Source organism: Ambystoma mexicanum, chromosome 4p (assembly GCF_040938575.1).
Source record: "Ambystoma mexicanum isolate Mex_15411 chromosome 4p, UKY_AmexF1_1, whole genome shotgun sequence".
In the NCBI taxonomy this organism is placed as follows: domain Eukaryota; kingdom Metazoa; phylum Chordata; class Amphibia; order Caudata; family Ambystomatidae; genus Ambystoma; species Ambystoma mexicanum.
Genome location: NC_090927.1, coordinates 1,112,263,203 through 1,113,221,105, shown reverse-complemented (window position 1 = coordinate 1,113,221,105; position 957,903 = coordinate 1,112,263,203). Strand labels below are relative to the sequence as shown.

At 47.8% G+C, this 957,903-nt stretch overlaps 1 protein-coding gene and 1 long non-coding RNA gene across 3 annotated transcripts; both read right to left on the bottom strand.

Annotated features, from left to right (window-relative positions):
• Positions 1–250,299: 250,299 nt before the first annotated feature.
• On the bottom strand, positions 250,300–251,113 carry LOC138453663 (uncharacterized). The gene is made up of 3 exons (XR_011260491.1): positions 251,014–251,113; positions 250,799–250,933; positions 250,300–250,435 (listed from the first exon to the last, which is right to left on the bottom strand). It is a non-coding gene; the product is annotated as an uncharacterized lncRNA (long non-coding RNA).
• A 96,765-nt stretch (positions 251,114–347,878) lies between these two features.
• On the bottom strand, positions 347,879–883,849 carry RDH13 (retinol dehydrogenase 13). Of its 2 annotated transcripts, XM_069606703.1 has the most exons (7): positions 883,688–883,849; positions 719,507–719,625; positions 670,014–670,169; positions 646,607–646,711; positions 610,672–610,884; positions 479,677–479,778; positions 347,879–348,206 (listed from the first exon to the last, which is right to left on the bottom strand). In XM_069606703.1, exons 1-7 carry the CDS (start codon positions 883,750–883,752, stop codon positions 347,965–347,967), a joined length of 1,002 nt encoding a protein of 333 aa, XP_069462804.1. In that variant the 5' UTR covers positions 883,753–883,849; the 3' UTR covers positions 347,879–347,964. The 2 variants fall into 2 exon arrangements, with proteins under 2 accessions (XP_069462804.1, XP_069462805.1); XM_069606704.1 differs by lacking the exon at positions 719,507–719,625 and having other exon boundaries at positions 883,688–883,818.
• Positions 883,850–957,903: the final 74,054 nt, after the last annotated feature.

Sequence of the window (957,903 nt, the reverse complement as noted above, 5' to 3'; positions counted from 1 at the left end):
CGCCTACCGCTGGTGGGGCGTGTGCCTGCCCGGAGGTGGCCCCCCACCCCTCTTCGAGACAAGAGCCTACAGGCTGGGCGTGAGAGCCACAGCCCCCCCTCTTCCCCCTGCTCAACCGGGCTAGTCCATAAGAGCCCCTCAGTCAACATCATCCCCTCTCGGGGAAGCCAGAGGAAGCCCCTGACGGGCACGACGAGCTTGGACAGGGTGTGTGGCCCCCGCCTGGGGACAGGCGGGGCGTGTGCCCGCCCCCCCGGCATACAACTACCCCCAAGGGGCATCAGTGAAGCATTTAACTCAAGCGAGGAGAGACCTAGCCTTTCTTTCCCCCCTTCCCCCCTTGGCAGGTCCCCCCTCGGGTCGCCCCGGGAGGGAGGCCGAGGTCTGGCCTGGAGGGGCCCCCCTTTTTTCCGGGGCCGCAGGGGTCTGGAAAACGGGGCTCTGGGAAGCATCAGATGAGCAGGAGGGACGCCTTGGGAGAGATGGGGAGAGTGGAGGAGGATCATGGTGAGCGGAGGGAGGCTGGTATGTGTGTTAGGGACACTTGTTTAGCGTTTGGTGGGTGGAAGTACATTTTTCAATTAATCGTTTTTGCTAGTAGCCACAGCTAGCAGCAAACGCCCACGTATTTGTCTTATATAACCACGTGTATAAAACGCACGTGCGTAGGTGCATTAATGCTTTTCAACTTTTCATTGGTTGTCTTTGTAGGCACGGTTATGTTTATATCCGCGTTTACGAATTTACATTTTCTGTGCTATAATCATATTGTTATGTGGATGATATAGCACACACAGAATTGTATCTGTGTGTGCATCATGCCTTGTGTGTTTAGGGGTTGTCTTGTCTTATTTTAAGTTTTGAAGATTGGCTTAATTTGGTTTTTAGTTTTAGCCGCGGCTATAAGTAAGGTTTGTAGCCACGTTCATTATTCGTAGCTACGAGTGATCCTGGTAAGGGTTTTGTATATATTTCAGTGTTTCTAATTGTCTGGTGTTCATGTTGTAAATGTGTACTTCATTGTGATAGGTTGCAGTGAATATGTGTCGGACATTTTATTCGTTTTCTTACACTATAGTCCTCTTTTTCTGGTTTTGACTTTGGAAAGTATGAAACTCCCCCCATTTTGGCAACTTTTCTCATTTTGACTGCATAACTCCCACCGTGCAGTTCACGTTACGGCCAATATAATATGATTGGCATTAATCAGTTGTTTGTCATTGTTTTGTTGAAAGTTTGATTTGATAATATGTTGATAATGGGGGTTTGTGTGTTTTTTTTACTATATATGTCGAAAATGTGTGGGAATAATTGTTGGAAGTTGTTTATTAGGAAAGAAATTAAATTTTAGTGAGGTGCATGATATAGAATCATGAAGTATACTTGTTGCATTCAAAATAAAAGAATGATCATGGAGCAGTAGAAATGTGATTATATCTACAATGCTAGAACAATCACTTATTGTGTGGGTTAAAGTGATATTTGGGGTGATATGAAAATGTGTTTGTTTTAAAACAATTGTTTTGCAGGTGTGGTCTGATTTGAAAATGTGTTTTAAAAAAGATTTGGTTTCCTGAAGTGTGTTACTGTGTGGTTATGCATAAGAGACAATGGGCCTCATTCCGACCTTGGAGGTAAGTACCGGGCTTTACCGGCATGGAGCAAAGAACGAGTCCGATCTGGTCACAGACCGCTAATTCCGGCGCATTACGACATTGCGGGCACCAGCTTTGCGCCATGCCGGTAAAGTACCTAGCGGCATGCCGCAAAAGGGCCTGTAAAAACCCCTGCCGGCATGATGCGTGCCGTACTTAACAATACCGCCATGGAATCAGCGATGTCCGTAAATAACGATGGCCGTAAATTACGGCTACCGTAAATTACGGCCACCGTTAAATAACGGAACCGGAAATATCGTCATCGCACAGAACGGGAAGGAGTGTGGCGGCCATCTTTAAAAACACAATTCATTGCCATCCTCATCAGGCAGCACCCTTGGGAGCATTCTGACCACTGGAAAAGGCAATCACACCCTGCAGGAATGCCAAAAGCTCCAAAGAAGATGGCAGACCGGCTCTGCAAGCAGCGATTTAGCCCAGATGAGTTGCAGGCCTTGGTAGACACACTGCAGGAGCACGCTGACATCGTGTTCAGCGGGGACATGCGCCGAGAGCCGGTGCTCCGCAAAAAGAACATCTGGGCACTAGTCGCCCAGAGGGTGAGCGCAGTTGGGACCAGCCCCGCACACTCAAGGACTGCCGCAAGCGGTGGGATGACCTGCGGTTGAGGGTGCGGAGCATCCTCTCTGCCAACCGCAGGCAGGCACTGCAGATCGGAGGGGGCCCAAGTTCCCCAATGAAGTTGATGGCATGGGAGGAGACATGTGCTGCACTGATTGGAACGGAATCCATAGAGGGCATCGGCGGAATGGAGTGTGGGGCACCATCGTCCGCCGATGGAGGTGACGGTCCATAGTCTACACTACCAATGCCAATTACATGATATATACACTCCCAAGGGCCATCCAAGGCACCTTCTCATGGTGCCCACCCCCCCATCCAAATCATGCTGAACCAACTGCCACCCAAACTACGCCCAAGTGCAAGACATAACGCACATCTCACGCAGTGCACAAACTGGCACATCCCATGATGCACACTGTGCAGCTGGGTGGCCAGTGTGCGAGTCAGACTGCAGAGTACCAGGCCTGGATGAGTGACTCCAACACCTACGTACATATAAAGTAGTGCTGTTGCATACCCAAAAGGCCACAAACCCCAAATGATTGAAATGTGAATGTAGCCATTAATGTTATTAGCGTCTCAAACAATCACTCATGCTGTCCCTCTCTTCTACCCCCACAGGCAGTGACCATGAGAGTGGGGAGCCCGAGACCAGCTGTCCCTCCACCTCCAGGTACAAAGGCAGGGTCCGCCGCATACCAGCACGGAAGGACACACCCACCCCGGCTCCTCAAAGCCCATGGAGGGTGCACCACGCCCATCCCTCCCTGCATTGGCGCAAGGTACATCGACCAGCCCAAGGTCAGAGGAGGCCAGCATCGCTTTGGAGGTGGCAGCAAAGGCCCCCCTTGAAACCGTGGACAGCCCCTTGTCCATCTGTGGAGCGTCAGAGGAGGAATCAGACCCCACCGTCCACACTCCAGAGCCCTGCAATTACCCCCAGGTGTCGTGCAGCGACTCAAGGGAGCCTGACACACCTGGCAGATGTGCATGTGGTGAAGCACAGGAAGATGCCAATCCCGTGCCCAGTCCCCCAGTCGGAGCCCTGTCAGGGCATGTAAGCCCAATCCCCTGCAGGGATGACACCACGTCAAATGATGCATGGCGTGCGGTACAGCTCACTGCACTCATTACTGAGCTGATGGAAGACAACCGCCAGATCAGGGTGGAGTGGATTGACGAACTAAGAGCAATGCGTCAGGTGGTAACGGAAAGTACAAACCGTCTTTGCGAAGTCCTTGGATGCATTGCAGATGCCCTTGAGGCTGCGCGTCCCACTCAGCGGCCTCAGCAAGAGGACACCCCCTCATCCGGTCACTCAACCCCGGCAAGCCCACTGCGATGTTCTCTACGCACACTGCGCTGCCGGGACATGCCTCCCCCGGGCCCCGGGAGCATGGAGTAGTTAACATAGCTGCCACATGTGGCCTTGATGGACAAAATTAAACTACTGTTGGGGAGTTGGGGGGGAGAGGGGTGGTGGGTGAGGGTGTTTTGAGGGGTTGGGAGAGGGGGGTGGTGGGTGAGGTTGGTGGAGGGTATGTTTACACTTATGCAGTTACATTTTCAATATACCGTTTGTGTCACAATGTTACACCTGTGTGGACATTCATCGTTGAGCATGTGTAGCATGATATCTGACAGTGCATGGTGTACAAGTATCCCCACACCCAGTGCCCTATGTGCCCATGTCATGCCACCCTCTGCTGACTTGTGTTTCGTTTTTTATGTCCAATCAATGTTTGCCACACGGCATGTTCCTCCTGTGCACCGGCACCATGATGCTGTCCTGCCCCTTCCTCCTCCTCCGACACTCCATCTTCATCTGTTGTCAGCAGTCCCATGTCAGGGGACAGGGCCACGTTCCAAGGGATGCACATTTTGTTCAGCATTACACATGACATGGGGGTCTTGCACACCGACGCATTGCAGTAGATGGGTGCCCCACCCAACCTGCTTAGGCAACTCATATGTGCCTACTACAAGCCATGTGCCAGCTTCATCTGAACACATGCACGGGTATGGGCAGTATTGTAGGCCTCCTCGGGCCTGTTCTGTGGGTTCCTGACTGGGGTCCTGTACCATGGTGTCAAGGGACAGCCACCATCACCTGCATGTGTAAGGCAATGAAGGTAATTGTTTGGACTGTCATGGTGGAGAAGTGAACTTGTCTTACATGGCAGCAGGTTGTTAATGGCCATACGCACATGTCCTTGGATGCATTTACCCCATTCATGGCCCCGATATGTGTTCTGTGCAATGGAATGATGTAGGGGGGAGCATATTCGACATGGTCTATGAACTATGCACGCACATCTTGTTGAACATGCATCGTTTATACATGCAGCACTCTTGGGGTAAGAACCTTGAAGTGCTTTGTACTGTGAAATTCGGTAGTTGGGTGTGTTGGCTGTAGTGAGTAGCATATTCATCATACATGGCCATACGCACATGTCCTTGGATGCATTTACCCCATTCATGGCCCCGATATGTGTTCTGTGCAATGGAATGATGTAGGGGGGAGCATATTCGACATGGTCTATGAACTATGCACGCACATCTTGTTGAACATGCATCGTTTATACATGCAGCACTCTTGGGGTAAGAACCTTGAAGTGCTTTGTACTGTGAAATTCGGTAGTTGGGTGTGTTGGCTGTAGTGAGTAGCATATTCATCATACAGCACTGATCCATACCATGGAGACTTCCACCACTCCTATGGGTGTGCCGAACCGGTGATGCGGTCTGGTATCCCTGCTGGCCTCAGTTCAATCCACTCCCAGGGATGACTCTCCGGTGTGGTGATATGCTGGAGGCAACTACATAGTGCATATGCAGTGTGTCTTCCTATCTGCCCTTACGGTGTGTGATGGCCGCCAATGAGTGGTGCATGTGTTGTGGGTTGTGGCCTTGTCACATGTTGGTCATGTAGTGTTGGGTGTGTGCCTTACTACATCAATGTGGGTATCTGTACTCATGTGCCGTTACACTGGCTTTGAGGCACAGTCTTTGGTGGGGTGCACATCATGCACTGGCGTCGACATTTCATCCCGGTTTGCTTATGCAGGCACCCACCTCATGACACCAATGCACTGGCATGACACAGTCAGACAACTCACCAAGCAGCCAGGCACGTCGTCCTGCATTTCGCCCCATGTGGCTGGATAGCGTGGGGTTCAGCTGGGCCATTGAGTCATGAGTTAGTCCTGGATGTCGGGCCCACCCATGTGCGATAATCTTGCTTGCGTTGCATACCGTCTGCACGTTGATGGAGAGGTATTGCTTGCGGTTACGATACGCCACCTCCATGCAATGCAGGTCCGCCTACTCCACGTGGTCGCAGTCAAGGGCACCTATGCAATTTGGCATGCCGGCCAATGCATGGGAGGCAACTTTTGTGTCGCATATCTCCTGGGTAGTCCATGGTAGGGATTTGTAGTCCCTTGTGTGCTTGAGGGGGTGATCCAGCACTTGGTTCTGTGTCCGTGAAATGAACGGTTGTGATAGGCCATGCTTGGGCCCCAATGTGTGCTGGTAGGTGGCTGTGGCATGGTGGTGGGGCACAGGCACCACCTTCAGTTGAGGGGGGGATAGAGGTGTGCATTTCGTTGATGCTCACTGTATCGTCATTTCTCAGGCCAACTATGGTGGTGATGGTGTCACAGTCAAGCTGGTACAGGGTCTGGATCTGCTCAGGGGTAGCTTGAGGGACTTGACCTGATGCGTGGGAATGGGGGCGGCTGGGGCGGTGACGGTGGCTGCACTGCTGCTGCATGCCGTCCTGTCTCACCCTCCTTCTCCTCCTGTGTCTCCTCTGTGGTGGGGCCTGGTGTAGTTATTGTAGTTGTGCCCTTGCAAGCAGGGCCTCCTGCTTCATGTACTGCTACCACTATTGCTGTCATCTTGATGTAGGAGGGGGTGTGGTGTGTGGGTGTCGACCTTTTTGGCTGTGGCAGACTCCATTGGCTACACGTGTGCTGATTGTGTGGACCTGTGGCCCTGGGAACTATTGCTCAGGGTTCTTTACACCTTCTCTGAGATGCCTGTATGTACTCCATGCCGGTAAGGTACTAAACGGGCTTGAGGAGGCCGTTATTTACGTGTGCGCGTTCCTTGTGATCAGCTCCGGTTTACGCCATGTCGCTAATTTCGGCATTGTGTGTGCCGTAAATAGCGGTCTGGTTGGTCGGAATAGGCCGTAGCGGTAAAGGATGCCGTTAATCACTTACCGGCATCCTTTTTCCCTTACCTCCAAGCTCGGAATGACCCCCAATACATTATGGGGCCGATTCATGGAACAAAAGTGCGCCGAAAATCTTCGCGCAAGCATGCGCAAGCAGGCGCAAGCGGAAAAAAACAGACGCACGCGCACGCGTGCGATTCATGGAAGTCCCTGCGCGTGTTCACCTCGGGAAGTGCGGCAAACCCGTGCATGGCGCACAAGTCACTGCAACATCCCGAAAGGCGTGCGCGACGCGCACAGTGAAAGCGCACAACCTCGGCGCATACACCAGAAAGTGGGCGGGACACGGGGCGTAACGCGCGGAATGGGGAACAACGCGCGAAAATAAGGGCGTAACTGGGGATGTACTGCAGGGAAGCAGACGGAACGCCCACACGCACTCGAACCACACGTATTCATGGAATCGAATAGGGCAAAGCCACGCACAGAAAAAAAGACACGCACAAACTGAAACACGTCCGCCACACGAAGGCAGGCGGTAGAGTCCCAGCGCATCACAAAAGTGGCAACATACAGCAATTGGGCCTGTGCGAGCGGGGCACGTGTATTGCGGGGGTGCGCGGGAAGTTACACACGCGATTGAGCGGGGTACGTGTATTTCTGGGGCGCGCAGGAAGTTACGCACGCGATTGAGCGGGGTACGTGTATTCCTGGGGCGCGCGGGAAGTTACACACGCGATTGAGCGGGGTACGTGTATTCTGGGGGTGCGCGGGAAGTTACACACGTGATTGAGCGGGGTACGTGTATTCTGGGGGTGCACGGGAAGTTACACACGCGATTGAGCGGGGTACGTGTATTTCGGGGGTGCGCGGGAAGTTACACACGCGATTGAGCGTGGTACGTGTATTTCGGGGGTTTGCGGGAAGTCACACACGCAATCTCATCAGGGTATGTGAATTTCAGGGTGCGGGGGAAGTATCCCACACAACATCAGCAGGGTACGTGTATTCCAGTGGTGCGCGGGAAGTTCCACACGCAATTCCATCAGGGTACATGTATTACAGGGGAGCGCGGGAAGTTCCACACGCGAACTCATCAGGGTACGTGTATTACAGGGGTGCGCGGGGAGCAGCACACGTGAATTGCACGTGTGGGTCCTCCCAGGTATTCCCTCTACACCCTCCACGGCCCCTGCAGGTGGCTCACACCACAGGGGCCTACCCAGCACATGTCCTGCAGGCACCCCATCCACCATGGCCATGCCCCCCAGCCAACCCACATGTCAACTTGCACTACTGCCCACCAACGCATGTCCCCCTGCACCCCCAGCCACCAGGGGCAGCCTCCACCAGGCCCCCACCCATGTCTCCCACCACCCCCACCCCCCAGCATTGCAGGGGCAGCCTCCACCAGGCACCCACCCATGTCTCCCCGCACCCCCACCCCCCAGCAGTGCAGGGGCAGCCTCCACCAGGCCCCCACCCATGTCTCACACCACCCCCATCCCCCCAGCACTGTGGGCCACCCACCACCAGGCCCCCACCCATGTCTCCCAGCACCCCCACCCCCCCAGCAGTGCATGGGCAGGCTCCACCAGGCCCCCACCCATGTCTCCCAGCACCCCCACCCCCCAGCCACCAGGGGCAGCCTCCACCAGGCCCCCACCCATGTCTCACACCACCCCACCCCCCAGCAGTGCAGGGGCAGCCTCCACCAGGCCCCCACCCATGTCTCACACCACCCCCCAGCAGTGCAGGGGCAGCCTCCAACAGGCCCCCACCCATGTCTCACACCACCCCCACCCCCCCAGCACTGTGGGCCACCCACCACCAGGCCCCCACCCATGTCTCCCAGCACCCCCACTCCCCCAGCAGTGCAGGGGCAGCCTCCACCAGGCCCCCACCCATGTCTCCCAGCACCCCCACCCCCCAGCCACCAGGGGCAGCCTCCACCAGGCCCCCACCCATGTCTCACACCACCCCACCCCCCAGCAGTGCAATGGGTGTCAGTGAATCTCAAAACACATATCATGAAATGCATGAAACCAATGAGATACCACACATTGAAGTTAACCAAAAAAAATATGTATTAAAGGAAACATAAATAGAATCAAAAATGAAGAAACAGAAATGTACAAAAATTAAAAGAAGCATGTTCAGGAAAAAAAGCAAAACCAAAAATAAAATTCCAAAGTAATGTCGTCCAAAGTCAATGTCCACAAAACAAAATCCAATGGGAAATAAAAAAGAAAGCCATTGCTCCATGGTTAAAATGTAAAAAAAAAATTACAATCCAACAGTGAACTATGTACATGGGAACAAGCCAGGGTCCATTATCCCAACAAAAGAAAGGAAACCTATCTAACTACACTAACTAATAAAATAAACTATATACAAAAATGTGGCCAATGTCCGAAAGGTCCAAATAAAAACAAAACTAAAATGAAACCTAACACTACCTACATAACTATGTACAAGAGCAGCGGGCTAGTTTCACAGCTCACTTGTGGATGTCCCGGGCCAGGGCATCATCGAACTCCTCCTCAATGTCCCGGAGGCGGTCCTCCTCCATGGCCCCGAGGGTCTGCAGGGCCGTCGACGTGTCCACCTCCAAACCCCTGCGGATTGCCTCGAGGCACTCGGCCCGCCTCAGGGCCCTCCGCATGGAGTTCTCCGCCCTGACCATCGTGAGCCGGGCCTCTTCCGCCCGCTGCCGCTCCGCATCTATGGCGTGGCCCAACCACTGCCACACGGAAGACACTCTCTGTCCTGGGTCCTCCTGCCCTCCGGCCGATGCCTGCCCCTCCGATGTTGAAGGCCCTGAGCCTTCATGGCTCCCACCACGTTGCTGCTGCTGTGCCTCTGCCCGTGCACTGCCTCCTGCTGCCTGCACATCCTCCGCCGGCTGGGGTGCAGTCGTAGATGTGGCCACCCCTGCTGGACGTCCGACTCCCGACTGTGGCAGGGATGCCTCCTCCACCAGCCTGGCCGCACCGTCAGAGGCAGCTCCACAGGGCACCCAGGTGACTGATGGGTGGGAAGATGGCACGGAGGACGACTGGCGCATAGGGGGTCCAGTTGAGGAGGGGGTCGTAGCAAGCCCCATCAGACGGAGGAATCCGGCCTGGGTGACCTGTCCCAGCAGGCTGACGTGGTCAACGAGCCATTCGAAATGACGTGCAGTCTCCTCATGAAAAGACTGCAGGTCACCTCGCATGGCCCGTTGATGCAACGACACACCAGCCAGGACAGGCTCAACCGGGACCCGGATAGCAAAGTCCGCAGGTAGAGGAAGGCCAGTTGACGTGAGCTCATCCCCTGCCTGAAAACGGGTCTGGACGTAGGCATCCCTGCTGGTGCAAGATGATGCAGGGACAGGATCAGGTACAGGATCAGGTACAGGATTGCACACAGGCACCTCTGCGGCGGCCTGTGCTGCCTCCTGTCCCTGGTCCTGCACTGCACCACTAGCACCAGTGGGATCCCCACCTCCAGACCCCGTCTCTGGTGCTTGCACAGCCTCCTCCTCCACCAAACCCCCCACCAACCTGGATGACTGCGTGCCATCTTCCCCTGTTGGGCCCTGTGGGGTCCCAGCTGCCCCTTCTGCTGCCGAGGAGTCCAACTCCAACCTCCGCCTCTTGGACCTCCCCCCGGCAGCTCCGGCCTGGGACGCGGCACCGGACTCCTCACTCCCCGAAGAGAGCACAACATGGGAGAGGAGCCGGGCCTTGCGTCTCCGGCTGGCGGTGGGATCCCCGCCGCTGTGCTCCACAGCACCTTCTCCGCCCTCTTCATCAGTTGACGCTGCAGACAGGGAGAAACAAAACACAGGCATCAGGGCACTGTACAATGGACACATACACACATGACAGGTGTACATGAGTGGCATTGGCAAACCTCAGACATGTTATCACAATCCCCAACACACATGTCATTTCAACTCGCACACATGAACCATACCACAGCCATATCGCAACTGCCAGCACCATCCATACACATAAAACAGCATGAGCACCCAAAGGTGAGCCAGACATCACATGCAACACAGGAAGTGCACCACACATGTACACACACCACCACACTTGCATGCATGTGTACACCTCTGCCAAGTGTCGCAGTGTTCAGACGGGCATCGATGTCACATCTGCCAATCAGGCTTCCACATACCGCTGTCACATGCATCCATGTTGCATCACTGTTGCACCCTTGTCAAATACACACACATGCACATGTACACAGTGCTGATACATGCAGCCGAAAACAACATACATGCGTGACATCACAGACATGTCTACTTACATACACATTCATCCAAACATGTGTGCCCACACAACTGCATTTGCCATGCAAGCCTACACACACAAGCACCATCCATGTCTCACACATTCCAGCCCTCGCATGTGTTAGCCCCACGGCCCTGTACACCCCCACCCATACTCCACCCAATACAATCAGATGTGCAACCTGCACACAACTGAATAATCACAACACGCACTGCTCACAATCAGGATGCATGTACACTCACCGCTCGACTCCAGACGGGTCTGCCTCTCAAGGACCTGGACGTGGAGCGCTGGGGATATGCGTTCCAGGACCCTCATCTGTTCTTCCGACAAGTGGCCCCAGCGCCCCTTGGCATCCGCTGCCTTCAAGAGGCGCCGGGCCTTGTTCAGGGTCCTGGACCTGAAGTCCTCCCAGCGCTTCTTGACATGTTGTAAGTCGCGGACTGCCACCCCCTCCGCATTGATGGCAGTCACGATGTCAGTCCAGATCCGAGTCCGTCCTTCCTTGTCGGCGCGGGAACTTCCGAAGAGGGCATCATACTGCCCCAGGACTTGCTCCACCAGGACACCAACTTCGGTGGCACTGAAGCTGGTGCCCCTCTGCCTCTCTGGCCGGGGGTTGTCAGTGGTCTCAGATGGTGTTTGCCCCGACATGACAACCCCAGAGGCAGGAGTGGGTGGGCAACTGGGTCCTGGGGCTGGGCTGTGGAGCGATGGAATCCCAGTCGGGAGTCTTCGGTTCCAGCAGGGGTGGTCACAGAAACAGCACCCCTGGCTGATGTGCAGGCAGCAAATGGCAGGGCACGTGGGCAGCAGCCAGTCAGGCAGCAGCAGATGGCAGGTGGGAGCGTGCTCGGGGCTCTGGGGGGCAGTAGTTCGGCCTTCTGTGCAGGAGCGTGGTCTTCCGTGTGCTTACGCGTGGCCAGCTTGATACGGAGTGATTTGGCACGTGAAAAATCTGCACGTCAGCGTGTAATTCGAGGAAAGGCCCTTAGCGCGTAAGTGCGTCTGCACGCATACGCATTTTCATTGGACAGAAGGCCCCTCAAGCGCAAGCGCCCCTGTGACGTGACGCGTACAGACGTGCATGGGCATTTCAGCGCGCGTGAAAAAATGCACGTAGGATGTAATACGAGGAAAGGGCCCATGCACGTATGCACGGCAGCACGCATATGCGATTTCATTGGACCAAAGGCCCTTAGCGCGTGAGCGCGTCTGTGACGTGACGCGCGCGGGTGTTTCCCTCATTGCACGTGATGACAGAACACACGTGGATTTCCACCAATCGCGTGTGAAAGTTCCCAGCACCCCGGAACACACGTACCCAGGCTAATCACGTGTGGAACTTCCCGCGCACCCCGAAACACACGTACCCAAGCCAATCGCGTGTACGCTCACTCCCCTCCGATCACACGCGATGACACTCGGACCTACAGTCTTACCACGTATCCGAATACGGGAAACCCGCGCACGGCAAAAAACGTGCACAGGCGTCAACGCGTCCGCCCACACGAAGGCAGGCAGAGGCGTCCCCGCGCACAGCATAAAAGTGCGCGCAAACAACAAACGCGTATATACAGCTACGATGAATGCCCCATTTGTCGCTGCACTGATCGTGGGACACCGCAGGAGGAGGAGAATAGCCAGGGCACGCATTTTCGCACCACGGACAAGCCTTTTTGGGATGCCTGACAACCAGGTCTACGGCAGGTATAGGTTTCCACCCCATATCATCCTAGACCTGGTCAGGGAGTGGGAAGATGACCTCACATCCCCCACCCTTTGCTCCCAAGCATTGAGCCCCTTGGAGAAGCTGCTCAATGTCCTGTATTTTTTGGCCACTGGGTTATTTCAGCGGACCACTGCCATAGTGGGGGGGGGTCTCACAGGCCAAGCAGTCACGCTGCCTACACCAGGTACTGGCAATCATGACAGCGCGCACCTCAGTCTGTAGGCACATATACATGCCCAGAACACCCGCAGAAAGGCAGGCCGTTGTCCTGGATTTTTTCAGGGTGGCACACTTCCCCAAAGTGCTCGGTGCCATAGATTGCACCCATGTGGCCCTACGTCCACCTAGGGCCATTGAGCACATCTACTGAAACCGCAAGCACTGGCATTCCATCAATGTACAGGTGGTATGTGATGCAAAGGAAATAATCACCTCTGTCTATGCAAACTACCCTGGCTCCACCCATGACAGTTTAATATACAGAATGTCCGCCCTGAGCCGGGCCCTGGATGCTGGGCAGCATGGCGACACATGGCTCCTAGGTCAGTACAAATGCCCTTGCACATGCATGCAAGTCACACACAGACAAATATCCAAACCCTAATGATCTCAACTATTATCACCTCCCCAGGGGACAGTGCCTACCCTCTGAGCAACCACATGATGACGCCAATCCGGAACCCCACCACACCACCCCAGGTAAGATACAACGCCGCCCATATTGCAACCAGGGGCATAGTGGAGCGCACATTCGGAGTGCTCAAGTCACGTTTCCGCTCCCTTGACCGCTCTGGTGGGCAACTACTCTATGCACCACCAGTAGTGTGCAGGATCATTGTGGCAGCATGTGTCCTGCACAATGTTGCAACACGGCAGGGCGTCCCGGTGGACATGGTGGTGCCCCCACATCCCCAACCACAGGCACAGGTGCTGCCCATGGGAGGGGACAGGGCACGTGGCGAGGAAGCCCGGACCCAGCTTGTGGCCACATTTTTCACCTAAACTCCCACCCCTGCGGAGTGCACACAGGCCTGGCACATACCAGGTGACAATCGATGATGACAAAGAGACAGTCAACTGTCACAACCCTACCACCCTGAGATAGTTGCCACGGAAGTGCCACATCGTCTGCATCCCTAGCTACTTAAACACAAGCTATCCTGTGTGACCAAAAGGCACACATATGACATATGACATGATATGGGCCATACACAAGTATTCCAAGGCGCAATGAGACAGGGAGGGGGGAACAAGGGAACACAGAGAACGGTACTACTAGGCCAGGTGTCATTGAGATCGTGCAAGTGCAGGGGTAGGGGGAAGGGAAAAGTGCAAGGGGAAGGGTGGGGGGGAGTCCAGTACAGGGGAAGTAGCCCAAAAAAATAATACATAGGTCGCCTGGTGGCAACTGCAAAGGTAAGTGCAGACAAGTGCTGGGAAGGGAGGGCTGTAGGGATAGAGAGACAGTACTGCAGTGCAGGGGTTGCCAGGGAGGCAGTGCAAGTGGAGAGCGGCTGGGCCAGGGACCGAGGTCGGTGAGAGTGGCCCAGTTGCAGCTCCTGTGCAGTTCCAGTGAAGAATTCTGCAAGGGAGAGGCAGAGAGTAAGCAGAAGAAAGAGGAAGGTCTTGAGGTACTACCAGAACTGGAGATGGTTCCCCTCAAGTTCAAGTCAGGCAGGAAGTCTGTTCCAGGGGGAGGGCCCTGCTGCGGAGAGAAATCTACCCCCAGCTAGTTGCTCCGAGAAGCGGATGACCCGGACATGCAAGGTGTGCATCACACACACCTGCAAAACAGGCCATGCCCATCACTGTCATGTCACTCAAACCCTCCCAAACATCAACATGACATGGCAAGCAATACCCATACACCAACGCAGTAACGATAAGGTACACATTGCCATGTCCTAAATGTACAGTGGCATCGGACAATGATGCCTGACCCGGAATCTGATGAAATGACAGACCAACAAAATCTCCCACCCAAAATAAGTCATTTCCAAATGCATTACAACAGTCGTAGACGTAACATAACAATGAATGCCTGTCTACATGCACATTATGCATTGCAAAATCAACACTGCAGCTCATGTGTGCAGTGTCCTACTCCTGCATCACACTGCTCAGCGCACAGCCCAGTGAACAGCCATTGTGTGTGATGCACACCCTGAGCATCACATCTAAGTGACAGACCACATCAAACATCAAATTAGGCATGTACTGGATCCATAATCGGTCACAGAACATGTGCTGCCGGGACACAGTGGGCACCAGAAGGCAAACAGTGTACACGTGGATATGCAAGGGTGGGAGTACATGTAGTGCATCAGAGTGCAAGTGTGTGGTTCTGCAAGGACATGCACTCCACATATGCATGTGCACTCAAGTGACCATCAGTGTTCCCTACACATCACATGTGAACATCCACCATGTGTACACCCCAGCATGTCAAACCACAACTATCCCCTCGCACCTGAAAGGAAAACACAACACATGAACAGGCATTGATCAGCAGAACACAACATGTACATAGGATACCACCATTACTATGTCAGAGTTCCCATCACACTACAGGGCAAGGCAACTATCAACAACAACCCCCCCCCTCACAAATGACCATGACCCACTGAACAACTGCACATGGGTCATGGAGCCACCAAACCTCAATTCCACCTGGCCACAGGATCACCTTTACCCTTCGTCACCATCTCCCACCTTGTGTGTAAAAAGATGCCTGAACCCTCAGAATCCACATTCATTTCCAAAATCACAAAATCCAAGGCATGAAAACGAACCCGAACACCCTCCAGTAGATGACTTGACGTAGCAGTACCTCACAAAGGCCAAGTACTACCACAATGATGCAACAACCAAGGTAGCACAGCAAAACAATGTCACGACAGGATGTGAGACATGTGTGGTACATGACATAGGATGATGCACCATGAATGGATGTGTACTGTCACAGGTCCCCTGTACAGGCGCGGGAGTGTCACGAAACAACCACCCCCACCATGTCCCGGGTGCCTGCAAGGTCAAACTCACACAGGCCCCTGAGACCCTGGTGGGGAATGAGGTTCAGGGATATGCAGTCGGGACAGGTGTTGACACACTGGATGACTGGAATGAGTGGCAGGAGAGGGGAGGAGGAATGACACATGAAACTAGGGAATGCACGAAAATGTACAACCTGCATGAACACATACACAATCCAAACAAACTTGGACATCATTGTCATGGCCTTCTGTAGTCCAGGCTCAGGAGTGGTACGAACCAACCACCCCCTCTAGGGTTTTGGCGCCTGCAAGTTCGGGGTTTACACAGGCATCCGCAACCCCAGTGGGGAAAGAGGGTCAGGGAACGTTGCCTGGATAGGTACGGGAAGCAGGAACACCGGGTAGAGGGTACAGGTTTCAAAATTGCATAAGATCACGGGTGATTAGGGAGGCAAAACATACCAAATTGAACCACACATACATCCATGCATCAGTACACTCCCCAGCAAGCCTATGCAGAGCAGTTCGAGAGAAAAACAACAAGACACTTAGCTCTGGTTTTGAGTGCTGGCCTCCAGCCTGCGCACTCTCAGGTCCGGTTACAGGAGCACTGCAATGCTGCAAAGAGAGCCACAGTCAACAACCTGTACGTGCTAATTACACAAAAACACAACACCAAACATGCCCCATAGCAACAAACTACTCTACAAACAGACAATCTGTGCTTGATGCTTCGTACCCATATATACCATCACCCCTGTGACGGGTCATACACAGTCAATGCAGTAAGTCAGCCGCTGGTGGGTGCGTGGCAAATGGAACACCAATGTGTCACAATTCACACAACATGCAATGTTCCCTGGGTAAGCAGACAGACCCATGTAGCAAGCCATGACTACAGAGCAAGTTGCGTACCACCATGACCGAAACAAAGTTGGCAGTGCATTTATCATGAAGTACGTGGAAAAGACATGCACTGCACCTGAGTATGTCCCTTGCTGTATGTCCCTGTGAGCTGCCCCTTTCCATGTCTCGGAAGGCTACATGGTTGATACAAGTGCCTCAATGGACTTTGGTGTACCGGAGGGTATGTGCCACTGCCCCTGCATGTGTCCCAGACAACCCTACTATCAACAGCCATCAGTCCACAAACACATCTGAGCTGCATTGTATGCTTCAACACCAATATTCATCTTAGCTCACCCTCAGTGCTGTGACTAAGCCTGCATGTGCAACTCGCCTGGTGCAAGCTTTGCTGTGTCGTGACCCCCCTGTGATGCTCACCTTGCCTGGAGTTCCTTGGGACATGTCAGCAGTTCTAGGATGTGGGTCTGCAATCACTGTGCCTCTGCTTGTGCACACATGTGCATGTGGGAACCAACAAACGGGTCCAGAATTCTGTCTTCTAATGGGCCATGTCTGCTGGCAAAGGTGCTCTGGAGGCTCATCCCCCTGCAGAAAGGGCATGAAACACATGATTAATGCTTCAGAGTCATCTGTGTGTGTCTCATCAGGCATCTCATTACTTGACCATGTCAGAGAGTCACATCACAAATCACATCATCAGTCCGTCTTTCACCTCCAAAGTGTGGAACACTATCTACAGCATGAATTGCAACAAGCACATGTACAGGAAAGATATGAAACATACTACACAATGCATAGCAATCAATGTACACATTGATCATGACACACCCCATCTAGCAAAAGCTGAACAGTGGACAATGATACCTAAATCATCCCCACTAGGGGTGTCAACACAAGTCACACAGCATCAGACATGCCACAGATATGACAGTCCAAAGCCCTTGTGTAATGTTCTGTAACACTGAACCATCCTTGCGAGCCCATGGATAAGGGAGGCAGGAGTGGCATATGTGAGTCAAGGACCCCAAGCAGCAAACACATACACAAGACAACCATGAAGGGCCCAGCTGGAACAGACAGTGGATGCCTTCAAAAGCCACAAAGCACTGCACCGTCACATGAAAGCACAATAGACTAGCAATTTTAAACTAACTCAACTATTAACTAATTACACTAACTATGGAAAACCTACATTACCTATTTAAACTAACTATCAAACAGAAACTTAACTAACTAAACTAAAAGAAAAATCAAAAATGGCCACATACGACCCGGGGGGAGGGGAGGCACACAGGAGGGGGGAGGTACAGGGTGCTGCTCAACATCCACATGCGATGATGCTGAGCCAAAAAAAAAAACTCCATGGGCTCAACGCCTGCACAGCATGACCTATGTGGGAGATAGATGGTCGTCCGAGTCTGGCTCATCCTGTAAAGGAGGACGTGGCACAGTAGCCTGGCCACGCCTAGCCGCAGCTTGCCCCTCGTCGGCAGCAAGTCTGCCGGACGGATGAGCCTGGTTCTGTGTGGCGATGTGACATAGGTCTGCATGCAGAACCTCACGTGATACACGTGCTTCCTCTTGCAAGGTAGCACGTGTAACATGGAGTTCCTCCTGCAAGGCCTGGCTGGACAACCGCTGCACCTCCCGGCAAGCCTGTAGCTCAGCCGAGATGGTACGCTCAAGCTGTGCAAACCTCTCCTCTGCCTGCTGCCTCTGGGACATCATAAGGACACCCAGAGTGGATCTGAGGGAAGCATACTCCTCCCTCAGGGCATCCATGTGCGCCTCTGCGTGAGCAGCAATTGCTTGACGCAGAGACGACATTTCAGCCTGGCGTGCCCTGTCTGAGGCCGCCATGCCCAGCCTGAGCAAGCGGGCCGTGGACCGTGCCGCCTGCTGCTGGAGAAGCACCTGCCTAGCAGGGGGGAGCACAGATCGGGCCACACGCTCCATGCTCTCAGCGATGTTCTCCATTGCTGCCCCCTGCCATTCGGAATTGGCAGTCATGTCTTGCTCCCACTCAGTATACAGCGGTTGCGCGCGGCGACCGCGTTGCCGGGCTTGACCCCTGCGGGACCCAAGGACCGGGGGTCCTCGCTGTGTTGGCACCGCCTGCGGCTGCACGACGACATGCCCCCGTCGACGTGATGTCCCAGGCACATCAGTGACTGGTGTGGAGGGTGACCCTGCGTCCCGATCCACCACGGGCGGAGGAACCAAGACTGTCTGATCCCTCAGTGCAGGTGTCGCAAACAGAGGAGTGTCCACATCAGAATCACTCACCCCTGACACATGGACTTGATGCTCATCCAACTCAACATAGACGTCAGAGTCGTCATCAAAGCTGGACTCATAGGCAGCCAGAGACAAGATGGACTGCAGCACTTGGGGGTTTTCGTGGCCTACCACCCCACGACCCCACTAGTGTCGGGTTGATGTGGTGTTACCAACCCTGTGTCTGGCATGACAACACCATCCTCCGCCTCCATTGCGTCATCACCTGAAAAATAGAGAGAAAAAGGTCACTACACATGTCAGAAGCACACGACACACACACACCCCGACAGCAAAGGCATCCGGCAGACATGTGACACACAACATATGACCTGGCATGCATGCTGGGTCTACTTTGAATAGCTTCTGTGATCAGACCTGTTGAAAGGTGGCAGTTTCCATGGAAGTGGGTCTATGCAGTGCAGAAAATGTGTACGCCACTCACTACCTACATGTACAAGGACTTCATGGTGTGTGCCAGGAATTGTGAAGGCAGTGCAATGTCAAATTCAGACATCACGTGCATTGTGCATTCAATGTGTACCATGTCTAGAAGCCAAGCACCCCTCCACCCCAGTACCAAAGCAGGGATGCCTAGCATGGTATCAAAAGGCTGATCATACACCTGTGTATTGACAGGCAGTGTTGACTGGCATCAACAGCTTAATGTGATTCAAATTACAACACTGCAAATGATGCTGGGACAGTGGGCAGGACACATGATGGAAAATCCGGAGGCCGCCCACGTGTGAAGAAGACACAATAAGAGTTGGACAGAGTCATTGGCCATTGAACAGGCTGAGGCCTGTGAGCCACACAGATTGTCAGAGCCTAAACATGTGTGCAACGCAGGACTGAGCCACAGTTGACATGGGGAGGCCGATGAGATGGCAGGCAATGTATGTAACCAAGGACTCATATTACAGTGATCATCCAGTCAAGGACACAGGGGCATGCGTGCAATACACATGGAGCATGAATGGGCACTCATGTCCCTGCGGGACATCTGACCCATGCACAGTACAAGTGGGATACCCTGCATCGAGTACTAAGGCTGTACCACACGGCATATGTCTGGCAGTTTCTACGCTGGAAGTTAGCATCTACACAGGACACATGAACAAGAAACTACACATTGGCAAGATTGAAGCAGACCAGTGCAAAGGTGGAACTGGGGTGCAGAGTGGCGGAGGAGGGGCAAGGGAGCATGCCCACATGGAGTCCCGCATGCAGGTAGAGGAGACATGCATGACGGTAGCATTGCATTACTTACACATCAGAACCATGTACACGTCACATGTAGCAGCAATCATGCACAACACATCCCACAAGTGAAACACACACGTCCTCAACAAACACGCATCAACACTCACTGGACTGGGCATCAATGTCCAGCATCTCTCCCACTCCTTCGACCAATTCAGGTGGTATGAACTCCACAATGAGAGCCTCATGCGGAGTGAGTTCTTCCTCCTCTGGTGCAGGCCCACCGCCAGTCACCAGAGTCAAGTTGTAATTTGAGGCACGCTTAGCCTTAGTGCTGCGCTTGATGTCATTTCAACACTTTTTGCACTCCTGCGCCGTGCGCACCTCATGGCCGAATGAACTAACATGTTCCGCAACATGCTTCCAGTGGGTGTCACGTTGGGCAGCCGTAGTCTGACTATTGGCACCCACTAGCATGTCACGGCTGTGGCCCCGCACGTAGTCCACAAGGAAGTCCAGTTCCTGCTTACAGAAAGGCTTCTTCCTCGACGTGCAGGAGGTCGTGGCTGTGTGTGGGGTCCCAGCCTGTGCTGCAGGTGCAACCTTCCTCCTCTTGGACTGTGGCGCAGACCCTGGCTGGCTAATGCCGCCCTGACCAGTATGGCCAGTGGGTTCGGTGGATTGAGCCGAGGGAGTGGCAGGTGGAGGGATGACCAAAGGCCTGACTTGTGTCAGTGGCAGCTGGGTGCCCACTAATGGACCCTGCGCAGCAACATCAGCTGTGGCAGGGTCATTGACCGCAACGGTCCTGGTTGGCAGACTCACAACCGGGGTGCTGTTGGGTGCATCTGCCCCTGCACTTGCCAACACCCGGCTATTCGGGGCAGCAGATGACATGACTGCCCCAGGGACACGTGTCTTGGTCTGAGCAGCCCAGCGTGCCCCTATGGTTTCCCCCCTGGCCTGTTGGATATCTACCAAGGGCTCTTCAAGTGCCAACGCAGCCTGCGCTGGCAGACCCTGAGCCTGGGTGGCGGTGTCCACAGCTGCACCTGCAGCTACCACTACCCTTGGGCCCGTGGCAGTCGATGGAACGGACTGCCGGGTCATGCGGGTGCCAGTGCAAGATGCAGGAGCTGCATCCCCTGGAACCACAGGGGGTGGTGGCATGGCTGCACCGACACATGGCACAACAATGTGCTCAAGTGGCGCACCCCTGCCTCTTCCCCCTCTGTGGCTGCCCTGGACACCCTGGAGTCCCCCTACTCCCTGGTCACCACGGCCACGTCCCCGACCACGCCCACCACGAGGAGTACGCCCAGGTGAGGCGCCCCTCACCTTTGTTGGCCTCCCAACCATGGCACAGATGTAGTAGTGCTGGCACAGATGGAGTGGTGCCAATGGGAGGTGTACAACACAATTGACCTGGGCAATTGGGGTGAAGGGGGTGGGAAGCAAGATGTTAACAGCCCCCCTGCACCTGCAAGGCTGTATGTGACCCCGGTGATGTGGTGACGGGTCACGCAACGCTCAGGCACCCCAAAACTGCAGTAAAACCGTGCACGCAACCCTGCAGCCTACGTGCGTGGATTCAACCTCCCGCTGTACGCGGTGGCACCCAGTAACACGAATAACGCGTACGCGTGGGACACGCAGGCTACTATGACATCGAAAATGGGTGCGATACACAGGGGCACCCGCAGTGGGAAAAAGAGCGTGTGCGACTCACCGTCTGACTAGCGCGATGCAGAAAAACACGCGTAGCCAATACCCCCACCAAAAGAAGAGATACGTCCTTGATAGCTGTGAAGTTGTGATGGCGCGCGAAACAACAGGAAGCAGCAACACACGTCGGTCTCCACGAAAGGCACGTACAGCGAACTGCTGGGCCCGCTCACCTTTAACCCGTGCTGAGGGAAACGCACGCGCGCATCACGTCACTTACGCGCATGGGCCCTTTGCTCGTATTACACGCGGACGTGCAGTTTTCCACGCGCGCTTACGCGCATGGGCCCTTTCCTCGTATTACACGTGGACGTGCATTTTTTCACGCGCGCTGAAATGCCCATGCACGTCTGTACGCGTCACGTCACAGGGGCGCTTGCGCTTGAGGGGCCTTCTGTCCAATGAAAATGCATATGCGTGCAGACGCGCTTACGCGCTAAGGGCCTTTCCTCGAATTACACGCTGACGTGCAGATTTTTCACGTGCCAAATCACTCCGTATCAAGCTGGCCACACGTAAGCACACGGAAGACCATGCTCCTGCCCAGAAGGCCGAACTACTGCCCCCCATTGCCCCAAGCACGCTCCCACCTGCCATCTGCTGCTGCCTGCTGCCCACGTGCCCTGCCATTTGCTGCCTGCACATCAGCCAGGGGTGCTGTTGCTGTGACCACCCCTGCTGGAACCGAAGACTCCCGACTGGGATTCCATCGCTCCACAGCCCAGCCCCAGGACCCAGTTGCCCACCCATTCCTGCCTCTGGCGTTGTCATGTCGGGGCAAACACCATCTGAGACCACTGACAACCCCCGGCCAGAGAGGCAGAGGGGCACCAGCTTCAGTGCCACCGAAGTTGGTGTCCTGGTGGAGCAAGTCCTGGGGCAGTATGATGCCCTCTTCGGAAGTTCCCGCGCCGACAAGGAAGGACGGACTCAGATCTGGACTGACATCGTGACTGCCATCAACGCGGAGGGGGTGGCAGTCCGCGACTTACAACATGTCAAGAAGCGCTGGGAGGACTTCAGGTCCAGGACCCTGAAAAAGGCCCGGCGCCTCTTGAAGGCAGCGGATGCCAAGGGGCGCCGGGGCCACTTGTCGGAAGAACAGATGAGGGTCCTGGAACGCATAGCCCCAGCGCTCCACGTCCAGGTCCTTGAGAGGCAGACCCTTCTGGAGTCGAGCGGTGAGTGTACATGCATCCTGATTGTGAGCAGTGCGTGTGGTGATTATTCAGTAGTGTGCAGGTTGCACATCTGTTTGTATTGGGTGGAGTATGGGTGGGGGTGTACAGGGCCGTGGGGCTAACACATGCGAGGGCTGGAATGTGTGAGACATGGATGGTGCTTGTGTGTGTAGGCTTGCATGGCAAATGCAGTTGTGTGGGCACACATGTTTGGATGAATGTGTATGTAAGTAGACATGTCTGTGATGTCACGCATGTATGTTGTTTTCGGCTGCATGTATCAGCACTGTGTACATGTGCATGTGTGTGTATTTGACAAGGGTGCAACAGTGATGCAACATGGATGCATGTGACAGCGGTATGTGTAAGCCTGATTGGCAGATGTGACATGGATGCCCGTCTGAACGCTGCGACACTTTGCAGAGGTGTACACATGCATGCAAGTGTGGTGGTGTGTGTACATGTGTGGTGCACTTCCTGTGTTGCATGTGATATCTGGCTCACCTTTGGCTGCTCATGCTGTTGTATGTGTATGGATGGTGCTGGCAGTTGCGATATGGCTGTGGTATGGCTCATGTGTGCGAGTTGAAATGACATGTGTGTTGGGGATTGTGATAACATGTCTGAGGTTTGCCAATGCCACTCATGTACAACTGTCATGTGTGTATGTGTCCATTGTACAGTGCCCTGATGCCTGTGTTTTGTTTCTCCCTGTCTGCAGCGTCAACTGATGAAGAGGGCGGAGAAGGTGCTGTGGAGCACAGCGGCGGGGATCCCACTGCCAGCCGGAGACGCAAGGCCCGGCTCCCCTCCCATGTTGTGCTCTCGTCGGGGAGTGAGGAGTCCGGTGCCGCGTCCCAGGCCGCAGCTGCCGGGGGGAGGTCCAAGAGGCGGAGGTTGGAGTTGGACTCCTCGGCAGCAGAAGGGGCAGCTGGGACCCCACAGGGCCCAACAGGGGAAGATGGCACGGAGTCATCCAGGTTGGTGGGGGGTTTGGTGGAGGAGGAGGCCATGCAAGCACCAGAGATGGGGTCTGGAGGTGGGGATCCCACTGGTGCTAGTGGTGCAGTGCAGGACCAGGGACAGGAGGCAGCACAGGCCGCCACGGAGGTGCCTGTGTGCAATCCTGTCCCTGATCCTGTCCCTGCATCATCTTGCACCAGCAGGGATGCCTACGTCCAGACCCGTTTTCAGGCAGGGGATGAGCTCACGTCAACTGGCCTTCCTCTGCCTGCGGACGTGGCTATCCGGGTCCGGGTTGAGCCTGTCCTGGCTGGTGTGGCGTTGCGTCAACGGGCCATGCGAGGTGACCTGCAGTCTTTTCATGAGGAGACTGCACGTCATCTCGAATGGCTCGTTGACCACGTCAGCCTGCTGGGACAGGTCACCCAGGCTGGATTCCTCCGTCTGATGGGGCTTGCTATGACCCCCTCCTCAACTGGACCCCCTACGCACCAGTCGTCCTCCGTGCCATCTTCCCACCCATCAGTCACCTGGGTGCCCTGTGGAGCTGCCTCTGACGGTGCGGCCAGGCTGGTGGAGGAGGCATCCCTGCCACAGTCGGGAGTCGGACGTCCAGCAGAGGTGGCCACATCTACGACTGCACCCCAGCCGGTGGAGGATGTGCAGGCAGCAGGAGGCAGTGCACGGGCAGAGGCACAGCAGCAGCAGCAACGTGGTGGGAGCCATGAAGGCTCGGGGCCTTCAACATTGGAGGGGCAGGCATCGGCTGGAGGGCAGGAGGACCCAGGACAGAGAGTGTCTTCCGTGTGGCAGCGGTTGGGCCACGCCATAGATGCGGAGCGGCAGCGGGCGGAAGAGGCACGGCTCACAATGGTCAGGGCGGAGAACTCCATGCGGAGGGCCCTGAGGCGGGCCGAGTGCCTCGAGGCAATCCGCAGGGGTTTGGAGGTGGACACGTCGACGGCCCTGCGGACCCTCGGGGCCATGGAGGAGGACCGCCTCCGGGACATTGAGGAGGAGTTCGATGATGCCCTGGCCCGGGACATCCACAAGTGAGCCGTGAAACTAGCCCGCTGCCCTTGTACATATTTATGTAGGTAGTGTTAGGTTTCATTTTAGTTTTGTTTTTATTTGGACCTTTCGGACATTGGCCACATTTTTGTATATAGTTTATTTTATTAGTTAGTGTAGTTAGATAGGTTTCCTTTCTTTTGTTGGGATAATGGACCCTGGCTTGTTCCCATGTACATAGTTCACTGTTGGATTGTAATTTTTTTTTAACATTTTAACCATGGAGCAACGGCTTTCTTTTTTATTTCCCATTGGATTTTGTTTTGTGGACATTGACTTTGGATAACATTACTTTGGAATTTTATTTTTGGTTTTGTTTTTTTTCCTGAACATGCTTCTTTTAATTTTTGTACATTCACATTTCTGTTTCTTCATTTTTGATTCTAATTATGTTTCCTTTAATACATATTTTTTTGGGTTAACTTCAATGTGTGGTATCTCATTGGTTTCATGCATTTCATGATATGTGTTTTGAGATTCACTGACACCCATTGGGTGTCTGTGAGGGAAATGTGTTTGTTTCGGAACTTGCAATTGGTGTTCTGTGATGTAATTGCAAATTATGAGTGGGTGGATGTGATACTCGGGTGGGTGTTTTGCATTTGGAGGCTGACCATAGGGACCAGGGATCTAGATTGTGATGACATGTTGGCTGGGGAACATGAGTTGGACATGGGTGGGGGCCTGGTGGTGGGTGGCCCACAGTGCTGGGGGGGTGGGGGTGGTGTGAGACATGGGTGGGGGCCTGGTGGAGGCTGCCCCTGCACTGCTGGGGGGTGGGGGTGGTGTGAGACATGGGTGGGGGCCTGGTGGAGGCTGCCCCTGCACTGCTGGGGGGTGGGGGTGGTGTGAGACATGGGTGGGGGCCTGGTGGAGGCTGCCCCTGGTGGCTGGGGGGTGGGGGTGCTGGGAGACATGGGTGGGGGCCTGGTGGAGGCTGCCCCTGCACTGCTGGGGGGGTGGGGGTGCTGGGAGACATGGGTGGGGCCTGGTGGTGGGTGGCCCACAGTGCTGGGGGGGTGGGGGTGGTGTGAGACATGGGTGGGGGCCTGGTGGAGGCTGCCCCTGCACTGCTGGGGGGTGGGGGTGGTGTGAGACATGGGTGGGGGCCTGGTGGAGGCTGCCCCTGTACTGCTGGGGGGTGGGGGTGGTGTGAGACACGGGTGGGGGCCTGGTGGAGGCTGCCCCTGGTGGCTGGGGGGTGGGGGTGCTGGGAGACATGGGTGGGGGGCTGGTGGAGGCTGCCCCTGCACTGCTGGGGGGTGGGGGTGGTGTGAGACATGGGTGGGGGCCTGGTGGAGGCTGCCCCTGGTGGCTGGGGGGTGGGGCTGCTGGGAGACATGGGTGGGGGCCTGGTGGAGGCTGCCCCTGCACTGCTGGGGGGTGGGGGTGGTGGGAGACATGGGTGGGGGCCTGGTGGAGGCTGCCCCTGGTGGCTGGGGAGTGGGGGTGCTGGGAGACATGGGTGGGGGCCTGGTGGAGGCTGCCCCTGGTGGCTGGGGGTTGGGGGGGTGGGAGACATGGGTCGGGGCATGGTGGAGGCTGCCCCTGCACAGCTGGGGGGTGGGGGTGGTGTTAGACATGGGTGGGGGCCTGGTGGAGGCTGCCCCTGGTGGCTGGGGGGTGGGGGTGGTGTGAGACATGGGTGGGGGCATGGTGGAGGCTGCTCCTGGTGGCTGGGGGGTGGGGGTGCTGGGAGACATGGGTGGGGGCCTGGTGGAGGCTGCCCCTGGTGGCTGGGGGGTGGGGGTGGTGTGAGACATGGGTGGGGGCCTGGTGGTGGGTGCCCCTGGTGGCTGGGGGGTGGGGGTGGTGTGAGACATGTGTGGGGGCCTGGTGGAGGCTGCCCCTGCACTGCTGGGGGGTGGGGGTGGTGGGAGACATGGGTGGGGGCCTGGTGGAGGCTGCCCCTGGTGGCTGGGGGGTGGGGTGCTGGGAGACATGGGTGGGGGCCTGGTGGTGGGTGCCCCTGGTGGCTGGGGGGTGCGGGTGGTGTGAGACATGGGTGGGGGCCTGGTGGAGGCTGCCCCTGCACTGCTGGGGGGGTGGGGGTGGTGGGAGACATGGGTCGGGGCCTGGTGGAGGCTGCCCCTGCACTGCTGGGGGGTGGGGGTGCTGGGAGACATGGGTGGGGGCCTGGTGGAGGGTGCCCCTGCACTGCTGGGGGGTGGGGGTGCTGGGACATGGGTGGGGGCCTGGTGGTGGGTGGCCCACAGTGCTGGGGGGTGGGGGTGGTGGGGAACATGAGTTGGACATGGGTGGGGGCCTGCTGGCAGGTGCCCCACAGTGCTGGGGGGGTGGGGGGTGAGACATGGGTGGGGGCCTGGTGGAGGCTGCCCCTGCACTGCTGGAGGGGTGGGGGTGGTGGGAGACATGGGTGGGGGCCTGGTGGAGGCTGCCCCTGGTGGCTGGGGGGTGGGGGTGCTGGGAGACATGGGTGGGGGCCTGGTGGAGGCTGCCCCTGCACTGCTGGGGGGGGTGGGGGTGCTGGGAGACATGGGTGGGGGCCTGGTGGTGGGTGGCCCACAGTGCTGGGGGGTGGGGGTGGTGTGAGACATGGGTGGGGGCCTGGTGGAGGCTGCCCCTGCACTGCTGGGGGGTGGGGGTGGTGTGAGACATGGGTGGGGGCCTGGTGGAGACTGCCCCTGCACTGCTGGGGGTGGGGGTGGTGTGAGACATGGGTGGGGGCCTGGTGGAGGCTGCCCCTGGTGGCTGGGGGTGCTGGGAGACATGGGTGGGGGCCTGGTGGAGGCTGCCCCTGCACTGCTGGGGGGTGGGGGTGGTGGGAGACATGGGTGGGGGCCTGGTGGAGGCTGCCCCTGGTGGCTGGGGGGTGGGGGTGCTGGGAGACATGGGTGGGGGCCTGGTGGAGGCTGCCCCTGGTGGCTGGGGGGTGGGGGGGTGGGAGACATGGGTGGGGGCCTGGTGGAAGCTGCCCCTGCACTGCTGGGGGTGGGGGTGCTGGGAGACATGGGTGGGGGCCTGGTGGAGGCTGCCCCTGGTGGCTGGGGGGTGGGGGTGGTGTGAGACATGGGTGGGGGCCTGGTGGAGGCTGCCCCTGCACTGCTGGGGGGTGGGGGTGGTGTGAGACATGGGTGGGGGCCTGGTGGAGGCTGCCCCTGGTGGCTGGGGGTGGGGGTGCTGGGATACATGGGTGGGGGCCTGGTGGTGGGTGCCCCTGGTAGCTGGGGGGTGGGGGTGGTGTGAGACATGGGTGGGGGCCTGGTGGAGGCTGCCCCTGCACTGCTGGGGGGTGGGGGTGGTGGGAGACATGGGTGGGGGCCTGGTGGAGGCTGCCCCTGGTGGCTGGGGGGTAGGGGTGCTGGGAGACATGGGTGGGGGCCTGGTGGTGGGTGCCCCTGGTGGCTGGGGGCTGGGGGTGGTGTGAGACATGGGTGGGGGCCTGGTGGAGGCTGCCCCTGCACTGCTGGGAGGTGGGGGTGGTGGGAGACATGGGTCGGGGCCTGGTGGAGGCTGCCCCTGCACTGCTGGGGGGTGGGGGTGCTGGGAGACATGGGTGGGGGCCTGGTGGAGGGTGCCCCTGCACTGCTGGGGGGGTGGGGGTGCTGGGAGACATGGGTGGGGGCCTGGTGGTGGGTGGCCCACAGTGCTGGGGGGTGGGGGTGGTGGGGAACATGAGTTGGACATGGGTGGGGGCCTGCTGGCAGGTGCCCCACAGTGCTGGGGGGGTGGGGGTGGTGTGAGACATGGGTGGGGGCCTGGTGGAGGCTGCCCCTGCACTGCTGGGGGGGTGGGGGGGGTGGGAGACATGGGTGGGGGCCTGGTGGAGGCTGCCCCTGGTGGCTGGGGGCTGGGGGTGCTGGGAGACATGGGTGGGGGCGTGGTGGAGGCTGCCCCTGCACTGCTGGAGGTGGGGGTGCTGGGAGACATGGGCGGGGGCCTGGTGGTGGGTGGCCCACAGTGCTGGGGGGGGTGGGGGTGGTGTGAGACATGGGTGGGGGCCTGGTGGAGGCTGCCCCTGCACTGCTGGGGGGTGGGGGTGGTGTGAGACATGGGTGGGGGCCTGGTGGAGGCTGCCCCTGGTGGCTGGGGGGTGGGGGTGCTGGGAGACATGGGTGGGGGCCTGGTGGAGGCTGCCCCTGCACTGCTGGGGGGGTGGGGGTGCTGGGAGACATGGGTGGGGGCCTGGTGGTGGGTGGCCCACAGTGCTGGGGGGGTGGGGGTGGTGTGAGACATGGGTGGGGGCCTGGTGGAGGCTGCCCCTGCACTGCTGGGGGGTGGGGGTGCTGGGAGACATGGGTGGGGGCCTGGTGGAGGCTGCCCCTGCACTGCTGGGGGGTGGGGGTGGTGGGAGACATGGGTCGGGGCCTGGTGGAGGCTGCCCCTGGTGGCTGGGGAGTGGGGGTGCTGGGAGACATGGGTGGGGGCCTGGTGGAGGCTGCCCATGGTGGCGGGGGGGTGGGAGACATGGGTGGGGGCCTGGTGGAGGCTGCCCCTGCACTGCTGGGGGGTGGGGGTGGTGGGAGACATGGGTTGGGGCCTGGTGGAGGCTGCCCCTGCACTGCTGGGGGGTGGGGGTGGTGTGAGACATGGGTGGGGGCCTGGTGGAGGCTGCCCCTGGTGGCTGGGGGATGCGGGTGCTGGGAGACATGGGTGGGGGCCTGGTGGAGGCAGCCCCTGGTGGCTGGGGGGTGGGGGTGCTGGGAGACATGGGTGGGGGCCTGGTGGTGGGTGCCCCTGGTGGCTGGGGGGTGGGGGTGGTGTGAGACATGGGTGGGGGCCTGGTGGAGGCTGCCACTGCACTGCTGGGGGGTGGGGGTGGTGGGAGACATGGGTCGGGGCCTGGTGGAGGCTGCCCCAGGCGGCTGGGGTGTGGGGGTGCTGGGAGACATGGGTGGGGCCTGGTGGAGGCTGCCCCTGAACTGCTGGGGGGGTGGGGGTGGTGGGAGACATGGGTGGGGGCCTGGTGGAGGCTGCCCCTGCACTGCTGGGGGGTGGGGGTGCTGGGAGACATGGGTGGGGGCCTGGTGGAGGCTGCCCCTGGTGGCTGGGGGTGGGGGTGCTGGGAGACATGGGTGGGGGCCTGGTGGAGGCTGCCCCTGGTGGCTGGGGGGTGGGGGTGCTGGGAGACATGGGTGGGGGCCTGGTGGTGGGTGCCCCTGGTGGCTGGGGGATGGGGGTGGTGTGAGACATGGGTGGGGGCCTGGTGGAGGCTGCCCCTGCACTGCTGGGGGGTGGGGGTGGTGGGAGACATGGGTCGGGGCCTGGTGAAGGCTGCCCCTGGTGGCTGGGGGGTGGGGGTGCTGGGAGACATGGGTGGGGGCCTGGTGGAGGCTGCCCCTGCACTGCTGGGGGGTGGGGGTGGTGGGAGACATGGGTCGGGGCCTGGTGGAGGGTGCTCCTGGTGGCTGGGGGTGCAGGGGGACATGCGTGGGTGGGCAGTAGTGCAAGTTGACATGTGGGTTGGCTGGGGGTCATGGCCATGGTGGATGGTGTGCCTGCAGGACATGTGCAGGGTAGTCCCCTGTGGTGTGAGCCACCTGCAGGGGCCGTGGAGGGTGTACAGGGAACACCTGGGAGGACCCACATGTGCAATTCACGTGTGGTGCTCCCCGCGCACCCCTGTAATACACGTACCCTGATGAGATCGCGTGTGGAACTTCCCGCGCACCCCTGAAGTACTCGTGCCCTGCTGATGTTGCGTGTGAAACTCCCCCCGCACCCCAAAATACACGTACCCTGCTGCAATCGCGTGTGGCACTTCCCGCGCACCCCTGAGATACGCGTACCCTGCTCGCACGGGTCCAATCACGTGTGGAATTTCCCACGCATCCCTGAAATACACGTACCCTGCTGAAATCACGTGTGGCACTTCCCGCGCACCCCTGAGATACGCGTACCCTGCGGAAATCGCGTGTGGAACTTCCCGCGCACCCCTGAAATACACGTGCCCTGCTGATGTCGCGTGTGAAACTTCCCCCGCACCCCAAAATACACGTACCCTGCTGCAATCGCGTGTGGCACTTCCCGCGCACCCCTGAGATACGTGTACCCTGCTCCACGGGCCCAATCGCGTGTGGAATTTCCCGTGCAGCCCTGAAATACACGTACCCTGCTGAAATCGCGTGTGGCACTTCCCGCGCACCCCTGAGATACGCGTACCCTGCGGAAATCGCGTGTGGAACTTCCCGCGCACCCCTGAAATACGCGTACCCTGCGGAAATCGCGTGTGGAACTTCCCGCGCACCCCTGAAATACGCATACCCTGCTCGCACGGGGCCAATCACGTGAAGTACTTCCCACGCACCCCAGTGATACACGTAGCCCGCTTGCCGTGCTGGTACAGGGTTAGCGCAGCCCTTTGCGCTGGATTGGGTTTATTGATGGCTTTTCCCTGCGCGAGAGGCGTTCTTGGGGGCGTAACTGGCGCTGCTGCAGGGTCGCTGCGCCACTGTGCGCCACGGCTGGTTTTGGTGGCTGGAATCCATGAATACGCTGTGCGCGGAAATTGATTTTAGCGCACGCGGCTGGCGCAGGGATTTGCACGCGCACACTGCGCCAGCCGCGTGCGCCACTTGTGCGCTTAATTCTATGAATTACCCCCTATGTGTTTGTTGTTTTGTGAAACCAAGTGTTAAATCTCATGAAACATATGTGTGATTGGTTTTATTTTTAAATATATAATTATAAAGAATATAAGAATGGTATTAGTTGTGCAAACTGCTATTATGTAAAAAAAAAAGAAATGGAATGGATTTTTTGGTGCAATATGCCCCAATAAATGTAGATGCAGTATGTGTTCAGCAATGCTATTTTAGTACACAAATTAAAGGTTGTACATTTTTGCGATGGTTTATTGGAAGTTTACATGTGTGATAGTTTAAAATAGGAAACAAACAGATTTTTTTAATGTTCTTGTTACTGTACTGCTACTTGATACAGAAATACTGTTAGTTGTCAATGGCACTTTACTGGTTCTTCTATGGAGTTTAGGCGAATATTTAGCATGCCCATAGTTAAGGTCCGACCAATGTGAGGGCTTTAATAAAGACCCTGGGGCATTATCTGATGCAAAAATGCCATCTTGGCACTGGGGTATTGCTATAAGGATTGTGTCCCTTGAGACTGGTGTCGTAATAGCGTCTTTATTTATTTTTATTTTTAAATGTTTTTATTGGCATTTACTTAATTATAGTGTGTTTATTTATTCGGACGACAGACCGGAATTTTGCAACTGAGAAAGATTTCTCCCATGGAATAGGATAGAAAGTTAATTCACTCCTTCGATGGTTGCTATTTAATATAGGAGTATTATGTCTCATAATGGCACTTAATGCCTTCTGAATAGTCTGGCCTATACTGTGCTGCGGCCTTTTTTGACTTACACATGGTCTTATCTGTTAATTGTAGCTGTGCGCATGGTTGTGTAGAATCAAACTGCACCCATTTAAGGTGCTGTCAGCAACAGCCAGAGTGTTGAAACATCTTCAGAACTGGAACACTCTATTTGAAGATTCCTCCGAAATGCTAGAGAGATTTAGCGAGGAGACTTAATTTCTTTGTGGCTTTGTGTTGTCATTTTTATTTTTGAATGTTCTTGTTATTGTACTGCTTCTTGATACAGAAATACTGTCAGTTGTTAATGGCAGTTTACTGGGCACACTGGTCCTTTCATGGAGTTAAGGTGAATATTTAGCATGCCCATAGTTACAAGTTAGACCAATGTGAGGGCTTTAACAAAGACCCTAGAGTATTATCTGAGGCGGGAATGACCCCATGGCTCTGGGTTTATTGCTATTTGGATTATGTCCCATTAGACTGCAGTAGTAATAGTGTCTTTATTTGTTTGGAAAACGCACCAGCATTTTGCAACTGAAAAAAATTGTTGCCATGGAAAGGGATACAAAATCTGTTCACCCTTTCAATGGTTGCTATTTAATACAGGGGGAGGTCATGTGCATAGTTTGAGAACTAAGAATATTTGTAGACAATATTTCTGATTTTGTCCACGCCGTGGGAGAACTGTAACTAATTCCGTATGAGGGATAAATGCTGCAAACTATGTGTCATAGTAGCATCTAACGTCTTCTGAATGGTGTGGCCTACACTTGGTTGCACATCGTCCAAGAAAACACTAAGAGATGTCTCTTCTAATGTTCTATTACAAAGCTTGGGAACATCCATTATGATAAATTATCTGGTGCAAGTTTTCTGGGATGAAGTGTATGATGCGTACCGTAAATTTCACGAGCACCACAAAATAAAAATGTTTGGGGCTCATGTGTTATGTGTATGGAAATTGGCAGCATGTCGAACAGGTAATTCCACCAGTGGCATGCCATCAATAGTTAACGAACCCTCGACATTGACAGCAGTGTCAACTCCACATGTTCCAGTTTTACCGTCTGCCAAATTTCTAAGTTATGAAAGTTATTTGTGATCTATGCCAGCAATGGGTATCTCTGGGATGTAGTGTAACTAAAGATTGGGACAAGTTAATACCTCAATACTAATTTTACTCAGTGTTTTTCTTAGAGCTTTTTCGTCTTTATGTATTTTGAAAGATGATAGCGTTTCTGTCTTTTGGTTACTGGATTGTTAATGTTAGCTTTCTATTTACTCAACGTAGCTGGAAGAGGACATTTGGTATGATGTGTTTTCTTTTATCCTTGATCTCAGTGCTTTTCCTTTACCTATTTTCTCTTTTTGTGGCATAGTTGCACATGTGTGGCCATCATGTGCCCTCTGGGCTTTCTTTTTCCTCCTTTTCCTTTTCGATGGAAGCCTATATTTTTGATCTTTTCTATGACTTGGGATTATATTATCTAATTCCGAATGAGGGATACATATTGTGAACTATATTTCAAACTAGCACCTAATGCTTTCTGAATGATCTGGAGAAGCTCGGCTGCAGACTTTTTTTGTCTTGCATGTGGCATTACCTGTTTATTGTAGCTGTGAGGGGTTTTTGTGTAAAATTAAACCTCCTTACACCCATTAAAGATGCTTCCAGCAGCAGCCAGGGTGTTGAAACACCTGTAGCAGTAGAGCACTCCATTTGAAGAATTATTAGAAATGTTAGAGAAGATTAGAGAGGAGGCTTCACTTTTTTGTGGGATAGGCTTTTTAAAGTTGTCATTTATGTTATTTAATGCCTTCTGAATGGTCTGGCCCATACTGGGTTGTTGCCTTTTTTGGGTTACATGTGGCCTTACCTGTTAATTCTAGCTGAGCTGTGGTTTTGCAGAATCATCTCCACCCATTAAAGGTGCTGCCAGTAACAGCCAGAGTGTTGAAACACTTGTAGAACTGGAGCACTCCATTTGACGATTCATCCAAAATGTTAGAGAGGTTTAGAGAGGAGGGTTAATTTTGTGTGCATTGTATTCTTAGAGTTGTCATTTGTGTTATTTGACATATTCCTTGCCAGTTGGATATCCCAACATGTCCGACCACGAGAGTAGCTGCAGTAAGGATGATGTTCTCGTTTGTGTTCTGAATCCATTGCCACTGAGGAAGAAGGCAATTGGAGTGAAAAACATTGCTCACATTTGGTGCTTTTTCGAAGTCAAACAACACTGTTGTAGAAAAAAGGCAGAGGAGGTACTCTGCTCAAGTGCAACATCACCAATACTTAATTAACTCTCGATTTTGGCAGCTTTGTCAACTTCATATGTTGTAGTTTTACCAATATCCAATGTGTAAGTTAGGAGAGATATCTGTGGCCTATGCCACCAGAGTGCATTTGTTGTGTTATTTAGAACTTGCTTTATTAAAAATTATTGTTTACCTTCTTAGAGATTTCTATTTGAAGATTCACAAACATCTATATATTTTTTATTTATATTAATATTCATTAAAAAAAGAAAAATATGTAAAAAAAACAATTTACAAATGTGTTTAGGGAATTAGTGTCTTTTCAGTATGAGTGTGTCATATATTACACATCTGTGTTGCAGGAAATTATTATTTAATATTAGTACCCAGTGAGGGTCAATGAGTTTGTTACAAGTAACCTGATTAGCCCTTGGCGGGGCATTACCTGGCTGATAAGGCTCCGTCACCGTCATAGCTCAGGGGTTCTATCCATGACTAGCTTTTGTGGAAAGGGAGAAATACTTTTCACCTCTATTATTATTTTAAAAATCTTGAAATATTTTTCTGTGATCTTTCTTTAGATGGTGAATTCATTTTCTTTTCATGAAGAGAAAAACGTGTGTTCCCTGTCAAAAATGTTTCTCTACAATCACAGCATAAATGTCTCCTTTGAAACAAAACACTGCATCTAAAATAATAGAAGCCCGCTGGTGTAAAGGGCGCTGCTGTTTTTGGCTGTGCGGCTGGTGAGCACTCCACTTGCCTGCTTGAGACTCTTTATCGCTTCCGCTCCAATTCACGTAAGACTGGCGGTCCTACCCGTCAGCGGTTGAGGAGAGTGGAGCATCTTGCATTCCGATTTGCAGACCTGTCACGTGACCGGAATCACGTGACCATACTTGGCCACGCCTACAGGAAGTCACCCATAAAACCTGCACAGCGCGACCCTTGCGGCATAAAGCCCGCTGGTGTAAAGGGCGCTGCTGTTTTTGGTTGTGCGGCTGGTGAGCACTCCACTTACCTGCTTGAGACTCTTTATCGCTTCCGCTCCAATTCGCGTAAGACTGGCGGTCCTACTCGTCAGCGGTTGAGGAGAGTGGAGCATCTTGCATTCCGATTTGCAGACCTGTCACATGACCGGAGTCACGTGACCATACTTGGCCACGCCTACAGGAAGTCACCCATAAAACCTGCACAGCGCGACCCTTGCGGCATGAAGCCCGCTGGTGTAAAGGGCGCTGCCGTTTTTGGCTGTTTGCGGCTGGACTAGGGGGGACTGGCTGGTAAGCGCTAGCAGAATCAACAAGTAGCATTCCTTCCGTAGGAACCCAGACCTACACCTATCCTAATTGACAGCAGAGCGGGGAGCAGAGTTCGGATGCAGTCTACAGCAGTCCGCTGCAGACCCGGAGCAGGTCCCACATGGAACCCGAGGTGCGCCCCATGAAGAAATCTGGAAGGACTCTAAGCACGCCAATGGCGCACTCAGTGAATTTCGCTATAGAACCTATTGCAGCTGCGGAGATAGGAGCAGAAGCAACAGGCCAGCACCCGGCACGGAATCCTAATGCTCAAAACCGCATCGAAACCAGCATGGGACGGGCGGAGGAACCCACAGCAACAGCTCAACCAGGCTACCTGGAAAGGGGGTACGAGCGCCCGATCATCCTGTCGAAACCTCAGATGGAGGCGGACTAGACCCGAGCCACAAAGGGCTAGATCCAGCAAGAAAAGAGTCGCCGGGTTCTCGACCGGTAGCCAGGAGCAGAGTTCTCCCCGCCGTTAAGGCGAGCGACCCGGGCGTAGGAGCGGTCGGAAGACGGGACCGTCCCGAGGTAAATCAGAACACCACAGGCGGGGCGGGGACAAACAGACCAACAACTGAAGAGGGAAGACCATCTCTCCACAACGACGCCCCAATAGCCGCGGAGGACCAGGGGACACATCTTGAAAAGATCAGTGAAACAAAGTTACAGTCACCGGTATCTCCCCACCGTGCAAACTCAGCAGGTGAAAACGAAGGGACAAAAAGAAATCGGTCTAGCCCACAGAGACCCGGAGAGGTACTGCCAGAGGGAGAAACGATGGAATTACCAAATCCATTCTTGAAAGTACAGAGCATAGACCAGCCCCGAAGGGGGCAAACAACATCTGCACAATGTCATGTCCCGGCCACAAACTTAGAGGCCTCCGGGACACCCGCACATCATTAGACGCACGCACCCATAACGCGGCCTCATACCATGATGACAAATAAGGATCTCTGAAATCCAAAACACCTACCAACTGCGCAATTTTACTCGCGGAGACAGAAGAAATCTCTGTCGTAGAACCAGCCAGTAACGGAGGAAACCCCGCAAGAAATACTGAGAAAAATCAGCCCAAACCAGTCTGAATAGGTACAAAGATAACATCTAAGAAGACATATACAAAGCAAAAAAAGGGCCGACTCTCGTGGTGGACGAATCTAAATCCAGCTCGAATGAATACGAGGTGGTCAAAGTCATCAAAAGAAGGAGAAAGCAAAAAGACGACCTACCAATCCCTCTGCTATCATGTCCTTTAAAGGCTTTCTTCACAAAACAATATAAAAGAAAACTAACCTCAGAACTGGAAGTCTCTGACGCCGAAATGTTGGAAATAGTGCTCGAGCAATCCAAATGTAGCAACCAGAAAATCACAGAGTCAATTTGGACGCAAAAACACCCTTTGGCCAGAAATCCCGATGGCTGTAACGTAAGTGAGGGCAAAGCAAACAACAACCCTAAACCATCGAGCGCACATACGTTATCCCATCCAACGCAGGACAAATCACTGGTGGTAGCACAAGCAAACAACAACAGTTCTCCACCGAAAAGTCCCACAAACGACAAAGCCACAAACTCTGCTACAGGTCACAAAGAAAACAGATACGCATGGACCAAACCGCATCTTTCTACAGTCTTACCAAAGACGCCGCCGGTATCGGCTATAGTAGCCGAGGACTTTTCACTTTGCCCGGATGTAACCAAGCAAAGACCTGCCAAGAGTACTAAACTTGTCGATTGAGATCACAATATCTCCATAAAACTTGTAAACCAGGACTCTCTGATCACACAAAAAAGGTCTGACAACATTCCTCTCAAGCCTAAGAACCGCCGCTTGAGCGACATCGCAGCAGGACTACAGAAGGCGTCCACGAATGATAAACCTGACATGATCACAATCATGTCAGCAATGTCAGTGGTCCTAGCCCCCTTCTGCAAATTATACGAGGCGATAAAGGAAGACATAAAAGATAACACAGCAATCCTGACTAACATGGTCTCAAAGATCTCTCCTGTGGAGAGCTACATAACGGCAATCGAAGACCAGGAAAACCGTTCAAACCAACTAAGGAACAAAAGATTTGAATACTTGGAAACAAAGTTGGCCAATATGGAAGGTCGCACCGTCGCCAAACCAATGATTCAGGAAGGGACAACAAGGAAACAGCCGGTCGGTGAGCGACCGTCGACAAAAAACTCTACATCATGCTCAAACCCGAGGACGGAGAAACTTCAACCAAATGCACCCCTCAATACAATCGCGGAAGCGGAAAGATTAGGAGAGGAACAAACCCGGTCCAGCGATAATACCACAGAACAGCCAGCACTGTATAAGGAAACTCAGGCAGAAGACCAAATTATAATGACTTCTCCACGAACTATAGAAGACTTCATGTTAGACAAAGCATTAATGAACCTGTCCCAACACTCGAACACCTCAAGCTGCATAGAGGTGGACAGTCCCTCACAGAGTCAAACGGAAACGCCGTTAAAGAGGGGAGAGCCCTCAAAAAAACCACAAGTAATCTATCAAGGCGAAGGCAATAGTGAAAAACGCAAAGAACAGTCAATAACAAAAAAACCTAGAGAAACAAGGCTGGATCCAAGGAGTGCACAAGAAAAACCAAAAACGAAATGGAGAAGCAGGACCGATTGCCAAACCCATCACACAAAAAGAGAGACACGCTTGTTCAAATTGGAGCAACAAGAAGAGGGAAGAAACTACCTGATCCTAAACCGCTCAACGATAATTCACCTCATGAAGAAAACAAAATCTCTAAGGAACATCAGATCAGAAGACATACATCGAGTTGAACCCCACCATAAAAGAAAGTTAGCTAAAGCATACCAACACGTGAAACCCAAAGCAGTGGACAAAATAGACGTCCTTGCTTTCAAAGAAATCGAGTAGATGGGCTTCAAATTAATGGAACTCACAGTACCAGACAAAGAGGAGGAGAGAAACAGACGGGCAACGAGCCGTGAGGAAGAAATAAAACCTATAAATGTGCCAAAGGAAAGACAAAACTTCTCTGTGATCAGGAGTAGGGAAGGCTCACCCTGGGGAGAGCCCAATAAAACAGCTAAAGAGGAGCACCTGGTACACAAACAAAGAGCCGCTCCCGGAAAGGCAGAAAAGGGATCAAGAAATAAGAAAGCGGCAGACCCGGAGGAGGATAATCACTCAAGATACACATGGTCTGGGCTATTCAAACTTGAACAATTGGACGCACAAAAGGATCGAGTGCCGCTAAACCGCCCAAAGATACTACAGATAATGAAAAGATCTAAATGGTTAAGTCATTTAACAACGACCGACCTTAAATTAGTTGAACCATATCACAGTAACGAAAGACCAAAAGCGTACATTCACATCGAAGCAGACTGTAGGAAAAAAGTAAACCAGAATGCGTACCAAGAACTGAAACAGATGGGCCTCCTGCTAATAGAACTAAAGAACCAAGAAAGGAAAACCGACGTAACTCACCTAGCCCCATCCATAAGAAAGAAATCTGACGTGAACCCACATGACCAAACAAAAGAACACAGTCATAGACGGAACGACCTTTACTCTTGCTCTACAGAGGACTCACCGGCGAACCGTGATGAGAACAAAGGTACAGAACTAAACGCAGCAGCACGCAAACCACAAGGTCCGTGGAATTGGCTGCGCTCAACGTTAAACGCAAAAAACAACAAATAGCAACGACTAGGGCCACCCCTCTCAAACACCCACGGCGCAACGGACAAAGAGGAATGGGCCACAAACGAGGTCTATAGCCTGGGCTCATGGAATACCCGGGGGTACGCACATCTCATCCAACAGAGCGACGTAAACTTGGGCAGCTTTGATATACTGTGCCTCCAGGAGACATGGCTAATGACCAAACCGCCCCTAGACGGCTTCTCCGTACAAATTTCTCCAGCAGTGAAAAGTCTCCTGGGGAGACCATCAGCAGGCCTATTGACGGCGGTTAAAACAGGCCGAGGCCTCGAAGAACTGAAGAAATGGAAGGAAGCATACGAAATGCTGGTGTCGTTGACCACCTGGTCCAGTCAAAACAACAAAAAAGACGGAGAGAGCGCTAAAAAGTTAGCAATCATTAACTGCTACTGGAACCCCCAACGCACGTCAATGGAAATGTTTTGCTCAAACATGGGAAGCACGATCGACCACCTTTACGAGGCGTTCAACGACATTGACATCATCATCTGTGGCGATCTTAATGCCAGTTGCAGCAAGCATAAAAACTCATCTCTCCTAATTTCAGATCATACTAGGAAACGAGGGAAAGCGTAGCAAGATTTAATAGATGAAAGAGGCATCCAAAACATTGCGACCCTGTTCCCAAACCAAACCAACATTCCGACATGAGAGCATGGAGAGTCAACCGCTACAATCGACCATATATGCATCTCGTCTGGTCTGATCGATTCCATAACGGGGTTCAGAGTCAAAAAAACCAAAAACAGTGACCATAACTTGATCACATGCTCGTGGAAGGGTTGCAAAAAATCAAAACCGACGTACCCCCTTGAAACAGAAGCCAGCAACAAGAGCTCTCGACTACGGCTCACCGAAAACATTATCAGGAATTTCGGGCTCGCATGGGACAACAAATTGAGGTCTATCAAAAATGAAAACCAAAAGGAAAGACCGGATTACACCCCCTTCCTGGAGCTTTACAAAAAACCACGGGGAAAAGCCCATCAAACCGCCCAACCACGCCACGCTTTCAACAGAGAAGTGATTAAACAAAGAAAACTGAGTCGCTGCCTGCAAAGGAGAGCAATAAAATCAAACTCTATCACAGATTGGGAGCTTTGGCATCGGGAGAAAAAAAAGATACTCGAACTGGCTAAAACAACACAAAGCACTCCAATACCAGCTTGACGCCGAGGAGATGATGAAAAGTCTGGCGTCAAAAAAGTCAAGTGCATTTTGGTCGTTGCTGAACAAGTCGACCCTCCCCCAAACCAAGCCTTTGTGTAACGCGGTTACGGAAGAGCAATGGATAACCTACATAACCGCGGAATTTGAAGAAGCCGAAAAGCCTACATCGCTCAGGCCAGGAACCTCAAATACAAAGTGGGTAAACGTAACAAACCGGGAAGACATAGAATCGAAAATCATGAAGTTGAAGTCTTCAAGAGCCCCCGGCCCTGACGGCCTAACTAACGCAATACTCAAACAATTTCCTACTGAGTGGTCAATGGTGTTAAGCAAAATCTTTGAAGAATGTGAATACACAAAGGAAATTCCGGAATCGTGGCTAAAAGCCGTAATAGTTCCAGTCTATAAAAAGGGATGTCGCGAAGATCCGGCGAACTACAGGCCTATCGCCTTACTAGATGTCATCGGAAAACTATACGCATCTCTCCTGTTGGACAACTTCAGAGTATGGGGAAAAAAAGGCCATATTCAGAGACAAACTGCAAACAGGTTTCCAAAAAAATGGATCCACGGCGGTTAACATAATGATGATCAACATCCTAACTGCCAAGGTAAAGGAAGGATCTCCAAAGATCTATCTAGCCTTCATCGATTTTTCTAAGGCCTTCGATAAAATAGACCGAAACCTACTGTGGGCCAAGCTTCAAAGCTGGAATTGCCCCCCACCAGTTCTGGAGCCGATAAAAGCATTCCACGTGGACAACAAAGTAAGAGTCAAACTCAGTCAAGAAGGAACGTTGTCGGAAGAAATCAAGATCACACGTGGGGTAAAGCAGGGCTGCCCCCTAGCACCAACTCTCTTCATCCCGTTCATAAGCGACTGCCAACACTCCGAATCTGAAATCAGGTGCTTTCCGCCAAAACTAGGCAACACAACCATACCTAGACTGCTATACGCTGATGATATTATCTTGATTGACCAGACCATAATTGGTCTCCAGCGGAAACTCAATAACCTGGCGCAATACATCACCAAAAATCGCCTGGTCATCAACAAAAACAAAACAAAGTTTTGATTATTGAGAAAACCCAAAACACAAAATCGAAGCACCCAGTCTGGTTCCTGGAGAACGAAAAATTGGAAACAGTGAAATCAATCAGATACCTGGGAGTCGACCTGGACAGCTAAAATACATCTGTAGCTATGCAGCGTACACTATGGGACAAAGCCAAAATGCTAACATCGCAAACGCGCCTGGTCGACAAAAATTTTTGGCAAATTCTCCCTGACTCCCGCAATAAACTTTTACAAGGGGAAAGTCATCCCCACACTAATTTACGGAATGGAAGTTTCACTCTCAATGCCAACTAACATCTGGACAAAACTAGAAGGTCAAATTTGGAAGTCAGTTCTGGGAGTTTTGAAATCAACCGCAATGGCAGCAATCAGAAGGGAGCTGGGTTTGGTATCACTCGAATCTATGGTAGACCAAGCAGAAAATCTATCGAGGAGGAGCCCCTGCCAGCATTCTCTATTATCAAAGAGGAGATGGATAAAGCTAACTGCGTAGCCCTCGAAAAATGGAAGGCTAAAAGAAGAGCGAAATTGCAAGAAATAGCATGCTCAGAAAAAGAGCTTAAAGAAAACCCTGACAGAATAAAGGAAAAACTTATCAGGATGGACTGGATACGAACCCTAGAACTCGCAACAAGTAACAAACTCCTTAGTCATCTCCCGCCGACCTTTAACAAAGTAAAATCTCCAATTAAGTATTGCAAAAGTTTCCCAGACAAAAGAAAAAGAAATCTGCTCCTGAAAGCGAGACTAAACCTATTACCAACCCAAGAAATACTTACGATCAGATCCGCTTCAAACGTGAAAAAATGCCGTCTATGCAAAAAGCCAGCAACGAAAGAAACACTAAAGCACTTACTACTTAACTGTGAAAACAACAAACAAAACAGAACAACCTACCTACTACCACTGGCTGAAAATCCATGGATGTTTGAAGAAAATGAGCTATGGAATAGACAGATAGCAGGGGAATCCACCAGTTGGTCAATAGCTATGGTAAATATAATTGAGGCAACCTTTAAACAGTTGGGAAACAGCTCCCCCTATCCCAGTGTGGAACCTAACAATGCACAGGCGACGGCGACAGCTGGGGAGCCGGGACGGACTTAGCCCTCACGGGTCTTCAAATCTTGCCAGCTCCCTCCATATGGGAGGCAAGAAGTTTCAGCAGAATGCAGAAGGAACGTCTGTAAGAAAGTGAAGAAGGCTGGAAACCTTCGATAAAAAAATAAACAAAGAAGAAACAAGAACAAAATAAATCGAAATTAAAAAAAAATAATAATAAATAATATAGAAGTAAAAAAAGTTTGTAAGCCAATGCTTTGACAACACATCTTCTATGTCCTCAATATTACAATTAATCCCATTCTTTAAATTCTGAAATTCTGCACAGTCTTCTGTACAATAAAAATCCTCTCCTAAAATTGGCTGCATGTTTGAAATATCTAATCCAAGAATAAATGTACCCTACAAATAGCACAATCTTCTAAAACTACACCTCACTCTCATGAAATAAATATGTACTATGTAGAAAAACTCTTAATAGAATGATACAATATAATTTACAGTTTTATTGGCATATATAAACACCACTCAAAAAAATTAACTCTCTCATAGGTTCAACAATTCAACAGCATCTGAGGTACTTGACATGCTATTGGCAGCTACCCACCACAAAGACAATGATTAATGAATGAGAAAGTTAATACAAATATTCGATTATCTCTCCTAATGTACCCTTTTTTTTTTCTAATTCCAATATTTGAAGTGACAATGTCAAACACAATGCTGGAGGAAGGTGTGTCGACACTCTTCCCCGAACCACAGAAGCCGAATGAAGTCGACCCTCCATCTGTGGTTTGCACAGATACCTGATTATATAAGCACAGGATACCATGTGGCAGCCAATGGGGGGAGAGGGTTAGGAAGAGGTTGTGGACGGGGAAGGGAATATTAGTAAAACTGGATAGAGGGTTAGGAAATACCTAAGTTAGATGGGACGGGGGACGTAACCAGGAAAAAACCCTACACTGTCTAACATCTACTAGAGTACCATAGAATCTAAACTACACTTAGGTTCCCAGTAATGCCCTCTTGATACAGGCCACCACTGCACCTGACTAGTGTTCCTGCACCTCCTAGTACCTCCTTGCTACAGGTACAAGTAATATCACCATTACATGGACTACATAGATGAAAGCACAAAATGAAACAAACTCATGGGAGTGTATCCCAACATGAAGAACATAACACATGGCCCTATGGGCAAGCAGTAGCACATTGACACACATAAAACATGTAGGACAAAGTGGCCTGAGTAACAACACTAAACATAGCACTGTGTTTCCAAACCCCACACGGGGTAATGAGTTAATAGACCTAAGACTCAGAGGCAGGCTGTACTTCTTGCCAGGATTAGTGCCTTTACACCACACAGACACCAAAAGTTCACTTCAAACCACTGCTCATGGACATTGCAAAGTTCAGTTCTGCCCAATGAAAGTAAACAAAAAGAAAACCCAACCAGCACTTATCTGAGTGTCTGGGAAGCTCGCAAGCCTTCCCAGGCGTAAGCTGATGACGCCGTAATCGTATCGTGGGGCCGTTCTCCACTGCCTCGTGTTCTCCGCGCCAGTTTCAGGAAAAGAATGCAGAGCAGCAATCTCCGCCGCCTCGCATTCTCCGTGCCGGTTTCAGGAAAAGAATGCAGAGCAGCATAGGAACAGCGCGTAGCCTCGGTGCACTGCTTTTCCCTTCTTAAAGATGCCTGCTTGAAACTGCAGGCCTGCGTGACTCCACTCGCTCCTCCGGCATGGCTTTGCCTCACTCATCAAAATAAGCCACACCTGCCGTGCGTCGTTGGGCCCTTAATAAGCTGTTACTAATTACAGGCAGCTGGCTCAACGCACGCCCGGCAAGAACTATACAATACCCAGAGGCTGCTGGGAAAGGTAGTTTCTTGTCATTATACGTCTTTTTAAGTGTTCTGAGGTCCCTCACACCTCTTCCGCCTCCACCACCCCAAATTTCTGACAGACAAGCAGTATTTCTATCTACTACACAAAAACACAAAACTGCATGGAATGGCTGGAGCACAATTATACTACAGAAGAAAAAATTACAAAAGAAGTTATTGAAGAAAAAGAACCAGAAAAAATACACCACATACAGTGTTTTGTAAGTACATTCTTTATATATATGCAAGTGCTGTTGGGCTGTGGCTGTGTTTGGACTCTTGTGCTCCACTAAAGGATTTGCCTGTGTTTCCACATAGCGAACTCGCCGTCTGTAAGAGGAAGCCTCCTGCTTCTCCTGCTGCCGCAACACAAAGGACGTGATTCATTCATTCCAAGTTATTGCTTTTAGTGTTTCACTTTGGAGTACGTCCCTGGACTTCCTTGCTGATCTTCTTGCTGACTTTTGGGACTTTACTTTTCTTCTCGGGTGTTACGCCTTTTCTTCTGGCGTTACTATGTAACTGTGTCAGTTACACAGAACGAATACTGAGGTGTCTCTTTTCTCTTTTGCCTCCTCTAGGGACTGCCTCCATGGACTGGGAACTCCCCCCTTCCTCCCCACCCTCCCCCTGGACAGCCTACATTATGGCACGGGTTAGCGCACCCGAGCGTGCACCCCGGAATTGCCTGGAAGTGCTTTTGGGCTGTTAGGCTGTGAGGGCGGGAGGGTCGGAGGTGAGTTCTGGCCGGTACCCTTGATCAGTTTGATTTCTCTGGCTTCCAAGTATATTCTTAGAGATTGGAAATACTTGTGATGTTTATGCTGGTGGATTTCATGGACACATATAACAATTGAATGTATAGAGGTGTTCTCCTAGCCATTTCTAGGCTGGTTGCTTGCCACTGAAAGTGGAATATTATTAGACTTGGGACTCTTTGCAAGTTTCACTCCTCTTGTTCACTAACTACACTAGTTTTCTTTTCTAGGAGTCATATTTAAGTATACTGGCAACGCTTTTGAGAAATGGTAAAGTTTGCCAGAAGGTAGTGAAGACCCCCTCACAGTTGGAGTTGGCTCCTTCTGAGAATTCCCCCTGCCTTCCTAAAGAAGACACTGAGGAACCATATGTTAATGACATCGTCTCACACTCCTCAGTAGATATGGAGTCTGAGGGAGCATGCTCTGGTATTACAGGCTCACATAAATCAGAAATCATTCAGGCAGTGGAACTATCACACATGCACTGCCAAATTCACTCTAAAATAATGGGTCCTGATTTAGATGAGGATGTCTGTCTACCAGCTTCTTCTAGATCACCTCCTGACAGACTAGTGTCCATACAAACTAGTTTCCTTAGTGTACGTGAGGACCCTAATCCAAATAACTGATATTATTATAACTCTTTAAACCCTGATGTGTCCATGTTGGCACCGGCTGTTAAGCTGGAATTGGACAAGCGTACACGACTTTCTTCGGGACCGTCTACTCCGGTGAATGCCTCTAGAAATGGTATTGACAATGTTTATCTCTTTAATGTTTTCCCTCCCACAACTGTTCCTTACGCCCATAGAGTTTTCGGTCCTAATGTTAAATTTCCCTTACCATCGGCCTCTATGTTCACACAATCACAAACAGTACCACTGTTTGATCTAAATAGAGATCCTATTCTTCCAGAACCTGTGAACTTCCTTGGAAAATCTGACACATCTGACTATCCTTCCACAGCTCAAAAGGAATGTATTCCAATTGGTTCCTTGACTAGCTCATCGATTTCAGATAATGAAGATTTGGAAAAATCTCTCCCTGTTATTACCAGAATATTAAATCTTCTAGATAAGGGCCATGGGCTCACTCACCTGGAAGTAAGAGAGCGTAAGCGCATTTCTGTTGACACACAATCTAAAGTCCACAGGGTGGAAGGCTTTCTGCTGGGCAGGATGGGTGGGGTAGACTCTCAAGAGTTTAGGGCCCCTACTCACCCTAATCTGAAATTAAGATCTCAAAGCTCCCAAACTGCCGAGAAACTTCTAGACTGTATTAGACCGAAAGATCCAAGTCAAGCATTAAAATCTTCCTCTGTGGACACAGAGCTAAGGAACAACTTTTTAAGGTCAGCGAAGGAATCAGAAAAAATATTACAAGCCATTGAGGGACTATCTCTGAAAGTATCTACCCTAGAAAAGGGTTTTGAAAGCTTCATTGCTAACATGCCATCTATGATACTCTCAGGGCGATCTATGCACGACCATGACAAGGGAAATCTCCATTCTGACTCTCCCGATAGTCCCTCGGCTTTGACAGTTATTTTGGAAAATGAGAACAAGGAAAGAGAAACATTAATGCCAGAGTCCATAGATTAATATTATGGCTCTGGAGAGGGATTTTCTCTATGAAGGCGTCAAAAACGTCTGGCTCTAAAGGCTAAAAATAGGCTTCTGTGGAAAAATCAAAAGAAAAAAATGATCAAAATAAAAATAAAGATGAAAATCCTCTGCTAAATGATGTTGCTCTTTCTGATCTGAGCCAGCTTAATTAAGAAAGCAGTGTGGCTTTGCAGCTTCAGAACACAAATTCCAGCAGTGTAATGTGGATGAACAAAAAAACCCAAAACTAAAAAACTAAAAACTAAAAGTTAAATAATTCCCCAAATAAAATGCAAGGGGTGAAATTATCTCTTCCCTGGATGGCGATGGGTGCCAATGTAAATCAAGTGGACACATCGTTAAATCCGTTTATGGGAGAGAATAAGGAAATAAAGCAATCTCAGTTGTCCACATTCTATCGGGTAATTGAGAAATCGACATCGAGACATTCTGCTCCACTTGCAACGCCGGGGCAGTTGTCAGTTTTCCCAATGACATCAGATCAATCAAATAAAATGGGATATATTTCAAAACCTATGACTGGAAAAATGGACTCCAATTTAGATGTTCTTAAACATCAGGACTAAACAAAGAAGAATTCTATTGACCATCTGAGGCCAATTTCTGTGGACAAAAATGCAGACCTCATACAAAATGAGGGGTCTTCATCCAACATTCCCTCTTATTTTACTTATTACATTTACATTTGGTTACACGCCCAAACCTTTGGGTATCACAGCGTAGTTTGCATATATCTTCGTTAAAGACACCCTCGATCAAAAATCTTGGACATAATTTTTAAAGAAATGAAGAGGGGAAAAAAAACTCATGATAACAACTTGGTACAACAGCCTACTGGAACAAGCAGAAAAAATTGGATGCTCCGAATGGGACATAGAACGTATCCCAGGAAAACTAAAGAAAAAACTAAAAGTACAAGACTGGATCGAGACGCTAGAAAAAGCGGAAGAACACACAGCTCTGACCCATCACACAACTAATACACAAAAGATAGACGAAGTAAGAAACTACCTAAAAAAGTTCCCAGATAAAAGACTGCGAACAATCTTTCTGAGAGCACGTCTAAACATATTGAAGACGAACGAGATCCTTTTCCTCAGAAAGCAGACGAAGAAGAATAACTGTCGTTAGTGTAACAGTGCAGAGATTGAAACATTACAACACCTACTTCTTCACTGTACAGGAACGGACAAACTTACCTCCGTCCACACAGATTAAAGCACTTGACTGCAAGCGAAGAAATTTGGTGGAATAATCTAATGTGTGGAGATTCTACAACTTTGACTGTAGCAACAGCAAAATTCCTGGAAAGCCTGAAGTTGGAAGAAAAAAAAAAAACTGGAAACAAATAGAAAAACTGCCAACTTTTAAGAAGAAAAGTATATAATAGAAGACTATCGGATAACATAAACAAACAAATAATCAAAGGGAACTTGTTTGGAAGTGACGGAAAGACCTTGTAAAAAATTGTAATACAATTAAACACAAGTAAAGAAAAAAAATATATGTATATCTTCATTATCATGTCAGGGTTACATACAGAATGTTTTCGGATTTACATGCATTTAGTAGACACTGGGCCTGATCACGACTTGGGTGGTAAATGTGGCGGATTATCCGCCGGACCTAAATAGCGCTAACGCCTAGGCACCCGGTGGATAATCTGCCAGATCACGAGTCATCGTGCACGCGCCCCGGTCCAAGCGCGATTAGCGCAAACCCTTAAATCCGGCGCACCGTGCGCTACCGCCACCTCGTGCTTATAGCGCGCGGGAAACGCGTCACCGCCGGAACGGGAAATAAAGCAGCGGCCATCTTGGAAATCACAATCCGTCTGATATCACAGCCACTGGAAGCCATCCACGCGATCTGAACCCTGAAAATGAGTCAAGAGCGCACTAAGGGCAAGTCTGCACTGGACAGGGTCAGAAAACCCAAGTTCAGTGACCAGGAGCTTGAGGTACTTGTGGAGAAGGCACTGACGTACCACAATGAGCTGCAGCAGCGTAAAACCAGCGCCCAGCGCAGAGGCCAAATATGGAGATCCGTCGCACAAAGGGTCAGTGCAGTGGGGCGCATGCCCCGGGATGGGGAGGACTGCCGCAAGCGGCTGAATGACCTGCGCGTGCGAGTGCAAGGCATCCTGTCCCAGCACAGGAGTGCAAGCAGGGGCACAGGAGGAGGGCCACCCCCCCCACCCGACCTCACACCATGGGAGGAGAAATTGACGGGCCTCATAGACATCGGAACCATTGAGGGCATTGGTGGAGCGGAGGCAGGGACTGGCATAAATCCAACGGCAGGTGAGTCCCATCCCCAAATACATGCATCTGAATGAGAGTGAAGACATGTGTCTGAGGCACTGCATACACCCGTAAGTGAGGGCCACATCCCTAGAACGGTAGTGCTGCCTAGACGACCCTGTACGTGCAGTGCATGAATGACAGGGGCAGGGGATAGACTCCCATACCCATAGAACAGCTACGTAGAGTGGTACTGTGCATCAACACAACCACAAAAGCCTGAGCGCAGTCCACCCCAACCACGCATTCCCATGCAGTGTACCTACATGCACATCCACAAAAAGCACCACATGGTGACTGAACGGAATGCAAGTTGGCTGCGTCATTGTCACTGTCTTCATTCACACTTGTTTGCATGACCTGCATCACACAAATGTATGTAGCATTGTACTCAAACCACCCCCTATGCACCCCACAGGCACACGTCGATCCCAACAGCCTGGTGATGATGGCGATGAGGCCACACCAACAATGCGCCCACAACGCCGTGCCTCCACAAGCACCAGCACCCCCAAAGACCCCGCACCCATGGGAGACAACGCAGGGGAACACCCACCTCACCCCAACGCAGCCCCGCCAAACAGCACCGGCAGCCACATGGCCGCAGGGAGACGACCAGCAGCTCACCAGAAGCCACCATCCACAGCCCCGATGCAGAGGGAGAGAGGCCTGAAGTGGAGCCCGACGTGGGAGCAACACCTCCATGTGGGCAGTAGTGATGGAGAAGGGGTGTCAACACCCCATGGAAGCCCAAGACCAAGCAGACACCAGGCAGGGAGTCACCATGTGCCTGTGCGTCGCTGCAGCACACCGCAGCCCGATGTGGACACTCCGTCCTATGGGAGTCCAGAGGGCCAGCTATCTGAGCCAGGCAGCCCAGTCCAGTCTGGTGGCATGTCGCCATGCAGCCCCCCCCCCCACAGCGCCCAATTCGCGGTCCACCACCTGACACACCAGGAGAGCCCTTTGTCACTGGGGCAGCAGTCATGGGCCGACTGGATATCATTGAGGCAAAACAGGCCCGGGTGGAAGGAATGGCAAGGGTCCAGAGCCGGCACATAAAGGCCGTGAGTAAATCCATCCGGCATGGGTGCAGGTACATTTCGCGGGACAATGCGCGCACACGGCAAGTTGTGCAACAATGCACTGCTGCCCTGACAGGCTTTGGGCAATGAGTCAGCGAATTCATGGAGGCAGTGTCAGCACTGGCAGAACAGCAACGCAAGGCCAATAACCTCATGCGCCAGCACATGATGGCCAGCGCTTCCATACCCTCCACTTCCACAACACCCACAGAAGGTTCCCTAGACCCATCTCCGAGGCGCCGGTCCATGCGCCACCTGAGGGCACGCACACCGGAGGGTCCTGGGAGAGGGAAGCGCCCGCGCCCATCCTAGTGGTGCATGGAAACATTGTTGTTGGCCTGATGAGGCAACTACACAGTTGGGGTTTGTACACTGGGGGGAGGGGGGATTGTTGGGTGTTCACTGGGGGGAGGGAGGATAGTTGGGTGTTCACTGGGGGGAGGGGGGATTGTGGGTGTTCACTCGGGGGAGAGGGGATTGTTGGGTGTTCACTGGGGGGAGGGGGGATTGTTGGGTGTTCACTGGGAGGAAGGGGGGATTGTTGGAGGGAAAATAAATCACGTTACAAAAAACACAATGGATGGACAGTAGTGATTGTAACAAATGCAATTTGATGTTGAAGTGACATGTGCACAATTTACCTATTACCCATTTCTAATGGAATCCATCAATCAATCTCTGTCTGGCCGACCTCTCTTCCCTCTGCCCAACCCTTTGTGCATGTGCAACACCTTCTGGCACTTCATCGCCCTCACTACCATCATCAGGTGGCTGCACATGTGCATCAGGGGGCAGTGGCACATTTCTGCGACAACAGATGTTGTGCAGCATGGCACATGTCAGTACAATTTTTCAAGCTTTTTCTGGTGCATACATCATTGCCCCTCCCGTGCGGTCGAGGCACCAGAAGCGTGCCTTCAGCAGTCCAAATGCCCTCTCCACGCAGATCCGTGTACGGGCATGGCCAAGGTTGTATGCCCACTCCGCCGCCGTGTGTGGGTGACGCACAGGGGTCATGAGTCACGTGTACTGGGGATATCCAGAATCACCTGCAGGGGAGAGTAAACCGGTATGGGGACAAGGTAAGTCCAGTGGGTGTACAGAGCCCTGTCATCAGTGTGATTTTGCCATATTTGGCATGTGGCCTATAACATTGTGGAGTGTGCTGTCCTACGGGCACGATTGAATCAATGGGGTACTCTCCACTTGGTACGCCTATGTTTCTGTATGTAACAGTACTCATTCACTTGTCGCAGGATGAGGGGGCCCTTCCATCTAATTCTGCTTGACAGAAGTGGCTGCCTCATGTGTCATTGCAAATCCATTTGGCTGCAGTTGCATTTGCTGCTCTTCACTATTCTGTACTGCATTTCCATGGCCATTTTGGGGACAGTGTCTGTGGGATGTGCATTGTCATTACTCGGCCTACTTATGTGTGGGGCATTCGTGGATGTGCCAACTCATGGTTTGGAATTACATTACTGTCGGATGGCCAGGGTGGAATATCTGGACTGTGTCAGTGTTGTGAGCCATGGTGCTACTCACACAGGAGGCTTTGTTGTGGTGGGGATTTCATATGTCATTGTGCCGCCACATGTCTTACATCCTGCATGGGTGTGTTCTGCTGTGTAGGACATGTCCAAGGTTCATCGTGCAAGGTGCTTGATTGTGTATGGTGCTGTGATGCTGCTGACTATTGGGAATGATGCATTCTGTGACAGGCACCATCAGTTGTGGATTCACATGCTTTGTGGGATACATTTGTACTCACCCAGTGGCCATGTGTTTTGGCCTCGGTGCCTTTCCATGTACGCTGGCAGGGTACTGTTGCGTAGGACCATGGAGTCGTGGGTGGATCCTGGGTAGCGGGCACAGCAGTGGCTGAAGGTGAGGTCAGGGCCACATGTCATCTGCACGTTGAGGGAATGGTACTGTTTACGGTTTCTGTAGGCAGCCTCATGTGCCTGGGGTGGTACAAGTGCCACATGTGTGCAGTCCAGGGCTGCTATTACATTCGGGACTTGGGCAATGGCATAGAATTGACCCTTAAGCTGGTGCACCTGTGCCTGTGTGGCTGGCAATCCAACGTGTTCGTTCACATGATTCAACAGTGCATCAGGCACCTGTTCCAGCATGGCACTGAATGTGTACTGGGCCATTCCATGCATCATGGCAACGGTATGTTGGTAGCTGCCAGTCCCAAGTAATTGAAGCACAGACACAAGCTTTACTAGGGGAGGTACTGCCGTGCTGGTGGCGGCTGCATATGTCACCCTGGATTGTGTCCAGCAACTGGGTGATGGTTGCCCTGTCCAGCCGATATTCTGTCACCAACTGACCATCAGTTAGGGCCCAGGGTGTTGGCCTGACCCTGGGGATGGCTGGCCGCCTTGCTGGTGCTGCTCTCCTCCTCCTTCTCATCATCCCCACTGCCCCCTGCACTCCCAGGGACCTGGCCTGGTTGACTGGCCTCTGTAGCTCCAGACGCAGCTGGTAGAAGTCGACATCAAGGCTCCCGGCTCCAAATGGCAGCATGGTGTTTGGGAGGGTGTGTTGTGCATGGGTGGGTCCTTTGTAGGCCTCTGATTTGCATTGCTTCCACCTGGGCCCTCATTGCTGTCTCCTCCCTGCTCTTGCTGGTGTAATGGGGTTGGGGAGGGTGTGTTGTGCATGGGTGGGTCCTTTGTAGGCCTCTGATTTGCATTGCTTCCACCTGGGCCCCTCATTGCTGTCTCCTCCCTGCTCCTGCTGGTGTAATGGGGTTGGGGAGGGTGTGTTGTGCATGGGTGGGTCCTTTGTAGGCCTCTGATTTACATTGCTTCCACCTGGGCCCTCATTGCTGTCTCCTCCCTGCTCCTGCTGGTGTAATGGGGTTGGGGAGGGTGTGTTGTGCATGGGTGGGTCCTTCGTAGGCCTCTGATTTGCATTGCTTCCACCTGGGCCCTCATTGCTGTCTCCTCCCTGCTCCTGCTGGTGTAATGGGGTTGGGGAGGGTGTGTTGTGCATGGGTGGGTCCTTTGTAGGCCTCTGATTTGCATTGCTTCCACCTGGGCCCTCATTGCTGTCTCCTCCCTGCTCCTGCTGGTGTAATGGGGTTGGGGAGGGTGTGTTGTGCATGGGTGGGTCCTTTGTAGGCCTCTGATTTGCATTGCTTCCACCTGGGCCCTTATTGATGTGGCCTGTTTTCAGCTTTTTGCTGGAGGTATTTTCGGCGGATTATCCGCTGCTTTTCTGGCGCTAATAGCGCTTACGCCGGACTTGTGATTGATGATGTTTTAGCGTGAATGGTTCCTGGCGCTGTTATGGCCGGCGCTTGTACAGCCGGCTGTCCTTGCGGCGGCTGTTATTGCGCCAGCGGTATTTGGAGTCGTGATCCGACGGACCCTTAAAATCGGCGCTAAGAGCGTTACCACCGATTTTAAGGGTTACCACCCAAGTCGTGATGAGGCCCACTGTCTATTTTCAAAATGACATGCATTTAGTAGACACAGTGGTATGTACAGCTTGGAGATCATTGTTCTTTGCAGTGAGTAGTCTAGGTTACTGAGAGGGTGACCGAGTTTGCTGAGGAACTGGTAACAAGTTATTAGAATTTGTTAAATAGCCAGGTTTTGAGCAGCTTTTTGAACTTGGGTAAGGAGACTTCGTTGGACAGGTGGGGGGGAGGTGAGATCCAGATGCGGGGGGCTGCAATGGGGAAGCTGGTGTTGCCTGCTCTTGAGGAGGTGAAGCGTGGGATGAGTAGCTGGGTGTTGGCACTGGATCTGAGTGTTCTAGGTGAGGTTTTGCATGTGATGCAGTTATTAAGATAAATGGGGGTGGCCTCGAATAGGGTGGTGGTAAGTGTTTTGTGGAGGATTCTTGCGTGCACTGGGAGCCAGTGTGCATCTCTTTTGTGATGTGTGATGTGTTCTCTTCTTTTAATACCCAGTGCTGCTCTGAGGGCTTTGTTTTGTAGGAGTTGGAGTTTGGTTAGGTTGTTTTTTGTGATACCTAGCAGTAGGATGTTGCAGTAATCTATTTTAGTTAGAATGAGGGCTCTAGCAAGGGCAAGGCAGTTGTCTGTAGTGCGGAGGGGCCTACTTAGGGTAATGAGTTTGGCGGTGTAGGCTGTTGAGGAGGCGAGCGCGCTGATGTGAGTATTCATGGTGAGGTTGGAGTCGAGGTGTACTCCTAGTGTTTTGACTTTATGGGAGATGGTGATGGGTGTGCCGTCGATCAAAATGGCGGTGTAATCTGGGTGTAGTTTGCTGAGTCAGGTCAGAGAACCAATTATGAGGATCTCAGTTTTTTCTCCATTAAGGCAAAGACTGTTATTTGCGATCCAGTTGTCATGGCTACTCACGCCTGCCCGCCTGGCGTCTTTGGGGCTGCTGGCGACTCCACCGCCATTAGATGGTTCCATTCTGTTCTGTCTACTTCCTGTTTCCCCGTTCTAGTCTTTGCTTTCTTCCTGTTTGCAGTTCCGCATTTAACCCCGCCCACGTTTTGGCTCAGTGCATTGCAACCCTTTGTTCGGATCTGGGTTTAGGCACTAGTACTTCTTTGTGCTTTTTGATCGTTCCATTTTTCCCTTTTGCTGTCTCTCTGGTCTGTTTTTCCCATATCGGGTCTCGTCCTGCTCCTTTCTGCCTTGGTACCCTTTGTTTTTCTTTCACTTTCAGTTTTCGCTCGTAGTTTTCTATCTATTCCGTTTCTCCCTGTCCGCGGCTCTGCTTCGGCTGGGTTTGCCTTTCTCATCTCTTTCCTTGATTATCCATAACCCAACTAGGAGAGAGTTTTTTTTTAAGCTTCTAGCTTTTTTTCCTCTCGCTGGTGCTGTCGGAGGGGGGGTCCTCTGTAATCCTTTTTTCAGCAAGGGGTCAGAGTGGCTTCCACCCGAGGGAGGCCGTATCTCTTCACCAAAAAGAAACTCAAGGGTCAGAAGAAAAAAAGCCAAAAACAAGGATCCACGCCCGAAGATTCAGGTGAGTAGGAGAGGGTCCGGAATGTGAGATTTCTACAAGCCGAGGAAGTCGAATTTGACAGTTTGCAATGCCAGAACAGACCCACAATGGCCATGGCAGAACAAGTACAGGAGCTGCTCACAGCAGTTCAAGGACTTTCTCAAGAGGTTCAAGCCCTCATGGCTGAAAACGCTGCCCTCAGACAGATGGTAGACAACCGAGATCAGCCACGAACCGAGCTACCTCCCATGTCTTTAGCTTCCGGCAAATATGATGGGTCCCCCCACAAATTCAAGGAATTCATGGAAGCTTGCGTTATCCATTTCACTTTACGACTCCAAACATACGTCTCTGATCAGGCCCGGATAGGGTTTCTGATTTCTAATCAAACAGGGAATGCCTTAGCCTGGGCTACCCCACTGGACACTAGTGCCAGTCCCCTGTTACAGGATTATAGTGGTTTCACAGCACAATTCAAAGAGGCATTTGAAAGACGAGAATCTGCTCAAGTCGCTAGCGAACAACTACTGGAGATCCGAAGGCAGTATGGACTTATTGTCTCACATCTCGATGTTCAAACGGGTCGCCTCAGAGACCGGATGGCCAGAGACTGTTCAATATACCACCTTTCAGCAAAGGCTCTGAGAAGATTTGAAGAACGAATTGGCTCGAGTTCCCAAACCCAACATCCTGTCCGAGCTTTGGTGTACAGTTCTGCAGCTAGACTTCCGTCTCTCAGAAAGAAGGACCGAACGAAGAAAGGGTCGCCTCTTGTTTCCTGCTCCAGATGCACCCATGCTGACACTCCCCTCACCTCAACAACCTAAAGAAGAACCAATGCAAATAGGAACCACTCAAGATCCCCTAACCTCAGAAGAATGCAAGAGGCGTAAGGACAACAACTTGTGCATGTATTGCGGTTTGGACCGTCATCTGTTGAGGGACTGCCATGAAGTACCACCTCGACAGCCGGGAAACGCCCGTCCTCGGAACTAACAGGGACAAGTTTCAGAGGGGGATTTCCTAGTCCCTATGTCTTGATGTCAGTGACTTCCACCACAGCTTCCGAAGACAACCGACTAGTGGTGGTTGCCATACAACTTAACCTTCACCAAGGAAAGATCGTTGTCCTGGCCCTTATTGACTGTCGTGCCGCATGGTGCTTTATGGACATAGTATGGGCCAACAAGACGGGCATTGAAAGGCTGGAAAAGGAGAACCAAAAGGTTGAAGGAGTTGATGGTAAACCCCTGAGCTCTGGTCTTATAACTCATACTACCTCAGTATTAACCATGACGGTGCTGCAACACACCAAGACCATACGATTCGATCAAATAAGGGCAGCTCATTTCCCTGTAATTCTCAGAGTGTCATGGTTACGTAAAGACAATCCTACCATCGATTGGAAAAAAAATTAGTTGTCTTTCACTTCCGACTTTTGTCGTAAGTCATGCTTGCCAGAAGCCCACTACGCCACTGTTACGGCGGTGACGGATTCTTCACAGTCACCAACCACCCTAGGGGTACACAACATACCTACTGAATTATGCAAATATAGCGAGGTTTTCCAGGAAAAAGACCCCCAGGAGTTGCCCCCACATCGGCCCAAAGATTGCGCCATCGATCTTGTGCCCAATGCCCTCATCCCCTTTGGGCAGATGTTCTCTCTCTCTCTCAAAGAGAAGGAGGTACTCAGGGAGTATCTGGATGCCAATCTACACAATGGACTGATCCAGCTGTCACGCTGCCCAGCTGGAGCTAAACTATTTTTTGTCCCTAAAAAAGATACATCTGAATTAAGGCCCTGCATAGATTACCGGGGACTCAACCGAGTGACAATCCGAGACAGATACCCCATGCCACTCATCAAAGATGTACTGGAAGCCGTGCAGGGTGCTATAGTGATTTCCAAACTAGACCTGCGACGGGCTTACCATCTGCTACGTATCCGTTCAGGAGATGAATGGAAGACTGCATTTAGGACCCCATTTGGACATTTTGAGTACTGAGTAATGCCATTCGGCCTAGTAAACGCACAGTCCATCTTTCAAAGGTTCATGGACCGGCTTTTTTCTGATCTCTTGTACCAATGCACTATCATCTATCTCAACGACATATTGATGTACTCTGGCTCCAAACAACTCCATAAGGTACATCTTCAACAAGTGCTTCATTGCGTGAAGGAAAACCGCCTGTTGGTAAATCCCAAAAAATGTGTCTTACAAGTCTCCACCATACCCTATCTGGGATACGTTCTGTCTGAAACTGGGGTTGAGATGGATGAAAGAAAGGTAGAAGCTATTCTACATTGGCCAGCACTGGCCTCAGTGAAAGACGTTCAAAGGTTCTTAGGACTGGCACATTTTTACCGTAAATTCATTCCCGGATTCTCCGAGAAGGTGCTACCTGTTACCAGTCTTTTGAAGAAGTCTACAGCCCCCTTTCTTTGGTTCAAGGATGCCAACATTTCATTTCATCTATTGAAGAATGCTTTTTGTTCCGCTCTGGTGCTACATCAGCCTGACCAAGTACGGCCATTTATCGTAGAAGCTGATGCCTCTGGTGGCGTATGTATCCAAGACTCTTTCTTCCAGTCAGACTAACTACTCAGTCATAGAAAAAGAGTTGCTCGCCATGAAAGTGGCGTGTGAAGAATGGCTCATTATACATAAGATCACTTTTCCCCATTGAAGACCTAACTCCACAGTCCGAAGTAGACCATAAATGTGTTTACACAAAGGAGAAAGAGTGTAAAACCTTAAATTATTGAATTACTCATATGTCTGAAAAGGGATGATTAGTAATCACCCATACATTTAAGTTCTGACAAAATGGACTAGGATTATACCATAATTTTGACATTAAATCTTTTTAATTTTTATATTCAACGCTCAATAAAACATTGTTACAACAACTTGTTTTAAAACACTTCATGTAACCCAAGATTATGACCCACATGGTGGGTATAACACCAATCTAATGGGAAAAATATACCACAAGACTTTTTTTACACCATTAAAAATTTCACAAACACATAACAATTAACATCCATCTGCTAGACATTTAAACAATGTGTCGATTATCAACATATCCCGACATTTTTCAGTTCTTCAGGCTTTCAAATGCTAGAACTTCCTTCAGGGGAGAACCTTATTTCATAAATTTTCACCACCATGTAATCCTAAATCAACAAGAATAATAATCCACGTGAGGAATCACCTCTATAAGTGGTGGTCAGTAGCATCGGGGACACAGTCCCATCAGATGGCAACAAACTTCTTATATCAAGTTTTTCTCAGTCAATGAGCACTTCAAGTAGCCCTTCTGGATATACAACCTCTAGTCTGTTAGACTTTACTCCGGGGCCCAGCTCTTAGAGGCACCACACAGGAAACCGCAATTGTGTGCAGCATAGCTTTAGTACTGGCAAACAGGCCCTCAGGTCACTTAATTCCTCGGGTCCCGCTCGTGGGAAGCCGTATCTCTTCACCAAAAAGAAACTCAAGTGTCAGAAGAAAAAAGGCCGAAAACAGGGATCCATGCCCGAAGATTCAGGTGAGGAGGAGGGGGTTCGAAACGTGAGATTGCTACAAGCCGAGGAAGTCGAGTTTGACACCAGTTTTGAATATGGGAATAGATAGTATTGATGGTGGCTGTGTCTTGTTCCAGGTTGCCCTTGATGGGGATGAGGATTTGTGTGTCGTAAGCAAAGTTTGTGTAAATTACTCCCATAGCAACTAGTGCGACGAAAAGTAATTTGGTGTAGGTGTTGTATAGAGTGGGGGAAAGGCTAGAGTCTTGTGTTACCCCTAGTGGTACAGGGATAGGGTCTGCTGCTACTTCTCCTAGGGTGACTCTTGAGGTGCGTTCTGAGAGGAAAGATTTTATCCAGTTTGTGGCCTTCTGGGAGAAGTGGAAATTGGTGGAGAGTGTTTGGCATAGTTTGTCGTGGTCAACCAATTCAAACGCTGCTGAGAGGTCTAGGAGTAGTAGGATGCACAATTTACCAGAGTCTCTGATAGCGTCCATCTGTTTGTTTTTTTTTTAACTATATTTTTATTGACATAGTACATACAAGGTAGGGTCCATTCCCCCACCCCCCACCCTCCCCACCCCCCCAACTTTGCAGCATACCAAGTTTTGAGGTTTTTGCAGATTATAGAAGCTGCAGAGAGAACTTTCGAACATCGTTGTATGCATTTGTTATACAATTTGACATCGTGGGAACAGCGTGTTTCAGAGCAAAATGAGGGTCAATCTCCATTTCTAGGGCCGGTGCTGGGATAAGCCCAGAGGATACATAATAAGACATATCTTTACAGTCGCATTGAGACACATTCGTCATGGAGAAGAACTGCGGTCCATTCCTGTGTGAAATCCGAGACTTTGTTATTTTTCACTGCTGTAAGTTTTTCATACGTAAAAATCACCCTTAGTTTACAAAGCCATTCCTCTTTGGTTGGTGCTAAGGCGCTTTTCCATTTTTGGGCCAATGCTAGCCTCCCCGCCCTCAGCATGGCCCCGATGACCCTCGGGAATGCACTCTGTTCCGTTTCCGGCATGGGGGTTCCCAGGAGGATTTCTAAGGGGAGTAGCGATGGACTGAACCCCTCTATATCCTTAATCCAGCTGAGAAGCTCCGACCAGTACACCTGAATAACCGGACATCCCCACCACATATAGAACCATGTGCCCCTTTGGTGACATAACCTAGGACAGTAGGGGGATACTTCTGCGAACATTTTGGAGAGGGTGGCTGGGGGGCGATGCCAGGAGTGGAGAATCTTGAAGCTGTGCTCCATGGCTGCGGTGTACAGAGTACCGGTAAATATAGTTTTGAAAATTGCCCTCCATGTGTGGTCATCCAACGTCATGCCCAGCCTTTCTTCCCATATTCGTTTGAAAGGTTGCCTACCCTCCAAATTAGCCATTATCAGAGTACTATAAAACTTGGACAGAGAGCCCTTTCGAGAGACACTTTTAGCTATTACTTCTTCAAAGGGGGTGAGGGGGCAATTTAGGTTGTCAGCCCACCGAGGGTGAGTCAGAATTCCCTTCAAACGCAAATACTCAAAGATCGAGGGTGGTTTATCACCCAGTGCTTCGGTCAATTGTTCGTAATCTATGAAGCCCTCCTCGTGGGAGAGTTGGGAAACCCTCTCCAAACCCATGTCTGACCAAGCTTGAGTGTCGCGGAAGCCTCTGGTGTCTAGATTGATAGGGGGGCCCCATAACGATGTTAAAGGGGACGGCCAGGATGACAACATTTTGGTATCTGTATTCGGTTTCCAGACTGCCCATAAGACTGCTAGTGTGGGGTGCTCTCTAAAATGGGAGGGGATGGTTTTAGGGGAGGCCCATAGTAGATCTCTAACTTTTTTCGGGTGGGTATGGATATCCTCAATGTATGTCCAATATGTCCTCATATCCTCTCTCATGTGCTCCATCATCACCCGGAGCTGAGCTGCTTTATAGTATAGTCTGAAGTCGGGAAGGGCGAATCCACCGTGAGACTTCGGAAGGGTCAATGTGGAGAATTTGACTCTTGCTCTCCTCCCGTCCCATATAAACTGGAGGACTCGGGCATGTAAAACCTCGAAGAAGGTTTCAGGAATGACCACAGGGAGGCTGCAAAAAGATACAATAAGCGAGGTAAGATATTCATTTTAACCGTTACCATACGCCCAAACCAAGAGAGTGTAAGAGGCGCCCAGCATTTGAGATCGCTGGTAATCTTGGCCAAAATCTCCGGGAAGTTACACTGATATAGTAGCGAAAGGTTCCTAGGAACGCAGGTGCCTAGATACCTAGTGGACACTCGTTCTATTCTCACTCCCAATAATTCCGAGCGATCCCCAATGTCTTGGTCCCCGGGACCCATAGGCATAATACTAGACTTGGAGGCGTTTATCTTAAGCCGCGAGAAGGCCCCATAGAGGTTTATAAGATCGAATAATCTAGGTAGTGAGACCTGGAGGTTGGTTAGATACCCCAAAATATCATCGGCAAATAGAGAGAGTTTAAAGTCGCAATTGCCACAACGTATCCCTGTAATTTCCCGGTCCGCTCTGATCGCTATGGCCAGGGGCTCCATTGCCAGAGCTTATAGAAGGGGGGAAAGAGGACAGCCTTGCCGGGTTCCTCTAGATAAGGCCAGGGGTTCCGACGTGCCACCATTGACCAAGACTCTTGCCGTGGGGTTATTATATAGTGTCGAGACCCACCTACAAAAATTCTCCCCGAGGCCCATTTTCTGGAGAACTCTGCCCATATAAGGCCACTCGACTCGGTCGAAGGCCTTTTCAGAGTCTAAAGCAAGCAAGTAGCCCTCTACCCCCTGCCTCGAGGCCTCATACATGGGTCTTCCGTATGTTATCGGAACCCTGGCGTCCCGGAATAAACCCTACCTGGTCTCCATGTATTAGTGAGGGGAGGAGCTTCGCCAGTCTGTTCGCCAGAAGTTTGGCCAGGATCTTAACATCCACGTTAAGAAGGGAAATGGGGCGATATGATTGACACTGGGAGGGGTCCTTCCCCTCTTTGGGCATTACTACTATCAATGCTGACATCATCGAGGGTGGAAGGGTGCCCTGATCAAGTGCTGAGTTAAACATTTTGGCCATAAACGGGGCTAGCATTGACCGATAGGTCTTATAAAACTTGACTGTGAACCCATCGTCGCCTGGGGCTGTTCCACTCTTCAGGGAGGATATGGTATCTATTATCTCCTCTGGGGATATGGGGAGATCCAGTATATCTGCCTTTTCGGGTGAGAGGCCGGGAATCGGGAGGGAGTCCAAAAAGTTGTCGATCTCGGTTCCGTCCCCTGCGTATTCCGAGCAGTACAGGTGTTCATAATAGTGCCGAAAGTGTTCAGCTATTTTATTATCTCTTACAGTTGACTCCCCTCCCGGTGGCCGGATGGAGTTAACCCTCCTACTATTTCTGAGCTCCCGGAGCCTCCAAGCTAATATTTTATCTGCCTTTTCCCCTTTTTCCATGTACTTCTGTTTCAGGAAGGAGAGCTTTTTTTCTGTTTGGCCCACCTGGAGGTCTGCCAGGCTTGAGCGCAACCTTTGGAGTTCCTCCCACTTTCCGGGGAACATTTGTGTTTTTAGTTTCCCACCCGGTTGGATAGCCTCTATCTTTTTCCTCAATACTTTCTCCTCTTGGCCCCTCTCCCTCTTTTTTCTCGAACCTGTCTCGATGAGAATGCCTCTAATGGTCGCCTTGAATGCCTCCCAGACACCCATAACTCCAACCTCCCCATTGTCGTTGATAGAGAAGTATTCTGTGATAGCTGTAAGGAGGGATTGCCGTACCTCTTTGTCGTGCAGAAGGAGGTCGTTACACCTCCATAAGGACCCAGGTGGCGGGGCCGGGGGCACACCCATTTTTATTCTAACCATGTCATGGTCTGTCCAGGGAACCACCTCTACCCCTGATTCCGTGACCTCGCCCCGGAGCGTGGCGTCAACCAAGATATAATCAATATGGGAAAAAGTAAAATGGGGTTTCGAGAAAAATGTGAAGTCGGGGTCTCGATCTTGTTTTGTGTGGTGTGTGTCGCTCAAGCCCAGATCTTCGTTAACTGTTTGAAATGCCTCAGCCAGTTTTTTTGGAGGCGTTGATTAGGGCATGGGTTGGGCGAGCTCCTGTCTCTGTCAGGGCAAAGAACCATGTTAAAATCCCCCCGACCAGTAAAGTACCCTCAGAAAATGCTACAATTTTCTCTCTCATCCCGATCCAGAAGCCATCTTGCGCCTCATTTGGAGCATAAATACAGACCAGGGTGAACAGCTGACCCCTCACCTCCCCTTTAACCATGATATATCGTCCTTCCGGGTCTGACCTCTGGGCTTTGAGAACGAAGTGTGCCCCGGGAGAAACCAATAGGGCAACTCCTCGTTTCTTGGCCTGGAAGGACGCTGCATACACTTGTTCAATAGCTTTAGCTCTCAGCTTTGGTTCCTTGTCCCTAACCCAATGTGTTTCTTGTACAAATAAGAATTGGAGCCGGAGCCTTGAAAATTCCCTCACCAGCAATGACCTTTTAGTGGGAGAGTTGAGCCCCCACACATTTAACGAACCCACTGTCAAATATTGCAAGGAATCATCCATCATATCGATGGTAAAAGCTTATGTCTCCCTTCTCGGAACAGCTAATTCCAGTGCTCCCGCAGTACTTCCGCCCCTCGCTATAGTCAAATAACATACCTGCAGTTACAAAACAGACCAGAAAACTCCATCTGGTTTTTAGATCCAAGAGGGCCGTTTCAGTACTGTGATTGGGGCGGAAGCCTGATTGTCTTTTCCCTAGTAAGTGGTTTTGTTCGAGGTGTGCTTGTACTTGTGTGTAGGCTATTTTATCGATGATTTTAAGGAGGAATGAAACTGTTGTTATTGGCCTGTATTTGGTGGGGATGGTGGGGTCTAGTGATGGTTTTTTGAGTAGGGGTGTGACCCAAGCTACTTTGATAATGGTATATGGCTGGAGTTAAAGGACTCATTTACAAAACTGGTGATGGTGGGCGCTAGCATTGTGGCACAGTCTTTAATGACTTTGGCTGGGGTCCTATCGCCTTTACAATTGGATGGTTTAAGTGAAGCTATAGTTTTGAGTACTTGCTCAGTGGTCACTTGTATAAAGTTGAATTCTGGTGCATTTGAACTAGTAATCCTGGTCTGATGGTGGGGGGGCATATAATTAAGCTGTAGTAGTTTTTTTTTGCACTGCTATTTTGTTATGGAGCATGGACAATTTGGAGGATAGGGCATCTTGAATGGTGGTGCACCAGTCTTTGCTCTAGGTTATGGTGTTGGTGGGAAGGATAGGGGATTCTAGTTCTTTTATAATGGTGAATAGCTCTTTAGTATTGGAGGCTGCAGCCGTTATTCGATCATTGAGAGAATCTGCTTTGTGGGTGAGTACACTAAGTTTGTATGATTTAGATAATTTCTGTAATTTGGTTAGCAGTTCTGGCGAGTTGTGCTTCCTGGTTAGGTGCTCTAAAGCTCTTTTTTCTCTTCTGAGTTATACAAGTTCATTGTTGAACCAGGGGGCGTTGCATTTGGGTTTGGGTATTTTGGTTTTTAGGAGGGCTACTTCGTCGACTGCTAGTTTTAGGCATTGGTGGTAATGTATGGCAATGCTGTCTGAGTTAAGGTTTTCTAGTGGTTTAGTATTGAGCAGGTTCTTGAGAACTGGGTTTAAATTCTCAGGGGTGAGCTTGCGCACATTTCTGACCTGGATGGGTGGAGGGTTCCAGGTTTTGGTGGTGTAGTCTGTGTCTATGTTTATTTTGAAGTTAATAAGGAAATGGTCGGTCCAGTGCAGATTGAGGACATCTGTTATGGCTACTGTGGTGTTAAGGGTGAGAATCCAGTCGAGGATTCTGCCTTTGGTGTCGGTGGGGGTGTTCAATATTTGGGAGAATTGCATTTCCTGAACCGCCTTTTGGCATGCTGCTGCTTTGGTATCTGCAGGGTCATTGTAGCCTAGGATAAGGTCCCCTAGTAGGATATATTTTGTTTTGGGTTGAGTATAGGTGTAATTAGGAGCGGTAGGTCTATGTCTGGTTTGCTAGGGGCGCTCAGTGTTCTGTAGACTATTAGGAAGTTGATAGTTTCCTGACGGTTAATGGCTAATTTGAGGGATAGGGTTTCGTATCCACTAAGAGATTCTGTTTTACATTCACTGAAGGGTAAGGATGTTTTGTGGATGATGGCTACTCCACCACCACCTATAGTGTTGGGCGGTCTATTCTGAAGAGGGAGTAGGCAGAGGGGACGGCTAAAGTAATCTGTGGGCCTGAGGCAGAATGTAGCCAGGTTTCTGTGATCACAGGGAAGTCAAGTTTGAACTCTAGAATGCAGTTGTGTGTCTCAATTGCATGTGCACAATGGGATCTGAAGTTAAGTAGGCCTCCTATGAGGGGTTGTCTGGTGATCGGAGAGGTAGAAAGTTGGGGGGGTGGGTGGAGCTGATGAAGGCTTTGGTATTGAGAGGGGGCGTATGGTGGGGCTGGTTGCCTGTTGGTGTCTGGTGGTTACGTTGTTTTGGCAGTCATGGGTTATGGGTGGCGTGATCGTGTTAAGAGGGCAGTGGGGGTGTTGGGTATGGATGGGGAGGTGTTAGAGACGGGTGCGTTGTGAGTCTAGAGTTTCTTTTGGTGACAGCAGTGATTATGGAGGGGGTAGTGGTGTGAGCAGTTCTGGATGAGAGGGGTGCGCGGCGTGTGTTTCCTAGTATAGGGTGGGTTGTGGCATGGAGTTGGGGTGAGATTGGAAATGCTGGGTGTTTGGGGAGGAACGGTGTGTGGGGCAAGGCAGAGGATGGTGTCTAGGACAGAAGATTCGAGCCAGGACTGTTTTATGCTGTATGTATGCTCCTTTAGAGCAGGTTTTGTTAGTGATGTGGTAGTTTGTTTGGAGGATCAAGAGGTTGCTGGCAGGTATGGGGGTGGTGGTGTTGTAAGGCATGATTTGGAGTGGTATGATACTGTAACGGATGTAGATGAGAGGGCTGAGGAGGGCCAACACAATGTAGCTCAATTTAAGAGTCAGGGGCTGGTGTTTGCCTGGGTGTGGTAGAGCGTGGGTTGTCATTGGAGCGGGTATGGCGGTGAAGTAGGTGTAGATATAGAGGTGCACTAGTGGTGCTGTGAGTGTGGTTAGTGTATGGTTGTAGGGTGTGGGCTAACATAGCATGTTTTTACATGAGTGTGACTTTGCTAATGGCTGATGGGATCGATGGTCCATTGTGGCATAGGCTGGGGAGGAGTAGTCTAAATGGTAAAACGCTCTAAGGCTGGGTCGTAAGTGGGCTATTTGGAGGTCTCTTCTAGGTCAAGCGCGTGCTGGAATAAAATTATTAGAGGCATGCACATGCTAGTTATAAGAATGGACTAGGTCAGTGTTGGATGTTACAAGCATAAACTGGGTAATGAGAGGCAATTGCAGTCTCGCATGCTGAGTAAAAAGAGCAGTTACAGCCTATCGTGCTAATTGGTAGAAGGCAGTTACAAATTGACTAGTTATCTGGCAATAGGCAGTTGCAGAGATTGGCTAGGTTGAAGTAGCATATTGCTGACATGAGCTACTTGAAGTCTTAAACCAAAACAAAGTGAACTAATGCATGCACATGCTAAGAACAGATAGGCAGATGCAAATCTATGTTAGAGCGGTGAACAGATAACATGGATGCTTGCTAGAACATTTAGTATGCTAAAAATCCAAACATTGATACAGGGCAGTGACGGCACATTGTTACAGCGCAAAGACAAGGCGATGCATTAAACACATATCTTACAGGGCAGTCCTGTGGTGTGCAAGGTAAGCATTCAGAGGTGTCTGGGCCAATTCCTTGCGGAGTATAGCAGACAGCCCGCACGGCGTAGTTGCATGCAGTCAAAGGAGGAAAGAAAGGAAGGGCAGCACACGATTTAGCAGGAGCTGGAGGTGTCACCTGAGGTGCTTCTGAGGGTGATTGTAGGTGCCTGGGGCTGGCGAACAGTTGTCCGGGAGCTCGGCGTGTGTTTTGAAGTGGGAAGGTGGATGCTGTGCTAGGCCGGGGTGGGGAGATACATGAAGGTAGAGCTAGGAAGTACCTTACAGAGGGGTTGTTGTCCTTGCTTCTCCAGGCTTAGACATGATCAGACAGGTGATTGCTTTGGTGGTCAGGGCCTTAGTGGGAGAGGCCGGCTTCGCCTGCCAGTGAATCACGCTTGGACTATAAGGCTGATGGTAGCCAATATGCAGCAGGAGGCCCACAGCAGGGTAGGTAGGCAGGATCGGAAATCAAACACTGCAAGCAGCGGCCATCTTGAGAGGGGGAGAAGCCTCGTGGGTAAAGATGTTTTCAGAAGAAAAATAGGAGATTCAGACATGCTGGGTGTGAATTTGTATATTCACACGGTGTAGTGCAGCAATCGCAGCGTCAATGTGGAAGACTGCGGATAAGGGTGGTTGAAAGTGGCAAGTGGGGGGATGATGCCAGAAACACCCTGTAAAGCCCTAGGCCTTAGCACTGAAGGGGCTTCTACTCCTCCCGAGGGCTGGATATCCCTGAGGATCAGCCTGTAAATCCTGTAAAGTTGGATTTGATAAATGTCATTAAAACAACGATGAGAGTGTTACTTCCAGATTTTTCAGCTTGCTCCTTTTCCAACTTAAAATCTGTTCAATTGTTAAGTTCCAACTCACAGAATAGGAACTGGACTGGAGAGCCAAATAGGATGCAAATAATCCCAGTGAAATATATCAACACTGGCCCGGGATTTGAACAAGACAAAGAGCCATTGACCACCTTTGTCTCGCATAATACATTATCAGACCTTCCCATAGAGCTAAGGCCTGCTCTGGATCTTATGGATAATGAATTTCCAAAGCCTATGCATGTAAAAGACAGTGACCTGCAAAATATTAACTGGCGTCCTGTTGCACTGCCAGATATTCTTCTGTACAATCTTTGCGACATGGGGGGACCATCTTCTTTATTTAGATCTCGAATTTTGTCGTTGTTCAATGAAATCCTAGGGCTAAGGCTGATTTCTTCAACAGATCTTAGACTTGTGGATTTCATATATCCTACAAGATTCGACCATGTCCGCATTGTTCCTAGCTCACATAAGGTATTTGACGCGATTCTTCAAGAGAACAAACAATTCAATAGAATGGGCTATGACGCACTTGTTTTTGGTAATGGTTGCTCACAGAAAAGGGAAAGGGCAGAATTTGTGAATAGACCCGAAGTGAATGTTAATGGCCACGCAATGCGGGAACAGGATCATTTTGAAACATCAACTTTGGGGGGCGATCAGCAAGATTGGAGATGGTTGGCACTCTCATTGAGGGATCCTATAACACAAATCAAATCTCTACATCAGAAACTTTAGGAGTATCATGAACATGAATCGTGAAACATACTCTCATGGAACTCCAGAGGCCATTCCAATTTTTTAGCCTCCAAAGTTCTGTGTGAAAAATTCACTACCTACGATTTGATTTGCATCCAGGAAACATGGGTGACCTTCCCTTTCCAACTAGATGGTTTTAACTCTACACATCAACTTGCCAGAATGGGGTCTCGCAGTAGACCTTCAGGGGGAGTTCCAATTGCAATAAAATATGTGCCTTTCGACCATACTAATCAAATATAGAGGTCTGAATATATTGGTTTGCGGGCGATCTTAACTCTGAACTTAAATATGGCCTTGGCCTAAATAAAAAGATGGGGTCAATGTCTATACGCAGTATACAAAATAATGGTATGATTGAAGGTGCCCCTATTGGCTCCTCTCGCAAAATTATTAATGATCAAACCTGACAGTGTTTATTTGAATCCTGGGGCTTAATACATGTGAATGCTTCACTTGGTTCTTTCTCTGAAGAGTTTACATGGTCGAATGGCCAACACAAATCTTGTATTGATTGTGTCTTTTTGTGACTGGACTCTTTGATGTATGTGTAAACTTTTCTGCCTCAGACTCTCTTTTTTAGTGACCATCGTTATTTAGAGTTAAAATTAACTTCGTCTTCCCAGAAGATAGAATCTGGCAAAATACAAGAGATTCTCAGAGTAACACTAGCTGGAAACCGTGTTAAATGGCATGCAGGCAATATATCTAAATTGAATGCCACCTTTATTAATGAATACCAGTGCCATACTTGGTCTGAAAGACTTGAGTTAATCTCTGTTCCTTTATTTACGGATTATGTAAAAACAATGATCAATTCTTCTGTAAAAACTAATAATAGTAACTTAGGTCGCTCCCATAGAACGCATGTTATGATCCGTTGGTGAGGCAAACAAAAAATTGGTCTAACGCCTGTATTAGACGGATAATTAGTTCTACTTTGGATCAGGAAATTAAGGAAAAACAAATTCGAGTAATTAAACAGGTTAAGAAGAACTGGCTAAAAATCATAAAGTATTGATGTTACAGAGAGATAATCTCTCAATGTTAACAGCCCTTAAAGATTCTTCAGGGCGTCAGTTCTGATTGCTAATTAATTCCTTGGAGACAGCGCAGGTCTCTTTGCAAAAGACTCATGGCTCTCCCATTTTACTAATCTTTATAAAGGGAAATGTGCGATGACGGATGAGCTGGATGTAATTAGAAACTGCCTGTGGGACTGTATCAATCTCGGTCATTGAGCAACAGATTACTGCTTCCAGTTCTTCTAGAGCAGCTGGGCCAAATGCCCTAACAAATGCTACGTTTAAAAACAATCCAGAAGTATGGGTGAAAGCACTCTTTATTTTATTTTCAGACATCAAAATAACTTGTATTCTTCCAAACTCTTGGAGAGTATCATATATTATTCCGATCTATAAAAAAGGGGATAGGCGGTCTCCAGCAAATTACCGATCTATAGCTGTTATGGATGCAGACTCCATAATGGTTTGCGGGCCTGCTTCTAAAACAGATAGTGGAATGGTCAGAAGCAAATCATATTTTGTCAAAATAACAGTTTGGCTTACGAAAGTGTATGGGAACAAATATTGGGGGTTTGCTCTTTACCCTTTTGCAAGAAAAAACCTGTAAGAAATCAGCAACTCCAATCTATTTGGTATCCATTGACCTATCCCTCTCTTTTGATAAAGTGGATAGGATTTGTCTGTGGTCAAAGCTGGCATCTCTGGGGATGCCCTCAGGTATTTTGGCCCCTCTTATCCATCTACATGAGGGGTTGTTAATTCAAATCGGGCTCAATTTGGAAGGCAATTTATCGCGTCCCATAAAAACATCTAGCGGACTGAGACAGGGGTGTCTTTTCGCCCCAACTCTCTTTAATCTATATGTCTCCGACACAGGACCATCACTCAAATCTGCTTCTCTGATCTCCCCACTGTGGAGGGTAGTAAAGTGACTTGGTGTGCTTATGCCGATGATTTCCTTCTCCTGGACAGCACCCCCCATTGGCCTCCAATGTAAGCTCAATGCCATGTCCCTTTATGTCAAAGCCAACGGCTTGACTATAAATGAAAGGAAATTTGTTATAATCTGTTTAACCATCAAGAGAAAAATTCCTTCTTTGGATGGACCTTAAATTCACAACTATTGACAAAAGTCAGATCAATGTGTTACTTAGGCTTTCCTGTTTTCAGTAGACCAACTAATTATATGTATTGCAATTTTTATCTTGATAGAGCAGATAAACTTATTCCTCGGATGAAAAAATTGGCAATTAAATACTGCAAATATTCCATCATTCCTCTCTTAAAGTTCTTTAAATCAAAGGTTGTACCGAAACTTATATATGGTATGGAAATTTTGCCCATTGACACGCACCAACTTCTATACAAACTTGAATCTAGAATATGGCATAGGATCATCTACTATCTCCCTAAGGGAGTTCCTATCAGTGCTATAGGTTTTGATTGGGTAATCTATCATTAGAAAGTATGGTGCTTTGGAGGAAATTGGTTCTGTATAGAAATCTTTATACGGGTCAAGAAAATAGCCTCCTTGCCTCAATGGGTAATAATTTAGGATCTGGTGTTTCAAAATCTAAATGCTACTAACGCTTCAGATTGATTGCTTAAAAATCTTGGAATGTATGGGCACAACGTATGGCACCCTTTTATCCAATCTAGACAGCGTGAAGCGACGATTATATCATACTTACTGGGATAAAACAATGGACATGGTTCGAGCGTCCAGACTCTATCATCAGAGATTGGGTAATCCAGAGCTCTATTTTATCAAATTCCCTGATCCAAACTGGCGGGCCATTTCTTTAAGATTTCGCTCTAATGTGTTACCTACAGGTGAAATCCTGCAGATTTGTGCTCATGATCCATTAAATCATATTCCATGCCTCTTTTGTCAATGCAAAAAACCGTTGAAACATTAAAACATCTTTTGCTTGAATGTACAGAGCTTAAACTACAACGTACAGCTGTATTTAGTAAATTTGTTCATGACCCAACAAGAGTTATTACTGAGGATGTATGGTGGAATATGCTTCACAGGAATTCAATATCTTTGAAGTTGGCTATTGTCAGGTTTTTATCTGTGGTCTGTGGACTAACTGAACCCACGAATTAGACGGAATCGATTGAGAAATTGTACATTACCTGATTCCAATAAATCTTTGAGGTTATACTAGGCCATATGGGTTACATAATAAACAGTATACTACGTTTATTTGGGGATGTATTGATGGAATCATGGATCAAATGTTACATATTTTAATAATCGAATTATGTTGGCTGTCCTTGATTACTTATTCTTTGAATATGTTTTTACTTGTTTTGTACATAGGACATGTTTACTTAAAATTATTTTATTTATTTTATCATAAATAATTTTGTAAAGGTTTATTTTCTTGTAAACTATATACAAATTAAAATATATATATATATATGTAAAAGGAGACTAACAATAATATTTTAAGGAAGAAATATTAGTCACTAAACACATATACTTTGTCTGCCTACTATAAATTGTTAATACAACCAAACACAACTATTTTTAAAGTGCATTATATCTTGAATTGTTTAAAAATATTTCACATATTTTCAAACAGATGAAGAAATTATTCAAGTATGACGAAGAATCAAAGAAAAAGCACCACAAGAACTACCCACAAAACGAATCATGGATAAATTTAAAGAATTAAAACGACTATTAATTAATGTTGGAAAAGAAGTACAATCAATCAAAAATTACATTATTGACAGTAAAAATGGCATTGTGTAAGAAAACACAAAGACGTGGCATATTTATTTTCTCTCACAACAATTGTGAACATGACTCATGATAGATCATCTGGTGCAAGTTTCCTGGGATGATGTGGATGATGTGTATTGGAAATTGGACAAGATGGTCTGCCCCATAGTGGGCTGCATTTATTTTGCTTTAGGTATGGTCTTATATTTTCACTGCAGCTGCAAGCAGTGGTTGTGCATAATTGTTCTCCACCATTAAAGGTTCTGCTAGCAACAACCCGAGTCTTCAAATAGTGGCAGCAGTGGAACACTCTATTGTAAGAGTCATTAGAAATGCTGGAGAGGTTTACAGAGAGGCTTCATTTTTTGTGAAATTGTCTTTTGTTACTTTTGTTATTTTATGTTTTGCTAACCAGTTGCACATTTGAACATATCTAGCATTGTGCATGAAAACACTAAGATCTGGCCCTTGCAATGTTCCATGAAAAAACTTGGGAACATCAATCATGATAAATCATCTGGTGCGAGTCTCCTGGGCTAATGCGGATGATGCATATTGGAAATTACAGAAGATGGTATGGCCCATACTGGGCTGCAGCCTTTTTTTAGCTTATATGTGGTTGTCAGTCCAGAAAGGTAGATACCCCTTAATGATGGAGGCAATGTATTTTATTGGCCGAAGACCAACCGCCTCATGTGTTCGGTATTCGAAATACGCAACTATCAGCTTGACTAAAGTGCGGCCATTTTGATGTGATTGAAATCACCATTTAGTTTTTAACTTTTGCTTCTTGCTTTCTGTCGAAACTGCTTTGCTGAAAGCTTATTCTGTTCGACTATTATTTTATTGTTCATGCATAGAGCAAGGCCGGGAGATACTTGTTGAAACATAATGCAGGCGACACAGACAGAAATGCCCGGTCTCCTCCCTCACAAGTCCTTGGAAATAAGCAGCAAGGCATTTAATCATTACACAGGTGCCAGCCAGTCTCGCTCATGCGGTAGAAATAGTAGAAACGAACGATTAATGGTTTGAATTATGGTCTTCTTTGAGGCCCCCCTTCTCTGAGCCCTGTAGAGCCCTGGAGAGCGAGTGGACCTCTAGCACACGATTAGAAACTAGGAGATAGCGAGGCCTGGAATGTGTCTCTCCCCTGCACGCAGCTTGCTTGCGAAAACAGAAGCAATGTGTTCTCTAAAACAAAGAATTGTGTCTGCAGGCTCATGAAATTGCAAACTGTTGCTAAATGAATGTCTGAAGGTGTCATACTCGTCACAATTGTCAATCATCGAACCCAATTCAAAGGAAATACATTATGGGCGGTTGAATGTGTCATTGCTGATTGGGAGATGGCCATTTTGTATATATGTAACTGTTGTACAATGCTCGTTCTCTTGCGTCCCTCAGGGTCTGGAGACACACGTCGCAGGGCGTGAGACCCAGTTGGCCAACTGAGACTATTTGCTTTGCAATAAACCCTAGCTTTTGGGAATACAACATTGTGCCTGGCGTATCAGTTCATGTGTGGTGATTGTGCCTTGTTTCCATATGCGAGGGTCCCCTAGGGGCCCCTTCAAAATGGCGCCCGAATAGGGACCCTCGCCCACTTGTTCCATCGTGTACGTTGCAAGATAAGGAAGGAGGAGAGAATGGCGAAGACAAGACGGTCGAGCCGGGATCAAGAGGTGTTCGGGGTGCCCCTGTGAAAGTGATGAGAGACTCCTTTGCAGATCTGTACACAACTGATCCCTGATCGACGTGTCTGATCAGAGAACAAGGAGGCGAGGGTCCCGAAACGAGGCAGAGTGAGCCAAGATACGCAGACACATTGGTTGCGTCAGTAAACGGACGAATTGCGTCTTGAAAGAAGACTTGATTGCTCAGGTGAGTCGTGCCCCGATTCGAAGTAACCCTGATATTGGTTGAGAGTGATTTTGTAAAATCAAACGCCCAGAGTAAGGTTGATTAACTGAGGGTAAGGTTAAAATAGGCCTGGGGTATTGTCCACCTTAGCAGGATTTTTCCACTGCGGTAGACAATCTTTGGAAACTGGCCAGGTCGCACCACCCGTGGGGTCGCCGGTGTATGAGATTTATGTTAAATATGGTCTAGGGGCAATAATGTTTTGTGAAATTTGGCATGGGCAAACCAGAAAAGAGGAAGATTTACAATGGCCGAATCACGGGAGTTTTGAGATTTTAAGGATAGATTATTTGGAAAAAATGCTGTCAAAAAGAAAACACGTCCAGCGGCATTTGATATCCTTAGGGACTGGAGAAAGGAAGCTATGCTTCATTGGAAAAGCAGAGAGAAGAGTGCGCGCAGGCATAGGTCGAAAGCAGAAAGAGTGAAAGAAAAGCAGGAGGAGGAGTGGGATGATAGTTTGAGAAAATCAGACAGACAGGGTCAGTTGAGTATAGACAAGATATATCCAAAACAAGAGCTGCATTAATCAGATGAAACTTGAACTCACTGAAGGAAGAGAGGGGACAGGACAAAGTGAATGCACTAGAGTGACCTGTAGTGTGATTAGCAAGGAGAGAAAACGGGAGTTGCAAGAACAGGCAGAGATGTATATAGAGGAGAATGATGAAACGTCGATGCTGGCCTCGATGTATGATTTCAGGAGGAGCAATGAAAGACAGGTATTGTTGGAATGCATGGGGGAATATTTAAAGAATAGATGGAAGCAGTTAATTGGGAGAGTACCGCCACAGAAGTTGTTGGATTTGATGCGTTGGCACGATGTAGGGAGAGAGAGATGAAGAAATAAAGGAACATGTAGACAGGCTTTTTGAATTAAAGAATTAACTTTATGATGCATATGCTGAAATGTTTGCCATACCGGGGTATAGGAATAAAGATGTTAGGAGAGACAGGAGAGAGGCGGCGATACCATATGTGCAGTGGCGATTCCTTCCTTCGTCAAGACAGGCGAGTGAAAAACTAAAAGTATGTATACGAGGGGCGTTAAAATGGATTACAGATCCTAGTATTCCCACAATGGAAATACATGAAATATTTGATGAATACCCCTTGCCAATGAAAAGAAAAGCACTACAGACAATGGTTGAATATTTGGTAGATAAAGATATAGATGATAAGAAAGCTAGCCCCCCCGAATTGATGGCGATATACAAGAGAGTATTAGAACGTGGAACAGGAGAAACAGCCTTATCACTTGATTTGGGAATAGTATTGCATATGAGAGAAGGGGGAGGAAAAGTGAGTGCGGTATTTCCTATGAGAGAAGTCCCACCCACTTTTGTGCCGAAGGTAGAGATTCCTGCAGCAAACGGCCAACCTGCACGAGTAAAGGAAGCACATTATACAGCACAATATGTGCACATCCCCTTCTCCAGACAGGAAGTGAATAATATAAAACAGACGGTTCCCGATATAAGGAAGAATCAGGTGGGATTCTATAAGGAAATATAGTCCTATTTGAAATCGTATATGTTTACTATGAATGATATAGATTTAATATTCCCAGTAGTTGTGCCAGCAGATATATGGAAACAAATGAGAAAAGTGGATGATGACGTGGCCTATGGTGCCACTTGGGCGGATTTAGTAGCAGAGGATAAGAATAGAGAAGCGGGAGGGAAACCATCGCCAAATATGGCGGCGTTACCAGCGCGGATAATACAAAAATGGAAGGAAATAGTTCCAGAAAAAAGAATTGTATGGGACAAATTAACTGCATGTGTTCAGGGCAAGGATGAGTTATCCACAGATTATTTCAATAGATTCAAAGAAGTATTTACGGATTTTAGTGGACAGGACGTAAGCACGGAAGCAGGTAAAAGACTATTTGTTGATAAGTACGTGAGAGGGTTAATACCTCCAATTCAAAACTTAATAATGACATCAGAAAGTGCATGGCAAGCAAAAACATTGAGCAAAGTATTGCATATGGCCCAATATTATGAGAACCGAGTGAATACAGAGAAAGAGAAAGAGGTAAAGGATAGGGTGAATTTGAAAACAAGAGTGTTACTTCAGCAAGTGATGGGACACAATACAGGGAGAGGAAACACGCAAGGGAGAAGTAATTTGAATATGCATGGAGGGCCTCTGGGACTAAATCAATGTGCATACTGCAGAGAGGAAGGTCACTGGTGAGCGCAATGTCCACATTTACAAAATAGAAATGGATATGGTCAGGGAAGACAGCATAGGGGACACCCGGGAACAAATGGGCAGAATAGAAACAATATGCAGCAGTACCACAATAATCAAGGAAATGTTATCCAGAATCAGAACCAAGCTCAAAATCAGACTGCTTTTAGCCAAAATCAGAGCCAGCAAAACCCACAGTATGGAAATCAGAGTGATCGGAAAAGAGGAAAGGGCGGAAACATTTTTGATACACAACCGAATACGTACTATAGTAGTGATTACACATCGGATGATGTGTTGTTCCCTCAATAGGACAGCCCAAGACAGGGGTCGGAACCAGTGTCTATTCCCGTGAATCAAAAAGGACCCTATGTAGAAATGAAAGTCTCGAATAGAGAGCATAGCTTTCTCGTAGACACAGGGGCGCAAAGGTGCTCAATAGACCATCACTTGGTTCCGGACATACCACTGTCAGGGCAAAAGAATATTTCAGTAGGGTTCGCAGGTACCCCAGTAATCAATCCAGTGTCCCAACCAGTACCAGTAACATTAGGTCCATTCACTGAATATTGTCCATTTCTTTTAACAGAAAATTGTGGGGAAAATCTTTTGGGATTAAATCTATTGAAAAAACTAAGTGCAGTTATCCATTGCACTCCGGCTGGAGTGTTCCTGACAATTTCGCCACACAATGTACCAGTGTCTGAATTCCTGTCCAAACCTTTGCCAGGAGAATTGAGTAAAGTGCCAACTTGCATATGGGCGATGAATGACAATGATGTGGGATGTTTGAAGATAGAGCCAGTAAAGATTGTTCTAAAAGCAGGAGTAACGCTACTGTGTATTCCACAGTATTAAATTTCAGCAGAAGGAGAAAAAGTATTGAAAAGTATTGTTTCAGATTTAGTAAAACTGGGGGTGATTGAAGAGATTACAGGCAGCACATGTAACAGCCCCATTCTCCCGATATATAAGAAAGGTGGTAATGAAGTACCATATCATTTCATAATTGATCTGCGTGCATTAAACAAAGTGGTTCACCCTCAATTCCCATTGGTCCCAGACGTCACTGCGATGTTGACCATGATACCCGCCTCGGCAGAATACTTTAGTGTTATAGACTTGAAGAATGCCTTCTTCAGCATTCCATTACACAAGGAAAGTAGATATCTGTTTGCCTTAACATTAGGAGGACGATCATTTACATTCACAGGCATTCCACAGGGCTACACAGAGAGTCCTAGTATTTACAGCAGGGCATTGAAAGAACAACTAGATATGTTAGAATTACCGACAGGTTGTGCATTGTTACAATATATAGATGATCTATTGATCGCTGCTGACACAGAGGAGATTTGTAAAAAAAGTACTGTTTTATTGTTGTCACACTTAGCAGCACATGGCCACAAAGCAAGCTTAAAGAAATTCAATATTGTTGAAAGGAGGTGGCTTATTTGGGTTACCTACCTTCTAGAGAGGGGAGAAGACTAACGCCAGAAAGGATAGAGAGTATTTCTGGTATGCCTATTCCAAAAACACAGAAAGGAGTCAGAGCTATAATAGGCATGGCTTCTTGTTGCCGGCAGTGGATTGTGAACTTTGCATTGATTGTGAAGCCAATGGTGGCATTGACAAAAAAGGATGCTGTGATGCCGTTGCAGTGGAATGAAGAATGTCAGAGAGCATTTGATCTGCTCAAAACTGCATTGTGTTCTGCTCCAGTTTTGGGCACACCAAATTATGAAAGTTTTTTCAGATTGTTTGTACACGAGAGTGAAGGCTGTGCGTTGGCTGTTTTGACACAGGAACAAGGTGGAAAAAATAGGCCGTGTGGCTATTTTTCTTCCGCGCTGGACCCTGTAGCGCGCACACTGCCATGTTGTTTGCGAGCTGTTGCAGCGGCTGCTGCATCAGTGAAACAAACTGAAGGAATGGTGTTGGAGCACACCTTAATTTTGATGGTGCCACATACCATATACGTTCTATTAAATAGAACCCAGATGCAACACCTCACATCTGCTAGATTGACTAGATATGAAATGGTCCTGTTCGTGCCACACATCCAAATTATGAGGTGTAGCGCTTTGAATCCTGCAGAATTAATGCCACTGCCCACTGAAGAATTAGGTGAGAATGAATCACCTCCCCATGATTGTTTAATGGTCACTGAGGAAGAAACGAAAGGAAGAATTGACTTAACAGATACCCCACAGAAAGAATCAGATGGAGAACTGTTTTGTGACGGCTCCTGTTCTAAATTACCTGATGGCACATCAACTGCTGCCTATGCTATCACCACACTGAAAAGTATTGTAGAAAGCAAAAGAATCCCTTACAATTCCGCATAAGCCGTGGAGATAATATCGTTAACAAGAGTTTGTGGAATATCTGAAAATTTGAGTGTAAAAATATATGCTGGCAGCCAATACGCCTTTGGCGTAGTTCATAACTTTGGTCGACTCTGGGCTGAGAGGGGTTTCTTGACATCACATGGAGCCAGAATTCAACATGGCCCTTTGATTGTACGATTGCTGTCTGCACTTACATGTCCAAAGCACCTAGCAATAGTGAAATGCGAGGCGCATTAAAAAGGTAACATGTAAAGTGGGAGAGGGAAACGCATTTGCAGACAGGATTGCGAAGCAAACTGCCACTGATTTGAACACTAAAATGTTGACAGTACAGTCTGAGGAAGTACCCTGCATCATAGAAAATGGAATTTCTACTGTTAAAGAGATGCAGGCGGAAGCCACTGCTGACGAAATACATGAGTGGGCTGAGGGCTCTGGAGAATTAGATCTAGAAGGTTGCTGGGTAGACAAGAAAAGTAAAAACTGGATGCTGCCGGGGGGGCGTGGCCTGGAGCACCAGCGATGTGGACGCTCCTTTAATGGCCTCCACTTGAGTCCCGCGGCATCCAGCGAAATGCAGCCCTTCCAGCGGTCATCCAACAATAAACTGCTATTCCAGGGAAGCATGAGGGACTGAGGCACCCCTTGGAACCTTCGGCGACGGCTGGTGGACACGCAGCGGCTAGAATAGCTCCTTTAAAGATCCCCCCCTGGGCCCAAGATCTCGCCTCCAAGATGGCCGCCGAGTGCGACAACCCCAGTCCGGGGAAGTGAGTGTCGGGCGGAGCGACTGTGAGGTGGCCTAATCGAGGCATAATCGAATAACCGACCCAGGTGAGGTCGGAGCGGAGCTGAGGGATCGACAAAGAGCGCGGCAGCCCCAAGCAACAGTCAATACAACTGTGGTGACCCACGGATTCCGGGCATCCGGCCTCGGCCCCTAGCGCGGGGCCGTCGCACCATCTTAAGAAGGTCCCGGAGCCTTGCGATCCTCCCCGAGATGGGACTCGACCTACATCAGTAGCGGAGCTGCCGGAACCCGAAAGCGCCGGATTACGCGGAGTGGTGGCCCGGCCTCTACACCGGCCCGAGGAACCTAGCTGAAAGCGAGCTGCGGTACGGCTGCGGTGGGGAGGCGACGGAAGGCTCCGGAATCCAGGCAGGCGCCCCTGCGGCGTTATACAGCCTGCACCTGCTGCTGTCCCCCCGCTCCTGATCTGCGAGTGGCGCGATCCCGACAGGCCTTGTTCCTAGCCCCGATAAGGCCCCGCAGCCGGAACAAAATAAAAGCACACAAGCAGGATCGACCCGGAGGAGACCTCGGTCTGTCTCTCCCTGGAGGAGGCGTAGAGCATTCCCCCTCGAGACCCGAAACCAGTGACACGGCGAGGAAGAGCCTTCCCTACCAGACAAATCCCGAACCCTGTGCAATATCTGGGGGCGAGCTGAGGACAGGCCCGGTCTCTCAGCCGCGGAGGACTGATCCTGATCTACCCCCCCATAGGTGTGCTCAAGACCACCACGCAGGGCCCAATCTTCCCCTCCGACCCAACCTCTTCCTGGGGCGCCCCTGCCCACCATCCATACCACTTGCTCCTGGGGGCAGCCCTCCTTGGCAACCCCGAAATTCCCTTCTGACGCCAAACCCACATAACAACATTAAGGACCTCTCCTAGAGAGACCCTGGCTCCTTAACGCTTTATACAAAGTTTCAGACCCCCACCTAAACTGAGGACCTACAGATCAACCGATTGCAACATCCTATCTGGACTCCCAAGATAGAGCGTTGAAAACACCACAATGACGAAGGCCATAAAGGGAACCAAAAACTCGGATATCTCCACGATGTTGTTAACAGCAGATAAAGCCAAGAAAACAGACCCTCAGAAACTCACCCCACAAAAGCCCTCAGAAGAACAGGGGAAGTTAGCAACGAAAGGGGATATTCAGGCCTTTATGCTGGAGATTAAGGAAGAATTTAGATCATGCATCTCCGAATTCACCACAAAACTAGAACGCACGGACCATTGGGTTACAGAAGCTGAACAGAGACTGGGTGAGGTTGAGGACCTGACTCAGAGCCACGATGCAGCAATAATAGAGATGCAACGATCGATTCGGACCCTCCAGGATAAAAGCGAGCTCCTGGAATTTAAGCAGGAAGACCTGGAAAACAGGGCCCGAAGAAATAATCTGCGCATTCGCGGAGTGCCCTCATCGATCCTAGATAAAGACCTCCCAGAATACATTGCAAACTTCTTTCAAACCCTTCTCCCACATTTGGACCAGACCCAACTGATCCATGACCGAACCCACAGGCTTCGCCCGAGACGAGGGGTGCCCACAGATCCCCCTCCAGACGTGATCACTAGAGTCCATTTCTACTCCACTAAAGAAGCTCTGGCAGCGATTAGTCGCACTAAAGATGAACTATCCTTCATGAGCACCCACTTACAGATCTACCAGGACCTCTCCCTGATGACCCTCCAAAAAAGGAGAGCTCTCAAGCCCCTGACCCAATTTCTACAGAGCCAGAAGATCAGATACCGGTGGCTATTCCCAACAGCCCTCTCATTCACCTACAAAGGGACCCAGTGCTCGATAATTCACCTGGAGGATGCCGAATCGATCCTACACTCAGCTCCTCCAAGGTCTTCGCCTCCTCGCAGTCCAACTTCAACTCCCGATGACCTAGGCCAGCCTCCTCGAAAGCAGGCCCATCAGCCCTGGTCAAAAACGCAGAGACACCAAAAATAAAACAATTCTACGAGAACCTCGGCTCAGAGACTCCTGCCCGCTGAAATATGTAAGCTGATAAGTTCGCTGCGGGACCTTCGCAGTCCGTACCCCCCACTCCAAGGTGTATGCCACCTTCTCACCCTTGGAGATGAACTCAGTTAAGACTGATGGCCCTAGCCCTGTTGGCTGTTGGACCACTGAAAGCCCTGCTGGCTGGGGGATTGTCCGGGAAATGAAAGTCTGGCCTCCCCTAAAATGATAAGTTTATCCTCCCGCTGGAGGGTACAGAAAACACGATCACTGGAGAGCAACAACGAGATTAAGCCCATGGATGATGCCTGACCCACACCGTCCCTCCCCTCCAAGGATCTCTCAATCACTTGAAGCAAAGCATGAAACCCTACAGCCACACCAGAAAGTCTGATTCCTGACGCTCAACGTCAGAGGTCTGAACTCGCCTCAGAAGAGGAAATCTATTCTACAACGTATGCAGGATGAAGAGCCCTCAGTGGTATTTCTCCAAGAAACCCACCTGATCCCAGCGGATTTCACTAGGCTTCGAAACAGACACTTCCTGCTCCAGTTTATAGCATCGAATGGCACAAAGAAAGGGGGAACAGCAATACTCTTCGCCAAGGATCTCCGTCCTCAAATTCTAGACTCCTTACTCTGCCCGGAAGGCCGATTTGTAACGATCAAATGCCAGCTATTTGGCCAATTATACTCGCTGATCTCGGTCTATGCGCCAAATGAAAAGCAGGAGGAATTTTACTCTCCCTTGGAGGAAGCTCTATCACAATTTATAGAGAGCCAGACAATAATAGGCGGGGACTTCAACGGGGTCCCAGACCCAATTAGGGATAAATCTCACCCCCCGGCTCACAAAGATTATAGCATTGCGACGGCTCTACTCAAGTGTTTCCGAACTCTAGATGTGGTGGATACTTGGAGAGTTCTACACCCAAACTCCTGTGACTATTTATTCTACTCCTATGTCTACAGAACCTACTCCCGCATTGATCTCCTGTTAGCTTCTCCCCAGGTGTTGACGTTCACAGATGACGTTATCATCAGCCCCAGAATCCTATCGGATCATGCCCCAATTATATTGACGATGAGAGCCCATGACCCAGAACCACCTCTGAAACACAAATGGTCGCTCTTAGACCCGATTTTGAACGACATGGCCCTGAGAGACGTGACGCCGAAAGCTATCAAAGACTTCTTCAAGGAAAATAAGAATGAGGACACCTCACCGGCCACCACATGGGATGCTATGAAGGCGGTGGTGAGAGGGGTCTTGATTTCCCAAGGAGACGCCTATCACAAAAAGAAGCGACAAATCCGCCAGGCCCTGTAAGACGAAGTGGAGAAAGCGGAAGCAATATGCAAAACAAAGAACTGGACGCCTAGAACCCACCGAGCTCTACAGAAACTGGAAGCTCACTATGCGGAAGGCACAGCCCAGATGCTAGCCAAAACTAAGCAAAGTTACTATGCTAAAGGAAACAAAGCCAACAAATTCCTGGTAGAGAAGCTGGCAAAAATCAAGAAGAGAAACGCAATCCTAGGCCTCCGGGACTCGCAAGGGAGAGTCCAATTTACAGAAAGAGACAAACAGCATATTGCCGTAGCCCATCGTACAGACACGATGACGGTATCTCCTAGATCGTTCAAAGACCAACAATCCTACCTCTGAGAGGCAGCTCTTCCCCAGATCTCCCAGACGACCAGAGATGAACTGGAGTCCCCGATCTCGAGTGAAGAAGTAGACGAAGCCATCAAGAGTCTTAAACCAAGAGCCCCAGGCCCCGACAGGTTCTCGATCTGCTTCTATAAAATCTTTCACCCCCAATTGGTGACCCCCCTGACAACTCTTTTCAACTCCTTTACTGGGTCTGGAACAACTACCCCATCGATGCAAGAGTCGATCACAGTTTTGGCGCTGAAACCAGGAAAGGACCTGAATGATATTGTGGCGTACAGGCCGATCTCCCTATTGAATTTGGACACTAATATATACTCAAAAGTGCTGGCCAACCGATTGGTGAAAGTACTCCCGGACATTATCGACCCGGACCAAACAGGCTTTATAATGAATAGATCGGCCCCAAATAAAATTCGCTGAGTCCTGAACTTGGTGGAGATCACACAACGAGACTCACGAAAACTGGCGGTGCTGGCTCTGGATGCGACTAAGGCCTTCGACAAGGTGGACTGGTCCTTCCTCCGACTCACTCTAGAATCTTTTCACTTCGGTCCCACATTTCAGAAATTCATCCTGGCGAACTAACAATCCCCGAAAACCATGCTCCGAGTCAACGGCTTTCTATCTGATCCGATTCCCCTATCTTGTGGGACCAGACTGGGATGCCCCCTGTTCCCCTTGCTTTTCGCCCTAATTATGGAACCCTTGGCCCAGCGAATCCGGCTTAACCCCAGAATTAAAGGCCTCCAAGTAGGTCCTACCCAGCATAAAATAGCATTATATGCGGATGATGTGATGTTAACCATAACGGACGCCACCCAATCGCTAAGATCCTCCCTGGCGGAACTGCACTCCTTCGGTAAAGCGTTGGGATTCGCTATAAACTTCATGAAATCATCCGCCCTAGAGGTGGGTCATTCAAAGCCCTCTGCCCGATCCGACTATCGGAAAAGGCGATTCCCTATCTGGGAGTCCAGATCACAGCCCGCTCAGAGGACACCTATCGGACGAATTTTCAACCACTATTTAAATCCCTAGAAGAGGACCTCGATCGTTGGCGCTCACAGGAGATCTCATTGCTGGGTCGGGTAGCGGCGTGCAAGATGAACCTCCTCCCACGACTCCTTTATACTTGCATTGCTCTCCCTGTCATGATCCGCAGGCCACCGCTTCAACGTCTCCAGGGGAAGGTGTTACATTTTATCTGGAAGGGTAAAAAATCAAGAATCCCAATGAAAACGATGTTGACCAGTCCACTCCTAGGAGGCCTGGGAGTCCCTGATCTCCAGAAATATCAGATTGCAGCACAATTAGCCCGCACACAAGCCTGGATCATTAGCTCAAATCGACCAAGATGGACCAAGTTGGAACAATCCCGCTTGCCCCTCCCTCTCCGCTTCCTTTTGCATCTATCTCCCACTTCAAGAAGAACATGGCCCACCATGCTATCCTCCACCAAGCATACCCTGAAAGCCTGGCAATGGACACGCAAATATAGGGGCATCCCAAGGGACCTGAGCCCATCGGCCTCAGTCTTCCATAACCCGACATTTTCGCCAGGAGCCCACCCCGCGAATTTTAATAACTGGATCGCGGGAAGTCTCGACTCCCTGGGCCAGCTCTTTGAAGGGAGCTGCCCTCTCACCTTTGACCAATGTAAGAGTACCTTCAACCTAAGGGAAACAGACAGATTCTCTTACGCACAGCTACGACATTGGTGCTCTCATCCATCAATTCGCGTGGCAGCTACTCGAGAATTGGACCCCATAGAGCTGACTCTAGCAGACCCCCCACACCGAGGTCGGATCTCGACGATATACAAGCTAATGCAGACAAACTCTCTCACCACCAGAGCGACCTACATGTCCCAATGGGAAGCGGACCTAGATCATCCGATAGAGGACCAGGCGTGGATAGACATTTCGGCTCGTGCCCATTCCTCTTCCTACTGCATCACTAATCAAGAATGTGCCCATAAACTACTCTTACGATGGTACTATCCTCCACTGCGACTACACCGCATTAACCAGTCCTTGGACCCCCGCTGTTGGCGCCAATGTGGCCTCCCAGGATTATTCATACACATGTGGTGGTCGTGCCCAGTGGTCGCAAAGTTCTGGTCCCAATGCGCGATAGCGATAGCGGATATAACGAAGATCACACTGCCTCTGGAGCCGGAATCAATCCTACTAGGAGCCCCGATCCCAGGCATATACAGATCTGGCAGAACAGCAGCCCTCTTAACCCAGCTACTCCTAGCAGCCAAGATTACGGTAGCGCGAACATGGAAATCTCCGGAGGACCCCCTAATGATCCTGTGGTGGCTAAAACTATGGGACATTTTCATAGCGGAGAAAATCACAGCTGCAAGTAGGGGTCAACTTCATCGCTTCACAAACATTTGGTCGCCGTTAATAGACTACGACGAGAGCTATCCGGCTCTAACATTCAAGCCACGTGCGGTGGCAAACGCCTTAGCGGCGGAGGACACAGACAGGAAACAGCGAGCAGACGACCAAGAATTGGGTGAGGACTAAGGGCTGACGGAAGGAGAGGGGAGGGCTAGCGAAAAGAAAAGGGACTGATTGGGCTTAATAATTTGCAAAAACCTTGTTTGTTTTGATGTATGCTCTCTCGTGTATCGAACAAAAATAAACACGTTTAAAAAAAAATAAACTGGATGCTGCCCAATTCCTATGTAACTGCGATGGTCACAATGGCCCATAGTCCAACACACATTTGTGCTAAAAAGATAGTCCAGCATTTAGCCACAGTATGGGAGAACACACACATAAAGAAAAATGCTGAAAGGTTGGTACAAAATTGTATTACGTGCTTGCAACACAATGTGGGGAAGGGAACGGTGACTCCAACAGGAAGTTTTGGCCCTCCCTCTATGCCATTTGAGGTAATCCATTTTGATTTCATAGAGCTGGAGAGGTGCCAAAACTTAAAGTACGTTTTAGTGGTTATATGTGCATTCAGCAAGTTGGTGGAAGCATACCCATTAAAAGACTGCACCGCCATGAGCACTGCAAAAGTAATGTTGAAGCAATATTTTTATCGGTTCGGTCTGCCCCGTGTCATATGGTCAGATAATGGCCCGCATTTTTTGGGCGCAGTGATATTACAGATTTGCGCAGGTCTCCAGATTGACAAGAGATTCCATTGTTCTAGACACCCCATGAGTGCCGGTCTTATTGAACGTCACAACGGCATTTTAAAGGCCAAAATAAGTAAAATGTGTGCAGAAAAAAAATTGAGCTGGGTGGGTTCTAGTGAAGGATTTCGAGAGGAAGTCATCACTCACACCCAGATGGCGTGGACCCTACTAGATACTTTTGGCATCACAGACTGCAATCCGCGTGGATGGGAGGAAGGCGTGGATACATGCAACGCATGCTTAAAAGATCCCATTGCCGTTGAAAGAACTGCCTGATCCAGGCGACCAAAAAGAGACAGCGGCCCCAGAGACGAAAGAAATTGTTGCAAGTTCTTTGCCACAAAATCTGTCTGATCCTGAAATAAAGCCTGAAACGAACCTGGAAAAATTGCTATAAAGGAGGAAGGGCAAAGAGTGCCCCAACGTTGTCCAGCAGAACCTGCATCACTGCTGGCTGACACAAAGCGTGTACCACTTTGGCGCCCAACATCTGCCATTGCGCCGCAAGCTGACTCTGAGCCTAAGTCTGGAAGTGCGCCTGCACTATTCATTGATCACACGATACCAGGAGCAAGGCGGTATAATTTACAGCCTTGGAAGAAGGAGTGATCAAATCTTCATTTCTTTTGATCTTTTGTTGCCTCTGTTTCCCATTACGGATGAAGTGGGAACCGGAGGCTTAGAGGAGAGCAGCGTGAGGGTTGTGCAAATCGGCCAGCTCAATAGCGCGGCTCCTCGAAGCTAAAAAAATCCATGTGCAGCTGACCCCTCACGGACAAGAGGGGCTCACATGGTACGAAGGCAATTGATAACTGCTCTGGAGTTATTTGAGCAATGTGCAGATGCACAGAAATCTTGCCCAACATATAGCAAATCAGGCTGTAGAGAACTGGCAAAGCAGACTGCAGAACAAACTGTTGACATTTCCGAACTTATTGACATTCGAGCGAGTGCAACGATAAGAGATATTCACGACGAACATTGTTGGAGAAGAAGGACAGCGAGAGAAAATGCCGGAACCAGCTTTTGCCCCCTCCTCCACCACTGCTGATAATGAGTTAACTATAGAGAGTGGAAGGTTACAAAAAAGGAATTGCCAAAAAAATTGTCTGCTGATCTTAACAATAGTCATGTGTGTGATGAGTACAGTAGCCCCAATAATGACAGTACTGGTATTATGGTAATTAGAAGAAATACACCCATTAGAAGTGTTCTTGCCAATTAGAAACATCTCCACTACTGAAAGCCCGGCCCATGTGATTACTTACACTCTGTCCCCAATGGAAGAAAGACACAGGGAAGGTTATGGAAATAACACATTGTTGATAATGAATATGACTCACTCAATATTGAGAAAAAATAATTGTTGGGTATGTGCCCACTTGCCGCAGCATGGTGGTAAGGGAATAGGTTGGTATGTGCAGCCACTGCCATTGAATGAATGAATTCGAGGAGATTATCATGAAACCTGTAGGTTGTTCTATATTTCACAAAGCACGACTGATCACACAGTAGTGATGCCACAAAGTAGATTATTTTTACCCTATAAATCATCTGTAATCTCGTTTCATATGAACCCAGAAGGAAATAAAGATGAAGTGCCTCCCTCCTATACAGTAAACTACAGTCCACGCTCTGTCCCCTTTTGCCTAAGGAAAAAGGGCTCCTATTCGGTGGGGACATTCACTAGATGTAGGAATATAGCATTTCTTGAGAAAGAAGTAGAACCAGTGTATGTAGGTGATCCTGTTTATTTCATATGTGGAGAAAAAGCTTATCCTTGGTTACCTAGAAACTGGGGAGGTACTTGTTACTTGGGACTTCTGTTCCCGGGGGTATTCCTCTCAAGAACAGCAGATATAGCCAAATTGTCCAGGTCAAGACCACAGCGAAATGAGGAAGGAGGTTTGATCGCGGAAGACATAGCAAAATCATTGATACCATTTTGGGCCCAAGCAATAAACTCCTATAATATAAGACAACTGTCTAAAATATTAGAAAAAACAATAAATGGGACAACGGATATATTATACAATATGACATTAGAGGAGAAAGGTATTAGATTGATGACACTCCAAAATAGGATGGCTCTTGATGTAATCTTGGTTGATCGTGGCAGAGTTTGTAAAATCGTGGGATCAGCATGTTGCGTATTTGTAAGCGACTCCTCCCCTACGATTTTTGAAGCAATAAGAAAGTTGCATGTTTTGAAGCTCTGACCTTCACCCCTCCCCGAAGGAAGTTGGGAATTAAACATAAGCTCCTGGTTCTGGGAAGTATTACGCACATGGGGATGGAAATTAGTTGCGATCCTTAGTAGCAGTACTAGGAATATTCATGGCATGTTGTTGTTGTATACACTGCTTACCTATAATTTGTACTGAAATAAGTGAGGAGTGCATACAGATAGTAACAAAAAAGAGCACCACTAAATCAGATACTCAAATAAATGATGAAATGAAGACAGTGAAAGAATTCATGTCAATTAATATTGATGACAATGGCAAGGAGGAGGAAATAAGTAGTATGCAAGATTCAGAATCAGAAACATGGTCAGAAGAGGATGCAATGTATGGATGAGGCGTTTGGCATATGGCCAAAAGGAGTGTTTGTCAGTCCAGAAAAAGTAGATACACCTCAATGATGGAGGCAATGTATTTTGTTGGCCAAAGACCAACCGCCTCATGTGTTTGGTATTAGAAATACGCAACTATCAACTTGACTAAAGTGCGGCCATTTTGATGTGATTGAAATCGCCATTTTGTTTTTAACTTTCACCTCTTGCTTTTTGTTGAAACTGCTTTGCTGAAAGCTTATTCTGCTCGACTATTATTTTATTGTTCATGCATAGAGCAAGGCCGCGAGATACTTGTTGAAACATAACGCAGGCGACCCAGACAGAAATGCCCGGTCTCCTCCCTCACAAGTCCTTGGAAATAAGCAGCAAGGCATTTAATCATTACACAGGTGCCAGCCAGTCTCGCTCATGCGGTAGAAATGTTAGAAACGAACAATTAATGGTTTGAATTATGCTCTTCTTTGCAGCCCCCCTTCTCTGAGCCCTGTAGAGCCCTGGAGAGCGAGTTGACCTCTAGCACACGAATAGAAACTAGGAGATAGCGAGGCCTGGAATGTGTCTCTCCCCTGCACGCAGCTTGCTTGTGAAAACAGAAGCAATGTGTGCTCTAAAACAAAGAATTGTGTCTGCAGGCTCATGAAATTGCAAACTGTTGCTAAAATGAATGTCTGAAGGTGTCATACTCATCACAATTGTCAATCATCGAACCCAATTCAAAGGAAATACATTATGGGCGGTATTGAATATGTCATTGCTGATTGGGAGATGGCCATTTTGTATATATGTAACTGTTGTACAATGCTCGCTCTCTTGCGTCCCTCGGGGTCTGGAGACACACGTCGCGGGGCGTGAGACCCAGCTGGCCAACTAAGACTATTTGCTTTGCAATAAACCCTAGCTTTTGGGAATACAACCTCGTGTCTGGCGTATCAGTTCGTGTGCGGTGATTGTGCCATGTTTCCATACGCAAGGGTCCCCTAGGGGCCCCTTCATGGTGTTATATTATGACTGTATTTGTGAGTGGTTTTTGTGTGCAGAATCAACCGCCATCCATTAAAGGTGCTGTCAGCAACATCCAGAGTCTAAAAAAAAAATGATGTAAAGAAATAAATGTACACACGGGTTTGGGGAATTAGTGTCTTTTTATTCTAAGTGTGTAATATATTGCGCATCTGGAAATAGCCTATAGATATTGGAAAGGTGAAACATGCATTGGCTTTTTAGATGAGCACAATGATTTATGAAAATGCAGTCTGACTGTACCAGGCTTGTCTATGCTTGATTTTGAGTCAACAAACAAAAGCAGTGAAGGTCAGTTCCAATGTCTATCTGTGCAGAAGGGAATAGTTTGTATGAACATTAGACTATTCATCCTCTATAGGCACGTGAAGTTATGGGCAACAGTTTAGTATTGTATCAAATGAAAGCAACGAAAGGTGAACCTAACAGTGTCTGGGAAGAGATCTTAGAAGCTTGTTGTTTCTCTATGCTTTTGCCTTTGGTGCAGGAGGCAGATTGGATGATTGGAAGGTTACAATCTGTTCTTCAGAATATTGTTGTAGGAAATGTATATTGAAGATTCCAGATTCTGCACTAATGTACAATATATTTTACACTTATTGTATGAAAGTAAATTCTTAGCACTATGTTATGCTATTGTTTAAATAATTTAGACCGGAACTAAATTTCAAAATCTTTTTGCATGAGAGATGCTGCAATAGGTAAAAGAAAAATATGAAGTTTTAGAGGGTAAACTTAGCAATATGCTTGCTACAATGAGAGGGACTAAGGACTATTTTTATAGGAGACTCTCTGAGGTTACACGCATGATCAAAAACTTAGGACCTCCAATTTTGTTTGTGACTTTATATTGCGCTGAGTATGGTTGAAATTATTTTGCAGAGTGGATTTATGTATGTAATCCACTGAAAGACGATATAGAACCCCTGAGACCAGGAGAATTGTATGCATGGATCCTGTAACTGTATTGTGGTTCTTTTGACATAGATGTTTAGCCATGTTAAAATGTATATGTTATAAAGGAAATGGTCCACTAGGCACTGTGGAACATTTCCTTTGCAGGAAAGAGTACCAGGCACGTAGGGTTGCATGTATACATTTGCTGTTGCGGATTAAAGATGCTTCTCAGATTGGTAAAAAAGGGGATGGCTGTGTGATGGAAAAGTATTGTCAGAGAAAATACAAAAGCAAAGACAAGTACTACAGTCAGTGCAGATTTGGCTTTCATAGGCTAGGCCTGTAAAACCAGTTGGTTGAGTGAATAGTTTGATGTCATCTATTCAATATCATGTTACTGGTAAGTTACTAAGAAATACCTATCTTTTAAAAAAAGCAATGCCAAATTATTAATTATTACTACTCTGTCATTGCCCAACTCTGGAATACAAATACGGATGTACATTGCTGATGATACAACAGTTTTTTCGTGTTATGTTACAGCATATATGAGAATGAAGCTCAGGTATGGGCCGATTTATCAGTACATAAAAGTCTTGATCAGAAACCTACAAGGTTTGGTTTGAAGATGCTCTGACATAGAGAGTGTCGTAGCTATGAAGCAGCCAATTGGCTAACTACTTAGCCTCTTTATGGACGTAGCATTAATATACTTTGGTTAAGTCTTGGTGCAGCTACTAATAGAAATTGGGTACTTATGTTTTTGGAGTGAAATTCAGCAGTTAGCTGAAACAGTATCTCAAAGTACAGAGATTTTGAAAACTAAAGTAATTTATACATATTATCCAAATTGATTTGTAGAGTTGAATGATGTTTGTTAATATGAAGTTGAAAAGATAGAGGATTCAACCTAGGAATCCTTCCGTCCCCTGCACACTTTCAAATGTTTGGAAAAATCCCATACTGTCATTTAAGCAAAAAGTAAGCTAATAACATAGAATCTTGTTCATAACAAAATTAGGCACACAAAGTTATTATGAACCAAAGATATTTTATAAAAAGAATATGATTCAAACTCAAAGGATATTTACAAAAAGAAGAAACAATGTAGCGTCAAAAATCAAATAATAATTTAAAAGATGATGGAGTCCGATTAAATCGGCGACGCATTTCGAGGATGCTTTTCCTCTTCTTCAAATGGCCAAAAACGGACTCTTCAAACAAAAAGAGAATATTGGTTCACAATCATATAGTTAAAGTACTGATTTTTACATAGCTTCTTACACATACTAAACATCTATATCCAATTTGAAAACCATTTTTTTGGGAAGTCACACTTATATTTAGATATAAAATGGGCGAGACATGATCAAGTTACATATTTCAGTTACTGAATATCCTAAGCAAGTGTTGGAGATGAAAGCCCACCATGAGTAGTCTCCACCCTGAGGAGTTGACTATAGTTCATCTGGCATGTACCCGCCTATTGATGGTAAAAAGTAATGGTTGAGAATAAAGATAAGTAATAATGTTGATAGTTACCCTCATGGATACTTGATATAATCCACAATGTAGAAGAAAAGAAGAAATTCAATGTAACGGGAAAACCGCTGAAAGAACTGGAATGGGTCCAGTGGATCCGGAGGAAGTCATCCGTGGACTCCAAAGAGATAAGCAGAAAGCACCCTTGAAAGCAAAAGACAATGAAGACGGAACCGTGACTGTAGGGTCACAAAAAATGGAGATGGAAGTGAATCATTCACTACCACCAACAAAGTAACGTACCTAGGGTGCATACGTTCAAGCGTAAGAAACAAGGATGGCAATAGTCTGATCCCGATATCGAGATGCAGTTAGGTTTTCACAAGTACAGACCCATGCCCGCCGTGAGTGGTAACACCAGACCAATTGATCTTAAAGTAAAAATAAAAAGAAAGGAGAAAATAAGACTCAGATGGACTAGAAGGATCCCACTCCATCTAATTTGTATTCACATTGGATAATCCATAGATAGTAATAAACATGATTACCTGTTTAACTATTCTGTGTCCTGTCCATACGGAAAAGCAGCGAATGCCATTTTACTCAGCAGATGTTCTGGGAAAACAGTCAAGCGTGGAGGCGCTTGCCCTCGTGTCTCGAGAACCACGCGACAACCCAGCTGCAGCCTCATCGAGAAGTGTGACCGCCTGCTCTTCACCGCACTGAGGAGGAACCTGGGTGCAGGTGGAGAGCAGCGAACTTCGGAGCGGCAGAGTGACAGTGTCGTGGGCACCCCCTGGGTGGGGCATCAGAGGAGAGCACGGAAGACAGTAGGTGGGCTGTAACAAGCGGGTGAGGAGACGATGGGGAGCAGGCCCCCGCCCCCTTGGAACCGTCGAACACAGGCGAGGAGGCCTGGGATAAGCGCGACCGGGGCCCAGGGCCCCTTCAGCAAGAGAACCCTGGAAATCCTTCATGCTGCATGCCGGCCAGCATGGAGAGGCTCTAAGCATATGCGGGAGGCCGCACCTCCACCCGTGGGGCAAGGCAAGATGACTCAGAGCGGTATAATAACCCAGCTGATACAAGACCGATGAGATGAGATAGCGCCCAGACCCACATAACCTCCGGCAGGCTGGGGTTAGAAGATCCAATCAGTGCACAAAGCAGAGGGTACTTAAGGAGCACCCCATTATGGAACGGACCCCTGAGAAGGGAAGAGAGGGGTGTAAACGCCATCGGAAGCATGCAATAAGGGTACTCACGTGTGAAATGAAGAGTTCACAAGGGTGAATAAAACAAGCATCATTGGAGCCAGGGAGCCCTTGCAGAACCTAGCGGGGCCTGCACCCGAACATCCACAGCCGGCAACTGCCTGAGAAAGAGCGAGAGGTCGATATATGCAGCGTGAAGCAAGGAGATGGCACCAGCACTACATCGGATGCATTGAAAAGGGAAGCGAGCCCCCAGCGCAAGCACCCGGGCCGGCCATCTGCACTAGGAGACAACAGCAGTGGAGGGCTGAGAGAGGAGCGGCCTCCAATACCCCGAGAAGCGGTGCAGCCACCGATAGACCGCCCCCGGTCACCCACAATCCCCAGGCAACCCGCAGCAGTAGGAGCAGAGTGGGAGTAAGAGTATGAGCAAGAATCAAAGCTGTGCGGCAAGTGGCCTCAAGCGCAGGGGTCACTGTAAGCAACTGTACATAACTTAACAACTTAGGAGAGCACAACCCATCGACCAGGTGTATGTCAGGAAATCACCACGCAACATCTTGCGACATGGACATACCCAGTCTTCTAGTCATATTTCTCCCCAGTTGTCATGGAAAGCTAAACAGTTGTCATGGAAAGCAAAGCAAAGTCTTCTGAATCCCAGATTGCGTATTGGCAGCTTTCCCATACATGGCACAGCATTCTGTGCGTGTTGGGGGTCACAATGGAGAAGATGGTGCACTGCACACCTGTTTGAAAGCACGCTGCTACGGCTGGGTCACTTACGGCAGATCAGGTCATTCCCAATAAAGCCCCACCTACAACGCTGTGGCAGTGCTTCTGAATTTGCGTCATTCAGCGGTTGCTCTTTATTATGTACTTTCTTGATACCCTTGTTTCCAACCTTTGCCTGTGTACCGGAATTCCTCTCTGTCTTGTCCCTTGCTTCTGATTCTTGATATCGTCACCTTGACTCTGATCGTTTCTACAGACTTCCCTTGCCTCAAGTCTTGTTCGGACTCCTCCGGTGAAAACCCTGACTCAGATTGCTCATGGATTCCTGTATCTTCACGGATATTGCTTTTTTCCTCATTCAATGTTAACGCAGAATTCTACGTATTGTTTTGGTCTACGATTGGACAAATAACTGAGCAGTTGTGTGTGCTCGAACTTGAGACTTTCTTATTGAGCATGGATTTGCGAGTTTAGGCGTCCTCGTGCTGGCGGTATTAGGGGAGAGTGTGCTCCAACTTGAGACTTCCTGATTGAGAGCGGACTTTGGAACTTAGGCGTCTTTGTGATGGCAGTTCAGGGGAATCCTTGCAAGACTGTTCCACTCATCCTGCAAAGATCTCCATATCAACAGACTGCTTACATTGCACCATCTGATAAGACACCTCCATCATGTTATTTCATGTTACATTATTTGTCATTCGCGCTCACTTCTTGTAGATACTTACGTTTGGTCTGTTTACCTACATCATCTATTTACAGGGTCATGCCTTCCCCTGGTTGGGAATAGGGAGTCACTGCCATTATATACATCCAAGGGAACTACTGTCAAACACACAGGTTAGCTTTGGTAATTCCCTTGTTTGCTGTTAGGCAGAATCACCTGCAGTACCCTTTGGGAACACTACAGGCAATTAGGACTACAAATGTAAGCACAATGTCACCTTTGGTACAAGCCTGTACTACACAGTAAAGTGGTAGCTGAGCAGCCAGACTTATCTCAAGAGTTTAAGTGAGCAGTAGAACAAGTTACACAAAGGACCAACCAATACAGTGATTCAAGTAAACACAAGGTTTCTTGGTAAAATAATATACATTTATTTAATCAGTCAGTAATAAAACATTACTTTAGCACAAGCAGCTCAATATCACACACTAATACACCACAAAAATCTAACCGGTAAGTAATTGAACAAGTTTAGCTAAAAAATGAAGTGTGAGCAACGTGGCACTTCAGATACTTAATAAGGGAGGGAAAAGACAAAGTTACAAGAATAGACAGCCTAAATACATTCATAAGCAGGGCAAAGGGTTTCAGTTAAATACAAACAGCAATTCTTCTGAATAGGCCTCGGCCAAACTCAATGGTTCAGAGTCTTTTGTATAGGATAGCAGAGTTCTGGTATATAACGGTTAAGTTTTTTTCACAGATTTTTAAAGGATTTGGCTAGGCAAAATGTTTGACAAATGTTTAGGGAAGGACAAGCCTTCGTAGTTGAGGAAAGTTTCATGCACTTTCTCGATGGCCGAAAAGATTTCCGGCCGCCTTTACACAGTACCTTGAAGAAAACTGTAGCTGAGGCAGTTGTTCCTGGCTGGTCGAGCAGATCTCGCTGTTCCTGAGCTTCAGTCGTGGGGACAAGAAGGAGGATGTCGGGAGGTTCCTGCACTGCCCAGGGAAGAGGCCAAAAGCTGTAGCAAGAAGTCGGCTTAAGGTGTGAGTACCTTAAAGTCCACCTGGTTTCCTTCCCTCTGGCTATCCGGTTTTCAACAGCACTCTGATGAAAATTTGACCAGAATAGGACGGTGTCCAGGTGGCTTGCGAGTTGGTTGTTCCCACCAAACTCAAGAGAAGAAGTTAACCTTTAAGGGCTTCTCTGTCGTCGAAGTTTCAGGCAATTTGGACCTGCAGCAGGGTATCACCGGTCGTCCAGGAGTTGCAGCATTCCTCTTCCTTCCTCTCCTCTTCGGTTCTTTTATTCCAGTGGTCGACCCTGCTTTCCAAGTCCCAGAGACCTGCTTTTAAACAGTTTTCCCCCATTCATTCCAGCCTGGCTGTCACTCACACAGCAGGGTGGCTGTCCTTGCAGGCCAGCCAATCATGCCAGAGTGTATTCAGGTCTCCTAGGAGACTAAGTACAGGGAGTTTCGGGCACCTCTCCCACATCCTGTCTACCCCAGACACCCTGGTGCCAGAGGAGGGCTTCAGCACTGACGCCTGCCAAAGGCCAACGGACAAAGGGACCAAACCTGGTTTGGCGCGCATAGACAAACACAAGAAGGAACTTTCCTAAACGAAATGGCGGAAAAAAGATGACCGGAGCCTGTTTTTACAGATAGGTCTTGGGCGCGATATTGAAAAACATTGCTGACCCGATTTTTAGCTACCGTTGTTAGCGGTAGGGAAAAATCACAGTAGTTGATCTAAACCACTGCCACCAGCCATTTAAAGTAGGAAAGGGTAACATTTTACTGTTACATGAGTATCTTGACTCAGGGGAAGCTAGGCAACCCCTCCAGCACTCTATAGGAAGATAGTGTGGGCTGGTTCAGTAAATTTAAAGAGACTAGTAAAATCAATTTAACCTTACATGCTCTGGGAGACAGTAGTCAGTCCCAGAGAAGGTATTTAAACCATGGGGAGTCTGAAAAACACCCCTGTGCCACTGCACTGAAGGTGCTGTGTGACACACAGAAAAAGATGATGCCATTGGAGTTGTTTTAAAACTCCATAACCAATGAACACAAAAGTAAAATGCATCCAAAATGCACGAAAGCGTCGGAAAAAAAGGCTCACACTCTTTCAAGGTAAAAAATCAAATCCTATAAATCCAGCAAAGTTGCTGGGGGTCTCAAAAGGTAAGGGAAATTAGCACATTTGGAGAATTCTCCCTAACACTTGCATTACTGTCAAGTGTTGCATTTGTTATTGTACTGATCTTCTGCCTTTGCTTTACAGCCAGCAGTGTTCCAAGGCGTCCAACCACTCTTTCAGTCAATAGACCTCTCAGTCTGTCCTTTGGTACTACTGAGAGATACATTGACAGGAATAATTTGTCGACTACACAATGAGTACAACAGCCAATCCTTTACATACCTTGGATTTGACTGGGAGGTTCTGACAGTGTATCAGTGCAGAAGGGTGAGGGGAGGGAAGAAGCCAACCAGAGCCCTGCAGGGACACAGAGAAATCAACACAAGATCCTCTCAGGAACGTTTTACTGCAGGTGGAAGGTCACCAAAAAGTGAGGACTGTATCCACTGTGAATAGCCAACCTCGAGTGCCACACAAACTCCTCAAAGGCAACCCGAGAAATTCGGCAGGCGCTGAGGAGGAGACAGAGCCTTGCATAATGCCACAGAGAAGAAAATGCCAGACAAATCAAAGGGTGGAAGAGGCAAACAAACCACCATGGAATCCTTTGCCAAGAAACATGACAACAGCCAACCCACCTCGTCAGACACGAACACGGGGCGACTGGCTCCGAACAGCAAGAAGGAGGCCGCAGTGACGGCTCTATACATTAGGCTATAGCGGCCCTCAAGGCGTACATGGAAAACAAACTGGATGCAGTTATTTATTTATTTATTTATTAGATATACTTATAGCCATTTGGCTTTGTATAACACAATACATACAACATTAACATACAAAATGTACTAATCCATATTTAAAAAAAGGATCCAAACCATTTAGAAATACATTATTCAACACAGTTAAACATTTCAACAATTTTAAAATAGAAAAATTAATCTCATTGCCGCTCATAAAATTCATCCGTAGCTCATTGTTATTATGTACATCAATAGAGTTGTCGTATGATTTAAAATACTTCAGACTCAAATCCACTAAACTTTCACAATTCATTATTACATGATGGAGAGATTCAATTATATTATTTCTACATAAGCGGCAATTCCTCTGTGTATGGGTTAAACCTAATCTATTACCTTTCGTCTCCAATACCTCAGATGCATTAAATTTGAGCAACAAATAAGTACAGAATGTTCTAGTGCTTATATAGGCCTTTATATACTTGGGGGGCATCGTTCTTGACAGTCTTTCTTGACAGTAGTCACCACTGTGTGTCAATGAGGCCAGGCTCACCAATTATTGCTCAAAACTACATACAGACATGTTCTTTTTTACCCATGTTTTCAGTTGTGCTATGAAGCATGTCAAATCTCTACCTTGCCCCATGTTAGTATGCATTCTTTTCATTGGGCCCAAAGTACCTGCAGGCGCAGGACCATCAAGAGTCAGGAGGGCTTCCACATACGGGACGATTATTGTGTCAATTTCCAATTTACATAGCTTTTCGTATGACATGACACATTGACTCATAAATGCATAACGTATCCGCCGTAATGTTGAACTCCAAGTACAGATATTCCACACTCACACTTTGTGGCAGTCAAAACAACTTTCTTAATATTTTGGCTTCAAGCCTCACCAGGTGAGTTTCAAATTTGTGTCCCCATATTTCGACTGCGTACATAAGTACTGATCAAATTTTGCCATATATATGGTAATTACAGCAGCAGCAGAGTATCCATTATTCCTCCCAATAAAGATACTCAATGTGTTGGTGAGGACAAGACACCTAATTTTCAAAGCTTGCCATTGTTGCTCCCAAGTTCATTTTTCATCAAAGATGATGCCCAGATACTTATATGTGGATACTTGTTCAATCTTTTTGTCATCTAAGTTCCATTTATACGATCTCAGATGCCGTTTACGGGAGAACACCATTATTTTGCTTTTTTCCACGTTAATGGTTAGTCCATTCTCTGTGGAGTAACCCACTAATGAGTTGAGCATACACTACAGACCTGCCGGAGTATAATCGAGCAGCAGCAGGTCGTCACCGTATGCTAGCCACCCAATGACTACATTATTTACCTTCACAGGATTGGTTTCGGGGATAGAGAATGCAGCCTTCATGTCAGCCAAGTACAAATTAAAAAGAATAGCGGCAATCATGCACCCCTGTTTGACCCCACATTTAGTTTCCCTGAAATCAGAGCATCTACCTGTTGCATTTAGTCTAATCCTTACTGTTGTGTCGGTGTGTAACAACAACAACATGCGCAGCAGGCCCAGTGGAATGCCCCAAGAATACAGTTTATGCCATAGTCGATTACGCATTACTGTATCAAAAGCAGTGGAGAAATCGATGTACGTGCACTAGACATCCAGATTTCTTTTGTTCCATGCATGTTCTACTCCCGTTGTTAGTATCACTAGGTTGTGAATGGTGCTTGATTTATCCCTAAAACCAATTTGATTCCTTGGGAGGATGTTATTTTCTACAATCCATGTAATGAATTCTTTTAACAATAATCTAGTGAAGAACTTAGATGGGATGTCCAGGATAGCTAGTAATCTAAAATGTGCTGGTTTTTCCCACGCCCCTTTCTTATGAACAGTCAGAATCTTACTTGTTTTCCACGAAGGGGGGATCACCCCGGTAGGACCAATTTGTTTAAATAAAAGGAGTAGAGCTGCATCCCATAATTCTGATTGGTTTTTAAGGCCTAGATTACAAATCCCATCCGGGCCTGCTGCACGTGAGTTTTTTAAACTTTTGATTATCACTATAATATCCAATATTGTGGCCTGACAGTCCCAGGTCACATTAGGAATCGGAAGGAAGTAATCGGATGGCTCAGCTCTTCCCAAAGGTTCTTTAATGTATTGCCCCCACATTTCTTCTGTAATGCAATTGACAGTCAGTTCACGTTTTCTATTTTTGCTCAGCAACTGCCATAGCCCCTGATTGCTATTTAGTTGTGCTACTCTTGCAACATTTTGTAACAACTCGATCTCATTATCACTCTTATATTTTTTCAACCATCGTGTATAGTTTTTTTTCAAGGTTTTAATTGTACATGCAGCTTCGAATTCCGATAGTAGTCGGTCATTAGATTTTAACAGACTTTTATGGTTACACGCAAAATCTTTTTTGCCTCAGTTATTTTTTTATCATTCCCTGCACGTGCTGGCAGAGCAATGTTCTAGCGTTCACCTGCTGTTTTATATGCTCTCACTTCTACCACTGTAAATTGTATCTTGCGCATTAATTCAGAATAGATAGGAATCAGCGAGATATTACTATTAATTCGCGACTGACCATCTCGTATGAATTCAGATAGCAGACACGTCACAGCATGGGATGCTTTTTCAATATTACGTTGATGCCAAAGAATGCGGTTTTTACCCTGCCTTATATGAACTCCTCCATTGGCATCATACACAGGGACTACCTCTGTTTGTGTAGGATTTTCAAAGAGGAGACATAACGGCAAATGGTCACTCTCTTCTCTAGCAACAATTCCCCTATCTGTTATGTGGCCAAGGAGTTTACATAGATGTCATCTAATGTTGCAGCCGTCTTTCCCTCGATTCTAGTGAAAGCATAGTCTGCAAACACTATATGTGTGACCATTAAGTTTTACTAAATTGTGTGATTGTAGTAGCTTATGCCACTGCGTACCTTGTTTGTTGTTAGTTTTCTTACTTGGGTCTAATCGGCGCAATTTGCCAAGGTACTAATCATTGTGGTCCAGATCACCGATTTTGGCGTTCAGATCACCCAATAACCATATGGGATAGCGCTGGTTATATGCCTTTAGCACCAAATCAACACAAAGCGTGTTTTCTTTAGTCATTACCACATTTGGAGGATCGTAGATGTTAATGATTATAATGACTATATTGGAACAAGAAAGTTGTGATACCAACACATTCTGCATAGACATTGCTAATTTTACGATCTTCCAAGGGGAGCAAACAGATACTAAAAACCCTCCTTTCGGTCTACCAAGGGGACCTTTGGTGGCAGTTTGGTGTACAGTACTTCTGTCATCAAGCTGTACATCAGCGGTTAACCACCTTTCTTGAAGCGCTACCACGCTAAATATAGACATATTAGATGTTAGACCATCATCTATGAACAAATGTGTGTGCCCTCTAGTATTCCATGAGTATAATAGACATAGTGAATTTGGTCATTGTCGCATGTCTGCAAAATGTTTTTTAAAGGTCAAGGGTAACCATTGCCAGTAACCTTCTGGGATGATATTTTTGTTGCACATACCTTTATGTAATTCATTGGGAGATACAATATTGCCACTACACCCTTTCTCAACATTAGGAGGGATCAACCGGGACCTTGAGCACTCCTTATTTGTGTTTATTCCAATGGGAGACTTATTCGGAGCAGGCATTCGGCCACGACTCGTCGTCAGACCCTCATTTAATGCTCTATTGCGTTGTTTGATTATGGGTATTTCAACTCTTTGGATTGAGTAGCCCAATCGCAATAGGTCATTCTCATACCCCATTATGTAAGCCAATGTTGATTCAGCTTCAAAACACACATTTGTAGTATAGTAGTTCGTGATTTCAAGCTGGTCTACTAATTTTATGTCATTTGTCGTGATGACTCTCAATGGCACGATGGATTGAAAGATGCACAAGATAGCCGCCCTATTTAGTGGAGCAGTAGGGATTTCCTGATGGACATGGGTAATTTGTAATGCTAGCATCTTCTCATTTAAATTGGATTTTGCAAGGACGCTATTGTTAGGGACTTCAGTAGCTAAAGTACCCATTATACATGCCTCTGGAAGTGTTGTTTGGACCTTTTCGGCTGACCCATTCATCATTTGAGTCTTCATTACTGCCGTTTCAGGCAAGTTGAGATTACTGTACTCCTTTGCTACTGAGTGATCTAAGACCTCGATGTTCACATCCAAGATCAATGCTATTACAGGCTTTTGTTTGACAGCATTTTGAGTATGGTTTGCCCCCTGGGCAAGTGTTGCAGTTGACTCTTGCATGTCTTTTAAATTTGTATGTTTCTTTCTCTTTACTAATCTTTTTTTGTACATGAATGCATGATGTATACACTGACCTCTCTTTTTCCCAGCCTTAGCCTCGCATTGCTCAGGTGGCCCACTTGGTAAATCATAGTCCTTATCAACGGTTACCAATTTTTCCTTTTCAGCTTTTTGGGCAAGTTTAACCTTGTTTTGACACCCTTCACATCTATTCGTTCTCATATTTGTGTGGATCAATAGCGATTGAACATCAGTCTTAGTTTCCAAGTGGGTACATTTAGCTAGCAGCATAGATAGGAGATGTTCTAGCGCATAGAACATATCATCTGAGTTCATGCGAGCATCTATTGCATCTGTACCAGTTGACCCTCTCAAAGCGGTTATTACATTCGGGGCAAAGGCTGGGACCTTCCCTGTGTCAGGCCACACCTTGGACCCGAAGCCAAATATCGAGGAATTACTAGATCATATGTTCTTAGACCAGGTACCTTTATTCCATCATTACTGCTGAATATTACCTCCGTCTCCATTTCCTCTTTTTTAGTGTCATGCGTTGGAGAGAGTAATGGCATTGACGGAATGCTACCCAAATACTCAATGTCATATTCTTCCAACTCGCAAACAGGCAGATCAATTGAGCAAGATGCATTTTTACTCTGCTCATTGTGTACTAAGGCATCAATCTTAACATTAGAGTTACTATGCTCAGTCAAGCCTGCACATTGGACAATACATTTCTCTGCAGTATTGGCATCCACTCTGGAGTCAGATGCTGGTGCAAGGGGATTGAATACATCAGCTGTTGAACTCAATAGTTGGGTGCCAACGGCCATCTCCCTCATGGTTTTTACTTCAACACTGCCACCTGTTTTGTGTTGAGCCTTACTGCATAGTACATCGGATAATAGTTTGCTGCTTAAGCAGCCCACTTCAGATGCCAACTCACATGCCAAATCCTCGGCAGCTTCGAGACGAGTTATTGTAGTATCAGTGATGAATTCTTGAGACACAGTTGGTAATTTGTTGAAATACTCTGTGATGACATTACCTTGTATAACAGTATTTTCTGGTCTAGAGATGATTTTTGGGATGCATATGCGTCTACTTCGCAGATTTTTATGCATCACAATTTCCCTTTGGAAGTCATCCATATCTGCCATATGGTCTTCAGAGGTGCTTACTCATGGCAAAGTAAATAAGGGTTACCTGGCACTTGCCAGTTGTAAAAATGAGCCAGGGAAATGCTTAATGGAGGAGCTAGAAGAGCTTCAAGAAGTGAGAATTAGGCTCCTTAGCACACTGAGCCACGCCCAGGGTCTGCACTGGGATGATTTTTTTGTCATGGGCGATTAGACACAGAGTTACTTAACAACCGATATCACCAAGATAATTAACAGATTGTATATGACATTTACTTAAAATCACCATAAGATATACAGGTTCAAGCCCACTTAGGGTTTTTCACTTACCAAGTATTGACTAACCCCAATCTTTTCTCAACGACCGTCCTACTTATTTATACATGTAACTTCCTCTCGGGACTGCTCAAGGGCCATCTACAGCAGCCCCACAAACACAGAGAGACGCTTTAACTCGGTTCTTAAACCAGACACTGCACACCACGCACCGTGCACCACGAACAGCAAACAGTACTTTGCGTACTTTGCGGTGCGCGCGCAGGGTGTGCTGGGAACCAAGTAGATAAAGGTTTGTTTCGGGCTCAGGGGGCGGGTCAGCGCTCACGTGACCGCGTGATCACAGAACTTAAAGGAGTATACACCGCACGGTGTTGTACTCAGGCAGTTCCTCTGGCAGTCTGTGGGACTCAAACAGCTAAGCAGCCTTGCAGCTTCTCTTTCCTGCAAACAGTACTTCACATACGATTATGGTGGACATGAGCCTCCTTCGGCAGAATGTAAGGACCCTGGCAGACCAAGTGGGTACGGCGGAACAACAAGTACAGAACAATACCACCGACATTGCCACCACCCAGTCCCAAATGTCAGATGTACTACAACGGGTAAAGATCTTTGAGCACAGAACAGAAGATGCAGAAGGGAGGGCCCGAGAAGTAATGTCCGGATTGTTGGACTGCCGGAGGGGGAGGAAGGCAGGGACACCATGAACTATGTCGAAAATATGTTGCTGCAGGCGATCGGGGAAGGGGTGCTGTCTCAAGGTTTTACGATGGAGAGAGCCCACAAGGCCTTGACTAGGAGATCCCAACCAGGAGCCCCCCCAAGACCAATGATCGCTAAGATCATGAACTTTAAAGACCGGGAGAAAATACTGGCATTTTCAAGGGAAGGGGGGTGATGACCAGGAACTCCCCCAGAATAACAAATTACCCGGACCACACGGCGCTGGTCCAGAGACAACGGCTGAGCTTTGGCCCAACTAAGGATCGCTTCAGAGTAGCGAACATATGTTACATGCTACTGTAACCCGCCAAACTGAACGTGATACGAGAAGGCAGATCGTACTTCTTCTAAACGATGGAGGAGGCCCATGCATGGATGTATCAACAGGGCATCCCTCAACAGAGAGCCAGAAATGGTAACCATATTGAGAACCTACCCCAGTAACAATACATGCAGACCTACCACCGGGAAGGAATGTCAAGACACCAATGATATGATGCAAGCCAGATGTAATATAACCAAAGGAGCGACGAGCTTTGGTTCTGCCACGGAGGATGACAGGACACGATACCTCAAAGAGTTTTGCAAGTTGAGATGCCAATTTTAAGGCATCACAGTGCGGCAGGCCTGCCCCACCCAGGGAGGGCAGTTCAAAAGAAGCAGCAGAGCCCGAGCAGGGGGAGGGTGGCTGGTTTATGATTCATGTTTTTTGTTCAGACCAAGGCACAAGAAGGGGAAAGCACTTTCTATAGATGAGACGTCACGGCGGCGCAAGAAACAAATGGTGTACAAGGGTAATGGGACGAAGGCTGCAGATCACGCCACCCAGCGGTTGAAACTCTACAGAAGCCACATGGTATGTGGAGGGTGTGGACACCAGGGGGCTGACCATAACAGCAAGAGATACGCTCAACACAAATACAGGTGACCAGGACATGGACAGGAAACCCAGAATAGGCCCATGGGAACGGAAAGGCCCAGACAAGCTACAGTGAAATGAACTCAGAAGAACTTACAAAAGCAACCTGGCATGTCTGGGGACTGAATGCCTATGTAAAAAGGTTGAGGGTGCACACCTGGCTCAACAAATCAAGAGTTAAAATAGCGATGCTAGAGGAAACCTACTTTACGAGACACAAACAGTCCAAGATAGCGGCTACGTGGGGTGGACAAATGTTCAGCTCGACCTAATCCACCTATGCCAGAGGGGTGTTAATGTGGATAGCTCCGGGGGTCCCTTTCCAGCTGTTAACGCAGGAACAAGACAGAGAGAGCAAGTGGGTGCTGGTACATGGGATGCTGGAGAACAAGGAGCTGTGCCTCGTTAACACATATGCCCCGAACCAGAATGCAACAACGTTCTTTCAGGCACTTGCACCACGGCTGGTCACATACAGGGAGGCTGCATTCATTTGTGATGGTGATTTCAACTGTCCTTTAGACCCACTCATAGATCAATCAGAAGATAAATAGAAGAAGCCAGCCCCGCCGGCAAAGTCACTCTGAAAGATTTTGGAGCAGCTGAAATTGGAGGACGTCTGAAGAAACCTGTACGCTGACAAAAGGGGATACTCCTATTATAGCACCCCACATGTTGCGTTTACACGCATAGATTACCTCTTTACTGGCAGCATGACACTCTGGGAATTCATTAGCGTGCATCACAGAGCACAAACACTTTCAGATCCCACCCCGGTGACAGCAACATGGGCGTACACACACAGCAAGGCCCCAATACTGATCTGGAGATTGAGAGCAGAGACACAGCTAGAGGGGGAGGTCCAGGGACATCTGCAAGATACGATAGAAGATTACTTTCGACTCAACAGAGGTAGCATAGACAGATCAGCAACGGTGTGGGGCACCTTTAAGGTAGTAATCAGGGGTGCAGCGATTGGGAAGACAGAGGGACTTAAAGGGTCAAACGGGAAATAGACAGGAAGGAATCGCAAGCGGGGTCACTAGAAGAGGAATCACACAAATAGTATCCCTTAGAATACAGCGCAAGGCAATCTGGGAGAAAATGGGGAATCTAAATTATGCAAAATATGCGCAAAGACTACATGCTGAAGGCGATAAACCGGGGAGAACAGCATATGCAGACACAGGGATACGCATAGACAATGTCACGCACCTTGTTTCACTAATACGCGGACAATATGCTCTTGTTCATCACAAAACCTTGCAAATTCTTCCCGATCTGCTAGAGGCAATAGGCGCCTACGCCAAACCATTGGGCATCTCCATGAACAAAGCAAAATCCATCATGTACCCCCTTGCAGAACTCAGACAGGTTTCCATAGAGCAGTTACCACACCTGGGTATCACATGGGCACCACGCACCTTCTGATATTTGGGTATAGACATACATCATGACCCCTCACACACACACATTGCCAACACGCAAATGGCCCTGGAAAGAACAACAAAGTCCATGGAGTTCTGGAGGACATTGCCACTGGGGATGATAGGGAGAGCAGCCCTGTTAAAAATGATGGTCCTTCCCTGTCTGCGATATTATTCTACAAACATATCCTACAACATACTGGGTAAACTGTTTAAGAAATTGAACACGATAGTACAGGAATTCCTGTAGGGGGGAGGGCAGAACAGACTGACTCGACATGCTCTACAAAGGGACTACCTGTCCGGGGAAATCAGTGGCGGACTACGAGAGATACTATCTAGCGGGGCAACTGCAATTTGTGGTCCGATGGTTAAGGGATGAAGAATCCATAGACTCACTACTATTCCAGTCGCCACTGCAGAATTGCTACTTACGAGAACTTATATGGATGGAAAAATCCTGCACCAAAGGTCTGCCTGCCCTGCTCACATTGGGGCTAGCGCTATGGAAAAGGACGTGGAAGATTCAAGGAACCCAAGACCCATGCTCCTTGCAGATCCCTTTGGCAGGACTTGGGGTTACCGGACCAGAAGCTCTGGCTGCATACAGGACACACTGGGAAGCTAAAGGAGTGGCACAGATCAGAGGCCTGTGGAAGGAGGGAAAATGGGTGGAGTTCAACACCCTTACAGAAGAAAACGAAATTCACAAAGGACAGTTTATGCTGCACAATAGCATGGTCCCAACTATCAAAAAGAGGTGACCGGACCTCACAGAGCAGGAGGTACTACAACTCGACCTAGATAAGTGGTATGACATCTCCGAAGGTGGACACACGACATCAAGACTGTATGAACAGCTCATGAAAACTAACAACACCAAGAAACTACAGGTGCAAGACCAATGGGAGTCGGAACTCCAGAAGCCCTTTAAGGATCAGGAATGGTTGAGGGTTCTAAGATATGTAAAAAAGGTCTCGAGAAACGTAAGATTCAAGCACGCGCATCTCTATGTCCCTCATAGAACGTACTTCACCCCAAAAATATTATCCAAAATGATGAACAAAGTCACTCAAACTTGCCCAGATGTGCCGCGGAAAATGAAGACATGCTCTACATGTTCTGGGGGTGCTGAGTAATACAAATATTTTGGGAAGACATCAAAGCAAGGGCGGCTTCAGGCGGGATGCAAATGCAGCAATGTACACCAGAAAGCTACTTGGTGTGCCTATTCCCAAGGGGTGACAAACAAAGGACACATATAGCCAAGATGAAGGACTTGAAGTGCATCATAGAGAAACGCCTGATCGCCATAGCATGGAAGACCGACACAGGGCCCAGAATGAAAGCTTGGGGGGCCGACTTGTATCGCTGGGTGTTGCCAGAGATGGCAGTATGGACCATCGCAGTACAGAGAGACTGCAGGGAAAGTAGCGACAAGCTATTGGCTTAGAACACACTCCTACAAAATATGCTGGGATCTACAGAAAGCAGTGACATCAAGGACTCTGATGGGTCAAACAGCGTGGTTACAAACCCGAATGACCAAGAGAAAAGTCCTGACAGAGGCGTCTAACCAGCCATAGGTACCATCCAAACATTAGTTCACAGGATTGGACATATGGACATGCAGAAGTGCCATTTGTCATTTGTATGTTTGTGACAGTGTTTGGTTTGTTGTGTTGTTGTTCATCTTCGATGTTAAAAAATATAATAAAGAATTTTTAAAAATGATGAAAACTAAACGCAACAAAACCCATGAAATTCAGTTAAAGCCACCTTAACTTCGCGGCCCCTGTTGCGCACCCAATGACCACAATAATGGCTTCACAGATCACATCACTGATGGCATCACTAGTTATATGTTGTATGAGAACAATGATGACATTACAAATCACTTCACTGATGCCATCATTTGTGACAACACTAATTACATTGTATATAGCGGATTACATAAATAATGGAACTAGACATAACATCATTTCTCATTAAGCCCATGAAAACTTAATAACAATGTAAGCCATGGACTTGGCCATGACAAAGGCTGGGGTCACTGGCCAGCACCAAAGGCCATAGATAGTGGTCGGTTGGTGTTCAAAAATACCAATGTGCATGGTTAAAGCCAAATATACAGTGGGCAACATTGAAAGCTATAGTCAGTGGCCATGGCTAAAGGACATAGCTAGTGCTCATTAATATGTCAGAATATGCATTTGGCACAGTCAAAGGCTGTGTCCACTGGCTAGTATTGTGTTGAAGACCATGGTTAGCGTATATAATATACAGTGGGCAAGGCCGAAGGCCATCGCTTATTGAATTTTATTTTAAAATATACAGTGGACATGGTCAAAAGATGTACAAACTGCTCTAGGTCAAAGGCCATTGCTAATTCCCCATTTATCTGTTGGAATATATAGTGGGCACAGCTAAAGATTGTGGCCACTGGCCCATATTATGCCTAAGTCCATGGCTAGTGCCTGACCAGTGTATATAATATACAGTGGACACGGCTGAAAGCTGTATACACTGGTAAAGGCCAACATTTATGGTTGGTAGCCTCTTAGTGTTTTAAAATATTCAGTGCACATGGGTGGAGGTTGTGACCACGGTCCATAACTCAAGGCCATGACTAGTACCCTTTCACGTGTTAAAATATTTTTGGCCATGCACACTGCCCATGGCTGAAGGTCATGTCGAATGCCAGTTACAGTTGTAATGTAATTAAGGATGTCATTAGTGATTTGATCTGTGATGTCATCATTGTGGTTATAGGCTGCGCAACAGGGGCCTCGAAGTTAAGGTGGCTATAGCTGAATTTCGTGGGTTTTGTTGCGTTAAGTTCTCACCTTAACGTCCCTGCAAATAAAGCTTTTTCCTTGAATATATATATGTTACACGGCCCGCAGTAGTGGCCGTGTAGTTATGGTTAAGTTGCTAAACCCATAGGAAGACCACTTTTTCAGTGGTTTCTAAATTTGCTCGCCGTGGACAAATTCGGATAAAACTTTGACAAAAAAGTATATGGGGCTTGCTGAATTTTGGGGAAAGTTGGCTAAGGTTTCGTGGAGGGGGTAAAGTTATAGAGGGGGTCCCAAAACCTTAATTTTTCCATAGACTGAATGGGCAAAAATGTTGTGCACGGCTACAGCCCAAACGGCTGGATGGATTTTAACCAAATTTGCGACAGGAGCAAGGGCTTGGTTCCTAAAACATGCTTTTGGTGAAAATCCAACAAGAACTTTTGTTGCAAAGAACTGAAATGTACGTCTCAAAAAATGTGTGATATCTTGCTCCGCAGACCCATTTCCCTATTCGCTCCACGGACAAAAGTCTCATTGGCTTGCAGTATGCCGTGATGTCGGCGAACATTGGACGTGGCCAGTGGTTGCCTGGAGGGAAGCATGCTGTGCGTCAACATTTTTGGGAAATGCAGCCATGGTGTATCGGAGGACAGTGCAGCACCGAAAGGGCCTGTCAGACATACTTTATGCCATGTGGTGGTGGGAAGAAGGGATGGAAAGGGTGGGGGAGTGAGAAGTGGTTAATCTGAGATATGACATTAGGTGGAAGAAGACAGTGATGTGCCTGCAGTATCTGTGCGTACTGCGCCTATTCGTGGGTGCATGTGTGGTGAATGCAGGCAGCCTTCGTTACGGCAAGATAGCTTGTACAGCAACCTCTTACCGTGGTGACTGGTGGCAGCTCAATTTCAGAAGGGGAGTGCATTACACATGACATGAACATTGTAACATAGCGTGTTCTAGGGTGTGTTGCGAGTGGTAGCCTGTAGCCCATGCGATGCATGGGTGGAGGCCTTGCACCAACAACTATGTGTCCTGGTTACAAGTAGGTTTGACATTGTTGCTTTGTGTGTGTGGTTTGTCAGCATTGTATACATTGTTGATTCCATGAGTGTGGTGATTATTAGCACAACCTACAGTGTTTAGTCCATGGCTGCAGCTAATGGGGTGAACAGTCCTGCAGTGTGTGCACTGGGTGCAGTGTTGAAGTACTGTGTGAATATAAGGGGATAGGGTTGAACTGCATATTTTATCTGCTTGGGTAGTGTCCATTGCTCGGAGTGCTTAGTACTGTACTGCACTATGCAGTATTGGTTTTATGCACTTAATAGAGTGCTGGGAGCACGGCCACTGCTGTGAAGATTTTGTGGTTTGGTTGGCAGTAATACAATGCTATGTGAATGGAAGTGGGTAGGTGTGCCGGACACTGTGGTATGTTTTTGGATTCTGCTCATTGTTACATGTTTGCATGCATCGTTGTATCATGATGCTGGAGTAGGGTAGAAGTGATACTGCCTATGTTACGTTTGTGGATTGTGGTACATGCCCAAATGTTCACCTGCATGGCTCTGTTATGTTGTGCTGGGTGTGGGCAAGGCCTAGACTGTTGGGTTCATGGCCAAAGGCCGTAGGCCATGCACCCAAGGGCCTAGGCCTTGACGACAGCCACCAGAACATAATACAGCCATGCAGTTTTAACTCTGCATCTATCTGAGGGTGGTGACCTTTAAAGAATGGTTGTGGAGGACATTTTACACTTGGTAGAACACCCGAAGTGAGGTGATATGCGTACATTACCATATGGTGTAGGTCATTGCACGTGTTGCACAATAGGGAGTCACATGTGACCATTTGCGTATGCTATGGTTTGCCCCTTATAAGACCCTCACTTTAGGAAGTGCTTTACGATATTGCGCCATGAAAGGAACTCCTCAGCATCATACATTTAAAATATGGACAATGTACACAGACACCCCCATACCATTCACCACACCCCATGCAACGTCATGTAGCCATGCATGCAAACATGTGGCCAGGGTGAACGTTGGCAGGCTCAATTGCAGATGGGGAGTGCATTGCACATGACATGAGCACTTAAGCATAAAAGGTACACTATGGTGTGTTGTGTGTGGTGAGGCCCTAGCACCTTAGATGCATGGCTGGAGCCCTTGCACCAACAACTATGTGGCCTGCTTGCAAGTAGGTTTGACATTGTTGGTTTCTGTATGTGGTTTGTGAGTATTGCATACATTGTTGGTTCCATGGGTGTGGTTATTGTTAGCACATCCTTCAGTTTTTAGTCCATGGCTGGAGCTAATGGAGTGAACACTCCTGCAGTGTGTGCACTGGGTGCTGTGTTGAAATACTGCGTGTATAGAAGTGGATAGGGTAGAACTGAATATTTTATGTGCTTGGGTAGTGTGCATTGTGCAGGTTACTAACTACTGTACTGCACTTTGAAGTATTGGTTGTTTGCACTTACTAATGTGCTGGGAGCAAAATAAATATTGCTACCTGTACTTTGTGGTGATGGGTGCCGCTCTGGGTGGATCTGGATGCTGAAAGCGTGGATACTTCTGGAGAATGTTTTACTGGAGGTGCTTTGAAATCACACGAGACGTGTTTGAGTATGTAATGGTACATATGGAGTGCTGTACAGAAATGATAGTGTTCGATGCAGAGGTCTTGGATGTTATTGGTGCATGCCTGTGTGACTATTTAATAGTACCTAATGAGGGAGTGCTGCAAAAGAATAGCGAAATGGGAAGGACTGTCCCTGCTTTACTGGGGTGCAGCCTTCGCTGGAGCTGGGAAAGCGCACGTGCCACATCCTGCCCTTCTCAGCATGGTGGTCATGGAAATGCAACTGTGGGGATTATCCAATCAGGTGTGGAGGGTGTGCTTTATAGGAAGGGACAGTACTATTTTTCCCAATACTCTATGTACTGAGGTTGCCAGAGATGGAGAGACACAGAGTGCTGTTTGTGGGTAATACCTTTGTGCAAGATCTGCCATGCAAAGAGGCATTGCTGCTAATTTTGAATTGGAACAAGTGGAGTCTTTCTGGGGCACTCTCTATGAGTGCAGTTTCGGCTGTATGGTTCACCTTTGCAGATGTGTGGCCTCTGTCGGTACTGTTGATGTTGTCACGGTGCATTATGGAGCTCTACATTTAGGGTACATGTCGTGTGGACGTTTGCTCTGTCACCTAAAGAAGTTGATGAAAGCAGTGATGCAGATTTTTCCCACTGCCAAGGTGGTTTTCTCATGCATACCACCAAGAGGAACCTTGAACCATGCCAGTGTCATTTGTCCCCAGCCAGAGGTCGGAAGGTGTCTTAGAAACAGAAACATGTGTCAATTTATGTGTCAGTGCTGGCATGTTTTCCACCGACTATGACATCATTAATGAGCAAAATTTGCACTGGTTCCATGCAAATGGCAATTCTTTCACCGCCATTGGCAATGCTGTTTTGTTTTACACTGTACAAGAAGCGTTGAAGAGAATAATGTAAAAATGTAAGGAGGAAAAGAAAAAGGCAACTGAGATAAAGAGCAAAAATAAAGAAGGTTCTGTGCAAGCACATAACAAAATATTTTTTTTTCGAAAAAATTTTGTTGATCCACCACTAAAGACGAAATCCCCTGCCCTGGTTGAAATGTATTCCCCCACTCTTGGCGATGTGGATGAATCTGGATGCAGAAGTCTTGCATAGTTTCACAGAACTTTCTACTGGAGGCGCTTGCAAATCACCAGAGACTTTCACTCTGAATGTTTAACGGTACATATTGAGTGCTGTATAGAAATGATAGTGTTGGGTGTAGAGGTCTTGGATGTGATTGGTGTATGTGTATGTGAATATCTCACAGTACCCACTAAGGGAGTGCTGCAAAAAGAACAGTGGAACGGGATGAAGGACTCTCCCTGCTTTACTGGGGAGCTGCCCTCACAGTAGCTGGGAAAACGCACGTGTCACATCCTGTGCTTCTGAGCATGTTGGGCATGGAAATGGAACTGTAGTATCCAATCAGGTGTTCATGGTCTGGGTCACGGGAAGGGGCGGTACTATTTTTCCCCAGTATGCTGTGTAGTGAGGTTGGCAGAGATGAAGAGACGCACAGTGCTGATCGTGGGTGATACCTTTGTGCAAGATCTGCACAGGTATGTTGTGCAAAGAGGCATTGCTGCTAATTTCGGGTTGGAAGGAGTGGTGGCTTTGTGGGACAGTCTGTATGAGTGTTGTTTCAATAGTATGGTTCACCTTTGCAGATATGTGGACTCTGTCGCTACTGTTCAAGTTGTCGTGGTGCATTACGGGGGTCTACATTTGCGTTACATGTCGTGTGAACGTTTGCTCCATCACCTGAAGTAGTTGATGAATGCAGTGATGCAGATTTTTCCCACTGCCAAGGTGGTTTTCTCATGCATACCACCAAGAGGAGTATGGGATCATGCCGGTGTAATTTGTCGCCATCCAGAGCTTGGAAGGTGTCTTATAAACAGAAGCATGTGTGCACTTATGTGCACTGATGGGATGTTCTCCACTCACTATGAGATCATGATTTCACAAGATATGCACTGTTTCCATGCAAATGGCATTTCTTTGCCCACCATTGGCAATGCTATTTTCTTTTACATTGTGCAAGAAGCGTTGACCAGAATTCGGTAAAAATGTAAGGAGAAGAAGAAAACAGAAAGTCATATAAAACTTTGCAAGCACGTAAAAAAAAACTCTTTTCAAGCCACCTCTAAAACAAAATCCCCTACCCTGTTTCAAATGTTTTCCCCCCATCCCGTTCGTAGCACGATAACTCTGCAGACTCTGCAGTATGTTCAGGATTACACGTGCCACATCCGGGCCTTTTTAGGATGGCAGGCATGGAAATGAGACCGTGGAGGCTAAGGCATGGCACTATAAGGTTTCTGGGTAGAAGGTGTATTTGTACAGAGACATGCAGAAACCTATGGTTGAAGTGCGCAAGTAAAGTGGCAGGCATGCTGTTTGTATGCATTCACTGTATGTACTTCTTTTAAGTTGGCAAGATACATTCAGTGCTGCTTTTGTGCAATAGTTTTACGAATTTTGTAGGAAATGGGTTAGTGCAGGAAAAATTGTGTGAAGTGTGCAAGGTAAGTGGCACGCATCCTGTTTTTATGCATGCAATGTGTGCTTGGTTTAGGTTGCAACAATACATTTAGTGCTTCTTTTGTGCGATATGTTTACCAATTATGTAGGCAATGGGTTGTTGTGGAAAAAAATGTGTAGCATTGTCAGAAGGAAAGAGTTCCTGTTTGGATATTAGAATGGGTGATATGGGTAAATGAAAACATTGAAAGCATATGCCATTGAAGTGCCACTTGATGGTAGGTGATGGGAGAAAAAACAGTATGTTTTTTAAGTACGTAATGGACGTTCAGTGGCAGACATCGTGTTCAGAGGCACTTATAACAGAGTTGGAAACATACTGTAATAAAAGTATTCATACCTCTACTTTGTGGTGATGGGTGGCCATGTGGATGAATGTAGATCCAGAAATATTGCAGAGTTTTACTGAACTTTCTACTGGATGTGCTTTCGAATGACATGACACTTGCAGTCTGAATTTGTAACTGTACATATGAAGTGTTGTACAGTACTGACAGTGTTAGATGCTGACATCTTGGATGTGATTAGTAGATGTGTGTGTGACTATTTAACAGTACCCAATGAGGTAGCGCTGGACATAAAATAGTAGAAAGGGACAAAGGGCTGCTCCTGCTTTACTGGGGCACGGCCCTCGTGGTGCTTGGGCAAGCGCATGTGCCACATTCTGCGCTTCTCACTATGCTGGCCAATGGAAATGGGACTGTGGGAATTATCCAATCAGGTGCTGAGGGTGTGGTTCACAGCAAGGGGCGGTAATACTTTTTTTCATTATTCTGCGTAGTGAAGCGGGCTGACACGGAGAGACACATTGTATTGATTTTTGGTGATGCCTTTGTGATAGATCCGCACAAGTATGCCCAGGAAAGACACTTTGATAGCAACTTCGGTTTGGAAGGAGTAGATACATTATGGTGCACTGTCCATGTCTGCAGTTTTGGCGCTATGCTTACACTTTGCAGACAAGTGCCCAGTTTCGCTACTGTTCATGTTCTCGTCGTGCACTATGACGGCATGCATTTGGGTTACGTGGCTTGTTCACGTTTGTTCCATGATCTGAAAAGGTTGATGAATGCAGTGAAGAGGCTTTTTCCCACTGCCTAGGTGGTTTTCTCAGCCATACCACCAAGAAGAGTATGGGACTATCCTAATGTATGTTGTTCCCAGCCAGAGGCTGGAAGGAGTCTTATCAACAGAAGCATGTGTGGTTTTTTGTCCGCTTGTGGGATATTCTTCTGCAACAATGACATAATTAATTCTCGAAATGCTGAGTTTTTCATGCAAATGGCATTTCGTTGTTGCTCATTGGTCATGCTTTTTGGTTTGCCCATCTACAGGATGCGTTGAAGAGTTTACTGTAAGACTGTGAGGAGAAGAAAACACAAAATCCTATACAAACTGAAAAAAGGTGTTTCTCTTAAAGCTCCTAAAAAAGAAAAAAAAGCCTCTTTTCAGAGCCACCACTAAAGACGAAATCCCCTACCCTGGTTGCAATTTATTCCCCCACACCCGCACGAAGCACGAAGGCCACATCCAGGGCTTTTGAGGATGGCGCGCATGAAAATGGGACTGTGGAGGTTAAGGGATTGTGCAATAATGTTTCTGGGTGTGGTGTGTACGCAGAGGACTGTTGTACAGAATTGATAGTGTTACATGGAGAGCTCTTCAAAGTGATTAGTAGATGCGTGTGTGGCTATTTAACAGTACCCAATGAGGGCGTGCTGGAAATAAAATAGTGGAAAGGGAAGGAGGACTGTTTCTGCTTTAGTGGGGCGCGGCCCTCGCGGTACTTGGGGAGGCGCACGTGTCACATACTACCGTTTTCAGCATGGTGCCCATGGAAATGGGACAGTGGGGATTATCGTTACTGAGTCTGTGGTTCACAGGAAGGGGCGTTAATACCTTTCTCCATTACGGTGTGTAGTGAGCTGGCCTGACATGGTTGCCATTACTTGCAAAGGTAATGTAGCACAGCAGATTTGGTCCGACATCAATTACAGCTCAAAGCTATGTGGGCTGCTACTCTGTTCTGAAAAGCTACAAACAGATTCTGGAGCAGCTCTGGTGTTTGGTCTTTTGTAGGGCTGCTGTGGAGACCTTACACCTGGAAAACAGGCCTATTTCCTTCATACAAATACATGCATGTGCAATGGCACATTGTGAGGTGTTTGTAAGCGTGTACTTTCCCAAGAACACTCCGTAGATTACAGCACACTCTACTTTTTGCGTGGGTGCGATCGCATGTTGATGTCGCGAATGTTCCCGAATGGGATGGCTGTCCGCAGGACGAGTTTTGGGCAAAATAGTTTGTGCGCATGTGCATAGATGTCCTACGCACACCATTGGGATCTCTGGATTGATTAATACTGCGACACACGTGTGCCGACCATTTTGGGACAAGCTGGGTGTTTGTAGGGTATAGCAGGTGGGATGTTTATGTGTACAGCGACATGTAGGACGTGAATGGGCGCTCAAACTAATTAAAGTCTGTCACAAGTTTGTTCGCATATGCTGGACATCGCCGGTGTCACCAGGAGACAGAGGAAGAGATACGCATGCGTGCACTTGTGCATCAGACAAATGTCTGCTCCAACAACTGATCATAGTTGGTTTACAAGATGCGGACATGCGAGTCATACTGACATCGTACAGATGCCTCCATTGTGATTGCGGATAGGCCAGGCAGGTGCGGTGTACATAGGAAAGCTCCCTTTTGCTTAATTGTGGTAATTCCCACCAGTACTGTGCGCCTCTGAGTCATAAAGGCATTTTAAAAACAAAGGGAAAGCCACATATACACTCAGCAACAATTTAGGGATTGAGGTGTCATTGTAACGTGTTTGATCACACGGATTTGATGGGGATGTCAGGCTGTGAAATGGGTAAGGGGTACACGTGCAGGTAAGGCAGTTGTATTTTTTTGTCCATAATATGTCCTTGTAAGTAATCATTTAAGGCGGCAAAATTGTTTACCAACTCTTCCATTTTGGCTTCCAAGCTGTCCAGTTTCCTATTTACAGAGGTTCTTTCCTTTTCTGTGCAAGTATGCTGTTTTGAAAGGGGTCCCGCTTGTGCTGCCTTGCTTTCCTTTCCAATATGTTCTCTTAAAGAAAATAAAATCTGTTTGGTGTACATGAGGCAGTAGATATTACATATTTTACATTTCAGACTGCGGTGCATACCAGTTGGGTTACTATCGTAAGTCACCTCGTCATACGGGAAATTCTCTTGCAGCCACTCTCAGGTGCTTGCCATTGCTGTGTAAAAAATAAATGTTATGCTTATCTACTATTGTATAGTGCAGCACCTGTGCAATTATCAGACAGACTTTAGTGTGCTTACTACGTTGCAGTGACGTTCTGGTCTTAGTATTTTCCAGTCCTTACTCTGGGCATTTGTTCTTTGTTCCTATGTAAAACAGCAGTGCGGTAAGATTGTTGAAGGCAGACAATCGCTTCTCTTGTTGGTGCATTCCATTATGGTTTACTCCCTATGCTTTTGTGCTGTTTGCTTCATAAGTACACAGTTTGCAGACCTACTCTATTTTCCCTTGCAATTCATGTACCTGGTGCTGTTTGTATATGTTCCTTGTGTTTACTGAATGGCACCACCTTGTAAAAGAGCCCCTGCCTTTCTGAGCAGGTTGGATGCCACCCGATGTCCGTGACCAGATGCATAGTCTGCGACTGCTGTGCGCATTAACATGGTACCAGCGGGTTCAGTAAGTTGTACAGTACATCTTTACAAACTAAGGTTATTCTGCTAAAACCTATGAAATTCAGTGAAAAAACATTGTTGAAGGGACGTTATGGTTAAGTTGCACTAGTAAAAACCTATGAAATTCAATGGAAAAACATTGTTAGAGGGATGTTATGGTTACAGGTAAAACCAAAAAAAACAGAAAATTACCAGTTATCAAAGATTCACAGGTTTTTAATAGTGCAACTTAACCATAACATCCCTTTAACAATGTTTTTTCACTGAATATATATATATATATATATATATATGTATATATATATATATATATACATATATATATATATATATATATATATATATATGCCTATTTATACCCAGTATACGTCCATGTATACCGCATGCAACCAACAGGCAAATACATATGGCAGGTATACTATAGCTCATATGCTGTCACACTCACCTGTGTCTCTGCAGGAGCGACGGATGAGCCTCCCTTGACCCCGAGTTCTTACTTCCCCTGTTTCACCCGGAGGGATACCAGTCAAATACAAGGTGTACACTTAGACCGGAATTCACCTGATTCCCCTGGACCCTTCCCTTCTCTTAACTGTGTGCTGTGATGTCCCCTAAGGGCTTACCTTGATCTTTAGTAGGGTGAGCACTCCATCCTGCATTCGCAGGGGCGCGATTCACTCATGTGATTGATACCAATTTCTGTAGGCTGAGTTCAGATGCCACACGCTGTTTTAATGCTTCACAGTGAGGCTGAGTGTTCAAGGTGCCAGTTTCTTCACTGGCCAGAAAGTCCTTCCCACAAGGGAACGTTGCGCGGAGAATGTTGAGTGTCCAAAATTGTCCATAATGTCTTTGTTTGCCGGTGTTTTTGTGGGTGAGCAGCGCTGCATGTAGAAGCTAGCTGCTGGTAGGTATGCGCAGCGCCTTCAATTTGAGCGTGCCTGGTAATGTCTCTCCGTTTCCCTTGCAGGAGAAGTTATGTGGTAGTAGTGCCTCGAGTCCGGGTTCAGCGCTACTAGAGACTTGGTGGTTTGGTAAGTATGCACGGAGGCTTTGGTAAGTATGCACCGCGTTGAGAGACAGAGCAGCGAAATAAGCATCCGCGTTAATGAGGCGAGCGCAATGAATAATGTCTCTTCTTTCTTTTGCAGGGGTTTGTCTGTTGTACAACTGACCTGGATTCCGGCATTGCAGGAAGATTCGGTGAGTATGCGCAGCGTTACTGATGTGCGCGTGTTAACCCAGTTCTTCTTTGTTCCTACAGGTGCCGGTGTAGAAGTCCCCTCTTGAATGGAGATTGCTGAGGCGTGGAGTAAGAACGGAGGTTCCTCCCGAGCTGGTAAGCAGAAGCAGAATGATCCTGAGCGGGTAAGCAGAAGCAGGATGATCCGGGGCAGGTAAGCAGAAGCAGGATAATCCGGAGCAGGTAAGCAGAAGCTGGATACTCCGGAGCAGGTAAACTGAAGTAGGATGATCCAGAGCAGGTAAGCAGAGCCGGCTGATCCAGAGCACGGCAAGTGTGTTGCTGATACAGCTCACAGTAAGCAACACGAAGCACGGAAGAATCTTGGGTGTGGCTTATATAGCCAGCCACACCCAAACACTAGAGAGCTCATGAATTGTCATGAACTTCCTGTTTGCCAACAGGAAGTGGTAACTAGGAAGTTACTACAAACACAAGGAAGGAATTAAAGGAGGGATCTGCTATGGGTTCTTTGTGTGCCTATGTCAGGCCTGCCAAGCCTCCACCCAGCTTGCCCCAACCACCTGCCTGATCCCCATGATATATGCAGAGGTGCACCCAGCATATGCTGGGGACATTTCATAACCAGACACAGCATAGCAAAGATGTACGCCTCACAGGATCACATGACCCAGATATCCATCTTTCCTGCTCAGTGCAGAGACCCACTGTGCCACCTGTGCGCTACAATGCACTAAGCAGCAAAGCATGCAGTGCCACATGCAGGATGACTTGTCGACGAAAAACTTCTGCTCCATTCTGTGTAAACACTCGCCACAAGATTGCTTTTCACAAAATACATTCTCCCTTCCTCACTACAGAGATCTACATATAAGAGCATGCTCACTGCCTCACTCAGTTCAGAGGCCTCACATAACTACATTTCCTAGACTGAATTCTGCTTTAATAAGTGCAGAAGCCTCTCCCTCCCCTTTCCACTGGCTGCATGTCCCAGAAGGCCCTCAGTGCACATAAATGGACAGGACTATGGCCCTCATTATGGGTGAGCCGGTCCGGATAAAATGTCAGGAATAATGCTGGTACTACCGGCTGCTCGACTGGCCCACTCTAAGTCTATCGGTGGGACCAGTGAACTACCGGCAAGCCTCGTCTGCCAGGAGTTCAGGCCCCCTACTGGCATAGAATTGCCCCTATCACCAGCGCTGGTACTACTGGAGCCGGTGATAGGGGAAAACCTAGGACATGGAATGGGAACTTACTGCCATTGCTGGCACCCGTAATATCCTGGGATATCAGGAACCAGTAACAGAAAGACAAGTTTTCTGGTAACCCGCTGGTAGCACCGACGGGTTACCGGCAAACTTGTAATGAGGTCAATGGGCCTCATTACCAGTCTGGCGGTAACCGAGGCGGTAAAACCGCCTGGTTACCGCCGGACTTGTATTACCATTCCGCCTCTGTGATTCCCGGAATTACCGGGGCATCACAACCCCGCTGACCCAGAAATTCCAGAGGCAGAATGGTGTTAATCCCCATTCCCATTGAGTCCCGGGAACGGGGATCATGGAAACACCGGCACCATCCTCGTCTCCCTGCAGGCGGGCGGTGTTAAACCTGCCAGGTCAGACCTGGCGGGTTTGACGCCTCTGCCTGCAGGAGTTGTGATCACCCGGCATGGAAACAACAGTGGCGGCGGGTTTACCGCCACCGTTGCTTCCATACCGGGTCAGTTGTAATGAGGCCCTATGTGTCCGAAACCACATCTTAAGCGCTTTGAAACACATTGTGTATGGGCGCTATAATAATAAACTATCATATCATATCATCTCTCAATAAAAGTGCACTTCTTAGACTACAGAATCTGCCTCCTTCAGCACAGATTTCAGGATACACTCTCATTCAGTAAGGGCACGATGCATGTTAGGGAATTCATATTGATTTACTCAATAAGGTAGTCCTCCGAGCGCTGCGTCTGTTAATACACACTGGCCCTCATTATAAGTTTGCCAGTCCGGTAACAACGGTACTGGTAAGCTTCCCGGTAGAGTTGTTACCGTACCGGCAAACTACGAGTTTTGATCACGGGTGCCTTCCTGCCCGCCAAGACTAGGCTGGCAGGCGTACCTGCACTCGCGAGCAGAGAATGTCGGATGCAACGGCACCATTGTGAATGGTGCCGGTTCATCCGACCTCCCCATTACCATTGAGCCCTATAGGGCTCAAATGGGAATGGGGAGTATTTTTTTCTGGCACCCGCGAATGGCCAATATCCGGATCCAGCGGGCCGTAATGACCCAGTAATTGGCCATTTGCGGGTGCCGGAAAAAAACACAAGTTTGGCAGCAGCCTGACGGTTTTACCGGCAAGGCTACTGCCAAACTTGTAATGAGGCCCACTGCCTTACACCATGCAAATGCCCCCCAAAAATGTCTTCTTTCAATGGTTTGTAGACGTTTCATGAGAGAAGCAGAATGTGTGTGGAAATGGGCAGGCTAGCATTCAGGGGTTCCAGTAGCTTCCCGGCTCAAACTGTCCGATATTTACTGCATCTTACACACAACACTGAGTCCTGGGCAGGTTATCTCAGGTTTGCACCTGTGCTAAAAATTAAGCAAATGCACTAACCACCAGTATGTTGCAGGGATGATATGGAATTGAGCAAACAGGTTTTGCTCTAGACCTTATCTCTTAAGCTTTTTACACAAGGGCTATGTTTGCTGAATAACATAAAAAGGAACATAGTTTTCCCCATTGCATCAACAGAACAAAAAAAACAAAAAATCAGTGTATGTGTTTATTGCCTTGGTTCAAAGTATTATTTTAAGGGAGTTCTAGCTAAATTCAGAGCAAGCCTTGTTGGCTCTATTTCTTAATGCGCTGGCAGAAGAAACGGGCAAACCCATTTCAACCATTCCAGAAATGTTAGGGCTTCATTTAGAGTAGTGGTCTTCAAACGTTCTTGGGCTGGACGCCCTGAGCAAAATGTGGGCAGGCCAGGACCCCCCAAAAATGCAAAATGGCCAAATTCAAATGGCTATGAACTATTGTGCGCCGTCACTGCAACCCGCTCCCAGTATAGTCCCTGGGCTCACCCAACTGCTCCCATCACAGTCTCTGGGCTCCCTCATCCCACTCCTTGCCCAGTCCCTGGTCTCTTCCCACCACAACACTGTCCCCTGGGTTCTCCCCACCCTACTTCTACCACTGTCTCTGGACTCTCCCCACCCTGCTTCCACCACATTCCCTGGGTTCCCCCACTCCACTCCCAGCACAGTCCCTCGGCTCCGTGTACTCCGCTCCCAGCACAGCCCCTGGGCGCACCCTGCTCCGAGCACAGTCCCAGTGGGAAGTAAGATGCTTGGTCATTTATGTGTCATGGTGACAACTGGCAGTGCAGGTGCACTGTGATCTGTGTCGTGGTGGCAGTGGGACTAAGATGTGATTTTTGTGTCACGGAGGAAACTGGCAGTGAGGTGCACTGTGTATTATGTGTCTCGATGGCAGCTGGCTGAGAGGAACCCTCACTACCAGCTGTCGCCTTGTAAGACTAACAGCAGTGTCCTTCACTGAGCACATGGTGATTTATGTGCTGTATTGACAGACTGCACAGGGAGGAGCATCCATGTGTACTTGAGTCAGCCAAGATAATGTGAGCAGAGGACATCAACTATGGTAGCATTGTGTAATACACAGGTGTTGTGATGGCAGATGCCTGATGTGGTTGAGTTTTCGGACATGAGGCCTCAAGCCCCCAGGAGTACGCACGCCTACAGAATACCACTGATTTAGAGTATGGCGTTGTTCTGTATGATGTAGAGCCATGCAGAAACTTCCGTTATTCCCCATTTCTGGGTCCCATTGGACTCCATGGGGATCACCACATTACCGCACACAGTAATTATTGTCTGCCGTACTAGGGGCCAGATTACAGACACCTTGCACCGCTGCAAGTGCCAAGTTTCACGGTATTAGCACCAGGGCATAAATTGCCCTAGTGCTAATACCAGCACCCTCCATGTGGATTGAGCAGAAGGGAGGGGAGGAGGGGTTGCTAATACCTTAAAAAAATAACCTAAATATACACATCTCTAGCAGAGAATTGTGAATCTATTCATGTTAAGCTTAATGTTAATAATGTCTCCTCTAGGAGTTTTTTATTATTGTACCGCCCACCTGGATTAACTCCAAAATGTGAAGAACAAGTAATGGCTAGCATTGGTAATTCCTCTAAAGCTACCTCTGCGTTTGTTATACTTGGAGATTTTCACCTCTGGGACAACAATTCTTCTGATTCAGTGGCGAAGGGTCTCAAATTGTCACTTGAATCCATTGATTTTAAGCAGTTAGTTGCAAATGCCACTCATAATGCCGGCAATATACTTCATTGGATCATGGTTAAAATCCAGGAAATAACAATCATGTGGATTTTAGAATGTGCCTGGTCTGATCATTACCTGGTTAACTTTATGTGCCACACCTCCTCCATATTGATGCCACGCCCAGAAATGAGTAAGCCTCTGGGGACTTGGCGGAATTGTAAGGGAGTAACTAGTGAGGCATTCAGGGAGGTTTTCCCCTCCTGCCATAGTTACAACAACATACGTCCCTTGATAATTTTACCCAGTCATTCAGAAAAGCAACTAATCAAGCTTTTGATGTGCTGGCTCCACTCAAATTAGAAAAAACAATAAATCCACTAACTTAAATAAATGGTTTTCTAGTGATATTTTAGATGCTAGAAGAACCAGGCGCAAAGCTGAGCGTCTTTGGAGAAAAGACCCACCAGTGGTCTCAATTGCAAACTACAAACAGGCTGCAAAGGCCTATAAATTGACCATATTCCAACCAAAAGCAGAACATTTCAACAAGAGAATTCAACAAGCTAAGTCACAATGCAAAGAAATCTTCTCAATCCTCCAAGAATTAAAAAATCTCCCAGCTAGTTATCTAGCAAAAGAGAGTAATGCTTGATGTCAATCAACACATGATGGTTTCTCTGAAAAAAACAACAAATACCAAAAGGCCATTGAAGCCCAGAAAATCTTATTATCTGACACCAAGGATATGCCCTACACCGTGTCTACCAGTGAGAGTGGCTCTCTGGAATCGTTCACTTTTAATAAAGTGTCCGTGGCAGAGTTACTGGAGGTCATTCATAAACTAAGGCCTTCCTCCTGCAAGGGGGATATCTTCCCCGCTAAACTATTTAAGGACTTGCACCGTGGGTGGTTCAATTTGTGAGCCAATCCTTTGAAGAGGTATATGTCCCAGTAGATCTAAAAGAGGCATGGATTACCCCACTTATTAAAAGGAGAACCTGGACCCCTCAGTTCCTGGTAATTTTAGGCCTATTACGAATGTGCCATTTTTGCTCAAAATTATTGACATGATTGCGTACCTTCAATATCAAAGGTTTGTAGAAACTAATAACATACTGGCCAATGAACAATGCGGCTTCCAAGCAAAGCATGGCACGTAGACAGCCCTCTTGGATCTCCAGGCCAATATTGCTAGTATTATCGAACGAGGTAACCCTGCCTTGTTTCTGTTGCTTGACCTCTCCTCGGCATTCGATCTCATTGACCATGATCTACTGGCCGAGAGACTGACAACAGTTGGCAGATGCTCCCCACTTGCAGCAAAGTGGTTTAAATCCATCTTGGGTCCAAGGATGGCTGCAGTGGCAAAGGGACACTTTTCTTCCCTTAAAACCTTGCTAACTTGTGGCATCCTGCTGGGTTCATGTTTATCCCCACTGCTTTTTAATATCTTCTCAAAACGTTTGTGCGACATGCTACAAACCCTGGGTATCCGGTTTACTAACTATGCTGACGACACCCAGTTGGTCTTTGAACTGTCAGGTATCTATTAACAAAGTATTTGGCGCCATACAAAAATGGATGGCGACTACCTCTCCCGCACTTATTGAAGCGAAAACCGAACCTCTGATACTCAGCACTCCCCAGAAAATTAAAAAACAGAACGACCAATACAGAAAATTTAAAATCAATAACAGCTATATCGAAGTCCTAGACCATGTTAAAACACTGGGAATCTTCATGGACTCGCACCTCTTGTTTAAGAGACAGGCGTCATATTTGAAATCAACCTGTGCGTTCTATTCTAATCTGATATGGCAAATTCGACCCCCCTAACTGAGCACAACCTCGCTCTGATTGCGGGGCCATAATTAACTCAAAATTAGACTATTGCAATAGTCTTTTGATGGGCACATCTAAGAGCTATATCCTAAAATGCAAACCATACAAAATGTAGCGGTCTGGGCAGTCTTTGGACTGAGCCGACGTGAAAAAATCTCAGCAGCCAGGAGAAAGCTTCATTGGCTTCCAGTCCAACAAAGGATTAAAATCAAGGGTACCGTCATAGTCTACAAACGTTTAGCTGGTACAGCGCCTAACTATCTTGTCAAAAAAATAATGAAAGCTCCTTTCAGAAGAGACGCCAGTTCAAACAATAATCACGATTTACATCAACCATGACAAACTCTTAAAAGAGTTGGTGGCACCAACTTCGATTTTTGGGCACCAATGCTCTGTAACTCTATGCCCCCTCTGATTAAAAATATTGTGTCCCTGATTGTTTTTAACAAACAACTTAAGACACACCTGTTTGACGAAAGAGAAAACTAGAACCTCGTGAACATCTCTTCTTGCTATAAACCACTGCAGTACTAGTTTATATGTTTTCTGTTGTTTTGTCTCTGTGAGCGCTCTGAGGCCCATGGGCGATTCTGCGCTATACAAAAACCATAACAGATAGGATAGATAGGGCAAACGTTGCCCTGGTGCAAAAATGCATGGAAAACATATCTTTTTTGCTCCGGTGCTTGCAACATGCCAAACTGCACTTGTCATGGTGAAATGGTGTTCTAATATGTCCCAGTGTTTTTATAAAATAGGCCAAATTTTGCCCTTGTGCTAATTCTGTGCAACTTTGCACCTGTACCAGTGCAATGTTTCTGCAATCGGGCCCCAGGAGTCTTTTTTACCGAGATAAAATTGTGAAACTGAATTTGACAGTGTAGTAAAATTGGATGTAATTGTATTACGGGCACTTTTTTTACAGCACTGCCAAACTCTAAATGTTGCCCTTATCTATTATGGATTGGGGCCAAAGCCGATTCGCCCCATTACATTTTGCCCAAGCAGCAACACTCGTGCTAAGTGTTTCTGCTTAATGTTTAGCATCGGTGCAAAAGATAGTGAAACTCCACCTGCAGCCATTTTGATTGCTCAACCATAAGTGGCTAAAATGGCCTATCCAGACAGAGTTCATAGGCGTGTGTTGTGTGGCTCGGTAACTCAGTTCATGCTAAGTGCAAGCCCTCTTAGATAAATGCAGGGGAGTTGCTAGGTCTGGAAAAGACCTGGGGCTAAGCTGATATCGTACTGTTGGGACTCGGGGCTAGCTAGTCTTTTGGCTGTAGCTCCTGAGATTCTATCCGGGGCCACAACCAAAAGATCAGGGGCTATAGCTCCCTTAGCCCCCCCCCCCCAAGCAACGCCCTCTTAGATAAATGCATATGCAGTTTCCACGCTGGTACTTATGAAAGAATACTAATGTGAAGTCAGGAACACAGGATGAAGACTCGTACCCATTAACAGCCATTCTGATTACAGCGATCACAGAAATAGAGGACACACGCGTGGTGAGACGGTACAAGCGGCATGCTGCCACGGTCTGAACACGAAGCATGTGCTGCCAGGTATTGTAAGCCCCACATCTGTGTGCACTGTGTGTGCCGCTACAGCGTGGAAACCTTAAATTGGCTCCGTGCGCAGACACACATTCCGAAATGTTCTATCTAGACGTAGACGAACCCCGATCCCGGGCAGACAAATTAATTGATGGTGGCGCTACTGGGATATTTTCATGCACAATATTAGGAAAATAGGATTGCTAGCTTTTCTGGTTTTACTTTCACATGTGGGTTTGGGCACTCACAGCTGCGCGGAGAATCAACCCCAAAGCACTATATATTTCCAGAACACAGGAAATAGATCAGTTACTGTACGTGGTTGTGCAGTATATGCAGAACTGATGTCGAATTTATAGTCTTGCTGAGGCGCAACGTGCTCGCCTTGGAAGCAGACAGTGCGGAGCAGCACAGGTTTGATACCCGGGTCCACGCTTAGAAACTTCTAGGTATTAATCGCGTTATAAATATTCAATTACAATGTATAATTACACCCCATAACACCCCTTTGTACCAACCAAGTAGTTCGGAAAGCATTTCAATTGTTATGTTTCGGGTTATTATCTACTAAATTGGTGGGATGCGTGGGAGGACCGGGCTGAAACCACGTGTACCACGCAGCCTATCACCAGTTCCGTGTATGCCTATATAAGTATCAGGCCGGCACACCCACCTACACTGGCTCACATCATGTGAATGGGACTGATGATGTCAGCAGCCCACCACCACAGAACGTGTGGTGATGGGACTGTCACTGAGAAAAGTTGTGTAGAAAGCCAACATTCTGCCCTCCAGTTTGCAGCACCGCCATTCTTTCGCAGGTCGGTGGAAGGATTGGAGGGGAGCTCTGGTGCTTTCCAGCGGCAAAAGCTGCTAAAATCTAGCATCGTGGGGGCAGTGTGTAGCAGCATCGCTCCAAGCATTTCTTAAAAGACTGCCACTTTTCTGATGTACGAAAGTGTCCTTAAGCCGTCAATGAATTAGAAAAGTAGTGATGTAGTCCGGTAAAATGTCTTAATTATAAAGGGATAAGATGTGCAGTAGATGTTGATGGCACCTCAAAGGTGTCCCATTTTAACTCCTTTCTAACTAACACAACCAGGGCTTTAGCAAGGAGAATGTCCTTGCAGTGCCTGGCTTGCCTTCCTGATGGTTACCAGGGCCGATGCCAGGCCATAAATCAGGCACATGCAAAAGCCGACCAGTCCACCTCATTCTTCATTTTTCAGAATATGGCGCTTTTATGAAAAAGTGGTGTTCCTGCCTGGAACAACACATTTCCACTGTTGCACATATCTCCAAATCGTGCCCTTAGGAATGTGCATGCAAGACTGCACAGATAGATGGATGCATGTTTGCTATGTCACAAGCGCAAGTGTGCAATGTACAAGAAAAAGGGGGAAGAGATACAGAGGTAAAAAAAACAGGGCATTGAGCAGTCAGTCTAAAAAATTAGACACGTCTCGAATGGAGGGCAATGCAGGATAATTGGTTGGCCGAAGACCAAAGCCTCATTTAAAGTGTTAAGTATATATGCTCATTAGTCATTACATAGTTACTAGCTTAACTAGAGTGCAGCCATTTTAAGATGACCAGAATCACCATTTTGTTTTCTCTCTCTGTTCTCTCTAACGCTGCTACTTTGCCTCATGTAAAACTGCTTTGCTGAAGATATTATTCTGCTTCAATGGTCCAAGGTTACTAAAGACATGTTGAAACATTACGCTGGAGAGCCAGACAGAAATGCCCTGTTCCCTCCCGCACATATCCTTGAAGGCAAGGGGCAAGGCATTTTAATCAGTACACGGATGCCAGTGAGTCTCCTTAAAAGAATAGCAATGTACGAAACTAATATTAAAGGGTTTGAATTTTGTTCTTCTTTACGGCCCCCCTTCTGAGCACTGTGAGGCCCCGGAGAGCAAGCTGACCTCTAGAGCGTGAATCGAAACCAGGAGATAGTAAGGCCTGGAATGTGCCAGTCCCCCTACGCGCAGCTTGTCCATGAAAACAGAAGCGCTGTTTTCTCACAAATAAAGAATAGTGTCTGTAAATTTGAGATTGCAAACTGTTACTAAATATGGTGATCTAAAGTGTCATATTCATCACCATAGTCAATCATCGCCTCCACTTCAAAGGGAATGAATTAGGGGCGGCATCGAATGTGTCAAATGTGTCATTCATTCAAACAAATTTATTCGGAAATATAAAAAGTTCCATTAAACGACAAAAGTACAATTGTGCACATATCAAAATTACGATTATATAAAAGAAAAAAGAAAAAGCGAGTCAATGAATATTACAATAGGCAAGGTACAATTAAAAAATAGACTGTCACTTAGTTACATGTTAGGCGGCCAGATTAAAATAGAGAAATAAATATGTCATTACTGATTACTGATTGTAAGATGCTCATTTTGTATATATGTAACTGATGTATGATTTTCGCTCTCTTGCATCCCCTGAGGTCTGTTAGACACATGTCACGGGGCGTGAGACCATTTGGCCAACTGGGACTATTTGTTTTGCAATAAACCCTATATTTTGGGAATACAACCTCGTGTCTGGCGTATGAGTTCGTGTGTGGTGATTGTGCCTTGTTTCTACATCCGAGGGTCCCTCAGGGGCCCCTTCAAGATGGCGCCTGAATATGGACCCTCCCCCACTTGTTCCATCGTGTACGTTGCAAAATAAGGAAGGCGGTAAGAACAGCGAGGACGGGAGTGATCGAGCCGGGATCAAGAGGTGTTCGGGGCGACCTGCGTCAGTGATGAGATTCCTTGCTGCAGATCTGCACACAGCTGATCCCTGATCGACGTCCCCGGCCAGCGAACAAGGGGGCGGGGGTCCCGAAACGAGGCCGAGCCAAGATACGCAGACACAACATCATTGGTAGCGTCAGTATACGGACGAACTGTGTCTTGAAAAGACAAATTGACTAATAAGGCGAATCGTGCCCCGATTCGTAAGTGATCCTGATATTGGTTGAGAGTTGATTTTGCAAAATCAAACACCCAGAATAAGTTTGATTAGCCAAGGGTAAGGTTAAAACATGCCTGGTGTACTGTCCACCTTAGCAGGATTTTTCCGCTGCGGTGAACAATCTTTGGAAACTAGCCAGGTCGCGCCTCCGGGGCCAACGCGGCTTATGATATGTATGTAAAGTATGGTGTGGGAGCAATAATGTTTTGTGAAATTTGGCATAAGAAAACCAGAAAGCAGGAAGATCTTCAGTGGCCGGGTAATGGTAGTTTTGAGATGGATCGGATAGACAACCTGGAAAAGGTGTTGATAAGTAAGAAAGCACACTCTGCAGCACTTGATATCCTTAGGTACTGGAGGAGGGAAGCAATGCTCCTATCTAGAAGTAGAGCGAAACATGCGCACAGGCATAAATCAAAAGCGGAGAAAGCTGAGGAAAAGGAGGAGGAGGAGTGGAGTAATAGTTTGAGGAAGGCAAATAGACGCGATCAATTGAATATTGAAAAAATATATCCATAGAGGGAGTTACACTCATCAGACGAATTAATAAACAAATTATTAACCGAAACAAAACAAGGCCCGAGGGGAGAGACTAAAAAGACTATGTCAGTAGTTGTCGTCCAACCCCCTCCCATTGCTCAGCCCCTCCCAACCCCAGCACAGGCACAGGCTGCATCAGTAATTGCACTGCCCACTAGTCAGCCAGCCCCGAGTGTTTCGCAATTATCACAGCCCCAACAGACATCTCTCACTCTCACTGCCCCCTCCGTACCTCCCGGCCAAGAGGGTGCCTCTGTCCTGACTGCCCCTCCCCCAATGAGCAAAATTGAGCAAAGTGAATGTATGAGAGTGACCCACAGCGCGATCAGCAAGGAGAGAAAGCGTGAGCTGCAAGAACAGGCGGAAATGTATATAGACAAGAATGATGGGGCATCCACGCTAGCGTCACTGTATGACTTCAGAAGGAACAACGAAAGACAGGTATTGTTGGAATGCATGGGGGAATATTTGTCGGAACAATGGAAAAAGTTAATTGGGAAGTTACCACCGCAACGATTGTTAGATTTTAATGCATTAGCCCGTTGTAGAGGGAGAGATGAAGAAATAAAAGAGCATGTGAGCAGACTGTTTGAGCTTAAGAATGAACTTGATGAGGAATATTCCGAAGTATTTGCCACACCCGGGTATGGGAGGAAGGATATTGGTAGGAAGAAGGCAGTGAGACTCTATATGCAGAAATCTTTGCCGCCACCAGGGCAGGTTAGCGGTGTACTAAAAGTATGCACGCGTGAAGCGCTAAAGTGGATTTCAGATCCTAGTATTCCCGCAATGGAAATATATGGAATATTTGATGAATATTCTTTACCGATGAAAAGGAAAGCACTGCAGACGATGGTTGAATATCTGATAAACAGAGATATAAGCGAGGGGAAAGCCAGCCCCCCCCGAGACAATGTCAGTGTATAAGAGGGCAATGGAACGAGGGATGGGAGAAACGGCCTTATCCCTCAATCTGGGAATATTGTTGCATATTCCCAGGGGGAGGAACAGTAACAGTAAGTGTGGCATTCCCCATGAGGGAAGTACCCCCTACCTTTGTACCAAAGGTAGAGACTCCCGCGGTAGGCACTACGCCAGCTCAGGTAATTCCAGCACATTACACAGCCCAATATGTGCATGTTCCCTTCTCTAGACAGGAAGTGAATAATATAAAACAAACGATCCCTGACATACGGAAAAATCCATCGGGTTTCTATAAAGAAGTAGAGTCTTTATTGCAATCCTCAGTGTTCACTATGAGTGATATAGATCTAATATTCCCTGTAATTCTGCCAGCGGACATATGAAAACGAATAAGGAAGGTAGATGATGAGACAGCCTATGGCGCCACTTGGGAAAATTTAATACAGGAAGATAAAGATAAAGGAGTGGGTGTGAAGCCAGGGCCGAATATGATAGCATTGCCGGCACGAATAGTACAAACATTTAAAGAAATTGTCCCAGAGAAAAGAATTCAATGGGACAAATTGACTGCGTGTGTTCAAGGTAACGAAGATCTGGCTACAGACTATTTTAACAAATTCAGAGAGGTATTTACAGATTTCAGCGGGCAGGATGTAAGCACAGAAGTGGGAAAAAGGTTATTTGTTGATAAATATGTGAGAGGATTAATACTCCCGATTCAAAATTTAATTATGACATCAGAAAGTGCATGGCAAGCAAAAACGTTAGGAGAAGTATTACACATGGCCCAATATTACGCGAATCGAGTGAATACCGAGAAAGAAAGAGAAGCGAAGGATAGAACAAATTTGAAAACAAGGGTGTTACTCCAGCAAGTATCAGGACACAACAGGGGAAGGGGAAATGCACAGGGCAGGAATAATTCGAACATGCATGGAGGGCCTTTAGGATTAAATCAATGTGCATATTGCAGATAGGAAGGACACTGGCAAGCGCAATGTCCACATTTGCAAAATAGAGGCGGTATGGTCAGAGAAGGCAGCACAGAGGGCACCCAGGAACAAATGGCCACAACAGAAACCATATGCAGCTGCACCAGAATAATCAAGGGGATGGTGCACAGAATCAAGGTCAGGCTCCGAATCAAACTACTTTTACCCCGAGCCAAATTAGCAGGGTATACAAATGGAAATAGAGGAAGATGCGGGAACATTTTTGATACTCAATCGGGTGCATATTACAATAATAGCAGTGACTACACCTCGAATGATGTGTTGTTACCGCAATAGGACAGCCCACAACAGGGGTTGGAACCGGTATCCATTCCCGTGAATCAGAAAGGACCATACGTAGAGATGAAAGTCGGGAATGAAGAGCATAGATTCCTCATAGATACGGGGGCACAGAAGTGCTCGATAGACTATCACTTGGTTCCAGATATACCTCTGTCAGGGCGACAAAATATCTCAGTAGGTTTCGCAGGTACCCCGGTAATAAATCCCGAGTCCAAATCAGTAGCAGTGACAATAGGGCCTTTTACTGAACATTGTCCATTTCATTTAACAGAGAATTGTGGGAAAAATCTCCTGGGATTAAATTTATTGAAAAAACTAAGCGCAGTTATCCTCTGTACACCAGATGGGGTATTCTTGACCATTTCTCCTCAGAATATGCCAACATCTGAATTTGTGACTAAACCTTTAACAGGGGAATTGAGTGAGGTGCCAACTTGTATTTGGGCAGTGAATGACAATGATGTGGGATGCTTGAAGATAGAGCCAGTGAAAACTGTTTTAAAAGAAGGAGTAACGTTACCGCGCATCCTGCAGTATAACATTTCAGCAGAAGGAGACAAAGGATTGAAAAGTATTGTTTCTGATTCGGTGAAATTGGGAGGGATTGAAGAGATTACAGGCAGTACATGCAACACCCCCATTCTTCCAGTGTATAAGAAAGGGGGTAATGAGGTGCCGTATCGTTTTATAATTGATTTGTGTACAATAAACAAAGTAGTAGATCCCCAATTCCCGTTATGTTACCACAATTTTGACAGTGTTTCCTGCTTCAGCAGAATACTTTAGTGTTATTGATTTGAAGAATACTTTCTTCAGCATTCCAGTACACAAGGAAAGCAGATATTTGTTCACCTTCACGTTAGGAGGGCGAACATTCACATTCACACGCATTCCACAAGGCTACACTGAAAGTCCGAGTATATACAGTAGAGCATTAAAAGAACAGCTAGACATGTTAGAACTTACGACAGGCTGTGTATTGCTCCAGTACATTGACGACTTGTTAATTGCTGCTGAAACAGAAGAGATTTGTAAAAAAAAGTACTGTCTTGTTATTGACTCATCTAGCTGCGCATGGCCATAAAGCGAGCTTAAAGAAATTTCAGTATTGTCAGAACGAGGTAGCTTATCTGGGTTACCTACTCTCAAAAGAAGGGAGAAGACTAACACCGGAGAGAATAGAGAGCATTTCTGGTATGCCTATTCCGAAGACACAGAAAGGAGTCAGAGCTATAATTGGCATGGCTTCTTGTTGTCGTCAGTGGATTGTGAATTTTGCGTTAATTGTGAAGCCAATGGTGGAGTGACAAAAAAGGATGTAGTGATGCCATTGCATTGGAATGAAGAATGTCAGAAAGCATTTGATTTGCTCAAGACTGTACTGTGTTCTGCTCCAGTTTTGGGCACGCCAAATTATGAAAAAGTTTTTAGGTTGTTTGTGCATGAGAATGAAGGCTGCGCGTTATCTGTCTTAACGCAGGAACAAGGTGGAAGAAATAGGCCGAGCGGTTATTTTTCTTCTGCGCTGGACCCTGTCGCGCGTGCACTACCACGATGTTTGCAAGCTGTTGCAGCGGCTGCTGCGTCAGTGAAACAAACAGAAGGGATGGTATTGGGGCACACTTTAATTTTGATGGTGCCACATGCCATAGACGTTCTACTCAATAGAACGCAGACGCAACACCTCACCTCTGCTAGATTAACTAGATATGAAATAGTGTTGTTCGCACTCCACATTCAAATTATGAGGTGTAGCGCTTTGAATCCAGCAGAATTGATGCCAATGCCCGACGAAGACCTTGGTGGAAATGAATCACCCCCCATGATTGCTTAATGGTTACTGAGGAGGAAACGAAAGGGAAAATTGATTTGAGTGATACTCCACTAAAAGAACCAGATGGAGAACAGTTTTGTGATGGTTCCTGCTTTAAATTACCTTACGGCACATCAACTGCTGCATATGCCATCACCACGTTAAAAAGCATTGTAGAGAGTAAAAGAATTCCCTACAACTCTGCACACGCTGCGGATATACTTGCCTTAACGAGAGCCTGTGAAATTTCTGAAAATCTAAGCGTGAACATATACACTGACAGCCAATACGCGTTTGGCGTGGTTCATAATTTTGGCCGACTGTGGGCCAAGAGAGGTTTTCTAACATCACACGGGGCTAGAATTCAACATGGCCCTTTGATTGGATGATTGCTGTCTGCACTTACGTGTCCAAAGCACTTGGCAATAGTAAAATGTGAAGCACATAAAAAGGTGACATGCAAGGTGAGAGAGAGAAATGCATTTGCAGCCAGAATTGCGAAACAAACTACCACTGATTTGAATACAAACATGTTAACAGTACAGTCAGAGGAAGTACCCTGTATGATAGAAAATGGAATTGTCACTGTCAAAGAGATGCAGGCGGAAGCCACTGTGGATGATATACAAAGGTGGGCTGAGGGCTCTGCAGAATTGGATCTGTAGGGTTGTTGGGTGGACAAGAAGAGCAGGAATTGGATGTTGTCAAATGCCTATGTAAATGTAATGGTTACAATGGCTCACAGTCCCTCCCATATTTGTGCAAAGAAAATAATTCAACATCCAGCCACAGTCTGGGAAAATCCACTCATAAAAAAGAATGCAGAGAGGTTGGTACAGAATTGTAATGTGGGGAAGGGAACGGTGACTCCAACAGGCAGTTTTGGCCCTCCCTCTATGCCATTTGAGGTGATCCATTTTGATTTCATAGAAATGGAGGGATGTCAAAACTTGAAGTATGTTCTGGTGGTCATATGTGCGTTCAGCAAGTGGGTGAAAGCGTATCCATTGAAAGACTAAACTGCCATGAGCATGGCGAAAGTAATGCTAAAGGGGTATTTCTCTCGCTTTAATACTGCAAATTTGCGCAGGTTTACAGATTGATAAGCAATTCCATTGTTCGAGACATCCGATGTCGGCCGGTCTTATTGAACGCCACAACGGAATCTTGAAGTCCAAGATTAGTAAGATCTGTGCAGGTAGCAAGCTTAGTTGGGTAGATGCCTTGCCAATAGCGTTACTGTGTATGTGAACATCTGTACAGGCGAGAACTGGGCTCTCCCTGTACAAAATTATCATGGGGAGACCAGCGAATGTCTGGTGTGCACCTCAGCCGAAAAGGCTGAGGGAAGTGGAACATCCTGTACTCAGCATCTATTGTAATCTGTTAATGAAAAAACTGTGTTTGATTCATCAGCAGGTGCAGGAGGAGCTGCCCATAAGATACATTGGCCCAGGACTCGCATTGGAGCCAGGAAACTGGGTGCTAGTGAAACATTTTGAAAGGAAAACATCATTAGCACCCAGGTGGCGTGGGCCCTACCAGATCCTCCTGACTACGCAGACGGCGATACGGGTGGATGGACGAAAGGCATGGATACATGCCATGCATGCCAAGAAAGTCCCACCACCACTTGACACTTTGACTGATCGGGAGAACGATCAGAAAGAGACAGCCGTTCCAGAAACGAAAAATACAATTGCCAGTTCTTTGCCACAGAAACTGCCTGATCCTGAAACAAAGCCTGATGAGATTGCCATAAAAGAGGAAGGGCAAAGAGTGCCCCAACGTTGTCCAGCAGATTCTGCATCACTGCTGGCCGACCATCTTCTGTTGCGCCACAGCCTGCATCGTTGCCTGGGCGCCCATCATCATCTGCCATTGCGGCCCAGGATGACTCCAAGCTTGAGACCGGAAGTGCACCCGCACTATTTGTCGACCACACGATACCGGGAGCAAATCGGTATAACCTATGGAGCAGAAAAAAAGAGTGATCACACCTTCATCTTTTTGTGATTTTATTGGCTCTGTTTCCTATTCTCGGATGAAGTAGGAACCGGAGGCCTAGAGGAAGGTGGCGTGAGGGTTGTGCAAGCCAGACAGTCCAACAAACGCAACTCCTCGGTGCTAAATCCATATGTCCGGAACCCGAGCTGACAAGCGGGGCGCACATGGTATAAAGGCAACTGCTCTGAAACTCTAGAGCAATGTGCGAATGCACGGAGTTCTTGACAAGCGACTAAGCAATCCAGGCTGATAAGAACTGGCATGGAAAGACTGTAGACATTTATCGAACTCTCTAACATTCCAAGAAGCGCATCGACAGGAGAAATTCACGACAAGCTTGGCGGAAGAAGAAGGACAAGAGAAGATGCCGGAACCAGCAAACGTCCCCTCCTGCACCAATACTGATAATGAGTTAAACGCAGTACATAGAAAGGTGAAAAAATGACATGGTCGGAAGAATTGTATGCTGAATCTAACAATAATAATGTGTATAAGGAGTATATTAGCCCCAATACTAACCGTATCAGTATTGTGATACTTGGAGGAAATGCACCCTTTGGAGGTACTTTTGCATGTTGTGAACATTTTTTTAAAATTATTTTTATTGAAAAACTACAGTCTTGACATTTAAGAAAAGACTTTTGTTTCAAGACAAGTAAACGGACAGACAGCGAAGAGAAAAATTAAAAGAAGAAAATTACAATTACAAGGTCTGGACCAAACTCATGAACTGCAGTCCTTCACAGCAGAAATCATCATTGACAAGATTCAGGTGGCTGGCAAATTCCTATTTCCTTTGGCGCATTTTAGGACAGTATTGGGCTGAATAGGGAATTTCAGAAGTTCATTCAGATAATTAACTATTGCGCACACATGTTTCGGATTATTGCCAGATGAAATCGTGTACCACCATGCTGTCATATCTTCATCTGCAGGTGCATATTGACCCAAGTGTTTCGAATGGGTCGCACAGATTGTTTGGCAATTTAGAATCAGATGTTTTGTAGATTCAACTTCATCCAAACAAAAGCGACAATAGTTATCACTCGTTGCAGGATTTTTCCTTTGCCATAGAATCTCTTTTGACTGCACCGTGTTTAAACAAAAGCGTAGGAATTGCTTGCGATAATAGCGAGAGTAGCATCGTAGCAGATAATTAGACTGTGTATTTCGTTTTTTCTGATCAGTTCCTAACCAGGCGGCTGCTACCAATTGTTCCTGTTTCTCTAAATTGATGATCCATGACCATGTTTCAAACTTTCTCTTGGCATGTTGAGGGCGGCGAAAGAGGTCAAAATTGCTAATTTCAGCCGCATTGATCCAGTCTTGCACTCTTGAAAGCCATTGGTTCAACAAACATCCAGTTTTCGGCTGTTCAGTGCTCGCAAAAATCTTATATGCTGGAGCGCCATCGATTTCTCTCATCTTCCGCATTAATGAGATGGATTTCCAGATCACCTGGCTGAATAGCGAGTTCAAAGATAACTCATGTCGTATCAATATTATGGAGATGCAGGATGGGAGGTTGAGGACACGCCGCCAGAATTGGCCCTCGAGTTGGTTCCATATTAGCTCGCTGATGTTCCAGCCCGCTTCAGCGCCAAATGTGAGGATGGGAACCACCTTTTGCTGGTAAAACATTAATACTGGTGTGAGAGAGAATTTGCCATAATCTTTGTTTATCTTTAATTCTTGCAAGGCTAGTCTTGAGGTTTTTAGTTTTAGGTCTTGTACCCACTGATCTTCACAGATTGATGTATTAATCTGTATTCCTAAATAGCGGATTGAGTTGACTGAAGACAGGAACTGACCATCAACTTTCCATTTGAAAACTCGGTTGAAAACCCAGGGCCAATCGAGAGTATTTTCGTTTTGTCTGTATTGATGGTAAGCTCATTGTTAGACAAATACTCATGAAGACTACTTAATAATCGTTGGAGGCCGATCTGTGTTTTATCTAATAAGACCAAGTCATCGGCATATGCGATATATCTCACAGAGATTCTGTTTATTTTTGGAGGAAAGCTGTGGACTTTCTCTAGATGAAACGGAAGGTCTGCCAAGAAAAGTTTGAATAGGTCTTCTGCAAGTGGGCAACCTTGTTTGACACCTCTTGTCGTTAATATATTGTCAGACAGCATACCAACTTTGTTCAGACGAACTTGGAACGACGTCTTTGAATGAAGCGCAATAATTGGATTTAAAATCTCCGCCGGGCAGCACCACTTGCGCAATTTAGACCAGAGCAAGCTCCGATTAACACAGTCAAATGCTTGCTTCATGTCTATGAAGGCAAGATGAAGCTTGACACTTGTTGTCATCCGCAATCGCTACCGCGGGTGGCGGCTCCTTCCACGTTGGAGGCTGCAACCCGGCAGGTAGGGCGGTTTAGTCCCTTCTTTGTGTCTGGTCTCGCTTCATTGGCCTATCGCAGCACTGCCGGAAGTTATCTGCCCCTCAAGCCCGGCAGTCGCTGCGTTTCAACCCTTTGCTGGTCCTCGCTCCAGCAGCTCTGGTTCTTGCGCTCTCCCAGCGGTGCCCTCTGCTCGCCTCGGCGTGCGGCGGGTTATTTCTGCCTGCTCGTTGCTTATCCTTGGGAACGAGATTCCTCCCCTTCTCTGTCGGCCGGTTCGTTTTACCGGCGGCGGCCTTACCTCTTCCAGTCTCTTCCTCGCCGACTTCTCGGCACTTCCTCGCTTCCTCCTCCTAGTCTCGCTGCTCCGGCGGCGGGCGTTTTTCTCCCCTTTGCCGCTCTTTTCACTCGCGGTTCTCCAGTTTTTCCTTTTCTTCTTTTCTGTTGTATTCTCTCCTGTAGGTTCTCTCTTTTTCTTACCGTGCCTGTGTTTCCTTTGGGCCGGTTGTTCATTGGCTTCCTTCTCTCCTCGAGTTGTGTCGCATTGGACTTACTTCCTGTGTTCAACCCTGTGGATCTCGTCTCTGCTTCCAGTCCTACTGCTACAAATTGGATCTTCACCTACTTCATTGCCAGAAGTCTCCTAAGGGTTTTTCCCACGTGTGGGTTTTTTCCCTTTTGTCCGGCCTGTTCCCGGAAAAGGGGCCCCAGGACGGCTGTCTATTCAGCAGTCACTGTGGCTTCTCACCGAGACAGGCAAGTGCTACCTAAAAAAGAACGGGACTACCTGAGCCGGCGGAATCTACGAAACTCAGGTCACTCTGAAGACTCAGGTGAGGAGAGTGTGGAGGGGCGGGAAGACGAAGGGGTTCGACAGCTCAAGCAGTCACACTTGTTTTGAGTGCCTCTAGTTTCAAAGTTGTTAGTATTGCCAAATTCACATCCACACCAGTTCCTTTCGAAAATCCTGTTTGTCGAATGTCACAAATTCCTGCATTTTTCGCCCAGTTCACCAATTTCAACCTAAGGTTCGAGCCGAAGAGTTTACCAATTGAGTCTAATAATGCAATAGGGCAGTAGTTTTCTGGAGCCTCCCAGCTGCCCTTCTTATGGATAGGCACCACAATGGCCTTTAGCCAGGAAGTGGGTAATATCTGGGTGGAAGCGATTTTCTCGAATAAACACTCAATAAAGGGTGCCCATTGACTTCTGTTTTTTTTTAACATTACATTACTCACCATGTCTGGACCGGCTGCACAGCAGTTTTTTAGCTTCTCGATAGCTCTGACAATGTCCATTTGTGACATTTTCACATCCCAGAGCACTGGGTCATCGGCCAGATCTATTGTGGGCCCATTGCCGGTTGAGTTAAACACTGCTGAGAAGTGTTTACACCACCTATCGCCCGCGATTGTATTCTGGGTTGAGTTTAGAGTGTTTAGGTGGCCCATGTTTAGAATTTGCCAAATATCACGGGTGTTCTTAGTGATTAGTAGCTTCAACATGAATTCCGCACGATCCTGCTCCACAATGAGTTTGTTGGATCTTACCCAATTTCTATAGCTCGCTCTTTGTGATTTTATTGCTTCCGTCAGTTGAGAAGTATTAAGGTTTTTTTTCTTTTTTAATAGACGCACGTCTCTTCTCAACTCTTTCTTTTTGTCATCCATCACTTTACAGAATGGATGAGTGTGATTTTTGACTTTTTGATGTAGCTGTTTTTTATCTACAATGTAAGTTGACAGAAGCGGAGTATAGTTCACGCCGTTATGAAGATTCAGTAGTCTTCTGGTTAGGTTGTTAATTATGTTAGCACTCAGCCGAAGACGATTACCACTGGAATTTGCTTCTACTGAAGAGGAATATTTCGGGGCATCTTACGGAACTGATAATAGGCATCCAAGTTTCAATAGCCTATGATCGCTATTAGGCATATTCAAAGTAAGAAGATTAATTATCTTGGGCACAAAGTTCTTAGAGACCCAAAAATAATCAATGATACTGTGAGATGACTGTCGGTGCCATGTTGGTTGCGCCGGAATATCGCCTACAGTGGCACCGTTTAGCAACACACAATCCCTCATCTTCATAACATCTGCCCAGAGTTGTTCTTTCGCACCCAGGTCTCCATAAGCAAGTTGTTTATAACTTTGGCTTTTCGGGTCGTGATGAAACCATGTGCAGTTTAGATCACCACAACAAATGATCGTTAGATTGTTAAATTTCAGGATTGTCTCATCCATTAGCTGGCAGATCGCATTAATGAAGGCCTTTTCATTGATTTTGGCGGGGTTACAATAACAGTTGATGATCAACAATGATGAGTTTGCCCTCACTGCATTAATTGGTGAGTGCAGAATTATCCCTTGAATAAATGGATTTGGATTTAGGCATGTAGGTGTGGACCAATTGGCAGATATTCGTACCATTGTCAAAAGGCCAGCACTTGGACGAACTTGAATGTTTCTGATGGCTGGGTTCACAAATATTGAGAAACCGTCTCTCATCAGCATTTCAGGCAGCCATGTTTCTTGTAAACAGATAGCAAAAACATCGACAAGGGGGACTTCAAAGCCCTGAAAAAGATGACAATGTCCTCTGGTATTCCACGAGAGGATTGAGAAAGGGCCATCCACAGGAGTCAATCATTGCTAATTAAACACTTGCCTTCTCGGGCGAGCACCTTGGTTTTCATATTGATAGCTCGCTTGACACTTCCTCGCTTCCAACGCTAGGCTACTACGTAGCTGATCCACATTCACAGTTTTAATTTCGACTGGATTGCATTCCGAAGATTTTGAGCAGTTGTTCCCATAGTGTAGCTCCGGTTCGACTGAAATGTCGAAACCGAACATCAAAAGATCGTCCACTGCTTTAAGCAGTGTGTTGCGTACACCTACCGAATCTATGTGTAGCAAAACTGCATCGGAAGACTGCTCATTAATATATTCCACGATTTGGATGTCGTCAGAATTGATCAGACGCAATGGAGGAATATGCTTGAAAAGTCTCAGCACGTTTGCACGATTTAAGTTTAACTCATTGTCGTCCTTATGGATGTTTTCCAACCTGAGTTTCCACATGCGGTCAGCTACTCGCTGATCCTGCGGTTTATGAACCCTAGAAGTGAAACGAACTTACTGTTTACATTGGTTCGTTGTCAGTTTTGGGTTCAGGGTCAAGGTGGCCGCATATGATTTCTTCACTTCCAAGTTGCATTGGGCTGAATTCGTTGCTCGATCAGCATGCGATTGCGGGGAGATGGCTGACATCCCAGCATTTGTGGCTCCAGCTGATGGATGTAAACTGGACGAGTTTGCAGTGTTGGAGGACTGTGACTTCACGTCGTCATCTGAGTTTGAGTACGTAGAAAGGTCGCATAATGCAATTGATGCTAAGTTTGTTGATGTCACAGATTGGCAATCATCCGAGTTTATGCGCTGCCTTTTCACGCCAGGTTTGGAAGACGTTGGGTCACTATTCTTTTGAGATGGTATTACAACCTTGGTGCTGTCACATTTCCGCTTAAAGAGCCCCGTTCTCGGAGGGGTCGTAATGTTTCGTATTAAACTTTTCGTGGAATAATGAGTTTGTTTCATTGTTTTCTTCGTTGTTGTGGTAGCTTTATTTTTGTTGTTTGCTTGTGGCTGTTTCTTGACCTCTGTTGGAATAACAGATGTGTTGACAGCTTGACCCACCACGCCTGTTTTTGCTGACCCAGTAAAGATGCCAAATGAAGAAAACACTGATCCTTGCGTTACCACACCAGATGGACCCTGTGGAGGCGATTTCGCTTCAGCCAGAGGCACATAAACAATTGAAGTGGGCTGATCGTTAGTTGGTTGAACTTGGAGTGAAGCAGGATTAGACCCGAGCTGATCAATTCCTGCCACCATGCTTTGAGTGCTTTCAATTCCGATGTCGCTGGTTGAGGTGTTTAATTTGAGTCGTTTTTATTAGACAAATGTCTGGTTCATCTTCAAAGGCTTGAGATTCACCAAAAGTTTTGCAAGAGGGGACAGAAGTTCGAGTAGTGCCTCCAGAATTATTTGCACAGCGATCTGAACATAGCAAGGGGGCTAGTTCTCTAAGCACTTCCAAGAGAGAATTTATCTGGAGCTCATGACGCTCCTGTTGCGTGGCGACTAAGTCGCCAAGACGTGATTGCCAATGCAGACTGTTGTCTTTTTCTTCATGCATCTGTGTTTGAACTACCTTGGTGAAATGTTCCAAGTTATCAAGTTTTGTTGAAATGTTTAATAAAACAGCAGCTTGGTCGCGGATCGTTTCATTCAATGATTCGTAAAGTTTTAGAAACGGAATCATGGCTTGGGATGAGGCCGCCAAAACGTTGTTGTGCAGCTGAATAGCAGCACCCATCGAAAGATTGATTTTGGAGTGAGGCGTGTTTTGTCCAACTTTTCCAGGACTTGGGGCAACGGGTGAATCCGTACATGTGGAAAGGCGCTTAGCTGCCCTTGCAGGAAGAGAGGCAACGTTAGGTTTTTTTTATTGTTGGGGGCCCTTCAGGTTGTTTCGCAAGGGACAGCAGATTGATAGCATTATCATTTTCTTGGGTGGTGTTTTTTGACATTAACAGAGCGTTTGTGGCTGCAGAAGTTGTATGTGATCTCTGTGGTGACATCGTGTTTTTATGAAACAGGGTAGAGGAGGTCGTTGTTACTTGCGGTTTGTCAGTATTGCGAGACTGTGAATTGAGCACACGTTTATGAGCATCCTTTTGTTGGTAGGATTGAAACGGTGCTTCACAGGAAGTAATAATGCACCCGTTTGCGGGTTTTGATGTGAGGTTGGAGCTTCTTATGCCTTGAACTGCGGCATCTTCACAATGTTTGTTACATTGGGTTGTTTTCCATAGGGGGACGTCCACCGTTGCCTCATTTGTCTCAAATGAATGTAAAGAAGCATCCGACAGAATCGGATCTTTCGTCGTCATGTCGAACGCCTCAAACTGGGCAGTGGCTTTGGCTGCTGAATTTCTCGAGAACGCCGGTGGAAGTATCGAGTCTCCAGCGGGCGGATTATCACTGGGACCCACATCAGGTATTTCCAAAGATCTCACATTGTTTTCATCTGCGCTGTGTGAGACTTATTGCTCGTCTGAGGGGGCATATGCCAGGTCATCAGATTTAGTCGATGGCAAAACTACACCTTCAGCCGGCCGTTCATGTGTGTCGAATGTTGCATCAATAATTTCGGCGTCAGTTAGGTCGAATGGAGAGAAATACTTCTCCTTTGGGTCAGGTTGCCTTAATATGACATCAGCTGCTTCGTCGTGTACAATTAGTGGAAACGGGATCCGCTCCAAGTCTGCCAAAGAAAGGAGTACCAGCGGTCTTGTTGGAATTACACGTAAGGGAGAGCCTTGCTGCCTGTTTGGAGAGTCAGTCACATCATGTGTATTGGAGCTTAAATTCGGACATGAGAGATCAATATGTACAATTGGAGCTTCATTGACAGGGTTTTGATGCACTTGAGCATTGGTAGACTTAGGCAGAGTCAAATTTAAGCTTGGTGTTTGTAGAAGGGCTGAGTCGTCATGCAAGGCCGTTTTGCTTACCTTTATGCTGGCAGCGGCTTTCTCAGGAAGCGCGGTCCAGGGATTTAGCATACAGCGCTGCTGCAGCGTGTCTGTGGACCACTTGAGGAGAGAATTTTTGGCGGCATAACCATGTTGGAGGTCGTTGCCTGGGCTTCCTGTGCGTCCCGGACGAACTGGACAAACTGGACTCAGCCGGACTCCGCTCCGCGCGGCAAAAGTGTTTTTAAACACAGCAGTGAAAATAGAAACAGGACTCCAGGCACTCCAGTAGCTGCAGCTCCTCTCAGGGACAGGCACACACGAGTGGGTCTGGACAAACTGGACTCAGCCGGACTCCGCGCTGCGCTCCGCGCGGCAAAAGTGTTTTTAAACACAGCTGTGAAAATAGAAACAGGACTCCAGGCACTCCAGTAGCTGCAGCTCCTCTCAGGGACAGGCACACACGAGCGGGTCTGGACAAACTGGACTCAGCCGGACTCCGTTGTGAACATTTCCACGACGGAAAGCCCAGTACATGTGATTTCCTATACCCTGTCCCCAATGGAAGAGAGACATAGGGAAGGGTATGGGAACAACATGAATAATGAACATGACACACTCAATACTAAGAAAAAACAACTGTTGGGTTTGTGCCCACTTGCCCCAGCATGGTGGTAAGGGAATAGGATGGTATGTACAGACCCTGCCATTGACCTCTGCATGCTATGCCTCTCTGAGTGCCTTATATTATGGGAAATTATGGGAAATGGAACAAAAGTGAAACTGGTCAACTAGAAAAAACAAACATGAATGAATTTGAGGAAGTGATTATGAAACCGGTTTATTCCATAAAAGATGATTAATTACACCAGCAATAATGCCACAGGATAGATTGTCTGTGCCTTATAAATCATCTGTGATCACGTTCCATATGAACCCAGAAGGAAACAAGGATGCGAATCCCCCTTCCTATACAGTAAATTAGAATCCACGTTAGGTCCCTTTTTGTTTACAGAAAAAGGGCTCTTTTCAGGTGGGGACATTCACTGGTTGCAAAAACATAGCATTCCTTGATAAAGAAGTGGAACCAATATATGTGGGAGATCTTGTGTACTTCATATGTGGAGAAAAAGCATATCCTTGGTTACCTAGAAACTGGGGAGGTACTTGCTATTTAGGCTTTTTGTTTCCTGGGGTGTTTCTTTCAAAAGCAGCAGATATAGACACATTGACTAGGTCACGACCTCACCGAAATATTGAGGACGGATTGATTGTAGAAGAAATAGCAAAATCATTTATACTATTTTGGGGCCATGCAATAAACTCTTATAATATAAGACGACTGTCCAGATATTAGAAGAAACAATAAATGGAACAACCGACATATTATATAACATGACTCTTGAGGAAAAAGGAATTAGATTGATGTAACTACAGAATAAAATGGCCATTGATATAATCTTAGTTGATCGCGGCGGTGTTTGCAAAATTGTGGGATCAGCGTGTTGCGTATTTGTAAGTGACCCCCCCCCACGATTTTCAAAGCGATAAGAAAATTGCACGTATTAAGCTCTGATCTTCACCCCCCTGAAGGAGGCTGGGAATTGAACATAAGCTCCTGGTTGTGGGAAGTGTTGCGATCCTGGGGATGGAAGCTATTTGGAAATCTTAGTAGCAATCTTAGGAATATTCGTGACGTGTTGTTGTTGTATACATTGTCTCCCCATAGTATGCACTGAAATTAGTGAGGAATGTGTACAAATGGTATAACGAAAAAACATTACTAAATCAAACACTCACAATAGTAAGGAATCCAAAACCATTAAAGAATTCATGGCGAGGAGACAACGAGTGTATACGAGTCAAAATTCGAATCAAATTCCGAATCCGATCCAAACACCTGGTTGGAGGAAGATGCAATGTTTGGATGAGGCGTTTGGCATACGGCCAAGAGGAGGGTTTGTCAGTCTAGAAAATTAGACACCCCTCGAATGTAGGGCAATGCAGGATAATTGGGTGGCCGAAGACCAACCGCCTCATTTAAAGTGTTAAGAATATATGCTTATGAGTCATTACATAGTTGCTAGCTTAACTAGAGTGCGGCCATTTTAAGATGACCAGAATCGCCATTTTGTTTTCTCTCTCTGTTCTCTCTAACGCTGCTACTTTGCCTCATGTAAAACTGCTTTGCTGAAGATATTATTCCGCTTCAATGGTCTAAGGTTACTAAAGACATGTTGAAACATTACGCTGGAGAGCCAGACAGGAATGCCCGGTTGCCTCCCGCACATATCCTTGAAGGCAAGGAGCAAGGCATTTTGATCAGTACACGGATGCCAGTGAGTCTCCTTAAAAGAATAGCAATGTACGAAACTAATATTAAAGGGTTTGAATTATGTTCTTCTTTACGGCCCCCCTTCTGAGCACTGTGAGGCCCCGGAGAGCAAGCTGACCTCTAGAGCGTGAATCGAAACCAGGAGATAGTAAGGCCTGGAATGTGCCAGTCCCCCTACGCGCAGCTTGTCCATGATAACAGAAGCACTGTGTTCTCACAAATAAAGAATAGTGTCTGTAAATTTGAGATTGTAAACTGTTGCTGAATATGGTGATCTAAAGTGTCATATTCATCATCATGGTCAATCATCGCCTCCACTTCAAAGGGAATGAATTAGGGGCGGTATCGAATGTGTCAAATGTGTCATTACTGATTGTAAGATGCTCATTTTGTATATATGTAACTGATGTACGATTTTCGCTCTCTTGCATCCCCCGAGGTCTCTTAAACAAACGTTGCAGGGCGTGGGACCATTTGGCCAACTGGGACTATTTGTTTTGCAATAAACCCTAGATTTTGGGAATACAACCTCGTGTCTGGCGTATCAGTTCGTGTGTGGTGATTGTGCCTTGTTTCCACATCCGATGGTCCCTCAGGGGCCCCTTCAGAGCGAGATTAAACGAGAGCAGGAGTAAGGCGACAAGGTTTCTTCCCCAAAGAGCAGGGTCTCCCATTCTTTTCTCAACTGCAGGGGGGAGGGATGTCCAATCTGTTAGGCACCAGATGGCTGTTGCAGAGGCTAGAAGTGTAGCAGCTGGAGGCCTTTCTTGTCTTCTCTGTCCTGCACTTCTACGTTTGCAACATGGCATTGTTGCATCTTCTGGTGTGATTGACAAGTGCAGTTCGTTGAGGGTGAAAGCATTGTGGTCATTGTTGTGAGGGAAGAGGCAGCAGGACTGAAAGGGTTAAAGGGGATGAGACAAGGCAGGAGGAAGAGCAGAGGCCTCAGAGAGGAAGAGGGGGCAGTTCTGATTAAAGTATAGTTGAATCCAAGACGTGTCCTGTCGTCCTTGCATGAAAAGGACATTGTAATAGAGATAACAACTGGCGATGAGGGTAAACAGAGACCGATTAGCCTCATTCCTTACCGGTGTGGTGAGACGCCGTCCTACACTTTCCTTGACCGTCATCCGGGGTCCTTTGGCAACGGCCTGTCCTTGCTGCGCGAGTGCGCCAGCGTCCTTTCGCCTGAAGAAGCGTGTGCCAGGATCACACCAGCCCGACTACTGAGGAGTCAAAGGATCTTGCGCGTCCCTCGAGGAGGCCAGCAGGCCTGCAGAACACAGCCTGCATATTCCAGAAGTGAACACTGGCATCGTTAGCAGCACAGCATTAAGCCCTGCCCACCAGCACTACAAACAAGGGGAGAAAGCGTGAAGGAGCCTACATGCTCCTGTGCAAGCAGGCGAAGAGCATTTTACAGCCCGGCCTACAAATACTGTAACAGCAGGAGAAGTGCAGTCAGGGCCCCCAGCAACCAACCACTTGGACACCTGCACAGAGCAACGGGGACCGTGGAGGCAGGACCACAACCAAGTAAGGGCCCACCTTTAACATTGCGCCCAGCATCGCCCCCAGGTGATAGCACAGGTGCTTCCATGTGCCCGCCCCGCCAGCATCAGTACATGCCTAATGCACAGCACGCACCAGGCTGGTGCACCACTACACACTGCTGGCAACGTCGCTTTCCTTGGGAAGCCTGCCCCATTCAGCCTCCAACCACAGTCAGACAGAAGACCCAGATGGACAGTGTGGGTTGAAGATTTTGCTGGTTTCATTAAGGCGGCAGAGGAGGAAAAGTCGCCGGTATTAAAGGACATCTTTACGAATTTGGCAGAGACAGAGGTGAATGGCATCATCAGGACCATCCTGGTCGAAGACAGGGACACATGCGAAGCCCTGGTGGCAGCCCTGGACAAGAAACTAGTGACACAACCAAATAGGGACTATGAACACTATGTGTTCAATCAATGCCTCTCATGAGATGGTGGAGGAGTTCATCACAAGGCTTTGCCAAAAATGAGTTCACTGCCAATTCTCAGCTTTTTCGGACGATAAAGCCATCAGACTTCATGTCATCGAACGGTGCACGTCGTTAGTGCTCTGCAAACAGCGCTTGAAGAAGCCTCTGATGATCGATGAAGTAATAGAGATGCGAGAGTTCAGAACAGGGTGGAAATACAGGCCTCTGCCATAGAGACCCTGAAGAAGAAAATGGAAAGGGACGATACAGTAACAGCCTTTACCAGCGGCAGAGATGGGGAAAGAAGTGCCCTTGACCACCAGACACTGCTGAGCGGACCGCAGAAGGAAGGATACTCGAAAACAAGATCAGGGCCACGGCCCCAGGGACATGCCCAATGGTGATCCAGGTGCGGGAGAGAGGGACACTTCCAGGCAGTCTGCCGAGAAGGAATGCCATTCCCGTCGACCCACCAACAAGAGCCAGCACAGCTCAATTGGAGGCAGACATACAGACCAATCCTGCCGGCCCTGCAGTGGAGACAGATCCAGTCTTACCCACAACAGCCAAGGAGAATGGTGAGAGAATGGAACAAGGAATGGAATATGGAGAGGCACCCCTGAATGACCCGCTGACACAGTCAGAGTAATATGCAGATGTCTATGGCTACCCAGATGACCCATACGCGAACTGGGATGAATTCTCATATGGACAGGACCCAGAATTTCCCCGACAAATTTGTAAATCTCCTACATGGTGAACAAGACGGCAGTGAAGCGCCCAGAGTAATGGTGATGATGGGCGCAGTCACACACACATTCCTCATTGACTCTGGGGCAACCGTCAACATTACGGGGGAACAGGAATTCCTGCTTGCAGGGAACACCCAGGAGCTAATACCATCGAAGACAAGAATTTTGCAATGGGAGGCCAGTGTACCACTCCCGCCAATGGGGCAGTTCAATAAAACTGGTTGGCTCACAACAACGGAACTCTATTGACAAAGTTGGGAGTCTGATCAGCTTGAGAATGAAACTGATTTTGAAAGTAATTGAAGAGGTGTGCAGCTAAGGCAGAGGCAGAGCATGAATTCAGAGCATGAATTCAGAAGTCTTTCCGCTACTGTTTGGGTGGAAGAATCTTTAACAGCACAGGAGAGCAGCAGATGGACACCACAACCCACCGACCGGGGCCGCAGAGTTACCTGAACCATGGGACATGGATACAGGCATATTAACAGATTGCAATGTGAAAAAACACACAAAGCCGAGTGAAGAGGGTTTAACGTGTAGGGACTGTAACAAACAGGGAAAAACGCCAACCTCTGGCAAGCTGACTGCAGGTTGACGGAAAGATATGGTGAATTCACCACATCAAAAATGGCAGAGAGAGAGAATGCCACAGCCTCTAAATGTGGAGGTATCCATAGCGGCAAGCACCAAGCTCTATATGGACGCCATGCAGGTGCGAGAAATCACTTTGAATGCTGCCTCCAACCCTACCCTGAACCTGGGGGGTGGGGTGGCGTCTTTGTTAGGAAATCCAACGATCCACAGGAAGGTTTAAACAGTCAGAGTGACTTCATGAGCAGTCCATCGGCTGATGGGATGAACCCTGCTACCATGGGCGTTACCACTGTTGTTACTCCGGAGAGCGAAAATGTACAATCGCAGTGTGAGGAACCTGCTTCAGTACGCTCAGAAGGGTGCGTTGCAGAGACTGTCACTGTAAAGTCCAACGCTCAAGTTAACGACTATGAGCTCTCTCCCAATATGAACACAGAACCGACCAGGCAAACTTACCTGTTCAAATCCAGAGGAGCAGAACTGAACTCTCTGGAGTTACAACGGATAAAATCGATGCCGAAAACAGCGTTAAAAGTGAGTACACTGCTTTTCAATCCCCCAGCAAAGAAAGACACATCATGTTACCAGCCAAAAAGATCAGCCATGAAAGGACAACTCACAAAGTTCATGCAAGACAAAGGAGGGGCTAAGTGTCTCCCAGCAAGCTTCCATGGAGAAAGTAACATTTGGAAGCCAAGAGGGTTAAACCCGTATGAAGGTTCAAAGGGTCCACGTTTTCTTTACCAGGCAAAGAGCTCGGCATACTGTGACAAATATGATGACCGACCACATGTTCCATCTAGAGGTACATTGAGCTCAAACACGAAGATGTACAACAAAATCTCGGACCAACTTTTGCTAGAAACGTCGCTGATAGTAGACACTGAAGAGGACCATCTCCTTCGATTGCTAGCTGAAATAAAACAGTCAGAAAATGGAGGTGGCAATAAACTGCCTAAACAACAAGGCCACATTCAAAACTAGTAATGAAGAGGAGACTGAGTCCACCCTTGCCTCTGTATCGGCAACTATGTGCTTAGTGGATAAAAAACCAAACGGAGCCTCAAGACTTGCCAGTTAGTGTCCCGAGAATCTAACGCAAAGGACGTGGATAAACCGAAAGCACACCTTCCACCAAAGATCTGTGAAGTTTTCGCAAAACTGCAACCAACCAAAACAAAAATTATTGGAAAAGGCCCTTTGACGCAATCTAGCAGACAGACTGTGAAAACAAATTCTAAAAGAGGAGTTGGGGACAGTACAAGTAAGTTAAAGAAATCGAAGAACCAACTCCCCAACCCAAAACATAGATCAAATAAAAGCAGAACTTTCATTAAAAACATTGCGCTCCCAACAACTAAGAGCGGTGTAACTCTGAGGAGTACTGCGAAACAGTTTGCACAAAATAGCAACGACTTATCACATAAACCACATATGGTGAGTGAGCCACAGACATTATAAACAACGGAAGATAAATGAGGAGCCAAGGCCAGGAGAAAAGGCCAAGCAACTCGCTCTCTGCAACTCCACTGCGAGGGGACCAGCTTCGGTTCACCTCATCAGCTGATCTCACCTCCAATACAGCACAGGAATGCCCCAAGAAGAAGGCAACCCCCGCACCACAAAGGATGTCCTCCATGACTGCCTCCACATCCTCCGATGGCCAGAAGTGCTGGAGAAATCCCCATCTTGCCCTGTGGACCAGCGTTTGCCACGAGGGCTCTGGGAAATCCAAGATGGCCACTGCCGTGGCTTCCATGGCAACCTCACATCAACAAGCCCTTTTGGGCCCCTGGCAGTTGTCCATGCGCCCACTCCACCCCCCGCTCCCTTTTATGGAGGGGAGGCGAGCCGACAGGCGAAGCCGCAGAGGAGCGAAGGCCAGGAGAAAAGGACAAGCAGCTCGCTCTCAGCAGCTCCGCTGCGAGGGGACCAGCTTCGGTTCACCTCATCAGCTGATCTCACCTCCGCTACAGCACAGGAGTGAGGCAAGAAGAAGGCAACCCCCGCACCACATAGGATGTCACCAATGACTGCCTCCACATCCTCCGATGGCCAGAAGTGCTGGAGAATCCCCATCTTGCCCTGGGGACCAGCGTTTGCCACGAGGGCTCAGGGAAATCCAAGATGGCCCCTGCCGTGGCTTCCATGGCAACCTCACATCAGCAAGCCCTTTTGGACCCCTGCCATTCGTCCATGCGCCCGCTCTGCCCCCCCTCCCTTTTATGGAGGGGAGGCGAGCTGACAGGCGAAGCCGCAGAGGAGCGAAGGCCAGGAAAAAGGCCAAGCAGCTCGCTCTCTGCAGCTCTGCTGCGAGGGGACCAGCTTCGGTTCACCTCATCAGCTGATCTCACCTCCGCTACAGCACAAAGAAGAAGGCAACCCCCGCACCACAAAGGATGTCCTCCATGACTGCCTCCACATCCTCCGATGGCCAGAAGTGCTGGAGAAATGCCCATCTTGCCCTGGGGACCAGTGTTTGCCACAAGGGCTCAGGGAAATCCAAGATGGCCGCCGCCGTGGCTTCCATGGCAACCTCAGATCAACAAGCCCTTTTGGGCCCCTGCCATTCGTCCATGTGCCCGCTCTGCCCCCCCTCCCTTTTATGGAGGGGAGGCGAGCCAACAGGCGAAGCCGCAGAGGAGCGAAGGCCAGGAGAAAAGGCCAAGCAGCTTGCTCTTTGCAGCTCTCCGCTGCTCGACAGCGCAGACCGCTGCCACCAGCCCTACTCTACAAGGTAAGGGTCACTCCCCTTCCTCACCCAGTCGCCTGTTTACCGAGCCCATCCAGAACAGAAACGAGCGACTACGCTCATGAGCTATGCCCCGCCCCTACATCTCCACCACCCCTAGTCGTCTCTGCAGGCTCGCCCGCCTCCGCTCGAGACTAGCATGCACCCCAGCCGCCAACCAATCCACTTCTCCCTCCATGATCGAATGGTGCAGTGTGGTCGCACAGCATCCCACAATACGAACCTGCACCTGCCTCTGCGTGTGCCGAGACGCCTTCATGTCCCAACACACCCCAACAAGGCATCTCCGCGCCCCATGCACCTGGGGTGCACAACATACAGCCCGCGGTCCAAATGCGGCCCTCCATCCCGTGATATGCGGCCCGCCAACTGTGTTGACTTTTGTAAGGAGATACGGCCCACTTCCAACAGTTGGCCGCATTTCATTACATAAGTAAACTGATGACAGGGACTGCCTGCACCTCTACCCAAAGCGGCTATTAACATGATCTTTATCTCCTTTACAATGTATGCCCCCCTCCTTTGTTTAGAATGAAAAGCAGTCTGAGTGAGGGGGTGGGAGGGGCAGGGGGTGCATACATGATAATGGAGATAAAGATACGGTTAATAGTCGCTGATTATTAAAAGACGGGGAGCCAGCAGTCTCCCTTGTGTATTATTTATTGTGCAGATGATTCTTTTGATTCTTTTGAAATAAAGCACCTGGGCCATTTCTTTTGTGGCATACGGGTAGCCAAATCTTCAATAACGTGTCAGCAGTTCATTACACTACGTGCGGCCAGATAAAACAATGACTCGAGTGTAAATCATTTTTGGAAACCTAAATTGGACGGCTGTCGCTGCTCAAACACCATTGCAGTGCGTACAGAGTGTGTTTAGATAACTGCAATAACGGGGTTATTGAGGCCCTTTCGCAATCCCCAGGTTACCAGTTACAACAAGCTTACTTACAGTACTGCATCAAGAGAGAACTCTGCGACAGCCCAGGGAGGGCCGCATATAAGGTCCAAAATTGCACTGGCCAATAGGGCAATGCCCAATAGGCCCACACACCAGGCCAGCATAAACCGGTTTCGGGGCCTATGTAGGCCACTTAACCTATGCAGTCCACTTCGCTGATGGTGGTTTCAAAGAATATTGCTGGCTTAATGTGTTGAAACTACAACATTTTTAACCATTTTTGGAAATTTAAATGGCCTCACATGTGAGCAAAACAAATTGTGGTTTGTGATTGTGTGCCAACCTTGTGTATGACTGCCTGGGCTTGAGGATCAGCTGTCAGCCACTTGCTTACAAAGAAGGATGCATTGCTACTCAGCAGGGAGCTGAAACACTGCATGCCTGCTGAGTAGCAATGAATCCTTCTTTGTAAGAAAGTGGATGGCATGGAGAAACCATTGTTGAATGGCAACAAGGTGGCACTTCTGTTTTCCCCAACAAAAGCGAAGCAGACCAGCCACTCAGGACAGTGCAGCCCAGGAGGTTGTGCATGAACTGCTGCAGTCCTGCCACATGTTGAAGAACTCTCGAAGGAGAAAATAGGGAAAATGCTAGAAAATAGTGGACTGAAAGGGGGTGCGGGTGACACCCCGGCCATTCAAGCAGAATGCTCCCTGATCCCCTCGGCATAGCAATGTGTGTGAGAGAGGAGAGAGAAATGGCGATCATGTGAGAGTGGACAGAGTGTGGGCGTAAGCGAGATACAGAAAATTATGACAAAGAGATAGGGAGAGTTAAGGGGAAGCGACTGAGGCAAGATGGAGATGAAGAAAGAAGGACATAAGAGAGTGAGCAGGTGGTAAAGAGAAGAGAAAGGAGAGATAGAATGAGACAGGAATAGTACCATGGGGAGAGAGAAAGAGGCAGAGTGGAGCAAAACAAAATCAAAAAGAGAGAACTAGTAACAGAGAAAGAGACGGGGAGAGAAAGAAAGAAGACAAGAGAGTGTGACAGAAATAGTAACAAGGAGAGAGACAGAGGAAGAAGGGAAGAAATAGAAAGACAGAAAAAGTAAAATATGGGCGAGAGAAAGACAGGGTCTGCATGGGTATGCATGCATGGTGTATGCTTGGTTGTCTGTATGCTGGGGTGGGGTGGCGGGGTTCAGGTCTGTATGGATATGTATGCATGGTGTATGCTTGGTAGTTTGTATGGTGGGGGTTTTGGTCTGTATGAGTATTTATGCATGGTGTATGCTTGGTAGTCTGTATAGTTTTAGTTGGGGAGAGGGGGCCATGGGGCATAGTGTTTGGTTGGGGAGTGGGGGCAACAGGGCATAGTGTTTGGTTGGGGAGCGGGGGCATGGTGTTTGGTTGGTGACTGGGGGCCATGGGGCATAGTGGTTGGTTGGGGGCCATGGGGCATAGTGTTTGGTTGAGAGGTGGGGGCCGTGGGGCATAGTGTTTGGTTAGGGGGTGGGGGCCATGGGGCACAGTGTTTGGTTGCGGGGTGGGGGCCATGGTGCACAGTGTTTGGTTGGGGAGTGGGGGCCATGGGGCATAGTGTTTGGTTGGGGTGTGGGGGCCATGGGGCACAGTGTTGTGTTGGGGGTGGGAGCCATGGGGCATAGTGTTTGGGTGGGGGACGTGGGCACAGTGTTTGGGTGGGGGGTGGTGGCCATGGGGCATAATGTTTGGTTGGGGGCCATGGAGCATATTGTCACACTCCAAGAGTGAACCCAATAATAAAGGTAAAACAGGCACAATAAGGAGATGAACATCCTTCGCTTTTTGTGGAAACCTGACTCAACAAAGGCGAAACTCCTCTTTGACAACCCAAACAGCAAAGTATAGCAGTCCAAAATAACGGAATGTCCAATCAAGGGTTAATCAAATATACATACTTTAATTAAAGACGATATGCTATAACTAAATAGAAATAAATAACAAGGGAAAATGTGTAGTATAAAATGTAAGTTTGAAATACAAATAGTTACACCTCAAAAACGTATTCTTTTTCCATGTGCTTAATGAAAAGGGGGGTTTGAAAGAGCCGCCTGCCACGCAACGACCCGCCGCGCCTAGCACCCCAGCCACTTTTACTTTTCAGCCCACTATAGGCTTCACATAAGGTACTTTCAGCCCTCTGTCAAAATCAGTTGTGCACCCCTGCTCTAGAAGCTCTAGGCAGCTCACGGAGGAAAATCTCACTCAACTTCTCTCAGTGCCGGCACTACTGCCGCCCTTCTCCAACGATCCTGAGATACTAGCTAATATATTTAAAACCACCATCACCCAGGCCATTGACACTGTGGCCCCACTCACCCTCAAAAAAGCTACAAAAGTCAAGCACGCCAACACTTGGTTCACCCAAGAGCTCCTTGAGCTAAGCTTCAAAAAAATGATTCCACTATTTTTTATTTTTTTATTTTTTATTTAGTGTATTACAAACCTTTAAAAAAAATTAACATTTACACTAAACATTTAAGCATATCTGATACTTAATTTCCCCCTCCCTTTCCCACTCTCATATATTATCTTATCAATATGTTCATGCATTCTTCCTGTTACGAAGCGATTTCTAATTAAGTTATTCAATCAATCATTTCAGCAATCTTTTTTAACCATCTCGCTTTCGATCTGTTGCAAGAATAATATGAGCGCAAGTGTCATTTTTATGAGAACTGCTGTGCAGACGTAATCACCATTCCTCTGCACTGTATGTTGAAACAAGAATTCTCTCTTGGCCCAAATGTTTACTTCTTATGTCTTTGAGCTCTGCACAGAACAATATCAAATTCTTCAATGTTTTGTCTACTTGTTGGCAAAAGCGACATTTCAAGTCGCCGTCTGGCAGAGCTCTTCTGTGTCTTTGGATTTCTCTATTATCATAGAGGTTTAGTCTAAATTTCAGGTAGTTTCTTCTTATATATATATATTGTAGTATTGAGTCCCTTTGCTTCCAGTGGAGTATTTTCCATGCATTAATGGGACCTTCTTTTCTCTATTGTTTCGATTCATATTCAAGCGATTTCTTTTTTACTGCATTCGGATTGGCTCTTAGCATCTTTTCATCCGTCCATATATGATGTAGGGTCTCTCTGCAAGTTTGTCTCCATTGTTGGAGTATGGGCTGATTCTTTGTTGTTTCCTGCTCGACCAATAGCAAAAATTGAGGCGCAGAGTTTTCAATCGTTTTTCCATATAGAGTTAGCATGTTCCACATGATCCTGGCATTCAGGGTCGGCAAGCCTACTTCATATAGCACACAAGCTGTTGGATAGCCTAGGGGTATTTGAACTATTTTTTTCCAAAACATGCCCTCACACCAGATTTCATGTGAACTAGCCAAAATGTGCTTTCTGCCCCGAAGATTAATGATGGTACAACCTTACTCTTATAAAAATTAATCACGGCCTTGTAAGAGAATTTCCCATATTTGTTGTGGATTACCATCGCTTGTGCTATCAGTTGTTTACATTTGCTTAGCGTTTTGTTTATCATGGGTTTGTCGCTTATGCTTGAGTTGATGTTAACTCCCAAATACCTACAGCACTTCGCTTGCCTTAGATGCTTATCTCCTAGAGTCCAACGAAATTTTCGCTTTTTAGAGACTCCTCCTTGTAAGTTTTCCAATACAAGGATCTCCGATTTTACGGTGTTGATTTCTAGTCCAATCTTCTCAATATAGGCCTTCAGTGCAGTTAGTTTCCGTTGCAGCCCTATTGGTGTCAGATCTAATAACATTATATCATCTGCATACAGGATCCAACTGATTTGCGTCCCATTCATCGTTGGTGGTGGGGATCTTACATCTTCAAGGGCTTCACCGACTTCAGAAATGTAGAAATTTGTTAGGGAGAATTCTCTCTTTAAGCTGAATTTCCTAACCTAGTGAGTTCCCCCAGCAGCTTTGCTGGATTTCTGGAGTTTGTTTTTTCCTCCTGACAAGAGTGAGACTCTTTTTCTCCCACTCTTGGACATTATTTATGGTATTCCTTTGACTGGTAATGTGTTTTTTGGGCTATGGGGTCCTTTACTCCAAAGGGTCTCATGTGTTTTTCCTATGTGTGTTACACAGCACCCTCCGTGCAGTAACACAGGGGTGTCATAGTGACACCCCAACATAGACTCCATACCCTGGGACTGACTACTGTCTCCCAGGGCATGTAAAGTCACCATTGGCTTTACTAGTCCCAAATTATTAACAGAAACCAGTACAAACCATCATATTGTGGACGTACTGGTTGGGGCAATTCGATTGCCCCGGGGTCTGTTAGTCGAGGGGGCACGTCCCCGTTCCCCCTGATCGAATTTTGGCTGGTGGCAGTGGAAACTACTTTTTAATATTCGACAGCAAATATTTTCCTATGGGATTTTCCCATTGTTCGAGGCTACCAACTTTAATTATTTAATTCTCATAGCCTCGAACATACCGCCGGTTTATTTAATTAATATTAATTCGCCGGTTGGTATTTTTTGCCAAGACTCGATTCTAAAATGGCGTTTGTGTTCTCTTCTGTGACTCCAACCCATGTCGACCCCTTTGTTCCACTTTTTGGCAGGCTTCTCCACAGAAGCCTCCAAAAGTGGTGCCACTCTGTCTGGGTACCACAGGGGGTGTGGGAGGGGGTTTAGGCACCCTGGACCGAGTTATCTTGTGTGATTGGCCCAAGTGGTGAGCCGGCCGGCTCACCACTTAGCATGTTTGAATGACAGCTAGGCTGAGTGAATGGGGGTTTTCTGCATAAAAGCAGGGATTTGGGGACTGGAACTTCAGAAGTCACCACAGGACTTGAGAATCCGACGAGGGAGAAGCTGAGCCGACCTACCACGACGACACCACTGGTGGAGCCCTGCAGAACAGACTCACCACTTCCCGACGACAGAGAAGATCTCCCGGCTGGAGAGGCTTCTTCCCCTGACTGGTGGGCACAACCAGTTTTCCTTTCTTTCTTCGCACCCCAGCCCGGTTTGTGGTCGAACTGCCCGTGCCAAGCACCCCGGCAGCCGAGAAATCTGAGAAACTCTGCGGCTGGTTTCTTCCCTGGCAGTGCAACGGACTCCTGTCTTCCTCCACCAGGAGATCCTCTCTTCCCCCGGACGAAACACCGACTTGCACCCGCTGCCAGGAACAACTGCCCCCGCTGGAGCGTTCTCACCACTTTAAGGTACCGTGTCCACCAGGCCTCCCTTTCTAAAGATTGCTACAAAGTAATAATAACCCCTTAACCTTCTGGACTGGGCTGGCCGCCTTGACCCTCTAACTGGTCCCTTTCTTTGGTCCAACTCCTTTTTGAACCTTTACAAGACTTTTGTGCACTGCAACCATGTGACCTTGGACACATTTCGTTTGATCCTCTTAAAGCGGATCCGGCCTCTTGAACTCTAACCTCACGGTTTCACTTTGCCTTCCTCTCTTGTTATGTTCTGGTAAAAGTGTTGGGATCTGTTTCAACTTGTTCTCTGCTTTTCTCTCCCTTTTAAACCGAATTATTAGAGTGCCATCTAGGTTAAGCGCTCACCGCTGTCTGGAAATAAGTGGGTCTTTACTTAAGACTTGTCTAATATTCTTTTAAGGGAGTGTATATCTTTTAGTGACCGTGTTTTTGAATTGCTTACTATTAGTGCCTGTGTGTTTTTTTAGAGGTGGTTTTAAATAAATAATTATATCTCTTTTACACCAAGCCCTGGTCAGTGTTTACTCGTTCTACTGTGTTCTCTTGACCTATTGTGAATACTCTGTATACTGCCTAACTCTTCTTGAGGGAAGTCTGACTGCTCAGCCACAGCTACCAAGTTAATCTGTGTGGTACAGACTGCTACCAAGTGGGTTTACTGCCAAACACCTGTAGTCTTAAATCTTTTGCAGTGGTCCCAGAGGGAACGGCACAGGTTTCTGCCTAACAAAATTAAATAGCGTCACTCCCAATGGGCAACCTTCTTTTATTCCCCGGGCAGTTGGTATTCCCTTTGAGAGATGACCTTGGTTGTCTCGACGTATCTTTCCCGTGGTTTGCGAGTATAGTTCTTTTATGGCCAGTATGAGGCTAACTGGACACCCCCCCTTTTTTAAATGTGCCCATAAGATTTCACGGTCCATGCCATCAAACTTGTGTGCCAGGTCAATTAGTGCCAGGTAGTCTTTCCAACCTGTGCGGATGGCTTCCATTTTTAGAAGGTTAAGCAAAAGGAGAATCAGGCTACACCCTACTCCCTTTACAAACCCGGATTCTCGTACATCCATAGCTTTGATTGATTCTAACCAGACGGATAGTTTATGTAATAACAGGCTAGCAAAAATCTCCCCCACCACGTCTAAAAGGGCTATCGGCCTATATTTGTTGTATCCATTCGGCACCTTTTTTTGAAGATGGGTACTATTATAGCTCCTTTCCATGTTAAGGGTATACAGGCTTCCTGTAGGGTATACAGGCTTCCTGTGTTATGTTTTTGAATAATGTGTCACAGAACTCTGTCCACTCTTCGATGTTTTCTTTCAACATCTGATTGGAAAGGCCATCCGGACCCGCCGCCTGCGAGGCACTGCATTTTTTAATGCATTCCTTGATGTCTTCTCGTTCTAATTTTAAATCCCATGGTTGTTGTATTGGGAAATGCAGGCACTTGGAGTTCATTGTTTTCTCAAACAAGTGGCTATAATGGTCTTCCCATTGGGTTTTATTAACCATATTCTTAATCAACGCCTTCTATGGGTTTTTAGCTTCGTTGATCAGCGACCCGAACCCTCTGGAATTTCTTTCTGCTAATGTCTTGAGCATTACTTCAGCATCATTTTGCTCCAATGATGCATGATGTGTTTTGGCCCAGTTCCTGTATTTGTTCTTTAGCGACCTTATTCTTTGTTTCTGATTTTCCTTGTTTTCACTTTGTATTTTATGACAATTTTTCCTTAAGTCTCTTTTCTTTTGAGCAAGTTGTTCATCAAATTTATGTGTCCTATATTAGACCTTTTGATTTAACTCTATAGATTTCCATGAATTCAAAATATTCAATCAAGTGTTCGTTGTGTAAACCAGGTTGAGGTCTTATCACTTCTGCTAAAGTTGTTATATCATTGGTTATCATTTGCAGGCGTTTCCGCCCGGGCTCAAGATCAAGTTCATGGTACCACTGTTTTCTTTTGCAGCAAGTTTGTTTATTTCCAAGTTAGGGTCACCAGGTTATAATCACTTTGAGGGGTCTTCATCACTTTTAAAGTTGTGATCTCTGCTGACATTTCTTCAGATAGGAAGAAGTATTATAATATCGACCTTTGAATCCCTCTCTCCCACGTTTCTACAGGAGGGATGTCTCCACTTGTATTCCCATTCATCATGTTCATTGATCGATCGTTCATTTCTTCTAACCATATCCTTTTCAAACTAGACTCTTTCGTTGATGCTTTCCCCTTCACTATTTTCTGTGCATCTATGTCGATCAATTTCATATTGAGATCACCGCATATCACAATATTCTGGTCTGTGGTGTCGACCATGACGCTATCAACTAAATCTAATAGATCGTCCATTAGATTTCTTTGTTTAAGATCTTGGTGGTTCCAGTAAATGTTAAAGATATGGACCACTTTTTTCCCTGTGCTTGTCGTATGATCGGACTCCAGTTTTGCATATTAGATATAGGATGAAAGGTTCCTTGTTGTTTGAATGCTGAATCCTCATTTGCGGTTTACTAAGATGAGCTGGCCAGACATTGGTCGCCCTTTCTTCTGTGCCAGGGCGGGGTTCATAGCAACTTCAAATCCTTCTATACACGGACATAAGGACAGCCAAGTCTCTTGGAAGCAAATTATATCACATGTTCTGAGTACTTTAGCTTGACTGGTTGCTAAATGTGTGAATCGTCTGGTGTTCCATGTTGCCAATGTAACCTGATTTATTTCGTCATAACATTAGCTTTGAGATGGATTGTTTAGGGCCTTCGCTAACCATGCCCAATTACTGTCATCTTCCATGTTGCCCTTTGTGTTTTTTAACAGGCTATTTGCAGTAAGGGACGACGGTGGATTCATCACTGCGATTTCTATTTTTTTTGCTTTCAGTTCTTCACGCGGGACTGGCTCTCCTCCCCTAGTATATTCATTCTCAACCTCGTTGCTCTGAGTCTCAATCATTTGCGTGTTGAGGAGATTTGATTTTAGTTTTATAGCTTGCTTGTTCGAGGTTGCTACAGTCGGGTGTGGTAATGCGTTGTCCACTTCATATATTTGAAATCCGGCTTCCCTTAACAGTCTTTCACACATCATCACTTGTGTTATCTTTAGCGAGTCAATGTGTAGCAAGGCGCTCGCACGACCAAAATCATTTAGCAGTTCTACACAATTAATTTCAGAACTTTTCACTGCCCGAAGGGCTGGTATGTAATAAAAGAGCTGTAACACCAGATTTCTATTTATCGGTGTGTTGTCCTTTTTTGGCGCAAGTCTTTCGATCAGGAGTCTGTATGGCGAACCTGCGCTTTTAGCTCGCTGGGGATCGCACCCTTGATTGTCAGACTTGGTTACTCCCTGGGTTGTCCCTCGGGCATTGACTCTGTGTGCTGCAGATGCAGCTGAACCTCTCATAAATTCTTGCGAGGAAGCTTTGTTTGTGGTTTGTATCAGCGTAGATTTAGAGTAAGAGATTGACTTTCTGGAATTCATGTGAGGCTCTAGCTCATTTTTCCTCAGACTTCGCTTCAGTTTTTCTTCAATCATGTAGAAAGCTTTCTCGTTCTGACCACCGGCTTGACTTAAATTTGTTTGAATCTCTTGGGGTTTTTCAGGTGATGCTTTTATTCGTATCACTCTTTTTATGGCTGTTTCGGGCTTTAAGTTGCCGGTCTCAGGCATTTTCGGCCCCTGTGCTGGCTCACTCTCTACATCTTGCGTTGTCGCCGCGCCCTCCTCATTTGTCGTTTCTGCATCTGGCTCGTGAGGGATGCTGTATGTCGACAAATTCAACAATTCTTCTGCGTCGCACTCTTGATCACTAATCTCAACCGTCCCGTTATTTGGGTCCAACTTGGCTGTTGTTCCGGTCGTGTTAGGTGAGCAGATTTTCTTTTGCTCTATGGAGCTCCTTTTAGTGGGCTCCTCCCTGTTCATTTCAGCATTGTTAATTGTTACATTCAGGGCTTTGATGTTTCTAAAGAAGTTCGATGTATTTTTTGCATTTTTGTTCCTCTGCATAATCATGTTTTTTGTTTTCCTTTTGCATTTGCCTTGCTTAACCGCCACTCCACTCGCCTTTTGTTCTTCTTAGCTTGATTTGAGGCATGAGGTTTTTCAAATATCTCATACCAATCGTGTTGGATGGGCTTGTCCTTCTGTGACGACTTCTTTGGCAGCAGATTTTCTCTGGTGCCAAGTTCCACTATCTTTGATATTGTGTGGTTGGGAGATATCGTTGGGCTTGTAGAGGAATTGGGTCCCATCGATGGAAAGTCAGCTGCTTCAACATCTGCGGAGGTCGAAGGGCGCACGGGCTGCACGCCCAAGTCGACATTAACAATTCGATTCGATTCTGGGCCAGGCTCCTCTGCATTTAACATCATGGATGGCCTTTTTGGGATCACTCAGCAAACTCTCCTTATCGATACATGGGTTGCATAAGTCCAGCCTTGCTTCCAAAACTAGGGTTTTGGGACATAGCTCACGTCTATCACTTAGCATCGAATTAGGATGGCCTTGGTCTTGAGGTTGTTCTATGCTACTTCGGCTCTCTTGCGGGGCAGTTACAGGCCTTCGGAATTGCCTGATCATCATGTTGACCTTTATCTCCTGTTCCTTGCGAGCAGCCGACCGCTATTCTTCTATCCTGCTCCTTATTTAGGATTGTCAATGCTTATTTTGTGACTTCTGCTAACAGACGTTTGTCGTCAGCATTGCTTTTCATCGATTCCCTCAGCGCAGCTGTCGATTGATCATTCACTCGACGCATCATTTTGTTTTGCAGCGCCATTTCCAACAGATCTACCTCCAGTTTTATCTTTTTTGAATTTAATAGAGCGATCAGAGTGTTTTGGTCCTTATAGGAGTCATTTAACTGTTGATAAAATTTTGTAAGGGGTGCTACTGCAATCGTGGTTGCTGACATTAAGATTGGACGTAATTCATTCACCACTTTTTCGATTACTGCAGCAAAGGCCGGCATCCCATTTCATTCTTTCCCGGATGGAAGGTTTATGAGTTTCTCATTCCGGTTATGACCGGGTGATCTTTCAGATTCGGTCTCAATAGAAGGCGTTGATGAAGCTATGTCCTTCTCAGGTGGAAGTATCGCCCCATTTTGCCACTTATTGGAGCTTATTTTTGTTGAATTGTCCTCCTGGACTGAGCTTTTAGAGTGTTTCTGTGAATGACAGAACTCGCTCTCAGAGCTTGCTTCAGTTTGTGACCTTTTTAAATGGCCATCTTCACGAAACTCATTCCGCCTCCGGGTCAGCTGGCTGGTACCGGCAGGAGCTGTATTCATCGCTCTCCCAGTGACCGCACCGGCTTTGCACACCTCGTTCGTTGATTATAATCTGCTACTGGGTGTGGACAGATTTGGCACCGCCATCTTTGCGTTCAAATTCGTTAGGTCTCTTATCACTTGATCCGCTATTGCGATCGAATTGCGTGTTGGTTGTGTAGCATTGTTTCCAAAGTTCTCATCTCGTAGGTTGAGGGCGGATACCAGCGCCCATATTTCCTACTCTGCTATATTGTTTGTAGGAGCTGGGCTCAATCTATTACTGGGCTCCAGATCCCCTACTTAAATGATGTTGCTAAACTCAGTTTCCTCTGAAAATGATAGCTCATGTATGGGCTGCCATGGCCGCTGACTTTTTTTGATCGTAGGCCTTTTGTCACTCTCAAGGGTTATTAAGCACAATCTTAGGTGATTTCGCGCCGTTCCCTCGCTGTTCCCAGTTGCATCTATTATATTTTGGCTACTTTACAGCTTGTGCTTCTTTATATCGCCTCGAGATTCTGGTTGTGGCTATACTGACAACTGTATACATCTCCCAGCCTCAGTAGACAGTTGGCACCCTTATTCTGACTTTTTGGCGGTTTCCCTGGCCATATTTGCATTGGAAGTTGCAGTTTTCCCAGATTTTTCAACTGTCTTCCAAGCCAGCAGTTTTAAAGAGTTTATTTCCGGCTTGTGCGGAGCTATCAACAAATGCAAGGGGGTGCTCTCAATCACCTCTTGGTGGATTACATTTCCTTCCAGATCTATCATGTCACCACTTTTAGTTCTCTCTTCAGCATCGAGGGATGCCGGCTGAGTAGCCCCACCTCTTTCGTCCGTCAAGTTGTTTTGCTTAGTTTCAGGTCCATTTGCTGACAAATTATACTGTTTGAGGCACACAGCAAGCCCCGCCCCTTCATCTCAGCCGGCCTCCTCCTCCTCGCCTCCTGTCCCCGCGAATGCCAGCGAAACCGGATCAATTCCTGGTGCTGCATTCTCACTGGGGGTAAGTTTGAGCTCACTTTTTTCATTTATGTGTCCATTTTTAGATGGATGTTCAAGTGCTGGTTTGGCTATTTGTGCTGCAGGTTTGCTTGCGTTTACAGTTGTGCTTTTGGGCAATGAGTTCGCGCACATTTTTTGCATTTCCATCTGTTCTAAGTAGCGGAAGGGGGGGGACTGGGAAGAGTGTCAGGAGTCAGAGGCCCCGTTATCGACTGTCGCCGTCACTATACTCACTATACTCAGCCCACCGGCCTCTCCCACCAGGCACTCACCCACATTCCCTGCAAGGCAAGGGTCGGCCCTGCGGTCCTCTTTCTTCATGGAGGCCTAGGGGGACGGGGGCAAGAGGGGACTCACCTCATGTCCCTGCGAACAATATTTTTTCCCTGCCAAGACTTCACTGCGCTCCACTCGTCTGAGGTGAGCGCGGGTCAGCGGGATACCAGTTTTACTGGCCATAGTCACTTCGCCCACCGCTCCACAGGTAACACAGGCAACACACTCCTGCCACACTCCGCGACGCTGCGCGTCTGGCAAGGAGTTTTGGCAAATTTGCTCCTCCCACAGCAATGGAACTGGTACAAACACTGGAATACAGCAGGGTCCACAGGCAACACACTCCTGCCACTATCCAACTGGAAAAGCAACCCTAAGGAGAGCACCCTAGCAGCCTTCAAGGCTCTAGCAAAAGACTACAAAATGGCCCTCATCAAAGCTAAAGCTTCATCCTTCAATGCCAGAATATCCAAATATTTACCATCTTCAGAGAGTTAGAGAACCCTGCCCCTCCACCTCCTTCCCTTCTGAAAGACTAAGAGTGGTGTAATAACATTCGGTCAGCCATGCTGAATAAACTCAACACCCTGTACTCTAAAATCCTTGCTCATCTGCAAGCTCTCTCCAACCTTTTAGCCAACAGCCACAGTAGTTCACTCCCACCCACCACTCCCACTCACTCTCCGATGTTTGAATTCAAGGACGTGATCGTCCCTGAAGTCATCACACTCCTCAACTCGATTAAACCGTCCAGCTGCAAAGGTGATGCTTGCCCAGCACAAGTCATCAAGGACTGCACTCCATCCCTTGCCCCCTCATCACAGCCTTCATTAATGCCTCCTTCCAGTCGGGCCACGTCGCTACTGGACTCAAAGATGGATGGCTTTGTCCGCTCCTTAAAAAACCATCCCTAGACCCATTGGTCCCGGGGAACTACAGGCCCATCACCACTGTCCCCTTCTTAGTTAAAATACTTGACAAGGCAGCCTATCTGCAAGTGCAAACATTTCTAGAGGACAAAAACCTCCTCGGCCTTCGGCAGTCAGAGTTTCGGCCGCATCATGGCACTGAAACGGCCCTCCTTGACCTGGAGAACCAAATGGATGATACTGGCAAACCTGCGCTCCTGACCTATCAGCGGCCTTTGACCTGGTGGATCACAAGACCAAGTGTCACTACCTAACCACTGCAGCCAACTTCTCGCCTAGGGCTTGTAACTTGATAACCTCCTTCCTACAGGGAAGAGCAATGAAGGTTTTTTCAGAATCCCCTTGTGCCACACCTAGCATTCTTAAATGCAGTGTACCCCAGGTTTCCTGCATTGCCCCTACCCTGTACAACCTTTTCAGCAGACCTGTCTTTAAAATCCTTAACGCCCTGGGCATCTCATGCACAAACTATGCTCATGACACCCAGGTACTCATCCCACTTTCGGGCGATTACGCATCAGACTCCAACACCCTAAACTCAATCTACTCTACAATCCAATCCTGGATGGCAGATTACTGGTTATGCCTCAATACTGAGAAAACTGATCTTCTGCTGATTGGATCCCCGTCCACCTTGGGCAAGCTGGACAAGCAGTACGACTGCTTCTCTGTCGACAATATTCCCATCAATGTGTCTCAGGCGATCAAGACCCTAGGCGTTTACCTTGAACGAACCCTAATTATGGACAGGCAGGTCAACGCCATTGCATCTTCCTCTGCCTGCCACTCCAAACTCATCAATTCAGTTAGGCCTTACCTATCACAGCAAAACTGTCTCACTATCGCAAGGGCAATAATTGGCTTGAGACTGGACTATTGCAACGCCCTTCTTGTTGGAACATCAGGAAAAAACATAGCTAAATTACAGATTGCTCAAAACAATGCTCTTAGGGCCGCCACGGTTCTCTTACGCAGAGACTACATCTCAGGACTCAGGAGGCAGGTCCACTGGCTTCCAATTAAGCAGAGAATCATCTTCAAGACCCTGGCTCTTACCCACAAGTGCCTCCATCATCTTGCACCCCCCTTACCAGGCCCAGAGGATCACCAAACCTCTCTCCTCCAGGCCAGCCAGAACGCCCTACACAAACCTGATCACCGTCCCAAAAACTCACAAAACGTGTGCCGGTGGAAGTAGCTTCCCTACTCAGACTGCTTACAACTGAAATGCCCTACCGCCACACATCAGGAGCATTGACTCTCACGCAGCCTTCCGTAAGGCGATCAAAACTAGGCTTTTTGTCTGATATGCCTGTTTTAAACCTGTTTTGACTACCGCAATGCCTGTAACTATGCAACCTTGTCACTCGTATGTTGTACAAAACTTTTGTCAAGATTCCTGCCCCTCATGTCCCCAGCCCTCCAAGATGTCAGGCTGGAGCCAGGCCACAATCACCTACATGGCCCTCAAGGGCCTCTCCATCCCTCCAAAGAACCACTTGGAGTCAGACTTGGCGCTTGTGGCACCATACTCACTCACTCACTCCCATAGGATAACATTGGGGATTGGACTTGTAGTGCATTGATGGGGACAAGATGGATGCCCCCACATATTTCGGTTCCCAGAACTGCATATGCAGTCTAGTCCTTTGGGTGTGGTTCAGCCCAGAGACACCTGGGATACCCAGAGACTATTTAGGCCACGCCTAGGCTGAGAAACATGCTTTGTGTTTTCTGCACCTGCAGCGTGACACTCACCGTGTTTGGATCGGTCTCCAGTAGGCCTGCATCTTTCTTCTGCGCTCAGCTCCTGCAAGAACAAGAACACCGTTATGAACAGCCTTACCTTGCGGCGCTTCTGCCCATCATTCATCACTCCTGTTCTGCGGGCATCTTCGGCGGTGTCATTCCCATCCCGGCACGCCGCTTCCTAAGGAAAAGGGAAAAGATCAGAAAAAAGCCATTAGTGAGCATTCAGCAAATCTTCGCTTATTTTTAAAGACTGTACGAGCTTCAAACGCTTACCTGAATCCCAGCCGCTCTGGGGGAACTCTGTCTCCGGAACTTCTCATCCATCTGCAAGAGGGAAAAGACACTCCATGTTAGCCTGGAAACATCTAGAGGCGCCGCATACCACGCTTACTCACCGCATTTCTTCTTCATAACCGGCATCCACGCTGAAAACGTCGTGGCACCTAAAAGGCACAGAAAAAGAACTCAGTTCAATACAAATACGAAAGGGTCGCATTGCGCATCGCGCTCTCACTCACCTTCAGCGCTACTCATCTCAGCAGCACGTCGCCATCCTCAGACGCCGGCCATCATCTAAGGAAGGAAAGGAACGAAGTTAGAGAACTGTTCAAAAGACTCATTATACTTACCTGTCGGACTCTTGCCAGTGAAGTAACGAGGCAGCAATGAGCCCGCATTAATCAACGCGCCCCTGCGCTGAAAGCAGGACGGAGAGCACACTTTCCAAGAAAACAAGGTGAGCTGTGGATCAAAGGGAGGGGTTGGACCCCGGGGAAGAAGGGGTTCAAGCACACAGAGACAATAGGGAGTTAAACTCTACCAATCCTGTGTTTCAGGCCCAGTCTCCAGTCGAGTAGACTCCAGGGAAGGGTTCGAGGTCGAGGTCCCGGGAGGATAGCACAGCGGCAGCGTGCGCGTCTTGGAAGCAAGACGACACAAAGCAACAACAGGTTCGATCCCTGGGTCCGCGCTTAAAAACCTCTGAGTGTTTAAGCGCGTTATAAATACGTAACTAAGACAAAGAAAAAAAAAAAAAAAAAACACAATTGCACAACTAAGAAAAACTAACAATTCCTGTAACAGCGCCTCGATGCCTGCGGGCTGTGTGAGCGCTTTATAAATGTAAATAAATAAATAAATAAATAAATAAATAAATAAATAAGTAAGAGGTCAGAACAGGCTGAGTGACGTCCCCGTGGATACCAGGTGAGCGTTACACCTTTACCATGTCTAAGAATCTTCCATGGGTGGCATTCATGTAACCCAGAATCAAGCCCTCCTAAGTATGTTGTACAAACCTTTACCATGTCTAAGAATCTTCCATGGGCGGCATTCATGTAACCCAGAATCAAGCCTTCCTAAGCTCATTTTAGCACCTCGATGCCCAAGGGCTGCAGTGCGCTCTACAATTCTAAATAAATAAAAATAAAGAAGACACAGTATCAGTTGATTTGCTGGACCTTTCAACATGTACCATTTCGGGGAATGACAAGAAGGGGGGGGCGACCTCAGAGTTGGAAGAACCTACTTATGAGCCCGTATTGTCGGAGAGTGATGATGAACAAAACGAGCTTATAGAATCAAGAGGGTCCAAGAGACCCTTAGGCCCAAAGGCAATGAATCAAAAGAGACAACCAGGAGTGGAAGCCACCAGAACATCGGATAAACCACAGGATCCTCCTGCAACCTCTTGTGAGACACATCTTCAGGACGGACATTTTAAAAGTTTGAGAGCAAGTCACACTCTGCTAAGAACTACACAACCATGTGTCTGTAACTATAAAGATCTGAATTTGAACATTAGAGAACAAGACACCCGGTCAATTCCCGTTTTATCGGAAGAGGACAGGGAACGAAGGAGTAAAGAACATTCAGACAGAGAAGGCAACCACAGGAATCATTTAAAGAACCAACCATGTGGTAACCCAATTAAAGAGATAGGATCAGCGGGTAGTGAGGCTACACCTGAGACGATTAAAGTTCACTCCCAACTTGATACACAATATCTCCATTAAGGATAACCAAACCGAGGAGTAGATTTGACGAGAACAGTGATCAAAGAGATCCGAATGAAAACAAAAAACACAAGAGAGCAAAGAGAAGCATGAATACAAGCAAAGTAAACTTTACTACAAGCCTAGTCTTAGAAAGAATTATTCCCTTGAATGACGGCCTTATCCTGAATAGAGCCAATGCCATCCGGCTACTCCAACATGTTCCGGGTTGGAGACCCTTTTCTACAAATGACCTGCTTACAATCGAATTTCCAGAAGAAGAGAGGATGGATAGGGTCATTCTCCACTTAACGACAGCATCGACAACAAAGCTCTTAATGGAAGAGGTATCCCAATTAAGACCGATGGGATTTGACCTAATGGAGCTTAAAGTGGATATTGCGGAACAGCAAAAACTAGTAAGAACCAAGTTAGAACCATCAAGACAATTAAGGTTCAAAGAGGAGCAGAGTAGAAGGTATTATGAAACTGCAGATAATGAGAGAGGATCAAATACACAGAGAAAAGTTGGAAGACAGGGACGTAATGAGAGTGATAAAAGACCAAAAGAAAAAGAATGTGGGGAGGAGAACTGGAAATGGCTAGCTGGGCTCTTGGCCGAAAAGATAAGTAAGCCATAATGCCAAGGAAATACAGAGAATAAGCAATCGATATTGGCAAGCTGGGACACCGGGGGGATTCTCTCATCTGTTTGTCAACAAAGATCTGGCTCTGGGAAAGTATGATGTAATTTATTTACAAGAAACTTGGTTGAGAGAACCCCTGATTTTAAACAGGAACACTATCTACCTAAATCTGGCTATCAAAAGAGCAACAGGTCGGCCTATGTCCGGCCTCTTGATAGCAATTAACAATCAACTACAATGTACTGTCGTAAATCTCTCCCCGTCGCACCTGTGATCGGGATCTCGCTTGTTCGGCCGCAGGACTCTTCCTGTGGGTGGTTCGGGTCTTGAATAGGCTCGCCCGAGCCTCGTCAGGTTGCAGAGTGCGTTCAGAGTTCCCGGAAGTTCGTGGTTCCAGGGTGTCCAGGATTAGCGATAACAAGCAATGTAGGGGGGAAGTCCAGGAACAGGAAAAAAGGCAAGGAAGGAAGTAAGAGGATCAAGGAAGCAAATGTAGAGAGCAAACACACGTCGGGTCACTATCGAAGATAGCAATGAGACGCGCGGACCCGCAGGGGCGTGACCAATTTATAGTACGTGCTACGACGTGAAAGCTAGTGCGTAGCACAGAGCTTGGTACAGCCATGTTGGGAGGAACAAGGAGTACAAGCCCTTCGTGACAATGACCATGAGGTCCAGAAGGGGCAATTTCGCCGGGTCATGACAGCATGCCCCCTCCGAAGACTGGTTCCTCCAGGCTTGCCTGGGTGAATAAGATGGAATCTTCTGAGCAAACAAGGGGTCTTTAAATTAGAAACTGGTTCCCATGTTCTCTCGCTAGGGGGGTAGCCTTTCCACTTGACCAGGTATTGTAATCGACCCCTTCTATACCTGGAATCACATATCCTGGACACCTCATATTCCAACTGGTCGTCCACAACAACAGGTGTGGGTTTGAAGGGTTTTCGAGTAGAACTTACGTAGGGTTTCAACAGGGAAGTATGGAAGACTGGATGTATCTTCTTCCAGGAATCCGGGAGCTTAAGTCGGAAGGAGACAGGATTGATGATCTCCTTTATAGAAAATGGACCATAATAGCGAGGAGCTAATTTGTTTGGTCATAGATGTCGAGGTAACAGTTTCGAGGCTAGCCAGACTTGATCGCCAACTGAATAGGAAGGTGATGGTCTTCTCTTAGAGTCCGCATATCTTTTGGTTCGAGTCTGGGCCTGTTCTAACTGATCCTTGGCCTCTCTTTGTAAGTCGATCAGCGTCTGAATTCAAGAATCAAGGGTAGGTAGCAAAGTAGATTCTGGAAGAACTGATGGTAAAACAGACGGATGATAACCTTGACTGCAATAGAAAGGGCTGATCTTGAGAGCTGAATGATCTCAGTTATTGTAGGCAAATTCGGCTAAAGATATAAGGAGAGACTAATCGTCTTGAACCTTGGTGGCAAAACAACAAAGATATTGTTCCAGGGTTTAATTTACTCGTTCCGTTGCCCCATTGGTTTGTGGATGATAGCCTGAAGAAAGGGCACGTTGGATTCCTAGAACACGACAGAGATGTTTCCAGAATTGTGAAATATATTGAGGTCTCAGATCCAAAATAATCTTGGAAGGGAGGCCATGAAGACGAAAAATATGTTCCAGGAAAATTCCAGCAAGTTCTGAGGAAGATGGTAGTTTATACAATGGTGTAAAATGAGCTATATGAGTGAACAAGTCAATGGTTACCATGATGGTTGTATATCCTCGGGAAGGTGTTAATTCAACAATGAAGTCAGTGGCAATAACTTCCCAGGGTCTGGTTGGCAACGTAGGTTGTAGAAGCAGACCCGCCGGCCTCTGATTATCGTATTTGTTCTGACTACAAATTGCACAGTTCTTGATGTATTGAACTACACTGGACTTCATCCCTGGCCACCAGAACTGTCTTTGTATAAGACGGAAGGTGTTGGTTACCCCTCGATGGCCGGCGTGAAGAGTATCATGGCATAGATTCATTACCTTCTGTTGAAGTTCTTTTGTCGGAATGACCACTGAATTGTTCTTGAATAAATATCCTTCCTTGATTGTCAAACGCCAGGGATTTTTCTCGGATATGTCCTTCCAGAGTTCAGATGATTGAGTCTGTGCTCTGATTTCTTCCAGGGGATTGATCGCTTGAGCTACAAAGATTGTAGGTGGAAACATTTTAGGATAGATCTTATCCTCCAAGGGAACGTAGTCGGGACGCTGAGAAAGGGCATCGGAAATCATGTTTTGCGGTCCAGGAACATGTGAGATTTGAAATTGATATTGAGCAAAGAAGTAGGCCCATCGAGCTTGTCTACTGTTCCTGCACTCCATGGATTGTAGGACCTGAAGATTTCGATGATCAGTACGGACTTGAACTGGATATTTAGCACCCAGGAGTAGATGTCTCCATTCAGTGAAGGCATGACGAATGGCCAATAACTCCTTCTCCAGGACTGAGTAGTGAGTCTCACTGGTAGTCAGGGTCCGTGAAAGGTAAGCAATGGGATGTTCCAACTTATCATCGGATTCTTGTTTTAAAACTGCTCCTATGTCGTAATTGGAGGCATCTGTTTCCACTAGAAAAGGACGATTTATGTCAGGTTGGGCCAGGATGGGGGCCTGAGTGAATTCTTTTTTCAAGCGTTGGAATGCCTTGTCTTGTGGTATAGACCAGTTGAATGGAACGTCTTTCTTCAGGAGATTAACAATGGGTTGAACAATCTCGGAAAAGGTGGGAATGAATTTCCGGTAGAAGTTGGCAAGCCCCAGGAAGGACTGTATTTGCTTTACAGATGTTGGGGCGTGCCAAGCCAGTATGGCCTTCACCTTTGAAGGATCCATACTAATTCCTTCTGAGCTAAGGACAAACCCCAGATAGTGAACTGATGTAGCATGAAACAAACATTTTTCTGGTTTGGCTAAGAGTTGATTTTCACGGAGACGTTGAAGTACTGCCTTTACATGTTCTTCATGTTTCAAGGAATCCTTTGAGAAGATCAATATGTCATCCAGGTAGACGATAACATTGAGAAATAACATGTCAGAGAACACCCTATCCATAAAACGCTGGACGACTGCGGGAGCATTAGTCAGACCAAAGGGCATGACTAGGTATTCAAAGTGACCAAAGGGTGTTCTAAAGGCTGTTTTCCATTCGTCTCCTTCCCGGATACGGATCAAATGGTAAGCACCTCGGAGATCCAGTTTCGTGAATATCACTGCACCTCTCACAGCTTCAAGGATATCCGAGATCAGGGGTAGTGGGTATCTGTCTTTCAGGGTGTGTTGATTTAGGCCCCGATAGTCCAGGCAACGTCTGAGCTCTTTGGTATCCTTTTTAGGAACGAAGAACAATGAAGCACCAGCTGGTGATTTTGAAAGTCTTATGGTGCCATTCTCAAGATTAGTGTCTAGGTATTCCCGGAGGGCTCTCTTTTCTGGTTCTGAAAGGATAAACATCCTGCCAAAGGGAATCACTGCTGAGGGTTCAGTATCTATGGCACAGTCTTCGGGTCTATGTGGAGGTAAGACTTGAACAATGGCAGTAGAGAATACATCAGCATACCCGTGATAGATCTCTGGAACTTGTACAATATTGGAAACCATGAGTGGTGTCTCCGGACACCCTGGTGGACCTTTAGGGGCTGTGACTGAGGTATCCAGGTTTAAACAATGGTTCATACAGAACTCCGAGCCCAGGAATAAGGATCCGGCCGTCCAGTTGATATATGGATTGTGCCTTTGTAACCAGGGCATGCCCAAAACCAAGGGGTAAAGGGCTGATTTTATAATGTCAAACACAATTCTTTCTTGATGATGATTTATGGAAAGATGGATCTCCCTTGTTTGCAGACTTATGGGTCCCGAGGAAAGAGGTCTTCCGTCGATCGCTTCCACTGGCTGTGAAAAACTTCTTGCTTCATACGGAATGTTATGACTTCTGACACAATCTTGATCAATGAAGACTCCCATTGCTCAGCAATCCACCAAGGCCAGTATGGGGTAGACCTTGTCCTTGGATGGCGAATAAAAGGCCTGTAATATCACCAATTTGTTTTGTGCAGGAGAGTTCAAGGATGGAATTGATGTGGAGCAAACATCGCTCTCCCGAAACCTTGCTCCATTTAGGATCGGGAGCTGGCATTTCCCGAGCATCGGGGAGGAGCCAGGGGACATACTTTAACTAGATGTTTATCCGAGGCACAATACATGCATAAGCCTGTGTGTATTCTTCTTAACCTTTCCTGCGGGGAAATTGGTCCACGAAAGGCTCCAAGTTGCATGGGTTCAGAATCAGTGCTCGGACTATTGGCAGATTCTGTCCTTGTAGTATTCTCTAGGGAGTATCTTTGAATTGATACTTTATTCTTTTTCTTTTCGGCCTTTCTTTCTTGGATTCTAAAGTCTATTTGCATAGACAAGTCCAGGAGGGCCTGGAATGAACTAGGACGTGCCACCCTGGCTAGCTCGTCCTTAATCTCTTCATTTAGACCTCAGCGAAACAAAATAAAACTGGCTTCCAGGGGCCAGTCCGCCTCTTTGGCTAGCTGTTTGAATCTGGTAACATAGGTCAACATGTCTTGGGATCCTTGTTGGAAGTCAAGTAGCTTTTCTTGAGCACTGTGAACCAGCTCTGGTCGTTCGAACATGGTCTTGAGTTCCGCGATGAACCCTTCATAATCATCCAGGAGAGCATCCCCTGAATTGAGTAATGGAGTGGCCCATGTAAGGGCATTACCGGAAAGATGCGATATTATGAAGCCCACCTTAGCCCTAGGAGTTGTGAAATAGTAGGGCTTAAAGGTAAAATGTACCAAACAAGAATCCAAGAATCCACGTAAGGTCTTTGTTGAACCGTCGTATTTATCAACCACTCCTCCCAATAATACGTTGTCCTTGTTCGCGGAGTCGCGTGACAAGACGAGCTGTCTTAGCGTCGCATTCTCGGCTTTTATATTCTGCATCTCTGTGGAAAGTTCTTGCATTCCGCGCATCAGGTCCTGAATAGCATTCTCCATGGTAGAATCCGTATTGATCGTTTGGCGTCTCAAACTGTAGTAAATCTCCCCCCGTCTCACCTGTGATCGGGATCTCTCTTGTTCGGCCGCAGGACTCTTCCTGTGGGTGGTTCGGGTCTTGAATAGGCTCGCCCGAGCCTCGTCAGGTTGCAGAGCGCGTTCAGAGTTCCGGGAAGTTCGTGGTTCCAGGGTGTCCAGGATTAGCGATAACAAGCAATGTAGGGGGGAAGTCCAGCAACAGGTAAAAAGGCAACGAAGGAAGTAAGAGGATCAGGGAAGCAAATGTAGAGAGCAAACACATGTCGGGTCACTATCGAAGATAGCGATGAGACGCGCGGACTCGCAGGGGCGTGATCAATTTATAGTACGTGCTACGAAGTGAAAGCTGTTGCGTAGCACGGAGCTTGGTACGGCCATGTTGGGAGGAACAAGGAGTACAAGCCCTTCGGGACAATGACCATGAGGTCCAGAAGGGGCAATTTCGCCGGGTCATGACATGTACTCTCTTAGAAGAACTCAATTCCAGTGCACATATCCAATTGTTGGTGGGCAGACTACCTGCAGAACAAGATGAATCCGAAAAGATCTTGTCTCTCATAAACTTGTATTGGAACCCGAAAAGGTGGGAACTGAACAGCTTTCCTGAGCAGGTAGTTGTGCTAATTGACAAACAAAGAGAAAAAGGGAGAGACCCATATTTTCTCTTATGCAAGGACTTAAATTCCCAATGTTTTGATAAAAACGGATGGGAACTTGATGACGACCCAGTGGTAACAAGAGAATCCCAGATAAGGGGGCAACGCTGGAGAACCGCCATCAATTCGAGAGATATATTGATCCTGAATGGTACAACGAATGGGATATGCCGGGCAAGGCCACATGGAGAGGGAAAGCTGGAGGTGAAATCATCGACTATATCTGTTGGCCTCGTTAGAAGTTTGTCGATAGCCTTGCCAGTAAAACTGGCAGGCTGCCGCCAAAATTCAGAAAATTTCCGGTGCCCGCGATTGGGCAATTACTAGGTCATTACGGCTCTGCCGGACCCAGTAATAGCCCATAAACGGTGCTGATTCATCCGACATGCTGTGCTCGCCGGTGCCACTCTGCCCGCCAGGTCAGACCTGGCTGGCAGAAAGGCACCCGCGAGCACAACTCGTAGTTTGCCGGTCCGGGACCTATGGTACCGGCAAGCTTAGCAGTACCGTAGGTCCCGGACCGGCAAACTTATAATGAGGCCCTATGTGTCCAGCAACATGGTGATGCTAATTCAATCATTGTTGGTTGAGGAAAAGTCCTCTTGTGACCATAGCCTTCTAACGAGGACTTGGGCTTCTTCAAAACCGAGCCCAGGATTGAAATATTCTGCTGACCCTGAAGTGATCCCTGGAAGGAATAGACTAAGGATCTGAGGGAACAAAATACCAGCCCTCACGAAAAACCTTAAACTGGGCATATTTCAAGCAGCCAAAGAAAAGGGTAACCATACTATCGATTACCGTCGGCTATTTCAAACCTTCAAAATGAAGAAAGTGTCTGTAAACAAGGCAATTATTCATTACCGTCATGTATTTGATTCAGCTGTTTCGGAGAAAAAGAAACTAACGGCTTGATTCGTATTCTGAATAAGCAAGCAATGCCGGCGGCCAAAACAGAGATTCATAAATTAAAACAACAGTATAGGAATTGGTGTAGGGTGCACAAAAACTGCTAATACAACAGCATGCGGAAAATATGCTGCAAAGCATAAGGTTAAAGAACACAGCTGAAATTTGGACCAAGATCAATGGATTAGACGTGCCTCAGGAGGCTCTGGTAGAAAATCCAATACCTGCAGCACAATGGGTGACATACTTCTCAAAATTCTTTGACCCTGACCTACTAGAACCATCGATAAAGCCAAGGAAGTGCAGCAGAGTGTGGGACCAGTTAGACATCAACATGGCGTCCATAAAGGAGACTATAATGAAATTGAAAAACTCTAGAGCCCCGGGCCCAACGGGATGACAAACGACCTACTGAAAGAAGATCCCCTGCAATAGTCTATTTCCTTGATGATGTTATTTGACAGATTATGGAAACTCAATCAATCCCGGCAACGTGGAAAAAGGCTGTGATCATTCCAATTTATAAAAAGGGCCTAGATCCGATCGCGGCAACTACCACCGATTACGTTTTTGAACATGGCAGGGAAAGTATTTACCTCGCTCATTATGAAGACCTTGGAGCAGTGGAGCATCAAATCAAGCGTTAGGGAAGAATGGCAAGCTGGCTTTGTCAAGGGTGTGGGAACGTGTCTGAACATCTTTGTCATCAACATTCTAAAGTCACAAGTTGAGAGAAGTAAAGAAAAGAACATCTTGATGGCCTTTATAGACCTCATGCAGGCCTTCGATACTGTCAGTCGACCTAAACTATGGAAAAAATGATAACACTGGTGATGTCCTAACAACACGCTGGAAGTAAGTCAAGACCTTCACTCGAAGACATCCTTGCAACTAAGACTGGACAGATCGGGAATGCTGACAAAGGAAATTGTGACCAACAAAGGGCTTAAACAGGGATGCCCATTGGCACCCGGACTGTTCAACTCGTTTATCTCGGACATAGATGATGCTTTTCATGACATTAGATGTTTCCCACCCAAGATTGGTACATCCAAGATAGGATGAATACTATATGCAGGCGATGTAGTTCTGCTGGACCAAACGCCAGTGGGACTACAGAGACAACTGGAGGCGCTGCAAAAATATGTGGAGGCAAACGACCTGAAGATTAAGCCAGCTAAATCAAGGATTATGACTTTTGAGCAGGGAGGGAGTGGCTGTCCAAAACAATCAAGTACCTGTTGGCATCGAAAATCCCGGAGGTGAAAGCATTGACATATCTGCGAATGTGTTTGAATACTAAGAAAATGGATGGCCCAAGACTAGAACACCTGAGAGCAAAAGCTAAAAACCTGGAGGATATTGCTGAAAAGATTTTGCGGATTTTCAATGTCCCCATTGATCGCGTTTTACCGTATGAAGGCCCTCCCCATTCTAACTTATGGAGCAGAAGCGTCTTGTACATTTCACACTGAGAATTGGGCAAATATCGAGGGGCTATTCTGGAAAAGAGTACTCCGATTCAAGCAATCCGAATGGAATTAGGCCTTACAGTAATGAAAACCATAGTCCTTTGGAAATCCCTCTCCTTGTACAGAAAATGTCTGGATGCCTCAAAGACAGGTTTTGCGGTCCTAAGAGAAGCTCTGGCAACTAACAACGACATAACACTGTCAGAATAGAGATCAATTTGCCGAGCTATGTTATAGAATTGGGTGAATCTGACCTAACCTTGTGGGAGAACCCAGACAAGGTAAAATAAATAACTATACATCCAAGATTGGATTAAAACCCAGGAAGAATGTCAGCCTCTAAAACTCTATGGAAAGTCTTTTCAATAAGCAAGAAAGCTGAACTCGTTGCCCAAATATCTTCTGGTATTCCCAAACTGGTATTTAAGAGACTGAACCTACTACGGACGAGGGAGATATTGAGTCGAAGAAAGAGTAGCAAAGATGGGACAACTTGTAGGCTGTGTAAGAAGGAGGATTCTTATGAATCATTGAAATCTCTAGTACTATTCTGTCCAGCAATGAAGAACACCAGATTGAGTCTATTTACAGAATTTACTCACGATCCATGGAAGACTGGTGGAGATAACTCTTTTGTGGGAATCAAATTAACATTAGCATTGGTAAAACTACTTTTGAAAATGTTTGCGAACATTAAAGCAGCAAATGAAGAACTGAAATGAAGGAAATGTCATACTTGATAGCATTGCATTGTAATGAAATGTACATTTTTATTGTTTGACTGGAAATGGCAAAAGGTTGACTGTATTGTTTAACCATTTAAAGCCAATAAATAAAATAGCAAATAAAACATTCTCTTCCAAAGGGAGGAAGGTCGACAACACCCTCCACGTTCTCCAGACCCCAGTCTAAGGAAAATGCCCGCTCAGCTACCTACAGCAAAAGCACTCAGCCTCATAGACATTAAATTCAGGGACGACGATGTAGTGGTATGCAGCTAAGGCCAGTACGGGTACAAGTCCATATGCCACCTAGAAGGGTCACCATTGACCAAGGAGGCAATCGGAGATGCATTCGCCTATCTGTTTCAAGGACTGGGTAAATTGAAAGGCACAGTGATTAGCCTCCACATAAACGCTCAAGTCAAGCCGCCCATCTCACAACGCCCGCTAAGGGTGGGGTTCTACCTACAGGAAGCCATGTCACGTGAACTACAACAGCTTTTGGACAACAACATTATTGAACATTTAACGGGGCCCAGGCCATGGTTCTCAGGATGGCATCAGACTTTGACTCTGCATTGGCATGAGAGTGGCAATACCGCCACTGAGAGAGAGTGAGACACCCGGGGTCCAAGATAGAGGACATGATCGTCAGCCTAAACTGTGCAAAAAAATTGGACCTCAATCAAGGTTACCATCAGCTGGAGCTGCACCCTGACTCCATTCGCATTCCACAATGGCCTCTTCAGGTACAAGTGGCAGGTACGATATCTTCAGGTACAATATCTTAGTGTATGGCACCACAGAAGAGGAACATGATCAGGTGCCAGTGGAGGTGTGCAAGATCTTGAAGAAAGCAGGGCTCTCCCTAAATTACGACAAATTCAATATCAGCAAAGACAAGTTGAGGTTCTACGGCCACATTTTCTCGAAGGAAGGATTGTAACCCGAACCAGAAAAGGTGCGCTCCATCACCGAGCTACAGAGAAGTAAGATCCTTCCTAGGGATGGCTGGGTAATGTGCCCAATACCTACAGAAATACGCCATCACCACCGAGCCTCTACGACGGGTCCTACGAAAGAACCAATTGTTCCGATGGTCGAGAGAATGCCAGAAGGCATTTGACACAATCAAAATGTAACTAGCAAATGTGACGCACCTAACAAATTTCAACCCAAGGTGGCACACAGAACTGGTGGTTGACGCCAGCCCAGTTGGCTTGGGAGCCTTACTGGCACAACGTGAGAAGCCGGATGCCCCGCAAGTTGTGTTGTAGCCTATGTGAGCAGATCCCTATCCAAGCCGGAGAGTGCATATTCACAGGTGGAGAAAGAGAGCCTGGCAGCGGTATGGGGGTGTGAATATTTCCACCACTTCGTGATCAGAAAGAAGTTCACCCTCATGACAGATCACCAGGCCCTCCTGTCACTGTTCGGCAAATCGAGAACCAAGATGCCTCCCAGTGTAGAAAAATGGGGAATCCGCCTCCAGGAATACGACTATACCATTGTGCACCCACCAGGGGGGACAGCAACCCGGCCAACTACATCTCAAGGCACCCGCCAATGGCAGATCTGCCACCAAGGGAGGACGATGCAGAATATTTATGTTACATCACAGAGCAGGCCCTACCGCCCACTCTCACCACAGAACAGAGGACCTAGCCAGGGCGATACAGGCCGTCCCGTTAACCAGGTGGGCCAGAGAACTCACAGCATCAAACAAATGGGGACACTACAAGAGACTATTAAGCCAGCACAAAGGGGTAAACAAGCAGGAGTTGGACCGCATAGCAAAGGTCAGCACAGAACTGGCATGGTCTCAACAGGGGATACTGCTGAGAGGATGCCATATAGTTATCCCATCGTCCCTCCAAAGAGGGTTGGTTCAGCAGGCACATGAAGGGCATCAAGGGGAAGAGGCAACCAAGAATCTACTCCGACAATCAGTGTGGTTCCGACTCATGCACGCGATGGTGGAGGACATGGTGAGGAGCTTCCTCCCATGTCAGTGTGCAGCCAGAAGCGATATGCCACTTTTCTTGCAACCTACACGCAACCCAGAGAAAATGTGGCAAGGGGTTGCAATGTACTTCTATGGGCCACTCGAGACAGGGTACTACCTCCTGGTGATAATCAATGAATTCTCCAGATTCGCCATTGTCAAACTCACACTGTCCATGGCTTTTGCTCTGATAGCTGGGGTCATAGACAAGGTATTCAGCGAGCGAGGCATCCCCACCACAGTCAAAACAGACAATGGGCCACTGTGGAGGCGCCAAGACTTTCATAGGTTCGCAAGACATCTGGGCTTCACTCACCGCGGATAACGCAGCTGTGGCCACAGGCCAACGGGATGGTGGAGTGGTCTATGTTGTCTTTTAAGAGAACCATCCAGAAGGCGACCATCGAAGGAATGCCAATTCAGCAGGCCCTTGGCTGCATGCTCCGCCATTACAGAAATGCACCGCACTCAGTGACCGGGGTACCACCCAAAGATCTAATGAGGGCATACCAAGCTAAGACACGCTTACCCCAAGGGGCTCCCATGACCCAGAGGGAGCTGGAAGATCGAGGAGCGCTAGAGGACGAAGTGAGAGAAAGAGATGCAGTGGCAAGGGAGGCAGCAGAGGAAAGAATGGACTGGACCAGGAGAGCGAAGGTCAAGGAGTTCGAAGAAGGAGAAGAAGTGCTGGTAAAACAGAGAATACAGAGGAAGACATATACCCGATATGACAGTGACCCCCTCAGAGTGACCGAAGTGAAAGGGACTATGGTGGCAGCCGTTAACACCCAAAGGGCCATCACAAGGAATGCGTCGTTCTTCAAACACTTCAGGTCGGATGAAGATACCGGACAAGAGACAAAGGAACCCGAAGAGGAAGGACAGGAGAGTGAGGAAAGTACCTCAACACCAGCTGGAAGGGGAGATGAAGATGATACAGAGGGGTGGCCCAAGCGGACCATCAAGTTGCCCTACAGGCTCATTGAGGAGGTGTGACATGGACATAAGGAGATATGCGAGGGGGAGTTGTGGCAAGGGAAGAGGCAGCAGGACTGAAAGGGCTAACAGGGATGAGACATGGAAGAAGGAAGAGGAGGGGCCTCAGGGGGGAACAGGGGGCAGTTCTGAATAAAGTATAGTTTAATCAAAGATGTGTCCTGTCATCCTTGCGTGAAAGGGACATTGAAATAGAGGTAACAGTCATATTTCTTCAGCATTCTGGTGAGATAGGCTTCAGGTGGTGGCGCATGGATTTCGGAGGGGGTCAAGGGTTGACAGTGATGAGTACATTGTCACTGTCCAGGTGGGAGAGAACCATTGGTTGGACAGGAATTCTGAAGTCTGGATCAGGTTTGATTTTGTGGAGGCAAGAGAGGTGATACCCTGCTCTCTGAGGATTGTGTAATATATAAGCCTTGAGGAATGGTCACTGTAAAAGATGAATCCAAGGTTATTTGGCATATGCAGAGAATTGGAGTGAAAATCCATTGAGTCCCATTTTGGTCTGCCAGTTTTGGACTTCAGCATGCTTAGTGAGGCGCCTAAGGCGGATGCACTTTTTCTTGGATTATCTTCAAGTAGGTGATGGACGTCCATTAATGGGTGAGGGAGAGGAGTATTTTAGTCAGTGCATGGCGTTAACACAATTGAGCTTTAGGTAGAGGTACATGTCATCAGCATATTAGTGGGTATCTGGTTGGCAGAGCTGGGACCTGCATTTGAACTTTGAATATGCATTGCTGTATGGGCAACTGTAAGGCAGAGGTCTGACTAGACCCCTGTCTGATTTAAGGAATTTACTATTTGTGAATCTGAAATGTAATTTGCATTTTGTTTTGCTCCACGTTTCATAATTAGTCATGCCTTCTGGTGTGTCTGTCTTATATCAATATGTTTGTCGCCTCACAGTCCAGCTCTTTTTGCTTTTATGCGATCTAAGTGTGCAATTTCATTTAAGCAGTTTCTGCTCGATCCTGGAACTCTCTATGTTCTTATGTACAAAAAAGGTAGCAGGCGCCCCTGTCTAGAAAGAACATGGCATGATAACCTGTTCTGTGGTTTTTACCCATTTTGATAGTCCGCACCCATCGCTTTTTGCTCACTGTACTTTTCACAAAGGAGGAATACCCATTTGCATATCAGTCTTTGTCCTGCTCACAAGGGCAGTCCAGCACTAAAAATGGCTGGCAAAACTCCTTAGAACAGAGCACCAACAGCAACCCCAGACACGTGTTTCAGCCTTGTCGGGCCTCATAAGTGAGGTGGAGCTGAGCATCTCTGAGCACAGTGAGCAAGGGGTCCACGTCTGGGTTCCCCCAGGTAACATAGGGTGAACAACCCCAAGTTCCTTGCAGAAATATAAAAGAGGTAGCAGGCACCCTTCCCTAGAAAGAACAAGCCATGATAACCTTCTCTGTGGTTTTTACCCACTTTGAGAGTCCGCAGGCATGGCTTTTTTCTCACTGTACTTATCACAAAGGAGGAATATCCATTTGCATATCAGTCTTTGTCCTGCCCACAAGGGCAGCCGAGCACCGAAATGCCTTGCAAACCTCCTTTGAACAAGAGTGCCAACAGCAACTCCAGACACATAGTTCGGCCTAGTCGGGCCTCATCAGTGAGGTGAAGCTGAGCATCTCTGAGCACAGTGAGCAAGGGGTCCACGTCTGGGATCCCCCAGGTAACATAGGGTGAACAACCCCAAGTTCCTTGCAGAAATACAAAAGAGGTAGCAGGCACCCCTCCCTAGAAAGAACAAGCAATGATAACCTTCTCTGTGGTTTTTACCCACTTTGAGAGTCCGCAGGCATAGCTTTTTTCTCACTGTACATATCACAAAGGAGGAATATCCATTTGCATAGCAGTCTTTGTCCCGCCCACAAGGGCAGCCGAGCACCGAAATGCCTGGCAAACCTTCTTTGAACAAGAGTGCCAACAGCAACCCCAGACACATATTTCGGCCTAGTCGGGCTTCATCAGTGACATGGAGCTGTGCCTCTCTGAGCACAGTGAGCAAGGGGTCCACATCTGGGTTCTTTGAGAAACCTAAGAGTATTCTCCTGAGTAGAGCTTGAGAATCCCATATTCAGGTAGCCAGCAGACGGCTGGCACTCTCAGATCCCAACCCTGGGGGGTGGACGAGCGAGGGAGGATCACCTGGGTAAGGGAGCCCGGGGTTATGCTTGGGGGAATGTCCAAGGGGTGACCCGGTATTCTACCAGGGACAATGTCCCTGAGGCTTTCTTTGTTGATTCCAAATCCAGCTCCCTGCCATCCAAAGAAGCTTACTTAATAAATTCTAACCATTCTTACACCTCTGGTAAACCAACTAGGAGCAGTGAGAAACCTGAAGGTGTCTCCCTGTCTAGTTCCCGGGGATCTGTCATCCAGGTGGCCAGGACACGGCCATCGCTTTTGGATCCAGTTCCTGGTGGTGGACCAGTGCACAAGGATCACCTGGATGGGGGGGTCCTTGAGGAGCGGGAGTGGGACATCGATGAGTGAGACGCGGTATCCCCCTTCTTTAAACACCTTTTCCCCATCCTACCACGTAGGATATTCCAAAACACTGCCCCCCCTTTTCCTACACGAACACTTTCGAACAACACGAAAGATAACGGACTAACACCAAAGCAGTTTACCTGACATGTCCCAATACAAGGGTCAGGCAAAGTGAGGCAATTGATCAGAATCACACACACCTAGAGGGATAAAATGTGGAGCACGACAGCACACTGCGAACAAGGCATACCACACGATGAGACAGCTATCCAGGCCCGGCAGTTCAAGAGGAGGAGGCAGGCAGTGAATATCAAGAGGCCAAGAAGGAGAGACAGGACCTTGCCCTTTTCGATGCAGACCCGTATAACCTCTGCAGAAGGAATCGTAAAACAAAGGACAATAGTCTAAGTGTGTTGCAGCAGATGCCGATGGTACACGGAGCGTGCCTACGCTAATAAGCAGGAGCGAGGGAAACTCCTGCTACCGTGGTACCGGCCGTGACTCTAGATACAAGGAAAGCCAAGCGGTAAATCACAGCCAGTGAGTCAAAGGGAAAGCCGATAAGAACTGAACTGTGTTGAATGAAAGTCGCAAAGTAGCCATTTGAAGAAAGTTCAAAGAACTGTGAATTGTAAAAGGGAAAATCAGCTGCAGAGGGAACCGGCACCACGTGGGTGCTGACTCGAGAGACTCTGGTCAATCCCTTGTTGAGTTAAACTACAGATACCAGAAGGCTGTAGGAGAGCCGCCAAGATAGGTCAAAGTAGTCATACAGGAGGTCAAGCAAAATCCCTGTACAGTTGAAAGCCTTTTACCTAAGAAACTGTAGTGAAAGCTTCAGGGAAGTGAATCCCGCATGTTGAAAAATAACACATGAACTGTGTTTTTCGAGATGATTAACAAGAGTGAACCTGGCTGAGGGATGCTAATGAAAAGGGGCAAAGTCTAAAAGGCCAATGCTGAATTTTTGGTGAAGATTCGTGAAAGCATTGCAAAAAAAGGGGAAGGAAAGTATTCCCCTTGTTATTTGGGATCTGAGCCCGGCTGAGGGAGATCCAGGGTTGGAAAGTCACCGCCCAAAGTTCATTAAGAAAATAACTGTTCTGTGAAATTATTAAATATGACTTGCGAGGCATCAGCGGCCAGAAGAGGGAGACCCAAAGGTGAAGCCATCACCCAATGTGTTCATAGAACAAGAACTTTGTGTTTGTTTGTTAAGAGCATCAGGCCTCGAAGGCAAGATACTTTTATTTAAACCTACAAAGAACCTGGTAGCTGCTACTGAACTATGAGCTCCTGCTGGGAAGGCTCGAGTTGTGCTGTGCTCTAAAGTCCCAACTTGTCCTGTGCTAAAAACATGGGGAAGGGAGACCTCAAGGCAATCATATCCTGACCTATTATTTGCGAACACTTTTTATTTATTTGAATATCCCACAATCTTTTATATTTAGCGTAAGGAATTACCAACAGGTTTTTCTTAGTATAGGCCCCTTTATTTTGACACATCGCCACAAGGACTGCCTTATTTTCATTTGATGGTCGACACTTGCTCCCATCTTAGATTTAGGTTTAGTTTAAGCATTTTTCCACTGTGCATTAACAGTTTAAGAAACACCCTTAAACTGTGATCACTTGTGTCTGTCTTTACTGTTGCCACTAAAAGTTCCTTACAGAGCCCAAATCCCGTTACACTCAAAAACCACAACTCCCAGAATCCCTGTTTTCCTGTTTTCCACCCAAATACTCCACATCATTCTTCTGCATGTCCCTCTGATTATTCTTTTCCAAACTCTCAATCGGCATTAACAAAACACTACCGTTCCCACAATCCCCCCTGCTCACTTCGCGATAATACGCCGGTCATTCCTTTACACATCCATCTGGTTATTATTTCCCGAACTCCCGATCTGCATTGACAAAACACTACTGTTCCCACAATTCCCCCTGTCTATTTCATAATACCTACCAAACGCTAACCCCCTCCCTTTCTGACACGACCACTTGCTTACATCATGAGAGACATGGACTAATGCAAAACCTGTTTACTTGACATGTCTCAACCTAAGGATCTGGCAAAGTCAGGCAATTGACCACAATCACACACACCTGACGGCCCTTTCCCTTCCCCACAGGGATAAAAGGTGGAGCACGAGAGCAAGGGAGGAGCAAGGCAGACCGCACAACTTAAGGGCTAACTCAGCATGGCAGTTGAAGACGAGGCGAAAGACAGTGCATGTTGAGACGGTAACAAGGAGAGAAGCAACCTTGCTCTTTCTAACCAAGGCCCTTGAAACTTCAGAAGATGGAAACATAAGACTGAGAACAATAGCCAGCGTCTATTGCAGCGGATATCAACAATACGCGACACCCTCCTCTGCTGATTACCAAGCCGGGGAGAGATACTTGTCTCTGAGGTACCAACATTGACTCCCAGTTAGCAGCAGTCATGACAAGACCAGTGAGACACCCAGATTGCTGGAGAAAAAGGCAGCATCACAGTGACATGTACAGAGCTAGCGTTTGGAAAGATACACCAGATGCATAGACAGAACAGAGCTGCAAGGGGAACTTTATGCCAATAGAAAGTCACAAAAGATATTCAATGTAGAATGGAGAAGTGCAAGCATATGCAAGCCATTCTGGCCAGTGGTTCCCTAATGCTCACAGATGAAGGGAGAGAAAAACACCAAGTGGGCCATTGTGTGGAGATGAGGAAACAGAGGTTCGCACTGACAAAAACAGAATAGAGGTAAACAAATGTAAGCACTCTGACAGCAGGGATAGAGTGGGAAGGTTCCTGTAGTACATTGATGATGTGATTGCAAGGCATAAAATAAGCAGTGTTGCATAGCAATTTGCTATGTAATTCTGTAGGTTTGCTAACCAAATTGACACTTGTGTTGCAAAGCGATCTATTTAAGTTGCCATGTCCAGTCAAAGCACAGCTATCCCTGCATTCCTCTCTAGCCCTTGGTGCCCTCTTCACTCTGTTCACTTCAAGTGCTAATGGAGAGAAAGTGCTGCAGTAATGATCTCTTTCACTTTTAAGTGCCAAAGGCCTGTGTGGGAGTGCTAGGCAAGAATTGCAATTTTGTTTTTCTTTTTCAAATAATTGTAAATAGGGATAATACTTTTAGTGATACTTTTAATAACTATATCCTGTTTGGCAAAGACCAGTATGTTTTAACTCTATATTTTAAAAAAAAGACAGTCCTGCAATTCAATTCCTAAAAATGTAAGTTGTTACATAATGCATAATTACAGTATTGACACTGTAAAACACTGCATCATCTCCATGCTTTACAGTAAACTTTAGGTCGGTGTAGCTAAATCTCATAGTGTCAACTATATTTCATTTTGTTGATGAAGATGCATCATATTGGCGAGTGAACACTTTTGAAAATGTACATGATCACATGACCAAATGCTTTTGATGGCAAACCTAGTTCTGTAACTTGCTGGTTACATACATCTGTGCAATTGGTGCTCAATCCCTGAGCTGATCCCATACTCCTTGACATTCTATTTTATCCCCTGGTGCTTTTTACCAGCTGCCCTGAAAGGAAGATGACCAAAAACTACAATATTCCACCTAGTTTGCCCAGTTCTCCGCTTGCTACGCCATTTACTCAGCATAGTTTCTTATTTTTGTTCCACTTACGCAATGAATATGCAAAGCTAACTATATGTACGCAAAGTAGTGATCAATAGTTCCATCCATTTGGTACTACTGCCCTACTATACACTGTAGTTAGCCTTGAGAATTTGCTTTGCTATATAATTATGATTGCATTATATATTAGCACCTGTGGGAGACAGCTGCCCAAACTGTTTTCAAAGCCTTTTCATAATATCTATTTATTTGATTCTAGGGCAGCAGGGAAGTAAATGTTCCTTCAAATTGTGTTTTCAATGGAGGTGTTATAGATGCAATTTAATTGGTAGTAGGGGACTCTGTTGCTTCTATTAGGCATTTACCACAACCAAATAGAGTGAACAAACCAGCGCCCCTCCTTGGAGAGTCCTTGGTAAATTATAGGGACAGAATGTTACTCACCAGTTGCTGAACTGGTCGGGGCGTTGCTCGACCTTGGGATAACCGAAGAGGGAGCAGCTCTGGAATGTTTTCAGTCTAAGCTGGAGTGTACAAAGGTACAATCCAGAACCAGACCTCCTCAACGCGAGGACCTCTTTAAGGCAATGTACCCCTCTGCTGAATAACACAACAGTCAGAGGAATGAATTAACCAAAAGAGCGGGGAGAACCACACCGCCAAACCCAGGCTGTAAGAAACAAAGCACAATATTATGTCACTGACTTGGAGACAACTGTGTGAATTCAAGAGTAAACCAACAAACAATACCTGGTAAAGGTTTGATAGGACTCTAAGACAATATGGGTAGTCGGAAAACAGAAGACTGAAAATAAGGAGAGACAGGTAAGAATGGTAGTCTAATGCTTATTAGGAAAACAAACTAAATGACTAAAGGCTTACCCAATAGGTGTTTTTTCGGGTAGTGAAAGTACTAACCAACGGGAGGAAAAAATAACAAACAGGAAGGTTAGTAAAGGAAAACTACCCCGAACGGCACGAGGGTCGCAAACTAGATCCGGGATGGTGCACTACAGGAGAGCGTTCAGAATGTGCACAGGTGCTGGAAAAGTTCCAAATGCAGATGTCCACACAATGGGTCCAGAATGATAGGAGATGGTCAAGAAGGACTGTTATGTGTTCATGTATCCCCCTAAACAGCAGCTGCTCATACGTGGAATGTTGTAGGCTGAGTGGTGGTCGGGTGAAGGGAAGAGGGCCAGCAAGAAGGCTTACCTTATGAAATGAAGGCAGCAGGAGGAAACCACTACAAGGAGCGGCGCGCCGGCAGAATGGTTTGCTTGAAGGAACGAAGGCAGCGAGGAGTGACGGCAAGCAGCCGCCGAAAAAGTTGCTGCAAGGATGCAGCAGCCAGGATGGTACGTCAAATCGAAGGGTAATCCAGTAGAGTGGTCAAAAGACGTTCCGAGTTCAGATTTAAAGAAGAGATTCTGGATCAAAGGAATTGCAGTAGTAACGCTAATTAGAAGCAGTGTTTACTTCTTTGGCACTCGTATTTGAAGAGGAAAGGAGGCGTCACTGTGCGCGTATTGCGCGTAGACGTTGTGTCACGTGACTACCCGGAACACGGGCAGCGGAAAAGCCACGTCTCCATGGTAATCTCCAGCGTTGCCAGATCGGAGATGCTTGGAGACGGGGAACGCGTTCAGCGGTTCATAACAGTATCCACCCGCAAAAGGCCACGCCAACCCCCTGGCAGCATGGAACGCACGCATCAATGCAGGTGAGTGAATATTAGACAAGGGTTCCCACGTGCGGTCCTCCGGACCATAACCCTTCCAATCCACCAAATAGTAGAGCGACCCTCTGGATACCTTAACATCAAGGATGGCAGAAATCTCAAATTCCTCCTGCCCTTCAACCTGAACGGGCGCCGGGCGTCGAGACAGACGAGTAGCCGGGAGGCAGGGTTTAACCAGTGCCACATGAAACACCGGATGGATTCGCCATGCAGATGGTAGGGATAACCGAACTGCCACAGGATTGATGACCGCAGTGATTTCATATGGGCCAACATATTTAGGTAGGAGGGATTTTTTTTCCCGGGATCTTCAAGTTGCGAGTTGAAAACCACACCTTCATGCCCGGGGTATATACCGGGGCCGGGGTTCGGTGTGCATCCGCGGACTTCTTAGCGCTAACCTGAGATCGTAGCAAGTGTAACCGGACATCTCGATGTAGCTGATCAATGTCCCTAACACTAGCCAAAGCCGCAGGGTTGTCTATGGGCAATGACGGATCCAAAGGTAAGGATCGCGGGTGGAAACCATATAAGGCAAAGAAAGGAGACACGCCTGTGGCGGTATGTAATGAATTGTTGTATGCAAACTGAGCCAGTGGTAAGGCGGTTAACCAAGAAAACAGAAACTGGAGACATAAGCACCTCAGATATTGTTCCATAGTAGCGTTAAGGCGTTCTGTCTGCCCATCCGTTTGTGGATGGAAAGCCGAGGAAAATCGGTCATCTATAAGGAGAGAAGATGTAAGAGCCCTCCAGAACCTTGAGGTAAACTGTGTTCCTCTGTCAGAAACAATGACAGAAGGCAAGCCAAATTGTTGAAAGACATGTATACGCACCAACTCAGCCAAAGTAGGGGCATTAGGAAGACCGGCAAAGGGAATGAATACTGCATACTTGGTAAAGTAATCAATTACAACTAGAATAGTATTCATTCCTTTGATGGCTGGAAGCTCCACCACAAAATCCATGGATATCATTTGCCATGGTTTGTATGGTACTGGTAGGGGCTGTAGAAGACCCACAGGTTTGGTTCTAGAAGTTTTGCATTGAGCGCAAATGGCGCAAGCAGAGATGTAATCCATGGCATCTCTGGACATGGATGACCACCAGGACCACCGGCGAAGGGACTCTACCGTCTTTTGGTGGCCAGGATGTGAAGCCACCACTGAGTCATGAGCCCAGCGCAGGGCGTGAATACGGGCAGGGCCAGGAGGTATGTAAACACGCCCTTGGATGAAAGGAAGCCCCCCTTGGACGTCCAAGTTGAGTGATGTTACTTCGGGTGGGTTGGAACTCACCCAATCCTCAATGATGGAACATAGAGAAGGCTGGACAGTGCACCCACATATCACCTTTTCCCCCAGTAACGGCGCCGGATTCATGGAAACTGTTTTATCATCAGACGACTGCCTCGACAAGGCGTCCGCAGGGACATTCTGGCGTGCCGGGCGGTAAGTGATGATGAACTGAAATTGTGAGAAAAACAAGTGCCACCGAGCTTGTCGGGCGGTAAGGCACTTCATGGTTTTGAATGCCAACAAGCTCCTGTGGTCTGAGTAGACAGTAACCACATGTTTGGCGCCCAAGAGATGGTGTTGCCATTCCATGAAAGCATCTTTAATGGCTAGCAGTTCTCGTTCCATGATAGGGTAATTTCTTTCATAGGTGGATAGTTTCCGAGAAAAGAAGGCAACAGGATGTATTACCCCTGTGAGGGAACAGGGTTGAGAGAGAATGGCGCCTATGGCATACCCTGATGCATCTGCTTCAACAAAGAAAGGTACGTCCTGATTGGGATGTTGTAATAAAGGAGCTGAGGTGAAAGCCTCCTTCAGAGATTCAAAGGCTGACTGAGCATCATCATTCCACATGAAACGGACCTTTGAACTAGTCAATGCCGTCAGTGGAGCAGTAAGAGCCGAAAATGAGTGAATAAAACGTCGATAAAAATTAGCGAAGCCAAGAAACGATTGAAGTTCCTTGACTGTCTTCGGGATAGGCCAATCTAAGACTGCCTTGACCTTGGACTGGCTCATCTTGATACCTTGGTTGGTGATGTTAAAGCCCAAAAATTCGACCTCGGAGGAGTGAAAGACACATTTTCCGGCCTTGGCATATAGATGGTTTTCTCTTAGTCTCTGTAGAACCATGGAAACGTGTTGAACATGTTCTGCCATCGAGGCAGAGTAAATGAGTATGTCATCGAGGTAAACCACAACAAACCGGTCTTGGATGTCATGAAACACGTCATTCATAAATGCCTGAAAGGTGGCAGGGGCGTTACAGAGCCCGAACGGCATCACTAGGTACTCAAATAGACCAAAACGGGTTTTGAATGCAGTCTTCCATTCATCCCCGTCTTTAATACGGACGAGGTTGTAGGTGTAACGCTCACCTGATTCCCGCAGAGGCGCCGGTCTTGACTGGGCGAATACCGTATCTTCAAAGGTGATGTGTAACACACGGTTGGCTCTTTGGGCTGGACCTCTGTGCACTGTATGTCTGACTCGAAGAGTAAGATGTCTGCAGATAGAAAATACGGGATTAATGAACTGGGGTTATTGGGTGTCTCTCTCTTCTTCCCTTCCTCTTCTCCTGTAGACCCCCAAAGGTTAACGCTCTCACCTTAGGTAAGTGAACGCCGAGCTCTCCATCTGCCTCGGGGCAGGGTGTCGTAACCAGTTTCTTCACTGGATAAGGGTGCAGGCCTCTTGACCTCAGAGGACTGCTGTCCGTCGTTTACTGCACGAACGGTAAGTTCTGAGTATTTCAAATGTCTTTAAAAGTCTTTTGTAATGATGTCTCTTGTTTTGCAGGGTTCCGGCGATGGCGGATGACGGGCTGAAGTGAGTTGAGGATGGAACCCGTGTGAGGAATAGAAGCGCCTGGAAGCACGTAAGTAAGCGCTTGTTGCTTGCTTCACGATGCGCACTAACTGTCCTTTTATCTTGCAGGTACAAGTTCGGAGCTGCTGAAGGGTGCCGGAATACCCACTGGGTTCGGCGTGGGAAGGAGTAATGGCACGTGAGTATAAAGTTACCCAATGTCTTTAAACGCACCTTGTTTTGTCTTTCAGATGCGGGATGCAGCGCCGAAGGCCTCCGGAGCGTGCAAAGAGTTGGTAAGCTTTTGTCTTTCAGATGCCGGAATGCAGTGCGAAGACCTCCGGAGCACGCGAAGAGTAGGTAAGCCTTTGTCTTTCAGATGCCGGAATGCAGCGCGAGGCGTTGGTGACAGCCGATGGACCAGGTAAGAGATGCGCTGTCACTGAAGACCGTAGTGCTAACCTGTTCTTTCTTGTCTTTATAGGTGTTGCTGAAGACTGGATTCAGGATGGTAAGCCTTTTTCCCTTAGGCCCAGGATCAGATGCAGAAGACACGATGAGCGTTCTGCTGCAGAAGATGCAGAATAACGCAAAGCAAGATTCATCCATCGGGTGTGGTTTAAATAGCCTCCTGTAGTGCTTAGGTGTCTCCTTCCACAGCCTCGCCTAGGTAAGAAAAGAGTTCCTGCTTTCCAGAAGGGTTCCAGTGTTCTGAACCTAGGGAGTGGCTCCTGCCCCACCCAACAGGAAAAGTAGTCCCAAACAGAAGAGGATCAGAGGCTCAACTGGCAGGTAAGTAAGCAGCATGGTCTGCTGCAGGTAAGTTCACCCAAGCATTATGAGCCCGGCGCTTCCAGCGCTGGGACTGGGCATATTTATGAGCCTGGTGCCACTGGCGCCAGGACAGGGTCCAAAAGGTCCCAATTGGGGCTCGTTGGCACTCGGAACCTGAGTTATGGGTCTGCTTCCGAGGGAGTTGGGCGAGTCCTGACCTTTTGGAAGCAGAGATCATGACAGCACCCCCCCTCAAGGCCCCTCCCAAACCGGGCTTCTCCGGGGGTTTGGGCTTGTCAGGAAATGTTCTTTTGATTAGACGAGGAGCGTGGACATATTCTGCAGGTTCCCAGGATCTTTCTTGGGGGCCGTAGCCTTTCCAGTCAATTAGGTAAAATAGTTTAGATTTGGAGATCTTGGAATCCAGGATGCTTTTGACTTCAAACTCGAGTTCTCCATCAACTAGGATAGGTTTTGGAGATTTAGTTAGTCGGGTTTGAGGTTGCACGGGTTTTAATAGAGAGACGTGGAAGACCGGATGTATCTTCATGTGCGGGGGCAAGTCCAACTTGACCGCTACTGGGTTTACTATGGTAGTGATGGAATAGGGACCAAGGTATCTTGGGTTGAATGTGCGTGGTCCTTTTAGAGGTAGATATTTGGTGGATAACCAGACTTGATCTCCTACTTGATATTGGGGGGCTTCCTTCCGATGTCGATCTGCTCCTTTCTTGTATTGTTCCTTAGCCCTTTGAAGGTGAGAAACGGCTTCCTTAAAGGCTTGGGTGATTGTAGAATGCAGGTAGTCTACTGCTGGTGTTCCAAGATCTTGGAGTGGATCCAACTCCGAGGTTCGAGGGTGACTGCCGTAAATAAGAAAAAACGGGGTTTTCCCAGTTCCCGAGTGGACAGAGTTATTGTAGGCATATTCGGCTATCCAAAGGATATCTTTCCAAGTTTTTTCAGTTTGTTGCAACATGCAGCGTAAATACTGTTCCAGAGTTTGATTGGTCCTCTCGATTTGTCCGTCGGTTTGAGGGTGGTGACTGGTCGATAGTCTCACATCAATTTGAGCCGACCGACAGCAACTTCGCCAAAAATGAGAAATAAATTGACTACCTCGATCCGAAATTAGAACTGAAGGAAAACCGTGCAGTCGGACGATGTTTTCAAGAAATTCTCGGGCCAGAGTTGTTGCTGTTGGCAAACCTTTGAGTGGAATGAAATGTGCCATCTTGGAGAATAAGTCCACGATTACTAGGATCGTATTGTATCCGGAGCATGGAGGTAGATCGGTGATGAAGTCCATAGAAAGCGTATGCCAAGGGCGAGGTGGGATGTCAATAGGGCGTAAGAGGCCGGCTGGTTTTTCCTTTTGACTCTTGTTTTGGGCGCATACTCCACAGGACAATATAAAGTCTCTAATATCTTTTTTCCAAGACGGCCACCAGAAGTAGCGCTTGATCTTTTCTGAGGTTTTGGCCATACCGGGATGTCCTTCCATTAAAGAATCGTGATAACAAGAGATTACCTTTTTCTGTAAATCTGTGCTGGGCAGGTATAATCGTTCTTGGAAATACAACAAGTTGTCCTTCACTGCAAAGTCCTTTCCCTGCAGATGCCAATTCTGTATGTCTGCTGGAGTTACAAGTTGCCTGGCTTTATCCTTAACTTCCTCTATGGATTGTGTGGCTATTACACCCAGAATTCTTTGTTCGGGAATGATAGGTACGGGTTTAGGGTTGATCAAGTGTTCTTCCACTCCCATCCGAGAAAGGGCATCAGCTTTACCGTTTTTTGTACCAGGTCGATAGGTAATTATGAAGTCAAACTCGGCAAAGAATAGTGCCCAACAGAGTTGTCTAGAGGATTGGGCTTTTGCGGTTTTCAAATATTGCAGGTTTCGGTGATCTGTAATCACAGTAACGGTGTGTCGGGCCCCCAGAAGATAATGCCGCCAAGCCTTAAAGGCAGACTTGATAGCCAGAAGTTCCTTATCAGTAATAGTGTAATTGATCTCAGGAGGCGAGAATTTGCGGGACCAAAATGCCACGGGATGCAACTGATTGGTTACCGGTCCTTTTGTGATAGAACTGCCCCCATGGCAAGGCTCGAAGCATCAGTTTCAACGATGTAGGGGAGTTCGGGGCGAGGATGTTTTAAAATTGGTGCAGAGATAAATTTAGTCTTCAAATTCTGGAAAGCTTGTTCCGCCTCGGTAGACCATTCAAAACGTTTGTTTTTCTTTAACAAGGCGGTGATGGGCTGGACTATTCGAGAGAATTTGGGGATAAACCTGCGGTAAAAGTTAGCGAAGCCTAACATGCTTTGAACACCTTTTACGGAGGATGGTGATGGCCATTTGAGAATTGCATCGACCTTCTTTGAATCCATACGCACTCCGCTAGGTGATAATATGAATCCCAAGAATTCAAGTTCAGTCACGTTGAAAACACATTTTTCCAACTTAGCGAAAAGTTTGTGTTGACGCAACCTCTCGAGGACCATTTTCACGTGTTTCCGATGTTCAGATTCCGATGAAGAATAAACGAGGATGTCGTCAATGTAAACAACAACACACACATCTATGAGCTCTCTGAGGACATCGTTCATAAAATATTGAAAGGCGGCCGGGGCATTGCAAAGTCCGAAGGGCATGACCTGATATTCAAATAGCCCATACTTGGTACGGAAGGCCGTCTTCCATTCATCACCCTCTTTTACTCGTACCAAGTGGTAGGCCCCTCTAAGATCCAGCTTTGTATATATGCATAATTTTTTCTGACTTGGTCCAGGAGTTCAGGGATCAAAGGTAACGGATATCTATTCTTAACCGTGATCTGGTTCAGGGCGCGATAATCTATACAAGTTCTAAGGTCCCCTTCCTTTTTTGGAACGAAGAACAAAGCTGAAGAAGCAGGGGACTTGAAAGGACGAATAAACCCATTCGCTAGGTATTGATCCAGGTATTGTCGGAGGTGAAGGTTCTCAGGCTCGGTGAGGGCATAAATTCTACTACAAGGAGGAGTAGATCCAGGTATCAGGTCTATCTGGCAGTCATAAGACCTATGAGGAGGTAGAGAGTTAGCCTGATCCTTCCGGAAAACATCTTGGAATTCTAGGTATTCGGGAGGTAACTGGGGAGTCTCCGAAGAAATTGCTGCCAGTGCAACACCAGGTGGAGGGTGACAAGTAGAGACACATTCTGGAAACTGAACCGTTCTTGCTCGCCAATCGATCTGAGGATTGTGTTTCTCTAACCAAGGTATTCCTAGAATAATCTGGAACTGAGGGGCCTTGATCACATCGAACACGATCTTCTCATGGTGTCCATCTTGACTTACTAGCGTCACTTCTTGAGTGGTATGCGTTACTGGTCCGGAGGCTATCTCCGTACCATCCACCGTAGTAATGACGTCCTTTACAGCCTTGGGACAAAGAGTTAGATTCATCCTCAAAACCATTTCATGATCCACATAATTGCCGATGGCACCGCTGTCGACGTAAGCTTCAATCGCATGTAATCGATCCGGATGATCAGGGCTAATGAGGACCATAGGTATCACGAAATGCGAGGTCACGGAACTGGTTTTAACGCTCGGCAAGAGGACCTCTATTCTTGTCGGGCGAGGTCGTTTCCCTGCTCAGAGTTTGTGACCTTGGTAACTGCAGCTCCTACTGCCTTCTTGGCTGGTTTCACCGGACAGTCTCGAAGAAAGTGCCCTGAGTTTCCGCAATAGAGGCATAATTGCAACTGTTTTCTCCTTTCCCGCTCCTTTTGTGTTAGTGGTCCTTTCAGGCCCCCTATTTGCATGGGTTCCCCGGAGTCTACTCCTTTGGAAGGAGTTGGTGGTTTGGAAAATACTCGAGCATCAAACTTGGAACAATCGGCCTTCCTGTTCTGCAGTCTGTGATCTATTTGAACGACTAAGTCTATATAGTCCGAACAGTCTTGCGGGGGATTCACTACTTGGGCTAACACATCTTTGAGCTCTCCATGTAGACCTCTATAAAACAGCGTAATCCTTTTATCCTCAGGCCATTGAGTTTCCACTATCAGTCTGTTGAAAGACGCAATATAAGCCAAAAGGTCTTGATTACCCTGTCGCAACGAAAGAAGCTCATTGTCCAAGGCCTGCCCCTGTGAATGTCTTGCGAACAGTTTTTCCTTACTGAGCTGAAGAGCTTGAAAATCATGGAGAACCGGATCATCTTGATTAACTAGAGGGATCGACCAATCCGCCGCATTGCCACTAAGGTACGAAAGCACGAAAGCTACTTTAGCTTGATCAGTTGGAAATGATGCTGGCCGGCATAAGAAATGCAACCGGCACTGATTAATAAATACTGCAAACCTCTTTGGGTCACCAGAAAATCGTTCGGGCGGAGCCAGAGGTACATTCCCAGGTAGGTTGATCTGCACTGGATTCATAGAGGATGCTGAAGGAAGATTTGCCCCTGATGCGGGTAATGGGGTCTGTCCGGCTTGTGACTGTAGCAATTGTCTAGCGAGATCGTCTGTTCGCTCCTTGGAAATAATCAGTTCCCTTCTTAGAGCGTTCGTTTCCTGACGGGCTGCATGCACTTCTGCTCTTAGTTCCCCCAGTAACTGGGCTAGCTGGTCGGTATCCGAGGTTTCCATAGCGCCTGGGCGGGAGTTTTGCGGTAGGCTTTGCGTTCTGTAACGCTCACCTGATTCCCGCAGAGGCGCCGGTCTTGACTGGGCGAATACCCTATCTTCAAAGGTGATGTGTAACACAAAGTTGGCTCTTTGGGCTGGACCTCTGTGCACTGTATGTCTGACTCGAAGAGTAAGATGTCTGCAGATAGAAAATACGGGATTAATGAACTGGGGTTATTGGGTGTCTCTCTCTTCTTCCCTTCCTCTTCTCCTGTAGACCCCCAAAGGTTAACGCTCTCACCTTAGGTAAGTGAACGCCGAGCTCTCCATCTGCCTCGGGGCAGGGTGCCGTAACCAGTTTCTTCACTGGATAAGGGTGCAGGCCTCTTGACCTCAGAGGACTGCTGTCCGTCGTTTACTGCACGAACGGTAAGTTCCGAGTATTTTAAATGTCTTTAAAAGTCTTTTGTAATGATGTCTCTTGTTTTGCAGGGTTCCGGCGATGGCGGATGACGGGCTGAAGTGAGTTGAGGATGGAACCCGTGTGAGGAATAGAAGCGCCTGGAAGCACGTAAGTAAGCGCTTGTTGTTTGCTTCACGATGCGCATTAACTGTCCCTTTATCTTGCAGGTACAAGTTCGGAGCTGCTGAAGGGTGCCGGAATACCCACTGGGTTCGGCGTGGGAAGGAGTAATGGCACGTGAGTATAAAGTTACCCAATGGGCCTCATTACACGGTAGGCGGTAGGGATTTACCGGCATCGGTAAAATACCGGTACCGGTAAATCCCTGCCGCCTTACTACGAGGCTTTTTGCAGGCGTTAAATACCAACCCGCTAAGGGACCTCGGAGCTAATTACGGCACCGCAAAATTGCGGTGCCGTAATTAGCGCCTTCCCCATTCCCATTGAGCCCTATGGGGCAGAAATGGGAATGGGGAAGGGCAATGGCGGAAGGGGGATTTACCGCCCCTCCAACCTTGGGATGGGGCGGTAAATCCCCTTTCCGCCAAGGCGGTGCCGGTATTTTACCGGCATGAGCCATGGCGCTAACAGCGCCATGGCTCACCGCCTACCGTGTAATGAGGCCCAATGTCTTTAAACGCACCTTCTTTTGTCTTTCAGATGCCGGAATGCAGTGCGAAGACCTCCGGAGCACGCGAAGAGTAGGTAAGCCTTTGTCTTTCAGATGCCGGAATGCAGCGCGAGGCGTTGGTGACAGCCGATGGACCAGGTAAGAGATGCGTTGTCACTGAAGACCGTAGTGCTAACCTGTTCTTTCTTGTCTTTATAGGTGTTGCTGAAGACTGGATTCAGGATGGTAAGCCTTTTTCCCTTAGGCCCAGGATCAGATGCAGAAGACAAGATGAGCGTTCTGCTGCAGAAGATGCAGAATAACGCAAAGCAAGATTCATCCATCGGGTGTGGTTTAAATAGCCTCCTGTAGTGCTTAGGTGTCTCCTACCACAGCCTCGCCTAGGTAAGAAAAGAGTTCCTGCTTTCCAGAAGAGTTCCAGTGTTCTGAACCTAGGGAGTGGCTCCTGCCCCACCCAACAGGAAAAGTAGTCCCAAACAGAAGAGGATCAGAGGCTCAACTGGCAGGTAAGTAAGCAGCATGGTCTGCTGCAGGTAAGTCCACCCAAGCATTATGAGCCCGGCGCTTCCAGCGCTGGGACTGGGCATATTTATGAGCCTGGTGCCACTGGCGCCAGGACAGGGTCCAAAAGGTCCCAATTGGGACTGGTTGGCACTCGGAACCTGAGTTATGGGTCTGCTTCCAAGGGAGTTGGGTGAGTCCTGACCTTTTGGAAGCAGAGATCATGACAGTAGGCCCCTCGAAGGTCCAGTTTGGTAAACACGCTGGAGTTGCCCAATTGATCAATAAGAGTGGAAATCAATGTTAAAGGGCATTGGTTCTTTACGGTTACCTCGTTCAGTGCTCTATAGTCGATGCAAGGGCGTAGGTCCCCTTCTTTTTTGGGAACAAAAAATAAGGGAGATGCTGCAGGGGACTTAGATGCGCGTATAAACCCTGTAGCAAGTGCTTTGTCCAGATATTCTTTAAGGACCTGGTCCTCCTTAATAGATAATGAGTAAACTCGCCCCGAAGGTATCTTGGCTCCTGGCACCAGATCGATGGGGCAATCATAAATACGATGTGGAGGCAATGTCTCTGCCTTGCATTTGTCAAACACATCGAGAAACTGTGTATATTCGATTGGGACCGGAGGGATGGATGTCTTGGTGATTGCCCCTATATGAGCGGACAAACCTGAGAGAACCCGGCTAGGATTGTCGTCAACGATGCCTAATGAGGAGAAACAAGTGCTGTTACAAAAAACAGATGGAAACTGAACCAGGCCTAAGGACCAATCTATCAGTGGGTTATGTAGTTTAAGCCACAGGATGCCCAAGATTACTCTGTAGGCAGGGGCTTGGATAACGTCAAAGCATATTTCTTCTGTATGGCCTTCGGCCGTGGTCATGGTAATAGGTATCGTTTGTTGAACCACCAATCCTGAAACGAGTGCTGATCCATCGACTGCACTGACATTTTCCAGATGTGATTTTTTAGTTAATGCTATTCCAGCGGAGGTCGCAAAACTTTGATCGATATAGTTACCGGTGGCTCCGGAATCGATCACCACTGAAATCGGAACAGGATCTTTCAAGGCACCTGTGAAGGTGACGGGCAGCTTGATTAAGGTAATCTGGGTTTGGGAGGAACAGAGGGAGTCCAAAACCGACTTTCCCGACGTATGGACCCCATTTACTGTCGGGATTTGGTGTTTCCCGCCTTCTTCTTTGGTTTCTTGGAACAGTCTGGCAACAAGTGTTCTGAGGAACCGCAGTACATACACAAATTGTGTGTACGGCGGTGTTCACGTTGTGCCGGAGTCAGCGGCCCTCGTACGGCGCCAATCTGCATAGGTTCCGGTGTGGGAACCCCCGCAGTGGGGATGTCTGGGACAGAAAGCGGAATGCTGGGTCGCTTTTCTCCCTTGTGTTCCGCCCTTCTGGCGTCTATCTGAAGAACCATGTCTAATAGTTCATTAAAGGCGCTGGGCACCACTGGTACAGTAGACAGTGTGTCCTTTAGTTCCTCGGAGAGGCCCTGATAGAAAACTGCAGATTTCTTTTCTTCAGGCCAATCTGTTTCTGCAGCTAGTTGGTTGAAACGGGCCAGATAGGCAAGCAAAGGTGTGGACCCTTGTCTCAATTTGAGTAATTCCAGATCTGAAGCTTGTGAGGTGTAACGGGTATCAAAGACCCGACTCATAGCGGTCAGGAGGGAATCACAATTGTATAGAACATGACTGTTCGATTCCAGCAATGGATTAGCCCAAGAGGCGGCCGTCCCTCCTAAGTGTGAAAGGACGAAAGCTGCCTTAGTGGTTGAAGTCGGAAAGGAGGTAGGACGACACAAAAAGTGTAGTTTGCACTGGTTAATGAAGGTCCGATAATGTTTCGGATCCCCCATAAACCGTTCAGGAGGAGCCAGCGGGAACTGGGATGAGAGCACAATGGAAGGAGGCTCTGGAGCAGCTATAGGAAAACCCGAGCCGGAGGGGGCCCCAGCTCCTCCTTCTTGCCCGGGAGGAGCAGATATAAGTGATTGGAGCTCATTAATCCTCTGCTGGAATTCGGCTTTCATGGTAGCCATTTCCATTCTCAATCCCGCAAGGTGGTGCAGGATTTCTGCCATGGGATCAACCGGCAGTATGGCTTCTGCCATGGGCTCATCGGGTTCCATGTTTTTTAAGGCTTCTAATTCTGTTACTCACCAGTTGCTGAACTGGTCGGGGCGTTGCTCGACCTTGGGATAACCGAAGAGGGAGCAGCTCCGGAATGTTTTCAGTCTAAGCTGGAGTGTACAAAGGTACAATCCAGAACCAGACCTCCTCAACGCGAGGACCTCTTTAAGGCAATGTACCCCTCTGCTGAATAACACAACAGTCAGAGGAATCAATTAACCAAAAGAGCGGGGAGAACCAGACCGCCAAACCCAGGCTGTAAGAAACAAAGCACAATATTATGTCACTGACTTGGAGACAACTGTGTGAATTCAAGAGTAAACCAACAAACAATACCTGGTAAAGGTTTGATAGGACTCTAAGACAATATGGGTAGTCGGAAAACAGAAGACTAAAAATAAGGAGAGACAGGTAAGAATGGTAGTCTAATGCTTATTAGGAAAACAAACTAAATGACTAAAGGCTTACCCAATAGGTGTTTTTTCGGGTAGTGAAAGTACTAACCAACGGGAGGAAAAAATAACAAACAGGAAGGTTAGTAAAGGAAAACTACCCCGAACGGCACGAGGGTCGCAAACTAGATCTGGGATGGTGCACTAAAGGAGAGCGTTCAGAATGTGCACAGGTGCTGGAAAAGTTCCAAAAGCAGATGTCCACACAATGGGTCCAGAATGATAGGAGATGGTCAAGAAGGACTGTTATGTGTTCATGTATCCCCCTAAACAGCAACTGCTCATACGTGGAATGTTGTAGGCTGAGTGGTGGTCGGGTGAAGGGAAGAGGGCCAGCAAGAAGGCTTACTTTATGAAATGAAGGCAGCGTGAGGAAACCGCTACAAGGAGCGGCGCGCCGGCAGAATGGTTTGCCTGAAGGAACGAAGGCAGCGAGGAGTGACGGCAAGCAGCCGCCGAAAAAGCTGCTGCAAGGATGCAGCAGCCAGGATGGTACGTCAAATCGAAGGGTAATCCAGTAGAGTGGTCAAAAGACGTTCCGAGTTCAGATTTAAAGAAGAGATTCTGGATCAAAGGAATTGCAGTATTAACGCTAATTAGAAGCAGCGTTTACTACTTTGGCACTCGTATTTGAAGAGGAAAGGAGGCGTCACTGTGCGCGTATTGCACGTAGACGTTGTGTCACGTGACTACCCGGAACACGGGCAGCGGAAAAGCCACGTCTCCATGGTAATCTCCAGCGATGCCAGATCGGAGATGCTTGGAGACTGGGAACGCGGCAGCGGTTCATAACACAGAAATAGACCAGAGCAGGTGGGGGGGTCAGAATTACTTGCTACCAGTGGGCAAGGCAAATTCAGACAACTTGATTGGCACTGCACGCTTCCCAAAACCTAAAAAGGATAAACTAAGTGTGCAACTGGCTTCCCAACCTAAAACTCTGCATTTGTCAGGAATCGAGGGTGGAAGCTGTGGGATCGATGGACGCTCTAGTCCTCACCCAACATGGCTGCCTCCACTATAAATCTAGGCCCCGCCTCCAGCTCGGCACGTTGTATCTGTGTATTGCTTACACTTCTACCAGCGCTCAGAGTAGCTCGTAACTTTCTTCCAAGTTGCCTCCTCGCTCTCGTTTTCGGCGTGAGCTTGTTATTTTCTCCTGTGTCCCTCTCCCCTTTCTGTCCGCTCTGTGTTCTACTTCTATGTGGTTCTTCGTAACCGACTATCTGTGTTCTGCCTTTCTCGCTCGCGAACCCTTCTCGGGCTCCGCTTCTTGCTTACCTTCCTGTTTACTTTTTCTCTGCTTGCGAATCCCTTCGCACTCAGCTCCTCGCTCTGCCTTTCTGATTCCTTTTTCTCCGCTCGCGATCCTTTTCGCGTTCCGCTTCTTGCTTACCATCCTGTTTACTTTTCTCCGCTTGCGAATCCCTTCGCACTCAGCTCCTCGCTCTGCCTTTCTGATTCCTTTTTCTCCGCTCGCGATCCTTTTCGTGTTCCGCTTCTTGCTTACCATCCTGTTTACTTTTCTCCGCTTGCGAATCCCTTCGCACTCAGCTCCTCGCTCTGCCTTTCTGATTCCTTTTTCTCCGCTCGCGATCCTTTTCGCGTTCCGCTTCTTGCTTACCATCCTGTTTACTTTTTCTCCGCTTGCGAATCCCTTCGCACTCAGCTCCTCGCTCTGCCTTTCTGATTCCTTTTTCTCCGCTCGCGATCCTTTCGCGTTCCGCTTCTTGCTTACCATCCTGTTTACTTTTTCTCTGCTTGCGAATCCCTTCGCACTCAGCTCCTCGCTCTACCTTTCTGATTCCTTTTTCTCTGCTCGCTATCCCTTTCGCGTTCAACTTCTTGCTTACCTTACTTTTTCTCCGCTTGCTAATCCCTCCGCACTCTGTTCTTCGCTCTGCCTTCCTGTACATTATACTGCTTGCGGCTCCTGTCTGCTTCGGTGTCCGAAGCATCTGACACTCCCGGCATTCTGCAGTGTCCTGACTTTGGAGAAAGCTCTAGGTTTTCAATCCATCATTCCTGAATCTTCATCATCTCAGCCTGGGAGAACCTGCCCTATACCTGGCCTTAGGAACCACTCCTCACCTTGCCTGCAGATCTTCATTCAAGGGTTTTTTCTGCCGTTCCGGCTTTTTCCCTTGGGCACCGAGGCTGGCCCACTGGGAGCCCCCCACGGCAGGTTTCCACTTCTGCCACGGTGGCCTCCGGAGGGGCCAGACCTTACTTGCACGATAAGAAGGTTAGAACACCTAAGGATCTTATCTCTACCAAGAAGAAGGAACGTCCCCGAATCCGGACTACGGTAAAGGACTCAATATCAGAAGATTCAGGTGAGGAGAAGGGGGAGGTGGAGCCGAAGTCTGACAGCATACAACGCCCAACTACAAACATGGCATCTTTGGAACAATACCAGGAACTCGTAGCAGCTATACAGAACCTGACAGCTGAAGTACAATCCCTAAGGGCTGAAAACATAGTCCTTCGCCAACAAGTAGTGTTGCGTCGAGATGACCATGGAGACCTACCCACGATGCCTCTTTCATTCGGCAAGTATGATGGTCATCCAGGAGGTCTCAAGGATTTCCTGGACGCCTGTAAAGTATACTTCACATTCAGGCCTCATGCATATGAGTCTAGCCGTGCCAAGGTCGGATTCATAATTGCCAATCTCTCTGGGAATGCCTTATCATGGGCAACTCCACTGGTCTCCAATGATGATCCTTCCCTAAATGTCTACGATCAGTTTGTGACAGCCTTTAAGGATAGATTTGATAGACCTGAGGTTCTATACTCCTCATTAGAAGCCATGCTTGATGTCTGTCAAGGAAATACAGAAGTGCAAACATATATTTCACGCTTCCTCAGACTGGCTGCAAAGGCGGACTGGCCGGACTCGGCTCAACAGACGATCTTCAGAAGAGGACTTCAGGACGAGATCAAGGATGAGCTTGCGAGGATAGCCAGACCACAGTCATTTCGTGACTTGATGACCTTGTCCCTCCAGATCGAGTTCAGGCTGCATGAACGCAGACAAGAAAGGAGACGTCCACGGGGAACCTCACAGACGATAGGCCTGCCCTCCCAGACTCCAATCCAGAGACCGATATCATCCACCGAAGAGTCAATGCAGATAGGAGCAGCTCGTGGACCTCTGACTCCTGAAGAAAGGAGACGGCGCCGAGAGGCGGGATTGTGCATGTATTGTGGATCCTCTAAACACCTGCTGAGAAACTGTCCAGAAGTTCCTCCTAGGAAGAAGGAAAACTTCCACCCCCGGGCTGTTGCAAGGGAAGTCTCGGGGGACCTGCCAGTTACCCTTGCAACCACTCAAGAACCCTTGAAGAGGGCGAAGACAGTAGTTTAATGGTTTTCAAGGTCCACGTGAAGTTATCTGAAGCGACATCAGTTGAGGTATTGGCAATGTTGGATTGTGGTGCCGCGGGTAACTTCATGGACATTAAGTGGGCTAAGGAGAACCTAGTCTCTACCAGACCCAAGCCCAGACCCATACCTGTTGAGGGTGTGGATGGTGTACCTCTTTCTTCGGGTCCTATCCTGTGGGAGTCGATTCCATTGCAGATTAGAGTAGGCAATCACCAAGAACTCCTAGTATTTGACCAGATACGTGCAGCTCATTTTCCTTTAGTTCTGGGAATACCTTGGTTGAGGAGACATAATCCTCTTATCGATTGGTCTGCCAACAAGGTGTGCTTCGACTCCCAATTCTGCAAATCAAACTGTCTTAATACTACTACGGCTATGGTGGTGACTGGAGAAAGTTCCGAAGCTCCTGGCTCCTTAATTGTAGCAACAGTTCCGCCCCAATACCATGAATACACCGAAGTCTTTCTGGATACTCTACCTAAGCAGCTACCCCCACACCGGGCAGAGGACTGCTCAATCGACCTGGTGCCTGATTCTATCGTTCCTTTCGGAAGGATGTATCCCCTGTCCCTTCCAGAACGAAGGGCCCTCAGAGAATATCTGGACGCTAATCTACAGAACGGGCTTATTCAGGAATCCAAGTCATCCTGCGGTGCATCATTGTTTTTTATCCCCAAGAAGAATTCGGATGAGTTGCGCCTGTCAGGCTCCAACCTTCAAGCGCAGGAGTGGCACGAACCAACCACCCCCTCCGCGGTCCGAGTGCCTGCAAGTCACAGCTTACACAGACCTCGAGACCCCGGCGGGGAAAGAGGGTTAGGGAATCGATGGTTGGACAGGAACTGTTTTTTCAGGATAACCGGAACAAGGGTTAGGAGAGGGAAGGTGGACAGGACTGGGGGATGATGGGGTAAATACAAACTAACAATTAAACATGCATTCCAACCTTACAGATACATTACATGCCCACATTACAGACTGTCATCAATGAGGCAATTAGAGCAAAAGGACTTATCTCTGTTTTTGAGTGCTGGCCTCCTGCCTGCGCACTCTCAGGTCCGGTCTCCGGAGCAGATAAATGCTGCAAAGAGAGTTGTGAGTTACTACCTTGTGAGTGTTTCTTCACACACACAACAGATGCATCAGTGGGTCAACGACATTCCTTCATGCACCCCCACGTTCTAACTCATATGCCCCCGTGAGTGGGTTTCACCCAAATATGCGGTTAAGCCGCACGTGGCCCCGCAATGTTGATCCACGTGTTATTATTCACACGAAGATTAAATAATAAACATGCCGCTAGCCGCATGTGGCGCAGTGCGACTTCGGTACAAGCCACGCCGCTGTGCTCCCAATAGCGATTCCCTTAGCTAATGCACAGGCTAATTATGCATGCAGATAATATGCACTGCTCGTGGGATCGCTGCGCTTCGGTGCCAGTCTTGCGCGAGTCTCAGCTTGGGTTTTGCACGGGACTTATCTTTTGCAGAACAAGGGGACTGAGGAGTCTGGGCGATGCCCCCTTGCGTGTGCCCTGCTGCGCGTGAGAGAATCCTAACTGTTCGCCCCTGATCGCGGCTTCGCTGCCCCAGCGCGTCTTTCCCAGCTCTTGCTGTAGCTGCTCCCCTGCGCTTGCTGCACTTATCTCAAGCGTGTGAGGGGCCCGAGTGATGGCTGGCTGGGGCGTGGCCCCTCGCGTGTATCCCCTTCCTCGGAGCTGCAGTGAACACGTCCTCTTCGTTCGGGAGTTCGAGCACAAGCCCCGTGCTAACGTGCGCGCGCGCATGCGCGGATGTGCTCCACCCGACGTGGGTGGGGTTTTGTAGTTTCTGGCCCAGCGCCTGCTGGGAGTTGAAGTCTGTAGGCCTTTGTTCCTGCAGAGAGGGCACAGAAGCCTTCGATAAGGCAATATCCCTTTGCGCTGGAGTTTTTCGTGTTTGTCCACGTGTGGACCACGTCCACAACTCACTCCAGACCCCCTTTTAAGTGATCCCAAGGCCTGCACCTTGACAGTACTCCCCCCCGCACAGAAGGCTCTGGGTTTAGGTTTTCCTGGATAATCTCGATGAAACGCTCTAATCAACCTAGGCGCATGCACATTGCAGGCCGGCTCCCAAGACCGGTCCTCCGGGCCATATCCCACCCAATCAACAAAGTAGTACAAACCATTCTTTCGATGCTGAGAATTCAGAATTGCTTGAACCTCATATTCAGGATGTCCCTGGACTAATATGGGAGGTGGTTTCATAGTAGGGACAGTGGAGGGTGCAGGTTTTAACAGGGATACGTGAAAGGTGGGGTGGATCTTCATTTGTTTTGGCAAGGCCAGCTTTACTGCCACCGGATTAATTACTGCTGAGATGGTGAAGGGACCCAAATATCGTGGTTGTAACTTTCGTGGGCCAGACATTTTAATATTGCGTGTGGATAGCCAAACGCGGTCCCCTTGTTTATATGGAGGGCTTTGTCTCCTCTTCAAATCGGCGTAATGTTTGTATGATTGTTTTGCAGCTTCTAAGTTTTTTTGTATACTGGACCAGGTTTGTTGTGCATAAACATGATGCCCTCTGAGTGTGGGTAAATCCTCTAGGGATGGGCTGGGAACTGTGGGCAAAACCCTAGGGTGGAAACCATAAACCCCGAAGAAAGGGGTATGCTTTGTGGAACTATGGAGTGTATTGTTGTACGCAATTTCTGCCAACCATACATACTGAACCCATGAAGTTTCAGTGTCTGCCGTATAGCAGCGTAAGTACTGTTCCAGGCCCTGATTTAATCTCTCAGTTTGTCCATCGGTTTCTGGGTGATATCCCGAGGACAAACTTACTTCCATTCCGATTAATTGGCAAAAGGCGCGCCAGAAGCGGGAGGTGAACTGTGGACCACGATCAGTAATTACACGTGTTGGGAGTCCATGCAGTCGCACTATATTTTGTAAGAATAGTTCCGCCAATTCCCCAGCTGTGGGTACCCCTTTACATGGAATAAAATGACCCATTTTTGAGAGTGAATCAACCACTACCAGAATGGAAGTGTATTTTTGGACAGGTGGCAAGTCCACAATTAAATCCATGGTAACAGTGTGCCATGGGGTGGGGGGAGTTGGCAAGGGTTGTAGTAATCCCGCCGGTTTTTGATGGCTGGACTTCTGTCTTCCACAAACGCCGCATTCTGTCACATATTTGCGCACATCCCGTAGCAGTGTAGGCCACCAAAAATGCCTAGCAACATTCCGCTGGGTTTTTGCTATACCTGGATGACCTGCGGTAGTGGCATCATGGCACCATTGCATAACCTCCTTTCTGAGCTCTTCTGTGGGCAGGTACAATGCCTTTGCATAGTAGGGAAGTCCATTCACCAGAGAGTGGTGTGAACCCTTTCCACACCAGTCTTGTAACTCTTGTGTAGTCATGGCTGTTTGCACATCTTCAAATATGTTGGGCCGACCGACTACCCCGATAATTCGCGGAGGAGGCACAATAGGCCGATTTTCCATACATTCCTTATCATCTGAATCAGGGTATCGTGATAAGATATCCGCTTTTTTGTTGTCAGCTCCAGGCCGATAAGTAATCAGAAAATCATAATCTGCGAAGAATAATGCCCAACGTAGCTGGCGTGGACTAAGTGTTTTAGCTGTTTTAATGAACTGTAGGTTCCGATGATCAGTAATCACTGTCACGGTATGATGAGCCCCCATGAGGTAATGTCTCCATTCCTCAAAGGCCGCTTTTACCGCTAGCAATTCCCGATCAGCTATGGTATAATTAGCTTCGGCAGGGAGTAATTTGCGAGAATAGTAGGCAACAGGATGGAGCATTCCCGTCTGCACCTCGCGTTGCGAAAGAACTGCACCAATGGCGTAGCTAGAGGCATCTGTCTCAACCACGAAGGGATGAGCTAGATCGGGATGCCTTAGCACCGGGGCAGACGTGAAAGCCTCTTTCAACTTTTGAAAGCCTAAGTCTGCGGCTTCGTTCCATACATAAGAACGTCCTTTTTTTAGCAAGGAGGTAATGGGGGTCACCAACTCCGAGAAATTCTGGATAAACCGTCGATAGAAGTTAGCGAAGCCCAGAAAGGATTGCACTTCCTTCACCGATTTCGGTGCTGGCCAGTCTAAGATCGCTTGCACTTTTCGCTGATCCATTTGCACCCCAGACGGGGTCAAAAAATACCCCAGAAATTCCACCCTAGAAGAGTGAAATTCACACTTCTCCAGCTTAGCGAACAAACCATGTTCTCGTAAACGCTGGAGTACTGCCTTGACATGTTTGACATGTTCGTCTTTATCTTGTGAGTAAATTAAGATATCATCAATGTATACCACCGCAAAGATATCCAAAAATTCACGTAGCACTTCATCTAGGAAATGCTGGAAGGCAGCTGGGGCGTTGCACAGACCAAACGGCATCACCTGATACTCGTACAGGCCAAACTTAGTCCGGAACGCTGTCTTCCATTCGTCCCCAGCCCGCACCCGTACCAGGTGATATGCCCCTCGAAGATCCAGCTTAGTGTATATGGTCGCCTTCCGCACTTGATCCAGTAAGACCGGAATTAATGGTAATGGATACCGATTTTTGATGGTGATACGATTTATTCCGCGATAATCAATGCATGTTCTTAAGTCTCCGGTCTTTTTCGGTATGAAGAACAAGGGCGAGGAAACTGGAGAATTGGAGTGTCTAATAAACCCACTTCGTAGGTTAGTGTCTATGTATTCTTTTAGATGTTTCGTCTCATCTTCCGTGAGCGCATACACCCTACTACAGGGTAAGACTGCTCTTGGCTCTAGATCAATTCGGCAATCAAATGACCGATGAGGTGGCAAGGTTTCAGCCGCTTGTTTGTTAAACACATCAGCATATTCCGCGTACTCGGCAGGTAAAGCACTTATGTCTGAGGGTTCCATTGTGGCTATACTTGGTGTCTTTTCAGCTTGTAAGCACTGTGCGAGGCAGAATTCAGATGAAAAGCTCACCTTGTTTTCTGACCACAGTATCTGGGGATTGTGTTTGTAAAACCAAGGAAGGCCTAAAATAATCCCGAATTGTGGTGCTGCAATTAAATCAAATTGGATATCTTCCAAATGATTTTGCTGACAACGTAGGGTTACCACTTGTGTGCTTTGGATGACAGGTCCAGAACATAATACAGTACCATCGACAGTCCTAACGGATTCCGGAGTAGATTTACTACACAAAGGTAGCCCCAGCTTGTTAGCATACGTAACATCAACGAAATTGCCGGTGGCTCCTGAATCCAAAAACAATGTAACCGTAACCTCCTGATGCAGGAAACCTAACACACCAGACAACGTGACATGCGGAGCATAATTGCTGAAACCAACTGCTGGGGCAATCTCCACGACCTGGCTCGACTGTACCACCCCTACTACTGCCGAGCCAAGGCGTTTCCCTGCGGCTTAGGTTTATTAGGGCACTCTTTTACGAAGTGCCCCGAGATACCACAGTACAGACATAGTCCTTCCTTGCGTCTACGCTCCCTCTCCTGTTTAGTGAGAGGACCGCGAACCGCTCCTATCTGCATAGGCTCGTCTCCTGTCACTCTCTCCACAGAAGATGAGGGAGGACGGGAAGTCCCAAAACGGTACAACCTAGCTATGGGACGTGGGTCCCCCCGCTTCTTGTCTCCGCGACGTTCAGCTTGCCTATGGTCCAGTCTTAACGCGAGGTCAATCATCGACGGACAATCCAGGGGCTGTGGATCTACCTGGGCTATGAGATCTTTTAACTCATCACGCAACCCTAGGTAAAAGAGGGACATTTGCTTTTCTCTTGGCCACTCAGCTTCAGCGACCAACCTATTAAACTGTGTGACATAAGTCACCAGTTCCTTGCTACCTTGACGTAAGGTAAGCAATTCCCTGTCCCTACACGTGGCAGCTGCCTTCCGGTTGAAGATCTTGCCGAATTCCAGCTGGAATTCATCCCAATCGTACAACACTCCATCATCCCTATGCACCAGAGGGTTTGCCCAAGCAGCCGCGTCCCCGGTTAGATAAGAAATTACGAAAGCAGTCCGGGCTTGGATGGTTCGAAAAGCTGCTGGTTTCGTAAGGAAGTGCAGCTGGCATTGGGTCATAAAGGTCTGGTATTTCTGGGGATCTCCAGCATACCTCTCAGGTGGAGCTAAGGGTACTACCGGCTCAGGAGAGACCTGGACTTGTACGGGCGTAGGGCGCATAGGCTCGGTAGGGAGGGGGGCTGCTTGTGCTGCTAAGCTGCGCACTTGCGTTGCTAACACAGCGTAATCCTGTCGGGTGGCAGCAAGCTCAGCCTGGAGGCCCTGCAAGACCTTGGTAAGCTCCTCCATGACAGGCTGGTTCGCACCACTCGGTCGCCTGTTACACTTGGGCTTGTGCTTCTGTCAGGCTCCAACCTTCAAGCGCAGGAGTGGCACGAACCAACCACCCCCTCCGCGGTCCGAGTGCCTGCAAGTCACAGCTTACACAGACCTCCGAGACCCCGGCGGGGAAAGAGGGTTAGGGAATCGATGGTTGGACAGGAACTGTTTTTTCAGGATAACCGGAACAAGGGTTAGGAGAGGGAAGGTGGACAGGACTGGGGGATGATGGGGTAAATACAAACTAACAATTAAACATGCATTCCAACCTTACAGATACATTACATGCCCACATTACAGACTGTCATCAATGAGGCAATTAGAGCAAAAGGACTTATCTCTGTTTTTGAGTGCTGGCCTCCTGCCTGCGCACTCTCAGGTCCGGTCTCCGGAGCAGATAAATGCTGCAAAGAGAGTTGTGAGTTACTACCTTGTGAGTGTTTCTTCACACACACAACAGATGCATCAGGGGGTCAACGACATTCCTTCATGCACCCCCACGTTCTAACTCATATGCCCCCGTGAGTGGGTTTCACCCAAATATGCGGTTAAGCCGCACGTGGCCCCGCAATGTTGATCCACGTGTTATTATTCACACGAAGATTAAATAATAAACATGCCGCTAGCCGCATGTGGCGCAGTGCGACTTCGGTACAAGCCACGCCGCTGTGCTCCCAATAGCGATTCCCTTAGCTAATGCACAGGCTAATTATGCATGCAGATAATATGCACTGCTCGTGGGATCGCTGCGCTTCGGTGCCAGTCTTGCGCGAGTCTCAGCTTGGGTTTTGCACGGGACTTATCTTTTGCAGAACAAGGGGACTGAGGAGTCTGGGCGATGCCCCTTTGCGTGTGCCCTGCTGCGCGTGAGAGAATCCTAACTGTTCGCCCCTGATCGCGGCTTCGCTGCCCCAGCGCGTCTTTCCCAGCTCTTGCTGTAGCTGCTCCCCTGCGCTTGCTGCACTTATCTCAAGCGTGTGAGGGGCCCGAGTGATGGCTGGCTGGGGCGTGGCCCCTCGCGTGTATCCCCTTCCTCGGAGCTGCAGTGAACACGTCCTCTTCGTTCGGGAGTTCGAGCACAAGCCCCGTGCTAACGTGCGCGCGCGCATGCGCGGATGTGCTCCACCCGACGTGGGTGGGGTTTTGTAGTTTCTGGCCCAGCGCCTGCTGGGAGTTGAAGTCTGTAGGCCTTTGTTCCTGCAGAGAGGGCACAGGAGCCTTCGATAAGGCAATATCCCTTTGCGCTGGAGTTTTTCGTGTTTGTCCACGTGTGGACCACGTCCACAACTCACTCCAGACCCGCTTTTAAGTGATCCCAAGGCCTGCACCTTGACAGCGCCCATGCATAGACTTCAGAGGACTTAATAAGATCACTAAAAGGGATAGGTACCCCATGCCCCTTATACGAGACATCCTGGAGGCGGTTCAAGGGGCTAGGTATTTCACCAAGCTAGATCTAAGAGGGGCCTATCACCTCCTTAGGATCAAGGAGGGGGACGAATGGAAGACCGCCTTTCGCACTCCGTTCGGCTTGTACGAGTATAGAGTCATGCCGTTCGGTCTTGTCAATGCTCCGGCAGTTTTCCAGAGGTATATTGACAAGGTGTTTGCTGACATGTTATACCTATCCGTGGTGGTCTACCTAGACGATATCCTCGTCTACTCCAAATCTCTTGATGAACACAGAGCACAGGTCAAGAAGGTGTTGAGAAGACTCCTTATCCATCGGTTGTTGGTCAAGCCCGAAAAATGTCAGTTTGAAACCACTTCTGTATCCTACCTTGGGTTCATCCTTTCTCATGAAGGGATCGAAATGGACCCAAGAAAGGTTAAGGCCATTCACGATTGGAAGGAACCCGGAAACATAAAGGAGCTACAGAGTTTTCTGGGTTTAGCTAATTTTTAGCGGCGTTTCATCCCCAACTTCTCACAAACTGTGCTCCCCTTGACCTCTCTACTTAAGAAGGGAGTATGGTTTTCTTTTGAAGGAGAACCTCAGAAGGCTTTCCAACTCCTTAAAGAAAGATTCTCCACGGCTCCCATCCTGATCCAATCTGACCAGACAAGACGATTCATCATGGAGACTGACGCCTCCATTGGAGCAGTGGGAGCCATTCTCCTCCAAGAATCGGAGGACGATCTTGAGCATCCTGTAGCTTATTTTTCCAAGACCTTAACATGTAGCGAACGGAACTATTCCGTATTGGAAAGAGAGCTACTAGCCATCAAGCTAGCTTGTCAGGAATGGCGTCATCTCCTACAGGGAGCTGCTCATAGCTTCTTGATTCGCACCGATCACAGAAATCTCAGGGTACTCCTGCAGATGGAATGCACCAATGCCTGTCATGCCCGATGGGCCTATTTCTTTCTACAGTATGACTTTGTGATAACTTACATTCCTGGGACGGAGAACAAGAAGGCTGATGCCTTATCCCGAAGTAAGGGGGAAGTATCAGGATTATATCAAGGACATGACTTTGTACTCCCCAAGCTCAGGATTTTGGCTTCCACGACCACTTTTCTCAAGGAGCTTATACCCCTGTATCAGAGTTGCCCAGAGCTCGCGCATACTACCACCAAAGGGAAGGATGGATTGTATTACCATGAGGAGGCGCTCTATGTTCCCACCCAGAAGCTTCAAAGAATGGTTCTTTCCTGGTGCCATGACTTGCCCTTGACAGGTCATCCTGGCATCAGAAAGACATATGACTTAATAAGTAGGGGTTTCTGGTGGCCAACGCTAAGAAAGGACGTGAGTCAATACGTCTCTACTTGCTCTGTTTGTGCTGCAAACAAGTATCAGACGGGTAGGCCAATAGGGTTGTTGCAACAGCCTCCTCTAGCTAATCGCCCCTGGGAACATATTTCCATGGATTACATTGTGGATCTTCCGGTGTCTTCTGGTATGACTGTAATTATGGTCACTTGTGACTCCTACAGCAAGTTGGCACACTTTTCAGCCTTTCAGCAACTGCCTTCGGCTTCTGAGACAGCTGCCGTCTTCCTCCGTGACGTAGTCCGCCTGCATGGTTTGCCTAGGACTATAGTCTCTGATCGTGGTTCCCAATTCACCTCAAGATTCTGGGCCACTCTCTGTCGGGTTCTGGGAATCCATAGGGCTCTCTCCTCGGGTTATCACCCCCAAAGCAACGGCCAAACGGAAAGACTCAATGCCAGCTTGGAACAGTACCTTGGGTGCTTCTGTAGTCCACAGCAAGAAAGGTGGTTTGAATTTCTCTCCCAGGCAGAGTTTGCTTATAACAATGCAATTCACACCACCATACAGATGAGTCTGTTCTTTTGTACATACGGTTTCAACCCACACTATCTACCCTGGGTTAACACACGATCGACCAAGGTTCCAGCCTTAGATGAGGCTCTCAGAGATCTGCACGAGGTACAGGAGACAGCCAAGAAAGCTCATCTAGCCAGCCAGGATGCCCAGAAGAAGTGGGCAGACAGGAGCAGACGCTCAAACCCCGACTGGAAGGTGGGACAATTGGTATGGCTGTCCACCAGATTTCTTCCCAGATGGATTCACAAGGGGAAGTTTTCTTCTAGATTTCTAGGACCCTTTCCCATTGTTCAACAGATCAATCCGGTGGCTTTCAAACTTAAACTTCCGGATTCCCTCAAGAGGATTCACCCTGTCTTTCACACTTCTCTTCTCAAGGCCTACAAGGAAGACCCATTTCAGAGGCATGTTCATAAGGGACGCCCTAAGGTTGATCCTGCCCCGGACGAGTACGAGGTGGCTCGTTTGATCGATTCCAGGTATCGTAAGGGCAGGTTACAGTACCTGGTACATTGGAGGGGCTATCCTAAGGAGGAGAGAACCTATGAGCCTGACTACCACATACATGCTCCTCATCTTGTGAAAAGGTTCCATCGTTTTCAGCCAGGCAAACCGGGGGGACCCCCAAGGAAGAGGGGGTATACTGTCAGGAATCGAGGGTGGAAGCTGTGGGATCGATGGACGCTCTAGTCCTCACCCAACATGGCTGCCTCCACTATAAATCTAGGCCCCGCCTCCAGCTCGGCGCGTTGTATCTGTGTATTGCTTACACTTCTACCAGCGCTCAGAGTAGCTCGTAACTTTCTTCCAAGTATCCTCCTCGCTCTCGTTTTCGGCGTGAGCTTGTTATTTTCTCCTGTGTCCCTCTCCCCTTTCTGTCCGCTCTGTGTTCTAGTTCTATGTGGTTCTTCGTAACCGACTATCTGTGTTCTGCCTTTCTCGCTCGCGAACCCTTCTCGGGCTCTGCTTCTTGCTTACCTTCCTGTTTACTTTTTCTCCGCTTGCGAATCCCTTCGCACTCAGCTCCTCGCTCTGCCTTTCTGATTCCTTTTTCTCCGCTCGCGATCCTTTTCGCGTTCTGCTTCTTGCTTACCATCCTGTTTACTTTTCTCCGCTTGCGAATCCCTTCGCACTCAGCTCCTCGCTCTGCCTTTCTGATTCCTTTTTCTCCGCTCGCGATCCTTTTCGCGTTCCGCTTCTTGCTTACCATCCTGTTTACTTTTCTCCGCTTGTGAATCCCTTCGCACTCAGCTCCTCGCTCTGCCTTTCTGATTCCTTTTTCTCCGCTCGCGATCCTTTCGCGTTCCGCTTCTTGCTTACCATCCTGTTTACTTTTTCTCCGCTTGCGAATCCCTTCGCACTCAGCTCCTCGCTCTGCCTTTCTGATTCCTTTTTCTCTGCTCGCTATCCCTTTCGCGTTCAACTTCTTGCTTACCTTACTTTTTCTCCGCTTGCTAATCCCTCCGCACTCTGTTCTTCGCTCTGCCTTCCTGTACATTATACTGCTTGCGGCTCCTATCTGCTTCGGTGTCCGAAGCATCTGACACTCCCGGCATTCTGCAGTGTCCTGACTTTGGAGAAAGCTCTAGCTTTTCAATCCATCATTCCTGAATCTTCATCATCTCAGCCTGGGAGAACCTGCCCTATACCTGGCCTTAGGAACCACTCCTCACCTTGCCTGCAGATCTTCATTCAAGGGTTTTTTCTGCCGTTCCGGCTTTTTCCCTTTGGCACCGAGGCTGGCCCACTGGGAGCCCCCCACGGCAGGTTTCCACTTCTGCCACGGTGGCCTCCGGAGGGGCCAGACCTTACTTGCACGATAAGAAGGTTAGAACACCTAAGGATCTTATCTCTACCAAGAAGAAGGAACGTCCCCGAATCCGGACTACGGTAAAGGACTCAATATCAGAAGATTCAGGTGAGGAGAAGGGGGAGGTGGAGCCGAAGTCTGACAGCATTTCTCCCTTTGGCTGAAGCCAGCAAATCTTTGACTGAACAATCAAGTTGTCTGAATTTGCCAAATCTTTGACCTCAGCCTCTATTGATCTCCAGATGGTGGGGGACCAACTACGGAAGACAATTTGAGTCCAGGACTTGGAAATATCGACAACAAACATTCACTCCTCAATATATGTCGAAGGATCCAGCGAGAATCGCTAAGAGGGAGCCCCACCCAAAAGGTGAACGATACAGATTTTGGGAACATTATTGGAGCAAACCTCTCTGCAAGTCTGGACTTAGAAAGATTACTCTCTACATGCGACTCCTCAGAATCATCTAGCGAGGATGAGAGTATGGGAATGCTCCCGCGCAAGTTAAGGTTGGGGCCCCTAGGGCTAACAATGACTTGCAGGAACCCAGGTGTGGCCAACCTGGGTGGCCAGAATTTGGCCCCCAAAATCGACAAGTCAGGGCCCATGGGGAAGTAAAAACGTATACAGATTTTGCACAAAATGTTGCTTTCCCTTCAGCCCAAACTAACGCTACAGCAAACCAAAAGTCACGATTGCCTGTGAGGAGGTGGGTGATTTTGTCTGAATTACACCCGGTGCTGGACAGCCCATTCCTGAACCGCACCATTCTAATGCACTTGTGGTCATTGATCCCTAATCTGGTGGATCTGAGCTACAATGATATGACACCCATTGAACTACCATTTGTGGGTGAACATTATAATTCGGCACTCATTGAATTTTTATCTCCGGCAGTAGTAGTACTAGTAGTAGCTCTTCTGTGCTCTTGGGATTCGAACTCACACTTTGTAGAAAGATGGTGGATAAGCATGAGACAATAATAAGCCGACAGGAAGACATTTCGAAACTGCTGCGAGCAACAAGAAATAGCTGCAGATCAACGGATGGCCGCTCTATCATGAGGGACACATCATCAGAAACCAGGATTTGCTGGCCTTCGGGGACAATAAAAATGGACAGTTATTGAACTACTTCGAACTCTAATATTTTAAAATTGTTTATGTTGGAACACCCGAGGACATAGTAGCTTTTAAAAGTATAACACTGCCTTTGCTCTTATTAAAGACAGTGATATTTTCCTATTACAAGAGACCTGGCTGACTACAACTCTTCAATTAGATGGCTTCCATATTATTTGCCGGACAGCCACCCAGTCGGCAAGAGGTAGACCTAAGGCAATAGGAGCGGGAAATCACATTGATTTGAAACCTTTCCCTCATGATGTGGATAGCCAACATATATTACCTGCAATTGTATCCCTCCCTGGGTCGTTAAAACAACCAATTTTGATCTTAAATGTTTATATGCCAGTGCTGGGCTCATGTTTAGATGGTGCCATTTTTAAGGCAATTGATTATATGATAAGATCCTGGGAGGAGCGGCAACCGAAAGGTATGCTGTTGATTGCAGGGGATCTTAAAGCGCCCGACTTCAGGAATATGTTGATATGGGAAATATCAGCAATGCTCTAATTAAAGGAATGGTTCGGTCAAAATTTTTTATTGCCCCTACGGTCGGCCATGTGTTTTTAAACCTAAGTCGCTCGATTTTAGAAAAATTTCCTATGGACCTTACCCGAGTTTTCGTCCATTAAACGCACGCGAAAACAGGCATCAGGGAGCTGCCATTTTGTGATAATCGTATCATTTCCCCCATCGCCCTGGCTGACCTGATTTTGCGGCACTAAATCATATCCCCCGCCCCTGAGCCTGTCATCAGCAGACGCGTACCGCCCATTTCACAACGCCAAAGCACGTCTCGTGTCAACATTCGCTGCGCTTCAGCTAATGACGTGTCGCCATGGAAATGGCAGGGCGCCTCTTTCCTCAATAAGTATCAACAGACCGTTTCACAACACACAGCAGCAGATTTTCGATTCCATTCCTCTCTCTGTTACTTTGAGTATTCTGTGACTCGTTTCTGTGCTCTGGTCAGCTACCTTCACCGCTTTTAGCCTGTGTGAACAGATACCAGTACCAACGCTATAAATTATTTTAGTTTGTTTAACACACAATGGCTACAATAATGCCCTACATTTACGAGCCTGAGTATACCGAGGAGGAACTACTGGAAAGGGAAACATGCGAAAACGATGGGTCTTCGGACGGCAGTTGGGAGGACGATTCAACAGCTGAAGAGCCTGGACCTAGTCGCATGAACGGTGTTTCCACCTGGTGCACATGCAATCGGTGCGAGCTAATGCCAACCGAGGACGAGAACTGCTGCTGCTGTGAAAACTCGGGATGCGTGGCCTACATTTCGGAAGGCGAGCCACGACCGCAATGCATCACCGAGCTGCCAGACTTCAGGGCAGCCTGCCTCACACGGTCCGTGTTGAGGATAATGATGGTGCTTATGCACGAACTTCGCGCAACTGTTCGTCCTCGTAATCCGAGTAACGAGTAAGTATACTCTGCTTGTCATGCCACTCCTATTTCATGGTCTTCTACTATATCCAAAATTACATATACATATCATTGTAACGCACGAAAGTCGTTCAATAGTGTGCAGTGTCTAGATAGCATTTGTCCGAGCAGAATGCCATTAGTTACAAGAATTGTCATTGACAACAAACGTTTATTAAACTTATCTTGGTCATTTAAAAACAGTTTGTTTCATTCCTTTTCACAGGTGGTACAGGCTGGTGGCCTATCGTTCCTTTACATGGTGGCTTCACGGGAGGCTTGGACACCGCATTCGAAGAGTGATACCCGCCTGTGCCGTTCGTGCCATAAGAGAAACGTTCCCGAGTGACAGCGGTCAGTAAAGGGGATTTTCTCTCGCTGTGTTGCAACCTGAACTGTACAATGTGTAAAGTTTTGTATTTTTGTGTCATCAAAATAAGATACAAAATAAAACACCACATATATTTGAACAACGGTTGTTTCGATTTTTTAAATGAATCAAGTGTGACTACATTCAAGGATGGACGTCAGACATCTGTGCTCGGAATGGGTGAAGTTCAGGTCGCTATGAAGCAGGGTGGTCACTATCTAAGCTAACATAATATATTATCAATAATGCATGCACTAAATAACACTTGTTCAAAGTCTTTCAGTCAGTTATGTCTCTATAAAAGTCACACATATATCTATACTATCAATTAACATTGGATTATACAGGCCTTAGGTCAAGGGTCTTGACCACTATAATACACTGTTTGAAGTGTGGGTCTGTGCTCACAAGAATCTCCGGTATGTGGCATTTGTTATTGACAGGCAACGATATACTGCAGTAGGGGTCTAATGTTAGTTGGGGATCTGCTAGGTGGGCATCATGGCGTGGTCAGTGGTCTGGCACATGAAGAGAATACCTTGCAGGGACACAGGGTCAGAATGGCGGTAAGTTTCCACTGGCAAGGGTGCGTGGGCAAGGACACGTTTGTGGAGATGAACGAGCTATGTGCTTAGTTCAGGCTGGTTCACATGCAGGACCGTGATCTCAGATGAAGAGTGATGTGTTACATTTATTAGCTGTTGCAACTACCTCTGGAGTTTTCCAGTCAGAGTGGGAACGAGGGTGGGGCCATGTGCTCTGCTCAGTGAGGCCTGGTCACCAAGATGGAGTGGAAAGGGGGTACAAAAATGGATGCCCCGTGTCCTGCTCAGTGTTCCCATCTACGCGAATGTCATCCAAAGTTAACATCACATAAGGGCAAGGGGCGAACCCACTATTGGAGGCACTTGGTACGAGTTTCTACTGAGAAGTAAAGGATGAGAGGGGCCTGATGGCCCCTCGCTCCCACACACTTGCCTGAATGCCCCAGGCCCATCCATCCCACCCCCTCTATCAAAGGCGGTTCGCACCTGGGGATGACCGCTGGCATGGGGAGCTGTCACAGACGCAAACGGCCAAAGTGCCAAACAGCATGTACACTTCAAAAGGTATCCCACGTCCAGGGGCCATCGCTCACATGGCCTCCTCAGACCCTGTGTCTCCAGGCAGGCCTCCCCCGAGGCAGGCCGCACCCCTGCAATCCACATAAGTGTGTCTCCATTCAGCAGTCTTCCTGTGCCTTATCTGCACGCCCCAGGCCCATCCATCCCACCCCCTCTATCAAAGGCGGTTCGCACCCGGGGATGAGCGCTGGCATGGGGAGCTGTCACAGACGCAAACGGCCAAAGTGCCAAACAGCATGTACACTTCAAAAGGTATCCCACGTCCAGGGGCCATCGCTCACATGGCCTCCTCAGACCCCGTGTCTCCAGGCAGGCCTCCACTGAGGCAGGCCGCCCCCTGCAATAAACATAAGTGTGTCTCCATTCAGCAGTCTTCCTGTGCCTTATCTGCACGCCCCAGGCCCATCCATCCCACCCCCTCTATCAAAGGCGGTTCGCACCCGGGGATGAGCGCTGGCATGGGGAGCTGTCACGGACGCAAACGGCCAAGGTGCCAAACAGCATGTACACTTCAAAAGGTATCCCACGCCCAGGGGCCATCGCTCACATGGCCTCCTCAGACCCTGTGTCTCCAGGCAGGCCTCCCCCGAGGCAGGCCGCACTCCTGCAATCCACATAAGTGTGTCTCCATTCAGCAGTCTTCCTGTGCCTTATCTGCACGCCGCAGGCCCATCCATCCCACCCCCTCTATCAAAGGAGGTTCGCACCCGGGGATGAGCGTTGGCATGGGGAGCTGTCACGGACGCAAACGGCCAAGGTGCCAAACAGCATGTACACTTCAAAAGGTATCCCACGCCCAGGGGCCATCGCTCACTTGGCCTCCTCAGACTCGTGTCTCCAGGCAGGCCTCCCCTGAGGCAGGCCGCCCCCTGCAATAAACATAATACCACGACATACACACGTCATTCCTTCACAAACACACCCCTGTTTCTAATACTTTATAAACCACTTGATATGTCTCATGAGAACATCTTTGTGCTTTGCAAGTCAACTCCTGAACCTTCTACCTGAGAAGCACTGAGATTTATGCTAATCTGCTCGTCGCCGTGCTATCTGTGACCGCTTCGAGCAAACTAGTCAGTGTGCTACCTGTGGCCATCTACCTGTTCTCCTGCAACATACTGCTCGGCCTGCTAAATCGAACTGTTTGTTGGTCAAGGTAAGGCCATGTATCCAAGTCATATTTCGGTCATTTTTACATTTCAATCTATTTGCTATTACAGTACCCAATAGAGCTATGGTAATTGGTCTCATTGCTATTGACTTGAGTTTCAATAGTTATGCTATCAATAGATCTATTTATTTTCATCTGTGTCAATTGTCATCGAATTGCACCCTTCGGGGGTCCAGTCTTTAATGTAAGCATGGTTCCTTTTCGTGCAAGACAGAACATCCAAGGGACGAGTCACATGCTCAGAGTTTAGTCACATAATTTAAAAAATGTCTGTAACTTATGCAAATACTAAGCCGCACATGATGAACTGGTATAGTTCAGGCGAACAAAACAAACCTTGCATTGAGCATGGTATGGTTCATTTACTTTTTTATGACATTTTTATTCATCAAGTTTTTATAATAATCTTGATATTTACTTTTCAGAATTTTCAACAATGCCTGCCTGTTCGATTAGCGGTTGCCCTTCAAAGACCCATGCTAAATCTGAAGGCACAACATGCATGTATTCCCGAAAACTGTTGATCGAATAAGAGAATGGGTCATACATTGCGGATATCCACTGGATGAGCTGGAAAGTAGAGTCCAACAAGTCCTTGAGGACAAGAGGGGTGATCGATACTGCATCTGCAGCCGGCACTTTCCCTCGAACATGTACACCACATCTTGGGTAACAAAGAAGAATAAACGGCGATCGACACGAAAATTGCTCGCAAACGCTATTCCCACTCTATTCGTCCACAATCCGCCACTGGTGAGTCAAGTGTCCGTTTTTAGCTTTAGGCCTTGCGGTAGTGTGTAGGTAGCCGAATGGATTCATTGATATTTTAGGTGTTGTTTCCAATTTGTAATACTTTCGACATTGATATGAGTCTTTGGCTTTTTGAATAATGACATTTATCAATATATTATTTTTAGATTTCATAACCCACAAACAAAATCTATGTATGGGCACAGGGAACTGTGCTACATTGCGGATTACTCAAGTATTCTGTCTCCTTACATGGCAATTTTAAATATTGGCATTTCATTATCAAACAATAATTTACCTTTACAACTTCTTGACTATCCCTTGAATCTGAAGCAAGAACATTCTACTTCCGTCACATGCTCGCAGTTATCAACCACTTCTAGCGTGTATCAGGTAATCATACATGGCTATTCCGCTACAGACTTGTTTTATGCATGTCAAGTAATAGTTTGTATTTATCGTGTGATTATTTTACCAATTGTTTGGTTAGTGCTTTCCAATTGATATACACCTTAGTTGTCATCCCCTGGTGTTTGTTTTCAGTTATAATTAGTGTTATCCATACTAATGCAAGTACTGTCTTTCAGGGAGATGCTGAAGCGTCCACCACATTGACAACAGTACTAGATGTTCTTCAGCAGCACGAGGTATGGATACTGACAGCTCACTCGACCGTGATCATCAGGACTGGAACAGTTGTCGTTTGATTGTTCTACACCATGTTTCATTTGTGGTTAGCCGTTGATATGTACCTGTGCGGTCGACCCCAAGCGTGTGTTGTGTTTTCAATATTGTAATCCTTACTAATGCAAATACTATGTTTCAGGCAGTTGTTGAATCGTCAACCCACGCACTTGATGCGGAGCCTGACATTCAAGTAATTCCGGTGGAAGCGGGACCATGCGGATATGAATCGGCGCAACAGCTTTCGGAAGCGCGCACCACATTTACAACATCCATAGATATTCTTCAGCAGCACGAGGTATGGATACTGACAGCTCTATCGAGCGTGATGATATAACGTGATTCAATTTGCTATACTTTCTTCCCTATTAACGCAAGTACTGTGCTTCAGGGAGACGATGGAGCTTCCACTGCAATCACAAGATCCCATTTAGATGATGCAGATGTAAAGAAATCGGAGAAATAAGTCGATTAAATCTGATCATTTTTAAATATTCCGTGATTCTTTTAGACAATGCAACATTTGTGGTGATCTCTTTATATGTACCTGTGCCGTCGACCCCAAGTGTGTGTTATGTTTACAGTATTGAAAACCATACTAACACAAGTACTGTGTTTCAGGGAGTTGCTGATGCCCCCTCTTCAATACAATCATTCGTGGCAGTCCATGCAGAGCCAGAGGTATGGATACTGACAGCTCCATCGAACTAGGTCATCAGAGCTCGAATACTTATCGTTTCATTGTTCCACACAATGTTAAAATCGTGTTTGGCTATTGAGATGTACATGTGTGTTCGTCCTCACGTGTGTTTTATGTTAACAATATTTTGATACACAATAATGAAAATACTATGTTTCAGGGAGTCGATGGAGCCTCATTCCGTGCTGTCTATGCGGATACAGAAAATATAGTCGTTGCAGCGCAAGAGGAAGGGGAAACATGCAGATACGTATCGGAGCAACAACGTGCAGATGTTGAAGGTCAAGTCAAAAAAGTTGCAAAGAAAAGAAACAAAAATAAGGTTAGTTACAAACAGTTCATAACTTTAGAAATTCTTTTGTGCTGGGACTATTTTATGTTTTTTTCAAGTCAATTGTACTATACTTTATCTTGTGTTTAAACTGAACATCCCTTTTCCAATCTGTCCTCTAGTTACCCGTGGGTCTACGAACTATACATACACAGACAGTGAAGCGAATGAGAGTTGTTGCTTGCCAGACCATTTACACTATGGAGGCTATGGAGGAACTATTAATTCAGACGCGGCGTGTTGAGACTCGGGATGCTCATGTCCAATGTACAGAAAATGAAATTAATGTGTCCGGAGAATCCAGCAAAGTTGTATTGGATCATTGCTACAGTACGACCGCACCTGCGCAACAACATGATACTGGATGTATTGAAGATAGCTCTGAAGTAGTCGCAGATCAATTCACACAATCTACACCCGCCAAAAAATTGCCACCAAAAAAGCTGTCGACATTGTTGTGTTCTCCCATCAATGTTGAAGTAGCAGATGTTGAAATGACAGAGAATGAACCAGCAGCAGCATTCACTGACGCATCAGATCTTGATAGCAGCGATATTTCTTTCAAATGTGGTGAAATGTCCTCAACGTCACAGGCCGAAACAACTTTGACGCCGGATGACAGTCTTATGAAAGAGGGCAAATACATAGCATTCGACAGTTGTTTGATGGATATTATAAGTATGCTGAAATGTGGGCATTCCGTCAGAGGGAAAGTATGTGGGAAGCCATTGATTCATGTGACTGGTCAAAAACAAGTCATTAACGTCACAATACATGCCGCCTGTAGATTACATCATACGTTCTCATGGTCTGCACAACCGATGCTGGGGAAACTGCCAGCAGGCAATCTACTGTGTGCAGCTGCATCACTTTTTAGTGGCTCCAGTTTTGGAAAGTTAAAGGACCTCATTACAACCCAGGCGTTAAGGGGTTAACGGCGCCGTAAAAGGTGTCGGCGCTGTTAAACCCTTAACGCCTGATTACGAGGTCCCTCTGCGGGTTGCACTTTAACGCCTGCTTTTAGCAGGCGTTAAAAAACCAACCCGCAAAGGGACCTAGGAGCTAATTACGGCACCGTAATTTACGGTGCCGTAATTAGCGCCTTCCCCATTCCCATTGAGCCCTATGGGCCAAAAATGGGAATGGGGAAGGGGCCATGGTGAATGGGGAATTACCGCCCCGCCAACCTTGGAATGGGGCGGTAATTCCGCCATTCACCATGGCGGTCCCGGCATGGACCATGGTGCTAATAGCACCATGGTTTAGCGCCGGGGTCATAATGAGGCCCAAAGTCTTTCTTTCAGTTTGTGGGACTCCATTTCATTTCAAAAACGCAGTACTACAAATACCAACATGATTATCTGTTTCCGGCCATTAGTGATGCTTGGAAAATTGAACAATTGTCTCTAGCAAGTACATTTGAAGGCAAACGATTCAGGCTAGCCGCCGACGATGGACAGTGCGACAGCCCTGGATTTTCTGCCAAGTACTGCACCTACCACTTTCAGGACATGGATAGTAAGAAAATTGTGAGTTCGGTGGTCGTGCAGATAACACAATGTACATCCTCAGTGGCCATGGAGAAACTAGGATTTATAATATCATTGGAATATCTGCAATCGAGGGGAATGCACATCGACCTCATAGCCACGGCCAAGCCAAGACAATGAGAGAGCAGTTCCCACATATTAAACATCAATTTGACGTATGGCATCTTGCTAAATCAATCAATAAGAAAATCTCGGCTGCAGGGAAAAAAAAAGGTTTGGAAAGTATTTCAGAGTGGTCACAGTCTGTCAGCAACCATCTTTGGTGGAGCTCCAAAACTTGTGAAGGGTCAGTGGAAATACTACTTGAAAAATGGCGGTCACTGATGCACCACTGTACCAACGTGCACCGCTGGTCAGAAAACCTACATTTCCACCAATGTGAACATGGCCCTTTGTCCCCAGTGGAGGCACGGAAGAAGAAGTGGTTGAATCCATCTTCACCGACACACAAAGCCATTGAGAAGATTGTTTTCGACAAAACTCTATCAAGAGATTTGAGGGGACTGACAGAATTCTGTCACACAGGAGGTTTGGAGGTGTTCCACAATATGTGCCTAAAGTACAGGCCAAAGAGCTTGCATTTCAGCATACAGGGCATGAAACATAGGACTCTACTTGCCGTCTTGGCCCATAACGAGAATCTCAGCCGTGAACAATCTAGGACTAGGGGTAATGTAAGGATGCCTCGCTACACTAAGGCCTTTTCAAAAAGAAGTAAGCAATGGGTGATCAAACCAGTCTATGAGGAAATGGAGTTCGACTTTGTCAAAAGCCTTATTGTTGCTGTATTAGAGAAGCACAGATATGGAATTTTGAACGTTTCTGTGCAGAGCACTGATCTATTGCCACCCAACATTGCCACTGTTGCATGTCCACCCAAAGGAGAGCTGGTTGTGAAGTACAAATCCCGGTTTAAATAATTGTAATACGATTGTCTTTTTGTAAATAAATGTTATTGTACAGTGTGCAAACAAAGTACGCTAACCCTAACCCCTACCTTCACCATCCTGGGTGCCGAACTACCTGGGTGTCTTCTTTGAATTCTCTCTCTACTCACCTCATATTGCTGACCTTCTCTATATGTGTATGTATACATTTTTGTTGATGTAACTCATTTTCACAATCTCTTATAAATGCTGGGCACTGTTAACCGAGGGGAGGCTTGCGTATTGCAAATAATAAAACAAAGAAACAATAAATCTCATTTTCAACTAAACTCCTCGGGTACTTTATACTTTCCCTGACCTTCCTCAAAAAATTAAAAGTCTCAATAGTTATGGTTCTTTGGGGCTTCAAAGCTTGCAGACAACGAGGACAAAATTGGGGGCCTTAGAACGTGCCAAGCGAGCCGTTGTAGATGGGAGAGAAGCCAGTTCGCATTTGCACATTGAGGCGCACTACATAGATGGATTCGAAACTTCAAGTTCTCACAGATGGCTTTACTACGGGATGGTGCAAAGAAAGAATGTATGCTCATTTCTAGTGAAGGTCAGCGGCTTTGATTTTCAGCTCGCGCCCTGAAGAGGCCCACAACTCGCACTGGCAGTATAAGGTTCTATTGTTTTTTGACCTTGAGAGACAGGGACCATGGCGAAAGAACTTCATTTGAAGGGGGTTTGGGGGGTGCAATAACGTAAGAGACGATAAGGCAGAAAATTCTTAAACTAGACCGAGTTTCATGTTAGTTCAGTATACGAAAAATCATTGTCAAGAGCACAGTGGGATTTACTGACTGCATTACGCAGAGACACAATGGAAATTGCAAATATAATGTAAGTAACTCTTTAGACGCTTTTATACCAGAATGAAGAATTAATGAATGGATGCATGAATAAATGAATGAATGAAGTGCTTTGAAAACGTTTGTGGGATCGTCCTTGTAGCAGGCACATGGGCATGCAGGTCCACATTCCACACGCATGTAGACTAAAAAGTCATTTCTCATTGTGTACTAACTCGATTTATTTAGTTAGTTTTTGCATTGATTTTAGAGCCGAACATACTCCATTGCACTATCCTTGCAAGCAAATAGTTTCTGATCGGCCGTAATAAATAAAATGAATAATATTAATAAAGATCGGCTGGCGAGACTAATTATAAATTTTATGTTTTCAAAACAGGTATATACTTCCCTTTTGCCACTGCCACCAGTTTCAGACCCCGGCAGACGGTTTCTTCAACCGCCAGCTGCAGCTTAATGTAAACAACTGCACCATTCTGATGATCTTATGGGACGATTGCCAAGGGCCCGTATGCCCTTACGCGGTACTAGCGGCTAGAAGCAACATATCAACCTTTACACTGGCCTAGTGCCTACTTGATGGAACAGCCTTGCGGTTCAACGTGCGACAAAAGTGCTTCTTTGAACGAAAACCAACACCATGTGTACCATAAAGGAACAACGCGTGACTCACGATAAAATTTTACAGATTTGCGGATAGAGATTAAAGAAAATAAATGACTTTCGGAGTTCATATGGCAATTGCTGAATATTCTATAAACATTTAATGTCAAATAAATGTACTTTACCAAATTTACTGTGTTGCTGTTTGATTTTAAAGTACAGTTTCATATTCCGAATTGTGGCGCACTGTGTTGTGAGCTGATCAGTGTTGGTTTCCGGGTTCTGTGTGTAGTCGCGTAGAAGACGACTGGGCGCGTTTGCCTACGCAGCACAGAGAGAGGCGGGGAATATGAATGTTTTGATAATGTCAGGCTCAGGGCCGGGGGATATGATTTAGTGCCGCAAAAGCAGGTCAGCCAGGGCGATGGGGGAAATGATAGGATTATCACAAAATGGCAGCTCCCTGATGCCTGTTTTTGTGTGCGTTTAATGGATGAAAACTCGAGTAAGGTCCATAGGAAATTTTTCTAAAATCGAGCGACTTAGGCATAAAAACACATGGCCGACCCGTAGGGGCAATAAAAAATTTGGACCGAACCATTCCTTTAAGGATGTTGTGACACGGGGTGGACACTCGTCCCGATGCATGAAATGGGGGGAGCCTCATATATGCAAAAGATCTGATTCGTTTGAATGAGCAAGATATAGAGGGATTGAGATTTCTACCTACCTGGTCTAACCATATTTCTTCCTCCTGTATTGATTACATATTGTTGGACCAACAGCTTGGGATCCACTGTGGGACAGTAGCTACGGGATTCAGCCTGCTGAGTGACCATGGAACCCTTAAATGGGTTATTACACTACCTAAATCTTACACGCTCTCCCACCTTGGGACTAACCCCAAGGTTAACATAACCTTGAACCACCTTACTTGGACGGATGGTAATATTAGTAAACCTTCCTCTTCTTTACCATCCATGAGGATGCAGTAAGGAGATGGCTTGGCAAAAACCATTGGAACTTTGAATTACTCATGAAGAAAGTGGTTGGTCTCCTTGCCCTGTATCAGTGAGCTGGAGCAAGAGCTGTGCCCCACAGGGGGATTTATGATGTGGGAATCCAAGAAAAGAAAAGAGATTATCAAAAAGCTAGAGCTACAATTAAGAACAACTGGGTTTTAGAACAAAAGGAAAAAAATGCTTTCATCTGTAATTTATCTACAAAATATAAAAACTGGGTTAAAATGCATAAAGGAGCTCTGAGAAGTGCAAATTGGTCTCACCTATTCTTACTCCTCAGATCTAATGATAGCAAAACGTTTTGGACCCTTATAAGGGAATTTTTAGTGGACAGTGCAAAAGTGGAGGAGATTTCGGTTTCCAAACAACAGTGGGTTGAATGCATTGAGAAGTGATATTTCAAATCTAACATGGAGTCATTTGTTGTATTCCTCCTGAGTAATTATATCACAAGTAAGCAAGACTTTGACGAATTAGATGTGCTAATTATTTTAAAAGCCCTCAATAACTCTTGAGCACCGGGACCGGATGGGTTCGCTGAAGTGGTGTTATGTGCTAACCCGTAGTTCTGGGCCCGGATACTCTACACTATGTTTGTAGATATCTGGAGGTCGTGTTGTATTCCGCCCAGCTGGAGAACTTCCATTCTAATAGCTATGGAAGCTATTTCGCGCTTTTTCGGAAAGAGCTTTTTCGATAAGGGCTGCTGTCTGTGGCTGCCAGAAGCACTGTTTCTACTTCACTCTGGCGGGAAAACTACGCTGTGCATTCCGTGTACTTTTCTTCAACTGAAGCAACAGACAAATCACTTGAAATTCTCTAAGTCCTGCAGCTCCTCCTCCATTACCCATAATCCAATATACAGCCCTGCCACGCGCATTTGCGCGCGCTTTTTCTGAAAGTTTTTTTTTTCAATAAAGGCTGCTGTCTGTGGCTGCGAGAAGCGCTGTTTCTACTTCACTGTGGCCGGAAAAATATGCTGTGCATTCCGTGTACTTTTTCGTCAACTGGGGCAACGGTACGGTCTTGGAAGGAACTCTCCATTGTTTGGATTGGGAAAATTGCTATGCAACTATAACTATTGTTTTCCATTTTTTCAGGACAAATCACTGTAAATTCTTGAAGTCCTGCAGCTCCTCCTCCATTACCCATAATCCAATATACAGCCCTGCCACGCGCTTTTGCGTGCGTGCTTTTTCGATAAGGGCTACTGTCTGTGGCTGTCTTGGGCGGGATTGAAAGGGTTGTGTTTGGTGAAATTGTTGCTCACCCGAACTGTATCACACCAGGAGTGAGTTTTTTTGTCTTACTATTCTCATTATAGATGCTACCAAAGCTTCTTGTCTTTTTCGTTGTACATAACTTTTGATTCTGTGACAATTGAGAATAATACCAAGGCACGGGTAAATCAAAGTAGCTACTAATATTCAGAGCTCCAACATTAGAACATCTATTTTACTGTGTAAGAGGTTACTTGCAACATGTACTAACGCCTGTGGATGAAACTTACATTTAGAGACTTCAAGTTAGTAAACGAATCACGTATTCAAACAGAATTCTAATTTTTTCAGAGTAGAAATAACGAATAATTCTGACAGTAGAATTGATTCGTTTTCTCATTTTGTTTCCTCGTCTGTGCATACATATTCACTTAAATCTGGTATGCCTGGAAATGACAAAGGACATATCGCCGCTGTAAAAACCAATTGAGTTCAGAAAAAAGTGTTTGTGGAAGCAGGTGATAAGAAAACGGTGGCGAGGTCAATCCACTGTGCGAAATCCACATGTACGGATATTCGATTATTTTGTAGTCCCGGACCGCCTCGTAAAACTAAAACGAGTGTCCACGTTCCTACACAGGGTGAATCAGGTGACCTACACATATGAATGAACGCAGAGATAACCGCGTTGGAAAACTCACAGTCAGCCTCCAATTGTAAATCAGCTAACAGAGCTCATATTTCAGATACTACAATTGAGGCAGCTTTCAATCAGTGCAACTCCATCCCCACGTCAAACTCTATTTCTATAGACGCTCCGGTAGACATAACCAAACCAAATATCACACCCACTCAGCAAGTTACTCAAGTTTGCACTTCTCTAGATGTAATTGTTGATAATATGAAACCTTGCACGTTAGCCCAAAAAGCATTAAGAGATGCATACCATGTTTTAAGGGTAATAGGGCAAGTTGACGATGAAGCCTTAGACTTCATGGACACGAGTAACAACTCACGTGGAGGTTCCGATGAAGCGCTATTTGTACATTCGAACACAGGAGACCTAATGCAGATGGATCAAATGTCTCCAATAAAAGCTTCAGATGAAATTTCAACTTCGTCATTGGTAAATTAGGGAATTTCCTTAGATAGTCTTAAGGGCGATCAATCTTGTTACACATTTAATTACTCAACGCACCATGCTTCCTCGCTTTCTATACCTTTGTCCTCTTTTATGCCAGCAATGCCACGCCACGTAAGTTCAATCCTACTTGGAGCTCCCAAAAACCAATTCAGAGGGCTGAAGCACCAAATTTAGACGATGGCATTTCTACTAATACAAGTGCTGTAAATCACACATTAACAGCAATGAATACAGCTCTTTCCACGTTAGCAAGGTTGTACGAAGATTTGGATAAAAAAATGTATCACAGACTGTTATCCTTAACCAAACAGTGAATTCAAAAATGATTTGTGAAGCGCAAAATAAGAATGTTACTTTCTGAAATGTATGAAACGTTCAGACATTGTGAGTTGATCAATGTTGAAACTCAAACCACTAATGACAAGCTGCTGGCATCTATACGAATACAAACAGATGCCAACAGGCTGTCAACCGCTGCACTTTTAGATATCACGCCTTCAGTTGCTGTGAGTGAAAGCAAACTAAACAAACCCTTGTCTGAGCAAGATGTAAGCAGACCTGAATCATTTCCAAAACAAAGGGTAAATCTAGTAGGTTCTGCCAATGCAGATGTAATTATGAATATTATGGAATCTAATCTTCTGTCCACTTAATTTTAAATAAGCAGAACCAAATGTCTGTGCCAAATTCTTTTGATATTTTCATGAAAAACAAAACTGCTCAGAAAGCTATAAACACAGAAGGTGAATCTACTAAACCACAAAAAAAGGTGGGTTTAACTCAAAAGAGAACAAAAAGTAGAGCGAAAACAAAATACTGCCAATGCCTAAGAGAAAAAGATTAATAATAACAGCACAGCAACATGCTAAAAAAGAGATTGCATCTACATCACAAACGCAAGTAGTACCTAAGTACACACCTTTGGATGATTTAGTTGCTGCTTCAATTCAGTTGAATGGAGAGGGGAATGTTACTAAATTCAGTGAGACCTCCTCCGATACAGAAATGTCAGCCCCAGTTAATCCAATTGTACCCAATGCCACAAGAGATTTAGATTCAAGCAATAACGAGATTAGGGAAGAAATAAAGAAATCTGTTGCCCTTTACATCTCAAGTGGTCAGGCAGGGCCAGTTGGGTTGAGTAGTTTTGATCAGAATGCAATGGCTGTTCCTTCTTATCAACCGACATTACTAGGCCCAAAAAATGTGCTTGCCACTGCATCCGTTTCGCACTACCAAAACGTACTTTCAGAGCAAAGAATTTCTCAGGAAAGTTCCAACTCTGCACCATGGAGCACAATCATAGAAATAAATTGCAATCCAATAAAGAGCAACATTACAAAGATTGCCATCAATTGGTAATCAAATGTCATGGTCATCCCTTCTCGAAATTTGATCTTAATCGATCAAGCATCTTGAACATATGTAGAGACTCACCCATGCTAAGCAATATCACCTCCAGTGATATAGACGCAGTAGATTTTCTAGATGATCACGTCCTCTCTAATGCTCGAATATTCATCCACTATGGAGTGGTAGCTAACATCATTTGGAAGGAAAGATCGTCATTGTATGATATGGGCTTCATGGTACTTCAGGATCAGCAGGTGGCGTATAATACTGAGAGTCAAACTCTCCAAAAAAGAACCTTGAAAATTTACAGACAAGAGAAATCTAAAATTACATCTGTCAATTTTGAACAGCATAATTATAATCCGCAGAACACTTCAAACTTATATCATCGAGCATAACAATGCGGAAATGAGGAATCCATCCACCTTATCTCCTGGAATACTCACGGTTTTAAGCATTTCACCAACTCAAATGCTGATGACCTGAATGTGTATGACATAATTATCTTACAGGAGACATGGCTAACTGTAGCCCCAACATGGGATGCGTTTAGCATAGTGATCACCCCTGCACTGGTACAGCCCAGGGCAGACCTATGCCAGGTCTACTTATTGCCACCAAGATCTGTAAGGATTTCAATATGTTCAAGTATGTAAATCCCCTACACCTTACATTCAAATAGTTAAAATCGAGAAAGATGTCTACACCTTAGTAACATTGAACATCTATTGGGGCAAAGCTCAATTACAACCTAGCATTTTCTTTGGACATGTTTCACTTATTCTTGACTCACAAATGTTAGGAAAGAACATACATTTTGTTATGATTGTTGGAGACTTAAATCTCCACTTTCTTCCAGTTGGGAATGACTTATGAGAGAAGAAGAAACTACATTGTCCCAAATGATGCAAGAAAGGCATTACGTAATGCTCAATGGAGTGATCAATGGTGACATCCCCGCCAATCATACCTGGCATAGACAATCTGAAAGGGCCATTATAGACTATATTTACACCAATCAAAATTTCATAGATATAATCGACTCCTTAGTAATTAATACAACTGATCTAAGTGATCATAACCAGCTATGCCTAAAATGGACTTGGAAGTTACATAATTCTAAAAAGCAAAAAGCATACCATAGAGGTGGCATCATAGCAAATAACACTAGGAATCGCATCATATGGTCTGATATGACACTTTTAAAATGTAGTAATCTTCTAACGGCTCAAAATGGAGTCTGTTATACAATATCCATGCAAAGATTTATGCAAACTAAAACATTTATTCAAAAACAGTCTCAAAAACACACGCACATATTTGATTGTGTAGTAAAAGATATGAAAATAATCCTGAGGCATTCTATTTGAAATATATATCATCTTCCTTTCATGGAAAAACTTAATGAAATCAGACGTCTCAAATTGACATATAAAAATTGGCTCAGGAGAAGGAAAGACTTACAATATTAGCATAACAGTGAACACATGCTGTCATGCATGGCATCAAAATCAACATCTAACATATGGTTTTTATTGGACGAAGCGACCTTCAAAACGCAAGCTTTGGTTCAAATCAACCCTATCCCAGAAACTGTATGGGGAAATTACTACCGGAAAATGTATGGCTCTCCATCATATAAATGCCCCTTGAAATTGGTAAATTCTGGTTGGAATCATCAAATATCCTTTGATAAAATTATATTAGATATCATGTCTCAAAACTAAGTGCATCATGGGCCCAAGTGCCAGGCGGCCTGGATAACAGCACGATGAAAAAAAATCCCATAGTATGGACCTCCATCTTGCATCAAATTGTTGACAATATAATGCAGAGGGGCGAGCTTCCACAATCATGGAAGAAATCGATTATAGTCCTGTTATTTAAGAAAGGGGACAGAATGGATCCTCAATCCTATAGACCCATAGCGCTATTAGATAGCCCGGGAAAGATTTTTGCTCGCATAATACTGAAGGAGTGTAATCATTGGGTAGTTAATACAAAACTTCAGGGTACGTACCAAACAGGTTTCGTTCCAGGTCTCGGTACCAGTGTCAATTTACTCACCTTGAATTCTATCATTGAACATAGCCAGCAAAAAAACAACCTTTGTTCATAGCCTTTGTAGATTTTAAAACAGCTTTCGACTCTGTCCCAAGAGAACTACTGTTCAAAAAATGATTGGATAGAGGATGCCCATGGAACATTTTAAAATGGTTGGTTGAGTTTATGATGGCACTTCAATCCAAATAAGATTGAGTCAGGATGGTCTGTTATCATCTTCCATACCCACAGCAAGAGGGCTGAAGCAGGGTTGCATCCTTGCTTCAGCCCTCTTCAGTTTATTTATTTCTGATGTGGGCAATGGTTTGAGGGCTTCCAATTTTGATTCCCCGAAATCGGGTGACAATATTATAAGATGGCTCCTTTATGCGGATGACCTCGTTTTAATATCAGAAACTCCTAGAGGTCTACACACTTTGTTAAGTGCCTTGGAAAAATATGCACAGAGTAACATGATCACGTTTAACACCAAAAAACCTAGATAATTCAATTTGGAAACATCAAACAGCGAGTAGCTAAAAATAATTGGGAATTAGACAACACAAAGCTACAAATAGTCTCCAACTATATCTACCTAGGCGTGAACATAAATAACCATCATGTTAACCTTCCATATAATACAAGTTTGAAAATGAAGCTTGTAACAAAAATGTCTCAAGCGCGCATCATTAACAATAGATATTGCAAATTCTCAATCTCACCAATAGTAGCATATTATAAACAAAAGGTTATACCTATAATCCTATATGGTTCAGAAACCAAATGTTGGAAGTCAAGGCTTTACTGAGATAGGTTTGAGGGAAAATATTGGAAAACGTTACTCAATCTTCCAGCCTCCACTCCTATTCCCATGATCAGATATGAAGTAGGCTTAATTTCAATGCATGCGCAATACAAATGGAAGTTGTGTACTTTATACCGAAAATGCTTGGACGAAACGAAACACAATGGCCTGCTAACAATGCTGGCGGATTATGTTAAGAGCTCGTCGAACACATTCATTTGCTCATGGAAAGCCAGGGCAGAGGAGTAAATGCACGAGGCTGACATTTCAATTGATTTACTTCTCACTAATCCGACCAGGGCAAAAATCAAAATGTGGGAATTTGACTGGATCAGCACTCAGACTCAATGTTTAACTTATCACGAGTTCATGAAAAACCCATTTCTTCTATATGGTACTATGGCCCCTTCTTTGGAAAAATCTCCTGATCTTCATTTACGTGCAGGGCTCCTACACTTTAGGCTGAATCTATAGCGGAAAAAATGAAATCCAGGCAAGATGGTACTCGCTTAATCAAACCTCTACATCATGTCGGTATTGTCAAAAAACAGCTGAAACGTTACAAAATTTGATGGTTCAATGTCCGAATTTATCGCTCAGAATCAAATATTTTTAAAGCATTTTTGAAGCTTATAATGTTGTAGACAAACAAATGTTGGGGTACCATCTTTTTCATATCCAATCAAGAACTATTGGTTATGCAATTGTGAAATTTTTGGAAGTCATAAAACTCGAAAGCAGTGATGAGATAATCAAGGGTTGGAAAGCTAATTGAATGTAATTTTATTTGTTGAACATGATAAAAAAAAATATTTCTAGTTAGTCCTAACCATTTTTGTATTTTTATACCTCACTGAATATTTGAAAGATTCTTTTTATATTGAATGAATATGTTAAAAATGTAAACCTTTTTTTTCTTTTGTTGTTCTAAACTGGTTATGAAAATGTAAGGAATTATGAATTTTCTTTTTCTTTTTCGTTGTTGATTGATGAAGATTTGTAAATATATGTTGAAAGGTTGAATTTTTTGGCCATATCAATAAAAAAAAATACAATTCTTTCTTTTTAAAAAGGGTGCAAAAAATGATCCGGCTAATTACGGACTGTTAGCCATGTTTGACAGTAGCTCAAAAAATGGAACCAGTGGATGCAATGTAAACAAATTCTGCATACATTCCAAAATCGTTTTTCAAAAATTACACTCGACATCCCACAATATTAGCGCACTACTAAGTCTGTTATCTACCACAGTCACAGAGGGTGAGCCACTCTATATTTGTTATATTGACTTCTCCAAGGCATTCGATACAGTCCACCGCGGACGTCTCTTGGTTAACTTGAAGAAGTGGAAAATAGATCCACAATTACTATATTTCATCCAGCTATTATATACCGATACATCGGTCAGACTCTGAGTTAACCGTGAGGGGTTGTTAAATTATTGTATATCCACTAACAGTGGACTAAAGCAGGGATGTGGTCTTTCCCCCTTGTTATATAATTTATATACATCAGATATGGCACAGGCCCTGGAGCGGGTTAGAAATTTCCCACCAGTTATCAGTACCACCATCTGAGAAAGACAATTTTATGCGAAGACTCTGGGGCATGGTTGAGGAGCACCTGGCAGCGATTGATATGCCTAGGGATGACCTGCTGTATGTTCCACAAGCCTCGACTTGCCTAAAAAGGAAAACTGCAATATGGGACGTCGACAAGAGTTTGTCCAGTTTGCATTTGATAACGATGAATAAAATATATGTAGGACAGAGTTTTACCCCTAATATCCCTTGCCCATTCCTGCTAAAGCCCATTGATATTCATCTAAGCCGCTTTATTACTTACCTATGATTCGATATCCTTCCCACTAAGGAGCCTCTGGGCAGATGGAGAGGGCTCGCATCTGTAGATAGGTTATGCAGGATGTGCAAGGGGTCAGTAGAAACAACGAGATATGTATTCACCTGTTGCCCTAAGCTTATAAGGTACTATTATAAAGGTTATGCACTGAAGGGTAATCAGGACAATTTTGTATATTCTGATCAGTGGTGGAGTAACATTTATTGGGCTAGCTCTACTGTGTTTACGGAAGGTTCCTTCTATATATGGAAAGAAATGCTAAAACAGATTAGCTTAAAGTGCACAGCATAGGTACTTAAATTGCCGGTTGTCATAGTTATTTTTAATAGAAATATATGTAAAGTTCTTAAACAAGAGTTGGGGAAAGGTATATTGAAAAGTATTTGGATTAACTGTAACTATATATTTATGTATGTTTGTGTATATTTTGTATACGAGTGTTGCATAAGGTTGATTTAAACCAATGTACAAATAAAAAAATAAAAATTCAAACAGTACAAACCTGCCCCGTGTGATAGAATGGATGATCCAGCTAGCAAAGGAACTTCCAATAATTTGATACTTTCAGTTGATTTGGAGCTTGTTGAATCTGGAGATTTAATCCCCCACTAAGAGGCCTAATCTAGAATAATGCCCTACCACTGATTATATTCGATGAAGAAGCTGGCGTGGTTAGAACAAAGATGGAAGTAGGTGGTTGTCGTAAGATGGGGGAGGGTGTAGGGGAGGCAAAGGGGGGGCGGTATATGGTATATTGGTGCCTCCACCTACTTTAACTACACAGTGGTGTTTGACTAACCCTAGGACAGTGCACAACATGAGGAACTTCGTAGGCCTTTAGATTAACATTATTGCCTTTTTACTCCATTAGTCTGGAAGAACCACAAGCTATCGGACGTCACCAAGATACCTGACGGACAATAAGCAGAACGATCTCTCATGAAACCCTATCACTCTCGAGATCTGATACCGCAATAACGCAAAGGTATATTCTGGACTATTACCTCATCCGTAATATTGAAAGTCATTCTTTTAAGGATTTACCAAGTGTCGTGTGGCTTGTCACCCCTCTAGGTAGTACAACCCATACATCTCCCGAGTCAACGACTCTTCACCAATAAGAGCTACTGGTCAGGCACAAACTCTTTACTTCTGACATTCTAGACCACTGGCAAGGTAAGGACTCTCTGTAAAAAAAATTCATACAATACGGTCACTTTGAGCTAGATTGTAACTTTCGGGCTTGCTATTTACTCATTGTTAATGCCTATAGAGGGTACTAGGCACATGTGTTGTGTCATCCACATCAGCCTCTGCTAACCCTTTGTAACTACCTAAATGATCCCATATTTAGTCTTCTCTAAACTAAGGTACTAGTCCCTTCCCTTTCCCCGACAACTCCCTGACCCACTGAAATGAGGTCTAATGACCCACAACATCGCTCCTTTTCCACAAGGTTTATCATTTCTTCGTGAACAGTCGGCACCTCGTACCATCACGTCCTCAAAAGGTTGGAATGAATTGAGTCACAAGTGCCACTTGAAACCGACTTATTTGAGCTACTCACAAGCTCTTTCTGATTCTGGAATTTCTTTCCAGTATTCTAAACTAATCCTTTAGTATTTAAAATGGATATTGATCCTCCATGTGTCTACTGTTTTCTTACAGGGGAAGATAACTCCTGTTGTCCTCTCTTCACGTCTTCCAGAAACAGAAGACCTGAATTATCGCAATCTCAACAAATCACCTGTACTTATTTTACTATACTAAGCTAGTAGAATAGCACCAAGATAGTGGCTGTGTGTAACAGCTTCAATTGTACGTTGCCCCTGATGAATTTCCAAGAATTAAACCCCTGAATAGATTAGGAAAGAAACACGTTGGGCTTTTTAACCATGTTTGAATTTTTATATGTCTGAATGAATATGAATACATGTGAATTTGAATGAAATGAATGAGAGTGAACTGGAAGAGTGATGAAATATTTTCCATCATTCAGTCATGGATGGCCTCTCACGGCCTCTGCCTGAATGATGAGAAGACAGAGCTCCTCCTTGTTGGCTCCCCCAGCAACCTAGCTAAACTTAATCCCAACTACAACAACATCATTATCGATGGTCACACCATCCCTATCGCCAAAAGCGTGAAAACTCTCGGTTTTTACCTTGATGCCAACTCCAACCTTACCAAACAAACTAACATGATTGCCTCAGCCTCCGCCTACACCGGCAAGCTTATTAGGGCCAATAGACCCTTCCTATCATCTAATGGCTGCCTCACTCTTGCTAGAGCCCTTATACAATCCAAACTGGACTACTGCAATAGCCTGAACCTAGGTGCCAACCAAGCTATAATTAACAAACTACAGGTACTTCAAAACAACGCACTACGTGCAGCGCTCAACATCCCCAGGCGAGAGCACATCTCCACTGCAAGGAAATCGTGCAAATGGTTCTCCATACAACAAAAAATTGACCTGAAAACCATTTGCCTCACATATAAGGCTCTAAACCACTTAGCCCCACCATATCTCACCAATAGGTTCACCATGAAACCCGCCACCAGAACCACTAGATCCTCCAACACCTTATGCCTGACAGTGCCCAGATACTCCCTAAAAAGAGCGGGAGGGACGAGCTTCACAGTACTTGCCTCCCAACTCTGGAACACTCTACCTCTCAACATTAAAACTATTGAGTCCTTCCAGATCTTCAGGAAACACGTTATAGGTTGGCTCCTAAACAAAGAGTAGCACCACAGACAGGTGGGCACACTACCCCCTGCGTGCTATGTCTGCGAACTCCATAAACTGTTGTATTTTATATTTTGAAAATGTAGTACCACCACTGCTTATCTATGTTGGTATACTCTGTAAACTGCTGTATATTGAATTTGCTTTTGTCACACTTTGTAACCATCCTCTTTAAGCGCCCTTCTACCTTTGGGTTTGGAGTGCTATACAAATAAATAAAACAAACAAAACAAACAAACTAAGGTATGTCCAAGTGATTCTGCACGACACAAACCACTTTAACATCTAAGCCATCTTTTAGGCTTTGATTTTGAAGTTGTTTCACACACGCCACCACAGTGAATTACTGTCTAACACCACACCAGTCCCTTGCTCATACCTTCATGAACAAGTTTTGAACTTTAAATCTTTGTTATATATTTATTGTATATATTGGTGTATAATGCAAATTAAAATATGTATATTTTTTTTCTACACATAGTAGTTATGCCTAATTCATTTTCGAGTGTTGGTTGCATTTTGAGGACATGAGTTAGCTTCTCCTGCCTTGACAAGAAAAAGGTAGTCTGGAGTCATAAGCTTTACTGTCTATTTTTTAAGGGTCAATCCCCATACACGAGGGTCTGCTTTAGACTCCGTATAACCACCCTCTACCTCCTTGTGTATTGATGGGGTGGTATATGAAACAATCTATTGAGGAGCTCCCTCAAAAGAAAATACTGGTCATGAAGGGTGTATTAAAATCCCAAATTAGAACCAAGGGCACTACTGCAAACCAAAGGGTCGAACCTCAAGTTACAAATAAAAGTCCTAGTGTTTGTGTACAGAATGCAACGTACTCGGATCTTGTGGCAGAAATAACTAATTTGAAAAATAGTTTCCATGGATTAACGGCCTCAGTGAAATTACTGGAAGAGAAATTGGATATGTTATCTTAAAAACCTGTAAGAGAGATAACCGTATTTGGCAAATGTTCCAACCGTAGGTTGTGTAAGCCTCTGGAAGTAGCTGAATCCAAGATCGGATTTGTGGGGCCCGCTAACACCCCTGTTGCCCCATTGTTGGGTAATTTAGCTAGGAATACACAATGTATAAAGAAATCTGATTGGGCTATTGCAATTAATGAGGCCATTAAGAGACATACAGAGGCTAAACCTCCGCCGAGTAAAACAGACAATCGGAATGGAGTGCACCACCTATTTTGGTCTCAAAGAGGGCTGCTGATGGACCCCCCCATGGTGTCTGGTAACTTCTAAGAGGCCCATTGGGGAAGGGCTGCAGGAATCCTTTTGTTGTCATGCACAATGTTCCAAAGCTAGTAAATGGTGCATTTGAAGATCAGATTCGCTGGTGAATAAAGTCACTCACTGGCTTAGACATAGGAGGGGGTTTTTGTCCTTGATTAGGGACGATATTACATCTTGTATTAGGCAGCGGTTCCCAGGGGGTTCCGATGATTAAATCCAGGTATATGTACGGGAGACATGGTTACTCCAGGGCTTATTAACTATTGAGGCCAGAATGTACCCCCGGCATGGGCTATATATTTCTCTAAGACCAAACATCCCAGGTGGGATGGAATATCCTCAGAGGAATACCAAAGAATGCTCAAGGGCATCAGATGTGGAAGTAGTATCGAACCCTTTGGTACAATCCCAATCTAGTCATATGACAAATGATAGAAGACCCAGTGTAGCTGGACCCAAGAGATCAAGGTGTTCACTATCCCCATCAAGAGATTTGTGCAGGAGGGCTAGGCATCAAGAAGTGAGGATCCTCTCCAGGAATATAGCTGGGTTAAACAGACACTTGGCTGATAACGAGTGGCAGCAGTTCCTGGAGGCATTTAATGCGATTGCCTACAGGAAACCTGGGCAATGGAGGAGGTGGACCATGCAGGGATTAATGTCATATAGCATCAAGGCCCAAAATAAACAAGGGGGAGGCCATCAGGGGGGCTTTTAGTGTGGATGGAGGCTTGCCTTTACTGGGAGATTGTGAATGTAGACACAGGTTGTGCAGGTTTTCAACAATTGGTAATCTTGAGAGCTGGCCACAAGCCCTGGCTTTTGTTTAATGTGTACAATCGCTCAAATAGAAAAAGAAATTCTACTGCAATTGCATCTATTGTAGAACGAGTGCCAATATGGGATGGAACTAAATCCGGGTTGTTTGGGTTAACTGTATTGGCTTAGAAGGTTTAGGAAAAGACGAAAATGAGGCGTGGGGAATATGAATACTAAATGCTCCCCCAATCGAAATAATACAGTGTAGTGCTAGTGACACTATTCGAGCCCTGTATAGCTTGGGATGTCGTCCTTGTAATGGCCGGTTCCCTAAGGACCAGCCAGCAATGGATACACGCTTTGGTCCAAAGGGTAGGTCTAGAATCAACTATATATTTAACTTGGTGTCTGACTGGTCACTGATTATGGACTTTCAGGTCCTGAATAGGCATAAAAGTGATCATAAACTTATTTTTATGTCTCTGTGGGAGGTTGAATATTCCACAATGCTAGTTAAAATGTCTACTACGGATTTAGTCGTATCGGGCCATGAACGATGTGATATTAGGTGGGTGAACGTTTTGGCAGATTATATAGTCCTACATATCTACGGATTACCGAGAAATGATTGTAGCCGAAATGTCAGAAAGAGAAAAAAACAAGTTATTTTTAGAAAAAAACTTTTGGTTTTGTCTCCCACGCACATTTCAGACCACCCGCTCCCCATCCCTACCCCACTACCCCCAAACACCTTACTTACCTTCTGGCGGCACAAAGCAAATGGTGCCGCTGCCTCTGCAATCCCCATGCATCGCTGGTTCCCTTCACGCACATGGAAGGGAACCAGCGCTGCAGGGTCCTTTCCTTTTTTGAATTTTTTTTAATAACTTTACTTGTCCCCTGCTTTCTTTTTAGACTTTCCCCTAAGTCTCTCAATGTCGATCAAAGGGAGCGTGGGAAATGCCCGCAACTCCTGCTCCCCTTGATCGACATTTTTTCCTTTTCATTTTTTTTTCTCCGATGGCAATAGCGAACATGCTGGGAGGACGCAGCCTGGAGCAGGAACGCAACACCAACGGGTTGCAAGCTTACTTGTGCGGAGCGGGAGGGGAGCGGGCAGATCAGACAGCCGAGACTCGGCCAGGGGGAATCAGCAGGGCAGGGACTTGGCAAGCACCAACATGCATCTGGAGCATGAGTGGAGTGGAGGAGAAGGGCAAGACTGCCACAGCAGCAATACAGGGAGGTGAGGCTTCCACTAACTCTGGCAAGAACTAAGCAGGTGGGTGCAGGAGGCGGCAGTAAGCCCCACGTCCCTCCCCACCTGGCAGACAGCTCTGCAAGCCACTTATTCACGCCGCCCGGGCATATCCAGGGACCCTGGCTGAGGCTGGCAACCATGCACTGAAAAGAGGGGCAATAGAGTGTGCTGGTCACTGACAATAGCATTGTTGACCCTCTGACCCAAAGACCCTGTGTGAAATCCTCCCCAAGCTGGCCTGGTGCACGCGATTGTGTGGTTAAGTCAAAAATGGGTCTCTTGCAGGGGCTGTAGCGATTCAGGAATGCGGGTGAGGCAGTGAAGAATAATTTCCCGGTATTCAAGGAGGTCTCCCCAACAGGGAAAAGCAGGATCCAAGAGTTGGGAATAGCTTGGTAGCACGGGCTACCTCGATAAAGGAGTGGCCCTCAGGGGACACTTAAGCGTAAAAATGGATGAATGTGCCAAAGGTCACCAGTAAGGGTTACAAGACCCTCGGCGCACTCCGGACCAAACTTTGGCAGTCGAGTCCACTTTGGTCATAGGTTCAAATCCTGCAATTGTGCGGCTCTGTGGCTTTCAAGGGCTGCGTTCCAGGGATGATTCTGTTGTGTGACAGTGGCGACTTCTCTGCTCCTGATCAAGGGATCAGGCCAATTCCACTGCAGCGGGTCTGAGGGCACAGGGGGGCCCATCAGCAAGGCACCCACAAAGTTCGTCACCACAGCTGGGCAACACGGTGACTACGTATGCTCGGGTTCAAGCATACTTTCCTAATTCCAGACCTAGGAATGTTAGGTGTACGAAACTCGGCGGGAGAGTGCCTTATACACAGAGCTTACAGTCTCAAAATGCTCAAGTGTCAACTCGAGATGGCGACAGTTCCAGGGCAAAGGTCCCGTGCAAGCTGGTCAGTTCACTGGTTGGTCCAGGAACACTTCAGAGAAGGCTCGCTTACAGGTTAAGTTGGAGGTGCTGATAATAGTTAGTCCCACTATTCCAAAGGGCCGAAGCACCTTTGCAGACATTCTAAGTTCGATGAGAAACAGTGGGGTCCAATGGGACGACAGCGGGCTCAGGGTGCCAAACCTTTCCACAGGGTCACCAACGGTTCTCGGCTTTGCTTCTTGGTTTCAGGATACTTGGCTCCTTTCCTAAATTCGGTGTGAACTAAATAGATCGACCTGAGTATGGGTGTAAGGGGCCTTCTCTTATCCAGAATCTCAATTGCACCAAAATGAAGTGGACCCAATGAGAGATCTGCTCACATACAGCCCTTCCCAGACGTGGACCAATCACGGACCACAATGGTCCCAGTCATTCCCAGCACACCAGACATCCTGGCACCCAGAATGTGTATTGTAACTAGACAGTCCAGCCCCATCCTGGAGGCACACACACAAGGCATGCAGACGCCTGCAAAAGCTTCGGTTTGCTCAGGGTTCTGCATGACCAAATAAGGGTTTTCCCGGGTCTGCTCACACTGGGTAAGGCAAAGGGACAAGATGGCCAAATGACAGAACAAAGGACCTCGTGGCATGGACATTTTGGAGCCAGGCCACTGTCCTTGGCCAAACTCAGTAAACGCGGTATGGTCCACATAAAATGGTTTAAAAATATATGAAAAAAAACAGCTGCCACCAGCTCTGTCCAAGGCACATTTGTACATCTACCGAAAAATCCTAAGGAAGACCCCATCACACTGTACTGTAAGGTAATTTGTGCACTGTTAAAATATTGCTAAGAACTAGCAACAAAATAAAGGGCTAAGGGAAACAAAGTCTCCCAGTACTCACTGCTTTTAAGGGCACGTCAGTTTCCCCATAACAAAGTGAGCAAAACCCTAGCAGAGTACAGCAAAAGGCTGGGCTCCACTGGCAAAAGTCAGACTAGGATGATTAGACAACAGCGAAAAGTTGTGGGGGTTCACAACTGGAGGGAAAACTACACATTAATGGAAATCTTTCCTAACAGAAAGTGGCATGCAGGGGCAAGAGAACAACAGCAGAATCGTGGCAAAGAAGGGGAAAAAAGGTGAAGTTTGTTTGTTTGTTTATTATTTATAGTGCGCACTGAACCCGGAGGTTCCTGGGTGCATTACAAGGTTATGCAATTGCTTAGTTACACACAGTAGAAAATATGCAGTAGGCAGATCAACGATACACAGTACAAGGGAATGCTATTTACAATAAATATTAGGTTGACAGTCCAGAGATATAAAGTACATGGGAATGTGATTGACAATAATTACAGAAGCAATATTTATTTGTACAGTAGGCAGGTAGAGTTAGAAGTATGCATTTAGATATTGACAGTAGTGTGCATTGTGCTAAAGTATAATACAGAGTTTTGTGCCATGACTAGTAAGGATCATTGTTGGAAATTATCAAATTTTTCATAACTTTTCTAAATGTAAAGAAGGACTGGTTGTTTAATAGTGTTGTGGGTAGGGAGTTCCACAGTTTGGCGGCCATAACTGGGAAACTACTGCTGCCAGCCTTTTTGAGTTTATATCTAGGCACTTGAAGGCGGCCTGAGTTGGAAGATCTAGTAAGTCGGGTTGGGATATTTTTGGTAAATCTTTCAACAAGGTACTGGAGGGCTACATTGTTGAGACATTTAAAGGACAGGGAGGCTGTTTTCAAATGTATTCTCTCTTTAATAGAGAGCCACTTGATGTCAGAGATGTGTTGGCTGCGAGGTATGCTTAATGCAGTTCGGATCGCATTGTTCTGCAGGATCTGGAGTTTTTTGATGATATATTTGCTTGCCCCTAGGAATAGTGCGTTGCAATAATCTATTTTAGATAATATTAGAGCTCTGGCTAGCATTGTACAGCTGTTTGTGGAGAGAAAAGGCTTACAAGCATGGATACGTTTGCAAGTAAATGCTGTTGCCGAAGCTAAGGCATTGGTCTGTTTGTGCATATTCAAGGAGGTGTCAAGATAGAAACCCAAAGTTTTTGTCTCTTTGGCAACCTTAAAATTGTTTACATCACTATTGAATGCTTGTTATTGATCGCTCAGTTTTTTAGTGTGAGTAGGGTTGGCTAAGAGGAGTATTCCGGTCTTTTCATCATTCAGGCAGAGGCCATGTGTGGCCATCCAAGCCTGAATGATGAGGTACATTTTGTTTAGTAGAGCTAAATCTTCGTCGTAGTTGCCTGTCAGGGGGATAAGGATCTGGGTGTCATCTGCATAATTAGTGCAGGTGACACCCAGATTGTCTAGATCATCAAACTATGGTTTGGTAAACACATTGTACATTGGTAGATGATACACATGAACCTTGTGAAACTCCACTCGAATTGGGAATAGGGTCGGCTGCGGCTGACGCTGAAAAGACTCTCATGGTCCTATTGTTTAAGAAGGATTGTATTCATGCTGTTGCTTCTGTTGAGAGGTGTGCCGCTGTGGAAAGGTGCTTGCACAGAACCTTTTGATCAACCAGATCAAAGGCGGCGGACAGATCCAACAGAAGCAAGAGGGCAGATTTCCCTTTATCTTTCAGGTCGTCAATCTGAATCTTTAGATCAATCAGGGCTGTTCTTGTGCCGTGTTGGGGTCTGAAGCCAGATTGATGAAGTCCGAGTAGTTTGTTGGTTTCCAAGTATTTTTGTATCTGATTATAAGCTACTTTGTTAATAATCTTTAATAAGAATGGTACTGTTGTAATAGGCCTAAAATGAGTGGGTATGTTCAGGTTCAGTGATGTATTTTTTAGAAGAGGGAGTACCCATGAGTTCTTTAAGTTGGTAGGGATAGTGCATTTGCTGAAGGAAGCATTGTTTATTGAGGTGATAAAGGGGGCGAGTACATTTTCTGCTTCCTTTATGACGGATGCTGGGCAGGCATTACCGTGGCAATTGGAGGTTTGAGCGAGGCTATGATTTTTATTAATTCCTGTGTAGATACTGGGCTGAATTTGAAGCGATAAGGAGGTTTAGGGAGTATGACATTTTCATGGATGTTCCCTTGTAGAGGCAGGGTGTGCCCTTGGGTAGTCAGATTGAGTTTTTTGGCAGTAATATTCTTTTGAAGCAAGGTGATTTTATTAGCTAGGGCATCTTGAATTTTGGTGCACCAGTTCTGGTCCTTGATGCAGCTCTCTGTAAGGGGGTTGGGGGATTCGAGTTCTCTTAGGATGGTAAAGAGTTTTCTGGTGCTGGAACTAGCTTTCTCGATCCTATCATTATACGTATTTCGTTTGGCCGATAAAATTTCATTTTTGTTGTTAACTGAGGCTTAAAGCAAGGCGTCTTTGTTCGCTTTAGTGGGGTTTTTTTTCAGGTGGTTTCATGTTCCTTTTTTCATTCCTCAGGTTTATTAGATGGGGAGTGTACCAAGAATTCAGATGTGCCATTGGTTTACTTTTACATATTTTTAGCGGTGCAATAGCGTCTACTGCTCAGGTAATGCTTTTGTTATAGAGTGGAGTGGACTCTGATACATATATTCTGGGCCCTATAAACTAAAGACTATATGGCACAACCCCCAAAGGCAATGTTGGTAGAAGAAGGGGGCTGTGGCAAGCGAACACCAGCCATGTTGTGGGAGGCTGGGATTGGAGGAGCACGCTGCAGCTGGGTCAGGCAGGCAACCGTCAGCAAATGCCACATATTCAACAGACACACTAAAGGTCTAGAGGGTGCAGACCCTGCACGATAACAAAAAGGCACGTGAAGGAGCCAAGCTGGGGCACCAGCCACTGCCTCCAAGGTCAGACCGAGGGTGAAACCATGGTCAAGGGCAAAGCAAGGAAGACAGGGCTCCCGTGCAAGATGGACCAGTACACGGTGGGGGCTCCCCAACCGTCCATGACTCATGCCACTGGGTCAGCAGACACAGAGGAGAAATTACAAGGTTCCCAAATCTCCCTCCGTGACATCATGGGAGCCATAGGGGAATCCAGATGAATCATGGACGAGAAAATTGAGGTTTTTTCAACTGAGGTATCCTTCCTCTGGCAAGATATGCGAAACATGGCCTCCAGGGTTGGGGAGGTGAAGCAGCACATCTCGGACTTGGAGGGTACAATTAAAAAAATGGAGAAACAATTAGTTATGGTCACCCAGATGCTCACACACCTGTAAAACAGGGCAGAAAACAGTGATGAAAGGGCACGGCACAACAATATCTGCATCCTCGGAGTGCTGGAAAAGGAAGAAGGGCCCAGTATGGAGCTCTTCTTGGAGCAATGGTTGATGGAACTCTTCTCCCCAGAGAAGCTTTCCAAATGTTTCTCTGTGGAGTGGGCACAAAGGATAAAACACAGGAATACACTTGCACACCAATTTTCAAAGATTGTAGTTACATGAAGGGTAAGTATAATTCAATTGAATGTTTTGACAGAATTTGAGGGGCAGGGGAGAAAGACTCAGCCTTGGTATCTAGACTGGAATATACTAGAGAACAGAGAAATCCAAGTTATGGAAAGCTACGTCCCCTGCACACTTTCCAAAGGGCAATAAGCATAAGGGATATTTTGACAAATTTGTTTTTTTAGTCCAAAAAACTATTTGACATAAAGTATTTCATAAACAAAAATAAGTAGAGGTACTTTAAAGAAAAGTGCATTCAGAAAATTCATTCAATGACTCCTTTTAGTTAAACAAAGAGAGGTCTTCTCCTTTTTATTATTTTCAAGATGGCCCAACGCGTTTCGAGATTCATATTCTCTTCATCAGGGGCATAGATTCCAACAAAACATTTTTTCACATAGATCTATAAAACAGAAATTAATTAAACATTTACTAATGTTGTCAATTACTTGAAAGTAAAATAACAGAGTTAAGCAATTTTTTAGCAAAAAAATCAATCAAAGACTTTTTTTAGATGGCGACATTGTCACAAGTGTCACTTAGAACCTGATCTTGCTAATGTCAAACATTTTCAACTGAGAATACATATTTCTTGTTGGTGGCTTACTTATATTAATAACTCCACAGCTACTTTTAAAGTAGAAATGAAAAAATTAGAGAACCTCTGGACCTAAGTTTTAGTTAAAGGGATTGATGTATTCAGTCATAGCAATGCCTAAAATGGGTTTATGGAAAAAAATGACATATAAGTAAGAATCGGACTCACCCTTCTTCTGAGCAAAATGTAGAAGAGGATTTTTCAAGGGTATGCTAAAAGCTTCACCATTTTAATATTGAGGCAACATCACATGGTCTACTGGTGTCGTCATATCCAGTAGAGAGGGTGACTGGCTGCGTTCTCCTATGGGAGAATAACAGTGTCAGTACACTGAATTATCTATGGGCACGGAGTTTGCCCAGTAATTAAAGAGCCCAACTTACTTCGGAATGGTGAAGATGTAGCGATCCACGGCAGAGATGGGGTCAGGAAGCGCAGCTATCCGACCGCATCCGCCGTTGACCGTTTGTATATGATAATGTAAACAGGGTGACATCATTCGCGCATGTGCGAGCAGCGTCACAAGTTGTGATGTCACTCACGCACGCGCGAGCGGCGTAATGTGAGACAAACCACAGGGAGTGGTTTAGAAGTGATGAGCAGGTGATGAGTCTAATATGGAAGATAATTAAAATGTCATGACGTAATTTGTGCATGTGCAAGCAGCGTCATAAAGAATAATGACACTCACGTGAATACAAGTGGCGTAATAAAGGTAAATCTAAGGAAAGTGTACCGAACTTGTTACGGTGAAGAAGTCTGTAGGAGACAGAATATTGTAATGAATACACGCGTGAGCGGCAAAACGTCACTCCAGCGCGTGCGCACTTAGTGGAAAAGAAGGGACGAACATTCTGTTGTCAGATCATAAAAGCAGGTGTAAATGATACCATGCAATGTTGGGGGGGGGGATGTCACCAAGGTAAAGAGGAATGCACATCTGGTTGGGTACTTAATACGTAATGTATGAAATAAACCTCTCGCGTGCTGATAATGTCATGTGGCTAAAATTAATGCAAGTTGAATACAGGAATAACAAAGTAGGTACTCAGGCTAAAGCCTAAAAGTGTAAGTTGTACATACACTCTTGACACAGAGAATACTGGCCTTATAGAATAATGGACGATTTCAGGTCATAACATGCCTATTTGCCCATATTTCGTCTCTAATTGGCTTGAAGACACTGATGGTTCATGTACACAATTTGGCATGTCAGTCCATGTCACATTTAAGTTTTCATTTCACTCACGGAGCTATATGTTTTCATGTTCCAGCTAGTGTTTTATACATTCGATTAACCAGCATCTCCGGATCCAACTTACCCTTATAGGCTTTAGACAGAGGACCTACTCAGAGACGTTTTTATGGGAGGGCAAAAGGGGCACTTGCCCAGGGCCCCCACCTTGGAGGGGGGCCCCACAAGGCCGATCTGAAGAAGTAAGATCCCATTGTTCCCCAGTTTTAAATAGCACACGTCAGGATATTTTATGGGCTGCTGCTGAGGCTCTAACACCATGCCTTTCTGTTTTGACAAGTACATTCTGCCTTGATCAATTTCATCATGTATTGCTTTCTGTGTTCACCATGGTATACATAGTTTGTGTGTTCCTTACGGCACAACTCTCTAGCATTCTTTCCTTAGTGTGAGAATTATGTTGATGATGTGCAATAGGCAGCTGGTCCGATAGCACAGCGAGAAGAGCGCTTGCTTTGACATCTTTGCAGATCGTGCTGATGCGGATTCGAATCCCGGCAGGGCCAAACTCAGCCTTTCATCTTTCTGCGGTTGAAAAATGAGTACCCCACACTGTGGGTAATAATAAGCAGCGATCAGATACCCGAGGGTTTGTACTACTACATAAATGCTAAATGATTATTATATTGATAAATTGAGCGCCACAATAGTTCAGAAGTTAGCTCAGTGTGTGAAGCACCCATTGCTGAGATATGTGTTCATCTGCAAAATTAGAATATCACATTCCAGCAAGGCTGGCTGAGCCTTTCCTATCTCTGAAGTTTGTAAACCTGCCTGCATATGTACTGTGCTTTGCAGAACAACATCTGCTATTATCAGCAATGTACCTGCACCAGATAGGGGTTATTATAAAAATGAACATATCCTCCGTATGGTGAAGGTCTAGAAATTGGTTTGATCAGATGGGATGTTGTAAAACCTAGGCAATCACCTCCAATGATGGCATAAACTGTTAGTCCAAGAGATGAATAAGCATCCAAATTCAAGACTTTGGAATTAAAGCGTTCATGCTTGTATCCTGAATTTGTCAGCAGACGATACAGTGATCCTGGTCAAATCATCTAATATAGCTGTGCTGTCTTCTGTGAAGTTTGCCTTCTTGCATGCTGCTGGTATCGTTTAGCCCATTGCTTGATCTTTCTTCTTATGTAGGCCATTTGGGTGGAAGGGTTGGCAGACAGAAGTGAGCAGACCAGATGTTGCAGGCCTCAGGCAAGCATATTTTAAGGTCTGTGTGTTTGACACAAAACACGTTTTGCTTTTTGGTAAAAGTCATAGGTTTTTAAGCACATTTATAAATGAAAATGTCACAAGCCTTTGTTTTGGAAGTATTTAAAGCTTTACAATACAAAAGACAAACCCAGATTAAATGTGTTAAATCACTTTGATTGGTATGCTGGTACTTATATACTTCCCTTGATGATGGATAGAATGAAGCTAGAACCATTGCCATTTTGCAAAACACCTGTCTATAATATTTTGTTTAAAAATAGTCATGTTTGGTAATGTGATTTGTGTACCTTGTGCACAAATCCCAGCTTCACCACTTCAACCCCTTACCAATTTGTGATCCTGGGCATCTCATTTAATCTTGTATTGCCTAACCTCTCAGTATTGCCAGTCCCTAAACCTTTCAAACTGGTCAGTCCATCAGAGTGTATTCCTTCTCATGGTATGATCTTCATAAAATACTTATTCATGATTTCACTGGCTATAGAGTTCCTTCCACTTTAATAGTGAGCATATGTATAATCGCACACCCCAGGCATTTGTTACCTTGATATCTAATGGCAACACTATTTGAAAACCATATCCCACTTCTAATCTCTGTCTGGATAAAGGCACCTTCCCGGTAGCTTCTAATCTGCATCAACTATCCATGCTACGTTATGCGTAGCTTTCCCCTTCCTTCCAATTGGTCTTCTCAATCCATGCATGAGCACCTTTGCATTCTGTGAGGCAGGTAATGTGAGTACTCTGTCTAGTAAGGGTTAGAAATACCTTTACATACAGTGCTGAATTATGTTATGGATGTTATTGATAAAAATGATCCTGTATGTACTAGAACAGTAACCTCTTCGTAGACTGATAATGTCTTCAAATGCTATTTGTTTATCATTCTGATTAGAGCAAGAATGAAGAGGGTAAGGGGACATAAAGGGAGTAAACATGCTTATTATGCTGCAAGACAGCATATCAACCTATAGGTTGTGAGTGAGACGAGTGGGGGGCGTGCGGCACCACCAGTATTCCTGATCCCTTAATTCCTTTGGTTTGGTGGAGGGGGGCCCCAAAGATGTCCATGCCCAGGGCCCCAAAAGTGCTTAAGATGGCCCTGGACCTACTTTGTTATTCCTGTGCTCAATTCACGTTAATTTTAGTCACATGACATTACCATTAACCAGCATCTCTGTATGCAACTTACACTTTTAGGCTTTAGCCAGAGTACCTACTTTGTTATTCCTGTACTCAACTCGCATTAATTTTAGCCACATGACATTATCAGCACACGAGAGGTTTATTTCATACATTACGTATTAAGTACCCAACCAGATGTGCATTCCTCTTTACCTTGGTGACATCCCCCCATACGTTAGATAAGGACCCTCCATCTTTCCCAACATTGCATGGTATCATTTGCACGTGCTTTTATGATCTGACAACAGAACGGTCGTCCCTTCTTTTCCACTAAGTGCGCACGCGCTGGAGTGACGTTTTGCCGCTCACGCGTGTATTCATTACAATATTCTGTCTCCTACAGACTTTCTTCACCGTAACTAGTTCAGTACACTTTCCTTTGATTTACCTTTATCACGCCACTTGTATACACGTGAGCGTCATTATTCTTTATGACGCTGCTCGCACATGCGTAAATGACATCATGACATTTTAATTATCTTCCATGTTAGACTCATCACCTGCTCATCACTTCTAAACCACTCCCTGTGGTGAGCCTGTTATGAGCACCAGCTGCCTGACAGTGTTTTGCAGCAATTTGGCACATCAGCTGCTTACTCTTTCAAGTCAGCTCCCTCAGTTGCTGAACCTGCCATAGAGAGCCATGATGCAGATGATGACATTGTCCCACTCTTTCTGTGAGCGAGAACAGCTTGTGGCTTTTGTGTGTGTGTGTGGAGGAGGGTCTGGAAACAAAACAATAAACTTTGAATTAAGGCCCATCTATTTTCCCACATTGACAGCTTTTTTCTATTGCCAATTCTTTTCTATTGCCCGTGTTTTCTGTTATCTTTTTCTTTCATTTTAGTTAACTAAATGCAAATTGTATTAAAAAAATGGTATGCTCATGTTATACATTTATTTGTTCAGGGCTCCGTACTGGGCCATACAATTAAAAACCAAACATGAGAAAACTAAACAAAAAATTAAAAAATAAAAACCAAGAAAGCAACTCTGCCAGTGTGTATTTTTGGGTCATTTTGCCTTCTAAACATATATAGGGTGTTTTTTATTTTTATTCACTTTTTGTTACCCCCACGTCATTGATCCCCTCTCCTACGTCCATTGCGCAACTTGCAAAGGCAATTATGCAAATTAGGCGATGATGTCATTTAGCTACTTTTAGCTACTTTTAGGACAGCCTCTAGCTACTTTCCGGACTGAGGAGTTGGCAACACTGTGTTTACATTATCATATAAAAACGGTACACGGCGGATGCGGTCAGATAGCTGCTTTTCCTGACCGCATCTCTGCCGTGGATTGCTACATCTTCGCCATTTCCGAAGTAAGTTGGGCTCTTTAATTACTGGGCAAACTCCATGCCCATAGATAATTCAGTGTACTGACACTGTTATTCTCCCATAGGAGAACGCAGCCAGTCACCCTCTCTACTGGATATGACGACACCAGTAGACTTTTAGCATACCCTTGAAAAATCCTCTTCTACATTTTGCTCAGAAGAAGGGTGAGTCTGATTCTTACTTATATGTCCTTTTTTTCCATAAACCCATTTTAGGCATTGCTTTGACTGAATATACGAATCCCTTTAACTAAAACGGATTTTAGGTCCAGAGGTTCTCTAATTTTTTCATTTCTACTTTAAAAGTAGCTGTGGAGTTATTAATATAAGTAAGCCACCAACAAGAAATATGTATTCTCAGTTGAAAATATTTGACATTAGCAAGATCAGGTTCTAAGTGACACTTGTGACAATGTCGCCATCTAAAAAAAAGCCTTTGTTTGATTGATTTTTTTGCTAAAAAAATTGCTTAACTCTGTTATTTTACTTTCAAATAATTGACAACATTAGTAAATGTTTAATTAATTTTTGTTTTATAGATCTATGTGAAAAAATGTTTTGTTGGAATCTATGCTCCTGATGAAGAGAATATGAATTTCGAAATGTGTTGGGCCATCTTGAAAATAATAAAAAGGAGAAATACTTTATGTCAAATAATTTTTTGGACTAAAAAAACAAATTTGTCAAAATATCCCATAGGCTTATCGCCCTTTGGAAAGTGTGCAGGGGACGTAGCTTTCCATAACTTGGATTTCTCTGTTCTCGAGGGCACACAGGATGCCAGCGGGTTGTGCCCTCCCGGGGCACCCCCCTCACCATAATAGCGCGACTCCTGAACTACTCGGACAGAGACACCCTGCTGCAAAAGGTGCGTGCCACAGGCCCCATCACGTACAATGGCTACCGGATCGGATTGTTTCCAGACTATACCAGAGAAGTCCAGAAAGCATGCCAATCTTTTGAATTGGTCAAGAGGAAGATGCACTCATTTGGCATGAAATATGCTCTCTTCTTCCCAGCCCAACTTAAAGTTTACCATGAGGGAACCGTACACCTTTTCAATAATCCGAAGGAGGCTTTGTCATGGCTTCAGAAAAATGTCCTTTCATCTCCTGGGCACCAGCCGCCGAAGGAACGGCCCGGACGATAACCAGTCCCGAGCCCTCCGTACTTCTGTTTCAATCGCAGGCAGCAGACCAAACAGCGCCATTGGAGCCGGTGTTGGAGGCATCAGGCAACGGATGACCCGGCAGCCTGGGAGGCTCTGGCTCACACGTTCTAGGAAGACACTCAGCGGTAAATGGATACAGCGGCAACACACCAGGGTTGGAGGCTCGTACGAACTGCAACAGCAGGCACCCTGCAGATGGTTGACTCGGTTCTTTCGCACCCAGTTGGTGTGGTGTTAGGGCAACAGGTGCTTCAAGTTGGGGAGGAGTACAGGGTGGGATACGGGGGGAGTTGGTCAACTGTTGTTGGCCTGTTGTTGGTAGATTTTAGACTTGCATGGTACGCAGCGCATAAGGACACTCAGCTAGGGGTCGGCATGGGAAGGGGAGTGCTAACGGATGGCAGGGGAGGGAATGGAAGGAGTGGGGGTAACCCGGGTTAAAGTATGTTCGCCCTGGGATGATGGCACTAATGGGAACATCACGGTAATTACCTGGAATGTTAATGGGCTATGCTCAGGGGTTAAAAGGCGGTTGGTGCTATATTTCCTTAATAGGCTGTCCCCTGACATTGTATTTCTCACAGAGTCACACTTCGCAGATTACCTCCTAATATACATGAGCAACTCAAAGGTCTCGTGCCCAGAAGTGACTGGAATACTGCAGGCATACCATAGCTTTATTGGGCTCAAAATAAATTGGGAAAAATCAGTCCTCTTCCCAAGACAGGGTGAAGTAACAATGCTCCTGCAGGAATGCCCGTACACAATTGATACCTCAGGCTTCAAATACCTGGGTATCCACCTTAGCCAACGCCTGTCCAACTTCATCCGGCTCAATCTCTCCCCAGTGGTGAACAGGTTTGCACACAATATTATACACTGGCAATCCCTCCCACTAAATCTGCTGGGTAAAGCCGCCCTTTTTAAGATGCTGAAGCTACCTACATTTCTTTATGTCCTGCAAAACGCCCCACTGCCAATTCCGAAGGAATTCTTTGTAGAAATTGAGGGAGCCCTGTGGACGCTCTTACGTGGGGGGGGGGCGGGAACCACGGGTGGCATTGAAGATGCTACAATGGTCAGTATGGGAAGGGGGCATAGGTCTGCCCAACCTGCGCAGCTATTACTGGGCCGTGCAACTAGGGGGGGTAAATGACTGGCTGCATGGGGACCTGACACTCTCTCACATCGCAGTGGAGAGGAAAAGAATGACAGACTATATACCCAGACAGGTACTTTATACGGGGGGGTGAGATACATGAGGACTCTCCCCAATCCAACGCAGTGCATCTGCCAAGTGTGGGTGGAGGTGCAGGACATGGGGTGGGCCGGAAAGCGGACTCTTGACCCACCCATATGGTATAACACACACCTAGCAGAGCTGCTAAAGATGGGGCACTTTGAGGGCTGGGCAGTAAAAGGAATAGACTCACTGGCAGACATAATACGCGAAGGGCGCCTCCGGCCATTCGAAGAGCTGCAAATGCAATATGGCCTTCAGACAAGGGAGGGAATTCCACTATATGCAATTAACACATGCCATAAATGCCCAATTTTCCTCACTGGGAGAGATCCTAAAGAGTTTTCCGCTGTAAGCCAACCTGTTCTCATCGGGCATCCCTGGCAAGGTCCCATCTACATTGTAGCAAGTGCTCACGGCATTTGGGACCACAGAGCTTACCCGACTGAGGGATAAATGGGAAATGGGAATGGGACATGGGGAGACTGGAGCAAGAGGAATGGGTGGAGGCCCTGATGTTCCCGAGGGAGGTGGAAATAGTGGCTCGGCTGGGGCTAATACAATTCAATATGCTTCACAGGGTGTACTACTCACACACTGCGCTCACCAGCTGGGGCACAATAGACAGTGACTCATGTGTTAGATGCAGGCAGATGGGGGGCACATCCTATCACACACTCTGGGAATGCATTCAGATTCAAGTCTTCTGGGGGAAATGCACGCAGGTACTGTCCACTGTAATGGGCGCTCAGGTTGCTCTGGAACCAAAACAGGCATAGTTTCCTGGCGGTGGCAATGGGGTTAGCTAAGAGACAGATCGCAGCATCGTTGGGCTCTGCGGAGCGTCCGAGATTAAGCCACTGGGTTGCGGAATTGGACTGATGTATGGCCCTAGAGAAGAGAGTACATAGGGCTAGGGGCTGCCCCCGGATGTTCATGAAGATTTGGTGGAAGAGGGGAGGAGATATGTACCATGAAGCCCCTTGTCGCAAAGCAAACATACCTTGTTTGAATCCTATGCCAGTTGCACTCACATGCAAATGTTAACACAGTTGTATGGATCCTACTATATTATACTCATCCTGTACCGATTCTTGTGCTTGTTCAACTCTTTTATGAAAATGATGAACAGAATGGTAAAAAAAAGAGAAGAAAAAAAAGATTTATGCTTTGATTGAAAAACATATTTACTTCTTTCACTTGCAGTAGTTCATGCCTCTGCAGCGGCATAATGGTTTATAGTGAAAAGACCGAAAAAACAATATCGAAAAAAAAGGTCAAACCAAAAAATCTCGAAAAAAAAAAAAAAAATAGATTTTTTTTTTCAATTCGTTTTTTTTTCGAAATGGGGGAGTTCCCCCCAAGCCCCCTTTTTTCATTTTGTTTTATTCTACCCCTTTTTTTTTACGTACCTGACCCCAAAAATACATCTAAATAAATAAATAAAAAATTCAAATTTTTTTTTTTCGAGATTTTTGTCATTCGATATTTTTTTTCGGCCTTTTGACTGACCACCCGGCATAATGATCATGGACATTCCGCACACGTGGTGGTCCAGACCGGCCCGGGGTATGGCGTGCCCTGTGCTTTGCTAAGGAGCTTTGGGGGCAAGAGGGCCCACAGCATGGCTTGCAGGTGAGCTGCCAAATGTTGTGCTATGCCATTGAGCACCACTGGCTCTAACAAAGGTGTAGTGTTCAGTGCATGCTTTGAAGTCTGCCAGTGATTCCCCGGTGAGAAGCAATTTGTGGATGTTTTCTATGTTAAATAACTGTGTGGTGCTATGAATTTACTCTGGCAACTAGTATTAGGCTTAGATAATAAGAACTATGGGGGGGTCTTGGTATACTGAAAGAAATGTTCCCAGGTATTAAACTCCAGCAAAGATAACATTATCAGGTGCACTCCCCTCTGTGCACGCAGACCAGTCTAATAGGTTTCTTCTATTGTAGTGGTAGTTGAATCATATATATATTTATAACCAGGGAATTTTGTTGATACTAAATCCTGGGCAATGATTTAATTTTCAGGCTTTCTCGTGCAGCATTTTTCTCCTGGTTAAACAGCAGCGCACGCCTCCCCAGGTCAGTGCTTTTTTGGCTTGTTTAACACAGCAACGCCACAGATATCATGTACTTCTGTGTCCATTGATCTATAGCTGTTTCATACACCAGCTGTAGCCTGCGTTCCAGATTTCGGTTACCCTGTTAGAAATACTGCATTATGGGCTAGGTAACACGCCATGCGGCTGTGTTTCCCCTGAGCTCTTCTCTTTTGGCGCCCAAGACATGTAATTTCTAGCCACTTCAAACAGGAAATTATGCTCGATTTTTGTACGTGGGGCGAGATGAAATACTGCCCATGTCATGATCTCTGCTTCCAAAAGGTCAGGGTTTTCCCAACTCCCTTGGAAGCAGATCCATAACCCAGGTTCCGAGTGCCAACCAGTCCCAATTGGGACCTTTTGGACCCAGTCCTGGCGCCAGTGGCACCAGGCTCATAAATATGCCCAGTCCCAGCGCTGGAAGCGACGGGCTCATAATGCATGGGTGGACTTACCTGCAGCAGACCATGCTGCTTACTTGCCTGCCAGTTGAGCCTCTGATCCTCTTCTGTTTGGAACTACTTTTCCTGTTGGGTGGGGCAGGAGCCACTCCCTAGATTCAGAACACTGGAACTCTTCTGGAAAGCAGGAACTCTTTTCTTACCTAGGCGTGGCTGTGGAAGGAGACACCTAAGCACTACAGGAGGCTATTTAAACCACACCCGATGGATGAATCTTGCTTTGCGTTATTCTGCATCCTCTGCAGCAGAACGCTCATCGTGTCTTCTGCATCTGATCCTGGGCCTAAGGAAAAAGGCTTACCATCCTGAATCCAGTCTTCAGCAACACCTATAAAGACAAGAAAGAACAGGTTAGCATTACGGTCTTCAGTGACAGCTCTTCACTTACCTGGTCCATCGGCTGTCACCAACGCCTCGCGCTGCATTCTGGCATCTGAAAGACAAAGGCTTACCTACTCTTCGTACGCTCCGGAGGTCTTCACACTGCATTCCGGCATCTGAAAGACAAAAGCTTACCAACTCTTCGCACGCTCCGGAGGCCTTCGGCGCTGCATCCCGCATCTGAAAGACAAAACAAGGTGCGTTTAAAGACATTGGGGAACTTTAATACTCACGTACCATTACTCCTTTCCACATCTAACCCAGTGGGTATTCCGGCACCCTGCAGCCGCTCCGAACTTGTACCTGCAAAATAAAAAGACAGTTAGAGCGCATCGTGAAGCAGGCAACAAGCGCTTACTTACGTGCTTCCAGGCGCTTCTATTCATCACACGGGCTCCATCTTCAACTCACTTCAGCCCGTCATCCGCCATCGCCGGAACCCTGCAAAACAAGAAACATCATTACTAAAGACTTTAAAGACATTAGAATTACTCGAAACTTACCGTTCGTGCAGTAAATGACGGACAGCAGTCCTCTGAAGTCAGGAGGCCTGCTCCCCTTATCCAGTGAAGAAACTGGTTACAGCACCCTGCCCCGAGGCAGATGGAGAGCACGGCGTTCACTTACCTAAGGTGAGAGCGTTAACCTTTGGGGTTCTACAGGAGAAGAGAAAGGGAAGAAGAGAGAGACATTCAATAGCCCAGTTCCTTAATCCCATATTTTCTATCTGCAGACATCTTACCCTTCAAGTCAGACATACAGTGCACAGAGGTCCAGCCCAAAGAGCCAGCCGTGTGTTACACATCACCTTTGCAGATACGGTATACACCCAGTCAATACCGGCGCCTCTACGGGAATCAGGTGAGCGTTACAGTACGCAAAGCCTACCACAAAACTCCCGTCCAGGCGCTATGGAAACCTCGGATACCGACCAGCTAGCCCAGTTACTTGGGGTACTAAGGGCAGAAGTGCATGCAGCCCGTCAGGAAACGAACGCTCTAAGAAGGGAACTGATTATTTCCAAGGAGCGAACAGATGATCTCGCTAGACAATTGCTACAGTCACAAGCCGGACAGACCCCGTTACCCGCATCTGGGGGAAATCTTCCTTCTACATCCTCTATGAATCCAGTGCAGATCAACCTACCTGGGAATGTACCTCTGGCTCCGCCCGAACGATTTTCTGGTGACCCAAAGAGGTTTGCAGTATTTATCAATCAGTGCCGGTTGCATTTCTTATGCCGGCCAGCAGCCTTTCCAACTGATCAAGCTAAAGTAGCTTTCGTGCTTTCGTACCTTAGTGGCAATGCGGCAGACTGGTCGATCCCTCTAGTAAATCAAGATGATCCGGTCCTCCATGATTTTCAAGCTTTTCAGCTCAGTATGGAAAAACTGTTCGCAAGACATTCACAGGGGCAGGCCTTGGACAATGAGCTTCTTTCGTTGCGACAAGGTAATCAAGACCTTTTGGCTTATATTGCGTCTTTCAACAGACTGATAGTGGAAACTCAATGGCCTGAGGACAAAAGGATTACGCTGTTTTATAGAGGTCTACGTGGAGAGCTCAAAGATGTGTTAGCCCAAGTAGTGAATCCCCCACAAGATTGTTCTGACTATATAGACTTAGTCGTTCAAATAGATCACAGACTGCAGAACAGGAAGGCCGATCGTTCCAAGTTTGATGCTCGAGTATTTTCCAAACTGCCAACTCCTTCCAAAGGAGTAGACTCCGGGGAACCCATGCAAATAGGGGGTCTGAAAGGTCCTCTAACACAAAAGGAGCGGGAAAGGAGAAAACAGTTGCAATTATGCCTCTATTGCGGAAACTCAGGGCACTTTCTTCGAGACTGTCCGGTGAAACCTGCCAAGAAGGCAGTAGGAGCTGCAGTTACCAAAGTTACAAACTCTGAGCAGGGAAACGACCTAGCCCGACAAGAATAGAGGTCCTCTTGCCGAGCGTGAAAACCAGTTCCGTGACCTCGCATTTCGTGATACCTATGGTCCTCATTAGCCCTGATAATCCGGATCGATTACATGCAATTGAAGCTTACGTCGACAGCGGTGCCATCGGCAATTATGTGGATCATGAAATGGTTTTGAGGATGAATCTAACTCTTTGTCCCAAGGCTGTAAAGGACGTCATTACTACGGTGGATGGTACGGAGATAGCCTCCGGGCCAGTAACGCATACCACTCAAGAGGTGACGCTAGTAAGTCAAGATGGACACCATGAGAAGATCGTGTTCGATGTGATCAAGGCCCCTCAGTTTCAGATTATTCTAGGAATACCTTGGTTAGAGAAACACAATCTTCTGATCGATTGGCGAGCAAGAACGGTCCAGTTTCCAGAATGTGTCTCTACTTGTCACCCTCCACCTGGTGTTGCACTGGCAGCAATTTCTTCAGAGACTCCCCAGTTACCTCCCGAATACCTAGAATACCAAGATGTTTTCCGGAAGGATCAGGCTAACTCTCTACCTCCTCATAGGTCTTATAACTGCCAGATAGACCTGATACCTGGATCTACTCCTCCTTGTAGTAGAATTTATGCCCTCACCGAGCCTGAGAACCTTCACCTTCGACAATACCAGGATCAATACCTGGCAAATGGGTTTACTCGTCCTTCCAAGTCCCCTGCTTCTTCAGCTTTGTTCTTCGTTCCAAAAAAGGAAGGAGACCTTAGAACTTGTATAGATTATCGCTCCCTGAACCAGATCACCGTTAAGAATAGATATCCGTTACCTTTGATCCCTGAACTCCTGGGCCAAGTCAGAAAAGCATGCATATATACAAAGCTGGATCTTAGAGGAGCTTACCACTTGGTACGAGTAAAAGAGGGCGATGAATGGAAGACGGCCTTCCGCACCAAGTATGGGCTATTTGAATATCAGGTCATGCCCTTCGGACTTTGCAATGCCCCGGCTGCCTTTCAATATTTTATGAACGATGTCCTCAGAGAGCTCATAGATGTGTGTGTTGTTGTTTACATTGACGACATCCTCGTTTATTCTTCATCGGAATCTGAACATCGGAAACACGTGAAAATGGTCCTCGAAAGATTGCGTCAACACAAACTTTTCGCTAAGTTGGAAAAATGTGTTTTCAACGTGACTGAAGTTGAATTCTGTCATGTCTTCGGTACGTACCTCCGGCCATGTCCCGTCATCCAGCGCTCACTCTCCTCCACCTGTCCCCCAGGGCTCAAACAGGCAACCCGGTGTGGCTCGCGCGCTGGCGAAACAATCGCCGCACGCTATTCAGTCGCGCCTGCGGCCGTTTTTCCATTGGCAGTTGCCATGGAGATTAGGCAGCCGCTCGAGCCCTCGTACCGTGTTGGCCCGGTCACGTGACTCGTCCATACGGTCATGTGCCCCGGGTTCACGGTCACGTGACTCCAATCATCGTCACGTGACCAGGAGGTGAACGTATTTAAACCGGGCAGTACCTGTACTCCACGCTTCACAGCTGATTTCCTTGGAGACCCTGACTGGCGGCGAACTTACTCGTATTTACTTACCCGGCTTCCTGAATCCTTGCTCTTGTTATTTGGACTTCCTGCGGATCACGTTTGGCTACGGCGACACCGGCTCCTCTGTTCAGCACGGCTCTTGACCTCGGACTGAATCACGGACTCCCTCTGGATCTTGCTCTTGGTTATTCCACGGACGGCTCTTCCTGGCTTCAGACCCATCTTTCTGCTCAACGGACTTCTCTTGGATCTCCCAGATCCCCTCGCTGCACGGTGGGTCACGCCTCCCAAGTGGTGGTTGTAATCAGACTATTGGGACCCTTTATTCCGGTACAAAATTCTTCAGGTGGAGACTGACGAATTACATCTGGTCCTATCCGGTCCCTTGCCTGAGTGAGTCCTGGAACCATCCTCCCTTTCAGGTTCAACGTCCTTCCTATCAAGTCCCCGGTAAGACCCTGATTGTTCTCTGTTTGATTACTCGTTGTGCCCTGCTTGCTTGGATTGTAATCATTGCCTTCCCTTACAGCTACCTGGGGGTTCCTGGTACTTCAGTTCCGGCTTCGGATCTTCTCCACCTGTGGCCTCAAGGGTTGCACAGGGAGTGATAAGTGATTCTTCCTGTGCGGCACTTGGGGACGGAGGTCTCCTATATCTTCACGACTCTCAACGCACAACAAATTCTTGGGATTCATATTATCACCTGGCGGAGTGCGTATGGATTCAAAGAAGGTCGATGCAGTTCTCAAATGGCCATCACCATCCTCCGTAAAAGGTGTGCAAAGCATGTTAGGCTTCGCTAACTTTTACCGCAGGTTTATCCCCGAATTCTCTCGAATAGTCCAGCCCATCACTGCCTTGTTAAAGAAAAACAAACGTTTTGAATGGTCTACCGAGGCGGAACAAGCTTTCCAGGATTTGAAGACTAAATTTATCTCTGCACCAATCTTAAAACACCCTCGCCCCGAACTCCCCTACATCGTGGAAACTGATGCTTCAAGCCTTGCCATGGGGGCAGTTCTATCACAAAAGGACCCGGTAACCAATCAGTTGCATCCCGTGGCATTTTGGTCCCGCAAATTCTCGCCTCCTGAAATCAATTACACGATTACTGACAAGGAACTTCTGGCTATCAGGTCTGCCTTTAAGGCTTGGCGGCATTATCTGCTGGGGGCCCGACACACCGTTACTGTGATTACGGATCACCGAAACCTGCAATATTTGAAAACCGCAAAAGCCCAATCCTCTAGACAACTCCGTTGGGCATTATTCTTTGCTGAGTTTGACTTCATAATTACCTATAGACCTGGTACAAAGAACGGTAAAGCTGATGCCCTTTCTCGGATGGGTGTGGAAGAACACTTGATCAACCCTAAACCTGTACCAATCATTCCCGAACAAAGAATTCTGGGTGTAATCGCCACAGAATCCATAGAGGAAGTTAAGGATAAAGCCAGGCAACTTATAACTCCAGCAGACATACAGAATTGGCATCTGCAGGGAAAGGACTTTGCAGTAAAGGACAACTTATTGTACTTCCAAGAACGATTATACCTACCCAGCACAGATTTACAGAAAAAAGTAATCTCTTGTTATCACGATTCTTTAATGGAAGGACATCCCGGTATGGCCAAGACCTCAGAAAAGATCAAGCGCTACTTCTGGTGGCCATCTTGGAAAAAAGATATCAGAGACTTTATAATGTCCTGTGGAGTATGCGCCCAAAACAAGAGTCAAAAGGAAAGACCAGCAGGCCTCTTACGCCCTATTGACATCCCACCTCGCCCTTGGCATACGCTTTCTATGGACTTCATCACCGATCTACCTCCATGCTCCGGATACAATACGATTCTAGTAATCGTGGACTTATTCTCCAAGATGGCGCATTTCATTCCGCTCAAAGGCTTGCCAACAGCAGCAACTCTGGCCCGAGAATTTCTCGAAAACATCGTCCGACTGCACGGTTTTCCTTCGGTTCTAATTTCGGATCGAGGTAGTCAATTTATTTCTCATTTTTGGCGAAGTTGCTGTCGGTCGGCTCAAATTGATGTGAGACTATCGACCAGTCACCACCCTCAGACCGACGGACAAACCGAGAGGACCAATCAAACTCTGGAACAGTATTTACGCTGCATGCTGCAACAAACTGAAAAAACTTGGAAAGACATCCTTTGGATAGCCGAATATGCCTACAATAACTCTGTCCATTCGGGAACTGGGAAAACCCCGTTTTTTCTTTTGTACGGCAGTCACCCTCGAACCTCGGAGTTGGATCCCCTCCAAGATCTTGAAACACCAGCAGTAGACTACCTGCATTCTACAATCACCCAAGCCTTTAAGGAAGCTGTTTCTCACCTTCAAAGGGCTAAAGAACAATACAAGAAAGGAGCAGATCAACATCGGAAGGAAGCCCCTCAATATCAAGTAGGGGATCAAGTCTGGTTATCCACCAAATATCTACCTCTAAAAGGGCCACGCACATTCAACCCAAGATACCTTGGTCCCTATTCCATCACTACCATAGTAAACCCAGTAGCGGTCAAGTTGGACTTGCCCCCGCACATGAAGATACATCCGGTCTTCCACGTCTCTCTATTAAAACCCGTGCAACCTCAAACCCGACTAACTAAATCTCCAAAACCTATCCTAGTTGATGGAGAACTCGAGTTTGAAGTCAAAAGCATTCTGGACTCCAAGATCTCCAAATCTAAACTATTTTACCTAATTGACTGGAAAGGCTACGGCCCCCAAGAGAGATCCTGGGAACCTGCTGAATATGTCCACGCTCCTCGCCTAATCAAAAGATTTCACCGAACATTTCCTGACAAGCCAAAACCCCCGGAGAAGCCGGGTTTGGGACGGGCCTTGAGGGGGGGGGTACTGTCATGATCTCTGCTTCCAAAAGGTCAGGGTTTTCCCAACTCCCTTGGAAGCAGATCCATAACCCAGGTTCCGAGTGCCAACCAGTCCCAATTGGGACCTTTTGGACCCAGTCCTGGCGCCAGTGGCACCAGGCTCATAAATATGCCCAGTCCCAGCGCTGGAAGCGCCGGGCTCATAATGCTTGGGTGGACTTACCTGCAGCAGACCATGCTGCTTACTTGCCTGCCAGTTGAGCCTCTGATCCTCTTCTGTTTGGAACTACTTTTCCTGTTGGGTGGGGCAGGAGCCACTCCCTAGATTCAGAACACTGGAACTCTTCTGGAAAGCAGGAACTCTTTTCTTACCTAGGCGTGGCTGTGGAAGGAGACACCTAAGCACTACAGGAGGCTATTTAAACCACACCCGATGGATGAATCTTGCTTTGCGTTATTCTGCATCCTCTGCAGCAGAACGCTCATCGTGTCTTCTGCATCTGATCCTGGGCCTAAGGAAAAAGGCTTACCATCCTGAATCCAGTCTTCAGCAACACCTATAAAGACAAGAAAGAACAGGTTAGCATTACGGTCTTCAGTGACAGCTCTTCACTTACCTGGTCCATCGGCTGTCACCAACGCCTCGCGCTGCATTCCGGCATCTGAAAGACAAAGGCTTACCTACTCTTCGTACGCTCCGGAGGTCTTCACACTGCATTCCGGCATCTGAAAGACAAAAGCTTACCAACTCTTCGCACGCTCCGGAGGCCTTCGGCGCTGCATCCCGCATCTGAAAGACAAAACAAGGTGCGTTTAAAGACATTGGAGAACTTTAATACTCACGTACCATTACTCCTTTCCACATCTAACCCAGTGGGTATTCCGGCACCCTGCAGCCACTCTGAACTTGTACCTGCAAAATAAAAAGACAGTTAGAGCGCATCGTGAAGCAGGCAACAAGCGCTTACTTACGTGCTTCCAGGCGCTTCTATTCATCACACGGGCTCCATCTTCAACTCACTTCAGCCCGTCATCCGCCATCGCCGGAACCCTGCAAAACAAGAAACATCATTTCTAAAGACTTTAAAGACATTAGAATTACTCGAAACTTACCGTTCGTGCAGTAAACGACGGACAGCAGTCCTCTGAAGTCAAGAGGCCTGCTCCCCTTATCCAGTGAAGAAACTGGTTACAGCACCCTGCCCCGAGGCAGATGGAGAGCACGGCGTTCACTTACCTAAGGTGAGAGCGTTAACCTTTGGGGTTCTACAGGAGAAGAGAAAGGGAAGAAGAGAGAGACATTCAATAACCCAGTTCCTTAATCCCATATTTTCTATCTGCAGACATCTTACCCTTCAAGTCAGACATACAGTGCACAGAGGTCCAGCCCAAAGAGCCAGCCGTGTGTTACACATCACCTTTGCAGATACGGTATACGCCCAGTCAAGACCGGCGCCTCTACGGGAATCAGGTGAGCGTTACAGCCCACCAGAATCGGAAGGTCTTTTGGAACAATCGCGTCCCATCAAGAGCATTTTTGGCGTGTGGCGGTTTGGCGGCGTCTAAGCAGGAAAAAGGCGGCACGTGCCTTCAGCCCCAGCTGTTGGAACCTGTGATCACCAACGACGTGGCGCTGGTGCCGGAACCCATCAGCCTAAGTCTCCAGTAGTACGGCGGGATAAGGGAGACCTGACCGTCCCTTTGGGAGCCGCACAAGACCCGGGACTTATCAGCCTAGAAGTAGAGGGACGGCCACTACGAACACCTGCTGTCTGCCCGATGGCCATCCCATCTAGACGGATCTAGATGGAGCTGGAGGTCTATCGGGCCGCGGCGGGCAATATAAGTGACGAGCACTCCGGAGGGCCCGGGGTTGCGGAGAGCCCTCAGCCCGGTGGCACATACCCCTCAGAGCGCCCCCTTGGAGGCTGGGTCCGATGGATCCGGCGGCCGCAGATATAGGACCTCCTCCCATCTGGGGCGCTTGAGGAGACCGGTGGACCTGAGCATGGACACCTGCCGCCCGCGGCATTAGCTGGTACCCCTGGCTCACCCCCTCTCTGGCGGTGGAACAGAGCGGGCCGAGGAGGTTAACCTGCGGCCCGCCGAGGAGAAGAGAGGCCATCTGCGCTCTCCATTCATCCGGCGGGCACCCGGAGGAGGAGCCGGAGCTGAACATCAGCGGGGAGACCGTCCCGCACTGTGCGGGAGAGGAGGTTCGCCCACGCTGGATAGAGCAGCACAGGGTGAGTGCTGGGAGCCCCCCATACAAGGCACATCAGAATATGAACACTAACTCCGGGGGGAAGTGGAGGGACCCCTCAATGCCTTGACGGCAGAATTGAAAACAGTAGGGCAGGCAACCCCTCACCCTCTCATAGCCTCAGAAGGGGAATTTGAACCACGATCCACGAATTTAGCCTCCACATAAACAGAGCCCAGTGGGATGATCCTCACACTCTCTCCACTCGATCGGAGGCGACTGTCAGAGGGGTCCCCCACTGGATTGTGCACAGGCCCTTAACACAACAGGCCAGGAGTCCCACCACCCTAGGCTAAAGCACTGCTGAGGAACCAGAATTATCACCCAAGAACCTGCCACTGCCGCATCGTGTAAATAATTGGCTGACCCCCGCAGACTCCCCAAGGGATGCCTAAAACAGCCTTCAAAAAGAAAACACATGGCATACAGGCCTACCTGGCGCTGCAGCCTATAGATCCGCCTGCAGTTAGTACAATCGCGGCGGGACCCCTCCTGGCCTCGCCCACAGACCCGGATTCCGCCATGGCTCTCTCCAAGGATGACCTGGAGGGAATGCTTGGATCCCTCAAACAGGACATCACCCAAGAGCTCAAAAAAGAAATCAAAACCTCTGGCCCAATCCCTCGCAGAACTAACCTCACACCTGGGAGGGATTGAGTCTAGGGTTAATGACCTGGAGAATATAATCAACGAACAATCGCGTGGCAACGAAGTCTTAACAGAAAGGGTGAAGGTCATTGAGGAGCATCTGGAAGATATATGGGCAAAGCAAGCAAACCTGGAAAACAGGTCAAGACGAAACAATGTGCGCCTACGAGGCATCCCCCGGCAGGTCGCCGATCAGGACCTAGCTGAATACGTTGAGACGCTATTCCGATCCCTCCTGGAACTCCCACCAGCCGAAGATCTAAAGCTTGACAGAAACCACTGGGTATACTCCTCAGGCCAACTCAAAAGGAACCTACTACCTGATGTACTCACTCGAGTACACTTTTTCCGCTAGAAAGAGAGGATTATGGCGGCAGCCAAGAACTCAGACTCAATACAGTTTCAAGGGGCGAAGATACAACTTTTTCAGGACCTGGGCCCCTATACCCTGGTAAGGAGACGGCGACTGCAGAGAGTAACGACCTGGCTGAGGGCCAGGAAAATCCGTTATCGCTGGGGGTTTCCCTGCACATTGGTATTTGATTTCCATAATCAACATTACGTGATCTCCTCTGAAGAAGAGGCGAAGGGCCTAATATCCGGAACAATTGATGGCGAAAGCTTGCGTCCCTACACACAAGATCAGAAGGAGACTAATCTAGACCCCCATGTAAAGACAGATGCAAGAAAACCCAACATTGGCTCCAACTAGAAGTGAATCCGCAGCGGGAAATCGGCACAGAAAGCACAATCAATGACTTAGGGGAGCCATCAACCTCAACTCCATCGGAGGGAGAAGGGTGGGCGGGCACCTGAGATGAATATAACCTGTATGGACGATCCTTAAGGGGAAAACGTATGCCTCTTGATCATCCCCCAACCCTGATCCCCCTGCACAACGCAGCCTGGCGCAACTGACTTGGAGACCTGGGACGCCGGACATGCCTCTCTCCTCTCTGCTGCTGCTAAAACTAGGGGCGCCCCACCTTCAATCCCGGGTTTGGGGATGGGGAGGCCCTGACCCATCTGAACATAAACCTGGAATTAGTGCAGCACTGCCCCATTCCCAAATTCCTCATCGCTTTTATCTAAGGGCAATTCAATTTCCATGCATTAGCAGTCTTGTGTGCCGGAGCGGATGGCGCCCGATAACTTTCACACTTGGTAAAGTAGATTCTGGGATTAAGAATGGCACATTTATTGAAGACAGCAATTAGTCGGTTACCAGTCATTTCGTCGAAAAAAAATGGTCGAATAACAAACTGATCGAATGAAAATGATCGAAAACCAAATGGTCGACAACAGATAGAAATAATGTAAACAGGTCAATAGGTCGAAAACAAATGATCGAAAGTGAAATGGTCGACAAACGAGTGACTAATGTGACAAGCATATGCGCAAGATATAGATGGCATTAACATAGAAAAGGGTCACAGGAAAAAACATAAACACACGAGTAAAGAACCTCATATGACACCGGTGATCACAGATGACGGTTAAAAACAAACTGTCAGTACTTCATGAAAGTGACAGAGAGCGCAGCTGATGAAAACATTCACTGGTACAAAGTATACGTACATAAAACAGCAGTGAGTTACACACGTTAAATAAACAAATTGCATAGTGGTTCACACAATTTCATATTACTAATGGGGGGGTTCCCCCCCCAACCCCCTGTTTTTTTAATACATTTTTTTATAGAAATACGAACCTTCCGAACAATTGAATAAGTAATCACACATTTTTTTCAGCACATATATATGTTCGATTTTGAATTTTTGACGTAACAAACCTATAAATACAAACTCATGTACCGAAAAACAAGTGAATTATTTAGAATCATTTTATTATTTTGCTATTTCAGATACTACTTGAGAGAGAAAAATGGAATTCATAAAATCACAAAGAGGCGCCGATCAGTTAACGCATGAAGGCTACATATACAATAAAGAAAGCACAAAGCAGGAAAGAAACTACTGGAAATGTAAAGAGTACACCAAAAATAACTGCAAAGGAAGGGCGATTACGGTTGGCGAAAACATACATTTAACGTGCAAACATAACCACATGCCGGACAATACGGAGGTTTTCATAAAGAAAACACTGAACATATTAAAGGAAAATGTCGAGAAAAATACGAATGAAGCATCGACTTCTCAGGTTAACAAGGCGTATCAAAGTTTGCCACTACATATAATGGCACAGATGCCAAACACGACAACTGTAAAATGCAATATAAATCGCCAAAAGCAACAGAAAGAAAACTTACCCATGGCACCAGTAAATTATGAAAATATGGTTATACCAGAGGTATTACAGATAACTGAAAAGGGAGAGCATTTTCTATGGAAAACTTTGGAAATTAAAAAGGAAAAAATGTTAGTTTTTACTACTTTTCAAAACTTAACACATTTAGGCAATTCGAAGACTTGGCATGGGGACGCTACATTCAAAACCTGCCCAACTCCATTTCAACAATTTTATAGCGTTCACGGCACAGTAAATGAAACCGTAACACCTCTAATCTATGTTTTAATGCCAGGAAAAACCGAAGAAATGTACAGCTGTTTATATAAATTAATACAAGAATCAATGCCTGAAAAATACCCGGAGACTATGATCATGGACTATGAACAGGGACAAATGAACGCTTTTGCTAAAATATATCATGAGACACATATTCAAGGGTGCTTTTTTCATTTTAGTCAATCACTGTGGAAAAGAATTCAAAAATTAGGGTTAAGAACATTGTACATAGGTGATACCGAATTTCAGCACCAAATCAAACGATTATACGCATTAGCATTTGTAAGAGAGGACATGGTTACTACGTATTATGAAACTTTGATTGCTTCTAGTTACTATACTAATCATGACGAACAGTTAAGCACATTACTAGACTACATGGAAAACACATGGATTGGGCAACTTACGCGGCATGGAACAAGACGAAAAGGGAAATATGAAATTAAAACTTGGAATTGCTACACATCAGTCATTAAGAAAACCCCAAGAACGAACAACGTACAGGAGGGATGGCACAGCAGGATAAATAAAGAATTCAATTCACACAACCCAACATTATGGCACTTCCTTAAAAGTCTGAAAAAAGAACAAAATTTACAAGAAATAAAGGTGTCCCAGACACTGTCACTCGAAAACCGACAAATGGCAAAAAGAAAATACAGAGACCATGAAGAGAGGATATCGAGCATAGTGCAGAATTTTGAAAAAACTGAGCCAATACAATATCTTGAAACAGTAGCATATAATCTAAAATGTTAACGAAAAATAGAATGAACTCACCAAACAGAGAACTCCGGTTCAATGCAGGAAAACATGCATCCAGAAAGCAAAAAATCCATGTAAAATCCACCGAAACCACTGATGCATCGCTCCACCGAAAAAAATTCCGTGAAAAAGTGCAAGCGGAAAGCAAAAATCCAATGAAAAATCCACCAAGTCCTTTTGAACATCCATCCAGGAAACGAAACGAAAACATGCATCCAGAAAGCAAAAAATCCATGTAAAATCCACCGAATCCACTAATGCATCGGTCCACCAAGAAAAAATTCCATGAAAAAAGTACAAGAAGAAAGCAAAAATCCAATGTAAAATCCACCAAGTCCTTTTGAACATCCATCCAGGAAACGAAACGAAAAGATGCATCCAGAAAGTGAAAATCCAATTTAACATCCAAAGAAAGACTGTGATCCGGAAGTTGCAAAAAAAACATCCGTTGGTGAAAAAAGCAGATCCGTTAAAAAAACCCATCAAAAAGACGATCCGACGCAATAAAATCCAACCAGGAGAAAAAAAAACCATTGAAAAATCCATCCAAAAAAAAAACCAGGAAAAAAAATAATAATAATCCATAAGCAGGTCCGGAGCGTGAGCAACAGGCATCCTACAGGAACGAAGGAACTTCAAAAATGGCGTCTACGTCGCATACGTACGACATCATGCGTTACAAAGTTTACTAAAGTTGGATTTACAATAGCATTAAATAATAGTGAAATAGCACCATCTAGCGGTAAAAGTTGGGAACACAGTTATAACTTGTTCAGTTTAAAATTACATTGCAAATATTTATTTATCAAATATCACTAAAGAATTGTATTAAGAAATAAAAATAAATAAAAAATTTACAAATACAAACTGTATTAGTGTACAATGTTTATATAACAAATACAAACTGTATTGCTGTACAATGTTTAAAGCAATTACAAAAGCACAATACATATATATATTTACACATGTAGTTTAGTTTACTGCATTTCGACCAAAAAAAATACTAACGACCAAAATGCATTTCGAGATAATTGTAATTCGACCATATTTATTCGACCAAATTAATTTCGACCAGTTTTTATTCGACCATTTGTCTGGACACCCAATTAGTCTATATCACTTCAGAGATGTTTGCTTGGTTTATTATTTTAAGTTTAACCTGAACCCGTTGGGTTGGTATTTTGTTCGCACTCACCACAGATCTATTATGGCTTACACTGTACTGAATCATCCGAGGGAGTGTCCTATCCCCGTTCTTTTTGACTGGGCTTCCCTGAGGCGACCCTAACATGGAAACCCTGAACCTCAAATGCATCTCGCTGAATGTGCAGGGCCTGAATTCCCCCCTGAAACGTAAAGCACTGTTTTACAGGTTTGGGTCCTTAGGCGCATCATTTCTATTCCTCCAGGAGACCCACTTGCGACCAGATGATGAATTCCGCCTTAGTGACAGGCTATACCCCACCAAATTCTTTGCCTCAAGAGGAATGAAGAAACGAGGGGTTGCCATCCTGGTGTGCAAGGGCATCGCCCTCAAAACTTTGGGGGTGGTCCGGGATGAGGAGGGAAGGTTTCTACTAGTTACTGATATGCTAAATGGACGTAAAATCACATTGGTTTCTATATATGCCCCAAACACAAGACAAGACGTGTTCTTTACAAAATTATCCAGAGCTCTAGTCGATCAAGCAGAGGGAGAGGTGATTCTGGGCGGGGATTTCAACGCAGTGATCAACCCTCTAGTTGACAAGACATTGGCTCCAAATTTAAACGATAGGAACAACTTCAGGGCTCTCACCGCGTTGCTAAAAGATCACTCGCCAATTGAGGTGTAGAGGTACTATCACCAAGGGGAAAGAAATTATACATAATTCTCAGCAGTACATGGGGGATTCTCTAGGCTGGACATGTTTTTTATCTCAGACTCACTCATCCAGAGGGTGCTGGAGGTAGAGATACTCCCCGAGGAGCTCTCAGACCACTCCCCGGTTTTAATGACAATAGCTCCCCTCCAAGCCACCCCTCCTATGAGACCCCCCTGGAGACTAAATGACTTCCTACTAGATGACCCAATGATCTGTGCTCACATAAAAGAATCTATGGAACTATATTATCAGGAGAACGACACTCCTGATGTTAGCTGGGGGACAATCTGGGATGCAAGTAAAGAAGTGATCAGAGGACACTTTATTGAGCAGGCTGCACAGAGGGGGAGAGCAAGGAGGCTACTGCAGGAACACTTAGAGAGCGAAGCCCTCAGATTAGAGGAGGTGCACAGGATGAAACCCTCACGGCAAGCACTGAGAGATTTACGGAGGCTCATCACATGGGTAGAGGGGCCTACTGCATGATGTGCACCAAACTAATTTATTACACGAGTGGAAACAAGGCTAATAAATTATTAGCAGCCAAGCTGGGGAAACAAGCAAAGCAAAGTAGGATTGACTTCCTGCGGGATGGGACAGGTAAAGACATTTTCTCGGAAACATGCAGCCCCGCACCGGGGAGACCCACATAAGATCAGGGATTTCATAACTGCAGCAAACCTCCCACAGGTCCCACAAATACTACATGAGCCTTTAGAAGACCCAATATCTGCAGAGGAAGTGGAATAAGCTATTAAATCACTCCCTCTTGGTAAAGCCCCAGGCCCGGATGGGTTTACAAACAAATTCTATAAAACCTCACCCCCCACCTCACAAAACTATTTAACGTTATATGGGAAACAGGCTCGGTCACACAATCTATGGCAGAATCAAACACAACCCTAATTCTAAAACCAGGGAAGGACCCGGCAGAATGCTCATCCTACCGGCCTATAACCCTGCTTAATACTGACGCAAAGCTATTTGGCAGGGTCATAGCGTGACGGCAAGGAGAAGTCCTATCCCTAATCATAGATAGTGACCAGACGGGCTTCATCCAAGGTCGGACTGCTCATGACAACATTCGCAGGGCAGTAGATCTAATAGCCCTTGCCTCTACAGTCCCAGGCCCCCTCTCGTTGCTATCTCTAGATGCCCATAGGGCATTCGACAGCATGTCCTGGGACTACATGCAATCAGTATTGGAGGGCTTTGGTTTTGGTACGAAATTCTCCAGACTGGTCCTGTCGAAGTTCCAGATCCCCTCCACCCGAATACGAATGGACGCCCCAAAATCGCTTGGCAAGGGTGCCCCCTATCCCCATTAGTCTTTGCGCTAGCAATGGAACCACTGGCCCAACATATCCGCCATCACTCTGGAATTCAGGGGTTTGAGGTGGGAGACTAATGTCACAAAGTTGCGTTATACGCAGATGATGTGCTTTGTTTCCTGAAAGAGGCTCACACCTCGGTTCCACCACTAATGGGTCTATTAGACAAATTTGCGCAGGTCTCGGGATTTACGATAAACATGGCAAAATCAACGGGCCTGAACTTGTCTGAATCCCCAGACACACTAGCCGCCTTGCAGGAGACTTACTCCCTTAGTTGGCAAGACACCAAGATTGCATACTTTGGAGTGCACCTGACTCCACCTATGCAGGCATGTTAAAAGCCAACATTCCCCCCCTAATAAAAGAGGCTAAAGAATCTCTACAAAAATGGGCGCTACAGGAAATTTAATGGCTGGGGCGCATAGGCGCAATCAAAATGACCCTACTCCCTCGGCTTCTCTACGTATTTCAAGCACTCCCTGTCACGATCCCCGAGCGGAACTTACTAAACCTACAGAAGGAAATAAGCTGCTTCATCTGGCAGCGGAAAACGCATAGAATCCAGCGTAAAATTCTCACGCGGGGTAGGCAGCTAAGTGGCTTGGGACTCCCCTCTATCTCTCGATTTTACCGAGCAGCCCAAATTGCCCCCATCTTAAGCTGGACCAACACAACTAACCTTCCCAAGTGGCAGGATATTGAACAGCTTTTATCTTGGGTCCCCCTCTCTCACCTCCCTTTCCTCCCACGTGAGGTGCGAATTTCTCTGAAACCTCTCCTCTTGACCACAGGGTCCACTCTTCGATACTGGGATAGATACTATGCCACATGGGGACTCCCCTCGGGACTAGGCCCCCTCTCCCCCCGGTCACACAGAACCCCGCCTTCATCCTGGGGCTTCACCCTAATTCATACAAACTCTGGACAGGGGAAGGTCCCCTGAGACTGCGAGAGCTCTATGCGGACAGCGTTCCACTGACCTTTGTTCAATGCAAGGAGAAGTTCAACCTCCCTGAGACTGAGAGATTTAGGTACATACAGCTCTGGCAATGGATCACCAACCCCGCTGTCAAAAAGGCTGCTACTAGACCCCCGAAGGGACTGGAAATAACAATCTCAGAAGGACAGAGTACCCACAGAATTACGACCTGCTATCGCCTTCTGGAAAATGTCCCGGAAGACGAGACACTTCCCTATATGCGGGCATGGTAAGGGGAACTGGGGATTGAGATACCCCGAGAAGCATGGCAGAGAATTTGGGATAGAGCTCATAGGTCCTCTAGATGTACGTCTGTTAGAGAATGCGCACTTAAGATCTGCTACAGATGGTACTTTTTCGCCGTAGAAATTGCACGCAATAAACCCAAATTACCCTGACGCATGCTGGCACGGTTGTGGAGGGAGGGGAGACCTGGGTCACTTGTGGTGGCACTGCCCAATCATTCAATCCTACTGGCTGGAAATCAGATCAAAAATTAAAGATATATGTGGAACCTTACTCCCTATGGAATCCCTGACTATGCTCTTAGGGGATGTACCAGATGACGGATCCTACCCACTGTTTGGCCCGAGAGCTACCCTGATAACTCAATTACTCATGACGGCCCCACTTACATGCACCCGATTTTGGAAATAATTTGAAGGCCCCCATATAGCGTATTGGTGGGTAAAAGTTTGGGAGCTCCTTAGGGTGGACAAAAGGACAGCTGCAATAGACGGTCGGACATCCAAATTCTGCCGCGTCTGGGGCCCATTACTAGACCACGTGGCAGAAAAAGAGCACATGTTTTCCCAGCCTAGACTGGCTAAATACCTCCTGCAGCCTTGACAAGCCTTCGATATGGTTGATGAACCCGCTAGTCTGAAATACAAATTGGGGGGTAGGCCCTCCTAGAATGTGGAGCCATGCAATGCTACTTACTATGGTGAGACTTTTCTTTTTCTTTTTTATTTCTCTTTCTTTCCTCTTTTCTTTCTCTTCCCAACTAAGAGCGCTATCAGACTGTAAGCTGAACCAGATCCTTCCTGGAAACTGGTGTTGAAAGCATACTTGTTTGACGTACACAAAATGTTAAAATGAAATGTTGATACGTTATGTAAGAGAATAGTTAATGTTGCAATAGTAATGACAAATGCGGAAGCATGAAATTATACTGGTTTGATGAACAGAAAATTTTAAAATGAAATGTTGGTGCGTTATGTAAGAGACTAATTGATAGTGCAATAGTAATGATAAATGTGGAAGCTTCATCTGCTCCCGAACATGCAGATGAACCTGGCATAATAGAAGGGTTCGCAGAAGTTGCCAAATGAAATATGGACTTACCGCGCACAAGAACAATTAATGTTATAACCTGCATTGATTCCCTATGAATTAATATCTGTTCAATATTTCAATAAAAAGATGTTGACAAAAAAAGAAATACTGCATTATGTATGTTTTACATATAGACCCCACATCGAATCTGGAAAATGGCATTCCCCAAATGTGTAATCATGGACAAATCATGCCTCCCTTTGTGCCTCGGTTCTTATATCTGGCTGAAATTAGAGCACCTGGAAACACGGGTGGTCGATGCATCTAAAAAATCTGAAGGTCATTTGCCATCAGTTCCTGTGATGTCACTTGGGGCTTGGGGTCAAATTACACCACTTCCTGTGATGTCATCAGGGGGTCAAGGGCCATGTGATGTCACTTCCGCTACCCCTGGCATTTTGGTGAAATGACGTCGCTATATTGCCCCCCTTGTTACTTATTCCACTTTGCTAATTAAGAATCGTGCAAAGAAAAGAGAAGTGTGGTATGACAGTTCATGTAGCGAGGCAAAACAGCCTATATTGCACCACCTGGATTCACATAAGCCCCTGGATAGGCAGAAACTGAAATCTCTGAGAGGAGCACATAAGGCCTTGATGAGAAGAAAAAAGAAGGAATATTTGGCTAATAGGTGGTCGGCTTTACTTGAGGCAGGCAAAAATGAGGATTCTAGGGGCTTTTGGGCCCTTTTGTTAGACAGGGACCTAGGAGGTGACACGTCATTACAGGCCTATATTCCCCCCACGGTGTGGAGGGAACATTTTGCAGACCTTCATAAAAATGTTGAAGCGACAGTCCCAGACAAGGGACCAAATTGTAGGTTTATTAGGAGGGTCGCTGAGGTGGAGGGAATGCGATTGCAGTTCTCCCAAAAATAGGTTGAGGATGTGCTAAAGGTGCAAAAAGCAGGGAAAGCGGCAGGCTCTGCTATAATCCCAGGGGACCTGCTTATGGAAGAACCACTCATATTGGCTTTGGTCCTAATGTTTGTTTTTAACAATATTTTGGTGCAGAAAAGGGACCCTGATTCTTGGAAGATGGCAGAGATCCTCCCCATTTACAAAAAGGGACGAAGGGAAAGCCCTTCGAACTATCGCCCGATCTCCCTTTTGGATATAACCGGTAAGATGTTTGCAAAGGCTCTTTTAAACTATCTGTAGGAATGGGTAGAAAAGGAGTCACTTTTTAGCCATCTCCAAGCAGGCTTTAGATCAGGTTGGAGCACGGTTGACCGGGGGTTTTGCCTGCATTTGTTAGTTCAAAAACACATGTCTATATAAAAAAAAATGTACATGCAGTATTTGTTGACCTAACTGCATTTGACAGTGTCCCAGGGAAGCCTCTTTGAAATGTCTTAGTGGATAAGAATATCCAAGAAGCGTTGTTTACCCCAATCCATTTGTTATATTCTGGAAATTCAGCCACCGTTAGTTGGAGTTTGGCCGGTGACACTACATCGCCATTCCCAGCAGAGAGAGGGGTCCACTGGCACCTCTTTTGATTTCCATCTATTTCAATACTATTATTGATGAACTAAGTCTTAACAACTTTGACTCCCCACGATTTGGTGAAGGATACATTTCCAGCTTCATATTTTGCGGACGACACAGTTCTTCTCTCCACTACTCCTTCGGGTCTACAATTAGCTTTGTCCTGCTTTCACATGAAGTGTGTTGAATTGGGGTTAGAATTAAATGTAGGAAAAACAAAGGTCATGTTTTTCTACCCCAGAAACTTGCATCACAAACCTTGATCTGTTATAGTAGGAGGAACAAAACTTGAGGAAGTGCCATGGGATGACTATCTGGGAATTTGATTTGTCTGGTGGTTGGGCTCTTCATGTGGATATGGTTGTCAGGGGTTTGGCGAAAAACTGTGGCTCACTGAAGAAGTTTTTCTTCACTCAGGAGGATGGAGCAGGTGGACCAGTGCTGTAGGTTTATAAAGCTTAATCAAAAACTGATGTACTTTATGGGGCAGAAATCTGAGGTACAGTATGGGGAAAGACTATCAACACAATTGAAAATAAGTTTACAAAAAGTATTTTTTTATTGCTCCAAGGAGCCTTGACAGCTTTGGTCCGCATGGAGTGCAACCTGTGCCCCTTGGAAAATGAGTTTGCTACGAGACCAGTTTTCTACTGGTTCAGAATATGGGGTAACGCAGCATTGACTAAATTCCGTGAGGCCCTCACCCAGGTGATGGTGTTAGAAAGGGGGAGGTGTCTCCCGTGGTTCACAAATGTTAAGAACTCCCTGATAGTCCTAGATCTCAAACGTTATTGGCTGAACCCTTGTTTAATTACCATTTCTATGCAATCAGAGTTGAAAAAAGCCTGTTTAACCTTGAGGTCTAACAATATGAAAAGAGGATGTCTGTCCTTGTCCAGGGGTCTGGAATATTTGGCCTCTAAACATAGTATTGTGTATGAACCCTACTTGGATATAATCACCCCAAATTATGCTTGAGCCCAGTATATTGAATTTAGATTGGGTTACTTTAAGGTATGGGCATTCACAAGCAAATGGAAAGGGCAAACAGGGATTAATTGCCTTATATGTGATGCGTCTAAAGAAGATATTACACACTTTTTGTTTATATGTAAACCACTACTTATGTTGTACAACGCACGCACCTGACATTTTGCCAACCAATTGGTATGAAAATCAGATAATTTGGTAATAGTTTGTTTTGTGGCCAAATATATCCAACGTGCCTGGTTAAGGAAACATGCACTAACAGCACTTTAGAATTAATAGACTAGGAGGGTTAAAGTTTTTATTGCAGAGGTTCCTTTTAAAATTGTTAAATAGGTTGTATTGTTTAACACCCCGGTACAATGATATGGAAGAAATTTTAATCTAGTAAAAAGTAGTTTTAAAACAAATGGTTTATTGATTTTTATTATTTAATGTTTAATCATGCAGTAATGGGGAGATTAACTAAAATTGTTGAATTTAGAATTTATGTGAAGAGGATTCTTTTTTAATGTTATTGTGTTTTCCTGATGACTTTATAGTCGAATAAAGGATTATTTATCATATCTATTGGTTTGATTCCATTCTTGCAACTAACCTTTTACATTTTACAGACTCTCATCCATGGCTCGCAAAGTCTTTTCACCCACTCGCATAGTCGAGTAAATTTTATGAAGGGTGGGTAGAATTCATGTTTGAAACTTTTATTTAGCATTTACTTTATTTGCAGTAAATGTCAAATAAAGCTTTCACTGTGCATAGCTGGCCTCTGGGAGGCAGCAGTGTGCCAACCCAGTTCCTCCTGCTTCTGTACCTATCCTATCATCCTATACTCACTAACATACCCAGCCCTCTTCTCTTGCAGAGCCATGTCAGCGCCTGGAGACTGCCCTTGGGTGGTAGCGGTGCACGGTATAAATCAACATATTTATTTCATTACTTATTGATTTATACCGCACCAGGAACCAACCGGCATCAGGGAGCCAACATAAACACAAAAGAAGAACAAAAAAGCACAGGACGTACATGAATCATACAATGTTAAGCAACTACCTCACCCCAGTTGGAGGACTACGCCTTCAATTGGTGAGCAAGGTTTTCAGAGAGGCACGGAAAGTGTTCACATTTTTGTCCAGACGGAGGAAATTTGGAAGGATGTTTCCATACCTACAAGGCCCACGTAGGGAAGGCCCTACCAAGGCCTCTGGCCCTTTGCAACCTGTGAGTGCTAATCGTTCCCAGATTGGCGGAACGGAGGGCGCGCATGGGTATATAAGGAGAGATGTGGGTCTTCAGGTACGACAGGGCCTTTCCCGTAGAGACATTTATGCACTAGAGTGTCTGTTTTAAAGAGAATCTGGGCTGCGTTACGCTCCCCGGTGAAATATGTACCCGCCTTGGAATGCCCTTGATGATATGTGCTGCATCATTTGGGACCATTTGCCATTGGGGCAGGCATTTTCTTCTGGCCCAAAGAATAGTGAGTTACAATAATCGAGACATGAGAGGATAATTGCTTGACCAATAGAGGCACAATTCGCCTCTGAGATGTATGGCTTCATGTTCTTAAGGAGTCTCAAATAGTAATTACAGTTTTTTGACAAATAGCTGGTGTGTGTCTCAGTACCGAGAGGGGGCATTAAGAAAGCTCTGCAGCGTCTTGACTTTTCCAGCCACTACAATAGAACAATCCTTAATGCAGAAGCTGCGATATTCATTCCCCAGTTTTGATCTTGCCCCAGAGCGAGCGAATAATAATAATTCAGTTTTTCCTCTGTTGAGGCAGTCAATTTTCCATCATCCACTGTTCAGTGACCCCGTAGATTACATTCAAATTCCTGGTATCTATTTCATAATCCGCGCTGACTTCCAAAGTCAGCTGTGTATCATCTGCGTTATTTGTAAAAGAGACCCCAGAGGTCTCTAACAGATGTCAAAGAGGTCTAACATACAAGTTGAAGAGCGTAAGTAAAATACAAGCTTGCTGTGGGACTACGCAGTAATTGGGGGCCAGATTTGAGGAGGCACTTCCCCAAGATACCGAAGATTGTCTAACTGACAGAAAAAAACGTAATCCAACTCGTGGCCTGTGGAGCACAGTTGCCTATGTCGGATAGTGTGACAAGCAGGCGTTCGTGGTCCAGCAGATCAAAAGCCGCAGACAAATCCAGGAGGACCAGTAGCCAATTTATCACCTGGTCTGCCCTCTCTAGCATATTCATCTGCTGATCGAGAAGGGCTGTCTCCGTACTATAGTCCGCTCTAGACCCTGATTGCTAACATAACATAACAATAAAGCGGGTTTGTAGTGACATGCATCATTTTACAGAAATCACATTTCAATTTGTTGTCATTCGTTGCTGCGGTTTGAGTGCATTTCTAAGGGCAAATAGGTAAACAAAGTTACTATCCTGCAGGTCTGCCTGCATTTGCAATTCCTAACTGTTCTCACTAATGTCTTATTTCACCGGTACGCAAAAATGCTGTATTGTTGCTCATTTCATGTCTTCGATACAAATAACTTCTGGTGACATTAACAATGTTAGTACAACATTGCTAATCAAATGGGTCTGTTTGCTAATAAAATACAATTTTATTTAGCAAACTCTGCTAATCAATTTCTGAAAACTAATGTATGCCTTGTGAATGAACTAAGTGCTAGTGCCTGTTCGGATTTGGAGAAATAGTTCCTAATTCCCATGAGCAGAATGAGAGATGCCGCACAGTGAAACTGGGAGAGGCTGTCCTTAGAGCGTACTAGGAGACTGATTAGAAGGAGAAAGGCTGACTGCTGAACTTGGAAGAGAATGGTTCTAGAGCACATTGAGAAAGTGAAAAAAAGAGTTATTGTGCACAACATTCAACTCCCCAGTGACATTAAAGAAACTGACCAGCGAGGCTGTGGCTTGCAGGGGAACATTGAAGAGTAAAGCTACTGTGCTCCCGGCACCATTACAGGTAGACTGAGCATCCTGGAGACACCCACTGCAGTACACGGATCCTGGGAGGGTCCATTAGTCATTGGAGACGGTCAGGTGCTGAACGGGAGAAGTGGCTTTGCAGTCTGAGGTGCATTGAAAAGTAAACAACAAGGAGTGGATGGATCCACTGGCCAGAGCAACATGGTAGCCACGGAGTGGATCTGGCACATTTCTCTTCCTCTTCCTGAATTGGAGGGTTCAACAGAGGGCACCTGCTGGATATATGGCACCCGGAACAGGGATGGAATGTATAGTTTCCTTAGGGAGGAGGATAAGTAGTGAAAATGAAGTTGGCTGTCAGAGATCGTGGACTGGAGCCGAGGGGAGTACAGCAGCAGCTTGCTGCAAATGAGGGTCCCTGCTCTAGTACCTTGTTCAGTGCCACACTCAAATCAATGCAGGCAGCCTCCGCAGTAGCAGTGAAATCCTTCTAGGAAATTAGTCTTAGCGATGTATTGCCTGGGAGATCAGACTCCACAACCCTGGAGCGGAGGAGCAGTTCAAATGAACTGCTCCTGCTGATGTTGGGACCAGGGGAGGCGGAAGCTCATCTCATCGAGCTCTGGGCTCCCAATAGGATTTTCTGAGACCTTCCGGGTTCCTGCTGGAGTGCTGGAGTCTGAGGTCTTTCCAGTCACCACTGCACCGGCCCTCTTCCTCCTGCTTCTGGGACCGGCTGGTGTCTTTACTTTAGCCCCAAATGAACTGGGGTTCAGGTGTTAGGCCCAATTGGACACAGCTTTATTTTAAGGTATGTCAACTGTGAGGGGTCAGAAATGTGAGGCGGACAACTTTTGGATGATTTCTCAAAATATGCAATTTTATTAAAGTATACATTTCAATAAACATCTCATTATCCCAACCCTGATGAGGATTTCCCTTCCTATCATAAACTAAAGGATACACTCTAACAAAGGATATGTGGCCCTCACAATTATACATAAAATACTCAAGAAAATATATGGCAATTCACAATAACATCAGCAACTGCATTTATAATGTATTCACAGTCTTTCTTTGTAACCTGGGTGAACTCCTCTTTGCCAAGTATTGGGTTACATTCTGTTCCAATGTTCAACAAAAAGAAAACAAGGAAATCCGGGTTTGCAACAAAGTTCCAACACAGTTCTTGGCTCCTTCACTTTATCAAAAGAAAGTTCTGTTAAATCAAGGTTCAACCAAAAGAACAATTCTTCTTCTTCTTCTTTGAATAACAATTTCCACTTCATCAAATAGCACCAATGATATTCTTGCTCAAGGTGCTTTGCCACACTTTATGAATGTCAAAGAAATTATAACACCTTGTCAGATTCAAAGGAACATAGCTTCTGCAAGGGTTAAAGAAACAACACTTCTTGTTAAGAATAAAGAAACACAGCTTCTTCTAAGCTCTTTTCTTTATAGTACCATAAATCACACTATACCACTTTGTCAGGATGACTCCTTAACACTTCTGCTTCCACCTGGTTGACTCATACCGCAGGTTCACTTCTACAAAGAGTCACTAAGCAGGTCTACTTGATGCCCGATAGTGCTGCACACTTAACAGTTCTTCTGAAGTCTTTAATCTGCTGACAACCAAGAGTCTGACCACAGCTTCAGCAGTTTGAAATTCACCCTTTTACAATCTTACAATCACTCCTTCTCTTCCTGCCAACCAGAGCAGCTTAATTGTATGCCTTGATGTTAGTCTCTTTTGGCTTTGGACAATGCTTACACAACTCTTGGCTTGGGATAATGCTTGCACCACTTTTGGCATGGGATAATTTTATGTATTTATTTATTTATTTATTGATAGAGCACCAAAGACCGCAGACATCAAGGCGCACACAAACACAAAGACCTCATAGGACAGGACAACAAATTCATAAAACAAGTGGTGGGGAGAGCATTCCATGCTTGGGCTGCAAGAATTGGAAAATAGCGTCCATAGCCTCGTGTTCCTTTTTATTTTGTAACATGCAAGAGCCCACAAGAACTTGAAGGCCGGAAGACACTAGGCACTCTGGAATCTGGTGACCATCTGCATAATGTGTTGAGCCCTCACCTCGAGTGGCAAGGCTTTCCTCAAGGTTGTATCTAGCACCGCTCCAAAAAAAGTGGAGTCTTTGTGATGGTATTATGTGGGACGTCTTGTAATTAAGGGAGAAGCCCAGTCTGTGGAGAGAGTGGCAGGTTACGCTGAGATGTTCCAGTTGTTGTTCGGGTGAACGGGCCCTGATCAACCATAAGTCCATGTAAGGGTAGATGTGAATCACCCCTCTCCTGAGACTCGCTGCCACCACCACCATTAACTTGGTGAAAACCCTCAGGCGGAGGTCAGCCCGAATGGCAGAACTTTAACTTGATAATGAGAACGGCCAACCGCAAACCTCAGGTACTTTCTGTGCTTGTGATGGATAGGCACATGAAAGTAAGCATCCTGAAGGTCCAATGATACCATCCAATCCTGGAGTTAGAGGGCCTGAAGGATCTGAGAAAGGGTAACCATTTTGAAGTTGTCCTTCCTGAGGAACTTGTTCAAGTTTCTTAAGTCCAAGATAGGTCTCAATTCTCCGTCTTTTTTGGGAATTAGAAAGTACGGGGAGTACCAACCCTTGTTCCTCTCCACCACAGGTACTGGTTCTATTGCACCTTTCTCTAGCAGGTTCAACATTTCCTGCACAAGGAGCGGATCTGGAATTTTGAAAGAGCTGTTCCTCGGATGATCCTGGGGCCTTTTTTTCAGAAAGGAAGGCAGTAACCCTGGACTACCGTTTCCAGTGCCCAAGCATCTGAATTAACTACCCGCCATTCTTTCAGATGCTGAGAAAGTCTGCCTCCCACAGAAGTCTTGTGGGATAAGGCCTCAGAGTGGTTTTGAGGCAGCTCAAACGACTGATGGCAAAGCTGCCACTGCTTCGGCTGATTTAGCACCTCTCCGTCGTCCACCATGAGAGAATCTTCTCTGACCTGCCTGTCCTCTCCCTCTTGCAACTTAGTAGAATCGAAAGGACTTATCCCTACAAGATGATGTGTCTTGATTGCCGATGATTAGGCGTGACCATGAGCCTCTTATCCCCACCTCATTTGAAGCTGTTAAAACAGACCCCTGGCCATCAGTCATTCATGTCAACACTCACCCTAGGCTGTGTGTCAGCGCTTAAAGACAGGCATGCCTAGGTTCATGTGCTTATCAACATGATTAAACATTTACAGTCAGGAATTGTAAAGTTCTTAGACTCAAAGAGATACCACTCTGATGCATTACTCTGAATCATACACTTGACACAGGAGTTGTCATGGTAATGCATTTAATATGACCCCCTATCTTCTGAGGGTTATTAATTTAATTAAACAAGCTAAAGCAAAAGCAGATATAACATAACATCAGACCTATGAACAAGATTGCCATGTGGGCAAAGAGCATGTTTAAATCGATAAATAATAGAACAAGTGGTGGGTTTAATTTAACAGCATGTGTAACTTTTATTTCTCATTAAGCTATGCTTCACTATACTTGTCAGGACCTCACGCAAAGTTTATTCGTCTGCCAGGCGATTCCATGCTTTGTCCACAAAAGGACATACCAACATATCTACTCCCCTGAGTGTTACCAGGAAAGATCGGGGTTTACAGTCCTTAAGCAAAAATAAAACTGTGGTAACGCGTGGCTGGCGATTACCATGGCAACATTGGCGTCCCTTGCATAGACGCTCTTCGCTTGCATACAGGAAAGTGTAGCCTGCGGGTAACGTGACAATGGGATCTTAAGCCCCTCCTACGATTGCCACAGTGCTTCTGAATGTGTTCTTTGAGCCTATTCTACGCTCCTGTGTTACTTGGCACAGAACTTTTGCTACGTTTTTCTGGTTCCTATCCTTTGATTACTTTCCTGTTCTTAGACCTTGCATTAACCTTTGGACCCTGCCCTGCACGCCGACTTTGTACATTGCTGCCCGCCTGAAGCCCTAACTTGGAACTTGCCTTTTGACCCTGCTCTGCACGCCGACTTTGTATCTTGCTGCCTGCCCAAAGCTCTAACTTGGAATTCGCCATTGGGCCCTGCTCTGCACGCTGACTTGGTAACTTGCTGCCTGCCCGATTACAACGATCCGGACTGCATTCTGGTTTTCCTTCGCTTCACGACTCAGAATCATCAGCATCCATTTCTATATATCACACTCGCGCAAGTCCCGGTCTAAGTCCAGCTTTGCCGCTCAAGCTGTTGCTGTTGCTGGTGATTTCTGCGTGTTTTGTACTTCGTGCACGCTGAATTTTGGACCTCTTGTGGACTTTGGACTTTTGTACCACAGTGACCAGAAGGTGACCTTAACCAGCAGTATACTACAAGTATACCACGATTGCATATGGACTTTGTATTTACAGTTATTTTCTTTTCTTAGGCATTGCAGGTAGTCTCCTGTGGGCGGCTCCATATAATCGTCATCACGCGCGCGGTGCGCGCGCGCATCGGAGCAAGTCCCGGTCTAAGTCCCGCTTTGCCGCTTCGCCGCGCTCGTTGCGGCAAAGCGGTGTACGTTTGTTTACCTTTGCATCATTGGTATTATTTTGAGCTCTTAGAGCACTAAGATTATAATTTCACTCTCTCAGCCATGAAACGAGGCATAAACTCTTTGAAAGCCGGAATGCCGGCGGTAACGGCGTTACATAGCACAAATGCTATGAGCAGTTCCCAAACCTTTTCTCCTGCAGTTACAAAAAAACAACGTCTCAGCTCTACTCCGCGCTCAAGCGCCATTAGTTCCAAAAAGAGCAGAGCAGAGCTTCTTTTAGGAATGGATATTTGCTCCTTTTGTAAGGACTCTACTCGTGTAGAAAACATCCCACGAACTACTGGAAATCCTTCAGCTACAACTCTTGGACATCCGGTCTTAGCAGCTACGGAGTCAAAAGACTCTTCGCATGGACCTGCCACAAAAACCAGTATGTTTGGGAAAGATATAAGTGGTTTAAAATTGCCCCAAGATGCTGCGATAGAGGGCACAAACGGCGCAATTTCAAAATCTGTGACAATGACTGGTCCTGCAGTTACTTTTGCAAAAGAAAATGTTTCCCTTAGGGATAACATCATACTAACAAATATTTTAACTGGTGTTCCGGTCCCGCCCTCTGATGCACTCAATAGTTCTGTCTCAATGGCAAGTGTTACATCCATTGCTAATACATCTCTCAGTCCTGTTCCTCAGGACATACCTGTAATTGATTTAGACACAAATGCCTCGGCTTTTTTACCTCACACCATCTCCGAAAATTTGTCTAAATCGCCCACACTTTTTACAAATGTTAGTGCTGTTAATTCTGTCACGAACCTGTCCTTTACTGCTCCGACCCCGAGAAAAGTGGTTGCAAAATGCTCCACTGATGTTGGTGGCACTGAATCCCAGACTGTGAGCGCTAGTATTGCCCTTACATCTATGAATAATGCCATTTTAGCACTAGCTAAGCTGTTTGAAGTATTAGTTATAAAGGCTGAAGGTCATTCCAATCAGCTTGACCAGTTACTTGCTAACCAATTTATAATTTCAAATAGACTTGAGAGCCTGAGTCCCCCTGAAGCAGTACCAACTAGCAAAAAGTCTGTATTTTCCCAGACATCCCTTTTGGCTGTCCCGTCTACACAAACGTATCAGCCCATACCCTTCATACCTGATCCTATAATTGACATTATGGATAATGCACATGAAACAAAATCTGACCCACAGAAGAAACCCACTTACTCTCTTTTTGAGGCAAAATCCTCCCTTTCCGTTAAGGGGGGTTTTGTTCCCAAAAAGACTCCCTTGGTAAATCAGAAAAAGAAAATGAAAAATATCAAATCAGTATCCAATCGCACTTCTCAAACTAAAGCCTTTGTAAATAAGCTTTCAACTACAATTACTCCCACTGCTTTGGCCTATCAAGCGATCACAAGAAAATATTCCCAACAAATGAAGGAAAAAAAAGCCAAGACATGTCCTGCTCCTACTGATCCGGTTATGGCTTACAGCCCTTTGAGCAAATTGATAAGTGTGGCTGATCAGATGTCTCAAAAAACCTCCATCAAGTCAACCACAAGCTGCCCCTCCTTTAATGCGTCCAGTACTTGTAATCCACCAGCAAATTGTTTCAATTTTAATGCCTCCATGACTCAGAGCTTACTAAATGGAGAAAATCGACGCAAAGAGATAAGAAAGGCTGTTGATGAATATCTATCCTCTAAATCTGTCTCCAAAAATGTAACTTTTGCATTGCTGGCTCCTGTAGTTTCCCATAAACCATCACCCCCAGTGGTTCCGATCTTGAAGAAAGCCAGTGTGCCGGTTTTGTCTGATGCAGTGTTTGATGGGTCTCTGGCGCCTTTACAGAAGGGAAAATCTGCTAACGTCTCTAACCCTGTCACTTCTGATGACATGGAAAGACTCCTACATACAATGTTGAGTAAGTTTTTGGAAGCATCTTCCGCCTCTAAATCTGCCCCACTGTCGAAAGCATGTAACATCTCTCATCCAAACCCAAATGAATTCCCATCATCAGCCAAACAGAAACCTTCCGCCGCACGTTTTAAGCACCCAGCGGTACATTCCTTGACTCTCAGCTGTCAACCTTTGCCTGCCAAACAGTATAATCTTAATCAGGCCTCTGTGTTGTCGATTTTTCGTGAGATCCCCGAGCTCGATGACATTGGCACCATAGATATAGAACTCGTTGAGTTTGTAGACCCATCAAATCGGTCCTCTGTTAATCTATGGATCAACTCGAGGGTGGTGGTAAATGCAATTTGGGCCGTAAAGTCCCAATTTGTTGATCTTGGCTTTACCATACTACCTACGCCCGACGCATCACATAGATCATCTATGCGTCAGCAGGATGCACACCCAAGCCAACATCCAAATAAGTCCCACGTTCGAGCTGCACAACCCTGCAGTTGTGACTGTCAGAGCAAGCAATGTTAGCTATTAAATCCTTTAACATCAGATCTGTCCATTGTCATCTGGAATTCCAGAGGAAATCGACACTTATTGAACAATCGTATCTTGTATTTGTCAGATCATGATGTGATCTTACTCCAAGAATCCTCGTTGTCCAGTTCACCTTCTTGGAACAATTTTGATGTTTGTTTAGTACCGGCAGTGAAGCACCAATCGGGACGTCCATCCTCTGGCTTGTTAACAGCTGTGAAGCAGTCTTCTGGCCTAAAAATTGCTCCGTGGTTCTGTCCAAACGATTTTGTACAAATGTCCAGAATTGTGGGGGTAAGCCTTTTATGTGCCGTAATTAACATCTATTGGAACCCTATGGGCATTTCTGATGACTGTTTTATGGAATCGATAAACAAGGCCTTCGATATCATCACCTTAGATGGGCGTATAGATTTTATTTATCTAGCGGGTGATTTAAACTTACACTGTTTGGGACCTCACTCTAAATCTGAGCAAAAACGCCTTGACATGTGGTCTACTTTTACCAAATCACGCAATCTCTACATGTTAAATGGTGCCTTTCCACAAGATATCCCACCTAGACCTACCTGGCATCGTGCACATAGCCAGGGGATCATTGATTTTACATATGTCAATACGCATATGCTAAACATGGTTACATCTTTTCAAATTATTCAATCAGAAGTAAGTGATCACAACATTTTGCACACAATTTGCTGTTCTAATATGACTAGACCCAATGCTCAACTGTCCTATCTCAAGGGCTCCCATGAGGTAAATCCTGCTAGAAATCGCCTAATGTGGTCTGAAAATTCCCTGAAAACATTTAGGCAATGCTATCATACTGAATTAAAGAGTAATGTTGCGAATGACCTTCCGTCAGATATGGTGTATTACGATCTAATGCATCTATTTCGACCTAGCTCTACTAAACATAAACAGAGACAAACACCACATTTGCACATTACTGATCATGAAATCAGACTCAAAAAATCTATGGTTCGGGCTGAAAAAAGGAAAGCCTTAAAGCTTCCTCCAGACCAACGTCAGGCTGCCCTGTCGCGTATACAAACTCACTATAGGAACTGGGCTAGAGGTATGAAGGCCAAATTATTCCAAACTGATGGAAGTCACATGTTAACATCTTTGGCATCTAAAAACTCTTCCAAGTCTTGGCATATTATAAATCGAGCAACATCAGGCTACCAGGTAGCCATTCAAACAAATTATGTGTCGGAGGATATGTGGGTACGCTATTATTCTGACTTATTCTCTATCCCTCGAGCACATTCTCCTCCTCCAGGTTTGAAATCTGAGCTACCGTTCCATCTATGCTTTGAGAAAGAAGACATTTTATATTTCATCAACCGAGCTAGCAACTCTAGGGCACCTGGTCCTGATGGCATCTCGAATGTGCATTTGAAGCAATTCCCGGATATCTGGGCTGACATTTTACATCTTATGTTTGAATCGATTAACACCTCGCAAAAAATCCCGATATCATGGAAGCAGTCAATTATCATTCCGATTTATAAGAAGGGTTACCGTGCCGACCCGGCCAGCTATAGACCCATTTCATTACTTGATGTCTCGGGAAAGATCTTTTGTCGTCTCATTCTAAGAGAACTGAACAATTGGACAAAGAATCATTTCAAACGAGACCCTCTTCAATCTGGGTTTGTTAGTGGTCTGGGCACGATCCCCAACATAATTACCATCAATATGCTCAAGTCTCAATATGCTTCAAGGAAGCAAACTTTATATTTTGCGTTTATTGATTTCATAAATCGCAATCTTCTTTTCTCTAAGTTAAAAACACTCGGTTGTCCATCCTCACTTTTGGCCTTGATCATTCAATTACACACGGACACCACAATGAGAGTCAGGCTTACACTCGAAGGCCTTTTGTCTGCCTCTTTTCCGACATTTGTGGGACTTAAGCAGGGTTGTATACTGGCTCCCATATTGTTCAACCTGTTCATTCTTGATATGGGTCTGTCATTCTTGGGAATCACAGCTGACGCTCCAGAGCTGGATGGCCAGCGCATCCCGTGGATGCTTTATGCCGATGACTTGGTTTTGGTTTCTTAGACTCCTAGAGGCTTACAGAATTTGTTAATTGCCTTATCAGATTATGCTGAGACAAATCATCTAACAGTAAATTTGTCCAAGTCCCAGATCCTGGTCTGCAGGCCATTTGGTACTTGCAAAACTTACAAAGGGTTATGGTCTCTGCAACAAGAAACTATGGAAATTGTCTCTGAATACAAATACCTGGGCGTTTTTATTCGCAACACAGTTTGTGATGGCAAGTCTCTGCACATGTTATATTCAAAATTAATGAGTCTGATTTCCCAAGCCAAAATTCTGATGCATAAGTATGGGAAATTCATGCTAAAACATATCTTGATGTTTTATGAGCAGAAGGTTGTTCCCATTCTACTCTATGGTGCTGAAGCCAAGTTATACTCGAATGACAGCACATGGAATAGATTGGAGGCTATGTTTTGGAAAAGGGTTTTGCGTCTTCCAGATTGTTCGCCCCTGCCCATATTACGGTTCGAGCTGGGTTTGAACTCTCTGTATAGCAGACTTAAATGGAGAATGTGCTCCTTTTTTCGTAAAAGCCTCCTTGGACTGGCTAATAATAACATTTTGAGCACGGTAGCCCGCCATCTGTCTGCCTCCCCTGCTGCTTTTCCTTCAAAATGGCGAAATTTTGTTTTGTACACCCTAGTTGAAGCCAACATCTCTTTCCAGTTCCTCATTGAAAATCCGGTTCGTGCAAAAAAAAAGTTCTATGACTGGGATTGGATCACAAACTATGATCGGTGTATGACATATAGAGATTTCCATGCCAATCTTTTTGGAACAAAATGTTTGGGTCAAGTGGCTAGCTATCTCTTGAAATGTCCATCTGCAAACATTCGTAACAAATTGCTGTGGATGAGGCTAAACCTATGGTTGACGAGAGAAGTGCTGGTCAGGCGTAAAATTATTGATGCTGACTTTAACTTCTGTCGCTTCTGTGAGAATCAAACTGAAAAGGAAACTTTGCAACACATAATTGTGTCATGCCCCAATCTAAAGGCTATTCGAGAGAAATTTTGGAACAATTTGTTGAGTTTGTATATGGAAAAGGATGATAATGAAATATGGAGCATTTTATTCAAGAGTGTCAGATTCTCAGTTATAAAGGCCTTGGTACATTTTTTAGAAGCTGTATTACCTGATGAGATACATACCAAATTCTGCCATATCGCTAGTATAGCATAGAGTGGTTGCTAAATCCTAAACTAATCATCAATACCTTGGCCTTGCCTTGTTTTGTTTTGTCTTGTTTCGTTTCTTTTAACCATGTTAGCAATACATTAATTGCTCCTTTTTATCTTGTTATTGTATTTTATGTGTCCCATTCTTGTACATTTTTTCCTTCTGTATCATGATTGATTTTATTGTGTTAAATGAAATTGTTATATTATTTTGTAGTGATTTTGAAAAGTTGAATTCTTCAGCTATATCAAAATAAAAAAAAAAATTAAAAAAAAAAAATATATATCACACTCTCAGACTAGAGACTTCCTTTTAGCGCGCAGAACTTTGGTTAGGCATCCTTGTGCCATCAGTTCAGGTTTATTTGGATTTTCCACGGACCTTTAAAGACCTTGTTTTACTCTTTGGGTGTTCAGGCAGTATTTACCTTGACTCTAATTTAACGAAGAACACAACACGGTAAGCCAGTTCTCTCTGTTTACTATTTCTGATTGATTCTTTCCCAGTTCAATTGACTAAGTCTCTCTTCTGATATATTGTTTCAGAATTCCTGTTTCATGCTCTATACCAAGGCTACGTTGCCCTCTATAATCAACCCCAGAGGTGTATTTACACAGGTCAGCCTTGCCTTTGCACTCTGAAGAAATAGTACAATCTTGTGTATGCCAATTGTTTTGTTTAACACATTGTACTTGTATTTTCTTGCAGCCACCAGCAGCTTGTGTTGTGTCCATCTTTCCATTGTCTCCTCTGGATGTTCATTTGTACATCAAGAGGGCAACATTGGTAGGAAGAACTCTTCTTCTACACTACGGGGTCAACCAAGCACCATAAGAATTGGAGAGTTCTGACATATTCAGAAGCCTTTAATGGATGCAAACGAGACTCTGGTGAGCATTGTGCAAATGGTTGCGGATTTGTGTGCTGACATGTCTGCAGCACATGCCGCTACACAAGGTCGTATTGACGGTTTACAGCCCATTGGGGCTGGGATTCCTACGCCTGTTGTGGCATCAGGTTCCGGTACTGTCCCTCCTCTGGCTGATGCAGGCCCCGTTTATATGATGGCGCAATTCCCCTTGGCCCCCCCTGAAATGTTTATGGGGGTCCCTAGGTCTTTCCGTACCTTTCTAAATCAGTGCAGATTGCATTTTCTATGTAGACCCAATTCCTTCCCAGACTCCTCAACAAAATCTGCTTTTGTTCTTTCCCATTTAGGAGGCACTGCAGCCGCTTGGGCTAATCCTCTTTTGGAAGAGGGCAGTCATCAGCTTTACAACTGTGATGCCCTTATTGATGCTATGAGCTATGTCTTTGACACACGATATAAGTCACAGGCTACTGACATTGAGTTATTGGGCCTCCAACAAGGGGATTCTACGCTCTTAGCATATTTGGCCATGTTTAAACAGTTGTTAGCGGAAACGGGATGGCCGGAGGATAAGAAGGGCTCATTGTTTTATAAGGGGCTTTCCGATTCCCTCAAGGATACCTTGGCCACCATTCCCGTGGTGCCAATGTCGTTCCCCGAATTGTTGGACCTAGTCTTGCAGGTCGCCGCCAGGAGGGCTGAAAGGAAGGGGGAGAAAAGCGGTGTTCTTCCTGTGGTTCCAACATCTGCTACTTATCCCTCTGGTTCAGGTTAACCCAAGCAGATTGGGGCTGTTAGGGGTTCGCCAACCCCCGAGGTTAGGGAACACCGCAAGAACAATATTCTATGTTTTTATTGTGGTACTGCAGATCACCTCCTGAGAACGTGTCGCAAGAAGCCAAGGAAAAAACAGGGAAACTCCAGAGCCCGACTATAGAAGGAGTCCCATTGTCGGATCCAACGAATTTGGACTCTGTCGTTTCTGTTCCTTTCACCATGGCCGTTGTGTTCTCTCATCCACACGGGGGTCCATGGCCTGCTACGGCAGTTATTGATTCTGGAGCTAAGGGCAACTATATTGACTGTCAATTTGCCAAAGACAATGGGGTCACCTGTAGTCGCCAAAGCATTTCCTGAATTAGTCAATGCTGTGGACGGTACCACTCTTTTGTCAGGGTTGGTGACCGAATGTACAGTAAACCTTGCCATGACCACAGACTGCGGTCACATTGAACCTATCGGCTTTGATCTAATAGCAGCTCCACAGATCAAGTTCATTCTCGGACTTCCCTGGTTGAAGCAACACAATCCGAGTATCGATTGGCACAAGGGAAACATCACCTTTCTATTGGATTTCTGTGAGAACGAGTGTTTGGGACCGGGGGTTGCGCCAAGAAATCCTTGTCGGCCTCTAATGGATACTTCACCCAATATAGGTGCAGTGTTCCATATATCTCTTCCAAAGGAATATCAGGAATACCAGAAGGTGTTTGAGGTTGGTGGGGGTGAGGTTTTACCCCCACACCGACCATATGATTGTCCTGTTGATCTGGTACCCGGTGCTAAGATCCCTGTTGGCTGCGTTAACTCCTGGTCACGAAAAGAGGATGCTGTTTTGAAAGAGTACAAAGACAAATCATTGAAGTCAGGGTTTATTTGTCCATCTAGGTCTCCGGCGGCCTCGCCCTTGTTCTTTGTGCCCAAGGGAAAAGGGGACCGCCGTCCATGCATTGACTATTGTGCTCTCAACGCCATAACCATATGTAACCAATATCCCATACCCCTGATTTCAGTACTCTTGGATCAATTGGGTTCTGCTGTCATTTTCACTAAGCTTGATCTACTTGGTGCGTTTTCGCGAGGGGGGTGAGTGGAAAACAGCTTTCAAGACCAGATTTGGACTTTTTTAATACTGTGTAATGCCCTTTGGTTTGTGCAACTCCCCGGCCACATTTCAATATTTCAGTAATGACGTCTTCAGGGACATCCTTGATTCGTTTCTTGTGGTATATCTTACAGTATACTGATATATTCTCCCTCTTATACTTCCCACGTCCAACACGTCTCCAAGGTCTTAAAGCGATTACGGGAAAATCACCTATACACTAAGTTGGAGAAATGCATGTTCCATGTATCGGAAGTGGAATTCCTTGGTTATGATATTACGGATAAGGGAGTGCAGATGAGCATGTCCAAAGTCAAAGCAGTATTGCAATGGCCAGTACCTGGTGCACTTAAAGCACTACAGTCTTTTCTTGGGTTCTCCAATTTTTATAGGAGATTTATCAGAGATTTCTCTGCAATTGTAGCGCCTCTCTCTGCATTGACCAGTTCCAAAGAGAGAATTCAAGTGGGATGCCATAGCTCAACAAGCCTTTGACACATTGAAAGCTGCTTTTACAACGGCTCCCGTTTTGCAACATCCGGATCCCCCTCTTCCATTCATTGTGGAAGCTGACGCTTCCAATATAGCCATCAGAGCTATCTTGTCTCAAAAGTGTTCTGAGAATAGCGGTTTGCATCCGGTTGCTTATCATTCAAGGAAACATACTCCCTTTAAGTGAAATTATACCATCACGGAGCGAGAGTTGCTTGCTATCCGGGATGCCTTCATGGTATGGAGGCACCACATGCTGGGGAATGATCCCTCAGTTCAGGTATACACAGATCACTGCAATTTATTGGCTATCCAATCAATCTGGTGTACTACCGCCTGTCATGCACGTTGGCAGGAGTTCTTTTGCATGTTCCATTTCACTATCACATACCGTTCAGGACATTTACATTCTAAAGCAGATGCTCTTTCATGCATCCATGGGACGCCATCTCCACGTGATTCAGAGGGTGCTCTAATGCCTCCTAACCAAGTGGTATGCAGTTGTTTGTTACAGCCTTCACTCAAGTCCGCCGTTCAGGCATGGTTCAAGACCCAGCCGTCTGAACTTAAAGAACACAATATGGATGTTATTCAATTGCTTCCTTATTTACAAGGCAGACTGTACCTTCCTGACAAGGCCACTCACGGTACGGCTATGAATTGGTGTCATGATTCATTGATAGTCGCTCATCCTGGTAAGAAGAAAACTCTGGAGCTCTTGCGGCAATGGTGCTGTTGGCCAACTATGACCAGGGACATCACTGAATATCTCAGTTCTTGTGCGATACGCGCACAATCAAAACTACGCATGCTGAACCGGTTGGTCTCTTACAACCATTGCCTGTTCCTAACTGTCCTTGGTCAATGATTTCTATGGACTTCATTGTTGAATTGCCCACAGTAAACTGTTATGATGCCATCTGGCTCATCATTGTCTATTTTTCTAAAATTGCTCTTTTTGTTCCTTGTTTGGGTTTACCTACTGCACCCATTCTGGATGATCTATTCCTCAAGAATGTATTTCGGTTCTTTGGGCTTCCCGATATTTTGACAACAGATCGGGGTTCACAATTCACCACGCATTTTTGGAGGGATTTGACAAATTCCTTTGGCATTGATGAGAGGTTCTCTGGCGCTTACCATCCCCAAACGGATGGGCAGACTGAGAGGTTAAACGTGACATTAGAACCGTACTTGCGTTGCCTCACATTGCAGCATCAAAGCTCCTGGATTTCTGTGTTGGGGGTGGCGGAATTTGCCTACAATAATTCTGTGCATACATCTACTGGTTCCTCTCCTTTCTTTGCACTCTATGGCCAACACCCTTGTTCCTTTCCCATGTCCCCGGTGACCGGTTCTGCCAATCCGGCGGCTCTGGCTTGTGTGAACAATATCTCTCAGGTGTAAAAGGATGTCAAACAATATCTATTGGAAGCGCAGTGTCATGATTCCTGCCCCTCATGTCGCCAGCCCTCCAAGATATCAGGCTGGAGCCAGGCCACGATCACCTACATGGCCCTCAAGGGCCTCTCCATCCCTCCAAAGACCCACTTGGAGTCAGACTTGGCGCTTGTGGCACCAGACTCACTCACTCCCATAGGATAACATTGGGGATTGGACTTGTAGTGCATTGATGGGGACAAGATGGATGCCCCTACTGTAACAATCTATATTCATTTCAATTCCAAAGGAACGATATTCACAGTCCTCGATGCAGATATCAGATATACAACAACACAACACTAACCTGGTCCTGTAGGAATTCGTGGAGCTGAATGGAAAGCTCACCTAACCTCCTCTCCCCGCGCCGAAGAAACCCAGTTCGAGGAGGGGAAGTCAGGGAAACCCTTGTGGGGGAGAAATCCCTGCCGTGCCAGGAACTCGGAATAAACGATGGGCGAGTCTCGATTCCCCAGGAGTGACTTCGGGAGTTGGACTTGCTATCTCGAATTATCCTGATGAGAAACCAGGTTGTGATTTGATAAGGGAGGGATTGCGGAAGTAGAACACTAGCGTGCGATATACCTTTAATTCTGAATGTCTGCTGATGAGATGGAGGATGGTTTGCACGGAAGTTGTAGTCCGTTCAGCGAGTTGGAAAAAGTAATTCCCTGGCCATGCTGAGGAGACTGAAGGGCGGAGAAAGGTTAGTAATGGAGCGAATGAAGGGATGTGTATGCTAGAAGAACCAAGAAACTGTACGTACTGAATAGTGTGGAACAAGTGCCTCTGGTGTATGCGTGTGGAAAGCTGGCAGGGCAGAGGATCGAGGACAGAGGAGTCTGAAACTAAGAAAAGGAGAAACGGTAGAAAGATATCAGACAAGAAGGGTTTTCGTATAGTAAAGAGAGCTAGCCTAGAATAGCGAACTTACGGAGCGTGGCCTCTGCTAACAGTAGCAACGTACTGATCCGAAGACGCCGCCGAAGGAAATCCTTTCTCCAAGGTTGGGGGCGGAGTCACCCGACACTTCCTGATTCGGAAGGCTGGTGCGCTGCTCTTCCTTCCTACTGCCATGTTGGAGGAAATAGAGGCGATGCATGAAACGCGTCTCCACCTGTGCCATAAAGACCACGTGCGCCGACCCCTAGAGGGAGCGGTCGTGACACCTACATATTTCCGTTCTCAGAACTGTATGTGCGGTCTAGTCCTTTGGGTGTGGTTCAGCCCAGAGACACCTGGGATACCCAGAGACTAGTTAAGCCACACCAAGGCTGAGAAACATGTTTTGCGTTTTCTGCACCTGCAGCGTGACACTCACCGTGTTCGGATCGGTCTCCAGTAGGCCTGCATCTTTCTTCTGCGCTCAGCTCCTGCAAGAACAAGAACACCGTTAGGAAAAGCCTTACCTTGCGGCGCTTCTGCCCATCATTCATCGCTCCTTATGTTCTGCGGGCATCTTCGGTGGTGTCATTCCCATCCCGGCATGCCGCTTCCTAAGGAAAAGGGAAAAGAACAGAAAAAAGGCATTAGTAAGCATTCTGCAAATCTTCGCTTATTTTTAAATACTGTACAAGGTTCAAACGCTTACCTGAATCCCAGCCACTCTGGGGGAACTCTGTCTCCAGAACTTCTCATCCATCTTCAAGAGGGAAAAGACACTTCAGGTTAGCGTGGAAACATCTAGAGGCGCCGCATACCGCGCTTACCCACCGCATTTGTTCTTCATAACCGGCATCCACGCTGAAAACATTGCAGCACCTTAAAGACACAGAAAAAGAACTCAGTTCAATGCGAATACGAAAGGGGTGCATCGCGCATCGCGCTCTCACTCACCTTCAGCGCTACTCATCTCAGCAGCATGCTGCCATCCCCGGACGCCGGCCATCATCTAAGGAAGGAAAGGAACGAAGTTAGAGAAATGTTCAAAAGACTCATTATACTTACCTGTCGGACTCTTGCCAGTGAAGTAACTAGGCAGCAACGAGCCCGCATCAATCAACACGCCCCTGCGCTGAAAGCAGGACGGAGAGCACACTTTCCAAGAAAACAAGGTGAGCTGTGGATCAAAGGGAAGGGTTGGACCCCGGGGAAGAAGGGGTTCAAGCACACAGAGACAATAGGGAGTTAAACTCTACCAATCCTGTGTTTCAGGCCCAGTCTCCAGTCGAATAGCCTCCAGGGAAGGGTTCGAGGTGGTAATAGGTCAGAACAGGCTGAATTACGTCCCCGTGGATACCAGGTGAGCGTTACAGAACGCAAAGCCTCATATCAAAATCCACCCGGGTGTCATGGAAATGTCAGAAAGCGACCAGTTAGCCCACATGTTGGGGCAGCTACCTTCCTAAGTACAGGCATCCAGGCAGGAGACCAACACCCTGAGGAGAGAGCTGATAGTAGCCAAAGAACGCACTGATGATTTAAACTGGCAACTTCTCCAGTCACAAGTAGGGCATGCACCATTGCCGGGAAGCGTGCCCTCGATGCCAGCGCCATCAGCCAATCCCGTTCAGATAACCCTTCCTGGGGCAGTTCCCTTGGCCCCACCCGAACGATTTACAGGGGATCCCAAGAGGTTTGCAACGTTCATGAACCAGTGCCGCCTGCACTTCCTTTGTAGGCCAGGGGCCTTTCTGAATGACCAATCACGGATCGCTTTTGTGCTATCCTACCTGAGTGGTAGCGCCGCGGACTGGTCTGTACCCTTTGTGGCCCAAGACGATCCTTTGCTGCATGACTTCAGGGGCTTTCAGCAGGAGATGGAAAAGCTGTTCACCCATCGTACTCATGGGCAGGTATTAGACAAAGAACTTCTGTCCCTACGCCAAGGGAATCACCACCTCTTAGCATACATAGCCATGTTCAATAGACTCGTAGTTGAAGCAGAATGGCCAGTGGAGAAGAGAACCACGTTATTTCATTGGGGGTTGCGGGGGGAGCTCAAGGATGTTCTCGCACAAGTAGTGAACCCCCCGAAAGACTGCTCAGAATTCATTGACCTTGTTGTTCAACTGGATCATAGGTTGCAGGACCGAAGAGCAGATCGAACCAGACCGGACCCTTGCCCTATGTATGTGCGTTCAAAGGACAATACTGCATGAACAACAGAAGGTTCAGGAGAACCAATGCAAATCGTGGGGGGTCAGATCCCCCTTGACTAAAGCGGAAAGGGATAAAAGGAGACAGCAGCAGTTATGTCTGTACTGTGGAAGGTCAGGTCATTTCCTTAAAGAGTGCCCTGTGAAGCCACCGAGGAGGACGGTAGGGGCCACGGAAAAGGAAGATACCATCAAGGAATCGAAAAACTCCCCAGCCCGGCAAGGGTAGGGGTCCACTTGTCAAGCGAAGAAAGTGAACTACAGACCTCCCATTTTGAACTATCTGTGGTCTTGATCAATCACCAACAACCATCTCGGATGCACGCAGTAAGAGCGTACATAGACAGTGGAGCCGTTGGGAATTACATCGACCAGGATCTTGCGGCAAAGATGGGACGTTCGTTATACCCTAAATGAACCACCGACACTGTTACCACTGTCAACGGCACAGAAATAGCTTCTGGTCCAGTATCCCAATGCACTGCAGCTTTAACCCTTCTGTGCCAGGATGGACACCAAGAATCTATCGTTTTCGACATCATTAAGACACCACATTTCCGGTTGATTTTGGGAATGCCATGCTTGGTATCTCACAATCCTCGAATCGATTGGCGATCAAAAGAATTGGCCTTTCCCGAGACTTGCGCCCCCACATGTTATCGCCAAGAGAAACAACCAATAGACACCAGACCTTCCACGCTTGCGACTGTGGCAATCGGCACCCTACCAAGTGAATACCAGGACTTTCAAAGATGTCTTTCAGAAAGAACAGGCTAATACCCTGCCACCGCATAGACCATACGATTGCCAAATTGACCTGATACCCGGTGCACAAATCCCTAGTGGGTGAATTTACGCACTCACGGAACCAGAAAACCAGCACCTGAAGGCCTATCTTGACCAATACCTGGCCAACGGGTTCATCTGTCCCTCGAAGTCTCCAGCAGCCAGTCCTCTATTCTTCGTACCGAAAAAGGAGGGGGACTTGAGAACGTGCATCGACTATCGCGCACTGAACCAGATTACCGTAAAAAATCACTACCCGCTGCCACTGATCCCTGAATTGCTTGATCAAGTCAAAGAAGCCCAAATCTACACAAAACTAAACCTGAGGGGGGCATATCACCTTGTTCGCGTAAAACAGTGGGACGAATGGAAAACCGCTTTTCGCACCAAATACGGCTTGTACGAATATCAAGTAATGCCCTTTGGCCTTTGCAACGCGCCTGCTGCATTTCAATATTTCATGAACGATGTCCTACGGGAATTGATTGATGTCTGTGCTTTAGTGTACATCGACGATATCCTAGTATATTCCGCATCAAAGCAGGACCACGTTTAACACGTCCGATCCGTATTGGAGAAACTCCGTCAACACCAGCTCTACGCCAAGCTCGAAAAGTGCTCATTCCACGTCACCGAGGTGGAATTCCTGGCCTTTATTCTCAGCCCGAATGAAATCCGAATGGATGTACACAAGGTAGATGCTATCCTGAACTGGCCATCCCCAAATTCATTCAAGGGGGTTCAAAGTATGCTGGGTTTTGCAAACTTCTACCGCCGGTCCATCCCAGGATTTTCGCAAATCGTGCATCCCATCACGTCATTACTAAGGAAAAACAACAAAAAGTTCCAGTGGACAACAAAAGCCGAGGAGGCTTTCCAGGAACTCAAAGCAAGATTCACATCTGCCCCAATCTTACGCCACCCTATTCCTGATCTCCCATACCTGGTGGAAACGGATGCCTCAAGCATGGCTATGGGAGCCGTCCTCTCACAAAAGGACCCTGAAACGGGCCAGTTACACCCTGTTGCCTTCTGGTCGCGTAAATTCACACCCCTGAACTCAATTACGCTATCACAGACAAAGCACTCCTGGCCATTAAGTCAGCCTTTAAGGCATGGCGGCACTACCTCTTGGGCGCAAGACACACAATCACCGTAAAAACTGACCACCAGAACCACCAGTACCTAAAAACGGCAAAGGCCCAATCCTCACGACAATTACGTTGGGCTCTTTTTTTTGCTGAATCTGACGTGATTACATTTCGACCAGGGGTGAAAAACGGGAAGGCCGATGCCCTTTCCCGTATGGGGGTGGAAGAGCAAGGGTATCAGACCCCTGACCCAATAGCAATCATCCCGAGTGACAAGCTCCTAGGAATCACAGCAACCATAACTCAGAAAGAATTACATGACGAAATCCAAAACCTGATGAGTCGGGAGCAATTACAAGTGTGGAGTGCACAAGGAGAACATTACATGATAAAAGATCAGTTGCCTTACTTCAGGAATCGTTTATTCTTACCAAACCAAGAACTACGAGAACAAGTCATGTCCGGTTATCATGATTCCTTGATCGAGGGCCACCCTGGAATCGCTAAAACCCTAGCCAAGGTAAAACGAAATTATTGGTGGCCCACGTGGCGTAAAGACATTATCCAATTCATCCCATCTTGTGGAGTGTTTGCTCAAAACAAGTCATCCAAGCAGAAACTGGCTGGGCTATTACAACCATTGGAAATCCCACCAGCACCCTGGCACATGTTGTCCCTCGATTTTATTACTGACTTACCACCCAGTCAAGGGTTTAACACTATTCTTGTGGTCGTGGACCTATTTTCAAAAATGGCACATTTCATTCCTTTTAAGGGGCTCCCACATGCTTCCACTCTGGCAAAGGTATTTCTTAAAGGCATTGTACGGCTCCATGGGTTTCCTTCAGTTTTGGTCTCAGACCGAGGTACTCAATTTGTATCTAACTTCTGGAGAAAATGCTGCTCTATGGCCCAGATTGACATCCGGCTATCCACCAGTCACCATCCCCAAACGGATGGTCAACCTGAGAGGACAAATCAGACGATCGAGGAGTATCTGCGTTGCATGTTACACCAAGCTGAAGGAAGCTGGTTCGACCTATTATGGATAGCTGAATATGCTTATAATAATTCCCTACACACCAGCACTGGGCAGACACCGTTTTATACCATGTATGGCAGGCACCCACGTACTTCTGAGATGGACGTTCCTACAACCCTGGAAATGACAGCAGTCAAAACCTTGCACACAACCATTTCTCAAACCGTTAAAAGGGCAGCTGAACACCTACTTCAAGCTAAGAATCGCCAAAAGAAGTTTGCTGATCAACACCGAGCAAAGGCCCCCAACTACCAAGTGGGAGACAAAGTCTGGCTGGCGCCTAAACACGTGTCCATTAAAGGAGCCCGAACTTTCCGTCCAAGATACCTGGGTCCATTCACCGTCACCTCTGTGATAAATCCTGTGGCGGTCAGACTAGCTTTGCTGTCAAACATGCAGATTCATCCTGTGTTCCACGTGTCTCTCCTTAAACCTTTTCAACCTGGGACCCGGGTAGCAACGCCACCGCAGCCAGTAGTAATCGCCGGGGAGCCAGAATTCAAAGTCAAGGACATCCTAGATTCAAAGTACGTCAGATCCAAATTATACTACTTAGTAGACTGGAAGGGGTATGGTCCACAAGACAGGACATGGGAGCCTTGTGAGTACATCCATGCACCTCGCTTGCTTAGACGATTTCATCAAAACCATCCAACCAAACCAGGACCAGACAGAAGAGCCACCTTGAGAGGGGCTTTGGGAGGGACTGCTGTCATGATTCCTGCCCCTCATGTCGCCAGTCCTCCAAGATGTCAGGCTGGAGCCAGGCCACTATCACCTACATGGCCCTCAAGGGCCTCTCCATCCCTTCAAAGACCCACTTGGAGCCAGACTTGGCGCTTGTGGCACCACACTCACTCACTCCCATAGGATAACATTGGGGATTGGACTTGTAGTGCATTGATGGGGACAAGATGGATGCCCCCACATATTTCGGTTCCCAGAAATGCATGTGCGGTCTAGTCTTTTGGGTGTGGTTCAGCCCAGATACACCTGGAATACCCTGAGACTATTTAAGCCACACCCAGGCTGAGAAACATGCTTTGCGTTTTCTGCACCTTCAGCGTGACACTCACCGTGTTAGGATCGGTCTCCAGTAGGCCTGCATCTTTCTTCTGCACTCAGCTCCTGCAAGAACAAGAACACCGTTAGGAACAGCCTTACTTTGCGGCGCTTCTGCCCATCATTCATCGCTCCTTATGTTCTGCGGGCATCTTCGGCGGTGTCATTCCCATCCTGGCCCGCCGCTTCCTAAGGAAAAGGGAAAAGAACAGAAAAAAGGCATAAGTAAGCATTCTGCAAATCTTCGCTTATTTTTAAATACTGTACGAGCTTCAAACGCTTACCTGAATCCCAGCCACTCTGGGGGAACTCTGTCTCCGGAACTTCTCATCCATCTGCAAGAGGGAAAAGACACTCCAGGTTAGCGTGGAAACATCTAGAGGCGCCGCATACCACGCTTACCCACTGCATTTGTTCTTCATAACCAGCATCTACGCTGAAAACGTTGCGGCACCTAAAAGACACAGAAAAAGAACTCAGTTCAATGCAAATACGAAAGGGGTGCATCGCGCTCTCACTTACCTTCAGCGCTACTCATCTCAGCAGCACGCCGCAATCCCCGGACGCCGGCCATCATCTAAGGAAGGAAAGGAATGAAGTTAGAGAACTGTTCAAAAGATTCATTATACTTACCTGTCGGACTCTTGCCAGTGAAGTAACTAGGCAGCAACGAGCCTGCATCAATCAACGCGCCCCTGCGCTGAAAGCAGGACGGAGAGCACACTATCCAAGATAACAAGGTGAGCTGTGGATCAAAGGGAAGGGTTAGACCCCGGGGAAAAAGGGGTTCAAGCACACAGAGACAATAGGGAGTTAAACTCTACCAATCCTGTGTTTCAGGCCCAGTTTCCAATCGAATAGCCTCCAGGGAAGGATTCGAGGTGGTAAGAGGTCAGAACAGGCTGAGTGACGTCCCCGTGGATACCAGGTGAGCGTTACACGCAGGAAGGTACAAAGAAGTACGCGGATGTTCACCGTTCACCCGCTCCTGCTTATCTGGTCGGTATGCATGTTTGGTTGTCTACCAGGAATCTTCGCATCCCAGAAAGGAAGTCCTTGCTTCCGCGTTACATTGGTCCTTACCCTATCAAGGAGGTCATTAACCCTGTGGCACTATGTCTGGATCTCCCAGTTGCTTGGAAGATACATCCAGTTTTTCATGTGTCGTTGGAGAAGCCCCATCCTCCCTCTGCAAGAATACCTCCTCGTCCTTCGCTGATTAAGGTATTGGGTTCTGACGAGTATGAGGTACATAAAATCCTTGACACTAAGGTACAGCGTGGGGTCCGTATGTTTTTGATCGACTGGAAGGGTTACGGTCCAGAAGATCGCACCTGGGAACAGAGTATTAATGTCCATGCTCCTGATCTCATCACCGAATTCTGGGCATCCCGGGCGGTGAGGGCCCCTTCGGGTGAGGATACTGACAGGACCTTGTGCAATGTTGATTTCTCTGCCAGGCGATTCCATGCTTTATCCACAAAAGGACATAGCAATATATCTACTCCCCGGAGTGTTATCAGGTGGAATCAGGGTTCATAGTCCTTAAGCAATAATAAAACTGTGGTAATGCGTGGCTTGCAATTACCATGGCAATAATTGCGTCTCTTGCATAGACACTCTTCGCTTGCATACAGGAGAACCTAGCCTGCAGGTCACGTGACAATGGGATCTTAAGCCCCTCCTATGATTGCTGCGGCGCTTCTGAATTTGTTCTTTGTGTTACTTGGCACTGAACGTTGGCTATGTTTTTCTGGTTCCTAACCTTTGATTACATTCCTGTTCTTCGACCTTGCATTAGCCTTTGGACCCTGCCCTGCACGCCGACTTTGTACCTTGCTGCCCGCCCGAAGCTCAGACTTGGAATTCACCATTGGACCCTGCTCTGCACGCCGATTACAATGATCCGGACTGCATTCTGGTTTTCCTTCGCTTCACGACTCAAAATCATCAGCATCCATTTCTATGTATCACACTCTCGCTGCTGCTCTGCTCTGCTATCCTCCCCAGCCCCTCCAGCTTGAGTGGACTGACAAGTTTGCTGGGCTTCACTCCCTTCCCCTTTTTGTGCTAGTCTTTATATGTATCAAGTAACATGGATTCCCTGCACGTTTGCGTTCATCATATCCGCTGTTTGGAACAGAGAGGGCTAGAGAGCTGGTGTGTCACTGTGTTGGTTCAAGTTAGGCCTCCTATGTAAAACTACATTAGGTGGTTTTTGCACCTCACAGTGAGATCTCTGCACCCGTTTAGTAAATGCCTTCACTGTACTCTATGGCATTCATGAAGCTCTATGGAGGGACGACGAAGGGGGAACTGCCCTTGCCCTTTTCAAATCAGCCCTGCAAAGCCTCCGAAAGGAAAATCATAAGACCGGGAGTCAGAGCTGGTGTGTGCAGAACAGATGTCAATGGTGCACAGGGGCCTCCCTCAATGATAACACAGGTGGGGAGGCACGCAGGCTACTGACTCCAGAAGCAAGATAAGCCAATGGGTTCAACACAACCGGTTAGTCGCAGGAAGCTGATCGCAAACCAAACTGTGTTGAGCCCAAGGTTGCAAGTGGCAACATATTTTGAACGCAAGAAACCTGAGAAGAAAGAACTTGTGTGTGTGATTGAACTTTTGGGAAAAGCCCAGACAAGGGCCAGCTACAGAGTGGTCAGCACCGCAGGAGTGCTCATTCAAAGGACTCTCACTAGCTCCTTTTGTTTTGTGTTGAAACTTCAAGTACCAGAAGGCCCTAGGAGAGGTCTGCATGACATGCCAGAGTGGTCTTAAAAGGGTCACGTCAAATCCCTTGCACAATCGAAAGTCTCTGACCAATTGTCGAGAGAAAGCTAGGGGAAGGGAGCCCTAGTTTTCTGATAAGATTGTGAACTGTGGAATAAGGCAAGTGTGAACCCAACAGAGGGTTGCCGAAAGAAAGCTAGGAGAAGGGAACCCATGCTTTCTGATGAAAATGAGCAAATCATGAACTGTGTTAGAAATTCATGAACTGTGTTAAAGAAGGCCGTAGTCAACCCAACAGAGGAAGGGGCATTTTGTAAAGAGGATCCGAGCCCGGCAGAGGCAGGTCCTAGGGGCGAAGAACAATCGCCCACTGTGCAAGACCACCGAAGGAACTTTTGTTTGTTGTTTTGATGCAGCAGGCCTTCTAAGGCAAGAGACTTTGAGGAAAGAGACTTGACCCTGCACGGTTCTGGTATAGTGAAAAAGAATTGTAAACCTCGTGCTGGATAGGCCCAGGAGTGTGCTATGCTCAGGAGTCCCGCCTTGTCCCATGCTAAAAACGTGGGGAAGGGAGACCCCGCCATAACATCCTAACTTATCATTTTGTGAACACTTCTTTCTTTTCTGGTGAACATTATCCCACACGCTTTTTTTTAACTTAGTGGTAAGGATTGGCAATAGGTTTTTTAGTATAAGTGCTTTTTATTTGACAAGACGCTACTAGGACTGCCTTATTATTATGTGGCTAGTTGTGGCTTGCTCCCATCTTAGCTTTAGGTTTACTTTAGGTGTTTTTTTCACCCATGCATACAGTTGAATAAACACCCTTGAACTGTGATCACTTGTGTACGTCTTTACTGTTGCCACCATGAGTTCCTTACACCCACTCCTAAACAAGGAGAATGTATTGAACTGGGAAATCAAAGTGGTTCTGCAGTGGGTTATGTTGAATCCGTGCAGTCTAAAGTCTTCGGTTGTAAAAACTACAAGTACCAAGAGGCCCTAGGGGAGGCCAGCGTGAAGTGTTAAAGTGGTCAAACAAGGGTCAAGACAAAACCCTTGTACAGTTGAAAGTATTTGGCACATTGTGGATGCAAATGTGAACCCGACTGAGGGATGCCTGCAAATTAGGGTAAACAGTAACTCATCCGAGAACATTGTGGTGATAAAACTGTGTGAAGCCTGACAGGGTTTAAGGGATAGCCTGACTGGGGGCTGAGACCCGGACTTGGGTAGGAGAAGAACCTAAGGGGTCTAGAATTACTTTCTTTTGAACTGTGTTAAAATGGTAAGGTGAACCCAACTGAAGGGATGCCACAGGAAAGCCAAGGAAAGCCAAGGGAAGTGAATCCTGCATTGTGAGAAAACAAAGTAAACTGTATTTCAGCAAATGGGAACCCGACTGTGGGATGCCTGCAAATAAGGATGGGATGTCCACAGTGAGTGGTTGGTCTGAGCCCGACTGAGGGAGGCTAAAGTTGAGAGAACGATGGGAGCCCGAATGAGGGGGATACAAGGGTGAAGAGTAATCACCTAACGTGAAGATTGGCAGAAGGAACTTTTGTTTTGTTGTTAATGGCATATCAGGCCCAGTGTAGCAAGAGACTTTGCATGAAAGACTTGGACATAGAAGGTCCTGCTATTGAGAAAAGGAACTGTAACCTCGTGCAGGAGAAGCCCAGGAGTGTGCTGTGCTCAAGGGTCTTGCCTTGTCGCATAAACGTTGGTAAGGGAGACCCCGGCCATAATATCGCGACTTATCATTTTGTGAACACTTCTTTCTTTTCTGGTGAACATTATCCCACACTCTTTTGTAACTTAGTAGTAAGGATTGGCAATAGTTTTTTTTAGTATAGGCCCTTTTTATTTGACTAGACTCCACTTGGATGGTATTATTAATTGATGGTCGTAGCTTGCTCTCCATCTTAGATTTAGGTTTAGATTAGGCTTTTATCTCACCCATTTTTACAGATTAATAAACACCCTTGAACTGTGATCACTTGTGTCTGTCTTACTTTGATACCATGCCTTCCTTACAGAATGCTGAGGCTGTCTAATGTGGGCACTAAGAGATTTAGCTACCGCTTTTGAGGTCTGCAGCTTTTCTAGACTTTCATCAGCCTTGCTGCCAAACAGCCTCAAGCTGTCAAGGAGCATGTTGAGGAGTCTAGATTGCACATCCAGTGCAAAACTTCCTCAACCACGCAAACCTGTGCAGCACGGTGCCAGGTGCCATGAACCTGCTAATGCTATATGCATTATCCATACCTGACTGGAGGCATTCACACATTTCCTCCTTCCCATCCTTGATGATAGCTAGGAAGCCGTATCTTTATTCTCCCTCTGGGTTGTGGTCAGCCGCCATGGCTATGCAGTGCCGCAGGGTAAATGTGAATTTTGGCAAGGCACAAGTTGTGTTTGCTGATTTTAAAGCCATGCTTCCAGCAGTAAATATTTTTTTAGCCCAGGCTTCCACTCGCTTGTCATCCCTATTGGGAGGGACAGAAGGGTATGCCGATTGTTTAGTGGACGTAGCAGCCTGAACCACCAAACTTTCCGATGTTGGGTGTTTTGTTAAATATACAAGGTCACTGGTGGATAGCCTATATCTTTTTGAAAAGTTATTTAATGCAGCTGCAGTTTCTGGTGTTTCACAATTAGATGTGACCCTTTTTTGTAGGGCAATATGAAAGGGCAAAATTGGATCTCTCTGGGGACCCTGATCCAATATATCAGTTAGGTCATCCTGCTTCAAAGATGGTGCAGGCCTACTCTGACACAAAAATCCAACCACCTTGCTCATTAGTTGTCTGTATGAGGAGTCAGCATGGTCAGAAGGATCTGGTTTCCCAAATTCCAATTCTGGAGAGGTATCTGTACCACTGGCTGTTTTCAGGTTTCCATACAAGTTTTTATCCTAGACTCTTCAGAAATGAGCTCATATGGCACATTTGGGGTATCAAATTGTAGGCCGAATGGTGGTCTATTGTCACCTGAGGGTTCATTGTCTTCATAAATTGAAGTTAAAGATTTTTAAAAAATCATTTTTTGGTAATGGTTTGAAAATCTTTTCCTGTGTTATTATGGGCTTGGACAATCTTGAAGAAATCGTCACCAATGACTTCCAAGTTTGTGTCGCAGACTTTGATTTTGCTGGTGTCAATAGTGTTTGAGAGACCAGAGTTGCAGACGTCTTATGCTCCTTTGAAGTAACCTTCGAAGGGTTGGAATCTTGGCTTGTCGAAGCCCTCGATGAATCGAGATTTCACTCAATGTAATTCTGGCTTAACCTCGGACTCGAAGATTGATGGTGTTTAGTCTCCGACTTCCCTTTGCCATCTTTATGCAGATCGACATCACCTTTCTGCTTTTCTTTCGAGGGGTCAGGGCCGCCTCTCAAAGATTCTTTAACATCTCTTTACGAAATGCATCCCATTTTGCTGGACAGGCCGACTTGGTTGGACAGTTAATTACCTCGGGCAAGGAATCACTAGAGGTCAAAGATGACCCGTGATGCTGTTTCTTGGCCTTCTTGGAAGAAGACAAAGAATGACGCGATCGACTTCTCGATCAAGGTCTTTTAGACCTTTTCCGTCGAGGAGAATCTCTCGACTCTTCAGATTTTCTTTTTTGAGAACTCTTCAATGGAGACTTTGAAGGTAACCTACCAAACGCCAATTTACATTTACGCTGCCTAAGAGCCTTTTTGGTGATCGCCTGACAGTAGTTACACTCGAGGTATGATGTTCAGTTCCGAGACACCACAGGCATATGCGGTGGGGGTCGATGATCGACATTTTCGATCCGGCAGACCTGATAATTCTTGAAGCCCGTCTTAGGTGTTGATGGAGCCGATGGTGAAGACATTTTCGTACAGAAAATTAGTGACGAAGTCCAGTGAAGAACCGTGCCGTAATTCTTCGAAGAGAATGCTGGCAAAAACAGTACTTAAGCCAACGGGTGCTGCATGCGCTACTTATGCAGATGAGGACGTCGACAGTCGAACGGAGGCCCTCGAGGTACATCGACTCGACGAGACAACACACAGCGCCCCCTGTTGGGGAAAAATGTCCAAAGCAGCTGAAGCTGGAAAGATATTATCATAAGATGAGGAATACGGGGGAGGACACAATCCACTCGAAGTGGGCAGCTCGGATGAAATCAAACGGAATGCTTTTCAAAATGATTTTCATACCCCATGGTGCTTAGTACCAAACATTTGTTAATAGGACCAGAAAGTAATGGTCTCCCATCAACCCTTGTATAGGTTGGGATCCCGTCTTCATAGAGAAGAACAAGTTACTTTCTTACCTGGTAACGTTCTTTCAATGGGATGATCCGACGAGGTATTCCATATCTATGACAGGTAATGTCCACAGCTGTGCTGCTTTGGAAAATCTTTGGCGTCTGCGTCCTGCGTCGATGACGTCGATGCGCGGTTACCGAGGACCTCCTCCGACGGCCGACGTCACCCGATGTGATAAGTAGGACGCACGACGCCCATAGCCTCAGTGATAGTTTTTTCCCCAGAACGTGTGACACCAGATTTCTGCCAGTCAGACACACAAGGCCTTGCGGAACACAAGCTGCAATCGCGAAAGAAATTCTGCAGCGGGGAAGGCAGGGAGGGAGCGACATGGAATACGTCGTCGGACCATCCCATCGAAAGAACGTTACCAGGTAAGAAAGTAACTTGTTCTTCGAGGGGATTGGGTCCTCCGATGTATTCCATATCTATGACAGACTCCCAAAGCAGTACCAAGCAAGGAGGTGGGAAAGAATTTAGAATACAAATTTAGCATGCCCAATCAAATTGCGGAATAGAGAACTGCCTTGCCAAAGGCCAGATCTTGCCCTCTGATGGAATCGAGGGAATAGTGACGTACAAAAGTATGTACTGAGGCCCAGGTGGCTGCATCACAGATGTGACGAATAGGAACTCCCCTCTGCAGGGCAGCAAACGCAGCCACTCCTCTGGTAGAATGGGCCCGCAAGCCAGCCGGAGGGTCCTTACCCGCCAAGCGGTAACACTCGGAGATAGCTAAAATAATCCAACGAGACAAAGTCTGTTTCGTCACAGCTTGTCCCAAACGCTTTCCAGCGTAACCAATGAAAAGTTGATCGTCCACTCTGACCCGGGACATGCGCAAAATATAAAAGCTCAACGCTCTCCGAGGATCACGCCTACAGAGCCTCTCCTCTTCCTTACCAGGATGTGGGGGAGGATAGAACGCCGGAAGAACAACCTTCTGGCTCAAATGAAATTCCGAAACCACCTTCGGAAGAAAAGAAGGACGACCTCTACAGACAACCAAGTCCTTGTGAAACACAGTGAATGGTGGCTTAACTGAAAGTGCCTGTAACTAACTCACTCTGCGAGCGGAAGTAACCGCAACCAAAAACACAGTTTTCAGAGTTAACAGCCTGAAAGGGCAAGAATGTAAAGGCTCAAACGGAGCACCCATTAGAAACTTAGAAGGTTCAAATCCCAACCTGGCACCAGAAAAGGTGACGGAAGGAACACATTAGTGAGCCCTTTCAAAAACTAAGAAATTAAAGGAATTTTAAAATAGGAACACTCTTCAGACGAGCGCTTAAATATGGACAGCACCGCCAGGTAACCTTTAATGGTCCCCACTTGCAAGCCCCTGTGGGCCAAAGAAAGCAAAAAAGACAGAACCATGGGAATGTCACATTCAAAAGGATCCACATTCTGAACTCTGCACCAGTCGCAGAACTTTCTCCAACGGCAACGGTACAGAGACAACACTTCCATTACGTCTTCAGGGAGGTCCCAATCCTTATACCTCAACCTTTCATATTCCAAGCGTGAAGATTGAGGGATCTGACCTCTGGATGGAGAACCTGACCCCCCCTCCCATGAGAGCAGATCGTCTCGGTAGGGAAGACGAGGTGGAGGGCAGATGGACAAGTCTAGAAGGTCCGGGTACCACGTCCTCCGGGCCCACGCCGGAGTAATGAGGATCATCCGGGAACCGAACCTCCGTAACCTCCGCAGTACTTGCGGGATGACGGGGACTGGAGGAAACGCGTACAGCAGTGGGAATGACCACTCCACCATGAACGCGTCTCCTAAGGCTCCTTTTGGAGGAAATTCCCGCGAGCAAAACCTTTCGCACTTCCGGTTGACACTGGAGGCAAAGAGATCCACTTGAGGGGTCCCCCAAAGGGCGAAGATCTCCAGGAGAATCTCCTGAGCCAGCTCCCACTCGTGAGAGATCGAACTCTGCCTGCTCAGAGCGTCCGCTGTCTCGTTGTCGTCTCCGGCCAGATGAACAGTCGAGATCGAAACTTCCTGCTGGATGGCCAAGAATTCGAGCTGCATCGCCTCCCTGCACAGCGGAAGTGACCCTGCCCCCCCCTTTTTGTTGAGGTAGTGCATGGCCACTGTGTTGTCCGTTAGAATCAGGACACTCTTTCCGTGCACAGTCGGCAGAAAAGCCTGCAGGGCTAGCCTGACGGCCCTCAGCTCCAACAGATTGATATGGAGTCTGGACTCCGACGGAGACCAACGACCGCTGACTGTCAACTCGTTGGCATGAGCTCCCCATCCCGTGAGGGATACGTCCGTCACGATCGTCACCTCCGGCCAGGGCAGCCAAAATGGGGCCCCCTTCATCAGATTGCCCTTGACGGCCCACCACAGAAGGTCCCGGGCCACCGAGGGCGGCACCTGAACAGGGTCCGACAGCCTGCCGGAGGACTGAAGCCACTGGAGCTTGAGTGCCCACTGCAAAGATCTCATCCTCAGACGAGCCTCTGGCACCAGAAGAATGCAGGATGCCATGAGGCCGAGCAGTCTCAAGAACTCGGAGGCTGGGAGATTCTGGGCAAACTGAAACTTGTGCACCATCTGCTGAATGTGAAGAGCCCTCACCTGAGGAGGAAAACACTGCCCCAGGGACGTGTCGAGCACTGCTCCGATGTACTGGAGCCGCTGCGTTGGTGTCAAATGGGACTTGTTTAAATTGAGGGAGAAGCCCAGCCTGTGAAGGGAGTGGCAGGTGACGGACAGATGATCCAGGACTTGCTCGGGAGAGCTCCCCCTGATCAACCAATCGTCCAGGTAGGGGTAGACGTGAATCCCCCCTTTCCTGAGATACACTGCCACCACCACCATGAGCTTGGTGAAAACCCTCGGGGCGGAGGTCAATCCGAACGGCAGGACCCGAAACAAAGTGCGAGTCGCCAACCGTGAACCTCAGGTACTTCTTGTGCTTGGGATGGATCGGCACATGGAAGTAAGCATCCTTGAGGTCGAGAGACACCAACCAGTCCTGAAGTTGAAGGGCCTGGAGGACTTGAGAAAGAGTCACCATCTTGAACTTGTCCTTCCTGAGTAGTTTGTTCAAACCACGCAAGTCCATGATGGGTCTCAATCCCCCGTCTTTCTTCTATATCAAAAAATAAGGGGAATACCATCCCTTGTTCCTCTCCGCTACAGGCACCAGTTCTATGGCGCCTTTCTCCAGCAGGGCTTGAATTTCCTGCGCAAGGAGCGGATCCGGACTCTTCAAAGAGAGGCTCCCTGGTGGATTGTCGTGAGGCCTCTGCCGAAAAGGAAGACAGGAGGCGTGGGTTATGATCTCCAGAACCCACACATCCGAAGTAATGGCTTGCCAATCTACAAGATGCTGCGCCAGCCTTCCCCCAACCAGTGAACCATGGGACCTGGCCTCATGACTGAGTGGTAGCGGCTGCGGCGTTGCCTGAGGGCAAAGAGGCAACTGCCCGAGCGGCCTTGGCACCTCGAGTACCTTTGTTTCCACCTCTGGCACTCTTACGATGGCCTCTTTGACTGCTAGCTCCCCTCACTTTACTGAAGGACGAGTAATACGAGTAATAGCGAAAGGAACCTCCCCTCCATTGCTGTCCGCTAGGACGAAAAGGCAGAGGTTGGCGAACTGCAGCGCCCAACGACTTCGCTGCAGCTTTGGAGGTCTGAAACCTCTCAAGGCTCTCGTCAGCCTTGCTGCCAAAAAGGTGTTCACCGTCAAAAGGCATGTTGAGGAGCCGGGACTGCACATCAGGAGCGAACCCAGACTTCCGCAACCACGCAAACCTGCGCATTACGGTGCTCGCCGCCATGGACCGGCTGACACAATCCGCCAAGTCCAAACCCGACTGAACGGCCTCACACATAGCATCCTTGCCATCCTGAACCATAGCAAGGAAACCATCCCGTTCGTCCCCTTCGGGAATATGATCAGCCGCTAATGCAACACAGTTCCACAGAGTGTGTGTGAAACGAGACAAGGCACATATGGAGTTGGCCGCCTGAAGCGCCATACCCCTCGAAGAAAACACTTTCTTCGCCCAGCCGTCAAAACGTTTGTCGTCCCTATCCGGAGGGATGGTAGGATACGACGCCTGCTTTGCCGGGGCCGTAGCCGCCTGCACCACCAAACTCTCTGGGGTGGGGTGCCTAGACAAGTAGCAGGGGTCACTACTGGCTGGACGGTATTTTCGCGACAAAGACTTGCCCACTGCCGGGAGACTCTCCGGAGCAGTCCAAGCAGCCGCCACCCTTCTCTGCAGAGCCATATGAAAAGGCAAAACCAGGTCAGTGGGTGGAACGAGATCAAGATGTCTGTGAGATCATCCTGAACGAACTCCCCCGGGGGAGCTGACCAACCCAAGTACTCGGTAACCCGAGACATAAGGCGCCGATATGAAGAATCGGCATGAGTGCCAGGCTCCGGCCGACAAAACTCCACCTCCGGAGAGGTGTCCAATCCACTGGCATCATGCAGCGACTGCCTCAGGTCATCAAACTGGCTATGGCCCGAGATAAGGTCATCTGCAACCGTAACCGGAACCAGGCCGCCATCAGATCCTTCATCACCCTCTGAAATGTACTCCAGGCGGGGAGAGGAAGACCTCTGTGGACCAAAGCAGTGCCGGACCTTAGCCATAGCCTTTCTAGGGGCAAAACCCGTGCCACGGGGCCCTTCCGACACCACTGCCTCGAAAGGCGTCGAGGATGCCGAACGAGTCGGCGCCGGCGTTGACAGAAAAGGCGTCGACGTCGAGCGAATCGGCATCGACGTCAGCTGCAGCGCCGCCAGCATCGGCGGCGTCGACACAGTCCTCGAAGCCGGAGCTCCGAGCGTGTCTCTCGACAACCTATGCGCCGACGGCGTCGATGACCCCCTCGGAGGCGGAGCCTCGAGAGAAATCGTCGACGACCTCGGCGCCACAGGCGTCGACGTCTTCTTCGAAGACGGCACAGGATCACATGGTCTCGATCGCGTCGAGGACCAGGACCTGGCATAGGCATGGCGAGAACGGCTACCCTTGTCCGAGCGGGACCTCTCCCGCGAGCTGTGCCGACCACCCGAGCCCGAAGGCATACGAGCGGTGTTTCTCGACCGGTGCCGACCGACCCCATTCGGAGGCGCGGACGGACCGGTGCCCTGCGATTCAAGAATCGCTAGCATCTGCTTCCCGAAGGAAGCCCATTCCTCCGGTGTCGCTTGCATGGAGGAGGACGGGGAAGGCGACCTATGCCGGCGCTCCCGGGGATGCCTCGAAGAGGCAGAGGAGTGGCGAGACCGACTCCTGGAAGGAGACCCACTGGACTTCCGACGATGACGCGGAGAGTCGCCCCTCGAGTCATCCGTTGAAAGCCCCGCAGACCTCGACTTCCGGGGCTTGGACACCCGGCCTACCGACAGCTTCTTCTTGCGTTCCCGCAAGGCCTTTGCCGTGAGCGACTGGCAGTCGACACAGTCGTCCGTATCGTGGGCCTCACCGAGGCACCAGAGGCAGGCCTCGTGCGAGTCCGTGACCGACATCTTGGACCCACAGTCCCCGCAGTTCTTGAAGCCGGGACGCAGGGTTGAAGATGAGAAAGACATCGCCACTAGCAGGTCTTCACAACAAACCGAACAGGTTCAACGAACCAAGAATAGAAAACAGCAAACTCCAACTAGTCGAGGCATACCGAGATTCACAAAGCGAACACGTTCGCGGAAAAAACGGAACTGAGGCTATGGGCGTCGTGTGTCCTACTTATCACATTGGCCGTCGGAGGAGGTCCTCAGGGACGGCGCATCAACGTCATCGACGCAGAACGCAGACGCCAAAGATTTTCCGAAGCAGCACAGCTGTGGACATTTCCTGTCATAGATATGGAATACGTCGGAGGACCCAATCCCCTCAAAAGCAATCTTCTTCTTCTCTGCCCATAAAGTGTCCATTAAGTTTCCGGCTGCTCCGTAGTCCAAAAGGGCCAACACCTCAATGAGAGGACTGCCAAGAACGACCACAGTGACTCCAAGGATCATTAAACGAGAGGCACCTGAGAAACGATGGTGGGACTATGTACAATACCCCGACACCTAGTCCCATCTAGGATCGGGGGTCTGTTGTTTCCCTGCCTTCTCGGGGGTACATCTGGGCAGTCTCTCCAAAGATGTCCTTTTGTGCCGCAATAAAGGCCCTGAAGAGGAAGTGGCAGATATCATCCGCACCCCAGCTACCCCCTTCGAAGTGCCAGGAACGGTCACGCCAAAATATGTGACGTATGAAGAACAGATAAACCAGCAGAGAGCCGCAGTTGGGCTCTGCCCAGTGCCTATTGGAAGAACAGCACCTATTGGAGTACCGAGACCTAAGCGAACCTGGACAGTAAGGTACCCACTGAGAAATCCATATCTACAGTCACGACAAAAGGACAGTTGTCAGAATGGAATACCCGAAGAAGCCAAGAAGATACTAAAAGAAGATGACTGGTGACATCATGAGAAATGGAACTGACAAACATATAGAATATAATGACCTAAGAATGCTGATAAAGAGACGAAATACCATGGATAAGTGACATCTCGAGCCTAAGGTGAAGCAGTTGAGTTGAAGATGGAGAAACTTATGCCATATGCACGATGAAGACATTAAGCCAGTTTAAACGTGTACATACGCAGGAAACCGCACGAAGCAAAGAAATCGTGAAAGCTTGCTTATGCTTAATAGTAAAATAGATTGCGGAAAGTGCCAACTATACATATCTACCTCAAAAGCACTTTATAGATGAGTGAAAATCCACTACGCACATGAGCAGAATCGAATCGAGGATACTAAAGGTCTCAAGAAGAGAGGCACTCAGCTAACAATTCTAGAATTAAAGACGGAGAGAAATCCTGCTGAAGGTAACCATGGAAGGAAACCAAGGTCATGTCAGACTGTAACAGATTAGCAATGCCTACGATTTAAGAGAAAAAAAACAAGAGTCTCCTGTTCAGCAAGGTCGAGATATGCTGCAGATGGTAAACGACTGACAGAAGTAAATCAAATACACGAAATTGCATGAAGAAGAGGCCTGTTTCACGGTGTCCTAGTCACGTGGCAAGGCAGGCAGAAAGGGGTGAGACTTTCACACCTACGCATGGAGCCTTATCATACCCATCCTCCTTAACTTTCTCAGACCAAGAAGCAGACTCGAGGCCAAACTACAAGGCAGTAATTGACACACGGCCACTGAGGTGATGAATGGTTGTAACATAAATTGGAGGGAAGCTGGGGTACAGACTTACTCCTTGCACCTGGCTCATTATTCTGCATGCTGCTAAGCGCAAGTGGAAAAGTATGTGTGGGCTCAATGCCAACCCAATCATAGTGGACCATGTAATCTAGGGTCCTTTAGAGAGTAGAGCCAATGGGACGTCGTACTTTTTGTGACGTTTACAGTGGCCAGTTTGAAGGAAGGGCTTAGTTGCCCCACCTGACATTATTATCCAATCCCCTCTCCCTGTTACCATATACAGATATAGGGCCTCATTACACGGTAGGCGGTGGACCAAGGTGCTATTAGCTATTAGCACCTTGGTCCATGCCGGTAAAATACTGGCAACGCCTTGGAGGAAAGGGGAATTACCGCCCTATTCCAAGGTTGGCGGGGCAGTAATTCCCCCTTCCCCCATTGCCCTTCCCCATTCCCATTTTTGCCCCATAGGGCATAATGGGAATGGGGACGGTGCTAATTAAGGTACCGTAAAATGATCCCTTTGCAGGTTGGTTTTTTAACGCCTGCTAAAAAACAGGCGTTAAAGTACCAACCCGCAAATGGACCTCATAGTAAGGCGGTAAGGGTTAACGGTCACCGGTACCATTACCGGTGACCGTTAACTCTTACCGCCTTCCGTGTAATGAGGCGCATAGTATCTATATTAAAGTTACCTTCCTATAACCAATCAAGTTGCATGTTAGGTTTTTAAGATTGCACGTCAATGATGACGAGTTTTTTGTATAAATGTTGTTGTTTTTCTGGAATTAAGCAGAGTTTAAGCGAGAAGGAAGATCAAGCGGTTGCTGATGTTCATTGAACTTCCCGTTTTCTGTACTTGTCATTAACCGTACTCCCTATGCCAAACTATTAAGTTTTCATTATTATTTGATGCCAGAGTACGAATCTGCATCCCCATCTATCTCGAGGGTGCTGCTACTCATCTTAAAGGGCTGTTTGGAGACCCCCAGTCTTATGGGCCGGCTGGGGTCCATCCAGTTCAGCACAATCCCATTTCTCTACTTTTTCTCTCCACCAGGGTTAGTGGACCCCGGGTGGTACCGATTTGCATGGGTTCATCGACTACACGTGGTTCTGTTGTTGGAAGCTGCAGAGATGGTCGTGAGGGAGCAGTAAGCCCTCTCATCTTTCTTATTTCCTCCTTCCTCTCTGCCAAACGGAACTCTATCTGGAGGACAATGGAGATTAACTCCAATGACGCAGGTCGGGTGATTCTTGCTAATACCTCATTGATGTCTTCATTGAGACCTCTCCAAAAGATGGTGTATTGTGTGGTCTTGGGCTAACCTGCTTCAGCAGCCGTCTTCTAAAAGGTAGATACATATGCGAACACATCGGTGGCACCTTGTCTTATGTCAAACAATGACTCATAGGCTGACATCAATAATTCGATATAAAACATGTCTTTTATAGCTTGAATGAAGGCAGCATAGTCAGACAGCAAAGGACGAACAGAGGTTACAATTGGAGGTGCGCAGCCAATGGATTCCCTGTCATGTTGGAAATCATCAACCCTACTTTAGCCGATCTGTGGCATAAGTAGTAGTCATGAAAGTAAAATGTACCGCCCAGGCATCAATGAATTCTTTAACTTTCATGTGGGATTCATCAAATTTACTGGGAAACAAAGCCCAAGGCAGGTAGTTCAGAGGCCAGAGGCCAAACCTTCTCTGCCTGCCATCTGTTGCTTCAGCGTGGTGTTCTCTGCCTTCAATTGTTGGACCTCCAAGGACAAGCCTTGAACTGCTTGTATAAGCTCCTGCAGAAGCTCCATGTTATTTAGACGTTGCAATCTCTCACAAATCACAGTCTCCGTGTCAGACTCACCCTTCTTATGGGACGCCTTAGCTCTCTTCTTTGCTCTGGTCTATCACATCCTTGTTGCAGAGCGTTCCTTGAAGAGGAAGGGACGTTCCCTCCCCTCCAGTACCCACAGCGCCTCTCTATAGATACAGGCCAAACACAGAGGCCACAGGTGGGTAGGTTCAAATGTAAGGGAAAAAGCACAGGCTAAAAAAAAAAAACAAGCAGCAGAAGATCCAGTATGCCAAGAGTAGAATCCATGGTGGCAGTTATTGATGGTGATCAAAGTCTCTGTGGCTGCCTTATGTCAACAGAAAAGGTACAATGGAAAAAAGGTCTCGTCCACAAATGATGAAGGGGAGAGGGACTTGAGAATGAAGGAAAGAAACAGGAATAAAATAGAAGGAAGCCAGCAACAAACAATGAGGGATGGCAACAGCCAGCAGAAGAAAACAGTGAGGAATACTTGAGCGGAGGAGGGAGCGGGCAAAGGGAGGAGAGCCAGCAGCAAGAGGAAAGGCTGGAAACTAAGCGGAAAGGCTAAGAAACCCACAGCGTCTTACCCGACTAAAGAGAAAGTTGCAACACGTTGGTTCTCCGCAGCTTTCTCCTGTAAATAGAAATGCAGAAGCCATCTTGAGAACAACTAGACCTGCAATACACGTTAATAACGGGGATAACGTAAAGGTACCACAGAATACAGCCATTTCCATTTCCTCCACAAGGAACACCTTCTTGTCATGACAGATCTTTGCCGGTAGCAGATCCCCGCTGCCGGTCTCTGCCCTTTCTTCGAAGATGATAAAGTAAACCTCGATCAAAAAGTTTAACTATTTTGGAAAAAAATTCACAAAAAACACAAAAATTGCTCAGGGAGCAACTTGAGGACTCCCAACACTGTAGCGAGCGGTAAAACTCATCTGAAGATGGCCACCAGGGGTAGAGATTAAGGAGAGGACTGTCATTGAATGGGGGCAGTATGACCCGGAGGGCAGTGATTGGTTTAGAGGAAAAATACAGTTTAGAAGTGAAAATGAAACTGTTTTTTTCTTTTACAGAGGATTCCCAGCCTGACGACGGGGAATATTCATGAGCATGTGAATCCATGGCAGACACCATACTGGAGAAGAGGAGGAGATCACAGAGGAAGATAAGAGGGTGATTGACCCAGAGAGGAGCAGAAGGTGAGCAGGATCTCCATGAAAGCAAGGCAGAGGCTGCAGCCAACGAGAAGAAAGAGAAAGAAAAGCTGAACCCCAGGAGAAACAGAGTGGAAGGGAAAAAAGCATAACAAAGTGACTGACTAGTTCTGGAGACATGTAGTGGCGCAACCACGAGGGGTGGGTGCCCCCACAAGCTAGTGGGCCCAAGGGTAAGTACTAGGATGATTCCCTTAGTCCACACCTCAGTGCAGGGGACAGTTATAGAAAGCCAGTTAAAGATGTTTTCACCTTATTGGGGACAGCCCATACCTCTATGAAACTGAAACCATGTGGAACCTGCAGTTGCTGCCTCTCTCCACTCCCAAAGAGAAGCCCGTTATGTATTCCTGCAGCAGGGAAGTATTAAACACTCCATGCAAGGTAAAACATTTAACAAAGGTTTTTGTCTTTGTTCTGGATAGCAAACACTCAGGCAATAATGGCTGGCGAAGAACGATGGTCTGGAAGGTTGCCCAGAGCAATGCCAGAAGTTCAGATTAATTCTAAACCTTCCCGCCATCACCTATTTTGTTTTGCTGTCGTCGCCCTGAGTGGGACGGGTATGCCCAGACGTGGATCCCGTGCCTGCTGCCTGCTGGGACTACAGACCCAAACTACTCCTCACTGATGAGGCCCAACAAGGCCAAAACATGTTTGGGGATGCTTGTCGTCTCATGCAGAAGGGATGTGACAAAGCAATTTTGGTAGGACTGCCCCTTTTGGGGTGAGACCAAGCCTGGTTTGCATTTGATCTTTCCCCTTTTGTAATGGCTTGGTAGGCGAAGAACGATGGTCTGGAAGGTTGCCCAGAGCAATGCCAGAGGTTAAGATGAATTCTTAAAACCTTCCAGCCATCACCTCTTTTGTTTTGATATTATAATTTATTACAGCACTTACCCAGTGCGCAAACACAGACAACAGGACACACAATGAAATATTTGCTGCCGCACTCGCTGCAGGCATTGATCCTTCATGTATTGCTTTGTAGAGAGCACAAGAAGGAGGTTGGAAATATCAGCAGGAGGCGATTGGAGAAGAGCATCACAAAGAGATACATGAGGCTAGCCAGGCCATTGCTAGCATGTTGAGGAAGGCACAAGAGTTCACACTTGGCCCAACAATGGGGGTCTGTTAGGGTCAAACCCATGGAGGGAAGTGGAATTAGACCATGGCATTAAGGAGGAGAAGAGGCGAGTGATGTTTCAGAGGGAAGTCAGGATCCTAGGAGAGATGGGATGGAAGCCCTGATATGCTCTCTCCTGTGGAAACTGGGGAAGACAAACTCAATTGGTTATGTCTCAAAATAGCAGAGAAGTTCTAACACTGTCTATAGCCCATGGAGGAGACACAGCAACGCCTGTAGTAGTTAAAAGATGAAATCCTATTAACAATCTTATAGGGTTGAGTGGAAGTCTGACAACATACCCGTGGGGCAGTTTATGAAGTAGTAACCACAGAAGCCTGTGAAATATGAAAGGATTATTGGCATTAGTGACGCTGTAGGAAAGTGACTATCATGACACCGTATGTTCTGAGTTTAACCAAGAAGAGAATCTGTGCATGTTAAAAAATAATAACAGTTTTGACAAAGGTTTTGTGTTCAGACTCTTTGTGGACTTCCGACCCCTCCTCCAATATGACGAAAGGTAGAAGCCAGATAGAAAGCGGGAGACAAAATGCTGAAGCTCTGGCCAATGGAATGTCACAGGAGGGCAAAAGTCAAAGCCCCATGTAGGACAAAGTGGAGTGGGAAAAAGCTGAGCCCTTGACCCAGGAAAAGGCAGAGAAAAAGTAGGAGGCCCTAAATCAGGGAGAGGACAAGCCAAACCAGGGAGAAGTGGCGAGTGATGTATTGACTATTTACAAGTGTGGGGGACACTAAATCCTGATCACCATCCTCACGAAGGAAATAATTCACTTTAAACAAGAAGATCTGGTCAGCTTTTTTTGTAATGTCGTGTTACATACGGTGTCATTGTTAGATTTCAGAACCTGATAGATCGTCCAACCCATGTCTACCAATGTTTGGGGGATGACATATGTTCAGGCTATTGAGTCCTTTGAGACAAGCCTAGAAACAACCCAGTTGTCCACCAATCACCCAGAAATGACACAAGCACAACACTAGAAGCAAACCAAAAGCCTCCAGGTCTATGATTTAACTGTTTAATTCCAAAGCTGAGCTGCCAACCCGTCAATTCCCATGGAGTTTTATCTATGAAATATTTTGTGCTCAGAACTATTGTATTCCAAGAGAGGAGAGATTCCTGCTTCAAATGTGCATTTGGAGATTCTGTCTGGATGCTGTGGAGCCTTGTCCCACCACTACTGCCCATGTTTTGATCCACAACCAAGATTACCTGTGCTTTGGTTTCACACTGAACACCCAGAGAACTTGGTGGTTCTGTTATAATATTTTCTGTACCAACCCCTCTACGTAAACAAAGTAGAGGTCATTGCTTGGTTGCAATGCAAGAGTATTAAGTTTAACTATGATCAGCCAAAACCCATACACTTTGGGAGCAGATCTACTGGTTTCCCAGTATGGAGAAGCAAAGGAATCATCCACACGGGACTTGCAGAGACAGCACACACTTTCCTTCATCAACCTGGGAAAGCCCCATTCAAATCCAGCTGAAATTAATAGCAACCATGGAAAATTAATATTTATGGACTGGCTTAGTAGAACTGGAAGATTCAAGTATTTTCATTGAAGATGGGAGGGAGTAAGGAGAATGGAGAGGGAACACCAGAAAACGAGACAGGTGTCTTACATCCTTAACGTCTGAACTTACCTGTGAATGCGAAACAAATGGAAGAACAGGGCACTGATACACAGCCTGGAAAGAATAAAATAGCTCAAGATCTATTCCTTGCAGCTGGAAGGGAGAGGGAGAAGGGAGAGGGAAGCCACAAAGGAAAACTGGCAAGCCTGGGCAACCCATAGAAGGTGAATTTGCTGATAAGGAGAGGGTGGTAGCTGGGGCAGAAATGGGATATTTGGGAAATATTCAGCAACATGTGAAGTCAGTTCTATCATCTCAAATGCACAGGAAACTTTGATGGTGATAAAACCTCAAAGCAGCCCCACTCTTCAAGTTAAGATATATTGGAGTCCTGCCCACTGGGGGTAAAGTATTAGGAGCTAATGGAACAAAACACACACAACACCACCTCAGACTAGGATATAGTGCTTAGAGATGTTAAGTGATACATTTTTGTAAAGGTGTACATTAATTTTTATTACCAAAAACAAATAAAACATTTTTTTTTAAATAGTGGAAAAGGTTAATATTATGTTAAGTTGACTTATACTGCGCACCATTACCATTTCCATGATCTCCAGAAAGTGGGTTGGGTACATTAGTGAGGAAAGAGGGAATAGGATAGAGGTTGTGCTTTTTTTGTTGGTGCTTGTAGAACCAGGAGAAACAGATTATTGAGTCTGGAAGGGCAACGGAAGGGCAACGCCCAGTGACTGGGCTGTTTGTTTGCGGCAGTTGGTTCTTATGGCAAATGGGTGGATTGTGTGTTTGAGAGAGGTGAGACTGTCCCGTTAGTTCGTGTGAGGTATGTGTGGGATATGCTGGAGGTGAGCGAGGTGCAGTGATGGTTAGTGGTTGGCAATGCATGTTTGGTTTATTGTTGGTTACGGAATCCATACTGCCATTAGATTGTCTCGGGTCCCCGGTGATATTGCTGGCAGTGCCCGCTTTATGCAAATCACTGTGAGTTGAATAGCCAGGTTTTCAGTAATTTTCTGAAGGTGAGGTGTCTTCTGTCATTCTTATCTGGATTGAGTTCCTCTTACAATCTGTTTCAACACCACACTTTTTGATAAGCCAAGAATGGTACTTACGAATCTTCGGGCTTTATCAGGATGTTTGAAGAGTAGAGAGACGTCCCCCCGGGAGTCCAGAGACCTTGAGTAGTACTCTGTGCACCCAGGGGGCCACCCCCTGGGAAACCCTCGAGGGGAAGAAAACCCAGATCCAGACAGGTCCCGATTGATTGGAACGGAAGTTCGTATGATTAATGAAGACGTAGAAAAATAACTTGCTGTACACTTGACGTCAGGAAGCGGAGCACGAATAATCCAAGGTAAGATGCCGGGGAAACCCTGTTAATACCAGGAGAAGGAGAGCAGACTCTCGAGAGACGAGACTCAGAGGAAGACGAGGAGAAGCACAAAGTGACAGCAGGAGGAGAGGAGCCGCGGTGCGAGAGGCCGACGGCGGAAGGAAGAAAGAGGCTGAGAGAAGTAAGTGAAACAGAAACGGTGAGTACCGAAGCGGCAGCAGCCGAAGCGGAGTAAAGGATGCCGAGCAGGGCTAGGATTAGCTAGCACGGCAAGCCGTGTGAAAAAAAAAAGAAACAGCGAACTGTCAGGGTTGGCAGCCGCTGAGCGGAGAAAAAGGTGCTGCGAGCAGCTAGTACGGCAAAAGCCGATCGAGGAAACAGAAACAGCGAACGGCCAAGATTGGCAGACGCTATAATGAGAAAGGTGCTGCGAGCAGCTAGCACGGCAAAAGCCGAGTGGTGAAAGGTAGGGAAACACAGCTGGAAAGCAATGCATACACGGGAGCGAGTAGCAACGCAGAGTGTTTTAGTGATTCTGGGTTTAAGTAGGAGTGATCAGGTGGAACTGAGTGCGAAACTAGACCTGCTCCGTTAAGTAGTAGAAACGTGATCCAACAGACGCCATCTTGTATTCCACTGTGTGCGCCGATGATGGTGAATCTTCCAATGTTTCCAAAGAGTTCTAGGGGTTTTCCTAACAGTATGCCCTTCCCGTGGGGTGGAAGGTCCGGGTTTCCACGGTTGAGACCTGTGGAATCGGCGCACCAGTGTAGGTGCATGAACTGCAGACGCTGGTTCCCAAGTCCTGTCAGATGGTCCATAACCTTTCCAATCTATAAGATATTGAAGACTTCCCCGATGGTATCTGGAGTCCGCTATGGCCGATACTTCATATTCTTGTCCTTCAGAGGAGTCAATAGGCAATGGTTTGTTTCTTTCTTGTCTTTGGAACCTGTCTGAAACATTCGCCTTTAGTTGAGAGACGTGGAAAACATTATGTATCCTAGACCAAGAAGGAGGTAACTGAAGGCGATAGGCCACCTTCCCTACTGCCCCGGAAACTGTAAATGGACCAAAATATTTGGGGGACAGTTTATTAGGTATCAGTCTTTTTGGGAGGTATCGAGAGGACAACCATACCAAATCCCCTTGATGGTAAGTAGGTTCTTGGGATCTTCGCTTGTCCGCCTGTTTTTTAGTCTTTTCTTGAGTTTCCTTGAGAACTGTTCGAGCCAGGGCATGTCCAGACTGAATGTTGGCCACCAATTCTTCTACTGCAGGAGAGTTGGTAATTCTGGGAGGAGTGGTAGGGATTATTACAGGATGATATCCGTAGGTACAATAGAAAGGAGACATTTTGGTAGCAGAATGTTGAGAATTATTGTATGCTATTTCCGCATAGGGTAGGAAGTCGTCCCAGTTGTCTTGGGTAGCAGAAATGAAGCATCTAAGGTATTGTTCCAAAGATTGGTTCAACCTCTCTGTCTGACCGTTAGATTGTGGATGATATCCCGAGGTCAGATCTCGTTGTATTCCTAAGGATTGGCATAAATTCTTCCAAAATGTCGATATATATTGTGGTCCTCTATCGGAGATGATGTTTTTGGGGAGTCCATGCAATCGGAATATTGTCCTTAAGAAACAGGATGTCATCTGAGCTGCTGTTGGGAGTTTTTTCATGGGTATAAAGTGTGCCATCTTGGTCATTGAATCCACCGTCACCATTATAGTGGTATTATTATTTGAAGGTGGTAGATCTACAATGAAATCTGTAGAAATCTTTTCCCAAGGTTGGTCGGGTAGAGCGGGTTGGACCAGTTTTCCTACTGGGAGCCTTCTTGGTGTCTTTTCTTGCAGACATATGACGCACGACGAAACGTAGTCTTTAACGTCTGCAGATAAGGTGGGCCACCAAAAATGACGGCTGATTAGTTCTTGAGTGTTGGCTATTCCTCTGTGACCTGCTACTTTGTGATCGTGGCACATGTGTAATACTTGCTGTCTTAGGTTTCCTGTAGGTACAAACAGACTAGTGCCATAGTAATATAGACCATCTTCTTTCTGGAGCTGGTGGATCTGGATATCACTATCTTTTAAGTCTTTTATTTGACTGCGGACATCTTGGAGAAATGAAGAGACTACAAAAACAAAAGTTGTGTGCGGAAATATCTTCTCCTTAATTGTACAGTCTTCTGTTTGTAGACTGCGAGACAAGGCATCAGCCATTTGGTTACAGGTGCCAGGAATGTGAGTAATTTGAAAGTCAAAAGAAGAGAAGAAATATGCCCATCGGGCTTGACGGCTGTTCTGGCATTCGAAATTCTGAAGGACTTTAAGGTTCCTGTGGTCAGTTCTGATAGTTACTGGATGTCTTGCTCCTACTAGAAGATGTCTCCATTCTTGGCATGCCTTCTTAATGGCGAGTAATTCCTTTTCCAGAACCGTGTAGTTTTGTTCTGAGGACGTCAAGGTTTTCGACATATAGGCAATAGGATGCTCTTTGCCGCTAAGAGAAGTCTGTTTCAAGACTGCTCTTATTGCAGAATGAGAAGCATCTGTCTCTAGAAGGAATGGTTTGGTTTGGTCCGGCAATCTAAGGATGGGAGCAGATGAAAATGCAGACTTTAATTCGTCGAAGGCTTGTTGTGTTTCCTTAGTCCACACATATTTCCTTCCTTTCTGTAGAAGTGTAGTCATTGGTTTGATGACTTTGGAGAAGTTGGGTATATATTTCCTGTAGAAATTCGCAAAGCCAACAAACCTTTGGATTTCTTTGACTCCTTGTGGAGCTTTCCAATGCAAAATGGCTTGTACCTTGTGGGGGTCCATGGAAGCCCCTTCTTTGGAAAGAATAAAGCCCAAATAAGGAATCTTTTCTTGATGAAACGAGCATTTCTCTAATTTGGCGAAAAGGTGGTTGTCTTGTAGGCGGTGTAGTACCTCTGAAACATGAGAAATGTGCTCCTGTAGATTGGTAGAAAAGATCAATATATCGTCAAGATATACGATCAGTGAATGAAGTAAAAAATCCGAAAACAAGTGGTCTACGAATCTTTGGAATACTGATGGAGCATTAGCCAGGCCGAAAGGCATAACATGATATTCGTAATGCCCAAAAGGGGTGCGGAATGCCGTCTTCCACTCGTCTCCGCTTTTGATCCGAATTAAATGATAAGCTCCTCTCAGGTCCAGTTTGGTGAAAATGGAGGCACCCCTTACCGCTTCTAAAATATCCTGAATCAAAGGCAAAGGATATCGATCCTTGTAGGTGACCCTATTCAATCCCCTATAATCAATGCACGGTCTCAGTTCTTTGCAGTCTTTTTTCGGGATGAAAAACAAGGATGCTCCAGCTGGACTTTTTGATTCAGTGATAAGTCCGTTGCGTAGGTTTGTCTGTAGATATTCCTTCAGGGCCTCCTTTTCGGGATTAGATAGGGTGTACATCCTTCCAAATGGGATCTGGGCGTCTGGCAGGAGATCTATACTGCAATCGTCTCTCCGGTGAGGAGGCAGTTCCTTGAATTCCTCATTAGAGAATACTTTACTGTACTTGTGGTAACATTCCGGTAACAATTTCAGATTTAGCACTACTGCATTAGAGTTCTGAGGGATCTCAGGTGCCTGGGAGGTGTGTATTCCAGTTGTACCGTTATGCTGGCATGTGGAGGTACAGTATTCTGATCCCAAAAACATGGTTCCAGCTTTCCAATTGATATAGGGATTGTGTTTAGCCAACCAAGGTATTCCCAGGATTATCGGGTAGTGAGCTGCCTTAATGAGATCAAAGATCACTTCCTCTTCATGGGTAGATATCCTCATTGTGAGGACGGAGGTATTGGCTCGTATGGGTCCAGAGGATAAGGATTCTCCATCCACTCCTTCGACTGGGATTGGTAGTTCTTTAGCCATATGGGGTATCTTGTTCTTGTAAGCCCATTCGGTATCCATAAAAAGACCCGCTGCTCCGCAATCTACAAGAGCTGGAACGTTTTCGAGTGAAACATCATTAAATCGGAGTGTTACTGGTAAAACCACCATTTGAGTAGAATTAGCCACTCCGTTGAGGGAACTCGGAGTTCCATGCCCGTTCATGGTTCCCTTTATGAACGGGTGAAGGCGTTTCCCGAACGCCGGGGAGGGACTAGATTACAGTCCTTCAAAACATGTTTGTCCGAACCACAGTACATACAGAGACCCAGAGAGCGTCTTCTGTTTCTCTCTTCTGAGGTAAGAGGACCTCTAGTGATTCCTATTTGCATGGGTTCTTCCTCATGGGTTCGTGAGGTCTTGGTAAATTCGCTTCGTACATTTGGAGGAGGTCCTTTGGCTTTTCCTTTCTTCCTTTCTAAATTCCTTTCTTGGATTCTATAATCCATCTGTAGAACGAGCGTAATCATCTCTGCAAGGTTATGCGGGCGAGGTACTCGAGACAGTTCGTCCTTCAAGTCTTCGTTTACGTTTCTCCTAAAAATAGTAATGAGAGCGTCATCTGCCCAGGCTGTTTCATGTGCCAGTTGTTTGAACTGAGTGATGTACGCCAGAATTTCCATTGTTCCTTGTTTCAGGTCTAAGAGGTTTTCTTGTGCAGATACCACTATTTCTCTGCGTCCAAACATGGCTTGTATGCTATTGGAGAATCCAGCAAGAGAATCTAAGAGTTGATTGTTAGTGGTCACCAGGGGTGTGGCCCAAGCCAGAGCGCTCCCTGATAGGTTGGATATCATGAAGCTGACCTTGGACCGGTCGTTAGGAAAAAAGGCCGGTTTTAATGTAAATTGTACCGTACAAGAGTCAATGAATTCTTTTAGTTTTTTGGGATTGCCATCATATTTCCCCATAGGGAGGGGACCTGGAGGCAGTTCGATTCTTGAGTGTACTACTTGACGAAGCATGGTGTTTTCATTGCGCAGGGTTTGCATCTCGGTATTGAGAATTTGTACAGCTGCTACCAGCTGCTGTATCTGTTGCTCCATGGCGTTGCTATCTCTTACAATCTGTTTCAACACCACACTTTTTGATAAGCCAAGAATGGTACTCACGAATCTTCGGGCTTTATCAGGATGTTTGAAGAGTAGAGAGACGTCCCCCCGGGAGTCCAGAGACCTTGAGTAGTACTCTGTGCACCCAGGGGGCCACCCCCTGGGAAACCCTCGAGGGGAAGAAAACCCAGATCCAGACAGGTCCCGATTGATTGGAACGGAAGTTCGTATGATTAATGAAGACGTAGAAAAATAACTTGCTGTACACTTGACGTCAGGAAGCGGAGCACGAATAATCCAAGGTAAGATGCCGGGGAAACCCTGTTAATACCAGGAGAAGGAGAGCAGACTCTCGAGAGACGAGACTCAGAGGAAGACGAGGAGAAGCACAAAGTGACAGCAGGAGGAGAGGAGCCGCGGTGCGAGAGGCCGACGGCGGAAGGAAGAAAGAGGCTGAGAGAAGTAAGTGAAACAGAAACGGTGAGTACCGAAGCGGCAGCAGCCGAAGCGGAGTAAAGGATGCCGAGCAGGGCTAGGATTAGCTAGCACGGCAAGCCGTGTGAAAAAAAAAAGAAACAGCGAACTGTCAGGGTTGGCAGCCGCTGAGCGGAGAAAAAGGTGCTGCGAGCAGCTAGTACGGCAAAAGCCGATCGAGGAAACAGAAACAGCGAACGGCCAAGATTGGCAGACGCTATAATGAGAAAGGTGCTGCGAGCAGCTAGCACGGCAAAAGCCGAGTGGTGAAAGGTAGGGAAACACAGCTGGAAAGCAATGCATACACGGGAGCGAGTAGCAACGCAGAGTGTTTTAGTGATTCTGGGTTTAAGTAGGAGTGATCAGGTGGAACTGAGTGCGAAACTAGACCTGCTCCGTTAAGTAGTAGAAACGTGATCCAACAGACGCCATCTTGTATTCCACTGTGTGCGCCGATGATGGTGAATCTTCCAATGTTTCCAAAGAGTTCTAGGGGTTTTCCTAACAGTTCCATAGATTGGCAATTAGACACGAGAATGCATAATGTTTTGTTTCAATTTGGAGGTCGTTGCTTGATCTTCGGCTTCTTCCTGGTTGGTGGTAGCGGTTGATCTTGGCTTGGAGGAATTCGGCTCCTCGTCCGTGTAGTGATTTGTGGGCCATGCAGAAGGCTTTGAAGTTAATGTGTTTTTTACTGGCAGCCAGTGTAGGCTTCTCAGGGATGGTGTGATGTGGTCTCTTCGGTTTAGTCTCAGGCGCATACTTGCTGCAGTATTTTGGATGCCTTGGAGTTTTTTAGTCAGTCGTTCTGGAATTCCAAGGTAGAGGCTTTTTGTGTAGTCGATTCTTGATAATACTAAGGAGATGATTGCAACGGTTCTGTGTGAGGAGAGGTTGGGGAGGATCCCTCTAATTAGTCACAGGACGTAGAAGCATTTCTTTGCTATAGCATTGACTTGTGGTTCTAGTCAGAGTCCATTGGGTTCCCATGTCAGGTGGTTAGTTCAGTTATGTGTCTGTTACGTTATCCTCTGGTGTGAGATCATTATGTCTGTTTTGATCAGGTTTAGCTTGAGGTTGTTGGTTGTCATCCAGCTGTATATTTCAGTGTGGTATTTGTTGAGGGTGTTGTTTGGGTCTTAGGTTTAGGCTACCATGACGATGAGTTGGGTATCATCTGCGTAGTTGTAGGCCGTCATTCTGTGGTTTCAAATGATTTTCATTAAGCAGGAAATGTAGATGTTGAAGGGGAGCGGTCAGAGGCTAAAGCCTTGTGGTACGCCATAGGAGATATTTTTGGTGTTGGGAGTAAATTGCTGTAGGTACGTTCTTTCAGTTCGGTTAGTGAGGAAACATACAATGCATTCCTCCAGACTCTCAATTAGTGTTGTGTGCCGAATCCAGCTGATATGACCAGACATATGAGGGGAGATTGTTTATTGTTGTCTGCATTCATTGTTAGGTTGTCCCATATGGATTTGTTGACTTGCACGTAGTTGAGTATTCTGTTTCTTTCTAAGTGGTTGAGTAGGATTTTGTATACGTGGTTCTCCAGTAGCTTCACCGGGGAGGGTAGATGCGATATAGGTCTGTAATTGGTGGGATGATTTGTTTTTTAGGAGTTGCTTGATGTCAGCTGATTTGAAAGATTTAGGTACTATTCCTGTGTTTAGGGGTAGGCTCATCAGTAGCTGGAAGTAAGACGCTGGGGTGCTACGGTTGAGGATTTCTTTGCAGATGCCTGGGGAGCATGGCTCGCTGGGGCATCTGGCGAGGTTGGAGAAATGTATTAGTGTGGTGAAAGCTTATTCATCTGTGGGTTCAAATCAGCGACGTGTGTTGCTGCAGGTGGTGTCACGCCGGTTGTTGGTGGTTCCGTACTTGTACTTGTGTTTATTGTTGCATGGCTTGCTTCAATGGTGTGTTGGATTGTTTCTATTTTTGTATAGCGCTGTTGTCACATAGTGATTGCAATTTTGGGAATTTGTTGCTGATGGATTCTTGTGGCCCAATATATTTTCTTGTTTTACGGACTGCTGATGTGTATATTCTGAGTTGCTGTTTGTATTTCACTTTGTCATATTGATTGTAATGGTTTTTCCAGTTTATGTTTTTTTCTCATAGTTAACTCAGTTCTTCTATGAACCACCTTGCTGCCATTTATTTTGAAGTGGCATTGAAAGGTTTTGCTGGTGCTAATTGGTCTAGGGCCTTGGTGATCCAGGCGTCAAATTTGTTTCCGGTGAGACAGGAGTAATTCTATTTAGCTCTGGGATGTTCGGTTTAGCTGATTCCAGCAGTTATGTTAAAGATTCCGGGTCAAGATACTTCCAGTTTCTTTTGTTGGTAGCGTGCCATATTGTGTTTCTGGGCAGTATTCCGGTTGGGAGTTTGACAGAGAATGGGATCAAGTGGTGATCACTCCGTATCATCGGTACCAGTGGAGCGGTGGTAGAGAGACTGTCTCTGCAGAAGATTGCGTCCAAGGTGTGTCCAGCATTGTGGGTGGACCTGTTCACTATTTGCTGTATTTGCTCTAAGTAGAGTATTTCTAGAAGGGCGCTGAATGAATTTGGCGTGGTTTCATTTTCTCTTTCGAACCAGATGTTGAAATCCCCCATGACGATTAAGTTATCGTGAGAGGCAGAAAGCCTGGCAATGGATTCAGTGAGCTTTCTTTGTCTGTAAATCAGAGCGAACAGTACATTGGTTTGGTCATTGAGCTTGGAAACATTTTGATTCCTGCTCTCTATAAGAAAAACCTAGGATTACAGAAAGGTTTTGATTCCATGTCAACATGATCAACTGAAAACTCAAAAGAAAGCACCTCTGGAAAATGAGCCCAATAATAGAGTCCAAACTTCCCACGACAGAAGGAACCAACTGGGAGAAATGGAAAATGAGGAACAGACCAGATAAATCCTCCATAAAAGCCTCAATTAAGGATAGGGATGACATTAAGATTTAGCTTCCCTCTAAGAACTGGCTTCAAAGTAGGAACTAGTTACTTATCTGTAACTTCTCTTCTGCAGCATGGGTCTTGCATGGATTCACATGCTCATGAATATTCCCTGTCGTCAGGCGGGGACGCCTCAGTAAATTTAAAGCAGTTTAGGTTTAAGCTAAAAGCTGCTTATCTTGTCACTTTTCAGTCATACTGCCCCAGCCAATGACACTCTTCCTCCTAAGCTCCACCTCTGGTGGCCATCTTCAGATTTGTACTGCAAGTTTCTCATGTTGGAAGTCCTTGTGCTTCACCCCTCAAAATTTGTTGAAACGTCACAGGAGGCTGTCAGACAAAACTCTTGACTGGGAAGATGATTACACCTATTTCATCATTTGGGACAATGCCAAGCTTAGACGTGTCTATATATGAATACCTGTATTATACAGGAACATTTGTTTCCTGCTTGGTTATTCCAGAATGAGATACCAGCTTTAGTAAACTTCAAATGTCACAAAAAAGCCATCTGAAAAGATCATGTACCTCTCCATTTAATAAGGCTCAAGGACAAGTTAATCCTTTGATGATTGCAAGGAGCTGCACCAGCCTACCCAGACATTTAAGTCTGGATCCAACATCACCAAGAAACATATCCACTTGATGTTGCCCTCATAACCAACAACAACAAAAAGTTGATCACTGGTATGGACTCTATCCCCTTTGGCCAATAGTTCGACCAAGCTCTAGGACCTACCAGAAGGGAATTCCCAAAAGTGTATGGTGTTATGCATGCAGTGATTCAGACCATCTAGCCTTATTTTGACTAAATTGATGACAGAAAAAAAAATTAACATGTGATTCCGGCTAGGGATAGCCAGATGGAATGGGCTCTTCCAGTCATTGTCAAAAGGAACTGGGAATGATATCATTAGGACCTCAAAGCCAGGAAACACGTTGAAGAATATATGTCGCCGGGACCAATTTCCCAGGACAGGAAGGTGAAGTAAAAGCGAAAACCTGGAAAATGGAAGATGGTGCAGAGAAAGAGAAAACTGAAAATGTGGATGAAAGCGAGAGAGGAAAACACCCTAGAAGAGAAGATGGTGATAGGGGCAGCTCCACTCCCAAGAATAGAGGGAGCACGGAGTGTTGATTATAGACAGGCAGCAAGAGAAATGCCAAGCATTATTTCATGATTCAAATGCTCCGGCATGTTGAATGGCCATTCAACAGTGCAACTCAATATATGCAAGCTTGTAGATGTGACTTCTATTTGCATACTCTAAGTTACATGAAGATGTATTTTGCGAAGGGAAGATCCCGAACCATCTGTCCTAAACAGGAGACCCTTTTAATGAAACATCCGGAACTCCAAGGTGGAAAGGTCAGGGCAGACCTACCAAGCAGCCACTGCAGCCAGCATGTCTGCTAAAAACTTCACCAGCATGAACATCGCATACACATTACATGTAATCCTGCAATTATCAAGAGAGAAGCAGAAACATAAGAAATACAGTTGAAAATTATACATTAACCTTCATTATTTTATTTCAAGAGGGCTATGATTCTGGCAGCTCACAGGGGATGTATTTGAAAATAATGTGAAAACTAATCTATCAAACAAAAATAAAGAAGATGTCTCTGCAATTTGCCTGCACTATGCTACACTAGCATATGTGTCCTGAACACATTAAATTAACAAAGAAAATATTTGATAGATGACAGGGATATGTAGACAGACATATTCAGAAGGAAAGAAAAGAGTCAATCATTTAATTATTAAACTTTTAATTTTGTTACTAATTTTGAAAAAACACAATGACACTTAAATGAACGCAACAAACGTTTACACGTTATTCACTTCACAATTTCTCCTGTTACATGAGTAGCTATTGTGTCACTCAGATGTACAAGTTCTGCACTTTTTTCCCACAGGAGCCTTGCAGTTTCTTGGTCTTCGGCTTTTGCAGCTGGCTGTTTTTCTTTTAGCCCATCAAAATATTTACCCGATATTCCTTCCATCTCTTGTGCCACTGCTAGGTATATGCTTGGTTGGGCAGCTTCCTTTGGGGATTTCACAAGGACCCAAAACAATGGACCTGAAATGTTTTAAAGGTCTTTGTGAATATAACAGTCATTTGATTAAAAAGTGATCAAGTTCAGAAAATTCTAGGTCTAGTCCACAAAAAACCACTGAAATATTTACATTTATTAGATACAAACATGCATGTTCATATTCTTGCTTCCTTCATTACTACTTGAAGACAACCATTTAAATTAAATGTTCAAATGTTATAGTTCAGAGTTCAGAGATTATCCATGTGCACATAAGACCTTAGATTGGACGCTGCCAAATGAAGTGGCCCTGTTTTGGTAATAGCTTTTCAATTGTCTTTAATCCAGGCAATGATGATTAGCCTATGGACTTCTCTAAAATGTAAACGTTTTGTGTAAAATCGCCAACAGGCAGGAAATATATGTATAGATGCTAATAGGTGCTGGACTAGCCAGTAGGCTCCATATGGCTCCTGTGGTGGGTCAGAAGAAGGACGCAGACTCTGATAAGTAATTTTTCTATGAGGTTTATTAAAGAAAAGGAAACATGCCCAGGTTTCCCTATGCTACAAGGCATCCCTACCTAACAAAACTAGCTAAGGTGCTTATCAGTCGTCAGTGAATGTCCTAACAGAATCGGTATGGCCAAACTAAGCCTAACTGACACTACTCACTGTAATAACAACTTAAGACAGGAGAATGATTCCCTTCTCCTGTGGTCTATTTGCTTCTTGCTAACTTTTATTTCAATAGTTAATTTTCAGATAGTCTCTGGTGTCTGTTTTGATCAGTTCATACAATTCGTTCAGGAATGGGCTTAGCTTTGCCTTTTCTTGATGGTTATCCTTTTGGATTCCATTGCTCTCCTCTTGATTTTCTCTAAAGAGATTTGATCTTCTCTTCTCCCATGGTAAAGTTATCCAACATTTATAAGTCTCTCCTTCAATTTAATTTCCATGGACTTTACTGATACAAGATTAACTAGTCCAGAATTGATTCTCATTCACTTCTTGAGGTTTCACTATTTGGATTTCTCTATCTTGACTAAGACGAATGAGATTGGTCTCATAACGATTCTCATTCACTCCTCTGGGTTTAAGTATCACAGTCTCTTTACTTTGACTGGAATGGGCATGGTTGGTCCCACAACGATTATCTGTTCCCCTTCTAGGTCTCCCGTTCTCCCTGTTACATGGGGCTCCTACGGATAGCGTCACCAGGGATTCCAGCTGCTCTGGGTCGGTTCTCTGTACCATCTAGTGGGTACTGACTGACACTTACCTGTTGCCTCAGCAACTGGCTCTTACACTTATCTGTTGTCGTGCAACTGTCTCCCTGGCACTTCACCTTCTGTAGCTCCTCTAGCACTTATCCCCTTCCCCTCTCCCTTGTCTCTCTCAGCACTTGCATGATCCAAATGTTCAAAAGGCCTATTAGGACCATTCTGTTTTGTATTTTGCATATTCCATTGTCTTGCTGTTTTCCCGTGTTTCCTCCCCTCTTCCCTGTGGGTACTTTAAAACACAGTTTTCTTAATGCATAAGCACCTTTCAAATGCCCAATAAATAAATAAATTCACATGTTTTCTCTTGCTCCTGTAATGTTTCTTCTTTCATGTCATTGTTGAGGATGGTCGTATGGTACTTCCCCATCTCCTTCTGTGGGGGGGTTTCGGCATAGTTTGGGGGACTCCTGGTCCACCACAAGTCTTTCATGGTCATGCCACCACCTTTGGTCTCTCTCTCTCTCTCTCTCTCTCTCTCTCTCTCTTTTTCTCTCTCTCTCTCTCTCTCTCTCTCTCTAACTCTCTCTCTCTCTCTAACTCTCTCTCTCTCCGTCTCTCTGTCTCTCTTTCTCGACTCCAGGACGCTCTGTGTCCCAACTACTTATCTAGCTCACCTCCAGGTAAGACACTGCACGTCTCATTCGACTTCACGCTCCTTTCTGGTTACAGGATGCTGCGCGCCCAACTCTCTCACTACAGCAGGTCGCAGCCTCATTTTGTAACTCACAGTCTTTTCTCTTTGCCAGTCTCCTCCCTCCTTATGTGTGACGTACGCTTGGGACTTTCGCGCCATACATCCGGGTCTTCCTCTTTCCCTCTGGCATAGCTTAACTCTTCCTCCATATATCATCCTCCCCGTCCCAGTTGAATGGGATATTTTGTTTAAAGAGAGATTTACAGTAGTAGATATTGGTTTCTTCTTCACACATGTTTCCATAGAAAATGCTCTCAGAGGTATTGTTGAGATGGCTTTTAGGGAGTTCCCCATCGGAACAGGAGTCCTTGTCCCCAAAGAGATCCCACTTGCCTCTACCCTTAGAAGGGTAGTGCACAGCGGGCTCACCTCTCTAGCCTCACAGGGTCAAATTCCTGCAATTTGTCACACTACCTACCAGTTTTTGATCATACTGTTGCTGAAACTATTACCTTATTTTGGTCCAACAAGTGTGTAGAACAACACTGCCCAGAAGATTGCAGGCTCTATTACAGAAACCTTGCTTAAGTACTGCTAGTCTTATTCCTATAGGCAGCTGGTATCCCTGCAACTTCTCCTCAGTATATAACCTGGTTGAGACCTGCTAATGTGTCAGTGGTCTATTGTTCATTGAAGTAGTCTATGCAGCTTAAGTATATGACAGAACCCAACCCCTGCCTTGGTGTGTACCACTGGAATACTATAACACTGATATTGAGCACTCAAACGTTAATATTGCTAGATATATAGGAGCAGTACTGCACCTCGCCCCCCAGCGTGTATCCCCCTAAGAATGTGAAGACCCTTTGAAATATTATACACAGGTTTGCCTATTTTGATCTAATATAAAGGACTTGTTTTAGCAAAGAAAGTCCTCCCCTCTGGTCATAGAACGGAAGGAATTGTTAAACATCATGATTAATGCAGAATTATATCCGTTCACAAAACAGTATTCGGAATATTGAACTAAGTTCCTTAACTGTTTTATGCCACGCTACTGTTTTCTTCCAGAGCATAACATTCAACAGAAATGTTGATGGCTTTCCACTGAAGTGATTTTAAAACAGCTTTTACAGAGCATCAAAAGCATAGCAAAGCAAAACTCCTCAAGTTTAGCTGCGATCTGAAAACCTATACATACAAATTTCTGCTTTGAAATGTTACTTTCAGTGTTATTTCGGTATGAGCCAAGAGGTGCAGAACACCACCGGCAACGGCCAGGGAACAAAGCGACTTACTTGTTAGTAGCACCCCAGCATGTCAAGATTTTAGCAGGTATCCAGTAGAAGTGAAGAATATACTCTTGGACAAATCCAATATTCAAATCCACCATCATAACATTGCTACAAGTTAGTTGATCGGTAGTTAATGTTAGTTTTTCCACCCACTATGATCTGCTGGACTAACCTGGCTGTAATCGGTAAACAATACAAAAAGCAATTTGTACGCTGTATAACAGATAATGGCAGGGTATGTGACAACCACTGCAAAGCAGGTGTCTCCTGAGGCTACACAATTCTACCCAGGTGTTAGGTTCTTTCTTTGTAAGTGAACCTCTCTAGAGGGTCTCGAATGTGGCTTTAGTATGCTTTGATTGTGGCTAGGAAGCACATTTTAAATTCCTGGATTTCAGACAGAAACCCATCATCTGAGAACTGTATTCAAGATCTAATCACGCTCTCCGCCAAGTGCCATATGATATGATATGATATTTTATTTATATCGCGCTCATACACAGTTGTTTCAGAGTGCGACAAGGCAACGGAGGAGAATGGGAAGAAGAAAACAACGATCATACTAGGCCGAGTGACATTGAGAACGTGCAAGTGCATAGGAGAGTGGGAGGGGAAAAGTGCATGGAGGGGGGGAAAAGTGCATGGAGGGGGGAGAAAGTGGAAAGTGCAGAGCAAAGGAGACAAGATAAATCATAATAAAATAAATAAATAATAAAATCAGCAAAAGTGGTAGTGCAGCCAAGTGCCAAGTGCTGGGTTTAAGGCAGCAGACAAGGTGGGTCGGATAAGTGCAGGAGGGGCAAAAAAAGGGGGGGGCTGTATGGGTACAAATACAGACCCCAGTGCAAGGGGATGGCCCGGAGGCAGTGCGGCAGGGTGAGCAGGAACCTGGAACCAGAGAACAGAGGGTGTCCAGATGCACGATGCCAAGAGAGAGCAGATTAGCAGGGGAGAGGAGGGGCGAAAGCAGAAGCAAAGAGGAAGGTCTTGAGGTGCTTCTGGAACCTGGGATGGATTTCCTCAAGTTTTAGAGTGGCAGGGAGGCTGTTCCATAGGGAGGCCCCAGCCGAAGACAGAGATCTACCCCCAGCTCGTTTCTTAGAAAAACGACTGACCCAGACGGAGTTAGAGGAAGAGGAGCAAAGAGCTCGAGAGGGGAGGTATTTACGGAGGGATAGCTGAAGGTATTTTGGACCCAGGCCCCAAAAAGCCTTGTGGACAATGCAGAGGGTTTTACATTTAATCCTTGCATCTACTGGGATCCAATGGAGAGATTTCAGAGCTGGAGAGGTACGATCCTAGGGCTTGAGGCCAAGGACAAGTCTCACAGTTCTGTTCTGGATTAGTTGCAGATGGCAGAGAGAAGAAGCCGGTAGATTTAGAAAGAGGCTGTTACAATAATCCAACCTAGAGAGAACCAGAGCTAAGGAGAGAGTGAGCTTCTGGGGGAAGGAGAGGAAAGGTAAAGTACCTCTGAGCAGGTGCAGTAGGAAGTTTGACTTTTTAGAGACCTCAGAGATATGGGCAGAGAAGGAAAGTGTAGAATCAAAGATGACCCCAAGTTTCTTAGCCTCATGGGTCGGGGTAGGAGGAGGGCCAAGGGAGGCCGGCCAGAGAGTGAGGGGAAAAGATGGCGAGGGTGTCCCGATGAGGAGGATTTCAGTCTTGCTGGCGTTCAGACAGAGATCATTAGCAGAACACCAATCTTGAATGGCAGTAAAACAGTCAGAAATGAGAGAAGGAGAGGAGGTGGCCGAGGGCAGCCTGAAGATGAGTCGAGTATCATGAGCGTAGCACTGGAAATTTGAGCAGAAATTGGCAATGCAGTGGGCGAGAGTTGCCAAGTATATGTTGAAAAGCCAGGGCGAGAGGTTAGATCCCTGAGGAACACCACAAGTAGAGAGGGAGATAGGTGATAGGAAGGACCCAAGTTTGACCTGGGAGGGTGGATCGGAGAGGAAAGAGGCCAGCCAGGCCAGAGCCTGATGAGTGATACCCAGGTTATCACAGAGACGGTTGAGCAGGATGGTATGGTTGACTATGTCAAAGGCAGATGAGAGATTGAGTAGGATGAGGACAGAGGGAATGTTAGAGTCAAGGTTGGAGAGCAGATCCTCACGGATATTCAGGGGAGCAGTTTCCGTGCTTCTGGCAGCTCTGAAGCCAGATTGGTGGTCATGGAGACAGCCAACAGAGTCAGAATGAAGGTTAAGTTGAGAGATGGCCAGTTCTTCCAGGAGTTTGCCCAGAAAGGGAGTAATGGAAATTAGGCGGTAGTTAGCCGGACAGGTAGGATCAGCTGCGGGTTTCTTGAGCAGAGGATGAACAAGGAGTGCTTCAGAGGGGAAGGATCCAGAGGCAAAAGAGTGGTTGCAAAAGTCAGCAAGGGCTGGCACGAGGGTGTCAATGTGGTCCTTCATGGTTTTAGAGGAACAGGGATGAACCTGTTGTGATGAGGTTTTCATACGGTAGGGAAGACATGTAGTCTCTTGTTGTACTTCCCTATCTGACATTCGTTATGCGTTGGCTTCCCAGTGTGACAGTGACAAGTCCTTAGAAATGACACACACACAGATTTATAGTTTACGGTGTTTTGTTTGATTTGTCCAAATGGTTGCTTTTATATTCCCCCCTCAACCTACAAGACCCTAAGTCTTACCAGGGTTGGTGCACTGATCACTCTTCTGGATTGTCTTCTCCCTCCGTTACTGCGCAGGACCCTCCTTTTGTTTGTCTTGGAAAATTAGTGAATGGATGAGTGCGTTTAGGGGATGAGTGCTTAGAGGGGACGAGTGCGTAGAGGGGACGAGTGCGTAGAGGGGACGAGTGCGTAGAGGGGACGAGTGCGTAGAGGGGACGAGTGCGTAGAGGGGATGAGTGCATAGAAGGGATGAGTGCGTAGAAGGGATGAATGAGTGGAGGGGAGAAGTGCGTAGAAGGGATGCGGGCGTAGAGGGGATGCGGGCGTAGAGGGGATGCGGGCGTAGAGGGGATGCGGGCGTAGAGGGGATGTGTGCGTACAGGGGTGGAGTGCGTAGAGGGGTGGAGTGCGTAGAGGGGTGGAGTGCGTAGAGGGGTGGAGTGCGTAGAGGGGTGGAGGGCGTAGAGGGGTGGAGGGCGTAGAGGGGTGGAGGGCGTAGAGGGGTGGAGGGCGTAGAGGGGTGGAGGGCGTAGAGGGGATGAGTGCGTAGAGGGGATGAGTGCGTAGAGGGGATGAGTGCGTAGAGGGGATGAGTGAGTAGAGGGGATGAGTGCGTAGAAGGGATGAGTGCGTAGAGGGGAAGAGTGCGTAGAGGGGAAGAGTGCGTAGAGGGGAAGAGTGCGTAGAGGGGAAGAGTGCGTAGAAGGGATGAGTGCGTAGAGGAGATGAGTGCGTAGAGGAGATGAGTGCGTAGAGCGGTTGAGTGCGTAGACCGGGTGAATGCATAGAGCGTAGAGGGGAAGAGTGCGTAGAAGGGATGAGTGCGTAGAAGGGATGAGTGCGTAGAAGGGATGAGTGCATAGAGGAGATGAGTGCGTAGAGCGGTTGAGTACGTAGACCGGGTGAATGCATAGGGCGGGTGACGGAGCAAAACAAGTGACGTACATAGTACGGTTTAGAACGCAGAGAATGTATGAAAGAGCATATAACCCATCATATCACACCACCACGCTTACTCTCTCCTTTACACCACCACTCAACTAGAACACAGAGATACTATGACACCATTCGGTATAACTGTTCTCATACCAACATCTGCCGCATAATCCACATCATTCTATGTAAACACTGCTGGCTACACACCCCCCTGCCAGACGTTCTCCTCAGGCCTAACGCAGCCACATTCGGTCTGGATAAATACTGCCAGAATGAACACATATCGCTGATCTCTCAGCCACCACACCTATCGCTAAGAAGCAGCTATTACACGAATACCGCACCAGCTGCACACATAACCGGTGCTCACATGCACCTTTGACTCTCTCTACTCTCTCTACTGATCTGAACTTCGGTTCCCAAGGGCGTTCAACCTTCCAGCGCCTTCAGACCATACCAATTGTATATAAGGCACTATATAAATGCAAAATAACATAACATAACATAACTCTCTCCTTTTCCCTGGTCAGGGCCTCCACATTTCCTTAATTTGCCTTTTCCCTGGACAGACCATCAGTCTTTTCTCTTTTTGCCTATTTGTTGGCCAGGCTATGTCATTTTCTCTCTCCACTTGCTCTTTGGTCAGGACTTCTACTTTTTCTCTGTCTCTATATTTACTTTTGCTGTGTTTTCATGGACCACAGCCTCAGTCTTTCTTCTCTGTGGCTAGGTTGCCGCGTTCACCTTCTTCTCTTTTTGGTGTAAGCTGTCCCTTCTTCTACGCTTTGGTGTTCTCCTTTTCCACCTTCCTCCACTCTGCAGTTGTTTCTTTTCTTCCCCAGCTCACTCAACTCTCGAGGATTACAGAAAGGTTTTGATTCCATGTCAACATGATCAACTGAAAACTCAAAAGAAAGCACCTCTGGAAAATGAGCCCAATAATAGAGTCCAAACTTCCCACGACAGAAGGAACCAACTGGGAGAAATGGAAAATGAGGAACAGACCAGATAAATCCTCCATAAAAGCCTCAATTAAGGATAGGGATGACATTAAGATTTAGCTTCCCTCTAAGAACTGGCTTCAAAGTAGGAACTAGTTACTTATCTGTAACTTCTCTTCTGCAGCATGGGTCTTGCATGGATTCACATGCTCATGAATATTCCCTGTCGTCAGGCGGGGACGCCTCAGTAAATTTAAAGCAGTTTAGGTTTAAGCTAAAAGCTGCTTATCTTGTCACTTTTCAGTCATACTGCCCCAGCCAATGACACTCTTCCTCCTAAGCTCCACCTCTGGTGGCCATCTTCAGATTTGTACTGCAAGTTTCTCATGTTGGAAGTCCTTGTGCTTCACCCCTCAAAATTTGTTGAAACGTCACAGGAGGCTGTCAGACAAAACTCTTGACTGGGAAGATGATTACACCTATTTCATCATTTGGGACAATGCCAAGCTTAGACGTGTCTATATATGAATACCTGTATTATACAGGAACATTTGTTTCCTGCTTGGTTATTCCAGAATGAGATACCAGCTTTAGTAAACTTCAAATGTCACAAAAAAGCCATCTGAAAAGATCATGTACCTCTCCATTTAATAAGGCTCAAGGACAAGTTAATCCTTTGATGAGTGCAAGGAGCTGCACCAGCCTACCCAGACATTTAAGTCTGGATCCAACATCACCAAGAAACATATCCACTTGATGTTGCCCTCATAACCAACAACAACAAAAAGTTGATCACTGGTATGGACTCTATCCCCTTTGGCCAATAGTTCGACCAAGCTCTAGGACCTACCAGAAGGGAATTCCCAAAAGTGTATGGTGTTATGCATGCAGTGATTCAGACCATCTAGCCTTATTTTGACTAAATTGATGACAGAAAAAAAAATTAACATGTGATTCCGGCTAGGGATAGCCAGATGGAATGGGCTCTTCCAGTCATTGTCAAAAGGAACTGGGAATGATATCATTAGGACCTCAAAGCCAGGAAACACGTTTAAGAATATATGTCGCAGGGACCAATTTCCCAGGACAGGAAGGTGAAGTAAAAGCGAAAACCTGGAAAATGGAAGATGGTGCAGAGAAAGAGAAAACTGAAAATGTGGATGAAAGCGAGAGAGGAAAACACCCTAGAAGAGAAGATGGTGATAGGGGCAGCTCCACTCCCAAGAATAGAGGGAGCACGGAGTGTTGATTATAGACAGGCAGCAAGAGAAATGCCAAGCATTATTTCATGATTCAAATGCTCCGGCATGTTGAATGGCCATTCAACAGTGCAACTCAATATATGCAAGCTTGTAGATGTGACTTCTATTTGCATACTCTAAGTTACATGAAGATGTATTTTGCGAAGGGAAGATCCCGAACCATCTGTCCTAAACAGGAGACCCTTTTAATGAAACCTCCGGAACTCCAAGGTGGAAAGGTCAGGGCAGACCTACCAAGCAGCCACTGCAGCCAGCATGTCTGCTAAAAACTTCACCAGCATGAACATCACATACACATTACATGTAATCCTGCAATTATCAAGAGAGAAGCAGAAACATAAGAAATACAGTTGAAAATTATACATTAACCTTCATTATTTTATTTCAAGAGGGCTATGATTCTGGCAGCTCACAGGGGATGTATTTGAAAATAATGTGAAAACTAATCTATCAAACAAAAATAAAGAAGATGTCTCTGCAATTTGCCTGCACTATGCTACACTAGCATATGTGTCCTGAACACATTGAATTAACAAAGAAAATATTTGATAGATGACAGGGATATGTAGACAGACATATTCAGAAGGAAAGAAAAGAGTCAATCATTTAATTATTAAACTTTTAATTTTGTTACTAATTTTGAAAAAACACAATGACACTTAAATGAACGCAACAAACGTTTACACGTTATTCACTTCACAATTTCTCCTGTTACATGAGTAGCTATTGTGTCACTCAGATGTACAAGTTCTGCACTTTTTTCCCACAGGAGCCTTGCAGTTTCTTGGTCTTCGGCTTTTGCAGCTGGCTGTTTTTCTTTTAGCCCATCAAAATATTTACCCGATATTCCTTCCATCTCTTGTGCCACTGCTAGGTATATGCTTGGTTGGGCAGCTTCCTTTGGGGATTTCACAAGGACCCAAAACAATGGACCTGAAATGTTTTAAAGGTCTTTGTGAATATAACAGTCATTTGATTAAAAAGTGATCAAGTTCAGAAAATTCTAGGTCTAGTCCACAAAAAACCACTGAAATATTTACATTTATTAGATACAAACATGCATGTTCATATTCTTGCTTCCTTCATTACTACTTGAAGACAACCATTTAAATTAAATGTTCAAATGTTATAGTTCAGAGTTCAGAGATTATCCATGTGCACATAAGACCTTAGATTGGACGCTGCCAAATGAAGTGGCCCTGTTTTGGTAATAGCTTTTCAATTCTCTTTAATCCAGGCAATGATGATTAGCCTATGGACTTCTCTAAAATGTAAACGTTTTGTGTAAAATCGCCAACAGGCAGGAAATATATGTATAGATGCTAATAGGTGCTGGACTAGCCAGTAGGCTCCATATGGCTCCTGTGGTGGGTCAGAAGAAGGACGCAGACTCTGATAAGTAATTTTTCTATGAGGTTTATTAAAGAAAAGGAAACATGCCCAGGTTTCCCTATGCTACAAGGCATCCCTACCTAACAAAACTAGCTAAGGTGCTTATCAGTCGTCAGTGAATGTCCTAACAGAATCGGTATGGCCAAACTAAGCCTAACTGACACTACCCACTGTAATAACAACTTAAGACAGGAGAATGATTCCCTTCTCCTGTGGTCTATTTGCTTCTTGCTAACTTTTATTTCAATAGTTAATTTTCAGATAGTCTCTGGTGTCTGTTTTGATCAGTTCATACAATTCGTTCAGGAATGGGCTTAGCTTTGCCTTTTCTTGATGGTTATCCTTTTGGATTCCATTGCTCTCCTCTTGATTTTCTCTAAAGAGATTTGCTCTTCTCTTCTCCCATGGTAAAGTTATCCAACATTTATAAGTCTCTCCTTCAATTTAATTTCCATGGACTTTACTGATACAAGATTAACTAGTCCAGAATTGATTCTCATTCACTTCTTGAGGTTTCACTATTTGGATTTCTCTATCTTGACTAAGACGAATGAGATTGGTCTCATAACGATTCTCATTCACTCCTCTGGGTTTAAGTATCACAGTCTCTTTACTTTGACTGGAACGGGCATGGTTGGTCCCACAACGATTATCTGTTCCCCTTCTAGGTCTCCCGTTCTCCCTGTTACATGGGGCTCCTACGGATAGCGTCACCAGGGATTCCAGCTGCTCTGGGTCGGTTCTCTGTACCATCTAGTGGGTACTGACTGACACTTACCTGTTGCCTCAGCAACTGGCTCTTACACTTATCTGTTGTCGTGCAACTGTCTCCCTGGCACTTCACCTTCTGTAGCTCCTCTAGCACTTATCCCCTTCCCCTCTCCCTTGTCTCTCTCAGCACTTGCATGATCCAAATGTTCAAAAGGCCTATTAGGACCATTCTGTTTTGTATTTTGCATATTCCATTGTCTTGCTGTTTTCCCGTGTTTCCTCCCCTCTTCCCTGTGGGTACTTTAAAACACAGTTTTCTTAATGCATAAGCACCTTTCAAATGCCCAATAAATAAATAAATTCACATGTTTTCTCTTGCTCCTGTAATGTTTCTTCTTTCATGTCATTGTTGAGGATGGTCGTATGGTACTTCCCCATCTCCTTCTGTGGGGGGGTTTCGGCATAGTTTGGGGGACTCCTGGTCCACCACAAGTCTTTCATGGTCATGCCACCACCTTTGGTCTCTCTCTCTCTCTCTCTCTCTCTCTCTCTCTCTCTCTCTCTCTCTCACTTTTTCTCTCTCTCTCTCTCTCTCTCTCTAACTCTCTCTCTCTCTAACTCTCTCTCTCTCCGTCTCTCTGTCTCTCTTTCTCGACTCCAGGACGCTCTGTGTCCCAACTACTTATCTAGCTCACCTCCAGGTAAGACACTGCACGTCTCATTCGACTTCACGCTCCTTTCTGGTTACAGGATGCTGCGCGCCCAACTCTCTCACTACAGCAGGTCGCAGCCTCATTTTGTAACTCACAGTCTTTTCTCTTTGCCAGTCTCCTCCCTCCTTATGTGTGACGTACGCTTGGGACTTTCGCGCCATACATCCGGGTCTTCCTCTTTCCCTCTGGCATAGCTTAACTCTTCCTCCATATATCATCCTCCCCGTCCCAGTTGAATGGGATATTTTGTTTAAAGAGAGATTTACAGTAGTAGATATTGGTTTCTTCTTCACACATGTTTCCATAGAAAATGCTCTCAGAGGTATTGTTGAGATGGCTTTTAGGGAGTTCCCCATCGGAACAGGAGTCCTTGTCCCCAAAGAGGTCCCACTTGCCTCTACCCTTAGAAGGGTAGTGCACAGCGGGCTCACCTCTCTAGCCTCACAGGGTCAAATTCCTGCAATTTGTCACACTACGTACCAGTTTTTGATCATACTGTTGCTGAAACTATTACCTTATTTTGGTCCAACAAGTGTGTAGAACAACACTGCCCAGAAGATTGCAGGCTCTATTACAGAAACCTTGCTTAAGTACTGCTAGTCTTATTCCTATAGGCAGCTGGTATCCCTGCAACTTCTCCTCAGTATATAACCTGGTTGAGACCTGCTAATGTGTCAGTGGTCTATTGTTCATTGAAGTAGTCTATGCAGCTTAAGTATATGACAGAACCCAACCCCTGCCTTGGTGTGTACCACTGGAATACTATAACACTGATATTGAGCACTCAAACGTTAATATTGCTAGATATATAGGAGCAGTACTGCACCTCGCCCCCCAGCGTGTATCCGCCTAAGAATGTGAGGACCCTTTGAAATATTATACACAGGTTTGCCTATTTTGATCTAATATAAAGGACTTGTTTTAGCAAAGAAAGTCCTCCCCTCTGGTCATAGAACGGAAGGAATTGTTAAACATCATGATTAATGCAGAATTATATCCGTTCACAAAACAGTATTCGGAATATTGAACTAAGTTCCTTAACTGTTTTATGCCACGCTACTGTTTTCTTCCAGAGCATAACATTCAACAGAAATGTTGATGGCTTTCCACTGAAGTGATTTTAAAACAGCTTTTACAGAGCATCAAAAGCATAGCAAAGCAAAACTCCTCAAGTTTAGCTGCGATCTGAAAACCTATACATACAAATTTCTGCTTTGAAATGTTACTTTCAGTGTTATTTCGGTATGAGCCAAGAGGTGCAGAACACCACCGGCAACGGCCAGGGAACAAAGCGACTTACTTGTTAGTAGCACCCCAGCATGTCAAGATTTTAGCAGGTATCCAGTAGAAGTGAAGAATATACTCTTGGACAAATCCAATATTCAAATCCACCATCATAACATTGCTACAAGTTAGTTGATCGGTAGTTAATGTTAGTTTTTCCACCCACTATGATCTGCTGGACTAACCTGGCTGTAATCGGTAAACAATACAAAAAGCAATTTGTACGCTGTATAACAGATAATGGCAGGGTATGTGACAACCACTGCAAAGCAGGTGTCTCCTGAGGCTACACAATTCTACCCAGGTGTTAGGTTCTTTCTTTGTAAGTGAACCTCTCTAGAGGGTCTCGAATGTGGCTTTAGTATGCTTTGATTGTGGCTAAGAAGCACATTTTAAATTCCTGGATTTCAGACAGAAACCCATCATCTGAGAACTGTATTCAAGATCTAATCACGCTCTCCGCCAAGTGCCATATGATATGATATGATATTTTATTTATATCGCGCTCATACACAGTTGTTTCAGAGTGCGACAAGGCAACGGAGGAGAATGGGAAGAAGAAAACAACGATCATACTAGGCCGAGTGACATTGAGAACGTGCAAGTGCATAGGAGAGTGGGAGGGGAAAAGTGCATGGAGGGGGGGAAAAGTGCATGGAGGGGGGAGAAAGTGGAAAGTGCAGAGCAAAGGAGACAAGATAAATCATAATAAAATAAATAAATAATAAAATCAGCAAAAGTGGTAGTGCAGCCAAGTGCCAAGTGCTGGGTTTAAGGCAGCAGACAAGGTGGGTCGGATAAGTGCAGGAGGGGCAAAAAAAAGGGGGGGGCTGTATGGGTACAAATACAGACCCCAGTGCAAGGGGATGGCCCGGAGGCAGTGCGGCAGGGTGAGCAGGAACCTGGAACCAGAGAACAGAGGGTGTCCAGATGCACGATGCCAAGAGAGAGCAGATTAGCAGGGGAGAGGAGGGGCGAAAGCAGAAGCAAAGAGGAAGGTCTTGAGGTGCTTCTGGAACCTGGGATGGATTTCCTCAAGTTTTAGAGTGGCAGGGAGGCTGTTCCATAGGGAGGCCCCAGCCGAAGACAGAGATCTACCCCCAGCTCGTTTCTTAGAAAAACGACTGACCCAGACGGAGTTAGAGGAAGAGGAGCAAAGAGCTCGAGAGGGGAGGTATTTACGGAGGGATAGCTGAAGGTATTTTGGACCCAGGCCCCAAAAAGCCTTGTGGACAATGCAGAGGGTTTTACATTTAATCCTTGCATCTACTGGGAGCCAATGGAGAGATTTCAGAGCTGGAGAGGTACGATCCTAGGGCTTGAGGCCAAGGACAAGTCTCGCAGTTCTGTTCTGGATTAGTTGCAGATGGCAGAGAGAAGAAGCCGGTAGATTTAGAAAGAGGCTGTTACAATAATCCAACCTAGAGAGAACCAGAGCTAAGGAGAGAGTGAGCTTCTGGGGGAAGGATAGGAAAGGTAAAGTACCTCTGAGCAGGTGCAGTAGGAAGTTTGACTTTTTAGAGACCTCAGAGATATGGGCAGAGAAGGAAAGTGTAGAATCAAAGATGACCCCAAGGTTCTTAGCCTCATGGGTCGGGGTAGGAGGAGGGCCAAGGGAGGCCGGCCAGAGAGTGAGGGGAAAAGATGGCGAGGGTGTCCCGATGAGGAGGATTTCAGTCTTGCTGGCGTTCAGACAGAGATCATTAGCAGAACACCAATCTTGAATGGCAGTAAAACAGTCAGAGATGAGAGAAGGAGAGGAGGTGGCCGAGGGCAGCCTGAAGATGAGTCGAGTATCATGAGCGTAGCACTGGAAATTTGAGCAGAAATTGGCAATGCAGTGGGCGAGAGTTGCCAAGTATATGTTGAAAAGCCAGGGCGAGAGGTTAGATCCCTGAGGAACACCACAAGTAGAGAGGGAGATAGGTGATAGGAAGGACCCAAGTTTGACCTGGGAGGGAGGATCGGAGAGGAAAGAGGCCAGCCAGGCCAGAGCCTGATGAGTGATACCCAGGTTATCACAGAGACGGTTGAGCAGGATGGTATGGTTGACTATGTCAAAGGCAGATGAGAGATTGAGTAGGATGAGGACAGAGGGAATGTTAGAGTCAAGGTTGGAGAGCAGATCCTCACGGATATTCAGGGGAGCAGTTTCCATGCTTCTGGCAGCTCTGAAGCCAGATTGGTGGTCATGGAGACAGCCAACAGAGTCAGAATGAAGGTTAAGTTGAGAGATGGCCAGTTCTTCCAGGAGTTTGCCCAGAAAGGGAGTAATGGAAATTAGGCGGTAGTTAGCCGTACAGGTAGGATCAGCTGCGGGTTTCTTGAGCAGAGGATGAACAAGGAGTGCTTCAGAGGGGAAGGATCCAGAGGCAAAAGAGTGGTTGCAAAAGTCAGCAAGGGCTGGCACGAGGGTGTCAATGTGGTCCTTCATGGTTTTAGAGGAACAGGGATGAACCTGTTGTGATGAGGTTTTCATACGGTAGGAAAGACATGTAGTCTCTTGTTGTACTTCCCTATCCGACATTCGTTATGCGTTGGCTTCCCAGTGTGACAGTGACAAGTCCTTAGAAATGACACACACACAGATTTATAGTTTACGGTGTTTTGTTTGATTTGTCCAAATGGTTGCTTTTATATTCCCCCCTCAACCTACATGACCCTAAGTCTTACCAGGGTTGGTGCACTGATCACTCTTCTGGATTGTCTTCTCCCTCCGTTACTGCGCAGGACCCTCCTTTTGTTTGTCTTGGAAAATTAGTGAATGGATGAGTGCGTTTAGGGGATGAGTGCGTAGAGGGGACGAGTGCTTAGAGGGGACGAGTGCTTAGAGGGGACGAGTGCGTAGAGGGGACGAGTGCGTAGAGGGGACAAGTGCGTAGAGGGGACGAGTGCATAGAGGGGACGAGTGCGTAGAGGGGATGAGTGCGTAGAAGGGATGAGTGCGTAGAGGAGATGAGTGCGTAGAGCGGTTGAGTACGTAGACCGGGTGAATGCATAGAGCGTAGAGGGGAAGAGTGCGTAGAAGGGATGAGTGCGTAGAAGGGATGAGTGCGTAGAAGGGATGAGTGCATAGAGGAGATGAGTGCGTAGAGCGGTTGAGTACGTAGACCGGGTGAATGCATAGGGCGGGTGACGGAGCAAAACAAGTGACGTACATAGTACGGTTTAGAACGCAGAGAATGTATGAAAGAGCATATAACCCATCATATCACACCACCACGCTTACTCTCTCCTTTACACCACCACTCAACTAGAACACAGAGATACTATGACACCATTTGGTATAACTGTTCTCATACCAACATCTGCCGCATAATCCACATCATTCTATGTAAACACTGCTGGCTACACACCCCCCTGCCAGACGTTCTCCTCAGGCCTAACGCAGCCACATTCGGTCTGGATAAATCCTGCCAGAATGAACACATATCGCTGATCTCTCAGCCACCACACCTATCGCTAAGAAGCAGCTATTACACGAATACCGCACCAGCTGCACACATAACCAGTGCTCACATGCACCTTTGACTCTCTCTACTCTCTCTACTGATCTGAACTTCGGTTCCCAAGGGCGTTCAACCTTCCAGCGCCTTCAGACCATACCAATTGTATATAAGGCACTATATAAATGCAAAATAACATAACATAACATAACTCTCTCCTTTTCCCTGGTCAGGGCCTCCACATTTCCTTAATTTGCCTTTTCCCTGGACAGACCATCAGTCTTTTCTCTTTTTGCCTATTTGTTGGCCAGGTTATGTCATTTTCTCTCTCCACTTGCTCTTTGGTCAGGACTTCTACTTTTTCTCTGCCTCTATATTTACTTTTGCTGTGTTTTCATGGACCACAGCCTCAGTCTTTCTTCTCTGTGGCTAGGTTGCCGCGTTCACCTTCTTCTCTTTTTGGTGTAAGCTGTCCCTTCTTCTACGCTTTGGTGTTCTCCTTTTCCACCTTCCTCCACTCTGCAGTTGTTTCTTTTCTTCCCCACCTCACTCAACTCTCGAGGTTTTCATTTTATCCACACCTTCTTCCAGCTTTTTTGCACATCTTCCTCCACTCTCTCTGGATTTCTCTTTTAGTCTGCTTTCCTGCATTTTCAGGGTTTAATTTTTCACTTTTCACTTCCTTCCACTCTCGGTTTTCTCTTTTTCTCTACATTCCAGGATACACTGGGGTTTCTCTTGCACTCCATCTTCTGCAACTCTGCAGGTTTTACAGACTGCCTCCTCCTCACTCTTCTGTTGGTCACCTCCTCACACTTCACAGTCCTTTCCTTTTCCTCTTCTAACAGTTCCCCAGCTCTCTAATATTACAACTCACCAACCCTGCACCCGTGAATTTCTTCTCCCTGCTGTCTTGCTCTTCATGTAGGCCATGGACAGAACAACTTCTTCCTAAGTGGCAGGAAAGGTCCAGCGTGGTGTGTCACAGACTGAGGTGCCAGCAGACAACTCAAAATCTGTGACTACGTCCATTACATTCATAAGGACAATTCAAGTTAAAGATGTATGGTGGTTTGAGCGCGGTTTAACAGAATAATGTAAATCAATACTCCTTGGACCATGGAACTTCAGTCCCTCCCTCTCTCCCTTAGTGGCCACCTTCCTGGTGGAAATAAAGAGACACAAACAGACCTTGCAGCTTTAAACATCCAATACTTCTTTCTTGTATACTTAGTCTTTCTTGTCAGGATGTAATTCGTCTGCTTCTTGTCCTTATCTAGGTATCTGCTTCTCGTCCTAGCTAGTTTGACACCCAGTCAGCACAGACCTCTTAGGGCAACTACCAGGATCCGTCTGGTTCTTGGGGCTTTTGAGCTAACCCCTTGTTGCAGGGCTTGAGAGATTTTAGACTCAGCCTCCTTCACCAAATCCTGAGCCTCTTCAGATATCTGGCTCCGGTTCTGCCCTTGCTCCTCTTCCTTACTCATCTCCCTTATTCTCTCCCCCAACCTTGTCGCTCTCTTTCCTCAACGATTCACCATCCCCTACTACAGCCCTGCTCACACCCCTTGCACTGACACTTTCTTTCTGCTTCTTGCCTCATTTGTATTATTTTCCTTCTTTTAATGATTCTCTGTGCCTCTTTCGTCACTTCCTCTTCTACCACCTCTTGCTACACACCTTCCTCTGTTGTCCTCCTCTCCTTCTGTTCCCCTTCTCTCTCTTTTGCATTGCACATCACCTTTCTCCTCCTCATTTCCCTGACACCACCACCTATTTTTCTTTCTCAGTTCTACCTTTCACCACCTTGCTTCCCCTTTTTCTTGTGCCCCTTTTCTCCTCCTCTCTGTTCTACTGCTCTTTACCTCCTCTTCTGCCTTTCCCTCCATTGTTATTTTACTCCTCTCCTTTCTCATGTCTTTCCACCCATTCTCCTTTTTCCTCTTTCTGCTTCTTTACTCTTTGCCATTTCAATATGCCCTGTTTAGTCCTCCAAACCGCAACGCCTGACTCCCACACCATTCATGACTTTCTGCCCCCTCACAGCTGCTGCATTAGCCCTTTGGTCAAATCATTACATGCATTCTGTCAGCTGGGACTTTATCGGAACGGAGTCTTCTGATAGATTGGCTCGCCAAGGAACTCTCATTTCCCCCCAAGAAAGCGCCAAGCCCGCACAGAATGGATTCTTTGACGAATCTGAAGATGTCGTCCCTTGTTGCTCAGGGGGAGACCTTTTCCATGGGGCCAGGGTGGTAGGCCACAGTACAATAGTCCCCCTGGGGGTGGTGCACCGAAGGAGGATCACATGGGGGAAGGAATCCCCCTAAGGGATTGAGGACAATCATCATCAGGGAACACAGAATCAACCTGCTTTACCTCACCTTACCCCTCTTCCAAGGCTAAGTCGTACTATCCCCTCCCTCGATACAACTAACATCTATAACTGTCACGTTAGTACAATTAACATACATGATAATGTTGAAGACCTAGACAGTATAGAGTATTATATATATAGCCAATCAGATCTGCATAAGAACACTAAACATGCATATAATTCAACCCACATGCATAACAACACTGAAAATGCATATAGCCAAACTAACTTTCATAACATCATTGATAATAGGAAATATTGTACAGGTAGTTGGACAGACAGTATGTGACGAGGAAGATGGGTAGCAGCACAAAGATCCCTTGCGAGCAACTGAACAAGTGGTCTAATGTTCAGACACCCGTAATTGGCTTGAAGGAGGATATCAATCCAACGCGGGAGTTGCACAGCTGTTCAAGCGGCAGTTCAAGCTCAAACGAAAGCATCTAATGGGCACAAGAACGGTAGAGCCGTCCACCCAAAGAGGACAAGCAGGAAGCCAAATCGGACGAGCGATACAACGTGGAAGGAACAGAGCGTGGAACCGGGGAGAAGCCTTAGTCTGCAGCAAGGCTGCAGACCCCGCTAGATGCCCCATCGCTGCTGGATTCGTACAAGGAGACAGCTGTCCAGGGACCCCAGAGACTGACACGAATGAGGCAAGCAGGTATGCACGGCACCCAAGGAGTTGTAGGAGATCTGGGGAAGTGCAGGGGTGAGCCAAGGAGCTGGAGAAGTCATCATCATTATCACACAAGCTTTATTCGGCTATTAAACCATCAAAGCACTTTTTACAAAATGTACATCAAGCTACATTATGAAATATAATTCATGAAACATTTCATCACGTTAAAAGATCTAAAACGTTTTTAAAACAATATAAAAACAAATAGAATACAAGATTATTTTATAAATGTCTTTAAGAACTCTCAGTCTTCTAAGCCAAGCCAGATGCATTTAGCCACTTTCTGAATTTGAAGATTTTTACTTTTAGTACAAAAGTAAAAAGCATCCACTACCCTACGCATATTAGGCTGTCTAAATATAGGCAGAAGATACAATGATCTTAATACAGCAAGCTTGAAGCATAGCAATAAAATATGTAGAATCGACTCCTGTGCAGCCCCACACATGAAACGAGCAGCAGAATATTTTAAGGATCAATTCTTTGTATATACAGCTGTTTTTAAAGTACCAGCTCTCAAGGTAAAAAAAGGGAGCGTGCATACGATGGTTGGACGATATCAAGGTATAGTTCAATGCCAAAATTCTCCTTACAGTCCAAGTATTGCTGGCCGCATGAGAGTTTGAGACAAGACATTACCATAGACTTCCTACTCTCATTTACACCTCCTTCCTTAATCAGCGCCAAACATCTTTGGGTCAGAGCAAATGGCCATTCCCAGAGGTCAGATAAGCTAAGTCTACATAGTCAGAACTTGACGTGTCTGACCCACGAAGTCACACCGCTACGTTCCATTGATATAAACTCGGTTAGCATTAACCTAGAGTCTAATAGAACAGGAGAAATCCAAAGACGCACACAAAAAAGAAACAGCTTTATAATTATAGATTCTTTAATGGGGCTGTAGGAGTAGCTCTGGGCTTTGAACAGGGTGCTCTGTATAATTGAGGCTTAGTAGGTTAGCATGCACATCTAGTTTTAGTGTGGCTTTTAGTGCGGGTCTTAGACAGAGATGCAGAAATGCTCAATGCACATGGTTGCCAATGCATGGGGCGTGAGATGGGAAATACACAGGACACAGAAAATCCAGAGCGCTTGTTGAAAATAGTATATGATTTCAGGACTAATATAACCCCTGTAACATGTAACATGACAGTTAATGCAAATTAGTCTATGTAGAAATGGCCTTTTTGGAAAATACATTGCGCTTTGTAAAATGGATTAAAATGTGCAGTACGACATTCGGCTCTGCTGTAGCGCAGAAAGCAGAAAAAATAAATGTAACATTTAGCTTCAGAAATGCAGTTGGTGGGGGAAGGAAAAGCACAATGGGATCATGTGGTTTTCAGTGGTAGGATCTGGAAGGGGCAGGATCTCCCTTGACTGGCAGCAAGAGGTCATAAAAAGGGCTGAGTGGGCGTAGGACAGACAGACACATTCGAGAGCTGGGAGAAAAGTCTTGAGGCTGAGATCGGTGACAGGTAGCTGGCAGACTCCAGTGCTGAGGGCTTTTTGCTGGTAGCGAGTGCTTATGTACGCGACCCCAGGCTCTATGCCAAGCTGAGACAGGAATATCGCCACCAGATTTAGGTGAATATATATAGTAATTGATGTGCGTGTGGTGTGCCTGGGGAATACCTACTTACAGGTTTTGCAAAAGAGATATGTTTGTTTTAAAAAAATAAATTAATGGTTTATATTTTACGTGGGTTCCCATTTATGAAGTGAGCTTTGATAAACGACAGACTCCTATCTGCTAACATTCAAGGTATCCTCGCCAGGCTGTTGCTGGCCAACTAGCAACAAATGTGTAAGTGAATCTTATCACTCAAAAAGTTATTTATGTGTGCGAGCATCATATTGAAATGCATTTTATCCATGTCCAAGTGTAAGCCATTGTAAAGTAGTACTGCATAATGCGAATGTCTGGATAGTTTTTGAATTTTAACCTTCTATAAAAATCGAAAGGTTTAAAAACGAATTGAGTCCGTACTTTGATTATGTGTCTGAGTCATTCTAAGCTCATTGACTGAGGTCCAGCAGGTGGTAAGCCTATTTTACTGCAGGTGGTAGTTCACATTAACACATTTGGTCAAATCTAAAATAAATTGTTTTTATGTGTATTGAGTTTTCAGAAGTGCTAGTACAATGATTCATATGTTTTGAAGGTCAGCCACAAGGGCGTACTGCAGTATTGTATATAAAATACTGTGAGAGGAAAAGCTATAGGTTGCCCACCTATAGTGTATCAAGTCCAGTAACCTGTTGTGGTAAGTAGCCATGGTAAAAACAATTGTTAGACAATATTCTGAAGTCCGTCCTACCATTGTAAAAAGAGATACCCCAACGAATTACCACAGGAGATACTACCACCATAAAATACCACCATAATAAAAATACCCCACAGTTAGGTATAATCCCAAAATATATCCCACACATATGGTGTGTTGGCCATTGGGAAACTTTAAAACAGTTACTGGGCGTGGCCTTGCATTATAGGCATAGCCATTCTGTGCACTTATTATTTGAATTAGTGCTGTGAGGTGGTGCAGTACCGTGTGCACACTTGACTCGCACAATAGTGTCACCATGTTCCAAATTGAGGCCCATTTTTCTGAACTGGCAAACTATCTTGAGGCAAATCTTTTTGCCCTTGCATTTTGGTCTTCAGAAAATGTGACAACATGGAAGAAAATGATTTGCACAGAAGTAGAGAAAGAAGCAGTTGAAAATATCTTTGAGGAAGGGAGCATTGTGTAGGTATGCCTCATGAGGCTGTTCCAAACATCAGACCGCAAGAAGGAGAACAATTGCATTATCAGATTATGTGTTAAGTTATGGTTTTTGTTACACAGATCTGCAAAAATGCAGGGGAATGACACTGAAGTGATTAGCAAGTTACAGTGCAGCTTGGACAATGCATCTGATCAGGTACAACAGCTAAAAGCAGAACTAGAACAGAACGGGTTAGACACGGAATTACAATCTAAATGCAGCAATATGGCTGCTCAATTGGCTCAGAAAGAGAAACAATTTAATGAGAGTGAGCAAGAATGAATGCACTTAAAAGGGATTTTAGATGCAATAAGCCAAGACAAAGATGCTGCCATTTTGGAAATAAAAACCCTTGGAGAGCACATCATGGAAAAAGATAAAAGAATTTCACGCTGTAGAACAGGAGATATTCAAATTGATGGAAGAGAATGACAAGAAGGATAGGGTACTTGACCGGCATCAAGCACAAATATGTGAGTTGCAAACAATAGTTAATAAGGTTAGGGATGAGAATTGTGGTCTCTGTCATGAGGCAGAACGACTTCCTGGACAGTGCAAGAATTTAGAACAGCAAATATTTAGACTAAAATGTCAGGAAAAAGGCGACAAGGCACTACATTCAATGAAATTGAAATTAATCATAGCTCTGTCCAAGTGAACACTGCACCAACCGCTGTTCCTGTGGCCAGACCTGGTTAGAGTCCAGTGGTGGGGTATGAATCATCAGCAAATAATTACAATCATTCCTGCCCACAAGAGATTAGAAATGAGCGACAAAATGCCGCACACCAGAATGCACCATGTAGTCCTATCAAGATCATGAAGTCTATCGAAACTTGGATTAAACCATTTAAAAAGGGAGGCGATTGTTGTATCGAAGACCATTTAGAAACAGTTGATGATATATTTAAAGCCCTCCGGATACCTATGGAAAAATATAGACAGTACTTTCACCTAACACTTGATTCAGCAGCTGCTAGTGTCATTCAGGGCCTCAATGAACAGGAAAATGTGTCATGGGCGGACTTTGCGAAAGAGGTTAGACATCAGTTTTCACCTTATCAGTTTATACAAGATGCCAAAAAAGCAGCTTGTACTATGACTGCAAAGCCAGATATGTCCCCTCGCCAGTTCCTCCAGGATTTAAAAAGGGCATGTTCACGCTTTGATGTTGCCTTTAACCCTAACTCTGTAGAATTTAAGACAGCATACTTTAAAGGGGATCCAAAAACAAATTGTATCCCAGTTAATCTGTGAATTTGACAGGGAAAAACCACTAGAATGGATAAAATAACAGGGGACAAAACTATATGAAGTGATATATGGTCAGAGAGAGGAAGGGCCTAAAAGTAAGGAGACGAAACCAAATTCTAAAGAACCTGCACCAGCAATAATGGAGGTGAAATCTGTAAAAATGCTGCTTGAATCAGCCCAAACCCAGGCAGGAAACAACATGACACCCAATTAAAAGGGGTATGCCTCCACAGAGGACATAATCACAAACTCCTATGTTCCAATCAGTTGATCCCAGCATTAGGGAGTCTTACATTAGCCCTAGATATCTGGGTAATTCTCCCCGAGTGGGATTTCGCCCCCATATGTCAGATTTCAATGGCAATCAAAATCAAATGTACAATGGCCCATACCAAACTCTAAGGACTCAGAGTAGATTTGACCCTAACACAATGGTGTATGGCCACCAAGAAAGACCAGGATATGTGGAAATATTCATTGAAAATAGAAATCAGCATAGGGGACAATTCCCACATAATGAAAGACAAAATATGAGCTATGTCCCCCACCAATAAAACCAATCGCCACCACAAGTCGACCATGGTCAAAGGATGGTCACTCCGCATTCTCCACCTCCTGTGTCACATGAATTCAGAGGTAACACAAATAGTAATCAATCTCCTGAAAGGTACAGGAAGAGGCCTAATCAGGGTGAATTTAACCAGTACTGGCCCAGGTGACAAAGAGAAGAATCCAGAGACATGGACAGATTTAATTACTTAGAGGCCCAAGTGAAAATGTTGTCTGAACAAATAGGAAATCTATGTGCAGTTCAAAAACAACAGCCAACAACTGAAGGTGCAGAATGCCATATGAGTGATCTTATGTGTTCTGACAATAAGTGACTATTTATTAGCCCCTGCACTGATGAAAACACAGAAGCCCACGAATCACCTTTTAATACCAGTTCTGAATTGCCTACTGATTTAAAAATAAGAAAACAAACAAATGAGAGTGAGACAGGGAACTTCAACACACAAAACAAGAGTGTGGTTCAATCTAGAGTTGAAGCAGACCATTGAGTTGTGTGAAAATGAAGAACAAAAAGGGGAAAATGAACCAGAAACACCAAAAGAACAGAGAAACAGATTTAAAAAGAGCATCCAATGTGAAAAGAAACCACAAGTTAGGATCAACAGTTAGTATATCCTCACTTGATAACCATAATATTGTTTTGCTCAATACAGAGAAAACAGCAGCTCAAAAGGAAGGTGCAAGTCAGTCCCCTGAGTAGTATTCTGAGCTCCAGATATTCCAAGAGACAGAAAGGACAGACACATGCAAAACACAGACAAGTGTTGTCCGCAAGAAGTTGAAAGAATGCCATGTGACACTTGTGAAAACATTCAGGCAAAAAGTTGCAGTGTAAACACTAGTAGTCCCGAGTCAGAGGGGCAGTCAGTGGCTACACTCCAAATGGGTTCTGAACACAGGAGCATATACAAAGAAACTCAAAATTAAGTGGGCAAAAAGGAGGGAAAAATGTCACTTCATAAGCCCATTTGTCTAGCAAAGAGTAAAAAAGGCAAAGGGAAGTGAGTCCTGAAATAAGCAGAAAATTCACGCTTTTTATGTGCGCTAGAGGAGGTTGAAGACAGATACTATGCTCCTATTACGATTGAGGAAAAATGTAATACATTTGCAATGATTGATACGGGCGCCCAAGCCACGATAATGTCAAAAGAACTAGTGAAAAGCATCAATGAAGGGAGATCCCCACAAAATCACAAAGGTGAGACAAAACAAAGGCCCTGTGCAAAACTTGAATGATAACGAAATACCTATCGAAGGTGTCACTGAGGTTGACATAAAGATAGGGCAACATAGGATGGGACAGGAAGTGTTGATCACATCCATCAATGAAATACCCTTTCTCATAAGGACAAATTGCCTGAAGAGGTTGTCGCCCCTCATTGACGGGGTAAACGGAGTTCTGTGGTCCCTAGCCAAAAAACCATTGAGGCATAAGAAAATAATGACACAAAACAACAGTGTAAAAGAAAGCCACGCCGTTGCTAAATCAGAAAGTGCAGTGGAAGTATATCTTCAGAATGGCTGTGTGCCTAGCGTCACTGTCATTCTCATGTGTCGGAATGAAATGAGGAGAAAAAAAGAGACACAGTCTTTGGAAATTTATTTGGACCCTAAGAATAAATGGCAAACAGAAATAGATGAAAACACATTGGGCTTTTATCTAAATGCATAGAAATGCAAGTCAAATGTCACTCAGAAGATTAACACAGAATAGCACATTGCAACCCTTTCAGAAATACACATGGGAGATGGGCAGCCATGGATTCCTATCCACGTGAAGGGGCATCCTGAAATGATAGAAGCCACTTCAGCAACCGAACATGAAAGAAGTTTCATTAATGAAAAGGTAATCCAGCAAATAATTGACAGTGCGGGAGGTCCCAAAATTCAGAATAAAGAATCAACAAGTCTTTGGCCTAGATGATCCAGAGTCGGGGCAAATAGTTGTAGGAAGATACATGTTAAAGATTACAATTGGTCCTAAGAGTATTCATCACAATGTGTGGATCCTGAGCGGGACACACAACACATTTTATTTGGGAAATGATATTAACCACATAATGTGTATGGTATTAGACTTTCTAAATCAAAAGGTTTGATCCAGGTTAGTTGGGGCCACGCCTGACTTTGAAGATAAAAGACAAGCTTACCATTGCACACAGATGGAACCATATGCAGTTGAACTGCAGCTGAAAAAGGATGTTACCATTCCTGCGTTCACCAGACAAGTTACAATAACATTCAAGTACAGAAAGGGACAACAGATAAAGGATTCTGACACATGTGTATGCCTAAATGAATCCATGAGGCAGGAAGGATTAGAATGCGAATATACACCACTGACAGAGATTTGGGTTGGACCCATTCAAATCCTGGTGAACAATAAAGGGTACCAAGACATTCATTTGGAAGAGAATTTAGTGATAGGAATGGCAAAACAGAAATCTTATTAAACTGCAGATTTCAGTAATGCAGTGATTGGGAACATCCTTGAAAGCTATGTGACTGCAGAGCAGAGGGTGAGTTGCCAGAATCCTTGGATTCTAAGCCTAAAGGAATCTTTAAAGTTCAGTCTGTGTATCCTTATGAGTCGAGTGAAATAGTGTGCTGTCATCAAGATGAATGCATTCTATGCGAATAAGGTGCATCTGAAAAACAGCATATTGAAATGGAGGACAATTTTCCAAAATATTTAAGTTTGTCAACTCTCTAAAGAGATACAGCCATACAGTTAGAGGAAAGTGCAGAGGTTCCTCCTTTAGCGACTTCCCAGAGTTCTCTAAAATGGTAGAAGAGCACATTGAGGCTCCAGATGCTTGCACAAAGAAGAAAAAGACCAATTGAGAAAAATATTTATGGAATTCAACAGGTTTCTGACAAAGATGTATACGATTGGGGGTTAACAGATTTGCATGTTGCCACATTACCAGAAGGACATGGTAAAGAGCTAGTATTTGTGCTACAATATAGGCTCCCCCTGGCATGTTTGGAATCACTATCTGAAATAAACAAAAATGGAGACTCGAGAGGAATTATTAGGCCTATTCATAGCACATCAAATACCCCTATATTGGGTGTGTTAAAAGCGATTGGCCAATGTCGTTTGTGTGCAGATCTACGAGAATTAAACAAAAAGGTTCCTGTTTCAAAGTGGCCCCTTCCATTTATTGATCAGTGTCTCGCACAGGTTCACAAGTCAAAGGTATTTACCACATTAGATCTTACAGCTGGATACTGGCGCGTACCATTGGCTAAAGATATTCAAAATGTATTTGCATTTTGTTTGGACAAATCATAATAAGCGTGGACCGGGACACCGTTTGGGTATGTCAATAGTGGGAGTGACTTTGGGATATTCCTGAGTAAAGGACTCCATACATGCACCTGAGAGGGGGACAATAGTTTATGTGGATGATGTGCTGATTAAAAATGAAAATCTGAAAAGCCACTTCAATGAGATTAGACATGTGCTTAGCCAGCTACAGAAGGCTGGGGCAAAAGAATCTTTACAGAAAGCACAATGGTGTAAAAAGAAATTGAACTTCCTAGGTCATGAAGTAAGGGGGAATGAGTTAAAACCGCAAAAGAAGAACGTGGAGGCGATATATAAACTGAAAGATCCCACTAATCTGAAAGGGTTAAAGAGTTTGTTAGGGATGGCAGGCTAAAACAGGAAATGTATTGAGAATTATGCAGAAATTAAACAACCTTTAACAAGATTACTGAAGCAGGGTGTATCCAGGAAATGGGAAAATGAACAAAGTGAGGCAGTGGCCAGGTTAAAAGAGTGTCTTATGAAGGTGCCATGTCTGGCATATCCAATAAAGAAGCAGGATTTAGTTCTAGAAATAGGATTCACTGATCAATGCATGTCAGCTGTGTTATATCAAAAACATGATGTCAATAATAAAACTATTGCATATGCTAGCAAAGTATTGTCACAGGTGGAGACCAAATTTAGGGATTGCGAAAAAGCGCTTCTGACCACAGTCTGGGTGTTACAACATTCCCGCCCCATAATTCAAGGGGAGGGGGTAATCATTGAAACAAATCACCAACCTCTGCAGTTTCTGCAAAGTAAGAGAATCAGATCAGGGAATTTGGCCCAATCAAGAATTACTTCCTAGACATTAGCGCTTCAGGGATTTCCTGTGGAAGTTAAATATGCACAAAATAAAAGGAGCCTGGTTGCCCAAGATCTAGAAGACTTGCATGATTGTGAAGCCGTGTGTGCACCTGATGATACAGAGCTAGAAACAAGTTTGGATGAATTTGAGCAATCCCTACACAAAGCATTCAATGAAGAGACATGTAGGGATTTACCAACTGTGTATGTAGATGGATGCACATATCATGTAGAAAATAATGCAGAAAATGATTTACTAGCAGGAATAGGAAATAGATGGTTCAAAGGTGACAACACTCCAAGGGTAAGCATGAGGATAGATTCCAGAAGTAGTCAAGTGGCAGAAATGGCCACTATTTACAAGGCAATCTCTACAGCAATAGAAAACAAACTCAAAGAAATAGTTTTAGTAATCGATTCAGATTATGCACGAAATAGTTTTGTAGAATATTTACCTGACTGGAAAGCGAAAGGCATGCTCACCTATAACAAAAACCACTTAAACATGACAAGATGATTCAAGCCATAGACAAACTTGTGTCAGAAAATGAATTGATGATACATTTGAGGAAAATACGTGGTCATTTGAAAATGCCAGGTGAGGACAAAGAGGGGAATTACAAGGCAGATCAATGCGCTGTAATGGGGGAGTTGTTTCCTATTGAACACCTGCTCAGTGAAATACAGGTAGATGCAATAACGCGCTCCAAAACTCCAAAAGCAGTTCAGTAGCCCGTGGCACAATGGAGTTATGATACTCCAGATCAGGACCTAATCAAAGCACAAAAGGAAGATCTTATTTTAGGCATATTTTATAACTACTCGCTAAATGCAGAACAAAATCCTCCGACTAGAGAGTACTGCAAAGGGAAAGAGGAGCTGAGAGTATTACTAAAAAACAAAAAGAGAATTATATTACAAGACGAACTGATGATTAGAGAATCTGTGACAGGCCAAATACAATGGGTAGTGCGCTTGTCATTTCGGGGATTGATGTTACATCATGCGCACAACGCCATAACTGCAGGACACAGAGGATCATAAAAAACTTTGGAAATGTTAAAAGATTATGCTTGTTGGCCACACACGTCCCAAGATGTTGAACGCTACACCAGCGGGTGTCTAGTATGTGCACAGTTTCACCATGCGTCACCTACTCATAAAGCACCATTGATGAAATCGACTATGTCGGGCCTGTAACTAGATCAGCAAGAAGAAAGAGATACATGCTGACAGTAACTTGCCTACTGTCCAAATGGGTGGAAAGCATTCCAGCCCTGGATTGCAGTGCGCAAACGGCAGCCACTTCTTTTGTATATCACATTTTTTCAAGATTTGGTTTAGCTCAAAGAAAAGAGTCAGACCGTGGAAGTCATTTCACTAGTGCATTAATGATAGAGATATGGCAAATTTTGGGCGTGAAGAGAAAACTGCACATTTCTTATCGGCCCTCCTCTTCAGTGGGAGTGTAACGGTGTAATCGGTCAATAGAGGATATGTCAAACAAAATTGTACCTGAGGAAGGGTATAGTTGGGATTTGCAGCTTCCATTGGTACTGATGGCTATCAGTTCAGCGCCCGCTAAATCAACAAATATCAGCCCCCATGAAATATTGACAAGAAGAAAAAGGGTGCCACCACAACACTTACCTTACACAACAAATGAATAAGTCCTTGTGAATGCATCCACAATTCATGAATATGTGGAAGAGTTAAGAAACACTTACAACATGCATTTGTGCGGCGGAATTTGGAAAAGGCAGCTGATGGTGCAAAAACATATTATGATAGGAAGGCATCTGTGAAAGAGTATGAAATAGGAGATCAGGTATTTCAATTTAATTTCAGGAAGGGGAAACGCAAAAACTCTAAATTCCTTGCAGCGTGGCAAGGGCCATTTAAAATTACAGATAAGGTTTCAACTGTGGTCTACAGGATTGCTAAAAAGGAGGGTGAATTAACAGTGGAACAGCTGGTCCATGTTAATCAAATCAAACCTCTCCACCCAAAACATGAAGAGAAAAGATTAGAACAGGTTGAAACTAACAGAGTAAACATTTTGTTTTATAGAATTGCCACAGCAAATGGTTAAGTGTAAGAAGTGCTAGTGCACAAAGGTACAAAGGGGTTTTTATCTGGAAATACCAGATGGTAGTGGGGTAATTAATTATGGGTTTAATGAAAGGATGTCTTGGTTGCGTGGCATGTATTTCTACAATGTGTATTTGTGCACATAATCAAATTTGATTTCAGATGCTCCAGTGGAAAAGGACATTAAAGGTTTATTCTGCTTGATACTTAATGGGTCTTTTCTTTGTACTCTACAAAAATAATTGTTTTCCTCGCCAGCGCCGGAACCATTGGAGCGCTAGACCCCTGGAGGATACCCCTGGATTGGAGACTGCTGGAAAGTCCCCTGGGCTGGACATGGGGGTGAAGATGAAGATCCCAAAAGATATGTATGGAGAGGACGACCCCGGAGGAGGTCCCATGGAGTCCTGGAGTGGAGGAGTTCCACCAACAACAGTTTTCTGTGTGATTGTGCCAAAAACTCAATTGACAGGGTCTACCTGAATTATATATTGTTTTACTATTACTGTCATGAACGATTTTACTACAGGAGGCATTTACAAAACCTCTTGTTTCGTCACAAACTGGTATTTATTTTTACTTGTCTTTACATTGGATTGTATGACACAGATGTATGTTTTCAAATGTTTTCTAAAAATGTTCATGATTTGATTTTTGATTAAAAAAAAAAATATATATATATATATATTTTCGGATCACCAATTAAAAGATCAAAAGAATCAAAGGTGATCAAAGATTAAAAAAGATGAGATCTGATTAAAAAAAAATCAGAAAAATAATTTTTCCAAAAATAATTCAAAAGATTTTTTCAAAACAGGTCATCATAAAAAAAACACAAAACAAGAAAATAAGAGATTAAGATAAAGGTGATCGAGAGATTAAAAAAAGGATAAAAAAGAATGAAAAAAATATGCTATTTCTTTTCAAAGATATTGTTGTTTGTTTTATTGTGATTACGAGTCATCATAATTTTACTCAAGACGAGATATGTACATAATGTTCTCAGACCTCGATCTCAATTTACGTATTATTTATTTTCAAGTATGGAAAATTCAGTTGGGAGCAGCACATGCGTTTTAGTAAATTTTGCTTTTTTCATTTTATTTTAGTTTTTTCCTGCAACAATTTCGGATGGTATCCCAACAGTAAAAAGGGAGTGTAGGACTAGCTAGGGGCTTTCAATTACAGGTGCTCTATATAATTGGGGCTTATTACTATAGCATACACATGTAACTTTAGTATGGGTTTTAGTGTGGGTCTTAGACAGAGATGCAGAAATGCAGAAATGTGCAATGCACATGGTCAATGCATGAGGCGCGAGATGGGAAATGCGCAGGACACAGAAAATGCAGAGTGCATGCTCAAAATTGTATATGATTTCAGGATGGTATTTCCATTGATTGATTTGCATCAAAACTAATACTGACATATTAACATACTAATATAACCTGTAACATGTAACATGCCCTTAATAACAGTTAATGCAAATTACTCTATGTGGAAATGGCCTGAAAATGATTTTGGAAAATACATTGCGCTTTGTAAAACAGATTCAAACGTGCAGAATGAGCTTGGTGAAGTTGAACAAGTATGAAATTCTGCTCTGCTGTAGTGCAAGAGGCAGAAAAAATAAATGTAAAATTTAGCTACAGAAATACAGTTCATGGGGGCAGGAAAAGCACAATGGGATCATGTGGTTTTCGGAGGTATGATCTGGAAGGGGCAGGATCTCCCTTGACTGGCAGCAAGAGGTCATAAAAAGGGCTGAGTGGACGTAGGGCAGACATACAGATTCGAGAGCTGGGAGAAATGTCTTCAGGCTGAGATCGGTGACAGCTAGCTGGCAGACAGGCAGACTACAGTGCTGAGGCCTTTTGATTGGAGCGAGTGCTTAATTACGCGACCCCGAGCTCCATGCCAAGCTGAGACAGGAATATCGCCACCAGATTTAGGTGAATATATATAGTAATTGAGGTGCGTGTGGTGTGCCTGGGGAATACCTACTTACAGGTTTTGCAATAGAGATATGTTTAAAAAAAATAAATGAATGGTTTATATTTTACATGGGTTCCCATTTATGAAGTGAGCTTTGTTAAACGGCAGGCTCCTATCTGCTAACATTCAAGGTCTCCTCGCCAGACTGTTGCTGGCCAGCTAGCAACAAATGTGTAAGTGAAGCTTATCACTCAAAAAGTTATTTTATGTGTGCCAGCATCATAATGAAATGCATTTTATCCACGTCCAAGTGTACACCATTGTAAAGTAGTACTGCATAATGCAAATGTCTGGTTAGTTTCTGAATTTTAACCTTCTATAAAAAAAAATCTAAAGGTTTAAAAAAAAATTGAGTTGGTACTTTGATTATGTGTCTGAGTCACTCTTAGCACATAGACTGAGATACAGCAGGTGGTAATCCTATTTTTTTTTATTTTTTTTATTTATTTTTATTTTCATTTAGTTTATTCAAACTTTTGAAAAACTTTGTCTTTAACCCATGCACAACATTCCATCTCTCATCCTTAAAGGATAGTTCCGGGATTTTTTTTTTATTGTCCCTACGGTTCGGCCATGTGTTTTTAAGCATAAATCGGTAGATCGTAGAAAACTTTCCTATGGACCTTACCCGACTTTTCGTCCATTAACGCACTCGAAATCAGCCGCCATTTTGTGATAATCCTATCATTTCCCCCCATCGACCTGGCTCACCTGCGTTTGCGGCACTAAATCAAATCCCCCGCCCCTGAGCCTGACATCAGCAGACGCGTACCGCCCATTTCCCAACGCCAAAGCACGTTTCGTGTCAACAATCGCTGCGCCTCAGCTAATGAAGTGTCGCCATGGAAATGGCAGGACGCCTCTTTCCTCAATAAGTATAAACACACCGTTTCACAACACACAGCAGCAGATTTTCGATTCCATTACTCTCTCTGTGTTACTTTGAGTATTCTGTGACTCGTTTCTGTGCTCTGGTCAGCTACCTTCGCCGCTTCTAGGCCTTGTGAACACCTGTACCATCTCTGTAAATTATTTTACTTTCTTTACCACACAATGGATACAATAATGCCCGAGTACACCGAGGAGGAACTACTGGAAAGGCAAGCACGCGAAAACGATGGGGATTCGGACGGCAGTTGGGAGGACCAGTCAACGGATGAAGAGCCTGGACCATGTCGCATGGACGGCGTCTCCACCTGGTGCACGTGCAATCGGTGCGAGATAATGCCAACTGAGGAGGAGAACTGCCACTGCCGTGAAAATTCCGGGTGCTTGGCCTACATTTCGGAAGGCGAGCCAAGTCCGCAATGCATCACCGAGCTGCCAGAGTTCAGGGAAGCCTGCCTCTCACGGACCGTGTTGAGGATGATGATGGTGCTTATGCACGAACTTCGCGGCACTGTTCGTCCGCGTAATCCGAGTAACGAGTAAGTATACTCTGGTTGTGATGTCAGTGATGCCACTACTATTTCATGGTCGTCTCCCACATATAAAATTACATCTACATATCATTCGAACGCATGTAAATTGGTTCCATATTGTGCATTTTCTAGATAGAATTTTTTTCAAAGCAGAATGACATTTTTTACCTGAATCGACATTGATAAGAAAGTTTTGTCATTTTAATACAGTTTGCATCTTTCTTTTTCACAGGTGGTACAGGCTGGTGGCCTATCGTTGCTTCACTTGGTGGCTTCACGGGAGGCTCGGACACCGCGTTCGGAGAGTAATACCTGCCTGTGCGGTACTTGCCATTAGACAACATTTCCCCAGCGACAGTGGACAATACCGCGGATTTTCCCTGGATGTGCTGCAACCGGAACTTTACAATGTGTAATGTTTATTATTTATGTTCAATTGAAATTAAGATCTAAAATAAAACCCAACATATATTTTAACAATGGTTGTTTTGATTTTTTAAATGAATCTAGTGTGTCTCCATTGACTAGTCTTCCTGTGCCTTGTCTTGTCACACCACTTATCTCCGGCCAGCATCCTCCCTCACGCTGGCCGCCCACCTTCAATCCACATAACCGTTGAACCCATATGCACGCCCACCGCCCCAATCCACCCACCGCCCTATCAAAGGCAGTTGGCACCGGGGTACTTGCGCTGGCAAGTGGAGCTGTCAGGGAGCGATAAAGGCCAAGAGGTGCCAAAGACCATGTACACTTCAAAGTGGTCTATAGAGCATGGGTTGTTGTTCCCATGTCTACCTCCAGACCCCGTGTCTCCTGCCAAGCATCCCCCCTCACGCTGGACGCCCCCCTGCAATCCACATAAGTGTGTCTCCATTCACGAGTATTCCTGTGTCTTGTCTGCACGACCACCGCCCCAATCCACCCCCCCGCCCTATCAAAGGCAGTTCGCACCGGGGTACTTGCGCTGGCAAGTGGAGCTGTCAGGGAGCGATAAAGGCCAAGAGGTGCCAAAGACCATGTACACTTCAAAGTGGTCTATAGAGCATGGGTTGTTGTTCCCATGTCTACCTCCAGACCCCGTGTCTCCTGCCAAGCATCCCCCCTCACGCTGGACGCCCCCCTGCAAACCGCATAATGCCACGACATATTCACGTCATTCATTCACAAACACACCCCTGATTCGAATTCTTTATAACCCACTTCATGTTTCTAATGAGAACTTCTTTGCGCTTTGCTAGTCAACCCGTGAAGGTGCTGGTTATCTGCTCTTCGTCTCTGTGAACTTCCGTGACCACTTCGAGCAAACTCGTCAGTTTGCAACCTGTGAACTGCTCCCTGTTCTACGACAAGAAACTACTCTGATCCCTGCATCTAACTGTTTGTTCGTCAAGGTAAGGCCATGTACCATAATCATTTTGCATCCAATTTTTTAATTTATATCTATTTGCTAGTAGTCATCAAATTGCATCCATGTTTTCTTTTCGTTCAAGACAGTACATGCAAGGAACTAGTCACATGTTCTGAGTTTAGTCAAATTATTTTATTATAAATACAATAAATAAATAAATACAATACACATAAATACAACGTTATTGTGTTTGAAAACGCTGCAGTTTTTATTTCCAAGTTTCTCAGGCTCCTCCGGCTCGGAGGTGTTTTTGAAACACAACCGTGTTGTGTTTCTGCTGCCGTGGCTATCACTTTGGGTCTCTGGTGCTCCCGGAGACCCAAAGTGAAAGCCAAGGCAGCAGAAACACAATGCGGTTGTGTTTCCATGCCGCGGTGTTTCTGCCTAAAGCTGTTTTCCCATTTGGGGCCCGCGGGCTCCCCACGGGGAGCCCGAAAGCCCCAAACGGGAAAGCAGCTTTAGGCAGAAACACAACGCAGTTGTGTTTGAAAATGCTGCGGTTTTTCTTTCCAAGTTTCTCAGGCTCCTCTGACGCGGAGGAGCCTGAGAAACTTGGAAAGATAAACCGCAGCGTTTTCAAACACAATAACGTTGTATTTATGCTTGCGGCTTGCCCCCCCCGATGATAGAAATAACCAAATGATTTTCGTTTCTGCTTTCATGGTTGATGATTAAGCTGTATGCTGTTGAAAAATGCCTAACAAAAACACATTTTATTTTAAAAAAGGGAAAGGGTCGTTGGTCGTTTTTTCCCAGTACGAGCTGCCCAGTGGGGAATTCTCTCCCCCGGGACCTGAGATCGGAGAACAACCCGTCTAGTTTCAGGAAAAAACTCAAGACCACACTGTTCAAGTAGTAGACTTAGAAACTCTATGATCGCCCTTACTCTGTCCCGTCTATATTTTGTCATTCTCGTGTATATGTGCGCCCCGATGCCTGCGGGCTCTCTGCAAGTTACAAATAAATAAATGTCCCCAGATTTCAGTCCCATAGAAGCTGCTTGGACAGCTTGCAACCTATAATGTTGCAAAGCTGGGGATAATGTGCCACTACCATGCGATGAGAAAAACATCCTCATTCCTTCTCTGTATGTTTCCAACTTCAAGTTCGCTTTTCTGCTCTGACCAGAGGCCATTCTCTGCGAATCGGAGACCCAGATAGTCCTAGGTCAACACTTGCTCCAACTTTGCCCCATTGACTTCGATATGGATGTTGGTTTTCCTTGATGATTTATGCCTGAAAATCATCAGCAGGGTTTTGGCTGTATTTATGTCCGGGCATAGTTGCTTACACTTCTCTACAAGGATTATCATTGTGAGTTTAATTCCTATGGGGCTTGTTACAAGCAGTACAGCTTCATCTGCGAAGAATAACGCAGGGTAACTGTAATTGCCCATCCTCAGTGCATCAAGGCTGTTTGCCACCATGTCTTCAATGAGTCTGTTTATATAGAGGCAGAAAAATAGGGAAGCCAAGGCGCATCCCTGTCTCATGCCTCGTTCAACTGCAAATAGCTTGGTGCATTCACCTTCCACACCCCAACAGACAACGGGCTTGCTATCCTTGTATAAGGCTTGTATCAGGCTAAGCAATGCTGATGGTATTTTATATGCTTCTAGAACTGACCATAATTTAATCTGCAGTACTGAATCGAAGACTGTACCGAGGTCCATGAAGATGGAATATAATTTAGTGTGGCTGATGGTTGTGTATATTTTCACCAGGAGGTCCAGCCGGGAAGCATTGTTCCGCTGTTTCCATGCCTTTCTGCAAGCTTTCTTGCAAACGGCTCAGAATACCTTCTGAGATTGACCAACTTTGCAGATGTTTCAGTATACCTTTTGCAAAACCTTTCCCAGCCCCATCAAGGAGGGAGATGGGTCAGTAGTTTCCAGGCATCTCTCTCCCTTCTTTTTTATAGATGGGTATTATCATGGCCTCTTGCCATGACAATGAGAGTGTGCCCAATTCAATAGCAGTGTTGAACACCCTAAGTACAGGGCCCCAGACTGCTGGCTCATCCTTGTACAATATCAATGCTTATACAATCTGGGCCAGAGGTTTTCCCACCTTTCATGGCTCTGATTGCCCTGTTCACCTCCTCAGGTTTAATTCTGAAGCACCTATCCAGTGGGATTGCACTCACAGACTACGGCACCATAACAGTTCTATGCTCTTCTACCTGGTATAGAGCAGAAAATGACTGCCAGGTGTCGAGTGCAATGCAGCACTGTAATTCACCTATACTCTTTGCAATAACCCCGGCCACAAGCTTCCAGAATGTATTGGAATCCTTTTTCTTACATGCCTGAGTTAGGGTTTCCCAGCTTTTCTCTGCATTGATCTTTTTCTAACTCCCCATAGTTAATTTATACGCTGCGCTCACATTCTTCAGGCAGGCTTTGTCTACAACAGGCCTCTCTCTGAGACAAGAAATTAAGGCTGCTTTACAATTTCTACAATCCTCATCAAACCAGGGCTGCCTTGATTTGTAGGCCCGCATATGCTTGTTCTTTGTTTTTGTCAGCAGGGGTTTCAAGGCTTGCTTGATAGATGAAAATTCTTCCAATACCAAGAGAGCATTGTTCAGTGGGTCGCAGATTACAGCTACATGGGCTACAACAGCCCTGTAGAGGTCAGGTTTCAGGTTATGATCTATTCTCCTTAACCACTTCACCACCTGCCTTGATTGGCCTTGTGTTTTTATATCCACATTTTGCTGTGACCCTCTTTCCTCTTGGGAGCCAGGCCTCAGAGCAAATACTACACATACTAATGGTTTGTGGTCCCTCTCATAACGATCCAGCAAAGGATTGCAGCCAATTCCAGCATGCCGTGTTGATTAGTATATAATCAATCCTACTGCTACCATTATGCCAGTGAAAAGTGCACATAGCCCGCTGATCATTGGGAAACCGTCCATTACAAGCCATTAAGTTGTTGTTATGCATAATACTTTTTTACATTTTTTTAAAAATAATTTTTATTATTTTATTTTAACAACACACATTTCAAACAATGAGGACATTTGTTTCGCATTGTTAAATTCACAGGTTGTGCACAGTCCTCCCCCTCACACCCCCTTAACTCAAGCCCCTGCTTCAATACCACCAGCTTGCGTGTCTCCGGGCTTGTCTTCCTCATTACTCTCCCTCATATCGTCCTCACTGAGCTCGTCTTGGGAGGGTCCCACCATCGCGGCCACCAGTTGTCTCCACGCTATCAGGGGTCCAGCTTCCTCCTCCCCTCCCCTACTGATTGCTTCATACCAGATTGCCGTTTCTGCATCTGCCCACTTTAGGAGGTCAGACCACCATGTCTCTATTCAAGGTCGTTGGGCTGCCTTCCAGCCCATTGCAATTCTTCGTTTGGCCAGGATATAGGCCAGGTCTTTCATCTTGCTAATGTGCTTAAGGTTACGTGGTTTGGCAAAACTCCCCAGCATGCATGCACAAGCGGACTCCACCTCCAGTGTAATCCCTTTCTCAGCCAGGCGTAGCTGAACCTCTATCCAGAATCTACCCACCTCTAGGCAAGCCCAAAACATGTGTAACATCCCAGCTTCCACCTCCCCGCACCTTGGGCATTTCTGTATCACTGAACTTCCAAATCTGGCAATCTTGCTAGGGGTCATATATGCCCTATGGGTGACATATAACTGGATCTGCTGTAGCCTTGCGTTTCGGGACACCTTCTTGTGGTACCTTTGTGCCCTATCCCATTGTCCATCCAGCATAGGTTCTCCCACCTCCTCCTCCCAGTCCCGCCTGAGTTGGAGTAACTCCTTGCCCACCCTAGTCATCAATAGTTCACATATGCAGGAAATTGCGTGCCCACCCTCTGATATATCATACATCGTCTCGATGACCGTATCGGGTTGCTCCGCTAGTACTGCCTCAGGCCACCTCTCTCGCACCCGTTTGATAATTCTTGTGTGAGATATATATTGGCCTATGTGCAACCCGGTATCCTCCATTTATCTCTGGAAGTCTAGTGCCTCCCCCTCTTGCCATAAATCTCAGAGGGTCGCAAGGCCCATCGGCTCCCAATATCTGCAGAACACTTTTATCGTTTGAGGGTCCTCCCCACATAGCGCCACTAGCGGCACCTGCAGGGAGCATGGGGTCAGGTTTCCCACTATTTGCCATACTTTGCTCCATATTTCCCAGCCCAGTATCAGCAGTCTCACCCATCCTTGCAACATTGGTTTGGGCAACCACACCACCTCTCTTAAAAAGAAGGGGGCGGTATCCTTGTACAAAAGCCTGGTTTCAGCCGTCTCTTCTTCGGACAACCACCTGGCCACATACTGGAGCTGTCCCGCCAGGTAGTATATTTCGAAGTTAGGTAGATTTATGCCCCTCCTGTCACACGAGTTTTGCAGCTTCCAAAGGGCCACCCTGTTCCTGGAGTTATGCCATATGAAACCCCTACATAAGCTATGGAGTTTCACAAAAAAGTGTTTGGGGGGCATTTACGGGATGTTCATAAAATAGTGTAACAATCTCGGCAGGACCACCATCTTGATCAAGGCCGCCCTACCCACCATGGCTAGAGGTAGTTTGGACCAAAAACCCCATACTGTTCTTGATGCCCTCCACTGCCCTTTCCGTATTGTGTTTGTGTTCCTCCTCGGCCGTGTGATATATGTCGATTCCCAAATAACGGAATGTACCGGTCTGCCAAGGTATCGGCAAAACTGGTGGGTTCCTAGGCGAAGCCCCCCTGTATCTACCCAAGGGGAACATGCTCGTTTTCTTGGGGTTCACCGCTATGCCCGAGAGGGTGGCATAGCTTTCCATCACCTCCAGGACGTATTGTAGGTTTTTCTCTGGGAAACGCAAGTATAGCAGCATGTCATCGGCGTACAATGATATGAGGTGCAATCCTCCCTTCGTGGGGATCCCTATCTCCCCTTACTGTTGTCTGAGGCAGATTGCCAGTGGTTCCAGAGCAATGATGTAGAGCATGGGCGACCAGGGGCAGCCCTGTCTAGTGCCCCTACTAAGTAGCCACTTGTCTGAGATTGTTGCGCCAGTTTTAACCCTGGCGATCGGGGAGCTGTATACCATTTTGACCCACCTCAGGTACCCTGGCCCCATCCCGTAGTCTTTCAGGACGCCAGCAGCCATGGCCACCTCACAGAGTCAAAGGCCTTAATGGCATCCAGCAAGACTATTGCCATTTCGCCGGGGTCCTTCTCTGTCTGTTCAATAATGTGGTGGAGTCTCCTATGATTGTCGGTTATATTCCTACTGGGAACGTAGCCTGTTTGATTGGGGTGTATCAGTTTTCCAATAACTCGTTTGAGCCTGTTTGCCAGCGTAGCAGTGAGGATTTTGCCATCTTGGTTGAGCATTGATAGGGGTCTGTATGACCCGCAATCCGTGCTTGGCTTGCCCGGTTTCAGGAGCGGAATGACAACCGCCGCCCTCAGGGACTCTGGTAGCCTCCTGTAACGCTCACCTGGTTCCCTCGGAGGCGCGGGTCTTGGCTGGGCGGTGAAACCGTCTTCAATGTTAGGCGTAGGGTTCGTTTGGCTCCCTGGTTTGGCCCCCTTCTCACCGAAAGCTTGACTTGGAGGTTGAGATGTCTACAAGTGGAAAAATCAGGGGATTAGAAGCTGGAAGGTTGGATGAAGTCTCTACCCCCACACTCTCTCCTCCCGTGGTACTCGGTTGCTAACTGTGCTCACCTTAAATAGGTGAATGCCGGGCTCTCCATCCTGCGTCTTGTGCAGGGGCTCTGGGTCCAGTTACTTCACTGGATTTGGGATCAGCCTCTTGATTGCAGAGGGTAAGTAGAGAGCGATGCCGCCGTTAATTGCACGAGCGTATTTTGCATATATCAAAGTCCTTAATGTTCTCTTTTAACGTCCCTTTTCTGCAGGGTTCACTGAGAAGAAATGATGGCGAAAGAATGCCAAAGTTCGTGGAGGCACGTAAGTAGAATGAATGCCACAGTACTTTAATGCGCACCTTAATGTCTTTTCCTTTCAGATGGAGAATGATGAAGGCGCCGGAGATGATGCCCAGGTTTGTGCCGAAGAGTGAACAAGATGATGGAGCATATGAAGGCACGTAAGTAGAAAGTCTGTTCTAGGCCTTTAAACGCACCTTAATGTCTCTCTTTTGCCTTGCAGGTGGCGGAGTGCGGTGCGAGCTGACTTTGGAGCGTACGTCGTACAGGTAAGCCGTTCAGAAACAGAACGTTACTAACCAATGTTCTTTTGTCTTTGCAGGGCTCGATGGCGGAGAAAGAATGCGGCAAATACCTTAAACACTCCGGTGGATCGGGTAAGTTGAAGCGCTGACCTTGACTTTGCTAATCTGTGTTTTTGTTGTTTTGCAGATGGTGCTGAAGACTGAAGATTGGATTCTCATCAGGTAAATCCGGAGATTTCGCGTTCACAGGAGCCGGAATGGAAGATTCCCTGGAGCTGACACGGTGAGCGTCCTGCTGCTGATGCAGAATAACGCGAAGCACGTTGCACCAATCGGGTGTGGTTTAAATAGTGCACAGGAGTGCTTAGACGTCTTCTTCCACAGCCTCGCCCAGGTAAGAAAAAGAGTTCCAGTTTCCAGAAGAGTTCCAGTCCTAGGGAGTGGTGCCAGCCCCACCCAGAGGAAAAGTAGTTCCTGCCAGAAGAGGATGAAGACATCATCTTGTCGGTAAGGAAGCAGCATGGTCTGCTGCAGGTAGGTCCACCCAAGCACTTCTGTATTTGCTATGAGCCCGGCGCTTCTTGTGCCGGGACCAGTCCCCACAATGAGCCTGGCACCACCGGTGCCAGGATAAGGCCCAAAAGGTACCTAAAGGGTCTTGGTTTGTCGGGAAAAGTTCGATGAAACTTCTTGACCAGACGGGGTGCATGCACATGTTCCGATGGTTCTCAAGACCGTTCCTGGGGGCTATAACCTTTCCAGTCAATCAGATAGTATAGCTTTGATTTGGAAATCTTGGAGTCTAGGATGTTCTGAATTTCGAACTCCAGTTCTCCATCCACTAGGATAGGGTCTGGAGATTTTGTCAAACGGGTTCCAGGTTGCATGGGTTTTAGTAAGGAAACGTGGAAGACGGGATGAACTTTCATATGAGTAGGTAGGCCCAATTTAACTGCCACTGGATTTATTATGGCAGTGATTGGGTAAGGTCCCAGGTATCGTGGATTGAAAGTACGTGGTCCTTTTAAGGGTAAATGTTTGGTGGACAGCCAGACTTGATCTCCCACTTGATATTGGGGAGCTTCCTTTCGATGTTGGTCTGCACCCTTCTTGTAATGTTCCTTGGCTTGCTGAAGATGAGAAGTGGCTTCCTTAAAGGCTTGAGTGATTGTAGAGTGCAGGTGATCTACATCAGGTGTTCCAAGAGTCTGAGGTGGATCGAGATTTGAGGTGCGAGGGTGGATTCCATACAAGAGGAAAAAAGGGGTTTTTCCAGTTCCAGAATGGACTGAATTATTATAAGCGTACTCCGCAATCTAGAGGATTTCCTTCCAAGTGCCTTCTGCTTGCTGCAACATGCAGCAAAGATATTGTTCCAGAGTTTGGTTGGTCCTCTCGGTCTGCCCGTCGGTCTGGGGATGATGGCTGGTTGAAAGCCTTACGTCAATTTGGGCTAAGCGACAGCAACTCCGCAAGAAGTGGGAAATAAACTGACTTCCTCTATCCGAGATTAGAACTGAAGGAAAGCCGTGCAACCGAACGATGTTCTCGAGGAATTCCCGGGCTAGAATTGAAGCTGTGGGTAACCCCTTCAATGGAATAAAATGAGCCATTTTAGAAAATAGGTCCACAATTACTAAGATCGTATTATATCCGGAGCATGGTGGTAAATCCGTGATGAAATCCATGGAGAGAGTATGCCACGGGTGAGGAGGAATGTCTATTGGATGTAAGAGGCCTGATGGTTTCTCCTTCTGACTTTTGTTTTGAGCACACACACCACAGAAATCTTTAATGTCCTTCCTCCAAGATGGCCACCAGAAATGTCTTTTTACTTTTTCAGACGTTTTAGCAATGCCGGGATGCCCTTCCATTAAGGAGTCATGGTAACATGAGATGACCTGTGATTGTAAATCCGTACATGGCAGATATAATCTACCTTGAAAGTATGGTAAGTCTTTTTCCGTTGTAAAATCTTTCCCCTTGAGTTTCCAATCTTTTATTTCTGCTGGAGTTATAAGTTTTTTAACTTTCGCTTCAATATCTTCAAGGGATTGTGTGTTAATTAAACCCAGGATTCTTTGTTCCGGAATTATTGGTACGGGTTCAGGACTAGTCGTGAGTTCATCTACTCCCACTCGGGAGAGGGCATCAGCTTTTCCATTCTTGTTGCCTGGTCGGTAAGTAATTACAAAGTCGAATTCGGCGAAAAATAAAGCCCAACGGAGTTGTCTAGAGGATTGAGCTTTGGCTGATTTCAAGTATTGTAAATTGCGATGATCCGTAATGACGGTGACTGTGTGTCGGGCTCCCAGGGGATAGTGCCGCCAGGCCTTAAAGGCAGACTTAATAGCTAAAAGTTCTTTATCGGTAACGGTATAGTTGATTTCGGGAGCCGCAAATTTGCGGGACCAAAAGGCCACAGGGTGCAACTGGTTTGTTTCTGGGTCCCTCTGCGAAAGCACTGCTCTCATCGCGAGACTGGAGGCATCGGTCTCAACAATATAGGGAAGTTCCGGGCGGGGATGTTTTAAAACCGGAGCTGAGATGAATTTAGCTTTCAGTTCTTGAAAGGCTTGTTCGGCCTCCGTAGACCATTCGAAACGTTTGTTTTTTCTGAGAAGGGCTGTAATGGGTTGAACTATTCGAGAGAAGTCTGGAATAAACCTACTATAAAAGTTGGCGAAGCCCAACATGCTTTGGACTCCTTTTACTGAGGTTGGTGAGGGCCACTTAAGAATAGCGTCCACTTTTCTTGAGTCCATGTGAACTCCGTTAGGTGACAAAATGAATCCCAAAAATTCGACCTCAGTAACGTGAAAAACGCATTTCTCCAGCTTGGCAAAAAGTCTGTGTTGACGGAGCCTCTCCAGTACCGCTGTGACGTGTTTTCGATGATCAGCCTCAGAGGCCGAGTAGACCAGAATATCATCAATATAGACAACTACACACACATCAATGAGTTCTCTAAGGACGTCATTCATAAAGTACTGAAAAGCGGCCGGTGCATTGCATAATCCAAAGGGCATTACTTGATACTCGAATAATCCATACTTAGTACGAAAGGCCGTCTTCCATTCATCGCCCTCTTTTATTCGTACCAAATGGTAAGCTCCTCTGAGGTCCAACTTAGTATAAATACAGGCACTTTTAACTTGGTCTAGTAGTTCTGGGATCAATGGTAACGGATATCTGTTCTTGATTGTTATCTGATTCAGGGCACGGTAATCTATACATGTTCTCAGGTCTCCCTCCTTTTTTGGAACGAACAACAGAGCTGAAGAGGCTGGGGACTTTGAAGGACGGATAAATCCATTAGCCAGGTATTGGTCCAAATATTGCCTTAGGTGAAGATTTTCTGGTTCGGTAAGGGCATAAATTCGACTGCACGGAGGAGTGGATCCCGGAATCATGTCTATCTGACAGTCGTATGACCTGTGAGGAGGCAGGGTGTTAGCTTGATCTTTCCGAAAGACATCATGATATTCCCGGTATTCAGGAGGCAATTGTGGAGTCTCAGAGGAGGTTGCTGCCAGCTTGTTGGGAGGCTGAGGATAACAGGTGGGAGCGCATTCTGGAAACCGAATTGTCTTTGCTCGCCAGTCGATTTGAGGATTGTGCTTCTCCAACCAAGGGATTCCCAGAATAACTTGAAACTGCGGGGCCTTGATCACGTCAAACACGACCTTCTCTTGATGTCCATCTTGGCCTACCAACGTCACTTCCAAGGTGGTGTGAGTTACTGGTCCGGAAGCTATTTCCGTACCGTCCACGGTGGTAATGACGTCCCTCACCGTCTTAGGACAAAGAGGTAGATTCATCCTGGCGGCCATTTCACAATCCACGTAATTGCCGATCGCGCCACTATCAATGCATGCTTTTATGGCATGCATAAGATTAGGCTGCTCTGGATTCACGAGGACCATAGGCATGACGAAATGCGAGGTCAAAGAACTGGTTTTAACGCTCGGCAAGCGGACCTCTACACTTGTCGGGCGAGGTCGTTTTCCGACTCAGAACCTTCGGCACCTTTATCGGATGCTCCTACCATCTTCTTCTTTGGTTTCACCGGGCAATCTCGAAGAAAGTGTCCTGAATTTCCGCAATAGAGGCATAATTGCAATTGTCTTCTCCTTTCCCGTTCCTTTTGGGTTAGGGGTCCTTTCACAACCCCAATTTGCATGGGTTCCACGGAATCATTTCCTTTAGTGGAGCTCTGTGGTCTTGAAAAAACACGAGATTCAAATCTGGAACGATCGGCCTTCCGATTCTGTAGCCTGTGATCTAATTGAACCACCAGATCGATATATTCAGAACAGTCTTGTGGCGGATTTACCACCTGGGCCAGAACGTCTTTAAGTTCCCCTTGCAGGCCTCTGTAGAAAAGCGTGATTCTCTTATCTTCCGGCCATCCGGTTTCCACCACTAGTCTGTTAAATGACGCAATGTAAGCCAAGAGGTCTTGATTACCCTGTCGTAGTGAAAGAAGTTCATTATCCAAGGCCTGACCCCGGGAGTGTCGTGCGAACAATCTCTCCATACTAGCTTGAAAGTCTTGGAAGTTATGAAGAACAGGGTCATCCTGAGTCACTAAAGGTATAGACCAATCTGCGGCACTGCCACTAAGATATGAGAGCACGAAGGCCACCTTGGCCTGGTCCGTTGGGAATGCGGTGGGTCTACACAAAAAGTGCAAGCGACACTGATTGAAGAATACAGCGAATCTCTTCGGATCACCAGAAAAACGCTCGGGCGGGGCCAAAGGTACATTTCCTGGTAGATTAATCTGCACCGGATTAGTGGAAGTCGTTGGAGCATGGCTCCCTCCCGAGGCGGGCAGAGGAGTTTGTCCCGCTTGGGCTTGTAACAACTGTCTGGCAAGATCATCAGTTCGCTCCTTAGAAACAACTAACTCTCTCCTTAAGGCATTTGTTTCCTGGTGTGCTGCGTGTACTTCTGCCCTCAACTCCCCAAGCAACTGGGCCAATTGGTCTGTGTCTGAGGTTTCCATTGCGCCTGGGCGGGAAATATGCGGTAAGGCTTCGCGTTCTGTAACGCTCACCTGGTTCCCTCGGAGGCGCGGGTCTTGGCTGGGCGGTGAAACCGTCTTCAATGTTAGGCGTAGGGTTCGTTTGGCTCCCTGGTTTGGCCCCCTTCTCACCGAAAGCTTGACTTGGAGGGTGAGATGTCTACAAGTGGAAAAATCAGGGGATTAGTAGCTGGAAGGTTGGATGAAGTCTCTACCCCCACACTCTCTCCTCCCGTGGTACTCGGTTGCTAACTGTGCTCACCTTAAATAGGTGAATGCCGGGCTCTCCATCCTGCGTCTTGTGCAGGGGCTGTGGGTCCAGTTACTTCACTGGATTTGGGATCAGCCTCTTGATTGCAGAGGGTAAGTAGAGAGCGATGCCGCCGTTAATTGCACGAGCGTATTTTGCATATATCAAAGTCCTTAATGTTCTCTTTTAACGTCCCTTTTCTGCAGGGTTCACTGAGAAGAAATGATGGCGAAAGAATGCCAAAGTTCGTGGAGGCACGTAAGTAGAATGAATGCCACAGTACTTTAATGCGCACCTTAATGTCTTTTCCTTTCAGATGGAGAATGATGAAGGCGCCGGAGATGATGCCCAGGTTTGTGCCGAAGAGTGAACAAGATGATGGAGCATATGAAGGCACGTAAGTAGAAAGTCTGTTCTAGGCCTTTAAACGCACCTTAATGTCTCTCTTTTGCCTTGCAGGTGGCGGAGTGCGGTGCAAGCTGACTTTGGAGCGTACGTCGTACAGTTAAGCCGTTCAGAAACAGAACGTTACTAACCAATGTTCTTTTGTCTTTGCAGGGCTCGATGGCGGAGAAAGAATGCGGCAAATACCTTAAACACTCCGGTGGATCGGGTAAGTTGAAGCGCTGACCTTGACTTTGCTAATCTGTGTTTTTGTTGTTTTGTAGATGCTGCTGAAGACTGAAGATTGGATTCTCATCAGGTAAATCCGGAGATTTCGCGTTCACAGGAGCCGGAATGGAAGATTCCCTGGAGCTGTCACGGTGAGCGTCCTGCTGCTGATGCAGAATAACGCGAAGCACGTTGCACCAATCGGGTGTGGTTTAAATAGTGCACAGGAGTGCTTAGGCGTCTTCTTCCACAGCCTCGCCCAGGTAAGAAAAAGAGTTCCAGTTTCCAGAAGAGTTCCAGTCCTAGGGAGTGGTGCCAGCCCCACCCAGAGGAAAAGTAGTTCCTGCCAGAAGAGGATGAAGACATCATCTTGTCGGTAAGGAAGCAGCATGGTCTGCTGCAGGTAGGTCCACCCAAGCACTTCTGCATTTGCTATGAGCCCGGCGCTTCTTGTGCCGGGACCAGTCCCCACAATGAGCCTGGCACCACTGGTGCCAGGACAAGGCCCAAAAGGTCCCTAAAGGGACTTGCTGGCGTCTGCAATGAATGTTGTGAGCCTGCTTCCAAGGGCGTTGGGCTGCTCCTGACTCCTTGGAAGCAGTGGTCATGACACCTCCCTCGTTCAAGCGCCTCATTTAACATGGCAAGCAGCGGGGGGAGCACCTCCTGCTTGTATGTCTTGTAAAATTCACTTGGGAGCCCGTCCGACCCAGGAGCCTTACACGTGGGTAAGTGCTATATCACTGTCTCTAATTCTTCTAGTGTGATTGGGGCATCCAGGTACTCCTGTTCCTCATCGTATAATTTGGGCAAACCTATGTCTTCCAGTGTTTCCTGAATCTCCCGACCCATCTCCTCCCCCGTGTCCTCATAAAGGTGTTTATAGAATCAAAGGAACCCCTCGTTAACTCCCTCCTGGGTATCCCAGGTCTGGCCATCTTCCCCCTTTATCTCCCTGATCACTGTTCTTGGTGTTTCATTTTTGTATAACCATGCGAGCAGCCTTCCTGGTTTGTCACCACCCGCATGTTGCCTTTCAATATATTTTGTATAGTTCAGTTTACATAGTCTGTCCCAGTGCTCCCTGCTAGTTTGTTGTAACAAATTCACCCGTTCGGCATCCTCCTGTGAGGTGCTCCCCCTTTGCGTTATTTCTTCCAACTCCTTCTCTGTCTCCTGTAGCTCTCGCTCTATGTCCCCTTGGAGCCCTCTGGATTTGGATATGGCTGCACCCCGTACTACCACTTTGAACGCCTCCCATAAGGTTCCTTCTGACTGCACACTCCCTGTGTTGATGTCAAAGTACTCAACAATCGCCTCCCTTAACTCCTCGCGGAATCCCGAGTCCTCCAGGGCCTCAGCTCTGAGCTTCCAAGTCGGGATTCTCGCTCTAGGGGGCTGATGCCTCCACTCCAGGACCAGGGGCAAGTGGTCTGAAAGTACTCTGGCCTTGTATTCCGAGCCTATAATTTCTCCTACCAACTCCGAGGTAACAAACACATAGTCCAGTCTCGTGTGCAGGTTGTGTGGGGCCGCATAATGTGAGTACTGTCTGTCTTCCGTGTGTAGCTGTCTCCAGATATCCTCCAGCCCAAAATCTCTCAGCAGGGCCTGTAATGCTCTCGCTGCCGGGGTGGGCCTACTTAGTTTGCTGTCTGACCTGTCAATTTTGGGGTGTAACGTACAGTTAAAATCACCACCCCATATAATCGCTCCACCCAGTAGGGGGCTAATTTTGCCATGTAGGGCCCTAAAATAGGCCGTCGTGTCTTGGTTAGGGGCGTATGAGTTTATAATACTCACTTCTCTGTTTTCCAGCATCCCACGCACTACTATCATTCTACCATCTGGGTCCACTGTGGACTGAAGCAGCAGAAACGGTACCTGAGGTGCCACCCACGTGACCACCCCCCTCGCATAAGATGAATATGTGGCTCCCTCTCCACTTTCTCTTGACCACTTCTAATTTCTCCTTAGTAAGGTGGGTTTCCTGCAACAGTGCTATGTCCACTTTCAGCTTTCTCAAGTACATGATTACTTTATTCCTCTTCAGGTAACTGTTGAGGCCTCTCATGTTCCAGGTTACAATTCTAAGGCTCCCCATCGCCATGCTTGGTTTGTCACCCATCCTCCCCACCAGGTTTCCCCCTTCCATCTGGTTTGACATGAACCTGGGCTCATTTCCCACCCTCTTCCAACATAAACCCTCCTACCCCAACTAAAAACATTGCACACCACCCCTTCCCTACCCCCTCCCTACCTGTCCCAACTGTTGCCCAGCTCCATCCCTGGATCTCAGGCTCCCCCGCGTTTGGTCCTGCCTCAGAATGCCGAGGTCAGGAACCCCGCAGGGCGTCACCGTTCTACCAGTAACCTAACTGATCTATTTGTGGGGGTATGAGGGCTGGTTCCGTTAGGCTCCTATACCTTACACTAAGTTCCCGTGCTCAAAGGATCATATGTGTGCAGCCCTGGTCGCACTACACCGACAGACTATATCCTGTCCTATATTCTAGTCCCAGTGTCTGAGCCTGCAACACCCTGGGTACCGCAGTCTCCATGTCACTTACCTACCCATCCATCCTCCTGGATGCAGGATTCCGGGGGACAACTCTGCGTATCCAGCCATTCTGTCACATCGTCCAGGGTATCAAAAAACAGTGCTCTATTTTTGTGGAACACTTTCAGCTTTGCAGGGTAGATCAGCATGTACTTGTAGCCTGCTTCTCGCAATCTTCTCTTCACTGCACCAAAGTTCATGCGTCAGCGTTGGACCTGAAGGTGTAGTCCGGGTATGCCGCTATGTTTGCCGACGCCCTTTGTATCGTACCCCCATTCCGGAAATGCTCTAGAATTTTTTCTCGGTCTCGGTAAATCAGGATCTTGCCAATTATCGGCCTGGGGGGGTTCCCGGTGGTGGCTTCCTCATCAGGGCCCTATGCGCCCGTTCCACCGCAAACCACTGAGTCAACGCACCTCCAATTATCTCTTGCAGCAGCATTGATTCTATGTACTCCATGGGGTTGGGTCCCTCGGCTCCTTCAGGCAATCCTACAATACGGATGTTGTTCCTCCGGGCACGTCCCTCTGCCTTCTCCGCCCTACTTTCCAGGTTGCCCACGCGTTGTTCCAGAACATGGAGCTTGGATTTGTGAGATGCACATGCGGCTGTATTCGGGGCCACTTCCTTCTCTAAGTCGCCTGTACATTCTGCCAGCGCTCTGATGTCTTGCCAGTGGAGATTCACCTCCTCCTGTACTGCCCCAACTTTGAGTTCCAGAGCCGCCTTCAGCTCGACCATGGCCGACCCCAGTTTGGTTTCCCAAGCCACTTTCAGGTCTGCGACTGCTGCAAGGATCTGCTGGTCCTTACACGTGGCCTCCGTGCCCACTGTGGGGGTTCTCTCCTTACTCCTGGCCCCCTCTGCCACCAGCGATGTCCTGGTGTATTCATCAAGCATGGGTTGTTTGCCCTTTGTTTTAGCCAGTTTGTTGGCCATCTTAATGTTACGGGGCTTGTGTGTGCGAGCACCCCGGCGGATTAGGCCTTGGTCGGTAAAGGGACGTAGGCCAACTTGGGAGGTTCCTTATGCTGCTGGGTGTGTGCCTGGAATGGATTGTGTCCTCCCACGTGATTGTGCACTGGCAGTTCTTTTTCCGACTGTGTGCCCCAGCTGGTGTAGGTCTGTGGCTGCGCCCACAAGTGCTTGTGGGCCTTACTGAGTGTCGTTGTGGGCTCGGCGTTCTCCCGCCGTGTATACCGTCTGGTCGCGGGTGCGGCCTGCTTGCATGTGTGGTGTTCTGTGGCGCTATCCGCTGGGTGTGCCTCACCCCCTCCTCTTTCCGCCACTTGCGTGGGCCAGTGGGTACCGTCTTCACCCGGCTCCTAAGTCCTCCACTTATGGCCCGTTATCAAGGGGGGCCCTTCCCTGCCGGTCCCCTAATGCCAGTAAAATCCCACCCGTACCCACGGCCCAATGACCGCACACAGGGCCGTTCCACCAGCTGCCGCCGGTGTCCACGTGTTGTGGAGGCCCTAGATCTGCTTTTGGGCCAGGATGTGCGTGCGCTCTGCTGGGCTCATGTGCTGCGCTGGTGTCCAGCTATGTAACTCTGTCGGGGGGCACCGTGCCTCCCCCGAGGCAACCACAAATCCTTTTGCACGGCTCACCCAATTGGGTCCGTTAATCCCGGTTGCCGCTCCTACCGCTGCATCTGTGGGGCAGGCGTATCACCGTAGCCGACCCCCACTGGGCAGGCCGCCTTTGTGTGATGTTGCTGGCTCCCTGGGGTCCTGCCGCGCTATCCGGCGCTCCTGCTCCATGCCAGGTTATTCCAGCGCAGGTGCGCCCGCTTGTTGTGCCCGCCGTAGCTCCCTGTGGCATTGGAACATTCAGGCCATCTTCGCTCCCCTGCCCCATTGGGCGCCCAGGTGTTCTTCTGCCGGAGGCTCCCAGACGCTCTGCCCGCGTCTGTCTCCTCTCCGGGCCGCTTCGCTGCTTGTGGGAATGTTACTTAAATGTTGCCCAGCGCGAGCGCTGGGGTCGCGAGAGCCCGTTGGATTTCCTCTGATATGCGCTTTCCTTCTCGCGACCGCTCTGGCACCAGTGGGCGGCCGTTTCCAGATGCAGGCCGGCCTCGGGGGCCCTCACATTTGCTTCATCTTGTCTGCCCGCCGGCCTGGCCCCTCAGTGCCCCAGCGGGCGGCACAGAGACTCTGATGCGCCGCTCCCCGTGTCCGTCTCTCTTCACCAGCGCTCCGGTGCTGTCCTTACTCTGCCGTCAGAGCCCTTTGTTCGTGTCCCCCGTCCCCACCTTGGATCGCCACTCACAAACTCGTGATCTCAACCCTGCTCACAGTTCCGTCCTCCGACTTCGCACAGGCTCCAGAATTGCAGGAAATCTGTGCCCGCACTCATAAGCGGGCACATGAGTTTGCAGGGCATATGTGCCAGCGTGTGTGCACTTATGGTCAGGATCGAATTCCATATCGCAGGAGCTCTCCCAGAGCCTGACTCCTCACATGGCTCTCATAGCCACGCCCCGTTATGCATAATACTTGATGTTGTAATAGCTAGACGATGGATTCTTTTAGGATAGTCACTCAAAAGTTGTGGAATTCCCGAAGCTGCTTCCTGGTCTTCAGACATTGTCCAGAATCCTCAACAGTTCATATTGCATGTTGAAATCCCCCATTGCCAGGGTACGATTGCATGGGGGATTCTGATATGGGTTTGTTTGCAACAGATCATTCAACATAATTTGACTCCCCAGGGGAGACTCCCCAGTAGTCCTGTTGTAGATATTAAATAGGTTAAGTTTGGAGTCCCTGCCAGTTGTAATGTTCAAGAATTGAAGACCCACAGTTTTGGTTTCCAGTTGTTTTACTGACCAATTGAGGTGCGAACACGCCCACGTCAGCAAGCCCCCCATTGGTCTACCCCTCTTACTCTGGGATTGTATAAGTAATGTATCCTTGAATAGTACAGGTCTTGATCGCCCAGGTTTCTTGGAAGCATATCGGGTCAAACCCTTCAATGAATTTGCACCAACCCGGATCCTATGGATGTTTTTCTAAGCCGGCAATGTTCCATTAGAGCATTTTTAAATCCCGCAATACGCCGGAATGTACTTCCTGGCATACACCGAGGATGGGCTTGTTTGATGGGGGCGGTAGTAAATCAATATCATCCAAGACATGGTCTTGAGAAGCCGAGATGAGTTCTGATTGAGAGGCCCCCTTGCCATCCATACGCCTCCCATCACCAAGAGGGCTTGATCTGATACTTATTAATGAACCATTTGGGGTATATGAGCGAGCTTCGATAGACAGAAGAAAATTAGCCAATATTTTATTCCACAGGATCAAATGAATGGAATTTGCCTTTCCCAGTGGCAACTGGTCCCTAGTACAGTGGATAAGAACTTCCCTTATCACAGAGGTACACCCTCTGACATGTCTTATCCAGTGGATGGCCTTGTTCCTAAGCAAATCCACATCTTCAAACTGGCCGTTTTTTAGCCCCGGGACTCCGCACATGTAGACACTCTCCTCTTTAGATTGACCAAGAGACCTTCTCCCTGCCCTGTAACTGGACATACTTGATCTGGTGGAACTGTTATATGTCGTTGAAAATTTCTGATTAGAATCTGCGTGACCTGCACCAGTGGCCCTCCTTGGAGGATTATATTGGGCATAATTATCCATTTTGCATCTGATGGCGTCATCATTTGCCAGAGAACGTGCCATGAGTGCAGAATTCCTCACTGTATTAGAGGGTCTAACTATTACGGATGCCGATATGGATCTACCTGTTGCTGGTAAGTCATTATTTTTGTTTTAGTAACTGGAGTAGCCCCAGTTTTAGTGGTCCCTTTTTTGGTACAATATGGAGAGGGCCCAGAGCGATTACCCCCTGGTCGATGTTGCTTGGACAGTTTAAGAGACCATACCATGGCATTACGTCAAGTTTGGCAAATAATAATTTAACAGCAGTATTTAATGCATCCAACTCATCGAAAATGTTCACAAGGCCCTATCTATTTAGGCACTTGCAATTACATTTGCAAGCGTTACTTATCTGCATATCTGCTGACATTATTAAGCCCACTTCCTCCTCAGCCTTATCCGCAATTGACAGAGGTTTGTTGCTTTGATCAACATCTACTGCAATTGCCCCATGCCTGTCTATTAGGTCTCTGGTCGCTTTCAGTAGATTAATCATTTTTACTATTCTTTACATACTTTTGATAGGCTTATGAGACCTCTCTGGCCAGTTGTCTGTCAGCATCACTTACTTGCAGTAGGGCTCCAGCTGCTTTCCGCGATTGAGTGACGTGGAAACTGGAGCTGGTGTATCATCTGGTGGGGTAATTATGGCCTTCTGTTTGTGAACTACAATAGCCCTATCCTTAAATGATAACATTTGGTCCAGGCCACCTGCAGGTATTGCATAATTTCGTACCTCTTTCTGTTCCTTCCTTTTATCCACTTCATACTTGGCCAGTCGGTCAATATTTAGTTTGTAAATACTCTGCTAGCAGATGGTCGTTTAGCTTTACTCGCATCTCCGTGGTCTGAGGCTAGTTCAATCATGTCTAATTCAGGCAGTGTGGTCACACAATTAGACGGTTCACCTTTGTTCAGCTAAGCAGCAGTCATATTGATATGGTCAACGTCCGAGAGGAAATCTTTGATCTCTGAAATAAGAACATTCACGTTCAAAGTAGTCTTAAAGAGTTTATGAGGTTTCGTAGGGCCATCTTCCGGGGAGGTAGTACTACTGGCCTTCCTTTTAGACATATTAATTAATAGATTGCTCTGGTGGGCCTCTCTCCCACTATGCAGGTCTGTAGCTATTCTATAGGGGTTCTGGGTCCACATTGCATTGTGGGATGTCTGGATTGCATTGATGGGCCTCTCTCCCACTGTACAGGTCTCTTGAGTTCTGTAGGGGTTCTGGGTCCACACTGCCTTTCGTGATACTCAGATTGCATTGATGGGCCTCTCTCCCACTATACAGGTCTCAAAGTTTTCTATAGGGGTTCGGGGACAATATTACATTGTGTGATGTTTGGATTGCATGGATGGACATCTCTCCCACTTTACAGGTCTCTCCAACTTTATAGAGGTTCGGGGTCGACATTGCATTATGGAAATGTTGTGATTGCATTGACAGGCCTCTCTCCCATTGTACAGGTCTCGCAAATTGGATAGGGGTTCTGTTTCCGGGCTGCATTGTGCAATATTCAGATTGCATTGATAGGCTCCTCTCCCACTGGGCAGGTCTCCCAAATTAATAGGGACTTTGTCCCCATACTGCATCGTGTGATATTTAGATCGCATTGATAGGCCCTCTGCCACCAAACAGGTCTCCCAAGTTTAGTAGGGGTTCTATTTCCGGGCTGCATAGTACGATATTCAAATCCCATAGACCACTAGACAGGTCTCCCAAATCCTGCTAACCAACTCACTCCTGAAGTGAGACAAAACCAACCAGTGAATTGCTGTGGAGCAATACCCCGATTAGGGACTCACGCCTCTTCAGGCTTAAATTCTAGCTGCTCCCTCAAATTCACTCACAACTAGTAGATATCCTTCTTAAACCCACACTGCCTGTCCACTGCAGTGAATCGCGCATAGGGTGACTGACACCATGGAGAGCCACCGATAAACCGAACTATATAACTCCCTACCACCTTCCCTACTCCATTCAAGACAGCGACGGAACAAGTCGGCTACATCAGCCAGGAATACCACCCACAGAAAGAACCCAATTGTTAGCGGACAACCTCCTCTCCCTTACTACACCACAAGACAACCAGACCAAAGCAGAACCAACCAGACATCAGCAAACAAATCAAGACTAAATAACTCTCAGTCCTATAATGCCGCAAAAACGACCCATTCCAAGGAAAAGAAAAAGAGAAGAAAGAACAAACACTCCGGAACAGCAACAAAGAACCACAACTACAGAACACAGCCCTGCAGTCAAGAACAAGAATCGAACCAACACTGAGAGAAGAGACAAATCCCTCTACTTACCTCTCTGACAAGTGGTCACCAGTACAAACCAACCCAACACTAGAAGCATCAACATCAAACTACCCAGCACAAATGCGTAGAAGAAGGATGAACAACACAAGAAACAACAAATACACGACCGTTGCGATAACACCTTACATCACCAAAGCAAGAAGAACTTCCAATCGACAACCACAACTCATGGAAGACAAACCCGATAAAAACAAGAACCCAAGACAGAACCTAGAAGTACTCTTCGAAGACGCTGACACCCCAAGGCCTACACCTCAACAAGAGATCAACCAGGAAGGAAACCTCAACACCGATCAAAAGATGACCTCAGCGGGAAAATCCAAACCCAACACCTCCAAACTCCACTGCAATCTTATAAACGCCAGATCCATGTCAAAACACTCAACAGAGATCTTCGACCTACTCGATGACAGCGGCATTGACATCCTGTTCATCGCAGAAACATGGCTGGACGACAACTACAAAATCACACTCCAGGGCTGCCTTCCAAACGACTTCAAATGCCTCCAAATAAACAGGAAAAACAAAAAAAGGAGGAGGAATCACAATAGCATTCAAAGGACACCTGAAAATAAAAACAAACTAACCGCTCAACATCCTCAACTGCAAAACCAAGGTACTGCACCTAACAGCAAGCCCAAAAACCAACATCACATTCATCCTGGTGTACAGACCACCGACATATGATGCAACCTTCGTCGACAACTTCATAGAAGCTATCACTAACATAGCCATCAACCACGAACACCTAATCATCCTGGCGGACTTCAACATCTGGTTTGATGACAGTCACGCCAACTCTCAAAACTCACTGATCGAACAACTCAATACCATGAAACTACGACAACTAGTCAGAGGCGCAACACACTCAGCAGGACACACCCTTGACGCAATTTTCACCAAAAATAAAACTCATCACCACAGCACCGCTGATACAAATACTGTGGAGTGACCATCTCATTATCCCATTTGTGATCACTCTGCCTAATGAAGTCCACATCTAACCTCCCAAGCTCACAACCACCACAAAAAGAAACTGGAAACACATCAAAGAAAGCAACCTATTCGAACAACTGGAGTTAACCAAACCCTCAACTACAGAGCTATAGCTGGCCGACCTAGACGAGAAAGCAGAACTACTACACAAATGGATTGCAGACACAATCGCCCCAGATAAACCATTCACCCCATCAAAAAAAAGAGCAATGGCAAAATGGTTCACTCCACTATTAAGCACCATGTAAAAGGAAAACAAAAAGATGGAACTGGAATGGAGGAAAGAATACAACCCAGGCAAAAAAACAATGTTCCAGAGACAAATCCGCGCATACAAGAAGGAAATTCAAAAGGCGAAAAGAAGGCATTATGATGACAGAATCAGCAATGCCACCAACACATAAAAAGAAATGTTTAACATAATCAAAGAGATGAGAAACCCACCAGGCTGTGACAACACCCCAACCCCCTCAGAGAAACTGTCCAACGACCTGGCAGACCACTTCAAGAAAAAAATCAATGACATCCGACAAACAATACAGAACATACCAACTGACCACAACAGACTACCGAGCAATCCTATCTCAGAACCCCAGCACAAACTCAAAAACTTTCCTGAAATATCAACAGAGGCATTCGCAATGCTGGTAAAACACAGCAAGAAAGCTGGATCACCCATGGATCCCTATCCCCCGGACATCTACAAATCAATCCTCGCTCAAGGAACACCAGCAGAATACTATATAAACCTTTTGAACCAATCACTAGCAACAGGAAATGTACAGAGGATCTTCAAATCAGCATATATCAAACCACTTCTGAAAAACACAAGTGGCGACGTAGAAGACCTTGCCAACTACAGGCCGATCTCCAACATCCCCTACCCAGCAAAACTCCTAGAAACTCACGTGTATAAATTAACCCAAGAGCACGTAGAAAAACCCCACCTGCTAGATCAAGCTCAAGTCGGTTTCAGATCTGCAAGAGGAACGGAAACAGCACTATTATCCATCGGGGACGACCTAAAAACGAATACAGACTCAAACATAACCTTGCCCTTATCCTACTCGACCTCTCTGCAGCCTTCGACACAGTTAGTCATGACACCCTAACCAAAAGACTAGAAGACATAGGCATAACTGACAGCACTACTCTGGACTAAATCATTCCTAGAAGACAGAACAGAAACCATTTGGATCAGACCCTTCAAATCCACTCCAAGAGTTAACGACTGCGGAGTGCCACAAGGATCCTCACTATCACCACTGTACTTCAACATCTACCAGACACTGGTTATCAGAATCTTCAAAAAATACAACATCACATGCTACAACTACACCGACGATACTCAAATCATCTACAAAATCAAAGACACCCAAGCCGATCACGCAACCCTAATCGAATGTCTAAAATAAGTCTTCAACTGGATGACTGCCAACAACCTGAAAATCAACCCAGGAAAGACAGAAATCATGATCGTATCCAAAGACCAGGAAAACGAAACTGCCGTCCCGTGGCCAACTGAAATGAGAACCGCACCATCACCATCTAAGGTAGTAAAACATGTGGAGTCCTGATAGACAACGCCCTAACCTTAAGAACCACAAATAAATGCAACTGTCAAGAAATGTTTTTTCCTCCTACACACGGCAAGAAGAATCCCACCTTTCCTCTCCTTCGCACACAAAACACTCACTATCGTCTCCCTCATCATGTCAAAAGTCAACTATGCAAACAGCCTATATCTCGGAATACCAGAATACCTCCTGAAGAAACTACAACAGATCCAAAATACAGCTGCAAGACTACTCCTCACACTATCAAGAAGAGAACACATCACTCCTGCCCTAAAAACACTGCACCGGCTCCCAATAAAACATTGCATCACCTTCAAAACAATGTGCATAACGCACAGGGCAATCAGCGGACAAGGAGCAGAATTCCTACAAAAGAAAATAATCTACAACCCAACTAGATTCCTCAGGTCATGCAACGAAATCTGCCTGGAACCAAAACCATACCTCAAGAAAAAACTTGGAGGCACCTCCTTCTACCACTTAGCTGCAAAAACCTGGAACAACATCCCAAAAGAAATAAGAAACACCAGAGATCACCTAAAATTTAGGAAATTACTAAAAAGCTGGCTATTCAACAACACAGACTCAAACTGAAAACGGAAACAGAAAGGAAAAGGAATGACTAGACACGGACAGCTCCCAGAACCCACTGGGAAGCTCTCGTGGCACCCGTACGAGTCTCACCGGGTAGAGTGCAACACCTGCGACACCCATGGAGACGGAATCAACAACCATACCCTAATCCCACCCAACATACGCACTTGCCCCTTAATTGCCACCGGGTACCACAGTATTTGGAATTGTCGGGATATTGGCAATCACCACAATAGCTGAGCATTGGCTGTATGAGTGGGAAGGGAAGATAGGTAGAGCTGTGAGATAGGCTGAGGGAGGATGGGGCCAGATGTGAAAGAGACCTTGAAGGCTGGATGGACCCAGATCATGACAGAGGCAGAGGGGTGCTACCAAAACCCATCTGGGGAGAATACAGAAACCCACCGCCTCAAGTCAGGATAGAGATGCCAACTAATCAACTGCACTAACAATTTCCCCCTCTGCATACACCTCTCAAACTCCAAACCAAACACAACCACAAACCTACAGCACAACTAACCGCACAAACTTCACTACATGGCAACAACAAAACAAAAAACACACATAGACTGGCACAACAGTACACGACTACCGGCCGCAAAACACCCCAGGCCCAGCCAACGAACCCTCCGGGCTGAGGCCGCCAACAGCACATCACTGCTCTCTTGCACTTTTCCAGCTCCTTCCCACTAACCCTCACTCCCTTCCCTTCCCTTTTCAGAGCCGCCAGAGTGACAGGGGACCACTTTGGTGGTGATAGTGCGCGGTACAAATATCCTTTAACATTAACATAACAGAACACTGACGCCTCTCGATGGGATAGCCAGCAATGATTAGTGATTAAAGATTGGTGTTGCTCGTGCCATGTATGATTGCAAATCGATCATCGGCACATATTAGCAGGGTTTTTGTGGTTGTAATGAAGGAAGGTCTTAATGCGTGCTCACTCAGAATAACACCAGATGAGTCAGGGATGGAATCAGAGGAGCTCTGTGCCTTGCTTTGCCGCTCCGGGGGCTTCCCAGCAGCCTTCATAGTCCCGCCGACTCGCCTGAAGCTTGCAGCCTTCTTAGTCCTGGGGGTGTGGGACGTGTCCACACACAGCTGTAGTAGCAGCTGAATAAACTCAGGGGGTAAGGGGGGGCAGTGGGGGAGCCTGGGTGACCTTACACCGGGCTCAGTGGAGGGACAGTAGAGGGTCAAATATGGCCCATGGTTCATGATTTCTCCACTTAGTGTGCTTTCAAAGTACTTTTAAGAACATATCTTATGTACATGGCAGCAGGCCCCCAACTCCCCCCCAAGACCGCAGGGCACTCCGTACCACTCCGCATCGTAGCCTCGGCCCCAAGCTCTCCGCAAACTGACCACTACTTCAGTCTACCGCTCCAGGCTCAGAGGAAAGCACCTCTGCACATGAGCCAAGCATCAAGCCGCACCTCTGACATGAAACTTGTGGCTGCTTCCGACGCCCTGCGCACCATTCGCCAGAAAAACAGCTGTATACTATCTGTAGAAGTAGGGTCTGGAATGCCATAACAAACCCATAAACCATGAGGGTCTGGGACCCTTGTAATGTGCGAATCGAGGACCCGCACCGAAAACCACTAGGTTCTGGGACCCCAATAATAATATGCAAATCTGGGACCTGTACTGAAAAAAACGAGGCTCTGGGACCCTAATGATGTGCGAGTCTTGGACACACACCCAAACCACAAGGATCTGGGGCCCTAATAATTGATGAACATCTACTGAAAAACCGTTGTATGCCTTTTTTTTAAAAAACTTTCTTTATTGTTTTCAATGAAAACCAATAACAAAACACCACAAACCCCCTCCCACCCCAAATGCCCCCAAAATAAACAAGACACAAGACAGCACCGCTCGATAGGTGAAAAGCAAGAAATGCATACAATACAAGTGAATGACAAATAATCAGCAATCCACACATCTTCCTTCCCCCGGGTGTGTCTAAACCATAAGAAATAAAATCGCCCACACCCCTCCATAATCCTCAGACCCATCCCAAACCATGTGTCTCAAAGGGACCTTTCGACCTTCTAGCCGGCTCCAGCCATATCACCATTAGGGGAGGCGTCTTCGTCCGAGCCCTGGGACTCTAGGGCCATATAACCTCTTAAGGGACACCAATAGTCCAATGGTATGCACCTACTTGATAAAGTCAACGCATATTGTGTCCCACGCTTCTCACATCTGTTCATACAGTTCAACCATTCTTGAAAACATGGTGCTCTACGCTTCCCCCAAGTTCCAGCGATCAATGTCCACGCCACAATAGATGCCATGTCGAACAGTCTTTTCTCAGCTCGGGACCCCATTTCAACCAATAACAATAACCTCAGCTCTAAGGGGTGTGTTTGACTATGCAACATCTGGGCCATGGCCGCACCTATCTTGTCCGACATCGGGCATATTTGTGAAAATTCCCACACCACATGAAGAAAATGAGCCGGGTCGTGAGAGCACCTATGACATTGAGTGAATCTGTCGTGATAATACCTTTGCAGCCGGGTGGGGGAGTAGCAAACCTGGTGTAAAAATTTGAAGTGGATTAATCAGAAACGGGTGTTCAAGGAGATCTTATGTAACTGCATACATATAGATTTCCATGGTCACTCAGATAGTTCTCTCCCCAGCGCAGTCTCCCACCTTGCCGTAAATGTAATCTGCTTGACCACTTTCTGCCCTCTAATAATCCTATACAGTGAGGACACAAGTTTGGTATATCTTGGAGGTCCAGTGATGAACTGGACGAGGGGGGAGATGGCAGGGGTTTTAGGATAGCTGTGCCACCTGGCTCGTAACGTTTCCCATAATCTGAAATATAGCAACATAGTCACTGCCATCCACTCCCCTCTACCCTTGAGAATATCCCAAGTGACAAATGTACTGTCATGTGTCAGATCTCCCAGTGTATTCACCCCCAACTTCTCAAAGTTGATTGGAAATATATTTTCAAACGTAATGTCCACCCCCCATATTCCCTATATGGAAAACTCTGGGGTGTAAAGCACTTCCATCCTCACTTATCGCCTCAGACAGTCCCAGACCCTACAAGTGGAGTCCAGCTGTTGAATCTCAGACCTCCCCCTGGATTCGATCCAGCCCACAGCAGATCCCTTAAAACATCTAGGTAGGTTGCCGCCCTATCCAACATAATTTGTGGAAGTTCTGGTGAAGGAGACCACCAGACGGAGTATTGCAATTGAGCGGCTAGATAGTATACATACAGATCAGGGTACTCCAAGCCTCCCTTTTCATGTGGTTGGGTCAGTATGTCATACGATGGTTGCCCGCCCATACGAATCGCACCATCAAACTTCTCAAACATGTCCAAAAGCTGCCGGGCAGGGGTGTGTGATCAGTACGTTATTGAACATATACAATCATTTCAGCTGAATCACCATTTTGCCATACAATTCCGAGCAGCCTGCAATAGGGGAAGAAGGATCCACACGTCCACCTTATGTTCAAGCTGCCCAAATGCTGATATATATTTCTCAGCATACAGTGCAGATGGGGTTGTTACAACCAGTATTCCCAAAATAACGAATACCATGAGGGCACCATCTGAAGGCTTCCCCAACATATGCTTGTTGCACCACGGGTGTCATCGGGGGCACCTCTGATTTAGAACAGTTGGTCTTTAGCGCAGAGAGCTCGACGAAGATGCAAATCTCCTGCACCGAGGGATGGAGGTCTCGGTTGGGATTTTTAACATACAAAAGCATGTCATCTGCATATAAGGAAATGGTAGAGATATGGGAGTAGATATTAACCCCTCTACGGGCATGATAGTTCCTAAGGCAGCAGGCCAGCAGTTCGACAGCGAGGGCGAAGAGGATGGGAGATTGGGGACATTCCTGTCTGGTACCTCGTGTGGGCATGATGTAACCTGACACCACCTAGTTGGTACGAACCACAACCCTAGGCACAGTATAGAACAGCCGAACCCATTGAAGGAACGTCAGTCCCACTCCAGATCATCGCACAACCTCAAAGAGAAAGGGGCACTCCACAGAGTAAAAGGCCTTTTCGGCATCCAGAGCAGCTACAATAATTGGGACCTCGGTTTCTACATTATACATAAAAGCGAAAACAATTTTTTTGGGTGGACCTACCAGGGATGAAGGCCGCTTGGTCAAAGAGAACCAAAGCTGACATATGTAGTAGTAGTCGATCTGTTAGTAATTTAGCCAGAATTTTGTTATCTGTGTTAATTAGGGACAGTGGCCTACACAAGAGGTACCACTGGGGATCCTTATTGGGCTTCATGAACCAGGGCAGTTCTAGTTGATTCGGGCAGCACTCCAGATGCCAATGCTGACCCGTACATGTTACGTAAATGGGGTATGAGCAGATCAGCATATTCCTTGTACATTTCTGCCATTATCCCATCAAGCCTCGGGGTCTTACTGTTGGGAAGAGAGAGTATTACCCAACGTAGTTCTTGATCAGAGAGGGGCTTGTTTAACCTATCTGCCAGCACAGGATCTAGCCAGCCCAGGGCCACCCTATCCAGATACTGCATGAACGAGTCACACTCTAAGAGAGTTTGGGAGGAGTATAGGCGATCATAGAAATCGCGGAAAATGGCATTAATCCCTTTAAGATCTCTGATCAGTGTCCCAGTGGGGCTCCCAATCTCTAGTATTGATCCCTGCTGTCGTTCGCGCCTAATCGCCCATACCAACATACGGTTGGGCCGATCGGCTTCCCCATACGCCTCTGACGCGACCAGGTCTCAGAGAAACCTCTCTTCCCTACTGGCCAGCAATGCAAACTCACCCCTTTTCTCCCAAAGCTGGACCCCAATAACAGGGTCATCTCGCGGCCCCTGTTGCTATTCCAGGGGCCTTATTATGACCCTGCCTGTCCGGAAAGAACGGTGGCGGTTAAACAGCTGCCACCATTGTTTCCAGACCGGCTGATTCAGAGTCCTGCAGGCGGGAGGAGTCACTTCCGTCAGGTCTGACCTGGCGGGATTAACACCACACCCCTGCAGGCGGACATGGAAACACTGGCTCTGTCATAGACGGAACCGGTGTTTCCATGGTCCCCATCCCCATGGAGTCCTATCGGACTCCATGGGAATGGGGATTTACAGAATTCCGCCTCCGGAATTACCGGGTCACTGGGGTTGTAATGCCCCAGTGATTCCGGCAATCACAGAGGCGGAATGGTATTACGGGTCCGGCCGCAGCCTGTCAGTTTTTCCAGCACGGCTACCGTCGGGCTCGTAATGAGGCCCCAGCTCTTTAATATCTTCAAGCAAGGCCATAGATCTACCAAGCGCTTTCAGAACACCCCCCACCTTGGAAATACAGCACCCTCTAATAAATACTTTCAACGTTTCTCAGACTGTCCAAGGATCCGGCGCACAGCCCACATTCGCTTGGGAAAATGTTTGCATATCCTGCTCGATTTTATCACGAAAAACTGCATCCTCCAGATCACGCCCTGTAAATCACCAAAAACGAAGTGTGAGAAACCCAAGGGTGTTCTCACTCCTATTCCCCATGGATCCTCTGCGCAAGTGGCCAGGGAAAGGCCATTTCTCTTGGATCCCAACCCTGGGGGTGGACAAGTGAGGGAGGTTCACCTGGGTGGAGGGACTGTGGGGACTGGGAGTGGGAGGCTCTTGAAAGAGACATGGTATCCCCCCTTTCCCTAAAAATGACCCAACCAACCCTTCCCCCTTCTTTATGGGATATTATAAAACAACTCCTCTGAATCATTCACACATGAGTACAGAAAGTACTGAGATGAGGAAGAAGCAACCGTGAGCAGAGAAGAATAGTTGCTTTCACTACTTAGGTACTGGAAACGAAGAAGAGGCCTGCTGAGAGCAGTTGACGTCAAGCACGTCCCTTTAATGAGGGTCAGGCAGGGATAATTGTGAACTCACACCTGTTAAAGGGCTGCAGGTATATAAAAGGCCCCACCTAATGAGTGTAAAAGATGAGGGAATGATGATAGGAGAAGTGGCAGTAAATTTGCAGCAGCAGAGAGGCCAAGAAGTACAGCGAGGTGCTGTTCGTGTGCAACATGCTTATGGTTCACAGAAAAGCAGGCCGGGAGCAGGGGCTCTGTGGAACCGACAGAAGCGTGAAAGGGGAGCCGTGCTGGAAGGCTGTCCCTTTTGCTATTGCTCTAGGTGCTCATTCTCCTGGGGCAGTAGCCGACCCAGGAGTGCCCGAGAGGCAGGATGTGGAGCCCTGAAGAAAGGGCGAGAAGGTCGGAAGATCTGCGCTGCAGGAACAATCATCAAAGCAACCAGTGAGTTTCTAGACAGACAGAATAACAGTATGCGAGTGTTTGATGCTGCGCGTAAGGATACTTTGTTATGGAGTGGTCACATGGATTGAAAGGCACATTGTCGAAGATCTCTGAATAGAATCTTTACGAACCAACACACATTAAAGACTTCTTTACTCATGAAAGCCAAATGAATACTTTGTTACGGAGTGGTCACAAGCAAATGAAAACATGTTATTGAAAGTCTCAGAAGGATAAATAATAATAATAATAATTTAGCATTTATATAGCGCTATGAACCCTCACGCATCTGAGCGCTGCTTATTATTACCCACGGTGTGTGGTGCTCATCGACCTCGGAAGGATGAAAGGCGGAGTTTGGCCCTGCCGGGATTCGAACCTGCGTCAGCAGGATCTGCACAGATGTCAAAGCGAGCGCTCTACTTGCTGTGCTATCGGACTGGCTAAGAACACTTTAAAGTCAAATAAGAATTCCAATACTTTAACGAACTGAACAAAAATAACAAAGTTACTTACCTTAAACCCTTTACATGTTACGGAGGCGCCGAACAGCAGAGAACATTCAAATTATAAACCGCACCATTTTGAATATTGCATTAAAGGAAAACCTGAACTTATGAAGAAGGGAAGCTTTCACAATATAATTAAATACAGTGGATGATCATTTCTAAAGTGAAAGAAACTTCACATTACAAGCAACTTTCAACTATGTTATTTCCTCAGAACCATTAAATCTAATTATAAAGAGGCCAATAAATAAAGAACTACAAAGTGAGTGCCAAAGTCATTGAACCCAATGTGTATTATTTCTCAAAGTAAAGGGAACTTTGGGAAATGTACTTCAACAAAGTGAACTCAAATGATTTATCAATTTCAACCAAAACCCTTTGTGATACAAAGACCAGCAATATACAGCGGGCTCGAGGGCGACAAAGAACATAAAATAAATTGGGACACATCCTCACCTGAATATATCACCGAGGTTGGAATTGTTTATTTGTCTTGAGGACGGAGCCTCAGGATATTTTGTGTTTTGAACTGTGTTTTGTAAACTTGGGGAAGGGAATCCCGAGTATTACTCGAACTTCTATCACTTTACAACTCAAGGAATTCTTAGACTTTTGATAAGAACTGTTTTATACTTGGGGAAGGGAGCTGAAAGAACGCTGCAAGCTGAACCAAGTTCTTAAATTTATACTGAATAATTTTTTGTTGGTAACTGATATCCCTACACGTTGTATAAAATCATTTATTAGAACAAGTATAGGGTTTGGACACAGACAGATTCCTATAACTTATTGACTCTGACTTTCCTTAGTTTTGGTTTGGTAGGGAATTCCCATCACAGTATAGGGCAAGAAAGGCGTTTTCACATCCTGACATGTAAGTTAATGAAAGTGTTTGTTTTAAACTTTGAATCTGTTGTCTGTGTCTTATTCCAAGATGCCCTCACAGAAGCCTGGGGGCTCGTGCTGGCCCATGAAAGGAGACTACCAGTGGGGAGACGTCTGACAGCATCCAGGGTAATATTTTAGCCTCCTCTAAAGACCTGGCAAAGTCCGTAGACACAATCAATTCTAGACGAGGAATTGTGCACCCCAGAATAAAAGGAATATTCCACAATTGGGGGGGATTCTTGAACCGCCATGCGTCGATCAACCTATGATATTCAGCTATATCATCCCACCTCGGGGCGGCTCTAGGCAACATTTGTTGGGCGTAGAAGACTGATCCAGATCTAAGGATATAGCAACATTGAAGTTACCTGCCCGCATAATTCAAGAATTTATGAAGATAGTTGGCGCATGTCTGGAAAAAAACAGGGGAGCCAACGTTCGGAACATATATATTAATAAGAAGGACCTGCAAACCCCTGCATTCCCCTGCTAGAATCAAATAGCGCCCCTACTCATCCCCAATTTGTTCTAGAAGCCGGAAGTCTAAAGCCTGGTGAATATACATGGCCACCCCTCTAGAGTGGGAGGAAGAGAAGGAGGAACCATACACATGCATCCCACACCCTGGGGAACCCGGGAGCCTGCCATCTCTGGCCAAATGGGTCTCCTGCTAAAACAATATATTATCTCTATGTTACTTTGCATGGTTCATAATCAGTCTACATTTCTTATTGTTGGTGAACCACTGTATGTTCCAGGTCATCAATGTGATACACTCATCTGTCAGGCTGTCCAGTGCATCTGCATTACACTACCTTAGTCTAAGGTTACCGGGAACCCAATGTGCCACCCTTAGCCTGCTGCATTACCCACAGGGAAGGAGGGAATCTGGGGTATTCAAGTGGAAAGAAGGTGCAACCATCATTGCTGTCTTCAAATATAACAAAACATCTCTTAGCCCACCCCCCACCCATGCCAGAAACACAAACATACTGGTAGTAGCCCCCTCCCAGTCACCCCCTCCCAACCAGACCAACAATAACAACACACTTCATCCCCTGCGGTCACTGCAGAAGTGGGGAGCCGCAGGCAGCTGCACTGCCTCCCAGTGATGGAAGGCATAGTCAAAATATTCACTTTCTTGTTGGTGGGGAGCCAAGGCAGAAACCCTCCACCCCCACATCAGGACCTACAACTGCATAAGCAGTGAGTCACCACACATAAGATCGACATTAGAAGTACTGAGTGGTAATCAGTGTGGCGAACGATGTGGTGAGCCCCCAGGCCTGGAGGCAAAATGTTCCGCAGCCTCAGGGGATGTAAAAACATGGCTTTGCCGTTGTGTATGACTTTCAACTTCGCTGGAAATAGCATGGCGTATCTGACCTTCTTCCTCAGGATGTTCTTCACCACCTGGAAGGTTTTCCTTTGCTCCTGTACCTGTGCACTAAAATCAGGGAAGAGACTTATCGTCACCGAGCCCCGTCGCAAATCGCCTTCCTCTCTGGCCGCTTTAAGCACCACATCCCTGTCACTGTAATTGAAGATTCTGGTGATGATAGTGCGCTCAGGCACCACGGGAGGAGGTATGGATGAACATGCTTGAGACTGGCAGGCCCTCCAGTACGGTGTCCAGTCAATTGGTCGACAGCAAACTGGTCGACTGCAATTTGGTTGGTCGACACCATTTGGTCGAATGCCAAATGGTCGAATTTTTTTTTTTTTTTTATATATGTGTTTTGTGGGTTTTCGTGTGGGGGGAAAAAAAAAAGAAAAAAAAGGGGGTTGGGGGGGACCCCCCCAAAAAAAACCAAAAAAGGGGTAAAAAAAAAAAAAAATTCGACCATTTGGCATTCGACCAAATGGTGTCGACCAGTTGTCCTGTCGACCAAATGTTTTCGACCAATTGACTGGTAACCCTCCAGTACATCCATGAGCGGTTTTTCAATGAATGTATCCATATTGTATTTTGCAGTGGACAGGGCACCCCTAGTATACGCAGATTATTTCTTCTCGACCTGCCATCGAGGTCGTCTTTCTTCACCACAACCTTCTTCACAGTCTGCTGGAGAAGCGCCACGTCCCTTTGAAGTACAGCTACATTATCCTCCCCATCGCTGATCCTTTGTTTGGCCTCTGACATGCGCCCGCACAGTTTTTTAATCTGTATTGCCGAGATGTCGACCTTACATGTTATTGCATCTATCTTCACCCCAAGGTTATCTGTGCTGTTTTTTAATGCTATTAATGTATGGTTGAGGGCAGTGACATTGAGTTGGAATGGGGCTGGATGGGGAGAGCACAGGAGAGCACAGGGGGTGAGGGTGAGGCCAACAGCGGCAGGGGCTGGTCTCCCCTAGAAAATTGGTCCCTCTTGGCTTGTTTCTTGAGATTGACCATACTGGACAATGTAACTTTGAGCACCTAGGAGATGGGACGGGAGTAGTGTCCTCACATGAGATTACCACATCTTTTGTTCCACCTAGATCTGCTGTACCAGGCGGGGAGGCAGATCCAGCACCCTTGAAAGCTTTTATCAATCCTCTCTGGGTTTGTGTCGCATAGCTGTCAATGAGCAAAAGTATCCCTAGGTAGGAACTGCTGGCAGACACACCAGGAGGATTTCAAGCGTACAGGGACTACAACAGCCTTGGATCAAACAACCCATGTATTCCAGGTGATCGTCTGCAGATATCCTGCAGCGCAGGAGGTTCAGCCACAATTGTGTGAGGGCACACACCTGTTGTGCTGGAGGTGCACCCAGCGTAGTAGCGTTGTGGGCCCTCAGACCCGCAGCAGAGGGGGGCACCACTCTAGGGCAGGAGTCCTCCAGATGGTTCCAGCAGGCGCTGCACCTCCAAGGCACTCGTCACGCAGATATGTTGGCAGTAAGTCAGTTCCAGGAGTACAGCAACAGATGTAATATCTATACAGAGGCTCTAGTGGTGGGCTACCACCAAACAGGCAGCTTGCCGCTGCTCAGCATGACAGCAGCGGACACACGCAGCATGGAGCCAGCATCACCAGCCAGGATCAATAAAACTGTCAGGGGCAAAATGTACAGAAAGCCGGGCCGCCCTTGGGTTCCCTGCACCCACTGTCTGCAAATACCATTGTGGGGAGGCCCACTCCACAGTGTCAGCGCTGTGCCCCCTACTGCTGAAATCCATCCTGGCAGAGGGACACCAGCCGCCGTACCGATGCAGACTCTGGAGTGGGGCAGGCGAACCACCGCCGCAAGTGACAGCGCAGGGGCCATTCAACACAGGAGCTCTGTCAGGAAGCATTCGAGTCAGCCGCCAGCTTCTCCAGACACCAGCCGGCCCAGCGTGGCAAACGAAGCAGCAATACCTCACTGACCACAGCAAGGGGCAGAGGGGAGCCGATGGGCGCAGGAGGTTCCCCAGTGCGTGATATGCAGTGATTTGGTGCCCGGCATCTATAAAGGCAACTGTCATGCATCAGCCCTGGAGATTTGTTCCCGTCTTGGGGGGGCGTGGCTACATGGCCACGTAAGAGGACGCGTATCCCGGAGCTCCTGCTGATCCGACAAAGATCCTGAGGCTAAAACAGTGCAAAGAAGGAGAAATGAGCAACAACGAAGCCGCCACAGCGTTATGAATATGCTGTGCACACAACACTGGAGAAAGCGAGAATGATACCTGCAGGATGAACAGTATATGACTGTGAGAAGTTTGGCAGTGAAGGCGAGCGTCCGCAAGAAAATGGCGCTTGGGCAAGAACAAAGGGGAGCTGGAAGCAGGCAGCATATTTGAACTGCAACGGAGCTTGGATCTCGAAAGGAGCCGCATCGGAAACCCACTGAGAAGAGAAGGCAGGCAGCTCTAGCTACAGAGTGCCTCGAGACACAGAATACAAGTGTCGGATGGATGCGTACAGGCTCTGAAAGAGCGAAGGATACATTGTGGTGAGAACCGCAAGGGAGAAAGCGGTGTTCGGCAGGAGAAAGAACTTCGGACGCAAAAGCTATCGAAAAGCTGGGCAGGAAGCGACGTCCCTGGGCCGACCTGCTGTGCAAGCGGAGACTGGGAAAGCAAGGAAGAGAGCAGATAGGGGCACGGACAGGCAGCACAGGCACACCCGGATACCCCTGCAGGGTGCACCGTGGACCAGACAGGAGAGCGGCACCCGATCACTGCGAGTCCCGGATGCCCCATTGGAGAAAGCGAACCGTGACTCATAGAGCCTGCTGTGCGGTGTGTGAGGGAACAGGATGGCTGCACGCACACAGAGAGAAACTGCGGACCACTCATCAGCTCGCATTGGGGCGGCAAGGTAGATGTCTTGCACGACAAAGGTGGCGAGGAGCTCAGCCGGTGTCGAGTTGCTCCAACGGGAAGTTCCATACCTGGAGCGAACGCAAGTGCAAGAACAGAGGCAGTGTGGTAACCCTGAGGCCTGTATGTGGCACAACCATAGGAACTGGGCACAGTCTGTAACTGCGGCAACAAGAAGAGGAAATAAGAAGCACCCGGTCTGAGACTATATGCACCCACAACTGTGTGGCTAAAACGAGAATAATGCTGGCTTGAACATAAACTAGTGAGGACTCTGCCCATTGCATGGGTATTGGGGACTGTGACTGAGCCAAAGTGTGAAGCGGGGAGACCCACCTAGACTCATACAAAGACCCACATTCATCTGATGAGCGCAGAGAGAAGTGGGAGCTGGGTTAAGGAATAGTGAAAGCAGAAGACGAACTGCCATCGACTGCAGGAGTCGGAGGTGAGACGTGGAAGGTGAGACATTTGGTGCTCGCGGATGAGAAGTGCACTAAAGGCTTGGAGGTGCAGACTGCTATATAGCACCACCAGGAGGGATAGGTCCTGCTGCAATGTGTCAAGGGCGGGTGCGTGAGAAGGTAGCCTGAGACTTTGTTTTGAGAGGAATCGGTGCAATGACCGAGCACGGGGAGCCAATATAAAAGGGCACTCATAATAAAGAAGAAAACAGACACATGTTGGAAGGCGAATTAAGTTGATCCTGCACGGAATCACTCACAGAGGGTGCAGACAGAGCTCGACAATAAATAAGGGGCACTGCAGGATTGGCTCAGGAAAAGGGATACGGGTCATATGACCAGTTGTCAATGCTGGTATATACAAAGACATGAGCCTAACAAAGGAAGTTTGGGATCAACAGCAGCCAGTGAATGATGCACCCAGAAAGCAGAGAGTAATACAAATGTGGTGGAATCAAAGTGCGGATGCTTGAACCTAACATAGTAGACAGAGAATACGCCCGGCACCCACACGGCAAGGGGAGGAGCAGCATTACAACAATAGCCAGTATACTGGTTGACAGGTGCAAGAATCAGGCGCTATAATGCTTCTGGCACTGAGAAATACGTAAAAGGATCCCAATAGCGGGCCAAACAACAGAAAGGACAGCGGCATAGAACCAGTCGGTGCAACGCCGGCTCCCACCGGAAAAGAAAACCGGCACTGTGGGCGCTGAGAGATACTCGCCCCAGGTGGGTTAACAGAAGGCAGCGACGGCCACGACCTAAGTAGACCACAGAAGTGTACTGCGGTGTGGACTGAGGAGGACCAGACTCCACGGAAGACACCGACCATTGAGATGTCCAGCAAGCCCTTGAGAGCGAAGGCTAAGCAACCCACGCTGGATGAATATACCAGAACGCCAACGGGCCCCGAGGGCGCCAGGAGCAAGGACAAGACCGCAGCAGGAGAAATGGCAGCTGTGAGCACGAACCGGGAGGTCCTCGAGGCGATTGCGGACTTGAAGGCAGCTTGGGAGTCCAAGCTTCAGTTGGCGGTAACGGAACTGAAAACGGCGAAGGAGCTCCAAGTTGGGGCAGTACAGGAGGACGTGAATCTCCTTAGGCAGGACGTTAGAACTTTGGCGGAACGCACGGAGACCTTGGAGAAAGAGATGGCCCCAACAGTTGCGGATTGTGCTACACACAAACGGGAGCTACATGCCCTGACACAACGAGTAGGCAATTTGGAAAGCAGAGCAGAGGAGGCGGAAGGGCGCGCTCGGAGGAATAACATTCGCATCATTGGACTGCCAGAAGGGGTTGAGGGTCACAACCCGACGGAGTACGTGGAAAACATGCTACTGCAGGAAATCGCAGGGGGAACCCTCTCTCAAGGATTTGCTGTGGAAAGGGCGCACAGGGCCCTGACAAGGAGGCCACCGCCAGGTAACCCGCCCAGGCCAATGATCGCCAAGATTCTCAATTACCGGGATCGCGAGAGAATCCTTGAACACTTCCGTAAAGGGGGAACAATACAACGTGGTGCGGCGAGTATAACTGCTTACCCAGACTACACCCTGCAGGTGCAGCGAAGCCGCATGAACTTTGGAACGGTCAAGAGGAGGTTGCGAGAAGCTGGCCACAAATATATGCTGCTCTACCCGGCCAAGCTAAAGGTTTTTCATAAAAGCAAGACGCTGTTCTTTGATACTCCAGAAGACGCCATGGGGTGGCTAGATATGCAAAGCTGCCCCCAAGAGCCAAACGTTCAGAAAGAGGACGGGGCTGGACAAGATAAGTAAAGTGGAGGAACTGATGGTACTGTGGTATGTGGGACTTGATTATAGTCATTGATGCAGCTGGACAGCAGGTACGCTCTGGCTGGTGGGGAACGAGCTGTGTGCACGGAGATTGCGAGGTAGGAGCCTCCCGGGGCCGATCTTTTTACCCCCATTTAAAGTTTAGTTAGGTCACTGTTAGTGAGGTGACACCCCGCTGGGCTCTCAACTGGGGTTGCCAAGAGAGAGCCAAACGTGGGGATGCCTGAGATCCAGGGATGGAGCTGGGCAGTTAGTGGAGTGGGGAGAGTGGGGTGGGGGGAGGGGTTGGGTTGTGTGCGGTGGTGTTTGGGGGTTTTGTTTGTAAATTGTAGGAAAAGAGCCGGAAAACAAACAAGCAACGGGAGCATTGAGGGGAGGGTTGGGATGGGAGTAGTCCGAATAGATGGCGTCGGGTAATCTCAGAGTTGTGACCTGGAATGTACGGGGCCTCAACAGCTACCTCAAACGGAATAAGGTGATGCTGTATCTAAAGAGGATGCGCATAGACATAGCCCTGTTGCAAGAGACCCACCTCACGAGGGAGAAGCTGGAGGTGATTAAGAAGAAATGGAAGGGCGCTGTTGTGGGTGCTGCGTATTCGGCGTATGCTAGAGGGGTCATTACCTGGGTGGCACCGCATGTGCCGTTCCGGGTACTTGGCTCTACGGTAGACCCGGAGGGTAGGATGGTGGTGGTAACGGGCCTCCTGGAAAACAGGGAAGTGCATATTGTAAATGTGTACGCCCCCAATAATGACACAGCAGCTTACTTTAGGACCCTTTACAATAAACTTGGCCCCCTGGCAGGGGGCACAGTGGTGTGGGGGGGAGACTTTAATTGCACCCTGAATCCCAGGGTGGATAGGTCAATGGACAGGACAGGAAAAAAGGCGCCGGCAGCTAGAGTGCTGGGAACATTATTGAAAGACCTGGGCCTAGAGGATGCGTGGAGAAGGTTGCACCCTGAGGATAGGCAATATTCACACTACGCAGCGCCATATGACTTGCATACTAGGCTAGATTACATATTTGTGACGGCCGAGATTGTGGGAGACATGGTGGGGGCGGAATATAAAGCCCGAGTATTATCTGACCACTCGCCCTTGGTGACAGAGTGGAGACACCAGCCCCCAAGACAGCGGATCCCAACATGGAGGCTTAGGACTGAGGCGCTGCAGGACGAGGGGTTCCGGGAGGGTCTGCGGGATGCCATCGAAGAATATTTTGATATAAACACGGGAAGTGTACGTTCTGTGGGCACTCTGTGGGAAGCGTTCAAGGTGGTGGTGCGTGGGGTAGCCATCTCCAAGGCTAAAGGGCTCCAGGGGGGTTTAGAAAAAGAACTCCGAGCAGCGGAAAGGGAGCTAGAGGATCTCACGCGTCGTGAGAACACCGCTCACGACAAGAGAACCAAGATAAAAGAGCTACAGGTGACCTGCAGTGCACTCTGGGATAGGCTGTGTAGACTCAATCATAGGAAATATACGGAGAGGATACATGCAGGAGGTGACAGCCGGACAGGTTGTTGGCCTGGCTGTGTAAGAGTGAGACCCCCCGTTCGGTGATCAGTGAGGTTAAGTATGAGGAGGGTTGCATGCGCAACACCCAGGATGAGGTAAACAAGGAGTTCTTTAAGTTTTATGGATACTTGTACGAAGACACAGGAGAGGATATGTGTCAGGAGATACTGGACACATTGGAGGACATAGAGTTGCCCACCCTGGATGATCTAGAACGCGCAGAATTAGACGCACCAGTTCCCTTGGACGAGCTGGAGGTGGTGATTCAGAACCTGCCCACATGCAAGGCACCCGGTTCAGACGGGTTGCCTAGTGAGTTTTACAAAACATATAGGCGGGAGCTGCTCCAGCCACTGCTTGCCACCTTCAACGAGGCCTATGAGCAGGGGGAACTCCCGTTGTCCCTCCGCGAGGCCGTGATCATCCCACTCCTGAAACCGGGTAAGCCGGCCGCGGAGTGCGGGTCTTTTAGGCCGCTGTCCATGCTCAACCAGGACAGTAAAATACTTACCGCGGTACTGGCTAACAGGTTGAAGAGGGTGATTGGGAAGCTGATACACCCTGACCGGACGGGATACATTCCGGGCAGGAACATTACTGATAACCACAGGAGGTTGCACCACATCATTGACCAAACTGAGGGAGATATGGGCGAGCTAGCCATAGTGTCATTGGACGCAGTCAAAGCTTTCGATTCGGTGAGATGGCCCTGGTTGAAGGCGGTCCTGAAGGGATTTCGAATGGGACCCGGATACCTCAGGTGGGTCCAGTTGCTTTACAGCACCCCGATGGCGAGAGTCAAAACGGGGTCCGTAATCTCAGACACCTGGCAACTTAGCAGGGGGACCAGACAGGGGTGCCCCTGGTCGCCCATGCTATATATACTAGCTTTAGAGCCGCTAGCAATATACCTGCATTACCAATACGGGGAGGTGGGCATAAGCACAGTTAGTGGTAGGCACCTGATATCTCTATATGCGGATGACATGCTTCTTTACTTGCGTTACCCGGAAGAAAATCTGCAGTATGTGTTAGAGGTAATAAATAGATATGCTGCCCTTTCTGGCATATCGGTGAATCCCAAAAAATCTTGTCTGTTCCCTCTGGGCAGATACAGGAATGTCCCGTCGCAGAGGTTGCCCATCCTGCCAATTCCATGGCAGACAGATACGTTCAGGTATTTGGGAGTGAACATATACCACAAAATAGAGGTGGAACACAAACACAATACAGAACGAGCGATAGAGGGGATTAAGAACAGCATGGTGTTTTGGGCCAGACTGCCCCTGTCCATGATGGGGAGAGCGGCCTTGCTTAAGATGGTGGTCTTGCCTAGACTTTTACACTTTTTCATGAATGTCCCGTTTCTGATACCCAGAAGCCTATTTGTGAAACTTCATAGCGTGTGCAGGGGTTTTTTATGGGGTAATTCCAGGAACAGGGTAGCCCTGTGGAAGCTTCAGAACCCGTATGACAAGGGGGGCATAGGCTTGCCAAATTTTGAACTCTACTACCTGGCGGGGCAGCTGCTGTATGTGGCAAGGTGGCTCTCAACGGAAAACTCGGCAGAGGCGCTCCTCCTGCGCGGAGATGCGGCCCCATACTTTCTGAAGGAAGTGGTGTGGTTGCGTAGAGATAGAATGGTGGGCAGGGGGCGGCTGCTAAGGCTGGGCTGGGAGGTTTGGCAGAGGACTTGGAGGATGATGGGGGATCTGGAGCCGTACTCCCAGCAGGCCCCATTGGTGGCCCTGTGCGGGAGTGACTCTCAACTACTCGAATCGGTCCGGAGATACTGGGAACAGGTAGGCCTGGCCACCCTCGGAGATATATGGCAGGATGGCGAGGTGTTGGACTTCCAGAGGTTGCAGGAGGAGACGGGGGTGCACAGAGGCCAATACATAACTTACGCTAGGCTTCTGAAAAAGACTAGAGAAAGATGGCCCGAGACAGCGCTAGCGGGGGAGCCTGACGCCTCCCTGGAGACCATGTACGATGTGTCGGAGGGCGGGCACGAAATTTCGAGGATATATGAACTCTTGCGGGTGAGGGCGGGGAAGGAGTTGCTCCAACTAAGACAGGATTGGGAAGAGGAGGTGGGAAGACTTATGACAGACGGGCAATGGGAATGGGCTCAGAGGTACCATAAAAAGGTGTCCCGGAACGCGAGATTCCAGCAGCTTCAGCTGTACGTTACCCACAGGGCTTATCTGACTCCCGGGAAGATTGCAAGGTTTGGGGGTCTAGCCGTGCAGCAATGCCCCAGGTGTGGGGAGGTGGATGCAGGGCTGCTACATATGTTTTGGGCTTGCCCGGAGGTGCTCAGGTTCTGGGATGAGGTTAAAACGAAGCTGGCTGGTGGGGGTGTGGTGCTGGACGTGGAATCGGCCTGGTCATGCATGCTAGGGCTCTTTCCCAGACCCAGGCATTCTAAACACATGAGCAAGATGAAGGACTTGGCTTATGTTTTGGCAAAACGCAGGATCGCAATGGGCTGGAAGGAGGCCCATAGACCTAGGGTGGAGCTATGGTGGGCGGACCTCTTGAAGTGGGCGGAAGCTGAATCTGTAGCTCGGTTTGAAGCAGTCACCAGGGGGGGAGAGGAGGAAGTAGGGCCCCTGCTGGCCTGGCGGCAATTGATAACCTCTATGGCTGATCCCTACCAGGGTAACAATGAAACAGAAAACTCGGATGATAGCCACTTAAGTAATGGGCCACCCGATAGTGCTCCAACAGAAGATATACGAGAATAGGCTCTAGTTCACGGGGGGGGGGAGTTGGGGAGTTCTAAAGGAATTGTGATTGTCTAATGATGCTTTTGCGTATTGAAACAGTTGTAATGTTTTGTTTGGTTTTTGACAACTTAATTAAAAAAATTTTTTTAAAAAAAAAAAAAGTATTTTTCCCGTCTTTGTCACTCAGCCGGTGCTTCAGCGTTAGCATTTTGCTGTAAGGGTTTTCGTCTGTTCATACTTTTCTGTCCGTTTCCTTACATCTTTTCCTTCCACCCTCCTTTCTTCTGTTTTTCCATTCGTAACGCCTCTCCGGTGTTCCGACGGACCGAGACCTCCCTTCAATTGCAACTCAGCCCAGAAGACATCAAGACCGCACAACACTGGAGGCAGTATCCTTGTCTCACCGCCTTTCTCAGGGAACGAGTTGAGCAAGGTGTGGACGTTCCTCCTACGTGTCCGGAGCTCCGCGGCTGCAGGAATCGACATCTCCATATAACTGCCGGACATCTAGTATTCCACGGATACCTGAATACTGATCGGGGTTTTTTTGCCAGGAGGCTTTTTTCCCCATTCTTTAGGGCGTGCTCCTCGGGTATTCCCTAGATCTGTTATCAGCCAGATCACGGAGGCTACCGAGGGAGCGTGTCCTTACCTTCGACAAAAAAAGGAGAAGAAGGCAGCCGAAGGAGAAAAGGTCAAGAAAAAGAAGGCTGTAATCAGGACGGAAGAAGTACAGGAGAAAGACAGGTGAGGAGGAGTTGGGGAAGGCGGAGACAGACCGTGACAGTATACAACGCCCAGAAGACACAATGGCGTCACCAGAACAGATTCAAGATATGTGTAACGCCATTCAGAGCCTCAGAGTCGACATGCAATCGCTGCACGCCGAGAACCTTCTTCTTCGGCAACAAGCAGCCTCTAGGGAAGCTTGTAGGGATGATTTTCCACCAATGCCATTCACATTTGGTAAATACGATGGAAACCCTAGGTCTATCAAAGAATTCCTCGGTGCTTGTGCGGTCTATTTTTCCTTCCGACCTCGGGCCTTCGAGTCTGGAAGGGCCAGAGTTGGGTTCCTCATAGCCAACTTGACAGGAAGCGCCCTAGCGTGGGCCACCCCTTTGGTAACCAACCAAGACCCTTTGGTGAACGATTACACCCAGTTTATACAAGATTTCAAGAACAGGTTTGAGCGTTCCGAAGTACAGTACTCTAAATATGATGCCTATCTTGATGTCAGACAAGGAAATCAAGATCTACAGGGTTATGTTGCGCAATTCCATGCACTGGCGGTATCTGCTGGATGGCCGGATACGGCACAACAAACCATTTTCCGGAGAGGGCTTAATGAGGAACTGAAGGACGAACTGGCTAGAGCAGTACGTCCCAACACCTTCCGAGAGCTGGTTACGCTAGTCCTACAGATCGACTACCGTCTACAGGAAAGACAGGCGGAGAAGAGAAGAGGATCAGCACCACGCTACAGCCCGCCTCCAGGAAGGAAGGAAAGACCCATGCCGGCAGAACCTATGCAAATAGGGGCAACCAGGGGACCGCTATCAAAGACTGAAAGGAGAAGAAGGCAGGAGCTCAACCTTTGTATGTACTGTGGTTCGTCAAATCAAATTCTTAAGGATTATCCAGACATTCCCTCTAAGAAACAGGGAAACGCCAGACCCCAGGCATTTGCAAGGGAAGCCATGGGAACCACCGTACAAACCCTTGCAACCTTACAAGACCCATTAATGAAGGAATAGAAGACAATCGTCTGATGGTACTCCAGCTATCCATTTCCTACAGACTGAAACAGGACCTATCGGTCTTGACTATGCTTGACTGTGGAGCAGCAGGAAACTTTATAGACGTAACATGGGCTCAGGAAAATCAGATCCCACTGAGGGAGAAGGACAGACCGATACCGGTAGAGGGAGTAGATGGCCATCTGCTCTCATCTGGACTCATTACCATGGAAACGGAACCTATAACGGTAAAGATGGATCATCATGTCGAAACCCTCAAATTTGATGTTATCAGAGCAGCTCATTTTCCGTTAATATTGGGTGTTTCATGGTTAAGGAGACACAACCCCAAGATTGACTGGACTAATAACAAGCTAAGCTTCGACTGCCGGGAACACTGCATGAGTACTAGGGAATTCCAGAAGGAGATACATTCCAGTCTGTCTACGACTCAGTGCAACCTCTCGATATCCTCCATACCTAGGCAGTATCTGGCTTTTGCTAGAGTGTTTGAAGACATTAATCCCAGACTCCTCCCACCTCACCGCAACGATGACTGTAACATAGACCTCAAGGGAGGGACCTCCCTGCCTTTCGGTCGAATGTATCCATTATCCTTATCTGAAAAGGAAGCCTTGAAGGAGTACCTCACCTCAAACTTAAAGAATGGGCTCATTCGACCATCAAAGTCCTCAGGAGGGGCATCATTGTTCTTCATATCAAAGAAGGACTCCAAGGAATTACGCCCCTGTATCGATTACAGGGGCTTGAACAGTATTACCATCCGAGACAGGTATCCAATGCCGCTTATCAGAGACATTCTGGAAGCTGTTAGAGATTCAAAGGTATTCACCAAACTCGATCTCCGCGGTGCATATCATCTGTTAAGGATAAAGAACGGAGACGAATGGAAAACCGCATTCAGGACGCCCCTGGGGTTGTTCGAGTATTGTGTTATGCCATTCGGACTGGTAAACGCCCCAGCGGTATTTCAGAGATTTGTGGATAAGATCTTTGCCGATATGTTATACATATCGGTAGTCGTATACCTCGATGGCATACTGATTTTCTCTCCTTCCTTGGAGGAACACCGGATACATGTGTGCGAAGTACTTCGTAGGTTATTGGAAAATCAACTTTTCGCCAAGCCCAAGAAGTGTCTCTTTGAGACCACAGAGGTACCTTACCTGGGATTTATATTGTCAGCGAAAGGTATCCGTATGGACCCCAAGAAGGTGTTAGCCATAGACAGATGGCCAGAACCCTCGTCAGTCAAGGAGATCCAACGTTTCCTAGGCCTGGTGAACTTTTACCGCCGGTTTATACCCAAATTCTCTGATCTGGTATTACCCATAACAGCACTTCTCAAAAAGGGTACAGTATTTCATTGTGGTTCGGCAGCTCAAGCGGCATTCGAGACTTTGAAGAAACGTTTCATCACTGCCCCGGTTTTGGCTCAGCCAGAGCAGAATAAACCATTTATCCTGGAGACCGAAGCCTCGGGGGGTGCTTTAGGGGCCGTGTTGCTACAAGAAGGAAGCAATGGAGACGGACATCCTATCGCCTATTACTCTCGCACCCTAACTGGAAGTGAAAGAAACTACTCGTTTCTGGAAAGAGAATTATTAGCAATACGGGCAGCCTGTCAAGAATGGAGACATTTGCTACAGGGAGCCTCTCATCAATTTGTCATCCGTACTGATCATAGGAATCTTAAGGTTCTCCAACAAATGGAGTGCAGGAATTCTAGGCATGACCGCTGGGCCTATTATTTTTCAAGTTTTGATTTCCAGATCACCTATATACCAGGATCCCAGAATAGTGTGGCAGACGCATTATCCCGAAGTTGGTTAGAGGAAGATCTATCAGGGGTTAAAAAGGAGAAGATTCTACTTGAGAACAATTTTCATACGATTGCTAACCTGTTCCTTGAGAAGGTCCAAGGTGAACTCAAAGATTGTGCTCAGGAAGAGAAGCAGTCCTGCAAATTGCAGGAACGCGAAGGATTGTGGTTTCATCATTCAGCATTGTTCTTACCCACAACTCATCTTCGCAGACAGGCCATCAGCTTTTGTCACGATCTTCCCTTGGCTGGACATAAGGGGGAGAAGGCAACATTTGAGCTGGTATCCAGGAGTTTCTGGTGGCCGTCGATGCGAAGAGACATCACCTCTTATGTGTCGACTTGTCCCATCTGTGCCATCAATAAGACCCATCGTCACAGACCACTCGGGCTCCTACATCAAGCCAAGGCTCCTACACGCCCCTGAGAGGACCTCTCTTTGGACTTCATAGTAGAACTCCCAGTTTCCCAGGAGAAAGAAGTAATCCTAGTGACAATTGATTCTTTCACCAAGGTAGCTCATTTTGTAGCTCTCGCAGGAGTTCCTTCAGCCTCAGAGACCGCTACCGTCTTCCTTCGCGAGATAGTAAGGTTACACGGTTTACCACGGTCCATTATCTCGGACAGGGGAACGCAATTTACCTCTAAATTCTGGGACTCGCTATGTAACCAGTTGGCTATACAGAAGGCGCTATCCTCGGGATATCAATCCCAGTCCAACAGACAGACCGAAAGACTGAACGCAAGTTTAGAACAATACCTTTGCTGTTTTTGTAACAGGGAACAGGATAACTGGGCTACTCTGTTACCAATGGCAGAGTTCGCTTACAACAACACCTTTCATACGGCTATAAAGATGAGTCCTTTCAGGTGCACCTATGGTTATAACCCGCATCATCTAGGAGCCTTATCTTTCAGTAGCCAGACCACAACTCCCGCCTTGGAGAGGATGCTGATGGATCTCAAGCGTACACACAAGGAAGCCCTACAAACCTTAGAGGAAAGCTGCAAGAAGTATAAGACCTATGCGGATACCAAACGTAATCCTGTTCCTCTTTGGAAGACAGGAGATTTGGTTTGGTTGTCTACACGATATCTACCTCGCTGGACTCATAAGGGGAAGTTCGCAGCACGGTATATAGGTCCCTACCCAATCCTGTCCCAGATCAATCCTGTAGCCTTCAAACTAAGATTACCTCACTCTCTGCGGAGGGTACACCCTGTCTTTCACTCCTCATTACTCAAGACTCATCAAGAAGATCTGTACAAGAGACCTCTGAGAAGAACGGTGATCACCCCGCTCGAGGAACCTGAGGAATACAAAGTGGCCAGAATTATAGATTCCCGCTACAGGAGAGGAACTCTTCAATATTTGGTCCATTGGAAGGGATTCCCCATTGCTGAAAGAACTTGGGAACCAAGATCCCATTTAAACGCTCCCAGACTTGTACAGCGATTCCATAGACTGTATCCAGGGAAACCTGGAGGAAGCAGGTATCGAAGGGGGCATACTGTCATGCATCAGCCCTGGAGATTTGCTAGTCGTTGGAGATACTACTAAGATGATACCTGTTACATTCTATCGGTCTAGTTTATTCCAACATGGCCGACGTAATCTATAACCAGCAGGCCATAGCAACGTTCGGCGCGTTGTATCGTTTTCGTTACGTGCCCAGCCAGTCGCTCTCAGCGTCTAGCTTTCCATCATTGCCTTTTCGTTCACGTCCTTTGCTTACCTACCTACTTTCCCTACACTAGTGGTGTTTTCAGGTTTTCGGGTAAGGTGATTAGGGTCTTAGCTTCTGTTCTTTCTTACACGACGCATACTACCAAGCGTTTTTCATGTAAGTATTTTTCCCGTCTTTTTCACTCAGCCGGTGCTTCAGCGTTAGCATTTCGCTGTGAGCGTTTTCAGCTGTTCATACTTTTCTGTCCGTTTCCTTACCTCTTTTCCTTCCGCACTTCTTTCTTCTTTTGTTCCGTTCGTAACGCCTCTGCAGTGTTCCGACGGACCGAGACCTCCCTTCAACTGCAACTCAGCCCAGAAGACATCGAGACCGCACAACACTGGAGGCAGTATCCTTGTCTCACCGCCTTTCTCAGGGAACGAGTTGAGCAAGGTGTGGACATTCCTCCTACGTGTCCGGAGCTCCGCAGCTGCAGGAATCGACATCTCCATATAACTGCCGGACATCTAGTATTCCACGGATACCTGAATACTGATCAGGGTTTTTTTGCCAGGAGGCTTTTTTCCCCATTCTTTAGGGCGTGCTCCTCGAGTATTCCCTAGATCTGTTATCAGCCAGATCACGCAGGCTACCGAGGGAGCGCGTCCTTACCTTCGACAAAAAAAGGAGAAGAAGCCAGCCGAAGGAGAAAAGGTCAAGAAAAATAAGGCTGTAATCAGGACGGAAGAAGTGCAGGAGAAGACAGGTGAGGAGGAGTTGGGAAGGCAGAGACAGACCGTGACAGCAACCCAGGCTGACCTGGCTATGGAGGCTGCACCGTACCCGGAGCAGCCGTCTCCGGACTGGAGAGGAGGATCTCCTGGTACCACAATGCTCTGGGTTGCCTGGGGTCTGTTTGTATCCATGCAAACCCACCGAAAGAAGGATCTTTAAACTGATGTGTATGCCTTCCATCTGAGCGCTCGCAGACTCCGGCCATTTTACAGCCTTGCAACAGCGCCCCACAAAAAACGTTGTATATCTGGCAGGAGAGTGAACCAAAATAATACAACGTACTTGTGCGAGTCTGGGACCTGCACCCAAAACCACAAACGTCTGGGACCCTAATAATTGATCAGAGGGTCTGAGACTCTGAAACAAACAGATGACATTCATCTACTTTGGTGAGAGGGTCTGGGATCCTGAAACAAACCAGTTAAATGTATTTACTTCAACAAAAGGGTCTAGGACCCTGAAACCAACAAGAAAAAATTATATATTTAGGAGGGCCTGGGACCCTGCAGCAAATAAGGGTCAGTCACATACTCAGAAAGGTCTGGGACCCTAAAACAAGTGAGGAAGCGTTGCAGACTTGGAGGGAAGTAAACCAAGTAATATAACATTGCGAGTCTGGGACTCGTACCCACATAACAAACCAAGGTCTCATGCTAGGAGGGTCTGTAACAACGACGTATAACTAATATAGACAACCACGTGTTTTAAGAGGAAACCAAACATGCCACTTGAAATATTGTGAGCCTGGGACTCGCACCCATATAAGAGACAGTAAATAACAAAACCAAGAAGGATGGAAACAACAGGAATCCTAAGCATAGTAACAGAGCATGCCAGGTTGCTAGGAGACAGGAACTACACAGTTCAGAAACAGTTCCTGAATTTTTTCATCCAAATAACCCTAGCATTAGGGAGCTTTGCTTGGGGAGCAACGCGTACCACAGTAATTAGATCTAGGAACTGTAAACAACAGCTCCTTGCCAAGCATTCAGAGACTCAAAATAGGAAAGAAGCTAGGGCAAAGGAGTATATCCCTAAGTTTGGAACTTTACGTTTTGACCATCATTTTTGCAACACTTTTTCCTGCCAGCAAAAGTGGGATCTTTTCATTTGTTTGAAAACACGAAGAACACTCTTATTTCATTTAAAAGGGGATCAACCCTGCACATTTATATTAGATTATTAGTGTTAGGGAGAGAAGTACTTTTATGGGACACGACAGTGACAGATTCTTTTTAGTTTCGGACTTCCTAACAATCTCATTTGTTTCCTTTGAGGTAGCAAAACCCCTCGTAACCTTATGGATAGAGAGGCATTTTCCAACCCATTTATAATCAATAAAATTCTATATCCAAAATTATGTAAGAGTTGTGTCAGAGTCTTACTCCTGCACCCTTACAATTTCCACTGACCCGCACGACAGGACCGGCAATCCATCACTCCCAAAGGCACAGTGTAAAGAATGCATGTTATCAACAGTAAGACAGATACAAGTGACCACAGCTCAAGGGTGTTTTTTGAACTTCAGCAAGGGTGTGATAAACGCCTTTCTAATGCTAAATCTACAGATGGGAGCAAGCTATGATCATCAAATAATAATAATCCAGTCCTAGTGGAGTATCGTCAAAATAAAAGGGTCAATACAAAAAAAAATATTGCCAATCCTTACCTCTAAATACAAATAGTGTGGGTAGTGTTTATGAAAAAGAAAGAAGTGTTCTCAAAACAATAAGTCAAGATGTTCAGGCCCTTGGCCTCCCCTTCCCCACATTTTCAGCATGGGACAAGGCAGTTCACTCAAGCACGGCACACTCTGGCTTCTTACACACGAGGATACAGTTCAAGTACCAGCATCAGGGCCTTCTGTGCCCAAGTCTCTTTACTTATCAAAGTCTCTTGATTCAGAGGGCCTGATGTACCAGAACAAACAAAAAGTTCCTTTTCTCTTATAAGTACACTCTTCACCCTGGATCCCCCTCAGCATGGGCTCAGATCCCTTTTATACAACAATCGTTATGTTGGATCCCCCTCTTCCGGACTCAGATCCCCTTTGCCAATGTTCAGAGAATAGTCTTTCTCGGGTGACTCACGGTTCACCCCAGATTCCCCTCAGCCGGGCTCAGAACCTTCCTCTTACATAATTAGTCTCCCTCAGCCGGGCTCGAACCACTTTCAGTGTGTATTAGCTATCAAAGACTGTCAAATGTGCACAGGGTTTAGGCTTGATCCGTTGCAGGACCACTTCGATTTCACAATTCCCTTTTACATTTGCCACCTCTCAGTTGGATACCTAACAGAGACCTTCGAATGAGCACCCATGTAGAGCCTGACCACTCTGTATACGGTATCTATATTGGCTTCAAAGGTTCAATCATTCCTTTGTTGTTCAATTCTATTTGTGTTACTCGTCACATACACTTCACACACTTTTGTCTTCAGATTTCTCCATACAAGGTTGCCGCTTGCATCCTGGGTTCTAACACAGACCGGTTTGCCTTCAGTCTCTCCGACTCACGGGCTGTGCTGACTTTACTGGCACAGCTTTGTTGTAGGAGCCAAGGACAGTACCACGGCGGCAAACGCTCCTTCCTGACTTGGCTGTCGACGCGAGAGAGCCCCGGGTACCTCTGACACACAATGCAGGGTTCTTCAGCTTTAATCCCAGGTCTTATGTTTCTTATCCTCCAAGACTGTGAAAGTAACGGTTTTGCTCTGAAAAGGTCAAGGTTCCTTCCCTCCTTGCAACCCTTTCTAGTCTTGCCGTCTTTCTCCTCATATTAAATTGCCATCTTGGAACTGCTGCAGCCTTGTTTGCTTTGCCTTGCTTGGAGTGTGCTTTCGTGCTCCGCCTTTTATCCGTGTGGGGAAGTGTGATGGAAGTCAGGTGTGTGTAATGACCCTGCCTGACCAATGTGTTGGGACATGTCAAGTATACGGCTCGGGTGTTAGTCTGTTTTCTCTCAGTGTGCTGTCCGTGATAAAGTTGTTTTGTCGGGAAAGGGGTTTGGGGGGTTGAGTTCCTAAATATCCTACCTGGTAGGATGGGGAAAAGGTCCTACAGGGAAGGGGATACCGAGTCTCACCCTATAGGTGTCCCACTCCCACAAGACCCCCCCCCCATCCAGGTGATCTTCCTGCACTGGTCCACCCCCAGGAACTGGATCCAAAAGCAATGGCTGGGTCCTGGCCACCTGGATGACAGATCCCCGGGGACTAGCTGGTAAGACACCTTCAGGTTTCTCACAACAGCCACCTACCCGCAAACCTCTGTAATCACCCACTACTCTATCTCATATCGCACATCACATCTGCTACTAGTATGCAGTCCCACAATAGAATTCGGTCTAGCTGGACAAATAATCAGTCTCCTTGACTCACATACTCACCTGACAGCCTTCACAGCACCCATCCACGAGCCAGTTCTACTTGGGTCGCTAGCAGGGACTTAGCCAACCCTACCTACCTTTGCACTGGCTAATCTCATATCTCCCGTATCTTGGACCTCCAAGGGCGTTCACCTACAGCGATTTGGTGCTAAACAAATATCATATTACATTACATCACATTACATTACATATGTATCTGTTTGCATTAAGGGCATTAACATGGGTCTGTTGGCTGTGACTTTAACAATGCCATTCCGTATCTTCGGGTCATTTTATTGGTGTCCCTTTGTGGAGCCACACATCTTAAGTTCATGATCTGGGCATGATGCTTGCCTGTCTCAAGGTTCTGATTGCTGCTCTGGAAACCTCTTCTCTTCAATAACACGATCTGTCAGAAACAAACAAGAGGTGCGTGAGGAACCTGAGGGCATCGTCACTTCTTTTCCCCGGCATCTTCTGCTCAGGTGGCCAGGGAAAGGCCATTGCTTTTGGATCCCGACCCTGGGGAAAGATATGTGAAGGAGGATCACCTGGGTGGAGGGAACTTGCAGTATGGGAAGAGGACGTCTTTTGGTGAGGCATGGTATCCCCCTTTCTCTTGACAAAGTAAATGCAATGTGTCCCCTGCTTTTGAAGGCTATTCCCTACGACGACGAGACTAACAATCCAGGGCTCGTACTTGAGGACCAACAATATTCCAGGGAATGGCAGTGAATGCCACGTTTAGATTTACGGAACAACAAATACAGGACATGATACAGGGCACATCATTCTTTGACCCGTTAGGCAATAATCCATCAACTGGCACTACCAATACCAGGGATAGTATCCTACGGTTGAAAAAGAAAACTTTTCGTACAGAGCTTCATGCTCATTTCTTTTACAGGAATATCTCAGGGCGAGTATTATACCAAATGGACTTATAGTAAGGAATACTCCCTGTTTATTTCTGGACGACAAAGAGTATGTAACAAACTTTAGCTTTATCGCCACCAAATGCAGTCACTACCTAATGGTCCTGATGATCATGACGGCTCAAAGAAAGAGTCAGCAGATGCAAAAAGAGCTGGACACAGAAGAGGCCAAATTCCAAACCAGCACTACCATTACAGATGCCAAAAATCTATTAGTAGATCTGAATAAACAATCTGAGGATTTTAAATCAGCAACACTTGCTAGAAAGACCAAGAAACTTTTAAAGGACATAAAATATTTTCAACTTGATTTGGTGTATCCCTACATTGCGGATAATTACATTCCCAATCAGAATCAGGGAGGCTCCTTAGGTTCGTCAGCATCCTGAACCCGGACAAATCGACACAGAGGTGTCACATTCTCTGGGTCCAGTAATGGATCATCCTCGGATGATGAATTAAGGCAGCAGATAGGCCAACCGCAGACAAATTTCACCTATCCACCACCCCCGTTCTTTCCTTTTTTAGGAGGAGGTGGGTTTGGCAATCCCCAATAGGGCCACCCACAATGGGGCCCAACTCAAAGAGGAGGGAGACCAGGCTCCCGACCACACCGCCAGAGACAGACATATTAAGACCGAATACTGATTCACAAACAACACCGATATTCAACTTAGCCAATATTGACCTCTCAGAAGCACAAATATCCGTTTTGACTAAGGGACTCTCCTTTTTCCCAACGAAACAGACGGACTGGTACGATTCAGAGATGGAAGTTGTACCTTCCTTCGAAAGGTGAGACTCCAAAACTTTTCCAAAGAACATCCCCAAGAGACAGATGATCAGGAAGTGGACTCAGGTTTACGTAAACCCTCTTCGTTTACTCCTACGGATAACCAAGTGCCACCTGAACTTCTTACATTTGAAAAATGTATATGACAAGATCTAGCCAAATTAAAAACCAGGAAGATGAAATTGAATAATAATCTCACCTTGATTGAGAAACAAGCCCTGAAATCACTACAAACAAATAAGGGTATTGTGATCAAACCGGCAGATAAAGGGGGTAGGGTAGTGATTATGTCCACCTCCCAATACAAAGCAATGGCACTCACACTACTGGATGACAGAGAATGTTATTCCATTCTTCGGAAGGATCCCACTAAAGAGTTGGGACAAGAGATCACGCAAGTTGTAGGCTTTGCATTACAACGGATTGGATCACCCAGAAAGAAGCTGAGTTCCTCACAACAGCTGGGGTAGAACTCCTTGCTTCTACGCTCTGCCTAAAATCCATAAGGATCCCCACAACCCACCAGGGAGACCAATAGTGTCTGGGTGTGGATCGATCCTAGAGCCTCTCAGCAAATTTGTTGACACTTTCTTACAACCTTTGAGTATGAAAACCATCACGTATCTAAGGGACACCACGCACACTATTACAATTTTGGAGGACAAGCCATTTGACCCCTTAACACAGATTGTGGTTACTATGGACATAAAGTCCCTGTATTCCAATATATCACAGGAAGCAGCCATTGAATGCGTACACAAATAACTCACCAAGGATCCCTTACAACGCTGGGTGCCAACCAATTTCATTTTGGAGCTTATGGCCATTGCTCTACGTAAAAACTTCTTTACATTCAACAGCCAGATATATTTACAGACTAACAGGACGGCGATGGAGGCAGCATTTGGCCCAAGCATGGTGATACTATACATGGCCAAATATGAAGAAGAACATGTGTTCTCTCCACTCAATATCTGGCGGGACCAAGTGAGCCATTGGTATAGATATATGTGATCTTCATCTGGACTGGACACCTAGACCAACTACTGCAGTTTTGGCAGTGGCTCAATACGTGCAACCCAGACATTCAATTTACAATAGAACACAGTACAACACAAGTTCAATTTTTGGACTTGATATTTCGTCATAAGAATGGAGTACTTGAATGCGATCTACATCGAAAGCTCACAGATAGAAATATGTTGCTACATCATACTATCAATCACCCTGAACACACAAAAGACAACCTGCCCTATGGACAATTACTACGGATCCGTAGGAATTGCACATCCCAGGAACATTTCAAGAAATGTTCTCAGTTTTCCATCCATGAGATTGAGAACTTGAGGATATCCCAAACAACTCCTGGATCGAGCAGCAAAAAGAGCATTGAATGCCAATAGAGAAACGTTATTGCAACCTCCTGACATAACGTGTGCCAACAGTGAAGACCGCCTAACTTGCGTAGTCACCCATGGTACACACACGTCACAGATCAAGAGAATCATCACTCATCACTGGCACATAGCTCGACTCAACTTGCCTGAAGATTTGCCACCTCGTGTTGCGTATAAATGAGGGAAGAACATCAAGGAATATCTGGTGCACTCACTGTTTCAACCAGTTTCAAGGCATATGGGGCAAAGAACGTTACGTCCATTGCAAGGACATTATCCCTGCGGGAATTGTGTGGCTTGGAAGTTTACCAGAAAGCTTAAATCCTTCCCTATTGGTCAGCGGGAATGGTTTCTTAAAATTTCACAAATTGCAAAAGCGCAAATGTGATCTATTGTATCCAGTGCCCGTGTGGCCTGAGATATGTTGGCCAGACCTCTCGAGCGATACATCTCAAAATATCGGAACATCGGTCAAGGATACAGTGCAAAACATTAAAGGCACCTTTAGTGACACATTTCTTGGAGACCAGACATACACCAAATGACTTGCTCTGGTGGGTCCTGGAGAGAATTAAAGGAGGGCCGGATATACAACAAAGTCTCCTACTCAGGGAATCCAGGTGGATACATCGCCTTGAGACATAACATCATGGCCTGAATGAGATCTTTCAACCGATAACTTTTTGAGGAAGGAACAAAATTTGTGATCCAATAAGTGGACCCTACCATGAGCACGTATTAATCTCCAAGGCCCCATACAGAGAAAACATGAGGCCTATATAAGAGATCGCACTACTCATTGCAAAGGTGTATGCCGACATAGTGCAAATCAAGATTGACATACATGTGTAGCAAAACAAGAGTTTTTCGTTGTCGAGGGTGACAAAAATCTCTCTGCCCCATAGCCCTCCACAGTCAATAGACAAAATAACACCAGATATCGCTTCACATAAGGGTTCAGATTCGGACCTCACCCTGCGTCGTACGAGCAGCCCCTTTGCAAGTTGGATGGCCTCATTTCCGGCGAGGGTTACCCAGCTGGCACAGCCTCAGCTGGAATTGTGCCCGAGAGTACACACTACAGCGATAAGGGTGCCCGAACAGCAGGTTGGGGTCCCTTTAACACGAGACACATAGGATACGCGATACACTGACGTGCGGATTGTTGACATTAAAGACAGGCAGGTCTGCGGATTACAGAAGTTGAGTCCGCGATTCGCCTATCCAGTTGGGGCGATGCCCCACCCGGCAGCACGTCACACGTGCAGGCACCAATAGGGACCTCATGAACTAGACACAGTCTTCATGACTACGGCCGTAGTTAGAGTAAACAAACTGTGCCCTACCTGTCATCACGTTGCGTGTCCAGGCACCAATAGGATCAGCGTGCAAAGAACATATTTACCAGGACTACGGTTAAAGTTTGAGGAAGTTAACTGGCAGAGTATGCATCGCATTTAGGAGCGCTTCCTTGGCGAATGGCACTTTCATTTGTAGCTCTCCACATTCCGAGGTAAGACGGGTAAGACGGAAAAGGCAGGCTGGCAGGGGAGCCTATATGAGTTTCATTTGCTCTCTTAATTTCTCGCAGACTTATACCTAGCTGTCTGCTTAGACATCATTTCTTCATACCGCAAAGTGGCCAGGCAACCCGAATTACATTAGTTCGGCATGCTCAAGCTCGCACAAGTTTTGATTAATGAAGAGCAGTGCGGGCACCATTAGTTCACACTCACTGGTGTCCCTATACACTTTACAGGCTACTCATACGGTAGACTTAGGGTATTTTGAAAGATGGATCCTTATATTTCGGAAAGAGGTTCCAGTGCATTTGAGTCTCTGCTTTCTTCCCCATTAGGTGCAGGACCGGAGAGACTCCCGACCATCCATTATCTACACCTTTGGACATTAGATCGGAGTTATACGGCATTACATAAACAGGTAAGGACTGGGACCCGCACCATGTGGGCCATTACTCAAACAAATCGAGACAGCATGCAGATTTCACAATACATACAAAATGGAATAAGGTGGTCTTTCTAATACAGGTACGGAAGTACGCCTGCTACCACCCGAACCAGGGAAGAGACGCACCACGAAAAGTCACGCCATCCCTCCCAGGTCCATCACCACAAGACTCGGACACCCATTTTTCCAGGTGAATAATTACATTGTTGACACCCAATATGCATACTAATGTTTACACCCCTTATATTTGGGTCTGATACTAAAGACAAAACATTTCTTGCACCTTAGGAACCAACAGGGGTGTATACGTCAAAACCTGGCCTAGGGCCGTGCGGCTGTGTAGGACTCTATGCCCTCCTGCTCTATCGTACTGGTCTCCAGAAGCGGAGTGGTTATCCACAGCAGGCACGGGCTGAAACTTGGGATACAGGTCCCGGCAGGTAAAATAAAAAGCCGGTGACCAGAGTACAAATTTAGTTTATTCTTGCTTAGTAGTTACAAGCATGATTGAGAGGTCCACTCATATTGCTCTTATGTATTAACACACGGGGTACTCTAATTGACGCCCTGAAGAAGGCGGTATCAAAAATTGCAGTATCTGCCGAAACGCAAAGAGAACAGGAAACCAGGATTCAGCATTCAGGCCCCCTGCATGTTCTCCATAAGTGTTGTTCACTCATTATTTCACATTGGCAAAGATAACTTTTACTATACAGACCCAGACACAGGACTCCCACAGCAACAGGATTAAGAGGACAGCTCTGTAAATCTTCTAAACATTACCAATGACTTTATATTTTTGGAATGGGTATTTGTACTGTTTAAATATCGAGTCTGTATGAGTTCTTTCTGAGTACTAAATCTATGTATGATAGGATGCAAGAATCAAAAAAAGATTGTGACATCTATCACCAAATCACAAATGACTTTTTAACCTCTTTGATTTGCTCTTTCTTTTCATGCACCAAGATCATCAATTAATTGTAATTGATGAGACACTAGGATATGGATCAAAGTTATAATGAGAAATTACATTTGATTTTCACTTGAACTGTATTGATTTCCTTTTATTTCACTTTTGATATAGCATATAGAACAATTCATATGCATTTTTCTAACCACATGGTAAAATAGAAAATCTTACGAATTTCTATTGGGGTTTTTTCAATTCCGTTTTTTCAATTCTGTTCATTAATGTCGTATATGCATGAGTTTTGTGAGTTGCTTCCTTTAGATGAATTGTCCATACATTTTCATAAATAAGTTAGGACAAGGGACTCGGACATCCAAAAGAATATGGATAGTCATAATCCAGTTACTTTTTACTTTGAGATACACATAGAGGCACACGTATATTGATGAATATATTGTCAGCCCTTGACTCTATATTCTGACCAAAATGTCCCACAGTCCTTTTGATCATAAGACTGGGATGAGGCGGAAACAACTAGGAGTTATGCACACTCCCTTCAATGCACACCACTTTGGTATTGACATGAGGAAGAGGGCACTTCAGCAGTTCAACTACAATAGCCAGGCATGTCCCACTAAACAGCTTCACCAAAGTCAGGCAATGAATGTGAAGGACTCGCACCGGCAGCCTGTTTGCAAGCCCCAAGTGTATAAGAGTGAGAGGGAGAGACGGCATAGTGAGAAGGAGCTGGCAAAGGACACAGCGTATGGAGGAACCGGCTGTAGGGAAGATGGCACAAGCAGGAGTGCAAGGGAAACGCTAGTGCCCTAGCTGGCTGTGAGAGGGTCGAGACTCCTGTCATTTATCCTCTCCGGTGCCCACAAAAGAAGAGGTGGGGCACCGAAGCCTCCAAAGTGCTGTCGACTGCTCAGAGAGCGAGAGAGGCTGTCGACAGCTCCTGCCGTTGAAGAGTGGGGCTGTGAACTGCCCAGGACAGCAAGCGCTGCTTGCTGGGAAGCCCATGGGAAAGCAGCGCCAAGAAGAGGAAACCGAGAAGCCTGGAGGAGTGAATGCTTACTGGTGAGTGAGTGCAGAAAAGGGAACACTCATACCAGGGCGCTCCGGGGCTGGGAGACTGAGGTACCTGAATGCGAATAAACTGAATCTCATTGCGCATGCTAAGGAAGGGCAAATGAGATAACTGTGAATACCGAACAAGCTACCAAGTATAAGTACTTTTGAAGGGTTCAACAATCCCTATTGAATACCGAACTAACTAAAAGATAGATTGAGTATGTTTTGGATACGACAACAAAGAGAAATAAGTACTGAACCGTTATAAATATGCATGAATGAAGTGAAAGTAAGTGGAAGTTAAAGCAAGTTGGGGGGAAGAGCTAAAGTACCACAGAGTGAATTGTATGAGATACAAGTGGGGTCAAAATTCCAAAAAGACTGCCAAAAAGAATGGGAAATAAGTATTGAGCCAAAATACAAGAATCCACAAGACTACAGGTTGAGAGAAGAAAACCTGTGTTGGCCTAAATCTGAAGAATGCAGAAGGACAGCAAAGTGCACAGGGTTACCGTTGCGTGACCTGACCTGTGATGGGTGGACCGTGTAGCCCGACAACTGTGCCTAGACCGAGTGAGAATGAATAAGAAGTTCAACTGATATTATTTTGAGAGCCAGTGGATTTGAACTGCCTTTTGGGTTTTTGCCAGCAGAAAGACTTGGCATCTTGGGGGAGGGCCGGGGAGGGCCCCCCCAAAACGTTATGAACTGCGCTGAACCTTGGGGAAGGCAAACCTATAGGCCTTTTAAGGAACAATTGAACTGTGTTGAACGCTTGGAGAAAGGAACCCGGAAGTCTTTGTGAAACTATTTTGAACTTGAGAAACGGGGAAGCTGAGGGAAAGCCAAAGAACTGGAAGACGCTCAGAACTTTACTTTTGAACACTGTTTATTACGCTGCTGACACCCCTAGACATTGTATAGATTTAGTTGTGAGGGCAAGTATAGGTTTTTGGAACTAGACAGACTTTTCATTTGAACTTACCAACTCTGACTATCCTTAGTTTTCTTTAGGTAGGGAATTCCCACCTTAGCATAGGGCATGTTAGGCCTTACTCTATCTGACATTTAAAATAAATGAAGCTTTTCTTAGCAAGTTGAATCTATTGTCTGGGTCTTACTTCATGATTCCTTCACAAATGGTGTCAGAAGTGGGATGTTGCTTAACTGATCCAAGTTGGAGAACCCTAAAATTTGAAAAGTTAAGTCCCAGAGCATCAGATGCCTCAAAAGCCACCAAGTGTTTTATAGGGTTTGACATTTGTAGCAGTAGGGACGAGATCATTCCCCCAGGAGAAAGAACACTAATACCCAATGATGTGATTCCAATCCCACACCCTGATACTTACATTAGGTTGGCCCCCAAATCAGGAATAGCGTGGATGCTCAGAATTGATGTGCTAGCTGGGGTTATAGATAGCTGGGGTTATAGATCCAGGCTTTAGTGGTGACATTAGAGTGTTGTCAAAGAATCACGGAAAGGATCCCTTCCAAATCTGCCAAGGGGATACAATTGTCCAAGGGGTTCTCGAGAGGGCAATGTTCCCTATGATCAAGGAAGAGGCTGGGAAGGAGAAGACAGATCGAGGTACTCAGGGCTTTGGAGAGCCGGATAATAAACTTGAAGCCCCTCAAGAACCCAATCCAAGAAGGATTAGAGAAGAGGAGACCGAAAAGCTTCCCAACCTAGCCTTTGCCCAAAAGAATGACCCATTGATGGCTGAAGCTTTTTTACAAGTGACATCTGAATAAGAGGGCCGTGAGAAAGGAGGGCCTTTTTTCTTTTTGAGACGTGGGCTTATTTACCGAGAAGACACTACATCAGAATGCTTAGTGAAAACCCATTTAGTTTTCCGTAAGAGTCATAAACAGGTGCTCATTCACATTTGACAGGGGGCCATTTAGAATAGACGAAGATAGGCCCAAATCATTAATATGTTTTACTGGCCAGGTAGTCATGCTGACATTAAGAACTTCGTACAGTCCTGTGAAATTTGTCAGAACACCAGTAGTTATATGCCACCACCAGTTCCCTTAAATGCTTTGTCAATCATTTAAATTCCATTTTCAAGAATTGGTATGGACATTGTGGGACCCCTAGAAACATCATAATTAGGGAACAAGTACATTTTGGTTATCATAGATTTTGCAACACGATATCCAGTAGCCTTTCCCACCAAGAACAAATACTACCCATCAAATATTGAAACACCTGCTCCCTTTCTTTTCAAGAGTGGGGTTTCTAAAAGAGATACTGACAGATCAAGGCTCTATGATTATGAGCAAACTCATGGGGGATGTAAACAATTATTGCACATTACCACTTTAAAGACCTCAGTATATCACCCACAAACAGATGGCCTTGAAGAAAGGTTTAATAAGACACTAAAGACCATATTGCGGAAGTTGGTGGAACAGGGTGGCAGAAAGTCGGATCAGATGATTCCATGGGCTTTATTTGCATTTAGGAAAGACACCTCAAGCTTCTACAGGTTTCTCCACATTCAAATTACTTTATGGACAGGAGCCTTGGGATGTCCTATACATGTTGAGGGAAACCTGGGAAGAAAGAGAAGCCGCAATACCACTCTCCAAAACTGCAAACCGGCTTAAAGAACACATGACCCTAGTTAGATCTTTGATACAAAAACATATGGCCAAGGCACAAGACCAACTGAACGCCTCATCTGACAAAAAAGTTTCTTTGAGATTGTTTGCAATGGGTCAGAAGGTATTGGTATTGTTGCCCACTTTTGAGAAAAATCTAATATCTAAGTAACATGGACCATATGAGGTGTTAGAACAAATGGGACCTTGTAACTATAACATTTCCCAAACCGATCGCTGCCTAAAAACATACGTTTATCACATTAATCTTTTTAAAAAATGGAGGGAAAATCCTTCAGAGTCACCATGTTGTCCTGTTTGAAACCAGAGGATTCAGATAACACCACCCTTATCCCCACTGAGCTCAGTAACAACCAAAAGCAAGATTTATATGATCTTATACAACAATTTACTGATGTATTTAGAGAGGAGCCAGGAACAATAAAGGGTATTTATCATCCAATCCGCACTCCAGAAGGAAAAGTGGTACACTTAAAACCCTACTGATTAACAGAATCTCGAAAGGAAACCATCATCCAGGTATTTAAGCAAATGCTTGAGGCTAATAGTATTGAACCATCTACTAGCCCCTGGTCCTCCCACATCGTGTTAGTGGCAAAAACTGTTCAGAGTTGGAGGTGTTGTTGCGACTTTAGAAAGGTAAATACCATATCTGCCTTGGGTGCTTACCCAATGTCAGGTATTGACAATCTTATTGACCGTTTGGGTAATGCTGTCTATCTTTCCACTACAGACCTCATAAAAGGTTACTGGCAGGTTCCGCTACACGGGCCTGACAAAGAAAAAACTGCCTTTGCTAACCCTACAGGTCTGTTTCAGTTTAAAGTATTACCATTCAGTCTACATGGGGCTCCCACAACATTCCAGAAATTAATGGATACAATTCTACAATCCTAATCAGAATTCTGCGGAGCCTATAAAGACGATATTGTGATGCACAGTCAAACTTGGGAAGATCATATGCTCCACCTTTACACAATCATGCAAGTACTAGCCTAACCGCTAACCTCAAAAAGTGTAAGTTAGCTCAGTCCGCAGGTAGGTAATGGTACAGTGCAACCCCAAAAGGACAAGGTTACGGCTGTTCTCGATACCCCTACACCAAAAAGAAAAAAAGATCTTAGAGTTTTTGGGGTTGATCGGCTACTACCACCAATTTATTCCAAACTTCTCAAGTTAGACCACACGACTCACAGACAAGTTGAAAACCGCTGAGCCCCAAAAGATCAGGTGGGATGAAGAGCATGACATTTCTTACACCATGCTAAAAAAGACCCTGTGCCAAAGCCCCATTTTGAAAGTAGCTGATTCCTCTAAGGAATTTATTTTACAGACAGATGTTTCCTTAATGGGATTAGGAGTCATTCTCTCTCAAAATCATGATAGACTAGAACACCCTATATTATACAACAGTAGGAAGCTGTTTCCCAGGGAAAGGAACTACTCCGTTATCGAGCTAGAGGCACTGGCAATTAAATGGGCTATACTCCATCTCAAATATTACCCATTGGGTCGCAAATTTAGTCTGATCACTGACCACTCTCCTTTATTGTGGATTAGCCAAAGAAAGGAGTCCAATCCCAGAGTTATGCAGTGGTTCCTGGAACTTCAGCCATATTTTTTCCCAGTGGAACACCGAAAGGGTTGAGATCAGGGCATCGTCTTTCTCTCCCGGTTTCCCTGTGAAACAGTTAGGGCGTCCTCACTGCCTTTCCCCTGGGATCCTCTGCTCAGGTGGCATGGGAAAGGCCATTGCTTTTGAATCCCGACGCTGGTGGTGGATATGCCAGGAAGAATCACCTCGGTGGAGGGAACTTGGAGAATGGAGAGAGGACGTCTTTTGGTGAGACATGGTACCCCCCTTTCCCTTGTCAAAGTAAATCCAATGTGCCCCCTGCCTTTGTACTCTATTGTCAGCCTTTGACTCTTTATTCTGACCAAAATGCCCCACAGTCCTTTTATCATAAGACTGGGACGAGGAGGAAACAACTAGGAGTTATGCACACTTGTCTGCATTCACACCACTTTGGTACTGAGACGAGGAAGAGGGCTCTTGAGGAGTTCAACTACAATAGCCAGGCATGTCCCACTAATCAGCTTCACCAAAGTCAGGCAATCAATGTGGAGGACTTGCACCTGTAGCCTGTTAACAAGCCTCAGGTGTATAATAGCGAGAGGACGAGACGGCATAGTAAGAAGGAGCTTGTGAACGATGCAGCGTATGGAGGAGCCAGGTACAGGGAATCGGAGGCAAGCACAAGTGCGAGGGAGACCTCGGGGCTACGACTGGCCGTGAGAGGGTCAAGACTCACTGCTGCCATTCATCCTCTCTGGTGCCCACAACAGAAGAGGTGGGGCAACAGAGCGTCCAAAGTGCTGCCGGCCGCTTAGAGAGCAAAAGTGGCCCTCGACAGCTCTGGCCGTGGAAGAGCGGGGCTATGAACTGCCCAGGACAGCGAGCGCTGCTCTCTGGGATGGCCGCGGGAAAGTGGAGCAATTAAGAGGAAACAGAGAAGCCAGGAGGAGCGAAAGCTTACCAGTGAGTGCAGAAAAGGGAACTTTCATACCGGGGAGCTCCGGGGCTGGGAAACCAACATACCTGAATGCCGAACAAACTGGATCTTGCGTATGCTACAGAAGGGCAAATTAGATGACTGTGAATACCAAACAAGCTACCAAGTATAATAAGTACTTTTGAAGGGTGAAACAATCCCCTATTGAATACCGAACTACCTAAAGGATATATTGAGTATGTTTTGAAGATGGCAACAAAGCAAGACAATTGCTGAACCATTATGAATATTTATGAATTAAGTGAAAGTAAGATGAACTGAAAGCAAGGTGGTGAAAAGGGCCCTAACAATAAAGGGATGATTTCCCTAAAGGATGCTTCTAAGGGCCGTTGAAGTCTCGAAGTCCAAAATAAAAGTCTGTGGGCCTCATTACACGGTAGGCGGTAAGGGTTTACCGGTACCGGTAAGGGCACCGGTACCGGTAAACCCTTACCGCCTTACTACGAGGTCCCTTTGCGGGACCCGACCTTAACGGCTGGTGTAGACCATCCGTTAAAGTTGGGACCCGCAAAGGGACCTTGTTGCTAATTACGGTACCACAATTTGCGGTACCATAATTAGCCCCTTCCCCATTCCCATTGAGCCCTATGGGGCAAAAATGGGAATGGGGAAGGGCCATGGAGGAAGGGGGAATTACCGCCCCGCCAACCTTGGAATAGGGTGGTAATTCCCCTTTTCTCCATGGTGGTACCGGTATGGTACCAGCGGCAACCATGGTGCTAATAGCACCATGGTTTACCGCCTACCGTGTAATGAGGCCCTGTGTGTGTCTAAACCTTTGCCTGCCTTCACTCTTTGACAAAAATGTGTTAGGAAGTCTTTCAAAAGTAAAGGAGGCGGTTCAACAAAAATAGGAAACTAGGATTGGTTTCAGGTGGCCTTCTCACCAGAGGTAGGCTGTACAACTTCAAAAGGATGAGTTTAATCAAAAAGGACTGTTCATAGGCCCTTCTCCATAGTCCAAACAATGTCAATGTCCTTAATGCCTCAGGGTTCCCTTCCCCAAGCTTCTTGTCCTTCAGTAACACAAAATAGCCAAGATTCCACTTATTGGGCCTCTGAGGGTTCACTTCCCCAAGCTCAGGCCCCTTAAATTCAAACACAAGTACACTTCCTGGGCCTCTCAGGGTTCCCTTCCCAAGCTCAGGCCTCTTTCAAGTTCAAACACAAGTACACTTCCTGGGCCTCTCAGGGTTCCCTTTCCAAGCTCAGGCCTCTTTCAAGTTCAAACACAAGTACACTTCTTGGACCTCTCAGGGTTCCCTTCCCCAAGCGCAGGCCCCTCTAGAGCTTAAAAGAAAACACAAGTTCAGTTGTCAGGATGTACCTTCTTTTTCACACATAGTTCAGTCAAAGGGTTAGCATCAGAGACTCTCGAAAACGCCAGGTCATTTTCTCCTCCTAACCGTGACCACCTCTCTTTGATTTTCCTGCTCTTTACCTTTTCCTTCAAAGGCTTTCTGTGGCCCTTCTTGTTCCCTCTGTTTTTTTGACTTTCCATCTTGTACCCATTGGCACTTTTCTTTCCTTCGCCTGCAGACTTACACTATCCTCTTCATGCCCACTGGCGCCTTTCTTTCCTTCTCTTGCACACTTGCACTTTCTTTACCACTTCGTGTCCACTGGCATCTTCCTCTGTTTTCCTGTGCACACTTGCACTTTCTTTACCTCTTTGTTCCCACTGTCACTTTCCTTCTTGCTTTCTTGTGCACCCTTGCACTTTCTCAACCGTTCTGTGCCCACTGGCACCTTTTCCACTCTGCCGGGTCGCTTGCACACTTCTCTCTCTTTTTGGGTCACTCGCGCTCTCATTGATTTAGTCAATTTCCTTTGTGTCCCTTGCGCACTCTGCTTTCTGACTTTCTCTCAATCTCGTTACTCTTGTCAATCTTTCCTTACTAGTTTCCTTTTCTTTCCTCATTTCCAATCCCTGCCACTTGGTGCATTTTCTTCTGCCTGCTCTGCTTCAGTCAGTCACATGCTCCAGAGTCTCTCTCTCTCCCTCTCTCTTCACGAGGCTCATCCGGGCAGCAGCTCACTGACAAGCGGCCCCGCCTGGTTGTGCGGGTCTGAGATCAGAGTCTCACCACCTGCTCCTCAGACGCCCTTTGGGCCAGCACAGATCCCAAGGGAACAAGCAATGTTTTACCCGCCAGCAGCAGCCTGTAAAATGCTTCGCTCTGGCTCTCAGGAGACACAGCTCCGTAGCCACGCTGTAGCCCCTCAGAAACACTGGGCCATCGTCTTGGCATGCCGTTCCCCTCTGAGCTGTCGATCCTGCTGCTCTCTGCTCAGTGGCTTCTCCGGTCCAAACAACATCCACAGCTCGCTCTTTCATCTGCGTAGAACCACACCTTTTATAGTTGGAAAAGCAGTCAAGTGCGAGTGATAATCAAAGAATGCCTGACTCTGCCTGACTCCAGAAATGGGATAACTCACGTTCCTTCTACAGCCGGTTCCCCTTACACTCCCCACACTCCTCGTGTTATTCCTTTGGGAAATCTTCCCCTCCACCTTAAGCAATAACTTGTGCAGCTCCTTCTTAGGAAGCCCACTGCTGATCCTTTCCCTCCTGCTAACTATCGCCCAATCTCCACCACTCCTTTTCTGGGCAAACTCTTGAAAAAGCTGGCCATCTCTCAGCTTAATCTGCACACTGAATCTGTTGGTTGTCTCCACGGCTACCAGTCTAGCTTCAGAGCTGCCAGAAGCATGGACACTGCTCTCCTGAACACCCATGAAGACCTACTTTCTAACCTTGATTCTAACCTTCCTTCTGTCTTGATTCTCCTCAATCTTTCTTCAGCTTTTGATACCGTCAACCATAACATCCTGCTCAATCGCCTTAGTGATATCCTGGGTATCACTGATCAGGCCCTTGCCTGGCTGACCTCCATTCTCACTGACCTTCCCTCTCAGGTCCAAATGGGGTCTTTCCTCTCTTCTATCTCTCTCTCTACTTGTGGTGTCCCCCAGGGGTCTAACCTTTTCAAACAATACCTGGCACTTCGTGCCCACCACATCACTTCTTTCTGCTCCAACTTTCAGTGCTATGCGGATGACACCCAGCTCTCTTTCAGGCTCCCCTCAGCCACCTCTTCCCCTTCTCTCATACCAGACTGTGTGGCCGCAATTCAGGAATGGTGTGCTGCCAATGATCTCTGCCTTAATGCCAGTAAGACTGAGATCCTCCTCATCGGAACACCAGCTCCCTCCTTTCCTCTCTCTCTCTGGCCACCCACTTTGGGCCCTCTTCCTGCTCATACCTATGAGGCTAAGAACCTTGGTGTCATCTTCTACTCCACGCTCTCCTTCTCTCCTCACATCTCTGACATCTCTAAGAGGTCAACTATCAGCTGCACTTCCTCAGAGGTAGTCTTCCGTTCCTCACTTCCCCCAGAAGCTCAATGTCTCCAGAGCTCTGGTCCTACTACAACAGGCTGTTTCTAAATGTGCCTGCCTCTACTCTCCGACCTCTGCAACATATCCAGACCAGGACTTCGAGACTTGTCCTTGGCCTCACGCCCAGGGATCGTATCTTTCCAGCTCTGAAATCTCTGTTCTGGCTCCCTGTGGGAGCAAGGATCAAGTTCAAGACCCTTTGCATTGTACACAAGGCTTTCTGGGGCCAGGGACTGCACTACTCTAACTCTCTATTTCTAAATATCTCCCGTCTCACGCTCTCCGCTCATCCACTTCCAACTCTCTGCGGCTCAGGATCTTTTCCAAGCAGAGAGTTGGGGGCAAATCTCTCTCATCGACTGGGGCCTCTGTTACGCTCACCTGGCTCCCACAGAGGCGTCGATCTGGACTGGACTGCTGCGGTCTCCACCAATGTGACGCATAGGGCCGAGATGACGGACTGGACTGGCCCACCTAGCTTTGTTTGCTTGGCCCGTAGGAATATAAGTGGAGAAAGGGAATTAACCACCCGTGGAGTTGAGAGTAAATCCCCCCACCCCGCTGTTCTCCCCACTGATCACCTTGGATGTTCCCTCTTATAGTCTCATCTGATGATTTGAAAAGATGAGCTCTCCATCCTGCATTGAGTGCAGGGGCGCGTAGATAACCAGTTGCTTCACTGGCTCGAAGGAATTGGTGAGTTCCAGGACAATATTGACTCCGATATTCCCGGCAAGACGCCATAAGTATGTAGCTCGTAAGAGTTCAAATGCCCGACTTTCACACATGTTCTATGCAGTGTCTTAGGAAAGAGATCCCTTCATTCCTCACGTCTCCACCGGCTTCGCCGCGTTCACAGGACAATCCATATCTGCCTCGAGTGCAGTCCGTGTCATATTCTGGAAGCCGGTGGAGACTTGAGGAGTGAGGGGATCCATTTCTTAATACACTGCATAGAACCTACAGTGTCCGTCTTCTACATCAACAGTGTTGTGATACTGGCTTGAATAAAGATCTTTTTCCCTGGCATACATCAGATTACCGAACTGCTGTCATCCTGCGACATTTAGAAAAAGTAATCTTTGAGATCTGAAGGTTTGCATGTGGTTCCAAGATCACTACGCTGTCTGTGAGAACCAAAAGGACAGTTTTGCCTAATACACACGAGCCCTCTGCAAATAATAGCCGAAGGTGACTGAGAACTATATGACCTTTGTGAATAACAACACCTGTCACGACCCTCGCCCAAAACCCCATCTGGCAAACCCATTGGCCAGGTGGAGTCAGGACTCGGGCCTCTAGAGCCTGGCATACTCTTCAAAAGCCATCATGGGGCCAGTCCTAGCGCCTATCACGCCAGGCTCATACACCATGAACAACAATGTGCTTGGGAACTACTTTATTGTATTGTCAGCCAACATGGAGGCATCCACATAGCTTGGTTCCTAAGAACCAAGCTATGCGGTCTAGTGTTTTGGGTGTGGCAGGCCTGGTACTACTTTACCTGGGCTATATAAACCACACCCTGACTGCAGAACATGCTTCGGGTTACTTTGCACCTTGCAACGTGACGCTCACCGTGTCCAGCTATTCCCTCGAACCTCAGAGAAGCAGAACCTGCAAGGAGACAAAAGGAACATCATTAGCAGCAGCATCTTACCTGCAGTCTTCATCTTTAAACACTCGCAGCTACTGAGAACAGCTTCCTCGAATCTGCACGCCTCCCGGACAGAACAACCTGAAAGAGGAAGATAGAGGCAACATTAAAGAAAGCTGTAGAGACATTTACAAATTACGAACTGCTCAAAAGGCTTACCTTGCTGGTCGCCTCTCGGCTGGCACCACTGCGGACATTCCACTCGCGCTGAAGAACACCGCGACCTACAAGGAAGGAAAACACAGGTTAGCAAAGGCAAGACTTTGCAACGTTGCGCATAGCGCTTACTTACCGCATCATAGCGCTCTTAATGCGCCATCATTTACCAGCATTGCTCAACCAAGCCAGTTCGCCGCGCTGAAGCTCCGCATACCTAAGGGAGGAAAAAAGAGACATTTTAAACAAAGAAAGGCATGCAGGATAGCAACAAAACTAAAGAACAGCAATAAGACCTACCTGAACAATATCAAACGGGCCGGCGTCAGTGAAGTAACTGGACCACACTCGCCCATGAAAGACAACACACCCCTGCAGAGAAGGCAGAACAGAGAGCATGCCTAATTCTACCACAAGGCAGAACCTTCCCCGCAGACCACATCAGGGCAAAGCTGAGAAGCATACCAGCGAGTAACCCAGCTGGGTGGCATCCCTGTGGATACCAGGGGAGCGTAACAGAACACAAAGCCTACTATAACAAATCCACTTGGGTGCCATGGAGACATCAGAAATGGACCAATTGGCCCAATTACTAGGAGAGATTCGTGCTGAGGTTCATTCTGCCCGACAAGAGACTAATGCCCTCTGGAGAGACCTAATAGTGACCAAAGAACGCACTGAAGAGACAAGCAGGCAATACTTGCAATCACAGGCAGGACAGACTCCTCTACCTGGAAGCAATCCAATGATGCAAATCCCCGCCATACCACCCACTCCGGTACAGATCACGTTACCTGGAACAGTGCCCCTGGCACCACCAGAAAGGTTCCCAGGCGACCCACGGAAGTATGCGGCATTCATCAATCAGTGCCGCCTTCATTTTCTTTGTAGGCCTGGAGCATTTCCAAACGACCAAGCTCGGATAGCTTTTGTCTTATCATACCTGAGTGGTAGTGCAGCAGATTGGTCGATGCCGTTGGTAACCCATGACGATCCTCTATTACATGACTTTGGGGGGTTCCAGAGAGAAATGGAAAAACGTTTTGCTCGCCATACCCAGGAACAAGCAGTAGACAATGAACTCTTGTCCCTCCGACAGGGGAATCAGGACTTGTTAACGTACATTGCTACCTTCAACAGACTGGTTGCCGAAGCTAGGTGGCCAGAAAACAAAAGAACCACGTTATTCCATCGAGGCTTACGAGGCGAATTAAAGGACGTCTTGGCCCAGGTGGTTGATCCACACAGAGACTGTGCAGAATTGATAAATCTGGTCGTGCAGCTAGACCACCGGTTGCAGGACCGAAAGGCAGACCGGTCTAAGACAGACCCTCGGACCGTGTATGTTCGACCAAGGGAAAACACATCCCGTGCACCTGAAAATGCTGTAGAACCCATGCAGATTGGAGGGATACGGCCTCCATTAACAAAACAAGAGCGGGACAAAAAAGACAACAACAGCTTTGTTTGTATTGTGGGAAACCAGGACATTTCCTGAAGGACTGTCCTGTAAAACCCCCAAGAAGAACAGTCAGGGCCACAGAGAAGGATGAAGCTAAGGAATCGGGAAACTAACAAGCTCGACAAACGTAGAGGTCAGTTTGTCAAGTGAGAAGAAAGAGTTGCTGACCTCGCACTTTGCAATACCAGTGATCTTAATTAACCACCAACAGTCGTCAAGAATCCATGCCGTTGAAGCATACATCGATAGCGGAGCAGTTGGAAATTATATTGATCAAGAACTGACAGCAGAGATGGGGCTCCCTTTGTGTTCTAAGCCAACTATGGACAAGGTAACCACAGTGGATGGGACAGAAATCGCTTCCGGACCAGTAACCCAGTGCACAGCCAGGGTAACCTTGCTGTGTCAGGACGGACATCGGGAGTCTATTTCATTCGATCTCATCAAGGCACCTCAGTTCAGGCTAATACTAGGGATGCCATGGTTGGTTGCTCACAACCCTTTGATAGACTGGCGGGTACGAAAATTAACCTTCCCCGGTGACTGCTCCCCTGCCTGCTATTACCAAGAGAAGAAACCCGACATCTGTATCCCCATGACTCCCGGAGCGACAGTATCAACCCTGGGAGCAACTAATACCTTGCCAAGTGAATACCATGATTTCCAGGATGTTTTTCGAAAGGACCAAGCCAATAAATTGCCGCCGTACAGGCCCTATGACTGTCAGATCGACCTTGTTGCTGGTGCACAAATCCCTTGCAGCAGGATCTACGCTCTCACAGAACCAGAAAACCTTCATTTTTAATCCTATTTAGACCAGTACCTTGCAAACAGATTTATCCGTCCTTCGAAGTCCCCCGCAGCCAGTCCTTTGTTCTTTGTACCGAAAAAGGAAGGAGACTTGAGAACCTGTATTGACTACCGCGCATTGAACCAGATCACCGTGAAGAACCGCTACCCCTTGCCACTTATCCCTGAGATGCTAGACCAAGTTAAAGATGCCCAGATTTATACCAAATTGGACCTTCAAGGAGCGTACCACCTGGTCTGAGTCAGAAAAGGAGATGAATGGAAAACCGCCTTCCGTACGAAGTACGGCTTGTTTGAATATCAAGTCATGCCCTTCGGGTTATGCAACGCTCCTGCGGCATTCCAATATTTCATGAATGACGTCTTAAGGGAGTTAATTGATGTGTGCGCCTTAGTGTACATAGACGACATCTTAGTATACTCAGCCTCGGAACGAGATAATGTCAGGCACGTTCGTTCAGTCCTCACCAAGCTCCGTCAAAATCGCTTGTTTGCAAAGCTTGAAAAATGCTTTTTTCACGTCACCGAAGTAGAATTTCTTGGTTTTATCCTTACTCCAGGAGGCATCAGAATGGACGTGCACAAGGTAGATGCCATTCTGAAATGGCCTTCACCGACGTCTCTGAATGGGGTACAAAGCATGCTGGGCTTTGCGAACTTCTACCGCCGGTTCATCCCAGACTTCTCTCAGGTTGTGCACCCAATCACAGTACTATTACGAAAAAACAATAAAAAGTTTGCTTGGACCGAAGAAGCAGAAGAAGCCTTTCATGAACTTAAACAAAGGTTTACCTCCGCTCCAATCCTGCGACATCCTCGTCCAGACCTCCCTTATGTCGTTGAAACTGATGCGTCCAGTCTCGCAATGGGGGCTGTCCTTCCACAGAGAGACCCGGAAACTGGCCAGCTACATCTTGTGGCCTTCTGGTCGAAAAAGTTCTCACCTCCAGAGATTAATTATGCCATCACGGACAAGGAACTCCTGGCTATCAAATCCGCCTTTAAAGCCTGGAGGCACTAACTTCTGGGGGCCAGACACACCATTACAGTCATCACAGACCACCGAAACCTGCAATAGCTCAAAACAGCCAAGGCCGAGTCCTCGCGCCAATTTCGGTGGGCCCTTTTCTTCGGCGAATATGATTATGTAATCACATTTCGACCAGGAGTCAGAAACGGAAAGGCGGATGCCTTATCTCGCATGGGCATAGATGAAATAGTATATACAACTCCAGACCCAGTACCTATTATACCTGAAGACAAACTCTTGGGTATCACGACAGCCTTAACACAAGCAGAACTACGAAAAGAAATCCAACGGACAATGAATCCTGATGCCTACCTCTCATGGCAAACTCAAGGAGAACAATATACCATCAAGGACACCTACCCTTTTTTAGGGATCGCCTATATGTACCCAAGAAGGAATTACAACAGCATATTATTTCAAACTATCACAATTCACTGATCGAAGGGCATCCTGGGATCGCCAAAACCCTAGCTAAGGTGAAAGAGAACTTTTGGCGGCCTACCTGGCGTAAGGACATCATTCAGTATATTCAGTCCTGCGGTGTCTGTGCACAAAATAAATCACAGAAACAAAAACCATCTCGTCTCCTACAACCATTGGACATTCCTCCAGTTCCATGGCACACTCTTTCCCTTGACTTCACCACTGATCTACCTCCAAGCCAAGGGTTCAACACCATCCTTGTAGTTGTGGACTTATTCTCGAAGATGGCCCATTTTATTCCTCTCAAAGGCCTCCCAGATGCAGCCACTTTAGCAAAAGTGTTCCTGGAGGGCATGGTTAAGTTACATGGCTTCCCTTCGGTTCTGGTCTCTGATCGAGGCAGCCAGTTTGTTTCAAACTTCTGGAAAAAATGCTGTGCAATGGTGCAGATCGGCGTTCGGCTATCTACCAGTCACCATCCCCTAACGGACGGCCAAACCGAGAGAAACAATCAGACACTCGAGCAATATTTACGGTGCATGCTGCACCACGAACAAAGGAATTGGAAAGACCTACTATGGAGAGCCGAATATGCATATAACAATTCTTTGCATTCAAGCACGGGACAAACGCCCTTCTATACCCTTCATGGCAGACATCCACGTACCTCTGAACTAGACCTTCCAGCCAGCTTGGAAATGCTAGCAGTAAAGTCTCTATACACAACCATTACTCAGGCTTTCAAAAGGGCAAAGGAACACCTTATTCATGCCAAAGAAAAACAAAAGAGATTCGCCGACCAACACCGGAAAAAGGGCCCTGATTATCAAGTAGGAGACAAAGTTTGGTTAACCGCTAGATTCGTACCCATCAAGGGAACCCGGACCTTTCATCCCAGATTCTTAGGACCCTATACCATCAAGGCAATTATCAACCCAGCAGCCGTGAAACTGGATTTACCACCTAATCTACACATCCGCCCGGTATTCCATGTGTCCCTCCTGAAACCAATGCAATCCGGCACACGGATTGGGACACCACCTAAACCCATACTTGTTGACGGAGAACCAGAATTCGAAGTCAAAGATATCTTGGACTCTAAATACTCTAGGACCAAGCTATATTATCTCGTCGATTGAAAAGGATTTGGACAACAAGATAGATCCTGGGAGCCCAGTGAGAATATCCACGCACCACATCTAATCAGGAAATTCCATCGGAACTTCCCAACCAAACCTGGGCCAGACAGAAGGAACACCATGGGAGGGGCCTTACGGGGAGTGCTGTCACGACCCTCGCCCCAAAACCCCCTTTGACAAACCCATTGGCCAGGTGGAGTCAGGACTTGCACCTCTAGTACCTGGCATCCTCATCAAAAGCCCTCATGAGGCCAGTCCTGACGCCTATTGTGCCAGACTCATACACCATGAACAACAATGTGCTTGGGAACTACTTTATTGTATTGTCAGCCAACATGGAGGCATCCACATAGCTTGGTTCCTAAGGACCAAGCTATGCGGTCTAGTGTTTTGGGTGTGGCAGGCCTGGAACTACTTTCCCTGGTACTACTTTACCTGGGAAGGAACAAGCTATGCGGTCTAGTGTTTTGGGTGTGGCAGGCCTGGAACTACTTTCCCTGGTACTACTTTACCTGGGCTATATAAACCACACCCTGACTGCAGAACATGCTTTGTGTTACTTTGCAGCTTGCAACGTGACGCTCACCGTGTCCAGCTATTCCCTCGAACCTCGGAGAAGCAGAATCTGCAAGGAGACAAAAGGAACATCATTAGCAGCAGCATCTTACCTGCAGTCTTCATCTTTAAACACTTGTAGCTACTGAGAACAGCGACCTGAAAGAGGAAGATAGAGGCAACATTAAAGAAAGCTGTAGAAACATTTACAAATTACGAATTGCTCAAAAGGCTTACCTGGCTGGTCGCCTCTCGGCTGGCACCACTCCGGACATTCAACTCGCGCTGAAGAACACTGCGACCTACAAGGAAGGAAAACACAAGTTAGCAAAGGCAAGACTTTGCAGCGCTGCACATAGCGCTTACATACCGCATCATAGCGCTCTTAATGCGCCATCATTTACCAGCGGGGCTCAACCAAGCCAGTTCGCTGCGCTGAAGCTCTGCATACCTAAGGGAGGAAAAAAAGAGACATTTTAAACAAAGAAAGGCATGCAGGATAGCAACATAACTAAAGAACAGCAATAAGACCCACCTGAACAATATCAAACGGGCCGGCGTCACTGGACCGCACTCGCCCATGAAAGACAACGCGCCCCTGCAAAGAAGGCAGGACGGAGAGCACGCCTAATTCTACCACAAGGCAGAACCTTCCCCACAGACCACAACAGGGCAAAGCTGAGAAGCATACCAGCAAGTAACCCAGCTGGGTGGCATCCCTGTGGATACCAGGTGAGCGTAACAACACCTATCACCTACATTTTGGCACGAACAGAAAGATTTCATCACTGTTCTGTGTATTATATTTTGTCCTGAAGAAGGTCCAGGCAATCAAGGGCAATATTTGTGCCACCGGAGGACCGAAACATATGTAGACATGTAGACAGGGGCCACCAGTTTAGAAAGGTGGTCTGAGGAAAATGTACCTAACTGTAAAAGAAAATATAGGGCTGACTTTAACATTTGTTGCTAACAGAAATTGTTACAGTGTGTAATACACTGATGATATGTGCTAGAAAAAGTGTGGATATCATGAGATTTTGAGTTGGTATGCAAGTGTATGAAAGGTGGTCGTGAGAGGTGTGGTCCCAACTAGGTGGACATATATAGTTTATATGATTGTTTTATATTGTGAAAATAAAAAGAATTTATATATATTTTCTTTTTGGACCTAGATTGTGAGTGGAGTCGATTTCATGTTATTATTTTTCCAACCTCACTGCTTCCAACCCATATGTCTGATTGGAGCTATATTGTTTACCTGAAGGGGTTGGTAGCTTAACAGGTATCATCCCTTTGTGAGTTCTCTGTCTTACTTTGATACCATGACTTCCTTACACCCTCCAAGACATGACTATGTCAGATGGCTTCCCTTGCATATGGCTCGCTCTCTCTTCTCGATCGGTTTGTAACTGTTATATACAGGTCCCAGTTCAAAGAGGCGTACCGTTTTCTTTCGGGTGTCCTTTTTGATTCAGCATTACCTCAAACCAATGGAGAGGAAGGCACATTCCTGTTATTACAGGCAATCCCCGATAAGAAGATTGTGTTTTTGCATAGGGAATCCATATACGAATGAGATTCCATGTCCCCTAGAGGGGAGTCACTCCCAGTGAGGTCCCACTTGCCCAGACATTTAGGGTCTTGCTAAGTGGGCTCACCTCCCTAGCCTCACAGGGGTGGCTCCCCCTTGGGGAGAAGGGACAGATAATCTTGATTCATCACAGTTGTGTTTGCTTGCTTCATTGAAGCAACTTCCAATCTTAGGGCCTGTACTTTATCCCTGAGTTTTTATAGGGAATCCATGTCCAGGTCTAAATGTGGGCATCTTATCCTGTCATACACTACATCTTACATCTACTGGGTAGCTGTTCTTGGAGGGCCACTGGAAGAAAGTGGAGCTGTCCTACTTCTGGTTTCCAGGATGCGTAGTGTAAAATAACCCAGGAACCGGAACCAGCCTCCGTGCATCCTGCCATAGGATCACACCCGGACACTCATGGACCGGCTCCCTGTGACACAGTATGACACCCACTGATTAATGTGGTACATGGACTGCACAAGATGCTGCCCAGGGAGAGCCACTGAAGTAGGTTATAGGCCGAACAAATGGAGGACCTTGCTGAGTGCAGGTAAGTAGAGGTTCACAATACTGGCTAGCCCAGAGGTGGAGCAGGCCGGTACAGCAACAAAGAGGCAGAGCACAGAGGCCAACAAGGGTCCAGGAAGGGCAGTCATCAGGAGTTTGTTTGATCAAACCTTGTAATTCTTCCTCTTCACATCGCTGAACTTTTCATATCATAACCTTCTTGGCCCTGTCTCGTCCCTGCTCCCATGCTCTGGGTCTGCCTGTCAAACAGCATCTCGTCTCTGCTGGGTACCTGTTCTTTGAGGGTCACTGGAAAAAAGTGGAGCTGTCTGTTTTCTGGTTTCCAGGATGTGGAGCATGCAATAACTGAGGAACCAGAACCAGCCCTGGGGCTTCCACATATAGGCATAGGGAACACACATGGACACTCAGGGACTAGCACTCTGCACCATGCAATGACCTCCCCTGATTAACGTGGTAAAAACAGGGGACCTTGCAGAGCGATGGTAAGTAGAGGTCCAGAATACTGACTGGATCAGAGGTGGAACAAGTTGGTGCTGCAACAAAGAGAAAGAGGCAGAGGACAGCAAAGGGTCAGGAAGGGCAGCCACCAGGAGGAAAGGACAGGCAGGAAACCAGGAGAGCATAACAGACAGGCAGGCTTGGAGACAAGGCAGGCAGGGTGAATTGTCAGGAATTATAGTTCTGCCTACGCACCACCCTCATCAGCCGGTACACATGGCGGCTTTACCGTTGCCATGTAGCTTGGGGACCATTCTCAGAGGGCAAAGCAGCAATGACCACAATGCCGGAAGCTTACTGAGACTTGCAAGTAAATACACAAGTTCGGTAGCATAGAGCGCGTCTCAAAACTTTGCTTGTGACCCATGAGCAACGTCTTCTGTGTTCCTGCTTTTCTCCAGTTATCTGATTTCTGAATCAACTTCCTGGCTAACGGTTTTTGTGTTTCACTCTGGTTTTTGACAAACTGGTAAAGACTTTGCTCTCTTGGTATGCGTACTCTGGAATTGTTGCATGGACTCTGTGTTTTAGATTGTCCCTCTTGGAACTGGTGTTTGCTGACCTATTTTTTGTTGTTTTGAGCAATATCACACAACTTTAGGAATTGATTGAGGAATGGACCTCAAACCTTGTTTAAGTGGACTTCTTTATGGATTAATAGACATACATCCCTTGATTGTAATCTGTCCCTTTCTCTAGCTCTATGTCCTTGTGCTATTCGGGTTGGGCCAAACTGGACTTGTGTTTTTTTTTCTTTTCTCATATGCTGAAAGGGGTTCCTGACCTCTGTACTCCACCTTATTTTCTCTATCCCATTCCCACTTCCTTCCTCAAGCCAATATCCCAACATAAGATGGTAGAAAAGGGACAGTGGCAAATAGTGCATATTTCTGTTAACTAATGGTACTAAACGTCAGTGCCCTCTTCTCTTACAGCTTTGGAGAGAGCCTTCGAGCATCCCTCCGCCGTCCACTTCAGTCCTCTCCTCTGTGTGGTAGGATGGAGAGGAAGGCCTGTTCCCTTTCAGGAGATGTACCACCCACAAGCCTAATAGGAATAACCAAGCAGGCTTTGAAGGAACAGGCAGGCAGAAGGAATAAGCAGGCAGGCTGGGTGTAAACAGGCAAGCAAAATAGGCAGGAGAAAATGGCAAGAGAAGTGATGCGGGCAACACAGAGCAACACTGAACATGTTATGATGTATCTGGTAACTCTTTCGGGGGTTGAGGGGGTGTAAATCATCCACAGTACAAAAACGAGGCTCTCCCTGCCTTAGAACATACGCATATCAATAGAGACCGCCAACCACAGGACATAAGCGCGGAAGTGCAGCGCCGGTCCCCCGTGCATGTCAGTTGAAAGGGCAGTGTCCACAGTCCAGAGGCCTTGTCTCTACTGCTATGAGACAGCCCGCATTTCTAACAAAGACCAGGAAAACCTTGTTGTGGCCCCCAGAGGTTGAAACATCACTGGGGATACAGCATCCAGGTAGGTGTGCTTTCAGGGCCGCCATGGGCACCATGCAGGGTTCCGCCTCAAGTGCAGCATGACACTGCCTACGGCTGCACTGGCCTGCGTGAACCTTCCTATTGTGGTCAACTGGGCCCTATTCTTCTTCTGTCACTTCTGAACTTTTTGATCTTCTTCGCTTTCCTCCTACCCCCTCCATGGCACTCTCTTCCCCTGGAAGGATTGCTTCTGTATCACTTTATGGCCCTAGCGTCTGCACCTCTCTGTTACAGCCCGTCACAAACAGTGGTCTATTTGGCATTGTTGAAAACACATCTAGTGCGTGTTCCTTTCTCCTGTGCCGGTTGTTCCCGACACATCTTCTACGTTCATGTGCAGCAGTTTAGCTGTTTATACTCTGTGTGATGACATTTCCAGGAAGCAACATGATGACGCTTCCAGGAAGCTGGTTCCCGATCAAAGGATTCAACATAAGCTGCAGCTACACAGAGTTTCTACTTTCAGCAACCGACGCTCTGGTACGTTTCGTGCCCTGCCTTTTCTTCTATCTTTTATGCCTTTTTTAACTTTCCCCTTCTGATCCTCCACCTGTACTCAGCAATGTCTGTTCTTCTGTCATCAACAGCGCTCCCCATGTCTGCCGTCCTTGATCCGGTCCGCAGTTGCTGTATTTCCGAGCCAGCTCTGCTTCATAAGGAAAGGGGTTGCCTATCCTGCTACAAGCCGAATACCTCTCCATCTGTCTTCAGGGTTTTCTACCCCATAGGGTTTCCCTGAGACTTTTCTCCCTGACTTGGAATATTCTGGAGGGTGAGATTTCAGGGCGTTTCTTACAGTCTTCAATTTTGATCCAGGCATTTATATCAGGTCATTGTCATTCGACTTGCATATTGTGAATAGCTTGTAAGTCTTAAATACTTTTTCACCTATGGATTCTTCTTCCTCCTACTCCTAATTCTGGTCTCTCCATTTTCTATGGTCCTATCTCTTTCTGGTGCTCCAATCTCCTCCTTCAACTTTTCCCCCATTACCTCTCCTGACAACTCTCAACTTCACCAACAGCCACCTCCTTCACTAACACCATCTCCCTCGGTCCACTCGCACCTCCTGTTTTTGCCTCCTTCTGCAAATCTTTTACTGTGGCCTCCTGATATTTTTCCTTCCCTCAAGTCTTTAAAATGTCTTCCCGACGTCCCCATCACATCCTGTTCTTTCCTCCTCCCGACTCTTTCCACCACCTCGTACTGATATTATCACCTCCTCAAAGTCTGCTTCTTGGTATAACCACCTCTCTAACTTTTCACCATCTGCTGATGTTACCAACTCCTTTGCTATGGCCACTTCCTTCTATTCACTCCCCTCACCTGAGGTTGCCCCTTCTTTACAACCATCATCTCCTGTTCAATCCAAGCTCTCACCATCTCCTCTTGATCTGCACTGCCATCACCTTTCCAGCTTTCTCTGATCTTCAAGTAACCTTTTCTACCAGCCTTAACCAAACATGGGCCTCCTTCTCATGCAGCCCACACTCAGCAAGAGGGTTTGGTTGCAATTTTTCTATGTTCTTACACTGAGGGTCTACACGTGCGAGCGGTAATTGCTGAGATGGAACAAGTTACTTACCTGTAACTGTTGTTCTCCAGCATGGGTCTGGCATGGATTCACATGCTCATGAATATTCCCCGTCGTCAGGCTGGGAATCCTCGGTAAAGAAAAAACCAGTATCAGTTTCGTTTCTGATCTGTCTTTCGTAGCAATAACCAATCACTGGTCTCTGCGTCATACTGACCACAGCCAATGACTGCCCTCTACCTAAGCACCGCCTCTGGCAGCCATCTTCAGATTTGGAAGCACGTGAAGTGGCAGTATGGCCAAGTGAAGAGCCGCAGAGGGGTAGGCGGGAGGGTTCGCATGTGAATCCATGCCAGACCCATGCTGGAGAACAACAGTTACAGGTAAGTAAATTGTTCCTTCTCCAGCATGGGGTCTGGCATGGATTCACATGCTCATGAATAAAGAATACATAGCAGTACACACATGCACAACCACGGGAGGTGGCAAAGGCTCAACATTAAGCATTACATCAAACCCAACATTAAGCACCTTACCTCCTCACCAGGCTCACCTCAGGCGTACAGGTTGCGCAGCACTGCTTGGCCGACCCTGGACTCCTCCCTGGAATCCCGATCGACGCAGTAGAATTTCGTGAAGGTGTGCGTCGACCTCCACGTAGCAGCCCTGCATATGTCCAGCAGGGGCACACCAGAAAGGAACGCTGTGGTGGCTGCGATCGCTCTGGTGGAATGGGCTCTCGGACGGCCAGGCAGCGGTCGGTTTGCCAACCGATGACAGTACATGATACAGCCGGAGAGCCATCTGGAAATGGAAGCCTTCGAGAGAGCCTTCCCCTGATTGACAGGTCCAAAATTCACAAAGAGTTGTGACGTCTTCCGAAAACACTTTGTGCGGTCCACGTAGAACTTCAGCGCTCTAGCCACATCCAGCGAGTGCAAAGTCCTCTCAGCCGGCGATGAAGGCGACGGGAAGAACACAGGCAACACCAAGGGTTTGTTGAGATGGAAGTCCGACGGTACCTTGGGCATGAAGGAGGGGTGCGTCCTGAGCACTACCCTCGTGCCGTGAAAAGTCAAGTACGGGGCCTTGCAGGAAAGGGCCTGGATCTCTCCCACCCGTCGTGCGGAGGTGATGGCCACAAGAAACGCTGTTTTCCACGACAGAAACTTCAACGGGGCCGAGTGCAGAGGCTCGAACGGAGGTCCCATGAGCTTGGTCAGCACCACGTTGAGCTCCCACGCCGGGGCCGGAGCCTTCACCGGCGGGAACGATCTGAACAGTCCCTTCATGAACTCTTTCACCAGACGATGAGACCACAAAGACGTCCGCCCCGTGGTTCTGGTGTATCGGGAGATCGCAGCAAGATGAATCTTGATGGACGCGTGTGCCAGTCCAGCTTTGGCCAGCGTCAGCAGGTACGGCAGTACCTGGGGAGCCGTAATCCGTAGAGGGTTAATCTTCTGTGCGTGGCACCAGACAGAGAACCTCTTCCATTTGTGTCCGTAGCATTTAAGAGACGAGGACGCCCTGGCCTTTGCAAGAACCTCTCTGCAGTCGGCCGATATGTCGTATCCTCCAAACTCTAGCGCTGCAGGAGCCAGGCCTGCAAGTTCAGCGATTTCGGGTCGTGGTGGAGGATGGCGCCTCCTTCCCTGGAGAGTAGATCCGCGTCCACCGGCAGCTTGATTGGCGGGGACGCTGATAAGTCCAGAAGGTCCGGGAACCATATCTGCCACGGCCACGCAGGTGCGACGAGGATCATCCTGCACCGTGACCTCTTGAGCTGGTTGACAAGCCGGATTAGCAGTGGCAAAGGAGGGAACGCGTAGAGGAGCAGGCCCTCCCAGGTGAACAAGAAAGCATCGCCCATGCTCCTCGCCTGGGGAAACCTGCTGGCGAACCTCCGGCACTTGGAGTTCGTCGCCGTCGCAAACAGGTCGATCTGGGGTGTGCCCCACCGTCGGAAGAGGCGATCCACTAGATCCTGCCGTAGTTCCCACTCGTGGCACGAGCGCAGCTCCCTGCTGAGTGAGTCGGCGACGGTGTTTTTTATCCCTGCCAGATGAAACGGCACCAGAAACATCCTTTGGGCGACGGCCCAATGCCACAGGTCCTGCGACTCCTTGGACAGTGCTGGGGACCTGGTTCCGCCCTGTTTCCTGATGTAAAACATGGTGGTGGTGTTGTCGGTGAAGATCCTCACCACCTTGCCCTTGAGGGACGGAAGGAAGGACCTGAGGGCCCAGAACACTGCACGGAGCTCCAGGACGTTGATAGGAGGGACTTCTCTGTCGGGAGCCAAAGGCCTCTCGCGTGCAGATTTTCGGTGTGCGCTCCCCACCCTTCCAGGGAGGCATCCGTGGTCACTGTCTCCTGGTGGTCTGGGGTCTGGAAGTCCATGCCCGCCGTCAGATGCGCGCGGGTGCCCCACCACCGGACCGCTCGGCGGAAACTCTCGTCGAGTGTGATCCTCTCCTCGAAGCCGCCCGTCGTTTGGATCCAGCGCGCGTCCAGGAACTCCTGCAACGGGCGCATCCGGAGCCTGCACATGGGAATGAGGTAGATGCAAGAAGACATCATTCCGAGGAGGGACTTGATGGACCTCACCTTGGCCGCGTCGGAAACCAACATCCGCTGTACCTTGCCCAGGATGGACCTGGTCCTTTCCTCCGACGGGGAGGCCAGAAGGGACACTGTGTCGAGCTTCGCTCCCAGAAACAGTGCGTTTTGCGTGGGTTCCAGGTGGGACTTGGCGTAGTTCACGGAGAATCACAGGTCCGTGAGAAGTTGGACGGTCCTTGCCGTGTGCTCCACGGCGAGCTCCCTCGTCTTGGCTCGGATGAGCCAGTCGTCCAGGTAGGGGTAGACGTGGATCCCCTCGCGGCGCAGCTGCGCCGCCACCGGTGCAAGGCACTTGGTAAATACCCTGGGTGCCGACCGTAGTCCGAAGGGGAGGGCTTTGAACTGGTAGTGACGCCGTTGGACCACAAACCTGAGGAATTTTCGGTGCCCTTTTAGGATGGGAATATGGAAGTAGGCATCCTCCAAATCCAACGACGACAGGAAGTCTCCTTCCTCCAGCTGACCCAGGACGTGCTGGAGGGTGACCATCCGGAACTTCTGCGCCTTGATGAATTTGTTCAGACGTCGCAGGTCTAGGATGGGGCGCCATCCTCCCGTCTTCTTCTTCACGAGGAAGTATCTCGAGTAAACTCCGGAGCCCCGAAGCCTCTGTCAGGAACCAAGATTGGAAGCATTGGTATCTATGGCGGTTCAGACGGTGAACGGTCTAGTCCTCATCCAACATGGCGCCCAACAGGACAATGGAGCTTATATATATCCGGCTCCGCCCACTTTTCGGCGCGTTGTATCTGTTATTTCACGCTCTCATCGCTCCCACTTCGGATTATTGCCTTCCTGTGTATTTCTCCTACTCTCTGGTTCCCTCTCTTTACTTCTATTGCCCTTCCATCCCTTTATCCCGTGTTCGCTACGGTCTACTCTGCACTCACCTTTTTCCGCAGTTACTACAGCTGCGGTACTCTTCCGCTTCTCTGTTTCCTCCTAACCTTAAAACTTCACCCTCGCTCTCCGGCCACGTAGGTGCTCGCGCACTGTGTTCCGCGTCCGGAGGCAGGAGCTTTCTTACGTGACTAGCTGTTCCTTCAGCCCTTCTGACTGGTTGTTTCTTCCGCTCTCACGGAAGCGCTATGCCGGTTGTGGTACCGGTTGCCTCCGAAATTCCTAGAGCCTTTATCTCTTCCCTACCTTTACGTTCCCTTCAGCGTATACCTGCCGGCGAAGGGTTCCCTTCGTCTCGCCGGATTCAGTGGGTTAACGCTATTCCTGACTACGCCTTCTCTCGGCAGTCCTTCTCTTTCCTTCTCTTGTCTTCTACTCATAGTATCCCGTTACTTTTCTATACCTTCCCTCCGTGTCCTGGTTCCCGGCCTCTTGAGTTCCTGCCATCTCACATGTTGACTACTTCATCAACTCTGACATCATTGAAACATACCATCTAAGAACCCATCTGTGGACTAGGGTTTTTTCTGCCTTCGGGCTTTTTCCCTAGAACTGAGGCTGGCCCCCTGGGGTTCCCCGGTGATAGGTTCACTCTTCTGTCAAGGTGGCCTCCGGAGGGGCCAGACCTTATCTTCACGAAAAGAAGACCAGAACACCGAAAGTCAGGGTTCCAAGGACTATTAAGAAGCAAGGCAGAGTTGATACTGACCCGAGTGTACGTGCCTCGGAGGAGACAGGTGAGGAGAAGGGGGAGGTGGACTCGGACCTGGACAGTATACAACGCCCGAATCCTAACATGGCTTCCTTGGAACAATACCAGGAATTGGTAGCGGCAATGCAGAATCTCACAGTTGAAGTCCAAGCCCTGAGGACAGAGAACATAGCACTCCGACAGCAGGTAGTCCTGCATAGAGACGACCGTGGAGACCTACCTGCGATGCCCCTTTCCTTTGGCAAATATAACGGTTACCCGGGAGGAATGAAGGAATTCCTTGATGCCTGTGGTGTGTATTTTGCCTTCCGTACCCATGCCTATGAATCAGCAAGATCGAAGGTTGGATTCATCATCGCCAATCTCACAGGAAATGCTCTGGCTTGGGCAACTCCCTTGGTTGCCAGAAACGACCCTTCCTTGATTGATTATGATCGTTTTATAGAGGGCTTCAAGGAACGATTCGACAGACCAGAGGTACTATACTCCTCTTTAGAAGCTATCCTGGATGTCGAACAAGGGAACACAGACGTGCAGACCTACATCGCCAGATTTCAAAGACTAGCAGCTAAGGCAGACTGGCCTGATGCTGCCCAACAAACGATATTTCGGAGAGGACTCCACGACGAGCTTAAGGACGAGTTGGCTCGTGTCGCCCGGCCAGTATCTTGTCAGGAATTGATGACCTTAGCATTACAGATTGAATACCGAATAACAGAGAGACGGCAAGAAAGAAGACGATACAGGAGTAATTCTCATTCCCTCAGTCTACCGAACCCTTCTCCAACGAACCGGACCTACGCTCCTCCGGAAGAACCCATGCAGGTCGGAACTACTAGGGGACCTGTTACGCCGGGAGAACGTAAACGAAGAAGAGAGACCGGGTTATGTATGTACTGTGGTTCCGCCAAACACTTATTGAGAAGCTGTCCGGAAGTGCCACCCCGGAGGAAGGAAAACTTCAACCCCCGATCTACAGCAAGGGAAGTCTCGGGGGAAGTGCCAAGTACCCTTGCAACCATTCAAGAACCATGAACAACCCGGAGGAAAACAACCTGATGGTGTTCCAGGTCAAGTTATGGTTGTCTCCTTCGAGTTCCATAGAGGTACTTGCTATGTTAGACTGTGGAGCTGCAGGTAACTTCATGGATGCGAACTGGGCGACAGAACATCACATAGCTACTAAACGTAAGACAACTCCCATTCCGGTAGAGGGCGTAGACGGTGTACCACTGTCATCCGGTCCCATCACCACAGAAACGATACCACTAAAGATGGAGATGAGTCATCACTCGGAGTATCTGGTCTTTGATCAGATCAGAGCAGCCCATTTCCCTCTAGTCATCGGTATTCCATGGCTAAGGAAACGCAATCCCCACATTGACTGGAAGGCAAATAGAGTGAGCTTCAACTCATTATTCTGTAAGTCAACTTGTATGAGCCACATGGATTCCTCCACTCATCCTGAAGCAGAACCACCTCCTACACCGAGTTCGATCATCATAGCCTCTGTTCCACCTCAATACCACGTCTTCTCTGAGGTATTCATAGACATCCAACCTCGGGATCTTCCCCCTCACCGACAAGAGGATTGCGGTATCGACCTGGTACCTGATGCAGTGATTCCTTTTGGGCGGATGTACCCTTTGTCACTTCCAGAAAGGAAGGTTCTACGAGAATATCTGGACTCTAATCTCCAAAACGGGCTCATCCAAGAGTCGAAATCAGCCTGTGGAGCCTCCTTGTTCTTTATACCAAAGAAGGACAGCTCCGAACTGCGTCCATGCATCGACTATAGAGGGCTTAATAAGGTGACCATTAGAGACCGGTATCCTATGCCATTAATCCGAGACATCTTGGAGGCGGTGCAAGGAGCCGTATATTTTACCAAACTGGATCTAAGAGGGGCCTACCATCTCCTAAGGATAAGAAAAGGTGACGAATGGAAGACCGCGTTTCGCACTCCTTTCGGATTGTTCGAATACCGGGTGATGCCATTCGGCCTGGTCAACGCCCCCGCTGTCTTTCAGAGGTATATGGATAAGGTGTTCGCAGACATGTTATTTATCTCGGTGGTAGTGTATCTGGATGATATCCTAGTATACTCTCAATCACTAAACGAACACAGGTCACTAGTGAGAAAGGTACTCCAACGTCTTCTTGAACACCAACTTTTGGTGAAACCGGAAAAATGCATATTCGAGTCCACTTCCGTATCCTACCTGGGATTCGTTTTGTCAGGAGAAGGCATAGAGATGGACCCAGTCAAGGTTAAGGCTATCATGGAGTGGAGAGAACCCAGCACTATCAAGGAACTACAAAGCTTCTTAGGGTTAGCCAACTTTTATAGAAGATTTATACCTACCTTCTCCAATCTAGTGCTCCCTCTCACGTCCCTGCTCAAGAAAGGAGTCAAGTTTACTTTGGGAGATGAACAAAGGAGAGCAATTCAGGCTCTTAAGGAATGTTTTTCCTCCGCTCCCATTTTGATCCAGCCGGATCAGACTATACCATACATCCTGGAGACAGATGCTTCGATAGGAGCTGTAGGTGCTATCCTGTTACAGAAGACAGCCGATGACATTGAACACCCGGTGGCGTATTTCTCGAAGACTCTCACCAGTAGTGAACGAAACTACTCCGTCTTAGAGAGAGAACTTTTAGCCATCAAGTTCGCCTGCCAGGAATGGCGACATCTCTTACAAGGCGCATCCCATCCCTTCGTGATCAGGACTGACCATCGCAATCTCCGAGTACTACAACAAATGGAGTGCACCAATGCCCGACATGCCCGGTGGGCATATTTCTTCCTACAGTTCGATTTCATACTAACTTATATCCCGGGCACAGAAAACAAGAAGGCAGATGCCTTATCCCGGAGTATCGGAGATGGCTCAGGAACCTACAATGAACACGACTACCTTTTCCCAAATCTCAAGATTGTAGCTTCCACTGTCTCATTTTTCCGAGATCTGATACCTCATTATCAGGGCGGTGCAAGACTACCCGCCTCAGTCATCCAAGGCAAGGATGGACTGTACTATCATGGTCACGCCCTGTTTATTCCCACCAAAGAGCTCCAGAAGCTCGTCCTTTCGTGGTGCCATGATACCCCCTTGTCGGGTCACCCAGGCATCAGAAAGACCTATGAACTCTTGCAAAGAGGCTTTTGGTGGCCAAGATTAAAGACTGATGTATATCAGTATGTTACCTCCTGTTCAATCTGTGCCTCTAACAAATACCGAACCGGTAAACCACTCGGACTCTTACAACAACATACCTTACCGTCACGACCATGGGAACATATCTCTACAGATTTCATCGTTGATCTTCCCCCGTCTGATGGCATGACGGTGATTATGGTCACAATCGATTCATTTAGCAAACTGGCCCATTTTTCGGCCTTTAAACAAATCCCTTCAGCTTCTGAGACAGCAGATATCTTCCTCCGAGATATAGTCCGTCTACACGGTCTGCCTCAGACCATTGTATCCGACCGAGGACCTCAGTTTACGTCCAAATTCTGGGCTTTGCTTTGTCAGGTCTTGGGTATCAACAGAGCCCTCTCTTCGGGATACCACCCCCAGAGCAACGGACAAACCGAAAGGTTAAACGCAAACCTCGAACAGTACTTAAGGTGTTTCTGCAGCAACCAACAAGAGAGATGGCATAGCTTCCTTTCTCAAGCAGAGTTTGCTTATAATAATACCCTGCATACCACTATCCAAATGAGCCCTTTTCTGTGCACGTACGGATTTCATCCCAAACACCTACCGGGGTTGGGCTCCCTAGCCACTAAGATTCCAGCTCTGGACGGAGTGATACAGGAACTGCAGGAGGTCCATGAACTCGCCAAGAAGGCACACCAACTCAGTCAACAATCACAGAAGAGATGGGCAGATAGGAGCAGAGCTCCCAACCCTACGTGGAAACCTGGACAACTAGTCTGGTTATCTACTAAGTTTCTTCCCAGATGGGTTCATGCTGGAAAATTCTCCCCCCGTTATCTTGGACCGTTTTCCATTCTCCAACAGGTCAACCCGGTTGCTTTTCGACTCAAACTTCCGGCCTATCTCAAGAGGGTTCACCCGGTGTTTCACGTCTCTTTGCTCAAAGAGTACAAGGCAGACCCGTTCCTGAGACCCTTCCATAAGAGTCGAACCCAGGTACGTTCCAGTCCAGAAGAATACGAAGTAGCATACCTAGTGGACTCCAGATATCACAGAGGTCGACTCCAATACCTGGTTCACTGGAAGGGCTATCCCGTGGAAGAGAGGTCTTGGGAACCAGTAAGTCATATTCATGCCCCTCGGCTCTTGAGGAAGTTTCATCACCTTCACCCGGGCAAGCCGGGGGGTTCCCTGAGAGGAAGGGGGTATACTGTCAGGAACCAAGATTGGAAGCATTGGTATCTATGGCGGTTCAGACGGTGAACGGTCTAGTCCTCATCCAACATGGCGCCCAACAGGACAATGGAGCTTATATATATCCGGCTCCGCCCACTTTTCGGCGCGTTGTATCTGTTATTTCCCGCTCTCATCGCTCCCACTTCGGATTATTGCCTTCCTGTGTATTTCTCCTACTCTCTGGTTCCCTCTCTTTACTTCTATTGCCCTTCCATCCCTTTATCCCGTGTTCGCTACGGTCTACTCTGCACTCACCTTTTTCCGCAGTTACTACAGCTGCGGTACTCTTCCGCTTCTCTGTTTCCTCCTAACCTTAAAACTTCACCCTCGCTCTCCGGCCACGTAGGTGCTCGCGCACTGTGTTCCGCGTCCGGAGGCAGGAGCTTTCTTACGTGACTAGCTGTTCCTTCAGCCCTTCTGACTGGTTGTTTCTTCCGCTCTCACGGAAGCGCTATGCCGGTTGTGGTACCGGTTGCCTCCGAAATTCCTAGAGCCTTTATCTCTTCCCTACCTTTACGTTCCCTTCAGCGTATACCTGCCGGCGAAGGGTTCCCTTCGTCTCGCCGGATTCAGTGGGTTAACGCTATTCCTGACTACGCCTTCTCTTGGCAGTCCTTCTCTTTCCTTCTCTTGTCTTCTACTCATAGTATCCCGTTACTTTTCTATACCTTCCCTCTGTGTCCTGGTTCCCGGCCTCTTGAGTTCCTGCCATCTCACATGTTGACTACTTCATCAACTCTGACATCATTGAAACATACCATCTAAGAACCCATCTGTGGACTAGGGTTTTTTCTGCCTTCGGGCTTTTTCCCTAGAACTGAGGCTGGCCCCCTGGGGTTCCCCGGTGATAGGTTCACTCTTCTGTCAAGGTGGCCTCCGGAGGGGCCAGACCTTATCTTCACGAAAAGAAGACCAGAACACCGAAAGTCAGGGTTCCAAGGACTATTAAGAAGCAAGGCAGAGTTGATACTGACCCAAGTGTACATGCCTCGGAGGAGACAGGTGAGGAGAAGGGGGAGGTGGACTCGGACCTGGACAGCCTCTTTGGGACGAGTTCGATGACGCCCTTCCTGAGCATCGCCTCTACCTCCAGGAGAAGCTGAGGGACGTGAAGCTCTTTCCTGGCCACGGGGGGGACGCGCAGGCACCTTCTTTGAAACTCGAGCGCGTGGCCCCGGGCTAAGGCGTCCAGCACCCAACGGTCGGTGGAGATGGACTCCCACACGCTGACGAAGCTCGCCAGCCGGCCTCCCACCGGGGTGCTTAGGTGGGGGCCCGACCCCACGGCCGGTTCAATCCTGTTTCGACGAGGCTTTGCCGCCTTGACCTCCTTGGCGACGACGGCGGGGTCCGCCGGACTTGCCTCGTCCTCTGTAGGCCTCCTGAGACGACGAGCGGGCCGCTTGACGGTAGGTGAAGAAACCGCCGCCGGAACCTTTGGAGGCACCCTTGCCTCCGCTGCTCCGAAAGGGCGTCCGTCGTTGCTGCAGAACCCCAAGGGCCTGGGCCGTCTCAGTGTCCGCTTTAATGGCCTGGAGGGAATCGTCCACTGTTTTCCCAAACAGGTTGTTCCCATCGAACGGCATGTCCAGGACTCTGGTCTGTACGTCTTGACGGAAGTCCGTAGCCTTGAGCCATCCACGCCGCCTAAGGCACACGCCGTTGCCCAACTGGCGAAACCCAGTGTCGGCGATGTCCGTCGCAATAGTGATGGCGTGGTCCGACGCCACCTCGCCTTCCTGTAGGATCTCCAGGGCATCCGCCCTCTTGTCGTCCGGTAGGAAGTCCAGCAGGGGAGCCAGTTTGTACCATAGCTCCCTGTCGCAGCGGGCCACGATAGCCAAGGCGTTGGCCGCTTTAATCGTCGTCGTTGCCGACGAGATGACCCTGCGTCCCATAGCGTCCAATTTCTTTCCCTAGCCGTCCGGTGGGGAAGTCGATGTGGAGGCCGCACCCCCCCCTGCTTTCTTCCTGGCCGCCGCGGAGACGACGGAATCCGGGGTAGGCTGCGTCCGGAGGCACAGGGGGGCCGCGTCCGGGACCCGGTACTTCTTCTCGTACCGGTCTCTTCTAGCTGGCGTCGTGGAAGGGTTCTTGAGGAGGGCGAGGCCCTCATCCCAAATGTCGTCCAGTAGAGGCACCGGGAGGACCGTCTTCCTCTTGGCCTCGCGCCGTTGATAAAGGAATCCTTCCTTTTTCTTCTCCTCAGGGCAGAGTTGGAAAAGCTTGGATGCCCTGGCGATCATGGAGTGGAACGATCCAATCTCGTCGGGCGGAGAAGCCCTGGTGGGAGGTGACGACGGTAGATCCTCGTCGTATACCTCGTCGTCCGTACCCGTCGCTGCCGTGTCAGTCCCCGTATCATCCCCTCGGGTGGACGGGGAGGAGGGCTGGACGGGGCGCGACGGCTGAAAAGGAGGTGGAGGGTGAATCCTTCTTTTCTTGGGCGGGGGAGCGCCAGAAGGTCCCGGTTCAGGATCCCCCGACGGGAGAGGTTCCTCCGTCGGCAACGGTAGTCTCGTCCTTATCTCTGAACATAAGGACTGTATAGCCAACAAAATGGCCGCCGAGTTGTCTTGCGGCGCTGGCAGAGGGGAATCCGACGGGCGATCAGGGGCCCCGTCGGTACCCTCGACGATGTCGTCGTCACCTGCGTCGGGATCCATCCCGACGGGCCGGTCTTCTTCCACGCCAAGGCCGTGGCTTAAGACCTCGATCAGCTCTTCCTCTGAGGTTGAGGCCGAATCTACGACGACGCCCTGCCCCCCCTTTTTCTTCCCCGCCGGGGGTTTCACGGGGGTCCTGTCGATGGGCACAAAAGAGGACTCCCTCCGAGGTGGCAGGGAGACTCTGAGCCCTGAGGTCGCCACCACTGGTGTAGCCTCCACAGGCTGAGCCAGGGCCGCCGCGACAGTATCGATAGAGGGCTTGGCCGGATGGATTAAGGCCTTCACCACCTTAGGTGCGCTCACCGCCTTATCCTTGAGGGGGGGGACACTGCCTCGCTCCCCCTCCGATGGGGCCTTCGAGCTCGTCCGGGGCCTCTCCAGGAGCTTCGCCGGGTGCTCGCCCTTCCTGTTACCCGACCCAGAGCGTTGGCTCGTGGCTGAAGGTGCCGGGGAGGGTGCGCCCTGCCTGGCGCCCGTAGAGCCCGACCGTTCGGCGCTCCCGGTGCCAGCGGACTCGCGGTGCTTGGCCTTGTGTTGGACCCCCGTCGCCGGGGCGTCCTCAAAGGTCTTAGAAGACCGCTCGGATTTCTTCCTCTTCTTCTCGCCTGACGGGCTCTTCCCTTCAAGCCAGTTGGCGAGACGTTGATGGCGGTCCTTCATGGTCCGCTCCGACATGTTGCCGCAAAACGCACAGTCCTTCTCCACGTGCGTCTTGTCCTCATGTAAGCAGTAGAGACAAAAGGAGTGTTCGTCCTCTTTAAAGACGTTCTGCAGCTGGCATCCAGGGCAGATCCTGAACAGCTTTCCGGGCGTCGAGCTTCCCTTCTCCTGGGCCATGTCCGGGCCTGAGAAACTTCTGGAATCCTCCAAAAGCGTAGCTCGACGAAATCTTCACCCTTGAGGGGCGCAGACGAATCCGACACGGGTCCCCGTTGATCGGATGGAGAGTCGGTGGAGCTTGAGGCTCTTTTGACCGAAAAAAAACGAAGTTTTTGAGAAAAACGTGAAAAAATAGCACTAACGCTCGAGAGCAATAGCACGAGGATCCCAACACATGAACGTGCGGTAAAAATCTGAAGATGGCTGCCAGAGGCGGTGCTTAGGTAGAGGGCAGTCATTGGCTGTGGTCAGTATGACGCAGAGACCAGTGATTGGTTATTGCTACGAAAGACAGATCAGAAACGAAACTGATACTGTTTTTTTCTTTACCGAGGATTCCCAGCCTGACGACGGGGAATATTCATGAGCATGTGAATCCATGCCAGACCCCATGCTGGAGAACTGGGATTATCTAGATTTGTTGAGTGGCCCTAGGTCTGCCTTTGGGATGGACCCAAATTTAGAACTGGCCAGGTCGCCAAGTTTTAGGCAAGTACTCCACCTGTAGGTTGCTTGTGTTGTGCTTCTACAGAACCAGAATGTGAATTCAGCATTGGAAACAGACGAGGTAAGATTTGATCTCTTCAGTTTAGTGAATATATGTGCTCAGAGAAAATGAAAAACATTTTTTGAGAGAGGACCTCTCTGAGACTTCAGTTATAGTTTGATACACTTCGTGGGTGAAAAGCTATAGGCGTGCAACCTTGTATCAGCAGGACTCTCTACATCGATTGTTGCTTTAAGTAGTGAAGGAACAAGTTACTTACCTGTAACTGTTGTTCTCCAGCATGGGTCTGGCATGGATTCACATGCTCATGAATATTCCCCGTCGTCAGGCTGGGAATCCTCGGTAAAGAAAAAATCTGTTTCAGTTTCGTTTCTCAACTGTCTTTCTCCTAATAACCAATCACTGGTCTCTGGGTCATACTGCCCCCAGCCAATGACTGCCCTCTACCTAAGCCCCTCCTCTGGCTGCCATCTTCAGATTTGGTAGCACGTAAAGTGGCAGTAGGACCAAGAGAAGAGCCGCAGAGGGGTAGGAGGGAGGGTTTGCCTGTGAATCCATGCCAGACCCATGCTGGAGAGCAACAGTTACAGGTAAGTAATTTGTTCCTGCTCCAGTATGGGGTCTGGCATGGATTCACATGCTCATGAATACAAGAATACATAGCAATACACACATGCACAACCACGGGAGGTGGTTAGGCTCAACATTAAGCATATCCACAACTCAACATTAAACATCTCTTACCTCCTCACCAGGCCCACCTTCAGGCGAACAGGTTGCGCAGCACTGCCTGGCCGACTCTAGACTCCTCTCTAGAATCCCAGTCGACGCAGTAGAATCTCATGAAGGTGTGCGTCGATCTCCACGTACCAGCCCTGCAAATGTCCAGCAAGGGCACACCAGACAGGAACGCTGTGGTAGCAGCGATCGCTCTGGTTGAATGGGCTGTCGGACGGCCGGGCAACGGTCGGTTTGCCAACCGGTGACAGTGCATGATGCAGCCGGAAAGCCATCTGGAAATGGAAGCCTTCGAGAGGGCCTTCCCTTGGTTCACAGGTCCAAAGTTCACAAATAGCTGTGATGTCTTCCAAAGGGTCTTCGTGCGGTCTACGTAGAACTTCAGGGCTCTAGCCACATCCAGCGAGTGCAAAGTCCTCTCGGCCGACGACAAAGGCGACAGGAAGAAAACAGGTGACACCAAGGGCTTGTTGAGATGGAGATGGCACCTTGGGCATGAAGGAGGGGTGCGTCCTCAGTACTACACTTGTCTCGTGGAATGTCAGGTATGGAAGTTTACAGGAGTGGGCCTGGATCTCTCCCACTCGTCGTGAGGAGGTGATGACCACAAGAAATGCTGTCTTCCACGATAGGAATTTCAACGGTGCCGAATACAGTGGCTCGAATAGCAGTCCCATGAGCCTGCTCAGCACCATGTTGAGCTCCCACGCCAGGGCCGGAGCCTTCACCGGCGGGAATGTCCGGACAGTCCTTTCATGAACTCGTTCACCAGGCGATGGGACCACAGAGATGATCGCCCCGGAGTTCTGGTGTAGCAGGAAATCGCTGCTAGATGGATTTTGATGGAGGCATGAGCTAGCCCCGCCTTGGCCAGCGACAGTAGGTACGGCAGCACTTGAGGGGCCGTAATCCGCAGAGGGTTCATCTTCTGTGCATGGCATCAGACAGAGAACCTTTTCCATTTGTGTCCATAGCACTTGAGGGTTCGAGGACGCCCTGGCCTTTGCAAGCACCTCCTTGCAGTCCGCCGGGATATCGTACCCTCCAAACTCTAGTGCTGCAGGAGCCAGGCCTGCAAGTTCAGCGACCCCGGGTCGTGGTGGAGGATGACGCCTCCTTCTCTGGAGAGAAGATCCGCGTCTGTCGGCAGTTTGACTGTGGGGGACGCTGACATGTTCAGAAGGTCCGGGAACCAGATCTGCCTTGGCCACGCCGGTGCAACGAGGATCATCCTGCACCGGGACCATCTGAGTTGACTGATGAGTCGCAGCAGCAACAGCAACGGTGAGAACGCATACAGGAACAGGCCGTCCCAGGGAAATGAGAAGGCATCGCCCATGCTCCCCGGCTGGGGAAACCTGCTGGCGAACCTCCGGCACTTGGCGTTCGTCGCCATCGCGAATAGGTCGGTCTGGGGATTGCCCCATCGTCGGAATAGGAGATCCACTTGATCCTGCCACAGTTCCCACTCGTGGCACGAGCGCAGCTCCCTGCTGAGTGAGTCGGCAATGGTGTCCTTTATTCCTGCCAAATGGAAGGGTACCAGAAACATCCCTTGGGCGACGGCTCAGTGCCACAGATCCTGGGCCTCCTTGGATAGGGCTGGAGATCTGGTGTCTCCCTGCTTCCGGATGTAGAACATCGTGGTGGTGTTGTCGGTGAAGATCCTTACCACCTTGCCCTTGAGGGACGGAAGGAACGACCTGAGGGCCCAGAACACGGCTCGGAGCTCCAGGACATTGATGTGTAGTGACCTCTCCTCCGGGAGCCAAAGGCCTATTACGTGGAGATCTCCGGTGTGCGCTCCCCATCCCTCCAGGGAGGCGTCCGTCGTCACAGTTTCCTGATGAGCCGGGGCCTGGAAGTCCATGCCCGCCGCCAGATGTGCGCAGGTGCCCCACCACCGGATCGCTTGGCGGAAGGTCTTGTTGAGCGAGATCCTGTCTTCAAAGCTGCCCGCAGCTTGCATCCAACGGGTGTCGAGGAACTCCTGTATTGGTCGCATCCGCAGTCTGCAGAGGCGCATGACGTAGATGCACGTGGACATCATGCCGAGCAGGGACTTGACGGACCTCACCCTGGCCATTGTCATGGTCGAATGCCGTTGCACCTTGCCCAGGATGGCCTTCGTCCTTTCCTCCGACGGAGAAGCCAATCGCGCCACTGTGTCGAGCCTGGCCCCCAGGAACAGGGCGACTTGCAACGGTACCAAGTGGGATTTCGCAAAGTTGATCGAAAATCCCAGATCCGTGAGCAGTTGGACGGTCTTCGCTGTGTGATCGACGGGGAGTTCTCTTGACCTTGCTCGGATGAGCCAATCGTCCAGGTACGGATAGACGTGGATCCCCTGCAGGCGCAGCCGTGCCCCCACTGGTGCTAGGCACTTGGTGAACACCCTGGGCGCCGACTTCAATCCGAAGGGAAGGGTCTTGAACTGATAGTGTCGCCTTTGAACCACGAATCACAGGAAATTTCGATGTCCTTTTAAAATGGGGATGTGAAAGTAGGCATCCTCCAAGTCCAGAGACAAAATGAAGTCGCCTTCCTCCAGCTGCCCCAGCACGTGCTGGAGGGTGACCATCTGGAACTTCTGGGACTTGATGTACCTCTTTAGACGACGAAGATCCAGGATGGGATGCCAACCGCTAGTCTTTTTCCTTACGAGGAAGTATCGTGAGTACACTCCGGAGCCCCGGAGCCTCTTTGGGACCAGCTCGATGGCTCCCTTTTTTAGCATCCCCCATACCTCCAGCAGCAGTTGAGGGACGTGGTTTTCCTTCCTGGCTAGGGGTGGAATACGGGGACACTTCCTTAGAAATTCCAGAGTGTGCCCGCGGGCCAGGGCATCCAGCACCCAACTGTCGGTGGAGATGGACTCCCATACGCTGAAGAAATTCACCAGCCGGCCTCCCACCGTGGTGCTCAGGTGGGGGCCTGACGGTACGGCCGGTTCAGTCCTGCTTGGCCGCGGCCTTGCTGCCTTGGCGACGATGACGAGATCCTCCTCTCTTGCTGCGTCCTCTGTACGCTTCCTGCGACGAGGAGCGGGCCGCCTGGCGGTACGACGAGGCGCCACCGCCAAATCCTTTGAAGGCACCTTGCTTGCCTCCGGAGCTTCGAAAGGACGGCCGTCGTTGAAGGACACCCAAGACCCGGGCCGTCTCTGTGTCTGCCTTGATGGCCTGCAGTGACTAGTCCACTGTCTTGCTGAACAGGTTGTTCCCGTTGAAGGGCATGTCCAGAACCCTGGTTTGAACGTCCTGGCGGAAATCGGTTGCCTTGAGCCTGCCGCGCCGACGAAGGCAAACGCCATTGCCCATCAGTCGAAACACGATGTCAGCAATGTTCAATGCCACCTCACCTTACTGTAGGATCTCCAGGGCCTCAGCCCTCTTGTCGCCCGGGAGGAAGTCCAGCAGGGGAGCGATCTTAAACAACAGCTCCATGTCGTAGCGTGCCACAATTGCGAGGACTTTGGCCGATTTAATCGTCGTTGCCACAGACGAGATGACCCGCCGTCCCATGGCATCCAGTTTCTTCTCTTCGCTGTCCGGCGGGGAAGTCGAAGTTGAAGACGTCGACCCCGCCGCTTTCTTCTTGGCCGCAGCGGCGACTACCGAATCCGGGGACGGCTGTGCCCTAAGGCACATGGGGCGGAGTCCAGGGCCCGGTACTTCTTCTCGTACCGGTCCCTCTTAGCAGGAGCCGTGGGCGGGTTCTTCAGGAGCGTCAGCCCCTCGTCCCAGATGTCATCCAGTAGTGGGACTAAGATGACCGTCTTCCTCTTGGCCTCACGCCGTTGGTAGAGGAAACCTTCCTTCTTCTGTTCTTCGGGGCAGAGCTGGAAGAGCTCAGATGCCCTGGCAATCATGCGTGGAAGGAGCCAATTTCGTCGGGCGGGGAGGCCTGAGCGAGTGGTGATGGAAGGTCCATTCCGTCGTCACCCCTGTCGTCATCCTTCCCCATCATCGCGGTTTCTGTTCCCGTCTCATTCCTCGGAGCAGGGAAAGGAGATGAAGGCTGTGAAGGCCGCGAAGGCTGGTAGGGAGGGGGGGATGAGTTCTCCTCTGCTTGCTTGGTGGGCTTCCCGACGGTCCAGGCTCCGCTGGATCGTCCGCTGGGGGTAAGGGCAACCTTGTCCTCATCTCCGTACACAAGGCCTGAATCGCCATCAAGATTGCTCCCGAGTTGTCTTGTGGCATAGGCACCGGCTACGACGGGAGCGACGGTTGGGGAGTAGGATCCTCCGTCCCCTCCACGGCTCACGGCTCCTCGTCGGCACCGCTGTCGCTTTCTTCGTTCGACTCGTCGGGTTCCTTCCCGTAGGACCGGATCTCCTCGAACTTCTTGTCCAGGATCTTTGCGAGGCCAGCCAGCTCCTCTTCAGAGGTGGTACCTGTGTCTGTAATGGCCACTGCCCCCCCCTCTTTTTCCACCTGTGGTTTCACGGGGGTCTTATCGATGGGCTGAAAAGAGGATTCCCTCTATGGCGGCAGGGAAACTCTAGGCCCCGAGGTCGCCTCCGCAGGCTTCGCTAGGGCCGCCACAACTCCCTCAATAGAGGCCTTAGCCAGGTGAACCAGGGCCTTCGCGACCTTGGGCACGCCTGAGGCCTTCACCTTGGGGGGAGGGTCACCGCCTCGCACCCCCTCGGCTGTCTCCGTCGGGATCGACCGGGACTTCTCCCGAAAGCTTACCCGGGTTCTCCGATTTCCTCTTCCCCGAGCCAGAGCGTTGGCTCGTGGTTGATGGCGTCGGTGATAATGCGCCCTGCCTGGCAGCCGAGGAAACTGACGGATCGGCGCTCCTGGTGCCTGCGGACTCGCAATGCTTAGCCTTTTGTTGGTACCCTGTCGTAGGAGCGCCCTCAAAGGTCTAAGAAGACCGCTCGGACTGCTTCTTCTTCTCACCTGCTGCTGGGCTCTTCCCTTCCAGCCAGTTGGTGAGTCGGATACGACGATCCCTCAAAGTCCATTCGGACATGTTCTTGCAAAACACACAGTCATTTTCCACGTGCGTTTTTTCTTTGTGAAGGCAGTAGAGGCATCGAGAATGCTCATCCTCCTTGAAGACATTCTGTAATCCGCATCCAGGGCAGCGCCTGAACAGCTTGGATCCGGGCGTCGTGTTTCCCTTGTCCTGAGCCATGTCCACGCGGGTAGGCCTCAAAGATCTTCCAGAATCCTCCAAGAAGCGAAACGCAATGAAAAACTTCACCCTTGAGGGGCGTAGGAAATTCCGAAATGGGTCCCCGTTGATCAGAAGTAGAAACAGTGGAGCTTGAGGATCGATTGACTGATAAAATGAGGTTAAACTCTTTGAAAAATCGCAAAACGCAGTAAAAGCTCGAGAGCTATAGCACGAGGACTCCCAACACGTGCGATAAAACTCTGAAGATGGCTGCCAGAGGGCGGGGGGGCTAAGGTAGAGGGCCGTCATTGGCTGGGGGAAGTATGACCCAGAGCCCAGTGATTGGTTATTAGAAGAAAGACAGTTCAGAAACGAAACTGAAACTGATTTTTTCTTTACCGAGGATTCCCAGCCCGACGACGGGGAATATTCATGAGCATGTGAATCCATGCCAGACCCCATGCTGGAGAAATTACATTTTCTTAACAATGTTAAAATATACTCTTGTAGTGTTTAACGAAAGAAAATCTTCTCGCTTATGGGGAGGTACATTTTTCCTATAATGGAGCTGGAGGTAAGTTTAGCATGGGCAGCAGACTCTCTCAATTGTGGGAGGAGGGAGAGCTTATTACTATGCAGGCATATCCCAGGTTTCTGAGCTAAGGGAAAGTTACTGGCCCCTGCCCCGCAACCGGGTACGCAGGATAGTGACCCAGGGATCCTCCCCATTTCACCCTTGGGTCCATCATCCTTTGGCTCAGGACCCAACCCCCGAGACACTCCACGAAGCTAGGTAGGGAACTTCATCACACAATCCAAAGGGAATTACTATGAATTGGAAGAGTTGTCCCAGGGTATGAAAGATGGTATTATCCTTGCTGTTTGGTGCTAGGGGAATTTGCCAGTATCCTTTTATAAAATCCAAGGAAGATATAAAAGTAAGTGTTCCAATTAATTCAATCATTTCATCTATTCTCAGTAAGTAATTGAAATGCAAGGTCTCAGAAAATAAATGCTGATACACAGACTGCCATCCGGTTTCATGAGTAGAACAATAGGCAAGACCCTGGGACTTCAGGAGGGTACAACAAATTTGAGGTCCAATGTTTTCTAGACCTCTTCTTGGACAAATTCCATCAAGCTTCAGGTAGGTGATACAGTTGAAGGCAGAATTACTTCCCTTGTGTGGGTTGTATCTGGTGGTAAAAGACTTCCATCCTTCCTTGTTTCTCTTCAAACATCTCAGAAGTGATCAAGGAGTCTGGTGTGGCTTGCTTGACATTCTCATGAATCGTCAACTGGGCTCCAGGATTGGGCAGTCCCTGGGACACTTCACAACTGGGTAACAATAACCACTGGTTCCTCAAGGTCTTTTCAGGCCTTGAACCAGTTAATATGGTCAATTTGGAAAGACGTTTGATGGTGGTTCTGCAGGCAGTTAAGAGCGCTGAGGACCTGGGTGAGCTGATAAGGTCTCTGAAACTGAGTCAATAGCTTGCGTTCTAACGTTGTGTCACCAGGACCTGATACCACACATTAAATCTTCATAGATTAACTTCTTGATCATATAAACGTTTCTGTTTTTCTTGGACTTCTATCATATGTTAGTTCACCAGATTACATAACAGTGTCACCATTTCTCTTGTATCCTGCACAAACTTGGGAGACTTCAACTTCGTGCCTTCTTGTCTTTGCAAGGTCTTCTTTTGCATTTCATAAACACCATCACAGGGCTCCAGGCTCATACATAAGCGGAAAAGGGGAGAAAATAGTGGAAGGTTCCATGGTCTTCCATGCGGCGAAAAGGGCCCATGTAATGAGCTCTCTTAAGTTTCTGCCATCTTCATGAATTTTAAGGAGACCTTTGATCTGGGACATTAACAGAGATATAAAAGTAGACCCCTGGTTAATGAGAATTTGTTGGGAAACCTGAGTCATCCTTTGATAATCTAGAGTGTCTTTTTTTATGGGCCAAAGCCACAGAATACAGGGTAGAATAGTCAACTATGACCAAAAGGAACCTGCAACCAATTTGGAAGGACTTAAAATGCTGATAATGTCCATGCTTTGCTGAGAGAATTGTACCTCAATAATTGGGTAAGAGGGAAGCGCTCCTTACATCTGCTCTGGATAGAGTTCGTAAGATTTGCAATAGAGCTTGAAATCTTCCAAGAAGTAGTGGTGGTCGCACATGGCAGTGTGAGTTCCTTGCTTGGAAAGGGGACTAGTGTGGAGTGGTTGGAGCAAAAGCTCTTCTTGGCCCTCTAAGTTGGAGTTTAAGTCTTAACTTCCAGGATATCAGAGTTAAAGTTTAATTAATAGATGAGTTGACATATATTCAGTTTCCCTGCCGTACAGTAAAAGGTTTTGTGGAGTGCATTGACAATCCCTCTATAATCCCCAACCCCATGGTTCGCAAAAAGACCAGTCGTTGAGGCTATCGTCTGATTTGTCCCACTTGGAAGCTGGAATGTTAGGTCAATGTAAATCAAGGCCCTCCCACATGAAGGAACTATTACCTCCTCTGTACTATATAAACCAAAGCCAACAGTACCTGAGGTCACACACAGAGAATGTTTTCACCCGACTCCAGACCATGACAATCCATAGTGGGGGAAGCAGTAGGAATATTGAGACTATGGGGTTGGGGTCCTGTTCCTGTTTTAGACACCATATCTCACCCCCTAGGCATCAATACACAACTGAATGCCAAGGATTGTATTCCAAAGGCTTTCATTAGGAAAACAAAAGCTAAAGGGTTAGTGTGAACAGGGGGTGAGGGTCTGAGCGAAGTTTCATGCAATCTTCCTTCTCAGACTGGTCATTCATTAGTTCATTCTCTCCCTCAGTATCTATCCTTCTGGTGGAAAACATTCACTCTCAGTCCTTGGGGTTTTAAGTGACCTTCACTTCTTTCTTGTACACTTAATCTTACTTGTCAGGATGCTGTTCACCGGCTTTTCAACCTTGTATCAGTTGCATGCATCTCATTCTCATTACTGTGGAACCCACTCAGTGCCAGCCTTCTTGAGGCTCCTACCAGGACGTGACTGGGTCTTGGGCCTTTAGGGGCTTCTGATGAGGCCTCTGCCTTCTCCACCAAATCAGGAGCTTCTGCAGACCTCTGGATCTGAACCTGCCCTCTGTCCTTTTCTCCTCTGCTCCCTGTTCCCATCTCAACTCCTCCTCATCTGTACTCATCTCAGTCCTTGCCTCCTCCAAATGTGCCTCTCTCTTTCCTCCTTTTTTGCCAAACTCTGTCTTTCCCTAATGACTACCCTAGTGGTGGCTCTGCCACCTCCTCTTTCTGCTCCTATTCGTTGCCTCCTTATTCTCCTCCTCCTATTTAATGCTTATATACACCTCTTTTGTCACCTCTTCTGCCTCTTCTTCCTTCCGTGCCTCCCTCTGTTGTCTTGCTCAAATTCCACCTTTTTCCGTTCTATTGCTCCCCACCCCCTCTCTGTCTTAATTTCTGTGTCATACATTCCTCTCCTTTTCTAACTGCTTTACTTTTTACCACCTCTCATCTCCTTTTACTAGTGCCCCTTTACTCTCCTCCTCTCTGCTTTACTGCTCTTCGCCTTCTCCTGGATTCCTCTTTCCTCCTCCTTTCCTTCCCTTCTCCCTACTGTCTCTATCCAATTTCCTTCTCCTCCCTTCTGATTCTTTCCTCGTCAGTGCTCTGATAGTCCTTGTGTTGCTCAACCATACAACAACTCCTAACAGTGTCACAGCCAAAGGATCAACAGACGACTCAAGAGTCAAGGGACAGGTTTTCAATTGATATATTGTATTGGGTCCACGGTTTAGCAATGGGTAAATATATTAGGGGGTTTCAAAGGAAACAAAAAAGGTGCAATTCCAGCTTGCTCGAGGATTGTTGTTCATCATTCCGTCTTTCACTTCTCTGATGCTCCACCTTCTGGCGTTTAAACAAACGTTACTAATAGTCAATGGGGTGTCAAGTGTCCCTTGTATTTATTGGTTTGGTTGGTTCATTTGACTGTTTCCACTGTAATCAGGATGCTAAGTTCTCTTTAGGTGGTGCTGCTGACCAGACAAACTCATGGGCCGTCTTTGTCCTGGCTGTGCCACACCTGGTTCAACCTTTTCCAGATCTCACTAGGCCCATGGAACTTTGGGTATGCCCTCTAGAATACTGGCTGTCAACTTTGCCAGAGCTCTTACCAGCACAGGGCAGACAAAAGGTACTTTATGAAGGACCTCTCAATTCTGTTACCTGAAGGCTTACTCCTTTTACTGCCATATTTCCCCTCTTCTCCTCTTCCTTGAAATCCTGCAACAATTAAGCCCTCTTCACATCCCCTCATTGTATTGTGGTTTGTTGGTAGAGCCACTCGTTGAAGGCTTGTGCTCTGAAGCATGAGCGGTATGTGCCTCGGTGTCTCCAGCTTCTGATCACTGCTCTGCAAACTCCTGCTCTTCAAGATCACGGTCTGTTGCAATGGGTGATTGATGTTACCATTCAAACGAAGAAGCAACATCCAGCAGATTGAGGTAAACAGCAACACGTTTTTCATGAAGTATAGCTCCTTTCATATGAAGTTCAGTCCTCTTCAGTCCTAGAATTTGCTTAATGTCTACTGCAGTCATAACAGGAGGTCTGCATGTTTATTACAAGGGTCCCCCTCTGCCTAATTCTAACAAGTAATCTTGTCTGATGGTGGGGGTCTCTTTACCTGATAGTGAAGGGGATCCCAGAGCATCAAAGCACAGAAGTCTGGGCATGAACTGGGGACCATGAGGGCTAATCCATGTACTTCCTCTGGAGGCCAACTGTATTGCAAAGATGATGGTCCCTGGCTTCCACGGTCACACCATTCCAATCCTGTAATATTAAACTTTGGCATATCGGGCTAAGCATGCTCAGTGGCAGGAATGCCTTGTAGTTCTTAGTCTGGGATATTTATCTTTAAATAGGTTGGCCCTCTTTTGGGTTTTCTTTTATGTGTGGTGCTGTGATGGTGATTCCGTCTTGGCTCCCCCACTCTTGCTGCTTGGATTCTCCAGCCCAGTCTGGTTGTCCACAGTACTCAGTATGGTAGTGTGAGGACCATGAAGTCCATTTGTTTGACTGGGAGTTTGGCAAAACATTATTCTATATTCTGGGGGCATTTCTTCCTTTAATTTCAATGGGGTGTTGGCTTTAGGAGACTCTCCAACCACCACAATTGCAGCTGTAGTTTAAACATGAATCATGAAAAGGCATGTAGACCTAGTGAGCTGCCAGACAGCAAGAGCAGAAAGAAACGAGAAGACAAGCATTGCCCAATGTAGGAGGTAGAGATAACAGCCAGATCAGAAGTGGTTAAAGGCATGCTGGGTGGAGGAAAAAGGATGTAGCACGGCACAGCATTAAGGGAAGAATAAGAATAGAAGTAAAGAGAATGCATCAAGGAAAAATCAGGACCCTGGCGAAGGGAGATGAGAAGTCCCTCATAAGCTCCTCTGTAGGAACAGGACCTAGAAACCCCGCTTGGCTCAATCTATCACCAAAAGTGAAGCTGCAGCTGTTTCTATTGCCAGTGAAAGAGAAATAACAACATCTACTGAACTTACAGGGAAAATCAGATAAGAAACAACCTGAAGAACTTTTGGAAGAGAGCATTGCAGAGACTAAGCACGAGAGGGGTATCCAGAATTCTTGGGAAATAAAGGAGACCGCTGCCCTGGTGGAACTGTTGATTAAAGACTGTCCAGACATTTTTCTTTGCTTGGATCTTTCCAGTGGAAAGTTCTTTTATGCATAAAAACATCTATTTTTCTTAAGATTTGTGTCTAGACTCCACACGGCCAAAGGACAGTACTTAGTGAGTCAAGCATACAACCCTTTTATCACAAACATATTAGTGAAATGTATAGATCTGTGGTCATTGCTATGTTCCAAAAATGCTCTTTGATTTTATGCAGAGCAGCCAGGAACTCTCTTTGGTGCTCATTTGTCCTCTTTCCATTTCTCATAAGGGGAAGGGAGAAAAAGTACAATAGTAGTGTACAAGGCTTTCCATCTAGGAATAATAATTTAAATGGTTATTATAAGGTTGGATAATGTGCCTTGCTCAGTAAAACTTACTATGACTAACATATATACTGGAAGTGATTATGAGACATTAACACTCAAATTTGAAAAAGAGCCAATTTACAATGTTAGTACAATTAAATCATTTCTTTTTCATTTTCACAGCTTCTTTTTCCGGGCATGCTCAACATTTTGTCTTTCAAAATGTCCTGCTTCTTGGAAAGGATCGCACTCAGAATAAAACCAATGATCTGCTTTTTCTGTGAGCAGCAAGGCCATGTTTATATTTCAAGAAGGCCACTGATTGGTTGTTCTGTTGCCTAAGGCATTTGTTTCAGTATGGATTAACCCACATAATTGACACAAAAATAAATAAATGCAATTTTAGATCATGTAGCTTGATCCTCTCGTCCCTTACAAGGTCTGTCAAAACCCCAACACCTCTGCTTCCCCCTATGGACAATGAACCATCATGTTGATGGCAACACTCTTGCAGGACACATGCACTGACAATGTGTGTCCCAAATACTATGTCAGTGCCCACCTCAGGGAAGCCTCTGTCACTGCTACTCTCGTTTTACTATCAACCACAAATAAGAGTTCCCTCCCTCCCCCCATCGACATATCTGCATTTTGCTCTGGACCCCCTTGCTACAGAAATCACTTGAGTAGCTCTAGTAAAAGGGAAACTGACAATGCGCAAGATCACCATATGATAAAGCATGTATAGCTGGCTAACAAACATCTCTCTCATGCAACCTATAAGGTAACTCAGGGAGTGATCTGGCAGGATTACACTGAAGTATCAGTGGCAAAAGAGAAACAGAGGGCAAAGGTGATTATCTTGGAAGATTCACCATTTGCTGCCATTCACTACAGAAAATCAGATCAAGCATTGAAATATTTTCTAGCCCTTTTGGAAGACTGTGTCCCATGCCCTTTTAGGAAGGAATGCCAGAGCACAGATGAGACTAAAAGCCTCTGCTCTATGAGTGTGTAGCCATTGTTAAACGTATCACTGTAGGAAGCATGTTTGCAGCAAACAAATAATATACTTGTTATAGCAGAATGAGAGAGTCTGTCTTTGGAAAATTCAGTTCTTAAAAGTGTTTTCATCAATGAATATTTCCTGGAATTTTATAGATGGGGAAACAGAGAATGCTGACATGTGAATGGCTTCTTTTTAGAAGCATTGTGCTTTTACTGATTTTACAGGAAACGTGCTCATCAAGATAATGGCTCATTGTCTTGCAAAAGGTGTGCACAATTATTGACTTACCTAATGCATTACTTGAGAACTTTGATTTATGCATCCCAGTATGTCTGCCAAGTTCAGTAGAAGCAACACCTGGATGAAGAGAATTTGCAGTGACTCCTGTCCCTGTAAAATAGAAAACAAAAAATCAGCCTTTTCCACATTCAATTATGAAAAATCAAAGAGGCATTAAAGAACAATTTATTTAGCTTTACTAATGAACTTTCAAATGGATATGGTATTGCTACCACAGACTCTGCTAACAGCCACAAAGAGGCATTGACGTACCCATAGCCCAGGTATGTCAGTGATCCTTGACATTGTCTGATGTAGGCTCACTTTAGCCTCTTACCTCAGTTGCGCTCAATTTCCCCGTTTCACAGAGGCCAATGTATTGGAAGAACTTTCATAACTGTGTCACAACAGAAAGGGGGAGCGTGGCTTACCACCATGCTGTGAACACACATGGCTGAAAGCTGCTGCTTGATCCTTGCTGGTCCTTGCTGATCCGCAAAAGAAAAATAACAAACACGTATAATCGAGCAGCAACTATTGGCATGCGAAGACCCTCTGCACCCAAGGAGCAATAGGATTTGTGTAGAAACCGTGAGATCAGCGCTCAGGCTGCGAACCAAATCCCATGAGCGGACTCCGTAGAAAGTAGCGTTCCCAAGATGGCGATCCGGGCATAACAACGAAGTAAAAAAGACGGAACCTGTGCGGCGTGGAAACCCAATGGAGCCTGAAATGACTGCAAGCTGGGGACACATGGAGAAGGCAGTGTAGCGCAAGACTGAAGCGCCGCTAGGTGGACATCCCTCCCCCTGACCCAAACACACTAGGCGAAACGTTAAACAACTCACTGAAGGAGGGAAAGCAAATGCCACAGCTTAACTGCAGAAGCAGCAAAACAAGATTGCCTTGCGCTGCGAAAGAGCGCTCCGTTAGCATACCCGTCCGCCTTTATGAGTAAGACCGTAGTATCCAGCTATGTAAACTGCCTTGAGGTTGCTGGACAGGGAACGAAAGCACCCGAAATGTCAGTAACCAGCCCGGGTACACTGCGTAGCGTGCCCCAGGGACACAGCATGCCGGCGTAAAAGAATTAAAACACAACCAACCAGCATAACGGACACATTGTGCAGGAAAGAAGTGCTGCACAGCTACCACAGCCCGCGCACCAAAAGTGAACGCTGTGCTCTGAACTTACAATAACGATAGGATCTACATACTTTACAAGTGCCAGGGGTGTATTAGTGTGGCTTGCCCCGAGAGTACCACTCTGTATATTAAAATCGACAGCGGATGACGAAGGCAGGATGGTCACGATACATGGGTTCTTAGAGAAAAAAGAAGCATGCATTATAAACACTTATGCCGCAAATCATGATGCCTCAACCTTATTTAGATCATTGTATGCAAGAAAAGGCCCATACAGAAACTGCGCGATCATCTGGAGAGAGGACTTCAACTGTACACTAGAGCCTCTCCTAGACATGTCAGACGACAAATATACACACCCCACACCCCTGCCAAAGCACTGTCCAGTCTACTAAAATCATTCCAACTGCTATACATATGAAGAGCACTCCACCCACACTCGAGACATTACTCACATTATTCAGCTACGCATAGTATACAAACTAGGATCGACTATTTTTTCGCAGACTCCGAAAGCAGTAGCAAGTTCCTAAAGATTGAATAGAAAGCACAGGTACTATATGACCATGCCCCTCTCCTGATAACATGGCAGGTGATCCTCCCCAGGCTAAGGGTCCCAACGTGGAGACTGAGAGGTGAAGCCCTGCACGATGAGATGTTTAGAGAACACATACGTGAGAACATCCAAACAAAACACAGGCAGCGTAAAATCAGAAAATACCCAATGGCAAGCTTTCAAAGTAGTGATCAGAGGTGAGGCCATCTCCAAATCAGGGGGAATGCAGGCTGTAATCACAGAGACCTAAAGAAGGCAGAGAAGAAACTGGAAAATATAGAAAAAGAGAAGACTATCTCAGACAGGCGCGTGAGGCAGGAATGCATAGTACACTGGGACAGATTAGGCAAATCAAACTACACCAAACACACAGTGAGACAACACGCGGAAGGAGAGAAGCTGGGCAGGCTGTTAGCCTGGCTGTACAAAAGCGACACTAGAAAAGAAATGATATGCACCATAACTAATGGTGTGGTTAAGACCTGCACTACACAAACAGATATAAACAGCACCTTCCGTGAGTACTATAAGGAGTTGTAGACGGACACACCTGAGGATTTGCAAACCGAACAATCTGAAGCCTTAACGTCAATAAACCTTCCAAGCCTGGATGCCACAACCACAGAACAGTTATGAACCCACATTACCATAGAGGAGCTGGTGTCCACAATAAGAGAATTACCACAAGGTAAAACCCCGGGAGCTGATGGACTCCCGGATGAATTTTACAAAGAATTTGCAGAAGAACTAGCAACACCGCTCCTCAACAAGCTTAATGGGGCATCTGAAGTGGGTTACCTAGCGAACTCACTTAGAGAATCCATAATAATACCTCTCCAGAAGCCGAAAAAACTCCCCACAGAATAAAGGTTCATATCGACTGCTCTCGCTCCTGAAACAAGATAGTAAGATACTATCCGCTCTGTTGGCCAACAGACTAAAGAAACTAATAGCAGATCTTATACACCAAGACTAAACAGCGTACGTACCTGGAAAAAATACCACATGGAACATGCGTAGATTGTACCATGCCCTACTCAGTACAAATAACTGCAAGGAACAGTACGCAGTGGCATCACTGGACGCAGTAAAAACATTCAATTCTATTAAATGGTCATGGTTTAAAGCTGCATTGCAGAAATGTGTTATTGGGACATGCTTCATTAAATGAGTAATGATAGTATACAATAAGCCAACAGCCAGAGTAAAAATGGGCTGTCAGATTTCAGAGCAGTGGGAAATAGAAAAAGGTACAAGGCAAGGATGCCCTTTGTCACCTATGCTTTTCATCCTGGCCCTAGAACCGATAGCAGCATACCTGAGGCAGGAATACAACGAAGCAGGCATTACTATATAGGACACACGCCACTTGATTTCCATGTACGTAGACAACATACTCTTCTTCATACAACATCCAGAAACATACCTGCAATACATATTAGAGATCCGAGACAGATTTGCAGAACGTGTCTGGCATCATGATTAGCCGTGTTAAGTCATGTCTATTACCCCTAGCAGGACTGAGAGGAATAGCAGAAACCAACTTGCCACTGTTACAGATACACTGGTGTAGTGAAACATTTAAATACCTAGGTATAGATATCTACCGCAATCCTTCAAGAGAACCCATACATAACACACATCAAGCGCTGCTTTGAGTTTAAAAGTCGATGGACTTCTGGGCACGGCTACCACTGGCACTTATGGGAAGTGCTGCTTTACTAAAGATGGTGGTAGTCCCAAGAATGTTACACTTTTTCACTAACGTCCCTTACAATATACTCAAAAAGTTCTTCGCTGACCTAGACTCGACTTGCAGGAAATTCTTATGGCACAAAGGAAGGTGTAGATTGGCCTTATCTACACTTAAACACCCATCCAAAAGCAGCAGAATCAGAGAACCCAACTTTGAATTGTACTTCTAAGCCAGCCAATTGCAATTTGTGGTGAGATGGCTCTCTGACGAACCAAGATTAGATCTTACACTGCTGCAAGAGAGCAGCAAGCCCTTTTATCTTAAAGAAGTAATATGGATACAGGATAACCACCTCAAAACATCCCCCCCATATGTTGACACTAGGCAGACACATGTGGGATAGAACCTGCAGACTGCTGAAAATAAAGACTCTGTTCTCCTCCCAAATCCCACTAGTTGCTGTAGTGGCCGCCAATCAGCAAATAAGCATACACAAATACTGGGAGCCCAGTGGAATAGTAACAGTAGGTGACTTATTCACAGACAGTGCCCTACAGGGATACACAAAGGGCAACACAAAGTACAAAACTTTGGTGAATTGTAAGGGATTTCAATCCGGCATACACCCAAGTCACGCCCAGCATGCAGTGCGCAAATGAAACCCTTATTTATTTTTATCTATAAGTTCAAAATTCTGAACGATATACCACTCATATCACACCCTTCTCCTGAGACCCCCCTGGTCACACTGAACCAGGAATCAGGATAGTTTTCAAAGGTAAATATTCATTTATGTATTTAGAATTTAAATCTGAATATATTTTAATAGGTCACAACAATCACCAATGGGGTGACAGAACACTGAATAATATCTTTAATGCACTAGGAATCAAGTAATGAGCACAAAAACAATTGCAGCACAGAAAATAATATTTTTGGTTTAGAACAGATGGCACTATGGTTATGGGTTCCCCCTGCAACACCCATCAACCCCCCAATAGGCAATTAAATAGATGTGAGGAGAGAGTAGGTATTCAGGAATAGCACAAATCAAACAGAATATCACTCCCATCTTCCCCCTTCAAACACAAGAGAAAAACGGAATTGACTTGTCAGCTGTCAGAATGGCTTTGAAATTGTCTTTGGATTTGACTGAGCAAAAACACCAATTGTGGTCAAAAATACTTAAATTATTATACATTTCTATGGGAGCTGCTTTGAACAGTTGCACACAATCACAAACAATGATTTAGTCGAAAGAAAACATTTGAAATCTCAAAGTCCAGGTGGGAAACAATTTAAAGCTAATTCACAAGTGTAAAGCCTTTCAGAATTTCAATTTGCGGCAAACTTTTCCTTGCGTGATATTCGCACTGTTTTGAGTTCTATGGATAGCTAAAGATGTTAGGTACAAGTAGGAGTTGATATTTCGCTTCTATCATAAAAACTTAGGGAGTTATAGAGGTTTTAGTAAGAGTCGTTTTTGAAGAATAGGCGCTTGTATGGAAAACAGAAATGCACTTTGAAAATGACAGATGGGTTTGCTTACACTAGATTATGAATATTAAAAACCGAATGCCACAGATGGATCTTACAGTCATGTGATCAGCGTTACCCGCCTGTTGTGGATACTCTACTTCCTCTTGGGATTTACTTTTCTTAATGAAATCAATAAGAAGTTAGGGTTTAATAACACAGATGAGAAAAGAGTCAGCGGAAAGACAGTTCTAGCAATACTATGGTTCTGAATTAAAGATGGGATGGGTTTGAGATTGGGATCATACAATGCAGTTATATTATGGGTCACTGTTCTTCCTATTAATACTCACAGAATAAGTTATTAAATTGGACCGTCAGTTCTGGTCATTCAAGGAAGGACAGCACATCAGGCGCGGGAATGGATCAGCTAGGCCGGTCACCGGTTTTGCACAGGATCTGCCCTTCTTGTTTGTGGATATTTCAATCAGCTGGATAGCGAGTTCCTCAGGGAAGCCTTGTGGTAGCAAGCCAGAGAGTTTCAGGATACTGGTTCAAAAGGCCTTCTCACACCACAGCGCTTCACTGGGTTGTGAGAATAAGTTAGAGAATTTAGGCCTTGCAGAAAGTCAATAGTTCTCTACCGCTGGCAAGAGTCTTGGCATCTGGATCTGGAAGGATGTTAAAGCTGGATGTAGAATGCTGGATCAGAGTGCTTCGCCGGAATCAGGAAGGTGAATGAATCAAGGAGTCCCTATTTGGTGTCAGCTGTCTCTATTTATCCTTTCAAATGACATCACAAAATGGGTGTATGGGCCGGATTAACTAAGCTTGCCCCTGTGAGCTGGGATTGGATCAAAACCTCATCTCTGCCTTGCACCTGAGTGATTGGATGAAGGCCGGATGATGTCACATTTTATAGTTTGCTTTACAGTCCTTAGAAACCTCCCTTTAGCCACTGGTCTCAAAATTGGATTTTATCCTAAATACATGTTTCTACATTGGTAACCTCTACACAAATAACACACAATGATTCCATATTTTATGTAGTAGCTGTTCCTCAAAATCCTGCAGCTGTGGGATCTTGTTTCACCTTTCTACAGAATTTTGTCCTTTTTGCCATGAACACAATTTCCAAACTTTCTGCAACTTTCCACAAATGTGTGTGTTTACCCTAGTGATGTGTGTGTAAAGTTTTACAATTTTAGCATTAACGCAGTTCACATAAAACCACATATATTGCCATTCCTGTCCACAATGTTACACAGTTCTACCGCCTCTTGAAATGTACAGCCAGAAATTAGACTAACAGATCTGTCCTTTGTATATTTTTCACCACTTTGAATCACAAGTTATGAGTCTTTAAAAATTGTTCATTGTTCATGCTTAAAAGCAAATGGTCCGCCCATTTATCTCTCCCTGCAATCCAGGAGCAGCCTCCCTTGGGGAGTTCCTTCCAGGAGCAGTTTACGACCCCTTTCACACCTCTGTTTCCTGGGCTGAAGGCTCTGCTATTGTTCATTCTCTTTCTGTAGACAAAAGTCTGGGCTAACCCACAATTATAATCTACCAGTGAGTTTCTGCTGAGAGGATTTCCCCTCCTCTTGGAAGAAACCTGTTTTTCCACTTCCAAAGGGTTGCAGCTCAGCCAGGCTAATGTATTCTTAATTAAATTAAAAATCCAGCAAAAACCAAACTTGTTGCATCAAACATAAATACATTACTGTCTGAGATTTAAATCTGTGGGATCACAAACACAACTGAGATCTGTATTGCTTTTAGCAACAATCCTTTTATGTTTGCTAATTTGGCAGACTTTTAGTTTAAATACTTTGAAGTTTCATCAGGAGCTCATCTGACAGCTGTCATTCACAGGTAGCCCAGGGTACCGAACACAGATTTTGACAGGGGCTGACAGTTTACATACAATCGAGTTTTTCTGAGGAAATGTTTTGCTCTTTACACTTTAGGACTTTATATATTCGCCATGCTTCATTATATTACATGAATTTCAGCACCACGCAAGATTTTGAATGTTGAGAAGTGTTGTGTATAGGCATTTTGGACTTTTTTAGTAACAAAGCAAATGTCATTTATAGGCACATTTTGGAGCTTCCTTTGCAAAGTGCTGTTTCTCTCTCTGCACTCTGTTTGCTGGTCATGGAGCCCACTGGCACATTTTCTGTAGTGTGTGCTCTATCCCACCACACATGCACCATGGGTGGCAGGTTGTGCATCCCCCTTTTTGTGTGTTGAAACACATGGTTTTTGTAGGTTTTTGGCACGCACAAGAGTTTTGCTGCCATTGTTGCTGTTTCTTGCACCATATGTATCAGAGTGATGCTGCATAGCACAGCGGAGTGGGTCAATACATCCCACAGAATGCACTTAAGAGGAAGTGGCATGACTTGAATGACCACATGGACTCTAATAGCGGTAAGGAACTCATGATGGCAACAGTAAAGACAGACGCAAGTGATCACAGTTCAAGGGTGTTTATTTAACTGTATGCCGGTTGGAAAAAGGCCTAATCTAAACCTAAATCTAATATGGGAGCAAGTGTCGACCATAAAATGAAAATAAGGCAGTCCCAGTGGCCTGGTGTCAAATAAAAAGGGCCTATACTAAAAAACCTATTGCCAATACTTACAACTAATACAAAAAGGGTGTGGGATAGTTTTCAAGAAAAGAAACAAGTGTTCACAAACAATATGTCAGGATGTGGTAGCTTGGGTCTCCCTTCCCCACATTTTAAGAACAGGGTAAGGCGGGATCTTGGAGCACAGTACTCTCTCTAGCTTCCCCAGCACGAGACGACAGTTCCACTTGCAGCAATCAGGAGTGTCAATGGCGAAGTCTTGTTTCACTTGAAAGACTCTTGCCTTCGAGGACCCAACGTATTCAAATAACAAAAGTTCCTTCAACAAAATGAACGTTTCTTTCCTGGTTTTTACTTAGAGTGAGGATTCTTCACCACTGGGTCCCACTCTTCCGGGCACATACCCTTTACAAAGCAGCTTTAAAAGGGTACTAAGAGGGCATTAATGGGGCTAAAGCAGATTGCCTGCAAAAACAAATAGATTCTGCTCTAAACAGACCAAAGGCTCTATTTGAAACCGTAAAAAACTCTAGCTGTCCGCCTTGTATTATCCTGCGTCTCACTCCTTCCTTATCCCTGGCGAATGATTTCAATACTTTTTTTACAGAAAAGATTGACTTGATCAGAGCTAAGATAGATCTAGAAACTCCACCAGAATCTAATACTTATCTGAATACTAACGCGAGGGCTGAGCCACATTTGATATGCCCAAAGTTTAAACCTGTGGAATTGGACATGATTAGTAATCTTATATCCAAATTAAAATCCACTAACCACAACTACGATCCCATCCCTGCATATCTAGCTAGAAGACACGTGGAAGTCTTAAGTGCACTCCCGTTGGCTATCATGAATGCCTCATTAACACAGGATTGCATCCCAAGGGAACTAAGGAGGTCTTATATTGCACCTTTGCTAAAGAAAATCCACTAGACCCCAAGGTGTACTCAAATTGTCATCCTATCGCAGGTCTATCATGGTGTCATTGCCACTGGGCAAGGGCCCATGTCTTCATCACCTGCATGGTCCAAATGGACCCAGTCCTGGCGTCTCTGGCAGCAGGCTCATAGAAAAGTGTGCTTTGCATACTTTGTGCCTAAGACACGTGCATCAGGGCAGGGTGTGGCCATAGAGGATCATTGGGGAGTACGTCCAAGAACCTCTGGGAGTGGCAAGGTGGAGCCACAGGGCGGGGCCAAAGGGAGGGGCCAGGGCTAGCCTATTTAAGGCCAACCCGCCCACATACTGGCGCTTTGCGTTAGTCTGCTTTCTGCAGCGTAATGCTTACCACCGTCCTTACCTGTTTTCTCTGCTGTTCTCCTCATCGTGCATCTTACCTGATTCCAGCTACTCCATCTCTGAGGGCGCATCTTACCTGATTCCGGCTATTCCATCGCTGAAGGCGCGTCTTAGCTGACACCAGCTGCACCATCGCGGAAAGCGCACCGTACCTGTCTCCAGCTACACCATCGCTGCACGCGCATCTCACCTATCTCCTGCACTCCATAGTCTGCAGCGCATCACATCTTACCTGACTCCCATCGCCATCAGAGTTGGAGCGCTTCTTCACCTGATCCGGACGTCCAGCTATGCAGGAGCTTATCTTCCATTCTTCATCTTCGCGGAATCTCCATCCTGCAGCCGCAGACCGGCCTCCGAACAGCCAGCCTCCAATCGACGCCACCAGACTTTCCTGCAAGAGAAAAGAACACAACAGGTTAGGAGCCATATAAATAACTAACGCTCGGCTGCGCCATACCTAAGCCTAGCATTCTACATTAAAAGCCAACTTACCATCTAGTTCAAAGGCTTCATCATTCTCTGGGGAATCACTGGACTCGCTCCAAACACTGCGACTCTGGGCAGCCATCTTCACACCTATAGAGGAGAGAAAAGACATTTGCAAGAATTACAAACTATAACCACAGCAAAAGACATTCTAATTAACAAACAATAATCATTGCTAAGAGACTCACCTTCTAAGTGGTTGGTCGCAGCCGTTCTGGATCGCCACTTCCACAGGCCAGTAAAGCAACTAGGTCCACTCCAAGCATTACAAATAAACAGGTGAGCTTGCATGGTTAAACGCTTGTGTACTTTTTGGGGGAGAGAGTCGATCCAGCGGAGCCAAGTCGAGGGAGGGTTCCAACTGTGCCCCAACGTCCCCGCAGAGACCAGGTGAGCGTAACAGAACGCGAAGCCTCTCTGAATCTCTGCCTGGGCATTATGGAAACCTCTGGAACTGACCAGTTGGCCCAATTACTGGGGGAGCTGTGGGCTGAAGTGCATGCCTCTAGGCAAGAGACCAATGCCTTGAGGAGAGACCTTATTGTAGCCCGCAACGGATGGATGAATTGGCAAGGCAAATGCTCCAGACACACGCAGGACAGGTTCCGTTACCTGGGATTGCACCAACTCCTTTGCCACAACCATTACCACCAGTGCAAGTGATACTTCCAGGGGAAGTCCCACTGGCTCCACCAGAGCGTTTCACAGGCGACCCAAACAAATATGCTGTGTTCATGAACCAGTGCCATCTCCACTTTTTGTGTCAACCTGGGGCCTTTCCTAACGGCAGCGCAAGAGTTGCCTTTGTACTTTCATATATCATATGTCATATATCATATATTTCATATATCTCAATGACGAAAAAACCGAGTTGATCATCCTGGGCACTCATGCCAAACTCAAAAATCTTAATCCCTCATTCAAAGCCTTTACCATAGATGGCAATCTCATCTCCGTATGAAATAACACTAAAACTCTTGGTATTTACATCGATGCTATCTTATCCTTTTCCAAACAAACCAATGCAGTAGCATAATCAGCTGCATACACCTGTAAGCTGATCACTGCATGCAGACCATTCATTTCCGCACCTAATTGCATTTCTCTCGCCAGAGCATTAGTCCTTTCCAAAATAGACTACTATAATGCCCTTTACTTGGGCACTAGTCGTCACAAAAATATCAATAAACTACAAGTTGTCCAAAACAATGCCATCAGGGCTGCCCTCAACATTCCCAAAAAGGCACACATCTGAGACCAGACGCAATCTTCGCTGGCTCCCTCTACTCTACTTGATTTCTTACCTTTACATTTACTTACCTTTACATGTTCTATCTACGAAAAGTTAAGTTTGTCATTCACCGATGTAGGCACCTAGCATTAGCCATTAACTGTAATGATGTTTTCCCTTTGCTAAATATTGGCTACTGATATTGAGCTAAAAGAATGCAGCAATGATCGATATTGAGCTAAAAAATGCAGCAATGATTAATATAGCAATAACACATGATGTGCTTTTTTCTTAGTTTAAAAGTTTCTGTTTTGCCTTATATGCACAAATGAATATTAAGTATTGGAATTAACTATTAACACTGTATCATCAATCTATCTTCTCTCTAGAGATTCATTATTGTATAAAGAAAACTGAACATTTTTGCCCCTGATGAAGAGTGAAAGTAATACTCGAAACGCGTTGGGCCAGATCAATTATTGAATGTTCCTTTGTTATAATTGCAATAAATAACTGTTTTTTTTGATAAACAGATCAATTGTCAAAGATTAATTTGGGCATCTCAAAAGAAAAAAATCTCCTGCTAATGCAAGGAGAATGTAATCATTACAATTACCTCTTCTATAAATCAAATAAGGGAAATTTGAGTACCTTAAAATTACACACAGGCCTAGGCCCATGTTGATAGTGTACAGGGGGCGTGGGTTTCCTTAATTAGGAAACCATTTGTTCTAGGTATATTTGACCAGCCTAGATACCAAGGCTGAGCACTTCTCCCCCACATCTCAAATTATATTTACCTATAAACTAATAATTTTGAGTTTTGTTAAACTTATTGTAAACTAGGTGTGCATGGTGGTTAAAAAACTGTTGTCTACCCCATGAGGGGTTCACATTGACACTTGCAAGGTGGAAGCTATTCTTCAGTGGCCATCTCCAACATTGACCAAGGGAGTGCAGAGCGTACTCGGATTTGCCAATTTCTACCGGCGGTTCATCCAGGGATTTTCTCAGATCGTTCATCCTATCACTTCTTTACTAAGAAAGAATAAAAAGGTTTCCTGGTCTCCCGAAGCCGAAAAAGCCTTCCAGGAATTAAAATTGGCTTTTACCTCGGCACCCGTTCTTCGGCATCCTCAACCCGACCTGCCCTATGTAGTTGAAACCGATGCCTCCAGCGTGGCCATGGGGGCGGTTTTATCACAAAAAGACCCAGACACGGGGCAATTACACCCCATAGCATTTTGGTCCTGTAAGTTTGCTGCACCGGAGATGAACTATGCCATAATTTAGCAATTAAAGGAGCTTTTAAAACCTGGAGACACTACCTTCTAGGAGCTAGAGATACTGTTACAGTTATCACGGACCACCTTAATCTGCAATATTTAAAAACTGCCAAGGCCCAATCTTCACGTCAGCTTCGCTGGGCTCTTTTCTTCGCAGAGTGCGATTTTGTGATTACATACAGACCAGGAGCGCGTAACGGAAAAGCAGACGCTCTGTCGCGAATGGGAGAGGACAAGGACACATTCATACCATCAGAACCAGTACCCATCATTCCTGAAGGGCGAATTCAAAACCAGATCGCAGTAACCGCCTTCTGGGAAGACTTGAAGGTCAACCTCGAGTCTGGTTAAATAAGGGGGACCAGTACTCCATCAAGGATAGTTTACCCTATTTTCAAGGGAGACTATACATTAAAGACAAAGGAACACAAAGCAAAATTATAGCAAATTACCACGAGACTTTGATGGAGGGACATCCCGGAATTACTAAGACACGGGCGAAAATCAGGAAGAACTATTGGTGGCCAACCTGGAAAAAGGGTGTGGTCCAATTTATTGCAACCTGCAGTGTTTGCGCGCAACAAAAATCCCAAAAGTCAAATCCCGCAGCATTATTGCGTCCATTGGCTATACCACCAGCACCATGGCATACGTGTCATGTGCCCCTTTTTTGTCAAGCATTGGGGTCGGTGGAAACTCGGCAGCCATAGGTAGTCCCACCACATTGGGACCGCAAACCCAGGCTGCGGTCCAGTCTTTTCCAAGATAGCCGCCACCAGCAATATTAGCGTTCTGATGCAGCCGGCGCGCTGCGTTGCAACTGTGTCTCGTTATTCCTTCTGTTATTGCGCTCCCAATCATTTCCCTTGGCTCTGCTGAGCCCCTCCTTTTCTGCTCTGGGCACCCTTCACCCCCCGCCAGTGATTCCTTCTCTTTTTCTTTTCCCTTGTTCGGGACCGGACGCTCGCTCGGAGTTTCCTCCCTGCCTTGTTCTCTCTCTCTTTCCCTCCGCTCTGCTTTCCTTCTTCCCCGCCTAGTTTTTCCCCGGCTTCTGCCTGCGTTTTGCTTCTCCCTCTCGGCGGCGCTTCCTTCCATTTCTTCACGTGTGGCACCGAGCATTGCTGTGATACGCTCTTCTCCAGTCCAGTTCTACCTATAAACTCTGGCCCTTACCTGGCTTACTGGAGCATCTTGGATACTCAACCGATCTCCTGTGACCTCTGAATTCCCTCTCTTCGGCAAAGACGTTCTGTTTTTTTTTGCCTACTAGGCTTTTTCCCCGTTGGCTACTGCGGATCCGGGGCCACTGGTTGCCGGAAAGCTTCTGTCAACCATTGTGGCGTTGTTCCGCGGTAGACTGCATCTTCTGAAAAAGAAATCCTCCATTAAAGAAAGAAGGAAGAAGCTACCCAAGGATCTTTCATCCGGTGAGGAGGAGGGGCAGGAGACAGAAGTGGGAAGTGACTTGGACATTACAGATAAGGCTGAAATCTGTGACAGTTTGCAACGCCAAACACATTCCGAAATGGCTACCCCCGAACAAGTCCAGGAATTTGTTACAGCAGTACAATCTCTTAATTTGGAGGTCTGTAATTTAAACCAAGAGGTACAGAATCTCAAGGTGGAGAACAATGTACTCCGTCAATTAGTGGCCAACCGGGAAACACGTAGTTCAGATCTCCCTCCAATGCCTCTGTCGGCCGGTAAATTTGACGGCACGCCAAAGTTGCTCAAATAATTCATTGAAGCTTGCAATGTGTATTTTGCTTTCCGGCCCACTACATTCTCCACATATCTGAGCAAGGTAGGCTTTGTGATTTCCAATATGACCGGAAACACATTGGCCTGGGCCAACCTTCTAGTCACCACTAATGATCCGGTTTTGCGAGACTGGGAAGCGTTCCTTGCTAAACTAAAACAGACCTTTGAAAGGCTGGAAATTACATTCATGGCTTGTGAAGAACTACTGGAAGTCCACCAAGGTCAAATGGACCTCTTGTCCTATATTACAAAGTTTAAGCGACTAGCTACTGAATCTACCTGGTTGGAACAAGCACAATTCACTATTTTTCATAGAGGCCTCAGGGAGGAACTTAAAGATGAACTGGCCAGAGTTCCTCGTCCCGCCTCTTTCTCTGAGTTGTTATCAGTCGTCCTACAGATTGAACAAACGTAGGCAAGAGAAGAAGAGAGGAAGAGGAACAATTGGGTTTCCTGCCCCCTCACAGTCTCCCTCACCTTCGTCGGGAACCCTCAACAAGGAAGAACCAGTGCAGATCAGATCCATGAGGTCTCCACTCACCCCTGAAGAACGGAAGAGACGCAGAGAATCGGGTCTCTGCGTGTATTGTGGATCCTCTTCGCATCTGCTTCTGAACTGTCCAGAGGTCCCACCAAGGAGGTCGGGAAACAGATCTCCTCGAACCTAGGTGGGACCACGGTTCGAGGAGTTACTGAAAGTCCCTATGTGTCCCTGTCTATCGCACCTTCTACTCAGTCGGAAGATACACGCTTGATGGTTGTTACCCTGCATTTCTCCTGGAGGGACCATTCGGTGGAGACTTTAGCCCTAATCGATTGTGGAGCTGCGGGCAACTTCGTGGACACCTTATGGGCGGAGAAGATGGGAATCCGTCGAGTCCAGAACCAGGAAAACATGAAAGTGGAAGGAGTCGACGGAACCCCCCTTTGTTCAGGTCCTATTACCCATTCCACAGAACAGATCCGGGTTACTATCCAACATCACAAGGAGAACATATCGTTCAAGATCATCCCAGCAGCCCATTTCCACATCATCTTGGGTATAGCCTGGCTACGCCAACACAATCCACCCATAGATTCGGCTAAGAATACACTCAGTTTCCTCTTATCCTATTGTCAACACTTCTGCTTACAGTCATCTTGTTATCAACCGGCTATCTTGCGAAGCACAACCACGGACAATCCATTTGATTCCTCCTCAATTTCAGATCTACCAGCAGGTCTTCTGGGATAAGGCGGAACATGATCTTCCCCCGCACCGCCTTTTAGGGAGGATTCCCTTCCAAGGCTAATTTCCCAAACCTAGTGAGCCCCCCAGCAGCTTTGCTGGATTTATGGGGTTTGTTTTTTTCTCCTGCTAAGAGTGAGACTCTTTTACTCCCACTCTTAGGCATGATTTGAGGTATGTCTTTGACTTGTTATGTGCTTGGGCTATGGGGTTTCTTTTTACTCCATAGGGTATCATCTGTTTTTCTGTATGTGTGGTACACAGCACCCTCAGTGCAGTACCACAGGGGTGTCACAGTGACCCCCAAACATAGACTCCATACCCTGGGACTGACTACTGTCTCCCAGGGCATGTAAAGTCATCATTGGCTTTACTAGTCCAAAATTGTGAACAGAATTAGTACAAACCATCATATTGTGGAAGTACTGGTAAGGGGTAATTCGATTGCCCCTGGGTCTGTTTTTGAGAGGGCACTATCCCGTCCCCCCTCATCGAGTTTCTGGCTGGTGGCAGTGGTTACCACACAAAATATTCCACCGGAATATTCTCCATGGGATTTTCCCATTGATTTTAAACGCACCACTTTTTGGTGCAATGTTAAAAATACCGCCGGTTTATTTATTTAATATTAAATCACTGGTTGGGTCTTTTTGCCAGAACTCGATTATAAAATGGCGTTTGTGTCCGTCTCTGTAACTCTGACCAAGCTCAAGCCCTTTGTTCCACTATTTTGGCGGGCTTCTCCACAGAAGCCCTCCAAATGGTGCCACTCTGTCTGGGTTCCACAGGAAGGGTGGAGGGGGGAATTGGCACACTGGACTGCATTGCCTTAGCAACCCAAGTCGCACTCTACTCTGATTGGCCCAGTGGTGAGCCACCCGGCTCACCACTTAGCATGTGTGATTGACAGCTGGGCTGATGAATGGGGGTTTTTCTGCATAAAAGCAGGGCCTTTGGGACTGGAACTTCAGAAGTCGCCACAGGACCTAAGAATCCGAAGAGGGAAGAAGCTGAGCCATCTGCAACGACGACACCACCGGTGAAGCCCTGCTGCAACTACCTCACCACTTTCCCGACGACAAGAGAAGATCTTCTACTGGACGAGTCTTCTTCCCCTGAGCTGGTGGGATCAACCAGTTCGCCCTTTTTCGCCTTCCAAAGACGTCTCTTGGTCGAATCGCCTGTGCCAAGCACCCCAGCGGCCGGATAGCCAAGCTCACCACTTTTGACCGCGAATAAAAGAACCGCCCCTTTTAATCAGGAACTCCGCGGCTGGTTTCATCCCTGTGCAGTGCAACGACTCTCCGTTCCCTCCTCGATGAGATCTTCTCTTCCCCTGGTCGGAACCACGAACTTCAACCACTGCCAGGAACAACTGCCCCCGCTGGAGCTTCCTTTCTCTTTAAGGTACTGTGTCCTGTCTGGCCTCCCTTTCTACAGATTGCTAAAGGTGACCCTTAACTCCTTGGCTTCTAAACTGGGTTGGCTCCAGGCCTTCCAACTATATCTTTTGAATCTCCCCAACCTCTTTTGAACACTCTGCAAAGACTTTCAGTGCACTTTAAACCATGTGATCCTAGGCACATTTCGCTTTGCTCCATTTAAAGTGGGCCTGGCCTATGAACTTTGGCTCTATAGTATAACCTGCCTTTCTCCCCTTGCTCTGAATTCCTAAAAGTGTTGGGAACTGTTTTATTCTTCTGCTCTGCCTTTTTCTCTCCCTTTAACTACATTATCAAAGTGCCATCTTCATTAAGCGCTCACATCTGTTCTAACAAATAGTAGTGTTTTAACCCTGACTTGTCTGATAACTATTAAGGGAGGTGTGTATACCTGACTGTGTTTTAACTTGCTTTTGATTGAGAGTGCTAGTATATGCCATAAAGTGTGTTTTAAATAAATAATTATATACTTTATATACAAAGCTTTGGTCAGTGTTTGTTTGCTGTACTGTGTTTTGGCCCTATTGTGTATACTCTACATACTGTCCTACTCTTCTTGAGAGAAGTCTGACTGCTCAGCCACAGCTACCAGGTAAATCTGGGTGGTGCAGACTGCTACCAATTGGGTTTACTGCTTACTCCTGTAGTCTTAATCTTTTTGCAGTGTTCCCCAAGGGAACTGCACAGGATTCTGCCTAACACTGGTGTACAGCGGTGGGATTTGTATTGAGTATACATTTTAGAGTGTCTAAATACCTTAGTGCAACTAACCACGAAGCTTAGCACTGTAAAAGCTATTTTTTTTAACAAGTCAACTATGGAAAGTTACAGCCAGCAGTCCCTTTCTGCAAAAACTGCTGATTGTTTAAGAGTTCTTTGTAGACACAAGGATCTTCCTGTTAAATGCAAGAAAATGGAACTAATAGAAAGATTGTTAGAAAACCAAAGTCTGGGTAGTGGTTCAGAGGAACCTACCTCCCCAGCAAATGTAGACAACAGTGATGAAGGTAATATGGATCAAAGTATTGATAGTGTTGTTGCAGATTCAGAAGAGGAAAGTGAGGCTAATGTAACTGTCCCCACTGCCCCTGTGCCTGCTCTAGCACCTCAAGCTATGTCTACTGGACCCTTACCAGGTCTCACACTAAATCCTGAATTCATTGAACTGGAACAAATGAGACTTGAGTTAGAATTCAAGAGAATTAGTGTCCAATCTGAACAAAAGCACCAAGAACTAAGGCTCAGAGAAATGGAGTTCAAGCATGAGCTGGAGATGAAGAAATTATCTGTTGAAACTGCTTCTCTCCCCGGATGCTCTAGGAGTTCCAGTCCCAAAAGCCCCCGGATGCCTAAAGAGATTGTGGGTATGTATGAACCTAAGTTGGATGTGTTGGATTGGTTGGCTATGTTTGAGTATAATCATGGGCTCCAGAACATCAAAGGGAATCAGTTGCTTCCTTGGTTGTTCTCTAAGCTCCCCCCTGTTGCATCTGATGTGGTAATGGAGTTGGGGGAGGTGGATAGGATGGACTATGAATGTGTGAAGCTAGCTTTAATAGCTAGATTTGGGAAGACCCCTTCCCAGTACCTTAAGAGGTTTAGGACCCTCAAAAAGCATGATGGTACCCCTTGGGCTACCTGGGTGAGTGAAAGTTTGAAAAACCTAGAGGGATGGATTAAGGGTTACAGAGTTAACACTTATGAGGGCATGAGAAATCTTTTTATGTTGGAGTCAATTTATGATGCCTGCTCTCGTGAGCTCAGACAGCACTTAGCTGATTTAAAGGAATTAGATTCCAAGAAGCTAGCTAAGGCTGCTGACTTGTGGGTTGCCAACAGGGCTACTCACAAGGATTCTGGGGAAACTCAGAAAAAGGATGAGGGGAAACAGCCTAAAAAGGACTCCAAAGAGAATTCTAATAATTCCAATTCCAAAGAGGGCCCCAAACAAAACTCTAAGGGTAAGCCACAAGGGAAACCAAATCAGGCTAGTGTACCTTCTGGTCCCAGACCAGAAGGAGGTCAGAGCAAGCCTCCATTCCAGAAAGCATTTGGAAAATGCTATGTTTGTGGCTCTACTGACCATGTGAAAGGAGATCCCAGATGTAAGGGTAAACCTTCAGGGGTCCAGCTTGTCTCCTTAGCCTTCGCTCCAGAGGAGGAAGTACCAATGACAAGTGGAAACATTCTACTACTGGCTGATGATCCCATTGGAGTCCCAGCCAGTGTTTCTTTAGTGTCCCTGGGGTTGTGGGAACAACAGAATTTAGATGTCTATAATTCTATACCAGATAATACTAAAGAGTATTATAAGGACAGTGTCCAGGTGAATGGTCAGTAGACTCCTGCCACTAGGGACACTGGGGCCAGCATAACTGTGGTGGATGAATCTTTTTTCAAGGCAGAGGAGGTTGCTGGGGCACCCAAATGCCTCACCAAGTTAGCTGGAGGGCCTGTGCAGATGTGTCCCCAGTTACCAGTTCTCATCCAGTGCAATGATATGACTGTGAAGATACCCATCAGTGTACAATGGGAGGTACCAGGAAGGGTTCTGTTGGGAAATGACCTGAAGACTCTTGGAGTTGTGTCACACACCCCCAGACCTCCTAGTAAAAGGTTACAGGAACTAACCAGACCTGCAAGGGAGAAAACCTTGAGAGGTTCTCCCAAGGAGATGATGGAAAAAGAAATCACTCCTACTCCACTGGAACTACTTACTGCAATCTCTAAGCAACCAGAAGCAAAGGGGCAACCCAAGACTTCTAAGAAGAAACCAGCAGCAAGCACTCCAGTGCTTCCAACCAGGACTTCCCCTAGGTTGTCCAAAGTTACACCTGTAACTCCACCTCCAGCTAAGGCTGAGAGGGCGGTACAACCCTGTGTGGTTGAACTAGACTCTGAAGAAGAGCTAGTAGGAGGCCAAGAACTTATTGGAGATCTGGACCCTGCTGACCATCCTGAACTGCAGTCTTTACTGGCAGAAGGTGGACCCAGCAGGTCAGCTTTCCGTAAGGCCCAAAGAGAATGTCCAACTCTGGAAGGTCTCTGCCACCAGGCAGCTTCTCAGGCTGATGGGCAAGAGCCTGGGAAGTATAGGTTGCACTGGGAAGATGACCTCTTCTACAGTGAGCTGACTGAGTCTGCACCTGGAGACTATAAACGACTTGTGGTCCCTCAAGAAAACAGACTTCAGTTCTTGCAGCTAGCCGATGAGATTCCTTTGGCTGGTCACTTGAGTTTCAAGAAGGGCAAGGAAAGGCTCTCACTCTACTTTTATTGGCCAAAGATGGGGGCTGAGTTAGATAAGTTCTGCAAGAGCTGTCACACCTGCCAAACTTCTGGCAAGAGTGGTTCCAAGAATGTGGCGCCTTTAGTGCCTCTCCCAGTGGTGGGAGTCCCATTTGAGAGGGTAGGGATTGACATTGTTGGTCCCCTTGATCCTCCAACCTCCTCAGGCAACGGGTTTATCCTTTTTGTAGTAGACCATGCTGCTAGATACCCTGAGGCAATTCCTATGAGGACTGTTACAGCTCAGGCTGTGGCTAAGGCCCTCCTTGGTATTTTTACCAGGGTTGGGTTTCCTGAGGAGGTAATCTCTGACAGGGGGTCAAATTATATGTCCCACTACATGAAAGCCATGTGAAAAAACTGTGGCGTTACCTACCGCCTACCACCCACAGACAAATGGATTGGTTGAAAGGTTTAATAGAACAATGAAGAGCATGATAGGTGCTTTAGAAGAACCCCTTAGAAGAAAGTGGGACCTTCTACTGCCATGCCTTCTCTGTGCTTATAGAGAAGTCCCTCAGGAGGGAGTAGGCTATAGTCCCTTTGAACTTCTCTATGGCCATCCAGTCAGCGGTCCATTGGCCCTGATTAAGGAGGGGTTGGAGAGTGCTCCCTCCCCCAAGCCAGTCAGAGTGACTGACTACGTGATAGGACTCCAGAGGAGAATGTCACAGATGATGGCTCAAGCTAGTGATAACTTGAAGGCTGGTCAAGCTTTGGTCAAGCATTGGCATGACCAAAAGGCTAACATGGTTGAGTTCGCTCAGACCAGCTAGTTCTTGTTATGATTCCAACAAGGCAGAGGGCCTTGCAAACTTTGCAGTCTCGTGTCGGAGGCGGCCTCTATGAGAAGTTGTGCTGGAGCAAGAGGCACGGCTTGACATGCAAACCCACGTCAGTGGGTCCTTTCATCGAATCTGACCCGAATCTAACTCGCGTCTCGAGTGAGTGAGGGAGCGGACGGGGAAAAAATCGCGGGTGAAGGAGGGAAAGAACGAAGGAGAAGGAGAGGCCCAGGCAGCAGGGAGAAGTGCAGGCAGGTGCAAGCAGGTGCAGGCAAGAAGCAGGTGAGAGCCCTGGAGGCACGGAATAGCGTGGATGCTTGCCGCTGAGCCGCGCCGCACCGAGATAGGAAATTTCTTCGGTTGATGTAAATATTGCGCGGCACGGCGCGGCGGCTTCCTGCGGCTCCCTGCGGCACCTGTTCCCTGCAGCCTACCTGATCACGGTACGCAGTTAGCTGCTGGTACTGGTGACTGGCCCCACTACTGCAAGGAGCCCCCCTGAAAGAGGTGGGCACGGCCTGGATTGGCCTCAGTAGTGCCCACTTCATAAATAAGCGTGAGAGTATATAGTCACTGGGTGCCTCTACCCCAGTGGGCTTCTCTCCTTGGTAGGAGGAGGGGGGCAGAGATCAGAAGAGGCAGTGAGTCCCCCATAAGTGTTGATTGCAGTGCTGGGAATAGGTACAGCCTCCTCCGGCCTGGCCACCTGAGCTGGTGGCGGTCCCGCTTTGATAGCGCGACCCTTTACCTTGGAAGTAAGCTGGAGCTGAATTGAAGAAGAAGGGGAACCTGCTAGTATCTCCCGGAGACTGTGGGCTTCGGCCTTTGATCCGGGCTAATAAAGCTCCCTGGTACACTATATTGGTAAGGGAGGGTCTCAGGGAAAGGTGGGAAATCCATTCATCTCACCAGTGCAGAATAAGAGGAATTATCTCTGCATATCAACATCAGCCCACTTCACCACCCCTGTCTGGATTGATCTATACTCTCTGGACTCTGAATCGAAGTGAGTTACAACGTAGACATGCAGCGGGGTAGAAGAGCTTCCCACTCGATATATAATTTACGCAAAAATAAGTCTCAACCCATAAAGGAACCTAAGGAGCCCCATAAGAAAGGAGGTAAAGCTAAAAAGAATGCCAAATATGCTTTGCCGGTGGCGCAAGGGGCCATAACCGAGTTTTTTCCTGTGAATCCTCCCCTGGCCACCAATTCCACTGTGATCGAGGAAACGGCAGCACTGATACATAATGATGGCATTTCTTTAAATACCACCAATTTCGACGACATAGACAACAATTCCCTTCTAGATCTCTGCCTGACTATACAGAGAGGGATGCGGGTACAAACTCCCTTGAGGCTATCTAGTGGTATAACATCCTTGAAAGAAAACAGCATGAATAGCATTACGGGGGAGCATAATGCTGTGGGAAGCAGCGGACGCTTGTCTGCTTCTCCTAATCTAGTAACGGCATCGATGGAGGATGAACGGGATAATGAGACTGAAGATAATATCGAACAACACCCTAGCTCAGTAAAGATAACTGAGCTCCAATCATCGGTGGCTGCTCTGCAATTTGCCTTTAAGATACTCCTACAGATGTCGGGACGTATCCTGGCCAATACTAACTCCATCACCATGGCATTAGGTCCTAAGGGCCTCCCTCGAGAAGAGGCAGAAACTAATCTATCAGCTGCATTGCATATAGCCGATGGGATTGACGAGCAGGAAGTGGTGATGGAAGAGGGCGAGGTGCAACATATACCTAAAGGCAATAGTATAATGGAGATAATCCCCGAGGAGGCTGACGATCAGGAGCAGGAGCATAGTCCCCGGTCCCCTCCCACACGGAAACAGCGTAGATTGTCAAAAAAGGCACTGAAAAATAAGTCAGCTGCAAAATGTGCCCAACCGCCTATAGCAGGACCTAATCCAGCACCTGAGACCCGATCAAAAAAGGCCAGGAAAAGAATGGTGAGAGCAGCCCAAAGGGCGGCCAAGGCAAAGGGCCCTCTATCAGACTGGTTGATACCCGAAGAGAAGCCCTCTGGAGTGGACCTAGATGAAGTATCTATGATGTTTTCTGAGCCTGATCTGGAATCCAGTATGCATATACAGCCGGAGCATATCCCTGAGTTACAGGCGCTAGAAGAAGCTGCTGAGCCCCCATCATTGCCCCAGAAGAGGGCAGTGAATGATATAAACACGAATCGGATTTGCTTCATCAAGAACCTGTATCCCAGTGGCACAAATCCCTGGTTAACACGCTCAGAGTTACTAGCAAGACTATATCATTTACCTCAACTCCGTGTTCTAAAATCTGAGGATTTCCTATTCATTGAACCCCTGGAGGGCCCAAATCCCAATGTCTCTGCTATACATTGTACTTTCCCGACTACGGCGGCTTTAATTAGAAAATACAAAGAAGATCTGTTAGCTGTGGACATAGATATTGATGTGGACCCACTGGAGAAGGTTCTTTTGCCCGAACCAGTAGATACTATGACAACGGCCCCTGCGGCTAATATGCTTAAATCTGGAGGAGGGGAAAACCCTGCTCTGGCTGAAATACAGCAAGTGCTGAAGTCGCTCCTAGAATCCATTCCGCAACTGTTAAAGAACCATTGATGCTTGTCACTACTCTCCTGGAACTGCAAAGGTTTTTCTCATCTTTTAAGGTCGGAGGGCTCTGTAGACCTACTGTCTCAATATAGCTGCATTTGTCTCCAAGAGACATGGTCTCTGGACCCATTATTACTGGATGGTTTTGTTATGCATCAATCGGTGGCTAAACGGGGCAGCAAGGGTCGCCCATATGGTGGCTTACTAACTGGGGTAGTGAATACGATCACGTCCCACAAGATTCAGTGCAAAGCTGAAGAGCAGCTTTTGGCAGTAGAAGCAGAATATTATGATGAAAATGGTTTGGGAAGGTTCCTACTAATCAATCTTTATAACCCCCCAGGAGAGCTGGTCCGTGACTCACTTCAAGAGGCAATACAGGACTTATTGTCCTCTTGGTGGCTGAGAACGGGCAATGTCGCAGTGGTGGTCATGGGGGATTTCAATTGTCAGATGATAGATGAAACACTTATATCCTCTAATCCTGATCTCAATGTAAGGTGTTCAATGACCCATGGAAAGAGGGAGGCTGAAGGAATAGGCTGGCTGCAATTGCTTGGAGCTTGGGATATGGCTATGATTAATGGCCGTACTTTGGGAGATCGGCCGGGGAAACACACCTGGTCTAATGGATTATCATCTAGCACATTAGATTACATATTTATGTGCCCCGAGCTGCAGTCTAAAGTGGTCGACATGGCCGTGAAGCCTAATGTATGGAGCGACCATGCGTCGCTGCAGTGCACATTTCGTATCCCCAGCCCTACCTCCGCGCCTTTGAACATGGGTAGCATCCAAGCCAACTGTGCAGGATCCAGAATAGTGTGGTCCGAGAGAAACATAAGATTGGCCACTGAAGCTCTTGAACCTATTTCAGCTCTAGGCTTCTGTGACTTCAAACTTATGACGATAAATGGGATTGAAGATTGGATCACCAGGTTTTCAGGTCAGCATGCCACGACTAATAAGAGACATATGCTAAAAACAGGGGGGTTACACTTCCGTTCAATAGAGAAATCAGGGATGCCAAGAGAGGATTAAGAGCGGATATTCGAGGTCTGAAATTTATGAACCTATTTAGGGCCCTGTACCGCGAGAAATTAAGAAAAATCAAAAATCAATACAGAGCAGAGATTAAGAACTTTAAGATAACAGAGAAAAACTTTAGACACCAGCAGTTGGTACAAACTATCTGCTCTAGAAATTCCCGCGGCATTTGGTCACTCCTAAATGAGAACAGAGAGAAGGCCAAAGGCCCCTTAATTAATTCAATAAGTAAGGAGACATGGGAAAAATTCTTATTAGGCCGAAACTCAGGAGGAGTGGAAACCTTGAATAGATCTTCAGAGAAGGCCCCCACCCAGCTGCCTTTCGATGTCTCAGCTGAGGCAATACGGAACAAAATAGCTGCTCTTAAGTCCTCTAGAGCACCTGGACCCAACGGGCTAGCTAACGTAGTGATCAAGAGTCATCCTTTATTCTGGGCTGACTTGTTCTCCCTACTCTTCAACAAGATCTTAGAGCAGGGGATTATTCCCCAGTCCTGGCAAACAGCCATTCTAATTCCTGTATTTAAAAAAGGAAGTCGTACTGACCCTAATAACTATAGGCTTCTATCCATGCTGGATATCGCAGGTAAATTGTTTGCCTCACTTTTGCTTGGCGAGATGCAGAAATGGGTAGAAAATTATAAAATACTCAGCAGATTTCAATGCGGCTTTAGGCGGGACTTTTCCACCTCACATAACCTTTTGGTCATGGATATACTCCGTACACGGGCACTTAGTAAGGGGCAGCCCCCGTTGTACGCTCTGTATATTGATTTTAAGGCCGCATTTGACTCCATCCCCCGAGCGAGACTATGGGCCAAGCTAGAGAAATTGGGATGCCCGTCAGGTCTATTATATTATCTGAGATTACTCCATCAGAATACTATGGCGTGCCTTAGATTGAATCAGGAAGGAAACATGACCCGAAATGTGATCCAAGACAGTGGGGTAAAACAGGGATGCGTCACAGCACCCCTGATTTACAATCTCTATGTGTACGACATCCCTGCAGTGCTAGCCGAGGTTGATAACTGCCCTTCTAAAGTAGGCGAAGTATCGTGCGCGGTATTAGCATATGCGGACGATCTGGTTGTCTTTGATAATACCATAGGTGGCTTGAGGCGTTCTGCTTCTGCCCTATGGGATTATGCCAAGATTAATGGCTTGACCATTAACCTGGATAAGACAAAGGTGCTAAGATTTACTAGGAGAAGAGTATTGCGCGTGAATCTGATAGTACATGGAAATCTCATACCCTACGCTCCATCATATCGCTATCTAGGAGTCGAAATTGAGCCCATTGGCGATTACTCACTCTGCAGACAGGGTCGAATCACTAGGGCCATGCAAGCCACCTCACTAATTTCCTCTTTTACAAATAAGCAGGGTGGTTTTACCCTCTGGAGGACGCGCCATCTTTACATCCAAGTGTTTGCCCCCATGATCATCTATGGCCTTGAGTCACTGCATACAATGGATCTTGCGTGGCTGCAAGTGCTGGAGGGCAAGATCTGGAGACGGATATTAGGGTTACCCCCCGGGGTACCGATGGCCCTGATTAGACTAGAATTGGGCCTCCCCTCTCTGAAAGCACTGGTACTGAGGAAAAGAGCAGGGTTTCACCTTAAGATGATAGGTGGCTCTATTAACCTCTTATTAACGGTGATCCAACAGGAGGTGACCAAAAAATATACTACTTCGCCCCTACATAAAGATATGACTGAATTTTTCTTAGACATTGGATGGATACATAGAGGGGCAACTGTCACCAAGGAAACCTTAAATGCACTAGGAAAAAAAGTAGACCTCTGGGATTGGCTTGAGAATTTCGCACACATAAGTAGCCTTAAGACCTATCATTTTGTGAAATATAGATTGTATAATTTCATGAAACCTCAAGCCTACCTATACCTCTGCCCCTCTAGAAGACTTAGACGCTTCATCATCCTGTTCAGATTAGAGCAATTGCCTACTTTGTACATTAGAGGTGCATGGGAGAATATCCCGGTTGATGAGCGTACTTGCCGTCTCTGTAAATCCTAAGAATGTCTAGAGACATCTTCTCACTGAATGCCAGATATTGAAGACCACAATTTCACATTACTTGGGTGAATTCGTACATGATGTTGCAACCATACGCAAAACGTCTTTCTTGTGCTATTGCACTAACACCAGCAATATGCATCTATTCATTGCACTTTACAATATCTGGCTACAGGTTGAACTTGCTTTGGAGTGTGGACTGGAACTATCCCAATATTGAGGAGATCAAGGAATGTATAGAGTACCCTATTTGAGACAGAAATTGATCATTATTCCTAAATATACTCACTCCAACTCCAACTTAGTCACTACTCCGATATGATTGTTTGTAAATTCTATAAGGAAAGGTGATGTGTAACTGTTCCTTTTTAGTTGCTGTTTTTATATTTGAGATTTACCTATGTTTTCTATATATCTATGTATATTTATGATCTAAGTTTAATGCTTTGTAATTTGTAAATTGTAATATGTGTAAAGTTTTATTTTCATTCTATACCACATTAAAGAATTATTATTACTTGCAAGACAAATGGATGGGACCCTTCAAGATTGTGGGAAAACTTGGAGAGGTCAACTATCTGGTGGACTTGGGCAACCCCAAGGAGGCTCCCAGAGTCTTCCACACCAACAGACTTAAGGCTTATGTCTCTAGGCCTGAAGTAGGAGCTTTGATTCTAGCTTCAGCAGCAGAGGAAGAAGAGAGTGAACCTCTCCCTGATCTCCTCAGAGGCTTACCTTTGGATGAAAAGATTGAAGGAGTTAATCTCTCTTCAAATCTGAAACCTGGGCAACGAGAGGAGTGCAAATCTATGTTAAATCAGTTTGCCTCCCTGTTCTCACTTTCACCAGGCTTGACCCCTTGGGGACAGCATGATATACTCACTGGTGACTGTCTGCCAGTAAAAAGCAGAGGATACAGAATGTCAGAGAATGTAAGAACCCACATCAAGGGAGAGGTCAGCAAGATGCTTGACCTCGGGGTAATAGAGCCCTCTGCTAGTCCATGGTCTAGCCCAGTTGTGTTAGTACCAAAGGCAGGATCCAAAGAACTGAGATTCTGTGTGGACTATAGAGCTCTTAATGCAGTCACCAAGACTGATGCCCATCCTTTGCGAGGACAGATGATTTGGTGGATGAACCTGGTGCAGCCAAGTTCTTCAGCACATTTGATCTGACGTCAGGCTATTGGCAATAGCCCTGACAGGCCATGCCAAGGAGAAAACTGCATTTTCTACCCCAGTTGGCTTATACCACTTTAAGGTTATGCCTTTTGGACTGAAGAATGCACCTGCTAACTTCCAAAGGATGGTAAATCAGGTTCTGACTGGGATGGAGGACTTCTGCATGGCATATTTGGATGACATTGCAGTGTTCAACCAATCCTGGGAAGAACATGTTGACCACTTAGGACAGGTTTTGCAGGCCCTTGAGAAGGCCAATCTGACCATAAAGGCAAGTAAATGCCAGATTGGGCAGAGTAAAGTGGTCTACCTTGGACATGAGGTAGGCGGTGGTGAAATAAGGCCTTTGCCCAGTAAGATTGAAGCTGTGCAAAATTGGACAACACCTACTACTCAGACCCAGGTGGTACTACAGGAATTTCATAGAGAACTATGGGACCATAGCTTCTCCACTGAATGTGATCTCCTCTCCTAAATTCCCTAAAAAGGTCAAATGGAATGAGGAGTGCAATCAGGCCTTTGAAAACCTGATGAAAGCCCTTTGTCAAGCTCCAGTACCCAGAGCTCCTGACTATCACCAAACTTTCATTGTACAAACTGATGCTTCTAATGCAGGTATAGGTGCAGTCCTAAGCCAACTGGATGAGAAAGGTAGGGAACACCCCATTTGCTTCATCAGTAGAAAACTGAAGGATCCTGAAACAAGGTGGGCAACCATTGAAAGAGAGTGTTTTGCTATTGTGTGGGCTCTGAAGAAGTGTAGGCCATACTTGTATGGTTCTACTTTTGTTATTCAGACTGACCACCAACCCTTGAGATGGTTAATGCAAATGAAAGGGGAAAATCCAAAACTGTTGAGATGGTCAATCTGCCTTCAAGGGTTTGATTTCACCATTGAGCACAGGTCAGGGTGTCACCACCAAAATGCTGATGGTCTCTCTAGGATGTTTGTAACCGACTAGAGGTATGAGATTCATCCAGGAGTGGATTCAATCCTTCTGTCCCTTAGTCTGGGGGGGGGGGGTAGGGCAAGTGTTAGGTAGAATTCTCGTATAAGGCTAAGTTCCCAAACCTAGTGAGTCACCCAGCAGCTTTGCTGGATTATTGGTGTTTGTTTTTTTCTCCTGCTAAGAGTGAGACTCTTTTACTCCCACTCTTAGGCATGATTTGAGGTATGTCTTTGACTTGTTATGTGCTTATGGGCTATGGGGTTTCTTTTTACTCCATAGGGTATCATCTGTTTTTCTGTATGTGTGGTACACAGCACCCTCAGTGCAGTACCACAGGGGTGTCACAGTGACCCCCAAACATAGACTCCATACCCTGGGACTGACTACTGTCTCCCAGGGCATGTAAATTCACCATTGGCTTTACTAGTCCAAAATTGTGAACAGAACCAGTACAAACCATCATATTGTCGAAGTATTGGTAAGGGGTAATTCGATTGCCCCTGGGTCTGTTTTCGAGGGGGCACTATCCCGTCCCCCCCTCGTCGAGTTTCTGGCTGGTGGCATTGGTTCCCACGCGAAATATTCCACCGGAATATTCTCCATGGGATTTTCCCATTGATTTTAAACGCACCATTTTTTGGTGCAATGTTAAAGATACCGTTGGTTTATTTATTTAATATTAAATCACCGGTTGGGTCTTTTTGCCAGAACTCGATTCTAAAATGGCGTTTGTGTCCGTCTCTGTAACTCTGACCATGGTTGAGCCCTTTGTTCCACTATTTTGACAGGCTTCTCCACAGAAGCCCTCCAAATGGTGCCACTCTGTCTGGGTTCCACAGGAAGGGTGGAGGGGGGAATTGGCACCCTGGACTGCGTTGCCTTAGCAACCCAAGTCGCACTCTACTCTGATTGGCCCAGTGGTGAGCCGCTCGGCTCACCACTTAGCATGTGTGATTGACAGCTAGGCTGATGAATGGGGTTTTTTTTGCATAAAAGCAGGGCTTTTGGGACTGGAACTTCAGAAGTCGCCACAGGACCTAAGAATCCGAAGAGGGAAGAAGCTGAGCCATCTGCAACAATGACACCACCGGTGAAGCCCTGCTGTAACTACCTCACCACTTTCCCGACGACAAGAGAAGATCTTCTACTGGACGAGTCTTCTTCCCCTGAGCTGGTGGGATCAACCAGTTCGCCCTTTTCGCCTTCCAAAGACGTCTCTTGGTCGAATCACCCGTGCCAAGCACCCCGGTGGCCGGATAGCCAAGCTCACCACTTTTGACTGCGAATAAAAGGACCGCCCCTTTTAATCGGGAACTCCGCGGCTGGTTTCATCCCTGTGCAGTGCAACGACTCTCTGTTGCCTCCTCAACGAGATCTTCTCTTCCCCTGGTCGGAACCACGAACTTCAACCACTACCAGGAACAACTGCCCCCGCTGGAGCTTCCTTTCTCTTTAAGGTACTGTGTCCTGTCTGGCCTCCCTTTCTACAGATTGCTAAAGGTGACCCTTAAATCCTTGGCTTCTAAACTGGGTTGGCTCCAGGCCTTCCAACTATATCTTTTAAATCTCCCCAACCTCTTTTGAACACTCTGCAAAGACTTTCAGTGCACTTTAAACCGTGTGATCCTGGGCACATTTCACTTTGCTCCATTTAAAATGGGCCTGGCCTATGAACTTTGGCTCTACAGTATAACCTGCCTTTCTCCCCTTGCTCTGAATTCCTAAAATTGTTGGGAACTGTTTTATTCTTCTACTCTGCCTTTTTGTCTCCCTTTTACTACATTATCAGAGTGCCATCTTGGTTAAGCGCTCACATCTGTTCTAACAAATAGTAGTGTTTTAACCCTGACTTGTCTGATAACTATTAAGGCAGGTGTGTATACTTTACCTGACTGTGTTTTAACTTGCTTTTGATTGAGAGTGCTAGTATATGCCATAAAGTGTGTTTTAAATAAATAATTATATACTTTTTATACAAAGCTCTGGTCAGTGTTTGTTTGCTCTAATGTGTTTTGGCCCTATTGTGTATACTCTACATACTGCCCTACTCTTCTTGAGAGAAGTCTGACTGCTCAGCCACAGCTACCAGGTAAATCTGGGTGGTGCAGACTGCTACCAATTGGGTTTACTGCTTACTCCTGTAGTCTTCATCTTTTTGCAGTGTTCCCCAAGGGAACTGCACAGGATTCTGCCTAACACCACCCCGAGAACTGTGATATAGATTTAGTACCCGACGCCCTGGTCCCTTTCGGCTGGATGTTCTCCCTATCGGTAAGAGAGAAGGAAGTACTCTGAGGATACTTGGACGCCAACTTAAAAAACGGTCGGATTCAACCATCGAAATCCCCAGCGGGTGCCCCTCTGTTTATCATCGCCAAGAGGGACTCCACGGAACTTCGACCATGCATCGACTACTGAGGGCTCAACACGGTTACCATTCGGGACCGATACCCAATGCCACTGATTTCCGACATCCTAAAAGCGGTGAGAGGCGCTACGGTATTCTCTAAGTTAGACTTACGAAATGCCTATCATCTCCTGCGTATCAGGGCGGGAGATGAATGGAAAACAGCGTTCAGAACACCCTATGGCCTGTATGAGTATAAAGTAATGCCCGTTGGACTGGTGAATGTCCCGGCGATATTCCAAAGATTCATGGACCGCACTTTTTCCGATTTGCTGTTCCGCTCAGTGATCATTTACTTAGATGACATCCTGGTATTTTCTAAGACCCCGCAAGAACACTCCACTCATCTCCATGAAGTCTTTCATCGTCTGAAAGAAAACCATCTCCTAGTGAAACCCAGTAAGTGCACATTCCTGATCTCTTTAGTTCAGTATCTCGGGTTCATCATCTCCCAAGAGGGGATAAAAATGGACCCGAAGAAGGTCTCGGCCATTTTGGAATGGCCATCCCCAAAGACCATAAAGGAGGTTCAGCGATTCTTAGGTTTCACTAACTTCTACCGGAAGTTCATTCAGAACTTTTCTGCTACGGTAGCTCCCATTACTTCTCTTTTAAAGAAAGAAAACAAACCTTTTGGTTGGTCTCCAGCAGCGGAGCAAGCGTTCCTATCCTTGAAACAAAGATTCAGCTCTGCTCCCATTCTGGTCCAGCCTAATCAAGCTAAAAGATTTATTTTGGAAGCTGACGCCTCTGCCAATGCAGTGGGAGCGGTTCTCCTGCAAGAAGAGGAAGGAGTGGAACATCCCATCGCATACCTCTCGAAGACTCTCACGATCAGTCAAAGGAATTATTCAGTAATTGAGCGAGAACTGTTGGCTTTCAAGCTTGCATGTGAAGAGTGGAGGCATCTCTTACAAGGAGGAGGAAGTCCCTTTCTCATCAGAACGGATCACAAGAATCTTAAAACCTTGCAGAACATGGAATGCGCCAACTCTCGCCAGGCCAGATGGGCACACTTCTTTACCCAGTACGACTTTGAAATCACTTACGTACCAGGCAGCCAGAACGTGATCGCAGATGAACTTTCCCCGTCGGTATGTCTCTGAAGATCCTTGCCCGTGCCTTAAGGAGAGACTTTTGCCCAACAGAGAGTTTGTCGCCTCCGCCTCGTCCTTTCTCTCTCAAGTCAGGACAGCCACCGCTCGGGTACCTTTCCCGGCTCCTTCTTCACTACGTATCCAGGTAGAAATGAGAGGTTTGTGCTTTGTGGACAAGAAATTGTTTGTGCCCCAGTCAGATTTACAGCATATGGTTATGTCTTGGTGTCACGATCATCGTACTGCAGGACATCGGGGAAGGAAGAACACAGAAGAACTAGTTCGAAGATCTTTCTTTTGGCATGGAATGTCCTCCGACATTAAGAAATACGTCCAAGCGTGTGCTCAATGTGCCAGAAGTAAACATTGTTTCAAAAAACCCATTGGATTATTGGAACAGATTCCCTTGCCCGGAGCCCCGTGGGAACAAATTTCCACCGACTTTGTGGTGGATCTTCCAGTTTCTTGTGGCCACACATGTATCATGGTCAATGTGGATTCGCTTACGAAGTTGGCTCATTTTTCCCCCTTCCCGGGTTTGCCACCTGCCTCACAAATGGCAGAGGTATTCGTGCGGGACATATTTCACTTGCACGGATTACCCACTAACATAATTTCTGATCGGGAAGTCAATTTACCTCACATTTTTGGACCGCTCTTTGTCAGAAGCTGTATATAGAACGAGCACTGTCCTCTGGATTCCACCCACAAATCAATGCACAGACAGAAAGACTGAACGGGACCTTGGAGCAAATCTTCGGTGTTACACAAATCACACACAAGACAACTGGTATGATCTGTTGCCCACTGCAGAGTTTGCATAAAATAACTAACACATTCTGCCACGGGCCTCAGCCCTTTTTACAGCACCTTTGGCAGACATCCGAGGAGTATCTTGCCTGTTTCGGCCTCCACCTCTGTATGTCCCACAATCGACGATCGATTGCAGCAGATTACGGAGGCACACAGAACTGCCAAGGGAGCCCTGGCCCTGGCCCAAGCTCGCGACCGCTATAAGCGTCTGGTGGATCAGAAACGCGCTGACGCACCCATCATTGAGACAGGTTCACGGGTATGTGTCATGATCACTGCTTCTAAGGAGCTAGGACCAGCCCAACATCCTTGGAAGCAGGCCCCTAACCTTCATCCTAGGCACCAGCCGGTCCCCACTGGGACCTTTTGGACCTTGTCCTGGCGCCGGTGGCACCAGGCTCATCAAAGTCACTGGTCCCGGCACTGGAAGCGCCGGGCTCATAATTTGTATGAAGATGCTTGGGTGGACTTACCTGCAGCAGACCATGCTGCTTACTTACCAGCCACATAGGAATCCTCTGTGAGCCGGGACTACTTTCTTACCTGGGTGGGGCAAGCTCCACTCCCTGGATACAACACTGGAACTCTTCTGGAACAGGAACTCTTTTCTTACCTAGGCGAGGCCGTGGAGGAAGACGCCTCATCACTCCAAGGCTATTTAAACCACACCCGATTGATGAAACGTGCTTCGCGTTATTCTGCATCTGCAGCAGAACGCTCACGGTGTCTGTTCCAGTTTTCTTCTTTCCGATCCTGAACCTGCAAGAACAAACGCTTACCATTCCTGTATCCAGCATTCAGTAGCACCTGCAAAGACAAGAAACAACAGGTTAGCACGGCAACCTTCACGCGCAGCGCTTTCCTCACCTGATCCATCGGCAGCTACCATCTCTTCACGCTGCTCCTCCGCCTGTGAAGACAAAAGCATAGTTATTCCTGTGTGGAATTACTTACCGGCACTCCGCGAATTCCGGTTTTCTTCAACACTGCAATCCTGCACCTGAAAGACAAAAGAAGAGACATTAGACAGGTATTTTACTTACGCGCCATCGCGCCCGCCACAATAGGGCGCCTGCAAATACTCCGGCGTTTCCAGCGTCTCTTCAACACCCGAACTCACAACTGCAAGGGAAAAGAGACAGTTAGAGAGCTTTTGAAAAGCAGGCAACCGGCATTTACTTACGCATTTCCAAGCGCTTCATTCCAAGACTCTGGCTCGAACTTCGGCTTTCTTCACACCATCTTCTACCTCAAGAGCCCTGCAAGACAAATAGAAAAAGCATTATACAGAGCCCTGTTCCACTTAACGTGCCCACGCACCTAAAGACTGTAAGGACTTAAAAGGTGTCCGGAAACTCACCGTTCGTGCAGTTAACGACGGTAGCAATCCTCTGATGTCAAGAGGCCTACGTTTCACCCAGTGAAGGAACTGGCAACGGCACCCTGCACCAGACGCAGATGGAGAGTCCAGCATTCACCTATCTAAGGTGAGCACGTTGACCTTGGGGCTCCACGGAAAAGCGAGGAAGGGAAAGGGAGAGTGATACCCGACAACCCCAGATCATTAACCCCATATTCTTTCACCTGCAGATATCTCACTCTTCGAGTTAGACACACAGCGCGAAGAGGCTCAGCCCCGGAAGCCAATCGAGTCCTGCACTTCACTTTTCGAGTCACAGACACCATCCTGCCAAGACCGGCGCCTCCGTGGGAATCAGGTGAGCGTTACAGTATGGTTATCGACCAAATATCAATACCAAGTTGTCACCTATGTTCGTGGGTCCCTACAATGTGATTTCCCGAATAAATCCTGTTGCTTTCCGACTTCGGCTGCCAAATTGCATGAAGACGATCCATCCTGTGTTCCACTCATCCCAGTTACGTCCGGCCTTGGCCGGCATTCCTGCCACACCTCTGGTTCGATCTGTGGAGGAGCAGGGGCCTGAGGAAGAAGAATATGAGGTGGCTGATATCAAAGATTCTCGTTATCACCGAGGATGATTGAAATGTTTGCGTTCCTGGAAGATTCGTGGGAGCCCAGCTCTAACGTACATGCCCCCCGACTGGTGAGGAAGTTCTATCGGGCTCACCCCGGCAAGCCGGGTAACTCCTGCTCTGGTGGGGGGCATACGGTCATGCGCCCCTTTTTTGTCAAGCATTGGGGTCGGTGGAAACTCGGCAGCCATAGGTAGTCCCACCACGTTGGGACCGCAATCCCAGGCTGCGGTCTAGTCTTTTCCAAGATGGCCGCTATCAGCAATATTAGCGTTCTGATGCAGCCGGCTCGCCGCGTTGCAACTGTGTCTCGCTATTCCTTCTGTTGTTGCGCTCCCGATCATTTCCCTTGGCTCTGCTGAGCCCCTCCTTTTCTGCTCTGGGCACCCTTTGCCCCCCCACCCGTGATTCCTTCTCTTTTTTTTTTCCCTTGTTCGGTTCCGGGCGCTCGCTCAGAGTTTCCTCCCTGCCTTGTTCTCTCTCACTTTCTCTCCGCTCCGCTTTCCTTCTTCCCCGCCTAGTTTTTCCCCGGCTTCCCGCCTGCGTTTTGCTTCTCCCTCTCGGCGGCGCTTCGTTCCATTTCTTCACCTGTGGCACCGAGCATTGCTCTGATTCGCTCTTCTCCAGTCCAGTTCTACCTATAAACTCTGGCACTTACCTGGCTTACTTGAGAATCTTGGATACTCAACCGATCTCCCGTGACTTCTGTATTACTCTCTTTGGCAAAGACATTCCGGGGTTTTTTGCCTACTAGGCTTTTTCCCCATTGGCTACTGCGGATCCCGGTCCACTGGTTTCCGGAAAACTTCCGTCAACCATTGTGGCGTTGTTCTGCGGTAGACCGTATCTTCTGAAAAAGAAATCCTCCATTAAAGAAAGAAGGAAGAAGCTACCCAAGGATCTTTCATCAGGTGAGGAGGAGGGGGGGGGGGAGACAGAAGTGGGAAGAGACTTGGACATTACAGGTAAGGCTGAAATCTAGGTAGATTTATTCTCCAAGATGGCACACTTTATTCCATTAAAAGGACTTCCTACTGCTGGGACTCTGGCTACTGTATTCATAGAACAAGTAATCAAATTACATGGTTTCCCCTCGGTACTGATTTCTGATCGAGGGATGCAATTTGTCTCAGCCTTCTGGAGGAGTTTTTGTAACTTAGCGCAAATCGATCTTCGCCTATCCACCAGTCACCATCCCCAAACCGATGGTCAAACTGAGGGAACCAATCAGACGCTAGAGCAGTACCTGAGATGCATGCTGCAACAGACGGAAGGATCCTGGAAAGACATCTCTGGTTGACTGAATTTGCCTACAATAACTCTATCCACACTAGTACTGGACAAACCCCATTCTATATCATGAATGGTCGACATCCTCGGACGTCCTCCTTTGATCCGCTTGATGAACAACTAGAAATGCCTGCGATCACATCTCTACATAAAACCATTACTCAAATTCTTAAGGAAGCAACCAAGAATCTAACCAAAGCCAAGGAATAACAGAAGAAGTTTGCTGACAGGCATGGAAGGGAAGCTCCACATTACCAAATTGGCGATAAAGTATGGTTGGCATCCAGAAATATACCTTGGGTCTTCCGTCCAAGATATCTTGGACCTTACCCCATCAAGGCCATCATCAATCCTGCCACTGTAAAATTAGATCTACCCACCAAAATGCGAATTCACCGTGTTTCACGTTTCCCTCCTGAAGCCTGTGAAACCAGAGACTAGAATCAAAAAACCACCGGAGCCTGAAATTATCGAAGGGGAACCTGAGTACGAGGTTAAAGACATTCTGAACTCCAAGATAGTACAAGTACAATCAAAACTCTACTACTTAATCGACTGGGAGGGTTACGGACCTCAAGATCGCACTTGGGAACCTGTTGAATTTGTCCATGCACCTCGACTAATGAGGCGGTTCCACCGAAATAACCCCGCCAAACCAGGACCAGCGAGAAGAACGCCCGCGAGAGGGGCCTTGAGGGGGAGTGCTGCCATGGCCACTGGGCAAGGGCTCATGTCTTCATCACCTACAAGGTCCAAATGGACCCAGTCCTGGCGCCTCTGGCACCAGGCTCATAGAAAAGTGTGCTTTGCACATTTTGTGCCTAAGGCACGTGCATCAGGGCCGGCCGTGGCCCTAGAGGATCATTGGGGAGCATGTGCAAGAACCTCTGGGAGTGGCAAGGAGGAGCCACAGGGCGGGGCCAAAGGGAGGGGCCGGAGCCAGCCTATTTAATGCCAACCCGCCTACATACTGGCACTACGCGTTAGTCTGCTTTCTGCAGCGTAATGCTTACCGCCGTCCTTACCTATTTTCCCTGCTCTTCTCCTCGTCGTGCATCTTACCTGATTCCAGCTACTCCATCGCTGAAGGCGCGTCTTACCTGACTCCAGCTGCACCATCACGGAAAGCACGCCTTACCTGTCTCCAGCTACACCATCGCTGCACACGCATCTCACCTATCTCCTGCACTCCATAGTCTGCAGCACATCGCATCTTACCTGTCTCCCATCGCCATCGGAGTTGGAGCGCTTCTTCACCTGATCCGGACGGCCAGCTAAGCGGGAGCTTATGTTCCATTCTTCATCTTCGCTGAACCTTCATCCTGCAGCCGCAGACCGGCCTCCGAACAGCCAGCCTCCACTCGACGCCGCCAGACTTCTCCTGCAAGAGAAAAGAACACAACAGGTTAGGAGTCATATAAATAACTAACGCTCGGCCGCGCCATACCTAAGCCTAGAGTTCCACATTAAAAGCCAACTTACCGTCTAGTTCAAAGGCTTCATCATGCTCTGGGGAATCAATGGACTCGCTCAAAAAGGGCGACATTAGCATGTTGGTTATATTGGACCTCTCGGCTGCCTTTGATACCGTTGATTTTGAGATACTTATCTGAAGACTTTCTGCCTCGGCCCAAGTCTCTGAGGCCCCATTGCAATGGTTTACTTCTTTCCTACTAACTGATTCCAACAGGTTAAGCTGGGATCCTTTATTTCAAACTTTTTGAAAGTCAAATGTGGATTCCCTCAGGGCTCTTCATTGTCGCCATTGCTTTTTAATATTTATATCCATCCTCTGCTGGAAATCTTTGCCAAATTTGGTCTTTTCTATCATTCTTATGCCGATGACACGCAGATTTACATGCGGCTAAATGAACCTTTGGAAGCCATGAAGAAAGTACTTGCATGTGCTAGCAAAATCAAGAGCTGGATGGTCGCCACCAAGCTCCAGCTCAATCCAAAGAAAACAGAGATTATCCTGTTTGGCCCCAAGCAAATACTGGTAACAACTTTATCACATGTGCCCTGTCCCGTACTGTTTGAGGCATCCACAATGTCTGCCTCAAAAGTAAAAAAAAAAAACCTAGGCTGTACTTGGCAGGCAGATTTAAGTTGTAATCTGCAGGTTAATGAAACAAGGAAATCGGTATATTACCAACTCAGACTTTTAAAAACTTTATTACCACTGATTCTACCCAAAGATCATCCTTTGGTGGTCGGTGCGTTGGTTAATTCAAGGCTCGACCATTGTAACGCCCTGCTTATGGGTGTTCCGAAGAAGCAAATACAGCGCTTAAAGGTTGCACAGAATTCAGCCGTTAGGTTGATTTTCTCATTGCCACGTCGCTCACATATCTTGCAACCTCGGACAGATCTCCACTGGCTGCCTGTACAACAGAGGGTGTTGTTTAAGACCCTCCGTTTGGTTTTTAGGTGCATTCAAGGGACGTCTCTGAGATACTTGGTGTCAAAAAGCTCGACTTATCAACCCGAATGTTGTTTGCGTTGCTCTAATCAACAGCTTTTGGTGGTCCCCCACTCAAATTCTGTCACATGGGGTGACCGACGTTTTTCTTATGCAGGTCCAAGAGCATGGAATGCCTTACCACATGAACTGTGAAACAAAAAGTCCCCGTTGGAGTGTAGGAAAAAACTAAAAACTCACCTTTTCATCTAAAATGTATCAATTAAAGCTGGCTTCTATTTGTGTGCTCTTTTACCATCTGCACCCAGATGCAATATTACTTTGACTGGTTCCCTTTGCGGATATGCGCTATACAAATCCACAAATACAAATACATATATACAAATTGTATGCCATAAATCAATAATAGTTCCTTCTCTTACTGGACTTTGGGGGATGGCTTCATCCCTGGATTTCCCTTGTTCGGGCCCAGATCCCTCTCGACTTGGTTCTTATCGATATCAAGGACTTCGGGGGTTGAGTCTCCTGTTTCCGAGGCCCTGATAAATTCACAACACAACTAACAAAGTTCTGTTCTACGTATTTCTCGGGTGATGGCTTCACCTCTGGGTCCACCTCTTTCAAGGCGCAGACCTCTCTTTGCTTTCAGCCTCCCTCCACTGGGTTCACTATGGCTTTTCCAGCATTCACAAGCTTCCCTCCATCGGGCTCACTATGGCTTTCCTTTCACTTTCGTAGGATTCACTCCCATTTGTTTCTCAATAATGTCTTTTCAAACAGTTCATAGTGGACATCCCGTTTCTTGGGACTTTAGACTTTGCCCCCTATTTGTTAGCATCCCTCTTCCGGGTTCACTCTTGCCAACTTCACATTCACCTTTACTTTCAATTGGTTTGCGGGATTCACTTTCCCGGCTTTCTCACAGTCCTTAGGTCAAAGGCCTTCGACTGTACGGGGATTTTGCGTGACCTCCTGTATGATCACTTTGACCTATCCTGTCGGATCTCCTACGGCCTTCTATTATCTGTAGTTTTACTCAGACGGGGATCTACCAGAGCTTCTCTTTGCAGCACCCACGTGGCGTCCTTCCCTTTCTGCAGCTGGTTTCCCCTTTACAATTTTACAGTTCTTTAGTTTTCTCACTTTGCAACTTTCATTCACCACAGCCCGGTTCTTACAGGCTCTCCCTTCGACTCACTGGCTGTGATGAACCGCTTGGCTTTCCTTGAAACTGGAGTCAAGGCCGGTACCACAGAAGCAGGAATCTCCCTCGCTCTAGCTTATCAGCGTCGACATACTCTGTGTACCGTTGACATCTCTGCTGCAACAAACTTGGGCTATTGTCCTCGGTCTAACGTTTCCTTCTGTGGAGGTTTTGCGGGTCTGCGTTGAAAAGGGCAAGGTCGCGTCTCTCCTTGTTAGCCTCTCGATATTCACTGCCTTTCTCCTCCTTTTGAACTGCCGGGTTTGGATAGCTTTCTCGTAGTGCAGTCTGCCTTGATCGTACTGTGCTCTCTTGCTCCACCTTTTATCCCTGTGGGGAAAGGAAAGGGCCGTCAGTTGTGTGTGATTCAGGTTGATTGCCTGACCCCTGGGTTGGGACACATCAGGAAAACAGGTTCATGAGTCTGTTTATCATGGGGCAAAAAAGTGTTTGTGTCAGAAAAGGGGGGGCGTCGGAGTGTCAAATTGTTCTACGGGGTAGGATGGGGAAGCAGTGCTATATGGAATTACAACCTTCGTCCTAGGGGTGTAGGTGATTTCGGAAAGGAGGCTTTTGGAGGGTTTGTGGGGCAAACAGGAATAGCTAGGATCTTGAAATAAACAAGGGGGATTGTGGGAACGGTAGTGTTTTATCTGAGCAAGTTGGGAGTGTGGAAAATAATAATCAGTGAGACTTGAAGAAGAATGATTGGGAGTAGTCGGGTAGAAAACGGGACAACAGGGATTCTGAGAGAGATGGTTTCTGAATGTGACAGGGTTTGGGATCCTAGGGGATTGGTTATATACGGAGGGGTTGGTGGATTTGGGCAAGAAAGATTCAACGGGAGGAAGGGGGGAAGATGTGGCACAGCCCACAAAGGCCTAAGGGTATCTCATCCTCCTCTTCTTCTTCTTCTTCCCAAGTAAAATACAGCGTCTCACCTGGGGCCCCTCCCCGAGCATAACCCCAGGCTCCCTTACCCAGGTCATCCTCCCTCGCTCGTCCACACCCAGGATTGGGATCTGAGAGTGCCAGCCCTTCCCTGGCCACCTGAATAAGGGATTCTTGAGGTCTTGCTGGGAGAATATCCCCAGGTTTCTCACATAGTGTAGTAGATACCCTATACGAGATTTTAGAGGGAGGCCATTGTATCTCTAGACTATACGACCTGCTCATCTCCAAGTCCACAGACAAAGAGCTACACATAAGAAAGAAGTGGGAGACAGACTGCGAGGACACATTTACAGACACAGGTTGGTTAAGGGTATTTATTAGCATACCACAAACGGGTATGCAGAAACGCTAGGCTGCAACAGTTACAATTGCTTATTACCCATAGAGCGTATCAAACACCCCAAAAAATATCGAAATTTAAAGATGCACCCACACAGAACTGCCCCATATGGATGGAAGAAAATGTTGGTATGCTAAACATGTTCTGGTTCAATCCCATGATCCAACAATACTGGGAACGGATAGCGGCAAAATTATTACAAGCAGAGGTAAAATGCAACGTCCAATCCCCAGCTACCTGTTTATTTGGAACGTTTACAAGGAAAAAACTGTGAAACACATAGACAAATTGAAAGACCTGGCATATATCCTAGCAAAAAAGAAGGATAGCTATGGGGTGGAAATCCCGGAAAGAGCTGACGGTGGAACCCTGGTGGGCAGATTTATAGAAATGGTCAATGGTGGAAACCTCTGTCTGGCAGAAAGCAGACCATAGAACACAACCGGACAGCTTGACTAATCTGGAACTATGGAAAGCTTTAATACAAGCAGTGTTCTCGGCTGAAACCAATCAGCAGTAGGCTGTGATCTAGGACGAAAGGCACAAATTAAGAATACATACAGTAGTAGAACTGCCTGAATATAAGAAGTGGTCCATATGCAAGTCCTGGGAAGCAATAGTAGACTGCGAAAGTAACTAGTTACATGTTGGGTCAAGGAGAGGGAGGGAATACATGTTAGGAAATTTGCAGATTGTATAAGCATTCAATGATCCATATAGGATGTGCACCTGTATTGTACAAAAGTATGTGTTAAACTATTGAAAACGCCATAACATCTTTATTTTTATTTTTAAACGGTGCCACAACTAAAGTTATAATGAATCACACTAATACGCACACTCAGCAGAGTAGGTCTGAGGATCAATTTGTGATACGTAGAAGTAATGTGTAACACGAAAAAGGGAAGAGGGGCAACACACCCTAATAATTTGTTAATACATCTGAGCATCTATGGTGCTCGTAGATGAGTAAGATTGTCTTGAGGTGTGAGAGAAGCAGAGAGAACTGATCAAAACCTGTCTTGCGAACAAAAAAGTGTGATTTTATTTCTTTTTACATTAGTTCTCAGTTTTTGGTGAATCTTGACATTAATCAAAGAAAAAATTGGAAGACAGGCAAAGAGAAGACAGAGAAGGTTCTATCTGTCCCATGCCTCTAGTCAGCACTGATGTGAGGCCTACCCAATAGTGGATAGATAAAGAAAATAAGGACAATTGTTTAGTTATCTTTTTTTGTTATTTCATCTTGACTCTCATCTACTGGCCCCAGTGAAGGTTTCTGTTTAGATAGTTGTGTTAAAGACTTGAGGGATAGTATCAGACCTTACTGTTATGAAGTGTTAAAAATGACTCCTGGGGATCATTCTCGAACAGTATTTTGGCAAATGTTGCTTTATTGACCAATACTGTAGGTGAATATATACCTTTATTAAAACTTGTGCTCTAACTATAGAGCTGAAGAGCTAAAAAGAGCATGCTATGAAGACTTTGACCAGGGGCATAGACTATCTTCTCTTTAGGTCTACCCCTAGTTGTAACGGGAATTGCAGCGGGACCCTGGCCGCTGTCTCCTCATCTGTGTCAACTGGTTTCAACGGGCTCTGTAATTTTTGCCATCTTCTTCAGGACTATCTTCTTAGGCAGTTGTAAGGAATTGCTGCTTATAAATAAATGGCTGTATGTATATTGGCCATTATAACTCTGTGTCCAAATTCAAAAATAATGATGGAACAGTCTCACCTTAGTTCGTTTTGTGGAGACATTCAGACTGCTTAGGTCACTCTCGTGACTAAGGAGCAAAGTAGTTGTAGAACTGAATGTGTCAGGTAGCACAGGAAGTATGCACAGTAGACCTCACATAGCCGCAGGGATTTGCTTGTCCCTGCAACTGCCTCCTCACTCGGCATATAAGTAATACTGTAACCATAAGAAACATCTTTTGCAAAGTTAAGGAGTTTGTTCTTCTAATTTCTACCTGGCTTCAAAAAAATCATCATCTCTTGCAAAAATACCAAAGCAGCAACTCAAAAGGGTGGTAACCAAAATGAAGAAGAGAAAAAAAAAAGAAACTGCTGAAGAAAAAAGCTTCCAAATCATTATTTTACCCTGCTGAAGAAGCTAAACAATAAAGCTTGCCAAAATGTGTAGGAGGGTCCAGGTAGCAGGCAATAGTCCTGGTAACACAATGCAAGTTTAATTGTACATGTCATATGTCTTAAAGATAGTTTATTTGGGAACAGTCTCCTTTAACTAACAGACTTAGTAGCTCAGCACACATTTAATATGAAAGCAATTAAAACTCTCCTCCATCTTAGAATGAAGGGGAGGAGGATAGAAGACTAGAAGGTGAATTTTCTAAGAAAGATAGAATTCAGAGATCACTTTATCAAATCGGATGGCAACAGGCTACTAGGAAGATACTTTGAGCTTGCACCAGAGGCAACCATATCGATTTGAGGCATACATCAAGTCCTAAAGGCCGGGCGTGGCTAAGAGGGCCATGTAGGAGGACGTGATCTGGAGGAGCTCCCGAGATCCTGTAATGATCCGGGCAAAAAAGTGCGTGATGATGGGCCGACGACCGCTGAAAATACACATGTCGGTGTGTGCATGATTGGGCCACGCGTGGTGAACTTCTGGATGGTGCAGGAGGAACGGCGGCAGAGATCGGTGTGGAAAAGATAGGGAGTGCCGGAGACGAAAGACGACACAAAATGGCCGACCAATGTCCGGAACAAAGGAAGAAGCAGGCCGCACGGTGACCTAGAGAAAGGGGTGTACTGAGTGCACATTTGTCACTTGTGCAAAATACAGGTCCTCTGGGTCATGTCGAATAGAACGGTGAGGCCGAAGGCGAAACAGCCCACCTTAGACGACTTCGCTAAGACGTCCCTGGGTCAAGACAATACCAAGAGCAGGAACAAGCCGCCTGCAAGCGGCATGACGACTTCGCGCGCTAACCAAGAAGTCCTAGCTGCGATTGCGGACCTAAGGGCGGCCTGGGAATCTAAACTCGAACTAGCCGTCACTGAACTGAAAACGGCACTGGACCTCAAGGTCGGAGAGGTGCAGGAGAACGTTAATCTATTCCGACAGGATGTCAGGGCCCTGGCGGAACGCACGGAGTCCCTTGAGAAGGAAGTTAGCCCGAATACCGCGGATTGCGCCTCCCATAAGGCTGAATTGCATGCCCTGATACAAAGAGTGGGCAACTTGGAGAGCAGAGCGGAGGAGGCGGAAGGACGAGCCCGATGGAACAACATCCGTATTGTGGGCCTGCCGGAGGGATTGGAGGGCCACGATCCCACGGAATTCATTGAATCCACGCTTCTGCAAGAGATACCCGGAGGAGCCCTATCCCAAGGATTTGCAGTGGAAAGGGCACATAGAGCTCTAACAAGGAGGCGCCGCCGCGGAACCCGCCTAGGCCGGTGATAGCCAAAATTCTTAACTACCGAGATCGGGAGAGGATATTGGAACACTTTCGTAAGGGAGGAACGATCACACGAGGAGCGGCAAACATCACGGCCTACCCGGACTACACCCTGTCTGTGCAGCGTAGCCGCATGAACTTTGGGACGGTAAAGCAGAGATTGAGAGAGGCGGGCCACAAATATATGTTACTGTATCCGGTAAAATTGAAAGTCATTCATAAACACAAAACTTTGTTCTTTGAGACCCCGGAGGATGCCATGGGATGGCTCGACGCGCAAGGATGTCCCCAGGAGTCAGAAGTTCGGATGGAGAAAGAGCACGGAAGAGACAAGTGATGCACGAAGAAGATGGCGTGGCACGTGGGACTTGAATATAGTCGCTTGCGCAACCTTCAGTAGAGAAGGTCAGACTATTGCACTAGATATGTTATAAGCACTGTAGTTAATGTTGAATTAACGGGAGCCTTACAGAGCGGTTCTCTCTACCACACAACAGTTTTAGTTAAGTGGCCATTAGGGCGACTTCACCCTACTGAGCTCTGTGCATTGTTTGGTGCTTGCAGGGCTAGATGTGGGGGTGCCTGAGTTCCGAGAATGGAGCTGGGCAGCAGTTGGGGTGTGTGATGTTGGGGAAGGGACGGGTGGGGGGAGGGGAGGGAAGTTGGGGATTTGCTGTGTACATAGTTATGGGGAGTTTGAGCTGGTACGAGAAGCTACAAGCAAAGATGGAGGGCTGTATCTGTATAACGTGGGCAAAGGGGAGTCGCTACGTGGGAGGCAAGAAGACACTCATGAGCCATGGGAGACCTTAAGATCGTAACATGGAATGTCAGGGGACTTAACAGTTACTTAAAAAGAAACAAAGTCATGATGTACTTAAAAAGACAGAAGATTGATATTGCGTTGTTGCAGGAAACACATTTGACCCAGCAAAAATTGGAACTGGTGGGGAAGAAGTGGAGAGGTAGTGTAGTGGGCTCTCCGTACTCTGCCTACGCTAGGGGAGTGCTGGTCTGGGTGGCACCGCACGTTCCGCTCCAACTTACACAAGAGGTGGTGGACACGGAGGGGAGGTTGGTCATATTAAAGGCTTTGGTAGAGAATAGAGAGGTGTGCATTATAAATACGTATGCCCCCAACCAAAACACTGCAACATATTTTAGAACCCTATGTACTCATCTGGGCGCGTGTATGGGAGGAGCGGTTATCTGGGGAGGGGATTTCAACTGTGTGCTCAACCCAAAGGCTGACAGATCTGATGGGAAGATTGATAAGCCCACCCCAGCGGCCAGGGTTCTGCAGACATTACTAGATGACTTTGGGCTGGTGGATGTTTGGAGACTGAAACACCCTAATGAAACACAGTACTCGCACTACTCAGCTCCGCAGCACCTGCACACGAGGCTGGATTACTTTTTTGCCACGCCAGATGTGATGATAGAGACCACCCAAATAGAATATAGAGCGAGGGTCCTGTCTGACCACTCGCCTCTGGTGCTGACCTGGCAGCCCTGCCCCCCCAGGGCGCGGATACCCACATGGCGCCTCCAGGCGGAGGCGCTCCGAGACCCAGTCTTCAGGGAAGATATCAGGGATGCGATCTCACAGTACTTTGAGGTAAACACAGGCAGCGTAGATTCAGCGTGCACACTCTGGGAAGCCTTTAAGGTGGTATTGCGGGGTGCTGCTATTGCTAAGTCAAAAGGCCTACAGGGTGGGGTCCTAACGGAACTAGAGGAAGCGGAAGAGAAACTGGAGCGTGAAAGCAACAGGGCAGGAGGGGACGCGGAACTTGTACTCGAGTTGCAGCAGAGGTGCGCAGAGCTTTGGGAAAGGCTCTGCAACCTTAACTACAAGAAGTATGTCGAGAGGCAACATGCAGGTGGGGATAAAACTGGCCGCTTGTTGGCGTGGTTATATAAGAGCGAAACCCCCATGCCCCCGATTAGGACAATAACTAGAGAAGACGGGGAGGTGGTTGACACCCAGGAAGGAGTCAACGAGGCATTCTTGGACTATTATAGAACATTATATGAGGACAGAAGAGGGGGCAATCGGGAGGAGATTAGAGAAACACTAAAAGACATGGAATGTCTAAGATTAGTGATGAAGAAAGGGAGGAGCTGGACGCACCGATTACCTTAGAGGAATTAGAGGAGGTGGTGAAGCAGCTGCCCACCTGCAAGACCCCGGGCACAGACGGATTCCCTGGTGAGTTTTACAAAATATATAAAGTGGAAGTACTCCCCCCTATGCTAGAGATGCTCAATGAGTCCTTTGAGAAGGGTCGGCTACCGGAATCGCTCAGAGAAGCGCTAATTGTGCCGCTCCCTAAGCCCAACAAGCCAGGGCATAGCTGTGGCTCCTATAGGCCGTTGTCAATGTTGAACCAGGATAGCAAGATCTTGACTGCAGTCCTGGCCAATAGGCTGCGAAGGGGCATCAGCAAACTGATACACCCGGATCAGACAGGTTATGTCCCCAACAGAAATATAACCCACAACCACAGGCGACTCCACCGGGTGATTGAAGAGGGAAACAGGAGCGATGGGGAAATGGCTGTGGTGTCCCTAGATGCAGTCAAAGCTTTTGATTCAGTGAGGTGGCCATGGTTGCTGGCGGCCCTGGAAGAATACGGGATGGGGCCGGGTTATGTTAGGTGGGCAAAATTATTGTACAGTGAACCACTGGCCAGAGTACGCACAGGATCGGTGATATCTGAGAGGTGGCAACTCAGTAGAGGCACCAGACAAGGGTGCCCCTGGTCCCCGATGTTATACATTCTAGCCCTAGAGCCCCTGGCAGTGTACCTCAGACAACAATATGACATGGTCGGTATTGAGGCGGGGGGAGAGAAACACCTAATATCCTTGTATGCTGACGATTTACTACTGTATTTGAAATATCCGGAGGAAAATCTTCAGTATATTCTAGAGGTCATGGAAAAGTATGCAGAACTGTCCGGCATAGCGGTAAACCCCCAAAAATCGAGCATGTTCCCATTGGGGAGCTACATAGGACCCCCTCTGGAACGGTTGCCAGTGTTGTCCGTACCGTGGGCGGCTGATTCCTTCCGCTACCTCGGAATAGATGTATATCATACGGTGGAGAGGGAACACTTGCATAACACCGAGGTGGCTGTGAAAAAAATTTGAACAAATATGAAGTTTTGGGAGAAGCTGCCGCTGGCGATGATGGGACGGGGGCGATGCTCAAAATGGTGGTCCTGCCTAGGCTGTTACATTTCTTCAGTAATATACCATACTTGATACCCAAAACGTTTTTTGTCAAACTGAACAGCATGTGCAGGGACTTCCTATGGCACGGCACTCGCAACAGAGTGGAGCTATGGAAGCTACAGAACTTCCATGATAGAGGGGGCATTAAGCTGCCGAATTTTGAGGCCTATTATGTAGCTAGTCAGTTGCAATATGTAACCAAATGGCTCTCTGTTGAAGAAACTCCTGAATCTAGGCTGTTTGGGCAGGACTGCACCCCGTTTTACTTAAAGGAGATTATCTGGGTGCCTAGACTCGAAATGAAAGAACGCCCGGGTATGCTGTTGCTTGGGTGGAAGATGTGGCACAGAGTATGCCAACTGATGGAGAACCTGTGCCCGTGTTCCCCACAGGTGCCACTAGTCGCCTTAGCTAGGGGAGACAACCAACTCAGGATGATAATCAGGACCTATTGGGAATCGGTTGGGCTGGTCACATTGGGAGACATATGGCAAGAAGGGATTATTAAAGATTTCGAAGAACTGGGAGAAGAGACAGGTTTGCATGGAGGCCAATATGTCATGTATCTTAGGCTAGTGCAGACTATTCGCAAAACCTGGCCAGAGACTGTACAGGCGGAAGAGCCAGACGTCCTAATGGGAACAATATATGATATATCAGAAGGAGGGCACGAGATCTCTAGACTGTATGAGATGGTGATGACCCGGATGGGGAAGGATTTGACTCATTTGAGGCTGGACTGGGAAGCGGAGGTGGGGGCACAGATGACCGATGGAATGTGGGAACGTGCTATAGGATACCACAAGAAGGTGTCCAGAAATGCTAGATTGCAGCAGATACAGTTATACATAACGCATAGAGCCTATATGACCCCGAAGAGAATATCTAAGTTTGCAAACGCAGGAAGACAAGCATGCCCAAAATGCGATGAAGAAGATGCTGATATGACACACATGTTCTGGTCTTGCCCAGTGATTGAAGCTTTTTGGTGGGAAGTGGCACGGAAACTAGCGGATAAAGGGGTCATGCTCAACATAGATACGGCCTGGGCCTGCCTGTTGGGAGGGTTTCCCAGACCACGGAATACTAAACACCTTGGGAAACTGAGGGACCTGGCATATGTGCTTGCTAAAAGAAGGATTGCCATGGGCTGGAAGCAATGCCACAAGCCACGGGTAGAGGTATGGTGGCGGGACTTGCAAAAATGGGCGGAGGCTGAAACGGTGGTGAGGCAGGAGGCATGTAGCAAGTGCGGGGAAGAAGATGTGGGTAACCTGATGGCTTGGAGAATGTTAATAACAGGACTGTTTGGCACAGTAGTGGATTCTGCAGCTTCGGAAGGAAGCGATACCCAGCAACACGCAGCGGATACAGAACGAGAAATGCAAATAAGCTCTTGAGGGGGGCGATTTGGGGAGCAGTAATGAGCGTTAATTGATGTTCATGAGTCTGTTGTAAATAATGCTGCAAGTTTGGTTTGTATTGTTTATTTGTTTTCAAAATAATTTTTTTTTTTTAAAAACAAAAAAAGTCCTAAAGACAATGGGCCTCACTACAAGTATGGCAGTGCGGTAAGAAACAGTGGTAAAATGGAGGTAACTCAGTTACCGTCACATTGCCACACCACCGTAGTACAGGTTTAGCAGTGAAGGGGAGGAAAAACCATCAGCAAAATGATGGAGGTAATTCTGCTGTCTTACTGCCAGAAATCACCAGAATTGCCAGAATTACAGCTGGTGGTAATTCTGCCAAAATCCCATGGAGTTCATACATGGGGCCAAACACCTCCATTCTACCAGTTGCGACCCAGTGGTAATTCTGCAAGGCCAAGTGGCAGTGACAGTAAATCCGTTTGGCAGTATTCCTGTAGTTTTACCACAATACTGCCAAACCAGTAATAAAGCCCAATGTCTTTCATCTCCATGTCACTTATAGCCTGCAGTTGGGGGGGTGGTGGGGTTGCCGGATGTTTGGTGTCCCTGGCTAATTATGCATCCAAGAACACCTAATCTTGGAGTAGACAGAAGCAGCTCACACCACCCTCTTTAATCTGCACTGCAGCAGTACTGCTGATAAGGATCTGAATGAACTTCTCTTGTGTAGACGGGAAAGAAGCAACTCCGTTGAGGCAACAAATCTTGTGTGGGGCATCCCAGTGACTCCTCACCAAAAGATTCGACAGGTGAGACCCCTATCCAAAATAGGGAAATATCATCTGGCAGTGCAAAATGGGTGTAAGATTGTTAAGACATATACCCACGCAGCTAATTGTACAGCACCATCCTCTACAGAAAACTGAGGTGACTCCAAGAAAGGAATCAAACCAGATCCTCAACTTGTCCCAAAAACTGTGGCCACAGCGACCCCATTATAGGGTTTGCAACCTCATGTGTACCTCTGTCACCAGAAAGATGCACCAGGTCATTAGACCTGGGAGATGAAAAAGGTTTGTAAACTTAAATAGAGAATGAATGAAACAGAGATATTTTGTGACACTCATATCAAGCATTGAGCACTGTCCCCTGAATCTGGATGATGGAAAAAGGCAGAACTTTAAGATGTTATGTAAAAACCCAAGAAATGCAAGCGGGAGACCGTCTTGTAGATGCATAAAGACCACTTTGGCTATTAAAAGGCTGTTGTCCACATAAAGGAAGGCGTGAGCTTAGATGAGCAGCCACCACTGAAGAGTCTGGGGCGAATGTCAGCCAAAAGGTAATCTGTGGTAATGTGTTCTTCCCAATGAGACATCAGTACCATGTCTGGGAATATATTATTCTTAGATTTTGAGAGATACAAGCCAGTTCTCCTTTGAAAAGGACTAAAGGATCCTGGCTACGGTCACCACCTTAAACTTTCTTTCTGAAGGATCTTGTCCAGCAGGTAAAAATCTAACATTGCTTAAGACCACCACCTATTTTGGGCATGAGGACGTATCTTAAATACCACAGCTTCTCGATCTCCTAAAATGGAATCTATTCTAAGTCACCTTTGCAAAAGTCTTCTGTATCCTCCTTAATCAATATCTTTTCCTGAGGCCAGGGAAAGGTAGAGAATAGGCAACACGGGATTCGGAGGAGGAGGCAGTGCTCAGTCAAAACTGTGCACAAGAACCAGAAGTGTGAGCTTATTTGCTCCTTGCCCCCGAATGGGAAAGATGTAGAGTGTCCAAAAGGGCGCAAGTGCAGCCAGGCCAGATGGCTACTGATGAAAGACAAATCAAAGAAGGCCTGTTTGGAGTAGAGATCCTCAGAGACTTGGCAAAAGCCAATGAGTTGTGAATTATTTCCAAAATCTCATATCTTCTTTAGCACCAATTAGGGCTCAACACTTAATGTCATACAGCTTTGCCTAAACACTAGATCAAAAGCCAGACATGCACATCAAAAAGCTACATCTGGACCACAGTGCCAGTGCTCATAGATCTTCCCAAGAATTAAGTGTCCAAATCATTTTTCAAAATGTGCGTTGCTGCAACTCTGCTTTCCACAACGATTCAATGTTTAAAAATGGCCGTGGATACAAAATATTGCGGCAAAAATGCTGTGGTTTTGCCGCCACAATCATCTAAAGGATGCGGGGGACACCCCCGCAACCCCTGGACCCATTATACCATTTAAGGGGAACGGGAGACACCCCCACTCCCCTCAAATGGTATAATGAGGTACACTTTTACTGGGTCAAACCACATCATTTTTGCCGCAATTTCTTTTACCTGCAACATTTTTGCCACCATTTTATTACCTGATGACTCCACAACCAGATACACACAAACGGTCATATCAGCTTCTTATTGATAGGTTGGTCTAGACACATCAAAGAATGGGTGCATATTGTCTTATTGCAAGATACATTACCAGTCTAGAGATCAACTCTACCAAAGGTACAAACCTTGTTGACAAAGAAAATAAAGGTTTTGCATTTTTCAAATCAGAATGTGGTGGAATCATGGGGAAAGAACTGGGCTTAGATCTCAGTCTGGACACCTGAACCATGAGGCCCTAAGGGATTGGGTGTGTAGACAGGATCGCTGGACCCCTAGGAGTTTGAACAGGTTTCTCTGAAACTCTTCTTACAGACAGAGGATATCTGCAAGGGATTTTCAGAGAAGGCATGTACTGATTCAGACAAGGTCAGCAAAGGCAATGAGTCTCCTGCAAAACAAATCTCTCTTCATGGAAGGGAGTCCAGGGAAAGGAGTGGAACCTACAAAAACAGTGTCAGTGAAGCCAGTGAGTGAAGCACAGCGTTCAGATACATTGCACAAGCCTTTCCAGTAACTGTAGCCAGCTCCTAAGTGACTCGCATATGGCTAAAAGCAGGTAAAATCTGTTCAGTATAATTGAAGTCTTGTTATCAACAACGGACTTCTAACGCTTATCATGAAAGCTTTAACATTCGCGTGAGAAAGAAAAGGAATTTAAATCTATTGTTGAACACTTTAAAACTTGTTGCTGGCTTTCGGAGTGGTCATGTGTTCTTAACTGAGAGCAATGAACGCTTTTTAAACCATTACTGTATTCCTAACATTGATGCTATACAAGTTACCAATACAAAGAGCGAAAACTCCATCAAAGGAAGGCTGCGTGTACCCAATTATGTTTCCCAATGGAAGTTAGAGTTGCATTCTTTACCATTACACAGGAGTACCATTATTCATTCAACTTTAAACTGTGAATTCTATCTTAAAGAGAGGTTGCATGTACCTAATTGTGTTTTCACTTGAAAGACTGAGCTCAATACAGTATCCAGAAGTGACATTCTTTCTATTTCAACTAAGTAAAGAGTCTAAAACATTGAGAACAAGCTTACCCAAGCCAAGAGGTAAACCCTTTTCATAGTGAAACCTGTCTTGCCAAGAGTTAAAGAGCCATAAAACTACACTGTGAAGTTGGCAACAATCAAATGCTATTAGAAACAAGTAAACCATTGTTACCTGAAGCTAAGGAGTGGCACATAAGCCCCTGGGTAATTACTTGGGCTGATAACTACCAGAAAGGTGGGAACAAAGCTGGGGAAGGGGAACCAAATGCTTGTGAAGAATACTCTGACGTAGAATACAACCTGTGGTGCGAAAGACTGCTGAAGCTAGAAAGGAGAGAGTCTTGTGAGCAGGTTGTTCTTGTTGCAGTAAGACAGATGAAAGAGACAAAGAGGTTGCTCCCTTTTATAGAAAGTCATAAAAAGGAAGAGTGCTTTGCCTACCGGAAGGGGTTGAAGTGCATTGTTTAAGCCTGACTATCTATTCCAAAGTACTGAGCAGTAGTAGTAAATTCTTGAACTGTGGTGGTATATTAAGCTGTCAGCGGATGTCACATTGAAGTGGTTGAAGCAGTAACATACTATGGGACAAAGGTGACTGGTCTCATAGTACCAACAGTAGAAGTGTGGTTGTTGAAAACAAAAGCAGCAACCCATGTGAAGCCACATGTAAAGTTGTAACTGAAGAAGTCTTAAAGAATTGTGTATTATTGACATTTGGAGAATATTACACTTTCTTTCTAAATGTGGCTAATTATCTTGAAGAACAGACAATTTATCATCATAACCAGGCTTACCATTGGTGCTATTTATTTTCTGGGAGTTGGAAAGGGATCGTTTCATCCAGGAACAAGAGTTGTTACCAGTGGATTTTTGTTTGTTGGACTTTGCTTTGACTTTGAACTTTCAAGAACTGGTCCAAAACCTTTCTTCTCTTTTGTTGAACATTTTGGAGTTGACTTGAATCCTGGGGAAGGGATCTTACCCAGGACAGAAAAAGCCATTCAGATATTGTGTTGATATTGTTTATTATATGGTGTTGGTATATCATTTCCTTTGTATGTGTGTTGTTTAGTGTGAAGGCCAGTTTACTCATGCCAGAGGATGTTCCATTAGCCTCTAGAATGGGTAGGGAATTCCTCTGAAGAGAAGGGCAAGTGAGGTATTTTCTTTATATAATTACTTTAAGAAAATGGCATATTTTGGGAAAACTACAAGCAGATATCTGCCCCGCATTACTTACCCCTCACAGCACCCTTCCCCGAGACAGGACGCTGTGAGCGCACACCAACACCAATCTGGGAACTGTGTGATAAGCCATACTTGATGCATTGCTTTCTGTCCTTTTTATTTTTACATTCTTTTCTTTTTATTCTGGTTGTTGTGGTTTCATTTTGTAGGGGAGGCATGGTATCAACAGTATGACACTGACACAATGGGTACACTTTGTAAAACCTTTATTGATATCGCTTGGATTGGAGAAACTCCTATTTTGCCCTATAACTAGGATGGGAGGAGTCTTAACCATCAAATAAAAATAACGCAGTCAAATTAAAATGGCTTATTCAAACAAAACCTAATACCTGCCCTATCTCTTGTACAAAAAGTGTAAAAAGGAGAAATGTATGCAAAAGGAAAAATCAGTGTTCAAAATAAAGAAATGTGGTTCAACCAGCTCTCCTCGCCACGTTAGACCTCACGGAGTAAGGCTGTCCCTGTAGGCAGGATGACACACTCAGGCTCTGCTTCTAATACAATAAACACAATGCAGTCTTCACTTGTGGGACCTGGCCTGCTCCAAGTGTTTTCCGCAGCCTGTTGGAGGTAACAAGCTCTAGTGGGGAACCCTTGGGGTTTTCTACCCACTGCTCTCACCGTTTGGTCCGTTGCTCTGCTCCAGTAGGTTTGCCTTTGTCCCGGTAGTTCTGCTCATTCTCATGTTCCACCTTGCTCAGAGTGTGTCTCTGGGTTCTGCCTTTTATTTGTGTGAGGAGAACTAATTGGAATCAGGTGAATACACCTAGAGTCAAGTTCCTGACTTTGCCGGACACGATAAGCGGGACAGGTCCAGTATGATGTGTGAAAGTTAAGGCTGTAACTCTCAGTCACCATCTTCATCGGCCAAGTGTTTTTGCGTAAAGGGGTGGTGGAGTTGGGACTTCAGTGAATCTTAAAGAATAGGAGTGGTTGGATAAACAAAAGAGGTGGGATACCATACCTCCCCGTCGGCAGCCTCACCCCCACTACCCAAAAACCCCTCACCCAGGTGATCCTCCCGCACTGGTCCACCCCCAGGAACTGGATGCAAAAGCAACTGCTGTGTCCTGCTTGCCTGGATGACGAGTCCCCGAAGACTAGCGGGCGAGAGACCCTTTGGTTTCTCACAATGTTCTGTTGAAGGCAAGATTACAGCTTTGATTCTTGTATGATAATACCTACTTCCTAATAAAAAAGATTTTAAAATAAATAAATGGTGTAGGGAATGGGATTGTGCTCAGTTGACACAAACTGGGGAAACCTTAGATTCGAGAAACTCGGCAACAGAGCTTCTGATCCATCAATAGCTACACTCCATTGGGATTGATTTGTCTAGTAGCAGGAGACAATTGATACAACCCAGAGACCGAGCTTTAATACCTACTGATTTGGTCCTCAGATCCCCACGTGGAAATGATTCACTAAGTCAGGCCTGGCTTGGTGATATGGTAGACGTCCTAGCGAGAGTCACAGACCCATGATTATAGAGGCAACATAAAAATGTTGGTACAAAACAGCGGAGAAGAGGCATATCAAGTGAAAGGCAGGTGAGAAGATAGCACAGGGGATTCTGAAGAGACCTCTCTGTCCTAAAAGCAAGGAAATTAAGAACTCTGATAGAGATTTGTAGTAGTTTATTAAGGACTTGCTTTTATGTATCTCAATATGATTATATTTGATTGTTTGCTTCGTTTATGCATCTTGTAATATGAGTGCAAATGCCTGAAGTTATGGATAGGTTGAGGTCACCTTTGTTTGTACGGCTTATTCTAAAATTATATATAAAATGATCAAAAAGAAAACAAAAAAAGAACTCTCATAAAACAGAGAGGAAGTAAAGGTTTTAGAGAAGCAGACATATACTTCCCCTCTACATCCAAGGTAGTTCCATCAAAAGCCCTTGGGGAAGAACCTGAAATTATCCTGGATTTGGCATTCGCACAAAGGAATGATCCCTTACTTCCTTCAGGTGTTACCCAAACAGGAAGGCAGAGAGAAAGGTGGTCAATTATTTTTCCTAAAAACTGGGTTACTTTATAGAGGAGACATTGGTCCTGAAGGTACTCCTAGATCCCAAATAATGGTGCCCAAAAGTCACAAAAAGATAGTCTTCGAGATTGCACACTCCTATTTGACAGGTGGTCATCTAGGAGCGGCTAAAACTCTAGCACAAATATTGAGTTGTTTTTACTGGTCAGGTATTTATGCTGACGTAAAAAATGTTGTGCTAAATTGCTAAATTGTGCCTTATGCCAAAAGACCAGTTTTCAGATGCTCATTGATGTGCCCTTTTCACATAAAGGTATGAATATAGTTGGGCCCTTTGAACCATCCAAACTTGGGAACCGATATATTTTGGTAATAGTGGATTATGCTACTTGCTATTGTAAGGAAGGCATGGTATCAAACAGGGAAGACAGACACAAGTGATCGCAGTTCAAGGGTGTTTATTGAACTTTAAATGGGTTGGTTGAACGCCTATCTAAACCTAAATCTAAGGATGGGAGAAAGCTACGACAATCAAATAATAATAACGCAGTCCTAGTGGAGTCTGTCAAAATTAAAGGGCCTATACTAATAAACCTACTGCCAATCCTTACTTCTAAATAGAGAATGTTGTGGGATAACAATGTATTTAAAAGAAACGTGTTCAAGAAATATGTCAGGATAGTTGAGCAGTTGGCTTCCCTTACCCAGTTTTCAGCACGGAGCAAGCCAGCAGGTACGGCCTTCGCACACACTATGGCGTCTTGGCCACAAGGCAACAGTTCAACACATCGGCATCAGGGCCTTCCGCAAAACTCTCTCTCACAATGACAGTCTCTTATTACAGAGGGCCTGACGCAACAAACAACATGCAAAAGTTAATTTCCTTTGTCAGGGTACTCCCATTCATAAGTTCAAGATTGGTCTCCCTCCTTCGGGCGCAAACCATGAGTCCCCCTCATCCGGGTTCAGACCCCTTTTCTACAATGTTCAGAGGATTGGTCGCCCTCCTTCGGGCTCGGACCATGGATCCCCCTCCTCCGGGGTCATATCGCTATTCTACAATGTTCACAATTTGTTCTCCCTCATACGGGCTCGGACCATGGATCCCCTCCTCCGGGCTCAGCTCCCTTTTCTACAATGTTCACAATGTTGTCTCCCTGATCCGGTCTTGGACTATGGATCCCCTCCTCCGGGCTCAGATCCTCTTGTTATTCTAATCAAAGACTTTCAAATGTGTGATGGGTTTTGCTTGAGCCATCACAGTACCAATTTGATTCATTTTACACAATTATACCTCACATCAATCTTTTACTTTTGTTTCTCTTATCTGGATACCGTACAGAGACCTTCAATTGAGCAGATTCATGGAGCCGGATCACTTTAAGGTCTCTTGAAAGTAACTGAATCCTGTCCAAACGTTCAAGGGAGTTGGCCTTCTGAGAAACCTCTTGTGCTTGCCATCTTTCTCCTCTCATTCAGCATGCCGACTCGAAACTACTGTACCTTTGTGTGCTTTGTCTCGCTCAGAGTGTCCTCTTGTGCTCCGCCTTTTAGCCGTGTGGGGAAATGTAATGGAAGTCTGGTGTGAGTGATTGTCGATAATTGCCTGACTTTGCCTGTCCATAGTATTGGGACATGTCAGGTGCACGGCTCGGGTGTGTGTCTGTTTTCTCTCAGAGCGGGCTGTCTGTGTAAAAGTGTTCCTGCAGGAAAAGGAGGGGAGGGGGCGGTTGAGTTTCTAAATTTCCCATTGAGTAGGATGGGGAAAAAGTGTAACAGTGAGAGGGATACTGCGTCTCACCATCCAGTCTCCCACTCCCATTCCCACTCCCCGAAGACCCCTCACCCAGGTGATCCTCCTGCACTGTTCCACCCCAGGGTCTGGATCCAAAGGCGATGGTCGTGTCCTGGCCACCTGAGTGACAGATCCCCCGGGGACTAGCGGGTGAGACACCATCTGGTTTCTCACCCTATCCTGGGACATTCCCTTTACACAGACCCTATCCTGGGACATTCCCTTTACACAATAATACAACCCAACACATTCTTAAACATTTGATTCCATACTTTTCACAGGTTGGGTTCCCAAAGGAGATTCTAACAGACAAGAGGACTACCTTTATGAGCAGATTGATGTCAGAAGTAAAGGAAATTCTATGTATTAAAACATTGAGAACTTTCATTTATCACCCACAAACAGACTGATTAGTAGAACCGTTTAATAATACCCTTAAACATATTTTGAAAAAACTAGTGGAAGCAGACGGCAAAAACTGGGATATCGTGACACTGTGGGCCCTTTTTGCTGTCCCAGAAGACCTCACAGTCTTCAACAGGATTTTCTCCTTTTGAACTGCTATATGCCAGAGAGCTACAGGATGTCCTTGATATGTTGCGGGAAACAGGGTAAGAGCGGGAGAAAGCCATTTTGCCCCTTACCCAAACAGCCCAACGATTGAAGGAACACATAGCTACAGTAAGGACAATAGTTCAAATGCATATGGTAAAGGCGCAAGAACACCAGAAAAGATACGATGATAGGAAAGCTTTGCTTAGATCCTTTTCCATTGGGCAGAAAATCCTTGTTCTCCTCCCTTTGTCTGAAACCAAAAGGTTGTCCAAATGACCTGGTCCAACCCACATTTATCACATAAATCTCACAAAGCAATGGAGGGAGAATCCTGTTGAAAATACCACGGTAGTATTGACTATACTGCTCTCTGATGAATCAAGAACAATTTGATTCTGCCCGATCTGCCTCAAAACCAAAAGGAAGACCTATTGGACCTCCTAGAACAGTTACCTGATGTCTTTAGAACTGAACCAGGGCCAGTGAAAGGGTTTTTCATTACATCCGTAAACACCGACAGGAAAAGTGGTCAATTTAAAACCTTACCGGATACCCGAGTCTAGAAAGGATATTATCATAGAGGAAGTGGAGAACATGCTGAGAGCCGATATCACTGAACCCTCTCAGAGCCATTGGTCCTCCTTGATAATACTTGTTGCCAAGCCAGATCAATAATGAAGATTCTGCATCGATTTCAGGAAGGTGAACGCGGTCTCCCAATTCGACAGTTACCCTATGCCAAGGATTGACAATCTAATTGACCGACTGGGAGCCACCGTTTTCCTTTCCACAATTGATCTGATGAAGGGATATGGCAAATTTCTGTTAATACAGAGGACAAGGAGAAAACTGAATTTTCCACCGCCATTGTACTTTTTCAGTTCATGGTATTACGGTTTGGACTACACAGGGCTCCGGCCACCTTTCAGAGATTAATGGACCAAGTCCTCTGTTCTTACACATCTTCCTATGGAGCAAACATCAAGATATAATCATCCACAGTAAGACGTGGAAAGAACATTTGCACCACCTATAGTTAGTTACAAGAGCACTGAGACAGGCAGGGCTCACAGCAAATACCCCAAAATGCCATTTGGCTCAATCAGCAGTCAAATATCTTGGATTTGTTGTTGGCAATGGATTAGTTCAGCCCCAGACTGAAAAAGTAAAAGCAGTCATGGAAAAACCAATACCGAAAACAAAAAAGACCTAAAAACTTTTTTGGGCCTAGTGGGGTACTATAGGCAGTTTATCCCCACGTATTGACCTATCACGTCTTGCCTCACTGACCTGCTCAAAAATGCAGAGCCCCAGAAAGTAAAATGGACAAAGGAAGACCAATTGTGTTTTGACAAACACATTCTTTGCAGTGAACCTGTGTTGAAGGTGGCAGATTTCAACAAGGATCTCATTTTACAGACGGATGCTTTGCACGTTGGGTTAGGGGCAGTTCTTTCACAAGATCACTATGGCATTGAACACCCTTTTCTATACATTAGTAGGAAGTTGTTTCCCCAGGAAAGGAACTAAGCCACTATTGAATTGGAGGCTTTGGCAATAACATGGGTAATAACCTATCTCAAGTATTTTCTCACGGGTACAAGGTTTAGGTTGGTTACTGATCATGCTACAGTAACATGGATGAGCCTCCGCAAAGACACCAATGCACGATTCATGCACTGGTTCTTAGATTTGCAGCCCTGTTGTTTTAAGGTGGAACACAGAAATGGAAGAAAACAGGTTAAGGTAGACTTTCTTTCCCATTTTCCAATAGATGCTGAAAGAACCAGCAGCATTGGGGGAAGGGTATGTGATGAATCTGATGGAGTCATCACTGAGCCCCTCGGAGGTAACCTCCTCCCATGTGGGGAGGGGACGGCATCCGCTACCTGAACCTGACCCTGAGGGTGGCTATATGAGGGAGGATCACATGGGAGGAGACAGCCTCTGGGGAAATGTCCCCGCTCCATCGGATGAGACATGGTATCACCCATTTTCCCTTGGAAATAACCTCTCCATGCCTGAAACCCTCATGGCCTACTGTCATGCATCACCTCTTTTCCCATGCAGTACTGGGAAACGCCTCGTACAAACTCTATAAACTAACTTTGCCAACCTGATGGAATCACCTTTGACAACTCCACTTAGCCATCAAAATCTTTTTATGCTTATTCATAAATCAACTGTCACTAATAGACCACAGTTCCCAGAATCCTCGAAATACTGGGACGAAGAAGAGAGAATGGCGCAAAAGAGATCACAAGCTCAACAAGCGTTCTACTGTTTCCCGGCACACACCTGTACCCGTGAAATTTAAGCAGCCCACACAGAGGCATTGACAGCTGCTGTGGCGACTGGCGAGCGAGAGCCGAACCTCGCTGCGAAGAGCCGGAGGCTCACAGACGAAGAAAGAATCATGCAGAGTGAAGAACTGCTGCGGGAACGCCTGGAGCTGGTGAGGCACTCCTGGGCTTTCGCAGATGGAGAAAAGCAGCCCACCCCTTACCGGAGCCAGGCGTGTCCAGGCATGTGCAGAACAAGCCAAGGAGGACCGATGAACAAAGAGAAGGAGACCGCAAGGAGAAAGGCTGGAGTCCTACGATAGCAGATCACGAGAGATAGAGAATCAATGCCAGCGAACACCGGTGAGCCCACCCATTAGCAGAGGGAACTCCCGGGACATATAGGTGGGCATGCTGAGTCCAAATATATGAAAAACCTTTACAGAGACACAGTATGGATATAATGAAAAGGGGGGGATCTGAATTGCAACTAACCCCAATCCTAGTGTGTGGATGGGCGAAGTGCCAACATTTACAGAAAAGTGAGAGGATAACCTATCAATTAAAGTTACTCACTGTAGTGACTAGAGTACTCATATTCCTTAGTCCCCTTTCCTCCATCGTTGTGGACGTCCCCCAACATGGGGATGCAAATGGATCCATTGGCAGTGAAAAATGAGCTTGCTCTTCAAATGTATTATAATGCGCAGGGGCACAGCCTCAGGCGTGGCATACCCTGCCAAGGCCCCCCTTTGAACACATTCGACACTTAGATACCTGGCTACACTTATTGCATATTAGCCATTAGCATACTAGCGGGGGAAGACAGGTAGGACGTATGGAGGAAAGGGGACTCTGGGCTATGAGTACTCTTGTCACTATGGTGAGTATCTTTAATTACTCATATGTCCCGTCCCCTTTCCTCCATCCTTGTGGGTGATTCCACCGAACAAGAACATAGGGTGGAGCTGTGATAACCCATCTAGGACAAAGCAAAAAGATTCTTCAGAACTACCTGACCAAACTCTGCATCACGTCTGGAGCTGGTGTCCAGTGAGTAGTGCTTACAGAAGGCCGACGGAGTGGCCCAAGTAGCTGCCTTGCTGATGACATCCCAAGAAGCATGTCTCTGAAACGTGACAGACGTGGCCTTGGCGCTGACCGCATGGGCATGAATCCCCTCAGGCACAGGTCTGCCCATGGCCGTGTACGCCTCCGAAATGGCCTGAACCATCCAAAGAGCAATGTAAGCCTTGGAAGCCTGAGAGCAGGGGGAGTCACGAACAATGCCTCAGACTTCCTGAAGGACCCTCTTGAGGTCCAAGGAATGCAGGACCCTCACTGTCTCGGACTGCGGGTTCGGGAAGAACACCGGCAGGCAGATCTCTTGATTCTGATGAAATCTAGAGACCACATTGGGCAAGAAGTTTGGGCGAGTGTGCAAAATGACCTTGTCGTTATGAAACGTGGTGAAGGGCTTGCACAAGGACAAAGCCTGTAGCTCAGTAACCCAGCACCAGAGAGTCACCATTTAAACTGTCTTTAGTGTCACCAAGCAGATGTCCTCAGAGGACATCGGCTCCAAAGGCTTGTGCTGGAAAGCGGCAATAACCACATTGAGGTCCCAGACCGAGAGCGGCACATGCACCAGCGGAGAAAACCTAGACAACCCCTTAAGGTGGCCGCAAAAAACACATGCTCAGGGAAATTCTTGTTAGCCGCAATGGCCGCCAAATAAGTGCAGCAAGTATCCACCTGAACTCCAGAATGAGCCAGGTGTGCTGAAAAAGCCAGTACGTCATTCAGGGGACATGTGACAGGGTCCAGACCCTTGTCAAAAGCCCAATGGCGGAACCTAGTCCATTTACTCTTATACTGTAACTGGGCCCCTCCTCTGGGTACTCCAGGGTCTCGAAGGCCAGTGGGGGGCAATCAGGATGAGGCTCCAACCCACCGAAGCCCGAAACTTGCAGAGGGTCCGTTGGAGCAGAGGGGTGGGCGGGAACGCATAACCCCTGCGCCCGTGCCAACAGATCTGGAAGGCAGCTCCCAGAAATCCCCGTCCTGCCCGTGAAGCAAACTGGGGGCACTTGGAATTCAGAGGGGATGCAAACAAATCCAGGTCCGCAAACCTCCTATGCTGGAACAGGGTCAACAAGGAGTCGGTGTGCAACTCCCACTCATAGGTGTTGAACCCCAAGTGGCTCAGCTGGTCCGCTTCTGCACTGAGGTGCGGGAGGTGGACTGCTGAAATCCAAACTCCCTTCGCCGGGGCCCATTCGCAGATCAATACTGCCTCCATGCAGAGGAGGGGGGAACAGATGCCACCCTGTTTGTTCAGGTAAAACATCGTATTAGAATTGTCCATCCTGACCAGAACAGACCTGTCCCTGATGGGGGGCAAAAACTCCTTGAGGGCCAAGCCCACAGCCCTGAGATTGTGCAGATTGATAGCGGGGAGGAAGGATAGCTCAGGGCTAATGCATTTATCTTGAAAGCAAGACAACGCAGTGCAACATAGGTTTGAATCCTGATCCCGTGCTTAGAAACCACAAGCTGGTATTAGGCGAGTAATAAATGAACAATTATAATTATAAAAATTAATATGTGGGAGGGCTTCCATCATGGACCATGCTCCATGAATCGCACAGCCCTCCAGAGTAGCCACCCAGCCCGAAAGAGAGGAGTCAGTACTCACCACCTTAGTAGGCTCTGGTCAGGTGAGGGGGGCTCCCACTGAAACATTGCCATCCATCAGCCACCATCGAAGATCTGGCAGCAGGAGCAGTGGTACTGGGATCCTGTCTGACTGAGACCCCGTGACCTGATCCCAATTGGCTGCCCGGTGGAGTTGGAGGCGCCACATCTGGAGGCGAGCGTGCTGTACAGTGAGCACACAGGAGGCCATCAGACCCAGAATATGCTGGAACCATCAGGCCAAGGTGGTTGAGTTGGCCAGAAAGTGTCCCACAGCCTTGCAGAGGGACAGGAGCCTCTCGGGTGTAGGGAACACCCACTGGACTGTAGTGTCCCAACGCAACACTAGGAAAACCAGATCCTGAGATCGGCACAACTGTGACTTCCTCTGCTTCAGGGAGAACCCCAGCTGATGAAAGATATCTGCCAATCTCTGGCAGGAGTGCAACACCCCCTCAGGTAACCCTGTCCTCACAAGCCAGTCGTTGAAATAAGGGTACAGATGATGGCACTCCAAGAGGAGAAAGCCTGCCACTGCGTTCATCAACTTCATGAAGACATGAGGGGCCGAGTTCAGGCCGAAGGGCAGAACCTTGTACTGAAAGTGGTACGACATAATCGTGAACCGAAGGAACTTCTGATACAGTTGGTTGATGGATACATGCAGGTATGCATTCTTGAGGTCCAGGGAACACATCCAGTCCCTTGCACACAGAGACGTGGCTATGTGCGCGGGAGTAATCATCTTGAAGCGTTGCTGTGGTAAAGACAGATTTAGAAAGGACAGGTCCAAGACAACCCTCAGGCCAGCCTGGTTGTTCTTGGGTACTGCAAAACTCCTGTAATAGTACCGGGAGCCCCTGTCTGAAAGAGGAACCAGCTCTATCTCCTGCATCTCCAAGAGTGCAAGGACCTCTCGTAAAAGATCCCGATCTGACGAAGAGTGCAAGGACCTCTCGTAAAAGGTCCCGATCTGACGAAGAGAAGTAGAGGATGCTAGAGGCAAAGGAAGAGAAAGACAGAAGCCCGTGCAGACCACGGATATACGATCCACGGGTTGCTGAAAGGCTGCTTCCATGTGTCCTGGAAAAGAGCCAAACGGCCACCCCACAGAAGAGTTGTTTTCCCACCTTGACATCACTGCTTCTTGGCGTTAGAGGCAGGGGCAGATGAGGGGGGAGCATCAAAACCTATGCAAAGTCACCTGCTGCTTCCTCCTGTTGTCGCTAGGCGACATGTCAGGCCTCTGTGTACCATGGTCCTGAAACCCCTTGAAGCCAGAGAAAGCACAGGGTTTGAACTCGTTCCTGCCCTGGACTGAGGGAAGGATTTCTGACGACGTTTTGTCAGGATGGCCAAGGACTTGGTGGTTTGAGTGGAGGTTTTCTTCTTCATCAACTCGTCATCGGTTGACGAATGAAAAAGGTCCACGCCCTTGAAGCACAGATCCAGGATCTGCTGCTGCACGTCAGATGAAAACATTGTGGCGTGCATCCAGGCCGTCCTCCTCATATCGACACCAAGGCACAGCTCTGTCGATTTGTGGGAGACCGAAGACTCCATGAGGTCCTCCTAAGCAATGGCCCGGGCATCAACGAGACTGGCCTTGAAGGAGGCTTACTTGTCTGAAGGGAGGTCGGGCAGATATTCCCCGAGCTCCTGCCGCAGCTTCTGGTTAGCTGCAGCCAAGAGAGCGTCTGCGTTGTCTTGCCGCAAATGCATTCCTGAGAAGGAATAACAGTGCTTTCCCAAAGACTCAAGGACCTTGTCCTCCTTGGAAAGACAACTGGAAGTGGCTCCCATGGAGGAAGAAGACGATGGTTTAGAATATAAGGAGGCTGTAGCCATCACTGAAGAATGCTGCAGCAGGTGGGAGGCCAGGAGGATTGGCTCTCCGTCCGTCAGCTTGAACCTGCTGTCCAACTTCTTGTTCATCTGGAAGTTTGCCTGCGCTTCTCCCAGACCTTTTGCGCCACCTTCTGGAGAAGGATGCCACACCAGATTGTGGTGCGCTTGCCCAAGACCTCTGCTAGCACTCCCGACATCGGGGGGGGGGCTTCCTCGGGCAGAGCGACCCCCAAGAACTCCGCCAGGCGCTGAAGGCGGTCATGAAAGGTCTTAACGGATGCAGAGGGTTCATCACCCTGGGCGTCATTGTCCACATCGTTCCCCCACCCCCTTTTTTACAAACTGAGGGCAGTCCGGACCCTGGGACACAGGTGACAACGGTGTCCCCCCTAAGTCCGGTGCCAAAGACAGGTCCAACGGCTGATGAGGGGGAGGTGTTGGTGGTACAGGAGGAGGTGGAGGGGTCTGAACAACCGGTAGGGGCTGGACCGGGGCAGGGACCAGCACTGGAACCGGCAGCACTGGAGGAACGGGAGGAGTACCCAGAGAAAGGGCCTGGGGAGGCGCCTGCTGTGGGATAACCTCCTTCACTATATCCTTCAGGAGCCCCTTCATCTGAGGAGAACGCATGCGTAAGAGGAAGCGTGTGAAGAAGCTAGCCGCCGGGTCTATAGGGGCCCGGCCTTCTGAGGCTCTGGGCCTCCGCTCCTGGTCAAAGTGCTGAGGTGCCTGAGGCGTGTAGCGATAAGGCTGCAATGGGTAGCTGTATCCCTGAGGAGTCCACATGCTCAAGATCAACGCCGGCCTGGCAGGCTCCGCCACGTGCCTCTCTGCTATTTGGAAAACTTGTGCCAAACCCTTGGCGGGAGGGCGCGAAGGTCCTGAGCCACGAGAGGCCTCAGACACGGTAGGATACAGCTCGGGTCTTTGTATTTTTGTATTTTATTCAAATTTTATAAAGCGCTTTACACCAAAGTGCTGTACATACGTACATAGAAAAAAGGCAGTATATAAAAAGAAGACATTAAAACTTAGAAACCAAATTAACCAGAGTGAAGTAAGTAGGATTTAAGAGAGTCACAGAACAATGAAAGGACAGTAATAGAGCTAGGGGAAAGGGGAAGAGTATTCCAGTGTAGGGGGGCTATCAGGGAAAATGAACAGAAACGTAACTGTACACAAGGGGGATATGGAGATACGAGGTGAAATTGGGAGGCAGAACGAAGTGTGTGAGTGGGAGCATAGAATGAAACCAGAGAAGAAAGATAGTCTGGGACAAGGACATAGAGAGATTTAAAAACCAGGCACAACAAATTTCATTTGAGACGAGAATGGAAGGGAAGCCAGCCAAGAGTAGAAAGTGATGAAGAAATAGAAGTCAGAATAAAATGTAAACGAATAGAGGCTGCGAAAATAGATTTAAGAGGAGCCCAACGAGTAAATGGGAGACCAAAAAGTCCTGAGGAACTGTAAAAAAGGTGAGCGAAAATTAACAAAGTTAGCAAGAGTTTAGCAGCATCGAAAGTGTGAAACTGACCAGCTTTTTTGGATATTATAAAGTTGAAAGCATCAAGCATGTGCAGATAACGAAATGTGATGATTAAAGGACAGCTCTGAATCAAAGTAGAGCCCTGGATTACGTGCCGTAAGAGAAATAGATAGTTGAAAAGGAGGAAAGGAAACAAAGGAAGGAGGAAAAGGAGAAGGAATCGTGTTTGCTGGGAAGAAAAGTACTTCAGTTTTAGCCGACCATCCAAGGCTGGATGGCCAGGAGACCTTTAGAAAGTTAACTGTGTTTATCAGTGGAGACGGAGGAAAAGGAAAAAAAGAGCTGTGTATCATCAGAATAGAAGTGATGGGAAAGCCCAGAAGAGGAGATGACTTCGGCCAGAGGGTAAGTATAAAGAGAAAAAAGAAAGGGACCAAGGACTGAGACTTGAGGGACACTGTGAATGAGTTGGAGTATATCAGAGGAAGACCCAGACCAAGAGCCTGAGAACGTTTTTTGGGACAGGTATGATTTAAACCAGGCAAGAACCGATCCGATAAAACCAAAGGAAGGGAGAGAAGCGAGAAGAAGGGAGTGATCGACAGTATCAAAAGCTGCGGATATGTCGAGAAGAATAAGAAGAGTTGAATGTTTAGAATAACTAACAGATAAAAGAGAATCAAGAACAGAAAGAATGGCAGTTTCGGTAGAATGAAAGGGACGAAAACTAGACTGAAATCGAGTAAGAATAGCATTGTCAGAAATTAAAGTAAAAACCTGAGAATAAACAATACGCTCAAGTATTTTAGAAAGATACAGTATCAAGGAGATAGGGTGAAAATTAGAAGTCAAGGAAGAATCAGCAGAAGGTTTCTTCAAAATAGGAATAACTGTAGCATGTTGGAATAAAGTGGGAAAGTAGAGGATTGTAGACCGATATTAAAGAAAGAACTAAGATAAGAGAAGGATAAACTTTAAGAATAAGAGCTGAGGGAATAGGATCAGACGGAGAAAAAGTGGGATGGGGCCGAGCCAGAAGAAGAGAGATTTCCTCGTTGGAGATCGAGGAGAAACAGGAAATAGTGTCTTTAGGAATCAAGGTGGGATGCCTTGAAAGCGCCCGGGAAGTTGAAGACTCAATTGTTGAATGGACAAAAGCCACTTTTGAAGAAAAATAATTAAGTCGGTGGCAGATAGCGTAGAATTAATAGAGTGATCAGGGGTAGGAGGAGAGAAAAGACAACATAGAATTTGTAAAAAAACGCCTTGGATGATTTGATTGAGTGTGCAAAAGATCAGAGAAAAAGGAACCTTTAGCGGAAAGGAGAGACTCATCAAAAAGAGCATGGTAAGAGGAATACAAATTGGAATTCCCTGCCGTCTTGGAGGCAGCGTCACTCAAGACAGCGCAGGGCATGACACATGGTTCTAAGATGAGAGGAGAACCAAGGTTGTGGAGGTTTACCGGATGGCCGAAAGGTAGAGGCTGGATAGAGATTATCAAGTGAGGAAGAAAGCGAATAGAAAAGAGTGGACTCGGCGTCATCTGACGTCAGAGTGGCAAAGGATGAGTGGGAGGGTAGAGCAGAAATACACAAAGAAAGGAAGAGAGGAGTGTTAAACTTGCACAGATCGCGATGCAGATAATATGGGGAGTCAAGAGAACGAGCAACAGAAGCGGAAAGGGTAGGAAAAATAGAAAAAGAAAGGAGATGGTTGTAACAAATTCGATAGTTTTCACCTCTTAACAATCATTAGAAAGTCATATAAAGATATGGCAGGGATTGGACCCTTTTTCAAGAACTCACCATCGGATTGAATTCCGAGAGGCGTATGTGTCTGAGTTGTCGGAGAACCGATGCTATAGGAATCCCCCTGGAACTCCTCTCCCAGGCCGCGACATAAAGTCTCAGTCGGAGAGAAGAACCCCAGGGAAACCTTCCGGGGGAATAAAACCCTGCACGTCTGGGAATCGTCTGTTTCACGTATTTCTTCTAGGCAGAAGGCTGGTTCCAGACGGTGATGTCTATCCAGGGAAAGACGAGAAATAGAAATGGTAAGTAGTTGTAAAGCGAAGGGTAAGTGAAGTAAGTGAAAGCAGAGATACCCTTTTAAGTGTAGACTAGTGGGAAACAGATGCTGGGACCGAAGATCCGGATGCGAAGGTAGATTCACTATTAAAGAAACAAAGTTAGATCTAGACAGGGAGAAATGATAGTGACTGGGCATATATCGGTAGCATGTACCAGTAGAAGCGTATCTTCACCTCAGAGGAAGCCGGGTAGGAATTGGAGTGGGCACGCGAATGAGGCGTGTGTGTATGTGAATGCGTTTGTTCCCGAGGTATTGTGTAGAAGCTTCTGGTCTGGGGTACTAGTCACTCTTTTCTAACAATTGGAAAAAGAAACGGAGTTAGTAGCTCAGAGTATGTAAGAAAGGACAGAGAGACAAGCCTAGGTCCGTACTTATGAAGCGTTGTCGTAGAAGAGTAGCAACGCATCAGCTTGCTGGAGAGGGCGCTAGGTAAGCTGTTCGCGGAGTAGGGGGCGGAGACCCACTGCATTTCCTGAGTCGAACATCCGCCATCTTGGAAGAAAAAATGGAAGCTGCATAGCTGTCACGTTTGTCGTCTTCTTCTGAAGAGATGACAAGTTCTCCCCCTTCCCTCAACTCCTCACCTTCCTCTTTCTGCTTAATCCTTCTGTCCTTGTGTTGTGGAGGCTTCTCTTTTTTCTTGAGAAGATAAGGACGCCCTCGATAGGATGCCACCGTGCCACTAGATAGGGGCAGCGGGGGCACTCCTACCGAGAACGCCTCACAGGGGGAAAAAAGCCGGAAGGCACAAAAAACCCCTGAACGTGGAGGATCCCAGGAGGTGAGTAGCTGAAGATGGCGCGATCCGATGTGCAGGCACCGAATCGGGAAATAGGTGGATCCAAACGGTAGACCAGGATATGGCAAAAGGTGGTTTCAATGCGGAGATACTAAGGAAATCACAGGCAGTCCGGTAGGCAGGCAAAGGGTCTGGCAACAGTTCAAATAGGATATAGGGATATTCACAGGCAGTCCGGTAGGCAGGCAAAGGGTCTGGCAACAGTTCAAATAGGATATAGGGATATTCACAGACAGTCCGGTAGGCAGGCAAAGGGTCTGGCAACAGTTCAAATAGGATATAGGGATAGAAAAGGGGGAAAAACAACAAGGCAAGAAGAAACGGAAGGAAAAGAGGGAGAAAAAAGAGGCAGGACGAGGACGAGACCACGCACTGGGCAGGGTGGAGAATTAACTGCGAGGGAAGGCTGGCAAAGGATATGAAGAAGTCACGAATAATTCACCGGGAGATGGAGCGGCAGCAACACAGGAAGGAACCCGGAAACGTTGCAACGCGTATGCGACCCGGAAGTGAGGACTTAAATACTTCCGGGTCAAGGACGCGTGCAACAACTAGAGCGGTAAAACGGATGACGAGTAGCGGAATGCTACGGCGGACAGAACCGCCAGCGATTCCACTTCCGCCAATCCTGCCGCGGCATGACAGTATGCCCCCTCCTATGGAGACCCCCCCCCGGTTTTCCCGGATGAGAGCGAAAGAACTTGCGGGCCAACAGTGGAGCATGTACCTGAGAGGCTGGTTCCCAAGAGTTTTCCGACCAGTGATACCCCTTCCACCGTACAAGGTATTCCAACCTTCCCCGGCGGTACCGGGAGTCACAGATTTGGGCTACCTCGAATACCTCCTGGGTCGAAGTAGCAGGCAAGGGGGTTTTCTTCTTTTTGCGAGACCAGATGTCTGCAAGAAAAGGTTTGAGTTGTGAGGCATGAAACACCGGGTGGACTCTTTGAAGACTCTTGGGTAATTTTAGCCGAAAGGCCACCGGGTTGATGACTTGTGTGACTTCGTATGGACCCAGAAATTTAGGGGAGAGTTTGGAAGGGTGTGCCCATCGTGGTAGATATCTTGTGGACAACATGACTTGAGAACCTATTCCCCAGTCAGGCCCCGCTCTGCGATGTTTGTCGGCCTGGACCTTGTATCTCATTTGGGCCTTGCTAAGATTGTGTTTAGCCTGTAGGTGGACGTCTCTCAACACGGCGAGAGTGGAGTCGACTGTGGGCAGAGAGGTTGAGACATTAGAGACCGGTAGTATAGCTCGGGGATGGTAGCCATAGTTACAGAAAAAAGGGGTGAAACCGAGAGTAGACTGGAAAGAGTTATTGTAGGAGAACTCAGCCAGGGGTAGTAGAGAAACCCAGTTGTCCTGTTGAAGGTTCACATAACACCGTAGGTACTGTTCTAGTGTGGCATTTAAACGTTCCGTCTGTCCATTTGACTGAGGGTGGAAACCTGATGTTAGAGCTCTCTCTATGCTCAACCGGTTGCAGAGATGTCTCCAGAAACGAGAAGTGTACTGGCTACCTCGATCGGAGATGATCTTCTTTGGTATTCCATGGAGACGAAAAACGTCTTTGATGAGAGTCTCGGCCATGGTTGCTGCTGTTGGTACCCTTGGCAATGGGGAGAAGTGAGCCATCTTTGTGAAGTAATCGATCACTACCATGATGCATGTGCTTCCTTCAGAAGGAGGTAAGTCCACGATGAAATCAGTAGATACCACTTCCCAGGGACTGTCGGGAACCGGAATTGGTCTCAGAAGGCCCAAAGGTTTCAGACGAGAACTCTTGCTGCGAAGACAGGTCACACAGGATTGTACGTAACTGGTCACGTCTTGGCGCATCCCTGGCCAATAAAAGTGCCTCTGTAGAAATTCCAATGTTCCCTTAATACCTCGATGACCTGCCAGCTTGGAGTCGTGACACCATCTTAACGCCATTCTCCGAAATTCCGAAGTAGGTAAGTATAATTTTCCTTTCACAAAGTATAGGCCTTCCTTGACTTCGTAGACGGGGTCTTGTGGGTGACACTCCGACTCAAAACCCCCCTTTGAAGCTTCTTTCACTTGTCTTAAGAAAGCGGATAGAACGCCTATCCTCCTCGTCAAGGGGAACATAAGATCTGGCGTCCTGTCGGATTCATTCCCATAGTCTCCTCTGCGAGACAAGGCATCTGCGACTATATTCTGTGGTCCTGGGATGTAAGTAATGTTGAAATCGAACTGGGCAAAGAAGTGAGCCCAGCGGGCCTGTCTTGTGTTGTAGCACTCAAACTGTCGCAGAACTTGTAGATTTCTGTGATCTGTTCTGATGGAGAATGGGTGTTTACCTCCTTGTAGAAGATGACGCCACTCTAGAGAGGCTGATTTCATGGCCAATAACTCGCGCTCTATGACTGAGTAGTTCCTTTGGCTGTCATTCAATGTCTTGGAATAATAAGAGACTGGATGTTCCTCGCCTTGGTGTTCCTGCAAAAGAACTGCCCCCATAGCAGATGAAGATGCATCTGTCTCGATGATGAAAGGCCGGTCTTGGTCTGGCTGCAGAAGGATGGGGGCGGTACAGAAGGCTTCCTTGAGACTGTGGAAGCTATCCTCAGCTTCACTGGACCAAAGGAAAGGTTTGGAGCTCTTCTTAAGTAGTGTGGTGATAGGTACCATTCGGTGGGAAAAGTTGGATATAAATTTCCGGTAAAAGTTTGCCAGACCTAAAAACCTTTGTACCTCCTTGATGGATTTTGGTGAAGGCCATTCCAAAATGGCAGAAACTTTGCGGGGATCCATGGAGACACCCCGACTGGACAATATGAAACCCAAATATGGGATAGATGTTGCAGAAAATATACATTTGTCTATCTTGACTGAGAGGTGATTTTCTCTTAGTCTCTGGAAGACTTCTTTGACATGAGCCACATGTTCCTCAGGAGTTCTGGAATAAACCAGTATGTCATCGAGATAGACGATCGTGGTCTGACACAACAGGTCCGAAAAAAGCCGGTCCATAAAGCGCTGGAACACAGAGGGGGCGTTAACAAGTCCAAAAGGCATCACTTGGTATTCGTACAGCCCATAAGGGGTCCTAAAAGCAGTTTTCCATTCGTCCCCTTGGTGGATCCGAAGGAGATGGTATGCATTCCGAAGGTCCAGCTTTGTGAAGATCGTGGCGCCATGAACCGCTTGAATAATTTCGGTGATAAGTGGCATTGGGTATCTGTCTTTTATGGTCACCTTGTTTAGACCCCTGTAGTCAATACAGGGTCTTAGTTCTTGTGTGTCTTTCTTCGGAATAAAAAACAGGGATGCCCCAGCTGGTGACTTTGAAGGTCTTATAAGTCCGTTGGTCAGATTGTTATCTAAATATTCCCGGAGGAATTGTTTTTCCCTGAGGGATAATGGGAACATTCTACCAAACGGTACCAGTGCATTAGGAACTAGATCCAGACAACAGTCTTCTGGTCTGTGTGGAGGAAGATCACTAGGCGTTTTTTCCGTTACTACCTCTGTATATTCTTGTAGATGGCGTGGAAGACAATGGATGAGTCTGGAGTCGTACACAATGTTAGTTTCTACAGTCTCGAACTTGGGTTCAGGTAGACATTCGGATCTACAATAGGTGGACTGAAAACTGAGTACGTTCTTCGCCCAGTCAATGTGAGGGTTGTGCTTTCGTAGCCAGCCTATCCCTAGTATGATAGGGAAATGGGCTGCTCGGATTATGTCAAACGAGATACTTTCGGTATGTTTTTGGATACATAGTTGTAATTGCTCAGTGGTATGTGTGATCATGCCGGAAATCAGGGGTTCCCCATCCACTCCTTCAACCTTCTGATCCTCCTGTTTGGCCAGACGAGGTATACCCTTTTGCTTAGCCCACAAGGTATCTACGAAGTTGCCTGCAGCACCACAGTCTAATAAAGCCTGAGTTGGGACTTCGGTCCTGCCTACAGTAAGGGTTACTGACAGAACCATCAGCCTAGAATCCTCTAGTAAACCAGACGAGGCTATAGACAGAGATGTATAAGGACTAGAAAAAGCCCCTCGGGAGTGCGTCCCCATACTCACCGAGGGCGCTCGTTTCCCGAACGCCTCGGAGGAACGTTAGGACAGTTCCGTAACAGATGGTCAGAGGCTCCACAATACATGCACATGTTGCCTTCCCGTCGTCTCTTCCGTTCTTCCGGGGTGAGTGGTGCACGAGCAGTACCGATCTGCATCGGTTCTTCCTTTCCCTGGCGTGAAGGTGGTTGAGAGAATGGTACCTGAGTCTCTAAGGGAGGGAGACTGTAGAGTTTGTTCTTCTTTCTTTCTGACCGTCGTTCCGAGAGTCGGAAATCGATCCGAAGAGCGGCCGTGATGAGATCTGAAAATGAGGCTGGACGGTCGATCCGGGCTAGTTCGTCCTTGAGATCCTCTCTCAACCCTCGACGGAAGATGGTATATTGGGCTTGTTCCTGCCAGCCAGCTTCGGCGGCTATCTGTTTGAACGTAGTGATGTAGGAGAGGAGATCGTTATTTCCCTGACGGACATCTAAGAGGTCCTCTGAGGCTAAAAAAGCACTTTCTGTGCGTAGAAATGTTTGTTGCAGCAGGGTCTTGAAGTCATTGTAATTCTGTAGCACGGGATCTGACTGATTTACCAAAGGGGTGGCCCACGCCAGGGCATTACCCGACATATGGGTAATCATGAGTCCTACCTTGGTATGATCTGATGTGAAGGTCTGTGGACGGAAGGAAAAATGAAGGTTGCAGGCATCTAGGAACTCCTTGACTCGTTTTGGTGATCCATCGAATTTGCCCGAAACCAGAGGGTACGAAGGTAGGTCGGCAGGGGTTCGTTCCCGTTCATTCATTCTTAACTGTAACGCGGCGTTGGTGGTTTTTAGATTCTGGACCTCCATATTAAGGTTTTGGACTGCGGCTACTAGTTCCTGGACTTGCTGGGGGGTAGCCATCTCAGTTTCTTGTTGGCGTTGCAAACTGTCACGTTTGTCGTCTTCTTCTGAAGAGATGACAAGTTCTCCCCCTTCCCTCAACTCCTCACCTTCCTCTTTCTGCTTAATCCTTCTGTCCTTGTGTTGTGGAGGCTTCTCTTTTTTCTTGAGAAGATAAGGACGCCCTCGATAGGATGCCACCGTGCCACTAGATAGGGGCAGCGGGGGCACTCCTACCGAGAACGCCTCACAGGGGGAAAAAAGCCGGAAGGCACAAAAAACCCCTGAACGTGGAGGATCCCAGGAGGTGAGTAGCTGAAGATGGCGCGATCCGATGTGCAGGCACCGAATCGGGAAATAGGTGGATCCAAACGGTAGACCAGGATATGGCAAAAGGTGGTTTCAATGCGGAGATACTAAGGAAATCACAGGCAGTCCGGTAGGCAGGCAAAGGGTCTGGCAACAGTTCAAATAGGATATAGGGATATTCACAGGCAGTCCGGTAGGCAGGCAAAGGGTCTGGCAACAGTTCAAATAGGATATAGGGATATTCACAGACAGTCCGGTAGGCAGGCAAAGGGTCTGGCAACAGTTCAAATAGGATATAGGGATAGAAAAGGGGGAAAAACAACAAGGCAAGAAGAAACGGAAGGAAAAGAGGGAGAAAAAAGAGGCAGGACGAGGACGAGACCACGCACTGGGCAGGGTGGAGAATTAACTGCGAGGGAAGGCTGGCAAAGGATATGAAGAAGTCACGAATAATTCACCGGGAGATGGAGCGGCAGCAACACAGGAAGGAACCCGGAAACGTTGCAACGCGTATGCGACCCGGAAGTGAGGACTTAAATACTTCCGGGTCAAGGACGCGTGCAACAACTAGAGCGGTAAAACGGATGACGAGTAGCGGAATGCTACGGCGGACAGAACCGCCAGCGATTCCACTTCCGCCAATCCTGCCGCGGCATGACAATAGCGTCGAGTCCACTGATGCCAGAGGGACCAGTGCTTCCTAAGAGGCATGACAGTATGCCCCCTCCGAAGGGACGGGGCACCCGGCTTACCGGGATGACAGCGATAGAAGCGGCGAAGCAAATCGGGAGCATGAACAGCAGACGTGGGTTCCCAGGAATGCTCCGCCTGAGAATAGCTACGCCAATCAATCAGGTATTGAAGGCGACCCGTGTAGTAGCGAGAGTCGCAAATGCCAGCAACCTCAAACTCCGGACCCGACGGAGTAGAAACAGGTGGTGGGCGAGAACTCCTGATCCTAGAAAAGCGGTCCACCACATCCTCCTTTAGCTGGGAAACGTGGAAAACAGGGTGAATCCGGGATCAAGAGGGAGGGAGACGCAGACGAAAGGCGGCGGAACCCACACATTGAACAATCGGGAAAGGACGAAAGTATTTAGGTGACAGCTTAGAAGGTACCAGGTGACGGGGCAAAAGGCGAGAAGCCAACCATACAAGGTCCCCTGGAACCAACCGCGGGGCAGGCAAGTGGTGTCTATCGGCAGAACGTTTAACCTGTTCCTGAGCGTCCAGAAGTGAGGTTCGAGTGGATCGCTGACCATCCCGAATAGCCAGTAGTAGACTGTCCACATCAGGGAATCTCGATGGGGAGGAGAGACCCACAGGAAGACAGATAGGATGAAACCCATAGGAACAAAAGAAGGGACTGGATTTCAATGCAGAATGTCTGGAATTATTCTAGGCAAATTCGGCCATAGGTAACAATTCGTACCAGTTGTCTTGGGAGGCAGAAATATAACAGCGTAAGTATCCCTCAAGTGTCTGGTTTAGACGCTCCGTCTGACCATTGGTTTGCGGGTGGAATCCAGAGCTTAGAGCCCGGTTGATGTTAAGACTCTTGCAGACTTGGCGCCAGTATCTAGAGGTAAATTGAGGCCCCCTATCCGAAACAATGGTATCAGGAAGACCATGTAATGAGAATATACGTGAGAGGATAGCTCAGCGGCAGCGTGCGCGTCTTGGAAGCAAGACGACACGAAGCAGCAACAGGTTCGATCCCCGGGTCCGCGCTTAGAAACCTCCGGGTGTTTAAGCGCGTTATAAATACGTAACTAAGACAAAAAAACACAATTACGCAACTAAGAAAAACAAACAATTCCTGTAACAGCGCCTCGATGCCTGCGGGCTGTGTGAGCGCTTTATAAATGTAAATAAATAAATAAATAAAATAAATAAATGAAAGTTCTTGCCATCTGCGCTGCAGTGGGAACCTCAGGGAGTGGGACAAAATGAGCCATCTTTGTAAACTAGTCCACGACCACCATGATTGTCATACAACCTTCGGAAACAGGTAAATTCACCACGAAATCGGTGGAAATGATCTGCCACGGGCGGATCGAATGGGCATCGTGGAAAGGAGACCCAAAGGAGCTGAACGCAGGGTCTTGGTCTGTAAACAGATAGAGCATGCTGAAACGTAGTCTTGTATGTCTCTACCCACATTTGGCCACCAAAAATGTTGTAGGACCAATTAGTCATGACATAGGTGCATCACAGTTCTTCTGAGATCTTCAGACGGAATGAAAAAAAGTTTCTCACGATAGGCACAACCTTGGAACAGGACCAGCTTCAGGTTATCCAGAACATCGGGTTTAGGATCCAACAGGAGTATTGTAGATTCTGCGACGGATTGCAAAAAAGTGGTGACTAGCTGGAGAAATATAGCTCGGGGAAAGAGAGGCTCTGATCGAAAAGGATTAGAAAGGGTGTTATCCTATCTTGACAAGGCGTCAGCTCTGAGATTGATTCTACCAGGTATGAAGGGGAAAACAATATCGTAAGGAGAAAAGAAATGAGCCCAGCGGGCTTGTCTACTGTTTCGAGTCTGGGCATATTGTAGGGCACGTAGATTACTATGACCGGTTCGTACTTCAATAGCATGGCTGGCTCCCAACAAAAGATGTCTCCATTCTTCAAAGGCCTGTTTGATGGCAAGCAATTCCTTCTCGACAACCGTGTAATTCCGTTCAGAAGGGGAAAGAGTCTTGGACATGTAGGCCACAGGACACCCCACCCCCTGGGCATTCTCTTGTAAAAGAACTGCTCCTAAAGCGTGGTGTGATGCATCCGGCTCAACAACGAACCTTTTAGTTTGATCAGGAGTTATGAGAATTGGTCCGGATACAAAACTTTTCTTGAGTTTTTCGAACTATGATTGAGCGGCCTCTGACCAGCCGAAACTCACCCCCTTCTTGAGAAGGGCGGTCATCGGTAAGATCTTTTCTGAATAATTGGGGATGAATCGCCGATAAAAATTAGCAAAACCGAGGAACCTCTGTAGTTCTTTTACACTGCTAGGAGCAGACCTTTCGGTAATGGCAGAAATCTTTTGCGGGTCCATGGAAACTCCACTGGCTGATAAAATGTATCCTAGGTATGCCACCCTTTCCTTGTGAAACACGCATTTGTCCAACTTACAAAAGAACAAGTGTTACGCTCACCTGGCTCCCACAGGGGCGTCGATCTGAACTGGACAGCTGCGGTATCCACCAATGTGACACGTAGTGCCGAGATGACGGACTGGACTGGCCCACCTAGCTTCGTTTGCTTGGCCCATAGGAATATTCTTCTGCAAATGGAGAAAGGGAATTAACCACCTGTGGAGTTGAGCATTAACCCCCCCCCCCCACTCCCGCTGTTCTCCCCACTGATCACCTTTGATGTCCCCTCTTATAGTCTCACCTGATGGTTTGGAAAGATGAGCTCTCCATCCTGCATTAAGCGCAGGGGCGCGTAGATAACCAGTTGCTTCACTGGCTCGAAGGAATTGGTGAGTTCCAGAACAATATTGACTCTGAGATTCCCGGCAAGAAGCCGTAAGTATGTAGTTCCTAAAAGTTCAAATGTCTGACTTTCACTCTGTCCGATTCCTTGCAGGTTGCAGCTTGACCCTAGCGAAGAGTTCCTCGTGGCAACCGGTAATATTCAGGTAAGGATTTGTATTATCCAACACAGTTTGATAAAATAATGTCAATATGTAACCTGTTGCTTTCTCCCTTATTCAGGCACTGAGAGAAAGTATGAAGTCTCGGGGAATAATGCCTCTGGCGGTAAAATCAGGTAAGTCTATTGTGGTGAGGAGGTTTCCCCTTGTTTGTCCCTTTGTTTCACCTTGCTGTCCTTTTGTTTCCCCTTAGGGGCCGGGGTTCGGCGAGGATGCAGTGGAAGCTGCGCCGACCCGTGAAGAGGAATAGTACCCTGGTGGTAAAATCAGGTAAGTCTATGGGGGGTAAATAATATTGCCTCTGTGTATTCCCTTGGCTCACCTTGCTGTTCTTGTCTTCCCCTTAGGTGCCGGAGTGCGGCGGGAACATGCAGAAGGATGCGGTGGAATGTGAAGATGCTGCGAAGGCCGGTGAGTTCAGCGCGGCGCTGCAGCAGGCGAGGCAACGCAAAAATAATAACTTCTTTCTTCCAGCTCGAAGGCGCGATGGATCGGTAATTCAGGTAAGGATCAAAGGTATTGCTCTTGTTCTAACCTTTTCCCCTTCTTTCTCCCTTTTTCTAGGAGCTCCAGACTCGAGGCGGGCGTGGCAGAAGACTGGATGCAGACTTGCAGGCACAGTGAGCGTTACACTGCTGGATGCAGAATAACATGAAGCGTGTGCTGCTCTTCGGGTGTGGTTTAAATAGCCTCCAAAGTAGTCCCAGGTAAAGCCTCTTTTGGCTTGGAGCTCTTGCAGCATGGTCTGCATCAGGTAAGTTTGCAGCATGGTCTGCGTCAGGTAAGTTTTAATCTATGTGCCTGGCGCCTATGGGGCCAGGACTGACTCTCCATATGAGCCTGGCGCCATAGACGCCAGTACTGCACCCAAATAGCCCCTAGCAGGGGTTGTTGGGCTTGCCTGGAATAACTTGATGCCTGCTTCCGGGGTTGCTGGACTTGGTCTGGGTCCCCGGGGGTAGGCATCATGACAGCACTCCCCCCCAAGGCCCCTCCTAAAGTCGTTCTTCCCTGTGGTTTCGGTTTGTCTGGGAAATTTCGGTGGAATTTTTTCACCAATCGGGGTGCATGAACGTGGTCACTAGGTTCCCATGACCTTTCCTGTGGTCCGTAACCTTTCCAGTAGATTAAATAAAAAAGTTTTTGATTTTATCAGCTTGGAGTCCAGGATTTTCTTAACTTCAAATTCAGGTTTCCCGTCTACAAGGATGGGGTCTGGTGGCTTGGTTAATCTTGTCCCTGGTTGCACTGGCTTCAAAAGTGACACATGAAAGAAGGGGTGAATTCGCATATTAGCAGGTAAGTCCAACTTGACAGCCACCGGTTTGATAATGGCCTTAATAGAGTAAGTTCCAAATATCTGGGGTTAAAGGTCCGTGTTCCCTTTAGAGGTATATGTTTTGTGGCTAACCATACTTGGTCCCCTATCTGGTATTGTGGAGTATCACTTCTATGCCGATCAGCATCTTTCTTGTATTTTTCTTTCGCCCGTTTTAAATGTGCAGTTGCTTCCTTAAAGGCTTGTGTAATCGTAGCGTGCAGATGGTCCACTGCGGGCATTTCTAAGTGTTGGGGTGAGTCAAGGTCTGGGGTTCGAGGATGGTGCCCATATAAGGTATAAAAGGGGCTTTGTCCAGTTCCAGAATGTACTGAATTATTGTATGCATATTCGGCGGTCTTTCCAATTACTCTCAGTCTTATGTAACGCAGGTATTGTTCAAGAGTCTGGTTGGTCCTCTCCGTTTGACCATCGGTTTGGGGGTGGTGACTGGTCGATAACCTCACATCGATTTGCGCTAATTGACAACATTTTTTCCAAAAATGTGAAATGAATTGACTTCCCCGGTCAGAGACCAATACGGACGGAAATCCGTGTATGCGAACAATGTTTTCGAGGGACTCCTTGGCCAGGATTGAAGCTGAAGGTAATCCCTTTAAAGGAATAAAGTGGGCCATCTTGGAAAAAAGATCCACAATAACTAGAATGGTGTTAAATCCATTGCATGGGGGTAGATCAGTAATAAAGTCTAACGATAAGGTGTGCCATGGTGTAGGCGGAATGTCTAAAGGTTGTAAGAGTCCAGCTGGTTTTTTCTTTTGACTTTTGTTTTGGGCGCAAATGCCACAAGACATCACAAATGAATTAATATCCTTTCGCCAGGTGGGCCACCAGAATTGTCTCTTAATTTTAGCTTCAGATTTTGCAATACCTGGGTGCCCCTCAATTAGGGTATCATGATAACGGGAAATGACTAGCTCTTGTAGTTCCTTGTGTGGCAGAAATAGCCACTGGTAATAAGGCAGGTCATTGGTAACAGAGTAGTACGGGCCTTTCTTTACCCAGTCCTGCAGGGCTGTAGGATCAAAGAGTTGCTGGATCTTTACCTGAATGTCCTCTAGTGTCTGTAGAGTAGTCATGCCAAGAATCCTTCATTCGGAAATTATAGGTACTGGTTCTGGGTTCACTTCTGCCTCTCCCATCCCTATTCGGGTTAAGGCGTCTGCTTTACCATTCTTACAACCTGGTCGATAGGTTATCACGAAATCGAACTCGGCAAAGAACAATGCCCATCGGAGTTGGCGTGATGATTGGGCCTTGGCTGTCTTTAAATACTGTAAGTTCCGGTGATCGGTGATCACAGTAATGGTATGCCTGGCACCGAGAAGATAGTGCTGCCAAGCCTTGAAGGCGGATTTAATGGCTAATAACTCCTTGTCGGTAACCACATAGTTTAACTCGGGTGCCGAGAACTTTCTGGACCAAAATGCTACTGGATGAAGCTGGCCAGTTTCAGGGTCCTTTTGAGACAGTACAGCTCCCATGGCTAGACTGGATATATCAGTTTCCACTATGTATGGAAGTTCAGGGCGCGGGTGCTTTAATACAGGTGCAGACGTGAATTTCGCTTTCAGCTCTTGGAAGGCATTTTCAGCTTCTTCAGTCCAAATAAAGCGTTTATTTTTTCGCAAGAGTGCTGTGATGGGATGTACAACATGTGAAAAATCCGGGATGAATCTGAAGTAGAAATTGGCAAAGCCGAGCATGCTTTGTACTTGTTAGGCAGAAACCTGTGCAGTTCCCTTAGGGACCACTGCAAAAGATTTAAGACTACAGGTGTTTGGCAGTAAACCCACTTGGTAGCAGTCTGCACCACACAGATTCACTTGGTAGCTGTGGCTGAGCAGTCAGACTTCTCTCAAGAAGAGTTAGGCAGTATATAGAGTATACACAATAGGTACAGAGATACAGTAGCACAAGCAAACACTGACCAAAGCTTTGGTGTAAAAGTATATAATTATTTATTTAAAGACACACTTGTAGATTACACTAGCACAAAAGGTAAGTAAATCCAACACACAGTCACTATTATATATATACAACCCTAATTACTTATTAGACAAGTCTTAATGAGAAACACCACTTATTTTCAGACAGAGGTGAGCGCTTAACATAAGATGGCACTCTAATAAGTTATTAAAAAAGGAGGGAAAAAGGCAGAGTTATGGAAGCACACAAATTTCAATACTTTTTAAAAGAACCATAGTAAGGCAGGATAGGCAGAGTTCTAGTGGAGAGAAGGAAGTCAATTGCAAGGCCCACTCTTGGAGAGAGCAAGCAGAAGGGGTCCAGGTTCACACAGTGGGGTTATGCCCAAAGAGTCTTGTAGATAGTTCGCACACAAAGAATGAAATTAAAGTCAGGAAAAGTTAGCTAGGTTGTCCCAGGCCAGCCCAGGTTAGAAAGTCGAGGCTTTACTGTCACCCCGAACGATCTGTCGCCAGGGAAGCCAGGCGGGACACAGTACCTTAAGTGGGAAGGAAGCTCCAGCGGGGGCAGTTGTTCCTGGCAGCGGATGCAAGTCGGTGTTTCATCCAGAGGAAGAGGAGGTCTCGCCGTGGAGGAAAGATGAAGGTTGTTGCACTGCCAGGGAAGAAACCAGCCGCGGAGTTCTTCGGTTAAAAGGTACTACCCTTCTATTTGCGGTAGTGGTAAACCATGGTATTCCAGTTGCCGGGGTGCTTGGCACGGGCAAGGCGGCCACGAGATGGCCCAGGAAGGTGAAAAGAAGGCAAAACTGGTTATCCCAACAAGTCAAAGGAAGAAGACTCTCCGGACTGGAGATCTCCTCTGTCGTCGGGAAAAGTGGTGAGACGGTTCAGTCGTTGCAGGTCGACTCAGCTTCTCCCGCCTCGGATTCTTAGGTCCTGTGGCGACTTCTGAAGTTCCAGTCCCCAAAGCCCTGCTTTTATGCAGCAAACCCCCATTCATTCAGCCTAGCTGTCAATCAAACATGCTAAGTGGTGGGCCAATCACACAAGAGTGTGACTTGAGTTGCCAAGGCAACTCAGTCCAGGGTGCCTAAACCCCCTCCCACACCCCCTGTGGTACCCAGACAGAGTGGCACCACTTTTGGAGGCTTCTGTGGAGAAGCCCGCCAAAAAGTGGAACAAAGGGCTCGACTTGGGTTGGAGTCACAGAAGAGAACACAAACGCCATTTTAGAATCGTGTTTTGGCAAAAAATACCAACCGGTGAATTAATATTAAATAAATAACCCGGTGGTATGTTCGAGGCTATAGGAATTAAATAATTAAAGTTGGTAGCCTTGAACAATGGGAAAATCCCATAGAGATATATTTGCGGTCGAATCTAAAATATACCCGCCAAAACTCAATCAGGGGGGACGGAGACGTGCCCCGTCGAACAACAGACCCTGGGGCAATCGAATTGCCCCGACCAGTACGTCCACAATATGATGGTTTGTACTGGTTTCTGTTCATAATTTGGGACTAGTAAAGCCAATAGTGACTTTACATGCCCTGGGAGACAGTAGTCAGTCCCAGGGTATGGAGTCTATGTTTGGGGGGTGCTACGGCACCCCTGGGTTAAGGCACGGAGGGTGCTGTGTAACACACATCAAAAACACATGAGACCCTATGGAGTAAAAGACCCCATAGCCCATAAAACACATGGAAAGACAAAGGAACACCTCAAATCATGTCTAAGAGTGGGAGTAAAAGAGTCTCACTCTTAGCAGGAGAAAAAAAGAAACCCAAAAAATCCAGCAAAGCTGCTGGGGGACTCACTAGGTTTGGGAAATTAGCCTTTACAGAGAATTCTCCCTAACAGTACTCCTTTAACTGAACTTGGTGATAGCCACTTAAGGATTGCATCCACCTTTCGTGAGTCCATTCGGACTCCTTTTGGGGTCAGGATAAACCCAAGGAATTCAACTTCTGCGACATGAAAAACGCATTTTTCCAGTTTTGCATATAGTTTGTGCTGGCGCAATTTCTCAAGGACTGCTCGGACGTGCTTCACATGGTCAGATTCCGAAGAGGAGTATACTAGAATATCATCGATATATACGACAACACAAATGTCAATGAGTTCACGAAGGACATCGTTCATGAAGTATTGGAAGGCTGCTGGTGTATTGCACAACCCGAAAGGCATCACCTGGTATTCGAATAACCCATACTTAGTGCTAAAAGCAGTCTTCCATTCGACGCCCTCTTTTACACGTACCAGATGGTATCCCCCCTCACCTTCCTTTTTGGGCACGAAGAACAAAGCTGAAGATGCAGGGGACTTGGATGGGCGAATGAAGCCATTAGCAAGGTACTGGTCTAAGTATTGTCGTAGGTGAAGGTTCTCATGTTCCGTGAGGGCGTAGATCCTGCTACAAGGGGGTTGTGCACCGGGTATGAGATCGATATGACAATCATACGATTTGTGCACAATCCAGGAAGGTTATTCTCTTCTCTCGCCAATCAATACAAGGATTATGTGTTTCCAACCAAGGTATCCCCAGTATTATTTGGAACTGTGGGGCTTTGATTAGATCAAACACAATAGTCTCTCGATGCCCATCCTGACCCAATAGTGTCATCTCTGCGGTGGAATGAGTTACAGGCCCAGAGGCAATTTCAGTTCCATCGACTGTCGTGATGATATCTGAGGTGGTTTTTCGGCAGAGAGGTAGATTCATCCTGGAAGCCAATTCGTAGTCCACAGTTTCCTATCGTCCCGCTATCAATGTATGCCCTTACTGCGTGCATACGCGATGGCTGCCTTGAATCTACGAGGACCATTGGTATGATGAAATGCGAGGTCTGAGTATCCTTCTTCAAGCTCGGCAAGCGGACCTCTACGCTTGTCAGGCGTGGTCGTTTCCCGAGACTGACTCCATATGGCTTTTATCAGCAGCTCCTACCACCTTCTTGGGTGGTTTTACAGGGCAATCCCGTAGAAAATACCCAAAAGTTCCACAATATAGACACAATTGCATTTGCCATCTCCTTTCTCTTTCCTTCTGGGTTAAGGGTCCTTTAACCCCTCCGATTTGCATGGGTTCTGAAGCATCTGCTCCTTTGGCGTTAGAGTGGGTTTTGACCAACACCCGATTCTCAAACTTGGCTCTATCAGCCTTTCTGTTCTGAAGTGTTTGATCTAACTGGACCACTAAGTCTATATATTCAGCGCAGTCTTGAGGTGGGTTCACGACTTGAGCCAAGACATCCTTGAGTTCTCCTCGAAGCCCTAGATGAAATAACGTGATTTGTTTTACCTCGGGCCATCCAGTTTCCACTATCAACCTATTAAAGGTCGCGATGTAGGAAAGAAGGTCCTGGTTACCCTGTCGTAGGGACAAAAGTTCATTATCCAGGGCCTGTCCTTGGGAGTGCCGGGCAAATAGTCTTTCCATGCTCATTTGAAAGCCCTGAAAATCCAGAAGAATTGGGTCATCCTGAGTAACTAGTGGAATTGACCAATCAGCTGCACTGCCGCTGAGATATGACAATACAAAGGCTACCTTGGCTTGATCGTTTGGGAAGGCTCCAGGTCTGCATAAAAAGTGCAAGCGGCATTGGTTCATAAAAACGGCAAACCTTTTGGGATCTCCGGCAAAGCGTTCGGGCGGAGCTAATAGAATATTTCCCGGTAGGTTTATTTGCACAGGGTTACTCGATAACACAGGAGCTGGATTTCCCCCGGGACCTGGTAGGGGTGCTTGTCCAGCCTGGCTTTGCAGTAGTTGCCTAGCAAGTTCATCAGTTTGCTCCTTTGACAAAATCAGTTCTCTCCTAAGAGCATTGGTTTCTTGATGGGTGGAATGCACTTCAGCCCTCAGTTCCCCTAGTAATTGGGCCAAATGGTCAGTTTCGGAGGCATCCATGACGCCCGGGTGGGAATTTGTGGGTAGGCTTCGCGTTCTGTTACGCACACCTGGCTCCCACAGGGGTGTCGATCTGAACTGGACAGCTGCGGTCTCCAGCAATGTGACGCGTAGTGCCGAGATGACGGACTGGCCCACCTAGCTTCGTTTGCTTGGACCGTAGGAATATTCTTCTGTAAATGGAGAAAGGGAATTAACCACCCGTGGAGTTGAGCGTTAACCCCCCCCACTCCCGCTGTTCTCCCCACTGATCACCTTTGATGTCCCCACTTATAGTCTCACCTGATGGTTTGGAAAGATGAGCTCTCCATCCTGCATTAAGCGCAGGGGCGCGTAGATAACCAGTTGCTTCACTGGCTCGAAGGAATTGGTGACTTCCAGAACAATATTAACTCTGAGATTCCCGGCAAGACGCCGTAAGTATGTAGTTCCTAAAATTTCAAATGTCTGACTTTCACTCTGTCTGATTCCTTGCAGGTTGCAGCTTGACCCTAGCGAAGAGTTCCTCGTGGCAACCGGTAATATTCAGGTAAGGATTTGGATTATCCAACACAGTTCGATAAAATAATGTCAATATGTAACCTGTTGCTTTCTCCCTTATTCAGGCGCTGAGAGAAAGTATGAAGTCTCGGGGAATAATGCCTCCGGTGGTAAAATCAGGTAGGTCTATTGTGGTGAGGAGGTTTCCCCTTGTTTGTCCCTTTGTTTCACCTTGCTGTCCTTTTGTTTCCCCTTAGGGGCCGGGGTTCGGCGAGGATGCAGTGGAAGCTGTGCCGACTCGTGAAGAGGAATAGTACCCCCAGTGATAAAATCAGGTAAGTCTATGGGGGGTAACTATTATTGCCTCTGTGTATTCCCTTGGCTCACCTTGCTGTTCTTGTCTTCCCCTTAGGTGCCGGAGTGCGGCGGGAACATGCAGAAGGATGCGGTGGAATGTGAAGATGCTGCGAAGGCCGGTGAGTTCAGCGCGGCGCTGCAGCAGGCGAGGCGACGCGCATAAAATAACTTCTTTCTTCTAGCTCGAAGGCGCGATGGATCGGGAATTCAGGTAAGGATCAAAGGTATTGCTCTTGTTCTAACCTTTTCTCCTTCTTTCTCCCTTTTTCTAGGAGCTCCAGTCTCGAGGCGGGCGTGGCAAAAGACTGCATGCAGACTTGATGGCACGGTGAGCGTTACGCTGCTGGATGCAGAATAACGCAAAGCGTGTGCTGCTCTTTGGGCGTGGTTTAAATAGCCTCCAAAGTAGTCCCAGGTAAGTATTCCTCCCCAGCCCCACCCGAGTAAAAAAATAGTCCCTAGGTAAAGTAGTCCCTTCCAAGCCTCTTTTGGCTTGGAGCTCTTCCAGCATGGTCTGCATCAGGTAAATTTGCAGCATGGTCTGCATCAGGTAAGTTTTAATCTATGAGCCTGGTGTCATGATCTCTGCTTCCAAAAGGTCAGGGTTTTCCCAACTCCCTTGGAAGCAGATCCATAACCCAGGTTCCGAGTGCCAACCAGTCCCAATTGGGACCTTTTGGACCCAGTCCTGGCGCCAGTGGCACCAGGCTCATAAATATGCCCAGTCCCAGCGCTGGAAGCGCCGGGCTCATAATGCTTGGGTGGACTTACCTTCAGCAGACCATGCTGCTTACTTGCCTGCCAGTTGAGCCTCTGATCCTCTTCTGTTTGGAACTACTTTTCCTGTTGGGTGGGGCTGGAGCCACTCCCTAGATTCAGAACACTGGAACTCTTCTGGAAGGCAGGAACTCTTTTCTTACCAGGAACTCTTTTCTTACTTAGGCGTGGCTGTGGAAGGAGACACCTAAGCACTACAGGAGGCTATTTAAACCACACCCGGTGGATGAATCTTGCTTTGCGTTATTCTGCAACCTCTGCAGCAGAACGCTCATCGTGTCTTCTGCATCCGGTCCTGGGCCTAAGGAAAAAGGCTTACCATCCTGAATCCAGTCTTCAGCAACACCTATAAAGACAAGAAAGAACAGGTTAGCATTCCGGCATCTGAAAGGCAAAGGCTTACCATCCTGAATCCAGTCTTCAGCAACACCTATAAAGACAAGAAAGAACAGGTTAGCATTCCGGCATCTGAAAGACAAAGGCTTACCTATTCTTCGTGCGCTCCGGAGGTCTTCACACTGCATTCCGGCATCTGAAAGACAAAAGTTTACCAACTCTTCGCACGCTCCGGAGGCCTTCGGCGCTGCATCCCGCATCTGAAAGACAAAACAAGGTGCGTTTAAAGACATTGGGGAACTTTAATACTCACGTGCCATTACTCTTTTCCACATCTAATCCAGTGGGTATTCCGGCACCCTGCAGCCGCTCCGAACTCGTACCTGCAAAACAAAAAGACAGTTAGAGCGCATAGTGAAGCAAGCAACAAGCGCTTACTTACGTGCTTCCAGGCGCTTCTATTCATCACACGGGCTCCATCTTCAACTCACTTCAGCCCGTCATCCGCCATCGCCGGAACCCTGCAAAACAAGAGACATCATTACTAAAGACTTTAAAGACATTTGAATGACTCGAAACTTACCGTTCGTGCAGTAAACGACGGACAGCAGTCCTCTGAAGTCAAGAGGCCTGCGCTACCTATCCAGTGAAGAAACTGGTTACAGCACCCTGCCCCGAGGCAGATGGAGAGCTCGGCATTCACTTACCTAAGGTGAGAGCGTTAATCTTTGGGGGTCTACAGGAGAGGAGAAGAGGAAAGAGATAGGGACACCCCGATAACCCCAGTTCATTAACCCCATATTTTCTATCTGCAGACATCTTACTCTACACGTCAGGCATACAGTGCACAGAGGTCCAGCCCAAAGAGCCAACCGGGTGCTACACATCACCTTTGAAGATACGGTAGTCGCCCAGTCAAGACCGGCGCCTCTGCGAGAATCAGGTGAGCGTTACAGAACGCAAAGCCTACCGCAAAACTCTCGCCCAGGCGCTATGGAAACCTCGGATACTGACCCCCTAGCCCGGTTACTTGGGGAACTAAGGGCAGAAGTGCATGCAGCTCGTCAGGAAACGAATGCTCTAAGAAGGGAACTAATTATTTCCAAGGAGAGAACAGACAATCTTGCTAGACAAGTGCTACAGTCACAAGCCGGACAGACCCCGTTACCCGCATCAGGGGCAAATCTTCCTTCAACATCCTCTATGAATCCAGTGCAGATCAACCTACCTGGGAATGTACCTCTGGCTCCGCCCGAACGATTTTCTGGTGACCCAAAGAGGTTTGCAGTATTTATCAATCAGTGCCGGTTGCACTTCTTATGCCGGCCAGCAGCCTTTCCAACTGATCAAGCAAAAGTAGCTTTTGTACTTTCGTACCTTAGTGGCAATGCGGCAGACTGGTCGATCCCTCTAGTTAATCAAGATGATCCGGTTCTCCATGATTTTCAAGCCTTTCAGCTTAGTATGGAAAAACTGTTCGCAAGACATTCACAGGGGCAGGCCTTGGACAATGAGCTTCTTTCGTTGCGACAGGGTAATCAAGACCTTTTGGCTTATATTGCATCTTTCAATAGACTAATAGTGGAAACTCAATGGCCTGAGGACAAAAGGATTACGCTGTTTTATAGAGGTCTACGTGGAGAGCTCAAAGACGTTTTAGCCCAAGTAGTGAATCCCCCACAAGACTGTTCGGATTATATAGACTTGGTCGTTCAAATAGATCACAGGCTGCAGAACAGGAAGGCCGATCGTTCCAAGTTTGATGCTCGAGTATTTTCCAAACCGCCAACTCCTTCCAAAGGAGTAGACTCCGGGGAACCCATGCAAATAGGGGGTCTGAAAGGTCCTCTAACACAAAGGGAGCGGGAAAGGAGGAAACAGTTGCAATTATGCCTATATTGCGGAAACTCAGGGCACTTTCTTCGAGACTGTCCGGTGAAACCTGCCAAGAAGGCAGTAGGAGCTGCAGTTACCAAAGTTACAAACTCTGAGCAGGGAAACGACCTCGCCCGACAAGAATAGAGGTCCTCTTGCCGAGCGTGAAAACCAGTTCCGTGACCTCGCATTTCGTGATACCTATGGTCCTCATTAGCCCTGATAATCCGGATCGATTACATGCAATTGAAGCTTACGTCGACAGCGGTGCCATCGGCAATTATGTGGATCATGAAATGGTTTTGAGGATGAATCTAACTCTTTGTCCCAAGGCTGTAAAGGACGTCATTACTACGGTGGATGGTACGGAGATAGCCTCCGGGCCAGTAACGCATACCACTCAAGAGGTGACGCTAGTAAGTCAAGATGGACACCATGAGAAGATCGTGTTCGATGTGATCAAGGCCCCTCAGTTTCAGATTATTCTAGGAATACCTTGGTTAGAGAAACACAATCCTCTGATCGATTGGCGAGCAAGAACGGTCCAGTTTCCAGAATGTGTCTCTACTTGTCACCCTCCACCTGGTGTTGCACTGGCCGCAATTTCTTCAGAGACTCCCCTGTTACCTCCCGAATACCTAGAATACCAAGATGTTTTCCGGAAGGATCAGGCTAACTCTCTACCTCCTCATAGGTCTTATGACTGCCAGATAGACCTGATACCTGGATCTACTCCTCCTTGTAGTAGAATTTATGCCCTCACCGAGCCTGAGAACCTTCACCTTCGACAATACCTGGATCAATACCTGGCAAATGGGTTTATTCGTCCTTCCAAGTCCCCTGCTTCTTCAGCTTTGTTCTTCGTTCCAAAAAAGGAAGGAGACCTTAGAACTTGTATCGATTATCGCTCCCTGAACCGTCCACCGTTAAGAATAGATATCCGTTACCTTTGATCCCTGAACTCCTGGACCAAGTCAGAAAAGCATGCATATATACAAAGCTGGATCTTAGAGGAGCTTACCACTTGGTACGAGTAAAAGAGGGCGATGAATGGAAGACGGCCTTCCGCACCAAGTATGGGCTATTTGAATATCAGGTCATGCCCTTCGGACTTTGCAATGCCCCGGCCGCCTTTCAATATTTTATGAACGATGTCCTCAGAGAGCTCATAGATGTATGTGTTGTTGTTTACATTGACGACATCCTCGTTTATTCTTCATCGGAATCTGAACATCGGAAACACGTGAAAATGGTCCTCGAAAGATTGCGTCAACACAAACTTTTCGCTAAGTTGGAAAAATGTGTTTTCAACGTGACTGAAGTTGAATTCTTGGGATTCATATTATCACCTGGCGGAGTGCGTATGGATTCAAAGAAGGTCGATGCAGTTCTCAAATGGCCATCACCATCCTCCGTAAAAGGTGTGCAAAGCATGTTAGGCTTCGCTAACTTTTACCGCAGGTTTATCCCCGAATTCTCTCGAATAGTCCAGCCCATCACTGCCTTGTTAAAGAAAAACAAACGTTTTGAATGGTCTACCGAGGCAGAACAAGCTTTCCAGGATTTGAAGACTAAATTTATCTCTGCACCAATCTTAAAACACCCTCGCCCCGAACTCCCCTACATCGTGGAAACTGATGCTTCAAGCCTTGCCATGGGGGCAGTTCTATCACAAAAGGACCCGGTAACCAATCAGTTGCATCCCGTGGCATTTTGGTCCCGCAAATTCTCGCCTCCTGAAATCAATTACACGATTACTGACAAGGAACTTCTGGCTATCAAGTCTGCCTTTAAGGCTTGGCGGCATTATCTGCTGGGGGCCCGACACACTGTTACTGTGATTACGGATCACCGAAACCTGCAATATTTGAAGACCGCAAAAGCCCAATCCTCTAGACAACTCCGTTGGGCATTATTCTTTGCCGAGTTTGACTTCATAATTACCTATCGACCTGGTACAAAGAACGGTAAAGCCGATGCCCTTTCTCGGATGGGAGTGGAAGAACACTTGGTCAACCCTAAACCTGTACCAATCATTCCCGAACAAAGAATTCTGGGTGTAATCGCCACAGAATCCATAGAGGAAGTTAAGGATAAAGCCAGGCAACTTGTAACTCCAGCAGACATACAGAATTGGCATCTGCAGGGAAAGGACTTTGCAGTAAAGGACAACTTATTGTATTTCCAAGAACGATTATACCTACCCAGCACAGATTTGCAGAAAAAAGTAATCTCTTGTTATCACGACTCTTTAATGGAAGGTCATCCCGGTATAGCCAAGACCTCAGAAAAGATTAAGCGCTACTTCTGGTGGCCGTCTTGGAAAAAAGATATCAGAGACTTTATAATGTCCTGTGGAGTATGCGCCCAAAACAAGAGTCAAAAGGAAAGACCAGCAGGCCTCTTACGCCCTATTGACATCCCACCTCGCCCTTGGCATACGCTTTCTATGGACTTCATCACCGATCTACCTCCATGCTCCGGATACAATACGATTCTAGTAATCGTGGACTTATTCTCCAAGATGGCGCATTTCATTCCGCTCAAAGGCTTGCCAACAGCAGCAACTCTGGCCCGAGAATTTCTCGAAAACATCGTCCGACTGCACGGTTTTCCTTCGGTTCTAATTTCGGATCGAGGTAGTCAATTTATTTCTCATTTTTGGCGAAGTTGCTGTCGGTCGGCTCAAATTGATGTGAGACTATCGACCAGTCACCACCCTCAGACCGACGGACAAACCGAGAGGACCAATCAAACTCTGGAACAGTATTTACGCTGCATGCTGCAACAAACTGAAAAAACTTGGAAAGATATCCTTTGGATAGCCGAGTATGCCTACAATAACTCTGTCCATTCGGGAACTGGGAAAACCCCGTTTTTTCTTTTGTACGGCAGTCACCCTCGAACCTCGGAGTTGGATCCCCTCCAAGATCTTGAAACACCAGCAGTAGACTACCTGCATTCTACAATCACCCAAGCCTTTAAGGAAGCTGTTTCTCACCTTCAAAGGGCTAAAGAACAATACAAGAAAGGAGCAGATCAACATCGGAAGGAAGCCCCTCACTATCAAGTAGGGGATCAAGTCTGGTTATCCACCAAATATCTATCTCTAAAAGGGCCACGCACATTCAACCCAAGATACCTTGGTCCCTATTCCATCACTACCATAGTAAACCCAGTAGCGGTCAAGTTGGACTTGCCCCCGCACATGAAGATACATCCGGTCTTCCACGTCTCTCTATTAAAACCCGTGCAACCTCAAACCCGACTAACCAAATCTCCAAAACCTATCCTAGTGGATGGAGAACTCGAGTTTGAAGTCAAAAGCATTCTGGATTCCAAGATCTCCAAATCTAAACTATTCTACCTAATTGACTGGAAAGGCTACGGCCCCCAAGAGAGATCCTGGGAACCTGCTGAATATGTCCACGCTCCTCGCCTAATCAAAAGATTTCACCGAACATTTCCTGACAAGCCAAAACCCCCGGAGAAGCCCGGTTTGGGAGGGGCCTTGAGGGGGGGTACTGTCATGATCTCTGCTTCCAAAAGGTCAGGGTTTTCCCAACTCCCTTGGAAGCAGATCCATAACCCAGGTTCCGAGTGCCAACCAGTCCCAATTGGGACCTTTTGGACCCAGTCCTGGCGCCAGTGGCACCAGGCTCATAAATATGCCCAGTCCCAGCGCTGGAAGCGCCGGGCTCATAATGCTTGGGTGGACTTACCTTCAGCAGACCATGCTGCTTACTTGCCTGCCAGTTGAGCCTCTGATCCTCTTCTGTTTGGAACTACTTTTCCTGTTGGGTGGGGCTGGAGCCACTCCCTAGATTCAGAACACTGGAACTCTTCTGGAAGGCAGGAACTCTTTTCTTACCAGGAACTCTTTTCTTACTTAGGCGTGGCTGTGGAAGGAGACACCTAAGCACTACAGGAGGCTATTTAAACCACACCCGGTGGATGAATCTTGCTTTGCGTTATTCTGCAACCTCTGCAGCAGAACGCTCATCGTGTCTTCTGCATCCGGTCCTGGGCCTAAGGAAAAAGGCTTACCATCCTGAATCCAGTCTTCAGCAACACCTATAAAGACAAGAAAGAACAGGTTAGCATTCCGGCATCTGAATGGCAAAGGCTTACCATCCTGAATCCAGTCTTCAGCAACACCTATAAAGACAAGAAAGAACAGGTTAGCATTCCGGCATCTGAAAGGCAAAGGCTTACCTACTCTTCGTGCGCTCCGGAGGTCTTCACACTGCATTCCGGCATCTGAAAGCAAAGGTTTACCAACTCTTCGCACGCTCCGGAGGCCTTCGGCGCTGCATCCCGCATCTGAAAGACAAAACAAGGTGCGTTTAAAGACATTGGGGAACTTTAATACTCACGTGCCATTACTCCTTTCCACATCTAATCCAGTGGGTATTCCGGCACCCTGCAGCCGCTCCGAACTCGTACCTGCAAAATAAAAAGACAGTTAGAGCGCATAGTGAAGCAAGCAACAAGCGCTTACTTACGTGCTTCCAGGCGCTTCTATTCATCTCACGGGCTCCATCTTCAACTCACTTCAGCCCGTCATCCGCCATCGCCGGAACCCTGCAAAACAAGAGACATCATTACTAAAGACTTTAAAGACATTTGAATGACTCGAAACTTACCGTTCGTGCAGTAAACGACGGACAGCAGTCCTCTGAAGTCAAGAGGCCTGCGCTACCTATCCAGTGAAGAAACTGGTTACAGCACCCTGCCCCGAGGCAGATGGAGAGCACGGCATTCACTTACCTAAGGTGAGAGCGTTAACCTTTGGGGGTCTACAGGAGAGGAGAAGAGGAAAGAGATAGGGACACCCCGATAACCCCAGTTCATTAACCCCATATTTTCTATCTGCAGACATCTTACTCTACACGTCAGGCATACAGTGCACAGAGGTCCAGCCCAAAGAGCCAACCGGGTGCTACACATCACCTTTGAAGATACGGTAGTCGCCCAGTCAAGACCGGCGCCTCTGCGAGAATCAGGTGAGCGTTACACCTGGCGCCTATGGCACCAGGACTGACTCTCCATATGAGCCTGGCGCCATAGACGCCATGATTGCACCCAAATAGCCCCTAGCAGGGGTTGTTGGGCTTGCTTAGAATAACTTGATGTCTGCTTCCGGGGTTGCTGGACTTGGTCTGGGTCCCCGGGGGTAGGCATCATGACAACAAGTTACTCTCTTACCTGGTAACGTTCTTTCGATGGGATGGTCAGACGACGTATTCCATATCTATGACAGGTAATGTCCACAGCTGTGCTACTTCAGAACATTTTTCGGCGTCTGCGTCCTGCGTCAATGACGTCGATGCGCCGTCCCTGAGGACCTCCTCCGACGGCCGACGTCACCCGATGTGATAAGTAGGACGCACGACGCCCGTAGCCTCAGTTGTAGTTTTTTCCCCAGAACGTGTGACACCAGTTTTCTGCCAGTCAGACACACAAGGCCTTGAGGAACGCAAGATGCAATCGCATAAGAAATTCTGCAGCGGGGAAGGTAGGGAGGGAGCGATATGGAATACGTCGTCGGACCATGCCATCGAAAGAACGTTACCATGTAAGAGAGTAACTTGTTCTTCGAGGGGATTGGGTCCTCCGACGTATTCCATACCTATGACAGACTCCCAAAGCAGTACCAAGCCAGGAGGAGGGAAAAGAATTTAGAACACAAATTTAGCATGCCCAATCAAATTGCGGAAATAAAGGACTGCCTTGCCAAAGGCCAGATCCTGCCCTCGGATGGAATCGAGGGAGTAGTGACGTACAAAAGTATGTACCGAAGCCCAGGTGGCTGCATCACAGATGTGACAAATAGGAACACCCCTCTGCAGGGCAGTAGACGCAGCCACTCCCCTGGTAGAATGGGCCCGCAAGCCAGCCGGAGGGTCCTTACCCGCCAAGCGGTAACACTCGGAGATAGCTAAACTAATCCAACGAGACAAAGTCTGTTTCGTCACAGCTTGTCCCAACTGCTTTCCAGCGTAACCAATGAAAAGTTGATCGTCCACTCTGACCCGGGACATGCGCGAAATATAAAAGCTCAACGCTCTCCTAGGATCAAGCCTATGGAGCCTCTCCTCTTCCTTACCAGGATGTGGAGGAGGATAGAACGCCGGAAGAACAACCTTCTGGCTCAAATGAAATTCCAAAACCACCTTCGGAAGAAAGGAAGGACGGACTCCAAGGACAACCCTGTCCTTATGAAACACAGTGAAGGGTGGCTTAACTAAAAGTGCCTGTAACTCACTCACTCTGTGAGCGGAAGTAACCGCAACTAAAAACACAGTTTTCAGAGTTAACAGTCTCAAAGGGCAAGAATGCAAAGGCTCAAATGGAGCACCCATAAGAAACTTAAGAACAAGGTTCAAATCCCAACCGGGCACCAGAAAAGGTGACAGAGGGAACACATTAGTGAGCGCTTTCAAAAATTGAGAAATTAAAGGAATCTTAAAATAGGAACATTCTTCAGACGAGCGCTTAAATATGGACAGCGCCGCCAGGTAACCTTTAATGGTCCCCACTTGCAAGCCCCTGTGGGCCAAGGAAAGCAAAAAAGACAGAACCATGGGAATGTCACACTCAAAAGGACCCACATTCTTAACTCTGCACCAGTCGCAGAACTTCCGCCAACGGCAACGGTACAGAGACTTTGTTGCCAGCCGCCTGGCCAAGAGCAACACCTCCATCACGTCTTCAGGGAGGTCCCAATCCTTATACCTCAACCTTTCAGAAGCCAAGCGTGAAGGTTGAGGGATCTGACCTCTGGATGGAGAATCTGACCCCCCTCCCGTGAGAGCAGATCGTCTCGGTAGGGAAGACGACGTGGAGGGCAGATGGACAAGTCGAGAAGGTCCGGGTACCAGGTCCTCCGGGCCCACGCAGGAGCAATGAGGATCATCCGGGAACCGAACCTCCGTAACCTCCGCTGTACTTACGGGATGACGGGTACTGCAGGAAACGCGTACAGCAGTGGGAATGACCACTCCACCACAAATGTGTCTCCTAAGGCTCCTTTTGGAGGAAATTCCCGCGAGCAGAACCTTTCGCACTTCCAGTTGACACTGGAGGCGAAGAGATCCACTTAAGGGGTCCCCCAAAGGACGAAGATCTCCAGGAGAATCTCCTGAGCCAGCTCCCACTCGTGAGAGATCGTGCTCTGCCTGCTCAGAGCGTCCGCCGTCTCGTTGTCGTCTCCGGCCAGATGAACAGCCGAGATCGAAACTTCCTGCTGGATGGCCCAGAACTCGAGCTGCATCGCCTCCCAGCACAGAGGAAGTGACCCTGCCCCCCCTTTTTGTTGAGGTAGTGCATGGCCACCGTGTTGTCCGTTAGAATCAGGACACTCTTTCCTCGCACAGTCGGCAGAAAAGCCTTCAGGGCAAGCCTGACGGCTCTCAGCTCCAACAGATTGATATGGAGTCTGGACTCCGACGGAGACCAACGACCGCTGACTGTCAACGCGTTGGCATGAGCTCCCCATCCCGTGAGGGATGCGTCCATCACGATCGTCACCTCCGGCCAGGGCAGCCAAAATGGGGCCCCCTTCATCAGATTGCCTTCGACGGCCTACCACAGAATGTCCTGGGCGACCGAGGGCGGCACCTGAACAGGGTCTGATATCCTGCCGGAGGACTGAGACCACTGGAGCTTGAGTGCCCACTACAAAGATCTCATCCGAAGACGATCCTCTGGCACCAGAAGAATGCAGGATGCCATGAGGCTGAGCAGTCTCAAGAACTCGGACGCTGGGAGATTCTGGGCAAGTGGAAACTTGTGCACCATCTGCTGAATGTGAAGAGCCCTCACCTGGGGAGGAAAACACTGCCCCAGGGATGTGTCGAGCACTGCTCCGATGTACTGGAGCCGCTGTGTTGGCATCAAATGGGACTTCCTTAAATTGAGGGAGAAGCCCAGCTTGTGAAGGGAGTGGCAGGTGACGGACAGATGATCCAGGACTTGCTCGGGAGAGCTCCCCCTGATCAACCAATCGTCCAGGTAGGGGTAGACGTGAATCCCCCCTTTCCTGAGATGCACTGCCACCACCACCATGAGCTTGGTGAAAACCCTCGCAGCGGAGGTCAATCCGAACAGCAGGACCCGAAACTGAAAGTGCGAGTCGCCAACCGGAAACCTCAGGTACTTCTTGTGCTTGGGATGGATCGGCACATGGAAGTAAGCGTCCTTGAGGTCGAGAGACACCAACCAGTCCTGAAGTTGAAGGGCCTGGAGGACTTGAGAGAGAGTAACCATCTTGAACATGTCCTTCCTGAGGAGTTTGTCCAAACCGTGCAAGTCCATGATGGGTCTCAATCCCCCGTCTTTCTTCGAAATCAAAAAATAAGGGGAATACCATCCCATGCTCCTCTCCGCTACAGGCACCAGTTCTATGGCGCCTTTCTCCAGCAGGGCTTGAATTTCCTGCGCAAGGAGCGGATCCGGACTCTTCAAAGAGAGGTTCCCAGGTGGATTGTCGTGAGGTCTCTGCCGAAAGGGAAGACAGTAGCCGTGGGTTATGATCTCCAGAACCCACACATCTGAAGTAATGGCACGTCACTCTACAAGATGCTGCGGCAGCCTTCCCCCAACCGGCGAACCATGGGACCTGGCCTCATGACTGAGTGGTAGCAGCTGCGGCATTGCCTGAGGGCAAAGAGGCAGCTGCCCGAGCGGCCTTGGCACCTCGAGTACCCTGTTTTCCACCTCTGGCACTCTTACCGTGGCCTCTTTGACTGATAGCTCCTCTCGCTTTACTGAAAGACGAGTAATAGCGAAAGGAACCTCCCCTCCATTGTTGTCCCCTAGGACGAAAAGGCGGAGGTTGTCGAACTGCAGCGCCCAACGACTTCGCTGCAGCTTTGGAGGTCTGCAACCTCTCAAGGCTCTCGTCAGATGTTCACCGTCAAAGGGCATGTTGAGGAGCCGGGACTGCACATCAGGAGTGAACTCAGACTTCTGCAACCACGCAAACCTGCGTATTACGGTGCTCGCCGCCATGGACCGGCTGACACAATCTGCCATGTCCAAACCCGACTGAACGGCCTCACACATGGCATCCTTGCCATCCTGAACCATAGCAAGGAAACCATCCCGTTCGTCCCCTTCGGGAATATGTTCAGCCGCTAATGCAACACAGTTCCACAGAGTGTGTGTGAAACGAGACAAGGCACATACGGAGTTGACACTTTCTTCGCCCAGCCGTCAAAACGTTTGTCGTCCCTATCCGAAGGGATGGTAGGATACGACGCCTGCTTTGCCGGGGCCGTAGCCGCCTGCACTACCAAACTCTCCGGAGTGGGGTGCCTGGACAAGTAGCAGGGGTCGCTACTGGCTGGACAGTGTTTTCGCGACAAAGACTTGCCCACTGCCGGGAGACTCTCCGGAGCAGTCCAAGCCGCCGCCACCCTTCTCTGCAGAGCCATATGAAACGGCAGTACCGGGTCAGTGGGGGGACCAAGATCAACGATGTCCGTGAGATCATCCTGAACAAACTCCCCTGGGGGAGCCGACCATCCCAAGTACTCGGTGACCCGAGACATAAGGCACCGGTACGAAGAATCGGCATGAGTGCCAGGCTCCAGCCTACAAAACTCCACCTCCGGAGAGGTGTCCAGTCCACTGGCATCATGCAGGGACTGCCTCAGGTCATCAAATTGGCTATGGCCCGAGAGAAGCTCATCTGGCACCGTAACCGGAACCAAGCCTTCATCAGAGCCTTCATCACCCTCTGAAATGTACTCCAGGCGGTGAGAGGAAGACACCTGGGGTCCAACGCTATGCCTGACCTTAGCCAGAGCCTTTCTAGGGGCTAACCCTGTGCCACGGGGCCCCTCCGACACCACCGCCTCGACAGGCGTCGAGGGCGCCGAACGAGTCGGCGCCGGCGTCGAGAGAATCGGCGTCGAGCGAATCGGCGTCGACGTCAGCTGCAGCGCCGCAAGCAACGACGGCGTCGACACAGGCCTCGAAGCCGGAGCTCTGAGCGTGTCTTTCGACGACCTAGGCACCGACAGCGTCGACGACCCCCTCGGAGGCGGAGACTCGAGAGAGATCGTCGACGACCTCGGCGCCACAGGCGTCGACGTCTTCCAGGAAGACGGCACACGATCACGCGGTCTCGAGCTCGTCGAGGACCGGGACCTGGAACGGGCATGGCGAGAACGGCTACCCTTCTCCGAGCAGGACCTCTCCCGCGAGCCGTGCCGACCACCCGAGCCCGAAGGCGTACGAGCAGTGTCTCTTGACCGGTGCCGACCGAACCCACTCGGAGGGGCGGACGGACCGGTGCCCTGCGATTCAAGAATCGCTAACATCTGCTTCCCGAAGGAAGCCCATTCCTCCGGTGTCGCTTGCATGGTGGGATAAGTGACCCGCCGACGGGCGGAGTCCTCGGAAGAGGACGGGGAAGGCGACCGATGCCGGCGCTTCCGGGAATGCCTCGAAGAGGCAGAGGAGTGGCGAGACCGACTCCTGGAAGGAGACCCACTGGACTTCCGATGATGACGCGGAGAGTCGCCTCTCGAGTCATCCGTCGAAAGCCCCGTAGACCTCGACTTCCAGGGCTTAGACACCGACCTACCGACAACTTCTTCTTGCGCTCCCGCAAGGCCTTAGCCGTGAGCGACTGGCAGTCGACACAGTCATCCGTATCGTGGGCCTTCCCGAGGCACCAGAGGCAGGCGTCGTGCGAGTCCGTGACCGACATCTTGGACCCACAGTCCCCGCATTTCTTGAAGCTCGGACGCGGGTTTGAAGACGAGGTAGACATCGTCACAAACAGGTTTTCACAAAAACCAAACAGGTTCCAAGAACCGAGAAGAATACAACAAACTCCAAAGAGTCGAGGTGTACCAAGATTCACGAAGCGAACACGTTTGCGGAAAAAACGGAACTGAGGCTTACGGGCATCATGCGTCCTACTTATCACATCGGGTCACATCGGGTGACGTCGGCCATCGGAGGAGGTCCTCGGGGATGGCGCATCGACGTCATCAACGCAGGACGCAGACGCCGAAAAAATTTCCGAAGCAGCACACCTGTGGACATTACCTGTCATAGATATGGAATATGTCGGAGGACCCAATCCCCTCGAATAGGTGGTTATCAGAGAGACGTTGGAGTACCTCCGTAACATGTTGTATGTGTGCAGCCGTGGAAGATGAGAAGACCAGAATATCGTCCAGATATACGACTACTGAGTGGAGGAGGAGATCAGAGAAGATGTGATCCATGAAGCGCTGGAAGACGGCAGGAGCATTAGAGAGACCGAAAGGCATAACTCGATACTCAATGTCCAAAAGGTGTACGAAAGGCCGTCTTGCATTCGTCGCCCGCTCGAATTCGGCTAAGATGGTAAGCCCCACGAAGATCCAATTTTGTAAAGACCACAGCCCCTTTCACTGCCTCAAGAATGTCAGGGATGAGCGGCATGGGATAACGATCGGGAACAGTGATCCTATTTAGCCCACGATAGTGAATACATGGCCTGAGTTCAGTTGTGTCTTTCTTTGGGACAAAAAATAAGGACGCCACGGCAGGCGATGTAGATTCTGCAATGAGACCATTACTTAAGTTCTTTTGAAGATGGTCTTTCCGAACTTCTTTCTCCCTTGATGATAAAACGTACATCCGTCCAAAAGGAATAGGGGCATCGGGTATTAGTTCGAGAGCACAGTCATCTCTCCGGTGAGGAATTCAAGAACACCGAATGGAAGGCTTGATAGATGTCAGGAACCCCCTATATGGGATTAAGAACAATGGTATTCGACTTGCTTTCTTGGGAGGACAATACGGGATGAAAGCCCAATGCACCGCTAGATAGACAGTTTCCTAAACAATGACCTAAGAAAAGGGTCCCAGCTGTCCAGTTTATATAGGGGCTATGAACCCGGAGCCAGGGTAATCCAAGTATGATGGGATAATGGCCGGTGCGAATAATATCCAATGTTATGGTCTCGCTATGTGAATTTATCTTCATTGCAAGAGGCTGTGTCTGTTCGGTAGTGGGTCCTGAAATTAGCGGACTTCCGTCTACTGATTCCACCGGGATAGCTAGGGATTTCAATATACTTGGTACTCCCATCTGTCTTGCCCAAAAAGAATCAATGAAATTACCTGCGGCCCCGCAGTCCACTAAGGCTGACACTTCCACAGGCTGTGTAGAATTCTATTGAAGAGTAATGCTTAATACCACCATGGGGTTTTCAGGGACTTCTGTACTTTGTGAGTGCACTGGTGTTGGTGAGGAACTCTTCATTAATTACCTATCCGTGGTTCCCCTGACGGTAGGGTGCGTGCGTTTCCCTGCCCTCTTACAGGAGCAATGGGACAGTTTTGTACCGCATGATCCTTTGCCCCGCAATACATGCATAGGTTGAGTTGATGACGTTGATTGCGTTCATCAGGAGTCAAGCGACTACGTGTCGTCCCAATCTGCAGGGGCTCATCTGTATGAGCCTTGGCGGCAGTGGAAAAGGGAAATTCAGAAGAAATGTGCGGATTCTTAGTCTTACGACGTTCCCTATGCCTTTCTTGTAAGCGGTAATCCATTTGCATCACCAGGGAGATTAGTTCTGCGAGATTCGGGGGACGAGGCACTCTCGATAACTCGTCTTTTAATTCCTCATTCAATCCTCTTCTAAATATGGTGATTAGGGCATCATCCGCCGAGGATGTGCCTGCCGCCAACTGTTTGAAGCTGGTAATGTATGATAACAGGTCTTGTGACCCTTGTCTGAAATCTTAAAGCTGTTCTTGGGCTGAAATAGTGATTTCTTGCCTCCCGAACATAGCCCGCAGGCTATTCAAAAAGGCCGGGTAGGAATCTAACAAGGCATTGTTGGTGGTTACTAGTGGAGTCGTCCAGGCTAAGGCGGGTCCAGTTAAATTTGAAATGATATGCCCTACCTTGTCTCGATCATTATGAAAGAATGCGGATTTGAATGAAACCTGGACAGTACAAGCTTCTATAAAAGCTTTTAATTTATGGGGGTCTCCATCGTATAAACCCCCAGGAATGGGACTGGGGGCAATTCAGAACAACTAGGAGCTCTTCCCATATGTTGGCGAAGCATAGCATTTTCTTGTTTTAAAGCCTGAACTTCTGCAGTCAAAGTTTGAACAGCAGCTAGCAATTGTTGTTGCTGAGCTGGGTCCATCCTTGTGAATCGACAGTACGCCGGAGTTCTCTACTAGTGATCCAATCCTGTCTATTCAAATCTTTATTTATTTTGGGCGTTGCTAACTGTAACAAATTTGATAGTTTTCACCTCTTAACAATCATTAGAAAGTCATATAAAGATATGGCAGGGATTGGACCCTTTTTCAAGAACTCACCATCGGAGTGGATTCCGAGAGGCGTCTGTGTCTGAGTTGTCGGAGAACCGATGCTATAGGAATCCCCCTGGAACTCCTCTCCCAGGCCGCGACATAAAGTCTCAGTCGGAGAGAAGAACCCCAGGGAAACCCTCCGGGGGAATAAAACCCTGCACGTCTGGGAATCGTCTGCTTCACGCATTTCTTCTAGGCAGAAGGCTGGTTCCAGACGGTGATGTCTATCCAGGGAAAGACGAGAAATAGAAATGGTAAGTAGTTGTAAAGCGAAGGGTAAGTGAAGTAAGTGAAAGTAGAGACTGGACTAGATACCCTTTTAAGTGTAGACTAGTGGGAAACGGATGCTGGGACCGAAGATCCGGATGCGAAGGTAGATCCACTATTAAAGAAACAAAGTTAGATCTAGACAGGGCGAAATGATAGTGGCTGGGCATATATCGGTAGCATGTACCGGAAGAAGCGCATCTTTACCTCAGAGGAAGCCGGGTAGGAATTGAAGTGGGCATGCAAATGAGGTGTGTCTGTATGTGAATGCATTTGTTTCTGAGGTATTGTGTAGAAGCTTCTGGTCTGGGAGTACTAGTCACTCTTTTCTAACAATTGGAAAAAGAAACAGAGTTAGTAGCTCAGAGTATGTAAGAAAGGACAGAGAGACAAGCCTAGGTCCGTACTTACGAAGCGTTGTCATAGAAGAGTAGCAACGCATCGGCTTGCTGGAGAGGACCCCAGGTAAGCTGTTCGCGGAGTAGGGGGCGGAGACCCACTGCATTTCGTGAGTCGAACATCTAGACCTCTGTAAGCGGACCGAGCCGCCATCTTGGGAGAAAAAATGGAAGCTGCATAGCGTCGAGTCCACCGATGCCAGAGGGACCAGCGCTTCCTAAGAGGCGTGACAATGGTGATCAGAGAGATAAACCGGGAGTAAAGAAAGAGAAGAAGTAAAGATGAGATCTAGACAGGAGCCAGAAATATGATACAGGGGGTAGAAAGAGTACGGAAATAGGAGTCCGGTAATGCAAGCAAAGGGATCATGGTGTGAGTAGAGGAGAGATGGAGATTAAAGTCTCCCAAAAGTATGAAAGGGGCACCAGCCGGAAGAATTGAGGAAAGAAGAGTGTCAATTGGCCTCATTACGAGTCCGGCGGTAACCAAGCCGGAAAAACCAGCAATTTACCGCCGGACTCGTATTACCATTTCGCCTCCGTGATTCCGGGAATCACTGGGGCATTACAACCCCGGTGACCTCGTAATTCCGGAGGCGGAATTCGGTAAATCCCCATTCCCATGGAGTCCAATACAGGCGGGTGGTGTTAAACCTGCCAGGTCAGACCTGGCGGGAGTGACACCTCCCGCCTGCAGAACTCGAGATCAGCCAGTCCGGAAACAACAGTGGCGGCCGGTTTACCCCCACCGTTATTTCCGGACCGGCTGACTCGTAATGAGGCCAAATATCTTCACAAAATGAGCCAATCAGCCCAGGTGGACGGTAGATGAGTAGAAAAGAAATTGAGTACAGTTTAGAAAAGACAGTATATGAGAATTCAAATTAAGTGAAAAAGGGCAGGGTAAGAGTAGAGGGAGTAAGTACAAAAGAGGAGTGAAAAAGGATGCTAGTACCACCACCGCGGGCAGCAGTATGGGGGGTATGACAAAATGACGTAGGAGAAGTAGAGAATCAGAGACAGTAGTGTTGAAAGAGGGAATCCATGTCTCAATAATACAAAGGAAATGAAAGTTTTGCCTTAAAAATAAGTCCAGTACAGAGGAAGATTTGTTACATAACGATCTGGCATTGCAGAGACATAGAGTGATAGCAGTAGGATTAGCAGTGCAAGCAGCATAGATAAGGTTAGCAAAATTCCAAGAAGCACAGCCTGGTAAATCAAGCTAAGAGTATGCCCTGACTCACGACCTCGGAGCGAGCTCTGGTAGCCTGGACGGCCTCAGGTCTGCCCCCAGATTACCCAGAAGAGCCCCTGGACTCCTTCGCTTGGGAGCCAGTAGCCTTAGATGTCTTGGGCCTGCCAGAACCTGAATCCGAGGAACCCTTATCAGTGGGAACCCCGGGGAAGGAGTCCCATTGCTGCAGAACCATGCTGAACAGTGGGCCTACCTTGTCTTGACAAGAGGTCCTGGAGCCAAAGTTCTTAAGGTGGGGCGGAGGCAGAGGAGAAGTGTGGATGATCGCCCTCCACCGGGACAATCGATTCTTCAATGCCCTGTGACCGAGAGTGCTGCAAGCCGAACATGCGTCCCAAAGATGGCCGGGCCCCAAACACTCAAGACAGAGTGCATGGGGATCCGAGGCCGGGAATGTGCGTTCGCATGAGGCACATCTCGTGAATCCTCTTGCAGTCGACATGCGCCGAGGTAGGCGAGACACCAAAGGGAAGTTAAATAAGATTAAAAAAACAAAACAGGGAGCAAGCACAAAGCTAAAAAAGTCTCTGCACTGGCTGCCAGCTCCAACATTGTCCTTGCAGAAAAGGGGACTGAAGTGAGGTGCCAGAGGGCAGGGCCTGGGCATTCCCAGGACCGCCACCGCGCTTCCGCACACTATACTAAATTTAAAGGGGAACCTCCATTTCTCCCTGCCAAAGGTTCTGGTACCGTCCCCATGTTGGGGGACACCCACAAGGATGTAGGATAGGGGACAGGATGCATGAGTACAGGGATACGTTATTCAACCTTATTTATAAGGACCTGTGGGAGCAGGCAAAGGCTCCATGTGTGAAAAAAGAAGTCCTGGTAAGAAAGTAAACCAGGCAATTCAAGTGTGTGAAAACAGAAGTCCTGGCAGGGCAGAAGAGTAAATCAGGCTATTCAAGTGTGTGAAAACAGAAGTCCTGGCAGGAGAGTAAACCAGGACATTTCAAGTATGTGTATCAGACGTCCTGGCAGGAGAGTATACATGGCAAATGAAAAGGATTGTGTTAAATAAAAAAGAAGAAACCAATATTGTAAAACCAAACAGTTGTTGTCTACAAGTCTGGAAGTTGGTCTAGCGAGGATCAAAGAACTATTTTGTGAGAAAAGCCTCACGAAGCAAGGAAGAATCCAGGGGAAGGGACCTACCCTCTGGAACCAAGAACATTAATGTCTGAGGAACTTTTTGTTTGAATCATTTATTCTTTATTTTTGTATTTGTATTGGTTTTTTTCAAACCTTATACATAGCACATACAAAACTAACACTAATTTATACAAAACAAGTGGAGGTTTGACACCGTCATGAACTTTTAAAAATCCACATTTCCCCAATTATATTGAAAACACAATTAAATGCAAAACTGCCACGAGGATGCAGTTCAAAACATAGGCATCTGAGCCTTCTGCACCAAAGTCTCTTTCCCATTAAAAGTCTCTTATTGCAGAGTGCCTGGCGTAACAAACAAGTATCAAAGTTCCTTTGATCCTGAGCCAAGGACGGTACCACGGCGGCTTCAGCTCTGCCCCGATTCGACTAGTCAATCAGGGGGGCTCCCGGTTATCTGACACACAATGCAGGATTCTTCAGTCTGGCTTCCTGGCCTCACGCCTTTCAATCTGAAGGTTTCTGGAAAGTAACGGTTTCTCACTGGAACGGTCAAGGGTATCTCCCTCTTGGATCTCCCTCCTCAGTTTGCCGCCTTCCTCCCCTCGTTCAGCTGCCGTCTGTAAAACGCTGTTCCTACGTGTGTTTTGCCTCACTCAGAGTGTGCTCTCGTGCTCCACCTTTTATCCATGTGGGGAAGCTTAATGGAAGTCAGGTGTGAGTTGTTAGCAGTAATTGCCTGACTTTGCCTGACCATAGTAGTGGGACCTGTCCAGTACAATGCTCAGGTGTGAATCTGTTTTGTCCCAGAGTGGAATATCTGTGTGAAGGTATTCGTGTAAGGAAAGGGGAGAGGGGGGGGGGTAAAGTTACCAAGTATCCTACCTGGTAGGATGGGGTACAGGTGTTACAGGAGGGGGGATACCGCGTCTCACCATCAGGTGTCCCAATCCCACTCCCTGTCCGACTCCCTAAAGACCCCTCACCCAGGTGACCCTCCCACACTGGTCCACCCCCAGTGTCTGGATCCAAAGTCGATGGCCGTGCCCTGGACACCTGAGAGAAAGACCCTCGGAGACTAGTGGGTGACACAACTTCTGGTTTCTCACAGAGTCCATCATAATACCAATCATAAAACCTGGGAATACCCCCACTGGACTGTAGTTCCTGTAGGCCCTTCTCCATGGTGAACTCGAATTGTAAGATACTCAGAGCAGTCTTAGCGAACAGACTAAAAGGGGTGATAGGTACCTTAATTCACTCAGACAAGATGGGGTATGTGCCGGGCACGACTACCTCCTGGAACTTGAGACAGCTGCATCATATCATAGACTGTACTAATCACATGCATGAGGACTGTGCGGTTGCCTCCCTGGATGCGGTCAAGCCACTGGGGCGCTTCTGAATCAGACCTGGTTTCTTAAGGTGGGTGCGCATGATTTATTCAAAACCCATGGCACGAGTTTGGACAGGGAGGCACATCTCTAGGAGCTGGGAACTGTGAAAGGGCACAAAGAAGGTATGCCCACTGGCCCCATAACATACATCTTGACTCTTGAGCCATTGGCGGCTTTCTTGCTGGCTGAATATGCAGACGCGGGTTTCCTGGTGCAAGGGGCTAGGCATGTCATCTCACTGTACGCAGATTACATGCTGCTGTACATAATACAGCCTGACATCAACCTACCAAACGTACTAGACGTTTTGGACAGGTTTGCAGAGCTCTCAGGGATAAGGATTAACCAGGATAAGTCGTCCCTGTTTCCACTGGGTGACATGAAGGGTCTTGGGTAGAAGAGGTTACAGGAATTGGGGCTCCGGTGGACCTCGCATGAATTCCGATATTTGGGGATGAATGTCTGGCATGACTTTTGCACCTAATCAAACGGGGATCTTGTCAAGCGGAACAAAATTAGAATCTGATACATGAGTGTTAAACAGACAAAAATTAAATAGAAAAAGCCCAGAGCGAGACCAAAAAGACCAAAAACCATCAAACAATTTTATGTCATTTTATAAAAAATAAATTATCATTTTATTATTATATCGCAAAATAGATATAATTCATGTTCAGACTGTATATGCCTATTCCAAATATTGGCTCAATGTGTTACAGATAAAGTACATCATAATAGAAATACATTGTACACCATTAAAGCGGACCAACTAGAGGGTCCACAACGCATGCAAACATGCAAGGCACCGAAAACCCAAGGTGAGTGAAGGGGATCACTCAAGGAGGGAAAGCGGTGTCCACACGAATGCCTGCGAAATCCTAACAAAAAATCTAAAAAACATACAGTCACCCATTTTAAATACTATAAATTTTAATAAAAAGAATTGTGCAAATAAATTGAATAGAGGTGCCATTCGTCAACTAACCTAGTGTGGGGACTAATAGAATATTCTAAAGTCAACCTGACACTTTGAAAAGAGTGATATTGATAGTTTAGACAGGGTGAAAGCATCTAGCCGCATTTCCAATTAATGCCCGTCTTCCTCAGGACAATACGCTACCTTGTAGTCAGCAGCCTCAAATTGTGGCTGAGTTCAACTATATGCAATTCTGGGAACAGAGATAGATAGACAAACCCAGGGAGGGTAGTCGATCCATTTACTCAACCGGGCTGGCCAATCCCAACGTCATCTATACACTTCTAGTAACTTGTTTGACCTGCCGTGTGTAGATCACATTGGATGAGTCTAATCAAAAAAGCTGGAGTAAGAAGACTTGAGTAAACCGAAAGCCTTAAGTAAATCGGGCTGATGACGATGGCTTAGATCACTTAGCTCATCGAAACAAGGGAGTAGCACAAGTAGAACTAGTCCACTGTTTTGATATCATGAGTGCATGAAATGGCTTTAGCACCTCACACGAGCAGAACACACAGGTGGCACTAGACAAGCTTAAGAAATCCAAGCAATTTTTGAAGAAGTTGCCGCTGACAATGGCCGGCAGGGAAGCCCTCCTGAAGATGGTGGTGCTCCCTCGCCTGTTGTACCACTTTGTAAACATCCCATATGACATACCTGGGAGTTTCTTTCAGTGGGGGGGGGCGACTACAATTGAATTCTTGTGGGGAGGGAGGAGAAACAGAATTGCCCTGAGCACGTTACAGAGGGAATATGTCGATGGGGGGGATCAAACTCCCTAACTTCAAGCTATACTATGTAGCGGGACAATTGCAGTTCATCATGGATTGGCTGGAGTACGAGGTCTCATTGGACACAAAGCTCCTGCAGCCTTGGGTGGAACCTCATTACTTAAAGGCAGTGCTATGGGTGAGCAAAGCTGACCTTCCCCCGGTTGCTGCACCTTCAAGCCCATGGCAAGAGGTTGTGGTGAAGAGCTTGGAGATTTATGGGTGTTAAAGACCCCTACTCCCCTCACATTCCTCCGATAGTGTTAGCAATGCGACGACCGGAATAAGGAAAGGATATCAGGAAATATTGGGAATAGAGTGGGGTGGCCACTTTGGGGGACTTCATGCGCAAGGGCCTGCCAATGGACTTTGCGACACTGGCTCAGGAATACACACATGGGCCTAGTCCAGAAGACTGTGGAGAGGTGGCCTGTGATCCGATCCGGCATCGAGAGCGACCAGGTGTTGGAGGCCATGTACAACATGTCGGAAGGGGGTCATTTGGTAACCCGGCTATATGAGCTATTTCTGGGTCGGCTCGGGGAGAGGCACCTGAGGGTGCTTGCGAGTTGGGAGAAAGACTTAGGTAGGACATTGATTGTTGTGGAATGGGCAAGGGTCCAATTTTACGCAAAGAATGAAAGTGTTTAGAAAGAGGGGCCCATTCATCCAAGATTGAAATCCCTCCTGACCAATTAAACAATGCTAAATATAACTTTTCTTTATATGGTTTACACCTGCCTGTTGTGAAGACGTTAAAAGGCCCCAATTCATAGGAGTGGTAACCACAGGCCATGTTACCGACTCTACAGTTGGATGAGGTTAAAGATCCTTAATATCTTTAGGCTAAGAGTGTGGAACCTGAACGACCGAAAATTACTGACACAGGTGGCTGCAGTGATTGCACAGATTAAATTAAAGGAACACATGTCTCGGGTATAATAGAGCTTGATGGAAGCAAATCAAACTTAGTTGCTTCCAGGGCTCTTTCTGCCACTAATATTCTTGCTTCCAGCTTTCCAGTTATTTCTTGCGCTCTACCTCCAGTGCCTTGGCCCTGACCAGGGCTGGGACGGGTTTTCTGCATGCAATGCTTTGACCCCACAAGCTCTCAAGAATCGTTTGGCCAGGTGGAGGGAGCTGTTCGAGAGATCACCTCCAGAGGACATCAAGAGTTACGGGAGGAGGAACACCAGGCCCTTGGCAGGTGCCCTGTTGGCCTCCGCACTCCGCAAGGCCGACTCCTTCCCAAGGAAGCGTCCAAGTGGGAGGGACCTTTCAGGTCCCAAGACCAGCAAATAGATTAAGGCTCTCAGAGCTAACGGCCAACAGGCTGAGGGATCGAAAGATCCTCCTGTTCCACCGCTGAGGGGGCGCAAGACTCTGCTACAAAGGACATCCACAAGGGGCTTTGCTCTACTAACGGGCTCATGCCCGAGGGGGCGCCTATACGCAGCACTACTGGATGTCACGGCCGAGGGAACTCTGCCTCCCAGGTCGCTACCTTAGGTGCAGGGAAAGTCTGAGCCTTTCCTTTTAAGCGTGCAGGCGGAGACTGGGTCCGGCTCTTCAGGCACCACGCAGCAGGCACGTGGCACGGGGCATGACAAAATGGCCACCAGGCCAGACAAGATGGCGGCTCGCATGGGAATGCATGTCTCGATGGGACTGGACCACTCCAGTAACTTGGTCCACGTCATACCCGACCACACCTTCACAGGAGCGGTACGCAACTCCCAGCGCAGTGCGGCAAGGTCCGCCAAGACCTCAGCAACCACAGGGCCCGGCTCCAACACCCCCAGGCCCTTCCCCTACATGCTAGGATAGATTCTTCAAAAAGTTCTTTAACCTCATGAAATTACAGCAGATGGGCACCAACCTCACGGGGGAATCATCAAAGCTATGCTCCGTCCGGCACCACCCCAGGCTCTGACCGTGGTCCTGACCCCGGCCCCAGTGCAGGCCTTGGTTCCCACACCAGTCACTGTGGCTTCGCCTCTGGCGCAGGATCTGCAGCAGCAACGCCACAGATGCCCGCACCCAGCATGCCAACAGCTCTCGACCTGCAGGACACAGAGGGCGACACGGACAAGGACGAGGACCAGGATACTCCATTGTCAGCTAAGGCCTTTCATGAGAGGCTGGTGGGTGTAGCATAATACCTTGGTATTCCGCAGCCACAAGTTGAGCAACCTGAAGCGGTGGTTCTGGCCGAGGTGCTGACCATTCGCTAAGCATCAAGAGCCAGCATCCCTGTGCAAAAGGACATAGAAACCCTGGCCAATTAGGTATGGGTGAAGCCGCACTCAATGTACCAGTAAATGCCTCAATGCCAACTATAGGCAGGCAGAGGGGGGACTCCTTCATTCTGGCAGTGGCTGCACCCTAAACCGGATTTATTGGTTATAGCTGGGGCGTCCATGTACTCCAAGCCACAGTCACAGTCATCTGCACCCACCTCAGCACTCATAGGGAAGGAGGAACTTCTGTTGGAATCCTACGGCATAAGGATTTACTCTAATGCCACTCTCCAGCCGGCGCCAGGCCAATGCTGACGCTATGCTGGCTGCAGTGAATCAAAAGCTGTGGCGGAGGTTGCGGATTTCCTCCCAAAGCTCCTCGCGCATAGTCAGGCATGCTTCAGGCACTGATTGTCAGAGGCCAAAATCGTGGCCACATGTTGTTGTGAGCGAAACAGAGCTGACTGAAGGGCGAATGTGAGGTCCGTTGAGGCAACCGGCTCACAGAAGAAACCGAGAGAGGCAGACAGACTGGTATGCAGCAGGAACGCCAAAGAGGGGAGGACAGCCTCCTGGCATGCAGCTATATCGAAGAACAGCCTCTGCATTGTTGGAGCCATGGGGAGCGCGGAACAGACAGCGAGAGCCGCGAGAAGGACAGGTACTACGAAGCAGAGCCATTAAGCCTGTAGGAAGGGAGCAGGATGCCAACTGGAAGCTACATGTTTACCGCGGGAGAAGCCATTCCTGTTAAAGCATACCAGTGAGTCCACCTGAGGGAAGAGGGGATGCTGGGGCATTTCGGCAATCGGACCGAAAGCAAATAAATGTAAATGAGAGAGAACGAAAAAGTGCCATATTACTTAAAGAAACAGAGCAGAACAAAGATAAGAATTTATTACATTTGCAAGTGTGCGCAATACACATATGAGAAAGCCCTGGCAGGAGAGCATAACAGGCGTTTCAAGACACAAGTTTTTTGTATAAGAGAAAAAGTGTTTGCATTTAAGGAGAGCACTTGCAGGGGAGTACACCAAGCATTTCAAGTTAGACATGTTTTGTACAAGAGAACAAGTGTTTGCATTTAAGAAAAGCCATGGCAGGGGACTATACCAGGCAGATACAAGGTGTAGAAGTATGAGAAAAGCCCTAGCAGGAGAGTATACCAGGCATTGCAAGTTATACTTGTTTATATATTATGAAAAGAAATTATTGCATATGAAAGAACCCCATCAAGAGATTATACCGGGTAAAACCAAATTGGACAATTTATAAAATACACTACATGTACGTCCTGAGAAGGAGACATCAGGAAGTAACTAAACAGGTCCACCATTATGATTATTTGGGAGTAAGGTTCTCCGATACCGGATCATGGGCAAGCCAGTCTAGTAGGTTGCAGTATATTTTAGAAAAGTACAATGGTGGCTTCCCATGGTGAGCAAGTGGCCTTACCTGCTATTAACACCTAAACAATCCAGGTTACATCGGCAGTATTGTATGGAGCCGAGATATGGGGCCACTCCATTTGTTCAAACTTGGAGGTGGCCAAGAATACATTTCTAAAAAAAACTATTTAGGCTACCATGTAGTTCACCATGTGCGCCAATACTAATGGAGTGTCGACTTGAACCTATAACCCATCAATTGGCTTGGAAACCGTTTTTTTAGTGGGTGCGCCTTTGAAGCTCACTAGAGCTGGGACAGTATCAATAAACTCTTCTAGAACTACTAGATTATCAGGGAGGTTGTTCTCTACTATGGCCAAGCCATGTAAAACACCAATTAGGTTCAGTGGGACTGGATGAATTCTGGATGAACCCACAAAGTAGGTCTTGTAATGCACAAAGAGATGTTAAGCAGCTTGTTAAATGTGAGAACCAAGAACACCTCTTAAGTTTGTGCTTGAGATTGAAATCAGGGCTGGATTATCTCTCCTCAAAACCTATTCAAGGTGAGGAGAGTTAATTTGATCTAATAACCCCAGTTTATGCACGTACCTTGTTCATTGAATTCAGAATTGGCACCCTCCAGGTTGCGACTTTTACCCGCGGCTGGAGGGGTGGCAACTCTGAAATGTGCCTGGCTTGTGGGATGCCCCCTGAGTCTGTTGTGCATTTCTTGCGCTTCTGTGAATGTTATAACAATATGAGGAGAAAGTACTTGATCCCATGATTTAGGAAAAAACATGTTAAAAACATTCCAGAAGCAGTTGCTTTATGTCGATCGACTGAAATTTTAAACAATATTTATTTTGTTGCCAAATTAATTTATTGTGCTTGGCTTTGTAGTAAACATTTATCTGATCTTTGATTACATATGTATTATACTGTGTAACCTATTAAATTTGATGGTGTGTCTATGTGAATTATAACTTTATATTATTATGTTCTGGATTTAAGGTGCAAGATTTGTGCAGTGATATTTTATAATTTGTGTCTGCTGATGGCAAAATTGTCAAATAAAGCATTTCAACAGTGTGATTGTGAGATATCGAGAAATAAGAAGAAACCTGGCAGGAAAGCACATCAGGTAGTCTATCAAGAATCAGACTGTCAGCCAAGTTGTTTTAAATGGTAAATCTATTTGATCTAAAGGAATTTTAAAAAACCATTATAAAGCTAAATTAAGAGAAATCCAAGGGAAAGGGATCAGCCTTTGGAATTGTGAACTTTATCCTGCTGGAACTTGTGAGTTGGAGTTAATAAGTTTCCTTTTTGAACGTTTGTACACCTTCCAAGACCAAAGACATTTCCCTTTTCAACTTATAGTTGATTTTTAGAATGTGAGGGTCAGAACAGTTTGCATTGGACATCCTGACAAAGCACCGACCAATTCGTTTTTTATTTAGGTAGGGAAAATACCTATAGAGTAGGGACATAGAGGCATTTCCACACCCATTTTTGTTTAATAAAAGTTTATGGCCAATATCACAAATCACCTATGTCCGAGCTTCATTCCTGATCCTGCACAACAGGTATCTCAGTCATACTATGGTGATCCTAATAAGGAACAGGAGCAAATTAGTAAAGAACAGATTTAAAACTGGCTGCTGTGGAGAACTGGTCCCCCAACAGAGCACAGGTCAGCAGAGGGCTGTAGTGACGGGCACAGAGCTCTCAGCACTGTGGGGGAGCTCTGCCAGTAGAATAGGTACACAGGGGTGGAGGCCGAGAAGGTCTGCCTCGCTAAATGGAGACAGGCGCATATATCCTGTTGGAGGAGGGGGCACAGAACACCACGACCCAGCCTGCACGGCGGGTGCTGTCCCTGCTGGTGTGCACTGCTGCTCCGGGGGGCTTGGGGGTAGCCTGGGAGGCACCTGCACACACTGTGATCCTACTGCATTCAGAACTGGGGCCTGAAATATTGAAAGTGCTTTGACTTGGAGTGGCTGGACAACGAAGAGTGCACCTGAGGTCTGGTCCTGGCTGAACCATACACTGGAGGCCTGGTGGAGGCTGAGTTAAACTGGGGCTGGAGCTGTGGGCCCTGGTTGTGCTGGGACACTAGTAGAGTGGAACAGAGGAGCTGTGGTGTTGGGGGAGGCTATCAGCCATCTGGGGACAGCAGTGGCCCACGTTGAGAACTGTGCGCAGGGTGAGGCTGCCTCTGGACAGGGGAGGGGCACCCCTGCTGAGAAGGTGCAGGGACAGCTGCTGGGGTCAGAGTGCCAGATGCTGGGGTGCTCCCCAAGTTGGTGTACCTGGGAAGTCTAGAGAGTTTGGGCCCCCCCTCTGGGGCTGGCGAGAGTGAGGTTACACAGCGGAGGAAATCATTGGTGGTGTGAGACTGCCAGCCGCCTGACTAGTCTGGGCATCGCCGCAGGGTCCTGGACCGGATAACCCCAGATAACTTCGGATCAGGGAACCATTGCTGGCTTACGCCATCGAGCAACCATGACGAAAGGCGCGCAGCAGAAGCAGAACAGCCTGGAGGTGTTTGCGCATCACAAAGGTAAACTCTGCGCTGAACCATCATCGGGGCCGAGCGAACAGGGATGGCAGGAGGAACAGGACGCCACCAACCTTAAGTAACTTATGGACAGTATGAAAGCAGGCTTTGCCGCCATAACTGGACAAACTGGATGGCATTACAACAAACATTGACACCCACAACAACAAAATGGAGCGTGTGTGCTCCATGGTGATGGAATCAGGGACTCGTATTGTGTTGGCGGAAGACGACATAACTGCACTTAAGCACCAGGTGACTGGTATGGCCAAGGACCTGAAGAAAGCCCTATTAAAGTGCGGTGACCTGGAATCCAGTTTGAGAAGGCATAATGTTTGAAAAGGCTTTGGGCACGGGCCCATGGACACAGCATTTGCATCCTTATTTATTTATTTATTTGCATTTATAAAGCGCACAAAAGCAGCCCAGAGGCATTGTGGTGCTGTTACAAGGTATCGGCTTAGTTACAATAGCACATAGATGTACATAGTTATGCAGGATATGTTAAATGAGTGTGACTAGATGCACAGGGTTACACAGCGTGCCGATTATCATTACATAGCACATCACACACACTTGTTTATAGTCCAAGAGCACAGTTGGCTCGGATTGGGAGCTTCCTTGGTTTGCATGAAGGTTTTAGGAAAATAGTCTGGTTTTGATGGCTTTGCAAAATGCGAGGTGCGAAGGTTTGGATCCGAGGGCGAGTGGGAGGGAGTTCCATTCCTTGGCTATGATGAAAGGGAAGCTTGCACCCCATCCTCTGGCTCTTTTGACTATGGTTACCGGTAGCAGATTGGCGACGGGGTGCCTATGGGTCTGGTGGTGGAGGTATGAAGACTCGCTGAGAAAGGTGTGGTGGGTAAAGGACTTCCTTGGGGCCCAGAGCTTCTCCTCAGCATTTTTAATAGACCAGGCACATAGAACGCCAACCATAAGACCAAAACCGCCCCCCACCACCAAAGCTGTCATTGCGAAGCTCCTTAACTACTGTGACCGAGACAACATCCTGAGAATGGCTAGGGAAAAAAGCTTGCTGCGCTACGAGAACGCAACTGTACACATATACCTGGAATTTCCACGGCCATACAGCTGGAGCGCAAATTGTTCCTGGGAGTTAAAAAGATGCTCAGAGAAAAGGCTGTCCCGTACGCCATGCTGTTCCCGGCGGTATTACAAGTGCAGTATCTGGCAAGACTCACTTCTTCAAGTTACCGGACGAGGCTGTGTCCTTTATAGAAGCCAATATACTGCCTCTGGACCAGCAGGTAGAGAGGGCGATGGAGGCCTCGTCGACATGCACATTGTACTAGACGTTGCTGGAGATTTTGCCAGGCCTGGTGCAGACGGCGCTGGTGGGAGCATGCAGTCATTGGGCTGTTAGAATGACACTTATGGCAGGCGTTCAGATTGTGTGTTCAGTTATCCTAGGTGGGGTCGGGGGGCTGGTATCCGGAGGTGGCGGAAGTGGTGGTAATGTCCACTATGCAAAGTTGCTGGTATGACGTTGGTGTGCAGGGTGGGGATTGAGGGGCGGTTGACATGGCCCTGGTCGGAGGGAGGCGATGAGGGAATGGGGGGGGCGGATGTTGGGTTAAAATTGTTCTGGCAAGCACAATACTGGGAACATTAGTGGTGGCAGTTGCGCTTGGCGGAGAAATGACAAGCACATACTGGATAAGGCATGATTTGATTTTGGATCCCGATGGGAACCCTTAATGTTCTCAGCTGGAATGTCAGGGGACTTGGGAATTACTCTAAAGCTAGGCGCATAGTGCTTCATGTGAACCGGCACAATGTACATTTACTGCTTCTGCAAGAAACCCATGCATGTGGAGGTTTAAACGATGACTTTGCAAAAGCGTGGGGGCCTAATACAGTCTACACTAACTTCTTCACACAATCCAGGAGGGTTATGACCCTGATACATAAACGGGTTGCCTTCAAGTTACTGCACTCATATGTGGATCCGGAGGGCCGCTATGAAGTTGTACATTGGAAACTAGTGAACTCATATGGGCCGAACCTAGATGACCCGGGGTTCTTCGCTGGATTGGGGGATCATACCCAATGGTACCAATCATATGGGGGGGGACATGAACACTATTTTGGACCTACGCCTTGATGGCACGGGTACGACAGCAAGGCCACTTTCAAAGGCGGCTGGTAGTATTCTGAATTTGATGGGGGTGCTACGAATGAGAGACATATGGAATACATTACACCCGGCGGCAAAGGGTTTCCCCTATTACTTCACTGCGCATGACATGTCCTCCAAGATCGATTTATTCCTGATTTCGGACTACCAGGTGGGGCAGACGGAGGTGGCCGACATACTGCCTCATACCTACTTGGACCACTCCCCACTAGTGCTCACCTGGAGATGGAGCACCTGCGCCTGGGGCCGAGCAGTATGGCGATTAAAGTCTCTAGCTTTACAAGATCTGGTATTTCGAACCAGTGTGGAGGAGCATATCCTCACCTTTTTTTAGACTAATGATAATGGCACAGTGTCATCAGACACACTCAGGCAAAGGTTTAAGGTTTTTATCAGGGGCATGCCTATGTCCAGAAAATTTGGGGTGCTAAAACCATACGGTGGGATATTGCTAGCAGTGAAGACAAACTTAAAGCCCTAGATGGTGTTATGAAACTGCGCCAAATATTGCCACGTTAGCCACGATCAAGTATCAAATGGAGGAATTCCGGCGACATGCAGACAGGGAAGTGAAATATTTTGGAAAGCCTGCAGCAGTCAGGCGTTACAGGGAAGGTGTGAGGCCGGGTAGGGTGCTGTCTAACCTGGTACGAATGGAGGGAGGTCTGAATCACATAGTGGGTGTACGGGATGAACACCAGTAGATGCACTATTCAGGTCAGGGTATGAGTGACATCTTTCTAAGGTTTTATGAGGCGCTCTATCAGGAACAAAGGGTGGGTGAGGAAGCGGGTCTCTACGAACTATTAGATTCTATCACTATGTCGATTATTTCAGATAACGGCAGGTGCCAAATCAATGGGCAGTTTAAGGTAGAGGAAATAATGCAAGTGATAAAGAACCCGCCGAGAAACAAGGCGCCTGGCTCAGATGTACTCACCGCAGAGTTCTACAGGGAATATGGGGCTCTTTTGGCACGCATCTGTTGAGGGTGTGGGAGGACTCAGTGCAGGTGGCTCGACTCCTGCAATCACTCTGGGAAGCAATTTTAATTGGACTTCTGAAACCGAGAAAGCGCAGCGAGGATTGTAGCTCCTATAGGCCACTGTCCCTTATGAATATAGACACCAAGGTGTATGCCAAGGTCATAGCTAACCGGCTGATGCTGTTGCTAGTGCACCATGATCAGGCTGGATTTGTCCCAGGTAGATCGGCATCCCTCAACCTTAGGCGGCTATTTAATATCATGGGCTGCATAGCTCCCACTTCTAGGGAGGTGGCTGTGGCATTAGATGCCCAAAAGGCGTTCAACATGGTGTCAAGGAAATTTTTGTTTGCAGTTCTCTGGAGATGTGGACTGGGTGAAAACTTGATTAGCTATGTTAAACTCTTGTATATGGAACCCACGGCCATGGTCTGGACTAATGCAACACAATCAACTTTGTTTGAGCTCTGTAGAGGGACACGCCAGGGCTTCCCATTATCGCCCCTTCTCTTTGTACTGGTGATTGAACCTATGGCAGATCTTATCAGGCACCGACACAAAGGGTGGGGAATTCGAATAGCAGGGCAGCCGTAAATAGTGTTGCTCTAGGATCCGCAGGATAATCTGGACCCCCATCGCATTGGTGGTTACTCTGGGTTCACAGTGAACTATGGGAAATCAAAGATGTTGCCCTTAACTGATGGTACACCCTGTCCCCGGGTAGCAGTCCCACTGAAATGGGCACCAGATCAGCTAAAATACTTGGGAGTTACGGTCTCCAGGGGGAGAAACACACTGTTGACTAACAACTATGATGACCTAGAGGGTCATTCCAAGTTTGGAGGTACGTAACGGTCCTTAGCGTCTCCGTGCAGTTATTAGTCCGTTAATAGAGGACTATTACGACATCGCGGCCACGAGCTTTGCGCCATGCCGGTAAGGGCATTACCGCCATGACGTTAAAGCCACGAAAAATGCCCTTAGCGGCATCATGCATAGCGCAGATAGCACTACCGGCATGAACCAATGTGGCATTAGTCACCATAAATAAGCGGAACCGGAAGTAGTGTCATCGCACAGGAACGGGAAGGAGCACAGCAGCGATCTTTAAAAACACAATCCATGAGAGCCGCCCTGGCAGAAATCCACAGATTTGGAGGGATCTCAGGATTCTCCATCAACTATGCGAAATCAGCAGCCTTGGGAATAGGCTTGGAAAGGGGAGAGAGGGAGTCCTTCAGTGCCCACTGCTCGATTCCATTAAGTGAGAAGTCTATCCCCTACCTTGGGGTCCAGATCCCTGCCTGCCCTGAAGACACCTACCGGATGAACTTCCCGACTCTGTTCAAGACCCTGGAAAAGGATCTGGATCGCTGGCTCTCACAGGAAATTTCGTTAATAGGCCGCATTGCGGCCTGTAAAATGAACCTCTTACCACGTTTCCTTTACGCCTGCTCTGCTCTCCCCACTATAATCCCGCCCCCCGCTTCAGCGGCTGCAGAGAAAGATGTTTAGCTTCATTTGGAGGGGGAAGAGGTCACATATCCCACAGAGAACCATGCTATGCACTCCAATCCAGGGAGGCCTCGGGGTCCCCAACCTTCATAGATATCAGATAGCGGCGCAAATAGCCCATACCAGAGCCTGGACCATCGCGTCAGGGCGCCCCAAATGGATGGACATAGAACAGTCCCGATTACCTCTTCCCCTCCGCTTCCTGTTGCACCTCCCAGCCTCATTGTGACGGACATGGCCATCCCTCCTTTCGTCGACTGAACAGACTCTAAAGGCATGGGACTGGGCACGCAAAGCCAGGGGCATCCCGAGAGACCTGAGCCCAGCCGCCCCAGTGTTTCACAACCCGGCCTTCTCACCTGGGGCCACTCCCGCGAACTTCAAAAACTGGATCGCCGGGGGCCTCGATTCCTTAAGCCAGCTATTCGAAGGTCCTCAGCCACTGACGTTCGCCCAATGCAAAAGCACCTTCAACCTAACTGAGGCCGATAGATTCTCGTATATCCAACTTAGACATTGGTGTTCGCATCCCCAGACCCGCATGGCAGCCACGCGAGAACTAGACGCCCTCGAGTTAACGGCCACGGACCCACCGAGCCGAGGGCGGATTACGACGCTATACAAATTACAGACGGACTTGCTCGCTGCTAAAGCGACTTTTATGACACAGTGGGAAACGGAGCTGGGACACCCGATTCAAGACCAATCATGGACTGATATTTGGGCGCGGACGCACTCGTCGTCTTTCTGCGTGACGAATCGGGAATGCGCACACAAAATCCTGCTGAGATGGTATTACCCACCCCTTCGACTACATCATTGCAATCAATCCCTGAGCCCGCTATGCTGGCGCCGTTGCGGCATGGTGGGCTCCTACCTACATATGTGGTGGACATGCCCAGTGGTGACGAACTTCTGGTCCCAGTGCATAGCTACCATTGCAGACATTACTCAGACCACGTTACCGCTGGAGCTGGAAACAATTCTACTGGGGATCCCGATCCCGGGCATTTATCTGGGATCCGGCAAGCAGGCGACTCTCATAACACAATTGCTCTTAGCTGCAAAAATCACAGTGGCCCGGACTTGGAAGTCCCCGGAGGGCCCCCTGCTGATCTTATGGTGGCTGAAGCTTTGGGACATCTTCATAGCGGAAAAAATCATGGCAGCAAATAGAGGCCACCTTCACCGCTTCACAAACATTTGGGCGCTGGTGATAGACTATGACCAGCGCTTCCCAGCCCTAACATACAAACCGCGCTCAGTGATGAATGCCCAACGAGCTGGGGATGGGGACCTCACGCAATCAGCGGAGGAGCAAGATCTAGAAGGCAACTGAAGGGGGGGGGAAGGGACAGACATTTAGGAGATGATAAATATGACTTGAAATGTGATACATGTCAAAGGATTGTAATGTAATGTTTTCCTGTGTTCTGCTAAAAAATAAACAAGTTAAAAAAAAACACAATCCATTGCCATCCTCACCACACAGGACCTGTGGCACTCTGCTGTTTGTCAGAAAACCTTCTCCAAACACACCACAATGCCCAAGGCCCTTAAGAAGGGAGCTGCCCGCCAGCGCAAGGAGAGATTCAATGAGGATGAGTTGGAGATGCTAGCCGGGACACTGCAGCCCATCTTAAAAAAAGGAGATCTCGGCACTTGTTGCACAGAAAGTTAGTGCTGTTGGAAACACCCCACGCACCACCAAAGACTGCTGTTAGCGCTGGGACGACTTGCGACTCATACAGAAAAATACTCTCTGTCAACAGGAGCCAGGCAATGGCAACAGGAGGAGGTCCCAGCTCACCCATAAAGCGGACCCCATGGGAGGACATGTTGAGGACAATGCACTGGCTAGGCAGGAGTGGCGGGAGAACATCGCCTATCTAAGCAGGTACATCTCTGAGAACACCGCCTCCATGGGCAAAATATTTGCCCAAAGCACTAGCCACCTCTGCGAGGAGTTCTCCGCCCTCCGCCAGGTACTAAGCCGCATAGTTGATGCCATGGAGGCATGGCGTCCGGTTACCCAATTCAAGCAGGCGGCCACACACGTCATCGTCTAGCTCGACCCAGACGAGCCCGCTCCGCAGGTCAGCACGCACCCTGCGCCGGCAAGACATGCCGCCACCTGGTCCAGGGAGTGCGAATTGACAGTCTGGGCAGCCTCATGTAGGCATTGGAGACTTGATGGAACATGTGTGGGGGAGTTGTGGGGGTAGGGGGAGGGGGTGAGGGTGTGTGGGGGAGTTGTGGAGGGAGGGGGTGAGGGTGGTGGAGGGTTTTTGCACTATCGTTATCATTGTTATATTTAATACACCCGCTGTGTCAAAAGCAAGACCTGAGTGGACATTCATCATTGCGCATGTGTCATTTATTCATATACAGTGCATAGTGTGCATGTACCCACACACCCAGTGGCCTCTGTCAGAATATCATGTCACCCTCTGCAGCCATGTCTGTCAGTAATATTGTGCAATCACTGACTGACGCACAGCACGTCCCACCTGTGCCTCGGCACCGCAATGATGTGCAGCCACTTCTTCTTCATCCCCTTCATCATCACCCGGTGGTAGCAGTTCAATGTCAGGGGCACGTTGAGTTGGATAAACATGTTGGGCAGCATAACACATGCCATGATGGTCTTGGCCACCTTCTCATGCCTGTAGAGGAGTGCCCCACCTGACGGCCTAAGACAGCAAAACAATGCATTGAACAGGCCAAAGGTCTGGTCAATGACCACACGGGTAAGGGTGTGGGATCGATTGTAGTCCGCCTCATGCCAGTTCTGTGTGTTTCAGACAGGGGTGATGAGCCACGGCATCAGGGGTGATGAGCCACGGCATCAAGGGATAGCCACTGTCACCTGCATGGGAGGCATTAAAAGCTATATGTCAGTCGATTGATGATCGACAGCTGTACTAGTCACACATGTTGGCAGATTAAAGTTGGTCACATGCACATGTCCCTGGTTGTATGGACGCCATTTTTAGGCCCTCAATGTGTCCTGTGACATGGAATAATGGTGTGGGTTGCATCTTCAAGATGATACACTGTGTGCTCTGCCATATTGTAGCTCATGCATTGTGTACGCATACAGCTGTGTTTGTGTACATTTAGTGATGTGTTGTGTTCTGTAGGATTTTCTGATGGAGAGCGTTGGCAGTAGGCTCTGGAATGTTAGGCATTCTGCGCTGATTTTACCCATGAAGACAGGCAGCATTCCTGTGGTTGATCCGGGATATCGGGCACAACAATGTGTGATGATCTTGCTTGCGTCGCCTTCCATCTGCACTTGTATGTAGTGGTTTAGTTTGCGATTGCGGTAAACCACCTCCATGGCATGGAGGCAACCTTTTGTTTCAAGAATCTCCTGGGGAGTCCGTGGTAGGGATATGTATTCCGTTGTGTGCTTGAGGAGGGCCTCCAGCACTTGATTCAGGATGCAAGTGAATGAGGGTGATGATATGCCATGCATGTACCACACTGTGTGCTGGTAGGTGGCTGTGGAAAGGAAGTGGAGCACCAACACTACCTTCAGTAGAGGGGGGATGGCGGTGCGTATTTCAATAAGGCTGACAATTGTGTAACATGTCCACAATGGTGTTGATGGTGTCCCGGTCCAGACGGTACAGGGTGTGGTTGTGCGGCGGGGTTGGGTTGGAGGGACTGGATATGATGTTTGGGATTAGGGGCTGCATGCGTGGTTACGCTAGCTGTACTGGTGGGGCATGCTGGGCCTGTCTCACCCTCCTTCTCCTGCTGTGTCTCCTGTGTGGTGCCTGCTGTTGGTGTTGGTGTTGTTGCTTGTGTTGCAATGCATGCATGTCCTCCAGCTGAAGTGTTCATGCTACTATTGGATTGATCTTGGTGTGGAAAGAGGTGTGGTGTCTGGGTGTGCTCCTTTTGGTCAGGCCCAGACTCCATTGCCTCCATTGCCTCTACCTCTACCTGTGCTGATGGTGTGTACCTGTGGCAGTTGGGAACATTGCACATGGCATTTTACGGTTGGTCAGAGATGCCAGTATTTATGGCATGTCGGAAACCACTTTTAACGCCTTCATGATGCCGGTATTTGCATGTCCGCTTCACTTGTGATCTCCTCCAGTTTACGGCATGCCGCTATTGCCGGTATGATGGCCTGCGTGCCCGTGCCCATGCCGCTATTAGAGGCACCGTTATTTACGATGCCGCTAATAGCGGTTTGGCTGGTCGGAATAGCCCGGAGCGGTAAGCGATGCCGGTAATCCTTTACCGGCATCGTTCATCCCTTACCTCCAACCTCGGAATGACCCCCCTAGTGGCATTTGTGCAGGGGAAAATGTCAACTTGGGCACGGGTCCCTATGTCCTTGGCAGGTAGACTGGTACTGATCAAAATGATATTGGTCCTCAAATTTCTATACACTTTTGCAAATCTGCCAATGTGGCCTGGTAAGCAGTACTTTACGGAACTCCACAAGGACATGTCCTGCATTCTCTGGCATGCGGGCGCATTACGTAAAAATTGGACAGATATGGCTCAGACGTACAGTAAGGGTGGGTTCACTAACCCAAACATGGAGGTATATTGGCTGGCGGCTCAGGCACAGTTTGCGACCCATTGGTACGGAGCGGAGGAGGCCCCTCCGCACATTAAGCTGGAAAGGGAGGTGGCAGGGAACTTGGACATGAGAACGCTGATTCTTGATATCACTTATACAGATGAGTGTCTGTTCGATCCGGAGCAGACAACACTAGCGGACTGGAGGGCAATCTTTGTGAAAATTGGTGCAATTGCGTCCCATTGTGGAAGTTTCCCGGCCTCTCCCCTATGTCGGATACAGCGCTGAAGGCACAGTGGGCAGCCTTCGGCTACCATACAGTGGGGACCTGTTCCCCGAGGGGATGTTTCTGACGCCGCTGACTTGGAAGGAGGGACACAAGGGCACACTAACAGAACTGCTACAGTTTTACAGGTTGCAGTGCAAAAATGGTGGGAGTGCTACTCGTTATAACCTCCAGAAAATTGGCTACTCGTCCTCATATCCTATTCTTACAGGTGCCGGCATGTGCTGGCCACTCTATATAGAGGAATACCGGATAAGACCTCATATAGATTAGACACCGCCGGGTAGAAATGGGCAGCGGAAATGGACATTAGTATTACTGACGGGCAATGGGCGGCTATGTGTCCGTTCATTAAGTCGGTGTCCATGAACATGAGAATGAAGCTGACCCAATAAAAAATTCTTCACATGCTACACTATATACGCCGTTGGATGAAGAGAATATACCCTGACTACGCAGGCTTTTGCCCGAGGTGTGGGGAAATTGACGCTGGGTATGCACACATGCTGTGGAATTGTCTAGAATTGTGGCACTTTTGGGAAAGGGTCTGGGGTGGTTGGAAGGCACCTGGAGAGGTCACCAATGAGTGCACTGTTTGGGGTGTGGTGCGATATCCCATAAAGGAGATTGAGACACTTTTTGAATGTGGGGTGTATGGTCGCTAAGCGTTGTATTTTGGTAAAGTGCAAGACCCACCACCTGCCGGCCAAGAATGGCTGAGAGAGCTGACACGAGTCAATTAATGTGAGGATACATACGTGCAAGTCAACAACATCACATCCCTGAGATATATTGGGAGAGTTTAGAGCATTCCTGGTCAAAGACTAACTGTGTAGCTGCACCAGGGTGGTGGACGCCTTCCGGACAGGAACTGATGTATGTAGACATTGTGACTTGCATAGCATTGTTTGTACTGCCAAACAGATATTGTTTGTTTTGGATTGATATGTGCTTGCCAGACTCAAATAAAGTTTAAAAATAAATAAATGTCTACACCAATTTCTTTGCAAGGTATGGCTGGTTCAAGTGATTGCCAAACTGGTATACATGAATCATGCATCTACAGATAACTACTTAATTCAATCAGAAAAGGTTATTTGTATTGCTGGACAGGATCCTCCAGAAGGGGAGGTCAATGGGTTTTAATAGTGCCCATCTGTTCTTCTTTGTAGATGACAGCAAATAACTTTCTGTGGTGGCAAAGAATGAAGAGACTGACCAAGTGGTGCCATAGTGGTTGCTATAGAATGTTATTAAATGAAAAACCAAACCTATCTATCCTGAATGCTAAGGTGATTTCCCTACCTAAACTAAAGGAACTTGGTTGCTTGTCAGGAAGTCTGTGTGTGTCAAAACAAAAGGCACCGTCCCAGTCACAAATGCTCCTACACTATCCCTGTCACTATAACAAAACACCATAATGTCCAGCTACTGTTTTTAATCCAGGAGAATTACTCCCTTCTAGATGTAAAGGGTCCAAACGCCTTGTGGGTTGTTTAAAGAAAAAGTACAATAAAGGTTTGTGGTCTCCATAACCCAACAGAAAATCAAATGACTCCTTTCTCAGAGCTGATTCCCCAATGTCTTTCACAGTTCTTAACAAGGTTTGCAGTTCCCTTGTGGCGTTTTCACAATCTCTGTTTTCCACCTATCTTGCGCCACCCCCACTGGGACAATGAAGCCGTTCCTGGAGTCCCTCTTGACTTTCCAGTATCCTTTATTTGTGGAATTGACCTGGGAACCGTATCACAAAATGGTTTACGGTTTTCTCTATTTCTATATGGTTTACAGTCTCAAAGGATTATCGCTTCCCTTGGTTTTTACAACCAAAAAGCAAATGACAACGACAACCTTTTTTTCTTCTTCTCTTGAGGAAGGCAAGGTTAAGGTCATGACTAAAAAAGACACGACTCTTGGCAGGATCTGGTGTTGACGAGTCAGTGTGGGTAGCAGGCTGATTACAGAGGATGATTGGGGTTTTGGCTTGATAGACCAGCCATGGATGATTCTGTGGGGTGTCCAGCAGGACCTCTCAGTCTCTATCAACAATTGCCCTCCTGAGAACTCTGTTCGTGCCAAGGATGCTCCTGAAGCCCCATTGACAGGTTTTGGTTTCTTTGGACTGTACTTGTAAGGTAACCTGTTGAATACAGTTCAAGGGCCATCAGGTTTCCAGAGCAGTACTGACAGACTTTCATCACAACTACCAAGGTGAGGGTTAGCTTTGTACTGTTCTTAATCTTTGTACGTGTTCAGCAAACAGTTCTTTACAACCGCCTGGTATCACTAATGTCCTATGGGGTTCTCTTGGGCTAATGCTTGTCCCTCTCCCGGACTTTAGCACAGTTACCTGGTACTTGGTGTCAGGAGTTTTCAACAGTTCGGCCTGGGTTTTCGTGATGGCCAATCGCATTTGTCCACTTGTCATGGCTCGCTTCCTGAGCCCTGCACATCTGGTTGTCGAGAAGGAGACCAGGCACATGAGCTTCCTTCCCTGTATAGAACGTCCAGACCCCACCTCTCTGGATATTTTTCAGGTCTGTCTAACTGGCTGTGCAAACGAGTAGGATTAGCGGTTTTGGCCTAGTTGTTGGACTGCCCTGTCCCCTCAACTACAGGTCACGCCACCACAAACCCAATCTCAGTCACTCCGCAGGGCCCAAGTTCGGCTAACGGTGTGACGCTTTCCAAGCGTCTTATTGACAATTTACTTCTGGTTAACCGGGATGTTCTGCCACTCCTCCTCTTGCTCAACCCGACTCTCACCCACCGGCCACTACGTACCAACTGTAAAATGTTTGGCATTCTGCCTTCAAGCAGGGACGCCTACCCTCTTCTTTGTTTCTACTCTCTCCACAATCAACACCCTGTCGGCCTGCAAGACATCCTTGTGCGTTCCCTTGAACCACACCCTCCACGTCGCGAGCTTGGGCGCCTCTAACCTGCTCTCGGGTGTTCTTGCGGCTTCTATCTCTCTCTGGTTCTCGACTTTTCTCCACCTCGACTGCTTTCTCCGTCTCGTCTTCTCTCTACGGTACTCTCCTTGGTACTCTTCCTGGTACCCTTCCTCGTACCCTTCCACCTTCGTTTGTTTCTGATGCCCTGATATAGTAGGGCCCGCCCTGATGTAATGTCCATTCCACTAACTACAGCTGTTCCGGTAATTTTCCCTATCATTTGCATCTTTCTCAAGTGCTCCTTCGTCTTAGTACCAAAAGCATCAGTATGGTTCAATGTTTCACAATAACACATGGTTTTGGACATGAGTTTAGACCCATGAGGTTCAGGTACTATCGTCAGCCTACCGGGTTGGGGTTTAAAGGGGCTGTGCCTCCCAATTGAGTCCTTATCCCCAGGAGAAGAGTATCTCTCCATGAGATCCTCCGCATTTTACAACCCCTAGGGGGACTATTGGTTAGGGGCCTCACCTCCCTACCCTCATGGAGAGGCCTTTTCCCCTGTGGAGAAATGACACGAGCTGGAGGATTGTCACATTTCACACACTGGGAACAGGTTCATCAAGTTGTCGGCAGGTTTCCAGGAACACTGCATGCATAAGTGTTTAACTATCAATAGTGCTAAAACCAAACTGATATTAATGAGATCCCCAAATAACGTGAAACTAACTTGAAACTAAAAGCCATTGCTGAGGATAGTTCACTCAGTTTACTATTTCGGTATTCAATGTATATCCGGAACCTAGAAAAGGCAAATGGAAAGAATATGGCTATACTAATAGCAGGAACAAAAGTAGGTTCTTCCTTTTTAACAGTTGAATGGGGTCATCTCTGCTTTAGGCTCCATTAAAGCTCATTGAGCCACAGCAGCTGCCAGCGCACTTCAGGGGAGCCAGCTAAGTGGACACCAGAATAGTGATACACTGGTCCTTGGGGAAAGTGTCATTTAAATAAGGCACTCCTTCAGGTTCAGTAAACAGCTCTTTGCTCCTGACACGGGAGAAGCTGGGAGTTACGTTCATATGGCTGATGGCATCTTTAAAGCCACTCTTCTTCTAGTTTAGGATATGGGGGAAAAAAGGTCCTCAAAATATAAACTATATGTTGACAAGGGGCTCTGAGAAGTGCCTCACAAGTACCCCAGTTCACTTATAAAAAGGTTTGGGCAGACAACATTCAATTTTTTTTTAATTTGAGAATATCCAGTACCACACAGAGGTAAGACATTCAGGAAATTTAGATTCAGTACTGTGAGTCTGTGGAGGAAACTAAACTGCTCTTAGCATGTGTCAACCTGAGTTTATAAAAGTATTTTGACTTTGGAACAGCATTTGGATATTAGACTTTGCCATGAAAAAAGAGAGGCATGCAAGCAGGATTAGGAGCATGCCTCATCTCACTTTGATTGGGTGATGGAAATCCTATGAACCCCCAAGAGTGCCAAAATCTTCACAGCTGTGTAAGGCAAGAGGTGTGTTTTTATGACTGGTGTTATTGTTTGCTGGTACTGATTGACAGGAGCCATTGGCTTTAGCCAGCTTGGATACTTGTAAGGCAAATAGCATGATCCATTGCCAGTTTATGCTGATTCTTTTGAACAAGCTTGGTCGTAGGCCTCCTTTCTGTTTTGGATATTCCTAGACAATGATACACCAAGCAACAGGTTTCGAACCAATGGCATTGTCTACAACAAATGATTGGTACAGAGGGGTGCAAGGCAAGGGTGGACCTCTCCTCGTTATTTGCACACTGGTGATTGAACAACGGGCCTACATAGCTTAGAAATGTGCCGGTTTTGCTCAAAGAGGGGCACTGCACACTATATCGATATATATGGATGATATATTATTGTGGATCCGAGATATGGTTGTGCAGCAATTGGAGGTGAGTGATACAATTAACAAATTTGGCAGAATCTCCATCCTAGAGATGATTTAGGTAGAGCTAAATCGACATCATACCCTTTTATTGGAGTTGAATTTGTAGGGGCTTGAATCACCTGCATATTGAAAGGGGCATGCGATTAGGTGCTTAGAGGTACACATCAGCTGTGACTTTGATATCATGTATAAGCAAAATTTAGAGTATTTTGAGTCTTTAAAAAAAACAATCGCATAGCTTATGGCTCAAATTCCCTATGTCCACAATAGCAAGAAGGGCTGCAGCCAAAATAAGTTTGATGTCTAGGTTTCTGTATCTTCTTGGCAATGCTCAGGCAGACTACCAAAGGATTTTCAAGAATTTAGATTGCCTAATGTCTAGGCATTTATTGAGTGGGGGCACCCAGATTAGTCCTGGCATTTCTAACGATGCCATATGATCTATGGGGCCTTGGAGTTTCAGATTTCAGGACGTATTTTAGAACAATCACATTGCAACTGGTGGTACTTTCCAAAGCACTTTGATCAGATTACAATAGTGATTCAGAACACGATTCATCTCAATACCTTGCTTAGTATTCCATCAATGTCAAGGGCTGAAGATGAAAGACCACTGGCACCATTTACTACTACAGGAACAATATTGTCAAGTTCAGTCCCGGCTTGAGGTTATTTTCTTTTTAAAGGCAGTCCCGTCCTCTGGGTTCAGCTTCGCCAGGGTGCTAGTGACCCTGGTGCAGCTGTATATTGAGAGAAGGTTTGTGACATTTCAGAAATGAACTGCTTCATGGCATGAGAGTATGGTGAATGCCTTAGCTTGTTTGATGTTGGTAGCAGGAGTGAGAGAGGCATGACCTGGGTTCCCACAGATTCTGGAGGAACATGCTGTGACTGTGACACTTTGGGACATTATAGCGGAGGGCAGACATAGCTAGACTTCATATACGACAGGTTTGCCCCACCAAGCACATTTCTTAATAAAAGTAGATATAAATAGGAGGAGGATTTGGTAGCCCACTTAACTAATAGGGAAGGGCAAAGAGCGTGAGAACACAGGAACGTGTCCAGCAACAGCTGCTTCAAGTTAATCCCTTAATGATGGCCTACACTACACTGGCAGCGTTTGCTAAAATGAACAGGTATGGCGTATTGTAGGTGAGGGTTTAATTAAGTAGACTTTATTCATATTTGGTGGAGGTGTAGCAAGGTGGCATGTTTCTTGAAAGCCAATGTTGCAGACCTGAGAGAATTTTGTTGTTAGCAGACTGAGGCTTTGATCAAACTTTGCCAAACAAGAAGAAATACGAATTGCAATCTAAATGATTAACCTTGGGGTGGTGCTTTCCAAGCATAGGGTTCCTATGGCATGGTAGAAGACGGTATGCTATGGATACATGGATGTGGGTGGTGACCCGATTGAATCGGCAGCTGAGGGAATGGATTCCTCCCTCTGCAGCATCGGAAATAGGCTAGGGGCTGAGCAAGATTTTCTTTAAGCCATTCCGTTCTGCAATAATCGCTGGACAGTGCAGCAGGAGAGATTCTGGATTCACGTACACCATGCTTAAACCCTAGATGACACAATGTTTCAGCACAAGCTCGGCTGATATTTTCTCAATTATAGAGGCTAAACAAAATTTCTAACTTACTCTGTAACAGATAACACCCTTCTTGTGAGTCCTGGACTATGAATGACCTGCGTCGTGCATAAGGCAGGGAATGAGGCGTGCATGCTAACTAAAGTTATTATCATCACTCCAGTTGTGTACAGAGTGGTTGGTAGGGAGTACCAAGTGTTCTGGAAGCCTGTAAAGCATTCCTAATACTTCTTGAAAGAAAATGCACCTTTATTGATTGCCTCATTTAAATATGTGTTCTGTATACCATTGTTTAGTTAATGAAAGTGAAATAAAGACGTTTTTTTTAAAAACAGAATTACCCTATAATTTACATTTGTCAATATTGCTACATTTGCCTCAAAACATGAAATCAGTGCCATTATATCCTGGATAGTGTGCCTGCATTTCTTCTCCTATATTGGAAAACAACTGTTTTCTATGAAAATCTGCAATTTTCTTCTACAAAATGCAATAAAATGAAAAAATAAATATAGTTTCAATAAATATCACTGTCGTTATAGCAGTACTGCTTTGTTACTCACCTTTCAAACGTTTTGATAGCTCCTTGGTAAATAATACATTTGCAAGTTTACTTTGGCAGTACGCTGCTTTTGTGTCATACTTTTTCTTCTCCCAATTTAGATCGTCCAAATCGATTTCTCCCGCAATGTGAGCGAGCGAGGAGACATTAATGATACGGGAGTGTCCAGAGTTTTTCATCTTTTCAAGAAGTAAATTTGTCAGCAGAAAATGGCCTAGGTGACAAGGAAGAAAAAAAGTTGTGTTGTTAAATGTAAGCTATAATGTATGTGTTTATTATTTATACATTAAGAGTATTGATGTGTCGGGAATAACCATGGCTACCAATCAGCAATAAACATAACTGCTGTGTTATTGCTTTCCAATCAAAACACGGTCCATGCAAGGACTCTTTGTGCATGTAACCACACAGGCAATATACCATGTCCACACAAGATTATGATAGTTACAATCTTCATCAAATAGCAAGTGTCAGTTTCAGTATGTATTGTGTTTGTGCTTACTGTAACAAATCCTTAGATGTCCTCCTTTATCCCATAGGAGGGGGCCTTCCCATGGAGCCAGGGTGGTGTGGCAACAGTCCAATAGTCCACCTGAGGGTGATACATCGCAGGAGGCTCACACGGGGAGGGAAACTCCTTATGAGACGAGAGACGCTCTGTTAGGGAGAACGCTGTATCCATCCACCCCTTTACAACCTTCCTCACCCTCTTATACTATGCAGGGTAACCTAGTCCCACATACCTCCATCTACATGTGTAAGGAAGACCATTCCACCTCGCAGCCTTGTACTGAGACGAGGAAGTGTAAGGACTACCCATGTGAATCCTCTAACAAAACTGAGATGAAGAACGACACCAGTAACCCAGTAGAAAACAACAATATTTTTACTGAGATGAAGAAGTGTGGAGTTCTGAAGAGCACCCCGTGAAACCAACAGGAACGCACTAGTCAATACGGACAACCTATTGGTATCCATAATATAAAGAGAAAAAACGGACCAAGTAGGTGTTCAAGCCCTGCCAGGAGGAGCCACGAGAAGACGAACGAAACGGGAAGGATAAGAGCATACTGGAACACTGAGTCGGGAGCAGGATGCTCCGATGCTGATCCAGAGTAGCAAGACCACTTGCCAAGCTGGCGGAGTGTAGCTTCTGGGGTCCCTGAGGCTTGAGAAGAGCGTAGAATGAGAACTCTGCCACCGAGAGAAACAGGTAGCCCATGGAACCGCCGCACACGACGAGAAGTCCCAGAGAGCTGGAAGAAGCTCCCGCTCAACCGCAAATGACCAGGAGAGGTCAGAACCCAAGTCAAAAGGTACGCAGATTACCGAATGGGCAAAGGGGAGCTAAGAAGAACGTAATGAGTAGAAAGTCTTGGGGAAAGCAGAGAAAGGAGGGTATGGGACCCGGAAAGCAGTAGAAGCTTCAAATCACTGAGTGGAGTGATAGATAGTACCTGGCAGAATAGTGAACCAGGTCTATCGTGCGAGCAGCAGGGGAAGGGAAGAAATCACATAAATATCTGGCAGTATAGGGAACAAGGTATTTCAAGAAGCAAGAGAAGCACCATCCCTCCTCTTCATCACAGTACTTGGTATATTATGATATTTTATTTATATTGCGCTCATACACAAGTGTTTCAGGGCGCGACGAGGGAAGGGAGGAACAAAAAAACGATCTTACTAGGCCCAATGACATTGAGAACGTGCAAATGCAGGGGAGAAGGAGGAGGGGAAGTGCAAAGGCAGGGGGGAGTGGAAAAGTGCTGAACATGTGATCAACAACAGGTAGTGCGGCCAGCAGGTGGCAAGTGCCAGAATAAGGCGCAAACAATGGGTGTCATTAAGTGCAAGAAGGGACTGTAGGGTCACAGATACAGACCCAAGTGCAGGGGTTGCCAGGAGGCAGTGCGGGAGTGGGGCTGGGTAGGCAGGGATCTGGGCCCGAAATCAGAGGGTAGCCAGGTGCCCTGTGCGAAACAGACAGAGATCTGCAGGGGAGAGGAAGAGAGAAGGCAGAAGCAAAGAGGAAGGTCTTGAGGTGCTTCCAGAACCAAAGATGGTTCTCCTCAATTTTCAGGGAGGCTGTTCCAGAGGGAGGAACCAGCCGAAGAAAGCGATCTATCCCCAACTCGTTGCTTGGAGAGGCGACTGACCCTGAGGGAGTTGGTGGTGGAGGAGCGAAGAGCACCAGTAGGAAGGTACTTCCGAAGGGAGAGTTGAAGGTATTGTGGACCCAGGCCCCAGAAGGCCTTGTGGACAATCCAAAGGGTCTTAAACTTAATCCTTCCAGCCACAGGGAGCCAGTTAAGAGATTTCTGGGCTGGAGAGATACGATCCCTGGGCTTGAGGCCAAGGACAAGTCTTGCAGTCCTGTTCTGGAAGAATTGCAGAGGGCAGAGAGTAGTAGCGGGCAGATTTAGGAAGAGGCGGTTTCAGTAGTCCAGCCTAGGGAGAACCAGCGCTCTAGAGACAGTGAGTTTCTGGGGGAAGGAGAGGAAAGGAAGAATACCTCTGAGGAGGTGCGGTGAAGGAGAGAACCAGGTCTGCCAACCAGGGTCTGGGCCCCACGCCAAAGAAAACCTGAGAAGGAAGCCGGGGGAAAGGGAGTCATTACCTAATGGCACTGAGACACAAAGAAACCAGGGGAAGGGAGTCTTCCCCTGTGGTGTTGTTGGACACTGAGAAAGAAGCCAGGGTAAGGGAATAATTTCCTCCTAGTACTGTGCGACATTGAGAGAGGGGAAGGAAGACATTCCCCCTCACACTGGAAACCTCAAGAGAAACCACATTGTGCCTGATGCATTTTCAAGAAACATTCAAATCCTATGTCCAGAAGAAGGGAGTTATTCTTTTGGACCCAAATTGTAAGGGAAGGAAATAGGCTTGACACAACAGTGGACATTTATGATTTTGTACATTCTGGCAATCTCGTTAGTTTATTATTTGAGGCACAGAAACCTCTCTTAGCATTAGGTATAGGTAGGTTTTTTCCTTTTCTTTTGAATCAAATAAAGGTTTATAGCAAACACTATGCCACCTTTGTGTCAGTGTCGTACTTCTGCACCCTTACATTACCTAGATGGCATTTTCTTTATTTTAATCACAATCGGTCTCAATGGTTTTACATTGCTGGTTATCTATTTGTTTTTGTGTTTTAGAAACTGACACCCTGTGTGGACAGCTGACACCTTTTGCATACGACAAGCACTGATAGGCCCCACCTTAGCTTTGGAAGGACAATCCCATAAACTAAATAAACATTGCATACCAGCTTTTGTCATTCATCTTTCTTTAGCTATTGCTCAGAGCTTACAAATAGCCTCTGGCAGCGATCAGTGCAAAGGAGATGAGATGCTGCACATTTGATATTGTAGTGTTGTTGGTCTGCTAATCCTACCTCTAAACCCTCTTTCTTTCACTGTCACCATATTTCCATTCACCTTCCAGCTGCTGAAGCACCCCCTTTAGACAAAGAGATGGTGCATGCAGCTGTGTGGAGGACTATGAGGAATACACACTCCACCTTTTAACTTTCCTGCTCCTCATCTCATCGATCTTCCAGTGGAAAAAACCCATGCAGGTTTTCAGCATCACCCTAAAACTGGAGTTCTGATGCTGCCTCAGCAAAAGGAGAGGGGTTGGATAACAGAAGGGGGCGGCGGGCAATTTTGGCCTACGGCTGTGTGCAATGTGTGCCAAGGTGTTTTGGCTTGTTGGAGACACTGTGGTTGGCGTCTATGTAAAAGGATCAGGGATGGTGGCTCCTGTATCAATATCCTGTCAAACACTGTTCCTTGCCCTGATGGGGAAAATTCACAGAAGGCCCACTGAGCACAGCACCTGATCCAGCTACAGTGAGACATGTCTCAGCCTGCCAACCAACATACTAAGGAAAGTGAAATGACCACTTGGGGTTTTCATATCTCAGGCAGCTCTCTCTATAAACCAAAGGGTCTTCCTTCCTAAGCCGTTAGCACTTTGTCTGTGGTGATGAGTGTAGTGTTCAGACTGTCCCCTCCCATCACCAGCCAAATTCCCAATATTTGTTATATGGTGTACAATGTATCTAAGAGAGAAAGACAGACAGAGACAGAGAGGGGAAATAAAATGGGAAAGGGAAAAGGAAAAGGAAAGAGAGAGGGGGAGAAGTAGCAAAGTGATAAAGTGAAATAGGAGCGGTCTGCATAGGCCAGTGGTATCAGTATGGGGAGCAGAGCAGGTAATTCTGCCACGTTATGTCCTTTTCTTGCGTTGCTATGACTGTAAATGTGCTGTGTTGGGCTGTCTATACCTTGTCTGAGTTTTTCATGCCTTTCAATGCCATAGTACGATTTTTGAATGTGGCTTCAAGATTATATGCACTCCGCACCAACCTGCCCATCAAGGTATCCACTGATCCCCGCACTAACATGCTAAATATGTATTGTTCTGGCATGTAGACAACAGGGATCAATTAACCACTTTAAATTCTCCTTGTTCTTTCGGGGTTCTACTCTCTCTGCCACCTCTCTCTCACTCTCTCCCACTCTTCAAGGTACACTCCTCAACGAGAAACTTAACAAACTTCCCTCCTCACCGGTCTAAGGCTTCCTCCTTGTGTCACCAACTCAGGTCTCTGTATTCTCGGCCTCACTTCTCTTTCCAACATTCTTCACTACTATCGCTGTCTTTACCTTATTCATCCCTATGGGCACTGCTGTTGCTGTCTTAGCCTATTTCAATTGTGAGGAGTCAGTATTACGAGGCGGACAACTGCTTATAGATTTTTCCCAACATGCCATTTTATTAAAGTAAATAATTGAAAATAAAACCTTACTTGCCCTACCCTACCGAGGAAGTCCCTGCCTAGTCTAGAAGCTAAGGGAACAATCTCTAGCATGGGTAAATTGGCCCTCACAAACATCAAACAAAGAAATTACATAGCAACACCATAGATAAACAACATTAACTCAATATGTAAATGGCTTTTTCTTATCCTGGGTAAGATCCCTTCCCCAGGTTTCCAAGTTGACTCAAAGTGTTCTTCAAAGGAAATGAAAAGCCTTGAAACAGTTCTTGATCGTTTCACGTTAAAGAAATAGTACATCAAACAAAAATCCACTAGTAGCAATTATTTTTGTCCGTGGGTGAAAAGATCCATTTCCAACTTTCAGCAAAGAAATAGCACCAATGATAATCCTAGTTATGATAAATTGTCTCTTCTTCAAACCAATTTACAACAGTTCAAAAGAAGGTGGATTATTTCCCCAAAGTCAATAGTACACAATTCTATAAAGATTTCTTCAGTTCAGCTTTAGTTACAACTGTACATTGGTATATTTGTAAGGATGCTTTCTCTAGGCTGCTGCTTTTCTTTAAACAACCACACTTCTACTGTTGGTACCATGAGAACAGTGTTGGGAAGGGGAGACGACCATCCCACAACCCCAAACGGTTTAGAATAAGGCAAAGGCTGTGAGATGTAATGTAAGACACGAGGGGGGTGCTCTTAAAGTCCTTTACACAACCATATTATTGCATGCTTCGTAGACATAGTGCATATGCAGGAACAAACACCATCTTAGATATTAGCAGCCATATTGGAACATAAGGCGTGAATGCGGCGCAACAGCCAGTATCACAGGTCTAGGCCGCAAACACAGGGAAAGGAATAGGTTGTATCCCGGGTACTGACGAGAAAGGCCAGAGCCACAGAGATCCATAAACGCTTCTTTGTTCTAAAAGTTGCCAGCCTTCATGCTCTGGGAAGAATGTGCCCTGCAAGGCAACGGGAAGAGGGCTGAGCTTCTCTGTACGATACAATCCCATCAGAAGGAGGGCACGTGCCTCCGATCCCCACCAGTCCCAATTCTAAGTTTAGTACCTAAATGCCCTAGCCTTAAGACCCCTGAATTCCAAGGTACCATCCAGCCCCAGACGACTGATCATAAAACTGTTAGACCCCCAGATTGAACAAGAAAGATCAGAAAGCAGGGCTTTCTTGCCTTCACTTCTGGGTCACGTAATTTGTGCTGCGAGGTGCCAGGAGCGATAAAATTATAGCCCAGAACGAGGGTGGGAGACTTGAGGGATGCCAGCCTGACTGGGATCGAGTAAAGTTTGTGAGTTAGTATGACCTCAGCTTTTCCCTCTGGCCCCTGTCTGCTTGTACCAGGTGCACTGCTCCATAGATAGAGATGCACTGTTGATTTTCCACAAAACTGCCAATTTGCGCCAACTCATGAGCAATGACGACTGCAGCATCACCCACATGGAAGAAAATGGACAGAAAACACTGGGACCAATAGCTTGGCATCCGCCACTGGAGCAGGCAGCCTATGTATAGGGGCTCACCAACCAGCCACATGGGTTTCTACTGTATATGATGATGTCACTGTTGACGCAATGTACCTTCTTAAAGTGTTGCTCATACAGATTTCGGCAGAACGTTCTGCGGCAGAGGAGTTCTTTGTTGGCGCTTTCCATATTTGTGTGGAAATAAACCTAGTTATCGTTCCAAGAGGTGTCTTGGGCTTTTTCCCTAGTCGGTTGTATTTGTTCGGAAGTGAATGTTGACGGGCTTCCCTACAACAGTCCCCTTTGTCCCACAGTATGGTTCTACTTCATACCACTTCAACGTGACATCTACTGACAAGTCATTATACTACCACAGCTTTAGTACAACTATTACAGCTCAGTACGTTGAATTCAACAGACTTCAACAGGATACACTTCAACCTCTTCAGGTAGGCAAGGCACTCTTCCTTTTGATGACTTTCTCAAAAGGGGCAGCCTCTTTGCCTCTCCTGTCTTCTGCAACGTTACTTCAGAATATTCTTCACAAGCAATCAGTTCCCCTTCCCCAGCTTTGTTTACACCTTTTTTGCCAGTCACCTGCCCAAACAATTACCCAGAAGCTGTAGTGGCACTCCTTCAGCGTCAGGTAATAATACCACACTTGGACCCTACACCAGATGATGGTTGACAACTTTGCAGTGGAGTTAGGACTCTTTAACTCTTGGCAATGCGACTTTCACTGTACAAAGGGGGTGCCTCTTGACTTGGGCATTGCTTGTTCTTCTCTTAATTGGTTTAGACTCTTTGCTTCTTTAGAAATGGGATGAATGTCACTTCTGGTTATAGTATAAGATTCAGTGTTTCAAGTGAAAACACAATTGGGCACACTCAACCTTTCTTTATTATAGATTTTCAAGTTTTAAGTTGAAGAAGAAAGGATTGTATTTCCATGTAACGGTAAAGGATGAATTCTGACTTCCTTTGGGAAAAACAATTGGGGGCACATGTCCTTCCCTTGATGTATTTCACACTCTTTGTTAATTGTAACTGGTAGATTGTCTGTGTTAAGTAATCATGAATGGTTTACCAAGCGTTCCTCCTTCTTAATTGAGGACATGCGACCACTGCGATATTCAGCAACAGTTTAAAGAGTTAAACGATGGAGTTTCAATGACTTTAGCTCTCACGCGAGCATCAGATATTTTATAATATACGCGAGAGCTACATTTCCATTGTGAAATAAGACTTCAGACAAACAACCAGCCTTCCCGCGCATTTGACTATACTCGAGACATTTAGGAGCTGGCTACAGTTACCAGCAAGGTTTGAGCAATGTGTTTGAATGCTGTACTTCACTCACCAGCTTCAGATATACTGCTTTTGCGGGTTGCACTGCTTCCCCGACTTCCTCAACCTCTGCTACTACTTCTGGCTCGCTGGGGACCTACACCCTTCTCCAACACGGGTGTCCCCACTCCGGCCACTTCAATTGGGGTTCCTTTTTCTCCCGAGACCCTCAACTTGCTTTCTGCTTCTGACCTTGGTCTCCTGCGAGCTCACAGCTCTGCAATCACAGTAATACGGCTCAAATGGGGAAAACTCAGTTTACGGCACATCTTGCTCTGCGCAGCCTCTGCCATTCAGGTTTTGGGAGAACAGGACTCTCTCAGAACTTGCATGTGAAATCTGCTGTCTCCATGTTCCGGCGTCCCTGCTGTGCCCCCACTTTCTCTTGATTTGCCAGCCTTGTTCTTCTCCTCTGCTACAACTACTACTACCAGCCTTCCAGCTCCTTCTGCTCCTGCCTTCCTGTGGGGGGCCTTTTATGTCTCCCGGGTTGTGTAATAGGCTTCAGGTGTGGGCTATTAGCCTCAATTGTCTGACTACTGCAATGGCTACTAGGTTTAATCGCCTGACTGCTTCATCTGCATGCTTCTTCAGCCCTCTTTCCTGTCTCAGTCCCTTTAGGATTCAAACAAAATTAGGGTTTTCTACTTCTAAATAATTTATAAAGGTAGATTTAATTCTCTTCATGCTTTTTGTAGAGATGATTTCCACAATCTTTGCATTGTACCCTTGGGATTGAGGAGGTTATTTAGTTCTAGATACCAAAAAGGGTCTTTCTTTTAGTATAGTTTGCTGAAATGTTACAACCTTAGATCTAATATGAGGTTGAAAGACATTAAAATGACAACAGCCATAACCTCTTTTGGTACATTGGTAAAAATCCTGTCAGAGGAATAATAATGTGTCTTATCCCATGGAATTTCCTCATCACCCTGGGCCCTGTCTCCTCCTAGGTGCTCCTCCTGCAGTACACCATCCCCAGGGTTGGGATAATGAAGCATCTGCCTTCCCCAGACCACCTGGGAGGAGACTTTAGGCAGGTTTTCAGTGAGGGATCTGTAGGATTCTTCCCACAATCCTCTGAGTACTACTCTGCTTGATACAACTTGCACCATCAAGTAATTCACCCATCAAGGCACTGGCTTTGCTTCTCTGAACACTACCCCTTCCTGTGCACTACTAGTGTCGCCTACTTTGGCCTCCACTCTTCCCCTCCTTGCCCTTGCTCCCAGGGCTCCTTGTTCTGGTCTTCTGGGTCTCTTGTCCATCTCCCAGTGTCTTTTGATGTTTAATCTCCTCCAGTTTTCCGCACCCTGAGCAATCCCCTGGCAACTGCCTACAAATAAGCTCTTGTCTCCACTCTTGTGTCTCCCGCTCCTACTCCAAACATTGGCATACTGGGCATGTGTACTTTTATAGTGTTGTGTTTACACCTTCCACTCTCTCTTTGGTGAAAGGAGATTCTGGTGTGTTAGTTGTGATGGGGTTCGCCCACTCAGATACACAAACAATTATTTTGGACTATGGTGTTCTTGGCTTTGGCAGTCCACTTCTCCAAACCCTTAAAAGACACAGTGCCTCATTACACGGATGGCGGTAAGGATTTACCGGTACCGGTAAAATACCGGTACCGGTAAATCCTTACCGCCTTACTACGAGGTCACTTTGCGGGTTGGGGGATTTAACGCCTGCTTTTTGCAGGCACTAAAAACCGACCCGTAAAGGGACCCAGGGAGCTAATTACCGTACCGCAATTTGCGGTGCCGTAATTAGCGCCTTCCCCATTCCCATTGAGCCCTATGGGGCAAAAATGGGAATGGTGGAAGGGGGAATTACCGCCCCGCCAACCTTGGAATGGGGCGGTAATTCCCCTTTCCGCCAAGGCGGTGCCGGTATTTTACCGGCATGAACCATGGCGCTAATAGCGCCATTGTTCTACGCCATCCGTGTAATGAGGCCCACAGACTGTCTAACTGGTGAACCTGGCTAATCATGCCTTTTACCATACTTAGGATAGAGAGAGCACCTCTCGAGATCCTCCTCATCTAGACTATTATGTCTACAATTGATTATTTTCATCTTACTAATCATGTTTTCCACATCTCTAGCTACGTTCAATCTCCACTCATCCACTTTCCTTTCCTATCCTATCCTTACTATTCCATTGCCCTTCCTTTATTTTCATTATATTCCAGCAGACGAAGGTCGGGTAATCCCATGGTGGGGAATGAAATTAACCCAAATGCTCAGACAAGGATGGATACTTTGAGAACCCTGTGGTGATTTGGCACAGTATAAAAGCTCAATAATTACGAAAACCCACAAAACACATATATATAAAAAAAAAAAAAAATTCGACCATTTGGCATTCGACCAAATGGTGTCGACCAAATTGTCTGTCGACCAAATGTTTTCGACCATTTGACTGGTAACCGCGCAGTACACCAGAGGGGGAGTTCTGGAGCCTTTTCAGGCATTTATATAAAAAACACATCACTTCTCATCTATTCTTCCCCATGAGGGAACACCCCCTTTCAGTTTCCCATTCCACTTGTGGATCAAAGACAAAGTAGAAAATACCATGTAAAACAGCCCTTTAAAGTATGAACTTTGACCAAGTTCCCCAACTTCACATACCCCGGGCCTCTTGCATCCATGTCAACACTTTCATTAGCCCCTCCCAGACATTTCATACATTTTCCCCTTTCCTCACCCACCTGACAGCTGCAGACTGCCTACTTTTAACTTAAAACCCAGTCAACTTAAAACCCAGTCCTCTTGTCAGTTTGTATTAGTCAGTCACAGAACATAACATATGGTGCACTGCACAGCACCTTCTTGTTTGAGCACTGATGCTGAAGTTCCTTCCAAATTTGACTTCATTCTCACCGCTCTGCCGTGGGTGGCTGACACAGGACACTTATTTACGCCCCAAAGGGCTGTGTGAGCCCTCACCTCCTCATAGGGCATTTTGAAAACCCTTAACTCACATCATAGGGCTTTGGGAGCACTTCCTCCCTTTGCGGGCTTTGGCAGCTCAGTGCTTCAATGGGGTTTTGGAAACACTTTATTCCTCTGTGGTCGTGCTGTTATCCAGTTGGAGCTGGCAGCAGCAGTTAATATTTCCGTTTTCCTCTGTGGCTGTGTTTTACTTTTGATGGGGCTCTGGCAGCCCTAGGCAGTTGTTTGGGTTTATAAGCCCTTGTGGCTCCCTGGCAACAACACATAGGTTCGTTTTCCTCTGTGGCGGTGTGCGCACACCATACTAGGGGTTCGGGAGCCCTCTGTTTCTTTCCTCCATGGCGGTGCATGTCTTTGTTGGACTCCACCCAGGCCCGCCCCTCTGGGCGGAGTCAGCGCTCCCTGGCGCACGTTCGCGCTGAGCCCCGGCCGCATAGGATGTAACGGCCAGGGCTCTGGGTAAATGCTGTTCTCTCCAGCTCTCCCCGTCTGACCCCAGGGAGAGTGAGTAACGTTCAAGCCCCCTGGCGGTGCTGATGATCTCGTTGGTGCCGCCGGGGTTGTCTTTTCGTCACCACCCACCATGCCTGGCTACCGGGCGGGCAGGCTTACTCCGGCACCGCCATGCACCGCGCACAAGGCCCGGGACTTCTCCTACCTCTGGCGGGCGAACGCGCCGGCGAAGGTGGCATGGCGGGCGCCGCCCCTTAGTGGGGGCTGCCCAGCCGGCCTCCTCCCCCCCTCCACTCAAGCAGTGGCAGGGGGGCAGGGGTGGGGAAGGAACACGTAGCCCGCGGACGGAGCGCGCGAAACGTAAGGGGCGGGGCGGGGCAGGGAGCCGAGGGAGAAGCCGGCCTCATAAAGGCACGGGTTTTTCAAACACATTCCCCTCGGTTTCCTGCCCCCACCGGATCGTGGATTTTGTTTCGTGTTCGTGTCGCACCAAGGTCCGCGGAGGAGTTTCCAGCGTTCGGCTGTCTGGTGTTCGGTCGTTCCAGAAGTATGGAAGGTGGTTCCAGTCAGGAGGTTTGCGTCGCAGTGGAGTAGGGATCAAAGGTAAAAGCTAGGTTTCGAGAGGGGCCTGAGGTTCGTGGGGGCAGGTCGGGTGGCTGAACAGTTAGGTGTTGGAAGGTAGTTCTACGTCGGGCAGGGCACGGAGGTCCAATAGGGAACATTGTTGTTGGGGGAACAACCATGGAGGGGGGGGAAGAGTAGGCGGCAAGGATACGGGAGGCCAGGGAAGGTAGTAATGGAGCAGTGTGTGGGCGTGGGGCAGGGGTGCTGCGCAACAGGATGGGGTTGCAGCCCGACAAAAGAAAGCGTGAGTTTAACATGGAAAATGGGGAGGCACAAAAGAGCATACAATTTCGCCGGACGGGGTCCTCCACAGGGCCTGGGGGCTGGCGGTGTGTGATAGAACAGATGGCCAGCGCAGGGCGTCAACCCTTGCATCAAGACCCGGCGGCCAGGGGGAGGGGGGTTACATTTTCAACCAAAAGGGCAGGCGGGGAATGGAGAATTGCAAAGCTTGAGGTTTCGCATGGCTGCGCACTAATTAGGGCTGGATGGGAAAGGCTCCGGAGCGCGCCCGGTAAAGTCAGCCTGCATTTAATGTAAATAACTTTGTGGGGGAGCTCGTCTGGATGTATAGGATAAAGGTATGTTCAGCGCCGGTCGTCGAGCATCAGCGCTTTGTCATAACTATGGTGGTGAGGATGGTATTTGTAGCGCCGGTCATCAAGTTTGGGTGATTTGCGCCGTAAGGACTTATAGAACAGGACGATGCACAAACCGCGGGTTCCGAATTTGTAAAAAGGCCGCAAGGGGGAATTTTAATAAGACGCATATGCACGAGTGTTCCATTGTACGGTGAGAGTTTATAACACGCTCATGCTCAAGGTCTCTGTTCCCGATTAGGAGCATGCATAACAAGTGTTTCATTCTCCGGTGCTATTTATAACAAGTATTGCTTTGCCCGATACATATTTATAGCACTCCCATGCACATAGTTGCTGTCCCTGATACGACGCATTTAATTGAGTGTTTCAGATCTGGTGCAAACTTATAACACGCCTCTGCACAAGTGTTTCTGTGCCTGATGAGAAGCATTTAGAGCGAGCTTCCATTGCACAGTTTCTGACACGAAGCAACAGTCTGAGAAAGGTGGATTTATTAGGAATCACTAGGGTAATTGGGTTGAACCGTATTTGGTCGAGAACCGCTGCCTGGTGGGATCAGCATGCTGCATGCCCACTTCGTTGATATGCCTTTGTTATGGGTGCAAATGGGATATGCAACGTACCTTAAAGTTGTTTTATATCTCACGGCATTGGAGGCGGGGGGTGGTGGAAGGGGGAAAAACCGCACCGGGGCAGGGCATGGAGCTGCCATATTGGTTGTTGAGTGCATGGAAAGGCATGTGGGCCCTTTAAGGCGCACGTGGTTTAAAATGCCCGAACAGAGTTGGAACACAGCCACTCGTCGATTAAGTGGGTAATTAATGGATTAGGATGGGTTTCGGATTACTTTGTTGGGCGATCTATTTGCACCCAAATATGACACTCAAAAGGTGTAACGTGTGTGGGTGGGTCAATATAGCAATATGGTGCACTTTATCGTGCACCAAGGGGGCCTGCATAGTGGCAGGCCACCGATACGGCGTGGCTGTTCCAGGTCGGTTTGCTCTTGGTTCCTGCTCTGGGGTCCTGTTGCAGAAGTTCAAAGTTCCAGCGAGGAAGGTGCTGCGGTTCCAGTCGGGAGAAGAGTCGCGGGACAGAGGAAGAGTGAGGAGAAGCGGGAGATTTGCGGACGCAGCCTCGAGTGGCCGGAGTGCAGTACGGGAACCAGGATATTTTAAGGTATGGTGTGGAGTCGATGGGTAGTGCATTGGCGCTCGCCCTTGCCGCGAGTCGGGTTATGGTTAGCATTTCCTCCTCTTGGTGCCAGGGGAGGCACAAAGGTTCCTGGTTGGTGGGGTCGGACTGAAATGGGGTGCTGTTTTTACACAGGGCCAGGGGGCTGTGGCCACCACAGCGGCCAGAGCTGCGGGGGGATGTAGAGTGGATAGGTGGCGCAAGGCGCCAACACTTGCCCGAAGGCCCGGTGGCCAGGCGGGATTTTACGCAACCAAAATGGCGGCAAACGGGGGTGATTTGAATTTTAAAATGCTGATGCTTTCGTATTAATGGGTATACCACTTTTTGAGGGGCCTGTATTTGTGGATTTCATGCAGGTCTGTGTCGCGCTACTACCATATGCTAGCCCCGGTAGGCCATCTCTGGGGGGCAAGCATCGAACAAGAAGTTCCATGTTTGTGGGAAGGGTACAAAATGGTAGAGTTTGTTCGGAAGGGTTTGGACATGCCGGCACATGAGTATTTTGTTTTGGGGAATAAGGATAGATAGAGAAAGGCGCAATTAAGGTAGCAACAAGCGTAACGCTACGCAAGGGCGGCGGACAAATAGATTGTGCTGTGTTGAATGTGCAGAGACATCGGCTGTGCATAATTGTAATTACTGGCTGCATTTTAAGTATGATTTGGTGACAGGCACGCACGGCCTGCAAGGACACAGGGCAAAGCAAGGTATCGGTCCACTAATGCTGTTGGTGGGGTCGATGGGTTGGGCCTAGGCGCATGCTTTTGCTTCGCGGCCTGGGGACCGCGGGCATTTCCTTCTCTGAAGCAAGGCATCAGTCCACTAATGCTGTTGGTGGGGTCGATGGGTTGGGCCTAGGCTCATGCTTTTGCTTCGCGGCCTGGTGACCGCGGGCATTTCCTTCTCTGAAGCAAGGCATTAGCCCACTAATGCTGTCGGTGGGGTCGATGGGTTGTGCCTGGGCGCACACTGTTGCTTCGCGGCCTGGGGACCGCAGGCATTTCCTTCGCTGGGGCGGGGAGTGCGAGCGGCTGCCAGTGCATTGCCGGATGGCAGGCACAAATGGTACACTGCTGAGTGAGCCGGGCGCATTGCAACAAAGGCATTGGTTGTTTTATATCGCATGTGCGGCTGGCTAGTGTGCGGGTGCGGCTTGGAAGGCAGCTGGGGCACTCCGCATTCATGCGAGGCGATTTTAATTTCAATGCGGAACACGTTAACACAGCTGCTGCTTCAAGAAAGGGAAGCAAGGTTGTTTTGGCTAATATGAGGGGGAAGTAAATCAATGTCGGATGACTTATACTAACACAATTGGTTTTTGTTTTCAAGGTGGCCACGGGTGGGAACAACATAAGGTAAAGGTGGGCCTACAGTTACAAGAAAGCGACGGTCCTGGGGACGGAAGGGCAAATGCACGTGCGCGCAGTGAGTTAATAATGGGTTTAGGCAATAGGACGCATATGGGTCGGAAGACGAAGAGACACAACAGCCCAAAAACAGGTAAAGTAAAATAGAAAAATAACTGCAGTAGCCCAAACGGAGCTGTTAGATACTACAATGGGGCGGAGTACTCAAACAGCTAGGACAATGGCTGGGCATAAAGGAGTAAGGGAGTAAGGTAGGGTGCGCAAGTTGGATCCCTTTCTCCCGAAGGCCCCTGTTGGAAGCAAGACCACACGCTTCGAGCCCCCTCACCCTGAGCAGAGCTCTGGGGAGTGGGGTGCTCGGGGGTGCCGCACCGGGGGCTACAGGCCGCCGGGGGCGGGGGGGGCGAAAGCCAGCCCACCAGGGACGGAGGGCTAAGGGACGTGCAGGGTATAGGAGGGTAGAAAAATGTCATGTCATGGGGGAAGACGAGGGTATGAGGTGGGGGGACAAAGAGCTGGCAAAGCCTCGTGGGTAAGTGTTAAGACTGAATCAAGTTGACCTCCAACCAAAGGAAATGAGGGTCGGCTATGGAGCGACCTGTGCAGGTTGGGGGGAACTCTCTGCCGCCGGCAACCAGCAGAGAGTCTTGGAGGAGTCACAGGTCGATCCCTGTAGCGAAGTACTGGCAGGCCCATAGGGGAACGCTCAGCCAACAGCTTAGATCTTACGGCGCCCCAAGAGTACTAGGCTCAGGGGAGGCCCTGGGAAAAAGGGGAGGGACGTAGGGGACTTGGGAGCCAATTCCAAGCCCAAAATTGCAGGGGGGGGGGAGGAATCAACATAAAACTCACAATCAAGGCCATCAAGGGAAGTCGGTCGGGGGGGAGCAAGTGGAGACTACGGGGGGCTCAGGTAACGGTGACAAAATCAGCAAGGGGAAGTCTTCACGGAAGGAGGGGGGCATGAGGGGGAGGGAGATGGAGGAGCCAAGATAGTGCGGCTAGGCGAATAGAGGGAACAGGGGGGAGGAAGCCAGCCCCAAGGAATAGGGGGGGGGGGCAAGGACCAAAAGCTGGGGGACAGGAGACGGGGTACGGAAGAACAGGGCTGGGAAGTCTGCCTCTGGGGGGAAATGGAGCTAGGAGATGGAGGGGCAGAAACGGCAGGGAGGGGGGGTTTGGCGGGACCCAAAAAACTGGGGACCTGGTGAGTGGTGGAGGAGCAAGCGAGGGAAAGGAAGGAAGGAGAGGGGATAGGGTACACCTAAGAGATATTACGCTGGCAGGGGGGGCACTGGGCCAGACTCCACAGGGAGGCCTGGGGGAGAGGGTACTGGGAGGATTTAGGGGCTCGGCAAGACGGGAGGGAGACATGGGGGGCAGCATAGATAGGATAGGGCTTCCGGTACAAGCGGCACTTGGGGGACAGAGGGGGGGGACAGAGTAGAGTAGAAAGGCCATAAAAACAAAAACAAAAAAAAATAGACGGGCATCGCAAAGCGATGACCATATAGGCAGGCAGAAAGTTGTGGGCCGGCACCGGAGGGCGCTGTCGGCCTTAACGTACGGATGTGGGATATGTGTAACGTTGGGGCACTTGTGGTGGTGCCGGTATAGGAACCTGATCACTAGCGAGGCACCGCGTGGCTGCCGGTTTTACCTAGACCCAAACACAGGACACGGTGAAGTGTCGGGGGAGGGGGGGGCAGGGGATTCCCAACAAAGACCTAGAAAAGAGGGGGGGCCTATGTCAAAAGTCGCTCATGGGAAATCTACAAACGGCCAGGGGTAGAGAGAGGTTAATAGCAAGGGCCGGGCTCAACCTGAGGCGTCCACCGGACGAGGAGGGTAAGGGAGAGGGGGGGGGAGGGCAAGGGATGCCTAGGTAGCCGCACACGGAGTAGTATACCTGTGGTGGTGAATTACGGATCGCCTGTAAGATAACTCCAAGACTTTATGCAAAATAAAGCTGCTGAGGCATTTTACTCTTCCAACTTTAAAAGGTGTCTGAGTTGTTTTTCAACATGTGATGTATGACATATGCCGGGTGGTATGAGGGAAGGGGGGGGGGGGAGTGAGGGGCCAGGTCATGGAGGAGGGGGGGAGGTCAAGGCACTGGGGTGCCCACGCTATGGGCTGCCCGGACTGGCCACCGGGCAGCCTGTATCCACCAGGCCATGCTCCGGTTTGGTTCGTAGGCGACACACGTCCCTTGGTGTTATTTTACCCAGGCAGCACTGCACACGCAGCCCTGGACTTTTTCACTTTCTCTTCTTCTGCCCCGCCCGGGTTTGCCACCGGGCAGGCAATTGCCTCCCAGGCCAAGCTTTCGCTAGGGGGCTGCCCCGCACCCGCAGGTGTTTTCATTCACCCAGGCTGCCCAACGCATGCGGCCTGGGGCTGTTTTGTTTTCCATGCCGGACTGCAGCTGACAGACGCAGCCCGGCTCAGCAAGTTCAGAGAGCCCTGGGTGGCCGCTCGAGGCAAAGAACACCCAGGCAGCATTAATCTTCCATTTCCTTTCTCTATCTATATCCTTCAACTGTCACCTCTAACGTTTATTCCTTCTCCCGAACATTCTCCAGGTAAGTCTATTGTTGTGGGCAGGGGAGACCTGCCCATTGTCCCACAGTCCAGCCTTCCAGTCACGTAAGTCCCAGTCAAAACACTTAAACATACACATTTAATAAATACCTTTAATAAAGCTCCTGTGTCCTGTGATTATTTCTACTTTCATATATGTACAACCCCCAGCTAACAGGGCCCATATGGGCCGGGGGTTACACTCTGATGCCTTTCTTTGCACTCGTGGGGTTCTGTCCGTCCATCCATCCATCCATCCGTCCATCTCTCTCTCTCTATAAGTATATAGCAAAGTCTTGCTTATTTAGTTAGTGGCCTCAGTAACACACTACATGCACAGACAGTGTTGCTTCAGAGTGCCATCCACTCACCCATTACAAAGAAACGGATCTAGCGTTGTTAAAGAGGTGAAAGCTTCTCTTCATCCAACAAAACAGATGGTCTTGGCAATTTGTGATGTTGGTCTTGATCCTAGTTTCAAATTCTTTATGTGTGTGGATTTGGTTGCCGTCAGCATAGATATGGAATTGCAAGTTTGCTTATTTAATTAGTCATTCTATGTTTTCATAAAGTGCACTGATGATAGCTTCAGGACACTTTCCATTGGGTGCTGCATTACAGTGGGGTGATAGCCCATGGAGGGGAACAACTATTTACTAAAAGGAAACATTGGACAGATTCCAAAACATATGCTTGTCGCAAGAAGTAGGTTTTCAGTCTTTTGGCTCTTGTCAAAGCCCATCCATCATAGCACTGGCCAATTTGGAATGATGGTTCAAAATAACTTTTGTGTGGAACAGCAATAGTAAATGAGAGGGGAACAGTTCCCCAGCCAGTTTTTCCCATAACAAATCTGTTTGGAAAGGAGGATCAAAGACCACCCAAGTACTACCCCACAAGTAAAATAGTGGCCACCACATCCAAAACATCGGGCAGGAAAGCATCTCGCTCCAAAGCCCCATACAAAAGAAAATGTAAAAACCAAAATAAATTAAGCATCTCCAATCCCGCCAACTCCATGAATACTCTAAAGGAGTACTTTGGCAGGAAAGGACGCCAAGATGGCTGTATACACCATGACATCTCGGACGCGAAATTGCTGGCGATTGTAGAAGATACAGCCTTTCACCTGTCTGAGATAATTATTCCCCCAATTCCGGTGGCCAGAAAGGAATCTACCATCCAACAAAAAAATCTTGAGGAGGCACACAACAAAAAGTTAGCAGAAATTGCCCCAGACAAGGGCCGATTAGAGGCACTCACTACGGGGGAAGATAAAGCTAAGTCTACCCAGTCCAGCGCAGTTGAGCCAAGCGTACACCCGGACCCTTTAACAAAATCCCCAGCGCCCCTTCCAAACACGGGGAAGGCAAGGATCCATCAACCTGAGGAAGTGCTACTAGCACATAGAACACCCCCACTCGACCAAATTGATCCTGCCAAGGGAAAAGAAAAAACACAAGAGGAACAGGTACTTCTACCCAATAACATAAAAGATCCGGGGGAACTCGAAAAGGTAAAGAGACTCCGAAGAGAGACAAAGGGAAAAGTAGTAGCATAACTCCTACCGAGCAACCTCTGGAGAACCAACCAATTGCCAGCCCTTTGCACTCTACTATAGATAAGAAGAAATACGTTGACAAAACAACAAACACCAAAGATCTAAGGGCAAGGTCATCTATACCTAATAGACGGACGAGCGAGGCCGCCAGCAAACAAATGCAAGACTCTCCTCAAAAGAAGTTGGACGCGATGACCATTCTATCAACAGTCACAATAGCACTGTCACCTTTTAGAAAGTTATATGAATCTCTGAACGATGCAATAAAAGATCAAAATACACTGATCACCATGATGTACTCAAAAATACTTTTCTTGGAAGGCTTCTTGACTACTAAGGAGAAGCACTCTAACGTGGACGCGCAAGAAAGTTTAAGCCAGGGGAATAATAGCAAAGACATCCCTGGGAGAGAAGTAGAGGCTCATGCAACAAGATCCTACCAAACTCAAACTGAGATGGTTGCGGGAGTCACCCCCCCTAGTCAAATCAAATGAAGCAAATGATGATTTAGCCCGCATTCCTACAGCATCGGCAAGATCTCAAAAAGTTGACCCGCATTCCATTATTACCCCTGCTCCTCTATCACCACAGGGGGGCGAAAACAAACAGATCGGGGCAAAAACAAAGAAAATCAGAGTCAAAATTGAATGAAAACGAAAGTTCAAAGACGTAACCTGCTTCGGCAATCCTTACATTTACGTCTGACCACATTTTTCCAACATTTGATATCTTTTCGCAGAAAGCACCGTCCCAAACGGAGGCTACGAAAAAACTGGTACCAAGGCAAAGTTGCTTATCAAGGGAACTGAAGGGCAACTCAGGGCTTGTGAAAGGACCCCGTGCAGTCAAAGCAACAGTTGCTAAAAAACTAACGGCCTCAAACTCCTGTAGATCTATTCGGGTGGAACCCATCCTATTACCAGCCCAGAGCGAGTTAGCAGAAGAGAATCAGCAAGACAATGAACAATCATACGACTCAATAGACCTGATGAATCTAAGTCTATACACTGTCGAGGATTCTAATTCGGAAATCCCAGTAGCCCCACAACAAAAAAAGACCAAAGGAGATGTCATAAATCCTGAACAGACGCAAATGACAAACAAGAGAGTGCTCTTCGAAGACTCTAGCCCAACACCAAAAGATCACGTACCAAAAAAATCATTGACAAAACGGCTGAAAGAACCCTGGAGTCTTCGTACCCTCATGGGCAGAAGCGAAGACATTCAGTGATAGGCCAGGACAGTACTACACTCCAACCCAATAATCAAGGTAATAACAGGAAAGATGGGGTTCGAAAAGGAACGTGCAGAAAAAAATTGCAGCCCCCAAACAACATCCTTCGGGGGAGACAAGTTTGCGCCGCCCCCAACTCTAACCAAAAACACACTATAGGTCAAGGGCTCACAGCGCTAGAGAGATCTTCGATTTACCTAATTGGCAAGAAAATGCTCGGGAAAGTAAGCCCACTCTTAGTGTGCAACCTATCCCGATGAGAACATTCAAGCTCCAAAGATACCACGAAGAACGAGATAATTGGACGCTAAACTACAAAGCGCTATCAAGCATCTTTGAGCAAATAAAGTCCCTGAAAGCGGTTTCGCTAAGCATTATCGATATCTTGGAACCTAACCCCAATGGAAGGAAGGATAGCTCCTACCTACATGTGAATTCAAACGAGGCCCAAAAATGACTTTGTTGTGCCAAGGACGAACTAAAACATTTGGGGTTAGAGCTTACTCTAGCAATGAACGCGACTCTGAACCAAGTAGACAAAACGATGGAGGAGAAAGTGATAAAAAATCCTAGAGAACTGATTAATGGAAGACCTACAAGATCTACACGAAACCATAACTCGCCTAGTAGGAGACTCTCCTACACTAGACTACCACAGGCCGCCCCAGAGAGAGTAATTAACTCTAGAGAGCTAAGAGGGGAAAAAACAACGAGAGACTTGCAGAGGAGTTACGATCTAACACAACTGTGAAAACAGATAAAAGACAATTCACCTAATCCACCAGAAAGACATCAGGGGAAAGAGGAACAACGACATAATGCATTCACAAAGAATGCTCCCCAAAGGAAAAAAAATTGCTCCATGTACCGATACCAAACAAGAGTGGAGCTTTGGAGAGAAAGCTCCCCTTAACTCTGATGAAAACAGAGATTGGTTTACGAAGCAAGTAAACCGGCTAAGAACAAAGTAGCCACCATATAAGGCCATCTGTGACCCATCTCGGCCTTACCAAGGATCAAACGATATATCTACACTATCTTTAGCATCTTGGAACATGAGGGGCTTTGCCCATTTGACTATGAGATCAGACGTGCAACTGTCTGAGTTTGACATGCTGTGGCTCCAGGAGACATGGCTTATTAACAAACCCTGCTTAGATGGCTTTGAGCTAGCACACTCCCCGGCATAAAAAGGCCAAAAAGGAAGACCACGATCGGGCCTAATAACAGCGGTCAATTCAGGAAGTTCCCTGTCTTTGACCAAGGTCTTGAAGAAATCGGAATTCATCTTGGCATCTATCATTTCGTGGGCAACCTCGATCAAAAGCCCAAACAAAACACAGATGCTAGAGAAGATCCTGGTCCTTAATATCTATTGGAACCCTATGAGAATCCCGAACGAACAATTTATGATGGAAGTGGAATGGACAATTGACTCAGCTTTAATAGAAGACGAGGTCAAACATATAATGATTGCCGGAGATCTGAACATCGACTTACCAACAAAAAAAATCCATATGGAAGAGCTGCTCTGTCGTCCAGTCTCATGAAATCTAGAGACCTGCACAACCTGCACCTGATAAATAGCACAGAAGAAACCTTTACTCCAACATGGCAGAGAGAGGGTAAAGAGGCGGTTATTGAATATATCCACGTGTCCAGAAGTCTTCTAAAATACTTCACAGCCTTTGAGGTAAGAAGAACTGAAAACAGCGACCATAACTTGCTACTTCACCTGTGGCAGACAAGCCCAAAAGAAGAACGAAGAACGACGTTGACTCTGGAAGCGGACACGTAGAGTATTTGTATTCGTTTATCAGATAATGCAATCAGCGCACTGATGAGTCACTATTCCGAGCACTCCAACTATGGCAACCACTCAGTGGAAAACATAACGGATTACTATCCAGCCCTGACAGTCCATAGAAAGCCGGTAAAAAAAGACTTCAAACGGTCAGCAACGATAACCCACGCTTTCAACCAACAACTGGTGGAAAAGAGGAAGTTGGTCAGAAAATTCAAACGAAGAGCAAATAAATCAGGCTCAGAACTCGACACAAAAGAATCAGATAAAGCTACTAAAAACTACCAACAGTGGCTCAGAGCTAATAGACATCGGAAAAACCAAGAGGACGCAGAACTGATGCTGCGGACAATCTTCAGCAAAGAAACAAAGGACTTTTGGTCTCGGATTAACGGAAGTACAAAGGGAGAAAACCAGCTGTTAACCAACGCAGTGGGCGAATTGAGCTGGGTGAAACATTTTGAACAACTTTACAAAGCGCCCCTGAAGCTCCCAACACGCCCACCTACTGATGACAACGTAAAATGGAAAGTTCCAACAGACCACGAGTCAATTCTCAATAAAATCAAAAAACTCAATGGCTCACGTGCGGCAGTACCAGATTGTATCACCAACTTCGATCTTAAACAAAAGGCTGAAAGCTGCTCCAAGTTCGTGGGAGAAGTTTTCAAGAACTGTAACAGAGCCTCAACCATTCCTCCATCTTGGAAAAAGGCGATCGTGGTGCCCATCTTCAAGAAAGGTGCAAGAGACAACCCGAGCAACTACCGGCCTATATCATTACTAGACTCGATAGGCAAACTTTTTGGGGCATTTATCCTGGAAAGCTTCAAAAGTTGGGTAGCCCTCGGCAACATGACGGACCCGCTACAAACAGGCTTTGTGAAAAATTCAGGAACGACTGACAACATCTTAGCCCTAAGTACCTTGAAAGCCAAAGTAATGGAAGGACACCCCAAAATTTACATGGCCTTTATCGACCTAACAAAGGCATTCGACTGCGTCGACAGAACCTTGCTCTGGGAAAAACTCGAAAATAGCAATTGTCAATCTGAAATTTTGAACCCCATCAAGGAACTGTACTCCGACACGTCGATGTGCGTACGCCTAAACCAACAAGGCCAGCTGTCATCCTGGATAAAAATCGAACGAGGAGCAAAGCAGGGCTGCCCACTAGCACCAGCCCTTTACAACGCATAAACCTCGGATTACAAAGATCAAGAGACAAAGGCACGATCCTTCCCCCCAAGAATAGGTGAAGAGCAAATATCGAGAATGCTGTACTCAGATGACATCATTCTGTTGGACCAAACGCCTATAGGCCTTCAAAGACAATTGACGAACTTGGACTCTTATCTGCAGGCAAGCCAGCTTCAAATGAATCAAGAAAAAACTAAAATCATGATTCTGGGAAAAGGCGTGAGCAAAAAGGTGAAATTCACATGGAAGGTCCGGGAAGAAATACTGGAAACGGTCGAGGACTTTAAATACCTTGGCATAATACTCAATAAAAGCATCAAAGAAAATCCGATGTGTGAGACTATTCTGAAAAAGATACGTCTGCTAACACGGACCAAAATGCTCTCCAGAAAGTACGGCCGTTTCTCATTTGCCCCAGTATTGACATTCTATAGGATGAAAGTCATCCCCACCTTAACGTACGGGGTGGAAGCTATGCCTTACATTACATCACATTTTTGGCAGAAAGTAGAAGGTTGTTATTGGCGCAAAGTCCTCAACTTACCACAATCAACGCCTGTGGGAGTAATCAGGAATGAACTTACTCTACAGTCATTACATTCCATCATCGCACGGAATGAATTGATGTTATACCGCAAAATGCTCTCTCCTAACTCCTCGGTGATACTTAAAGCAGTTGAACAAGAAATGAGAGCAGGGACGTGCAAGATGCTCCAACAATGGGAAAAGAAACTCATCTCCCGTCTTGACTGGGCAGGGTGCTCTCGAGAGGACCTCATTCACACTCCGGGAAAAGTAAAAAAAAGAGTGATGGAGAGAGACTGGATACAAACCATAGACGAAGTCCAGCTAGTAAAATCAATGAAAAACAGGCCAAACAACCCAGTAAAAATTAACGAAACGAGATCTTGCCCCTCCAAGAAGCTCCGTGAAAATGTTATGCGGATCCGCCTTAACATTGCATACACAAACGAGGTACTAGAGAGGCGAAAACAAGCCAACACCAACCTCTGCCGATTCTGCTCCCAACCAGATTCAATTGAAACCTTGAAGCACCTACTCCTAACATGTAGAGGTGTAGACAAAACTCGCTCTCGTCATTTGGGGCATTTATTTGGCAAATTTGACTTTGTGGACGATGAGGGGAAATGGAAAAATTTGATGAGTGGAGAGAATACTAAATGGACAATCGCAGATGTGGGGTTTTTTGAAAGTCTTGGCCTTTTGAACTGTCAAGACCAGGACAAAGCAAACAATACAACTAGAGGAGACGACGCTGCGAAGAAATAAAACTGCATCTCCACTCCATTCAACATCCCCTCGCCAAACAGCAGAGGCTGGCAAGATCCAGACTTTTTATTTTATTTTAGGACATTCATGAACAACCTTGTAAAAATTGTTTCTTTTTTAAACAATTAAATCAAGTAAACTTTTTTTTTTTTTTAATAGTAAATCTACAAAGTTTGGCTGAACCTGTGCAGATTTTATGGCTATGGTTTTCAAAAGGCAATTGGGTCTAGTCTAAAGAAGTTTCTTCATTACACATCATGACAGGCCCAAAGAAAACGAAGACATAAAACAATATAGGGTATACAATTTATTTTTAGCAGTGATAATAGGGTTTTGGTACTGTAGTGTTCCTGTTTGAGCTGTCACTACTGCTCCGCTCTACTTTATCTTTTAGGGACCGATATAAAGTTCTTTTTATCCAAGAGTTAGTTTTGGTATTAATTTCTCAACATTCCATGGAACCCAGGACTTCCAGATCCAAAAAGCAGTAGTTCTCTTTGATTTCACATTGTAAAATAATTTCCAAACTACAATCACACAAGGTTTTTTAGCAACATTTAACACCAGGTTGGACTAGGCAATGGTTCTATTTTGGTTCCAACTCTCATTGCCCTCTTGTAACTCTGATCTTAAGTTCCAGGAGGCAGTGTTTTTCTTTAATTTCACATTCTCAGAAAAGGGACAACATGCAATTACTTACTGCCTCATCACAAGTTTGGCGGTAACCCTTAAATCGGCGGTAACGCTATTACCGCCGCATTTAAGGGTCCACCAAATCATGGGTTTGGCGGATTTACCCCCAGGTCTGAGCTGGGGGCAAATTTGCCGCGATTTTGCAGATTTTTGGCACTAATACCACTGGGGGTAATACCGCCGGCGGTAATAGCACCGAACATTCCCCATTGGGCCCAATGGGGAATGAGAAATTCCCGAATGGGCCCAATGGGGAGTGGGGACTTACCGCTCCGCCAAACCCATGATCCGGCGCTAATAGCCCCGGGGGGTTTGGCAGTAGGGCGAATAGCCCCGGCAGTATTTTTAGCGCCCAACTCGTGATAGGAACTTAGTTTCTTAATGAGCTCCAGGAACTTCCAGCATGTAGCGTTTCTCTCAATGTCACCTTACTCAATGATTTCCATGGGCAGCGTTTGGGCCTAGACTCTATCCTGTGACCTTTGCCCCTGCTTCTTTGCTTCTGCCGTCTGTCCAAAAATTCTTAATCCTATCTCAGTTCTGTCCATTGCCCTCTTCTCATCTGCCGGACTGCTCTTCTCTGTGTACCTTCTCATCAGGACATCACTCAGTGGCTCCACTGGGCTACAGCATCTGGCATCGCTTCTCTGTCATAAATCACCAATGTATCAATTGAAAAGGATACGGTAACCAAAAAAGGATACAATTTGGTAGGGCTCTTCCGGATCCTATTTTCACACGACTTGATTGTAGGTAGGTCAATTTAGACCTTCCAAATGATACAACTCTCTGACTGAATGAAACAGGCAGAGAGATGGATCACTGGAAAGGGCGTGGGAATTGTGTAGGAAGTATGCCTAGGATAGATAAAGTATCATAAGAAACTGTCCCAATCGAATTACTAAGATAACACAGTATTAGCATTAATTCAGACACTGACCTTATGGCAAAACTGAAGTAATCCACGAAAGTTTCTTGAAGAAAACCAGGAGTTGAACAAACGACAAAGGAAGGGTAGATTAGTAAGGGAGACTTATCCCGAACGGCACGAGGCTCTCGCTAGATACCGGGTTGGTGCACCACAGAATAGCGTCCAAAGTACTGTGCACAATCACCTTCCAATAGTTCATGAAATACTTCCTTTCCCACGAAGAACAAAAATTAGAATTTCACCTGTTAACTGTCACAGGTACCAAAGGTTCAAAGTAGTTCAGAAAACCACGTGAAGGATTGCACGCGATAGCATACATGCAGCCAGGCCAGCCGCGCTTGGAGACAGCGTTTCCGCGTGGAGATTTAGCACGCAAACTGGATACACGGAGCCCAGGATAGCCGCGCTTGAAAACAGTGTCCGCGTGTAGAGATTTAGCACACGAACAGGATACACGCAGCTCAGGACAGCCGCGCTTGCAGACAGCGTCCGCGTGGAGATTTAACACGCGAACAGGATTCACGCAGCTCAGGACAGCCGCGCTTGCAGACAGCGTCCGCGTGGAGATTTGGCACGCGAACAGGTTTCACGCAGCTAAGGACAGCCGCGCTTGCAGACAGCGTCCGCGTGGAGATTTGGCACGCGAACACGATACACGCAGCTCAGGAATTAGCGTGTGGAGGAAAACACACTCAAAAAAGGCCAAAGAAGTTGCTGAAGGGAATGCGAGAACGCAGGTCCGGAGTTCAGCTACAAAACGCCAAAATTGACTTAATCAGAAGCAGCAATCAGAGTTTCTACGCTGCTTATGTACGCACTGCCGTGATACACGTGACGGAACTAAGTCACGTGAATTTTAACGACGTGAAAAATGCAGACGTCGTTTTCTGGGCAATGCATCGAACAACCTCCATTTTGAGTAGAATGGTCTAGTGGTTCTATGGGCGTAACTCATTTTGTATGGAGAGGTCGTTCCTGGTCCAGAGATATGTCCAGCAGGCATGACATTCTCCACCTCTTCCTCCCATTTCCTCATCATGTTGCCCCAGATTCCTGGGGTCCGGAAGGGGTTCTTATCCTCGCTGCTCCTGGGCCGCTCTGTGCCTGACATTTTTCAACTCTCACCAGCTCTGCCTTTCCTCCTGGATTCTCTGTGCTCCTTCTGCTCATGTCTGCATAACAGCATACCTCAGACTCCTGTGCGCTCGCACCGATGAAGCAGATGATGACCACTTCTGTACTCCCCCTTTTTCTTTTTCTTCTGGTCGCTTTAATGTAGAACAGGGTCCCCAGACTGTGCTCAGGGAAAAATTGATTCCTGGTTCATTGTTAGTTTTGGAGGGCAGTTCATCACAGCGTTCAGTCTTTAAAGCAGTATGTCAAAGTACATTGCATATCAGGTCAAGGTGCGTTAAAGCGGAGAAGTGATGTACATCTACAGAGATGATGAAGTCTTCTCTGATGTGTTTATGTGAATTTCCTTGTTCCCTGAAAAGCCTGAATTCTAACTGCTGAGTACCAACACTGAATGGCTGGCTTTCTTCCAAAGCTCCCCAGTTACTTCTAGTTCTAGGATTTTAGTTTGAATTGGACACATTACTGGCTGTAACACTCATGTCAGGAGTTGGTTTCTTAAAGATTGGGTTATCAAAGGATGCTTCAAATGTTCAAGGCCTGTGGCTTGGGGAAGGAACTAGTCCCCAATATCCTTTATGCTGGAAGTGAACGTAGGAAAGGATCCCTTGCTGGATGGAGCCGGCATTAGTCTGCAAGCAGCTTGTTTTGTTGCTATCTTTGTATAGAAGAATAGGGTTTATGACTTTAAAATATGTTCCTTGGGATTCCAAGATGGTAGCCGGCGCAGGAGGACGTGCCTGACTGTCTCCCCCCAACGGGCCGCTTCACAGACACCCATATATGCAGCGTGTCGGGCGATTCTGAGCTCGAGTTTCGAACGGCGCAGTGGTCTTTGTATAATGGGAAGGGGGTAGCAAAATTAGCTCCTCCCGAGGTCCTGCTCGGTACCGAAGAAGATCTCCTGGGGCCCGGGGAGCAGTGCTTTAAGTGGGCCTGGGCCTGCCGGGGCCGGGCCCTGGCAGTCTCCAGAAAGTGGGGCTGAGCCGGGGCCCAGCCGGGGCCCCCCGTCCCACACAACATTGGCGGGATGCATTATCCCGCCGCGGCCGCAGCCGCGACGGGAGATGCGCCCGTCATTATGTCGGCCAAGCTGACAGAAGTGCCAGCCAGCCACAGCGACGCTGAGGCTGGCGGCACTTCTGTCAGTTAGTGTAACTCCCTCTGATGACCCCTCATCAGGGTCATCAGAGGAAGTTACTGTCCCTTTGTTTTCCCTCCCCAGCTCACTGACTGCCGCGGGCTCCGTGATCTAATATGCAGATTAAATCACGGAGCCCGCGGGTTCGCAGAGGGTGAAAGGTGCCTCGGGCTCAGTGATCTATCTGCTCATAGCAGATAGATCACAGAGCCCGAGGTGCCTTTCTCCGTCGGCAAAGCTTTATAAAAGATGCCTTGAATTGTGTACGTTTCAAGCCATCTTTTATAAAGGTAGAAATATTTCTATGTTTATAAAAGACGGCTTGAAACGTGCACAATTCAAGGCATCTTTTATAAAGCTTTGTCAACGGACAAAGCCACCTTGCGGTTTGTTTTGTCGGTCATCAACGCTTTATAAAAGATGCCTTGAATTGTTTACGTGTCAAGCCAACTTTTAGAAACATAGAAACATGTTACAAATATCTATGTTTATAAAAGGTGGCTTGAAAAGTACACAAACCATAGTAAGGTAAGCACACAGTGTGCGTAACTTACTATGGTTTGTGCACTTTTCAAGCCACCTTTTATAAACATAGAAATATGTAACATTGCTATGTTTATAAAATATGGCTTGAAAAGTACACACACCACAGTAGTACGCATACAAACATATAAATGCTCACATACATTTATATATTTGTTTGCGCACCCTACTATGATTTGTGGACTTTTAGGCCACGCCCACAATGAAAGCCACGCCCCCAAACGAGGGCCCCCCCTCAATTTCTTACCCCACTTAAAGCACTGCCGGGGAGTGATGCGGGATAGAGGCAGCGAGCAGCGGGTCCCGCGCTGAGCTTCCACGGGGTCGGACCCCGATCAGGTGTTGGCGGATCGGCTTGGGGTGAGGACTGCCCCCGGCGCGGACAAAGGGCTTTGTGAGCTGGGGAGGAGGTCTATCGCAGCTGGACGCTGCCGCTTGGAGCAGGTGAGCCTTCTCCCCCTGCAGCACTCCCAAACCACGCCGCGCAGAGGATCAGGATCGCTCTGGAAGCAGGGCCAAGTGGGCACCGGTCCTCATCATTCGGGGCCTCCCCCCTCACCTTAGACTCTCCCAGGGGATCATCCGGACCCTCCTCTCTCTTCGCCGCCATTCCAGGACTACGGACAACGGCCCCCGCAAAGGCGCCGCATTCCGTTGGCCCACTGCCAGAGGCATACACCTCTGTGATCTCGAGCCGGGGATGTCTGCTCGGGGAGCTGTTCGGAGGGGAGGCCGCCAGGCGTGACGGGCACTGGGGGTACCCTGGCCCTTGGTGGAGCGGTGCGGCGCCGGGGGCCCACCACCCTCTCTCACTCGGCGGCGCGGCAGCCGGCGTGGAGGATTTACTGCAGCAGAGCGAATCTGGCCCCGGTCTCCCCTGATTTCTCTTCGGCTGCCCTAGGGTGCCTCCCACGGCTCTGGGAGTGGTGGACTAACGGGCGAGAAGCTATCCTAGAGACTCCATCCGCAGGATTAGTAAGCAAGGCGGAAGACTCCAGTCCTCTATTCTACCACAACAACGCATCGCCCCTCCAGAGACCTCCTTCCTCTTTGCGGTAAGCCTGGGCCATATTTGACTAACTTTGAGACTGCCGTCCCCGGAGGTGGGTACCTCAGGTTGAAGAACAGTTTGTTTTGTTTTTGCTTTTTTTTCCGCAGTGAGCACCTTTTACCCCGCTATATTGGGAAGTGACTCTGTTGCCTCCATCCGCTTGCCCCTATCCTGTTTCCCACTGCGTCTGGGCCCTCCCCTCATGGATTGGTACCTCCACCGGCAGCGGACTGCGCGGATGTCGAAATCGAGGGCGAAGACCCCCGCTCAGTCCCCTCCACAGAGGAAACAGGGCAGGAGCCTAAGACAGCTGTGGGGGGCACAGAAGGACGCCACCCTCACATCAGACAACTTCCCCCCGCTTCCTCGTAGCTCCCCTCAATCCACCATGGAGGGAGGCATTGTGAGCAGGGATGATATGCAGACATATTTCAAAGAACTTCAATCATAAATCATCAACTCCTTGCAGGAACAGTTCACGATGTTTAGGGGCGAAATTAAGCAGGCCATTCAAGAAATCAAGCACGATGTGGCTAAGCTGGAGGAAAGGGCTGACATAGTGGAGAGGAAGCTGCAGCAGGCCGAAGAGGATGCTATAAAATCGGATGAGACCTTAGACAGGGTACCATAGACAACCATGTTCCTTGAGCAACAATGTGAGGACCTGGAAAACAGGTCGAGAAGATCGAACATAAGAATCAAAAACCTGCCTGAGACCACTGAAGACCCAGATCTGCGATCCGTGGTGGCACAACTCTTTATAGAGGTTCTAGCAGAAGATCCAGATCCAGAGGTGGGGATCGATCGCCTTCACAGGGTAGGTCCTAAGAGAATGTCCGAACCAGGGGCCAGACCTAGGGACGTCATAGTGGCGCTATCATCCTAAGCCAAAAAGTAGCAGATTCTCCGGAAAGCTAGACTAGCTCCTCAGGTACGAGTGAATGGACAAGATGCACAATTGTACCAGGATCTCGCCCAGTCAACCCTTCTCAAACGCCGGAAGATGGGTCCGGTGGTCCGTCACCTACAATCAATTCAGGTGAAATACAGATGGACGTTCCCCTTTGGTCTCCTCTTTACCTGGGAGGGGACGCAGCATAGGATAACAACCTGCGAGGAGGGGGAGAAAATCTTGGGAATGGAGTGTGGAGCGGAGGCAGCGCATTCAAGGCCGCAGAGGCGGACCCATGGTCCGAAGGCACAGGACGGATGGTCGACGGTCCACAGGAAAAGCAGGGAGAAGAAACGTAACTGACTCGCGAGGCGGCCGCGATCTCCCCCCGCCAGAGTTGAGAACGTTCAAGAGCAACATGCCACTGCTGCCAAATACATGTAATGCTCCCGCCTGACCGGTCATTGGCAGGCCAAGAGGGGGTGACAACACGGTTTGTTTGGAATCAATAGTGGGGTTTAGGACTCCCCACACGTAGTTACTGAGGGAACATATGGACCGGGAGCGCCGGGCACTATGCTTCGGGGCAGGTAGCAAAAGCCCTCAAGGGACATGGGGGTGGGGAAGGGGGTATGTTTGGGGATCAGGAATGTCAGGACGGCACACTACCAAAGGAGCGGCACAACAAAGGAGAGAATAGGAACGGCACGAAATCCTCCAGTGCAGATTCAACTGCAGATAAGACACCAATGGCCTCAGTGACAATTCTCTCTCAGAATGTCAGGGGTATGAATACCCCCATGAAACGGGCTAAACTAGACCGCCAGGCATGGCGGCATAAGGCGGACATATTGTTATACCAAGAAACACACATAAAGAAGGGCGAGAAGTACCGGATTAGAATCAAAGGGGCACAGCAGATCTACCAATCCAACGCTGAGTGTAAGAAAGCGGGAGTTCTAATAGCCGTGAAAGACTCTCTGAGGGCGCAAATCCACGATTACATTGCGGACAAAGAGGGCAGATACGTCTTCCTAAACCTTACCCTTGCTGGAAGTCCGGTGACTTTGGCATCAATCTATGCGCCGAATGTAGGGCAGGAATCGTTCTTGCTTCACATGCTGGATGAACTGGAGAAGTTTTCATCAGGAAACATTATTTTGGGTGGGGATTTGAATTTAGCTTGGAACCCCTCGCTGGACAAGAGCTCCAGATCAGGCACCAACATGAGGGCTCCCTCTGTGACTCTAAAGAAGGCATTTGAGTCCCTTTCCCTTCATGATGTATGGCGCACGAAGAATCCAGGGATGCCGCGGTATACGCACTTCTCACACGTCCACAACTCCCTATCAAGGATAGACTATATATGGGCCTCTACTCCCTTGATGGGCAGGATAGGGGACGTGGAGGTAGGCCCCATCTCCCTCTCTGACCATGCCCCAATTATAATTTCCACAGCACTCAGACAAAGGTAGAGGACGCCCTGGTCCTGGAGGTTTCCGTCTGACCTACTGCAAGACAATACAATCGTAGAAGAAATACAGGAGAAGATAGACACGTACTTTGCTGAAAATGAAAAAGGGAGACATCGCAGGAGATAGTATGGGATGCCTTCGAAGCGGTTTTAACAGGTGAGCTTATCGTCCTCAAGGCAAGGAGAGAAAAACTTTTGGCTCAATGGGAGCATGACCTGGAAGCACGGCTTCGGATGGCCCAGAAGGAAGTGGTGGCCAATCCCAGTACAGCCAAGACAAGAGCGATGCAGCACATTCAGGGGCAACTAGACCTCCTTCGCACGAAGAAGGTGGAGCACTCACTCCTGCGAACAAGGTAAAAGTTCTATTTGCTGGCCAATAAAGCAGACAAACTGCTTGCCCGCCAACTCCGTGAGATTGTTAGAGAAAGGTCGATTTTAGCTCTGGTGGATCCTAATGGTGATCGGAAAACTACAGATGCTGAAATGGGTGAGATTATGCAAACTTTCTACCAGTCCCTTTAACAGTCGAGTGGCCCAGACGAATCGGAGCAGAAGAAATAACTTCACGACGTCCCTCTCCCCCAGTTACAAAGTGAAACCAGGGATGTACTGGACCAAGATATTACATCGGAAGAGGTGCTCCGAGCTATTAAGCAACTCCCCAAAAACAGGGCACCAGGGCCAGATGGCTTTCCTGAGGTCTTCTTTAAAAAATGTCGAACCTCACTGGTACCTATGCTCACGCTCCTTTTTAACACGTTCAAATCCCGGGGGAATGTCACGCCCTCGATGAATGAAGCAAAAGTAGTAATTTTTCCAAAGCCAGGTAAAGACCCTACCCTGCCAGGATCATACAGGCCGATTGCCCTGATAAATCTTGATGTAAAACTCTATACGTAAATCCTGGCCAATAGACTAACAGAGTATTTGGCATCTCTGATAGACTTGGACCAAGCAAGTTTTGTCCCCTTGAGACAGACAGCAGATAATACCAGGAGGGTTTGCCACCTAATTGAGAAGGTGGAGCTTACCAACACTAAAGCTATTATGGTGGCATTGGACGCTGAGAAAGCGTTTGACCGCGCCGAATGGTCACAACTCTTTCACACAATGGAACGAATGGGATTTGGAGAATCATACCTGAAAATGCTGAGGGCCAATTACAACTCTCCTATCCTTAGAATTTGAGTTAATGGCTTCTTGTCCCAACCAATCGCCCAGACGAGAGGAACAAAGCAAGGCTACACAATGTCCCCGCTCTTATATGCCCTCTTCCTTGAACCCCTCCTGGCGAGGATACGTCTTCAGCGGCTAATAAGGGGCATTCAGATGGGGGGGGACTAGAACATAAAACCATGGCCTTTGCGGACGACATGTTGGTGGCCATAACTGAGCCTACGGAATCTTTGCCGGTCCCTTTACAGGAGCTGGAGGCATTCGGAGCTGTCTCAGGTCTTCAAATAAACAAGACTAAGTCAGAAATTCTAAATATTTCGGATGACCCTTTGACAATAAAGAGATTAGCGCAAGCTCAGGGGATGAAAATGGCACAAAACAACATAACATATCTTGGAGTCAAGCTCATCCCCTCTCTGTTGCAGCTATACCAGGCCAAATACCCGGCCCTTCTACGGCTATTGCAGAATCTCTTGGCAAGGTGGTCCACCCTTTCCATCTCTTGGCTGGGAAGGATTGCTGCAGTCAAGATGACAGTTCTTCCTAAGGCCCTTTACTATTTTCAGGCCCTTCCGATAAGATTACCCAAGTCGTTCTTCAGATCACTGAACAAGATGATTTCGTCCTACATACGGCAAGGAAGGAGACCGAGAGTAGCATCGGCCTTGATGACGGCTCAGGTGGGGGATGGGGGTTTGGCTGTTCCACATTTCCAGAAGTATTATAAGGCAGCGCAACTCCGAGTGATCAGAGAATGGGTGGCAGATGCTCCCCAGCACAAATAGACAAAGCAGGATGTGGCTGTGGCAAGGACTCCCCTCTCCAACCTCCTCTGGTCCCATAAGAATCATAGGCATGCAAACTCCAAAATAAGTGAAATCCTAGGGGCGACTCACACGGCATGGGACACTGCAGTGAAAAGGGTGGGTCTGACAACTCACTCCTCCCCCTTCACACCGCTATTTGGTAACCCTGATTTCCCTCCGGGGATGGACCCGAAAGCATTCTCCCCTTGGAAACAGGCTGGTTGCACTAAAATCTGCGACATGTTCCCCGCTCGTTCGCTTAGGACCTACGAGGAGTGTGTCTGAGAATTTGGCTTGACTTCCTCGGATAGGTACCAATATACTCAACTAGTTCACTGGCTTTCCTCCCCTACCATTAGGGAAGCTGGTACAAAGTCCCTCACGAGATTCGAAACCTTCCTGACAACGGATGCAGGAACGCTGAAACTTATATCTAACCTGTATGCGCATCTGAGTATGCAGGGGGAGGAGGTCTGGTGGAGCTACATGAAGAAATGGTAAGTGACGCTGGGGGTTAGGGTGCCTCGGCACTTCTAGGAGGAAGTCTGGCGAAATATACCCAATTGACTAGGTCGACTCATCTGAGAGAAATGTGGTATAAAGTGCTATTACAATGGCACCTGACACCTGGAAAACTGCGAACCATCTTCCCTGTCAAGGATGGGCTGTGCTGGCGGGGGTGCCAACAATATGGGGACTGGAAACACATATGGAAGACGTGTCCGGTCCTGGAAGACTTCTGGAGGGAAGTCAAGACTGAGGCGGGGAAAATGGTCCACGGACTTGAGACTTTTGGGGGATAGAGTGTGGCTGGCAGGCCACTGGGACCGCACAACAGTCAGTATTCTCCATACGCCAGCGGAAAGTGATTATGGTTTTGCTGATAGTGGCATGGCTGGTAGTAGCTCAATGCTGGAAATAACAATCACCCCCAACTCAACTTCAATGGCTCAGAAAAGTCTGGCACTTTGTCACCATGGAATGGATGACTTATAAATTGCAGGGTACCCGGAGACTTTTCATGCAGACTGGGGCCCCCTTCTCCAATATTTGCAAAGCGACTATATGCTCCAATGGTGTCCTCACAGTATTCGTATCTTGAACCTCTTTTGACTTTACTCCTAACATTGTGCCTTGTGATCACGAGCTCAAGTACTGCCGTTCTGAATTCCCAGGGAATGTGGGAGGGGGTGGGTGGGGGTTTTGGGGAATAGGGGTTTGTTTATGGTTACGCCTGGTTTTATGTTAAAATTAATAAAAAGATTGTTTAAAAAAATATATATGTTCCTTGTTTGGTGGCGCTAATTTGTTGTCAGTTCATGAGTAGCTTCTGATTGGTAGTTTACCTTAATCTGTAATTTTACGTTGAAAGTCCAAACGTACGCAAGTAAAGCAGCATGTCCACTAAGCTAATATGCAATATCTGCAGGACCAAATATAATGTGACTTGAAACTACTGTAAACATTGTCACAATGCTGAAATTGTTAATGCTGACTATTAATGCTGAAATAATACTTTGGGAAGTGGGTTTTTAATCAATGTCTACCTTAAGGTTGCACAAAAAGTACAATTGAGTTTGTTTTTCTTACCCAAATGATTCACTCCAAATTGCATCTCAAATCCATCTTCTGTCATCCAATAAGGGCACCTCATTATGGCAGCATTGTTAATCAGGATATCCACATGTGATTCTTCTGTACAAGGACACACATAGCATCATTAATGTAAGCTTTAACCAAATAGGAATGAATCAAAATATATGTAAGTTGGTCCTTGTCAGAATCAGACTTTTAAAACTGTTTTCTAATAATAATGTGTGCAATACTATATGTATGCTCAAAAGGTGATGCAACATGTTGTGATTTAGTTTTGAGATGTCACAGAGAGCAGGTAGGGTGTACAAACGACTGAACTCAGAAAAAAAGGGTTGATTTACAGTGTTTATTTTGGATGCATACGATTTGGCTGTGGCACAATCGTTAGCTGCTGAATTGACCGTGGTCAATTCGGGTGCAAAGACAATTTTGCCATGGCCAAATCGGGCTAAATTTAAACCCCTTGAGAGAAACACAGTTTCCAAGAAAGCTATCCTCCTTGTTGCACTTCTAGTTAGAGACAAAACCTGACACAAAAGACAGGTGGTACCATCTTTTTAAACATATATAAAGAATGGTAATGGTCAGTCGAATAATACACTATTACATTTATTCACATAAACATAAAACAGGCAAAGAACTCTTGGTTTTGAAGCACAAGAGAGTAAATTAAAAATGTAAACAACATAAACCCTATTGTTCCTTACACAATTTCGTGTTAATCGTTCTCAAACACTTTTACTTTCAACAGGCAAAGGTGATGTTAGTAACCAATGAGTGACTTTTAGCAACACAAACACCCTCAAATAAACTGTGTCGACAGTAAAATATATTTCTGGCCTTGTTAATATACTATCAACTTTAGTGGATGAATCAAATTTTGGTGATAGTTCAAGGCTGTCTTCAGGACAACTGACCCCTCGCTGGAGTCAGCGTATGAGGAGTCTCGGGTTTGTGAGTACTAGGCACACGTATCTAAAAACAAACAAATAGGAGACTTTAACGACTGACCACATAATACACATCTATTTTGATCCAATCTTTGTCCAACATGTTGAACTAACACTTCTATTTTCTCCTTTAAAGGATAGTTCCTTATACCTACAGAGTAATACACCATGAAAGTAATGGTTCACAATAGAATTAACAAATTACTTAATTAAACGAAAGGTTGTGCACTTGAAAATTGAAGCGTTGGCTGAACATATTGGACATAGATTGGATGAAAATAGATGTGTATTATGTGGTCAGTCGTTAAAGTCTCCTATTTATTTGTTTTTAGATACGTGTGCCTAGTACTCACAAACCCGAGAATCCTCATACGCTGACTCACCGTTCATACCGCGGCCGCCAGGGTCGTAATGAGGCCCATTGTCTTTTCCAACACTGATGGGGAAAGGTGACTTCTTACTGGCTCCCCCTAATTCCACCCTTACCGTTGGTAAGAAATTCTCCCATGCTGTAACATGTTCAATCTCTGATCGGGACAAATCTGACCATGTTACAGCTATGCTGAAGGACCTCAACTAGTTACTCCCTGCAGAAACACAATCAATATGTATATTTGACAAAGCAGCCCTAAGCAGAAAACAATTTGGGGTTAATTGTGGAGGAAGGACCACTGGAGTTAAAGTAAGCAAAGTTGGCTAGAAGAAGCATACTATGAAACATACTGGAGCTATATGATTCAAAACTTTCAGAGGGTTAGAGAGCAGGGCAACTATAATCTTGCCAAGACCCATTACACAAGGTGGAAATGACCAGCAACATTGCTCACTTATGGCTCTATCATAGCCAATCACATTTGCCTATGACATATGCCATAAAACGGTGATATATCTGACAAATCAGGAGTGGAAGATACCCAGCTAAATCTCGCCTCAAAATCATTATGACCTGGATGTTGTTGACTCTGTGCAGTTATTAAATTCAATGTGCTGCAAGCAAAAGCATGCAGAAGCAATAAAAAAAAAAGATGTTCAGCATAATTCCAGTCTCTTTACCACTGAATAAGTAATCCTCAGTACCGCATAGTGTCATCTTTCAAACAGTGTGGTGCAAATTGTTGGGTGCAATGTTGTTTGCTTGGCAACAACATTGCACCCAACTCTTTGAAAATAAGCATATATTACCAAGGTTCATAATTGCTGGGAGCTATCTAACGCCTGCTTCTAACCTAGGAGAGTCTGGCTACCTTGACATCAACAGCTACCGGGAGCTACTTTTAGCTCCACAGGCCAAATGGTATCATACAAACATAGCTATGTGACATTAACTTTGTGTATTTGGGAATGTTTATAAAGAAGCATTAGGATACATCTAGAACACATTTAAAGCACGATAGGTCATACAAAGGACAAATTGTTTGCATTTGCATTTAATTTCCAACCATGGCCCCTCTGAAATCCAGGCTGCATGTTTCAGAAGGCCTCATTGCAGGACTAAAAAACGTCCCGATCCTTAAGAGCTGAGCTGGCTACATATTCTACTACACATGATGTTCAAATTCACCTACATTATCTACAAAGCTGACACAACCAAATCACCACACTACCTGGCCGAGAAACTCACTGCCTCCATAGGCCAATACATCACCAGACGCCACAACATCATCAGACCGAAAACAAAGAACAAGAAGGAGTGCAACCGGTATCCATAACTTGTTACCAATCCAGATCACACACTTGTGTCACAGATGGCTTAAAGAACACTCCAACTCAGAGAGAAAGTTCAAGGGTTTTTATTGATTTCTGTAACAGGGCACTATGGCCACCCTTCATTCTCTTGTCTAAAAGCAACATTTTCCACCCTAAACCAAACGTCCCTAGTTCCCGAGATAGTAAATAGAGAACATTAATCCCCACTGTCTCATTTCTAGGTAGCTGTCAGGGACAACCTAAAGGCACTAGGTTTCACAATCTAAACTCTTTCCCACACTTTCTAAAACTGTCCCTTCACTACTGATGTTATTAGTAGCTAAAAGGATTATAGAGTTGTGCCGCTCAGACACTCTACCCAACTTGGTCTTGCACTACTCTCCTGCCTACAACTCCACCCACCTTCCGTCCTTCTCCCTACATCTTCCCTCTCTGCTCCTCTGATGTTTCTCTCTCTCCTCCTACTTACTGCCTCACCCATCGATGTAATTACCCCAACACTACAACTACCACCACTCCATCCCACCTTCTTCCAGGTCACCATGCTTTCACTCGTGTTTCATTTATTCCTTAATCTTCCACACTCACCTTGCAGACACATGAACCACACACTATCACTTCCTTACATCAACCAATACCTCACCTTTGCTTCAATTGGCCTCCACAATCCAATCCACCGGCTTTCCTCATACGGGTCTCTTGGTCTACCACCTCCCCCTCTGACCTCTCCCGAACAACCTTTAACTTCCTATTGCCCCTCTTATCGCCCCCTCCATCTCCCACTGGATTACTGGCCCTGACCAATCTGACTCTGTTTTCCCCACCCTAAAGCTTGTACAATCAGTGGAAGTTACAAATAGTGGGTTAAACCCCACCCCTTTTCTCTGCCTAGGATCGGTGTGCAATAATGGAGGCCCATGTTGCAAAGTGTCCCAGCACATGCTAGGGGGGTGCTCGCTGCGGTCAGCCCCAAGGTCAATGAAGTCTAGTCAATTAGCTGCCGCTCTGTACCAAGTTCTTGCTGAAACAAGTATGGCACAGCTGTTCAGTGACTGAGCGGCGGCACTGGGGAGCGGTGCGCAGCATCTCTGGGAGGACACAAGCCCTCTAGCTCCAGGTCTGGGTTCGTTCTCTCTCTCTCTCTCTCTCTCTCTCTCTCTCTCGTTCTCTCTTGTTCTCTCTTGTCCTCTCTCTCTCTCTCTCGTTCTCTCTCGTTCTCTCTTGTCCTCTCTCTCTCTATCTCTCCCCCTCTCTCCCTCCTTCCCTCCCTCCACAGATGGGCCACTGATGGGTTGCCGTTCTGCGGGTCTCTCGATACTGCTGCATTCTCACTAGGAAAGAAAGAGAAAACTAGGCCAGCATTTTCATCAAGAGGTATGGGGTAATGCAAGTTGGTACTGCACATAAATAGTCAGGCTCTTAGGGAGGGGATAGGACTTGGGGTCCTCTCAACTGCCACCGTCCTATGAGGTTGGACTGGCTCAGACTTCCATTCTGATAGGCCTCCCACCCCAGAATGAGATGGGTTCATATCGCCTAATGAAATGGTCAGTTTACTGACCTTGTCACACATGTCGCCCTCATTTTACATTTCAGGAAGGAACTAAGGAACCCACTCATTAAAGAACATAGGCCAAGCACGGATCACTACACTCAATCCTACGTCTCCATTGCTCCTCATTCCCACACCAAAAACCTCTGCTATACCTGGATCCTTCCAGTAACACTCTGGATGCATCCCCTATGTACAGCACTCTGTTGCTTGCCAGCTAGATTTGCGCTTTTAAAATCCCATACACACATACAAGCAATGATAGACTGGCAATTTTTAAACGGTATTAGATAAACAAAAACGTTTAAAATCAAGAGTTAAGGTTAATCTAACAAAAAGAAAACCTTACAAGTAGTGTAAATAACAGTATTAAGGTGCAAACACTCAATGTAACCACTACAAATTCAACCATATACCTCAGAGTATAAACACTCCCATCATATCAAAACAAATAATACCTTAACACTCACTGCAACTATGGTATTGGTGTAACCTTTGTGACGGGTCAGAAGAAGAATGCTGACTCTTCAAGGGCATTTTTCAACAAGGTTTATTAAATAAAAATTATTCGAAGAATATACTGGACACCAGTTAAGATGTTCAAATTGAAACTGAGATTAGACGAGATATGCTGGAGTTGTGGTACTGGTAGAGGTACTCTTATACATCTACTATGGGACTGTCCTAGAGTACAAGTCTTTTGGAAGGATGTAGTTGATAGAATTGATTGAATTTTTGGAATCAGTCTGCAAAGATCTGCGGAAAACATAATCTTGCGTTTACATAAGGATAGATGTGTGAACACTAAAAAACACAATTTCTGGATTGACAGAGCCGTGATGGTAGCGATTAAGCTAATCCTTAGGTTTTGCAAGATGAGGAAGAAACCTAATATTGAAGATTGGTTGGTGGAATTACAGGTTCTATCAAAGTATGATAAGGTCTCAATGAAGAATAAGGGTAAAGAAGAAGACTACTTAAGGTTATGGGGATCGTTTGAAGCTCTTTATGATTGATATAGTAGTGAGACTGTGAGAGGTGGGTAAAATAGATGTGAGAAAATTAAAGTTTACTCCCACCCCCCCTTTTTATTTATTTTTTTCTTTTCTTATTTTTTTTTCATGTTGTCTTTTGTGATGTTTAGTGTGGGTTAGTGAGTACCTTTGGTAATGCTTTATTATTTTATGTTTCACATAGACTGGTTAAGTTAATGAAGTATACTATGTGAGATGTTCGAAAACTTTGGTTATTGAATGCTTATTGCAATATTTTATTGGATCTATGTGACGTTGTTATGAATTGCTGAAAATCTAATAAAGAGATTTAAAATAATAATAATAAGGTCTAAACCTAACTATCCCTATGGCTAAGGGGTATTCCCTACCTAAAGGTATAACTAAGGTGCTTGTCAGTCGTCTTTTCCAATGTCCAAAAAGAATCTGTCCAGCATCCAAAAACGAACACTATCTGACCCTATCACTATTACAAAAAAAAATAAAAGGGCAGGAAAAGGACTCCCTTCTCCTGCTTGGTGTTCCTGCACTTGCCTTGTCTATTTCAGTAGTTCTTAGTAACTCTTTTTTTTTAATCAGGTTATTCAATTGTTTCCTCAAGTTACTATATGTATTCTTGACTTAAGATGTGATTTTCCGTGGTTCGGATTGATTTATCATTAAGATCGCTTTGCTCTTCAACTCTTCATACTCTTCATTTCTTCAGTCCCACTCTTCTGCTTGGGACACAGATTTTATCTTTCTTTGCAGGACAAAGAGTTATTCACTTGATTATTCCCTCCTTCAGGTATCTCTGTGTCTTTCTGTCTTTTATTCAAAACACAAAGTTCAATAATGTTGACGTTAAGCTTTTCTCACTCACCTTCACCTCCCATTTCGGGATGTTTATTATTCCTTTTCTTGTATTTTGCACATTACCGTCTTAACAAGGATATCACATTTCCATTCACCTCCCCTTCTCTTTCTCAGACTGTCATAGTTCACATTCAATAGATTTATCTTCAGTTTCTTTTCATTAGTACTGTGTCGAGGTATTTGCGTCCTACAATACTCTTCCCTGATGTTCCCATGCCTCCCTTGTGCCCAGTTACCTTTGGTCTCACCAGGAAACGTCTTCGGGGCCCTTAAAAGTCCAGCAACGGTTTTGTTTCTCCACCGCACAAGTGAGCCGACATCCTCAGTGTCTCTTCCACTCGTTTATTTAGAGTGTCAATTGGGAGCTGCTCTGTTTGTTGAAGCTTACCTGTGGCGATATCTGCGTAGTTGCACAGGCCGGCGGCCCACCACGATCCTTTGCGGCCACGCCACCACCAATTCTGGAGCCCCATTCAGCTCCTCCCTTCTCAGGCTCTCATTTACGCTGGCTTCGAAGCATTCCCTCTGCTGCTTTCCAGCAGATTTGAATTTGACGGAGTCCGCAACCTTCTGCGGCTTCGCATCTTCCCGGGTACACGCTACCACGGGACCCCCGCTCTCCTTGCTCTCTCGCTTATCGTCTCCCTTTCAGCTACATACTTGACACGTGTGCCTTTTTAAATCCACTTGTCTCAGTGGAATGGTCACTTTTTCTTAAAGAGACGGGTTCTCTTTCTTTGGAATAACAGCATTGGTTATATTCTTCTTCAGTCCTGTCCCGATAGTTAACAGGGTTTGACAGACCCAAATATGCTATTATGTTTACTGGTGAAGGGAGTTCCTCACAGGAACGGACCGCTTGTCCCCTAAGAGGCCGGATTTCTCCCGGTGATCCCCTAGGCCCCGCTTGCATCTATCCCTAGGGAGGGTTTTGTGGAGTGGTCCAACTTCCCTAGCGTCACAGGGGAGGCTCCCTCTTGGGGAGAAGAGACACATTTGATTCATCACACCTGCCTAATACTTGAAGTGAGTGTTAAGATTGGATTTGTAGAAGTATGCACTTAGTACTCACAGTTCGAGTTTCATGGTTGAATCTGAAGTGGTATACAATGAGTGTTTGTACCTTAACGTTGTTATTAACACTCTTAGTAGACTTTACTCTTGATTCAAAGAGGGATTTTTAATATCTAATTTGAGTGTTTTTTGTTGGGAGTATGGCATATAGAATGTGAGTGTATGCAGTATGAGTGTTTGCGGTTTGAGCACATCAGAACATGAGCATGTATGCAATTTACATGTCATAAACTCACCTCACAGTTAGTCCTGACTTTGATATGAGTTTTTACATGGATAATAGTGCAGATGTACATAATATACATTTTCTACAAGTACATGGCCAGTTCCTGTACAATGTGACAAGGCCACTTCTCTGGCCTTGTTAGGCGGTGGAAGGTGTAGGGAGAAGAACAGAGCCAGTCCTATGCCTGTAGACGGTGACAGTTGAGAGGGCTCAAATTCTTGTCCCCCGCACCCCTAGTGCCAGCATGTTTCTGTGCAGTACACCTGTAATATGGGCCATACCTACATTTGTATTATGTATTTGTATTTTATTTGTGATTTATATAGCGCCTTATGCCGATGTGCTGTACCTATGTGCCAGTTTACAGTATAATAATTATGGGTACAGGAAAAGAAAATCACAGAATAAATAGGAATGGTAGACATTATAATAACAAAAAACAAAACATTGACAGATGCTTGCCAGTGAGTGCTTCTCTTCTCCTTTTGGAGACACCCTAGCCCAACAAGAAGTTATACTGAGTCTGTCATGAACCATCGGACGCATCCCTTTTGGACTTCCTGGTCCCTGACACGTAGGGGCTTGCACTCAGCAGTTCTCCCAACATGGCCGTCAAACACGGAACACTGTTTACCAGATTCTGCGTCGGACGCAGCATGTTCTATAAAGAAGCCACGCCCCCGCGGCCCCGCGCGTCTCAACGCTACCGCTTGCAGTGGCTAGACGTGCGCTATGGTAGTTCGCTCTCACCAACTTCTTTGATTCCTGGTTCCTGGCCCCTAATTTCCCTCCTCATTCATCCCCTTCCTCTTTTATTACCTCTTGCATCCCGGATATCTGTGTACCCGTCTCCGAGTACACTCTTCATCGTTTCCAGGACTTCCCGGGCATTATGCACATTCCAGGACCTGACAAAGGGATGCCGAAAAAAGGCTAGGAGAAAGAAACCCTGCTTTCTGATGAAACTGAGCAATACATGAACTTTATTAGGAATACATGAACTGTGTTGAAGAAAGGTCGCAGTGAACCTGACTGAGGGAGGCCCATTTTTGTAAGGAGGATACGATCCCGGCGGAGGGAGATCCTTGGCGCAAAAAGCAATTGCCCAAGGTACAAGATGACAGACAGAACTTTTGTTTGTTTGTTATTTTGAATCAGCAAACCTTTTAAGGCAAGAGACTTTTGCAGGAAAGAGACTTAGCCTCTGAAGGTGTTTTGATATCACTAAACTCAACTGTGAACCTCGTGCTTTCGAGGCCCAGGAATGTGCTGTGCTCTAGAGTCCCGCCTTGTCCCGTACCTCAAACGTGGGAAGGGAGACCCAGCCATACCATCCTGACTTCTCATTTTGTGAACACTTCTTTATTTTCTGGTGAACATGATCCCACACTCTTTTTGTAATTTAGTAGTAAGGATTCGCAATAGCTTTTTAAATATAGGTCCTTTTAATTTGACAAGACGCCACTAGGACTGCCTTCTTATTATTTGACGGTCGTAGCTTGCTCCCATCTGAGATTTAAGTTTAAATTAGGCATTTATCTCACCCATTATAAAGTTCAATAAACACCCTTGAACTGTGATCAATTGTCTCTGTCTTTACTATCGCCACCATTAGCTCCTTACAGGGGACACGCCCACAGTGATGGCTGCACACTTTTCATTGGTGAAAGACAGTATTCTAATCTGGAAAACATCATTACAATATAGAGAAATCTTTAATTGTCTTCTTAATATAATATAATAATTGCAGTGGATCATAATTGGTGGACAAATCTTTTAATATGTAAACAGACATCAATGGACAATGCATTTCAGACCTCAAGAGGTCCTTCTTCAGGGGGAAGTCTGTGTGATGAAAGAGAGAATAAAAGAAATAGTGAAAACCTTGTGAACAAGACTTGGTTCTTGTTGGTTGGTGTTTTTTACACTCACTTCACAGGCCAGGTACAGCTCAACTCTAATTTTGTATGGGTCTTTCTTACTACATGCCCATGAAAAGGCTTTCACTATTCCTTGTTTTATCACTTTCACCTTTAAAAGTGAGTGAGAGAGAGGGGGAGAGAGAGAGAGAGAGAGAGAGAGAGAGAGAGAGAGAGAAAGAGCCCAAGAGTTCACAAAGATTCTAATAAATACCCTTGAACTGCATCTTTGCCTTCGAGTGAATCTTGTGGCATATGTGACAATACTTTATTTAGTGCATGTCATCTAACTTTTGTATACGTAGACAGCTAGGTGGGATAAGTGTGCATTGCAATAGCATGTGTCATAAGAGTGTGTGGTGTAAGGGATATGAGTGTGTATGGTGTATAAATAGCATATGAATTAATGTTTCGGGTGAAGTCATGAAATCTGAAAATCCAATGCACCTCCTATACATATGAAGACTCACTTGAAGGTTTCACTTGGATGTGAGTTTTTAAAGGTTTATGAAGCATATAACATTCTAAAGTATGCAAAGGTACACAATGTACATCTCCTATTCATTTCATACCAGAACATTTTAAAGTATGCAATGGTACACACCATTAATTTAAATATGAAAAATGACTTAAAGTCAGTCCTGACTTTGATGTGAGTTTTCATAGGTATATTAGTGAACATGTATGAAATGCACATCTGCCCATATAGTTCATATAGAAGATCTACAATGATTCAGAGCATGTGTCATAACAGCGTGCGCCGCAAGTGTCTGTGTTGTAAAACCATATGGCATGCGTGTGTCAAAAAAGCATGCGTCATAGCAGAGTTGTCACAGATGGCATCAAGAACACACTAACTCCCACGGACAGTTCAAGGGTTTATATTTTTGATTTGATAGAAACAAGCTCTAAAGGCTGTCACTCTCCCTCCCTCATCTAGGAATTGGGAGTACATTGCGAACCCAGGTGTCCCTAGAGCCTAGGTTGGTCACCAGAGATGGGTAGCACCTACTATCTGATCTCAGATCTAACTTAACATGATGGCCTAATGGCAAACGCCTTATCCATGTAGACCTCCTCAGGGAGAAATCTAGGGGAACCTGCACAAAGACTTCCCAATGATGTAATTTTCCAAACACTCACGTCCAGCTCTATCTTGTCCTTCCAAGCTCTGTGTTCCTCTCTCTACATCTCTCCGTCACTCTCCCATCCTCTTCCTACACTACTCCCTCCAACACCACCCACAGTTTCTCCCTGGGTCTTCCTCCTCTATTGCGCTGATGGTCCTCTCACTATGGTCTACCTCCACCCTCTGATCTTAATCCTTACTACTCTTTCTCTTCCCTCTGCACACCACTACTACTCTCCCCCCTCAGAATCACTACTTCTCTCCCCTCTCTGCACCACCACTACTTCTCGCCCCTCCTCACACTATTTCAGGCAACTTCTCATTCACTCGCTACTCTCTCCTGCCAGCCACTCCACTCAAATACATGCTCAGTCAACTCCCTTTACCACTATTTCCCACCAACAAATAACTCACTGTGCACACTGCCTGAATAATATGCATCCACACTTCTCTGCACCGTCCTTCCCCACAAGGACTCTTGGTCTGCCTTCTCCTCCTCCTCCTCCTCCTCCTCTTCCTTATACTCTGACCTCACCCGAACAACCTACAACTTTCTGGTTCCCGTGTCTCCTTTCATCCTCCCCCCTTTTGCTCCATTTGCTGTCCTTCACTGCTGGCTCTCCTGGGCCAATCTCCTACTCTTCTCCCCACCCAGGAGCTGTTACAATGTGCAAAAGACATCAAATGGGGTCTAGCCACTGCCCTTTCTCATGTACAGGTCCACCTGGAAATGGCAACCCACTGCTGTGACGTTGAGAGTTCACGTACCAGTTTGTGTGAGGGTTTGATGCTCTGGCAGGGGAACCATTCCGTGGCTCCACAAGGCTAAGCGTCCTTATCTGAGGAAGTGGCTGGGAGCTTGGCACATGAATGTTGATGTTCGCTGGTTCCTTCCCATTGTATTGGAAAGCAGCTTCACTTTACTCTGTTATCCTTTTGGGTTGGTAGTTCCTCTGTAATTCACTGCTGTCCCTACCATGCTGTTCTGCTGTAATTCACTCGCTATGCATGTTGGAATATGTAGTTTTCTACAAGAGTAAAAAGAAACTGGCAAGCGACATGCAAGACAGGTATGGGATTATTGACAGTGGTACTCTGCACAAGCATAATAGCACTATAAGAAGGGACAGGGGCCGGTGCCCTGTCAGCTGCTACCTTTCCCCTCTGGGGCAGGACTGACTCTGGCTGCCATCCCGGTAGGCCTGCCACCCCAAGCTGAGAAGAGTGCCCACCCACTCTCGAGAGGGCCAGCATACTGAATAATCTACCTCCAGGCTTCTCTGCACCGTCCTTCCTCCACCTGGTCTGCCTCCTCCTCTGACCTCACCCGAACAAGCCACAACTTCCTGCTTCTTTATTCTCCTTTAATCATCTCTATTTCCCTAGTTTCCGCTGCTGGCTCCCCATGTTAATCGTATACTCTTCTCCCCGACTGGGAGGAGTTACAATAAGAAAAAGACATAAAAAGGTGACTAAGCTCCGCCCTTTCTCATGGGCAGGTGCACCTGGCAATGGCGTGCCGCTGCTGTCACTTGTCAGAGTTCATCTGAGGGTCTCCCGGGCCCATTGGTCTGGCTGAGGAGTCGTCCGCAGCTCCCTAGCAGGTAAGATCGGGCCACTATACACAATGGAATATGTCGTTCTCTACACAAGTCAGAAAGAAACTGGCTCGCATAACGGGAGACAGGTATGGGGTGGTTGGCAGTGGTACTCTGCACAACGATACTGGCATTACTAGAAGGGACACAGACTGGAGCTCTCCCAACTGCCACAGCACGTATCTTTAGAGGGTGTGTATATCTTAAGTGCATGCATCATGAAAACATGGGTCATAAGAGCGTGCGTTGCAAGAGTATGTGTCATAAGGCCGTGTTATAAGAGCGTGTATCCTAAGAGCGTGTGTCATAAGAGTTTGTTAAGTGTGTGTTGGTCATAACAGCGCTTGTCAAAAGAGTGTGTGGTGTAAGAGCATGTGTCAAATGTGTATTTTTAATTTTTTAAAACAAACATGTGGACAAGACATAACTGAGGCGACTACCCCTCTGTAACAACAATACTGTCTACAGATACACATTATCTGACAAAAAATAAGACAAACACATACTACAAATAGTACTACAAGAAGGAAATCAAGAAGTCCACGCTGTGCAGAAATCAATACTATAATACAGAAAAATCAACAACTAGTTTCAGGTCAGATGAGACTCTTGACAAGTCATTGCAAATGGACAAAAAGGATGGCAGGTTACTCATACCACAACCCACCAATATAAATCCCTGCCATTAGGGGTACACCACTGATCCATCTTAACCCTTGAAATGAGTTTAAGGTCTGACATTCTTATGACACCTGGCCCCATCTTTTGGCATAACCATGCCAGAACAGTCTTCTTTATGAGATCGTCAGCAATCGGAGGGCATACAGTTTTTACCAATACGCAGGTTTTTAGGGAGACAGTATTTAGGGTTAATGATATTCTGTTGGACCGGTAATACAGAGACTTGGCAGCCTCTCTTTCCTCAGTCCGCGACATTGGAAAAGGGGGTTGGGCTTGCGCTCCAACAGTGATGGAAATATCAGGGACCGAAACGTGCGGATTGAGTAACAGTTTTCATTGGTTCACAGTTTTATTTATCCAGAAGCTGTTTCATGTACTCCAGCTCTGTGGCCGTTCGACAAGAATTATACCCAATATGCCTAATAGTTATACACTTCCCATCCCCTGAGAATTGCTTTCTTTCCCCAAGGATGGTCAGGCAACTAAGATTACATTGGGATCTTTGAGAATTCTGATTTAAATCAGTTTGGGATAGCTGATCTTCCTTGTCTATAATCTGGTCCCATTGGCAGGATTGATCAACTTTCAGTGGCTGAAAATGTACTGCCAGTTTGTCCATTATATCTATCCAGAAATAAAACTCTGTAAAATGTTTACATAAATTAAGCTTGCCGATTAACCTGTCCTTAATTGGCAGCCAATGAGTAGGACTAATTGGATCAAATTAACAGGTTTGTTCATCTCTTCCAACCATCAATTCAGGAGGGAATCGCTTGTGGGGTGGGGGGTTCCATAATGACTATCTCCATTTATTTTTTTGGGTGTAAATTGATCAAGGACTAATTCATCTTACAAGTGTGAGTGCTGTGAGTGTCTCATGCGTGTAAGTGCCATGTGTGCGTGTCGTCAGAGAACTGCGCCGTAAGTGCATGTGTTATAAGACTGCATTGTAAGAGTGTGCATCATAAGAGCGTTTGTCACAAGTGTGTGATTTAAGAGGGTGTCTTGTATGTGTGTCGCAAGTGTGTTATAAGTGTATGTGTGTCATACAAGCGTATTTCTTAAAAGTGTGTGTTATAAGATTGTGTGTCGTGTGGTAGAAGACATGCATGTTTTGTGTGTAAGTGTCTGGCATTTGAAGTCATGAAATGCATATGTCCTATACACCTCCCATGCGTACACAAACTTATATTAGAGTGAGGTTTGACTTTGAGGGGAGTTTATATAAAGGAGGCGTATATGATTTGTACAGTTCATATATGCACAGTTCACATCTCCTGAAAAATGACAAAAAGAGTCCTCTTTTATTTTTGTTTTTATACGTATATTAGTGTACATGTATGTAATGTACATCTTCTACATACATGTGTACATTTCACATAAAAGATGCACATTTATTCTACACTTGCATAATATATAGCTACATCTTGAAACATAAAAACTCGAAATTGGCCAGCTCAATTTTCAAATTGTTCATGATGAGATCTAGGTGACTGCCAAAAACCTTGACATTTGAAGCAGCATATCTTGAGCTATTTGGGCCAAATTTCTTTTTTCCCTATGAGAAAACCCCATGTTAAGCTGCTCAAAACGCAAATAGAAACAACATTTTTAAAATATGATGCTGCCCATGACCCATTCTGAAATTACCCAACCAAGAGCAGCTAGCTCAAAATATTACTGTGGATTTTATTCAGCTTTTTCATGGAAGGCATCAAGCGTTAAGAAAAGTTATTTTATGAAACTCATAGATAATCACATTTCACTGTATGTTTGCCATGCGGAAGCATGATGGCATAATATGTCCAAATAATAAATGTGCATAGTGAACCGAGGCAGTACATTTATTCAACAGAAATTCTCAGTGGGAAGTGTAAGGAACTCATGTTGGCGACAGTAAAGAAAGACACAAGTGATCACAGTTCAAGGGTGTTTATTAAACTGTATATGCAGGTTGGAAAAACACCTAATCTAAGCCTAAATCTAAGATGGGAGCAAGCTTCGACCATCAAATAATCATAAGGCAGTCCTAGTGGCGTCTTGTCAAATAAAAGGGCTTATACTAAGAAAAACCTATTGTCAATCCTTATGCTAAATACAAACAAAGAGTGTGGAATAGGATTCACAGGAAAGAATAAAGTGTTCGCAAATAATAATTCAGGATGCAGTAGTCGAGTCTCCCTTCGACACGTTTTGAGCACGGGACAAGGTAGGACTCTGGAGCACAACACACGCTCAAGCTTTCCCAGCACGAGCTAACAGTTCCGCTCTCAGCCTATCAGGGCTTTCTGTGGTTAAGTATGTTTTCTACAAAATAGACTCTTTGGTCTCAGGAGGATAGCTGAGGGGCAACGTGCTCACCTTGGAAGCAAGATGGCACGGAGCAACACAGGTTCGATCCCCGTGACCGCGCTTAGAAACCTCTGGGTATTAAGCGCGTTATAAATAACCTATGATATCATATGATATCAGAGGGCCTGATGTCTTCAACAAAATAATAAACAAAAGTTTCTCTCTGCTTGCACGTTGGGTGGTGCCTTTTCACCCCTGAATACCCCTCTTCTGGGCATAGATCCTTAGAAAGCTCTTAGCAATATCAGGCCCTTCGCTAATTAAGCTTCTCGCTCCAAGGGTCTGATGGGCTCCACAGGATTTAACAAAAAAGTCAACAAAAAGTACAAAGTTATTTGCTTGTGTTTGTGTGATAACTCTTCATCCCGGGGACCCCCTCTTCCGGGCTCAGACCCCTCTCGATTGTTAGCCTCCCTCAGCCGGGTTCACTATGGCTTTCAACACAATCTTCTTTGTGACATTCACAAATCTTAATGTCTTTTTAAACAGTTCACTGTGGACATCCCTCTGCCGGGTTCACTTATGTCAACACACTGTTAATCAGTACTTCAGAATTTCCGTCCTTTTATCGGCATCCCTCGATCGGGTTCACTCTTGCTAACTTTAAGGTGCGGGATTCGCTTCTCTTACCATCACAATCGTCTGTCAGTCAAAGGTTGACCCCTGTATGACCACTTTGACCCCCTTCTCACCTTTCTCCCAAGGCCTTCAGGTTACGGTCGTTCAACAACAGGGTAATCGCCCAGAATTTCTTGAGTGAACACGCACATGATGCTTGACTCTTCTATGCTTGCTTTCCCCTTGCGTATCAAGTTATTTGTACTTTCTTTAATCAGACGCTTGCTACTTTCATTCAACATAGTTACGTTTCTTATCGGCTCTCCCCTCGACTCACCAGCTGTGACGAACTGCTTGGCTTTTCTTGTCTCTGGAGTCAAGGCCAGTACCATGGGGCCAAGTGTCTCTCCCTGGCTTGGTTGTCAGCGGAGGAGGAACCTGTGTACCGCTGACATCTGCTGCAACACAGAGTGGCTATTGCTCACGGTCTTACGATTCCTTCTGCAGAGGTTTCACGGGCCTTGGTCGGAAAGGGCAAGGTCACTTCTCTCCTTGGCACCCTCTCGATTTGCGCCGTCTTTCTCCTCCTCTTGAACTGCTGTGCTGAGTTAGCTCCCTCCTTGTGCGGTCTGCCTTGCTCAAATTGTGCTCTCGTGCTCCACCTTTTATCCCTGTGGGGAAGGGAAAGGGCCGTCATGTGTGTATGATTCCTGTCAATTGCCTGACACTGCCTGATCCTGGCATTGGGACTTGTCAGGTAGCTGGCTTGGGTGTTTGTCCATTGTTTTTCACGGTGGTCGAAAGTATTTGTGTCGGAAAGGGGGGTCCAGAGTGTTGAGGGGTAGGATGGGGAAAAGGTGTCGCACAAAGGGGGATACTGCGTCTCACCCATCGGTGTCCCACTGCCACTCCTCAAGGGCCCCCCCATCCAGGTGATCCTCCCTCACTGGTCCACCCCCAGGAACTGCATCCAATAGCGATGGCCGTGTCCTGGCCACCTGGATGACAGATCTCCCAGGGACTAGTAAGTGAGACACCTTCAGGCTTCTCACAGAAGTAATAACAAAAATTAGCACCAGAGGCGGGCTCTGCAGGCAATAAGGTTGCAGGCAACGGGGGCTGCACCTCCGGGTATAAGCCTGCATTCCGAGCTACCTCAGATCTGGCAGCGCCCGCCCCGCCATTCTCCCTCCCTCCCCACAATGTCCCTGTTACTCTTCCTGCCCCCTTCCGCCCTCCCACTTACCTGAAGAGGTTGTGGCACCACAGCATTGCTGTGCCGTTCATCTCATGTCCACCGGCCGCCATGGAAATGGAAGAGGGGCTCCGTTCTGAACTTTTCTTCTATTTCCATTGTGGCCATGTTAGGTTAGTATTACTTTGAAACAACGGGCCACATACTCGTCACGACCCAAAAGCTACTATCGCCCGGGGACATAAACCCAGGGTGCTAATAAACATAATGACGAGTTCCTCGTGCCATACCGGTTGGTAACGTCCTGAGACCCTCATAAAGTCCTTACTTCGCTCTGGCTGTTACCACCCGGTGTGGCCGTTGGGAACTCATCTTTATGGCTAAAATATATGGCAAATATGGGACAACAGACATGAATTGAACATTTATGTTGAAATCAAAATTGTTGATGTAATCTACTGAAATATATCCTTTGCTTAAGAATGAGTGTCATTGTTTCACTTCTGGTTAAAAAAGTATCACTTATTCGAGGGGATTGGGTCCTCTGACGTATTCCATATCTATGACAGTAATCACCACAGCTGTGCTGCTTCGGAAAATTTTCGGCATCTGCGTCCTGTGTCGATGACGTCAATACACTGTCCTCGACGGCGTCCGTCGAGCCAATGTCACCGGATGTCATAAGTAGGACGCACGACGCCCGTAGCCTCAGTTCCGTTTTTTCCGCAAACGTGTTCACTTCGGAGATCTCGGCGCGCCTCGGTTCTACTGAATCCTGTTCTTTCGGTTCTTCGAACCTGTTAGTTTGTGTATTAACATGATGTCTTTGGCTTCTTCCACCCCGCGGTCGGGTTTTAAGAAGTGTCGGGTTTGCGGGTCCAAGATGTCGTTGACAGACACGCACGACACTTGCCTCGGGGAGGACCACGATACGGATGACTGTGTTGACTGCAGTCGCTTACATCGAATGCCTTGCGGGAGCGTAAGAAGCTCTCGGTGGGTAAGGTGGCCAAGCCCCGAAAGTCGCGATCCACTGGACTTTCGACGGACGATTCAAGGGGCGATTTTCCGCATCGTCGTCTTGAGTCTGGGGGGTCTCGGGCCAGGAGTCGGTCTCGCCATTCCTCTGCCTCTTCGAGGCACTCATGGAAGCGCCGTCACAGGTCGCCTTCCCTGTACTCATCTGAGGACTCCACCCGTCGGCGAGTTGCTCGTCCCAACAAGCATTCTCAACAAGCATTCCACTCCTGAGGAATGGGATTTGTTCCGGCAGGAGATGATTGGGATTTTTCGAAAGACGCCGGCTTTGAGCATGCTAGAGACGCCACTTCGAGGTCCCGGGTCGGACAAGGCTGGTCGCTCTAGACATGCCCGTTCCGGGACCCGGCCCTCGACACCCTCGAGACCATCGGAGCCTGTGAAGTCTTCGAGGAAGACATCGATGCCTTTGACGCCGAGGGACTCTCTCGAGGCTCTGCCTCCGAGGAAGCCGTCGACGCCATCGGCGCCCAGGCTGTCGAAGGACACGCTCGGGGCTCTGCCCTCGAGGACTGTGTCGACGCCGTCAAAGTTGTCGGCGCCACGCTCAATGTAGATTCCGTCGACGCCCTCGACGCCTTTCGAGGCTGCTTTGTCAGAGGTACCCCGTGGTACAGTGGAACCCCCCAAGAAAGGCTCTGGCCAAGGCTAAAAATGTCTTTGTCCCTTTTTCTGTGCCCTCCTTCCAACCTCTGGATTATATTTCTGAAGGAGATGAGGGGTCTGAGGAAGGTATGGTACCTGAGGAGGTGCCTGATGAGATTTTGTCTGGTCATAGCCAGATTGAAGACCTGCGTCAGTCGCTGGATGACGCCAGTGGTCTGGACACCTCTCTGGAGGTGGAGTTCTGTAGGCCTGAGCATGGCACCCATTCCGAGTCCTTGTACCAGCGCCTTATGTCGAGGGTCACAGAATACTTGGAGTGGTCTGCGCCGCCTGTGAATTTTCTGCAGGATGACCTGACAGACACCCTTGATCAAGGTCCTCCGACTGACCCGGTACTGCGTTTCCATATGACTTAGCAAAGAAGGGTGGCGGCGGCTTGGACTGCCCCGGAGAGTCTCCCGGCAGTGAGCAAATCTTTGACGCGAAAATATCGCTCAGCCAGTAGCGACCCCTGTTACTTGACCACGCACCCCTATCCGGAGAGTTTGGTGGTGCAGGCGGCTACGGCCCCAGCAAAGCAGGCGTCGTACCCTACCATCCCTCCTGATAGGGACAGCAAGCATTTTGATGGCTGGGTGAAGAAAGTGTTTTCTTCAGGGGGTCTTGCTTTACAGGCAGTCAACTCTGTGTGTGCCTTGTCACGTTTCACGCACACTCTGTGGAACTGTATTTCATTGGCGGCTGAACATATTCCCGAAGGGGAGGAACGGTATGGTTTTCTTGCTATTGTACAGGATGGCAAGGATGCCATGTGTGAATTCGTTCAGTCGGGTCTGGACATGGCGGATTGTGTCAGCCGGTCCATGGCAGTGAGCACCGTAATACGCAGGTTTGCGTGGTTGCGGTAGTCGGTGCTTGCTCCTGATGTGCAAGCCCGGCTCCTCAACATGCCCTTTGATGGTGAACATCTTTTTGGCAGCAAGGCTGACCAGAGCCTTGAGAGGTTGCAGACCTCAAAAGCTGCAGCGAAGTCATTGAGCGCTGCAGTTCGCCAACATCTGCCTTTTCGTCCTAGGGGACAGCAATGGAGGGGAGGTTCCTTTCGATAATACTCATCCTTTAGTAAATCGAGAGGAGCTGTAAGTCAAAGGGGCCACCGTAGCAGTTGCCTCTTTGCCCTCAGGCACTGCCGCAGCCGCTTCAGCTCAATCATGAGGCCATGTCCCATGGTTCGCCGGTTGGGGGAAGGCTGGCGAAGCATCTTGTAGAGTGGTGTGCCATTACTTCAGATGTGTGGGTTCTGGAGATTATAGCCCACGGCTACTGTTGTTCGTTCCGGCAGAGGCCTTGCGACAATCCACCAGGGAATCTCTCTTTGAAGTGTCCGGATCCGCTCCTTGTGCAGGAAATTCAGTCCCTGTCAGAGAAAGGCGCCATAGAACTGGTGCCGGTAGCGGAGAGGAACAAGGGATGGTATTCCCCTTATTTTTTGATTTCGAAAGAAAGACGGGGGGTTGAGACCCATCATGGACTTGCGTGGTTTCAACAAGCTCCTCAGGAAGGACAAGTTCAAGATGGTTACTCTTTCTCAAGTCCTCCAGGCCCTTCAACTTCAGGACTGGTTGGTGTCTCTTGACCTCAAGGACGCTTACTTTCATGTGCCAATCCACCCCAAGCACAAGAAGTACCTGAGGTTCGCGGTTGGAGACTCACACTTTCAGTTTCAGGTCCTGCCGTTCGGATTGACCTCCGCCCCGAGGGTCTTCACCAAACTCATGGTGGTGGTGACAGCGTATCTCAGGAAAGGGGGTTTCACGTCTACCCCTACCTGGACGATTGGTTGATCAGGGCACGCTCTCCCGAGCAAGTCCTGGATCATCTGTCCGTCACCTGCCACTCACTTCACAAGCTGGGCTTCTCCCTCAACTTAAAGAAGTCCCATTTGAAGCCAACCCAGCGGCTCCAGTACATCGGAGCAGTGCTCGACACATCCCTGGGGCAGTGTTTTCCTCCCCATGTGAGGGCTCATCACATTCAGCAGATGGTGCACAAGTTTCAACATGCCCAGAGTCTCCCGGCGTTCGAGTTCTTGAGGTTGCTCGGCCTCATGGCATCCTGCATTCTTCTGGTGCCAGAGGCCAGGTTGCAGATGAGATCTCTGCAATGGGCCCTCAAGATGCAGTGGTCACAGTCCTCCTGCAGGATGTCAGACCCCGTTCAGGTGCCGCCCTCGGTCGCCCAGGACCTTCTGTGGTGAGCCGTCAAAGGCAATCTGATGAAGGGGGCTCCATTTTGGCTACCCAGGCCGGAGGTAACGATCGTGACGGACGCATCCCTCACGGGATGGGGAGCACATGCCAACGAGCTGACAGTCAGCGGTCGTTGGTCTCCGTCGGAGTCCAGACTCCATATCAATCTGTTGGAGCTGAGGGCCGTCAGGCTTGCCCTGAAGGCTTTTCTGCCGACTGTGCGAGGGAAGAATGTCCTGATTCTGACGGACAACACAGTGGCCATGCACTACCTCAACAAAAAGGGGGGGGCAGGGTCACTTCCTCTGTGCAGGGAGGCGATACAGCTCTGGTTCTGGGCCATCCAGCAAGAAGTTTCAATCTTGGTGGTTCATCTGGCCGGAGACGAAAACGAGACGGCGGACGCTCTGAGCAGGCAGAGCGCAATCTCTCTTGAGTGGGAGCTGGCTCAGGAGATTCTCCTGGAGATCTTCGCCCTTTGGGGGACCCCTCAAGTGGATCTCTTCGCCTCCAGTGTCAACCGGAAGTGCGAAAGGTTCTGCTTGCAGGTATTTCCTCCAAAAGGAGCCTTAGGAGACGCATTTGTGGTGGAGTGGTCCTTCCCACTGCTGTACGCGTTTCCTCCAGTCCCCGTCATCCCACAAGTGCTCTGGAGGTTACAGAGGTTTGGTTCCCGGATGATCCTCATTGCACCGGCTTGGGCCCGGAGGACGTGGTACCCGGACCTTCTCGACTTGTCCATCTGCCCTCCACATCGTCTTCCCTACCGAGACGATCTGCTCTCATGGGAGGGGGGTCAGGTTCTCCATCCAGAGGTCAGATCTCTCAACCTTCACGCTTGGCTTCTGAAAGGTTGAGGTATAAGGATTGGGACCTCCCTGAAGACGTGATGGAGGTGTTTCTTTCAGCCAGACAGCCGGCAACAAAGTCCTTGTACCGTTGCCGTTGGAGAAAGTTCTGCGACTGGTGCAGGGTTAAGAATGTGGATCCTTTTTTATGTGAAATTCCTATGGTTCTGTCTTTTTTGCTTTCGTTGGCCCACAGGGGCCTGCAAGTGGGTACTGTTAAAGGTTACCTGGCGGCGCTGACTATATTTAAGCGCTCGTCTGAGGAGTGTTCCTATTTCAAAATTCCTTTAATTTCTCAGTTTCTCAAAAGACTCACTAATGTGTTTCCGCCGTCACCTTTCCAGGTGCCTGGTTGGGATTTGATGCTTGTTCTGAAATTCCTTATGGGTGCTCTGTTTGAGCCTTTACATTCTTGTCCTTAGAGGCTGTTAACCCTTAAAACTGTGTTTTTAGTTGCGGTCACTTCAGCTCGCAGAGTGAGTGAGTTGCAGGCACTTTCAGTTAAGCCACCCTTCACTGTGTTTCATAAGGACAGGGTTGTCCTTAGAGTTCGTCCTTCCTTTCTTCCGAAGGTGGTGTTGGAATTTCATTTAAACCAGAAGGTTATTCTTCCGGCATTTTATCCTCCTCCACATCCTGGTAACGAAGAGGAGAGGCTCCATAGGTTGGATCCTAGGAGAGCTTTAAGTTTCTACATTTCATGCATGTCCCGGGTCAGAGTGGACGATCAGCTCTTTATTGGTTAAACTGGAAGGCGTTTGGGACAAGCTGTTACTAAGCAGACTTTGTCTAGATGGATTATCTTGGCAATTTCTGAATGTTACCGCCTGGCGGCTAAGGACCCTTCGGTAGGCTTACGGGCCCATTCTACTAGCCATTCTACTAGAGGTATGACTGCCTCTACTGCTCTGCAGAGGGGTGTTCCTATTCGTAACATCTGTGAAGCAGCCACATGGGCTTCGGTCCTTACTTTTGTACGACACTACTCCCTATATTCTATCTATGGGCAGGAGCTGGCCTTTGGCAAGGCGGTCCTTTACTCTGCAATTTGATTGGGCATTCTAAATTTCTATATTCTAAATTCTTTTTCCCTCCTCCATACGTTGGTACTGCTTTGGGAGTCTGTCATAGATATGGAATACGTCAGAGGACCCAATCCCCTCGAAGAACAAGTTACTTTCTTACCTGGTAACGTTCTTTCGATGGGATGGTCCGACGGCGTATTCCATATCGCTCCCTCCCTACCTGCCCCGCTACAGAATTTCTTATGCGATTGCAGCTTACGTTTCCGCAAGGCTTTCTGTGGTCATACTGGCAGTGGTTTGGTGCCACACATTCTGGGGAAAAAACTACAACTGAGGCTACGGGCATCGTGCGTCCGACTTATAACATCCGGTGACGTCGGCTCGACGGAAGCCCTCGAGGACAGCGTATCGACGTCATCGACACAGGCACCGAAGATTTTCGGAAGCAGCACAGCTGTGGTGATTACTGTCATAGATATCGAATACGTCGTCGGACCATCCCATCGAAAGAACGTTACCAGGTAAGAAAGTAACTTGTTCTTTTCTGTCTTTAATTCCCATTGGCAACTTACATTATACACGTTAAAACAGTGTTCATATGAAGCCACCAAATCATTTTACATTACAACAGTTCTTTCAATTGGAGTGGCTATGATATAAAATTTGATTATCATATGCAAGAAAAATTCTTAGATGTAGTGCCCAAGAGTGTGTCTCAAGGGTTCCTTATTAGTAACTAGCAACTTATTACTAGGTAACATTTTAGGGGACATGCTTCAACAAATAACAGAAACCTGATTGCAAACGGAAAATGTATGAAGCCCACCTTGGTTTATGTTCTGTGCAAATTCTCTGACAGATTTCAGAGATGACAGGTCAAGGTGTTTCGCAAAAACATTATGGCTAAAGGTTTTCCCACGAATCTCCTTTGCTGCTTCTTCGCATTTATTCATATCCCGACAAGCCAAAATAATCTTGCCTCCTGCACAATCAACAAAAACAAATGTAGGGAAAATATTATTCAGATATGAGATTTAAAGAGCAAAATGTTGTTCCTTTACGTAATTTGCAATATTTCCAACATTTAACCTGCAGAAAAAAACACAGTCATTAACAATGCAATGTTTGATACAACAAAACTTAAAAAAATATTAGCCATTTTCTGCAGGCTCCATAATCGAAAGTATGACCTTTCATTAGGTTTCCAATGTATACTAAATATTGTAAAACTGAATTCATCAAGCTAAAAGAACATACTGTAACACACACATAGGTCATCATCACGTCGATGGGTCTGGATTTCCCATATTCAGAAGGGCATTGACATAGGCGTTGACCAGCCTCCCACAAGACCCCATCAAGTAGGTACTTTCTTGTACACCCTTTAATGTGCACACAGTAATCTTTCCACCACATACCTTTAATAATGTTGTATGAGATATAATTGCTGGAAATAACCTAAGTCGCTGATGATTGATGCTGCCCTTTAATTGTTGGACCTCCTCTTTAATCTCCAGTGCCCAGGATCAATTTTCTGAGAATGTTTCACCTAGTTTTTCTTACCTTGACTTCATCTTAATCAAATCCTCATCTATGTGCCAGTCCTTGCTTTTTTTGGCACTTACTCCCCAAAAAATTCTTGTTTATTGCCAGGGTGACAAAGTCACGTGCTCAGCCCATCCCAAAGCCTGCAGGGATTTTTGCCATCCTGGAACGTCAGGCCACCTGGTGCTAAGTGCCAGAGACGCATGCTACCTGGGGCTGTTATAGGATGGGAGTAGCAGAATCCCCCTTTCAAGTCCATGAGGGTTTTCTGAGCACAAGGACCAACTTTCTGAATACTAGGTCTATAGTTCTATTATGATTGAGGTCCGCGATTGGGTAACAAGTGCTAGTCATGGAAACCCTGGTGTAGATATGCAGGATGCCTTAGAAGGACAACAGAGTACCACTAACTATCAGGCCACATCACATGATCCCATCTACACATTGGACTATCAGGGTGACCTAGTGGTAGTAACAAAGGAACAATATGACAAGACATGCTGGCCAACAGAGTCCAAGATAACAGAAGGAAAACAAGCAGGAAGTAGTGCAGTGGGCTAAAATGCTAGGAACGCTACAAACCTACCGTGGAGTGAAACACTGTACTTAGTGGGATCCTGGATACCAAAGGGGTCTCCACAAACACTTACTAAAGTGAAAAGAAGATTTTACGCACTGAGGACACCACTGCTGCAGGAGCCAGCAGAGCTGCAAAGTAGCAGACTCAAAACAGATGGGGATAATAGCATGAATTACCACATGAGTCTCTCCAAAGGCTTGAGAAACACAAAGCCAAAGGACAACCAATGCAGAGGCTCATGAGCATAGCTGGTGAATAGGGAGGCCTCTAAAGGCCTGAGACAACCAAGTAGGAGAGAGCAGTTAGCCAGGGACCAGGAACCAGGGAGCAGGAAGGGAGCTGGAAGTACGACCCAGACATGAAACCAAACCCTCAAAAGCAGGGAGAAGCAGCAACGCAGGCCATACTTCATGGACAGATGGGGAGAGAGAAGGGAGCAGAATATTCTCAGGAGACTGTTAAGCCTGGCAAATCTTTTAGTCCTGGGACGGCTGAGAGAGCTGGGAGGCTGGGAAGCCTTATGCTGTTGAAATGCAAGGGACTAATATTGGGTGAACCTGGCACTGTATTTGTGAATGAGCTGGCCACTATGGACCTCATTATGAGTTGGGCCGTGCGGTAGAAATGTGGTGGTAATACCGTTACCACCATATTACAGCACCACCCAAGTATGAGTTTGGCTGAAAGTTGGAGGATTCACCTCCAGCTATCAGCTTGAGGTAAATATGCCACCTTTCTGGCAGAATTGCTGCTGCAGTAATTCCGCTGAATACCCCATGGCATCGTATGGACTCCAATTAAATGGGGACCAACACTGCCACCACCACTTGCAATCCAAGTGGCAGTGACGGTAATTCCTTTAGGTGGTATCTCAGCGGTTTTACAGCCGAGATACCACTGCAAACTGCAATGAGGCCCTAAATCCCTTAATAGTGAGCTAGGCACCATACTCCTTGAAGCAGAAAGACGTGAGAAAGGCATTATAATCTGGACAGATTACAAATGGCGAATTGCGTGATAGATTCCTGAGAATGTGTGACAAGAAACAAAGCCAGATGCAATGCCTCTGAAACACTGATTAGGGTAAAGAAGGATGCTGGGTGATATATATCCCTTTAGTGTCATGTGTTTTTTTGATCCAGCACATTTTTGTGTCAAAAATGGGATCCAAGTGCCACCGTAAATCGGCATTATGGTTCATACGTTATTCTAAGTATTTGCTTGGAAATAGATTCTCCCAAGATCTGTAGACTGGTATCTGTTCTATCAAATGCTGTCAACCACCCAATCCTAGCAGAGCATCGGGAGAAATTAAGAAAGGAGCCACAAAAGCAATCTCTCTCCCACTTGATGTTGAAGGACCAAGTTTCACACCCAACCACTTCCCAACCTTTCCCGGTCCAACTCTTAAGATTTCAACCCTGGGAAGAGGCATCTTATTTCCCACTGTTCCCTCCCCTTCACACCTGACAACCAGGACGAACCCTTATTATCACAAGGGCACAAAGGGCCTGATCCTCGTGGGACTTTTTAGAAAGATTTGAGGCATTAATAAGCCCTAAAAGAGGGGAAATGGTAGTGGAAAGTGTGCTTAAAACCCCAGTTTAAGGGTTAGTTGAAAGCAGAAATCAGACAACAGAGGATGGTGGCAGAGCAACAAAATAACCTTATACATCCAGATAGGACACAACAATGTCCCATCTGAATTCTTACATAATTGTTCACTGGCAAAGACCCAAGGTACTGTAAATTACAAGTGGGTATTGAAAGAAACCAAAGGGTGTCTCACTTGCTAGTACCCGGGGATCTCTCATAGCCATCGCCTTTGGATCCGGACCCGGGGGAGTGAACCAGTGCAGGAGGATCACCTGGGTGAGGGATCTTTGGGGACTGGGGGTGAGGCAACTGATGGTGAGACGCTGTATTCCCGCCTTTCCCGTGCCCATACCCCATCCTATTTTATAGGATTCTCCAATGTTCCAACTACCCCCCTTTCTACACAAACACTGGAGTGAGGAAGAGGACGACTGAGAGTAAAGAAGCTAAAACTTACATATATCATTGATCATGTCCCGTTAATCAGGTCAGACAAAGTCAGGCAATTGACCTTAATCACATACATCTGATACCCATTAGTTCCCCCCCACACGGATAAAAGGCAGAAGATGGAGAGCATGCTGAGACACGACAAGGAGCAGATATTACAGGGTTAAGGCGAACCCACTGAAGCAAGACGACCGACCGATCAAAGAAAGATTGAAGCTGCAACATTGTTTCTCACAATTGATATGATATGATAGTTTAAGTATATAGCGCCTATACACAATGTGCTTCAAAGCGCTTCAAGGCAAGGAAGGGAACAAAGGAAAATACAACGACATTCTTACAGGCCATGAACAGTAAGGATGTGAAATTAACTAACGTACTCGGCCTGAAGACATTTCAGATAGTGCAAGTGCTAAGACATAGATAAGCAAGGGAGGAGGAGAGTGGGAAGGAAATGGAAACAGATAGGTGACTACCGTACTAGGCCTGACGACATTTCTGGTAGAGCTGGAGAAAAACAAAAGGTGAGGGAGAGGGGTGCAGAAAGGGAGGGGAGGAACAAAACAAGTGACTATCCTACTAGGCCTGACAACGTTTCAGATAGTGCTGGAGAGAGGGGGGGGCAACAGTAAGGGGATAGGGGAGAGACAGATGAGGTTGCTATCATAGTAGGTCCAGTGACAATTCTGATAGAGTAAGTGCATAGAAGAAAGTAAGGGGAGGAGGGGAGGAGATAGGAAAAAGGAGAGGGGAGGGGAGGAGAGAACAAAGAGTAAGCAGTCAAAAAGAGTGGAGAAGCAAGAGAGGAGAGCGAATACAAATGCAGAATTCAGTAGTAAAACATAATGTTGCAAGCCAGTATACAAGATGAAGATGGAACAGCATGATTCAGGGCCACCTTGAGTACAAGATGCAAAGGAAGTCCAACATGAGAGTTGAGAAAGGGTGACGCACCGTGAATCAATGAAGTCCATAAAAGTAAAATCCAGCATTGGCCACAACACGGTGATGGTGAAACCAGAATGTATCAGGACAGACTCCTGTGTGCAGGAAGGAGGGGGTGCACAAGGGAACAACACGGGGGACCAGAGAGGGTGGGGGATGGCCTGTTGGGACAGAGGGTGTAAACATATGTTGGTGCATGCTTACCTGCTGTCTTAGCAGGGGGTCGGACCCTGGATCCTCCTTGTCCGAACAGTTTCAAACAGCAATAGCTCTTTATCAATTGAATGTTCCACGCATGCTGATGAGACGCTTAAGAAAGCAAACCAGTAGTAAACTTAAAATGTACTGATAACTGTGAAAACCAGTAATACAGAGTAGCGGAGTGGTCCAATAAAGGAAGTAGCACACTCGAAAGTCTCCACAAAACGTTTGATGTCTTGTTATAAAGTAGCAAGTGAATGAACTCTGAAATGCGCAATGGTCAAGATTAATCCTGTATTAAGGGGAAGTTAAAATGATTGCTTTAAGAGAAAGATCTATGGGGGAAACACTGAGGCAATATTATCAAACGCTCTACTCCACAGAACACCCCAATATAAACGCCCAAGCTTCATACTTAGAGGCCCTAAAGATCCCGAAAATCTCAGAAGAAGACAAACAGTCACTAGAGACTCCTATCAGTGAAGAGGAAGTCAATAAAGCCATAAAAGGACTCCCAAGGGACAAAGCTCCAGGCCCAGATGGGTTTACGGCCCCATTTTATAAAAAATATGCAGACATATTGACTCCGATCCTAACAAAACTCCTGAACTCATTCAAGGACACCGGTAACGTGACCCCCACAATGAATGAAGCGAAGGTGCTGGTGTTTCACAAACCAGGCAAAGATCCAATAAACCCCGCATCATACAGACCAATCTCCCTAATCAATCTAGATGCAAAAATATATACGAAAATCCTGGCAACAAGGTTATCCCCGCTCCTCCCTAAACTGATAAGCGGGGATCAATCAGGCTTCATTCCCGGCAGGCAAACCCACGATAATACTAGGAGGCTAGCCCACCTGGTCGAAAAAATAGGGATAACCCACACCCCAGCGATACTACTGTCAGTAGACGCCGAGAAGGCTTTTGATAGAGTGGAGTGGTCAATACTGTTTAGGGTCCTGGAATCCATGGGGTTTGGGGAACAATTTATCGCGAGCATTAGAGCAAACTACAACTCCCCATCTAGCAGAATAGTCATTAATGGCGAGCTTACTGGCAAGGTGACGATAACGAGAGGAATGAAACAGGGTTGCCCCCTATCACCACTATTGTACGCTCTTTTCCTAGAACCCCTCCTAATTAAAATACGGGAGTCAATTCACATCAAAGGGATAGAAATGGCAGGTCAGCAACACAAAGTAATTGCGTATGTGGACGATATGCTAATAACCTTAGAGGACCCTGAATCCACATTATCAGCTACAGTTAGAGAATTAGAAAACTATGGGACCATCTCAGGTCTAAAAATAAATAGAAAGAAATCAGAGATCCTCATCCTGGCAGGGGATAGAACGAACATAGAAAGGGAAGCAAAAATACTGGACCTCAAGATAGTACAGGAAGGTATAAAATACCTGGGAATAATTGTACCTCCAAAAATAGAACAATTCTATGGGGAAAACTACCCGTCGCTAATTACAAAAATCCGAAGGGAATTAAATAGATGGAATCCACTACAGATATCCTGGTGGGGCAGAATACAATCAGTCAAGATGACCATCCTCCCAAAGGTACTATATTATTTTCAGGCTCTCCCGGTGGGTGTCCCAGACACGTTCTTCAAAACCTTAACAAAATTGGTATCGTCCTTTATATGGAAAGGAAAAACGCCGAGAATAGCCAGGATGGTCCTCACGGCCCCAACCAGAGAAGGAGGAATGGCGCTCCCCCATTTTAGAAAATACTACCAGGCAGCACAGCTTAAAGTCTTGAGGGAGTGGGTGGGGGAGAATCCCCAACAGATATGGGCCAAACAAGACAGAGCAGTAGCCAGGACCCCACTGGTAGAACTCCTCTGGAAACAGAGGCAGCACAGGCACAAAAATTTAAGATTAAGCGAAATCATGAAAACCACGCTGGAAGCATGGGATAGCCAAACAAGAAAAGGCACAATGACCACGGCGATTGGACCCTTTACACCCATCTGTAGAAATCCACTGTTTCCACCGGGGATGGAACAAGGGGCATATGACAGCTGGGAGAAGGTGGGCATTACTAAAATAGGCGAGAGGTTTGAGGACAAGGAAATCATCCCCCTAGAGTCGTGCTTGGCAGGTATGAGAATCCCCAAAAGCGATAGATATAGATATGAACAGCTAAAGCACTGGCTAAACTCTCCGATAATCACCGAGGCAGCAACCAGGGACCTTACAGGGTTCGAAACATACATCACATCCAACACGGGGGAAAAAAAGTGGGTATCAACTTTATACAAATACATAAACTCACAAGGGGAAAGCATTAAATGGTCATACAGAACAAAATGGGGCAGAACATTGAGGGAGGAGCCAACGGATAAACAATGGGAAGACCTATGGAAGCAGATCCCCAGAATGACCCGATCGGCACAAACTAGAGAGATGTGGGTCAAAGTTATGACACAGTGGCACTACACTCCAGAGAGGCTCCATTCAATGTACCCAAACACACCCAATCACTGCTGGAGAGGATGTGATGAAGTGGGAACATGGAGACACATATGGTGGGACTGTAAAAGCATTAGACCCTTTTGGGAAGAAGTGAAAAATGAGATGGGCAAAATATTCCCGGATGTGGGGTTGATGGGGGATGAAGTGTGGCTCTGTGGAATTAGAGACGATACAGCGAGGCAATACAGCAAAACGCAATGGAGAACTTTCATGGGACTACTTATAGCAGCATGGACCACCATTGCGCAGAACTGGAAAAACAAAAATACCCCACTGACCTACACCTGGCTTCAGAAAGTATGGGCCCATATAACAATGGAGAAAATTACTCACAAACTTCAAGGAACAGGAGACCAATTTGTAAGAGAATGGGAAGGGACCCTGCAATACCTCCAGTCAGACTTTATGGAGCAATGGTGCCCCCATAACATAAAAATCTCAGACATATTCAACGCATAACAGGAACCCGGGACAAAATGACTCCATCCGACCCGAGGGGAGGGAGGGGGGAGGGGGAAGGGAAAGTTATAAGTTTCAATGTTATCTTCGTTATGCAATATCGATGTAAAACTAATAAATACAAGTTTTAAAAAAAATTTAAAAAAAAAAAGAGAAAGATCTATTTGAACTTTGCTGATTGTGTTATGGAACTACCAAGACCAAGAGACACTGGGGTAAACAACAAAGGAGAGTTCAATTGAAAGTCGAAGTGGTCCTGAGGAGGTCTATGAAAAAAGCCTTGCGCACTCAAAAGTCTTCGAAAACAGTGAAAGGTCCGGGCCCGACTGAGGGAGGCCGGGAACATGAAATAAGTTAGGGGAAGGGAACCCCCAACAAATGTGAATGAAGCTTGGGGAAGAGAACCCCTGCAAGTGCCGTGTTTGCGAGGTCCGAGCCTGGCTGAGGGAGACCTATGTGGAATCAGGTACTTTATGTTGAGAGGTCTGAACCTGACAGAGGGGGACCTATGTGAACTGTTGGTGACCTGAGAGGTCCGAGCCCGACAGAGGGACACCTATGTGAACTTTTGTTGAACTTTTGGAAAACTGGAATAAGTGACTTTAACGGGGAAGGCCAAGCGGGCCTTGACCCACGTTTCAAACTGCCTTTTTTGATAACCTGAGCCAACGTGTGTCATCCTGTTTACGGGGGCTGCCTTACTGCGTGCTGTCGAATGTGGGAGGAGAGCAGACTCAGCCACCTTTATCCTTTATGTTATAACACTAACTTTCCTTTGCATACACATTCCCCTTTACGCAATTTTTGTATAAGAGATAGTGCAAGCATTAGGTTTTGTTAGTATAGGCCATTTTGATTTGACAGACTGACTAGGACGGTGTTCTCTTTATTATTTGATGGTAGAGACTACTCCCATAATAGCTATAGGGCAAAGTAGGTGTTTTTCCAAACCCCAAGAATGTAATAAAGGTTTTGAAACTTGTAGCTCTTGTGTCAGTGTCATACTTGTGATACCCTGCCTCCCTTACAGTTTCAGAAACCACAAAATGACCAAAATACATGTGAGGTAATGATATGGTCACTCTGCTGACTGGGAAACTGTAGCAAGCCTACCAACAGCTAAACCGTGATGTGAATACTTTGTAGGATAACATCAAGAAAGTAATCTTGGATAGAATGGGTCATTATACCAGATATAATTGACATAAGTGTCAAACTCAGGCTCACCAAGACACCCTTTCAGAAGACATATAGGGTCAATGATTTACTCTTCAAGTAGTTGTCCGGCCTGTCCTTTGAGGAGTTTAAGGGAACCCAGATCCTGGAGCGTTTTACTGACTTTTTGTCCCCTTCTTGCAGAGGGGCCATGCAACTCTACAGTTCATTTTTGGAAGAGGCAATACAGACTGACTGCACTCCAACACCAGCAGGCGCTTGCTCTTTGTACATTGAGTTGGGCATTGAATCAACCAGCAACGAAACCTACTTAGGGAGATGAAAGAAGGGAAAACACCCCAGACAGACTGCCCATGAGTGTGATTAGCAGTAGCTTAAAGATGAGTGTTAAAACCAGGTCTAAAGTCGAGGGTACACACGGGTCAACGGATTGAGTCCCCCACAGCTAAAATGAGAAACATTGAACGTCCTCTTTTAACTTATGAATTAAATCTGATCTTGGGGATTGAACCGCAGTTGTCAGGTTTGCAGGCTGGACACTTCAACACTGCACTATATAACCTGATGAAAAATAAACATCTAAAAGGTGAAATGTCCCATTTCGGTACTGCAAGTTTCAGGGAAAACATGTGTATTGGTTCTTGGAGTTTGAAACATGCATACAGTGCTTGAATTACTATGTAATGAAACCAGCTTCTTTGTTATAGCAATTATTTATTCATATTGAGGAGGGGATTTGTCGCATGACACAGAGGTGTAGTTTGGGAGTGACATGTGGCAGTCAGGGGGCTGGGGGCGTATTCTGATGTCTCGCCGTGGGCACCAAGTTGGCTAGAAACTGCCCTGTGCCCAGCTATGAACCTGGAGTCTGGTGGATGTAGAGCAGCAGCTGAACAACCAATATCAACAAGAACTTGGTTTGGAAAAAGTAAATTAATGAGGTTAAGTACCTAAAGAGTCTCTATGAGACTCAAATACTACTTATAGAAGGTGCATAGCCCTTTGCCAATCAGGGTTTGTGGCAAAGGAAGTAATCCTGTTCGTAATGACAGTTGCGAGAACAGAGCACCACTGAACTGGTGCTCCTTTTAACAGGATCCATTTACTTTTCCCTCTGTGTCCGGCGCAGCGTGCATCTCCACGGTTAGAAGAAAGAACCCTACTGCATCGATGCACACCACGCCAGATGTGGAAATCTGCCTCCTCAAAGACTCCAAGGGTCGAGAACAGCTTACCATGCCCCTAGTCTCAAGGACAAACAGTAAGGGAACCTTGTAAGGAACAGGGTCCTCGCTCCTCGATGCGGGTGGGGACCCAGATTCCTAACAACATGCATGTTACTGCACAAAATGTTTTCAAAATATTGAGAAAGTTTATTATGCGATTTGTCTTGGTTGCCATTCATGTCTACAAAACACGCAATTAGTTTAGTTCATACAGTAAAACATTCACAGATTTCGCCTGATAATAATAACACAGGGGAGAAAATATGGTTACGTGCGGAAATAGCAGAGTGAGCATAAATCCCATCTTCATCTCAGAACATGTGTGATCCTGTACAGATCGTTCAATCTCATTGCCCTCAAACTGTCAAAACTGCCAGTTCCTCAATCTTTCATAATGGTAAAATCCTCATACTGATTTGGTTGAAAGTGAAGCTCTTCAGAAAAGCATCACCCAATAATGTTGCTTCATATATAGTAATAGTGAATGTTGACATGTTGCACAGCACACAAGTAATTTGTTTCTTTGATCACTTATGGCAACAGCCCTTGAAAAATGTGTCCCTCTTATAATAATAGTCTGATGGGTGTGTGGACTACTGATCTGCGGCCTGCCTCTCTACTGACTTGAACGGAGGACCAGTGCATCTTTGGGCTTTTACCAAAGAGGTGCCTTTGCAAAGGTTTGTGACATAGTAGCTCATTATAAAACAAAGGCATTGAAACGTGCAAAATTTAATGTAGCGAAGATGTTTAGTGGGACTGAAGCCACGCCTAGCAAACCAGAAATAACCTGGGGTTCTTGTTCAGGGCTGGTGGGAATCTCATCAATTGGGTACCTGCAAATTAATTTGCTAGACACTACAACTAACTGTGTGCTGGTCATGAATGCCCATTGTTGCTACTTTTGAAGGATTGAATAATTATGTCTGCAGGCATGCGTGCACCAGGGTTTTACTCTACTGAAAGACGAATGCTTATGGTGAGGGTGCTTGACTGACGAATGCCAGCTTGCGCCTGGTAGTCCCAGTGATTTATTACAAGGCACTAGAAAAGCAACTATGAAATCCAGTTGAACAACTGCCCTACGTTATAAGAAAAATAAAGTCAAAAGCAACAAATCCTGCCATCAGAATTGTCAGACTGAACAAATAAAATCTGTTGTTATCCCTCGGTTTTATGGACAACCTAATTTTGACCTTGCTTGGAAATACCACAAACATATCACAATGACTAATATCTGGAATGTGAACGACTTTGACTCATTCAGAGATACTGCCACCAAGACATCGCAGGCTTCTTTCCATTCGACTTCGCTATGCAGAGCAACCTGGTTGGCAACTAGAAAGGATGGTGTAAAAATGATGTTTTTTTACATGTAACCATATGATATCTGTCCTGCTCTACCTACTCATATTGAGTGGCAGCTCTGATTAAACAGTGGCATATTTCTACAATTACATGTTAATACATATACTTACATCATTGTGTCAACTGCTTTCTTTATATGAGAAATGATATTACTGAAAACAAACAGAAATGAAAATGAACAGAGAAAATCAATGTTGGCATGCATTAGAGGGGAAAGCATCTTCCACCTTTCCACGGTGAGGCGTGATTGCTTAAATACATTAAGAGTACATTCTTCTCCAAGGCTGCAGTTGGCAACAGCAAGGGCGTTTGCTCCCATTTGTGACACCATTGATATTGATATTTTATTTCTATCGCGCTCGTACACAAGTGTTTCAGAGCGCGACAAGGCAAGGGGGGGGGCAGGGGAGATCAAAAAAACGATCTTACTAGGCCCAGTTACATTGAGAACGCGCAAGTGCATGGGAGAGGGGGAGGGGAAAAGTGCATGTAAGGGGGGAGAAGTGGAGAGTGTGGAGCGAGAAACAGATTAATAATAATAATAATAATAATAATAAATAAATAATAAAGGCAACAAAGGCAGAGGAGACAATGTTAGCTTTCCAGTGTGTAACTGTCCATAACCACAAGAAGGCTTTGGCTAACCAGGGTGGGTCCCTGTGAAAGGCCATGGAAATGTAAGAGATGGCTCATATAAAACACATCTATAATACATCACTATGAGTTGGGGAGCGACATCACTATGAGTTGGGGAGCGGATGTACTGATGATTCATTGAGAAAGTGCAAGGTGACCATTCCTTTAAAATGTGAACTTTAAAACATAGCCACTTGAACAGAAAATAAAGAGGTGAGAAGTAGCACTGCAAGGCTTTCCTGTACACTGTGAGGTCTTGCATTCCATGGGGATGGAAAATGGACACAGCACACAGGGCTTCAATGCAGTGCAGTCTTGTGAAATATGGTGAATGGGAAATTCTCAACTATTGTGTTCCAGCTGAGGGATGATGTACCCTTCTTCCTGGCACACCCTGAAGACCCCTCTTAAATATCTTCAGTCTGAAACCGGATGTGGGGAGCCATCACATTCCTTGACTCAGGGTAACAAATCCGGGATCTAGTTCGTCATGGGACCATCTGTCCTTGTGCCTTTTACCATGGCTCATTCTTTAGCTCCTGTGCAGAGCAATCCAATAATGTCTTCCAGATATCAGTATATAGTATGGGGACGGAAACACTGCAAATACAAGATTGCACTGTTGTGGGATTAGCAGGTTATGCCTCAATTTTATCACTGTCAACATGCTTCTCTTAACCTTCCTGTAGCTACAACATCCCCTTAAGGCCAAGGGTTGGGGAATCTGGCTTCAAGGGCACTTTGAGAAATTCACACTCCACCTTTTAATTTGTCAGCTCCTCGTCGCATTGACCTCCTGTGAAGAACCCCTTGCAGGGTTTCAACATCTTTCTGAAAAGGAAGTTATGAAGAGGTCTAAGCACAAGATGAGGGGGGTTGTGTGGATGCAGGGATTGGTTTTCCGACTGGGGCTATATGCACTGTGAGAAGTGGAATAACACAAAATGTGGGGGCCCCCCTGTGAGCCATGCTGAGGGCCCCCCCAAACTCGGCAACAAATCACGGGTCGCGCCACACTCTGGGCCAGCCTAGATTGTCATCTTGCACCATATACACGAACGTGCTGAAGGGGTATGTCGCACACTGCACTAGGAGAAAGATATAAATATGTATTTTAATGCAATATACAGCACACTTTCTGAGAAAAATTGGCTATAAAGCCACAGTGTTTGCAATTGTTTTGTAGGGTAACACCAATCCAATGCATGCAAGTCACCAACAGTGCACAGGAGCATTAATGCTTTTCTATTAAAAATGCCATGCCACAATGAAAACATGTCCAACTAGCTGCACAATGTAGACCAGTGTAGACACGTAATAACATTACAGTAAAGCATGCCAGGCCACATTTAGACATACCTAGACTGGTTGCACCAAAATGCCAGTCAAAGCAATAACAGTCATCAAGAAGAGAGCACACATTGAAGCCTGCGTCTACGCGGCCTCTATCAACACAGCCGAACTCTTTAAAATCTGCAAGGAACTGATCAATTCCTGTTGGGGTCTCGATCTCTCCTGTTCCCTCCAATGCCCTCTGTACGGCTCTGGCCTCTCACTTCTCCTCTAAATCTCAGGACATCCTGTCCTCCAACTCCTCTTCCTCTTCCTCTCTCTGTCCCCTTTGGCCATCTCTACCTCTCCCCCTCCTTTTTCCTCTTTCTCTCTGACAACACCTGATGAGGTTTCCAGACAAGTCTGATCTATGAAAGAGTCATCCAAAGAGGTGATCCCCTGCTCCTCCAGAACCATCAAGGACCATATTGACACCCTGGCTCCAGCCTTGGCCGATTTTTGTAATCACTCTTTAGCCACTGGAACGTTCCCCTCTCACCTTAAGCACTCCCTTGTGCACTCACTCCTCAAGAAGCTGTCTGCTGATCCTACCTGCCGGGCAAACTATTGCCCAATCTCCATCACCCCTTTCTTGGGCAAACTCTTGGAAAAGCTTGCCATCTCCCAACTTACTCTCCACACTGAATCTGTTGGTTGTCTCCATGACCATCAGTCTGGCTTCACAGCTGCCAGAGGCATGGAAACTGGCATGGAAACTGCTCTCCTGAACACCAATGAAGATCTGCTCTCTAACCTTCATTCCAGCATTCCTTCTGTCCTCAGCATCCTTCTTTCCTCTGCTTTTGACACAGTCAACAACGCCATCCTGATCAATCGACTCTGTGAGAACCTGGGCATCACGGATCAGGTCCTGGAGTGACCGACTTCCTTCCTCTTGGACCGCCCCCTCCCCCTACCAGGTCCACCCTGGTCCCAATCTCTCTGCTACCTCTCTCTCTCTGTGGCGTTCCCCAGGGCTCTAAACTCTCACCCTGGTTTTTCAACCTCTACTTGGCCCCTTTGGCCAACCTGATCTCTACCTTCTCCTCTAACTTTCAGTGTTATGCGGATGACTCAGTTTTCCTTCAAGCTCCCCTCAGCCTCCTCTCCTCCCTCGCTCATTCCTGACTGTATATCGGCGATTCAGGATTGGTGCCCCTCCAACGATCTCTGCATTAATGCCAGTAAGACAGAGATCCTTCTTATTGGGACCCTGGCACCAGCTTTCCCTCTCTCACTCTGGCCGTCCGCCTTGGGCCCTATTCCTTCACCTTACTGCGAGGCAAAGAACCTTGGTGTCATCGTCTATGCCACTCTCTCTTTCTCTCCTCACATCTCGGATGTCACCAAGAAGTTCCACTACCAGCTGCTCCTCCTCAAAGGGACTCTTCCCTTTCTCACTTTCTACCAGAAGCTCACTGTCTCCAGAGCCCTGGTTCTCTCTAGGCTGGATTACTGCAACAGCCTATTTCTCATTCTGCCTTCCTCTACTCTCCGTCATCTGCAACTAACCCAGAACAGGATTGCAAGACATATCCTTGGCCTCAAGCCCAGGGATCATATCTCTCCAGCCCTGAAATCTCTCCACTGGCTTCCGGTGGCTGCAAGGATCAAGTTCAAGACCCTTTGCATTGTCCACAAGGCTTTCTGGGGCCAGGGCCCGAACTGCATCCAACGCTCTCTTCCAAAATACCTTCCTTCTCAAGCCCGTCGCTCAGCTACCTCCAACTCTCTAAGGGTTAGACGCTTCTCCAGGCAGAGAGTGGGGGTTAGATCTCTCTCCTCTGCTGGTGCCTCCTTCTGGAATGGCCTCCCTGCCCCTTCAAACTTGAGCCGCATCATCTGAAGTTTCGGAAGCAGCTCAACACTTTCCTTTTCTCCTCTGCATTCTCTCTCTCCCTCCCCTGCTGACCTTCCTGTCTGCTGTACCAACCGGTTGCTTGGATACCCTCAGAGTCTCTCTGAGTCCAGGTTCTTTCTTGATCGGTCACCTTTGCACTGTCTCCGTGTCTACCATGTACTTCGGGGCTGTAACTGTAACCCTGCAGCCCCTTGTTCTCCTTGCACTACCAATAGCTGGCTGCCCTGGCTGCGCTTACTCAGAGCATTGCAGCCTTGTTCTCCCCTCCCCTCTCCCGTGCACTTCCCCCCTCCCTTTCCTCTTGCGCCTCTCATTCTCACAATGACACAAGGCCTAGTGAGATTGTTTGTCTTGTCCTCCCTCTATCTTCCCTCCCTTGTTTTGTCGCGCATAGAAACACTTGTGTACAGGCGTGTTATAAATTACTTTTATCAAATTATTTTATCACAGATGCCCAGAAAAATATGCAATGCCGCAGTAAGAAATGGCTGGACTGGCAGCACTCAAATGCCAATCCAGCCAAGTAATTACACTTAGCAGGTCTGCTTTATCAGAAATTCCCAGTTAAAAGAAAGTCACACCAAACTGAGGAATGACTAGACTGGCTGCACCAAAATGCCTCTCTAGCCACTAATACCACATATCATGCCTGCATATCTGGACATGGACAACCATTATGATCGCACAATCCCGCCCCCCCCACCCCCACACATCCCCTCTCCCTATAACCCACTACCCCAACCTCCAAAATCAGCTCCTTGGCCTCTTCGGTAAGTACTGGGATGAGGAAGAGTGGGACCAGAAGTATTGAAGATTACAGGTAGCTAAGTCAGGTATTACCTCCATGTACCTCTACCTCATTCCAGTACTTGTGTATGAGGCAGAGTACACAAGTACTGCCTCATACACAAGTACTGGGACGGGGAAGAATAGGGCAAGGAGTAATCAAGGCATTAAACACAAGTAGTGGCGCAACACCAATGAGTTGACTGGGCTTCAGCACTCCCCCCCTGCTGACATTTTGGACTATGTTGACTCGACCTGGCTGATCTTTAGAGCAGTTGCCGGACAGAACAGGACACAGATTTTAAACGGCACCTGGGTTTTGGTGTTAATAAGGGCCCAGCAATTACCAACGTAAAGCATTTCACTGCTAGTACCTGTATTCAAATGCCACATTTTGTAGGCAATTGAAATCGCGATGTGGGTCTAGTACTTGCATGCCAGGGGAGTGATTGGAAGGGTAGAGAGGGAATAGGAGACTTAAAAGAGAGAGTTAACTACTTGTAACATTGAAGCTGCACTAGAATAGTCTCATTAAAACGCGTAAAGAAGTTAGATGCCCCCACACAAATAAGTTTGCCCCTCCCCACCACCAGTGAAGTTAGCACCTCTCCCAACATTTGAAGGGCTAGCCCCCCAAAATGTAGGTTTTATTGTGCCCCTGAACACAAGCACACACACCATTCACCATATACACACCCAGCCATCCATACATTTAAGTGTGCACTCTTTCACCATACAGGCACACCCAGGCAGCCATCCATACATTTAAGGGTGCACCCTTTCACCATACAGGCATACTTAGGCAGCCACTCGTACATTTAAGTGTGAACCCTTTCACCATACAGGCACACCCTGGCATCCACCCATACATTTAAGTGTGCACCCTTTCACCATACACTCACACATGCACACGTCATGGGGTTGAGGGGAGCCCTATTAATTAAAAAAATAATTGGGGCTCATTACGGGTCCGGCGGTAGCCGCACCAGTGCGAACGGCGGGTTGCCGCCAGACCCATAAAAAATGACTGGCGCCTGACTTCCCAGTGCCACCATGCTCTTTCAAGTCTGGTGGCCGGGAAGTCGGGCGCCGGTAATTTCAGTAATCCCCATTCGCGTGGAGTGCCATAGGACTCCATGGGATTGGGGACACGGAAGCAACGGCACCGTTGTTAATGGTGGCGGTGCTTCCGTGACGGGTCTGCCAACCGTGGCCGCTGTGCCCGGCAGGGTCAGACCTGTCGGGCACAGCGGCCCCAGCAGGTAGACCTGTAATTTGACGGTCTGGAAACAACGGTGCTGGTAAAATTACCAGCACCGTTGTTTCCAGACCGGCATGGTCAGACTGAGCAACATGTTTATTTTTGAAGCCACTCTAACTTCATTAAGAAATGATTTAGTTAAGGACCAAACCATAACAGAAATAATTTCTTTATGAAGGCTGAGTGACTTCAAAAATAAACAATTTTTGAAGTCATAGGGCTCCACTCCACCCCATGACATGGAGCCCTCGAGCCTAGGGCCTTCCATGTCATGGGTTGGGGGAGCCTTCAGCCTTCAAAAAGAAATGTTCTTTTTGTAGTCACTATGCCTTCATAAAGACATTATTTCTGTTAAAGAAATAATTTCTTTATTAATCAGAGTGAATTAAAAAAGAAACTTTCTTTTTTTTTTGTTCAAGTGGGGCCCCCTCCCAGGACATGTGCTGGTGGGGCCCTCTGCACCGCGGGGTCTGCGGGGCCCCCGTTACACCAGTGACTGTGAGAGAGGTTTAAGGTCTTTAAGAGACACTGGGGTAAACATCTGGGAGAAATAACCAGGGATTCTGGTCTGATAAAATCTGTTGTTGCGAGAGACCACCAGTGGGCGCGGACCAAGATGGCCAGGTGAAGCTGCTGCTCCGCCCGAAGGCCGAGCTTATGGTGCTCCCCCCATGTCGTTCACAGCCACAAGGTGCAGCTTTTGGACCCCCTCAGGGTCGTGAATGCGGCAGCGTTGGAGGATACCCCAAGGTTTGGGGAAAGTGAGAGGAGGAACCTCGGGGAGCCTCTCGGCGACACAGACGCCTAAGAGCGTGAAATCGGAGTGTGCGCCTTCGGCGGGAACCTGGCACCTCCATTGAAGTCAAAGCTGAAAGAAGTGTGTTGCGTGGGTCCTGAGCCCACTGCATGCCGTGGTTTGAATGCTGGTGCTGTTTGGATGGCTGATGGGACCGGGACTCGACAGCAAGGATGGCGAGAGAACCAAGAGAAAAGGAGGGACAGCGACGGCGCAGCCCAGTTCCGAGACAAGAGGGGAGGACCAGACCAACTCCACAAACGCAACGAGGAAGCAGCTCAGAGACGCAGCCCAACAGCTGAGCACCAAGTGAGAGGGAGGGCAGAGAAGTTGCGGGAAGAATTACACACGTGCGCAGGGCTCTGCTTCGCTTCCCGCTCTGCGCGGGGTGAATGCTACAGCAACGGTAGCTTGGCCCACCCTAACTCCCTGACAACATAACGGACTGACGGCAAACAGCCACGTGGGAAGTGGGGTAGATACTTGCATACCCCAAACGGGCACCAGAAGAAGCAGCCTGGCCCACTGACTTCCTGGTTTGCGGTCCAACAACCCATGAGCGTGTGTTACTGGCGGGAGCGCACAGGCAGACCGTCGTCCCTCTTAACTGCCAGTGATAAGTGAGGACCGGTACTGCAAGAACACAAGGTCCAGAAGAGCATGCCAGGAAATCCCAGCCCGTGAAGACTCGGATAGGGTTCGGCACCTCCTAACCCCGAGGCATCACAAACAGAGGCCCTGAAAAGAAAAAAGGGGATCAGGAAGTGTGTGAGCGGCTGGCTCACATGAGGGAGAGACAGGGCCTCTGGACACATTGACCACACAGCTGCTCTTCGTAAAGGGTGTCTACCACGCCCTGAATGCGGCCCTGCCAAGCAGAGGCCCGCTACCTGAGAGATCCACTGTTCTGCACGTGAGAACCAGCCTACAAAGAGAGAAATGTGAGCAGCAGTGAAGAGGCCATAGGGACAGGGGCTAGGGGGGCCTGAAGTCTGCAGAGGCCACTAAGAGGAGGAGAGCTATTAGAGAATCCGCAGTGAGAAAAAGGAGGAATAGTGGCACAGAGGCACTGAATTAAAAGAACAGTGTGTGGCCACAGACCAGATCGGAGCGGTGGGTTGACCCAGCTAGGTCCCTCCATATTCAGGTCTTGCTCCAACAAAAAAAGCATAATTTCTCATTGAATGACAGGCTGTGTCAGGCAAGATCTGTGAAATAACAAAGAAACTTCACTTCAAGCCTTACGGAAAAATGCTTTAATTTGCAACAAAATATCACAGCTGAACTCTTCACAAGAAGCCCTATTTCTCTGCGTTTATGTTAGTGTCAGTGGACCTTTGCCTTGAACAGATTTCTGTGTATGAGAAATTGACTGGGCTGCAAATAACGTTTAGGATCTAGATGGAAGAGAAAATCGCATTTGAAAGTGACAGCCAAGGAAAATAAACCACGTGTAAAATGCAGCTTTTACAAACAAGAAAAATGTTTGTTTAAAAGTAAAGTGTTGAATTAAGGCCATGTCCTTGTATAGAAAGTTGAGGGGTTCTGGGGGGTTGTTTTAAAATATATGGAGGATATTGATTCCCAACAGACTTTCTTGTGGTTCAGGAAAAAAAAAAGAAATCTACTGTGAGCAGGACTGGTTTTTTCAGGCCCTGGCTTCAAAGGACTTTGCTTCCTGGGAACAGGATTTTGCTTCCCTTCAAGTGGGCAGCCCCCAGGGCCTCTGAATAGGAAAGGGTGGTGGATTTAACATGCTCATCAGACTTTGTGGCAGTGCTCCAACCTGATACAGCAGATTCTGGGACACTTAGGTGTGAAGTTTTAAGCAGCACCTCCCCTCAACCCAAACTAGGGAGCTTCAAAGGCCACCCCAGAGCAACATTGGTCGTATGCCCTTATTTGGAAGACAGTTCTGGCCATTTGGGGCAAAAGACTGTTCTGAATGAATAAACTTTAAGACTTTTATTCTGCAACCGGACAACGCAGGGGGCATTAAAACAACAACTTGTAGCTTTCCCTAGTATTTAGGGGACGCAAACAGCAGGTAAATCATGGGAAAAGTATCCATGGTGCAACTTTGGAAATCGATGCAAACATGCTCTGTGATATTATGTACACATGTATAAAGTTGTAGAATTGCAGGTGAAATATTTCCCACCAAAAATTGCGAAAGTCTATTAGGACGAAACAATGTCGTACAGACCTGGGAGTTGGACTGCCATGCTCTGTACGAAATATGTCATTTGTCTATGTGATTTGCAAGAGTGCCAAAACTGTAAAAATGTGCAATTTATGTCAAAACTGATTTTTGGCAAATTGACTGTTTGATGGCTCTGTACCTCATAAAAACACACCCCATAAAACAGAGTCCCCTCCTTCAGTCCAATCTGCTTCTAGGGAGGAGGCGACATACATAGGCTGACCTATCCCGTTGTTAGAGGCATGTCCAGCCAAAGCCTGTCCACATTGTATAATCCTGTGATGTCATCCGCTTTAGAAAAGGGGGAAGCTCACAGAGACAAAGGACACACTCTTCTGAATTTTCCAGCTCCTGCGTATCCAGACATCCCATATTCATCCTGCAAGATTTCAGATTCCACTGCCAGGACAGAGCATAGCTGACCCTATCCAGGCAGGACCATTGATCCAGACAAACCCCACTAAAAAAATCCCAAAAACTCAGGGAGAAAGGGGAAAGGTGGCTGAACCCTCTTTGGAATTATCCAGTGCTGCCCGCTTGCCCTGCTACCCGATCATCCAGCTGAGGTGCTGCTGTGCAGTGACCAGACGATTGCCCAGCTGTTTTCTTCTGGGAGAGTTTGCCACTGTGACCAGTCACCAGATATTGCCTTGCTGTCCAGAAACCCGGTGCGCTGTCCAAAATACCCAATTCAAGTGCTTGTTGTGAGTATTTCCCTTCCACAAAAACCACACACTGCATCCCTTGCTCTGCAACTTGTATCATGTTCCAACCCATAGAAATCCCATAACTGCCTTAGCCGAAATCCTGAAAACTGTCAGAATCCTCTGTGTATCCTGTGCTTGATTTCTAAGTGTAAGCGCCATTCTTTCACTCATTTCTGTCTTGTGTAAGTCCTCAGTACTATTTGGATAAAAAAAAAAATTCTACCTAAAAAGAGGCACACTGCGTGAAGGGTTACAACTGCAGCATAACCTTTCTATTCACGGGTGGCGTTTCTCTTTTCTAGCCACTAAAATCTTGTTTAAGTAAAACTTGCCCTTTCCTTTCCAAACCGATTTTCTCTGTCAACTGCTTTTATTTTTAAAACCGAATTTCCTTTCTCATTGAGAATCTCATCCTGTCATCAATTTAGAGTCACTCTTTCACTTTCATATTATCCCCCTCTGATGTGCATCTGTCATGCAGCATAATAATCGCATTCCGATTCTGTCTATTTCACCCGTTTTTCAAACCGTTTGACATTTAAACCTGTTTAAATTAGCAAATGCAATTCCTACGCGTGTGATTTGACTGCACTGTGTTTTCATTTCAAACTTGATTTTTGACCTGTTTGCCCGTTGTTGGTACCTTGTCTTGTAGTTGCTAGTGTTCTCACATCCCTAATTCTGTTAGAACTCATATTTACCTCATTCATTCAACTGCACATTTTAATTAAATATTTTGTAATTCTGAGTGCTATTTTATGCAATTGCAAAGGTTTTAAAATCAGATTTTGCCTCCCATTTCGTGGGGGAAGGTCGGATTTTAATTCTGTTTGGTGCCTATTATACCTGACTCCTTGCTGCTCCTTTCTATCAAAATCCGATTAACAGGGGTTTGAAGGAGCATCGCAGTGGAAAATCTTAACTCAGGTGCTATCTACACAAACAGTAAAATTGCTCCCATTTATTTGGGCTTTGGATATGTTACAGTAGAAGGTCAAACTAAGTGTATTTCATCAATTTACCTTGTAATTATCACCTGTTAAGGATTTCAATCAGGCACACACTCGGGTCTCGCCTAGCATGTAATGCACAAATGAAATATTTATTATGTCTATAGGTTCAATATTCTGAGTGATATGCCACTCATATCACACCTGTGTCAAAATACCCCTCAGGTCACACTGGACCAGGAATCAGGCTAGTTAATATTTAAATCAAACACACATTTTAATATATATATATATGGGGCAGCAATCACCAAGTGGTGACAATACGATTCAGAAAATAAGTAAAGCAATTGAATTCACTTATAGTAATGCAGAATAGAAAACACAGGAAAAAGACAGTTTTGGTTTGTGAACAGATAGCGTTTAGATTAATATTTCCCCCTGCAAAGTTCTTAATTCACAATTGATCAATTCTACACAGATGTAAGTAAGCAGCAGGTATTCAGGAATAAAAGACAGTGTCTAGAGTTTGAATGCAATCTTCCCTCCCCAAACAAGAGAGAAAAACGTTTTTGGGAAATGGACAATTATTTAAACTAACAATTGAGAATGGCTTTGTGAAACAAGGAAAAGTGTGCAAAAATGCTTAAATTGATAGAAATTCTTAGGAGAGCAACATAAAACAGGTCCTAACTAACCTGAGCTACAAGATAAACAACAGTACACACTTTAGAACGGAATGGAAGAAACACTTTGGATGGGAAAAGACACGTGTAAAACATTCGTAAAATAAATTAGCGCCAAATTTCCCTATGCAATTTTTAATAAGAACGGGTCAAATACACTGTTGCGCAAGGCGGTCTTTGGTTGTGAATGTAGCTACGGGTCTTAGGTTTCAGTGAGAACTGAAATTAGGTTTCTATCTATAAAATTGAAGAAGTTATGTACGTTTGAATAAAAGGCGTTTTTGAAAAAATAAGCGCAAAAATGAAAACAGAAATCAGTTCTTACAATGACAATTATGCTCTAAACTAGGATATTCAGGCTAGTTACCAATTTGAAACACAGTAAGCCCCAGAGTGGTCCGCGGAAACCAACCCCGTCACCTCTGTGTCCGCCTTGGAGGACTCAGTCGGATTACCCGTGGGATGATATTAAGGGTTTGGGATTTTCAAAAGACAAAAGGATTCTCAAGAAATTATTACTATTACAAGAAATTAAAGCAAGGTTTCAGACTGGTGTGACACTACTACGAGTTCTTAAGTTAAAGAGAGGATGGGTTGAGATTGGGATAGGACAAGGCAATATACTATGGGTTACTGTTATTCCTGTTGATACTTACAGTCCACTGTAATTAAGATTGGACCACCAGGGTTCTGGTCATCGGATCGTGTCTACCGGCAGCAGGGCACTTCTGGCAGGATGATCAGTGGGGCGGTTTGGGTCAATTGGACTGCACCTCAGGCTGGATTTGGATTAGCCCTTCTGGTCACTGAACACGGTAGATTAGCGTGATGGCGAGTTTCAGCAGGGAAGCATGATGGTAACAAGCCAGACTGGATCAGAATTAATTTCCCTTAAGTTTGGGATGAATGGATTTGGGCCTAGCTAAAAAGAGTTCAGCAAATACTGAGGCCTGAGTTTTGCAAAGAAGTCTGGAATCAGCTGCAAGATGAAGAGTTCTGGAACAAAGTGCTGGTTGGCAGTCAGAAAGAGCTGTCATATTTTATGATGCAATTTAGGAACTCCCACATTGATTTGAACCACAATTTAACTTTCCTATAAATACACATTTTTATAACTATGCCCTCTACTAAAATCAGACACATGCATTACATATTTTATGGGTTATCCTGGCGTCCAATTCCCATCTCTGTTAGAGCTGTCTTTGTCATTCTGTGGAATGTTATCAATTTTAATCATAACAGTTTGGCCTAACAATTTCTAATTCAATACATATCTGGGCGATGACCCCTAGAACATGGGTATACAATATCATATTTGCAACATTAATAGTTTTGCCACAATCAGTGTTTTGGTGTATCTTTGGTTTCTTATGTAATAAGAACTCCTACCAAATCTTTAAATGTCTAGCATGAGTTTAGATTTATAAGTATGTATTTTTCACTTGTCTACTTATTTTGGCTGCCATGTTAAATGTCATAAAGTTCTGAGGCAAAAGGAACAAGTTACTTACCTGTAACTGTTGTTCTCCATCATGGGTCTGGCATGGATTCACATGCTCATGAATATTCCCCGTCGTCAGGCTGGGAATCCTCGGTAAAGAAAAAATCAGTATCAGTTTCGTTTCTGATCTGTCTTTCCTAGTAGTAACCAATCACTGGTCTCTGGGTCATACTGCCCCCAGCCAATGACTGCCCTCTCTCTAAGCCCCTCCCCCGGCAGCCATCCTCAGATTTGGTAGCACATAAAGTGGCAGTATGAACAAGTGAAGTGCCGCAGAGGGGAAGGAGGGAGGGTTCGCATGTGAATCCATGCCAGACCCATGCTGGAGAACAACAGTTACAGGTAAGTAACGTGTTCCTTCTCCAGCATGGGGTCTGGCATGGATTCACATGCTCATGAATATAAGAATACATAGCAGTACACACATGCACAACCACGGGAGGTGGCAAAAGGCTCAACATTAAGCATTACCTAAACTCAACATTAAGCAACTCTTACCTCCTCACCAGGCCCACCTTCAGGCGAACAAGTTGCGCAGCACTGCTTGGCCGACTCTGGACTCCTCCCTGGAATCCCAGTCGACGCAGTATAATCTCGTGAAGATGTGCGTCAACCTCCACGTAGCAGCCCTGCAGATGTCCAGCAGGGGCACACCAGACAAGAACGCCGTAGTAGCAGCAATCGCTCTGGTCGAATGGGCTCTCGGATGGCCGGGCAATGGTCGGTTGGCCAACCAATGACAGTGCATGATGCAGCCAGAGAGCCACCTGGAAATGGAAGCCTTCGAGAGAGCCTTCCCTTGGTTCACAGGTCCAAAGTTTACAAACAGCTGTGATGTCTTCCGAAAACTCTTCGTTCGGTCCACGTAGAACTTAAGCGCTCTAGCTACATCCAGCGAGTGCAAAGCCCTCTCGGCCGGCGACAAAGGCGACGGAAAAAAAACTGGCAACACCAAGGGCTCGTTAAGATGGAGGTCCGACGGCACCTTAGGCATGAAAGAGGCGTGCGTCCTCAGCACCACCCTTGTACCGTGTAAAGTCAAGTATGGAGGCTTGCAGGATAGGGCCTGAATCTCTCCCACGTGTCGTGCGGAGGTGATGGCCACAAGGAACGCTGTCGTCCATGACAGGAACTTCAATGGAGCCGAATGCAAAGGCTCGAATGGCGGCCCCATGAGCCTGGTCAGCACCACGTTGAGCTCCCACGCCGGGGCCGGAGCCTTCACCGGCGGGAAGGATCTGAACAGTCCCTTCATAAATTCCTTCACCAGTCGATGAGACCACAAGGACGGCCGTCCTGCAGTTCTGGTGTATCGGGAGATCGCTGCGAGATGTATCTTGATGGAAGCGTGAGCAAGTCCAGCTTTGGCCAGCGACAGTAAGTATGGTAGCACTTGAGGTGCCGTAATCCGTAGAGGGTTGATCTTCTGTGCACGGCACCAGACAGAGAACCTCTTACACTTATGTCCGTAGCACTTGAGAGTTCAGGACACCCTGGCCTTTGCAAGAACCTCTCTGCAGTCAGCCGGGATATCGTACCCTCCAAACTCTAGTGCTGCAGGAGCCAGGCCTGCAAGTTCAGCGACTCCGGGTCGTGATGAAGAATGGCGCCTCCCTCTCTGGAGAGAAGATCTGCGTCCGTCGGCAGCTTGACTGGTGGGGATGCTGAGAGGTCCAGAAGGTCCGGGAACCAGATCTGTCTCGGCCACGCAGGTGCAACAAGGATCATCCTGCACTGGGACCTCTTGAGCTGGCTGATGAGTCGAAGCAGCAGCAGCAACGGAGGAAACGCATACAGAACAGGCCGTCCCAGGGGAGCGAGAAAGCATCGCCCATGCTCCTCGGCTGGGGAAACCCGCTGGCGAACCTCTGGCACTTGGAGTACATCACCGTCACGAACAGGTCGATCTGGGGTTTGCCCCATCGTTGGAAGAGCCGAACCACTTGATCCTGGCGTAGTTCCCACACTTGGCACGAGCGCAGCTCCCTGCTGAGTGAGTCGGCGATGGTGTTTTTTATTCCTGCCAGATGGAAGGGAACCAGAAACATCCGCTGGGCGACGGTCCAGTGCCACAGATCCTGGGCCTCCTTGGAGAGGGCTGGGGATCTCGTGCCTCTGTGCTTCCAGATGTAGAACATCGTGGTGGTGTTGTCGGTGAAGATCCTCACGACCTTGCCCTTGAGGGACGGGAGGAATGACTTGAGTGCCCAGAACACGGCATGGAGCTCCAAGATGTTGATGTGGAGGGACCTCTCCTCCGGGAGCCAAAGGCCTCTTGCGTGGAGATCTCCGGTGTGCGCACCCCATCCCTCCAGGGAGGCGTCCGTCGTCACCGTCTCCTGATGTGCCGGGGTCTGGAAGTCCGTGCCCGCCGTGAGGTGTGCATGGGTGCCCCACCACTGAATCGCCTGACGGAAAACCTCGTTGAGCGGGATCTTGTCTTCGAAGCTGCCCGCCACTTGCATCCAGCGGGTGTCGAGGAACTCCTGTAGAGGACGCATCCATAGCCTGCACAGTCACACTAGATAGATGCATGAGGACATCATTCTGAGGAGGGACTTGATGGATCTCACCCTGGCCACGTCCATGGCTAGCAGGCGCTGCACCTTGCCTAAGATGGCCTTCGACCTTTCCTCCGACAGAGACGCCAATCTTTCCACTGTATCGAGCTTTGCTCCCAGAAACAGTGCCACCTGGGATTTCGGGTAGTTGATGGAGAAACCCAGCTCCGTGAGTAAGCCGACGGTCTTCGCCGTGTGCTCGACGGCGAGTTCTCTTGTCCTTGCACGGATGAGCCAGTCGTCCAGGTAGGGGTAGACGTGGATCCCCTGCAGGCGCAGCCGCGCCGCCACTGGTGCTAGGCACTTGGTGAACACCCTGGGTGCCGACTTCAGTCCAAATGGCAGAGCTCTGAATTGGTAGTGGCATCCTTGGACTACCAATCTGAGGAACCTTCTGTGTCCTTTTAGGATGGGGATGTGGAAGTAAGCATCCTCCAAGTCCAATGACGATAGGAAGTCGCCCTCCTCCAGCTGTCCCAGCACGTGCTGGAGAGTAACCATCCTGAACTTCTGTGCCTTGATGTATTTGTTCAACCGATGTAGGTCCAGGATGGGGCGCCAACCGCCTGTCTTCTTTCTGACGAGGAAGTATCTTGAGTATACTCCGGAGCCCCGGAGCCTCTTGGGGACGAGCTCGATGGCACCTTTCTTGAGCATCGCCTTTACCTCCAACAGTAGTTGAGGGACGTGATATTCCTTCCTGGCCACGGGAGGAATGCAGGGACACTTCTTTTGGAATTCGAGAGTGTGCCCGTGGGCTGGGGCATCCAGCACCCAACGGTCGGTGGAGATGGACTCCCACACGCTGATGAACTTCGCCAGCTGGCCTCCCACCGGGGTGCTTTGGTGGGGGCCCGACGCTACGGCCGGTTCAATCTTGTTTGGAGGCGGCCTTGCCGCCTTGGCCTCCTTGGCGACGACGCCGAGATCCTCCTTGCCGCGACCTCTGTAAGCCACCTGGGACGAGGAGCGGGCCGCCTGGCGGTACGTAGAGGAGCCACCGCCTGATCCCTTGGAGGCCCCTGTCGGCCTCTGGTGCTCCGAAAGGGCCGTTGTTCCTGAAGGACTCCCAGGGCTCGGGCCATCTCTGTGTCGGCTTTGATGGCCTGCGGCGACTCATCCACTGTTTTCCCAAACAGGTTGTTGCCGTCGAACGGCATGTCCAAAACCCTGGTCTGCACGTCCTGACGGAAGTCTGTTGCCTTGATCCAGCCTCGTCATCGAAGGCAAACACAGTTGCCTAACTGGCGAAACCCGGAGTCGGCAACGCCCGTTGACACCGTTATGGCATGGTCGGATGCCACCTCACCTTCCTGCAGAATCTCCAGGGCCTCCGCCCTCTTGTCCTCTGGTAGGAAGTCCAGTAGGGGGGCTATCTTGTACCATAACTCCCTGTCGTAATGGGCCACAATCGCTAAGGCGTTGGCCGCCTTAATTGTCGTTGACGCCGACGAGATGACCAGTCGCCCCATGGCGTCCCATTTCTTACCCTCGTCGTCAGGTGGGGAAGTAGAGGTTGACGCTGTCGCCCCCGCCGCCTTCTTCTTGGCTGCCGCTGAGACGACCGAATCCGGCATAGGTTGAGGCCTGAGGCACAAAGGCGTGGTTGTCAGGGACTCGGTACTTCTTCTCGTACCTGTCCCTCTCGGCAGGCGTCGTGGACGGGTTCTTCAGGATCACAAGTCCCTCGTCCCAGATATCGTCGAGTAACGGTACCACGAGGACCGTCTTTCTCATGGCCTCTCGCCGTTGATAGAGGAAACCCTCCTTCTTCTGTTCCTCGGGGCAGAGCTGGAAGAGCTCGGATGCCCTGGCGATCATGGCGTGAAAGGAGCCGATTTCGTCGGGCGGGGAAGCCCGAGGGAGTGGTGATGGAAGGTCCGTCCCGTCATCACCACGGTCGTCATCCGTCCCTGTCGTCGTATCTGTCGCCGTGTCATCCCTGGGGTCCGGTGAGGGGGATGATGGCTCCTTCGAGATCGACCGGGGCGTCTCCAGAAGCTTACCCAGGTTCTCAGATTTCCTTTCCCCGAACCAGAGCGTTGGCTCATGGTGCGCCCTGCCTGGCAGCCGAAAACCCCGACCGTTCGGCGCTCCCGGTGCCCGCGGACTCGCGGTGCTTAGCCTTCTGTTGAGCCCCCGTCGCCGGGGCGCCCTCACAGGACTTAGAAGACCGATCTGACCTTTTCTTCTTCTCACCTGCTGGGCCCTTCTCCAGCCAGCTGGCGAGGCGGGAACGACGATCCCTCATGGTCTGTTCCGATAGGTTCTTGCAGAATGCACAGTCCTTCTCCACGTGCGTCGTGTCCTCATGAAGGCAGTAGAGACATCTCGAATGCTCGTCCTCCTTGAAAACATTCTGTAACCCGCATCCAGGGCAGTTCCTGAACAGCTTGGATCCGGGCGTCGAGCTTCCCTTGTCCTGGGCCATGTCCATGGTAGGCCTCAGATTTTCTGGAATCCTCCAAGAAGCGTAACTCGACGAAAACTTCACCCTTGAGGGGCGTAGGAAATTCCGAAATGGGTCCCCGTTGATCGGAAGTAGAACGGTGGAGCTTGAGGCTCGATTTAACCAAAAAATTAGAAAATCTCTTTGAAAAAAGCGTGAAAACGCAGTAAAAGCTCAAGAGCTATAGCATGAGGACTCCCAACACTTGAACGTGCAGTAAAAATCTGAGGATGGCTGCCGGGGGAGGGGCTTAGGGAGAGGGCAATTGCCTGGGGGCAGTATGACCCAGAGACCAGTGATTGGTTACTACTAGGAAACGAAACTAATACTGATTTTTTCTTTATCGAGGATTCCCAGCCTGACGACAGGGAATATTCATGAGCATGTGAATCCATGCCAGACCCCATGCTGGAGAATAAGTAATTTCCATTAAAAATTCATGCCAGGTTTTTTTTTCTTACTTCCCAAGTGGGCAAATGGCCTGTCCTTTGAAGTTCACTGAGAAACCCCTTCCACATCCTTGGGTCAGCCAAAGACGAATGGCTAATGAGGTCTTTGTTCTAAATATGCAGGAACCTCCAGCATCCAATAAGCCTTCCTGGGAGAAGCTTAGTGTCAACATAGAGTGTCATCTTTCCCAGGCTGGGCACTGTCCAATCAGAATGAACCAGTTAACTCCAACTGAGTTACTTTAAGATTCACCTACAATCTTTCATTTAAAAGATATAAAATGAGCAGAGTTTATAATGGATTTTGACAATTAAAGGAATTAAGCCCTTCACAAAAAACATGCTTTAAACAGGCAAATTTTGCACTTGTTCAGAGAAAAAAACACATTTAAACTGGGCCTTTTACATCAGAGATTCCTTTGCAGCATAAACATATTTAACTCAGCATTATTCTAGTTTTGAGTGCTGGGATTTGTTTTGCATGAAATACATTTCTTAGTTGCTGTCAGTCAGTGAGGCCTGGTTTCTTCTGACTGTACTGGAGGATCTGTGGTTTCAGCACATTTTTTATTTCAATAGTTCACTTGGAAAATGACTGAATTTAGCACCAAAATAGCACTTTGAAGGTTGCAATTGGTTGGGAAAGCTGCATTTTAAAAGGCAATTTCGGTTTTTAGCCCACTTCTGTGGCCTTGCTTCATGTGACATGTAACAGCAGCCACTGGCATTTACACTAACTTTGACTGTGTGTGGCAGGGCTGTGCAGCCTTTTGTGATTTATGAACCATACGCAATTTTACCGATTTTGGCTGTTTCTTCCCCCATTGGCAAAGGGGTGCAGTGGGGCGCATCGGCATGGGTAAAAATATCCCACACACCCCATTGGTGATTTTGGACCAATATTAAATTTGTGCGATTTTCTTCGAATTAAAATAAATAAATATTGTATTACCACCCACCGACCTGGTTCATGGTCCATTGTGACCTGGGGTATTTGTAAAAGGGGGTGTGAGACGGGTTGGGTACCAGCTCAACCCGAATTACAGGAAATAAAGCAAATGTATTCTAATTGTGCGCTACATCTTAGGCTGGTGGCAAGACTCCTGGTCTGGTGTGTGACGCCCGATTGGAATCGTTACCATCTCCAACGCTTCAAGAGAAGCCGGACCAACAATGAGGACGAACAACCGACGCAGGTGGAGATGGCAGCGGTGGGAGGCTCGGCACTTCGGGCCCTAGCCAGAGACAAAGATATCCTCCAAGAAATAAAGGCGATAAGGACAGATATTCAAGCCTCGATATGTGATCTAAAGGGCCGAGTGGACAAGCTAGAGGACAAATGGAAGGCATGGAGAACAACCACCTGCAGGCGGACCTTTTGGATATGAAGTACGAAGGACGCCTAGCAGACTTGCAAATACGTGAGGAAGAGACTATTCTGAAAGTGGACGACTTCGAGAACAGGGAGCATCGGAACAACATATGCATTTTGGGGTCAGAGAGCAGAAGGGTGAATCGGTCGTGGAAGTAGGAAGGAAGGTACAAGGGCTGATCAATCAGGTGTTTGGCCTGGATGGAGGAAAAGAGGTGCAACTGGAAGGGACACACAGAGGAGGTAGAGGAGGAGGAAGGGCCCCCCCCCAAAATCGATAGTGGTCCGTTTCCTGAGATATCGGGGGAAGATGGAAATACTGGAAAACACCAATCGGATGGGAAGCTTTCAATATGAAGGAGACACGATTAGGGTATTCGAAGACCTGTCGGCACGCACCCTAGCCCGCCGCAGAGCCTGCCGCACCCTCACACAAAGGCTAACCGAAAAAGGCATAAGATACCGGTGGTCCTTCCCGTTTGCTCTAGCCTTTGAAAAATAAGAGGTCGACTATAGAGTGATCAGTGGACAAGAAGTGCAGCAAGTGCTTCCGGTACTCAAGGGCAAAGACCAAAACGGAGACCAGGGGAGGCTGATAGGGACACAGATGGAACATCGCGGGCCAGAAGGCTCACAGAGTATGAAAAAGAAATGCAAGTTGGCAGGAAATTCAAAAAACGTAACACCCCTCCACAGAAGAATACAGGGGGGTTCATAAGGACAGCATGTAAATTACACAGCTGTGAATGCATAAATGGCTAACGAGATTTAATGATATGACATAAGGGGAGAGTTGTGGTGGTATTTTGAACAACAGCACGGGCGGCCGCTCATCCCTGGTGGCCCATCGCAAGGTGAGCATCTTGGAGGGGAGACCGATGATACTTGGGGAGTGGGGCAAGGGGGTAAAGGGGGAATGGGAAAGGGCAGAGGGGACAATTGATTCCGAGGATAACCGCAACACGATCGCAGGAGCGGTGGGGACGGGGCGCTACAGGCCCAAATGGTGGGAAATGAAGGGAGGGGAGGGGCCGGGCCGAGCCTCTTAAGATGGGCACCCTGAATGTTAAGGGTCTGAACTCTCCCACCAAGCGCTCCCTACTGGGGAGAGAGATGCCAAATAGAGACCTTGACGTGCTAGTGGTACAAGAAAACACGGTTCCTGCGTGGCAAAGAAAGGCGTATCAATGAGGCACAAGTGGGCCAGGCATTTTGGCCATCAGGACGTATCTTACTTAATCGAATGATGAGACTTATGAACCCCCTGGCCTGGAGAAGGCAAGACGGGAGGGCCCTAGTGGTTACGGGATCTCTGGAAGGGGTGCAATTAACTATTGCAGTATTGTATGGTCCCAACACAGGGCAGATGCAATTTCTACGTGAGGCCATGGGAGAGATCCTTAACCAGATGAAGGGACTATTGCTGCTGGGAGGGGATTTTAATGTGGGCAGATTGAACCTTGGACCACAGTAGAGGGCACAACCTAGTCGAGACCAAGGTGGGGCGAAGGGAAGGGGGCCTCCTAGGCTATATGCGAGATCAGGACATGGTAGATGTATGGAGGGAAGGTCACCCCACAGAGAGGAGCTATACCTTCTTCTCTCCAGTCCATGGCTCACAAACCCGAATTGACTATTGGTTGCTGGAATGGAGACATGCTAATAGGGTCACTTCTAGTGCACATTCACTGGTTAGTTGTTCAGATCACAACATGGTGATTATGGGAGTTGCACTGTTAGACTTGAGGCCCCAAGACTCTTTGTGGCGCTGTAAGGACAACCTATTGAAGGATGTGGTCTTTGCGAAAGAAATGCAAGAGGCAATAGAGGATTTTTTTTACTCTGAATGATACGAGGGAGGTGGAACTAGATATGACCTGTGATGCCACCAAGGCAACATGGTGGGACCTCTTAATTACGGAAGGGCAGCCAAAAAGAGAATTAGGACCCTCCAAGCCGAGAAACTAAGAGGTGAGATCTGGAAACTAGAGGCGGAGGGGAGTAAAGGGGTGGAGGATGAGATTGAGAGTGACCGGAAGATGGCGAGGGAGAAGAGGCGGGAATTGCGGGAAATAGAGGTGGGGGAAGGTCATCGCCAGTCTACAATTTCTGAAATAAAAGTATTACGAAAAGAGAGATAAGGCTGATGCTTAACTAGCGGCCAGATTGAGGGGCCAACGGGCAGAGAGGTGGGTCTCAGGGATAAGGGACTCAGAAGGTGGGTTGCGCTCCCTCCTAGAGGAGGTGGCCCAGGAATTTGCTGCCTTCTATGTGCAGCTCTATGGACAGCAGGGGGGGGAGACAGAAGAGGAATTGTACAGGTATCTGGGGGAGGTGCCCACTCCAAGTCTGCAGGACGAGGATAGAGCAGGACTGGAAGGGACGATTACTCTGGAGGAGGTACTGGGAGCAATAGCAGGATTGAATTTGGGGAAGGCCCCGGGACAGGATGGATATACGGCAGGGTTTTATAAGAGCTTTGCGGGGTCGTTCGCACAACACATGGCCAAGCTGTTCAATCATATCCTGAACACAGGGAAGGCTCACAGTGCTTCCCAGGAGGGTAGGGGCCCAAGAGTTGCAAATCTTATCATCCCATCTCACTACTCAATGTGGACGCTAAGAGATTTTCACCAGAATAATTGCTACACAGATGGAGAGCCTTATGCCCAAACTAGTCCACTCAGATCAAGTGGGATTTATTCAAGGTAGTTAAGGCGCGGATACAATGCGAAAGACGCTACACCTGATGGAAGCCGCAGCGAAGGGAATGGGAAACCCTGTACTGGTAGCTCTGGATGCTGAAAAAGCGTTCAATCTGGTTGATTGGAGGTTCTTGATGGGGGTTTTGCAGAAAGTCAGGCTGGGAGAGCAAATAACGAGGGGGATAGGAGAGCTCTACAGGGGCCTGGTGGCAAAAGTGATGGCGAATGAAAGGTTGTCTAGGGCATTTCAATTGCAGAGGGGGACTAGACAGGGCTGCCCTCTCTCACCCCTCCTATTCACGCTAACAATGGAAATTCTGGCGGAGTGACTAAGAAGGGCCCCAAGGGTTGAAGGCATTAAGGTGGACACAAGGGAGTTTAAATTGGGTCCCTATGCAGATGTGTTGTTACACGTGGAGAACCCAGGGGGATCAGTATGCTCAGCATTAGAGATAATTGAGCAATATGGGGAGTACTTGGGTTCAAAGTCACCAAAGACAAATCAGTGATTTTTCCAATTACGCAAGGCGACCCTGAGCAGGTTAGGACACTTGAGCTATTGGGGCTGCAGATACAAATGGATAGTTTAAAGTACCTGAGAGTCAGGAGTTTTAGTCCAGGGGAAGACTTGGGGGAGGCTAACTACCCCCCACCCCCTCTTTGATAAGCTATTCACAGAGATGGCAGTCTGGGGCAAGAGACAGCTGTCGTGGATAGCAAGATTGAACACCATAAAAATGAATCTCCTTCCGAGAGTATTGTATCTTTTCCAAATGCTCCCAGTCCGGGCTCCGGAGACACAATTAAGGGAGGCCAAATCAAGGATGCTGTGCTTCCTTTGGCAGGGCCAGAAACCCAGGGTTGGGTATGGGACACTAACACTGCCGAAGGATAGAGAGGGAGTGGGACTCCCAGATCTCACGGCTTACTATTGGGCGGCACACAGTGGTCCCACACCTGATGGATGACCAAGGAAATTAATGGGTATATCTCGAGAACCAACACATGCTTCCGGCAACGGTGGGGGAATGGCTCTGGGTCCCGAGGGGAAGGCTCGCGGGGAGAATTCATGAACATCCACTTCTGAGGGTCCACTGGAAGGTTCTCAAAATGGGTGGAAAAAGGCGAAGGGTCACATCGTGGCCGTCACAGATGAGACATATATGGGCACCCCCGGTTAGGGATGTTATACCAGAGGTCTCACGATACAGATGTGATTCGAGGGCGGGCTATCCAGAGTGGGGCAGCTGTGGAAGAACGGGAAATGTGTGAGTATTCAGGAACTGGAGGCAGTCCTGAACATAGGTAAACTTTCAGTGTTCCTCTACCTCAGGTTAAAAGGGAGGTTCACAGTGGAAAAATTGAGGGATTTCATTCAGAGGGACCTCAGGGCAGTGGAACGAGTCCTGGATGAACATACAGAGATGAAGGGCCTTATATCGCGCCTTTACAGGGCCTTGCTAGACTCTAAGGGGAGGCAGTGCTAGGGTTGCCCCATAGATGGGAAAGGGACCTGGGCGCGGAGCTCGATGAGCACCTTGGGCAACAGATGTGTCAGAGTGCTTTCAAAACTTCGATCTCCTGCCAGTACAAGCTGCATGGCGTAAAATTATTACATAGATGGCAGTATGACCTTAAGTGGCTATCCAAGATGTTCCCCATGGTGAATCCCGGTGTTGGCATGGTTGTGGTAATACTGCAGACTACTGGCATACGTGGTGGGTTTGCCCTATGGCGCAGGTGTACTGGTCCCCGATACTCGGGTGGATTAAAGATGCAGGAGGAGGAGACCTCATGCTGGATTCTATGCTGATATTGTTTGGCTTGGAGTAAAGGGGAGATAGGTGGCGCGCTCTTCCTTCAATGGCGCATTCTCTTCTCCTGGCAGCCAGGGCGGACGAGGCCAGACATTGGAAGAGAGCGACCCTCCCCGCGCTGAAAGAATGGGTCAGCACAGCAAAGGAAGTGTATATGATGGAAAAGATTACGGCAGCTATTCATGGAGAGGGGGGAATGGTTGAAATGGAATGGCAACAATTATGTACCACCTTTGAGTGAAGTGTGATAAAGCAGAGGAAATGGGAGAGGGAGCCTGGCCTGGCCCGGCTATAGTTTGAAAGATGGACAAATATCATGGTAGACAAGGAGTTGAATTTTGCACCCCTGAAACCACTCGAATGTTATTATATTTGAAAGTGAATCCCAGAACGGAATGTATGCAGAGACGTTCCCAATGGAGGTGTGGGGAGGGGGGTCGAAAGGGCAAGAGTTAATTTACAGTATAAGAGTTGTTGTTGAGAGGGGCGCTCCCCTGAAAGTATTTGTGTTACTGTATATCTGACTATGTTTTCAAAAACCAACAAAATACAATTTAAAAAAAGAAAATCTGTTGTTGCCCAACAGGCATTAACCTGACAGGACCCAAGCAAGATAGAGGGAAGTTATGCAAGATGGAGTGAGGTTTTAGAGAGTGCTCAGCATGCAAACCAACAGACTAAGGAAGGTGATGTTAGCACCTCAGCTTTTCCCATCTCAGGCAGCCCTTTCTCTGAAGCAAAAGGTAATGAGTCCCATACCTTTAGCACACTGCCGAGGGTAATGACTGGAGTCTCCAGACTGGCCCCTCCCCTCATCAGCCAATGCTCAGATATTTGTTTTGTGCAGTCTCAATGCATCTATTTGAGAGAACAAAGTATGTCTGTTGCTGTGTTTAGGGTACATGCTAAACAAAATGTGTCAGGATGTCAAAACTCAAAAACCAAAGTGTCAAAATGATAGAGCCTGCAGGCATCAGGATGATAGTGTCCCTAAGTGCCAGGGTGTAATGTTGTGTAATGGGACCAATCTTTTTCCAACAATGGGTCAAAAGACATGGGCCCTCCCCTCTTGCTTCAAAGTGGGTGCATTCAAGAACTGTTCAATCTCACGAAGCTCCTCAAACCAACTGAACCAATTCAAGCCAGATGACAGGTACAAAGCAAAGTATTCTAAAGGTTTCTCCAAGTCCTAATAAAAGACAAAACGTGAAAATCAAAAGGTTCACCCCTCAATGAGGGTGTCATCACTCCTTTGAGTGCTGGACCAGCGGGAGCTGTCTGATCCCAAACACTTGGCTCCAGGGTAGATTTTCTTCGGCTCTGAACCCACATCTTTTGGGCTGGGGTCCTCCTGCTTGCCACCTCTCAGGGGGTTTTATCCAGACACTTTCCATAAGGGCTGGCAATCACTTTCCACCAGACCAGCTCCACCAGGCAGGCCCCAAGGTTTGGTGCTTCTGGGTGGGTCTTGTGCGACCCATGTGGGGTGTGGCGGGGAAGTATAATCCTGCTCTCACATTTTGCCCCTTGGTCCCCTCAGGGTTTTTCCTGGGCCTTTTTTCATCCTGACTTCTCCTGGTTGGTCTTTCTTGTCCCTCGTTGTAGTCGTGATGTCCTGTTCTTCCATCTGCCTATCAGCCATCCACTTGTTCTTAAGCCACGCCACCAGTATTTCTGCCAAGGCGCTTGCGTGACCAGACTTCAACTCCCAAGAAGACCCATGCACACATATAACGCATGCGGGTTACGTACCATGAAGTTATGGGAAATGAGGAATTGAGATTGCCTAATCTTTGTGATTTTCTCTTTCACTCTGTGTTTACTCTAATGTGTCCGCTGTTTGGCCTGACATTGCTTCGATAGCAATTTGATACTATTGCTGGAACCACTAATGCCTCACTGCTACTGGAACATATCCGGTCCTGCCTTGATCTGGCTCTCCCTGGTAATTCATGTGGAGAATCTGATGGGATTCTCCCCAGGAACCTGGTCTGCGACCCTTCTCATGTGGCCTGGGGAAGGCAGGCACTGTCTCATCCCAACACTGGTGGTGGTGTACTGCAGGAGGATCACATGGGTGGGGGTTAGGGGGTGCGAATCAGAACTTTCCCCATAAACCCGCCCTTCTGATAGCCTTTTGCCAATTTAAGGGAGAAGGAAACCCGAAATTTCCCTAAAAAGAACTACATGTCCCAGGAACACTCAGGGACTGTGATGAAGAAGAGGGCTGAAGAGGCATGTAGAGGTAAAGGATAGGCAGACAGGCCTAACAGTCTTTGGCAGGGTCAGGAAATTAACTCTAAGGGCCTGCACCTGAAGCCAATTGCCTCACCTGAGAGGTATAAAAGGCTATAGCAGGAAGGGACAGTAGAAAGAAGCTGGAGCAGGAGCTGGAAGGTCGGCCGCAGTAGAAGAAGAAGCAAAGCACAAGACTGGCAGTTCACTCAGAAATGTGACCACAGAAGGGACGCCGGAGCAAAAGAAGAACAAATGCCACCTGCAGGCTCGGAGTTAGTCCTGTGCTCAAAAACCCTGTTTGGCTGTGGCAGTATTGGAAGAGACTGGGAGAAACTAGCAGTCTTTCCAGGTGCGCCTAATTGCTGTGAATGCAGAGCTAAAGTTGTGCATCCACCCAAGTTCAGTGTGCAGAAGCAAGCCGAGGGAAGTTGGAGAAGGGAAGACTCTCCATTGTTGAGGCCAGATCTGAGACACCCATGCTGCAGAGGGGTGTGGGTCCCAAGAGTGCCCATAGCTACCATTAGTAGCAGAAGAAAGTCGGGAAGTGGAAGCAGTCTGCAACCGCTGTGACTTTGACGCCGGTAAATGAAGCTCCGTACTCCAAAGCACACAAAACATCTTCCCCGTAACTAGTTGAATAAAAACTCACGTGTAAGTAGAAGCAAGTAAAGCTGTTTGTGGTCGAGGGAAGTCAATTATCACAAAGGGAATTGTATCACACACTTATTCGCACAAGCTAAAGTTCTCACGTAGAAAGAAAACCTTTCTTTTTCCCTTTGTTGCATTTAAACTATTACCAGAGTGATTGCGCGTCTCCTAAGAGGGAGTACATTGCCAGTAAGCAGAAGATGACTTTCCCAAAGTTGTACAAGACTGTTCAACATCAAAGAGAGGTCGCGTGTATGAAACTGTGTTTCCCGATCTACGTTAAAGCAGAACCCTGCACAAACAAAAAAGAACATAAGTCTGTAAGTGGAAGTTTAACATCAAAGAGAGATTGCGTGTACCTAAATGTTTTTCTAAAGTGAAACCTGACTCATGTAACATTCAGAAAAATTATCAAGTAGTTATAGAAGTTGCTGAAGTCACAAAAAGAACAAGCATTACCCAAGCCAGTAGGCAGATCCTTTTGAAGGTGAAACCAGCCCAATTAAGACCTGAACACTGATGCTTTGAAGTTGTTAAAACTGTTATAAACCCAGCTTCGTTTGATACAAGGGTGACAAGGTTATCCAAGGCTGGAAGAGTGGCAATACAGCTTTGGGGTAACTACTGAAAGTCAGAAGGTGTGCATAAAGCTGGGGAAGGGACCTGGGTGCTTGTTAAAAGAACTAAACAACATTCTGTGAAGCTGAGACAGTTGGAGCTGAGAGAGAGAAGCAGTCTAGAAGCCAAAACAGATTTTTGTGGTAGCGGTAAGAGAGACAGAAGAGGCAAGGAGGCTGCCCTTTCTTATGATACAGGAGAAAAGAGTGCCTTGCCTACCTGTAGAGGTTGACGAGTCTTGTCTAAAAGTCTCAAGTTGCAGCAGAACTGTGGTTGTCTATAATGTTGTCAAAACATTTCTATTTGAATGTAGTTGAAGTATTACTAGAGTGTGCGCTAAAGGAGCCTGCTCTCACAGTATCATTGGCAGAAGGGAATTGCCAAGGAGAAAGCAACCCTTTTAAAAGAAGCCTCATGACAAGTTATATTCAATACACTGCAGAGGGTACAGAAGAAGAAGTACTGCTAAAGCAGAAGTAATACTTTTGATTTTGAACTTTGTCCTTTCTATCCTGCAAGGAGGTTATCCAGGATTACCATTGGTGCTATTTTCTTTGTGGCACTTGAGTAGGGAACTTTTGAACAAACGAAGAAACAGTTACCAGTGGATTTTTGTTTGATTGAACTTTTGTTTCTTTGGAACTTTTCAAGAACTGAATTAAGGCTTTATTTTTCCTTGGAAGAAATCGTCTTTGGGCATTCCTGAGGAACGAGATCTACCCAGGACAAGTAGAGGTCATCCAAGGCACTGGTTATTTGGTAGCTTTCATTTATGTTGTTTATGCTTTGTTTTGAATGCTTTGTTTGTTAGTGTGAGGTCCAGTTTTGTGTATGCTAGGAGATTTACCCTGAGATCCTAGACTAGGTAGGAAATCATCTGGTAAAGTAGGCGTAGTTAGGTTTTCTTTGCAATATTTGCTTACAATAAAATGTCAAATACCAAGAAAACTATAAGCAGTTGTCCGCCTCACATTACTGAGCCCACACATTCACTTGCTCTGACTTCTTCTGGTTATAGACACCTTTTCTTTTTTAGGAACCACCTTGGACATTGCTGGCACATCGCTTTGTTATCTATATTTGTACCTGTTGTTTTCTTGCCCTGTCTCAACTTTGGATTTTCGATTGTTACTTTTGGCATCTGTACACTGTTGTCTCCTGTGACGAAACCAGGCTATTCGTCCCCTCTCTCAAAGGGGAAGCCACCCCTTTGGAACTAGGGAGGTGAGCCCGCTAAGCTAAACATCCCCTACAGGACATGGCAAGCAGGATCCCACTAGGGGCAGGGGTCCTCACCTCTCTCTGGGGAAAGGGAGGTAGAGATAACATTGATTGTCCCTATTCCAAAGTCCCACTATTTGTGTTGGCTACATGTGTTTAAATGTGTGTAATGACTTGAAACTTCCTTGTAGACTGGCTGGTGTGGTTTCTGATCCTCTGTTTGAAGGGGACTTGCTTAGAGCAAGAAGAGGCTCGAGTAACCCGCCCACTTATACAGAGAGATAAAGAGGCAATCCACATTGAAGTGGAAGAGAGAAACCATGGAACCCGAGAAGGGCGTGGCCCTCCTCCTGCGGGTTTGGCAGGATGACGAGGCATATACGTCAGGCGTGGCATGGTGAGCTGAAGCCGAGCACGCTGAACTCGACAAACCTGCCAGTCCAGGAGCAGGCGAGGCTCAAACCAAAGGAGCAACATGGCACTGCGTCTGCCAGAGAACCAGCAAAGAGACGCCAAATCCAGGGACCCGCCAGTGGCCCGACAAAGAAAATGACAAGCGCTGCTCGGTACATGACACTTGGAGGGGACTGACGAGGATTTACTGCAGCGGCAGAACTCGCAGCAAGCTCCAACCCAGAAACAGAGGTGCACAGTGGATACAGGGGATCAGGAGAGGATCGGGCCAACAAAAACCCAAAGCGGGGTGAGAAAACTGATACCAGAAGGTGGGGAAGAAACAAACCCCTAAGGTGGGATGAGAAACCAGAGACAACAAAACCCCAAGGCGGAGTGAGGAACCTGAGGCCCCAGTGGGGGTAGAAGAATCAAAACTCCAAGGCGGGCTTAGAAATCCGTGACACCAGGGTGGGGAAGAAGAGACAAAACCCCAAGGGGAGGTGAGAAACCTGAGACCCCTGGGTGAGGAACAGGAGCTAAAACCCCAAGGTGGGGTGAGAAACACAAAATATTTAGGCAGGGTAGAAGAAGCTAAACCCCCCGGCGGGGAAGAGAGATGAAAACCCAAGGCGGGGAGAAAAACCCCAAACCCTAAGGCAGGGTGAGATAACCAAGACCCCAAGAAGGGGTAAAAGAAACGAAACCACAAGGCAGGTTGAGAGACTGGAGACCACAGGACAGGGTGAGAGAAACCAGGCTCCAAGACAGGGCGAAAGAGACATTTTGTTGGACTGACTTGAACAATACAGGAAAGAAAAGCTGGGAAAATCGTTCAAGCTCCTGGCTCAGCCTTAACACCGGGGCGAGAAGCTTCTATTGAAAAAGACATGCAAAGCTGTCAGGAGGAAGGGATCAGAAGCCGACCCACCTAAGACCAACTGTATTTTTGTTGATTGCATAGGATTCCTTTCTAAGTGGCAGGGACAGAATTCAGGTAGCATAGGATTCCGGATGGAGGACTTCCTTATTTTTATCTGACATCCTGACAAGCACCCTTTAACATTTTTCTTTATAGAATAGGTCCGAGACCCTTAAAGATAGGGACAGCCTAGGTTTCTAGTGATTGGTCACCTTGTACGTCTCCTGGTTCTCATCTGCCACACTCCTCACAACCCATCGGGCAATACACATTATGGTTATGAAAGATCTCTGGAAGGAATGTCTTCACTACTCTGCCATGCACTCTGATTGGGCACCTAAAAGCGTGCACATTACAATTGACTTTCTTCATGAATTGCCACCCATCGACCCTACTGTGTCCCTCTAGATTGCGCCTTGATGCCGCAGAAATACGTCCTCTGCAAGTACTTCCCTTTTGTGTATCCATATGGCACTCAGACAGGTGATTGGCCCCTTGACTATCAATACTCCTCTACATCCTTTTAACATACATCTGTGCATTCAGGTAGACAGAGACCTGTGGAGTGGGGAGGAAAGGGAACCACTAGAAGTTACATACCATCTTTTTGTAATAGTATTATGTTCTATTGCAGATAAAGACATTCTTCTCGTGAACCCAGCTGGTTGTCCATAAGTGACTCTTGGTCACTTATGGACAACCAGCTGGGTGATCAGTGGGACTCACTACACTGACATAACCCACCAACAGTGTGACATCCTGGGACCAATGTGGTGCTCCAGAACCTCCCTATCCACACTACCTAAGTGGGTAGCCTCTCACTATCTCCCTGGTATAAGAAGGTCCTGCTCTACTCTCTAGCTGTTCACTCCTTTCTTCTCTTTGGGTAGTATCCCTTTTTCCTTCTGCCATATGATATCCCTCACTCTCCTCTCCAAGGTGATAACAATTTCTGTCTCTCAAACACACACACAATCCAAAACCTCCCTGCTGCTCTACACAGCTATCCATTCATTCCATTATATAACATAATTGTTCCTTAAATCAACTTCTCCCCTTCTATAGACCAGGCTTCTGGATCCTTACCATATACCAGTATCTTCTTCTGCCTGGTGTCCGTCATAGTACTCTCCTGGCATGGGGTCTCCAACACATGGGTCTCCCAGGATCCTGTCAGATCGCCAAAGGCTTAATACTGGCTAACAGGGCTGGGCTGCCTTTTAAAAGTTGATCTCTCCTATTCTTTGGTGGTACATAATATCATTAGTTGCACCTGGGATATGTAGGCTGTGCTGGACTGTGATTGCACAATGTGCTCAGGATCATGTCGTCTACAGGGGGAATGGCCTGAGGTTAAATCAAAGCCAACCACGTTTTGGATTTCTTAATGGCATGGGCTGGATAAATGTTCTCCTTCGTTTCCCCAAACAGCTCTGATGGAGCTGCCTTACTTGGAGTGCCTCTGTACCTCCAGCATGTTAATTAATATTCGCCAACCCCTGTGGGAAGCCTTGGGAAGAGCTTGTGTATACTAGTGAGTGTTTATGTTAGGAATCAGTACAAAACGTGGTTCTTGTGGCATAAATGGAAGCAAACTACTGCACGCCAGTATTCCATACTTCCAAGATGGCGGCAGGTCGCTCCGCGGCTCTGCACTATACACAATGTTCCAGTTGACAACGATTGTGGCTCTGAGGGATAGCTTTTATTCACTGGCAGCGATAAGCTCCTTGCAGCGCTACTTTCCGAGCACTAATGCTTTGTTTGGCTTGTTCTGTGCTTGCTCTCTTCGCCCTTTCTCGTCTGTTCCTAGCATTCACTTCCTTCTGGCTCCGACCTGTTTTTTCTTTCTCTTCTCCGTTACCCTTGTGCTACGCGTCAGGCAGTTGTTCCTGCTGCTGGATTTATTGCACAAGTGCATCTCGGCAGAAGTCGTCACATCCTTGCTACTGTAGCCTCCATCCAGGGTTTTTTTCAACCCCAGGAGGGTTGGCCGGGGATTACACGACCACCTGTTTGCAATTCAGGTGCTGCATTTTCCAGGGGATTCCGCTATAAGCTTCAACAACAAACCACAGTAATCTGGTCAGTGCTCGCTACTTGACAGTTAGCGACACCCACAAGATGGACCAAATGCAGCAATTAGTTGCCACAGTGCAGCCACTAACAGTAGAGGTCCAATCTCTTAAGAATGGAAACGCCACTTTAAAACAGATGGTTGTTCAACCCCATAAAGCACACACAATTCCTCCAGGCCTACTTCCAGGGGATAAGTTTGATGGAAACCCCAGGAAACTGAAGGAATTTTTAGATGTCTGCCCTGTACAGTTTAATTTCAATCGTTTTTTCCCACGGATCAGCTAAGGTTGGGTACATGATCTCCAACTTAGTAGGCAGTGCATTAGCCTGGGAAACCCCCTTGGCCACCACGAACAATCCTGTGCTGGAGTAATATCCAGGCTTTGTTACAAGTCTCTGAGCTATGATTGGGTGTCAAGAAATAACAGTGTCAGCCCAAGAACATCTTTTGGACTTTAAGCAAGTTTCTTTGGACACCCTGGCTTACATTACCCAGTTCAAACAGATGGCCACTGATACTGCATGGCCAGACAATGCTTTCGTAACACTTTTTCGGTGAGTGCCATCAAAAGAATAAAAAAAGGTGGCTAGGGTACCTAGACCCACCAATCTAGCGGAAATGATCACGCTATTAATGCAAATGGAATACAGACTACAAGAAAGACATGCTGAGCGTAAGAAGACTCAGACGCTACATGGTCCTTCTGTGGTATCCCAAACAAATACCAAAGCACAGTCAGAGGAAGAACCCATGCAAGTAGGAACCACCCAAGTGTTTTATGGGATTCTTTCCTCATACGTATTTGTATGAATGATTCTGAAATGCATGCATTCCAGAACCATTCAGTTAATAAGATTTGTCTTCGGTGGCCTCCGCTCCGGGGGCTCGTAGAATAAACTACCTACAAAGAAACCTACAAAGAAACCATCATATTGCCTCACCTCGTCTTCATTATAACATTGGCGACGACGATGCCAAGGTGTGGGTGAACCTCTGGAGAAGAAAACGAACCTGCGTTAACAGCCTTGTCAGTTGGGACGGTGCCCAAGTGAGGAGGAGCCTGCGCGTTGCAGGTGAAGCTGCGCAGAGTGGAGCGCTCGAACGGAAGGTGAAAGTGAGTCCGGCAAACACCTGGCAGAACGCGTTGGGGGCTGAACAAATTATAAACCCAAAAGCTCCTGTAGTCAACCGGCACAGTAAAGGAAAGGACCCTTGTGTGGGCCCAAACATGGCCGCCATCTTGGAAATTGCTTAAGGGTTGCCAAAGGCAACCAAGGTATCGGAGTTCAACAGAGCTTGTTACAAGGAATCAAGTTATTTATACAGCCACACTGAACTCATTGGTAATAAAGGAGAGACAATGACACAGTAAGGGATGCAATGAACTCCACCACATGTATACCTTTATACAAGATACTCTTTGTGCAATTTAATCTCTAAGTCCATTGAATAAAGAGCCTGCAACAACAAAATGGTCATGCAACATGTGACTGCCCCAATTCAGTTTCTGTCCCAACCAGGGAATCCCATATGCCCGTGGAAGCAATGGGTAGACGGTTTCCAAGTGTACCTAAGGGCCATTGGAGGAGCAAAGTACAGCGATAGCTTGAAGGAGGCCACTCTATTGAATTGCATAGGTGCAGAAGGTCTAAGAATATTCAGAGCTCTCCCTGACCTGGATAATGTTGAGGGTGGATCGGGAGACAATAACAGAAAATTTGAAAATGCTTTGGGAAAAGCCAAGCACTTTGGGAACAAGGTCAATGTTGTTTTAGAAGGTTTATAGTGACATTTTCAAACGTCACATTTTGGAAATGCCATTTTTTCGACACCAAAATGGCAGGAAATTTTTTTTTCGAATGTTTTTTTTTACATTTTATTTTTTAAATGGGGGGTTACCACCTCACACCCCGTTTTTTTTTTTTTATTAACACTTTTTTTTGTTACTAACGAAAAAACATAAAATAAAAAAAAAACATTCCTACATTTTTTTTTGGGCATTTTTGTTTTGACAAAATGGCATTTCGAAAAATGTGTTTTCCAAAATGTAACTGGATACTGTTTTAGAGAGATATTGCTTCTTTTCGAGGCGCCAGTTAAAGAACGAATCTATAGATACTTATATGCTGCCCTAAGGAACCTCATGTCCAATTCTAATTGCCGATGAGTATCTAAGAGATCAGTTAGTGCTCAATGTGGCGGACTCTCATATCCAACAAAGACTTTGGCAGGCCAAGGACCCATCACTGGAACAGGCGTTAGAAATTGCTAGGACAATGGAGATGGGGGAGCGATGTATGAAGGAAAAATTTGAGAGAAATTATGTAAAAGAAGTGAAATCTATTCAAGAAGAGGTGAAAGAAAAGGAGGATGGTGATGAACATTTGGTAGCATTAATAAAGAGGATGACCATTGGCAATTCGAGAACACAACCCAGGAATGATAGAGAGACTAGTTACAGAGGCCAATTTCAGAATCACTGCCAAAAATGTGGTTGCTATAAACATGTCAACCCTGAAAAAGACTGTCCTGCTGCAGCAATTGAATGCTATAAGTGTGGTCACCTTGGACATTTTGCCAAAGTGTGCAGAAATGTGCGGGGAAGAGGGAGATACACACAACTACAACAAGGGATAAACAGATCACTCACAACAGAATATGGTCAGGTCAATTGAAGAGAGCAAGGGGCACAGAAGTATGTTGTCCATTGTTGATGAAGATGCCCAACATATACAAATTCTCACAGTTGGAACAAAAAAAGTTAACAAAGGACGTTGGGTGACCATGCACATTAATGGAGTGTCCATTCCCATCATGGTAGATACTGGGTCGCCATACACAATGGTAGATATAGATGTTTTTATTGAGGAGTTAAAAGGCAATCCTGGAGAACATTTGTGTACAAGATTGAGAGTGACAGGAAACAGTAAATCACCGATAGACATTATAGGCTACACCTGGGTGAAACTACGCTTTCAGGAAAGAGAGACATTCTGCAAACTGTATGTTGCAAAGAATGGGTCGTCTGGTGTTCGATGGGAAGAACAGGCCACACTTCTCGTTAGAATTCACCCTGGTGAGGAAGTTCTCATTTTGAGTGTGTTAAAGGAGGATTGCGACATCAAGAGTGCTTTGGCCAAACAATTTCCCAAAATATTTAATGATTCCATTGGACTTTTAAAAGGGTTCCAACATAAAATAATACTTAAAAAAGGAGTGAAACCCATAAGGGCTCGTAGAATAAACTACCTACAAAGAAACCATCATATTGCCTCACCTCGTCTTCAATTTAACACTGAGGACCTTTACCTTTCGAAGAACGCAAATGCAGAAGAAACCAAGGACTCTGCATGTACTGTGTCTCAAAAGACCATGTGAAGCCGGAATGCCCAGTGGCTCCTCCATGACGTCCAGGAAGCGCCACCTCCCGATCGTAGAGGGAACCACAATTCCGGGATGGTCATCTGAGCTCCCTTGTGGCTAATAGCCAAAACCAGGAACACTCGATGGTGGTGATAAAAGTCTTGTTACACTTTTATGAGAACCATATTGATGATATACCTGCTTTGTTAGACTGAGGAGCGGCTGAAGTCTTTTTGGATGATCATTGGGCCCGCCTTAACAACATACCACGAATTCCAAAGGCCATGCTTGTGCCAGCAGAAGTAGTGGACGGTACCCCTTCGTCCTCAGGACCCATTAAAGAATTGTAAGGGTGCAGAAGGAGGACACTGACACACAAGTGGCATGTTCAAACAAATAAGCTTTATTTTGTTTCTAAAAGAAAAGAAAAACCTGCCTCTTCCTAATTCTACGAGGGGTTTCCCGGCCTCAACGTAAATACTAAGGGTACTGTCCGAATATACTACCATGTCCTGTGTCCAGAAATCTCACTCTGTCCCTTACACCCAACTCTAATTCTAATAAATAAAAAGTGGTTGTTGGTCCAGAAGAGTGACTACCTTCTTCTGGGCAGCAGGTTCACAACCAAGTTCTTCTTAGGTAGTACAGGCTGAGAGAATGGCTTCCTTCTCCCAGACTGTGATCTTCTTCTTAGGATGTAGGTGAAGTAGTACCCAACAAAACGTTCCACAAATAATATCAAACAAAACTTCCCAAAAAGTATCTCTGTCATTGCAATTTGTGTTGCGTCTTTCACAGCCAAGGGGACTACCTACCTTCCCCTTAGTTCTCCTCTTAACTTTATACTTTGCTCAACAAGAGGGATTCCCAAGAACAGGGATTGGGGGGCGAATACCTCTCTTCCCCTGGTCTTTCCCAGACTTGTTGTACAGTTCACCCTCACAATGGGGGATGTTTCCCTTGCCCTGACCTGTAGCAACCTTATTTGGCAGTTCACAATGTATTGGGGGGTGACGCCCTCCCACCTAACCTTCTTCAGGTTCAGTGTTTGTACTTTTTCAACCCTAGGAGCAATGTTTTCCCTTTCCTGGTCTTCCCAGGTTTTTCAGGGCTGTTCACAATGCCAAGGGGTGCCAATTGGTATGATTCTTTCCTCAGCTTTGATTATGCTTTACACAATGTCCCAAACGTGTCCCTCTCCAGGCATGTTAGTATGGGGCGCAGACCCTGAAGAAATGGTTCTCTTCCAGTAGTCTACCTGGTGAACTACACTGACAGGCACTGTGACTATGAGGATGACCTTGGAATCCTTGATGAATGGGATGTGGGTCCCAGACCCTAACTCCAGTTCCACGTGGCAGCCCCAGTACACTAACCTGCCAGGTACTGCGAGTATGAAGATTCGGCCCGCACCTTTCTCTGCTCTATCCAGCCAGCCTGTATGACTCCGTAGCTCCAGGGGCCTCTGCTGTGGGATCCATCCGGTCAAGGAAGGTGTTTTTTGGTACCTCAGAGCTTCTGCAAGGTCTTTCCCGGCTGCAGTCTGTCTGCAGCGGTTGGGTCTTCCTGGCATGCTTTGCCAATGCGGAACACTCTGCCCCACCTCTCACGTCGGTGGTGGCAGCTTCGCCCCAGCAGGAGGTAAGGCTCTCCTCCTTTCGACCCTGGCAACATTGTGGAGAATCCTGCGGAACCCCCACCAAAACACTGCCTAAAGTCTCCTCCCAGGTGGCCAGGAGAGGGCAGATGCTTCCTGACCCCAATCCTAGGGGTGGTGTACTGCGGGAGGATCACCTGGGTGGAGACAAAGCCCACGGGAGTGGGGAGATTCCCGGGTTGAGATATGGTATTTTTCCTCTGAGAGGACTACTCTTACTGACATTCCAGAAGAGGTTATGTCTTGCTGTCATTCTAATGGTTTCCCGCCTGCAGCCAACACCAAGATATTAAAACCTAAGCATGACAGACTGTTTGGATATATTTTTTTTTTTTAAGGAGTGCTCACTATCTTGGCAAAATCAAAGGCAAAATGATGAACACAGTAGTAGGAGAATCTATTTTGTTTTTTTCTAGGCAAAAGGAAAGGTAGTAATAACATGTTATTCGTTTATTTTGTAAAGAAAAGGTCAATAACAGCAGCAACATACGCCAGGAGGGTAGCTCAGGGGAAACGCATTTGTCCTGGAAGCAAGACAACGCAGAGCAGCCCAGGTACAAATCCCAGTGCTTAGCGACTGGTGACTGGTATTAAAGGTGTTATAAAAGTTTAATTTAACATGTGTTAAAATTATTTGAAAGGATGTGCACAAAATGTTGTAATATATAAAAGGTGTAATGTTAAAAAAATATTAGTGCGGTCTGCATATGGAAAATTAAAAAATATCGACTTTTTAAGCATTATTGTTGTCGAGCATTCCTTCCATAATATGTCGTGGATTACAATGATGAGGCAAGACGATCAACCTTTGCTAGCTAATTCTAATGCACAGCATCACACTTTTGCTCCACAGGCGATTTTTCACTTGAGTATTTCACATTCACATTTCTTTCTCTGTGTTATATTGCAGTTACATTTCTAAGCATCCTGGGGACGTTAGCCCCCTGCCCCCTCCCCCCTCCCTAAATCCCCCCAAGGATGCGAGGATCTAGCATTTGATTGTATTGGGATATGCTTATGCTAAATTCCAAGAATCTTTGGCAGCTCAACAAGTTTAAAGAAAATATTACCTCGCTTGGCTAACTCCAATGCGGTTTCTTTGCCAATGCCAGTATTTGCTCCGGTTATGATAACTGTTTTGCCTGCAATCGTGGCTTTACTAGGACAGATTCCTCCGCCCATATAGTCCCTAAAATAAACAGAAATACACGCATTACTATTTAATTTTCCTCCTTGCTTTGTGTAATTTGCTATGTAGTTGGCAAATACACCCTAACAATCAATGTAAAACACAAGCCATGAGCACTTCTAGCTTATCACAGCGCTAAAAAGATGCAGGAACACATGGGCAGTATCTTGCACGGCCACTGTTACACACAACATTCACTCTTCAATCAAAGGCTTAGGTCATCTGTTTGTCCCTCCTCCCATCTCATCTATCTCCTATATGCACTCCAATGCAACAGTTAAGTGCCATCTAAGAGCCAAAGCTACTCAAAACTGAACATGACTTCAGGCAGTTACAAAGCCAAGCTAAACATGTCAGCGGCAGAGGCAGGTTTTGGTGACAGGGCTTGGGAGCGCTTCTCGGGGCCACCGGCCGTTAGTATTTCATGATTTTGCTGAACCATTTTGTATGGCAGGGCATGAAACTATTTTGAACAATAAAGCGAAAGAAGTCGGATGTTAATTCTATCCTCTGTAGGTGCACCTTATTTTAAGCATTTAAATACAACAAGGTTCCGAAAGGCAAATGACTGACCAGGATCACAAAAGTTGTTCAAGTGGCAAAGGATTTGAAACACATCTATTTATTTATTTAAAATATTATACAGTGCGAACATGGAACGAATGTATCCGAGCGCTGTGCAGTCTGTACATATATAATTATAAAACAAGACAATGCCTTATCCATAAAATACGTAAAAAACACATAAAAACAAGGTTGATAAAAGGTAGAAAGAAGTCTAGTCAAGAAGGTAAAACTATCAATAAAACTTTGCGATAAAAGTGGCTAGCATCCTACAAACGGGGCACCTGAACATATTAAGATCGAGATTAGAACATCAATTTAAATACGTAGTTCCATAACCAAGCTTTCAGTCTTTTCCTAAACTAAGATAATCGGGAATCATACGAATGTTAGGAACCACGCTATTCCAGGATGCACCAGAAAAGGAACTTTTAGCAGAGAAAGCAGATCTAAAAAGAGGGACTGCCAAGTGTAGTAAGCCATCGCTGCGTTATCCTCTCGAACCCCGCGAGATCTTATTTTGCTACTATATTGAAGAATGGCTTTTTAGGTGGACCACTTTGTAAGTAATAAACATTAACTTTAATAGAAATCGTGCATTAAGGGGGAGCCAGTGTAGGTCTATTAAAACTGGGGGAATGTGATCAAACGTCTTTGCGCTGGACACCAAACGAGCAGCAGCATGGAACAAATCCTTCAGGAGGTGCCAAGGTGGATTGTGGGAGACACATGAGAATAGAGTTCCCATAGTCGATCCGAGATAAAACTAATGATTGCACTAAGAGTCTAAAGTGTCCCTCTGTTAAAAAAGATTTCACAGATCTCAAGCCAATAAGTGGAAATGAGCAGCTTTCTCCAACATGTTAATATGGGGGGCGGAGGGCTAAAGGATAGTGAAGAATCCAACAGGAACACTAAAGACTCAGCAGTTTTGGCAATCTCAACAGGAGCTCCAGGAATCTCAGAACCAATAAACCATTTAGGAAGAGTAAGCAGTGAGCATGGGATAGCAGTAGAAATTCAGTTTTGCTAGCATTGAACTTAAAAAAAACATGAAGACACCCATGCTTGAACATCAAGTAAACCATTCCTTAGCCATCCCATCTCACTTTCAGACGAAATTTGGAGATACACTTGCTTAGTGTCTGCATACTGATGCAAAGACACATCATATTTCTTAGCTATGCGACCTAAATGTTCCACACACAAATTAAAAAGCATAGGGGATAAAATGGAACCTTGAGGGGCTCAATAAGCGGCTTAAATAACGTCGGACCGACCTTGACCCAGACGTTCTTCTGCTTTGAGCCATATTGGATCTTACAACATTTTCAAAAGTATCTCATGATCCATGGTGACGTCAAGTGTTGCCTATAAATCAAGTAATACTAGCAAACATGCACTGCCATCATTTATTTATGTTATTTATTGTGCATTTGTAAGGCGCTTACCCAACAAGTAAATAGTGTTTCAAAGCGGCCACAGCACAACAGGGAGGGAACATGGGAGTAAAATTAGATAGAACACTGTAAGGTAAAGGCAGACCTACTAGGCCTTGTGAGCATTCAGAACGTGCACATGCAGAGAGAGAGAAGGGGTGGGGGAGTAGGGGTAAATGCTAGGCGTATCAAGTGGGAAGTGCTAGGGAGTGAGCAGCTGTAAGTGCCTAGGCAGAATGATATACCAACAATAAATAGGTAAGTGCAAGCCTGCGGTGGGACAGACCAGTGGGTGACAAGGCAAAGTGCAGGGAAGTAGCAGAGGCTGTAGGCGATTGGGTGCGGGAGGCCAGGACCCAGGACTTTATATAGCACTCTATACACATCATCGAGAATCTGTAATGCAACAGTCTCAATGCTACAGCATGAGCGGAACCTTGATTGAAAAGGGCCCAGTAAGTTTTGTTCATTAATCCAGATATTCATTTGCTCAGACAACTCTTTCCCAAAAATGTCCAAGGAAAGTTGCTAGTCGATAATTTGACAGTCAGTGACTAGATCAGGTTATTTTATTTTTTTTTCTAAAGGAGGCACATGCCCATGTTTACGGGAATTAGGAAAGGAACTTTCTTCAAGCGACAGCTGTACAAGTTGAAGAAGAAAAGCAAGAAAAATCGGGATGTGCATTTTAACTATCGATGCAGGTTAATTTATCATCAGCAAAATGAGTAGCCTTAGTTGCAGACATCAACAGTGTAAGCTTATGGGCATCAGAACTCGAAAAAGACCCCCAAATAGCCATTGTTTTACCTTGAAATTTAGGGAGTTCAGAAGAACTGAGAGAAGGCTGAGAGATGGAGTTCTGAATCGCAAAATCTTAGCGGATGAAAAATAGAGGAAAGTCGTGAGCTTTCAAGGGTGGGGGTTTTTCGCTGTGAGAGGATTTTGTATTACTTTTAGTAGCACAAACAATGCTTTTGGTTTGTTTGCAGCAGCCTCAAGGGTTTGATTATAGTAAGTACATTTGGCTTAAAGATAATGGGCCTCATTACAAGTTTGGCGGTAGCCTTGCCGGTAAAACCGGCAGGCTGCCGCCAAACTTGTGATTTTTTCCAGCACCAGCGAATTGGCAATTACCGGGGCATTCCGGCCCCGGTATTTGCCCATTTGCGGGCGCCGGAAAAAAATGCTTCCCATTCCCATTGAGCCCAATGGGGCTCAATGGGAATGGGGAGGTCGGATGCACCGGCACCATTCAGAATGGTGTGCCGGTGCATCCGACATGCTGTGCTTGCAGGTGCAGACCTGATGGGCAGAAAGGCACCCGCCAGCACAACTTGTAGTTTGCCGGTCCGGGAACTACAGCACCGGTAAGCTTGCCGGTACCAAAGTTCCCGGACCAGAAAACTTGAAATGAGGCCCATTGTCTGAATAACTGCGGCATCCCTGCTTTAGATTCCCTAATTTATTAGCCTAAGGGGATGAACGCCATGTACGCTCTAATTTCTGTATGGCTTGACTTTCATTATTTAAAGCTTCTGAAAACCCGGAGCTCGTTATGTTGGCCTGATTTTTCCTATTTCACCTTAAGTGGAGCAATGAAATTCATGATCAATCATTATTAAATTTCATAAATGCATCATCAACTGAATGAATTTTTGTCATAAGTGAGGAAATATTCGATAAGGCCAAAGACAGAAGTGAATTAATGAGACAAGCGTCTCTTTAACACAGCCTGCCTTTTGGTCTTACCTCTCAAATAAAGCATTCGGGGTAATCATATCAAAAATAATTAAGGAATGATCAGAACAGTCAATGTGCTAACAGTCAATTTTTAAACGAAACATTTGAGGAGTGATAATCTAATCAATAATGTTACCCTGAACATGAGTACGGAAGCTTCAACCTTGAAACAGTTCTAAGGATTCAAGACGTTTTAATAAGGTGTTAAAGTAGTTATAATTACCCAAGGGACTGCTAAAATCCCGAACAAATAGACACAAATAAAGCATCAGTTGTGTATGGATAATAAAATATATTAACTCAGGGACAAATACTTTGTTATTTCCCAGAGGGTTATAAATAACATAGATGAGAAAGGTTGTTGAAACATTCGCAGAGAATTTTATTGCAACCATTCAAAACAGGAAATGGAATCAATAGACATTTGAGGACATTTCAAATGTATTCCACAAATTATAGCCAGACCTCCACCATTCAAATCAGATCAGTCCTTATGCGTGATTTCAAAACCAGTTGTTGTGTGACTCTTAAAATGTTGTTGTCGGTTACTGATGAGTTTGATATGATTATGTTTATTATGTAAAATATATGAGAATAACAAACAAAAACATTTTTTTTTAAACAATGAAAGAATAAATAAACAATGTTTGATACAAATGATACTCTGGTGCCCACTGCTCTTTATTGATTAACCACTGAGACCGGTTCCTCGTAAATAAGAAATCAGGGAAGTACCCATATCCTATATAGAACAGAATATGTTGGGAATGTGAATCTTTCCGTTTTCAATAAAGCTGACTTTCAAAGCAGGCAAATCATGCAACAAAGCATACGGACCTCGTAGAAGATATCCTTGTGGAAACATACCAAGCAAAACCAGTGCTGTATGATTTAATGTCAACAAGGGCAAGAATACGAAAGAAAATAAATATCTGCATATGAATTGCGCAATAAAGTCAACTGCATAGATTACAATACATCTGCACCACCCTTTCCATATTAATTTTAAAAAGGAGGAAAGGTAAAAAACGGTTGTGTTTCTTTAAGAGGCATGCTCAATGAATTAACAAACTATTTTATTTTACGAGTTGACAAAGGTACAGGTAGGCTGTGCTTTGAAATAGAGGCAACACGTTTCATGAGCAGAACAAAGGCATCAGAGGAAGGCGACCAGCAGGCACTGCTGGGCCTTACAATCTCATGTAGTCCAAAACATTGGGCCTACAAACCCACTTGAGGACAGTAGAGGTGGCAGTATTTGATGCCGTGTGGCGTACGGATCTTGCTTGACGGGGATCCAGATCATACATGATTGACAATCAGTCATGACGGGTGAATATTTTCACTTAAGGGGACTAAATATTTCTCCAATTTAGCACGGGTGATCGTAAGTAGCGACAAAGTCCAAAATAATTAAGCAAATTGATCCTCTGAGAACAATTTCAAAATAATGTGTGGAAAAGGTACATTTTACAACACACGTTATGAAACAAAATGTGGCAAAAATCTATACAATTTAAAATGTAATGTCTAAATGTGCTGAAGCTCCCTTCCTGCCTGACCATGCTGGAGAATAAGGGCCACCAAGGAGGCCAGCTGGTGTCTCAAGTGATGTGATGCTGAGTCAATGGACAGCATGGGGGGAATCCCAGGAATGACCCTACAATTCCACGTGCAGAGGGTTGTGGATCATCACAGGATAACAGCAGACACTCTGGCCCCTTCAAGAAAACGGAGGAGCAGTGTTCCCATGATACTGACAGCGCTGGTATGCTCACCTCTCCTCATGCGGGTTCCGACACTTCTCTAGAATCCATTTAAACAAAAAGGGGGAGCTGAGCTAGTCAAGGGATCCCAGAAACAGTCAGCCAACAGCTTGAAAAAACAAGATGGAGTTGGGAACTCCAATGGCGGGCATAGTTCTGGTCCAGTCCCATCTAGGTCCACAGAACTACAACTCCCAAATTCTCTATTCCAATTAACCACACCCGAATCCCAATCCACCACAGGGAGATTGGAAGGATGGGCCGAAGCCTTATAAAACCCTGAAGGATCAGAAAGTAGAAGAGTTAATTCGGTGGTGGATGGCAATAGAAAGAGAAGAAGCTGGCAACAAGAAACTGGAGCAGAGCCCCTGGAGCATGGGGAGAGCAGGAGACAAAAGGCTGGAGGAGAGACCCCAAAGGCTGATGAAGGTGAGGAGAATGGACAGCTACTGCAAGAACCTATGGAGGAGGGACTAATAAGGACAGTACAGGAGCTAAAGGAAAGTGAAGCAGAGTGGGGGCGGAGCAAGTATCAAAGGAAGTAAAGGAGTAGCGAAAACTCAGGATGGAAGAAAAAGAGGTAATAGAATGAAGTGAAGGGGGAATATTGAGTTTCCTCAAAGTGGTGAAGGAGAAGGTAGTAAGATAAACTGAGGAGGTGAAGGGGAAGACTGTTAAGGATTAGGAGAAGGGTACTTAAGCAAAGTTGGTGGTGGACACTAACATAAAAAAGGTACACCCAAGAAGACAAATAATGGAGGGCAAGGATTTGTGGGGATGAGACTTGAGGGAAGACACTGGGAAAAGGAGAGAGATTGGAGCAGGTGGCTGGGAGAGCAGAACCATGACAAAGAGGGAGGAAGTGGGGGGACATAGTGAGAACTGTGTCCCATCTTTGGGGCAGTCTACGTCTCCTGTCATCATTTGGCTTCAGTCCATCTCGAAAGGCCCACCACTTACGGCTCCCCTTTTATAATGCTTCGACCGGGTCCAATGACGGAGTTAATACATGGGACTGAGAACCAAGTCAAAGATACCAAGAATAGTGAATAATAGGGTGTGGAAACCCCTTAAAATCCAGAAATGTGAGCTCACAATTTAGTGTGTGGAAATACCAGGGCACACCTAGCCCTGGACGTACTGAAGAACTTTTTGAACACTTTGCTTTCAAGAGACAATTTCCTTTTTATGCAACACTATCCATCTAGGAGATGAACCATCCTGACAACGATCAACTTAACTCCCAACACTATTTAATTTTTAATAAAACTTTTTTTTTACAGGATTCCCTCGTATGGCCTATTTGTTGATCAATGTCTGCTGTGTGACATAGGGTAGTACATGAAATCTAGTATATTAAATGATTCACGGTCAGTCAGTGAAGTGGCCTGAATATTTTCCCAAATGAGCAGGAGTTACAAGGATAGTGAGGAAGCCCAACATAATCTAGTTGGGTTTGTAGGAGTTCTTTTTTAAATAATGTGTTAAAATTGAGCATTTTACAGCACAATTTATGGGGGAAATCGGTTTAAAAGCCATACAATTTACAATTGGTTCTCTAGCATTTTACAACATTGTAATGAGTCTGTGGCCATGGTCTATGTATGCCAATAATAAAGATCACTCTAAATCAGTTGCACTAGAATGCAGCCACAATCTATGCCAATAAGAATGGTCACTGTAAATCACTTACATGAGGCTACAGCTACAATCTATTGATGCCAATAATGATGGACAATGTTAATCACCTGCATGAGGCTGCATCCTCAAACTACCTCTGCCAATACTAATGGTGACTGTTAATCACTTGCATGAGGCTGTGTTCACAATCTGTTTAATCTCTGCCAATAATAGTGGTCACTGTAAATCACTTGCATGAGGCTGTACACGGTAGGATGGAGAGTTCACTAAAATTCCCACGAAATATAGTGGATGAACCACACAGGCCAGTACCAGTTCTACTTCTGTACCAGAGGTTTGACTGAAGGGGCACTTGGGCAGGGCCTGAGGAACCACAAGTGTACCTCACTGGTGCAGGGTCTGAGAAGCCTTGTGGAGAAACACTCTCTCAGGTGGCAGTGAGGATGGGGGTTGAGAGCCTGGTAGCAAGTCTTGGAGGCCTATACTAAAAAGGCACAGCTGAAAAGACTGGGAGGCATGAGGTGTACTAGTGCCCTAGCAGTGCTGTAGATATGGTAAAGGGTCAGAAGTTTGATACTTGAGCAGAACCTTAAAGAGCAACATGCAAGAGCATTGTATACATGCCAATATCTCCCATGTTTTTGAGGAGATGCTCACCAAGACCAGTTTTTCTAGTTGCATTCTGGGATTTTTAGTTGTGGTTTTATAATACGGAAATCAAAACTGAAGGTCCCACAAGGCAAGGAAAAACAACTCTAGACGAGCATCTCCCCAATAACATGGGGCAGATTAGCTTATATGCAATGGCCTGGGGCCTATAAGGGTTTAGGGGAAGGGCACCAGCATAGAGCATCAGATGCCAGTGGTGCAGGGTCAAAGAAACAAGGCAAGGCTGAACAATTCTGTGATACAGAGGAACTGCTGGTAGTATGGCACTGGTGGTTTATGGTGACACTGACATTTCTCCTGAAGTGCTACCTAAGGTCTGTTTTGCATGACAGGCGCATTGGAAAAGTAAAGGTCTGCAGAGATCAGTGTAAAGGTAGCACTAGACCTCAGTCTCAGAGCTTTGAGCAGCTGAGACATCCTTCCTTCCTGAGTGATTAGCTGAGGGCCAGTTGATAAAAGAAAAAGGGGAGAATGCCACAGGCCTTTAGAGAGGGTATGGGGTGGGAAGCTGGGGAGATGATGGGAGAGAAAAACAGAGAAGGGGGAAACATTCTCTCGCAAGGCTAAGGCAGGGTTTTCTTTTGGGTGTACTGCTGTTGAAGGGAAGCATGGCAGGAGCAGACAGTCCAATTTCAAATCATAATTGTTCATTACTGGCTACTGTTCCTTCAGTTGCCGGGACTGCTCCAGCCTCCATGCTGTTTTGTGGGTGTTGTGACCCGTGGCTTTCCCCTGGCACATGAATGCATAGCAGTCATGCTGTCACTGTAGTCACAGAGGCAGAGGGTTCATCTACTGCAGCTTCGCCTGGAAGTCCATGTAGCAACTGGGCAGAAGGTGCCTGGCTGCACACTCATCATCTAGTAGGGCCACTGGTCTCTCTTTGAATGTATGAGCCTCGAGGCATGGCAGCATATGCAGAGCCTTCTGGGCAAGAGTTTTCAACAGATACGTATATAGGTGAATATACATAGTATAAACTTAGCTAGAAAGCAACAGAGCGCTGCAAGTGGAACATATTGGGGCGGGGAGGATATGGTTTTGCTGATCTACGGTCCTCAGTTGTCAGTGAAGGGTTTGTAGAGGAGCAGAAGTGTACGTCATTGATAGAACCCGCCCCCTCACCTCCGACATACAGGATGAAGAACAAGAAGATACTATGCATGACACCAGGTATCATTCCAATACCAAATTGAGTGTATGAGGGATGTTATGCACTTAGACAACCATACCGAATGTATCTTCAAACTGAAGTGGTAGCAGGAGATTTGCAGACACCACTGAACCTTGATAAACTGTAAAGAAAATCTGACAGGTGCAAAGTGAGGTCATAAGGAGAAGACACAATGACGCACAAAAACGCTATAAGAATACTTAAAGAATGAAGATGTAACTAAAGAAACAAGAGTACGTGTGTATATGAGTGAGAAGAAACCATATATACACAGAAGTAACCAGATGAGTAGTAAATGTATATACGCAGAAACGCAAGGTAGACGAGTCACACAGAAGCTTGCTGCAATAGAAAATATAACACAGGTAAAGCGCCTATGTTGAAAAAAGATGGATGTCGGCTCTGAAAAGCTAGAAGGAGAGAGAGAGACCAGGTCTGCAGAACTGACAGATGCTGGAAGTGAATTAGTACATGAACAAAGAATAGACGTTGGCAAAAGATCAAGTATGCCACAGCAAGAAGAAATTGCAGAGTACAAAGGGAGTCAACAAGGATTTTTTTTTAAATTATTTTATTCAAACAAAACAACAATACAACAAAACATAAATAAAAACTTTCAACAACATAACCACTGCACTCCCCCCTCCCCTTATGAGCCTATTTGTTCCTCGCCCTCTGTATCTGTTCCGTGTGTCAGGGCTTCGCTGCTTCCGGATTCTGCAGGGGCCAATACTGCTCCAAACATTTCAGCTATCAGCAGTTTCCATGCCATGAGGGAGCCCATTTCCTCATCCCCCCCCCTGTGCTACTAGCCTCTTGCCACACAACTGTTTCAGCCTCCGTCCATTTTTGTAGGTCCTTCCACCACACCTCCACCCGCGGCCTGTGACACTCCTTCCATCCCATGGCGATCCTACGTTTCGCGAGCACGTATGCCAGATCTTTCAATTTCCCAACATGTTTGCGTTTCCGCGCTCTGGGATACCCCCCCAGCAGGCAGGCCCAGGCCGAGTCTATTATGAGCGTGACCCCCTTCTCCGCTAGCTTCTGTGCAACCTCCCCCCAATAGACTTCAATTACCGGGCACGCCCAGAACATGTGTATCATGTCTGCGTTCTCTTCGTCACACTTGGGGCAAGCCTGGCGCCCCACATTTCTGAACCTTGATATTCTCCGAGGGGTCATGTACGCCCTGTGCGTTATGTACAACTGCAGTTGTTTAAACCTGGCATTTCTCGACACCTTCTTGTGATATCCCAAAGCCCGATCCCACATCCCATCCTCCATCGGGGCTCCCATCTCTGTTTCCCATTCTGATCTCAAATGCACCAGATCCCTCCCGATCTTAGTCATCAACATCTCGTACAACCTGGACACCTCATGCCCACCCTCTGATGTATCGTATATCACTTCGACGGCGGTGTCCGGCTCCTCCGCCAAAATGGCTTCAGGCCACCTACTCCTAATCTCCTGTACTACCCTGTGATAAGTGACATATTGGCCACCGTGCAGTCCTGACGTTGTCCCAAGTTCCCCAAACTCCACAATAGCCCCTTCCTGCCAGATGTCTCCCAAGGTGACTAGACCCACCGACTCCCAATAAGTCCTAATGATTACCCTCAGTTGCCTGTCCCCCTTCGTCAGCGCGACCAGCGGTATCTGCGGGACACACGGGAAAGGGTCTCCCATCATGCGGCAGGCTCGGCGCCACATGTTCCATCCCACCAACAGCATCTTAGGGCGCTTGCTCATATCCGAGCTAGCCACCCAGATAATTTCCCGCAAGTAAAAAGGAGCACAGTCCCTCTCGAACAACCTGTGTTCAGGGGTCTCCTCATCAGAGAGCCACCTAGCAACATACTGCAGTTGTGCCGATACATAATACGCCTTGAAATTAGGCAGTTTAATACCGCCTTTCTCATAGAAGTTCTGCAGCTTCCATAATGCAACTCTGTGTCGGGTACCATGCCACAAAAAGTCTCTGCACATACTGTGCAGCTTAACAAAAAACTTCCTAGGGATCATATAAGGGATATTGTTGAAATAATGCAAAAGTCGGGGCAGGACCACCATTTTAAGCATAGCCCCTCGACCCATCATCGCTAGGGGCAACCTTTCCCAAAACCTCATGCATTTCCCAATTTTTTCTATAGCGATTTCAGTGTTGTGCTTGTGTTCTTCTTCAATAGAGTGATACACGTCTATCCCCAAGTAGCGGAATGAACCCATCGCCCACGGAATCTGCAACACAGGTAACCTCTCTACAGGCTTTCCCACGTACCTCCCCAGCGGGAATAGACAAGATTTTTGAGGGTTCACCGCTATACCGGACAGCTTGGCATACCGCTCCATCACCTCCAACACATACTGAAGATTCTCTTCCGGGTACCTGAGATACAATAACAGATCATCTGCGTACAAGGATATGAGATGCCTCTCCCCTCCTACCTCGATGCCGATCGGCTCATATTGTTGCCTGAGGTATATTGCTAGGGGCTCCGGGGCCAGAATGTATAACATCGGGGACCATGGGCACCCTTGTCTAGTGCCTCTGCCCAGCTGCCATCTCTCCGACACCACTGCACCAGTACGGACCCTGGCTAGCGGTTCGCTATATAGCATTCCAGCCCATTTAACATAGCCTGGCCCCATGCCATACCCACATAGGGTCGCCAGCAACCACAGCCATTTAACAGAATCAAACGCTTTGACTGCGTCCAATGCCACAATCGCCATTTCACTGTCCTGACTGCACCCCCATTCAACCACTCGGTGGAGTCGTCTATGGTTGTGAGTGATGTTCCTACTCGGGACATAGCCCGTCTGGTCTGGGTGAATCAGCTTACCGATCACTCTCTGCATTCTGTTGGCCAAAACAGCTGTCAGGATCTTACTGTCCTGATTCAACATTGACAGGGGCCTGTAGGAGCCACAGCTATGTCCCGGTTTATTAGGTTTGGGGAGCGGTATAATAATCGCCTCCCTAAGCGACTCCGGCAACCGTCCTACTTCAAACGCCTCGTTGAGCATTTCTAGCATGGGTGGGAGCACCTCCTCCTCATACATTTTATAGAATTCGCTAGGGAACCCATCCGCCCCCGGAGCCTTGCTGGTGGGCAACTGCCGCACCGTCTCTTTCAGTTCCTCAAGCGTGATCGGTGCATCGAGCTCCTCCCTCTCCTCGTCACTCACCTTGGGCAGGCCTAATTCCTCCAGTACCTCATCAATCTCCTCTTGGCTGCTCCCCCCATCATCCTCATATAAAGCAGTATAATATTCCGCAAATGCCCTGTTTACTCCTTCTTGAGTGTCCACCGTCTCACCCTCCTCACCGGTTACAGTTGAAATCGGGGACCTGGGGGCTTCACTCTTATATAGCCATGCTAGGAGCCGGCCCGTTTTATCTCCTCCCGCGTGTTGCCTTTCTATGTATTTTTTGTAGTTTAAGTTACTGAGCCTGTCCCAGTGTTCCGCGCACTTCCGCTGTAATCTGAATGTCTCCTCTGTATCTGCCCCACCTCCCTCCAGCTCTTTCTCCAGTTCAATCTCAGCCGCCTGTAGTTCAGCCAGAACCCCACCCAGCAACCCCTTTGACTTCGCAATGGCAACCCCCCGCATCACCACCTTAAAGGCCTCCCATAGAGTGCCCGCCGACTGCACACTGCCAGTATTCACTTCGAAGTAAGCAATGATCTCATCTCTTAGATCCTCCCTGAAAACGGGGACCTTGAGCGCCTCTGCCCGGAGGCGCCACGTCGGTATTCGGGCCCTGGGGGGGCAATACTGCCACCCCAGGACCAAGGGCGAGTGATCCGAGAGAACCCTCGCTTTGTACTCTATATGAGTACTCTCAGCAACCACGTCCGGGGTGGCAAAGATATAATCAAGCCTCGTGTGTAGCTTATGCGGGGCCAAGAAGTGCGAGTACTGCCTCCCCTCAGGGTGTTTCACTCTCCACACATCTGCCAAGCCAAAGTCTGCTAGCAACCTCTGCAACACCCTGGCTGCTGGGCTGGGCCTGGCCGCCCCCCCCATCCGACCTGTCTACTCCTGGATTCAAGACACAATTAAAGTCCCCTCCCCAAATCACCCCAGCCCCCACACCCACACTCAGCTTGGTACACAGTGTCCTAAAGTATGCCGCCGTGTTTTGGTTAGGAGCGTAGGTATTTACTATGCATACTTCTTTGTTCTCTAACAGCCCCCTAATTATCGCCAACCTCCCATCTGCATCCACAATTTCTTCAGTTAACTTAAATGGGACATGCGGCGCCACCCAGATAAGCACTCCCCTTGCATAGGCAGAGCACGACGAACCCACCGCTATCCCTTTCCATTTCCTCCCCACCATCTCCATCCTCTCCCTCGTCAGATGTGTCTCCTGCAACAAGGCAATGTCTATCTTCTGTCGCCTCAAGTACAACATAACCTTATTACGTTTCAGGTAACTGTTGAGCCCTCTAATATTTCATGTTAATATCTTAAGGTCCCCCATGGTCCATCGATGGTTCCCCTTCCCCTCCCCACGGAGCCCTCCCCCCCACACCAAACAGACTCTCAATAATAGAACTTCCACAAAGGCTCATATATAAACTTAAACACCCCAACACCCCAACCCAACTAACTGCCCAGCTCCATCCCTGGATCTCGGGCATCCCCGCGTTTGGCTCTCTCTTGGCGACCCCAATCGAGAACCCGGCAGGGTGTCACCGCACTAACAGTGACCTAACTAAACTCTAAATGAGGGTATAAAGATCGGCCCCGGGAGGCTCCTAACTCACGCAGCAATCTCCGTGCACACAGCTCATGTTTCCCACCATTCAGGGCGTTCCAGCCGTCCAGCTGCATCAATGACTATAATCAAGTCCCACATTCCTCAATCCCACCAGTTCACCACTTTACTTGTCTCGTCCAGCTCCATCTTCCTTCTGAACATCTGGCTCTTGGGGGCAGCTCTGCATGTCTAGCCACCCCATGGCGTCTTCTGGAGTTTCAAAGAACAGCGTCTTGTTTTTGTAAAAAACCTTTAGCTTGGCCGGATAGAGCAGCATATATTTGTGGCCAGCTTCCCGCAATCTCCTCTTGACCGATCCAAAGTTCATGCGGCTTCGCTGTACCTGCAGGGTATAGTTCGGGTAGGCAGTTATATTCGCTGCGCCACGTTTTATAGTTCCTCCCTTACGGAAGTGTTCAAGGATTCGCCCGCGATCCCGATAATTGAGAATCTTGGCAATCATTGGCCTGGGCGGGTTACCTGGCGGTGGCTTCCTTGTCAAGGCCCTGTGCGCCCTTTCCACAGCAAATCCCTGAGAGAGGTTCCCCCCGGTGATTTCCTGCAGCAGCATGTTTTCCACGTACACCGTCGGGTTGTGGCCCTCAGCCCCTTCCGGCAGTCGGACGATTCGAATGTTATTCCTTCGAGCGCGCCCTTCTGCCTCCTCCGCCATACTCTCCAGAATGCCCACTCGTTGCACCAGGGCATGTAGCTCCCGTTTGTGTGCAGCACAGTCCGCAGCAGTTGGACTTATCTCCTTCTCCAGGGTCTCCGTGCGCTCCGCCAAAGTCCTAACATCCTGCCTGAGGAGGTTCACATCTTCCTGTACCGCCACCACTTGAAGCTCCATCGCCGTTTTCAATTCCGTCACAGCCAATTGAAGCTTGGACTCCCAGGCCGCCTTCTAATCCGCGAATGCCTCCAGGACTTCCTGGTTAGTACTCACAGCGGCCATTCCCCCTGCTGAGGTCTTATCCTTGCTCCTGGCTCCCTCGGGGCCAGTCGGCGTTCTGGTATATTCGTCCAGCGTAGGCTGCTTGGCCTTCGCTCTCAGGGGCTTGCTGGACATTCCTTCGGTTAGGAAAAGCTTGTTGTCCACACTTGTAACTCCAGGGGCGGTCTGCCTTATGCGTCCCGAGCGGACTGTGCACCACACCCCAGACAGCGCTGTTACCCAATGATATGCCCAAGCGTGTCCCCGCTCACCGTGGCCTGTTATCTTCCGTGGAGCTTGGCTCTTAACTGACCACACCGCAGTCCACTTCTGTGGTCTTCTCGGGCCGTGGCTTCCGCTGCTTTCTTTCAACCCTCCTGGGGCGAGTGTCTTCCAGCGCCAACAGTACAAGTTACCTCTCTTGATGGGTGCTATTATTATGAGTTATTGCCCTGCTGCCACCTCACATGACTTTCATTGACTCATCCCCTAGTGCGGCTTCAGGCTCGCCACATTTCTCTGTGTAGTATTTGTGCCCCCATGAGCCAGCAGTATCTTTGTTTTCCACCTGTAATCCTCTGTTGTGGCCTGCTTGCCTGTGTTGTAAGTTTATTTTGTTTCCTTAGCAGGCACGAGTACCACCTTCCAATCCGATGTCAGTTTCACACTCTGTTCTCTTGCCGGCTCGCTCCTCGCAGCTCCGTGCTGGCCACAATGTTGCATCTAACACAATCTGCATTGCTTTTGCTCTGATGACTTCGCTGCTACTGCTACTGTTTCCGCATCCCAGCAGCTGATCTTGTGGCTCCTTCAGGCTTCAGACTACAGGCGGCTGCGCTCACAATGTCCCACAGCTGATCCAGTGTTTACATTGGGCTGCATACGCTGATTTCTAATGATAATGTATTTGCCGCCTATGTGTCCACTGCTCCCATTGATGCCCCTAGTCTTCCGAATACGCATACGCTACTCCCAATTACCAACTCGTTCTGTCCCACGTCGCTGCTGGCTTCCACTAGTCCGGCTGCCTTTCACACTGCTGTCGTCTCTTTGTGCATTTACTTTCCAGTTTTCCGATTGTTCGTATTAGCGACAGGTTTCACTGCCTTAGCCTTCTGCAACCTCCTCTCCCGGCAGTACGGCTGATTACACATCAGACCCTTTGTTCAGTGGGCGCCATCTTGTTTTCACCCACCGCCCAGACACGGCAAGCTTTTTTCTTCCTCCGTACTTCCTTCTGGCTGTTAATTATCCCAAACTTCAGCCTGCTGCACACCTCATTTCTTCATGCTACAGTGGCTGTTTTTTTAGCACTTCACAGCTGACTTTAAATGCCTTTCATCCTCAGGATTATGTGCGGATCTGCAGGAGCTCCCAGGAATCACGTCCTACACCGCAGCCATTAAGCCACGCCCCCCATGGGAGTCAACAAGGATAAGCAATATACGCAGGACATATTTCTCTTACATTAAGTAAATGCGCGAACATTTGTGAATGCCAAGTATTGAACAATTATAGATGCAGAAAGCATATGTGAGACGGAGCAACCAAGTCTCCAGAGGCAAAAGAGAGTCATGACACCCAGGATAATTGAATCAAATAGCATTAAATAGAAAGTCAAGATGGACAAAATCATGGTCTCTTCACACGTGGTGCAAGACCAGAAAACAATGCCTATTCATAATCCCCAGATGAAGATCACCATGTACCCTAAATCCCCTTAAATTTCCAGGGAAGAGAACATTCAGCAAGGTCAAGTACAAAGAAGAAGCCTTGGCTGAAGGCTTGGCTGATAAGAGATGGTAGACTAATTGGGCAAGTGGGCAGTAGTCTGAAGTTCTCTGCACCTGGGTTTTGTTTTGCTTACGGGCTGCTAACGAAACGAATGTCCAAGGTTGGGAGAAAATGCCAACCAATCACAAGGCCCTATGCAATGGGGAGCATACCATGTTGCAGGGGCCAATCCGCTGTTATGCTGCTATAATCTGTATTATACAATGTTTAGATGGAGATTCATGGTATGCCTTCCAGATAAGGGGCAGCCAATTATGTTACTAACACCTACATAAACTTTAAGTAGATATGTTCCCTTAACCAATCCATGCACCCGATAGGTTTTATTATTTTCCATGTAGGATGGCGCCATAACTGATGCACATCGAGGTATAAAGCCTTTGTATAACCGAAAAGTAACAGTGTGTGGGCTACGATTTGCTGTTCGCCAGGTTTCTTTACTTTATTGAACTGATAATAGAGTAGTATTTTGCCATATTCCGCAAGTCTATCTGGAGTATCCTTTGGAGAGCGGTCGTACAACACGTGTGACCTGAGACGGATGTCTGGTCCAGGTGCCTCTTTGAAGAAATTCCTGCCGGCACACTTAGGTGCCCCATGGACTGAAGGCAAAGTGGTCAGGGGACTGTATTGTGTATATATATATATATATATATATATATATATATATATATATATATATATGCATTGGGATTTATTAGGGAAAAGGAAATACCTTGATACCTGTCCTCAGCGAGGGAGAAGGGACCGCACCAAACTCCGGACAGATATTATTTAAGGGATTCCTGTGGCTACAGCCAAAGAAGGGTGCGTGACACACTCCAAAATGGAGTAAAATAGAGATGAGATACGTTTAAGACAAGACGATCGTAGAAAAAGTGCGCACACGTGTTTGGTGGTTTGAAAAAAATATATATCAGTGTATGAAATATATTGAAGTGTTTTGTAAGCAATAAAATGTGACATTATTAGACCCAAGAAAATCAAGTGATTGGCACCAATCAAACCTAGGAGGGTAGTACTTGGAAAGGAGGAAAAATAGAATAAAATAATATTCTTAAAATATCAACAATAATAACAGGATAGTACGAATTGATAAAAATTATAAATGAAGAGATAAAATGGATATTGCTGTATAGGCTTGGAAATTGGAGAAATTAGTTCTTGGAAATGGGCAGCGATTGATGGTGCTGGAATAAAGTGATTGTTGAAGTGTGATTAAATAAATAATAAACAAAAAAATACAGTAAGTATTGATAGTTAAAAATGACTTGTCCACCCCGCCGGTTACAAAATTTGCCCCCCGTTGGGGGCCCTTGTTAAAACCTCAAGAGCAGGACAACCCATTCTCAGCCCGCACCTATGGCGTCCGATGGTGATCTGACCCCCAGCCCCCTCCCGCCGGCCCACCCCCTGGAGGGGACACAGGCCCCTGAGCACCAGACTTTGCGCTGCCTTTCCCTAAAAATCAACAGGCTAAATGCCCCCCCGAAACGCAAATCGATTTTGCAAAAGCTACAAGATGAGGGGGCCGGAGTGGCCCTGCTGCAGGAAACCCACCTCCTCCCAGCGGACATTGGGCGCCTTCGCTCACGCCTATTCCCGCTTCAATTCTTCGCTTCAGGGGGAACCAAGAAGGGGGGCGCGGCTATCCTCTTCGGAAAAGACCTACACCCCCAGATTTTGGACTCAATCTCATGGCGGGAAGGCCGCTTCGTAGCGGTTAAATGCATCCTGATGGGGACCTCTTCACATTTGTTTCGGTCTACGCCCCCAACTCAGGCCAAGCAGACTTCTATGACGCCCTGGGCGCCTCCCTTACTGGTTTCACGGAGGGCCAAACAGTGATAGGGGGAGACTTCAATGGGGTGCCGGATCCCACCAAGGACAAATCCCACCCCCCCACTATGGGAGACTTCACACTTGCCCTCAGCCTCCTGCGCCTATTCAGAACCCTAGATGTGATAGATGCTTGGCGGGTGCTCCATCCGACCGAAAGCGACTTTTCCTCCTTTTCCCATGTTCACCGCACGTTCTCAAGGATCGACCTCCTCTTAACCTCGCCCCAGACCCTCACATTCGCAAATGAGGTTTCCATCGGCCTGAGAATCCTGTCAGACCATGCACCAGTAATTATGGAACTCAGAATCCACAACCCTGGAGCCAACCCAGCACGCAGATGGTCACTCTACAACCCGTTCCTTAACGACATGCGGGTCAGGGACGGAATCGCATCTACTATCAAAAACGTCCTCGAGGAGAATCCGGTCACTGACACTTCCCCAGCTAATAATTGGGATGCCATGAAGGCTGTGATTAGGGGAGCCTTGATAGCGCAGGGGGCGGCCTTTCAGCGGAACCGCCGACAAACCCGGCTAGCCCTCGAGGAGGAGCTACAAGAAGCAGAGGAGGCGCAGAAGAGGAAGGGATGGTCTCCCAAATCGCAACGGGCGGTCCGCACAGCTCGCAAAAAACTTGAAGCCCACTATGCGGATGTAACGCTCACCTGACTACCACGGAGGCGCAGGTCTGGTTTGGAGTGTTGTTGCTTCTTCTATGGTGAAGCGCAGGACCCGGAAGATGGACTGGACCAGACCTTCGAATCTGGCTTGTCTGGCTCGCAGGAATATCTTTCTGTATGTGAAAAGGGAGTATTAACAATCTGCGGGAGAAAGTATAAGCCTCCCGCTCCCTTCTCACCCCTCTACGAAACCCTCCTGCGACCCCCACGTGAAGTCTCACCTTAGGGTTTGAAAGGTTGAGCTCTCCATCCTGCTTCTCCTGCAGGGGCGCGTTGTATCCAGTTACTTCACTGGGATTTTGATTGTAGAGGGTTCAAGTTTTGTTTTCCCGGTATAGTACCGTAAGGATTCTGTTAATGAGTATGATTCCGCAATAATAATTGTTCGTTGTCTCTTTTTTAGGTGCGGAAACTATTCCGAGAAGAGCTGTGGAACCGAAGAATGAGACTCTGGTGAGCTTGATGAGAGTTCTCTCAGTGTCCTTGTATCAATGTGCTCACTAACGCTGATGTCTTTTTTCCCCATAGGGGCCGGGGTCCGGAAATGCCTGGATGCGGCACCGACCCGAAACGAAGCTCAATCCAGAAGAAATCAGGTAAGTCTTTAATGGGCGTTTGGGTAATGTCTTTTCATGCGCCCACTAACGCTGATGTCTTTTTTCCCCATAGGGGCCGGGGTCCGGAAATGCCAGGATGCGGCACCGACCCGAAATGAAGTTGGAATAACCCAACAGGTAAGCTTTGTAATGGAAATTAAGGTTTCCTTGTTTTCTTTCCCCTCTCACCTTTATTCTTGTCTTTTTCTCCCTAGGCCCGGTGATGTGGCTGCGAGTCCAGATGTCGCCGTAGAACGTGGTGGTACCTTGTACAGGTGAGTGAGATGCGGCGCTGCAGCGATCGATGCAATGTGCTTTTAAATGGATGTCTTCCTTTTCAGGACCGTCGGCGAGTTGTCTCCGGAATGCGGATTTAGCAGGTAAGGACTCTTCTTTACCCTTTTCTCTTCTCTTCTCTCTTTGCAGGTGTTCCAGGATGCTGGCAGGAGTGGCAGAAGACAGAATGCAGGAGCAAACACGGTGAGCGTCCAGCTGCTAGATGCAGAACAATGCAAAGCGTGAGTTGCTGCTTGGGCGTGGCTTAAATAGCCTTCAAAGTAGTTCCAGGTATGTATCCTTCCTCTCAGGTATGTATTCCTCCCCTGACCACACCCGTGTGGTTAAGTAGTTCCAAAGATAAAGTAGTCCCATCCAGGCCTCAGAAGGCCTGGATGTTGCAGCATGGTCTGCATCAGGTAAGTTAACACTAAGCACCTTTAACACAAAGTCCCCTTTTATGAGCCTGGCACCTATGGCACCAGGACTGTGGCCCGATATGAGCCTGGCGCCAAAGGCGCCAGGACTGAGTCCAAAGAGCCCCTACTTGAGGCTGTTGTGACTTCCCTTTAAGACATGATGTCTGCCTCTGGGGTAGCTGGGTCTTGACTGGCACCTTGGAGGTAGGCATCATGACAGCGGAGCACACCGCACAACTAATGGCTAGGACCCGACAACTGTACTACGCCAAGAACAATAAAGCTAACAAATTCCTCGTAGCCAAATTGGCCAAGGCAAGGCATTCCAATACGATTGCGGGGCTAATCGACCTAAACGGGAGGATGCACTACTCCGAGCAGGAGAAACTACAGCTGGCCGTTGACCATATCACCCAAGTAATGACTGCGCCCCCACGAGATCAGGCTGCACAGCAGGAATACCTGCGGGGAGCGGCCTTGCCTGAGCTGCCCGCCGCAATGAAGGAGAGCCTGGAGGCCCCAATCACCTCCGAGGAGATCGACAAAGTTATCAAGACTCTAAAAGCACGGGCTCCTGGCCCGGACGGCTTCTCCCCAAGATTTTACAAAATCTTCAAGCTACCACTAATCCCCACCATGGTGCTACTCTTCAACTCGTTCAAGGATACAGGCACGGTGACCCCTTCCATGCAGGAATCCACGACAATTCTCCTCCCCAAGCCAGGGAAGGACCCGAGAGACCCAGCCTCATATAGACCTATCGCTCTGTTGAACATAGACGCCAACCTCTACTCGAAGATTCTGGCCCATCGCTTATCACACATTCTCCCAACTATAATTCACCCTGACCAAACGGGCTTCATCCGGAACAGAGCTGCGGGGGATAACATCAGGCGTACCCTGAATCTGGTCGAAATAGCCCACCGGCGTTCCCAGGGCCTCGCGCTGATGGCCCTAGATGCCACCAAAGCTTTTGATAGAGTCGATTGGTCATTTATGGAACTCAATGTGGTAGCCTTTGGCTTTGGCCCAACCATCCGAGCCATGATATTGGCCAACTATAAATCACCCAGGACCCTCCTGAGGATCAATGGTGCCCTATCCACTCCAATCCCTATGACCTGCGGGACGAGGCAGGGCTGCCCGCTGTCGCCCCTTCTCTTTGCGCTAACTATGGAGTCCTTCGCCCAGAGAGTCAGACAGAATGGGCTCATCAGAGGCCCTCAAGTAGGACCATCCCAACACAAGATTGCGTTGTACGCTGATGACGTGCTCCTATCGCTCTCAGACCCCGTCAAATCGGCAGAGCAAGCCCTGGGCGAATTGGCAAACTTTGGGAAGGTCACCGGCTTTGCAGTCAACTTCGCTAAATCGGAGGCCCTGAGCGTCGGCCTCCAGCGCGAAGAACGGGAGGCCCTGTCTAGGCTGTGCCCTATCGCCTGGAAGAAACAATCTATTCCCTACTTAGGAGTCCACATCACGGCGGTCCCACGGGACACATACCAGGGCAACTTTCCCAAACTGTTTCGGGAACTGGAGGGGGACCTGAAGCGCTGGGCCACTCAGGAGATTTCGCTAATGGGACGGATCACGGCAGCCAAGATGAACCTACTCCCGAGATTCCTCTACGCATGTTCCTCCCTTGCAGTGGCGATCCCGAACTCAGCGCTTCAGGATCTACAAAGGAAAATGTTGAAATTCATTTGGAAAGGTAAAAAAGCCAGAATCCCTCACAAGACACTTACAGGTAACGGCAGACTAGGAGGGATGGGGGTCCCCGACCTGCGGGCTTACAGAGCCGCAGCACTGTTGGCTCACGTCCGGGCCTGGCAGATACTCTCGGACTGCCCTAGATGGGTAGAACTGGAACAGGCGCAGCTTCCGCTCCCCCTCAGATTCCTCCCACATGTTCAACCTGCCCAGAGAAAGCATGGGCCAACCTCCTACTGACCACCAAGCACACCCTAGCCTCCTGGGACTGGGCTCTGGAACAAAAGGGAATCCCGAGAGGCCATGACCCCCTCTCCCCAATCTTCCTCAACCCAAATTTTACACCAGGGATGCACCCACGTAATTTCCGGAACTGGATAGAAGGCGGCCTCGAAACACTGGAGTAACTATATGTGGGGAACGCCCCCCGCACCTTTGAACAATGTAAGGCCGAGTTCCGGCTCCAGGAAAAGGACAGGTTCACCTATTGCCAACTCCGTCACTGGGGCTCGCAGCCTCAGACCCTCCGGGCTGCCACGCGGCCGCTCACTGCCCTAGAATTAACGCTCAAGGACCTCCCGGCCCGGGGCAGGATCTCCTCCCTGTATAGACGCTTCCTGGGAGACTTCTTAATCTCCAGAACCCGGTGCATGGCCCAATGGGAGGCCGATCTGGGCCACCCGATCGATGACCAGACCTGGGTGGATATCTGGACACGCACCCACGCCGCCTCAACCTGCATCACCAATAAGGAATGTGCATATAAGCTCATGCTGCGCTGGTATTTTGACCCCCTCAGACTACACCACATGAATCCGCGACTGAAAACTACCTGCTGGAGGGGATGCTCTCAGCCTGGTTCCTTTTTCCAAATGTGGTGGTCGTGCTTGAAGATTCGGCGATTCTGGGAGCAATGTTTGGAGAGGATTGAGCAAATTACTGGGAGGACTCTCCCCCTGATGCCCGAAACGGTACTGTTGGGGGTCCAAATCTCTGGTTCCTATCCCCGCTCAGGGAACAGCGCAAAACTAATAACGCAATGCCTCCTGGCAGACAAAACGGTGCTGGCCCGCTTCTGGAAGTCGCCAGACGGCCCCTGCATAGGCCACTGGTGGGGCAAACTATGGGACATCCTAATTGCGGAAAAAGTGACCGCAGCAAGAGCGGGGGTGCTACACCGCTTCTACAATGTCTGGGCCCCAGTGTTGGACTATGATCAGCGTTACCCCGCTTTGACATTTAAACCGCTTAACGCACGATGGACCCTGAAAGTAGGGGAACCTACCTGAGCAGCGGGAGCTGCAGTCGCACCCAAGGAATGTGGAAGCCGGGAGAGAACTGCAGGGGGATGAGTGGGGGGGGGGGGGCGATGGGGTTTGTTTCGTAGTTGAAACGTAAAGGGTGTGTTCTTTACGCAATGTATTTGTTAATTTGTCCTGCCTTGATTTAAAATAAACATATTTTTTTAAAAAATGACTTGTCATTATGAGAAGACACTCCCTTTTACATCTATGCAGGACATTACCAAGATGCACACCTAAGATTAGAAAATACCAGGCTGTGTGGGTAAAAGTCACGACTAACAAAACACTCATGCCTTGGCCTCAAGAAAACTCATTATCAAAAAGAGTATTGCGACACATGTCAACATACTTGCATGTGTAAGGAACTCATGGTGGCAACAGTAAAGACAGATACAAGTGATCACAATTCAAGGGTGTTTATTAAACTGTATATGTGGGTTGGAAAAATGCCTAAACTAAACCTAAATCTAAGATGGCAGCAAGCTATGACCATCAAATAATAATAAGGCAGTCCTAGTGGCATCTTGTCAAATAAAAGGGCCTATACTAAGAAAAACCTATTGCCAATCCTTACGCTGAATACAAACAAAGAGTGTGGGATAGGATTCACAGGAAAGAAAGAAGTGTTCACAAATAATAAGTCAGGATGCAGTAGTCAGAGTCTCCCTTGCCCACTTTTTGAGCACGGACAAGGTAGGACTCTGGAACACAGCACACACTTGAGCTTTCCCAGCGCAAGCTAACAGTTCTGCTCTCAACTATCAGAACCTTTGGTGATTAAGTCTCTTTTGTACAAAAAGTCTCTTTCCTCTGAGGATCTGCTGCGTTCCAAAATAATAAACAAAAGTTCCTTTCTGCTTTCATGTTGAGTGATGTCTTTTCACCCCTGGATCCCCCTCTTCCGGGCTCAGACCCCTCTCGAATGATAGCCTCCCTCCGTCGGGTTCACTACGGCTTTCAACACAATCTTCTCTGTGCCATTCACAAATCTTAATGTCTTTTTAAACAGTTCATTGTGGACATCCCTCTGCCGGGTTCACTCTTGCCAACTTTACGATGTAGGATTCGCGTGCCTTAGCTTCACAATCATCTGTCAGTCAAAGGCTTTCGAATATACAGAAGATGTTACTAGACCCCTGTATGACCACTTTGACCCCCTTCTCGCCTTTCTCCGAAGGCCTTCTAGTAACAGCAGTTTTAACAACAGGGTAATCGGCCAGAGTTTCTCAAGTGAACACCCCTGCGGTGTCTGTCTCCGCTGTAGCTGGTTTTTCCCTCTCGTATCAAACAAACCGTTCTTTGTACTTACTTCAATTAGCCATTTGGCTACTTTTGTTCAAACACAGTTCGGTTTCTTATCGGCTCTCCCCTCGAGTCACCGGCTGTGATTAACTGATTGGATTTTCCTTGTCTCTGGAGTCAAGGCCGGTACCACGGTGGCAAGCGTCTCCTCTACACTTGGTTATCAGCAGAGGAGGGCCTTGTGTACTGTTGACATATGCTGCAACATACGCTGGCGATTGTTCACGGTCTTACAATTCCTTCTGTGGAGATTTGCACAGGCCTGGCTCGGAAAGGGCAAGGTCACTTCTCTCCTCGTCACCCTCTCGGTTTGCACTGTTTTTCTCCTCCTCTTGAACTGCCGTGCTGAGTTGGTTCTCTCGTCGTGCAGTCTGTCTTGCTCATATTGTGCTCTCGTGCTCCACCTTTTATCCCTGTGGCGAAGGGAAAGGGCTGCCAGGTGTGTACGATTCAGGTCAATTGCCTGACTTTGCCTGCCCGTGGCATTGGGACATGTCAGATAGACGACTTTGGTGTTTGTCCGTCATCTTTCATGGTGTGCGAAAGTGTTTGTGTCGGAAAAGGGGGGGTGTTAGAGTGTTTGAGCATCCTATGGGGTAGGCTGGGGAAAAGGTACAAGAAGGGGGATACCGTGTCTCACACGTCAGTGTCCCACTTCTGCTCCCCGAGGACTCCCCATCCAGGAGATCCTCCCTCACTAGTCCACCACCAAGAACTGGATCCAATAGCGATGGCCGTGTCCTAGCCACCTGGATGACAGATCCGCAGGGACTAGTCAAGGAGACACCTTCAAGTTTCTCACACATGCTACATATTAAGGAAGAAGCTACAGAAAAGGTTAGCTGTTTTAGAACTATGGAAGATGTATCGGAGTGAGAGAGAAGACCCACCTGAGTAGGAGTGGATGCTCAATCAGCATAAACAGGAGGACATAACGCCCTCAGCGCCTCTTTCTCCTCCTAAAAATAAGCACAACGGAAGACAAACAGGGAATCTACCCTCTAAATTAGATGGAAAGGGCATTGATGATGTTAAAGAAAGAGAGGAAAGAGAAAAGAAGGAAAAGGAACGAGAAAGGGCATACAAGGAAGAGAAAGAAAGATAGGAACCGAAAGGAAGAACAGAGAAGGTATAAAGAACAGATAAAAGAAAGAGAATAGAAGAGACGAAATGCGCAGAAATAGAAGCCCAATGACTGAAAGAACGTAGATGGCACAGAAGGCGAGAGGAACGAGGGAAGAAGAAATTAGAAGGAGCAGCGGATAAAAAGATGATCAAATAGATCATATTGTTAATAAAAGTTGGATACCCACTGAAGCACGAGAGCAATGGGAAGAAGAGAGAGGATCAGAAGAGCCCCACAGGGAGCTCCAAGGGATACCGAGAATACAGACATGGGCCGATGAGCATGAGGCAAAAGGCATATGGAAAAACACAAATGAGAGAGAAGGGTGGTTATGAGGCTATGGGGAGCATCGCAAGATCGCCACTGAAGGAAACAGGAGATAGAGCGGACAACGCATTGATGGAGGAGCCTAGAACTGTGTTCCTAAGTAGGCTATATCTTGATAATGAGGAAAGGGATAATAGCCATACCAGTTGGGGTATAATGATGTCAGACGTAGAGAGGGAGGAGAATGAGAAAGTGCAAAGAAAAGGCGCATTCCGTTTTTCAATAGATCCAAACAGAGAGAGGGGTAAAATTATCAGATTTAGAAGACCCGAAAGAAAAAACACCAAAACCTGTACCATATTATAACGACCACTAGCACAGTCACAAAGCACAGGGGATATGTCCCTGCCTTATGTAATCAGGTTAAGGTCACTACCAGGAAGAAGACGAACCAGTGAAACTAGCCCCACATGGAAGACGCAAAGTGTAGGGGGATATGAGTTTGGACCAGGACAGGATTTACACAATTCCCGTTATTGGAAAAAGGGGGAGGACGACCACAGCATATTCCGTAGCCACAAATGGACAAAGGAAGTGAGAAATGTAAATTACCTAGTTTGACTGCAGGTGCAGGAAAATGGATTTATGAGCTAGAAAGAATGACAAACGTATGGGTTACTTGATCACACAAATGAGAAAGGTCAACACAAAGTTTTGTAGATATTCAATGCAGCCGCTGATTCGGTTCTATCATTTAAAGATAATACCAAAGTTAAGTTATAGTCTAGAACTCTTTCCTGTTAGCATACAGCACGAGTTTGATAGGACAGAGGCTAAAATTTGGAGGGAAATGTTATACTGTCTCCCAAAGTGCATTGCATTGGCAGCTCCGAGGTATGAGTTGGGCCTTCAGCAATTGGCAAGTATAGTCGAATGGAGAAAAATAGCACTCAGAAAGCTGATCCAGGTGGCGGGAAACAATATATACAAAATTCAAGGGCACAAATTGAGGACTGGCAACTCGAATTATGAGCTATTGCTATCAATGCAAGAAGGTTGCACAATGGCATTAGATAAAATAGGGGTGAATATTGAACTTTCAAACCCAAAGCGAGTGAAATGCCCCGCCATGAAACCCTTCCCCCTTCTTACTCCCCCTCCCTCCTTTTTCGTTTCACCATGATCATCTCCCTCCCATCCCCCCTCTACCCCATTCTCACCCTTTTACCCCATCCGATTCCCCCCTCTCCTCCCCACTCCTATCTCTCCCTCTCAGATCTATCGCACTACTTTCCCTCTTCCCTTCAGTTTAATTGCTCCACTTACTGTTTTGTTGGGCTGATTCATAATTGTAAATTGCTTCTACTGTTCATTGTTATAATGTTAATGTTATATGTATCCTATTGTTAAAATGTGCAGCGCTTTGGAGTAAAGCGGTATATAAACATAATAAATACAAATACAAATGCTTGTTGCAGTATTCTGACTGGGCTGACACAAAGCGGAAAGTATCTAATACATCGTTATATGGGCATTTGATTTTGAATTGGAAGTGTCTGGGAATGTTGGAACCATATCCGATTAGATTTCCATACAGAGAGTGGAGACATGCCATTATGAGATTTTGTTTGAACATATTGCAAACAGGGGACAATTATCGAGATTCAAGCTCCTACAGGGAGGGTGCATGTGCCATGTCAGTTTTGTAAGAGTAAAACTGTCAAGGAAACCATTAGACACTTGCTCTTGGAATGTGAGCCTCTGTCTGCAAAAAGACTAGAATATTTTGGTAAATTTGTGGCAAATACAGAAGCAGTATTCCCAGAGGTAATTTGGTGGAATATGCTGCACGGTAAATTGGTATCTCTAAAATTGGCGGTGGTGCGATTTTAGTCTATAGTATGTGGTCTAATGGACATTGGTTCCTTTAAAGTTATAGCAAACTCTGTACGTGTGTAACAAACAATAATCCTGTACTGTAAAATGATTTATTTAAAATGAAACGATTGGAGGATCTCAAATTAAAGTAACTAAATGTTGGAGATATGATTTGAGTGAAAACTTTTAAACTCTTTATGTAAAAAGTTAGTATTTGTTGTATAGAGAATTGGAAGATATGTCCATATTTTAAATCTTCATATGTTTTAATTGATAAGGTAGTGGAAAAATGTCATTGTAACTAATAAAATGCCATTTTTGTAAAGGTTTTTTGTAAGAAACCAAAAACAAAAAAAGAATGACAGCAGGAATGACGCTGGGAGTGGGTGACATAAAAGGCCTACTGGCAGCTATTCAAGGGGAGAGAGCTGACGACATTTGGAAGCGAGCAGGATATGCAAGTGTAACAGCACAAAACTCGACATGATGGAGCGCCATTGAATAATTGCAGTGCAGACATATGGAGGACATATAGAGGGTGCTTAGAGTACAATATCCTGACACATCAGACATGGGTGCGACAATGACAAGGAAATTAGGGGAGTAGGAAAATCCTGTTGGTCTTATTCGGGAGAATCAGGGACATTGGTGTCTCGAGACGAGATAACCGAGGGATAAAACAGCTGCATTATTTTATCATATTTTATGTCAGGGACTGCCTGAGCCAGTGCAAAGGCAGATGAAGAAACAGGTAGGGATGAAAGCGAAACCATGGCCAGAAATATGGGTTGACTACTGTACACCATTGTCAATTTTTTCTCTTGCAACATAGGAAGATAGCTGAAAATGGAAAGCAGGAAAGTTAGTCTAGAATTTGTTTTCGAAGTTCTCCATAGAAGCAGCAGTATTGATGAGTGGTGAAGGCATGGCCACACAAGAAGTACAGTCAATACAGCAAAGCAATGTAGTGCACCCTATGGATCAGAGTGGGTACAACTTTTGGCCACGAGGTGGAGGGAATGCACCTAGAGGACGAAAGGGGGAGGAGGATTTAATGGGGGACAACCACAGCAATGTTTGAATTGTGGGAGAAGGAACAAGTTACTTACCTGTAACTGTTGTTCTCCAGCATGGGTCTGGCATGGATTCACATGCTCATGAATATTCCCCGTCGTCAGGCCGGGAATCCTCGGTATAGAAAAAATCAGTATCAGTTTCGTTTCTGATCTGTCTTTCTCAGTAGTAACCAATCACTGGTCTCTGGGTCATACTGCCCCCAGCCAATGACTGCCCTCTCCCTAAGCCCCGCCCCCGGCAGCCATCCTCAGATTTGGTAGCACGTGAAGTGGCAGTATGACCAAGTGAAAAGCCGCAGAGGGGTAGGCTTGAGGGTTCGCATGTGAATCCATGCCAGACCCATGCTGGAGAACAACAGTTACAGGTAAGTAACTTGTTCCTTCTGCAGCATGGGGTAAGAATACATAGCAGTATACACATGCACAACCACAGGAGGTGGCAAAAGGCTCAATATCAAGCAATACAACAACTCAACATTAAGCAACTCTTACCTCCTCATCAGGCTCACCTTAGGCGAACAGGTTGCGCAGTACTGCCTGGCCGACTCTGGACTCCTCCCTGGAATCCCGGTCGACGCAGTAGAATCTCGTGAAGGTGTGCGTCGACCTCCACGTAGCAGCCCTGCAGATGTCGAGCAGGGGCACACCAGACAGGAACGCCGTAGTAGCAGCGATCGCTCTGGTCGAATGGGCTCACGGACGGCCTGGCAACGGTCGGTTTGCCAACCGGTGACAGAGCATGATGCAGCCGGAGAGCCATCTGGAAATGGAAGTCTTCGAGAGAGCCTTCCCTTGATTCACAGGTCCAAAGTTCACAAACAGCTGTGATGTCTTCCGAAAACTCTTCGTGCGGTCCACGTAGAACTTCAGCGCTCTAGCTACATCCAGCGAGTGCAGAGTCCTCTCAGCTGGCGACGAAGGCGACGGGAAGAAAACTGGCAACACCAAGGGCTCTTTGAGGTGGAAGTCCGACGGCACCTTGGGCATGAAGGAGGGGTGCGTCCTTAGCACCACCCTCGTGTCGTGAAAAGTCAAGTATGGAGGCTTGCAAGACAGGGCCTAGATCTCTCCCACTCGTCGTGCAGAGGTGATGGCCACGAGGAATGCTGTCTTCCACGACAGAAACTTCAACGGCACTGAATGCATAGGCTCGAATGGGGCCCCCACGTCAGCACCACGTTGAGCTCCCACGCCGGGGCAGGGGCCTTCACCGGCGGGAATGATCGGAACAGTCCTTTCATAAATTCCTTCACCAGTCGATGAGACCACAAGGACGCCCGTCCTGTAGTTCTGGTGTAACGTGAGACGGCAGCCAGATGTACCTTGATGGAAGCGTGAGACAGGCCAGCCTTGGCCAAGGACAATAGGTACCGCAATACTTGAGGGGCCGTAATCCGCAGAAGGTTAATCCTCTGTGCACGGCACCAGACAGAGAACCTCTTCCATTTGTGTCCGTAGCACTTGAGAGTTGAGGATGCCCTGGCCTTCGCAAGAACCTCTCTGCAGTCGGCCGGGATGTCGTATCCTCCAAACTCTAGTGCTGCAGGAGCCAGGCCTGCAAGTTCAGCGACTCTGGTTCGTGATGAAGAATGGCGCCTCCTTCTCTGGAGAGAAGATCCGTGTCCGTCGGCAGCTTGACAAGTCCAGAAGGTCTGCGAACCAGATCTGCCTCGGCCACGCCGGTGCGACGAGGATCATCCTGCACCGGGACCTCTTGAACTGGTTGACGAGCCGGAGTAGCAACGGCAACGGCGGGAATGCATAAAGGAACAGGCCGTCCAAGGGAACGAGAAAGCATCGCCCATGCTCCTCGGTTGGGGAAACCTGCTGGCGAACCTCCGGCATTTGGAGTTCGCCGCCGTCGCGAAGAGATCGATCTGGGGTTCGCCCCATCGTCTGAAGAGTCGGTCCACTTGATCCTGGCGCAGTTCCCACTCGTGGCATGAGCGCAGCTCTCTGCTGAGTGAGTCGGCAATGGTGTTTTTTATCCCTGCCAGATGAAAGGGTACCAGAAACATCCCTTGGGCGACGGCCCAATGCCACAGATCCGGGCTTCCTTGGATAGGGCAGGGGATCTGGTTCCGCCCTGCTTCCGAATGTAAAACATCGTGGTGGTGTTGTCGGTGAAGATCCTCACCACCTTGCCCTTGAGGGACGGAAGGAAGGACCTGAGGGCCCAGAACACTGCACGGAGCTCCAAGATGTTGATGTGGAGAGTCTTCTCCTCCGGGAGCCAAAGGCCTCTCGCGTGGAGAACCCGGTGTGCGCTCCCCAACCTTCCAGGGAGGCATCCGTCGTCACCGTCACCTGGTGGGCCGGGGCTAGGAAACCTGTTCCTGCCGTCAGATGAGAGCGGACACCTCACCATCGTATCGCCTGACGGAACGCTTCGTCGAACGGGATCCTGTCCTCGAAGCTGCCCGTCGTCTGGATCCAGTGGGCGTCGAGGAATTCTTGCAAGGGCCGCATCCGAAGTCTGCAGTGGCGCACCAGATAAATGCAGGAGGACATCATTCCGAGGAGGGACTTGATAGACCTCACTCTGACCACGTCCGTGGCCAGTAGACGTTGCACCTTTCCCAGGATGGTCCTTATCCTTTCCTCCGACGGTGAGGCCCGCTGCGCCACTGTGTCGAGCTGTGCTCCCAGAAACAGGGTGACTTGCGACGGGACCAGGTGGGATTTTGGAAAGTTGATGGAGAACCCCAGGTCCGTGAGCAGCTGGACGGTCTTCGCAGTGTGTTCCACGGCAAGCTCCCTTGTCCTTGCCCGTATGAGCCAGTCGTCCAGGTAGGGGTAGACATGGATCCCCTGCAGGCGCAGCCGCGCCGCCACCGGTGCTAGGCACTTGGTAAACACCCTGGACGCCGATTTTAATCCGAACGGGAGGGCCTTGAACTGGTAGTGCCGCCCTTTGACCACGAGCCTGAGGAACTTTCGGTGTCTCTTTAGAATAGGGATGTGGAAGTATGCATCCTCCAAGTCCAACGTCGACAGGAAATCGCCCTCCTCCAGCTGTTCCAGCACGTGCTGGAGGGTGACCATCCGGAACTTCTGTGCCTTGATGTATTTGTTCAGTCGTCGCAGGTCCAGGATGGGACGCCATCCTCCTGTCTTCTTCTTACGAGGAAGTATCTTGAGTAAACTCCGGAGCCCCGAAGCCTCTTTGAAACGAGCTTGATGGCACCTTTCCTGAGCATCGCCCTTACTTCCAACAGGAGGGACGTGATTTTCCTTCCTGGCCACGGGAGGAATGCGGGGCACCTCTTGTGGAACTTGAGGGCGTGCCCCAGGGCCCGGGCGTCCAGCACCCAACGGTCGGTGGAGATGGACTCCCACACGCCGACGAACTTCGTCAGCCGGCCTCCCACCGGGGTGCTTCGGCGGAGGCCCGACCCGACGGTCGGTTCAATCTTGCCTGGAGGCCGCTTTGCCTCCTTGACCACCTTGGCGACGACGGCGGGATCCACCTGACTTGCCGCGTCCCCTGTAGGCCTCCTGCGACGAAGATCTTGCCGCTTGACGGTACTTAGAGGAGCTGCTGTCGGCTCCCTTGGAGGCACCCTGTCTGCCTCCAGAGCTCCGAAAGGACGGCCGTCGCTGTTGGAGCACACCCAGTGCACGGGCCGTCTCCGTGTCTGTCTTGATCGCCTGAAGGGACTCATCAACCGCCTTGCCAAAAAGGTTGTTCCCATCGAAGGGCATGTCCAAAACCTTGGTCTATACGTCCTGGCGGAAATCCGTCGCCTTGAGCCATCCTCGTCGTCTCAGGCAAACGCCGTTGCCCAACTGACGGAAACCGGTGTCGGCGATGTCCGTAGCCACCGTAATGGCGTGGTCCGAGGCAATCTCACCTTCCTGTAAGATTTCCAGGGCCTCAGTCCTCTTGGCGTCCGGAAGGAAATCCAACAGAGGGGCGATCTTGAACCATAACTCCCTGTCGTAGCGGGCTATGATGGCAGGGCGTTGGCCGCCTTGATGGTCGTCGCTGCAGATGAGATGACCCGTCGTCCCATCGCATCCAGCTTCCTACCCTCGCCGTCCGGCGGGGAGGTTGAAGTCGAGGCCAATGCCCCCCCTGCTTTCTTCTTGGCCGCCGCCGAAACGACCGAATCCAGGGTAGGTTGCGCCCTAAGGCACAAGGGGGCAGCGTCGTGGACCCGGTACTTCTTCTCGTACCGGTCCCTCTTCGCAGGAGCCGTGGCAGGGTTCTTGAGGAGGGCAAGCCCCTCATCCCAGATGTCATCCAGAAGCGGTACGGCGAGGACCGTCTTTCTTTTAGCCTCGCGCCGTTGGTAAAGGAACCCTTCCTTCTTCTTTTCTTTGGGGCAGAGCTGGAAGAGCTCGGATGCCCTGGAAATCATAGCATGGAAGGATCCAATCTCGTTGGGCGGGGACGCCCGGGCAGGGGGTGACGGGGGACACATCCTGTCGTCGCCTCCGTCGTCATCCGTACTCGTCGTAGTCGTGTCCATGCCTGTATCATCCCCGTGGGTGGTGGACCGGGGGGAAGGCAGAGAAGGCCGCAGAGATGGGAGAGGAGGCCTAGGATGCGTCCTCCTCCTCTTAAGTGGTGGGCTCTCCGAAGGTCCTGGCTCCGGTTCCCCTGTCGGGTCTGACTCAGGTACCTCCGTCGGGGGAAGGGGCAACCTAGTCCTTATCTCCGAGCATAAGGACTGGATGGCTGACAAAATGGCCGCCGAGGTGTCCTGCGGCGCCGGAAACGACGGGAGCGAGGACTCTTGAGGAGCCTCGTCTGCGTCACCGTCGCCCTCGTCGTCGCCCTCGTCGGGATCCCTCCCGATGGGCTGGGCCTCCTCCACGACTTGGATGAGCTCCTCTTCAGAGGTCGTGTCCGTATCTACGACGGCCACCAACCCCTCCCCCACCCTTTCCAACGAGGACTTCGTGGGGGTCTTCTCGATGGGCCTGAAAGACGACTCCCTCCGCGGTGGCAGGGAGACTCTGGTACCTGAGGGCACCTCCACTGGTGTAGCCTCCACAGGCTGAGCCAGGGCCGCGGCGACATCCTCAATGGAGGTCTTAGCAGGGTGAATTAAGGCCAACGTCACCTTCTGTACGCCTGGGGCCTTCACCTTGGGGGGAGGGTCCGAGCCTCGCTCCCCCTCTGCCGGAATCTTCGAGATCGACCGGGGCCTCTCCAGAAGCTTCGCCGGGTTCACGGACTTCCTCTTACCCGAGCCAGAGCGTTGGCTCGTGGTCGATGGCGCCGGGGAGGATGCGCCCTGCCTGGCAGCCAAGGAGCCCGACCGTTCGGCGCTCCCGGGGCCCACGGACTCGCGGTGCTTAGCCTTTTGTTGGGCCCCTGTCGCCGGAGCACCCTCACAGGACTTAGAAGACCGCTCGGACTTCTTTTTCTTCTTCTCGCCTGGCGGGCTCTTACCTTCCAACCAGTTGGCGAGGCAGAGGTGGCGATCCTTCATGGTCCGCTCCGACATGTTCCCACAAAACGCACAGTCCTTTTCCTTGTGCGTCTTGTCCTCATGGAGACAGTTGAGGCATAATAACGAATGCTCATCCTCCTTGAAAACGTTCTGAAGCTGGCATCCAGGGCAGGTCCTGAACAGCTTCCCGGGCGTCGAGCTCCCTTTCTCCAGGGCCATGTCCGGGGTAGGCCTCGGAACTTCTGGAATCCTCCAAAAGCTTAACTCGACGAAATCTTCACCCTTGAGGGGTGTAGAAACTCCGAAATGGATCCCCGTTGATCCGAAGTAGAAACGGTGGAGCTTGAGGCTTTATTTAACCAAAAAAATGAGAAAATCTCTTGAAAAAAGCGCGAAAACGCAGCAAAAGCTCGAGAGCTACAGCACGAGGACTCCCAACACTTGAACGTGCCGTAAAAATCTGAGGATGGCTGCCGGGGGAGAGGGCAGTCATTGGCTGGGGGCAGTATGACCCAGAGACCAGTGATTGGTTACTACTGAGAAAGATAGATCAGAAACTAAACTGATACTGATTTTTTCTATACCGAGGATTCCCGGCCTGACGACGGGGAATATTCATGAGCATGTGAATTCATGCCAGACCCCATGCTGGAGAACAGGTCATATAGCCTGGACGTGTAGAAGTAGAGGAGGAGGTATGCAACAAAACTGGCAAGCTCCAAGAGGGGGGATGCGCTATTCTCTATAGAACCACAGGAATATTATGCCCAAGATCATAAGCAATATCGGACAGGCCTGCCACAAACATAGCAAGTGCAGCAGATCCCACAGTAAACACAGTCGCCATAAGGACAACCACAGCAAGTACCCATGCAGTCACAACAGGTGCAGACACAGCAACCACAATATGCACCAGTGCAACAAGTGATGGTGCCACAATGGAAGGCAAATACAGGAGCCCCACAAGTATCCACAGCCTGGATAGGGGGCGTGACAGTAGTGGGAGGGAATCCTTTTACGAGTACAGGGATACATTTATATCCACAATAGGAAAGCACACAGAGTGACTTGATATGTTCAGTACTATCTGTGACGCAAGAGGAACCAAGGGTCAGGATAGCGATAGGAAGCAAGACATTTGCGTTCCTTGTGGATAAAGGAGCAACTCGTTCCAGTGTTCGAGAGGAAAAATACCCAATGTCTGGGACCCCCATGAATGCGCAGGGATTGTCTGGGGCCAAAAGTGTGGTTTTATTTACTGACGAATTACCACTTTCTATAGGTAAACATGACGTGTCAATGGCACTATTATATTCTCGACAGGCGCAAATTAACATATTAGGGCATGACTTGATGACAAAATTAAACATAACAATATATTTTACTGACAAAGGGATAGTGTGTTCCACTCCAGGGATACATTATCTAAATGTGAGAGAGTTTATACTAGCTTTTAGAAGCCAAAAAGCATTATGACGGCGTGGCCTGGAGCGCCAGCGATGTGGCAGCTCCATTGTTGGCCTCCGCATGGGTCCGCTGCCATTAACACAATTCCTCCGGTTCCTGCTATGCCACTCACCTGCACAACCTGAGATGTGCTGCGGAAGCCTCCCCTGCATCGCTGTCTGCACTCTGGGCGATTAACGGGCCCGGGCTTGCCGAAACGCGGGGAGGGTGGCTTTCCGGCACCAGCATGATGATCCCCCAAGATGGCGACTGCTCCTGTGTGCCCCTCCCCCCACGGCTCGTTGGCCGCATCTAGCCCACCGGGGCCCAGCATCGGAGACCGGACCCCCTCCAGCTTCAACCGGAGGTACGCCGATGCGGGCGCTGCCTAGCTGAGCGGCCCCTCCCTTCAACTTCGGCTGCCCCAGGACTTTTGGCCTGGGGGTGGCGCGGCAGTCCTCCACGCGCATGAGCCTGTCTGCGGGGCCTGAGCCGGCGGCTGCATCTTCCGGCCCTCGCCTGCTCCCTCCAGCGATGCGGCTTGGCGTTTGCTTCTCTGTGGCCCAGAGGAGCTGCTCCCCTTCTCCTGCAGCCTAAGCTATGCCACTGACTGCCTGGGGCGCCTCTTACCACCTGCCCACCCCCGTTCCTACAGCTGAAGGGAGCGGACCTATGACCCCTGCAGCCCGACCTAATCGAAGGAAGGTGACCTGCGGACCTGCAACCACCCGGCCTCTGGGAGCAGCGTCACCAAGGTATTTGACCACTATTGAGGGGATTTGACCATTGACTATCTGCACAGCCATGTCTAAAGCTTTAAAAACCACTAAATCTGGTGACATCTCCACCATGCTGCTGGCCCCGGAGAGGGGGAAGAAGACCGATCCCCCCAAACTCACCCCCCAGAAATCCACCGAAGATAAAGGGTCGCTCGCAACTATAGAAGACCTCCACGCTTTCATGACCGACATCAAGTCGGAATTCAGGTCCTGCATGGCCGAACTAACGACCAAACTGGAGCAAACACGACAACGAGTCAGCAACATCGCACATAGGTTGGGGAGTCCGAGGAGCTGGCTACGGATCACTCTAATGCATTGACGGAGGTCCAGTGCTCCATCCAGGCACTAATGGACAGAACCGAAATCCTCGAGTTTAAACAGGAGGATTTGGAAAATCGCTCCCGGCGCAATAACCTCTGCATTCGCGGGGTCCCCGCCGCGATCACTGATAAGGAGCTTCCCGGATACATAAGCCTCTTTTTTCAATCCCTGCTGCCAGACTTGGATGAGACGCAGCTCCTGCTTGACCGCACTCATCAGTTGCGCCCCCGCCGAGGATCGGATACAGATCCCCCTCCCGACGTCATCACAAGAGTGTACTTCTAACTACCAAGTAGGCCATCTCAGCGATAGGCTGCTCAAAGGATGAACTCTCCTTCCAGGGCTCCCCATTACAGATTTTCCAGGATCTCTCCCCCTTAACCCTTCAGAAGTGCAGGCTGCTGTGCCCTCTCTCGCTCTTCCTGTGAGACCAACAGATCCGCTATCGCTGGTTGTTCCCCACGGCACTACAGTTTTCGTATAAGGGCACTCCTCGCACCATTAGCCACCTGGACGACATAGCATCTATCCTCCGCCCGGACTCCCCAGGGACTACAGAACCGCACTCTTCAAGCCAGACAAGTTCTGGACAAGACGCCACCTCGCCCAAGCCAAGGCGGACCCCGTGGTCAAGGGTGCGAGAAACCGTAAACCTAGATAACAGGGGTTGGTAGCTCGGAAACACACATAGCGCAGGAACCACCAGAATAACCGTAAACTCGCCACGGACCCAATGCCGTCCATACCCTCCTCCAGGGTGGATGTCACCTTTTTTACCCCTGGAGAGACTCTCAACTATGTTGGAGATGTCACTTTGTGACATCCGGAGTGGCTGGGGGAGCCACCGACTGATCAAAATCTGCCCCCCGGGTCACAGTTTGGCCCTCCCGTTGGAGGCCGCCGTTGGAAGTTCTTATCTCCTGTTGGAGACCATTTCTAAAAAACCCTCAGCCACAGGAGACCCCAATGCAGCGTATTCCTCATAGCTATGGCCGATCTAATCCGTTCCCATTCCCCCCGCAGAAATTGGACTTGGAGCACCAGCCCCCACACCTAAAATTAAAGTTCACCACCTTAAACGTCAGAGGCTTGAATTCCCCCCTGAAGAGGAAATCCATCCTCCAAAGACTGCACAATGAGGGGACCTCAATTGCTTTCTTACAAGAAACGCACCTACTCCCAGCAGACTTCTCTTGCTTACGAAGTAGACTCTATCCTCTCCAATTCCTAGCCTCCAACGGAACCAAGAAGGGAGGCACCTCTATTCTTTTTGCTAAGGACTTACGGCCCCAGATCCTGAACTCGCCGAGTTGCCCCGAGGGCCGCTTTATGGCAGTCAAGTGCTCTGTCCTCGGCCAACTTTACACCCTCGTCTCAGCCTACGCCCCGAATGAGCACCAGGTGGGATTCTATCAGGACTTGGAGGACTCCCTTCTTCCATTTATCGAAGGGCAAGTGGTGGTCAGCGGTGACTTCAACGGGGTCCCGGACACCCTCAGGGATAGATCTCACCCCCCAACGGCCAGGGACCTGAACTTGGCAACAGCCCTGCTCCGCTTATTCCGCGCCCTGAACGTCGTTGACTCCTGGAGAGTGCTATCACTGGAGGAGAAAGACTTTACCTTCTATTCGTACGTCCACCGTACCTTCTCCAGAATTGACTTATTACTTGTTTCCCCTCAGATCCTCACCTTTATGGACGATGTCACAATTGGATCCCGGACCCTCTCGGACCACGCTCCGGCCTTGCTGACCCTGCGGGCGCACAACCCAGATCCCCCTCCCCACCACCAATGGGCCTTGTACGACCTTATCTTGGGTAACATGCTGACGAGAGACACGATCGCCAGAACAATCAGAAACTTCTTTGCGGAAAACCCAGACGAGGACACCTCCCCGGCTAATACCTGGGACGCCATGAAGGCGGTGCTTAGAGGAGAGCTGATCGCCCATGGAACCGCGTACCACAAACAGATGAGGGGGACACGTGCCATTTTGGAGGCTGAGGTTCATGAGGCCGAAGCCACCCATAAACGTAAGGGCTGGTCCCCGAAGTCCTATAGGGTCCTACAAATGGCAAGGAAAAGACTCGAGGCCTATTACGCCGATGCTACAGCTAATCTGCTGACCAGAACCAAACAGTGGTATTACGCTCATAACAACAAAGCTAATAAACTACTGGTTAGCAAGCTGGCCAAGGAAAAGAAATCATAAATAATGACGGCTGTCCTGCGGGACACAGATGAGCAGCACTCCTACATTCAGGTGGCATCGCTACCGCTTTTGAAACCAGAGGCGAGAGAGGAACTAGAGACACCTATCACCAAGGAGGAAGTGGAGGAGGCCATTAAGAGTCTAAAGCCGAGGGCCTCTGGCCCGGATGGGTTCTCCACACGCTTTTATAAACTCTTCCGCCCTCAACTGGTGGCTCCTCTGACCCGCCTATTCAACTCGTTTGTGGCCTCTGGCACAGTCACCCCATCAAGGCAGGAGTCTATCATGGTGTTGGTTCTCAAGCCTGGAAAGGACCCCCAAGAGAATAGCTTGTACAGGCCCATCTCCCTGTTGAACTTGGACGCCAACATCTACTCCAAGGCCCTGGCCAACCGCCTTGCTCCTGTTCTCCCAAGCATAATAGACCTAGATCAGACGGGGTTCATCTTCCACAGATCAACGAAGGACAACATTCGCAGGGCACTAGACTTGATTGAAATCGCCAGTAAGGACTCCCAGCAGCTAGCCCTGATCGCGCTAGACGCCACTAAGGCCTTCGATAAGGTGGACTGGCCCTATCTGTCTCTCGCCCTAGCGGCCTTCGGCTTTCGACCTACTTTTATGAGGATGGCTCTGGCGAACTACCAGGCCCTGAAGACCCGACTAAGAGCCAATGGCCGCCTGTTGGACCTGATCCCTCTCACATGTGAAACACGACAGGGGTGTCCGCTATCCCCCCTGCTTTTCGCCTTGGCCATGGAGCCGCTTGTTCGCCGGGATCCTCTGATCTCTGGCCTGAGGATCGGCACGACCCACCACAAAATTGCTCTCTATGCGGACGATGTACTGCTGACCATCACAAACATCAGAAACTCCATGAGGGCGACCCTGGCTGAATTCCGGGCCTTGGGGAGAGTCTCAGGTTTCGTTATCAATTTCCACAAATCGATTGCACTCGGAGTGGGCCTGCCCGCCCCCGGGCGAAAGGGAAGCCCTAGAGAGCCACAGCCCGTTCCAATGGAGCACCCAAGCGATCCCTTACCTAGGGGTCTGGATTCCTGCCGACCCTACGAAGGTCTACCAGGTCAACTTCCCCCCACTTTTCGCGGAATTGGAAAACGACCTAGCCTGCTGGCAAACTCAAGAGATCTCACTGCTGGGGCGCATAACGACGAGCAAAATGAATCTCCTTCCTCGCTTTCTCTATATGTGCGCTGCCCTCCCAACCGCAATTCCCCTCCCCCCTTTGCAACGACTTCAAAGGAAAATCAGTGGCTTCATCTGGAAGGGCAAGAAACCACGGATCCCTCGGAGAACGTTGATGGCCAGCACGAGATTGGGGGGACTCGGGGTGCCGGACCTTCGAAAATACTATATCGCAGCGCAACTGGCCCACTTCCAAGCATGGGACCTCGCTTCCGGATGCCCGAAATGGGTAGAGATTGAACAAGCCTGCCTCCCTCTCCTGCTCCGCTTCCTCCCGTTCATTCCTACCGCGTTACGCCGCACCTGGCAAGATGTGCTGACCGCCACGAACCAATTGATAAAGGCATGGGAGTGGGCCTGCAAACGGGGAGACATCCCAGGAGGCTTCAGCGCATCCTCCCCAATTTTCCTCAACGCCGCCTTCGCCCCGGGGGCCCGCCCACGGAATTTTAGGAACTGGGTGGCGGAAGGCCTCAAAACTCTGGGGCAACTCTTTGAAGGGGGTGCCCCCCTCACCTTCGAATGCTGTAAATCAACCTTCCAGCTAATGGAGGCAAACAGATTTACCTATGCTCAACTGAGGCACTGGTGCTCCCACACCCAGATCCGGTCAGCCGCAACAAGGCCCCTGGCCCCGCTGGAGCTCACAATGAAGGACCTGCCAGCCCGGGGAAAGATCTCGGCCCTCTACAAACTATTGCTGGAAGACCCCCTCCGTGTCAGGCCCTCCTATATGGGCCACAGGGAAGCGGACCTGGGCCATGCGATTGAGGACCACACATGGGTGGATGTCTGGACCAGAACTCGCACGGCATCCCGCTGCGTCACCAACCGGGAATGCGCCCACAAACTCCTGTTGCGTTGGTATTACCCTCCCCTTCGCCTCCACCACTTTCAGAGCGCCTCGGACCCCCACTGCTGGCACCTCTGCTGCAACCCAGGCTCCTACTTCCACATGTGGTGGTCTTGCCATAGAGTGAAGGAATTTTGGACCCAGTGTCTGGCCACCATTCGGGACATCACCCAGGTCATAATCCCCTTGATGCCCGAGCAGGTCCTCCTGGGAATCCCACTCCCGGGCATATACCCGAGAACGGGGAGGAGGGCAGCGTTGATATCCCAACTTCTGTTTGCCGCCAAAATCACGGTGGCCCGCACCTAGAAGTCCACGGACGGACCACTGATGACCCTATGGTGGCTTTAATTATGGGACATATTGATAGCAGAAAAGGTCACGGCAGCCAAAGCGGGTCTGCTCTACCGATATACCGACATTTGGGCCCCGGTCCTGGACTATGACCAGAACTACCCGTCTCTGACCTTCAAACCACGCTTGATCGCGAGAGCCCTCCACACGTTGGGGAAGGACTTGCCGCCTGCCCAGGCCGAATGAGACACGTATCACTGCCTTCCGGGAATTTGGGGTTGGGGGACGGGACACTATGGTCTGATATGCCCTGTGAGATGTAAGCATTGTTAATGCTCTGTTATCCTGTGTGTTGAACTATAAATAAACAAGTTAAAAATAAAAAAAATTATGACGGGTCCCTTTGGATCCAGAAATATTTTGGACTGACAAGGAAAATATTGAGAATACCTGATGAATTTTTGTTTAGACCTGAAATACCTTTGGATGATGAGGACAGACTGGTCATTTCCATAGAGTTAAAGGCAGCAGCAGTAAATCGAGAAAGGGTTGTTGTTCATGGGACAGGTGATGAGAAAAGAGCATGGAGGACAGTAATAGCCCTTAAGGAAGGATACAGACTCACAGATTTGACAGACGAAGACTTGTTCAGAGATTAATATTCAGACGATGAATTAGTATTTTCCATGAGTCTTACTTACTGGATGAACATTGAGAATAGAGAGATACCACAGAAAATGGCATGGGTAAAAAAGAAACCGTCATTTTTTCAGGAAGATTTAGAAAAGGTGGCAAGCATCTTATGGACCAGCAATACACATGACGTGGGTCTATTGAGTGGAGCAGGAGCAGTTAAAATCATGCTTAAACCAGGAGCAATTTTGCCACGTTCAAAACATTACCCTACGACCAGAGAAGCAGATGAAGGCATAATTAAGATAATTTCCACATTAATAAAGCAGGGAATATTGGTGCCATCAGAGTCCCCATGTAACACGGCTGTCTACCCAGTGAAGAAATCGACTGTGGGGTCATGATGATTTATTCAGGATCTCCACCCCTTAAACAATATTGTTGAATCAGAGTTTTGTTTGGTTTCAAACCCTGCTACAATATTATGTAACATCTGAGCCAAAGCCAAATATTTCACAGTAATAGATTTAAAGAATGCCTTCTTTTCAATTCCCCTTCATAAAGAATCACAGAATTTGTTTTCGTATAGAAATCAGCGCCTAAAACATACAAGACTGCCTCAGGGGTACTGTGAGTCCCCATCAATTTTTAATAAGAGTCCTTGAGATGGACCTCTGTAACATACAACTCGAGAGCACAATAATAAAGTATGTAGATGATATACTGTTGTGCAGTGAGGCAGAAGAAAGATGCAGGGACATAGTAAGAGAAATGCAAGAGTTCTTAGGCCTATGTAATTATTGTAGGTTTGTTTGTTTGTTTGTTTGTTTGTTTGTTTGTTTGTTTTATTCACTTATAATGCGCACCAAACCCGAAGGTAGCCGGGCGCAGCAGTACAGAAAATGCGAAGCTTAGGTTGCAGGGTGGGGTCATGGGAATACATACACTGTATAAATACAAAATACAAATAATAGAATGCAAAATATCACAGGAAGGCAGCAGTTGCCTGGGGCTTTGATTACAGTGCATACATTCAACCACTTTTAAAAGGACTCAAGGAAGCACAGATAGGTAAAAGTAAGATAACATGGACAGATGACATGATTGAAGGAATACCAGACTATAATGAAACGTTTTACTTATTCTCGCATTCAAATGGAGAAATGATAACAGCAGTACTTACACAGAAGGCGGCATTGCGAACAAGCGTTAGCTGCTGATGGTCATGATTGAAAAAGCTATCAGTATTACAATGAGATCCTCAATAGCATTTGTCAGCATTCCCTCTTTGCCATTTTGGAGAAACACAAAATGACATTGACTACACAAAGAGCGTCTGGATACGAAGTGATTATTTCAAATCCAGGGGGCGGTGACAAATCCTTTTTTGGTGTCGGCGCTTTGGTGAATCAAAGTTTCGTTGAGAATAGGTGATCGTTTAGTCATGAGTTGTTGTTGTACATGGTGTTTGTAACGCTTACCTGGTATCCACGGGGACGTCACTCAGCCTGTTCTGACCTCTTACGACCTCGAACCCTTCCCTGGAGTCTACTCGACTGGAGACTGGGCCTGAAACACAGGATTGGTAGAGTTTAACTACCTATTGTCTCTGTGTGCATGAACCCCTTCTTCCCTGGTGTCCAACCCTTCCCTTTGATCCACAGCTCACCTTGTTTTCTTGGAAAGTGTGCTCTCTGTCCTGCTTTCAGCGCAGAGGCACGTTGATTGATGCGGGCTTGTTGCTGCCTAGTTACTTCACTGGCAAGAGTCCGACAGGTAAGTATAATGAGTCTTTTGAACAGTTCTCTAACTTCGTTCCTTTCCTTCCTTAGATGATGGCCGGCGTCCGGGGATGGCGGCGTGCTGCTGAGATGAGTAGCGCTGAAGGTGAGTGACAGCGCGATGCTTGATGCACCCCTTTCGTATTTGTATTGAACAGAGTTTTTTTTCTGTGTCTTTTAGGTGCCGCAATGTTTTCAGCGTGGATGCCGGTTATGAAGAAGAAATACGGTGAGTAAGCGCGGTATGTGGCACCTCTAGATGTTTCCAGGCTAGCCTGGAGTGTCTTTTCCCTCTTTCAGATGGATGAGAAGTTCCGGAGACAGAGTTCCCCCAGAGCGGCTGGGATTCAGGTAAGCGTTTGAAGCTCGTACAGTCTTTAAAAATAAGCGAAGATTTGCTGAATGCTTACTAATGCCTTTTTTCTGTTCTTTTCCCTTTTCCTTAGGAAGCGGCGTGCTGAGATGGGAATGACACCGCCGAAGATGCCGCTGAACAGAGGGAGCGATGAATGATGGGCAGAAGCACCGCAAGGTAAGGCTGTTCCTAACGGTGTTCTTGTTCTTGCAGGAGCTAAGCGCAGAAGAAAGATGCAGGCCTGCTGGAGACCGATCCCAACACGGTGAGTGTCACTCTGCAGGTGCAGAAAACACAAACCATGTTTCTCAGCCTGGGCGTGGCTTAAATAGTCTCTGGGTTTCCCAGGTGCCTCTGGGCTGAACCACACCCAAAGGACTAGACTGCACATGCAGTTCTGGGAACCGAAATATGTGGGGGCATCCATCTTGTCCCCATCAATGCACTACAAGTCCAATCCCCAATGTTATCCCATGGGAGTGAGTGAGTCTGGTGCCACAAGCGCCAAGTCTGACTCCAAGTGGGTCTTTGGAGGGATGGAGAGGCCCTTGAGGGCCATGTAGGTGATCGTGGCCTGGCTCCAGCCTGACATCTTGGAGGGCTGGGGACATGAGGGGCAGGAATCATGACAGCACCACCCCCCCAAAGCCCCTCCCAAGGTGGCTCTTCTGTCTGGTCCTGGTTTGTTTGGATGGTTTTGATGAAATCGTCTAAGCAAGCAAGGTGCATAGATGTACTCACAAGGCTCCCATGTCCTGTCTTGTGGACCATACCCCTTCCAGTCTACTAAGTAGTATAATTTGGATCTGACGTACTTTGAATCCAGGATGTTCTTGACTTCAAATTCTGGCTCCCCGGCGACTACTACTGGCTGCGGTGGCGTTGCTACCCGGATCCCAGGTAACAGGTTTAAGGAGAGACACGTGGAACACAGGATGAATCTGCATGTTTGACGGCAAAGCTAGTCTGACCGCCACAAGAGTTATCACGGAGGTGACAGTGAATGGACCCAGGTATCTTGGACGGAAAGTTTGGGTTCCTTTAATGGACACGTGTTTAGATGCCCGCCAGACTTTGTCACCCACTTGGTAGTTGGGGGCCTTTGCTCGGTGTTGATCTGCAAACTTCATTTGGTGATTCTTAGCTTGAAGTAGGTGTTCAGCTGCCCTTTTAAAGGTTTGAGAAATGGTCATGAGCAAGGTTTTGACTGCTGGCATTTCCAGGGTTGTAGGAACGTCCAACTCAGAAGTACGTAGGTGCCTGCCATACATGGTATAAAAGGGTGTCTGCCCAGTACTGATGTGTAGGGAATTATTATAAGCATATTCAGCTATCCATAATGGGTCGAACCAGCTTCCTTCAGCTTGGTGTAACATGCAACGCAGATACTGCTCGAGCGTCTGATTTGTGCTCTCAGTTTGACCATCCGTTTGGGGATGGTGACTGGTGGATAGCCGGATGTCGATCTGGGGCTAGAGCAGCATTTTCTCCAGAAGTTAGATACAAATTGAGTACCTCGGTCTGAGACTAAAACTGAAGGAAACCCATGGAGCCGTACGATGCCTTCAAGAAATACCTTTGCCAGAGTGGATGCATTTGGGAGCCCCTTAAGAGGAATGAAATGTGCCATTTTTGAAAATAGATCCACGACCACAAGAATAGTGTTAAACCCTTGACTGGGTGGTAAGTCAGTAATAAAATCGAGGGACAACGTGTGCCAGGGGCTGGTGGGATTTCCAATGGTTGTAATAGCCCAGCCGGTTTCTGCTTGGATGACTTGTTTTGAGCACACACTGCACAAGATAGGATGAATTGGATAATGTCTTTACGCCACGTGGGCCACCAATAATTTCATTTTACCTTGGCTAGGGTTTTAGCGATTCCGGGGTGACCCTCGATCAAGGAATCATGATAACCGGACATGACTTGTTCTCGTAGTTCTTGGTTTGGTAAGAATAAACAATTCCTGAAGTAGGGCAAGTGATCTTTTATCATGTAATGTTCTCCTTTTCCATTGCATGCTTGTAATTGCTCAGGACTCATCAGGTTTTGGATTTCTTCATGTAATTCTTTCTGAGTTATGGTTGCTGTGATTCCTAGGAGCTTGTCACTCGGGATGATTGCTATTGGGTCAGGGGTATGATACCCTTGCACTTCCTCCCACATACGGGAAAGGGCATCGGCCTTCCCGTTTTTCACCCCTGGTCGAAATGTAATCACGTAGTCATATTCAGCAAAATAAAGAGCCCAACGTAGTTGTCGTGAGGATTGGGCCTTTGCCGTTTTTAGGTACTGGAGGTTCCGGTGGTCAGTTATTACGGTGATTGTGTGTCTGGCGCCCAAGAGGTAGTGCTGCCATGCCTTAAAGGCTGACTTAATGCCCAGGAGTTCTTTGTCTGTGATAGCGTAATTGAGTTCAGGGGGTGTGAATTTACGCGACAAGAAGGCAACAGGGTGTAACTGGCCCGTTTCGGGGTCCTTTTGTGAGAGGACGGCTCCCATAGCCATGCTTGAGGCGTCCGTTTCCACCAGGTATGGGAGATCAGGGCGAGGGTGGCGTAAGATTGGGGCAGATGTGAATCTTGCTTTGAGTTCCTGGAAAGCTTCATCTGCTTCTGTTGTGCACTGGAATGTATTTGGGGATGGCCAGTTCAGGATAGCATCTACCTTGTGTACATCAATTCGGATTCCATTCGGGCTGAGAATAAAGCCCAGGAATTCCACCTCAGAGACGTGGATTGAGCACTTTTCAAGCTTGGCGCAGAGCTGGTTTTGATGGAGTTTCTCCAATACGGATCGGACGTGTTTAACGTGGTCCTGCTTTGATGCGGAATATACTAGAATATAGTCAATGTATCAATTCCCGTAGGACATCGTTCATGAAGTATTGAAATGCTGCAGGCGTGTTGCAAAGGCCAAAGGGCATTACTTGATATTCGTACAAGCCGTATTTGGTGCGAAAAGCGGTTTTCCATTTGTCCCCCTGTTTTACGCGAACAAGGTGATATGCCCCCCTCAGGTCTAGTTTTGTGTAGATTTGGGCATCTTTGACTTGATCAAGCAATTCAGGGATCAGTGGCAGGGGGTAGCGTTTTTTTACGGTAATCTGGTTCAGTGCGCAATAGTCGATGCACGTTCTCAAGTCCCCCTCCTTTTTCGGTACGAAGAATAGAGGACTGGCTGCTGGAGACTTCGAGGGACGGATGAACCCGTTGGCCAGGTATTGGTCAAGATAGGCCTTCAGGTGCTGGTTTTCTGGTTGCATGAGTGCGTAAATTCACCCACAAGGGATTTTTGCGCCGGGTATCAGGTCAATATGGCAATCGTATGGTCTATGCGGTGGCAGGGTATTAGCCTGTTCTTTCTGAAAGACATCTTGAAAGTCCTGGTATTTACTTGGTAGGGTGCCGATTACCACAGTCGCAAGCGTGGAGGTTCTGGTGTCTATTGGTTGTTTCTCTTGCTGATAACATGTGTGGGCGCAAGTCTCGGGAAAGGGCAATTCTTTTGCTCGCCAATCGATTCGAGGATTGTGAGCTACCAACCATGGCATTCCCAAAATCAACCGGAACTGTGGTGCTTTAATGTGGTCGAAAACAATAGATTCTTGGTGTCCATCCTGGCACAGAAGGGTTAAAGCTGAGGTGCATTGGGATATTGGACCAGAAACTATTTCCATGCCATCGACATTGGTAACAGTGTCGGTGGTTGATTTAGGGCGTAACGGAAGCCCCATCTTTGCCGCAAGATCCTGGTCGATGTAATTCCCAACGGCTCCACTGTCAATGTATGCTCTTACTGCGTGCATCCGAGATGGTTGTTGGTGATTGATCAAGACCACAGATAGTGCAAAATGGGAGGTCTGTAGTTCACTTTCTTTGCTCGACAAGTGGACCCCTACAATTGCCGGGCTGGGGAGTTTTCCGATTCCTTGATGGTATCTTCCTTGTCCGTGGCCCCTACCGTCCTCCTCGGTAGCTTCACAGGGCACTCTTAAGGAAATTACCTGACCTTCCACAGTACAGACATAACTGCTGCGGTCTCCTTTTAACCCTTTCCGCTTTAGTCAAGGGGGATCTGACCCCCCCCTATTTGCATTGGTTCTCCTGAACCTTCCGTTGTTCGGGCAATATTGTCCTTTGAACGCACATACATAGGGCGAGGGTCCGGTCTGGTTTGATCTGCTCTTCGGTCCTGCAACCTATGATCCACTTGAACAACAAGGTCAATGAATTCTGAGCAGTCTTTCGGGGGGTTCACTACTTGTGCGAGAACATCCTTGAGCTCCCCCCGATGAAATAACATGGTTCTCTTCTCCACTGGCCATTCTGCTTCAACTACGAGTCTATTGAACGTGGCTATGTATGTTAATAGGTCTTGATTCCCTTGGCGTAGGGACAGAAGTTTGTTGTCTAATTGTCATGATCTATAGAACGCGTCCCTTTTGGACTTCCTGGTCTCTGTCACAACGGGGCTTGCACTCCTTGGTACTTCCAACATGGCCGTCTAACGTGGTACGCTCTCCACCAGCCTCCACGTCAGACGTAGCTCATTCTACAAAGAGACCACGCCCCGCGGCCCCGTGCGTCTCAACACTACCGCTTGCAGTGGCTAGACGTGTGCTCCGTAGTTCACTGTAACTAATCTCTTGTTTCCTGGTTCCCGGACCCTCAATTTCCCTCTCTTCCCTTCCTCCCTCCTTACTCTGCCTTGATTCCCGGATCTCATGTACCGCCTCAGAGTACACCTCCCTCGTTTCCTGGACTTCCCAGAGACTCTGAGTACCCCTGGATGCTGAACGCACGCTGGAACCAGAAGAGGCTCCTGTGGGCTTGTACAAAACCCGATCCGTACGCAAGAAGGCTCCTTCCAAGAATTCCTGCAAGGATCGAACTCAGGTGAGAAAGGGGGAAATCCGTGACACTAATGCCTGCCCATGAGTACGACGGGCGAACAGCTTTTCCATCTCCTGCTGAAAGCCCCTGGAGTCAGGCAGCAAAGGATTGTCTTGGGTCACAAAGGGTACAGACCAGTCCGCGGCGCTACCACTCAGGTAGGATAGCACAAAAGCGACCCGTGATTGGTCATTCGGAAAGGCCCCTGGTCTACAAAGGAAGTGCAGGCGGCACTGGTTCATGAACGTTGCAAACCTCTTGGGATCCCCCGTAAATCGTTTGGGCGGGGCCAAGGGAACTGCCCCAGGAAGGGTTATCTGAACGGGATTGGCTGATGGTGCTGGCATCGAGGGCACGCTTCCTGGCAATGGTGCATGCCCTGCTTGTGACTGGCGAAGTTGCCGGCTTAAATCATCAGTGCGTTCTTTGGCTACTATCAGCTCTCTCCTCAGGGTGTTGGTCTCCTGCCTGGCTGCATGTACTTCGGAACGTAGCTGCCCCAACAAGTGGACTAACTGGTCGGTTTCTGACGTTTCCATGACGCCCAGGTGGATTTTGATGTGAGGCTTTGTGTTCTGTAACGCTCACCTGCTATCCACGGGGATGTCACTCAGCCTGTTCTGACCTCGAACCCTTCCCTGGAGTCTACTCGACTGGAGACTGGGCCTGAAACACAGAATTGGTAGAGTTTAACTCCCTATTGTCTCTGTGTGCTTGAACCCCTTCTTCCCCGGGTTCCAACCCTTCCCTTTGATCCACAGCTCACTTTATTTTCTTGGAAAGTGTGCTCTCCGTCCTGCTTTCAGCACAGGGGCACGTTGATTGATGCAGGCTCATTGCTTCCTAGTTACTTCACTGGCAAGAGTCCGACAGGTAAGTATAATGAGTCTTTTGAACAGTTCTCTAACTTCGTTCCTTTCCTTTCTTAGATGATGGCCAGCGTTCGGGGATGGCGGCGTGCTGCTGAGATGAGTAGCGCTGAAGGTGAGTGAGAGCGCGATGCACCCCTTTCGTATTTGTATTGAACTGAGTTCTTTTTCTGTGTCTTTTAGGTGCCGCGACATTTTCAGCGTGGATGCCGGTTATGAAGAAGAAATGCGGGGAGTAAGCGCGGTATGCGGCACCTCTAGATGTTTCCATGCTAACCTGGAGTGCCTTTTCCCTTTTGCAGATGGATGAGAAGTTCTGAAGACAGAGTCCCCCAGAGCGGCTGGGATTCAGGTAAGCATTTGAAGCTCGTACAGTCTTTAAAATTAAGCAAAGATTTGCTGAATGCTTACTAAAGCCTTTTTTTCTGTTATTTTCCCTTTTCCTTAGGAAGCGGCGTGCCGGGATGGGAATGACACCGCCGAAGATGCCCGCAGAACAGAATGAGTTGATGAATGATGGGCAGAAGCGCCGCAAGGTAAGGCTGTTTCTAACGGTGTTCTTGTTCTTGCAGGAGCTGAGCACAGAAGAAAGATGCAGGCCTGCTGGAGACCGATCCGAACACGGTGCGTGTCACGCTGCAGGTGCAGAAAACACAAACCATGTTTCTCAGCCTGGGCGTGGCTTAAATAGTCTCTGGGTATCCCAGGTGTCTCTGGGCTGAACCACACCCAAAAGACTAGACTGCACATGCAGTTCTGGGAACCGAAATATGTGGGGGCATCCATCTTGTCCCCATCAATGCACTACAAGTCCAATCCCCAATGTTATCCTATGGGAGTGAGTGAGTCTGGTGCCACAAGAGCCAAGTCTGACTCCAAGTGGGTCTTTGGGGGGATGGAGAGGCCCTTGAGGGCCATGTAGGTGATTGTGGCCTGGCTCCAGCCTGATATCTTGGAGGGCTGGAGACATGAGGGGCAGGAATCATGACAGTTTTTTTATTGTTCTGATGCAACATTACATTTGTGGCATCTTATGCCATTAGAGGTGAAAACAAAAAGCCAGTCACTGGAATCTAACGGACCGGACGCTGTAACCAGCCCCAGATGAGGTTTACAAGCCTCAACCCAGCACCCTATTTACGGTCACTTGCCTACCTGCTCCACCACAAGCTGGCTGGACAACCTTCTTTTCGCCTTGACAAAGACTACGGTCGAAACGCGCGTCGGCTTTTTGTTTTCACCTCTAATGGCATAAGATGCCACAAATGTAATGTTGTATCAGAACAATAAAAACACCATGTACCACAACAACTCATGACTAAACGATCACATATTCTCAACAAAACTTTGGATCACCAAAAATTGCCAGCGCCCACACCAAACAAGGATTTGTCACCACCCCCCAAGTACCAAACCACTCGGGAACCCTGGAGTTTGGTTCCCAGACAATCCATGTGCCAGGCTGCAGGCAAAAGCATGACCACTAACTAATCGTGCGCAGGGGACCAGCTGTCCCGACACCAGACTCCAACTTTCTTGAAACTACATTATTTCAAATCCAGCAAACAAAATTGTTAAATGTAGAATAGTGAATCCAGTGACATTTGTAGCAGAGCCAGTACAAAAGAAGGACTATGTACATGAGTGCACAACGTATACTGAACTTTATGATCTCTTTATAGATGGCTTTTAAAAAATGTACCAAGGACTGGTGAAAGGCATACTGGGACAGCAATAGTGAAGTTAAACAAGCATTGGCAATGCCAATAGATTTGGCGTTTAATGCTGTTCTTTGCATGTTGCATTTATAGGCACATGGGTGTAAGGAGTAGAGTGCAAAGATTCAAAGGAGGATGCGATAAGGGGTGCAGATGTGCAAAAGAATGAGAGGGGGAATAGAGCAATGAGGACACCATTTCTAGACGGTGGAATCGATGATGAGTAACAGGAAATACGAGCAAGATGGTGAGAGTGAAAGGGTAAGAAATAAAGCGAGAGTGTGAGAGGATGGATGAGCGGGGGTATGGTGGCTCTTTGGAGGAACAGAGGGCATAGAGAGGGGGTAGGGTTGAGTATTGTTTACAAGGGAAAAGGGTATGGAAGGTCCCATGTGGTGGTCCGCTGCCAAAGGTGCAGGGTGTGTTGTAGAGGGACAGGTGTTTACCACTCCCCCACCCAAAGCGCAATTTTATGTATAATCCCTGAAACGGCATGGGTCAAGCAGCAGGGGTGTTAGATGGACTTTAGACAACCAATCAGAAATCCTTGTACCTCATTTACGGAAACCTTTGCACCATACCTTAACCCAACTTATTGCAGTGCGCCCTCCAGTAAACTTGACATCAAGCGTGTACCCCCACACTCCACTAATGAAACCCATTTACTGAGACTTCTTCCCCCACCCCGCCAATCCCTTCTAGTGATGTTGACCTAATTGTGAGGGTAGAGGCTTTGCCCCCGAGGTGAACATCAAGTTGGCACCCATTGTAATGTAAATACTGACAGTAGAGTATGAAAATTAAAAGAAAATCGGTGGTATGCAATATCCACCCCGGGCATCAAACTTGTTTCCGACGTACACTTGAGTATCAGTTATAAGAACAATTAATAGGAGCATCTGTTTACTGTGCAGTGGCTGCACTCAGTTGTGAAACGCCCCGTGTAAGCAGTGAGGTAGTGCGTGTGCAGGTATTGGGAGCACTTGGCAAATGGCAATGGTCGGGTGCTGATGAGGCTGCTCGCAGCCGTCTAAGGGGAAAGCTGTCACCAGAAAACCACGCGGGAGGAGCGTTGAGGTAAAGCTGCGGTTACGCTTTGGTGTGCTTACAATACATAGTATATATCAAAGGGATTTATTGAATGAGCGACTCTGAGCCATGGACGCCCTCATTCAGGGAATGGACTGAGCGTAGGCCCAGCCGGCAATTTGGCTCGAGTTCCCCCGAAAATGGCAAGGAATGCTTGGCAAATTTGGGTCTTGCGCCACAAAAATTGGCCAAAACCAAAAATATACATGCCCTCGAGATGTAGTAATTCAAGAACATCTTTGCAAAACAGATTAACGCAACCCCCAGCGCCTTCCGTAAGCCCCCCAAACCCCGAAGGACTCAGCCGGAGACGTCCTCTCGGTTCGGGCTTCCCGGTCGCTCTGCCATGGCCGGGAACGCCCCGTTTATTTATGTTGCACGCGGCGGCGTGCAACGTCACGCCGCCGCGTGCGCGCCCAGTCATCGGGCAACGCCACACTCCTCCTTTTTCCAGGAGAACAATAACAATACTAATACTAGACACTGCAAAACAAACCAAAATGAACCCTTAACACTTTCCGAAAACCCCATGTTCAAAACACCCCTTTATTGACATCCACCCGGGTCCCCTTACTTAACAGTCCTCATCCTCAGGACAAACAGCCAGGTGACCCAACACGTAATCGCTGAGGTGAGCAGGCTTCCCTCGCCCAGCCCTCTGGGGGTACCTCCTGCTCACCTCCGGCACGGGTGATCTGTCCATGAGCATGCCCCGGGCCGGGGACTCAGGCAGACAGGGTGTTTCCCTTTCGTCCTCAGGGATCTCTCCTGGTTCTGGATCAGGTGGTGGATCAGTTCTTGGATCCCGCAGTTTTTTGAAGAAACTCACATTGCGAGTTATCGCCGACCGTCCGTCCGATGCAGTCACCATGGATCCCCGGACCGCGACGACATCCAGCGGTTCCGGTTCATACGGTAGGGAGAGCTTCCGATGGGGATGCCTATTCCGAATGAAGACCTCATCACCAGGCTCCAGCCGCTGCAGGTGAAGCCCTCTCTGAGCGTTCTCTTGCTCGATCCTCAGCCGCCGGTCCAACTCGACCTGTTGGTCATTGATCACCCCAGGTTCTTTCTCTCCTACCTCCGGTAGCAAACCCCGAGGACACTGCTTGAAAAATGCCTCAGCCGGGGCCACTCCAGTGGATGCATGTGGCGTGGTGCGGTACACCCTCAGAAACGGGTACAGGGCTCTCTGGAGTGACTGCCCCTGCCCCTGAGCAATTCTAAAGGTCTTATTTAGAGTCCTCATGAGCCGTTCCGCTTCGTCATTGGCCCGGGGCCAGAGGGGCATGATTTTCCTGTGCACCACCCCATAGCTCTCAATCAGCTCCGAGAAGCGTTCGCTCTGGAATGGCGCCCCGTTGTCCAAGCACAGCGTGTGTGGGAAGCCATGGGCCGCGAACACCTTTTCCACGGCCACCACGACGTGCTCAAACGCCAAAGAGTCCACAAACTCCACCTCGGGGTATCTAGAGTACTCGTCAACCAGAACTAGGAAATGGGTGCCCATGGTGGTGGATCCAAAGTCCGCATGAACGATTTCCCAAGGGTGCGTCCCCCTCGGCATTGTCTCTATTGCAGGTTCCCGCTGCAGGGGAGATGCCGCCTGGCACCAAACACAGGCCGCCACGAAGTCATCCACCTTGCGTTGTAGCTCGGGGAACCACACCTTCAGCCGTAGGCGTGCCTTGGTCTTGGCGGCACCCTGATGACCCCGGTGAGCCAAAGCGATCACCTTGTCCACCTTCGACTGGGGCACCACAATCCAATCTCTGCCGACCAGAAGGCCAGATGTCGAGAACGATAACTCCTCCCAGACTTTCCATAGTTGCTCAAGTCCGGTCCTGGCGTCCTGGGTGCGCCCCGCCAGAGCCTCCAGCACCGACTTCCAGGAGCCCTGTTGCATCGAGTGTCTTAGGATCTGGAAGCATTCATCTAGTGCTGCAGCTGCCTCCAGCTCCTGGAGAGGCATAGCGTTTGGCGTGGCTGCCTCCACCACTACCCGGACGTGCTCTTCTGCTTCTTCTGCACAGGCGTCCTGGACTTTGCCTGCGTACGCCCCAGGGTGTCTGGAGAGATAGTCTGCAGCGTTATTCGCCCCTGGTCGGTATACCAAGGTGACTCCATACTCCAAAAGGGCGAGCATCCACCTCTCAATGCGTCGGGTGGCTTGGATGACGACCCTGCTAGGATGGGAAGCAGCGGCTTGTGGTCTGTCACCACCGTCACCGGACGTCCAAGGACGTAGAGTCGGAAGTGCCGGCATCCCCACAGTACTGCCAGCGCCTCACGCTCGATCTGTGAGTATCGCTGCTCTGCATCAGACAGGGCCTTGCTGGCATATGCCACCGGGCGGACGCCCCCACCACTGTCAATTTGTGTTAGCACAGCGCCCATGCAGAATGGGCTGGCGTCGACGATGATCTCTGAAGGCAGCGCGGGATCGAAGAAGGACATGGTGTCTTCAGCCGCCAGGGCACCCTTTATGTCATCAAAAGCCGCCTGTTCTAGCAGGCCCCAGTTCCAGATGACATCCTTCCTGGTCAGTTCCCTGAGCGGTTACGATCTGGAGGCCAGATTTCTAATGAATCGTCCACAGTATGTGAACATGACTAGGAAGCTTCGCACCTCGGATACGGACTCCGGAGGCTGCGCCTTCTTTATGTCCTGCACCTTCCGGGGATCAGGAGACACCCCCCCTTCTTTCAATACAAAACCAAAGAATTCTATCGATGGTCGGAGAAATTCACACTTCTCTTTGTGGAGGGTGAGTCCCAAGGACTGCAGTCTTCCGAACGTCTTCGCCAACCGCCTCAGATGGTCTACCTCCGTTCTGGCAAACACCAGGATGTTGTCGCTTATGTTCAAAACGCCCTGTAGATCAGCCAGGGCGCCCGAATAATGTTCTGGAACACCTCCGCCGCCGAGGACATACCAAAGCTTAGTCTCTTGTAGCGGTATAGCCCTCGGTGTGTCGTGAAGGTGGTAATGTACCTCGACTCAGGGTGGAGGACAACCTGGTGATAGCCCGCTCGAAGGTCCAGTTTCGAAAAGAAACGAGCGCCCTGTACCTACGCAATGATGTCGTCAATAGTCGGGGTGAGGTGCCTCTCTCTCTTAATGGCCTTGTTCGGGAGCCTCATGTCGACACAGATTCTAACAGCATCGGGCTGTTTAGGCTTCCGTGCCACCACTATCGGGGACACCCAGGGTGTCGGGCCTTCCACCTTTTCTATAATGTCAAGATTGACCAAATTGTCCAGTTCCTTGTCGACAAGTTCAAGGAGGTGGAACGGTACCCTTCGATGTTTCAGGGCAATGGGCTGCACCGACTCATCAATGTGTAACCTCACTGGGTCACCGGCCATCTGCCCGATCCCCTTGAACAGCGCGGCATACTTTTCGAGCAAGTCATTAATGTCCTCCAAATAGACAGAGAATGCGAAGCTGACGATGCCGAGGGCCTCTGCTGCAGCACCACTGAGCAGCGTGTTGGTGCTCACCGGTGTCACGTAGAATCGTGCTGTGATTTGGGAGCCCTCATTTCTACTTTTGCCACGAACACACCGTCCAAAGGGATGGGGTCAACAACACCGAAGGCAAAAATGCGGGCCTTGGGAGCAGCCAGTTTCGGAGGCTGGTTCATGGCATCATAGTGTCCACGGGCCATTACATTCACTGATGTCCCAGTGTCCACAAGGACGGGGACTGGAGATCGGTTCACCTCAACCACGCACCTTGGCTGTCTCCTGTTCTTACTTCTCAGGATCCCCACACTCGAGACAAAGAAGATATTCTCTTCCTCCTCTTCTTCAGCCTCCTCCACCTGGGCATCCTCCTCAGTCTGATACACCTGAGCGACGTTGGATGGTCGACCCTGGCGATTGAGACTGGACCGTCCCGGGCCCCTCGGTACCAATACTGGCATTGCAGCTTTGCATACCCTCGAGAAATGATCCGGCATCCCACACCGTCTACAGGTCTTTCCAGCCGCAGGGCACTCAGCAGGGTGAGGCAGATCATACCCACATTTTTGGCAGATTTCTCCTGCCCTACTGGCTCGATCCCGGGGACTGCCGCCAGGTCTTCGGGTGCCCCTGCCACCTCGCCACATCGCACATACCTCTTCGGCCTTGATGGGGCGCGACCCGGCCTCCATTCTAGCAGCCCTCGCCTCCGACACCTCATGGCACCTCCCCAGTTCAAGGATGCGCTGAAGTGTAATTCCAGGCTCCCTTAGCACCTGGCGCCTTAATTTGCCTGATGAGCAAGCCAGGATCAGCATCGTCCTGATACTGTCCTCCGCATCACCCCAAGCGCAGGCCAGCGAGAGACGCCTTAGGCGCCCATAGAAAGTGTCCAGAGTCTCATTGTCTTTCTGTTTGGCAGAGAGCATAACAAAACGTTCATAATCCGCATTGGCAAGAGGCAGGAAGTAGGCCTGCAGAGCGGCCTTCGCCTGATCATAGGATCCATCCCCTGGCGGGAGCGATTCAATAGTCTCTTGGACAGATGGACCTGCCAAGCACAGCATGGTTGCCAGCCGGGTATCATCATCTACCACCTGGGCAGCCCGAAAGTACATGTCCAGGCGGTCCACCCACCTCCTCCATCTGGGCCCCAAGCTGGAAGGTGGGCCCGACCGATACATCAAACTCCGGGATGGGCTGCAGAGCCGCCTGTGCACGTACCTGAGCCATAACGGGGAGAATCTGCTGAACAACGGGTGCTGCCACAGGCTGCGCTGGAAGTAGGGGACCTTGAGGGCCTGCCTGACCACCTGGAGGCTGCTGTGCCGGCTGCACTGGAGGCAGCAAACCTTGAGGTGCTGCTGGCGCACGTGGAGGCCGCTGCACCGCCGCTCCGTCCTGGTCCTCAGTATCACTCATTAGTTCGAGCGCACAGGCACCCCCAGCGTGAAGGACAGGGGCCGCAACTCAAACACCAAGTCCAAATGCCTCCAGCCAGCACCATTGGAGAAGAACAGCTGCTGCACCACACCTCTGTGATGATGAAGAGGATGAAGATCAGTGGGGCCACCAGTCTGATGATGAAGAAGATGAAGAGAAGCCTCAGCTTCAAGCTGTTCCAAAAATTAGGACAAGAAAGAAATATGGGCTATGCAGGCCCAGCCATTGTAGCCCTCCTTCTTGCTTGCACTCGACGTAGGAGACCCAGGAAAATGCAAAAGCACCAACTGGGCAAAGTCACATGCAGGTATCACTGCCTGCTAGCAGGATTTCCAAAAATTATGCCTGGATGCACTTCTCAGCTCAAACCAGAGCTCGGAGAAGTTTCACGGCCTGTTTCACAAAATGGCCACCAGCCGCGGGGGTAACGCACGGCCTGCAGGCCGGTGCGAAGTCTCAAGGCGACCTCGCTGCAAATACACAAAGATTGCCGGTCAAGTCACCGCCGGGCCCAGGCATTGTTTCCCCCACTCGTCGCCACTGTTTGGGGTTGGTCCGGACCCCCCAGCGCCTTCCGTAAGCCCCCAACCCCGAAGGACTCAGCTGGAGACATCCTCTCGGTTCGGGCTTCGTGAAAAAACATTAAAAACTTGCACACAGCATCTTGCATTGATGTAAGACGAAGGATTTAATAAAGGAACTTAGAAGGTATACAAGCGTCACTTGCTTAACGGTTAGATGCATTTTTAAAAGCATGGGAGTCAGAAGGGGGTGGGGGAGCTCGATTGTGAGGGGAGGGGGAGGAATTAAATGTATTTCCAAGCAAGGTTTCCTTATTGATTAAGCACTCAAAACCCATGCCTCGAGATTTCTGCTTCAGATACTGATATAATACAGGCAATTGTTTTAGGGGTTATTAAAAAAAAATGGAATTCAACACTTGTATACTACTTAGTTGTAGGAGCCACCGATTTCATTTTGGGTATAACGTTATCATCATTGCTCTAGACAGAGAATCTATTTACACAATTTGGGAGACGCAAAGGAAAAGAACAAGACTTTGCTGAAATTGAAGTATGTTCCATTAATGAGTATAATTATACATTGATAAATGTAACAGTTTGGATCGCACTTTATTGTTTCTGAGCACACTATTAACTAAATCGAATCCTTTCAATAAACGCATTTTTTTTAAATTTTTAAAGCGTTCACAAAGCCCGGTGGCATTATGGCGCTGTTACGGGAATGTCTCTTAGTTGCGTATTTATAAAGCGCTTAATACCCAGAGGTTTCTAAGCGAGGACCCAGGCATCGAACTTCTGTTGCTTCGTGTCGTCTTGTTTCCAAGGCGAGCACGTTGCCACTGAGCTTTCCTCCCAGGTAATCCAGTGGGGTCTACCATGCACACGTTTTAGAAAATAAAAAAGTGGGTAGCTTAGTTTCCATTGGACTACATTTGCTTGTAATCAGATGTCTTAAATTTGCAGAGCACTGTTTTGCCTTCCGGTGACAGTCCCAGGAGCAGAAGGTAGTGTCTTAAATGAATTTTTGGCATACAAACAAGGTTCCAACATCTGATGCGTGGTGTTGCTGGGACGGCTCTGGTTTATTAACACCTGAGGACGGTTTCAAGCTGGGCTAAAAATATTTACTGTTATAGTGGTCTTGATTCATAATAAAATATAGTAGCCCTTCAAACATGGGTTTAATTTAAGAGACTGCCCACCGAAAGAGCAACAGCCTCATATGCGTGCTGTGTTCAGTCTGTTTCAAGTAAAAATGTAACCTTCGAAACCAATAATGGGAGGTGGGAGGTAATGGGAAGCATGGATGACGGGAGAGACTGGATGCAGAGGGATCACCACCTGCTTCCTATACTCACCCAAGTAGCAGTCTTTGGAGGACAGGAGCAAGACCCACAAAATGGTGCTGGCAGAGTGCAGACAACCATCAGGACTGCCACACAAATCACTACACAGCTTGGAAATGGAAAGAATCTCCAATTTGCTTCTTACAAAGCTGCCGATTGCAGCAAATCTTTTTACAGAGATCCTTATTGGGTAATACAGCAGAGGAGTTCTGAAAAAAGATTTTAGTGAGTTAGCCATTTTGTGTTGAGTACCCCATTTCCCCTCTCTCTTTTAACAATAGCTTTGGCAAAGGTGTGGCTTGCGCCACAAAAATTCGCCTAAACCAAAAAAAATGGTGATTTCGAAGTAGTGACGAGTGTGAGATTGCCTGCACATTGTTCAGCAGGCTACAAAATTAGTGTCACTTATCAACGCGCTTCAGAGATTTGAAGATGAAGAAGTGACGGTATATTCTGACTCCGCCTACGTGATGACAACCGTACATGCAGGGTTGTCACTGTGGAAAAGGAGGGGATTCCTCCACGCAGGCGGCACTCCAGTGCAACATGCGTCCCTATTGGGCAGGCTCATTAAAGAACTAAAGCTCCCACTGGCTTTCGCTGTAGTGAAATGTGCAGCCCATACTAAAGGGGCATGATTTCTTACAGTATCAAAGCCTCAGAATTAGAGGCCAAAAGAGCAGCATATTTTTCAAATACTTCTGATTTTGAATTAGAGGATGTTAAGCAGGGGTCAGAAGGATGCATGCTTATGCAGGATGGTTTTAATATGTTGTCCATTGTACATTTAATTGAGCTGCAAGATCGAGCTCCACAGGAAGAGCAGGATTTATAGAAGAGACAGGGGTGTTCTTTATCCCCCACATAGGCTATAAGAAGACAGGACAGCACTGGAAAGCCATTTATGCCTCTAGCATTATTGAAGGTGGCACTGGAGCAGCTTCACTACCCCGCACAAACCACCAGAGAGAGTGTTGTTGCAATGATCGCAGACGACTGGTTCACACCAAATTTGTTATAACATGTTGCACAGTTTATTGTAAATTGCATTGTGTGCCAGAAATTTACAGCAGGGCACACCTTGTAGACAGTGTGAGGAGCAATCCCCTAGACCCAATGGTCTGTTTCAGCATCTACATATAGATTAGGTGGATATGTTACAAGTAGTCAACGGTTATACGTATGGATGGATCAAGGCAGGTCCATGAACGCAACCCAATGCCAAATGCACTACCAAGTTTCTCGTGCGTGAGGTGTTTCCTAGATGGGGTGCATGTGAAGTCCCTGGGTCTTATAATGGGCTGAATTTTGTAAATTAATTGTAGTTGTACATAGCTTTATTCAGAACAGAAACCATAAAAGCATCTTCGTATAACATAAAACAATCAATGATTTGTTTGAACATATAGTTCTTCTATTAGGTATAAAACACATTTTTTCTTCCACTTATCACCCACAGGTGAATGGTGTCTGTGAGACGCTGAACAGACTTCTCAAAGAAAGGCTAGAAAAGATCAAGATTACTCTGAAGAAGGGATGGTTACATTGCCTTCTCCTTGCTTTGTTTGCCCAGAGAAACCAGCCTGGCTCAAATAACCACCGAACTCCTAAGGACTTGGTAACTGGACGTTGCATGAGGGAACCCCTTGCTCCTCCCACTCGAATAAAAACGGATGGACATAGTGTAGCAAAAACATTAGGGGGTGAAAAGCATGATTATTTAACAAATTAGGCCGCTAGTGTTTCTTTTATTTCTCAACAGATCAAAAATCGGAGGGAAGGGTCGAAGAAGACTGAGGAAGACAGCCAAAAAATGGATTCTATTGACTTACTTAAGCAGCCTAGTTTGCACCCAGGGGACCAAGAAATAGTAAAGAGCTTTGTTCGTACTTGGAACAAGCCCCGATTTTAGAGACCATACCTAGTAGAAAAGGTCACTCCTACTGCTATGAAACTTCAAGGGAGAAGAGCCTGGCTGCACTTGAATGACATAAAGCTCTACAAAGGAGAGACCCGACCCCTCTGCCAACCGCTGCTAGTGAAGTAAAAGAAGAAGTTCTGCGCATGCAGAGCAAATCAGCTACCAAGGGCAAAACCAAAGAACCAGTGGACTAATAACATTCTGAAACAAACTGACATTTCCTAAGTTTAATAAGAAACAAATAGACTTGCTGCAGTTCCAGAACGTTTTCAGTTGTATTAAAAACAGACGATACATTGAAAATCAGACACGAAGATTGCACAGCACACTTTATGCTGCCTAAAACGTTGCACACATTTCTGCATGCTTTATTTATATACATACTGCAAACATATCCAGTTCTAGTGCAACAAAACATGGACATTGTTGTGTTTTTTGGAAATCCTAAAAACTGTCCTATCATTCGCAGAATTATTATTGCAATCGTAATTCTGTTCTGTACAGCTCCACCTCATTGATGAGACCCGGCTAGGCCGAAGCACGTGTCTGGGATTGCTGTTGAAATTCTTGTTCAAAAGAGGTTTGCCAGGCATTTCGGTGCTGGACTGCTCTTGTGGGCAGGACAAAGAATGATATGCACATGGATATTCCTCCTTTGTGAAAAGCACAGTGAGCAAAAAGCAATGTCTGCACACTCTCAAAGTGGGAAAAAAACCACAGAACAGGTTATCATGCCATGTACTTTCTAGAGAGGGGCGCCTGATACCTTTTATTATAATTCTGTTCCTCTTATAATAAAGTGCACATTTTGAAAAGTGACTAGAGGTGAATAATTGAATTAAAAATGGGCATTTTTAATTATATAAGACACACATAGCTAACAAGAAGACCCGCTACTCCAAAAGAGATAATGTGGCATCTGAATACTATGGCAATACTTCCTGTAACCACATTGTGCTTTATGTGCAGTCTTTATTTTCTTATTCTCTTCACATTTCGTGATATATTGTTTTATAATACATTCGAAATGTCTGACAAGGAGACACCTATTCCTATCCCCAACAAAAGCACAAGTGATATTTATCCTGACATTTCTAAACAAATTGTCCATCTAAAAAGGGATGCTGGGGAAGATAATGAACATATACATTCATATCTTGGCCTATTTAAAGAATAACATGTAGTATCAACACATGCAGAAAGTGGGGAGAAAAACGTCAGATGAAAGCTGTTACGTATGTTCCCTTATCCCCTATGCTACAGAAGTATCTAAAATATTCATAGCAACAGAAGTACAAGTAAAAAGGCACACTGCCTGACCACCTTGCCCAACCAGAGGACAATTCCAAGACAAGACAGCTTCATTAGTATGTCTGAATAAAGGGACATCCCAAAGGGAAGACAATTTTGTGCAAGAGATAAAGTTAAGAGCAAAGCAAAAGACAGTGAACTGGATAATAAAAAATGAGCAGCCTGGAATAAATGGAGCCGGAATCAGATTTGAGGAAAATCATATGTTACAATGCAAGAATAAGAAAGGGAAATAAGTACCAGAATGCTGGGACAGAGGTCAACTACGAATCAAAGGAACAGTCCTTACTCCGGAGGGATTGGTCAATGGACTGATGGTCTGCAAGGCAATCGCATTGTTAGGACAATGGGAGGCAGTGGGGTGAATGCAGAAAAAGAATGCAAGGACCAATGGCCTAAGATCACAATGTTGTTAACGTGGGTCGACGATGAGGACGGACCATTGCAGATATTACCCCTGAAGAATACGTCCCTATGCTTCAGAAATAATGGCACGATAAAGGTTGGAGAAAACCTCAAGTGTGGTTGTGTTTTTTTGACATACCAGGCTTGCAGGGAGGAACAGCAGTCTTGATGGACCACTATTGGGCCTGTAGATCAAGAGCATATATGAAGCTGCCACCAGAATTGTGAGGAGTTTGTTCATTAGTACTAATGAACATGCCAGCCCTAGTAGTAACACAAAGCGACCTACAGATCACAGACTTTCCAAAAATTGATACACACCAGAGAAAGAAAAGATTGATTAACCTTATTCGACAAAAGACAGAGAATTACTTCTCATCAAAATCAATAGAAGCCTATCATGACATTCCAGATGAGCATAAATTGTTCAGCAGAACGGCAGTGATATTTACAGCTATATTCATGCCAGGAATTCAAACTGCAGTAAACGCCAAGTGGCTACAAATAACTAGATGGGAGCTGCTACAAACGATCAACATGACAATAAAAGGATTTAATGCGATCAAAGAAGAACTAAGGGGCATCAGGCTCATAGCCCTCCAGAACAGGTATGTTTTGGATTTAATTACAACAATGTAAGGAGGTGTGTGCGTAAAGATCTGGCCTTCTTGCTGTACATACAAACCTGCCCAGGATAGAGAAAATGGCACCCTGACAGAAGAAATAACTATGCTGTCAACCCTGCATACACAGATGGTAGAAGAAGTAGACGAGACTGAAGATAAAGATTGGCTTTCGTCCCTGTTTTCATGGGTTCCAACCTTTTTGGCAAACACCTTCAAACTACTTGGAGCAATACTAGTGTTAGTGGTACTGGGATTCTGTCTTATAAGAATAATCACAGTGCAAGAAGACCACAAAGAAAGCAATTGGGATGAAGATAATAATCGATGTGAATGCTGTGGCTGACTAGCACACACAGACCGAAAACACCACCCATGAGCATCTGAAAGAAAGTCCTCTGGCACCCCCAGGAACAAAGTTTTATTACTCCAAAGATCATAAGAGCTATGTAGGGTGTTGGGTGTCCTGTCAACCAACTGGGGAGTGCTGCCATATGACCTTGAGTTTGGATGAACACAAAGAATGCAGGTGACCTGATGGGGGTGACTAAGATATGGATCCCAAATAAGTAATTCCGTTGAGGAAACATGGTGAAAATTGAGGAGGAGGTGGTCGAAGACTCGACCAGAGGAGGAATGCAGAGGATCAGACGTGTACATCATTGATAGAATACGCCCCCTCACCTTCAACATATTGGATGAAGAACAAGAGGACACAATGCATGACACAGGTATCAATACTGCATTGAGTGTATGAGAGAAGTTATGCACCCAGACAACCGTACCAAATGTATCCTCAAACTGAAGTGGTAGCAGAAGATTTGCAGACACCACTGAACATCGAAGAGCTGTAAAGAAAATCTGACAGGTGCAAAGTGATGTCATAAGGAGAAGACACAATGACGCACAGATACTATAAGAATACTGAAAGAATGAAGATGGAATTAAAGAAACAAAAGGAAGCCTACATACAAGTGAGAACAAACCATATATACACAGAAGATCAGTAAGCAGATGAATAGTACATTTATATACGCAGAAATGCAAGGTAGATGAGTCACATAGAAGCTTGCTGCAGTAGAAAATAAAACACGGGTAAAGCGGCCATATTGAAAAGATGGATCCTGGCTCTGAATAATAGTAAGCCAGAAGCTTGAAGGAGAGAGATCAGGGCTGCAGAAGTAACAGGTGCTGGAAGTGAATTTGTGCATGAACAACGAATTGCTGTTGAATAAAGATCAGGAATGCCACAACAAGAAGCAATTACAGAGTATTAAGAGAGTCAACAAGGATAAGTAATATACACGCAGGACATATTTCTCTTAGAGGTAAATGAGCGAACATTTCTGAATGCCAAGGGGGGGGGCGTGGCTACCAGCCAATGGAGTAGGTCGGCCTCCGGAACAGCACCCGCCAGATCCTTAATGAGCCGATAAATACACAGGTTCCAAGCTGGCCGAGTAGCCATCAAATGTGAGAATACGTGTGTGAGCACCTCAGGTTTACCAGACAGAAAGGGGAAGTGTGGAGATCAGCCCCGTGCCGATATACGAGGCACGAAATGCTGAAGCTGTGGAAAATATGCAAAACGAAGATGGCGCCTGTCTAACAAAGGAATCAACCATATTGAGTGGAGAGCCTGGTGGACTCGGGTGGATCTCAGAAATCAAGGCGAGGAGAAGGACTGCAGGAGCGAGACCGGAGGTCTGCAGCAGGCGCCCTGTTAGAGTGTGTGTGGGGAAGGACACTGACGTACAAGCGAGACCAGCAGAGAGAAGGTGTGAGGTGAGGGATGGCAGCAGACCAACCTAAATAAGGAGGTACGGCAGTGGAAGAAAGGCAAGTGCTGCGCATCCCCTCCTGGAGAGTCCGGTTCCCCCAGAAGCTGAGTACGTGCAGCAAATCTCAAACCGGGGCAATCGGCGGTCCTGGGGAGAGAAGCTGTCTGTAAACAAAGGCCCCGTACACACGTAGCAAAGCCGGAAAGGATCAATAAATGGGCTGGGCTGGGCTGGGGCAATAGTAGCCAGCCACTGCTACAAGGGAGTAGAGGGACCCAACTAATGAAACAGCAGGCTGCTAGTCAGTAGTCACTACGAGGAGGATAAATAAACAAACCGGGCAGAGCGGTAAAAACGCATGGATACCGGAGCTAGTGACAGAGGGCGCTGCCGAGATAAGGAGAAGATAGGCGACCAGAGACGCAAGTGGCAGAAGAGGAGAAACCCCAGACCCAGGCTGAACGGAGATACCACGCGAAAGCCCCCCCCATGTCCTAAGCTGGAAGGGACTAGATGAGTGACTAATATGAGACTGTAGGCTCCGAACTGCAAGGAGAGACAGCGCACGTACCCGGTCTAGGCAGAGGAACTGACACTGCCCCTGCTGTATTGGATCCCGAGCGAACAGGTCAAGCACCACAAAAGTTAGTAGGTGGCAGTTAAGAAGGGGGAGAATGGGTAAATCTGGCCCGAGGGAAGGTTTGCAATAAGGATCCCTGCTGTGATGGGATTGTAGCAGCTACAAGGACAAAGCAGGCAGTATGCTGGAGCCAGCTGTAGAACAGAGTGAACGCATGCCCCACAGACATGCTCAGTAAGGACCAGAAGAACAAGCACAAGGAACAGACAAGCAGAGACAACTGCTCAAGGGCGCCACCCGAGCCTGGAGTCCCACTTGTGTCTACCACCAGAGAACCACACACGGTGAGCCCGCCCGAAGGGGAGAGCAGAGTCACGACTCCAAGCACTAGTACTACAGCACATAGGAATGGTGATTCAGGAATATATAACCAGGGAACTTTGCAGAAGCCCCAGCTATTCAGGAAAAACAGCAAACTAACTGAAGAAGAGGGCAGACTGTCTGAATGCCTCCCAAACTGGCTAAAAACAAAGCAAGCCAATCCAGTCTGGATGGGTTTGCTAAAACTAAGCAGCAGGCATGTGGCAGAAATATGGAATCGGTGCAGGCGAAAGAAGGGGCGCCATGGAGTTGCACTACCAAGTAATGCTGGCAATAGCAGACATGAAGGCTTCACTGGGGTCACAGATTGAAACTGTGCAATTGGATGTTGGGTTGTTGCGGCAGGACGTACAGAGTCTGGAGGAATGCACTACTACGCTTCAGTCGCAAGTGAAAGAGAACTCAGAGGTGCTCCTGAACATGCATGCTGGTGTACATGTTCTGCAAAGAAAGTCAGCCTCCTGGAGAACAGAGTGGAGGAGGCCAAAGGACGGACTCTGAGAAATGATATCTGCATAGTGGAACTGCCTGAGGGGGAAGAAGGTACAGACCAGATGACGTACATAGAAATATGTTACTCCAGGAAATTGGGCCCGGTAGCCTCACACAGGGCTTCGCAATTGAGAGAGCGCACAGAGCACTAGCTAGGAACCCCCCATCCCGAGGGGCACCCCCGAGACCAATTATCACTTAGGTCCTAAATTACAAAGACTTAGAGAAAATACTGACCTATTCCAGGCAAGGTAGAGCGCTGAAGAGAGCCTTAGAAGACTTGGCAGTTTACCCTAACTACACGTTCCAGGTGCAGAACAGCAGGGGACAATATTAAAGGGCTAAGAATAGGCTCCGTACAGCTGGATTGAAATATATGTTGATCTACCCAGACTCAAAATCATAAATAAAAATAAAACTTGGTTCTTCGACCAGCCGGAAGAAGCGCAGGCATGGATGGACAGAGAGATGATACAACACTGCGAGGAAGAGGGCGAGGATGCCCAGCGAAGACGCCGTGCAAGTCTTACCCGAACCGAAGCCAAAAAGGATTAGGGCATTTGGAACTACACGCATTAATCAGCAGTGCACCTTGACAGTACTGCACTTATACAAATATCCAGAGACGGCAAGATGTGGCGACATGGGTTCATTCTCCAGGTGGAACAGATTGTAGATGCTTGGATATGTGTTTTCTTTACATATGGCAGGTTTTACCAGTAGCTAATGCTTTATAACAAGGAAAAGGAGACTGCACTTGCGGCTGTGTTCGTCAGAACTTCCAAGTTTTCTTTTTTAAGGGCAATTGTTTTTTTGTCCAGCCGCTGTGCACTAGTCCCAGGCAGGACTGCTTGGGGCAGATGCAAAAAGCGGACATGCCCGAGCAAGGGTAGCAATGCTGGAAAGTTGTTTTTGGTTGGGGATGTTAGGGAAGTTCATTCGGGGAAGGGTTTGGCTGCATGTACTCTGAGGAAAAATGACAGCACAGCATTCAGGGTGGGAGCACCAAGGGAGGGGAATGGGAAGCGAGACAAATGTGAATGGCGGGTATGGTGAAGGTGCTTACTTGGAATGTAAGGGGTTTGAACGCCTATGTTAAGAGGAATAGAGTACACTTGTACCTTAAGAGATGTAAAGTGGATATAGCCATGATCCAGGAAACACACCTCACATCTGAAAAACAGGTAGGCAGCAAGGTGGGGGGGGGCAGGTATTTGGTTCCACGTATTCCGCATATGACCGAGGTGTCCTGAAGAGGGCAGAATGGTGCTGGTACAGGGCCTCCTTGAACAGGTAGACACATGCTTGGCTAATACACATGCCCCCCAATCAATGCCGCCGGGTTCTTTCAGACCTTATATCCCCGATTGGGTTCATCTCGGGATAGTAACATGATATGGGGGGGGGAGACTTAAATTGTATGTTGAACCCGGAGTTAGATAGATCAGACGTTAGATATACCAAATTAGCACCGCCCGCAAAGACATTACAGACTCTCCTTGATTCCTTTGCCTTTGAAGAAACCTGGAGAGTTCTTCATCCCGACACCAGACACTATTCCTACTTTTCAGTGCTACACGTAGTATACAAAAGGACAGATTATTTGTTTGTAGGGATGGAGTTGACACATCAAGTCAATCATGCTGAGTATAAAGGCTGAGGCGTAGCCAGGATTGGCTAACAAGTGGGGCTTGAAGCTAGTGTAGGTGGGTCCATTGCACTGACATCAACATCTGTGAAGGCTCACACAGTGCTGCTGAGTGGGCCTTTAGAGAGTTTGGTTGGGCCTTGCCCACTCAGGCCTTACTCTGTCTACGCCTCTGTATAAAGGTAGGGTCTTATCGGATCATGCATCGCTTAGTTTGCAATGGCAATATGTGCCCCTCATGGCCCCGATACCCACGTGGAGGTTCAGAAGTGAATCGCTAAGAGATACCAAGAGGACAGCATTAAAGATTACGGATTATGTCGCACATAATCTGGGCAGTGTACCCAGCACCAGAATCTCTGGGAAGCATTGAAAGTGGTAGTCCGAGGGGCGGCTCTAGCGAGTTCCAGCAGTGTCCAAACAACCTTAAATAAGGAACTGTCCTCTGCAGAGGGACAACTGAAGAAACTAGAGCCGTATCCGGACAGGAATGTAAAGATGAGGGAACTCAAACCGACATGCATGGACTGTTGGGAGAGACTGGGCAAACATAGTTATGCTAAATACACAGAGAAGCAGCATATAGAGGGAGATAAGCCCGGTCGATTGTTAGCTTGGGTATATAAGAACGAAACACAACGGCGCCCCAGGCACGCAATACACACGAGTCAGGGAGAAGTATGCTACACCCAGAACAGGGTTAATGAGACATTCTTTGCGAATTTTACCAACAATTGTACCAAGAGGGACCTCCAACATCAAGCACTCACTTAAAAGAGGTGTTAGACAAGATGGAACTCCCGATGCTGAGTCAGGAATTAAAAGGACAGTCTAGAGGAGCCTATCACATTGGAAGATATACAAAGTACAATTATGAGGCTGCCGACAGGGAATACCCCTGGCTGTGACGGGCTTCCCATAGCAAATTCTATATAGAATGCACACGAATTGGCCCCCCACTTGCTCAATACATTCAACAATTCCTATGAATTAGGGGCCCTTCCACTTTGCCTTAGGGAATCCATTATCATACCTCTTCTCAAGCCCCACAAGTCTCAGTTGGAGTGTGGTTCTTACAGCCCCCTCGCGCTCCTTAACCAAGATAGTAAAATACTTACGGCCATATTGGCAACTAGGATGAAAAAAGTGATACCAAAGATAGTGCAGCCAGACCAGACGGGCTATGTTCTGGGCCGAAGTACGTCCGGGAACTTGCAGAGATTACATCATGTGATGAGCAGGACGGCAGATTGGGAGGCTCCATGTGCCATAGTCACATTGGACGCAGTGAAAGCGTTTGATTCAGTGAGATGGGACTGGCTCTATGCTACACTGCGTAGAAGTGGGTTTGGACAAGCATTCATCAAGTGGGTCCAGTTAGAGTACACTAGACCGATGGCAAGGGTTAAGACGGGTAAGAGCATCTCAGAGGCATGGGAATTGGAGAAGGGTACAAGACAGGGATGCCCGCTATCACCGCTACTGTACATGCTAGCCATGGAACCCGATTGCCCAGTACCTTAGAACAGAATACATGGAGGCAGGTATTGAAATAGATGGGGCCAGACATTTACTTTCTCTATATGCTGATGATACACTCTTATACATTCAGAACCCAGAGGATAATCTGGAATTGCTACTAGAAGCTATGGTGCTTTTTGCAACACTGTCAGGGATCACAATTAGTGCGGATAAGTCCGCTTTATTCCTGATAGCGGGGCTATGCGGTATGGAGCAAGATCAGCTACCTGTGCTTGCCCTGCAATGGAAAGTGCGCACGTTCAGATATCTAGGGGTTAACGTGTACCACGACCCTGCGGAGAAGCACAAACGTAACACCCAACATGCACTAGAAGGCGTCAAGGGCTCTATGAAGTTCTGGGCTAAATGACCCCTCTCAATGATAGGAAGAACGGCTTGCTGAAGATGGTGGTATTGCCCAGGCTGCTACACTTTTTTGTGAACGTCCCGTTTTACATAAGTAGGCCCTTTTTTAAGACCCTGGAGAGTATCTGTAGAGGCTTCTTGTGGCGATATGAGCATAATAGGATAGCGTTAGCAAATCTATACAGGCCGTATGAAGAGGGGGGCATTAAGGTTCCGCATTTTTAACTGTACTATGTAGCAGTGCTTTGCAATTAGTAGTAGACTGGCTAGCAGATGACCCTACCCCAGACCCAATGTTGCAAGCTACAGGTCAGAGTTATTATCTGAAAGAGTTACTGTGGTTCAGGAAGCCTCGTAGCGGAAGTTGGTCACACCTGATGTCCTTGGGAGTGAAGGTGTGGGACAGGGCAATGGCAGTGATGGGACTGAAGGACCCTATCTCGACGGAGATTCCTTTGGTCACAGCAGTGTCACATTCGACTCAAGCAAATATAAGTGTACGCAAGTACTGGGAGGTGTGCAGGGTGGCCACCATAAGGCACTTGTTACAAGATACCGCTTATATGCCCTTCTTTGAGTTGACGAGCCAGACGGGCATCCACACAGGCCAATATCTACTATATAGCACTATCAAGAAAGAGATTACAAGGAGGTGGCCGGCATACAGCGAGTTAATGGAGAAACATTCGGTAGTGGATGTCCTCTAAGAAGTGGAAGAGGGAGGGCATGCTATATTGAGAATATATGAGCTCCTACTATCTCATGGGCCGGCCTCCCCTCTAGTCGTAAGGAGTAAATGGGAACAGGATATAGGGGCAGCCTTCACTGACGCACAATGGAAGGGGATACTGGGATACCACAAGAGGGTCACGAAATGCAGGATTACGCAGTTTCCGGGTGCAACGGTTCAGGGCTGCCCCAGGTGCAAAGAGATGGACGCAGGGATGCTGCGCATGTTCTGGGCATGCCCAGTGGTGAGGTCATACAGGAGAGAGATGGCGGATAGACTACAAAAAGGGGGGGTGGAATTAGATGCGCTTTACCCGGGTGCCTGCCTGCTGGGCATTTGTTTCCGTCCCAAAGGCAGGAAACATGTTACCAAATTAAAAGATCTGGACTGCATCCTGGCCAAGCGAAGGATTGCTATGGCATGGAAATCGCTCAAGCCCCGAGAATAGAGGAATGGTGAAAGGACCTGAACAGATGGGGGTTAGGGGCGTAATCAGTGGCTTGGAAAAGGCTTGGCAGGAACAAGGGGAGGATACAGTCGGGAATCAAGAATGGGAAGGCTTGCTACAAACCTTGTTCACCAACGAAGAAGTAGACGAAACGGGGAACTGCCCTTAAAGTGAAAGCATGGGGCTTCTAACTGCTAGATATATGGTGTGTTTACAGTATGGGAATTAAGAAGGCAAGGCCGGGGGGGAGAGAGTAAGGAGGGAGTGGGAGAAACAGTTAAGAGGATGTTACGAACATTCAGCAAGGTCAAGTACAAAGAAGAAGCCTTGGCTGATGAGAGATGGTAGACTAATCGGGCAAGAGGGCAGTAGTCTGATGTTGTTCTCTGCACCAGGGTTTTGTTTTGCTTACAAGCTGCTAACAAGCCGAATGTTCAAGGTTGGGAGAGAATGCCAATTAAACATGAGGGCCTGTGCAATGGTGAGCATACAATGTTGCAGGGGCCAATTTGCTGTTGTTATGTGCTATAATCTGTATTATATGTAGTTAGAGGGAGGTTCATATGCCTGCCAGATAAGGGGCAGCCAATTATGTTACTAACACCTACATACATTCTAAGTAGATATATTCCTTTAACCAATCCCTCCACCCAATAGGTTTTATTATTTGCCACATAGGATGACGTAATAGCTGACGCACATCGAGGTATAAAGCCTTTGTGTAACCAAAATGTAACTGCGAGTGTGTGGGCTACAATTTGTTGTTCGCCAGGTTTCCCTACTTTATTGAACTGATAATAAAGTAGTGTTTTGCCATATTCTTTGAGTCTGTCCGGTAATTTGGGTCCGAGAATTATTATGGTAATCCCATTCTATGCGCAAGAACACTCAAAGGTGCTACTGCAAAGGTTCCCTGGACAGCAGGGTCTTCAGATCTTTTCTGAATTGCAGGAGGGAGGGAGCTAACTTTATTATATCAGGCAGATTAAGCACAGGAGGAGAATGCTTGTTTTCTAGTCTTCTCCTTCTTGCACATCTTGGATTCCAGCCTCGGGATATCTTGGCTTCTGGTGTTGGGATGACTGGCTGAGATGGTAATCTTTTCAGCTATGATTGATGGTGTCTCAGACATTAGAGTCTTTTGATGATGCATGCTGTCTTGGAGGTGATGCGATTTTGAAAGGGTAACCAGTGTAGTTTCCTGAGTGTGCGTGAAATGTGGTTGAATTTTTCTGTCCAGCTTTCAGTGAGGGAGGGTGCAGAATAGTAGATTGGACACTTGCCAGGAGGGAATTGCTACCATCAAGGTGCAAGAGGTTCAGGGGTTCGACGACAGATCTGAAATCTGGGGCGGAGATGAAGGGTTTGATTTGGCACAGGAGTGAGAGCTAGTACCATGCTGTATGTGTCTTCTTGGTAATAAGTGCTTTGAAGGCGAGGTCGCAATCGATGGTAAAGCTAATGGAATTGCCACCAACGACAAGTTGGGGGAGAAGCCATTGAGATCCATCTGTGTTAGCCAGTTTTTAACTTGGGTGTATTTGGTGGTGCCCTGGAAGAGGATGAATTCGCCTTTGTTAGAGTTGAGTTTCAAGTAGGTGCTTCACAACCAGGCTTGACTCGTGGAGAGACAGTGTTTCAATTGCTAAAGGTATAGCTGTCTGTCATCAGCATACTGTTGGATTTTGGTATTGAATGTGGCCAAGCATGCCCCCAGTGGCTCCATGTAGAGGTTGAAGGTGACAGGGGAAAGGAAAAGGCCTTGTGGGACACCACAGGCATCTGGGCATTGTTGCTATAGGAGGTGTCCATCTAGACGAGCTGATGTCTATTGTCCAGGTAGGGATGAAATCATCACAGGACTGTGGCATCAAATCTCATGCGGTATGAGAGGGTGTTGTGTATTGCATTGTGGTTGACCATGTCAAATGTGGCAGAGAGGTCGAGCAAGACCAGGAGTTATAGATTGCCTTCGTCCATCATCAAGATTGCCTTATCAATGACCTGGCTGGTGCTGGTGGTCTCAGTGAAAGCTGGACTGGTATTGTTGAAGTAGGTTGTGCTGGGCGAGTCTTGTCAGTGATCTTGCCATTGAAAGGTAAATGGACGATGAGGCAGTAGTTTGCCAAGTAATCCAGGTCCAATGTGGGCTACTTAAGTAAGGGTAGGATCCAGAAAATGTCCAATGCCTCAGGGAAGATGCCTTGCATGAATGAGGTATTGATAGTGTGGAGGATAGGAGTGAAAGTCCTTCCTGTGATGTTCTTTGTCCTTGTAGGAGGAGACTTAAAGTGATGCAAGGAAGTTTGCGAGTTCTTTCAATGTTAAGGTCTTGAATTCTGGCCCTCTTGGGACATATGTTGTGGTGTGGCAGGGATGTCTAAGGTGGTTAAAGTGTTGTCAATATAACAGCACCTTTTTTTGATTTTTACTGTGAAGAATATATTGATTGATTTGTATCTCCACATGTATTCAGCTACTAGGGGGACTAATAGGTGGGCTTTGCAGCATTTGACGACCTTGAAGTGGCATCGGCTCTTGTTGGCAGCTTCTGCTCTGGCTGCTGTGTAGTAATATGCTTTGGCATATTATACAGGATTAAGGGCCCTGTGTGAACCTCATGCCACCCTCCATGTTTCCAGCGAGTCTGTCCCCCAGTCTAGAAAGGTGTTACTATCCAGACCAGGGTGCACAACCAGCCCAGTAAACCCAAGAAGCAGAAAAGCAAGATGCACATTAAGCAGTGCACAGAGATCACACCCCAGGGTTCATGCTGTGGATCTGGTGGGCAAGGTTGGCTTTGCACTACACTTAACTTGCAAATTGGAATGCAGGAGTACATGCATGATGAGGATTGCCTTCATGCATCTCCTCTTTGCATTGGTTTGCAAATATGTTCTGAGCACTGAGCAGGTCTGGGGGGAGAAAAAGCGGTGCTCACCGGGATTGGAAGTTAACAATCCCACCCCTCAGTACTGCCCCTATTAATAAACACAATATACACCCATTGAGGATTTGGGGGCCATCCCTGAAGTTCAGTAGGTGCATTTTAGTGATCCCGTTCAGTGGTACGCTTTGTTTAGCTGACCATCAGGCCTAAGTCTAAGTCGGCTTCTCAGATAAATGTGAATAATTGAAGTGGAGTGCAGTGCAGTGCAGCAGTTCATACAAACACTATCAAAGAGTCATGGTATGAGCAAAAGCTTGGGCTTCACTGCTCATTAGGCATGGGCAAGCAAGGACATGGCAGGTATCCTCTGCAACATTGCTGCCAAGGCCATGATCTGACATGGGCATGATGGTTCAGAGCTACAACGTATGCTCTGTGCATATGAAGACTGAAGAGGGTGTTTGTGGACTGCACAGATCAGAAGACAAGCAGCCAAAGGCAATTGAAGGAAAACAAACCCTAGGTGAGAAACAGCAGGAAATAGGGAGGGCGTGATCAAGGCAAGGCAGCCTGCGTACATCGTACTCTGGAAAAGCATTTTTTCCTGGAGCCACAACTAAATGAGTGCTACTCAAGGGCAAGGTGAAAGCCTGTCAGCTTGCCCGCCTGGAAAGGGGGGGCTAACAAGAATGCAAAATGAAGAATCCACATAGGAATCTGAGGGGGTTCTACCAAACTGACCCTACTGGTGGCAGGAACTGAACGAAATAAACCACTCTGCATGACAGAGTCTCCTTCAATTCCCAAGTATCAAATAAAACAGAGCAAATCTGACGTTTTCAATCTCTGCACACCCAGTTTGGGTCCAACAAGAAGATAACGTAAGAAGAGGGACACCAAAGAGATGCAACTGTTTACCAATAGGAAGCATACAACTGCCTCTTTGATGCTTTCTAAAAATTAAATGTATTTCAAAACAGCTGGTAATGAAGGAGGCCACTAAGGGAGGGTGTGTGTGGGGAGAGGGGGAGGGGTTGGATGGCAGCTTTCTGAACCAGCTGCAGCATTGCTTTCCCAACCTCATTTCTGAGCCTCCCAAGATTTAGGAAATGTGAATGCTGGTGTGAGGGTGGCATTAGTGAGCCTAGGGTGAGTGCTTAAGGTGGGCCTGGCAGGGTGCAGGGGTTTTGTTCCTTAGACCAGGTACCAAAGCCCGCCGGGGGAGAGTTAATGTGAGAAACCTGAAAGTGTCTCCCTAGCTAATCCCCGGGGATCTGTCATCCAGGTAGCCAGAACACGGCCATCGCTAATGGATCCAGTTCCTGGAGGTGGACCAGTGAGTGTGGATCACCTGGATGAGGGGGGGGGGTCCTTGGGGAGTGGGACACTGATGGGGAGACACGGTATCCCCCTTCTTTCGACACCTTTTCCCCATCCAACCACGTAGGATATTCCAAAACACTGCCCTCCCCTCGCCATCATCAGAGATGTTTACCTGACATGTCCCAATACAAGGGTCAGGCAAAGTCAGGCAATTGACCAGAATCACACACACCTGACGGCCCTTTCCCTTCCACACAGGGATAAAAGGTGGAGTACAAGAGTACAAGCAATGCAGACCGTACAACGTGAGAGCTAAATCAGCACAGCAGTCCAAGAGGAGGAGAAAAACGGTGCATACCGAGGGGGTGACAAGGAGAGAAGCAACCTTGCCCTTTCCGACCATGGCCCATGAAACCTCTGTAGAAGGAATTATAAAACCGCAAACAATAGCCAGCATCTGTTGCAGCAGATGTCTACGGTGCATGAGACCATCCTCTGCTAATAACCAAGTCGGGGAGAGATGCGGGTCTCTGTGGTATCAACCTTGACTCGAAGGAGAAGAAAGCCAAGCGGTTCATCACAGCCATTGAGTCGAGGAAAGAGCCGATAAGAAACCGAACTGTGCTGAACGATAAATAGCCAACTGCTAAATTGAACTTTGGAAAGCTAAAAAGATACTATTGGGGAAAGAGGGGGAAACCAGCAATAGAGGAGTCCGGCACCACGTTGATGCTCAGGCAGGAAACACTGGGCGATTACCCAACGGTAGAAATATTGTAACCAGAAGCCCTTGGGAAGAGGCGAAAAGAGGTCAAAGTGGTCATACAGCGGTCTTGTAAAATCCTCTGTTCCGTCAAAAGTCTTTGACCAACAGATGATTGCAAAGCTAAGGGAAATTAGTCCTGCTTGGTAAAATGAGCATATGAACAGTGTGTTATAAAAGTTGACGAGAGTGAACCCGGCAGAAGGAAGCTGACAAAAGGTGGCAAAGCCTGAAGAACTGTTTAAAAAGACATTCAGATTTGTGAAAGTAAGAAAAGCCACGTTGAACCCGAAGGAGGGAGGCTAACGTCTAAAAGGGATCCAAACCCGAAAGAAAGAGAACTGGGGGGAAAAGCGATCACCCAAAGTACATGAAAAAGGAACACTTTAGTCGATTTGGTGAGTATGATTTTGTGAAGGGTCTATGCCCGGAAGAGGGGGGACCCAGGGGTGAAGCCATCACACAAAGTGTACGTAGAACCAAACTTTGTGTTTGTTTGTTGGATACATCAGGCCTCGAAGGCAACAGACTTTTCATTGAAAAAACACTTAACCATTGAAGAACCCAATAGCAGGTACGGAACTGTCGGTTTGTGCTTGGAAAGCCCGAGCGTGTGCTGTGTCCAGGAGATCCACCTTGTCCCATGCTCAAAACATGGGGAAGGGAGACCCCTGGCACATCCTGACTTATTATTTGTAAGCACGTTTTTCTTCATTGAAAACCCCATCCCACACTCGTTCTGTAATTAGTTGTAAGGATTTGGCAATAGTTATTTTTTTTTAGTATAGGCCTTTTACTTTGACACAACACCACAAGGACTGCCTTATTTTTCATTTGATGGTGGAGGCTTGCGCCCATCTTAGATTTATGTTTAGATTAGGCATTTTTCCCACCATGTATTTACAGTTTAATAAACACCCTTGAACTGTAATTACTTGTGTCTGTCTTTACTGTTGCCACCATGAGTTCTTTAAACAGCCTCTTAGGTGTTTTCCTCCATGTGACAGGCATGTAGTGCTCAGGATCTGCAGATGACCCCACAGAGGAGAAGAGTTGTTGCACTTAAGCCAAGAGGGAGCAAAGGCGTTTTTTGAGGGCAAAACTGAGGACAGCACACATTATTGGACCCAAAAAAGTAAATAAGAGAAGGAAAAAAGAAGAAAGGAAAAAAAGAACATCTGGGGTTTCAGCCAGCTGTTCTGCAGAGACTAGTTCTCACCCACCCTCTGCCCCCAGCCATTTGGCCTTCCTGGGCTCCTAGCTGTAAGAAATACTGTGGACTTGTTCTTCATTGGAACAGTGAAACATTCTTTTGAGGTGGTGGAAACCTACATTGGTTAACTTATTTGGGGAAGCGTGCTGTTGGTCTAGAAATACTTTGATGTAGACTGCAACGTGTATACGAAGATTTAAATGAGGGGGATCCCCCTTTTTGGGATCCATTATTTGCAGTTTCATATCTTGATGAGACACCACTTATGGGCACTGAGGGAGAGAGGAAGTCCCAGCAAACAAGCTTGCCATTGCCTGTAAAAAAGAATGGCAGCGGGATCAATCGCACCCCCAGACTGAGGAGGAAAACCAAGCTGCCACAATGATTAAAATATGGTTCATTGTAAGGCCAGAAATCAATGGCCTGAGAATGGACACGCCGCTTCAGATTAGTGAGTTCAAGACAAGTTGGACTCAGTGGAAGAGAGGGTACATGGATTAGAGGTGAATCAGACATCTGTAGACTTGCAGGACACTTAGATGGACGGTAGAGTGTCATTGCTGGAAAGACATCTAAAACTCGAGAACTGTGAAAGAATGAGTAATACTGAGAGGAAAGGCAAAATATCGAAGAATGTGGAAAAGGTGGCGCAAGACATAATCAATCTTGTCTGCACAGATGACGGAAAATTGAAGTTCAATGGACATGGGACTATAGGGGAGTTGTAGAGGGAAGGGCCCTTGAGCAGTTGTGGTGTAATTTCATCATTTTTCAGAGAACAAAGTTAGATCAGAAGCACAGGTTGGATGTATGAATAGTAAAATTGGCATTATTCGGGATCTTTCTAACGATACCTTGGTGAGATGCGAGCAATGTAAGGGCTTGATCCAGTGGTTGGGATCAAAGGGGTTCCGATATTAATAGCGTGCAATTATTCTTTATGTTTGGAATGGGAATGAACAGAATATCATTTGGTAATGGTGGATATTCTAAGGGTGTCAGGGAAATTAGTTAAGGTAAACAAGGGAAGTTAAACAGAAGCAGAAGTGAATAAGGCCAAGGACCAACAGCGAGGCGTTTGAAGGGCAGGAAGAATGAAAGTAGTTTGGGGCCAGAAAGTGAAGTACACAGAAGGAATGATAACTCTAGTTTGAATTTGTAAAAAGGTGAGGTGAGGTTATATGAATTGTTAATAAAGATTGAGTCACTTTGGTGTATCTCTGTTTCTTCCCTCTTAGGGCCAACCATAACCATACTGTTAAGAGCCTCATGTTTTTAAACAATAGTACCGCCCTCTGTGGGGAGGGGAGGCATGTTGGTGAGGCATTGTTAGTCGGTTTTATGAGTTTGCTTGTGAGATAGATACATTGGTGGGTGGTATGGGTCAAGAAGTAGTATTGATACACTGCAAAAAGGAGAAGTTGATGAAACTGTAAACACAAAGAGGAGCTACCCTATAATACATTGGGGGAGAACAGAGAAGTGTATATGCTTGATCCCAAGAATGAAAAATGGATTTTGTTGTTTTTTGGGAAATGTACTACTATTATTTCCAAAATCTTTAAAGGGAACAAGATATTTACTGCTGAGTTCGGGGAGACCTGGCAAGAATATTTTCAGGGAAGTGGCATGCAGAATTTAGCAGAAATTGAAGAGTGTGTGTGCGTGTTTCTGCTCTGGTTGCCCTGGGAGTGGTGGAAAATGTTTGCTGTCTAGTGGTTAAATCCTAACGAAGGAGGGAGGCGAGATGGGGTTACGGTTTGATACTGGAGGCACGGAAGGTGTATGGGAAGAGAGAGATGGAGACCAATGTTGACACTTTTTCCCTGTTTTGTTTCCCTCCAGTCTCTTATGTATATTATTTTAATAAAGTCTAACTAAATTCTTACTTTACAAACCTAGCCGCTACACATCATTAATGTGATGGGCGTAGATGGCACCATATGGTGGGATCAATACTTAAAACTGCATTAAGTGGGATGTGGTAGATCAGAATCAGGAGACGGACAGGGTGGTATTTTGGCAGAATGTTTATTATAAAACACAAGGCCTAAGCTATCCCTAAGCCTAAGATTCTCTGCCCTACTCTGTAAAGAAAAACATAAGAGGGTGCTCGTCAGGATGTCTTACAAAACAAGAAAGGTCCTCTATCTCTATCCTGAAACATATGCTAACTTGAGTTCTGTCTCTGCCACTACAAAATAAAAATAAAAATTCAACAACGGTACACATGGGGCCCTTGCCCAAACAAAAAGTGTCTGGTCTGACCCCCATCCTCGTGCCTCTTTATCAAAAGGGATTCCTTGCCCAATTGCAGCGTTCAACCAAGTATACTCAATGTCTCTTCATTCTTTGTCTCCTCTGGTTTGTTGCCGGTCTATGGTTTATCTCTCTATCCTTTGGTCTACCAAGGTTTTTTAATACCCTGGAGAAGCTGGAACTACCTATGATCAAAACTTGAGTATTAACAATTCTGTTGAGTCATTAAATTAATGTATTAGGAACACATCAGCCTTCCACTTTCGCAGACCGCTGTAAAATGTTAAATATGAAAACATATGACCAGGAATATCTTCCCTAGTGCTGCGTGTCCCCTTGCAACCGTAGTTGCTGCTAATTAGTCTTCATTCTTCAAACTATTGCTTACAAAAAAGAATTTTCTTTCAAGTGTGAGGGGTCAGAAATGAGAGACGGACACAAAGTTGTACTGTTTTCAACATTAAACATTTTATTAAAATAAAATGTTTTCGATAAAGGCCTTCTTATTCATATCCAAATGATAGTTTACCTGCCTATGAACTACGGGACAGTCTGTCTCATCGTCCAACTTAAGCAAACTGTCCAGGTGTCCAAAACGTATCTGACCCTCACACTGAAAATGAACAACAAAATGTGCAAGGTTAATGTCTCTGATTTAAACTCAGAAAATTAAGTGAAAAATTAAGTATTCAAATCCAACAGAACAATCTTGGTATCCAGTGGAGGATTCCCTTTCCCTGAACTGTTTCAGGTATAATATTGGAAAAATTCAGTTCGTACAATAGTTCTTGAAGCATGGTAGAAATGTCCCTTTCACATAACACTTTGGAGAAAACAGAGTGTCTATTTCAAACATATGCTGCTATCTCTTGGCAATTTAAGTACAAATGTTTTAGCACTTCCTTAGGGATGATGAAAACATTATCCTTCCAAAACAATGGCTCCCCAAGGGCAGTGGAAATGTCTCACTTGTACAACACTTTAAGAATGACAAAAATTATCTGTTCAAAGCAATTAATGATGTTTGCATGGATGGCGAAAAAGGGCGTCTTCCACTCAACAATTTATGGTGGAGAATTTCCCGGTATACTCCCTTGCCAGGAACTCTTTCGACAATGTCTTTTCTCCATACATATACTTTGGCTTGATTATGTGCTGTTCTCCCTTGCCAGGTATGCCCCTCGCTCTGGTTTTGACAGATCCCTGGTGTACTCTCCTGCCAGGTAGCTGTCCCCAAAGACGTACTGACTCATACAACATTTTCACTGGGTCTTCTTAAACTCCTTTTCCTTCTGGGCTTGATAGATCCCTGGTGTACTCTCCTGCCAGATATATTTCCCCCCAAAGGCTCACTGCCTGATGCAACACCTTCACCAGGTCTTCTTACAACCTTTCAATGAGTATAACACAGTTCTTACTCCTTCACTGTTTTATAATCCACTGGCTTCAGTTATTACTTGTTCAAACTTCCCCCACAATGGCATCCCTTATATGGAGGCTTGTTCACATTTTGCTTGTTAATTTCATTAGTAATGTTCATTGGCTTGTGGCAATGTTTGTTCCAATCTTCCCCATATTGACCTTTCACATATGAAGAGTTGTATAGGTCTTGCCTTTTAATTACTTCACTAGAAATATTAATTTACTTTGGACAACATTTACTCTAACGTTCCCTATATTGTCATCCCTTATATGGAGACTTGTGTAAACTTAGTCTTTCAGTGTTACTTGACGGGGATTCAAGCCAGCTTGGTAATTGCTTGTATGCCTCAGGCCTCCAAATACACCAGGGCAGACTCACCGGTGTTTCCTGGCGCTCCCGGTCCTTGGTGTCCTACCGTCGAGGTGTGTGTGTGCGGTGGGAAAGCATTCCCCGATCTGCAGACCCTTCTTCGTCTTCCCGCAGGCTTCCTTCTGAATTGTCAGTGGGATGGTTGCTCTGTGGCGTGACCGCGCTCCTGTCAGCCTTCTCCTTGCTGGTGGCTCTTTAGCGGTCCCCTTTCTTCACCTGCTATGCCGTACCCGGTCTCTCCCCACTCCGGTGGGAAGCGCCTGCCTCCTTTAGCGTAGTTTGCTCGTGTGTGTGTCTGCCTCCGGTTTGGCTTCAACCGGCAACCGCTTCTCTTCTCCTTCTGCTCTACTCTGCGTTTTCAAAGGCACACCATTTTTAAATGTCCCGCACAGCTGACTTGTTTCACAATAACATTAACTCCTTTCTCCTCTTCCTCGTCACAGTACTATAGGTTTTAGGGGACTTGGAGTCCATTTGAGAGCTAAAATGCTTTGGATTTTTATTCAAGTCACAATGGTCAGGCATAGAAGATGTTATGTGAATATTATGTGCACATTATGTGTGAATGTTATCCTGCTTAAGGTGGCTGGCAAGAAGACGTCTTTTTAGTATTGAATGGATTAGTATACTGACAATATGCCATCAAGAAATCTGACTGTGTCTCTCCTGATGGGGTCACAACATCTCCCCAACAACCATCTCCTCCCATGATCCTCCCTCATAATACCACCCCAAGGGTCAGGGTCAGGTAGCGACTGCCGTCCCCTGGCCATATGGGAAGAGACTTTAGGCTGAGGATTAGTGATGACTTCACAGGATTCCTCAGACAAGACAGTTCTTTTTAAAATAAAACTAGTCTTAATATGGAGACAATACAAAAGCACAGTCGAATGCATTTCAGACTATCAACAGTCCTTCTTCAGGCACATTATCTGTAAAAACACAAAGGAACAAAACATATAGAAAGATAGCAATGTGTATGACCTCCATACGTATTGTGTATCATGTAACCTTGTAGGATTACAAATTCTACCTAACCCGTCTCCATACAAGTAACTCATATGTGATCCAGATGCTCAACATCAATCTGTAGCTAGTAAGAAAACAAGACAATATAGAAAACCTTTATCCCACAAAATGACTTATCATGTTGTCATAAAATGTGTAATGTAACTTTCTAAGCTCACAGATATAGTAGACATTTCACATACTTCAATCAACATTTATATACATATTTACTCTCTTACTTATTGTACACGACCAATGTGAACTCTAAATCTGATTGAAACATATGTATGGAAAATGAACTACCTGAGTCCTTGACTGTGAATCCCCCAGTAGTCAACTGTAAAAATATAGAGCCTCATTACAAGTATGGCAGAGCAGGAAAGAATTGGCGGTAACAGATAGACCGCCAATGTACCTGCTCTGACATACTACGAGTATGGCCCTGAAGTGGAGAATTTATCTCCAGCATAAATCTGGAGGTAAATCATCCAACTCACTGCCAAATAATCAGCAAAATCAGCAGAATTACAGCAGAGGAATCATTGCTGTTGTAATTCTGCCCAAAAAGTCCCATTGAGTCCAGGGGACTCAAAGAAAATCGGGATTTACACTGCCACCGCCACTTGTAATCTGGCGGTAATACTGCCGGACCAAGTGGCGGTAACAGTAATTCAGTTTGGTGGTATCTGGGCGGATTTACTGCCCAGATACCACCAAACTCATAATGAGGCCCATACTATGTTGTTGAATTGTATAGTAGTGCAGAGAAGAATTCCCATTAAAAGTAACCGATTATTAAAATGGAAGATTACTTACATGAGTGGTGGAAACACACTTGGTACAGAAAGTCTAGGCTGCACAAAGCAAACGGTGAGAGTTCTGAATGCGGGACTATCCAGTGCTTTCCGATTGTGGTGAATGTCGCTGGCGTTGGTACACCACGAGTGTGGGCTTGATGATGTCACAACGCCCACACATTCAGAGCCAAATGCTATTAGTTTGTAAACAATTAAAACAAATGTACAAAGAGTGGTTCTTCATATTACTTTACAAGGAGAATAGTCTCTATAAAAAACATTTCCTTAAATGTACCGTACCACTCCAACCTTAGACCATGTCATAAGATGTAGACATTTTTCTTAGTGTGACGTTAACGACATATCTTGGCAGATATCATTCATTGTTACTATGACATATTGGATGTAGGTTTTATCTCAGTCTCTTGTCTTATTTCCCACTTGGGGACCCCTGGTTCATATCCCCACTCTGGGTGTTCGCCGTGTGCTCCTTACCAAGGAAGCTCCAGGCACTCTCTCCACTGGCACACTTCATGGTCTTTACCCCGCCTTGGGATTTCATTCCTCTGACCCCACCTTGGGATCTTATTTCCCCTCCTGCCACCTTGGGATCTCGTTCCTTTCACCCTTCCTCTGGGTCTTGTTGCTCTCACCCCGCCTTGGGGTCTAATTTCTCTGACCCCGCCCTGGGATCTTGTGACTTTCAACCCACCTTGGGGTCTTGCCCCCCTCACACCGCCTTGGGGTCTCGCTCCCCTCATCTCACCTTGGAGTCTTGTTCATCTCTGCCCGCCTTGGGATCTTGTTAGACCTTGCCGCCTTCCTCCTGGTTCCCTGGAGCCACCATGTACCTCTGGTTTCCAAGCAGGAGAGTCAGTTAGTTTGACCGGCCCTGCGCTGCTTTTTCCGCTCCTCCACAGTGCTTCATGTCGAGCATAGCTTACCCTTTCTTCCCACTGGCTTCTAGTGGGACCTCTGCAATTTCTTCTCGTTAAGCCGGTTGCCTGCTTTTCAGCCGCTATTCGCTCCTCTGTACTCTTCTGGGACGAACTCCCAGAAGAGTCCTTGCTGGACCAACAAGGGTTGTGAGCGTTCTGCTGGCTCGGCTGTGGCTGGGTCTGCCACACTTTGAAAAGACTCCCTCTGCCCTACCACACCTCCAAGGAGGAGGTTTCCGGGCTTTTCCAGCTCTGCGGTTCTCTCTTCTCATCCTTTCCAGTTCTGATTGGCTCTTTATCTCCCACTCTGAAATAGGTGAGACTATCCACTGTTCTCTCGTACCAGGCGATGACAGTGAATACAGAGGGTCAGCAACCACACCAGCCATTGCACAGGAAGTTACAAATTATCATACAGTTTAAATCCCACATAGACAACCAAGATATTGGGTTCTTGGGATAAGGGAGGATAACTTGTATACCTTTCTGGGGATTTCCTGTCCTCCAAGGGGGTGGGGACGGTCACCCCTGGTGGGATCTTGCTTGTCCTGTCCCCTAGGAGGTAAGCTTAGCCGGGTTACCTCTAAGTCCCAAGGGGGCGGCTCCCCGTTGGGGGGACGGGACGAATTCCCTGGATTCATCACAGGGAGAAACAAAAGCCTGAGCCTGAGACTTGGTAGCCTAAAAAGCAGACTAAAAGATCACTATTGAAGAGGGAGTTTAAGAAAGGTAAAAATAACCTGTCATTAAAAGAGGAGGAATTGGCAAGGTGTGACAAACTGGACCACTCAGTCTCACACTTCTACAAACCAAAACACAACGCAATCATAAAGGTAAAAAAGGGACAGTTAAGAGATATATCTCTTTTGACTTTTGTGGTAACGTTGGTCGAGGGAAGGCTTTGTGGAGGTGAAGCAGTAGTGACCCAAAAAACATATAAAAATATATATACATACTTTAACCAAACACACCATCTGCATGTAGAACTAATAGAGAATACTGTACAATAACCCACCGCAAAGGATGAACAGAGAAGATGCCACAGACTGGCCACAGTAACACTCCGAGCGTAGTTCCAAGGGTGGGAGGTAATTCAATAGCCACAAAAAGGATATTGTGGTGAACCAGAATAAGGACTCGGACCAATGACTTCCATGTTTGTAAGAATCTTTTTTAAATGTCAAAGAAAAACTCGTAACTTGCCCTTTCTCTATGAGGTGTGAGAAACCTGAATGTGTCTCACCCAGATGGCCAGGACACAGATATCGATTTTGGATCCAGTGCCTGGGGGTGGACCAGTGCGGGAGGATCACCTGGATGAGGGGTCTTCGAGAAGTTGTAGTGGGATACCAGATGGTGAGACGCAGTAACCCATTACCTTGTCCCCATCCTACCCTTCCCGACACAAACACTATCTCACGGACAGCTCACCGTGGACCAACAACGGACTAACACCAGAGCCATATACCTGACATGTCCTGATACAATGATTAGGCAAGGTCAGGCAATTACTGATCATTACACACACCTGACTTACATCACACTTTCCCAAATGGATAAAAGGCGCAGCACAAAAGTACACTCTGAGCAAGGCAGAACACACGAGGAAACAGCAGTTTCGAGATGGCAGTTTAATACAAGGAGAAAGACGGCATGACCAGAGAGAGTTGCAAACAGGGAAGTGCTCTTGACCTTTAAAGACCGTTACTTTTTTGCAAACCTTGGAAAGTAAGAAACCCAAGACCAGGAACTAAAGCTGATCAAACCTGCATGGTCTGTCAGAGGAACCTGGGGCTCTCCCGCGTCGACCAATTGTATTTATTTTATGTAATTGTTTTTTATAACGCGCATAATACTGTACTTGAGTCTGATTTCTAAGTGCGGATCCGGGATTAGAACCTCTGTTGCTCTGCATGGTCTTGCTTCCAAGAACAGCGCATTGGCCCTATGCTATCCTCCGTTCAAGAGGTGAGGAGGAGCGATTGTACCCGTGGTACTGTCCTTGGCTCCTACAACAAAGCAGCGTCAGTAAAGACAGCACAGCCGCTGAGTCGGAGAGACTGATACTAAACCAGCCTGCGTCTTGAGCCAAGGTTGCAAGCAGCAACATTTTATGAGAAATTTAAAGAGAACAGTTTGTAAGACGTATGTGATGAACGACGCAAATATAATTGGAAACCAAAAGGAGTAACAGAACTTTGGGAGGTAAAGAAAAGATACCGTAGACAAGAGTGGTCCGGAGCCACGTGGGTTCTCATTCAAAGGTCTCTGTTAGGTATCCAGCTGATGCTAAGTGTGAGAAAGGGGAATCTAAAAATCGAAGTGGTCCTGCAAGGGGTCAAGCTAAACCCTGTGTACATTCAAAGGTCTTTGATGGATTAATATACACTGCGATTGGTGCGAGCCCGGCTGAGGGAGACTAATTGGGTACAAGAAAGGGATTTGAGTCTGGCTGAGGGGTATCCGGGGTGAACCGTGAGTTACCTGAGAAGGAATATCCTCTGAACATTGCAATAAGGGGATCTGAGCCTGGAAAAGCGGCATTCGATGTTGAATGTTTGTTTTTAAAAGGGACCTCAGCCTGGCTGAGGGGGATCCAGGGTGAAAACCCAAAATGTAATACTCATGAGAAGAAAATAACTTTTGCATTTTGTTTTTGCATATCAGGCACTCTGAATCCAGAGACTTTTAAGAAGTAAGGAGACTTGGACATAGAAGGTCCTGATGCTGGTAATGGAACTGTATTGTTGTGCTGCAGAAGCCAGAGTGTGTGCTTTGTTCGAGTGAACCTCTTTGCCCCGTGCTGAAAATGTGGGGAAGAGAGGCCAACGGCCCGAACATCCTGACATATCATTTTGTGTACACTTTCTTTTTCATGAACACTAACCTAAACTATTTGTACATTAGTGGTAAGGATTGGCAATACACTGTTTTAGTATAAGCCCTTATAGGCCCTTTTATTTTTTACAATCAGGCACGTCAATTAGAGGTCACCAAACGTCGCACCTGCGACCTCTGAGGTCTCCCTTGCAACCTCTGTGGTCTCCCTTGCAACCGTTAAAATTTTGTAATGCACGCTCCTGGGCTGTGGGAAGCACCATGTGGCTCTTTACTTCTGGATTGGCTGGCTTTCTTGTTCAGGCGCCTTAAAAAAAAATAAGAAAAATAAGAACAGGAGTGCCACACAAGTCTGAACACTTTCAGCACTGACCCTAAATAAGAAAGAATAGGAATACCCAATAATGTGTCTTTCTGGAATTCTATACAATAATTGCTAGACTCATTAAAGATTTATTTCAGGTACACTTCAGGGGGCGAGTCACTGATATAGTTTGTTCTTAAACGCCTCAACTCAGCCTTTCATCCTTCTGAGGTCGATAAATGTTAAATAAATGATAAATGTGTGATAAATGCAACACAGGTTGGGTGATATGGGTGTATATTTTTTCTATATAAAGCGCTTAAGCATAAGTGCTATATAATAACACATCATTATCATTTGGTCATGGACGTCTGCTTGCATTCACAGTAATTTGGTAATATGGGCCTATACACATTGATCTTAAAGGAATGGTTCGGTCAAAAAATGTTATTGCCCCTGCGGGTCGGCCATATGTTTTTAAGCCTAAGTCGCTCCATTTTAGAAAAATTTCCTACGGACCTTACCCGAGTTTTCGTCCATTAAACGCACGCGAAAACAGGCACCAGGGAGCTGCCATTTTGTGATAATCCTATCATTTCCCCCATCGCCCTGGCTGACCTGCTTTTGCGGCACTAAATCATATCCCCCGCCCCTGAGCCTGTCATCAGCAGACACGTACCGCCCATTTCACAACGCCAAAGCACGTCTCGTGTCAACAGTCGCTGCGCTTCAGCTAATGACGTGTCGCCATGGAAATGGCAGGACGCCTCTTTCCTCAATAAGTATAAACAGACCGTTTCACAACACACAGCAGCAGATTTTCGATTCCATTCCTCTCTCTGTGTTACTTAGAGTATTCTGTGACTCGTTTCTGTGCTCTGGTCAGCTACCTTCGTTGCTTATAGCCCGTGTGGACAGATACCAGTACCACCGCTATCAATTATTTTAGTTTGTGCAACACACAATGGATACAATAATGCCCTACATGTACGAGCCCGAGTATACCAAGGAGGAACTACTGGAAAGGGAAACGCGCGAAAACGATGGGGCTTCGGACAGCAGTTGGCAGGACGAATCAACGGATGAAGACACTGGACCTAGTCGCATGGACGGTGTTTCCGCCTGGTGCACATGCAATCGGTGCGAGCTAATGCCGACCGAGGAGAACTGCTGCTGCTGTGAAAACTCGGGATGCGTGGCCTACATTTCGGAAGGCGAGCCATGACCGCAATGCATCACCGAGCTGCCAGACTTATGGCCATCTCTTTAGATGTACCTGTGCCGTCGACCCCAAGTGTGTGTTATGTTTACGATATTGAAAACCATACTAACGCAAGTACTGTGTTTCAGGGAGTTGCTGATGCCTCCTCTTCAATACAATCATTCGTGGCAGTCCATGCAGAGCCAGAGGTATGGATACTGACAGCTCCATCGGTCTAGGTCATCAGAGCTCGAATACTTGTCGTTTGATTGTTCCACACAATGTTTAAATCGTGTTTCGCTATTGAGATGTACATGTGTGTTCGTCCTCACGTGCGTTTTATGCTAACAATATTTTGATACACAGTAATGAAAATACTATGTTTCAGGGAGTCGATGGAGCCTCATTCCGTGCTGTCTATGCGGATACAGAAAATATAGTCGTTGCAGCGCAAGAGGAAGGGGAGACATGCGGATACTTATCGGAGCAACAGCGTGCAGATGTTGAAGGTCGAGTCAAAAAAGTTGCAAAGAAAAGAAACAAAAATAAGGTTAGTTACAAACAGTTCATAACTTTAGACATTTTTTTGTGCTGGGGACTATTTTATGTTTTTTTAAAGTCAATTGTACTATACTTTATCTTGTGTTTAAACTGAACATCCCTTTTCCAATCTGTCCTCTAGTTACCCGTGGGTCTACGAACTATGCATACACAGACAGTGAAGCGAATGAGAGATGTTGCTTGCCAGACCATTTACACTATGGAGGCTATGGAGGAACTATTAATTCAGACGTGGCGTGTTGAGACTCGGGATGCTCATGTCCAATGTACAGAAAATGAAATGAATGTGTCCGGAGAATCCAGCAAAGTTGTATTGGACCATTGCTACAGTGCGACCGCACCACCGCAACACCATGATACTGGATGTATTGAAGATAGCTCTGAAGTAGTCGCAGATCAATTTACACAATCTACACCCGCCAAAAAATTGCCACCAAAAAGGCTGTCGACATTGTTGTGTTCTCCCATCAATGTTGAAGTAGCAGATGTTGAAATGACAGAGAATGAACCAGCAGCAGCATTCACTGACGGATCAGAACTTGATAGTAGCAATATTTCTTTCAAATGTGGTGATATGTCCTCAACGTCACAGGCCGAAACAACTTTGACGCAGGATGACAGTCTAATGAAAGAGGACAAATACATAGTATTCGACAGTTGTTTGATGGATATTATAAGTATGCTGAAATGTGGGCATTCCGTCAGAGGGAAAGTGTGTGGGAAGCCATTGATTCATGTGACTCGTCAAAAACAAGGCAGTAACATCACAATACATGCCGCCCGTAGATTATATCATACGTTCTCATGGTCTGCACAACCGATGTTGGGGAAACTGCCAGCAGGCAATCTACTGTGTGCAGCTGCATCACTTTTTAGTGGCTCCAGTTTTAGAAAGTTAAAGTCTTTCTTTTAGTTTGTGGGACTCCATTTCATTTAAAAAACGCAGTACTACAAATACCAACATGATTATCTGTTTCCAGCCATTAGTGATGCTTGGAAAATTGAACAATTGTCTCTATCAAGTACATTCGAAGGCAAACGATTCAGGCTAGCCGGCGATGGACAGTGCGACAGCCCTGGATTTTCTGCCAAGTACTGCACCTACCACTTTCAGGACATGGATAGTAAGAAAATTGTGAGTTTGGTGGTCGTGCAGGTAACACAATGTACATCCTCAGTGGCCATGGAGGAACTAGGATTTATAAAATCAGTGGAATATCTGCAATCGATTGGAATGCACATCGACCTCATAGCCACGGACAGACACGTTTCAATTGCCAAGACACTGAGAGAGCAGTTCCCACATATTAAACATCAATTTGACGTATGGCATCTTGCTAAATCAATCAATAAGAAAATCTCGGCTGCAGGGAAAAAAAAGTTTGGAAAGTATTTCAGAGTGGTCCCAGCCATCAGCAACCATCTTTGGTGGAGCTCCAAAACTTGTGAAGGGTCAGTGGAAATACTACTTGAAAAATGGCGGTCACTGAGGCACCACTGTACCAACGTGCACCGCTGGTCAGAAAACCTGCATTTCCACCAATGTGAACATGGCCCTTTATCCTCAGTGGAGGCACGGAAGAAGAAGTGGTTGAATTCATCTTCACCGACACACAAAGCCATTGAGAAGATTGTTTTCGATAAAACTCTATCAAGAGATTTGAGGGGACTGACAGAATTCTGTCACCCTGGCAGTTTGGAGGTGTTCCACAATATGTTCCTAAAGAACAGGCCAAAGCGCTTGCATTTCAGCATACAGGGCATGAGACATAGGACTCTACTTGCCGTCTTGGCCCATAACAAGAATCTCGCCGTGAACAATCTAGGACTAAGGGTAATGTAAGGATGCCTCGCTACACTAAGGCCTTTTCAAAAAGAAGTAAGCAATGGGTGATCAAACCAGTCTATGAGGAAATGGAGTTCGACTTTGTCAACAGCCTTATTGTTGCTGTATTAGATAAGCACAGATATGGAATTTTGAACGTTTCTGTGCAGAGCACTGAATCATTGCCATCCAACAATGCCACTGTGCCATGTCCACCCAAAGGAGAGCTGGTTGTGAAGTACAAATCCCGGTTTAAATAATTGTAATATGATTGTCTTTTTGTAAATACATTTTATTGTACAGTGTGCATACAAAGTACGTTAACCCTAACCCCTACCTTCACCATCCTGGGTGCCGAACTTCCTGGGTGTCATCTTTGAATTCTCTCTCTATTCACCTCATATTGCTGACCTTGTCTATATGTGTATGTATATATTTTTGTTGATGTAACTAATTTTCGCAATCTCCTATAAATGCTGGGCACTGTTAACCGAGGGGAGGCTTGCGTATTGCAAATAATAAAACAAACAATAAATCTCACTTTCAACTCAACTCCTCGGGTACTTTATACTTTCCCTGACCTTCCCCAAAAAAATAAAAGTCTCAATAGTTATGGTTCTTTGGGGCTTCAAAGCTCGCAGACAACGAGGACAAAATTGGGGCCTTAGAACACGCCAAGCGAGCCGTTGCAGATGGCAGAGAAGCCAGTTCGCATTTGCACATTGAGGCGCACTAAATAGATGGATTCGAAACTTCAAGTTCTCACAGATAGCTTTACTACGGGATGTTGCAAAGAAAGAATGTATTCTAATTTCTAGTGAAGGTCAGCGGCTTTGATTTTCAGCTTGCGCCGTGAAGAGGCCCACAACTCGCACTGGCAGCATAAGGTTCTATTGTTTTTTGACCTTGAGAGACAGGGACCATGCAGAAAGAACTTCATTTGAAGGGAGGTTTGGGGGGTGCAATAACGTTTGAGACGATAAGGCAGAAAATTCTTAAACAAGACCGAGTTTCATGTTAGTTCAGTATACGAAAAATCGTTGTCAAGAGCACAGTGGGATTTACGGACTGCATTACGCAGAGACACAATGGAAATTGCAAATATAATGTAAGTAACTCTTTAGACGCTTTTATACCGGAATTAAGACTTAATGAATGGATGCATGAACAAATGAATGAATGAAGAGCTTTGAAAAGGTTTGTGGGATCGTCCTTGTAGCGGGCACATGGGCATGCAGGTCCACATTCCACACGCATGTAGACAAAAAGTCGTTTCTCATTGTGTACCAACCTCGATTTATTTAGTTAATTTTCGCATTGATTTTAGAGCCGAACATACTCCATTGCACTATACTTGAAAGCAAATAGTTTCAGCTCGGCCGTAATAAATAAAATGAATAATATTAATAAAGATTGGCTGGCAAGACCAATTATACATTTTATGTTTTCAAAATAGGTATATACTCCCATTTTGCCACTGTCACCAGTTTCAGACACTGGCAGACGGTTTCTTTAGCCGCCAGCTGCAGCTTAATGTAAACAACTGCACCATTCTGATGATCTTATGGGACGATCGCCAAGTGCCCATATGCCCTTACGCGGTACTAGCGGCTAGAAGCAACATATCAACCTTTACGCTGGCCTAGTGCCTACTTGATGGAACAGCCTTGCGGTTCAACGTGCGACAAAAGTGCCTCTTTGAACGAAAACCAACACCCTGTGTACCATAAAGAAACAGCGCGTGACTCACGATAAAATTTTAAGGATTTGCGGATAGAGATAAAAGAAAATAAATGACCTTCGGAGTTCATATGGCAATTGCAGAATATTCTATAAACATTTAATGTCAAATAAATGTACTTTACCAAATTTACTGTGTTGCTGTTTGATTTTAAAGTACAGTTTCATATTCCGAATTGTGGCGCGCTGTGTTGTGAGCTGATCTGTGTTGGTTTCCGGGTTCTGTGTGAAGTCGCGTAGAAGACGACTGGGCGCGTTTGCCTATGCAGCACAGAAACGGCACGGAGAGAGGTGGGGAATATGAATGTTTTGATAATGTCAGGCTCAGGGGCGGGGGATATGATTTAGTGCCGCAAAAGCAGGTCAGCCAGGGTGATGGGGGAAATGATAGGATTATCACAAAATGGCAGCTCCCTGGTGCCTGTTCGCGTGTGTTTAATGGATGAAAACTCGGGTAAGGTCCATAGGAAATTTTTCTAAAATCGAGCGACTTAGGCTTAAAAACACATGGCCGACCCGTAGGGGCAATAAAACATTTTGACCGAACCATTCTTTAACGATACATATGGCGATCCCTTCTTGTATAAAATCTACAACACATTATAGTGATATCGTAACCATAGTTTTCGTAGTGTACAATGCTTCCTGTTTTGTCAACGGGTGAAAGGTCGTGTTCCATCGCTTCGCGCGATATCACTTCGGGGTGGGGTCAAATGACATCACTTACTATGATGTCATCAGGGGGTCAAGGGTTGTGTGATGTCGCTTCCGCTTCCCCTGGCATTTTGGTGAAATGACGTCCCTGTTTACAAGACTGCATTAGGACTGCATTATTATTATTATTTGATGGTCGTAGCTTGCTCCCATCTGTAGATTTAGGTGTTGGTAGGCGTTTATCACCCCCTTGTGAAAGTTCAATAAACACCCTTGAGCTGGTGTCACTTGTATCTGTCTTACTGTTGATACTATGCCTTCCTTACAGAGGGAAGTTCCTTACCTAGAAGGTAAAACTAAAACTAATGGTGCTTGTCAAAGAAAACAGTCCTTAGTCCAAAATCCCCTCCAATTAATCTGGCCCTATGACTTAGGAAAACTGAACTAAGAAGATTGGCCGGAGCATTGACCTCTATCTTCGGCTTCTGCCTGGCCCAATCAATTTGGTGATCTATAGATAGGTGCAAGTTCATTATTATAACAAAACAAGTTCACAGCTTCCTTGCAGACTTTGTCAATCAACAGAAAAGTTCCTCCATATGGTTCCCTCTTCCTTGTAAAAACAAGGGTTTTTCTCAAGCCCTCTCCAGGGTCCCTTTTTATATAGTTCTCTTTATCATGGTTTCCTGACTCTTGGATTCCCCCATGTCCTACAGCGTTCTCAAAGACTTATTTTTTCTCAGTTTACATAATTCACAGAGGGCTGCTACACAATAGGGATTTCGTAGGTTCCCACAACTTCGTCGGCTTTTGCAACCTTGATGCAAAGAGTTAGTACATTCCAATCTGATTAACGTAGAGCGTTTGCCCGTTCAGGTTTTTCAGAGTCCCGTAAACTGGTTGGCTTTCCCAGTCTTGGTTCACATTCTTATTACCAGTGTTCGTACCTTTCTCGTTCTTCAGATGGGGCGCTTTCTCAGGTTGCCGTACCCTTGAGGCTTTCCAAGCCTCAATTCACAATGTTTGTATTTTTCTCGTTCCGATTCACATGGGTTGCACCAAAGGAAACGGGTGCTTCTTAGTCTCCGCCTCTTCCCCTGACCTGAACTCCACGGTTGGAGAAAACAACAGCCTTGCAGCGTAGGGCTAGCATTTGCCTCGCTCTCCACGCTCCAGCGGGCTCAGCGGCCCAATTAGGCTCTGCCCCTTCAGGACATCTTTTTCAGAGTGCTAACCTCTGCATGTGGATCGCACACCCCAGTATGTAGGAGTTTCCTTCTCTCCCTTCACAGTTCCTTTCCTGTTTAAGTATGTCATCATGAACAGAGAAGGTGTGTCCTCCTTCCTCGTCTTTGGAGCTTAGATGAAATCCAGCATAGCCTGAAGCCAATGAGGAGGAAGGAATGTCACGGGTTGATGGATTTAAAATAGGAATAAAACTAGGTCATCCAAATCCCATGTATGCAGACAATGGGCCTCATTCCAAGTCCAGCGGTAACCGAGCCGGAAAAACCGGCAAGTTGCTACCTGACTTGGAATGAATTACCGGCTCCGGGATTGCCGGAATTACCAGGGCATTACAGCCCCAGTGGTCCGGTAATTCCAGAGCCAGTATTCCGTTACTCCCCATTCCCGTATTGGAATGGAGGCCATGGAAACACCGGCACCATGCGGTAATGGTGCCAGTGTTTCCACATCCGTCTGCGGCCAGTGGCATTACGCCCGCCAGGGCAGACCTGGCGGGTGTAACACCACCGGCCGCAGAATGTTACGTCTCCCACTACCCCACACACTTACCTGGGTCCACGTAACCCATTGACCCTCAACCATCCTGTTAGAACACTGTATGGCAGACCCGGCGTTTATCGCCCCTCCCGTTCTTGGCAACTGAACTGGAGATTGACATCTCGCTACAACGCAAAGCGTTGCCCACGGAGACCCGCGCGGCACGGATCACGTGATTGCCCTTCACGCAGCAACGCTCCCGTGTCACGTATCACGTGACCCCTGAAAGGATATAAAAGACTTCCGGAAACAAGGAGCGTTGCTTCACAGCTGTTTTCCTCCTGGATCACGTGACGCTTTTGAACTTACGGATTGTTTTCTTTCCTCGACCACGCTTTGTTTCACGGACTGCCTCTCATTGCCCTTCTACTAACAGAACTTTGGATCTTCAGTTGCCGAACCACGCTTTGCTCCACGGACTGCTTCTGCCTCGCCCTCCTGTTCGAACTTTGATCCTCTTGTTTACTTGACCTCGGCTTCGTCTCTGGATACTCTACGGATCACGTCTGTCTGCTTGGTAACCTGGCCTCCGGCCTCCACTCTAGGTGTTTACCTATCCGTCTTCCTAGCCTCCAGCAACTCCTGCTCCGGGGTTCAGCCCTTTCTCACATCTCTGGGCCACCTCTTGTACAGATAGGTAAGCAGCACCAACTTACCTGTGTCTTTAGTTGTCCTTCCTGTTCTGTGCATAACTGCCTAACCTTTTGCTTTACAGCGTTCAAGGGGTTCTTCCGGCTGTTCCCAAATCGGCTCGACGGACTTCCACCTGTGGCCTCAAAGACCGCACAGGCAGTATTTCTGGTGTTGTCTGTGGGGTACTTGGGGACGGAGGTATTTATACTCTGCACGACCATCAAGTCCATAACACAGAACTCCTAGTCAGCTGGTCTGGAAACGGTGCTGGTACGGTTTTACCGGCACCGTTAAATCCGGACCGGCTAACTGGTAATGAGGCCCAATGTCTTCCAGTCTAGGAAGTCCTTTTCAGACTGGGAGTCCTTGTTCCTGAGAGGGGAGTCACTCCCAGTGAAGTCCCACTTGCCCAGACCCTTAGGGAGGGTCTTGTGGAGCAGGCTCACCTTCTAGCCTCACAGGGTTTAGCTCCCCTTTGGAGAGAAGAGGTAAATTGACCAGATTCGTCACATTATCTTGGTTGAAAACAGGAGTGATTGTGGCCTAACCTGTCTCTATGGTCCAAGTGGACAGAGGAGGCAGTACCTGGATTCAGTTCTTGGTAGGCTGACGCAGTCAGACCAAGTTTCAAGCGATGATGAAAGCTGATTAAGCTCACATCAGGCACTTAGGATCGTGTGGGCCCAAGCAGCATCAAATAGGGGCAAAGGCAGGTGCTTTGTACAGTAGAAGGGCGGCTCTCAAGGGTGCAGGTAAGTGGCGGTCCCAGGAAGGCTTTGCAATTGGCCAGGCCGAGTCAGGCTTTAGCCACCGGGAGGGGTCGATGAGTGACACTCAATCGGTTTGAGTCGGCAGGCGACAGTCCTCGAAGTTGTGATCTTGGGTGTGCCGATGTGCGATCGATGAAGCAGCTATTCAAGAGCCATCGGGGTCAAGCCAGCATTGTAACCCCCGGTTAGCGTCGGCGTGTAACTCTCCAGTGATTTAGATCAGGTCCCGGCATGGACCAGTCGCTTCGGGTCTAGCAGGTGATGGTCTTCAGCTAGGACAAGATGCAGTGTCGAGCTGGTCGAAAGTACAAGCAATGTTCGATGTGTTGGAGGAGCACAATAACCACCACGGCAACTTCCCTCTTGTTCCAGGTGTGGTCAAAATGGAGTGAGCGGCTTGGTGCAATAGAACAGGGAGCTTCGGCTGATCTGGTACTCTGGTTGATGTGAGGCACACTCCAGGGGACTCAAGGATAGGATGGTTCTGTTCAGGGTCTGCTCTTCCAGCTCAGGAGATTCCGTTGCAGAGTAGTAGGTCCTGATCCACAGCAGAGGTCACTCCCGATATGCCCTATGAGCGGGTAGGGAACAGATCTTTCTTCATTCTTGCAGGATTCCTTCTTTACCTCAAGTTGAGAGCTTTGAAAAGGTCAACTTTCCCAAAGGATTTCCAGTGGGATCTTCAGAACGAATCTGCGGGTTAAAGGATCTCAGAGGATCTGAGTGTATTTGGAGAAGGGAAAGGAGACAAAAGTCCTCAGGTGATTGGCCTAAGCTAACCTGCTTTAGTGGTCCAATCCCTGCTCTTGAACAGAGTGGGCTTTGTCCTTCTAATGTCACAACCAAAGTGGTTTACTCCAGAGGAAGTGGAAGGGACATGAAAGAGAGAAGGACAGTGAAAATCAAGATGGTGGAAGTCTCCTTCCATTGACCAGAGCCCTCCTGCCTATCATGATCCTGCCCCCTTCCCTTCTTACTGAGAACAAAGGCCTTTAGAAATGCAGCATCCTGTTGTGAGGCTACTCCTTTTGGTGCCCAGGCCCAGGACAGCTTCCTGCTGTGTGGCTCTTTCAGGTAAAGGTTTTTACCTGTTCGCACAAAGAGATCAAAGAGGAGGCCCAGCCCTCCAGGTTCCTGTCCTGCCATCTGGTGGGTTACACCCGGCTGACCAGAATACACATCACCTTCCGCAGCAGACTTGACTGACAGGAGCTGAAACATGTGCGATATCAATTGGAATGTGGCAGCCGTGATCATAAGTAGTACCAGCCACTATGCCTAAACTGACGCATAACTTTATTTTAGAGATTATCCTGGCACCATCATTGGCTACTTATGATTGTTGCTTTGGTAAAGGGGTGAATATCTTAAATGACACCCTTGCTCAGCAGAGACTTTTCTGTCACTGTTGCAGTCACATGAGCATCTGTGATTTCTAGACCTGCTCTGTGCTTTGAAGAATCCTGCAGATCCCCCTGTCGTGGTCCCTGTACTGCGCGCAACGTCGATCCCAGCTCAAGACAACAACCCACAAAGCTCTATGGGCCACTAAACTGCCCGCAACTATAAACGCCCTACAGCACACCTTGTGCCACGCTCCCCTTTCAATCACAAGGGTGCAGTGCCCCACTCAGTGAGGCTGCTTCACTAGACATCCCCTATAGAGGCACTGCTTCCCCCAGGCACAGTAACAAGGGAACCAACAGCCATCAAACTCCCCCCGGACGGTAGCAACACGCTCAGACTCAAGGAACTCTTCCCACCAGCCATGTGAAGCGTTTGGCGCTGGGAACCTCCCACAGCAAGTCCAGACCCCGTCCACCCAACCACAACACCATAACTGGCGGCCCTGGACCCATCGCAAGAGGACCTATTCATATAATTTCTGCTTAATACATCACTGAAGGCCACACCAAACAAGGCAAGGGGCTTGTGCCCACAGCGGGCCAGTGGAGAGGGTTGGGCCCCCATCCACGGGGCGTGTCCTCTGCGCAACCATCAGTCTTTTGTCCCGCCCAGAACCGGACAGGCGGACCAGCGACAAAGAGAAACGAAGCATCTGAGAGTGTCCCCCCCTGAACTTTAACTGGAGCCAAAGCCCCCTGCTAAAAGATCTTTCCCACGCAACCCCACCAGTGCCAACGCTTAGGACCGCACCGACAGCAGAGCACCCTTGAAATTGCACTGAGCCCACTGACGGAAGCCAACTCAGACGGAGGGTAGGTCCCCTGGACCCAGGGCGTGTGCCTCCTCCCATCCACAGACCCGCGATCCTGGAGACGCCTTGCACAACGCCCACAGCATACTTCAAGACCCATACAACACAGCAGCGGAGGGGGTAGGCCCTCCACACCCGGGGCGTGTGCCTCCTCGCACACAAGCACCATATGAACATTAAAAGCAAGTTGGCCAGATATGCATATACGCCGCTTCTTCCGGACTCAGATCCAAGAACTAGAATGTTGCTGGAAGCTTCAGAAACGGGAGCGGCAGCCACCAAGGGAGACATTGCAGCCCTCCTGACCGAAATCCGAAACATGGCGGTTAAGCTCGGCGGCAAAATCGATAAGATGACACAGAGTTGATAACATTGATGAGAGATTGGAGGGCGTAGAGAACAACCAAACCTCAATAAACACCTTGGAAACCCAATTGGACCTCAGGATACGTAACATAGAGAAGAGAGAGGATGAGATACGCCTCAAGATGGAGGATTTAGAAAATAGAGAAAGAAGGAATAACCTACGATTCTTCGGGATTCCAGAGCGCGAAGGGGAAACAGAAGAAAACCTCAAACAAACAATACATGATATTATTAAAATCCTGACAGCAGATGAGGACATCTATGAACCTACAACCGAGAGAATACATAGAGCCTGTGGCCCACCGGGCGGCCCAAGGTGTCATGAATCCTGCCCCTTATGTCCCCAGCCCTCCAAGATGTCAAGCTGGAGCCAGGCCTTGGAGGGGAGTGCTGTCATGATTCCTGCCCCTCATGTCCCCAGCCCTCCAAGATGTCAGGCTGGAGCCAGGCCACGATCATCTACATGGCCCTCAAGGGCCTCTCCATCCCTCCAAAGACCCACTTGGAGTCAGACTTGGCGCTTGTGGCACCAGACTCACTCACTCCCATAGGATAACATTGGGGATTGGACTTGTAGTGTATTGATGTGGACAAGATGGATGCCCCCACATATTTCGGTTCCCAGAACTGCATGTGCAGTCTAGTCTTTTGGGTGTGGTTCAGCCCAGAGACACCTCGGATACCCAGAGACTATTTAAGACAACCCCAGGCTGAGAAACATGCTTTGCGTTTTCTGCACCTGCAGCGTGACACTCGCCATGTTCGGATCGGTCTCCAGTAGGCATGCATCTTTCTTCTGGGCTCAGCTCCTGCAAGAACAAGAACCTTGTTAGGAACAGCCTTACCTTGCGGCGCTTCTGCCCATCATTCATCGCTCCTTCTGTTCTGCGGGCATCTTCGGCGGTGTCATTCCCATCCAGGCTCGCCGCTTCCTTAGGAAAAGGGAAAAGAACAGAAAAAGGGCATTAGTAAGCATTCAGCAAATCTTCGCTTAATTTTAAAGACTGTACAAGCTTCAAACGCTTAACTGAATCCTAGCCGCTCTGGGGGGAACTCTGTCTCCGGAACTTCTCATCCATCTGCAAGAGGGAAACGACACTCCAGGTAAGCGTGGAAACATCTAGAGGTACTGCATACCGCGCTTACTCACCGCATTTCTTCTTCATAACCGGCATCCACGCTGAAAACATTGCAGCACCTAAAAGACACAGAAAAAGAACTCAGTTCAATACAAATACGAAAGGATTGTATCGTGCTCTCACTCACCTTCAGCGCTACTCATCTCAGCAGCACGTCGCCATCCCCGGACGCCGGCCTTCATCGAAGGAAGGAAAGGAACAAAGTTAGAGAACTGTTCAAAAGACTCATTATACTTACCTGTCGGACTCTTGCCAGTGAAGTAACTAGGCAGCAACGAGCCCGCATCAATCAACGCGCCCCTGCGCTGAAAGCAGGACGGAGAACACACTTTCCGAGAAAACAAGGTGAGCTGTAGATCAAAGGGAAGGGTTGGACCCCGGGGAAGAAGGGGTTGAAGCACACATAGACAATAGGGAGTTAAACTCTACCAATCCTGTGTTTCAGGCCCAGTCTCCAGTCGAGTAGACTCCAGGGAAGGGTTCGAGATTGTAAGAGGTCAGAACAGGCTGAGTGACGTCCCTGTGGATACCAGGTGAGCGTTACACAAGGTCAGTCCTCGCCAGATTCCACAGATATCAGGACAGAACAAGGATACTCGCCAAAGCCAGGACCGGGGGCACCCTCACCCTCAGGGTGGCTCAGATCACTATCTTCCAGGACCTATCCTCGCTCACCCTGGCCCTGCGACGTCTCTGTAGCCCCCTAACGAAATGGCTTAAAGACCAAGGCACGAGATACAGGTGGGGATATCCATTCTCCCTCACGTTTGAGCATGGAAGCAGGAGGATACTGCTCCGCTCCAAAGAGGAAATACAAGAGTGCATCGCAGATATTCTTGGGACAGGCCCAAAAGAAGGAACACAAGAGGACCCCGCGCAGGACAGAGCGATATGGGAGCTCCAGGGACCGAGGAGGAAAAGAGTCAAAGGATCCAGAAAGTATAGACGACCCAACGACACGCCAGACAGTAACAAATGATACTGTTCACTTAAGTCTATATCTCAACGATGTTTACCTCGATAATATTGCACGGACATCTATCAACACCCTGAAATCCGGCACACGCCTGCTGCGGGGCCTGATTCACAAACGACCTCCCGCCTGGAGCGCAGGGAAGAGCAGTCAGTGGACGATGATTACAGAAATCGCATGTATCACTAAACTTTCTATTATACAGTAAAAGTTGTTGTTGTTTAATACAATGTTTGAAGGAAATGGGGGAGGGGGCTCAGAATGTTATAATGATAATAGTTGTAGTAGGGGTCGTGCGATTACGACCCTCACTGGTGGTCCGATAGTGGACCGGCTGTATACACTCAGTCCAACTCGGACGCCACCGAACCAAGATGCAGACCCTCATGGAAAAAGGGAAGGGCGAAGAGACAGAACTGAGGGCAGGGGGTATTACGTTTAATACCTTAAAGGGGAGGGAGGGGGGAGGGATGCGGAAAGCTTCACAGCCCCAGTTAGTTGGGGGCACCTATCTGGTTACTTCCACTGCGGCGACATCCAGTGACGGGCGACGCACCGTGATGAGCGAACCCAAAGGACACATCACTGATCAACAGACATGACAAATCGAGTGACAGGCATGGCACACTCAAAATTGGCACACTGAACGTCACGGGGCTTAACTCTCCCACCAAAAGGTCACTAGTGTCCAGAGAATTCAAGAGGGCGAACCTAGACATACTTTTTCTACAGGAAACCTGATACAGTAAGGGAGATGAGAGGAAGGTCCTCTACACCAAAGAAGGCTCTGAATATTGGGGTTCAGGCCCACTCAAGAAAGCTGGGGTCGGCATTTTAGTCAACAAAGCAATCCTGTTTGAACTCCTGAAAACCTGGGCTGACGTAAGTGGCAGAGCGCTTGTACTGGTCGGCAAAATACAAGGCACCATCATCAAACTCGCAGCCATATATGCAACTAACACCGGACAGACCAGGTTCCTACAACAAACAGTTTGCAAAGTCATGACCGAAGCGGAAGGCAAAGTGATCTTGGGATGTGACCTTAATTTGTGGATGGATCCAGTCCAGGACAGACAAGCGGGAAATCCACTTGCAACCCCCCTATCTGGCTCCGGACGCTCACAGGTCGCAGACATGATGGATGCCTACAACCTCATTAATGCATGGCGATACATGAACCCGAATCAAACAGGTTTCACTTTCTACTCGACACCGCACGCTACGTTTAACAGAATTGACTATATATATCTCAACCCAGAACTCACCGAGGCAATGTCCGAATCCAGTTTATCTCCCGTGACATGGTCAGACCATGACATGGGGGGTCATTACGACCCAGGCGTTAGAAACTCTAAATGGCGATGAAATGAGACTCTCTTCAAGGATCCGACTTTTCAGGATCAACTCGAGCAGGACATCACCCAATACTTTGAACAAAACAATACAGGCGAAACTTCCGTAAAATACAGTATGGGAGGCGGGTAAAGCCACTTGGAGAGGAATACTCATTAGAGAAGGGGCAGCGAAGAAAAGAGAACGCCAACTCATAGAAAACAGGCTCCGAAATGAAGTCACCCAAATGGACCTCGTCGCCCAATCCTCAGGCCCCAACAGAATCCAAAAAATCAAGCAAGCCAATGACAAGAGGGAGGAACTTCGGCAATTAGAAACTGATAGCATTGTGCGCAAACTCCAATGTCTTAAGCAAAAACAATACGAACATGGGGACAAGGCAGGCGCCCTACTTGCCGCAAGACTCCGCGGGCAACGCAGAGAGCGATGGGTCCCAACGATACAGAATGAAGAAGCACCTCACGGACACTGTCCTCCCGATACTGCGGAAGTCTTCGCTGATTTCTACGAGAAGTTATACACTTCAGATGCGGCCCCACACCCATAGGCGATCACAGAATATATGAACAAAGTATCCCTGCCAATCCTCCCCCTGGACATAGCACAAGCCATAGATGCCCCTATCGCAGGAGAGGAGATTGAGGAGGCAATTAAAAGACTTCTGCGGGGAAAGCCCCCGGAAATGATGGCTATACAGCAGGGTTTTACAAGACCTTCAAGGACGCCCTCCTCCCATTCATGGTCGTCCTCTTCAAGAACATCCTCCAATCTGGTGTGGCGCCCGAATCCTTCTCAGAAGCACTTATAACGGTTATACCCAAAGAAGGCAAGGATCCCAAACAGTGCGCATCCTACCGCCCAATTTCCCTCCTAAACACTGACGCCAAAATCTATACGAGAGTTCTCACTGCGCGGTTCGAGTCACACATGCCCGCAGTAATTTATAATGACCAAGTGGGTTTCATCCTCGGCAGACAAGGCGCAGATTCCACCCGGAAAACCCTTCACCTCATACACGAGGCCAAAAAGATGCCAAACATGCCCGCACTATTTCCGATTGATGCCGAGAAGGCGTTCCACAGAGTTGAATGGCACTTCTTGGAGGCCACACTAGAGAAAATAGGCCTAGGCTCCACTCTCTGACGAGGGATTAAAGCGGTCTACACAGCGCCACAAGCATCTGTAGTAGTGAATTCCCAACACTCCCGCTGGTTCCCACTCAGTAGAGGAACAAGACAAGGTTGCCCCCTCTCGGCAATACTCTTCGAGTTATCGCTGGAACCGCTTGTTCAAACGCTTCGAACAGACGCCAGAGTAGAGGGGATGCGAGTAAACGGCAGAGAGTATAATCTGGCCTAGTACGCAGACGACATCCTGCTTCATGTACAGAATCCAACGTCATCAATCCCCCGCACGATCTGCCTGATAGAAGAATATGGCGCACTCTCAGGCTTCAAAATTAACAAAACCAAATCCATCCTCTTCCCACTCCACGAACCCTCCCCAAACCAATTAATAGACCTCGAACACCTATATGAAGCAAACTTTCCCCAACTCCTCGATGCCCTTAAAGCGGATCTCACAAAATGGAAATCACTTACAATCTCCTGGATGGGACGTCTAAATGCCATTAAGATGGTGAGCCTCCCATGCTTCCTATACCCCTTTCAGGTCCTGCCTATCACAATCCCGGACCAATTTTTTAAATAAGTTAAGAAGGCCATATCGGAATTCCTTTGGAAAGGAAAGAAACCCAGGATACCCTACAAAACCTTCATACTACCAAAGGAGCAGGGAGGAGTGGGTCTTCCGGATATAGAATGATACTACCAGGCGGCACAACTCAGAATCCTGATTCTACACCTGTGCGACAGAAGGGACCTGCAATGGGTTCAGTTGGACAACGATAATCTAACCCCCGCAACTCTCGCAGAATGGTTATGGGTACCCAGGCCAAAACCTCTAAGAAGACTGCGCAACCACCCAATACTGGGGACATTATGGCACATATGGAAGGAGGGGAAAGGAATGTCAGGAGTTACCACGTGGCCTTCTCCTCTGAGCCATCTGTGGTCCCCGGGGATCAGAGAGGAAATCCCTGAACACGCCAGATACCAAGCCTGGTCCGATGCCGGACTTGAGAGTCGGCCAGCTGTGGAGAAACTGAAAATTCATATCAATAACAGAACTAGAGGAAGCTCTCCAACTACACCTGATTCCGATTTTCCCATATCTGCGATTGGAAGGTGTATTATCCAAAAAGAGAATGGAAGGCCAAAACGCAAATAGAGCTCACGCCCTTCGAGACAATTTTGGACACGACCAGCACAAACAAAGGCCTAATAGCATGAATGTATAGTGCACTGATCTGTAAGGAACTGCCTTCAAGTCCCTGCCTTAAAGAGAGATGGGAAAAGGATTTCGGTAGAGAATTCGACCAGCAGGCTTGGGACAGAATTTGTGAAACACCATCCAGAATATCAATTGCAGCCCAGTACAAACTACATGCAATAAAGCTACTCCACAGATGGCAGTACGACCCACACAGGCTATCCAAAATGTTTCAGACCTCCAGCACGAGATTCTGGCGACAATGTGGCATGGACGCCGATTACTGGCACATGTGGTGGGGCTGCCCCAAAGTTTGCATCTACTGGCAGGAAGTCCTGGGATGGATAAAACAGTTAGACGGCATAGAAAGGGAATTATCCCCCCTCCTGATTCTTTTTGGTCTTGAAGAAGTGGACGACGAACTGACTAGGGTTAAAGGACTAGCAATCCCTCTCCTATTGGCTGCGAGAGCAGGCCTGGTCATCAAATTGAAATCTCCACGCCTTCCAGATAAAAAGGACTGGATACAGATCGCAACAAATATCTACACAATGGAGAAAATCACGGCAGCCCTCCACGACAAGGCTGCACGACACGAGGAAGCCCGGTGCAACTTTGCCAGTCACTACATCGCAGGCTCAGTGGCGACCGACCCGGCGCACCAAGGAATTTAGAAAACACCCCGTCCCAGCACGAACCGAGCACCACTTGATACACCACCAGCTAAACATGCCTGTCACAAACTTAATCATCAACTCTTAACTCAAAAGAAGATCAGGGGAAAACGTTATGTCGCCCATTACAAATCGACATAATAAACGCCAATGAACTGGAAAAGCTACGAGCACTGTTAAGGGATGGGAGGGAGGGGGTTAGGGGTTTAAAACTTCCTTCCATAAGGGCAGGACACGCATTTGTTGTTAAAATGTTGTTCAGGTTGAACGATATAATATCTTGATGTAACCCTGCGAATATAACATGCACCCACCTGTATGTTCAATCCTGATGTTTAAAAATAAATAAAAATTTAAATTAAAAAAAAGGCCCAAGCAGGAAAGGAGAAGAGGGAGAAGGCGCTGGAGCAGGAGTTGGAAGGCTGGCAGTAGTAGTTGTAGAGGAGAAGTACGAGGCTCTCAAGTCATGGGGAAGTAGGAACACAGATGGGACGCCAGAACGTTGAGAGAGCAGATTTCACCTGCACGTTTTGAGAGGGCCCTGTGTTCCAAAAACCTGTATTGAAGAGGCTGCACAGAGGAAGACGTGCTGGAAGTGAATTTTTCCCCATGTGAGCCGAGTTGCTGTGATTTCAGAGCTGTGACCTTGCAGGAGCCCAAGGCCAGGAGCAGAAGGTAAGCCGAGGGGCTCAGGAGTAAAAGAAACACCCAATTAAGGTGGCCCGGACCGGAGACACCCATCCTGGAGAAGGGTGTGGGTCCCAAGTGAGCCAGAAGTAGTAGCAGTGGTCGAGGAAGTCAGGGATGCAGAGCAACCCGCAACCGCAATGCCCATGAAGCCGGTGAGTGAAGCACAGCGTTCAGATTCACTCCCCAAGCCTGTAGCCAGCTCCAAAGTAACTTGCATAACGTTTGAAGCGAGTAAAAGTGGTTTGATATCTTTAAATTGTCTGTTAACAATGAATTGTAGCATTTAGCATTCACACTTATTCTGAAAGCTGTAATATTTGCGTGAGAAGTGAAGAGCTATTGTATCCATTGTTGAACACTTTTCAGATTAAGGAGTGCTTGGGTGTCCTTTATTGTGAAGAAGGCAAGTTTGTTAAATCTTTTCCGACTACCTAACATTGACGTTGTAAAAGAGTTACAAGTAATACCAAGTAATACCAAGTGAAAATTGCATCAAAGGAAGGTTGCGTGTGACCAATTGTGTTTCTCCAAAGAAAGTCTGAAGTGGTCTTCTTTAATGTTATACAGGAATACAATTCTATTCATCAATTTAAGTTTAAAAATCTACCTTAAAGAGTGGTTGCATGTACCTAATTATGTTTTCACTTGGAAGACTGAACCTTAAAATTGTATCCAGAATTAACATTCTTTATTTTTCCAAGGAGTACACAATACTGAAAAGAAGAACAAGCTGTACCCAAGCCAAAAGGTGAACCCTTTCCATAGTGAAACCAGTCTTGTTAAGAGCTATCTACCGGCTCTGTAAAGTTGTCAACAGTCCAGTAACTCAAGATATCAGTGTGGCGTTGTTACCTGAAGCTGAAAGAGTGACACTACGGCCTCTAGGTAATTACTGGAGCAGAAGAGGTGTGAGTAAAGCTGGGGAATGGGAGCTGGGTGCTTGTAAATAAATTCAGACGTTAACCTGTAATTCTAAAGAATGCTGAAGCTGAAAGGAAGTATGTCTTGTGGGCAGAAAGAGGTTATTCTTGTGGCAGCCAGTGTCACGACCCTTTACCAAAACCCCCACTGGCATGTCAACATGGCAGGTAAGGTCAGGGTTCGGGGTTCCATTAGGGCCTCAGAGGCCTCGCATCCTCTTCCAAGACTCTCTTGGAGTCAGTCCTGGCGCCTTTGGCGCTAGGCTCATATTCAATATAAAGAGCATCTTTGAATGGGACTACTTTTCCTTGGGGCCTGCAGTCAACATGGAGGTACGTACATAGTCTAGTTCTTAGAACTAGACTATGCGGTATAGTGTTTTGGGTGTGGTAGCCTGGGACTACTTTACCTGGACTACTTTGCTGGGAGGCTATTTAAACCATACCCAAGCAACAGAACACACTTTGCGTTATTCTGCAGCCTGCAGCGTAACGCTCACCGTGTCCAGTGTACTTGATACCGGCAATCATCGGAGCAACGAGCCTGCAGAGGAGAAAAAGGGCATCATTAATAGACTCTTACCTGCGAACTCTATCCTGTTATCCGCCCGAAGCTCGACCTTGATTCTGCTCACTTGCAGTCGTCTAACCAGCAAACTGCATCTTCTGGACACCGCATACTCACCGGAGCGAAACAACCTGAAAGGAAAGGGAGAAAGACAACTTTAGAAAGGGTTTATTCACGGCATAGACACGAACATTACGAGACCCTCTTCTGGCAGGTGACCTATTGGCCGGCACCGTTCCGGAACACCACGCCCACTGGAGAAGACCATCGCGACCTGTAAGGAAAGAAGAACACAGGTTAGAAAATACAAAGCGAAAAGAAGCCGCGCATAGCGCGTTACTTACCGAACTGCAGTGCGCTCTGGCACTATCCATTACCGGCAGGTGCTCGCTCAATCCAACCAGCACGACACGCCGAATCTCCCGCTCACCTAGGGAGAGAGAAAAGACATTAACCAAAAGAAAGGAAGGCAAGAACAGTATCATATACAGACTGCTGCAGCAAGACCTACCTTAAAGGCTCGCACCAGTGAAGTAACTCGGTCGCCTTAGCCCACTGGAGACTACGCACCCCTGCAAAGAAGGCAGGACAGAGAGCACGCCAAAAACTACAATACGGTGAGGAGAGGGCCGAAGGGTCGAACCCAGGGGAGGTGGGAGAGGACCTTACCTGAGCCGACCAGTCTTGAACCCAGTCCTACTCTGCTTTCAGGCCCTACTTCCATTGAAGGCACCACCGGGATTTGGAAAAGGGTTCCAGGTGCAAATCAATCAACCAGGGCTGAGTGGCGTCCCCGTGGATACCAGGTGAGCGTAACAGTCAGACAGATGGAAGAGGCAAAGAGGCTTCCCCCTTTTAGAATGTTATTGAAGGGTATCGGTCCTTGCCTACCTGAAGAGGTTGCAGTGTCTTGTCAGACTTTGCCTGATAATTCAGAAGTACAAAGCAGTGGTAGAAATACCTGAACTCTGGTAGTATACAAAGTTTCCGTGGATGTCACATCCGAGTGGTTTGAAGTAGTGGCATAGTGTAGGATAAGGGTGACTGTTCTTACAGTAAGAAAAGTAGAAGGGTGGTTGTTAGAAGGGAAACAGCAACCCAAAGAGAAGCATCCAGAAAAATATACAAAATGTACTAAAGAAGTCCTAACCAATTGTAAAGTTGTAGCTGGAGAAGTCCTGAGATTAAATAATACATATTCTTTTGAACTGTGCCAAATAATATTGAAGAGAAGACACATTTACGTCATAACCAGGATTACCATTGGTGACATTTTCTTTCTTGGAATTAGAAGGGGATCTTTTCAACCAATACCAAATAATAGTTGCCAGAGGGTCTTTGTTTGATGAACTTTTGCTTTCAACTGGAACTGATAAGAAACTGGTTCAAGACGTTTCTTTTCCTTTTATCATTGCTGACTTTAATGCCTGGGGAAAGGATCTTACCCAGGGCAGGTGTGAGAATCCTAAAGGTGTCTCACCCGCTAGTCCCTGGGGATCTGTCATCCAGCTGGCCAGGACATGGCCATCACTTTTGGATCCAGTTCCTGGGGGTGGATCACCTGGATGAGGGGTCTTCAGGGAGTGGGAGTGGGAGTGGGACACCGGATGGTGAGTTGCGGTATCCTATTCCCTGCAACACCTTTTCCCCATCTTACCACGTAGGATACTTAGGAACTCAACCCCTGCCCCCATTTCCTGACACAAACATTTTCTCACGGACAGCACACCAGAACTGTATACCTGACATGTCCCAAGGTCAGGCAATTACTGATCATAACACACACCTGACTTCCATCACACAGATAAAAGGCAGAGCACAAAGGCACACTCTGAGCAAGGCAAAGCACACGAGGAAGCAGCAGTTCCAAGATGGCAGTTTAATAGGAGGAGAAAGACGGCAGGACCAGAAAGGGTTGCAAGGAGGGGTGTGCACTTGACCTTTTCAGACCGTTACTTTCGTGAACCTTGGAAAATAAGATACCCAAGACCTCGGACTAAAGTTGAAGAAACCTGCATCGTGTGTCATAGGTAGCCGGGGCTCTTCCGTGTCAATAACCAAGGCAGGGAGGAGCTTTTGCCAATGTGGAACTGTCCGTGGCTCCTACAACAAAGCAGCGCCAGTAAAGACAGCCCAGCTGGTGAGTCAGAGAGACTGATACCAGAACAGCCTGTGTTAAAACCAAGGCTGCAAGTGGCAACAATGTATGAAACGTATGTGACGAGCGACATGAATATAATTAAAAACCAGAGGAGTGACTGAACTTTGGAGGCCAAGAAAGATACCATAGACAGAGAGGTCCGGCGCCACGTGCGTGCTCAATGGAAGGTTTCTGTTAGGTCTCCAACTGGTTGGCAACTGTGAAAAGGGAATTTTGAGATTGAAGTGGTCCTGCAATGGGGCAAGCTAAACCCTGTGCACATTCGAAAGTCTTCGATAGTTTAATGCAAACTGAAAATGGTCCGAGCCTGGCAGAGGGAGACTAATTGTTAAAGAAAGAGGAAGGATTTGATTGGCCACCAGGGGGCACGGAGCTGAGCTGACAGCTCTGTGTAGTTCCTCATAGACAGGCCCGTTCTGGGTCTTAAGCCCCCCCAGAGCTCCTAGTACCAGTAACAGCCACCCCCACAAACCCGTGTGTGGCATATCGAGCTGCCCCTCCCTGGCTTTCCCCTGAGCTTCGGGGACAAATACTGGCTGAGATACGACCAGCAGAGACAGACCGAGGAGAAGGCCCGCTCCCGATCCGGCTGCAGGCTCTACAAGCTACCTACCAGAGCCCCGGCCTCTAAGTGGGCACAGCAAGAGGAGGAGCCGAGGCGGGCGTGCAGCAGCCCGGCAACCCACCTCCCTGCAGTGAGAGATCCAGAGTGGGACGAGCCAAGATCTTCAGTGCAGAGGTGAGGAGCGGGGACAGGTGTGGGGCACCGTTACCACTCGGGCCCGGAACACAAGGCATCCTCAGTCCCCGATGAGGGAAGGCACCCGGGCCCCTGCCTTGGGGAAGTGGCGGAGCCCCCTTGCTACGCCCCCAAGGCAGAGAGCCATCTGCGAGAAGACTTCGGCGGCAGGCCGGTCCGGCCTTGGGGAGCGGGGGGGGGGGAGGACCCCTGTCCTCCCCGAGGCCCCCAGGGTGAAAAGAGAGGAAAAGAAGGAAGAGAAGAGGGAGAGAGGAGTTGAGAGGGGAGAAAGGAAAGGAGGGACGCAAAGGGAGGAGTGACAAGGAAGGGCCCCACAGCCCCCTGGCACCCCTGTCCACCCCCAGGAGGAGGAGGGCCGCCTTGTCGGTAGGACCACTGGAAGGGACACGGACTGCACCCTCAGACCATTTCAGTCCACCATTCACCCCCACCTGGGGTAAGCAGGAGACCCTGCCCATCAACAAAGTCATCAGGAAGTCTTTAATGATGACAATACCACCGAATCCACCATCGACTGAGAACACAGAGCAGGAGGGGGTGCCTGTGGACCGAGGTCAGTGCTAGCTAAATTACATTATTACTCAAAAAAAGCAAAGATACTAGACACAGCGAGAAAAAGAGGCCCTGTGGCCTGGGGATCTTCCCAAATTTTGATATACCAGGTCCTGTCACCCTTCACCCTATCTCGCAGAAGACTCTGCACCCCCTAACTAAATGGCTCACAACAAAGGGTGTGTGATACAGATGGGGTTTCCTCTTCTCTCTAGCCTTTGAGTTCAAGGGGTACAAATATAACCTGGTCACAGAGGATGACATCAACAGGTGACGCATGAGGTGCTCGGAGACGCCGCCCCAGTGGCTGCCCTGAGGGGCTCGCATAGTACTGCCTCAAAAAGCAACGGCTCCATAGACAGACGCCCTGCCAAAGGGCTTTGCAAATTCAAGAAACTGAATCCGGCATCTCCCCCCACAAACCTGAGGGGCCAAGGTTACACACTGGCAGTACTACAGAAAAATGTGGTGTTCTTTCGAAATGATGGGAGATGAGCTGTTGCTCCACAAATACATAGAATCTGAGTGCCCTGTTGACCATACAAGAGGGAGCTTTCTGAAGGGGGCTCAGTGGTAGTATTGTGGTGACACAGGGCCTGCGAGTGGGGGTGCAAATGGAGGTCTGGCCCATCGATATCCAAGATGTCGCCAGTAGTCCAGATGCCGTAGGTGGGAGACGGGGGGAATTTGGAGGAGAGAGGGAGTTTCTTACAAGGGGTTTAGCATGGTTCTCTGTTCGTTTATGACCATTCGACAGAAGGTTAGGACCTCATCAGTCAACAATGTTGGGTTTACGACACCAGTTCGCATGTCAGGCAATCTTGAAAAGAGGTTGTTATTTGGTTCAAACTCAGACCCGGATGGCTAACGCGTCTTGTTCAATGGCATTGGGTTCTTTGAACATCAGAGGTTTAAACTCCCAAAGCAAGAGATCCCTAAAACGCGAATTTCACTGATCGAAATTAGACATCATGTTTCTGCAGGAGACACACTGGTAGAGAGGGAAAGAACCAGCCCTTAGAACCAAATCTATAGGGAGGGGGTCTTTTATGCATCCAACCAGTCCAAAAAAGGGGGTCACAATAGTGGTGGCTAGCAAGCTAAATTTGTTCCGAAAGTGGAATCCAAGGACCCCAACGGTCAAGGGGGAGGTGAAAGGCAACATGATGTCCAAATGACGGGCAAGACCAGTTCTGGGTCTCTATGAAGGGTAAAATCCAATCATTCGTTGAAGGGTCCTTGATTAAAGGGGGTGACTTTAACATGGTCCTTCACCTAGATAGGATAGGAAAAGGGCAACCATATAGGCGACCACCAGTGCGCAGTATAAAAGGGCTCTCTGCTTTCAACAAACTAATGCAGAGCTGAGGGGTGGTGGACTCTCTTTCCCCAAGTGAAGGGGCGGGAACCCCATACACTTACTACTCTAAAGTCCACAACACATTCCACGGAGACCATCCTGTGGTCAGACTACGATATGGTTAGAGTCAGAATTGGGGAATGGTTCTCAGAAAAACACAATACCAAATGGCCCTGCAACAACCTCTTGTTAAAAGAAAAGGAGCTGGTCCAGACAGTGCTGGAATCGATTAAAGAGTTCTTCCACTTTAATGACAATGGCAAGGTGGGGGCTCCTGGAGTATGGGATGCATTTAAGGCAATTATTTGAGGAGTCCTGATGGGAATGGGAGCAACAAAAAAAAGAGAAAGAGCAGAGCAGGATTCGTCACTTAGGGGTAAAATAGAAACAGAGGTCCCAAATGCTTCCTGGAGATCTGTAGAAACTCCAGAAATACAGAGCTGATTTGAAGGCACTACTGATCCAAACGGAGTGTAAACTGGCATTTCTTAAACTAAAAAACATGGAGAAGAGGAACAAGCTGATAAATGTTTGGCTTGGAGGCTAAGAAAGTATAGAAACTCTACAAGAGTAGCCGCAATACAACCAGCAAGAGGAGAAAAACTCCTAAACAATGCCCAAATAGCAGATGAATTTCATAAGTACTACGAAATCCTTTACACATCAGAAATCAATGAAAAAGGTACCCCAATTCGACCAATTTCTTAACGCCCACCCCATCCCGAGGTTGTCCTCAGACAAAGTAGCTGCGTTGGAAGCCCCATTCACTGAGAAGGATGTCCTTGATTAGATTCTTTAAAATGTTACGCTCCACGCTGGCCCCCTTCATGGCCAAGCTGTGCAATAAAAGGGTGGGCATGAGCAAGACCACCATAAAGTGAATCTTATGAATGAATACAGTGCTGCAAGGCCACAGACTGGCAAAGAGGTGTGTGAAACATAATGGCAAAGCCAAGAGGCTGACACAGAGAAGCTCGGAAAGTGTGAACCTGTATATAAAGCGAAGAGGACAACAAAGAAAAGCCCAGTAAAGGTGAATCTGTACGCAGGGGCAAATGCTGGAGAACCTGTGTGGACAGAAGAGCCTATGGGTCCTGGTTGCGGGACCTGTGATGAGTGGACCGTGTGGTCTGACAATTGCCCCAAGACCAGTGAGCCTTATATTGTGAAAGCCTAAGACACTGTGAAATAAACCAAGACGGAGCATTGCAACACTGGTTGCTACATTTAAGTTTTGGGGAAGGGAACCCTGAGACTTGATGAACTGCAAAATGCTGTCTTCAGCACAGAGCCTCAAAACCCCTCTTCTTTGGATCACTGATGCTTGGAACTTGCGGAAGGGAACCCCAAGGACTGTGTGAAACTGTTTGAACCTAAGCAAGGTAATCTTTAGACTTGTATGGAACTTTCTTGAACTTGGGGAAGGAGAGCTGAAGAGAAAGCTAAGAGCTGGAAGAAGCTCAGAGCTTTATGCTGAACACTATTTCTTTGATTATTGACATCCCTACAAATTGTTTAGCTTTAGTTGTGAGGGCAAGCATAGGTTTTGTACACAGACAGACTTTTAAATTGAACTCTTTGACTCAGACTTTCCTTAGGTTCGTTCAGGTAGGGAAATCCCACCTTAGCATAGGGAAGTTAGGCCTTCTACCATCCTGACATTTGATTTAATAAACCATTTTGCTTTGAACTTTGAATATGTTGTCTGTGTCTTGCTTCATGATACCTTCACAGGATCCACAAGAAATTAGGTAGACTCTGATCAAACTGAGACTGCATCAGAGAGGAGTTGGTCTGAGCCTATTTCTCCTACTCGTGCCAGTTGTACTTCCTAACCCCTCCATTACTAGGGAGGAAAGAACCATGGATTCCTTTTCCATCAAAGGAGCCGGACAAATTAGAGAAGTTCTGTGCAATCAGTGGCCTCTTAAAATGAATGTGGGAATACAATTTTTCAAAGTCTCAGGCCAGGCTATTCTTCCAAAAAGACAATGGGGGTCATTACGAGTTTGGAGGCAGCCATGGCGCTATTAGCGCCATGGCTGCCTCCAAACCCGGGTTTGGGTCCGTTCTCACTGAATGGGGACTTACTGGGTCATTCCGACCTTGGAGGGCCCGGTAAGTATCCATTCAGTAAACCATTCCCCATTCCCATTTGAGCCCCCATAGGGCTCAATGGAAATGGGGAAGGCGCTAATAACATGCCCGTGAATGGCGAGCCCATTATTAGCTCCAAAGTCCCTAAACGGGTCCCGCTAAGAACGGCTGGTCAGACCAGCCGTTCCTGCTGGGACCCGCTAAGGACCTCGGAATAGGGCGGTAGGGCCTTAACGGTGCTGTTAAGCCCCTACTGCCCAACTCGGAATGACCCCCAATATGTTGAAGGGAATGTATATTATTTGTATTTCCCTCAGAATCATGTAATACCAGGAAAAGACAAATTGATTGGGCCTCATTACGAGTTTGGCGGTAGCCGTGCCCTTAATAAGGGCACGGGCACCGCCAAACTCGCTACCGGCACCAGCACCCGCGAATGGGCCATTACCACGAATGGGCCATTATGGGCCCCGCAAATGGGCCATTATGGGCCACCCGTGAATGGGCTTTCCCTCTGCCAGTACTCTTCCTCCTCCCTCGCCTCCTCCCTTCATTTCCTTCCCTCCCTCCCTCCCAACTCCCCTTCTCCCCTCATGCCTGCAACCTTGGTCTCCACATGGACCCCCACTTCTCTCTTTCTCACCACATTTCTCTCACTGCCAGATCTTGCCGCTTCCACCCCTACAATATCCGTAAAATGTGTCCTCTGATAACCTTCCATGCTACTAAACTCCTAATCTCCTCCCTTATCTTCTCCAGACTCTTCTACTGCTCCACTCTCTTCTTTGGACTCACCTCCTCCCACCTCTCGCACCTCAAATCCATCTACCACTCCGCTATCCGCTCCCTCTGCCTTCTCTCACCTTACGACTCTATATCCTCTTCCCTTGACTCACTAGGATGGCTTCCTTTTCACTCCCAGCTTAAATTTAACTTCCGCTGTTCAGTCTTCAAAACCCTCTATTGTCTTGCCCCTCCTTATCTATCCTCCCTCCTCACTTTCTACACCCCTCCTCGTTCTCTCCGTTCTGCAGATCTCTTCCTTCTTTCTCCTCCTCCTCCACCCTGTGCCCCTTCCCGCTTCCGCCCCTTCCAACTTTTTGCTCCTTTCCATTGGAACCGTCTTCCCCTCCCAATCCGCACTACTACCACCTACCCCTCATTTCGCACCTCTCTAAAATCCTACCTCTTCCATTCACGCCCCTAGCTTCTTTTCGCTTCCTCCTTCTCCATTGAATCCTCCTCCTCCTTCACCTTCTAACCCTCCTCTCTCACTTCAGTCCCCCTCCACATGCACTTAACCTCACCGATAATGTAAATTGTTCCTTGTACTGTTTTCTGGTTTGATTCAATGTTATGTATTGCTTGTTGTAATTGCTTGTTCCTCATGTAAAGCGCTTTGGCTTAAAGCGCTATTTAATTTAAATAAATAAAAATACAAAATACAAGTTGCGAGTTGAATGGACCGGTAATTGCCCATTCGCGGATGCCGGTATGGCCGGGCTCCCGACCCGATCCCCATTCTGACCCATAGGGCAGAATGGGGGTGGGGAGCATGGTTGCACTGGCACCGTTTATAACGGTGCCGGTGCAATCACGAATTCTGCTCGCGGGTGCCGCTCTGCACGCCTGGTGTGATCAGGCGTGCAGAGCAGCACCCGCAAGCAGAACTCGTAATGTGGCGATAAGGTAACAACGGCGCCGGTAGCACTACCAACGCTGTTGTTGCCTTAGCGCCACATCCATAAGGAGGCCCATTGTGTCTTTGTTACAAGAGGTAGAATTTCCCATTTATATCTCTGCCTATATTATACCTGAACAAGGACGTAGATGTAAGATCTGTCCTCTAACCTGTAGTGGGAGAATTAACTGAAATGTGTGGTTCTCAATTATTCAAACACTACCGTGAAATACACCAAGGAGGTAGATTAGTGTATGATGTAGCTTGGGAATCATGACATCAGGAGAAAGGTTCACCTGCAAATGCTGTTAATGACTCTAGACATATTTTTTACTACCTGTGAACTTTATGACAATGTTCTTAGTAAGACCAAACAGGAAGATCACCAGAATACCATGTTATATGGTAAGAAGAAAGAGAGATGTTGCCCAAACCTAGAACGCTTATATAGGACAAAGAGGGAACATTCTCAATCTACCATGTTGTACTGTTTTGAGAAAGATACTAGTTACTCTGAACTTTAACCCTTTTTTCAAGAGCAAGCAAGCGATACTTGGGAGTGTGGAAGAAGAACAAAATCTCTGATCCTTTTGAGGAAACTATCAAATTTTGTGATAGAAGATCCCATTGTTGGACTTCTTCATTTCTCACTAAAGGAAATTCCACATAAGAGGAGGAAAACAGAAGCGTACCGCCAGGTTTGATAAATCCCAAAGATCTAATTCTAGAAGTTCACAGGAAACACTTCTCCCTTTAAAGAGCTAGGTTTTTCTGAGGAAGAGGTAGCTACCGAGTCAAGGTGTTTGTGATGTGGGAGTTCTGAACAGCATGAATATGGATGTAGACCTCAACATCCATATAGTGACTTAAAAGATGAGTAGGAAGAGGAAAAACAGGCAATTTCTGAGGAAAGTATGTCATCTTTAAATGTCTCTAAATGCAGGCAAGGAGATCAGACAGATAACATGTTGTGTACTGGAAAAAGGACTAGTTAGAGAATAGATGAGGTGTTTCAGGGTAAAACTATTTGGGCCCAGTTAGATACTGGAAGTAAAAACTCTGCCATACAAGCTAGTCTTCTCTCAGCTAATTGGAAAACCATGGGCTATAAAGAAATACATTGTTTACATGAGCAAAATGGGAATGCATCCTTAACCATTCTTGATGTTACCATTCTAGGGAAGAATTGTCCAGTATTAGTGAAAGTAATACCTAATCTTTCTACATCTTTGGTTTGGGGTAACGAAGTACCATACTTTGATGAATGGATTTTTCATATAACTTAAAAGAAATTAAGAACCGAGGTAAAATCTATTGTTCATACAAAAGGGAGAAAAGAACAAGTTACTTTCTTACCTGGTAACGTTCTTTCGATGGGATGGTCCGACGACGTATTCCATATCTATGACATGTAATCACCACAGCTGTGCTGCTTCGGAAACTTTTTCGGCGTCTGCGTCCTGCGTCGATGACGTCGATGCGCCGTCGTCGAGGACCTCCTCCAACGTCCGACATCATCCGATGTGATAAGTAGGACGCACGACGCCCATAGCCTCAGTTGTAGTTTTTTCCCCCAGAACGTGTGACATGTCAACTGCCAGTCAGACACAAAGCCTTGCGGAACGTAAGCTGCAATCGCAAAAGAAATTCTGCAGCGGGGAAGGCAGGGCGGGAGCGATATGGAATACGTCGTCGGACCATCCCATCGAAAGAACGTTACCAGGTAAGAAAGTAACTTGTTCTTCGAGGGGATTGGGTCCTCCGACGTATTCCATATCTATGACAGACTCCCAAAGCAGTACCAAAGCAAGGAGGAGGGAAAGAATTTAGAATCAAAATGTAGAATAGCCAATCAAATAGCAGAGCAAAGGACCGCCTTGCCAAAGGCCAGATCCTGCGCTCGGATGGAATCAAGGGAATAGTGACGTACAAATGTATGTACTGAAGCCCAGGTGGCTGCATCACAGATGTTGCGAATAGGAACACCCCTCTGCAGGGCAGTAGACGCAGCCATACCCCTGGTAGAATGGGCCCGCAAGCCAGCCGGTGGGTCCTTACCCGCCAAACGGTAGCACTCCGAGATGGCCAAAATAATCCAGCGAGACAAAGTCTGTTTCGTCACAGCTTGCCCCAAACGCTTTCCAGCGTAACCAATAAAGAGTTGATCATCCACTCTGACCCGGGACATGCGTGAAACATAAAAGCTTAAAGCTCTCCTAGGATCAAGCCTATGGAGCCTCTCCTCTTCCTTACAAGGATGCGGAGGAGGATAGAATGCCGGAAGAACAACCTTCTGGGCCAAATGAAATTCCGTCACTACCTTCGGAAGAAAAGAAGGACGAACTCTAAGGACAACCCTGTCCTTGTGAAATACAGTGAGGGGAGGCTTAACTGAAAGTGCCTGTAACTCACTCACTCTGCGAGCGGAAGTAACCGCAACTAAAAACACAGTTTTCAGAGTTAACAGCCTCAAAGGGCAAGAATGTAAAGGCTCAAACGGAGCACCCATAAGAAACTTAAGAACCAGGTTTAAATCCCAACCGGGCACCAGGAAAGGTGACGGAGGGAACACATTAGTGAGCCCTTTCAGGAACTGTGAAATCAAAGGGATTTTAAAGTAAGAACACTCTTCAGACGAGCGCTTAAAGATGGACAGCGCCGCCAGGTAACCCTTAACGGTACCCACTTGCAAGCCCCTGTGGGCCAAAGAAAGTAAAAAGGACAGAACCATGGGGATGTCACATGCAAAAGGATCCACATTCTGAACCCTGCACCAGTCGCAGAACTTACGCCAACGGCAACGGTACAGAGACTTTGTTGCCGGTCTTCGGGCCGAAAGCAACACCTCCATCACGTCCCCAGGGAGGTCCCAATCCTTATACCTCAACCTTTCAGAAGCCAAGCGTGAAGGTTGAGGGATCTGACCTCTGGATGGAGAACCTGACCCCCCTTCCGTGAGAGCAGATCGTCTCGGTAGGGAAGACGACGTGGAGGGCAGATGGATAAGTCGAGAAGGTCCGGGTACCACGTCCTCCGAGCCCACGCCGGGGCAATGAGGATCATCCGGGAACCGAACTTCCGTAACCTCCGCAGCACTTGCGGGATGACGGGGACTGGAGGAAACGCGTACAGCAGCGGGAATGACCACTCCACCACGAACGCGTCTCCTAAGGCTCCTTCTGGAGGAAATTCCCGCGAGCAAAACCTTTCGCACTTCCGGTTGACACTGGAGGCGAAGAGATCCACTTGAGGGGTCCCCCAAAGGGCAAAGATCTCCAGGAGAATCTCCTGAGCCAACTCCCACTCGTGAGAGATCGCGCTCTGCCTGCTCAGAGCGTCCGCCGTCACATTTTCGGCTCCGGCCAGATGAACTGCCGAGATCGAAACTTCCTGCTGGATGGCCCAGAACTCGAGCTGCATCGCCTCTCTGCACAGAGGAAGTGACCCTGCCCCCCCCTTTTTGTTGAGGTAGTGCATGGCCACTGTGTTGTCCGTCAGGATGAGGACATTCTTCCCTCGCACAGACGGCAGAAAAGCCTTCAGGGCTAGCCTGACGGCCCTCAGCTCCAACAGATTGATATGGAGTCTGGACTCCGACGGAGACCAATGACCGCTGACTGTCAGCCCGTTGGCATGAGCTCCCCATCCCGTGAGGGATGCATCCGTCACGATCGTCACCTCCGGCCAGGGAAGCCAAAATGGAGCCCCCTTCATCAAGTTGCCTTCGACGGCCCACCACAGAAGGTCCCGGGCGACCGAGGCCGGCACCTGAATCGAGTCCGACATCCTGCCGGAGGACTGCGACCATTGCGTCTTGAGTGCCCACTGCAAAGATCTCATCCGCAGGCGAGCCTCTGGCACCAGAAGAATGCAGGATGCCATGAGGCCGAGCAACCTCAAGAACTCGAACGCTGGGAGCGTCTGGGCATGCTGAAACTTGTGCACCATCAGCTGAATGTGAAGAGCCCTCACCTGGGGAGGAATACACTGCCCCAGGGAAGTGTCGAGCACTGCTCCGATGTACTGGAGCCGCTGTGTTGGCGTCAAATGGGACTTCTTTAAATTGAGGGAGAAGCCCAGCCTGTGAAGGGAGCGACAGGTGATCGATAGATGATCCAGGACTTGCTCGGGAGAGCTCCCCCTGATCAACCAATCGTCCAGGTAGGGGTAGACGTGAATCCCCCCTTGCCTGAGATGCGCTGCCACCACCACCATGAGCTTGGTGAAAACCCTCAGGGCGGAGGTCAATCGGAACGGCAGGACCCGAAACTGAAAGTGCGAGTCGCCAACTGCGAACCTCAGGTACTTCTTGTGCTTGGGATGGATCGGCACATGGAAGTAAGCATCCTTGAGGTCGAGTGACACCAACCAGTCCTGAAGCTGAAGGGCCTGGAGGACTTGAGAGAGAGTAACCATCTTGAACTTGTCCTTCCAGAGGAGTTTGTTCAAACCGCGCAAGTCCATGATGGGTCTCAATCCCCCGTCTTTCCTCGAAACCAAAAAATAAGGGGAATACCATCCCTTGTTCCTCTCCGCTACAGGCACCAGTTCTATGGCGCCTTTCTCCAGCAGGGCTTGAATTACCTGCGCAAGGAGCGGATCCGGACTCTGCAAAGAGAGGTTCCCCGGTGGATTGTCGCGAGGCCTGTGCCGAAAAGGAAGACAGTAGCCGTGGGTTATGATCTCCAGAACCCACACATCTGAAGTAATGGCTTGCCACTCTACAAGATGCTGCGCCAGCCTTCCCCCAACCGGCGAACCATGGGACATGGCCTCACGACTGAGTGGGAGCGGCTGCGGCGTTACCTGAGGGCAAAGAGGCAACTGCCCGAGCGGCCTTGGCACCACGGGTACCCTGGCGTCCACCTCTGGTACCCCTGCAATGGCCTCTTTGACTGCCAGCTCCTCTCGCTTTACTGAAGGAGGAGTAAAAACGAAAGGAACCACCCCTCCACTGCTGTCCCCTAGGACGAAAAGGCGGAGGTTGGCGAACCGCAGCGCCCAACGACTTTGCTGCAGCTTTTGAGGTCTGCAACCTCTCAAGGCTCTCGTCAGCCTTGCTGCCAAAAAGGTGTTCACCATCAAAGGGCATGTTGAGGAGCCGGGACTGCACATCAGGCGCAAACCCCGACTTCCGCAACCACGCAAACCTGCGTATCACGGTGCTCGCCGCCATGGACCTACTGACGCATTCAGCTAAGTCCAAACCCGACTGAACGCACTCACACATGGCATCCTTACCATCCTGGACCATAGCAAGGAAACCATCCCGTTCATCCCCTTCGGGAACATGTTCAGCCGCTAACGCAACACAGTTCCACAGAGTGTGCGTGAAACGTGACAAGGCACAAATGGAGTTGGCCGCCTGAAGCGCCATACCACCAAAAGAAAACACTTTCTTCGCCCAGCCATCAAAACGTTTGTGGTCCCTATCAGGAGGGATGGTAGGGTACGACGCCTGCTTCGCCGGGGCCGTGGCCGCCTGCACCACCAAACTCTCCGGAGTGGGGTGCCTGGTCAAGTAGCAGGGGTCGCCACTGGCTGGACGGTATTTTCGCGACAAGGATCTGCCCACCGCCGGGAGACTCTCCGGAGCAGTCCAAGCCGCCGCCACCCTTCTCTGTAAAGCCATATGGAACGGCAGAACCGGGTCAGTTGGGGGACCAACATCAAGGATGTCTGTCAGATCATCCTGCACAAACTCCCCTGGATGAGCAGACCATCCCAAGTACTCAGAAACCCTAGCCATAAGGCGCCGGTATGAGGAATCAGCATGAGAGCCAGGCTCAGGCCTACAAAACTCCACCTCCGGAGAGGTGTCCAGTCCACTGGCATCATGCAGTGACTGTCTCAACTCGTCAAACTGACTATGGCCCGAGACAATGTCATCCGGAACCTGACTAGGAACCAGGCCATCAGAATCCTCATCCGCCTCTGAAATATAGTCCAGGTGGCGAAAAGAAGGCACTCGAGAGTGCTTGCTCTTAACCAGAGCCTTCCTAGGGGGTCCACCCGTGCCCTGGGGTACCTCCGACACGAAAGGCGTCGATGGCGTCGAGCGAATCGGCACCAGCGTCGAGAGTACCGGCATCGGCGCCGAGAGGATCGGCGTCGACCTCGAGGAAATTGGCGTCGACGTCAGATGCAGCGCCTCCAGAATCAGCGGCGTTGACACAGCCCTCGAGGCCGGAGCCCCGAGCGTGTCCCTCGACGACCTGAGCGTCGACGGCATCGACGACTTCCTCGGAGCCAGAGCCTCGAGAAAGCCTGACGACGCCCTCGACGCCACAGACGTCGATGCCTTCTTTGAAGACCTCACAGGTGCACACGGTCTCGAACGCGTCGAGGACCGGGACCTGGAACGGGTACGTCGAGAACGGAGCCCTTGTCCGAACGGGACCTCTCCCGTGACTCGTGCCGACCACACTTGCGAGCGGCGTCTCTCGACCTCACACGACCGACCCCACTCGGGGGCGCGGACGGCTGAGTACCCTGCGACTCAAGAATCGCCAACATCTTCTTCCCGAAGGAAGCCCATTCCTCCGGCGTCGCACGGCTGGAGGGGTAAGCGACCGAAGAGGACCTGGAAGACGACCGGTGTCGGCGCTTCCGAGAATGCCTCGAAGAGGCTGAGGAGTGGCGAGACCGACTCCTAGAAGGAGACCCACGAGACTTCCGGCGAGGACACGGAGAGTCACCCCTCGAATCATCCGTCGAAAGCCCCGCAGACTTCGACTTCCGGGGCTTGGACACCCGACCTACCGACAACTTCTTCTTACGTTCGCGTAAGGCTTTGGACGTGAGCGACTGGCAGTCGATACAGTCATCCGTGTCGTGGGCCTCCCCGAGGCACCAGAGGCAGGCGTCGTGCGAGTCCGTCACCGACATCTTGGACCCACACTCCCCGCACTTCTTGAAACCCGGACGAGGGGTCGAAGACGAAGTAGACATCTTCAGAAGGATTTTCACAAACGAACAGGTTCGAAGAACCGAGAAGAACAGAACTCCAAAGAGTCGAGGCGTTATAACCGAGAAACACGAAGCAACACGGTCGCGGAAAAAACGGAACTGAGGCTATGGGCGTTGTGCGTCCTACTTATCACATCGGATGACGTCGGACGTCGGAGGAGGTCCTCGACGACGGCGCATCGACGTCATCGACGCAGGACGCAGACGCCGAAAAAGTTTCCGAAGCAGCACAGCTGTGGTGATTACATGTCATAGATATGGAATACGTTGGAGGACCCAATCCCCTCGAAACATCATGTTCCCCTCCCCCTTTGATTAATGGGTCTGTGGAGATTTCCTTGACAAGGATCCAGTCTGGGACTGGGAAACAGCTGGATCTACAAGAAATGAGGCAGAAGTAGGAGAGGAACAGGAGCCTGGCAGGAAGGTCAGGCCTTTAGGGGAAGGATATCTGAAGAATCCTGCAGATCCCTCACTATAACCCTGCCTAATGTTTCCTCCCAGGTGGCCAGGGGAAGGCAGTCACTTCCTGATCCCAATTCTGGGGTGGTGTACTGCGGGAGGATTACCTGTGTGGAGACAAGGCCCAGGGTAGTGAAAAGATTTTGTGGGATAAGACACAGTATTTTTCCTCTGATAGGGAGATTCTTACCTCTGTGCCAAAGGAGGTTATGGTTGATTGTCATTTTAATGTCTCTCAACCTCATAATAAATCAAAGGTTGTGAACCCTAAGGTTGTACCATCAAAGTACACTGTACCAGGAGAAAACTCCGTTTTGGTATTTAAAACTAAATGCCCTCCTCAATCCCAAGGGAGCAATACAAAGGATTGTGGCCATGTCTCCTCTAAACCACCTTCCTCTGTAAAAGTTAAAACCCACAGCCCTTTTGTTAAAACTATTAAGGGAATTAAATCTACTCTTTTAAAGAATCAAGAAGTTGAAAAACCTAACTTTGTTGAAAATAACTACATTTCCCAGAATCCTAGAGGAACTGAGACGATGAAGAGTGCGTAAGAGGCACGTAGATGTAGTAGTCAAGAAATTAAACCTAGTAACCATTGGAGGAGTCAAGCAATTGAAGCTAATAGCTCACAACTCAAGTCTATTATCAAACCATTAAGGCATAAAAGGCCCCAGCATGAAAGCAGAAGAGGAGGAAGTAGAAGCTGGAGCAGGAGTTGCAAGGCTGGCAGTAGTATTAGTAGCAGAGGAGAAGCATGAGGCTGGCAAGTCACGAGGAAGTGGAAGCACAGGAGGGAGGCCGGAACGTGGAGACAGCAGATTTCACCTGTAAGTTCTGAGAGGGTCCTGTGTTCTCAAAACCTGTAATGCAGAGGCAGCTGTGGAGAATCCTGGGGATCTCTCACTAAAACCCTGCCTAGAGTGTCCTCCCATGGGGCCAGGAGAGGACAGACGCTTCCTGATCCCAATCCCTGGGGGTGGATCACCTGGGTGGAGACTAGGCGCAGTGTTTTTCCTTGAAGTGGAATACAGTTGATCCAGACTTAGAGGAGAAATTGGCTTATTGCCATTATGGGACAACCCAATGTCCTACTGAGGGTGAAAAGGTAAAATCTGAAGGAGTGGCTCCACTTCGTGGAAACTAAAAAAGTGATGGGTGGAAGGTTTTGAATTAATCTGAACCATTGCTCTGGGCAACCTTCCACACCACCACCGTTTTTTAGCCCCCCTGCGCCATTGCAAAATGTGTCCAACTATATGCAAATCAGACAGGTACTGCCACTAATGGGAGCAGCCGTGCCCGAACTGCTAGGCCAGGTTCCCTCTGCACAGAAACGCAAGCAACCCCAGACATGTTTCGGCCTTGTTGTGCCTCCTCAGTGAGGTGAAGCTTGGTTCTCTATGGCACAGCGAGCATGGGACCCACGTCTGGGCATACCCTCTCTCACATAGGGAGACAAACTGAAACCAAAAAAGTGATGGGTGGAAGATTTTGAATTAATCTAAACCAATCTTCATTCCAGCCATCACCTCTTTGTTTTTGCTTTGTCACCCCGAGTGGGACGGGTATGCCCAGACGTGGGTCCTGTGCCTGCTGGGCCTAGAGAACCAAGTTACTCCTCACTGATGAGGTCCAACAAGGCTGAAACATGTTTGGGGATGCTTCTGGTCTCGTGCAGAAGGGATGTGACCTAGCAGTTCGGGCCGGACTGCCCCTTTTGGGGTGGGACCAAGCCTGATTTGCATATGGTCTTTCCCCTTCTGTAATGGCTTGGCAGGCGAAGACCAATGGTCTGGAAGGTTGCCCAGAGCAATGCCAGAGGTTAAGATTAATTCTAAACCTTCCAGCCATCACCTCTTTGATTTCGCTTTTCCACTTCGTGTTGAACCCAAGGAACCAATCTTTAATACCCCTAGGTTGCCATGTCCCCCACAATATCAAAAGATATTCCAACAGCAATAGTGAACATGTGTCCTTTCCTAACATTTCTGTCTCTAAAAGGGCTAAATCGTATAATTCTTCTCTTAATAATATCATAGGAAGAAAATCTTCTGAAAAGCTTTAAAAGAATTAGAGAAATTGAATGTTCCCAAAATAAACAACAAGTACCAGAATACCTCAGTGAGTGTGAGGAAGAAGAGGGCGGAAGATGCATACAAGAGTCCAGGTTAGGCAGGAAAGCCTAATGGCTCTTGGCTAGGTCAGGAAATTAGACCTAAAGGCCTGTATCTGAAACCAATTAGCCCGCCTTAGGGGCATAAAAGGCTGCAGTAAGGAGAAGCAGCAGAAAGAATCTGGGACAGGAGCAGGAAGTACGGGAGTTGCAGAAGCAGAAGCAGAGCATGAAGCTTGCAGATCACAAGGAAGTGTGAGCACAGAAGGGATGCCAGAACAGTGGAAGGGTAGATTTCACCTGCAGGCTCTGAGTTGGTCCTGTGCTCACAACCCATGTTTGGCTGTGGCAGCACTGGAAGGGACTGGAAGCAACAGGCAGTGCCTCACACTGTGAATGCAGAGCTGAAGTTGTGCATTCTCACAAGGCCCGTGTGCAGAAGCAAGCTGAGGGAAACTGGAGAGTGGGAAGCTCTCCCTTGGTGAAGCTGGATCAGAGACACCTGCAGCAGAGGGGTGTGGATCCCAAGAGTGCCTGTGGCAGGAGAAGAAATCAAACCAGGAAGCAGCAGCAGCCTGCAACCGCTGTAATTGGGAGTCGGAAAAGGAAGCTCCGTAACAGAACTATCTTGTCAGTAACTGTAGCAAGCTTTAATTGCACTTGCACGTACATCCAAGCAAGTAGAAGACATCTAAGCAAGTAGAAGTTAACCGCAGAAGTGTCTCTGAGGAGGGAAACGTAACACACGCTTATATAAAACATTTGCACAAGCCTTTCTTTTCCCTAATATCAGAATTACCTTGTGCTGAGCGGTCGCATGGCTCCTGTTAACACAAGAACGTTCCTGGTAGCTCAACTGAAGTAGAAGTGACTTTCTGAAGAGTTGCAAGTAATGTTTAAAGAGACTGCATGCAAGAGTTTTTCCCCGAAAACCTTGGAGGCTGAATGCTGACAGAAAGGTGGGAACAAGTCTCCCTTTGAAGTGGCAGTTTATGAGCGAAGCAAAATCGCATGTGCCCAATTTCATTTTCAGTAAGAAGTCCACATCTTGCAACATATTAAAGGCTGAAGCAGAAGTGGTTGAAGCTGAAGCCAAAGCAAGTACTACCCAAGCCCATAGAGTGAACTCTATAAAAGTGAATCCCATTCAATTAAGAACTATACACCAGTTTTCTGAAGTTGTTGAAGTTATTGCTACCCAAGAGTTCTCTAAATTAAATGTGACAAGATCATCCAAAGCTGGAAGAGTGGCACAACTGCTCTGGGGTAACCATTGGAGGAAAAGTGCATACGAAGCTGGGGAAGGGATTGGGTACTTGTTAAAAGAAGCTGCTTTTAAATTGGCATGGCTGAAACTATTTGAAAGGAGAAGAAGTGGTCTAATAGCTAGAAGCAGATTTTATGGTAGCTGCAAGACAGGCAAAGATGCTGCCCTTTATTGCCATCCATGAGAGAAGAGTGTCTTACCAACCTGTAAAGGTAGAAGAGGTCTTGTGGAAGCTGCCTAATATTGAAGTTGCAGTTGCAGCAGCAAGCTTATCTAAATCAGAAGTTGTAAGCGAGCTAGCAACACCTTTATTCGGTTTTATACCTTCAAGTCAATACATAAGTTACATACAGAGCATTATATTATTAAAATTCATCGACAGACTACTTTCATTTCAAATGGAGGAGAGCACTGCTCACAACCTCAAACAATTATCGGTACATCCTTAGATTTGGTTGGAAGTAAAATTCAATAACTTCTTTCTCAGCCACCAAGACCTGTGAGTGTATCGGGCAGTTGCAAAGACAACATGGGGTTGAAGGCTCTGCCTCAAATACATCATAGCTGAGCCTGTAACCCTTATCCCTGCCTCCTTCAGTATTGGTTTCAAATACATACGCCGAAAGTGCTTCATTTTTACACAAATCAGCAAAGTGCAACATAGACTCCCGTGCCGTCCCGCACATCAAACATACATCCTGCTTCCGTTCATTCCAAGATTGCATGAAGACGGCCACAGGAAGGGTTCCTAGTCTCACTCGCATTTATAAAGACTTTTTGAATGGTGGTGTGATTGTATCCAAGTAAGACTTTGTACCAGGCATACGAAGTTCAAGGTATCCAGGGCCCAAATGACACTTCATAGAGTCAACCACTAACTGATCCCGAGCTATTTGGACCAGTGTATTTCTTATTATTGTCTTCATTCTAACAGGCTGGTGCTGAGGGTTGTCCCATAAATTGCCTCCCCACACATTACAAAGAGTTTTTTTAACATGGCGGATACAATCAATTGTTTTCCCTTCGTCCATAGACATGAGATGGCATAGAGCTTCTCTGGGTTTTATCAACCCTTCCTGGTTCCACAGTCTTAACCAAAAAAGAACAGGTCTTAGCATAGCCAGGGCACCCACAGGAGTAGCCTTGAGTTCTAGGAGTACCAAGGCAGAGGGAGCACTCTTAGGTAGCACAACCATTTTTTTAAAAACATGTGTTTGCTTGTTGTAAGTTTTGCTGTGTTGGCATGCCCCCCTAACTCAGCCCCATACAGGGTTGCAGGTAAAGCTTGCTTTCCATACAAGTCCAGGGCAAGGGAAATCGTGCCATGTCCATGCCTTGCATGGAAAGCATTGATCGATCCAATGTATATTTCCAAGGTGGTGACCGAACATCCAACCTGTGCAACCCAACCTCGATCTCTTGAAATCGCACCCCAAGAAAATCAAAATACTTGACTTGGTCAAGCTGAACTATATTCACCTTAAGCACCAGGGGCCTAGATTTTGCAAATCGTGGTTCGAACACCGATACTTTGGATTTTTCGATATTCAAATGCAATTGCAACTCCTTACACTTGGACACAAAAATAGCCAAAGACTTCTCCAATCCCTGTAGAGTTGTGGCCAATAAAACCACATCATTCGTGTAAAATAAGGTGGGATACTTATCTGTTGCCATCTTTGGACAGTCCTGGCACCCCCCAAATAGTGCATCAATTATCACTTGTATATACAAGTTGAATGAAAGGGGTGCCAGGGCACAAGCCTGCCTCACCCTCTTGCTGACATAGAAAGAAGTTGTATTTTCACCCCTTAGACCATATTGGATTGAGGCAATATTTCTGGAGTACAATAACCTAATTAGCCAGATTCGTTGAGCTGGAGCTTTGTATAATTTTAAAAGATTCCACGATATTTTTTGGGAAACTGAATCAAACCCAGCTCGTAGGTCAAAGAATGCATCGTATAGTTTCATACCTTTTAAAACTGTGTACTTTTGTATTAGTAAATGAAGCATAAAACAATGATTCAGAGTGCCTCTATTCCTCCTTAAACCAGCCTGGAGGTCACTAATAACATTATTTCTATCCGCCCAGTCATGTAAATACATAAGGATGACTTTTCCAAAAAGTTTACCCACACTGTCCAGGAGGGATATCAGGCGGTAGTTGAACGGGAGATGCCTGCCACCCTTTTTGTACAGAGGAATTATTGTGGCCTTACGCCTTGATTCTGGGATTGTGCCTTGCCTTGCAATAGCGTAAAAGACCCTGCATCAGCCCCTGCTGCTTTTCCACCCTTCTGAGAGTGAATAGCTTGCTCTACCTCTCCTATTGTGATTTGCAGTTGATAAAATTAGGGGGTCACCCATAATACTAGTTGGGGGAAAGGGAGTTCAACATCCGAACCGCCATACATGCTGACAAAACGTTGCCGCCAATCGTCTGCTCTGATACAACACTAATGTCCAGTCGCCCTTCAGTTCCCTACCTGTTACAAGCTGCCAAAACAACACATTAATTTTGGACTGTAAGGCATCGAGCAAAGATCTCTATTTGTCTTGCACATAGTCTTTTTTTTGGCGTGTACTACTTTTTTATATTTCACTCGTGCCCGATGCAGGTTAAATTTATCAACCCCCTCCTTAACACCTGCACAGGCCACAACTTTCTTTTTGGCCTCCCGGCACTCATCCTACCAACCATTTTTGCCCAGGGCTTTCTCCTTTATCTTTCCCATAAGGGCAGAGATATATGGAAGCAGATTTTCTTTGAGCCTTTCAAAAATCTCCAATACAGATGTGTCATTAGCCTCATAGTCATACATGGAGTCAATATTGGGGGTTACTGATGCATAAATTAATGGTTTTACATCTTGTTCAAGCACCTTGTCCATTTGACCAATTTACGGGCATGCCCTCCTATGGTCAATAATTGGCTATGTGTTGGACCTTGATATTTTTACTCCACACCCTTGGCCGTTGATGCATAAAGGGTGGTGGTCACTCTCCGATCTTGCCCGGGTCTCAACCCACTCTGACCCACTCTGTACCTGAAATAAAAATATAATCTGTAAGCGACGACCCATTGTGGCCATTGAAGGTTTTTTTAGCAGGCTGGTCATTTGGGAAGCGCCCATTGCACACTCTTAGGTTTAGATTATACAAGGTACAGGCAGTTTCTTTTGCATGCTGGTGTGTTCTCACTGGGGCAGGGGCCTACCTTCAGGTCTGGGATATCCCAAGCCACGTCCTGGTCTTCCCCAAATGCCATCCCATATTCCCAATATTTCAATCTGGAGATTAAGGTCACCTAGTACCCATATTAGATTATTCATTCTTTTTCCCCTTAAGTGCAGGGTTAGAAAATATCCTTGAGACAGGTCAGTGTCGCCATACCCTGTGAGGTGGAAGGCCTACTGTAAATTTTGAATAAATCAATGATTTGCCCTCCTCAGTGAGAATGGATAGATGTTGTAGGTCAGGTAAGCCAACTGAGTGGACTCCTGCCCTTCACCCCAAACTGACATCCATCCAGACGAGCAAACCACCACTAAGTCTGCCCTGCAGCCCCTTTGTGGAAGGGACATGGGATTGGTACCCTTGGAAGAAAACAGGTTTTTTGACCCAAGTCTCCTGAAATAGTATGACACTGAATTTCCTCACAAAGGAGCACCAATTCATGTCATCCTTTAATCTGTTCAAACCAGCTATATTCCAAGACAGTAGGCTAAAGCCTCCTCCCTCCTCCAACGGGCAACTACTCCCATCTCCCAGTCAATCGACATCCTCTAGATCTCTGGGTTGCCTGTACTGCTTCACTGTCGGCACCCTCATCATCTGCGTTGTCTCTTCGATAAATGGGTTGAGACACTCTGTTCCGTGGCTTACGTCTTACCTCAATGAGTTGCAAAATCTCGGGAGATCTTAAAACAACCGCAGTTCGCCCGATGGACAGGTCCTACGGTCGATACTCAAAAGGCCCTCTACAAGTGCCCAGGACCGTAAATACACCTGTATGTAAATGAGATGGTAGTTAGGGATACTATCCCTGTGACATGATATTATATTACCTCTAATGATCGATAAACAACCTTTAATATGCCAAAACCAATGGCTGCATTTGTTTTTTAGGCTCTCTGGATCCTCATAAATTCCTAGGCCCAAACAGGGAACGTTAATTATAACAACCGAGGGACAGAGTTCTCTCTCTCTACGTCATTCAAACCATTCCTAGTAGGCGCATGATCTGGGAACTTGCGCAAGGCTATTGTGTTCGGGCCCGTCAGGGGCGCTTTATCTAGCATGTTCTTATACGCATTTTCAATATTTTTGAGCCCCCCCCTCTAGTTATGGAACCATCCACCCTGTGTGTGTTGGCATCTGCCCTTACCTTAGTAGGCGATATGGTCTTAGTTGGCGCCTCTTGAACATTATTTTGCACCTGAGGGTTCCCATTAGATCTCCCGGAATCACATTTACAACCGCCCTTCAAGCCTTTCGTGATGCCTAACTCTGCCACTTTCTGTTTTACTTCCTTAATTTCCGCTGTAAACTCTTTCAGCAATGTTTAAGTACTCCATACATACATGCCATATAGCAGCACAGGTGAGGCCAATTTCAGAGTAGATGCATACCAGCTAAAATAAATGGGCACTTGTGGAGCGATCGATTGCTGGTAAACATACGTATATGGTCACAGCCCTGCCCAACCATAATAGAGCTTCCGTCTGGTATTGCAATTTCGTCACTAATGCAACATTGGTACCTGGGAATGAAGCAACTAGAATGAGGGGCTGACACCATTTCCCTCCCAACCCCCCAACATAACTTTAAATGAGGATTTTCTTTTTTGAAAGATGGGTTGGAAAAGGCTGTGCAAAGGTGATGGACCTATTTGTGGAAGAGCATATCAATTCTTTTGGGAATTGACATTTCAAAATACTGCACCAGTTAAAGGGCCAATATCTTCAGGTCGCACCCCCGCTCGGAAATGAGACTGATCTCGAACATGCTGCAGGGCCTACATGAACTGATGGGTCGGGTCCAGCTGATGGTGCTGGTTGTGGAGGGTTGTGTCTGTTATGATGACATCTTCTTGGTTGATATGATGAATTGCTGCCATGATTTAGTAATACTATGATGCCTGTTGCGATGCTGTTGGTTTAATTTTCTTCTTGTTCATTTTTCGTGTTATCTAAAATAATAATCAATAAATAAAGTATACAAAATGCCCATATCTAAATTGTATGCCTCACTAAGAGAAACCTTTTCGAGAAAAAAAGGAGAAGATGCTGACTGTTTGGCTAGAAAGTGCTGAATGGGAAGGGATATTCAAGAGTATGAACAGGTGGTGCCGCACACCCAATGGTTTCCACATGACTAATGTTATAATAACTGACGTGTGCTGGCGGAACTGTTGCAGAAGCGAATTCTTTGTCATATTGCGTGACTGCCCCACTCTCAGAATGTTTTGGTTTGAGTTCAGATCTAAAATTAGAGAAACATTAGATTTAGATATCCCCGATGATCAACTATATATGATTCTTGGGCAGAACATGACGATTGTCATCTTCTACATTTGGAAAAGGGTCTTCTGGCCTGCCCTCATATTTGTAGTTGATAGCAAAGTTTGCTGAAAGAGCCTCTTTCCAGGGCTTCCAAGATGCACAAAAATATGGCACATGTTACCTATGGAAAAATTTAACAGTGAATATTCATGATTCTAGGAAGTACTTTGTGAACACATGGAGTCCCTTATTGAACTATATGAAAAAGGAATTTCGGATCTTCTCCTGTCCAAAAGATTGAGAGCGCTTAGCCTACTAGACTAGAATTAGGCTCACTCACGACTCGAACACAAGAGACATGTGACTTGCTATTGGGTGTGTTTGTGTCTTAAATTCCCTTCTTTTATCACTGCCTGGGTGGAGGGACTGCGGTGGGAGGGAGGCTAGGGGACTTTTTTGTGTGTTGTATGTGTGGTAGTTTTGACAGTTTGGAAAATTCAATAAAGAAGGTTAAAAAAACTCTTTTAGTAATACATTATTTTGTATTCATGAAAATTTCAAGACACATTGTCACTCCTTCCCGTGACACTACTCTGCTGGTACCGCTGATCCCAACATATCTGTGGATCCATGTGGATGGAGGCAGGGGGGCAGGCGCCTATGTGTCCGTTATTCACTATGATTTGTTGGGAGCATTTTTACACTGGCCCTCATTACGACCCTTGCGGAAATCGGAAAACGATGGCGGAAATGCAATACCGCCATCGAATAGCGCTCGGTGCGACTATGACCCGTCACCGCAAAGTACGAAGCCATTAGCGACACCGTAGTGAACGCCAACGCTAACTGCACCAAGCACGCGCGCGCGCGCCATGCGAAACCGCAAACACCACCATGGCGCAACGGTACGCCAATTCCGACCCTAGCGGACATGTACCTAACGCCATCAGGCATGGCGTAATGTACCATTCCGCCATGGTGAGAAGTACGGCATCGCGAATCAACCGTAAACGGCCCCACTGAGTGCCTGTACACCGCTCCCTGCCCACAAAGTACAACTCCCCGTAGGTGCAATGAAGCCACAATGCAACCATTGAAATGTACAAGTCACCCATGCATGGCAACGAACAAAAGAAACACAAGAGGGGCCAATGGGAGCTGCAGGGCACAGATGGCACGAATACAGAAGCCATCCCAATGGACATGACCACAGTCCCCCACCAAGAAACGCACGCAAACACAGGCACCTGTGACCAGCCATATTCCGAGAATCACATCATTCCACCAGTCCACCTGGCTGACCGGCATCTGTTACACAAAACCCAATCCCCCGCCCCTGAGCATGACAACATTCAAACTGTCATATTGGCAGCCCCCATCCCTGACCTCACGGGCTTAGTAGGCAAACGCGCCCAGTACAGTACCACGCAACTAAACTCCGAAGCTGGAACCCAATGCAGATCTCCTCACAATACATCGGCCCCCAAATAGGCATATGCCACATCACTTGCAAAGAAAAACGCTACACGGGCCAAATCAGAATAGAAATTTAATGCACATCAAAGTCACCAAGCCCATACAGCCATCAGGCCATGAACTCCTAAACACCAATCACCATTGTGGGCTGCATCCGCAAGAAATGACCAGCCACTACTTGTGTGTCGTCCTGTTCCCTCATGGTACACAGAGCCACATTCACGTACGAAAAGGCAACATGGAAGCGCACAGAACCGCAGGGCCGTCCCAATGGGGAGGCACTAGTCCAGCTGAAAGGCCGAAATGTTGCTCCGAGCCACCAGTACTGCGTAAGGGCATGTGGGCCATTGGCGATCGTCCCATAAGATCGTAATGCTGCTCCACTGATTAACACGAAGCAGCAGGTGTCGGGAGTAAAACCCATCTGCAGGAGTGGCATACAGATGGCAGTGGCAAAAGGGGAGGAGATACCTGTCAACCAAAAGAAAAGAAAAAGAACAGAATGGCCATCAGAACTACATTCCAACAACTCACTTCAATGATCACACGAAATCCACAGCCATATGCATGCTAGCCCACTCCAAAGGATCATCACCACCCCAAAACCACTTGCGACTCCTAACCATCTATATCGAGGTGCAAACACCATCACAAACGAGTGTACCTGTGCATGCGTCTGTCAAAACAGAATCCATCAGATGGGAATGTTAATGTGCATGGACACAAGTGTCTGAGGGCGTGTCGAGACAGGGAGGGCTCAACAAGGCCAGATAGACGATGGTCCCACCATGGCAGCCCTGCATCACATAGCGTAGGGGAGGCGGATAGATCCCAAGAAGCCCTGTACATGGCAAACTCTGTATCAAATCACCTGCCCATGCATCCATTCATCATTCCCTCATCCCGGAATCAAAACGCCTGAATAATTACTCACATAACATTAGAAACATCCATTGAGTCTGTGCGTTATGCAGCCTGCAAAATCCACAGTGCCCCAGCCCGTAATTCCAGTGTTGTGAAGTAACATGTATGTGGGAACGGCCGGCCTCATCGCCCACGTAGCAATTGCGCATCCCAAACTATTCATATCAATCATTGCTTCCTCGCCATGGGCCCTGTCTCAAGGACATTGAACAACAGAACGTTATATTTGCAGTCAGACCTGTGGGCATCTCCTCGCCGCTAGCTGGAAACCGAAAGCGCCGCCCTTGGAATTCCACATTTGCAACATCACGCCGAAAAGGCATCTGTGGCCGTTTGAAATCACTAATTATTCCATCGAGTGCGGCTGTGTGTGAAAATGGCAACTGCCTTCACCCACAAATGGGACGCCCCGCCCGTCATTGCAACTCGGTACAGTGATGCATGAGGGCCCACCGTTACTCGAGTACTACGTTCCACTGACCCTTCACAAGTCTGTTCGCGACTGCACAGATAGTATGTGAAACAATGGGACCACAGCAGAATGAACATGTCAACCAATGTTACACGGCCATCGGGTACAAATACATGATTGCAATAGCAAGATGCCATTCCCAGATTTGCAGCGTTGTGCGCGGGACGTGCTCGGCCAAAGGGGAGAGCAGCTTGCACAGGTGGAATTAATCACCACAGGTGGAGGCCATACAGCCTGAAAACACATAAATTGCACAGCCAGTCTCCTCCCACAACCACACCGAAATGCTACCGGCAGGACTCGCGATGTTGGCCCTGGGGGACCTGATAGCACTGCAACTACTCCAACTCCAAGAAGAAGACGAACACCAAGTGCTACCGGCCGCACGAAGGAGACGCAGGAGGAGGAGGAGGCCAAGGCAGGGCCAGCAAGGGCCGCCAGCACAGCCACTACCACCACGCAGGCAGCCCGCAATCCCATGCCTCCGAGCACATCCGTTCAACCTCACTGATGAGCAGATCCACACCCTCTACCGTCTGGACCGGGACACCATAGCCGCCATTGTGGACATGACACAGGCTGACCTTGTCAGCATGATAGATAGCCCAACCGCCATCCCACCCCTACTGAAGGTGGTGTCTGTACTCCACTTCCTGGCCACAGGCACCTACCAGCACACAGTCGGACAGTTGCATGGCATTTCTCAGCCACTGTTCTCACGGACACTATTGCAAGTGCTCGATGCCCTCCTGCAGCACGCAGACGACTACATCTCTCTACCACGCTCGGAGCAGGAAATTACCAACACAAAAGTGGGATTCCATGCACTTGCCGGCATACCGGGTTGCATTGGTGCCATCGACTGCACCCATGTGGAATTGGTCGTCCCACATGCCATGGAGGCCCAGTACCGCAACAGAAAACAATTTCATTCCCTGAATGTACAAATGGTGTGTGACTCCAACAGGATCATTACACATTGTTGTGCCCGATTCCCTGGATCAACCCATGATTCTATGGTCTTGAGGAACTCTACAATACCACGCTACATGGAGCGACACGCAGGGAACAGATCCTGGCTACTCGGTGAGTCTCATTACATGCATGATTATGTGGGGAATGTGATTTGGCAATGACCTGGCAGGAAGGGGGGGGGTGTGCGTACGTAGCAATGGCATTCCACATCATACGTTTCTCGTCCACATACAGGTGATGCTGGATATCCACTGAAGAGATGGCTCCTCACACCAGTCCGGAACCCACGGGACCAGCATGAGGAGGACTACAACCATGCCCACTCACGTACCCGTGTAGTCATTGAACAGGCATTCGGCCTACTGAAGACTCGTTTCCGCTGCCTCAGCAGGTCTGGCGGGGCACTCCTGTACCGCCATGAGAAGGTTGCAAAGATGGTCATGGCATGTGTCATGCTCCACAACATGTGCGTACGTAGAAATGTGCCCATGCCCCCTGACGCAGAACTGCAAGCACATGATGATGGTCATGATGAGGGTGGGGATGTGGCAGCACCTCATGGAGTCTGCGAGGCACCGGAGGCCCGTGACATTCGTCAGCATCTCATTGATGTATGCTTCTAGCACTCACGCCTGGTGGCTGATACATGGACACGGGACTCGTGGCACTGTGCGTGTCTGGGACATGCACAATATGGACTGTACGCCTATGATGGCCTAGTACACAGAAATCAATGTCCACACATCTCATTGGTTGATCGTGCACTTTTTATGGCATATGTGATGTCATGTTGAACACCCTATCGACCCGCCACCCAAGTGAGCCCAACACACCCCCACCACCCTCCTACCTCCCCCACGAACCCCAGTGTCCAAAGATGCTCATTGTCAGTGGGCTGTCGCTATTGCAAGCCCCCTCTGCGGGTATCAGGGGCACCCCTGCCTGTGGAGCGCAGGTTCCTTCCAGATCTACGTTGGGGGCTGCCCTGGACGGAACTTGCAACGGATGATGTGTCTGCCTGCTCACGTCCATGCATGTCCCTAAGGGTTTGCGAGAGCTCAGTGAGCACACGGCGCACTGCGGCAAGTTCGGCACATACGTCTTTGGACGTCGCATGCAGTTCCCCCCTCAGGCTCTCGGTGCTTCTCTCCATTTGGACTCTCAGGCTCTCGGTGCTACTCTCCATTTGTGCCCTCAGCGTCTCTGTGCCTCTCTCCATTTCTGCCCTAAGTGTCTCAGTTGATGTTTCTATGTCTGCCTTAGTGCCCCCACATTCATCGGCATGGTCCTTGAGGAGCGTGGCCATTTGCTGCTGTTGCACGATTAACTGGTCGAGGGACTGTTGCCTCTGCTGGGCCATGCCCATTTGCGGGGGTGTCACAGAGGGGCTGTTGTCCTCATGTTGCCTTGCCACAGGGCTTGTGGGGGATGGCCAGTCGTTGTCTTGTGGGTGCCCCTGCGTGGTATCCTCATGTTGTACGGGGTGGGACAGACAGGGGGATTGGGACAGGTCATGGATGGATCTGACTTCGACATCCCCGTTTTCTGTGTCGGAGCATGCTGCCATCAATGGGGTGTCACCTATGGTGCTGCTGCCACCAGAGGCAGTGCCTTCTGTGGCATCCATTGGGGGGACCTGTGGTGGTGGTGTTGTGGGCATGCTGGCTGCTGGGGTGCCTGTTGATGTTCCCTCCTCTGTGCTGCCACCTGATTTGTGCTGCTGCCGTGTCTTGATGCGTGCAGCTGAGGTGGAGGGTCTCTGGCCGTTGGTCTTGGCCCTCTTTGCAGGTGTGCTGGTAGGGGTGTCCTGTAGCTCGTCGTTTGGATCGGACCCTGTGATGGAGTAAAGGAGGGCGAGGGTTAATGATGGGTCTGTGGGAATTGGAATGGCATTGTATCACATGCTCTGGGGTGGTACCTGAGGGTGATTTGGGTCGGGTCCTTGGAGGTGCTTTGATTTGTGTGTGGAGTGAGGGTGCAGTTGTTTGGCAGCCTGCAGTTAGGGTGTGCCTGCTGCACGTGTAGTGCGTGTATTAGGGGTTTTTAATTATTTATGTATTTATTGTGGGTTTTAACGTGCGCTATCAGGCCGATGTGTGTGGCCGTTCTCCTGGACATGTGTTTCTGTTGCACTATGTGGACGCATGGTACTTCACATGGATGGACTGTGTGGATTTGGCATTGTTTTATCTGGTACACCTACCTGAATCTTCGGATGTCTGCACTCCTTTCTCCATCCCTCCGACTCCCTCTATGCTCTCCATTCCGATGGTGGAGGCACAGATTTCTTCCCAGGGGGTCAACTTGATGGGTGATTCAGGACCTCCCCCGGTGGCTGTGGCAATGTTGCGGTTGGCAGAGAGTATGCTGCGGACGCGTATCCGCAGGTCGTCCCATCGCTTGCGGCATTGCTGTGGGGTGCGGGGTGCGGTCCCCACCGCACTTACCCGCTGTGCCACCAGAGCCCATATGGTCTTCTTGTTTGCAAGTGCCGTTCTGGTCATTTGCGTGGAGAAGACGACGGCAGCATTCTCCTGGAGGGTCTCTGTTAGCACGGTGAGTTCCTCGCGGGAGAAGTGGACCTGCCGCTTGCGGTCGCACGCTTTCTTCGCTACTTTTCCCATTTGTCTTGGTTTCGCTAGGGTGGGTGACGGGTTGGGGTGTGTTTCAGGGTAGTGATTTTAGTGGTTGTGTGGTTTTAGTGGTTTTATAGGTGTACGGCGGGATGTTTCCCGTTCCGGGCCCATGTTTTTACTTCCGTTTCCGTATATTTCCGGTCACCGTACTTTCCGGTAGGCGCACACTGCGGTGACCGCTAAGAGGGGTGGCGGTATTGCACCTAGGGCGCCGTACGGCGGCGGTGTGGGCCGTTTTGGGGTCATTTCCGCCATCGCGGACTTTGCACTTCCGCCGTGGCGTGGTGCTCGTGCCCGATGGGTCGGAATGGGCCGCACTTTGCTCCTTCGTGCAATGGCGGAAACGCTATTTACGCTGTGGCGCTCCGGTCAGTCGCTTTCCGCAAGGGTCGTAATGAGGGCCACTGTATTTATTTGTTCAGACTATTTGCCAGATTTTAATGACTAAAAATTACTGGTACACTGTTTATCTGCAGGACTGGTCCCATTAGACATAGATAAATATTCCAGATATCCAGGTAGCTTACCACCCATGTCAGCAGCCTTTGTCATTCCTGCTCTCTACAATATCTTCTCAACGTATGGAGTCCCTGAATATGGCGAGTAAAGCAATGATCCACCTTTCAGTGTGGTGTAAATTTGCTGATTAGCTTAGGTTTGAGCACTGAAATGTCACTCTGCTCTAGGACAAAGCTAAATGCCTGGAGAAACGGTTCATGAGTAACATATGAAGGGCAACTCCTCAAACTTGCTAAATTTAAACACCCAAAGTTTCAACCTAATGCTGCATAGTTACAGGAACCGACCACATGCAACCACAAACAGGTATCCTTCAGAGTGCATTTTGAGAAGCATCAAAAGGACTTGCATCTACCTACCACCAACCAAATCCCATGGGATGCCCAGTTGTTAAAAAAAGAGAAACTCTGATCAAACATGCAAACCACTGAATCAAGCGATGTGTTCTGACATAAGTAAGCGCACGTGTGTTTGTGTGTTTGTGCGTGTGTGAAACTGTGCGAGTGATGCAAGTGCCAAATCACAAAGCCATGCCTGCTTTTTATCCAATGACATTTATAAAACCCCAAACCCTGACCTGAGGTATCACATCGTTCATTACATTGCAGAGTTTTGGATACAGACATATATTGTTATTCATACTTACTGAAAAACCATGTTTTTACACGTTTTTTTTAAAAACATAGTATTATTGCTTGTTTCTGATGTTCATTGTGAGGGTGTTCCAGAGGGTGGGCGCAGTGACCCCGAAGCTACAGCCACCTGCCCTTTTGTTTCTGAAGTGGGGGTGACCAGGGAAATGCTGGCATTTGATCTGAGGACTCTAACCCTGTGTTCTGGGGTAAGTGAGTCATTGAGGTAGGTGGGTGCAAATTTTTAGATACATGTGTGTGTGAGGGAGAGATTTTAGAACTCAATCCGAGGTTTTACTGGCAGCCAATGTACCTCTCTTCTGATGGAGGAGATGTGATCTGTGTGCTTGATTCCTAGAATGGCACGCAGCACTTTATTCTCCAGAGGCTGCAGTTTAGCTAGGTTAGTTGCAGACGTTCCCATAAAGGGCACGTTGCAGTACTCCAATTTCGAGAGGCTGAATGCACGTGGTGTCAGAAATTGTCTGCTCAGTGAGATGAGCCGATTGGTATAGGCCGTGGAGGAGGATAGTGCATTTGTGTGTTTTGTCATGGTCAGCTCTGCTTCAGAATGTAGGGTCTTTAAATTCTTCAGGGCAGGGATGGTGGTACCATCTATGCAGATGGCGGAGAAGGAGGGTCTAGGTGTTTTAGGCGGTAGGGGGAGCTGACAATGAGGAGCTTGGTTTTCTCATCATTCAAGCATAAATTGTGTGTGGCCATCCAGATTTGAGTATTCGGTAAACAGAGGGTGTCATGAGAAAAGTTGCCTTTGATGGGAATAAGTATTTCGGTGTCATCTGCAAAATTGGTGTAGATGACACCCAGGTAGTCCAGGCGGGCGAAAGGGGCTTTGTGTAGGTATTGTAATGTGTGGGGGAGAGTCAGGATCCCTGTGGGACACCTAATGGGGCTTGAATGAGGTTGGCGGCCGCTTCCTCTATGAAAACTCTAGTGGTCCGGTGTGACTGAGAAATTAATGTATCCAGGTGGTGGCAATGGGCACTCTGGCGAGTAGTTAAGAAAGCCGGAGTGGTGAGTTAAGTTGTAAAAAAGAATAAAGAAGTTTACGCCTTGAATTACTACTATGGGTCCTTTTGAACATGTTTTGCAGGTGGAGTGGAACACAGGACAAGGAATTAACTTCCCCCTTGTCCTACCCTCTGTGCCTGCAAGGCCTCTTCATTGCATGCTTGAAAGAGATTTTCATGCACGTATACAACAAACAGATTTCCATGAAATTCAACTGCATATACCACCGGCAAAAAAACAGGTGGATTCCATAGGAATCCATTGTAAATGCCATCTGGAAAGTGTTATTTGCAGGTAGCGTTCAACTCTTTTACAAAAGGGATTGCACACCATAGCAAAGTACTTAGAAGTACCGCTTTGCCGCGCTGGACTTTGTTCCCTGAAGCTGCCAGCTCCTTGTGGATTACTTCGTGCACCCGTGTGTGTCAAATTGTTAAGCCCCGCCCCCTTCATCGCACAGGTATATCTGCCGGGCCTCGCACGCACCATAGCGAAGTACCTCGAAGTACTGCTTTTCCACTTCGCTGCCGAGTCGCGGTCGGCGGGCGTCGGTACTTCGACTTACTTCACTTTTCATAATGGTGGAAACTATTTCATTTTTTTTTATACTCCATTCTTACGTAATGTCTATGTGGAGAAAACCGTATTCCTTAAAAACAGATATGCCCTCCCAAGGACCTTCTGCGACTGCTCTCCGTATGCCAAACCAACGCGCTACTTCTGCACGAGTGTTGCCATTGACTACGGTTTTCACTTCGTCTTCGCCGATCAACAGCTGCGTTACTACGAAGCTGAATGCCAGGCAAGTTAAACGATCTGATGCTACCATGTTAAACAAACTTCCATCTGTGCATACAACAACCACGAAATTAAAGCAACTGCATTTAACATTTGCGGCTTTAAAAGCACAGGTCATTGTTCAGTAAATGACTCAATTATTTCTGCGGGTTACGTTGGCACCCCATTGGAACTTGTTGCTGCACAAAACTCTGGCGCGAGTGTAAAGCCTGTAGAACCCTACACCCCTTCTAACGTGCAATCTATTTTGGACTCTGAAAAGATAACTACAGATATCAGTCAACTTGCTCCAACAGCATCTCTGCTTTTTGACCGAGATGATCATATAACTTTGAACTTTGTATATGATATATCACCAATATCAGTTCATTCACTCGCTTCATCCCATCAAAAGCTGACCAATAATGAGCATCACTCGTTGGATTTATCTGAGCCTGAAAGCCTCCATAATTTGTCTCAATCGCCGAATTTGACATTTAACAATGTATCCCGAGTAGATTCTGTTCTTGCTTTTTCATATGCTGCTCCAACCCCGAGAAGGCCTGATCATGATAAGCAACATACTCCTTTTCCACCTTTTGCTACACCTCGAGCGTCGTTGGTTGAAATTACCTTGAATGCCATAGACTCCTCCATGATGTCACTTCTAAAGATTTCTGAAACATGGACGGATAAATTGGAGGCACAATCGTTACAAATAAATAAAATCTTTGAATGGCAACGAGCCCTTGTGAAGTCACCTGGTCCTCAACCGTGCCTTGATCATACTTCTCATACTTCTAAAGATAATTAAAATAAAAGTGTTGGTCTGCCACTGGACAACAAGCAAACAGATGATGTAAAGTCATCTAATTTACATGAGTCTAATCCACTTCCGCAACGACCTTGCCCGCTCCCTCTAATTTTAGAAATCATCAGTCTAACTGACAAAAACTTAATGCAACAAGATGAGGTAAGGCCTTTAAACCAACATCAGTCCCTCGGGATAAATACAAAAATGGTAGCCCGCCTGAAGCTCCTTTTAAACATACATATACAATTTGTACTCCAGCTATTCAATTAGCAAAAAGAAAGGACAACAATACTTTAAGTAATGTGACTAAACAATCAAATACGATTAAACAAACTAATAACTGTAAGCAATCGCGACAAATCTCGAATGTTGCAACTAAACAGTTTTTTAAGTCCATTAAGATTCTGAAAGAAAATAACAATCTTCAAGGGCGTGAAGCAATAGTATGGAAATATTCGATCTTGACCCAAACAAAAAAATGTACTAAATCTCAAAAGAGCTTACCTCCTTCTGAATATGCCCCTCTAGATGACCTCATAACAGCTGTGGCTGAACAAAGCATGTTGGGTGCGAGCAAGGCCAAGAATTTAGCAACTCTTAATCATGCTGTCCAGTCCTCTGATGCCAGACGTGCTGAGATCCGAAAAGAAGTGGATAACTATATGGCAGCCCAAAGAAATCCTCCAATTGCAATAACTGATGCACGTCCACTAAACAAATTCACTAGTATCACTGCACCTTTGTTGAAATTCCCGACCACAGAAACCCAGTCCAAACCCCTCAGGTTTCCTCATCTGGTTCTTCTATTCCATCTGCAGAACCGCAAGACATGATCAAACAGATCCCTCATCCATCCATATGTTCTTCTGTAGTTACTAATACTGCTCATCTAATCTCGCAAAACGATCTTCGAAAGGCTGTTGATAGCTATTTAGCAACCAGATTCATGTTGCCTAGCTCTAATCACCAGATGCCTGTGCTAAAAGCATCGAGTTATGTCGAGAATCCAATTTTAAAGAAATAAAAGAATCTGTAATGAAAATACATGGGAGTCCATCTCTTTCAACTTTAGAGAATAGGAACAGAGCACAAAATCCTTCTTTCCTTAATGAACCTCCTGATCGCTATGTAAAAACTAATTCGAAACATTTTTATAATCTAATCATAAGATGCCGACCAGCTCCCTTTCCAAGCTATGATCTTAATAGATCTAGCATTATGGCCATATTTGCTGACATTGTAAGCTTGGAAGATATCTGTTCTGCTGATATTGATCAAATTGACTTTCTAAATTACTACAAGCTATCAGAGTCCAAATTGTGGATTTCATCAAGGTTGGTTCTTAATACAATCTAGTTAGCCAAGGCTGATCTATTTCATCTTGGCTTTGAACTCATACAAGAAGCTCTGACTCAACAAATGAATCTAGGACCCCTTTGCCTATCGCAAATGCCTACTACTAAAAGCAAATCTTAACTAAATAGAAGCTCAAAATCAAGACTTGCAACACTAGCCAGCTGGAATACTCGAGGACACATGCACTTATTAAATAATTGTGCAAATCACTTACACTCATTTGACTTTGTCCTCTTGCAGGAAACGTGGCTCTTGGATACACCTAGCTGGGATAATCATCAAGTACTCTTGCATTCTGCGATTCGCCCAATCATGGGCAGACCTATGTCTGGCCTTTAGACAGCAGTAAAACTCACATCAGGATTCACAATCGAACCCTGGTCTGCTCCAAATCTGTTTATCCAACTCCAAGAACTGGTAATAGCACTTGTGCATGTATATTGGAACCCTCACGGCATATCCAATGATAACTTTCTTTCAGATTTAAGCTCAATTTTTGAACTTATTAGTATGCATCAAACATTTCTCACATTATTCTGGATGGCGATTTGAATCTGCATTGTCTTGAAATAAACTCAACTTTACAGGACCCACGTTTAACACTCTGGCGTGCATTCACAAATTTGCGAGGACTGATCATGGCCAATGGGGCTTTACCAGGCGACATATCATCTCACTCAACGTGGAAAAGAGGATCTCAAAAAGCAACTATAGATTGTATATATGTTGATCAGGCACTCTTTGCAATAGCTGAAACATTCCATGTCATTCCTCAAACTGAAAGTGATCATGAGTTGCTCTCACTACCATGGACTTACCTAGAGTCATTACTGACTCCACCTACAAAGTATCATAAAGGAATTTTAACAACAAATAGTAGTAAAACAAGATTCCGCTGGACAGAGCATACTCTGGGACACTTTAATAACCCATAATATCATTACCAAACAATTCTAGTGTATATTAAAGTTAACAAGGATTGCAATACATGGAACTACTACAACTGTTTAAGCAGACCAACACTAGACCCAACAAAATGGTATTTAGTACGTATCTATCATAAATATCAATCAGGGTTCCGCCTGAATCATGGTACGGAGACGACCTTGTTAGGCCTCAAATCCCATCTCCTTCAAAGGATGGATGGAGGTCACATCTCACTCCTCATGATTCTGGATTTGTCGGCTGCCTTTGACCTGGTCCCATACCATATTGTCCACCAGGCTAAAGAGGAATGCCAAATTCTCTGATCAAGCGACAAACTTGGTCATCTCCTTTTTGAAGGACAGACAAAACAGAGTGGCCAGTGACACTGCTGAAGCAAAACCGACAGTGCTCACGTATGGTGTCCCGCAAGGAGCCTGTGTGTCGCCTTGCTTTTATAATATATTCATGATCCCCTTTTTCCAGATGTTGGAGAAAGAGGGGATCATATTTGCAAACTATGCGGATTACACTCAATGTGTCATCCCCATATCTGGATCCCATGTGGAAGATGAATGCAGAATTAATTTAATTTATTTAAAAAAAATCAGGACTGGATGGTGTTGAATGGCTTAGCCATTAATAGCTCCAAAACAGAGCTTCTACTTATTGGCTCAGAGTCCAAACTAGAGAAGTTAGGACCCAGCTACAAGTCATTCCGTATAGATAGCTGCCACATCGAGGTTATGAGCAAAGTGAAAACTCTCGGCATTTATCTTGATAAAAACCTGAACATGAATGCCCAAGTGAACAGTCTTATTTCTTCGGCCTCATACTTCCTTAAGTTGTTTCGTTGCCTTAGACCTTTTATTTCAGAAACAAACTCCGAAACACTGGCAAGGGCTATAATTGGATCAAAGATCGACTATTGTAGTCTCGTTGTTGGGTTGCCGCTTTCGGACGTTCATCGGTTACAGGTTATACAGAATGGGGCAGTTAGAGTAGTGAAAGGTCTATCTAGAAGAGACCATGTGTCAGAAGCCCGGCGAAGTTTACACTGGTTACCTGTGCAGGTCAGGGTTATGTTTAGGCTTCTCCTTATTGCACACAAATGTGTACATGGAGTCATGCCCCTCTACCTGAAAGATTTAGTCATGGTAAAAAACAACATTAGATCCCTTCGATCGGATGATTCTAACACCCTGGCCATGCCACGTCTGAAAACAAAAAAATCCAGGGACTCAGCATTCATTTCGGCAGCCCCCCTCAAATGGAACTCTCTTGCAGCTATACTGAGGACCACCTCTCTACGGAAATTTTTAAGAATGGGCTGAAAACCGCACTTTTCGCATAATATGTTTCCGCCTTACGCCTGATCCTGTCATTGTATGACTTTCGCTTTTGAGCAAATCCGCGGATTTGGCTCCGTTTTTGTCCTTGTTCTGTTTGATTGTTTCACGTTTCACAGTGCCCTTAAGCCTTAGGGTACCTGGCAGCGCTATACACATGTTAAACATAAACATAAAAACATAGTACTCTCCACACTTACAATCCTCAAATTAAGCAAAGGAAGTCCCTCTTCCATCAAGAAAAAAGAATGGCTATGTGCCTGCCCCTGGATCAGAGATTATCCAAACAAACAACAATCAAAACAAAATATAGAAACTGGATGCGTGCCTAAAGAGCATCCGCTTCTTATCAGAATGACTGTGAAGTCATGATACGAGCAATGATGAATAAAAACACTGCACAGATTTGGTCACTGATTAATCAAGCAAGGTCTCATTCTCAATTGGCGATACAAGTTAATGGAGTTTCCGAAACTCAATGGATAACCTACTTCACAAATCTTTATTCTCCGGTTTCCAGCAAACCCATTGTGCCAATTACCACATATGTATGTAATTTTCACCTGTCTTTTGATAATAAATATATAGAACAGCTTATAAAAAAAATCACTAGATCAAGGGCTCCTGGTCCAGATGGACTTTCAAACCTTATGCTAAAAGAACATCCCAAAATGTGGTCTGACATTTTGTTTAATTTATTTAATGACATCAATCTTACAAACAAACCTCCAGAGTCCTGGAAGCACTCTAAAACAGTGCCTATATTCAAGAAGGGCGATTGTAAAATACCATCAAATTATAGGCCAATCGCCCTCCTTGATGTGCCAGGGAAAATGTTTGCACGTCTAATTCTTCGTGATCTTAATGCGTGTACTTTGAAATCAAAAAACCGAGACCCACATCAAACTGGGTTCATTGCAGGACTGGGCACTTCTATTAATATCATGATTTTGAATGCACTTAAGATGCACTGCAGCTCTAGAGGGCAACCGCTATATTTAGCGTTTGTAGACTTTAGAACTGCATTTGATTCTATCAGCAGAGAACTACTTTTAAAAAAATTGAAAAATAACCAATGTCCCTGTCACTTTTGACTCTTATTTACCTTCTTCACACCAATACAACCATGCAAGTCCGATTAACCTTGGAGGGTCTTCTTTCAAGCTCATTCCCCGATTTTAGGGGATTAAAGCAGGAATGCATTCTTGCATCAATCCTATTTAACTTCTTCATTTTGGACATAAAAGATGCTTTTCTAGAAATACAATCAGATTCACCTAATCTGGGAACACATCTGGTCCAGTGGTTATTATATGCCGTTGACCTGGTGGTCTTGGCCAAGACCCCAAGTGGTTTGCAGAAATTACTTGGTGCCTTAGGCCTATATGCACAGAAAAAACAGTTAATTATTAATCTGGAAAAAACACAAGTAATGAAATGCGTAAAAAGTACACTTCGCAAAGTGAAAACGTACACTTGGACGCTGCAAGATGTTCCTTTGATAGAGGTTAACCAATATAAATACTTAGGAATTAACATAAACAATTGCCGAGATGACAGTCCTTATAATGCAGACATTGGTATCAAAACTACAACCTTGATATCTCAAGCTTGCATAATAATGCACAAATAAGGCACATTTTCTTGTGCCGCCCTCATTACCCTCTATAGACAAAAAGTGGTGCCCATTTTAATCTATGGAGCTGAGACAAAATCCCTACAAATGAAAATCCCTTGTCATTTTTGGCCCAAAATAGAAGGGAACTTTTGGAGGAAGACTCTAAGCTTGCCTAACTGTGTACCTATTTCAGTAATTAGACTTGAACTAGGACTTTCTTCCCTATATGTCATCTCTATATTGAAGTTTTGCTGTCTCTTCAAAAGTTTATTAGAGCTGAAAAAGATCAAAGTATATTGTACTCTCTGGCAATTTATGTTCTTACTTCATCGCATTCCTTTGTTGTAAAATGGAGAAACCGGATTTATAACGCCTTGGCTGATGCAGATATTTCTATAGATCTTTTATTACACAATCCTAATCGGGCACAGCTATATGCCATGGACTGGATTAATACACAATATAAAAGCCAGCAATATAAAGATGTTTGTGATAATTACTTCCAGCCTAAGCAGCTTAACTGTACGGAACCCTATCATCTAAAAGTCCTGTCAGCTAAATCTAGAAGTACATACCTTCGATTCAAACTTAGCCTTTTACATACTAGAGATATCTTAGCTCGCTAATGTGTTATATTGAAGGAACTCTATTTTTGTCGATTCTGTAGTAATCAAAAACAAACAGAGACCATACAACATCTGCTTGCTGTTTGTCCGAATCTCATGGGAAAATGTATTGATTGTTTTAAACAACATTTCACTGATTTTGAAATTATCCCCACTTGGGACCTATGGTCTAGGATCTTTGTAACCAATTAGAATTCTGTACGTATAGCCACTACTCAATTCCTTAATCCTTTGAACTTAGATAAGGTTTAATATTTAGCAGTGTATATAATTTCTTTTTACATTATGACAAATTGCATTTGCAAGGCAATTTTTAATTTTTCTTGTGCCCCTTAAGATTTAATTTATATTGAAATATGTTTGTGAGATATTTTTATGTAAATATGACCAATTGATTGTAACTAATATTCCAATATTGAAAGGTTGTTTAAATAGCCAAAACAATAAAAAAATAAAATTAACAAAAAAAAGGATTGTAAAAGTAGAGTAAAGGCAATTTTGAAAATGTTTGCTCTTTACTTTTGCAGTCTGTTCTGCAAAGGTCTAAAATTGCATGCAAGAGACCCAACAGCACGCAATGTGCAAAGTGCTAATGAGGCCAGTTACAGGCAAGCAATTATGAAATTACACCCCACTACCTTAGGTACATTACAGGTCCCTCTTCCTCATCCCAATCCCAGTACTTTCTTATGAAGTACCAACCTTCATGACAGCAACCCATTTAAAAATGTTTTTTTTTTATTTTTTTTACACATGCCATGCCCCTTTCTCCCAGGAGCATAATACACCCAGTATCCCAACATGCCATAGTTATTTTTTCCTGCCTCATGGGCAGGGCTCCAGGGGGAGTGATGGATAGGGGGAAGGATGCTACTCCCTTTGAAGAATTCCTTTTGCTGCAAGGCTTTGTGAGGAAATGTATTGTGGCTTCGTTAGATTTGCAACCTCTGTGGGGCCCAGGTGAATGAATAAGGAGCAAGAGACCTCCTGATGGGCAAAGGGTTCCGTTTGAGGCAAGCAAAGATGCAGTTGTTGCATGGTAATGCTGCATGCATTCGTACGAGGAGACTCAGAGCAACCCCGGGAGGAGACAGAGCAGTGAGAGGGATCTACTGTTGCCGGACCAGGAGAGAGAGGAGCTCCATTCCTGTCCAGCTCTAAGGTAGGCCAAGGCACCGAAAGGGGTTGAGAGCAGTTGGTGTTCAGTGCAGGCGTTGCAGGTGCAGCCATCTTGGTTTAAGGAACTGGCCAGTGGTGCACAAGCATGCTGCCAGCAAAGTACATAATAAAAGTAGCCGAGAACACTTTTATATTGTTTCAGTCATGCCAAGATTCTTACACATGTTTGAGTATGCTGTCAGCATACGTTCCAAGAGAAAGGAGAAGAGAAAGCATTTGGACATGGTCTAACTCCACAGGCCCTACCTCATTAAACTGGGGAACCAGGAGAGGGTATAAGAGTAAGAAGAGTGTGGGAGAAATTTCAGAGAAATGACGAGTCAAATCTCACCAAAAACCCTAAACGAAAGGGGTTTAGCAAATGGAAAAGGGTAAAGAAAACACTGTCTACATCTTCATCATCATCATCATCATATTCAAGTTCTTCCTCCTCATCCTTTTCAGCATCAAATGATTCAGAGTCATCCCAGGATGGTGATCAGAAGAATAGCTACCTGGACACAGAGACAATGTGCATGCAGAGTGTTGGTCCAGGTGAGAGAATGTATGGGTTTTCAAGAGCAAGAGAATGCCAGGCCACGGATAAGATGGCTAAGACCCTTCATATTTCTTTCAAGAAGACCTTGAAGGCAATCATGTCTTGGCTGCAAGAAGTAAAGGACAAGTTGTTTAACGAATGGAGAAACCAATAAAGAGTATCTGTGCCTAGATTTATGACAAGGAAATAGCACCTAAAATGGGATGAAAAGACACTGCCTCAAGCAGTTCAGAAAGACACTGATCTGCCCAATCTGGTGGGGAGGTCCTCAGTGGTGATGGAGAAACCAGTCCAGAATACTGTTGACAAAAATAGTGGAAAGGGCTCTAAAATAAAAAGCATACATGGGATTCACATTTGTAATTCAGAGGTATGCTCCTTGCACAGAAGAGACAGCCACTGAAGTTTCATGAAGCTGTCTAAAGCCTTGCATGTTGGAACAGGCGTGGGCCCTGTATAGCAGGACATGAGGAGCCAGGTGGAATTCCTCTGCGATTTAGCATGCAATGGAGTAAAGGCTTCAGGAATGGCCATGGGTTCAAGCTTTTCGGGTCGACCTCAGCTGCACAATAGAGACTATTGCACTGGGGAACTATAGAAGGCAACAGTCATGAGGATACCTTTTGAAGGAAAAATGCTTTTCAGAGACACACTCTAAGCTAAAAGTACATAAACTCTTCAAACCTGACAAACATGGAGGAAAACTAAGCAGCAAAATGGACAATAAAACCGAAGCAGCATCATACAGCTGTGGAAGGTCCAGCAGGGGTCTGGCAGGGGTTTCTGGAAGAACTCAGTCAGCTAGAAACAAGAGTTGCTTCAGAAGTCAAGAAAAACGTTCAGAACTCCTGCCACCAATTTGGTAGGGGGCAGTCTCAGGGGATTTGTGAATAAATGGTGTAGTTTTTCAACAGATGCCTGGATGGATCCATGATATTTGATTGAATCCCATTTCATAAAATGTGTTTTACCAAGTTCCTTTACCACAAAATGCGAAGTTAGAACCCTTGCAATCCCCCCTGACCTACCCTAGACCCCAATTTCTATACACCTAACCCCAACCCACCATCTATCCTTTTTCAGTAAGAAACAAGGTAGGCACAATTGCAGTAAAATGGGATCAACCAGACTGATATTCGACAAAATTGGTGTATCCTGCCTGGATAAACAAAGTGGTGGGATGGGGTTACAAGATAGAATTTGCCTCCATTCTGCTGCCTCTAGGAGCAATGACTACCCCTCTCCTCAGAGGCAGGGCCACGAGGATGGCAATGTTGCAAAATATACAGGAGCTGCTTGCAAGAGGGGGCAATCAGTAGTGTACCCAGATGGAAGGAAGAGAGTGTTTGCCACAATCTTTCTAGGACCCAAACCTTTGGGAAAATTCACACTAATGTTATATCTGAAGCACGAACAAGAATGTGGGAACGAGACTTCAAGATGAAGAGTCTAAGGAAAAGAATTCTGCTGATCTGGGAGAAGGATGTCATTAGACTTATAGGATGTGTACTTCCATATATCAATTTGACTGGAGCACCAAGATATCTACGGTTCGCAGTGGGTGGACTTCACTTCGAGTTCAACGCCTTGCATTCAGACTGAAGACAGTGCATCAGGTTTTCACAAAAGTATTGGATCCAGAAGTCGCTTTCCTGTATAAGAAAGGGATCCAAACCTCCCCCTATTTGGACTGTTGGTTTTTCAGAGCAGGACAATCGGAGAAGCTGGACAGGTATGTGGAGACCATATCCAAGACTCTGGAATCAGAGAGAATTCCCAATTATCCCTCACATTCATAAGGGCATGCTTCTGGACATCCAAAGGGATGGTGATGTTGCTAGAGGACACAGCGGTCAAGCTGCAGTCACTGCTCTTGAACCTCCATGTGATGGAGCAAGCACCAGCCAGGACATTCCAGCAGGGTCACATGGCACTAAGTATTTATTCTGGTGCCAGAGGTGTTGCTACATATGAGGCCATTGCTATCATATCTCGACTGGTTATGGGAGACAGACTCCCAAGATATCAAGAAATTGATTCCAGTCTCGCAGAAATTAACGCTCAGGATTCAATGGTGGTTGCAAACAGGCCATCCGGGCACAAGATTTTTGCTGATATTAACTTGCAGGGGGGACCCAGTCCAGAGCTATGGAACAACTGATCAAGAACTGTGTCAGCGGATGGAATAAACCACCTTTCCATCAGAGCCATTGATATCAAAGGGCATGGACAACAGAGACGCAGACAGATCAAGCAGGGTATTCCTATCGGCAGCATGGGAATTACAAAAGGAAGTCTTTCATCCATGCAAGTAATTCGAGACCCCAGTCTTGGGCCTGTTAACCTTGCAGGAGAATGCAAAGGAGATCCTTTTTTGCTCCATGTGCTGATGTCAAGCAGTATGGGGTATAGATGCAATAGAATGCAGTGGCCTATCAGACTCTTGTATGCCTCTGATACCCAAAGTAGTGGTCAAGATCCGGTTCTCAGGAGGAAAGGTGATACTGGTAGCCTCTTTCTGACAGCAAAGATCATGGTTTCTCCAGTGTTAGCGTTGGGGATAGATCCAGTATCACTTTACATAGACCCAGGCCCACTCGAGCTGGGCAGGGAGACTCAGTCTACAAAATCCCCAAATGGGCGGCGGGGGCTTGGAGGTCAAAAGGCAGAGCATCAAACACCAGGTCAGGTAGCACTCATGGTACAGAATGACAATAGGCCAGGCACTTGAAAAGTGTATGAAAGGAACTGGAAGTACTTTGGTCTATAGTATAATAAGCACAAAGTGCAACTACACTTGGGTGTTCCATTTGTGACATCCTCCAATTCCTTAAAGAAGGGTTTGAATTGGGCACAGTAGTCTTATCCTTACAATCACAAGTGGCAGTCATTCAATGTTTCAGAGAATCTTGGGAGCAGGATCCAGGGAATATAAAAGGTAGTAAACAGTCTCTTGAAGAGTGTTTCCAACAGCTAGGCCTATGGCTGTCTTTTTGGTGCCACTGTGGGGTCTGTCCTTATTCCTAAGGCTGTGCAGGCTGCAGTTTTCAAACAATAGATAGAGCTTAAGTTCCTCAAGATAAAATCAGAATTTGTAGTGGCCATTGCATCAGCCAGGAGGCTGAATGAAATAGGAACTCGAACATGAGAAGAATGTACCCATTGGTCTAAATCAAACACACTTTTTCAAAGGTGCAATCTATTTTTGTCCCAAAGGTGAAGTCGAAACACCATCTCTCACAAGACGTTCTACTTGGGCGCAGTTCCCTTTTTTCTCTGAAGAGGTCATCAGCAAGGCCATTGAGCATCTGAAGTCAGCATCTCCTTCGTATCCTGTTCCTCTAATGATCCTGAAAGATATTTCATCTGGCATCTTCCATTGGATTTTCAAAGCGGTTAATGTCTCCTGTCAGACAGGCTATATTCCTGCCGAGTTACAACAAGCTCTGGTCATCCCACTATTCAATAGTGGGTCACCCCACTATTCAAAAAGCCATCCCTTGACCCTTCACTCCCCTCTACCTTGACCCTTCACTCCCCTCTAGCTTTCGGCCCATCTCTTTCTTACCTTTCTTCTTGAAGTTGTTAGACGCACTCGTTTCTCCTCTTCTGACCAGGCGGAGATGTCGGTGTGCCTGTTTCGGTGCTTGGGGGCTGTGAGGGTTTGGATGAACCAGAACTGGCTGAAGCTCAACGGGACAAGACAGAAGTGCTGGTTGTGGGTGCACCGGCGGGGCTGTCCCTTTGGGTGCCTGCTTTTAGGCCTTTGTCATTGGCCAATCTCTCTGCCCCAGTTTCTGTGGTGAAAAATCTGGGGGTGACACTTTTAGCTACCCTGTCTTTGACTCAGCAAGTGGCGGCAGTTTGTAAATCGGGGCATTTCCAACTTAGGGTTCTGCAAAAGGTGCTCCCTTTTATTCCTCCCCATCTTCATCCACCAGTGGTAACTACCCTTATTCTTAGTCAAATACACTATTGTAACTCACTCTATCTAGCCCAGGCAGCACTGATGTGCACTGGCTCCCCTTTTGGAGCCCATATCACCCCCATCCTACGACACTTGCATTAGCTTCTGGTGTCCAAGCGCATTTACTACAAATGTGGTCTTGGGGCTGGCTATCTGCAGGAAAAGTTTGTTCGCTACTGCCTCGTGCGCGATCTGTGCTCAGACACAGCTGGCCTTCTGGTGATCCCCACCTATAGGCGTGCAAGGTGGGGTGGGTCTCGGTGGTAGCGGTCAGTTTCTGTAACACTCTGCCGCCCGCATTAAAACAGATCACGGATCATTTTGAATTTAGACGGTCCCTGAAAACCTTTCTATTTTAGATCAGAATGAGGTAGTCCATACTAGCGCCAAGATGCCTTGTGGCGGTAGTACACTCTATACATTCTTATAACATAACAAGACATTATTCTGCCTTTCGCTGTTCATAATCCAAAAGGTGTGGTGGAGCAAGTTAGATTTCAAATGTTGGTTTCTGCAGAGAACAGTTTCACTAAGGATAGAAGATAATTTGTTGATAAAATTTGGGTGGAGGACCAGCATGGCGGAAAAGCGTCAGTGCACGGTCAGCAGATGGATCCTTACAAGGAATAAAATAGTGAACAACTCTGCTGGTACCCCTCTTCTCTCTTCTGTGCAAGGAAGATAACAATGAGGAATAGCAGCTTCCTGTGAGGAGGTACAGGGTGTTTCAATTCAGGACATTATAGGGCAGCTACTTGGAAAGACCCTAATGCTATCATTAAGCACTACCACCTGAATTTGCATAGGCCGGGGCGGGTGCTTTTGTCTTAACCGCACGCCAGCACTGAAGTAAATATCATATAAGGAGTTAAATAAAGTGGTGATGGGATATTTTATACAGCGAGAGATGATGGCCCGAGTCCTATTTCTTGGGCCCATTCACCAATGGCTTGGGTACATGGCATAGGAAACTAATGGGAAGAGGAAGAGATATGGATGGAATGCTCAGATTACTGACATTTAATCAATCATCATTTTCTTTTCAGATTCAAATTTCTTCTGTTGTGCGTTCTCGTCTTTTTCATTTATTTAATATTAAGACAATTCATCCTCTGCTTACTTTTTCCTCTGCAAACATGTGGTTTTATCTCGGTTGTACTATTGTTGCTCACTTTATATGTTGGCCTTCTTAAATGTGTTCTTCTTCCGTTACGGTTGCTTCTTCATTCTTCAGTCTGCATTATTTTCCTTCTTCCCTCCGTCTTCCCACATTTCTCTGTTTTTGGCACGCATTAAGTGGCTAGCGGTTCAGCAGTGCTGTGAATTCCATTCCATTGTCTTTGTTTGGTCTTTAAGTGTATTCTTATTTATGTGCTCTGATTTCACTTCATCATCTATCACGTAATCTTTGTTCTAGCTATCAGTTTCTTCTTTCTGTTCCCTCTCCTCCTTGCACTGCTTGCCGTTTTCATTCTTTTCAATTACTTGCTCTTAAACCGTGGAACTCTTTACCTCTGCACATCCGTTCATGTTCTAATCTTTTACAATTTAATAAAATGTGTAAAAATCCATCTCCTTCATCTTTCCATCCCTGAATAATGTTTTGTACTCCTTCAGTGATTCATTATTCTGTCATTTTTCTGTTTGATGTACCGTTATTAATTTGTGAAGCGCTTGGATAAAAACGCAATGTAAATGCAGTAAATAAATAAAATCATGGATGAGGATCACTTTTTCGTGGCATCAAATTCCACGGTTACTGTTTACCTTCCCCCTTCACTGTGTGGCTTTTGGGTCCTCTTATAGCTCAAGGGCACCCTTGTGTTCTGTGTACACCCATAGGTCTCCGGTGGTGCGGGAGACCTACGCAGCGGGCGCAGGCCTGCTCAGGCCTTAGGTAGGGGACGCTGCATTAAAACAAGCAACCAGCACGTAGGGTGCATAAACCAGGACTGCCTTTCTGCTACGCAGTTCCGGTGGTTCCTTTATTGTTCCCAGAGTCGCCCCCAGCACATGACCTCGGTCTCCCGCGATACACGTGACATCACATTCCTCCCAAACTTAGAATGCTTTTCAACAAACACGTATTTTACTTTTCAGAAACAGTTTCCCAGTCAATTCTAGTCTCTTATAGGTGTTGCCCAGCTTCGCGCACCCTGCGATATATACCCTGCAAGACATACCCGTGAAGACAGGATGATGGCTTCGGTTTTGCTCTCAGCTCATTGCAAGGATTTGCTCTTTCAGTCTCTTCCCCTCAAGGAGAGTCTAGCGGAGTGCCATCTGTGTGGGGGGTATGCTCTCCAGTGGCTTGGGGTAGCCTGTCCTCCATTGCCCACTTCATCGTCTCGACGTGCGTCAGGGAATCATGCTCTCTCCTGGGGCTCTCTGTGCGTTCTTCCCACATTGTTGCAGGGACCTTCCGGAAGTAGGATATGTTCCTGGTCACTACCTCATTGTCTCTGGTGGCTGTGATCATGCTGTGGTTTGTGTCACGCACTGTCCATGGTCGGGATTCAAAGTTTAGAGACATTGTGCCTCATTACGACCCTGCTGGTCCGGAAAGAACGGTGGTGGTAAATCTGCCACCACCGTCCTTTCCGGACAGGCTGATTAAGAGTCCTGCAGGCGGGAGGTGTCACTCCCGCCATGGTCCCCTTCCCCATGGGGATTTACCGATTTCCGCCTCCGGAATTACCAAGTCACTGGGCTTGTAATGCCCCGGTAATTCTGGCAATCACGGAGGCGGAATGGTAATACGAGTCCGGCGGTAACCTGCCTGAATTTCCAGCACCGTTGCCGCTGGACTCGTAATGAGGCCCCTTTTCTTAGGTGGTGATCGGTTCTTTACTAGCACTGTGTCTCCAGGTTGCAACTCCCTGTATTTGGCATGGCGGGTCTGGCTTTCCTGCTCATTTCTTCCGACTTGTTTTGCCTCTACGAGGGGGAATGTCCGGGTCTGGAGCTACCCATTTCGGATGCACTGGGAGCTCTGCTTGGATCGGCACTCCAACCATGAGAGCCACGGGACTGATGCCTGTTGACATGTGAGGAGTTTGCCGATGAGTTTGTAGGAACTGGTATATGGCAGTCAGCCAGGGATGGTTGCATTCCTTGGCAATGCGCATAACCTTATTCTATGACCCCATGAACCGCTCTGCATCGCCATTTGCTTGTGGCCAGTACGCAGTGATCTTCTTGTGCTTTATGCTTGGGTCTTGGAGAAACTGCCTTAGTTCTTGGCTGCTGAAAGGCAGGCCGTTATCACTTTTTAGCTTGGCAGGGATTTAGTGTATTGCGAATATTTTTTCTAGAGTCATGATCATCGTTTCAGCGTTGGTGGACTTCACATATTCGACTTCTGGCTAGCGACTGAATTCATCTACCAATGGTGTAGAAATCTATGCTAACGGACTCCCACCTTGTGTTGCTCGGTGGGGCACTGATGATTGGTTCCAGTGTTGCAGTTCTTCTGGTGGACTGGCAGGCTGCACATGATACGATTAGGCTCATCACGCGTTGTTGCATGCGGGGCATCCACATCCTGGACTTCAGATATGACGTCTTGACAATGCTTTGGTGTCCACTATGTGCTAGCTTGAGTGCTCTCTCTTCGAGTGTTGCGGGTAGTATGATCCTGTGTCCTTTTAGCAGCACCCCTTCGACGCTATTGTCAGTTCTTGGCGAATCCCGAAAAGGGCTCGTAGCTTCGCCTGCGCCAATTGGGTTTGCTGCGCTACTGTTGGGGGGTAGTTCTTCCAATTACCAGTCTGGATGGCCTGCATGGTTTGCATCAGAATGGCGTCTGTCTTCGTCTCTTCTGCAATTTCTTGTAAAGTGAGGGAACGGGGTCGTGCACATGCGACGATGTGACATATGTGTTCTTCCAGTTCCGTGGCCGGCCGCGGATGGCGGGACAGATAATCAGCTGGGTTATCTGCTCCTGCCCGGTATTCAACCTCAATGTTGTAGGGTTGCAGCTGCAGCATCCACTTCTCGATTCTCGCTGGGGGTGTGGTGCCGAGCCCTTGAAGATGGGGTGAGGTGGTAGGAGAAGATCTTCATTGTTTTTCCTAGCAGGTAAACTTTGAGGTAGCGGCACCCCCAGAGGATCGCCAATGCCTCTTTATCGATGTGCGCATAGTTCTGCTCAGCTTTGGTCAGTGCGCGGCTGGTGAAGGTGTATGCTACCATCTCTGTCAGCTTGGGTGAAGACAGCTCCTAGGCCCACCAAGCTTGAATTCACTAGGATCTCTGCTGTTCGTTCGATGTCAAAGAACGGCATGGTCGTGGAACTGGACAGCAAAGCCTTGATTTGCTGGAACGCTTGCTGGTGTGGAGATGTCCATTCCCATTTCTGATCTTTCTTTGTTAGCTCTCGCAGGAGGCTTGCGAGAGTGGCGAGGTCGGGAATGAACCTCGCGCAGTACGTCACCATGCCCATAAAGCTTCTGACTTCTGTGGCGGGTGTTGGAGCCTTGGTGTTCTTGATGTCGCTCACCTTTGCCGGGTCCGGTGACCCGTTTGAGTTAAAGATGTAATCGAAGAAGCTGAGCTGTTCCTTGCACAACTCACATTTCTCGGCATTCAGCATAAGCCCTGCATCCTCAAGTCATTGTAGAACTGCTGCCAGGTGCTTGTGGTGTTCGTTTGCGTTGGTCCCATAGACTATGATGTTGTTGCTTATGTTCGTAGTCCCTTCTAGGCCATTCAGACTTTTTGGATCTCGTTCTGGAACACTTCTGTGGCCAATGATATTCCGAAGTTTAGGCATTTATATCTTCTCAGGCCGAGATGAGAGGAAAACGTGGTGATGTATCTCGACCTTCTCGCTAGGCGTAGCTGGTGGTATCCTGACCGGAAGTTCAGCTTACTGAATAGCTTGTCGAAGATGAGTTCATCAATGGTCGGTGTGATGTACCACTCCCTCCCAATTGCTGCATTCGGGAGCCTCACATCTATGCTGATCCGCACTGCATTTGGTTGTTTCGGTTTTTGTACCACCACCATGGGCGAGACCCAGGGGGTTGGCCCTGATGCTTTCTCTATGATGCCAGCCTTTTCAAGTTTTTGCAGCTCCTTTTCAACGCCTCCCTCATGTGGAAGGGGACACAGCAATGCCGTACTGCCTTCGGTTCAATGGTAGGATCCATGTGCAGCTTGATGGTCCTGCCTCAAAGGCATCCGATGTCTTAAAACACGTGGTGGTGTTTCTTAAGGAGGTGGTCAATTTCTGTTGGTTTGATACTGAATGCGAAGTGGATCAACCGTAGTTTTTCTGCCGTTCTGCAGCTTAGGAGCGTTTCGCAGTTTGCGTCTACTAAGTAGATTCTTGTTCGGCCGGATGTGTTGGTGTGGGAAAGGTCCGACCGGAATGATCCCTGCACTGGCAACAGTTTCTTGCAGCCGTATGCGAACAGCTGTACCCTTCAGTCCTGAAGCACTGGTTTCGGGCTGAGCTTGTTGAAAGCATATGTTGGCATCACGTTTACGGTCGCCCCCGTGTCGATTACTACTTTCATCGGATTTCCATCCAAGATGACGGTGGAGGAGGGTCGCATCCGTTGATTCTTGCCCTTTCCATGCTTGGATTTCCGTGGTTCAACTGCGGATATCAGGTGCACTCTGTGTATTTTCTTGTCTGATCTCTTTCGCCTTTCTTTCCCATGCCTGTCTGATGAGACGCTTTCAACACTTTCCTCGCTTTCACTGCTGCTTTGTGATCTTTGCAAGCTGTCTACTGCTCTTGCTCTTCCTCGCCCTTTTGGTTGGCGGGGAGGTTCACAGGGGTTGAACTTCCTTCTGTGGTCTTGTTGTTGTGCTGGTTGTTCTCATTCTCTCCAACCAGGTGGGTGTAGGCAAACCGCTGCAAAATGGTTTAGGCGCTTGCATTTCCTGCATGTCGAACCTCATGCGGGGCATGGTTCTGGGTGCCACGGACCTCCGCACCATTTGCACGTCTCGCTGCGCCCTTGAGGTTGGATGGGCCAGGCTAAGTTACATCCTTTTCCTTCTTGCTCTCTGGTGTTTTGACGTCGTTTGATGGCTGCAATTTCTTTGTTTTTCTAGGGGCTGTCTAAAGGTAGGCATTGGATCGCGGCTTCTATCACAGCCACTTGGTCATCTGTACGTTCACAAAGTCGTCCCATCTAGACGATGAGGGACAAGGATATGTTCTTTTCAGACAGTATGGCTCTCCTCAGCTTTTCCGAAGATAGTCCATTCATGGCTTGGAGGCGGATCACAAATTCTTCATTGGAGAACTCACATCCGACAGCCATTTCTCGTAGCCTTGCATGGAAGTTGTCCATGGTTCCATTTTTGCGTTGTCTGGCAATGCAGAAGTGGAATCGCTCATAGTCCGGGTTAAGGTCCGGTTTAAACTTGTTTGTTAGTGCTGCTTTGGCTGTGGTGTAGTCGTCAGCAGTTCCGTTATTGGGGAGCGTATTGAAGAGGCGCAAAGCAGCAGCTCCAACATAGAGCAGAAGGAGTGTGCGTTTTCTCCTGTCTTCGTCGATCTCTCTGGCTTCTAGTTGCAACTGAAATTGTTGTAGCCAGATGCCCCAGCGGATTGCGGCTCCCTTGGCTTATGGGTCGAATGGCCCCATGAGAGTGGTCTGCGCAGGGTCTTGGCGGTCAGGGATGAGGTTGACACTTCTTCTGTCAAAGGAGCTCGCTGCTGCCCTTGTTGGACTTGCGTTTGTGCTGGACATGATGCTGGTTTGGTGTTGGTGCGCTCTTTCCCGCTAACGGTCTGCCTGGAGCACGGGTGTGCATGCGCAGTTTGAATCCCCTTTTCAGGCTGTAGGCACATGTGCGCACGTAAAGATTGTCTGGCCAGCACGACTGTGCATATGGTAATCTGCAGTCTTTTGTTGGTGATGGGCCAGGTAAGCGTGCGGCGTAGTAGGTGCGTAGTGTGGCATATAGCTGAAACACCCTGTGATGACTGGATTTTTACTGCGTTTCCACGTGTGTGTTCAAACTGGTCTGCGGAGTGCTTAGGGGAAAAGATATTGCAGCCTTTTCGTGCATTCGCGTAGGAATCGAACATTCATAATACACGTGGAGCGTGTAAGACACGCGGAGCGTTGGAAAAGTAATTACGGCCTCCGCATTGTGGTGCGTGTGAATGCAATGTGCGCGATCCTGTGGAGTGCTCTTGGTGTTTAGGTGCTTACCGGAGTGAAGCAGATGTCTGCGGGCGTGTTCTGCCAGCACTTTCAGGGTCAGGGTGTACAGCCGTGTGATAGGTCATAGCTGGCAGGCGTCACGACCACAGGACATCTTGGTGCATCCGCAGGCGTCTGGTGATCGGGCAAGCGTAGCAACGCGCCATCCAAGAAGCCAGTGTTCTGTGTACACCCCCAGGTCTCCAGTGGTGCGGGCATAGCTCTCAACTCACATGCTTTTGGCGGGTGTCACCGGCCTTGTAAACAGCTGACTCACCCGCCAAGCATCCTGCACGCCCATTCATTTCAATGGGCCTCTCACCCGCCAAAAATAAAATCGGGTGTTTTCACCCGCCTTTGCGACACAAATGGTTGAGAGCTATGGGTGCGGGCATACCTGCCTAACCTCCGGAATTTTTCCGGAGACTCCGGAATTTTAAGCATTTCTCCGGGTCTCCGGAAAAGTCCCGTGAATCTCAGGAATTTTGAGATTCTTTCCGGGTCCCGTCATATTCTCCACCTGATTGGCTGCCGCCGGTAGCAAATCGGGTGGAGAAGTGGCCGTGACCCGGAAACGGCTCTCAATGCGGCCCCTGAGCCCCGTAATAGTGCTTTCAATCCATATCATTGGATTCAAAGCAGTATTATTACGGCGGCGGTGCCACGTTCATTTTGCTTACCAAAATCATTAATTCAATGCTATAGTAAGCAAAATGAAGGGGGCGCCGCAGCAGAAATAATGCTGCTTTCAATCCAATTACATGGATTGAAAGCAGCATTATTTCGGCGCGGCGGCGTCTTCAGTTTGCTTACCATTGCATTGAATGAATGTTTTTCAGTGCTATAGTAAGAAAACTGAAGGCGCCGCCGCCGTAATTATAGTGCTTTCAATCCAATGGCATTGATTGAAAGCACTATTATGAAGGCAGCAGCCTTCAGCCTGCTTCAGTTTTGCTTACTATAGCATTGAATGAATTATTTTAAATGCTATAGTAAGGAAACTGAAGCCTACAACAACCGTGTTTACCTTTTGGGCGTGTGGGCGGAGCCGTGTGCAGATGGGCGGAGCCTTGTGTGGCTGTGGGCGGGGCATAAATCTCAGGAATTTTGATTTCGAAATGTAGGCAGGTATGGGTGCGGGAGACCTATGCAGCGGGCTCGGGCCTGCTCAGGCCTTAGGTAGGGGATGCAGCAATAAAACACGCAACCAGCATGTAGTGCATAATCCCGGGCTGCCTTTCTGCTACACAGTTCCAGTGGTTCCTTTATTGTTCCCGGTCCCGCCGCCAACACGTGACCTCAGTCTACCAAGATACACGTGACATCACACCCTATAGCCCTGTGGTGTAAGGTGACCCCGTCCCAATCTACATTGCTCATAGTCCAAATCTTCCTCGTCAAGGTAGTTATGACCCACCTCAACCAACTAACGGTGAAATGGGCCAATATGAAAGAGTACTAAAATGCATGGAGCATGCTGGGCTACTGAGAGTATTATACTCCTAGGAGACTGCGAGGGCAGGTGTGAAATAAAATGGGAACCTGTAATGGAAGTTTACACCGCATAAGAAAGTACTGTGACGAAGAAGATTTGGACTAAGAGTACTGAAGATTAACGGGAAGTAATCGGCCCATTTATAAAAGATCATTTTTCGTATAGTTTGGATATGGCATGTGTGAACCCAGCCTTACCTAACAACTCCCTCTGCCAAAGTTATCACTATGCACCTAAAACGAGCGCGGTGCCTAGACTTCAACCACGGATATAGCAATGTTGTTATAAGAGCTGTCACTTACTTGAGTATAACTGTGCCGCCTATAACAGTGCCCACCAAGGACACCGGTAACAAATATTTATTCATGTCTGAAAGGAATCTGACAAATTCTCTGCCCTCCGTGGGATGTCAACTGTCCTCCCTCTATGCCTACTGGCCATGCTGTCAGCCGTGAGAAAGTAAAGGCGGATATTAGTGTCGGCCAATTCACGTGAAACATCCGACACTGATGCACATCAGTGATGCACTTTATTTTGAATATGTTGCAAAGAAAGTCTCATAATAATGTCTAAACAGTACTTTTAATATGCTAATTACGATTTTTGTATGTATTGAATTATTTTACTAATAATCAAAGGTCAGTTAAGCAGTTAAAAGCGTATCCAAAATGTATTTTTTATTGCAGTGTAAAAGGTACAATTCACTAATACGAGAAGGTAGTTGGATAACGATGAACACTCAATGAGGAAAACAAAGTAATTCCAAGATGACTATCAGTTTTGCTTTACCATTGCTCAATGTGATAAAGGCGAGCACAAGGACAAAGCGAAAGAAATCATGTCAGAGTACTGTTAAACTGTGTAGTCTAAGCAATCTATATAATACGCCAGTGAACTCTATGCAGTCGACACATGAATGTAGGCGACGGCCATGTTTGAATGGGATACTATTCATACGCTAGTAGTACTACTCAATGAATACCGTCAGTCACACATTACCTCCAGTCCCTCTTCCTCGTCCCAGTACATACTCCTGAGGCTCCAGTCTACACATTAATGTTAATGTTAAGGACATTATTGTACACTGCACTATCACCACCTGAGTGGTCCCCTGGAGCTCCGGCGGATCTCAAAAGGAAAGGGGGTGGGGTGATTTAGTAGGACCGAGCAGGAAAATTTCAAGAGAGCAGTTGGTGTGCTGTTGGTAGCTTCAGTTCGGTTAACACTGTTCGCTGAGCGGTGTGCTTTTTGGTTGGAAGCCATTGTGTTCTGTTGTGCAAGGCTTTGTGTGATTTACTTTGTTGCGGTGTAGTTAAGTACATGCGGTTAGGTGTGCTTTAGAGGTGTGGTTGTGTTTGGTTAGAGTTTGAGAGATGAATGCAGAAAGGTGAGATTTTTAGCGGGTTGTTAGTGGCATCACTATCTAGATGTGAAGCATGGTAATTTCCACTTTGTTTCCAGTGTGGCACGTGAATATCTCCACATTTCTGACAAGATGTGACGCAGGCTAATATTCACAATCCTGTCTCAATGTGACGCAAGCTAACCTTCACAATTCTATCTAAACATGGCACAGGCTAATATTCAAAATCCTGTCTAGATGTGACAGAAGCTAACATTCACAATCCTGTGTAGATGTGACGCAACATAACATTCACAATACTATATAAATGTGGCACAGGCTAATATTACGGTCCAGTCTAATATTCACAGTTCTTCTCAAGTGGCTAGCACAGTTAGGGTATAGTTCATATACATGTGAGAGATGTCTAGGCAATACAGTTGACAACTTATTAATTATAGATAGGGTTAACAGTTGCCTAAGGGAGATTGGTACATCATGCAGGCTGCAAGCTAATGGGTGGTGGGGAAGATAAGGTAGGAGAGAGGTGGGCCAGTTTAGTGGAGTGCAGTGATTGCTGTGCCCCCTGTCCCGATCAGACCTACTTTATCTCTCGCTGCTGGTCGATGGCTGCCTGCTCCTGCTGACACCTGCAGACACCACCTGGAGCTGCATCTGCTGGAGCTGCCATTTCCTTGGGGCTCTTAGCCACAGGGGTTGCCCGGGCAGGAGGCTTCCAACATACTGGAGCCCCTGAGAGGGAGATTGCACCACATAAATCTGGAGATTGTATTTTTCCCATCGGATTGAATTGAGGTTGTAATTATTTTAGGTGATAGACAGTAAAAAATAGCACTATTTTTAAATGAAAAATGGTCAGTCCCACCCAAATCAGGAGGGTTGAGGTCACGTTGTGGACATCCCCGTTACTATGTATAAGGCGGGACTCGGTGGGGGCACGTTGTGGGAAGTGCCGTAGCGAGGTAGGAAGCCTCGAGTGCAAGATCGAGTTAGTAAATAAATGTTTGGAGTTGATGCCAGTCACAGCTGTGTGAGCCTTCTTGCTTTGCGCGCTGCACACTTAATCACTATGCCTCTGTGAACACCAGCACGGCCTGTTAGAGGCCGACATTGGCGACGAGAGGCCCGAAAGCCGTGTGTGTTGTCCCCCGACGCTCGCCACAGGAGCGGCCTGTGTTCTATTTCGGCCCAGGCAGTGATGGTGATTGTTTGCACAACAGCATTCGAGGAGAAGAGCCCTCATGAAGTGAGGCGCATATCTTCCTTCTATCCCAGGCAGTGAACAGTTGTTAGCCACCCGGAGCATAACGGTGAACAATGGTGCCATACTCAGTTGAGCCTACTGTTTCAGTTTGGATCCCAAAGCACATGTGTCTCCTACTATGCAGTCAGCAGGCTAGAGGAACATCAGTGCTGCTGATGAATGTGGCAGTGACAGCCTTACATGGGCAAGTTTATAGAGGTGAGGAAGGGGATTCTGCACTGCTCAATAGGGTCCAAGGACGCCGCATTTCACTGAGGGCTTATTGGACAGTCATTTTGCAGACCAGCCCTCACCACATGCATACCTATCTAGAGGGAAATCACCCTTAAGTAGAGCCACCACACCCTGTGAAAACAGTTAATAGGAATAGTGGACAACACCGCACCACTTCCACAATGTCTGATAGTGAAATACCGGGCACAGTGCCTGCCTGTCCATTGGAAGTGTTTCAGGTTGCACAAGGGGATGTCCCTCCTTGGCATCTACCTCACAGTTTGACCTCACAGATATCAGCAACCTCAGCCCACAATGGGTCCGGTGGGCAAAGGACTTCAAAGTATACATTGGGGCAATGGGCCACATTGACGACAAGTACAAGAAGAATATACTGACCTTGGCAGTAGGGGCATCAGTGCGAGACATCCTATATGAACTGGTAGGTGAAGAAAAAGCCACCTTTCAGGATATCAAAGAGGCACTCGCCACATACATTCCCTCCCACACCAATGTGGACTATGAGAGCTATATTTTTGATACCACCATGCAGGAGAAAGGTGAAACATTGGACAATTTTGTTATGCGACTCTGCATCAAACTCTGCACGTTTCACTGCTATTCGAACGAGGAAGCGCTGTGCTCTCAAGTCACAGTGGGATGTGAATCCCCCAAATTCAAGAAAAAACTGCTCCAAAAACAAACGGTGCCTAGACAAGATCCTGGCAATGGCACGGACTGACTGTGCCATATCAAAGCAAGTTGTCAACTTGGGTAGGGAGAAAGTATCTTCATCGCCGAGAGACCAAGAGGCAGTCAAGAAATTAACGCTGGTGTCTCAAGACAACACCAAGAGCACCAACAAAACATGTTTCCGGTGCGGATGCGAGTTCCCCCATGAAGGCATGTGCCCTGCCCTGGGTGAAAAATGTGCTGCCTGCGGAGGCGGTGATCACCTCAGGGCTGTGTGTAGAAATGCCCCCACATGGGCATCCCCAAGGGATTTCACCTAAGAGGAGCAGGCGACATCCAAAAAATTGCCCTGATAACAGGAAGCCCGGTCGTAACTACTGGAGATATCATCCGGTTGAAGAGAAGGCAACAGTTCACACAGTTCTATGATCATACAGTTCCCAAGACAGAAGAGGAACCTACAAAATAAGATGGAATGTAAGATATGTGGAAGTAAGATCTCATTCAGGGAGTGAATCCTCCTCCTTCCCGGGTGGTCAGCGGAAGAGGGGCTATGTGTGGGCACTGAGCAATGAGATCACCAAGGAAGACAGCCCCACATTGGTCCTACAAGTCAATGACACCCGGACTGAATTCCTAAGTGACACTGGAGCAACAGTAAATGCCATGCGTGAGGAAGCATATAACCAGCTCCTGCACCTGCCAAGGCTAAGATCATATACGGTGGACATCTTCCCATATGGCTCCAACACACCATTGCTGATCAAAGGGATGTTCACAACAGTCTGCACCTACATGTCTCACACAGCCTGCATCCAGTTACACATGCTCTCCACCGAAGCCCACAGTGGGTGTTTCCGAACGCCCATCGGCATGGGCTTGGCCACATTTGGTACTGTATGATGGCCCACAAATATCTGAGCCCAGACAGTGACGTTGTAAAGGCATTCCCTAACCTCTTCAAAGGCCTTAGTAAACTATTAAATTGCAAAGTTCAATTCCACATCGACCCAACGATCAAACCCGTTGCATAGCACTATCGCGGCATTCCCATAAACATCCAGAAGCAGGTGGAAGAGGAAATCAGGCGCTTACTGGATCTTAACATCACCAAACCGGCGGTTGGACCCACCACTTGAGTCTCACCCATTGTACCCATCCCGAAGAAATCGTCCGAAGGGTCCATTCGCCTCTGTGTGGACATGCACTGACCGAATGTAGCCATCCAGTGAGAATGCCAGTAGGCCCCTAGAATCACAGACATGATCCACCCTACAAAGGGGCCCCACCTCTGACAAATGTGTGTGACCTGAGATAATTCTTGGGTCTCGCAAGTTACTGCTCCTGCTATCTGGAGAACTATGCTACAGTGAGCGCCCCACTCCGCAAGCTGACTTCAGACAACCAGGAGTCCACCTGGTCCCCTGAGCGTGAATCCAGCTTTGAGACAATTTGAGCAAATATTGCATCTGCCCTCGATATGTTATATTTCAATTCATCCAAATAAACAGAGGTGACTGTCGACGCCAGCGCGGTGGGCCTTGGCGCATTGTTGGCCTAATATGGTCTCAAGACCCCGCACATCAAAAGGGTTGTGTCCTACGCCAGCCGCAGGCTGACGAACATGAAACATAAATACTCGCAGGCTGAGAAGTAGAGCCTGGCAGTTGTTTGGGCCTGCAAGCATTTTCATCTTTTCCTCTTCGGGAAGGCTTTCACTGTCGCCACGGACCATCAGACCCTTCTTACCATCTACATGAACACAAAATCCTGTATGCTTCCACCCATTGCGAGTTGGGTCTTTCAACTCCAGAACTACAAATTCACCATCTGCCACAGACCAGGGAAGGACAAGAACCTGGCTGATTACCTTTCATGCCATCCCGCAGAGATCCAACAACCCGAGCCCTCCATTGCAGATGCTTTTCTGCACTATGTCATTCACCAGATGAAGCCATTCCCATGGCATGGAAAATGCTCCAACAAGAATCGGCAGCCAACTGGGCCCTTGCCATCATTGCACAGTGCATCGGCCAAGGAAGAATGAAGCATGCCAAGGACATGACCAAACATCTTGACGCTGCGTCTCAAGACTACATAAAAAATATTACACTGGTGCAGGATGATCTCACCATCACTGAAGACCATGTTGTCATGAACGGGAGCAAGATTGTTCTGCCCAAGTCACTCTGCCAACAGGTCGTGGATCTGGCACACAAGGCGAATCGCAGGGTGGTGTCCACAAAGAAGCTGCCCCGTCAAAAGATATGGTTCCCAGGTCTGGACAAGCAGGTTGAAGAAACCCTGAAGAATGGTGCCCTCTGCTGTGTAGTAGCACCACTTCTGCGGCCAAACTCTCTGCAGATGTCCCCACTGCCGGAAGGAGTCTGGGAAGAGCTAGCAATCAACATCTTTGGCCCACTACGTGATGGCATGTACTCTCTGGTGGTGATGGACATGTTTTCAAGATTCCCAGAGATGCCGATTATATCATCCACGGCGGCAGAGGCCATCATACCAGCCCTGGACCGTATACTGACAGCATACAGGATTCCAAAAGTCATTAAGTCTGACAACGGTCCGCCATTTACCAGTCTGGACTTTGCCAACTTCGTACAATATATGGGGTTCAAACACCGTAAGGTTTCACCCCTTTGGCCCCAGGCCAACGGCATGGTCGAGCGGTTCATGGGAAATATCAAGAGAGTGTTGCAAGTCGGACATGTGTCTCATAAGCCTTTTGAAGAAACATTGTACCAACTATTGAGAGACTGCCGACACACGCCTCACAGCACCATGGGCAAATGCCCAGCAGATCTTATGTGTTCCCAGAGATTGAGGACTCAGTTGCCTCAAGCCACCCTTGCTGATGGGTCCACACCTTATGACCAGCAGATCAGAGAGAAGGAATTGAGAGAGAAAATGAAGATGAAAGTGGCAGCCGACATGAGCAGAGCTGCTCTAGAGAGTATGTTCGAAGTAGGAGATACAGTGGTGGTACGCCAGACACAACGACAGAAAGAAGATTCCAGGTTTGCACTAGGATCCGTCACTGTCACACGAGTGAAAGGCACCATGATCCCTGCAGAAGACAATAATAGACATGAAATCCCTGGCCGAAGCCTTGGTAGATAGGCCCCCCACGGTCTTTGAATACTTGCGACTGAAAGGGACCTTGACCCAAACCCTGGGCCGAGCGGCTTGGTCGCCCCCTCACCCCGTTTGAACTAGTACTGGCTAAAAGCACATCACTGTCCAAGCTCTATAGGGTATTAATAACGTCCGACCTAGAGGGTAGACAGCCCTTCAAGCGCATTTGGGAAGAAAGGTTGGGGATGTCCCTTGACGATCACACCTGGAGGGCAGTTTTTAAGTGCATTTTCACGGGTTCCCTGTACACAGCTGCCATGGAACATAGCTTCAAGGTCCTCCATTCCTGGCATCGCCCCCCAGCCCTGTTGTCAAGGATGTTTCGGGATGTTTCCCCCTTTTGTCCTAGGGGATGCCACCAGCGGGGAACCTGGTTTCACATGTGGTGGGATTGTCAGGCCATACAGGTTTACTGGGCGGAATTGCTTAGCTGGATCAAGGACATCGAGGGGTTTTGTCCGGCACTACATCCGCTGAAAATCCTTCTGGGCATCCCCACGCCGGACTCAGAAGTAAATGGCTACCCCAGGGTCATCGGGGCTATGTTGCGAGCGGGGAGGTTGGCACTAGCCCAAAAATGGAAGAGTGCCTTGGCCCCCACAAAAGAGGAGTGGCTTTGCAAACTTAGGGCAATTTTTAATTATGAAAAACTGACTGCAATAGCAAATGATACCATAACTGATTTTACACAAGAATGGACAGCTGTTCTATTGCACGACGATTGTGTTTCCATGCGCTTGTAGAATGGAGACAGACTAGAAGCACTCATAACACATATCCTCACACCCCTCAAAGACCTGGCCCTACCCGTGCTTAATGGTATCCCGGCAGAACCCCACTGATTCAAGGAATGCACTGGACAATCGAGTGGTATGCAAGTGTTCTCCCATAAACTGTAATTATTTGCTTTTCTTCTAAAAACTTGGCATGTTTTTTTTTTTTTTTTTTTGTGGGGGAGGGTGGGGAGGGGGGAAGGGAAATGGGAAGGGTGTTTAGATAATGGAAATAAGAAAATGTTACTGACAATGAGATTTAACCAACAGTTGTTGCCGGTCAATTGGCCATTTGGCCTAACCGAATGTGAATATTGTCAATAAAAACAAGTTTAAAAAAAAAATAGACATGAAATCACTCAAAATATATCCCATTTTAGGGAATACTGAGGAGACATGTAGGAGTGTGATGAGCCGTGGGGTGGACTCGCAGAGGTCTGTTCCCAAGGAGATTTGGATCATTGTTACTTGGGAGATGGCAAGGTGTCTGATGAAGAATGGAGGGTTATGGAGCTCAGCCACCCGAGACACAGTCCAGCTCCACCACGTGAAGGACGGCCAGTCAGGGCCAAGACCAAACCCGTAAGACTTATTGAAGAAATGGTTTAACATGTTAACATGTTGACTATTTGTTTAAGAAGGGAGAAGGTGTCACGTTGTGGACATCCAATTTAATATGGGGGCAGGTTGTGGGAAGCCTTGAGAGGAATAGTTAGCTAATATATATTTGGAGTTGATGCCAGTCACGGCTGTGTGGGCCTTCTTGCTTTGTGGGCACTGCGCACTTAATCACTATGCCCGTGTGAACACCAGCACGGCCCATTAGAGGCCGACAGTAGGCCTGTATGTACATGTTATGTTATTGTGATTTGTGCCATGCACCACTGACATTTTCATGGTCTCCAGGCATCATAGTGGATCTGAAAAGGAAGGAGGGCTGGGGAGAGAGGAGGTTGGTTAGTGGGATCAAGAGGGAGAGCATTAGAGAGCTTTGATGCAAAGTTGGTTTCAGTTCAGAAAAAAGTCACTTTGTGCTGGGTTTGTTTGAGTGTAGTTGGTGGAGGTTAGGTGATGTTCGGTGTATGAGCCCATTGTTGCCAACATGACATACATGCCAACATTCTGAAGCACCTCGGAGGGTGATTTCTTCAGAGGAATCGGGAGAAATTACTTTTCCCATAGGTATGCATTGGGGTTCAAATTATTTTAGGTGGGAGAAAGTGAGAAATAGCAATATTATTCATTAAAAGAAACAGGAGTCTCCCACTTAAATCAGTAGGGTTAGCATGTATGACATGATTTATTCAAATCTATAGGCGCTTATCTAGCCTGAATTCTTTTTTTTTGCATTCTGGGACTTGTTCTACTTTTCCCATTATAAAACTCAGACGACATGCCCCAGAATTCAAAGAAAATACCTGGACTGGATGAGCAGCTACAGATTGAAATGGATCATGTTGGCAACTGTAAAGACTGGAGCGGGGTATCTGCATACATGCCAACATTCTCTGACCAAAAATCTGTAGGAATTTTAAAGTTTCGAAAATATTGAAAAAAACGGTATTTGTTGCCACTAAATCGGTAGGCGGTAGCACTGCTTAAAAAGCAGTATCCTACCGCCTAAATTGGGAGAGGGGGGCGCTGCGTTGTGCAGCTATGCTGAAGAAATAGCATATTGCACTTGCAGGATGGTGGAAGTGGCGAGATTCGCGCAGTGTGCGGCTCAAACGTGAGGTTCCGCCCCGGCTCCTGGCGCAAACTCACACCTGCCAGAACTCATTAGGAGGAGCGGCTCGCCATTGCTTCAGCTGCTCGCCCCAGCATGTAGATGACTGGCACCGGGTAGCTGAGGTACGGTGAACACGGTGAACCATGTGGCTGTTGATATCCAGAAGTGCTGGAGCGGATCTCACGGGCGCCTCTGATAGTCTGGGGAGGTTGCACTGGCGCACTGGTCTGCTAACTGCTGCCAGTAAGAACACACCATTATAAAAGCAGCAGCTTGGACACATCCCCACAGAAGAACGTTCCTCGGATTCGGTGTACTTGCGCACCCTGCAACCCTGGCTGAACAGGCTGCTAAATCCAGGCCAAAAAAGAAAAAAAAAATAATACATGGTATTTGGTGTCACTAAATCGGTAGGCGGTAGGACTGCATAAAAAGCGGTATCCTACCGCCTAAATCGGTAGGGTTGGCAAGTATGTATCTGTACTTCTGCCCTCTATATGGTTGTGACAGAGGCACAGAGCACCCTAGCCAAGGCTCTCAGTTTGGTAAAGTTGGACGAGCAACCAGGCTTAAGCACTCAGGAGCGGATGCAGGCTGGTCATAAGTACTGTGTTTCCCCAAGCCCCCACAAAGGAATGTTCACACACTATGTTAGGTGATAACACAGCTTCATTATACTAAATAAGGTTGCTACCAATCATATACAGATAAATAACACATTTTGTACTTTGGCAACACTATTAAAAAATGGCAACAATATATACACTCTATGTGGTTCCACACTAGACTTAAATTCAGTAATAATGCACAAATTGAGGACAGTTTTAAAAAGGCATGTGAATTCTTACGTAAGATATACTTTCATAGATTAACGAAGAAAAGCAGGTTAGTTTAAGAACATAGGCAATATACTTTAGTGAGACTCAAATAGTAATACTGTGTGGGAATCCTCCAACCTGGGCAACCTGAAATGGAAAACTTTGGGAGTACCTTATCTTGTCTTTTACAGCTCAGTCAAAAACTGTTCAGTAATGCTCTGCTTTTTTTTACAGGTTCTACCACCCCAATGTACCTGGAATGCCACAGGAGAACAGGATGCAAGATGACTCTGGGACCCCTGGACGACTCCTGAGGCTGGGAGATGTTCTTCCTCGTCACAGTGGTTCTAATGCCTTGGCAGGCGAAGTGGGAGAGTTTCTTGGCTTTACTCGACAGAACCCCTGAAGGATGGACCCCCTTTGCAAAAAGGAGTCGCTGGGCTATCAAGTCCATGAGAAAAGAAGGAACCAAGTGCTCTCGGAAAGGCAGCCGTTAAGGTCTGCGTGGTGGTCTCCATTGGCCGGTGGTTACTCCGCCTGTGTAAGTTCTAGGAAGGTAAAACTTGCTGTGGGCTCCAAAAAGTTCGTGTTGATGAAGATAAAATAGATCCTTAGGGAACTTGGTTGACTTTTGGCGGCAACGGGTGCAGTACTTGAAGTAGGTGTCGGGTTTCAGGATTTTGTTGATCACCGTCTTTTGGATCTTTGGTGCTTCAGCCTGTAATAAAGGCATGGTACCAAACAGTAAGACAGACACAAGTGATCACAGTTCTAGGGTGTTTATTGAACTTCAATTGGGTTTGAAAAGATGGGAGCAAGCTACGACCATCAAATAATTAAAACACAGCTGATATCTTGTCAAAATAAAAGGGCCTATACTAAGAAACCTATTGCCAATCCTTACTTCAAAATACAAATAGTGTGGGAAACCATGTTATACAAAAGAAAAGTGTTAAAAAAATGATATGTCAGGATATTCAAGCCGCTGGCTTCCCACCTGAGAAATGTACCAATTCTCAGGTAATTCTCTTTCACCCCAGGTCCCCTCTGCCGGGCTCAGACCCACTTTAACGCAAAACCTGCTAGGGTGATTTTCGCTTCACCCTGTGTTCCCCTTTGCGGGGCTCAGACCCACTGTAACACAAGGCTTTCAAGTGATCTCCCTCTGCTCTGCTCGGGGCAACTTTATCTACTGCGGTTTCCTCATGTGTTTTGCCTCGCTCAGAGTGTTCTCTCGTGCCCCGCCTTTTATCCATGTGGGGAAGTGTAATGGAAGTCAGGTGTGTGTGATGGTCAGCAGTGGTGTAACACAAAATGTGGGGGCACCCCTGCAAGCCATGCTGAGGGCCCCCACCCAACTCAGCAACATATCACAGGTCGTGCCATACTCTGGACTGGCATACATTATCACGCTTGCACAATACACACAAACATGCTGCTGAAGGGGTATGCCGCAAACTGTACTAGGAGAAAGATATAAATATGTGTTTTGTGGAGTTGTGTGAGGGTCAGACATTTTTGGAGTGAGGTTTGTGATGTGTGTGTCAGGATTGTTGGAGGAAGGCCTGCCCTAGATTTTAGGACGGTGATCTTGGGTGATGATTCTGGATTGGATGATGTCAGCTCTGCCCACAAAAAGTGGATTTTCCGCGCATTCATTGTGGCCAAGAGGCTGATTTTCCATGTTTGGAAAGGGTGGGTCCCACCTTCTTTCGAGGAGTGGATATAGGAAATGCATGGCCTGTCAAGGACTGAGAAGTTAATATATAAACTGAAAGGCAAATTGACATCATATGAGAAGATCTGGAACATTTTTAATGACTTTTTTTAATTTTTGTTTTCGTACATTGTGTTACTGTAATATTGCTTGTTGCTGATGTATTCTATGTATTGTATCTATTATAAATAAATAATTAAAAATATATATATATGTGTTTTAATGTAATATACAACACACTTTCTGAGAAAAATTGGCTAAAAAGCCAGAGCGTTTGCAAATGTTTTGTAGGGTAACACCAATCCAATATAAGCAAGTTACCAAAAGTGCACAGGAACATTATTGTTTTTCTATTAAAAATGCCATGCCACATTGAAATCATGTCCCACTGGCTGCACAATGTAGACCAGTGTAGACACGTAATAACATTACAGTAAACCATGCCAGGCCACATTTAGACATACCTAGACTGGTTGCAACAAAATGCCAGTCGAAGCAATAACACTCATCAAGAAGAGAGCACACATTGAAGCCCAGGTCTCTGCGGCCTCTAAAAACACTCTCTCGCCACTGCAACGTTCCCCTGTCCCATTAAGCACTCCCTTGTGCACCAACTCCTCAAGAAGCTGTCTGCCGATCCTGCCAGCCCGGCAAACTATCGCCCAATCTCCATCACCTCTTTCCTGGGCAAACTCTTGGAAAAGCTTGCCATCTCCCAGCTTACTCTCCACAATTAATCTGTTGGTTGTCTCCATGACCATCAGTCTGGCTTTAGAGCTGCCAGAGGCACGGAAACTGTTCTCCTGAACATCCATGAAAGTCTGCTCTCTAACCTTGATTCCACCATTCCTTCTGTTCTAATCCTGCTGGATCTTTCCTCTATTTTCAACACAGTTAACCACGCCATCCTGATTAATCGACTACGTGAGAACCTGAGCATCATGGATCACACCCTGGAGTGGTGACCCCCTGCCAGGTCCAACTTGGTCCCTTTCTCTCTGCCACCTCTCTCTCTCTACCTGTGGCATTCCCCAGGGCTCTATCCTCTCACCCTTATCTTGTCACGCCTAGAAACACTTTTGTACAGGCATGTTATAAATGACTTATATCATATCATATAATTTTTACCACAGATGCCCAGAAAAATATACAATGCTTCAATAAGAAACGGCTAGACTGGCAGCACCCAAATGCCAGTCTAGCCAGGTAATTACACTTAGCAGGACTGCTTTATCAGAAATGCACAATAAAAAAAAGTCAAACCAAACTGAGGAATGGCTAGACTGGCTGCACCAAAATGCCTCTCTAGCCACTAATACAAAATATCATGCTTGATTAGCTTGGACATGGACAACCATTGTGATTTATCACACAATCCCACCCCCCACACATCCCCTCTCCCTCCCACCCCCTACCTCAATCTCCAAAATCAGCTCCTTGGCCCAGAATTACTTTCACGTCCCTCTTCCTTGTCCCAGAGTTTACGTATGAGGTTCCTTGCCTCATAGGTAAGTACTGGGCTGAGGAAGATTGGGACTAGGAGTAATAAAGATTACAGGTAGCTAAATCAGGCACTACCTCCATGTACCTCTACATCATTCCAGTACTTGTGTATGAGGCAAAGTGCCTCATACACAAGTACTGCCTCATACAGAAGTACAGGAATGAGGAAGAACAGGGCTTGGAGTAATGATGATTACCAATAAGTAATCAAGGCATTAAACACAAATAGCGGTGTAACACCATTGAGTTGACTGGCAGGGCTTCAGCACTCCCCCCACCCTGACATTTTGGGCTATGTTGACTCAACCTGGCTGACCTTCAGAGCAGTTGCTGGACAGAACAGGAAAGAGATGTTAAATGGCACCTGGGTTTCGCTGTTAACAAGGGCCCAGCAATTACTAACATAAAGCATTAATCTGTTAGTACCTGCATTCACATGCCACCATTTTTAGCCAATTTAAATCGTGATGTGGGGTTAGTACTTGCATGCCAGGGGAGTGATTGGAAGGATAGAGAGGGAACAGGAGACCTCTCATTCTCACAGCAGTCCATAAGTGGGTGCTTTCAGACTTACAGTAGAGAGTTAACTGCTTGTAATATTGACGCTGCACTAGAATAGTCTCATTAAAATGCATAAAGAAGTTAGATGTCCCATAAAAATAAGTGTGCCCCTCCCCCACTGTTAAGATGGATTTCTGAACTCTGACCTGGTGGGCAGAGGCTCGGAGGGCAAGCCTAGTTTCTTGGAATGGGGTAACCTCTGGACAAGCCAGATCAATCAAGGTAGCTATGGCAGGCAGTCAAGACTAAGAGGTTGACTGAAAGACCTAAATGAGCACACATAGCAAGGACACTTTCAAATTACTCCCATATAGGTTTATATATCAAAAATATAAACACAACAAAGCTGGAAGCAATACATTCCTCTGAAAAGGAACTGAAAGAAAATCCAACCAAGGTAAAAACAAAAAATGGAAGAACAAGATTGGATTAACACATTGGATAAATCAGTAAAATATAAATTAACAAACCATCTTCAACCACAACACAAGGACTGCATGAAATCAGAATATATTGGGGCAAATCCCCTGATAGAAACTCAAGAACGATCTTTATGAGAGCAAGATTAAATCTGCTTCCTACAAATTAAATCAGATTTGTAAGAGGCCTGTCGGAATCAAAGTCATGCCGATTCTGTACAGCACAAACCAGGTGGAGGACTTGAGACACTTAATCTTGTCATGTGGGGGATTAAAGAGCCAACAAAATGCTCACATAGGACCACTGTTTAAAAATGCAATCATTTTTGATGAAGAAACATGGTGGCCCAGACTAATTGAGGGTGAGCGATCTGGAGATGTGCTGGCAGGGACGCAGTTCCTAAAAAGAATAGAACTAACAACGCTGTAAGAGTTAAAATGCAACAGCATTATTTAAATGACACAGCAAGGATATGTGAATGTGATAAGGGGAAAAAGGGAATCTTGTAAAAATTGTTTTAAACAGTTAAATCAAGTAAAATAAAAAATAAAAAAATAAACACATTTATTACAAGGCCTTTGTAACTCAACACACAGTAAAAGAATCACAGCAATCCTACTAAACCAACACAACAAAATCAATACAAGATATATACAGACCATTGGGGTCTAAAGGATTAAAAGCATGAAATAAGTTCACAACCTAGAGGGGAAGTAAAATAGGCAGTGCAGGTAGTCTTTAGTCCCCTTCAACATCAATCACAAACCTAACTAAGAGGCAGTCCAAACCCTAAGAAGAGAGAAGCCTTATGCTCAATAGTACATGTAGTGCAGACACACGCGGTTGTTACAATGGGCAAAGCAGGGTCTCTTCAGGGGTCTCTAGCAGCTCAGGAAGGTGGGTGAGGCGATGAAGAATAGATTCCCACTATTCGAGGAGGGCCTTCACTTGAAGGCAGAGGTGATTCCAAGGTTCGGCAATAGTTCGCTAGTTTGCACTAGCAGTGGAAAGGAGAGGGACCCCCAGGGGCCATTCATGTGTAATAATGGATGGAGGCGGTAGGGCCCACCGGTTAAAGTTAGGGTTACTCACCGGCCCCAGGCGCACTCCGGACCAAACCTCGTCAGTTGCGTCCACTTCGGTTGAGGGTTCTACTGCGGCAATATGACAGCTCTGGGACTTTCAGTTCCGAAGATACAGTGAGGATTCCCAAATGGGACAGTGGCGATTTCTCAACTCCTGGTGGATGGATCAGGCCAGTTTCACTGCAGCAGGCTTCAGGGGTAAGAGGGTCACAAATGCAGCGCTCCTGCAAAGATCGTTGCCGCGGCTCGGCAACACGGTAACCGTGTTTACTCCGGTTCTGGCGCACTCGTATCACTTCAGACCTGGGAATGCCAAGTGTTCATAATTCGGTGTGAGGGTGCCAGGGACATAGAGCTAGCAGTATATCAAGTTTTGAGGGCCTCCTCGAAACGACGGCAGAGACAGAGCAAAGGTCCTGCATAAGCTGGTCCGCCCACTGGTTGGCCCAGGGACAATTCCGAGAAGGCTTACTTGCAGGTTTTGTTGAAGGTGCTGAAAATAGTTGGTTCCACTATTCTAATGGGTCGAAGCGTCTTCGCAGACCTTCTAGGACGACCAGATGCAGAGGGGTCCCACGGGACGACAGCGGGCTCAGGGTGCCAAACCTTCCAGCGGTTCCTCAATTTGGCTTCCTAGTTTCAGGATACTTGGATCCTATTCTTCGTTCAGTGAGAACTCCAGAGATCGACATGGTATGGGTGTTTCAGCCACCTCTTATCCAAAGTTCCCTTCGCACCAAAACAGAGATGACCCAATTGGAGATCTGCTTACAAACACACACTCCTTACATGGACCAATCATGGACCACGGTGGTCCCAGTCATTCACAGCACTCCAGACTCTCTGGCACCCAGGATGTGTATTGGGGACGGACACCCCAGCCCACATCCTGGAGGCACACACACACGGCATGCAGAAACCCGCGAAAGCTTGGCGTTTCGTGGGAAACTGCATGTCCAAATAAGGGATGACCCGGGTCGACTCGACCTGGGGAAGGCAAAGGGCCAAGATGGCCAAAGGACAGGACAAAGAACCTTGTGGCATGGCCATTTTGGAGCCAGGCCGCCTATTAGTGCCAAACACGGTTAACACGGTTTAAATGGCATGAAAAGGTTAAAATTACGTGAAAAGATAAGCTGCCACCAGCCCTGTCCATGACATATCTGCATGTCTTCCAAAAAGTCCTATGAGAGTATCTATGGTCTTTGTAATTGACTAGAAGACCCAAGTGCACTGTACTGTAAGGTACACTGTCACTTGTTATATGTTGCAGAAAAGTTGCAACATTGGAAAAGGACTATGGGAAACAAAGTCTCCCAGCACTGACTGTCTTAAGGGCATGTCAGTTTCCCCATAAAAAGTGAGCGAAAGCTGTGCTCCCCTGGAAAAGGCAGACTAAGGTGTATAAACAGCAGTAAAAAGTCTGGGGATGTGCAACTGGAGGGAAAACTACATATAAAATGAAATCTTTCCTAACACCCACCGCCCGTAAAGTTAGCGCCTCTCCCAATATTTGAAGGATTATCCCCCCGAAATGTAGGTTTTGTTGTGCCCTGAACACAAGCACACACACCATTCACCATATACACACACGCACACCCAGCCATCCATACATTTAAGTGTGCACTCTTTCACCACACAGGCACACCCAGGCAGCCATCCATACATTTAAGTGTGCACCCTTTCACCATACAGGCAAACACACCTAGGCAGCCACCCATGCATTTAAGTGTGCACCCTTTCACCATACACTCACACAGGCAGCCACCTATCCATTTAAGTGTGCACCATTTCACCATGCAGGCACACCCAGGCAGCCACCCATACATTTAAGTGTGCACACTTTCACCGTAGACACACACACGCACACCTAGCCACCCATACATTTGTGTGCAACCTTTCACCATACACTCACACATGCAAACGTCATGGAGGTGAAGGGAGCCCTATGACTTCAAAAAGAAATTGTTTCTTTTTGAAGTCAGTGTGACTTCATAAAGAAATTATTTCCATTTAGGACCAAACCATGACAGAAATAATTTCTTTATGAAGGCAGAGTGACTTCAAAAATAAACAATTTCTCTTTGAAGTCATAGGGCTCCCTCCACCCCATGACATGGAGGCCTCCGGCCTAGGGTCTTCCATGTCATGGGGTGGGGGGAGCCCTCTGACTTTAAAAAGAAAGTTTCTTTTTGTAGTCACTCTGCCTTCATAAAAAAATTATTTCTGTTACGGAAATAATTTCTTTATGAAGGCAGAGTGAAATTAAAAAAAGAAGAATATAAAAAAAAGAAAATGTGAAAAAAACAAATTATTTTTTTCTCCAATTGGGGCCCCCTCCCAGGACATGTTCTAGCGGGGACCCCGGCACTGCAGGGGCTGCGGGGGCCCCTGTTATGCCAGTGATGGTCAGTAATTGCCTGACCTTGACTGACCATTGTATTGGGACACATCAGGTATACGGCTCGGGTGTTGGCCCGTTTTCACTCATAGTCGGCTGTCCGTGAGAAAGTATTCATGTGGTAAAGGAGGGGGGTAGAGTTCCTAAATATCCTACTTGGTAGGATGTGGTAAAGGTGTTATAGGGAAGGGGATACAGTGTCTCACCATCCGCGATCCCACTTTCACTCCCCGAAGACCCCTAACCCAGGTGATTCCCCCACACTGGTCCACTCCCAGGAACTAGATCCAAAAGCGATGGCCACCTGGATGACAGATCCTCGGGGACTAGTGGGTGAGACACCTTCTGGTTTCTTACAAGCCGCAGCATGGACCTCTGGATGGTGTCTGGTGACCTGGACTCAACCACTGGAGTGGACTACGGGCCCTCACCAGGGCTGGACCCTCGGGGCGTCTTCTTTGGAGTTTGGTGGCAGGAAACCCACTGGCGGACCTTCCTCTGCACACAGCGAACTGGAATCTTCTTCGGCAGGAGAAAGTGGTCAGATGTCATGTCAGGGATGTCGCATGAAGGATTCTTTGATCAGGTAGAACTTTCGCAGCTCCGGGTATCAAGCAGCACTATGCCAGGGTATCCCCTCTTCTGGGCGGGAGGCAGCAATCTGGCTTCCAGCTGTCACAAACACTCTTCTGGACCATGGGTGACACAACTGGACTTCTTCAACTCAAGATGTGCATGCACTCCTCTTCTGCACTGATGAAGAGCCCTTCTCTGGATGGCAGGCACACATGACTGACTTCCAGGGTACATCTGATGAAGAGTAGCAGGTGCACGATAGTCCCTTGTAGCTCAGGAAGAGGTCTCCTATCCAGGTCTTCTCTTGATTTCATCTTTGGTCCAGCTCAGCAGTCTTCAGATTCCTTGAAGAAATGCAGCTGCAGACTCCTTCCTCCAACTGGACCGAGAATGCAAGGTTCAGGTTTTAGCTGCAACTTCAGAACAACTTCAGTTTCAAGATTCGGCTTCAGTTTCAAGATTCAGCTTCAGAAAGAAAGAATTGGTGAGTGACAGGTCCCTAGTTATACACATTTATTCCCCATTCACTCAGGCTGAGCCAGGCTCAGTCAGCCAATCATTCACGAGTGCATTCATGCAGTCAGGCAGCCAATCAGGCTTGCAGGCATTCAGGCCATTCACCCAAACCAGACATCGATAACACAGGGTGTGGACTGGAGTAGGCACCCAGCCCTTCAGAACAATAACAGTGCATTCCCTCCAGTTACAGTCAGGACTATCCCAGGCATTGTGTCACACCCAAAGGTGTCTCACCACTTAGTCCCTTGGGATCTGTCATCCAGGTGGCCAGGACACGGCCATCGCTTTTGGATCCAGTTCCTGGGGATGGGCCAGTGCAGGAGGATCACTGAGGTGAGGGGTACCTGGGGAGTAGGAGTGGGGCACCCGGACGTGAGATGCGGTATCCCTGCTATTGTTTCCATGATTCCCCATCATATTACCTAGGAACTTTACCTCACCCCCTTTCACACGCACACACTGTAACACAAACAGAGCGCTCTGGGGAAAGACAGACTCACCCCAGCCAGTCTGTTTTACATGTCCCGACATCAGAGTCAGGCAGAGTCAGGCACTTGCCTTCACACCTGAATCCCATCATCATTTCCTACTGGGACAAAAGGCTGAGCATGGGAGAACAAAGTGAGCTAGGCAAAAGACATGCAGGAGCAAAACTTCCATGGTGGCAGCAGTGTCGAAAAGGAGTGGTGGCAGACCTGAACAGGACAGTGAGAAGGGAGAGGCCCTTTACCCCATGGTATGGTGATCAACTATCTCTGAATGGTCAGCGAACTGCACAAGCAAAGCTTGGCAGGAATATTGAGCAAAGCTTCGAAAAGCTGGGCACGATATCCAGGGCTCTGCTGCACGTCTGCTGGAGGCAGAGAGGAGTTACAATCGCCAGAGTATCGTCCTTGGCTCGAGGAACAAAGCCACCAATAAAACAGCTTTGTGTAACCGGTGAGTTGGAGGGAACTGTGACCTACCGGTGTGCTTTGGAGCGAAGGCTGCGAGCGGCAAGATTGTTGAATCGTGAACAGCTTTTTGAAAGGCCCATATTGAAAGATGTGAGTGAACGCTAAGCGGCAAGAGGGAGTTGCCGAGATACAGAAAAAAACTAAAGGATAAGCTACTACAGAGTGGTCCGGCACCCAGGATGCCCAGTCAAAGGTCTCTGATGGGGCGTCTTTGAGTGAAAGTGAAGGTGCAGAAATGAATGAACTAAATTCGAAGTGGTCATACAAAGCTCACAGCAAAACCCCATAGCACAATCGAAAGGCTTTGAACTTGTTGAACCTAAAGGTGAAGAGGCTTGCGTCCAATTGAGGGGAGCCTTTACTTGTGAGACATTTGTGAAAGGTACATGGACTTGAGCCTGGCTGAGGGAATTCCACGTCAAAAGGAAAAGAGAAAGGTCTGAGCCCGACGGAGGGGGATCTGAAGTATTCGTTGTTTGTTGTTTGTAACAATTAGCATGTGAACTGTACAGCAGAATATTTCCCAGTGGAGAGACTCTTGATCGACACTGAAAGAGAGACTTTCCCCTGGGCCTCATTACGGGTCTGGCGGTAACCCTGCCGGTAAAACCGGCGGGTTGCCACCAAACCCAAAAACAATTACCGGCGCCTGACTTCCCGGTAACACAAGGGTATTATAACCCTGGTGGCCGGGAAGTCAGGTGCCGGCAATCTGTTAGTCCCCATTCCCATTGAGTCCTGTGGTCCTGTGGGACTCAATGGGAATGGGGACCACGGAAGCACAGGCAATGTGCTTCCATGAAACTCTGCAGGTGGGTGCCGTTCCGCCCGCCAAGTCTGACCCTGGCGGGCGGGACGGCACCCGCCCGCAGAGTCGTACTGTGCCGGTCCAGTAATAACAGTGTCAGTAGGCTTACCAGCACCATTGTTAACGGACCAGCACAGTCATAATAAGGCCCCCTGTCTTGCATAAAGGACTGCTTCCATGTGCCATGAGCTTCGAGTGTACTCCAAGCTCGACTCCTATTCCACCTTGTCCCGTGCTGAAACGTGGAGAAGGTGAAGCTACAGTTCAGCAGTCCTGAACTACCGAACCCCTTGGACCTTTTAATTTTGTTATACATTGTTTTTGTTGTACACGTCATCATCCCACATCCTTTTGTTATATAGAGTAAGGTTTGGCAATAGTTTTTTTAGTATAGGCCATCTTTGTTTTGACATGGTATGACTAGGACAGCGTTTTCTTTATTTTGATGGTCGTAGGTTGCTCCCATCATTAGCAATTAGGTTTAGAATAGGCATTTTACCAACCCATACAAAGTTCAATAGAAACCCTTGAACTACATTCCTTGTGTCTGTTGTGCTTTTGATACCATCTCTTCCTTACAACACCCACAACACAGAATGTAAGTTGACTTCAGACTCCATTCATACCAGTCCCACCCCAAGGGTGTTCCCACAACACACAGCCCCTGGGAAGGCTCCAGTCAGTCTAACAGGAGCCACCCCCAGAGCCATATATGGGTCTTCCACCCAACACCCAACAGCCAGTCAGGGAGAAGGGACAGAGTCCAGGCTTCCCAGGACTTTGGGAAACAAGGTGTAAATGCAATAGAAACCAAGTGGCTACAGTGGCATCTTGCCTTTGTTCAGGAATACATTGAATTCCTATGGCAGGGCATGGGTGTCCCGATAATGGAGGATACTCAGAGCCACTGTCAAGTCAGCATACAGCTGCCACCAGCCCATACCCTGCTCTTATACACATAAGGGGCACACGGGTATACCACCACCCATGGGTGCCGTAAGGTTACCCCATAGGTGTTGTTCACCAAAAGGAAAAATGAAGAGCTGCCCTGCCTGAGGTCCAGACTGGACCTCAGAGGCACGAAACATACAGAAAACAACCACAGAGAAGTGGTAGGACAACGACTAAGAGGCCCTGTGCCTCCAAAATGCATGTCTAGCACCACAGCAACTATTCTGAATGTGTGTGGGATGGTTTGTGTGTATGAGCTTTAGTCTTCTGCAGTTTGTTGGGTTTGGTTGGGTGTTGCAGAGTGTATGCTGTTTGTGGTGCTTTTATATTCTGCGGTAGAGGTATGTATGTGTTTAGTTTGTGTTTGAGGGTGAGTAAGCAGGATATTGGAAACATTTTTTAGTAGGGTTAGTGATGGCTGTTTTTGTGCCTTTCTCTGCGTTGCGTAAGTTGTCCTGTCAGGGATAATATTCTTCTATGGTGCTTTGTGTTAATTGTTTTGTTCCATTGGGTGTCTAGGTTTTGGATCATAAGTGTTTTGGTTGTTCCTCTTCAACTGTGTTTCCTGTTTAGCTCTTTACCTCAGTGAGTTAAAGCGACATGTCTTTAGTAGCTTCCTGAATTTAAATGGTCTTCTGTTGTTTGCATTTCATTCAGGGGTGAATTTCAAAGTTTTGCTGACATGGGGGGCGAAAGCTGATCCACCAAATTTATGCTTAGCGTATTGTTTTCTTTCAAGGTGAATGTCATTAGTGGACCTTAGTGTTTTGCTTGGTTTTTGACAGAGATTTTTCCTTGTATGAATTCTGCTCCTTGGTCGTGGATTGCTCTGTGGGTTATGCAGAGTATTTTGAGGGAAATTATTTTTTTGACTCGTAACCAATGTGGGGTTGTCAGTGCTGGTGTGACGTGTTCTCTCGTAGTGAGTCTGTGGAGTAGTCTTGCTGCCGCTTTCTGTATTTGCTGTAATGTTTTGGTGAGGTGTTGGCATTCAGAGATAGGTGCTGTTGGCGTAGTCTATTCTTGACATGACGAGAGAGATGAGGGTGAGTGTTCTGTGTGGGAAGGTGAAATAAAGTAGGATCCGTTAAATTGTGTCTAGATGGAAGAAGCACTTCTTTACTACTGGGTTGACACGTGGTTCGAATGTTACGTTGTTGTCCATTAAGAGTCCACGGTTTTTAACCACTTTCGAAGGTTTCGGTCAGTTTCCCATTTGGGGAGGCCATGGGGTGTGTTGTTGGTTTCAACGGGTTGTGGGGCGTGATCATGATTAGCGTTTTGTCCGGGTTGAGTTTCAGCCTATTGGTGCTCATCCAGTCATTTATTTCTGTGAAGCATTTGATAATGGTTGGGTCTTTTTATCCACTAGTGTTGATTTTGTAGATGATTTTTGTGTGGTCTGCATAGTTGTAGTAGGACTGTCCTGGTCTTTTGATGCGTTTGATGAGAGGGGTCATGTATGTGCTGAAGAGGATTGGTTAGAGTGATGAACCTTGTGTGGCTGCAGGTTTTTCTGTGTAGATACATCACTGATTGCTACATTTGCACAATAATTTACACCACTTCTATTGGACAATTTGAATGGAACAGGCAGTTTTGTCTCTGAGTACTTTTTGCTTAGTACACTTTGTAAATTCGATTTTTTACACTACAAAGGTGTGCTGCTAACATTTTCATATGGTGGAAGGTACTTTTGCAAGCAGGTATAGAAATGCAGGTTAACGAATATCCTGGTACTCCTGTGTATTTGCGCACTGGGCAGGAGTTCATAGTTTATAGTTTTTTACTTTTCCTTTCTCGTTGCCTTTCACATGGTGGTCGAGGAACTGCTGCTACGACTTGATAGAGGTGTGGCGACCGTTACACATTCATGTGCAAGGCCATTTGTAGATGGGTCCTATTGGTTATGTACCATCGACAGTGGTATCTAAGTGTGATGGAGATATTTGTGAAAGTAGTGTTTTTTGTTCCATTATGCTATTGTCTCCCTTTTCCTACCCTCGTCAGTCCTATGCATGGCAATTTGCTTGCTTTGCTCTTATTTCTATGAGTCATCATTGAAGTATGGCTCTGTGCTGGTGGTGTGACTCAACTCACCTGTACTGCTGTTGCCAAAGCTATCCATGCTGCTATTGTACTGTTTCAAAGTAGTGGTTGTAGTTTACAAATTAATTTTGGCAGTGGTTTCATTTTGTTTACAATTAATAGAAAGGTTTTTCATTTGTAGAGCATTGCACTGTCTACAAGAGCTTGCAGGATTACTGTTCTGCAGTAAGGTTTAAGGGCTGAGCGTCATTTTCCCCTCTACTTATAAGGGTAAAGGACTGTATGGAGGAACGTTTCTTGTAAAATTACTTTTTTGGAATGCTTCATTGTGGTGACATTAGCATTTGTACATGCTGTATTACCAGTAGTGACAGTTGCACTCTTTTTACTACTTTTCTTTTCATGTCTACATTTTGAGAGAGTAATTACATTCTCCTTACTGGTAGGTGCTTTAGTGTTTGTTAGTGACTGCATTAGCTGTTCCCTTTCAACTTTCAGTACAAAATCTGCTAGAGGTGGTTGGCTACTTTCTATGCTTTTAGATACAGCTGGTCTACTTTTTCGTTGTTTTCTACAGAATTCCTTTTTGCTAGGCATTCTGTAGTAGCTGTTGCAGAGAAACGGAAAGTGTGGGTGTGCACATTTTGGGATGTGTATGTGTGCAGCTTTGCATGAATGGATGAATGTGAGGGTAGGAATATAGATAGAGGTGTGTGATTGTGTAATGGTATGTTAGTATACGGTGGGAACGCTATATTGTTAATATAATGGTGGTGACATGCTAACACAAAGTGAGGAACTGTTGAGGTGCAATGAGTAACAATGACGGAAACACCAGTGGGTTGATGCAATTGTGTACCTGAAAATACAAGAACAGTGCACTGTCTTATTAAGAGGTGAAACTCCACAATAGCACTGCACTTACTTTGTTGGCTGCCGAGAGTAGGCTTACTCTGGGTTGTATTTTCAAGTTGACATGCCACTGGCTTTCAGGACAGAGGTGCTTACTGCAACTGTGAAAGAAGATAATAAGAAAATATGTTTGTTAATGGAATACTGAGTGCAATTGGAGAATACATTACTTAAAAGGGTAGGGGGATGTGTTTGGAGGAAGACTTAGGGGTCGATTCATGGAATTAATGTGCACCGAAAATTCCCGCGCAGAGGTGCCAAAACGTGCGATTCGCAGTAAAAGTGCGAAAATCGCAGTGCAAGTGCGAAAATCGCAGGGAAACCAGCGCACATCGATTCATGGAAGTCCGTGCGCGAGAAAAACATTGGATGTGCGCTGACAATGTGCGCCGCGCACGCCGGCGCACAGGTCATCCAACAGCGTGCGCCACGGCCACTGCGAAATCGCACATAGCGCGGTGCACATCACAAAAGTAGGCGGAACACGGGGCGTAACACTCGGAATGGGGAACAACGCGTGAAAATATGGGCGTCACGGGGGAAGTACAGGAGGCAAGTGCGCGGAACGCCCACACGCTCGCCTACAGCACGTATTCATGGAATCGAATAGGGCAAGCCAGCGCACGGTCAAAGACGCGCACAGGGCCAAACAAGTACACCACAAGAAAGCAGGCAGTAGCGTCCCTGCGCCTGAGAAAAATGTGCGTCAAAATGTGCGATAACAAAAAGCACCCATATACAGCCATGATGAATGGTCCATACAGTGGCCCTCTAGGACAAATGAGGTGCAAAGGGGTACCGACAAACATGGACACCCGCTGTGTGAAAAATAGCGTGTGCGTGTGTTCCTGGGTGCGCGGGAAGTTCCACACGCGACTGGCCTGGGTACGTGTACTACGGGGTGCGCGGGAAGTTCCACATGCGATTGGCCTGGGTACGTGTGTTTCGCGGTGCACGGGAAGTTCCACACGCGATTGACCTGGGTACGTGTGTTTCGCGGTGCGCGGGAAGTTCCACACGCGATTGACCTTGGTACGTGTGTTTCGGGGTGCGCGGGAAGTTCCACACGCGATTGGCCTGGGTACGTGTCTTTCGGGGTGCGCGGGAAGTTCCACACGCGATTGGCCTGGGTACGTGTGTTTCGGGGTGCGCGGGAAGTTCCACACGCGATTGGCCTGGGTACGTGTATTCCGAGGTGCGCGGGAAGATTCACATGCGATTTCAGCAGGGTACATGTATTTCGGTGGTGTCGGGGAATGCTACACGTGATTTGGCCGTGTGGGTCCTCCCAGGTGTTCCCTCTACACCCTCCACGGCCCCTGCAGGCAGCCCACACCACAGGGGACTACCCTGCACCCCTGCTCATGTCCCACAGGCAACCCATCCACCATGGCCATGCCCCCCAGCCAACCACATGTCACCTTGCACTACTGATCACAAACACATGTCTCCCATCACCCCCACCCCCCAGCAGTGCAGGGGTGCCCCTGCACCCTCCACCAGGCCCACACTCATGTCTCCCACCACCCCCACCCCCCAGCCACCAGGGGCACCCTCCACCAGGCTCCCACTCATGTCTCCCACCACCCCCACCCCCCAGCAGTGCAGGGGCAGCCTCCACCAGGCCCCAACTCATGTCCAACTCATGTCCCCCTGCACCCCCACCCCCCAGCCACCAGGGGCACCCTCCACCAGGCCCCCACTCATATCTCCCACCACCCCCACCCCCCAGCATCCAGGGGCACCCTCCACCAGGCCCCCACTCATGTCTCCCATCACCCCCACCCCCCAGCAGTGCAGGGGCAGCCTCCACCAGGCCCCCACTCGTGTCTCCCAAAACCCCCACCCCCCAGCCACCAGGGACAGCCTCCACCAGGCCCCCACCCATGTCTCCCATCACCTCCAGCAGTGCAGGGACACCCTCCACCAGGCCCCCACTCATGTCTACTACCACCCCCACCCCCCAGCAGTGCAGGGGCACCCTCCACCAGGCCCACACTCATGTCTCCCACCACCCCCCAGCCACCAGGGGCACCCTCCACCAGGCCCCCACTCATGTCTCCCACCACCCCCACCCCCCAGCAGTGCAGGGGCAGCCTCCACCAGGCCCCCACTCATGTCCAACTCATGTCCCCCTGCACCCCCAGCCACCAGGGGCACCCTCCACCAGGCCCCCACTCATGTCCCCCTGCACCCCCACCCCCCAGCAGTGCAGGGGCAGCCTCCACCAAGCCCCCACTCATGTCTCCCACCACCACCACCCCACTGCCACCAGGGGCAGCCTCCACAAGGCCCCTACTCATGTCTCCCATCACCCCCACCCCCCAGCAGTGCAGGGGCACCCTCCATCAGGCCCCCACTCATGTCTCCCACCACCCCCACCCCCCAGCCACCAGGGGCAGCCTTCACCAGGCCCCCACTCATGTACAACTCATGTCCCCCTGCACCCCCACCCCCCAGCCACCAGGGGCACCCTCCACCAGGCCCCCAATCATGTCTCCCACCACCCCCACCCCCCAGCAGTGCAGGGGCACCCTCCACCAGGCCCACACTCATGTCTCCCACCACCTCCCAGCCACCAGGGGAACCCTCCACCAGGCCCCAACTCATGTTTCCCACCACCCCCACCGCCCAGCAATGCAGGGGCAGCCTCCACCAGGCCCCCACTCATGTCCAACTCATGTCCCCCTGCACCCCCACCCCCCAGCCACCAGGGGCACCCTCCACCAGACCCCCACTCATGTCTCCCACCACCCCCACCGCCCATCATCCAGGGGCACCCTCCACCAGGCCCCCACTCATGTCTCCCATCACCCCCACCCCCCAGCAGTGCAGGGGCACCCTCCACCAGGCCCCCACTCATGTCTCCCACCACCACCACCCCCCTGCCATCAGGGGCAGCCTCCACCAGGCCCCCAGTCAGGTCCAACTCATGTCCCCCTGCACCCCCACCCCCCAGCCACCAGGGGCACCCTCCACCAGGCCCCCACTCATGTCCCCCTGCACTCCCACCCCCCAGCAGTGCAGGGGCACCCTCCACCAGGCCCCCACTCATGTCTCCCACCACCACCCCACTGCCACCAGGGGCACCCTCCACCAGGCCCCCACTCATGTCTCCCATCACCCCCACCCCCCAGCAGTGCAGGGGCATCCTCCACCAGGCCCCCACTCATGTCTCCCACCACCACCACCCCCCTGCCACCAGGGGCAGCCTCCACCAGGCCCCCACTCAGGTCCAACTCATGTCCCCCTGCACCCCCAACCCCCAGCCACCAGGGGCACCCTCCACCAGACCCCCACTCATGTCCCCCTGCACTCCCACCCCCCAGCAGTGCAGGGGCACCCTCCACCAGGCCCCCACTCATGTCTCCCACCACCACCCCACTGCCACCAGGGGCAGCCTCCACAAGGCCCCCACTCATGTCTCCCATCACCCCCACCCCCCAGCAGTGCAGGGGCACCCTCCACCAGGCCCACACTCATGTCTCCCACCACCCCCACCCCCCAGCCACCAGGGGCACCCTCCACCAGGCCCCCACTCATGTCTCCCACCACCACCACTCACTTCCATCAGGGGCAGCCTCCACCAGGCCCCCACTCATGTCTCCCACCACCCCCACCCCCCAGCCACCAGGGGCATCCTCCACCAGGCCCCCACTCATGTCTCCCACCACCCCCACCCCCCAGCAGTGCAGGGGCACCCTCCACCAGGCCCACACTCATGTCTCCCACCACCCCCACCCCCCAGCATCCAGCGGCACCCTCCACCAGGCCCCCACTCATGTCTCCCACCACCACCACTCACTTCCATCAGGGGCAGCCTCCACCAGGCCCCCACTCATGTCTCCCACCACCCCCACCCCCCAGCCACCAGGGGCATCCTCCACCAGGCCCCCACTCATGTCTCCCACCACCCCCACCCCCCAGCAGTGCAGGGGCAGCCTCCACCAGGCCCCCACACATGTCTCCCATCACCCCCACCCCCCAGCAGTGCAGGGGCACCCTCCACCAAGCCCCCACACATGTCTCCCATCACCCCCACCCCCCAGCAGTGCAGGGGCACCCTCCACCAGGCCCACACTCATGTCTCCCACCACCCCCACCCCCAGCCACCAGGGGCACCCTCCACCAGGCCCCCACTCATGTCTCCCACCACCCCCAACCCCCAGCAGTGCAGGGGCAGCCTCCACCAGGCCCCCACCCATGTCCAACTCATGTCCCTCTGCACCCCTACCCCCCAGCCACCAGGGGCACCCTCCACCAGGCCCCCACTCATGTCTCCCACCACCCCCACCCCCAGCATCCAGGTGCACCCTCCACCAGGCCCCCACTCATGTCTCCCATCACCCCCACCCCCCAGCAGTGCAGGGGCACCCTCCACCAGGCCCCCACTCATGTCTCCCACCACCCCCACCCCCCAGCAGTGCAGGGGCAGCCTCCACCAGGCCCCCACTCATGTCTCCCACCACCCCCACCCCCAGCCACCAGGGGCAGCCTCCACCAGGCCCTCACCCATGTCTCCCATCACCCCCACCCCCCAGCAGTGCAGGGGCACCCTCCACCAGACCCCCACTCATGTCTCCCACCACCCCCACCCCCCAGCATCCAGGGGCACCCTCCACCAGGCCCCTACTCATGTCCAACTCATGTCCCCCTGCACCCCCACCCCCCAGCCACCAGGGGCACCCTCCACCAAGCCCCCACTCATGTCCCCCTGCACCCCACCCCCCAGCAGTGCAGGGGCAGCCTCCACCAGGCCCCCACTCATGTCTCCCACCACCACCACCCCACTGCCACCAGGGGCAGCCTCCACCAGGCCCCCACCCATGTCTCCCATCACCCCCACCCCCAGCAGTGCAGGGGCACCCTCCACCAGGCCCCCACTCATGTCTCCCACCACCCCCACCCCCCAGCAGTGCAGGGGCAGCCTCCACCAGGCCCCCACTCATGTCCAACTGATGTCCCCCTGCACCCCCACCCCCCAGCCACCAGGGGCACCCTCCACCAGGCCCCCACTCATGTCCCCCTGCACCCCCACCCCCCAGCAGTGCAGGGGCAGCCTCCACCAGGCCCCCACTCATGTCTCCCACCACCACCACCCACTGCCACCAGGGGCAGCCTCCACCAGGCCCCCACTCTTGTCTCCCATCACCCCCACCCCCCAGCAGTGCAGGGTCACCCTCCACCAGGCCCACACTCATGTCTCCCACCACCCTCACCCCCCAGCCACCAGGGGAACCCTCCACCAGGCCCCAACTCATGTTTCCCACCACCCCCACCGCCCAGCAATGCAGGGGCAGCCTCCACCAGGCCCCCACTCATGTCCAACTCATGTCCCCCTGCACCCCCACCCCCCAGCCACCAGGGGCACCCTCCACCAGACCCCCACTCATGTCTCCCACCACCCCCACCGCCCATCATCCAGGGGCACCCTCCACCAGGCCCCCACTCATGTCTCCCATCACCCCCACCCCCCAGCAGTGCAGGGGCACCCTCCACCAGGCCCCCACTCATGTCTCCCACCACCACCACCCCCCTGCCATCAGGGGCAGCCTCCACCAGGCCCCCAGTCAGGTCCAACTCATGTCCCCCTGCACCCCCACCCCCCAGCCACCAGGGGCACCCTCCACCAGGCCCCCACTCATGTCCCCCTGCACTCCCACCCCCCAGCAGTGCAGGGGCACCCTCCACCAGGCCCCCACTCATGTCTCCCACCACCACCCCACTGCCACCAGGGGCACCCTCCACCAGGCCCCCACTCATGTCTCCCATCACCCCCACCCCCCAGCAGTGCAGGGGCATCCTCCACCAGGCCCCCACTCATGTCTCCCACCACCACCACCCCCCTGCCACCAGGGGCAGCCTCCACCAGGCCCCCACTCAGGTCCAACTCATGTCCCCCTGCACCCCCACCCCCCAGCCACCAGGGGCACCCTCCACCAGACCCCCACTCATGTCCCCCTGCACTCCCACCCCCCAGCAGTGCAGGGGCACCCTCCACCAGGCCCCCACTCATGTCTCCCACCACCACCCCACTGCCACCAGGGGCAGCCTCCACCAGGCCCCCACTCATGTCTCCCATCACCCCCACCCCCCAGCAGTGCAGGGGCACCCTCCACCAGGCCCACACTCATGTCTCCCACCACCCCCACCCCCCAGCCACCAGGGGCACCCTCCACCAGGCCCCCACTCATGTCTCCCACCACCCCCACCCCCCAGCATCCAGCGGCACCCTCCACCAGGCCCCCACTCATGTCTCCCACCACCACCACTCACTTCCATCAGGGGCAGCCTCCACCAGGCCCCCACTCATGTCTCCCACCACCCCCACCCCCCAGCCACCAGGGGCATCCTCCACCAGGCCCCCACTCATGTCTCCCACCACCCCCGCCCCCCAGCAGTGCAGGGGCAGCCTCCACCAGGCCCCCACACATGTCTCCCATCACCCCCACCCCCCAGCAGTGCAGGGGCACCCTCCACCAAGCCCCCACACATGTCTCCCATCACCCCCACCCCCCAGCAGTGCAGGGGCACCCTCCACCAGGCCCACACTCATGTCTCCCACCACCCCCACCCCCAGCCACCAGGGGCACCCTCCACCAGGCCCCCACTCATGTCTCCCACCACCCCCAACCCCCAGCAGTGCAGGGGCAGCCTCCACCAGGCCCCCACCCATGTCCAACTCATGTCCCCCTGCACCCCTACCCCCCAGCCACCAGGGGCACCCTCCACCAGGCCCCCACTCATGTCTCCCACCACCCCCACCCCCAGCATCCAGGTGCACCCTCCACCAGGCCCCCACTCATGTCTCCCATCACCCCCACCCCCCAGCAGTGCAGGGGCACCCTCCACCAGGCCCCCACTCATGTCTCCCACCACCCCCACCCCCCAGCAGTGCAGGGGCAGCCTCCACCAGGCCCCCACTCATGTCTCCCACCACCCCCACCCCCAGCCACCAGGGGCAGCCTCCACCAGGCCCTCACCCATGTCTCCCATCACCCCCACCCCCCAGCAGTGCAGGGGCACCCTCCACCAGACCCCCACTCATGTCTCCCACCACCCCCACCCCCCAGCATCCAGGGGCACCCTCCACCAGGCCCCTACTCATGTCCAACTCATGTCCCCCTGCACCCCCACCCCCCAGCCACCAGGGGCACCCTCCACCAAGCCCCCACTCATGTCCCCCTGCACCCCACCCCCCAGCAGTGCAGGGGCAGCCTCCACCAGGCCCCCACTCATGTCTCCCACCACCACCACCCCACTGCCACCAGGGGCAGCCTCCACCAGGCCCCCACCCATGTCTCCCATCACCCCCACCCCCAGCAGTGCAGGGGCACCCTCCACCAGGCCCCCACTCATGTCTCCCACCACCCCCACCCCCCAGCAGTGCAGGGGCAGCCTCCACCAGGCCCCCACTCATGTCCAACTGATGTCCCCCTGCACCCCCACCCCCCAGCCACCAGGGGCACCCTCCACCAGGCCCCCACTCATGTCCCCCTGCACCCCCATCCCCCAGCAGTGCAGGGGCAGCCTCCACCAGGCCCCCACTCATGTCTCCCACCACCACCACCCACTGCCACCAGGGGCAGCCTCCACCAGGCCCCCACTCTTGTCTCCCATCACCCCCACCCCCCAGCAGTGCAGGGTCACCCTCCACCAGGCCCACAATCATGTCTCCCACCACCCCCACCCCCCAGCCACCAGGGGCACCCTCCACCAGGCCTCCACACATGTCTCCCATCACCCCCACCCCCCAGCAGTGCAGGGGCACCCTCCACCAGGCCCACACTCATGCCTCCCACCACCCCCACCCCCCAGCAGTGCAAGGGCAGCCTCCACCAGGCCCCCACACATGTCTCCCATCACCCCCACCCCCCAGCAGTGCAGGGGCACCCTCCACCAGGCCCCCACTCGTGTCTCCCACCACCTCCACCCCCTAGCATCCAGGGGCACCCTCCACCAGGCCCCCACTCATGTCTCCCATCACCCCCACCCCCCAGCAGTGCAGGGGCACCCTCCACAAGGCCCCCACTCATGTCTCCCACCACCCCCACCCCCCAGCCACCAGGGGCAGCCTCCACCAGGCCCCCACTCATGTCCAACTCATGTCCCCCTGCACCCGCACTCCCCAGCCACCAGGGGCACCCTCCACCAGGCCCCCACTCATGTCTCCCACCACCCCCACCCCCCAGCAGTGCAGGGGCACCCTCCACCAGGCCCACACTCATATCTCCCACCACCCCCACCCCCCAGCCACCAGGGGCACCCTCCACCAGGCCCCCACTCATGTCTCCCACCACCCCCACCCCCCAGCATCCAGCGGCACCCTCCACCAGGCCCCCACTCATGTCTCCCACCACCACCACTCACTTCCATCAGGGGCAGCCTCCACCAGGCCCCCACTCATGTCTACCACCACCCCCACCCCCCAGCCACCAGGGGCACCCTCCACCAGGCCCCCACCCATGTCGACCATTACCCCCACCGCCCAGCAGTGCGATTTGCCTGGGTACGTGTATTCCTGGGGTACGCGGGTAGTCTCCCATGCGATACCATCAGGGTACGTGTATTATGGGTCTGCGTGAACTTCCACACGTGATACCAGCAGGCTACGTGTTTCACGGGGTTCGTGGGAAGTTCCGCATGCAATTGGCCTGGGTACGTGTACTCCGGGGTGCGTGTGAATTTCCACACGCGATTGGCCTGGGTACGTGTACTTCGGGGTGCGCGGGAAGTTCCACACGCGATTGGCCTGGGTACGTGTACCTCGGGGTTCGCGGGAAGTTCCACATGCGATTGCCCTGGCTACATGTATTTCGGGGTGCGGGTGAACTTCCACACGCGACTGGGCCTGTGAGAGTGGGGTACGTTTATTACAGGGGTGGGCGGGAATATTTACTCGCGAATGGGCCTGGGAGAGCGTGTTACGTGTATTCCTGGGGTGGGCGGGAAGATTCACACGTTTGCCTGCGACGCGCCGAAAAATAAATGGTCCAATCCTGAAACACGTACGCCAGCATGAAGCAGGCGTACGTCGACCCGCGCAGCATAAAAGTGCGCACAAACAACAAACAAGCTCAGATGCCAGGATGAATATACCGTTCCTAGCAGCAGTGGCTGTGGGTTACCAAAGGAGAGGAGGAGGATAGTGAGGGCCCGAATTTTCAGTCCCAGAACCAGCCTTTTTGGGATGCCTGTTGACCATGTGTATGGGAGGTACAGGTTTCCACCACACATAATACTGGACCTGGTCAGTGAGTGGGAGGATGACCTCACATCACCCACCCTGTGCTCCCAAGCACTCAGCCCCCTGGAGAAGGTCCTCAATGTACTGCACTTCTTGGCCACAGGATCATTTCAGCGGACAAGTGCCATAGTGGGTGGGGTGTCACAGGCCACGCAGTCACGCTGCCTACACCAGGTCTTGAACATCATCACTGCACGCCCATCAGTCCGTAGGCACATATACCTGCCCAGGACACCTGCAGAAAGGCAGGCTGCCGCCCTCGATTTCTACGGTGTGGCACAATTCCCCAAAGTGCTAGGTGCCATTGACTGCACCCATGTGGCACTACGTCCCCCCAGGGAATCTGAGCACATCTATAGGAACCGCAAGCACTGGCATTCCATCAACGTGCAGGTAGTATGTAATGCCAAGGGAATCATCACCTCAGTATGTGCCAACTATCAAGGGTCCACCCACGACAGCTTCATTTACCGAATGTCTACCCTAAGCCGGGACCTAGAAGCTGGGCGGCATGGCGATACATGGCTGCTTGGTGAGTATGAATGCCATTGCACATGCATGCATGTCAGATGCAGAGTTATGTCACTACCCCACTAATGATACCCATCACCTCCTCACCAGGAGACAGTGCCTACCCTCTGAGCACCCACATGATGACGCCAATTCGGAACCCCATCACGCCTCCAGAGGTAAGATACAACACAGCCCATATTGCAACCCGGGGCATAATGTAGCGCACATTCGGAGTGCTCAAGTCACGCTTTTGCTCCCTTGACCGTTCTGGCGGGCAGCTGTTATATGCGCCCCAGTAGTGTGCAGGATCATAGTGGCAGCATGTGTCCTGCACAATGTTGCAACACGCCGGGGCCTGGCTGTGGACATGGTGGTGCCCCCACATCCCCAACCACATGCACGCCCGCTGCGCATGGGAGGGGAGAGGGCACGGGGTGAGGCAGCCCATACGCAGCTGGTGGCTAATTACTTCACATAGAAATCACACCCCTGTGGAGTGCACACAGCCCTGGCACACCATCTGATAAGCAATGATGACTCGACCTGACAATTATGACGAACAAAGGGACAGTCAACTGTCAGAACCATAGCAGCCTGAGATTGTTCATGTGGAAGTGTCACAATGTGTGCATCCCAACCTACACAAACACCATCAATGCAGTGTCATCAAAAGACACACTTCCATGCTGCAGAAATGAATACCCACTTGCAAAATACTACATGAAAACAGTGCCATGTCACCCAACCCCTCCCCGGCACGGCCACACAACACACCATGGCATGTCATGCAATGTGAGAGCTAACAAATTAATCCCCACAACATGCCTTAAGTGTCACCAGCTACAGTGTCCCTAATGGAAACATGGCCACACATGAAATGCTCACAGTAATGCAGGACCTACAACACACATTACAAAATACTTACCAAGAATACCAATCACCTACACAACCTCCAACCTACCTTAAACATGATATTACAGACTTAAAAATTTGCTAGCCTCACTACCTGATGATGCCAGCACTTCAAACACTTCCAAGTATACAGTGTTAGCGCCACACAAGAGTGTAGGTGCACTGCTTACAACAGGGACTCCAGTTCCAAGGTGGACCGCCTTGTGAAGACATGAGAAATGGACCGGCAGATTAGGAGGATGAGATGGATGCAGAGGCACATATCAATACACCATGCAGTGTACAATACAACAACAATATGCACTATGAATGTATACACAGTATTGACTACAGACTGCCCACACAGCTCATGGGAGTCCAATGTCACCATGTACATCAATGTCACTTTGGCACACCCTCCCACCACCCCACCCCCCAGCCACCAGGGGCAGCCTCCACCAGGCCCCCACTCATGTACAACTCATGTCCCCCTGCACCCCCACCCCCCAGCCACCAGGGGCACCCTCCACTAGGCCCCCACTCATGTCTCCCACCACCCCCACCCCCCAGCAGTGCAGGGGCACCCTCCACCAGGCCCACACTCATGTCTCCCACCACCCCCACACCCCCAGCCACCAGGGGAACCCTCCACCAGGCCCCCACTCATGTCTCCCACCACCCCCACCGCCCAGCAATGCAGGGGCAGCCTCCACCAGGCCCCCACTCATGTCCAACCATGTCCCCCTGCACCCCCACCCCCCAGCCACCAGGGGCACCCTCCACCAGGCCCCCACGCATGTCTCCCACCACCCCCACCGCCCATCATCCAGGGGCACCCTCCACCAGGCCCCCACACATGTCTCCCATCACCCCCACCCCCCAGCAGTGGAGGGGCACCCTCCACCAGGCCCCCACTCATGTCTCCCACCACTCCCACCCCCCAGCCACCAGGGGCAGCCTCCACCAGGCCCCCGCTCATGTCCAACTCATGTCCCCCTGCACCCCCACCCCCCAGCAGTGCAGGGGCACCCTCCACCAGGCCCCCACTCATGTCTCCCACCACCACCACCCCACTGCCACCAGGGGCAGCCTCCACCAGGCCCCCACTCATGTCTCCCATCACCCCCACCCCCCAGCCACCAGGGGCACCCTCCACCAGGCCCCCACTCACGTCTCCCACCACCCCCACCCCCCAGCATCCAGGGGCACCGTCCACCAGGCCCCCACTCATGTCTCCCACCACCCCCACCCCCCAGCAGTGCAGGGGCACCCTCCACCAGGCCCACACTCATGTCTCCCACCACCCCCACACCCCCAGCCACCAGGGGAACCCTCCACCAGGCCCCCACTCATGTCTCCCACCACCCCCACCGCCCAGCAATGCAGGGGCAGCCTCCACCAGGCCCCCACTCATGTCCAACCATGTCCCCCTGCACCCCCACCCCCCAGCCACCAGGGGCACCCTCCACCAGGCCCCCACGCATGTCTCCCACCACCCCCACCGCCCATCATCCAGGGGCACCCTCCACCAGGCCCCCACACATGTCTCCCATCACCCCCACCCCCCAGCAGTGGAGGGGCACCCTCCACCAGGCCCCCACTCATGTCTCCCACCACTCCCACCCCCCAGCCACCAGGGGCAGCCTCCACCAGGCCCCCGCTCATGTCCAACTCATGTCCCCCTGCACCCCCACCCCCCAGCAGTGCAGGGGCACCCTCCACCAGGCCCCCACTCATGTCTCCCACCACCACCACCCCACTGCCACCAGGGGCAGCCTCCACCAGGCCCCCACTCATGTCTCCCATCACCCCCACCCCCCAGCAGTGCAGGGGCACCCTCCACCAGGCCCACACTCATCTCACGCACCACCCCCACCCCACAGCCACCAGGGGCATCCTCCACCAGGCCCCCACTCATGTCTCCCACCACCCCCACCCCCCAGCAGTGCAGAGGCAGCCTCCACCAGGCCCCCACACATGTCTCCCATCACCCCCACCCCCCAGCAGTGCAGGGGCACCCTCCACCAGGCCCCCACACATGTCTCCCATCACCCCCACCCCCCAGCAGTGCAGGTGCACCCTCCACCAGGCCCACACTCATGTCTCCCACCACCCCCACCCCCAGCCACCAGGGGCACCCTCCACCAGGCCCCAACTCATGTCTCCCACCACCCCCAACCCCCAGCAGTGCAGGGGCAGCCTCCACCAGGCCCCCACACATGTCCAACTCATGTCCCCCTGCACCCCCACCCCCCAGCCACCAGGGGCACCCTCCACCAGGCCCCCACTCACGTCTCCCACCACCCCCACCCCCCAGCATCCAGGGGCACCGTCCACCAGGCCCCCACTCATGTCTCCCCCCACCCCCCAGCCACCATGGGCAGCCTCCACCAGGCCCCCACCATGTCTCCCATCACCCCCACCCCCCAGCAGTGCAGGGCACCCTCCACCAGGCCCCCACTCATGTCTCCCACCACCCCCACCCCCCAGCAGTGCAGGGGCAGCCTCCACTAGGCCCCCACTCATGTCTCCCACCACCCCCACCCCCCAGCCACCATGGGCAGCCTCCACCAGGCCCCCACCATGTCCCCCTGCACCCCCACCCCCCAGCCACCAGGGGCACCCTCCACCAGGCCCCCACTCATGTCCCCCTGCACCCCCACCCCCCAGCAGTGCAGGGGCAGCCTCCACCAGGCCCCCACTCATGTCTCCCACCACCACCACCCCACTGCCACCAGGGGCAGCCTCCACCAGGCCCCCACCCATGTCTCCCATCACCCCCACCCCAGCAGTGCAGGGGCACCCTCCACCAGGCCCCCACTCATGTCTCCCACCACCCCCACCCCCATCAGTGCAGGGGCAGCCTCCACCAGGCCCCCACTCATGTCCAACTCATGTCCCCCTGCACCCCTACCTCCCATCCACCAGGGGCACCCTCCACCAGGCCCCCACTCATGTCCCCCTGCACCCCCACCCCCCAGCAGTGCAGGGGCAGCCTCCACCAGGCCCCCACCCATGTCTCCCACCACCACCACCCCCCAGCAGTGCAGGGGCACCCTCCACCAGGCCCACACTCATGTCTCCCACCACCCCCACCCCCCAGCCACCAGGGGCACCCTCCACCAGGCCCCCACACATGTCTCCCACCACCCCACCCCCCAGCAGTGCAGGGGCAGCCTCCACCAGGCCCACACTCATGTCTCCCACCACCCCCACCCCCCAGCCACCAGGGGCACCCTCCACCAGGCCCCCACACATGTCTCCCACTACCCCCACCCCCAGCAGTGCAGGGGCAGCCTCCACCAGGCCCCCACACATGTCTCCCATCACCCCACCCCCAGCAGTGCAGGGGCACCCTCCACCAGGCCCACACTCATGTCTCCACCACCCCCACCCCCCAGCCACCAGGGGCACCATCCACCAGGCCCCCACTCATGTCTCCCACCACCCCCACCTCGCAGCAGTGCAGGGGCAGCCTCCACCAGGCCCCCACTCATGTCCAGTCCAACTCATGTCCCCCTGCACCCGCACCCCCCAGCCACTAGGGGCACCCTCCACCAGGCCCCCACTCATGTCTCCCACCACCCACACCCCCCCAGCATCCAGGAGCACCCTCCACCAGGCCCCACTCATGTCTCCCATCACCCCCACCCCCCAGCAGTGCAGGGGCACCCTCCACCAGGCCGCCACTTATGTCTCCCACCACCCCCACCCCCCAGCCACCAGGGGCAGCCTCCACCAGGCCCCCACTCATGTCCCCATGCACGCCCACTCCCCAGCCACCAGGGGCACCCTCCACCAGGCCCCACTCATGTCTCCCACCACCCCCACCCCCCAGCAGTGCAGGGGCACCCTCCACCAGGCCCACACTCATGTCCAACTCATGACCCTCTGCACCCCCACCCCCAGCCACCAGGGGCACCCTCCACCAGGCCCCCACTCATGTCTCCCACCACCCCCAACCCCCAGCAGTGCAGGAGCAGCCTCCACCAGGCCCCCACTCATGTCCAACTCATGACCCTCTGCACCCCCGCCACCAGGGGCACCCTCCACCAGGCCCCCACTCATGTCTCCCACCACCCCCACCCCCCAGCATCCAGGGGCACCCTCCACCAGGCCCCCACTCATGTCTCCCACCACCACCACTCACTTCCATCAGGGGCACCCTCCACCAGGCCCCCACTCATGTCTCCCACCACCCCCACCCCCCAGCCACCAGGGGCACCCTCCACCAGGCCCCCACTCATGTCTCCCACCACCACCACCCCCCAGCCACCAGGGGCACCCTCCACCAGGCCCCCACCCATGTCGACCATTACCCCCACCCCCCAGCAGTGCGATTTGCCTGGGTACGTGTATTCCTGGGGTGCGCGGGTAGTCTCCCATGCGATACCATCAGGGTACGTGTATTATGGGTCCGCGTGAACTTCCACACGTGATACCAGCAGGCTACGTGTTTTACAGGGTTCGCGGGAAGTTCCGCACGCGATTGGCCTGGGTACGTGTACTCCGGGGTGCGCGTGAATTTCCACACGCGATTGGCCTGGGTACGTGTACTTTGGGGTGCGCGGGAAGTTCCACACGCGATTGTCCTGGGTACGTGTACCTCGGGGTTTGCGGGAAGTTCCACATGCGATTGCCCTGGGTACGTGTATTTCGGGGTGCACGTGAACTTCCACACGCGACTGGGCCTGTGAGAGTGGGGTACGTGTATTACAGGGGTGGGCGGGAATATTTACTCGCAAATGGGCCTGGGAGAGCGTGTTACGTGTATTCCTGGGGTGGGCGGGAAGATTCACACGTTCGCCTACGACGCGCCGAAAAATAAATGGTCCAATCCTGAAACACGTACGCCAGCATGAAGCAGGCGTACGTCGACCCGCGCAGCATAAAAGTGCGCACAAACAACAAACAAGCTCAGACGCCAGGATGAATATACCGTTCCTAGCAGCAGTGGCTATGGGTTACCAAAGGAGGAGGAGGAGGATAGTGAGGGCCCGAATTTTCAGTCCCAGAACCAGCCTTTTTGGGTTCCTGTTGACCATGTGTATGGGAGGTACAGGTTTCCACCACACATAATACTGGACCTGGTCAGTGAGTGGGAGGATGACCTCACATCACCCACCCTGTGCTCCCAAGCACTCAGCCCCCTGGAGAAGGTCCTCAATGTACTGCACTTCTTGGCCACAGGATCATTTCAGCGGACAAGTGCCATAGTGGGTGGGGTGTCACAGGCCACGCAGTCACGCTGCCTACACCAGGTCTTGAACATCATCACTGCACGCCCATCAGTCCGTAGGCACATATACCTGCCCAGGACACCTGCAGAAAGGCAGGCTGCCGCCCTTGATTTCTACGGTGTGGCACAATTCCCTAAAGTGCTAGGTGCCATTGACTGCACCCATGTGGCACTACGTCCCCCCAGGGCATCTGAGCACATCTATAGGAACCGCAAGCACTGGCATTCCATCAACGTGCAGGTAGTATGTAATGCCAAGGGAATCATCACCTCAGTATATGCCAACTATCCAGGGTCCACCCACAACAGCTTAATTTACCGAATGTCTACCCTAAACCGGGACCTAGAAGCTGGGCGGCATGGCGATACATGGCTGCTTGGTGAGTATGAATGCCACTGCACATGCATGCATGTCAGATGCAGAGTTATGTCACTACCCCACTAATGATACCCATCACCTCCTCACCAGGAGACAGTGCCTACCCTCTGAGCACCCACATGATGACGCCAATTCGGAACCCCAACACGCCTCCAGAGGTAAGATACAACACAGCCCATATTGCAACCCGGGGCATAGTGGAGCGCACATTCGGAGTGCTCAAGTCACGCTTTCGCTCCCTTGACCGTTCTGGCGGGCAACTGTTATATGCGCCCCCAGTAGTGTGCAGGATCATAGTGGCAGCATGTGTCCTGCACAATGTTGCAACACGCCGGGGCCTGGCTGTGGACATAGTGGTGCCCCCAGATCCCCAACCACATGCACGCCCGCTGCGCATGGGAGGGGAGAGGGCACGGGGTGAGGCAGCCCGTACGCAGCTGGTGGCTAATTACTTCACATAGAAATCACACCCCTGTGGAGTGCACACAGCCCTGGCACATACCATCTGATAAGCAATGATGACTCGACCTGACAATTATGAGAACAAAGGGACAGTCAACTGTCAGAACCATAGCAGCCTGAGATTGTTCAGGTGGAAGTGTCACAATGTGTGCATCCCTACCTACACAAACACCATCAATGCAATGTCATCAAAAGACACACTTCCATGCTGCAGAAATGAATACCCACTTGCAAAATACTACATGAAAACAGTGCCATGTCACCCAACCCCTCCCCGGCACGGCCACACAACACACCATGGCATGTCATGCAATGTGAGAGCTAACAAATTAATCCCCACAACATGGCCTAAGTGTCACCAGCTACAGTGTCCCTAATGGAAACATGGCCACACATGAAATGCTCACAGTAATGCAGGACCTACAACACACATTACAAAATACTTACCAAGAATACCAATCACCTACACAACCTCCAACCTACCTTAAACATGATATTACAGACTTAAAAATTTGCTAGCCTCACTACCTGATGATGCCAGCACTTCAAACACTTCCAAGTATACAGTGTTAGCGCCACGCAAGAGTGTAGGTGCACTGCTTACAACAGGGACTCCAGTTCCAAGGTGGACCGCCTTGTGAAGACATGAGAAATGGACCTGCAGATTAGGAGGATGAGATGGATGCAGAGGCACATATCAATACACCATGCAGTGTACAATACAACAACAATATGCACTATGAATGTATACACAGTATTGACTACAGACTGCCCACACAGCTCATGGGAGTCCAATGTCACCATGTACGTCAATGTCACTTGGGCACACCCTTTGCAAGCCCATGGAAACGGGAAGCAGGAGGGGTGTGTGTCACAAAAACCCAAGCATCTGAACCAAATGCATGACAAGCCTGCATGTGCCCAGCCACAATGCAGCGTATGCCCACGGGAGCCACACAAGGTAACACACTGTCCCAAAAAAAAAAGAAAAAAAATAATGGGCCATTAATGGGCCGGGGGGGGCACCCAGGAGGTCCGAGGACAGGGTGCACACCTCCATGGGCTCATGGCCTACACGGCTACCCTATTGTGGGAGTATCACTGCTGTCGCTCTCCTCACCCTCTGCAGCTGCATCAGGAGGTGGTGGCACTATGGGAGGCAGCCCACGCAAAGCCCTAGTCTGTTCCTCCATGGCTGCAAGCATGCGGGTGTGGTAGGTCTCGTTCTGGAGGATAATTGTGCGGAGGTCCCCATGCAACAAATCACGGGATGCCCGGACCTCCGCCCTAGTTGCCTGCATCTCAGCTGAGAGCGTATGTGTGAGACGCTCCAGCTGCTGTTCTGCCCTTCTGTTTGTTTAAGCCTCAAGCTCAACAAGAGTCGTCCTGAGGTGAAGGAGTTCCACCCTCAGGGCTTCCTTGTGGCCCTGGGACTCTATGGAAATGGCTTCCTGCAGAGTCGCCAGTGCCGCCCGCCTGTCCCTGTCGGACGCCAACATGTCCTCCCTGTGTGACTGGCAGATGGAGTCTGTTGCCTGCTGTAGTCGCTCCATCAGCCTTTCGGGGGGGACAATGGAAGTGGCCACCCTATCCATGGCCTGAGCCATCATCTCTGATGATGCTGCCTGTTGGGTTGCCATACCGTATATGGATTGCTCCCATGCGGTATTGCCAGGTGGCTGACAGCCACCACGTCGGCGGGCACCACACCTGTCTGGGGCAAGGCGAACTGCGCCTTGCTGTGCCGGCACTGCCTGAGGCTGCAGGACTGCATTCCCCCTCTGATCTGCTGGCCCAGGAACAGGATCAGATGTCGCAGAGTGTGACCCTGCATCCGTAACCACCAAAGGCGTACCTGCCAACACTGACATCCCCATTGAGGGTTCTAACCCTGGTGCAGGTGGGTCGGACAGAACAGAATCCCTCCCAGGAACTCACCTGCGACGGCACATAGGTCTCATCATCCGAATCGACACCTAAATACAGCTCGGGGGAGGTGCATCCAGAGACACCCCTTGAGAGCACGACCTGCAGCAGTTGTGGGTTCTCACCCACCACCACACCACGTCCCTCACTGGTGGTCGGTCGGCCCTCAGACCCCTCCTGGGTCTGCACCATCTCCACAACCCCAGCAGTATCAAGTGCGTCATCCCCTGCAAAGACATAAAAGAAAACAAATGGAAACAGGCATTAGCACTATGGCACACAATTAGGGCTGAGAGGCTACAGAAACAGTACTTGATTGACACATGTCCCACATCACTAAAACCCTCCAATGCATGCACCATCACTGCGTGTGAAGGGTAGGCAGATGGCACACATTGATGACACCAAGATGGAAGATGAACACATTTGATGCATGCTGCCTAGCAGTGGCATCACACATTGGCCAGTGATTGGCAGCTCAAATACACATGCCATCACACAGATGGCATGTACCCTAGCCATGAAGTGAAGAGGGAGAGGAGGTCACCAATTGTTCATTCAGTCCAGTTTGCTAATGAAATTGATTTTTTCATTGAAATGGTTCAAATGTTTAACCTGGAGCTGCCAGTCCAAAATGGTCCTATAGCACAGGCACATGTCTAAACAAATCATGTCCAGGAAACAAAGCCAGTCCACTGTACCATAGCCATGTCAGACATGTGACAATAGGACAGAGAAATCCCGAGTAAAAGTGGTGGTATGCAAACAATCTGCCTGAATAAACAGAGGTAAATAAGCAACAATTTTGTGGCAAGATGACACTCCAAGGGCAACTGGCGTGGTGTTGGGCTGGATGTCTAATGTTGGCAGAAGGGATGCTGCTATACCCAAATGCTGGTGCGCAGAATGTATAGGAAGAGGCACATGGGTGACCCAAACCACTCAGGCACACACACCCTCCCCTGGCACCCAAACAGAAGCCCTCCCACACACACCATGCACATGGTTGACACACACATGCATGTGCACTCACCGGAAAATGCCTCGTAATCTGCCAGTTCTCCCACGCCTTGGATCTGTTCCTCCGTGACGTAGGTCCCAGCAACCTGCTCATGTGGAGTGAGTTCTATGTCGTCTGCTGGAGACCCACCTCCAGTCACTAGAGTTGCGGCATGACTTGAGGCCAGCTTATTCTTTGCCATGCGCTTCAGGTCATTCCAGCGCTTGTAGCATTCAGTAACTGTGCGCCTCACGATTCCAAGGGCACTTATGATGTCCGCAATGGTCTGCCAGTGTGCCTGATGTTGTGCAGGTGTGGTCTTGGATCCTGCAACAATCACCATTTCGTGGTCATATGCGGACACATACTCTACAAGTGCATTCAGTTCGGCCTAATTGAAGCTGGGCATCCTTGACGGGCCGGACTGTGTAGCCATGTCTGGGGCATCAGCCTCTACTGGACGAGCACTCTTCCTCTTCCGCTTCCGCTTGGAAGGTGGTGGGGATCCTGAGTGTCCTACGCCGCACTGGACACTAGGGGCAGGTGCCCCGGGGGACTCAGTACTAGGAGTGTGGGATTGCACACTCAGCATGGGAGTTGGTGCAGGCATTAGCTCAAGTGTGATGGTGTCAGGGGGAATGTCAGCATGATGGACTTAGACCGACACTGTCCTGGCTGGGTGTGTGAGAGGTGGGGTGGTTGGAGCCGCAGCTGCCCCTGCAGCCTCCCCAGCCTGCCTACGCGGGGCAGCAGATGACCTAGCTGCCCCTGATCCACGTGGCCTGATGACACCAACGTTCGCCGGCGCACGTGGCCTAGACCTGCTGACCTGGAAGTCAGCCATCGAGTCACCCCGTGCCAGGTCTGGTTCCACAGTGGGCTGGTCCAACAAGGGCTGAGCATGGATGGTGTCAGCCACGTTAACCTCAACGAGGGGGGGGGGCATGGGTGTCTCTAACTGCTCCTCCACACATGGGGGGCTAGGGGCACCTTGCAAGTCACGGCCACGTCCACTACCGGATCCACCTCGGCCACCACTTGGGGCTCGGCCACCTTTGCCACCCTTACGGCTTGTTCACCTCCCAGCCATGGCACTGATGTTATTGTGCGTATGGGAGTCGATGTGAACTATTGTCCTGGGCAATTGGGGGTCAAAGGGGTTGGGTACCAGATGGTAATCATACCCTAGTGCTCTAGCAAGGCTGTATGTCACCCCTGGGGAAAGATGACGGGTCACGCAACGCACAGGCACCCCAAAAAAGGGAAGTAAGGTGCACGCAACCCCTCCTAGACCACGTGCGTGGAAAAATAAACCTGCACTACGCTGTGGCACCCAGAAACACAAGAATGAACATATCCGTGTCACATGCAGCCTAGAATGACCTCTGAAGGGGTACGCGACACACGGGGCGAGCACAGATGTTAAATACGTGCGCAACTCACCGTCTGCCAGGAACAAAAGCGTGAAAAATATGCACGTGTGCGCGTTGGCAACACCCCCGCCAAAAGAAGAATTACACGCTGTCTGAGGAGACAGGACAACAGTAGAAGGGAATGCTGTTTGAGGAAACAGGCCCAGGAAAAAGAGGAAAAGAGAAAAAAGCTGTCAGAGGTAACAGGGAGTACGAACTGGAAACGCTGTGAAGTAAATCACGTGTGAACCGACAAGAAGTACAGATTTCACCCACTCGCTCTCCACGAAAAGCACGTACAAGGAAATGGCGTTCTACACGTACCTTTTATACACACGTCACAGACGCGCATACGCGATGAGGCCATTTCCACCAATTACACGCTTTGACACTCGGACGTGTATCTCTTTTTTTTTACACGCGCCATTCTCAACGGCCATGCGCGTGACATCACAACTGCGCGCATGGGGGCCTTTGGGCCAATGAAATCGCGTATGCGTGCAGACGCGCTTACGCACTAAGGGCCTTTCCTCGAATTACACGCAGACGTGCAGGATTTTCACGTGCCAAATCACTCCGTATCAAGCTGGCCATGCGTAAGCACACGGAAGACCACGCTCCTGCCCAGAAAGCTGATTTACTGCCCCCCAGAGCCCCGAGCACGCTCCCACCTGCCATCTGCTGCTGCCTGCTGCCCACGTGCCCTGCCATTTGCTGCCTGCACATCAGCCAGGGGTGCTGTTGCTGTGACCACCCCTGCTGGAACCGAAGACTCCCGACTGGGATTCCATCGCTCCACAGCCCAGCCCCAGGACCCAGTTGCCCACCCACTCCTGCCTCTGGGGTTGTCATGTCGGGCACTGCAACATCTGGCACCACTGACAATCCCCGGCCAGAGAGGCAGAGGGGCACCAGCTTCAGTGCCAGGGAAGTTGGTCTCCTAGTGGAGCAAGTCCTGGGGCAGTATGATGCCCTCTACGGAAGTGTGCGCGCCGACCAGGAAGGACAGACTCGGATCTGGACGGACATCATGACTGCCATCAACGCGGAGGGGGTGGCAGTCCGCGACTTCCAACATGTCAAGAAGCGCTGGGAGGACTTCAGGTCCAGGACCCTGAACAAGGCCCGGCGCCTCTTGAAGGCAGCGGATGCCAAGGGGCGCCGGGGCCACTTGTCGGAAGATCAGATGAGGGTCCTGGAACGCATATCCCCAGCGCTCCACGTCCAGGTCCTTGAGAGGCAGACCCGTCTGGAGTCGAGCGGTAAGTGTACTTGCATCATGATTGTAAGCTGTGCGTGTGGTGATGTGCCAGTAGTGTGCCGGTTGCACATCTGTTTGTATGGGGCCGAGTATGGGTGGGGGTGTACAGGACCGTGAGGCTAACACATGCGAGCGCTGTCATGTGTGAGACATGGATGGTGCTTGTGTGTGTAGGCTTGCATGTGCAACTGTCGTGTGTATGTGTCCATTGTACAGTGCCCTGATGCCTGTGTTTTATTTCTCCCTGTCTGCAGCGTCGACTGATGAAGAGGGCGGAGAAGGTGCTGTGAAGCACAGCGGCGGGGATCGCACCGCCAGCCGGAGACGCAAGGCCCGGCTCCCCTCCCAGGTTGTGATCTCGTCGGGGAGTGAGGAGTCCGGTGCCACGTCCCAGGCCGCAGCTGCCGGGGGGAGGTCCAAGAGGCGGAGGTCGGAGTTGGACTCCTCGGCAGCAGAAGGGGCAGCTGGGACCCCACAGGGCCCAACGGGGGAAGATGGCACAGAGTCATCCAGGTTGGTGGAGGGTTTAGTGGAGGAGGAGGCCGTGCAACCAACAGAGACGGGGTCTAGAGGTGGGGATTCCACTGGTGCTAGTGGTGCAGTGCAGGACCAGGGACAGGAGGCAGCACAGGTTGCCGCGGAGGTGCCTGTGTGCAATCCTGTTACTGATCCTGTCACTGCATCATCTTGCACCAGCAGGGATGCCTACGTCCAGACCCGTTTTCAGGCAGGGGATGAGCTCACGACAACTGGCCTTCCTCTGCCTGCGGACGTGGCTATCCGGGTCCGGGTTGAGCCTGTCCTGACAGATGTGGCGTTGCGTCAACGGGCCATGCGAGGTGACCTGCAGTCTTTTCATGAGGAGACTGCACGTCATCTTGAATGGCTCGTTGACCGCGTCGGCATACTGGGACAGGTCACCCAGGCCGGATTCCTCCGTTTGATGGGGCTTGCTCAGACCCCCTCCTCAACTGAACCCCCTATGCGCCAGTCGTCCTCCGTGCCATCTTCCCACCCATCAGTCACCTAGGTGCCATGTGGAGCTGCCTCTGACGGTGCGGCCAGGCTGGTGGAGGAGGCATCCCTGCCACAGTCGGGAGTCGGACGTCCAGCAGGGGTGGCCACATCAACGACTGCACCCCAGCCAGCGGAGGATGTGCAGGCAGCAGGAGGCAGTGCACGGGCAGAGGCGCAGCAGCAGCAGCAACATGGTGGGAGCCATGATGGCTCGGGGCCTTCGACATCGGAGGGGCAGTCATCGGCCGGAGGGCAGGAGGACCCAGAACGGGAAGTGTCTTCCGTGTGGCAGCGGTTGGGCCACGCCATAGATGTGGAGCGGCAGCGGGCGGAAGAGGCACGGCTCACAATGGTCAGGGCGGAGAACTCCATGCGGAGGGCCCTGAGGCGGGCCGAGTGCCTCGAGGCAATCCGCAGGGAGTTTGGGGGGAACATGTGGACGGCCCTGCGGACCCTCGGGGCCATGGAGGAGGAGCGCCTCCGGGACATTGAGCGGGAGTTCGATGATGCCCTGGCCCGGAACATCCCAAAGTGAGCCGTCGGACTAGCCCGCTGCCCTTGTAAATAGTTCTGTAGTTAGTGTTAGGTTTCCTTTGGTTTAGCATTTTTTTTGGACCTTTTGGACAATGGGCCACATTTTTGTATATAGTTTTTTTTTTTAGGTAGTGTTATTCGATAGGTTTCATTTCTTCGTTTGGGATCATGGACCCTGGATTGTTTATCTGTATATAGTTGACTTTTGGATTTTCATTTTTTTTTTTGTTTCACCATGGAGCAATGGTTTTCGATTTTAATTTTCCATTGGATTTACTTTTGTGGACTGTGACTTTGGACACCTTTCGTTTGCATTATGATTTGTGGTTTTGCATTATTTCACGTACCTGCTGGTTTTTTTAAAAAAAATTCCATTATTGTTTGTTTATTTTTGATTCAATTTATGTTGCGTTTAATACATATTTTTTCTTCAAACTTCAATGTGTAGTATCATCTCATTGGTTTCATGCATATCATGATATGAGTTTTGACATTCACTGACACCCATTGGGTGTATGTGAGGGACATGTGTTAATATCCAAACTTGCAATTGGGGTTCTATCATGTTTTTGCCATTTCTAAGTGGGTGGATGCAATACTCAGGTGGGTGTTTGGCATTTGGAGGCTGCCCATAAGGGCCAGGGATCTAGATTGTGGTGACATGTTGGCTGGGGGACATGAGTGGGGGCCTGGTGGAGGCTGCCCCTGCACTGCTGGGGGGTGGGGGTGCAGGGGGACATGAGTGGGGGCCTGGTGGAGGCTGCCCCTCGTGGCAGTGGGGTGGGGGTGATGGGAGACATGAGTGGGGGCCTGGTGGAGGCTGCCCCTGCACTGCTGGGGTGGGGGTGATGGCAGACATGAGTGGGGGCCTGGTGGAGGCTGCCCCTGCACTGCTGAGGGGTGGGGGTGGTGGGAGACATGAGTGGGGGCCTGGTGGAGGCTGCCCCTGCAATGCTGGGGGGTGGGGGTGATGGGAGACATGCATGGGGGCCTGGTGGAGGCTGCCCCTGGTGGCAGTGGGGTGGGGGTGGTGGGAGACATGAGTGGGGGCCTGGTGGAGGCTGCCCCTGCACTGCTGGGGGGTGGGGGTGATATGGGACATGAGTGGGGGCCTGGTGGAGGCTGACCCTGCAATGCTGGGGGGTGGGGGTGATTGGAGACATGAGTGGGGGCCTGGTGGAGGCTGCCCCTGCACTGCTTGGGGGTGGGGGTGGTGGGAGACATGAGTGGGGGCCTGGTGGAGGCTGCCCCTGTACTGCTGGGGGGTGGGGGTGCAGGGGGACATGAGTGGGGGCCTGGTGGAGGCTGCCCCTGGTGGCAGTGGGGTGGGGTGATGGGAGACATGAGTGGGGGCCTGGTGGAGGCTGCCCCTGCATTGCTGGGGGGTGGGGGCGGTGGGAGACATGAGTGGGGGCCTGGTGGAGGCTGCCCCTGCAATGCTGGGGCGTGGGGTGATGGGAGACATGAGTGGGGCCTGGTGGAGGCTGCCCCTGCACTGCTGGGGGGTGGGGGTGATGTGAGACATGAGTGGGGGCCTGGTGGAGGCTGCCCCTGGTGGCTGGGGGGTGGGGGTGATGGGAGACATGAGTGGGGCCTGGTGGAGGCTGCCCCTGGTGGCTGGGGGGTGGGGGTGGTGGGAGACATGAGTGGGGGCCTGGTGGAGGCTGTCCCTGCACTGCTGGGGGGTGGGGGTGCAGGGGGACATGAGTGGGGGCCTGGTGGAGGCTGCCCCTGGTGGCAGTGGGGTGGGGGTGATGGGAGACATGAGTAGGGGCCTGGTGGAGGCTGCCCCTGCACTGCTGGGGGGTGGGGGTGCAGGGGGACTTGAGTGGGGGCCTGGTGGAGGCTGCCCCTGGTGGCAGTGGGGTGGGGGTGATGGGATACATGAGTGGGGGCCTGGTGGAGGCTGCCCCTGCACTGCTGGGGGGTGGGGTGCAGGGGGACATGAGCGGGGGCCTGGTGGAGGCTGCCCCTGGTGGCAGTGGGGTGGGGATGATGGGAGCCATGAGTGGGGGCCTGGTGGAGGCTGCCCCTGCACTGCTGGGGGGTGGGGGTGATGGGAGACATGAGTGGGGGCCTGGTGGAGGCTGCCCCTGCACTGCTGTGGGGTGGGGGTGATGGGAGACATGAGTGGGGGCCTGCTGGAGGCTGCCCCTGGTGGCTGGGGGGTGGGGGTGGTGGGAGACATGAGTGGGGGCCTGGTGGAGGCTGCCCCTGCACTGCTGGGGGTTCGGGTGCAGGGGGACATGAGCGGGGGCCTGGTGGAGGCTGCCCCTGGTGGCAGTGGGGTGGGGATGATGGGAGCCATGAGTGGGGGCCTGGTGGAGGCTGCCCCTGCACTGCTGGGGTGTGGGGGTGATGGGAGACATGAGTGGGGGCCTGGTGGAGGCTGCCCCTGCACTGCTGTGGGGTGGGGGTGATGGGAGACATGAGTGGGGGCCTGCTGGAGGCTGCCCCTGGTGGCTGGGGGGTGGGGGTGGTGGGAGACATGAGTGGGGGCCTGGTGGAGGCTGCCCCTGCACTGCTGGGGGGTGGGGGTGATAGGGGACATGAGTGGGGGCCTGGTGGAGGCTGCCCCTGCAATGCTGGGGGGTGGGGGTGATGGGAGACATGAGTGGGGGCCTGGTGGAGGCTGCCCCTGGTGGCAGTGGGGTGGGGGTGATGGGAGACATGAGTGGGGGCCTGGTGGAGGCTGCCCCTGGTGGCTGGGGGGTGGGGGTGGTGGGAGACATGAGTGGGGGCCTGGTGGAGGCTGCCCCTGCACTGCTGGGGGGTGGGGGTGCAGGGGGACATGAGTGGGGGCCTGGTGGAGGCTGCCCCTGGTGGCAGTGGGGTGGGGGTGATGGGAGACATGAGTGGGGCCTGGCGGAGGCTGCCCCTGCACTGCGGGGGTGATGGGAGACATGAGTGGGGGCCTGGTGGAGGCTGCCCCTGCACTGCTGGGGTGTGGGGGTGATGGGAGACATGAGTGGGGGCCTGGTGGAGGCTGCCCCTGCACTGCCGGGGGGTGGGGGTGATGGGAGACATGAGTGGGGGCCTGGTGGAGGCTGTCCCTAGTGGCTGGGGGGTGGGGGTGGTGGGAGACATGAGTGGGGGCCTGGTGGAGGCTGCCCCTACACTGCTGTGGGGTGGGGCGATAGGGGACATGAGTGGGGGCCTGGTGGAGGCTGCCCCTGCAATGCTGGGGGGTGGGGGTGATGGGAGACATGAGTGCGGGCCTGGTGGAGGCTGCCCCTGCACTGCTGGGGGGTGGGGGTGCAGGGGGACATGAGTGGGGGCCTGGTGGAGGCTGCCCCTGGTGGCAGTGGGGTGGGGGTGATGGGAGACATGAGTAGGGGCCTGGTGGAGGCTGCCCCTGCACTGCTGGGGGGTGGGGGTGCAGGGGGACTTGAGTGGAGGCCTGGTGGAGGCTGCCCCTGGTGGCAGTGGGGTGGGGGTGATGGGATACATGAGTGGGGGCCTGGTGGAGGCTGCCCCTGCACTGCTGGGGGGTGGGGTGCAGGGGGACATGAGCGGGGGCCTGGTGGAGGCTGCCCCTGGTGGCAGTGGGGTGGGGATGATGGGAGCCATGAGTGGGGGCCTGGTGGAGACTGCCCCTGCACTGCTGGGGGGTGGGGGTGGTGGGAGACATGAGTGGGGGCCTGGTGGAGGCTGCCCCTGCAATGCTGGGGGGTGGGGGTGATGGGAGACATGAGTGGGGGCCTGCTGGAGGCTGCCCCTGCACTGCTGGGGGGTGGGGGTGATGGGAGACATGAGTGAGGGCCTGCTGGAGGCTGCCCCTGGTGGCTGGGGGGTGGGGGTGGTGGGAGACATGAGTGGGGGCCTGGTGGAGGCTGCCCCTGTACTGCTGGGGGGTGGGGGTGATAGGGGACATGAGTGGGGGCCTGGTGGAGGCTGCCCCTGCAATGCTGGGGGGTGGGGGTGATGGGAGACATGAGTGGGGGCCTGGTGGAGGCTGCCCCTGGTGGCAGTGGGGTGGGGGTGATGGGAGACATGAGTGGGGGCCTGGTGGAGGCTGCCCCTGGTGGCTGGGGGGTGGGGGTGGTGGGAGACATGAGTGGGGGCCTGGTGGAGGCTGCCCCTGCACTGCTGGGGGGTGGGGGTGCAGGGGGACATGAGTGGGGGCCTGGTGGAGGCTGCCCCTGGTGGCAGTGGGGTGGGGGTGATGGGAGACATGAGTGGGGCCTGGCGGAGGCTGCCCCTGCACTGCTGGGGGTGATGGGAGACATGAGTGGGGGCCTGGTGGAGGCTGCCCCTGCACTGCTGGGGTGTGGGGGTGATGGGAGACATGAGTGGGGGCCTGGTGGAGGCTGCCCCTGCACTGCTGGGGGGTGGGGGTGATGGGAGACATGAGTGGGGGCCTGGTGGAGGCTGTCCCTGGTGGCTGGGGGGTGGGGGTGGTGGGAGACATGAGTGGGGGCCTGGTGGAGGCTGCCCCTGCACTGCTGTGGGGTGGGGTGATAGGGGACATGAGTGGGGGCCTGGTGGAGGCTGCCCCTGCAATGCTGTGGGGTGGGGGTGATGGGAGACATGAGTGGGGGCTGGTGGAGGCTGCCCCTGCTGGCTGGGGGGTGGGGGTGGTGGGAGACATGAGTGGGGGCCTGGTGGAGGCTGCCCCTGCACTGCTGGGGGGTGGGGGTGATAGGGGACATGAGTGGGGGCCTGGTGGAGGTTGCCCCTGCAATGCTGGGGTGTGGGGGTGATGGGAGACATGAGTGGGGCCTGGTGGAGGCTGCCCCTGCAGTGCTGGGGGGTGGAGGTGATGGGAGACATGAGTGGGGGCCTGGTGGAGGCTGCCCCTGGTGGCTGGGGGGTGGGGGTGGTGGGAGACATGAGTGGGGGCCTGGTGGAGGCTGCCCCTGCACTGCTGGGGGGTGGGGGTAATAGGGGACATGAGTGGGGCATGGAGGAGGCTGCCCCTGCAATGCTGGGGGGTGGGGGTGATGGGAGACATGAGTGGGGGCCTGGTGGAGGCTGCCCCTGGTGGCAGTGGGGTGGGGGTGATGGGAGACATGAGTGGGGGCCTGGCGGAGGCTGTCCCTGCACTGCTGGGGGTGATGGGAGACATGAGTGGGGGCCTGGTGGAGGCTGCCCCTGCACTGCTGGGGTGTGGGGGTGATGGGAGACATGAGTGGGGGCCTGGTGGAGGCTGCCCCTGAACTGCTGGGGGGTGGGTGTGATGGGAGACATGAGTGGGGGCCTGGTGGAGGCTGCCCCTGGTGGCAGTGGGGTGGGGGTGATGGGAGACATGAGTGGGGGCCTGGCGGAGGCTGCCCCTGCACTGCTGGGGGTGATGGGAGACATGAGTGGGGGCCTGGTGGAGGCTGCCCCTGCACTGCTGGGGTGTGGGGGTGATGGGAGACATGAGTGGGGGCCTGGTGGAGGCTGCCCCTGCACTGCTGGGGGGTGGGGGTGAATGGAGACATGAGTGGGGGCCTGGTGGAGGCTGCCCCTGGTGGCTGGGGGGTGGGGGTGGTGGGAGACATGAGTGGGGGCCTGGTGGAGGCTGCCCCTGCACTGCTGTGGGGTGGGGTGATAGGGGACATGAGTGGGGGCCTGGTGGAGGCTGCCCCTGCAATGCTGGGGGGTGGGGGTGATGGAAGACATGAGTGGGGGCTGGTGGAGGCTGCCCTGGTGGCTGGGGGGTGGGGGTGGTGGGAGACATGAGTGGGGGCCTGGTGGAGGCTGCCCCTGCACTGCTGGGGGGTGGGGGTGATAGGGGACATGAGTGGGGGCCTGGTGGAGGCTGCCCCTGCAATGCTGGGGTGTGGGGGTGATGGGAGACATGAGTGGGGGCCTGGCGGAGGCTGCCCCTGCACTGCTGGGGGTGATGGGAGACATGAGTGGGGGCCTGGTGGAGGCTGCCCCTGCACTGCTGGGGTGTGGGGGTGATGGGAGACATGAGTGGGGGCCTGGTGGAGGCTGCCCCTGCACTGCTGGGGGGTGGGGTGATGGGAGACATGAGTGGGGGCCTGGTGGAGGCTGCCCCTGGTGGCTGGGGGGTGGGGGTGGTGGGAGACATGAGTTGGGGCCTGGTGGAGGCTGCCCCTGCACTGCTGTGGGGTGGGGTGATAGGGGACATGAGTGGGGGCCTGGTGGAGGCTGCCCCTGCAATGCTGGGGGGTGGGGGTGATGGAAGACATGAGTGGGGGCTGGTGGAGGCTGCCCTGGTGGCTGGGGGGTGGGGGTGGTGGGAGACATGAGTGGGGGCCTGGTGGAGGCTGCCCCTGCACTGCTGGGGGGTGGGGGTGATAGGGGACATGAGTGGGGGCCTGGTGGAGGCTGCCCCTGCAATGCTGGGGTGTGGGGTTGATGGGAGACATGAGTGGGGGCCTGGTGGAGGCTGCCCCTGCACTGCTGGGGGGTGGAGGTGATGGGAGACATGAGTGGGGGCCTGGTGGAGGCTGCCCCTGGTGGCTGGGGGGTGGGGGTGGGGGTGGTGGGAGACATGAGTGGGGGCCTGGTGGAGGCTGCCCCTGCACTGCTGGGGGGTGGGGGTGATGGGAGACATGAGTGGGGGCCTGGTGGAGGCTGCCCCTGGTGGCTGGGGGGTGGGGGCGCAGGGGGACATGAGTGGGGGCCTGGTGGAGGCTGCCCCTGCAATGCTGGGGGGTGGGGGTGATGGAAGACATGAGTGGGGGCTGGTGAAGGCTGCCCTGGTGGCTGGGGGGTGGGGGTGGTAGGAGACATGAGTGGGGGCCTGGTGGAGGCTGCCCCTGCACTGCTGGGGGGTGGGGGTGATAGGGGACATGAGTGGGGGCCTGGTGGAGGCTGCCCCTGCAATGCTGGGGTGTGGGGGTGATGGGAGACATGAGTGGGGGCCTGGCGGAGGCTGCCCCTGCACTGCTGGGGGTGATGGGAGACATGAGTGGGGGCCTGGTGGAGGCTGCCCCTGCACTGCTGGGGTGTGGGGGTGATGGGAGACATGAGTGGGGGCCTGGTGGAGGCTGCCCCTGCACTGCTGGGGGGTGGGGGTGATGGGAGACATGAGTGGGGGCCTGGTGGAGGCTGCCCCTGGTGGCTGGGGGGTGGGGGCGGTGGGAGACATGAGTGGGGGCCTGGTGGAGGCTGCCCCTGCACTGCTGTGGGGTGGGGTGATAGGGGACATGAGTGGGGGCCTGGTGGAGGCTGCCCCTGCAATGCTGGGGGGTGGGGGTGATGGAAGACATGAGTGGGGGCTGGTGGAGGCTGCCCTGGTGGCTGGGGGGTGGGGGTGGTGGGAGACATGAGTGGGGGCCTGGTGGAGGCTGCCCCTGCACTGCTGGGGGGTGGGGGTGATAGGGGACATGAGTGGGGGCCTGGTGGAGGCTGCCCCTGCAATGCTGGGGTGTGGGGGTGTGGGGGTGATGGGAGACATGAGTGGGGGCCTGGTGGAGGCTGCCCCTGCACTGCTGGGGGGTGGAGGTGATGGGAGACATGAGTGGGGGCCTGGTGGAGGCTGCCCCTGGTGGCTGGGGGGTGGGGGTGGTGGGAGACATGAGTGGAGGCCTGGTGGAGGCTGCCCCTGCACTGCTGGGGGGTGGGGGTGATGGGAGACATGAGTGGGGGCCTGGTGGAGGCTGCCCCTGGTGGCTGGGGGGTGGGGGCGCAGGGGGACATGAGTGGGGGCCTGGTGGAGGCTGGCCCTGCACTGCTGGGGGGTGGGGGTGATGGGAGACATGAGTGGGGGCCTGGTGGAGGCTGCCCCTGGTGGCAGTGGGGTGGGGGTGATAGGGGACATGAGTGGGGGCCTGGTGGAGGCTGCCCCTGGACTGCTGGGGGGTGGGGGTGATGGGAGACATGAGTGGGGGCCTGGTGGAGGCTGCCCCTGCACTGCTGGGGGGTGGGGGTGATGGGAGACATGAGTGGGGGCCTGGTGGAGGCTGCCCCTGGTGGCTGGGGGGTGGGGGTGGTGGGAGACATGAGTGGGGGCCTGGTGGAGGCTGCCCCTGCAATGCTGCGGGGTGGGGGTGATGGGAGACATGAGTGGAGGCCTGGTGGAGGCTTCCCCTCGTGGCTGGGGGTGGGGGTGGTGGGAGACATGAGTGGGTGCCTGGTGGAGGCTGCCCCTGCACTGCTGGGGTGTGGGGGTGATAGGGGACATGAGTGGGGGCCTGGTGGAGGCTGCCCCTGGTGGCTGGGGGTGCAGGGGGACATGCGTTGGTGGGCAGTAGTGCAAGGTGACATGTGGGTTGGCTGGGGGGCATGGCCATGGTGGATGGGGTGCCTGCAGGACATGTGCAGGGTAGGCCCCTGTGGTGTGGCCCACCTGCAGGGGCCGTGGAGGGTGTAGAGGGAACACCTGGGAGGACCCACACGTGCAATTCACGTGTGGTGCTCCCCGCGCACCTCTGTAATACACGTACCCTGATGGAATCGCGTGTGATACTTCCTGCGCACCCCTGAAATACACGTACCCTGCTGTTTTTGCGTGTGATACTTCCCGCGCACCCCTGGAATACACGTACCCTGCCGCTTTTGCGTGTAATACTTCCCGTGCACCCCTCGAATACACGTACCCTGCTGTTTTTGCGTGTGATACTTTCCGCGCACCCCTGGAATAAACGTACCCTGATGGAATCGCATGTGAAACTTCCCGCGCACCCTGAGATACACGTACCTTGCTGCTTTTGCGTGTGATACTTCCTGCGCACCCCTGAAATACACGTACCCTGCTGCTTTTGCGTGTGTTACTTCCCACGCACCCCTGATGTACACGTACCCAGGACAATCGCGCGTGGAACTTCCCGCGAACCACTGAAATACACGTTCCCCGCTTGGCGTTTGCTGTTTGCCAGCCCTGTGAACTGGTCCAGGGTTAGCGCAGCCCTTGCGATGATTTGGGGATTTTGAAGGCATTTCCTTGCGCAAGGGCGTTCTTGGGGGCGTAACTGGCACTGCTGCAGGGTCGCTGCGCCACTCTGCGCCATGGCTGGTTTCCGAGGGAGAAATCCATGAATACGCTGTGCGATGAAAGGATTTTTTTGCACGCGGCTGGCGCAGTGTATCGCACGGGGACACTGTGCGCCAGCCGCGTGCGCCATTTTTGTGCGAATTTCTATTAATTACCCTGTCAGTGTGTGTAATTGGATGGCTTTGTATATGAATGGGACTTGGGCGCATCAGCATTGTTGGTAAGGGGGTAAGTGACTCACTTGTAAGTGTGCCGTACGACGTGCGGTTTAGCAAGTGTGTGCATTGGTGTAGAAGTATTCACTTTGCAAATGGATTAGTCCTAGTAGTAGAAAGGTGAGAAAAAGGTTCGGAAAGGTGTACAGCTTGGAAAGGAAAATGTTTTCGTGTGTGAAATTCCATTACCTTTTCAGCGCATATATGCTTCCTACATGAATAGAGCAATTATTTCACTTGAAAAAGGCCGTACCAGTACAAGTGGCATTTGATGGTAGGTGGTGGGAGAAATGACTGTATGCTTCTTGAGTACATTATGGAGGTTTAGTGGCAGGTATCCTGCTCAGAGGCACTTATAACAGAGTTGCAAAAGTACTGGATAAAATATATCGATACCTGCACTTTGTGGTGATGGGTGCCGATGTGGATGAATCTGGATGCAGAAATCTTGCATAGTTTCACAGCACTTTCTCCTGGAGGTGCTTTACAATCACACAAGAGTTGTACTCTGAGTGGTTAACGGTACATATGGAGTGTTGCACAGAAATTATATTGTTAGATGCAGAGGTCTTGGATGTCATTGGTGGATGCGTGTGAGACGATTTAACAGTACCCACTGAGGGAGTGCTGAAAAAGAGTAGTGGAAAGGGAAGAAGAACTGCCCCTGCTTTACTAGGGCGCAGTCCTCGCAGTAGTTGGGGAAGCGCACATGCCACAGTCTGTACTTGTGAGCATGCTGGGCATGAATATGGGACTATGGGGAGTATCCAATCAGGTGTTGAGGCTATGCTTCACAGGAAGGGGCGGTAATACTTTTTTCATTGCTCTGTGTAGTGATGCTGGCAGAGATGGAGAGATGCACAGGGTTGATTGTGGGTGATGCCTGTAACGCTCACCTGATTCCCGCAGAGGCGCCGGTCTTGACTGGGTGAATGCCGTATCTTCAAAGGTGATGTGTAACACACGGTTGGCTCTTTGGGCTGGACCTCTGTGCACTGTATGTCTGACTCGAAGAGTAAGATGTCTGCAGATAGAAAATATGGGATTAATGAACTGGGGTTATTGGGTGCCTCTCTCCTCTTCCCTTTCTCTTCTCCTGTAGAACCCCAAAGGTTAACGCCCTCACCTTAGGTAAGTGAACGCCGAGCTCTCCATCTGCCTCGGGGCAGGGTGCCGTATCCAGTTTCTTCACTGGATAAAGGTGCAGGCCTCTTGACCTCAGAGGACTGCTGTCTGTCTTAAAAGTCTTTTGTAATGATATCTCTTGTTTTGCAGGGTTCCGGCGATGGCGGATGGAGGGCTGATGAGAGTTGAGGATCGAACCCGCGTGAGGAATAGAAGCGCCTGGAAGCACGTAAGTAAGCGCTTGTAGCCTGCTTCACGATGCGCACTAACTGTCCCTTTTATCTTGCAGGTACAAGTTCGGAGCTTTAGAGAAGCTGAAGGGTGCTGGAATACCCACTGGATTCGGCGTGGGAAGGAGTAATGGCACGTGAGTAATAAAGTTGCCCAATGTCTTTAAACGCACCTTCTTTTGTCTTTCAGATGCGGGATGCAGCGCCGAAGGCCTCTGGAGCGTGCGAAGAGCTGGTAAGCTTTTGTCTTTCAGATGCCGGAATGCAGTGCGAAGACCTCCGGAGCATGCGAAGAGTAGGTAAGCCTTTGTCTTTCAGATGCCGGAATGCAGCGCGAGGCGTTGGTGACAGCCGATGGACCAGGTAAGAGATGCGCTGCCACTGAAGACCGTAGTGCTAACCTGTTCTTTCTCTGTCTTTACAGGTGCTGCTGAAGACTGGATTCCAGGATGGTAAGCCTTTGTTCCCTTAGGCCCAGGATCAGAAGCAGAAGACACGATGAGCGTTCTGCTGCAGAGGATGCAGAATAACGCAAAGCAAGATTCATCCATCGGGTGTGGTTTAAATAGCCTCCTGTAGTGCTTAGGTGTCTCCTTCCACAGCCACGCCTAGGTAAGAAAAGAGTTCCTGCTTTCCAGAAGAGTTCCAGTGTTCTGAACCTAGGGAGTGGCTCCTGCCCCACCCAACAGGAAAAGTAGTCCCAAACAGAAGAGGATCAGGGATTCAACTGGCAGGTAAGTAAGCAGCATGGTCTGCTGCAGGTAAGTCCACCCAAGCATTATGAGCCCGGCGCTTCCAGCGCTGGGACTGGGCATCTTTATGAGCCTGGTGCCACTGGCGCCAGGACATGGTCCAAAAGGTCCCAATTGGGACTGGCTGGCACTCGGAACCGGGGTATGGGTCTGCTTCCAAGGGAGTCGGGCAAGTCCTGATCTTTTGGAAGCAGAGATCATGACAGCACCCCCCCTCAAGGCCCCTCCCAAACCGGGCTTCTCCGGGGGTTTCGGCTTGTTAGGAAATGTTCGATGAAATCTTTTGATTAGACGAGGCGCGTGGACATATTCTGCAGGTTCCCAGGATCTTTCTTGGGGACCGTAGCCTTTCCAGTCAATCAGGTAAAATAGTTTAGATTTGGAGATCTTGGAATCCAGGATGCTTTTGACTTCAAACTCGAGTTCTCCATCAACTAGAATAGGTTTTGGAGACGTAGTTAGTCGGGTTTGAGGTTGCACGGGTTTTAATAGAGAGACGTGGAAGACCGGATGTATCTTCATGTGAGGGGGCAAGTCCAACTTGACCGCTACTGGATTTACTATGGTAGTGATGGAATAGGGACCAAGGTATCTTGGGTTGAATGTGCGTGGTCCTTTTAGAGGTAGATATTTGGTGGATAACCAGACTTGATCTCCTACTTGATATTGGGGGGCTTCCTTCCGATGTTGGTCTGCTCCTTTCTTGTATTGTTCTTTAGCCCTTTGAAGGTGAGAAACGGCTTCCTTAAAGGCTTGGGTGATTGTAGAATGCAGGTGGTCTACTGCTGGTGTTCCAAGATCTTGGAGTGGATCCAACTCCGAGGTTCGAGGGTGACTACCGTATAAAAGAAAAAATGGGGTCTTCCCAGTTCCCGAGTGGACAGAGTTATTGTAGGCATATTCGGCTATCCAAAGGATATCTTTCCAAGTTTTTTCAGTTTGTTGTAGCATGCAGCGCAAATACTGTTCCAGAGTTTGATTGGTCCTCTCGGTTTGTCCGTCGGTTTGAGGGTGTTGGCTGGTCGAAAGTCTCACATCAATTTGAGCCGACCGACAGCAACTTCGCCAGAAATGAGAAATAAATTGACTACCTCGATCCGAAATTAGAACTGAAGGAAAACCGTGCAGTCGGACGATGTTTTCGAGAAATTCTCGGGCCAGAGTTGCTGCTGTTGGTAAGCCTTTGAGTGGAATGAAATGCGCCATCTTGGAGAATAGGTCCACGATTACTAGGATCGTATTGTATCCGGAGCATGGAGGTAGATCGGTGATGAAGTCCATAGAAAGCGTATGCCAAGGGCGAGGCGGGATGTCAATAGGGCGTAAGAGGCCGGCTGGTTTTTCCTTTTGACTCTTGTTTTGGGCGCATACTCCACAGGACATTATAAAGTCTCTGTTATCTTTTTTCCAAGACGGCCACCAGAAGTAGCGCTTGATCTTTTCCGAGGTCTTGGTCATACCGGGATGTCCTTCCATTAAAGAATCGTGATAACAAGAGATTACCTTTTTCTGTAAATCTGTGCTGGGCAGGTATAACCGTTCTTGGAAATATAATAGGTTGTCCTTCACCGTAAAGTCCTTTCCCTGCAGATGCCAATTCTGTATGTCTGCTGGAGTTACCAGTAGCCTGGCTTTATCCTTAACTTCCTCTATGGATTTTGTGGCGATTACACCTAGAATTCTTTGTTCGGGAATGATAGGTACAGGTTTAGGATTGATCAAATGTTCTTCCACTCCCATCCGAGAAAGGGCATCAGCTTTACCGTTTTTTGTACCAGGTCGATAGGTAATTATGAAGTCAAACTCGGCAAAGAATAGTGCCCAACGGAGTTGCCTAGAGGATTGAGCTTTTGCGGTTTTCAAATATTGCAGGTTTTGGTGATCTGTAATCACAGTAACGGTGTGTCGGGCCCCCAGAAGATAATGCCGCCAAGCCTTAAAGGCGGACTTGATAGGTAGAAGTTCCTTATCAGTAATAGTGTAATTGATTTCAGGAGGCGAGAATTTGCGGGACCAAAATGCCACGGGATGCAACTGATTGGTTACTGGGTCCTTTTGTGATAGAACTGCCCCCATGGCAAGGCTCGAAGCATCAGTTTCAACGATGTAGGGGAGTTCTGGGCGAGGATGTTTTAAGATCGGTGCAGAGATAAATCTAGTCTTCAAATTCTGGAAAGCTTGTTCCGCCTCGGTAGACCATTCAAAACGTTTGCTTTTCTTTAACAAGGCGGTGATGGGCTGGACTATTCGAGAGAATTCGGGGATAAACCTGCGGTAAAAGTTAGCGAAGCCTAACATGCTTTGAACACCTTTTACGGAGGATGGCGATGGCCATTTGAGAATTGCATCGACCTTCTTTGAATCCATACGCACTCCGCTAGGTGATAATATGAATCCCAAGAATTCAACTTCAGTCACGTTGAAAACACATTTTTCCAATTTAGCGAAAAGTTTGTGTTGACGCAATCTCTCGAGGACCATTTTCACGTGTTTCCGATGTTCAATTTCCGATGAAGAATAAACGAGGATGTCGTCAATGTAAACAACAACACACACATCTATGAGCTCTCTGAGGACATCGTTCATAAAATATTGAAAGGCGGCCGGGGCATTGCAAAGTCCGAAGGGCATGACCTGATATTCAAATAGCCCATACTTGGTGCGGAAGGCCGTCTTCCATTCATCGCCCTCTTTTACTCGTACCAAGTGGTAGGCTCCTCTAAGATCCAGCTTTGTATATATGCATGCTTTTCTGACTTGGTCCAGGAGTTCAGGGATCAAAGGTAACGGATATCTATTCTTAACGGTGATCTGGTTCAGGGCGCGATAATCTATACAAGTTCTAAGGTCCCCTTCTTTTTTTGGAACGAAGAACAAAGCTGAGGAAGCAGGGGACTTGGAAGGACGAATAAACCCATTCGCTAGGTATTGATCCAGGTATTGTCGGAGGTGAAGATTCTCAGGCTCGGTGAGGGCATAAATTCTACTACAAGGAGGAGTAGATCCAGGTATCAGGTCTATCTGGCAGTCATAAGACCTATGAGGAGGTAGAGAGTTAGCCTGATCCTTCCGGAAAACATCTTGGAATTCTTTGTATTCAGGAGGTAACTGGGGAGCCTCCGAGGAAATGGCTGCCAGTGCAACACCAGGTCGAGGGTGACAAGTAGAGACACATTCTGGAAACTGAACCGTTCTTGCTCGGCAATCGATCTGAGGATTGTGCTTCTCTAACCAAGGAATTCGTAGAATAATCTGGAACTGAGGGGCCTTGATCACATCGAACACGATCTTCTCATGGTGTCCATCTTGACTTACTAGCGTCACTTCTTGGGTGGTATGCGTTACTGGTCCGGAGGCTATCACCGTACCATCCACCTTAGTAATGACGTCCTTTACAGCCTTTGGACAAAGAGTCAGATTCATCCTCAAAACCATTTCATGATCCACATAATTGCCGATGGCACCGCTGTCGACGTAAGCTTCAATCGCATGTAATCGATCCGGATGTTCAGGGCTAATGAGGACCATAGGTATCACGAAATGCGAGGTCACGGAACTGGTTTTAACGCTCGGCAAGAGGACCTCTATTCTTGTCGGGCGAGGTCGTTTCCCTGCTCAGAGTTTGTGACCCTGGTAACTGCAGCTCCTACTGCCTTCTTGGCTGGTTTCACCGAACAGTCTCGAAGAAAGTGCCCCGAGTTTCCACAATAGAGGCATAATTGCAGCTGTTTTCTCCTTTCCCGCTCCTTTTGTGTTAGTGGTCCTTTCAGGCCCCCTATTTGCATGGGTTCCCCAGAGTCTACTCCTTTGGTAGGAGTTGGTGGTTTGGAAAATACTCTAGCATCAAACTTGGAACGATCGGCCTTCCTGTTCTGCAGTCTGTGGTCAATTTGGACGACTAAGTCAATATAGTCCGAACAGTCTTGCGGGGGATTTACTACTTGGGCTAACACATCTTTGAGCTCTCCACGTAGACCTCTATAAAGCAGCGTAATCCTTTTGTCCTCAGGCCATCGAGTTTCCACTATCAGTCTGTTGAAAGACGCAATATAAGCCAAAAGGTCTTGATTACCCTGTCGCAATGAAAGGAGCTCATTGTCCAAGGCCTGCCCCTGTGAATGTCTTGCAAACAGTTTTTCCATACTGAGCTGAAAAGCTTGAAAATCATGGAGAACCGGATCATCTTGATTAACTAGAGGGATCGACCAGTCTGCCGCATTGCCACTAAGGTACGAAAGCACGAAAGCTACCTTAGCTTGATCAGTTGGAAAGGCTGCTGGCCGGCATAAGAAGTGCAACCGGCACTGGTTAATAAATACTGCAAACCTCTTTGGGTCACCAGAAAATCGTTCGGGTGGAGCCAGAGGTACATTCCCAGGTAGGTTGATCTGCACTGGGTTCGTAGAGGATGTTGAAGGAAGATTTGCCCCTGATGCGGGTAACGGAGTTTGTCCGGCTTGTGACTGTAGCAATTGTCTAGCGAGATCGTCTGTTCGCTCCTTGGAAATAATCAGTTCCCTTCTTAGAGCATTTGTTTCCTGACGGGCTGCATGCACTTCTGCTCTTAGTTCCCCAAGTAACTGGGCTAGCTGGTCGGTATCCGAGGTTTCCATAGCGCCTGGGTGGGAGTTTTGCGGTAGGCTTTGCGTTCTGTAACGCTCACCTGATTCCCGCAGAGGCGCCGGTCTTGACTGGGTGAATGCCGTATCTTCAAAGGTGATGTGTAACACACGGTTGGCTCTTTGGGCTGGACCTCTGTGCACTGTATGACTGACTCAAAGAGTAAGATGTCTGCAGATAGAAAATATGGGATTAATGAACTGGGGTTATTGGGTGCCTCTCTCCTCTTCCCTTTCTCTTCTCCTGTAGAACCCCAAAGGTTAACGCCCTCACCTTAGGTAAGTGAACGCCGAGCTCTCCATCTGCCTCGGGGCAGGGTGCCGTAACCAGTTTCTTCACTGGATAAGGGTGCAGGCCTCTTGACCTCAGAGGACTGCTGTCCGTCATTAACTGCACGAACGGTAAATTCTGGGCACTTCAAATGTCTTAAAAGTCTTTTGTAATGATATCTCTTGTTTTGCAGGGTTCCGGCGATGGCGGATGGCGGGCTGATGAGAGTTGAGGATCGAACCCGCGTGAGGAATAGAAGCGCCTGGAAGCACGTAAGTAAGCGCTTGTAGCCTGCTTCACGATGCGCACTAACTGTCCCTTTTATCTTGCAGGTACAAGTTCAGAGCTTTAGAGAAGCTGAAGGGTGCTGGAATACCCACTGGATTCGGCGTGGGAAGGAGTAATGGCACGTGAGTAATAAAGTTGCCCAATGTCTTTAAACGCACCTTCTTTTGTCTTTCAGATGCGGGATGCAGCGCCGAAGGCCTCCGGAGCGTGCGAAGAGCTGGTAAGCTTTTGTCTTTCAGATGCCGGAATGCAGTGCGAAGACCTCCGGAGCATGCAAAGAGTAGGTAAGCCTTTGTCTTTCAGATGCCGGAATGCAGCGCGAGGCGTTGGTGACAGCCGATGTACCAGGTAAGAGATGCGCTGCCACTGAAGACCGTAGTGCTAACCTGTTCTTTCTCTGTCTTTACAGGTGCTGCTGAAGACTGGATTCCAGGATGGTAAGCCTTTGTTCCCTTAGGCCCAGGATCAGAAGCAGAAGACACGATGAGCGTTCTGCTGCAGAGGATGCAGAATAACGCAAAGCAAGATTCATCCATCGGGTGTGGTTTAAATAGCCTCCTGTAGTGCCTAGGTGTCTCCTTCCACAGCCACGCCTAGGTAAGAAAAGAGTTCCTGCTTTCCAGAAGAGTTCCAGTGTTCTGAACCTAGGGAGTGGCTCCTGTCTCACCCAACAGGAAAAGTAGTCCCAAACAGAAGAGGATCAGGGATTCAACTGGCAGGTAAGTAAGCAGCATGGTCTGCTGCAGGTAAGTCCACCCAAGCATTATGAGCCCACGCTTCCAGCGCTGGGACTGGGCATCTTTATGAGCCTGGTGCCACTGGCGCCAGGACATGGTCCAAAAGGTCCCAATTGGGACTGGCTGGCACTCGGAACCGGGGTTATGGGTCTGCTTCCAAGGGAGTCGGGCAAGTCCTGATCTTTTGGAAGCAGAGATCATGACAATGCCTTTGTGCAAGATCTGCACAGGTATACCCTGCAAAGAGGCATTGCTGAAAACTTTGATTTGGAAGGTTTGGAGGCTTTGTGGTGCAGTGAGCTTGTGTGCAGTTTCGGAACTGTGATTGCACTTTGCAGAAATGTGGCCACTGTTGCTACTGTTCATGTTGTCGTGGTGCACTATGGCACCCTTCATTTGGGTTACATGCCATGTGCACATTTGCTGCGTCAACTGAAGAAGTTGGTGAAAGCAGTGAAGCAGATTTTTCCCACTGGCAAGGTGCTTTTCTCATGCATACCACCACGTCAAGAATGGGACTATCTGAATGTAATTTGTCCGCAGCCAGAGGTCGGAATGAGTCTTATAAACAGAAGCATGTCTGCTTTTTTGTGCATTGCTGTGATGTTCTACTGTGACAATGATGTCCTTAATTCTAGAAATGTGTCCTTTTTCCATGTAAATGGCATATCCTTGACCACCATTGGAAATGGTATATTGTTTTACAATCTACAGGATTCTTTGAGGAGGTTCCTCTAAGAATGTAAGGAGGAGAAGAAAAGAACCCCCTCACCCAAAAAAGGTGTTTGTTTGCAAGCACCTACAAAAAATTAAAAAAGGCTCTTTTCAGAGCCACCACTAAAGATAAAATCCCCTACCCTGGTTGCAATCTGTTCCCCCACTCCCATACACAGCACGATAGGTCCGCAGACACTGCAGTATTTGCAGCATCACACGTGCCACATCCGGGGATTTTGAGGATGACAGGCATGGAAATGGGACTGTGGAGGCTAAAGGATTGGTCAAAAAGGTTTCTGCGTGTGGTGTGTAAGCACAGAGTGCAGTATTGCCAACTTGGCGAGTTTATCCACATATTTAGTGAGAAATCATGCCCTCCTAACGACTTTGTACTGTAAAAGCGGGTAGCGAGAAATCTTGCTAATTTCTTCCTTTTGTTTGGAAACTTTCACTTTTTTGTATTGGTTTCCAAACCAATAGAAAAAAGACACTAAATTTCTCGGTAGCCGTGCGGCTAGTAGTTGACCATATTTTCTGAATAAATACTCTGTAAACTGCATAACTTGCATTACATTTCATCAAAAACTTGCACTTTCAAACTACACAAAAATTCTGTCACAAAAAGAAGGAAGAGCCATTTGCAACTGTGGCCCACTTTTTCATTGGTGCCCGAGACAATTTCATGCCCCAGTCCAACCGTGACGCTGAACTAGCAGGGGGTTCTGCAGATCAGAAGCAGCTAAGTGAGGTGCTTTGGCAGAGCAGTGCATTGTGTTAGTACTGGAACTGTCAAATTTCGGCCACTTTGAGGTTCCCATAGCGTTCAAACATGTACAGCTATTTAGGGCTCAAATAGTTTCTGGTTTGGAAGCGGATAAGGGCACTGCAGACGAATTTTACAAGTTTTTACCTTTTTCCTGCAATTCATAAAGAAGCCAAAAATAGTTATTACTATTTCTGATAGGTATTTACTTCTGGCTATGACATATCGGCATGCATGCTGTACTGCACTTATGCATTATGTTATGTACTGTCATCTGTAGGTGATCAGACCATGCCACACATATAATTAAGCAGCTAGCCGGGTGAAAAATTGAATGAGAGGCTATAACAACTGTGCCCTTGACAATTAACCATAATGCACATGGCCAATTATGGAAATTATGGGATGACGTCATGTATCTACCTCTAGCTAGTTTTAGGACACCCAACAGCTCCTTTCCTTACTAAGGAGTTGGCAACACTGAGAGACTGTGGCGGAAGGTCTGTTTGTAGAAAGGAATGCAGAAGCCTATGCTTATGGTTGTGTGGGTCAGGAGGCAGACTGTATGGATTTTGGGGGTCTCCTACATACATTTGTTGAAAGTGCATGCAAAACACTGGAGTGGTTGCACATTTTAGATTCTATCATGTGGATGGGCACTGGTATGGAGTGCGTGCAATGGAGTGGATGATTCTGGCTCCTCTTTGTGCCACTTTGGTGACGCGCAATCATCCAGCCATTCATATTCTTCATTGTGGAGGGAACAGTTTAGGACATATAACCGGAATTTCTCTGCAATTTGCGATGGATGAAGGCAGCACTTGGCTAGCTCATGGGTATGTTTCCGAACTCCTGAGTAATTTTCTTTTCGCATTGTGCAGACACATATGGGGCTGCGTTGTCCTTGCTTTGGTTACCAAATGGAGAAAGCGAGGCGCAATGTCAAAAAGGCTGTTTGTGCCTTTTTGCGAGATGTTGGCATGTCCTACTTCCACAATGCAAATATTACGTTTAGTAGCACAACCATTTTTCCCACAGATGGAGTTCATCTTACTGATGCTGCCAATCAGCTTTGTTTGTGAAATATGAAAAATGCATTGCTGCCCTATTTGCAAGTACAACAAGCATTTTTCTTGTAGGTGTTGCTCATTTCAAACCTTCAAAACACAATGAAACACCACATAAAGCCTCCTTTTAGAGCCAGCACTTTCTCCCAGAAGCGAATGCAATGTTTTTGACTGAGCTACCACTCCCTTTATTCATCACGCAATCTGCGGTGCTTATCGGCTGCCCGTTGGCCTGCATCCTTTAATTGGCAATGCTACTTTTGAAGTCTAAAAGGTGGCTCTGAAAAGAGCCTTTTAAAAACTTTTTTGGTTGTTTTGTATCTTTCTTGGTCTTGTAATACACGACACAGAAGGAAAGGAAGGAAAGAGAGGGTAGGGAAGGGGCACCAACCACAGGGATATGATAGGGCACGTGCAGAGAGAGGAAGATGTTGGATGGCCCTCACTTAGGTCGGGGACACTCATTCTCATGCTCCCGGACCGACTCCTCGAAAACAATTCGAAGTTGATCCCCCCCTGCAGAGTAGCGCGTCACAGTACATGCACCATACAATGACCTTTGAAAGGTAAGGGTCTTCTGTGGTGCATATGGCCTGCAAGGCTGCTTTAGGGATCCGTTTGCCCCACAGGAGTGTCCCTGGTGGTTGCAGGAGCAGATGCAGAGGATGCTGTAGAAGAAAGTAACCTATTGCCTTGTTCGAAGAGCACTGCCGTCCGAACTGCTGCCTTCTGGTTCGCTTTGACATCTCGTTGCATTGAGGTGGTGCTGTAACTGTACAAGCCAAGTTTTCTGCGACTGAGTGTGTGCATCTCACTAGGTTAGCACGACATTTCGGCATATCTCCTACGTGGGTAAACAGTTTCCACACCCAGCACTCAAGCTGCATGCAGGCATTGGGGCTTTGCTCTATTCAATTCTCATTCTCCTCTTGATCTATATGTACATCACCACGCCTGTTGTCTTGTCGAGGCCCCTCGGAAGGAGGTGGTGGCGGTGAGGGTCAGGGTGTGGGTGCTGCTGACTTAGAGACAGTAGCAGCAGTCACGGTTGCCATTAGATGCAAAGGTAATATAGCACAGCAGAATTGATGAGAAAGCAATTCCAGCACGAAGCAATGTGGCCCCTACTCTGCTCTTCAAAGCCACAAACAGACTGTGGAGCAGCTCTGGGTGTGGCTTTTTGTAGGGCTGCTGTGGAGCACTTGGAATCGGAACGCAGACTTAAATCATTCAAAGAAATAGTTACAAGCACAATGGCACAGTGTGGGACTTTTGTAAGTGTGTACTTTCACAATAATTCTCTGTATATTGCAGAAAACAGTACTTTTCCGATCTCTGGGGGCCCCGATCGTGTCCGGCAAAGAAGGGTCCACGCGTAGCGTGGATGCGGTCACATAGTGATGTTGCAAATGTTCTCCACTGGGATGGCTGTTTGCAGGATCCGTATTGGACAGAATACTTTGCGCGCATTTGCATAGGTGTCCTACAAACAGGGTTGGCCTCCCGGGACTCATTAAAAAGTGCGACACATGTCCGGCAATCATTTTCTCAGAAGCTGGTTGTTTGTAGGCTACAGCAAGTGCAATGTTCGTGTGCACAGCTGTCCGTAGGACGTGGGTGGACACCTCGAAGTACTGAAAGTACGTCACAACTTTTTCCTACCATGCCGGACAGGGGCAGGATGACGTACGCATGCGCATAGGTGTGGGACGGACAGACGTGCGCTGCCACACCTAATTAATGGTGCATCAGAAAATGCGGACATGTGGCCAGTACTGGCGTCCTACGGATACCTGCATTGTGATTGTGCATACGCCGGGCAGGTGCGGTGTCCGTAGGAAACTTCCATTTTGCTTAACTACAGCCATTCCGGACAGTACTGTGCGCCACAGACTCATAATGAATTTTTAAATAAAGGGAAAAGCCTCTCACACACTCAGCAACACTTTACAGCTACACCTTAAATTTCTAATATACAGAGACACTGCTAGGAAAGGGAAGGGGTACCAGAAATGGATACATACATAGGGGAATTGGGGATTTCTACAAGGTCGTCATGAGGGGAGGCAAGGATTAAGGTCTCATCATAACGTCTCTGCTCACAGGGATTTTGTTGGGGATGGTGGGCTGGGAAATGGGGAAGGGGTACACGTGCAGGTGGGGCAGTGGTATTTCATTTTTCCCATATTATGTCCTTGCACAAAATCTTTTAAGGCGGCTAAATTGTTTAGCAGTTGTTCACTTTTGGCATCTAGCCTGTCTAGACTGTTATTTACAGAGTTTCCTTCCATTCCTTTGGCCATATGCTGTTGTGGAAGAGGTGCCGCTTGCAGTGCATTCATTTCATTTCCAGTATGACCTGTTAAAGATAAAAATATCTGTTAGGTGTATATGAAGCCATACATATTAACTGTCTTAATTTTCAGACTGTACTGCGTACCAATGGGGTTATTATCGTTACTCATTTAGTTATGAGGGAAATTCTCTTACAGCCATTGCAAGGTGCTTGGTGTTGCTTCGTACAAAAAAGAAAAACCTCATCATTTTCCACTATTGTACACTGCACAAGCTGTGTAATTATAGAAGAAACTTCAGTGTACTTACCCCATTGTAGTGACGTTCTGCTCTCAATACTTTGTAGTCCTTACTCTGACATTTCCTTCTTCGTTCCTATGTAAAGCAGCAGTGCCATAATATTGTTCAACGCAGTTGTTATTTCCCTTATTGGTGCATTCCATGATGTTGTATACCCTATACGTTTGCTCTGTTTGTTTCAGAAGTACGAACTTTGCAGACCTACTCTGTTTTCTCCTGCAATGCACACAAATGGTGCTCCTTCTGTATGTTCCTTGTCTTTGGTAAATGGTAGCACTATGTAAAAGAACCCCTGCCTTTTCCAGCACTTTGATTGCTAGCCGCTATCCGCGAACAGACGCACAGTCCACGGTTAATGTGCCCATCTGCATGCCGACAACCATTTGGTATGCTGTATGGTACATCTATACAAATTAAGGGTATCCTGGTTAAAACCTATGAAATTCATTGAAAAAACATTTTTGAAGGGACGTTATGGTTAAGTTGCGCTACTAAAAACCTATCTAATTCAGTGAAGAAACATTGTGAACGGCACGTTATATTTTTTGGTTGCCCAAAGAAAAACCTAGCATATTCAGCGCAAACACTTGGTAAAGGGACGTTATACTTACTTTGCAGTAACAACAACCTATCCATATTATGGGTACACGTAAAATCGAAAAACCCCAGAAATTCGCCAGTTATGGTAAGCTAAGCAACCGTAACTCGTGCCACTAGTGTGCTCTGCTAAGACTAACACCCATAACATCAAAGATGACATCACAAATATTTATAGAATAGGACTTACAACTGAACAATGGAAAGACGGAAGTCAAGAAAAAGAGCGTACTTCAAAACGGAACTACAGTCAAAGGCGAAAACGTGTAAATAATTCCAATTAAACATACACATTTATATGGTCTTGTCCTTTTGTGCAGCCTGGCCTGACCATCTTGAGGCTCTGTAGCCTTTAGCTACCAGCACCGGACACCAGAACGGGCACAGCAGCATGGCTGCCGTGTTTGGCCGCAACATCAGGTGATCCCACCACCCGATGGGACTTGCGACGATGAGCTCGATTGGCTTTCTTCTATTTTAACTACTGCCGACCCAGGAGCCGGAAGGCTAACGCCGGCCCGCTCAAAGGGCCTCCTGAAAGGGTTAGGGCTCTCCCTGTCTGGCCCTGCCCGGGCCTGAAAGAGCATGAGGTAACCTTTCCACGCCTTCCGGTAAGCGGTACATAAACTGCTTTGCCATTGCTACTCCGGCTACCCGCATCACATCTCAAAACGATGAGGGATAACCTGGTCTTGTAAGATAATCACTCTGACCTGTTTTTTACCCGCTACCCTCTCCTGACTGATCAGTGATCTCCTCAAACATGTTGCCTCCACTGCGACTCTACTCCAGATGACATGCATCTTTGCATGCCTCAATTGACTGCCTTTCCCTTTGGCGATCACCTGGTCCATGAACCTCTTCAGTTGATACCAAAGCCACTCTCTCTCCTGACCCCTGCCTGCATTTCCACTGTACCTATCCCACATGCCACTTTGTATTGATTTTTGATGGCTTTCTGTAATTTTGAATCTGGGTGTGCCTTACACCTTTTGTACCCTCCAGCCCCCCAGCTGCTAGGCCGCCTGGTGAGTTTGCTCTTGGCTCTGGTGCCTCCAATTGTGCATTTGCTGTTTTGTACTGCTTTTGAGTGCTTTCTGGCTAATTTCGTATCTAGGTGTGCCTCCAACTGTGCATTCACCATTTTGTACTGCTTAGTCCATTTGTTAATGATCTGTGAACCTGTGCATTTCTAGTGTGCTCATTGTTTGTCTGCCTGGCCGCCTGGTGAGATTCTATTGTTGCATAGTGCTCCTAAACCACTCCCTTGCTATTCTCCGATTCACACCCCCCCTTCTTGTCTCTGCCCCTATGTCGCTCTCCGTCCATCCTGTCTATTCTAATTGAGTCTCAATCACCTATCCACCTTCTCTCACGAAGTCTGGAAGGAAGACACTTAAAAAGGCACTCCTCCTGAGTTCTAACCCTGGTCTGTCCAATGCAGACACCTACACCAATGCTTCCTCCAGACAGACCTCCACTGACATTCTCTTCTGTTCCTTCTTCTGACTTATGGACTCCCCATATGGTCTCTGTCCTCTCCCCTTTTTCTTCCTCACCCATTACTGGTAGCACCAGATGGGAAGTGCTCTTGGCTCACTTTGCATCTTCCAAATGCACCATTAATGTCTACCACAATGGCACTATCATATTGCAGGGATCTCATCCCTACCGCCTCATTCTTGACAGGCGCCTTCCATCTCTCTTCAACTTCCCCCCTCTCCTGCCACCCCTCCATCCCTCATCCCCCTCCAAACCCCCCATTGGTGGCACCTGAACCCTGCGCAAATCATTTAAAGGGGGCAACGAGCTTCACTTAGCCTCAATTCTTGCTCTGCTATCAAACACTCCTCTGACATCTGTCACCTCCTTGAAGACCTTGACCTTGATGTCCTTGCTCTCACCGAGACGTGGTTCAAGGACAGCTCTGTCACTGCTTTTGACACTCTTCTCCCTGTTGGCTTCAGGATCTTGTGCAATCCCAGGCCCTCACGGCCTGGTGGCAGATTGGTTCTGATCTTCCCTGAGTGGGTTCCTGCCTCCATCATCTCCACTCAAACCTACTCATCCTTTGAAAGCCTAGTCTGCAGGCTATCTGTCTCACCTAACTTCTCTCTTACTCTCGCTACCATCTACAGGCCCCCCGGATGAACCTCAAGACTCTCTTTCCCTCACTATACTTCCCTCTGGCCCAACCCACTCTGCCCACTCTGCCGGACACACCTTGGATGCTCTCATCTCAACAGACATCATATTCTCCAACCATCTTACTGACCCTCTCTCCTTGTCCGACCACTCTCTCCTCTCTTGCCACCTTGACCTCCCCGTCCCCTTATGATGCCTGTACCCACTCTGCCAGTCTCCATCTCTGTCATTCTACTGATGAAGCTTGTGTCAGTTGCTGCTTTTGCCTCTTCCTTCATTCTTCCTGCGTCCCCCGACCCCCATTCGACTCTCCTACTGACTCTGTCCTAGCTAAGGACATCCTTGCCCCCGTCATGAGGATCCGTATGAAGCCTGCCTCCAAATGCAGCTCTTGGTATGTGTCCGACTTGGCAGCTTTGAAACGCAAGTGCAAAGCTGCAGAGCGGAAGTGGCATGCATCTAGCTCATCCTCTGACAAACTGGCCTGCTGCCTACTCCAAAGGCAATATCATCTCACCATCTGCTCCAAGAAGAGGGCTCATGTCCTAGCCCCGATCTGGAGCCACCAATGACACGGCTGAACTTTTTAAAATCTGCAAGGAACCTGCCAATCCTACTGCAGTCTCCCCCACTCGTTCACCCTCCCAGGCCCTCTGCACTGCACTGACCCCTGTAAGACAAGCATGGTATCAAGAGAGACACAGACTCAAAGATGTTTGTTTCAAAACCTTTATTTACTAAGGTTCCGGGCTTGGTGTAATGCCTAACTAGCCCTAACACTAAAGGGATGGTTCCCTTAACTGATGTTTCTAAGGGCCGTCAATGTCTGAAAGTCCAAAACAATAATCTGTCTGTGTCTAAACCTATGCTTGCCCTCACTCTTCACAAAAATGTGTTAGGAAGCCTTTACAAAGGAAAAATTGTGGTTCAACAGAAAATAGGAAACTAAGGTTGGTTTCAGGTGGTCTTCTCACCAGGTGTAGTTTGGTCAATGTCACAAAAATTAGTTTAATGAAAACGGGCTGTTCGTAAGACCTTCTCCATAGGCCCCTTGCAATATTCTCAAACACTTTCAAGGTCTTTGGTTCCTTTTTTGATTAACTTCCCCAAGCTTTAACTTGTCCAAGTTCAAACACAACAAACAAAATATAACACAGTTCCT

Bases quoted from the DNA above. Each gene is read 5' to 3' on its own strand.
- RDH13 (XM_069606703.1), bottom strand. From the start codon at position 883,752: ATGAATAAATATTTGTTACCGGTGTCCTTGGTGGGCACTGTTATAGGC. The intron at 646,712-670,013 runs GTGGGCTTCATA...GTCCTTGTACAG, and splicing joins TGCACAGAACATAAACCAAG to AAGAATCACATGTGGATATC. The intron at 348,207-479,676 runs GTAAGTCAATAA...AAAACATTTCAG, and splicing joins GTTCTCAAGTAATGCATTAG to GTCCATTGTTTTGGGTCCTT.